General features: G+C 38.0%; 5 protein-coding genes and 1 pseudogene across 5 annotated transcripts; 2 read left to right on the top strand and 4 right to left on the bottom strand.

Moving 5' to 3' along the window:
• The first annotated feature begins 63221 nt into the window (after nucleotides 1-63221).
• On the top strand, nucleotides 63222-80907 carry spopla (speckle type BTB/POZ protein like a). Its single transcript, XM_088930330.1, has 12 exons — nucleotides 63222-63684; nucleotides 68812-68988; nucleotides 71323-71458; nucleotides 71962-72083; nucleotides 72866-73017; nucleotides 73401-73528; nucleotides 75426-75603; nucleotides 76154-76209; nucleotides 76910-77032; nucleotides 77538-77680; nucleotides 77771-77824; nucleotides 78375-80907. The coding sequence occupies exons 3-12, from the start codon at nucleotides 71381-71383 to the stop codon at nucleotides 78517-78519; spliced, it is 1179 nt and encodes a 392-aa protein (XP_088786456.1). The 5' UTR covers nucleotides 63222-63684; nucleotides 68812-68988; nucleotides 71323-71380; the 3' UTR covers nucleotides 78520-80907.
• A 17417-nt stretch (nucleotides 80908-98324) lies between these two features.
• nxph2a (neurexophilin 2a) lies at nucleotides 98325-121403 on the bottom strand. Its single transcript, XM_088930530.1, has 3 exons — nucleotides 120828-121403; nucleotides 120409-120567; nucleotides 98325-99443 (listed from the first exon to the last, which is right to left on the bottom strand). The coding sequence occupies exons 2-3, from the start codon at nucleotides 120460-120462 to the stop codon at nucleotides 98697-98699; spliced, it is 801 nt and encodes a 266-aa protein (XP_088786656.1). The 5' UTR covers nucleotides 120463-120567; nucleotides 120828-121403; the 3' UTR covers nucleotides 98325-98696.
• A 4690-nt stretch (nucleotides 121404-126093) lies between these two features.
• On the bottom strand, nucleotides 126094-129154 carry LOC148822459 (transcription factor 15). The gene is made up of 2 exons (XM_088930721.1): nucleotides 128613-129154; nucleotides 126094-127976 (listed from the first exon to the last, which is right to left on the bottom strand). Exons 1-2 carry the CDS (start codon nucleotides 129078-129080, stop codon nucleotides 127944-127946), a joined length of 501 nt encoding a protein of 166 aa, XP_088786847.1. The 5' UTR covers nucleotides 129081-129154; the 3' UTR covers nucleotides 126094-127943.
• Nucleotides 129155-151383: 22229 nt separating this feature from the next.
• On the bottom strand, nucleotides 151384-225880 carry LOC148822458 (von Willebrand factor D and EGF domain-containing protein). The gene is made up of 32 exons (XM_088930005.1): nucleotides 225778-225880; nucleotides 210638-210822; nucleotides 209405-209633; nucleotides 205516-205581; nucleotides 204868-205100; nucleotides 202741-202830; nucleotides 202338-202479; nucleotides 201816-202033; nucleotides 201123-201196; nucleotides 194224-194500; nucleotides 192998-193212; nucleotides 191429-192405; nucleotides 183653-183789; nucleotides 182382-182543; nucleotides 179882-179986; nucleotides 178607-178721; nucleotides 174432-174682; nucleotides 172817-173036; nucleotides 170820-170957; nucleotides 167886-168047; nucleotides 162593-162757; nucleotides 159430-160377; nucleotides 159145-159240; nucleotides 158397-158492; nucleotides 157541-157636; nucleotides 157237-157332; nucleotides 156895-156990; nucleotides 154979-155074; nucleotides 154467-154562; nucleotides 154217-154312; nucleotides 152050-152147; nucleotides 151384-151608 (listed from the first exon to the last, which is right to left on the bottom strand). The coding sequence occupies exons 1-32, from the start codon at nucleotides 225878-225880 to the stop codon at nucleotides 151588-151590; spliced, it is 6099 nt and encodes a 2032-aa protein (XP_088786131.1). The 3' UTR covers nucleotides 151384-151587.
• Nucleotides 225881-280032: 54152 nt separating this feature from the next.
• On the bottom strand, nucleotides 280033-771579 carry lrp1ba (low density lipoprotein receptor-related protein 1Ba). Its single transcript, XM_088930252.1, has 92 exons — nucleotides 771495-771579; nucleotides 670315-670437; nucleotides 633322-633459; nucleotides 568763-568882; nucleotides 567770-567898; nucleotides 563629-563886; nucleotides 550975-551137; nucleotides 541036-541258; nucleotides 538323-538509; nucleotides 537453-537596; nucleotides 535540-535776; nucleotides 534731-534911; nucleotides 525572-525791; nucleotides 524812-525001; nucleotides 520882-521004; nucleotides 519397-519537; nucleotides 517641-517766; nucleotides 508837-508953; nucleotides 502342-502422; nucleotides 499945-500112; nucleotides 497645-497827; nucleotides 492035-492235; nucleotides 484965-485210; nucleotides 483067-483264; nucleotides 481508-481712; nucleotides 477316-477480; nucleotides 475204-475448; nucleotides 467571-467702; nucleotides 465537-465764; nucleotides 463294-463468; nucleotides 461237-461331; nucleotides 459384-459533; nucleotides 439657-439797; nucleotides 437770-437895; nucleotides 437516-437647; nucleotides 430110-430244; nucleotides 429857-429986; nucleotides 427144-427270; nucleotides 426827-426978; nucleotides 426402-426526; nucleotides 425443-425814; nucleotides 411890-412079; nucleotides 407530-407734; nucleotides 400788-400980; nucleotides 397813-397938; nucleotides 396654-396782; nucleotides 396245-396364; nucleotides 390509-390622; nucleotides 389633-389782; nucleotides 389118-389240; nucleotides 381414-381533; nucleotides 379960-380088; nucleotides 379404-379526; nucleotides 378143-378283; nucleotides 375448-375635; nucleotides 374306-374489; nucleotides 373301-373386; nucleotides 370328-370450; nucleotides 366902-367083; nucleotides 365899-366098; nucleotides 359542-359730; nucleotides 359206-359354; nucleotides 358797-358890; nucleotides 357199-357315; nucleotides 355455-355574; nucleotides 353601-353720; nucleotides 344104-344220; nucleotides 342036-342142; nucleotides 339520-339649; nucleotides 331281-331387; nucleotides 329907-330039; nucleotides 325383-325505; nucleotides 322534-322656; nucleotides 320898-321038; nucleotides 319862-319996; nucleotides 317949-318068; nucleotides 315912-316153; nucleotides 313114-313337; nucleotides 312021-312127; nucleotides 309705-309821; nucleotides 308254-308427; nucleotides 306300-306425; nucleotides 305590-305754; nucleotides 296687-296848; nucleotides 294262-294436; nucleotides 293520-293624; nucleotides 291179-291292; nucleotides 289655-289731; nucleotides 288976-289066; nucleotides 288713-288863; nucleotides 286790-286861; nucleotides 280033-281956 (listed from the first exon to the last, which is right to left on the bottom strand). The coding sequence occupies exons 1-92, from the start codon at nucleotides 771577-771579 to the stop codon at nucleotides 281816-281818; spliced, it is 13911 nt and encodes a 4636-aa protein (XP_088786378.1). The 3' UTR covers nucleotides 280033-281815.
• Nucleotides 471319-472671, top strand: LOC148822457 (uncharacterized; annotated as a pseudogene).
• Nucleotides 771580-1082008: the final 310429 nt, after the last annotated feature.

The raw sequence follows: 1082008 nt of genomic DNA, 5'->3' as shown, positions 1-1082008 counted from the left end.
ATATACTTTGCACAAATAATGGTCTTTTTTTGCCTTTATTTTGTAAACGTTATCTTAAAGACAATCTCGGAGGAATTACATTAAATTTATTAAAATAATTGAGTTGGAGATGTTTCTTAATTTCATAGCAGAAAGCAGTGGATTTAGAAATTTGTCCAAGATTTCTGTTTTTTTAATCATCACCTACTGTAAAGTGCTTTGAGATGGTACTTTTAAAGACACTTTTTAAAATAAATGTATTAAAATTAGTCTATGCAGCACATGCAATATATTTACAGAAGATGTATCCCTCACAGGGTTTGACAACCATAACATTTCAAGAATCTCTCACTGAAATGGTGAGAGCACATGAGGTATCATGTTCCTGTCTTCAGTAATAATGCACAACTGGCTTAATTCTTTAAACTGGAATCAATACAGAACCTTAATTAGCACAATATAAATTGTCACTTCAACAGCTTCAGACCAAACTCTGCAAAAAGTTGAGGTTCTGTAGAAAATGAATTTAAAACTGCACAACTGTTTTTCACTGGAGCTGTAACCCTTGCCTGGATAAGCAGATATCTGACAACAGATGGACAGAATTGTTTACAAGATAATTGTTTTGTTCAAATCATATATGTCAAATATATTTGAGAAATACAATGTTTACCTAGTAGCTTCCAAAACATTGTCTGTATTACATTAATCATTTTTATTTTCCATGTCGCAGTAAAGCTGGTGTTGTCTTAGAATGCTATGTTAACAAATAATGTAGATTGGACTCTAAAAGTTATATTTAATGTTGTGCTCACTTTTAACAGTAATACAAGAGGGCTGCTTCTTGCCAGTTTCTTAAAAGAGATGATTTTCAGAAAACACCGATACTGTATGCCTGAGTCAGTCACCCTAAGCAGTTGAACATTCATCTCTAAAGGGCAGATAAGTAGAACGTCATGATTACCCCTAGCAGATCAGATCTTTTCCACTGATATGTTTTCTTTTACTTCAAATTTTCATAAGGACAAGTACTGTAAGATCTAAGAACAATCCTCTATTAACAAGTGAATATAAGCAGGGTGAAGTACATCCTTGAAGATGCTGCTCTTATCATTGGTCCTGCGTTTTTTCAGAATTATGCACTACACTAACCTGACATTTTTTTTCCAGATTTCTCAAACTGGACAATGTAATCATGCCAACACTAGCCAGCACAAATCCTTGTTAGGTATTCGTTTTCCTTGTCCTCGGAGGCATCGTGTTATTAGAGACATGAATTGACAATCTTGGTCTGAGATTTCTCCTGCAGCAACAGATGAGATAAGAAAAGTTTATTTCTTTAAAGGTTTACCTTGCTAACCAAACTCTGCGTGTCACCCATAAATAAAGATGTGCGATACTCAGTTAAAACTGTATAGCACATTTGGTTGAGTTGCTTTTGTTTAGTGCATAACAAGGAGGCCATTGCTTATTGCTTAAAATGTTGAGCAATCCTTTAAAGACATTCATTTAGTGGACTTGTGCTCATTACAAAACATAAACATGCCACACTGTATACAAGAGCTGGGAGAGTTGAAACTGGAATTACTGTTAGTGGCCCATTATATACATATTGTACGCGAGTTGCAAGCTCTAGTGTTTATTCTCTAATGTTATATGCATTTGTAATCATCTGGCCAATTTCCTGTGAGTTAGAAGTACCTATAAGGTTTTGGTAGCATACTGTAAATGCTCTCCGACAGCTGGAATAAAAAGATGAATGCCCTAACTTCAAGTGAAGACTTGCAGCTCTGGCTAACCACAATAGTTTAATAAATGCTTGCCCTGTCCCACCACACTGTCTTCTCACAGCCTCACTGCCACAATCAATCAGAGATTCTCATATCAGCTAGCATGTCACTCTGTGCATCTGTAGGAGGTTTGACCAGAATATAAACTGCTCTTTAATGCATCAACTGGAATTTAATGGGCAGCTACTGAACCTGGCCTTGAAATATGGCCATGATACAAATCCAGTAAATGACTCACAGCAGCTGACCCTGGCAATATTTCATCCAAGAGAATTAGTACTATTTAGCAGGTGCAGTTATATAGTGTCTATCACAAAACAGGGAAGACAGCAACCTGATTTATGGTGAAGGCCTTTCCTTTACCGAAGTAGATTAGCCATCCATTATCAGTACGCCACCTATCCTGGCGATAGTTGCAGTATGTTGCTGCCTATCCTGGAAGCACAGACGCCAGGCTGCTGCAGGGCCAGAGAGAAGGGGATAATCCAGAAGAGCCAATCAAGCACAGCCTGCACATCTCAGGGAGGTGCAACTGGCAGAAAAACAAACCAGCATACATTCTCTATGCAGTCAGGAGCCTGAGCCTGGTATTGAACCCAGGACCCTGTAGCAGTGAGGGAGGAGTACACCCTGACATCACCCCTTCCCAAAGCAGCAGATAAAATCACCTTGAGACCAGCTCCTGGTTTTATAAAGCAGAGATACAGCAACTCAAAAGGAGCTTTAAGGAGGTTAATGCATTTTAAATCAATCTTCTGAAACATGTAGCTGGAGGATGGATCCTTGCCAAAAGCCAACATCTTTTAGCATAAGGTTCCAGCTTTACCCCTTTGTGAAAAGATTTTGAAAAAGAGCATGGTTTCATTTCTGCCAACAAAACTGCACCTCACAGATAAGAGTTTTTGAATTGTATAATAAGAACAGAAGAAAGGTCACAGAATGAGAAGAGGCCATGTGGCTCCTCTCGCCCGTTTGGTTGCTTGTAGCTAAGTGATCCTGGGATCTCATCTTGCTGCTTCCTGAAAGAAGGAAGGCATCTTGTCCAGGGCGTCTTGTCCACAACACAGCTCAGTAGCTTCCTCCTGCCTCAGATGAATCTTTGTGCTCTGTTCTCAATTGTAAATTTCCTATTGTCTCCTCAGTCGTTTCTCTGATTCCTGCTCTGTCAAGGCCTTTGAGGGTTTTAAATACTTTCCTAGGGTCTCCCTGCAAACGGCTCTTCTAGCAGAGGGTTACATCACTAAGTGCACACCGTCTTAACCCATGCTAGTGCATCACCTTCAAATGTCATCATTAAGTCTCTCAGGTGGAATACCTCTCAGCTCCAGGTGGTTTTGTTGGTCCCTTCTCAGGGAATCCAGCATAGTCTTGCTTGTTTTTCTTGACCCAGATTTTCCCTTAACTCCATATTTTCACTAATCACTAATCACTAATCACTAACCTAACTGGGTGCTGGAATAATCACCTTATCCACTCCATGTTGCTATTACCAACAGCTCTTCTTTAACCTTGCTTCACTAATCAAGCACTAGAGTATTTTCCCCTAATTAACTCCAATTGCACTTAGGATGCCTCTCAATATAGGCTACATTACATTTTTCTCAAGTGTCCCTTGCTCACTAAGTCCCACAAACCTGTAAGCCAAAACCCATTTCTCTTTCTGTACAGTAGCTCTCTCTTTCCTTCATCCCAGCCTGGCTCTTTAGATGTCAAATTAAAGCCCTTTTTCTAACGGCTTGTAACCTTCTCAGCTAGCCCAGGTGATCGGCCAATTTAACACAGAGCCTGCTGTATCTCATCAGTCCTTTTCCTCATGTGGAATCTCACTCTCTCTGGATTAATTACAATTTGCCCAGGTGTGTCTCATACTTACATATTCTTTCTCAATAACAGGTGGTTTTCTTCCCAAGCTGCTTCTCACTAGCTCACAACTGGAAAGATTCAGGTCTTTGAATCTGTCAGTATAGGGATTTCTTTAAGCTCAGAAATAGACATGAAGTTGGCTCATTTTGATTTAAAAAAAAACGTAACAGTCTTAACATAAATTATTTTACTGTGTTTCAATTATCATTCCATTTTTGAAGGAACTGCTGAGATCATCACCTTGTACTAAACAAATTACCTCAGTGCAGTACGGTGTCATTTTTTTCTTGCTGGTAATACTGAATATATGTATGTTCCAAGAAATACATGTTTCTTCAGATGTATACCTCTCCTAGGCCCCATCTAGCTTCCTTTCTAATTTGATAGTTAAGCCTCTATCCAATAATGTAGGTAAGTAAAAAATTAATGAAGTGTCTGAGTGCCACCTGTCAAATATAAATATAATTAGATATACCTTTTGCGACGTTTCAGATTGTTTCCAAATAACAGAAGTAAATAGATTGATTTTATTTCTAATGATTCAATCAGAAAAAAAGAGGAAAAAGTGTTTCACTCTAAACAGCTGATAACCAATTTTCCAAGTTATTAAAATGTTTTCCAGAACAAGTATCTGAAGAATGAATGATAAAACACTGGTGTAGTTAATTAATGAAGCCTGTGAGCGAACGTCTAAAGGCTAACTCGTATACGATCGCTTAATTAAGACCTCTGTCAGAGGTTCATTTTGTCAATAATGGAAGCCAGTGGCAAATACTACTTTAATTACACTCAATAATTCTCCTCTCTAAGCAACTAATGGATTGTTGTTTTGTAAAATATTTAAGCATTTTAACACATCATGCATTAAATTGAATAGAATGACAATATATCATGGTATGACAGTGTAAAACCATTATTATAAAAATGACATCTGATTTTTTTCCTTATTAATATAAACTTTATACTGTATATTTATAAGTACTGTATATAAGACATGATCATACAATTAAAAGCTGTGGAAAACAGTTATCTAAATCTAGAAAACAGAAAAGAGGTAATTTAAGCACAGCAAAATATTCTTCGGTATTTTTAAAAAAAAAAACAGTTGGCAGCGCTTACACTTGAGCAATAAATTTATGTCTGTGTTTTATTTTATTAAAAGCCATTTAGAGCTCATAACCATTTTGCTGATCTCAGAATTTCCCCCCTCTTGGGGAAGTGTTAAATTGTGCATAAGAAATTAGTTTGAAACTTAATGCACTATTTAAAGAGTTTGGTCTCAGGAGTAGCCTTTTGGCTTAATAACATCTAATCATGCTCCTCTGACTCCCTTTTCATTTAGCTTCTCTGGTTCTCAGTGAAATACTGACTAATGAAATGTTCCTTTAAATTGTCAGATAACCCTGCTTGGATCTATAAAACCTGTTTCCCTTTGGTGTTAGACAGTATTTACGCTTTATCCAATTATAGTACAGGTGGAATCCAGCATTTACCATCTGATTTAATGAATCTAGGCGTGTTTTCATGCATATCCGACAGCAGTCATTTGAGTCCTTCCCTTGCAGTGTTCCTCCACCACTGTAGTCTGTTTTGTGGCAGAAATCTGGATTTTTAAAGGAGACAGTTCTAGAAGCAATCGCTGAAGAAAATAACTGTGCAGGATCTAAAAAATGGAAAATCTAGACGTGAATTACTTTCTTTATATTTTCTGTATACAGCTCTGAAAAACGCCACTAGCTGAAATGTAATGTTTTAACGACCGCGAGGTTCGGTACGGAATGGAGCAGGCGAAGAAGAAAAAGGGGTTAACCAACACACTTATTAACCAGTAAAGAGAAAAGAAACACACACAGTAACAGGGATTACAGCGCCGCACCTACTGTACCCTAACAGACACAGGAAGGAAGTGGCTGTCTTCCAGCTTCCGTCCCACTAGTCCCGTAGTCCCGCCCCCAGGCGCTGTTCTCAGCCCGCCTAGCGTGCGCGTGGCGCTACAATATTAAGAACTAAAATTTTGTGCACTGTAAGAAACCCTAAGAAATGCATGTCATTGAAAATAGGTTTAAATGACTGAATCGGCATAAGAGTAATCATTGTACATAGAGGAATGACATGCATATAAGAAAAGGATTCACTGTACGTACTGTACTTCACACTATGTTAACTGATCTGAATCAGATTTTCACTTAATTGATCTTTATTGCCAAGTTATTTTTAAATTATTATGATTATTATTATTATTGTTATATACTCATTGCCAATTACAAGTTACCTAGCAAACCTGGTGGACTGCACCGGGTGGACCAGTAGTGAAGGTCCCTGTACGAAGTGAAGACTGTCTCTGTTGTATCTTCACATGAAGCAAAGAATGACATGGAGGCGGATGTGGAGCAATGAACTGTATATTAAAGTAAAGTTTGATTGTACAGAACGTTACATTACCGATCCGACATCTCACTCTCACGCCAGCTCTCCTCAACTGACCTCCAGCTCCCCAGTTCTTCCCGGTTTTCCCCTTCGCCTTCTGGTGCCAAAACTATAACAGCCGGGCGACTCCTACAACTCAGGAAAATGGGGTAGAGCCATCTGATGGACTATTACTTGTAATTCCAATATTACATATACATTCATTTATATATACAGTATACACCACTTTACTACAGTATCCTTCGAGGTTGTTGTGTTTTTCTTTCCTATTTGGGAAATGTACAGTATGTGTGTCTTTATGAGAAATCCAAAATTCTTGTTTTCTTAAGCTCCTGGAGATCCATTTCTTTTCTTTTTTCATTCTCTGTTACTTGAATTGTTAAAGTTTATACTGTTTATGAAATTACATCAAATTTAATTGGGTGTTCTAGCAGGTTAAAGCTAAGCTGCAACCCAGGAAATACTTACAGAATCTCAACTGTATTTATAAGCAGCAGTAGTTTCTTGCCATTACTTCAGAATTTGACTTTCCAGTTGGAAGAACAACATTTCTTTGTGAAAGAGCCACCTTTCCTCTTCCCGTATTTTACATTTGTCTTGTGTGATATCAGGACGGATCGTAATCTCTTCAGCTCTTGCGCAGTGTATTGAAGTTCCTGAAATCAATAGCTGTATTGATGAGTGTCCGATATAAGCCATTAGAGTAACCAGTCAAAGCTTTAATTCAGTAGCTGAATTGATTTCATTTCCAATGATCCATCTACCTCAAGTGGAGCACAATGCTATTGTATGTTTTACCTCAGTTTCTCTTGAGGAAGACATTATTTATCACTGCAGGAATGTTTCATTTTCACACCCCAATAAAAAGGAGAGTAATGATGCTTCTCTGGTTCTTGTCAACCAACCCTCTACTTTGTAAAGGATGACACAATTATTTTTTTACCAGCTTTCCAAAAATGCTGACAAGCTCTGATTCAGTAAAGGACAATATACAGTCAGTGAAAAAGGCCATTTTATAAAGTTTTCTCTCTCTCTTTTGAAACACAAAGAGCTCATATGCTGAAGATCGACAAATAGTTTTTTTTGTGTGTTGCTGTACTGTTAGTGTTCCTCAATTGTTCTTGAAAATCAGAAATTGACTCTTCAACAGAAAAAGAAAGTAAACGTACTTTATGAAAAAAGATATTACAGAGAATGAAATTCACTCACAGGTTTTAATCTTTTAAAGAATGGATGGAACTTGAGTCACCTTTTCAGAGCAATTTTGAACATTTTATTTGTGAAACCCCAGAGTGGTTTGCCAAACTAAAGCTTTTGATGTATAATATGTGTTTTTCTTTGTTTACAGTCATTTGTATTTGTCGGGTTTACCACAGCTTATATCTCGCATGCAGTTTGGGATTTATGAGAACAACTTCACAGCCAAGAAAATCTTGTTTGCTTTTCATTACTGAAGATTGTTAGTATTTTTTTATTTTCCCCATCCTGGGTTAATAAAATTACAATTACATTAACTGTGCAGCTGCTTAGTAAAATCACAGATTTTATTCAAAGGTTATAAGAGGGATCCTGTTAGGTTTACTTAAAATCGATGGATTCAGCAGCACTGTTGATAGAGATGTTTAACATAAATGCAGTAGGCAAAGCCCTTTTTCAGTTAACCCGGCTGTTAATGTCACATGAAAATATCTTGTGGTTTCTGAGTAATGACATTTTCAAGAAAATGAAGGGCTCATCCTGAGTGTCACTGTGTAATTCCTGTCATTTCACTGATCGGATTCTGCTGCATCTGTTTTGCTTTGCAGGTCTTTTCTAGTTTTACGCCCCATTTTCCAGGAAGAATTGCACATCTGGCCTCTGATAATCTCAGTACAGCCTTACATATTGCATTACACAGTGCCTTGAGTCCTGAAAGTCTTGTAATTTAGGTACAGTGTTTTTCCTTGATGGGGAAAAGAAAATCTTATGAAATGAAGTGCTTACTGTGCCGTGTGTGAAAGCTCATATAGGCAGCACTTTGAGAACACAAGCTCTTGGTGCTTAAACAACAATCTCAATCAGCAGCCACGGCCCTTGATCATTTCAGGACAATGCGACGGCACTGCAGCAGGGGCTCCTTCAGAGTCTCCCCCAGTTCTGTAGCCCTCAGGCAGGACTGTAGCTTGTTCTGCAGCACTGTAGCACACTGTGCTCCATGTTTGGTTTAAAAACTGTTCTGTAGCTTGCTAGTCTACTTGCCACTGAACAATTAAAACTTGATCAATTACATTGCTCTGGAGAGCTGATGTTTTTTTCCATAATGTTGAATAAGCACAAAATTAATGTCTGAGGAGTAACACTTCGGGAAGAATGATACTTGTGAACTGGGGCTACGTATGATAAAGATACCTGTTACACTCTATTTCTTGTTTGTTGTTTTCTGTCTTGAAATGCAGTAAAAATCAGTTAAATGAGACTTCGGAGTTAGTTGTCTTTTTTTATAAAACCCTATGTAAAACAAATAATTGGATTTACAGTATGTACAGTCAGCTACTTTGAACAGGGCTCCTCCATTTTGATATAAGTGTACACATCGAATTTACTTTCTCTGTAGTTTTGCATAGCTGTCTTGAATTCAAGCTGAAGATGTCAGCTGAAAAAACAGTGTGCCCAATGTTTGGTTTAAAACTGAGGTTTTAACTTAATAGTACAACATAATGTAGACATATTCTAAACAGGAGAATGATATTTCAAGATTCATTAACCAATATGCCAGATTCATAAAGGCTTACCATGCCATGATTGAAATTGTTTTCAATATTGAAGTCTGATAATGCTGAATGTAAGAAGATTTTATGATAGTTGAAAATAAACTGGGAAATTGATGTAAAGGAGCATTGTTGTGCTGTGTGTGAAATGGAAAGAAACAATGAAGGAGATCTAATCACATGCAAGGCTCATAATGAAACATATATTTTATATTAAGATAGCTGCAGTGTAATATTACTAGCAGATAGATACCTTGTTTATTTATTAACATAAGAATTGTCTGCCTCAGTTGCTATCAGTGAAGCCTGACAGCTTGGCGGTTAAGATGATACATTAGCCAATATCGGGACCAGAAAGGGAAATAAAATGTTCACTGTAGTACATCAATATGAAAATCAGGTTCTTCCAGAAATAGCCCATAGCAGTACATATAACTCCCAAAATGAATAATCTTGGGGTCATAAACCTCTCTAAAAATGCCTGCAGCACTGTTGAAAGACAGAATTCAGAAATGCCATCATTTCCATTTCATAAGCCAAGGATTTCATTCTGTATTAGCAGATTTTTTTAATAGTGTGTGAAAAGAGGTTCACTGTAACTAAGGCAGAACAAATAAAATAGCTGCTCCTTCAGGGATTTGAAAAGGTGACCTTAGTCTTTAGTGCGAAGGATTAAACTCACAGTTTCAGCTCCACATTAGCTTGACATAAAGAGGAGGTGGAGTGACCTTAGCAAAGCTATTGTTTGTTGAAAGCTGCAGATAACTGATGATCACAGCTCAGCATAAATATGATATGTAATTTCTTTTATTGCCCAAATGAAATAAAGCCACAATCACATTTTATTAAAGCGCAATTGAAGTAAATTTTTTTTTATCTATTTAAGTGTTATAATAGGGATCTATTAACTGACAGGCAAATACATTTCTGTTATTATTAATCATAATAGTTTAACTGATAGAAAATATTTTACTTATTTTGATAAGTAACGCAATGAAATCAAGCTTAGATAATGAATGGCATGCTCATTCATGAAGGACATCGGAGACACAGGATGATGTATTGGCAGCTCACTCTGAATGACCGCCTCATTAAATCATGGTTCCATCGTGGAAATATAAGTTTCTTGTTTGATAAATTAATTGTTTTATGTCTAATTTCAAAACTTTTGTCTAAATTCAAGGCTCTTCTCCAGTGGGAATGACTGCAGTGTGGCACTGATACAGGGTGAGCGTCTGTCCTAAAGCTGCTCTGAATTGTTGTCCCTTGAGTCAGACTCATGTGGGGATTTTTAGTATTCCACAATGCGCAATTGTTCATTTTCTCAAATAGGCTGTAATATATGAAAAGCTGTGAACAGAGAGTTAAAAATATTAAACTGCCACTAAAACCCCTTCTTCAAGACAGCTTGACTGCAGCCATGTTGCATGCAGCAGTAGTCCCACTGTGGCGATCCGAGGTTTACTGTTTCACTCCAGGCTAATGAAAAGTATGATAGCATGAGGTAATATACTGTATACTGCCATCCCTGTGTAAGGAGGGTTTTATTTTACAGGTCTCAGTTAGTTATACCGGAAAGACTGAGGAGCTATTCCACGGACTCGAAGTTTGGCAATGTTGTCCGGCGTCCTGTGACTGAATTACGTTCACGGTACCTGTGGCCATCCTTTATCATACACAAAATACTACCCACCCCAGAAAGCACTTTGAAAAGTATCCAACTTGTGAATCAATTTGTAAAAATTATACTCAATATGTAGCCTTGAAGAAATCAACACGTGCTACAACGTCACTAGTAAGAGCTCTTCAAGATGGCCAGCTTGGCCAAACCCAATGGGAAATTTGACTTTTTTGTTCTTGTAATACTGTATGTTACCCCAAAGGTAAACACAATATCATTAAACAAAATGCCAGTGACAGTGTGTTTTGGGAGGCACCGCGGTAAAAAGTCAGATAGAAGGGACCAAAAATAATACAAAAAGAGTGAGAAACTTACAAAAAGGCAAAAAGATAAAGTACCGCTGTGCTGCGTTACCTCCAGGCTGGGCCTATCGAACTGGGTCCAGTCCGGTGAGCATATGTATCCATCCAGGTGGGGCTGCACATTGGTGGTGGTGGAGGGGAGTCCCCATTACCTGTAAAGTGCTTTGAGTGGAGTGTCCAGAAAAGCGCTATATAAGTTAAGCAATTATTATAATAATTATTAATTATTATCTTGTAAAAAAGTACTATTAATATTTTTTTACAACATTTTCTTCTTGGCCATACACAAAACATTTCATAACCTCGGAGGTTGTGAAAACAACATAATCGCTCCCATCCGCTTGAAAACAGGAGCCACATTCAGGAGACTTACACCCTGAAGAAATCATTTTGATGTCAGACATGATTTCTCTCTGACATTTCAACTCATTGATCAGTAATTGATTTTTCCAAAAAAGTAGGCTTATTTGAAATAGTCCTTTTTCTTGAGGGAACTGTGAGTGTCCAAAAAATGGGAACTAAAGTCCTATCAATTATTAATCCCTCTTGAACAACCTGAACTAGATCTTCACTAATAACAGTAGTTCCAAGTTCTACAACACATTTTTCAACAGGATTGAGAGCATCAGCAATGATCCTAATTCCATGTCGTCATCTCAATTTAGCAAAATCAGTGGTCTATACTGCCATCCTTGTGTAATCACCAGTCGGTGACCACTGAATCTTCCCCTGTATCTAAACTTTCCTAAGTACGAAAACAGTATAACAGTATAGAAATAAGAAGAAGCAAATAAAAGAGGAAAAACCCTGACTTATACCCACACAGTCCCATTATGCACAGTGCACAGCGACAGGCATCACTAACAGATAGAATGTACTGCAATGTACGGTAGACTGCAAAGTTTTTAAATAGCCTGATGAGAAGACAGTAAGCTTCATTATAGCCTACAGCCAGGCTGCAAAATGCCCAGAAAATGGATTCACTCATGAGACATATAAAACAATAGGATTTTAAAATCCTACCATGGGTTTTATCTGTAAGCTCATCACAGAATTTAGTTGCGTTTTCGTGTCACTGAATGCTGTAATTACTGCTAAATGCACAAGTGGAATGACTTCCTTCAAGTCCTTGACCTAGTTGTGATTCCTTATCAGATGAGGCAGCTTCAAGTCAAGATTACTTTTTTTAAAGTTTAAGAAAAGGAAAAACTAGCTAATATCATTTCACAAATACATGGAAGACACATAGCCTGGGGCCACTTATAAACTGAAAGCCCATTCCAAGAGGTGGCATAGAGCTGGTGTTGATTCTACTTCCAAATCCATTCTCCCAGGCCAGATGGCTCAGGACTTACACATTTTTAATCTTAGGCATGGAGTACTCCAGGCTACAGAAATCTCCGAATATCCTGTTCTGATGAATTTGTTTTGGGATTGTTACCCTTAGGGCTACATGTATTGGTAAATATGACCTTCAAGTGCTAGACTAGAAATGTGTTGGGACAATTTATTTATAATCTAGGGCATGTCAAAGCAAATATTCAGCTCTCATACCCAATATTTTGGGCTAAACACCCTGAATTTTTAATCCTTCTGTTTTATTTATTTTTTACTCTCCATCAATATAAACAATGTATTTGTGATGCAATAATGTCTGGAAGACAGATTGTTCATTATGTTTCTTATAATGTTCACATTCACTGATTTCAAAGCATGGTCTGTACAAACATTGGCAGACTCCTTTTTACATAAGATACACATGTATGGAAAGTGCAACAGGAGTTTTTGAATATGAGGGAATTAAATTACTATTGAATTTTTATGTGAAGCAGATCAATATTTGTGTTGCACCTGTTTAAAAAAGCACATAAAATACAGATGTCTTTAAAGTCAAATATTCACTTTGTTCCATAAATGTTACTTAAGCTTAAAGATAATACTACTGGGACATCTTCATCCCTACTGGGGTTAACAATGAATGAAGTCAATCTGTGCCATCCAGATGTCTCATTTTGAAGGCAGATGTGTTAATGAAAATATGAAATACTTCTTTACAGAATATTAATCTGTGTAGCTACTGACTCAATCAGATATTTTGCTGCTTTTTTAAAATACAATGGCTCTTGGTCTCCCTTTATGACCTTTAAGTACAATAGGTTTCTGAGCATGTCATGTGATGAATGCAGAACTGTAAGGAAACCCAAATGATGAGGTATGAGGATCCTATACAGATGCAGGAGCGGGTAGATATGGAAACAGGTGTATAATCCGAAACGTCAGGCGAGCTCGTGGTCGAAAGGCAAAAGGTATTTCGAAAGCCGGAAGATACAGAGACAGGTGTATACTGTAATCCAAAACAGCAGGTGAGGTTCAAAGTCGAAGAGCAAACGGGAAGTTTGGAAGCCGGGAGAAGTATCGCAAGCAAGGTACAAACAAAGGCGAGGTAGAGCTCTCTAGGAGAAGGCTCAATTCCGGGCAGCGAGAAGCAGGTCTGAAAGGTTTAAATAGCGCTGCCTGGCGCACAGTAGAGCGTGTGCTGATGGATTAACACGTGCGGCGGCGCTTGTTATTATTAACCTGCTGCTGGTGCTGGTTAGTTCTCTTGTGGGTTGATCTCTGCTGGCTGGCGGTCGTGACAGTAGCACTTAGTGGCAATAATTTCTTAATGATTTGTAACAGAACTCCCTTAGAAGGTAGTTGAGTGTGGGAAATCTGCACATATTAACCCTGATTTCACTGAAATTGAGGAAAGATGTTGTTATTTTTAACCTGCTAATCCTAATTTGGTCTGTCAGTAGTGCACCTTTCTTTTCATTATGGTTAGTAACAGTGGTAAGTACCTCATCTCAGTCACCAGTCAACACCTTTTGGCTTGTCACACACCTACTGACTTCTTTTTCTCTGCAAGCCTACATGAGAAACCTTTAATAAACCTGTAACCTTAAGCCTTAAGATACATCCTGAGATCAAGTTCCCCTATAACCCCAACCACATGTCTCACTCAAACCTGAGCCTCTAGACTCTGCCTCTTGCTCGACATGAGGTAACGCTCTCCCTCAGACAGCCTTGTTCTCTCTGTCCTGTAGGACAGGCTGTCTGTGGAGTTCTGCAGTCCGCTCCTGGGTTGCTGCTGGAGCCGGCCCCCTTCTGGGGATGCTCTTTCACTGCGAGTCTCAGAGTCCCTCTGCAACACCTGACAGGAGGTTCTTACTTTTCCTTAGATCTCACCGCGAGACTCTACTCCTCTCTGCCCCCGTGACAGTGAGGGTCTAGCCGGGGTCTCAACGCGAGACTCATAGTCCTGTTTGTCAGCATTTTAAACAACACATACAGTATACAGTAACTGTGTCAAACCATTGCCTTTAGGGTCATATTTTCATACAGTTTGTGTTCAACTACTGTATGCACAGTACATGTTGATAATACAGTTCAAAACATTTGCATCCGAAAAATGATGACACTTGGCACGATCACTAGATTTAGTTTTTTGGTTTTAGTGGTCCAGCTGATTAGCAGGGAAAAGAAAACCTTCAGGACGGGAAGATTACTGCCTTTGCAAAATTTCGTCATTTCTCTATGCAGGGAAGTGGCATGGTTACAATATTTTAAAAAATAGCATTCTGCATCTGTTTTTTTGGGGGGAGGGGGGGTATATTTATTGAAAAGTAAGATCTGTGAACTGGATGAAAAATGTTTGCATACAAAAAATAGGCATTACTTTCATCTACAGTAGAGTATCTATCCTATATCTATGCTGAAATCTGTAATGAAAGTCAAAAGCATTTCTTTTTCGTATATATACAGTGCATACAAGAAAGAGGCAGTTTCTCGTAGTCCTTCTTGCAGAGGAAGGATATCAACCAATGCTCTTAAGGTTAATTAGAAAGATTATCTCATCAGTACAAAACAAATAGACCCACAGAGTCCCTCTGCTTTCAGACATGCTAATCTATGGCAGGTCTGTTCCAGGTACACCTGTGATCCATCACAGTCACTCCCCTGACAGTCCCCAAGGGGCTCTGCTGAAGGTTCAGCTTGGCTGCACGGCTGGTGTCTGTGATATTAATAAAAAATGGAAGATTTAAAGAGTTCTCGAGACTTCAAGAAACATATTTCTTCTTTAAAAAAATCTAAGCTTATTGGATTTGGTTAGAACAGACAAGGTGAAGCATTCGGTCAGTGATACAAACTTCAATACAAAATGAAAAAAGATCTGAAATGGAGGTGTAAAGAAAAAAAAAGAACCAAATTAAATTAATGTAAGTAAATATGCATAAAAATACAACTAATGACTAATGAAAATTATTTAATTTTTTAAAGGATTGAAATCTAAAATGAATATATACACAATAGTTACAAACTGGAGGGTCTGAATGATTGAGTATACACAGGTTATTAGAAGCTAATCCTGATCAGGTCCTAGCACTATCTTGCTGTGCAAACAAGTTAACAAAAAATACCAATTGTACCCCTTCTACTATCAGGACATACAGAGCATCACACAGAATGAGTACAAGCACAATACAAGGAAAAGAAGAAACGTGTGTCTCAGAAGAGCATATCCACCTCAGGACTAGATTTGTCTCTAAAATGGATGTTTCAGCAAATGGAAACCTATTTCTTATTCGAATCAATGTACAGTATCACTAACAAAAAACAAATTATCTAGATTGGCTCTGGATAATTACTCTGTAAAAACAAGAACTCTCTTGCTGTGTTTTCTTTCTCCAGTGTCTTTTATTCTTTTCTGCCACTGTCTCTGTTTCTATGTCATCTTTTTATTCAGTCTCCTTTGGATGCCCTAAGAGTGACTGATTCATTTAACTGAGAATGAATTAGTCACTGTTAAATATTAGTACAATAATTCGGGCACCTGCAGTTTTAGCCATTGTGACTGCCTCAATTGATATTAATCACAGCTGTGCAAACACCTTCAAGAATGCCCATACTGTAGCTTCAACTTACAGAACAGGGTACTTTGAAATAAAATCTAAACATTTAGATAACTCTGATTCATAACAATATATACATGGAGTTTAAAACAAAAGTTCTAACTTGTGCAACTTGTGGTGACTGTGGCCATGGAAAAATGTGTTATTTGTGTTGGTGGAAAGTCAGGTGTCCTGCGTGAAAACCTAATTCAAGGCGAGGTGAGGTGAGGATATTCTGAAGTGCATGAAAGTCAAGACTTAGAATTCTTTATCTCTCAGATTGATTTCAAATATTTCTGGGACATGTAACCCCTAGTTTTACTATAGTATAGCTCACGTACACTTCTTGCACTGAACAAAGAAAGATAGATTATCAAAGCTTCACTCTGCTTGTCTTCAGTTCTGAGTACCACCAGTATTTCACAATTTTTGATTGTATTAATAGCATTAAACATCACATCCATCACCTTACTAATGAAGATTTAATATTTAATTTCTGAACTTAAACAAATCATTCCCTTAGGCATTCTTATGTTGCATTGAAATGGTTCTTCTTTGTCAAGTACCTTAAAAATCCCATTTGCTTTCTGAGACCCTTGAAAACTCTAGTTTTTGGAATGCTGCACTGGTCCTTGCAGAAAAACCTTCTTGTGAAAAAGCTGTTTAATAAACTAAGTAAAATACTCTTCTTCCCTGAGCACTGTGAGCTTCCTTTTGACATTATCAGCCCTGATATTTTGAAGCCTTTACATATTTCGGGTTCAGTGTTATCATACAGATAGAGACCATTCAGTTAAAACTTAATTTGTTCTCTTTCCTGATATTCACGAAACATGATTAGTAAATGTAATGTTGTGATTGTTAGCATCATTTTGTAATTATGGAAACTGATGATAATGATCAGGATTATTAAGTGGTAATTTGACTGAAGGTCAGAACTGAGTTATAAAAACACCTCTTCTCTGGAACAAAATGCATTATTCTTCTAAAGGCCACATACAAGTGAAGGATGAACAATTCTTAATATTTAAGGAAACCACAATTATCCTGAATCTAGGATCACACCTTCCCAACTTGTTTCTGTCAAATCCTCTCTATTCATTTGCAGGTTTTGACTTTACACCCCTCTTCACATTCTCACTGAATTCCTGCCTCCTCTCAGCTCCCGTCTTTTGTTATCCCATGCTTTACCAACAGCTGGTTTTCCTCTCTCCCTCACACCTAAAGAAGGCTGCACAGCTGAAACGTTGTGTATTTTTTCTTTTCAGCATGGAATCAACTTTTTTAAGAGCTGCTTACTTCTGCCTCTTCAAAATAATGATCTACCTTTCCCAAATGTTGACTATGTCCTTGGATCCCATTGTTGTGCAAATGTAATTCAGGTTGATTTACACTTAATTGTCTCTGCAATTGTGCATGTGTTCTGTTACATATTGGTCTGTACTTAAACTAGGAATGACTCTGTTCTTTGATTAAAGCAATCTAGATCTTCTTCATAGTTGAAATTCTGTGTTGATTTGTTATTACTATTACTATTACTATTCCATTCTGTCTATGTTTCATTCCTTCATAGACTGTTTTTTTTCCTAAAGAGTTAAATTCTAAGCATACTCCAATTCATTCACCTTCAGGATCACTATTCCCTAATTATTCTTTCATTTGGTTTCTCATTCATGATTGATTTCCTCTAACTTGAATGTTTTAGAGCATCATATTAAATGCAGGCATTCCGTCTATTACGTTATGGGACAAATTGAGTAAGGAAGCAACTGTTGCAGATTTATCATTTCAGCTGCTAACAACTCCAGTGATATTTCTCTGCATGAAAAAAAAACTCCTATAAACACCTATCACCCACGTCTTCCTTTTTACATACAGAACATTCATGATTTCATCAGACTCTATTGTATCTGGAAGCTGTGGTCTGTAGCATAATCCAAACACTGTGCCCATTAGATGTTTTTTTAAGTCTTACCCATATAAATTCTGAGAATACTTTTCTTTTTTGATGTATATGTCTGCATCTCTAGTGTATATGCCCTAATGCTGTACTTTATGTGTTAGAAAATAATATAAATATTACTTGGACAATAAAGTCCAAATAATATCATATACATATCATGCCAATAATATAATATAAATATTATTGTGGACAATAAAGTATCTATCTCTATCTATATCATGCTTTTCATTTGGTTTTGTATTCTCTGCTGAAACAGCTTCTGTGTAGGTGCAGTAGGTGACTTGAGATCTGTTTAACCACACAGGGGTGGTGTGGTGGCATTGTGGCTAAGTATCTGCACCTGTGGCTGAAAGATTGCTGGTTCAAATCCAATGGCCGGCAGAGGAACCTACTCTGTTGGGCCCCTGAGCAAGGCCCTTAACCCCAACTGCTCCAGGGGTGCCGTGTAAATGGCTGACCCTGTGCTCTGACCCCAAGATTCTCTCCTTGTCTGTGTGTCTCATGGAGAGTAAGCTGGGGTATGCGGAAAAATAACTTCCTAATATGAAAGATTGTATATGGCCAATAAAGTGATCTTATCTTACGTCCACTTCTTTTCATAGCCCTGGATAAGGAAAGAATGTCTTTTTGAAGGGACACTCTTGTGTACCATGAGATAGTTAAGTTATTTGGAAATGAATTCTCTCCTAGGGATAATCTGTCAGGATCCCCCTCGCTCCAATCATGAAGCTGCTGTGCAGAGATTGATATTGATATTGATATGTGAAATGCTTTGGCTTCTCACTGAAGCTACTGCAACTGAGCAGTGACACTCTTGAAGAATCCCCAAATATGACAGGATATCTTAACCAGCCATCGTCATGACCTATTCATCAGCCTCACTGCTGCACCCCCTCCAGTTCAAACCTCCAGATTAATCCATGTAAGAATGCAGCACCTTAAATATCCAAGGCACCTTCTTAATCTGTTGCCCTGGTAACCCTGCTATAACGTTGTTAGGAGAGGCCACTCATTGTAACAGCATCCTGGGATTTTGTTTTCTCAGGATCTAGCCCATCACACTAACATCAGAAACCTAGAATACTTGAGTGCCTTCAGTGCTTACATGTGTGGTCTTTACTGTAAGTACCTACAACTGTGGTGGTCTATGAGGTGGTTCAAACTTCTCTGAGGAGTTTTCTTCTACAAAAAGCTCATGGTATTTTGAACTAATATCGTGCTTTTGAAAATATATCTGCTCTGTTCTTGAGCTTAATGTATTGCAACATGTGTCATTCTGCAATTTGCCTCCCACACAGCAAAATCTATGAATATCATTCAGTATCATAACATATACCTGTCTTTTGTTTTATCAAAGTTAGCAACCTTGTTTATCAGCTTCAGTAAAAGCCTTTAATGTCTTTTCAAATCAATGTCATTCAATTTTTTAAAAAGGGAGGAATGTTGCTTTAGTTTGCTTCTCTGAGCAAAAATATCAATAACTTAACCATATTTCCATTGTAAGAGACATTTATTTATTTTTATTACTTTAAACAAGTTATCAGTTATTTTACATGCTTTAAACCTGAATAATTTCAGAGAAATCCTTTTTTACATTTAATTTTTTTCTTTGTGCTCGGAAACAGCCAGAGTGTAAAGCTTCTGTCCTCACAGGGTAGAGAAACAGTTTTATTCTCGAGCTGTCTTTCGCAGGGTGCACTTTTCAACCACTTAATTTGCCAGTTTGCCAAACACCAGCTGCCATTGCTTTAATTGTGCTATTATAAAAGAATAATCTACACCGCTATTATAAAAAAACAACATGATTGCTTCCTGAATTCTCTGAATTAGTAAATTATGTGCAAATGAACAATAAGAGCTTTCTGGAGAGCTACAGATTTTTCTACAACAGAATCAGTTAGGCTCCTAATCTGAGACCCAAGCAGCACTCCAGAGACTGAAACCCCTGAGTCCCCTCTATACTCTTCTTATCCCACTGCTGACTTCTATTAATATAGCAATTTATAGATAAAGACAATGTGCCACCTACAAACAGTATAATTCTGTTTGATGCAAAAGCAATGATCCAGTTCAATGTGAATAATAACAAACAAGACCAAAATAAGGGCAAGATAAAGTGTGTGAACAGACCAGAAATTCTTTCACAAAATGGAAAAGGAAAAGTACCGGGATGCCGTAGGATATCTCTCGGGTATAGATATCCCCTTAAATATAAGAAATGCTATATAAAAAGGAATTACATTTCAGGTCCTTCACAGAACAGATTCAAAACACACAGTAAACAGCATATATTTATAAGAAGTGTTGCTAAATAAACCAGATCAAATTTATTAAGTCTAATATTATTGCACCAGTTTCTTCATAACAACTTGTTTCTTATATAATTGAGAAAACATATGGATTGACTAAAAACTTGAGAATGTATTTGAGTCTCTATTTTTAAAACAAAATGGTATAAGCCACTGTAATAAAACAACATTGTTTAAGACAGGATTACCAGACAATTCATTACGCAATCATTGTAAAATCTGTCAAAATAGTGCTATTCTCTAGCTGAATGTTATACTGTAAGTGAGATCATTTGAATGTTTTGGCAATTTATATTTTGAGCAGATGACTAGAAGAATTGATAGCTGCTGCTTTGTGATACAAAAGTGCCTAAAAATAAATATGAAAAAGTACTAAGTAACATTTTTGCAGGTGTTTGATAAATACACTGAACTTTAGAACAACCCATTAAGCTCTGGGCTTTTTCAAAGAATATGTGTGAAAGACAAGATCAAGAAATGGATTAACATCTCTGGAACATAATTCAGGAAAATAGAAAAAGGGTGTTTATAAGGATAATATCTGAAGAACCAGGAGAACAGTGGTACTTACAGTAAGTTATATTTAGAATTTTAATTTCAGCTTTCACTTCCATTTTTCTATTTTTCCTGGAGCAAGTATTTCTAGCAGTGTAACTTCTTGAAGGAGCTGGAGGAGGTTCTTACATGAAATCAAGGGTTTACTTAAGGATTGTCCATTTTTCATGGAAAAAACCCCAATAATCTGTTAGCTTTCTCCAGTTTGAGCTAAACATATTGCGTTAAGAATATTTGTTAAATCATCATATTACTACTGCTGTAAGTTATGTAAAGTGAATAAATAAATAAATGTATTAATTACATTTATTAATTAACATCCTTTGAAACATGATGATATTTTTTTCCCATTTCACTGACTGCAACTTGGAATATGCATATTTAGCAAAAGAAGTCTGTTATGTCATGTTAGACACAAACAAACCGACTCAAAGGTAAAGTTGCTAAGAGACAATACTAACAGGACGTACTAAAAGAGAAACAGATAATAAAGGTGAATAACTACGAGGCTATTCCAATAACACAAGATGGTTTCCACACTCAGCCTTGAGTTTAACTCTGCCCAAGAAAACCCAAACTCAACAGAAAGGATAATCTTGAACAGTTTTTCATGCTGAAAAACTCAGGTTTAGGAATAAATTCCTTTTTACAAAATGTGGACACAGCCAGGTGAAATAATCGAAGAGCAAATGTCCCATTGGGAGTGTGAATTTGAGAAGAGCTTGGAAAAGTCAGTGGAGCTTTTTATAAAACTTGTCAGAAGCTTTGCTCAGCTTCCCAGCTGCCCGTATAGTTCATATCAATATCTTCTTTGGAAAACAAATTACCTTGAAGCCTCAGTGTATTTTCAGCATCGAAGCTACCAGATGTCCAGGCGGTTGGCGATTGACAAGGCGTGGGCCTTTGCACAGCCCGTGACAGCCCCCTTCCTGTTTTCTCTACAGGTGTACCCTCGTCTTGTTCAGCCTTAGCGCTCAGACATATGTTCTCCTCATACAGCTGCCTGCCTCAGAACTGGATATTAATGACTTTATTGCAGAAACCACAGTCATCGCACCAGAAATAAAGCAATTTAAATGATTGAAAATGTATCCACAGATACCAGCAATTCATTTATTACTTTAATGTATGTGTTCTTATGTCACAATGGATTTGCATGTCTTTGTTGAACAGCACAAAGAACAGACCCTTGTAGTCAATCTTGATCTATACAACCACAAGAACATAAGCAGGGTTGCAAATGAGAGGAAGGATCCTTCCTGTTTGGTTGCAATGAGATATTTTTTACAATATTAGTTACAAAATGTGGATGTTAGGAGTTGCATAGAAAAATAGTTATAGAGAAAAGTTCTTCATCAGTGTTTTGAAACCCTTGGAATTTGAATGTCCACATTAACGAGAGTGAAATCCATTACCAGTGTATTCTACAAAACTGAGGAGACCTCTTACTATCCATTTTGAGGAAATAACAGTATGACTGGATAAACATCTTTGTAAAAGATCATCTTTAAAAATATAGATTATTGAAATATAAAATAATTTTAATTTATTGGACAGGAAACTTCCAAGAAATATGTGACTGTTTTTAGAAACTGATACAAAACCAAACTATATAAATAAACCACACTGAAAAACCACTGTAGTTCCACACAAAAACAAATGGAGGTTAATTCCACACTGGAAAGTAGAAAAAAAGAAGAAATAATGTGATAACTCTCAACAATTGAAATGTTATTTGTTCTTTCTGTTTTTGAGCATAGAATTAGCCTCTACTTGTTCCGTTTCTGTGCACACACTGGTGCAGCTCCCAGACTCAAAGTTCAGAAGATTGTGTATTAAGAAACTACAATGAAAATCAATGTCAAACTCCCACTTTAGCAAAGTGTAGAACAAGTACTGTACCTTTGTGAAATGTGCTGGTATTACTTCTTGAAATAAAACGATAAAATGCATACAACACATTTTTACGGCTGAGAGGACGTTATTTAGCCCATCTAGCTCATTAGGAAGTTAGTAAGATCACATCCAGCAGTTTCTTGAAAGAAGCCAGGGGATTGACTTCAACAACACAGTGGGCTGGCTTGTTCCACACTCCCACTAATACAAAATCATTAATGTAACTGGAAAATATTAAAAGCACTTTAGTTGTTGTAGAAATAGCAGCTGTTAAACATCTGTCAAATTACAATGTAGTTAATATGAATTCACAGAGCCGTAGATCACGTCACCTCAGCTCAGTGAAGCATACGGTATTTCAGCTGAAGCCAGTCCTCTCCTCACATGCCCCTGTCTCAGCACCGGGGTCCTGGACTCGGTCTTCTCCTCTGTAAACTACAGCTTTACATTTCGACTCATTTCCAGATTTAAATCTAAAAATTTTAATTGTATAACTTTAATACAATTTATAACAAAACAATAAACAAAATTTGAAGCTCATTTTCCTTCTGAGAGATAAAACATTTGTTATAGAAACCAAAGCCTCTCATGAAGCTTTTCACTTTCAGCTATGCAGAGCTGTCTCCTGTCTGTTGTGTTAATTTGTTCATGCTAGACACTATCCTGCAAACCTACTGGAGATGCCATTTCAAAAAAGGTATGTTGTGACAGGATAAAGAGTAAAATCAGAGCATCCTTCATGTCATACTGTAGGTGGGTTTTACCTTTAATACCTTACCTGCATTAAAGCTACAGCACAGCTAATGGCTGAAAGATGTGTTTTCTTAATGTATGAAACTGTGGGAATTTTTAGAATATTTTTTACACCAACAAATGTATTTATTTTTTAATACTTTATATACACACAAAATACTGTATACAATCCATTATAAATATGATACTTGATTGGAAATCAGACACTTCACATAGGGTCTGTTACAAACCCAGGTATCTAGAGGTAAAGGTTAGTTAGGAACAAGAACATGACACAAGTGAATCAAGTGAACCAATTGCACAATTATGGGACAATGGGTAATGCCAAAGAAAATACACAAGCATTGAATAGGGTAACAAAATGAGCACAAGCAAGGTAAAAAGTAAAATGAACAAGGCGGGCAAGGTAAGAACAAAACACAGTTAATCAAAACAAACAAACAAACGCAGCCAAAGCTAACAACGAACAAACACAAACACTAGCGAGCAAATGCGAACACGAGCGGAAAAGCTAACTGGAGTTGAGCCGAAAGCTGACCGAAGCCGAAAAGCTAATGGAGTCTAAACTTTGAACTTTGAACTGTAGATCTAGTTGCTGATTGTCAGGAGTAGAGAAAAAGACGTCACAACTGCCGCAATGGTGTAATGATGGACCAATGGGGGGGTATCTGAATACAGTAAGTGAAAAATAACAAAACATACGGACACACATGGGGACATAACACCCCCACTCATATGAACAAACATCTTATGTTTGTAAACAAAAGACAAGGAAAACAAAACACACAAGTGACACAACCCACCCAGAGAGAAAGGGGTCCGCTTGCTGAATGGCAATTAGTGGTTCTCTAGAGATCTCCAAATTCATATCCATAGTCGTTGCGCTCTTCCCAATATCTAACTTTTTAACTGAGGGGTGTTTTACGTAAGAGCGAGTGGCAGAAACTAATAATCACACAGTCTTCGTGACTGCACACAAGTGACAACACAGGCCTTGGGAAACGTCTCGATAAAACTTTTTGCTAGCTCATCCCGAGAGAGAGCTTCTGGCTGATTCAACACTGCTAACAAAGGCTTTACTTTGCCACCTGCTAGATCATTTCCTAAAATAAGACTAACGCCTTTAACATGTAATGAAGGTTGTACACCAACTTTAACAAACCCTGTAACTAGGGCACAAACCAAATGTATCTTGTGTAGAGGTACTTTCACGTTTCCCATTTCAATCTCTTGGGCCAAGATACTAGAATTACATGAGGAGTGATCAGAAAAGGGTAAAGTATCCACTAAAATAAAGATTGGGTTGCCCCAGTATCCCTTAGTATTCAAATGTGCTTCTAATCCCCTGGTTCACCCATTAATGAAACTGACCCTTTCATGATAAACGGTTCATAACTAGGATCAGGAGTATTATTTTCAATAGTCGAAGGAACGGCAACATGGGAAACAGCCTTGCCAATTCCTACACTCTTAGGTGGTTGTTGCTGTTGCTTTTGTTTTAGCGTCATACAGTACAATCAGCAATTATATGACCCTTCTTGTCACAATAGAAACATTCACGTTCCTCCTTAGGACGTGGTGTACTAGTTAATAGGTTAAGTAGCGATTGTGTACTAGGCGTAAGCGAAGCCTTTTCCACGCATGCAAACGTAAAAACATTTTTGTGGGTAAGCACAAATTCGTCTGCTAATACTGCTGCTTGAGACAAAGACAATATTTTTTGTTCACTTAAATAGACAACAACGCGTTCAGGCAAACAGGTTTTAAACTGCTCCAGTAAGACTAACTCACGTAATAGCAGAACACGAACACGAACACGAACACGAACACGAACAGGAACACCTAACCGGAGTTGAGCCGCAAAACTGATCGAAGCGAAAGCTAATGGAGTCGAACCTTCATCAGGTATTTGAACGCTAGATGTAGTTGCTGATTGGTCGATGAGTTGATTGATGACGTCACAATTGCCGCAATGGTGTAATGATGGACCAATGGGGGGAGAACCTTAATACAGGAAGGGAGGAAAAAAAACCAAATCATACGGACACACACAGGGACGTAACAGGGTCATTTGATTTACATTTCAAGTTTAAAGTTTCTGAGTCCTGTATTATTTATCTTCTTGTGACTTGTGACCCCTTTGCTTTCATTACTTTTGTTTAGTTAAAATTTTATTTTTATACTTAAAAGGATTTTTTTATTCTTCAGAGAAAATTAATAAATAAATTAATAAATAATCATCACAAGCCGAGCACTGATCTATAGCTGTTACCTTTCTTACTACTGTATAATATTGGCAAAAAACCCTCAAAATGTACTCACAATGCTGATTTGAGTCTTTTGGATTTTTAAAATTGAAATAATATTTCTTCTTGGAACAAACACACCCCATCTTCTACAGGTGGCTTTCACAGTATTATTCTTTCTTTTGGCATTTGCAGGTGTCAGAAGCTATACAGATCACTTGACAGCACCGTTCGACTGCCTGTCTGGAGTGATTCATCTTACTGCTGGGATCGTTAGCTCTGTGGTAGAAGGGCTGACAGGGAGAAAGTCAAAGTAAGCTTTGAAAGAGTTTATGTGTGCTGTCGATGCCTCCATATTAATTAGATTGATATTCTGTGAAACTTTTTCCTTTTCCTTTTTTTTTGTTCTGCTTTCCTGATTTTTGTGATTGAAATAGATAAGATTCTCATCTTGTGTATTGGTTTTTGACAAAACATATTGTGATGGCAAGGTTACAACTGTGGCTTTAAATGGAAAATTAAACCACCAGTTGTGAACTGTATGATATTCTTTTAATACTTATTGAATCCAGCTGAAAGAAAAAAACATACAGAAATATCCAAGGCTGAGATGCGCACTTCTCCCAAACCTGAGACTAATGGAATGAAGTGATAGACAGCATGTGCTGACTTACAGTAATATCATAACTCTTTAATTGATCATTGGTGTAAAAAAGAAGGAAATGAAAAAGTATATTTTTGGCTGAAGAAACCGACACTTAAAAATAGTTCAGCACTGCATTTAAAATCCCTGTTTCTCTAGCTACACTCATTGTGTTTGAAGTCAAACAGTGCATTTCCTTTTGAGGTTTCGCGAGATTAGAAAACAGTGCATGTTAATAAATCTGTAAGTGTCATTAAAGGCAGGGTAGGAAGCTGTAGAAAGTAAAATAAATAAGTCAGGACAAGCCAGGGCAAAGAGCATTTCATCTGTTTCAGATCTGGATGCTTTTCTGCCTCAGATAGATTCTATTCTATCAACTAGATTCACAGATGAAGTTTCAGGTTTTACTTCGGTACCTTGGTCATTGCTGGATAAAATACAACTTTTAAAAATAATTTTTAATTATGTAGTTAGGGGAATACACTGTACAGTATATGACCTACTTCTGGGCAGTTTTCGCCTGGATTTGTTTTGGAATGTATGTGTGCAGGTAACATAAATTGCTAATATAAAAAATAATGGAAATTAAAATCTAGAAAATTTTAGCCTTTACAAAAATCATTGTTATTTTGGGGGTTATTACTCCCCTGTGGATACAATTATTAGTTTCATGAAAGGAAGAGGAGTTCTACATCTAATTAATAACAATTACCCTCAGGATTTATTTAATTTTGCCTACAACGTATTACTGTCTGATAAGGTTAGCAAGGTCCTATTTAGAATTTAATCTTGCTTATTAAGCAGCACAAATCACCTTCTTCATAAATATAGCAAATATCCAAATAAGCAATTTCAGGCATGTGGCATTTTCAGAATGAATGGAAAATGGTAATTAAAACATAGCTTTCAAAATATGTTTACATTAAGACTAAACATTATTACCACGGTAATTATATATACATATTATATTTTATCCGTGCTACCTGGATTTATGCTGTTTATTGTATTTCCGTTTTTTAATAAAGAAAGTTAAATCAACGCTACACCGTTAATTCACTAGAGTCTAGGCCTTCGGAGTCTTCATATTTCGGAGTCTTAGAATTAGAGCTTAGAGTTTGATTATTTCTTATACGAACAACTATGGTATGTTTGTCCCTTAACCTCTCGGCTATTATGGGCATCTTTTTGTTGCTAGGTAACATGTTATTATAAAATCCCAGACACTAATGCTGTAATTTAAGAAAAAAGCAAACTGTATAGAGATGTTGTGAGAAAGGCACTGAAAGAGTAAAATATATGGCGAAGCCCTGTGTGTCCTCACCCCAAATTGAATTGTTCTTTAATTGTTTTTTATTTCTTTTGAATTCCATTTCTGAAAGCCTTATGAATTTACAGCTACAGCTACAACCAAAATGAGATGATCTTAAAAATGTGCTTAAATTTGATAGACATTCAGGGTCGCTCACACCAGGGCCTTTAGTGTATCTGTTATAAAAGTTGTGAGCCCTGGAGATAATTTCCCTTTTTTACTCAGGCTGTTGAAAGTGGTATTTTGAACAATTTCTTCCCCATCAGATTTCTTCTGTATCAGATGCACTTGAAACTGTAGTCAACTGAGGTGGAGACAAGTGGTCTGGAAGCCCTTCTAAAAATGTTCAGTTATTTAGTGGTAATTTATTTTGTTGTGATCACTTTCATAACAAAATCTGTTGGACGATTGATTCCGTTACATTACTAGAAACATTTTTTCCTTGTTTTATATGGTTACAGAGTACCCAGAGCAATACATACAAAGATATAATACAGGAGGAGCCTCGGCTCTGTCTCCCCACTTGATTAGTTTAACAGCACTTTTGGTCTTTTCCTGTGATTGAATTGTTTAACTGAAACATGAAGCACATTTAGAAAGCAGGAGAGCGAGTACAGCACCTTCTGCGACCAAATGCCTACAAGGCACAACATCTTAATGTCAGGAGAAAATTAAAAACGTTTCCCATTACCGTTGGGCGGAATTTTAATTCATTGCTTCACAAACTATACAAAGTGGGAGATTGCTTTCAGCTGACAGGGTCACTAAAAGCTTATTAAACAAGAGGTGCACAGTGACTTCTGAGCCCAAGTAAAGAGCACTAATTTTTATTTAAAGGTATATTTTTCCTTTTGCTGATCAGAATTCGCTATTGAGATTATTGGTATTTTCACATATTTTCATTATATCATGTTAGTGTGACTCATGTAGGCACCTCCCCTGATTTCTTTGCTAATAATGGGTATTGTATTATATTATTACATTTAAATATGTTAAGAATTCAATGCAAGTTTATTGAAGAAATACATCAATAAAGATGGATATATATAATTAACTACTTTTTACAGCACCATAGTTACTTTTCTTTCTCACCAGCTGCAGAAGGACTTTAAAAGCCAACAATGCTGTGAAACAAATGATTTGTTAATTAATTTGTGTACTAGAGTTCAAACTACTCTAAAGATATGTATATGTATATATTCAGTTTGTATTTTAACTTAACAAATTACTGATTTTGAGCAAAGAATGACAAATTTTAATTTTTACAGAGATGGGAAGAAGAATTTTGCATGTGAAGAGAGAAGACCTGATGCCACCTCTGTTTCAGATCATCACCATTTCACATCTGGTAATTTTTCTGTGGAGAATAGACTTTTGAAAAGATTTTAGTCACAGAACACTCATAAGCTAGAGTTATCTCCAAGACACACTTCACAACACAAAGCAATTTTGTACCAGTAGCGTTATGTCAATATCTCTTGACAGAAGACAAATGTTGTTATTATTTTGCCATTTCAACATTTGCACAAGTTTTGGGATCTACAGAAATTCCCTTCTTGTGCTAGGAAGTCAGACAATGTGGGACATTTGGGAAAGCGCAGCATATTTGTTCTCACTGACAGACGGTGATGATGGATTCTTGCGCACATCTCCAAACAATACAGTTTAGGAAAATGGTCCTAAAAGGCTTGTAGACCATCTGCCTGCTTTAGAAATTATAATGGACTGGACCCATTATTGTCCTGTAACACTTGTAAAGTTGGCTGTATGAGGTAATGTTTGAGTTATCTTGGTGGTATAGTTGTTTCTGAAATTGATTTTTTAAATTGTTTCTGTGTTTGGTTTAACTGCAACTAATTTTCCATACTTAAAGTTTATTCCATGAATGCAATTAATTTTCTTAAGCAGTATAGAGATTATTCACTATAATAACATTATAATATACAACATCAACTTACAATATCAACTTGAATACTGAAGTAACCAATACAATTGTGTGTTTTGGAGATATCTTTACTCTTTGATATCTGCACCCGATATCCACTGCTCATCGAGTAAAGAAGTGCTTCCTATTCTCTGCCTTAAATTAATTTCCCTTAAGTTTCCAGTTGTGACCCTTTTTTGGGTTGATGTCTCTGGGAATGAAAGTATATAAATACCTCAGGTTTTGGATACTTATAGATAAAATATACTAGATTCTCTATACTAGATGATTTATCTCCCTCAACCTGTCTGTACTGTATATGACAGTCTTCTGAGATCACAAATCACCTTATGCTCTTCTTTGAACTTTCTAAGTCTATAATATCCTTTCTGTGATATGGTGACCCATCATGAATGCAATATTCTAGAGCAGGGCTTATTTGCTTATTTGTAGAACATAAGCATAACTTCTCTGAATTTATATTCCATACTTTTTGCTACAGTATATACCCAAACAGTGTTTACTTCTTGACAAACCCCACATTGGTTTGATGAAGACATATTGTAAATGAACCTATATAAACACACACATCCCTTCACATTACATTGTGCTCTTCAGTGTTGAATTTCATTAGCCAAATGTCAGTCCAGTCCATGATTTTATCTGAGTAGTTCTGTTATCTCATTTGACGCTGCTTCTGATCGCCACTCCCCCTATTTTAGTATCATCAGCAAATTTGACAAATTTGACGAGTCTAAAGCACTGATGTAGATCAGGAAGAGCAAAAGAACTAAAGCAAATACCTGCAGCACCTCTGTTCTCATCAGCCGGGTTAGAGGTTATACACTTTAAGACCTCGCCCTGTTTCCTGTTCATTAACCACTTCTTGATCCATGTAGAGTTCATACAGTACATAGGTTTCCTATAGATTTAATTTGAGACTCAGTATTTAACAAGTTACCTTATCAAATGCCTTCTGGATATCTAATCTCTACCAGTTCTAGCAAACAAGAACTTCTTCTTCTAAACCCATGTTGTCTGTTTCTTAAAATGCCTTTGTTTTCTAATTTAGCACTAACTTTAATTTCAACAAAGTTACAGGTATCACAAGAAAGACTGGTGTGTCTGTATGTCCTTGCTTTAGTTCTTTCCTCCTTTTTATTTTAGTCTGGTGATGTTGCTGTACACTGATTTTTCAGTACTACGCTTGCTCCAAGTAAGGGGGTTGAAATACCTAGGGGTCTATGAATAACATCCCCCATTTCCTAAAGTATGACTGAGAGAAAATACTATCGGACCTTGGTGATTTAATTGTTTTGTAACCTCCCTGGCCTCTGTAGAACCTCAGGATCAGTTGTTTAAACATTACCCGATACTGTTGGAGTGTGATCTATGATGTGGGGCATGTTATTGACACTGTCTATCGTAAACACTTGTGCATAATATTCAATTAGGATGTTCACTATATTTTATTGTCTTCCATTTCAAAATACCTTTTTGGAAACTATTCATTCCCATTTCTACTGTTCTTTTACTGTACTAGTTTGGAAAAATGCTTCACATTATTTTTGCCTATACTGCAGTAATCTTTTGCATCTTCTTGCCAATTCTAATATATTTTTTCAGCCTCAGTGTAACGAACAGTTCTTTCCGGACCCTATGCGGACGACACAATCTGAAGAAGTGGGGGAACACTAGGGAAACGTCATGCAGGAATACGGGGCTGAAGACAGGGGGGCGTGTCCAAGGTGCGCTGGTGCACGGGGGAGGTGTGGCCGAGGCGAACAATCCAAAAGAGTAGTCCTTAGGGAATATCCAAAACACAAGGGTAAGTCCAAAACCAGGAGATCCATCAGAACAAAGAATTAAAAACCACGAAGGCCGGGTCGGAACCGGCGGACGGGGAACAGGAACGGGAACAGAGGTTAAAACCTTAACGGGACCAGGCGCTTCCAGGTCCCGGACTCGCACGATATGGAAATCAGATGCAGAACCCGGATGAGCGTCAGCGCCTGGCTTTTAAGGTGGGCTGGGAATGGGAAACAGATGCAGAGAATAAAGTCTTGAGTGAAAGGGCTGGAGCACCCTTAAGGAGGGGGGACTATAATCGTGACACTCAGCTGTTCTTCTATATTTTCTTTTTCTGTTACTGAATTATGGGATACTTTTCCACAATCTGCACATGTTTCCTTCCTTCTGATTTTTTCTTAATATTTACATTTAACCATTAAGGCCAGTTTTTGTTCCAGGACTTAGACTTCGCGGTTCCCTTTGAACCTTGAACATTATGTTTTTGAAGTATTACTATACATTATCTCTAGACTCTGTAGCTATCTCTTATCAGTTCATTGCTTGTAACCCCTGCCTCATTTCACCATAGTCTGTTTTTCTAAAATTATAAACCTTAATCTTAGACTCATATTTCTGAGATTTGTATGAGTATACATCAAATGACATCATAGTGTGGTAACAATGTTGAGTGGTTCTATCATGTCTATTTCCTTTATTTATATCCGGGTTGATTAGGCCAATAGGAGCTTGTTGGTGCTTTTGCAAACTAGGTTAAGAAAAAATCATTAAACATTTCAACCATTTCAGCCCCATTACACACAATTTATGTGTGTAAGTTTAAATCTACTACTAATATGATATAACCTTTAGTACAGACCTTCCTGATCTTGTCATATAATAAGCTACTTGTGTCCATATACGCTTAATATATATTTATTTGGGAATACGGTTCCTTTAAAGCACTGGTGGATGAAAACTCACACAGACATAATGGACTTGCCATCATTTGAATAGCAAACCCATTCCACACCAAGCATGGTTTAACTGTCCTCATGTTTTACCTGTTTAGTAAACTACAGTTTACATATTATTTACCATTACACAGTACTGTATATATCATACAGTACTTATAGAAATTCTCTGATCTATTTAGTATTGGATTGTAGTATTTTATTGCTATAATAATTCATACTGTACAATTTTTGTATGTTTAAGACCCATGTAACTGTGTTGCTTAACACAGTGTTTGGCAGTAAGATATACTGAAATTGTATGAAGTAAGTTTTCTGGCCACATTGTACTGAAGGTGATTTAATTCGAGGACAATTCCACTGCAGCTTCTGAACTTCTGAGGATTCCATGCAAGTAACCTGCTTAGTGTTACTTCAGCGGTCAGTGTCACTGCAACGTTGAGTAAATCAGCTCTTGGTTAACAGTTTGTGTAATTAATTCAATAAAGTTTGTAAGAATGACTGAGTTAGAGAGTGGTATTAAGTTAAGGTAAAAACTGAAGAGTCAGGAAAGCAGTAGGAAAGGAGAGTACGGGCTTGCTGAAGAAAACACTGCAACCTTGTTTTGGTTTGTGTGCACTAACATCATTTTATTTTACTTTAATTTGCGTGCTGACTGGAAAAATCAACATCCAATTAAGAAAATATATTTAGAAAGTACCCACCGCCTGACAGTAAGATGAAGAAGTTAAGACCCCCACCAAAATGAAACTAAGATGGACCCCAAACAAACAATGCAGAACTGAAAACTGGGGATTCAAATGTAATGAATTGTGACTACCTTTCATGAAGCAGTTCCCCTCTCACTGTTGTTAGAAATGAGAGGGAATTGGCAAGGTGAGTGCGTAACCAGCAAGATGAGCAGCATGAGTTAGTAATTGGTTGCAGACATCGATAAGGCATCTCAGAAGGTTCATAATGTTCATAATGAAGGTTTGGAGCCTCCTTATTTGTAACGTGAATGAGGACCACATCATCATTGTTACATTGTTCCACTCAGAGTCCAACAAAAACCTCCAAATGCTGCAAAGGAATCAGAAAAGGAAGTGTGAGAGAAAAATGCAAGAAGGAGACAGGAGCTTATGATGTTATTTCTCATTTTTTAGGAAGTGCCGTCAAGGAGAATTATAGGTTAGAGTAGCAGAGGTGAGGGAGACCTTGGTCATCCATCCTGAACTTTAGTTAAAAACTTCATTGGCTTTAGGATTTGAACAGTACAATATATCTGAGTCACTGAAGATATTTCACAAGTGGCCAGAGTTTACATTTTACATTTTTTCTGCTGTTTTATAAAAAAAAGAACCATAGAGCTGGGAACCAGGTGTGTACATCACAATAAAATAAGTTCTTCATCGTGTTCATTGCAACTCTCAATTTCTCTGCAATATTAAGAATAAATTTAAGAACTATTTGAACTTTTCTGAGTATCTTGTGACCTGTAAAGTACAGAAGAAATGAGTCTTTGGTGGCTCACATTGAAAATCAAATCAATTCAATTACGTTTCCCTTAAAGTGACTTTTCCCAGTCAACTATCCAGGGAATTCCACTGCAGTCAATTAGAATTGTCGCTTCTAATCTCTGCCTGTACTCAGACAGTGGTCATTTCCCATTAGAGTCATTTTAAACGGGATCTTGTGGTCAGATAGATATCTTTGCAGTTCAGTTGAGGAGATGGGAAAGAGACAATAATTAAATACCTGGCATTTACTAGCAGGCAGCACTCCCAGAGATCTGAATCTGCAATTACTTTCCAGAAAATAGCAATGTCAGGAAAATAGCCTTGTTAATAATGGTTTTCAGAACAATTCAGGTTACAGAAAGCACAGATTTCGATTTAAACTATACAATTGTTTTGCACTTTCTCTAGGTCTTTTCTGCAGTGTTTTGTAAACATAAAAATGGCCTCTATAGTTTAAAAAAGTAAAGTGGTTTATCTGTACTGTTTTCATTATATGCAATATATAACTTTGGATTAGAATTCATTATTCCCCTCTGTTCCTTTACAGTTGTTTGTCTTTGGTCATAGCTGTATATATCTTGTAGCTGTATATTTGAGAATCTGTTGCTTTTTTAGGTTGACTGATCTATTATTGTTGTTAGTGTGTCTCTTGTCATGTATCTTACATTTCTTAAATACTGGGTCAATTTTTTAATATTTGTTTTGTATAGTGTTGGGGCTCAACCTTTTCAATAAGCTAAATACATGTGGAAAAAAGTAAAAATGCATTTTCCTAAGTCTCTCCTGGCACATTTTGTCTTCTCCTAGACCTCATCTAGTGAGAAGGAAATATTAGCACAGAAGGCAATTAAAAGCTTTAGTGGTTCTTGCAGTCAGAACAGTAGTTTCAGTGCCTCAGGCCACCACATGGTGCCAATACCTTATTGAAGAGGACTCCATGGTGCAAAAAATGACATCAGTAATTTACCCAAAACAGACTCCAGGTAGCATTTGAAAGCCAGGAGCACATCTGCATTAATTAACATAAAATTATCTCAAATAAAATCTGTAGAGACTTTGCCATACACCTTCCCTGGAAATGAGATGCCCTTTTGAAGAAATTCTGTGCATGCTGGCAAACTGATCTGCATTAACAAAGATCTATTAAAGGAACTCCAGTTGTTCTCTGGTAAAACATAGGCACTATGTGGTGGCCTGAGGCATTGAAACTACTGTTCAGATTGTGACAGGGTTTTTTAAAGAGTGATGCAAATATGTACATTGTTTGTTCTGAAAACAACACATTATTTGGCAGATCAATCAGTAAAGGTAAAGGTATTATCCCAAAGTGCAGTTTTAGTTATATATAAGATATAAAAGAGCTCCAGAATTAGGTGGTTTGAGGTTGGGATGTAACCAAAATGGGGCTGGGCCACTAAGAGACGGTGTGCTTGAATTGGTCTGGGTTTCCTGACCCAACAGTCACCCCATTTGACAAGCACCAGTGAGTTTCAGGTTCCATCAGCAAGAGCCACACCATTCCTCCAGGTAATGCAGCATTTGTGTGGGCACTGACTGTCTAAAAGTGAAAAATAGCATATGGCTCTGATCATGCACATTTTGGAGTAGAGTGTGCATGCTCTCGCCTCTCCTCTGATGGGAGCATAACTGCAATTCTAGTAACCCTGTGGTACAGTATGTAACAATTGACTCCAGATTTGTCGGTAAAAAATTATTTATACAGTATATTTAAACATTTTATTTTCTGTTAGCAAAGACGACTACAAAAACAATTGTTTTCCTGCGATGTGGAATTAACCTGTTTGTTAGAAATGTACTCTAGGTACAATTTTAACATGATTTTTCACTGGAACCTGGTGGCTTATAATACAGTACCATTATGCTCACCTTATTTTGGCATATTAAGTACATTGCTTCACAGAGGAACATATCACTAATAGATAACTACATTAAAAAGTGTACTTTTTCTTACTAAATAATTTTGACAAAGCTGTTATTGTTCATGGTACTTGAAATCTGCAGATTCTCCAAGCTCTCGGAACATTTTAGGGGTAGGCAGCATGATAGCCAGTGTGTTCTCAGCTTTCAGTACAGAGACCTGCAAGCTTGAAGTGACGTCAGTGAGAGAGATGAGATGTGCTGCTCTCTCCCCTGTAGCTCACCATAGAGATGGAGCTTGCAGTGTCTCCAAACAACCGCTCCGGCAGTTGGGATGTTGAAGGAGTTTATTATATCACTATATCAGCAGAGACCTTTTACTTTCTTTCTTTTGAATGCAAGCAAAACCTTTAAGAATTTCAACTTTGCTGCAATCTGATATCTTGCTTTCATGTTTTAATATCAAAGTCAAATCTTGAAGCTTTACAAGTCTTGCAGATCTCAGACTTCATATCCTGAAACAGAGTGCTCTGATAAGTTCAGATTCTACCACTGCACTGTATTTTAAAATAAGAATTATTTGTGTTTGTGGTTAATAGTGAACTAAGCTCCAAAGTTTAAACCAAAACCTGTGAAGAATTTTGTTGAGCTGGGACCAGGAGGTCTTTACATATGTGATAAAAAACAGAATTATTTGAAAACAGCTATTTGCTAAAATTTATTCTTCTTAGTAATTCAGTCCCAAAACAGAATTTTAACAACACAAACTTTATTTGTTTAAATAGTACATAAATAGGACATTTACTCATTGATTGGACCAATTTGGGTACAAAGACAATAATCATATAGAAACTCAATGTAACGCACACTCATTGTACATTCAATTCACTCTGAATTACCCTGTAAAAGTGTATGTTGATGGACCACAACACAAAGTGGCACATTGAAAGTTGAGTTTTAATTGGATTACTTCCTTTAGAGTCCAAATGTTGGCTTTAATCAAAACAATTATGAATGTGTAATTACCTAAAGCTTTACGATTTAGAATATGAGGCATGTGATTAGTAGGTCAAAACTTGCCATAAAACTTTATTTAAATCAAGAGCAATGACAGTTAAAAGCATAAATAATGCAGGGCAGAATGAATCCATGTCCATTTAGTCCATGGTCTGAAATAGTAATATTGTTGTCTTTATTACATTGAGCAGGCAGCATGGTGGTGCAGTGTTTAGCAATGCTACCTCACAGTGCTGAGACCCTGAGTGGAGTTTGTATGTTCTCTCCGTGTTCGTGTGGGTTTTTGCCAGGTGCTCAGATTTCATCCTGCAGTCCAAAAACATACTGGTGGGTTAATTGGCTTCTGATAAAATTGGCCCTGGTGTGAGTGTGTGTGTCTGTGTATCCCTTTGCTTGCTGGGATAGGCTCCAGTTCCCCAGCAAACTTTAATTTATGAAGCAGTTTAAAAAGGGATGGATGGATAAATTATACTCATAAGCTATTATGTTGTAAAAGTAAGATTGAGTATCTCAGGTCTAAACCACAAGATGCCTCATGGGTAATGTAAATAAAGAAAATTTGTTTTTTTTAAAGAATTGATTTTGAATCTGTTTTTAAAAAAACATTTAAAATAACATAATTACTGGTTTGCTTTGGGATAGTTATGCTTTTAAATTAGAGGTAATTAAATATTTCCTTTTGGAAGCCTTCTGTTTTAATTTAATCTCAGATGGCTTGTCTGAAGAGTAGCAAGATAACATCATTTGCCCTTGTTCTGTCCTGGAGGAGTTTGCCAGTAAGTCACACAATGACACCATAGTAAATTACTGCAGACACTTCATACTGATGTATGAACAGAAGGAAATAACACACAAATACTGTACATACAAAAAATGAAAAGCAGCACACATCCAGTCATTAACCCCCCTAAAATACTCTAATCCAATGCTAAACCCCTTGTGTGCATATGCAAATGAAAAGAAAGCCTCATTAAGTTTAAGTACATCCTACAGCTATATATTTAATTTTAGAAATGAGATGCTTAGGAAGACTGGAATCAAGCGAAGGAGGCTGGACATCTGCCACAGAGTTGCCTGTTTGTGTGTATGTTGTATACAGAGAAAGGCCTTTGGTTATTTCATCACAAAATAAAAATATAAATATAAATTGCTGCTTTATTATATGGTCAGAACACAATGGATGAAGAGCACATGTAAGCCACTCCCATGTTTTTTTTATTTTATCGCAGTTCTTAAAACACCAGTTCTGGTGTTAATTAATCTCTGTGGTCATTAAAAATCCCAGGCCATTTCTCGAAAAGAGTAGGGGTGTAACCCCAGTGTCCTGGCCAAATTTCCCCCTCGCCTTTACCAATCATGGCCTCCTGATAATCTCCATCACTGAACTGTCTTCATCACTCTGCTCTCCTTCCCACTGAGAGCTGGTGTGTGGGGAGCGTTCTGGCGCACTATGGCTGCACACTAGTGGTGGTGGAGGGGATCCCCATTACCTGTAAAAGGCTTTGGGTGGAGTCTCCAGAAAAGTGCTATAGAAGTGTAAGCAATTATTAGTTATTATTATAAACTGTGAAAAACTCTTGTCTAATTCAATTATTTTTTATTTTATTTATAAAATCATTAACAGGTCTTCTGTCTTTGAACCCATACACAGTAAAAATATAATAGTATTTTTCACTGTACATGCTGTATGATTAAAATACTTAACTCTTTAATATCCAAACTGATAACTAAAACATTCATTTAATGACTGAATCCCTGAGACCTGTTCTGAAAACCTGAGTACATTGATTTATTTCTTCATGCTTTTAAAACACAAAAATCTATTCACGGTCATTTTGACACACCTAAATGTGAGTTCATATCAGAATACCCTTTGTTAGTTTCGTTGTGTGAAATGTGTGACTTTCCAAGTACAAAAATATTGTCCAAAGAGGCATGGTGTTATTGTCTAAAAGTACTGATAACCCACTGCACATAGTTTTAAAAAGATAAAGAAAAACAGTAACTTAACAAAAAACTCTGCTATTTTTATTTTGGGTAATTTATTTTCATTATTTTTCAACTCTCTGCTTGCAGCTTTCAAGCTCTTGACAGCACACTGGGGAGAAAGAGGGAACGCCTCTCTCTCACTCACCTTTGAGCCCCTTGTTTCCTCACACATCACAAGCAGCACTGTCACGTACTGGAGGTCCGGCACCAACTGGGGGAGACGCGCACCCCTCACTAACTGCTTCGCATGAGTGCAGGTGCCTGAGAGGCCACAACGGTGAAATATTTTCACCTGTCATGGTGAAGAACAAATGATAGAGCAGAATTTCCTAGCAAGAAAATGTTTCTTAATGATCTTTCTTTTAGTCCTGAATTAACTCAGTGTATGATACATTTTCAAAGATGAGTAAATGATAGATCTAATAAATTAGATCTGAGTACTACGATCAAAATCGACTTTTACCAGTGCTCCAGTGGGCTACTGAAATTTTAATTGTTATTAAAGAAAGAAGTTAGATGTTGGCTGAATGAACTTATTTACATAAATGTTTAAGTTGTTAAATTAGTATCCAGCCATAGAACATTCCAAATTATTCTGTCACATTTCATCTCCTCAGGTGTGTTTTACCTCTAGTAAAATATGAAGGATTAGACAAGGATTTTATTAATGGGAATGCTGTCCATTTCTTTGAACAAGCACATATCAAATTAAACTGACTTATGCCCGGTGCCAAGTTTTGAAGCAATTGGATTTAATTGGAAATTACTTCTTGGTCAAATTCTGAAAATTCCTCAGATTCCGAGAGTCAGCTGGTGTCTCACAAAATAAATTTAAATCCAATATGCAAATTTACCATAGGAACAACACATCAGTGAAATCAATCGACTGACCTTTTTGTAGTAAAGTGCTTTGCTCAGGCTCATGTACTGGAACCCTTCGGTCTATAATCTGTCATGTGGCTCGGTTCATTTTAACTAATGTTTATCTAAACTGACTATGAACTATGTCATCTCATATATAGGGTCAATGACATGCCTTTTATATTCTGGACATGCACTCTACTCATTATTGTATATTGCGTTCTACTGTCTAAGCATAGACACTAAGCCTATTTTATTTCATACTTAAAGGAAATAATAAATACAAATAGTATGAGCTTAGATTTAAGAAGCATTCAGTCAAACCATCACCCAACCCATTCCAAATTCCAGATTTGTCACTTTGTCATAGTCAAGCCCTGTGTTTGACCTGTGGAGTATTAGTTTAATATAGGCAGTGATATGGTAACCATTACAGCAGAAACAGTTTCTCCATAATTATGCCATCTTCCTTCTGCTTTAAAATTAAATTAATTAATTAAGTTGAAGTGGACTGATGTGTATAGCTCATTTTGCAGATCAAGTCCAGTCTGTCGCAGTGATGCTGCAAATTGCCGTCACTTCTTGTTTCACCAAGTGTTCTTCATGTATCATTTCTTTTGTTTGTCTGGTCATCAAGTGGTGAGGAGTCATATGAGTTTGAGCATGAAATCCTGGCCTGTTTCAGTAACTGAATCAGACAGGTACCAGACACAGGAGAAGAAAAGGTCACAGAAAGGCAAATTGTTTACACTGAAAGAGAAATGAGTCACCATTGCTTAATTAATCATGAGCTATAAATATTCGCAGAAGGCAACACTGTCAGATTGTGCTGAGACGTCAGTCACAAGCTCTTTAAAATAGCATCTTCCCAAGTACTATGACAGCTCCTTGTATTTCATGTTTATATTCATCATTAGAAAATGGCATTTTATTTAATTAAGCTCACAGACTATACTATATATTTTTTAAATTTTTTGTATTGCTTAGGAGGAAAATTTGACATTGTACATGCGCTCTCTGTGTTACAGTCACAAACACTTAACAAGTGAAAGAACAAGTGAATAAAGTAAATAATAATAATTTTGTTTGGATAGAATAAATATAATGACTTAAGTACTTAACATTTAATATAGGCACTCATTGTGTTGAGTTCTGTTTAACGAAAGGATTCACGCTTCTCTGTTCGCTTGCTCCCACATCAAGAAGAGGTCAATCAGTCACTGCAGTCTAGACAGAAACCTCATTCAGCTTGGAGGTTCTTTTGTGTTGGAGTAGGTAGCTAGCATGGCCAAAATCAATCTACCTAGAAATAGCAAGATCAAGAATCCTACAAAACAAATGTGCTAAACTTAGTACCAAATAAATAAACAAAATAAGAGACACAGTAACTGCAGAGAACAAAGACAGTTCACTTTTGGTGTTAGAGGAGAGCAGAAGACTGAAAATTAGTATTGTAGAACAGGACATTTTTCACGTATCTTGGCATATTTGTCACCAAACTTTGCTAAATTACAGCAACTATATCACCCTGCACCTCTCAATTGGCTACCCACTGAAGCTCAGCAGGGATGAGCCTGGTCAGTACCTTGATGAGAGACCTCCTGGGAAGCTATGGTTACTACTGGAAGTGGTGTTACTGGGACCAGCGGGGGGCATCTACTCTGGGGTCTGTGTGGGTCCTACTGTCCCAGTACAGTGGTGGGGACACTATACTATAGTGGGTGCAGTCTTTCGGATGAGATCCTGACTCTCAGTGGTCATTAAAGATTCCTGGGCATTTCTCGATAAGAATAGAAAGTTAGTTATCCTGGTGTCCGGGCCAAATTTCTCCCCTTGGCCTTTACTGTGGCCTCCAAATTGTCCCCATGTATTATGGGCTTGCACTTGCCCTGCGATGGACTGGTGTTCTGTCCAGGGTGTACCCTGCCTTGCGCTCGTAGCTTGCTGGGTAGGCTCTGGCTTCCCGAGACACTGTATGGTATTGTCACAAATGTCGGAAAGGACAAACTGTGGAGAGGCAGGAGAGCGGAAAAAAACCCATATGCGTAGCAGCGGAGTGGGGAAAAAGCAGACGTGGGGCGACCTGGATGCTAAGCGGGTTTCAGGACATCCGAACGTCAATGCTGAGCAAAGCAGAATCAGTGACCTGGAAATATATAGCCCCAGAGAGAGAGACACCGGAAGGAGAGCGAAGCACAGGAAACTAGGAACAGGACAGAGTAGGAGCGCCCTCTGGTTGCAGAGGGCGTGACAGGTATAAAGCGGTTTGGTAAATAACATGACATGACATTTGCTAAATTAATTATTTTAAGACATATTAGGTCTCACAAAGTATTTGTGTAGTTAAACCTGAAAGTTTTTTGCGGTCTTCATCTGCAAAAATACAAATTTAGACATAAATAAAATACTACTTCTAAACCCTTCTGTCAAAAATTGAGATTAAAAAGAAAAAAAACCCACAAGGGACTGTCAGGCACAGCAAACCCAGCTGTGAGCGTCTGTGAGTCATAGCAGAAAAAAGGCATGTTATCTCAAGCTCCCTTCTGAAGAACTGAAATGTATACCAGCCACATTTCAGAATTATTGCCTTTTATTTCTCTTCCCTTGGTGCTGCTCTTACATCAAGGTCTTCTTTTTATTCTGACAAGTGTAGAGATGTGTTACGGTTTATAAAATGGTTTGGTAAAAGGTGGTAAAAGGTAACTTTTAAAACCCCAAAAAATATTATAAAAATGCTAATCTGCTGTATTTCTTGGCAATGTTTATGATACTATTATATGTAAAATGGTTTCGGCACAAAATATAAACAATAATTATTATAAAAAGAGCTGGTAAATATTTGTTGTCATCCTGAAAGCTTTATCAGATCATGTTGATACCTTGTGTAAAACAGTCCGTGCAAGAAAGATGCTATGAGTCAGATGCTACTTTTCAATCAGAGACTTGATAGGCTGTGCGACAATCAAAAAAGAGCATCTTGAGTAAATCTGCTGGTTTTTCCACTGTTACACATTCTTTAGATGAAGGAGATTTAAAAACAACGTATAGCTGCAATTAGCTTCTGATGTTGCTCTTTATCCATAATGAATTGATTGCAAAGACTGTAAGTTGTAGTGCCTACACAGAAAGTCATTAAGAGATAAATATCTTTACTGCAGGTCATGGTGCACCATGTGGCCAAACACAGTGTCATATAACATACTGTAAATAAAACAGAGTGTTTAAGAGATTAATTAAAAATAGAAATCGCTTACACTTCCTGTATATAGCGCTTTTCTGGACACTCCACTCAAAGCACTTTACAGGTAATGGGGACTCTCCACCACCACCGGTGTTCAGCATCCACCTGGATTCACACAACTCACAACAGCTCACACTGTTACATAACTTGCATATTCAAAATTGAGTTGTATTTAGTTTATACAGTAAAAAGAGGCCATTTGGCCCACCTAGGTCGTTTGGCAGTTGGTTGTTCATTGATCCTACTACCAAATTGATCCTACTAGTGCTTCTAATTGTGCTTTTTATTCCACAAAAATATGGGTTGATTTCAGATTAAAGGTAAACTGAATTCTGACTGACCAATTTCTCAGTGAATCGGTCCACAATATGTTCATCATTGATGATGAACCCCCCAGTAGTATTATAGTTCTCTGGGGACTTTGGGAACAATTTAACCTCTTGACTATTCTCCAGTTTTGAAGATATGTCATTCTGAAATGACTGGGATCTTCTTAAAATATCATGGTTTTTGACATTGCTAGTCTTTCCACTCTTTAGTCTTCTTCGGTGCACAATCAAAGCAAATGAGTTCCATTCAAAAAAGATATTCAGCCTTTATGAATACTACATAGATTTTTTAGATAAATGTAGCTCTGTAAAAAATATCAAATTTCCAGATGCATTATTTATGTAATAATATATGCTCTATTATACATTTATATGTTTTCCCTTGTAATACTCACCACTATGAAATGGCTCTTAATATTAATGGTAATCTGGGAATATCTATTTCCTCTTTAAAATAATGAATATTTTCTTTTTTTCCTGTCATTTCTGTGCAATACATTTTTGTTCCATTTTCTTCTTCTCAATTTTAAGGCCCCAAAATTCACTGCTTGACTACCAGCGACACAAAAACAAGAATAATAACCAATTTTCAAGTCATTATTGCAGGGATTTCTTTCCATCCAGCCTCAAATTCTGTTAATATGGATAAATATCTGGTAGCTCTACATTTAAATCTGGAAAATAAACTCAAACACTCTACCCTTCAGCTGAAAATTATCTAGAATAGAAATTGTGCATTCTGGTAAAATTAGTATCTCATTTCCATATGAAATGCTTCTATTAATATCAGTGAGCTTGTGTGCAATTTCTTCCTTCATTCTATGTGAAATGAGCTATGAAAAATGATAGTAATTGTCAATGGGCATTTCAGTAATATAACATCTGCTCTAATATTTCACGCTACATAATCACAAGTGTAATAATCCAAAAAGGCCGAGATTGTTTAAAAAAACAGCAGATACTTAATTAAGTTTGTAAGAAGACTAGTAATGAAATTTCACCTTGTTAGCATTTTCATTTCATTTACTCTTGAGATAGAACACAATTTTTCAAGTCTTTTCTTCATAAAGGTTTAGAATACATTTTAAATAACTAAACGTATTAGGCATTTTCTTTATATTTTGAAATGTTGAATGTAAAACATAAACAATACATTTAATAGCCAGAACACTGATTTCTGTATGAGAAGCCTATAACTCTCTAGCATGTTTTTCTAATGCAACAGGAATGAACATTCAAAAATGGGATCTTACAAGAATGGGTTAGAGCACACTAAATCAATGTTGTTTTAGTTCAATTGCAATAAATTAGAAAAAGCACTGTGATTCATCCATCCATCCATTTTCTCATAGTTCTATCTACCGTCCTGCGCGGGAGCCAGAGTCTATCCTGGTAAGCAATGAGGGCAATACAGTATTCATCCTGGATGGGACGCCAGTCCGTTGCAGAGCACATACTGTAGACACAGACATGCACACACTCACACCATGGCCAATTTTCCCAGATGCCAATTAACCTACCAGTATGTCTTTGGACTGTGGGAGGAAGCCGGAGCACTGTGATTCATAGAATGAGAAATATCATGCATAACAAAAAGGGTATTCTTGAAGTTAGTAATTATGTGTCTTCCACATTGAGTTTTGTGGAAGCTCGAGCACATGAACAGTTATTTAAGTCAATTCTATTTGGGTTTCACATAACCCTTGCCACAAATGATGAGCCTGAGACTGATATTTTCATGGCACGTCTGTAACTCAGTAGTCCATCATCAAGTACACTGCTGTGGGGAAGGAGTGCTGGAGAGTCTGCAGCTGGGTTATTATGGATGTACTGCCTTCACCTTCCATGTCATGTCCTGAGCCTGGTAGGAGGTAGTGAAGAAGAGCATTCATGTTGTCTGCAAAATTGCCTTTTTACAACTGGGAACGTGCCTTAAGAATGTAAGAGAGCTGTTCTTGCGTTACTTCATGAGGTTGGTATAGCATGCAGAAAGCTTTAATTACTATTCACCTGAGGAGCCAGAAGATGCAGGAATAAGTAAGATGGGCTAAAAATCACTAAACTTACTAAAAATCACTGACCTGGGCCAGTGATTGGACGACTCCAGGTCCTATCATATTTAAACTGGCAAGGGACTGTGGAGATTGCAGTCCAAAGAGCACTTACTGACTCATATTGCAAGATATGCAATATGAGTCAGTAAGTAAGACAAGAACTAATACAACTGCTCTTCTTTTCAGAATAGAGTCATCAAAAGATGAGCTGATGAACCAGCCAGTTAAAATCCTAAAAAGCATTAGCGAAGTCAGTCCAGGGGGCTTGTACAAGATCAACAATGATGTAGAGTAATAAGGACGAAAGTCAAAAACTTAAAATTAAGAGCATTTAGGACAGAAAACGTTAGGCATGTCTTCACACTGAAGGTTGTTATTGATGCACACACTGGGATACAAGAGACAGCTTGCTGGAAAAATATAAACAAACATTTATTCACAAAAACCTCTTGGATCAGCTGGACAAGCAAAATGGGTTGAATTCCGTCCTCCCATTTGTAATCTTCTCAAGTTCTGTTGATTTGTTTTAATTGCTTGGGAACTGTCAGAGTGAAAGATCTAGACGTTATTTCATGGCTTCAAAAATGACGTGAAGAAAAGGTTGTGTACCAGCACACCTGTGATTTCATTGTTTAAATTTAAAAGTATCATTTTGTATGCAGATAGACGTTGGATGCAAATATAGTCACTTAAGAAGCAATAAATTAAACAGCACCTAGCTAATTAATGCAAGAGTGGAACTTATTTTAAAAACAGTATTATAGCAATATCAGAGGTGTAGATTTACCTCAGGTACTGTACTTAATCATACCTTTTGTGTGTGTTGAATAAGTGAAACACTTTTTGCAGACTTCTGGTTAACAGCACCACAAGGTACTTTCTAAAGTCATTTTGTTTCTTTGAAGTGTAAGAATTAAAGGATACTTGATTGCTCATATCATACAAAGGTAAAAGATACAACAGAGAGAATAACATTCAGCTCATCTAGTGAGTTTGGTTGCTAATAGGTAATTGATCTGATGATACAATCCATGTCTATTCTGAAAGAAACCCAGGTTTCAGCTTCAACAACACAGCTATTACGTGCTTCCTGTTTCAGTCTTACATACACCCAGTATATTAAACTTGTTTCCCCTTGTTCATTTTTCAGTTTTGATCTTGGAGATACCCATTTGTCCAACTTTGTCAATACCTTTGTGGATTTTAAATACTGAATCAGGAGCCCAGGAAGTTTTCGGTGATCAAGACTTTGATTAGATTATTTTAGCTTAGTTCAATTCTTTTTAAGTCATTCCTCATGTCTGAAGGAGGCTCCACAGCCGAAACGTTGTACTTCTTTTCTTCTCTTTTCAGCATGGAATTAGCCTTTACTTGTTTTTTATCTGAAAATGTGTTTATTTTCCTTTTTATCAAATCTCCATCTTGTCGAGAGGAAGAAAATATCTCACATTAAACCCCTTCATCTCTTTTCTCTTTTAGAGAAACTTCTTCATGGTAACTGCTTCCTACCTTATATTTATAATCTATGATACCCATATAAAGCTCTTTAAGAGCCCAACTTTAAAGGCGCTATATAAAATAAAGCTTATTATTATTTATTATTGATATAGCCATGGATTTCACAAGGCCAATTCACCTTCCTGTAATAGGAAACGAGAGGCAGAAGTTGTTCAGATCATGATACTTTTACCAGAGGGACAACACTTGCAGGTGAGTGTTCAGGTCTCATCTTCAGTGTGATGCCACAGCAGCTAAATGAAACTACCCTTTCTCTGTCAAGTGAAGTACCAACTGCTGTAGTATCACACTGTAGATTAGACCCCACAACTGTGTGCTGTGGAAAAAAGTGATTTGATATGGAGTAAAAGAGGTCATTCAGCACATTTGACTCATTTAGTTGTCACTCTTCCAAATACTACATCACTCTTTTTCCTAACGGACCCAGTGAATCATTTGGCACACAAGTATTGTCCCCAGCACCCACAACACTTCATATCACGATGAATATCCAGCCCTCTTTACAGGTCTGACAGGTCCAAAGGTTAATGAGCAGTTTTCCAAATGTTTAACTAGTTTCAAATCATTTAACTTTTTTCTTTATATTACCTAAACTATAATTGCTCCATTTACAGCAAATTAAAGCTGCCAGTTGCTTGCAGCAGGGTGTGGAAAATTATGCAGATCAATACTGATGTGCAAAATGTGCAATTAAAAAGCAAAGAAACCAAGATTTATTCCCTTTCAGATGCTATCTGTTCCAAAACATATCAGATAATTAGACCTGTAGAAGCTTCCAACATAATACTGCTAAAAAGGTAAAAAAAAAAGCTATCATTCAACTTCAAAGGGCTATCTTCAAAGTTGCTTGCTGCCTGCCCCCTGGTTTTGCAAAAATGTGGGTTTTTTCAGATCAAAGTTAAAACATGTTACTACAGCCCAGGATTTTATCATGACTCTTCTACTAGGAAATTTGTTGTAAATGCTGGACACCTCTAATTTTCCAAGTTGCAGCAAAGCCTGAAAATATGATTTGCCATAGAAGCACATGCTTATAGGACATTTATAATAGTTCAGGTTAGCAATGCTGAATTAACTACAAAATATGTCTGTAATGTTACATTATCATGCTCTATTTTGCATACTTTTTGTCTTTGTGGGCTTTAGGAATAACAAAGAGTTTTTATGCACAATATGACCCCATAGCTGCATTTTCCTCCTTAAGAAGCACAAAGAGTATTTCACAGAGGGCACCAGAAATAGGTAGTAATGTGTCTTGAAAACAGTGCATTAAACAAATAATCTCCTAGCAGCTTTTTTACTTGTAATGAAAGAGAAAATCCTCACAGATGATGACTGATGAGGTGAATGACTCTAGATCTAAAGACATGATTGGGACACAAAACAGGTTCTAAGTGGAGAATAGAGGTTATTAAACAGAGGCTATCATGCAAGAGGTATGTCAATATTTCCAATTATAGTCTCATACTACTGTATATATATATGCTAGGAAGAAAGACTGATGGCCATACTGAAAATCTTTCTGAAGTTTCTCAGATGTAGATTATGGTAGTTCAAGTAGGGAGCTGCGTCAGCATGCGGAGGCTGCAGAGGAAGTCAAGGTTTATTCCAGCGGAAAAGAGAAGAAAGGAAACACAACACTGTGGAGCCTTGTTCGGTGTGTGGTGTCACCTGAAGAACATTATGATGTTCATATACAATCTACATGGTGATTTGTAATAGAACCTACCCATGCAATGCTTTCTGATCATTAAAATGGATTTTTTATTGTCTTTTAAAGGAAATAACTGTTGAATCTTGCAGAGGTTTAGAGTTTGCCAATATTTTGAAAGGGTGATTAACAATTGTCTCCTTTCATGGAGAGATGAAGAATAAGGCAGAAGTGATAATGCCATTGAAGTGGAGATTTCATACGGGTTGATGTTTAGACCGGGTGAGTTTCTAGGAATGCATGTTGTGTTTGGGGTGGGAATTCAGGTTTTAATTCACTGCTTTCTCTTACATTGGGTTTGAGGAGGATTCCTGGCCATAATAACAGCACATCTGATACGTAGCCTGGGGATGGGGGGGTGGCAGGTGGGAATCTCTGGGAGTCATGTGTGGAGATTTCATTTGTAATGTTTGACCTTTATATGACATTTTAGTAAAGTCACTTTGTTATTTAAAGTGTTACATTTTTCATTTATGAGTACTGTGGTTGAGAAAAGAAACCCAACAAGATGGATTATCACTTTCTAAAAATAAGATTTACTTAACATTCAGCTGAAGTCTTTCACCGGCATTCTATTACTGGGCCAACACAATCCATAAAGAGATTCAACACAAAATAAACATACTGGGACTGTGACGAAGGGTTTGGGCAATCAGTCTGATTGAACATCACATGTTTTTATTCCAGAAACTGTGTTTTAAATTGGGTTAACTCATCTACCTCATCCCTCAATTACTTGAAAAAGAGTTCAACCCCTACCAATAATGTCACATTTTGATAAATTGCTGATAATGCTGTTTTTAAAATGCTATTTTCTCTGATCTGAGTTGTGTAGTCAAAGAAATGACACATATAAGTTGCTGACAAAAACTATACCGGTTTCTTTTCTACAGACACAGACACAGAAACATAACAATCTGTATATTAATTACATTTCTTACAGACGTCTGTATTATTTTAGTTGTTAATCAAGTTGCACACATAGAAAAAAACATACTGTAATTCCATTGCAACTGAAAACAATATATACAGTATTCACAGACTTTTTCCTTTCTGATTTCCATTCATGCCCCAAGGGATACAAGTCTAATTGGACTTTTAAACTGTAAAGTTTACAGCTCAGGTTTTCCTTTCATGATTCCTGGGGTCCAGTAATGGTCCAGGTTACTTATGCTAATATACCAGAGCCCTGTTGTTGACCTAAAAATCTTCACTGCTTTTTGCTGTATTTAAAACATTTGCATGTATTGGGAATAATTCACCATGCACAACAACCAGTCTGAAAAAAAAAAACTTTCTTATGAATAATTTTTAAAAACCTGGGCAAGGCTGTGAGGCTGTTACTGGGTATCCAGCTCTAGGGAACATTCTGATTTGCTTCCTTTTGCTTTTCACAAGTACTCCTTGTGGCAATCTCATTTTTATGTCTTCAAAAACAATAAAGCATACGTGTGTATGAATTTGACACATCAAACATAACCTGCTAGACTGTAATTTCTTTTAAAAACTCCTACAGATGCTGTGAAGGTTTGTACATTTTTAGTGATGCAGAGTGGTTGATTTCCTGGCATGAAAATGCCTGGAAGGTACAAGGTGTCCAGACTAATGGGACTGAGGATAAAGTTTCTGGAAAACGGGGGAATATTAATGCAGTTCAGAATGTGTTGCTGGGGAGGATACTGCAGCTGCTCCACAACAGCAGCTACAAACGGGCTAGACAGGATGAAATGCCTCTTCTCATTTGTAACTGTTCTTATTTGTAGACGCCCAAGGATATTATACTGTAAGCAGTGCTATATACGGGAATAGTACTGAAAGCCCTGACAAAATCTCTCTGCAGACTTAAAATAACTGGAAAGTTATTCCCTGTAAAGGAATTCTACATGTTGCTGGAAGCTGTGGTGTTTAACACCATGACAACTATCACATCTGCAGAAACCCAGTCCATTGCCATTTTCTAATCTTTAAACAGAAGCATGGAAGCACAATCTGCCTGACATCCAGATAAGGCTTGCCTTTCGTCAGCTGGTTTCCTCATATTAGGAGGGAGATGCATTTTGATATAGAGTATTTTAAGGCCATTAGGGTCTTGTTTATACCAAAATATTATTGGTGAGAGGATAAATAAACCAGTTCTTCGAATTATCTACAAAATAAGAAGCTACAGTTAGGAATATCTTGGTAACAAAACAATATTGCTTCTCAACTAACAACCAAGAACGCATGTTTGTAAAAGTAAGGCTAAAAGTATATTGCTGCAATACATATTAACCTATACCAAAAGAAAAAAAAGATTGGATTAATTAATTTTAAAGGTCTAGTTAGACATGATTCAGTTACATTTACTTCTGGAAGTCAAAGAAAATTAGATAGATGTTACATTTAAAATGCACAAATGTACTATTTGTATAGTGAGTTGAAGGCAATTTATATATAAAACATAAACATATTTACTAATACATACTGTATATAGATGGCAATAATTCAAAGTGATATGAAGACTTTGTTTCTTCATGCATAACTTTATCAGATATAGTTCTATTTTATTTTGTTACTATAGGTACAGTGTCTTGCAAAATGCAGATGATGTACAGTATATGCATTTTAAAGTGAAAAATGTCATCAAAACCTGAACTTTCAACCTGCCTGACTGCTCAGTTTGGAGGGACAACCTATTCTAAGCAGTGTTTAGGTGCTACAATACACCTTCCACTTTTTTAAACTTAATTCAGCGCACCTTAGCTAATTGAGAAGGAGCAAATGGAGTTAATAGAATATTAATAATGCAATCAACATATTTTCATTTTTGCTTTGTTTTACAGATAAAAAATGTTCAGCTTGAGAATTCAACTTTTGATTAAGCATAATGTATTAAAAATATGAAAACAGCATTTATTATTAAGAAAAACATTCGAAAATGCTTTTGCAAAACAGTTAATATATAGTTAACATATTATAGTATTTGTCTTGGGATTGATTTGAAAAAAACAGTTGCCATAGAAACGCTGTGTAGCTGATGTGGCTATTTATTATTTATTCATTTACCTGATGCCCTCCTCCAAGGTGAATGTCGCCTTTAACAGTGCAAGAATGATGACTTCCTTTAAATTTGCCATTTTGTTTTTCGTGGACCAGTGTTTCAGATAAGCGTGAAAATAAATTACAATGAAGTCTGTACTTAGGATAGAAATATTTTAGCATATTCATCTAACTTTGATCCCAGCCCAAGTGGCTTTTATTAAAGAACACTTCATGCACTAAAGGACCGAAGTAAATATGATATCCAGCAAACAGATACCTTTAACAAGAACATACTGGATGTATCACAATGATAGACATAGAAGTTGATTTTCTTCATTTAATGTTACAGTTAACTTTGTTTAATCTTAAATTTTTTAGTCAAAATGTAGTTGAATAGATGCAGAGCAACATTTCTTTGTGGATGCCCTTGTGCAGGGTGAATGCAGGGTGACCCTTGGAGAGACAGAGGAACTGTGGTACCTCCACTGGGAAACCGTAATAAAGCAACAAAAGAACATTATATAAACGTGGTGAAACTGAGGGAAAACTGTGGAAGTACTGTCTTCCACAGTAAAACGTCAATGGAAACTGAAATAACTGGAACGCTATCTTCTGTACTTACCAAGAACAAATTTATGTTACAGAGTATTCAGTAACATTTTGACAATACTGTAATTCAAGTTCCTAAAATCTTTCGATGACATTAAAGAACTTCTTGTTTCTTCTTTTTTACTGTAGATACACCTGCCAGTGAAAATGAATGAAACCTGCACTTTGCTGCTTGTTTCTCTCACTGTCTTCTCTTGTTCCTTCAGTCCTCTAACATGTCTCATACTATCCTGAGGAGCAGGAAGGAGATTAAATTAAATCAATGACTATTAAAGTTAATAAAGAAAAAAATGTAAATTATTTTTTAGTCATAATTGTCTAAAAAAACAACAACTAATAGGACAGTATACAAGGTTAAGTAAGCTCATTTGGTTCTTATTATCACTGTTTCTCTGTACGTATATAACTAATCTTCCTGGTAATTAATGCTGCTTCTGATCATCTTCTAAAACTGCCTTAAGGATTCTTCATTATCTGCACTGATAATAGATTCTCATCCCCACAGTGAAATAGGACTTTATGAATTTAGGAATAACCTGACTATACTGATGATACCACAAACAAGACGGTAAAAGAAAAAGTAAAAACACTGTAAACTTCCAGAGAAAGAATTTCTTCATTTTATTATCTTTCAGTTTGGATTTGGTATTTCTTCAGTGATACTGCTACAATCCTTGCAAGATCTTGTGAAGTATGATCAGTGCACATTCTTTGCCCCAAATATGTTTGCTGTCAGAGCCATCCTCCAGTTTCACACTATGACCTCACAGTGCCTACTGAGGTGACAGATTTCAATGGAGTGCAGATGCAGCTCTCATTAATAACTCTGCTAGCTCTCAGGCCCTGCCAAGTGCCGGAGGTCACAGTTAAGTGGCTACTGCAGAATACCCTAGCCAGTGTAAGCCCATCATCCCAGGCAGATTCTGGGTAGTCATCCAGTTCTGCCACTTGGGAATCCATCAATGGCTCAAAACATGTCGGAAACATGGTGATATTTTCACGGATGTCGGAAGGGACGAACCGTGGAATGGCAGGAGAGCAAAAAAGACCCTGTGCATAGCAGCGAGACGGGGGTTAGCCCGGGCTCAGCTGTTCAGGAAATGCCGTATAGAAACCTATGCCCTCAGGCCATGGACAGGAGTGACCTGGTGCTAGGCGGGTCTCAGGACATCCGAACCTCAATGCTGAGCGATGAGCAGAGCAGAAGCAGGAAGTAAATAGGCTACACAACAAGATAAACCAGAAAGACATGAATAATCACAGGGAACTAGGAACAGGACAAAAGTAGAGCACCCTCTAGGTGTACTGGGCGTGACAAATATCTTATTTCTTTCTTGGTCTTATTAAGAAATGCATGTGCGCATTTGCTTCCATTGCATTCTCCTGGGATTGTGTAATGTCAACAGCTGTGCGCAGAAACAGATTATAGTGACGTTGTGTATGTACAATACCGCGTACCATACTACGTGGAATCTTTATTTGCTAGTCGGTGGTGGCATGTGATGGCTACCTCCCAAAACCATTGCATTTTCTTGATCATTTCTATTGGATGAATGTTTGTTATTTAGTCATTTTTATACCCAACATCTCAGTACATCTCAGTACACTAGTATCTGATTTTGTGAACATTTATGAATGAAATATAATGAATAAAACAAATTGTACTTGCTTGCCTGTATAACGGAGATTCCTGTTTGGACACTAATGAACTGGAACACTAAGAGTAAAACGCGGCACTGGCTTATCTTTCAGTTACAGGTCTACCTCTGAGGTGTAAAGACGTAAAGAATACTTTATGTATTTTCACATTATTTGAAATTAAATGTATTACCATACCTATGATCCACTGAAGAGAAAGGGAACTGAATGATTTTGTTATTACAATATAGGGTGTATGGTTTTAATTATAATGTCTAAAAATAAATTAGTCCTGTTACAACTTGTTATCTAATTTTTGAAAAAGTCTTAATCTGTTTTTGTAAAGTATATTCTGTTTTAATTATTTTGAAATAAATTCATGCATTGTATGCATTTTACTAAAATAGTTCTTGGTTTCCTTTTCCAGGGTCCCATGTCCTAAATTGTAACGTTTTGGAATTCCTACCTAAATTATGGTGAGATGGTAAACCATGCTTCTTTGAGGAAACATTTTCTATCAATGGTTTTAAAACTCATTACAATTTCTGACAGCTAGAGATTAAAAATTACACTCAAACAATGAATTTAATTAACAATCATAATTGTTAATGTTATAGAGCAATGAAGTATTTAAGAGGGAAATCACTCCAGGGGTCTTTGAGTAACACTCAGAGGAACTGGCAGAAATGAAACTGTTAGAAATAAAGCAGTGTACAAGGCCAACAGAGTTTCACACGTCAAAAGAGGTCAAAATAAACTTTTTTTCTCTCTCTCAATTTAGCTGGACATAATGGTTTTGAAATAGAATGTTTGATAATTGTTGATATGCAAAATAGTTTTGCATTTGATAACCACCTTATTTTTTTTGCAAAAAGGTCTCTCTACAAAACAATCAGTCAATAAATAATGAATAAGGTAAATTGTAGTTAGAGGACATGGTTAGAGGTGCTGTTTCTTCCTTGCTAATTATGTCCTCTAATTGGGTTATCAGGGGCCTTATGGGACAGACATGCTGCAGATCTTTCATTGCCTTGTTTAATGTGTCTTTCAGCTAATCACAATCAAAATACAGCACAAATATAGACTGTGCAACTCAAATACTATCTTCAGCAAATCTCGAGTCAGTGAATGTCACCAGAGCAATACATTAAAAGCATCTTTGGAAATGTAGCAGAAAAAAAAGAAATTCAGAGAAACAAAATCCCTGCCTTTTGACCATGTAATACTCTCCAAAAAGGTATTTCATGAGAGGAAGTTAACTGACAATTCTGTTAACTTCAACCATTACAAGGTCCTTTCAAGTACAATGCATATTGTTTTCACCATCTAAGAGGACTGCGCACCTAGAAAACTTTACTTTCAATGAAATATAAATATACTGTAAAGCATGTTTGTGTGCAGAATTAAAGTGTTCTTTCTATAATTCACCAGCAGTTGATTATGTTGGACTTAATGGGTTGAACGAACACATCTGGGATTAGGTACAGTGCATGTATTACCTCAGCAACACTGTTCTACCTCATTTATATCTCTGTGATCTAGATTCTGGTGGTTAGCAAACTATACAAGTAAGCAAATGATACCAAACTTGGAAGTCTAGTAAACATTGTAAAATGTACAAACAAAAACAAAAAGATTGGACTCTGGACTGGTATTACACCTGGTAAATGAGATTTAATTTTTAAATAGCTGGGTGATGCATGCAAGTAGCAAAAACACAAAACAGAGATTGAAGATTCTACTTATGAAAAGACTTAATAAGGTATTGATAGAGATACATTATTTTCACTTTCAATCGCTGTGAGGAAGTAATACTTAAGGCTAACAGAATGTACAATTTTGATCACAGAATACTGTATGGCTTCTTTCTAATCAATCTGAAGGAAAATCACCAGAATTATTCCCAGGCTGAGGACTGATTAAAGACTGTAGTCTTTCATATAGTCTTTCAACTAAGTCAACAACATTTTTCTTCAGAATCAGAACTGAACTTGAACTGCAGGACACAAATGGAAATTGCAATTAAAATTGATAACATCTTCACACAAAGGACTGTGGGAGTGTGGAACAGGCTACCCAGCCATGTTGTCAAAGCTGATACCCTGGCTCACTTTAGTTTATTGTCATATGCACAAGTGCTATGAAATGCTTATGTGATTAAATGCTTATATGAAATGAAATGGCAAATTCTAGGAAATGTGTGGATGAGATCCTTGGATCGATTAGCAACCAGTATCCAAACAAACCAAATACACACAAACAGTGCCCATGTCCTTCTTACACACAACAGTTATATTGTACTTATATTAATACTGGCAAAACACATGACAAAAATGTTTTTATGACTTAATAAATGCATATATGTGATGTTTGTATATCTATGCACTCTAGAACTATTAATTGTAAAACTTTTAATTTTTGCAGAACTGAGGTACTTTACACAAAGGCTGAAATGCCACCAGCGCCCCTAAATTTGCAGCTTTCACTTTAAACAAGACTTCCTTTTCTGTGGCACTGGCCAAATAGCCATCTAGAACAGATATGTCAGAGTTTCATTGAGCTTTGTTGCTTTGCAAGACCAGGGCCCTGGGTTCAACAACAGGGGTGCTGTCTGTGTGGAGCTTGTATCTTCTCTCTGGGACAGACACCAGCCACCCTCCCTGGCGCCGGGTTGGATAAAGCAATTAGAAAATGGATGGACATCACACATTCCAACACTGCTCCACACACATTCTTACATTGATGTGAACAGGAATTTTTTCAATCTCAAACATTTTTTGTTACTATTTTGAGAACAAGAGAATTTATTTCATGAAAGACTATGCATATAATTTTACATCACATTAGATCAAAGGATAAATCTTTTCTTGGTTCCAAAACTCAAGATTACATCCTTAATGTTATTATCTGACATTTAAAAATGGTTTAATGAAGTCCTTGACATCCAGTTGGAAATATTATTTCAACAATTAGAGGATTCCCTGCCTCTGTCTTTGCTTGTGATCAGAAAAGAATGATTGAATCAAAATGCCTGGCAAGCTTTCATGATCTAACACAAATACCCCTTCATATCTAATAGGTATTTGTAATGGCATAAAAGTGGGTTAACGTTTATAGCAACATTTCTGATGACCTTTAGACCTATTAAAATATCATTTGAAAATGTGTCTCAAAAAAGCATACAGTGTTTTTACATTGTTCATGTATTTATGAATTAGTTATTACTTCTTACAGTATAAATATATATAATATAAAGAGGGAGACAGAGTGTCATGCACCCAATCAGCAAAATATTCATTAATGATTGAAGGAAGGGAAGTACATGGTATTGCAATTAGTGTCTTATTCTTTATGTTTCATTGTACTGGTTTAGGTGATTGCTTGGTACACCTACGGTATGAAGCAATATGCCTTGATTATGTTTATGAAGATTAATGCAATGCAAGAATGTTTTTCTTTTACTTTTTATTTCAATTGTTCCAGAATTCTACCTATGCAATTTTAAAAAACTGCACTCTTTTTCATTACAGGTCTGAGTATCTCTTCTGTATATTAACTGTGCTCTGCTGTCCTGTCACAGGCATGTCTGTGGCTGCCAATCCAAAGAAAGGCAGAGATGAAGATCTGCACATGGCAAAGTGCTTTTATAAACAACTGTGTTGGTCTACATGGGTCTGATTTAATGAGTTTAATGGATTTTTAGTGGTCTAAATAATTATAATAATTAGCACAAAACCCTCTTGGCATAATAAAGAATTCAAATATTTTTAATGAAAATACTAATTCTGACAGATTAGGAAAAGGTTGGGCTTTGTAGCAAAATCTGGAAAATGTTTATCTTGAAAAATAAAAAAATAATTTGTTATCAGTAACCTACAGGGAGTAATTAAAGCATATAGTTTCAGAAGACCTAAATGACAGCTTCTTTATATAACTGTAGCACTAAACAGCCAAACTGGTGACATTCATTCAACTGCAAGCACTGCCTTCAGATCCGTGTTGTAACAAGTTTTCCTATACTGTAAGTACAATGTCTATTAAAGTTTATTGGGAAGCATTTACAAGTAATGTTTTTTTTATTTAAGAGAGTAGTGCAATTTACTTAACACATATTTGGTCTTGTAAGCTATACACAACTTTTTTGTAGCACTAATATGGAATTAATGGCAGTGTAAGCCTCTTCACTGCCCTCACAAGTCTGTACACTACAACCCCTGAAGCATAAAAGGGGAGAAACTGTGTTGTTAAGGTGTTACAGTACATCAGCAATGAGAGAATGCCACAGCAAGATGCTGATCTTTTTAAGATGACACTATATTTAGCAGAACTGTAAAGGAATTTCTAAGCTGTTACATCAGAGGTGGATACTGTATAGCAGCCCTGTGTAGACAATTGCTGAGGGCTGAGGGAGGTTTTACATTCAGCAAACTAGAGGCATTTTGGATGAAAGAGAGGAGGGGATAAAGCCTGCCTCTCTGCTCATCTGGCAGGCATTGTCTACTGGCACAGATAATGTGAAGAAATGTGTATGTTTAGTTCCAGCAATCTGAGCTTTTTCTTTTGCTTAATTTTCTCTCTTGTGTGGAGTTTACTGAGAATGCATGCAAATACAAGCTTATACCTATAAATATAGACCACGGCAAAGGTAAAACAGAGCCGCTTTGATAAAAGGCAGGAATCCTTAAAGCCTTCCCTTTAAAAGCGCATTCCTTCATCAGAGCCCACTGTTAATGTCAGCTTGAATACATTATTATCAAAAAATACATATCCTTAACAAAGATAATTCAATATCTATTAATCTACTAACATAACATAATTAAGGAATTCAATACACAAAAACCATCAGGAAGACCAATCTCTACAATTCAGGATTGAAGGTAGAAGAAAAATCAAATTTACAAACATACAGTATATACACCATGTACTGTACATGTGTACAAATAAATAAAAGAAAAGGAAGGATCAGTTCTAATAGATTTATTCAAATGCTTTCAACACAGATTAAAACAAAAAGATAAAAAAATGCTTATCAAAAGTCTTGAATGAATTGTATAAAATCCAAAACTGTCAACATTACAAAGTTAGAATTGAGTGTGACTCCCAGAGCATTAATATGTAATTGGCAGCACTGAAACATAGCCCCTGGACAGTGACTCTGGGATGTTCTGCCACTCTTCCTGAGGTGCTGAAAGCTGGCTGGTCATGATTGGCTTAAAAATGCAGCAGTCAGCATAATGTTTTTCCATGAGGTCTGTCAAGTGCAAGATGGCATTCATCAGTGAATAAAACACTCCATATCTCTCTGAGCTGCCACCTCTGATGTTCAAAGGGCCACAGAAGATGAAGATTTTGGTTCTCAGCTGTCAGGGTTAACCCTGAAAGGCCCCCAAGCATGCAGATCATTTGCATGCACAGAGTGAGCTACAGTCATTCTGCTGATGCGTGGGTTATTTCATCTTGGAATTTCTCATACTGGAGCTCCTGCTGTCACAGATGGATCAGACAGATGTGATGGTCCTGGGACAAAGTGGTGACCCTTTGTCTTCCAGGATGTTGCCTGTCCCTCGCAGAACAAATTTCCTGGTTGTCTGAACTAGTGTGTCGATTGCTTAAGCAGATAATCTTATACTCTAGGCAACCTCTGTCATAGACCAGGCTACCTTGAATTATGCTGATAGCAATGAAGAAAACTACATTATTCAAACTAGACGATTGTATCTTTCGCTGTTCCAGCATTAATTAAAGTTGTTTTGAGCAGATTTTTGTATATGTGTTCTAAATTAAGTAATTTTAACAATTTTAACTCATACATATGTGACCGTCACGGTGCTGCGCAGGCTCGTGCCCTCTGCCACCCGTTTCATCCCACAACACCTGGGGTGCGAACCCGGCTCTCCGGCGTAACGCAACAGGGAACCAGCTGCATGAGCTGAAGGAGACCTCCCCCAGCCCTGGCAGCCGAGGTCCCTGCTACGCGCAAGGAGGGCGGTGACGTCACCGTATCCGAACTAGCTCTGCTACACATATACAGTACAAACAGTAACACGGAACAGCTGAAGTTTCCATAAAATCATGACTTGAGCCTGGTATTTTGTTGTACTGAGGATCAATACAATTTAAGTAATTTATCTGCACACAATTTTGTAATGTTCTCAAAATCATGTATGTGCCCAATTTTAAATTAAACTGCTGAGCTTCCATTGTGCACTAGTATGAGCTAAAGTCAATTTAGAAAAAAAAATTCAAGAGTACATTAGCATTTTTAATTTATATATTTTATTACATTTATTCATTCAACTTTGTCAAAAGATGTGCTGAATACATAGATTTACCACATGGGGGATGTAAACAAATTAATGATTAAATCTTGACTGAAAAAATCAGGTCGGACAGCAGCTTGCTTTATTATCAAACAAAATAAAAGTTAACAATTATACCCACCACAGACGTTGTCATGAGATATTGAGCACTGTCATGAGGATGGTTTCTTTTTCCCAGCACAGTGAAGTAGTGGAGACATGAAAAAGACAGTAAAGACGAACAAATAGGTATCTGCAACACAACACCATTACACCAGCTACCACCTACAAATTATTTAGAGAAGTGGGCAGAGCCCGAGCCCAGGCCTGTTACAGTCCACATCTGTTCTCACTTGAGCTTGTGCTCTCAGTGGAGGACCAAACCTACAGCAGCAAGAAGAAAGTTGGAAGATTCCGAAGGTAAAGTTGGTTCCTGGCTAAGACCCTTCACAGGATAGTGTGCCCTCTCTAGCACTCAAACACTATTCTGAGAAACATTTATCTCCCAATATCCCCAGGGACAGGGCTTTGCCTGACAAAGAAGAAATGAATGTTCCCCCAGCTATACAGAGAAATGCAGACCCGTTACCCCTAAATTTAGTCAGCTCTCTTCCATGGTCAGGAATACTTGTTCCCATCCTCAGGTGGGGGTGCCTTGGCTCTGTATGCAGGCCCATGCTCTCCCACCTGGGTGAAAACCCTTGTCGCTCCGAGGAATGTGAGGAAATGAAGAGAGCAGAGAAAAAGAGTCAGACTGGCTTGACCTCAGATCTTATACGCCATGTCCAGGTCTACCCTAACAGCCAACCTGCTGTTGGCAAGTGGTGAAAAAGACATTCCTGGCCATCCCATACAGGCAGTGATAGCAAAAATGTAAAAAAACGATTTAATATATTTCTCAATGCACACTGTTCAGATTTAGTCACTATTAAAAGTCCATTGAAGTCCATTTCAGTAAATTTCAGATTCCACATACTGTAGATATTTTTCTTGGTATTGTGTCTGAATACAGACCAGTGGCATATTGGTTCCCTGTTAATTAGAGAATAAGAGTCATTAGGCTCTCACTGATTCCTAAAGGGAACTTACAAAGCTGGGTGAAGATATAATTTCTGATGGCAAATATATTTCCATTAACTGGATATCAAGTTCACAGTTCAGTACAGACGAGGAGCAACAGGCAACATGTCCCCACTCTCAGGCGCCAAGTTGGCAAGGCCCTTCCTCCTCTGATTCTTCCTCGATATTCATGAGGATTTGGTGCAGAGAACTGTCATGAATAGCCTACCTCACATATTACCAAGTTCCCCACTTTACCATTGCATAATGCACTACAGTATATACAGTAATATGGTTAAAGGACATAAGTAACCCTCCCTTGATCAATACAAGCTTAACATCTGCAATACATGCTTAATATATTGACTTACTTTGTGTTCAGCTCCTCTCACAGAACCTGGAAAACCATAAGCACTGATCTCTGAGCCTTAGCTTCCACACATTGTCCTCACAAATGTGAAGTGGGCCTGAAATCTGGAGTGTAGGGAATCAAAGGCAAGATTTCCACATTCTTATGTCAGCAAAGTTGTTGTTGCTTCACAGGCATCATGAGGACATGTTGGCCCACTGGAATGTTGTCAAATCAGGATGAGCCATTCAGTCAAGTTGTTATCTGTCACAACAAGTGGAGTTCTGTATCATGAATAATCACCTTATTATCAATAATACAATAATAATCAGCTTATTTTTGTAAAACAACATACTGTACATAAAGTGATAAGATTCTTTTCTTATTTCTAATCTCTTTTGTCAGATTTTTAAATTATTTTGTCTAAAAATACAAAATATCTATCTGGATTTACATGCTAAACCACCTTTAAACCTCATCACTATAATGAATTTAGTTGGAGTCTAGCGTATTCATATAGAGACATACAGTATACATTATGTGTGTGTACACGAATGAAAAGATCTGTATTTAAACAACAGACAGATTTCAGGCAACACAGAAAAGGAATTTAAAGGTATAATCTTCCCTTTGTAAACATGGGTTCTGGCACAACGTGGACGGTAGTGTTTGCCAGTTCAGGTTGAGGCTTGTAACAGTTAAAAAGGTACAGGTGATAGACAGTTGGCCTCAAGGCACGTTTCACATGCAGGCAAATAATGCAGAAGCAGGTATGTGTGTGTGCTGCCAAACTCAAGACAGGCACAGGTGTGAGAGTCGTCAGTGTTTCATGTCACAATGTTTTTAAAATTACGCATTCAAACATATTCAGAATCAAAATGGAAACACAATGCTACAAAATGGTAGGTAAAATGCAAAAGTAAAAGAGGTAACTGACAAATACCTACAGTATATTATTTTTTGGGGGAATTGTGTGCAGTGGATGTGTACAAACTGAAGACTGTAAGCCGTTGTTTTGAAGTGAAGGATATTTTCAGCTGATTTTTGCACACATTAGAGTCATACACAGTAAGCATTCTAAGTGTCACTAATTCAGCCAAATAAAAACATGGGGGGTTGGATTCTCCCTGTGGGCAATTAGGGGACGTTGCACTTCTACGTCAGTCCCTTCATTCCCAGATGCTGTCCTTCCGATGTGCAGCGTGCTGACCGTTTCTAGAGCCAGGAAGGCAGGATTTTCCATTTTCAATAGTGGAAGTTTTTTTTAACAAATGTGGATTACAGTTGCTGTTCTCTTTATGTTTTTTTTGTGTGTGTGTGCAGTGCAAACATGTTCTTGACAAGGATGATATTAAAACCAGTTGGTATGTTTGTAACAGCCAGAGGCAAATAACAGTCCCTAGAAATCTTACTAGCAATTTGAATCACACTCAGAATGTGAAAACTTGGAAATGGATCCTGCACAGGCAAAACACATTAAGTTATCCAGCCACAAAGCTGTTTAAAAGCATATATAGCACTATAAAAAGGCTTATAGTGCCTGCAGAAAAATGTAAAACAAGTCCCCCCAATTTTGTTTCTGTCAGAAATAAATGGTAATGTACAACCAGACATACCAAAATGAATAAATGACAAATGAGATACAGTACAACTGTATGACAAGGTCACAGATTTAATTCCCGTCAATGAAAAATAAGTTAACAATGACCTATTTTGACAGAAAGCACATTTCCGCTTAAAGCAAAGCTATTCCTGTGATGCATGAAAGTGTCGTTATTCACAGCGGGGAATCAGAAGGTTCTAAAGATGACCAGGAAAACTTCAGAGCATCTAGTGACTAAGAGTCACTTTTATATCTGTGCACAGAAAAAACACGGACAGTAATGTCTTCAATGAATGCCTGAAAATCTAGCAAAATACAACAGTGTCTTATTGGTTGAATTAACCCACTTTAAAGATTTGTTTACAGGAATTGTCCTCTTATAAATCAATCGGTCTTGCCAGCCACTCTGAACCAACTACAGCGCTGTCCTTCTCCCTCATTAGCCCTCTGTTGGTACTACACCTTCACAGAACAAGCAGAACACCAAGGCCTAGTAATTTACTGAAACCACAGCCAGCACAACTCCAGGGCAGGTGCCGCCACTGTCCGCAAGGATCCCGCAACTCGGCCGTGTTGGGAGCCCAGCACCGGGCCGGGGGGGTGCAGTTTCTGCGGGACAGAGGGTGCCAGCCCGCGGGGTGCAGCGGGCTCAGGGCAGGGCTCAGGCAGGGCGCAGGCAGCCGGCGCTGCAAGCAGGAAGTTTCTGCAAGAGTAGGGCGCATCGCGCATGCGTGAGCTGCTGAGGAGCAGAGCAGGGCTGCCGCCGCCGCTATGGGCACTGAGCTGTTTTGAGAGCAAAATACACCAATAATTCCCTTTTTGGAAAGGATTAAAAGTTGTATTTAAAAGTGTTACATTAACACAAAAGCGAGGGGAGCTGCAAAGAGCAAATGTGTGGGGTCTGTCCCTGGTGGAGGAGTGAAGGAAAGGTTCGTACACAATTTTATTTTTTCTTTTTTTTTTCCTTCCCACGGTGTTGTTTGGGGTTTTTCCTACACAAAGGGGAGCGTTGTTGCTGGTTCAGGCCCCTCTGCCGGACTGAGGGGCTTCCAGGTGCGGTTGCGCTGGGTGAATAAAGTCGGTATGAAGCCCTGCGAGGCTGCAGTGGGCAGTGGGCCTTTGTTGGGGGCTGGTGCCGGTGTCGGGCCGGGGAGGGTGATTTAGGCCAGGCAGAGGGGTCCCCCCGCTCCCCGCACCCCGCTCCCCCACTCCCCGCACCGGAGCCCAGCCGTGGGCTGACCGGGGTCCCGGCGCGGTGCTCTCTCCGCCGTGTGGGCAGTCGTGGATGTGGAGGACGTGCGGAGGAAGTAGGCTGCTGCTGTTCACTGGCGTGTTGTCCGGTGTGACGGTGCTGGGGAGAGGTTACCCTGCAGGGACCGCGATCCCGGCGGAGCCGGAACTCGATACATTTGTGTCGGAGCGCAGCCGGACTGTAACTTTGAAACTTCCCAGCGAGTTTCGCTTGAGATGCGGCTCTTTGTGCGGCGCCGAGGAGGAGGAGGAATATAGTTTCACTTAGGGCACAGCGTAGACTCCCTTTTCGGTGGTGGGTGGTGCACAGATGTCCCCTGGGAATCTGTTTAGGATTAAAAAAAGTTTTTTAGCTCTCGGGTCGAGCCTGGGGACTTCTCTCTCGGGTGTATATCGGGTCTTAACCTCGGGCGATGACAAATGGCAGAATTGCTGTTTCGAAATGCCTTTTCATTTTAAGTAAATACTGGAGTTAAGCATCTGATCATCAGGAGGCAGCGATTCATACACGCAAACATTTCTAATACTTTAGTGTCGGTTAGATTAAATCCGTCCCGACGCCCTGGTTGCAGTTTTCTCACACGTAGTTTATCTGGAATAGTTTGTCTACGTCGCTCATCGCAGGTTGTTCAACATAAACTTGCCTAAACAGAAGGTTTTAAAGTCACAATACTTTGTACTGGCCTTTAATGGACCAGAACTGTAGAAACAGGATTGCAGGAAACGGGGATAAGAGGAAAGTAACACTATTATGGAGACTTACATTTCTGTCTTTTTAACAGCAAACAATTAATTATCCTGGACTGTCAGTGAGTCAGTGGCTGGATATGTGACTGAGGCAGGGTAGGTGAACTGCCTACAACAGAAGCTGCTTTACTGTCTGAACAGATTGATACTCGCTGTTCTGGAAAGGGTTTGTTCACTTAAATGCCCCTCTTTTTCTTTATGAAATAGGTGTTTATATGTAAATGTCCTGATAGTCCAATAACGTTTAACTGCTGCCTTTTAATTTGTATATTTGCTTCTTTTCCTGAATACAGTTCTGTTGCACTGTTGAAGCAAACTCTTTACAAGTCATGTTCACAAGCAGCTGCAATGACAATTTAATCTCAAGAAGGAATCGCCTTGTGCCACTGGTGTAGTCCGATTAGACTCTTTCAAGAGTCAACACAGAGTAAGAGAAGTAATCTAAAGTCATCAGGATTTGTTAAGAGTGTTAACTGTTAGCTGAAATATGGCCGTTTAGAAAAACAACTGCTATATATCAGTAATGAACAGGTTATAGTTGTATTTATCACTAAATGATGTGTAGATGATGTATACCAGAGGGTGTGAGTGGATATTCTCCATGATACTCTGTGCCTTTTCAAATTATCCAAGTTTAAAATTTTGAACTGTTTCCAGAGGTCTGAGTTGGAAGATAATTAGCTTCAGAAGCTGCATTAGACTGAAAGTTGGAAATTGGAAGAAGTAGAGGTTGATTTTGCACTGAAAAGTAAACATTTCTGCTGTAGAGCCTTCTTCTGATGTCACAGGTATAATGATTTAAGGATCCCAAGATGGGATTTAGTGTTAGGTTGCCAGGAAGCTAGAAGACTCAACAGCATTGAGGAGCAACTAGAGTGGCGTTTCCCTGCTGTGCTGTATTTGCTGGGGAAACCGGGCTGCTGTACAGCTCATTGCTGAGGAGAAGGGAGGGTAACCAAGAGACCTCAGAGGCAGAATCCTGCTGGGTTAAGAGCTAAATTTATTGGAGAAACTGCTTAAGACCTGGAGAAAATAACTTGCCACACATCTTATCGAAATCATAGTGATGTAAGTCCCTGGAACAGCTCGTGTTGCTCTCCCTCGTAAGAAAAATAACACTGTTGATGATCATTGTTTCTGTAGGTCATTTAGTCAAAAAGCATCTGACAAGTGACCTTTTGTTGTTACTCCCGAAGTGCTGGAGTTGTCCATGACTGCATTAGAAAGCTTTTCAATTTGGTCCTTATACTAATTTTTCTTATGTCTTCGTACATTTTTCGAGAGGAACGAATGCTCAGTAGTTCTTGCACAGATTTTGTATTTTTTTCTATTGCTGTTTTTTTGTCATTTTACTATTGCCAGTTATTTTTTTATACCCACCTGGAATAGCCAGTTATTTTTCACATCTAAGATTCCTCTTACCTTCTTATCTGTCAGTCACTTGTCTTGTTGACATGTCACGCTCACCACAGCCCCTTACTGGAAATTCAGTACTGGTTTAGGGGTGTCGCTCACTGACATCATGTGCCTGAAAGGGCCTGGAAGTTGATGGGATTGCTGTGTTGATAAGATTTGAAAGAGTCCTGTTTAACTAAACCCAACCTCCTCCTAATCGCCCATTGTGTTCTGCCACTTGGGAAGTTCTGGGTTTGATTGGCTAGTGACCTGACCCACAGTCGAACCTACAATCACTGAGTTTGAGCTGCTCTCAGGTGAACATCCTTACAGGTGGAGCTGCTTGGGATGCCTCCTTTTCAATTACTACATGTCATAGTCCACGGGCCTGTTTTTCCAAGACAGGCTACTTATTTTTATATTTTTACAAGTTTATGCTGAGCAGTTATATTCAGGGCCATCTCTGTACACTAGCGTGCTGTTGACAAAAGTGGTACAGGTCTGTGCTTATCCCTCATCTAGCGCTGGCTGTATAACCAGCTGGCTGGGGTTTAGATCATCATTAGTCGTGAAGAATATTTTAAAGGATATCTTTACTGGACAGGACTTTTTTTATTGAGATAATCTTGCTCCATATTTTAATAATATTTATCCAGTGTAACTTACATTGTTACTGAACTTGTTGAATAGGTGAAACAATACAAGTTATGGAAATTAGAACAATGTAGTTGGAACAGGTGGTGCTTTCAGAAGGGGTTTGCGAAAGTGGAGACTCCATCTTTCTAAATTTTTGGCTCCAACACAGGGATGTGAGCAGCACAAGAGGCAGGACAGCGAACAGGAGGAACAGCTGAGCCAGAGCAGAAGAGAACCGGGAAGCGTTAGGGGGGTGTAAGGGCAGAGAGGAGTGAGCTGAGTGATGACGGGACTGGAAGGCGAAAACCAGGATCTTAAGTCGGCCACCTGTAAAGAGGGCAAACAAAAGGGTTGTGTAGGAGGAGTGAGGCCTGAGAAAGGTCACAAATCAAGAGAAGGTTCTTTAACCCCTCAGCTGTGTTTCTCCTTGTAGCCCTTTCTGTTCAAGACTGAACAAGATCTTGTTCTTTTAGTCTGTCGTTGTAGGACAGACCTAATGGCCTGGGAACCAGGACCAGAGCAGTGGTTGTATAGGTGCACAAGATTTTATTTTGTAAACAAATGTATACTCTTTATTTCCCCAACATAATAAAATATAATATAAACATTAAAATAGATAAGATCAATTTATTGGCAATATACAATTTCTTGCATTAGGAATTTGTCTTTTCACATACCCCAACTTGCTCTCCATGAGACACACAGGCACACAGACAGGTAGAGAGAAGCTTGGGGTCAGAGCATAGGATCAGCCATGTATACGGCACCCCTGGAGCAGGGGGGTTAAGGGCCTTGCTCAGGGGCTCAACAGAGTAGGATTCCTCTGCCGGCCATGGGATTTGAACCTTCCGGCCACAGGCGCAGATCCTTAGCCACATAGCCACCGTTCCGCCCAAATAGCACCCATTCTCCACCCACACAAACCCCTCAGTGGTACGTCCCTCCGAGTTTCTGCCTAAGGATCTTCTGCCCCCACTAACAACTACTTAGTGACAGTCGGGCCAGTCAGCAAGATCTGTTTGTGCTGTTGTGCACACTATACTAAGTGTGATGTCGTACTAATTCATTGTGAAATTTTAAGATTCTTTACTTTACATTGTGCTTCTGCCTACATATGCTTACATTTTGTTCATTTGTTTTATTCTCTACCCACAGAAAATATTCAGAAAGAAAAGGCTTAGTGAGCATAGTATTTTGAAGTTCAAGTCAACAATATTTGATGATGATATTTATGCATTTAATTTGGGATTCTGAATATATTAGACGCAATATTATATATTTCATACTGTTTTTTAAATGTTATTAATTTATTTTCTCAATATTGTTAACATTTCTTAATAATGGCTCTTCTAAGGTTGTTGAAAGAATTATAGCAGGTGGTGGATATGTTCCAATTAATTTCTGATGCAAGCTGTCAGTGCTTGTCTGCAGCTCTGTTTCTGTATTCAGCATACTGTTTTAGAAATTATACAGCTCTGGATCTCTTGTTAAAAAGCCGCTGTAGCCTAAACCTTGTTTTGACAGTGGGAAAGTAGTGAGGCATTTAATGATTATAAGCCCTATACCTTTATCTCTTTTCTCAGAAGCAGATCAGTGGGTGCAACACTTTCTTTGAGTAACAGCATGTTCTTAGAATCTTTTTTGGAATTCACGCCACACTCAGACTGGACAGGAAAGGCTGCAGTGGGTTTGAGAAGGCATTGTGTGAACTCTTCGTGATCCTACTGAATGATTTACCCCTGAATCTGGGAGCTGTGGTTTCAGAGAATGACATTCTTTTTAGTTCAGTTCCTTTTCACTGTTATGTCATGTCAGAAGTACAGGTGTCCCTTTTTATAATACCTCCTCACATTGTCAGAGGTCCTCTGAAAAAAGTTTTTTAGCAGGTTACAGCTGCTCATCGTACTGTGCTTTCTTGTCAGTTTAAAACCACCCCAAGACTTGTTAGTTTATTAGTTTAATACTTCTTCTCAGATGGACATCTTCTGTGCCATTAAATGAATTATTTTCTCTCTCTTTTTTTTTAGGATGGGTTGTACAGTGATGGTCACCAAGGATGCGGTGATTACTTAGTCAAATAGCCTCTGCCTTCATATTCTCACTGCTGTCCCATAACAGCCGTTCACCCACGTTCTGTCCTGTGTTCATGGTGTGCTCACCACTTCAGTAATAGCATGACATTTCTGCCTTCACCAAAAGACTTGGTAAGTACAGACAGTTCAGTAAACTCCACCTGCTTTGTTAAATCGCAGTAAAACCCAGAATGGGCAGAGGTGTTTTTTTGTTCTTTTGATTGATCAGAAAGTTCTCCTGGTTATCACTATTACTTTTCGAATCTTTAGCTTCCATATTATTGACCTAAACACCTCAGAATGTGAGCTGTTGTATGGTCTGATTAATTGCTGAAGAACTAACAAAGTGTCGTTATTCCATATATATTTTTAAGGTTATTATTAGGTTAAGATGTAGGCTTTCTTAAATTGTATATTTAAAGATATTTCAATTAGTATCTAATTTATCTTAATGGCACATTCTTTACTTTTAACCTAAAATATTAAGAAATTGTTACAAAAGACTCCGCTACATTCATATAGTTAGGTAGTTGTCACATTCTCTGGTGCAGAATATCTTCTCACCCCAGTTTTTTCTCTCTGTACCATGGTACCTGTGCAAATATCCAAATTAGCATCTCATACTTGTATGACTAAAATGTGGTCTAGGATCTTGTTGACATTTGGCAGCGTTATGTTCGGTGTGGGAGAGTATTTAACTTACGGGGTGCTTGTATTTGAGGAATAAATCGGAAATGACGATAGATAAATTCCTCCAATAGAGTATATGTTTGGAGGGACGCAGGAAATTCTTAACTGCTGCTTCTGTTGATTAATGCAGTGCTTTGTTTAATGCCATATTTTAAATGTGCTAACACTTGTTATTAGGTAATATTAGCCCTGTTAATTATACTGCTTCTTGTGTGAGTTATTCTCCAGCCCGCAGCAGTGTGTTAGGCTTCAGTTTTATGTTAGACAAAATTGAAAGGCCAACTACCAAAATAAGTCCCAAAGGCATATTAACAATAGTTTCTATTAGTGCAAGAAAGACACTCAGCATTGCATACGTGTTATTTTCAATGAACATGACACGTTAAAATACTGTATGGTTAAGCTGATGTCTGATATTCAGCACCCTGCCAAATTGTCAGCACTTGGAAATGAACGTTATGTTTTTGTGTTACACTTAATTTGTTGGTTTGAAACATATGATGACCTCGTAGAACAGGCCTCTTTTCTCTTTTAAGAGAAATTGTAAATATGTTTTGTAAAATTGCAAAAATTCAAAGCCTTATTGATCTGGGGAAAAAAACAATTGAGACTGTTAGTTTTTATAATAGCGTTTGAAAAATCTCTGTCAAATCATGTTTTTGAACTTCAGTTTTGAATACTTCGATAGGGACAAAGCTGTCCATGCTCTGTATGTGGTCTAGATAACGTATTTGTGCAAGGTGCTTTCGGCCGATGTACTAGTTGCAAATTCATATACAAGTCTTAACATGCATCCAAAGAACAACACAAGTAAGTAATTTTTGTTATAGCTCTTAAAGCACAGGTAGGCACACTTAATGTATGGATGTCAGTAGTAAGCCCAACTGGCAATTTAATTTAATTTATTTGTGCAATATATGTGATGATGTAAAATCACAATGGAAATGTAACATCGTAGCATTATCCAGGTTTGAAACTACAGTTGCATTAGGACTGCATCCCATTGTTGTTTATGGTCACACCCGCAACTCTGTGTAGCTGTCGAACATGTGGAGACCTGCACTGGGCCTGTTGAGACACTTAACCGGAACCAGCGACAGTAAATGAGGAATTTGTTTATGCTAGCAGGAACTAGGGGGAACGAAGCAAGAAATTGAGCAAACTGTTTTCATTCATCATTTGAAACCAGCTGTAAGGAGGAGGCTTGGAGAGACTGCTTCAAATCTAACCGATATTGAAACTGACAAATGTCCATGTACAACATTTTTTAAAAGAAAATTTAGAGCTATGCTTGCATGTGCCCAAAAATGTCAGTTTTCAATTACCTTTACCTTGGTAAGTTAATTAAGTTAAATTAAAAGTAATGTAATCTAAAAACCAAGCAAAAATTCTCTTTTCTCCATTCATGAGTGGGATGAGTGCTGACTTGTACATACTGTGCATTTGACTTGGCCTTTTAAAAAAAAGTGTCATGAGAAGCAAATACTTAAAATGGTGGTAGGAAACTACTTACATCTGTGTGCATAGCAACTGGTATTACATTTGTTTGCTGGTATTGAAACTACTGTGATATGTAAAAGCACTCAGCGTAAAACAATTTATGGTAGGGCCCTTCTGCTCTTTATTAAACTGCCATGAATTTTAACAATGAAATTATCTGGAATCGGGTATGTTGTATATTATTGAGTGCAGCTTATTAAGAATTAATGCAACACCATTTATGGAGGCAAGATCATTTTCTTTCTCACTTCCACGCTTGCTTTCCTTATTTTCAAGGTTACTTGCTGAAACTCGGAGCCACCCCGGCGCACCCTGCCAGCTGGTCAAAGTGGCGATGTCAGGGGTCCCCACCCCCCCTCCCCCTGGAGAGATGTCCAGTGGACCTGTGGCAGAAAGCTGGTGTTACACACAGGTAGAGTAATTGAGGTTCTCCCGTGGCTCTCTGCACTGCAGCAAGCTGCAAAGGCCTTGCCTGGTGTGATTTCACTCCTCGAGAAAAACAGCTCAGCAGGAGTAAGGCCTTTGGCTTTTAAAGCTCTCATCATGGTTGCTGTATAGACTTCCTTTTGTTAGTTTCTTGCAGTGTTTTCAAATCTTTCCACCGTTTTGTTGTGGTTCAACATTATCCTGTTGTGAGCAAGTGGACTACACTCTGCTTATTAAAAAAAAACATTATATGAAGCATTGTCCAATGAAATACCAGAGCATCACATTTGAAATGTGTCAAAATGTTTTTGTAGCTTTGCATTCTTCATGAAAAAACATGAAGACCGCAGAAACCTCAAGAAACTTGCTTCAACTTCCTTTGTTGTTTCTGCCCAACGAGAATTTGGAATATGCTGCCAGAAGCCATTTGTATACTCTTTTCTCTGATTTGTTATTATCTTAAATTTAAAGACGTCTGCTGTTTTCTAGGTTAAAGTAGTGAAGTTTTCCTACATGTGGACCATAAACAACTTTAGTTTTTGTCGAGAGGAGATGGGGGAAGTTCTGAAGAGTTCCACTTTTTCCTCTGGACCTAATGATAAAATGAAATGGTAAGACTCCATTATTACAACCTCTAAGTGAGCCAAAAAGTTTTATTTGTAGTACATCCACACAAAAAAATCCTGTTAGTGTAGTGTAGCGAAGCGACACAGTGGCACGGTGGTTTGCATTGCTGCCTCACAATTCTGGGGCCCTGAGTTCGGTTCCTGGCTTTGGCTGCTATCTATGTGGAGTTGTCTGCTCTCCCTGTGTTCATATAGGTTTCCTCCGGGTGCTCCTGTTTCCTCTCACAGTCCAAAGATGTACTGGTAGGTTAATTGGCTTCTGGGAAAATTGGCCCTGTTGTGAGTGTTTGCCCCGTGATGGACTGGCATCCTGTCCAAGCTGTCCCCTGCCTTGGTGCTCACTGGCTCCCCTGTGACCTTGCATTAGAAGCAGTGGTTAGAAGGCAGATGGATAGTGTAGCAAAACCTGTGGAAAAGCAAGTGTCTCCTCATTAGCTTGCTGCTTCCTGTTTTTCTTTTGGCAGATGTCAGTATTTCGTGGTCTTTCCTGCTGGTGCCGTACGTAGCACTACAACATTAAGAGTGGGGTTAATGTTTGGTGCTGTTTTTATTATTATTTCTTTAATACAGTTCTTCAGTTTTCATTTGATCATTGTCGTCAGTTTTACTCATGGTCTGCAGCAGAGTTTCAGCCAGGTTCATATCCCTTGGCCATTTTCTGTTCCATTGATTTTTTTCTCCCCAAATTGTTTTCCTTCATTGATCACTCGTCTCTCGACTAAAGTTCAGTTTGTTTGAACATTTCATAAATACTTTTTGTTTTATAGGTGCCTGAGAGTAAACCCAAAGGGACTGGATGATGAAAGCAAAGACTATTTGTCATTGTATTTACTGCTAGTTAGTTGTCCCAAAAGTGAAGTAAGAGCAAAGTTCAAGTTCTCTTTGTTGAATGCGAAGAGAGAAGAAACTAAAGCTATGGGTAAGCGCTAAAAATGTTACCATTAATTTTGTCACCACAGAAGGCACTGATGCTGCCTGTTAGCATTTTGTTAACAACGGGAATGTCAAATTATATAGCATCTTATCATGCCAAGGGATCTCAAGGCACTTAGCAACAAAAAATGAGCTAAACATAATTTGCCAGCCAACTCATAATGTCATGTACAAAAGCATTTTACAACCACAAATATCGGACTGTTGCCCATTGTGAGTTGATGTTTCATAACTGTTTGTCACCTAGTAATTAAAATTCTGTTTTGCTACTGAGAAGCCTGCTTAACTGTTTCAGTACAAATGGCTTTAGGAAGATATAAGTGAAATTTGTTTTTTTTCCCTCCCTCTTTTGATTCTTTCTCCATTTAGAAAGCCAAAGAGCGTATCGATTTGTCCAAGGGAAGGACTGGGGTTTCAAAAAATTTATTAGGAGAGATTTTCTGCTTGATGAAGCAAATGGACTTTTACCAGATGACAAGCTTACATTGTTCTGTGAGGTAATTTTTTAGTTTATGAAACAAGTTTAACAGAAACATTAAATGTTCACGGCCACTAGAAAAGATTTTTGTTAGCAGAGACTCGACATTATTGGGCTACGGAATTAATTTCTGTTTGCTGTGAGCATCCGCTGTGTTCAGTTGTTGATCTTATATCAGTCTCTTTATGCTTAAGAAAATTGTGCATCGGTATCATTAATGACTTTTCTGTTGGGAATAATATCAGGTGACTTTTATCACACTGTGGGTTAGATGTCTGGAAATGCTCATCTTTTGCATAGTGATGGTTTTATTTGGCAGTTTCTCATAACATGAACGGTGAATTCATGTTTTTGTCTTGATGAATGTGTCCTATGTGGCTTAATCTAAATTTATAATTAATCTAATTCAGTGACACAGTTTAAAAGAAGTGTACCATTACTGATGGCCCCATTTGCAGAATTGTTAGTATTTGTGCTTTAAAAGCTTTTCTGTTTGTTCCTGGTCAGAAAAGAGGCTGAACCACAGTCTAGATTGTGCCAGTAACGAAATGGTTTAATAGTGCTGTGGCTGACTTTACAGTGATTTATTTTTATCGATACTGTCAACCTAATGTAAGGGGAAATAGAAGAATGTAAATCCTATTAACTTTGCCACTTCCATCTAATTGCCGTAGTAGAAGGCAGTGCAGCAGGGCTATGAATTTTAAATAAAACCAGGGAAGAGGGCTCTGACCGCAGTGCCATATGTATTGCACACGTGCTGCTGGGTTCTTTCTGCCAGAGCAGACTGATTAGTGACTGGGGAAAATGATGGATGTTTAACTGTTCCTAATGTTGCTTTGATCAAAGTATTTACTGGAAAATGTGTGAAATTCTCTTGGCAAGATTACAATGTAATTATATGTCATTATTTGGAGTCGCAAAAATAATTGAAATGTGTCCCCAGGGAGCATGTGGTGTGAAAGTAGTGCATCATATTTTCACTTAGGGAAGACAAGTTAAATAAGCTGTCCAATGAATTTGCTATGAATACAATTATTGAAATAAAAAAAAAGATTGTAACAAGTATTTGCCAGGTTTATAAGGGAAATTGGCAATTTCTTAAAGCAGATTAGTTGTAAATTGAAGATGGAATATCTTTCTACATTAATTAAAGACATCTCTGGGAAGACACTAATGAATGTGGACTGTGCTTGGCGATGCTTTATGATTGAGCTAGCAGGTTAGCCTTGCATTTGTGGTTTATCTTTCTCTTACAAAGCTCTTCTTTGACAACGGGAAAATTGTATTGCCTCTGGCAGGAATACGACTGCAGAAAATCACTTCAAATTAAACCTTTCAGAATAAAATACTTTCTATATGTGATAGAGAGCTAAAGGTTCTGAATGTGTGATGAGCAGTGGGCCAAACGGGCCTGGCACAAGCTGGTTACCAAATTCAGTGTTCGCAGGATGAGACGGCGACAAGAGTGAATATTTAATTCTTCTCCCAGCTGTAGTGTTTTGCCCCATGTCAATCTGTCAGTTTCATGTTAGACCTTAAAGTTGAAACTTGATTTTTTTGCTTTTTGTTAAGTACTTTAAAATATTTTAAAATTAAAACCAGTCCTATTTTCTGTCTGTCTCTGTGGTTTCACATATTGCCTGGCATTGTGAAAATATAGAAGTATTTGAAGGTATATTATGTATCCATTTTATGGTGTGTTTGCTCTGTCAGGTTAGTGCTCTGCTAGGGAACTTTTTTGGATAGAGGTTATGAGTGCTGTAATAATTTCTGCAGTACCAAGTCACAGTCACAGTTTATAAGCAGATGCGTATTTTCTTCCTCACAGATATTCATTTGATTTCCAAAGTTGCTTCAAAACATTCATATGTTTTTATTAAAGTAAGATGAATATTTTAATTTTAACATTTCAGGTAAGCGTGGTCCAAGATTCAGTGAATATTTCCGGTCAGTCCAATATGAACATGTTGAAGGTTCCTGAATGCCGCTTGTCAGATGACTTAGGAAATCTTTGGGAGTGCTCGCGATTCACAGACTGCAGCCTCCACGTAGGAGGACAGGAGTTCAAAGCTCACAAATCCATATTAGCAGGTGAGGTCTCACAGAGGGTTTAATCCAGTTTTTCTTCACACCCGGCATCTTGCCTGACAGAAGAAGCAGGGGCATCTGGCTTTCACCATCTATCTCTGTGTGAGCAGTACTATGTAATTAAGTGATCTTCACTGCAAAAACTGCTGCTTAACTCTGTCTCTCAGAGGAGTGTATCAAACATATCTTCTGAAATGAGGGCCACTTGCAAATTTTGCACGGTTTCTAAGTAGCCAAATATATCATAATATAAAAATATAATAATGGGTTTTGTCTGAAAATCAGTTACAAAAATGCACAATGACAGCCGTGTTGAACAGGTGAAAATACTTTATAAAATCCAAAGTGTATAATTATAATTTTATAATTTTGCAACAGTTTTTTCTCTAAGTTGTCCCTGCTTATGTGTACCTTATGAAGGACTGAGAGCCTATCCAAGGTGCAGCCCGGGTTCGGTTTTGGGTTGTCACAACAGTTATGAGGAAACCTTACACATACCTCTAAAATAAAATTGTTGTGTATCCATTTCAGATTTTGTTTTCCTGTTTTACAGCACGATCACCTGTTTTTAATGCCATGTTTGAACATGAAATGGAGGAAAGTAAAAAGGCAAGTTTTTTGCTTCCTAATTTGGTACTGATCAAGTCTTAATCTTCCTCTCCACGTAGGTTAGAAATAAAGATGTGAAAAGAGGAACAAAGTTGTCCAGGTCTTAATAAAAAACCTCTGTTGCACTAGGGGCATGTCTCTATAGTGTTCTAGCAGAAGATATTCATATAAGATCCATGAATCGGATACTTTGTATTTGATGAAAGTTGCGAGAAGCTTGCAGTATTTCTATTAGGTTTTTCTTCAGACAATGGTGATACCAGCATACTGTCAGCATTAAGGTTGAGTAAAATATTCACTTTTCTTAGTTTTACTTTCTTTAACTCTTGTTACACCAGTGTACTTAATCTTCTGACCACAGATGTGATGAACCTGTCTTTAAAAAAACTGAATTATATCTAATATTCTATTAGAAGATTGCATAGTTACTGACTTAGTGTTATAACATGTACTGAACAGATAAGCCTGGATAGGACCTTTTGTTATACTAGTTAGTGAAATGCTGCCCATGAATCTCAATAATACTGATTGTTCTCCCTACTGATTATATTTACACCCGTTTATACTGAGAAAAATGTGATATACTTTGCTGTTGTTACTTAGTATGTCGGAACTTTATAATAAATTATTTTAAAATGTGAACGCTGACAAATTAAATGACTCTGTGATAACGCAAAATTGCACACTTCTGTCTCTGCAGAATCGAGTAGATATAAATGATGTTGACCCTGATGTGTTTAAGGAGATGATGAGGTTCATTTACACAGGAAAAGCACCAAATCTTGAGAAGATGGCTGACAACTTGTTAGCAGCAGCAGATAAAGTAAGTAAAAAAAGTGATGGTGCTGTGTGCTGTTAGTAGCCTGAAATCTGGCTGCTGAGACACTTTAATATAATGTCTGCACTATCCTGTGTGGTTCCATTAATTGCATTTATCAGAACACTCAGTTATTTTTTTACTTGCACTGTTTCACGATATTAAGCACAGGGAAATGGATTAGACTCCCATGAATTAAATTTGCCCATTTCAGTATTTTGTATTTTGTTAAAAAACAATAAGCAAGCAAAAAAAAGCAGCACATCATTATTTTATTTCTACACCAGTGTCTTTGCAATTGTATTCAGAAAACCCTTGAATCTTGGTAGTCTTAGGTTCCCCTCCTCTGTATCTTCCTCTGTTTCTTTCCTCATACTAATAATAGCATACCATTGTTAAAGAACTGCTTTAAACACGTTTTGTTCCTAGCTCTTTTGCAACCTTATTCCCTTGACTTTAGGACTTCTTAGGGTATTGCTGTTCATTTAATGCCTCCTGTTTGTTTTCTCAGTATGCTTTGGAGCGCCTAAAGGTCATGTGCGAAGAAGCTTTGTGTAGCAGCCTCTCTGTAGAAAATGTTGCAGATATACTTATTCTGGCAGATTTGCACAGCGCCGAGCAGTTGAAAGCACAAGCAATAGACTTCATCAACAGGCAAGTGTCGCTTATGTTTTCTTTGGGCAAATACTTTATTTTCTAGTCTCTGGTTTACAACTGTTCTGCTTTTATTGTTTCTCGCCACAGATGCAGTGTCCTAAGACAACTGGGCTGCAAAGATGGAAAGACTTGGAACAGCAAGTATGTTATTAGCAGACATGTGTAACGCGTGATTTGTACTGGACTCCTATCAGCCGAGATGAGATGCATTGAAATCTGTCTAATTGGTGCATGTTTTTCATGTTAGAAGTAGCACTGCACCTATTAAAGGTGAACCTGACTAGTTGAATAAAACCCAAATATTATCACCTGCTTTTTAGTTCCCAAGTGTTTTTTAATCTTTTAATGCTTTTTCACACATTTCTGTGATCACCAGGGATGAGTAGAAAAACAACATGTTTCTATACTTGTCAAGGTCACATTGTTAAATTAAGTCTTTTGAAAAGTAAATGAAATTATTCAACAATTTAGCTTTTGGGCATTTTAGAACTCTTAGTCATATTTAAGACATGTTAGTTTTATAATTTTCTTGTTCTCATTTTTTTCCCTATGTTTACAAATTTATGACCCCCCCCCAAGTGTCTTGTCGTTTTTTTAATCTTCTCTACTCAGTTGTGGTTTGAGCTGTTCATCCCTCTTTATTTCTGAAGTTTCAATTGCAGTCTGACTGGAATTTTCTTTGTGTTTGCAGTCATGCAACAGACATCATGGAAACTGCAGGCTGGAAATCGATGATCCACTCCCACCCTCACTTAGTCGCAGAGGCCTTCCGAGCCCTGGCGTCTGCACAGTGTCCTCCTTTTGGCATTCCACGCAAGCGGCTAAAACAGTCATAACTGCTTGACAGAACTTTTAAAGAGTCTGGTGGTATTTCTGACTTCACAAAAGCAGACAGAAAAGAGTGGGACACTTTTCTGATCAAATGCAGTAGTCTTTGTACTTGGAGAACAGTCTACACTTCAATTCTTCAAACTGATGGATAATTTCAGTTTTGGTCTTCAGCTTTACTTGCAATGTTTTCTGTCATTTAAAATGGCCTTAAAATATCTGCCATTGCTCCAGGAGTTTATGTATCTCTGTATTTAACTGTGTGCCTGCCTTGTCACAAAGACTCGGCCTTTCCAGATTGCACTAGTTCCCATAATGCAGTGGTTGTTCTCTGGGACGTGTCATTAATATGTTGGATTAATGGGAATGCTGTACAAATTTAATGTTTAGCCCCTTTGTGACAACATAAAAAGTGTGAAACCGTATTTAAATGCAAAGTCTTTATTTGGTCTTTAAAAAGGGTGGCCCATAATAAAGACTATTGTGAGTTGTACTTTTCAATATCTTAAAGGAAGTTCGAACATTAAAAAGAACATTGGAAAAATGTTTGCTAACCCTGATATGCATTGTATAAATTTCTGATTGACAAAATATTGGTGATTAGCAAAAGATTTAGGATAGGTTTGTATAAAGCAATGCCTAAACCCTTGGTTTAAACGTGAAGTATATTTGTTGTCCAACATTATTTTTGTTAACAGCTAAAAGCATACAGTTACTTTTATGATTTCTACCTTGTTATTAAGAAAATATTCCTTCATTACTTTATGACCTGATTTAACCTGCATTCTACCAAGTGAGTGAAGTTCTAGCAGTTGCATATTTAATCGTAAAAGCTTGGGAACTTCTAGAAAAAAAATCAAAATATTAATATATGGGCCTGTATTGTGAAAACTGCAGTGAAATAATTGTATATTGAAATCTATGGTTCTTGGTCTCATATTGTAAAAGGCATGTCCCCAGCTGTGTGTATAAAAGATTTATTTGGTTGAACTGGATTTATTCACGTGCAGCGTTCCTTCTGGCCACATTTCTACCAGAGCAACTGAAGACTTATAGGATGCAGAGCATCTTTATTTTGGTGGCATTTTTAGTTGTGTGAAAAAAAAAGTTCAACACTACAATTGCTTTGTTTAGTCTCAAGTACTTTACAAATTTAAGATGACATCTGAAATGCTGTCAAGTAATTCAATTTCTGCAAAATTGGTTACATTAGATTGATGAGAGATTAGATATCCCAGAAGAATGTTTCCCCCACAACAGTGCTAAAGACAGTGCTGTGTCATCTTAAAATTGCCTCAATTGAAAAACTTCATACAAGGATGCTGCTCAAAATAAGATAGCTATTTAGCTATGTTTAAGTACAAGAGATATTACTTTATCCCCTGTATTTAAAAGCACAGTCTGGAATTACTATCTGAAATAGAAGATTCAGGTGAACCCTGTTAGGTCAGTCTTTGGTGTTTTTTGTATTTGTACTTATTTTTTCTCTACACAATGAAGTAATCTTTTGTTGGCCTGTGCCAAAACAGGAGGACCTGCAACAAAAGAGCTGCTGCTGTGTCTTGGCCTGTCGTCACAGTTATTAAAGTAAATGTGGAGTGTCAAGCATCAACTGAAATGCTGTTCTTCAGAATTTAATTTTGTGTGGCGTTTCATATTACAGTCTAAAAAAGGGCATTTTTTACGCATCTTTCTGATTATGATACGAACATGATCTTCTTTAAAACTGTGTTCTGGGCATTATAAAAAGCCATTGTTTTCTTAGAGAGTCTGTGTGTGTGGGGCTCATACCAGACTCATTTCTCTTCTATTTGTGTTTTTGTCCATTTGATTTTCCAAATTGTTGATGACAACAACACTCGGTGATGCTCTGGTGCTTTCAGTCCACCATGAATCCACCAAAACGCAACTGAATTATGCCGTCTGCAGTTTCAAGAATGCAGGGAAGCTTTGCTTTCCACTGTTTAATGTGGAATTTCAGGTCGCAACACACAGTGTGTAGGAAAACAATTTCCACTTAATGTGTGGAAAATCAAATTACTTCCTTTAAATAAGGGTGAATATAAATGGGAAGTGATCTCAAAGTTGTATGAAATATTCATATTCATTACATTACTTTTGAACATTAAATTACTCCATAAGGTCATTTAAACCCACCAATAGATATTGTTGAAATGAAATAACGCACACAGTAAATATACCAAAAATTGTCTGAGACACTGTGCTATGGTGATGTTGTACAAAATGTAGAGATGGTTGTTTTTTGAAACAGTGGTACTGTACTGCTTTTCTAAGCTGTTCTCATCAGTTGATTTGCTTATGTTGACGAGTTTATTTATTATGTATCAATGATATTTTGTAAGTCATGTTAGCTGTTTAAACAGTTCTTAATCAAATGCAAGGATGTGTATTAGCCTTTATTTAAATACCTTTTGTGGCCTCGTATTTGGAATTGATGTAAATCATTAGTTTAGAAGTTGCTGGTAACATTTTCAGATTACTAACCAGAACTAACACGACTAATAGAATTCAAATTACCCTTTGCCTTTAAGTTGAAAATGTTACATTTGATTCTTCTGAAGCCATCTCCCTACAAAAAATTAGTTAAAAAGTATTAGTTATATCAAAGAACATATACATTATGTAAAGTTTTTTTAAATTTTGAAATTAAAATGTTTATTTTAAAATGACGTTTTAAAGTAAGTTTGATGTTCCTATATTGTATCTAGAATTATCCAATTTATACTGATCATCTTGAGGCTTGATTGAAATTGAATTTTACTTTCTTATAGAACAATAATGTCTTTTTAAGAGATCATTTTATATGATCAGACTGATATTTGCAGCTCTATTGCTAAATTCAAGGATATGAAGAATCCTGTCCCTGTTGAGCTTTTCACATCAGGAGGCAAGGATACTGGTAAGCATGAATTGTAATCATGTGTATGTATTTGAATATAGTGTCTTTGTATATTAAGTGTATTTTTATAGACTTATTTCTCATTTTATAATGAATTGTTGTATGTGTCTTATTCTGAGATTTTAATCAGTGAAGCTACAGTTTGCCTTATACCAACAAATGCGTAGCCTTAAGTGGATTTTTTAATTGAGGAATCTACAGGTTCTGTATGCATTATAAAAGAAAAACATTAAGTTAAGATTCAAAAATTGTTTTCCAAATTCTGTTAATTTAGGAATATCCTTCAAATTGGAAGTTCACCATTGCATAGATATATAACTTTTGTTGCTGTTTTTTTATATTGAGCATCAAAGGATATTCATCTTATAACACCAGATTCGGTTATCAGTTAAAATTGTATATTGTTTTGTAGCAGGGTCACTAACTTGAACTAATTTCAAAGAACAGACAAAACGTATTGCAAAATGCTGATTAACATTTGTCATCAAAAGTATTGACCACCAGAGGGTCTTCTTTGAAAGTCGCAGGCTATTAGTGTGTACTGGCTATATAACTCTGATGCATGCTTCGCAGGTGCAGCCCCATTCTCCTCATAGAGCCTGGACACACATGTGCCTGTTCAGTGGTCTTTGAGCCCTAAATGTCACACATTGTTCCAGCTTATCCCACAGTTGTTCACTGGGTCTCAAATCTGTTGAGCAAGACATCCATGTCATAATTTTCACATCCTCATCTAGTAAGAAAGCCCTTGCAATAACGCAAGCAGTGCAAGGACGTGCATTGTCCTGCTGGAAGGTTGTCGTATCTTGCTGAGCCTACAAGCAGGGATGCAAGTGACACTTTTTCAGTGCAGTTACAAGCATTCATGTTGCCATCAGTCATTACCAGTGGAGCTCTCTTGCAACTAGACACTCTTGCCCTCTTGCTCTTATACAAGGACCTTTCTATCGATTGGTCTGATGTACACCACAATAAGATCTGCACGTCTTTACCACACTTGCTACCTTCCATCGGGGAGATCAACACAAAACGTCATCGTTCAAGAGGAGTCAGCTCCACACCTGGCAAGCCTGCGTGAGCTGTTGGCAATGGTACAAAGCAGTTGTTCTTTTCGTGAGTGGGGCAAAGTGTATCAGTTCTTTTTTTTCTCTTGATATTTGTTTTAAATAACCTCATCACCTGTGCCCAGTTGGCTCAATAAGGAGGTTTGGTGCTTTGTTCAACAGTCACTTAAGTATATCAATGTCAGCCATGAATGATCAGTCAAACTGATGCCAAAATCAAGAACTCAAATCCATATTATTTTCTAAAAACATTAAAGCATTAACAATATAGAAAAAACATCCATTTTTGATACTCAGTATTATTACGAGGTATAATTTTAAAAGCCGTCCTAATGACAACAGCAGTGGTTGAGTAAGGGTACACCACTAAAGAGCATAACTGAATTTTTAACTAGAAATATTTGAGTGCATTGCCAGGATACGATTGCTTTACCAGTGAACAGCGGGATACACTAAACATTAAAAAGTTATGTGGCATTGTATTGCTAATCTCAATATTGTAACACTATCTTGTTTATTGCAGTTACTGTTACGTTTGGTTTCCATTGTTGTGGGGTGTATTCTAAACTGCATGGATTCAACTTTTAAAATTTTTAATAGTTCTATTTTTACCTGATAAACATTTTACCTTTCATGTATATCATTCAGCCATAGCCCCTGGAAATAATGCTTATAATAGACTTCATTGCAGTCAGTTCATCATTGCTTTTCATTTGCCTGTAATGATAGACTTACAGTATGGTCTCGTCTCTTAAATGTGGCTTTGGTTCAACATATCACCTGCTGTATCCTTTCCTGAAGTCTACTGCTCAGACAGCTAGGTGTTTTCAACTTTCAAACGTGCTGCGGAATTGTACTCTTTTATTGTTAATAAACACATAGTACAATATTGATATAATCTTCATGAGCAATGGTAGTAATATATTCCTGTGATGTACATTGGTTGGTGTTTAAAGCACTGCTAGAGAGTCTATTATGGACCTTGCACAATAGTACCCAGCAGGGTAAATCCAATTAGAATAGCAAGCCCATGTGGGCTTCTATTATTCTGATGTTAGTAGCACAACCCTTCCTGGTAATTCAGCAAATGTGTGACCATTCCTTAGCATGGGGTGGGATCTGTTTGAACCCAGGGCTTTGCTGTGATATAATAATTGCTTACTTTCACATAGAGCTTTTCTGGACACTCCACTCAAAGCACTTTACAGGTAATGGGGACTCTCCTCCACCACGACCAATGTGCAGTCTAGATGATATGATGGCAGCCATAGTGCGCCAGAACGCTCCCCACACACCAGCTCTCAGTGGGGAGGAGAACAGAGTGTTGAAGCCAATTCGTAGATGGGGATTATTAGGAGGTCATGATTGGTAAGGGCCAATGGGAAATTTACACCCCTACTCTTTTCGAGAAACACCCTGGAATTTTTAATGTCAGAGCCTTGGTTTTATGTTTCATCTTAAGGATGGGGCCTTTTTACAGTACAGTATCCCCGTCATTATACTGGGGCATTAGGACCCACATGGACTGCAGGGTGAGCTCCCCCTACTGGCCCCACTAACACCTCTTCCAGCAGCAACCTTCATATTTCCCAGGAGGCCTCCCATCAAGGTACTGACCAGGCCCATACCTGCTGAGCTTCAGTGGGCTGCTAGCTGTGAGTTGCAGGGTGATATGGCTGCTGGCCATATGTGAGTCTTTAGTATTGTCACAGTGTTGAGGACCAGCTGGTACCCAGGATTTGTGGGGTATAAGACTGTTTGCTCTCATTGAAGAAGAAAGTTGTTCACCCTACCTTATTAGATACATATGAGGAGACAAGAAGTATATTCTACAGTGCAAAGCATCCCTTTTGTGCTGTTAAGCTACTTAATGGTCTTTCAAATCAGTCCATACCTGCTGTATGTTTTGTGGTTCAGCATCTTTCCAAGGCTTGTAGAGGATCCAGCAAGTTCCACCTCATCACTGAACTCAGGGAGCCGTGACTGTCCTGGCATTCTCACAGGCACCCGTCCAAGCACAGCTTTTAAGGGGGTGGACAGTTTGTTTTTGTGTGCACAGTCATTCACCAACAGCTTGCTGCTATCGAACTGTCCGTCAGCTCATTCATCCCACAGCGCAGATCCAGGTCAGGGGGAGGATGGCTTCTGCCAGCCAAATAGATATGTTTGCAGGAGCTTTTGCTGTATCTTTAAAATAGTTTTTTTTTGTATATTTAAAAGGATAATCTAACCTGATTGTGTTCCTCAGAAAGAATGTACAGAGGAGAAACTGAACCACTACCTTATAAAGTGTGAAAGGCAAGGAAAAAGAATGGCTAACTGGTATCATACTGTTGCGATCTGAATCAATTTAAATGCCTCTCTACGTGTTGGTCCTATTACATTGATTATTGGTTCAACAGTGATTTGGTGAAATTGAAGCTCAAATTGAAGTCAGGTCTGTAGAAATCTCCAGACAGGGGTGGGAATCTGGGGAGTGGTCTACAGATTAGGGCACTTTGCTGTTGGTTACATCACATGACACTTAGGAAATGTATTTTTGGTTTGAGAAATGTTTGTTTTTTCCTTCATTTTCCTGTTTGTAGAGTATTTGATAGAAATGCCTACATGGATAAATGTAAAATATATATATATGCCCTAAATCAACATTAGTCACTTTTCTAAAAGAGTCTGTATCCAGCAGGTTAGAACTGGTTATTTAGGGACATAATAGATGTACATATAAATCACCTTTAAATCCCCTTGGCATGTGTATTTTCAACAGATTACTGGCATTTCTATCACATGTCAGTTTTATTAAGGCAGGTTTTATATTTTGTAGTGCTTCAAATAATTTGTGAAAATATCACAATTGTATCACCTGATGTTTTTTTAAGTATTGAAATATTAAATATATTTCTCAAAGGCATCAAAGTGTCCATATTGCTTTGATTGCACTTATTGCAGAATCTAGTTCTGTGTATTACAGTATACAGCCTCTCCCACTGAAGAACTATTGCTGAACATTTTAACTTTCTCATTTTCAGAGTCGGAGCCAATATTATAATTAATAAGATATTTTGACAATGACAGCTTTAATGGACTATAAAAATAAGACTCCAACCACCTGGGAAACGTATTCCTAAATGAAAATTAAAAGTGCATTTTTTTTGCTTCTTTTTACAGTGCAATAGAGTCTCTTTGCTATGGGTGGTCTTTAAGATTTCATACACAAAATATACTTAGACGCATACGTGCTATTGGGTTGGAAGGCAAGTTGGAAAATGTCCTGTGTGCTAATTATAGAGAAAACAAATTGACCACATTCCTCTTTCTTTATGCAAAGGCTCAGCTTTACCCTCAGAGCCAGACTTTGCTGGTTTTTGCCATGCCTGTAACAGAAGAAAGAAAGACCCAAGCTCCAGCAGGGCAGATGAATCCATCTCCAGCAGCATGTAGAGACACTCCCTACTGCAATGTTCAGGGTTCTGTCAATCAAACCCCCCTTCACCCCAAGGAAAAAGGCCAGAGTGTTGTAAATTATCAAATTGTTGGTCTAATGATGTAAGTGAACAAAAAACAGATGGACCTGTGGCATTCAGGGCAGGGAGGTGGTCTCCTCCCAGCATAACCCTAGACAGCACAGCCAGTCACAGGGATCTATACCATGCTGGTTGGACCTGAAGATAATATAAAATATTGTAAGTAGTCCTGTAATAACTGACACAGGACCTGACATATTTTGATTTTCCAACACTTCTCAAGCTACTTAGCTTTTATCACACAAATTCAAAGCATGGCAATGAGCAGGGAAAAGTAGAGATTGCATCCAGCTGTGGCTTTTTGGTAATGGTGACCTTGGGCCTCTGTGGTTACAGGTCTGAAAGGCAGGATGTTTGTGTACTTACAGTGGTTCTAAAGTACATCTAAAACTCTTGTCAACATACAATACACCAGGTATCCCAATATTAAATGTTATATTGAATTATAAATTAATATTAAGTACACACAATTGTGGATTTATTTAAACAATTTTAACCAGTAAGGGTTAAAATAAATTTTAAAACAAAATAATGGTTGTGTCCCTCTAACTCCAGAAAATATTGAGATAACTCAACTCAAATTTAACTACTGAGTCATTGAAAACAAACAGAGTTACAAGCTGTGGAGATTTTTGTTGCTGGTCTGATGAAACGATTTGAATTGCTGTACTGTTTTCCATCACCAACTGTTGGGATTTCTTCCAAATACCGGACTGAAGTTTTCTTCTGATCCACAGTGATGATCAGTTTTTGGCATGAATGTGTCAAAATCAGGCCAACATGATCGTTAACAGCTGATTCAAGTATTTTCTCCTAAAAACAAACCTGTCTCTTCATTGTGTGCTTTTAAATAATATTTTGATATTGAACTACAATCTTGAATTCCAGTATTCAGGCAATGGTGCTTTACAAAGTACAGACATTTAAGTGATCTAATCAGTGAAAACAAATGTAAAAAGTCTGACAGAAAAAAAGAAACAGCAAATAGCTATAAAAAACATAAAAAGGATTATCAGGTTAATAAGAAGATACTGACCAGCCCAACAAAAAAATGAATGCCTTCCTATTGACATAGTGGCCTACTGACCTAATGTGGTGAGAATGGGATTAACTGAAAAGTATCTTATTAGAGTATTGATCTAACCCTATGGTTACAAGAGAGCATCTCACTAAGCCTTAACGTTATGTAACCTGCAAAGGAACAAGTAAAGGTTTATTCCATGCTGAAGAGAAAAGAAAAACACAACGTTTCGGCTGTGGAGCCTTCTTTGGGTGTCAGTGTTATATAACCTGGCCATACTTAAGTTTAACAACTAAACAGAAAATCACTGCATTCATAGTCCGTTCATAGCCAGTGACTCAGGTTAGGCACAAGCCTGTCATATGTGTTCTCTGCACAGACACAACTAGCAGAGAACAGCAGCAATATAAAAAAAACTAATTTTATACAAACTGAAAATGTAAAAAGCCCAAGAATAAATTCAGACCTAATTAAAAACACAATGGCAGATATTTGCTCCATGATTCTAAAATGAAACAAATGGCCTCCCCGTGTTTGTAGCCATTCTTATGAAAAGTAGAGCTGGTGCTTAAAACTTAGCTGGTGCTTTAGTTCTGAAAAAAAGCTGTGTGAGCCCCAAGGTTGTTCTGTATTCTTGTAGTCTTTTTGACCTAAAACATAATGAGAAATGACTAGCTGCTGCATTTCATTACCAATATTAATACAATTTCCCACTATTTTAATAATACATAATATGATAATACATGCATGTTCCTCTAGTATTAAGATTGAATATTGAATACTTTTATCCAGAATTGCATATATTCTTTCACAGGTAGTAGCTTCTGATATGTTATTTGCTCTCATTTTCAACTATAGTTTCAGTACAGTCTTAATAAGCTACAATATTTTAGTTTTGTTTAAAAGTAAGCAACGGTGATCCTGCTATAATTAATTCTGTCTGAGAAGCCAATGTGTCGTGTTAGGGGTGTGTGAGAAGGAGACAGTAAATGTGTGCTGTGAAACTGAAGACAGAAATAGCAAAGTTGTGACTCCATGAAAAATATGTATACTGACACAGTTGCAGACAAGTATTACAAGCCTCCATATTCTACAGTGCAGATCGTTAATTGTGCATGTAAATAATAGTTTGACCTTTCGTAGTTGATAACATCTCTTCTGACTATATTGAACACTCTTTCATCCTAGCAAGTGGTAGTTAAGAGTGAGTAGGTCGTTTGAGTGAGTCACATTTCTGCAGTACTTTGCATACATACTGTACTTAAACCATTGTACAGGTTTCAGATTGAAAAGTCATGATTGCATAAGTATTCAAACCTTTTGCTGTGGCAAACCTAAATTAAACTACAATAGGTACATAAATTTACCTTGACAAACCACACAATTAAAAGAATGAACTTTGTCTATGTGCAATAATAGTGGTTTCCATGACCTTGAGTTTGAGCAAATCTGCTAAGAAAAATGTGCAAAAATTGCACCAGGCTGGTGTATTAAGTCAAGTCAATCTGTAATTATTGCAAAAAGTTTTGCTTCTACAGTATATTAAATTCTCGGGTCAGTATACTTATGCAATCAAGAGATTTAAGTTTTTCTGTAGTTTTTGCTGACATTTATTGTAACTTACCTAAGTCTTCAGTATGAGCATTCAAGTATTGAATAAAATATCAGCTTAAAAAATGTATATGCATCACTTTATTTCACAAAATGGGACACCATGGGAAGAGTGTAGGTTTTGAATGCTTACTCTGCAACTCTGTAGAGCTGTCAATATACAGTACAGTGCCATGTCAGAATAAAGAGAATACATCCATACAAGCTATTCAAGTAATGGTTACACATTAAAAACGAAAGAAGAAACTATTCACATTGAACACAAAGTGGTACCTAAAATTTTACGAAAAAGTAAACAAAAATTTTTACAAATTCTTGATTCAACTTGGTTTTGATATATAGGCAAGTTTTGTTAAACACATTGCAAAAGTGTCATCATATGACTAAAATATACATGTTCATCTCAGTCTTGTTGGATATATCCTGTGGTTTTGTTACTTGTTTAATCCAGCTTTGCCCCTAGCAGTTGTGTTGTCTGTAATCTTTTAACTACAGAAAGAGTGCAAACACTGACATATATCAACCACTGTACACACTTCATTCAGTTTTTGTCTACTAATCATAACAGAAACTCAAAATTTCTGTTTGAAATACTTTTGAGATCAAATAAAAAAAAAGTGTATGGAAGCCTCTGTGTGGATGCCTGTAGCCCAGAATCAGTTCTTAAATATTAACAAGGGAGCTCTCTACTTCTGACACCTGGTGAAGTGCTTGAAATACTTAAGAAAGACAATGCCTCTTCAGACCTATCCCAGCTCAGCAAATTTCTGCTAATTAAATTTAATAAGATGACACCTGTGGCAGCTCGTATTAAACATAACGCCACCACTGGTGACATGTGGCATTGCTCCCAGTAAAGCCCTGCTCAGCTTTGACCTAATGAAGTACAGGACGATTCTCCACAGCTTTGATTTCCTAACCCCCTAATGCCATTCTGCTTTTGTGCCTTAAAAACAGAAATATTAAAGGACTCTTAAACTCAGGCACATGTCAGATCAAGGGGCGACTTACATTTCTACAAATGGCTGAAGATCAAAATAGCGTTTTGTCGTCTGAAAACATCCAGAGCTTTAATTAGTCATCGAGGGACTGTTCCTATTTGGTTGTATTGAATTTTCATCACTTTGGCTGATGTAAAGGGTGGTAATGTTATAAGAATGCACTGTGGTTTCTTGTGGTATATACTGTATGGGAAGGCTTGGATTAATTCAATATAGACATAAATAATGACTCTCTAGTGGGTTCATTCAAGGGCTTGTCTTCAGATATGTGTGTAAAAGTATACTTTCCTCATTTGGTTTACTTTGGACTTCCAGTGAAATTTCTTCTAAGAATTACAGTTAGAAAATGGATTTTGATTTATGCTTTTTTCTGACTTTATAAGGAATAAGGCTACATGTATAGCCAAGATATTTTTGTGGTTGGGACAGCAATGTTATTGTATTCAGTAAGTGAAAAGCCTAATGATTTAAAGATCACAGATGTTTTACTGTTATTAAATTGTCAGTTGTTAAAGATGCTAGGAGCACAACCTTGCAAGCAGCATGAGTTAAGTAATGGTATGAATATGTTTTCTTAAGAGCCTTGTAAAATTCAGCATCACTGATGTGATTAATAGGTGGTTGTAAAGCGCTTCACTCACACATTTTATAATTAATCTTACAAAAATATCTCATCTTGAATTATTAGAACCAGATAATCACTTCAGATTCACCTTGAATTATTTTTCTGTTGTTATTGAAGACAAAAGATAATTGTTAGAGGCACTCTGTTTTATTTATGCAATGAATACATAACAAGATATAATGTACAGATGACTCAGGTAAGCACAGCTTACATTAAAGAAAAGTAGTTTACACTTAAAAACTCTTGCATATTATGAGAGATATTCCCTTTTAGATACTGTGGGTGATATCCATGCAAGTGCTGTAGAAATGCTCTGTATTGTTTCTGCATATTTGGAGAGGCATTAAGTAAATGTGGTGTCATACTATAATGTGACAAGATCTGTGGATTTATATTGTCTTTATTTCTGAGCTCCAAGTTCATAAATGTGACGAACAAGGTTTATTTTATATAATCCGTAAATGAGCAGGTGATGCGCAGGTTAATATTGTTCTACATTTTCATTTGCAGGTTCATATTTATTCTTTTTCGTGTGAATATTTTATTACAGAAGAGTGAGGATCTGATAGTTTGGTCTGTACAGTGGGAATGCAAAATGTAACTGCATGGTTCAGAGACAACGGCTGTAATAATCAGATAAAGGTAATGGAGGAGTGAAAAACATGGGTTATGCTCCAGGAACAGTAAGCTGCTGCCATTAGTAGAGTCCAATGATGCGCAGTATGTATCCTGTCATTTTGAATTCCATGTATAGACGCAGATCCAATCATGACAGAGGAATGCATTTTTAGTCAACGTAACTTGTCAAAATAATAAACAAAACATTCCTTTTGTTATTAAAGTATTGTAAATAACGTGATCCAGGGTTATTCATAAATTGCTCGATTGTATTGGAATGTGGTAAAGACTGCAGAGCACTGTAGGAGTAGTGTACTGTAGGCTAATACTCAAAAGAAGAGATGTGCCACACAGAATGCAACAACAAAAATGTTCCAACAAAAATGAACATTTTTTGTATGTTACGATTTTGCAATGCTTTTGTTTAAAAAAATACCAGTTTTAAATTGTACAGATGGAAAACAAAAACTAAATGTTTTATATCTGTTTTGAATTAAAAGCTACAGCTACCACAACTAATAGTGCTTTTCTGAATCTGATGAGTTTATAATGATTGACACAGCAGAGGTGTGAAGGCAGTTTAAGAAAATCAATGTAAGAAAGAGTGCAAGCCTAGATAACGTGGCTGAGTTCTTCAATCTTGAGTGGATCAACTATGTGATATTTTTAGTCTTGATTTTCCATATGTATGTAAATTCACAGATCATCCCCACTCTGTGGAAGAAATCTGTCACTATGCCTCATCCCAGAAGTGATCTTAATAATTAGAGGCCAGTTGCTCTCACACCTCCGGGTTAAAAGTAGTCTGTAGTGAATAGAGAAGGATGCACTGAACTTTATTTACCCCCTGCAGTTTGTATACTGGTAAAGGAGGGGAGTAAACTCACCTTGTTAAGCATGGGTTATCAACATCATGACCAAGCAAAGTTTTTCAGAATTTTATTTGTGGACTTTGCCTCTGCTTTTAACACAATTGAACCACCTATACTGGCACAGAAACTCTTGAAGAAATTCAGTTTAAATGGGAAATTGATCAGATGGGTTTTAGATTTTTTAGGTTTTAGATGAACTGGTCTCAACAGGTCAAAGTGGTAAATGGTTATCTGATGTAAGATTAATTTCCATTGGATCACCACTGGGCTGTGTCTTAACTCTTTACATGTACATTTCATACACTAATAATTATGAATGCAAACACAAGGAAAGACAGTTTATTGAGCACAGAATACCAACAAGGGATCATTCTTAGCGATTTTATTGAATGGTGTGATGAGAGTTAAATGTTTTGAAAACAATTGTCAAATTTGTAGACGTTGGTGCTAATTACTATTATCTGGGACTGGTCATAGATAAAAAGTTAAGATGGGATAATGTTGTGAGACTATTTATTTAAAAAAATGATAACCAAGACTTTTTTTCTAGCTTAGCTTGTTTAAGATCGACAGAGCTATATTTAACACTACAAAACACGAATTGAAAATGTATTTCTGTGTTATGTTGATGTGGTAAAATCAGTGCTGTTGAGTAAAACGGTGATTGTAATGTAAGTTGCAAAATCACTGGGGTAAATCAAATCAGATTTGGAGAACCTAAATGATCTCTACAAGCAAAGAGTTCTAAAGAAGGCCAACATACTGTACTAGGGACACTGAATATACACTACTCCCATCTACATTTTCACTCTTAAATAATGTAAAACAATAATTTTATTTCCTGAAATATCTGTCACGATCTCTTTGTTGGTGATGGTTGTTTTTTTTGTATTGTTGAGTTGGACTCTAAAACAAACACATTTCCCATAGGGCTTGAACTGAACAGAAGTTGTATGGAAATACAAAACATTTATAGAATCTATGTATGTACAGTAGGATGTTTTTTAGATTGTATTTATGACAAACATTGCTTTTCTCCGTACAATGCTTTACACATTCAATTTAAGTCAATTTCATAGCTTATGTCAATATTTGGTTGATTATCCCTTTGAGGCAATAACTGCATTAAGTCTTTTAGACTATTTGTGTAATAATTTGAGATGCTCTGCAGCTGTCACTTTGAGTTCTCATCTATTCTTGGGGTGTTCTGACTTCAGTTTTTCTTCAGCATATACATTTAAATTTAAATCTGGAGATTTCCTCCACACATTTACCTTTTCATCAGTATGGGAATGGTTTATCTTAATCTTATATGTTCATAAAACTCTTTGGGTTCATCTTTGTATTTCTGAGCCAATTCTAACCTGACCTTTCTGTTCTTGGTGTTGATGGGCAGTTTAAAACCTGTAATACAGCCTTTGTAATTCTGCAGTCTTAATCTTTAGTAAACTGTGGATTTTGATAACTTCACCCCTGCACCCTGGAGGTTGTTAGAGATTTCAGACCGTTGTTTCAGGGTTTTCCTCGACAAGTCTGATAATTGTCTGTCATCAACTGTAGATTGTTTTCTTGGCCAACCCAGTCTTGGCTGATTGGTAGTTATATGACTGTTTTCTTTATTCCTGTGGAGCACAATATTCAAAGAGAGACAGGCTGATACAGTAGGTGTTCACAGCTCTAAGTACATAATCTTCTCTCATCTTATCTTATTATCCAACAACAAACACCTGACCAACAAGAGACACCTGTCGGCCAACAGTCCCAATACTTTGCTCCATCAATATGACTCAGTTCAACATTATCAAGTTGACTCAAACAGGCAAAACCAAATTGACTAAAAATAAAGTAATTTTTTAATTATCTATAATGATTTTTCACAAGAAATTATTATTAGTTTGTAGTGAAAAGTTTTTTTTACTGTCCCAGTACTTCTGGAGTTAAAACTGTTTAACATTTAAGACATTGTGTATTATATAGTTTTTTAACAAAATGTTTTCCTCATTTGTGTTGAAACTGCAGTTTTATTGTTTATCTGAACGAAATGAACCGTTTATCCTGATTGTGTTGTATTTCATAATACAAAAGGTAGCCTTGTAGCTTTACAAATTCTTAGAGACAAACACATGATACCAAGAGACAGGAATGCCAGACACTGAGTCAATTAGATTTTATTGAAAAATGTGACGGATTAATCACTACAACACTTCATAAGGCTCATGTATAGTTCACCTTGTTGTTATGATCTGTTTTTTGTAGATTCTTATTGGTGCATTGCTAAATGATAAACTTGTTTTCTTCTTACCCAAGCTAGTCTGCATTAACAATAGTCACAGTTGTCATAATAGTGGAAAATAGTAGTGGAGGCTTTGAGTAAGTTGTCGATGTATAACATATACTGTAGACATTGCAATTCCTGATTGTGCCAAAGATACCACAGACTTTTACACATCTGAGTATATATATACTGGATATAGTTTTTTGAATGTACAAGTATACAGTATATAGTGAAAAGCTTATTCAATCTGTGTACAGTACATACCATCAGCCTCTATTCACACATCTCTGAGATGAGGGTCAGACCTATGAAACGTGTGAATCAAGTCTTCCTTACTTTCCTTATATTAATCAAATTGAATTTTCCTGTACTGTTAAGAGTGAAATTGATTGTACTCATGACCATAATTTATTGTGTGTCCACAGTACTTTCAGCACAAAAGGATCGCCAGCTCTGCACCTGCAGTATGGGAGGGGACTCCAGCCTCACCAGGCTGACAGACAGCAGCCATTCTGCTCCAGCAGCTCCGCTGGACAGCAGATCTGGTAGGGAAACGAGGAATTGCCTCACGGACTGTATGCCAACCAGATATACAGTAATATATACATATACGTTAATTTCCCAGGCAAGTTAATATTACATTTTTATCTGAACAGTTAAAACATTATGGATTTATCAAGCCAGGACAGGTTAAAGTCCTTTTCTCTGTGGGTATTTCCTGTTTGTAATAATAAGCCTGAAAAATAATGGAAATACTGCAGATGAAATAGCTGAGCAAAGTGGACATTAAGGAAACGTTACACTGGATTGTTGTTTAGTATAGTCTATGCTGCTACTGAAAACCGTAAACATAATTAAAAAAAATCTACATATCCTTCCAGTACTTTAATAAAATGTGAGATTTATATCATCCAGTTAATATAACACTTCCCATTGTGATGTATTCCAGGTAATGTCCTGTGGTATGTGATACTGTATTTTGCCTTTTAACCATTTTTATTTCAAACTCCATGTTCACTAGGTACTTAATACCATCTCATTGCTCTGTGGGTGATGAGTCAGTAGAATTGAAAAACTTGCACTTATAACTTTGTTAGTGTTCTCATTGGTACTGTATATTAAGTCAGAATTTGATTGCCTACATTGGATCTCAATTTTTGCTTAACCAAACATTAGTTTATTAATTAAAAGACACAATATACATGTATGTTTTAACAAACAAAATTTAATTTTAACAAAATAAATGCTTTAAAAGTCAACATTTAAATTAATAATATTTTACATATCCTAAAACATAACCTTCACAGCCAAATAAACTTACACATGTGAAAATTGAAAATTATAATTTGGAATTATACTCTAACATGTAATTTCATACAGATGCAATATAAATCATGAAAACTGGCTGTTGTCAGTACCTTTTAAAACAGCACATACAGGTGCCTCTAGTAAAGAAGACATGCATGAATTAAATCATGGCCTGTCTTCAACTGAACCTGAATATTTCTACAACTGAAAAACAGGGACATTTTAGAAATGTAAGACATACTATACTAAACACACATTTTATCATACTTTTAAAAAAACAAGAACGAGAAGCATTTGTCTTTTTTTAATTGCATTATATTTACAATTCACTATTTTCTTCTACTAATTGATTAAAGTTGCATTTTTTAATCAATAAATAAGTATTTTGCTCCGTGTGTTAATTTTTAGCCAAGTTGTAGAATGGTCTGCTGTAAATATTTTCATATCGCTAGTTACAGTACAGTATATAGGACTGGACTGAATGGAATGCGTTTCTGTTGTCTCAGGAGAACAGTGCAGGGGCGATGTACTACTAGATGATATGAAAGAAGCTGTTCACTGTGTGTCTCTAGCAGGTGTTCAAGAGGACTCATGTTTCAGTTTTGACATGCTCTGGTGATGTCACCAAGCTGACACGACTCCTGTGAGTTGTCACATAGAATATTGTTGCTGCAGTCTCTTTTTGGTGCTGGCTAAGTTTACATGCAGCAGATTTTCCTGTACTTGTATGGTGCTTAATTTTTCGGGGGTTTTTTTTTACACTCCAGCACTGATTTTTCACTTTAAATATAGAAATTCTATTTGAAATGCAAAAATTCGCTATTAATAATACAATTTGTGTTATGACAATAAACAATACAATATGTGAAGTAATATTTCAATATTTATAGACACACCTCACCTTAAACATAAGCAATTTCTTGTTATACAGTTCTTTTTGGAGCCACTGACCCACAGACCCCTTGGCCGTGTCCTGTAAGAATACTACATGAACTCCAGCCACACCTGAGGGACAGGCAGTGACTCAGGGTGTGTGCTAACAGCATGCAGCAGTTTATCATGGGTCTGATCACTAGTGTTAGAGATCTCCCTGATGTGCAAATCTGTGGAGGTCTAAAAGTCAAACATGTTGCCAAGCTCAGATCCCAGCTGACAGCCCTGGTTAGTTTCAAAGTTATTGTCTCTCAAAATATGCCTAATGACAAAATAATATAATAATAAATAATAATTCTAAGTTGAAAAGAGTAAAGCTTATGCAACAATTTGTAATATACATGTAAAATGTACTATACTACAATAACCAATTTAAATTTAAATGCCAAAACACCCTGTACAGACTCTTAAAAATATATGCACCTCAAATTAAGGCCTGCTGTACAAACAAACCAGGACAGAGAGATGTGATTTGTTTTTTATACATATATAAATATATAAATGCATGTATGTGTTTGACTGGTTTATGGAAGTTGATTGTTATTATTATAATTATATAGAAATTGATTTTTGCTTCTATTACTATGTCTGTACATACCTATTTATATGTGTATGACAAAGGATCTAGCTTGGTACATATTTATAGATTATGACATTCCTATAGTCCAAATGCTTAAAATTTCTATAATGCAGCTATATTGGCACCTGCTTATGTGCATAGCTGGCATACAATGGATATCCCTCCTAATATATTGTGGAAAAAAGATATAGCTGTATTTGCAAAGTTCTTCTTGTATCATCAGTTACAAAATGTGTCCTTTGACCTGTACAGTATATCCACCCAGAGACCTCTGCACTCTCAATACTGTGTACTGATAAATTAAAAAAAAAAAACAAGACAAAACAGTTTTAAAGGTTGAAAAAATCTTGGACGTAAATGGTAATATTCCAGAACAGCAGAATGCCTTTCGACATAATTGTGTCTGTGCTCTGTAGCTAAATAAATTGAACTTGTATTGAGTCGGGAGTCAGTATAATACTTAATCTTCCTAGATACAGTAGCTATAAAAATCATGTCCAGGATCAGTGGATTGGAGAAAATGAAAGATCTGTCTGGATGATAGTGTGGAAGAATGTGGTAACAGAAAACAGGATTTTGTTTTTTTATGTGTTATAATAAACAGACAAGTAATACAGTTGTAAGAAAAGTTTGTGAACCCTTAGGAATTACCTGGATTTCTGCATTAATTACTCATAAAAATGTGGTCAGATCTTTTAAGTCACAGTAATAGACAAACACAATCTGCTTAAGCAAATAACACAAAAACAATTGTACTTCTTCTTGTCAGTACTGAACACATTGTTTAAACATTCACAGTCCAAGCTGGAAAAAGTATGTGAACCACTAGGCTAATGACTTCTCCAAAAGCAAATTGGAGTCAGGTGCCCTTCCCCCCCAAAAAAACGCACACAAAGGTTGGTTACTGACAGAGTCTGCTCTTCTCAAGCAAGAGCTGTTCATGTGAACCATGCCCTGATCAAAAGAAATATCAGAGGACCTTAGAAGAAGAATTGTAAAGAAACAGAAACTGTGTTTATCTATTATTGTGACTTAGTTCAGACCACATTTTTATGAGTAATTAATGCAGAAATCCAATTCCAAAAGGTTCAAACTTTTTCTTACAACTGTACTATTTTTTTAAAACAAAATGTGCAACAACAGCACCAAAAAATTGTTGCTAAATGCATAGTTTGTGTCAAAACAGTAATGTTTACAGCTTCTGAACTTAGTATTTGCTCTGTAAGCACCTGCTCAATTGGTGCTAGTGTTTCTGTGTCCTTAGTATATGCTTTTGACATCTTTAACAATAGAGTAGAATCATGGTCTTTGTCCATCTACATTATGTGTAATGTCCGTATGACACAATTGAGTTTGATTGAGTCTGTTTGCCTTATCTGTTGGGGAAAAAAATGTACTTTCTCACTCACCAAAAGAAACAGAATTTTGTTCTTGTAGCAGAAAACACAGCAAAAAGATGTTGTAGGCAGTCTCTAAGGAATACTGTATTTGAGATGTACAATACAAATATACACACTGACAACAGAAGAATAGTGGAAACGCTTTCATTGTACTGTACTTTGAATACATCTGAGAGAGTGAATGAACCTACTATTAAATTGAACACTTCCAAAGGTTCTGAGTTTCTAGTTGCTTATTTTAGCCGAGTGAAGTCTTTAGCTGGGTTCCAGATGATAGATTATAGGAAAGGTCTATTTCTGACCTACAGGAACATCGCAGGGAAAGTGAGGGCATGTGAGATGCATGGTGTGACTGCCAAGCGGTCGGAGGGACAAGGTCAGGAACAAGAGTGGTGTCTATACTCATGGACAATCTAGGCAACCTGCTGCTGCATGATCAGCCTGAGGAGAAGTAGGGAGTGTCACTATGATAGTTGTAATCAGGGCAAACCTTCTGCACCAGTTTGTAATCAACGCTGTAGAAAGCAATGTAGATGCATATGACCTTAAACGGCTTGGAACATAGCCAAGAGACATGGCTCTGTGTGTGCTCCTGGTAGCAAACCTTGGAAGGGTCAAAGTTGCACAGCGCTGTCTTCTTTGCTCTGTCAGTCTTCTCATACTCTATACGGCAGTTGAAAGCCTTGGAATCCTTGGTCTCCAGTGTTGACTGCTGAGATACTTCAAACTCCACCACTTTGGAAGGTGGCACGAGACTCACGGACACATTCCCAAGGCCAGTCGAGTTGTGCCTGAAATAAACACTGAATGTGCCATTTCCGTGATCCACAATCTTGCCAGTTATAAGCAGGTTCAATTTGACGGTTTTAATGTTTGAATGAAAGTCACCCCATCCAAACATTTTTTTAAATTTTCCAGTCTTCACAATGGGTCTGCGTTTAGTTCGTGCATGAGTCTCCTGGACATCTGTCTGGTTAGCTAACCAGTCCCAGAAGTCCTCGACATTTTCCAGGTATGTTATTTCCCTGATGTTCTGCTTGAGCCCTGGAGATCCTCTTGCAAACAGGCGCAGAGGATTGACAATCCGCGGGCTGGCGGCTTCATGAGCCAAGTTCTCTTCGTTGTCACTTTCTCCCCATTCTATCAGCTCTGTAGTTGGAATGAGCACCTTTTTGCTTGTAACCTTGGAAAGAAAAGATAAAAGAAAATAAGTTAATTGCTTTAATAGACAACAATCACTTTTTTCTTTCAAATATTTGTTAGATACCGATTAATATTCATTTACACAGCCAGTTAGGCATTTAGAGAATAATTTTTCATACTTTAATTTAATTTGAATACTTTTTGGGACTTTTCAGATGAACAAAAGAGCAGTTTGTGTCAAATAGTGGCAAAGTTTGATGACCGTACATGTATGTGTCATGTGATCATAAAATGCTTCTGCTGTTGGCAGAATTACTAAATCGATGCATTTATTCTTCTATTTTTCAATATCTTTTAATGAAAATAATCACAATTTATTGGATTTTACTTAAACTGGACTATTCAAAATTTAACTTTGATAAAATTTTGTTTCACACAAAAAAACATGCCTACTACTTATATATAGTGTTCTGTTTCAGTTTTTATGGTTTATAAATTACAAATGAGTAAATAAAGCAATAAAATTCTCTAATCCAATTTTCTCACATTCAGTGCAAATTCCTACTGGTGTAGCAATGATTGTGAAATGTACTCATTAGACTTTTAATAGCCTTAAAGCAATTTTCATTTTCATCATTTATTTTATTCTAGGAAATACAATGCAAGGTGGACGTAATGCAATATAGTCATCCTGTTTGATGATGTTGTCCATGTCATGTTAAAATACTTCCAATATAATAAATATTCTGTTTTTAATATTTAATGGATTGCGATGTATGCCATAAAGAACTATCTAAATCATTTTTTGCTTTTTAATTTGACTAAGTGGATTAAGACCAAAGTATTTCACAGGCTAGATATTGCAGAGTTCTACATCTGATTCAAACCTATAAACCCTTCCCTCAATTACAATGGTAAAACTTTCTTGTTTAATAAAAAGAAAGCTGAGTTGTATTCCTGTTAAATTTACTTTATTAAATGATCACACATCTGAAAGGAAGAGTGTAATACCTCATAGCCCTTTTAGTTCAAGTCTGATTCCTGGTCCACTTCAGATCAAGTCTTAATAATTCATGGCAATAAACTTGGGAGGTATTTTATTGGTAATTAGATGTGGTTGTCTCCTGGAGCTCAGCTGAGGGGCTAATTTGTAGCAGCAGATGTTGAAGCTTTAAGGAGGGCTGCTGGAAATCTTGTGGAAGTACCTTCTATGTTTTATTCCTAATTATAATTAGGCTGTAAAAGCATAATTGTACCATATGTACATAACAAGCTAGATTTTTCATTAGTACTAATTTATATGTCCTATTATTTTCTTAAGCATATAATACCACTTTTGTCTTTTAAAATGTGTGTGTACACAGCAGCAGCAGCATAAAGTAGAGTTTAGAGCCTGGAGCTCAAATTCTGCTGTTGTGCCCCTCAGAAAGGACCCGCAGTGATCTTTGCCCCTGAAAGCCCTGCCGTATTAATGAGGCTCTCCAGCGTGACATTGTAAATGGAAATGTGTTCTCAGCCTGACCTCTCTGGTTAAAGAAGGGATAAAACTCAACTGAAGTTTTTGAAATATTTTTGTCAGAATTAATCAACTATTTATTTTGATATTTCATAATGGAACAAAACTGTGTTGGTAATTCCTAATTAGTATAAGCATTAAACAGAAGAGCTTAGTATTATTAAAATAATAAATGCAATTTCTAAAATATGCTACTTAGTTTATCATTAAGGCAGCATCAACAAATTAACATTAGACACATTTATTATTTTTTTACCCTCTCCACCCATGCTTCCACCCCACCACCCATCTTTACAGGAGTTACAGTACATGATCGTCAAAAACTGATCATGGGATCATGGGCTTAAATAGTGCTGGTTAGATGGAAATGTGAAATGTGTTCAGAATAAAGGAAGGGGAAATGAGGTAAGGGTGAAGATGTTAAATGACATGGGATAAAATACAGCAAGTTTGATAGAAAACTAAAAAAGGTCATAAACCTTTCACTAAATAAGTGAAAGAAAAGCCAAGAGCTGGTATATAAAAATAAGCTTGAATAGTTGTGTTACAGTGTGGTCTTACATATGCATGTACTGTAGATGTTTGTACTTTGTATAGTGAAAATGTTAAACCCAGCACTTCAACACATTAAAAAACAAAGATGAATTAGCTCATAATGAATCAGGTTTTGAAAGCAGTTCTTAAAAACAGGAAAGATTGATGGAGAAAAAGATAAAAGAACTGTGATTATTTTAAGATGCACTACTCTTTGCAAGTATAATCTGTCACTTAGGTTGTGGTTTTTCAGATGGCCTGTTTATAATTTTTTCTTGTTTAATAAAAAGAAAGCTGAGTTGTATTCCTGTTAAATTTACTTTATTATCTCAGGAGCTCGTCTCACTGAGTAATGTCTTTCCATGCATCCTGAAACATTACTCTGAGAACAATTTGTGACATTTATCACATAATGATGTGAACTCTGTCTTTCCTTGCAGTCATGACAACAAACAGCCACATCTTTCTCCTTGAATTTGAAATCTCTGATAAAGTGTTATTTTAGCTTTACTTTGCAAAAATGTTTAAAAGTTTCTCTCCTTCCAAGTTATGTATATGGTATGTAAAAATTAAGGATGTGTTCTTGTACATTGCTTTCTTACTGTGGAACCTTAGAAGGAATTATTTTAATTTTTACTGTAATTTTTAAATCTTGTATCTATCTGAAACACAACCACATTCTCAAAATGTTATAAACAGTTTATTTTATTTATCCCACAATGCTTTGTGCACTTCCACTCCTGTTATCATGACAGCAAAGAAAAATCATAGAGAAAATAAAACAAAAAACATATACATTCATTTGGTATTATGGTACTGTTTACAGAATAAAAAAAAACATTTCTCATTACTTGTTATCTTAACCATTAGAACTGTGCATTTTGCACAGATTATGAGGCATTGTTTATTTTAATGGTCATTTAAGAAAATAATATCAAAGCCATTATGATTCCAAATGCAAACTTCCTTTGAAATGCTTGCGCTGTCGTGCCCTCTGGAATTTTCTTATTGATAACCCCACCAACCCAAAAACAAAGGAAAGTAAAAAGTGGGGAAGGGAGTGCAAAAATGATGTAGGGTCTGACTCTCTTGATCCCACTTCTCTCTGAGTGGTATCAGTCCTGTTTATGAAAAGCGAAACAGGATTCTGCTGAATGCAGCAAGCACAAATTCAACCCCCATCTTCCAGTGGCCGAAACAGGATCTCAAGATACAGTAGGTCATTTTGCATCTCTGTACATGCAATGGAAGATGCTGAAATTATGCAGTTGTCTGACTGTGTTGCTCTTTCCTAATGAGCAACATTTGGTAGCATGCATGTCTTTGCCTGAGGTCACGAAACGTATCCTAAGGCAGGTCACTATGTACAGCTGTAATGAAAAGAACTTTGGAACGCTCCAAGAGAAATAAATGACCACTTTTGGGGATCACTTGTATCTGGGGTTACTGGGGTGACAGGCCACTGGTTTGTGGATCCAGTGTAGAACTCACTGCCAGCGTCTTAATGCCTCCCCCTTTCTCACTTCCCATGTTTTTTAAGGTCACAGAAATCTCTGAGAGTCTACATACAGTGGACCTTGAATGAGCGGAAAAAATATCTGGGGAAAACAGGAGAGAGAGATAAAATAACAGCAATTAGCTCTAAATCTGAAGTTTGGTTTTTCTGTTTTTCAGAAGTGCTCATGTAAAGTTGTAATTAAATAAAATAGCACATTTCTGCTTCCAATTCACACACTGTCTGACATAAGGTTTGGTCTGAAGTGATGTTTTAAAACACTACATATTTATTCATTTTGTAAAGCAGGCAGGCTTTAGGCCCATGTTAACAAAACCCTGGCAGCTTTACTTTCACAGCATCCTGTGATTTTGCAAACAAAACTGTGGTGTCATCAGATCCGCTTGTGCCTCAACTACAGAATGACAAACTGCTGTGACATAAGAAAAGGACGGTTGTTTTCCACTTTTATCTCTTTGGGACTTTACGTGCAGGTGTGCTATGGGCCAAATGCCCATGAGACCAAATGAGACCCAAAGAAGGCTCCACAGCTGTAACGTTGTGTTTCCTTTCTTCTGTTTTCAGCATGGAATAAACCTATTACTTGTTCCTTTGCAGCCTACGCATGCTGACGCAGCTACCCACCTGAACTACTTCAACCAAAATATGAGTACAGGTATTACATTTAAAAATAGGTGATGTTTTATTAACAGGGCACATGAAACCAAAAACTGAAAACAAGCAAGCCTAATTTTTACAAAAATGGTCAAATGCAACAGTGAGGTGAAGAGATGTACAGTATATACGCCCTTAATGGAGGAGCTTCTGTAACACTGACACAGAGGTGGAATCAAACAAACGAAAGACAGGTACAAAACAGTCATGCAGACAACACAGCATACTGGCCAGTAACATTTACTGTACTTTACAAACAAAAAGCAACTATTCACATGGTGTTAAATGATTTATTTACAGGCATGCACAGAATGTATATTTGTGTTAGTAGAATTTGTGCTCCCTTTGTACCTCTGTCACATGTCTGTTGTGCTGGAGATGCTCCTCGTTACCCTAATGCAGGACTCTGGTATCATGTGAGTAAAGCTCTTGTTCGAGTCTGCATGTATTTTTGTGTTGTGTGCAGGATGTCTAGTCAATTATCTTGATTCACTGGATGTGTTTCACTCCCTCTGTCATTTGGTATTCCGTTTGGTGGATATACTTATTGCATGCCTCTTATTCAGCGTACGTTTTAGAACAAACAGCAAAAACATGGCCAACAATGTTTACTGTTGAAATGGTAATTTAATATGACACTATAACAATCAAATGTCCAAAACTGGTTAAATTTGGTGTTTCTTTTTCTGTAAAGACGGGCAGTTTCACAGAGCAAGATGGATGAATCAGCCCAGACATACAGGTCTATAATGAGTATTTTGGAGCTGACTGGCTGTGTGCCCCTTGGGTAGACATATCTTTTACAGTTTGACATAAACGTAATTACCATGGTGACCAGTGCTAGCCTGTAGAAAGTTATTAAGAAGTCAGAGGCATCTGTTTGTTGGATCACCTGGGAAGATACTGATAAAATTCATGCCTAGTGAGCACTTCACCTGTTTCTACAATGTGTTGTACTTTATTATACTGTATGCTCAAGGGTAAAGTGCTTGCAGGTTAATTGGTTATTTTGCATTAATGTTTTTAAATCCTTACTCCTCTATTTTATTATATGTTATTTGAAGTACTTTACTGTATTTTGAACTATGTTATACTTTTCATAGGGAATGCCTGTAAGATGCACTGTATTGTTTTCCAGAGTGTTCAAAATTCAAGTTAATGTTGCATGTACCTTACCATTATCAAGTTGTATAATTATTAATTGTATAAAAGTTAACATATATTGAGCATCAAAAGCAATGTATGCCTTACAACTGCAGCAAATTCACAAAGTTATCAAAAAATGACATTTTTCTGAAGCAGATGCACCAACATTTGCAGATCAGACAGGACAGAAATAAATTAATTATGCTGACTGACATTTATCATCAACACAGTGGAGCAACAGGGGGCTACTGTGAGAATGACAGTGTATTGGTATGTGGCCACCATTAGATCAGTACAAGCTGTACATTTGTGACTCATGATTTGAGCCAGGTTACACATTTTCTGTCTTGCAGGATTCTGTCCCATTCTTCTCGTACAGCCTGGACAAGCAATTCTCCAACCACTGTTATCAGTCTTGAACGACTGTGGGAAGGGTTTTGTAAATGGCCTGTGAAGAACATTTCTTTTTCTTTAAGTACAATTTGTGAAATGCATTCAGGCCATAGAGATTTATCTTAAGCGCTTCTAGTGCTTGTAACACTTCTTCCTTTTCTGTGTTGAAACTATTTGATATAACTGTTCTTTCCTTAACCTGAAGCATGTTCTTGATTTCCTTTCTGTAAAGACCTGAGCGAAATGTTTATGTGACACTTCAGACACTTCCCTATCCTGATCTAAGATTTGCCATTATTTTCCAGATATATTTTACTTCACTCTTCTCATTTTTTTATGCTTTGTTCTTTTTTGGTCTCCCTTGCCTTATTTCTTTCTAATGCATCTCTCTTCACATCTTTCTTACCTGTGGTAATTTTATCACATTCCTTTTCTTTAAAAGGATCCTGTTTTTTACCTAATTTATAATGCACTTTCTCCTTATATTTTCTCGATTGATTTATCAAATCACGTGGGTCACTGATTCCTGACCTTTGATTTACTTACTCTTGGACAAAATCTGATTCAAGCAAAATCTCTTTAAACTGCTTTCATCCACTCTCTGCTGATTCTATAGTCATCCTGTCCCATTCTGCTTCTCTTAAGCTCTGTCTCATTTCTTCATTTTCTGCTTTCCTGAAATTGCAAACCTCTGTTTTGGATGCTGCCTGTTCAGTTTAAAGTATAATTTAAGGCACACAACATGATGATCATGATGATCACAGTTTTCTGTTTATGTCAATCTGTTATAATTGTTTGAAAAACACTAGATTGATACAGGCATTTCCTCTTGAAGGTGCTCTAACAAACTGAGTAAGGTTGCAGTCACTATTTCTACTATTTTTCTTTCTGCTGCTGACATTTCTATTAGTTTTTTATTCCAGTCTGTGAAGAATATTCAGGTTTCTCATGAGTCCACTTTGGGCATACAGGTATTTTCCTAATTTCATTATAAAATGTATATTTATGATTAACATAGGAATTTAGTGATCTTTAGAACACAATCTTATTTTTTTATAAATATGACCCTTACTATAGATACTGTATCTATCATACAGTGACCGTTACAGATTATGAGACCCTTGATTTATTTTGGTTATGGTCCCAGGCCTGACTGCTCTTCACAGATACATACTGCTACACTTCTACATCTCCCATCTTTTCAGTCCCTCCAGAGCACCGTGTATCTACTAATGTTGCATTGTGTGCGCATGCCAAGGTAAAAGCACACACAGTCAGGTTTTTGGAAACAATTGGCTGATGGAATAGCTACAAACAAGATCTGAAAAGGAAGAGTCCATTTTGGGTCTTCCCTCTGAAGAATACAGCAGCAGTGTGGTGAACTGTTCCCTAAGCAAGGTGCGTCACTGGTATAATCACATGTATGAATTGTGTGAAATATTACAAAAACAACAAGAAGGTTAATAATAGTCATGAGGCCATGCCCTGTCTGACCTGTAATGTACAGTATAACCACTGTGGGAAGGTCAGGTTCTCTGCTTCTGACCCCTGTCAGTGAGCTACGATTAAATACTGTATGTCCAGGCTGAAGGGACTTGGCACTTTCCATTTCTTTCTAACTACTTGCCCACCCTTATCCAGCACAGGCTTTATATTAACATAAAGGGGTGAATGTTATTCAGAGAAAAAAAAAGTAATATCAGAGCTAGAAGCATAAGCATTTAATATCAAAACTAAAGATAATCCTGCATTGAACAGAAAAATAGTTTAATGTACTGAGCATCAAATCACTCTATGCATGGATATTATAAAAGTTGGTTTCACTGTTTTCATCTCATAACAAGCTCTTATACAGAGAAAACTTTCAATTTACGTACTTTCAATATATATTTGCTTGTATATTTTTACAAAAATTAAATGTATAGATTTTAAATGTTGATTGGATGTTTTTGGTGTCATTTAACTTATTGACTCTTTATGACTGACTGACAGTCACCCACTGGAGTAGGTTTGATAAATCTCCACATTAGTGAGTGTCAATTAGAGTCCAGGTGATGAGGTGATTTCAACTGTAGAATGGTGATCCTGGTAAAAATATAGACACAAAAAGACAGAAAGGCACCCATACAGGTACCTTGCTTATCAAGAAAACAGCACCCTGGTATGTTGAAGGCTGGACTAAGTAAAGCACACTGTCACTCAATTTTTAATCTGGCAAGACATTATAGCCATGTCTGTTAATGTTAGACTACACATAATCTCTTGGAGACCATGAGTCATGACGTCTGTCCAACGTCTACTAGAAGGTCGAGGGTTGACGTTCTGGACCAGGGTGTCCAGGCACTGCAGAACTCCAGTTTTGGTGATTGATGGCATCTGGACTGCACAGCACTACACTGACTGAGTCCTGGAATCTTTCTGTCCTTCCTGCAGACTCATCATGACATGATGACATTCCAGCAGGACAACATATTCTCACGGTGCTCGTGTAACAATTGATACATTTCTGTTTTGTGCATTCTACAAGCCTTTGACTTTCACGGTCAAGACTCCCTGTTCATCAATCGTACGGATGACAACTGTTAATTAGAATAATAAATTTACAATATCTGTTTTACTCTGCTACAAAAACTGATCATCTTTGTGAATCTGCTGCAGTCATAAGTAGTAAGTGTATTTTTTACACTTTAACTACGTGTATATATTTATATATATATATTTTATATGTAGTATAAATTCTTAAATACTGCATTTTCTGTGATCTTGCTGCAAACTATTTTCCAATTTCACTGCTGTACAGAACAGCAAATAGTCCATAGAGCTGTAAGTTCTCCACACTGATGGAAAACAGCCAGTGTTACCTTGGTTTAGAGCACACATAATGGGATTGATTCACTGATTCTGCCTTGCCCACTGTCTCCTGTATTTAAATCTAACATGACAAGCTGCTTCAGCAGATTAAACCGCCCTCTTTCCCCATCTTAAGATCGAAATTTACAGAGCATTAAATTTTTAATGATTCACACGAAAGAACCAGCCTCTGGAGACTGTCTTCACAGCCTTGGCTTGGAGCATCCCCTCAGGCTTGCTCGAAGCCCACACCTTTTTAAAGAATAGATTGCAGTTCTGATGGTTTGAACAGTTCATCACAGAAGCTATCACTCTTAATCACTGGAGTAAGGACAACACAAGAGACAGCAAGTCCATGCACAGATGTGGTACTAATCACATAATATATAGTTCACGTCTAAAAGAGTGTGACACGTGGTGGTTGTGAGCTGATGTCTTGTGTGTAATATAGCAAAATAGAAATAAGCGACTGTTTTTTCCTAAACCTAACATAAACCTATAATTAAAAACTGATAATTAGATTATATGATCATACAAAAGGGTTATTATTCTATAGATAACTTTACACACTTAGAACCTAACTCCTTGCACTACTGGTGCTGTTTGATTTTATGTTTATGTTACACAAAACAACAATTACTCAAATGCATACAGTATATGTACAGTATGCATATACATATACTGTATATATATATATGTGTACAGTATATACACATTTGCATAGACTTTATTCTTCAGTGACAAACACTAAAATGTGGATTCATGAAGAAAGGTAATGAGATATGCTTGAAATCTGTCCTCAGTGGAACTAATACAAGAGCAGCACGTATTATTCACTGCACCGCTTTTTCACCCTACAGCACTTTGCAGCCTGCAGCTAACAGGTACTTTTAAGGATGAATTAGAATTGGTGTCCATGTCCAAATCATAAGACCATAATGGTCCATCACACCTAGTAGTGCGAGATAACACACCAACAGGAAACCGTGAACAAAGAAAATGCATACAATCCTGCCTGTCAGCTGGTAACTCTATGGGTTATATGTGAATGTTTCTTGAGGTATAGGATATTGAGCATACAGCACCATTCCCCTTCTTGTCGGTAACTTCAAAATTCACATATACCACGTATAACCTAACTTTATTCTCTGTCTAATAAATCATAACATGATCTGCAAAAATACAACCCAAGCAAGCATGTAACTATATATATACATGAGCACAATAAGTAAGTTCTAATATTGTTCTGTTACTGCATGTGTCAAAAGAGATGAGTCTACAGGTCACAGAATGATGAGTACAGTATATGGCTATTAGTGTGCTGGATGTAATTTGAACAAGAATGTCTTTCATATACTAAAGGCAGGAAACATCATTTCAGAGTCAAATTTGCTTTAATTTAAGCCATAAACCAGGCTTCTATTGTATAAACTTCCAGAGATATTACAAAATGTTTGATGGGACATCAAACCAGGCTGAAATTGAGGCAATAAAGTGTTAAAGCACAGGCTAAATATTAACAACACTGCATATTAATTATGTTTGATATTGCTACAGTTTAATGCACTTTAAGTATATACTGTATACAATCTTTAATTCTAAGTGTAAAATCTGCTTTTCCATTTATCAAAGGTTCTGCAATGAAATATAAAAATTTGAACTCATAGAGCAGTAAAAAATAAAATACTGTATCCAGGACTGATTTTTATATTGTTTTAGAGATTTTTAGGCCTTTCTTCTGTTTAATAGTTTTGATTACAGTCTGAGAGAAGTGAATTCCTGCTCAATGGGAGGTTCTTAGGTGAATGAAAACAGTTCTAGACAGAACTGAAGTGTGGCAAAACAGCCACTGGAAACACAGATGAGTTCCCCAGGTGTGTTGTCATTCAGGACAACCACATTCTTCGGATTCTCACAGGGAAATCACTGAACTGGCAGCACCTGGAGACTCTAGCTCCCTATAAAAGCAGTTCCTGGGGGAAGTAAGAGGTTGTCTTTTCAGGGACCCTCATGGGTTAGTAAGACAGTGAGTATTTAAAAAGACAATTCAGAGAGAATGGTTTTGTTAAGTGCTTATAATGAGATAAAACTGGTAGCAGCCTTGGTCGTTTTCCGGGTTGGGACGCTGGTAAATAAGAAGATGGTTAATAAGCGCACCTGACCAACCGGAATCGACCGAGAGAGGTTATTGCCACTGCTATCCGGGGAAGATACAGGTTCATGTGGAGACCCCTTGCCATTCTATCTACAGTAAGAGGGGGATCTTCCACATAAAGATATATAATAAGTGCATGTGCTGAGGAATTTGTAATTATAGCATCCTGTAGCATAACCTCTGAAGTGGGAGTGTTTTCTGATATAGTAATCAGGAGAGATCCTAGTGTACTGTCCTCTTATGATCTGTTTCAGTTTAACACCTTCTACTTCAGCAGCTCAAAGCCCTCGGCAAAACAGCCAGTGGCTTGAACCAGTGCATCCTTTCACTTTCACTCCTGACCTTAGCTGGCCTGTCATGGTCTTTATTTCTGACACTTATCAAAGTTGATCAAATGCACAACAGTACAGCACACAGCAGTAGTTGCCGACAATAAAATGTCTTTTCTGTGAGTTCACTGGGGGGATACAAATCACAAAATTAAAGTTACAAAAAAAGGTTACATAATACATAATAGTGCAATAGAAATTAAATAAAATAAACTCAATTGAACTAAAATACTTATTATAGATAATGGATATGGAACAGTAAAATATTTGTATTAATCCTTCATTTCTGCAGTATATTTCCCTGATACTGCTATTTAATCTCTCTACAACTGTTGATAATTGTTTTGTTAAAGATGAAGTCTCCCTTATATTTTACATTCCCTGTGCATGGAGTGACGTTTGAATGTTTGCTTCAATGTTTATTCCTGTTATTCTATTAATTAGCATAGCCATGAGAAAAATGGGCAATCGGATTCCTCCTCTTTTGTTGTGTGCCATCTCCTGACAGTAGTGCAGATTGTTTGCTTCACTAAGACATCGAGATCTAGCTGTACTTGGTGTCTCTTTGGAATTGCTTTACTTTTTCTAAACTCCATGTTTAACAGATTTCATTTCCATCTACAGCATGACTACGGAGTTCATAAAATCAGGCATTTGACAAAAAAAATCTTTTTAATCTACCTGTCATTGTATCTATTGCTTTTTCTCTCTCCTTGTATTCATTTTCCAGTGATTTCATTTTTCAATTTAATTTTCCAATGAAGCAAAACCTCATGTAAGCAGATCGTATGATTCATAATGAGCAAGAGGGCTTTGGTTTTTTTCACACAAGCTCGCCAGTCTCTGCTCTGTCTAATTTGACAGAACAAATGCTTCCATTCTTTGAACAGCTTGTAGCGAAACTTAGTTTTTTGGAAATCCTTGGATGGCTACTTCTTAAAGAAAAGAGTGAGTAAGAAAGAGGCAATGCTGCCATTTTTTAAGTGATACTTCACAAGCAATGTGGGTAGCTCATGGCTCTTTCTTAAACTGAAAGTGACAAGCTGAAAGAGACTGAAAATGAAGAGAAAGAATACTCTGGGAAGATTTAGAATACATATTCTTATGCTGTCAAAGCCTTCCTTATGGAGGACAGCAATGCAGTCTTAATGTGGGAGATTGTTAGTGCAATATAAAGCATGCAGTACAATCGCCCTTTTCTAATGCAAGGTAGCAAATAGTGATTAACCTATTACCCCAGACTTGAGGGGGAATGGATCTACACTTATTGTCTGTTTCCCCTGAAGACCTGGCACCCTATGAGAAGTTATTGGTTGTGCAGTAAACAGAAATAAGAAAGCTGTTTATAAGGTAAAATAAAAATCAAGTCGTTCACATTTAAAATAATTTACAGAGCAGAGTCTATTGTCTCAAACTAGGGGAGTATGCCACAGAGATTTCCTTACAGTGTCCAGTGTGCGATTGATCATTACATTTACACTTGCTCATTAGGCATACGCTTTTATGTAAAGTGACTTTCAATCTCCTCTGGTGCAGACAGCAGAGGCACAGAACACCAGCCAAGCCACAAAAACAGTAATGTTAACACGTTCCCTGTACACACACCAAGATTCAGGCATGCGCCATGTGCACTCCAACGGCAAGCAGTAGGGTGGAAACACTGAGGCTGCCAGTTACTGTCTGGGTATACTGAGCAGCTGTGTCCTAACAGCGAGGAAGAGAGGAGTGAGAAAGTCATGTCATGTGAGGTGATGTCATAGGCCATAGAGGTACATTATAGCATCATAGTGTGATGTGGAGTGTGGAGAAGAGCTTAGGGGTGGTGGACCAGAGGATCAGGGGTCTAAATCGAAGGTGGGATGCTGTTTTAAGCAAGGTTTTCACTCAAAACTGCTTCAGTACAAACCCGGCTATATAAGGCTATATCTGAAAATGTTCTAAATTGACTTATTTTGTTAAATAACAGATTAATCTTTTTTGAAAAAATGCAAAGTGTCTTAAGCAATATATACCATTCCTTTTTCTGCTTCATGAAGCAATTCAAATGATTTTAGAATTCTTTAGATTCTCATTTTAGAACTGAGATTATAAACCATTAACCAGGATTTATCTTAGTATTTATTCATTTCTTACAGCATTTATCCTAATATACTGTATAGGTAACTTCCAAAATAAAGGAAACATCAACACAGTGTCTTGATAGGGAGTTGGGATACCACCAGACCAGGGCTTCAGTGAGCCCTGGCATGGATTTTACAAGTAACTGGAACACTGTTGGAGGGAGGTAACACCATTCTTGCACGAGAAATTCCATCTTTTGGGTTTTATTGATAGTGGTGGGAAAACACCACCTCAGCCACCGCTCCAGAATCTTCCATGAGTGTTCAACTGAGTTGAGATCTGGTGACTGGGACAGCCATGCGCATCAAACCATTCAAGGACAACTCATGGCCTGTGGATGGGGGCATTCTCATCCTGTAAGATTCCACTCCCATCAGGACAGAAATACTTCACTACAGGTTGAACCTGATCAATCAGAATGGCTTTGTTTTACTTGACATTGACCTTGCCCGCTAAGGGGTTGAGTGGATGTAAACCATGCCAGGAAAATACCCCCCACCTCACAACAGAGCTGCCAGAACCCTTCCCTGTGGGGAAATGAGCACTCAGGTCTGTAGGTTTCTTCTGGCCTACCCCATGCATGAACTTGTCCCCTTGTTGAGATCAAGGTGAATGATGACTCATCGGACCTTATGACTTTTTTCCACTGCTCAGTAGACCACTGCATATGTTCTTTTCACTACCTTACTCACAAAAGTGCATTTTGAGGTATAATAAGGGGCTTAAGCACTGAAACCCAACCTTGGTATCCCTTTCAGTGAAGTTCTCGACGGACTGTACTTGATGAAACTGCCTGCTCACACCTTTGATGTAAACTCCTGCAGCAAGGTGCTCGTACCCGTGACACTGAGGAGAGGGGCTGCTTCCTGAATGCTCTAGTCTAGCACAACTCACTAAGATAACGTACTTACAGTAAATCATTCTCTAAGACTGGGTGCTACCTTTCCTTCTTTTCTGAGCTTCTTTGACGGACTGAATCACTGATGTTGAGCCTTGGTCAGTATAGTAGCTGCACAAGGAAGTTTATATAAAATGATGGGACACAGCAGTCATGTTATTTACAACCCAGGTACAGCGACGTTTCTCTACCTTTCCAAAGTATTTTAATGTCAGATTTTTCAAACAGGCTAATAGTAATAGAGCTACTTAACATTTTACTGTACTTTAAGAAATGGTGAGAGATTAGACACGCTCATGATAGAAATACTAGTATCTTCAGTTTTCAGATTTTAAAGAGGTCTGTTTTGGAAAATGGGATATGTGGAATTATTTGTTGATGAAGTAGCTGTCTGAGGGTTTTTTATTTCAGTGATAGTGCCTAAAAGCTGATCCTTAGATAATATAAATTAAATCCATAAACTGGTGAAAATTGTCATCTGAGGGTACAGTCGTTTAATGACACACATTCCTCTTTGATGTTTCAACACATCACCTCCTTTCTGCCATAAATGTTTTTATGTTCATATAAGAAAGGATTAAACCTAGATTCCTACTGTGCATCTGACATGAGCATCAGTGGTACAACATTTGTGTGCCCTGTTATCTCCCATTGAGCCATGCCCCAGGTTAGCCTGCACTGCCTGTCTTAATTAGAAACCTTAATTCCTCAGAGGAACAACATGTGCCCTAATTAAAATTCTATCAGCCCAGATTTTTAGTATTGTATAAGCTCTGTTAAACACGGACAGTAAAAGTAACTCTGTGATGAAGTCAAAATTAACCAGGTTTTGAAAATATTTGTTATGCTCCATTAACTTTCAGGGAAATTGTTTAATGGAAATAAAGAACCAAAGATTTTTAAAATAAAGATAAATAATTAATTATCCTAATTGTAGCGCTATCAATTCAATAGGAAAAGTGTATAGTAAAATTTTTAAATCTAATATTTTTATTTAACTTTTTTATAATAACCACTGTATTGGCGAGAGACTCCTTGGTGTACAGGTCAGCTGCAGCAAAACACCTCTTCCTGGTTTCCAGGTTCTGTAGAACAATGACTGTAATTTGCTGTAAATTTGCTGAGCTCTGCTTTTCGTGTAATAACTCTTACAAGCTCAGATTAATTTATACACACGGCTTCATTGGGTTGCATCTTCTCATTTAGCCTTTCAAGTTCTCAACACTAACTCGGCATGGATTAGTGTGTCATGGACCTGGAACAGGATCCGGGTGTAGCACTAGAAAATGGTGAAAATAGTGAAATGTGCATCTGGAAATAGTACTGATAAACAAATTGTATGGATCATACTGGAAAACAAAACAAAGCAAGTTTTTCAGTGCAACTTCCAATTACCCATACAGGATAGAATTGACCTCTCTGATTAAACATTCTAGCTTTATATACAGTATTTACCTCAGCTCAGATTCACTTTCCTTACAGCACACATGTATTTTCTTTGTTTAAACCTAAAGAACTTCATTTTTAGAATAATGTGTTACAGATTTTATGTGCATTAATAGAAAACATGCAAGGTATGATTCTTCCTAAAACAAAATACAACTCAAAATGTTCTTGCTTCTTATTTTTTCAGCTCTGTTGCAAGTATCCTCTTACATACTGTATGTTAATGATGTTGTCATCTCCTGGGCATTAAAAATTAGGTTTTTATGTACCTCTGACACATCTTCGTATAGCTAAATTATGGTGTACTGGGGCTGTCTCAGCTTTGCTGAATTAAAAAATGCTTAAACTTTTAAAATAATTTGATAACATACAGCTGGATGTTATGTGTTGTGATACTGTTCAATGCCTAAAAACCAAACAGGCTTGCTTTTTAAAATTGTTCTTTTCCATAAATAGTATTGCAATATTGCATAATCACCTTTTTTTCCCAGTTTGTTTTAGCATTGTATATAAACAAAATTTAACAGCACTAGGTGTATTCTACCTGTACTTAGTGTGCTTTTCTGGCCTTTTCAGATACTTGTAACAGGGTCCAGTATCATTGAGGAGAGTTTTAAACCTCAGGTTAGTGGCACATGCTCAAAATGTCACTGACATCATTGTTTAGGAGAGATTAGGACTGTTGGCATTCTTGCACAAAGTATGACCCCAGTGTGAATTGAGATGTATATCTATTGGGAATAAGTCCAAAAATGATTCCTGCAGTGCAAAGCAGCCCCGTTTTTATAGACAAACTATCTAAAATCCCACTTTAATCAGTCCCTAAAGAATTTGTAGGTCACAAGCTTAACAGTACATTTCTTTCTCGGTTTCTCAGCAATTTTGAGATCCATGTAAGTTTCTTTTTCACAAGGCAAATCCTATGAGGAGTTCAACTGAAGACTCTGCTGTAGCAGTCTGAAGAATATAAACAGCATTTTATTGTCCAGAGGGACAGGCCTATGAAAGAAACGAGTGCCTTATCTCAGGCCAGCAGCTCTGTAATTCGTTGCGATGATAAAGTGCCAGAGCGGAAAACGTTACAAGGCTGGCACAATCCAAAGACGGATTAGTTTTTTTGACATAAGCTTCCTGAAAAACTAATCAATCAGTCCATGCTGTATTATCGGAATCCTGAGATTAAGGGATGTGGTTAATCCCCCGGCATGTTTTACGACACTTTCTCTAGTGAGTGTGTCTTTAAATATTAAATAAATAACGCAATCAAACATAATTGAACTTGGAAAAAGCCCCCAGAGAAGGAATTTCTGTACATTTTATTATGAGGATTGTCCCCTGACTCACGCTGTCGCCCTTACTAACCCTAACTAGCCCTAAATTTAATTTAAGTTTTTACTTAAAAGCGCCATCTCAAAACTGAAGTAATTTATTTGTGATACTGAAGCTTTTCTTAAATGATTGCTTTTTTCTTGAAGACATTGCTTTGAATGAACTGATGGATAAAGGATTAAATACACAGATTAAACTTTTCTGAAATCGGAATAGGAGAGAGATTTGTCAGGTGGAAGCCTCAAAAATTTATTGTGTCCTACCTTATAACATCTGCAGCGCTTTTTAAACAAAAGAGTATATTTCACTGAAGTTTTATTTTATTTAATGGCAAAATAGGTTCCATTTTTAACATTCTCCAATTTAAATCTTCTGTGTATAAGCATAAATAAAAAGTAAAATACTTAGGCACACCTCGTCATCATATTATACAATGTGTTACCAGTATCTTACTTTGAAATAATATTTGGCTGCAAGGTTTTGTATTTATATTTTTTCTATTTTACAATTTGCTACTATTTCCTATGTGACAGATCATCCAAAAATAAATATATATACATTACATTGATATAAGGTTTGCTTATAATTCTTGCTACTTTTCATTGATTACAGTAAATGTTTTAAAGAAACAGTTGCATACTTAAAGGATTTGTTTAACAACTGATATTTAAGTACCGACAAATATAGCTTTGCAATTTCATTGCCAGTTCAGAAAAGCCTCTTTCAAGACTACAGGTATTTACACTCCACTCTGTTATGATTTTTATTAGAAAGATCACACCATTGTAGAAGCGCTTACTTTTCCCCAATGCTAAAGATAAAGTATAACATAACTGTTAACTGAGGTAGTTCACTGCTCTATACAAAAAAGTTAGGTTGTCACGGCAGTAAAGATACATGGAAGGGAAGATGCTTTGATATTGTTAGCTGGTTGAGGCATTTCGTCCAAATCATACTGGGTCTGGTTTAACTTTACATTCAAATGTAGAAATATCAATAGGCTTTTACCTGTGAATCACATACGATATTGTATAGATCTCTTCTTTAATGACAAATTGCACAGGAGTGTAGAATCAGTGACTAAGGCATTTTTTTCATGTAAAAAACACAAAACTAAGAGTTAATAACTGATTAACAAAAACATCACAACAAAAATTATTTTTCTTAAATAAGAAAAATATTATAATAATGTCCACAGCTACAGAACAGTTGCCCCCGCTTTCTGACTGAAATGACAAAAATAACAAAAAATGAAGGGTTCATAAAGAATTCTATGCCACACTGTATGCTTTCTGCAAGACCAATATTATAAAAAATATCCTTTCAAGTTGTATTTTACAGCCTGACAGTCAGACTGGAGCTTGGAGGTGCATGTTCAGAATTGCACTGCCCATGGGTGTGGCCCCAAAACAGGATCAGTGTCAGAAGATGCTGGCCGACAGACGTGGCCTGATGGAGCAGAGCGGAGTGGGGGGTTAACAGTGAAACACTGCCGATTTGCTCCAGTCATTCTTACTGTGGAAAACAAGACAGAGATGCAGAGATCCCAATTGTTGGAAATAACATGAACACTATATGTCACTTAAGAACGTAAGGCAGGTTACAAACGAAAGGAAGCTTTTCAGACCATCTAACTCACCTGCTAAAATTACATTCATTACAGAATCTCAGTTCTATGGCTAAAGCTAATTCTTTCTTGGTTTCCTTTGGTGTAGGAAACATACTCTCTTCTATATACACACACCATAATTTGAGGTATCTTGTCACTTCCGTCTGCTACATGTGAAGATAAGAGAAATACTAATAATTTTATAGTCACTAGGCATTGTTACTAGAACCATAACTTGGATAAGATAAGAGTCCATTGACAAGACACTGTCTACTCCTGGTAGTATCATTTCTGTGCTTTCTTCAACAACGTCATTTTAATTAAAAGGTAGTTTAGTATTGCAGTAATCTTTGGTTGCCATTATTTTTAAAAGGATAAATCTTTAAGATGAGCTCTTCGGAATAGGAGGGGATATTGTTACACTCTACCGCCACCAGGAGTACTGAAGTGTGTCAATCCGGGAAGAAATGTGAGAACATGATAAATTAGGAGCCCATGCATATTCACAATCTCACAGCAGAGCATTCCAGATATTCACCAAAGTGTTCAGCACACATTCTGTGGCATAGATAGAGGTGCTACAGGATCACAAGTGTAATTCAGCTACTGTAAACGCAGTTCCAGTTATTATGCATCTTCTTACAGAACTGAATACTGTGTATTCAACATGCTGACCATACTGTATCTATAGAGACAGAGCTAGAGTTTGTGTTTTTATAATAAGTTGCCTGGAAGTTAAGTAATTCAGTATTCCTTAAAAGATACAGCGATTGATAAAAGTGGATATTTAATAGATTTAAGAATAATTTTCTTAAATCAATTCACCAGGAGCCACGTGGATGATCATTAGTGGATCATCAATATTGATGAGTTACATGATGTGATTAATAACTGACATTATAAAACCTTAGATCAATAGTACAGGATTAAGCAATTATAGTAGATTAGAAATGTTTTTCAATACAGGACATTTTCTGTAAATGCATGTATAGAATTACTCTTAATCTCATTAAACTGAAGTTACAAAAGTAAGATTAAATCACAACTAACAAAATTTGCGGGACATTTACAGTATAAACAAAACACTCAGGTCTGTGTATAGTCTATAATACTTTCTGTAATCAAAATGCATGTGATTTTATTCCAAGCATGAAGTGATATTAAGTATTGTTTCATTATTCCAATTGCCTTGTTGTCTGGAGAAATTTGAAATATAGAACAAAATTGTCCTATTAAAGAGTTGGTAATTACACATGAGAGATGTAAGGATGTTAAATAATCACAACGCTGTAATGGAGTATACAGTAACTTACATAATATTGTACTTCGATTTGATGTCCCACTAAATAAGATTCCTTGCAAACATTAGTCTTATCACTTTCACAAAGAGCACGTCTGTCCATTCCACGCTATGTGTTAAGATATTCTAGTCCCTGAAATTAATTTTTATTGCAGTTTGGAGAAGTCCAGTATGTGTCCTGTGAGCAGCAGTTGTCAGGACCTAGTACACTGCTGGTCCACTTGCAGTGCATAGGCTACTGCCCAGGAAAGGACTTTGAGGAAATGTGTCTCCAGTATCGAGAGAAACTTCTGTCATTTCAAAGTTTTACAGTTTTCAGAAAACAAACAAACAAAAAATCTGTTAAGGCAGACCAATGTACATACTGTACATACTAAAAAAAGTGTGGTTTCATTAAAAACACTGCCTTCATTTTGTTGTGCGACAGCATAATTTGTTTGATGATCTTTTATGCAGTTAAACTAATCAGCATCTGTCTTGAAAAAAAAATCCTTTTATAGTGTATACAGTGGTTTTTGTATGAATTCATACTGTATATACAAAATATTTCTCTAAATATTCATTTGATGAAAATTACTTGAAGCCTGGTGGTGTATAATCTTTAGTGTTTCAAAAAACGGTATTGCCTTAAATTCTAATTGGCTTTTAAATCTGTTCTATTAAATTTCTCTTATTTCAGTGTAAGTTATATATATTTTTTTCATTACTGAATTTGTCTTTTTCAATATGCTGGAATTTGGGAATTAATTCCCCAGTCACTACATTTCTAGAAAAAACATTTTTTCTAAAACTGAAAAGTTTGCATCGATATACCCTGTACAGTTTTTGCTTTGATGGAATTTTAGACATTTTACATTAACCTTGAATAACTGATCACTTTACTATTTCATTACTTCTGAAGTCACATCTCTGAGAGATACGGGTATCACTGTTGCTTGATTACATTTTTGTAGCTGGGTGGTATATTGAATGTAGCAAAATCACAGCTGAGAAACATTTGACTGTTACTGGGTATAACAATTTTCCTGTACGACAGATGTCCTGTAGAATCAATTAACGCTGTTCAGATTGCGGCTACAATTTAGAGATAACTAATATATAAGCAGTATACCAACATGGTTCGGTATAATGAATGACGTTCAGGTAAATAATTACAGATGTATAAATTCAATTACGAATATAAAACAGAATTAAAACAAGTTAACTCACCAGGTAAAGAATGAAAAACAGGTGAATTACAGAGTGTGACTGCAGGTACTTCATTTTTGATAGCTGGCAGTTATATCACTTCTTTGTCTTGAATGGTGTAAATATATCCACTTGTAAAGGGTAGATTTGCGTTAAGAGATGCACCATCGCTGTTATTAACTGAGTGAAAAAAGAAAACATGAGTTCACACCACAGAATCCAGCAGTAGATCTCATACATGATAACCAAACCCATACCTCAGATTCCGTTTCTGGAAACTGCGCGCTATTCTTAAATCCCTTCTGTAGATTCACTTTTCTTTGGCAGTTTACTAAATTGACATTTGAATTCAATAATTTTTTCATAATTCAAAATTGACATTTTTTTCAGCTATGTTAAACAGAGACATAACTCATCCTAAAAGTAGAATTTCATCTTACCCTATCATCCAAACGATGTTTTCTCGTAGCTCTGGTGGTTGCAAGAATATCTTCAAATTACAGGCGTAATGCAAGCACTGTACACTTTCATTTAGTCATTAGGGAGAGCGACAGCGGCTTAGAACTGTTCAGTGCAACAGATCCGACTTCCGAAATGTACAATTTATACTGGCGCAGAACTCCCCGCCACGAAATTAACCTGAATATGAAAAACACGTAGTCCAAACAAAAGTTTCTGTGATTAAATTTGATAGATCTGCCCTGATTAAGATTAAATTTAATCGCTTTCTTGGCACAAGGATAGTTCAAGTCCAGCTTCAAATCTTATAAAACCCTTGGCATGCTTATGCGCTTGCGACTTGTCCCTCTTGCGGTATAAAGAGATTACCGGACAAATTTGTCTTAAGTGAAATTGTCTTGCCAGTAGTAAGAAATGTTTTCAGTTGAAAACCAGCTGTCAGTGTGGAAAGCTTGCCTGGAGCTCGCCTCGTCTTCCCTCGGTTCAGCAATGTGTCCACGAAAGGCTGCGCATTAAACCCCCTGCATCTAAACTGGTTGAGGCATTTGCAGACTGATACGGGACTCTGATGCAAGTTTAGAGAGCGAATTAGATCTCCTTTTCAAGTTGGACCAAAGATTCATGCGCCTATGAAATGCCGGGTTCCGTGATTTTCAAGTTTTGTTTATCAACGCGTCAACTTAACCTGTGATTTAACCCCTTAGATTCGGGCATACAGTTATTGGAAAAGAAAAGAAAAAAACAAAATGCAATCTATAATCATTGTTATTTAATTTATAAAAAAATATTATAATTTCAGGGCATATGGTATGATTGCTTTGGAGTTTCACAAATCTGCTAAATCTCACGGAACAATCCTCAAATTTAACACTGTAGGTAATGTGCGAAAACTGAATCAGTGGCTAAATAGCTAACCAGAAGCCAAGACGCATTAATAACTTAAGAAAGTTTACGAACGAGATAAGGCCAATTGGCCCGTTTTGTAGTTGGTAGCCAATTTCATCAAAGGATCTCATCCAGCCATTTCTTGAATGAAGCAGGGTATCTACTTCAAACATGGTTGGAGTATGGGTATCTACTTCAAGCATGGTTCCAGACTCCCGCATAAAGGAGGTGACATCAGACGGGAATGAGCTCACTGGTGGGGTACAACAGGTACCGGTTGTAGTACAGTATACCTGCAGTTTCTAAACTATATCAGCCTCAACTCTGGTAAAGAGAGCGAGATCACCAGATTCACAGAGACACAAAAAAGCAGTTGCAAACAGTTTTCTATTTTTCTTGCGCAAATAATACTCCGAAAAGGTCAGGACAGAACAGACTCGTGAAAAATGAGACTGAAGAAACGAACAGTAAGCACAAAGAGTTACATGAAAGAAGCAAGAACATAACACAAGGGCCGTAAGACAATCTAGGACATTTGGTACTGTAGTTAGCAATTAATTGATCTGAATAGCCCACCCAGTCGTTTCTTGACATATGCCAGTGTATCAGCATTAACAACATGGCTGCTTACCATGTTCAAGACTCCCACAAGTCCTTAGGGTTGATTTTGTGTCTTGGAGGATTTTGAATACTTTGTCAGGTCTTCTCGTAGTTTTCTCCATGTATGTGATTTTTCTTTATTCTGAGACCTAATAAATAATAGCCTTATCACTTAAATAATTATACAAATTTCATTCCATGAACACTTTTTTTTCCTTAAAGCTGTGAAGATCTGGGGGTAAGATGATAAATTGGAACCGCAGTCCCAATTTCTCTGTTATTAAATCTTGGTAACTCAATTGACTGTATTACAAGATTTTACACATTTCGAATTAAGCACAAAATCGTGAATTTTGTGAAAGTACAGTACTGGTGCAAACCGCTGGCCTCACTCGGAGAGAGTGAGAGTTCGTGCAAATTGCGACGTGAAGTGGCCCTTCCTGCTCACTAGTCACTGTAATGGCTAATGTGATGTATGAGCGAATGAGTACAGGTATTGGAGCAGATATTTAACTGCAGAAAGTTTCCAACATGCAGTGATCTACATGCAGAGTTAACAAGTATTTTTCGGCAAAACCAAAAGTCGAAGTCGAGAGCACTATTTAATTGGATTAAAAGAGATGTAATCACAAACCTGCTTGTTTACAATGCAATAACACTGCTTTACCTCACCGGAAGTTATGTTGCCTTATTCTGAATCGCAGAACATGGCGCTGCACATACCTGGAAATTTAATCTATTTTGTGATGTAAATTAGGGGTTTAACAAATTGCTGTTTACATTTTACTTTTATTGTGTTTTGCAATACACTCATCAATGCTGATTCATTCTAACCCCGAAATATAAACATAGCGTTGCAGTTCCCCTTTAAGATTTAAAATGATGAAACTATATTATTAGCTTAATAGATCAATTAATACGTTTATACCCAAGCGTATTTAATACGCTAAATTAGAAAGTATAGTCTATAATTAGCTAAATAAACAGTTAAAACTTTAATACACATCCCAGCAGTGACGTCTTTCCCACCAGGCAATTTCCCTCAGGATCTGACATTCCTGTTAGTGATTAGAGTAAACAACTGAACCCAAACAAGCAATTTAATTGCAGGACCCTCGGCAGTGTTTATTTTAATAATAAATTATAGAACTGAATATAATTTAATACTTTTGTAGATAATTCATTTATAAAATATAACTATTCAAATATTATGTAGAGACGTGCGTTTGAAATTCAGTACTTTTAAAATCTTAATTTTTTAAGTGTGTTTATATATATGATCTATTAAAATAAAAAAAAACGATACAAAGCAATTAATTTCGTGAACTGCACAAAGCTTTGTGACCGACGTTTAAGCAGGTCTGATGTTTTAGCTGACTCCCTTAAATGTAAAATAACATACCTGTAGGTCATGACTTAATTTGACTTAAAATATATGTTCTTAAATAAACTTAAAAAAATAAACATTCTACCAAGGACACAAAAACAGACTACAGAACGTTTTATTGGCGTCCTCTTGTGACCATAAAGGGTACATTGGATTGCAATAGTAAACACGATAAACCAATACTAAAATTTAACTAAACTAAAACTCATGTCAGAATAGGTCAGAGAAGCGTGTAATACTTTATACTAGTTTTTTTTTATTTTACAATAGTGCCCTCATTATTTTGATTGCTCTATTGTAACGCCTTACTTAATGGATTATCTTCTGAAGTACTAAATAAACATCAGTTTGTCCACAGTTCCATATTAATCCACGGCGAAAAGTGCACTAATGAAAAACACATTACTCTTGTCCTGTGTGAATTGAACTGACACCTACTGAGGTTGAGAGTGGACTGTCAGTTTCCTGCTCATCTGTAAGGGGTTCAGCTCCAGATTGTTTTAACTGGGGACAGAGCCTTCTCGTGTGCAGCGCTATCTGTGGAGATCACTGACCCAATCCATTAGGCTCTCTGACAGAAGACTTTTTCAATCTTGAATTCAGGTTCGTAATCCTGCGTAATTCAGGTTTTGCTCTTGGTTTCAGGCTTTCCCGCACGGTATTGTTTATATTACTCAACATGCGTGCGACTTCAGAGTGCTTTGAGTTTGCAGTAACAAATAAAATGTATTTTTGTGATTTTGGTGTGAATTTTGTGAAAGTACTATTCCTTATTTTTCAGTGTTTTCTTGTTTTTTTCTGGTCTTTAGAAAGTTTCAGTGTACAATGTGGTGGTGTTTAAAGAAGACTGAAGTTATATAAGACTTTAATGAAACTATTTCCTTTGTACAGTACTTGTTCCCTGTGTTCTCCTTTCCTGTTGTTGACGTTTCTATTATGTTGTGGTGCAGGACCCCCTCTAGTGGCCAGCAGAAGAACCACAGCACAGTGGGGGTTTCATTCCCTCGGACCTCTGACTCTTCACAGCTAATTGATGACTTAATTGACCACCTTGCTTGTGTAGAATTTTTTAAAAACTTGTTTCTTTTGTCATTCGTCTGTCAAATACCTGACTTCAACAGTACTGTTCCAAACAACTTCAGAACACAAAACTACTCTGCCTCTCCTCAAATTGCTTGCCATTATTTCTCACCAAATTGCTCTTCAGAGTTGATCAATTTACCTATGCTGAGCAGACATTTGGGAATGACACTTTATCGGAGACTCCCATCTAAGTTTTTTTTTCTCCTGCTGAGGTCCAGTATGATACATTTCAGGAAACACCTAAATGAGGGCATTTCTGAAACGCAGACACTGGTACAGGATTCATAACAATTACACTCCCATTTTACCTTCTAAGAGATTAAAGGAATTTTAAAATTGAAAATTATGCCCCAGATAGAAAACAGAAATCACATAGCCTGTGATTAAAACTCATCTGGTGCAAAACCCTGATGACTGTGTTTCCTCCTGCAAAACACTGTGGTAGTGACTAGATTAGCAGATCAGTGATAGTTGTGCAATTTCCCCGCACAGGATTAATAAAGTATCTATATAGGTTTTTATATTTATGTGATGAGGGCTTTGATGATGACAATTTTCTATTAAATGAAATGCCTTATTTTATGAGGTAACATAATCCTGAAAATTGTTATATTTATATGTGGATTTCCTGCGTAGGCAGTAATATGTTCCAGGTCACAGGAGTCACCATGTTTTTAGCCATTAATTGCAGACAACCTCAAGCTTTGGATTCTCCAGGGCCTGTTTTTGTGGCCCCAAAACTTATCTTCTAATGTTAATTTGACATTTAGTGCTCTATGAAGAATGGAAATTATAGGGTTTTAGTGGTTAGCTTTAACACTATTTTAACCTTTTTCTGTACGCAAGTGAGCTGCTTGTTTTGCACTTTGTGTGGAGAAGCTCTCCAGCTCTGGCCGGACACTGGACATGAATCCCTCTGAGGGCATGTAGGCTATCTTTAGCCTATTCCTACTATGGAGTCCCACGAAACTCACGCCCAGAGCTTACAGGGACAGTAAATGTTATTCTCTGCTCGTAGTACATTTTGCTCCACATACCAGGACCATCAAAGCCATCTACAGTGCTAATCCCACCCATGTTGCTCCGAGCTAGCTGTGTCACCAGGAGAGAAAGACTCCCCCAGTCTTTAGTCTTGGACATGTCTTTGTTACTCTGGGTGTAGAAGCCATAAGCGTCTCTCACACAAAAAACAAATCATATTTTTGTTGTTTCAAAATTTATTACTAAAGTTATCTTATACAATTCTTAGATATTGTACAAAAATACACATAATCATGTTATAGCAGCACAATTATTTACTAAGTGCAAAGTATTCTGTTATGGAGTGAAGAAGAAATTCAAGTATGCTTTCAAAAACTAAACAGTTAAAAATTGTTAGAGGTAAAAATTACATTAGTGCTTTAATAGAATATTTTAAATGTATTCAGAATTTTTTACTGAGGTAAATTTGTGAGTTATTCAATCAATGAAACAGTAATAAAATGTATAAGTAACATGTACTGTACCTGTAGTTATACTGTATATAATGATGCAGACATGTACATATGCTTCTAAGGAGAAAAAAATTGATCTTGATTCACATAAAATATCAGAAAATATTTTTCCTAAACAAAGAAATCAAACAAAACTTCGAACGATATGAAGTTAATTGGACAGGCCACATTAATGAACCCTGTACTCTGTATGTAAATAATTTTCTTCTTAGATCTATCATTGAACAATAACTTCCTTCACAAACTGTTTGATCAGAAAATGAAAGCAAATTAACAAGTGATGCTTTCATTTTGAGCAAGTGATATTATATGATATTATTAGAGATAGTAAGTTTTTGAAGATTTCTCAGAAACAGTTACAAATATCACATAACCAATGATGCAACTTCCTTTTTTTAAAATAAGGACAACATTCAATGCTTTCTTCTCCAATGCAAACTCAAATTACAAATTATGCAATAAAAACACATTTGTTTCTCTTTGCTTTACCCAAAGCATCTCACTATATTTGCAATAAACATATTATTAAGCTACTTATAGAAGCCTGGGATAACATTTTGCTCTAAAGAAAACCATTTGAAAAATACCCCAGAAAACTTTTTTTTATCTTGGTAAAATACATTTTTGTTTTGTTTTGTAGAAGGCTACTGATTTAGTCATAATTTAAAAATGTAGAAGATTGCCCATCTACAATTTACAGTATTAAAATCAGTATTTTACAGTCATTACATTTTGTTCTTCCAATCATTCAGTGAAAGTAGTGACTATCGAGATTCTTAAATTGCTGGAGTAACTTTAGTCTATAAGGTAGGAGGAACCAACAGGTCATTTTTACTTTCAAGTATTTCTGTGACAGACTCCTGGGTGTGAAGGTGGAAAGACAAAAATGCTGTTTCATTGCCATCAGCAGTAGTGAGGGATTTAGAAAATGTTGTAATAAGAAAGGTTAATATGAAATGTATCTTTAGGTTTGTTCTAAGTTCTCTCCCTACCCTCATTTTGTATTGATCTGATATGGTAAAGGCTTCTTTTCAGCTTGAATGTCTGAAGATTGTGTTGCTGATTCTGACCTGTTTTTCTAGAGCCATGCACTTTGATTTTTTTCCCCTGATGCTTGCTGATTCACTTTGGTTCAGAATCTGCCTGGTATGAGAACATACAGTATAACCCAGAAAGGAAGCCTGAAGATATTGCTTCGAAGCCACAAGGTGCTATGATTCCTGTCTCCAGCTGGCACAGGCTTAGAACGAGGCGAGAGGGCAGCCTGTACAGATCCTATTGACAGGAACCACTGGGAGCCTCAGCTCTGATTACATCATGTGACAAGCAGGGGAGACCGGACTTTCTTTTAGGACTCTGGGATGCTGAGGTTTAGCATTTCTGGTACTAAAATAGTTACTGTGCCAGGCACTGCGTTACCCATTCAGTGTCACGTTTCATTTACAAAACACAGTCATTAAAACACTGACATTGTAAACGGAAAGTGCAGTTTCATATCTCTGTCATTAAAAAAATAAACATTGTCTTTTTGTACAAGAATACATATTGCTTAAATGTAAACATCAGTGCATGTAAGTATCTCAGACACAGCTTCTCCATGCTCAGTACAGTTCTGTCTGCTTTCCCCCTCACATTTGATTGTTTCTGTGTCAAACAGATGAGTGCTTTTCCCCTTCTCTGAGCTGTGAATAGAAAATTGCACGTTACTACAGACCATACAGTATGTCTTCAACACGGACATGGCTCAGGTTAGTGTTTGTTAGTAATGTTGGCTTTCTGTACACATACAACACATCTACAATCAGTAGTGCTTGAAAGTGGAACATGGAATGCATATGTAAAAAACATTTACCAAGGGTCATTGTACTCTACAGAAAAAAACAAAAATACTGCAAAGTTTCAAATAAAACAGATGGTCTCTGTCATAATGTAGTGCCATTAGGGTCTAACGAAGCACGCAAAAGGAAAACTGACAAAACTTAAAAAGTCTTAAACTATAGTGTTCATTACATGTGCATTTCATACGGCAATGCACAGGCTGTGCACTACTTCAAGTCCAAGTATTTAAAAAATGCCGTGGGTGAATGCATAGTGCTTTTCTTGCAAGCCACCTTCTTATTAATCGTAGAAACAGTCCCAGCTGACTGCTTAGTCATTCAAAGAGATACACATCAACACTTTCTGTTGTTTAAAGCCAGTGCATCTTAAGTGCTCCTGTGCATAAACACAATGAATAGATCAATGTAATGCCTTTGCTAAATGGTGCATTTAATAAGCACAGCATTAACGGCATTAATCTGACAGGTTTTAAGGCTTACCATTTTTCTTTGGTTGCCGAGACAGAAAGTGCATATTGGCCTAGGTGCTGGGTTACTGGTGCGAGTGCTGCTTTGAAGGATAGTTTGATATTTCAAACAGGGCTGTCCATCTAGGCAGTCTTCTCCTAAGAGCAGGATATTCGCCAGATGAGAAATGTAACTTGAAGCCAACCGCAGGGTCTCTATCTTGGATAGCTTGCGGTCGGCAGGCTCTGTTGGTATAAGAGTCCGGAGTGCTGTAAAGGCAGTGTTAACGCTGTGGGTTCTGTCTCTCTCACGCGCGTTGGCTGCCTGGCGCTGCTTGCTCACGCCCGCCAGCCTCGTCCGCCTCCTCCTGGCGCCCTTGCCATTGTGCTGGCTGCAGCCGCTGGTGGACTTGTCTGAGCTCTCGCTGCCGCTGTCCAGCTCGTCCAGGTCCGAGGCCCCGCAGTCGGGGTGTCCTGCCCTCTCGCTCCCTGTGGACTTCATTCCGTACCTGGGCTGGGCTGGGACTGAGTGCGATCCATGGCAGGCAGTGGGTTCCCATCACTTTATGTGGAGTGAAAATAGCACCTGGGACCAGCTGCCACTGATCCGGTGACCAGTGTGCACTCCATCTCTTGGCAGTTCAGCGCTCCATTTTTTGAATGACTGATCCTTTTAGGATCCGCCATGTGGTCTCTCAAAAAGGAAAGACAGGTGGAGCCATGGAGCACCTGTTCTAGTCTTTGGAGTCAAGGTTTATATATATCTCAGTGCAGTATGGTCTCTGCAGAAGCTGGGTGAAAGATACAAAACCTTCTGCCCTCTGCCTGAAAGACAGGTAATTACAGCTCTGCCATTTGCAGCTTCTCCTCTTCCCTTCCCGTCTGCGGCAGTTTGTTCTTCTTTCTTTAGGGATGCTGGTCTCAGAGCTTGTTTCTCTCAAATCCTGAATCCAAAAAGTCACATTAGAGGTGTTAGATAATCTTTTTTGTGTGAGACCATTATGACACAGGAATGTTTCTGCTCTTTAAAGCTGAATGTTAAATATTTGCTTCTCTCCCATCTATCAATGAAGTAACAATATTTCTAAGTGCATTTTTTTGCGTAAATGCAATAATTATATATTACTTTGCATCTTAACAGATATCTCAAAGACTAAGCATTAGTTTCCATCTTTTGTGGAAAAAAGCACTTAAGTCTTTTAGTTCTGTATAATTACTTTCCTTTAGGCGTCTGATATGGATAATTTTAGTTTTCCAGTGAAATATTTTTTGACTACTCATTTTGGAGCTTTTCTCCAAGGTAATCTAATCCTACTTTATTTTCCATTGCTTCTATATATCTCCCTCATCTTTTTCAAACTAAAATCACCATCATATTAGTTTGACATCTTTGAAGTCATAAAGGTTTGTGTATACTCTAAATTCACTGAAATATTACCTAGCCTATAACATGAATGTTCTGTCAGATTTAATTACAATGACCTATTAAATAAATATTTCCATATCAAAATGGTCTGCTATGGGTTAAACGGCACTAATGTGGTTCACGGTAGAAGAAAAAAAGTGCCCTTTCAATTTCTGTTAGTCAAAATGACTGATGTTTACAAGTGAACTTGTAGACAGGCTTATTCCTGCAGGTGCTGGACTGGGCTCATGGGACCAGGGAAACGCCTACTGGGCTGGGACACAGGAAGACGGCGAGCAGTCCCCTGGAAGAGATAATGCTTATAACTTCCGACTGGAAAGCAACAGCTTGAAGGATCAAAAGTTTACTTAAGTTCAGGCCTCTACTGGTCAGTACATCATGAAGAAAAGAAAACCAAGAATGAAAGTGAGGAAAATATGTAAAAGTATTTTTCAAATCCAAAAGCAAAACATTTAAAGAGTATAAATAAAAAAATACATTAAAGTCTATGGCATGACAGAGTAAAATTCTCTGACCTATTCAGACAGTTATTTTTCTCATTCCATCTGTGCAGCAATATTACAAATACAAACAATATCTTCAGGAACCCTAAATCTGGCATTTTGCTTTCATTTTGCTGACATTGTCTTCAATGTTACATAGTTACAGCAGCAGGGAAGTAAAGAGGGAGAAAATTTGGTTCTCGGGATTAATTACTTTGGAGATTTGATAGATGTTCTCACTGATATTTCAGCTGTTCACAAATGCAATCTTGATATTTTGATTTAGAATGATGGAGTCACTGAGGTTAACGCTATGATACGTGTCATGTAAAGTCTGCTACAGTAACAAAAGAAACTCTTGCAATAGTTCTGCAGAGATTTTTATTCCTCCAGCCTTGTCACCTCCCACAGCGAGCCGGTTCCTCTCGTGATGAGTGAGCAGTACAGGTGTGCAACTTGTCCTCTAACTGTCCCCATGGTAACGGCTGCTTACCAGGACTGTGCCATCTTTAGAGCTGATAAAAATATCTGTGAATATACATGACACTTATATAGTGTTACTTCTTTAAACTTAGATTACAGCTACGTTTTAGAGTCCTGCAAATGGGAAAATTTGTATTTGTTTTTTAAAAGCGAAAATTCTGCAGACTGAATGTGCAAACAAATTACAGCAATGTCTTGTCTTAATTAAACAATAAAAAAACAATAGTCCTAATAACAGGTGACTTTACACATCATTTTCCTAAACTAATACTGCTATTGTATATTTAAATATTTATATGCCATCTTATACAATATATACTGTATATTGTACAGAGTTGTTGCCCTATATACTGCTCATAGATACTGCCTATTTAGCAGTCTTAGGAATTTTTAAAAAAGGGGCAAATGTTAAGAAAACATTGACATGTATTTGGTGCCTGCAGTTTTAGCAGTGTCTATAAGGTTTTTCCCTGGCAGATAGCACCACCACATACTGTAGTAATCACCATCTCATTGGCCTTCTGAAAGGTCAGCACAGCTCAGTCAAGGTCCCCTTCACAAATTAACATATCTTCTGTAACATCAAACACCGTTTAATGTTTCCTCAGAAATTGAAATATTCATGTGTAGTGATCTACAGCATCCTATTTTGGTCAGAATATTTGAAAATACAGCTAATTCAAGAACTCAGTTTTCTATATTATTCCTAATGTACTGACTTCTGGGCAAAAATACAGCACATATTTTGAAGATGTTAAATTTTTATATATATATTTGTCAGGCTGAATCAGCTGTATATAGAATATTCTGAGGTTGTGCATGCCTCTAAGCAGTTTCTTTCAATAAGTACTACATCATGTGTTAATATTATTTTCAGCTGATATATTTTTTATGTTTTAAGCATATACACTATTTATACAATTCTTATAAAATATTTGCTTTTTAAACTATAGAGAGAGAGTCCCATAGAAATTCTGGGACATTATATTAAAACATCACTCTATTTAGGTTTCCCATAATTACACATTTGAGCCGTTGCTATTAATATATTATCTGAAACGACAACCTATACCTGGGTGTTTATGTACTTCAGATGAAAGTTTTGTACTGTAGGACTTTATTATTCGAGCCACAAGGTGGCACTAATTCCCATTTAAAATTTCATTTTTCATAAAACATTTTAAAGTGGTTGTTATGTTCATGGTGCATACTGCACAATGATTAAATGTATGCAAACAGCTCACAATCTGTACAATCTGGATATATTAGCGTGATCTTAGCAGGACTGTAAAGATACATATTCTGGGACATGAATGAGCAACAAAGGTGATATATTCCCAAAGGTGTTTAAAATTCTGTATGGACTATTTCCAACTGTGATGGTAAGGAAGGTGTTTTACTGGGAAGTAATTGAACATCATTGTTTTTTCATATTGATCGGTAGATTCTAGTTATTTTTACTTTTTAATCATTCCACGTTAAAATATTTCACCATTCTAGTTTAGGTAAGGCACACAATCCATGACAAATCAAAGGATTGTGTATTATGATGAGAGAACTACGTTGTAACACAGCAAATCAAAGTGATATTGTTGAGCTGCTATACTGTAACACATGCTTTAAAGGTGTACTAGACAAAGGTGTGCACAGTGTCTACAGGTACCTGGTTGTAGAGAATATACAGTGCACTCAAGAGGTGACCACTTTTTTTTACCCCAAAGCCTCTTAATTATTTACTACTCAAGGGGCCTTGTATGTTTGTTAGAATGTTTCATTCTGTATTTTCTGTAACTCTTCATGATCCTAAGAGCAAAGTGAGTGGGATGGATATACTGGCAGACAAAATGCCAGATGTGAAAAAATGACTGTGTTAGTCATACTTCATAGTTGTTTTTCTTGTTTTAAAAGTGAATAATCATTAAGTGTCGTGAATCACTTCACTAATTATACAGTATTTTCATTTTAACTTGCAAATCACAAATTGCAGGGGATGATGTTCTTCTCCTGACACTAGACCATCCAAGCCCTGTTTACTTCTGAGCCCTGACATGTCCTCTGCGGGGAATCAAATTGAGGTGGCCATGTGATCATCAGAAGATTGTCACGTTTTCTTGGAGAGGCCTGCGTTTGTCAGCTCAGGCTGAGGTCCTGGCTGTCTAAGACTCTATCCAGCACTTTCAAGGTATTTATGCCAGCAGCCATATCACCATGCAATTCACAGCTGGCAACCCACTGAAGCTCAGCAGGTGTGAGCCTGGTCAGTACCTGGATGAGAGACCTCCTGGGAAAAACTAAGGTTGCTGCTGGAACAGGTGTAAGTGGGGCCAGTAGGGGGCGCTCACCCTATGGTGAGCGTGGGTCCTAATGCCCCAGGATAGTGATGGGGACACTATACTGTAAAAAGGCACCGTCCTTCGGATGAGACGTAAAACGGAAGTCCTGACCCTCAGTGGTCATTAAAAATCCCAGGGTGTTTCTTGAGAAGAGTAGGGGTGTTAACCCGGCATCCTGGCCAAATTTCCCATTGGCCCTTACCAATCATGGCCTCCTAATAACCCCCATCTCTGAACTGGCTCCATCACTCTGTTCTCCTCCCCACTGAGAGATGGTGTGTGGGGAGTGTTCTTGTGCATCATCCAGGTGGGGCTGCACACTGGTGGAGGGGATCCCCATTACTGAAAAAGCGCTTTGGGTGGAGTGTCCAGAAAAGCGCTATATAAATGTAAGCAATTATTATTGTTTTCACTGACCCAATGTGAGTTGGTCCTGCCCTGCAGATCGATGGATGCAGACTCCACACTGCCTGTGTGTACTGTAAATGTGGGCTTCTTCAGCCAGTCCCAGGGAGAAGTCCCATTCACCCTGCTGCCCAGGACTCCTCTCACCCAAGAGCAGTCTGCAGCCTTGTAGGGCTGGACTGAGTTCCTCCACATAGGTGGAGAAAGTTAGGGTTAGCCTAAGACACAAGGGGAAGAATAACCCCAGAACTTGATATACAGTAATCACCCATAAACTAAAAAAAACAGTTTTGGAAAGTGTTCTTTCTTTGTTACTGGAAGGTGTTTATTAAACTTCGCAATGTTGGTATGTAACTTTTATCCAACCAGGCCTAAATTCAAGCATGCAAAATCATCCGACACTGAATAGGTGTTTGCACAGACTACATCTGTAATCAGAGAGCTGCTGATCTGTGATGCCTCCTTTGATTCAAGTACCTTCAGCCTTTCAGATGAAGCTACAGGTTAGTAGGGTAGTGTCATTCCAATGCAGACTAGCAGGGAGAGTGCAGATATCGCCACTATGTAATTCCTGGATGGACAGTAGATGGCACCAATGCATAAAACAAATTTGGTCACAGCCAAGGGACTAATATGTAGTGCTGATTGTGGTCATAGGCTAAAACCTCTTACTACTACTAATAATAATTTATTGCTTTTATATGGCACTTTGCAGCCTTAAGGATCAGAAATGTGCTTTACATATTGGTGCTTTATTTACATATTTACATAGTGGTATCATCCACTACTGTGCAGCACTCTTATGGGTGTCTGGTGATATGCAGCCACCATTAAGACCACTATGTCATGCTTCAACTATTCATTCACTTTCCCAATTTGCACACTTAGCAAATCTAATTATTCTTTAATTAGTGCTACAAGTGCAGAAGGCAATCATAAACTCATGTGATTACAATACCGCGCAGTGGTTACAACTTTTTGTAAAAAACTCTTAAGGAGTTAAACTCTTAAGGAGGTAACTCGGGAACCATGAAACTGCAAAGCACAAGGACAGTTTTGTTTATTCTCCACAGAGGTGATTAAGCTACTGTACTGGTAAGAATGTCACCGCATGGGAAAAAAACATAAACTATGTAAATACTATAATTTCTTAAAGATTTTTTATTTTGTTTTCCCTTAGCTTTAGTCTCGTTCTTTTTAAATAGTCGTTCTGAAACTTCACTTCATTATTCTTCCTCCTCTGTGACTGACTGCAGTCAATCCCCTCGGTACAGAATTCAAGTCTTATTGCTTCTCACCTTCAGACTGTCTTCCATAGCTCTGCTTCTCATGCATTATTTCCACAGTGAGAAGAGATTTGTATTTCATAAAAGGCCAAAATGTTTTAAAATCCTCCATATCTTTTCAAACAATCATCTGTGCTCCCCAGCTGGCTGAAAAGAGACTAGCATAATCTATATTAATGATCTTTGCAACGATTTATCCTATTCATCATCACTACCAAAAAAATCTGTAGAGCAGAGTTTGTTTAGAATTGTAAAAAGGGTATTTTCAGAATCTAGACACTAAGAGAATCAGATCATTAAAACAGACCCCAAGTGCATTTGCAGTATCTTTCCACTGGGACTCCTGCAGGTTTCCCACTATTTGTTTTTTTCCCAAATAGGAAGAATTTTCATTTGATTGACAAAAGGCAGAGACTCTTAACCATTTCTGGAGAATGTACCCTAAAAAGTTGACAGTTTTTCCCCATTACAGTTAACAGTTTTCCTGTGAGAGGACAGAAGGGAGGAGAGTCAAGATCGCAGTTAAAATTGCACCCTCGTAAAGCCTTTATAAGCATAATCACCACAGTCCTGACTTTTAACAACTTGCAGTTATCTCATTAAAAAATCAGAGCTAACTTCTCTGACATTATTAACATATCCATCACATCACATCTGAAATTCAGTGCATCTAGCTTGTTAGAACCTGGACTTCTGAAGGACAAAACAACCTCAGTCTGCAGCCAGTGGAAGCACTCTGCTGACTGCTTGCTTTTTAACAATACTCAAATTACCATGGCAGAAACAGACTTTTGACTGTTTTTGGAGATTTCAGAAACCATTAGTAATCTTTTGTGTACCATAAACAAATAATTCACACAGAGTGATCGACTTCCACGCAGCACATATCAGCACACTCCCCAGCCTGTCGGCTCTCACTTGCATCCAACTGCTCATCACAAGCAGGAGCCACGTTGTCACCTCTCTGTGTTTTCCCTGCAGCACTCTAGTAGGGCTTACAGGCTCCTTTGCTAATTGGAAACCTGGAATTTTCTGAGCAGCACGTCTCTGCCAGCTCTACTATTTTGAGCAAGTCTTTAAATCTCCCAAAGATATTTTACATAAATATTCTTAAACTGAAAAATAGTGATCTGTCTTGATTACTAGGTGTTTATTTTAGTTGACAGGTGGTTGTTTTTTGAAGCATTTCTTCTTAAAATTAATGAATAATGTAACAGAAAAAGATGCACAAAAGATACATACATCAGATTATGTATTATGTATGAAAGATTATTTTAGAACTTTATACTAAAAGTTTAAAATATCAATTGCTTTTAAATGGTAGTGGAAATGTGGATATAAGATTAATATGTGGTCCCTTTATAGAAGAAGTGAATTTCATGCAATGCATATGTTTATAAAAATAGTTAAAAAAGTCATTTACTGCCACAATGTTAAAAATGCACTGCTTTACTCTGTGAATGGTTTAAAATTGGCATTTCAGTTTGATTGAAAGATGGAAATACACTCATATAGTATATGTGTATTAAATTTCACTTCGTTTGATCTGAGAACTGCACTTTTCTAAACAATAAGATAGATGTGCCTGACTGTTGCATGACATAAATGACATTTTGATTAATTTTACCTTATTTGAAAGCCAATCAAATGTTTATCAATTGTTTTACTGAGCAGGAACAGACATTTATTATTTTTTGTGTGGAAAGTAGGTCAAGTAGAAAAAATCACCAATGTTGCATGTCTAAGTATTTAAAGTCATGAGAAAACAATTATTATGAGTGTTATTACAATATATTATTTTGAGTGTTATTACAGAACAGTGTCTTTAAAAGTAAGTTTGGCTATTTTCTTTTATAAATGTAACATTTATTTTAATTACAAAAGATAATTCATATTCAAGTTTGATTTTCTAATAACACTTGCACATATTGGAATGTAATGTACTGTTTTTAGTTGTTAGCATGCTAATTCAACCAGATCTGCCTTTTGATTTGAAGAATAATTGCAGTTTTTTCTTCTAGTGTTTTGTAAGCTGTGATTGATTGGCCATGTATCTTGGTTGACCTACAGGATGAATGATCCTAATATTTTTGCTTGATTTGAAGTTATGCAGTACAATAGAACTGCCATCCGTTCGACAGGAAAACTTAAAGACTGCTGGGGAGTTCACAGCACTTTGAAGAAAAAAACTTTTATCATAAAAGGAATATGGTGCTGCAGTGGTTAGCATTGCTGCCTTGCAGTGCGAGGACTCTGGATTCAGTTCCAAAGGTGTTATCTTGTGGACTTTGTATGTTCTCTCCATGTTCATGTGGGTTTCCTTTGGGTGCTCCATTTTTCCTTCAAATATCCAAAGACATACTGGTAGGTTAATTGGCCTCTGGGAAAATTGGTCCTGGTGAGAGTGTGTGTCTCTATGTGCCTTCTGATTGACTGGCAGCCCATCCAGGGTGAGTCCTGACTTTCACCTGCTTATCAGGATAGGCTCCAGCTCCCCACAGCTCTGCATTGGCTAAAGTGGTTAGAAAATGGATGGATGGAATATACTGTTAGAAGCACCTTAAGAGCAATGAAGTGCATTGTTCTTCTACCATCATGATTTCACTATGCGAACACTGCAGTTTGATTACTATAATGGAACATTATAGCCAGTCTCATGTCTCTTGTCCATTTGCATTTGATCAGCAATATAATTTAATGACTTTCTATTTCAGGGCTATTCTTGTAACCTCAGCTCTGCACATTTCCAAGTTGAGACAGTATTGCTTATTTCCTTAACTCAAGAAACTGAACATTATGATGAACGGTATTTCTATTAGAAACCATTACCCAGTATAAAGTTCAGTTCTTCAGTATGGGCGCTTAGTAACATGAAGTGATTGTTATTTGGAGGTAAACTATATGGATTGCACGTCCACATACTTACAAATAACAAGGATGGTGATAAGTGAGCATCTCTGATTACCTGATTAATATGAAGTGAGACTCCATAATGAGTGAGTGGGTAATGGTAAACAGACTTGAACCCCTGAAGATGCAAGGGCCCTATCTGTGTACATTGTTCGTGCTGCTCCTGGTGAGCGTTCTTACCTGTATCGCTGAGAGCCTGTGTCAGTGGCAGGCTGGGAGCAGAGAGCGTGTCCACCGCAGTGTCTCATTTCCTTCAGAAACAGGGAGCAGTGAAGTGGCACCCAGAGGACAGAGACAGCACATATGAAACATTAGCTGATGAGCTTTAGCAAACAGCGATGTGTCCTGCTACAGAACACACCAATGGTTTATTTTGCACCAATATACTGTACATGTACAAAATCCAGACAGGGCTCTTCATTTACAGACATCAAAATATAATTTAAAGCTGTCAGTCATAGATGAGTTCAATTGTTTTGCTCTCATTTCAAATGAACCCTTTTTAGCAACAAATTTGAAAAATACATTAAATTCAGGTTAAAACAGGATAATTATGCTTACAGTTATTTTAATTCCTTTCATTGGAATTGTTCTTTGTTACATGAGTAATTTCTGAGGTTAAAGTTTAGTTTTACATCAAGAAAGCTTATAGTAAACAAAATAGTTTTATCTGAGAGAAAATATCAAGCTGTTAAGATGGAAGCTGGTACACCATTAAAACTGAGAATATTTCCATTAGAAATTATTTTCCCAGCAACAGAAAACCAGGAAATGTCAAATGACAGAGCTCTTAGAGGTACAGTTATTGACACAGCTTTTATATCTGATCTGGTATTAAAAAGACTGACCAAGTGATGGCCCAGACAAGCAGCCTTACCGCCTCTGGCAAAAGCATTTCTTCCAAGTGGACTTAGGATCCTATTTAATCAAGGAGACTCTGACATTTCACAGTTCATAGCAAGGTCAAAATATTCCTACCTTTATTATGTTTAATTATTTTGGAGAACCTGTGCTGCGTTAATTTATATTATTGAAGCTTCCAAGGAAATTCTATGGTAAAATGATGTCCAATTATAAGAAAACCATTCATTATGAAGCAGCTTTGTGAATTAAATTTGACATACCACATAAAAATTCATAAAGGTGTAACTGCTTTTGGAGGTTCATAATGAACATTGTAATGGATTTCAGACAGACTAACACAATGCTTTGAACCATCTTATTAATGTCACTCGGGTCTGTCCATGAGAGAGAGCTTGCGCCAAAGGAAGTGCTTAATTAGTATCAGTTATAATTTCTCCTCTATGACCAGACGTCTTTGTGTTTAAAGAAAATAAGACATATTTCCTCCATCAGCCATTGGATAATTCCCAGCTGATCTCATTACTCTACTTGATTAGGACTAAGAAACAGTTGAAATTAAGTTTTCAAAAGCTGAAATCTTGGATTGTTAATGTTTGCAAGTGCAGTACATTCAAACATGGATTCATTAACACAGCAGGTGTATAAGACAATTTCTCTGAGGAAAACAATTACTGATTAGGCATCACATATCTAAATCAAAAGATGCTTTTGAGTAAACAAAGATATCCGTCTGAATGTCAACAATAATGGAACTGGATAATGGTTGATAAAAATACAATATTTTATTTTTCTTCTGTAAGGTCTTTTCATATTTTAAGAACGCTGAAAAAAGAAAGATATCTTGGTAGTTTATTTTTCTCATTATCAGCGGCAACATTTCTCCCACAAGGTATCTGTGTAAATGGAGGTCTGTGTGTATCTTTCCAAGAAGATCCCAAATGCTTGTATCCCTCAGGCTGGTCAGGAGGACACAGCAAGGAAGGTAATTATTTTCAGCTTTTTAGGATCCTACCAAAGGGACGTTTATTGAAACACATTTTATGCACATGTACAGTATATGTGATTCCTCACAGCTCTTTCTCTGTTCTAGCCAAACACTTGCCTATTTGTTTTCCTGTGAATCAGCAATTTGTAGTCCTGGTGAAACTGATGTACTGAGAAAGAGGGGCTCAATATTGAACAAAGAGTTTTGGTTTGGTGTTTTTTTAGACATTTCTTCCTAGCCAATGATTTATAGTATATCATACAGAATAGCCAAAAAATAGAAATTACCTTGTATTGTTTAACAATGGTAGCCAGAGACAAGTTGTATCTTTTTCCTCTTTGTTTGATTAATTGCTATCATCCCTGTGTACAGTATATTGTACATGAACTGTATGTACACACAAGTATCAGATACAGTTAGCCAAATGTACTGAAGGAAACGGGCACACACAAGCGAGAGCATGCAGGATCTGTTCTAATGGATAATCATGATGCAAATCAGATGGTACCATGCCGGCACCGAGGGGCAAATGTCATGATGTGACTCGACAACCTAGGTGTGGTTTAGATGCACCTGAACCCATACAGGATGATGAGGGTAATATAGCTCTGATATTACAGCACTCTGGCTGGTACACAGCCTCTGTTGTCTATGACTTTCCTGTGGAAGTTCCTCTGTAGTCTGTCTGGCCTCTGTGTCAATTTTCAAAGGTGCCGCCTTGCTGATGCAGTCCATTCCACAAGTACATGCCAGCATGTCTATTTTTCGTTTAATGGCACATGGTAGCAACTCTTTGTTTACAGAGATAAGCTGGTCATTGTCACACAAGCGATTAATTGTTAATGTGTCCTGGAAATTTTTTACATTAGGAAAACACTAAATACCACATGCTTTGGTGGACACAGGTGATGTCAGTGTACTGGCCGTGTCCACAGTAGGTATTCCTTGTAATTCCTTTCATACAGTATGTGTGCTAAATTCCATGTTTTACATGATGCATAGTTTCATAAAACATGCTTAAATAGACAACCTTTGCAAACACTGTGAGTTTGTGTGAGAATCATTCATTGGCTGTCCCTCATGGTTGAGGATGATTGAACCCAAAGGTGATTGATGAGGCCAATAAGAGAAACACTGCTTTTTACTTGAAATGAGGTTGATGTAATCTAAGTATAATTAAAATAAAGTTAGAAGAGGAGAAATCATTAGTGGAGTAAATAGTGGAATAAATAGTTTGTTCATAACATCTGTACATCTGAGACTTTTGCACCACAATGTGACAGAAATTGTATACATGTTTATATACACACAATTATAAGGAAATAACATTAGGAAGAAATGAAGAAAAAGAAATAAAACTAAAATCACATTATTCAGCTTTGCTCAATCTTCTATTCACAGGAGACCTATGCAAATCCCTTTTTCGTTCTTAGATATTTTTATTGGAACTGTGTGACAGCAGGTCATATGATTAAGTCTTACCTGGTGCTTCATTACATTTCAAGCAACTCGCTCCAAATTTCTAGGCTTTCGATTTGAATAATGTGTCTTCATTAATGATAAGATACTGACACCATAATCCACTTGCTTGAAGCAAAATGTGTTTATTTATTCAGTGAAACATGCTAGTTAAATAGAAATTAAATTACAGCTCAGTCTTTTCAAGGGCATACTTTTTCATACATATATCTTCGTGTGGTACTCCTTTTCACTCAGTCTGCTATCCATGGGTGTCCTTACTCTGAACAGTACAAACAGTACAATGTGTACAGTAACCTGCAGTTACCACCCAGAGAACAAAGATCCCAGCCTAACTCATGGACATACTTTCCCATCAAAAATATTTCAGGGTTCAAACTGGTGATGGAAAACTTTAGGTTTGTAGGATGCATGCAGCCCTCAGAGAAAACAAGTTATAGAGTTTGTAGAAATAGTCACCTACTGTACTTAAAAAACATAATAATTTAAAAAATCAATTAATCTCTGTTAGAAAACGTTGGTAATGGAACCTCCTACTCATCCTTTCAGAAGGGGAGTGCCAAGAGTGCTCTTGTTCTTATACATTCACGTGCCATTGATTCTTTTATAAATAATTATATTTACATCAATAAATAATAAAATAGCTATAAATAAAACTTATATAAATAAGTAATAAAAAAATATTTTTTTAAAGATATCTAAAATTGATAAATGGATGTGCACCTCTCACCATTTAGTGTTATTCCTGCCTTTGCTGACACTGCAAGCAGCCCCAAGTGTGCAGTTGATAACTGGCTAAGGGAGGGAACTGCTTTTATGTGAGAAATCCAAACTGTGATCTCTTAAACATCAGCAGTTCAAAACCTCTGACAATCAAAACATTCTCTCAAAAAAAATAGGCATTTAAATGATGAAGTGAAAGTTGTGGAAAAAATCACATATCACCCTAAACAAAATGCAAGAAGTTTGATATCTCCAGGTGGTTTTGTTAAGATGCTGTTGAAGTTCCAAAAAATTAAAATTGAGCAAATTTTGCACTTAGAACTGGAGCTCTTAGAGCCTGTGGTGCATTTCAAAATCCTTAATGCCCATCCACTGAAACACTGAAAAATCCATGTCACTGGTTCCAAAACCTCGGGCCAAAACACTGGAAATCCTGAAATCTGACAAAATGAGACCCATTTTTCATTATGCAGTTCGGAGTAGTTTTGACCTTTTCCTGACAAAAAGCCTGCCAAAACCTTCCTGTGGCTTTACAATGTTTGACTTTACCGTTTAGTTTGAAAAATGTACTCAGCAGCACAGACTGCAAGCTTTGCTGTGACAACAATAGGCTAACCCTATTACATAAACATTTTTTTTCTCTGCCAAAGAGCTTTCATTGGGTAAAATGTTGTAGAGAATTACAGAATAGTCAAGCATGGTTTTTAACTTAATTTCTTAGTGGCATATTAGGCTGTTATTGCACATGCAGTTAAAAATCCCTTTGTGCGTCAAATATGACCAGTTTTCTGTAGGTTGCCGACTCTCTCCTACAGTGTGTGGTGCTCAACAGAAGACAGTAAATATGCAAAACCATGAATCAGTGAAAATTCCCCTATTGCACATCTGCGCTCCTTGTAATAAAGGCTGCAGTGTGTTTTTTTTTTAAATAATTTGTAATATAATACTGGGGTTGTCAAAGCACTCTGGTATGCCAAGACCTTTTCCAGGGTGATATTAACAGGTCTAATCTGAAGTTAGTAAATTCCTTCTCAAAGTGTTTTATCATTGGAAGGAAAAAAAACGCAGACCTTATGATGCTTGCAACTTGAAATAAACTTCAACATGAAGTTTCAACATCTTGAAATTAATTTACAAAAAGCATTGTGGTTTTGTTTTGTGCAGCCAGGTTTTAAGTATATAATTTAAGTTTATACTTAAGTATATAAGTTTACTTATGTATACATATGTATACTTACAGTATATATATTTTAAGTGTATACCGCAAAGAAGACACCACAGCTCTCTACTGATATTTTGTGTATTCATCTTTAAAATGCTGACTGCAGTGATTGTTGTCCACTTGTCATGTGTATGTGTGTTCTGAATGCGCAGTAGCACTACATTAAACACAGAAAGAATGGCATTTTTATGCTATAGTCAACATTGTGTTAAGTACTGTTCAGTACTTTTTGGTCACTAGACGGTGCATCTGATTTTCAAAAAAATATTATGCTATCTTCTGGATGTACGTGTTGCTGATTTGAATCTATGGTGAGCTCTAAGAAGAAAAGACAGGAGCTTCAACAGTATTTCAGATATTGAAATTATTGGAAGAACCCCCTAGACAACAAACCAGTGATGAGGATGACTTACCTCATGCTAGACTCTCCTGCTACTGTCCTGGAATGCCACTGTGCACCACAAGTAGCTTTTAAAAGCTTCCAAAGTGGTCTTTTGATAATAACTTTCTATGAGTTATAGTAAGCAGTAGCTTTCCAGCACGAAAGGAAGAGATGGCTAATACATTGTTAATGCATGACTCTGGTTTAGGAGACCAAATGGTCTAAAGTGTGTTACCACTCCAGAAGACACCAACTGTATAATAAGTCTGTTAGAGATTAGAGATTTTCCTCTCTTCAAATTAAACGTAGTGTGGTTACCAAACGTTTTTGCTCTTGACAAGTACTGTAGTAGCTCAACATAAGGGGTCTACTATTATGTTGCTATGTTAGGCAAGCTAGCAGTGTACTGTGGGAATTGACATATCCTTCACTTTGAGAATGATGGCTCATGAGATATGGTTTGACCATTCTGCAGAATGTACCCAACTTTAATTAAATGTAATCCATAAAATACTTGCAAGTTTATTATCACCTGTAAGCCGTTCAAATATTCCCTGGTATTAAGACTGCAGGCTGGTCTGCTGATGGCAAAGCACAGAGGTAAGATATTTAGTCCTTCACTATCTAAACTATTTTTGCAGTCTAGCAACTACGCAGTCTCTCCCTGCTGGAACCTAGACAGAGACCCAGCCCTGTCCATCTGACTGCTGTTATATCCTAAGTGCTGATCCTGTGGAATGTTCCATCATGCAAAGGGACAGTCAAATAAACCCCTCTTCTGCCTGTGGAATTTCATCCACAGGAGGCAAATCAGTCAATTAAAGCAGGTGTGTCCAATTTAAATCTATCAGGAGGAGGCTTCAATCAAGCCTCAGTTTACACCATCCTACTTGCATTAGGAGGACATACCATACTGTAAGTAGTAAAAGAGTCTTGTTTTATCAATAGCAGTGACAATAGCAGTGCTTTCTTTACCAAGTTTGTCAGTCAGACCTTACTAAATTTTAAATATGTAATTGACAGGCATGTAATATTCAAAATTCATGATCGTCAGATGCATTGTAACCTGTACAGAGTAAAAGGTTGAAAAAGAACACCTGACTATTTAATTATTTAAAAAAGGGAGTTCAGCCAAGAACGGTTCTATTGTACCTTCCAGATGTACAGGTATTCATACTTATCATGAAATTGAAAAAAAAAACACATTGAATGAGTTACAGGTTGGAGAATATGCCTTGGTTAAAACTATGTTCAAATGTATTACTGTAATCATTATAGTATTATGCAGAACAAAGTCATCACTGTCATGAATGGATTTAAAAAAACACAAAGTCCACAGTTATTCAGATTTCTAATTATTTTAATTAAAAGCAATTCAACAAAAACAAATCTACATTAACATTCAGCTGTTTAGAAGTGCAATTGAAACCTCCAGAACCACACAGAGGCCTCTGAAAGTTTCCTGTTTCCCTAGGCAATAAAAGTAAGTAGCACAGAAGTCATTCATCTTGATCAGAAGCTTGTTTGAATACTGTAGGCAAATGGTCATTGTTTACAAGTTGGGGACTGGCTACATACAGTATATGCCTACTAGTTTCTACTGTTAAGGTTATTAAAGCTTTTATTAAGATCTTCAGAAATGTAAAACAACCCTGCCAGGAAGAGCACAACTATATCTTAAGACCACAGGCTGTGAGACAAGTGGTTTGGGAGACTTTGATCCAATTGAACATTTTTGGTTGAAACTCAAGAAGGCAGCTCACAAATGGAAATCAAAGGGCCTGAAGAAAGAGCAGTGCTGCCTGGAGGAATGATTAGAGATCCCTCCTGTGCCAGAACCTTACAGTGCACTACAGGAGGAGTCTTTGTCAATCGGTATAAATTGTTGTATAGCATCCTTCACAATAAGTTGTCGCAGAGTGTCATGTCAGTGTAATTCATGCCAGAGGAAGATTTACAAAATATTAATGAGTACAGTAAATGTGTGAATAAATGCGACCCTCATGCTTTCTGGAATCAGCAGGACACATTATCCAATTTGTAAATCTTGGTGTAAAGATCTTTTTTTATTCCTATTTTATCTGGTTTATTTATAAATCTTGAGGGCATAGTGTATTTTTCGTTTTTACATCGGTTATATGAAGAAGTGCAGAAGACTAATAAAAGATGAAGTGTCTCAGATAACCATGGGAAAACCTGAGGACAATGAAAGGAAAATGACTGTTGTCTTAATTTAATATTTCATTACGTTGTTCATCAAGGAAAAAAAACCAACAACATACTCAGGCTAAGTTCCATAATAAATAAAATCAGTGTAGAAGAGGTGGAAATATTAAAGGTAATATAGAAAATAACTTTGCAGGGCCTGAGGGTTGTCTACCAGTTGTACAAAGACTAGAACTAATCTGGAGGATCATTTGAAGAGCAATGGGATTCCCAGGTATTGTAAAATTAAACAATGAATAAATAAAATGGTCAGCACAGAGTTTAAGGCAATTATTCATGGAAAAGACTGTTGACATCTAATTTGCATCTTATATTCTGTGAGGGGACAATAAAAATAGTTTTAGGATTTACAGTATAGCAAAAAGGATATAATTTAAATCAAAGTACATGATGTTAAAGTTATAGAATATACCAGTAACACCATATTTAGAATCTTGTGTGCAATATTGATCACCACACTACAAAATAAACATTGCTGCGTGGGAATCAGTCAAGTAACCGCATACAGTGCAGGCTAAAAGTAATGTCCTAAACTGACATTAGTTCTACTAGAAATAGATAATTTTAGCCTTGAACAGAGAATGCTATGAGGGTTTCTGATTCAGACAGCCAAAACTCTTTAAAATCATTACTACTTTACTCAAAGTGTGTGTCTGGAACACATGTTGTTGAAGACGGTAGATTGTATTAATGCTTGTAATGTAGTATGTTTAATGTAGCAAGCCATTCTCATTCTTCTTATTTTACTTTTATCCCTGTTTCTGTCTGCTAACTCTGCACTGCGTCCACCTTTCTGAACAGTGTGCCAATTACTACTCCTTTCGGGAAATGCATAAGATCAATTATTTTGCAAATGCTGAAATGCCAAGAGGCTTTGACAGTTTAAGATGAGTTTTGGTAACAGACCACGTCCAACAGTGGCCCCGGGTAGTGTTTTCACTGATATATAAAGCTTTGAAAATCAAAACTTTGTTATGGAAATAAGTCAACTTTCTGACGACTTATCTTTTGAGTCTTGCACGTCCTGCCCCTTGAGCAGGGCAGAAGAGAAGAAAAATAGTTCTGCTTAAAAGGATCCTACTGCAGAAGTACAGAACTTCTTTTTGTTCTGTAATTTCAGATAAAAAAATTGTTCCCCCCAAAACACCCTGATTTCTTTAAATAAATTGCTTAGATCAATTAGCTACTAGCAACTAATGAGCTAGATGGGCCAGAAAGCTGCCTCTCATTTGTAACCTCCCTCCTGTTCTTGGGTACATGTAAGTACAATGATCTAATACAGTTCTGCCTTAGAGAATGGCATCAGCACAATCAAAAAATCAAAAGAAATGCAGATACTAAATGTTTATAGATTTTGTATCTATACAAATCTATATCTAGTAAATCTCTCAAAATCTAACTTAAAAACACTAGTTTGGCTATGAGTGAACTAACTTCTGTACCAAGCTATTTTCTTTGATGTACATTCTATATTTGACTAACTAGAGTATGTATGAGTCACTTTATATGTGCATGTTATTTCCATTATTATCAGCAAATGACATTTCATTTATATAGTATATTTTATTTGCACACATGTACTTTGTTTTCTTTAAAAAATTACACAGACATACTGGAGCCGGTATTCCCATAACTGAGACATTTCTGGCTTCTTTGTCTTATGGATATTTTTATTACAACATGGAGACTTTCATAATTTAATACACACATTACCATAAGGTAATGTTTGAAGAGTGTTTTAAACAGTGATTTCCAGATCTTTCCTGTGATTTTGGAAAGAGTGCTTTAAAAAAATAAGCATGTTGAATTACTGTTTTATTACGTGATACATTGTACAAGGTGTTTCCAATTTAATGTAAGTTTTAACAGACCTTTTGGTCAAACACATGTTAAATGACTCACATTCTTAAACAAGAAAACAAGAGAGTGTGTGGTAGATGGACTTTTAAATACTGGCATAAACATTCTTCCCTGAAACAATCTAATCCCAAACTTCTCACACCTGTCAGAGTCAGAATTGCTTCCAATGTTACTGGGGTGTGAGGCAGGAAAACCAAATAGAGCTGCAGTCTAGTATGTGATCTACTGTCTCAAATAGTAACCCTCTAATAATAAAACATTTTTTTTTAAATGTCTACTTATTACTTATTACTGTATGTGTAATAAATCTGTCGTGACAATAGAGCTCATTGAATTTGAACTTGATTAATGTGAACTTTTACAAAAAAATTATCTTTATTTCCCTCCCCTTCAGAAGTGCAACAGGCTGGGCATTTCATAGTACTGGGAATCAGTTGTTCAGCAATCCCTTGTGGTAGAGAATAATTTTCTTCAGGATCATCTTATTGTTGCATCTGGAGCTGGCTGATGGGGGCCAGTTTGTGGCAGAGTCAGTAGCTATGCAGATGTATTCCTCAGTAGAATGGAATTCCGGGATCTTGGGTTTTAATCCATCACTGGTTAACTACAAACTGCATCTGTCATCCCTGCTCTTTAATTTCCCATTATCTTTCTGTGGTTCCAAGTCCTTCATTTTGAGGACATCCAGGCCAAGTCTTTCATGAGTTGGTGTCAATGGTGCATTTTATCTGCTCATCTCTTGATTTTATGTCAAGAGACTAAGGCTTGACTTAGTCTGGCTTATCGTGAAATCCAATGCTCGCTGTGCTTCTGAGAGCACACTATGAGCTTATTGGAGTTTGGAAGTCCCTGTTTGTGTGCTCTGCTCTGCGATGGACTGAGATCCTGTCCAGAGTATTGTCCAGCCTTGCAATCTGTATCTCCACAATAGGCTCTGGGTGGCTGCGACACTTACAAGGTATAAGTGACCTTCTGATAATGGAACAATACATTGTTTTCCTTTAATTGTTGTTCACTGTCTACACTGAAGCAGAGAAGTGTACAGCAATATGATTAAAATCAATTTCATGCCTCCTTTTCCAGTGCTCAGCAGTTGACCCCACATCTCCCTCTTACTGTTTCTGCCTCTCTTCTAATTGCACTCCTGCTCTCCACCCTCTTGAGTTATCCGGCATCCAGCTGTGTGCCAAACACACTAACTACCCATCTGAGCTCATCAGAGGCAGATCACGCAAACGGTGCTAATGAACATGTCCTTAAATCTCACCTGGACTTTGAACTTTGCATTCATTTATACCAATTAGTTTTTGTGAGCCAACTGTAATACTTCAGTGTGAGTTGTGTACAATGCAATCTTTTTTCAGTGAAACATACTGTACTGTATCTCTATGAACCAAAATGATCCTATGCAAACACAAAGGTATTAAGTCTGTAATAACCCAGTTGTCTTCATGAAGGAAGAAAAAAAGGTCTTTGTTTCAGAAAATACCAAGTTCACCATATCTAAGCTGTAAAAGATGATGGTAATGATATTTTTATATCCTCAACAGAATGTATGGAACTTTTAAAACAAAAAAAATAATCTTTTTTAATCCAAACAAATGCAATTTTCTTATCTTGACACACAGTTCATGGTAGACAATGTCAAAGAAAACCATTAAAAGAGAACAAGAATCACACAGGTCTCACCCTCCAAGAACTCTGCCCTCCCCCCACCTAAAAAATATCATACCTTAAAGCTTTTTATTATAATACCTCATAATACCTTAAAGGTTTTTATTGTCCTTTAAGCCTTTAAAGTTTAAGGGTTATACTAGAACTATGTGGAGTTCTTATCTAGTGACTCTTTTCACTTGGGCAGTGCAGCCTGTGGCCCTCTATTCCATTAGAGTATCATAGCATCTGCTTAAAGCATTAGGAATATGCAAGAGGGATACAGTATCTGCCTGTCTGCCCCAGGTCTTCTGTGCAAAGGAAGCAGCTCTGCAGGGAAACAGGTAGCAGGCTTTTGCTATGGTGCCAGTGGAATAACACTTTCCAATGCAATGGGATAATGTTTAGAAACAAACATTCTTTATTTGGAAAGAAAAAAAACGAAAAATCCTAAAATGCTCAAATGATACGCATATACATACAGTATATAAAATGATTATTATATACAAAATCACAGTCTGCAGTACAAAAGTATTGAACCATTGTATGACTATAATGTAAGTCAGAGTCCCATTTTGAAAACCAAACAGCAGAGAAATGTCAGCCTTAATTCTTAAGGCTGGATAGTACAGTGTGTCTACAGTACGTACAGAAAGCTAACGCATTGTTTTTTCCAATGCCATTAATATGAACAGCTGTGAGACTAATCCTTCTTTATTACATCAGAGGTGTTTTTGAAGTAAATCAGTAATGAATGTAAATTAAAAGTTAATTTTGTACCCTGTTTGTTTACATTAACACTTCAACTGGTGAATTACAGTATATTAAAGGGTTCTGCTTGGCTGATTTTACTAATCATATAAACTTATTAGGGTCTGGTGAACTGAGGCTCTAAACTCTAAACAAAGCACATCTGTGTACCTAGTTTCCAAAGAAACATCAAAACTAAATAGTTATTTGGCAACAAGACCATGATTGTTTTGAGATTTTGCTATTATGCAGCATGGAAACTTGATCACTGTTTTAAATGTGTCTTAAAGTTCTGTAAAAAATGTAATTTATAGGAAAAAAACTAGAGCTACAGCTGCTCTTTGGAATTGATTTCTGCAAGGATTGTAAAAAATTACCAATACAAAAAGAGCAATCTGGGTTTTGTAGTGAATGCAGCAAAGATTATCAGTCTGAGTTATAAAGAACTATTTACTTCTGTCAGGGTCAATTTTCAAACAATATACTACAAAATCATCCATTGGAATTAATCTTGGTATAAACTGGTATTTCCTTGAAAACTCCACAATGCTAAAAAATGTTTTTTCATGGTTGAAGTTATTGTTCTGGTCACCAAACTAAGCTTTAAACCATCACATCTGGGAAAAGGTTTAAAATGAATACACTTTTATTATTTTAAAGTTTAAGTTTAAATAAACAGAAAATTCTAAACTTATTTTTAGAATTGTGAACACCATGATTAATTTACATACTTAAATGTATTCTGGACTAGTGGGGAGTCCTCCCTGGTGTAATCTGCTATACACTTTAGAGTTAGCAACACAGGCAGTGACGTTTCTAATACTGTAATCAGAGCAGGTGAACAAAGAGTACAGTGCTTCAATTTGGAAAATACAGTACATGTGGAATCTTTACCTTAAAAGAGTCAAGAGTCTGTTGAGTAAACCATTGTTCCCATAGTACCTTTTCTACAAACACTTACGTCTATGTGGCTAAACATTTCCAGTCTCTCTCTTTGATATGTGAATGACTCATGTTTTACCACACTCATTACTGCAAGTGCCCAAAGGTGTTCTAGCAGAAGTGTTGAATGCGTTCTGAAATTCATCAGCAATTCAAGCCTCAGAAGAAATGGAAGAATCTTGTACAGCTTGGCACCAAAGGGCATGAAAAATGATCTGACTCTGCCATGTTTTAATAACACCAGCCCACTGATAATAAGGAGATTGTGTAACATGAACCACACAACTTAACAAAGATATAGTATGGACAATTGCACTTCTAGTGATATATATATACATATATATGTATAATTCTATACCCTTTATGTATAAAATATAATCATTTAAAATTATATTACAATACATGTCAAGTCCACATGACAAAGTCCATACATTATACAACTGCTCATAATAAAAATGTCCGAACTCTGCTGAATCCCTCACTGGAAACCACTGCTGCTCCTGTTGATTCTTTCCTTACAACATTGGCGAAAAGGCAGACGGCAGATGCTGTAGGGCTGGAAGCCAGTGTCTTCAGTGCACAGTTTACAGTCAGTGTATCAGCCTCTTCCTATTGGAAGCTGCAATGAAGGTGCAATTTTATCTCTTCATCACTGTAGCCAAGACTGAACACTGCAGCACCCAGTCAGTGAGCTCTACACTTCTTCCACAAAACAGGACCTGATGAATAACTGGCATTCTCTGTATTTAATAATTAATTATACAGTATATTTCATATAAAATGTATTTTAATTTTAGAATTAACATATACAGTAAATATAAGTCCTTTATAAGTTTTTATGTTGTCCTTGGCAATCATTTTTTTCCCCAGAATTATACAGTCACATTTTCACCATCCTGCTGAATACAGGCCACACCTTGTTCCTGCTTCCTGCTGTTCACAGAGACCCGACATGCTATTAGGCACTGTTGGGTGATCCCAGTATTCAAGCTGCTGTTCTGTACATGCAGCAGTATTAGAATTTCTTATTTAATCACATGGAGGTTTTTTGCTGACTTACCTTCCTGCCACAGGATGTCCCAGCATATCCTCTCCTGCAGGCACAGACATTGGGCCTGATGCAGCGGCTCCCATACAAGCACTTCTGCTCACAGACAGCTGTGCATGGAAAGCAAAAGCACGAACACGAAGACAAGACACATGGCTCATCACTGTGACAGAAACACATTACACATCTTACTGTTGCTCTAATTCCACTTCAGGAACAGGGGGATTTCGACAAGGCTTGGAGTAGTCTCTGTTGCACCGTATTTGTAGTGCTATGGCCACTACAGTTAAAATTATCATTGCTTTGGGAGCTCCTATTACAGTCATTTATGAAATGAATTTGGTAGTGTAGAATGCGTTATTTCAGTTAATGAAAAATGACTTTATTATACTCAGGGATTGAACTAAGGCTAGTCCTGTTTAAATGTTTTTTAGTTGTTTTTAATTATAATTTTATGAGGGCAAATAGTTTAGGATTTTCTGCTGCAAGCTTAACAGACTTAAAATAAATAACTGTAATAAGCAGCAACAAACCTTACAAAATAAGGTTTTGTTACAACAATTACAACAATTACAACAATTAATTTACAACCTTACAACAATTTCCAATTTGTTACAACCTTACAACAATTTCCCTCACGGGATCAATAAAGTATCTATCTAAAACATAAATCATTTTTATTGCCACTCCCAATTTTCAGTGAAGAACAGGAACTGTTTTTAAGTGAACAAAAATATTTGCATAGGAAACAGTGTTTTTTTTATCAGATTGTGATAAAATGTTATGTGATGATATTCAGTGATATTGACAAAAATCTCCAATCAGGCTTAAACAACTGGGGATCTTCACAAAATATCACTTGTTGCAGAATTGTCCTGGACAGGATATGTATTTGCATACAGTTTCTCAGTTCAACATTAGTTTCAGTTGCAGGCTGGACAGTAGTAGTCACAGACGTGATTATTTTTGCTGTCTTGTTGCTAAAGCAAGAGCATTCCAAATTGCTGGGTAGAGTTTTTTTAAGTTGAGACATCACTGGTGGTGATTGGTCATGTCATCATCAGGTAGCCTGTCTGTCCCCACTTATAACACATGACCTCCTGCTCGGGTTGAAGTCCAGATATACATGGGCACTTCATCACTGGAGATGCCAAAATTATTTATGATGTCCTGTTTCACAAACATGCCCATCTGAACTGTAAGTCTCCTATCTCCTCAGCACTCCTAAGAAACTGACTAAATGGGGTTAAAAGGTCCCCAAGTGATTTTCCATTCAAGGCAAGAGAAACATTATTATACTTTTTCTGAAGGCCTTATTCGAAGCATAATAATTACAGCCTTGCTGCTATACTACATTATTGTGGTTTTCAATTGTGGTGGAACAGAAACTATCGTGTTATGAATTGATGGTTCCTTAACATGATTTCTTAAATGGCATGTTTTCCAATTAATAAACTGAATCTACATTTTGCGTGGGTAATTCAAGGAATTTGTAACTTGTCATGCTTGAATGCTGTCCTTCATCACCAGTTTGCATTTGAAGATGTGTTGGTTACAGTACATACTGTACAATGTATCAACAGAAGAAATTAACTGGGTGATATGCTTATATAAATTCCATATTTGCCTTTGCAGTTTCTTTTTAGGACCGCATACTATACCCTCAGTATTAGTCAGAAGACCACACTGATGCAACATTGCTACACAAATATTCATTATGAATGAGAATAATTGCATATTGGATAACGTTATGGAATTAAAAGTTCACTGCAATAACTGGGTCAGGAAATCTAAAAACTGTAACAAATAATTCAGTTGTCAGCTTTAACAACCAGCTTATCAGCAGGTTACTACCTCCTATAAATGGACCAAGACGGCAGTGTTTGGAGCAACTTTAGCAATGAAATTTCAGATGCGGGCTGGGCATGAGCCACGTTTGCAAGGGCTTGAGGAAGCCCAGGACTGACCTAATCAGTCAGCTCTTTCATGCGAGTAGAAAACAAAAGGATGCAGTTTAGATGTTTAGAAAAACATGAGAGAAAGACTGCATTTTAAAGACTAAAAAGTGAGGCTGACACTGGCATCTTCTCTAGAGATATATACAGATTCAGTTTCTAGTTGTACAGGCCCGGCACACTTGTACTATGGAGTGCTGTATTTATGTTAAACAGAAACTTACGGATTTGGCACAACATTCCTTCCCATCCAGAGGTACAGTGGCAGGTATTTGGACCTATACATTCCCCTCCATTCAGACACCTTTGCAGACAGACGGCTACAAGATAAAAAAAAACTCAATAAGCCAGAAACTTTTATACTTAACCTGTAAATTTAAACATTCTCTTTTTCCTAAGTCTTGTGGCATTTATCCATGACATCCACCACGCTTACTGGCATCGGAGCCTGAAACATCTCGGGGCTCTACTTACGTTTATGGCATCGCTTTCCTTTCCAACCAGACGGACAATCACACACATCAGGACTGACACACCTTCCACTGTTCAGACACATCGGATCGCAAATGCCTAAGAAGCACAAGAACGAATCCAGATTCTGCTTCAAGTGGAAAACAGTGAATGAATGCAAATTCAATGGATTGGGCCACAGTGCACTGATATGGTTCAGTCACCTTTTACCATGCAATGTGTGATAAAACGTAATGGACAAGAATCCTACATAGTTGTTTATAAAAGTCTTTCCATTATAAGGCACTATATTCCCCTGATTAATACAAAATAAATGCTTTAATGTCTTAGCGACTATCTCAGAATATCTGTCAGCTGTTTTTCATATCCATATGGTGCATCTTAAATCACAATATGTTCCATAGTAGCAGCACAATGAAATATTGTATCTTCTGGGCATGCACAAATATTGGCTGACTTAAGTAAACATATGGGACATAATGGATGATAATGTGTAAATTTACAGCAGAACTTACTTTTCTCACAGCGGCTTCCTGTATATCCCTCGGGACAGGAGCACACATTATTCCTCATGCAGTGGCCACCATTTTTACATGGTGGACTACATACAGCTGGAAAACAGAAGCATATGCTTACAGGGAGCTCTACAGCTATAGACTGACATACTGTATGGTTATTGAACATTTTATCAAAGAGCAATAAGCTGAGAGGATGGTAGCAGTTTCTGGACATTACCTATCTAGTGTAAACTATCAGAGACCTTACGTTTGTAAAACTGAAAGAACGGAAAGGAAAAGATGTTTAGTTCTCTATTATTTTGCATGACAAATAATTTTGCAAGATCAAACATTTTAACTAAACTATGAATGACCACCTCTTTCACGAGTTGTTCTGTGACTTCAGAATCATTATGCTATCTCACATAAAAGGATTATTGCACCTATACACCATGCATGTTAAATTAACTTTAACTGGATGCCAGACCTTAAGCCAAATTGAGCTTTTAGAATTTCCACCCCACAATGTAGTTGGCACAGCTTTCACTGCTGACTGCTTCTTTCCCTCAACTTCATTCTCTTACCTTTGCAAAAGGCGTTCCCTCTTTTTTTCCTCTCTCAGTCTCCCCCTCTTTTTTAGCCCTCCTTCTGGTTCAGGCATTTGTTCTTTGCTCTTTAATCATTGTTCCTTGCTAGTATTGAAAACTCCATCCTGCTTAGTACATATCCTTTCAGATCTTTGCTCCTGCATGTTTCCCTCCCATTTATTCCATGTCTATTTTCCTTTTGAGTTTAAAAAGAGTCACAGAATGTCCATTTTCAAATGGTTCTCCCTTCATCCTTCTGTTAAAAAATCTCAGTCTACTTATTTACTTCCTTTCTTCACCAAAGCTCCAGAGAGAACAATTAATTGTCAGGCGTTTTATCTTTTTCACTAAACACTAATTCTTTGCAGTTTATCTTGTATATTACACAGAAACCACTTACAGACATTCATTCTGTTCATAATGACTTACTGACTCTCCGCCATCCTAATTCTCCTCGGATCTTCATCAGCTTTGACAATGATAACCACACCACAGTTCTCTGTTCTCTCTCTGAGCTTGTGAATTCTGGTACTATTTTTGCCTGATGCCCTTTCCGTCTCATTATCTTTTTGGTAAGACTCTTTTCTCACTTCACCTCGTTTACTTTATTATAGATGTTCAGCAAGGGTCAGTACTTGTAGTTCTCTTCTCTCTGAACCACCACCTAAATTCCCATCATGTATTTTCTTATGACATCTATACTGATGATACACAGATTTCCTCCTTTTCCTATAATACCTCTGATATTTTCTCACAAATATATAACTGCTTATCATCTATCTTGTCCTGTATACAGGTACATTATCTCAAACTGAGTAATCAAATAACTCTGCTCCCTTTCGTTCTATCCCTGTACTGATCTGTTTCCTTCCCATCATCTTCATTAACTCAGCTCAAAACCTTGGCCTTATCTTTGATCCTTCCCCATCCTACTCACTTTTTTAATCTTGCCTGTACATCTTTAAATTAATGCCCTTGCAAGTTCTTATATTATATAAGTTCTTATGAGTTATATCTCATATTATAGAATGTTACCTTATATTAGTTTTATTGTATTACAGTTGTCAGTTGTCTACTAGTAAGTAGACTTGGTTACAGTTGATTATACAATTGTGACACTTGTTGCATAAACTGTTATTATTTCATATAAGTCACCATGGATAAAGATGTCTGCTTAATTATTTAAAGGAACAAGTAAAGGTTTATTCCATGCTGAAAAGAAAAGAGATGCAGTGTTTCAGCTGTGGAGCCTTCTTCAGGTGTCAGGTGTCCTTTGCAGCCTATGTAAGCTGATGCTAAATTATTTAAATGCTGTCAATGATAAACAAAATCTGCATTTCCATTCACCATTCTGGCACTGTGATCCGTAAAATCCATGAGGACAGGAGCAGGTATTTGGGCGAATACAGGTGCCTCCATTTAGACAGACAGGACTACAGGTGGCTGCAGAAAACACATACAGCAGCAAAAAAATATGAATATGTCATCAGAAACAGACAAATGCTTTCTGACTTCAAAGAACAAGCAGACAAAAGCCATATTTCACCATCAAGCTGAGAAATACAGTGGTTCAAATTTTGAGGTTGCTTATATTCTTATTACTCTCCAGACAGTATTACACCTTTTTCACATGTGTGCATTCATACAGCACATTTTACTGTGTTTTAATTAATGACTGGGCGAAGTTACCTGTCTCGCAGGATGGACCACTCCAACCTGGCCTGCACTGGCACTCATCTGGTGAAACACACATGCCTCCATTCTGACAATGCCTGTTACACACCACTGACAGGGGAAAGGACACCCATTATAATCTATCTTTTATGAAACCAGATGAGCCCATTGAGAACCTACTCTCATAAAGGATAACGATCCAGTGCTGAGGCACAAAACACAAAAGCCATACAATGAAACACATACAGTGTTGTAGTATAAAAATTGTTAATTAACATTTTAGTTTACTCAGCTTTTAGAAAAAAACCCAGAAACATACTGGTTTCACATCTTGGACCAACGAATCCATATGGGCAGGAGCAGGTGTTCTGGGCCACACATGTGCCTCCGTGTTCACAGGGCAGACTGCACAGAGCTGAATAAAGGCCAGAAATGATCATTTCTGTTCCTATCACATGCATGATATGCAAATTCCTGATACATCACTGAAGTGCATTATTAATGTATTCCTTAAGTAGATTACAGTAAATAAGAATTGGTTGGTAAAGTTCATTATTATGTTAAAGGTCCTGTTGGGAAGTTCTTGAAAATTGAACAAAATTGTTCTGGTGTTTAGTATCTGTAACTGCTCTCATCCTGTTAATTTGGGTGAAGCACGACATGTCTTTTGACAGCTGTTTTCTGACACTGCTCAGCAAATACAATATTTGAAATAACCATAACATGTAGTGAACCACACTCATTGCAGGGCAATGCCTTTGACTGCTGTTCTGAATACAGACACTGAGACTCTACTCTAGATGGCACTACTATTTTATAAATGTTGAGAAAAACTCCCAGAGATATACTGTAGAATAATATGATGGGTCATCAAGTCACATGTTAGCTTTGCTTCAGTGATCTGTCATGTTATTTTCCACTCCTACACACCTGCTACAGAAACACATTCTTTCACTTTGGGGTCACTTTGTTGACAGCCCAGCTCACCTCAATATTATACTCCTTAAACTTTCAGGAAGTCTGTCTTTTACTGCTTTTTTCTAAACAGGTTATGGGTCTGTTCCTACACATGAAGGAGCAGACTTTGTTTTGTAAAACTAGAATGTCCTTGTTGAAGTCAGTTGTATTATAATACACTTATCCACAAGTGTTTGTACCAAGGAAAAGCAAATTACCAGCTTCACACATCTCTCCATGGTATCCTTTTGGACAGTCACAGACATCAGGTGCAATACACTTTCCACCATTTTTACAGTCTGGTCTGCAGGTTGCTGAAATTACACAAATAATTGGTAGACTGCAATCAGTTTGTCATGTATGCCAAGGGATAAAGACCCTGTGCGGAGTCAGAGAGAGAAAACTGAATTCCCAAGCGAACGTATTCCAAATCATGAGGCTAGAGTGAGGTCGGAGATCAGAAACAGTGGGTCAGAAATCCAGGTGGTCACAAGAACGAACGAGGAGTCGGAGCAAGTCTCTAACTGGACACGTAGCTCAGGCTGAGGAAACCTCAATAGTGAGCGAGGACAAGTTGCAGAGTGGAAGTTTAAATAGACAAGGGGAGTGAAGTTAATTAGTGAGTGATCGGGTGCTCATGGGAATGTAGAGGTGTCTGCATGCCTGCGTGCAGTTTGTGACACAGTTGTGGGAATTTGTTCCCGTTCTTTGTTAAATCAAGTAATACAGCACATGAAGACAGTTGAGTCCTGTAGATGTGAGTATCAATTACTTTAGTAGCTTGGTTACATGATGAGACAAGGAATATAATATAAAGGCATGGCATACTTAATATTTAAGTATTTGTCATAAACTCGCCCTGGCTGACAAAGCATTTGTTTTTATTGGCAATGGTTTGGCATCTGTTCATAAAGAACTAGCCTTCAATAACAATGCAAACCCTTTGATGTTACTGCAGACTCTTACCCAGATGACAGATGTGACCAGTGTACCCCGGCTTACAGCGGCATGTGTTCGGAGCAGCACACTCCATGTTCCTTCCGCAAGGGTGTCTACAAACAGCTAGTAGACACAAATGAGATATTTATTACTCAAAGCTACACCTATTTAAAAACAGGTTACTTGGCCCATTTACATTATAGAAAACTTCTGAGCGTCCATTTGAACCTAGTTACATTGAGGATAGCATTTGCAAACTTGCTTTTTGACAAAGACCATGAAAGTATTTGGTTCAAAAAACAAGTGTTGTACCTTTACACAGTCTTCCATCTCCAGTGTATCCATTAGGACATCGCCCGCACTTAAAGCCTCCATCTTGGGTGGGTTCACACTGGACTCCATTGAAGCATGGCATGTCAGCGCAGGTGAGCTTCTTTTCCACCAGGAAAAGGTGGTTGCTTATCTGAGAGGTGAGGTATGTGTGCAGAGGGGTCGCTACATTAAAGGAAGAGGTGTAAGGTCTTCTAGCTGTTGTGGTCTGGGTCTTAGGCACATGATGAACAGAGGTCTTGGATATCTGCTTTCCAAAGACACTATCATCTGCAAATTCTGTTTCTGACATGGCAGAGGATGAAGATGTAAGAGCAGCGGTCAGAGCAGATGACCATGGGAGGTCTGACTTTGTAGAGGACTGTGCTCTTGTTCTAGTTAATGACATTTCAGTGTATTTTCTTACAGTTGCTGAAGACCTGGTTCTGGCATGTTTAGCAGAATTCTGAGGCTTTGTTATCCTGACATCTCCGCTGTGCGCAGGTGCGTGTTCCTGCAAGGGCTGTATTGTAATACCGACAAATCTCCAGGAGGAATCATTGTGCTGTTGGCTTCTAGCTGTCACATGAAGATATTTTGTATCTTGAGAAGAACTGTTGCTTTTAGTGTTTGTCCTAAGGGTGGTGTTTGGAAAATGAGTGGGAGTTGGGAACTGGTCATAATAATGATGAGGTTTATCTGGAGAGTTCCTTTGTGTAACAAGTTGTTCTGGTAGAAAAATTGTCTCTTTATTCTCATTCTTATATCCAGGATCCTGAGCTTGGAGATATCTTGTTGTGGCATTATTTGTCATCATTTTAGGCCTGGAAAGTTTCTTTTCCACATTTCTTGAGGGTAAAACAGGTAAAAGAGGTTGAGAAACTTTATTTGTGATGTAGTTTATTCGAGAATTCTTTAGCTGTGTTAGTCTTGTGGCATGATGAGGAGGAACTGCAAGAAATGTATAAATTGGAGAATTAACTATAAATTTTACAGTGCAAAAACAAAAACAATTATGGTAAATTAATTCCCAAGAAAAGTTTTCACCATTTTTCAACATCACATAAAAAGGTCATTTATTAAATGGAGATATATTGATGCTAAACTAGTTATTTGCATTTGAATAGCATTGTAATCATAGAGTGTCAATGGGAGTTTTAGATTCCATTCTGAAGGAAATAAGGAGATTCTTGCATCACGTAAAAGCTTAGCAGAATGTTGCCCGTTGTCATTTCATAATCTGCTAAACATTTCTTTAGAGTTTTACTTCTAAAATTACTACTGCAGTTTTAACAATGGGAACAAAAAATCTGTAAGTCTGCTGAACAAAGACTGTTTAATCTTTGGAAATGCAGAGCTTTTTCTTAATCATGCACTCAAAGCAATTTGAGTGAAATTGCTTCAGTTCAGCATAGGCTGAGTAAACACATGGAAAAGCAATGGTTTTGAAAACAGATGCAAAGGCTATTCAATAGCTGTGATTTATTTGCCATCACTGATATAAGAAAGGGTGTCTAAACCGTAGAAAACAAACACATTCAACATAAGGAATAACAGCTTTGTAAATAAAAACAAATATGTCTTCTATAATCATGTTTTTTCACAATATAGGCATTAGAATTGTATAGAAATGGCTGAAAAAAAGAGCCACGCACTTTAGCATGATTATTTTGGGCATGTTCAAACTTTGAGAAAAACGAAGATGCTCTATTTCCCACATTACAATGCATTTACAGCATTAGAAAAAGTCACTTTTGAGAGTGTCACTGGTATTATACCAAGTACCATTCACACAGAAATGGACAGGGATCATTGCTGAAGAAATAAATAGGACATGGTTATGAAATTATATGTTTGAGAAATAGAACTTAGAATAGAATGATAACACATAGCAGCACAGCAAGCTATGCATGTCACAAACTATTTTATAATACAGGAAAACAGATAAAAGAATCACCAGCTTGTATTTTAACAATGAAATAAACACTACACAAAAGTAAACAGGCCCAAACACAATGTCTTTTAACTTAATGCATATTTAATCTCAAACTGCATGAGCATTTACTGTCCGGGACAGTCTTAACAGCTGTGTGACAGAAGGGAAATGGCCATCTCCACTAGGCTGGAATGATACGTTTGCTTTTTTCAGGTCACAAAAAAATAAACTAAACATATTTTTTACAGGACTAATTTATCATCTGGAACAGTATGTTACAGGACTAAAAATAGGCAATGTACATTCCAGGAAGGTTCTGACAATATAAGCCCACTGGTGATAATCCCACGTGAATATTTTACTGTACTTCTGATAAAATCCAGAATGTAAAGTGATAACGAGTTTTTCATCTTTCTTAAGATTTACGTTTCTGAGCGGTCCCAAAGAGCTTAAAGCACTTGGTATTCCCATTTATACTGTACAAGAGTACCGTATTTAGAGCTGCTATACTGTATTTGCATATCCATGATATGTGATTTCTAGGTAGAATCTGTGATAATGATAATGGTGTACATATTTGAGCAGATCTTATGGTACATATTTGAGCATCCAGGTGGATGCTGCACATTGGTGGTGGTGGAGGGCATCCCCATTACCTATAATGTGCTTTGAGTGTAGTGTCCAGAAAAGCGCTATATAAGTGTAAGCAATTATTTATTATTATTATTATTATTATTATTATTATTATTATTATATTTAATGTGTCTGCAAGTAATATTTTTTTCTATGTGGAACCTGAACCATAAAATAACTAGTTTTATATGCACTATTCAGTATAGCGTATTTAGGGTCAGGGACAAAAAATGTATGGGTGAATATGCATTACCAGGCTGTACTAGGCTGTCATAAGATCTGCTCAAGCCCTACTTTATGTATCATCCTCCTTATTTTTTCCTTATCTTTACTTAAGGTTTACAGCTGATTTTTGGTCACGATTCATCACTTATTTCCACTAAAAGTACCCTCTGCGTTATTTTTAACCCTTCAACAAAAAAAAAGGTTTACAAGAAAATGTAAACATAATACTCTAAATACTTTTGTGTCGATTCTTTTCAGTGCAAACAGGAAAGATGCCCATCAGGAGATGGAATCTGATTTTCCTTTTTGTAAGTGAACACTTCTCCACAATTCCCTGAAGAATCATAAAAAAAACAGTGAATACACTCTCACCTGCTCCACTGGGCTTCACACACGTGTGGCCATTACCAAAGAGCCCTGGAGGACAGCGGCCACAAACATAGCCACCGTATGGAGGCCTCCGGTCAATGCACTGCACACCTGGGAAACACGGCCTGCTCGCACACCTGGTCTTGCTGTCCACAGGGGGAGAGGGCCCTGGGAGAGCAAGGGTACTCATTAGGAGGAAAGGAACACAATATGCACAGTAGCACAAAACCTGCAGCCAACAACGCCACGTTGTGGTTCCAAAATGCAGAGTGGGCAGCAATTAAATCATGTGCACAGCTGCCACTGGAACTAGGAGATTACATTTTAACTTTACTGTTTGATTACAGCGTTTTCATTTCTGTAAATGAGGAGAATGTTATTGCTGCTATAAAACGTGGAGTTTCTGCACTCATCTCACACACGTAATTCACAAAGATTTCAAGGTCACCATTAGGTGGCGTAAAATAGTTTCTATATTCAAAGTTTGCGGAAGCAATATAAGATGTAGCCGGTGTTATCACAGTTCTTGACTTTTTATGTAAAAACAATTACATATACCTCCAGCACTAGCTTGCAGTCTACCTATGTCTATTTCTATGTCTAAAGAGATGAGCTAATCACATCCCTCTGAGGGTGCGACCAATGTTTTCAAAGTAACGCCTCCTGTTTTCATCTCTACAGTATCACTCTGACTTTGTCACAGGACACATTGAGGACAGATTGAGAATCAATACTACAGTGGCCCTTGAAGTCCAGCCCTCACCCAGCACTTTTGTCAGAAGAATGAATGGGGTTATTATTATGGATTTACATATTGTCAAAAACATGAATATCAACATAAAATGTTTAGATTACTTAATTATAATACTACATTACTGCACACACAGTAAACACAACATAAGGCCCTCAGAGGGATGTGATTGGCTCATCTCTTTAGATGCCAGGTAGGCAGCAAGCTAGTGCTGGAGGCTCACACCTGAAGAAGAAGAAACGTTGAGTTTTCCTATTACTTGTTCCTTTGCAGCTACCCACCTGAATAACTGTATTTATTCGCTTGAGAACTTTGTAAATTCCAAATTTTCTGTGCATTTTAAGGAAAACAACATTTTAGGCAATAGCAATTCAGGCATATAAAATAAACCACAATAATGGGAAGTGTTGCTGCTATTCTTCAACTACTGCTCTATTTACTGATTCCTATGCATTTTTAAAAATCACATTCTACAAGTTTGTAGCAGAGTGTCCGAAAAATCTTAACATCTGAATTATCTAAACATATGGATATCCATATTGCTTTGGGGGGTCTGATTTGAAAGTGCCATAATTGAGAAAATATATATGCAGAACAAGAGGAAGGGAAATGGCTGTTAGGTTAACAGAAGTGCAGTAACTTTTATCTCTTGCTCTCACTGATCTCGAATCTCAGAAAATACAATGTCAGACGTTTAGCAAAATTGCTATTATGACAAACATCATTAAAGAGTCAGATTAATCATTTTAAGCTACAATAAGCACATTAACAGTCCATTTGTGCGAGATTCTGATGCAAAGTACTGTAAGTGGAATTTATTAGCTATTCATGCCACTCACCCTTAGAAATTAGGAATCTATAAATATCAAGATACCATACACTTTGAATGACAGTCCTTTGAATGTCAAACCATTAAAAAACACTTCTGCTTTTTAATAAAATAAAATTATTTTACATTTTCAGAGGCAGCCCATTTTTTTAGATTATTCCTGTATAATTATTTTTTATGACAACATAATTTACATTCATTCAAACATAGTAGATCTGTGCATTTAAATCATACTCCCTATGACCTCAATGCTCCTGAAACTCTTCAGAAAATGCTGAATTAAAGGCATAGCTGCACATACTAATTATGAAGGAGCTTCAGATGACATACCGCATCTAGTAATAACTATCCTCTTGGTATTTTTTTAAATACCAAAAAAAAATTACAAAGTATACTTTTTGATATATTTTTGACTTTATTTTTTTGGAATGCTAATTATGCTACTGCAGGACTGAATTCCAGATACAATAATGGAGGGGCAATGAAGGTTAGCTCCTAAGAGGTATGGATGTGAAGAATTCCAACAGCTCTTCTGTATTTCACCTCTAGCTTAACCTCTGCTGAACAACCTGCTGTTTCAGCATCCCATCTCCTCTAAAAAATCCTCCTTTCCTTTTAGGAAAGACACAAGAGTGAAAAATTCAGACACAAGAGTGAAAAATTAGGTAAATTGCCTCATTACTCAAAAATCATGAAGTGTCCATTAGAGCCAACTGCCCTGATGGTTTTTTGATTTGGAGTGCTGTCAGAAAAACTGAGCTAAGACTTTTGTAACTCTGTTCACTTCCCCTTATCAATTCATGCTTTAATACCCATCAGATCTAAGATAACAGTCTTCATGTCCCTCCTACATTATAAAAGGCTCCACTTCAGCATCTGTTTTGGAGAATTAAAACTCACACTTCAGACACATATTTGCCTGCGTGTAGCTGAAACAAACAGATGTAAACACTGATGGGCTCGTACTCTCATAGCAGTCACTTCTATTGCAAAAGACAATTCATTTTGCTTTACGGCAAACGCAAAGGCTGCCTGTGGCAAGACAATTTCCAAACAGCTGTTTTTTTATTAAAAAGAGATTTATTGGGCTTATAATTACACATTTAAACCTGATTTTTGTGCCATTTCAACAAGGTCAGCACAAATACTCCAGAAAACCAGCAGATTTATGGAGTGGAGGAATGACATATTGTGTTATCTGCATTTACATTTCATCTAGACTTCTGAGTGTGATGACAGGCAATTTGCGGGGATGAGCGTCTATATTAATATTGCTACTGATATGAATAAAGAATTCAGTAAACTCTGACGGTCAGCATATAGGACATCTCATCACACACCCTTGAGCCCTCACTGTGTCTCTGGAAGCTGGCTGTTGGCACTTCTAATAGCTCTTGTGAAACATTGGAAAACACTACAATGTTGATAGGATGATATACTGTAGGGCAGGGGACCACCGCCAAGGATACAATGCTTAGTATATGGATTTATTATGGCACAAGTGTTTAAAAAAATCAACCATTCCTAATAATTTCCAAATTGTTTCTCAGTTAAAAATAAGTCTGTATTATTATTATTGTTGTTGTTGCTCATAGACAACATTTTGTACCACAGAAATCCTGTAATACCACTTAGAATCAGGTTTTCTAAAGATTGTGGCACTGTGGGTGTCACCATACATTCACATCTGAAAACAGATTCAACACTCGCGCTGCACAGGTAACACTGACCTTGAAGCATAATGTTAGCTTTAGAATGTATTTTTCTTGGGATGAACATTCCCTACTTTTAGTCCTGCATGGGACATCACTCTTTCATAGATGTACTGTACCAATCCAAACTTTTCTGAAATATCCCTGATCTAAAAGCACAAAAGGCAAGCTGTGAAACAGTGACTTTACAGCAATTCTAATTTAATTAAGCCCAGAGACCTGCCCCTGTTTGAAAGTCGTTTTCTGCTTTCACATTAATACTGTGCTTAGGAAAGCTGCTAGTGTTGTAAACCTTGGCTACAGACTGTATATTTATGTGATACAGCCTGTTTCGTTAAATGTGATGTGACCGTCTCTCGCCGGGCCTCAGTAACAGGGGACACAATTGTAGGAATACGAGTGGAAGCAAATCCCTCTCTTGGCTAGATGATACAACAGCCACGACAGAAGCAGCTGGCACATTCCATTGACTGCCCTTCATGACGGAATCTACTTTATAAAGTCAGTATTTCTTTACCTGGAACAGTACCTTGGGGAAAACACGCACTCATCCATTTAAGCTATCTGCTTCTGGACCTCCTTTAAGGGGAACTGCAGCACTATTTGCACATTACAGAGTTATAAAGAATTGCCGTTGATGAGTGCATTTGAAACCACAATGAAAGTAAAATGTACACAGTAATGTGTAAAACCTCCTATTTACATCACAAAATAGATTAAATTGGTACCAATTTGCTGTCATTGTCTGCAATTCAGAACAAGACAACAAAACTTCTGGTGACTTGAAAACGGCCCTATTACATTGTAAACAAGCAGGTTTGTGAATACATCTCTTTTAAGCCAATAGAAATACCGCTATTAGTTGTAAAACCATATTTAACACACATTTTAACTTAGGTCTTAAACATAATTATGACAGAAAGGACCACTTAAATTGTGAAGATTGATTTTTTTCTATTTTTTTATCAGCCACTGATATCACTCTCTCACTGCATTCTCTTTTCATCTGTTGCCTTTTTATGGGCAAAAATGGTAGGAATGGCACCTGGTTTTATCAAGTTTTGGTTCAATATCTGAAATAAAAAATATATTTCATATTACGAACTGTCAGATTTCATAATCATGTAATCTCCAAAGCAAAGAAATGTCAATACATATGTTCTTTCCTGAACTGACAATATTTGAAAACTATTCTATTTCTGTTGAAATAAAGTACATGCTTTAGACCAAGCTAGTTTTGCTACTGTATTAATTTAAATATTATGTTATTAAATTGGGACATGTTTTAGATACTTTAACTAGACTGCTGATTTGAATAAGTGCAATTGAATGAGAATTCAACACATTCATCGACTATGAGATGGTTTTCCAAACACATACGAGTATGCATTTTATTTTCTACACTAGGAAAGAACATACTGGAGAGGCTTGGAATGAATTTCCATATATTCTGTGCAAACTGAAACCTTATAATAGTGTAATAATATGGAACATATTTTTTATTTCCTGAGTAAGCTTGCAGTATTGTTATGGAGGACACTGATTAACTAGTCTGTGTATTTAATAGTGAACTGAGCTCACACAAAAAGGCAGAGATGTCAATGGCAAATTAGAAAGCCTTAATCATTTTCTAAAGAGCAAATTGTCCTTTACTTAACCTTATTATATTGAGGTCAGTTTTGGGAAGAGACTGCTCTGTCCAATTAACTAGTGCAATTTTAAAAATACAGCCAGTTTTAATCATTAAAGTTACTACATAAAATCAAACATGGCATGTGTATGTTGAAACTGTAGAGGAATATATCTGAAGGGCACCACAGGGAAAAATAAATAAGGAGCTGATTTTGAACAATGAGTTTAAGGAGTGTCATTGTCAAAGAAAAAGGGCAATTATGTTTTACTATTCTGTATCTCCAACTCTTTGTTTTTAGCTTACAGTAAGTATATTTGAAATCCCCCATAAACATTTGTTCAAAATAATGATAACACTTGGGATGTACTTGCCTGTACCACTATCGCTGAGTGCATTAACTACAAATGGACCTTTTTCAGCCTCTTTGGGGGTCTCTGGAGGCTGAAGCCTGACACTTTCCATCCTGGATAACTGATCTGGCACACTCTGAGTGTCAGGAGCAGCCGTGTCTATGACGTCCGCACGTCTCTGAGCTGAAATAAGGCAACAAAGACAGAAAAAGGTGCAGCAGCAACTCAATTATTCATCGAGCATGTGGCACTCCGGACTGCTGACAGAACTGAGCTTAGCTTAACTACCCAGTCAATTCAGAGAACGTGGAAGACGCAGCAGAAAGCTATGAACTGCCCAGGGTAACAGAGGAGAGAAAAAGAAGCAGAACTAGGATATTAGCTTTACAACTATTAATCTGAAATTGCACTTCAGATACATTTTATCTCTATACCTTCTACAATATATTGATCTATTTTAGCCCATTCACAAACATACTGTATGTGCAGCACTCTATAATATACTGTATAGTAAACAGCATGTACTGTATAAGAATGTATATTTTCAAAATTGTCTTGTTTTTCAATTACTAGACTGAAATATTAGCTGAACATAAATACAAAATAATTCTAAAGAAATATATATATACTGTAAAACCTCTCAAAAAAGTTATACAGTATATCCAAAGTGTGAATCAATTGGTAATAATAACTTCCTTGTCATCACTAGGCCTTTACCTGCAAGCAGCTCATTTTGATGATACAGTTAATAGATATGTTGTCCTGAACATTTTGTAATTTACAACACAGGTTAAACAAACACAGAAATATAGACAAGATTAAGTTAATTCCATACTGAAAATTAGAAAGAAAGACAAAACAGGATGCTTTTGAGCTGTCTTCTGAAAAGTCTGTTTCTTCATACTTTCTACTTCAAACTCAAATTAACTTCCACTTGTATCATTTGTATCCCAGAAATGACATAAGAACCCCATTTGAATTTCTGAAATACAGATATATTCATAACCACCTTTAAATATTCTTTGAAGATCTCAGAGGCATCAGCAAATTGGAAGTATATCTCACAGAGTGTGTAATAAAATGAAGGAAGTCTTCTGTTAGTGATGCTGTTTTGAAATGTAGGAATGTGGAAATGTGGTTTCCTTGGAGGTGTTATAGAAACCTTTTTCACCCCTGCAACTAAAAAATAATAGGAAACTACCCCTGCAGTACACAGGTGTGTTTCACAAAGACATGTCTTTCATTTCACTATTACAAATTACACCTCTTGGCCACCTGGTGGTGTTCATACCATTCTGTACCATATGCACAAGTTCTTTCCATACAGAGCTTTTATTTTAATACAAAACAAATCAGCCACTATGTCCATCATAATATCACTTTCCTGTTGCATTGTACACACAGGGCAAACGGATAGCTATTTTTCCAGTTTATTAAAAATGTAGTTGATCATTACAAATGTGTGACGTTACTGGACTGAAATGAAAGATCAGATGTTTGTTATGTTATACTGTACTTTAACTGGGAATTTGTTATACAGCTTAATAGAGAAAAAAATGCATAAGTGTAATTCCCTTGTGGCTTTTAGGAACCGAGAAAGCAGTTTCCAGGATAGAGGAATGTTTTGCACTCACAGCTCCACAATAGGGTTTTAGGAAGCGAAACTGAAAATGCAGGAATCCACAAAGATGGAGTGAAGCTGTGATTGATGACAGCAACCAGCAAAAATGGCAACTCAAATAAACCTGAAAGTGTATGTGTTGGAAACCAACCATGAAACTGAAATAAGCAAAGCACAAAATCAGTCAGCTGAAACTCATCAGAAACCACGGAGGTCTAAAATACAAAAAAAAACAGAAGCAAAGCTGCAGATAATATGAACATGCACCCCAGCTACTTGAAAATAAAGTAATGACAAAGCAAGTCTTGCACAAATCAATCAGAGTAGCATTGCTCTGGAGCTCCAATCATTTAATTGAGCATGGTTTCATATTATAGCCTGCTTTCTGTTTCATCAACAAACAAGTGACCGCTGTGTACACCGTGAAGCATGTATCATTTTAGAGTCTGAATCTAGAGTTCTCTGTCAAATGGCAACAGGATTGCAATCTTGATAGAAAAAAACTCACAACATCAGTTTACATTTTCGTGTATTAAAAATTGTGAGCAAGAGATAATTCTGTGTTATTCAAGGAAGCCTCCAACACAGCAAAAACAAAATGTTCTGTTGTATGTCAATCAAAGTCTTTAAATTATTGATCTCCTACAGAGAGTCATTATTTAATCTTTTCAGCATTTTGGGTGCTTTAATCAGAGGAATAGCATGACCTGTGAAATGAAATGTGGACATTTAGTGAATAAACAGTTGGAACACAACAAAAACCGAGCATCATTGTGTAACTAACTCATGAATGTCCACCTCCCAGGTCCCATTCTGAAGCAGGCTTACTTTAGCAACTGCACCACGTCTCTTTACTTTTGCTGAAACTCAAGCCACAGAATCTCCAGTTCTCTGTGCCAGTCTGCTGTAATCTGAAACTACTCAGCTCATCTACTTTCACTTAAACCAACTAGCTTCTCACAGGTGTTGAAACTAAATTATAGGGATTAAAGAGATCATGAGAATGATGTATTTTAACATTCAGATAAACATACAGGGGTAAATATTCATCCTGCCAAGAGAAGTGCATAGGACATTTCTTCAAACTAATTCAAATTACATTAGGCTGACAAATTTGCATCTTTTGTAAACTATTGAAAGTGGAGTTGAACAAAAATAAACTAACAAAGTAGCACATGAAAACAATCAGGTGAACTGAGACATAGTGTACTTAAGAATATTCGTTTATTTTGTGTGGGCGTGTCTGGTGCAGGGGAGGTTTAGCTGGAAGAGCTCTAGGTATTCTAGGTACCCCAGCTGGGTGCCCATAAAAAACTTCTGTATATAACACTGACATTCACATGACCTCCCATCTCCCAGCATTCCTGGTGGACAGCTTCCACATCTGAAGGAGCCAAAGCTGTTGATGCAGGGAGCTCCTGGAAAGCATGGTGTCTTCTCACACTCATTCAAATCCTCGTGGCATGTGGTACCTGTAGGAAGAGGTAGCCAGCTGGATCCCCATTTTGCTTCCAACACACTTTCTTCAAAACAGTGGTCAGCCTCAGTGAAGCACACCATCTTTACTGTGTGATTACTTTGCAAAACATAAATCCATTTCAAGCAAACAAACAACTGATCACTTTATTATGGTTTCTAGACATTTTCTTAGCTCCTCCTTACTGTAACATAGTGATACAGTAAGCCAGCCTTTTCATTTTAAAAATGCAAAACAGAGTCAAAGGGCAGGCTGTCTCTGGAGATGGAAATTACTTTGCTGGTTATTCAAAATCTCACACCAATAAATGAGGTCCTTTGCATGCTGCAGAAAACCTTTTACAAAGGAAATAAACAATATAATTTTTGTTTACAATTAAAAAAAAACATTCCTATATTTCTAATTATTAAGAAATCCAAACATGCCCACATTTTGATAAGTGGTCATCCATGGATTGCACGTACAGAATATTAAATCACAATCAAAAGACACACCATATTTACAATATAAGTGTTCTTCCTTTAATATGGCCGCTGCAAGCCTGCTCTCAAATGGTATGAACGTCTTCCCTACACTTGAACAAAAATCAGGCCGTTTATATTCAATAAAAACCACCTACCCATTTATAGGCACTTTGTATATCACTGTGTAGAGTTAAACCAGGCTATGGATGTATGCAACCTCTGGCAGTTTTAAAGGACAAGTGACAGCTCTCTGAAACCAGGAGCCAGATAACTAGAAGAATCCTCCCTTGTAGGGATTTATGATGCAGATTAATAACTGAGTTTCTGCTTTGGGCTGTATTGTATGTCTAGTTCCCTTCATGCGAAAAATCAGAATGCTGCTTGAATTTCAAGTGCTGAAGGAGTCTAACACAGGTAAGTACCATCAGAAAGAAATATTGCTCTGAGCAGAAGAATCTTTTTCTTTCCATGTAACAATGAAAAAATGAGAGTTAATGCCTTAAATGATCAAATAATAAATGAGACTGAACTGAAATATTATCTAGGCTGGGGGCAATTTCTCTGCATGGTGATGAACTTGCCCATGAGGGACAACACATGTATTTTTATTTTCTCAATATTTAACCAGCTGTGCTCTCTAGTGTATATACAGTACAGTACTACAGTATAAATACCACCTATTCTGGAAATCTAAGAAATAGATTTTACATTTGCTTAACATAAAACTGATACTTTTACTAAAAAGCCTTCTTTTTAAAAATTGTTTATTTTCTGAACTAACTGGCACTGAAATCCTGACAACAATATCAAAAAGACTTTCCATGTCTTTTTGATTTTCTGAAAACCATTACAGTTTACCTTACATCATAAAATTTAAAATCAACGAAGGAATTCACTTCAGCTTAATGGTACTTATTAACTGAGCTGTAGCAGTGGTGTTGAGAGATTTGAATGAGATTTGAAAGCAGTTTTCTTAAACTCCTGCTACAGTATATGCCTCTTATCTTGGAGAAAGATACAGGCGTGAGCACCACAAAATACAAAAATCATTGAAGTTCATATACTTTTGCAATACTGAAGATATGTCTTTTAAACCAGTGATTCAGGAGTGACCATGATAATACTGTAAAAAATCCTATTTTACAGTAACAGAATAAAGTTAACAGAAAGTGACTGTTTACCCAGACATGTTAGATTTACACATGACTGTCAATTCTAGAAACATAATAAAAAAGGTTATGCAATTTGGAATGATTAGTAAATGAGTAAAACCTAGGCCTGGTTCACATACTGTATGAAATGCCTTTGGAAAGTAAAGTACAGCTCACCCTCTACCCAGCTGACCCTTTATGATTAATAACATCGTGGTATGGAGGAAAGGGTGCAGTACCTCTGAGACCAACTGGGCACTGACACGAGAAGCCGTTGACTCCATCAACACAAGTGCCTGCACCGCAAGGGTTTGATTGACACTCATCGACGTTTTCTTGGCAAAGATCTCCCTTGAAGCCAGGGGTACACACACACAGATATCTGCCACTTCCCGGGGGAAAGTTGATGTTTGTAACACAAGTCCCTCCATTGTGACAACTACAAGGCTTCACTGAAACCTGCAATACAGAATGAAACAACAAATACCATTGAGCTGCCAGTCCAACATCCTATAGTTCTACATTGAGTCCACCTGAATGATCTGCCACAACAGGCTTAATCCCTCTGTGTCTCAGCATCCCTGTCATAGAATTCTATTGTTAATCTCAGGGTGCTTTCTTAAGGTAATTAATTCCCTGTGGCAAGAAAACAGCAGGTTTCATGTAAGATTTAAAAGTGGTGGTTGTTAATTCGTATAATGTTTAGGTCATTAAAACAGAAGCCAGGCAATAAAACCCAAAAACTCATCTCATTAACCCTGGACTCACTTGACTGTAAAAAAAATGAACTGATCTAATGTTGATAATTACTCTTTCCCGACATGTTCACCTCCCAACATCACTGGGAATATTATAACTGAATCCCATCTAATAATTGTTAGTAGGCTTAAAGCAGCGGCTTGCCTCCCATCTGGAGGCTAAAGTGAGAGTAAATGCAAGCATCCATCTTTGTATTAACAGTGACTCTTGTCTATGATAAAATAAATCTTGCAGCATAGTGACTTTTACAATGTGTGATGTGAAATTGTATTGTGAATTTTTATTCCTTAAACACTGTAAGATTAACACCTTCATATATTCGCATGGATGCATAAGGACATCCTTACAAATTTAAATAGTATATGATTTTTTAAATAAATATAATGCACTTCATTTTGAATATATGATTAGATGGGCACTAATTTACAGTTGTTCTGACAATATTTTAAGAGGTGTCTTTTCTCTACCCACTTCAATATACCTTGGTACTAAAGCACTCAGAGATACACAGGACAGGTACAAAAACATGCAACAAAACACATTGTGTTCTTAAGGAGGATGTATACTTGTGCAAATGATCAAAGATACAGTATGGTGTACCTGGAGGTAAACTATACAATGTATACAATTAAAAAAATCAGTTACAAAATATGTGTATTTATTCCAATTAAGGGTGAAAGCCACCTATTCTTCCTATTCCAGAGGCATAAAACACAAGTAATGCGTTCAGCACGGACACGATGCCAGCCCATCGCAGGGCAAATATACAGACACACAGATTACTTAAAGACACCAGTTAGCCTAAGCAGCATGTTTTTGGAAAGTGTATAGAAACTCCTGCAGTTTTCCAATTTTCATTTCTTAAATTGATATATAAAGAATATCTGAATAATTAAAAATAAAATTAAAGACCATTTAAAATTAGTTTTAAAGAGAAAAATAGAGAAAAGTTTTTTGTTTTTCAGTTCAGTACTATGATGTCCTAATGATTAACGTAACAAAGCAACTATTTTTCAGTGTGGGGCGCAAAACCAGGCTGCCAGCCATACAGAAAGTTTTCCATAAGGAGATATATAAAACACACTCTGCTTTTACCTCCACTGTATATCTGTTTTGTGCGTTACACTCATCTGATACTGTAAATTCAAAGGTTTGGGCTTCTTCTGAATGGACTTTCCAGATGAGAAGACCTGCTGGAGAGAGAGACGCATCCTGTGGGCCTGACTCCAGCAGGAACAGCATGGCAGAGCCCTCAGGGTCCACCGCCGAGAACTGGTAGATGAAATTCTCGCCAGAGAATGTCTGCAGTTTGCTAGTTAGTTCCTGCAGCACAGGGGGCTGATTGTCTAAGAAGAAGAAAGAGACGAAACATTGTAGACCAGCCTCAAGAAAAAAACAACTTTCATCTTCATATTACCAAAGTATATCTGATTGCCTAAATGGGAAAGTTCAGTCTCACAGCTCAGACTATATGCTGCTCCTATAGATGCCCAAGTGCAATGCAATGAGTGTAAAAAGAACACAGGCAGATCTGGAATAAATATTCACATTAGGAAACTACTGTTGGAGAACACACATCACACAAAGAAATAATTAAAAATGATAAACTACAGATTGCAGAAGCTACAATGCCAAGAACATACAGTACTAGAAATTTCATAGTTTCACCACAATAGCCTTCTTGCATCAAAACTACTCTTTATTATGTAAATACACAATAGGGTTTATAGTAACCAAGTGTTTTAAAACAAAATTATGTTTGAATTAAACAAACAATGAGTAATTTAGGTACAGGGGATGTGAAAAAGTAAGTTTCATTAGTTTGATTAAGGGGATAACTAGAATCAGGTGTTTAAAAAAACAGATAGATCTTGGGGACTGAGGTTGGAAGGACACACACAGTATAAAGATCATAAACATTGTTAGTTTGGTCTTCACGATACAAGTGTGTGGAAACAAGTTATGCCACAATCAAAGGACATCTTCGAGGACATCTGAAAAAGAGATATTGATGCTCATCAGCATGAAACGGGTTACAAAACCATTTCAGAGGGGTGGTAGTCCAACCAAAGTCTCTCCAAAAACAAACCAGAAAGTCATCAAGGAAGTTACAAAAACACTGAAAGTAACATCCAAGGAACTGCAGGCCACTCTTGCCTATGTTAATGTGACTGTCAACTATTACAAACTGATTAAACCAGAAAGCTGTTAACTAAAGGATAACATGGAGAAAACCACTGCTCTCATAAAAGAATGTTACTGTCTGTCTAATATTTGCCAAAAAGCACAAACATAATCCACAGAGCATTTGAAATAATATCCTCTTAACAGATGAGTCAAAGGTAGAACTCTTTGGCATTAATGAAAAACATCATCTTTGGCGCAAATCAAATATAGTTTCTGAACTGAAGAACTTCCATCGCTGTAGAGGTAGTGTGAAGGTTTGGAGCTGCTTTGCAGCCTCAGGACCTGGAAGGCATGTCTTGATTGACACAACCATGGGTTCTATATTGTAGCAGAAGATTCTAGAGGAGAATGTCAGGCCATCCATGGGGGACCTGAATCTGGACTCAAAATGGGTTTAATAGCAGGACAATGACACAAGCCGGCATACCACAGAATACCAAAGGAATGCCATGTTTTACCAACCTAAATCCCATCGAAATATCGTAACAGGCATGCATGTACGGCAGCCCTCAAATGTCACAGAGGAGTTCTGCAAGCAGGAATGGGCCAAAGGTCCTCGAAACTGAACTAATCCATGTTACAGGAAACATGTAGTTGCAGTCATTGCTGTTCCCCATGTACTGAATCTAAAGGTTTACATACTGTACCTTGTCATTCATGGATGTTGAATGTTAGATCATGTGAGGATAAATAAATATTGCACTGTATATATATTATTTGAAATATTGTACTGAGTAAAATATTTTTGAAGTATATTGAAACTCAAGCCAAAATATAAAGCTATCAGAGAAACTGACTATGTAGTACTAGTGACCTGGCTCTATTATCCAACCAACACACATGTCTGTACATATAAACCAATTCAGAACTGAAGCACAATACAGGAAACATGGTCACACTGTGGTTAAGAGCTCAAAATAATAGCAAGATTTTTAATGATGTTACAAACAGTTAGAAAAAAATGAAAACACACACAGTACAACCCTAACAATTATATGTTACAGAATGTGTGTTCAAACAATACACCATACCGATATTAATCTACAGGGATTTGGGGTTATTATCATATTTATGAGGCACTATTAATACATGATACATAAGTTACTGTAAACACTTTTGCCATAATGGTGTCAGGTCCTACAGGACTCATACATATTATACCTAATGATCTGCTTGCGTTTGTCTCCATCATATGCATATACAAAATATATAAGAAAAATCCAATTATTAAATCAAAATCATTAACTTACCTGGACAACTAAAATTATTGAAACTTAAGAAGAATCAGAGCAGCAGTGATTACAACAGAAATACCTGGTATAGCAGGTAGATAATAAACAACAAATACACCCTGACAGCCCTGATATGTCAGACAGATGAGATACAACAATGCTAGTTGTTCCCAAGCTGCAGCATATTGGTGATAGGGAATTAGAATTATTACTGTGCGCAGAATAAGATGTGAGGTGACTGAGACACCCCAGAAAGCAGCTGATGAAAAATAGAGGAAACTATTTTGTATGACTAGGAGGCAAGTATTCAAAATATGAATGTGGAACATTAAAATGATGCAGTGTTTAACAAAAATATCAAGGTAACCTAAGGGATCTTTATTTAAATTTGTCTTGCCATTTAGTGCCAGAGTAAAAACAAATTTATTTTTAATCGTTCAAAGAACCCTGTTGGCTAATGGAAGAAATATCCACAGAATTATATTTTTATATATTTAAAATATATCATTTATATTTTACTGTATCAGTTATTTGCTATAGTTTACAATCAAAGTGAGTCCAGTCTGCAGTACATTGAAAATCCCAATCAAGAACCAGATGTGCAGTAACTCTGCCTTTCTTAATCTTGGCCTGGATTAATATGTGTGGCTGAATTGCTTTGTAGCTTTTTAAGCGCATTCAGTTTAATGAATGTTGTTCACATGGCATTCAAAACTTGTCAAAGGCTTTCATAAGAGAAAAAGAGACACTATTGGCATACCTGACATCATCAATTGTGTACAGGCTGAGAAAACAAGCATCTACAGTGAAATCAAGCATCTTATTTATAGACAAAAAGAGACACAAATTATTATAACAGTATTGCAAAAACACAAGACCTCTTAACAGCTGCAATGCATTTTCATACTGTTTTTCATCTTTTTATTCATTACAAACAAGACTTTGTTGTGTCAACTCTATTGATGACATCCCGTGATGCTAAGAGCTATTTCTCAGTCAGAAATAATTCATTATTCCAGGCACTGTGAAATTTGATAACTGGCTGCCTAACACATACTGCAGTTTATCACAGAGATTGTTGTTAAGCATAAATATAAAAAAAGATTTATATACATTTCAGCTTCTACAATTATATTTAAATATATTAATCAGGATAAATAAAATACAAAAATAATTTTATATAAAATTAATAAACTGTGCAATAATACTAATAATAATAATTATGCTGTACAGAGCAACGATAAATAGACACAGATATTATTTTAATTCACACATTTTACTATGAAATAAAATTATATTTTTGTAGTGAGCAGTTAATACATGAAGTGAAGTATATTAAAATTAATGTGTGTACTTTGCCTTTATGTACAAGCTTCTAAAAAGAAACTGAACCATTAAGATTTATTATTACATATGGAAAACTCATTTAAGAAATCACTTTAAACGGTCGCTACTTAGATGATTCATAAAATGATGCTAAAAGCAGGAAAACCGAGTTTGCGCCTTGGGAGTCATATTCTACCAGATTCTGTCTATTTTAACTATAAAAAATCTTTGACGTATTTATTCATGTTCTTTGCAAACATATTGCTTCACAATCTTGAGACTGTCACATAAACCACTCATACTACAGTAAAAACTAATTGTAAATTACAGTTTCCCAAAGGGTAATGACAATTCTGTATAAATCTTTTAATCGATTCTGAACTTTTAAGGATCCAAACAGCTGATTTTTGCAAACTGAGGAGAAATGCGTCTGACTTCCAAAGCCAGAATAACAAAAGAGAAGACACAAGTAGTCCTTGGAATCAGGAACTGCAGGGAGACAAGGAGACAATAACGTTGCCTTACTTTCATTTACAGACCATGTGAACTTTGAACTTCTGGGGTCACACCGCAGGCAAGGGCTGCTGGGACTGGAATCCCCTTCCACAAAACACAACCCATCAATGTTGCAGGTTTTCTCCTGCAGGGAAGGAAAGAGGTTGTTCACAAACATTCACAATAACAGGGACTCACCTTACAATCACCTAAGAGCTTTGGGACACAACTTCTTCATCGGAAGATAGGAAAATAGGGAAATAATCTACAGGAATGATTAGGCCAGGACAGGCTTTGGGTTTTCTCTTTCTCATTCAATGAATAATACCTCTCTCTTTGATTTCTTCTGGAGAAACACTAGTGATAAAAAACATGTATGAACAACAATAAAATACTGCTCCAGATTCAGTGTTAATATTGTAACACAACGGGGTTCAGGCGGGCGCCCTTGCCACAGCAGGTCAGCCCCCCCACCGTCGGGGGCTTGAACCCAGGACTCCCGCGTCACTCAACAGGGACCCAGCTTGTTGAGCTAAAGAGAGATCTCTCCCCAGCCCAGGGGCTGTGGTCCTGCTATCACAGGGAAGGGCGGTGACGTCACCGCTCTGGTAACCAGGCTATTACACAGTGCCTGTCAGCCGTATGCGTTACAATATTGACCCAAAGATCATCTGGGCTGGGAACAAGTACAGAGGCCTCCTCCTCTTGTTTAAGCTCCCTGGCTGAATGACTTGTACCAAAAAGCATCTTCAGCCTTTTGTGTTTTATAAACAGACTATAACCAAGGGACCTGTTAAAATCTTTAGAACGTATGTTTTTTTAGTGAAACAGGAAATGGCTTTTTTTTGCTTTCCCCAGTTTCTCATATGCTGTATGTACATACTGTATTCTGGCAATTACAAACAGATGCTCTGAAACACTTATGTCATTTGGTATGCAGCTGTAAGACAACAGCTTTGACAACAAAGTCCAGTTTTTCACATGCTTTTCTCTACACTGCTTTCATGCTTAGTAGTGCAATCCCCTTGCTGTAATAGCTAGCAACACATTTAGTTTGATTCCAAGGCCACCCTGGAACAAGGGATGAGAAACCAATACCAGCAGCTTCACTGCACTATTGCCTTTGTCATCCCTTAGGAAATGGAATGCAGCAGTTATAGTTTTAATGTGATTTACATGTTAAGTGTGATCCTGAAAACAGACAAAACACAAACAAGATAGATTTACTGTATATTGTATGCACAATCCTTCTAACATGAAAGTGCAAAAACAGCCAGTGGTTTTACCTTCTCCCTTTTAAATTACCTTTAACTTACAAAGCCCATTGAGAGAGAACTCGCAGACTTGGCACACACCATCATATAAAGTCAAAACCTTAGGGTCGCTGTACAAGGAACCATCATTAGTTATCTAAAAAGACAACAACAGAAAAACCTTGTATTGAGGTCAGAATTTCCATACAAACACAGTGTACAGTAGAAGGTTAAGCTTGGATATTCGATACATACCGAGCTGAGCTGAGCTAAGCTTATGAAAAAGGACACATTTGTACATTATTCAGGGCAAACTAACACCCACTAAATACCCAAAATGCAACCCATAAAACATGACAGACACAAACATGTAGTTTGGATGGTATTTTAGAAAGTCATCCAAGTGTGATTTAACGTTCTATTAAAATATAAAAGAAACAGAAATAATGATAATATGCAATGATATAATAAGATATTCTGATAATATCACAAAGGTAATTATCAAAGCATGATAGTGTTCTTAGAAAATATTATGTGTAATAGGATTTTGTGCAATAAACAAAAATGTTAATTATATGCAATTAAAAAGAATATCACAGAATATACAAAATTCAAAACTGGGATCTGCAGTAGAAGCTATCGAGATATGATAAGAATAGGTGCTAGCACTTATTCTTTTAATTTTCCAATTGGACAATAAGAGAAAGATGTAATGATCTATTGTTGTACTTTATAAAGAAAATGCTATTTTAATCCAAGTAAGAGATTTCTTTTCTTAATATTGGGTTCAAACAAAATCCAAAAATGTCAATAAAGTAATGTGTTCAACTCTTAATGCTTAAGGATCTTCCTTAACTGAAAAGTGCTGGTTGTTAAGACATTCTAATATTTTTTGGACCAGTTGGGTTAATGTTTGCTTGAGATACAGTAATTCAAGACCCTTGAGTTTGAATGAGGCATTTGAAAGTCAAGACACTGATATGCTCTTTTGTCACCAGCTGCAAAAGCAGAACAATATTAATAAAAGGATTGAAACAGAAAAATAAGTCATAAAAATACATTTACCATTCAACCATACAACAACAGTACACAGAGGTCTGGCAGATGATTTATCTTTCTTCTTTATGCATGGACTGGAAATATTTTATGGCGTGCAAGTCCACATGCTTTTCAGATTAAGCAGGAGTAGATCTGAAATTGGTCTCACAGACAGGACGCAAATGTAAAGCTCACATAATCACTTTTGCAAGGCAGTCTGATTTTACCTTCAGATAACCTTGAGGTATGCTGTATAGTTTTTTGCAGTACAGCCCTGAGATTTATGTTAATGAGTTTTACTATCAGGAAAGCTCTCTGCCGCCCAAGTTTACGTTTGATAAACATGCAGCAGGTATTGATGCAAAAGAGGGTGTCAAGCACAGAAAGAGCATTCTAATGGCTACTGCTTTCTCCTGTTGCAAGGGCTTGCCAGGATTATCCTGTTGCTAGTTAAAAGGAAGAATGTAAACTGATCTTTTCAAGAAAATGCAGTAAGGTAAACAATGCCAGATTCAAACACATTTAAGATCTACCTTCTTCTTTAAGTGTAAGTACCCCTTAAAATAAATTCATAGCATAGCATCGGTCTAGTTAAAAGTACTAAAGTATCAGTGAAAAAAAACTAAACATTTGACTTCAAAACTCTATGCAAAGTACTATGTAAAGAAGAAAAGGACTTTCATATTTTATCTAGTTTTATTAAATACTTCTTCACTCACAAATAATGAGGTCACCTTCTAGATCAGAATTCTTCTGGGTGATAACGCCTTCATTGAGATAAACCTACAATGCTGATAAAGGCCATAATGGACAGCGTGGAATGGATAACACCACTGGCAAGTGTTAGCATGTAGAAATGGAACTAGAAAATTAAAGAACAGAAAAAGATTCTTTGATTGTGCTGTTTATGCCATTACTTAAGTACAATGAGGTCCACATTCTAATAGGGAAGGAGACCCTCTTAAAACTTTAATAGTGAACACTGGTTCCTGGGAAAAGAACTGTGAGTAATCATCTCCACAAACAACCGTATTTTATACTCTGTAAAGGTGAGACTCACTAACATCCGTCATTGCTAAGTAAGTTTTATTTCTTACTTAGCAATGACGAAATAAACATATTTCTTGATGTTTTATATTTAACATCAAGAAATATAAAGAAAAATATTATAGCTTTTTTTGGGGCTTGTGGGATAAAGCACTTGAGTGTAGATTTAGAAAAACTCAGGTTTACAATAGTGGTCTTTTGATTGTTTTTTATTGTCACATTTTTTGTCATAACTTTTTTCAAGAACACAGAAAAGGAGTCATCATTTACTGTCATTCATCTTATTCAGGACAAAAGAGCAACTCACCGTAAGTGATAAGGGGTGAAAAGCTAAAATGGGATATTGGAAAATGATTTAGGTTTGACTGATGATATACAGTATAACCCACATTTGTGTTACCAATATTATTACTTTGTGAACCAATTCCCCCCAAATTAAATCTCCTTTAGAGCAATACAATATTTACCTGTATTTCCCATCTTGCAAAAGGCTTGTCATCTACCACAAAGTCCACAGTTTCCATGGTCATGCTGTGCAAAGGAGGAACCACACAGTCCACTGCCTTGGAGCTGAGGAATGTAGCTTTTGTCACCACTCGACCTCCACGTACCCACTCACTGTTGGTATACTGTGTAGGACAAAGACCATCTTTTGAAAGCGCAAGACTGCTACAGAATTATAACTGCAGTTTTCTGATGACATGAAAAGTGGCAGATAAAATCAGCAAAGGACAGTAAAGCATGATATATACTGTTGTTGTATGAATTTCCTGATTATGGGTAAATAATCTCAAGACTTACAGATATCCCAATGCAATCCATTAAATTATTTTGCAGAGAGGAAAATGAACGTTTCAGAGCAACAAGATTGTCTGACATTGTTGCCAGACATAAGCCTCAAGAAGCAGCATTGGAAATTCAACAGAGCAGTGCCACTGCAAAGTTCAGAGAATAGTTTTAATTGAAAGCTTGCTCCCTGTAAAGTGTTGAAGTGAAGTCAGAGCCTCTGAAGGCTGTATGAGTGCCCCACACTAACTTAATGCCTGCACCAAGCTGGTGAACTACAGGTTCACCACAGGGCTTCTCTACGAAGTGTCTATAAGTGCCACCAGGAAGCTGCTGAGACATGGAAAATGCTTTTTAGTATTGTAGATCACCACAGGGGCAGAATTAAATAGTTGTAAATGAGAAAATGCAGTTTAAATGACCACCATCCCCTCAGAAACATGATTCTGTTAAACACGAAAGAGTGAAACTATTGTAATGACACCCCTGTATGATCCATATTTGCAGTATTCATTATGAGTTCATTTTTTGTAAAATTCTACATTTGTTTAAAGAAAGTTATATTTTAATACACTCTTAATTATGTGACTGAGCATATGGAATGCACAGAAGATTACAGAACGAACAATGGTACAATCTCATTCTAGAATTCTAAAAAGATTTAATGTAACAAATGTGTATAATTCTGTATTATGAATTCTCATGCAATTCTACAGTGGGAATGTGCTTTAGTGTGCATATGGGATTATTATTAATAGAGTGGAACATGCAGCAAAAAATGTCCAATTTCTTTGCATAAATGATTGAGTTTTGCTATTACTACATATAAACAGATTAAACCATTATGTTAAAGGAAAAGCTTCAGTATGGACCAGTAAATGTTTTACAATATTTAAAATAGTGGATACAGAGTATATGAATATAATGAATGCCACGCCTTACAGGACCTTACCATCAATCTAGTAACTTGACAGTGCAGGTCTGGGGTGTCTATGAAGCCCAGTCCAAAAGCTCGAATATTGTTGCATTCATAAGCTCGTATATCACAGAGGCCACTGTTCTCCAGGTCTGTTATCTCAGGAGGCTGACCTTTAATCAAAAACATTCCTTAATTATTAAAATAAATCAAAAGCTTTCAATAGGCATTTATATATAGCACATATAATATTTAAACAGCAGTTTAAAAAGTAGGATACTTAAAGTCATTTAATTTTAAAAACATTCTAATTTGTTTTTATTCCTTAATGAGCATACCTTAGGCTAGAATAGACTGGATCAGCTGGCAAAAATGCGGTTGTAAAGGTTGCATATAAGCCTGGAGCTTAAAAATCACCTGATTCATTGAATTGCCAACATAATTTACCTGCTGCAGATGTGGCCGCTGGTTAAAATAGAACTCATGTTTCACCAAAGAATCATCTGTGCAGGGGAACAAGCATGTTTAATTAGCGGAACAGCAATCAGAAAAGATAATTATTTTCTGATGCTATGCGCCAACAGGAAACCAGTTCCATCATTCCTCACCTTTTGCAAATCATGTAATATTTTAAAGTGTTTCAGAGCATTAATTGGAGGGTGTCAGAATGATTCAGGTGCAGTAAAATACCATTTTGACCCATGGAAGCCTTTTTTTCACAGTTACGTAGATTTTAGTATGCAAAAGAAAAAACAAGTAATATTGAATCAAAATTGATTTCTGAGTGGTTTAACCTTAGGGAATGCGTGGTAACAAATTGCTCTTCCTTCAGGCAAGTGAGAAAGGGTTCTCTAATAGGGAGTGTATTTAATTGCCCTACTTATACTCTGATAACTAGAGGGAATTAGTTATCTAACACCAGTAAGCAACCAAAAGTAAACCAACCAAAGTCCCTACTGGGAAGCAATACAAAGATAAAATGTAGGATAGTTTCTGCATATAAGACATGAATCAGTACAATATTCAAAATTGAAATAGACCCTAATTCACGAAAGTTTAATTTGTAATTAAAAATAGAGCCAAATTCAATATTATACCTGATGTATTCAGGAATAATAGCATTCCTGATGTTGTATTCTGCTGTATATGGGTTTTCAATTCCAAAAAATAAAAAGGAAATTATACAAAAATAGCATAAAATAAATTAACAAAACAATGAAAAGTGTAAATTTGATACTTTGTTTTGGCAAATAATTTCTAGCACAGCAATTTGCTTTAGAACCTCTGTAATCAAGTAATCAAATAAGACACCTTCTGCATATAGTTATTACTTATACTTTGAAAAATGTGGGTTTTCTTTGGCTGTAATTTTGCATTACATATTGGGTAATGTGAATCCAAAAGGGATTCCTCTACTACTCTAGGGCCATTTAAAGCAAAATGTATTCCTGAGTTTTACAGATAACATGGAAATTACAGCAGCCTGTCAGTGTTAGGGATGATTAATACCCAAAGCAACTGTGGCTACAGAGGCTCATCTTAAAACATGTTTTTCATCACGTATTCAGTCCTCATTCTATCCATTTAAGATCTTTGGGTTAGAGAAAGACAAAGATTTTTGTCTGAATCTAGCAGTAACGCTGAAAGTATGTATTGCCAGTATACAGTATACAAGTTCATTGTAGCCTATCACAATATAAGTGGCTATGTACTGTAAGTGAGTGGAAATAAAACTAAAAAGACAATTATGTTTTTTTCTTGGTAGAGGCACAGCACAATGTGTCAAGTTAATATCTATTTCAAACAAAGTATAATTCAGTCCAAACCAAATGGTGCTACATCACAATGCACAAGCACAATGAATGAAAATAAACATCACCCAGGTTTGTGTCCTCTCCTGGGTCAAATTGTACCCCGATACATATAAAGAAATGAAGCGTCTTCGTATTTATCACTAGTTACATGTCCGGGCACACAGCTGTATTTGTCTATAAAACCCCAAGATTCGTCAGCTATGAATAATTTAGTTTAGGTGGGTAGCTGCGTCAGCATGCGTAGTCTGCAAAGGAAGAAGTAACAGGTTTATTCCATGTTGAAAAGAGAAGAGAGAAAAAAACAATGTTTCGGCTGTGAAGCCTTCTTCAGGTGTGAGAAAGACAGGGCAGACAGCAAAGATTAAGTAGCACAGAAGAGCAGAAGCTGGGAGAGGGGAGGAGGTAGGAGGGACAGAGAGGCAGAGAGGCCACTCAGGTAGTGCAAAGTGGAGAGGGGTGAAGAAAGGTGTGAAGTCAAAACCTGCATGAGAGTAGAGAAGATTACACCAAAATAAGTTGATCATTGAGAGAAGGGGGACGGTGTGAATCTAGTTTCAGGATGAGGTTGGTTTCTGTTGTCTTTCTGCTATGGGAGTTGAGAAACCCTTCTTTGAAAACAGAGACAGAGAGATCAGTGTGATCATGGCTGTCTGAGGTGAAATGAGAAACTAAGGGCTTGGAGAAATCTTTAATCTTCACAGCCCTAACATGTTCTCTGAAGCGGTCTCCTAGTCTCCTTCTGGTTTCCCGAACGTAGATAGCTGGGCATTTTTTGTAGGAGATACAGTAAACGAGGTTGCTGGAGATACAGGATGTTGTCTGGGTGATCTGGAATTGACCTGAGGGGCCTTGAATGAGCGTGTTGTTAGATATGTATTTGCAGGTGATGCAGCTTGCTCTGTTGCTGGGGAAGGTGCCTGGTGGGGATGATTGCCGAGTGCAGTCAAGGGAGCTTTGAACCAGAAGTTTACGTAGATTGGGTGGTCGGCGGTAAGAGATGATTGGGCAGTCAGAAAAAAGGGTACTGATGGAGGGATCGCCCTGTAAAATGGAGTAGTTGTTAATAATGGTCCTGGGGATTGAAAGTGTGTTAGAGTGGTAGAGAAGCAACAAAGGAATGCGGTTGTGTAACCGGGAGATACTGGTCGAGTTGATGATCCGAGGGCGGTTTTGACCCGGGTGAGGGCCCTATCGGTAACATGGGTGGGGTATCCTATGTTGATGAAAAAAGAATACATCTTGAGTGCTTGGTTCTGGAAATCCATGTCATTATAAATGATTTAATCTCCTGCCTTACTGATATTAAAGATTGGATCACTTTGAAATTATGAAATTCAGGAACATGAACTTGGCCTGACCCATCTGCACATAGATGGCTCTACAGTAGGTTCAGCCCCAATGCCTCAATATGTAATATACTGTAGGTGTACCGTTTTATCAAGAACTCCTTTTTGATTCATGTCTAAAACAGATTTTCTCCATCTTAGAAATATTTCCAAAACTGCTAAACACATTTGTTACTGTATATCCAGAATGGACTATTCTAAAGGACTACTGTCTGCACATTATCCAGACTTCGGTTTCTTCAAAATGCTGCTGCATATCACTTAACAAAACAAAAACAAACGGACCATAGAACTCTAATTTTAGATTTTTTGCAATAGCTTCCAGTTTGTAATGTGACAGACTACAAACTATTGCTTCTGACCTACAAGTCTGTCTCCTCTATATTTAAATGAACTGCTGACAACATACATACCAAGCAGAGCACTCCAATTTAAGGATGGCAATCAGCTAGTAATCCCAAGAATCACCAAAACAACTGCTGGAGGCAGGGCCTTTGGCTACAGGACCCAAAAATTGCAAATCGACTTCCCAAAACAAGTAGGATATTTTTTTAGTCTCTGTTTTTCTCATAATAATTTCTTGAAAGAGCTGCCAATGTTCAGATTGGGTTATATAAATGTATTCACCCGAAACTATGATCTTCCACCCAGTTACTGTAACACACGTACTCCTATTGCTCAGACCCCAGAGCTAGGAATCCAACATTGATCATGCGGGTCTCAATGGTATGCGACATCAGAACCTGGAACACTGAATCCAAAATGGCGGATCCACAGAACCTCAGCTACTTTATTCAGCTACCCCTGATGGTAGACATAGGACAGCAGGGTTCCAAAGCTTTACAGAGATTGTTCATGATCTATTATGATTGATGAACCATGAACTCATTGCCTGGAGGGGAAGCAACCATCAGGCCTGTTCCACAGAGGTTTCTTCACTCCCACTGGGAGTTGTTTTCCTCTCCTCCTTGTGCACTTGGTCAATAACACCATAAAAAGTAACACCATATGCAGATTAGTCAAAGTGGCTAAATTTTAAATCATCAAGACGACATAAATAATACACAGGATTATAGGATTTTCATAGGCATATTTTGCTGGATGTGCTCTTCAATGGCTTTAAATTGACATAAAACCCCTAATTTATTCTGCAATATACTATACAAAGAAAAAGATTAAAGAGGCAATTACTTCCATGCATGACTTAAATGAAGTGATTTCAGCGTTATTGTAAATGTAAGTAGTTCTAAAGTTGTCAAGGATATCATTATACTTATTTTAAACATTTCCATTTTCTACAACAGTAAAGTGTCCTCATTGTTATTCTTACTCTAAGTGTTATTTGTATTCTAAGAGCATCTCCCTATTAAAATAAATGTAAAAGGCAGACTTAGAGCACATGTGTTCAATAACAAAAGGAAATAAAAACAGAACTTTCTGCTCAAGCAGTGAGAACATCTGAGTCAAGTCATATCTTCAAACCAGGGTCATAAAGCAGTGCTCTCCAGACCATCACTGTGTGGTATTTCACACTGTGTGAAGAGGCAAGTATTGTTTCTCCACCTCTGTTCCAAGGCGAGACAGAATACATACACATAATGACTGTTGGGTTTTTAATGTGACAGCCAAGGGCATCTAGGAAATAAACAAGCAAAAACAGTTTCCTCTCTGATGAAGCATATGGCATCCAAATGAAATTGCATAACCCCTCATTTTTCAGATGAACAAAATATTTTTTATTGTTTTCATATTTTCCCAGATAACCATTGCCATCCAACCTCAGCCATTTCTAATATAGGGATTTTCAGAGACCTTTGTCCAGTGCTGGGCAGCTGTGTGAGAATAAGGCTAACTTTGTCAATGCCAGGGGTAACTGTTTCATTCTATAATGTTGTGCCACAGTCAGGATATTGCATGCTTCACACACTTCAAACCATCTTTTCCTGTTAAACCGTGAAACACTGACATTTTGAAAGAAACCTTCATTCAGAAGTTCTTACAGTATCTCCAGAAAAAAAGAGAAAGAGTAGGGATGGTGGAACAGACCTTCAAGAAAAGCAGCATCTGATATGAAGACGCATAGTCTCCTCACCAGCTTCTCATTTAAAAAATCAGGGCTGCTGGGAGGCAGATAGTGAAAAGAGGCTGCAATTGTAATTCTCAGCCTCACTCCCTGTAACATTTTCCATGCATTCCGTGCCTCACTTCTTTACACCATTAAGCACTGTAACAAGATCTGCCTCCTATCACAGTTTCCTTTCCCACAGAGTTTAAAGTGCTGACCTATATGTGTAAGGGTTTTAACTATACGCAGATAAATGCCTGTGAAGCTGTGAAGAGGGTTTTTTATGTATTTACAAGGAAGGCCCCAAAGCTGCTGATGTTTGACCATCACATTTCCATATCTCTACAAGCCAGCACACAGTTTTCTACTATCAGACAGTAGAGAGAGATGTCTTGCCATCTGATGATAAAAAACAATGATACCTGCATTTGCTCTGAGATCGAAGGACATGTTACACATTCTAGAGATTCAAACATGTCCTTCACAGTAAGAACTCATACAGAATTGCAAAAGGCCATAAGCCCTTGGTTGCTACTGAGACGGTTTTTCAATAGTACAATGACTGCATTAGCCATAATTTCCTTAGAATTTTGATAACGAGATGTCTGTAAATTTGGGCCACTAATTTTCAAGGAAGCCACATGGTGGCATGGCAGTTAGCACTGCAGCCTCATAGCTCTTGGGTCCTAGGTTCAAACTGAGTTTGTGTGTTCTTAACATGCTCATATGGGTTTTCCCTCAGTGCTCTGGTTTCTTTCTAAAAAGAAGCTAGCCACAGTAGGTTAATGGTAGCCCATACAGTATTTGTACTGTATGTGTTAACTGTGCAATGGACTGGCTGTAGTTCTGCCCAGTGACCTTTGCCTGCTATGCTAGGCTCCAGCATAATGTCCTGCCAGACACTGTCACATCAACCAACGGTTATAGGGTGATATACAGTACAGTATATAACTATAGAGTGATAGGGTGACATAGTCTAATAGGGTCATATACTGCATATCACTCTAAAAATTATAGCTACATGTGTGTTTGACCTCTAGACTGGGTTTTTATAGAAAAAAATATTGTATATTATTAAAATATTATATAATAATATAAACAGAATGATTCATCTGAGGAACCTTCCTCAGGCTGACGAGGCTTCTCTTTTCTGATCTTTCTTTTCACTCTTCAGTGTAGCCATATACTTGTATATTTTACACATCCCTTGTACCAGGGAGATTACAGTACACATAGAATAACTAAATCAATTAATCATTCTGCACATCAGAAAATTAACTCCACATTTTTCAAATCAGAATTTGAGAGGATGAAAAATGTTTCTTTCTCTTCCTGTAGGTTTCAAAACATTGATGTATTTGGATATATCAATAGGTGGTGCTACCAGACAGAAATCAGCATTAGGACTGTTCTGTGTACTTGAATCAATATTAGCCATACAAGCCATGCAGTTCTGAGAAAATGAAAAATATTTTGTAGTGAAGGCAAGTTTAATACAGATATAATTTAAAATGCAGAAAAATGCAAAGAAAGAGAGACACTAACGTCCTTTTGGCGATTTAACAGAGATCTCTGCCGAACCTAGCCAGAAAATTGAAATCACTGTTAGCTTCTGATGTGTTAAGGTATTATGCAGATTTATGCATGTGCCTCTTGTTCAGTCCCCAGTTCTGATCTCTATATACAGTAGCTTGCATAAATCATAAACCATAGAAAGGTCATACATGAAAACACAATGATAAACCAAACTCAAAGCTACAGTAGTGTTAATCTCATCTTTGATATGTGTTAAACTATAGTCAGCAGAGATGCACCTCAGGCAGTTAACACCTTGAAAAGGATGCAAGCTCAGAGCTTGTTTCCACTTTATTTAATGCTAATAAGCAGATGATTGAATTAATTGGGCTGAGAGCCAGATTTGTTCAACCTGAATTACAACTTCCACAAGAAGCTAAATTCTAACTGAAGTAAGAACGTGTGAAGAACAATATATTATCACATCTGCTTCCTCTCAAGACAGAAAACATGCTGTGGGACATTACACAGTATACACAAATGTGACAGCATGAAAAAGTAGTATTTGGCTTTGCTTCTACAGATAATTACATAGAAATGGCAGTTATGGTCTTATGATGTGCTATACCACAAAATGGGTTTAATTGAATTAAGTATTTAAAAATAGAAGGACCTTCAGCCAAGCAAATGGTATCCCATAAAGTCCAAAACCACAATTGCGTAAAGTAAGCTTGATCCATGGCACACAAAAGCAGTGACACCACATATGCCATTTAATAAAGTTTCTGTAGCATATCCCTATTCATCTAATTCAGCAATATACAGTTGCACTAATGTTAGCCATGCACTAATATCACCACTGTAATAGCAAGGTCTTGGATATACAGTACAGTACATTTCTTGATATAATATGTTCATACTGATATAAATCACTAAAAAGCAAAATGTGTTTAGAAGCAATATTCTGTTATGTAACTTTTTTAGCAACTAGAACAGTTAAGTGATATTGTTACGAATAAGATTTCAATCACAACTGTCAGTGTAGAAGGATCGAAAGGCCTTTAATACTTACTAATAGTAAGACTGCAGTCATGAAAAGTGTGGCCAAAGAAGCACTTGCAGCCCCATTCAGTGCAATGTCCATTTCCACTGCAGAAATTAGGGCACCTCAGTGCAGTGATGATTTCTTCTGGATGGCCTGTGTAATGCCCTGAGATCTGGGATTTTCTCGTCCTGTTCTCCAGAACCCTTCTCTCACACTCATTTTCGAGAAAAGGTGACATGCCAGCTTCCCATGCAAGGTCATCTTTCAGCTGCAGGTCTGAAATGCACATGTCAATGGCCTCCTCTAGTCTTCTTCCCAGGAGGTCTTTACAAACAACACCGATGGTGGAGTTGCCAAGGACTTCCTGGCAGATTTCTAAGGCTTTAACAGATGTCAGACCACTGGGAGTCGGCCACAATGGCTGCACCTCAGGCCGGCTCTGTGATAAGTGATCCTCTGGAAAGAAATATGTGAGGCCCTGCAAATCTGCTTGGCTCAGACTTTGGAATGTGAAGATTGGCAAATGCTCCTGATAGCCTTGTCTCCTCTGTCTGCTGAATGTTTGATTTTCCTGAGCACCGCTGATTGTCGCTGATTGTTTGAAGTCTCTTTTGAAGTACAGCTGAGCCTTCTCGGAAGAAAAATCTAGGCCGTCAACCTTTGGGGTTAAAAGTTCACCTTGACTCTTTTGACTTCCAGGGACCTGCATTTGGTTCCCAGGCTCTTTCACAGTCTGCAGTGTCCCACGCTTCTTGAGGCTACGCTCCCTGTTAGGGCTAAAGATGTACTCTGAGGTAACATCAAGAGAGGGAAAGACTGATGTGTAATCCACATTATCATTAGAGAAGCAGGATGCTACAGGTGAGCGGTCATTTAGACCAGCTGTTATGTTCATGGCATGGAGAGAGATGCTGTTTTCCTTCTGACACTTGCAGAAATTTTTCTTTATCTCTGCTTCAACAGCTTGTGGCATCATGTCAAATAAGCTCTCCCCAGGCGGTATCCTGACAAAAGCACAATGTGAATTAGAATTAGAAGTAAGCCACTACATGAGCTTCTAACATAAATATAGAGACATCTCATCCATTGTTTCAGGATTCTACAAATGTCAGATTTTCAGTTACTCATTTTATTGTTAATATTTCATATTGATAGCTTATAGCTGGTAAAAAATGAATAATAGTTTTTAATAGTATACTTAAGATTTTATGCTCAAAATGAAACCTTACTGCTCCACTTTTGATAGCAATTCCATCACTGCTCTTAACATCTCCTGCTTTTTCAGATTCTCCAGAACTTCACATAAACAAAAGAGCAATACAAACAAATAGGAGTGTTTGCTCGGCAAACTGCTAGCACAGCCTGCTATTACACAAGGTTTTGTTCTTAATCTTAGACAAATAGTTTCTGTGTTTTTCATGATGTCTACCTCTTGGCAGCTTAAACTCAAAGACACAGCTCCATCAGAAGGTCAGACAGCAGCAGGTGACCAGCAATTCACCACTTCCTATTGCTGTGGATCTTTTTAGATGCGATGATTTGTGATTTCCTACTGTGTACCCAAACTCACTTTTATTACTTATGAGAGTCAATTACCTCCATTCCTCTATGAATTCCTCAGGGTTGTTACTTCTATGTGAACCTGGGAATGTAGTGCCATGAATGCTGTGGAAGTCATTCTGACTGTTTCTGTCAAAGATGCCACACAGGCCTCTGGTATTGTTGAAGTCCAGGCTGGGAGCTCTCACTGACAGGCTCATGCCCCAGTCACTCACATCTGCCCGGACAAAGGCACCAGAGGGGAAGACAATCTGGACACGGGAACACAAACAAAGATTGCACGTGTATAGCAATTGGAAACACCCAGTGTAAAGAATATCTATCAACGGAACTAAACACAATACCCATCATTGTAAGCATGCCATGTTTTTCACAAGCAATAATAATGCAGCACATTAATGAAAAGAAACATTTCTATATTGATGACAAATGGAATATCTTTAAAGTTGTGAATTTCAAATGTTAATTCCATAGCTATGAAAGCTGCATTTCTCTCTGAACTTTACACATAAAACTTCAACGATTTAAAACCACAAAAGCTGTGTACAATAAGGCTATAACTAGTACTGCAAAATATGTGCTCATGTTTGACACCTCTGGACATAAAACTTTAGTTTTAGGTAAGTGCTGATAACTTTAAAATGCCTCTAACATCTTTCATTATAACTGTCAAAGATTCAGAAAAAATCTATAATGTTGAAAATGTTTCTCATGTGAAAAATAATTTTCATTATCCCTATAAAAAATCCGCAAAACACATATATCATTCAAAATGTGTTTGGTGCAATGATTTTTTATGGGTTTATGGGTTTAATAAGGACACCATAAGTAACACATTTTACAATGTCCTGGGCATTTAACTGGTAACTTACTCCATGTTTGCTTTGAATTAATGTGTACTGTAACATATATATACTGTATACTGTACACAAAAATAAATTATCTCCTCATCAAAACTTATTTGTAAACTCCTATATAAAAAGATTATGATCAACTTTCATTAACCTCAGTGATCTAAGTAATGGCTACTGTGCAAGGGACTAGTCAGGTAAGATCAATGATAATAGAAAATATACTGTGCTATTAGTTGTGACATTTCAGAATGTGATCTTTGTTTCTGCATTTATCAGATTATTTTAAAAATTTAAAATGGGTAACTACCACGTAGCTTTCACATAGACCTCTTTTATAAGCCTCACTCATCTTTTTCTGAAATACATCTTAGTACTGTATATCTATACAATCTTCAGCCAAGTACATACAGTTATTTTTTTCCCCTGATGAGCCTCCAGGATCTTGATTTTGTTGGACGCGGCTGCACCTGTCCTCTTCACTGACAGGTGAGGCCTGCTCTCTTGCAGCTGTCCATTGCACATGTCAAAAACCACGATGTCATTGCCTTCTCTTGCCACCACTCCGGAGTTACAGGACACAGCATAATGGCGACTCCCACAGTCCCACTGGCGGGCCTGAACTTCAAACTCACGGGCCAAGCTTCTGTACAGCACAAATGTTCCTGTCTTGTAGTTGTCATAGCGCCTGCAAAGAGGACATGTGATGTGACATCTTCAGACCAAGTTAAATGCAATGACAAGTCTGAGCAATGTTCTCCTTTGATAAGAAAAATGGAAGTTTAACTAATTCCACTAAAAAATAAAGAACTGGTAAATAGGATTGAGTCTAGGGCAACAGACAGGTATTCTCAAGAGAGGGCCTGCAAACATGTGAAAACCACACCCTGTAATTGAGTCATTGCTGATCAGTGTGGTTAGAGGCACTAAAATCTATCATGACCCCAAGGCAACCGCAGGTAACTTCACTCAGATGGGACCCTGTCAACACTCAAGCAGGCCGTGCGCTATTAACACTGATACATTCATTATTTTAACCTATTCTATAACAATGTACTCCCCATGCAACCACGAAATCTACAAAACAGAACGCTGAGCTTCCTTCTGACCCTGCGAGCGGCGCTTTTTTCTTTTTCCGCAGTTTTTGTTCTCATTACAGATGTAATTTCACCTGACATGCAACATTGTCTTCTCTGGTAGTACAACGTTGAGATCCCAGTTGGTTGTTACCTGGTAAGCCCTGAAAACATCACACCTTGCTTGTTCTTGGACCCATGCTTCGTTTTCCGGCCATGTTCCGGGATCGTTCCCTTGGCTTTGTTAACTGTGTGTCTCTTTGGCTTTGAACTCAGAATGGAACTTGATCACTACTCCCAGATTAGCCCTGTGCTTTGTCACTGGAATGGAGCCACGAACCTTTGCCTGTCTTGGACTAGGAATATTTCATCTGTTTGCCTGCACCATGCTCTGGTTCCCCTGCTAGCCGCAGGACCAAATTTGCCTGTGTGCGTGGCTTCTCGGAAGTCTCCAAGCAGCCTGCTCCCCATCTCCAGAGCGTATGATCCTTGCTCCCTCCGGTCTCAGTAACACACAACTCTGGGCGATCCCCTGCATGCTGTTTGCGGGCTCCCCAACTTAGCCACCTCTCGCCTAGCACTTGGGTTCTCTGACATGCGTGGATCACACTCCGGGTCCCACCTCATTCATGACTGACCCGTCACTGCTGCATAATTACTAAACCACTCATTAGTGAGTGATGTGATTGGACAAAGGTAATCTGCTGAGCCAACCCTGGTAAGAATTAAGAAACACCACAGAAGTATTTCAGCAAATATGCCCAGTATATCAGGAGAATAATGCTTTTGTGCCACCAGTATGTTGGGCACATCCTTGTGCTACAAGTGAAAGAAGGGCTTTCTTGTGAGACAGGAACGTGATAGTTATAATATGTCATGGAAGCCCTGCCTGCCAGACATGAGCTCTGCTGAACATTCATAAGATGAGCTGGGATAACATGTGGCGTGTAGGGCTCAGAGACCAGTGAACACTCACATGCTCATCCAGGCTTTATGAGAGGAAAGGGGCAGAATCCTACAAGACGTCCTGAGGTAAATCATACATTGCACATGTACTTCTTGGAAGTTTGTATTACTTCCAACAATAGCCATGAACACTACTAGCCTATGACTTTCATAGTAGGACTCCTTGTTGGTCAGCCCTGGTGATGACATAAGCTAAACTACAGTATATAATGGATTTACTTATGTCTTGTCTGTTTTTTAAAATGTCAGTACACCTCGCTAAAATAATTTCTTATTTTCCTGATAATATATTTGTGAATTATGCAGTTTGCAGTTATGACTTCTGTTTTTGATGCTGTGTATATATTTTAGAAAATAAATGAATACCTTTCAGAATGACTTGATCTGAATGTACAGTATTACTCTCCCTTTAGAATCTAAGCTTAGCCGATGAAACAAAAGATAAAAGTCACATTTTTCAGCACAATCAAGTTTTCTTTGCAGAAACAAACAAAATGACAGGGTGTTCAGAAAGACTTATACTCAAGTTTTTCAGATATATGGCATGAAACACTGCTCGATTTTTAAAAAATCTGTTATAGAAATCTGACATAGGTTGATCTCATGGTATTAACAAAGATATAATAATCAAAAGCTCATATTTGTTTAGCTGAGATAAGAGCCTTGCTCAGAAACCCAAGGGTCAGCCATCTCTTTGCATTGTAATATTGACCTACAGTGAAAGGAACCTAAATGATAGAGCCGTTTCTCTTCTGATGCTCCACAAGTGCTTTTCAAATGTCAGTTTTTTTGGTCTGTTATTGCATCTGTAAAAAGATCCCTTCTTTCTGAAAACAGTCAATAATAATATCCAGAAAGAAAAGCAGAGGAAATTCAATCAGTGATGAAATACTTCCGCAGCCGTCCCTCTTGTTTTCTGTATTCTAATGTCATAAAGGCTTGAGAAATGTCCATTCAAACTTACAGTAGGAAAAAAAACACAAGTCTTCAAAGGCTGCAGAAAAGAGTCAAGTTAAAAATGTTACCAGAGAGCTGTATGAATAATTACACTGTTTAAAAACCTTCTCATGTATTACTTTGTCCTTGTTGAGTGTGTCAGGGGGCTGAACAGACTAGTTAAAAAAACAAATATTTTTCACATAGAAATTGTGTAAATTAATATTTCATACTTGTTAAAATTAATCCAGTTTTAGATTTATAAGAATCAACATTAGAATTCAGATGACAGATTTTCTTTCCTAACATCCATTTTCTGTTGAAATATATGCCTCAGATGTTACTCTGAATTTCTTCTCTGTTAATGAGCTCTTACTAACCCGTACACTTGTAGATATAATTAACATGCCAGTCTCACAGACAAACAGATAAGATATTGAAACAGCAAATGCATGATTCCAGGCTGTACCTTCACATTTTAGGCTCCACTGTATGTTTTTTACAGGAATCCCACAATGCAATTTTGCAAGCAAGATGTGCTGAACAGTATTTTATTTATGTCAACTTAAGTTAGTGTGCTAAAGGTTTCTTGCTAAAGTTTTTAATTTTTTTAACCACAGGCTCATTAAACAAATCTTAACCAGCAATTTCTGCCAGATATCTTTGACTGCAAGACAGGTAGGAAAAGTGTTCATTAACTTTGTCTCGATGGTCTTTACTTTGATTAGAAAAGGAAAAACAATTAAGCGTGATTTAGCTGAAACAGTTCTAAACGGTGACCTCAGATGAAACACTATATCAAGGAATATTATCTCTATGCCGGAAATGTTATCTGACAGCAATACTTGAACTCCAAGGCCACAAAAAATTATAATTAATACAATAGAAGAGCTAAGAATGCAAATTAGCTTCAGCTGTATTGCAAGTGTAAAAGAGGTGTTAACATTAAAGGGGACTTGATTTCAGTTATTTTTTCCAGACCATTAAATCAGATGCAGTCCATCTCAGGTTTGCAAGGAAACAGGACATTAATATTATCATAAGCAAGGCTAAGAATCACTGATCCACTTACTGTAGAATATTTTAGAAATGCTTATATTACAAAATATACAGTGCCTTTCAAAAGTACACACAACATTTCAAAGATGTCCTAGTTTGTTAAGTTCTGAATGATGTAAACACATTTTTAATGAAAATTTTTTTAAGGAAAACCTGAATGCTCAAAGTGAACACTTATGGGAGGTGTGGCATCACACGGGGGCGTGTCCACTGTGGAGGCTGAGCCCTGGAGGCAGGGCAATGCCTCGCCTGTGTAGCCCCAGCTGTCCTGGTTCCTAGAAGATGAGCCCCAGTTGGGCGGGTCCTACAAAGGCACACTGGACACCCCCCGACGGGACGAGCAAGCCCACCCCCGGAAGGGGAAGTATCTTTTCAGCTCTTATCTTTTATCGTTTTTGGAATAAATCAGCAAAAACTGAAAAGATCATTCAAAAACTAAAAAAAGCCTTAATTAGTTCAGGTGAAAACAATGACTTTGATAAATCACACAATATGTTGAATTGCATCTATGAGAAACAATAGCGATTTACATTATGTCTCTGTAAGGGCCGTTGAAGTTAAATAGTCAATTGTCATACAGAATGTAGTGGAGACAGCTGAGGCCATCACTGGTACAGAACTCCTTTCCATCAACACATGCTTGTTTAGAAGGGCAAACAATGTCATCAAAGACCAAAAGCACCCTGGGGATGCACCTTTCTCTTCTTCCTTCGGCAGAAGATGTACTGTAGGAGTATAAAAGCCCAGACCTCTAGGTTCAAAGAAAGATTCTACTCCGCAGCCATATGACTCTTAAACTCCACCTCTTAAATCCTCCTGCCGCCACTGACACCCCCCTGTTTTGCACTGAACTGAAAATACTGCCATAGCTGAATTTTGCACACAGCTGCTGTCTTAATGCTGGATAAAATTATTGCTACTACCCAGTTCCTGACTCAAAGAATTGTGATGTAATTTGTTATTCATTTTCTTTATCAATGTTGTGTAATATTTTATGTCATCTGTTATGTTATTTGTCATGTGAGGAAAACACGCAAGTAAGCATTTCATTGTACTCGGGCACAGTACATGTAACAGTAAACTTGAACTCAAACTTCAACCATGAAGATCAAGGAGTTTTCAAACCAGCTCATAAGTAAAGTTGCAGAAAGGCAGAGATCAGGAGAAAGTTAGGAGAACAGTATATGAAAACTTTCAAAGATAGTGAACACCCTTTTGAGCTTGGTGAAGATCATTAAGAAGTGTATCAAACCATTCAGACACCCAGGCAAGAAGAAAAACTGGTTAGAGAGGCCTCCATGAAAGAGCCATGGAGCTCAGCAGCTGAGATGGGAGAAAAAGTAAATGAGTCACCAACATCCCAGTTACTCCACAAAGGTGACCTATATAAGATATAAACTTATCCTCCATCCAAAAGGGTAGAAATTTGTCTTTGGCATCACCATACAAAACTACAAAAAACAAATAACACACCATGAAATAAATACACATTAAAAACAAATAATAGTCCTAGACATACAACCTTACATATGCGCACACTCGCTAGGCCCATATTCGACTACCATTACGCATAATCCGATAGCTCCATATAGGAAACAGTCACATAGCTGCATTTAATATACTAATTGCAGAGCGAACAATCTTGTAGACATTTTTCTTGGCCACAGGCTTTCTAAACTGCCCCCCTGAAAGTAGCAGGTGGAAATGGGAATGAATAATACAACAACAAGCTGAATTTACCTTTGAACTCCAGCGTCATAAGCTGTTTCTGTGGTTGACTAATTACTTTACTAGCAATATAAACAATTCTGGCCATTTCTCTTTTACTCTTAATACTCATGTTACCATACAATAACATGATACCAAAAGAAAGTATCTAAATGCAAAGTGTAACATCTGCTTCAAATCCAGTATTATAGTAGCATAATATGCGGTTGCTTCTCATCAGGAGGGACTGGGAAGCAAAATACAGGCAAAACAGAAGGAGCAAAGTACAGGAAAATCTTCAGTGCGCTACATACCTAAAACAGAGATAAAAATTCACCCTTCAACAGGACTATGACTCAAAGCACAAGACCAAATCCACAATGGAGTGGCTTCACAGGGAGAATGTGAATAACCTTGAACAGCCCAGTCAAAGTCCTGGCTTTGAATCCAATAGAAAATCTGTGGCAAAACTTGAAAAATGCTGTCCATCAACAATCCCTAAACCATCTGACAGTTTATGCAAGTTTTCAAAAATATATTGGGAACCAATTATATCATCCCACTGTGCAAAGCTGACACAAACTTATCCACAAAGACTTGTAGCTGTGATTTCTGCCAAAAGTGTCACCACCAAATATTCACTCATGGAGGGCAATACTTAATCAATTAACATATTGTAGTTTTTCTTTCTAGCTATTACTGACATTTAACCTCTTTCACACATAGGAGTTTTCAGTTTGAGCTTTCAAGTTTTGATGTAAAAGTTTCACTTTAGAAAAATGTGTACTGTATATATATTTTTACAATTAAAAAATCTGTTGAAAGGGTGAATGAATACCTTTGAAAGGCACAGTAAATACCTCCCTAAAAGAGTTATTTTAGCATAGTGTTCCTGTAAAAATTAATTGTAAAAGGTAATTGTAAAAATAGTGAATGACCCAAAACCCAAGCTGGCAACTTATCAAATGCACAGTAAATCTGGGAGAAAGATGCAAGATGGGAACACTGAGCACAGCTAGTACTCAAAATGATGGATTACCTAAATCCTTGTTCTGGGGGCACATGCACCTCTGGAAGAAGTCAAAACTGATACTTTACCTGACTATGAAACTAACCTTTGAAATTAATTTGGGCAGAACGGAGAATCTTCTTGCAAATAGAAGACCATGACCAAGGCCTGGGTTCACAATTTGTTATTGGTGGATATGTGAAAGTTTAAATTTCACATAGGTGTGACTCAGGAACATAAATGATCAAATTTATTTAGATTTATTGTATTATTTATGAAAAAACAAAGAATGGTGGACTTAATTATTAATGATAGACTTAACGATAAAGGAAATCTCCTTTATTAGGTAGGTACTGTAAACCACTGAGCTCTATCCGTTTTTATGGGGACAGTTCAGCTGTAGAATGAATTATATTCTCATGTGATTAGTATAATAAATCGATTTCAGCAAAGCAATCTCTCAAGGGAAAGCCGATAAATAAACAAACACATATATATTGTGGACAAACCCTATACATCTAAAGCCTATAATACTTAAGCCAGTAGCATCACGTTACCTGCCATCAAATGTAATGATATGGGGATCAGTTAAAGAGTAGCAATTTCCAGTTGGAATGTCCTGGACCATTACCTGAGAAGGAGAAAAACACAGCTTAACATAACATCACTGTCAAGATTAAAGGACAGGCTGTGGCTACTCAAAGGCTTTAATGTTTTCACAAAATACAGTTGTTATCAACTAACATGTGGTGGGATGTAGTTCAGACATGGTACCGTATTTCATTCCTTGCACTGGGATGTGTTTCTCAATTAGTGTTGCAGAGAGAAGTGTTTCCTCAGTACAGGATAAGAAACACACGGAAGATAATGGGGCTGATTAATCAGAGGTTGACAGTGGTTTGTTCTTGTACAATTGAAACAGGTGATGGGAAAACTTTGGCAGAAGCACAGTAAATGAGCTTTTAAGCAGTGCTAAACAGCTGTAACACAGGACAAGACACTTTTAAATCTGTGCCAGCTATTTGTTACGTGGTAATGAATGGGTTTTCACCGGCGTAAAGAACGCATTGGGAAATCAGGTACAGTACATGATTCACCCTGCTGTATTTCCCTGTCAGCTTTCCCCCAGTATATGATTCACTTCATTATCACATACAAAACAACTGCATGAACAGAACACAAACCTAAAGGAACACTGTCATTACAGGAAAACCACAAAAAAGCAGCCCAGACAATGCTGGTAATTTGACCTTCAAAGGGTTTGGAGTGTAGTCCCTCCAGAGCTCGGGACTTCTCTGGTCAGGCTCTGCTCTGACATGACTGGCGCAGTTCCCGTCTCGAGTGAAGTCTGTCACAGCCGTCAGCAGCAGAGAGGCACGAGCACAGCTGTCAGCCTGACATGGGGTTGGCTCCAGGTCTACCTGGCACGCTGAGAGAGCAACGTTTGGGGCTTCCAGACCCGGGCTGTCTGAAACATCAGCAGCACAGACCTTGTTAAGAGACACAAAACAGCTGCAGGCAACCTACCCTGCAGGAACCCCAGCTCCAGTTGTGAGGGCTCACAAGAACAAATCCGCGTCATGGTCTTGCGGTGCGCTTGGCAACTTGTTGAATAGTTTTGCACTCAGTATAACAGCTGTAAAAAGCACCAGAACGATTTTTTAAAGATGATAAAAATAAGAACGCATGCAATTTACAGTTATCATAAAGCCCCACTGCCAATTTTACTATGAACCAATTTTAAAACCAAAGAGGAGGTAGTGAAACCCGACCTGAACCGTCTGTGCTCAGGTGGAGTCTGACTCGGCACTCCAGGGGCCCCCTGCTGGTGGGACAGGGGATGGGCACAGTGCTGTGAATCGTCACCAGGTGCTCCCGACTGTCCTCCGCAATCTGCAACGACTCCGGCACAAACTAGGGACAGACGAACAAATCGACATAATGCATATTTACAAACAGGAATGGACATCCTAGATTTTTAAGCACAGTTAATTTAAAAACTATCCTATATTCGTGCAGCACACATCAAGGTACAGACACAAAAATCCCCTGTGAAGCCATAGATCCATGAAATTGAAAGGCAAATGCTTTAAAATATTTATTTACGATCAAAATTTTAACAATAACACTAATGTATAACATTATATTATATATATAATAATAATTCATACATACCTTAATCCCAGCAAAGAACACATCACTTTCTCGGGGTACAGATTGCATTTCAGGAGAATCTCTTAAAAATCTGGAGACACTACAGGAAATCTATGAATGAATGCAGACATTTCATTAACTTCACAGATGTTCGAAATCCCAATCCAAGACATAAGCCAAGCTTGTCTAACAATATCTGGAGAAATAATAATATGCTTTTGTTTTTTATATAAAACTAAAAAATAGTTTAATATAAATGAAGAAACATGTTAATATCTTTTTATATATTTACTCAACTGCATTGCTGTAGCAGATACTGCACCTGTGGTGTTCTGAGCTACAGTATATACTGTAATAAGTTAGTTACATTAAATCATTCAGAGTACGATATGTCCTAATACACTAACTGCAGGCTGCAATTCCTACTCTGCAATTTATTTTACATTTGATGGAGCACAAGCTAACAAAGTTGCACTTCACTCCAAACTAAACACTCTATGTTTCACTTGATTCATTGACATGCATGCCGACTCATAGATATGATCCAGCCCCGTGAGATGAGCCTAGTTATTAATAAAGAATTACGTATACATTGTGCAGAAATCTGACATGCACACAGCAATGTGTGTGTACATAAGTGATAGTCCTGTCACATTTACATTTTCATAAGTCAGTAGTAAATTGTTTCATGAAACAATAGAACAATGGGACCATCTTATTTTTTTCCTGGGAGTCTTCAGATATTTGTTTTCGTATTTGCCAGCTGTTTAAGACTCGGCTTTCTGATAATGACTCCCGTACAACACAAGAGAGGGTGAGAACCCACAGACACACCCACCTCCCAGAAGCACAGGGGTCACCAAAAGCACCCTGCCCTGGCCAGACTCTGTAGGACCCAGCCGTATCAGGATGTCTCTTGGTGAATATACTGTACTGTGTAATACTTTGTATTAATTGTAACTAACAAATAACAGATGTAATACAGTACCACGAAAGTACATTTTTAATCTTTACCCCTGTATTATTAGACATATTTTCATGTTAGTCTCTGAAGTCTATGACTTGCATAATCATATTAAATTAATTCAAAGAGACTAATGTCAATTATTTCTAAAGGGACAGTGGTAATTTTTTACTCATAATTACTGATTTTCTATATGCTGAGGTTTAACAGATAAGTATGAAAAAGCCAGACCCACAGGTACTTGCAAGATATAATGGGCGTTTTACCATTATTGTGAGCTGTCAGTCATGTCATCACATACAGTACACTGTATATTACTACACGCGGTACTGCTGTCACCACATACAGAATATGGTATCCCCAGTCACCACATAGAGTACTCTTGTCAATACACACAGTGTACAGAACCCCAATCATCACAGTGTCCAGTACTCCAGTTACCACACAGTATATACTGTATTTTCATATACTGTATATATACTCACATACTCTGAATCTCCCTTTTGTTTGCAAAAACACACTTTCATGTAAACAAAAATGTGAACTTGGTATTGTTGGCACACTTTGCAAAGACAGCAAATTCTAAAGGTATCTGCAGCACTGTATTATTATAAAACCTTGAAGGTTGCTGGTGATCAAAGATTTACAGTACTAGGATGAAATATCAAAAACATTTCGAAAGCTTTGGCTGCACTATGAAATACGCTCATTTTACTTTTTCTGGCTTCAAAAGAAATCCACGTGAATCTCTTCAAATAAGAAAAACAATGTTTTTCACTTTTTTCCACTACGTGATAGCTGGTATTGCTGCTTGCTTATTGATTCTTAAAAAGTGGAGAAATATGAAACTGAAGACTATGAATTTAACGCACACACTAGAAATATGTAGCTAAAGCCACTGAGACAAATACTCTATTAGGTTTCACCAAATTAATAATACTCACATTTAAAATGTTAAATTCTTTACACCAAAAGAAAACAAGTCATAAAACCTGAAGAACCTATAATCTCATTGAATTTAAGGAAACATAAGTACCTTTTACTTGACCCAACTTGTCACTTTTTAAGTTTTGTGTACTCTTTCGTTTAATATACCTGTAGATCTGTAAATCATGAAGGCTAATGAAAACCACAACCAGCCTGCCCTGTACTATACCTCACTCCTTCCGAATGTTTGAGCATACCGTGTCCCCAAGTTTAAAATTCACTCCATCCATCTCAACAAGGGAGAACGTCTGCAGGGATGAGTCTCTTCTGATTTCCTCCTTCCTATTTAGAGACAGGTGCCGTGACCAGGTCACCAGGTAGGCCAGGGGCAAAGCGGGTGCCACACTTTCATAGGTACATTTCAGGTGAACAGTGTTGCCTATTAGCTCGGGGGTAATGGCTGGCTTCAAAGGTATGGCTGCAAGTCTTTCTATAAAATGAAAACAGTGTGCGTGAACTATTGAGGCATGAAAACAAAACTCACTGCAAATGAAATCATGATAGATACATTATTTTACAGCTTTGATAAAATCAAAGGGGTCCTAGTATTTGAAATACTCAAGAGCTTAAAATCCCCATAAGAACCAACCTAAGTGTTTTGAAAACATGACCTAATAATTTTTTGTCAGACACTCCAAGATTACTTTTAACTTATCTTCTAAAACCTGTGCAAACAATATTTACCATTAATTGGACAGATATACAGTACATGATCTACAAAACAGGCATTTCTTGGGTGCTTTGCATTCAACATCCACATGTGCTTTACTGAAAATAAATCCCTATTACAAACGTGAACTTGGAGTGAATGGGAAAGAACAGGGAATAAAGATTTGCTGTTTTACCTTGACATATGCCGTTAACCTCCACCTCGTTGGCAAGGCATCCTTTCGGTTTTAATTCAGTTACCACTAAAGACAATAATAATAATAATAATAATAATAATAATAATAATAATAATAAATTCAAGATACTTCCTTATCTTAGAACTGAAAATATGTAATCTTTAATGTTAGTAAAACAAGAAGAGATTCATTGTTTTCAGGTACACTGTTTTTTTTAATAACAGCAACATTTCAAAACATTTTTTATACCTTACACATAAAGCATTTATATCCTGATGTTATACACACCCAGGTGGTGAACCTTCAGTATAAGATGAATAGGATGTGATGTCCAAACAAATCTGGCTCCTACAATAAACTATTAAGCATTTTCTGCTAATGAGCAGACACACTTTCCCTGCTCTCTGCTGTCAGAATATTGCAGGACAGTACAGCAGGCTGGTGGGTAAACTGAAGGATTCACTTCACACGATCAGTGAAGTGTTCAAGGTTTTTCTTTGGACATAAACAGATTCGGCTAATTAAAATCAGTTCTTTCTAATTAAGCCACAAATTGTACAAATATAAAAATTCCGGAATATTTTTCTACCATTTTATATTACAGACTCAAATTAATTCCAAATTTTATTAAATCTCTGCTTTGTCTTTACATAATAAATGCTTTTTTCTAACCAGTTGCAATAGTATTTTGAACATGAGAATGAACCTGTTAAAATTGTTAGTAGAATTCTACAGTGTCTGATGAATGTGACTTTTCCATTTTCTGCATTCCTTAACACACTGCACAACAAGGCAAGCAATGAAAATTGCAGGTGATATTGCAGTATATGCGTAGTGAAATTGCTATCATTTTAGAAGTCCTTTGTGAATTTGTAAAGTGCTTCTTGTTTTAGTCCCATTATGGAAGCCAAAGTTAAATTCATCATTCTTTAGTACCTTTATGACTTTGATTCTGACCCAGGGAAACTTTTTGTCTGTACATTAGTTTATTGTATGTCTGTACATTCCAATGTAGTCGTCTGTTAAGCTTGTCTGTAAAGACAAGATGCCTGCTTGTGTCCAGTGTCCACCAGTGACTGACCCCTTTTATCTGGGATCCCCTCCTTCTGGGCTGTGGAGCTGACAGGAAAGTCACATGGCAGGTTTCTGTAGCTCAAGAGATGAAATGATTCTCATGATCAATCAAGTGTAATCATGCTTCTGGTTACATCTATTGCCTGAACAGTTCTACGTTTTTCAAATGAAGTAGGGAGCTGCGTTTGCATGTGTTGGCTGCAAAGGAACAAGTAAGGGTTTATTTAATCGGCTGTGGAGCCTTCTTTAGGTGTGAGAGAGAGAGGAAAACTGGCAGTTGATAAAGTACGGCAGAACAAATTATTATATATTATATATTATATATTTTTAACTATATTTATATAGTTTTACTTTTCATACACAATATTAGTAGAGGCAGCTAGTATGTCCTCTATACTGTCACACTAGAGTGACACAAGAGTTGTTTATTTTAAACTTAACAAAAAATGTTGTAATTACAGTATATAATTATTCATGATTTTAAAAAATTAAATGTTACTGTACTGTTACACTCAGTATAGCAGCAATTTATCTTTCAACATTTTGAAATTTTAAGTGTCAGACATAACTAAAACTGTACTCAGTTTTAAACACACTGTTTTGATTTAAAGTCTATTGTGTTGACTTTGTCAATGTCTTTGATGATTTTGAATAAATGTATCAAAACCTCTTGTATTCTCTGTTTTAGTCTAAAAAAGGTTGATTTCCTTGAGCCTCTCAGTGTAGGACATGCGTTAATCACCAAAAAGCACCCGGTTGCTGTTTTCTAGACTGATGATAGACCAGGGCACCGATGTCTATCTTCCCCTGGAACACGACAATATACCAACACTCCTAACTTCTTAGCGCTTCCTGAGAGAGCAAACCTTGCTTCTCACCATCTTACCATCACTCCAAACCATAGAGTCTACCCAGGGAAAGTGAAATGTGTTTCTCCAAATACATTTCTCTAATATAAACCAACTCCTTACCAATGGTTGAATGAACAATGATCTAACCCGAGGTTTCTTTAAAATGTTTAAAGATAACTTTTATTAAAACCAGCTGCAGTAGATCACTCTGTCATCACCTCAAACATACACCTGCACTCAACTTGCGTTCAAACAGACTACTTTCTCTTTAAATCATCCATAGCATAACCTTTAACCTGCTCCCTAGACCACTAAATCAAAAAAGACCACTCAGAGAGACAGGTGCTCCATTGCACTTGTCCAGTTTCAAAACAACATCTCTTGATATAAATTGTATGTTTTACTCTACAAATCCTAACATTTCTTTTAATTGCTTTCCCATATTGTCTAGAAGAATGTGCCAGTATGCACAATTTCTCTCCCAAGATCAGTGTTTCCCAAACTATATTGATGCCTCATATCTTTACCTTCTTGCATTGCTACCTGCATATAATACACTGCACTTGTCTACATACAATGTTATCTGCCAGCTGTTTGCCCAGTCTTTATTTTTTCTAAATCCTTTTGAATTTCATTTTATGATTCTATAATATTTGCAAATCTCCATATTTTGGTATAAGCTAACTATACCAGAATCTAGAATACCGATATAAATCAGGAAGAGTGGTCCTAATACAGACTCCTGTGGTACTCCACTAATAATTACTTTACTCTAAAAAGTCTTCACCCCTTCTCTGTTTTCTCAATTTTCTATTAACCAGTTCTCAATGTGAACATTTTCACTACCCCTTCATCAAAAGTCTTCTAAAAATCTAAATACACCATATTGTATGCTCTGTGTGTGTCCATTAGTGTTGCTGCTTGCATAAAAAAGGTTGAGATTTGTAAGATTATGAAATAATGCTTTAAACATGAAACTTTTATATCCCACTTCTAGGGATGCCTCAAGAGCTTGCACTTTTAGTAGTATAGCTTCTTCAAATGCAATTGTGTCTTATACATAAAGGGACAATGCACAAGTTATGCTTTGTGGTGCATTAAATGTTTAATAATCTTTGTCTAATCTCTGTGTTCTGAAGATGATTCCAGTATCATGGTACTTGCAATTTTATATTAGGCAATCAGCAGATCAGTTTTATGTAACTGCCCTTTTCTTCCTTTCAAATCAGTTACACCATTTTAAGGATCTTCGCACCTGTCAGAAAACATTTTCTGTCCTTCTCTTAATGACAGCCATGTGGAAAATCTGGTAACGAAGGCCGGCACAGCATCTCAGTTTATAAATATTAATACTGTTGGGTGTCTGTCAGGTACTGTATGTAATTCTATTTAATTCTCTAAGACATACACAAAACACTTTTACTGATTGTGCTTTTATACATACAAAATGTTATAAAGTATATTTGAGAACAAGGAAAAAGAATATTGGAGTGCAAATTAATTGAAAATGAAAATGAAATGAAGTATAAAACTTTCCTAGGATATTCGACTATTACATGCAAATGTTGTGTTTAGCAATTGTGGAGTTCAGTGCTTAATATGGTTAATAAATGTGCCTCTACAACTTTTCCACGCTGTCACACCTGGTCTTGAAAGCAACTGTTGTGTTGTGAACAAGAATAGAATAAGCCCAAAGGATGGTGGTTATTTTCCGACTCATGTGCTTACACTGCTCCCTGAGGAGTTTTAAATGTTTGCATGTTTTAACTATAGTGCCTGTGGTGTTTAAATTTTTTTATGTGTTTTTTTTATGTGATTATGTTATACAGTATTTCGAATAGGTATCAAATGAAAAAAATCAAAGGAAAAATTTACTTTGTATTCCATTCTAAGCAGACTGTAGAAAGTTAGTTCTAACCACTCGAATATAAAATGCCTAGTCCCATCAGGTTGAACGGCCTTACCTTTAGCGCAGTAACCCATGCATCCTTGAGTTGGCTGTAAATAGTAAACAAAGAATTCCCCACAGTTTCGGACCGACACCGGGATTCTGAACAGACAACAGTCTTTCTTGCTCCCCAGAAAAAACTGCCAAGTGCCACAGGCAGACAGCTGTTTCGCTTCCCCTCTGCGAGGCAGAGAACCATCCTGGGCTGAAAGCCACACAGGTGCCTGTGTCCCACACTTGTTCATCTGAGAAGAAGAGAAAACTCCATTCAACACCTTTCTACTAATAACCATGTTTATTAATCCCTTCAAAAACGTCAGGCAGAAGGCAAGCTAACAGACAGTGGAAAATACAAACGATCAAAAGTTATTTCATAATTAACAATCACATTAACACTTCTTACCACACCAGTTTTATGTAGTTAAAAAGCAGCACAGAATGACTGTGTAAGCTGCTCATTATATATCAGACCACTTCAGGTCATGGCTCTTTTTGAGAAGTGTATTTTCATTTTAACCATCAGCAAAGTGCAGTCACTGGAAAGACTTAAACCCCAACAGTGATCACACTATAATGCATTACCGAGTTATTTATTCATAAGCCAAACACAAAATCTGAGACTTCCTCACCTCAAAGTTACTCCAAGACCACACTCTATATCTAGAAATTCTCTAGAGGGAATCCAGTTTCTCAAAGAAAATAAATCAGTGATTCCTTCAAGTTTAAATATGCACATATCTTGTCCTAAGGTACCTTTCTTAACATCCTCTATTTTTGGACAACATTGGTTTTTAACACTTAACCCCCCCCTCGCCTCAAGCATTTGAGTGATTGCATAGTTAGGTGATGTAGGTTTCCACAATCATGACAAGCCTTTAAGTTTAACCGAGATGACAGACAAAGTCCTGGAGTGAACTGTACTTTCCAAGCATTAAAAATTTCTGAACACTATTAAATGATTTATTTCATTTAAAAAACCCTCCGGCAGGTCTAGGGGCTTAATTAAGGCAGATACAGTGACTGGCCAAAATGATGCCAATAATGGTATTCTGTAAAAGTGTGGAGTGTGCCTATCTATGGAATTCCAATTAAATAATTAAATAATTGGGTATTAAATAGCCTAATAAGCAGAAAACAATGACAGGAGGCCATGGTGGGCCTTTGCTGCTGAATGGCGTTTCAAGGACAGATTGACACCTTGGACTTCTGAACACATCTTCTGGAAAACGTCTTGGGATTCTGAACTTACTTCTACACATGTAGTTGGCATCTCTGCCGGCCTCTTATTGATCATGAAACGGTACCACCCAGCTGACAGAGAGTGGTCACAGATCAGGTCCTGGATTGCGGTGCGCTGCAGCTGAATGGAATCAAAGCTGACGCTGCGGTAGGGGTTCTCCAAGACCTGATGGCCACTTGGGTAACACTCTGGAGCTGAAGTGCAAACCACAGAAAACACTTGGTTAAAACTGCAATCACGGGCCTTCTCTAAATAAGGGCATCGTTTAGTGAAAGTATTGCTTTTTGTAGAAATGATTCGTTAACTCAAGCTTGGTTTTGATTAATGGTCTCGCACACTCCTCTTTTCTCATTTCAAGAGGTACTTGTGGGAGGTTTATATTTTGCTCTTAAGAGAAAATCAGTGCCATTTTATAAATCCATTTCAATATTTACAGAAAAAAACAGTTCTGCTCTGATAAACATTGTAGGGAACTTTTATTTTACTAATTGTAACCACATGTGAAGTTTAAAAAAAGTCACAACATTCCTAAAACTTTATCTTTAACAAAAAGTAAAAAAAAAATAAGCAGAACCGGATTAAGAATTTTTACTATTGTAATTGAATATATTGTACAATACATGTGTTTTAGTGCCTGAATAAACAATCTTGTGGATTAACAGGGGTAAAATGTTTGGTTCAGAAATGCTGATTGTACTTGAATATAATATCTGTAAAGTCTGTTGAGTGTGCCTTTATACTTTGTAGAACCTTGTCACAAATAATCACAGATCAGGCAGATCAAGAAGAATATACATTTATGCATCTGTAATGATTAAAAAAACAATCAATCACATGTTTTCTCTACAGGAAGTACACCTAGATTCAGCCTCACGCTGTTATGTAGTCTGGTTGGCAGTGCTCTAAATTCAATGAAGTTCACATGTTAAACCCCACCTGCTGAGTTTATTTCATACTACATTCACACATACTGATATATCTTTAAGAAAAAAAGAAAATAATGTTACATCCAAAACAAAAATCTGCATAAACAGATTGTCATATTGTATATAATTGTCTCCAGAAATGTCATACTGCCTCAAGAGCACACATCATTGAAAATGACAACTCACCAGCAGAGGAACTGCATTTGTATACTGAGCTTAAAGGAAGGCTATACTCATATTGCCTTATAATCTAAAGGAAATTTGTTAAATGATTGTATTGCCATTGTAATTTTCCCTTTTCATGTATGCTGAGCTTGCGACAGCTTCTAATGAGATTCTTACCTTCAAGTGTGCAACAACTAGTGTTGCGAGGCAGATCAGATCATAATGGATGAGTATAGCAGGTCAATGATGTACATATGGTGGGCCCCACTGCTCACATAACCGAAAAGTGCCAGGGGAATTCCCAAGTGTAAAACAGTGGAAACATTCCACATACAGGCATACTGGCATGCAGAGCTTCAAAACAATGCGCTTCAAAGTCAGATTGGTCATTTAAAGACTGATGCAGGAAGACTTCACATTTTGCTGTTTGAACTAAAAAATTCAAGACACTTAGGACCAACACCACGTGACACTATCATCATGACAATGATTGGACTCCAGTTAGACACACCACTTTCTCCTAGAGTCTAGACATACCTGGACACCTCTCTTGGGAACTGATGGGAACTGTTGTGGATTCTCTGCACTCAGCCTGAGCTGCCTCCATCTCGTCAGTCTTAATCCTTCATCTGTCCACTGCCTTTGGCACTGTGCAGCATTCCTGTCAGCTCATGTTAACCAGGAAATTCTCACTCTGCTCGGACCTGGTCCTGCTACCCCGCAGATCACACATACTGTACCAGGCTACCTGGAGAGGCGGGTTCTCTGCCCTTCCACTCTCGATACACAAAGGTTCTGTCCCGAATCCATGCTGTTTTGTCTCTACACCCCTCTCAACACCTCCAGTGTATTTTCATATAGTTTTTATACTAATTACACTCACATTTTCCTTTTCCTCATACTGATATTAATGTCTCCTTCTGAGTCTCTGCATGTCACGTGGTCATCTCCTCCCGGTGGCATTCCTATCATCTTAACAGAAGATCAGGAATCTGACTTCCTTCATTCCCTTCCTCTTTGCTCCCCTCTGTGGACATCGCTCTGTTTGTATTCCTCTCTCCTGACTTCTCTCTCCCCCAGTTCCAGCACATTTCTACTACGGCATGATCCAGCCACTTCTTCCTGAGCCACATTCCCAGAAGCCAGCCCTTCCCTACCAGCTATTCTACACAACTCCTAATGCAGGCCCTGGTACTCTTCCACCCAGACTATTGAACCCTACTCTTTACTGGACGCCTAATGATACTATCTATGATGACCCTGCCTTGTCTTCCTTGCTTGTCTCTTGTTTTCCTCTGTCCTGCTGCACACATCAAGATCCTAGATATCTCCTACCATTTTCTCAGTCAGTCTGTCTTGTCTTTCTCATTCCCTGCACTCCCTCTCACCCTCTTACTCTTCCACAGTACATCCATTCCCCACCAGTGCCACTCAGGGGTCAAACGATCTACCGTCAGAAATCAGAACTGCTCAGTCCTTGACCTCCTTTGAGCACCTGCATGAGACTCGTCTGTTAGACGGCACCTGTAATCTCTCAGCTCTCGGCTACATCCTTCAAAATCGCTCATGCCAAACTGCCCTAATGTGATCATTTTTCAAGCTGGTAATGTCAATTGCTAAATGCAATTATTCACTGAAAAAATGGAATATGTACCAGCAGGTTATAGAGAATGTATGTTTTCCAAATAAAATGTCAAACTTCAAATAAAATTATAAAAGCTGCTGACATACTGGTACAGCTTCTAATTGGCATTGAATATTAAAATAAAGTTTGGTTACAGTGTATATCATGTTTTTTAATCTGTGTTCTTTAATACAGAACTTTAGCTTTAATCTGAAAAACAATTCAAAACACACTACAATGATTCACAGTGAAATCCTGGGAATGTGCAACCTGTGTCACTTATTCAGAACTAAAATAGAGAGCGGCAGAATATGACAAACTAAACATTATGAACATTTAATATGCAATTGCAGAAAACAGACATGCAAGAGTGCATATAAAGCTGTAAATCTTTAGCGTGAAACATTAAAATTGTATCCTACATGTGTAGATACCTAGATCATGTGTATAATGTTCACACACACAATGGCACATCCCTACAGTAAAGACATTAAAAAGGAAGACCATTATGTTTATAAATTGCTTATAATAACAAAGCATCTTGCATCTTCATTCCAGGATCACTGAAAGAGAACTGACTTCCCAACCATTCTGTTCTTCTTAATGAAAAACAGTTTTATTGCTCATTCTTAATGGCCTTAATGGGTTTGTTATTCTTTTGATGAAATCAGTGCAAAAAGGTTTTAAAATCAGTCATCTCTGAAGATACAACATAATTTCTTCACGTTTGTGTTAAAGGTACTATTTGATCTTTAATCTAATATATTCTCTGTTCTGTTATTGCCTATTTGTTTAACAATACTTCTAAAATGATTGTGAAACACTTTTTTACAATTATTAACAAAATATTGCTCCAGGGATCTGAAACTCTGCGTTTAACTGAGTTAATATATTTCAGTATATGGTAATACAAAGACAACAGCTATTAAAATTAAACAAAATGTTTTAATTTCCTCTCTATTTGCAGAGGGGAATAAACGTAGGACTTGAACAGAAACTATTTCCCTATTTTCATAATTTTGGTGTATCTAAATATCTGAACCTAGTTCATCTGAGTTAAACAAAACATACTGTACATTATTGCTAAAAGATTTTGCCTGGCTGTTCTTGTGGGAAAAAAATGAAACCCACAGTAACAGAAATGCTGAGATAATGGGTTCTGATGAACAAATAGTATCATTAACAACAGCAGCAGAGGCAACATGAAGAACGGAGGAATGGAGATGAGTGTGTGTCTGTTCTATCAGCCTCCTTTTTCTACAGTGATAATTTTGTCAGGAAACAGAGGGTGAATTGAAAGTGTGATGCTTCAAGGGCCAAAATAAGAGAGATTTAAGGAATACAGTTCCCAGGTTTTCCATCTAGTTCTGAGTCCTCAATGTGTGGATGAACTGAGTGAAGAGCCAGCGGAAATGCCAAAAGAACAACACAGGAAGTCTTCCCACATGGAAACATCTCTCAGCACAGCAATGTCTCATAAGATAGGGAGCTCCTAGCAGGACACAAAAAATGTAAGAGGGGTTTTTACATTATTAAACAAATATTTTTCTTACTAAAACATATGAAACAATAAGTTGTTTTCTAGTATAGACAGGAGTAATAAATATCCGATTTATTTGACTGTGTATCAGTTGTGAAATGTAACACTAAAAATAGTTTTAAAATCTTGAAAATACCTTTCTCTTCAAAGAAAAATACAACAGCTAATTCTACAGTTACAATCTAAACACCCCGGCACACAATCTTTTATTGCTATTTTTAGAAACACTCTGAAGTAGAATTCTATCTTCTCAAATTATTCTAATTATTTTCTACAATTAACTCACCGAGTGTCTTAACTTTTGCTGGATTCAAATGTGTGATAAAAATAGAGACTTGGAAAATAAACCACAGATTAAAAAATGCTAATAGCACAAAGACTGCGGAAGCATGAAGTTAAACTTTGCCAACTGTCATTTGTTCCATTCAGGCAGAGACGATGATGAAGTCAACACTGAGAAGGAGGACTCTGGAATGAGCTGTTGAACAATACAATACATACAGATAACCCCTTCTTCCCTGAAGCTGCTCTCAGCAAAGGTCGCCATAGGCAGTGATGTATGACGTTTTCCTTATGAGACTCACTGAAGGAATTAGACCAAAAATAGCAACCTGATTTTACGGACAAAAGCCTTTCTTGCTTGTCACTTCCTCTAGAAGTGTACTTCTCCTTATGTCAAAATACTGGGCCGAACAGCTTTTACTCAAAATCATTGGCCTCAGTCAGGAGTTACCTTTATACATAATTCAGCTAGTCTGCAGGGAATTCTATTGTATAATCAAACAGATTTCCAAGAAATTAGATGCTGTTGTCCTGTTATCCACTGATGTAGTGCAGTAACAAGGTAGATGGAGGCCACTTGTCTTGCCGCTTGTGGTCGTGTGCCAAAGCACAGGAAAGAGGGAACAGACAACTATTCTAAGCCGAACCACAATACAAGCTTTAAACTTTTTAAACAGTAAGCTTCTAACTAGTAATCATCAACTCAAGACCCCCTATCTACATATTCTAATCGCACATTAAAATACCTTCCCGGATTCAACACTCCAAGTAGTCTTTGAAATATCCCATGAGAATTATAACTAGTACTTTTGTTTCATTTTCCTTTAAAAGCTACAGTAGTTCAGGTATTATCTACAGTACCTACTAAATGTGCCTTATATCAGGACCCATAATTTGACAACATGTACAGTATTGAATTGTACTTCCCCTCATGAAAACTGCCAAAATGAGAGGGACGATGTTTAAGTAATTAGCCATGATATCACAGTGGAATTTCAAAAAACATTTGGAACAGATTGTGGTAGTTTATTTATCTCACTAATGAATGAATTCTCATTAAGAATGCTTCTTGTGCCCGTATAATCCCTTGTGATTTGATTATTATACAGAATATGGATGTATGGGTGATATGCAATATGAGTTAGAAGAAAAACAGAATTCCACAAGAAGTGTTAATTACTTTTCATATGTTGACAAAACATTCGAAACCCTGGTGGTGAGAGGTGTGACTTGTCGTTGTTCTTATATTTCAACTGGTGAGGTTTCAGTGCAGAATCTGGGGCAGATATGAACCTATGATGTGATAGTGCAAACAGTTTGTACACAGTTTAAGAGGATGTGGATTGGCGAGAATGAAACCGAGCCTTATAACATCGCTTACTTTTCAGAGGATACAGTTTGCCAACTTTGTAGAACCTTGTCACAAATAATCACAGATCAGGCAGATCAAGAAGCTGCAGAAAAATAATACTCTCTAGTAACCACAGTCCCTTTGAATATGTGCTAAATGCTATTTAATGTGCATCTGTAATTGCACATTACAATCTGAATGGTAATCTGAATCTACCATTACAACAGTGAAACACAACTCTATACTACTAAAAGTTCCACAAGGAAATTATTTTTTCTTTGAAAAGCATTTCTGTGCTTTTGTTCTCTGGGATATGTTTTATTTTTATTGTTGAATCTATATGATATGTTTGCACTTCATGTTTAATGGATGCCAAGACACATATCTAGATATGACAAGACAGTAATTATTTAAAGTTCCTCTAAGGCTCTACTGTTTCTGCAGCTCCTCAGTGCACTTGGTGCACTCAACTGGAGCCCGTGGGAAGGGGCTGAGCACCTGTCGGCACTACAAGCTCAACATCACTGAGGGGAATGGCTCACAGCAATATGAGCCAAGAGCAACTGACAGAAAGCAACATACATGAATCACACAATAGAACTGGAAGATGTAATCCAGAATCCAGATTCTTCCACTAATATAAGAACCTTTAGACACAGATTTCCATGTCACAGATATGCTTTTTTCCTTTGTAAAATGCAAAGATAGGCCATACACAAATGCACTGGCATACATTCCTGCAACTGAAAAAAAAACAATGCAAAGAATATAGGAATACGGAAGCAAGAAATCATATTGTATTTTTAAATTAAAACATATTAATACATTAGTAAATGAAACATTTTTGCACTGACTCTTTTGGGAGTCTGACTTCAGAGGAAAAACTGATTAAATAAATATCGTGAAAGTGCATGTTTCCAAAACATAACTTTGTAGCTACGTGACCAGCACACAACAGGTCTGTCATTAGGCACGGCCAGACCACTGCTGTCGAAACACAGGAAGAGAGTAACACAGAAGTATACTCTATAAAACAAAAGTCACTACAAACGTTATACACTTCAGATGAGAACAATGTGCAGTAATTGGGTACTAATCCGCAATTCAGAAACAACAACTTACTTGATACAAAGTGATCCTGCATGTTCTTACAGCTACATTGTGTTGCAGGATGCAAAAAATCCTACAAGATGTTTCTTCCTGCCAAAAACAGGGTCATTACCATGTAATTACAGGCCCGGAGCAGTCTGTTGTATTTTGTCAAATTAATCCAAAATTGCAAGTTACGTTTAATTCAGCAACATTGAATATTTAGTGCTCCATTACTTAACTTGTGGAATTTCAAACTTATTTGCCATTTAACTTGGTCAAAAGTGTTCTTATATGTTTCCAATATTTTATTTTAATAAACTTTTCATCAACTTTTCATGCTCCTTGATGCATTTAAATACTTGAGACATTAAATTCGATGACTAGGTTACTAATTAGAACTGAAACTGAAATACTGATTTTGTTTTGGTCTCATTCATGCCACAAAACTTTCTACAGTATGAAGCAGAATTGTCAATTTCTCATTTTCTAAAGTTTCCAAGGTATTTTAATAAAACAAAATTAACATAAAGTCCCCTGGAAAAAAACTGTCCAGCCAATGTCACTTAGATATGATCCCACCAACATTAATTTGGAAGCATAAAATGTTTATAAAACATAAAACAACCTATTTACATCCAGTTTTGATAAAAACACATGAAGGCTCTGAAGCAAGGTTAATTCAATCAAGCTGAGATCAGGAATGCAAGTAAGCCAGAAGTAAACTGTGAGGAAATGTTTTAAAGACTTTTAATCATCAAAACAGCTGGGAAATGGGTAATGTCTTAAATCACAAGTATTTTAAAATAAATGCTGTTCCATCATTAACAACAACTAAAAATTGTTTAAAAAATTCATATTTACAGTTTGAGGAAAATGATTAATAAGTTGGACTCCATGACATGGATATATTCTCAAAAGCTTTTTCAACATTGTGATAAAATATATAAATTATATAATAATATAATTCCCACAACAATATTTTTTCCTAAACATAATACATATTTATGAATAGTTCTGGAAGAGAATTACCAGCATATTGTAGAGATTGTATACGATTTGGGCATATTTTTCTGATAAGAGAAATTACAGATTTATGAATCATCTAATTGTGGGACCATGCTTGACCTTTTTCTCTCCTGATTTTTCAGAAAGCCAGAACAGCAGGGTTTGTCATTTAAGGCTGCTTTCTGTTACCTCTCTCTCATCTGAATCAATAGAAGTACCTGCAATTGCTGCTTTTCCAGTATATATGAGTGGCATCGGAGGGACAGCCATCTCATGGACATGTCCTTTCAACACTATCTGGAACTGGTGCCCTGTATAAGTAAGAGCATTAGACTGCAGTTGATGAAAACCTGTCAAGATTGATTTGAATACTGAAAATAAAATAAAAAAATTTACAGTTCTTCCCACACCGAGATGTCTAACTTGCTTACTTGTATAAAACACGAAGATTATGCTGTTTTTAAATTGAATCTAGACAATGGCAAATTAATTTAGAGCCCTGGTTTCAGTTGAGGGGAGGTGATGAAGACACAAAGTATTGTGCATATGTTGAACAGAATGGAACCATAATGAGCTGTCTTGTATTGAAGAGGTGTAGGGCAGACTGCACCGAGCACTGCATCAGAGGCACAATTACAGTACCAGTGCAGGTACCTGCTGGGGGTCCTTCACGGCATGTTTCTCTACCTGATGAAAGCAAGCATTTAGTTCCTGATAAAAAAATACATGAAAGGTACAGTACGTATTCACAGAAATATGACTATAATTATGCCACAGGTGGAAGCAAGTATTTAAAAAAGATTTTAAAAAATTTGAAATTCTGTGCCTTTTTAAGAATTTGGTGCAGAGGTGTATTGTGTTGTTGTTAATAGCAATAGTACTATCGCAAGAAATCCATCATGTTAAAAGCATACAGGGCTATAGAACCCCTGAGCATTAATTCAGAAAATAAAGGCTTTCTAAACACTTCAATTCTGTTTTGAATCACCTCAAACTAATTCAGGAAGAGTTGTAGCCCAGCCGTCTCAGACTGAGAATACCCTCTGGCAACTTAACAAATGAGAGTTAAGGGTCATTTCAGGCTTAACGAGGTGTTACATACAGTATGATGGCAGAATCTATCCTGAGACCAGGGTGAATTTTGTGGTCAAGATGACCTTCTTACTTTATGCTGACCTTTGCCAGGTCAGGAGCTGATGGGGATTTTTTTCAAAACATTGTGACTAGCGTTTTCCAGACTTTGCAGCCCTAAAAACGTACAGGTGTTTTTTTCTAGCAAAAGCTGAGATAGTCAGGCAAATAAATGTTCCTTTCTGGCTGAGTGGGTGTGGAATGACCTGAAACAGTCCTTCTCCTGTACAGAAGACTTCTGTCTGGTGTACTTCATGGGTTTGGGAAACAAGTCTAAAGGGAAAATAAGAACTGACTCGAGGCGATAACTTTGTATTGATCATCTCTGCATTGACAGCTTGGTCAGAGAACATGTTCAAGGATGAACAAACTCCTGGAAGAGAGGTTTGTGGGTTTCAGATGTGAACAGCAGTTGCAAATTTCTCTGTACTTGAACATATCCTTGAATTACTTGCCCACACGCGTTTCATATCTCCATTTCTGTTTGCATGCTTTAGGAGAGCAACATTTTCCGCTTTGTGTCAAAACAGAAGACACCACAAATGGTGAATATCTGTCTTCTATTACAGACTTCTGTTGAACAAAAGTTATCCAACAAAAGTTTGAAATGTGTAACTACTGTATTCGAGATTTTCTATTATCATTTACTACTGCCATTTATTTGATCATTTTGATTTTATATGTGTGATACAAAAGGTGAAATGCAAAATATTTGTATTCACACAAAACTGACCAGACTGATTTACTCAGAATTCATTATTTAAATGTGAATGGTGTTCTTTAGATTTAAGCACGTTTTCAGACACAAACGTGTCATCCTGATCCAATTGCAACAACATCCCAGAGGTCCCAGTCCAGACAATTTTAGAATTTTCACAAATCGCACTTCACGAGCAATAAAAAAATTCAAGAATCTGATATTCTGGGAATGTTTATTGAGTATTTAAGTACATTAAGTTCTGGCTTGACCCACTTGGCTAAGAGGCAGCCTCCTGGCCTTAGGATCAAGGAGCCTTGACCCCCAGTCACATAGAGGAATTGACCAAGGGGGAGCAGCTACAGTGGACATGGGGTGGAGGTGGGATGAGTGGGACAAAGATGCAAGAAGACCTGTGTACAAGAAATATATATAGTATGAAGCAAAAGTCAGTAATGATTGTGCTTTAAAACAGCTGGGTGGGACTGGCTTTGTCTATCGTCATCCCTCTGCAACAGAGTCCCCTTGATGGTAGCATAGCAAGGAGATCTGCACATAAACCCAACCCAATGGTAAGGGAGATTAAAAGGCCCAGGGAACTACCCCGATGTTACTGTCCCTAGCCTCCCCAGTGATCTTTCTTCTTCTGCCCGTTTAACTCCCATTACAGCCCCCGTACCAGTAGAAGCTCCTCACCCAGTTGTTTCTGTTCGGCCGGTCTCACTCCGTCTCTTTCTCACCTTCAGTGAGAGTATCTTCAGATAATCTTGATTATATTTGATTCATCTTGATAAAAAAAATTGCAGTTCAGCTGTCAGCACACTGTGCAAGAACTCTGTTCACATCTGTGTTGAAAGATGATTTGAAGTTGTGTGGTAATACAACTCTGGACCTGTGTGTGTCGATAATCCTAAACACTCTGTCCGCTAGTACTGTTGCAACGTGAGTTTTTACACCAAAACAATTACCATGCTGATTATATCTGTCACGCCCTCTGCAGCCAGAGGGCGCTCCTTCTCTGTCCTGTCCCTAGTTTCCGGTCTGCTGTCCTTCCTGTCCCTCTCTTTCCCTTGGGCTATATATTTCCGGGTCTTGCACTCTGTCCTCGCTCAGCATTGACGTTCGGATGTCCTGAGACCCGCCTAGCACCAGGGCGCCCCACGTCCGCTCCCTGAGGGCATAGGTTTCTATGCGGCATTCCTGAACTCTTTGCACTATGAGCCCGGGCCTTTTTCCCGTCTCGCCGCTTCGCATATGGGTCTTTTTCCGCTCTCCTGCTCCCCACGGTTAGTCCCTTTGGACGTCCGTGACAATATCATGTTTGACATTCGTGAATAAAACAAATAAACCTTAATAAGTTCTCTAACATAAGGTTCCTCTCTAAAGCACAGATGTGTGTAACTAATTATTGTGGGAGATCCTGAATGCCATGGTGTGACTAATTAAAGACGCACTGCAAAAACACTAGACAAACATGAGGACAGCATCCTGGTGGACTGCCATATACACCGAGACTCTTCACTGCGCATCACTGCGGGACATGGGGCTGGGCTGTCCAAGCCTGATGGGGGAGGTTATCAAACCCCCCCTGAGGGTGGAGCCTGAGGACTCAGAGGTCCAGTGTGAGTGGTGACGGAGGGGATAAAGTACCTCCTGGGGAAGCTTTCGAGGAGCACAGGAGACGGGAGGGGAGATAATGTGATTGTTTTTTTTACATTTTTCTTGTTGCTGTATTATCCCTTGCCCCCTCCCCCCAAAAAACTTAAATTTCAATCTTTGTTGTTTTAAAAAATAAAGATCTCAAACAACTATGCATTTATGCAGTCTTGCAAAAATTAAACTGTACAAAACATTTGCACATCTAAACAAGGGGGTGCTTTAATTGATTTGTATGACTTCAGCCAACTTACAAAGCTGTATTTTACTATACAAAAGAAAACCATATGTAAAATTATGCAATAATGCTTTTAATTTCCCCCCTTTGTAAAATTATTCATATTATCTTCTCCTGGCAGCCAGCAATATTATGCTGAGATTTGGCAAGGTCTGTTTGCATTTTTCAGTGGGACCTGAACAGCCTTAGGTCTGCATTGCTGAAGGGAAATTCACCCCCAGTCGTTCTCTGGCACTTCAACCACACAGCTTCAAAACAACAGAGCAACAGAACACCTGCACTGAATCTCAGCCTGTCACCCGAGCACAGACATCTGCTTGCAAGCACATTTCCCCAACTTCTGCGACCGTTAAGACTGTCAGTGTTGCCTGTACCCGAGATCATCGTTGCTACATTCTAAGGTAATCATACGAAACAGAAAATGCCATGAGAATTTAACGCAAATTAAAATATGGAAATAACTGTGTAATATGAATCAGTCCCTTATTTTGCTTTTCTCCCCACAGTACTCTAAAAGAAGCAAAAGTTTAAATTAGTCATTATCATCACGATCTCAAACACACACAAAAAAAAACTGTTTTCCTGCCAGTATGCTGGCAGTTGTAAATAAACTAACTAGGTTTTCAGAACTTAATCTCACCTCAGGACAGAGCAGGCCTGGGCTTGTGACGTGAAGCCAGTTACTACTGAAATTGCAAAGTTGGGAATAAGGTGCCTCTGTTTCCCTACAGGCTATAAATCCATATCAGACCCCTGGCCTGGGGATAGGAGCCTCAGAGCTAACAAAGACATTTGATGGCTTTTAGTGCACATGCTACTCCAGTGTTTCTCTCCAGACAATTTCCCGCTGAAGAGGTGTGTGTGTGTTTGAGGGGCTCTCCCTTTCTGTTTCTCCAAACCTATGATGTCTCTTGACAGGTTCACACTTTTAATTTTTTAACAATCATTTCATAAAAATGGGGAAACTTCTTGTCCTTGGTCCAGTCTGCACTGACCAGAGACATTCAGACATGTTTCACATGACACAGCCCTTCTGTTTCAACCATAAAGCTCATCAAGATTTTCCAAACAGCTCAACATACTGGCACTGCAGTCAAGTAATAACGATTTACTGAATGAAATGAATATATTTACACCAAGAACATGAAGTTGTCAAGGTCTGGAATGCTGCATCATTATTTTGAGATCTCTAGAAGATATAAAAAATATATATTTATTAATATACTGTACATGTAGACCTAACTCCAATTTTCATTAGTTAAGCTTCTTTTTTCTTATCAGACAAACTGAATCTGCCTGGAATCACATGTAGATAATAATAGAAAGGGAAATGTATTTTTTTAAAAACAAAAAACAGCCTGTGGTTCCTATCAGACCGTGTTCAAGAGTTGCTGTAGTTGCTGGTGAATGTCAAAGTTAAAAAGATCAGTTTTTTTAAAGGCAGCATGTTTCCCCTTTCGTCAAAGGGCAGAGCTAATACTTTTCTGACTCAACTCTCCCCGCTCTTTATTTCCCCTGCATGTAATTAGTACCGTCTTAGCGAGAAAAAGGAGAAATAAGCAATTTTACGCAAAAAAGTGTTATTGTTGTCCTAAAAAAGTATATTTAGCAGGATAAAGGATTTTACTAATGTTTCTACAGTAAGTTTATAAATCGTGTTTAGATTTTAAAAAGATTATAGTGAATAACTAAAAATATAGTAAAGACTTGAGAAAACAGCATGATAGGTCAGTATGGGGAGTTTCTAGTGCGCTGTTTCAATAGCCTTCCACAGTGGAAAGAAAATAAATTTCCTGTTCCACCAGCTAAAACACAAGATAAGGGATAGGGATTTAATTAAAAGTAATAAAAATTCCTCTGCGATGATTTTTTTCTTTTTTTTTGTCGGGTCTTCGTTATTAATTTAATTGGTATAAGCAATAAGCAGCAAAAATAATTGCTTTTTGAATAGCATAAAAATGTGAGAACTGGCGTAGGTTTTCGTAATTCAATTTAAAAATGTAACAAAAGTACACTGATTCTCAGCAATTCTTCGGCATCAGCAGTTTGCAGAGATCCTGCAGCAATTTATTTTAGCGCAGCAGGTTGTGGTCAGTACCACCTCCACCACAAACCTTTTGCTCCACCGCGTTTGATGTTTCAATCTGGGAAACCGTGCCTGCTTGACATTAGCGCAGCACCACTAATCAGGCGCACCCTGCGTGCCTCACTACCCCTAATAATGCCCCTGGCACATCGGCATCCGTTTCCGGGGCTGCCCGCTTGTTCTGCTCCTGCTTTTCAGTGTCTGTGGGGGGACAGCACCGCGGGAAAGGGGGCTTTATTGAGTTAAAACGTTCTCACTGTGAGAGGAATACAGCTGTTTATGAACACTAGGAAGCCAGATTACCCGTTGATGGCAGCCGAAGAATAGACTGTACATCGTTTTAAGATCGCTCTCATTACGCTTAGTTTATTATTCCTTGAATGCCGTTCAGACCAGCCTTGTAGGAAATTGACACAGCTCAGCGGTGGAAATAATAAGGAATTCAGCAGGATAACTCTATGAGACGTCACTGTAATTAAAACAGACGAAGAGCCCATTTATTTCTGTAGCTCACCGAGTGAGCCAACTGTATCGAGGTACAACAGCCCTCGCCACAGTATTCTATCCCTTTTCTGGTAAAAGTTAATGATACTAGCATGGTATAACACATGTATGTTTTAAGGAGTTACAGTAAGATTAATGCCTCCGTTTCTAATACTACATGATTGTGGAAAAGGGACCCAAAAGCTTTGAAACCGCCACGCCGCCTTGTCTCCGGCGAGAGCTGGTTTTGTTTGAAATGCAGATACTGTGAATGCTTGTTCCGCATCTTAATGATGTCACACGCGTTTCACCTGAATTCCCCCATTCAGAACGCATACACCTGACCGAACTACACGTGTTATCAATTAACAGATTTAGGCAAATACTCATTTACCATTCACCTGTGGACCGATTAATTACGAAATTGCTATATAATAATTAGGGGTCGTGTATAGCACAATGAAATGGGGGCTGTGGTGGCAGATAATACACTAGCGTAAGTACAGCAATGAAAATTTTAAATTATGTTTTAGTTTCGTGGTAGTATTTGGGGAAAAATCGCCATTTGGCAATGAGTGCAACAGCACTTGAGAGAAGCTGGAACTCGCTGTACTCAGTTACTTAAGTAAACAGTCAATATTGCGCACAGTCCTTCTCGATAAAAGAACTTTCCAAATCTTACTTGTGAGATCTCAATCATAACTTAGCCCTTTTGCCAAGAAACTGAAACATTGTCCAGTTCCATTCATATTTACCAAACAACTCGCACGAGTTCAGTATAATCTTGAAATGAAAGCAACAATAAAATAATTGATCCCAGGCATTACCGGTTTTGTGTCTACAGGATAGTGTTGTAGCAAGTCAAATACTTACCCAGCTGTGCCTGCGACGTGTTAATTTGCATCCAAAACATCCGCAAAATGCATGAATATCCAAAAAGTAAAAACCGCAACAAGTCAGAAAGATGTTGTTCCATTATACGACTTTTTTTAGTTTTTATTCACTGATGACATGCGTTGATTGAAAGTATAGTGTGTCCCATTTGAAACTTTTTTAAAAAGGCAGAGAACCCGCACGGTCTGCGCACAATGCTTGTGGTATTAGTGATGTGCTGCTATCCTGCAGAGCGCTGTGGATGTTTCCTTTTGCATATTATTATAAGTTTAGTTTGTAGGAAGTTGAAGCCCCTCTGTTTGATAATGCCCAGAACAGACCGCAGACAGCCCCGGACAGAAAATAAAAGCGCGTTGTTTCCCTAGGCGCTAATTATCTGAATTAGTAGTTGTACCCTGTGTAATAAGAGCTCACAGTCGCTAGAGCGACGGCACAACAAACGTTTTGGAGCCTTCCTCACATCTGCAACACAAACCTGTTGAGAACCTGTTGCTATTTCAGACTCTAAATTCTGCAGTAAAATGAGTTTAGAGACCGGCATCAAGAACGGTTTATCGACTTGGTAAAAGGGAAAACAAATGAACTCACGTTTCTGTTCGGAAACAGACCCGGTACAGGTGAAGAGGTCCGGTGTGGCATATTGAGAATGTGGTATTAAGCAGGCTTTTTATAATTATATACTACACTTGTTTTTATCTTTAATATTGGCCATATGCTGTATATGCACTACAAGCGTTTACACAAAATGTAAAAGGTTTTTGGAGAAGGGTGTTGCAATTTGTATTGTACACATAGTTAGCATGGAAATCACAGCTAGGATACCTCGCGTCTTTTATTCAGCATGTCTTCGGACAGTGGCAGAGAGAACTTATCCTTGTGCTCACGCCCATGGCGATTAGCATCAGCAGCTTACTGAAAACCACCAAACAAAGCTTATGTACTCACATATGCTGTACACACACTCTGGCAGACACCGAGAGGACTCAGGCTGGGGAAGAAATACTGCAACTGTGGCCACTGTGATAAAAACAATTCACTGAATCAACATACTGTGCCCAGTGTCCCTGCCATTGCTGGTTTGAAGCCATGTCTCAAGAGCACTCCAGTCAGGCTGAGCTCAGATCAGGTCCCTGCAGAGGGCAATACTGTAAGTCTGGGGAAGTCATGGGCCATGAAGAGAGTGGACCCGTGACAACGATGTGCTATACAGGAAAGGACAAGGCAGAAGGAAGGAGTCTGGTCGTCTACAGGTAATCCCAGATGTTGCTTTTCCTTAATTTACACTCGGCAAATCCATCCACCCATTTTCTTACCGCTCAATCCAATTCAGGGCTGTGGAGGAGCTGGGGCCTATCCCGGCAAGCAACGGGCGCAAGGCAGGATACACCCCGGACTGGCTGTCAGTCTATTCACATGGCACACACAGACACACGCACACTCACACCAGGGCCATCTTTCCCACAAGCCATGACCTACCAGTATGTCTTTGGAATGTGGGGAAACAGGAGCACCCAGAGGAAATCCCCACGAATACAGGAAGAGCACACAAACCTCACACAGGTAGCGCTCCGGGTCTGGGTTTAAACCTCAGCACTGCAGCACAGCAATGCTAACCGCTGTGTCAGCATGCAGCCGAATCTGAGCATAGTCGCTTTTATTGCTGCTGCAATTAAAATGATGGAAATATTCTGTGATATTAATCATATAAGTATAAACTCCATAAGTACTGAACAATAATATAGTATAGGAACAAGTAAAAGGTTTATTCCAGGCTGAAAATTCCTTTGCAGCTTATGCATGCTGATGCAGCTACAGTACCTTCTTATATTATTTAAGTTATTATATAGTAAACCTACTATAATAATATAGTATAGTTCACTGACATATTCGTGTTTCTTTTAAGGAGTGAATAGACATTGAGTTTCTGACTATTATCATTTAGGAATTTCTTGACTATATTAATTCTGGTAGAGGATGTCTAAATTTAACTCTCTTGAAATCTCAATAAAATCTACCACCTGTATTTCCAAGTCATTGGAATTTCAGTCCTGGTGTAATCATATAAATGGTATCTGTTATGTTTTATTTAAGGGAAACAGATACAATGGGAAGATTAGAAAGGAGATTTGTGAAGCACATGGTCTATTTTGCTCCAAGGCATTTTAAAACACATGTTCATCAGGCAAAGACAGCCTGGAATTCCACCAGCCATGCAGCGAAGTAACTCTGTCCTTTCCCAGTCTTTTAGGAATACATCTTCTTGGAATGCTTTCAGGTCACAGATGGGTTTGCAATTGAATCATTAATTTAAAATGTCCGCTTCAGTAATCCCCTGAAATCTCTGTATAATAACACTGCGAGCTCTATTGGATTAATGCATAAAAGATGATAACCCTTTTCTTGTGTGCGTAAACTGAAATAGTTTGGATCTCATTTTAAGTTCCTAAAGCTGGGTGCTGGGTGCTGTGTGTGTTGGGAGGGGTGGCTGAAATTAACCAAGCCAATGAACACAGTGGGGAGTGTGTCCTGTGTGCTGCCTGGTAGGGAGCACGCTCGTGAGCCAGGTATTGTTGGAAGTGTAGACGTGGGAGGCTACGCCATCAGGAATGGCATGCCGCTAATTTATCACTTGCTGTCTGATGACCATGTGGATTGTTGTCCCCTTGGCTTATTGTCAGAGACAGACAGGAAAACCCACAATGGGGCAGGGCTGGCCACTTTTCAGAATAAATTAAATCTGCAATCTGGGTGACAGATATTGACTTTGATTCGCCCAAATTCCTCTCTCACCCACTGGAAGTGCCTGATATGTATGTTTGATTTAATGGCAGTAGAGCCGAGACATGTTTAAACTCTGTTTAGTAAAGCAGGAATGGCACAAAAAACTGAAATCAAAATGAAAAGAGCAGTTTTGTGTGAATACTGATCAAGTGCCCATGCACTGGCCCATGAAGAAATCCTACTGTAAGTCTGCTAAAAGGAATTTCTGTGAGTTTTCCTGTTGTTCTTTACAATTTACATGCATCTTAAATAGTTAATACATCTTGGTGTGGACAGTTAAATTAGTACAATAGCACTCACTTTCAAGACAGATGTACTCAGGAGAGCAGAAAGAACTGAAATAGCATAAATATTTCTCTTAGACACCCATCCCTTTGTTTTATATTTTACAAGTCCTGTCTCAAATAATACATGGTTGTTACAGAAAAGCTGTGCTCTGGTACATGAAGAATGTGGTGTACAAATTGTGCCTTAGAGATGGGCTTTTGAAGAGATCTTATGGTGGAGTCTAGTTGCCTCATTAAACATCATTAATTAAACAGTCATTAATTAATAAAAGAGCACAGCAACACTTTTCCAGTATTTTATAAGACAGAGAAATTAGAGTGAGGCTGTGGGTTTTTTTTAAATGTGCATTGGGAAATAAAATGTACAGTATGTGCTGTGATGATGCTTCTGTAATGAAGATTGTAATTGGAAAGAAATAAAACATTTAAATCAAATTAAGTATATATTTTATTCTTTACAAAAAAGAGGACATAACAAATGCAAAAGCTTTTCATACTTGATCATACAGTACTTAAGAGATTACTCAGATGTTTCTTGTGTGTACTGTATATACAGCATTGCAGAATTTAACAAAACATCTTTATTTGCTTCTTGGAAACAATTCTGAATTGTGCAAGACTGCTCTGATTTGTGGAATGCTGCTTGTAGAGAGCAGCCTATCACCTTCTTTCTCAAAATTCACTGAAAAACTGATAATGTTGAGTATTTTTAACTGTCTTTGCAAGGCTTTAGATACATGTTTACTAAAACATTCTAACATCACAAATTCTCAATGTTATACAGTAATCCTAAAAAAGCATTGGTTGGCTAGTCTATAAAGCATCTAGTAATATGTTACTGATCATGCTGTAAACAGCTATAAAAACAGTTGCATAATTTACTATGAATTAATTTTATATTATAAGATTCAGACTATAGTCAGGATTAGGGATGTTACTAGTGTTCAGATAGCAGGTACTGTAGCCAATTAGACTGCTGTCTGAAGTAATCAAATCCCGGATGCAAGCAAGTACTTGAATAGGAGATCTCTAAGGGATGACAGTCTCCTGCTGTGAGTCGAACTGGTGGATCCGTAAATGATGCTTTTCCTTCTGGGTCAGAATTTGTAATCCAGTGCCCCAGTATAGTGATCAGGGACACCATACCGTTGAGGTCCATACCATGCATTGGAAGAGACATTTAGGTTCCGACTCCTTGGTCATTACAACATTAAAGATTACATTACATTATCAGGCATGTCAATTTCTTCCTTAACTATACTGGTTAAAGCAATTTCTTATTCAATATCTAAGTAATGATAGTTTTTGTGTAAGTAATTTTGTTTACAAATTCAGAAGACAATTAAAGAAAAAGTCTGTATCCTCTTTAAAAACATTTTTTGCTTATAAAGTTAGACGTACAGTACCTGTATATTGTGTCATTATTATACTGTTTACACACATAATTTGTAAAATGTTGTTTAATTACAAAAATAAGACGGACATCTAATGCAAATTGATACAATTTTCTTTTTATTAAATTACGTTATACCATCTTTAATCAAACAGTTCACTGTGAAAACTGTCCAGCTGCATCAGGGAAGACAAGGAGCATTAAAATACTAATTCTCACCTGCTTTATGACCATTAGCTCCCTGTCCCTTCTTTAACTACTGTCTTTTGTTCTCCCTAGCTTCATTTATCTGCTCTTTTCTCTCCCTCCCTCAAACCTGAAGAAGGCTCCAGAGCCTAAACGAAATACTTTTTTCTTTTCCTTTCAGCATGGAATACACCTTTACCTGTGACAAGTACAGTTCCACAGCAGGGTTTTTTTTGTTTTGACAATAAAAGTGTGAATGTTTTACAGATCATACACTGGATAATATATAATTTGAGTGAGTCCTTTTTTTTAAAAAAAATGCATTATCTTGCTAGTGTTTCTGAATCAGAGTGATTTCGGCATATTGCAGGTATCTAGTGTGATATCCACATAAAATTAAAGAATTGTTATTTCATTTGAAAGTCTATTGCTTATGCAATCCACATATGAAAAAGCAGGGAGTTTTACTTGTGAGATGTTTAATACGTATTAAGGGATTAACAGAACAGAGAACAGAATTTGGATGGAAACAAGCTTCACGAAGTATTGATTATACAGTGGAATTAAGTAGGATTTATATGCAGGATTTACTTATATCCCTTAACATCACAGGCACACTGTCAGCCAAAGGGACCTCATCTGGCATTTACATTGGCTGATAAACAAAAAAAAACTTGTTTCAGTACCGTAATAATGGTAGCCTAGCTTTAAACATGTGAAACTCAGTCTGCACCATGTCCCACAGGCAAATTATTATTTTTTTGTGTTCTGAACAAACACAATAAGCAAATATCTAATGATGTTCTGTCAAATTTTGCTTAAATATTTTTACCCACCACATGTAAAAAAATCTAAAGGTTTGAAGAGCTAATGCAAATCATATCTGACACATTCATTTCTAGCCATCAGTAATAAACATGTCAGTATCTCTAAATGCATAACACAAGAACATCTGCAGATGAGAGACAGCCATTCAGCCCTCCATTGATACTGTAGTTTTTTAGCAGCTAAGTGAGTCTAAGATTTCATTCATCCATAGCTTTAAGTTTCCAAGAGCTTATATTTCAACCTTGTTGCAGGAAAGTTTGTTACACAAACCCATAACTCGCTCTTCAAAGATGCACCTCTTGTTCTCTGTCCTAAATTATTTCCCTTATACAGTAGTAATAATACCTTACATTCATATATTGATTTTGGTTCCAGAGAATCACCATCACACTTTTACTCCACTTGTTGATACTGTGGATCACTCAATCCCTTTAACATAGTCTCAAAGTATTGGTCTTGCTCTGAAAATCCTGCATAGTTTCATATGTATAACCTCTATACAGTGTGTAAAATCAGTTATTAAGGGGGTCCCAAAAGGCTCTATCTTGGGTCCTTTTCTTTTCTTTATTTATATTCTCTAGTGATGGTAATCATTTAATTAACATATAATTTTAATGTAATCATTTTTTATCTCACAACATTTTAAGAATGTAATGTTATCCTTTATAAATTTATACAAAATGCAAACATTTTAGAATTTAGAAATTTCATGGTGGTAATAGGTCATGTTAGAACTATAAAAGTTTAGTTGTAATCTGGAATAATCTGAAAATTTAAAGTATCAAAGTGGCTGTAAACAATATCAGTAAGTTTTACATAATGCAATTTCACATGATAATGCACATCTTTCAGTAAAATAAGCTCAAATAAACAACAGTTAAGTTCAGTCAAAGTTAAGGTTACTGTAAGGACAGAATGGTACTGTATATACAGTAGCAATATGTAACTGTGAGACATTTATTTTTGGAGCACTATGGAAAAGCAGCAGAGAGTCAAGGATATGCCACCTACTCCACAATAAATTTAATGGAAGAGCTCTAACATTCCAACAATTTATACTTCTGAGATATATGAAGAAACACATTTTGCACATTATCATGCAGTAAGGAGTTTATTTTAAATGGTATTCTAAATATATATTTTTAAAAGGATTATACAATAATTTCTAAATTTTCCCTTCATGTCAAACAAAATACTGTAAAAAGAAACCTTTACTTACTAGATTATCAAAAGTATGTATTTATACTAAATGGCCTGTCTCTGTACGAATTAACTCTATTGGTGCTGCTGAAAAACTGCAAGCTTGAGTCTTTGAATTTGTCACATGTGAGTGCACACCAAGACTTCTCATCATCTAAGTTCCATTATAGGATCTCTAATTAAAAAGAAATCCAGTTCCCTGACAATAAATAATTGTCACTCAAGTTTCCAGAGAGGTCTCAGCTGTGATGGTAGCCTCTCTAGACCAATCTGCAAAGAGTCTTGTAAATAATCCCCATGAATTAAATAACATTGCTGCTCTTAGGATTATTTTTTAAAACAATATCAGCAAAGCCTTCTTTCACACAAAAGTGCATTACTTAAAATGTAAGGTAATCTTTTCAAAACAATGTTTCTGGATCAAGGCTGGGAGGAGTTTGCCCTTAAAAAACGCTAATATCTGATCCTCTCAAATGAATGGTGGCAAATCCATTAGCATTAGCATTTTCCTGTTCTAAAAGCCAATTAAAATCAATTACAACTATATGATCAGTGGTGTTTAACCCAGCAGGCCATTTCTTTTGCATTTTTGGCAGGAACGGGAATAATACAAATTCCTAGAATTCCCCTGTGCTTGAATAAAAAGAATTTGCTTTTCAGCTGTCAGTTTATCTGCTACATCTAAAGCCATACTCCCTTTAATAAATTAAAGTGAAAATAATTACATTGCAATAAAACCAAAATTGTGGACATGCTTTTAAATGGGCTTGTTCTTTGATTGCCCAAGTAATTTGTTTTCTTATATGTTTGTCATTCTACTAAGGCCTTTCACAGCTCCCAACTACAAGAGGAATAAGTTATAAATCACCGGTGAACTAGGAAGCCTTACAGTCTTTTTCTCACTACCTAAATAATTTGTGACTGAAACATGGCTAACTGTTGGGAAACATTCATCTAATTTACATCACCACCCAAAGTACAAACAGGACAAAAACAATTGCAAGAGATGACAAGGACATGCGGATTTTATACCCCCAGAAGGGTGTATTATGATTGAGAGACATACTGTACACCTTAGGTTTGTGATCTTCCCAAATTGCACATTTCTTATTAAAATGCAGCTATCTGACTATTTGGTAAACACAATCTATTTTTACATAACTCAGTGCACGGTAACTTTACATTTAGCTACATGGAACCTAAGGGAACATCTAAGGGATTTTCACAACAAAGGGACATAATTATTGTCTGAATGTACAGGTGTTACTTTCTCAATTAGTTATTTTATGTGTTCCTTTTATTTGAAGCTTTGTCTTGTAATTTTGTCCTCTGTTTTTATGAATTGCAGTATAAAAACAGACATTGTTGAAGCTCTGTTCTCTGCACAAACTGATGCTGTATAAAGGAAGCTAAATAAGAGTTGAAAAGTACGTCTCTACTAATTTATTTTAAACTAGACTGCTTTGCCATGGCATTGCCTTTGTACTCAGATAAATGTCATCTTTGTAGAACAATAAGACCCTGATAGCTACAGACATGCATTTGAATAGTCTGTATCCTGAACTGACTTTCCGATGCTGAGATCCGTTGACAAGGGACTTCTCTTGTTTTCTTTTTCCTTTCTGCTTGCTTGAACTTCACAGGGAATGTATTCTCGGCAGGTGATGAAAGAATACATTTCTCCCTGTGAAAAGTTAGCTGGATTCTGATAACTTTATATGAGATAAACCTTTAGGATTACTCCCAGCAACACATAATTTCATGGATAAAGTGATTGTGTGGCAGACTTGATATAAAACAACTATATTCTTTTAATTTCTTCATGTGCAGGAAAAAAAGTGTTTTCTCATGGGTATCTATTGCCAAAGTAAAAAAAAATGATTGAGTGCTGTTCACTCTTATTATTTGTCTCTAACTGAATAAACAACTATTTGTGCAAATGAAGCTGTCACAAAACCCTCAAATGAATTTTGACAAAATGTCACTGAGCAACATTTTGTGGTGCTTGTATTCAGTTGGTCAGCTGGGATTTGTGTGTTAGAGGTCTCAAGAGAGTGAAAGGAGAACAGCAGGAACACCATTCTGTCTAGGTTTTGTGTCTTTGCACTTGGCTCAAAGCGATGTCCCCTGAGAACAGAAGAACATATTTATTACAAAAAAGAGTCCCTTTGGCTAATCTAGGTTGGTTTTTAGTTAGAGGCTAGTTGATGCAAAGGTCTTATGCAGCCATTGCCTGTAGGAAGTCAAGGTATTCTTTGACAACATAGCTGTGTAGCTTGTTCCACACAAGCACAATGCTTTGGGTAAAGAAGTCCCTCCTGTCCTTGGTTTAAACGAACTTCCACATGGTTTCTGCTTGTGTCCTCTAGTTTGTGTTGCATGGTTTATTCTGAAGAAGTCCTGGGTTAACTTGATCAATGACTGACAATACTGATTACAAGTAGCAGGTCCACTCATAGTCTGTTCTGTTCAAGACTAAAAAGGTTCAAATTCTTCAGTCCATCAGTGTAGGACATTCCCTTAAAGAGGAACTTCAGTGCTATTTTTATATTTTGGGGTTAGAAAGAATCCACATTGATGAGAGAATTTCAAAGCAAAATGGAAGTAAAATGTACACAGTACACAGTAAATTTACATCACAAAATATATTAAAATTTCAGGTATGCACAGCATCATATTTCTCTCATTGTCTGCAATTTAGAACAAGGCAACAAAACTCCCAGTGACATGTACCGGCCTTATTACACTGTAATCAAGCAGGCTTGTGAATACATCTCTTTCAACCAAATAGAAATTTGGATATTGATCTTTGTCATAGAACCATATTTAACACACACCCTAGCTTAGGTCTTAAACATAATTATGATAAAAAAGGATCCATTAAATTGTGAAGACAGTTTTTTTTTCCAATTTATCTATTATTCACTGATATCATCCTCTTTTCATCGACTGCAAAAATGGTAGAAATGGCACCTGTTTTGAGCACAAGTTTTGGTTTAGTATCTGAAATGAAATATATATTTCATATTATGAAATGTCAAACTTCATAATCATATAAACACCAAAGCAGAGAAATTTCAATACACATGTCCTATCCCAAATTAACAATATTTGAAAACAATCTATTTCTGTTGCAATACAGAAATAGATTATAGTCTATATAGCATATATAGCGTATATGCTTTAGACCAAGCACATTTTGCTACTGTATTTATTTATATAGAATGTTGTTCATGTTATAAAAGGGACACATTTTTTAGATACTTTAACTAGACTGCCAATTTGTGCAATTGAATTGAATTCAACATATTAATCGACTTTGAAATGGTTTTACCGACAAATACTACTTACTTGTTAACTCGGCATGCAGATTACATTGAAACATTTCTGCAGTGAAATGTCTGCCACACAACCTGTACTTCTTTGCTTGTACATTGCAGCACATTAGTCATTACTAGTGAGCAAGATGGGCTGGTTTTATGTAACAATTCTCATGAGCTCTCTCTCTCGCCTCTAGCGAGACCAGCGGTTTAAGACAAAATGACAACCATACAGTACCCTTCTAAAGTCCACAATTTGGTGCTAAGTCTGAATTAGTCAAATTCTGTGATACCGTCAATTAAATTATTTTGTTACCAAGATTTAAAACTGGTCTGAGAAATTGGGACTGCAGTTCCCTTTTAAATCCTATAACGTATCTGGTTGCTCTTCACTGGGCTGATTCCACAGCAGCAATATCTTTCCTATAACATGGCAGACAAAATTGTATGGTCTCTTCTAAATGAGGCCTTCCTAGTGCATTATACAATATTGGTATAACATAACAGGTTCGGCACTGATGGACACAATAATCGCTTATGTCATTACCTCAAGCTTGCAGATTTCCCCGATGTTATAGGAGTCTTTGTTTCACTGGAAGTTGTAAGACCAACTAACCCAAACCCTGCCCCAGCTGTCTTGAATCTATTATCGCTTGTTAGAAAAATCTAATCATTTCAGATAACTCAATAAGAAATGGCAAAACTACACTGGTGTTGTTTATGCTTATCATAAAATGAGTTTGGGCTTCTTTGCAATTGCTGCTGTGAATGGTTATGCTAACTGTAGTGATACAAAAACATTTCCTTCAGCCTTTGATGTTAGGTTTGTGTTTTGGAAACAGAAGCATTTCAAAAGCTGCAGCTGGTGGACATTTAATAAGCCTTTCCAGATGGGACATTTCCTTCAGCTGGAACAGAATAACAGGTAGAATGAATGAATATCAGAGGCACATGGTTGGTAGTTTGTCCAAGCAAGGGAGGCACAAGAGCAACAAATGCAATATATGAAAGCTGATATGAGTCCTTATTTCTTGCAAGGCCTTTAGTCTTTTCCTTTGGCAAGGGAGTAGTTAGCCAGCCCTAGGGGATTAGTTTGATGAGTGATTGGAAGCAATAAAAATGATGAAAAGCTGAAATGACTGTATAATTTCAACATTGACCCAGAATTGGGTCTTGATGTAGGTCAAAGTCGCCCTAATCAGATTCCTTTACAGATTCTGTGATGTTCAGTTTGCTTTAAACTTTTATTCTTACATTTACAATGGCGTCATTTAACATCTACAGGATTGAATCAATGGGACTTGTGGCCTTACTGGGCTACCCATGTGTAGGACTGGCGTTACATTGGGACAACCCACAATGGCATTACTGAAGGCTACTGAAAGCAGTACATATATTTTTCAAGGGACTCTTTTAGTCATAATGATGAACACGTCTGGTATTAAATAAACTGTGTTGCATGGCAGTGAGATCTAAAAATGTCCATATTAACAATGACATGGATTATTCTAGCACTGTATCTATAAGTAAGCATGGATCAAAGGTGATTCATCCAAACTTGTTTGTGCATTCCTATGGTTAGAAATGTAAATTATTTGTCCAGTGAAGAAAACAATGAAGGTGTTAATTTCACCAGTACAGTAGATACTCTATACACTGTATCATTAAAAGTGAAACATGGTGAGTGAATAATGAAACATTTCAGTACACTTTTGATGCAGAGCAGAAGATGAGAATAGCCCCAATGAGGTATAAATGAGCCATTACATCAGTTATCAGTGTGTAAATTGTTGATACATGCCACCGCGTACATTAGAGATACTGTATCTTAAAATGTTATATGCAGCATATTTTCACAGAATAGAGAACATACTGCAGAGATGCCTTCAGGTGCTTCCTATCAGCCTCTTGGAAAGTGTGAGCAGTTTGCTTTCACAGTTCTGCTGCATCAGTACTAGTCTGAGTGCAGAGGTGTGAAGAAACTGAAAGCTGGCAAAGCTATCTCTTCACAAAAATAATGTATTCTCTTGAGTGAGGCAGAATGTTGCACCAGTTTGCAGTTTACAAATGCCATTAAAAAGCAAAGACTTTTTGCTAAAGTCTAAAGGTATTCACTTACAGATTAAAATATAATATTCAAACTGACAATCAAAATTATAGGAGCACAGAGAGGTATCATATTGTTCTTCTATATTGCATATACCAAACTCTACATAAATTGTTTGGCTTGTACAGAGGTTTGGTGTCCATCATGAATTACAAAAGCAGACGTTCTTCTGATATCCACAAAGGACTGTCAAGGTATTATGCAAAGTCCGCATGGACTCTTTTGTCACAACATGTAAGGTTTTGCAATGTTGTTCTTGTCCAAATAAAAATCTAGAAAGTTAGGCTTTATTATTCAATTGCTTTATTGTACTTGAATATTAAGGATATTCTTGATCTTTATCATTCAGAATATTCTATTATCTCTTGTGATATTCAAGGATTTTACTGTGTCATGGTCAGAACCAATACCCTAACAAACACTGATAATGACATTCTGGAATATCTTTTCTTCCAATTGCTTTTTGAACATCAATTAGACATGGCAGTGTATCACCACTACAAACACTAAATCAAACCGAATGATGAACATTGAATGTTATGACACCTGGGAAGAAAGTGGATGCCGGGTATGGATTTAATACACCTCTTAGAGTACACACAGAAAAGGTGCCATTGTTGAACTAGTTTTTTTCTAATCTTTTCTACAGATTCTTTGAAGTTTTTAGATGTTATCTTGCAAAACAATGAGGGCTTTGGTTGTTTGGTAATGTTATGAGGCAAGTTTTTTTTTCTGCCTATGAGGAGTCACCCACGACAAAACAAAGGCTATTTCTGGCTTCACTCTGGTAGTAGTGCACACAGTCACCATCAGGTCCATAATGGGGATGTTTGAATTCACCTTGTCAACTGTGGACAAAATAATTTTGCAGTTTTATTTACTGGTTTCATTATATTCTAACTCATAGTCTTTCACCGTGCGCTTGTAAGCTTTAGCTTTAAAATATTCTAGGTGTTCACAGCAGGAAACAAACCTAGATGTGACTACAAGAAAACCTAAAAAAGTGTGAGAGTTAAATGTGATAAAAAGCAATAATTTTAATGTGATTATAATAGATAAGACTAAAGCACTTTAAGCAGTATGTGGGTAAATATTTTCATTGAATTATAATAAGAGAATGTGAATTTTCTCTTGAAAGAGTCAATTGAAAGTTAGTCTTAGTTTCTGTTTGCCTTGTGTGACTGAATTTCAGTTCTATACTAATTCTTAATACCCAATTCATAATAAAAAATTCTTATTCACACTCTTGCCCCTGTTATAGCTTCTGTCAAATTATTTCAAACCATTAGCAAAACTCTTCTTTGCTCCTTGACACTTTTCTAATCTAGTTTATCTAGAACTACTAGTGTCTAGAACTACTGTCACTAAAAAATAAAACTGGTGAAAGAATTAGATGAAAGAATCACATGGGAAAAGGCAATGCATGTTTGAAGCAGGAAGATGAGCAAATTTGTTTGCAAAATGGAAAAATGCTTGCTTTTACATGTAGTATTATATCAATATCATGTTAGACAGCAGTATGGAGTGGTAGTTAATATCCTTGGATGTAACTGAAGGATTGTGAGTTGTTATGCAAAGGTGTAAAAAGGACAATTTACAGTAGCCAGTCAAACTTAACTTGCATGTCTGTTAGCAATGAGAAAACCTAGACAAGCACCACGCGACCATGCACTGTGTGCAAATATGGGTTGCAAGGCAATAGTGCAGATCACCACATTCTATACAATAAAATCAATATCTTATATTAAAATAAATATATTAAATATATATTAAATATACTGTAATATACTGTATATACTGCTCTCTGGCTCTTAAGATTTACATCTCTTGTTTTTTCTCTACAAAATATTGTGCACCAAGAGATATGAGCATTATATTTGAGTTACGGAGGTAAAATTCTTCCATCTGTAGATTCAGTGGAAATTCTAACTACAAACAGGTTGTACAGTATCAACATTTGTGATGATGTCATGATTTTCCATAACTAGATATGGCTGTTATTTAATCTTTAATTATTTTTTTGCAAAATATGGAGACATAGTTGATAAAATAGTGCATTTTCTATGAACTATGGTTTTAGAAATGCAAGCATTTTTAATGATCAAAACATAAAAAGTCACGTTTGTTTAAAGTCTGTGGACACCAGTAAATTCCTGTCTCTGATAAAGTTCAGTTGAACTTGTCAGTTAACAACCACAAACAATAACTTCAGGGAATACAGTATATTTCACAACTGTCTACAGAAAATATGTTATTGGATTTCCTCATACAGTACATTTCTATAATCTTTGAAAGGTTAAACTGAATGGCATTACAATTTTAAAATGCTTCTCTGATTTTATTTTGCTATTCTTCTTAGGATACTGTAATACTTTCAAACCATCACAGAGCTGAAATGTTTTTAAGCAAAATGATGGTCTTCTAACAGCTGAAGTGTTTTAATGTGTCTCTTCAGAAGAATGGAGGCAAATACTATGTGAATAAAGTTAAAATGCAAAACTCTCTTTCCATTAAAATATGACCTGACATAGATGTTTTTTCATTGTGTGTTCCCTCTGCAAAAATTATTAGTTCTTATCCAGCAGTGACTGATGTAGCAAAGTACTTTAATCTGGGGTATCCTAATCCTAAACTAATTGTTTGATGGATCTTCTACACAGATGATTGAAATGCAAATACTGACAAGTATTCTCCATTTTCCAAGGCAGTTTCTAACAATTTAATAAAAGGTCAAATTTTATTCTATATTATGTTACTATATAATAATTATGTTTAAATACTGTATATCACAGACTGATATAATTTTTTTAGCAAAAACTTGACTATTTATTGCTTAGTTTCAGCAAAGTAAAGTAAAAAAAGATTTTTTGTGATCAACAGTATTTTATTAAAATCGACAAAACTAAGATGATCATTAAAAAGACATGGAATTATAGTTAGTTCCAAGTGTACTGTATATTATATTATACTTTTATATATTACTTCATACACAGGTCCAGGAAATTAATAAACTAAATTAATAATTAGTTAATTAGTTATCAGTATGCACATGCATCTGATGTCCATGTACAGTACCTATAGTAATGCATTAAGGGAGATTTTGAGAAGTAATCATTTGGTGGTGATGCACCTTGGTTTTTTGTTGTGTGATTTCATATTCACTTCACTTCATCAAAGTGATGAAGGAGTTAAAAGGTATGATGCTTGGAAGAAGTGATTCATGAATGTGATACAGAGACAGAGATACTGGAAAATAACTTCTGAAACGTCAGAGGTCCTGAATTTCTGAAAAGGGGCAGTCCAAAAACCGGGCTGAGTAACAGGGAATGTGAGCAATGCATACTGTATATAGAATTGATTATAGCGCAAATACCCAAGTGAAAGTCTGGGAAGGTTCTTCATATGCAGAGATTCAAATAGTACAAGTGAGTTGATGAGTACAGATGTCGCTTTAAGTGGAACCCCCAAAGAAGAGTGGAAATGACGATACAGTACAGTTCACAAAGTGCTACAGAGGAATCTAGAAGAAGAAGAACTACTGTAGTTTCCTCTGTAAAAGCTCTAAACCTACTGTAGGTACAGTGTGACACCAGTGAAAAGCTGGATGTCTTTGGGAGACAAAGGGAGGTCTGATTCCTGGAAACAGGAGCCTCAGGCTTAAATCATGGTGCAGCTGGCATCCCAGTTCACATGGTGACGCAGAGATGGTATGAAAGATACAAGGTTAAGAGGATAAGAGACGGAGGACCCCAAGTGACACTGCGCAAATCACAGTAATCATTGATCAAGGAGGTTTAAAAGCTTGAATAAAAGTGAAAGTAAGTGGTGAGAACAGCTGAATGTGTATCTGGTTTCCTGGACCAGTCTGTTTTCTGATCCCATTATGACACCCATGGGTATGTCGCATAACATAAAGTACAGCATTTATACATACCAATAAGCTCATAGTACAAGCATAGTAAAGCTCCACCATGTACAGTAATTTACAATAATATTTAGTAGATTTGGGGATTTTTGTATGACCTCTGTTTGGACAACATTGTTTGAATTGGGATATATTGCTTGGAGGGAAACACTAAGGCACCAGCTAGCAAACTAGTACACTGGCAAGCTGATGTCATCCCAATAAATAACTTTGTTATCATGTGTAACGTGATGTAATGTTTGGACCTTGAGTGCAAGTGCCGAGGGCAGACCATTAGGCAAGAGAATGAGGTTGGGTTAAAGTCAATATGTCAATGATAAAGTCTGGAAAGGATAACAGGTAGAGCGAGGGGGTGAGATCCGATGGAGAGATAGGGAGGTCAGCAAGGCTAATCACTGCTCAGTGGCTCTCAGAGACCAAGGCATGACCCTGCTTGCAGACTGGCAAAAGGAGTCCCTTTCAAAATGTATGATATATTTTACATAACATAATATACATCTTAGACAGTGACTGTTGGCAATACATGTGTACTCTGACAGTGTCAGTTCTTCTTATTTGTATAGTCTACAGTAGCTTTCTAAAATACAAACAATAGGCTCAAAACATGAAAAAGCCCATTTTAACAACAGCAATGGCAGCTAATAGCATAACATATTACCTTCATGAAAAACATAAGGATCTGTTAGAGAAAAAAATTACTATACAAGTATTGTGAATTGTGTCAAAGCTCCTGTGCTACTGTACCTAGACCTGATGTGTGCGCACACACTGCAGTAAGACAATGAAAATGCCAAACACACAACTGTTACAAGACATCTATGACACACTTCATAAAAATAAGTTGCATCTATTTCAGAAATCCAGGGTATGTTACGGATAGCACATTATTCTATCATAGGTTTCTGAGAAGCAGTTAAAAAACTATTTAAAAAAACTGTTTAAAAAAGCTGTTTTTTTCAGCTGCCTTCTGTTGATTGTGTTTTGAAGGACTGCTATTATGTTAACAAATCTGTTACAACAATGAGCACTGCTAAAGCCACAGAGTCACTTCCTTTTAACCCAGTAGTGACCTCGGTACCACTAACGAAAATTTGTAGTCAGAAGGAAACAGAAAAAATGTCATTTTACTAGAGAGAGAGAAGCAGTGAAACCTGTCTTTTAGTAAAAAAGAGGATGGCAAATTCAAATCAGTTTCGTTGGAGTCAATATTTGAGCATTTACTTGCTGGTGCTGAACAGAATACTAATAACACAGACTTGGGTTACCATGATAAATGGATTTAAATATTCATCTGAAATTATTTCTTGGTCCGAGGTGCACAGGAGATCCACAGCATGGATAATCCATAGATAGAATACATAATTCATATTAGCATTTTCATTTAAGCTAGATATTTCGAGAAATATTCAGAGAAGTGCCACCTGTGATCTTATCTACACTCTGACTTCCTTCACTGACACTGACAGTAAGATATACCCATTGAGTATTCAGTTCCAGTGAGTGGGAAAAGATGGGGACAAAGATGGGAAAGTTCTACTGAAGAGGAAATACCAGGGTAAACTCAGAATGTAATAATGTGCTGCTAAATGGTATTACTGGTGTGACATACAGGAAAAGCCTCTGGACCTAAGCCAGCCCTTGGTTTAGGCAAACTAGGCGACTACCTCTGGCCCAGAGGCCACCAGGGGGCGCTCTTATTGAGCAGCGCAACATTTTTTTTTTTAATCAGCACATTTACAAATGTGAAACAAAAATTCCCTCCAGCAGCTCTTTCTGTTGCAGCTGTGCCAATCTATGCTGTTAAAGCTTATTAATGATAAATTATATTATTAGTAGTGAATGTAAGTGTGGTACTTTCATTTCACTGTGACTCATCGTCACTGAAAGATGGTTATATCTGTTGACAATATCTAGTGCTGCTGTTTCATCTACAGCCAAATCGCTACTGCTGTTTGGTTAATTTCAGAAAGTAGTAAATGTCAGATGCACATAATTAGTGAACGGTAGGCACTTTTTCTAGCTAGACACATAGACTACTTGAGGTGTTTTACTAGAAGTTTACAGATTCACATTTCACCTTATTACTTTCAATGTTAACATACATGATCTATGTAAAATGTGTGCTTCTTGTTCTTTTTTGGAAGTCATTTTAAGCTGGTGAATAAAAGTTTTCTAGTTTTCTAATTAATTTATCAAATTATTCTTAAAAGTAACATAAGGTTGGGATGGGAGCTGATAATTGTAGTGTATGCGCAAATTGAAAACTGGAGGGACAGATTTCCAAGATTTTGGTCCCCCTGAAAGCTAGGGCTGGCCCTGCTCTGGACTGGTAACAGATGTGCTGTGAGCTCCAGCCTATGCTCAGACACTGCTGTTGTACTTTAAGCAGGATGCTTGTGTCAATCCCATCCAGGTGGGACATCTCATGCTGTCTTATCCACTTAACACTACAGAAACCTGGATGAGCTCTGGACTAATGAGCTGATGAGCGATTACAGAAATCATCGATATTAATACCTTTTAAAAAATTGAACATGCTGTCTCTACTTAGAAAAAACAAAATTAAGGATGTGATATACAAATACAAAAGCTATAGTAGACATTTCAAACAGATACAGAATGTGGTTTAAATAAACACTTCCTCAAATGTTTGCAATAGTTTGAATGCATTACGTAAAACTAACTGAAAAATGAGGAAGAGATTTTGAATAAAAATTCATCATTCAAATGAATGAATAAAAATTCATCACTGTAACAAAGAACATACTGTAAATGTTCTGGTCTTAGAGGTAATTTAGTAATTTAGTCTTTTAGTAATTTCTTTTTGTTGCATCTGGTGCAAATTGAATTTGGAAATTGTTTGGTGAACAATTTGGATACGTTGGTTAATTAATAGTAATAGAAAATCATTATTGTAATTCTTATTTTATGATATTGTTGGTGTGTTTGCATTTCAATTTCGGATTTAGGATTTAAGATTGGGATAACCCTATGCTAAGGTTACCTAAAGGCTTACATAAAGGTTTACACACCTTGCCAGTCCTCATCATTTTGCACATATTAATTGTATGTTGCTCCTAAGGATTTTTCCTGTGTCTATTCCCAGCTTGGATCACACATTTTTTTTCCTTAATTTATCCTGAAAACCTTCTTACTTATTAGCACTCACTGTGACCTGAATCTGCTTTCTTCTGTGTGACTGTGACATTATAAACCAAATCCAGTACCTTTCGTTCTCCACGCAGATATTCAAGTAGCAAAAATCTGAACCAGTTCTATTAAACCTGTGAACCCGGATAAAATCCTGCTTAATTAGTTCACTGCTTCATCATGGAGTGCTGAATATTCATTTCAACAATTTCATTAAAAAATCATCACTCCTCTTAGTCATTAATGTTGTAATTATTTTACATTTTTCCACGCAAGTAAGCAATGTGGTACTTATTAGAGAATGTTTGACTCTAAATTGGTTATATATAGTAATACAATATGTTGCATATTCAAGGCTTCTTCTTTTATCACTATGTGAATGTAAAAGGAGAGCACTCATCTGTCTAGCATTTACTATCAAGGCAGAACAGGACAGAAATGGGCTCCTAGAGTCTTGTTCAGGTTTCAGTAAACAAAGTTGAAGTGTTGCTGAAGGCAGTTAAACCAACATGCCTCAACCTGTTTCTCTACCTTTAATACTCCCAATGCCTTCCTCACCGTCCGAGCTGCTTCCTTATCTGCCGTTTTCACCTCCACTTAAGGCCCTGCTGCTCTCAGTGAATGAAATAAGGCTTCTTCTGGAAATACTGATGATTTCTCAACCTCCTCTGCACAGAATTTTTCACTGCCTGCAAGGTCACCCACGGTACTTCAGTCTTCTTCGTCTGCTTCTAATCCTTCCTTCTCTGCCCTCTTCAGCAATCTTGCTATCAGTTCATGCGTTCCACCCTCTGTGTCTTTGGCCACAGCTATCCCCTCCTTTTTTCTTCTTTTCCATCTGGTCTCTTTCTCTGCTTCTAGATTCCCTATCACCACTGACACTCCATTCAGCTCAAATCCTGTATCTACAGTTTAAAATGTATAAAGGTCAGCAACCCTACTGCTCGAGGACATTTTAGGTTTTAGTACCCATTATTTAGCTCCCATTATAATTGGAAATGTCTCACTCATGACATGGACCACAGTCTCCATTCCTCCCCCTCACAGCTCCCAGCTGGCATCAGTTATGACACAGCTTCAGCACCTGACCCATTTTCCAAATGTCAGGCCCTGTCCTTCACTGTCTCAGCTGTAAGACCAACACCTGCTCATGATGCTCTGGGCGTACTGACCTCTGCCCCTGCAACTCCAGACACCCTAAATCTGGTCCCAGCATCACTAAGCATCCAATTGCTGTTCCTATTGATATTCACTTACAAGACATGTACTGTAGATACTCAACGTGCCCCTTCTGTCTTCTGTCCTAATAAAACATATTTCCCCTGCCTTTTCCAGTCAGAATTATTCTCTAAGCAGAACTTTACAGGTACTGATGTCTGTTTATCCAGCCCTTGAAGCTGGTCCAATGGCCTTTAACTCTTTCAATGGCAGGTGCCCATACTGTAAGTGTGGGGTGAGTATGTGTCCTTTGCTGGTCACCCTGGGCATGTCCTGTCTTGCACCCAATGTCTGTTTCGGTTCACTTTGACTCACCATGCCCCTGTATTGTATAACAGCTATTCAAAATAAACAGATGGATTATTACTGGCAGGTACAGTACCAATTCATTAGCGTTCAGTCTTGGGGAGCTCATTGCATAATTCTTATACACTCGAACAGATATGCTGCTCTGTGCATCAGTCATTAATTACAGACAGGGACATTTCTGAGCAAATCCATGATGTTAATTGTCATCATTCACAGTTACTGTCCTACCTCTACCCAGGCTTCTATATCCAATCTTTTTTCACAATGTGATTGTGAAAATACTAATATTAAAGCAAAGAGAATTCCTAAAGCAATTTATGTTGAGCATTTTAATTACAATAAAGCAAAGCTCCTAAAATTAGGATCTAAACATTTTCCCTTTGATAACGTCTACCTTTGTAACTTTGTGATTTTTGGACTTTCAATGTAGCATTAAAAGCATTAATTTTATTTGTTAAAAAAGTTTATTTGTGAAAACATTTGACTTAAGAAGACAAGTTTTTAAAATTAGCTGGACATATGTGCTCTCTTCCTGAGGTTGAATCCAATTGAAATGCCTCAAAACCCCAGTGTGGAAATCAATGTCTTTTAGGGCATTTAGACTGTTTCCTAATCAGCAGAAAGTAATTATTGTTAAATGAGGCACACACAAAAAAACTGATCTGGGTAAACACAAAAAGGTTATATTACAGTAAATTTAAATGCAGTGGATTTTAAGTCATAAACTCATTTTTTTAATAAAATAAAAGTGAAAGTTCCACACTGTCAGAGATTAAAGAAAACATAAAAAGTGTAAAAGAGCAGTCTGTTGAAGTTTTATCCAATATTTAAATAGCAATTAGAGAAGAATATTGAGTGATGTCATTTTATAGATATAAATGAGATGTAAAAAACTCTAAGCACTTTTTCTGTCTTGGGAAGACAAGAATGTACATAAAAAACACTTAAATCTGTATATATACAGATAGTAGTGGGCTGTAAATTTCAAGCAAAGACTCAACCCTGAAGACTAAGACTTTCAAAACAAGTCAAAGATAAAGTCATTGAAAAGTACAGATCAGGATAATGGTACAAAAATACTTAAATCTCTGAATATCCCTGTGAGCACAGCCTTCTCAATCATCAAGAAATGAAGGGTGCACCATACAGTACCATCCAGACACTGTCCCTCCAAGCTGAGCAGCTGGGCAGGCAGGAAACAGTCACACCATTATGAGGTCAATGAGTTCAGAGAGTCCAGTGACTGGGATGGGAGAAAATGTGAATTGCTCAACAGTATCCAAAGCACTATTCAAAACAAGCCTTATGGCAGGGTGGCCAAAATTAAGACCTTCCAAACTAAACCAGTCATCTCATAGCCCAAATGGTGTTTGCAAAAAAATGTATTTGAAAATGTGGTGTTATTTTGACCAGATAAAACTAGATTGAAGCTGTATGGTCTAAATGTCAAGTGTTACATTTGGTGCAGAACATCTCCCAGTCAACAACATCCCTACACTTGAGCAGATTAGTGGCAGCATCATGTTGTAGAGATGCTTCTTCTAATCGGGGACTGGATGCTTGTTAGGACCGAAGGAAAATGGATGGAGCAAAGTATAGGAAAACACTAGTGGAAAACCAGTTTTAATCTGACACAAACATAAAACAAGGGTAAAAATTTTCCTTTCAGATGGACAGTGATCCAAAGCACTGGAGTGTATTAAAAATAGGTTAATGAATGTCTTTGAGTGGCCTAGTAAAAGTTCTATCTTGAATCCTATTGAGAATCTGTAGACATGAAAATTGCCATCCATAAATGATCACCAAATATTCTGAAAGAGATTGAACAAATCTGCCAAGACAAGGGCGAAAATTGCCTCAAGGTGGTGTGCAAAGTTGATAGAACATTAACTGTGCCAATTGCTGCTAACAGAGCTACCTAATACTGAGTACATGAGTCTGAATACTTATGCAATCAACATATGTGTTTTTATTTCTCTTTAGTTTTTGTTGATATTTGCTGTATCTTATCTTTCTCTTAGTGTTCAATTGGAGCATTCAGGTTTTTAAAAAAATATGAAGCAAAAAATAGTACAGTATACATCATTTTGTAATTTTGCACAAAATGGAGTCTGTATAATTGGTCCGAATACCTTTGCAAAGTGCTGGAGTTACTACATATTTACATTCCTGAAAATCTTAAAGCATTAAAACAAATATCCTATTGTGGCAGTTTCCCTACAGAGGGTATTCTCTAAAATGCCGGAAATGGCATCATAGACAACTGGAATAAAGAAAAACATTAGATTAACTGGAGCTAATGTTTAATGGCCTTTTAATTAGAGGCCATAGATTTAAAATCTCACTGCAGGCCCTAAACTGGTCATATCAATAAACAGACATGATTTAATGAACAAGACCTTGAAACTAAATTGCCAGAAATGTAAAGAAAAAAAATAGCAACATGCCACACAACCAGCTTTATTGTGGTTAAAGTTTAAAAAACTGTCTTGCAAGATATGAATAGTGACCTCTAGAAATTTCTGTTAATGGCATGTTTTATTGTGACTGTAACTCTGTTTTCCTTGTAGTCCCACACAGAAGAGATGTTAAACAAAGGTTGTTGCAACATGGGAATTACAGACATTCCATTTGGATGGACAGCATTAATTCCTCTTGAACAAACAGAACTTTTTAAAGTGCCCATTATGAGATGTGGGAATCCGGTGGAAACAATCATTAGGGAGCACAGTAAAATAGAAAATTGGCTTCCTAACCACAGATCTTGACAAGTCGTTTGAGTTCAAAAGTGACTTAAACAGGTTAATTGCTTAAGACTTACAAGGAATCCCCTTTAATTATTTGGTCTTTCAACATGATTATACAAAGAGTTCGGAAATTTACATTTGTTGAAAAAATGGCTTAGTGCTTATTTTTGTATACCTTGAAATTATTCAAACAAATGTATAAATAATTTTAGTCACTTTTGTAGTAATGCAGTACAAACTTTCCTCCAGTTGAAAGCTGCTTTTTGAAATAAAAAATACACTTCAAGATTACTGCAGAAGTTAAGAAAATTAAAGATCACATTTTTTATTCAGTCAAGTGCATAACTTGCCATGTGACTTCTATTTACAATACATTCCATTTGAACATTTTCCAAATTGGAGCCGAATTTCCAGTAAAAACTATAACAAAAGCTGTAATCTGTCATCCAATTATAATTAGGTATCTTGCTACCAACAGTGCCTCACTGGACCGAGAAGTGTTCAACCAAAAGAAATGAGGCAGTGGCAGAAAAGATATTCTTGAAATGTTTTGAGTAGTTTTTTTTATTAAGCCTTCATTTTAGTTAAATAGATATAAAAGTGGCTGTCAATAACTTATGAATACAAATCAGACTGCTCATAGACCTTTACAGCCCGCACTATCATTGCCTTAGTTATCTTGAAATTATTGCAATAATTCTGATTTGTAAATTTGTCTCTCAGGAATTATAATGCAATAGAATAACCATCGTTTTAAAGAGCATCTATACAGTGCATTGTCAAAAACAAACTGGGGGTTAATGGTGCATGAAATCAAATGCAAATTCAAGTGAAAAAACACTACGGGTTTTATTCCCCATCTGTTGGGCTACAATCCTGTCAGTCTAATGCAGGCGGCAGGGACATCTTGTCAAGTGACATCATTTCAGCATGTTTGCTTCTTTGAATTCACAAGCAAGAGAGTCTTTACAATGTAATATAATTTCCCTTACAATGTTCTATTACTGTAGCTTGCAATGTTACTTTACATGAAAAATAATTTAGGATTTCATTTCCAAACGTATTTATTTGTAACACTTTGCATCTCAAGAAAGATATATAGCAAGATGAGTCCTGGGGCACAGTCAAAACTTTGAAAACTTCTAAAATAACATCTCAAAAACACGATTTATGCATTGATCATGAAATATCTTTCAAAAAATGGCCAGATGAAATCCAAGGATCAATTGGTTACTAAATACCACATTATCCAGATGTGCCAAATCACCTGCTGTCATTTGCAGACTTTCTTATGTTTAAAAACATAAGTATTGAATAACAATGGAAACAAACAATTTAAAACATAACTAACAAGTACTGATGTATTTTTGCAAAGGAACAAGTAAACGTTTATTCCCTGCTGAAAAGAGAAGAAAAGAAACAACATTTTGACTGTGGAGCCAACACCACACCCGAAGAAGGCTCCACAGCCGAAACGTTGTGTTTCTTTTCTTCTCTTTTCAGCTGGAATAAACCTTTAGTTGTTCCTTTGCAGCCTACGCATGCTGACGCAGCTCCCTATTTGAGCTTCTGATGTACATTTACCTTGACTTTGTGGTGAGTAAAGTATACTAAAGTACAGTATCATACTGTATACAGTACAGTCCATAATAAATATCTTAAAAAGAACTGTTTAGAACTGTTGATAATGTGATTCTATTAAAAAAGTATTAATTAATTTAATGACTATATCAGGGTGTTGACTTTTACGAAGCAGAATAAAACTATACTTAAATACCATATGCTTGTACATTTATGGTATAGAGCACGCAATGTTATATCATTCCAGACTCTGTGCTACCATCAAGCATCAGTTGCATTTCCTAACTCTGAATGATCACGCAAAGAAATTAAATTGAAGCGTGCAAGTTTGAAAACCCAAGACAAACAATACCAAATTTATAAGTTACACAGAAAAAAAATCATTTCCTACAAATCATTACTGTGAAAATTCAACACGGGATTAAAAACAAACAAAAATACATGTATCCTATATTTTACTGTAGCTTTAAAAAATGCTCTAGTCTCTTTAGGTCAAGCTGTGAGGTGTTTCTGTTGCACATACTGTAGTCTGGTACAGAGTAAGGGAAGCTGTGCTAGAGGAAAATGCAGAGAAAAATCTTTATAAAAGTCAATTATATGAAATGTAGGAGGCATGGTCACAACTGAATGACAAACCACTTATGCTGACAATGTGGAGAGCTCCTGCAATTAATGTTGCCTGTCCTTCATGAACATTTCTAATACAACTTTAGACATTTTATATGTTAAAAGTGTATGTTGATTTTTTTATACCTTGAAGCAGATGTTTCATTTCATAACCTTTTGGTCTTCTAAGAACAAGATTAATTGCTAGAACAATTATGACTGTTAAATACTATACACATGCTTGATTGGGGGAGATATTTACTAGACCATCTGTTGAGACAGTTAAAAAAACATATTTTGGCAATTTTCTTATTACTGTAAAAAAACATAGCTTTCACATTTCTGCTTAAAATTACACTGACATTGGAATTGTTAAAACAATAATGAAACATTGACCCTTGAAAAGGTACAATCTTGAAAACACCACACAGGGGATGCGAACACCTTTCCTGAAGTCTTTAAATTAATGCATTTGTTTCAATCTGCTACCTCCTGAACCTCCAGCTGGCCTCCTCTGTCTCTCTTGCAGACACATTTCAAAGTGAAAACTGTCCTGCAGGACCTAGATGACTGGAACTAGAAAAGGCAAAAACTGATGCACAGCCCCAGGGCAGGAAGGGAGCTGCTGGAAAGCCTGGTTGCATTTCCACAGCTGCAAAGACTGGAGCTGTAACTTATTCCTCCTTCTCCTGCATGTCAGTGCACACCTTGCTGGGTCATTAAATTTTTTTAAAAAAATTGTACATTCTGCATGCAAAAAGAAAGTATCTACTGTTCACAAATGATGTCAAAAGTCGAGATTACATGAAGGGTAAATTTTACTTGATAGCATTTGATCCGTATGTATTTTAATTATGAGGCTTTCCCCAAAAAGGAAAGTGAGAACCCCATTTAAAATAGTAATGTAATGTTCATGAACTTAAAGTAATCAACAATTTACCATAAAGTACACCCAAACTCCTTCGGCTACACTGGCATTTGGATACCAGCTCACAGAGGATGTCTGAAGGTTCAATCTCTGGATAATAAATAAAAATCCATATTGGACAAAGGGTTTTGTTCATGAAAAAACAGTAAAAAAGAGCTTTGCATTTATTAAAATAAAACAAAAGAAGGACCTTCTCTACCTCAATAAGCCTTGAAGTCGAGCTGCATTGCGGTGCAGTGGTTAGCATTGTAGCCTTGCAGCACTAGGGCGATGGGATCGATTCCGGGCGTGTGGTGCTCCCTGTGTTTGTGTGGGTTTCCTGCATGTGCTCTGATTTCCTCCCACAGTCCAAAGGCATACCAATAGGTTAACCCTAGGCCAACCAAAAAAGCTTCCAAACCTACTGGGATAGGTGGGAGGGAACTCAACTCAACTCAACTTAGCTGGCAGCCCAGTATGCGCTCTTCTGTCACAGCTTAAGAAACAGTGGGCCCGTCTCTCAACAATGTTCTATGTGTTGTATGTTGTATGTAAATGTCCTATGATGTGTTTGTAGAGTAAATGTCTACAGAGGTTGTGTTGATTGCATAATGCCTTGGCAACACTGAAATCCATCAGTAATGCCAATAAAGTTCATTGAATTTAATTGAAAATTGAAACTTTGAGTAAAATGTGCTTGTCTCTGTGTGTGTGCATGCTCTGTGATGGACTAGAGTCCCATCCGGTCTGTATCCTGCCTTGTATGCATTGCTTGCTGGGATACTTACAGCTCCTCAGTGACTCTGTGTTGGATAAAGTGGTTAGAAAACGGATAAATGGATGGATGGAAATATGAACTTATGAGAACACGAGGAAAATCAAATTGGATACTTTTGGAGTATACCGAACTGCACTGAAGTTTGACAAGTTTAAAAACGCAGAGCATTCTGATTTAAACAAATAACAGAGGAGAAGTTGTAAAACCTAGTGGGTTTTCATTCCATATAGGAATAAAAAAAAGAAATTGATCAGTGAAAAGACACATACTGTAAAGATTGATTATGATATTCCATGGCCCGTTCTAACAAAAAGGTATTAACATTTTTCCATTTCATTTTTTTTCTCATCCCCTGGATCTCTTGATGACCTTCATTAATTATCAAGAAAGATAGTGTTCTTGTGCGATTGATCCCATAGTAAGAATGCCAAGTTCAAATATCCTCATAGCTCTGAGCTCAAGACTGATGGACTGATGGGAGGTAATTGTTCTTTGAACTCAGGAGAAAGCTAGCTACTCTTCATGTAACTGGTGGCTTTTGCCAAGCTAATAATCCCAGAAGAACATTGATCAAGTTGTCAGGCTCCCTCCTGGCCTCACCCCATGCCTGCTGTGAAGGCTGTGGCACGAGCTAGATAATCAAACACTGCTGTTCCTTCCCAAGGTCAATGTGACAGACCCTGCATGAGGCCCCAGAATGCAGCTTCAAGAGCTTTCAAAGAAAAATGTGTTCTATTCATTAAATCATCCAAATTATTAATGATGAACAACAGCAACAGCCGTTTACTCATCTTTCCTTTGAACAGCAGGTGATGGAATGACACACTCCGACAGCTTTATCAGTTACTATACAGTACTTAGAATGAACTACTTAATTCACTCCTCTTTACATCTCAGATATGAATAAGAAGACATGTTGGGGACTGTTAATACAATTAAAAAGACCATAAAATTCTGTAAATTTTCCTTTTGTGATACCAACATCAGTTATTATTTCAGGTCTTCGTCACTAAATGTTTTTGCATTCATCATTTTTAATGGTCATGTGTGCAAAACATATGCCTAAATACTAAAGGTTTTTCATGTATAGCAAAATGAAATCCTGCTCTGGGAGCAATAAGAGGATTTATGGTGTTACTATGTGTCAGTATTATGTCTGAATCTGCCAATTCATGCGTGGCTTTTAAGACCATAAGAGTTAAACAAAATAATACTGTAGTATTTGAGAGGCCTCAAACACAAAATTTCCTGTAGTGTTAATGTTGACATTACACTTGGGCTAAGTAAACAACCCTGACTAGAATACCAGCGACATATTATCACAAGAGAGATACAAAGTCATCAGGTTTGCTCATTTCCGCCTCACATAAAGAATGCTAATAAGCTAATAGACTGCATAATGATCCCCTGAGTCAGTTATTAGTTTTCCTTTCTAAATGCATATGGCAGCCATTAACAAAACAAGACAAGTACGTATATCATAGGAAGGCAGCACACAGAATGATGGCATCGTGACTGCACAGCCACAAACAGTTTTCTGTATGAAGCAGGAAACAAAAAGTGCTAATCCCGCAAAACGATAAATATATTTTTTGCTCCTTATGAATTAAATGCACCTACTTTTGAAATACATTGTGTGTGTTTTAAGAAGAAATAGAACATGTTTCTCAAACAGAGAGGATGTGAGGATGTCAAAGCAACATTTATTAGCCATTAAAGTCACATTCCAGTATAATGCATTTGAATTTTTCCAAAACATCTTTAAGTAATGTTTCTCAGTATGTTGCCTTACAATTGAAAAACATTAGATACAGTATATTTAAATTTAATATAATAAATCCCTTATATTGTACTCATTCACCTTATGTCATCTGTGGGACTCATGAAACTCATGGGTATTTATTTTTTTATTACCCATTTATTTTTATTTTTATGTACAGTAATGTTGTTTAAGTTTAAAATATAGAAAGTGACAAGAACAAAAATCCTGTAATAGGATAGTGACTTTAAGTGTGTACCTCTTCAGGAGCGATGGTTCAGTGGAAATGTTTTCCTTAGCACTTGAAATGATTATTGTTTTCAATTAGACAGAAGCCGGCTGTAATACCGTGCAGCATTTTACCTGCCCAATCAGTTGCTCGTTGAGTTCAGTTTGGCCAGCCTCAAGATAAATTCATCAAGCATCTAACCACAAAGGGCCAGATAGGACAGATACACATTGAATGCAATAAATGATTAGTAAATGATCAAATAAACTGTGATTATGTCAATCACAAAGAATCTGTATGTACACATATATACACGCATACATTGTGTTTTTTTTTGTGCAAGCAGGTGAGAAGCATTGCTAGCATTCCTTCCTAATGGAACTGCGTCTCCTAGAAACAGCTGTGAAACATATAAGAGATATAAATTGCCTTCTGTCAACATAATAAGAATCTCCTAAGCCCATTCCAGATGTAAGTGATGATATTGTCATGAGGTTTCTACCAATCAGCTGAAGTGCAAATCTTCCCAAAATCCCATACTGCAGGTGTCAGCAGTGTCTGGAGTGTTTATTTACTCTGCCATGGTGTAATTGATTTTCATCTCTTCATTATGGGAGCATTTTTTTTCCTTCCTAAACATTCCTCATAACATGATAACCTTGCAAATGTATTAGCATAAGATGGCAAAACACAACACCCTAAATACTTTATAACTACACTTACAGTACATGTACACTTTTTTGGGAACGGGAATATCAGGATCTAATTCTACAATACTGAGGGATCAGTATTTTTGTAATGACATTGTTGGGGTTAGTAATACACAGTATTATACATGTGGCATGTAGATGTTTAAGCATTGGTTACGATACAATTGAAGAGACCCCCAGTACTTGTCTGACATAGTATGGTTATCTGCAGATTAGGTCCTATTGTCCGGAGATTGTTAGTTCTAATCTGGATGACTGCAGCCCAGATTTCCTCAAGCGAGTGTTGCTGAGGCTTGGCAGTGCAACAGTGACCCCTGTGGCTTGATGGCTAAAACTTTTACTGTGGCTAAAAGTAATGTGACAGTCCTGCAAACTCACTGCTGCTGTAAGTGCTGTGGTCTTGCAATGGGAGTACTGTAAATACAGTAGAAATGACAGCACACACCGTGCACAGGTGGCATGTAGACAGGCTGCATAAGAGGCTTATTGCAACAATATTGAAACAAACTGTTAATAATTAATGATTCCAAGAATTGTGGTTTTGTGTGCATGGTGACATACAATAAAATATAACTATGATATGGAGACAAAATTTGAGAAATCGTGCCCATAAAGATAGAAGCATACACACACTGTATATTCTCCTTCTTTATAGAGCAAGGACATCTTTTTTGAAATTTCAAGTGACAAAAATATTTCAGATCCAATGTGTATTGTTAATATTTATTTAGACATGTTATATTTGATATTCAGAAATATTTATTTCAGCTCTTTTTTCACAGATACTCTCATTTGAGTGGTATCTAGAATAATTCATAATTTGTAAAATATATTTTTAATATAATAATATTAGTTAATAAGAACAGAGAGATTCTATAAGAAATGCCCACACGGACAGGAACACAGAGTTGTGTGCATGTGCCAGGATGGTAGTATAATGAGTTGAACTTGGTTTAACCAGAAGACTTACATCAATATTAACTTGAGGCACTTGGAATGTCCTTGTCCTTCAGGATTTTAGATATAACATTTCCATTATTAAAAACAAATGCTGTCAATGTGTTGACTCTTTGCAAAGGTGAAATATTTTTATAGTTCAGAAAATAAACCAACTAAAGGTTCTACTTTTCATTCCTTCCAATATGAGCTACAGACTGGTTAATCACCTGCTTTTTCTTCTTCCAGCTGATGTACAATCGCAACATTAATGCAGTGCTACATCTGTGTGAGCACTTATGCTAATTAATTTTATGCCGAGACCTGTAGACATCTTGTGTACGGTATATTTACTCTTATAGTTATTAATATCATGGCAAATATACTGGGTACAGCAACAAGATATTTCTTTTAGGAGCATTCATTCTCACAGAGTGTACAACTATTATCTTTCTCCTGTCTCACAGCAGAATGCAGAAGCTGCTACTGGGTGCTTAGCAACTGGAGTTTTGAGGCATGTTTCAAATTTACAGTGCTCTCAATGTGTGCACAGTATTAGTAGCTCTCCTTTCATTTATGAGGTCAAACACAAGACAAATAAGACCATATTTGTCCAGGCTTTTACATAAAAGTCATTTTGTTTATTAAAATGAAAGGAAAATTGCTTATGATAAAGTAAACTAAAAGTCACTTGAATGGTTATGGGCTTAAAAGGAATGCTTTTCAGGAGACTAGTTTTAGAAAAAAAACATTGTAGCATTGTGTTTTTTAATAATAAAATAAATCACAATTTCATGTTACAACATCATGCAAATGGTTGGTTTATGAAATTTGTTGATAAAGAGTTGATTGCATTTGAATATAGAACACCATTTGTTTTTCTGACTGGTACATTGAATAATTCACATTTGTTTATTGTAGTGCAGCACATGTTAATAGGCTTTTAAATTTTATCATGCTAGTTGTTAAACCATCTAATCTCTTAGAGCAATGAATTACAGTGTTATGTAGCCAAGAAAACTTTAATTGGACTCCAAAGTAGTCTTGCCAACACAAAAACTGAGACCTATCAAATGTTATGGTCTTACATGCTCTAGATCAATTTCCCTTTAAAAACCCACAAAACTTTCCATTATATACACAGCAATTATATATCTTATTTCATTTATACATCTAGGACAGGCCATTGTTTTATACATAACAGAAACCTGGATAGATCTTAAAATAGATTATTTAGCTGCTGGCTAGATGAAAAATCTGTGCTTTGGTGAGGTTGAGATATGACCGATACAGATGGGAAAGGTGTGGTGAATGTTATGGTTTCCAATTAACACAAACAAGGGGAGGGACTGAAAATGTCTGACTTTGAAAAAAATATTATCATTGTCATTTTGAGTAGACAGTTTCTCCTATCTCAATTTCTGTGCTCAATTTTTAGTTTGAAAAAGTAAAAAAAAAATCTGACAGATATGAAAGCAGAAAGAACATAATTAAAAAGCTAAAATATGGACAGAGAAGGGTTGTGACTAATGGATGTCAATGTCAATATTTGACACCAGAAGATTTTCCAAACATAGGCTGTACTTTGATTTCGTAATATAAGTTCTTACTCAGTACTCCTTACATAATGCATGATTATTCTTGGCATTCAAATGAGCACTTCAATATGTTCTGAATACTAATGTATCTTCTGTACAACTTGTATTTGGAAGGTTATCAACACAATTTTAAATTACCAAAAGATGTAGGCAGAGGGGACATGAGGTTCTTGTCTTGAGCATTATCGTAAATTGATTTGTTGCTAACAAATGTACTGATCAAAAAATGTACACAATATTTTTTTTCTTATAGTATTATGATAATGTCCAACACAAAGGAAGCAACTCTTTTTTTCAGTAACTGGGTTGAAAATGCTGTGTTCTTGAAGTCATGCTCACATTCCATCTTACCAGCATAGAGTTGTGATTAGGGCTCTATACTTATAATTGGAAGATTGTGCGTTCAAATTCAAATATAAAACACTTTTGATTAAAAAAATCATCAGTCAAATTAATAATAATATTTCCTCAGTATAAAAAAAACTTTCGATTTCTTAATAAATGTCACAGTTGAGATGATAGATTAGGCTATGTTTAAAGTACAGTTCAGGATTTAGTTGAGGGTTATAGCCTCATATTACATTTGAGATGAGTTTTTGGGTTATAGGTGAACCTAGAGTTAAGAGTAAGGTTAAAGTTATGATTGGGTTATAGATAAAATGATGACTATGGATTTAGGTTCTATGTGTGCCAATTATTTTAAATTTGGGATTATTTTTATGGATAGGCCAGTGATGATATTTCAGGCATCACAATGAGGGTAAAGGGTTGCCTTTTGCTGTTTCCCATGCACATCTGTTGTTCTATTCAAGTGAACAAAGGAAAAATAATCTCAAACTACTGTGATGTGAGGCCACTGGAGGGGTTCCACCGCATCTCACAGCATTGCATCTATAGCCTTTTAATCAGCATTGCTTATAGGGTTTGAATACTATCTTTATTATGGGGCTGAGAACATTTTACAGGTGAAACTTCATTATAATTCACAGAGACTCTTACAAAACACATTAATTTGCATGTGTTCTGCACTTAAGAGCTTTCGTGTGATTGGCAAGTTGCAATGCCTCACTGCACAAGCTGTATTGCTGGTAAGAGGGCTTTTAAACAAATTTACAACTTTTTGTGAAAGTACATAAGGTATAACTATAATATTTTATTCCAGAAAATGTTGCGTTTCTTTTTTCCATCAGTATATTTTAAATGTGTATTTAATGTACCAAAATCACTTTACCTACTTGATTTCAAATGGACTTTAAGACCAACTGAGTAAACCAAATGAACAAGCCACTTCACTTTTCATATTTCCAGCCTTTACCCTCTTTATGATCTGCATTTTTGTTTCCAAAGAGATGAATTTTCTGCAGTTTTTCCCAGCAAGACCACTAGCAAATCATAGCAGCTTCAGTGACCTAATGGAAAATTACTGTATCATTGCAATGTGAGGGAGACTGATGAAGCTCTTCACTGATTGGGCCATGTGAGGGAGGCTGATGAAGTTCTTCACTGATTGGGCCACGTGAGGGAGACTGATGAAGTTCTTCACTGATTGGGTTGCTTGAGGGAGACTAATGAAGCTCTTCATTGATTGGGCCATGTGAGGGAGACTAATGAAGCTCTTCACTGATTGGCTCTGATACTGTAAACACAACAACCACAACTGTGTTTACAGGGCAAGTACATCCTTCTTCATATTAGTCTTTCGCCACACATTGCATTATTTTTGAAGATTTTTTTAATTTTTGTTAATGTCCCACATTTTATTAATAATAAATTTAATTTTAAATAACACATTATGTTTTATCCTCAGAGGATCCATTAATCAAATCCATTAATCGAAGCATTACTGTACTACATTATATGGATCTGCATGATAGAGTGCAGAAATACTTTGTGACATGAAACTATTAACCTCAAAAACTATTTTGTTTTCAAATGACTTATTTATTTAGCATCTAAGTCCTTTTTAAAGACTTTTAATTGCAATTTCCATCTCACAGCTGTGACTGGTTATACTCCTTGACTTCTAATGCTATTTACTTCATCAATTATCAAAGAAATGCAATTAAAAGTCTTATTTAATTAATAGAAAATAATTATTGCTGCTTTTTATCCTTTAACAGCTCTCTCTCTCAAAGTGCATGTAAATGTTTGAAATTAGAAGCTTGTATATATTTAGATTTTTGGCGACAACATGTTTGTTTTCCCAAATTATTTTTCAGAAAAAGGAATAAGGAAGTACTTTCTTGTTACTATACTGTATGTCAGAGACACAATATACAAAAACACAACACAGTTAAAAAAGATGTTTATAGTACTGCCAATGAGTTTGAATTTGGAATTTTAATTTTGGAATTTTAAGTTGTAAATCTATACCCAGTGTAGTATACTTGCTACCTACTGTGAAATGTATTTACTTAAACAACAATGATAAAAAAAATCTACCTATGCATTTGTCAGTGCTAACACTGAGCATGTGTTTTAGGGTCCCAAAATATTTAACAGGAGCTTGTTTATTTACCTGATTTTGGCAAAGATATGGTAGTAATATAGTCAATGCAACAGACAAACCCTAAGGGTGGTGGCCACTAGTCAAAGCCTACAGTCAAGATAATTGAGTCTGTAATGATACAGGACCTGCCAATTTCTTCAGTAGGTATGTTCTACTCTGTGCCAAAGAAAACACCCTGTTTATTAGCCTTAGGAGAGCCAACATAACAAAAACTCATTGAGAATTCTGGCTTCTGTTCAGTAAGAGTATCAATATGCTGCCAAAATATTGTGTAATTCATTAAAAATGTTTAAATACTGACATTTAAACATATGGTAGCTTCTGTTAGTCTGTACTGCTGCAAAATGGTACATTTATACCAGTGAAGGTCCCAAGACACTTGATCAGGAGGCTCTTGTAAACACCCACACCCTGAACAAATACTGTATATACTGAAATATGACAATAGCTGCGTACAGTCAGGACTACTGTGTGACAACAAATTTTTATGAATAAGGTTTTTAATTTTGTAATCAACATTTTGGGTACCAAATATATTCTTAAAGAAGAATTTTTAAAAACATTTTACAATTTTAAAATATTTCACTAGAGAAAACATCTCTGTTACTGGTAAATTTTCATATATTTTCACAACTTTGGGATTCTGATTTAAATGTATTACCAGATTCTAGTTAAGCTATAGCTTGGGTGTCTCATGTCAAAAGAGGATGAAAATGTGGCATTGCAGTATTATTAGTTTGAGTCCTGCATGGATGGAACCTTAAATGATACAGGCTTTAGTACATTCCAGTCTTTATCCGAAACAAGTTTGGAAGATCAACAAAGATCATAACTTTCCAACAAGACTGTACCGATATATACTGTGCGATAGTAAAATGATATTAATATTATTTGAGTAATGAGACACAGGACAGATAAATAACTATGTTTTATGATATATGAACTATATGTTTATATATAAACAGATGTTAAACCAGAAACTATCCAAGACATTGACTTAATGTAACAGAAAGAAACAAAACAAGAGACTTCTTCACTACAAACAGTGTTACTACAATCTCTCGTACCTACAATACTCAGTCTAAGCTATAATAGAATGCTCCAAGGTACTAACTCTGAGTGAACTATTGCCACATGGGCACATTGGCATTCAATTATCATTAATTCAGTGACGTATTTTGATATGGTAAACACCACACTTTTGAATGGAATTATCAATAAACTTCAAACTGTCTAAAGTTGTATAAATAGCAACTTTACATAACAGTTGCTAAGGTAAAAAAGTAACTGAGTAAAAGTAATTGTTTTTATTTCAAACACTCAAGTTATATTCCATTTGACACAGCTAAAGTCAAATTCACTTGATAATACTGTATATCGAAGATAAACTGACTAACGTACCATGACCAAGTAGAATAATTTCTTTTGTCTATATTTTTACTACGTTAGTCCAGTGATATTTAAAGCATTGCAAAACTCCAATAGCTGTGAAACTGCTGCTGCTGAATTTCTTCTATAATCTACCTAGTAACTAGACACTGTGTGCTAACAATCGTTTTTCAGCAGGAGGGCATGCAAAGACAGCCAAGCATGTTTGAAATGAAACTACTGTATTTCAATGGGCAACATCAAACAGTAAGTGATAGTAATGGCAATCACATTGTTTATGAGGTCATCCTCCCATTCATTTGTTACCAATATGGTGCGTATCTTGGTATGTGCTGTAACACAAGCCAGAACCTACTCAAAAGGATTAAAGACTGAGAGCATGTGGCTGCTCTCTCCCTGATAAGAGCATTCTTGATATATCACATCATTGGTTGAAACTGAAAATACTTTTTTGTCTTATTTTGGCATCAATGGGGAAAGGATCACCATTGTGCAAGCAATTCAAAAGTTTCAGAAACTTTTTCCAGAGCTTTATGTTAGGTGGGTTGATGAAATTTAGAGTGCAGTCTCATTGACTATGTCAATGTAAATTGTAAAACTAACATAGTGTACATGGTTCAGCCCGTATCTTTTTGTTACAGAAACTGCAGTGTCTGGGGATATCAAAACTTTGGTATATAACTATGCACTCCATTAGTGAGAGCAATAATTTGATGAGATGTCATGAAACAGAAGCTGAATGTGTTTCATCAGTGAACACAAGAGCATAAGCTATTTTCATTCCCTAATTCCTGTTCTCTTCCCTCTCTTTAAAATTCCCTATTTGAGGCAATCTAAACATTCAATGTTAACAATATCCAGAGTGGCAGGGCTGCTCAGAGTGACCCAAATGGTAATCAGAAAGCTGACAAGAAAGGAACGATTTATTGTAAGACATGAAGAAATGAAACAAGCAGTGAGCACTTGGACTTTTTCTTCTCATTTTCAGTTCATAGAGTATACAGTATTAAAAAATTAATGCAGTTTTATACATTTCTTTTCTCATTAATAATTGTACATTAGGCTGTTACATGACTAATGTTATTCCAGTAACTGATGCAAATGATTTATATGGAGTCTGCAACTACAAAGACAAACACAATGAGCGCCACTCCCCTTAATTTAGCCCTGGCATTGAACAGATTATGCATTAGATGTATTGGCAACCTCAAGCTGCAGGAACACTACAGACATACATTGCAGAGGAGGGACGTGAGTAAACAAAGAAAGAGAAGCCTGGATGCTCTATTGCAATTTCAAGTTCTAAAATAAGGACAGGCTATTCTCCCTGAAAATATATGTTAGAATGCAATGACACTCTGTGTGAAAAATAGAAAATAATTGCCAGTAAATATCTAATGAGAATATAAAAATGAGCATGCCCTGTTTTCTGTGTTCTCCCGATTCCTTCTACTAAATGGCAAATGTTAATTAATTGCACAATTATGAGGCCAAAATGCAATATCTAAGAAGTTCTCCAGCATAAATCAAATCATAGATTTTAGATCAAATCATAGAGAGACCAGACTTTTTTGTAGTGAGTGCCAAGGTACAGGAGAGGCAAAATTAAAGCTCTTGGGCAATATACACAGAACAAAGGGGCAGAAATAAAATGAAAAGCTTGATAAAGCCAGGTCTCCCATAGATCTTTCATGCTGTAGAGTGGAGAATTTATTATATGGTATCTTCATTTTCCATTTGAATTTTAAGGATCTAAAATGCAATCTGTCCCAGTAGCCAAAGGGGGAGAAAAAGGATTCGCAGAAACAAAAAAAAATGCTCATTCATTTTTATTATGGCACCTTGGGAAATGTGTCCCTCAGTTAAGTGTCTGCCTGTTTAAAAATGTCATTGAAGTTGTTCACTGTCACAGGATGTAAAAAAGAAAATTTCATCACCAACGAATCAAAAGCTCTTGACCAGAGTTACAGTATTAGGTAGGTTGGATCTCCCCTCTGCATATGATAATGGAAGTGATGAATTGATTTTATATGGTGATATTACAAAAATGATCAAAAATAGCAGAAGAAACAGGGATTGAGAGATACTGTGTAACAATATATTATGTATACGTGTGGGCACATTATGGCTGTCCGGCATAAAACATTGCTTTACCTTCAGGATTCAGATAAGTGAGGACTTTTCCTTTAGTGCAATTTGTTTTACTTTATTTTAGTTATCTGTGGAAACTGATGTATAGTAGTACATAGTACATTAGGTGTGTCCTAATGAATAGTTAATTCAGTTGCATTTTACTAATTAACAAGCAGAGTCATCATACAAAGGCTTGGTCTTACAAAGATAAAGGATTTTATCTGAGGGAGTCCATTTAGCAACCTCAGCAAGAAAGTGGTCCAGCTCATCTCGACTGTCTAAGGACAAGGTAGTAACTAAAAATGGATGACAGACTACGATTTGCAGTTTCAAAGGCTCAGATAAGTGCCTGTAAAGACAAATGTGGACTGAGCTGATTATTGTTTGCTGTTGGAATATGAATGCAATTTTAATTTATGTTTGGTTTAAGCCACAATGTGACTCTTATTCCTAAATAACCTGTTCACACTATAACAGCAAATTTAAATTGAACCCTTAAGTAAACATAAACGCTGTTAACTCTAATGAATAATTCAGCACAATTAAAATTCCGTTAACAATGGAACAAATTAAAATAGTAAATGGAACAAAGCCAAATCATTAACCCAACAAAGCTGCCAGCTATCAAGCTATTTCATTTAATTGAATTAACCACAATAAAAATATTTTATTTAATACTTTAAGAAACAAATTTATTTTTAACAAAATGTAAAAGCCTCTTTTGTTCTTTTCTAACTTTAATATTCTAATCATGTTGTAATCAAAGGTTGATCAATATTACTTGTTGCAAATTTGTCACACAAGATACAGTAGTTACATATTATATTAAATATAACAATGAAAACAAAATTAAAATTCTTATATTTGAATCAGTTTAGAAATGAAAATAATTCTTTTTTTTTCAGAAATATTAAATAGAATCACTTTTTGAACAGAAGAATGATACTGTCTTTGAACGAAGCCTAAAGAATAGAACATAATTGTTTAAAAGGTGCATCTTGGTAATGTCCCACCATTAAACAAAACCCACATTTTAATTACTGTCATTGCTGGAAATGGTCAGAGAAATGTTTTGATTTAATAAAATAATATAATGTAAATGACAAAAGTGCTGTTAAAATCGTGCTTGGGTAACTAAACATTTTATACAGTTTGTCAGGTAAAAGCAAAAACAGCTGGTCATTTTGTACGCTACTATTGAGTAACTGTGGTTAATAGCAGCTAGGAATCAATAGTACTTTTTCAACCAAATATTCTATTTCTTCCATGATTCCTCAAGATAAAATTGATTCAACTCAAAAATATTCAAGACACACAGCACACCTGACAACGTGTTAGTTTTGCAAAAGACTCCTCTTTGTTATTAGTTTTTAGTTTCGATATACTGTATGTACTGTACCTTTGCTCAATGCAGTCAGTAGAAACAGTCCTACATCAATTTAAATAAAAAGCAATAAAAACACTAAAAAGACAAAAAGCAATAAAACAAAATTTCAAGGCTTTTACTGTACTTACATAATTTTTCTAATATTGCACATGTACAAACAACAGAAGCAGCAAGGTTCCAATTCCCTAATTCACTGCAGATCTCACTGGTTTTCATAATTTTTAAAGACTTCATGTTATGATTTGGAATTGCATTGTATTGTATTGGACAGTTTCAAGACCTGTTTGCATAGATAAATAAATGGAAGTTCTTACCTTAAGCTCAGGAAGGATAAGGATAAGCAAAGCCAATTTCACCCAACTGTTTTAAAACACAATCATTACCAACATTCTCAATATATCTCTTGCATGCACCTCTTCTCACTTTTCTGTTGCATTTATAGTGCTCCAAACAGCAAAAAGAAAAAAAGAAAACATGACAGAATGAAAGAGCCACGTTCTATGTCTTGTATTTGCTTTTCACATTATTCATTTATATGTGGACCATGCTCCAGCCTGCAAAAAACAGAAAGAAGTATATTTTACTCATCTCTTACTTTTTCCTACACATAATTTGAACAGAGTGAAATTCATAGTAGTATGTTTTCTTATCACTGCACATGTAATCTAATCAGTATTTTTTATTAAAACTGTAGTATTGATTGATACTAACATTGATTTGTTAATTGATTACTGATATTATTTGTATTATCATTATATCTCTTTCTTATCCTGCGATGTACCTGTCCTTCCTTTGTAATGCTTCTGCAAAGCTTCAAATAATGTGAAAGGTACATGAAGGCTGATATTCTCTCACTGTATCAACCCCATTCCAGGGAGGAGGTTTAGAAGATGTTAGTCAAGTTGACCTTGACTAAAGAAACTAGGTGGATGGTTGTATCAAAACCTATAGATCAGACCTGGAAGAAACTGGCCTCATTGAAACCTCTGGGTAGGTGGGTATCATATCCATACAGGTTCAAGTAAGGGACCTAAGGTCAACATCCCTGAGTCCTGGGGTTGCCTTAGTAATGTCTTTATTTGACCATAGGCTCCTGTGATGGAGATGAGGTAGGCTAGAGGGGTAATTTTATGGGATGTTGTCTGAAGTAATCTAGGAGGGCAGGTCGGATGGCTAAATGATCATTAATTATTGCACTGTGCATTAACCAGATAGAGTTAAAAAGTTACAGTAGAGGTGGGCAATAGTTAGCCAGCCACCACCATCTGTAAGTGTATTTAATGTCAGATGCTTGCTCCTACTCTTTGAGATTCCTGTGGTTTATGGGACTTCTGTTGCACACATTGTGAGTAAAGAGAAAAGATTCATGTCACTACTGTCTGTGGTTTGATTAATTTTGGGGGCTACCCTGACAGCTTGTGTCCAACTGTAACATATTCAACATGTGGACCATACTTCTTATGATCTAATAAAACTAAACATTTAAACAGAAAAAAAGAAGACTTCTATTGTGTAACTTTTCAAACTAAATAAAAAACAACCTAAGACAGAAAAAAGAAACTTAGAATTATCCTTTTTAAAAATATTCCTGGTCGCTATGGATTTGCAGATCTGCTCTGAGAACTTTTGGACTCAAAAAAGAATCTTCTCAAAATCAGCCAAAATCAGGCTTCCTACCACGTCATTCTTGCTGCATTTCCCATTACTGCAGTTTCTGACTGGACTCTAGCTAGGTTGCAAAGGAATATCTACAACCACAGCATTCTCTTCGATTTTTCTCCTTACCTCACTAAGGCCCATAACAAGCAAGCCCATCATCCAACAAACTTCCACCTCCCATGATGATTTCACCCAGCATGCAACTAAATACAAATTCTCAAAATGATATTCCCTTACTGCCACTCCCAGGACCTTGCAGTCAACCTTCTTCCCCTGTTTCCATTTCTCTTAACAAATCTTCTTTGCAGTCACTGTTATGTGTCTATTATCCCTGTTGCTTATGATTGTTTCCATCCATCTTGTATTCCTACTCTTCCTGTTAATTTATTTAGTCTCTACTTTTTCCTGTGTTTTCTTCTGCTTGTATCTCAGGCATCCAATGTGGACCAATCTAAATATCTCTGGTGTCTTCTGCAACCTGTTGCTCTGGCATCTTACTGTACAGTACCTCTGGTTCAGTCAGCAGGGGTCCTACAGCTTTTAATGTCTTCCTTTCCTCCTGCTACTTTTCCAGCATCTAACATGGTCCAAAACCTTTGGAGCCTTCGTCCCTGGGTTCCTGCTTCTCAACCCCTGATGCTCCTGATGCCATTTCCTCAGCCCTGCATCTGTCTGGCATCGCACCGCCAGTTCAGTCAGGAACTATAATATTTTAATCCATCCTTTCCCCCTGTTACTGTCTACCCCCAGTGCCAAGGCCATGTTAGGCCCAACACCTTTGGTGCCTTCGGCCAACAGTTTATTTCTTTCAGCCCCTTCTGATCTTGATGCCATCTCTTTGGCCCAAGGTCTGTCTGGCATCCAACCTATGGCTCAGTCAGCAGGTGCCCTGCGGCTTCTACTGCCTTCTCTTTTTGATGGAATGTCCACCTTTCCTTCTATTCTTGACACCCAACATGGTGTAACACCTTTGATGCCTTCAGCCATGGGCTCAGATGCCACCCCCCCTTAGGCCTAGGTCTATTCAGCATCATTCATTCATTCATCATTCAGCCTGACACCAGTCTCACTTGGATTAATTTATTCATAGTCCCATAGCCAGCACACCTGGAAGGGACAGTTTAGAGCACTATCTAACCGTGTGCTGAACATTTCATTGTAATCTCAATGTAATCAGCTGACAATTGCTGAACTATGAACTTTTCATGGACTATACACTCCTTTCAAACTAAAAATAAGCCCAAGTAAATAAATGATTACCAGCAGCTCATAAGAATATTGTAGGCAGAACTAATCTGTAGAATTGAGGTATTATAAATGGAATAAGGTGCGCTTAAGACAAATCTTCCAATTTATCCTCGCTGGCACTTTGAGGTAAGACTTCATCATTACACTGACAATGTCAGGCAAGGGGATAATCTTGTGATTTGTTTATAAATCACTGAGAAGCAATACAAGGCACTCAGTCATGCTGTCAGGATATTGACCATATTAATTACTTTAAGTATGTCCGGATGAGCCTTTAGTTTTAATATTAGGTCATTCTAAAGCCAGGGGTGTTGGTTTCAGGAGATTCTCCTGATTTTGTCACCTAATTAAGTCTATAATTCAATTGCCCCTCTAAACATTTGTCTGTACAATGTGTCTTTTTGCATTTGCCATATTGCTGTTCAGGGCCCTGAAGGATAAATTAACGCAGACTGGAGTACTCAGTGTAGTTCATTTTGGTGACAGTGAATAATACTATCTGTGCTCTCCTCAATTATAGAAGAAGCATGAGAAAAAGAAGAATGGGCTCATTTAAAGCAGGCAATTCCTAAATCATTAATGAATCTGGCAGAAATATTGCTTATAAAAAGACTGAAGGAATTATTCAAGTACTGTATATTTCATTCTGCTATAATGATGTGATGTCCCCACTGATAAGCAACTGATACAATCAGATCTTTCTAGGATCAAATCAGCTACAGTACCTTTGCCTGTCACAACTGATGCTGACACTAAACTGCATAGAAACGTAACTCTTAAAGATTAATAAATATTAAAATAATGCACAACAATACAGCGTAAGCACTGCATTGCATAAAATGCTTTAATTACAGTGGCCAATGGCATAACTTAATCATTAATTACTAGTTGCTATATGACAGGGATGCAAATTAGAGTTGCAACAAAGTAACCAGGCAGTCTTGTTATCTGTCGTCTGTACAGCCACACAGTAGGTCCTTTTCTTGTAGACCCCGAGGCCTGGAATAAGGTGGTGTGGTGGCTCTGTGGCTCAGGATCTGTGCCTGTGGCTGGCAGGTTGCCGGTTCAAATCCTGTGGCTGGCAGAGGAATCCTACTCTGTTGTGCCCCTGAGCAAGGCCCTTAACCCCAGCTGCTCCAGGGGTGATGTACAATGGCTGACCCTGCGGTCTGACCCCAAGCTTCTCTCTCCCTGTCTGTGTGTCTCATGGAGAGCTAGCTGGGGTATGTGAAAAGACAAATTCCTAATGCAAGAAATTGTATATGGCCGATAAAGTGATCTTATCTTATATGTTAGGATCATATAGGACCATATGCTGTAGGTATTTGAGAAAAGTAATGTCTGTAAAATAAATTGAACTGTAAGACCATTCTGAACTTGTACAGGAAGATAGTTGACAGCCACTAATGTCCCAGGGCAACATCTCACATCCAGGCATTTCAATCCTTTTCTGGTCTTTGTATGTAAATTTATATAAACAAAACTTTGTGCAGTGTCCTCTTAAAATTCAGAATTCTATATTCTATTTATTAAGAAGAAATAATATTAGCTGTGCATTAAGCATTATTGCATATCTGTTGTCAGCACTTCTGAATTAGCTCTGTTTTAGCTGATATGACAAACGTACAGTATATTGATTATATTATATTTTATAACTGTATATTTAAATGATGGCACTGGCACAGGATTTTAACTTAATTAGGGCTAAGCTCTGTTACAAGGTTAATTTTTTCAGATTTAATTCAATGTTACAATTGCAATTACTGAGGTCTTCTTTGCTTCATTTAGAGTCATTAGGTGAACAATAGCATTAAAAGGCAAGCTTTTATTTCTGTAGGATAAAGGATTGAATGTAGACTTTTGCTTCATTCAAAACTCCCATTGCAACAAAGCTGATAAATACCGTTAGAGGTTTCAGTGGTATTTCAGGATGGCTTATAGTTTCACCAATGCTTCCAGAGATATTTCACAGCAGGGATTTGTTGATCATTACTGGTTGATTTCAAATCAAATCAAAAATCAAATCAAAGTTTATTTATTAAATGCACAGCAATACATCGTGCAGCAGTAGTTGCTGGCAATGAAATGTCTTTTTCTGCGAGCTCAGAAAAATCACAAGAATCACAAAAATCACAAGAATCACAAAAATCACAAAATTGAGGTTACATTTTTTGAAATTGGATAAAACTCAATATGAGTAGAGCTGTTATGTGTCCATGGTGTATGCAATATATACATGTAGTGCAGTTATGCTGAATACATAACTGATTTCAGGAAACTGCAAACCGGACATGCCCCTATCCACATCAACGGGACTGAAGTGGAAAGGGTCAGTAACTTTAAATTCCTTGGTGTCCATATCACCGAGGACCTCACATAGTCTCTCAACACCACCTGTCTGATCAAGAAAGCGCAACAGTACCTGTACTTCCTAAGACGGTTGAAGAAGGCTAAGATATCTCCCCAGATCCTCACTAACTTTTACAGAAAGCACACTGACAGGCTGCATCACAGTGTGGTATGGCAACTGCAGTGCTGCTGACCGCAAAGCCCTACAGCGGGTGGTGAAAATTGCCCAGTCCATCACTGGGGTTACCCTCTCATCTATCCAGGACATTTATGACAGACGGTGCTTGAGGAAAGCTCTAAGCATTATCAAAGACCCCACACACCCCAGCTACAGACTTTATGATCTGCTACCATCTGGAAAACGGTACCGGAGCATTCGGGCCCGGACTACCAGACTCAGAGACAGTTTTTACCCCCGCACTATCAAACTGTTAAACTCCCAGCCTCTCTCACTCTCACCTCACCTCTCACCTATGATCTGAACCTCACAGTGCCTTCTTTCTTTCTTTCTTTCTTACCAAAAACCCAAACACACATTGGAAATCTACCTCTACCATACATGTCAAAAGCTCACTCCCCATAATTTCTATCCCTTTATTTCATTCAATTGATGCATATTTTTGTACATAACCTGTTACCTTTTTGTTGTTTTGCACATTGTCTGTTGTTGTTTTTTTTGCACATTGCCTGTTGCTGTTTTTGCACATCTTCTGTTGTTGTTTTTTGCACACTGCCTGTTGTCTCTGTCTTTCTTTTGTTACACAATTGTATTGTTGTTGTGTTTTTTTTCTTTGTACTACTTATGCCCGAGAGCTAGCTAAATAGCATTTCATTATACCATATACCATGTATATGAGTATAATGACAATAAACTTGAACTTGAACTTGTACAGTGAAAACTGTGTGTCCATGTAGCCATTACAGGTGATTTGCATCTTCTGTTGACCTGTTCTGGTGATACGCAAATTGCAGTGGGTCTAGGGTGTCAGGCAGTGAGGAGGTGATTTATGCTTTGACCAACCGCTCGAAGCACTTCATGATAACTGATATGAGTGCAACAGGGCGGTAGTCATTTAGGCAGCTGACTCCGGGTTTTTTAGGAACAGGGACAATGGTGGTTTTCTTAAAGCAGGAGGAACTATAGACTGAGCTAGAGAGAGATTGAAAATGTCCGAGAAGACATCTGCCAGCTGGTCTGAACATGCCTTCAGAACACGGCCAGGGATAGCATCAGGGCCAGGAGCCTTGAGTGGATTGGTCATTTTAAAAACTTTACACACATCTGCTCTGGATATGATCAGTGGGTTTCCGTCTTAGATTTCTGGAATCTTCCTGACTGGATCTGCATTGCTGACCTCAAACCGAGCATAGAATGAATTTAGCTCATCGGGAAGAGAGGCAGACTGTTATGCGATATAGCTGGGTGGCGTTTTGTAGTCTGTAATGGTGCGTATACCACTCCACATGGTCCGTGTGTTGCAGCAGTGATAATATGACTCTAATTTAACTGTGTAGTTGTATTTAGCTATTTTGATAGCTTTCCTGAGGTCGTATCTGGATTTTTTTGTATTTATCCATATCGCCAGAATTGAAAGCAGCTGTCCTAGCTTTCAGTTTGGCGCGTATCTCACCATTTACCCACGGTTTCTGATTTGGATATGTGCGAACAGTAATCCTGGGAACCACGTCTTCAATACATTTACTGATGTAGCCAGTAACATAGTCCGTATACAGATTGATATTATTTTCGGCAGCTTCGCTCAAGATCTGCCAGTCAGTGATAGTTATTTAGTATAAAATCCGATTCATCCGACCAACGTTGAATGGTTCTTAACGCTGGCCTCTCCCGTTTAAGCTTCTGCTTGTAAACGGGAAGTAGCAGAATGGAGGCGTGATCGGATTTGCCGAAAGGAGGTCGGGGGAGGGCTTTGTAACCATCCCGGAAGGGAGTGTAAACATTGTCCAACGTGTTTGTTCCGCGCGTCGGGCAGTCGATGTGTTGATGTAGATTAGGCAGTTTTCTTCAAGTTCGCACCGTTGAAATCACCCACTATGATGAATGCCCCCTCAGGATGTGTATTCTTGTGTCTGTTAAGGTGAGAGTGTAGTTCATCCAGTCGGGAGATAGAAAGGGCGACATTTTATTGTCAAATGTTCAAGATGTGTAGAGCAAGATGTTGAAATAATCTTCACGTCTGTACACCAGGAATTGTTTACCATGAAGCATACTCCGCCGCTTTTGCTCTTACCCTTGATTTGGTAACTTTACTATTTTAATAGTTGAACTGAATTACTGGTGTATACAGCATATACGATTTTAACTCCAAGAGAGAAAATCTTATATAGACAATTGATCATAAAGTAAAGTATCTGCAACTCACCCAGATATTTAGATATTTGATATATATATCAAATCTTTTTCTGTATGGAATAAACCTATTACTTGTTCCTTTGTGGTCTACGCATGCTGACGCAGCTACCCACCTCAGATATTTAGATTATGATTAGAGGTGACTTTAATTTTCTCTTGATGACTGTAAGACAAATGGCATCCTAAACCATCTCAATCTAATTCATCTTAACTCCTTCAGAACTGAATTTAACCACACAGGATTCTTAAATGCAAAGTACTGTACAGTATATGGTACTTGGTCAATTTTTCTCCAAATATGTCTATGTACTGTATGTACAGAAGGACTTCTGATTGCTAATGGAATTATTTCTGTCAGTCAACTAATAGATAACACAATGCACTTCCTAAGGAGCAAAAAACATAAATAGACTAGAAACATTATTATGGAAAGTGGTCCGTGCTTCAGCAGTGTTGAGGTTATACAGTATATGCTAAATGTAACTGTTTATGGTGCTTTTAATGTGAATGTATAGAGATTATTATTTTATTATCATGCAATACAATTGTTTATTGCCACAAAGAGCTGCTAGAGCTGCTAGAAGTTAGCTGTGTTGCCAGTGATTATCACCACACACACCTGTAAAACTTGTCTGTATTCCAAAATTGTATTTCTATTGTAAAGTTATTAAAGTTATCAAAAAATCGTATAGTTATTAAGCCAATAACTAATCCTGACACCCAAAATAACAAAACCAATATCTCAACACTGGTATCAAGATGTATTCGTTTTATTCATTTGATCATCATTCAATCTTATTTTATTAACTATATTGATTTTCCTAAATGAGAATTTATATTTTGGAAGTCTAAAGAATATCTTTCCATTGTACTGTTGACAGACAGGGGTTATTTTCCACGACTCAACAAAGATGAAATCTCATCAGTTAACTGGATGAGATTTCAGTTAAACAAGATGATGAAGACATTGTGCATGTAGAAAAAAGAGAGGACACATTGTTTTGCAATTGACTTCCTGTTCAGCTAATCCTGTTAAATCCATCCTAATTTTTTCTCTCTGTCAACCTGGTCTCAGACAGGCTTAGTGTCATTCAGCCCTGAAAGATTCAAAGCTTCTGGAATATGCATTTATGACACCAGCACTAATCTGGTCTTACCTCTCTTTGATCGAGTACTTTTCATCTCCGCTCTGTCACACTGGCCTATGTGCCAACACTAAGACAACAATGCAATATCTGAAAATGTACATGTCGGCTTTGGAATATAGGAATTAATTTACTGCCAAATCTCATATGGCAACCACTGAAGGTCATGGCAAAATTACTACAGGTTTGATTTACAGAAAGTGTGGTAAGAATACTATTTTTAATCACTCTTTCCCAGAAATTTCTACTTTTAACTGATAATGACGGAAATGTTGACACAGTGTGAAAGGTGTGTTCTGCTTGTGTTAGTCTTGTCTTGTTTATGGGGTGTTAATTACACTAAAGCACTGTTAAAGTCTTAACATTCTTACAGGTATCTTCGATTTATCGGTATTGCATTAGCAGCGCTGAATCTGTGGATTCATTTAGCAGTATGGTCTAACAAAACTCTTTGAAAGAGAATATACACATATAAACATGCCTTAGTGAAGATTGACCACATTTATTTGTAGGTTATGGCCTAATCTGTTTTAGAATATGCTTATCAAACATTAAATAACAAGAGATTATTTCTCTTGAGAAGATTGAGGAAAGCCAACACCTCCTAGAGCTGGACTACAAAGTCAGTGGTAGAGTGTGCTCTCTTCATTTCTCCATCTGTACCAGGCTCTCGAGGATTATAAACATGGGCAACAAAATGATTGTTCAGAGTCAGAACAAGTGGAACCATGTGTGTACTAGGAGTGCAATGTTAATAGTAAATGATGCCTCACACTTCAAACTTGAAAAAAAAAACATCTGGTTGACTCTGTTTTAGAGTGCCAAAGGCTAAAACAAAGATTTTAAAGAAGTAATTCATTCTGAGTGCCATTACTCTTTTAAAATCTGGTGGCTGAACTCATACAGAGCATTGTATGTATTGTTAACATATACAGTACATATTCTGTATCAAACATTTATTTGCTTGTCTGCATATGACATTATTTGCATATCTGTATTGAGCATATGTGTATGTCATACTTGAATTTATGTTTTTTGTACTATATTGAATTGCATTGTACTGTTATTAATTGAACAGATCTTGTAAAATCCACTTGAAGTTTTGTCTACTCTGCACTACACTGTTTTGATTGTGGTCTCAGTAAGGCCAAAGGTAAATGTCCGTTATGGACAACAATGTAGTTTCTGAATATCTTCCTCATTTATATGTGTTGGTACTGTAGTTATCCAGTGGTCGGCATTTTGTTCTCAAAATAACAGAAAGAAAAGTGAAATATCACAAAATCACACCTTATTTTTGTCTTTTTTTCATTTCAATATTGATCGCTGGAAAACACGTGAAAAAGATACAATGACAATGTTTTATTTGAATCCCAGGCTGGTTTAAAACACTGATTAAAACGCTAATGATTCTGAATGAGACTTGCCGTACATCAAGACTGTTGGCAAGTAAATGCAGAGAGGAACATTAAACTCTTGAGCCATGGTGTGCAAGGTTGCCTGACTGCATATATGAGGATGTGGAAGTACAATTGCTTTGTTAATGTTAATTATGTAGAACATATCTGTGGGCAGTGCCTGGGCAGGCTGGGCGTCAGTGTAGTGGCTGTATCCGCCTGCTCACCTGCTGGGTCACTGCACTGGTGAACCTAAACAGCAGGTCTGCTTTCAATCAGCTCCATTGCATGCAAAACTGCCCTTAATGACAGCTGCTACTAATCATCGTTTATGAAATAAACATCAAGGGCACATCTCATATGCCCCTTTCAATGAATCAACAGTGATATAAACCCCTTGCACCTTCTAAATATATCTGAAATTAATGCATATCATTACCAACTTAGTGCAGTTCACTCGTCCTTCACACCAAACTGGGGATTTGCCATATTGGTGATCTCCCTGTAAATTCTGTTTTCTCTGTGTATTTTCTTTCTTAGCATGATTGCACTGTCATGGGGTGGATAAAACAACTAAATTAAAATAACGAGAAACATGCTCTTTATTATGTGACTCAGCTGCAGAAAGGTATGCAGTAACAATGGGACGCCACTGGAGGGCATCAAAAATGGCCTCAAAAGACTGTTCTTAGGAAATAGGGGGTTAGATTTATCTCTGTATAAATGTGTGTGAGTTTGTTCATTGTCAGTTGAGAAGGTACGGCATTTTAGTGTTTGGGGATTGAGGAAACAGTGCAGTAGTACAAACCTGCAGCCAGGGAAGGGTCAATGTAAATGATCAAGGTTAGGGCTTCAGGAAAGCTCGCTCCGAAGTCTCTGCAGCATGAAAACAGCCTGGATCCCTCAGAGCTGGGTTTTATCATTTGTGGGAGAACTGGTTAATGTGTGAAGGGTCTTTGTGTCCCACTACTAGAAGCACAGATCTTTATGAATTGCAGACACAGGTGAAAGAAAGATCTTAGGCCAACACAAAAAATAGCATTGCAATGAAAGCCACAACAACTGAAAGGGTTTTCTAATCCAACAGTAGAAGAAGTGTAGACGATGAAGTGTCACAGAGCTCATAATGGCAGTCTTCTGGATGATGACAGAAATGGTTGATGAATTACTTGTAAGTGAATATTTTACTCAGGTATTTACCATGGAAGAAATCAAAAATTGCTCAGTCTGAGGAGGGAGAAATTTCCTAAAATTAATGAATAATTATTATTAAGCCTTGGAAGGACAGAAGTGTTGCATGTCCTAGAAGCCTGTAATATAAATCTACAGAGCCTGATATACAGTATGTATACAAATGATCAGGTTTTCTTTCCTGAATCTGAAATTCCTTTATTTCTGTATACTTCAAACTTTGTAAACTTGTAAAATCACTTGAAAAGGTGTATCGTGAGGTCTTGATCAAAGGTGGTCTGTTGTACATGCTTGTCACATGACCTCTGATGAGGACATCCGTCCTAGGAGGTCCTTAACTCTCATTATTTTTTACCTGTTTCATTCTTTACATTCTGGATATGGAAATGGAGGATATTGTACGATTGCTTTTATATTCTATTGCTACTTTATGGTAAATATACATTTGCGTATTAGCTCTTATTTGTATTTGTATTACCTATTGTGGGTTCACAGTGTTGTCCTTGTCTTCTGTACTGTATGTTCCACCAGACTCGCCTCTGGTTTAAATGGGATTCTCCATGTCCATCAAGAGGGAATGGGGGTGGAACTTAGTGTTTTCAACCTGGTATTTTAAGGTGTAGCAGTCAGTCTAGTGTTGGCTGTGAATGTATGTGTTACACAACTTGGTTTATTGTAGACATGATATACTTAATATGCCTGCAGAAGGTTCTCTGGAGAAACTGCAGTTTTGTTAAATGTTCATGTTTCTCTTTTGTAAATGTCCTTCTTTTACAAGAGCACTTACATAAATAGTCATGATAATGAATTTTGTGTTTTGCCTATTTTTATGACTTCTGGTGCGACCCCTAGACTTACTGCAAGTTGCTTTACTCACGGTCTCATATGTCCATTAACAAGTGTTCCAAAACTCCCCTAGATTAACTTTGTACTTTCTAATAACTTCTGAAGCATGGTGGGTGTAGTGTCATGCCATAGTCATGGGCACATCTGGAACTCTCTAACTCATCTTTATTGTTAATTTAACCGATTAGAGAAGTAGCACAGTGAATGCTGAAGTTTACAGAAACACTTTGTCTGTTAATATAGAACAAAATAGTTCCGTAGCACTTTATCTTGTAACATGACAATGACAGAAACATACGGTACAGCCAGTGCAAACAAGGAGTTCTTTAGGTGAAAATGCAACGTCAGTCTCTGTATTTAAATCTGTATGTAAGTCCAACTGATTGTGCATTTTACAAGCTGATAACAAAAAATAACTCATAACACTCTAAGAATAGTCAAAAACTGACTGTAGTATACTGTAGGGTCCAATGGTTATTTAAACTCTTTCATGAACTCAATGGTTCACAGACTTCATAACTCAACTAAATGTTGTTCCTTATAAGACATACATAGATATCTTTGATCCTGGAAGGTTGTAGGATATTTCATTTTCTCTGTATAAAACTTCATGAACAATTTTCTTTAGATATTTAATTCCAAAACCTGGTGTACCGTTTTAGCATTTTTTTCTTTATCTGAATTCTGACGTGTTGTGTATACTCAGTGATAGGAATGCTACATCATCACAGCACAAGTAACACCTTCCCTAGTGAGGGAGCTGTAAATCTATTGTCCTGGATGGTTATTAGATTTGTGTTGAATCTCCAGTCTCCAGCTGTGCATCTCTTGGCTATAAAGGTTTATTTTTTGAGTGCAATGAAAAGGCGTGTTGTCATCCTATCTTCTGTGTAAAAAATGGTTGTCTGTTTTTTTAAAGCAATTTACCATTTACTTTAGTATATAATTAACTTAAAGTGAAAATGCACCTGGTCAAGATGCAGTAACATATTGTAAATATACTGTACAATATACTGTAAATAATGTGTAAAACTCATTATTGCCACCCTATATATGCATATGATACGCTAATTCTTCGCTAATTAATACGGTAATTAATTCTTCTTAGGCTCCATGGCCGAAACCTTGTGTTTTCTCTCTTCTCTTTTCAGCATAGAATAAACGATTACTTGTTCCTTTGCAGCCTACGCATGCTGACACCGCTACCCACCTGAACATATAACAGTTTACGTTAATATCTTGGAAAAGAAAATGTTAATTCCAACATATCCAGGGCTTAAAACACCATAGAGCATGTAAATTAAGTTTAAAATAATACTTGATGTATTTGGATTTGCAGGTTAATTTTTAGCATGTATGGTGTTTTTAAAATTCTTTCACAGTACTCAGTTATTTTAAGCACTTTGAAGCAATGCCAACGGTATGCTTAAACATGCCTTCATGTACTGTAAGTATATGTGCATTTGTTAAAAAATGTTTTCTGTTTTCCGTTTCTTAAGAAATCAATATTTTTTCACAAGAAGGCAGTTAACATGATCACTTCTGTAAGTCAAAAAACAGTCAGACCATAGTTTCAAGACATCTGAATAAAATCCAGAATGCTTAAATGTAAATATTTATCAATCACTTCATTTAAATACATAAGTATGAACAATATCATGTTTATAAAGTATTCCAGCAGTTCATTTTCACAAACGTGGAAAACAAGTATAATGTCTAAAACAAAATATTTTGTATAAATACTTTACCTTAAGTGTGTAGAGACACAGAGAACAAGCAGAATTACACTAATAGCATAGGAATTTAATTCAGTGAAGGCCACTGGAAGGTAATAGAAAATTGGCACATCCTTTATAAAACCAGAAGTCTCTCACCCTCTTAGGTTATAATGATACAGGGGTACAAGACTGACTGTTCCACTGCATATAGTACAAATATTTCAAATGAACAATTAACATAAAAAGCCCTTTTCATTTACGACTGACTGCCGTTTGTTTTATAGTATGAAAAGAGAGACATATACTTGACTAGAAGAACAATTAAAGTTATTTGAAATGACAATGCATTTACTGTTTTATTGATGATTTTGGGGACATTAATTGACTTTTCTCCTATCTCTCTATAGACATATATATATAAGTGCTGCCCCCTTGTGTTGTGAAAAGCAGAACTCGCTAATGAAGGGAAAAATAGAAGACAAAACAGGCTGCTTAACAAATAAAAACACAACGGAACAAATTAGATATGTAAATCCCACATTGTAATATTTAGTACATTTGCAGAATGGCATAATCAGACAATTATATTTTGTACTCTGTAGTTTCTATAAAAAAGAAGATACAAAGGTTTAAATTTGGCCTGCTACTTGCTTACAGTTCATACATGGGTCCCCAAAGCATACAGGGACACAAAATCATAATTAGCAATCTAAACAAAACAAGGTTGTTTTAAAAAGTAGTTTCTGTGTTTGGCCTATATATATAGGTGCACAGTATGTAGGTAAAACAGCAGTTACTGCAGATCAAATATGATTGGAATGCCTTTCTGGATAAGACTTACAAGCTCCTTTGTGTCCAATAGCAACACAACACCTGGATTTGTGGTCTTTCAATAAACTAGCAAAGGATCCTATATTTAGATTTAGTTTAAACTTAACCATTTATGTACAGTCTGTAATCGAATCTATCTAAACGATCCAAATATCAGAGAATAGTTCATTGCCATTGCAGCCTTTTAGAAAAGCATGTATGCTTATGAAACTAACATGTTAATAAAGATTATTTTTTCTCCCCCAATTTGCTTAGCCTTGTAACAATTTTGCTAGAAATAAGGAGTTATACTGGGGCTGGCTATCCAATAGTCTGTCTGAAAAATTAACAAGGGATTTTATCACTCCAAAGCATCCCTCATGTTTGTAAACTTCACAGTATAGTTTTATACTGTAAATTGTGTGAGGGGCAGCTGTATGATATTCAGATATCAAAGTGTTTTGAAATCCAAGTATTGATTAATGACACCAGAATGAAATTAAACAGGCATTGATATGGGTATACTGTATATATTAAAAAATATGTAATGTGCCTGAAAGGAAGTATTAACAAGAATGTATACACATGAACAATCTGCTATTTACTGTAGTTTTCATAAATAAAGAGGGGAAAAAAGCTGCCACAAACCTGGATAGTATTATGTTTTCATAAAAGTTATATTTTCTGAAAAATAAAAATGTAGTTACAAACAAACAATAGAAGAAAACACAATCAGGAAACCATATACATTATTTGAGTGGTGACTGCCATAACATCACAGAAAAAAAAACTCCAAAAAGCAAAATTCCATCATAAAGTTTATCCTTGCTGGAAGTGAAGAAACAAAGTGACAAAGGCAACCAAAATGCACATAATGTAGAAAAGTATAAACTAAAAGGAAACTCTTGATGAACGTATTATGCTTGGGCTTAATAAGGCTAAATAAAAAGGATGTCTTTTTACATTTAAGACATGGCTTGTTATTGATATACTGAAAAAGCAACATATATTTCAAAATAATATATATATTACACCATCCTGACGTCTCATCAATTAATTGTGTTAATGGTGTTTGCAAATCAGCAGCTTTGTTTTATATTATATAGTGCAGTTTGATATTATTCATAAAAAACGTACAAATGGTTAATTCAATAGTTTTCAGCACGAAAATGAAACAAAGGGGTAATGCTGATGGAAAAGAAACAGAAAAGATTATCAGAACCTGATAAGAACATAGAAAAATTTTTTTCCTCTTTTAGTTTTTTTTTACATTTCTACAGATTGTATAAAAGAAGGGGGGTGAGATCAGGCTATGCTGCTGTTTCCCGTATAGCGCCCTCTAGCTTCTTTGGGAGGAGCTCTCTTCTCTCGTCGATGCTGAGCACTGGTTTCCGACAGTTTGGCCCATCAAGGTACAGATTTGAGTACATTGGGTTGGAGTAGTTCATAGGCTGCAACAGCACAATTCCCAGGTTAGCGCAAAACAAAAAAAGATTTCCAAAATGTTAAATGAATTAAGAGAATTAACATTCTTATGAAATGTTTAACATTACATTTTTGGTAACATCAACTCATGCACACAAAATAAATACTTTATTACAATTCATCGCCAGTATTTTTACAAGATGTGAGAAGAACTTCATCATCCCCAAAGGTAATCACACACCCTCTAAACAAGCAGAGGTTACTATAGTACAGGCTCAATGAGTGATCAGAGCTGTTATTTATGACACTGGAAATGATTGCTGATTAATAAAGCTTCTCAAAAGCAATTCTCTTTGTCTGTGATGTTTGTTCATGTGCTTCTAAAAATGTATGACAAGCACAGAGAAAATACTGTTATGCAGTTTTAAGAAAATACATTTCTAGCCGTGTCTAATATTCCTGCAGGTGCACTGCATGATGGTCTCCTCTCCACACCGGCTGGACAAATTGGTGAATCAGGGCACAGCAGTGAAATCGAATCCTGCACTGTATTACTAGCACAATGTCCTACCAAATAAGCCACTTCCTCACATTAACTTTTACTACAGGTTTGTACATGTTACCCTGACACGATGAAAATTGCATCTGTAACCCATACTGCCTTTACTCTTCCTCATTGCATTGGCCAAATATGAAATCACAAAGTCCATGTGAGATTCACACATACAGTATGATGGTCACTGATGCCCACTCAGTGCTATAGTAGCTCACTCTCTGAGCTTCCAAAGGACAATTCCCTAAAACACAGAGTAAAGGATCAACTCTCAAACTCAACAATAAAATTGAAAGATTCAGTTACAGACAGTCTCCTATTCATACCTAAAAATTGAAATATTTCCTTCAATACCCACCCCAGTGTTAGACAAATGCTGATAAAATCTCTCAAAAGTCTCTCCTTAGCGATCAGTCACTTGCAATGTCCAATCACTATTGCTTTACAACAGCTAACGGTTTTAAATCTCAACTAACACACTTCATTACCTCTGTGGTATTATAAATTGCAAGGCTTTGATTTATAGATAATATAAGTCTCCCAGCTGCTTTCAAGAGATTGAATGCAGATTGAACTTGGGGCAACATTCATTACCTGTCTTTTGGTATACTAGGTGTAGGCAGTGCCTACTCATTCCTCATAAAAAGAAGTTAATTTTGTTTTTAATTAGAGCATTTTCAAAAAAATATTATACACTGCAGATGTCATGCATTTTGCCACAAGTCTAATCAGGTAAAGCAGACTGCCAAGGGACAAACAAGGATCAAGCATTCAGAAACACTGTGACATTCTGTTAGACCACATGTAAATAAACACAGGGCAACCACAAAACATGCCAGAGAACCTCAAACTATGCTCACTGTACTCTTAATATGTCTCAGTTGCACCATTAGCACAATGTTTTAGTAGAACATATTTTCTATAATAAGTGTAATGCTCGAGTTATGTACTGAGAGATATGTACTGCCCCTTGGTTAATAGGAACTGCAGTAAATTATTTTACTTACACAAGCTTTGACTAAGAAAAAAAATAATTCACTGATGTAGAAACTACATTACAATTCATTATTCTACTGAACATATTTACAAGTACTTTGTTTGGAAGTAACAGATAATGCATTAATGGAAACGTGTGCCAATCGGAATGGAGGAATCTTATTAGATTTAATTATAAATTTAATCAGCAATAAAAATACATACTAACTGAACTAACGCATCTAACTTATTGAGTGTCTATAAAAACATATTATATGAAAAAGAATACCTGTTAAATTCACTTATCTTTTAAATATGAAGTCAGCGAATTTCTCTAGAAACTGTCACTCTACCCTTTTTATAAAGGATTTTTACAAATTTATACATTAAAATGCTTCAGCTAATTTTAATATAAAGAACACTGCACTATAAATCTATAAAATTTACACATGCCTACACAAATCTTTGTTTTACAGTGCTGCTTAAAAATATGTGAATCCTTCATCTTTCAGACAAATTATATTAAAAAAAAGATTTCATCTGAACTGCTATATTTAATTAAGATAACCTGAATTATGGACACACATACAAAAATATATCAGGTGGGTAGCTGCGTCAGCATGCGTAGGCTGCAAAGGAACAAGTAATAGGTTTATTCCATGCTGAAAAAAGAAGAAAGAGAACACAACGTTTCGGCCGTGGAGCCTTCTTCAGGTGTGAGAGAGACAGGGCAGTAGGCAAAGGTAAAGTAGCGGGAGAACAAAGGTTGGGAGGGAGGAGGAGTGAGAGGCGGGAGCAGGGGACAGAAAGAGAGGCCAATCAAGAGGTGTGAAGTCAGGATAGGTGCAAAGAGGTGTGAAATGAAACTTCCAATGAATGGAGAAAATTTAAAAGAACAGTAGTCTGTCTTTAAGGGAAGGGAGAATGTGTGATCCTAGCTGCAGAATAATCCTTGACCGCCCTCAACAACCATCCACACTTGGCACTTTCCCTTGCAACAGAACTGGCTGTATCACCTGCAAGTACACAGCCACCACCACACTCATTCAAGGCCCCTCAGGACAATTCCGGATCACCCAGACAGCATCTTGTACCTCCAGCAACCTTATTTACTGTATCTCTTGCAGTAAATGCCCAGCCATCTACATTGGAGAAACAGGAAGGAGACTCGGAGACCGCTTCAGAGAACACGTCAGGGCTGTGAAGATTAAAGATCTCCCCAAGCCCATTGTTTCTCATTTCACCTCTGACGGCCACGACCACTCTAATCTCTCCGTCTGTGTTGTCAAAGACGGTTTTCCGAACTCATACATCAGAAAGACCACCGAAACTAAAATTATTCTGCAGCTAGGATCACACATTCTCCCTTCCCTTAACGACAGACTACTGTTCTTTTAAATTTTCTCCATTCATTGGAAGTTTCATTTCACACCTCTTTGCACCCATTCTGACTTCACACCTCTTGATTAGCCTCTTTTTCTGTCCCCTGCTCCTGCCTCTCACTCCTCCTCCCTCCCAACCTTTGTTCTCCCGCTACTTTACCTTTGCCTACTGCCCTGTCTCTCTCACACCTGAAGAAGGCTCCACGGCCGAAACGTTGTGTTCTCTTTCTTCTTTTTTCAGCATGGAATAAACCTATTACTTGTTCCTTTACAAAAATATATATAGTTTAATTATTAAATATATAGTTTAATTATTAAATAAAACATTTATTTAACACTCAATGATCCCTGCGTGCAATTCAATAAGCAGTGGCACATCCTTTAGAAGCTACTGTATGATAGCAACCAAATATTTCCTATAGTTACTAATTCATCCTTCACATCCGCATTCAAGATGTTTTGCCCATTCTTCCTTACAATACTGCTTCAGCTGCCCGATTTGTTTGTTGTCTTGGATGAACACCCCCCTTCTGGTCTTGCCACAACATTCTTGGTTTGAGATCTAGACTTTGACGTGGCCATTTCAAAATACAAATTTCCTTCCTCTTAAACCCATTCTTTAGTAGATTTGCTAGAATATTTAGGGTCATTGTCATGCTGGAGGACCCTTCTTTCAGCTAAGCTTCAATTCATGGACAGAGGGACATTCTCCTCCAGAATATTTTGGTCTGAACTTGTAGTTCCCTCAATGATAGTGAGTCATCCAGGTCAATGGGCCCCAAACCATTGGCAGTCTCCTGCCACCACGCTTGGCAGTGGGGATGAGGTCATTGTGGTGGTAGGTTTTTGCCAAACATTGCATTTTTTCCTGTGGCCAAAAAGATTAGACAGATCCGTCCAGAGAACATTTTTCCAAAAATCTACAGGATCATCCAGATTTTTTTGCAAACTTAAGATGAGCAGGGATCCTCTCAGCTTGCGTCATGTTGTTGAGGTTTGAACGTTGACGTCAGCTGCAGCAGGAGAGGCCTGGAGATCCTTAAATGTGGTCCTGTGGTCTTTTAGACATCCTGTAGGAGCTTTCTTGCGACTGTTTTGAAGGACATCAATATCTAGGTAGAGTCACCTTGGTCTTATATTTTCTTCATTTGTAGAATATTTGTCTTACAGTAGATTGATCAACTCTGAAACATTTTGTTATGGTTTTATAACCCTCTTAAAACACTCTTCTTGAGGTCTCTTTATATCATGGCATATTGTGTTATACTAACCTACAGTATGTGGTTAAATTGATTAGGTTTCTTACTTTTATACAGTAGAGAGCCACCCAAACATGTCCTGGTGACTGGCACTTTGATGGGTTAATTTGAAACCAAATTATTTTAATACGTGGTATTATACTTACTGTACCTCATTGAATGAGCTTCATTTACTTTTGCATAAGCACTAATTCTTAGCTAGCTATCCTTTTTCTATTACAATAACATAGAATACATTTCTAAACAATACACAGAATTTGTGGATATCAACCCTTTCTTATAGAAAACAAAAGGACTAGTTTTGATTAAACAAGGATTTCATAGTAAAAATGTAACATTTAAAAAACTACAGCAGGGGTTCACAAACTTCCAAGAAACAATTGCTACATACTGTATCTCAGTCTTTTGAGACATGCAAGGTAAGGGGAAGATTTTAGTACTCTTCCTTTGTTTTCTTAATTTCTTTAATAATGATTGTCTTTAACATTGATTAATTCACTCATCTGATATACAGTAAGCCTGACGCTTATAGATAATCATCATCTGTACACTAATAACTTGGCAAATTTTTCAATCCATGCCTATAGATAATCGAGCATAACCGTACATACAGTAAAAACAACCCATACTAGTGGCACAACTGAGAAATTCAGAAAGATACTCTGTTTGAAAGGAATTAGTTGAATTCACCTGTCCGGGGATTATCTCCTTCGGGACAGTGTGGACAGGAAGGCTTCGGGGACTGGACCTCACACACCAGCCCTAAAACACACAGGGACTCACCTGTTACCACAAACAGCCCTGTACCTGCTGTATGTCAAACACACCCAGATGTTGTAAAATATGTTGAAAGACCACAAAAGCACTACAATCTTCAGAGTGATGAAACAAAGAAACAACTGTGTATGTTGTATTTATTTTATATATTTTGAATATGTTATATTTATTTTACATATTCCATTTGATGATGTTCAGTCTCAAGTATTATAAGAAATCGACTCATTTTACAGTTACACATATTTAAGTTTTTAAGCAAGCCATTACAATACTGTTAGAAAATAATTTAATATATGGTATTGCTATCAATTCTAATCAGCTTTAAGATTCTGAATAACTATTTCAAAGTATTCCATTTTTGTAGTAAAGTGATTTTATAAATAAAACATTAAGTACATTGTGCTGTCTTGAAAATAACTATGCAAGCAAATTACATTTTGAAGAAATGCATTCTTCTTTTTTATAAAAAAGGTTCCCAGATGCCAATAAATGATGAGATATTTGGTGTTTTAGCTACATTATGCATTCTACAAATCACTACTTGAAAAGCAGAGCCTTAATAAACAATAATGGTACTTTGGAAGAAAGAAAAAAAAACAACAATCAAAGCTACAAAATAAAAGTTGGCAGGCAAATGTTTTTTTTTGGCCAGTGTAATTTTTTAAGAAGCATTACAAAAAAAAAACAGAGAAAGCATTATTAAGACGGGTAACATCACAAAGTATTAAAAGAAATAGATGCAAGAAGTTAACACAATTCATTCATATATTCCTTCAAGTTTCATGCTGTGTTAGGCCATTGTTTTATGCAACAGTTTGACTGAATAAAGTTTTCATTCTACGCCTTCCTATTTGCTGCTTGAAAGTTAATTTCATATTCAATGCCCCATTTAGGTAACACGGAATACCCACAACAATATTTAAATATCCACTACAATATCTAAATATGCCCCATGACTAATCGTGCAAACTCAGACTTAAAACGTGTATCCGTCTCTTCTCTCAATTTGTTATGCCCTTCAGAAATTTTCCTCTTTTGAAATTAGATACTTGCTGGTTGTGCCTTCAGCTCGTCCTCCTACTTCAGATCAGATTCCACTTACCTTGAGGTTGATTGTGAATTCCAGTTGCCCCACAATAAGCTTGCTGCTAACCATGGGTCACTCTAGTTATTAACTAAATCCACCATCTTGTGTTCTAGCATAAATCCTTCCACGCATACTTTAAAATAGCAAGATACAATGTTCTTCAGGATGGTATATATTACAGTTGTCTTTAATTAACAAAGCATTTACAGGAACTGTATACTTAGATACATACCTTTTTTTCTTTTCAGATTATATTTTTGGGAAATGAATATGATTTTGATGCACCTGTACGGATCAACAATTATAAAAAATGAATTTCCTCTAAAGAAACCCTTATAAAGGGTGTTGTACCAGTTAAAAATGGAGTTGAATTGGAATTGATCTGCCTTTCAAAACTTAGTATACAGAGATAATAGACTTGTAGATCTTAAAATGTGTCTCTACTGCCTATAAGCCATTATCACCAGCACTGGACTGCTATTCTCTGCTGTAAGAGATCTGTTATTTAGCATTTTTTTCTTGAAAGTTTTCACTGTTCCCACAAGCTGAATTCAAATCAAGCACCTTATATTGGTGTGGTTGTCTATATTTCATCTTACACTGTGTTTTTTGCTTCACTGTGTAATTTCAGAATTTGTATTGCATTTGACACATAAGTCACACCACTACACTGCATTCCCATAGCAGAAATGTTTGTCGGGTACTGTAACTATTGAGAAGTCTCAGGAATAACACAATGACTCACTGACCTTGTGAGGGTCGAGAGTGAAGTTTGGACGCAGGAGACCTCCAGCATCTTCGTGATTTTCATGATCCACTTCATACAAGTTGTAAGATGGGTTTCCAATCTCAACGTTAATCCCACCATTTGACATGGGCTGCCTCTGAACTCTTTTCCCCCTTGAATATACAAGAGAAGGTTTACTGGTAGTTTTGAACACAAATAATAAAAAATTATGTTGCATATTTGAGCTTTTTAAACAGAATTAATGTACTGTATACAGATTCTTACCGTTGCCTTCTTTTGCAAATGAGAACACCGGCTACAACTGTGGTTATTAGTATAACCAGAAGGATGAGAGGCACAATGATAGCTATACTTCCTGCAACAGTTAAAAACAAAACACACAGGTACAGTAAAACAATTAGTCATGGAGACATTAGTTTCTTGTGTTTCATTTTTCTTTATTTATAGTTTTTCCTATTTCTTTGAAAACACTGTGGAATGACACTACTGTACACAGATAAATTGAGGAATTGTTTGGCATTTTTTCCCAACATTAACTCAGAACTACTACTGGCTAAATTCCATGCTGGGCTAGTAAAATCTGTCCTGCATAAGTTCCTTCTTAATTCAATTGGTAAAGCAATTCCTCTCTACTCCACATAATCTGCATTCACCATCTCTGAAGTACGCAATCACTACCAACAGCACTTGAAATCTCAAATGTTTTGTCACGAGCCCTGTATTAGAGCAAGGGAAGACAATAAGACTTGATGAGGATGTAAAACCTCAGGCTTAAAATAGGACAACTGCAAACGTTTTACATTATCAGTGTATGTACGTACTGTATATAACAAAGGTTTTAAAGCCTTCTCTCCTTTTTATATAAAAATATTACTTCACAAAATGGAATAATTCAAATTATATCATAAAACAGCAGTTGTGAATGTTGCTCTGAGGTACTTACTCCCACTGGCATTGTCAGACCGGCTGCTTTTGGGAGCTGGCCTCTCACATTGTGTGCCTGACCAGTTGGCTGAACACCTAAAAGAAGGCAATTAAGAGGGTATAATTAATGGGCACCAGCTGTTTTACAGCCTAACCCACTAAGGAGAGCAGTGACATCCTGCTGAAATTTGAAGCATGCATTAATGATAAGATAGCTAACTGTTACGAAAAGGAAGACACAGTGGTGGGTTTGTATTAGCCCTGTAACCCATACAGAATGCTTCAACACAATGCTGAGATAAACATTTACAATGCACATTGAAGCCAGAGTAAATTACATCATGCATCTTCAGTCCTAACACTTACACAATACAGGTGTCATCAGATTTTGTTTGGTAACAGTCCAGAAACAATAAAACACTACCCTAATTAGGACTGTGGAAGGTGAGTTATTCTCTCTGTTCAAAACTGGCATGACAGAAAAGCATGAATCAAGACAACAGCAACTGGATGTTGATTAAATTAAAGTAAGTAAACTCAATAGAATAGGAAATGGATCCAGTTATTGGTATTTAAATGAATTACAACTGTAAAGTGGAAACAGCCCTGAAATATTGATGTGTAGAACAGTAGAGTAACAATGCTGTTTCACTGAAAAGGCCTCAACCAGGATTGTTTAGTTTGGATAAAATATTCAAAGTTGAGTGCCTTAAGGCACAGCTTCATGTTGGACAACTTTCCCTTCCAACATAACAAGACAACAATAATTACAAGTGAGTTAAGAACACCTATATAATAAAATTTCTGATACATATTTTAGAAATGTAAGTTAATTGGTAATTAAAATGTTAAATTAATTCAAATTTGTTTTCTTCCAAGGATACTGAAATATATACATATCATATTGTCAAACATGTTTTAATTTTTTATATATTTTCTGCATTTAAAAAATAACTTTTTACAATTAGATTCCTAACAAATGCTAAAAATCAGTCTGTGAGAGGATGCAGGATGTGCCCCACTATTTTCAATTAAATCAACATTCAACTTTTGTCCTATAATTTAAGTAAAATGAATATACAGTACAATGCCTATGTTCTGCATTTAAGATGTAGTCCCGTCTAATAATGCTAAAAATGTAGAGAACACTGAGTGTACAAAACAGTGGCAGGTGAAGAGGCAGTGCTGTGGGTATGCAAGATCAGGTGATAAGATATGCTGCCTGCTTTAGTTAATAAAGTGTAATTACATGTACTTTACTGCAGTGCAATTTTATATCATGCAAAGAAAAGTGACCAGAAAAAAAGCTGGAATCACACGTTATAAACACTCATAAACACACACACAGACCACGGCAACATCATCATTCATACCACAAACCCACAATTGCAGATATCCAGAGTTTAATGAGATGCTGATGTGTTTCAGCTTCAGATATGTGAAGAGTAAATGGAGGAGCGCCTGCGTCACCGCAGAAGTGAAGCAATGTTGACAATGTTTTGATGAAACGGTGAGTGTGTTTTAGTTTAAGGCTGTAACCTACTTGCATCTGGGTTCGTTAAACGCAGTTAATGTGCAAATCCCCTCATTCTGACAGTAGTAATCACAAGGGTTCACTTTCTCATCACAGCGCTGACTTTTGAACCCTGCTGTGCAGCTGCAGAAGTTCAGTAAAATGTGACTAGTCAGAATACAATACAATTTAATACACATGCCTTTGTTTCTGTCTTTAAACAAATGCATAAATTTGAAAATTAGTTTTAAAAAATGAACGCATTTTTGGAAGGAGGACACAGAATGCAAAGAACAACATAGCTGTATATAATGCAATTATAATCACACTTTAAACAGGCAAAACAGGTCAATTAAAACACAAATATATTTACAGATCTTCAGATTGTGAAGTATTTTTCTTCTCTAGGGGATTGCTAAAATGAATTTCTTATCTGGTTGGCAGAAAATACCTATTGCATTCAATTAGAGGCACATTAAACCTGCTCATTTGAAAGGCTGTTGTTCAACACTTTACTATTTGAGGTAGGACTAGTGGACAAATTATAAAGCAGACTCTTTTCTGTCTTGAGAAATACCACTATTTCTTAAATTTGTAAACTCAAAAAAATGATCCTGCCCAACATCATTTCAATCCTGAAAAATCTGTAAAACACAAGTTCTTGCAGGCAACAATTTCAGGCTCTGAATATTCACCATACAAGAACAGCTTGATTGCTCTTCCTCTGTGTGACCACTCTGAAGCCTGCATGTAATGTTCAGTGATGGGTCTTCCTTCTGGAGCAGCTGGTAAGCATGATGCCCAGATGAGCCATGATAAGAGTGACTACTGAATGTGATGACATTTACCAAGCTCTGGATCAATCAGCGTCAACTTAGTTTTTATTGACTTTCTTATACCATTTCGTTTTTAAGACCTCATCATTTTTCATATCAATTTCTTTGCATGCTAAAAGCTGTCTAGCCACCAAATGTATTGTTGGCCTTGTATTTTTTATATACTTGCCAAAGTGTTTTTGGTATATGGAATTTATGGAATGCAAAAACCATTTCAATTTTACTCTGCAAGTAAATAATTACTAAAAACAAGTTGCAAAGTGCCAAACGATTTTTGGGATGTTAATTAAAAGATGCCCTTGACAAAAAGTGTAGTGTATTAGACATTGTCTAAAAAAACATGATGGAGACTTCTTTGAAACTTTATTTTTTAGGTGAAATGTTGCATGTAAAAATAAATCAGGTTCAGCAAAAAGCATTTCTGTGTCTGCCTTCAACAATTTAATAAATGATTCAGGATAAAGAGGAAGAATGGAGAACAGAGCAGCTCCTATGACAGAGAACTGGTAATATGACAGGTCATCCTCTTTGACAAAGTAGAGCATTTTTAAAGGAAAAAATAGTCTGTAAACTTTAAGCTTCCATTTTCAGTATTATATAAGATAAAAAGGTATAAGAAAATGTCTTTCTCATAATATCACATTTTAATATATATACAGTATATTCTGATTCAGAAAAAGTAGAGACTTAAAATTTTCTTATGTAAGATACAGTCTAAATGTTTCAGATTCAACATAACTTTGTAAGTCTGTTAACCAAAGCAGAGATCAGTCATCGAGATGGCTCCTATGACATTTTTTCGTGTTTTTTTTATTTGTTACTTTTGAATAAGGCTTTTACAGCGACAAACATACAATTTTCACATTTTTCAGAAGTAGGGAAAATTCTTTTTGCAGAAAAAATTAAGGGCATAGGTATGTGATGCAATTAACCCTCACTTCATACACTCATAATATAATTTAACAGTTAGCAGTTTTAATGGTGCTCCAAAGCATTTTATGCATCACTAATCTTACGTGACTTTCCATGTTGTACAGTATGTGTAAATTCAATATCATTCAGAAATAGTTGTGTCTTTTAACTGCATGACATTCACTTTTCTTCATACCCCCGAAATAAATATTTTGCAAACTTCTTTAGTTTTAATGATTTTACTGGGGCACTTCCTATGTAGCCTCTTAATAGGTTCTTCAGCTTCTCATGAGGAATATCTGACCACTCCTCCACACAGGACATCTCAGGCTCCTCCAGGCTGTATAACCTCTGCTCATCAGCAGCTTTCTTCAGCACGTTTCACACTGTGAGGGCCAATCAAGTCACAACCCTTTGGATATTGAGCTTAATTAAAAGGATAATCCTTTTAACATGTTTATCCTACTGTATCTCCAGCAGGCCCTGCATGTCGTCCAGCCCAACAGCTGATGTTTCCTCAGCTGGGAGACATACTGTATACTTCATGTACTTATTACAAAACAATAAGATAAGCTAGCACAAGGGAACCTAAAATGTTCAAAATGCACTAAATAATTACTTACTGACAAAAAGGCATGTTAGTTTCTGAATCAAGCTGGCAGGTGCCGCCATTGTAACAGTACCCATCACACAACTGGCAGCTAGATGCAATTCTCCCAGTGGTGCAGCTGTAAGATAAAAGGCAAGACACAGTAAGCTCCCTTTAGAGATTAAATGTGCTGTGTGGGGCGATGAAATATAAAGATAGAAAAACTAATTTCCTCTGTTGCTTTTGTCCTTTGAATATTAAATATTATGAAAGGTAATGTACTGGTCCATAACTACGGTATATTTCTGGTGCTTCGTGTCTAAAACAAAGAGTTATTATGTGAGCGTACAGTTATGTCCTGAAACCAACCAACCAATTAACTAATTGATGTGCTGAAAGGAGCCTTGCTAATCTTCTTTTCTTAAATACCTCATACTTCACAGAAAAAGGAGTATTTCCTCCCATTGCTCTGTTTTTTTTTTGCTCTTTATTGCAGCAGGCTGACTGATGTGCAGTAATATATGCCTTCAGACAGCAATCTAGCCAGACCAATCGATTTCCAACAGTTTGTTGCACACGGAGGCAGTAAATTTAAGCCTCTATGTGCTAAGAAATCTTACTTCTTAATGCTTTGGCCTTACATGCTGCAAGCTGATTGGACAGAAGTGTTTTTTGAAGACTTTGAACTAGACATGTTAGTTTAAAAGTTTAAATTAACCATAAATAGAATTCAGTTTAAGTCTGCAACACAGCCTGAACGGTCCTTGAGCACTTACTTGCAAGCCACATCTCCGGTGCTGTGGTCAATTAAACACTGGCCCCCCTGGCACCTCAGGCACTTGTCCAGCTCACACTTTGACCCTTCGTAACGAGGTGGACACACGCACTCCACCAGCCCGGAGCTTGATATTGTACAGGCATGGGAATTCACACAGTAGTGGTGGCAAATATCTGCCCATAAATAAATGAATCGATCAATTAATGAAGTGAATTACACAGCTGTAAGGGGATGGATATAATCAGAATTATGTACATCGCTTAATATGGAGTAATTACACTTAATTATTCACATGCTAATGAAAGAGCTCTGAGCACTCTGAGATAGAGAAAAAACCCTCTGGCTGAGAAAAAAAATTAAAAATAGATAAGATTTAAACAGAGGTTCTTATGTACATGATTTGCAAGTCTAACTGTCTTCCCAAATTATTTGAAACATATTATTGATCTTTCTTGATTTTCTAAGAAATTAATAGCTATTACAGTTAGAAAACAAAGACTGCTATGTATGTATTTTAATACAAACTCTACTATTTTCATTCTTTATTGCTTAAAAGATCACACCTAGTAATGTCACTCAGAAGTATACTTCACCCAACAAATAAATTAATCCATTTCATTTGAATTATTTAAAATGTTAAATACAGCACAGAAGAAAAGCCAGAATAGATCAGAATACATCTGATATACTCACAGAGAAAATAAAGGCAGAGAATAATGAGAAACACTGCTAAATAACACTTTTTCCTGGTGGCAATGTCTGGTCAGTGAGCTAATGATGTACAGTATACTCTTGCAGATTAGCACAAGTTATCCAAGCAATTAAACCACGGAAAGGAGTGTACTGACATGTTATAAACAGTATATGCAGGTTATAGAAAAACAATTGTGACACTTTTTATGAGAGGGTACAAGCATCTGATTAAGTGCTAGAAATGATGCTAAACAAATGCCATGACCTCTTATGCACATGTTATGTCATCTGCACATGTCCCTGTAAAGCCCTTTCTTGTGATTATAATGTCTTGTGTAGCGGTTATGAGGAGATTATTATGCCATTAAATACAGCAGCAACATTCAAATAAAGTGTTATCCAGATTCCATTTATCTTATTATCTCAAAAGAGCATGGCTTCTTACCACCACTAAAGAGGTATTAACACAACAAAGCAATGACAGGGTAAGAAGACAACTGAAAAAAATATTTTTAATCATGTGTTTCCTTCTCACTTTGAGCACTGGTTACAAGAATGGAAAAATCTGAATAATTAGTGGAAAATGTACAAAAGGCAGTGTCTTCATGATATGATGCTGTATATTATCCTAATAAGTGATTTGGTTAAATACAACAAAAAGCATTTCTACTGCATCCACTTCAAATAAAAATCCAAATTGTGTTTACAATAGTTTGTTAAAGAATATTAGGATTGATGAGCAGGATTCAGTGATACTGTGCCTAAATCGTCTATGTCATCTGGTACCCTGAAATCCTATTTGTTAATTATTTCAGAATTCTAACGAAGTAGTCCTTGTGGGTTGATTACATTTGGATGAGCGCAAGCATCGTGAAATTTTGTTGGATGTTTATGTGTGTCCAGCTGCAAATGAATAATGCATGCTGCAGAAATGTTGGATTTCACGACTAATTAAAAACGGAAGTTTGTGTATCTTTGTTACATTGAATGAGCAAGATGTTTCGTTCCTCCAGTGTGCACAATAATATAAATTAAAACACTACTATCCACAGATCACAAATCCCAAGAACATTTAGTGCCTCTCCTTTTAAATAAAGCTTTCTCTTTTCTACAGCAAAGAAACACTGCATTTTGTTATGCATTTTCTTGACTGAAAAACTGACATTGGCTTAAGTTGATCATTTTCATTAATTATTATAAATGTTATTATTATTATTTTATTATAACTGGAGGAAAGAGCAGCTTGTATTGAACCCCAAAGCACCAGAAAAATGGTAATAAAATAGAACATAGTCCCACAGAGTGCTTAACGATATTAAATGCATAGCTGAGTCAAGTTAACTAGAGTTGATATTGTTTCGTACACCACTAAAATGCCACCTTTTCTATTAATGTGGTCTTTGAGCTAGACTGCAAAGCACTGTTATTTAAATTAATTCTTAATTTGTTATTTAAATTACAGTACTCCCTGGCTAAAGCCAACTTTTATCACAGTTTGTCAATGGATTTTATTTGGAAAATTCCTGCCTATGAAATAGTTTTCATTGACATCCTGTTATAAACCAAAAGTTTTACAAATAAGAGAAAAACTAATGGACAAAAATCCTGGAAAAAAAATGTCGGAAACAAACATTTGTTGGAAAGACAGCAATCTGGGTCATCAATCAATGAACATAGAACGGGCAAATACACATACAGCACCCCTGCCACGGGTGTAGAACGACACTTACGATACGTGCAGCGATCTCCGGTGTATTCCGGGGGGCACCGGCACACTGGCTGGTTCCCTGCACTTACAACGCAAGTGCCGCCGTTCACGCAGTACTTATCACAGACTCGTCTCTCACAGCGTGGCCCCGTGAAGCCCAAAGCACAGCGGCAGGTTGGCTTCCCTTCGGAAAGAAAAAATTAGGGACACTTCAGAATGAATGGTGAAACATTCAGAATAAATAGAGAAGCACTCAGAATGAACAGCGAAACACGAACCAGAGGGCACCAACAGAAACCGCGTGGAAGGGCGTTTAAAAACGAGAACAGGAGCCACTTCTTGATCAAACGTGTTGTGGGATCTGGAAGAAGCTACCCAGACCGTTTTTTAACCTGATTTCTTTCAAGAAATGAACTACAAAAACAGGCTATTGTACCATTTTTCATACATAGACAGCGATAATGAAACTTCACCCCTGATTTCAGACATACAAGCCAGACAAGTCATAGATCCTATACATTATACAGTACAGCATAATTCTAATAATGAGCAATGCAATGTATTGAAATAATGAGTCATTTTTTAGTTCCAATTAATTCATTGCTTTATCCCTGCACCTCATGTGGTTGCCATCGCTATACCTTTCCATTAATTGTTTATGAGGTTCAAAAGAAACCACTAGCATTTTGCTTTAATAGATATCTCAGGTGGTCTGGTTTACACAGTAATGACAGGGCAATATTAAGAATGATGTTAATAATTTAACAATGCAGAATTATTTTTTAAATGTACTGTATAGATTAGTCACAAAATGGCATAACCCCCTACAACAACTGGTAAGTTTAAAAAATAAAAAAAGTCTTGATTTAAAAAAAATATTTTAACTATTTCTACAGAATATGACTGACGTTTAAACTGCTTCAGCATTCAGCATATCGGATTAATCAAAGATTCAGCAACTAAAACGTTAAACTTCTGATCTTAGAGCAGCTGCAGCCTTAGAGTAGTTATACTGCATTTAGAAGTGGCTATAACTGCAGATCCATCACAGACAATCTTGGTAACTAAGACATTGTTTGGAAATGGCAAAATTTAACTACAGTAGTACTTTTTCCTGATAATTATTCACTGTTATCCCTTGTTCCTCTTGGAATGGTGACGTTTCATGTTTTGACCTATCAAAGCGGAGAGCTCATATTTTGTCCAAAAACAAAATTTCATTAGGCTGCTTTAGATTCATACTGTTTGTATTCTAGGTTCATAGTTTTGACATACAGCTTTTATTTCGTCATCCCATTTCAATGGATGAATTACTCGTTTACCTGGGATGTATTTTGTACACGGAAAGACAAAGTACAAAGCTGTGAGGTATTGCAACGTTTACCCTTTTAGTGAACGTGAATGAATGAGTTATGATCCTTGTATTGTCCTGTTTGTAGTGGAACAGACGAGATGAAATTAATAAACAAGAGAGCGGTATTGCCACGTTTTCCTTAGCTTATTTCGCCAGTTTTGAGTCGAGCCTGCTCAACACGAATAAACACGACCTGTCGCTACTTTTGTGCAGGGATAATGAGATGAAACTCAATTTCATCAAACTGCGAGCGGAAAATGAAAAATCATTTTTTTTTTTTTAAAAAATGTGCCGACGTGACACAGAGGTGCGGGCTTTGAGGGGGGCGGCCAGTGTAAGGTTTTTACAATTTGTGAACGACGCTAGTTTAGCTCCGTGAAGTTGTCCCCCTTACAAACAGCACAAACGATGAAACCCACCTCATTCGTTAGTGCCGCTCTCATTTCCGAGATATACAGTAGCGCCTTGTTTTTTTCGGGTAACACACGGTACTTTTAATTACACGATGTGATGAAAACAACGGGTGCAATCTCGCAAACTGCAACTGTAATCTATATTCACAACTGTAACAATATTTGTCAAGTTTCACTGACAATGTGTAACGATCATTATAACGTTCTCGACAAATGAAGCTTTCAAAGTGGTCTTCGCTGGAGATGCAGAAAATATATCTAAAAGCCGTTCAACTCTTAACGCTGGGGTCAGCTTATCACAGATGACAACTGAAAGATCTGGTGGTCGTGATCTTTCTGTTTTTGCGTCATACTCCGAAAAGGGAGGCGCCATGTTGAAATGCAAAACATCCATCCCACCGGACTCAGATTTCACAAAATGCAAACCCGTTGTTTTCATCACATCGAGTAATTAAAAGTACCGAGTGCTGGTACCTTTAAACTTCCTTGTAGATATATGTTTGGCTATTTTATCTGAAAATAAAAATACTTTCCAATAGTTTCCGCGGTCGGCACGTGTGAAACGGTAGATTTTCAGATGTTGTTTTACCTGGGTCAGCTTAGTGCGTAATGCCCCCTTTAGAAAATCCTGGTTGTTTTAAATTTACGATTTGTTTTGCATAAAATAGGAAATATAGATTGTAACGCTACGGGGTTCACGCGGGCGCCCTCGTTACAATATGTATGTAAACAATGGTCTTGTGATACAGGAAGTTGCTAATCCTAACTTTTTTTTAAACGTGTCTCGAAAGACGGGTCAAATCTTTAAACGGCCCTTGATTTGCATATCAATTTAAAAAGGACACAATGAGAAACCGATTACTTCTTCAGATTTTTTTTAAAAAAGGATACAGCTACAAAATACTGAGACGTGCTAGTTAAAGCCTCTTTGTAAGAACATACAATTGTTTTCTAATGTTCAGTTTTTAAGGCTGCAACTCTTCTGATTAGGGTATGATATTGGAGACAAATTATTTTCCTGTTCACACAAACGCATAGAAGATTCTGGTATTAAATGCAAAATCATAGTCACGTGATCACCCGAAAACCAAGGGTTATATCTCGGGAAAGAAAGCAGCACAAATGCAGCAGTAACGAATGAGGTGGGTTTCATAGTGGGGACAAGTTCACGGAGCTCTTTAGTTTACCTCGCTTGTGCCACCGCAAAGCTTGCCGTGTTACCACAAAGATCATATACGACTTTTAAGTTCACTACATTGTGACCATTTGTTTAAGAAACAACTTACGTATGTGTGTGTAAATCCTATTAAGTTCTGTCTGTGCTGGTAACAGAGTTTCCAGTCACATATATTTCATTTTTTTCTAATAAGCAAAATTCACAGAAACTACGAAAATCATGCAATGTGGCATATTATTGTTACGACTGATTGCAAATTATAAACGGCTCTCGATTCACTGACCTGCAGTCTAGAACAGCATCCTGTCAATTATTATTTTATAACTTGCATTTAGTTTTGATATATTTTCCAGTACCGTACACACTGAGAATATACAGTACTACTTGTCTCGGACGAAGGTTTTCCCTGGTTAGCCCAGTAGCAAGGCTGCAAGTGTACACTATAGCTGTGCATTGTGCTATATCTCCCTGGCCAATGCTACCTTTTATCACAGTTTGTGAATGGATTTTATTAAGGTACATGCAATATAATATGTGCATCAGTCACATCTCTTTCTGGATACTGTAGCTCACCATGAACATAGTTATTCATTATTTCTATTAATATTACAACTGTTTACATTTAAAAAGTATTAAACATACAATTTATTTTTACTTATTTTAATTACTACTTTGCAATTTTCTCAAGCATTAATATAAGTTATAACATGCAACTAACTTTCAGTGACTTTTGCCAGTTTTTTTCTATGGAATTACAGTGACATTTTTCAGTCCTCTTCTCCATTTTAAGTAGAAAACCCTAACCCTGCAAGTCTCAAAGACTTCTTCATAAACTTTTGGTATTTGACTATATATTTCACTTCATAAAACTAGCAACGTTTTTTACAGTACTGATGAACAATATTTTTTATTTATTTCTCTGTATATTCAGAAGAATGTTTTGTTCTGCAGTGCTGCATATTTCATCAGAATCTGTGAGAAATGCTGCACCTATGAGTGAAATTTAAAAAATGTAAACATTAAAAACATTGTATTGAGAGAAAAAAACAACAACGTAGGAGCTTTGTATAGTATACCTTGTTCTTTTTCCACATATTTGGAAGAGCTCTTATGAATAATTATACAAATGGGCCTGCAAAGTTATTCTGACTGTATAGCACTGAATATATATTACTCAGGAATACAACACAAACCTCAATTATGTAAAACCTTCACCTCACCAGTGAATCACAAATAACAGCTGGTGTCAGTTGTGGGTTTTGTTTGGTACAAGTAACAATCCTCTAGTAAACAGCCACCACCAAGTACTGGGTTTAAATTTGTAATTAGTGGGTACATCAACATTTTTATTCAACTTTGATAAACATTTAACATGTTTAACGCACTATGACTATTTCTAGATTGACTAATAGCTTTGTACTAATTAAAAATTGGCAGCAGAGTTAATAATAATAATATAATAATAATAATAATACAAGTCTTTACACTTATATAGTGCTTTTCTGGATGCTCCACTCAAAGCACTTTTCAGGTAATGGGGATCCCCTCCACCACCACCAGTGTGCAGCCCCACCTGGATGATGTGATGGCAGCCAGAGTGCACCAGTACACTCTCCACACACCACCTCTCAGTGGGAAGGAGAACAGAGTGATGAAGTCAATTAAAGTGGGGATTATTAGGAGGCCATGATTGGTAAAGGCCATTGGGAACTTTTGCCAGGACTCCGGGATAACACCCCTACTCTTCTTGAGAAACACCCTGGGATTTTTAATGACCACAGAGAGTCAGAGCCTCGGTTTTACGTCTCTTCTGAAGGACAGCCCCTTTTTACAGTATAGTGTCCCCGTCACTATGACTCAAAATGTTTAGTTTGAGCATTAAGGTTTTAATTTAAAAAAATGTAAATACAGTACATCATTTGCAATTCAATAAATTGGAGCATTACTGGAAGGGGTGAATACTTTTGTGCATTATACAGTATGTGTATAGTTATTTAGAGAACCTTACCAGTTTAAGTTATTCATGTTTCAATCTGAATGACTGAACGCACACTACACTTTTATTTTTTAAGGAATACCTACTTTGATTGATGCATACAATCTCAACTGAAAAAAAAGGGTCATAGTTGATGACACATAATATTGTAAGATTTATGTGCACAGCTGTGTTTTCTGACTAAAACAGAGTTTGATGAGAAATCTGGTTAGTGGTGGAACCACCACTGAGAAGGCATGATATTGAATGCACAGATTCTTTCTTATTTAAAGCCATATATCTGGCCAAAGGAAATGTGTTCAATGCACCAAGGCTACCCCTTTATGAAAATGCATTCAGCCATAAAGCTTCGAAGATAATAGGCACTGTCTGCCTAGCAGCTGGGACAATAACAGATAACAGCATCTAATTTTCTCAATTTTTCAAGTTTTTCTCTAAGGGAAAAGTTATGTACAGTATTGTATAAATAAGGGAAAGCACAATCTTGTATAAAAGTACAAACTGCTATTCTTATTAACCTACATCTATAGTGCACATCACTATAATACAGTTTATGAACAATTCAACCTGACCACAACTCAGTGTGTAAATAGTCTGAAAAATCTTTCTGGAAGTCATAATAAAGCTACTGTATCGAAAATACAAAAGGAAACTGGAATAACTTATTTGAATCATTCAAACATCCATTCAAACAATCACTCAAAATATTATCAATATTAAATTCAATACTAATATTTCTGTTTATTAAAATATTACAAAATAAGATAACTTACAAAAATAAATAACACTTGTTTAATTCAGATCATTGAAACTTTTTGTTCTCTTCTGGGAAAGAAGTCAAAATAATGTCAAATGTAATAATTATCTTCATTTTTGTACCAGTGTTCTCTTCAGGTCTTGAACAGATGCTAGAATGCCTTTTCCGTTTTGTAAACACATACAGTCTAGGTGTTCCATTTAAATTCAGGCTTTAAAATGCCTGTGCTAATGAGAGAATGGCTTGATCTTCTTTCCTTGCTGAAGCGATTCATACTGTGTGACAGTGTTCTCCATCTACCTGGAAATCACATGAATTTATATCAGGCTTTCTAGTTGAAAACACTGGCAGTATGCCTTTGGCTGAGCTTTCATTATTCTTCTGTTCTTCTGCATTCTTCTATGAGGGTGAGTGTTGACCTGCCAGATTACCAAACCATTTGCCATATGAAGACAATCTTTGTAGTTCCCAAAGTCTTCCAAAGCTTTCAAAGTGCCGAGTTTCATCTGGTTTTCTCCAAAACTGTGTTTTCCCAGAACAGAATTATTTGAAAACGTCCTTTACATCACAGTGTAGACTACAAAGTACCAAGACCTAGAAGGTTTCTTTATTTACTTCTTGGTCCACAGCATGTTCTCCTGCTTACATGCATGTGCATGCATCTATTGTCAGTGCTTGCTATAAATCACACGATCATACCCCTGTCATTCAGAATGAACTTGTCACTACACTACGTAAGATTCATTGCCACATCTTCTGAAAGTTCTTTTCTCAGCATCATTGCCCGTTCTGTCATCTTCCTTCTAATTTAAGAAAACCTTTCAGTTCAGCTGCTGAACATTATTTACTGTTTAATGACTTTGGAAGAATGCTAATTTCACTGTTGGATTTCTCACTGTGGTCAAGGATATTTTTCTGTGTGTTAACACCCATAATTTTGAATTCCTGGCTTCCATTTTGTTACATCTGCATAAGGATTTGTCCTTCTGTCTGCTAAACAGACTCTGAGATTAGCTCATATGAACTGAGTTTGGCTACAGTACTACCAGGCAACATGGGAAAGCAAATATCACTTTTGAGATCCAAAAAGTGCTCAGTTGAAATCTAAATATAGCTATAGATAAAAATATAGATGAAAAATAATGTGTTCAGAAAAATGTGTCCTAAAAACATTACTAAACTTGAAATTAAAACATTTTTAAAATATGTGATACATTTGCAAAGGGTTTTACACATACTATACATACACATGTGTCTGTGGTCATCACTGCCATATATTCTACCAGTTTATAAGGCAATTGGGTTTATACTTGTGTGGTGGGGATAGACAGGGATTAAATGCTGGGCCAGCTCCCTTCCCTGTTGGAACTAGACAGGAATTGAACCCTGGACACTTAAAAGATTCATGCTCAAACCACCTACAGTAAAATACTGTACCTAATCTCCTTCCAGTATGTAAAGTTCATATACTTGTTTTAAAAAAAGTGCTTTGCCTTTCAAATCTAGTTTTAAAAAAAAGTTAAAAAGAAAAAAAGAGAAAGTAAACACAATCTAAGAAAAATAACAATCTAAGAACAAAAAAACTTACAAAACACTTCATTTCTTATCACAATAGTGACAATTAAGTTTATATATTAATCAGGCTGAACCAGGACAGATAAATTAGGCCAAGAGACCTGAAAACACTTAGAAAGGCGTTTGCTTAAAATTCAGTATATCGATATTACAGTATACATCTTCTTTGATTTGTACAGTATGTCTGTACTGGGGCTAAGGAGTTCATCTGATAAAGGCCTAAACCTCTGAGAGGAGCACTTCCTGGGATTTATCAAAGTGTGTAGAAATCTCTTCCCTCTTTAGGGTTGTACATACAAAACACCCATCTGACTAAAGGATCCTGAAGAGACTGTTTAAAAACATGAATGCACCCACTCCCAGAAAAAAAAGACTGGTATCATTATATTGTTTTTCATTTAAATTAGACAACATATAATTGTACTGTATGTTAAAAACATTCAGTTTATATCTAATATATATATATACACTGTATTTATATATAAAAAATACACATTATTATATATTTGATTCTGGAGTAATTTAGGATATACTATTTCACCTCTAGTTCAGACTGCTGTACATTGAGAACACAAGTTGTGATTATGTTGAAAGGACAAGCGATCTGATTTTCAACTTTGAACACATAACATATAGTTTTGGTGCATTTGTTTTCTACACTGAAAGGTGCAGGATAAGGATTAGGGCTAGAGGCTCTTCACTGTTCTGTACTAAGGCTTTTATTAAACCAGAGCTTTCACTGGCTATTCAGTCCAAATTAAAGCCCCAATGCCAGAGTGATGTTTTCATTTACATCTGGTTGTTTTTTAACTTTTACCCCATGGAAACCTGTCATGAAATAATGTCTCTGCTTTTATTTTGTGGGCAAAAGGTTAATCTTGACCTAGATGAAAGAATGCTAATATATACTTATTAAATTTACAATGTACCTAGCATTCATTCAAAAATGGGCTTTATTAACACATGAAAAAAATTCTCGTTTAAATTAGTGTTTAGGAAAAATCACAGTAAAATGGAATGATCAAAATTTACCACCCCAGATGGGTCACTGCTCTGCTGAATCAAGCCATTTCCTGATTATCTAGGGACTTGGTGATAGTACACATAATTGCCTTTCGGTATGCTTCATGTAACATGTATCATTTGACTTGCTGCAAAGCTTGAAGTTGGTATCTAAACCTTTACAGCAGACTTTTGCAGCAGGCAAAACCTATTAATTAAAATTCACACCATGTTCAATCAAAATCTCAAAGATACACTGATCATCGAACAACACATAAAAGGTAGAATTTCAGAAAACTGGCAAAGGGTACAGTATATTTTCTTTAAAATTTAGCTCTTTGAGATGTCTCTTTAGATGTATGGTATATTAGTGAGTTGTTTTCCTTCTGACAGAAATGTGAATTGTATTGTACTCCTTGATTTTCCACTTGTTCTTCTTAAAAACTGAAAATATAATGCAAACTTACACGAATCAGTAGTGAGCCAGCATTGAACACAAGCTGTCAGAACTGAATTGCTTAAGTATTAATCTCACAGCTTTTAATATACTTTTCTCCTAGCCTGGTGTGCCTCTGTCAGGTTTTCAAGACTGCCAGAAATGTCATAACATTTTCTCAGAGAGCTGAGACACGAACACTGTAAAGTACCTACCTAAAGGAGACCCCATACATGTTCCTCCATTCTGACAGTAGTCTTTGCAATGATTGATTTCACATCTCTCTCCAGAGAAATTTGGCCAACAGTAACATCGCATTTCCCCCTTTTCATTGATTATACATCGACCTCCATTCTCACAAGCAGGTCTACACAGCTCTCCTGAAAAAAAAAACAGGCATCAGATTGTGAACACTGGGATCAAGTCTGTAATACAATATGTACAGTAGAATTTCTAGACCAGTCTATTTCTGAACTCAGAGGAAATCTTACTTTATTAATGAAATATCTTATTCTGTGTTTACTTTGAAACACGCCTGTATAATCTAAGTTTTAGAGAAGGTTTGACTGCACTGTACAAATAAGTGACTGAAAATGAAAAGCAGGTTTCTATGGATTATCATCATCATGACTGCTGGAGTAGCCGATGAGCCTGAGCGTGCTCTGATAAGTGCTGTTGCATTAGCTCTACAGTGAGGCATGATCCCATGATGCCCTCCCTCGCCAGCAGTGTGCAGGAGTACCTGTAAACCTGCATGAGCACTACTGTACATTGGCCACCTAGTACACACTGTGAGCCCTGACACTCAATTTCATTTCAGGTCTTTCTTATCCATGTCTTAATTTTAAAAATAGACTGAAGAAACACAAAAGAAAGAAATGGAATTGGCTGTAGTACAGAGTAAAAAAAAGCTAGAAGTATGTACCTGAAATATTTATATCGCCACAAGATCCATTGATTAAAAATTTCCCCTCTGGGCACAAGCAACTGGCTCCAGTGGGGTTGAGCAAGCACAGAAACTCGCAGCTCCTCTTCAGGCATGGGTTACTTACTAAGAGAACAGAAAATAAATAAAAAGAGCAGTCACATTTGCATTGCATTTCAGACAAAGGTTTTATTCCTGCAGTACATTTAAAAGTTACCAGCCTAAAGCGTCACTGAAAACTAAATTCTGCTAATAATAATAATAATTATTCACTGAACAGAGTTCAAAACTGTTGAGTTACAACACTAAAAAAATCCAATAGTTCTTAGATCTGAATTTAGTCCTCGGGCAATCTATAGATCTCAAACTCAAAGAAGACATGTCTTAAACATTCAGGAGGAACTATTTGCCAAATAACAGTAAATAATATTTAAACAATCTGGGTTAGAGAATGAAAAAGACAAAGTTTGTTGAAGTACATCAGTAAGATTGTTTCTTTTATTCTTTATAGTATATACAGTATACAGTATAGACACTTTTAGAGTGTTACTGGCAGTGCAGGGTCTAAGATAGATAGCGTAAACATCATTCTTGTTTATCTTGTATATCATTTGTTTTTGAGGACTGTTTCTTCGACTAATAAAGCAATGGGGAATTCTAGAACGGGCCACTACCTTTAGAGTGCTCCTGCTAACAAAACTTATTCCAGGATTTCATCAATTCTACAGGAACAACAAAGAACTCTGATAGCCCCAGGCCATTAGCTAGAGAGAGAAAAAAGTGGAGCTGCTTTTGAGACCTAAACAGAAATTTTATGAGAATCTATATGACTACTGAGACCAGTATTGTGAAGTACAAGCAAATATCCTTTGGCTACATCAAGTATGATGGGTGCCAACTTGCACAGTTAGTGAAGGTCAAAAACACACTACAGACGATGTCACACATACAGCTCTAACTGTTCAACCAATGAAATAAGAGACTTCAGAATCTGAAGGGCTGTTGGTTGCACACAGCTGCGAAGGTGTAAATATTCCATCCAGTTAGAAAGTGGGATTTATATTTGGAAGAGTCAGACTTCATCTCTGGCTGAGGCTTATATATACAGAACTGGGCTGTGAAACAAAACAGGCCAGAAGAAGCCAGCCATCTGGCCAGGGGGGCAGTTAATTCCTGCTTGGTTTAACAAAACAAAAAAGGGAAAAAGAAAGATAAAGGCAAAGGGGGTGATCACTAGTGTCTGTCTCTTACTTCACTCTGTGTAAGGTGTGGTGGTTGTGAAGGAAGACAGTTAATTCCTCATGTAAGAAGGGAGTAATGTTAATCTAACAATGGTGCTTGTTTTCTTCCTTTTAATGGATTTATTGTTTTTGCCAAGCAGACACATGGCACATTCAGTTCTCATTTTTGAAAATGGATTTGGAGTCCTCCTATCCACTACAGTATGACAAAGCAAGTGCTCCGGAGTTAGAAATGTATTTTGCAATACATTTTCTGAGCATTTTAATGAAGATTAGCAAACATTAAAATAGCATTTAAATTCAATCCATACCTTTCATACTGTACATTTCAACTGACTAACAATCATCATAACCATCATCATTGCCATCTCAAGAAGAGTATAGCAACAAAGATCACATATTTCCAAATTAAAACACAGTTTTCATTAATAAAACACACAACTAATGATTATGTCATTGTGTGGCATTTTGCTGGATTCATCACAGAGACATGAAAAGAAATTCAACGGCTGATAAAAGGCCTTCTGTTCAAAAATTGCAGTCACTTGTTGTTTTTCAGCTTGCTATACTTTTTTTAAAGAACTGATTATCTTCAATAAATTTAAATAAATAAATTAAAAAATTAAACAGATTTGAATGGATCTTCTGTGTTGGAAAGGAATGTTTTTTATCATGGAGTGTGGACACAATAGATGTGCACCGTGGTCACTCACCATCTTGCTGTTTGTAGCGGTGAGAAATCAGCACACTTGTGGCTTTCTCTACTCCTAGATCAAGGTGTTCCACTGGAGTGTGTCCATACTTATGAACTTTAAAAACATTGTTTTTCAGTCCTGCTCCATAAATATAATCTTCAAATATGTCAATTCTATGAGGCTGCAAAATACCTAAAACAAAACAAGCAGCAAGTGTTAATATAATGCTGTAAACATTTCTGCTTCATTATTTATGTATGTAGTGAGCTCTTCTATTATTAACAGGATCTACATCTAGCAATTTCACAAGGTTCAATTGCAAAAGACATTACCCATCAGGAGAACAATGCTGTTTACCTTATTACTAAGCAGGGAAGAAAACCAAACCCTTTCCAAGTATTCGGATAGCAATGATATTACTTTTAAAATATTTAAAAACAAATTAAATACTTATTGGTAACTGGTAATGCTTAGTAATAAAATATGTTTGTGAATAATGTGCATGTGTCTTATTAAATCTGCTTTACATCTGCTTTTTCTGTCTCTTCTGTACACAGACTATAACAGTGAAAGTGAGTTTTAAGGCAGCAGTTTCCTTGTGCTGAGAAGACTCCAAAGAAAATGCAGACTAATCAATGCAATTGTCAAAGCAAATGAATATCTCATCAGCTTCAAAATAAATACCCCAATTTGTTTTTCTTTAGACTGTGTTGTTTAAAGTGCCAACCACATTCCATACTAAGAGCAACAAGACCTTACAGCATCATCTGTCAATTCAATGAGGATTTTGTTACAAGCTCAGTAAATGACCGTGAGTCTTTTTTGTAAAAATGACATTTTCATTATTTGTCGCTAAATGTGTTTCTTCAGATAGCTAAAGGGCAATTGTTTATGACAGGTAAAAAGCACTGAACCAAATTGTGTGTCCTGGTCTTAAGAAGGTCAATATTCTGACATTGAAAATTCACCCTATCGCTCAATAACAAAGACTTGTGTAATATAAGTGACTGGAGTCTGCACGCCCAGGTATCAAACTCAATATGAGCATCAAACCTATTGGGGCTGAAAGAATATTATTCTGAGGTGGAGAGATTGAATATATTCAATATTCACGAGAATTCAGAGGACTGACATCACTACTGTTGTTTCCCTGAACACTGGATAAGCCATACTGCTCTAGAAAGGCAACATCTTATCCTTTATAGAAAACACATTGTGAGATGAATAGTCAAAAAATGGCTGTAATGATACAACACAAAACAAAAAAGAACAAGAATAAAAAACAGCAGCATCAATTCAGAAGCAACACTGAATATTGTTTCAAATGTCTGTCTTAAATAATTTCACATTTAAGAACAGAAGAACGGTTACAACTAAGATAAGGACACTTGTCCCTTCTGACCTGTTTGATAGTTTCTTTTAAGATGCTGTATACTGTATACAGTATATAAAACAATCTTGAAGTTTACCATGTGTGATGCCAATGACAAGCAGGGAATCAGATCCATCAAAACGTACGCTTCCTATCACAGAGAGCTCTGCGTCAGCCCAATACAGGCGTTGGTTGAAATAATCGATAGCAAGACCTGCAACGATGCAATGAGGAAAGAAGTAAGTTTTTTTCCATACACCTTTGTAACTTTCAGTTGCAATTTCCTTGTGGAGAAGCATGGCAGGTAAAATTAGGGTTTAAATTGTAACAGTTCATAGAAAGTGATCAAGTTAATTATAGTGGTGATCAGAGCCAATTTCCGCCTGGAATTTTCTCCCCTTAAACATTTTGTTATACAGTATCTCTGCAGCAGAACAGTAGGCCTGGTTCAGGTCCTACATTGAAGCTAACCCTCTTGGCAATATGTGTAAGCAGTCAAAAATTCTTTTATCTCTTAATATGTCCATTCAGCAGACAAACATATACAAAATGATCACTGATAAGAATCTGAAATCTTGAAAGCTGGAATACATCTAGAATGCAGCCAGAGGAAGTCCCATCCCCCAAGGACTCTGAGTGCCTGAAAATACAACGAATGACAGCGTTTTCCACCAATCAGACCAGCTGTTTGGATGCAGTCAGTTTCAAAATTCAGTTCCAATAGCCAATACCTCTTAGTTTCATCCAGGTCTGGAGATGAGTGAAGTTGGCGTTTTGTGGATATACTTCTGGTCTTACAGATGCCCCAGACAAGGTAAAAATATGTGATATACTGTATACTTTTTTTTGCTGGTTTTTGCTTTTGTGGTTATGTTTTGCTGGGTAATTGATTACTTATCGACACACTTTGGACATTTGCTGATAAAAAGTGGTATTGTGATCAACTGCGTCGGTGTATTTCAGTTCTCAAAACAGTTTTGTGACGCCCTGGTTGTCTATTTTCGGTTGATAAAAAGGTTTTCTGTAAAGGTTTTTTGGTTTTGTTGGTGAAATACTGCAAATTGTGACCTGTGTCTTAGTATGGTCCCTCTGGTGGTTCCACAGAACTTTATGGGCTATAATTACTTAGGGGTAATAAAGTATACATTTTGGAATGAATTCCCCAACCTCTAAATTGAATGAGTACATTTCAATATAAAATTACTTATTATTTCCTTGAACACTGATGGATATTGGCTTTCTTACAAATCAGACACATGGTATATTTCAGAGAAGACCAAAACACGTAAGAAATCATTCAGTTTTTCCCATTAGTTCTGATATAAAAAAACAACTGAAAAAATAGTATTGAAACAAGAATTTGAGTAGTTTACTAGACTGGTAACTGTATTTATAGTACAATATTGATGTGATAAAAAATACCCTAACACAGTGATAATGGAAATAAACATCTTATTGTTTTCTAATAATTATTTTTAAAAATGCATTGTGTTTTTTACACCGCATACAGTATGAACATTAGAAATTTTAGAAATGGAGGTAATTTAATACATTATTTGGAGTTTCATATTTTCTTTTAAACCTGTATCTTGATCTTTTATTTTTACAGTAGCATTCCAATGGAAAAAAATGGTTCAAGTGTTCAGACTTTTATGTTCTATATAGTTCAATACATTAACAGGAATATACGCTGTTTAACTGAGGCTAAATGATTACAGATGCACTTCATACTGTGTAAAACTACTCTAGGTCATTCTGCTGAAATGCCATCTGTGGCCAACAAACTGTACTTCTGAAGAAATTCAGAAGTTGTCAACTCATTTGTACTAACTTTTCACATGTTTACTACACCTAAAAAACTCTGCCCAACCAGTGTATGAGTGGTAAGTGTTTTTTGCTATGAAGCCCTGCAAGGTAATTCAGGATAAATACAAAAAGAATGAACTGTGTTTTTCTGAGCTCAGTTTACAAACCAATAAATGTGCCAGAAGGAAGTGAAGTCCTTTAAAACCTTAGATTAGCAGGTAGAATTGATTCAGTCTCTCTGAGGACTGAGTACTAACCTTAGATGATCAGCGGTATTAGTGATGGTAAATTACTTTTCACATTTTTTGCTGCTTTAAAAAAAAAAAAAAATCTCCAGCCATGTTCATGTTTTTAAGACCCTCTCCTTTTCCACATTACAGGCTCTCCTTATTAAATGTGCAGAATATTCTTAATGAAAGCAGCACGCTTGGCACCTTTACAAGGCTTAGCTTGTTAATAGCAGTGTACACACAGCCCACAAGAATGCTGAATTGCTGTTCAGTAGAATGCTAATTAGAACAGGAGCCCAAACAATTCCACATTCCATATTCCACAGACAATTACAGTGTTGTTTGGTAAGTACATTTCAGGAAGGAAAGGGGAATACCTGTAGGCCTTCTCAAATTCTTTTCCAACAAGACTCTCCTCATCGTTCCATCCATTGCAGCTTCCTCTATATGAGAACGGTCACCAATCACTGTCCAGTACATCATGCTGTGAAATGAGAAACAACAGTATTTGACTTCCACACGCTTTTCAATACTGTAGCGTCACTGATTTTTTTTTAAATAAAGATTTATTACTTCATCAAGTAATTGGAAAATTCCATTTTATTTTTGTCGGTGAGTGACATAGTGCTTTTACACTACATTGATGTCCCCCCCTTTTAAAAATAAATGAATATAGGAAACTCCTAGTGTTATAAAAGCCTAACCCTAAGCACTACTCTGTGCTTCTTCTTATTGTAAGAGTCCATCTTATATCAAATTAACAAGTCGACTGGACCTAAAACAAAATGTCATCTGTTGTTTACTATATGAACTGAAATACAGTACAGTTTGTTAACTATCTGTTCTGCTATCTCCCCCTTATATTTTCCAATATTGCAATGGCTATATTTGCCTGTTTCAAAAAGTGAAACTGTGAAACTTGACCAAAGAAGGCTTAATTCAGCCTCCTCTGATGTGAATAGAAACAATCAATGATTTTAAACTGTTGAACCACATGCACAGCACACCTCAGTCTGGCTCCATTTCAATGCATTCGCACTGATTTGGGGTGAAAAGACAAGCTGACAGTGTCCTTCTTTGACTACAAACTACAACAAGTGTAGCTCTGATGGAGACCCTTTGATACCATCAACCATCAGTGACCTGCAGATGTGGTGTTATCCAATGATCACTTCCTTTTTCCAATTTTACTTTTCTATGATGCACTCTTTAATTTAAATGTGTGCATGCACTCAAATCCCAGTAGGCAATACTGGATGCCAGGAGGTACAGTCATTGTTTCAACTTGATAATTGGCAATTACAACTATTTGATTTGAATAATAATTGAAAAAAGTAATTTAAATGAACATGACAAAAAATGGGCTTAAGCTCCATTGTGTGCTAAACACACAAGATCAGGCACAAAAATGAATGAAACAGTAGTAAGAAAAAAAGCAATATGTGCACTGGAGGAAATGTTCGATCTTACCCGCGAAGTGGGTTCACAGCAATGGCATAAGGCTCCCCTGCTATATCTGTTATGAGCCGCGTGCAGTTTGTTCCCCCGAGTTGTCCTACATTAACCGAGTATCGCAGCCTAGTCCAGTGAGTCGTGTAGTAGCTGAACCAGTGCATTCTGGAGTGATCTGTCCAATAGACATTCCCAGTTACCCAGTCACAGGACACATCCCTTGGCCTTCGGAAATCTGGACACTGGAATAGATAAATATGTTAATGTCTGTTGGTCATATTCTTTTTGTTTATTTTTTTAGTCCCACTTCCTTCCCAGTTTCTGAATATTAATCTAAATGTCACCTCCAAGCTGCAGCTAGTTTAAATCAAAATGAATAATGTTTAATAGTAGGTCTGAAAGATATCAATGCATGGTGTCATGTCATGGTGTATCGCACGGGGATACAGTTTCCACCGTAATTTAGTCAGTTCTCTGGGTTCTAAGTCAAAATCAGCTCCAAAAACATTTACAACTATAAGCTGTCACTAACTGAGTCAATTCAGGACTAGTGTCATAATACAGTACCAGAAGTACTGAACAGTGGAATATCTGCTCTGTGGACCTTCTGCAAGACTGCTTAAAATATGTCCACTTCCCTTTCTCTTCGTGAGAAACACACAGTTTTTGAGTGCTTCTATGCAATATCCAGACATTTTGCTGCATGTCCATTTGCTCTCTTCTTATTTGCTACAGTATGTGGATTGAAAGGGAATTTTGTATGTGTATATGTAGGACCGTGAGAAAAGGCTCTGGTGCTATGAAGAGATTTGTGATTGAAAAGGGATCATGCTGTCTATTACGTTTTAGTTCAAAATTGCAGATTCAGGCCTATCCCGTCTTCCTTCACATAACTTATTGGTTAATTAAAAAGCTGTGGTTATGTCTGGCTTCCAATCAAACCCTGTGAAAGCAGATACCCCCACCTCAGAAACCAAGCAAAGCACCAGCTTATTGTGAACTATTTACTTCCATGTTGCTCTAAGGAAGGGTGCTAGAGTGATATGGACAATACCAGCAGGCAGTACAACACTGATGGATTTGTTTGCTTCTCTGGGCAAACAAAAGGCACAACAGGGAGATGAAAAATGCTTTGTACCTACTACTATTGCTATTACTTCTAATTAACATTCCACAAAATGTAATCAAATCTTAAGTAATTTCTTGCTGTATGTTTACTGAAAGAAACTGAGACAGGAACTGGATGTTCCTGGGAAAGAGGAGGAGATCTGGTCATGGTGACTCTGAGGAAGGAAGGGAGAGAGTTCTCGGAGTGCCAGTCAGCTCGAACCTCAAGCACGCAGGCCTGTTGATGTCACGTTCCAACACGTTTCTTGAAATATAAAACTATAGGTCACTAACCCTCAGAGACCACATCTGGACAATGTACCAGCCATGGAAACCGGGACTGTGATTATATTTAAATAAAAACATAAGAGGTTACAAACAAGAGGAGGCCATTCATGGATCTCATCCAGCCACTCCTTGAAAGAAGCCAGCTTCAACAATATGGCTGGGTATCTTGTTCCATATTCTCAAACTTTTGGGTAAAAAAGTTTCTTCTGTTCTTAATTGTAAATATTAAAGACTTGTTTTTGTAGTGTTGTAACTGTTGTCCAGTTATGTATTAGTAAATGTTTTGTTGCACCTGATGCAAGTTCTTTATCATCCTAAGTTTATGTTCAACTATTGTATTTTTTATGGCACGTCGCTTCATAAGCCACTCTTTCTGCTTCCACTAGTGGTGGGATTTGTGAATAAGCTACCCAGCTGTGTTATTTAAGCTGATAACCTGGTTTCAGCTGGATGAAATACTTTGACCAGTTAGCTGCTGAAAAACAAAATGAGCTAGATTGAAAATACCCCCTCTTGTCAGTAACTGTTGTTATGTTTTTGTGTGACGGGGGGCAATTAGACAGTACAGTGTGGGCTCAAGGCTGCAGGCAGAAGAGTCTGAGCTGCACTCCTGTGTCAGTGGGAGTTGTTATGGTTCCTCTCTCGGGCAAGAGAGCCCCACGTCATGGGTGATGTCAGAGAAGTGGGGGCACATAAAGGCTGTGACCTCTTCCTAAATGGGGCCTGGAATATCAAGTACAATGCTGCTATACTGCCCTCCTTTCCTTTTCTGGAAGTAAGTCAGCACACAGTGCCAGTACAGGCAAGCTGTCTAGCTTCCCAACCTCAGAGCTAATGCAAGTGATTACCCTCTCTGCAATATTTAGCATTATCCCCTGGTGAGGCCCCTTTGAACAGAACCCTCTCTATCAGCATAAGCTTGATCCTGTCTACTTTGAAAGTCAGAGGAGTGAAATGACGGCAATTTATAACCTTGGCAATCAAAATTAAATGTGCTATTTATGACAACATTCAATCAAATCTATTAAGTTATATTCTAAAGACTAGATATGATTCTATCCTGAAGAGAAGCAAGAATAAATACGCAGAAAAATAAACCTGAATTTGAATTCTTCTTGACTGTGCAAGCAGCAGATGAAATAAACACTATCATTGTCTTCTAATTAACTCCATTCTCAAGCAAAATGTATAACGGTCATATTTATATATGATTATATATGATGATGTCATGGAAAACATGATCAATGAATATTATTTTAATTTTGTCACATGTATGTAGCTACAGGTGGGTGTATTATATGCAGAAAATTGTGTATACACAATATTCAAGACTACAATATTTTAACACACATATGTTATGACGACAGGTTGAAAAGCAGGCAGTAGTTCCCCATTATTCTGTTAACATTTTAAATACTTACTATCAATCCACTATTTGTTTTAGATTCACTTCTGCCTAGGGTGTCTTTGTAAAAAATTCCACCTGGATTAAACTGGGTACCCCAGATAATCTTGTGTCCTTGATAAAGAGCATCCATCCCAATGACTCGGGCATTGTCCTCAATGCGAGCTAGTTGTTTGTGTCCATGGCTCTGGTTAAATGGATACACAAAACCTCGGATTTCAGTGTCATTAGCAATGTAGAGCACTTGATCTTCTGGTCCTGCAGGTTGTGTCATTAATATGCAAAAAAAATGAATAGTGTCTAAATTCCAACAACAGTTTTTACAGAATTACAGTATATTACAGTTGTATTAGTACAGGAAACACATTTAAAAATACATATTAAACAATTTCTTAAGGTGCAAACATTGTGTATGCATGTTTAAATTAAATATAGGACTTGACTTCAACAGAAATTATTAAATTATACTTTATAAGAGAAAACATAATCTTGAGTATTGCAAATAAAAACACAAACTTATAACATGCAGCACACAATGTAAGCTATTTTTATAATTCAAAGCAATGTTTTCAAACAGAATACAATAATATCAGTCATAAAGAAGGTAAGAACAATGTCATTGTAAAACAAGGTAACACCACCATTTTACAAATTTAGCATCGCCAATTATTTCCAAAAAACAATTGCTATGTGATCTTCACATCTTGGCTCACAGCTATGAACCCCACAACCTCACACAGAAAAGAATGACAAAGCGTGGGCAGACTCCTCCGATCTACCCACCTTTGAGCCACTTTAACACATGACAGGCAGTATAGCCAGGGCTTTAAGCGTTAAATGGAGAGGCAGTGCAAGCCAGGAGCTGCTAGGGGGCGCTGTTTCTCTGAGAGCCAAGAGAGCCCTTTTCCCACCCCACCCTCAGCCAGCTGGGCACCACTGCTTAGGGAAACCCAGTCACAGTCAGACAGTGACATGGCCCAGGTTCGAACCTGCAGTGCAAGTGCGTTAACTGGTTGAGCCCATCTGGAACCCATTGCAATTACACAGGAAGCTACACGGATATTATCCAGGGCAGGTTCATAAACTGTAAACGTGGTGGTGTCATTTATTAACTCCTAATAAATACATTTTACTCTCCATATTTAAACAGTGAATTTGCAATGGGCTTTATTCATAGATCATTAAAACCCTAGTAAATATATATAGTAAATATAAACAGATACAAGACAATATACTGTATATTTAAAAAGAAAACAACAGTACAGAGCTATAGATCAGAGGATGCCTGTTTTAAGCTGTGCTATGAAAAATGTTTCTTTTAGACATTTTTTCTTCTTTTTTTTCCAAAGAGTAACATGAAATAAGTAAAACACAACTTTGTAAATATGATCAAATCCATCAATAAGATATACATCAGAAATGTTCAAATAAATTACACACAATTTCTGTAAATGGGACAGTTTTAATAATTTTGCAATTACAATGATATACAGTAAATACTATGATAATAGTTCAGGTGGGGAGCTGCGTCAGCATGCGTAGGCTGCAAAGGAACAAGTGAAGGTTTATTCCTGCTGAAAAGAGAAGAAAGAAAACACCTGAAGAGGCTCCACAGCCAAAATTTCCTTTTTTTCCTTTCTTGTCTTTTCAGCACAGAATAAACCTTTACTTGTTCCTTAATGCTATGATAAATGGTTTATTATTGCAACTTTTTGCAATAAATTAAACTGGAGCACTTTTGGAGATGTACTGTAGCTGTTCACATCTTTCATTTTATAAAGATGGAATCTGTTAATTCTGATTGTTTTTATACTGTAGAAGTTACCAATCTCATGAAAGAAAACAATTTGCAATTGTAAGTTCCACTTATAAAGAAAGTATTAAATCTGTCCATGTCATTACAATAAAGAACCTAAAATTCTTAACCTACATAAATGTTACATATTTACTGCTTCTGAAATCTAATCTTGATTTGAATTAGATTTTACACATTGCAGGCTTCACTGCGCAGTATTACAATATACTACTTGCACAGCAGAAAAAAAATATTTACCTTTTACTAAACAGCTGCCATTGATTTCTTTAAAATTTCTGTCACATGTACATTTGAAGGAACCTTTAGTGTTCGTGCAGTATTGAGAACAGGAACCAAAGAGGAGACACTCATTGACTTCTGAAAAAGAAAAAAAAATCAATTCTCTTTCAGCAATTTGTGACATTTTTGCATCCACAAAGGTTATTGTTGATAAGACCTGGTTTTTAATATGGAAAAGCAGGCCAGACTGTTTGTGCTGTCAACTCTTTTCATGCTCTTTAAAAACTAAAAGCCAGATAAAGAAGAACTTCAAAGATCACATACATAAGAATCCACAGCTTTTCCCACACACACGTTGAATCTCAATTACTAAAAATACAGATATCATAGTGTAACTGGGACCCTTCAGATTCTTTAGCACCAGGTACAGTTTACACATCTTTTTTTAATTAAGATTTGTAATATTTATCAATACATTAAAGAACTTTTGGTAAACAAAACTTGAAAATTCATATGGTGTTTTCAGAAGGTGTCAATCTTTTGTAGTCATTATTGTCAACTTTAATGGGAGAAATTAACTCCCCAGAAAATAGATTTACGCAACAGCCAGGTAAGGACAGGATAAATCCTCGCAATTAGCTACTGGAATAAGACTGATATCTCACTCCTGGCCTCTTTTGTCTGGACTCCAAACAGAAATCAAAACAACCTCTCCTGAGGACCAACTCTGAAACACAACATTTCACTTGTGACAATGGGCCTATGAATGTCTAGGTTAGGACATTGAAAACAAGTCAAATTCACTACAGTTCTGCCAGTAAAAAATATTTAATCTCAGCTTCTGATATTATACTGTAGCAACATCATGTTTATTGAAGGCTTAAAAGTAACAGGCAAGTTCCTTGTACCTTTCATTAGCAATACAAGGCTGATGGTTGACAATTACACTGGTTTGAATATGCTGGTATCGTTTTCAGATATCCATAAAGTCAAATTGACTGAATTAAACAAAAATACATGCAAAGTTTTTATATTTCTAAGTACAACATTTTCATTGTTTATATATATATTCATATATGGCAAATTTAACAGGATATATTATCTCTGAACTGAGGCATCCATCACATTTAGAACAGGATGCCCTTGAAGTGGAGCTGGAAACTGGCAGTACTTCAGTATGTGTTAACCTGTGCATATTGAGCACATCTCTGTGCCTTTCTTTGTCTTCCATTCTCAGTCCTGTTTCTTTTTCTCATTTTAAACCCTTCACACACATCAACACTATACCACACAAAACACATCCACTAATGAATCTTATGAAATGAAAAACAGTACGTGGCCAGCACCATGTCTAGTTTGTATCCATAAATAACAAAAATAGTCCTCATTATAAATGTACTGTGTAAAAAAGATTAATTAATAGTTGTCACGCACTTTTACAGCACAACATCTATCTTAGGTGAAGCAATAGCTCCATTTAGGGCACTTTGAGAAAAGGTCATACAGTATACTGTAGTAAGTCTGACACAAACCACCCTTCATTGAAAATATTTCCACAAGCTATGGTGCAGGCAGAGAGAGAGAGACTCCATCGGAATACGTGAAGCAGAGGTTTGGAACACAGCTGTGTTCACAAAGGGCAGTGCTACCCGCTATGCCTTATTATCCACACTGCAGCCTCCACCGGGCTGCATTTAAGTCGCTCCTTCTCCCAGAGGGGAAACTGGGACCCCATGCCTTAACTCCTTCAGAGCCAATGGAAACAGCTCGAGTCTGGCTGTCGGGAAGGCGGAGCAGCGGCCTCTGGTGAGCTCTTCGCCGCCCGCAGTGGTGGCTGACGCTTGCAGAAGCTACAGCATAAAACAAACAAAACCAGGAAGCAACACTCCCCGAGGTCAAGAAGAAACTGCTTTCCAAAGGCTGTGCCGTACCTTCACACTGCTTATTCTTTTGGTTTCTCTCAAAGCCTAGTTTGCACTGACAAACGGCAGCTGTCATGGTTTGATTGCAGACTGCATCTTCGCCGCAAGGATTAATTTTTCCTTCACACATATTATTAATGGGAGCTGGAGAAACAGGGAAAAGTGTTTTATTTGTTGAGATGATGTAATCTTTTGGCATTTATTTGATTATTTTAATAAAAATTACAGGAATACATTTTACTAAACGTTATTAATATAAATTAAATAACACCATATGTCAATAAAACCCACCTGATTCTGTGTACTCTGTAAAACTCTGTACTGAATAGGTATATCTTTAAGAACTGTCATTATGTGCCTTGAGTTATTGGATTTAACATATATTTAATGAAACCTTATTTGTTTATTTTGATAGATTTCCTTAAATATGCTTCCATTTCTTGAACGTGGAATATTTCATTCTGCCCTTAGAAATATGTGAGATCAGAGTACAATATTATGAAAACCTATCTTTAATATTGAAGTGCAAGTGATTTTAATCACTGGGGGTAATGACAGGGTACAGACAGGGCATTCATCTCAATTGCACTGAGTACGGAGTTCAAGACTTCTTCTACATTCACTGCAAATGACATACTGTATAGTGTGCTCCATGTACAGTACAAAATGGCCAAGATTTTTTATTCTGGCACAGTGAACCACAGAACTAGTTCAAAACCTGAGTAGCACAGGATTAATATGAATTTCAATTATAGAACTGAAGAGAACACATTTCTTTGGCAAAAAGAAGACTTAGGTAATCATGCAGCATTTTTCAAAAAGTCAAAAATACAGTAGGTTAAAGGTAACTATAAATGTGATCAGCAAAGTAAAATAAAAAAATACCTTATATACAATGTACCAGAAAGTACACAATTTTGCTAATGTATGACAATCTGCAGATGGTACCTAAAATTGGAAAGCTGGGTGTCTTAGTGGTTAAAAAGGTAAATAATATATTAAGTTCTATTAACACATTTTTAAGGCTGGCAATGTTAAAACTCACCAGTCTTGCAATCAAGCTCATCTGAGCCTCCGTCCCCACAATCATCAAAGAGATCACACTGCAGCTCAGCAGGGATGCAGCGCTTATTACTGCAGGTGAACTCAGACTTCCCACAGGGCCTGTGCTTCTCCATCGTGTTCTCTAATTCATTAAAAACCAGCATTGGGGGTTCAATTAAAGACAAACATCATTAAAGGAGTTTAAACCAAAATGTTCAATGTGCCACCCATGAATTATTCCAGTCTAAAGTGTTCCAGGAGCAGGTGATAATGACAATAATATTGCAATACGGCTTAGAATATGAATTATGATTATAGCTATTCCTCTTTCTCCAGATACAGTTATACTACTGTTTCTTGTTATGAGTATGGGCAGACTATTTACTTATTTAAAAAATGGCTAGGAGTATGTACGTTTCAGATCTTTCTGATTCTGAAGTGTTTTTTCAGCATACCCAAATCACCATATGACCACATGAATATTTAAGCTGAGATGATGTGACTCTCGTTGTTGCCAATGAAGAGCTTAAGCATTAGACTGGTTGCAAATTTATCAGTAATATAGGTCACATCCAGCTGCACAGGAAAGTAGTTTGGACTAGCTTTCACAAGTAACTGGTAACCAGTTTTAGGTGAGAGATTGTTTGTACAAATTAATGGTAAGGAGCTGATACGATTAAGAGCTTTTGTTTTTTGTAGTATAGTAAACAATTTGTACTGTATATATTTCATATTCAGGATTTGTAAATTTAAATATAAAACAGCTATAATGGCTTAAAAAAAGTAAATGTTTCCTTCCACTGTCCACAGACATGTTGTCCATGCTGGCATTTACAGAGTGCTCTGCGTATGTAAGTGTATTCCCTCATTGCACCCTGTGCCAGTCAGGTTACTCTCTGGCTCACTCTGACCCTCAAAAGATACAGCAATGGATGAATTGATTTTGAATGCATGCTTTCAATCAGACATACAACACTGGGTAATTCACTTAAAGTTCCTTGTGCTTTGCAGATTGGTTAAGTATAAATAGAAATAATAAATATTGAATTGTAAAAATATGAGAAAGACATTAATTGACATTAATGGCTTAGATTTTTATAAAGATCTAGATATATAACTGGGTAACTCTGTCACCCTCCCTAAACAAATGCAGTGGTCACAGTTGTAAAAGGGAACGGTAATTGTATTTTAAATACAATTAATGCCACAGTAGTAAAACACTGGCAGACGGGACAAAACAGGATAAAAATGCGAATAAACAGCTTCATGCGCAGATACAAATTAACAAGGGACAGCAGAACATGCAGTAATGTGAGCTATATTTAAACACGCATTTAAACGTACACGCATTCATCCATCTGATATAATGTGCTTAAGCCAGCAGTACGGGAATTAGAATTAGAATAAAACACGCCACTTTTTCTTTCTGGGTACTTTCTTTCCAGCTACCTCATTAGTTTATAGTCCATAGTCTGTGATAATGAAAAAAGATTGACTTTCCGACGGTTTTTCCTAGTTATAGGAGATTCATCACGGTAGACAACGTGAACGCGTATAGCATGGCATCGAAAAACCTCCTTCCGGCTTAACGCTGCCGACGCCAGGCGAGTATTCCCCGTGCGCGACGCCGGACTCACCGCAGCGCCGCTCGTCCGAGCCGTCCCCGCAGTCGTCCGCACCGTCGCACACCTGCTCCCGCCGCAGGCAGGTCCTGCCGTTCCCACACCGGAGCGGCCGCGAGGGCGGGCACGGCAGCTTGGCTTCCGCGGGAGGAGAGCACACGCACAAATCACACACGGCCCCCTGACAAGGCCTCCAGCTGCCTACTCCCTAGGTATTCAAATCCACGCGTTTATGGCCTTTAAAAAGCACACGGAGACCTCATTTGTGGGGTATCCACCTGCAGTTTTGGCCCGCTACAGTTCCAGAAAACCCCCAGTATCCAATGGCTCAGTGTGTGAGAGCAATGGACTGGGCGGACTGGAGTCCCTGTGCTTCTTGGATAGAGCTGCTGTGACTCTTACTGGGAGTAAGCAGTGTTCCGGTAAGGGATGTCTGGATGTTTGCAAACACCACTGAATATTAACAATGAGGTCTGGCTTTTTAAGAAAAAGACTAAAGGTCAAAGAAAGGCATTAATTCATTGTTTAAATCCTCTGCCTTTCAGTTCAACAAAGCTCTACATTTGCTTTTTTTATTTGAATTTGACCCCTGTTTAAAAGATTATACCATCCCAATAGCCATGTGTATAAGAGTGCTTTCCCTTTTCTATTCGGTTTTGGAAATTTGAAATTTTCCTGCCTGAATGTCCAACTTTCTTTCATCTAACTCCGGATGAAAAAGAGAAGTGTGAGACATGTCTTTCTTTCCCAAGCGTGTCTTAGTCCTTGAGATGAAGAGTACTGCCTGATTACAGAGAGAATCCCAAGCAGGGAGCAATTATCCACTGGTCCCAGAGCTTCCACAGATCGACATGCTAGCCCACCCAGTTCTGCTGTCCTGGTGCCCCTGCGTCTGCTGAACTGTGTCTTCTGTGTTATTTTAATATGAAAGCTTGGAGGTGGAGCTCTGTTATTTACCAGCTTCAAAGGTGTTCATGCTTAGAATGTAAGCCCTTGTAACATTTATCACAGAGGTGACTTTTAGCAACTGATAGCCAATTCCCTACACGTGCTGTTGGATAGAGCCCTGGATGTGTAAAGAACAGCAGAGAATTGAATAAAGAAATAAATCACCACAAAATGACCAATAAAGAAAGAGGCTTAGGCCTTCTGTGGTGCACAGAAAATGTCAAAAAGACATCTGATCTCTCTGTAACTCTTGATATTTCTGTAACCTGTGTACATTCAAATGATTGTATACTATACTCTCTTTAATCACTTTCTTGAATGTTTGCAGGTGTTGGCATGTCTTGCTGCTTAAACTGCATATTACCAAATACATATTTTACATACTGTAAATGCACATTTAAATAACAGAACAAACATTAAGATATACATTTCAAGTGTAATTAACTTCATTTAGTATTTAACACAATTAACCAAAATTAAATTAATCAAAATTAAGTATGATAGCGAAGGAGCTCTAAGCCATAACTACAGTATAAGATTCTAATAATACTGTATGTTTCATTAATTAATCCTGTAAACCAATTTAGAACAAATTTTCTTTCACAGAGGCAACCTGGAAAGTACTGTACTGATTTCTATAGCAGGGCATTTGCTGGAGTTATTTAAGTATCAAGTTCAAGGGTACAACAGTATCAGTCATCCTGGGATTAAAACCTACAACACTCTAGTTTAGAGCCCAGCTTTGTAACCACTCTTTCACGCTTCTGCCTATATTATTACATTAAGTACACATTCATTTTTTAAAAAAATCATCCTGGGCCTAATAATATATCCATCAAACCTTTCTTTTCAGCACTGGCTTATGACTAATAATTTGCATAATCAGTTCAATGAAGGCTCACCTTTACAGTAAGTTCTATTTTTACGGCATCACCATGTTTGACATCTGATTCTTGTGTGGCAATAAGGGTTTTTTGTGAGATGTACAAAAGAGGAGCATGTTTCACAAGCGGGTCTACTGAGGCTTTCTGCTATATGGACCTTTGAGTGACATTTAAAAAGAAGTGCTGAGTCTGCAGAAACAGCATATTCTATAATCTTTATCCATGGAGGAAGAGTTATGAATAATTAAGCACATAGCAAGTTGACCTCCAAATGCAAAATAAAAAAGTGAACATGTCTATGAATTACAGCAGAGAAATAATTTGAGAGTTTTCACTATGCTGGGGTGTTTTATTCACAAACACTATTTAAAGGGAATATTCTGTGTTTTATGGCTCCAAAATCAGTATAAGGCAATGAGATCAACAATAAGCAGACAACATAATTTGGCCAAGATAAGAAAGGTTACAAATGAGAGATGGCCATCTAGCCTACCTAGCTAGTTGGTTTGTTAGTAACTAATTTATCTGAAGATCTCATCCAGCTATCTAGTGTTTTTGCTTCCACACCCTGGTCGGGCAACCTGGTTTGATTTGATTTCAAATCCAAGCTTTTCATTGTATATACTATTTTGTTAGGATATGTAGTTACTGGTCCTCCACATTGTCTAAAAGATGGAAATAGTGCCAAAATAAACACCTACTGGAAATCTTTTTCATAAGTATCTTCTTCAAGCTCAGCATTTCCCAATTTGTATTTTGCAATTTGTTTTTACTAGGTGCATCCAGGTGCACTCTGCCTGTGACTACGTTAAATGTAATTTAGATAATTACGTGGATTACATCCACCCACTTTCAATCATCCAGGACAGGACTGCAGCACACTGGAGCCTCGCTTGAGGGTGAGGGGACACCTGTAATATACTGTATGTGCACACAGGTATGTTCAGTGCTTATGACAGTGAACACGTAGTAAATACCTTTCGAATCATCAGGTACTGTGTTGTATACAGAGTTGAAACATTTAGTCCTCACCACACATTACGGGATCCTCATCTGAATTGTCTCCACAGTCATCCTCACCATCACACACCCAGACTAGCAGTTTACACAAGGTGTTGTTGCAGACAAACTCATCGGCACGGCATCTGTATGACCCTGATAGGTTAAAGGAAAAAAAAAACAAGACAGTTTGTTTAGCACTGGAGTATTGGGGAAAAAAGCATCACATCTGAACCTTTTTTATACCTTCATCACATCTCAGACCTTTGACAGATTTAAACATTAACCATGTTCTAAAAGGGTCTCATTACTTTTTGATAACCTTTTGAAAAATATCTGAAATCAGTGTATTGACTTGACGTGATTTACAACTTTATTGACAGTGGTGCTAGTAAGTTGGCCTACTTTCACATCCATTTGAAATCCGACATGAAAAAAGTCTGCTGGTCTTAAAATCTCTAGTGAAGGGCAGGTATTGACAGAAATACAGACTCATGTTTGCATTTCTCCTTATTTACTTACATTATACATCTCTTATTTTCCAGGGGGAGAGGATGCAGCTGCCTTAGGAAATCCAGCATATTTAGTGGATACATTGGGTGTATCATTTTGTGGTATTTGAAAGGTTATCACAAAGTAGTTCTATTTTATTAATTTAGAGTTGAACTGGCCAACTGTTCTGAATGTATCCACAGAGGAAAAGACTGTAAAGGATGGTGAGGAGACACATCTTTCAGAAATACTCTCAAATGTGCACAGGCAGGCCATCTGCTTTTTGTCATGCTGCAAGCTCTACAGTGCCAATAGTAGTCGCCACACATTACTGATTTTGCAACAAGTCACATGTCCCCAGTGATCTGAAAAAACACTGGATAACTTCATACCCAACAAACCCTAGCAGTTTTCCATCAGCTCTTGCTACCTTGTGGTGTCATACTGTAGTTACAGTCAGCTAACATTGCCCAGACTGGAAGAAGTGTTGTTAGGATTCAGCCTGCACTCCCAGATAAGAACCGTGCTGGGTGCAGCCTCTCAGGAACCCGTCATTATATTTCAGCACCTGTCACTAACCTTACAAATAACAGTTCTTTCACTATAAATAATGAATACAACTTCAAATGCAAACGGTAAAAGTAGAGTTAAATACTGTGTGATTTTCGGCCTTCACGAAATGTTACTCATGTTTCTGAAAAAAAGAAAATGATAAAACTAGGCTATTTCAAATAAAATAAGAATATAATGTCATTCACTGTATAAAGTCGATTTTCATCATTTTGTAGCTAAAAATTAGGCTAAAGCATTGCAAAGTAGTCAGATGGCACTATGGAATACCATACTGTAGATATACATGTATAATAGAATGCTACGTTTTATAGTGACTGAAGAATTGCCAGATGAATAACAATTAGCAAAACATTTAGAAACATTTACTACAAAAACATGTTATTTATAGACATTTATACTAACAGCAAAAATAAATATTTTGATCATAGAAGTTAAAGGATCCTTACTTAATAGCCTGTCTGATCCCCAGGAGAGGAGTAATCTTCTTCTTTATTGTAATATTTGGCTTAATCTTTATTTAAAAACAGATGCATTCATTTTCCTAATTTACTGTACTTGGCTTAATGTTATCCCGAAGAATACAAATGATTGTGCACGTAGTTTTTCTCACATACCCTGAGCTGTATGAACTAGTAATGTCTTTCTTCTCCTATAACATGTTTCAGATGAGGCAGAACAGTTCATCTACTGACTTCAATCTAATTTGAACCCATCTCATGGAACATTTAATCTTTTAAACATTCTTGCTGAAACCAGTAAAAAACAAGAACTTTCCTCAACTGCCACATGAATTAATCTAGATTGCTGTGACTGCGAAAGTGGACAGACCACAGCTCTTCAAGTCTTGCGTTCTAATGTGTCCTGCTGAATAGGGAGGGTATAGGAAAGACACATTGTAGGGTTTCGTGCTGATGGTTTCCATGCATTTTTTTTCATATCCTAGCAAACACATACTAGTATTATATAAAAGCTCTACAACCTCTGAAAATGCTCATAATCAGCTAAGGAGAGACATTTTAAGAGTAAAGACTAATTAAATATAACGTTGGAACTGGAATCCATATCTGATATTTAATTTAATTTATTTAACGTGCTGAATGGAAAGGGATAATCCCCGTTTTCTCCTAAACACCATTGTCTCTTTCACACTATAAAGCTTGGGTGCTTTACAGATCTTCATTTCACAGTCTAGTTCATTCACAACCAAAAATGTCTCTCTGTCAGATGTTCTTTCTCTTTTCTTCACATTACTGAAGCTGCCACATCAGCTGGCCTGTCTGAATAGAGCTGATTTTCAATAGAAGCTCTTCAATAGCATATATTGCTGGGTATTATGAAGGTGCATCCCTTCCATTTTGAGTCTCTGGCTATTTTACAGATCTCTACACAGAGGAGATCATGTCTGCAGTGAAAACTATGTCTATTAGCTTTAGATACACAGAGAAAGGAAAATAAGAACTTAAGAAAAGCCACAAGCAAGAGGAGCCAGCTGGGTCTATCTCACCCAATTTCCTGCTATTATTTTATTGATTGAATAATCTTTCCAGTTAGAAATGTTTAATTTTCCACAAATGTTTTGGTAGTTTATTCCAAATGCTCACAAATTTTGTGTAAACTATTCTCAACGTGTAAAACTGAATTTGTATCCTACTTGAAGTATCTGACAGAATTAACTGTCTGAATGTACTTCAGGGTTCTGTCATAATAAAAAAAACCTGTGAGAAGTTTGAGATTAAAGCACACCTACAGTATGGACTACTTAAGACACTCTTCTTTGAACTCTTCTAAGGGCAGTGATGTTTTTCATTTTAAAATCAACCACAATATTTAAGTGTGATCTTCACCATTACATTCCCTGATTGCAATATGATACTTTTTGTTCCAAGAAAACATTAATTTTACTTATTTTAAGATGACAAACATGTCCAAACCTTCTAGATAAAGACATCGTATGAACTGTATTCATCTCTGTTTTTGTGACTTTAAAGCATTTGTTTTCAAAAATCAGTTTTAATTTTGTTTTATAGTAGTTTTTTCAAGTAAGGGAAATGTGTTAAATATTCATATTATCCTGTGTAGAAGTATACAGTATATCTTGTTGCTTTATATAATTATTGTTGTTCTTATTATTCAGAAAAATATTCACATCAAACAAAATACTTATATGGATTTTTGAATTTATTCTTCAAAAGTAATGATAATGATAACATTTTCCAATACAAAATGTATATTTTAACTTAATATGGTTTGGACACAATTGAATAAAGCAGATCAATGTCAGACACTGTTTACTCCTGGTTTTTGTGGTATATTTCACCAAACCAGTCCTGTGCTGTTCTGGAGTTAGTCTGCCCCTCTTCTCTGTAGGCTAGCAGCTACAGAGTCTTTAGGTTAGCAGCTCACAACTTAGTGAGTGCATTCTTTTTTTATTTTTCTGTTTTGCAAAGTATCCCATAATGAATTTGATTAGCTAAATAGTTCTAAAAGAAAAAAATAAGTTACAATTACTTTCTACATTACAGGAATGTGGCGAGATGTTTGCCAGACTCTTACAAAGCTTCTGTGCAGTAAGAGAGACATGAATAAAACAGAAGCAAAGGCGAAATCTGTAGTGTACAGCTGAGGATCTATCATCAGAGCTTTATCACCATTCATTTTTATCAAGATTGTAATATGCATAACCTTTCTTAAACACACAGGCTTTAAAATGAAAAAGTGCAAAGGGTTTAAAAATGCATTTTATATGCAAGTTAAAATAGACAGAAGATTACATTTCATTATTATTGCCTTCTGATATTAACTATGATATGCGGCGCCCATGTTAATGATGCCAGCAGACTACCCACAGTTCTAAACTGTAAAGACATTTATATGGTGTCTATGTATTCTGTTCCAGAACAGCTCATTGAGGGCATTTGTGACTTGATATAATAAATTAAAAATATCAGCATTAACAGTCATGTTATGTATTTCAGTGTTAGATGGGTCCTGGGGAATAAAACAAACTTTGTGTAGCTGAAGAAACATTTACAGGTCATTAGCAAGGTGAATGTAAAGTAATTTAAGTCCTTTCCTTTTCCATCTATTTTTTGAGAAGAGACAAAGGGGACCTTAGATGTTACAGTGGTTCAAATATATTGTTGCATAGCAAAGCCTGTAGTGAGCTAATGAAACTAAGTTCTGGTAAGTCTGAAAGATTGCTCAGTAATGTTTAAAATGTTTTCTGTACTGTAACTTTACTAACCTGCAAATTGCAAGATGTATCAATTGACAAAAGCATGGTTTTAAAGAACTGGGTATAACTTTGCGGCAAAAAAAGATCATATTCTTGATCTGAAAAGTCTGTAGTGTGCAGATTCTGAGAGCCCTAACCGTCTTTCTTTCCCCCAGGTCCTCTTAGCACGTATTACACATGAAATGAAACAACAAAACAAATCTGTGTGAAAACACAAGTGAAAAATCAATACTGCATCCAGAAGGAGCATGACTCACCGTGGTCACAGTTCTCCTCGTCACTGCGATCCACACAGTCATACACATCATCACATCGCCATCTGGAAGGGATACAGTGAGCTCTGTTCTGGCAGAGGAACTCGTCCTCTCTGCATTCTCTCACACAGTCAGCCTGTCGATACAGCATGATATGGTTTAATTGCCTTGTGTGTCTGGCTTACGTTTTCAATCAAAAACAGGAAGAGTAACTTCTCTTAAAAGATTAGAGGTTAGCCTGGTTTAAAGTGAATAAGACAATATCACTGCTGTTTTTACCTTGCACTTGTAGAAGAAGTACATACCTTGAATACTGAGTTTTATTTTCTCAGTCATCCATAGGGACAGAATGTGAATTATTGGTTAAATTAAGAAGGGTGTCACCTTTAGTAAAAGATTTCGACCTTTTCTTACTCTTGAAATTGCTTTGATATATAATGCATTAGGAAAGACAAGTCTTTGAGCATGTAGTGTCTTGGGATTTCAAAAGAGACCCATTTAATGTCCATTATTAGGTGACAGGTATAATGTGAACTACTGACACAGAGCAAAAAGTGCTATTTTAATCACAGAAAATCCCTTTGGGGTTTGCTAAACCAACTGCTTCAGTAAATGTAAGAACTAAACTTGTTTTCCAAACATATTATTTCTTATAAAGCATAAAATAAGCACAGATTAAGAATACAATATAAAAAAAAATATTAACACCTTTGCAGGCTACTGTTTTGCTGTTCAATCAGAAAAATGTACTCAACATTAAGTCATGATAAACTAACATTATTTTAACTGTGAAGTCCACATCCTGAGAAAAGAACAGAACAGAGAGTGGAGGTTAAAGCAGGATAAAACATTAAGACCTGGAGGCCAAAAGAAACTGAAATACCTTCCAATCCCTGAAGGATAGTAGAGAGTATGTGTGCATCAGTAAGCAGAGATCATTTTGAGTACTTCCCTAGGGAACTTCCCACTACTCTATATTTTGTTCAGGAGAAGGAATGTGTGCATTGGAATATTTATTCAATAAATAACTACAAATCATAACAGGTCATTTCTATCTCTGCTGTTTTTTGTCCTCTATCTCAATCACAATTTCTTCAACAGTTTAGTATTCTGCACCTGTTTGAAATGATCTGATTGAGGAATATCAACCAACAAGCTTTCCATAAAAAGCTCAGTAAAAGGCACTGTGAGAATACAGCTAAAGGGACAATAGGGTAAAAACGATGAGTAATGTGCAATTTAATCACATCGGACAGTAAAGAAATGTTTGCGTCTTTTTAAGCTACTTCTGTATTTTTCAACAGCTCTTTGAATAATGAAACAGGCATGTTTCAGGTTGCGGTAAGTGTGGTAAGTGAGGCAAGACCGGAAACTCACCTCGTCTGAGGCGTCAGTGCAGTCGTTCTCGCCATTGCACTTCAGGCTGGCGGACACACAGCCCCCGCTCGCACAGACATACTCGCTCGAGGAGCAAGACGGGACCACTGTGGAAAAGCAGGCGATCGATCAATCAATAAATTAATTCACCGCCTGCTTTTTAAATCCAGGATACACATAGATCTATAGACACCTGGCTTCAAAATAAAACAACTTCTGTTAATGCCTGTGCTTTGTTCCCTTTCTCCTCTCAACTCAACTTCATTGCAGTCGTTGCTGAAGGGATAAAATAAAATGCATTTTCAAAATTAATGGATGGCTTCTGACTTCTGAATCTCCAATATATTCTTCCTACAAATGATTTTCTAGGGCTTTGTAGATGAGCTTAACTTATGAGATTTTAATCAGATCTCCCCCATTTGTAGAACAAAATCCAGTCTTAAGTAAAGTAAGAGATTCACATCCTTCTGATTTGGTTAGTGGGTGAAAAGGTAGAGCACTATGGCAATGATTCATACAAAGCCAGATATTTAAAGAGGATTCCAAGCAAACTCACAGATCCACATCACACCTCAGAGAGTACAGCTAGCTGCTGGATCTCAACAGGAGTAAAAGGCTATTGGCCATTACTCAATTAATGACAGCGTGAGAATGTAACCATTCTTCAGGGTTATCTGTAGGAAGCTAAAAAAATGCTCTTCATTAAAACAGTACAGAATTTAAAAAATACTTACAGTATGTAAAAACATTACAGATAGATGTGTGAGAGCCATTTCAAAGAATATTAAATTAAGTTCTTTAATGCAAATACTTCAGACATATCTTCTCATACAGCAAGAACAAAAATAGCAGATCAGATTTAGCAGATCAGTAGATGCACAATATTTAGGGCAGTAACAACATTTTTTAAACCTGTGCCTTTATTTTGTCCCTTTTGTATGCTGCCTTTTGTATTCTGTTTGTCCGTTTTTGTATTCGAGAACAACTTTTAGTAGAACCCTATGAGCTTCAAAGAGGAAAACATATACAAATTAATATTAATGATCTCTCATGATGTACAGTAACTGCTCTTAAAACACACCACAACTCTGAAATTTCCTTAATCTAGGAAATTGTTTTACTGGTACTTTACTTTTTTTAGGCATGAATAAATAAAAAATCTACAAATGCCTTTCTAAATCCCTTTTTGTCAATCATGTGGCACGTCTGGCACATTAATAGAGTAACGGGGCTATATTTGGTGTCAGAATCTACCTGCCAAAGATGGAACTGACTTTCTCACAGCTGGCAGCTTAAATAATAATACCTAAGGTCAATGAGAAAGAGCGTAACTCAGTTAGCAATGTGTACTTCACAGTTACTTTCACAGATGCCTCAAGAATGTTTCCCAAAAAGATAAAATAAACTGACAGCATTTAATTTCAGCCGTGATTTTGAGCTTTCCCTCAGAGTGGCTTAGATCAGAAAAATAGAAGTTTAATTCTTGTTCTTAAGTAATGTGAATCTCACAGACTCAAGGGTGTAGATCAAGATGCTGTGTCCAGTCATTATTTCTTCAAGTATTGTTTGCTCATATTGCATTTGACCTGATGATCTCTAGGTAGCAAAAACAGTATGAGTGTCTATACACTACAGTCAATAACATAACAAAATGACTGATGACTTCTGAATTTATTTTCTTCAGAACCATCTTGTGAATTTGTTATCTCTTTATAGAGCCACTCGGTAAAGTAAAAATAAATGCTACATTACCGAGCAAGAGAAGACCTCCGGGCTAAGGGCAAAATCCAAAGGCAATATAATTCACTTCAGGTAGGTATTTCTCCTGTGGGCTAACTGCTCATTTCATGTGAATGACACAGAAAATAGGCCATCATTGCTGCTGTTCTTTGTTTCTGAAATTTGCACTGTTAAAAAACAGTGCTTTACTATTACTACTTATTAGTAGTACAGTACTTACACAGTACTATTATTATTAGTACTATTCTACTATTATTTTTACACATACCACATTGTGTACAATGTGAATACTTGTGAAAGTATTCAGAAACTTTCTATAGTGTCCCAATTTATTTTAATTGCAAAATGATGTAAATCACGTTTTGTAACAAAACCTGCTCAAACTGAAAACTTCTAAGGATAAGATAAATTACAGTAATGTTAACAAAACCCAAAGAGGAAATAAGATATGATAATTGCATATAAGTATTCAGTACTGGAAATTTGATATTTGCTCGCACTGTGGACTCCGTTCTATAAATAGACTGATGATTTTTTTTCAATAAAGAATGAAGTAGTGTCTCAGAGAGACTAATTGGAAACTTTAAACGATGACAGAAAAATGGCTGATGTATTAAACGGATATCTCACTAAGGTATGTACTGTACCAAGGAACAAAAACTGACAGCAGACTAAAGAAAGACAGAAATCTATTTTAATTAATGGCATAGCAGTGTTGCAGGAACTTGATGTGCTCAAGATAAACAAATATCTCGGGCCCAGTTGTATTCTATCAATCTTAATTAAGGCAGACAGATTTTATTCATTTTCCCATAAACAAAACTCTTCTAGCAGTCAGTGAAGACAGGGCTAATACACATCAGCTGGAAAATTACTATGGTAGCACTTACCCATAAAAATACCACAAAACTGACGCATGTATTTAAAGACAAGTAAGTCTTACGTCTATAACATGTAAGGTTTAAAGACAATAATTAGAACAAACAAGAGGGTAATCTGTATGGTAATTGTAGTCTTCAGGATAGTAAATGTGGATTCCGAAAATGCCCATATTGCTTTGCAAGGATATGAGCTTATGAAGCATATTATATCGCATATTTTGATTTCGAGAAAGCTTTTGATAAAATTCCCCATAAAAATTAATTGTAACATTGTAAGCATCCAATGTAATGCAGGTAAAGAATGAATACTCAAACTTGATTTAATTATCAGAGTAAGTTTGCTAGCAGTACTATCTGTACTAGGACCACTGCTATTGCTGATATATTTCATGTAGATTCTGGTAAAGTTACTGTAAAGGTACTGTAGTAAACTAGATAACTAGTCAACTAGAACTGAAGAAACCACAAAGGAAATTCAAAATGATTTAGATTAAATCCAAGGCTGTGAAAACATACAGTATGTGCAGGTAACAAAAACATTAGTTACAAGTATTGGATGGGAAAGATAATTATTGAAAATAACTTAGGTATTTATGTTGACAAATCTTTTTTTATTTTCCAGATACTGTGGGGAAGCAATAAAAAGGCACATAAAATGATATGATATACAGTATACTGTAGTTAAAAGCAAAGAGTTTAAATCAAGGAATGTAACATAAAAATGTACAATCCAAAGGACATTAGTGCTCTGGAATCAGTCCAGAGAAGAACAATTAGATACATAGCCAACCTCCAAGGAATGTTCTGCACTAACAGGCTAAATGTGACGACTTTTAAATCTTGAAAAAGGGAATACTATGAGAGCACTTGATCAAAGTATTCAACATCATCAATTACAATCCAATGGACCAGAGAACACAAACAGAGAATATGGGTGATGTAAGATGGTGTAAGGAAGAAACTTGTATGTTCGTGTTGCAATGTGTTAAAAGAAGTAGATACAGATGAATTTTATGCTCAAGTGCAGACACCTGTGACGTGCTGCAGATTCTAGTCAGATTTGTAACAGTTTCCTCTGGATAAATTGTGCCAGACCTTAATTTAGAACACACACAGTGTGTTATTCATACACATTTAATCACTCTGGTGCAGTCCCTTTATAATGCTGTAATTCAGTTATCCTCAGCATTAAAAATCCATCACACAGAGAGAAAGACTTTCTGCAGCAGTTTTCAACATGTCATCTGTAAAAGGATGCCAAGAATATAGAACACTGCATCTTGCCAACAAGCAGATCAAATAGAATTAATTCAAAAGAAAATGGAAAAACACTGGAGACTAATGATGATAATGTGATATAATAGGATTGCTTTTTCAGAAATGTCCATATTATTATCTTAAACATTGTTCTTTAATGTCCAGGAGTAGCAAATTAGGATGAGACAGTATAGCATAGGTAAACGGACAGAGGCCCCATACAGTTGAAGGACACATTCCCAGCACAACAAAACATATTCCTCCCCGAAGAAAACATGTCTAGCAAGGAAAACAGATACAACATTTTACTTCTTTTCAAAGACTGTTTACAGTACTTTATGCATAAAAGCCACGTACAATGGAAAGTTCGATTTCCACGGCCCTGATTGAAGTATTCAAAAACCTTCAACGGCACTGACAAATTCAAAGAAGTGGAATTCTTCAAAATCAACGGATTGAAACACAATCCAGAAGACACGTGGCAACTGCTAAGTGCGTTTGAATCTGTGAATAGGGTAAACTTTGTTTCTACATTGTGACAGACTGGAACAAACTACCCAAGCCTTGTGATGCTGACATCCTCTCATCTCGGCAGGGTGAGAACCATGGATCAATTAGCTACTAGCAACTAAATCAGTTTCATGAGCTAAGAGATCATTTTCCATCCAGTGCACACATTCAGATCACCTCTATCTTGTTTGTGACTTTCCTTATGTAACCACTAATCTGATGAATTTTTAATTTGAAATCAGTTGGCAAATGACAATAAACGTACGGAGGTCAATAATTTGGTAGTGCACAGAAATCAAGAGAGCAGCTGTACGAAAAGTAGTATGGGGCTGAGGCACTGTGTGGAGTAGCATAGAGAGCAGTTTCAGGATCGCCACTCATTCCAATTTTTCAAAATAACCTTGTTTTGTACTCATTAGCAAACCTGTCAAATTTATAGATTTTATGCCACAAAAATAAATCTGACTCATCAGCAGACACATCCAGACAGTTTTGCAGTGGTGCAAAAATAATAAAATGCCTGGAAACATATTTAGATTGTTCCTTTAACATTAAAGGAGGCCATGCTAAGATTTTACAATTTAGCGATAAAACTCCACCTAGAATATTTTCACCACGACATACTGTACATTACTGGTTGCCACTACACTAAGCAGGTAAGGCACTTGCAGCATGGGGTATAATCCAGAGAGGACAATGAGTAAGATACAGCAGGGCTGAAGGGGAAGTCATGTGTGGCTGGAATGAAACAATTGAATCTTTTTGCCCCCAGGCAAGCAAGATTTCCCAAACATTAAATGGAGGCTTTCAGAATTCTGAAAGGCACCAGCAAAGTCACTTCAAACTTTTCCATCTAAAACCCAACACACTGCCTAAGCCAGAGGGCATAAATGGAAATTAAATGAAACTAAATTCAGAACTGAGAGCAGGATCATCTTCTTCAGAAAAAAGGTGATGAGTGTAAATGCTGAGTCACTGGAACCATTAAAACGAACCTTGGTACGGGCTCCTGAATCATTCAAGTACTAACAACTAGACAAGTGGATGATGGGCTGAGGGGCCCCCTTTCCTTCATAACCTTTCTCATTTTCTTCAGATCTTTTCAATCTTTGTTTTGGAGAAAACCTCAAAGGTCCTCAGAAGAGATTAAATAAATTCTGCGTTTTGCCCTCTTACACACAGAATCGTTCTTTATATTCAGCCGGTTATAACTACTATGCCTGTTGGGTTTTCTTTTTGTCATCAAAACATGGTAACTCCAAGGATAGTCTGCAAAGTTCAAAGGTCTGAAGCAATGTTTTCATGGTGAAATCTGTGTTCCAGACAAATAATAGAATGAGATGATCTCCCAGGCAGTAAAATAACTGCCCTGTTGCATCACATCAGGCTTTTTTCAGTTTGTTAAGAAATAGCAGGAAAGAAAGAATACACACTACTGCCAGTATTAGCCAAGTTTTAAAACTGTGTTCTGACAACCTGCCTCACTGTTTTCATCAGAAACCTCAGACTCTCAAACTCTCAAACTTCCTTCACTAAATACGTTAAAGCTTTTTTATAACATTCACAATATCTTCCCAAACTAACACCGCCTAGAGAATCATGTCCAGAAACTCCAGGACACCTTGAAGTAATTATGTCCTGACACACACTCGTGTGGAGGGACAGCAGTCAGTGGACAAAGGAACATGTGCTTTCCATATCTTGAAAGAAAGTTCAACTGCATGTTTAAATTAATAATTTTAAGATGACGATATAGGAATATGTGAGAGAAAATTAAATTTTTCAATTTTGTAAACGGAAAATGAAACAACACATTAAACTAACTGACTTCCATTTGGTTTGAGGAAAATGATTTTATTTAAACCTAGATACATTAATAAAATCCAAAAAATATAATGCTATATTGAACCCATCTCAGTGGAGACAGCTTATGGAGTGGGGCAATGGAAGAGGCTGGAAAAAATAAAGGGTGTCATACAAATAGCATTAATTATGCTACAATGTAACACAGACAGTATGCTTTCCTATGGTATGATTGTTTGTTCCATAGGCATACAGCAGTTTTATAAAAGAAAATAATCCCTGTCTATTTATTTCTTTGATATAGAAATACATGTACGATGTTTCTTACCTTCTTATAAGGGTTTCTTAAAATCTTTTTTCATTAAGTGACACTTTTTCACTATAAGTAAGCCAATAAATGATATTTTCCCAGCTCCCTTCTGATCTTTCTAGTTACCATTAAAAAGAAAAAACACTTCCTGTGCTCTCCAAGACTCGAGCTGACTGATTAAAAACGTACACAGCTAATTAGCAGTGTTGGTTAGACTGCTATTGCATTATTACAGCTAAACAAAGTTTAGGTTCTGAATGATTAACTGAAGAGTATTTACTTGAAAACAGCGGCACAGGAGTTTTTTAATGAACCTACTGTAGGTGTTAAGCACTTTTTAACATGCAACCCACACAGCTGGTCATTTCCTGGCAAATATGTGCAAAGAATGTGTCTGTACTTTATGGGGAAAAAAAAATCAGCTCATGCTGTGTTCTAATCAGAAATATAATTTATCTTTTCACAGAACCTCTAGACAGTCATTCCATCTCAAAACAAAGCTGCAGATATCTGCTCATACTGTACCTTTCACAGGGAGCAGTGGTTTACATATGTGGCTCCTTGATCATTGTTTTTTTATTTAGCATCCTTAAATATGCAAAACCAAAACTGTAACATGAATGCCTTTTCATGGTGCTGTTTTCGAATTAAAAATCCTTAGTTTTTTCATGTATTAAAAGCTATCTTTGTTCATAAAAAAATATATAGCCATGATCCAGACATTCCTTCCCCCTTCTATTAATGAACCTGTAGCAGCTTAAAAAAGTGGAGGAGCATTTTAACACCATTAATTGCCCCTTTACCCCTGCTCCCCAGTACCCTTTTCGATGAAGCGTTCAGCACATGATGGATAGAAAGTACTGTGTTCTTGTCATGACAATACTGTGACTGAATTTATCCTTTCATGCAATAGTTCCCACCTTTACTCTCTTTTGAGTCATCCATCCCTGTGCCGTTCCTTTACTTACTACCGTAAATACCTGGAATCTTTGAAGAGGTAATGAAATCAGTCATATACAGTATGGAATTATTCCATTCAAGAAATATACACTAATGAGAAAGCAGAGTGTAATGTCCCTGCTCTCTGATGCAGCTGTGTCCTAAATACTGTTCTTTTTAAAATGATTACAAGCTTCTGATTGGAAATAATAGTTTCAAAAAGTACATGTTCATATTGTTCACACTAACCTTTGTGACCCGTTTCCCCTAGTTACATTACATTACAGCATTTTCTTGAGAGACACTTTTTGTCTTTTTTGTACAAGTAATTTTTCTAAGTACTGTAAAGGTCACAATCTGAGGGCATTTAGACAGTATAATGTATTAAGGCACACACACAGATGTGCCCCTACAGCAGCTGATGCAAGACGTGGTTCATGAATATTATACAGAAGAGGATGAACTTTCATCATTATCGTATGCTTAACAGGGAACACTTTTCTACTTTAAAGAACTGCAACTTAACTGAAAATATATCTTGCTTATATTAGCTTATTTTTCTTACTGTGTGCATGTGCTTTCCACTACTTGGACTGCCTTGTACACTCCTTGGAGTATGTTTGTGGTTTGCAGCAACAAACCAGATACTGAACAACCCTTTTTTAAAACTCTTTTCAAGCAAGAGTTAACTGTTGCCTTGCAGTACTGCATGTGCAGCCAGTGAGAGTGTGGGGGTGGCACTGCTGTTTGGAGTGAAGGGGGCATTTTCATGTTTGAAAATGTAATGAAGCATCTCTACCTTGGTCGCAGTTCTCTTCGTCTTCCCCCAGCTTGCAGTCTTCCTGACCATCACAGAGCCATTTCAGCGAAATGCACAAGTTATTTAAGCACTGGAACTGATCCTTCGAGCAACGTGTTTCACAATCTTTCTGCAAACACAGAGAAAGACATGTTAATTTGTGAAATTAACTGATCAGACACTGTACATAAGGGTACAATTTTGGAAAGTCATAATTAGTTCGACCAGTATATGCGATAGCTTCCAGTGTAGATTGAGCTCTATGGCCAGGCTTGGGGCATAAGTTTGTATCCTACACTGACCGTCTGTAGGCACTAAACCTTAATGGTCTTGAACAGAAAAGACTGCAGATGGACCTGATAGACGTACTCAAAATTCTCAAGGGTACTGACAAGGTGAACCCGGAGGACTACTTCACAATAACCAGTGAAACACCAACTAGAAGACATGAGTGGAAACTACTGTATGTGGAAATGCATTTAAAACTGACAACAGGAGGCATTTCTTTCACTAAATGGTTGTGTGGGTATGGAACAAGCTACAAGTCATGTGGTTGACGTCTATACCCATTTCAGTCAAGAAACTGCTGGATCAGATCAATGAATTACTAAATACCGTGTGCCAGTTGGCCTCTCCTTATTTGTGGATTTTCTTATGTTCTTTTGACTCGGTTCCTCCAGTGTGGGCCACAGGCAGCCTCAGGGCAGGATTCTGAGTATGGAGGCACACTAATGGCAGAATGCATCTAGAGCAGGTGATCAGTGGTCGGCCAGAATCTTTTGCCATGTGTCTTGTGAGAGAGCATGTACTGACATCAGGGAAATATTTCTGCTCCTCCAATTGGCACTTTCCGGTCAGGCATTGTGGAGCTCCCGGCAAGTTGAGTGGGTATATAATTAAAAATATAATGGAAAATTCAAATTTCTTAAAAAAATTGAATATCAGAGGTGGTTTATAAAGTAACATAAAACTGTAGTTTGTAAGAAACAAAAAGATAGGCCAAATATTAATATTATTACTTCATGTACATTATTCTAATGAAAAGATTCATGTTTGCAGTAATTGTGTTACTGCATAATGTCCTAGAAGAATGTGCTGAAAAAGAAAAACATTAAACTTTGACATGTTTATATTCTACAGCTTTCAGATGAACAGTCCCCTCCTCTGATATTTCTCTGCAAAGATTAACACATTTTTTTCACCCAGAACTGAAAAAATGCATATTCTGTTTCACATGAGTAGCAAGAGCGAGTTCTGCCCCTCCATTGTACTGAGAAGCTTTTGTGGGCACAGTCACATGGGAATAATTGCGTTCGTTCGTAATTACACACACATAAGAGTAACCTTACACAGCAGAGATGATGATAAATAATGTATTGGGTTGCTCTTCGGAACTTGTAGGTTGCTCTTTAAGTACATTCTCCACTGTATCCCTGAATTAGTCATCCTCATCCAATTAAGTTGTGAATCCCATTTGTACTTGTATAGTGCAGTATTTCATTCTTGATTCCAGCTGTTTAACTAAAGTGTTTGTATGTGTCTACTGCTTCACACATAAATAAGTCATGTAAATTATTTTCCATTATTAAGAAAGTTCAGAGTCATGTGTTTCTTTTGGTGTTGAAGTCATCAGAAATGAAAGAAATGAAATTTACAAAAACATATTTCATAAGATGAAGACAAGATAAGCTCTTTTTAATTACAACAAAAATATTTCAACATGCAAAAGAACACTTTGAAATGGAAAATCAAACTTATATGATCATTTTTGCATACTTGAATTTTTTTTTGTGATGGAAAAAGATTTTGGTATTTTAATAGAACACAGGGTGGCATAGTGTCTGCCTTTCAGCTCTTGAGTTCTTGGTTCTGTTCCAGACTAAACCTGCCTTCTATGTGGAATTTGCACATTATTCTCAAGTGTTTTTCCAATTGCTCAGGTTTTTCTGAAGATATGCAGAAAAGGTCTGTTTCTGTGATAGACCGGATACAGTTGTGTCCATGCCCTGTGCTCCAGGATTAAGTAGCTTTTTAATGACAGCTGGATGGACTATACCATTTTCTACTTATAAATTACATTTTCTGGCAGTAACATACTGTAGGATTCAAAAAGGCTTATAAAGTACAGGCATTCTTCTAACTTGACAACACGGGGCAACAAAAACTATATTATAAATTCACCTGTGGCAAAGCAGGGCTGGGACTGGCTCATTTTAAATATTATTCCATGCTGAATGGTAAAGAAAACACACACCACATTTCAGCCATGGAGCAATCTTTATAAGCCTTTTTTGAGCCTTCATCTGAAGAAGGCTCCACGGCCAAAGCAGTGTCTCTTTTATTTTCTTCACCTTTCAACATGGAATGAATCTTCACCTGTTCCTTTACAGCCTACTCATGCTGAAGCAGCTACTGTACCTGCTCAAACATCACTTTTAATATCTGCACGCCCATGTTAATTATCCTAAAATATACAGTAGCAGCAGTGGAAAGGATCATTATGACCATTCACTAACCTCATCAGAACTGTCAGCACAGTCGTGATCCCCATCACACCGGAATCGTGCCGAAACGCATTCCCCATTTGAACAGACAAAGTCTTTCGAATTGCAAGTCGGAGGTTCTAAGGATAAAAGAAAACCAAAGACAAAACAATATGAGCAATACAGTAAGGAAACACTTCCTAATCCTCAATAAATTGCAATTCATGGCCATCTCACCCTGTTTTTTTGTTGTTAGTGGGACTTACTGTTGGGTCTGCCTGTTTCTGCACTGAAATGACAAAAAGGCTCTCCTTGCTTGCCAGTTTGTTTTCTTGATTATCGCCATCCGGACTCTATTGCTATGTGCATTATAAGCAGTGACATTTGTGGGTGATGGCAGCAGAGGAAACTTTATTAATTCCTGTATGCCTAGTCTCCAGCCGGAGGAAAATAAAATCAGGAGACCTTCACTCTACTGTATGTTGGAAAGATTAAATCAAGGCCTTTGTGTTGATAAGCAAGGGGACCAACTTTGCATATTTTCCTAATACTGTAGCTTGAAGTAATTATTAATTGGTGCATTGAAACAGAAGAGTTACACAGCTGACAGTTTCTAACCTCTTTTTATATCATAAGCTGGATTTTCTTACAATCTTTACAACTTAGGTTGCCACTTTTGCAAACAATATCAGAAATAAATAATACTCTGCAATTATATTTATAGTATATGAAATAATGTTCCTTATTTATCCAGTTTAATATTTCCTTCAGGAGCACAGCCAAGAAATATCATTAAACATTTGGTACCATTTATTTTTATATTGATGGTTTAAGGCAAATATAAACTAAGAAGTTCATTTTATTGTGAATGTACTTTTTACCATCATTTAAAAGCTTCCCAAATATTTCTCTTCACAGAGATAAAACATCTGGACAGTGTTCAAATCAATCTAGTGGGCTTTATTAGAACAATTTCTATGTATTTAGAGATTAGTACACTCACTGAGATACTGTGACTCAAAGTTCTATCAGACTTCACCACTCAAAAGGCAATTTCTATTTCCTCACATTCCAGCCAGTGGTTATTTATGTTTTCAAAAGATCATGATTCAAAGGATCACCAGTCTAATCTTTGGTAAAAGGACAATTTTCTTTACTAAAACATAATCTAAAATTCTAAAACCATTTATTATCACAACAATGAGACAAATGTGAAATGTTGCTGGTGTTTTAGTTATTCCTTAACTCACTTTTATTAGGCAACTTAGAATTTAGATAAGCAAAAGAAAATTAGATTTAGTTTCTGTGGTGAAGAGAGCTTGTCACATGCCTTTTATCTTTGGCATAAGTCCAATTGCAAAGGCATTCAAAAACAGAACAAAGGAAGCACATAAAGGGTGCTAATAAGGGAGCTAATAAAATTAATAAGATGACAATAGGTAGAGCTCCAATTCTAACCATACTGACAAGATAATTGATCATTTTGGGAGTAGTCTTAATGGAGTCAGCATTATTTTTTAAGAGCTGTGTCTCTGTTTTCAGTGGTTATGATACTCTGAATATGTAACAAAAAGTAACAAGATGATGAGGTTATTAGCACTTTGTACTCACAGTAAATCTCAAATTAGACTAGAGGACTAAATGACACAATACCAGCAATGAATCGCAGTGAGAACATAGCATGGACACTTCTCACTGAAAACTTCAGACTAATGAATGCGGGTCCTATCAGATGAAATGGTATGCAAGGTCCCAGTTTTAAAAAGGGTTTAAAACTGGGGATAGATTAACTCTGTATTCATACAATGGATGATTGCAATGGAAATATACTATATAGCAAAACAGCAAAACAAATACACTGACTAGACTGTTCTGTTTTTTTCTCTCCTTTTAGAAATTAATAAAATAAATATATTAACAACCATGAACCTATACAGAAATGTGCATTTCTGTGACAGCACAACCAATAATTTTTTTACAAATGAACATCACCATAATGATAATCATTTCTTGTATTCTTTCATCATCATGTGCTTTCCTGTCTGTTTTGATGGACAGAAGAAAACAAAACAAAAATACGGAAGAAAAGACAAGTTCTCACTGCAGTTATCTTCATCTGAACCGTCTCCACAGTCGTTCTGACCGTCACACCTCCAGTGGTCTGGGATGCAGTTGTTATTCTTACAACAGAATTCATGAGGTCCGCACGTTTTCTCATCTTAGGGAGAGAAAAAACAAAAACATACTGTATGTGTCCTTTCAAAGAATCTCTTAATAAAAGAACAAAACTGTATGTTTTCCAAATTTTGTCAGTGACTCTTTATTGATTTAGAGACAAGTATTCACGACATTTGTCATTGTATTCTGAAATGTGTTTTTAAGAAATTGCGTTTTTACATTTAAAGGAAAGCCTTTGGCCAGTGTGAACTGTCTTTACATTATAAATGTGAAACCAGAACACTGAACACCAAAATGATGCAGAAGCTACAGATGACCCAAAGATGCAAGGAATGCCTATGCTTGAAAAAACTAGACAAATGTGTTAGAGCACAAACAAGAGGGTGAAAACTATTATAAGACTACAATAATACATTGGCAAAGGGCTTTACTCATACTGTATCAAAAACATCATCCCTGGATCAAGGAAACACTAAACACCCAGTCAAAGTGTGGCCAAGTAAGTAAAATCAATCAATTGGAATGAGCAAGCTGGAGGGTAGTAGCAATGGGCAGACAGAAATCGATGGGAGGCCTTCATTCAGAGGTGACTCAGTAAAAGTTTAATGCAACAATGACAATGCTCTCTTTACAATATTATAATTACCTTATCATAGTCCGAAGCTCAGACACATACAAACGTGCTTTATTTGATGATTTATACTACCATACTTTTGAAATTGCTATTTTTCTGTTTTGCCTATTTTATTTTAATCATCTTAAAATGACTGCACACAGTTGTACTGTATGTCCAGCAGTTATGCTCAGCTGTATTTAGCAGCCATTTCCAGCACTGGAAATCAGAAATGAAATAAAGTCTTAAAGCACTGTCAGAAATTTAATCCAAGTGTCCTAAAAATGGATAAATATATAATGCATTATTAATGGACATATCACAATGTCATGTTTGAGTGCTAATTCCTGGGTTTAATGCAGCATTATCAGAATTCTAATTGGATTCTCAGCTGCTGTAGATTATAAGGCTTTGTTTTTCACTGCAGGGTAAAATTCGACTTGAGAAACAGGCAGATGCTGTATGATGTTCTTGTAATATCTACAGAAAGGTTTTTGCTGATGGGAAAATAGACAAATATGAATTATGACAATCTCCTGAGAAGAAAAATGCTCATACAGAGGTAAAGGACTTTTTTCCTTTAAACATTTCAATTCATATTCCAATATACTGTAAATAATGGATTATCTGTTCTATATACACATACTGTACTGTGTATTTATTTTTTATACATAAATAGCATTAACTGTTTATGTATAAAAATAGATTCTGTGGGCCATTTAATTTTTTTTGGTTTTATGTTTTTTTGAATGGAAAACACAAGTTTGGGAAGGGAATTACAATTATTCTAGACTACTTCAAATATAATTTGAGTTTCTAATTCACCAGCTGCGTAGCTGAGCATAACTTTTTAAATCTTATGTTCATTGTGTTGCAAACTGTGAAAATATTGGCCACACTGCACCAGTCGCAATAAGGTCACACTGCCTTGTAGGATCTGCTGTTTTCTTTACTAATTAGAACAAACTTGCCCTTGCAAAACACGTTCATTACTGTGACCTACAAACACATTTCTAAGATGTCACAGGAGTGTAATTGCTACCCATGCATGAAAAAGAAACCACATTTTTTTCTTACCTGTTATATACTTTAATTATAGTATAAAAACCTAAACACAAACCATTAAGATATGAGAGTTATATTTAAAGCTGTACTGGAGCAGTACAGTATGCAAGCATGTGAGATACTGTATAAACTCTCACGTCCAGACACTGCATACGTGCTATGTATTATATGTGTATTATATATATATATATTAAATTTCTAAGGAAGATTTCTTATTTAGTTTTCAAAGGTTGAAAAAATATAAAAAACTTTCTTCAGTCCTCAAATTCCAAACATTGGGAACAACAAGTTGCGCACACCTAATGTAGCAGTAGCATAGCTGGGCATGAAAACTGCCCTATTGTTTTGTTATGCAAATTCAAGAAGAGTGAAGGGAACAAATATTAAGAACTGGTTCAGAGGTTATACAACTGCCAGGAAATGGCTATGTTTCATTGATTAAGCTTTGTCTTCTCTGTACGTCTAAAGTACAAATGATCAATACTTCGCATTACATTTCCTCACAAAACAAGTGTGTCTCCTTGTATACCAATATTCAATTATAAAATTATTTTAACGTGTTAACTGTAATCTGGGACAGCAGTCTTAAACCTAGAGAAGAAAGAGAAATTTCCAAAACTTATTGAATTATTAAAAAATGACAAAAAAACTTCAGTTTTGATAACTTCCTGAAAACCAGGTTTCACTCTTCGAAATTGAAACACGATTTCTTTATAAATAAAACAAATGGATGCATACATATTGCGTATGCGTTGCACCTTTGTGAAATCGCTGCAGTAGGTGCATCAAAAGATGTCTCAGTCAAGTCCACCTAAGATCATGTTTCACTGCAGCAGCTGGATAAATTATTCATGAAGGATAAATGAAAATATCCATTATGTCCCGGTATGACACTAATGAAATCTTTGGAAGTGACTTGGTGAAAAACAATATCTTGTTTCCATGTTTTGGCTCATTACATTTCCCATAGTGTTGCTAAATGTCACTTCAAGGGATTAATCTATTCCCATATAAAATGTATGTGTTAACTGGCATAATCAGAACACAGGTAGCAGGCTTTCTGAAGACCTGTTCAGCTAAGTTTTTAAACTTCACTTGTGACAACAACACATGCACTGAGAATTCTCACCCTGACCAAAGCTACTTCTCCTCAGTGCATTGTGTTGGAATTGCCTTATAATACACATCCTAGTGCCTATTAACACACACGATGAGAAGCACTTGTGCACAATGGAGTGATCGCAGTATTCACTACAGTATGTTGCGTTACAATCTCTTAAACTGTCGGCAGTGAAGTTGTGTTGCTAATTCAACCGAAACTTCACTATTATATCACCATTTTCTAAAAACATGTTACACTTTTGTCATGATCAATTAAACAGACGATTTGTTCTTAGTATTTAGAGATCATTCAAGACTAAAATCTAAGAGTTCTTCAGCCTTCAAGGAAGAGTCTTTAAAAACAGGTGATCTAACACTAACAGACCCCCGTTTTAAGTTATACTTAGTTATCAGGGTATTGGTGTACTACTGTACTTTATTTGTTAAGAAACAATATTTTATGAAAAGCAATGAATGAGAAATGTCTAAATAGTGACAGACTTAATTCCATTTCATTCCAATATGTTTCACATTGGTTTAATAAACCAATTGAACAATTGGCAGTTTAGAGAACTGCACTGGCTGAATGTAAGCTACAGTACAAAAAGTGGGTGTATAAATATGCAAAAGGGCCCTCAAATATGGCACAGTAAAAATTCACAATATAAAGCTTTACAGCAAGATCTTGAAATCCTATCTGTATTTTACAAGCAACCAGAGTAGTGACTGCAGCATGACACTACAAGAAGATTTACAGTAGATTATGTGTGGACACAAGTAGATTTTTTAAGTTGGTTTTTGGAGATCCCTGCTAGCAGGCACTATGCTACTCAATTCTAGAAAAAAAAGGAAGCAAATACAACTTTTTCAGCATTAATCATAGCCAAATAGGATCTGACTTGAGCAATGTTACATCAATGGAGAAGGATGATTAAACGGCATTCCAAATACAGTTGATAGCTTAGAGCAGGATCAGAAAGGACACCAATGTGTCTGACTGGAGCATTTGGAGTTAATTTAAAATGATCAAGTATGAACATCAGATTTTTAAATTTAATAATCTAATATTTAGAACCAACTAAAATAGACTGTATTATCAGTTTATAGAACCCTCCCTAAAAGAAACCCAAGATCAATGTCCTTCTGGAACCGATATACCCTTTAATAATCTTGAATTATCTTGGAAAGTATACAGTACATAGTACAGGCCTGGTTAGGGTCCTAATTTTATTTCAAGTCTGAACCTTCAGAGTTTTACTGTATGTCTTACTCAGCACATGCATTTGAAAGAAATATCCAGAACAAAACCAGTCAAAACACAATAATCTAATTTTATTGTCTTTGTTCATTCTAAGCAGATTCTGAAGTTGTAGTACACCCAGGTCTTCTCTAATATCACTTATATATAATATAATATAATATAATATAATATAATATATATACTGTATTATCTCTAATATTTAATGATTAGCAAAAAAAAAATCTATTATTTATTTTAATCACAGGACCTGGGATGGTTTTTTTGCCTTCCAAAAAATGAAAACAAAGAAAGGAATAACGAATCTTTTATTTCCACTATCACATTTACTTACTGGCAGTGGCAGAAAGGGTATGTATGCTGTTAAGGCAATAAAATGTGTATTTTTGCACACTTCTAGTGTGTACTTATGACAGGTTGACAAGAACATATGTGATCTTCACTTCACTGATGGGCAGAAAAAAAAGAACAAAAAGAAAAAAAATCAAGCAAATACAAGATAGAGCTAAGAATTTCCCATAAGTCTCCGAGTAGTCAGAATTCACTGAACGACAGCTACCTCTGCCTATTAGATCAGCTTTTTCCATAGCTGGTCAGTTTGAAAACCTAGGGGTCCTTTTATTTTGTTGGCAAAAATAGATGGAATTATGCTGTCTCTGTCTGAAGTATTATGGTCAGTATAATGCCATTGATTTGTTGGTTTGTTAGAAAAAAACTTTTACTGCTGTGAAAACAAATGTAATGGTTGAATTTATAGGATATTGGAGATCACCTGCATTTGTGATACTTTGAGAAACTAATAAAAAAGTTTGCTTATGGTAATAAAAAGTGTAGCATTAGTGGCACAATTATAGGTTAAATCACATATGAATCTAATGGCTTAAAAAAGCTTAGCATACAATTTCTAAACATTTGACCATTTGACCATTTGACCGTATCATCCAAGAGATAAGACATGCAAAGCCATACTTCTGAAGTGTTTGGTCTACAAATAAAATATAGATGGTAAACAACAAGACCCAACATAGTCTCCTGAGGCACAATACTACCAGCATAGTTTAGGTTTTTGAACATTGACAGCACACAGCTCTTAAACAGCACCAGAGTTAGCTGAAAAGCTAATTACATCTGTATTCCATGGATTTGATGCAAAGAACAAGACACAAGACATAGACATATAAAAAAAACATATCGAGACATATTGTAAGATAAACAGAAAATAAATACATAATACAAATGTTAAAGTGTACAAGAATAATGTCGTTAAATTTATAAATATATCAAAGATTGCAAAAGTTACATTTGACAAACACTTATCAAGATTAGCCATTAAAAGAGACAACAGAAGATTAATGATTACAGCACTGATTTGCTTTAAGCTATGTGTCAGTTTAGTTTTAATATGTTGTAAAATTAGATAATTGTTTAATACTAGGTGGTTGTGTAAGCTTGATGCTCTAACTGAAAACTGAAATTGACTTCGTAGTTGTAGAGTGAATATTTACAGTAGCAACATAAGACTAATATTTTTGGATTACACGTGAACAGAATTTTTAGAGTTGACAGCGTTACTTTATCATTTGCAAAGGCATGTGTAATTAAGGGACTGCACTGAGAATATAATATAGGAAAAATACTGAAAGCTTGACTCCAAAAAATCTAGCTTGAGACATGGTGTACAAAATGAGGCCTAAAAATTTTAAAAACCACAAATTACATTGGTAAAGGAAGTGAAATTACAACCTACATACTAATGGAGGGAGATATTTTCATGCAGTTTTCAACAAGAAGGACAGATTTCTCTGTCAATCAAATATAAAATAAAAAAGAAATTATCAGTAAAAAAGTGAAGGGAAATGGGGGTGACTGCAGAGCTCATAAGGTATGATGTGTCTGTTATCGACCACCCTCCTGGGACTCGCAGGAGTATTCAAGCCCACTCCACCAGGGGGCGATGTTCCTGCAAGGTGCTTTGGGTGCTGGGAACTTTCAATATTTACTGCTCATGCACTCGGAGGTGACTCAGAGGAGCAGGATCTTCAGATCCAAAGTCTACAGGTATGTGATTGGCTCTGCATTAGACTAGTAAGCACATGACTGTATCAGAAACTGCCTGTGTGCCCCCAGTAAAAACAGAACTACTGCTGCAGGCTCATCTTGACACAGACAGTTCTAATGCACTCAGAGCCTCCTACAAAATATCGTTACAGAAAATTTCCACAATTTAAATAAAAAGTCACCTTTTAATCAGGTATAACCATGGCATAGTACGGCTGTATTTCCTAATTGTCTTTTGAATTACACCTGAATTTTATGCTCAGTGGCTTCACATACAGTATACATTTAGAATTAAAACGCAAGATAACAAATGAGTAAGATTAATTCTGAAATAGGAGGAAAATATTATCTAAATTGCAGCAAGTCTGAAGATTTACAGTTAACTTGGTAGAAGCTGTACAAAAAATGTGACCAATTTCAACAGTAAATTAGGCACACTCTGTAATTTGCCATGCGTATTTTAAATTACCATTTAAGTTATTAAGTCATTCATTGTTATGATTAAATGCCATTAGACAAAACAAAACTATAAGGCATTAACCTGCCTCTTGAATTTAACAGTTCAGGGGGACTAAAATGCCACATGACATTCTGTAAATGAATAACCTGTGAACAATTACAAAAAGGTTTATATATGACATAAACTCCTAATGGATTTGGGGAATTAATCACCATCAAAAACAAACAAGCATTCAGTCAGGAGATGGCAGACAAATCAATTTGTAAGAAACTGACACTCTTTAATTATCAACAACCACAGTCTGTGCCCTCTCCTGCATTACTCAATAGGAAAGCTCTTGTTTCTGCACACTTGATACCCAATCAATTGCAAGCACTTCTACTGCAGGCAAGGCTATTACTCTCAATACACCTGAATTTGGTATTTAATTTTCAAAGTGTGCTGAAAACAAAAAAAAATGATAGCTCTTAAAACATAAAACATTTATAAAGTAAAATAATCTGCTATAAAATGACATACTGGAGATGTATTGCATAGAGTCAGGTATTTATATTTTATAAATATCATATTAGTGAATACTTTAGTGTTAGGCACTGTTTGTTGTTCACTTATAATGTGTTATTAGCACCCCCTACGATATAGTGTCACCAAACATTTCTTAGATTTCTAGAAGTACAAAACAGATAAAACAGACATCTGGACAGCAATTGGAGATGGATTCTGACTAATTGTGTTATGACAGGGGTGTCTTTCACAGAATTCATTCACTTGTTTATGTTAGCATCTGTTGCAGCAAAAATATCTGAATAGCAATTGTATGTCACTAATACACTTTTCTTCTGGATAGTAAATATATATTGTGGGTAAACAGATGGCATTTAAAAATATTCACTGATCTGTGGATATAAATTTTATAATTAAACCAACAGCAAACTTGCAGAGCAGAAATATTCTGAAAATGTAATGTAATGTGAAGGGAAGCCCCCATTCTAAATAAAAAACAATATCCTCGACTTGAAAAGTAAAGATTTTAGCTATGAGTTACAACTGAAACTATAACCTTGCTGAGTATTCAAAACCACGCAAATGCTATTTCAAGAGATGGCTGTTAGCTTACATGTCATATCTAGTGGAGGTGCAACCATCTCTGTTGGTTTTGAACCATATTTTTCACATTCATTGTAAAATGCATTGTTTCACTACCTGGGATCAAAACAGAACTTCCCAGGATATTTGCCACTCTGCATGTTGTCATGAATTCTAAAAATTCAATAATTGAAATAATGCTAAGAAACAGGTGTTTTCCACTTGAAGAAAAAAGTTTTATAAGTTACAAAAAACCTAACATACACTGTAAACACACTAATGTGCACCATTAAATCTTGTGAAGCCTTCACTGCATGCTTCACGGGTGGGGAAGGCATTTTACTTTCCATGGAGGCTCCCACCTGAAAATCCCTGGGTGTGAGACCAGTCTGCAACATGGCAAAGTGCACTCACACACAGTGAAGGCTCCAGTGCGCTACAGTACACTGAGGAACACAGCTCTGAAGTGTTACTCCACATACATCCAGGTCAAGTTGCTCGTCATCTGGTTTTCATCCTTTTGGCCCAGTGAGAATCTCTGAGTTTGGGTCTTTGCGGGGACTATTTGACATTATTTTATTACAAGGGCACTGCAGCCTGGGAAAGAGGTGGCAGACACTTGTGGATGTGCAAGGAACTGTGCTGAACAACAGAACAGTCTTCCCCATCTGTGAGGCTGACTTTATAGATAATTCAGCAATTCACTTGATTTACATGCATTCTCTTCTACAGTATATACAGCATACAGTAAGTGTGTGTTAACAGAATTTGTTGAATGTTGTTTAAGAAATGATACAATTTTATAAACACCACTTACAGACTGCACTGTACTTCTGCTGAATGGATATTCATGAGTGACAGAATGCATATTACAAATTAAAGAATTTCAGCATACAGTACATATGATACCAAGAAGTGCCTAAAAAGATTAACCTATTTCTTTCTATTGTCCATTCAATCCCTTTAGTGTAGACTGGGCAGTTTGGAGTAGGGAAAATAATAACACAGGTATAATTTTAAAAAATTGTAAATAGTTAAACTAATGTGTAAATTAGAATATGCATGTATGCATGTATGCATATTGAAAAAATAATTATTAATTATTGTTATAGGAAATGTACATTATAGGAAAAATGTGAAACTGAAACTAAAATACATTTAATCAGATTACCCATATACTGTACTTTAATGTCTCAAGGATAAAATTCACAGACCTGACATTCCACAGATATTTACTCTAGAATGTCAGTATTAAAAGCAATGACTGACGTTAAAATGCCAAGGTCACTTCAGTAGCCATAACTACATATGTAAGAGGAAAGACAATGGGAAAGATGTGTTAAGCTAATTCACTAGGTGCTGGGAGTAATATTTTATTTTTAGGTATATTCATTTCACCTTGCGCCAATAAGAGTAATTTGTTAAAGGGCAGAAAGATTGCTGCATTAACACCTTGAACTAAATGTGGTGTCTATAATGTGTTTACCAGCTCATAGAAATGCATGCTGTACTTCTCAATAGGGCACTCTGCCCATATGGCTTCACATTTGTCTGTTGGCACCTGATAAAATGACAAACACAGGGCAATCACCAGGTAACGTGCAGTCCAGTAATTAAAAGTTATGAAACCACTCCCAGCCTTTTCCCTGCATTTCTGAATAAATTATAAAAGAGCAGCTTGCTGTCCCACTGGTACCAGGGAACAGATTGTTGGTGGAGGACTGTGTTTAGTGAAGTTCAGGTTCTCTGCACTTGTATCGGCACAACAAGTCCGCTTACCACAACTGGCCTCATCAGAGCCGTCAGCACAATCAGGATCCTCGTCGCAGACCCACAGCCTGGAGATGCAGTGCTTTGTGGTTTTGCACTGAAACTGCTCAGGCGAACAAGTGTTTTCCGCTGATGGGCAGTATTCAGATTCAGACCAGCAGCAAATAAGGGAACAGAATGCAAAGGAAACCAATATGATGTGATATTAAATGACAGAAAATGTATTTCAGAATTGAACTTTTCATGTGAGGCTTTTTTAATCAAAAACACATAAAATAAAGAAAAATGATAATATATCAATCTTCCAGGTCTTGCATCTCACATACAATGCTAAATCATTAATAAGAAATGAAAATATTAAAACTTTATTTATGAGCAGTCATTTTAGCAATATGTATTTTATTATTTTCATGTACTCTTATAGTACAAATCAATACATGAGCGATTGTATTTTCATTTCTGAAATGCATTACTTTTCTTTGCAATTGCTCAGAAGACTTATTGGCCAAGTAGGAAAATTTCCATACTTTCTGTAGAAAATTAAAAAAAATAAATGTACTGTTATGTTGTAAGCTTTAATGAAAATCTATAATTAAGATCCTTAGTAGAATCTCCCATCTTTGGTGCAGTACAACTATTACATAAACTACTGGTGTACATAAACTACTGCTGCATTTGGTCCTGTGTCATAGTCTAATCTGAACCCCTGGCTAATTCTCACTCCTGTGCATTTTAACCTGGCACACATTCATCCCCTAGTGACAGTTAGCCTAGGCAAAGCATCACCCCTTTAGGACAACTTGAATCCCAGGTGAGATCTCACCCCACGCTGAACAGCACACTCTGTGCAAACAGCCAAAGGTTGCGTCTCACACTGGAGCGTGTGCTTCACATGTTTATGGAAATGAACCTACTGGGGTAAATTTGCCAAGGCTTAAAATCTCAGGTGCTGAGCATCAGCAGAGGGGTGAGAAGGAGCCAGGCATGAAGATTAGACAGAAATTTGTTTTAATACTTAATTTTTTAATCTTTGCACTTCCAAAATATACTTTTAACAGTTATTAACACGAGTCTGCCCCTTGAGCATCCGTCTAAATAACACTTTATGTCACATATCACCTCAACATGTCAGAAATACAGAGGGACTGAGAACTTTATTTAGCTGAACAATAGGGAGAGAAAAATTCTTCAGTATTAAACTCATCAGTATTACAGCAGACAGATTAAAGAAAAACAAACCTTATATAAACTTATACAAAAAATGGAGAGAGGAGATTGTTGCAGTGTAAGAACACATACAGTCTCCAGTTACACACATTGAGCCCTGGCACCCTGTGTCTCTAAAATAGTCATCTTTCATTTATTCTTTAATCCACATCATTTATTGACACCTCTTTATTGTCAACAATATCTTTTGTTTACCCAGCTAACTATAGACTTGTAAACTAACAAGTTCAAGATACAATGCCCTGTTACTTTTGCAAATTTGTAATTGCAGAGCTGAAGCAGGTGCATAACATTCAAACCACCTACTACCATGCCTATATTCTTTATAGTTATGATGTATGTAAGGCAAAATATTCAGTGGCAAAGTTTAAAATCCAATATATTTCACCCTTTTACTTTAAAAGAATGAGCTCCAATTTACTGACACGTGAAACAGACACGTGAAACAGGTTTAGCATTCTCAGTTTAGGCCCTTACAGCTTTCAGTCACATAGTATGTGTGTGTTGTCCATTTTTTTCCTATTAAACAAACTGGCAAGGTTTATAAAAAGAAGGAAGCCTGTCTATCAGGCACTCAGCTAATCTCCTTTAGATTAATGAGAAACAGAAAAAACTGAAAGGGAAAAGATCTCTTACGACAATCTGTTTCATCCTCCCCATCTCCACAGTCATCCTGTCCATTGCATCGTAGATTTAAGGGGATGCACTTCTGTTTCTGCGTACATTTAAACTGACCCGAGAGACACATGTAGGTATCTGAAAATAAAAGATAGTATATTGATGTTAAAATAAAAAATGAAGCACTCCTTGTTTAGTTTACTTCAAATAAATTAAGATAACTTGATGAATCAGGAACAGTAAAGATGATATAAAAATGGTACTTTATGCCAGTCATTATTTCAGTCTTTGTTTTAGATTTGCACATATTTTAAATAAGTAAGTTAAAAAAGAGGCTTGATTTTATAGGCAATGCTTTAACACTATTTTCCCAGTGTACAAGAAATAGCTTACATACAGTACATGTAGCAGCAGCCATATCACCCTGCAACTCACAACTGGCAACCCACCGAAGCTCAGCAGGTGTGAGTCAGGTCAGTACCTTAATGGGAGACCTCCTGGGAAAAACTAAGGTTGCTGCTGGAAGAGGTGTTAGTGGGGCCAGCAGGGGGTGCTCACCCTGCGGTCCATGTATATCTTAATGCCCCAGTATAGTGACGGGGACACTATACTGTAAATAGGTGCCGTCCTTCGGATGAGATGTAAAACCGAGGTCCTGACTCTCTGTGGTCATTAAAAATCCCAGGGTGTTTCTCGAAAAGAGTAGGGGTATAACCCCGGCTTCCTGGCCAAATTTCCCATTGGCCCTTACCAATCATGATTGCCTCCTAATAATCCCCATCTATGAATTGGCTTCATTACTCTGCTCTCCTCCCCACTAGTAGCTGATGTGTGGTGAGCGTTCTGGCACACTATGGCTGCCGTCGCATCATCCAGGTGGTTGCTGCACATTGGTGGTGGTGGAAGTCCCCATTACCTCTAAAGCGCTTTGAGTGGAGTATCCAGAAAAGCGCTATATAAGTGTAAGGAATTATTATTATTAGTATTATTATTACATTCATTTAACAAATGCACAACATCCAGTACAAGTGGCAGTTCTGGATAGCTGTGTTGGGGGTGAAACAGACTGTATCAAAAGGACATACAAATGTTATGTATTACAACTATTTGCTCATCATCTAAGTTTTTAGAGGCGATATAGACACCGCTTCTCACGGAAATAGGGATGTCCATCCCTCCATTATCAACAAGTAATTTATTCCTGGTAAGGGTTGTACAGTAGCAACACAAAGGTCATCATGGACCAGTAGTGCATCAAAGATAATCCTCATGACATTGAGATTACAGAAATCTACAGCTTTTTATGGACTGCTGTATGCCTGTTGTTGTTTTTATGATGCAGTGGCCCACACTAATTTATGTTACTGACTCTTTTATCCAAAGATTTGCAAAAATTTGCACCCATCTGTACTGCTAGGTATTATGCTGGAGCAAATCAGGTGAAGCACCTTGCAAAAGAGTACAACAGCAGTGTCCCATCCAGGCTTTGAACCCACATCCTATGAGTTGTCATATCCACTACCACTGCCCTATATGCTCTCTAGCTATTCATTTAGCAATATCTATCTCTGCATTCTTTACCAGGGAGAAAGTTACGCAGTAACATGTACATTTAAAGCAGCAATCTGAAGAAGAAAGTTGAGGTTATTATAAAATCAGGAAAATCATGTTGAACATAACTGAAAACAAGCTGCAATCAGTCAGGTAGATGATCTGTACAGAAAGAGATGACATTTAAAAAAATGCGAGCATTGCTTCTTACCACAATTGGCTTCATCAGAATTATCCCCACAGTCATTCTCTCCGTCACATATAAAAGGAGGAAGGGCACAGAGCCCAGTTCCACACTGGAAGCGCCCAGGCTGACATATAAATTCAGCTGTAAAAATGAAACTGACATTAACCCCAGTGGACTTTATAACCATCTCCATCTGATGTGTGAGTCACTTTCAGTGGAAAACAATGTAAAAGTAGAGAACTAGTTCCCTGTAGCATGTGTGTGATGTGGGCTTGGTTTACATATGTTTTACGTAGTCGTGTTATTTATAGTTAGATGAAAGATCACACGCAAAACTGTACACAACATCTTATGAATCACTAGGTGGCGATGTTGTGCATTCCAAAAATGTGATCTCTGATCTTCCATCTATCTTTGCTATAAAATAAATAGCCATTTTAACTAGTGGGTAAGCATGTACTGTACACATGCATGTACAGTATTTTAATAACTAAATAGAATAGATGAATAAACAAAGTATTGGTAGTTCGTTTTGACAAGCGTCCAGGATTCTTATTCTTAGAACAATTAAGCACCATCAAACAGGAAGTAATGTTCTTGCAATATACTTGAGTGCTTGTTTAGGCCCTAAAGAATTTGCTTTGTCAAAGACATCATATCTGTATTTTATTTTCCTTCCACAACAAATTAGGATTGAGTCATTTGACATAGGCCTTTCCAAACTTAGTAATGCTTAATAATAAGATTCCTTCTGAAAGAATAGAAATTAGAAATGAGAGGTAATCCAAACATACACTAAAATTGACATTATTCATAATCATAGTTCCTTGCGTTTGTATACGTGTGAGCAGGTGACACATGGCAGCCGTTCTTTGCCAGCAGCCAGGCTTTCCCAGTTTAAGAGACTCTGAAAAGGGCCGACATAGCGAGCACAATATTTTCAGGTGCCAGCTCAGGTATGCCTGACAGGACTTGTGGACCAGCTGTGGAGGGTTACTCATTTTGATATTTTAAAGTTTCCAAGAGCATATGAAAGCGAAAGAGCATGTGGAGCCTATAGCTGTGTTTTAGTATTCATATTTATGGTACTGTCTTTTAAAAGCACAGTTGCCATGTTTATGTCATACTAAATAGTTAGTACTGCATTAAACAATTATGTAACTATGCTTTCTGATATATACAATATACTTGATTTGTTCTAAAATAATAATAAAATGCTTCAAAACTGTATTTCCTTATTTTGTTCTGATGAGTCACTTTTTGGCACACTTCAGAGATCTGGCCATTTGATTAAAAATCTTTCCCACTAAACTAATACAGTACAGTGACCTAAAATTATCTTTTTTAATCAAACTTTAAAAAATAAGTAATTACAGTATGACTCTTCTTTTACCTTTGAGCAAGGAGATTCTGCCAATTAGACTGAGAAAAAAAGTCTTCTGTGATATATGATATATCTACAGTATCAATCATATATGATAGATGTGTAGATATGACTATCTAAATTACTTCATACAACATTCATATACTTTCTTTGGAGATTCCATCTATTTTCATCTATCAGTTCATCTACCACGCCCCACGAATGGATATAGTATATAAAGTTACAAAGGGTTACTCACGGCAGTCCTCTGGCTCATCTGACCCATCGCCACAGTCATCCACTGTATCGCACTTCCACCAGAAGGGAATGCATTCATCAGTCCCACAACGAAACTACACACCAACAAAGCACAGTAAAACACGATTGTAATCATATCAAAGCATATATTTCACAAAACCCATTGCTGTGCAGAGACCTTTTTTCAACAAAAGAAATAAAAGCAGGGGAACCACAGGCTTATTTACAAGTAAATCTTCAATCAAACATCTGCTTGATCAAACAAGGCCACAAAAACTGCTTTTATTTGATAACAAATAACTTCACTTTGCATCTTCATCCTCCTAAAACCAGGTAATGAGAATGCACTGGTCTGGATATCATAGAAGACTATAAGCAATTGAAAATGATGGAAATGTTCTGACACAAACCTGACTGGCTGTACAGTTGGATAAGCAGGTCCTGTTATCAGCAGCAAGATAGAAATTTGTGGGACAGGCACATTTATAACCCCCGCTGGGAGACAGCAAACACAAGTGACTGCATCCTCCATTTGTTACTTGACACGGGTGTTTAGGCACTGTACATTTGGATGGAAAAAAAATAATTTTAGCCTAGTGCTTTAATGTTACCTTAAATACAGTATAAGTTTTAAAATGATATTTATTGGTATACAGTAATCTTCCCATAGCTATTTTTAGACGAGACTGAATGCTACCTGTTGTTCAGCTCTGAAATTTGAACTAATAGAATAGAAAGGCGATTACCATCAGGCTGCCTGAAGGGATGGTACACCTGTATGTCTGTTATAGCTTGCCAAGAGCTCAGCAGCGATATGCTCTCCGCTCCCGAGGTCTTGTGCGCTCGGTGGAGAGATTTGGATTTCCCATCTGTCCAATAGACGTAGTCTTCAAACAGTGTTAGCCCCATCACCCCTTGAATGTCTTGATTAGGAACTGTAATAGGAGGCAGCAAGATTAATCATCAGCTCTGGAAAAAAGCCAGATGGAATATTCAATACTGCACGGGCCAACAGATACAGCACACGATGTCTTCTGAATAATTGCTGTGACGACCCGTCAGGCCCCGGAGGTTCTTTATTACTGGTTAGGGGAATTTAAGACTGAAAGCTAGAGTCCTACTTGTGGGGTGAAGCCAAGCTCAGAACCAGAAAGCACAGAATTATTGCTAATGAGAAGCTGTTCTTGGAACCAGATAAACAAAATGCTTACAATGTAAAAGTGAAACAATGCTTTGAATTTCAATGTCTTTTAATTTCATTCTGAGGCAATTGGTAGATTTGCTTATTATACATAAGGGTCCTATTTATTACAAAAGCAGGATGGGATATACAAATGCTAATGACTGTTATTAAAAAAAATCATAGTGAGAGAAACATTTAATTTATTCTCTACACAAATGAGCTGCATGGCAGGAAAAGACAGAAAGAGTCAATTAGCATCATTGCCAGTCTCACTGTTTGTAGAAAACTCAGTGTGACTCAAAGCAGAAGTAATTTAATAGAACTTTCTGAAGTTAATGTTTTTGCATGGCTTGCTTTTAGCAAGATTAACAGCAAAAATCAAGGTCTGCATTATGTTATTTTATAGCTGGTAGTCAAATGTTTTAAATCAATAATTGTAAAAAATAGATAACATATTCATTCTGTGTCACCTTAAGATGGATGAAAAATATTATTTCATAAACAGGGAAAGAAAATCTGAGGAAGTGTTGTTGTCCTGGTGTATAAGACCTAGGTACTTCACATTACTAAAAAAAAGACAGATCATTAAAAATATCACTGAAGCATTTTTACATGAAAAATGTATATATGCTATTTTATTGCAGTATCATGACATAATATGAATCTGGACTGTTTCTTCAGTTTTTAGTATTAGTCATTTTTTAAGTTACAGCTAATTATTTTTTCTCTTTCTTCCACTCAGTCAATGTTTATTTCAGCTATAGTTACTATTACCATGAGCTAAATATATGAATTATTATTACATTTAAGCAAGTGACGATGACCTCGACAAGTTCAAGGTAATAATATCATACTGTATAATAAGCGCTGTGCTGTCCAGTGCCAAGGAGCGCTTAATGAGAATGTACTGTCTGAATATCACCAGTCTGAACAGGTCAGTTATCACAACTGATGCTACTGTAAATTAAAACTTTTTGAAGATACTTGGTTATATGTTATATGCTACAGTATATATTAGCTGTCCCAAAATGAGAAAGAACATACAGAACAGGACTCAGTCAGCAAGCACAAATAACTGGTCACTATTCAAGTCACTTCTTGAGTTAATCCTTAAACAAACCCTTAGTTACCATCTCATAAGAAGTTTGCTGTATTCTGTCTATGATGCCACTTAATTTAGGTTAATTTAGTAGCTGCGAATGCAATGTCTTAATTATGAAAAAGCAACACATTAATTACAGAATGAAACGTATAAAATACTTATACAATCAAAATCTATCTCAATAGAAGGTTATTGATCATTATAAGGGTTTAATTCCTCCCAATTACATTCTAATAATACTACTGTATATCAATATATTCCATATTATTAAGACTTTATTTAAGTCCTAAGCCCTAAGAGTTACCATTATAGCTGACTTGAAAACAAAGCTGCTGATTTAAATGACATAACGTTAAAGCAATGCACTGTGACATCAGGAAGAAAATATATTTGTGAATTAAAGTATAATACCGTGCTGAAAGATTTCTAAGACATTATAACTTCATTTTAGTACTGTTCATACAATTTATCTCACTTGTAACATGACCTGTCATAAAAGTTGGACAGAGAGAACTGATTTGTTCCCTGAAAAAAACTGTGCTTGACAGATAATCTTTGATTTTATTTTGACACTGAACAAGATTTTGCTGACATGAATGTTCTTGATTGTGTTACACAGAAACAGATATTGTGGAATCTTAGCTCTGCACCCAGACTGAAGTGTAGCTCAGAGGTATTGGCTATACATGGAGCTCACCACCTCCGTTGCATATGATCAAGCAGTTACTGTGGAGCCAAACTTTACAAAAGCTGAAAATTAAAAGATTAGATTGTCAGTTCCTCAAATTTCAAGAAAGAAAATCACATTACTGGTGAAAAAAGGGAAAGACAGACACTCCCAAGAAAGATAAAATCCCTAAAGGAAAGCAAGTCTAATGAATACCAATTCTAGCTGAATTTATAAAGATAAATTAATCTTTCTTTACAGCTCAGTCTAACCGTACTAAAACAGACTGAGCTGTAAGGGACAATATCATCCATCATTTGAGGCTATACTGCAGCACATTTTGAAACAGATACAGTAGGCCCAATTAAGGCCCATGGTAATTTTTACAGGAAAAAAAGAGGAAACATACAGCCTTGGAAAGTTTTATGAAATGCATGGTAGAAAAAATACCCAGACACTTACAGTCATGTGAAAAAGAAAGTACACCCTCTTTCAATTCTATGGTTTTATATATCAGGACATAATAAAAAATCATCTGGTCCTTGCCAGGTCCTCCATTAGGTAAATCTTACCTCAGGTGACAAACAACACATAACAGATTCCACTATGTCAGTATTGATTTAACAAAAAATAAGCCAACATGCAGAAGCCATGTGTGAAAAACTAAGTACACCTCGTGATTCAGTAGCTTGTAGAACTTGAAAAACTTGAAATAATCGTTTTCTGTATGGGTTTATCAGACTCTCACATCATTTTGGAGGAATTTTGTGTATCTCTTCTTTACAACATTGCTTCAGCTCATTGATGTTTGAGGGCATTCATCTATGCACAGCTCTCCTAAGGTCCTGCCACAGCATCTCAATGGGGTTGAGGTCTGGACTTTGACTTGGCCATTCCAACACCTTGATTCTTTTCTTTTTCAGCCATTCAGTTGTAGATTTGCTGGTGTGCTTGGGATCATTGTCCTGCTGAATGACCCAATTTTGGCCAGGCTTTGGCTTTCGGACAGATGGCCTCACATTTGTCTCTAGAATACTTTGGTATAAAGAGGAGTTCATGGTTGACTCGATGACTGCAAGGTGTCCAGGTCCTGTGGCTGCAAAACAAGTCCAAATCATCACCCCTCCACCACCATGCTTGACGGTTGGTAAGAGGTGTTTGTGGTGATACGCTGTGCTTGGTTTTAGCCAAACATGGCGTTGTGCATAATGACCAAACATCTCAACATCTTGGTCTCATTTGTCCAAAGGACATTGTTCCAGAAATCTTTGGTTTGTTCAGATGCAACTTTGCAAACCTAAGCTGGGCTGCCATGTTCTTTTTGGAGAGAAGGGGCTTTCTGCTGGCTACCCTTCCTTCAAAGCCATACTTGCTCAGTCTTTTTCTGATCATACTGTCATGAACTTTAACATTTAACATGTTAACCAAGACCTGTAGATCCCTAGATGTAGCTCTTGGGTTCTTTGCAATTTCTCTAAGCATTATACAGTCTGACCTTGGGGTGAATTTGCTCGGACACCCACTCCTGGGAAGATTGGCAACTGTCTTGAATGTTCTCCATTTGTAAATAATCCTTCTCACTGTAGAATGATGGATTCCAAATTGTTTGGAAATGGCCTTATAAACCTTCCCAGATTGATGGGCAGCAACAATTGCATCTCTGAGTTCATTGCTGATGTCTTTTCTTCTTGGCATGGTGTTAACACACACCTGAAAGCTCCAGACCACCAAACTGCCAAAAGTTCTGCTTTTATAAAGTCGGTCACACTTCCTGATGATCAAGTGCATTGATTAGCAGCACCTGGCTGCTAATTACCTTATTCCTATGGAAGCAGTAAGGGTGTACTTAATTTTGGCTTACTCTTTGTTGAATAAATAATGACATAGTGAAATCTGCTATGTGTTGTCTGTTATCTGAATCTAGATTTGTCTAATTATAGAAGTTGGTGAGGACCATTGACGATTGTTATTTAAGCCCTGATATGTAAAACCATTGAATTGAAAGAGGGTGTACTTTCTTTTTCACATGACTGTACATGTTACGCTCTTCCCAAAAACACTTTTGGTAAGGAACCCTAAAATCAACATTTAAGTCTTTAGAAGATGTTCACCAGGATAATAGCACATGACAAACTCTCCTACATACAAACACAATGATTACCCCACAATAAGCTACTGTAATTGCATTATTACTAATTAATGAAACTATATTTATTTGATGAATTTGCTATAAAAAACAAGTAAGCACTTATAGAGTATTGTTTTTAAACAGTTTGATCAAAATTTGAGATTAAAAATGTTTTCCACCTTGATACTAAAAAAACAGAAGAACACAAACCAGATACTAACAGCACAGATGCAAAACATACAAGTGATGTCTCTCAAGACATTATTGTGAACAATCCCTTTAGAGGTACATCTATAATCATACTTGTCTTGAACACATTTGTATTGTAGACCAGTTGAAAAGGATGTCTATTTGATTATAAATAGAAAAAGAGATCATGAACCATGAAACAATTTGCCAATGAAAGACAGAGATGCCGTTTCTAGATCTAAGATATTATACGACATGCATATAAAACTGATAAAGACAGTATCATTGGTATTCAGATTTAAGAACTCTCTAGGCAAGGTCTGGAATTATTTTTGGGGTACACTGATGCTTAGGGGTCTCAATGAGGAATCAAACCCTAATATTATGATTTAAAGTTGTATATTCAGTTGTACTTGGCTGGTTCTTAATTGAACCAACTGGATGTAAATATGATGACACTGTCACAATGTTATTGAAATCTACATAATGTTTCCATATGATCATACCTGTTTAACTGTAAAACTGATAGTGATCACTTATACTTTTAATAGAGAATTCACTGACTTAATATTGTTAATTCCTAGGTTTATTTGGTAATTAAGAGCCTATCATGAGGTTGTGTGAATTCAATTCAATTCAATTCAACTTTATTGTCATTAAACTTACACAGGTGCATAGTATAATGAAAAGTGTTTCTCATTAGTCACTCAGGTGCAGTATATAAATAGGACAGAAGATAAGACAATAGACAGTAACACAATAGCAATAACAGTAACATGTAATAACATAACATAAATAACATGTAATCAAGTAATCAAAACTGTGCAAAATTCTGCAAACAGATAAAATATAACAGGACAAAAACAGTGCAAGGTAATTCTTGGAACAGTGCAAAAATAGTGTGGTTAAAAATAGTATGGTTAATTAATAAATATTAAATATTATTACGACCGGTACAGTTTTACTGGGCTATCGAGGGGACAGTACAATTTCGGCTTACATGTGTGTGTAGTGGTGTAGGAGTACAGTCATTGTGGGTACAGGAAGACGTTAAGAGAGATCATAATATGGTGGGAGGGAGTGGGGGCGTCACCAACTTGACAGCTCTGGGGAAGAAGCTATTTTGGAGTCTAGTTGTGTGCGACTGGAGTGACCGGAACCTTCTGCCAGATGGTAGGGGACCAAACAAGTTATGACGGGTGAGTGGGGTCAGACATAATTTTGGTGGCTTTTTTCAGACTCCTGGTGTTGTATATTTCCTGGATGGATGGTAAGGCACTGCTGATGATGTGTTGGGCAGTTTTGACCACCCGCTGTAGTGCCTTACGGTCAGATGCGGTGCAGTTGCCGTACCAGACTGTGATGCAGCTGGTCAGTATGCTCTCCACCGTACATCTGTAGAAGTTGATTCCGAGAAGCGTAAACAGAGCGACTTCCCTCCACTTCCTGAGAGCGCACAGTCTACACCTGTCCCAGAATCAACTATAGACCTGATTTCTGCACAACAGTAATCCTTGAATTGTTTTTATTTTATGTACTGTATATATTATACAAGAGATTTTCTTGTATCTAGCTAAAGATCTTGTGGAGATCAAAGTGTTGATTCTTGATCAAATATCTTAAAACTATTTTTTGCAATGTAAGAGGTAAGTGAGGGGCTTTTATGTGTTTTTCATTATTTTTGTTACAAAAAACTTTTTTTTAGGTATTGTTAATAGCTATTGTTTACTTAATTATAAAATCATACATACGGTAGGACACTGTACACATAGAATATGTTTTAACTGCATTTCAACTTTAGAAATGTCAAGATTGCTGTGAAATGTTCTCTTACCCTTGTACCGTTTTGATCCATCCAAGTTAGCAAACAAGACATGATTGTCATCTGCCCAGTACAGCCTCTGGTTGACATAGTCAATCATTAAAGCTGCTGGCCTTGAGACTTCTGTGTCAATTATCACATTCTGATTGGTACCATCCATACCTATGCGCCCGATGTGAGGGTATTCACAACAGTCAATCCAGAACACATACCTTTGACAACCAAAACAGAGATATTCATCAGTTCACACAGTTTTCTAATAATGAAAATAAAAATTTAGGATGTCTTTCCATATTCAAAATATTCACAGTCACGGTCATTGGCAGCAAAGAGACTCTTTTCTAAAGTGCTTTGAAAATATTTTCTTGCTTCATTGCACATAGGCAATAGGGACAGATTTCCAACTTTTTTTTGCTTAAGCGAAGGTAGGAAGAAATATCTTTCCTAATATAATTCACACGAGTATTAATGAGTTTACTACTGTAAAACAGATTTCCTAGGGGCTCAGAGACCAGATGAAAACAAGCAGTCTGTACAGCTTTAGGAATTCACATACTGCACACTCTTCCTCTGTTAACTGAGGATTATAATGTGACAGGAGGAATGCCTACCAGCCTACTGAGATCTTATTAACTATATGTTTCTTTACTTGCACAAAAATATATTCATTTTTTTAACTGGAGTTTAAAAACACTAAAGTATTTAATCTGAGATCCAGGTTAATTCCATTGGAAAAATGATACTAATGAACAGCTAAACACTAATCATAGCTTAAAAGGGATGTCAAAGTGCACATCATTTATTTTATTAATGCAATTTCATCATTTCACATCCTGTGTGACCCTTTATATTCTTCTGAAAAAAAGTAATGCTCACCAGAATTTGTGGAAAATCATTTGGGGATAGTGGTCAGCATTTCTATCCCATCTTTCACACGACAATGAAATCAAACAAAAAGTCTGCTAAAATAATCATAGGACATCACATGACAATAAGTGGAAAGTATGTTACGTACCCTGACTGAGTATCCAAAGCCAAATCTTTTGGGTTCTTTAGACCAGAGCTCACAAGGATTGTAGGATACAATCCATTGACTTTAGAGACCTCCAATGTCTTTTTCTCTGTGTCGCTCCAGTATAGGTTTTTCCCAATCCAGTCAACTGCCAAAGCACTTGGGACTGCTGAGCGATGAACTACCTGAGAAGATAATAAGAAACATGACTATGCACAAAGAAGACAAAGACAGCAGAGCTACTTTCAGCTTCTAGGAAAATGAATTGTAAACTGTGGTCTGAAGCTGAGTCCTTTGCCATCATTAAATATTCATATCAATTCATTTACAACACTTTAATTAACATACATTTCATCTGAGTTGAATTGCTTCTTCTGTGTCACTGTATAATACATTAAAAACAGTATTTTTCAACATTTACTTTTCCTTAGCATTTTTGCATCAAGACCTGAATTCAAATAGTTTTAGCTGCATTTTAAAGATGTATAGTCAGTAAGAGAAAAAAAATATTTAAAATTGTCACAATCACTATTCAGATAGTAAGTTGAAAAGCAAATGAAAACCTTGCTTTCGCCATGCTGACTGTTGCAAATGTGAATCTCCTTACAGTAAAATTACATTAAGTAAAACCTCTAAAATAATTTCTCTGTAAACTATCCCTTTTTTCACCAAATGCATTATAAAGGTCGATTTCTGCCATGTCAAATATTTTCCAAATGTGTTCTTATTTCTGCATAAATGGAACTCAAGTCTAGAAATGGAACAGTAGGAAAACTGTTTATTCAGGTAGACCAGCTAAATCGTTTCAATATTACTAAAGGACTGCAGTTTCCAGTAGGGAGATTGAGCTTTTTTGAATTCTGCTGAGAGAAAGTAAACTTAAAAATGGTGTTTGGGCTCCCTTGTGGTTTCCTGCTGTACTCATTCACAGGGCCATTCCAAACAATTTCAGGAAGTTTTCCCTGAAGCAGTAATTATAAGCAGCACTGCTTTTAAAATAAAAAAAAAATGACAGCATGCGAATTCTCACTCCTGGAATAATAAACCTCAGCATGAGTAAGGAACTAATTGTTGAAGACATCACAAAATTCAGCTTTGAGCACCAGAGATGGTATTATCATTTTTGCTCTCCCTTTATGAATACTTAAAGGGACAACCCGCATCATTACAGAAAACAAAGATCAGTCAATATGTGTCTTAAATCATTAGTCATTCAATAGCATACAACTGGGTTAAAAGATTACAGAACTTAGGACAAAAAGTATTCAAGGCCTTAAAGAGGAGCAGCAGAACTGCATTTTGAGTTTTATTGTGAAAAGAAACTAGGAAGCCAGAAGAAAGATACTCATAAAAAGTTTGAATGAACATCTGAGTATCTGCGTTCTGAGCATATTTGCAACTTGTCAAAAACAAGTGGTTATGTTGGCAAAAACTGCATTATACTAGTCAAGCCTGGAGAAAACAAACACATGTCTTAGCTTCTCTATCTCAGACTGGAAGAGATGTGAAGATAATATATTAAAAGTCAAATACAGAAACAGATACAGGGGAATTACAAAAAGACTTAGATAAAATCAAGCTTTCAGCAGACAGAAAGTGATTTTTAACATTAACACAGTAAGTGCAAAGTGTTACACACTATCACAATATTATTGATTTAAATTAAAATGGGCATTTGTCTTTGTACAGATCCATAGGGTACTCCTCAATCAGTATTATCCCTTTATCTGCACTCTTTTATATTCCTTTACCAGTTTTCAATTCAAAGACAGGCATTACCTGGAAAGCCAACCACCTGCAATGTGAGTATTAATCTGTGATGAAGAACATTATCAAAAGCCTCCCGAAAATCAGTATTAAAACACCTACTCCGTGTAATCCTTAATATACTGTAGATCGACATAATTTTATACAGGTATTTTTAATGAACCAGTGCTTAAGAAACACAGAGCACAGCAAGGAGAGGCCAGAAACACAGGACTGTTTGTTTTCTGTTCTGGACAGGATGCCCAGCACACTGCAGTGCTTCAGGGGACAACAGAATTCAATGCAGCCTATCAGGATCTTTCTGGGAGCTGGGGAAGCTGGAAAGACAGCTCTATACTGACACAAACCCTGGACCCTGGAGCTGCAAGATGGCAGTGTTAACCACTACATCCTCTTTTACAGCCCACAGAGTCCTGTACACTGTGACCAGATTTGGTCATCAAACCACAAGAAGGATATTATAGATTTGCAATAGTTCAGAGAGGAACAACAAGAATTATTCTGAGACTCAGAAAATTGTTGCCTGTTCAGAGATTATAGAAGATGAATCTCTTCAGTCCAAAGGTGATTAAAGAGATTTGATCCAAGTATATACTGTAAGTCCCTAAGGAGTACAGTCAAGCCAGGAGACTACAGTATGTTAAATTCATTAAAGAAACAAGCATACATTTTTACAAAAAAGTAATCCATTTCAGATAAACACAATCCTATGTGAATTGCCCTCCTTTCCTTTGTAATATTTGTTAAGTTCTTATGTGTTTAGTAGTGCTGTAGATAAATCAGAGCAAACATAATAGGAAAAAATAGAAATATTATTGAACTGTGATTACACTCTTCCTATAGGCCTTAATGCATTATAATAGTCCCCATTGGTTCTTACAGAAAGATAAAAGACATTCCAACCACTGTCTACGCCTTATAGCTCCAGACTAATGGTTTGGTTTGTAATTCTAGACTATAATAACAATACTTTTGGTCTAATAACTTCTTATGTATTAGAACCATTTTTAAACAGTTTAGCTACAGGCAGGACAAAACCAATATCTCAGATGTAAATATGAGGCTCTACGAAACTTAATGAGCCATGGTTCCCCTTATATTAAAACTGCCCAGGCAAGGGCTTCTGACAAGTGCTGTGATGACTAACACATCTATTAGCTGTGGCACAATACACATTGCATCTCTCAGAAAACAACAGAACACTTTACTCTTAAGCTACAATTCTGCCAATGGTAAACACATAGACAAATGAAGTTATAGAGCTTTTGGTGCATCACAATGCATTTTAAAGGTCCCCATTAAGTTATTAAAGTTCTACCATATGCAGCTTTCTAATGATATTTTAAGTGCTTTTCCCATTTCTTAAGTAGTGCCTTCTAAGTGGTGCTTTGTGCCATCAGAAGATTGAACAAATGGTATAGTGTTTCTTCTACACGCTTTTGAACACTCCAGTTTTCTCTATAAAAATCCATTCTATACATATATTTAATTATGTTGCTTTATTACCTCTTTAAACCTTTTAAACTACATCATACAACCATTCCTGTAAAGAGGAAGTAAGACCTGTGATTTACTATGCCCTTGCACCTGTGACTAATGTTCGACCATACAGTATTACCTCCATTTTAACCAGCCTCAGGCAAGCGCAAGCTTCTGTCGTACCTTAAGATCACTTCCATTCAGGCGCATTCTGTTTATTCGTCTCCCGTTAGGTCTGCTTGAGTCAATCCAATATATAAACTCCTTTCTGTAGTCAAAGTCTATTGCAATGACATTGTTGAGCCCCTGCAGTGAGGAAGAAACAAATTATCAAACACAAAAACACTTATTGACCTCTTTGTTTACACTTATTGCTGCACAAGTGCATCATACATTGCCTGCTTTGTATTGCTTAGAACTCCCAATATAACACTTATTGTTATCTAATTCAGAAGAAATGCATTCACACGCATATCTAGAATTTTATATGTGTGCTAGCACAGTTATATATGTACAGGTGTCCTATTGCTTGTACTGTAACTCCAAAACCACCATTAATGAGCTATAATACAAAGACAGGTACAGCATAAAAAAGCAACACCAGACAGCCCTATTAGCCTACATGAAGAAAGAACATTACATTGTAAATGCTTCCTTAATACAAATTCTGGGAATGTATTTTCAATACACACTTAATTTCATTTATACAGTATGTGTGTCACAATTTGATAGTTATAAACCACTGGAGTTAATTTCTGATTGTCCTATATTTAAGAAGGGCCTGGAAGGACTCCTAGAGGGACAATCTGGAGTAACTAGTCAAGCCAAAACTTTTTGAGAAAAGGGAGGAAACTGGAGCGTTATGTGAAAACCCACATGGACATGGAGAGAAAACCCAGGACCCCAGAGCTGTGAGGCAGCAATGCTAACTGCCACGCCACCATGCCCCCCTTGACTTTTTACTATTTGCATACTGAAGTTGTCAGCAGTGATTGTACTTCCCTTTTGTTCTGTGTGGTTTGATGCCTATTTTTCATTTGCACGTACCTGTAACCTAGTTTTTCTAATTTGCTTGGGGTATCTCCATAATAAGAAATATTTGAATACTAGGATGAATGCAACCAAATTCAAATGTTGCACTACAGATACATACTGTATGGGAGCCAGTAGCATCATAATTTCACTGCACACATTCTGATGATGCAGTACTAACCTGACAGCAGTGACCTGCCTTTGTATCTTCATCTTTTAAACAATTGAGACAGATGTTAAAAACTCCTCTGGGCTTTCACTCTTGAATGAGCACAAAGTACCGCTGCACTCTGCATTTGTGCAGATCTGGGGACAGGTAGTGAGGCAAGACAGCTCTGTTTGTTTTAACTATAGAAAATTAGGCCTGCTGGACCATGCTGCATTGGCTCTCTAGCATGTCTCTGGCATGTTTCAGTTCAGTGCTTGTAACAAGGTAAGTGATTTTGTGTTCAATTTAATTAGCTAAATTAAATACTACTCTAAGTGAGAGGAGGGAATTTCCACTCAGAAATTGTGTCTGATTTAATCTTGATTTGCTAAGGTGCTTACGTCTTATGAAATAATAATACTAATTGCTTACACTTATATAGCGCTTTTCTGGATACTCCACTCAAAGCACTTTACAGGTAATGGGGACTCCTCTCTACCACCACCAATGTGCAGCATTCACCTGGATGATGCGACGGCAGCAATAGTGCGCCAGAACACTCACCACACATCAGCTATTAGTGGGGAGGAGAGCAGAGTGATAGTTCATAGAGGGGGATTATTAGGAGGCCATGATTGGCAAGGGCCAATGGGAAATTTGGCCAAGACACCGGGGTTACACCCCTACTCTTTTCAAGAAACGCCCTAGAATTTTTAATGACCACAGAGAGTCAGGACTTCGGTTTTATGTCTCATCCAAAGGACGGCGCCTGTTTACAGTATAGTGTCCCCGTAACTATACTGGGGCATTAGGACCCACATGGACCGCATGGACCACAGCAACCTTAGTTTTTCCCAGGAGGTCTCCATCCAGGTACTGACCAGGCTCACACCTGCTTAGCTTCAGTGGATTGCCAGTTGTGAGTTACAGAGTGATATGGCTGCTGGCTATAAATACACCAATATGGTTCACCGATTGACATCATCTACTGTAGGAGAGTGTGACACATGATGTGATCTTAGCTGCCTTCTTCTGAAACACTTTGGTACCAGAATGTGAACAATTCACCCAACCCAACACTAGGTTGGAATACAATTAAAAACCCAAACTAGTTCAAGAAATCTTCAGTATTAACTGTGTTAAAACTGTCATGGAAAAGAAGAGGCTGCCTTTCAAAGAAACTATTCTGTTTGTGCTTGATTCTCCTTCTCTTTATACTGCCCAGCAAAGAAGCATCATTTTGCCTTTTCTTCAAATCAAGTTTTAAATTTTGCATTTTGCAAAAGAAGGTGCTATATGTAAAATTATGTTTGTTCATGTTTATTCTTGTTAATGACAAGAAGAATAACGGTTGAGGTGTAATGGATTAATTGTGTCCTTTGATTTATGATTACATCAGACTATCATGATCTGTGCCTGTTAGAATACTTCATGACTTTAATAAGCTTCTTAGTACATTTAATTTAAGGAAAGAATCACACAGAGACAACATACAAATGTGTGTATATGAGGTTCAAGCGCTCCCCATAAGCCTCGTACTTCATTGTCAAGAACTGAATAAAAAATGTCAATGTGTCAGCTCACTGACAAGTTGTCATCAGGCTACAGAATGCAGTGTAAAACAAACAGTTGCACTTACATCAAGTGAGCTAATGTCATGAACCTCTATGTACAGTACTCCCAGAAATATACAGTACAGACCCTCACGCTGAAGGATTGCTTTAGCATTTTCATTTAAGAGATCTGTGCAAATTTTATTTTCTGGACTTTGGGAAAGTAAAAAATTCTTACATTTAGAAACACTTTTAGAAGACAGGTATCCAACTGGAATGTGCATTACTATAAGCCATGGCAATAGAAGGTCAAGTCTTGAGCATTCTTTTCACTGAGAGCATAAATATCAGTCTATATTACTATAAACAATAACTATACACCATCTTAATTAAACAGTGTTTTGCAGGACATTCATATTTTACCTGTTTCAGAAGTGTGTAATTAGATCCATCAACATCTATTTTCCTTATTTCATGATGGTCCGCAAGAATTAGAAAGGGTTTTTCACCTGGATATAAAGAAAGAAATATTGTTATGAAAAAAGAGTAACGTTTCAGTCTATATATAAATCCATGAATAAAGACATGCCCTGATGTGGGTGATAAATAGGATAGGAAAGCCTACACATTGTTTTGAAATTATTAATTTGCTAAATGGAGTTTATAACAGAATTTCGGGAGGAAGATTAGATCTTACTCACTTCCCCTTGTGTGTGTACAGTATATACAGTAAGTCTTCATAGGTCTTCCCTGCATGTGCAGTATCTCTCTCTCATCCCCCCTGCCTCCTTATCTACACCCTTGCAGCAAACTCCCTCACTCACTCCTCACAATAGTGGGGCTGGGGTGGGGGTTGGGAAGCTTATCCTCTTGATCTACTACTTACCTGATGAATTGGTTCTTGTATAGCTAGTGTTCGGAACCTGACTGGCCACAGGAACTTGCACAGACTGGCTAAAAACACCTGAAACTTAGTCTAGCTGTGCCATGCATCCCTTGGCTCACTGATTCAATCATTTGCTGCTTCTATAAAATTATGTGAAGAAACATTCAATACTGAGATGTGGTCACAAGCTTCACTTATAATGAAATCTGATCTAAATTTTGAATCAGGTTTTCATAAAAACAACCTTACAAGGCTGTGACACCAGCTAATCCCCCTAAAATCAAGGCAGTAAAAAAGAGAACAACAGCATTCCAGATCTGGTGGATACAGATCTCCTCTAGCTGTGTTGGAATTTGAGCACGGCTGCTCATGGGTTCAGACACATGAAATTCTGCTAAGACAAAGATGTGGTTCTCTGCAGTGGTAGAGTTCTAGGATTCAAAGGGGTTATGTCACTTCTGTAACAAGTCAAGTGCCACTGCACCATGTTGCAAAAACACTGAGAAAACACTGGAGATCAAATACACCGTACATGTTCCTACCTGAGAGAGACTTGCAGCTGTTTGGATTACTAGCTGGTGCTTCATATCCATCTGCACACAAACACTTGTAGGATCCATACATGTTAATGCACTGCTGACTGCAGGGGAATCCAGTCAAACATTCGTCAATATCAATGCATGTTTTTCCATCATCTTTCAGTCTGAATCCAGGCCAACACTTACACTAAACACACACATAAATAAATAGGATTACATTAGCTTTACCTTACAGGAAAATCTTTGTGTACAGTCTTCCAATAAGTCAGGATGCTGGTACCCAAAAGGTAAAATGAATCCACCTGAACTAAAACTTCTTCCAAACGTCTGATGTCCGGCTATAATTGCTTGCTGTAGCAGTAAATGGATCAAAAATGTAACTTGGACCAGGAATGCTCAACCCACCAACTAGAGAAATTAATATCTAGGTTTTCATAAACTCAGTTGAAATGGCCATACTGTATATCAAAAAATGCCTGTAAGTTAAGATTTGTTTAATGCTCAATTAACAGTTTCACTTCAAACACGCAAAACTTCCTTATATGGTCACAGGTTTGTCTGATGATGATATCATAGTAACTCACATTAACAGTTTGTTGTTGAAACAAATATATTATTTTGCATCTGTTTTTTTTCTATTTGACACATTTTTTTAAAAACTTGTGATGTAATGTCAAAAATATATTATTATGATGATGCAATATCTTCAGCTTGATCAGCTTTCAGCTTTCAGAGAACAACTGAGTTTGAATGGCATGCACAGGGCTAATTTCAAATTTTAATAAAACAACTGCTTATTTCACAAAAGTTTTGAATTCAATAAGTTTCTATTTTACCATCTACTCAGACAAAATCAGAACTACAATCAATCCACCATACTTTCCAAACCCTAGAACTTGGGGAATTTCCACTGAAAAGCTGCAGAAGGATTAGAATCTGTGACTGGGCCATATGCTGTGACATGACATGACAACTTTCTCACCTATTTTAGAAACTTAAACATCATGTTTTTTCAGGCAATTTCCACATACTTGGTTGGAGCAAGCAAGACAAGTCTTCAAAATGTTCAAAATGTACAAGACATTGCTCAAGATTTAGCTGAGTGGCGGCTGAATGAGCATAAGAGAAAAAATGTCATCACAGACCTTGTACCCCACTGCAAGATCCTGGCATTCTTGTGTACATCCACTGACTCTTCTGTTTAAACACTCATTCACGTTGCAGTTTCTTTCATCTGAACCGTCGCCACAATCATCCTTCTTGTCACACAGGCTTCCGATAGGAATGCATCGGCCATTTGCACACATGAAAAATGACCCATTGCACAGACTTTCTAAAAAATGAGAAACCAATACTTTAATATTGAGTATTATTTTAACTTGCAGACTACAAATTAAGAGTAACAGCATATTTTATATCATTGGAAAATTACAAAATCCAAAAACAGTGGCTCAGAAAACAATAATGAGCAAAAATAACATTTATATATAAAAAAAACATTGAGTCCAAAGTATATGCTTTCTTTACTTCATGGAAAATGAATTAATGTATAATATTAATTACTTACACTTACTGTATATAGCACTTTTCTGGACACTCAACTCAAAGTGCTTTACAGGATATCAATGTTGACAGATTATACATTAGCACATGTAGTTATTAAAAAACCTGATTTACATGCCAATGAGGACAGGAAATGACATACAGTGGCAGTCACATAAGAACCCCAATGAGCATGTCACAGGAAACCGGTTCATGGAAGTATGGGGCACTCAAGAAATGTGCTCAAGCCATTTTTCTTGCCTGAAAGGCACGCAGCAGGCCTAACAGGCCCTCAGGAGATTTATCTCTGTCCAGCCACTGCAGGAGCTGTGCACAGAACTTCAGCAGTAAAGACACATAAACATCATGGTGCTCACCAGAACTAACAGTCACGCAGGGAAAGCTATCAGCTCTGAAATTGCTGAGTAACTCCCTTTGGACAGAAACATGCACTCCATTTGCTGTACTTTATGTTTAACCTTGTGTGGGAGGAATATAGGTGGAAATGTACCAGAGAACAAGTGAACAGTAGGTCTTTGCTCAGGAAGCAATGTTTAGCCTTGAAAGCTTCAGTGCATTCCAAACAACAATGTACTCTGCAGTCAAATAGACTTTACTATAAATAAACATGTTCTGGATGCTTATGTGAGAAAATTATCTTCATTAGTACTGGCAGTAAGGCAAATAACATTAGATGTAGTAACTACTACTCCTCATCTAGCATTCTACTGTATTCAGTATCTGTCTTCATGTGTTTTAGTTCTAGTGACCACAAATCTTTAACCAATAATTACTGACACAGATTTGCACAGTGATAGCAGATTGTTTTTTTGTTTGTTTTTTCATGCTTGTGTGCAGTGCACAAAGGTCTGTACACAGAAAAAAGTAGATTAAACATATTGTACTGAAATTAAAGGAAATAGATACACAATCCTACTGATTCATCAGCCAATAGTCTAATGTATTATCATATTAGACTCATGAAAATCTGTCAAGTAAACTTGTTGTACTGCAGATGTTCCTTATACAGAAAACATTGTAGTTGATATATGAATGTACTGCTCAAACGATCAAGTCTACATTCATACACGCTGACAGTTTTCTTTAAATCTTCTGTTTAAATGGTGCAATTTGACCACAAGAGAAAATCTGAACAGCTGAGGTTTTTCTATATCAAAAAGGAGATACACAGTACAATTTAACACAGGCAAATTATTGTAAATACACTATTTATTTGTTATACTATAAAGTATTTAGGTTTACGTACATTCAACATTCAAAGTTTGCTGGCTTAAACATAGTTAGCAATTTAATCAGATCATTCAGCTTTTAAAAATAATAAAACAGCCACAATGTACCAAGCCACGTAAATTAAATATTTTTAGAAAAGACAAACATTTAATGACCCCCTGCACACACAACTGAAAGGCAAAAAAAGTACATCTCACCCACTGTAATTAAATTAACAAGAGGCAGCTTTAAATTCTAGGGTTCACATGGCAAGAAAGCAGGATTAATTTAAAAATAAACATATTGTTGTCTCCATTTGAACATGACTTCATTTCATTATATGTAATTATTTATGTTTGATTTTATTTTCAATTGAGTAGCTGCTACAGTACATTATTTTCATAACTTGTCTTTGGAACACAATCATTGTAACACAACACCTGTTTTAGAAACATTTCTGAACACTTTGGTATTGTTAGGAACGTTTTTTCCACCATGTAGCACAAATCCTTACATAAACAGTTTCTGATTTTAATCAGTGAGATTAAATGATTGTCACACAAGATCACTTGGAGCGTATTACTGTAGCTCTCCCCACATAAGGCATATTGTTTTGAAGCAGTGTGACTATTTGTATTGGGAGGGGACATTTCTTGCTGTCTGAGTGAAAACAACATGGAACCTCAAAATGCTGGCAATATCGATGCAACATTTCATTGTATTTTGTATGTTCTTAGCCAATGAATGTTGCACATCCACGTTGATGCTCTTTTCCATACTTTCAGCCTTATTAACCAATAGATTCTAAAGCGTTGTTATGAAACAGGCAGAAAGATTATGATGAAAAATAAAAGAAACAGAAATAAAAAATAAACAGCCACGATTCCTCTGTGCTTAGGTAAAGTGTGCTGTAAGCCACAGCAAAGCTCTCTTTCAATGCACTATCAATGACATTCTCTTATGAGTTCTTCATAAGACGGGAAAAACATTCTTGGTGCATCTGTACCATTTGGATGTGCAACTCCATTCTTTCAACAATACTTTTTCCTTTTACTAGCAGAGACTTGCCTGCAGCAGAGCACTTAGGGTTTAGAGGCAATTCATCAGAATGGTCAGGACAGTCTGAATATCCATCACACTCCCACTGCACGCTTAAAAGACATCTGCCATCTGCGCAGCGAAACTCTCCAGGACCACACGAGCGGTACACTACAAAGAACTTAAGACAATGAGTGAAGTGCAAAGAGAAAGTGCTGCTATGCGTATGAAAAGCACCAACCTATACTGAAATAAATAAATCTAAAATCACTGCTCGACCACTAAAGTACTGTAACACAGACATCAGCAAAACAAATGGCTTTTCGCAGTTCCATATCACAGAACTGTGACCAGATAGGCAGCCTCTGAGATTCATAAAGAGGTATAATCTGTTTGTTTTTCATTCAGTGCAATCTGCCAAGAACAATTTGTGGACCTCTATTTAGAGAACTGAGGTGATAAAAAGAAAGAAATCACATCAGTCTATACAGAGTAGAAATTGCAACAGTACATTTTAAGAGCTTAGAGAATACTATTCTTATATTCTGACTGATGTCTTAATATAGCTGTCTGCGATATATTAATCTCTGAAATGTATTTTCTGTGGAATCAGTTGTTTTCATGGTGATATTTCTTTAGCAGCACGAATCATGAGGGACTGGAGATGATTACATTATTAAAATAAATCAAGCCTGAATAAAATAAAATAAATACATCTCTGTAAGCTCACACATTCAGAGTTTAGATTTTGAATCCTAATGTTTCCTTTGCTGGAGCTGAGTTTTCTTTTTGTTTGATGTTTAAGTGTATGTGCTGTCAAATCAAAGCACTTTCGTCTCTATTAGACTTGATATCAGACAGTTAATAAGACGCTGAACTGTCCAGGGCTCTCTGTTGCTTAGGGCCCAGCATGTGTACATGAAAAATGTAATATTTTTTAAAGAAGAAATGCATATCCATTATTTCAGAATAATGTAATTTCTTTCTTCTTACCAAGCAATTTTCAAACATTAAGCTTATTGAAGCACAATGAAATAGGAGATCAATTTCGAAGGACTGAAAGGCTCAAACTAGCTGCCATGTTACAGAGTGCTCATGCAGTAAAAGTTTAATGAAAAAAGTTCATTTATTTTCATCTTACTAAATTCAAGCTGCTCCTACAAATGCACAATTGCTACATTAATCACTCTTACACCTGTCACAGACCTGAATAGGCTACAATAAAGGCACTGTCATAAATGGAATGATTTTTGCATTCTTTCATAAAGAACATAAGAAAGAGACTACTTGCCACACTCAGAGGACTCATCAGATCCATCTCCGCAGTCATTATCATGGTCACATACAAACTGCTTGGGGATGCAGCCATTGTTGTGACAGAGAAAAGTACTTTCATCACAAGTGTTGTTTGGCTCTAAAGGTGAGACAGAGAAGACCTTTACAATAATGGCATAATAGAAAATCTTTGTGTTAATAAAGTAGTATAGTGTGCAAAGAAAAGTCAATCCTTTTGAAAACCCCTAACATCGCTCAGACTGCCGACACACTGATCGACCAAATAATAATATTTTAATAAAACTTGGTCTGGGACGTTATTTCTGTCAAAGGCTCAAAGCTGATGAAACAGTGGAAAGGGCATATATTTCTTTCTCTATTTTTTTGATAATCAGCATGTAGGCACTTCAGAAAACCTTTGTCCCAGTTAATGCTTCATTAATCTGTGTTATTTACTCACATTATTTTAGTGACACTTACACTTTAATCCCTAAAAACATGCAAGCTATTTTATACAGGCATAATGAGGATTATTGTAATTTTGCAGTATGACTGATAGACGAGGTAATTACTGCAGCCAGCAGCAGAGAGCTCATCGCTCCCATCCGGGCAGTCTCTCTCTCCATCACAAAGCCAGTCCTTGGGAACGCAGGCATGGGAGCCAGGACAGCTGAACATACCAGGAGCACAGGTCACAGATCCTGGTGACAGAGTGTCAGACAGTTCACAATGAATGATGACAGTGCATCCTGTTATTGGCAGTAAGTGCACATTTTCATTTTACGAGCTTTTAAAAGTTTATGCAATGCATTTGACCACTGTCTTTCTTGGACATATGCAATCAATTTACTAAACATGACATGAGCTCTGAAAGCTTTAAAGTGTTGTGTTTTGCCATAGAGACCCTCTGTTATATTAATAATCCCAAACTCACATCAAGGTATTTATGTTATTTTTCAGATTTAACTAAAAATACAAATATAGAAACACAAACATTTGAATTAAGTGATCTGTTATATAGTATTTTACCCTGAAAAACTTTAACTATTACAGAAAGCTTTTAGAATGGTTATTTTTTCAACAGAAGATAAAGAGGTGGATGATTGTGTCTAAAGAAGGGATGAAAAAGAAGAGATGCATGATTGAACTAAAATGTCTAGTCGGTACTGCATCTAAATTCAAATGAGAAGGCTGTGAAGGGTATCACAGTATGAATTTGCAATTATTTCTTGAATCAAAATCTCAGGGAAAAAATGTTTTTTTTAAAAAAAGCAATACAGTATGTAGTTCCTATTGTAGTACAAAAGTTAGTTTTGAAAGTGCAAAAAACATATATTTGGAAAAGCTTTATTGAAAAACTATTTCCCAAATTGTAGCATTTTTCTATTTCTGGAGTTTCTCTGCTCTTAAAGTGTTTGGAGAATATTTGAATGGGTATGATAGAAGCACAGCACTTGTTCAGTAGGAGAGGGTACACGTGCATTTTTAAAAATCATAATAGTGCATAAAATAAGGAATATCAGGTTGATTACTTTCAAAGTGTTTGTTCACAAACAAGTACAATGCAGTTCATACATTTTTAAAAAGAGACATAAAGGGACATTTTCATATTTATACAAATACTTGCACTGAATTACTACAGTACTATGATTTGGTCAGTGTATCTGTCATGTGCTTCCTTCTGTGCAGTTTGAAATTAGTCTTTGAAACATAGAATTAAACATAGAATTAAAAAAATGCAACAATTCAAGTACTTATCGTGCACATTAATTTCATGCAAATTGTTTCCTTAATAAATAAATTATTTCAAAGGTCTCATGTTGTACTCATTTAGCTCAGAGATGTTTAATTGATTTATCTGTCAATATGGATTTTAATGCCTCTGATGGATTAATCTACCTTAGGTATGTCATTATTATTACTGTACTATCTTATTTCACTTATGAAGCATTTCCAAATGCTATCTGCAACCCCTAACCTAAAATGTTACCTATGGTTTCTATTCAGAATAAATTCTGAAATTTACCACAGAACTCATCACTTTCATCCAAGCCATCATCACAATCATCTTCTCCATCACAGAGCCACTGCTTGGCAATGCACTTGTTCTTCGAGCAAGCAAACTGATTCCAGAGACAGGAAGAATCTGTAAACAAGCAACAGAATTCAAATGACCTAATTAAATGTAAATGGCATAAATAATTAATTCAGTGATATAAATCACTCACAGAACTGTTTAGAGGAAAAAAGCAGGTCTCATTCAACTGTAAGCATTTCTTAACCATTTCTAGCTTTACTGCTACAAACAACCCAAGGTCTTAAACATTAGTTTTCAATGTTTAACATTCGTTTTTTCAATATGGAATATATATTGAAATAAAAATGACACTAATAATACATTAGATAGATCCTGAGTTTTATGTAAAGTCGTTCAGCATTCAACAGTCAACACATGAAAATATACAACCTACTGACAGAAAAATACACTGACTGCTGGAAAAGAAGACAATGTACAGTATATTGACAGATGTACTCAGTTGCATATATTAATCCATGTAATATTTTCAGGTTTTAATAGAGCTGTGTCTGCATCAGACCTGTAATGTTAATAGTATCTGCAGAAGTATCTGATTGCAGAACAAATGAACAGAAATAGTTTAAGTTTAAATTAATGTTTGGTGGAGGTGGAACCTCCTGCAGATGTTTCACACTGCACAATGGACAATTTAATATGCGATCACTTCCCGTTATATATGAATTTAGAGATTCTAGTATGCAGTCTATGCCAATACAATAGTGGCAGGAGAAAGAAAAATGATTGAACTAAATAAATTCAAGCAAGGAAGCACATTCATTTTCATTATGGAGACACAACTTGAAGAGAATTGGAAGAAAATTATTATGTCCTCCCAAATTAACATCTACCTGTTCAATGTGTTTTTACCTGTGAAACGATGGGAAGAAGAATGAATCTCAATACCAAGCTGTCTTAAGATAAGATGATACCTTATTGATCCCGAAGGGAAATTGCAGCATTACAGCAGCCCAGCCCGAGAAAAGCAAGACAGACGTGAGAATAGTCTCAAATTAAAATAACTACAGCATTTGACCTGCAGTGCATTCCATAGCAAAATGTAATGCGGACTTGGACCAATTAATTTTCAGTTCAAGAGAACTGAAATCATCATAAATAGCATATGAAACAAAGATTAGAATATATTATTAGCATATAACAATATATCATCGTCATACTGAAGATACAGTATGTAACTGAGTATTTGGCAACAGACATTGGAGTAGAAATAGTAGATTGACTGACAGCTTAAGAGAAGTACAATAGGAAAAGATAGATATGGAATCAGAGAATGGATAGCAGCCGCTTAAACATACTGTATTCTGCTTGAAGCACAGAACAGATTCACCTATGAGTAAGCAAATCAAAATCTAGAAATCAGTGGCCGAAATGGATTAATAAATCCACTAAAAATATAAAAAGAATAAATTGATTAAAACAAGAAAGTAATCCACTTAAAGGAAAAGAGTACATGGAATTGCAAGCAGAGGTTCAGGTACAGAGAACATTAGGAAGAGATAAAAAAGTCACACTGCAGTTGTCCCACATCTGGAACCTTTGCACAACTGTCAGCTCTAGTGGTCCTCCCTGTCCTGCTTTCAGCCCTGTGTCCCGAGTTCCAGTCCTGTGACACAGCCCTGTGTCCCGAGTTCCAGTCCTGTGACACAGCCCTGTGTCCCGAGTTCCAGTCCTGCTTTCAGCCCTGTGTCCCGAGCTCCAGTCCTGCACTGCAGCCATGCTTGCACACCAGCTCTGCATTTCACACTGGAATCTGCTACAGCCTGCCAGTTTTCCAGTCGTGTCTTGTTCCTGATTCTCTGCTCCTTGTTCTTGTCCCTGTGAATCAGAGTCCCTTCTGGAGTGGGCTGGCCACTGCCCATGGACTGTGATGCCCCTGCTCCTGGGTCTGGAACAACTACGGGACCGCATCAATGCATCAACCATCATTGGACACATCAAAAGTCAAGGACAAGAAGATTAAACGAATGGTGTGGGAGGCAGCTGGAGTCCCAGCTTCATGCTAACCCACCACTGCATACTGGTCACTTGATCTTATTTAAAAAAAAATATTAGGAATTATTTGCAGTTGATGTCCTATATTCATTTACAATTATACTACATGTATTGGGCTGATCACCACAATTATTGGATCTGTCAGCAACAATAAAACGTCCTCATACAGGAGTGAGGAGTGCTGCATCTTACAAGATGGCATCTGAACAGCAATCTGGTCCTGAACGTCAACAAGACAAAAAAACTCATTGTGGATTTCAGGAGACCCAGAGGAAGTAACACCCCAATCAGCATAGATGGCCCAGCAGTGGAAACTGTCTGCAGATCTAAACCGACTTGGCTTGGTCTCACAACACTGTAGCCAGTCTGAAAAAGGCACAACTGCACCTGCACTTTCTGCAGTGTTTAAAGAAATGCGGTTTGGCACCACAGAAAGTGTTCATGACAGAGATGTCTTACAAAGTGTTGTGGCAACGACACAGAGGATTATAAGATGTGACTGACCATCAATCGGTGAGATCCACACCATCTGCTGTCGCAATAAATCCCAATCCATCATTCAGCATCCAACCATCCTGGCCACAAACTGTTCTCCCTGCTGCGCTCTGGCAAGCGGCACAGCACTATTAAAGCACGGACCATTAGACTTTTTTTCTTTTACTACTACATATTTATTGTTCTGATTGTATTATTTATTATGTCGTAATGTACGGTCTACTGTCTTTGTGTAGTGTTGTCTGTTGTACTGTGTATGTCTAGAGATATCTGTGCAAATAAGAATTCCAATGTACATGTACATACTGTATGGCAATAATCTCCTCTACTACTACCAATCAATCAATCTGTCTATATTTTATCTAATATATACTGTAGTTCTATAACTAGATAAAGATAAAAGGATCAATAAAACTCTTTTTCATGCAGTTAAAGCAAAATAACAATTTTTACAATAACCCATGAGAAAGCTGTCTAATGAATAACAGAACAGTGCAATAGATGTGCCTATGTGTTTTCACATTGATTTTGTAATGACATGAAAGGCTTTACTTTCTGGAAAGAAACATTAACAATGAGTATTTCCAAGGTGAACGTGATCACAATCAGAACAATCTGCAAAGCAATGTGTACATCCATCTCAAGCCAAGACTCATCCAAAAGATAAAAAGTACAACAAACTGCATAACAACTAAATGTCCCAATATTCCATAAAGGCCAGACACTGACCTTCCCCTTTCTACTTTTTAATTTAACATGTTTTCTGTTGCACAGCAGGGCCTGTCATCTCTCTTTTGAAAAGGGATTCCCTCCCTCAGACAGGCGTGGAAACTGAAATTATCGACCTCGGCAGGATAATCTTGCCGCCTGGTATACCTGTTCTTTCTCCTGTTCCTGTGTGTAGCACCATGCACAATGGGGGCTGTCTTGCTACAAATGTAGAGACAATGCTAATCATAATGTTTAAGTATGAGCAGTTAAGCAGTAAAGCAACAAACTGAAGAAATACAGTAGAACACTGAATGCTATGAAAAGCAAAGAACTTGAAAAATTCACAAAGTGATGATTTAAATCTTTACTGTATCGAGGGTTCTTCAATGATACATCTCAAGGTACTGTAGTAGACAATTAAACTTTCAACAAAAAGACAGTGCATACACACTGATACACCTTCGGATGATTCATTCCTTACTTACTAAGATTTTACTTGTACTACAGAATTATAATATAGCCAGAGCTGACAGAATAAACACAAGCCTCCACAGCCATCACTACCTTCTACATAACTGGTGCAGACAGTTGACCAAATCTTTGGACATCCCGCTTCTTAATGACTGAAGATTTCTTGACAGAATAATTTCTCATATAACCAATGTAGAGTGATAATCAAATATGCACCTGCACTGATATCACCACCTTGCAGAAAACCAATCTGGACAGAATGTCAGTTTAAGATTCAGTGAAGTGTTTTCCTTTTAAATTGGGGTGCCTGCTAGGGCATTCTATTATTAACTGTGTTGTTTTTTTTTTTGCTTTTGTTGTTACAATGCTTTTAAAGGAGGTAATAGACCTCCTTTTGATGTTCAAGTCTTCCCATTTTAGACTGGGCCATCATTACTGTTTTCTTACATGAGGAAGCTGATGTTTTACAAAGTATATAGACAGATAGACACTGTAGATGTTCCATCTATAAACAGGGTCCTAGTAATGGCTATTGGAGATATTTGGTACAAACATTAATTAATGGGTACAATGACTTTGAGCAGTGTTAGAATAATTTTGAGCTCTAAAATTCCCTGTCTTAATGATGAAATGGCAGTGATTCAGTTTTAATATGGTAACAGAGAACAGGTGAATTACATAATCAGCTTTGACATTTTCTTTAGGTTATCCAAGAGTGCATGACATTTCATAGAAAAATCCTCTTAGACTTTTTATTCATTGCCAGTTATTTCCCAATAACAAGGGTCCATTTCATATGATAATTAACTTTGGGGGATAGGAAGTTCTACACAACCTTGTCCTTTAAAGAGGAAAAAAATACTGCATTTTACAAATCTAATAAAACTGAATGATCCCACTTGAAATGGCAAAAACATTATATTCATCTCTTTAAAGGCCACACTGATAATCTCTTGTAGACTTGCTATTGTTGTAATATTTGAAAGCTAAGACTATGATTGATAAATACTGAAATACTGTATATCTGAGAGTGAGTTAGTGAGATTAATAAAAGCATTAGTAAAGTAACATGCCATAATGGTCAAAGCATGTAGAGTATAGTAGGTTGTTTCGAGAAAGAAAACAGAGAGGAATTTGTACTTTCTGGTCATACATCTTGGATTTAGACCAGAAGTAAGCTAAAAAATTCAGCTTTGTTCTTATTGTATTTTCTTTGTTATATAAAAATAATATACCTTTATTTAAAGTAAAATTAAAGTATCACAACTGAACAGAAGAAGTTTTTCTCACCAACATTAAATTAAATATAAAATATTATAGACAGAAAAAATTAAATGCATCTGGACTTTGAATAAGATTTACAGTACAAATTACTTTCCCTTTTAAGCCACAAGGACCCTCACAATTTTAGTCTGTTCTTCCTGAGTAATACATGATTCGCAAAGGGCTATAACTGTGTTGAGAGCAGGGCCTGTGACCACTCAGACATGGACTAGATTTAATCAAGAAAGCTCTGGACTTTTATGTTTTATGTGAAATTGAACAATATCTTCCAAACAAAACATCCAAAACTACAATAGATTAAAAAAATACAAAATCCTTAGCCAAAAGCCTTTCTCCTAACAAGTTGAGATTGAATATCTACATTACAAGTTTCTACAACTTTTTTTTTTCCAAGGACACCACTGTTTAAATTAGCCCATGTTGCTTTTTCTTAGTTTAAAATGTAGTGCCACAAATTTGTTTTTCATACCCTTTGTCAAAATAAATCATATTAAACTATCTGTTTTTGTACAAAAGCAGTCATTCAAGTGAAAAAGTAGAAAACACTTCTATTTCCAGCAAACTCATACAGTATGTTGTTGATTCACATATAATTAAGATGACACAGGACACAAGAGTTTATGTACAGCCCAGTCGTAACTTCCACAGGGTTCAGGGATTTGGGTAGTGTGCCAAATTCGCGTATCAAATTCTACCCTATAACTCTTAGAAAAACCCATACTAACCTATAGATATTAAATATACCTGTATGTAAATAAAACTAAATAAGACAACTGTATAGGGTCACAAACTAGCTCTCATAGGGGTGCTTGACACATTTTTCAGAGAATAAAGCTTTTTTTCCATATGTTTTTATTTTCTGGAGCCAGCCGTGTAAAGCTGTGACTGCTTTAGGTTGTGAGTATTTAAGATGTGAGTCGGCTGCTGTCACAAGAGGTCCCCATGTCTGGTAAAAGAAGTAGAGGATCACCCCAAAAAAATAATTAAAACGACATGGGAAATTGGTTAAACCAATTATATTTAATCAATGTCAACATTCGCATGTTCAACCAAAAACAGAAGAAGATTTTAGAACTGTCCTCACACTGAAGGGAAGTAAGGTGTAAATTATGCTACACATCTTTGCTAAGATGAATATTGGTGGTTACAAAATAATGCATGGCAAATTCCAAATTCTGATGAGACATATTGGAAAGATAATGAATGCAACTGGTTTATTTTGGCAACCCATTGCATTTAGTTTTAATAAAGTCACTTTATCATACAGTATTACTGGAAAGTCAAGCAGGTGCAAAATAATAACCACAAATCTGTCCAATGACATATACTTAACGACTGCTTTCTTTGGTATAATACTTCATTTAACAAAGTTAAATGCTTTTTTTTTTAATTTACTGTACACATTTATTAATTTCAGAAGAATTTTAAAATGCTGTTTTGTATCACAGCGTCAGAGTGAGTGTAAGTCATTAGTAGATGCAGAAAAGCAGGACCAGAAAAGGCTGAACTTCTGCCGCAGCACTTTGAAGAACGATCATATAGTACACTGTAGCAACAGCAGGATCAAGTGCAAGTTTAAAAGGTTGGTGGAGTTGAAATTAAAAAGGTGGGTGGCCAATCAGAATTCAGAGGCTGTCCCAAAATTCTGTGACTTTGTTTACCTCAGGAGAAACACACGTGGTGGTGGCTCCAAGGTCTACAGCGACTAATTCACTTATTGTGTTTTCTGGAAACTGCAAAGGTCACATATTTTCCAACATACATCATCTTACATGTGGTTATCAGTGAAATTAGAATAGTTAAGCACAACAAGAACGAATATTTTAAGGGAATTCTTATTCTTCTTGAATTAGCATTTTCTTTCGTTTATAACAGAGAGATTGCTGATATAGACTTTTTTCAACTGTATTAATGATCTGAATTTTGCTTTCCAAGAGTACACAAAGATGACACTGCTATCTTTATGCATGCTGAGTAATTTTCATTGTAATCACAGTGTGACCAGCAGGCTGTATATCCTAGATAAAACGGCAGTATAAAAAAAAAGAAAAAAAAAGGTTAAGAACTATTTCTGTTTGCAAGGCTTAAAAAGTAATTTGTCGTAAAATAAGAGTTGAAAATTGAAGTCACAGTGGGAATATTAAATTACACTGCTGTTGACTCAGACATAAAGTATTACACTCCAGAAAAGGTCAGGAGTATTACGCAGTGTAAATATCTGACGGTAAACTTGTGAATTTCTTAGTTCCAGGAAGGTTAACTACAGTACTAAATAATTTGTCATAGATAAATTTAATAAATAAGTAAATTATGTCACAGCCCCAGACAACTTGGCAACTCTTCCTAATTGCACACTTCCACTAAGTTTATGGTGATATCCAATATCAGAACACTTCAGCCAAGAACTGAAATTGCAGCTACTCAGTAAAAACGACTTGCGAGAAATACGAGTGATGAGAACACACCCCTGATTCTTCTATGTGCAGTGTTTCTATAGTGAAGACCATTGAAAACACCTTGCATGTTGTTACAGAACTTCACGAATCATATTAGCAATACATTGTTGCAAGCATACTCAGTGAGAAATTACTCATGAGAGGTTTTCGGATACCGCTTTGATTTATTAAAACCGCACAGGAAATTAATAAAAGGAGAAAAATTCAGGAAAAAACAAAAGCATACCACACTGGTATTCATCAGCTCCATCTTCACAGTCCTTCTGCCCATCGCACAGCCAAACACTGGAGATACAGTTTCCACTGGGGCAAGCAAAATATCCATCTTCACATCTGTGTCCCAGGTGGACTGCAATCCAGTTCAGAGGAGATCAAATTAATTAATTCAAAAGGCATTAATCATCTGATAAACCCATTACTGCCAGTAACCTTCTAATTGGAAGGTAAATTGTATAACCTGACCTTTCATATCTTTCTCAAGACTATTTAAGCATGTTTTTATACAATTTCCTACATAGAAATTCCTAGAGATCATATGCCCTTTTTTAATAACGTGTTGGCTTAATAAAAAAAATCATACAAAATATTAATACTATATTCATCAGCTTTATTACTGCTTGACATATACTGTATTTTTCTCTAAAATGTTGTATTTTGCTTTTTTACTCTTAATTTTGAATAACAGCTTTATGTTCACAGATTTTGTTGGTATCATGTTAAAACTGTTAATAAAAGGTTCACCCTGACAGTTGGTTTCATCTGCATAATCTCCACAGTCGTTCGATCCATCACAGATCCATGATGGAAGAATACAGAGGGATGTGGAGTTGCAGCTTATGAAGCCTGTAGCTTTGACCCCGATTCTGTAGTAATCCAAACAGTCTGTGTTATCTGCAAAAGGCAGAAAGGGCAGAAGAAACATGAAAGAAGAAATCATTATGACTCTTAAAAATGTTGTTTCATTGAAAACCTTTCCCGCAGGTAAAAACAAAAGCAAAAAAAAGTTGCCAATGTCAAGGTGATTTTAAAAATAATTTTTGATAATGGAATTAAATAATCCTATTCATTATTTGAGTTCCAAACCAGTCTGATAGGTTTTGGTAAAAATTTCATAAACAGCAAACAATTATCAAAGCACTTTTTTACATCCTACATACTTTTTTATATAGACATATGTTTTCATTAAGTAGTGTTGTGTAAATGAGAATGCTTACACTACACTATCGCCATGTGTACAGTACTTATTGCCAGCAGCTATATCACTCTGCAACTCACAACTGGCAGCCCACTGAAGCTCAGCAGGTGTGAGCCTGGTTAGTACCTGGATGGGAGACTCCTGGGAAAGCTAAGGTTGCTGCTGGAAGAGGTGTTAGTGGGGCCAGAAGGGGGCACTCATCCTACTGTCTGTGTGGGTCCTAATGCCCCAGTATAGTGACAGAGACACAAAACTGTAAAAAAGGCACCGTCCTTCAGATGCAATGTAAAATTGAGTTCCTGACTCTCTGTGGTCATTAAAAATCCTAGGTGGTAGGGGGACCATTACCTATAAAGCGCTGTGAGTGGAGTGTCCAGAAAAGTGCTACATATAGTTTATGATTATTATTATCATCAGCTTACTGCAATAGCGTTCATCAGAAGCATCAGCACAGTCGATCATGTGGTTACACCAGGCTGAGCTTGGAATGCAGCTCCCGTCGTGACAGCGGAATTCCGAGGAAGAACAGGTGGAGTCTGGGATAGAAACAATTGACCATGCATGTGTAACTTTCAGACTCTAGTACATACTGTACAGTGCATAAGGAGGCTATTTTGGATAAGAGCTGTAAAGGTATGAACTGTGTCATCATGGAACACTTCCATCAGAAACATATATACAGTGTACTGTATGAGATATTTTTCCCTTCAACATTTTATTATTTTTATGCCAGCAATGGTAGCCGCTACTCAGATGTGAAAGCTGTCTCTTGCTGAGTTAATGGACGGGCGTGATGACCATGGGGAGAGCAGTGGGGACTGTCAAAGACAAATTGTTTAATAAAAGAGAATGTCTACTTTATACAAGGCGATTAATACCTAGAGAATCATGACATCTGGCGTAGCCATTGGGTCATGTAAAGAAGGTGTCAGAAAGAGTCTGGTGTAGACTAGTCGCTTTCAACATCAAGTGTGTTGTGGTGCTTATTTTCGCTCGTCAAAGGTGCAACAGCAATTTTTCAAAGAATTTGCTGGTCAGTAGCACATAAAAGCCAGCGACTAAAACACCTAATATTGGCAGAAACGCAATCAGAAGGTGAGTCTTATGTAAAAAAAAAATGTGGCCTTATAGTCTGAAGAGATTCGAAAGGTATTGTGAGTTAGCTGTATATAAAAAGCTCTTGCATCATCCTCCTGATCTTCATATGCCCCCCAGGGGGTGTGTCCCTCCTGTTGAGAACCCCTGTACTAGAGTTAAAGCATAGCAGCCCTGGCATATGTAAAAGGTACTTTCTTCAGTTCAAATAAATCTTAAAGGGAAGATATTGTAGGTTTGCTTTTGTTTCCTGTAAGAGCTTTTGTTTGGTTGTGTTCCAACACAGCATACAAGATCCAGGAGTCCTTCAGAAATTTGTTATATCTTGTGTCCAAAAGGTTTTGGATACCAAGGTCTATCCTGCAATGGACGTCTTCTATACTACAATGAGCTTTCTTCTCTTTTTGTTCAACAATGAAATACCACTTGCTATATTTGTGTCCAGAATGCTATTTTGATTTAACGATTTATTGAAAGGATAATGCATCTAATGATAAAAGAACCATGTTTTTCTGATCCCGAAGCTATCATAATATTATTTTGCTGATGTGCCACCCTCTGGAGACATCAATACTTAAAGCTAATCTGTTTGGAGTGACAACAGCTCGTCAGGCTATGAGGAGGCATAGAGAGTAGTATTTAGTCACCTCATGCAGGAGGTGTGTGCTGCAAGGCTGGAACACAGGAACACATTAACACAGTTTAAAGTGCTTGGCTATACGAAATGTGCATTGTTTCACTTTGACCAGCACAATAACTGGTGCTGCAAATGGTCTTTCTCCTAATGAGGGCTTTCTTAACAGATTATTTTTTCAGCTTCAGGCAAATGACTAATTCTCTAATTAAGTCTCTAATGTTCTCTGGGTGTGGCATGGATTTGGTTCCAACTAGTAGACATTTTTATTTAATTTTACAATTTCCAAATTCTTTGTATGTTTAACACAGTTAAGGTATGAGTTTAATCAAAAAAGCTACAGTACCAAAAGTAATTGATCTAAAGAAACTGCCTTACGCCAAATGTAGAAATTACTTAACAGGTTCAAAATATGCATCATAAGGTAATCGGGGACATTAAAAATCCTTTTGATAAACAATATCCTGAATAAAATTGAAATTTCAGCAAGTCTTCTCATCTCTAATTCCCGATATGTAATTCATTGGAAGCTTTACCCTGGAAGCAGGAAGTCTCAGGCAGACACAAAGCCACCACTAGACAACATGTTTGGAATCTGTAATTGTAGGGTGGTAAAAGTTTCATTTCATCTGGACCTACAGTGTGTGCAGCTCCAACTTTTAATCCTGCTGGAATTCTGCTCATTCTTTTCAATACAGCCCCAACCTAGAACAGGCATGGTTTCTTATTGATTACTGTTGTTTCTAACTCACTCAATAGCAACTTCAAGGAGCAGGTTAGTCCTTTCTGGAGCTGGGCTGAAAGTAAGGATTTTCCTTCAGAATTCCTTCAGGAGTAAACTTTGGGAAAAGTTGTGTTTGTAGTCTAACTGTAATAGAATTAATAAGGCTGAAATACTTGCTAGAGAAAAATGTTATTTTAAATGCAAATCCACACTTGGAGAAGAGAGAAATAATACAACAAACAATTAGCAATAATTAATACAAATGGATTTAAACTAATTTCAGGCAGACTGAAATTTGTTTAAAAACGTTTTTATCTTTCTCAGTGATAATGAGATTATGCAGTGGCTGCAGAGCCACATTTTATAAAGAGAGCTGGAATCTGTGGACTCATGATAAACTGCTTATACAGTATATCAATTAACTAAGCAGACAAAATGTAAAAGACACTCAAAACTATTAAAATAAAAACACATTATTGATTAAAATAATTTTTAATCTTCAAAGTTTTTAAAATTTTTCAACTTTCTTTTAAATAATAAAATGTGTTAAATGACCATTTTTTAGCACTCAACCAAAGTCATTTTTCAGTCATAATTAAAACAAACAAGCATAACACTTCACACTTCTTAGGAAATAAGGTTCAGTTTTTCATAGTTGGCCTGGAGTATCAGATTTCTGCCTCAAAAGAATGAATGTTTTACTTCTGGTTTAATTAATATTTAGTGCTCTTAAGTATTTTTTATGCATTTGTTTTTCTTTTTGATGTACAAGTAGTGCGGAAGTAAAGAGTAAAATAAATTTCTAAATACAAAATAGAATGTGCAATAGATTAAAGAAATGTGTTCACAATATGGAAGTTATAAGGGCAACATGTACATTATGTAAAGTATGTTTACATTTCCCTGCTAAGCAATTCCAAGTGGCATGTGACATTGAAGTCCCCTTAGAGATCATGCAGCTGGAATAAAGCATCAACCATGGTAATAGAGATAGGTGAGAAACAGGTGAGGAATATTGTTACTCTTCGTTTTATAAGTAGTTACAGTAAATAACAATCTACCAACTCAAAAATGTGCTTGCTTGCTTGCTTTGAGTTAACTGCTTGCAGTGGGCAGAGGGAGAATGTTTGGAAAAAAAACCAGCACCAATATAAAGTTCAGATGAAAGACAATTCCTCATTTTGCAATTACAACAGTAGCCAGGATAATGTCAAAGGTTTTACGTGCTTAAAAAGAACAAGGGGATAGGGCTACCTCAGCTTGCTACTGTATCTAAACAATAGGCATTGAGAAGTTCAATATCACTGAAAAATGTTGAGTATGGGAGTATAGAACAAGCTGCTCAGCCATGCCGTTGAAGTCAATACTCTGCGTCTTTCAAAAAGGCGCCGGATGAGATCCTTGCATAAATTAAATACAATCAAATGCATTAGATAGGCCAAGTGACCTCCCCTCATTTCTGTATGTTCTTATGTTGTGGGATCCACAGGCATACACCTAGCAACGCTAGGTTTGTCCTAGCATCCTATAAATGAAGATATTGAGCAAGCCGATGTTACCGTATGGTTAAAAGAGACTGGAATGTGTAAGCTTTATCATTTTTTTCTTTTTTATACCTGTAATCAATGTTTTTCCACTGTTTCTTACATCTCACCCCAAGGAAAGTACTTCATCCCATATCAGTGCTTTTAAAATTGGTTTTCTGTGTTAATCCCACAGTGCAGAATGTTCAATACACAATACAAAACAGCCATAAAATTGCACATTTTGCACTGTTATTTTCTAGTACCATATAAATGTGTGTGACTGAGAGGGTGCTTCATTGCAATCAGGGCACTGCATTTGTCAGGACATCCAAGAGTGAAAAGCATTTACTATTGACTTTTCAGGGGAAAAGGATTCAATTACGATTGTCAATAAATCAATTGCACTTTACATAGAATATACAGGAGGTACAGCAAAATGTTTTTTTTCTTAATTGAGATTTTACAAATAACTCCTCTTGCTCTTTGTATTTTTTGTGTTCAGGTGAAAGATAATTAACAGAAAAGATGTGCATTTCTGTCTTTACAGTAATAGTGCAATACTGAAGTGTTCATGATAGATGACCTGCTTTCAGCTGCTTCTAGACAGATTTATTCATGTTATTATTCTTCTATTGAATACTGCACAGAAAACAAGGGACTGTTTCTTACAGTGACATATTAGCCATGTTCCATGTCCTTGGGGCTAAACATGGAAGACCATTTGAAAAACTATATATATATTAATATAGATAACATATTATATATAACTTTAATGTACAGTATATTCACAACAATGGTGCCATAGTTTGTGAGTGCTGTGTTCAATTTTAGGCTCTAGAACCATGTTCTCCCTTTGTTTCTATGGGTTTTATGCAGTGATCTGGTTTCCTCGCATTTTGGAAGACACGTTGGTTATATTAATTGGTGTCTCTGAATTGTCCCTGTGTTCTTGTGTGTCCCACCTTGCACCCAGTCCTTCCTGGACAGACCCAAGGTGGTCACAACCCTCACCAGGAATGAGTGCTTCCTGAAAATGGATGCCTACATGGATCGATTCACAATAATTTCAATTAGTTTACTGCAGACCCATTTTGTTTGCTTATAAGGACATTGGCCTCAAAGATTGATTCTTAAGAGGAGGCACGAATGGTAAGCCTTAGGACTTGAGATTGCTCACACCCAGAATGTAAATGAAAAATCTGAATATACCCACATATAAAGGTATATGTTAAAGTTTGAAAAGTAGCAATAGAACTACTTTACAGTTTTTGTAAACCAGGTATCTCTGTACAATACAATAACTTTTTCCCAGGCTGCATACGTCTACCATAAAGGCTCTGAAGGCAAGTTGAAAGGTGGTGTTATGCAAAAGGATAAAACTTAACAAGACCAAGCAGCCCTCACATTTGTGTGTTCACTTGCTTATTCAGAGGTACCCTTATCTGAGCCCCCTTGGACATGCTGACCATGAGAACAAGGTGACAAAACACATGAACACCAGTACGTTAGCGTCTACCACTAATTGCTTCACATTTTCAAAATCTCTAATTCTCAGTTTCAAAATATTAGACACTGTTGACAGAATATCAGTGTAGCACAATTGTTTTATAGCATAACACCTTTCACTGTATGAGTTTGAACTGAAATAAACAACAGTTAGACAAGCTCTCAATCAATGGTATAGTCTGATGCAAGCATTACCAAAATGGAATTTTTAGGTGTCACTAATAAGAAAAAAAAATCTTACTGTATACTGTATGAAAAAATACAATAACTAATAAATAGATTAGAAAATTATTTGCAGTCACTTTTAAAGCATTTTTCTGTGCTTTTGTACTTCGATGCTTATGAAAGTGACTTTGTACTTTGGTTTTCTTTGTACTTTACAGCAACAACTGAACAACTCAAAGTTGTGAAAGCATCGTAGCTTTCTTCACCAACCACAGACAGGTCTATATGTACAATATGTGTTTACAGTATGTGTGTATAAGTATTTGTGTTTGCAAAATAAAGTAAATTACAGCTTGGTTCCAGTGACATCGAAAATTTTATCTACTACCATTTTAAATAAAAGGAACAAAAGTTTCAGTACACGGCTCAATATTTTAAAAACTCAATGAGTGTTATACTGTACATATTGACACCTAAGCTATCACAGAAGGTATCACAAAATACTTACTATTACAGTAGGCTTCATCAGAGTTGTCTCCACAGTCATCCACACCATCACAAAATTGGCTATTTGCCACACAGCGTTGATTGTAACATTTCTTAAAACCTTTTCTACAGTTCCTGTTGTCTGACATCAAACAAAAAATAAAAGTAAGAATAACACAAAAAGGAATATTATTTTATTATACTATATGTGTCAAAAGAAATCCATTATGTTAAGGCATTTCTTCAAATTTGTATGCTTGTCAAATAATATACTGTAAGAAGGCAAAGAAAGAAGGAAAAACTCTATTTTGACCAAATCAAGACTCATGGGTTAGTGTTTCTGACCTTGGAGTGATTTTTAATTTATGCACCATTTACAGTATGCACAATTTATGTACACAAATAGCATCCACAATAATTTTGTTTCTTACCACAGTATTGCAGCTTCTCATCTGACTTGTCTTTACAATGAGCTATTCCATCACACGTTAGCTGGTAGTCAATACATTCACCATTCCCACATTCAAACTCCATGTGGATGTTGCATGATGAGTTTTTAGCTGTAAAATATAGATTAAGAAGTATTATCTTAACATTTTTTCTTATAGTTCATAGTCCAAAAGCAGCATCTACCATCTGCTATGCCTCTGGCTCTCTTGTTCACAGCATAACTCATTTTCAATTCCACTGGTTCCACGTTCAGTGTTTAAGCTTAGTGCTTTGTGCTTAGGTAGCAGAAGTTACGATTCTTCTGGGATGTCTACCAAGATTCTAAACTAGGTCATCTGCGACATTCAATCCATGTTTGCACAGCCTCATAACTAATCTTAGAATATTAGCATTAATGATTTGCCTGAAAAAGGGCAAAACAAAGATGTTCATCATTTGGTAAAATAACTCCCTTAAAGTTGAACTGCTTGTTTGTTCTGTGTTGTTTAAACCTGAATTCCACTGAGAAGCAACACTTTATTATAACTTGTTTTCCTCTGGACTGGACAAGTTAATTAACAGTGAATGTCTTGTGTGACTTACAACATATGAAAACTTGTTGATGTAAAGGGAGTCAGACAAACCACTTGATCACTTTTGAGAAAAGATGTCTATCATTTCGGTCCACTGGTGTGGGGCAAATGGAAGATGTCAATGTAAAAAAGATGCCAGTAGCATGTTTTCTCTGTCCCTCAGAGCATACAGTACAGTATGCCAATCACCAGAAATCTGAAAATATTACCCCAAAGGCAAATAATGCAAGAGGAATGAAACAAAAGCCATGTATTGCTTGGGAAAACCAGAAGGATTTCAAGAACATGAAAATGGAATAAAATGCTTTTCAATAACAAGTTTTCGGCTAACAGAAATTTTTATATGTGGTTATAATCAAGAGAGCCACTAACACCCCAAATCTTGAAGTTACAGCTTTCCGGGCTTAATTTTCACTTAAAGGATTTTGTGTATGTTTCATTGCACATTATTATTTTATTTGAAACTGTAAGGCAGGTGAAAAGTATTTGTTAAGGTGCTAAGAACGTGTCTAAAGGGTTGCACATGTGGAACAATTGATACAACGCAGGAGAGTACTCTAGGACTTACACACACATCTGCCACCATCTAATAATACTCGTTCTCCCCTACAGGTGCAGTTCACCCTGCCATCTGGAGTTAAAATGCAAAGGTCCTCACACCCTCCATTCATCACTCGACATGGAGACAACTCACCTGTAAAACAGAGGCACAAAATGCTTTGCAACGTGCTATGGCATAGTTTAAAGTACCTCATTCTCACTCACAACATAATAAATTACACTCCATAATGTTTCTTAAGATAGCAGGAAGTAATATCATGACATTTTAAAGCGCACAGTGAATCTTTGATTAAATGTACTGGGATATTTATCAGACAATACATTTTTTTTCTTAAAAATGCCTGTCTTTTAGAAACACAGTCTCTCCCGATCCTTGGATGCATATCCTCTTCACTATTAATTAAAAGTACCCAATGTGCAGCATTACCTATTTAGGATTGACAGTGGTACAAAAACAATGTTGAAACAATGTTACTACCCTATAAAATAATATTTCTTGATTTACTTTTGAAGAATTCATGTCTCATCAGGTGTAGTGATTCACTTATTGGGGGTTGTCAAATGTTGACACCTCACCCTCACACGGTGTACATAAAGGCAAACAGTTTTAATTGTGGATGTATTTTGAGCAAAATGTGCTAACACAAATACCCATTTCCCAGATGAACATGTTTTAAGCTTTAGCTTTTCCAAGAATTCAAGGACAATTTTAACATTAGAGAAAAGGGGGCAGGCTTTTGGCGAGTTCTCTTTGAACTGTATTTGGCACTGACAGCACCATATAGAAAGAAGCTATGAACCATGCACTTTGGAGTCTACTGCATTGCCAAGTGAGCCAAGAACTGAAGCATTCCATTCCCCAGCACAAAAGGCAGAGTTTCACTTGGCTGCACTGTGTCAAATGTAAGCTGTAAAGTGACAGAAGTCATGTTTCCTGGGAAATCCTGTCTTTTTTTTAGCTATGTTTCATTTTTAATCACTTTAACCTATTTTTCACAGTTTGAAAAAGATGATGATGATCATGATGGCAGATGATAATGACAACAAACCTTTGGGAAGAGAGGGATAATTGGAACAAACCTGAAGCAACATAAAGTTTCACTCCATAGAAGTAACAGAAAGCATTATAGTAATGTTGATAATTTTCCATATTCTACATGTCTGTTTATGCAACATAAATTGATTGAACACATTATATCAGAAGACAACAAGTCATTACCCTAATAAGTAGTAGTAAAATAATCTGAATGCAAGTTTACCAGCATAATCTTTTGATGAGTAACTTCAGACAAAAGCAAAATCATGGATTTCAAAAGAAGAAGAAAAACACAAAAAAAGCTTCTGTATTTGGTTTGCAGAACAGAAAATTATTTAAATGTGAATGTCCGGGCAAAATTGAAAATACAGCACAATACAGAAAAAAAATACATATATTTTAACATTTTAGAAAATAATATTTCTAACTGATCTAATGCATATTTGATGCTGTTCATACCACAGTTTTTTCTGTATAAAATGATACTTGGTAGTACAAAACGAGAGAAAACATCAAACTATTGAGCCACAGCGTTCTCCTGTAGAGAGTGGATTAGACAGGCAAACACTCCCTGTTCTGGCTCTTGATGATGCTGTCAGCTGCTCACACAGATATGAAAGTGCTCTGCAGAGGACACAAACATCTCTGCATGCCGTTGAAAACTCAAACTGGGTCCAAGTTAATATTGTTTGCATTTGGGAAAATGAGAAAATTCAAGCGGCTTGGAAACAACGGTCATTGTTTTATGAAAACAAATATATATCCTCTGATTTTTAATGGATTATTTCAGACTGTTTTCTAATCTACATTAAAATCAGGCTCATATTTACCCGCACTGGATTTCCAATGCTATTAGACAGAAATTGTAGACATTTGATTTACCTCACTGTTCTCATCATCAATTACAGAAGGCTGTTGTTTGTTTGCTGGTTTAATTCAGAGCAAAATGAAAACATCAAAGATTACTTTTCAGCAGATATACAGTGTGTAATACCCTGAGACAGACAGGACTGACATATGAGTAGATGAAATCCAAAGGGCTGTAACTGTATTACTTTACAGTTGGAACTTAAATTAACCCAGGGATGCCTTCTCATAGCTCAAATATCCTTACCCTTTCTGATGACACTCAAATTCCATAAGAAAATTGCAGTCCTACACTGCCAAACCGATGGAACTGAGAATTTTTATTCTTGAGCAGAGACCACTATGTGCTATGTGCATAAAGTGCAAGTGTATCAAAATCCTTGAAGGCCCTGAAAAAGTCGACCCTACAGATTTCTCAACAATGAACAGTGAAACATGAACCAGAGGGCGCAAAAGAACCACAGGGAACAAGCAACGCAGCCATGTAGTTGTACTCTGACATCTTCCATGAGATGACTGGATGAGATTCTTGGATTAATTAACTACAAAATGGGCTAGATGTGCCGAATGGTCTTCTGTCATTAGTTAGCTTCTTTTTGTTCTTAAATTCCCCCTGGAAGTGGAATTTCCACTTGTAATGTTTAATTAATTATGAAGCTACAAAAGTTAGTTGACTGGATTAATTTTCAACAGTTAAATCCATGCAGGCTTCCACTGTGATCCTGGATATCGTGTTTTAATTTGTACAATATCTCTCCAGTCAAATTTGGTCCTATTAATTTATCATTTGGGCTGGTCTTAAGAGGTCAAAAGACATTCATTTTGTAATCTGCAAGTAGAAAAATTACTGTATGGATTACAATAAATGTTGCTCCTTTACAACAGAACTTTATTCCTAGTGGTGGCAAAGAGTGCTGGTGCCTCACAGCCCTCAGGTCCAGAGTTTGACTCTGGACAAGGAACCCTTCTGTGTGGATTTTACCTGTTCTGTTGTGTTTGGTTCCAACTCATCATGAATTCTCCTTAGGATAAAAAGCTAGGAAAAGCTAGGATTTATTTTCCACAACATGAATACTCACATGTTTTCGTATCATTGGCCACAGCTACAATTCCCATTGGCTGGTGGGGTATATCTGCTCGAAGTACCTTCATTTCACCTCCTGTGTACTTATTGGAGCGTAGAACAGCTCTCCGCACCCAATCTGACCAAAAGATGAAGTCGCCATAAATAGCCAGGCCAAAAAAGGTTCCTGGCCCTGACTTCACAATGACCTATGGTTTGAATGAAGTAGAAAAGCAATTAAATTAAGGTATAAAATTTGGCTGAGCCACTGGTCTTTAAGTCAACTGTTCTACTAAGCTCAATCTGCATAACTATTCTTCTAGCAGAAGTATAACTTTTTTTTTTACATTTTAGATAGTTGACACTGCAAATGGGATAAGGCTTTAAAACAGCATTTTATAGAATAAAGACATCTGATGGCCGAGCATAACAGGACAAGCCATCTACAGTATGTAACTCAAACCAGGAATGTTTAAGCATCAGAAAATTCTTCAGATTGGTGTTTAGCCCATTACCATTGAATTTTGTAATGAATTGGAGGAATTTATTTTATGTAGATATACTGTAAAGGATTATAATGTATTGTACATAAGATTAGACAGTGAATACACAGCAAAAAAGAACAACAACAAAAAAAAGATCAAACAATCGGTATGATGGACATGTTATATAAAAATTTAGAGCCAAGGGTACATCATCATTTCTCAAACAGCTCATGATCAGACACTGCAAGACTAAATTGAACTATGGGAGCCGCAAACACAGTAACACATCAAACATTCCCATTAGAACTGTATTATTTCACTCAAGAGCGACCCAGGGAATTTTCATTGACTTTAAATTCTAACCATCAGTCAAACATGCTTGTATGTAACCAACTTTTATCCAGCAATATAACGATGAATAAAACAGGTATTGATCAAAATAACTGAATATGTGCAAATAGCAACTGTTAAATAGGGAGAAACATCTTAAAAGAACAACAGATGGTTTTACAGCAGAACAGATGAAAACCTTGACTGAATATTAATTTGGGGCATCAGTTTAATTGCACATTAAAGAACCAATTTCTTGATATTGAAGTATTCTGTTTATGAAACTTATGGACATATTTTGTGTATAACTATACCATACATATATTGTATATAAACCAAGTTCAAACATTATTAGCATAAGTCGAAACCAATCTTAGAAACATTATTAACAGATTTATTTTACTTACACTGATTTTTAAACAAAGGTTTTTTGTCAGTTATGCTAAAACAATTACTGTAGGCCGAAATAGCTTTTTAGGCCTGAACCGTATTTGGTATTCTTTTCATGTTCTTCAAGCAAATCTTTCACTTTCTTTATATTTTACCAATCAGTTCCTATCATATTTGTTCACAATCCCTTGTATGTTTTTCCATCCTAGTTGCTTTGTATTAGTATACAGTACATTTAAACACAAGTAAAACCATCATATTCCTGCAAATGATCATGTTTCCATTTTCAGTTTAACTGTGAGTCACACAGATGTTTTATTCATGGTTTTCCCAATGTGAAGGGTCCCTCATTCCAACCATCACAAATCTGATCCAAAGTTTGTAAAATATGTATGTTTCAATCAATTAATCAACCAGTCTTCACCGCTGAATCCCACCACTGCTTCCCTTCTGAGTATATGGGTTAAAACAAGGGTCAGTTGGGATTACAGTTAAAAGCAGAGTTGTGATGAAGATTAAAGACTGGGTTACAGTTACACGTCCAGAAGGGTTGTAATTACCTTTAAAGTTAGGATTGCAGATAAAGGTAGGTTATGATTTGGATTTGCTAACCATTGGCCTCTGCTGCACAGATTGTTGGCAGCATTAATTACCAGTCTCAGAAACAGCTAGACATTCAGTTCAGTAAGAAAGCACCCAAGATTCCATTAGTGCAGGGCACTGATGACTGAAATGAGTAGCATTTTCTAGGTGATTGAGGAAACGGCTTCAGTGACTGATACCGCTGAAAAAAGTTCTGCTGAGCTACCGTAATTTGCATCAAGAAATACATTTATACCTTCAGCATGCTCTGTAATAATTATTGGAAGCAGAAGTAGTCAAAATACAATATACATAAAATTTAAAAACTGACAGTAATAATTTGGAAAGTTTACATATTGTCTAACTCAATTGATCGGCTTGTCCTAGCTTTTAAGCGCTGTGCATATCATCTTAATAAATGAAGCAATTGATTTAAGGCTCCAGCGCACTCGGATGCCTTTTTACAATAGCACACTCACACCTGTACGGTTGGTTTAATAATTAGCAGGTACAGTATGTGAGCCGAGCCGAACCAGGTCACGAGATGACTCTAGCTCGAGGTGAAGCAGGGTGTGTGTGGGAGTTTATTTTTTATCAATGTATCCGTCAGCGCTGCCGGAGAAGGACAACAGCAGCACAGCTTCTGCGAGTCGCCGGAGAGCTTGCAGTTTTGTCTCCAAACATTTCTTTTTTTAAAAAGGTGAAGAGCGAAAGATAAAATAATTATTCTTCAAACAAAAGTTATTTTGTGGACCACATTAAGCAGAACAATATACACTTTTAAATGATCGCTTCCTCTGTTATAATTAATACTTCTCCTACTATTAACCTGGGGGTGAACATGTACTGTATTTCTGGGTGAACAACAGTAGAAGTGAGTACAGCAAAGTATTCTCTATTAATTTAAAAGACAAGATCATATTACAGCTCTAATGTCTTCTTTTCGGTTTAACTACTATTCCACTCTCTGGGTCAAATTTGAAATACTCATTTTGGGTACAACAATTCCAGTATCATGGAAAATAATTGACATGAAAATAATCGAAATTTATTTCTGGATTAACTGCCTCTCTTCAACTGACTTCTAGAGGATGCAATTAAACTTGAGAAAAGTCCATTAAAGTTAATTTGATTTAGCTGAGTAACTTCAGTGGGTATTTTTTTTACTCATGCTCAGAAAAAGAAACCACTTCATTTTAGATATTTATTTTAGTATGCCATTTTACCAATTTAACAGCCTAAAGACCAAACCTGCTCTTCAGAAGATAATTCATTAATGAATGTACAGTACTTTAGTTTGTTAGGCATCATTTCTATGATTATCATGATTACACAAAATCACTAAATCACTAAAAAGACAACAACAATTTGGAAGACTGAAAGCCCGTTAACTATAAAAATATGCAATGTTTTGCATGTAGTGAATATTTCTGCACTGCATTTACAACCCACTGAAGCTCAGCAGGTGTGAGCCTGCTCAGTACCTGGATGGGAGGCCTCCTGGAAAAACTAAGGTTGCTGCTGGAAGAGGTGTTAGTGGGGCCAGTAGGGGGAGCTCACCCTGCAGTCTGTGTGGGTCCTAATGCCCCAGTATAGTGACAGGGACACTATACTGTACAAAGGTGCTGTCCTTTGGATGAGACGTAAAACCGAGGTCCTGACTCTCTGTGGTCATTAAAAATCCCAGGGCGTTTCTCGAGTAGGGGTGTAACCCCAGCATCCTGGACAAATTTCCCATTGGCCCTAACCAATCATGGCCTCCTAGTAATCCCCATCTATGAATTGGTTTCATTACTCTGCTCTCCTCCCCACTGATAGCTGATGTGTGGGGAGCGCTCTGGCGCACTATGGCTGTTATCACATCATTCAGGTGGATGCTGCACATTGGTGGTGGTGGAGGGGAGTCCCCATTACCTGTAAAATGCTTTGAGTAGAGTGTGCAGAAAATGGACAAGCAATTATTATTATTATTATTAATTTAGCTACAGTATTTGGGCTCAGTCGCCCATACTATACGCATTAACTTCTTTTTGCGCTTGGGGTTAGTCGTGTGGTTCTCCTTTACAGTGTCAGTGCTGAGAGACAAGCAAGACCCTGCAGGCTGGCATGTGTGGTTCAGCTCAGGTGTGAACATCAGTTAGGGACTCGCTCAGTGTACTAACCAGCAACCCTGCTTCTGGTCCTGAGCAGGGCTGAAGACTGTAGAAGAAGGGACCAGTACATCCTTATCCACACTACCTCCGACAAATTACTACACATTACTTTAGAAACTAAGCTATTTAACAAAATGATATGCAGTATATTAGGGCTTTTGCTACTATTTAAAGTTAATGAACTGTACTGTAAAAAAGAAGTTAATAAAACTATTAAAACATGAATTATTTTTTTTTAATTTAATCAACGGACTATACAAATTCGATGAATAATGATTTGTACATATGGAAACTAATACTGAAGCCAAATGGATAGTTTCAGGACTAAATTAACCTGTCAACCTCATATGTTTATTCTAGTGGCAGTCTGCTAGTTGTTAACCTTGAGCAGCGATTCAGAACCAGTTAATTTTTAAAAATTAAGAAAAGCTTTGAGCATTTGCATGGGTAAGATACATTCACTGTGTTTCTGCTTGCTTCAGTCAGCCACATCCAAGAAGAACCAGTGTGGAGATTAAAAGAGACAGTGGTTAAAAAGCAGTTACATTAAGTTCCACAACAATGTGGCAATAATTATTATGTCACTAGATAAAATATGAATAGTATTCTAGGAGAGTAGCTCATGTTAACTGCATTTAAATATCAATTTGCTTGCTGCTTGCTGCTCGCTATACAGTGATTCCAGGCTAGAACGCCATTTCCCATGATAAGCAATTTTCCCAGCACAGTTTTAGCAAAGGCTACTTAAGGCCTCAGTGTTGTGCCAATGTGAGTCCAACCTTCTTTGCTAACGGGCTGTGAATCGTTCATTTTCCCCCTACAACAATTATTTTTCACGTTTTGAAATTATAGGCTAAAACTGAAAATATCAAACAGAAAAGTAATGACAAGGTGGTACCTAGTGAGTTTGCAATAGCACCAACTGAAGTTTTCACACAAGTACTCATGCATTCAGACAGCAAACACAGAGAATATAATGTAGCTGCTGTATGTCACAAGGATTTCTTTTTTACAAATTTACTTATCATATAGGAAAGCTAAGGAATAATGTACTCAAGTCCATCACACATACTGTACAGTATCAGTACAGTACATACAGCAAAGCAACTGAATGTATAGTCAGATGCAGACAGATTCATTACGTAAACTTATTTTTGTATGAGGTACATAAGTAAAGTGATGTGTACATGAATTTTGTTTGTGAAGCTGGGATTACACCTCCGAGGTTAAAATTAACTTTTTTTAAAAGGTGTAATATAAACTTGCAATTTTGTTTTTGCCCAACCAAGAGTGAAAAACATGGAGACATTATGGTTGTCAGGTGATTAGCTGAAAGTCAGTTATTCACTTAAACTTTCACATTTTAATTGGTAACTTGGCACAACTGACTAAACAGGTCTTTGTTAGTTCAATTATAGCAGAGTGTGGATGACATTCTTGACTGGAGGAGTCCAGGCATGCTGGCTCTTGGTTAACTAATTGCTGTGGGTTTGGCCTCAATTCTGAGGGATCTTGTCAGGCACAAATTTCAACATACAAGAGGGACCAGCCAAGAAAGAGGTCATTATGCAGTCCGGAGTTTTTAAACATGACACCTGCAAAACACATCTCCATAGAGGATCCTGATGCAATACATGCATTTCTAGATAAAGGCTACTGATTCATCCTGATTCATTTGTCTGTCTCTTTGAAGCTGAAGAGCCCCATTAATTAAATACTGCATTTGCTGCTTAGCACACTGGGACTTTAAACATTACATATTAAGAAAAATGGTGCAAGGATCTTCTTCATTTGCTGCTGGTACCCTAGTGGCATTAAATTAATGTAAAATAAAAACAAAGACACTGGGTACTAAAGCTTTGACAAATTAGGGCCTTGTTAATACATAACATTTTAAAAGGCATTGGATTTTTTATTATTTATAAAATCTTCATCCCATCAGTTTTTGCACTCTACACACTTCACAGCTTTTCTAACATAAATTCTAAGGTCAAGCTGTTAAATAATCAGAGCCTCTGGAACTACAGATAGCTCGGATAAGCTTTCAGGGCACTTAATATTAACCATTGCTAAAGAAGTTTAAAAGAAGATTATTTACTTGAGTGAATCATGTTATCATCAGTATTTTTTATGTAAATAAGGATTTCATGGATGCCATTTTGAAGTGCTTTGATTTTAAATGACCCAACAGAGCAATCTGAAAATAATTTGCGATTATGTGAAAAAATGTGAAGAACACTAATAGGTATTACAAATATGAAAGTATACATATCATCAATTTTAATTCAAGTGAAATTTACTGACCCACGAAACATTTTCACAATTTCTGAAATTTGAGCAGGGAGACTGTGAAAATATTCTGGATTGATCTTATCACAACTGAACTGAAAATGTGAGATACATACTGTACATCCACCTTGCTAACATCAAAATAGCATGAGCTGAATGACCATTATGATCATCCTTCCACTACATAGTTCATACAGATCTGTCTTGTCATTTTATAATTTTTTAAATCTTAAGATATTCTAATGAGTATACTTGCTTGAACAAAACTGGAATGAACTTAAAATTTGTTATAGTAAAATAATAGTGAAATTTAACTTGGTCTTTGATGACTCCGTGGAACCCTCTATGCATAAAGGGATGTGTAAGCAGTTATTCACATGCTTTTCCCTGTGCATGTTATTAGTAGTAAGGATTTATTAGTGAATTAGCAAAAGACATTGTTCCTTATACTGTGCTTCTGATTAAAGTAATATGTCTCTTAGGTTAGTTTGCTCATATTGTAGCTCAAAACCAAACCAAAGTTACTTACATATCTTTGCGATCCATCATATTCACACCTTTCAATTTTTCCCAGACTTCCATCAGAGAAGTACAGCTTCTCTGCTTTGTGGTCAATTGTGAGTCCGTTGGGAGTCAGGATGTCCGTGCTAACGATGACCTGCATGTTGTTTCCAGATAACGTGGATCTTATGATGCTTGGGTGCTGCTCATTCCAGTTAGTCCAGAACATCAGGCTAGAGTGTTCAAAAGAAACTCAGCATTATTAGGTATTCGCTGCTTTAACATGGCAATCATCTCTGGAGCTTGGGAAAAAATGACAGAAACAAGCAATAATGTTTTACTCCTGTGTTGAAGATTATTTATTTACAGTAACTTATACATGAGACCCTCACAAATAATTTAATCTCAATCATGGGCTATGAACTTTATAAATTTAAAGCTCCAGACAGTATTTAAATGTGTGACTAAATCTGTGTTAAAGACACGTCTTTCACTATAACTTAAGCCTAGTAAGTACATCTGCCTTTTCAGCAAGAGCTGTGCATGAGATTATAAAATGCATGAAGCATGTAGAAGAGTTGGTCATAAGTTTTCCATACTGTAAATCAAGATCTCAATTATTTTTGCTTCCTTACATCATTAATAAAAGGACAGCAAATGTTTAGTGATATCAGGCAGAGACAACAGTTATATCAGGTGATGCTTTGACCTACTGTACATTTTCTTGCAATTCCATATATTGAATAGAAAATTCATATTTGACAAACTGACATAATTATTTTTTAACACATCATATTATAATACTGTCCAAACTTAAAACATCAAATTTCTGTAATTTTAGATGAATCCACCAGAGCTTTCCAGGCCTGTCATTTTGATGCACCTTAAATGTTATCAAAAATTATATGCCAGTTAAAATTTAAAATTTAAATCATATGCCATTTAAAATTCCCTACAATTGTTTTTGTACTAAACAGCAGACTTTTTTCTATCTCACAGATCGGCTCGCCCTTTTCAGATTTGTTTATTATTTTTAGTAGATAGAGTAGATATACTGTACTTTATTAATCCCGTGAGGGAAACTGCAATGCAAGAGCAGCCAGGCGCAGTCAACACAGCACAGTACAACATGATAATACAATAATACAGTAATACAATACAATAAATACAGTCAGTAAGAAGTGCAATAATATTATTATTAATAATCTTTTCTTACTGGTACCTATCTACATAACTTTATGTAGACACCTTCCCCCTTTACACCTTCCCCCTTCTCTTCTCTCAATGACAGACTTATTTTGGTGTAGTCTTCTCTATTCTCATGCAGGTTTTGACTTCACACCTCTCTTCGCCTCTCTGCCTCCCCCCTTTCCCTCCTCTTTTTCCAGCTTTTGTTCTCCTGTGCTATTTAATCTTTGCAGTCTACCCTGTCTTTCTCACACCTGAAGAAGACTCCATGGCTGAAACGTTGTGTTTCCTTTCTTTTCTTTTCAGCATGAAATAAACCCGTTACCTGTTCCTTTGCAGGCTATGCATGCTGACGCAGCTCCCTACTTGAACTACATAACGTTAATGTATATTGTGTCTAGATTACCCTGAACAAGATTCTGATTAAATTCCCAATCAGTGCACTGATGAAAACATTGATAATGGTCTTCAGTTTCTTGGTCATAACAACAGTCTTCCGTCACATACTGTACAGTACATAAATTAACAAATACATTTCTGTGTAAACATATAAATTGTATTACTGAATGTATTGGCTTTTACAAAATGTCTGTTTCTATTTTTGTAGTATAATGTCTCAACAAGTCAATTGGGTGCTCTTGTGGATTCATCTTTCAATGTTTTTACAGTTTTGCAGGCAGGACAGTTTTGCAGTTGATACACAGATTAACTAAGGAAACAAGCAAACCTCAGGCAGATTTGCATGTATTCTGGTAATTCTTTCTTTTACTAAACTATATTATATTGAGGACTTACAAAACTGACTATTACCATCAGTAGTAACAAATCTATTAAAACGTTGTTTTATGTGGTTGTTATGCAAAATCTAGTAAATATGAAACTAAAATTATTTTAAGCAAATTATTTTAAAAGCATTTTATAATAACATTTAATAGCTGTAGGCAATTTCTGAACAAATGTATGTATACATCTGCTCTATATACTGAATAGGTCACAGTAAGAGCTTAAACCAGTGACTTCATGTATTTAATTATATTTACTGGGATTGTGCTTTTATGTTTTTGCTATAACAAAGTATTTAAGACCTGTACCCACCACCCCTCTGCATTCCCTGCAGTGATGATGTCAAGGCTACAGAGAATGCAAAAGCATTGCCTTCAATGGTCAGGTAGTCATTAAGTTCTGCAGATATAGCCCTTGATGGACACAATTAAGCCAAAACCACATCAGTGATTCTATCATAGAATGGCAAACACTCATAGAACACAAGCACTTTAAAGTGGTGAGGATAAACCTGAAAACATCATCGCTGCTTCTGCACACAGCCTCACTTCTTCAAAGGTGCTGCTGTGTATACACAGAGATGACAGCATGTGTCACCCAGAATACAGGTAATTTGGTAAAAAGGGGCACTTGTACAGAGAGAGTGCTTCAGACTGATGCAAGAAGAAAAGTAAATTGGATCCTGGAAAAGGGTTAATTTAGTGATAGCTAAATAGAGGTCTAAGGACAAGCAAGGGAAGGTTTATCAGAAACAACCTTTTACCTACAGTACAAGGAAGGACAGTGTTGGGTCTCCAATGGTGTGAGTCGTGGTCAGCACTGTGCATTTGACACCTATTAGAGATCCACTTGCTGAATTCTTCCTAGTAGCAGCTGACCTCGGAAAAAAACTTACTGAAGCCAGAGGTTTTCGGAGTATATCCCACACTGTCTCTTCACAAGAGCAATAACCACTTAATTTACACATAATTCATCACAGGGAGTTTGGGCAGAACCTCAACCACAGCCCCAGACTGCCTGTGGGAGCACTAACAGACAAATGTCCCTTATCTTAACTGCTCCAGTTAGAAACAAACAATCTGTTTATAGTGTGTAGTATATAAAAGGCTGTACGGAGAAGACAGGCTTAAAAGCATGCACACACAATCATCTTCCTTGTCCGCTTTCTGCTTTGTTGTGTTCATCTGATTTTGTATTATATCAATTAGACTACATTTAATGAGATCCAGTAAAACATTCATATAAAGATGCTAGCTCATCTTTGGCAAGTTTCCACAAAGAAGCATGGATTGCATCTACAGCAATAATTTCCTCGGTTAACCTGATTACAAAATTAAGAATATACAGTACAGCTAATATAAATTTGTTAAAAGGGTTTTATTAAGTACAGGAAGATAAATCATTTCAAGTAAATTTTTAATTAACTGCAAGCTTCCAAAGGTTATATTGAAACTGGGCCAAATTCCAGGCTGGGAAAATGTGTTCTGTGTCAGACATTTAAAAAGATCTCGTTTTATCCTAATGCCAGGTCAAAGTTACATTTGAGAGCTGTTCTGAGCACGGGGAGTTCCAGGCATTTGGATGTACTCCCTTTTCCATTCAGTAAGCCACATGACAGACCGTGATGCTGCTTTGTCTCAGGTGCCTGTCATTTCATATTTGTTTTTCTCAGATAAGCAGCAGTTAAAGCAATTAGGTGATGTCTCAGTTTGAATGCTCTTTCAGAGCAAAGCCTCAAAGTTCTCTGCTTACAGACAGATCTAATTTCACTGCTGAAAGCAGAGGATTGAATTCATTCTGGTCACATCTGAGAATTTTTTGTTTTTATAATTCTTATAATCTCTTTAAGGCAGTGTACAGTATGTAGAATGCACCACTAACCTACACTAAACCTTATTTAGCTTTCCTGTTAATTTCAGCATTGAGAGGATGTCCATGTTAAGTAAACCTAAAAAGAATATCTTGGGTTTTAAATGCAAATGTATTGGTAACATTCATGAAAGAATGCAGAACCAATCAATGGTTATTTATACTCAACGACTATGTGACCATTGAAGGCTGGGTATAGCAATGCTTTGCATTCACAAGCTGTGTAACTAGAGATTTTACAGTATATTCAATTTAATAAATTGTTGCTCAATAACTGTGTGTAATCCTTTGAAAAAACTTTTTTAAAAGCAAAATGAAGCACTAATAAACTATGTGGTGACTGCACATTATAACATTGACCCTCCCACTCCTCTGACGTGGTGGGACAGTAGGTTTCCTGTGCAGCACGATAGAAGATTCTGACAAGTAAACAGCTGCCAACAAGCTGCGGCAGTTGGAAGCCCAGGCATGGTTTGTTTAATGTTGGCCTGTCTTTACTCAACATTGCAAAGGGAGTTATATACTGATGCAGAGCGTCAGTGTCTTACTTCTGGCACTCATCCAAAGCAAGGACATGTGGATGGTCCTCTTCTGACATCGTGACAACAGCCTCTTTGTAAAAAGCTCCAGCCCTGCTCTGGTCAATGGTGTGTCTGCTGATAGTAGAGGTTGTGGAGCTGGTCCAGTACAGGGTATCCCAAGCCCTGTGATAGGCCAGGCCTTCCACAGATCCCACATCTGGAGGAAGACAAAATGTTAGGCACAGTCAGCAATCGCCAGCCTGATGTCCGATCAAGTGTAAATATTACTGCAAGGCAGGAAAACATAATTACAGTGATATCTGTACATAATATAGCATTGTGAGGACTTAACAGGTTATTCAAATACTTGTCAAATGTAATAAGATCATGGCTGACACAGCAAGAAGATGATTACAGTGAGGTCATCTCTTTATTAAGCATTTAAGTATGAAAGATGGGGTAGGTGTTGGACATAAAGTAGATGCACTTAACCACAGACTTGTGCCTTGTTTGAAAGGAAGAGCATACTATCCATGCACTTTTGAAAGTCATTTCTAAAACACTGTTTTTTTTCCAAACAAGGATAAATGGCACACTCTATTACACATAGTTGCATTTTATTTCATAGTCTCCATTGAGCTTTAAAACAGGGGGGGAGGGGTAAAATGAAAAGCAGGAAACCATAGGAATCAAAGCTCACTCACAGAGGCAGTAATAATTTCAGACAGGTATGATGGACTCAAGCTGTGCAGAAAAGTTAACAATTGAATATTATGGGCTGACTTCAGACCAGTGCTTGGCAAAGCATCCGACAATGTTACACATAATATTAACAAAATCCAATTGCATTTTTCCATTACAAATAGCTTATTCACAAAAGAAAGATGTTTCAAATCAGTAAGAATGCCTACCAGCACCTTTTTGATTTCTAAGTTTTCTCTGCACTGGTCTAGAACCATTTTATCTGTTATTGATCCTTCAAAACATTCTAAAAACCTCTTTTTTCACTAAAGCGATGTATGTCTTAAAAGGTGTTACTATAGGTTAAAGATGTCAGTCTGCTGGGCTTTTTCCACTATATTCTTGCTAGAGATGTATAGTGTGTGAGAGAGTGCTTTGTAAATGTATTCATTGCATGATGATTATTATTATTATTATTATTATTATTATTATTATTATTGATCAGATATTACCTCTATCATAAACTGTCTCTATCATTTAGCTGTATATTTGTATTCTACACCATATATCCATTTGCTAAAAGTGACTTATTCCTGGGTCATAGCATATTTTTTAGATAAACATCTTATTTTTAAATTTGAAGTTATTTACATTTTAAAGTCCCCTCTTCCTATAGGAGACAGTGATAGAAGATCACTGGAAGGCTGGAGTACACAAGGAGGTGCATATTTAGTTCCAATTTTTAATTTTTTGTAAGATAAATTGCAAAAAGCCTGAAATATTGCTGGGAGCAATGGTGATATTACAGAGAAGGTCAAAATAAGGATATTTCCTTTTTTTTTCCTTTATACACCCTTCCCTTCTCTTTTTGGCACTCCCCAAATTGGACCTTCACTGTTTGAAGAAAGATTATGATTTTTTAATGAATAGCGTGCTCTTGCTGTGAAGGGCTACATCACATAAACACATGAATGGTAATATAATTCACCTGCTAGTGACATTCTGAATTAAATCAGTAATGGGGTGTATAACTGATTAAACATCTACACAACAGAAAGAAACAGCTTATGATTTAGTGAGGGGATGGTGGAGTGATCAGATCATTACCCTGCCTTCTGCAATACATCACCTTTTACAGCGCTTAACGAAGACGGATCTTCATTCAGAGAGACAAGATGCGGCCAATCAATATTGCCTTTCTGCTCTTCACCTTACTTTATCCCTAAGACCCAACAGCCACCTTATCAATATTTGAAAAAAAAATATTTTTTTGAGGGCTCCTCTTGCTCAGCAGGCAAAGTGAAGCTTTTGGAAAAGGATCTTGGGAGCTCTCAGTGGAAAAGCTTTTATCTTGACCCAAGGCAGCACATCTCCAGCCAAAACCCTACTGAGAGCATGTCTGACATTTAGTTTAAGTGCTGGCATCTTTTTCGAGTTAGTTCTGAGTTGTCAATGAAAAAAAAAGTTGTCCATGTGACTTTTTTTTGTTAAAAGTTTGAGTTTTGTCATATCCTTTAAAGTTTCATGTTCTAATATAAAATAAAGTATATCTATTTTTAAAGCATATTAGCTCAATACTAAAGCAGAATAATATCATTGCCATTTCAGAATAGTCTAGGTATAGTTTTAATGGTTTATAACAAATTGTTTTGCATTTTATGATTAATATACAGATGCCCATTTGAGGCAGTGAAGTCCTTTTGCTTGTAAGCCCTGTCGTTTCTTGAACAGAGTCTAATTAGGTTAATTGCAAAATTTAATACACGATAACCAAATTGTGCTTGTAATCAGCACTGTGTATAATCAATTCACAATTTTAAGCTTACAATGGACTTTTTAAAGATGTATCAATTAAATGAAACAAATTTTGTCTGATTGAATTTGACACAAAGACACCAGCTTTACTGCTATTCGTTATTTTATTAACTTTGAAAAGTAAGATTTTAAGTATCCATTTAAAATCTAAATACTGATTTGTTGAGTTAAATTTAAGTATATACTGTATATTTAGTGACAGTTAAAACATAAAAAAACATTGTCAAATGCATAATAAATCTTTCTACAGTATATTATGCCGACCCTCTGTAATGCCCCTATTGCTTGGTCAGTTAATTTTCCCTGCTTAATAATACAGTACTTAGTCCTTCTTTGAATGTAATATGTTAATAAAACTGGATATAATTAATGGTTACAAAATCTACTGTTAATCAATTTAAACCAGGCCTTAGATTAGCATTTAAGTTACAGCTGAGCAAAATCATCTTCAAAGAATCTGAACACTCCCCCATGCAAGAAAGGACCAAGACATTCTCATGCACAATTGTTAGTGAGGATGTGGGTTGTACAGTATATTGACAAGTATTGACCTGCCATGCTCGTGGACTAAATGGACATCAAACACCTAGATGTAACCATGCTGCTGGTTTCTTCTATAGCAGTGTTACCACCAGGACAGAAAACCAAAAACCGAGACTTTTTACAAATCCCAAACTGGAAGTACAACTAGGTTTTCTCCAGCTGTACCCCTCACAGCAGGATGAAAATGCTTTGTGCCTGAAATATACATAATTACATATACATTTTGACTCCTGCTTTATTTTAATTCAGAAATTTAATTTTAATTCCTTTCATAAAATACCTATATAGGAGGTAAGGAGAAAGCATGCAATATTTATTGAACAGTTAGTGGACCAACGAACCCTACTGTACCTCAAAAAAGCAAACACTTTCACTGACTCCCACAGTAGTGGGACCACATACACAGTCCTGTCTTTCTTTAGGACCCAGGAGACTTACAGGCGCCCAGCAGTGAGGGACCGAGACTTGAGTTACCGAGGCTGTTGCATTTCAGAAGTTAAAGAATAAAAGCACAGCAGTTCTCACTGCATAAAATGAGACTGTTACAGGGGTGTCTTTTTCAGTTTAAATTTGCAAATTGTGAAAAAAAAATTGCCAAGTACTCAAAAAATGTATTACTGGATGGCCTACAGTAAAAACTCTGATAATACATACTATATATGAATTTATTCATATTTCAGGGTTTTACCACAAAAGATCTAATATTATATAAGGATTTATTATATATAAATTAAATTTACTGTAGCTTGGGGTTTAGAATGAATTTGTTGACATTATTGCAATTATTGTCACTAATGTTTTTTTAATAAAATAGTTTTTCACATTCATTATCCCTGTTTTGCACAACTGAAATCTTACAGTTTTTATATACTGTAGGTGAATTCTTTACAGTCAGTCAGTCACTATGTTGGTCAGCTGTTTTTATAATGATTTATGTAAGCTTCCTTTATTTTCATGACACCAGAGCAGAGCTGGAAATATCAATTTCATCAATTTCCCTACGGGATTAATAAAGTATTATCTATCTATCACTTCTGTGCTGATGCTTATTGCACTTTAGGAATTGAATGGCAATTTAAGAATTTGTGTTTTTTACATACAGTACTACTATAGGATTGTGTCATTATACAGAGTTTAAACAGAGTTTAAAGCACTGCCATTTCACTTGTATTGAATTTATTTTTACTAACTTTGAAAGAATGAAAACTATTTTAACATTTCATTTTTAAGTTTTCTTAAAGAACATGGATGGTGATGTTGACAGCATAAGCTATCAAGTCCTTCAAAAAACAAACTTCTAAACAAGCATTTGGATGCCACCTTTGTAATGCTTTGAAAATCACTGCACACCTGTTTCCATCAAAATTAAAGTGCACGAGTGATGTTTTGTTTTCATTTGAGCTCATAAATGCTGCAGTGCTCAGCAAATAACTGAACCGTTAACTTCTATTAAATGCAAAACTGGCCTAGTGCATAAAAAATCTCATGAGTTGTCTCCTGAAGTTACTGTGATATTATTGGTACAATAACTTAATCTAATTTCATGAAGGGGGTCAGTTCAAGTCCATGGGTTAGACCATTGACTGTCTTCCATTTTAGAGGGTTGTTGCCATGTGTGATTTGGACTCCAATATCAAATGTCTCTAAAATATCTTCAGGTTTTCTTGCTGCATAATTTGTTCAATTTCAAACAGTTTTATAGCTGTAATAGTAACATACAGTTTATATAAAACAATTTGGAGAAAAAGAAAATGCTTCATATCTTGGTTTATTGTAAAAAAAGTTATAACTATGTTCCATAGAACACTGGTTTACACTGATGAGGGTTCTGGAATATTTCAGTCTTGCCAATATTACATTCCACTACTTTGCCTTATTCATCTTGCATATTTAACCTTTAGTGAGATACTGGATCTCCATCAGTGGATCCAAGAGCCAATCACAGGAGAATAATACGCCTCCTGTCAAATGAGTGGTGTAATGATGTTTTAATGGCTTACAGGTGGTCAATTCTTGAGATATGGGGTATAGCCAATGCCTCCGAAGCAATAAAATATTTGAGGGAATACTTAAAGTACTAACAGCAGACGCTGAACTCTGATTTATTCTTTCCAATAAAATGCTTTTGACAGCTATATGTGCAGGAAATCATTCAAGAAGCTTAGGAAGAATTTATTGAGACAATGCAGTTTAATTAAGAAAATATGATTCATTAACATCTTTGCCCTTTTCAATGATAGGAAGCTGAGCTATTTTAAAATTAGTAGCTTCAGCTGTTCAGCTTCAAAAGAGCACAGAGTTTTGGAAATGATCAGAGTAGACTTGCAGTATATTAGATAAACTCAATTTAACTACTCCAAATAATTCATTCATTGATCTCAGTTTCCACTTAAATAATGAGAAGCACAGTGTTTTATTTCAGTAGTTCTCTAACCATAGTTTGTTTTACATGTTCTAACATCTAAAGAAAAAGTTGTCAGGCAAAGTTATCACTTTAATTCAGTCAAAAATGACACTTAACATCTCTTTGTATATTTCTTAAATGGAAAATGATATACAGTAAGAAAACAAAGGTAATTTACCCAGAAGGTAATGGTAAGTTTAGTGGTTTCTAGGAAACTGAATAGATCATACTGGAGGAATGGAGGACATTCTTTTGAAACCAATTGTCCTCTTTAACCCAAGGAAAAGTTAATGCACATTGTACGGTATTTAGTGTTCCAAGAGCAGTGCTCTATGTTTAGGTAAGCAAACTACAAAGCAAGTGTTACTCACTTTTAATTTGTGGCACAAAATAGTGAAAAGGCAAAAAAGACATGGCTTTCAATCCAACTCTGGTCTAAATGTTAATTTCAAAGCTGCATGAGCACCTTGAACTTTTGCCACTCAAGTCCTTACAAAGCATTAGCCCTGTAAACAAGAGGACAAGACCTTTTCTCATTATTATCAAGGTGATAAAATATTCCAGTATGGCAGCTCATAAACAAATGAGATGAGAGAGGGTGTCATCTATCAGCCACATGAACCACAGAGCTCTCAGTCAGAGTTCCAGCCAGCTGCATTAGCCTGGGACTGTAACACATCGACCTAAAGAAGTCTACTACATACAAAAACACCTACAAAAAATAAAACTGACACACAGACAGACGTTTGGGGAATCTGGTGATGATAATGCCAATACACCACCAAAAAATGTAATTTTAATTTGGTGGTGCACAATGTAGGAGAATTTGGTAACCATTAACTTAATCATATTTCCAACAGCACTGATGGGCTATTTGTCACGTAGTGTCAATCACACAAGAAACAGTCAAGACTATCCATCTATCTATGGTACAGTGACATAGCAGTTAGTACTGCTTTCCTCACAGCTCTTGGATCATGGGCTTAATTGCAGACTGGTGCGTGCACTTTCTACTTGCAGTTTGTGTACCTTCCCATCTCCCCGTCTTGCAGGAGGTTTCTGCACGTGGTGCAATTTCCTCCAATAGTCACACGCTATTAAGGGTATATTCCTGCTCCTTGTCTGCCAGGTTAGAGTCCAAATCAACACAATGCTCTAAGATAAGGTGATGACTGAAAAAGGCCTATTTCCCAGCTGTGGAATGGAATATACCATCTATAGGTACATTGTTCATATCTTAAAAAGTTATTCGATTTTTATCAGAAATACAGAGCAACATGCAAGAAAGCCTCCTGAAATCTTATAACATATATTCTGTATATGTTAACTAGCACAAATGTTGCAGCAATTTCTGTGTGTGAGTACGCCCTGCAATAAAGGGTCTGGTTCTGCCTTACACTCGGTGTCTACTTAGTTAAGCTTTGGGTCAACGTGACCCTCAAAGGATAAAGCGGTTACTGAAGATGGATGGATTGGATAGATGGATAGAAACTAATCTCACTCAGTCCTCTATGACTCAGAAAGTCATGATGATGTACAGTAGTAGGTTCTTTTAAGCAGTTCAACACCAAGTAATAGCTTATTCTTTACAGTTGAACATATTCACTGTGGCATGCCAGACAGAGCATAGACTGATGATAGGGAGAGCTCATTTTCTTCATTTCTGATAAATTGTTTCACAATTTCAGACCTGTGCTGAATGTTCTCAGTGGTTGCAATGTGCAGATTGATTGCATATTTACATCAATACTAAAATTCAATACTAAAACTCACTAAACTATGAGTGCCATTTTCATTCACCTACTGATATTTTATGTCTTGTAATTTTATTATATGGGTGCTTTAGAAATGTCAGCTTGAATGAAAAAATTATGTCCCATCAGGTGCAGATTTCTTTGGTTCTCTTCAGTGTCTATTCAAGGTCAGATTTCCTACAGTATATGCCCAAACTCAAAACCAATCCTGTTTCCCCCAATCCTTCATGATGTACAAAAGAAATGCAACACCTTTACCAGCTAGTTTAAACACAGATGTCAAACAAAAAAAACAGAAAATAAACACAATTACTGTGCACAATTACTGTGCAAAAGGTCTGCACCTATTTACTGTAAATACTATGATTTACGCTGAGGAAAAAGGGTAACTATCCCAGTTACTCTTTAAAGTTAGATCTCAAGAGAGCTATGATTTTTTTCTTTTTAAAAACTGTTCTTGTTTTAACTGTCAGTCAGACATCAGCACAACGGCACTCCTGAAGTAGGATTGTCCATACGAAGGTAGTACCATGTTCTGTATGAGCATTTAAATGATCATGGCAGCAATGATGGATAGATTCGATCTGATCAGCTACTGGAAACATTCCTTCACTCTTCCTGGGCAAAATTTGGTCACGGTCATCTTCTATTAACAGCTTTAGTATTTTAATTCCAGAGTTGTTTAAGTACAATCTTGGCATATAAACACAGGAATCCTAGTGCCATCCTTTTTCTGAAGTCATGACATTATAATCCTAGCCCTGTATGGTCTACATGTACTGTACCTCAGGTATCGGAAACCTATGACACGTGTGCCATTATTGGCATGACAAGGGATTTTTAACTGCACATGCAACCAAAATGTTAAAAAGTTATAAAAACTGTGCTTGCCTGTTCTGTAAATCTCTATGACATGCTACTCCATGAAAGCTCTTTGGTGTAGAAGAAAACAATTCTCTTGTTTTATTTACTGCATTATTTTTAGTGAGGCAGTCTTTTGCTTTCACAATTAAAGTTCAAAATATGTGCTGCTTATTAACAAGTGTAAAGTCAAACATTTTGCACAAAATGGCAACTGCTAAGAAAGCCCAGTTAGATGTTCACTCATTTCAGCCCCTTTGGAGAGATGAATATGACTTTTGTGCTCTATGTTGTAACCCAAAATGGGATGCAAAACTAAACCTAACCCAATGTATCCAATGGACACAATGTACCCAGTGTATGCAGTGTACCCAGTCAAATAAAATGTATCCCAATGTATCCAAAGTCAACAATGTGCACAATTTACTCTATGTACTAAATGTAGTAAATCCAATATACCCATTATGCCCATAGTACTCGACATATCCAATGTACCTAATGTATCCAGTGTACCCAATGGATATGTACAAAATGTGCCTGATGTACAAAATACTGTATACTCAATGTACCAAATGTATTCCATATACCCAATACACACAATGTCCTCAATGAAGCCAATGGACCCAATATACACACTTTACCTTATGTACCTATTCTACAAAATGTACTACATGTACCTAATGTGCCCAATATACTGTACCACTGTACACAATTTACTTATTTCACCCAATGTACTTAATGTATCCAATGAACCCAATCAACCCAAAGGACAGAAATGTACCCAATATACCCAATGTCCTCAATGTACAGTACACAAATTCCAATGTACTCAGTGTACTCAATGTACTCATTATACAGTACCTAATGCACATGGTGGACATGTCTGTTTGTACAAAAATAAACGCAGCTGCAACATTGGGGTCATGACAGAAAGTGTCTGTGAGCCTGATATCAACTCATCAGTCTTACTGTGTTCATTTTACCTCCTAGTGAGTTTCTTCAGATGTTTGTTACTGTGGTCTATGTTCATCAGGAAGCTAACATGTTTAGGGCACTGGAGAGAATCGCCCAGACTTTTCAGCATTTTCAAAACAACTTTCACAATAGTCCCAATTTCATCATGGGAGATTTTAAACACTGTACCCTACTAAAGTCACTTAAACATTTTCATTGGTACAGTATGTTACCTGTCCAACTTAGCATAATGGGGTATTGAACTTGTGTTACAGGTCAGTTAAGGAGGTGTACAAATTCGCTGCTAATGTTCATCTGAAAACAACATGGTGTATTTGGTTACGACCTACAAGACAGCCCTCCCGAACACATGGTGGTTCGAGTCTGAACCAAGGACTCACAGTGACTGTGGGACTGCTATGAGTGCACTGATTGGGACATGTTTAAGCTTTCAAATTTTGATCTTGATGAACTGACAGATACAGTTATTAGTCATGTTACATTTTGTGCAAATACTGTTTAACCTATAAAAGCTTGTGCTGTGCTGTCTTGGATGACAAAATCTCACAAGTCGGCTCCAAATAGGAAAAAATACAGTTTTTACTAAGGGGGTGTTGTTTTCAGTATGGAGGCTCAAAAGAAACAAAAAGGTAACTCAAAAGTTAAAAAAGAGATTAAGTTGGCTAAATTAAGGCATAAAGATAAAGTGGATTGTGAAATGAGTAAAGGTGATTTGTGCTAGATACTGTAACTGTTATTTTTCTTTTATTTTCTAAATGTCATTTCTTTAGCAAAACGTTCTTAGGATCTGGAAAGAATCAGTTGTGCTCCCTTTGGCAAAGTTCATACAGTATCTCCTAGTTCACTGAATGATTATAGTCCACTAGCCCTCACCTCATTGGTAATGAAAACCTTTGAACAGATTGTGAAAGGCAAGGGTGTGGTACAGAGTCAATTAGACCCATTTCAATTTGCTTAAAGGGCAGATAGGAGTGTGGAACATGCTACAGTATGCCCTTTTAACTTTGTTCTCCAGCATCTTGAGGAAAATAAAACTCATGCTAGGTTGCTTTTTGGGGATTATTCTTTAATTGTATTCAACCATAATCACTGGTAACTAAACTATTGATTTATTTTACTCTTAATCTTAATCTTGTGATCTGGGTTACTGATTTCCTTACAGATAGAACTCAGAGGGTAGGGGTCAACAATATTGTATCTAACGAACTGTATTCTTCTAGTGCAAACTAAGTTCTCAAAAACTGTGGCACTAACCTTGCATATGGCATGTGTGTATTGTTATTTTTGTTTTTTCTTTATATTGTCCGCTACTGTAAAACAAAATGTCCCTTGAGGATTATAATGAATATCTCACTGTTTCTCATCTTTCAAGACAGACCCAGATGAGATTCTTGGATCAATTGCCTAATAGCAACAAAAAGAGCTAGATGAACTTAAAGACTTCCTCTCATCTGTAAAGTTTACAGTATGCTATTATATCTTTTGAAACTCTCTACTGTATATTCCTTTTCAACTCACTTTGGAAATTGTAAGCCTACTTAAATATTGAGTGCCTGGTACTGTATGTCCTTGACATCGTATGATTTCAGTTCAATATTTTGTTATCAAAGCAATATTGCTAATCAATTCTCAAAACACACAACACAACACATCTATCTGCTTACTGTTTTAAAGTATACTGTGTATGTGCCCAAACAGCTACTGAATTAACAATGGTGTTTTACAGTATCTACTTATACCACCACCTTCCATTAATTCAATGCTCTCATGAATTTATTAAGACCACACAGCGTTCTCAATGCAAAAACAGTAGTCCAGTACACAAAATACAGAACCATATTTCTTAAAAAGAATCCAAGAGATGGGGCAAAAGGAGTCATTGGATCTATCAAGTGTCAGGCAACATTACAGATATGGTACCTTTAACCATCATTTTTGACAGTTAAATAGGTCACATTTAGCTCAAAAGAATAGTGGCAGCCATTACAAAGCTCTTACTAGATGTAGTATGTGTTAAGCTTTGTAATACATCATGGGTTATGCCACAATGTTTGCGATGATAGATTTTTCACAAATGGGTGCTAACGCTTAAAGTTCAAAATAGCAGAAACAGATCTGACCACAGTACTTTATTTCACAATATGTAGGCTGTTGTACTGACTTAGCACCTAACATATCAATGTCAAATCCAATGGATTGAAAAAATGACCCCTTGTATTAAATATTCTGCTGCTGAGACCGAGCATTGAGCAATAGAGTTATGGGACTTATGCCAAAATAAATCCTGGCCCAAGTAAAATACTGTTACATTTAGACTGTTTTTACAAAACAATTACTCTAGTTAAAATGATAAATTCAGTAGGGAGAGCAAAGTTTCACCTCTGGTTGTGAAGCTGATTTTAAAGCATGGAATATATCTGTACATGAGAACCAATAACAAATAACCAAATTACCCAAAGATTTCCATTGATTTTGATTAGATGAATTCTGAGATGGAAAAGAAAATACAGCATGCCAGGCTATGAAACGGTTTTCCTGGCAGCATTCCAGGCTACAAAATGGTTTAAATTGTTGAGCTTATTTACTCTGCTAGTTAAAGGTAATGGAATTAATACTACAGACACTGTTAACAGACTGTACACTTGCAGTTTTAACAATTTGCAATTAAGACACTTTTCTTGACATCCCTGCAGTTTCATCTTTCCCAAAAGAGTACACTTCTGCAGACCAAGTGAACAGCCAGTACCATTCAGGCATCAGAGAATTACTTGGAGCCTACAATTAAAGACACTTAATTCCTGACACTAAACTTTCCAGTTTGAATCCAGGCTATAGGAAGACATTACTCCACAGCAACAGTTTGTGGGTCCTTAGCTTCCTCTACAACCTCCAATGGTCAGGCACTTCCAAATCTAATTATATTTTTATTGAAAAGACAAACAAATAGTACTGGACTAAAATCACCTTGATATCTATTTAGAGGCGTCAACCTGAGTTCCAAAAATGTTGACATTAATGTGATGGGTTAAGGTTAGTGTGAATTTTCATTGCTGTTTTTTGCACCAGTTTGTGTAAACATACCATGATTTACCCCACAAAAGAAATCTGAAAGAGTTTGGCTTGGGCTGGTTTCAAGCAGTCGAAATGACTATCTCATGTTGTATAAGGATAGAAATAGAATTCAGAATGGGAAAAGTGAACCCCAATCATAATTCAGTTAGCAAATATTTGTTAGAAATTCTGGGCCTGTTATATGAAAGGTGGAAATAAACAGCATAAGATTGATTTAGATTAGGACATTAAAATGTCCTAACATCTTTGTTGTATAAACATATGAATAATTGTTAAGAAACATCTTAAATATTGCTTTACTTTCATTGACTTTGGAAGGTTATACTGGCAGTGTTTAATATATTTAGTTAAATAATTTGGTTATTTATTCCAGTGGTGTCAATTTATCAACTGATCCAGTAACATATTTGTTTGGAACATAGTGTAAGAAAGCACATCTACTGTAAGTTTTCCTTTGAGTGGTTCCAGATGACAGCCTGACAGACAGAATATGTGCATATATAATGTAAGACTGCATTTACTATGTGAAAGAATTTGTATTCACTTACAGCTAAGAATTGACCTGTCCAGAACTGAGTATGATGATTCAGCTACTATAGTTCATTTTATAACAAAGAGCTAGAAGAAAAAAGAAGCTCAGAATCTGAGAATAACAGAGAATAAAAAAGCTGATGAAATTCTAATCCTGCAATAAACAGAGATTCAATATGCTGATGGTTCCCTGTTGAGGAAGATATGTCCACTCTGCTCCTTAGTTATAGTCTAACATTTATAGTTAGAGAATTAAATCACTTTCATTACAAATGTACATAGAAGCCCTGAGGCAGTCTAGCTTCAATTCTGAATATATGTCCTCTATGATCATCGATGACATATCAGATTTAGAGTCGCAGTTTAATGTATCAGAAGTGTTTATTTTTCTGTCCTTGATGATAAAGCACTTCAGATGTGTCTGTAGTTAGAACCTGATAAATAGGAGGAAAGCCTGTAAGGCTAGCAGGGATCATTCACAGGTTATGAAGAGGAGAGTGGATCCTGGAGGTGTGCAGGTAATAGTGAATTCCATAGCAAAGAGGGATTTGTAACAGTGACACACAAGCGGCAGCACCTGAAAAGACATATTCTAACAAAACATTGCATATGCTCCTAACATAAACTGGGGCTTCATAGAGGGTCCCTATTAAATTCCATATATTATTGCAAGGCAGGGCTCTGGTTTTAATAATATTCACTGAATGTGTCAAACCTTTCCTTGAAAAAAAATAAGTGAGGGGTGGGGGGACTACTGTTCAACAAGGGAAACAAAAACTTAAAATAGTTTCACATGGGAGTCAGAGGTGTATAAATGAACTGCTTTGATCTTTGTAGAGTATCACTATGAAAAATCGAGCTCTGTCTGATGGCAAGATAAAATCCCAAGCTAACTGCTTTAGAATAAAATGACGTGAAATATAACACTTGAAGTACACACTTACTTTCAACAATGATCTCTCTTCCAGTCCAGTCATCATTAATAACTTGAATATTCCCAAAATGGACATCACTGAAGAAGATGCGATTAGTTCCTTTTACCCTCTGCTGGTAATCAAAGGCAAGAGCTATCACATTCTTGAAATAGGCCAGGTTCTCATAAGGCTTTATTGGGGAGTTTAAATTGCTCTCATCTGAAAGGTGAATGCTCTTCAGTATGGTTCTCTCTGAGTAGAGCAGGTAGCCATCATACTTCTGACAACTGAATCCTCCTTCAGAGAGATATCCGTGAGCACAGGCACATGTCCTCCGCCCATTTCCTTGATAGAAGCAAAGCTGCTGACATCCACCATTATTCCTGGCACAGGGATTTGTACCTGTAGGTATAAAAGATGTTACTGTTCAGTTCAAACAGACAGAGCGTTTTTTAATATTTAAAGCTGCTTTGCTCTTCCATGATATTTTGTAATATTTGATTCATGAACATGGCAAAGATTCTTAGACATGTTCTTGACTGAGGAAATGTTAGACAAATAAGTGTTGTTATGTCTAAAAATTATTAGGAGCGCATTCTGTATAACATGGTGTGTCTTCAGACACTTTCATTCTTTGAAATCACTCCAATAGGCTTGCAGCAAATTGCCACTCTGTGCTTGCAAACAATTTGCAAGTGAATTTCCAAACAAATCATTTTACAGAGAATATATTTTCTGAGAACAGGTCCCAATGTCAAAGGCAAGAAGAACTTTGTGTCTTTTGAAGTTACAGTTTCAAGAATTTGCAATAGTAACAGTGCTAGTATGCCACATTGCTTCTGTGGGTAAACCAGTGTCATCATTTTTGACTCAACTCCTGCCGCAGATAAGCTGAAATGTGTGTTTAACTTGCTATGCAAAGGCTTCCCCCCCTCGGCCATTGTGCTGTCATGGGAAGGATTAATGACATCATTAAGCGAAGCGTCAACCTTTCTCCCTGGCTCTGTTGAAGACTTTCACATCTTTCAGGTTGATCCCGAGGCCACTCCTCATAGTCAGGGCATCAGCAGCATCGTTCTTGAAGCCTCTTCTGATGGAGCCGTTGGCATGTGCTCTGCCATATATAGGGAACAAATGTTTGACAAGAGCTAATCAATGGCCCTAGACTAATTAAAATCGAAGAACTCATTAAAATACAGTAGACAGCTGGCCTAACAGAAGGTGAAGGAACCTACCCTTGTCACTGACATTGAGGTACGGGAGATTTAAATAAAAAGGTCTTTTCCAGGCAAATTACAAGGTTTTGCGGATTCTTATTGTGACCTTGCTAGAAAGTGGCTAATCCTACAAGGGTACAGCAGCTGGCTTCACTATAACGTTTTGAGACTCCAACATTTATGGAAAAATAAATTACCTGTCAGACCAGTAGATGTAAGCCCCATAGACTGCCACTGAAAACATATCCACATTGCTCCCTGACAGCACAATCTCTCGGCTCTCTCCACTCTCAAGGTTGATTCTCTCTATCTTGTCTGTACGGGCATCACACCAATATAATTTATTTTCCTGAAATGCAATTTTAAAATAAACTTTAGTAGACAGTTCTCACATCTGAGCATTTTTATCAACAAAAAGAATACTAAGATCTAAAAAAAATGAAGCTTTCAGAAAGAATAGTTGTGGGTTGAGTGAAGTTCAAAGTGCAGCATAAGCATTTCCTTTTGAACTCACCTTGTAGTCAATGGAGATTCCGTTAGGCCAGGTGATTCCTGAGCTAATAAGAGCAATTTGCTCTGAACCATCTAAACGTGCTCGTCCGATGCAAGGGGTCTGTCCCCATTCTGTCCAGAACAGGTATCTGTGCAGCAGAATTATGTAGAGATAAACTGATTAAATTAGTACACCACTCTCAGCTTCCACTGTGCTGTTAACACTCACCTCTTTTGTAAGAAGGAAAGAAATAAATTACTCATGCTCAGGAAAATCAATGCCTGGATTCTTAAAGGATACTACCCAAAAATATCAAAATTGAAATATTGCCAGTTATTGTGTACATTGTTCTTTAGGATTTTTAAAAGCTGTATGTACAGTATATATATATATTTACCTTGCATATATTTTAGATAGATTTTTCTCAGCATAACAAAAATAACAAGGGAACAAAACAAATGAGAAGTAGCAAAGACTCAGATTATCTCCTCTGAGGTTAAATCTCAACAACATGCAAAGCAGATTAAATGTTTGCAGTGCAGGCAGCCAAAAAAATTTAAAGAGAGCTAATCCCATAGAGGGAAATATTGCAGTGGTCCATAAGGGAATCTTGAGACCTCTGTGGTGCATTCATGTAGATTTTAAAACTGCAGAATGAGGGGGAAGCGAATTGGTTGTCAAGAGACTAAGGGCAAAGTGAGGACAGAAAGGATGAAAGAGCAATAACAATTAGACCAGAAGGGTGGCCATAACAGCAGGTGTAACAAAATATATTAAGAGAATAAGGATCGTGTTTTACCAGATCGTCAGCTTTCAAAAATGGTAACATTTTGGTAAGACTGGGAGTTATATCATCAAGCCATGTGGGCCCTGTGCCTGAACAGTTCTGGCAGTAATTCAGCAACATGAAATTCCTTCAAAATATTCAGTCTTGTTTTGACTCGCTGCTGCATTCTACCCAGATCATTACCTACCATCTGTGTTTTCAGGGATGCCTAATCACTGTGGCAGAGTTTGCATTTTATCGATCTAGAAATGGACATTTTCATGCACTGTGGTCGCATTTCTTTCCAAGCAACTCAAGAAGGACATTTGCCTGACACATCACTAAACAAATTATCTTTCAATAAATACATCTTTATGCGTACAATGTAAAATTGTTAATTACAATGTAGTTTCTGAGTTGAACATAATTTAAAAAATAGTATGAGTCTGAAATGATTTTTTTTAAAATTATTGAACCTTTGTGTTTTGTACACTGCAGTTCAGCCACCTTTAAAAGCTTTTATCTGTCATAAACTGAATTTTATCCATCAGTTTTCTAACTTTTATCCAACACTGGGTCACAGAGGAGCTGGAGTTTATCCTGTTTAGCAGCAGGAATAAAGAAAACTGAAATTTATATTTAATATTAATTAGATGATTGAACCAAACTTAAATCTTTTCTTAATCATTGAGTTCTCTTAATCATTCAGTTATAATGATGACCTGGTGCAAAAACCAATGCTGTAATTACTAGGTACAAAGAGAACACCTAAGCATTTTTACTTTAGTTTGCCTGCAGAGAATGATATTGACTCATCTTCCTTATGAGAAATGATCATTAGGCAGGATATGGAAAGGAGAAGAACAAAAGTAGAGCACTTAAGAGATGAACCCACCTGAGCTTTGTATTTTGAGGTTTAACTGAACTAAAGAGAATTAATGATGTCTCCCCTTTTAACTTTGGAATAAATTAATTCAATTTGGGTTTTTTTAACTAGACTGAAGCAGTTGATAGTGAAGTAGTTTATCAGAGCAATCTGCTTTATCACATGCTAGCAGATTCAGGCTTAGCAATGTCATATGACATACATTTAAAGAGGTACTGTATGGCTCATTATTCAGTGGTACACAGGGAAAAGACATTGCAGACGCACCCCATACGTTTCTATAAAGTGCACACCTCCATCTTCTCATGGTAATAGTACTGGACTAACAAGTATGGTAATATATTTTAGAAAAAAAAACACAGTAGTTTGCGGTTATATGAAAGTGTTCATCAGTGATTTATGAAACTATCTACCAAAGAAATTTTTAGACATGAACTTGTTTTATTAAAAATGTGAGAAGTATCTGTGAAGCTGCTTTTACTGAAAAATGTGTTTCACGAACGTTTCCCTTGCTCACACACCTGTGCTCTTCTATTTATCCAAACATATTATTGCTGAGAAAAGCTCCATTTCTGGGGGAAAATTCATTAATCTTGTGGTTGGCACAAGCATGGTGTCGGCTGAGGCACATGTGCTTTCTGTTACCGCTTTTGAATGCCTACAAAACTAGCCAGTTCTTACAAAATATTGCATTAACTGTTTATACACTGAAATATTTGTCTTGCTTCTTTTTTAGAAGACTGCATGACATTTCAGTTAAGTGGAAATTTTGCGAAACATTTTAAAAATCTCTGTCCTGCAATGAACAGGCCCAGGGTGTATCCTGCCTTGCACCGGCTGCTTGCTGGGTTAGTCGCCAGCTCCCTGTGACGCTATATTGGATAATTGGTTAGAAAATGGATGGATGGATTAAAACAATCTAACTTTTCTATTCTATTATAATTTTTATTGCTTATGACATAATTTTATTTCATTCAAATTGACCTTGGTAAATTTTGTTCAGTTATACAAATACAAATACATGTACCTTTGTTTTTTAAGAAAAATCTAAACATAAACATATGTAATAATAATTACTTTACCCTTTCTCTGGATGCACTGCAATGGCTCTTGGTTGATCAAGTCCTTCAGAAATGACCACGAATCGGTACAAACCATTGAGTCTTGAAACCTCAATGAGATTAAAGCCGTGGTCAGTCCAATAAATGTTACCTTTTAAAGCAGACAAAAATAAAAATAGCCAGAAAATAAAATGTATGCATATTGAAAGGGACAGAAATCTATTAAAGACTATTCCTAGTCTCCACAATGTAAAACAAAATCAGATTTCCTAACCAGCTATCCAGTCTACCGCAATGCCTTCGACCCTTCCAACCCCATTCGTGATGATGTCTTCCTTCCATGTCTGGTCCCTCCTGGCTCTGCTGATTCTATTTAAGCCCATGTCGGTCCAATAAATGGTATCATTTTCTGTAAAAAAGGATATTTCCAAAGTAAACCACTGACAGCAATTACAAATCGCAGAGAGTTAGCAACTACAGAAACGCTGTTTTCACGTTTCATGTTAATAAATATGGTCCTGCCTTTATTTGGTGCTGTTCTCATGGAATCTGAAATGTCTTTCAGAACTTGCAATTGTCTTCAAATAATTTCTATGCGTTGCCACCCATATCAAGATGTACCTCACAAGCTGTCCAGGGCAGAGCAATAGTCAGTTTTGTCTCCCCTTGCATTAACAGAGCATGGTAAGTGTGGGAATTACCATTCACATAATGACAGGAGAGTCCCTGCTGGAATGATGAGAGAGTGGCCTGCAGAAGCTGACACACTCCTGGGAAGTGCAGTGAAATGAAATTAAAAACATGTACAATGCAACTGGTGAATATTTAAGAAAACGTTAATCTTAAAAATCACAATATAGGGAATATTAATAGACTGTAGGTGGGGAAATTTGGCAATTGATGTTTAAGCTGTGTTTCTGCATAAAGATAATTTCAGGGTGTCTCAGTGACTACAGCACAGAGTTACTCATTTATATGTCACTATAAAAAATTCTGCACTGGCACTCTAATCATATGACAGCAATGAACTTGGAAACCTATCTTTTTAAGGTTTTTAATAATGTAATGCAAATATTGTGCACTTACAGTAAACAGTTGTTCCATATTGTCAAACCGGTGTTTGTCTTTTCACATGTTATACAGTATGTAATGCAAAAAGAAACTTATAAACGAACATGGCATATAACTATTGTGAGTTGCTTTGGACAAAAGACTAAATCATCAAATGTGAGGAATATTTCTTTGCTTAAAACCTTTCTACAGATTCCCACTTAAATGCATTAGTGTCATGAACTTAAATTTCTTTAGTTTCTCCATTTCCTGTGTTGTGCTTGAATTTTCCAAGAAATGCATGACTTGCTGTCAAACCTGAAGGTTAAATGTCTTTAATAAACTGTCAAAGAAAAAAAATCATTATGAAAGCTTTGTGCGTTACATAATTAATCTTTTAATTAAAATAAAATTGAATTCCAGAGCAATTTCTTAGACAAGTGCATATGCTTGTATATGCTGGTATAAAAATAACTAATTATATACAGCACTTCATTTGCACAGTGGATCAAGGTTTTCAACATCGTAAAAAAAACACATCACAATAAATTCCCCCAATATCTATAGAAGTAGGACAGTTATGCAACTACAGTACATTTTTATGTAAACTCTTTACTTTACCAGTACCCTCAAAACATATTGTTGTTCATTGATTCCTGAGGTATTAAGCTCTTCTTCAGAGTCTGTATAGTCCTGAACATACACTATTCTGTGATATTTATTTTGTGCGTTTCTAATTGCCTAAGGAGAGGTTCTTAAAATACCTTGGCCTTCTTGAGAATAGAAATAAGCATCCATTCCTTTGCTTTATATCTGGGGTCATTTTCATGCTACAATATAAAAGCCTGTCCTTTCTGACACATTGACTGCATTTCTGATTCAATTCCACCTCACATTTCCAGTAAATTTTCATATGCCCTCATTAGCCTCAAACTTTAATTGCACACCCTCTACACTTGACTGCCTTGTGCACTGACTAATATAGAGGCAGAGGTATTAGTGTATATATTGTGTATTTGTATAGAAGATTTTAATTTTCTGATCAACTCTTACAGATATTGTTTTTATTACCTACAGTACCTACAGGCACTCCAGCAACAGCCCCCATACCACCCAGGGAAGCATGGGACACATAGACAAGGCAGCACGCTCACCTGTAGAGTTCATTCGAGATGTGCAATCTCAAAGTTAGCAAACTCACCTTGCACTGACATCACTACAAACCCAAAAGCCAAGAGACTTTGGCTTAGACCCTCTCCCTCTCTATCAGTTGTGTGCCATCACTTCAGGAATTCTGGACACAAGGTAGTGGCATGAACAAATTGCTGCATATTAATAATTCCAACACAGCATTCACTCAGTTTAACACGAAAAGGACTGCATATGAGAGGAGGCAAAGTGGACGATATAGCTCATTTGGGAGTTTGTAGTTAATTGATCTAAGGATCTCATTCAGCCATTTCTTGAAAGAAACCAGTGTATCAGTGTCACCAATGTGGCTGGATAGCTTGTTCCTTACTCCCACAACCCTTTGCATAAAGAAGTGCCTCCTATTCCCAGTCTTAAATGCCCACTGGGGTCCTCTGGCCCCAGCTTCATTGCTGATTCTGACATCACATCACATCACATGGCATTTTTCACGCTTAGTTTTTTTCCCTTCCATAAACCTTCCTGTTAGGCCTGTTCCCCTACTGTACGTTTCTGCCATGTGCTTTAGTATGATACTGTTGAACACATTGGATTCCATTGCAATACAGCCATATTTCATTCACTGTTTTGACTATTTTTTTTTGGAGGCTATACTTCTACAAAATTGTGTTACTTCTTCAAACGTGGTGACAAAATCTCAGGCCTGTGCTTTTTTAAATGGCTGTATTTTAGCTGTAGCTAAATTTTAAAATGATCGAAACTTACAAAGAACAAAATTACACATCACACCAAATGTACACATCACACAAAAGAGCATTTTACTCAAATTGCTGAAAAGCAGCACTTTATTTCAATTGCACTGTAATATACAGTATCTGTTTCCCTTTGGGTTCTACAGTTCTTCAGCATTTTTTATAGTGTATGTTAAAGGTGAGCATGCAATTTCCAGGTAGGGCTCGTGCATTACCAAAGTAATCATGGAAAACAAAGGATCCAACATGTTTTAGTCCACCTCTGTAATCATTCTCTCTTCTTCAGGGATAAAGCAAGCAAACATGTTTTTCTCCTTCACTTACTCTGTCAATGGAGTGAAACAGAAGCACCTAAAGCTCATTGTGAATCCTTTGCATAATTGTATAATGGCTTTTCTTTAAGAGTAAAACATTACTAAAGCATAACAAATGCTCAGTTTTAAAACCTGAGTACAGCATCTCCATTAATGCTGAAAGTACTTTAAGAACATAAGAGGCTTTTCCATTTCTATGTACAGTACAATGCCATAGTAATTCTCAGAAACCAGCTGTACATATAGTGCCCTCCAATATGACCAATAAATACACCTGGCAGTCAACTGTCTCAATACTTATATTCTCTTAAAATGGGGGGATGGAACAGAAAAGGATTATTATTCTAAAATGCTAAAGCACATATGTTAAGAAATACCCAGACATATAAGGTGACATTCTATACTATTAATCTTTTCATCTCAAATCTGAATTGTTTGAGTGTACAGCAGAGATATCAATTTTGACTTCACTGTCCCAGTACTTATGGAGGTCACAGTATATAATTCATGAACTAAAATGCATTATAGTGAAAGAAGGCAATGAGACACATTATTTTTTTCCTATTTTTTAAATCTTTAAATAGTACACAAATTACAACAACATTAATACTAATAATAGTAATAATCATAGGTTCAAAAGGTGACCTGTTGTAACATGTTTAAACTTTTACTGTTGTAACAAGTTTAAAACTTTTTGACTGGTATTGAATATCATGGTGATCAGCACTTTTGGTGAAAATGCAATTACCCATATAAAGCGCTATGAAAACCCCCCTATTTAGTCCACATTTAGACTTGAAACCACATTAGATATTCGAGTGAGTCTGAATAAAAGGCAAACCTAACTCGATAACATACACCACAAAAGCAAACTACAGTATATACTGTACAGATGCAGCCATCTAGAATATACATCAAATGTCATGTCAGTGGAAAGTGCACTGCAGTATACTGTGTTTCAGATCAGCTTGCTGACTTCAGCCCTTCACTGCTCATAGAAGATTGCTAGGGGCAATTGTTGCACTAGATGTTACTGAAACAGCTACTTCATTTAATCTACTTTTTAAGTCTAATAATCATATTTCTTGAAAATAGAACAGTACATATATTATATAATCATATAAAATACCCATCCCAGCTAGCATTTTAAAATGTAACATGGCTGTACAGTTTTTTTTTTCTGAAAAGATTACATGTCATGAATAGAGCCTGGATAGAGCCCTAGTTTTTCAGTGTGCCTGGTTTCACAGTAATTCTCTGAAAACACTGAATGGAGTGACATTGAACTAATCAAAACTTAAATTGTTAATATTGCAGTTTGACGTGCAGCGAATCCTTAAACTACTACAGCTGCATGTGGTTGTCAGACAGTACAGTATTAAATGTTTATTAAATTGTTAATATTGAAATTTGCCATTAAGGTACAGTACTGTATGTACTGCTCAAAAAAGTTTAATATCACTTTAACAATCGCTCGCAAAACTGGTGTACAGTAAGTCATGGCATCTCAATGAAGGCAGTCTGCAAGAACTTGTAATACTGTAGTTAATGTACAGAATGGATATCTGTGGATATTACAGTACATCATGGAATTCCTTAAAGTGTGTGGCACATTGGGAAATATATATTTTTCTCCATGTATTCAGCTCATACATGACAAAAAACTACATACTGTGAAGGAGACAATTCCTGTGCTGTTTTAAATAGATCCTTTAAAAAACTAAAATTATTTTAGAATTGGAAAATTAAGAAATGTCACTCAAGAAATATACTGTAAATGTATTCCTCTTTTGTCTCTGTCTCCTCAACCCAGAGTAAGTAGTCAAAATATATAACAAAGCCTGAGGGGTGGCCTGCAGGAGAGCATGATTGAAAGGCAGATTCGCGGGAGGGAGAAGAAGTAGCACACTGTAAAGTCCACACAGCCACCAGAGGAAAAATCCAGTGTTTGAAAAGAGCTTTCATGCTTTTTTCATTTTAACTGGCCTAGTGGTCTTTTTACTGATTATTATATCCGTTTTTCATTAAGCCTCAAAGTGGGCATTATAAAAACAATAAAGAGTGTAATGAGCTTCTGATTTGTGCTTCTTTATGCATCAGGGATTATAAAAGCAGTTTGGCCTATCACCTGCACCATCCACTGCAAGGCGACAACACAACAATCAAGACACAAGATACTCTTTCTTGCATTGCATTGTTGAGGTTCAAGGCTGCACATTCTTCACTACCTTACCTTTATCATGTGTACATCAATTCATATTGCGACACCATATTTCAATTGTCAATTACTTTATGAGAAAAACACAGAACAATTATTACAACTGACATTTTTAGAAATCTTCTTTTTATGTGCACTTATCCACAGGCAAGATTAGGTTGGAACAGTGGTGTCCATCAGGTCACACTGTGAGAATTACTGTTCAACATTTATTTATGCTAAATTCCTGCTCATGACCACATAAAGCAGATAAAATACGTTTACTGTATGCATTATGTGTGAGTATTGGATTCCACCTTTCTTTGAATAAAGAAAAACCCCAAAGAAAAACAAACAATTATCAATACTATTTGTAATGTAATGTAATGTTCCCTTTTATAGCTAAACTGGCAACTCTTGTGGTTACATTAAGATATCATTCTAAATAGCTGGTCCAGCTCTATTTGTATTATGAAACAGTCTATTCAAAACTGAACATGAAGCATTTCCTTCATAGCATGTACTGTATTGTAAATAAAATGTCAATGACACAAGCCAAATATATGAACAAAAAGACTATAATTCCTAATGTGCAACATAAGAGAATCACATGAAGTAATTTCCACAGACACCCAGATAGTACCGGACAGTACAGTATAGTATTGATTAGCATCATTCCTGCAGACTCCCTTCATCTAGATGAAGTTATATATTATAAACGAGGAGACATCTGCATGACACCTTGTGCATTCTGAGTTTTTTTTTGGCTACTGTTGGATGTGTGCTTGTACAAATGTGATTGTAAGTCACTTTGGATAAAAGCATTTGTCAAATGAAAATTTTAAATTTAGACTAATAGCACAATTAGAACAATTATTTGACAAAAACATGAGCACTAGTCATCACACTTGTGTAATGTTTTCATATATGGAGAAGTTTTATCCTTAAAAAATAAATTATATTATAATGTATATACAGTAGCAGAGTTAATAAATTACAGCTTTGAACTGGATGATTTCTACCCTTATCTGTATAATAATACAAGTTGTGTTATTGAAACCTTACCAAATGATAATCTATGTTAATGCATACAAAACCCTTCTGCTGCCCCAGTTAAGCATAACAGACATCTGTGAGTGGAAACAATTTCATATCATAACAGTTATATACATGTATGGAGAGAGGCTTGGGTGAAGAGCTGCATCAGCATGCGGGCTGCAAAGGAACATTGCTTTATTCTTTTCTAACAATGCAAAGAAAAAAACACACTTCTTCACCTGTTCAACTGCTCAACTCAACAGCTGAACATCTTTCCATTTTATAGAAAGAAATACTACTCACTTTGCATGCATATACGTACAGTATATATATATAGTTACAGCTATTGAAGTGGCTGTTGAAGTCTCTCAGGATCTAGGAAACAATGAGACAATACTGAGGTGTCTGCCTGAGAGACAACAGATCAAGAGTAATCTGGTTTACTGTGGTTAATTTAGTTCTTGATTAGTCATTAATCATTAAGTGTCTTCATCAGTGAGAAACCCAGGATAGAGGAAGCAGGTAACTAAGCAGGAGAAGAACACGTAAGGAAGAGTGACACAAGGAAAGAGAAAGAAATGTGTGCCAGGCGAGAGGACCTTGTTCACATCAACCAGATTCTAGTTGTGTTTGAGCTTTGTTAAGAGAGCTTGCTGTTTCTTTTATTTTAGGAAACTCTTATTCTTCTTTATAAATGATAAATTAACTAGTTAGCTGCTGCTGGAAGAGGTGTTAGTGGGCCAGTAGGGGGAGCTCACCCTGCAGTCTCTGTGGGTCCTAATGCCCCAGTATAGTGACGGGGACACTATACTGTAAAAAGGCGCCATCCTTCGCAGGACATGTAAAACCGAGGTCCTGACTCTCTGTGGTCATTAGAAATCCCAGGGCGTTTCTTGAAAAGTGTAGGGGTGTTACCCCCTGGCCTTCACCAATCATGGCCTCCTAATAATCCCCATCTCTGTACTGGCTTCATCACTCTGCTCTCCTCCTCACTGAGATCTGGTGTGTGGGGAGCATTCTGGTGCACTACTATATACTGTAAGTCACTGGGATAGATAGATACAAACAAGCTTTTCACAGCTTGAGTGGTAAGAGTTCCATCACAAACATATCTGACAGTACCAACAACATTGTTTGGAGCAAATAGTCACCAAACCCTTTAAAAAATGACTTGATTTACCTGCATGGAAGTCCACACCCACAGCAAACAGGGTTCCTGTTATAGGCATTAGAGCTTCTGTACTGTCACTGGGGTCCAAAGAGATTCCTCTGATTCCTTCATGAATTGAGTACATCAGGAAGGATCCAAGGCCTTTGTTTGAAAATAAGAAGAGTGCAAAATTTATTTCTAGCAAATCAAATATTTTTCTGTTTCTTTTTGAAGGCACAAACTGAAGCAAAGCAAGGTTTCTTGGGATTTAACTTCCCCTCTACCTTCACAAGACATGCGGTCACTTCTCAGGCTATAGCCCACAGTGCACAGGCAGCTTCTGGAATTCTCGGATGTTGGCAAACAGAGCTGGGAGCAGCCTCCGTTGTTTAGCTGACAAGGGTTTCGTCCTGAGGGATAAACAAGGTGAAACCATAAACCCCTCTACAGAGACCTGGGCATCTCACCCAGACCTGTGGCTTCTCCTTCCTTAAAAATATCAAACTAAGAACTACTGTAGATGTCTACATAGCAAGTTAAGGATTGCGCAAAATTAATTTGTGAACTCTAGTTAAAATGAAATAAATTGAGTAACATTTCCATTTCTTATTAGTGTTATGATAAGTCATTTATTCATTTAAAGAGTAAAGATATAAGTATGCTTTGTTTTTCTATAGATTTGACTGTGAGTCCTGAATATCATAAAGTACAATTCATACAAAATTAATCATTGATGTCATTCCTCCTAGGTATAAACTGACAAACTTTAAATTCTATTGTAAAGCTTTTAAATTCTCTTTTAATTAAATATAATTCAGTTTTCATACATAACAAAACCAGGGGTAGGTGTTCTTAAATATTATGGAAGCTCTAGGCTTTTGGGAGTCCAATTAAAGATAAAGCTGGGCTACATGGTAAAGAAATTATTCACTCAAATGATTCAGCTCATTTGAAGTACAATAAAAAATATGCCATCAAACTTTTTTTCATAATCAATCATTGTGGAAGAGAGAGGATTTTTTTCATTTTTCAGTGACTCATCCATATCATACTGGCAACTTTATCTACAATATAGACTGTGCACCCATGTGCATGCATAATTTTGCAATTATGTAATTACTTTACATGCTTAAAATAATTTTCAAATTATAGGTGGTGCTTGCTAAGGTTACATTTTCTCTTAAAGATATATGAAATATTTTCCAGGAAATTCTATTTTATCTCTGGACCAAATGGAATTATTTTTCAACTGATTTTAATTAAGTTGTTTCTTCCTTTATACAAGCAAGCAGGGGATATATCTGAGATTTAAAAGCAACAGCCTCTCAAGTACTTCTCTCTGTTCCTTAGACACCTCATCACAGGCACCTCAGATGGCTAATTTGAAGCAGAGTAATGAGACATCGCTTTACTCCCATGTGGTCTGTGTCAAAAAGATAAATGAAGTAGCTAATTGGTCTGCGAAAGTTTGGAGAGGTAGTAAAAAGATTTACCTTAAAGACTCCTTAATTGCCATTTTTTATACTAATGGAACGTTTAAGGGATCTGCAGCAATACTGTTAATGGACCCGTCATTAATATGGATGATTCTGCCAATATTTCACTAAATTGAAGGCCAGGCCTCCACTGTACTTAAACTCCAAACCATGCTTTATGGATTAAAAGGTGTTTAGTTCCATTTCTAGTTTCTCAAAGCAATGCAAAAATCAGAAACACAAATTTTGCTAACGTGTCCGTAGTCAGGTGTTTTATCTCCCTGACTGGAAGAGGGCTGAGTAATAGTCAATCACTCAATGACTTCACCAGGTTACAGCATTTCTGCTTTGGTTTCAGGCAGCTCATATGAGATCCTCAAGCTTAATTTAGCTTATAATGCACAATATCTTTCAGCAAAAAAAATTACAAACGTTTATTTCGTTTAGCTCATGGAAAGATTAAACTAGAAGGGGATAAAAACTGATTTATAATATTAATGATATCAGTAATAAAATTGTGAGCCACCATGACATTAAAAGAACATTTTTGCCCCACATATTAAGTCTATTGACAAGGTGACAATGTGTAACCCACAAACCAAATCCAATTAGGGCTTCGAAGGTCTAAATTTCTACATTTAACTTTATCTACCTTTCGTGCTTTCATGTAGTCAATAGAAACAAAGCCAGTGTTACCTTTCTGTCCCTCCTTGTCATATAGTTTCATGTGAACCACGCCTGAGGTCTTGTTTCTCAGAATCACTGGGTTTCTCCCATCTCTCTTGTTGACAGTGCCAAGCCGGGCTGAGCTTTCATCCGCCCACCACAGTTTCCCACCTAGAACACAGCTCAGTGTAAAAGACTGTGAGGCACTTGTTCATTTCAAGTGGTGCCTCTTGCATTCAGGAACGTTCTATACATAATTCAACAAATCACTCTTCCCGGACAGTGTTGTTAAAACATCACCTTTACATACGTACACTATGATACCTGTACAGATACTGTACATATCTGAGACATCTGAGTTACCACATTATGTACTGTCAACTAATGTCACTCCTCACATGGAGGAGCAAACATAAACTTTTTCTAGCGCTGCAAACAATACAACATAAGCAAGAATGGGAGGAATAAACTGCAGATGCATTATGACAGTGAAGGTTTGATTTTCAAATTTTCTTGTGTCATTTAATAAACATGCATTTATTGTTTTTGAAACACAAATGATTAAGTAGACCCATTTACAGTAGACACACAAACAGAAGTTATGGAATGAGAGATTAAACTGCGAGTAGAAAAAATAGTTTTATACGTAAAATATGTCTATTTTGCCTCGGAGCTGAAGTGGCTACAGCAGGGTAAGGTGAGAGAGCAGAGTCTTGAGACTCCGTGCACACCACAGGTCACTATGCAGCATGTTTCTTAAGGCTCCATGTGAGAAATGAAAGGCTAAAAAAGAAAAACCCCGTACATCTTTTGTACAAGTGACTGCTCGTGTTTTTGATTGTATAATTAAGGATAATGGTATTTTCACAAACAGCTCCCAAGATCTCAGTGAGATGAAAGCCATGAAATTAATTAAAATGTGGAAATAATGTATTAATAATTAATGCCCTGTGCTGTTTGTACTACCTATTTGTGGACTGCTTTGGATGCAGAAGTTGATTATGCATGTTAATATTAACCGAAAATGAGAAATGTACATTCACTATGAAAAATGTGTAATTATAATTATCAGAAAACGTAATAATTCAGGAATTACTAAAGTCTTAAATTGGATGATATTATTTAAAATCTTTATACTGCAATAATAGTATCCACAGAAAAACAGAACAGGCAATAAACCTTTCAAAATCATATAGCATATAATAAATAAGATTAAATATTGGAAGTGGGGAATGGGGAAAAACTCCTAACACATAACCTGTGCAGAACAGTAACAATTAGAAAATTATGGCCATGTGTTAAAGACATTCAAGTGTTGATCAGGACATTAAAAATCAACACTCTAGGTCCTAGAAATTATGTTATATTTGTATAATAAAATAGTGAAATACTTTTGGTCACCACATGACATAAAAATATTGCTTTTCAATCAGTTCAGAGAAGAACAACCAAATATAATCTAGGACTTTAAGGAATGCTCTCTATTGACAGACAGAAGGAACAGAAGCAGATCTGATTCCTGTATTTACAATCCTGAAAGGCTGCAACAAAGCAAACACAGTGGAATTCTTCAGAAACAAAAGTGAAACACGATCCAGAAGACACAAATGGAAAGTACCTGGAAGTGCCTTTGACTTGAAAAACTGAGAACAGGAGGTTGTTACAGTACCAGCATCCAGCCACCAGAGGGCACCTATACCGCTACATCCTACCTCATCTTCTCAGGGGAGGCATAGATCTACCAGACTTCATTAGCCAATCCCAGTACTTCTTCATCACCATGCCTCCCCTCTCCAGCCTACTTAAACACTGAGCTCTGCTCCAACCCAGCTCAGTATTAGGTGTTACTTGGTGGGCTACTTTACACTCATCCTCCTTGCAATTCTCCTCTTTCTTGGTTTATGGACTTCTGTATTGTCTTTTGACACTGATTTCTGGATCTTGTCTTGGGTATCGTATGGTTTGTCTCTGTTCTGGCTTTTGACCTTTTTGCTAGTTTTTAGACCTCAAATTTGGATTTCACTGATCATCCTGTTAACAGCTTCTTCGTGAACTCGTCACCCACATAGGGTCCATCACTTCCCAACTAGCTGGTTTCCAGCGTAACAGAGCTATGTCCTCACCCACAGGCTGGTAGGAATATGCAAGAAGCGGCTCAGTCATGTTGCTGCAGCAAATATCCTGGTTTCTTCTAAGAAATGGCAGAAAGATACCTTTGGAAGAATTAATTACTAACTGCCAAATGGGCTAGATAGGAATCTTCTGTTCATGTATCTCTACTTCTTGTCACTGTTCACACTTTGACAAGTTTTTTTTAACTGCACTATTTTCAATATCAACTTTCTTGCAGCATTTCTGGGCAAGGCCTGGGTCTTTGAGGTTGCAGTCCGGTGTCACTCGCACTTGCTGAGGACAACTTGATCTGCAGGGTTTAGGCAATGCCATGTGCTAAAGTCACACCAATCTCGGGCTAAAAAGCATTTCTGTAGCAGCTACAAAAAACAAATCCATCACTATTGTAAGGATCTAAGAAAGGGTATTATTAAAACATAATTTAAACTTCATCATGTAGAGAACAGACTTTAACCCATATTGGAAGTAATAATTTTATTCATTTCCCCTATATAATGCTCTTTGATTAATATACTGTACATTCTTTACTAGAACTCCTGTTAATTAAAACACCTCCAGGGAATGCACATTTCAAAAACACACACTAACATCAGCACTAATATAACAATTAGGTGGCCTTTAAAATTCAATAGTTCAATCATCCATAATTGACACTTAATGATGTGTTTTTGAAGTGGGCACAGAGGATTTTGATTGTTGGCTTGACTCATCCAGCCATGAGGGTGAGGTTATGGGATCCTTCTCCCTCTAGCTCTAGAGCGCCAGGCCAAGCAGCTGCAGTGAGGGTGTTAGTGGGGAGAAACACTGGAAAGGGGTGTCAGAAACTGATGTTTACACTCAGATGAGAAGATGTAGGCCGGTACATGGCTGTCCTCCCCCTGAACTATGGTTCAGAGACAGAGACATACAGTAGTAACCCTACAGTAATATACTGAATGGATATGGTTCTAAAATTGGCTCTAAAACTGTGTCTACAACTACACTTGCAGTCACATTTAAAAGCAAAACAGCCACAGCCTTTTAAGAACTGTCATTGCACTTAATAAAATGCCCAGTCTACAGTGTCAAATTAAGTTATTTTATATAATCTTATTAACAGTAAATTAACCTGATAATCCACATCTTCATTCATCATGGCTTAAACAAAACTATTAACTTAATGTAAAGGACTGAGAGTGTCACTGAGAGGCTGGGTTTTTCTCACTATTAATAGCACTGTGCTTAATTCTTAGCTTTTCCAATTTCTTGACTCATGTCAATCTTACTACTGCCCTCAGTTGTCTTTGTCACAATGTCTTTTTCCTCCCGGATAGGATTTATGGATGATATTTTATCACTCATCTAAACCACACATACTGGAATACAAAGATATTTTGAGAATGTGAACACTAAATAGGTCTGGCAGTTTTACAACACTACAAACCAGAACCATCTAAAGAAATTTCAAATTCCATTTAGCACATATAAAGTCACTGTAAGGCAGTAGTGTTGTGCGGCAGTTTGATCTGCTGATGCCCAACCAGTGAACAATGGGTTCAAATTATAGGTAGGATGCTGCTGTACCCTTGAGCAAGATTTTTAACTCAGACTCAGTGCCTTGATGTACAGTACGAACAGGTTTCCAGGTCATCGTTTTAAATGACCATTTGTTCTCCTTTCACTTATCTGCTTAAATTAAACAAAAAGTAAACAGTGTTCCCATATAAGATAAACGTATCCATCTCATTGGTCACAGTATACAGTAGCTTCTCACAGGAAAGAATTTGTAAACAGAATAAGCACTTTCACAAGTTTTAATAGTACATATGGAAATTGTTACTAGAGATGCACTGTCACCAATGGTAACAAGATAAGAACAGATGAATGTAAGATGCATCAGTATCACTTGAGCATTGATGGTAGGTAACCAACGACAATGTCACTTTGGGAGTCATGTTTTCACAGATAAATTTAAGGAATGGGGTCTTGTGTATAAATATTTATTCTGGGTAAACAGCTTAGGCAGTACATTATATGTTTTCTTAACAATGTACTTAGCACTCAGTTGAGATAGGTTTTCTTTCTATTGTCAGCTGCAGAGTTATCTGTTCTACACAATCTGAAGCCCATCAATATAGACCAGAACAGCCCTGTGTGATTGTTTACCACTGCTGGTTTGTGTAAAGTACAGAGATCCTCATCAGCTTTACATTTAGCAGTGAGGATCACCCCCACACACACGTTTTTGAGAGGAATAGATCAAATGGGCAAATCCATTTCAAAGTTGCTTACAGAAACTTATACTGTACCTTTAATTTGTGTTTCGTTTACATTTATTTATTTCAACATACTGTAATGCAGTACTTAGACAGCAGAGCATGCTTCATCTTCAGAGTTTCCTCTGCTGTTATCTCCCCCTCAGGCACTATTTTGTGCACATCATTAAACAGGGCTAAGGACTAGCTCACCACATCTTTCTTCAATCGTTCACATACAGTACAAGTGATTAGAACTTGACCAGCTAGCATATAGATCCACCCACAGTAGATGGGTGTTAAAATGATTTTTTGCAAAGTCATTTTTTGCAGTAGTCAATTTCAATCCAGAACAGCACACAGCCACTATCTGTGCAAACTGTGATACTGTATGTACAGTTTGTCTGTATTTTCATTGCAGTCTAGTAAAAGTAATCTTAACATGAGATCAACATCTCTCACCTGGAGAAGATGGGGAGCATTGTGAGAGTTATGTTCTTTGACTTCTCCAGTGCCTTTAACACCATCCATCCACCTTTACTGAGAGATAAGCTAAGGGCGGCGCAGGTGGACACTCCCCTGGTGTCCTGGATTATAGACTATCTGACCTGCAGGCCACAGTATGTACGGCTACAGAGCTGTGTGTCCGAACAGGTTGTTAGCAGTACTGGGGCTCCACAGGGGACGGTCCTTGCTCCACTCCTATTCACCCTCTACACCTCTGACTTCAAGCACAACTCTGAGACATGTCATCTGCAGAAGTTTTCGGATGACTCTGCAATTGTGGGGTGTATTAGAGAGGGGAGGGAGGAGGAATATAGGAGCCTGATTACCAACTTTGTGGAGTGGTGTCATCTTAACCATCTCCAGCTTAACACCAGCAAGACCAAAGAAATGATCTTGGACTTTCGAAGGAATAAGTCTCCACTGAACCCTGTTTCCATCCAGGGTGAGGACATAGAGGGGGTTCAGTCCTACAAGTACTTAGGGGTACACCTGGATGATAAGCTGGAGTGGTCTGGTAACACTGATGCCCTGTACAAGCAAGGTCAGAGCCAACTCTATTTTCTTAGGAGGCTCAGGTCCTTTGGTGTCTGTGTGTAACACTACTACACATTTTTTATGAATCAATGGTGGCAGTGGCCATCTTCTACGCTGTTGTGTGCTGGGGCAGCAGCATCATGACAAAAGATGCAAATAGGCTCAATAAACTTATCAAGAAGGCTGGCTCTGTGTTGGGGATGAGCCTTGACCCCCTGGAGGTGGTGGCTGAGAGGAGAATGCTGACTAAGCTCACAGCCATCATGAACAATGCCTCTCATCCGCTTCATGGGACTGTTACTGGGCAGCAGAGCACTTTTAGCAGCAGACTGCTCCAGCTACGGTGTTCCAGGGAACATTTCTGCAGGTCTTTCCTCCCGGCGGCTGTCAGGGTATATAACGCTGCCCTAGGCTAGGACTGTTAGCCCTTCATTTGCTCATCTATGGACAGCATGTTTGCTCCATTGTACTTTTTGGACAATCAGTCTGTATAAACCTATGCACGTTTTGCACATATTTTTACTGTTTCTACAGTGACTATGGTCATCACATTTTGCACACACCTATGTATTTATTATTTATTTATTTTATATTTATTTTGTTGTCTTTTGTTTTTATAACTATTCTGATGTCTGTTTTTGCTTGTCTTGGGCTGGACTGCTGTAACACATCAATTTCCCTATGGGATTAATAAAGTCTTATCTATCTAACATCAATCATTTAGTTCTATTATCTCCCGGTGTGTCTCGTTTATATTTTGCTTTATAAGCCTAGCGTCTCCGCTGTTCTGGGCTCAGCTTTGGAAGATGGATGTCCGAAGGCCCGCGTTCCACCAGGCTTAGAGGTAGCCAGGGGGCACAGGCCTTCACCCCGACATCCTGACCTCTGAGCCCAGGGCTCGGAGCACCTGGTCCCGTCATGTTTTTATCTTTTTGTGTTCCTGGTCTAGGTTACCTTTAGGTAACATTGATTACCTAAAAACCCGGGGATTTTAATCATCTTTGTCCCCCGATGGACCTCCTGGCTTCTGGATTTTGGACTGTTCTTTGACTACCCCCCTGGATTTGCCTGGACTTGGTTACCTTTATTCATTCCCCCATGCACCAGATCACGAGCTGTCACCGCTCACTGTCTGCGCCACATAAACCCTTGTGTGTCTTTCCCTGATGTCCGTCTCCAGTCTCTTCCTGATTATACTGTCTTTATCGCACACTCTGCCCGGCTCCCGTGACACCTCCAGGGAGCTGTAATTTTTGAGATCCCTTTTTTACACTGTGCACTCAGCATTCAGGTTCCTTAAAACCTCTGTTGGTGGCTACTGTCGCTGTTTACTTTAAAAAAAATCAAATACAAAAAGTGTGCTTGGGATGCCTTTACATTAAAGGCACACAGGTGTACAGTATAATCTAGAAAACATGATCTTTACTTTCATTCATTTATTTGAATTTTCTGTATATTCATACTGAATGTTTTTATTACAGTATGACGTACTAATTTGTAGAACATGTTCAAATGAGATCTTTAAAAGTTTTATATTTGGTAGGATTTCTTTCTTGTTATCCTCTGGAAGAGCCCCACTAATATGAGTTATATGTTATCTTATCTGGTCCACACATTCTGTGCTCATGGTTGTCAAGTCTGATACACTTTTTCTGTGAATTGGGGAAATAATTGAGGAGTACATGACAACACCATGATAACATCATAATCACACTAAACTAAAGTGGCTGCTAACACAGCAAAAGATAGCATGTCCTCCAGAGGCTCAGTAGTAAATCCCTTCATCAATTCTTTCCCAATCAAGAAGATGGAGGTATTGAGGTAAAAAACTTGTAGATCTCAATCTTCTTCAATTTACACATAGTGCTCCACAAAGATGATACCAGCAGTAATCCTTAAATAAAGCGATACAAAAAACTCATGAATGCATTTGCAATGAATTGTCAGTGGGGCGAAAATCAAACTATGTTGCATGTCATAGGCTTGCCATGACTCTTGTACTGACAAGATTATCCAAAACATACTCCATGTAAATGATTACAAAGCTGAGGAACGATGCAGGCTGTCTTTTAATTTATTGTGAATCAATGCATTCTATCTTACATGGACTATAATCAACATTTTATTTGATGGGTTTATGAATCCTGCATCTGGTTTCATGACATTTAGCACAGAACTTGGTCTGGGGTTCGATCCCTGACTGGGGTGCATTCTGTCTGAGGCTTGTACTGTATATTTTTCAGGTGTTCATTTGGCTTCTAACTATCCCCTCAGATTTCTTCCTAAATTGTAAAATATGCTGGCGAGGTCACAGGTCACAGTAATTGGTGTCTTTAAATCAGGGCTAACTCCATCCCACAGTACATTTTTACCAGTGGTGAACCAAAAGCATTTCACTTACGGTATGTCATGCACTGCTCAAGAACAAGAACATAAGCCAGAGAATGACTCTGATTTTGAATTCCTGTTTTTCTTACACTGAAATCTGAGGATTAATACTCACAGTCCCTGTCAGGCAATATTCTGCCTGGATTTAATTTAAAAAGTGGTGATTTGGCAAAAACTATTGAAGAGTAAAATTGTTTTCGGTGTTCATTATTTTAATATTACAATCTGTTGACTACATAGGGAACTAATATTCATCCTCTAATGTCTTTGACAAGCAACTACGGTAATTTTGTCAAATTAGCAAATACTGCATACGAGTCAGGTATTGAAAAGATGTTCAAATAGCATTGCCCTCATAAATAAAGCACTTATTAAATTCAAGCCTTCAATTGAAGGGCAAGTGGAAAATCAATTCTCTCTGCAGGGGTGTTTAACCAAGAGTGGACAAATGATTATTTTTTGTACAGTATGAGCAAAAGGCTGTTTATCTCATTTGCCAAAAATCTGTGTCTGCATTCTAGGGATACAATGTTCTCTGATGTTTTGAGGCTTTTCAGAATGAAAAGTCTGGTAGTCTGCAAGGAAAGATGCAATGTGACAAAATTGCAAGATTTAAAAATGGAATATCAATGCAGGAAAACATGTTTAAACTGAGCTGAGAGGAGAATCTGTCATCCTTTCTTATGTTGCAGTAGTGATAGTGAACAGTTGGAAAATTTGTTAAGCGGTACATGACTTAAATTGGTGAAGAGGTCTGCCCAGAGAAGAGAAATCCTTTCATTTCTGTAAATCATCTTTATGTACAATCATATGAAGAACTGAAGACATGAAGTATACCCTGTTTATCAATAAAAAAAGCTTTGACATTTTTTCTTGCACTTACATAAAGCAGTGATGAAATTGATATGACACAGTTCATTTTTATCCTAATGCCTTAATAGTATAATGATGGTGAGGATATTTTTGTAAACCTTTGTGAAATAATGGATGTTTCTGGAGTAGACTGAGCCAAGTTAACAAGTTTGACAGCTGATAGAGATCTATGCATGGGAAGTAAGACAGACTCATTTGCTACATAAGCAGTAAATGAGCAGGGTCTCACGAATCCCCTGCATAATTCATCAGCCAGCATTAAGCTGCAAAGTATTACAATGGGATTCTGTCATAAAGGTTGTAATTATATGTTGTTATTTTATTTAGGCTGCTAATTCGTTTTTCTTGTATTTTTTCTTTAAAGTTAATTTCAAACTTTCATTTTTCTACACCAAAGTTGGACAGAATAAGACAGATTTGTTTAGCTAATGGCCTGACAATCTAAAACAAGCTTACTATGAGAAGTATTTCATAGAATTATGGGTTCCATTTCTTTATCTTTAAAATTTATGTCTGTGGGATTTTAAATCTGCTGTGTGTAACATCAGTTCAGCTTCTACCATCTACACATAAATATGTCAGCAAGCAGTATTTTAAGAACAGACATACTGTATACTTAACCCCATTCTGGTAATGTTCACTTAAAAACATTTGTGTAGAGATACTCTATATATTCAAAACATGCGTGGAGTATTATATACACAATATACAGTACATAATACTTGACATTATAACACAATAAAACTATAAAGACCTTTGGTTAAGATCCTGAAAATGTGCATTAGAAACATTGATGTTAGCAGAGAACACTTCAAGAGGATGAAAATCTTGATGAGTATGAATATTCCCTACTACCTACAATACAGTGGTCCCAATCTACTATTCAAATAGCACTTTTGCAGCAGTGGTTATTGTATATGCATATTGTGTAAAGCCACACTATAAACGTTACCTCCAATATAAATGAAGAAGTTCTTTAAAGCTCTTGTTTTTACACAGCTTATCACAATAATTGCTGGTGCAAAAGCAAGACACAGCCATGCAACACTCCACTCAAAGCGCTTCACAGGTAATGGGGTGTGCAGCCCCACCTGGATGATGCGACGGCAGCCATAGTGCGACAGTACGCTCCCCACACACCAGCTATCAGTGGGGTGAAGAACAGAATATTTAAACCAATACATAGATGGGGATTATTAGGAGGCCATGGTAGGTAAAGGCCAATGGGAAATTTGTCCCCTACCCTTTTTTGAGAAACTGGGATTTTTAATGACCACTGAGAGTCCGGACCACAGCTGTACTGTATGTCTCATCCGAAGGACAGATCTAGAAGGACTTCATCTAGAAGATATTTAAGGAAAACAAACTCTTGTATTTCCTCAGGAAAAGGGTTTGAGGAGTCTGGAACAAGCTGCCTAGCAATGTTACTGAAGCCTGGGCTTCCTTCAAGAAACAGCTGGATGAGAACCTTGAATCAATTATCTACTAACTACTGTACCCAACGGGCAAGGTTGTCTTAATGGCCTCCTCTCGTTTGTGTTCCCTCTTATATCTCTTCCTAAGTACTGGACCTGTGGCCTGCACTGGAATGGAGGGTTGAAGATTTGACCTGCCGCAGACTAAGATTAATTTGTCTAAGGTTCTAGTGACGGGGAGAAATAAAAATATTGCTTTTACATATGCAAAATAATATAAAGCTTTGCTTGTCTAGAAACAAACCACGACCATGAGTTACAACAATGAAATGTCACAGAGATGAAATCCTGAGGAGGTGGTAAATTTTCTTCATTCAAAAGCAACTGTAAATCTCTAAACACATCCTGCAGATGAGAAAAAAAAACAGGAAATATTTTCATATAAAAAATAATTTCTTCTAAAAAAATTAACTGACTGGTTAATAAATAAATTTCTCTGTGTCATATGCATAAAAATGTGACTGGAGTACAGGATGTCAGCCGTCCTGATTAACGAGGAATTGCATTTTACATTCCAGCCAAGATAATGACACCATTGAGATGGAAAAACACTTGAAAATTGTCAGGTGCCTATACTTCCATAATACCATTATAATGTTTTGGAGCAATGGGCATTCAGTTCACTTTTGCCATGATATCCATATGATATCTCCTATAATAGGAATTAATTGCATGTAAATTACAGAGTAATTACACCATAATTAAAGAATTTCTCACATCCTTCAATAGTATAATCCCCTGACTGGAAGAAAACCTAGTCCAATACATATTAATGTGCATGATAAATAATTAATAAAAGTAGAAACGCAAACAAATTAACATATGCTGTCAAACAAATGAAAAGTCATATGTACAAATTGTGCTTCCTTAGGATTTGCCATTGACTACTGTAGTTGACTGTACTTCCCAAATCATGACATTTCAGATGTGAAAACCTAGCTTTATAGTTTTTTTACTAACAGATTTGCATGTTGAAGCAACAAAGAAACTATTTCCACCATTCCATTTATTTAATTGCACAGGTTTGAATGTATCTTTGATAATGAGCCTCTATCACCCCCTAATTAAAACCTTGTTCATGAAAATGAGCACCAGTGTGCAATGTAACTATTACAATTATCAATTTAAGTGGGCAATTAGCATGAGAAGAAACTGTGTAGGGAGACAACGTCAGTTTTAATGTAACATGAAATTGCTTTTTTCCATCGCATATTGTTCTTCTGAGATTTCTTCCAGGGCTTACCATGTTCTGTCTGATGGGCCATAAGTTTTCATTAATAGCAGTGCAGGTACTTGAAGATGACAACTATGTACTTAACTCTGGGCAAACTGCCTAAACGTGGTATATACTGTAAGACAGATCATTTGAAAAAACGAAGCAATTAGCTAAATACCAGATAATAGCCTAATCTACTGTCTATAAAGTTCATATGTGGTTTAAAGATTTAATTTTTAATTCAATCGCAGCATAAGTCAATTTTTAAAGCTATACTGTACATAGGAGGTGTACACTTGTATACTATGATAGACAAAATTATTGCTTCTCCTTCATTTTTAAATAGTAGTACAATGAAACTGGAAATACTGTAATACAGATATTACTGTATGTCCATATGGTGGCTGGGTGACTCACACTTGTCAAAGGCACTGTACCTGCTATGCATCAAGTTCAAAACATCACCAAAACAGTGGCAGGAGTTTAGACACATGCATTTTTATAAAACCTACTATACGGTCAAAAATGCAAAAGAACACAATCCATTCAGACACTTTATTTGTCTCTTAGGATGCTCTTAGAAGATGCCATTGGAAGCTTACAGTGATCTCAGCTCTTTTCTGCAGGACTGCTTAAAACGTACAGTTCACCATATGCCTGACCTTACTTATTTAATGAAAATCATATCCTATTTACTTGTACAGTATACTTAAAAATGAAAGTCAAAACCTCATAAACCCTCCTTAGATTTAACACTATAAAGGTCGTTGTGCTGCCACATAAGAAACTGAAAATTCCCAGGATATCACCCATGAACTTCTCAGATCAACTGTCTCTGCAGGCATATCATCCCTTCTTCACCTACTGTATCCTCAGACTGTACAGGTGTAGCTCCAGGCAAAGCTGAATACATTAGCCAAGACTTAGCCTTATGAACAGATAAGTGGAAAGAACTAGATCTTCTAATATACTCATTAGTATTCCTCGTTTACTTTTTTAGTGAGTTTTGATTTGATTCAATTTTCAAAACAATAAACTATTGCGATTTTTTTTTCGTGTTCAAAAGACCTGCAGTATGTGATGTTATTCTGTTATTTTTATCACTCCATGAAACTGAAAAATGAATACCTTCGAAAGGAGGTTTCCTATATAAAGATTAACTTAGTAAAAGACTTAAAATCCTTACAGACTTCAGTACCATAACGTGACCTTTATAGATAAACTTGAGTTTGTTGGATGTGGGAGTAATAAATTGGAATCATTTCGTGAATCTACATTACTTGTGAAAATGCACCATGGTTCTTGGTACAGTATGAAGGTAATTACTACACAGCTGTAAAGGTTTAAGCAATTACACTACCTTGCTCCATAACGCACAGAGAGCTCTACAGACCAGATGAGAACAGTTTATGATGGATAATTAACTAAAACTGCAACCCAATGTAATGAGCTGTAAGGCAGTATGTCTGTCATAACTGGAAGATCATGCTCTGAAAAAAGACATATAATGAACTACTGTAACTGAAGTGATTGCCCAGATGATAAATTAAAATGAAATAATAAATAACAACAGTCTGTTTTGGATTAAGATGCAGCATCAAGTGAATAAATCACTGTGTTAGAGATTACAGAAACATTAATTTTAGGAGGAAGCAATATTTCACTGCTCTGAGAATCCAATACATAACTGAGACTTCTCATGCCACTTAACTGTCAAGGAACAGCATTGAACCAAACAGCACATCAGTGTCCAAGAAGGAAAAAAAAACACTGAAAATGATATCCATCAAGAAGGGACTTGTGTCACATTGACCTCTACTAAAGACCATTAGTTGTCTTATGTAGCCATTATCCTTGTCTTATAACTACTCACTGCCAAACAACCCAGCTGTTCTACAGTGCAATGGGTAATGAGTGCAAATCACATCACCAGGTTTTCACCTTTTAATATTTTGTAATTAAGTATTCCAGCTATCAACAAAAGATACCTTGTTCTTTCTGTTAACATTACCACCCTCAGACATGTTGCTCTCTGACAATATCACACCTTTGCTGAGTCTCCATCAGCTTCCGCTGATGGTAGCATAGATAAAACCAAATACAGACAGCTGCTTCCACTTGATCAGCTGTAGAAATACAGAAAGTGCCAAATGTGCACAGCAAGCTGATAAATTTATCAAAATTGGGAACATTCATCGATTTCCCAGGGCATCCCCTACTGTAAAGCAGGGGGAAGAAATCTATACATGAGTGCAGCTAGCATCATACAGATAGGCTAGATCACATACTGTACAGTCTGCTTCAAAAGCACAGATATGATATGAAATTTTCAGCAGGAGCATGATAACGCTGGCTTGTTCTCTGCATGCAAATTTAAAGCCTTCTGTCCCTGCAAAATTTGAGGATCACAGGGATGAGATGCAAGTGCCTTTCTGCAAGAGCTTTCCCTTTGCTCATTATTTGGATCATCCTCATTGAGAAGCCAGCCAAGCACTTTTGTGATCACTGAAAAAGGACTTTTCACTGATGTCTAGCACATACTGGGCCTGACCAGGATTGGAATAGGAGACCTCTAAGGAAAACCAGGTTGTGGTATGAGTTGTGCAGGTGGACCAGTAGGTGGTGCTCTTCCTTTTCAATAAGAATTTCCATTCCAATGCTCCAGCATGGTGACCAGGAACATTGTGCAGTAGGTGCCATCTGTCAGTTACAATATTAAACTTTATAATACAAAAACTTTATAAAAATACAACTATAATTAGGTTTTGACAACTTTTTAAAGATCACTAGATGTTCATATGTTTAAGATTGAAAGACTCAAGGATTTTTATGCATATTATACATTTAGATTTTCCAAGATATTCTGATAAAGTTCCACATAAAATTAATTTGCAAATTGCAGGCAGTAGACATTCAAGATAATTTTTATATACTATATACTGTATATATTTATAACTGATTAATAAATAGTAAACAGAGGGTACAAATAAGTAATCTAAATAAGAGATAAATAAGAGATCTGCATTGGACACTGCCCTTCCTAATTTATATCATGATCAAAATTTCGGTCCGATGCTGGTGAACTAGACAGATTTGTGGATTGTACTAGTAGTAGTAGTAGCTGGAAAACACCGTAAAAGTAGCCAAACAAATTCAAAAGGAATTTTACAAAATTCAGGTTTAGTTAAACATCAAGGCACCAGACAAATGACATTGACTGTAGAGAACTGCAGAACCATGCTTTCTGTGGGAAAAACATAACATAAATATTAGAAATATAAAATAAGCTTGAGGAGGTTACTTAAAAAAAACTCATTATGTTGAATCATCACTTTCAATTTCAAGGAAATGCAAAGGCAAACAGAAGGTTGCAATATATAAATAAAATTGTGAAATTAAACTCAACAGATGTCATGCTAAAACTGTAAGACTTCATTTAGAATATTGTGCACAATCATGGTCACCACACTACAGAAAAGGTATTGCTGCTCTAGATTCAGTTTGAGAAGAGCAACCAGACTGGCTGAAATAACTACCTTTTCAGCCTGGAATGCAGACTATTAAGACACCTAATTTAGTATTTAAAATCATGAAAGGCACTGCCAATATAAAACCAACACTTTAGAAGCAATGGTGAAACAAACTAGAGGACACCACTAGAAAGTACCTGGAAGTCCATTTCAAATCGAGAACAGGTTGCAATTCTTACAGAAACTGTTGTGGAACAAGCTGCCTATGTACAGTACTGTATGATGTAACAGCACTTCAGTGGTGGATGAAATGAGCCCCCTCCAAAATGTAAATCAGTCTGAGATCCTTTGGGATGAAAAGAGCTACATACTGTACTGTAACTGCAAAGAAGTACTTCTAATAAATAGAATGCTACTGTCAGCACAATAGCTTTGTGATATAAAGTCACCCTTAGGACATTTTTTCATTATTTATAGAATGATATTTGGATAGAAGCAAGGTTTGTGTTGTTGAACCAGATCATATAATCGAAATACTGTAACCTTCAAGTGTGTAGCTGTAATATGGTAGATCCTTTCATATTTTGGTTCTGCCTTAATTTCCCACCCTGCTTTCCAGGATCCAGAATGTGACAAACATATGTGTGATACATATATGCTATACAATGTTTTCTGATTTCATCAAGGGTATGGATAAACTTGAAGCACACTCTATTTATTATAACTTGTAAAACATAGTACACATTTGCATATTGCATATTGCTAAAGGGATCCCCATTAAAATACTGTACATTTAAATTCATACAAGACTACAATGACTACAATGAAAAATATGAAAGAGAAGTAAAAAAAAATTAAATGGGTTAAATAAACACTACTCAAAGCCAAGTCGATGCTGATGTACAACACAGACATGCTGTACTGTATATGCAAATAGCAGATGATCTTAATACCTGTGTTACCCTTAGCTGCTATTGTACCATTTCAAGTTGTATAAATAGTAATGATAAATCACTCAGAGGCTGGTTTACAATAAGCTATCATATACTGGTAATGCAGTATTAAAACACATTATAACCTTAGTATTTTTCTTGGATGAAAATAACAAATGTAAACTATAGTATATGCCTACTGATTTATTTCCTCTACCAAACAGTCATATTAATTGTGATAGATTGTTCACAGGATATTCATCATTTCACAGTTTTGCTGTACCCTGCTACTTCTATTAGTGTGGGGCATTTGTCTTTCTGTCACTTCACACACTTCTTCACATTTAATAAATACCACACACTCTGATAGCCATTTTATGATTAAATGTTTTTGGATTTTGTTTTACATTGACGATAGCAATTTAGCTTTTTTGATAGAAAAAAGGAAGCCGTAGTCACAGAATTGTGTAATAGATTGCAGTGGCAGCACGTGTCATTAAATTAAAGTTATTCAGCCATTCAGACACGAAAGAAGGGGACCTAATTACACATGTCAAGATAGATGTTTGAGTGTTTTATGGAAACCCTATTAGTATTTTATTTCATACTGAATAAAGGGGAAACAAAATCTAGAAAAAAATAAACGGTGATCTATCTAAAATCAGTTACATAAACTATTAATATAGTTTCACACAAAACAATAATGAAACTACAATATGTCCTTCCTTAATTTTAAAACAATGTGCCAAAATGTTGACAGACAGTTTTGTTAGGATTTCACCACACCAATCATTATTTCTATTGACACAAGGCTTTTTCTCCTAGAAGAATAAATCACAAATTTCCAGATGTGAATTGTCTTTTTGTGTAGTATTTCAATTTACATAAACAAATCACAGATCCAGGCATATGTAATATTTTGTAATAAAATACACAGATGCTCTCTGTCAAATATGCATCTTCTTAGCTTTGCTGGTCTTAGTTACCATATTCCATCTGGTTTAAAATGACATTAACTATTTCTTTTTGGTTTAAAAATACATTTTGTTCTCACTTCTCATTCCTGCAAATATTTTGCCCCAATCTCTTAAACATGTGATTGCAAGTAAGAATTATTTTCCCTTTGTTCATGAACATAAATTCAAGACAGAGTCAGGTGAATTCTGGATTGTCAAGAGGTGGAATAAATGCTAAATGTCTCTCTTGCAGCCCTTTAGATTACCATGACTTGCTCCATCTTTGTTGACCTCTTTCTGATTGCTCTCTAGTTCACATTGAGTGATTGATTTTCATATATACCAGGATCTGCAGGATCCATAGTGGACCTGAACCTTCATATCTGTTTAGAAAATCAGCCCCGTTGTCCTTATCTCTCCTTTCTACCACTGTCTTCTATCCTTGTATCATCAGCATGAATTTCTGTCAAGGACACTTCAGCTGGCTTGAGAAAATTGAAACAATCTGCTCCTTAGCAATTTTGTTCTCCACTCACCTTACAATGACATATAATCATTTATAAATTGATTATGATTCTACACTTTGTAATTATTATTATTGAAATGCTTATTATAGATGTTCCATTATTCTCTAATTGCAAAATTGTTTACATGTATAAGACATCATTCAACACCAGGGATGAAAGCACTTTACTGAGACATAAATAAGTAACAGTAAACAAGTATAATTAGACATTTTACATTTTAAAAAATAAAGGTTAAAACTATTTTAATCACGTGCGATAATAATTCAGTCAAAACAAAAATACCTTGTAAAGATGAGTTTTGTGATTTTTTTATGTGTTGTTTCAAAAATAACAACCCAAATATAACATTGAAGTTAATGAATTTTAGAGTTTAGATAGGAAACGAAATAGTCCATATCTATACCTAACAATGATTAATGAAGCCTGCAATGAGGACTTTTGTCTTCTTCTGAGTAAGTGCAAAAAGTTTTGATATTAAATAATGCAGTAACATTACCATATTTTACAGAGAAGCACAACTGTGTATTGAGCAGAGAGTGGAGCTCTGAGGGACACCACAGTTGAAACCTGTTAAACCTGATACTGATGATTTATTTAATGAATATATTTGACAGCCATGATATAAAAATCACACATTTCCAAATGATCCAGTTTTTAAGAAACTGTAACAAAGTGCCAAGCTGTACTGAATGTGGTGCAAGACAGTACAATATTAGAACTAGAACAGAAGTAGAAATTGGCAGTCAGATTAGGTTTTCTGTGCTGTAACAGGAGTGGAGATACAGTATAGCAGTACCAAGATGCATGTCTTTATGGAACCAACTAGACAACCCTTTTGCTGGAGCTGGTACCCTGGCCAAACAGCTGAATATGATTAAATGAACTACATGGGCAGAATGACCTCTTCTGATGTGTAACATTTTTGTGTTCTTATGGGTGCCTGACTGAAATTATTGAAAGATTCATAGCAGTGAGGGATGCTTGTGTTTGTTTTACCACAACTTCTAAAGCGTCTTTGCTATGGGACCCAGTGAAACAATGAAGGGGTCCTGTTTCCAGAAAAATATTTATTTATTATTGAAACAATGACTTTAATAAGGGTACTAAACATTTTCTTCAATGCATTAGGATTATTGAGATGGAATCTAAATTAGTAGTTGTACTGTAGATTTCATTTACATTATAGCCATATTTAGCTCCTGAACAGTGACCAGTGAAAAAGATGCCATCAATAAATCCTCATGACTATCTGGACAATATCTGGATAATATTGTACTAGAAATATAGAATGGAATCTGTGTTACAATACCCAGAATTGTAGACTGAAAATACTGTAAATGAGAAATTCCTCATGTCTATCATTTTAATTTGATTAACCTTGATATAACGAATTACCAAGCGAATCATGGTTAAAAAAGACTAGAATTTTACATTTTCTCAACAAGGATAATAGGCCTGTAAGATACATTGATGCAAGCAGTCTATGTAGAAACAGCTACAGTAACTGCAACTTTTGCAATATTTTTGTATATATTTCTTTTTTTCCATAAGATATGCACTTTGCAAAATCTATACATGGAAGCACATTGTTCTATAGACTCCATTAAATGAAGTTTAATATAATTCATATATATATTAATTATATCACACCCCACCCCACAGAAATTAGAGCAAAATGAAGGAATTCTGAAAGTTAATCTTGCGTGGAAAAACCTTGTGTTCAGAATTTGAATACTTGCACTTAATTACTAAGTTAGGCAGCTGCAAATAACAAAATGCTACTAATTATGCATTGTTTTGTATGTAAGATATTCAGACATGCTCTTTTATGCTGTACTGTTTGGAAAAAAAACAATTTAACCTGCTGCTTTTAACATTCTGTACATATGTTTTGAAGTCTCTAGTGAACTATTCTGTAAAATTCAGAATGGAGAAGCATTAACTTTCAGAGAGAAGAACTGAGGCCTTGTTGCATATGGCCTAAAACTACCTTTAAATCTAATTACCTCCAGGAGCACATATAGTATGAGCCTGTCCTTAATGAAACCACTGAAATCTCTGTACACACACCCTATACATCTCCCAGTGAAGTGTTTAGTAAACAGTTCAATAAATACATTTATCAACGTATACTGTACATATCACTTGACAGAGAACGTGCATTTAAAATATAACATGGCTTGCACAATAAGAGTAAAACAAAAAATACACTTAATGATTCATTACAATAAACAAAGTACTGTATGTACTATAGTATATGACAGGAATGTGGTGCAAATTTATTTGGCACTAAATTAATCATTACACAGAATCAAAGCACACTTGCAATAATTGAATTGCTTATTGCCCTAACAACATCATTTCACACATCTGACCTAATATTAATGTAGCACCTGCTGTGATGATTAAAGAGTTGTATTCAAGGCACTTACTTTAAGAACAATTAATCTCCTCACTTTGTTCTCAGTCAATAGTAGGTTCTAGATATACAGTACAGTAACACAGTACTCACCCATAATAGCTAAAGCTGTAGCTTTTATCAATTCTTTCTTCATGGACTCTATAACCTCTAGATTACTGCCATCTAGGTTACATCTGTTAATGGTTCCATTTCCTGAACTGATCCAGTAAAGCTTGTTTGTAGCGTAGTCTATTGACAGACCTGCAATAAAAGAGATGTTACTGTACCTTCTGAGTTTCCTTTTTTACTAATGTAGATTATATGTCCTATAAGCAAAACATCCTGATATTTCAGTATTACATTAAACTGTACTCACAAGAAGGGAACACAGAAAACTGGATTCTTTTAAACAACACATTGAAAGTATAAACCTATTTTAAGACAACAAAAAAAGCTTATTTCACTATATACTTTCCATTCCACTTTTCACTTATGGGGAATAGGTTAATTATACTGTAATTATCAGCATGTAAAAAAAACTAGAAACAACGGTTTAAAGAAAAAAAATCATAAAGTAGAAATCACTAATTCATGTTAATTTAGCTTTTAAAAAGCACAGAAAATAGCAATGATTGGTAATTGTATGTAGAAAATCTTTAATGCACTCCTAAGGGTGATTTATTTTCCTTTAAATAAGATTTCCTCAAGTGACAATGACAGTTCTTTTTTAAGGCAAAAGCAGTTCACCAATGTGGTTCATCATCTGTGTGTGCAGTTGATCTCTTGCAACAAGAGAATTTACACTGATCTGTGCTGTGCTGTATGTGCAAAGGGCAAATGATCTGCATGTCTAATTAATTGCAATAATTCCCAAGATAACATAACAATTATAATTGGAGTTATTTCAAAGTTGGTTTCCTTTCCTTATCGTATGTATAAAATGTCAACAAAGATTTATGGTGCCAATATCAGGCTGGTGGAAAACAGGATCAGTATGTTTAAGAAACTAGAAATATGACCTTGGGCTATTATGACACTAACCGAAAGAAAGTCTTAATAAATCTTCACATGCTATGTGACAAGGTTGTAAAATAAATGAGGTTCTTTAACAGGCTCAGGGGACTCAGTCACCAGTGCACTACTACATTGACCATATGGAACCAAAGGCCATTGGCTATATTGTGATGTTTCACCAATGAACTGTATTTAATACTGTCAGGCGGATTACTTATTAAGGAGACTTCCCAGTCTGAGTGAGGGTAGGGGGTGCTTTTGATTTGATGCCAAAAATGAACCGAGCAGCAGATCTTCTCTAACACAGTTCATCTGGTACTGATAAATTGTGACTGAAAATGGAAAATCACTGTTTACTGGCTGTCAGCTTTCATCATCATGGTGTGTTTTAACAAAATGAAACCCTTCTGTACAATTCCACATTAAATTTACATGAAACAGCAGATTCAAAGAGATTGGAAAAAAAAGCTTGCATATATCAGTCTATGGTCTAAAAATGGCAACACTTTTTAAAACTCAAAAGTAAAATTGGAAGGTCATTCACATTTATATGAATCTGTATAATTAAGGTCAAAGCTTTTAAAAGATATATTTACAGTACAATAAAGTAAGCTATTATTATTATTCATTACCTTTTTTTAATTTGAATTTCTAAATACCACTTTGTTCATACTACAAAAGATATCAAACAGCCCAGTTTCCCACTAAAACCTAAGACCAGCATGGCTTAGTGATGACTACATGCCCACATCCTCTGAAATGTGCACACACAGGAGAGTTAAACATGTGATGAAGGACTGACATGACTCTCACTGTATGATTATGGGGACTCAGTAAGCCACAAGAGGGCTGCTGTTTCATGTTAAACCAAAGAACCCCTGACGGACTTCTGAAACAAATATCATTTTGAAATAAGAATGGTACAAGAGAAGAAATTGCTCTATATTTACCAACAGGTTCTCTCTGATTCTGGTGCAAGATCTTACTGTTACTGCCATCCATGTTTGCCATGTTAATTGTGTTTCCATCAGTCCAGTAGAGCTTCCTGAAAAAAATAAAATTAATAACATCCCTCGCAATACTTTATAGAACAAAGGACCCTGATCATAGAATCGTTAGGTAAAGACTCTGACTCTAATTTGTTTGAAGTGCCTTTAATAGGCATTGCATTTATTCATCAGATTGTATGCCTAAGCTACCAAACCAATAACCATTAAGTAACACAGAATCCAGATTTTGTGTGACAAAATGCTGCCTGAAGCAAAAAATAATAAATCCGCTATGACTATAAACCTGTACTATGCTGCATTGAATAAGAGATGTCGTGTCTACAGTATGTTGTGACTGCAGTGAATGGCTAGCACATGTATAAATGAATAACCCTGGGCATGAGAATTACATTTAGCAGCCTGACTGTAAATGTGTGCTCCAACACAGACTGACATGCAGTCTAAAGAGGTTAGAGATAACTACTATGCTACTATTTAGTTACCGACTTAGATAGCTTGGGCTCAGCTAACCAAGACCTTTCTTGTGTTTGTACTCTCCTTGGCTTGGATGTATGCTGCAAATTATCACACTTACATGTTAACCTGTGTCCAATTAACAACCTTCATACAAGTAATGCCTTCCTTCTTATTATTAGAATATTTATGATTAATATATAACATTTATATTTATTCTGCACAGTGATTAGTGTTGAGACCTTGCAGTGCTGGGGCCCTGGGTTCATTTCTGGACCTGGGGTGCTGTCTCTGTGAAGTTCTAAGTTCACGTGCATTTCCTCTGGGTGAGAGAGTCTTTATTATCCCTGGGGGGTAATTTGTTAAGGGAAATTGCAGCCTGACGTCCTTTTTTACACGCCTCGATGTTGTGATTTTAAGGTACCTCAGTTTCTCCCACATTTTAAAAACATACTGTTACTGTTAGGGTAATTGGCTTCTGGGGAAATTGGCCCTGGTGTGAGAGCATGCATGTCTATGTTAAAATTACTGATTTTGATTAAAAAAAATATTTTGACACCTGTCCAAAAGCCTACACTCACTTGGCCCTTAAACACTGTCTGATCTCATGCCCCAGAATCTCTCACAGCAGCAAAACTTCAAAAGAGTATCACTGACAAAATATAACCTCAAATGGAAAACAGAAAATTAAGTTATCACTTAATTGGATATATCTGTCGTATTATGTATAAACTTGGTTTCTGCTACATACTTTGCAGTGCAGATTATCAAAACTAGCTTACAGCAAAATTGTGGATAAACCAACAAAATCACTGAAGATTAAAGTAATTGTGGTGTAGCCAAAAAGTGGAGAAAAAAAACAAATAAAATATTCATATAGTAGATATGTATGTTCTACTTATTTCTATATTATACAAATTATGCATGCTGTTTATTTATTATACATTGGTCTATAAACATGTTTTATTGCCCCTGTAATGTTTTTGGGTATAATTGTTTTTTTTAATGTTGCTTCAAAATCTCCTGTAGTCACATCCATCCATTTCTTAGGATTTTTCTCACTTAATTCCAAGAATGTTGTATTTGTATAAGACCATATCAATAAAAGAACGGCTATAATTTGAAAGGTGGTCATTTAGCCGTTTTAGGTTATTTTCAGTAATTAATTAATCTGAGGAACTCATCCAGCATTTTTTTTTAATTCAGAGTTAATTCAGAGTATTTTTTTTTATTTCAATTCCAATTGACAAGATACAGTATATTCCAGAAATATTAAGTGTTTCAGGACTAAAGTCATACAAGAGAAGGCTTTCAAAGTACACAGTGTTTATTGCACAATGATGTCTACTAATTGTAGATCATCTTATATTTAAATATAATATTAGTACACCTAGAAAAACAACAGGAATCCCACAAAATCATTCACAGTGCTTAGTGTATGTGAGCTCTGAGTAGTCAAAGGTCCTGATTTCACTGGTGTCTTACTTTTCTTACATAATATTTTAACATTTAAGGACATGGAGATCACAAAAGGCTTAATGTACCCCTTTGAAGGATGCAGCACGAGACACTTGGGTTTATCAATCCCATGGATGACAGACGTCTTGAGGGATCCATCCAAGCGAGCAACGCTGATCTGTGTCTCGTCGTTCTCTGAACTTATCCAGTACATGTTTCTTGACAGCCAGTCTATAGCAAGCCCACGGACGTTTAACATGTCTGAAGAGGAAGAAGTGTTTTTAGCAATACAACTATAAAACAACCATAACATTTATTATTCTATGAATTATAATTAATCCTTAAATAATTGGCCATTTACAGTTTGGACAAAGACCTCTTCCCTCTCCATTCCTTTACCATTTAGTGTAGCACTCCGAGATGAATTGATTGTATTAACCAGTTTAGAGTTATTGACTGTCCAGGAAATGAAAGCACTGTAGTTACAGATCCACGCCGGATACTTCACCAGAACGCATTGAGCACATCACACTCCAACACACTGCATTGTGCTATTTTTTAAATATTCTCTTGTGGAGCTGCACTGCTTTGTAAAATCGCCAGGCGGATCAGTGAATGCTTAATGTGGCGTGTGGAGGCATTTGGGCTGTTGCCTGAAAATAGCTGCTTTCAAATCCCGGTCAACGCTGAGCCTGCGACAATTTTTCCAATAATAGAATTTAAGTTGTATAGTGTTTAGACTTCTATTCTTTTTATACTGTATATATAAATAATTTGTTATAGCTTGTTGTGAACGTGATGTGCTTCTTTCACGTTTACCTTTGCATTATATAATCTATATAATTAATTGTCTCAGGAAACAATCTTACTTTAGGTTTTGATTATAAAAATGTATTTCACACACACTGTTTTGTCTGTACTCAATTGTTTCATATTTTTTTTCAAACCACATGTATATTTGCATATGCTATCAAGTTTCAACCTATCTGATGTTTACCTCTTTATTATTTACAATCAAAACTGAATGATCACTAAGCTCAATTCAGAGTGCACACCTTGGTCACAAATGAGACAAGAAAGATGTTTTTGTCCTCTTTACTTCATTAACTATTATCATGACAAGTACTGCATTGCAACATTTACAAATGTTAAACTTCTGAAACAATTGAAATAATAACACCTGAAATGCAGTACGTTAAATTGAGAGTAACTAGGACATTCTGATAAAGTATATTGTTTAGGAAACATCATTGCAATCAGACTATCCCAAAATCCATATCTTCCTGTTAAAAAAAATATGGAACACTCTGCTTTACTGTGCTTTCACAAATTATGACCTAAGGCTGCAGCTCTGATTACCAGCTGCCCGGCCAAAGTCTCACATTTAAGCCAAAAGAGTTTCTGTCAGCTGAAAACATGTGTGAGGTGTTGCTTTAGGTTCAGGGCTTCAGCTGGCTTGGGAGAGAGCTACTTTAATCTGATTTACTTCATCACATTACAGAAATGAGACAGGCTAACAGATGTCTGGGAAAACTAAGACCAGTGCATTGCAAAAAGCAAACACAGTAATATGTAACGTGATTAAAAGACATGTACTATATTAGTTCCCTTAATACATTTAGTTTGGAAATTCTGGAAATTAGACTGAAACTGAAAAGAAATAAGTCTGAATCCAAAAATAGAAAGAAACATGAATCTAACATAATGAATTGCATAACCATTTTTATGTTAAAAATATTTTGTCTTGTTCTGATATCCATGTCCAAGTTTAAGTTACAGTGTACCGATGAGACCAAATAAATTACTTTTTGTTAGTTGGATTCAGATCGAATACCTAGAGCAAATCAAAACTTTACAAATTTGCAAATGAATACTTATTGAAGCAAAAAGGCTTCCATCTTACAGACAACTGTCTTCACTTATTTCATTTGGAGTTCATGATCAACATTTGGCGCAAATTTCCATTTTGGACACCTGAAATGTCTGCAACACTTGTGTATGTGTGTGCTTGTGTGTGTAATCTGGATCCGGGAGAACACAAGAATACCACATGATCCCTGATAGGTTTTCATAGTATTCCACAAAAGAAAAAGACTGAATTATGCAATGTGACATGGAAAGAAAGTAAAACTTTCTTGCATTGCGAAAAGAAAGTAAAACTTTCTTTCCAAATAGTAATGGGCTTTACCTCAAGGGAATCTTACATTGAGCAACTGATACCGACTTTCATTGCTTAAAAATCTTTATTACAGTCTAGGATCAAATATGTGATCTACAAAAAGGTTTTTAAAGTTACTGCTGTTATTTTCAAAAAAACGTTTCTTCTCACCTCCGGACATGATTGTCTCTAACCCAGTTCCATTGACAAAAGCTCGCTTGATTGTTTGGGTTTTCACATCAGCCCAATAAATCCTCTCCTCAAAAGCATCATAATCCACAACAGTCACATCATCAATATCAGGAACAGTGAAGGCTGTTATAATGTTCAGATATGGATTATCTATATCAACTCCACGGATTTCTGAACGTCTAACATACAAGATGAATTTCTTCAGGGCTGTTAAAGAGAAAAATAAACAGAAATATTAAATTCTCCCTGAAATACTGTATACAGAGGTCAGGTGTATATGGGTTGCTATGTAGCATCATATCCTTATAATATACTTCAGTTCGTATAGATATCAATTAACAATCAGTCCATAGATTTGAAAAAGACAATTTATCCAAATATTTAATAAAGTTTTCTTTCACCAATATTTAGTTTGAAATGAACTCAATGTGTGCCATTTTACTGTTGTTCCAGAGAGGCTGAGTCCACAAGTGAAGAGAAATGTTTTGGTGGGGATCCACATCAGCATGTGAAGGGCAAAGGAACAATTCAAGGTTGTTTAAAAAAAAAAAGTTTGAAAGCTTACACACTCTACACACTCAGCAGTGAAGCTATATATATATTAGACATATGGAGATGAAATAAGCTTTCTCTTGATGAAAAAAGCACAATGAATGAAAACTTTTGCCCATTTTCTTGCTTCCCAAGTACGAAAGACGTTTTAATCTACATCATCACAGCTTGCCATAATTGCAGAAGATCCATTCATCCATCATGAGAAAGCTGCTTATCCTAGTGAGCGTCACCACAGGCTGGAGCCTACAGAATCTTAAAATCTCTCTAAAAACTGCATCACAGCACAGTCATGGCAAGTGTCTTCAATTCACCGTGCATAGCGAGACACCGTGTACAGTAACAGTGCTTCATTGTGCATTTTGCATGCTGCTGTTTTTCCAGCAACAAGGTCCTTCTCTGAGAAATACATTTCACAAAGCCATCAATTCTAGGACAGCATCGTTTGGACTCCCAATACACAAAATCATGTTTTGTATATTTACAGTAACGTACAGTATATCAGTGGAATGCAAACTGAGATACAGTTGAAACTTTCAAAGTAGTACAACTACTGGAAACATAACATTTAACTCCTATATGGTAGTTTTGTTTTTCTAAAATTAACCTTATTAAGACTTTCCCACACACAACCACCATTTAGCTACAGGAGAAATCTAGATAAAACAACAATAACACATATATATATATATGGTGTATTGCATATCTACATATAAATCATAAAGGATTCAGCATGTGAAATTAATCATAATTTATAATGATTGCCCAGTATTTACTTGCTAAATGTATTTTTCCATACAGTGAGTATTCTACTGATATACTGTAAACATTATAGAGCCTTTAAAAAAACATAAGCTTTTTTCAATAAAAATACTAAAACAATTAATATTCATTTAATTCTCAAATTCCTAGTTCATCTTTCAAAGCAGGATAATCCAGCCTTTTTTACATTCTAGCTCAGGAAATTAGAAAATATCACCAAGGAGACTTTTGGAGTTCCAGGATTGGTGGATTTAATTTTATGAATCTGCAGCCTCTTCACTGTCTTTCTACTTTCTTTTTGTTCTCTATCCTTAGTCATTCAATTCCTGCTTCCTCAATATACTGTACAGTCTGCCGCTGTGTGGCAAGCTGCCCTTCACTGATAAAATGTATATATTCAACCATGCGCCTGTGATCTTTAACCAAGACCTTCAACAATGGGAAAGAAAATTACTTTTGTTGTACCTTTGAGCTGGAGAATATTAAGAACTGTATAATATCCCTAGGACTCCATGAATTCTGAATGAATTATTTTTTTTCATTGTAGGACAAATATCTAAGTTTTTTTTTCTTCCCCCACAGACTGCAGCCTTCCTCCCAGGCACTGACATCTTTTTCTTGCAAAGGTAAAGGGTCCTTTTTGAGGCAGCGTGGATTAGGACGAGTTCAATTTCACATTCTGAGTTCCAGGTCTCTTACCAAAGCAGGATCTGTTGTCAGGAGCCAGCTTCATGAGATGTGGGCAAGCGCAGGCCGCAGTGCAGTTGTAATTGATCAGGCACAAGTGTGTGCATGGTCCCCGTCCGCCGTTGCCTTCACAGGGATTGGAGGCTGGTCGAAAGCAAGCGACAGCTGCCGTCACTGTTTTGCACGCCGAGCTGGAAGTTAAACCTACCTGTCTGCCTTGCATTTTCACTCCTTATAAGCAATAAGGGGGCAGGGTGGTGGCTCTGTGGCTAAGGATCCCCACCTGTGGCTGGAAGGTTGCCGGTTTGTATCCCGCAGCCGGCAGAGGAATCTTACTCTGTTAGGCCCCTGAGCAAGGCCCTTAACCCCAACTGCTCCAGGGGCACTGTATAAATGGCTGACCCTGCACTCTGACCCCAAGCGTCTCTCACTTTCTGTGTCTGCATGTCTCATGGAGAAGAAATTGGATTATGACAAAGGAAAAGACAAATTCTTAGTACAAGAAATTGTATATGGCCAATAAAGTGATCTTATAAATTGATTTCATGAAAAGTATATTTAAAATAAAACCTAGCACACAAAGAAAAGAGAAAATTCTACACAGCTTCAGTAGACCTTCATGACATTCAAACTCAACTGCATAGGGATTCTGATTCACATTTCATCAAAAGTATCGTCTGAAGCCATTTTCAAACAATATTCTAAATTACAGCAATTGAAGCAAGCTTATATTAATGGTTTAATTTTCAGACTAAATATATTAATTTGACTCATCCTGTCCAGATTCTTTGCCCCAGTTCTAACTTACAACTCTCTTTCTACATAATTACTTGTTTTAACTTCAGAAATATAGATTGGTACTATAGATAAAAAAAAAATGTAAACATTGGACATAATCCACTGTATTTTTAAAGTTTTGCTCTGACGACTAATTTGGCTTTTATTCAGGAAATGAATAAGGAACCACACAACCTGTAAAATCTGTTGAACAGCCACTTCAAAGGCTTGCTAAAACGCTGACTTTTTTATTTTTGAGGATGTTGTTCTAACCACCTCTCCACTCTTAGTAAGGTTTGGATCTAAAATCATGTAGTTGACATTTTTCATGTTTATCTTTGAGTAGACGTCTATTTGCAGAGGTAGAAAGCCAATTTTACACTGCAGAGCCAGAGACCACAGCTGACCCAGCAGTGTAAAATGGTAGAAATTGTCTCTAATAAAATTCATTTACTCCAGTGTGACCTCGCCCAGGAGCAGCTCTGATAATACTAAGCTTATAGCTTGTAAAATAAGCTCTAAGAAAGACTGGAAATCAGGATGGCTGTATATAGATCTGTTGTAGTTTACTGGGGGATGATACATCTACCTCCACCAAGGAGGGGAAAGTTGCATTAGTCATATGAGTCTCGAGTGGAATACTATGAAATGAAAGGTCATATGTTTAAGCTGAGCTGAGTGGAACATCCCACTCCAAACAGCACATTTCAAGTTCTCCTCAGTCTTACACTGGTCCTCGCTATGACATCTAAAATACCAGTCATAACCATAAAATACATATCATAACCAATTCATAACGATCAAACACAGGCTTTCCACAGTCACTGACTTTTATTTATTTCCATCCAAGTTCTGCTTTTGACAACAAAAGATGCTGAAGTCTTCAAGAGGCTGGACTCATGAGGTGACCTGATGGGACTTCTCAAAACCAGCTGTGGTGTCTTATCTTTCCATCCACAAACACATTCATTCATAAAAGGGAAAGTTTTCATTTCTCACCGATCATGGAGATAAAAGCCAAGCTTAGGACCAGCTGAGAGTAGCCCTTGTTCAATCTTAATTGCTATCTTCCAGGGATGAAAAAGGCATAGCTTGTAAACACCCAGTTAAAATCTGAATCCTGCTCTCAGAATACAAGATTACTTGAAAAACTGGTGTTGCATGTTAAGAACGGTTCTTGCAGTTCAGTGTTAAGGCTTGTTTTCAAAACAGAATCAGACAAAACCTCAAAATGTAAATCAAGTGATAAAAGTGAATATGTGACATGGATTTAATTAATATGCTTTTTTACCACTGGGACCTTAAAAGTGGAGTAGAAGTGCTTATTGGCATCCACAGACATGCAGACTAATTTGTTTTTACTTATCTGTGCAGCACGATCTCAGATTGCTGGAACTTAAAAAAACAAACATCTGTCATCTTACAGCTGCTGGCATCGCAAAGCCAACAGTTCATTTCTACTGCAGAAAAATAAACTGATATAGAGCATTTTGAGTAAACATGAGGAAGTAGGAACATTTTCAATAAAACCAACAGCACAAGAGAAATTACACCTCTGTATGTATGTACTGTACAGTACCCACCCACCTGAACTACTGTACAGTATGTGTGTTTGTAATGAAGACAGAAAAAGTGATAGACAAATGTTTCTTCTTCTTTAGTTAACTACTCCTTTGCTAACTTCTAGAGCTGACCATCAAGTGATTCAGCTTATTGTAAAATATAAGGTTGAGGGTTTGGTATCAAAATTTTAAATTTATATTTAATGTAAATGGCCAGCCACCAGCTGATCAGTTTTAACTGACTGCCACAGACAAATTTTCATGCATACCACTGACTCTCTAACATGTGCTCTGAGTTTTAGGAAAAAGCATGTTCAAAACTGTCCACAGTGTTGAAGCAGAGTATTTCTATTTCCCCTTGGGTATAACAGCTATACTCCTCTATTAGCTGAACACCACTACAGAAAACTCTGGTTGGCTGTTATAACTGCTGCCAAGAGAATGACTGTGTGTCATTCTTTCACTCTCTCACTGTCTTCGCTGGTGCTTGTGTGTCCTTGCCTTTGTTGACTTTGCACAAATAGAGCAGTGTAGTGCAGAGGAAGAAAAACATACAAAGAAAGACCAAAGATACTATTGCTGGTCTCTCTGGTTGCTGAACTGGGTTAGTGGATCCTACGACTGACCATCTAGGGTAGAGTTGGTTTTAACAAAGGTGGGAAAAGGGTTATGAGGGGAATTGTGTTCTTGTTTGCACAGAGTGTTTGCTTTTTTGTCTTTTTTTAATCACAATAGAAATGACCAGCAACAAATTGCCATGGTGGTTTGGAGACAAAGTGTCTTGTTCTGTTCCATGTAATGCTACAAAGGTACTTTTACTGTTATTGCACAACAACACTCATCCACCCTGAATCTGCCAACAACAGATTCTGACGTTGTGAACGACACACAATGAGTTTCCAAGTGGAATCTGACACATGAAGTTATGAACTCAAGACATCTGTTAAGGAAGTGCAGGGACATGGACGGACTATGATTACTGATGATGGTTGACCAGCAGGTGGCACTCTTCCTCTGTACCAGATTTTCCAGTCTGATGCTCTGCTCTAGCGAATGGGGACAATGGACAATGTGCGAGGTGCTGTCTTTTGGATGAGTACTAAAACTAATGTCCTGAATACCTGTCAATAACCTTCCCATTGCACTGTTCATAATAGTAGGGATGTCTACCTGGTGTCCTGGCTAAAGTTTAACCTAGCCTTCCAGAACCCCCCAAATTCGATGAGTGAAGTAATTTCTCACTTCTGTACCGACTTGCTATGAATATGAACTTTTGAACTAAAGATTTTTTTAAAGACAATATACCTGAAAATCAAAAGAACACTTAACTTGTGGTCATTATCAAATAAGAATTAGAAAGCATAATATGGCAATTTTTTAATGATTTCCAATTTCAGGGCCCCGAATGCTACATTTTTTCCATGGATATCACATCTCTTTACACCGTCATTCCCCATAATGGTGGCCTAACAGCCCTCAAGCACATGCTGGACAAATGCACAGTGCTTGATCTACTCACCCACACCCTGGTACGCCTTGCAAAATTGGTTCTCACACTGAATGCATTCTCATTCAATAACCTTTTTTACCAACAGGTGAGTGGAGTTGCCATGGGCACCAGAATGGGACCCAGCTATGCCATTATTTTTGTTGGCTGGGTGAAAGAATGCTTCTTCGCTACCTACACTGGCTAGGTCCCTGACCTCTACAAGTGATACATTGATGACTGTGTCGGTGCCGCCACATGCTCTAACAACCAGCTTGAGCACTTTCTGCATCATTTCACCAACTTCCACCCATCCCTAAAATATACAGTTAACACTTCCACTACTCTTCCATTTCTAGACATCAACTTCTCCATTAACTACCCCTGACTCCCTACTTCGGTCTATTACAAACCCATGGATTCACACAGCTATCTCCTGTATAGCTCATCTCACCCCAAACACACTAAAAACTCTCTCCCTTTCTCACAGTTCCTTAGGCTACGACGATTATGCAGCGACGACATTGATTTCCAGAACCAAGCCCTCAAAATGTACTCTTTTTTCATCAACAGAGGATACCCTAGCAGTGTTATTGACAGGGCCCTTGCCCGAGCCAAAAACACCCCTCGGACCATCAACTCAATCAGGAACTCCCACCATAACAACTGCATTCCTTTGGTGGTGCCCTACCACCCCAACACACTTCTTATCCCCAGGACTATTAACGACAACTTTTCCATCCTACAGGACGACCCCTCCATTGGGGCCCTCTTTTCTGACCGCCCCATCATCTCATATTGCCGACCACCTAATCTATGTAACCTTCTTGTTCACAGCTCCCTTGATCGCCCTCAGCAACCATCCACACAAGGCACTTTCCCTTGCAACAGAGCTCGCTGTATCACCTGCAAGTACACATCTAACACCACACTCATCCAAGGCCCCTCAGGACAATTCCGGATCACCCAAAAGGTATCTTGTACCTCCAGCAACCTTATTTACTGTATCTCTTGCAGTAAATGCCCAGCCATCTACATTGGAGAAACAGGAAGGAGACTCGGAGACCGTTTCAGAAAACAAGTTAGGGCAGTGAAGATTAAAGATCTCTCCAAGCCCATTGTTTCTCATTTCACCTCTGACTGCCATGACCACTCTAATCTCTCCATCTGTGTTCTCAAAGATGGTTTTCCGAACCCATACATCAGAAAGACTACAGAAACCAAAATTATCCTGCAGCTAGGATCACACCTCCCCCCTTCTCTTAATGACAGACTACTTTTCTTCTAAATTCTCTCTATTCATTGTAGGTTTCTTTTCACACCTCTCTTCACCTATCCTGACTTCACACCTCCTGATTGGCCTCTCTTTCTGTCCCCTGCTCCCGCCCCTCGCGGGAGATCTCCTCTCTCCCAGCTTTTGTTCTCCTGCTACATTACCTTTGCTTACTGCCCTGTCTTTCTCACATCTGAAAAAGGCTCCATGGCCGGAACATTGTTTTCTTTCTTCTCTTTTCAGCATGAAATAAACCTATTATTTGTTCCTTTGCAGCCTAAGCATGCTGACGCAGCTACCCACCTGAACTAATATGGCAATTAATGTTTTGCACTAATAGTAAATACATTGTGTGTACAGGAGTTAAACAGGAGAGAGAGAGATGACCTCTCTTTCTCTGACTCTTCAAACAAAGTCACAGGAGAAACATTTGCATCTATTGTAAAAGTCATTTTCTGGATTCAAGAAGTTTTCTACTACCCAGCTGCAGTCCCATATACATTATAGATGAAATGTTTGTGCAGCAAGTGACCAAAGCAAAACTTGCTTATGTTTTGTCTGTATAATCTGGAAACATTTTTGGTGTGATCCTAGCAGCAGTGTGGGTTACATACCCACAATTACTGTAGATACCCCCATTTAAAATGTGTTTCATTCTGGGGTGCCACACAATGAAAAAAACTGAATACTCACCAAAGCCTTCAGCACAAAAACACTCAGTGAAAGAACAGACTCACATCCAGTGGTTTTTAAGGGGAAGTGGCAGATCCACAGTACAAATGGGGAGCAAATATCAAACAGCTTTGAAAAGACCAAGATTCAAGCCTTTTTCAAAAACACAGCATGTGTACAGAATGTAGCCTGGAAACCTGCAAAGTGTTTTCTTTCATCTCTTTTCTGATAGTACATTTGTTCTTCAAACGAGCGTCACATTATTCAAGTAATTGAACCGCAATGTCATTCTCTATTTTTTAACTGAGGTCAAATGATTTTTTATTGTAACAGATAACTCCAAATGGATTAAACAGTTCAGTTAATTTATTTTTATTACTTTTGAATAGTAATGGCCATTAAAAGCCTTTAACACAATCTAATAATTTGTATTAAACCTTTTGAAAAATAATAAATGTATAATTAAACTTTGCAAGTTGCCAAAATAAAGTCATCAAGGTCTACTTGTAGAATTATGCAAATGGAGATTTTAGGTTTAACAGCTGGTAGTTCCAAGCTTTCAGGAATACCAAGCTGGAACAAAATCAAAGAATGATATAACTATTTTTTGCAATTTGACATAATTTATTCACACATCGTTCCAAGAAGGATAAATTAAACCTATTAGGGCAATAAAGAGTCGTTATGAGAAGTAAGCTGTGTTTCTGACCTAAATCTTTTTCAAGGATAATGACACTAAAAATCTTCCCTTTAACAAAATGACCAAATGAACACTGCATTTGTAACTTTGTCATTATAAAATAAGAATCAGAAAGTATTTTATAGTAATTAATGTTTTGCCACACAAAACAAATGCAAGGAAAGAAAGGTGACTTCAAGTTTTTCTAATCCTTCAAACAAGGTCACAGGATAAATATTTACATCTGTCTTGGAATTCAGATCCTGGGTTCTTGCACTATAGCATTCTTTCAGCTGTCTGAATTGTGTTTTAGTCTCATACACATTATACAACAAATCTTTTTCCTCTTACAAAAGAAGCTTAAGATCTGATAAAGTGGTGCAATGTGCATAGCTCAAGACATGACATGTCCTGTTCCTGGGCTTGAAGTTTGATAACAATATCTGTCGAACAACACTTCAATCTGAGATTTGGATGCTTACCAGAGAGTAACTTATATCTAACACAAGGTTAATATATTTTAGATAGTCACAGTCTTCAACAGGTTTGAGAACAACATGAAAAGTTAAGACTTTCATTACTGTGTAAAGTTTCCTAAGTATCACTTAGAACCAAAGCACAACACTCACCAGAAAAGCATAACTGCACAACACTAAACAAACTAGATTTTCTCCTTTATTCTCTCAAATCCATCTGTTAAGTGTATGTTTTGTATTCTCTGTGTTGCATTCTGTTTATTGTTTTATCTGCACAGAACTGACTATTGAAATTCATACAGTTATGTTTTGGCATTTTTAAATATTTTTTTCCCATTGCCCTGCATTTATAAGAATTGATAAAGGCATCAAATGGAGAGAATTCAATTTTTTTTTTCAGAAAAAAAGCTTCCCATTAATTTATTTTCTAACAGAGTGATGTACTGTATGAATGCAAGCTGATCAAAACTTCAGGACTGTGACTAAACAATAACAGGAGAAGAGGAAACAATTTGCTTGATTCAATATACTGTATGTTTCATATTCATTCAGATTTAATAGACTCTTCAATTCCATTACACTTAACTGTACTACATACCTAAAAAAACAGGTCAAAGGCTGCTTTTTAATTAAATCAATCCTCAGTTACAATTGTGTGCCTTTTTCTTCCTCCTCTAGGTATTCCATAGCTACAGGAAAGGTGGCCACATACTTGCTTACCATGAGGTTGCCTGCTGGGATGAAAGATCTCCAGGTCGAAAGGCTGAGCACTAGTCTTCTGAATCACTGTCACATTGTGCCCAGTCCACTTGTTGGCCTTTGCCAGAGTGTTGGTCCTCCAGTCAGTCCAGTACACATTGCCTCCAAAGAGGGACACAGCAAAGGGGTGTGATAGGTACTCGTGCCCTCTCAGGATCTCTAGAATGTCGCTGCCATCGTACTGGGCTGAATAAATGGCATCGGACCTGTTGGAAGAAAAACCCCAATATCAAAAGGGAATCAAGGCACTGCTGACTCTTCACACTAGCGATGATAAATGATTTTGTGAAATTTCTCAGAACTCATTTACTTCCTTGTCAGTTGAGCTACTGACAAGAAAGTGTTGTAGGAAAATGTATTAGAATTATATGATTGCATTTTCAAAACAGCAAGTAAACTCTTAAAAAAACATGCATTCACAAGGATTAATTTCCGTTTATATTAATATATTGGATGCATGGTTTTGAACACAGCAGGTACAGAAATCATATATCAGACTCATTCTTTTCACTGAGTGTGCTATTCTTCATGAAAGGCTTATTTAGGTTAATTGTCCCTTTGTTTATCTACAAATATCTATCATATTTTGAGCTATAAACTCCTGTGTTGAAGGAAATAAATTGAGCCTCTTTATCAAAACAACTCACAGATGCAGAAATATATTTGTACGGTAGTTACAGTAGATCTTCCAAGTCATAATGAATGCATATGTCATATAAACTTGCCAGATTATTTAGCTCCACTGAAATCTAAATTAAAGTTAATATTTATGTACTGTAGGCAGGTAATGTTTCCATCACTTAATCTACCTAGCTTCTCATTGTCACATTCCTTGTGAATACATCTCATTAACTAGCTCACAAGGAGATTCAAGACTGGTAGGCTCAAATATGTTAATGATCATAGTGTCTGCAGACTGTGTAAAAACAGCACCACCTGTTGTAATGCCTTTCAGTTTGTATGTGGATGTCTCCATTAAGTACAGTATGTTCCTTTTATTTTTAATGATGCATAATATACTGTACATACACATAAGCTTTAAAAAAACTATATTTTATAACTGCAAGAAATTAAATCGGAACAGGTTATTGGAAAAATGACAAAATATTTTTGCAGCAAGTGCATTAACATTTTATTGAACGGAGATGATATAGACATATTCATTAGGCTAACGACTATCTCTTATCAAGAGGGCTGATGACTGAACTTTACAGACCGGTAGTCATGTATGTCCGACACTGCAAACAATACAAGCTTGCAACTGTGTTGCTTGGTTTGCACTGGGTTACAGATGTGGTCTTGTGGGATTCTGTCCCATTCTTCAAGTAAAGCCTGGAAAGCCATGCGATTGTCCACTGGTCTCTGAGCCCAGCTCATCCCACAATTGTTCAATGGAGCTCATTCTAGCACCTAGGACATCTGTGGCATATCTGTCACATTCTCAGCTCACAAGCCATTGTTACTGAAGCAGCATGAGGATGTAGAGTGTACAGGGTACCTCTGGAATGCTATCAGGTCAACATTTCATGATGAGCTCACAAGAAAGACAGCAAGTGAAGTCCCAGGACTTTACAATCCAGTTGCCATCAATCACTGTAAGTAGAGTTCTGTAGAGAACAATCACTCCTTCTCTGACCAATACACATGGACCTTTCCCTTGATTGGTCTGTTGTGCACATCAATTAAAGTATCACCACACTCACTGATATCCATCAGTGTGATCTACTCAAAACCTTCATTCATCACTAAGGAAGACTTGCTTCACTGGTGTTCTTCCCAGATAGTTTTCCAATATACTGTTGGCACAAAGGTACAGTTTCTTTACAAGAGGGACATACTGTATTGGTACCTTTTTGTGTTTTTACCTTTCTCTCTCACTATGAGGATATTTAGTGCTTATGCAACAAAGTCATGTGGAGTGTAAAACACTTACTCACTATTAAAAATAAAAAACATTTTGTTTCAAAACTTCCAAAGTGCTAAGATTCTTAGTGTATTATTTTAGATTATAGTTATGTTCCTGTCCATTCTAACATTGTTTCTGTCTTTAGCACTAAAAGGGTAATTGCTCACCGAGCATCTGTCCACACTATTCTCTTTTCAAGATGGTCTAAGGTAAGTCCATTTGGCCATGCTCCCATTTCCATATCTTTAAAAACAATCCGCCGTCCAACACCGCTCATTGAGGCTGCTTCGATTCGTGGGAACGTGGCATCCCAGTCCGTCCAGAACAGAATTCTAAACAAAAAAGAGCTGGTTAAAACCACCTTTGATGAATACCCATTTTAACAAATACCACTTCTTTACAGTGTATCACACCTGTTATGTATCAATTTTCTTTTGTCTCTTCTCAGTGGGTAGCAGCATTAATATTAACAATAATATTCTTGCATTTCTCAGGTCTAGAGCATCTGGATCTCATTTCATAATATATAGTGCAGCACAATGAATGTACTGTACAATAGTTTAGTCAGTTATTCTACACATTTGTAATGGTTTTTGAAATATAATACTTTTGATGTTTTTATACTGTACACTGGACTATTATTGAATTGTTTATGGCTTTGCACTCCAACAGTTATTTGTTACTCAGCATTTTATGTAAAATTCAGCGGATGAGACACAGATCTTATATGTACTGTAACTGAGGCTGCCCTCCCATTGCTTCTGATCTACAGCTCATTGTTGCAGTTGCTTTTAGACAACCTAGTTTTCTGTGTGATATGGGGGTTCCTTGTGTTTCCCTTGGAGGACAACTCCCACTTGGGGAGACCTTCAAGTTGGCTGTTAGCAAAGCAGGGTAGGCTGTCAGTGCTAGCACATGTTATTTTTACAAGTAGCTCTTCAGGTACACTGTTTTTTTTTCCATGCATAAAAAAACAAAAAAAATCCAAAATAGTAAGTATATTGTAAAAATAAGAGAAAAGTGATTTTATGTTATATTCCTTCTCTCTATATAAGACTTAATAGGAGCAAAGCCTATAAAGACCCAGAGAACCAACATACATGCCTATCACAAAGTGCTTGTCATTTGGCAGAAGCAGTTTTAAGAACAAAAATCATCCAAGATGCTTAAACCTCATTGGTGTTTATAGGTGTACTGTATATAGAAAAGACTGCCAAGACTTTCAACTGGGCAATCCATATTTCCTCTAGCAGAAGCCTGCAATCTGGAACCCCCATCATACAGTTAATCAGTCCACACTGACAGTCATACAAGTCCAAACAAGAACATGAGGTCTTGTGCTTTTAACAGCGGTCTGTTCTACATCTTATGAGCCCTTTATTCCCTTTTTTCATGTTTTCTTTATAACAGTGTAGTAGTTAGTCCACAAGTATTCCTTGGTTCACTGCAAAAATGTGCCAAGTGCAGCAGTCAATTTTTTTTAGATCAATTATACTTAGACAGCAATGATAATCGTAAACCACAATTTCCTAGACTCCAGTTAGCACTAAGATTGGACTATCTAATAATAAGAACATAAAGGTGGTGAACAGGAATCAAACATTTATTTGATTGTAATTCGGGTCTATGATAGGTGTGTGGCTAATCTGGCTGTGGTGAGGGACGTGGCTCAATAATCTCATTGTTCTCAAATTTGTTTCTTATTGCAATAGTTTTTTTTCTCTATTATAAAAAATAAATAAGTTTAATGTATAATTTAGTGATAAACTTTATTTTATGTAAAGCCTTCAAACATAACTACTAAAAACACTTTAAAGTAAGAAAAACCAAGGAGAGGAGCACAATTCAAAACAAAGGTTTAGACTGCAGTGAATTCAACAGAAAACCTTATAGGAAGCCACAACAAAAACACCAGAACAAGAGTAATGTGATCCCTTGCACGCGGCCTGGTCAGGATTCTGGTTGCAACATACAGAATTTCTTTCAGTGTGGATTTAGATACCCCAGTGAGTAGAGTGCTACAGTAATCATTTCTAGAAAAGTTGAAAAGTCAACCAGCTTTTCGGCTACAGTTGAAGACAGCATAGGATGTAGCCTGGCAATACTTCTGAGATAGAAGAATGATGGTTTTACTACATTTTACATGTGTGGGTCAAACATCAAGCCTCGATCAAATATCACCCCTGAGTTCTTTGATTTAGATTGAAATTCAAGTACAGTGCCATCCATAGTTACTGTATGTTACTGCATTGGCTTTATATAGTTGATGGGAGGTGCCGAGAAGCATGACTTTGGTCCTTTCACACTTTATATGAAATACATTTTGAATAGACTGTATTGCCAGTAGTTTTTGAATGACTGCATACAATGATATTTTCTGTTTGATATATTTAATACATGTGGTGCTACTCCACCCCTTAGAGGGTTCCATTATGGTCGCTGGCAACACAGAATTTGTCACCTCCAAGACAGAGTGAATTCTGCTTCATCACAACCCTGGGTCTTCTGCCCAGGCACAATTCAACACTATTATCATATTTCAAGGGGTGTCTTCTGTAGGCCTGTTATGCTCAGAGGTCTGATCCTTATTACATTCTCCCCTTTTAAATCACTTTTACTTGTCCACATCAAACCACAGTGACTGATAGACATCAGCCTGTGAAATCCGGGTCATGGCTATGTAATGTGCGTAGCTTTTCTCCGTCTCTGCCGGGATTTGATCGGGGCCTGCCTCTTACATTCTTGAAGCACACACAGCGCCACTCTCTAAAAAAACGTGAATTTAGCTATACCACAAGAACCTGTCCTGTACCGCCTGGGTTTTAGGAGGATGATATCAGTTCTTAACATGCTCAGTGCACTGTGTCCTGTTATAGATAGCTGTTGTCATCTCTCCTGTGTCCTGTGAGCAACTTTAAGTGCATTCAAATGGATGATTTTCCTAGCAACTAAGGTTTCATTCACATCCACCCATAATATCTGTTTGGATCCAGGTCAGGTGACAGCTGTGAATGGACTTGTTATTGTGCTGTGTTTGCATTGTTGTCATGTCATGCATCAGTAATGTTCACTGAGGATGCTGCATCTGTGTATCATTTCAGGCATTGGCACGTCTTGGTAGTTTGCTGCAATTTAGGCTCCTTTCCATCATGTAAAAGTTTCCATTCCCTGAAGACGTAAAGCAGGTACACATCATTACCGAACCACCCACGTGGTTGACAGTAAGTGCGATGAATCTTTTAGTGTTGGCCTTTCCTCTCCATCTCTGCTTTACAAACAATTCTCATTTTTTACTCATCAGACCATAGGATGTTGTCAAAACTTGTGTACTGTATGTGACCTACACGCATCGTTTTGTGTGCTGTCTTGAGAAAAGGCTCGGTTAATATGGTTAATGTCTGCCTGTTGAGGTATCTTTGTACTGTGCTCCAATGACCTTAGGCCCCCATACTCTGATAAATCAGCCTGCAGGCTCTTGGCCATTAATCTGGGGGTTTTGAGTCTCCCAGGCAATTTGTCTCCCTGTTTTTACCAAGGCTTTACTAGGCCTCTCAGAGCTTGTCAGGGTTCTGATTGTACCTGTTCACTGGTGCTTCTCCATAATTTATTTTGCTGCACTTCTAGGAATATCACAGATACTGTATCTCCTGCATTTCTAGTGTTTTTTTTCTTCTTTTAGTATAATTATCCAACTTAATTCTTGAATTTTCATCACACTTACCCATATTCCTTACTGTTAAATCATTTCTGTGACTGTTTTCAGAATAATTTGTGCCTAAAATAGACTAAAATTGTAACCATTTAAGTATTATTTTTCAGTGGTTAGCATTGCATTATACAACCTTAGCTTGCAGAGGTAAAATGTATAACTGATTTTTTTGTGAATGGTATAAAATAGACAGATATAGACAGATAATGATCCTCTCACTGTATTTTAGTGTTAAACCTTCACTGTAAAGAACTGTAAAGTGCAGCACCACTATACTGTATTGTACAATATTATACATGTGAACATGTATTTTATGGTAAGCTATCACTACTTCGTAATTTGAGTACTGTACATATTATAGTTACTTAGCAGAGTGGGTAACCAATTTTGTTTTTCCTCAGGACCTCTGCTTTTTTCCCATTACATATTCTTTAATAACATCCTGATACTGCAGCCTCCAACAAGAACTGAAATGGGGGAACAGAAAGGGCTGTAGTTAATGTTTTCATTTCATATTAGTGTTGATTCACCTCTTTCGGAGAACTGAGATAGTAGAAGAATTTCATGCAGTTCTAAAAAGCACACTTAACTAATAATATCGCTAAACCCAATTCAGCAATGCAGACACAGTGAACACTGCATGAACACACCCATGGCCAGGGTCCAAGGCTATTGCTCTGGGGTGCTCCATTCCCCCAGCAATTAATGTTGTCCGCATGCTTCCATCCAGCTTCGCCACTTCAATCTGATCCAGATTACTGTCGATCCAGTAAAAGTTTCCTGCAATCCAGTCCACAGCCAAGCCCTCTGGGGTCGCCAGGCCATGCTTCACCACCACTTCGATTCCGGTCACACCTGCAACATTGCAGGAGAGCTCTTCAATAACAAGAGCCCTCTACAGCCCAGCACTTAGACAAGTTCAATATTTGAAATCTCGATTCTCATTTTACAAGCAAGCTAAAATTAATCCCAACTTCTTGTTTGCAGATTTTCTGAAAGATAGTATTTTCCAGGAAATGTCAAGCTCCTGTGGAAAATAAATTGAAAAAAGGACCCTCTACTTCCCCAAGCATTCTATTAAACATTAAAGGTTTCTCTGACTTTATATAATCAGGCTTTTTGCAATCAACCCTGGGCACTGAAGGCTTTCAGCAAGATCTAAAATATTAACAGAATGAAAAAAAAGCTATAAAAGAATCTATTCTTGTACCCAAATTCAAGAGCAAACTACAGGAGGGTGTGCTGTTGACTGTGGAAGCAATTACAAACATTTATAAAAAACAGAGTAATCAGCTCCACTGTTTTTTTTTCTCTACTAAAATTGTTTTTACACTCTCGGGTCTCAAACATATATTTAACTATTATTGTTAATCTCCCATTTAATAAAATTCTGGTCTCTCTGTGTTTAATATATACAGAGAAGCTTTGCAATCCAACAAATTCTACTTCAGCACCCATTTGAGGATTTTGTAATGTCCCAATGTAAGCATGTATAAGCATATACAGATAAGCATTTATTTCTTCCTATCAAATTAAATATCATAATTTGATATAACCTTTTAAGACCTTTAAAGGTCTGATGCAAATTGTATTATTCACTCTATAGCTTACACATCTTGCTATAAATAACTTTAATATAATTTTCACAGAATCAAATCTTATATCCTCCTAAAAAAGAGATCTTTTTCCTGTAAAAATATTAAGACATTTTTGCAATTTAAAAGAGGGGTCATGTGTGCAGAGAACCTTTTTTCTCTAATTCTTAATATGTTGCCAAGTTACTATGCTGCCAAGTCTGTTGTTAAAAGACATGGCCCCAAATACAAACACATGTGCTCCCTTGTGTGAATACAGTACATGAAGAAGAATGATGAAAGAAGTTTAGAATGCTATTATTTCCAGCACATGTTCTGGGACTGATAATGAGTTCTGACTCTGGACTCCTGGACCAGTGAGGAGCTCCCACCGATACCACCCTTCCTGCCTACTGGGATAGCGGTGACTTCACCACCTGTCCTCATGTTTTCATTTGAATTCTAAAATATGAATTCATATTTGAATATATACAATGTATTTTCTTTTCCTTATATAAAAATACTCACTGTACAGAACACACATCCCACGCCAGTGAAAACAAAGTTCCTGTAGAAAAACATTAAGGCTTGGTTTCCAATTCAAAAGGGTGACCAAGATCTATTACAATCCATACCTCCAGTATCAGAGAGCTTCCCTCTATAAATTTTATCTTCGACAACATCAGTCCAGTAAAGTAAGCTCTGATTAAAGTGGAAGTCAAGAGCTATGGTATTCCTTAAACCTGGAACTAGCAGGCTGTAGTCTCTCTTGTGAAGATCTATCCGTCTGATCTCATGGCGGATGGAAAAAATAATAAAAGCTTCAAAAGGATCTGAAAGAGAGAACAAATAACAGTTACTAAGCTGCAAAATTTAAAAGTACTGTCATATTGTGCACGACTTGTGTTACACTGATTCTCATCCTTGTTAGGTTTATAACTTTGTAAAATGTGAAAATGACAAATTAAAGCTGCTATGGTTTTGGCTTGCTGTTTGCCTGAGCCTCCTGTCTGATGGAATCTGTCATGAATGATGTTCTTGTCATCTCTAACTGACATGTGAATCAAACTTCACACTTAATCCGGGCCTCAGTTACCAAGAGAATTAATACTGCACAGCATCACCTTCTAAATCTGCCAGCTGTAACTGTGCAGCCTGGGGAAAAACCCTTAAAATAATTGTTCTCAAATCCAGTAATTTATATTCCAGATACATATCCATTGTGTAACTTGTATCTCCGTGAAATATTTCTTGTCTCTTAAATAGTAGAGATAAGGAGGTAACTATGAACCTTTGTCCTAGTGGGATGTCTTTAGTCAAGCTTTCCGGACAGGCTTCTAATACCATTTGAGAGTACTTCATCTATTGCAAGGGAGTTAAATATTAATAATAATTATGACTCCCAACATTTATTCACTTTTCTTCCGGGACAATCACAAAGTACTTTACACACAGGGGAGGACCCATTTCATCCACCACTGAAGTGTGTCATCGACCTAGGCAGACGTTCTGTCTCAGCAGCCTCACTGCAGATCAGGTGAAGAAGTGAGAAATTAATTTGTCACTTGAATTAGAGGAGGACTTTAGGGAGGTCAGTTGCACTGTATGTTTATTAGAATTGATTGGAATTTCCCTACAACGGTAAGGCGACTCATGAATAGTGCCGTGGGATCTTTAATGACCAAGGATTCAGGATTTTGCTCTAACATCCCATTCAAAGGATAGCATTTCCTACAGTGGTGCCAATACTGGGGCTTGGGATTGGTACTCCAGAGGAAAGAGCACCATCTCGATCCCCCAGCACTACTTGGATGTCCTTGGAGGTCTCCCCTCAGTATTGTTGAGGCCCAGACTTGCTATGGCTCTGACATTAGATGAGATTAGGCTACAGGTGGTTAAGCTGTCACTCATTTAAAAAGATACAGCTGAACATACTGTAGTACCTGCTTTTCATCTGAAAAGAGTGTGATTCATATCTCCTGTTTAGTCACCTGGATATTTGCATTAAGGAATAATGAAGAACAGTAGATTTAAAGAAATGTAGAAAAATTATTTGAAAAAAAACAAATTCTCTGAAAATTATAAACACTGATATGGGTAAGGATGTATTCAGATAGAATATGCAACTGATTGAACTATTGAAAATTTTATATAAAACTGAGGATTATACAGTACATATAAATTAATTCTATAATATATACTGTATGTATAACCTTCAAAATCATCTTCTTGTCCACAAAAATAGCAGCAAGTCTTGTATGATCACAGAGCTTTACCTGTAATGTCAACCCCAAATTACAAACACTGTATACAGTATTTACATGGAGGCTGCTATGATTTGCTTTCTCCTCAGTAGTTAGCTTGCAGACCCAGTGGATGCAGCAAAAATCAGATGAAGTCACTACTGTAGCTATGCTGCCATGATCACTGTTGCTCCTACGGCTTCAGTTCAGCACGTTTATTTCATCTGTGTAAGAAAAAAAGCCTTGGAGTCCACGCTGACAAGGAAGAGTAATCGGACAAAACACATTACCAGTGCTGTAGCAGCTCTCCCCGTCAGGGCTGAGGCTCCAGCCATCATAGCAGGAGCACTTGACAGTGGTTTTGTACTGCTCGCACACTTGGCTGCACTTGAGGTGCTTGGTACAGTAATCCACCACATCACAGGTTTTGTTGTCTGGGTTGAGATGGAGTCCCGCAGGGCAAGAACAAACGATCCCCCTCCCTGGAGCCACGGCACACTGATGACTGCAGCCACCATTGTCAAGAGAGCATTCATCTGGGGGCGAGAAAAGGACAATCAGGAAGGCCAGAGACCTTAAATTACTCTACTGAAGAAAAAAAAAACTTCACTGCAGAAAATTGATAACTTGTGTTGTTTGACAACATAAAAAAGCGCACAAAAAGCTGTGTGTCATCCACTTGCAGCAACGTGTCAGGAAGGCTCTCCCTTAAATTTGTTTTAGAGGTGGCTAAAAGGGCTGTGAAGGTGGCAACACTGTGTATGTTTTACATTTTTTAGCCATTGCTAAGATTGGCATCTTAAAAAGACCTCTTAGAGGCCAATTGTCTAGCTAAACAATCAGTCCTTTAAGAATAGTAGGAGACATACAAGACAATACATAGACCATAACATCTGCTAATAAACTTTTGTCTCTTCCACATTATCAACATCAAAGAAGAACTCAGCCCTTGCTTCTAAGACACTCTTACATCTTATACAGGTGAAAGAAAATTAAAAGCAGACTTTGGGGAAAATATATATGCAATTTGTGTTTGTCAGAATACATAAGACTGCTAAACCTATTTTGTCCTTGTTCCTGCCAGTTCATCAGGGTGGCCAGTCATGCATAATAATGGTTTATACTCCCTGCCTAGTATACACAGCAGATAAAAAGTATACACTGTGTGCATATATTTATTTTTAAAGTAATTGAAAAGTATGAATATTTCAACAGAGAATGATATCTAGATTCCATTGCACAAAAACATCTAACATTAATTGCTTTTTGGTTACAAACTCTATACATGACTGTCACAGATTCATCCTCTACTAAAACATTTACTGTACCTACTGTAGGTATTCTAATTTGTATTATTTTTAAGCAGTATAATAGTATGCAATTCTATTTTGTTATTTCAACATTTGAGTGCAAACAGCTTTTAAACTGTAGCTTCCCAGGGTCACTTTTAAATTGTGTGCTTACAACATATTACATTTGTGCTTGGATGGAGTGAAAAAGGGTTATACTGTATCTGCCTATTCCTGGAATCTTAAATATTGACCTTCAGAATGTAAAAAGATGGCAGGATTTTAATAAATTAGAGTGCAATAAGATCTTTGTAATGAATGCTAAATGTACATGTGTGTAGATTTGGGTACTTTAATTCACCAGATTTGAAAGAGGAAGGTGCACCTCTGCAGTTGACCCAGCATGGTTTAGGGTGTTCCAATATTGTTACCGCAATCACATCACTTTCGCACAAAGGAAAAACAGCATGGAACCTCAAGTCAGAAGGATCAGAAGTAGAGATACAGGGTCTCTTTAATAGGAGTTCCACATCAGCTGTTGTATCTCAAAAAGTAAAATTCTCTAGAATCCCAAATTAGAGTAACACATTTTAAAAGAGAGGTGGGCCAATCTCTCTCAGGGAACTGATTTTTGTCCAAGGTATTCTGAAATCATTGCAGTCACTATTCCACACGGAGAGTAAATTAATGAAATATACAAATTAGTAAAGAAAGGAATCTTGGTATTGTCTTTCTAAATTGCATACATACAGTACAGCATCATGGGAGAGTCTGGGAAGAAGGTTTATTCTCCTCCACTGGCTTCATCCCTCGGGTCTTCAAATGGTACATTAACGTCTATGTTGGCATCATACTTGCTTTAGCAATCTAATTAAAAGAACTGCTGCAAAACTTCCCCAACTTCCTTCCTCTCAAATTCAGTTGATGTTTCTTCCACCACTCAGATTTTCCAAGAAATAATGCCACTTAGCTACTCAAATCTGGAAACATCCACATACTGTACTGTATTACAAAGTCATTGGTCCACACAGTCATCTTCCTTACAATATCTTTAATACCAATATTTAGGAAATCTCTCCCTTTCTCACAATTGCTCAGACTTTGTCATGCATGCAATGGTGAGTTGTGTCTTCAGAAAGTCTTCAAAATGTAGTCCTTCACCTACAAAATAACACTCATAGCGTCACACCCACAAGGAACACCCACGCAGATCTAAATTCCAACTACCCCCACAAACAACATCTCTGCACCTAAGGTTGTCTCGCAAAATGTCTCCATTCGCCACACCAAAGATCAATCATCAACTAATAACTTTATTCCCAGAAAATCCTGATCATGTCATATTTTAATGACATTGTAGTCAACAAAATCTTTTTGTCTTCAGTTCTCTTAACTGTTCACAGCTTCTGTATTAATTATAAATACACTTCCAATGGTGCACACATACAGTACATAGTGTATATGGCCAGAGGGCCCCATGCTTGTGCAGTAATCTCATCTATTACATTTCTTGTAGAAACACAATGACAAACAAGAAAAAAATGACGGCAACCCATTTCAGGTCGAAGCAGTGACGATCTAAGATCTCTTCTGGCCAACAGTCAAACATTTTACCTCCCTCAATTATCAAAATAGTCCATTTGTATGTACCCTTTCATGTGAATTGAAAGACCTCTGTGAAAGACAAATATTAGAGTCCAAAATAATCATTAGACTGAGTTGGCACAATCCCCCATTCTACAGGATTGTCTAACTCTGATTAAAAGCTAAAACCTTTTAATTCACTGATTGTTTTTTTGCTCTTGCTTTCTCACTGTTCCTGTCCCTTAAACTCCAACCATTCCCTCTCTGCGCTTTCTCTACCCACCTTTCTCCCTTCCTTCTCTTACTTTTCACAGATCTAAGAAAGGCTCTACCATTGTGTATTTTAATTATTTTTTTATCAGTTAGAATGGCAATACCCTACTCAGGCAGCTCTGCATGTTAATCTCTCATTAAATTGATCAATGCCATTTGTGATGTTTTTAAAGTTTGTTGGAGTCATGTTCAAGTTTTTTTTTCTCCACCAACATCAAAACTGTGAAGCAGGTCTGCCAAATGTCAAAGAAGATATAACTCTAAGTGGTCTTTATATCTTAGTAAGGTTTCTGCAGGATATTGTCTGAACACAGGCAATAAGCATTAGAGCGTTCAAGAAAAATAAATTCAGAGAAAAATAAATGGGAAAATTGGGTCGTTTGATATGATTTGTTTTAATACATACTGTACAAAGAGTCTTTACAGAAACTCTATGTTAACCCTTTTAAAAGGAAATAATAAAGCGTTCTTCACAGAATGCAGTTCAGTATCTTAAAATTTCTTAGTAACACACACCAGGAGACTACAGCCAAGAGCCATTCTGGTGTGCTGCCTTGAATTAATCAAAGCTCTGGAGGTCTCAGTCTACAATCTAATTGGATATGAACTGGCGAAGGCGAAGAGGAGTATTTCAACTGATAATGCACTGAATTTTATCTTTCCAGGGGTCTCTAGTCCCCAGTGTAGATCTTCTAATGCTGTCTGAATTAACTCTAATGTTTGCCTGCCCACAGAAAGAGATTATACCCAGCAAAATCCCAGATGACACTTTACTTTAACACAACTTATACAGGTCTATCAAACATCTACAATAGGGGTAGGGAACCTGCTTTATCTTTCTTCATGATATGCTCCATTATGCAACACAAGCGAGTTGGTGCAGGCTCTCAGCTTCACAGTAAAACATTCTCTTCACTGGAACTACTACTGGAACTATAAATGAGCACCAAGGACAAACACTGTAATGAAGGTGAAGCACCACTGTTGCATGCATTACTACACTATGTGAGTATATTAGTGCAAACTAAAGCTGCAAGCTTATTTTTATTTTTTTACAGGCCAGATAAAAATAGGAAAACAATTGCACCTTTTAACACCTACTGAATATAATTTAGCATGGAACTGATAAGGAGCACAGACTAATAAAATGTATTTACACACCCACAAACCATTATCAAGACCTGTTTAGACTGGCATTATCTGTAACAAGATTTAAATGATGTCCTGGACTTTGTAATTCCATTGCCTTTGGATATACACTTTAAACAAAGATAACAAAAGGTTCTCATTTATATTGTTCTGTTGAAGATGTGAAAGTATTTCCAAGAGATTCATTTTCTCTAGAATACCCAGAATTCCTCATACAGTAGTTGTGCAGTTATGAATGTCAACCTATAGTAATTACTATAACCAGTACCATTAATGCCCATTTACAAAAAAAAAATATAAATTTATTCTATGTCAGTTTTGCAAAATGTCAGTTCTGAAATTCAGTTTGAAAACACAATTACTCATAATTGATATAATGGGTGTTTCAAAACAGGAAGTTTAGATTCTAGCAATTATCTCTTGAACATTGCTTAAACATTTTCACTTTTGTCTTTTTCTTGACTTCAGTTTAAAAAAATATTGATCTTGGAACTTCCTCAGGAGGAAACTTTTTTTTCAGAAAAAAGCAGCCAAAAATAATCCCATTTTGAATAAAAACTTACTGGACTCTTAAGGTTTTCAATTTGATTATCATACATAAACCTTCATATGCGTTTTTTCTAATTCAAATGTATAGATTTACAGTACAAGTGTACAACTGATAATTCCTTTCTATACATAACTTTTCGTTTAAAAAAATGCAAACTCTTTGCATACAAGAGGGAATCCGTTTTGTCCACCTTTGAAGAGCAAAGGACGACATAGGGGAGACATTCTGTGCTAGCAGATCAGGCAGAAAAGGAGGATTTCTTTTACTAATTACAGTAGATTAGTAGGGGGAACACAGGTAGGCAGGCTGTACATGCCCAGAGTGGATGTTAACCAGGACGGGGGGGGGGCAGGCCCAATTCATCCACCACTGAAGTACTGCCACACCTAGGCGATACACAGCAGACATTCTGTCCCAGCAGCCCCACTGCATAGTGAAGGTGAAGAAGTGAGAAATTAATTCATCAATTGAATTAAGGGAGAATGTCACGGAGGCCAGATTGTACATTTATTGGAATTGATTGTAGTTCCACAAGAATACTAGGGCTGTTCTTACAAACGGTGCCACAGAATCTTTAATGACCAAGAAGAGAGGACCTTGCCTTAACTTTTTATCCAGAGGACGAAATCCACTACAGCACAGTATCCTCAGCCACCACATTGGGGCATTAGATTGGAAATGATGGTCCAGAGGGAAGATTACCACCTATTTGTTCACTAATATCTTATTAATCTTTTGGGGCTGTCATCTCAGTATTGACCAGACGCAAGATAGTTAATATATTAGCAATCTGTGTTGGGAGCACTGTTCATTCTAATTTATATCACTGATATACTATAGATTCTGGTATGGTTAGTTGGTACCAAAACTAGTTTGAAGAATAGACAGATAAATAATTTAGATGCTTATACTGAAACATCATTTTCATCTAGAAAAAGCAAGGAAGGAATAAAAAGACAAACAGCATGTTTTGATATAAAAACTAAGGTGTTTATATTGGCTCTTCATTTTCATCACCTAGAAAATGTGGGGAAGCAATAAAGGCAAATGTAGCTTTGAGAGGGTCAAGTGAATTCTGACGCCTTTACAAACGTGTTGGAAAAACTTTTGATATCCCCAACTGATAAACTGTCTTGTAATTTCAGTTCCAAATACACAACGTTTCTTCTTGCCATGCAGTATGTGTATGGACTGTAAGAAAGCAGAAAGATGGCTCACCTGTCCTAACTTTATGCCATTGAAAATATTTCTCTGTTATGAAGAGACAGTGATAGGTTCAGGATCAGAATTTCAAATTTGAATGAGAAATCCTGAGGATCTCATTCAGCTGATGATTGAAAGAAGCCAGAGTACTGACTTCAATTACATGGCTGAGCACCTTGTTTCAGATTCCCAAAAAACCCTTTTGGTAAAGACAAGCCTCCTCTCCTCAGCTTTAAAAGCACTTCCACGTAGTTTACACGTGTGTTTTTTTTTTCCGTGTTTTACTGTTGGCTCTGAGGTCTGTTGCTTTGCGTTTGTGAGTGTCCTTGAGGATTTGGAGTACCTCAGTTGAGTCCTTTCATAGTCTTCTCTTTCAAAGACTAAAAAGGTCTAACTTTTTTTAACTGTCATTATAGGAAGCACAGGAATGTACAGTATCTGGTTGTTCTTCACTGGACTGATTCCAGAGAAGCAATATTTTTTTAACTGTAATTACCAAAATCATAAATAAATCAAAAATGTTATTGTAATGTTCAGTTCCAAAATATCCCCTTATTTAAATTAAACAATTTTACTATATGATTCCCAAAGTAATCACCTATTGTAAGTCTTATACTGTACATGTACAGTAGTAATTAGTGTTTTCAAGCTTAGTGTCTCCCATTTTGTATCTATAGTTTTTATTTTTACTACCTCTACGCAATACTCTGCATAACCTTTTGTAAACAACAATTAAGTTTATATAACAAATGATCTTCTTTCTAGAATCACAGGTACCTGTAGTTTACTGATCCAAGACAGAACACTATACTCTGATGCCTTTTGTAAAGTTATTCTGTGTAGTAGTTTTCTTTTGTAAAAAAAGCTCCCTCATTCATCCATCTATCCTCCATTAATCTATTTTTACCTTTTTTAAGTTCCTATTTAGCCATCATATTTCTTTAACTGTTATGTACAAAATCATTTTCATAATGCAGAAATCTACTGGTAGTGTCTTTCCTTTCATCAGAAAAGCTCCTGAAAAGGCTTATGTAAAGGCATGTCTAGATTCATATCATTAGGATTCTCTCATCCATTTACTAATTGGAAAAACACCCTGTCAGCTACCAGAACATCTGAATATTGGTACAGTAGATGGACACAATGCTCATTTGATCTCAGATATAAATGTAACAAGCTTCCTGACATGCTTTCAAAGGATAAACAACAACATTTTCTCACAATTCAATTTTGTTCAGTTTGTGGGTTCTAATAAATGGTCAGGGAAAACTGACATCAGTGGCTTCAGTATTAAATATATAAAGTATATTACCACAAAAAGGTCCCTCATCAGACTGATCAGAGCAGTCAATCTTCCTGTTGCAGATTCTCTCAGGCAGCAGGCATGTGGAGCTGTCATTAGCACAAGGATACTTCGGAGGCTTACAGATGGAATTCTCACAGTTCTCCTCATCCGAGAGGTCTTCACAGTCATTGTCTCCATCACACACCCAGTTCTTACTGATGCACTTTCCTTTAAAAATAATATAAAGGAATGATTCACATATATAAAACATTACATTCAGTCAGAATTAAGATCAAATCCTTGATTTTTAAGCATAGTCTTCAGGCTGCCTTGTGTGCAACTGACCTTTATCAGCATTTGCGAATTAGATATGTACGCTTTGCAGTTTGTTTTATTTTTATTCTTTTACAATGGTGCAGGAATAAAATTCAGGAATAAAATTCCATTCAGGAATAAAACCGCTTCACTTTGAGTACAATGTTGTTTACAGAAAGAGAAAGAAATGTATTCTTTTAAGGAAGTTATTGGTTATTGACGATCATACTGTTACTTGGGTATAGTTACAGTATACCCAAGAGTCAATGAATTAATATGCAAGAAGGTTTCATTCTTGTATGTTTAACAGATTTAAATATCAGTGCTCCTAGGCAGGTTAGTTGAGAAGAAGAAAGAAGGAAGACTGGAGTGCGTGTCTCCTGCAGAAACATCTGCCTCCTGTTGTCATTTCTCCAGGTGCACAGAAAAAATAAGAGTCTGATCAGTCCTCTGTATCTCTGATCATAGGGCCCTTCAGTACCTGTAGTATTCACCAAGAGTGTACAGATGAGAGCCTCTTTAAAGTAAATGGTGTTTCTATTCTTATAAACAATAAGGAGAGGTAATTTTTGAATGGTACTGATAGATATTTAAGTTAGGATTATAGGAATCAATATAATTTGAAAAAAGGAACAAGTAAAGGTTTAGTCCATGCTGAAAACAGCATGGTGTGACACCCGAGGAAGGCTCCACAGCCAAGACTTTGTGTTTCTTTTCTTCTGTTTTCAGCAGGAATCAACCTTTACTTGTTTCTATGCAGCCTACGTGAGCCAACGCAGCTACTGTACAGTACCTACTTAAACTACTTTGGAATAACACCATGGAAATTGTATGGGGAGGGTTTTCAAGTACTTAAAAAACTGCAACTTGAGTTTAACATGAAGCACACTTTCCTCATTGTTCAAATTCTACAGTGGATGTGTATTTTACTTTTGTAAAGTGGTGCTATACACACTACTTACAGGGAACCATCCAGACAGGCAAGAAAGGACCATTACACCCTCTTTAATGAAAAATATTAAATAATTAAAGAAATGTACCAGGAACCATACATCCTTCTGCATGTGAGGGGAGGATTTAATTACCCTTGAAATGAAGATCCAAGATTCAAGTATGCTGTTGGAAATAAGCACGAAGTGGACGCTGAGCTATTTGTTATGCACTTTGCCCTTGAAGTGGAAATGAGGATTTAATGTTAGCGAAATGTGAAAACACTTAAATTACTCATATTAAAGTAGCAGTCTGAAAATCTATAATGAGTAGTAGAATGGGGTCATGCTTCTGTTGTTTTGTCACCATGCTTGTTACAAGATTGACAGAAACTTCTGCTCGCCTTCATAGGAATCAATTTAAGAAAATAGGAAAAAAAACTTCACTTAGATGAGGAGGAAGGATGGCAAAGTACAACAATGAGGAATGTCCTAATGAGAAATACATGTTCAAAAAGAAACACACTGAGCTGTTGTAGAAGATGATTAAAACCTTTTGCTAGACACAAGAGCAATAGCTATAAAGAAAGAAAAATCAACTTTTAAACTCAAATGTCTCACTAAAAAGACTAAAGAACAATCATACTCACTGTCAAGCAAGATTCCTATGTAAAATAAAAGGCAAAAAATGGAGATACAAGCAATACAGTATATCCAAGAAATGCAGATTTATGACAGATTGTTTTGTTTAGAAATATAACAATGTTTTGGCCATTTGGTTGGAGAGACATTTAAGCCATACAAGAATTTCAATATGTTTATATGGAACATACAAACAAAGGTTGCCTCTATTGTGATAACCAGCAACTTGATAAGGTACTTTTTTGATGAATGAAATAAAATATTGAACAGTAGACTTTTAGAATATCAATGATGCGCTGCCTCACCTTCTGTCTTTACGCTGGCTATAATTTCTGTGGTATTTGTTAATCAAATACATTGATGAGGATGTGCAGTGTGTTAACATTGAGCACTGATACTTAAGTATCAGCAAGATGAGGTACAGTAAATGGGAAAAAAAATCAGCCAGTGAATTGTCTGCCATACAGCTGGAATCTCCAATCCAGAGGTCACACAGTCCACACTGAGCCTGCCCAGTCTGGGGAAAATGGTTTGAGACGATCATTTGGTGAAAATGAAAGCTGCACTGAAGATAACAGGAAAAAAAACTCCACCAGTTCTGGTCATATACCATCTGGACAGTGTCACTGTTGCAGAGCCATCATCCTCATGTCTGCCCTCAGTCTGGATGATGCACACACCTTAATATGGTGTGCATGGAGGGGGTGAGTCGTTTCCAACTCTATTTGTTGATTTGTATGTAAATATGACACTTTGCTACAAAACAAGGATTGCCCTCAGTTACCTTCTGCATAATACCGAAAGGAAGAGACCCTGTGGCGCAGCGGCCTGCAGAGTTGGTTGAGTTGTAACTAACCAACACAATGCAGAGTATCGCTTCTTATGTGTCTGCCAGTAGGAAAGATTGCACAGTCAGCAGGGGTTTTTTCATTTGATTAACCTAGGATTCAGAGCTGGTCAGGCACAAGGGGTATCTGATTCATACTTTTGGAGACAAGTGTAGCAGAAGGTATTTCTTGATCTAAGAAATAATTGCATACAATGGATTTTCATTTCTTCAAAAATAAACATAAAATGACATTTCATAATTACCCTTTAGCTTGTGAAGAAATAATTAAGCCTACTGGTACCTTGTGACTTGAATGCTAAATAAATAAGTACAGTAAATAACAAAAGAAAATGAGGAATGTGATCAGACTCATATCAAAAGATATGTGATACAGTATGTTCACGTCTGAGAAAATACTTTGCTATTTTCTTCATTTAATTCAAGGTGCGCAGGTTCCATGTCTTACAGGTACACTTACAAAGTACTCATATAATTTAAGGAACTCACTATTCTGAAATAAAAGACAGAACATGCATTGTTTGTCAATTTATTGAAAGAAAAAAATTGTAGTACACATCTGCTGTAGAATACAACTGATAGGGTTTGGAAAATATGCCTCATCACTAGTTGAATTGAAGCGGTTGCAACAGCAGTTCCTGGCCTCAGCTTTAATCAGCTTTATTGATGAGCAATCCATAGAAAATGTCTGTTTACTTGATCTTCTATGGACCCTAATGAAAATATGTATTTCAAAAGACTATGATCCTTAATTCAGTAGAAAGGCTCTACAATGCTTTATAAAATGTTTTAATGGAAATTGAACAAAGAAAAGGGTTGGGTTCTTCAGCATTCAACTGGAAATCGATTTTATAGCACACATTTTCTTATACTTTTTGTTTTTATGAGCAATAGAAATGGAAAAATGTGACTTGTATGGTCATATAATTTATTCATCCCAGAAATCAGAAGTAAACAGCCAGGTAAAAATAAGTCAATGAATATATGCACATAGACAGTAATGAAACAATGGGAATGGAAATCTAACGTGCACACCGTGTATTCCTTTCGAATAACATAAAATGCTTCGAAATCAAATTGATATGCACGTCCTCTGTTCATTATCTCATAACGTCAGTGTTGGGGTGTGTTCCCTTTTCAATTAAAACTTAAAAGAATGCCAGAGTCCGGAAGAACTTTTTCATAACCAAACCCTTAAAAACATAAAAACATTTTTAAAGAAGGCATGTTCCTTCATTCTCAAATCCTCATTATGAATTAAGCTTCAGTGTTGCAAAAGCATCAAAAGAAGTAACTCATTATTATTTCAGATGTATATTTTAATTAAGCTCAGGCCAAGGTTTGAAAAAAAAAAACTAAGCAATGTTTGCAAGTACTGTATGTGTGTACTGTGTATTACAATATGTAATTTTCCAGGTTTAGCTATTTTTATGATGAACTGAAACCTTCTACTCATTGTCCTAGTAAGTTTGGTTTATGATTTAATTATTAATAATTTAGACCTAATATCAGCAATCATCTGCAACAGGATTTCTTTAGCTTATTGAAGACACTGGGATATGGACATTGTATATTTCTCCACACAGCCATAAGTAATGTTAATTACTTAACACCCTACTGTATCTTGCCTGTCATATTGATTTGTGATCTGGCAGTTCCAACGTGAAATAGTTTGTATCTCTTCTCAGTTGATAAGCAGAACTAGGTGTAGCTTCACATACTGTACAGTATATTTAAAACAAATCCACCAACTTTCACAATTGTGTATAACAAGATACAGGCATGTCAATCCATTGATGATCGTTAAGAATTAGTAATGTTAGATTTGCTCATTTCTCTTCACATAAAAATCCTTTCTAACTCGTGAAACTAAATTTCCAGTAACTAGGTCTTATTTGGACTAACACACACACTGTACCTACAGTAAGTTTCCTGTAGCTAAACATGACCTAGCTTCTGCTAAAGAACTCCAATAATCAGCTTCACCATCATTTTGGATAAGCATAATTGCATAAACGTCCTGGTCCCTGAAGTTAAAAAGAGGATCCAACTGTTAGAAAATATTCATTGCCCAAGAGAAGAAGGAGTCCATATGTCCTGGGGACAACTGTATGAATTGTGACTAAAAGCTCAATTTTCTTTGAAATACTATTTTGCAGCATAGATCAATGTAGCTCCAGAGCATCTATTTTTAAGGGCACATCTGATCCTTGGTCACAAGGGTAATTTAAATTCCCTACCTCCTTTGAATGGTAGACCAAGTAAAAAAAAAAACTTTTTATAATGTATGTGAAGCTGCACATGATAAAAAAAGAAACTAATTAATCCCACAAACAGAGCTGTATGTTCTGGGAATTTAAAAATTAACAGCTAAGACATACAATGGATGAGATGGATGAATCTTTATCTTGGAATCCCATATTTCACAGGTTAAAAAATTAAGCAGATTGAAATAAAGCTTGTTACATTAAAATTAAAATGAAGCAATCTCTTTTGATAATTATAATATTTTACATTTTTAAAGAAAACTTACAAGAACACATCAATATCAGATACTGTAGTTAAACCTGTTCCCCTCAAAATGTACAAATTTGAATTGAAAAACAAATTACTGTATATATGTTAAAAAACACAATGGAATGTGTTTTTTTTAATTCTCATACTATTCAAGTATGAAAAAGTTTATAGTTATGGTAATAATTATTTAAGGGAACTTAATACAGTATATTTATTATCACCAAAATTACTTTTTAGTTTATATTTGTATATAGCCCATACATTTGCAATCTCTGCTTTTAAGGTTAATTAAGGCAGAGGTAATTAAGGTAATTTTTAAAACATGCTCCAGCACAGGGTTCCTTCCTTATGTGAACAACGCCTTTCCAACAAGCCCCTTTATCTTACCTGAGACCTTGCAGGTGAACTTGGATTTTGGGTCACACATCCTCCTGGTGGCCCCACAGCTCTGCTCATCACTGCCATCTTCACAGTCTTTGTCCCCGTCACATCGCCAGCGCTCAGGAATGCACGTCCCATCACCCTGACAGTGGAACTCCTCGCTGCTACAGTCGCTGGGGGGATGCATGCCTGCGGACAAAATTGAGTCACCAATTAAGGCAAACTCAGCACAATTCTGTGGCCGAGGAAACCTTTCATTGCAACACATTAGTCCTGCAAAGCACCAATTTTTTTCCCCAAAGTGGGAAAATGTAAGTCCTCAATCATCAGTCATACATGTAAAGCATGTCAAGACTCCCAGCAGAGCAGATATATTTCAGTTTAGCCAGCTTACGCAGTAACTGGATGTTTAAGAGTCCTGGCTACAAATCTCCATTCTGATTGTCATTTAACACTGATGTCAAGGGCTGACATTTCAATTTAGAGCTTATGTTATCTCAATACTGCTTGGCTGATCACAGAGAGCATTTAAATATGAGGGTCAGGTTTGCATCTAAAGCTTTTCTCTCTTGGGTGAGAGTTACAATTTGCTGTTATTTAGGAATAAAAATAAATATTAAAAAATGGCAAACTTAATGAGGCATTCTGTGACAAAATAATGTAGAATACATGAAAATGCATCATCTGAAATTCTAATTAAACATTTTATTGATGGTGTAATTCTTAAAAAGTATTGTTAGAAAAATCTAAAGCATAATCCACTGTGCAAGTGGTTCAGATGTTAGAGCAACAAATTTTACCTGACCTTCTAGCATTAAAATTGAAATCACTCAGTAGCCATTTAAACTAGTCCTATGAATTGGCTGCCATTAAAGCTCAGGATGATTCATCAGAAAACTGTGGAAAGACCACAGATTCCCACAAGCACTCTTAAAAAAATGTTCAGTCAACCTGCACTTCAGCTTTGAAATCTAAATCTGAGTACTAGAGTATATGTGCAGAACCTGCTGTAATGTACTTTGAAAGGAAAGTTCATAGCTTACAGAGAGTATACAGAACAAGGACTGAAACAATACTTCATATTTGTATAAAATCAAAGATTAAGGTTTTAAACTGCTGGTGAATATTTTTCACTGGAGTTCTGAGTTAATTACCATTAAATGAAAAGATAATTTAGCAGCTGAAATGTCAGACAGCATTAATTACTTTATTCTTTTTTTATCAACTTTATACAGCTAATTTGCACCCTTAGTGTGTTTAATTCTCAATTTTAAGAAATACTGTACATGATCCCCAGCTGAAATGGTATTTTCCTTTATTCTTTATTCCTTTTAACTACAGTAGCTAGCAGAGACACCACGTGTGAAACTGCCCACAGTTTGCCACTCAGCACTGAACCCGGCTCCAGAGACCAAACCACTGCCTAAAAGGTTGGGGAAGAACACTGGGAAGGATTATGATGAATAACTTCTACATCTTTGTGACAGGCAAGTGAGATGTAACTATTTCAAGGTCCATCTCTGCAATACTCTATAATTAAAATAATTTAAAGGATTCAAGATCTAAGGGGATTTTCCAAAAAGAAAATAGGATTATAAAATAGGATTTTTTTATTGTTACTACGCTGCAGTCCAAATGAAATCTCTCAGAAGACACAAATGGATAAGAAAAATACTATTTTAATCTTGGCACATTTTCTGCAACCCTATCATGAAACAGATAACTCACATTCAACAGGCTCAGTAAATAAACTTAGCACTTGTAGAACCAGCAGCAACAGAAGCATTAAGCAACATTCGTAATAGCAGTAATTATAATCTGTATTTTATATAGCTTTATAGAACATCTCAAGGTACTCACAATAAAATAACAGAAGAAAAGAGACAGGTATAAAAACATTTAAAAACAAGTACAGGAAGCAAGGTTTTAGAGTTCTTTATTGGAAACTGCTATCACCACATCATTTGATTTATTTATTCTGAATGTTATTGTGGAAGGAAGCTAAAATGGGAGAAATATTCCCATGGATTTTAAGTTTAGATCTGAATTGAACCTGTTAAGAATATACTACCAGTAGTAGTAAAGACAGTGACAGCAGTTAATAACAGTAATGATCATGGAATTTACAGAAGTATTGGTAATAAACGATGTAGCATTAGAGGAGTACTCTAAGTATTTCTACTTAATAAAAATCCTGATTAATGAACACTGACTTCCATTCACTCAGATGATAAGATTGTGAGTATACTGGGATGAACAGTGTCAGACTCTACAAAAAGTGTGGCCACAGTATTTTAAAAACTAACCTGCTACTGTGCAAGTAGCATTAGTCTCATCACTAAAGTCACCACAATCATTGTCACCATCACAGGTCCAGTGATCTGGTATACACCTCCCACTGGAGCACTGGAACTGGACATCGGAGCAGGAGTGAGCACACCCAGTCTCATCGCTGCCATCACCACAGTCATCATCTGCAGGGATGGACATGCACCAAGGTTAGTCACACAGGACATTTTCTAAGGAACAGCTGTAACATGTACAGTATTTCCCACCATTATTTTTCAATGTGTAGTGTGTACTGCCTTAGTATGAACAATTGAAATCTAAATATCCTCATTGTGTACCTTGCTAATAACTTTATTTACAACAATATGCTAACCATTACAGGCTTGGACGGATCACTGCTCAATAAACGTAGAGAAGGCATCACTGACATTTGAAGTGCAGTTTAGCAATGATTGTTACACATAATCAGCTGGTGAATAACAATGGTGGAGTTTGAGAGTGCTAACTGTTATGCCTGTTACTGTATATTCTTTTATATGTAGAAACTACAAATTGAAATTAAAGTGGCAATTGTCTTAGAAGGTCCTCAAACAGTTTCTTTTTGCACCACATGTATTTATAGATTACATCTGTAAAAAGATAGTTATTACAGGTAACGTATTTATGACTCACCTCAGAATCCAGCTAGCTGATCAATAGTTACAATTAAATTATCAATATACTGTATGATAATTTTACGTAGGTAGAGGGTGAATCACATAAAACAGCACAAGATTAAAAGGACACAAATATATCCTTATTATATAAACAAAAGACCAGTACAAGAGTAAAATTGTGGTGTCCAGTCCTGGTCGTGGAGAGTCGGTGTTTCTGTGGAAATTAATTCCAGCTGACTTCCTAATGAGCTAAACCAGTTGATTCCTTTTCAACAGCTCCTCTCAGCTCTTCAGGTGCTGCTGCTTTAGAGAAGTCTGAAACACCAGAAGGCCCACCGGCCCTCCAGGAGCAGGACTGGACCCTTAATCCTGAAATAAAGTATAGTGTCTCAATGATAAAAATCTGAAAATGTTAGACAAGGATGGGGGAAGTAGTTACATGTAGTATTAATTAACTGTCTATTACTACATGAATAGTTGGCTCAGGTTTTCACCAAGAAAGAAAAACAATAACATGCCTTAGATTTAGTAAAGACAAATGTCCGTATTAAATAATTTTAATATACAGGGGGAAACTGGTAAATTGGTATTAAAAGCACTGCAGATAATTAAATCTCTAAGGCCTGATGATATGCTACCAAATGCACTTAAAGGAACAAAATTTACCCTTTCATTATAAGATACTCCTATGGGCTCTGGTCTTCTTCGGACTGATTTCACAGCAGCAATATTGTTTTTGGAACCTGGTGACCACAATTGTACTTACTATGTGAACATGATAGCCTTTGATTTAAATGACACAAATGTATCCATATCATAACATTTCCTTTGCCTTTTTACAGTTATCTACACTTAGTTGTGTCAATGAAAATTCACGTGTCTTTCACACACACAACTTCTTCAACCTCAGTGTTTCCTAATTTATAACTATTGTTTGCTTTGCTCCCTGCATTCTCTTCAATAGTCAAAATTAAATGTCATTGATTAAATGTTTGTCCAGTCTTGAATAATATTTAAATGTTTAAATATATAAGACAAGTGCAAACATGAAGGTAACCTAAACATTAACTAGAGTATATAACAGGAGAAACACTAAAGAAGAAACTTATGAACAACTAATGTGGAGAATCAAATAAAAGAGCTAACAGAATGTTAGAATAAATGCTTAAAACTGATCTGAATGTAAATCAAGGGATGTTTGGATATTCAAACCAAATGATATAGCCAAGGCAAATGGTTTTTACTCTGTTATTGCTGCTCTCATGTTCTGTTAAAATTATGAAATGCACTAGTAAGGCCTCATTTGAAAGACTGTATCCAGTGGTAATTGCCACAATACAAAGTGTATACTTTTGCTTGGAAATCACTCCAAAGAAGAACTCGATACATGTACTATACAACTTAAAGGAATGCCCTATAGTGACAGACTAATATATATATTTAGTCCTTGAACAGAGATAACTATGAAGGGTCCTGCTTCAAATCCTCAAAGGCATTGAAAAATTGAACCCCATGCTCTTCTCCACCATCAACAATGAAAAACAAACCAGAGTCCATTTACAACTAAAAACGGGAGGTACAGTACTTCTTTACACAAAGTATTACATTAATGCTGTACAACCCACCCACAATGTTGTCAGAACCAATAATTGTTTCTATCACAAAGTGTCTAGATGAAAGAATAAATGAATGAATTTCTTATATTCTCAGAATGACAGCTTTACCCTTATTATTGACTCATGGGCTACCTTTACTTACCCGAATCACAGTGCCATTTCACGCTGATGCACCTTCCATTGGCACAGCCAAATTGTGTCAGGGCTTCACAGGTAGGAAAAGCTGTTAATGGCATTAACACATCTCAAATCAATTATATGTTTTACTTTTTGGTCCTTTGTCTTGCATATTTTACTTCTGTCGCATTACGGATTCCCTTAAAAAACATTGACTTACTCAGCGACTGATTAGTGATAATCAACCTATAGTTTAGTCAAAGCAGAACTAAACTGATCTGTACCAAAGCTAGGCTGTCTATCTGTACCCTAATGAACAAACCTTCCACATCAAAGGGAAAGTTTTAACTTTCGCAAATCATTCAACTGTAAAAATGTCAAAATATAATAACTGCTAAGAAAAAACAGAATTCTTTTGAACTATTGGGCACAAGTTTTTCCTGAAGAAAAAATAAATAAAAGTCTGCATCTCCGTAAAGGAGCAATTTAAGTTTTGAACAAAAAAGTAATGTTTTATCTCCTGTAGTGAAAACTTAGAAATGGACATGAAACATTCATTAGATGCATTATTGACTTTTTTGGTGGTTTTTTTTCTTTGCTGGAAAATATTTTTTATGTGACACTCTAATTCAGCTTTTGTTGTTGCTTAAAACTATTAAATAAATCTAGCAGAAAGTTTATCTTTTTAAAAACCTATTCAATTTCTACCTTCCCATCGAAGAGATGAACCACTTTGGGTTAATATTTATAAACATATGCTTGGAAAGATCAAGATAAAGTATAGCCATATCAATTTTAACTACAAATATAATATGTTTACCTTTGTTGGCCAATTGTTCCAGTCAAAATCAATGAAATAAGATAAATTGGCACAAATCTCAAATGTGATGCATATATATATATAATATATAGAAATACAGTATATATATGTATATGTTATAGATAATATATAGTGTACAGCACAATATAAAAAGCCATCCAGATTTATTCATGCTCCAGATGAAATAGGAAAAAAAGATAAATCTGTTTAAATAAAATCAAATGAATCAAAAGTTCTGATAACATTCTGCTCTTTGGAATGACAATAGAAACCTCAAGAACTTTAGAGGCCTTCAATGGTTTCCTGTTTCCCTGGGGTGTAAGAAAAGGTAACACACAGAAGATATTCTGTAGCAGTATCATCATGGTCAAGGTCATTGAGGTCTCTGAAGACTGCAGGCGAAAGGTTACTGACCTCTACAAGTTGGATAATGACTACAGAAGAATCCACAAAAAAAATGAATCTACGACTTTCCACTTGATAGTGTCCATTATCAAGAAATTTAAGGATGCAGGTGTCATGGCATCTCTGCCAGGAAGAGGACACAAGTGTACAGTATCTTGCTACCCACGAAAAAAGTGGTTCGGGAGGCAATCATACTGTACATCCAAAAGCAACAGTTGGAGAAAGCATCTCGAGGATTGCAATAAGTATCGAAACCTCCTATTCAACATCGCCAGCTAAGGGTTGCAAGGAAGAAGCCTTCCACGGGTGAAACACAAAAACCCATTACTTGAATTTTCCTAATTTCATGTCAATTAGAACCATGTTCTATGGTGTGATGAACATCAAACTTTTTGGACATGCTCATCAGCGTGAATTCTGATGTAAGAGAGTTCTGCTCATGTTACGAAAACAACGAGAACAAAAGGTGTGTGTGTGTGTGTGTGTGTGTGTGTGTGTGTGTGTGTGTGTGTGTGTATATGGTGGTGGTGGGGGGTCTGTTATGTTTTAGGACTGTTTTGGATCTGTGAGTCTAGTAGTTCTTGTAATCCAAGAATCATTAACTTCCAACACGTACCTAGACATTATGTTCGAATGCTTGATTTTCTTTGCCACAAAGCTCAAGCTTGTCTGAAAGTGGGCAAGCCAGAATGACATTAATTTAAATAAAAAATCCAAACCGACAAACAGATGGGTAACCGTACTCAAATTAAATGCTTGCTAGCCACCACAATCTCTAGACATCAATCCAATCAAACATCTGTGGTTCAATATAAACTGAAGAGTGCAGTTTACAAACAAAAACCAAAGGGTGCAAAAGACCTAGAGCAATTCGACCTCGAGGAATGGTCATTAGCTTCTTAAGCTATTTTCAGATGTATGTTTGAAATATGAACTATGATTGCAACAGATATAATATATAGATGTAAAACTATATGTTTTGCATAACTGTATTTGCTATTTTAAGTAAATGAGAATACTTCAATTAGGCTTAAAATAACAATTATGCTATTTTGTGGACTGATCAGTTGAAAACCAATTGTTTTTCTCTGTGGGACACAATAATGTATTCTATTATTAAATGTATTAAGATTTTGTGTCAAATATCTGGACTCTGCATCTCAGAAAGAAAGATACTGCTGTTGATTTGACTTTTTTAGATATTATACAAACAGCTCTTTTTGAAGCTAGTGTCCAATTACTGTTAAAACTTCACATTGATTGTTGCTTGACTTAGACAGAGATCTTTAAAAGAATTGTTTACAAAGGAGGTTTAGCATATTGAAGTTTATTTATGCTGTACACATTTTCCTTGTATGCATCCCTTTCAAAACAGTACATTATTTTCATCCTTAATAAAATAAGTTATTCATCTCATTTTTATTTTAACTATTACTATATAATCTAGACTGCAAAGCTTAGAATGAAAACAACATTGATAGACAGTGATGGCTCTTGCTGAGCAAAACAAATGGGCACTACAAAAAGCCAAACACCTCTGTAATTAACCAACATCTGTTAGTTAATTCTTACAACATGGTTTAAAAACAAAATTGTATTCTTTCTCTCTAGTCAACATGAATTCACTGGGAAAAAAAATATTTTTTCATTTAAATAAAGTGGATTCTTGGTAATGTGCAAATTAATTTTAGCAGAGATCAGCCCCACTTTTTATCAACACAAGAATTAAGTTTCAGTTGGTATTATGAACTGCATACCAATGAATGGAGATTTCAAAGCAGTATTGAGTCCAAGATGAATGTACATTCAATATGGCTAATGCTTAGTATTTAATAAGGCCATCTCTTGGTATATTCATGCAAATCTGTGGCAAAGCTTTCCTTTTACCCAAGTAATTTAAAAACATACTGCACTGACTTGAAAATGTGAAATGTGAGTGTTCCCCCCACTTGCTTGTCTTGCAAATTGTTTTCCTGTACTGTATGTCTTGCTGACCTGACAGGATTTATTAGGCCACATGTTCCTGTACTTCAAAGCCACCAAACTACAGTATGTACTGTATACTGTATGTTGTGGACTTGTTGCTTGTTTAAAAAAAGTACTTGAAAATAAGTATCTGCTGTCATAATAATATGTTTGAAAGCATTTTATTTATTTTGTGAGTGTGCTGTTTTGGTCCTTTCCCATGAACAGTATTGTTTCCAAAAGATGCACCTTTTTTTCTACAGGTTTATCTTTACATTACAAAAAAAGAACAGCTCTAGCAAAGTTGTCAATTTAAGACCAAAAGCCACCTGCAAGTCATGCAAATAAATAAAAAAGCTCAAAATTGAGAAAGCTTTCAAAACAGTTGTGTCCTGTGGTCCTAGATTGTGCTGTATGTTTGTGAAAACATATTTGACAATGTTCTTATTTTAAGTTATATTGAAGATCATTATCTTTATTATATTTTTTGAAGCCCATACAGCTCCTTAATAACACTTTACAGGATTTTCAAACACCCTGTTTGTTGAAAATGATTTTACCATACACCCAAATTAAATTGTACCATTCACTAAAATTTCTAAACGCAACATCCAACCTAATAGGACCTTTTGTTCCAAAGTCTTCACACAGCCCTTAGCAGAGAATATAATAGTTACATTATTGAGGAAATTACTTCTGAATGGCTTTTCTTTCATTTTGTTCTGATTCACCTGGAGTGACTCTTACTCTTAAAAACAAGTACCACTGGAAATACTCCACCAGGGGGGATGCAGAATGTATTTCACTAGTGTTTTTGAATGCTCCTCCCAGATAAAAAAGAATGACAAATATAAATTCTTATAGGCAATTAAACTGCAGTAAGCAACCACATTAAAGAAAATTAGAATTCTGTAAGAATTGGCTTGAGCTAGAGTGTGGTGCATTAGAAGTAAGAGATGCTGTGGAAGTTTTCATGGAGTCCCAGGGAAAAAAAAACTAATATTGTTAAAGCAATGGCTCCTGCCACAGTTTACAGAAAAGCTATTCAGTTAGGAAGGAATAATTTAAGGCAACTCATATTTCAAAGGAATACTACTTACAGTAGGAGCTATAGATAACACGTTTGAGTTGCTACAGTAGCAAAAACATCCACACTGTTTATTTTAAAGAGAAGAATTGTGCAAACTTTTTAAGGTCTGCGTACTGCGGTTATCACAATATACATCCAGATGTGTACTTCATGATTTCATTTCCACAGGACTGTCCTTTAATATGTTTCTTGCCCTTGACTCAAAATGAGGTTGTTCGGATGTGGTTACCCATATTTCTGAAATGCTTGACAGAATCTGTAACTGTAAGCATTTTTACATTACCTCCATTCTGTCAAAATGTAACAGCTTTTCACTGCATTGCCTTTTTTCATTAACATGAATACAAGGGTAAGACTTTATAATAAGGTTAAATAAATCCCTCATTAACCTCAAATTAATCCTTAAATGTGGTATATTTGGTATATGGTATTATATATTTGGTATATAAGTGGTATAATAATACATATCTGTTCATGTATACAGTACATATAATAAACCTACTCTGTCCTCCTCCCAGTGGTGAGCATATTGGTGCTGCACACTGGTGTTGGTGGAGGGGTTCCCCATTACCATATACTGTAAGTGCTTTGAGTGGAGTGTCCAGAAAAGCTCTATATAAGTGTAAGGGATTATTATTATTATTTACTATATATACACTATAACTTTTTAAAATTATATATATATATATCATTTTAAAGCCTTCTTGTTTGCTTATATTTTCCCCAGAGCATATATACAGATTTTGATGCATAGATATTTTTTATTACTACTTTTGTTCAAAACCTAAATCACCTCACACTGAAGATTTCTAATGGTAAGTTAAAATAAATGTATAAAAATAAAGATCCCCCCTCTTGTAGTTATGACCATGTGCTTTGGGCCATTCTCTTGCTGAATGGTGAATGTCTAATGCCTTTCCTCAAATTTGTCCCTGTGTAGTTCTGAAAGCTTCTTTAGCCTTCATAGCTGAAGCTTTACTTGAAAATCAGTACCGGACTAAGAACCTAACAGAGTGAAACACCATGAATGAATTATCGCATATAAATAGATCTCAACCAATTGTGTGGCTTCTTAAGATAATTTTATGCACCTACAGAACATTGATTTAGTTGTTCTGGTTGCGGTCTGCTTCAGAATGTGGTAGGCTGCAAAGGAACATGTAAAGGCCAATACCTCACTGAAAAATTGTAAGGAAACACAATGAAAAAAACTCTACAGTTCCCTCTTTCTATTTTTCAATGGGAAATTAACCGTTACTTGTTCCTAAATTATTTTTAGGTTTTACCACATCAAAGGGTATGAATACTTATGCAATCAGGACTTTTTCCATTATTTTTTATATTATCCATTTAATAACATTAACATTATCCATTTAATAACATCAATGTTTGTTTTTTAATATGTGAAGCAGGTTGTATAGTAATTATTAAAGTAATAGTTAATTCAAAGTGTCAGGACTGCAAGCTTTAAATCAACAAAATGTGAAAAATGGTCTGAATATTTTAACAAGGCATTATATTACAACAGACATTTATACATGAAGTAAATACTGTATTTTAACTGATCTATTCATAATAATTATAAAAAGTTCATAATATATTAAGGATTAATGAAGGGTTTATTACTGAACAGTATATAATGTGTTACAATAACAATATTATAAAGTGTTACTAATATAAGGTCTAATTTAGAAACTAAAGTTGAAAACTGTTTTCCATCATTACTCATCCTCAGATCTCTGCTCTGGTTTTCTGTAGTCTAATTTATCTTTACACACATTCCAAAATCAAAATATGCTGCACTTGTTTGTCTGTGAGCGTCTTTCCCACAAATCAAACAAAAAAATTCCCATGACAATTTGTGAGTGAATTAAAGGAAGTCTGTGTGTAGGAGGGGGTATTTGAGAAATATGGCATTTTGCTTTTTTCTTCATTTCTTCAGAACCCTTTTGAATCTCAGAGATTTGTTTTTTTACCTTCATCCTTATACACAAGGTAAACAGCACTAAAAATGTTAAACTGTTTTGGTGACTAAATATACAGTAAACTATAAATCAAGATCTCATTTCTAATGTATATTTACTATTGCATGTGTTGGATCTATTTTTAGGCAAAATGCCAACCTGTTTCAGATTCTTTCTGCAAAGAATCATAAAGCATTGGTTCATACATATATCAGACACCTGCAGCCCTTTGCTTAGGAAGCTTACTCTCGATGGGCATTGCCATCACAAACTCACCACACAAAGGAGCTTCATCAGACTGGTCTCCACAGTCATCATCTCGATCACAGAGCCAGGAGACTGGGATGCAGCGCCCGTTACGACAGGCAAACTGGCCGGGCTGGCAAGTCTGAGCTGAGGGGAAAAAGCAAAAGCAGACAACATTAAAACGCAAAGAAACCTGCAAAGCAAGCAGAAATTGCACAACATAGCAAAGGAAATAAAAAATTAAGACTGTGTGCATGGATAAGAAGATAACTAAGGAGAAGAGACAACACAGTTGAAAATAATGTACATACAGTATGTGACTAATATGGAAGTTTACAGTATTTTCATGCTGCTTGGCAAGATATTTACATCATTTCTTAAAATTGTGATAATTTTGCAAATAAATTCCAAATAAAATTGGAGGCAAATAAACAATCCAAAAAAACAATATTATACAAAACAAAAATTCTATTATTTTCTCACACACCAGCCTCAACTCAAATTAAGTTTTGATTTAATTGCAACACTAGTGTTTTGTATAAACACATTTTAAAGGGACGATATAAATCCATCAACACTGTTATACCCTTACTTGTCAGAATCCCAATCAATTTGATTAATCTTACTTGTCTATTTTCCAGAAAATTACATTCTGAATGAGAATTTAAAATAATTGTTAAATTCATATCTTATCAGAGGTGAAACGCACTTGCTTTCCTTGAAAGAATAAAGAAAGAAAGCAAAAAATGATTACAATCCATATGGTCATAAAGAATGTCCAGATAAGTCCTCTCTTATCACTTCTTGATTGAGGAGCTATATTCTTTAATAATTAAATCGGTTGTGTCTCTTCTAGATGTCACAGACTCACATCCTATGATGCAATTGGTTGCTCCAGGAAAGCAAATGCAATGATAACAATCAACACAAATTACAGTACATATAAGAAACTGAATCTGAAGTTGAATAATGAGGTTTATTAGAGCTCTGTATCTTCTTGTACAGTACATGTAAATGCAACATTTTATTTAATCTATCAAGTAAAACAAAAAAACCCTTATATCAGCCAAGGGCTGAGGGAGTTCTTTAATGCACAGCCATCTCAGTATGTATTAAAGCTTAGTCACCTGCTCTTGATTGTCACATCCCTCAGGTTTCAGTCATAAGTCCCAACTTAAAAAAAACCTGTTTTATATCAATTCTGATGCACACGGAAGGAAAAGCCACAAGATCCTCTGTTTGCTTTTGTATCTATAGCCAGTGATCTCAAGCCATCCATCTGGAACTCATTTTGCCATCACTGATAGACTTAAAAGTTTGGCTAGATCTTGCGTTAATGTCAATTCAATGCAAAACAAATTCAAAGACAAGAAATCTGAGAGCCAAGAGACACGGGATGTTTTGACACCAGCAGCTAGCGCCTTCCTCTTCAAGCAGAACCTGCTTCATTTGGAAGTATGTTTTCAGTAAATATCTGACTGTCAGGAAATTTCTTAGAATTTTATTTGACTTAAAATTTGACCACTCAAAACATTCCTAAGCTGCATTTACTCATATGCCAAGAATATGTAACTGCAAAAAAGAAAAAGAAAAATAAGCCAAAAGTTTCAATGTCACAATCTAGAAGAAGAGGAAGATATATCTCCACATACTATATACAGTATCAGAAGAAAACATCCATCCATTATGCGTAAGGTCTTTTTTCCTGGTTAAGGTCACAGCAACTCAGAGTCTATCCTAGAAGTACAGCATCCAGGAGTGACAACACCCTGGATAGGACTCCAGTCCATCATCATACACAGAGCACATAAGGACAATGAAGAGACACTAAGGATAGGACAACTGATTCACAGTAAGGGCAAGGGCATAAGAAAGGTTACAGTATATAGGAGAGGTGGCCTTCTGCCTCACCTACAGTAGCTTTTTTTGAAGTTAGTAGTGAATTGATCTAAGGATCTTATCCAACTGTTTCTTAAAAGAAGAGTTTTGACTTCAACGACTTGGCTGGGTAGCTAATTCTATACTCTCACAACACTTACAGTATGTAACATAGTGCCTCATGTTCAGATTCAAACATACTTCTACAAATTTCCACTTTTGATCTGCTGTTCATGTTTCAGTCTTGATAATGAAGTATGCAGAAGTATGCATCTGCGGTTTTGTGTACATTTATATTCTTTTATTAATAAAACAGTTCAAATTGAACATCCAAGTTGTGATTATTCACTTTAAAAGTTGTGTGTTCATCAATAACCTATTGATGCATGCCAAATTTAGTACTTTACTGCCCAGAGAAAATTGATAAGTGGCACTTGTGCAGTAAATGTTAGTGAAACTGTAGCTTCATTAAATCTGTTTTAGTATTTCTTTAAATCTGCTTTGATTCCATATACATAATTAGGGGAAATTTTGATAGTGGGAATTAAAAAAAAATATATAATCATTTCTGAATCATGTTATTGATTTATGGATATAAATACCACTTTATATAGTTGGTAGTGGTAGTTGAAAATTAAAAATAAGGTATCATTGAACAGTATTCAATGAATAAGTACTTCTTCATAAACATTTTCTTCCTTTAATTCTTTAACCCTGTTACTTGCTGTGGTTATTTTGAGAAATTTTTGACATGCTTGTTTTAACTAAAATGTACCACGGACACAAGGTTCAAAATAAAGACAACAAACATTTACTTGAACAAACATAAGTCACATAATTACTTGCCGAATCCAAGAAAGCAGAACTTCTGCGAGATGTAATTTTTGCAGACAGTTTCCCAAGCAGTTTTTCTGAGGATTTTCTACTTATTTTTTCCTGTTTTATTTTGGAATTATCTGTTTGTTCTCTAATTTATTCACTTCTTAAATACATCCCTTTAAGTATGAAAATTTGTTTTTCCTCAAAATGTGTTTGCACATTTTATATTTCAATGGTATTAATTTTTTAATACATTTCAAATAACTTATTCTTTTCAACTACTGTATGTTACTGTCATGTTGAAGGTGGTACCCTCATGTCAGCTATGGTAATTATAAATGTATTCATCTAAAATAAATTGTATTTTAATTACATCTATTTTGTTAATTCACACAAAAAGAGGAATATTATCTAATTCGCTCAAATTGAATATTTTTTATTATTTAAAATATTACTTTCGTGAGTAAAAGGTGGCAGTAATTTTTTTGTGCGATTTCATATTTTCTAGAGGTTTAATCAAAATTCCTCTTTAAATAAAACAATCTCAAAATAAAAAATAGGGCAAGTGAATACTCATGATATTGGAGGAGAGAGTATTTTCCTTCCCCCACTCCAAAACACTGCGAACAATTGAAATGTTAAATTACCCACTGTTGTTTTTTGTCAATGGACAGCAGACCATTACTGTATGCTACTGTATTTGCAAGAGGAATTAAGGGGAATCACTTCAATATAGAGCAGTGTGTTGATTTCTACACTAGATTTTTTTATTTTTGTTATTGTTTTTTAAAATAAACAGTACATAAATGTAGAAGTGTATAAAAATAGACCAGTTAAAGAAAATCTGTTCAGTTATTGTCTGCACTCTGCTGTCCTGGGTTTTACCCAGTCCTATATACTGTAGATTCAATGAGCTCCAGTGATTTTCTTCAAGGAGAAGAAGCCACAATTTTGTTACAATATACCAATAAGTACGACAAAACACTTTTGATTTATAATGTTTTTTTTTGGTGTGTTTCTCAGTAATTCTGTGTAAGTTTCAGATCGGTGTTTTTTCTTATTTTATTTTCAAAACTTGAAAATAAACTAATTAGTTTGCAAGCAATTAGAACATCAGTAATTTATTATTTGTTGATTATATATTATATTAATTTACAGTATAACGGTTCTTTGTAGCGTAAATGGAAAATGAAACTTTTCGATCAAATACTCATGGCATTAAATACATAAAGAAAATGCATTTCTCAGTATCCCACATATTCAGTTTATATATAAATAATTAAAATGACTGATGTTATAATTCACTACTCAAAATTTATTTCGATCCGACAAATATTTTATGTATTTAATTGCTTTTAAATCTGATAGTTTTAAAGCAACTGTGGATCATATTTTTACGATCAAAATATAAATGGAATTATATTTTTTCCAATTAATATTTATACACAATTACTAATTATTCTGTATGTATTTAAAATATATAATTCTGGTAGTGTTATACAGTATTATACTATAACGTCCTTCAGATGAGATGTGAAACCGAAGTCCTGACTCTCTGTGGTCATTAAAAATCCCAGGGCGTTTCTCGAAAAGAGTAGGGGTGTAACCCGGGCATCCTGGCCAAATTTCCCATTGCCCCTTACCAATCATGGCCTCCTAATAATCCCCATTATGAATTGGCTTAATTACTCTGCTCTCCTCCCCACTGAGAGCTGATGGGTGGTGAGCGTACTGGCGCACTATGGCTGCCGTCGCATCATCCAGGTGGGGATGCACACTGTTGGTGTTGGAGGGGAGTCCTCATTACCTGTAAAGTGCTTTGAGTGGAGTGTCCAGAAAAGCACTATACAGTATAAGTGTAAGCAATTATTATTATGATGACATACAGGAGATGTGTGTTATATGGTATTTTTAAAAAATTGTCGCTAGGACAGTATGATGCATAGTGCAGGAAAGCACGAACGGGTTAATAAACACTTAATACTAAAATTTAGATTTACTTTTTACAAAGTATGAAAGATATGTTAAAAGTCCTTCTTTAAAATATTTATAATTTGCAGATGATATTTTTGATGAGATATTTTAATACTGTACTAATTTGTCTGACAACCACACATAGTGTAGCTGTGGATTTACTGCACTACCTGGCAGTTTCACAGAGTACTGCATCAGAATATTAACAAAAATAGAAACACCATGATACGGTATTGTCCGTCATACCACACTACGGTATACTGACTGACACTTTGCACATTCTATTGTAGATGGCTCCATCTGTACAGTACATCACCAAATTTGGAATTTTCTTCCCTTAGCTGTACTCTGAGTTCCATTTATTAATATTTCCAAAAGATTTTGTTTTGTATCCTCTTCCTGTGTCTATATTTTAAAGTTTTAGAAAAAGCTACCAGCTCATAATAAATTAAGTATGATACAAATGGAGAATATTAAAGACCATGTTAATGCCTGTGTTTAAAACAGTATAATATACGGTAATTCAAATAAAAAATGACAAAGGACACAAAGAAACAATGAATATTCTTCTATAGCAATAAACATTACTAAAATCTCATGTAAAAGTCTTAACAGAATGTAGCTTTAAAATAAACTATTACAATTATATTATCAAGAAAATAATTTTTGATAGAAATAAAACGTCAGCAGAAAATGTCAAGAAAGGCGTGAATAAAATTGTAACACATTGAACAGTTTATATTTTATTGCAGTCAGTGTAGCCTGTAGTGCCTCTTTGAGCTGTGCTTAGTACTTTTAATAACAACCCCAATTAAAGTTATTTGTCTTTATAAATGTCTGTGTATTAGATGATAGGCTGATAATTCAATGCAAAGAGCATTTCCATTTTAAAGGCCTTTCATAGCAGTAATGGCTTGAGAATACACTGTATTCAAGCACTATATAAATGCAAGACATGTCCCTAATTTGCAATTCTTGTCCTGTGTCCTGAGGGGATTGTCCATGAAATCCTGTGTTATTCTCTAAAAAAAACGATGGTAATTGCATTTTATTACATAATTAACATAAAAACTAAATCCATGTAAAAGGAACTGGAAATGTCTTTCGAAGACTTAAACCTCAAAATCACTGATTTATGTTTGTTGATTTATGAAACTAAAATGTAGATTTATTTTATACAAAGTATGAAAGCTGTGTTAAAGGTCCTTCTTTAAAATATTTAAAAATTGCCGATTATATTTTTGATTAAATATTTTAATGCGACACTTAACTTTTTACTAGTTTTAACTACTATTCAGGTTTATATCAGTGCACAACATCTAAACACATGATAAATCAAGATATTTTATATCAGCTACATAAAAACTGATCAAATGAAATATGAAAGGTTTTAAGACTGAAATGTTTCATTTGAGATAATATTCATCACAGACTGTACAATTCTCTATATGAATTTACATGGACTACATAAGTAGCATAATTACAAACAAGTGATGGCGATTCTTCACATTGTGTCTCTTTTTACAGACTATTTAGATTGTTTACATAGTACTTACCTATTGCTGTTAAGTTATTTCATTCAGTAAATATATATATACTCACTTGTAATTACACATAGCTAAAACAATCTGTGCTGAATTCTCTCACTGTTGTATATGACACATTTACTTTGAAATAACTGCCACTGTCGTGAAGCTGCCTCTCAGTAAAAAAAACGTTATCTGCATTAAAACGTGGGATGATATGAAGGCTGATGGTAAAATAGTGAGCAATTGTACATGTTTTTTAAACAACTTTTGATGTTACGTTTTCCTTTAAACAGAACAAATACCTTACAAAACCAAAAAAAATGTGTCCCTTATCCTAGCACCACCCTCTGCCAGAGTTTACACACAAAGATCCACAAAACAAAGCCAGGCAGTTACAAGAGCAGCCTGCATGAGATGCACAACAACATATTTACTTTCTTCGCAGGCTACAAGGTTTTGGTGCAGCAGTCAGGTTCTGTCCGTGTCCGTGTCCGTTCTGCCCGGACTCTTGAGGATGTATTCTAAGTTAGTGGGGCAGCCACTTGACAGAGCTTTCACACTACAAGAGTATTGTATGTTGAGACTAGCTGTTACCGAGACTATCTGATCCCTCACATTCTTTGTGCACAAAGAATACCAATAGATGTTTTAGACTCCCTCCAACTCCTTCAATGTAGATGTAACAAAATGAGGACTTTCTTTATCCCACATTCAACTACTAAAGAAATAAGTTCACAGTAAAGGAGTATTGGTTCATGGGCAAGTGCAATTACTGGTGAAACATGAAGGGCTATTGTGCAATTATAGGGGCTTAAGATGATTGTTAAAGGTTCTTTAAGGTTCTGGTAGCCTACAGTATGTGGATTCCTGTAGAAGTGGGGTGTAATTACTATGTATGGGCTGATGCCCATTACATAAATGTGTATTTATTTTTAATGTAATGTTTATATGTTCTGTTTTTGGTTTTAGTATGTCTAAGTGTAAAACATACTGTAGCTGCTTGGATGCTAAACAGATTTCTGAGAAATAAGTACTACAGTATCATAAACAATCCAGTCAGCCCCACACACACACCAACGGTGCCTGAGCTCTCAAGTCCTGGACGATTGATTTTGGGCCTTGGAGTGGAGTGAATTTGTTTGGTGATGGGATGTCGATTAGAACTCTTAAGAACAGTTGTTTCTCTTAGTCCGTTATTCAAAGTTGTTTTCCTGGTAATTCAGGCGGCACAGCCACCTGAATGATGGTGGTTTTCTCAGTTAGGAACCACAGCAGTGGACAGAGGTAACTATATACAGTACGTAATAGAAAATGTTACCCAGCTGACTGCCTTTGTGTAAGAGGAACTTTTTTTTTGTCACATGTGCAATTTCTATTTTTTAAAAAGGATTCATAATTTCTCCATAGATGAAACAAAAATGGTTTGTTTCAAAATGATTGTGCATATCTCTTGGCTGAATGTGTATTTTTTAAAAATGTTTTTAATTAAACTGTCACCTCTCAAAACAGAAGGACATGCCATACTGTACATGCTAAACATTACATTGACAGTTAGCAAAATTTGATTTGAGAAATCAAACCATATGTTCAGTAATTTCAATCACTGTATTAAAGCCAAAAGAAAAGCCTTGACAACAACACTACCACCACTTTAATCTATTTCCTTTTATTAGATAATTGTGATGTTTAAAATAAAAAAAAATCTTTGTAAGTGAAAAAACATGAAAACCTAAAAGTTTAGTGCATGTCTGGAAAATGTGTTAACCCTGTTCTTGAAAAAAGTGAAGTTTGTGAAAAAGAATATTGATGACAGCCAGCTGTCTTACTGTTCCTTTGCCAATTCATGGTGCAATCAATCCACAGTGGAAAGAAAAAAAAGATTTTTGTCCTATGCAGATTTGGTAATATTTAATCCCCTAAAGCATTTCAACACCACCAACTGCAAGGTAACACTGAGGATTTAATGCAATTTCTTCTCTCCAGTCTCACCACCAATTAGATTGGAGGCCTAATCAGCAGATATACAGTAGCTGGAATCCTGGGCCCCAGAGGACTGTTCTCAAAATGTGTGTTTACTGAAGGTTTTTGCATACAGTAGATAGCTTTTGGCTGGTGTTCCACTCCATCACTTAGTTAATACTGTAGAATTAAGTCTTGGGATTATCCTAAAATGTGGTCTGCTGTCAACTCAAATGAATTCCACTCCACATTGTTGTTTCCATCAGCAGGGATAACTGCACTGCAGTGATGTACTGTACAGCCTTTTGATACCCTCACTGTTGCTACTTCTTGTGACCACTATCATGCCACTACTGATAATCCTCCTGTGAATAAAACTGCCACCGCAAACCTATACCCAACAGCGAAGACTAACAGCACAAGACACAAATGTACTGAACGTACATCCCTAGGTGATGCTCCACTGAGAGCTCTATATATCACAAACAGTGGCGTACAGGAAACAAGCAAGCAGCAGGTATTAATATTCCACAAAGTAAGTCAACGGCCCAGCAGGACTACTGGGAATGGAAAATTTGGTGCGCACATGAAGTACATGAAGTTTTACAGTGCATGAAAGGAACATCTTATTACCAGAATATAGAGCTAACTCTGTCCATATAAAAGGCACTGTACCTGAACATGTAACGTTGGACTCATCTTCATTATTCCCACAGTCATTGGTTCCGTCACATAACCATTTTTTAGGAATGCAGCGGTTATTCAGGCACTTAAACTGGTCAGCAGGACAGCTATGATTATCTGCAAATACAGCATAGTTCAAACCATGACACAGTACAATTACATACTAAGCAAATATCAATAAAGTACTTCCCAGTTACTTTGCATATGGGTTTGCATTGGATAGTAATAAGTTTCTTCAATTGTTCAGGCATTCCCATTGTCTTGTCTTTAAAGCAACCACACACACAAATAAAATTACAGGGATCATGATCAGGACAATGATGCAGCCTGTGACATTCCCATTTTCTATGGTGCTGGATGACTCCCTGAAAACACCTGGGGCACTCAGGAGGACAAGACAGGTGGGATGGATTCCACAGATACTGTACAGTATGCACTGTTCCACTAGTTTCAGCAGTTCCATTTAGATCTTTTTCCTCAGCATTGAAACATCTCTTTAATTTAACTAAGATCAAATAAGTGGTTCAAACTTTCACATACTGTATGCTTTCAAAAGAAAAGACTAGACCCATTCATTCTAATGGGTATTCCAGTACCTTGAATAACTCCAGTCACTTTCATTGACTATTTATTTCAGCTAATCAAAACCAGGTTTAATGGGTGGGACAAATTATAAAGGAAGACTAATCATATCATTAAGTAAACTAACACCTTATGGCTGACAGCATTGAATACAGTACATTGTTTTATTTTAATTGGAATTCCTACTGAAATTCCTCATTCTATCCTAAAAACGGTTACAGTACATAATTAAAATGATCATAATAAGCAATCATGCAAGATAATATGCATATGCAATGTGGATAACTATTTGCAATTAGACATTTGTTCAGCATTCTGTAACATTAAGAATTTTATATAAAAAATCTTACTGTATCCCATCATCCTTAGTATTAATTTTGTTTGCAACTTTTGTAATTGTAATTTTGTTTAACAACCTGTAAGAAAATATTTTAAAAAAAACCTTCCTCAATGTGGGACCTATAACGTGATGCATATTCTGTGAATATATATGGTATTATACTTGCAGTATTATTATGGCTTATATATGTGTAACAGACTATATAATGCCATGTAAGTCTTCAAAGGAAGTGAAATCCTAAAAGCAGAGCGCATGAAATGGCTTTGTGTCTTCAAAGGCTGGATTGTATGGCAGTAGTGCGGGATGAAACAGCTACAATGACAAAGCAGCTGGAGGTGAAGTCCTACACTGCGGTGGCTTGCAGAGATCTGTGCCCAAGCCGTGAATTGGAAGCATGCAGTCCTGCTGTATACTCTATTTTTCCAGCCTGGCCAAGGTGTATTTTAGCCAAAAACATGAATGGTTGTCCCAAAAAATACCAATAATGTCCAAGTGGTATTTTAATGGTATAGGTAATCGCATACATATACAGTAGTATCAATTTGTTCTGTATCCTATGAGAATTTAATTTAATTTTAAAAATAATTCTGAAAAAAAATGTGCAATGTGGATAATATCAAGGAGGCAAATTGATTTTTCACAGTCATTTTGCCGACTGAAGTTCTTACCTATTTAAAGATTATTAAAGGCTGCTCATTGTAAGAAACCATTTATCAAGTGCAGTTAATGCCTTGGAATACTCCAGGAAAGGAGAATTGATGGTATTGAAACAGAATTATTTTGCATTCATTTTGAAGACATACAGAACTGAAATGAAATACATACAGCAAGTGGCCATGTCTTCATCACTGCTATCCAAGCAGTCATCATCTCCATCGCATTTCCAGCTGGCATGAATACATCTCTTGTTCTGACATTGAAATTCATCACTTTTACACAGCTGAGGCACCAGATCCCCTGAAGTCACTTCAAAAAGAGAATTATATTTCAAAGATTAATTTTAGTGACTGTTAATACCAAAGTGCTCAGATTCACAAAATGCCATCCATAAAAAATGACTATGGAGTTTGAAACAATTTGTCGTATGAAGCATGTGGAAATAATTGCTTTTATTGCTTTCATTTTTCCTTTCCTCATTTGAAAAATTATGCTTTGTAACATATTAATAATAGGCACAGAATACTTTGTGAATGACAGTGCGTATTCAGTGTACACATACATATGTTGCAGTAAGAGCATTTGTAAAGACATTTGTCACTTTTGTGACACCATTTCGTTACAGCTCACATTCACTGGGGAGAACTACTGTATGATGTGTTTGGTTTAACATTCCATGCGCAAAACACATATTAATACAGACAAAGACACTAGGAATTTTTGTAATCGTAGCTAAGATCAGATGTACTTTGGGATGATATCTTTTGATGCTCCTCTTATGCAGTATTTGCATATTTTCACATTTCAAAACCCACTTTACATTGTAATTCAGCTGAAACCAAACATTGGCATTTCTCTCTTTTTTCAGGTCACTAGCTTTGTAGCTTGTCCGTCCAGAACTTTGTATAGTGCTTTATGTGAAGTAGTTATAGTACACAGGCACAGAGAAACATTTTGAATGAGCTCTCTCTGAGGCAATTTTGCCCTGGACACAGTGTTGCCAACATATCTACTGTATGACATGAAATAATCACTTACACAGTGTTCATTGACATAAAAATAAAGCATAACAAACTGGAACAGTGTATGAAGTGTGTTACAGATAGGCCTTTTGTTCTACACATTTTCTTGCCTTCATATTAACCTTTTACAAAACTGAAAATATAAAATTACAAGGAAACTTGATAACATCAGCTATACATCTTTATACATACAGTACAGGCCAGCTTCTAGAACTGCTGCTAAAACAACTAGTAAAAAAACAACAGTGATTTGCGTTCTGTAGTAGTCCTTTCCATCGGATTCAGTCTACCACAAAATAATTTCTTATTTGAATTCAACATGCTCCCAGCAGTGCACAATTGGTTAAGCGCTAGCAAGATTGGGTGCTCGTGTTGGCCAGGGTATCCCCACTTCATAAAACACTGCCCCTTTGTCACTCAAAAGCTGAATCCAAGTCACAGAGTGAAAGAAGATGGATAGTCCTGAGATTACATTTTCGTTACAATTATATGATGGCACTGCAGACTAAAATGTGGTCACTTCCAAATAAATAATACTTCCTAATCACTTTACCCTGACTCAGATTCTACAGTGTTATCTGTCCACAAGGAAACATCTCCCAAGCAAGATATACTGTACAATCAGGCCTACTTGAGCAGGTGACATTGTTTCTCTCCAGGTGCTGGTTGTCAGCACAAGCGCAGACTCTACCGCCAGGAATAGCCAGACACAGGGTGCTGCATCCTCCATAGTTAACACGGCAAGCATTTTCCCCTGCATAACAAAAATGCAGAGTTATCATGCACATTAGTAGGTAAACACTTGATCTGCAAAGCAAAAATATTTCTGTTTTTCATTTCAGAGGAAATTTAAAATTACTACTGTATACAGTATGAGTGATCCATACGTATCTGTGTGAATAGTGCAAACACTGCTGTGATTCTAAAAGTAATCCAGCAATTAATACTTCTAATAATAGAATAATGATTTAAGAATCCTAACAGGCAAACAAGATCCTCACAAAGTCAAATCTTGTTTTCAAGATACCAGGACAGGATTCACATCAATCAGGCAAACTCAGCTGTCTAGAATGAGTGGCTTGACACTGCTGGATGGTTTTTGTTGCAGATACTACAAATTCAAACCGAATTAATATTTTAAAATATGAAACAAAATAGGAATAACAGCAAAAGAACATTATTTGCTTCTTTGTACACATTTCTTTTTTATAAGAATAATCAGTGACTAATCAGCACCCTTTTCCCAAGAATGACTTGCAATACAGAAAATTTAAATTAAGTAGTTGAACTGCAAAACCATTTTCATTTTAACCTCCCCTAGGAGGGTTAATTTTTACTCTCCCAACAGGAGGTTACAAAGACAGATGCGTTAATGGCAATTTAAAAATAAAATGTCAAAAGATTTATTGGAAAAGGTTTTAAGAACTTTAATTTAGGCATAATTCCTATTTCAAACTTCCTTCAAATCTGAAAAAATGACAAAATATACAGTACTTGTAATATATGGACAATCAAATAGCTTAGGCATATTCCATTAAGCTGAGTCCCTTTTTTCACATGAAGCAAATCAGCAATAAACAAAATGGAAGAGGCCTAATTAATCTCTCCAATAGGAAGGACAGAATCCTGTGACAGCCTGAGAATTCATTTTAAACCCCTCTTTTCTCAACCTTCTAAATGAATGGAGAGCTGCATCAGTGTATAAGGGAGAGGAAGAAGTACAGTAGAAAGAAAACAATGTTTCTGTTGTTGAGCCTTCTTCAGATGTTGACTCAACGACAAAAACATTTTTATTTCTACTTTTTTTAATGTGAAATTAATCTTTACTTGTTGTCATATACATTTTTACGACAAGCAGAAACTGCTTTCACTTAACATAAAAGTAAAATGCATGAATGCACTGTAAAAATATCAGTTATAATGCTCAAAGTCTGAATTCTCTTACTGGTGAAATGAAAGTACACCAATTAATCAGGGATGTTTGAGCTGACTGTAAAAAATGAAACACTGGCTGAATCAATGCATGTACCACAGGCAACAGTTCACAAGAAAATGTTTAAAAGAATGAACAAATAGGAAAATCAGATAGGGATTTTTAATATTTATACATTTTGGAGAGCTAAATAAATAAAAAAACATCATCCGCATATTTACTGTCCAATTTGTTATAGTGCTTGGTCTCCCAGTGTGTAGCGACCCCCTCCTGTGTAGTCTGACAGGTGCTTATGTGTGTCAAAGACTTTGATCACTGTTGCTTCCATTACTCCTTCACATCTGGATAGTTAGAAGCATAAACAGCATTTTATGACTGCTTATGGGATTACAGGATAAACCCCAATGCATTTTTTAACTTCCAGGCCATATCTCTCATGTGTGCTATTTCTGTATTCAAAAAGGAATTACACTGCAAGATAAATGAATGTTATTATGCTTCTTGGTCTAACCACCCAATTTAAGTAACTCCCAGTATGAAATAATAAATGGTTAGCACAATGCCTGCATTTTTCCTTTAATAGTGGCTGGCTTTAGATAATCTGATTACTTTCTTAATGGTGAATATGAAAACAGAAAAATATGACAAGACAACGTTATTAACAAGTGGATGTTCTTAGAACATAAATTCCTTATTTGGATAATAAACTCTTTTCTTGAAGCCACAAATGACAATGCTGTGGTTCTATTAAAATGTTTGCAATGACACTGTGTAACATTACAGTATAATAAAGCACATCTTTTCACTGCAATGTTTCACTTTATGCCCAGAACAGAATTACATTGCTAAAGAACAGAGGGCTGGGGGTACAGTACAGATGTAAATTAATGTACAGGCCCTTCATAACAGTGAATTTTCTTTGCAATATTAAAAAGTGTGTTCAATCAAATTCAAAGAATGGAGAAAGTTTTGAACAACACACCGAATGGCAAGCTAATAAACAGTTAACAGAAGTGAAGTCCCACTAACACAAACTGCATAAGAACAGCTTTCCTCTGAGGCTGTGTGTGCCACATACAGTATCTGTCCAGTAAGCCAATTTATTAATTGACCAAGCAAGCAAGGATCACAATGTTTAAATTCTCAAACTGAGACAGAAAGAAACTATGTTTGGGAGTTGTTTTCAATGTGCATGATTCAGGAGCTTCCTGCACACATGGGAACCAATTTGAGATTTGCTTGTACAGTAAGTAACTGGTTCAATATACAGTTTGATAACAAACAGAGTGCAACTTGTAAAGTGTAACACTAAGCCTCTTCTAAAGCATAACTGCCTAAAGAGTTAGATCACTGATGAACAGTAGGTCTGTGGATGTGACTGTATATAATTAGACTGGTATTAATGAGCAGCTGTAACTTCCTCTCAGCCATCACATTAGCCTGTGACGGTCTCGATGTCTTTTTTAGAACAAGGTTGTCATTCAATTTAAGTAAATGTACGGTAGATAGTCAGCATGGAACTTGACTTTATATTAGAATGTTATCATTTCTTTTCATGGATGGTCTGCTGTACAATATGCACTGTAACTAGAAAAAATACCTTTATTCAGAGCCTTTCAAATTAAACATTCTTTAATCTAGAGCTTCTCTACTGAAAGGCAGAGTACCAGAGTACTAAATCCTCCATTACAAATCTAGACAAACTATAACCTAGATAACATTTTCTAAAACATTATGCAGGTGAAAAACAGAAATATGGTATCCTACAGTAGATATTGCTATTTAAGAATTACAAATGTCACTGCCTCCATCCATCCATCCATTTTATAACCACTTTGTTCAATACAGTGTCATGAGGAGCAGGTACCTAACCTGACAAGCAACAGGCCTGAGGCAGGGTACACCCTAGAAAGGACACCAGTCCATCGCAGGGCTCATACACACAGACACGCACACACTCACACCAGGGCTAGTTTTCCAAGAAGCTGAGTAACTCCCCAGTACAGTATATCTTTGGAGTGTGGGAGGAAACCCCTCTACCCAGAGAAAAAACACTTGAACATGGGGAAAACACACAGACGACACCCCAGGTCTGGAATTGAACCCTGGGAACCAGCACTGTGATGCAGTAATGCTAACCACTGCATCACAGTGCCACCTTTATTCCACTGCATTCATACTTATTTATAAATAAGACTAACTTCAGCAACTTGGCATTTACTGTACAAGGACTACAAGAGGACTTGGCTTCAAGAGGCCCTTAACTATGGGGGCAATTATCTTATAACTACAGAACTTGGGTATTGTGCAGTGTGTGCAAAAATCAATAATTTCAAAGAGAAATTGCAGTAAAGCAATGCACTTTTTGTGGTTTAGATTGCAGGTTGATGCATTACATAACCACCAGAAAAGGAAAAGGAAAGTGCTTGCAGCATGATTTTTTAAGGTTGAGGTGTGCGTGTAGTGCACTTTATTTTGAAACTGCATTCTGAACTTTTTGCCTTTTACAACTCCTATACTGTATACCACCTGAACACAAGAAACTTTATGGCTTTTAATTTGCATCTGTTTCTGCTTCCACATATGTCTGTAACCAAACACTTTTTCTGTAATAAATGTCAGTTTTACCTTTCTGACTTTGAGCGTCATAAACCTGAAGTCCAAAGAGTGGAGGCTTTTCACTTCTCAGAAGAGTAACATTTCCAGACAGCAAGTCCAATTGGAAAACAGAACCATTCATATAGTCAGTCCAAAAAATGTAATTCTGATAATGAGAAATCCCAAACGGATGGTTTAATTCTTTCCCATTGTACACCACCTATTGACAGACAAAAAAAGGTAGCTATGAAAAAGATTACAAATCTCCATTGAGAGAAGATACAAATATCCTGAAACATCAGGAAAACATTCAGGACTCTATCCAAACGTGTGAGGAATCTAGACAATCCCCAGCTCATTTAACCATGACAGAATCTAACCAAACTAATCCGTACAATGCTTATTAAGGCAACAATCAATATATGTGTGCTATGATGTTCTAGTGTCAATGACTTATTGTGAAGTAGAATAATCTTAAGAATTTTCCTTATAATTCTGTTTTCTGACCTTATGCTGAAAAAACAGACAAAGTGAGCTTCATTTTTCTTTATTTTAACAATGTTGCCATTATAATTTTAGAAATGTGTTTTTCCTTTATTAGAGATGTAAAAATGATCTCTATTAAGTGTGTGCTAGTATTGAATCATTGACTCCAGAATTAGCTTTGCTGTCCTGACCGAGTTAGTCTCAGATTTATAGTGCACAGGTCAACAGGCAGTAATAGAAGACAGAAAGCAATCTTAATTGTCATTAACAGTGATTCTCTCTCAGCTATGTAAATTTATTTTACCATTCTGCCTGTGCCATTGAGGAACATTTTCTCAATGTGATCATAGTAGGCATCACACCAGTACATTGTATTGGTTCCATAATCAAGAGTTAAACCATTCGGCCAAAGCATGTTTGAAGTCACAAATATTTGTCGATTGGAGCCATCCATCCATGCCTTCTCAATCCTCCCAATACTGTCATTAACCTCATCTTCTTCCCAGTCAGTCCAGTACATCCAACTGCAAGAGAAAAATAGAAAGCACACTGCATAAAAAAAGAAAGGTAAGCAAACTCATTAAATAATCACAATTCCACCATTAGATTTATTTAACAGAAGACAATAACTGTTTTCTCAATAACTAAAGGTCTGGCTAGTGCAATTTTCACATTATCATTTCCAGGGTGGAGAGGTTAAATGAGCAAAGGTAAATACAACCTTGGTGTTGTGGACTTCAAACCAACCCCTTAGATTAAAAAAAGACAAATATTGCTTCCTTTATAGCCAAAGCAATATTAAAGAGACATAAAAACTTATTTTTGTTCACCTGTATATCAGTATCCTTATTTTTTTAATAAAAAGATAAAGATGTAAGAACTGAAGAAAGGGGTAGCTATTTTAAGATTTCCCTTGCTCTGAGGCATTGAAGCCTCCATGGAACACTAGAAACATTCCAGGGCAGCTGTTTTAATAAGCCAATATTATGCATGCACAGCATAATGAATAATGACAGAAAGTGTACAAACTGAGTAACTTCAAACCATAATGATCCATTTTTATACTGAAGTTGAGCCTGTTTATCTATTCAGACAACAATCACTGTTATTAATGTACATGTACCACATAAGTACTTTTGCTCTGTAACTTGTCAAGAGCATACCATGGTTATCAGATAAACTGTAATTGGCTGTCCACAACAGATATCAAAAAATCTGATAAACAGGGAGACTTGAACACAGGGAGTAGGCAGTTCCTGTAAAAATGTTTTGATTGAACGCCAGCCCTTATCCTACATATTTTTGTGGCCAGCTGGTCTTTTGTGATAGGAGTTTTTCTGGCAACAGTACACATAGCTACCCCAGGGCATCCCAGGAGTGTTCTTATAAGGACAAGTCTTGAGGTGCCTTGCAGGGCATGGAAGAAATTTGTGGATTGCTTGCTTTGAAAGAAACAAAAGCCTTTTTTCTATCCCCTGTGGAAATGCACTGTCATGTCAACCATGGTGACTATTTGTTAACACCTGATGTGCACCTGTGATACAATGATGAGCTTGTGCATTCGTGTTGTCTGGCTGAGGAACAAGTACAGTATTTTGTGGGTTATTTCTTTGCTTTCTATATTAGTCAACTCATATTGACATATACCATCTATGGTGTTGGGGGTGGAGGGTAAAATCTACTGTATATAACTAGCAAAAAAATCTACTGCCATCTCTTGAAATTTGAAAGTATTATATTAGACCAGATACTAAATGTCCCTCAACTATGGCAAGAAAACAGTTTGATAGAGTTGTTTTTGCATGGTGTCTAACAAGCAGCATGGCTGCATATAATCAAGATATACAGTATACACCTGAACTGACTTCATATTAGTCTTCATCCATTACAGGTTTTTAGAAACTCTGACCACAGAAGCCAACCCTCATTTGATAAGCTTCCAAATAATGCCTGAATTTTTGGTTATGCCTGTGTATTGCAAAACCCATAAACATTAACAGAATACATATTTGAATAACTTAATCATATCCTGATGTATTCATGACTGAGGAGTTTTTAGAAACCCATTAATAAATTACACATTTAAGCACCAGCTTACATTAGATGGCTCAAGGCATCTCAGCAGATTTCAAACTCACCATTACTCAGGAAGTGCATCTTAAGAGACTTTATTCATGAAGATCTCAACAGAGACACCATCACACTGCTACTAAAGCAAACCAACCACAACTAATTCTGTGAGTTCTTTATATACCGTACCAAACATTACTAATTGACCCCAATGTGAAAATGTAACTTCTAAACCCTTCACTAACCATCTAATTAATTAACAATTACCACCCAGTGAGACTATTTACAGATAATAGACCCTTTAAATGGGCTCTGGTGGTACTGTAGGTCATCTGATAAAACAGTTTTCTCAAAGATCGGCCTGCCACAATGTGATATAAGACACTAAAACTTAGTAGGTGGCTGGAGTACAATCTTGTATTTTTTAAACCATATTTTAATTTTAAATGTTTCTTTGTGTTTCTAAATATAATCTGAGTGGTACTAAACATAATTAAATCCTAATGGTTTGAACGATGTTCTGTCACATTTTTAGAACACATATTCTTACCAAGTTCAATAGAACAAGCAATTTGCAAACAAATATTTGTTTTAACTCTTAACATTTTTCATGTTTTTAAATTGTGCTTGGGTGTTTTTTTTTCTCATTTGGGGACTAGAAAATGTAATCAGACACTTACAAATACCACCATGTGGAGGACTGTTAAGTATCCGGCTTTTACTGTTGTTGAATCTACATCACAGTATATGGCCTGCATTGCACAGAGTATTTCCATCTCCATATTTTCTTCTATGCCATCTTTCTTATTGGAAACACATAGTTCTGTCCATGTCTACTCACTTTCTCACCCCAAAATGTTATGGATAAAATTCTAACAAAAAACAGACTTGCTTTCAATGTCTGTGTATTAACCTGAAACGAAGAAAATAGAGTGAATATGATTGCCTCTGTGAGAAAATGTTTTACTTCGGGCAACTGTGAAGTAGTACTGTGAAGTAGTAGTAGTTATTTTTGTTTGCTAAACAACACATATACTGTAGTGATTTTCATTTGCTAAAAAACACATATGCTCTACTACAAAAAGAACAAACCGAACAGCTTGAACTATAGTTTACAAATGACTAAAAAGATAAGTGAGATTATATGCTGTACACAAGGTTGAATGATTTAAAACTGATTTGTTTCAGGATATTTTGTAAAAAAATAATTCCTCAACTAGTGAGAAAGAAATGTATCTTCAATGATGTTTACTTTTGTCCAGAATGTACAGAAACAAATTATCTTTTAAGCATTTAAATGTTGTGTTCAACATAAAAAATTAAGAAAGGTCATGTATGGAAAACACACCAAAAATCAAAGATGACGTATTATCAGCTCATGAATTCTACCATGTAGCATGAACATAGCCCTTTGATCTACAAGGAACCTGTGAGCTGCATTTTGTTCAACTGGATTCATAGATTTTTTTCACACCCACTGAAAGTGATAATGAGATTGGCCTCAGGCCATCAAACACAGTTCATTATTGCCAACATTAATTTTGTATTGAGATACAAATTATCTACTACCTATATAAATTTCCAATACAGCCAATAGCCCAGAAGGCTAGATGTAGGGCAAATACACTTTTTTAGTATAATATAATGGGATCAAGATTTACGCACAAAAATAGATTATTGTGAAAGTAAGTGAAACATGACAATAAATCAATGCACTGTGATTACACTGTTTCTTTGCTCTAAATCCTTGTTATGAATCCACCCCCCATTACATAAGGAATATGTTGATGGAATTCCCATTCTCCCTCTTAGGTTGTACCATATAACTGAATCACTTGCTGATGTCTCCTATTACCTGGTTTCAACTGATTATTTTTCCCAATAAGTGCAGCTACAGTATGCAGCATATCCTCCTCATAATTTGTGAAAAGCACAACTTCAGAGACTAGTGAAACATCACAAAACAGACACCCTTACAAGCAAAATTACAATATTATGACACATACTGTACATTGAGAGTTTGCTAATTTATAACTGCTTTTCTAAGAATGTATTAGATAAAGTGCAATTTGTGTACTGAATGTTACACTATGACACAGAGAGGTCTACAAGTATTATCTTGATTTCCTTAAAGTACACTTCTTTCTTCAATTTTAGTCCATCTCCAACTTTTCTCTCCTGATGACCATCTATATGGAATAGCCTCTAATTAACCAACTCCTGACACCCATAAGAGCTCCTGGAAGAGATGAGAACAACACACTGCTGTACAGTATATGAGATCACTGAATCACGTGTCATGTTCATTTTTCTGCACTACAAGACATGAGGTAAAGTATCGGCGCTCTTTATGTAAGATGGAAATCTGATCACTAACTCCAAGCCACCAGGCCCTGCTTGTACTCAATTGTATCTTCTTCCCAGATCTCTCAGGTATGGATAGCTAATGGCATCACCCCTCTGGCAACTCACCATAGCCAGCACTTCAAATATGGAACCCAGGATACTCTTAATGATCTTAATAAAATGTTTTTTTGAAATTAGAATGTATGTGATATCATATCACCCTATTATATATTTATATAGAAGTATATGCAGAATTTGAATATTTATATTGTCTTATAGAATGAAAATTCATAGAAGCATTTACAAGTGTACCTTTTATCACAAATACAAGTGTAAATTGTAAAGTGTAAATTGTAAAAATAAAAAATGGTGTTTGAATACAACATCTATATGTTTTTATTTGGTAAATAAATATTTGTCTTTATATTGTAGGGCAATGAAGTCTGTTACCCATTATTCAAACTAAAAGCTATTTTTTGTATTAATATATACAATGGCCCTTCATAACAGATAAAAGATAAATCCATATATTAGCCCATGTGAGAGTCTGAACCAACTTCATCAGTGAGAAATGTGGTCTATTATATAGATCTTTGAAAGAAACATAACTACATATCTTTTCTGTGTGAATCAATAAACTGGATCCTCTGTGTATAACATAATGAAAACCATCACTAATAGTGCATATGGATCTTTTCTGCAATTTTGTCTACAGAGCATCCAAAATGCCTGGGAGGGTAATGCTGTAATAATTTATACCAAAGCAATACCGGGGACATCGCTAACACACCCCTTTACAAACACATCTCCGAAACACAGGGTTGGTTAGGTGTTGCAAGACTGAAGTCTTCCTTACTCAGGCCAGCCCCAGGAAGAAGTACTGAGGTGCCTGAGTGCATTCGTGTTGCCTGATTTTCATTACATGAAATATGCTTATCGTTGCAAAAACGACATTACCTCCATATTCATTACAAAAAAAATCCTGAGTGTAATTTCATAGTCTTAAAAGAATGAATGCATGTGTCTGTCCTGTGGCAGTACTGCACAGGTACAGTACTTAACAGGTGTGTTTCCCAATCTGGGAAGTAAATAAATGACTACTAAGATTCATCATGTCATCATACTCTGCATGTGGACAGAGCAGAAGTTCTATTAACCTTTGGAGTCCAACAAAAGTACTTTATATTGAAAGAGGTCCTTTTGAGTACCAAAGGCAGTTTCAATCCTGCCTATACTTTAGGAAGGCTCTTCCTATCTAAATCTTATAGGGCAGGCTAAATCCTGTTTCCCACAAGCCACACCATAGACAACACAGCACTTCTCTGGAGCTCTAACAGTTTCTTGGACAGAGTTTTTCCATTAAAATTCCTCTACTGTATCTTCTTATGTCTTTTACAAAATTCAGCCATTCTCTGCTTTAATATATATATATACTGTATGTCATCTGGGCCTTAATTGAATGTGTTTAGTGTATCCAGATAGTCTTAAATGTACAGTATATATGTGCATGTATGCCATGGTACTGCGATAGGCACAGATTTAGATGGTAGCCACGGCTCTGTTGGTTTGCACAGCAAGCAGAGAGAAACTCTAATTCCCACAATTCTCTCCCGCCAGAAGACCCAACAAAGAGGTAAACAGTAATGGCAAAGCAGGAGCAGAATTACAGCCTCTTGCTGTACTGATGCTGGAGGATGTGGCTGCAGCACAAAGGGACAGAACCTCCTGTCATCAGCCAAAGTCAGGGAACGAGAGGAAGGAGGACATGAGAGTGAAGGAATGAAGGCCAGTCCACCTCAGGGAACAGTAAGGAAGCACACAGTAGCGACAGGGAGCTGTTGTTCCTGTGAAACAGACAAATGGAGAACTTCTATTTACTTTACTCTCATGTCCAAGTTCTTTGCATTCTTAGATCCTGCTTGTTTCAATGGTGCATTATACACATCAGTTGAAGATATTGTGTCAACGTCAATGTCATTATTTTAGCAAATTCTGTTTGCCTTTGATAATTTACACGTCCTCCCTGTGTGTTGTGCTAGCATACTGTGTCTTGCCCTGGCAGCCTGCTCTTTCCTGTGTCAGTGGGTGATGTGGACAGCCAGCCTGGGTGATGCTGAGCTGTGCACTCTAGTGATGACTGGTTGAGCACACTGAGAGCTTCAATCCTATAGTCTGCTCTTTGATTATTTTGTACAGCCTAAAGTATGCAGACATAAATGTGAGAACATTTCTTTTGTTGATTTCCTTTCCTGGGACAAGATGCTCTTTGTAAAAAAAAACTTTGGCATAGTAGTATTGGGAGACAGAGTGAAAGATATATTTTTTCTGGTTGGTTTAGTCTGAGTTTTGTATTAAAGAGTTCATCATGTTCTCTCCACTCTGCTTTTTTGTAATGAAAGTGGGTCTGTCTTCTTTTCAGTTTGGGGTTGATTTTGCATATCAGTATCTAGATGTGTGTGGTTATTTACATTATACTGAAGCTGGTAAATTAAAATAAAATTGAATTTTAGATCTGCACATTTCAAATAGCACACCACGGTAGACTCCACAGTTCACAAAAAGTTGATCAGAATAATCTTCTACCTGGGGATGGTATGTGGAAGCTGGAATATTACTTCAGAATGATTCAACAGAGCCCATTTTTATTATTATCTTAACATCTACCAACATGCCTGTTGGTTGTAGTAGCATTATGATGTTTTAACTAAAAATACAGTATAATGATAATAATCCCGGGAGTGGTGCCTTTAAGCAGCAGAGCCCTCAGTGAGAGTGAGATACATTGCCTTGGCAACCACTTCTGAGTGCTTTTTTAGGGTTAATCAGACTCAGCTGTGGGACTGCTTTAAGAACCGTGCTCCTAAGTTCCCTTGAAAAGAGATGAAACGGGACTCAATCCTGAGCTGCTGCAGGAGAGACATGGGACATCACATCCAGGGGCTCGTCAGCAAGAGAGCCGGGCCGCAGCTGAACAGCAGCAGGTGTGAGGTGCAGTTAGGAGAGCATGTCTGCCTTACGGGTGCAAGAGAGGGCAAACAGACCCCAACGAGGGGAGAGTAATGAAAGCGGCACTTCTGGAGGGATCCGGGTATAGTGTGGAGCCTTAAACCTGGAAGGGACAGAGAAGAGCATCGGTCTCAGAGAAGACTGAGACTGATGGGAGAAATGGACCCTTACATGAAAGAGGAACCTCAAGAGAATTAGAGATTAAGGGGGCAGCAGCCTGTTTTGATGTGAGAACAGAGCTGTCTGGGACAGAGCTTGTAAGTTTGGCGAGTTAGTGTCCATATGAGCATGATCAACATGTTTGGAGCAGTAGAGGGACCCTCCCCCTGGTCATATGGGGTATTGGGGGAGAAGTGGGATCCCATTAGCAGACCTCTGGTGGTGAGCATGCGGTGGCATCACGGATGCTGCACAGGGTGTTGAGGCGCAGTGGTGGCATGGATGTAAGGTGCGCCAGCAGCTGTGTGAGTGAGTCTGCAGCAGGGTCTGGGCACAGGAGGAGATTCTCCAGTAGCTGCAGAAGTGTACACAACCTGGGGCATGAGAGTGGAGAGCCAGCTAGGCCATGTGTATGGTGTGTGGATTTTAATTAAGGAAAAGTGTGTTGAGTCTCAGCATGAAGTGACGTGCAGAAGAGGCTCAATTTGTTAGCATAGAAGGTCTCCGTGCAAGAGTGAGGTACTGGAGACTGAGAGAGTGACCCAGTCTGGTGTCTTCGGGAGGATGGCGTCAGCAGCTAGAAGTGCGGGTCTGAGGCTGGCTGGTCATGAGAGGACCAGAAGCTGTCTTGGACAGGAGGAGCAGGAAGGTCCGTGTGTGTCATCAGGAAGCAGGAGGCTCCAGATGAGTGAAAGGGTTCTAGGGTCATTGGAGAGTGGATCTTTTAAAACCTGGAGTCAGTGAAGGAAGCGCTCAACGATATGAGGGACCCAGAGACATCTTCGTGGAAGGGTTTAGCTTTTAGGGCACGAATGGAAGATGAAGTTTGTCGAGCCCAGGAAACCATGAACTAAGGGATCGGCAATGTGATATACAGTACCTCCGTTAACAATCTCGGAGGAGATTTGAAAGGATAACATGAGTGAGACAGAGACTCTGCTCAAGAGTCTGTAAGCCGAGAGTCAAGATACCTAAATAAGCGGCACCACCTGTCAGGGTTGCCCCCATGAGGGGGACATGGTTAGATCCACTCTCGCAGGAGTGTATGTTAAGACAGTATACACTAAGACAGCGATAAAAGAGGACTGTGAAAAAATTCCCCAACAGGCTCGTAGGGGTGTGTCCATAGTGGTGGACATGCCTGTCCATGCCCACATTGGTCGCAACTACCCCCATGGTATCACAACTGTTGAGTTAACAAAGTTTGACAACAGCTGGAACAAAAGTAAAATATGCCATTAAATATTTTCTTTTTACTTTACTGATTTTATTTATGAAACACATGCAGGCCAGGGACTGTGAAAATATTTTCCTCATTGATCAGTACAGAGATTTTGTTTTTGTATCACCTTTCATCCAGAGAAATAAGTAGATGAAAAATTATCTAAGTATTAAGAAAAGTATTTGATTCCATGGAAACCCAAAGGACTGAAGCAGAATGTTTTGCCTATCTTATATATAATCTGTATGATCAGAGTTCTTTCCAGTTCTGAACATGTCTCAGGTAAGATTAAGCACATGAAAATTACCATCAACAGAATCAAATATGTTAGTTTCACCTTTATTGCTTCCTTTCTTGCTTACTTTCAATATATATTTTTACAATATAATTCATTGACAATAAAAATCAGCTAAATTGGGAATCTTTCTCCATGGACTTTAAGGTAGACTGATTTCTTTGCTGAGTTTGACTGGCTCAAGATATATGCATATTTAATAGCAATTTACATTATCTTTAATTTCAGATCAAATAGATTATATTTTTTATTGACTTTAGCATATGTGCACAAACTTATGGTATTTTTTTATAATCCTTAGTTTATCACAATTCAGTGAAAAAATAATTCAGTCTCCATCCCTGGAAACTGGTTTGAGTACATACCCATTTACTGGGTCTACCACAATGCCTCTGGGGTGAGACATGTCTCCTTCTAAAAGAGTTTTCCTGGTCTGGGATGCCTTCTCCAGTCGGGCAACACTGATGGTTTTTCTATAGCCATCATTTGTCCAATACAGGTTGTTTCCAATCCAGTCCACTGACACCCCTTCCACGTTATCAAGGTCTGTAAAGGAATATAGAGGTAAATACAGTAGATTAAATTCATTGAGCTGCTTTGATCATCTCTGCACAAGTCACACTGACATGCAGTAGATCAGTGTCTCCTCTGCCCGTTCTTTAAGATACGCCTGAAAACTACTTTATATCAGCAATCTTTAGAAAAAAAAATACATGTACTGTAACTGCTGCTTAGAGAAATGCTTGAGAAATTAAAAGGTCAGTCAGTTTCAGAAAAGCTCGCAATTCAAATCTACAGTACAATTAAAGGACCCTTCACATGACATCAAAACCAGATTATCTATACTCCTTATACTGATATAAGACAAGATACATTTATTTTATGGACATTCCAATGTTTGAAATATAAAAATATAGAATGAATTACAGTATATATGATTTCCATGTATAGCTGTTACAACAAACATACTGTATAAGAATTAATTAACACAATTTGGAATCCTTTGAGATGAGAAATGCAATAGAAATGCAAGCCATTTTTAGTAGTAGTTGTAGTATTATTGTTCTTGTTATGATATTTGTTAATTAATTGAATTATTTTTCTTTTTCATGCTCCTCGAGGATCATCCGAATTACGAATATCAAGAGTATTTTGAGCTTCTCAAAATACTCACCATCTTTTAGTATTGTTTCTCGTCCCATTCCATCGATCTTCTGTCTTCCAATTAGAAAGCTAGTTGTGTCAGCAAAGTAAATGTAATTTGTTTCAGCATGGAAGTCGAGAGCCCGTGGATTAACAAGATCCTCTATCTGAATCATGTGCTCATCTCCAGCTTTGGTATTCAGACCCATTCCCCGAATAATGCCTGGTCTCCCCTTTCCATAAAAAAGGAACATCTCATTCTTGGGTTCTGCAGGAACAAGATTACAAAAATAAACAAACCAGCACAAACTAATCTTCTTTACACTGTGTAGTGTCATCATCTAATTAATTGGCATAATTAGCATTTTTTATTCAACACAGAAAATTAAACTCTTCAGCAATCAAAATGTATCTAAAGCAAGAATACTAGCTAATTACATTACCTTAATTAAAACAAGAATTAGTTCCGCTGATTAGGCCCTATCTAATTAATCATTCTTTTGTTCCAAATGGTCCATGTTTCCAAGACAAGGCAGATCAGAGGATATATGTGTTGAAGCCAGAGTAAAATGGGCATTTATTATGCTGTAGACATTTAATTTTACAATTCATTAGTAGCTGGAAGAGATGTTGTTTGTATTGACTGCAACATTCATTAAATCTGACAGTGAAGAGTGCCCTACACAGGGCCTCAGAAAGCTGCTACTGTCCAGACTAAAAGACATAAATCACAGACAGAGGACTGCTCCTGCAGGGTCCCAGAGCATACAGTAAGAATATGAAAAGAAACACTTGGATCTGTTGTAGCAAACACTAATAACCTCCTCAAAGTCCATTATTCTGAAAGTGCCACCCAGGAGACCAATTTAGTCAAAGTGAAACCAAGACCACAGCCTTAGTTTCCTACATAAGGGCAGTTCGGATTCCTCTAACCAAGTTATGAGTTGAAGACGGGTGTCTTACGATTTGTGAAATAAATACTGACAGAAATCTCATAACTCTGCATGTATACTTTCATGAAGTATAGGAGAGGAGAGAGTAGTGTTAGTGTGACAAACACTGGGAAACAATGGTCTTAAGGCTTCAGTTTATACAGTACATTTGTACAACACTCCTATTGGCCAGAACTGTGGTTTATCCTTCTCCATAACTTTCCTTATAAATCTGAATACAAATTTAGGTTACAAACCCAATAATGTGAGATGGCAGACTTTTCAGGAAAATTCTTTATATAACCAAAAATAACTCATGTCTTTGGCAAAACTGGAATCTTCATTGCTGTTAAATTTAAAAGGCTTTTTTATTAATCATCAATCCTTTTTGTTTTTGATCAAACATTTGATATATATGTCAACAATCAAGTATAAGTGTGTAATGTCATGAGGAAATATTTTACATTTTGTGATAAATACAAAACAGGACTCAGTAATTAAATACTATATTCATAAAATATTCTGATTATGAATATTCTTAATATTGAATTGAATAAAAACCTTTCATCTTTCATGACTAAAGTGAACAATATGATTATATCAAAGATTATATTATACTGAATAACATATTATACCAGCCCTAGTATAACAAACTACAAAATAACCTCACTGGACATTATTGTGGTAAAGCTTGTAAATCTTAAAACTTTTTGAAATAAAAGAGATAATTAGTGCAAAACAGATTTATTTTTTAAAAAGTATATTAGTAATTATTGTTTAGGCACTGGTACAGTATATGCATGGTTTCAATTCCTGCAAAAAAAAATGATTGTGTCAAATATAGTGTATGTACTGTAAGCATGTATATTGTATACAGTGTAAACTGTACCATCCTTAACACTCTGAAATTCAGAATACTTGCCAAGGAATTAAGGAGCACAGTATATAACACATACATATGGCAGGAAACGTTTCTGTGCTCTATAGGTAGAAAACAGGAATATGGACTGACTTTTGCACGACTTGCCATCACTTCCCAGGGCGAAGCCAGTCCTGCAGCGGCAGGTTCTGGATTTGTAGCTGCCACTAAGGAGGCAGATATGTGAACATCCGCCTGGCTTCCCAGAAGGGCTCACCTCACAAGCGTGACTCCTGACTGCAACCAACAGAGAGCAAACAAGGACGTTTCTTTACTCCAAACACACAGCCTCCTCAAACTGCATCAAACACAGTCGGCGGGATAGTACACTGGCACTATGTTTAATGTTCCTGCATCAGAAAATGTTATTTGTGCCGTGAATTTCTAATGCTGTTTCCGCTTTCTTTTTTATTGATAAATGAGAGACTTTGCTCTGATGCCTGCTGAGAAGTTCTTAAAATAATAATGTATAAATCTGGGTTATTAATAAAAATATATTTTTGGCTTTCTAGAAGTAATAGGAACCAACATTTTATAATGTGATCAGAATTTTATATAGGTTCTGCAGCTAAGAGATACCATTCCAAGAGAGGCTTCTTTTAACATTTCTAATTATTTTCTTCTTTGATCTTTTCTAGACAGGCAGGTGATAATCTTTGTCATAGGTGAAAATGAAAAATGTGGGTCAGCACCAGCCACAGAAAACCTTTGCTGTTCTGTTTCCATCAAAATCCAAGGTTTTGCTTGAGGCAGAGACCACACAGAGAAAAACAGGACATTTTAAGCACCTCTCAGACCTTCAGAACTTCATGTGAGCACTCTAAGATCAGGCACATTTGTGCCAGCAGTTTTTCAGTCATGTACCAGTATTTTATATTATTATATTATTTATATTATAATCTCAGGAAAGGTTATCTTAAACCTCTTATATTCCAAATAGTACATTATGTGTTTGTATTTTACCTGCTGGTTGTGTCAGCTTGTGGTAGACATGTATTACTCTAGAGTTTTCCATGCTGGTTAGAGTTTGGATATCAGTGCTATTGAACCGGTTTATCCTTAAAATGTCCACTTTATTTCCTTTAGTGGGCTCCAAACGTGTTGCATACAAGAAATCCTCAAAAAGTGTTAACCCATACAGGTAAGCCACCTGAAAGAAACAATAAAATGAATTAATAAATTAAAATAAATGACTTAAAATTATAAGTAATACAATTATGCCATCTTTACACACCTGTGAAATGCCATCATAACTTCAGAAAACACAAACCAGCCCCACTTATATGAAGCAGCAGTGTGGAGTGGTGGATTAGGATCTGCACTTGTAACTGGAAGGCTGTGGGCTCAAATATCAGGTGTGGAGCTGCTCTTGTACCTTTGAGTAGGCTTACACTGACAGACCTAAGGAACTGAACCTCTATAGTCCTGAACAATGACAATTAAGAGGAGACCTAACATTAAAGTATTGAAACTCCTCAAAGGCGCTGACAAAGTCAACCTAGTGGACTTCTTCAGAAGGAACAGTGAAACACGACCCAGCACAACTGGGAACTACTACAATTTCCCTCACGGGATCTATAAAGTATCTATCTATCTACTGTACATGGAAGTCCAATTAAAACTGAGATCAGGACGCACATATTTACCCAAAGATTTGTGGGACTACAGAACTAACTACAGATCTAACACTCAAGGTGTTGAAGCTGATACCCTTGTTTCTGTCAAGTAACGGCTGAATGAGATCCTTGGATCAATTAACCACTAACTACCAAATGAGTTTGATGGGCCAAATGGCGTCCTGTCATTTGTAACCTTTCTAATGTTAAAACTTTCTTAAGGTACTGTAATTGACTCGCAGCAGTAGGATACCCAGCTGTGTAATTGGGTGGTGTACAGTAAGTCACTTTGGATCAAAGTGTTGGCTAAATTAATAATAATCCAGTAAAGTAAAGGGCTCTATGTTAGAAGGTTCCACATTCAATCCCCTACTGTGCCACCATGTGCTGTCCTGAGCCAGCTGTTATGTGTTGATATGTTTCATTTTAATCTGCTTGGTGAGAAGAGAGGGAACACCTGGGTATATGAAACAGGAAGTCTGAACCCTTGATAAACCAACAGGCCGCTGCCTGCTGAAGCAGGAGAGAAGAGAGGGGTGTTAGTGTGACAAATGCTGGTAAACAATTGTTTTCAGGACCCAATTAATACCTTTGAGCTACACTCCTATTGGCCAGAACTGGGCTTCCTCCTTCTCCATAACTCTCCGTTTAAATCTGATTACAATTTTAAGTTACAAATCCAATTTGCAAGCTTAATGAAGTAATTGCACAAATATTCATTAAGTCTCTCTAAAAGCAGAAATTCAGAAAAAAAATGTAAAATGTCAATTTTCTGACAGGTAGACATATTAAAGAGAACTTTGGCCAAAGATCACTGTTAAAAATGTCTAGAAGTCCAGAAAAAGATACCCATAGATAAATATTTGGGGTGAAATGTTGGTTTAAAGGAAGGTATCACAATCATCAGACAGGCTTTCAATAAGAAACTTCTGTATTAGCAGTACCTGGGCATAGTAACTCCTAGTCACAGCAGTCCCTAAGCACAAGTGGCCCTACTAACATCACATGACTTCATACAGGAAAAGCCCCACTGCTGTAATCAGGCAATCAGGCCTGCACCAGCTGGACTGAAGCAGGCAGCTGCCCAGGGCCAGGTGATTACACTGGGCTGCTGTTTGTGTGGGTGCTGGTTTCAAAAGCACAGACTGCCAGTTAGAGGGCAGTTGTGCTTTTCAGTGTTTTTTTTTCTAATGAAAGGATAACAAATTTTTTCTTCAGTGAATACAGTACATCTTGAGTGCAAATCCCCCCAGAAATGTTTGCAAATTCTATATCCTTTTTCTCGGCCTAAACCACAGAGTTTCTGAAATATGTAAAATAACTCTATAAACTGAAATATAAAACTAACATATAAATTTGAGAACCTCTTAGTTTTAGTATTTGATGCATACTAATTCTTGTACTATGGTTTGAAAAGAATTAGCAACATTTTACTGTCTGCCTGATATTGTAATGAGTCAAAAACACTAAACACTAATATCAGATATATTATATATATATTATTATTTTTTCTTTAAGAACACCTGCAAATATAATGAGGGTTACTTCCATTTTTATGCTCTTTTCCCTTATCACTTGGGGAATAACTCAGTGAAAAGGTTCTTGAAGCTTTGAATAATAATGATCTTGTTCTGTTCCCATATGATCTCTTTTTGTGAATACTTTTAAAGAAGATGTTTCTTCTTTGCCACAACACATTGTAAGAATTGCAGGACTGTTAGTTGGGATTCCTCTTATCTGTTTGGTTGTTAACTTCATTAAAACAAGCTCTCAGCAACAGAAAGAGAGACAGTGCTTTATACCAGTATATCTATAATTTCAATATGCAGGTGTTCCGATAGCACCTGTTATTATTGAGAGGTAGCAGCTGTCACTCAGTGTAGAAAAAAATTTGCAAAGGAACAGGAATAGGAATATGTGCATTCCAAAGGGGGGAAGAAAGAGGTCACAGGATTTCATGCAAACATATTAGGTCTTTGGTTTATTTTATGCATTTAGAATTATATTTTCATATTCCACAGAATATGGGTAATAGTAGTAGTAAATTACTTCATGCTCACCTGCCTTCCTTGAATGACAGTATGTCTGTTTTTTCCATTATAATCTACCACCTCAATATAGTCCAAATAAACATCTGCCCAGTATACCAGCTTCTTCACCAAGTCCAGAGTGATTGCGGTAGGCTGTTCGGTTTTATAACCCACTATCCCCGTTCTGTTTGTGCCGTCCATGTTGCATCGCTCCACTTTGGCGATGTTTCCATAGTCCGTAAAGAAAAGCTTCCTGCAAGAAAACATTGAACCCTGTTTATTCAAATAAGTTCTAACTTGCAAAATACAGTATACAGTATGTGGCACCTGTACCCAGTATTAATAATCAGCTAATCTTTTTTCTATAAGAATTAATTTTCAGGTATTGCTTGTTTTAGTTACATAACAGTCAATTCAAAGAAGCACTAAAATATAACTACAGTACATTTTGTAGGAACACAGGAAATTCTGGTGATGTCAACAGGCTCTTTAGCTCATCTGTGCATGTCATGGATATACTGTATCACTGTATCAGCTAAGCAGACAACAGATAGTACAGTACTTCTTTATTATCTTTGTCACAATATGTAAATGGTGCACTTAATCTTCATTTTATCTTACTGTAAATAACTGTAGCATTTCTATAGTACACTGGCTGTTCTCTCATAGGTTACTAATAACAAATTTTACAAAATAAAGGAGAACCTTAAAATGTAACTCAGATCTGATAACTAGAAAGTGTTCTAAGGACTACTTTATTATCAACACAGGATTCCTCAATCTACAGCTTGAACATTCAATGCTGAACACTTGTTATGTTCACTCAAGTGCAAGCAAATATTGCTTATAGGATGGTTAGGTTTTTCATTATTTTTTGTAGACCACTACTTGACAGCTGTGGGCATAGGTCACCACTACCACATATAAATGTCAATTAAAACTATTGTCCTAGTGTTCAGCTGTCTGTGTATTTTAAGACTAATGATACAGTGCTCAGTAACACTTCAAGCACAACATTAATAAACATTAGTTATTAAACTGTAGTTATTCTCAATTATACTTTTCTCGACTTGTATAACAGAACATGTGTTATATGAATATACAGTAACATAGGTCATCCACTGCAAGTACATATTGTACTGAGATTTGCCCATTTTAACTTTTATTTAAAAATGTATTAATGTGGACATATGCATAAATGATTCAATTTTGTAATTAAGAGCTCCATTTAAAAAAAAAGGAAAAGACAAGACCAAACCTTGGACATCTCTATTGTATGGTAATGTTTTTAATATAATTTAGAGACAGGCGGGAGCTGTAAAATCAAAGTTTATGAATTCTTCATTAGTATTGGCCATACCTACATTATTTACTTCCTCAATGCAACAAGCTTAATTATGCAGATGCATACTTTTTTACCAGATGCATACAAATATCTTCAATGTTAACAGATGCATACATAAACATTTACAGGCACAGATGTGTAGTTAAAATTTTATGTACTGAAATGAGAAATAGTCTGTGTTTTAACAGTGTTTTCATAGGGAAAATTCCCTTTCTGTATTTATTAATTCCCTGAACACTTTGAACTTGTACTGTACACATACATCCAGTAATATCTGTCCTGGACTAAGTTTTATATTATGGTGAAAAGTTCAAAACATTTCGAAAGATAGAAGAAAGTGTAAAGTACTTTGTACATTTTCCAGATCACAGTATGAACTGTTAGAAAATGTGTTAATATTACCCATAAAGTGGGTCACTGCAGTTCGGATTACAAATTGTTTTGTAGGATGCATTTTAGACATTTTTTCTGCATAAACCATATTAGTATTCGAGCAATACTTCTTATGAATGTTATTACAGAATGAATTAGGACTAGTGTCATGTCCTGTCTTATTATGTTAAGTAGCTATATGCATATCACCCTAAGTGTGATTACTAATGGTGAGTTTATAGAATTTATTTTCTATTTATCAAAGAAAAGTAGCTAACAAAATAGCAAATAAAAGTCACCTGATACTAATAAAATAACAAAAAAGTCACCAGGTTCTTAAAACACATATTTATGTTAAATAAGTATTTTTTTCATTATAATGAATTATCAAGGTGATCACACTCATAATTTGTTATATTTTTCTTTATATAATGGTAATTATAATGGTAATTTTATAAAATCCTCAGAATATAACAAACACCTTAAACAGCTGAGTAAATTGCTGAAATATCCTAAAGGTGATTTAAGCAATTAAATATTTTTTTTATGCCACAGCCCTCACAACATCTCTCTCATTGTTTCTCTCTATACTGAAGTGTCCAGCAGAATGAATCGCAATTTTACTAAAAAGAAAGTCTAAATCTCTATTTCAAGATGTTTAGCTTAATACTGTATTTCCTTATGGTATCATTGCAGCAGAAGCTTGAAAGCACTGAAACATGCAGGATAAGTACAGTACATGCAAATAAAGTCTAACACAAGGTCCATCTCTTATTGCAATACTGGCAATACTGTATATTGCATATTAAAAATTAAATATGTACAAAGTAAAAAAACATTATACTGGCTAGCCCTTGGCATTAATTATTGTTGCCTCCTCCATTACAGTGGGTACTATGCAAGAAATACCACATATACTTCTCAACCAACATATGGATGAACGTTGATGAGGAGCAGTCTTGGCAGAAACTATTAGTTCAGACTCCTGGGGCCAAGACTACAAACATTAAATTGATTAGTTATTCTAAAAGGGCTTGATGAGCAGATTCTTAATTAACCGAATAAAAGCGATTCATATTAGCTTTTTCATTGAGCAAAAGTGCTAGTTTGCACTAAACAGTTTAAGGGGAATGCAGTATTTTTTGTTAACAAGAACAACTTCATTCTGCCACATACTGTAAGTCTTTATGCAGAGAAGAAGCTGATGAAAGCTTGACATGAACATTTCCTAAATTACATTTTAGCAAAACAACCTGCCAATGGAATCCAGCATTAATCATTTCAAAAAACTGTTCCTCACTCTCAATTTGATCAATTATTTGTGATAAATTCCCTTTCCATTCCTCCTACTGGCCACCTACACAACACCCACCCATGTCTAATGCCCTCTTACCTTTTACCATGAAAAAGCACTTAAGTTTAGGGGAGTGAGGAGCAAAACTGCCTGAAATCCTGTGAGATTAAATAGTTTTCAATGTGTGCTTAGTCTTTTACCTTTGTTTCCCGTTGTGCCTGGTTTGGTATATTTGGTTAGATCTTGCAGAAGCCTTCCTCTGCTTGCAGAAGATGATGATGCATTATACACACTTCACATGCTACAGTAGCAATGAGCTCTACGTCTGCGATATACTGTGTCACCCTCCTAAATGATGGCCTTGGTTCTTTTATGTCATATATATTGAATATTATGCCATTTAATACAGTTTCATTCCTTAGATTTTAATCTTCAGTTTTAATCCAATGGAGCTGCACAAGATGGGCAGTGTAAGCAAGACAGCAAATTGTGCATGGCACACTAATAAAAGATGACAGCAAAGATGCAGGAGATAATTATTCTGTGTGCACCAATTCAATAAAAGAGTAGGCTTTGAACTTGACCATTTTTGGAGGAAAAACAAAAACCTTCATCAGCTAGGAGCTGACAGAGCAAATGTAACTCAGCATTGAATACAAATGACTGTTTTCAAACTCAACCACTTAGTTGAAGTGGGTCTCTGAAGTTAAGGAAGTATGTTGTGACTACAAATGACCACTGGACTGTTGTGACTTTCTGAATGTGCATTGGATAGTTTTCAAAATCTATAATAATTGTTTAAATTCTCATGATAGATTAACATTTTCTATTACAGAACCTGATGTACAATATATCAATTCTCACTCAAACCCATAAAACCCACACACATCCTCCTGCATACAACAATACAATACTACTGTATGCATTGACAGAACACTCCACTCTCACTTATCCTAGGCTGCACACTAATCAAGACTGCACTGGCAAAGTCATTGAGATCACACAACAACATAATAGGTAACATTAAAAATCTATCTGACTTTCATACAGCTATTAGTATAGTCATACAACTTGAGGTATCATTATCAAAGTCACTTTCCTTAACCAACCTTCAAAAATACTTGTCAGGTCAACCCATGGACATCAGCATTCATGCTGGCATAATGTTCACACCAATACAAACTAAGGTCCCCTTCTGCTGAAGACAGACTGAGAAAAAATGTTCACAAAACTATTCTTGCAATTCAAGGCTGGTCTAGCTGACACAAAAAGGTATAAATTGGCAGAATGACATGTGCATGTTCTGAAAAAAAATTGTAAATGCTAGAAAGAATCAGAGCAGGCATTCTGTGAAGGAGTGGGGTTGTACTGTATATTGTTCTCAGCCTAGTCAATATTATGCAATTAAAGAACCTAGCAAATTTCCCTTCATATAACAGTTTATAAAAGTATGGCATGATCTTTTAACAGCAAACACAAAAATTCAGACATTGCTTGGATGCAAGAAAATAAATCTGAAATGAAATATTTCAAAGATTTGCTGATATACAGTATGTATCCCATTACAGCTGCAAGATATGCTGAGATGTGATGATGCTCCTCTCAGTTTCTTTAGTTTTCACTTCACTGCTCAAGGCGCTAAAACCTTTTCTACCTTTTTAGCCTCTGAATGGTATAAACAGAACCAGCTGTACTCGTGATTCTCCAATTAGACCACTGCACAGAAAAACAATTGCTGCAGAACCCATGAATCTAGAATCTGGTAGAAACCTAGCTGGTGTCATATACAGTACGTTTTACATGTAATTAATGTTACTGCTGAATCATAAAACTGAAAATTAGGAAAATTACTCAGAGGCTACAGAGGCTCATGATCTATGCTGGTGCTCAGGCTCCAAAACCAATCATGAATTTGGCAAAGTATGAACTATATTAATGTATTTAAAAATATAAATTTAAAATTTGCATCAGAATTTTGTGTCTCTTTGGAAATCACCTAGCATAAACAATTTAATGTTTAATAGGTTTCTTGTGGACAGAGAATCATCATTCACTCTTTTTAATGTCACTTCCTGTATTTCTACAAAGCAAGCTGAGAAAACCTTAACCTCTTATAACGAGCATTAACACAAATGTTCCAATGAAATATTTGGTGTTTTTGGCCTCAAAAAGACACTCATCTAAATTTCCCAAGAATAGTAATTCCCATTTTGCCTTATTGCTTTCAGAAAACATAATGCCAGTATAGTTCCACAATAAAAAGCAAAAAAAAATGAAAGAAAAAACTGAGTGTGAATCGAAAGTGACTTTGGATTAAAATAGATATAAATCACATCTGTTATGTTTTCCACCTTTGCTTTGTGAAGCTGTTTATAATCAGTGCCCACATCTCTCCAGTATGTCAGACTGCTGTTGCAGAAACAGTCTACTCTGCAGAACCACAGTGAATGTGTTAATATTAAGTCAAGGCTACTGAAGCTTTTTTTAATTATACATTTTAAAGACTTCTAAAGGATTTCCCACAGTTTAATACATGTGAACATAAACACAGATATGGACAAACCATACAAGTTATACCTACATACATTCCCTCCCCAAAGTTTAGAAACAAACCGTGGCTATTCAGCATGCATCCGCATCTGTTGATGCTGACGCCCACAGCAAGACAGAAGATCCTCTGAGCCACCGTCACTGCAAACCCCAGAACCATCCGTTCTGCCTTCTTCCTGTGCTTGTTTCTTCTTCCAGCATTCTTTCTTGGTCTATATAAGTTCTCCTGGATTCTGCTTCCTCTTTTTTTCTTTGTTTTCTTTATTATCCTGTCTAAACTCACTCCTCTGAATCTTGAGCCCCACGCTACATTCTTTCCTCCATGTTCTTTAAATCAGCCCTTTGTCTCTTCTGCTTTCATTCCCAGGCATCCAATTCAGCCCCGGGGTTCCTTTCCTCTCTGTCCCTGCAGCTATTGACACAATGTCCTTGGCCACTGGGTCTGTCCGCTGTCCCACCTCCAGCTCAGTCAGCAGTTGTCTTATATCCCATACCCCTGTCTTGTTCATGTCTCTATTCACGGCATCCAATGCAGCCCCAGGTTCAATGCTTTCGTCCTCTGCTGCTTCTGATGCCACCTTCTCAGCCCCAAATCCTCTTTCGCTTCACTTAATATCCACACAGGTACAGTAAGTTCCAGGCCATTGCTGCTTCTGGGTCAGTGCAGCGTCTTCTCAGTTACAGAATAACAGCTAGAGTCCAGAGCCGTAGCCCATGCTCAATAAAATGCCCAGTTTAGGCTGGAACCACCAGAGTTTTTTTCTCCACAGTGCCCACATGGACATATTGAGTGGTCAACAATGCATTCAGTCCTATTTCAGAGTCCATAAGAAACCCAGCAGTTAGTTCCTTACACTTCTCTTCATGCGATATCAAAAGTTCACACATCAACAGATTTACATGCTTCAGCATCTCCTTAGAGCCGGCTGCTCTGTTACATCTCTTCCATTTGCCTGGCAGGCTATTATTAAAGTCAATGGTTATAGAAGGCCAAGGCATTGTTGTTTGTCTTCATCTCTCCTTCTAACCATTCCTCCAATTTATTTGAACAGTTTCCAATTTCCATTGCTTCTTTTTGGGGGCACAACTGGAAACAATGGATCCTTATCCATTCAGATAATGTTGCCAGTTATAATCAACAAAGGAAGATCCTCTCAACTTATCATGATTCCTCAGCCATCTAAATGTCTTTCACTTTAGAATCATTTCTAATTATTGAAACTCGCATCCCAGGTCAATTCAATACTACTGTCGACTTCTCTTTCTCGTTTCCAAAGTTTAAGATCTTAGCCCTGGAAGCTAACAGGATCCCATTCCACTTCCTCCTCATTCAGATCTTGCATTCCCCTGAATCACCTTTGCCATCACTACCTCCATCTGACTTTAAATACTTTTCTATCTGGAGTAGCACCTCGCACCCTCAGTTCATACGGTTACCAATACTTCTACATCTCCTCTAAGATAAATTTAGTAAAAAATCTGAAGTAGATCTGGGTATGACCAATTTAAGTCTAACTCAGCCCTTAACCTCTACTCCATCATCTTCAGGTTCGCATCTCACATCTCCTGCTGATCCTCCTTTGCTGCTGAAATTTCTCAAACTGTCAAGTAACTGTTTTTTCTCTATAATCCACAAGAAGTTCTTGTAAAGTCTGGATTGCCGCTGAGCAATTCTGGCCATTCATTCCAAATTAAAGCTGCCTCTTCAGCAGCTCATCAACACATTCCTATCTTATTAAGCTACTCCACTAGGTAATTGGAAGCCTCTTTACAGTAAACTTATACAGATACCCTTAAACTCCTCCAGCTTTCTATCCAACTGCAGCAACACCCCACAGTTCAAGCCATACATCGCAGAACATTTATTTCTGCGTTGGTGGTTTGGGGTCCTGCTTGGTTCTTTTTGGTTCTTGGTTCTTTTGGGGGTTCTGGCCCCCTCATCCTGTGGCCAGGAGGTCAGCCCTCAATCAAGCAGGTTAGGCCAAACTTTCACAAAAACAATACTTTCAAGGCACTTTATTCTTGGGTGTTGTTATTCCTAGTGGATTCATTTTTACGGTATCATAACAGAGGCTGTCTAGCTAAAAATGAACACTGCTCTTGGCACCAAAAGAAACATGCCCCTTTTGAAACCAACCCCATTAAAATCTTTATTGAGCCCATGAACACTTCACTTTCTGCATTCCTCTTGTATTATCATAAATATAATGGGCAGTATTCACTGCTGAACTTATTATTTTAGTTCGCTAGAGATGTTTGTACAGAATATCTTCTTGTCCTCGATGCACATCTGAGAATTAATTAAACAGCTGTGGAGACCTTGGTGAATACAATTGGCAGACATTCTTTAGCTTGTTTGTGTGTAGTAATGATTCAAATAAATATATTAATTCCTTTGCAGAATCCTTTCAAAAAGTACTCCCACCAGCAACTCAGGCAGTTATTGATTATTGAAAGGTCACTTCATTATACTAGATTATACTAATGTACAGTCCTACTTATTTTAGTTGTAGTAATGGAAGGGAAATGCAACACTTGTACTGTAATTGAATTTTTGTCTTATGTTATAGACATGTACATTTAAGTTTAAAATGTGATTTTACACGAGTTTTAACTAAATTGTATGATTTTAAGGTACTGCCATTTTTAATGTATTTTACTTTAATGTAAGCAACACAGCTTCCCATAGGCAGAGGCCCTTGAGCCTTCCACCACCTACTGTATTGATTGAGAGATCAAATGAAGGCAATGGCAATCAATCAATCATCAATCAGTCATTAAAGGTGAAAGCCCAAGACGAAACATTCTATTCTTTTATATGCAGCTTATCTTTTCAGGTAGCACAGTAAAAAATAGTTAAGCTTCAAAAACGTTTCCTTGAAAGTGTAGTATTTAATGACATACAGTAGTACTTCTTGTAATGGGAAATACTTGAATTGTAGCATCCACATCTAATATTTTGCACTGCACTGTATAGCTGCTCTTTCACACATTCTGTTTCAAAGTGTTTTTCCCCTTGCTTATTTTGCTGTTTTCTTTAAGCATCAGTGTTGGTAGATTTGTCTTTTTTCTGCAAGGACTGGATTGCTTTGCCCATGAATGTGGAAACAACTCTGAAAGCTAGAATTGCAGCCTGCCTGAAATGTGTCAGGAAATGATCATTACAGACTGTATAACTGTGAAACCCAGCACTGGAATGGAGGTGCATTTGAAAATCACAAATGATGGAATTTCTGTGGTGAACGGGTATATTTTTAGAGACTCATTAGCCTGCAGCTCATTAACAATCAACACATCCCTTCCGATATGCAATGTACGCACACATGTATGAATAAGCTACTATAAACACAGTGAAACAGTCTAAATATTACACCCGAATTATCACACCCGAAGAAGGTTCCACAGCTGTAATGCTTTGTTTTCTTTCCTCTCTTTTCAGCAATAAACCTTTTACTTGTTCTTTTGCAGCCCATGCATGCTGATGCAGCTACAGTACCTACTTGAACTACTTCACTCAAAATACTGTATTATCCCCTTTGGGTTATTACAATTATTTAAAATCACATTTACATGGGATGGCATGAAAAAAAACATATATTTTGAAGCCAGGACTATGAGTATTAATAGAGTTTTATTAACATTTTGGTATTCAACTTCATCTAATGATAAATATAAACATACAGTAAAGATGGAAATCTCACATACAGACACTTGCAAATTAATGATCTACATATTCTCAGCTCTTGTTGCTACCACAGCATAATTCCAAACTCCTCATTCTTTTCAGTTTTGCACTGTAATTCACTCATGCACTCTATGCACATTCTGAAGTACAGTTTTGAAAGACTTAATGATTTGTCAAATAAACTTCCCAACATGACATTTCTTTGAACATGCCTTACTATCAAATTGTGTTTCAGCATACATTGTGCCCTCACTCTACCCTTTCAACATGCTTTGAGATAAGGAGATGTCTTCACAAGATGCAAAGAAGAGAAATGTGATCTATAGTAAGGTTAAAATCTATTAAAGCACAGGATGCAAAGCATGCAGGCCCATGAGATGGAAACACACCTAAACGTTTGCATTCTGAAACATTATAAAGCAGAACAATAACTCTGTGCTCATTATCATTTAAATTGTATAGTGTATTGAGGGTGATACCTTAATACCAGTTCTCACAGCTCACAACCATCAGTTCATCAAACAGAGAAAAAGTTGTATGTACTTTCTGATTTTATTCTGAAGGTGACTCATTCATTAACATTCAAATAAGGCATTAATATTGCTTCAGACATACTCTGAATGCCCATCCCAACTTTCATTGTTGTAAAAACACATGGAATCGCACAAACATAAGATACAACATGACATAAAGGTGACCTTGAAACAGTTCATGCTGACTTACCCCATGAGTGGATCAAGAGCAATTCCTTTCGGGTTATGAAGGTCAAGGTCAACGACAGTGACACAAGTGTCTTCATTTTGAGTGCATACAAATATCCGATCACTGATCCGATCCACAAAGTATAAATTACCACTTAGCCAATCTATGGCCATTTGTTCCACATCTACAAATCAAAAAAAGAGAAGAAGCAGTCAACCCTTTCCTTAACAGGTGGCAAAAAAACATAAATATCAAATTCTGGCTCAGAGTGCCAGCATGGCAGTTGCTGGAACAGTTGAAACAACCATCTTTTTCCTTGTGTGTAGCCAACAGTAAATAATTGTAGTCTAAAACTTTAATGAATTTAATTAAAAAATATATGCATAAGAAAATTGTTTGGGGTATACTACCGCACAAGAGGCTAAATGAAGATCTTCGGCAAACATAATATGGCAGAAAACACCTGTCTTTGATCTTCTGATAATGCATTGTGGCTTAAATGTAGAATCAAAGTTTTTTAATTAGAATGTTGAACACATTCGAGAACTGCACTGTGCAAGTACAGCTACTGTAAACAGAATTTAAGTCAATGTCTCTATGCCATGTTGTGTCAAACAAATGACAGCAATTCGGGTGTCCGTGTAGCATAAGTCTTCTTTATTACATATGCATATGGGAGCCTAGCTCTAGTAGGCCAGACTCAAAGAAGTATTACAAAGAGTGGTCTTTTTATACAATAAAGTCTGTAAAACCTGTCCATAAAAGGGATTTTTGTTTCTGTTTTGACGTATTGCAAACTGGTATATACTGTAGAAACAGTTTTCTCATTCATGAGCGCACTGTCCTAAACCCCCTCCTATGGAGTAAACCATCAAGGGGAGCCACGGACCTAGAGGTGATTGATGAGATCCTTCCAGGTTGAACATGGGTAGGTATTAAAAATATAAATTAGTCAAATTCAAACACAAAAACTGTTCTTATTTACGTTATAGTTTTTATTCCTTTAGTTGTTCAACTCCACTGAAACTAAGAGGGAACTCTCCAACTACAGAAACCCAGCGGAGGAGCCTGTTCAGAAACACATTGCTGAGTGTGACTGTAACACATTCCACACGCACCCTTATTCCTCGCTCACTATTGTGGTTAGTCTCCCTGAGCTCCCGTAGTGGGCATACTTCTCCAACGCCTTTCTTTTTTGGATTATTATTGACCTTCACCTGTTTCCTGCTTTCTCGCTCTCTTGTTTTCCTCATTTTACTGCCCCCTACCGGTTTTCGGACTGGTTGCTCATTTATTGGATTTGGATTTTTTGCCTATTGTTTTTGGACTTTGCTACTTCCCTTTTTACTCTACCATTCCTGACAGTGACATCTCTCCAAATACCAATACAACCTTTCTGAAGGACACCACAGATTAATTTTCTTACACTGAATATAAATAAAAAAAAACAATTCTGTGTCTTTAGTTCAAGGCCTTCCAGTCTATCAGATATAGCGAGAGATATGAGAAGTGCATATTGTACACACACTAAAGTAAGACCAAAAAAATGCTTAAATGCTCAAAGGTACAGTATTCTGTGTTGTGAAAAATTATTTTAAAAATATTTCCTTCCATCAAAAGAGGTTATATTTGCAAACAATAAACAATGTTATGTCAGAAATGTTGTGCTATATTTTAACATACCAACACTAGTTCAGTGAACTTCAAAATTATGGTACATACCAGGAGCCTTAATCTACTCTTTTTGAATCTGCTGTGACTGGCTGAATGAAAAAAGAAATATGTTGAGGTCAGACAAGTCCAAAGTCATGCTTTAATATTATTCTTTTAAAAGTATGTCATTGTTGCACTGAGTATCTGTATCCCTCACATAATATCCACAGCATTTGATGTTGATCAGTCTGCAGCCTATCTGTGCTTTTGTATAATGGAATTCATGTGCATTTGATCTCACTTTTCTATATTAAAAAAAAACACCTGTCTGTTTAATTTTGAGAAGACTAAAACAAAATATCAAGTCCCACTTCCAAAAAAGGTTAAAATTAACATTTCAAATCTCAGAAAGCTATTAGTCTTCATTGTTTATTCATGGGATCATTCAGTTAGAAAGTTAAATATAAGTTTCTGGAGATAAACACTCTTTCTAGGTATAGTAAATATGACTTTAGATTATATGCTTTTCTGTCTTCTATAATCTGTAGGACATACAGTATACAGTACCTCTTAGTTTATTGAGTATTTACCAGAGATCCTCACTACAAATGGCCTGACATAATCCCATATAAGGCGTAGAAAAACAGACCAAACTTAGAAAATGTGGCTGTACTATCCTAATTTCTGAAGCTTTTTGGTCATACAACTACCAGCCATATGTACACTAGCACGGCCAAATGGCAAATTAAAAGGCGGCATTCTTTGTGAAGTTGGTCTCTTTTGTGTCGCCACATGGAATGTTATTTTAAAGGGTCTCAGAGGAAGCCCATGGCATCTGTCCACCTTAGACATTTTTATAGTGGCACTGTCTGATATGATATGATATGATATGTCTATGTTTATAACTGTTATTTTTTTCCACTGTCAGCAAAATCTTAAATATGAATTGCAAAGGATGTATAAACATTTTGGTATATAACATATTGCACATGCACCTCCTGTAAATATATAATCAAAATTTTAATGCTCAAACAGAAACAAATATGGATGAGAGAAGTTAAATGTCAGTAAAATCTGTATATTCTAATATTTACTTCAGAAAAACATATATACAGTACATCATCTGTAATTCAATACAAGGTGGATACAGTACTGTTGGCAGGCAGTGTACAGTTCATACTGTGTACATATTGTAAGAGGGCCAGAGGAAGGGTCATCCAGGACAGGTATTTTAGGAACGATCTGCTCACTATACTTGACTTAGACCTGACCAAGATGGCCGCTAAGAGAAACCAGCTGACCCGCAGATGGAAAGGACTCGGTCTGAAAGACAACGAGATGCAGGTGGGTCTCATCAGGAGACAAAATATATATGGCCTGGAAACAGTGAACCGGTGCGGAAGCCAGTAGGTGAATGCGTTTTGGAGGAGATCGTGGAGTTTTGGTTGGTGTGGAAAAAGAGTTAAGGACAACGGATTTACGGAATAAATAAAGAATAACGGCATACGGTTAGTGATTTGGACTCGGCGCGGATTTGTGGGATTTTACGGACTTCTGGAACACGGACTGAATACGGATAGAGAAAACGGATTGTGGATTGGCTTGGAAGACAGACGAACGGAAGAACAGGAGAAAACTTCACGAAAATAAGAGAAGAGGGTGGGGTGTGAGTACTTTCGTAACTATTACATAAACCTATTCCCCCCCGGGGCACCACAATTGGTGGAGGATGCGGGCACCCCGCTGATTGGGTTCGTGAAAAAAAAAGTGTTTTTTTTTCCCTCTTTTCCTTTCCTTCTCTTCTTCTCTCTTGGTTTGTGTGTGAACTCTCGCTACAAAAAATGGAACAATTGATACAACAATTATCCCAAGCCACACTAACCCAGTTCCAGGCTTTAAAGGGACAACAAGAAGCTATACAGGCACAGCAGGAGGCTAATAAAATTCAAACTGAGACGAACCAACGAATTATAGAAGAGCAGAATTTGGTGAGAGAGGAACTGCAAAGATTAGGAGAGGACATTAGACGGTCCTCAGTAACAGGGCGAGAACCCTGTAAGACAGAAGAAATTGGGCTTCAAAAGATGACAGAGCTTGATGATGTGGAAGCCTATTAACGAGATCTCAAGTGTTTGACCTTGTACATCTGGCTAAAAAATGGCTTCAGCCAGAAGAACTAAACGCAGGGCAAGTGGTAGAAAGAGTGGTATTGGATCACTTTGTGAGGAGTCTGCCTGTTCACGTGAAAAGAAAAGTGAGTGATGGGGATCCTCAGACATTAGACCAGGCGGTTGATTTAGTGACAGACAGCAGGCTACTGAAGCTTTGATTAAAGAGGAAAGAGGGGAAGTTCAGAAAGAAGAGAGGAGAAACCCCAAGAGTTTGGAGAATTAAATGAAGCTTCAGTCACTAAAGTACAGGGATTATTGAGGTCCACCACAATTTAAGACTTCTCTTTAGGGACGATCGGTTCAAAGGGCCCAACCATGGAAAGAGTCCCGCAGATGCTTCTAGTGTCATGAAGAGGGACATTTAGCCAGTAATTGCCCCAACTGGTGTGAACCTATGCAAATGGACACCAGAGAAGAGGGAAAATGCAACTACCTCAATCAAGACTAAAATCAAGATAGGGGAAAAACATGTTGAGGCCTTGTTAGACTCGGGAAGTACGGTGACACTGGTGACCTCTGCAGCACTACCCGAAGACACCGAGATCAGGCAAGCAGAAGCAATCCCTATTACTTGTATTCATGGGGAAACTAAAGTATATCCGTCTGCAAAAATTCCCATTTCTACCGAAATGGGAACATATAGTTCGACTGTAGGGGTGGTTGAAAAACTGCCTCACCCGGTGGTGTTGGGACGAGACTGTCCCCACTTTCGTCAACTCTGGAATACTGTCCAGTCCACCAGGCAATGTCCACTTCCATATCCTGGAATCTCGGAGGACAACACCAATTCCCCTGGAGTGGCAGACCAACAGGAGGTCGGCTCTGAATTGGGAGATGAATTCTTAAATATGGATTTGCCAGACTGGGAACCGCCAGAACATTGAGGGAGGTTTGGGACGGCCCAGTTGGAAGATGGAAATTTGAGACATGCATGGGGACATGTGAGAAAAATTGAGGGAAAGTTCTGTAATGATAACAGTACCCTGAGTTACCCTTATTTCATGGTGAAAAACAATCTCCTCTACCAGGTGCAGAAGAGGGATCAAGAAGAAGTGGAGCAACTCCTTATTCCCCGAGCCTACCAAACAAAACTCCTCAACCTGGCCCATAGCCACCTCCTGGGAGGACACCTGGGCGTGAAGAAGACAGCTGAGAGACTGCTCGCTCGGTTCTTTTGGCCAGGGATATATAAGGCCATTGAGAAATATTGTCGGGAATGCCCAGAATGTCAGAAAACTGCCCCGCAACCTTATTATAGGAATCCTTTGATTCCTCTCCCCATTATTGAAACTCCGTTTGAACGGATTGGAATGGATTTGGTGGGACCCCTGATCAAAACCGCCAAAGGACATCAGTATATACTGGTAATAGTGGACTACGCCACAAGGTACCCCGTAGCCATTCCCTTGAGAGCCGCCACGGCCAAAAATATAGCGAGGGAGCTAGTACAGGTCTTTTCTAGGGTGGGAATCCCTAAGGAGATCTTAACAGATCAGGGAACTCCTTTTATGTCCAAAGTTATGCAAGATTTAAGTAAACTATTGGGTATTCATCAAATCAGAACCTCAGTATATCAGTAAACATTGGGACCAATTGCTCCCCTATCTAATGTTTGCGATTCGAGAAGTACCGCAGGCTTCGACCGGGTTTTCTCCATTTGAGTTTGTTATACGCTCGGAGACCACGGGGATTACTAGATCTGGTCAAAGAGTCTTGGGAGCATCAACCCTCACCTTTGCAGACTGTCATTGAACATGTTGAACAAATGAGGGAAAGCATAAACATTGTTGTCTCCATTGTGAAGGAAAATCTGAGGTGGAGGAAAAGGTGGGCCCGGTCAACTACAAAGTTAAGCAACCTGACAAACGGAGACAGCATCAAATCTACCATGTAAACTTATTAAAGAGATGGCATGGTGCAGAAGTTCTGCTCACCCACTTCTCCCCTGATCCTATGGAAGAAGAAACTGGGGCTGTCACCCTGGGGGACCTGGCACCCTCACAGAAGCAGGAACTACAAGAATTCCTCTCACAAAACAAGGATGTTTTTTCTCAGAGTCCTGGTCGAACTCACCTCATTCAACATAAGATTATCACGGAACCAGGAAAAAGGGTAAGACTGCCCCCATATCGAATTCCTGAAGCCAAAAGGAAATTAATTAGGGAAGAGGTAGAAAAAATGTTAAGAATGGGAATAATAGAAGAATCCCATAGCGAGTGGGCTAGTCCCATAGTGCTGATACCCAAACCGGACGGAACTATCAGGTTTTGTAATAATTTTAAAAGGTTAAATGAGATCTCGTGGTTTGACGCGTACCCTATGCCCCGTATAGATGAGTTAATTGAGCAATTGGGTAACGCTCGATATATCAGTACGCTAGATCTTACAAAGGGATATTGGCAAGTGCCTCTGGCGGAAGAAGCTAAAGCTAAGACCGCTTTTGCCACCCCTGAGGGGCTATACCAGTATCGGGTCCTACCGTTTGGTTTACATGGAGCTCCAGCTACTTTTCAGAGATTAATGGACCGAATACTCCGACCTCACTGAGATTTTGCGGCTGCCTACTTAGATGATGTTATAATTCATAGCACAACTTGGGAACAGCACCTACAGCACCTGAATGCAGTAACTGGAGCTTTGCGAGAAGCAGGGTTAACGGCTAATCCAAGTAAATGTTGTCTAGGGACCCAGGAAGCCAATTATCTCGGCTATACAATTGGGAGGGGAATGATCATGCCCCAAGAACAGAAGGTGCAATTAATTAGAAACTGGCCTAAACCCTCTACAAAGAAGCAAATACGAACGTTTTTGGGATTGGCGAGTTACTATCGCCGTTTCATTTCAGGATTTGCCTCCATTGCAGGCCCATTGCACGACTTAACAAAGACGAGTTGCCCTGAAAAAATAAAATGGACAGGAAGGGAAGAGAGGGCCTTTCAAGAACTAAAAAAGACTTTATCCTCCCAACCAGTCTTGCAGGCCGCAGATGGAAAGGACTCGGTCTGAAAGACAACGAGACGCAGGTGGGTCTCATCAGGAGACAAAATATATATGGCCTGGAAACAGTGAACCGGCGCGGAAGCCAGTAGGTGAATGCGTTTTGGAGGAGATTGTGGAGTTTTGGTTGGTGTGGAAAAAGAGTTAAGGACAACAGATTTACGGAATAAATAAAGAATAACGGCATACGGTTAGTGATTTGGACTTGGCGCGGATTTGTGGGATTTTACGGACTTCTGTAACACGGACTGAATACGGATAGAGAAAACGGATTGCGGACTGGCTTGGAAGACAGACGAACGGAAGAACAGGAGAAAACTTCACGAAAATAAGAGAAGAGGGTGGGGTGTGAGTACTTTCGTAACTATTACATAAACCTATTCCCCCCCGGGGCACCACAATATATACAGTACATTATTTATGTATAGGAACATAAATGTAGGAGGGTGATTAATATGTATGAAGAAATAGGAGGCCAAGTCCAGATCACTAACGGGACCACACTACAACTGGTGAAATCCAAATTAGAGTGTCATCTGGTGTAAGGAAATACCCCTTCAGTGGCTCCAGAGAGTTAAAAAATATTGGGGATTAAGGAGGACAGAAGATGTTTAAGTTTACTGACTGAATCAAGGTAACATAACTAGTCTTGTTTCTTTACCATTTTTATATGGCCCAGCTTAATCGAAGTTAACTTCCCTTAAGAAATATGGGTTTGAATGAAATAAATAAGCTTTAATACATGTTTAGGAATAAAAACTTTTTTTCTCCAACTTCCAAAACAAGATTATATAACTAAGTGCAATCTAAAAAAAATGAAACAGAAGCTCCTGACTAGACATCCAAAAGGAGATTCAAACTGCGATCAAAACCAAAAGAATTCCCCAAAAAGGCTGCTGTCTATATAGATACATAATAGATGAAATATTGAATCCTATGGATGTCTCACCTTGGACTATATCCAACATAAGCAATTGTGTACAATAGTGAAAATTATTCAGAAACCTGATTGTGGATTGTCATGCCATTCCCATTTCCCAGTGAAGGCATGCACGTAATGTCACAAGTACTGTAATTCACCATGGTAAATTTTCATAAGAGGAGCATGGGAGTTAAAGTGAGCATTTAAAACACTGATAAAATCTGATAAAACTGGAATTCAGCACACTTATTTAAATCAAATTCAGAGCACTAGTCAGGTGTTCTAGGTTCTAGTGGGGCAGCTGATTACACTCTCCGAACTGCTTGATAAACACTTGCCAGAATAGGAGCAATTAGAAGCAATTAAGGGTTGCAGCTTCTAATGGTGTCACTTCATTTTTCGGAATGGGGTGCTTCAGAGTAAAACATTATCTTGATGCATGTAACAGGAAAGCATCAGCACAGTTTTTCACTCACAATTACTGGCTAGAACATAATTTTATCAACGTGTACCTTGAAGCTTCATTATGATGAAAATAAAATAATCCTTATTCAATTAAATCGAAGACAAACTTAAAACTGGATTTATTGCAATGTTTTACTTCACATAATAACTTTTAACTGTCAATGGAACACCCCTTTTTTATCTATACATATTACAGTATATTAACTTCAAGGTCTAGCAATCATCCATTTTTAATATCCAAATGTAAGCAGAAATTAGTTTTAGCAGTAGGGCTGTCATGAACTCGGAGCTTTCAAAGTGAAAGAGCTGAAAGAAGAGCGATGCAGCAGATAGCTCTGTTATTGTTCCATACTAATTCATCTACTCGGGGTCCAGCAGGACTTTTCATCTCAAACTCATTAATCTCCACGCACTGCAGTCAGCCTTATTTTGCTCTCTAATGTGTTGTCTCCACCTGCGACTAGCAGAGATGAAAAAGAAGTGAGGTTCCAGGACCCTCAAGAGACACTGCTCAGTTTCATAGTCAAAGCTCTCCAACTGTAAGTTTGGATTGTGGACAGAGAAAGATGGCTTACTTTCAGTCACAGGCAGATTAGAAGAAATAAATACAATTCTAGGGATGCTCACTGTAGGTTTATCTGAATCTCAGTTTCATTAAAGAAAAAAAAACATCTGCTTGCAATTTTGTTATACTAATTTATGCCAGTCACATTGAAGAGCATGTTCATTAGCGAAGGGGATTTATATTAAGTCTATGAAGCATTAAATGAAGCTCATCATCTTTTAACTTTGTATTGATATTCTGGGATTTAACAATCAGTTCTATGTTTTTGTTATTTCTAAATATTGTGAAGATTCTGTCCTGCTTTTCACCTTTAAAGCTTGGATCACAAAGTCATTTTAAGAGCTCTACATTTTTGATAAAAGGATATCCTTGGAAAAAAAACAACTATTTATTATGATTAGTGTGTGGAGCAGTGGCTAAGGTCCAGGTCTTGTAAACAGGATGGGGGTTACTGCTTTGGTACCCTTCAGCAAGGAACTGTACCTGAATTGTTCTAGTACAATACCAACTTCATAAATGGGTGCAAAAGTCAGCTGTTATGAATAAAAGCAACAATAAAATAAATTCCTTATAAAAAGGAGGAAACAGGTCTAGGGGTAGGTCTATGTGATGACTCTTTTCATATTCTGATGGTGAAAGGCCTGTTTCTCTCTTCTGATCTGGTTCACATGGGATGGTGCCAAAATGCCTAAAGCAGAACTTGTATGGAAATGATATTTAAAAATCAATGAACACTTCATCTATTAAACAATAAAAAGTGTGACAAATGTATTGCAAGTAGTATGAAAAATGTTGATAACTCAGTGCCAGATATCTGCATCAGAGGATGTGCAAACCATAGTTTGTAATAGCCTCTAAAATGCCAGGGAATGATGTTCAATGGTTAATCTTAGAAGTAAACTCATCTTCCACAGCACCCTTAAAACAATGCATGCTTTTACATTATGTTCCCTCCCATCTCTCAGCAGTTTGGTTTCTCTATCTAAATGAAAAAAAATTCTGGATGCACCAAAGCCTCCCACGTGTTTAATTTTGATCTAGTAACCCTCTATTAATGTTGGCTTCTCTGCATAGTACTGGCATAGTGCCTAAATGATAACAGAACTATTATTGCAATTAACATGCATGCATTGGCAGATCAGAAGATAGAGGTGTATTTACCTTTAAAGCCTGATTAGTCATAATAACACAATATAAGCATATTATACAGTATGAATCAAGACCTGCTAATCAAAATAACGAGGTAACTTTTTCACAATACAGTAGTTGTGAAATAGGGCTTTAAAACTTTTTTGCAAAAGGTTCATTGAACTGATAAACTAATAAAAAAAACTAACTAATAAAAAAAATGCATCTCAGTCCTTTCTTTCTCACTGTCATTAGGAACATAGACACCAAAATGCCGGTCTGAATCAGATGAAATCTTCAGCTCGGCCACCAAGCAGAAGACCACAAGAAAGGTGGCAGACAAGAGGAGGCCATTCAGCCCAACTAGCCCAGTTGGCTGCTAGTAGATAATTGATCTGAGGATCTCACCCAGCCATTTCTTGAAAGAAGCCGATTTATCAGCTTTGACGACAAGGTTAGGTAACTTATTCTAGAATTCCTCTCTCTGTATCTAAAGATGTGCCTCCTGTTCTTTTCATTTTTCACTTTTGGTACTGAAGATGTTTACTGTGCTGATCTTTAATCTAAGAAGAGATTAAAACATTCTGTTCATTTAGACTGTTACAGTGTCTCTGTAGCCCCAAAATGTACCTGGTCACTTTTCAGCAGTATTGTTTTGTAACATGGTGCCAACATTTGTGCACAATATTCTAAATGTGTATTGCACACTTTTAACACAACCATTAAAAACCTTTTGGGACCATTCTTGTGCTTGCCTCATGTGAATTGCATGAATCTTTTTTACATTGTTCTGTAAGCTACAATCTGTAATGTACAGTAGTTGTCTCTACACAGTGGAAACCTATTAAAATAATAATAGTAATAGTAATAGTAATAGTTTTTTCAGACACTTGTTGAAACGTATTTGCTTCAAAACAAAAATAATTAATCATTACTATATCTATAACTCATAATTGAAGATTATCCCCTTACAGTATATTTATGAAGAACACATTAAATTATGAATTAATTCAGCATACAGACATATATTGTAATGTTTGGTGACATTTCTATTGGGAAAGGTGGATTATTATATTAAATCTTTGTGATGATAGGTAATAAATAATCACACCTATATTGCCTACTTGTTATTACAAAACAGAAAATGTAAAATATGTTGGACTGCCACTGTGCCATGAAAAGTGTGTAAATATTGATGAAGAAAGGAAGCAGTCCATTAAGGGAAATCAGACGTGTCACTAATAAATAATGACCCACACTAATGAGCCTGAACCCTGTTACTCTTTGTTTCAGAAGCATGTAAATGGATGCAGTTTGTTTGAAACAATGCTATGCACTGATTCATTTTTTAAACTATTGTTTGCTAAACTACAATTATATTGTGTTTGAATTCATTCTAATTTTTTTTTAAATATGTAAAACAAAATAATTTGTCAATAAAGCTGAAAATGAGGAAGTACAAATAGCCCTTTATTTATGAACCACATAATTTAAAAAATCCTTACACATTTACTGTAAAACTACTACAGATCACAATGCAGATTGGGACTCAAAAGTGCTTTACATTCAGCAGGGGCTCATTACTGAGAAAGAACTGTCAGTAACACCCAGTAATCCCTACTGAGCTGGGAATCTCTGATTAAAGAGAAACTTATTCTGAACACATTCTTAAAATAGATCATGAGCTGAATTAAATGATTTTAGATGAGGCCTCCTTATTTACGTTTATTTCATATATACAGAATAATATCTCCACATATACAAGACTTGCCTCTTGTAAATTACTTACAAAAACAATATATCATGCTGTGATTGTGATCATTCCCACAAATAATATTTAAACCAAATGGGCTACATGGAATGAACAGCCACCTCTCATTTCTAACCTTTCTTATATTTGTATGTCTGATGATTTGAACAGTAATTGAACTAATTGCTAAACATCTATTTTGGGGGGGGGGGGGGGGTAGATGGTAATTCACTTACCACAAGCAGCAAAACACTAATGTAAAAAGCCTAAAAGTCTTCAGGTGCAAGGATCCTAAATTCCAATGAAATCAGAAATTGCCTGGGGCAGTCTTAGACTCTCTCAAACTGTAGTACTGGTACTGTAGAGCTAAAGTATAACTAAAAGAATTCACCTCTGAATTATGATTTGATCTGCAAGATTAGATTCGATGTAGCATACAGAGCAGTCATATCTAGTGCGCATGCTAAAATGGCAACTGATGAATCATTTTACATTGTTCTGTAAACTATAATCAGCAATGTGCTGAAACATAACTCAATCAATACTTCTGAACTCCAGTAAAGCTTAAAATATCAATGAGGTTACACACATACTGTATATCATCATACATTTTCGTGGAACACATTCAAACATACCCTTTCCATAAAGAAACATTATCAATGATACATCATTCCACAGATTTCTGTTCTCTGCTGTACTTATCCATGAAAGTAGGGCAGCTGTGAGGGCTCCTGACTTTGAAAGATCTGAAAGATCAGGGGTTCAAACCATGGGTACTGCTGTGCTACCCTTGAGCAAAGTGCTTCACTCAGACTGCTCTGGTAAAATCCAGTATAAATGGGCACACATGTAAGTTGTTTTGTAAAATTGCAGGACCAAATTAAAAATAAGCACCTAAAGCAATTCTGTGCTGTATTTCCTTCTCAGAAAACTAGATTTTATAATAGAGAATTACTCAGAAACCTGATGGTATCTTGTAAAGAAAATAAAGCCCATGATGTATTGACACATTGTTACTACTTACTTTGTAAGTTTTGTCCCATTCTTATTACTTGTTCTTCTGAGATACCTTTCAACTTTGTCATCTTGGCACATCTCAACTGACTGTTATATTCTGGAGTTGTAACCCAGCAAATTGATTCCTTGCTGTAACTGAAGTCCAGTGTTACAGTTCCATTGGTGATAACAGGTCTTAAGTCTGGCACAGTGTTTCCAGTAAGTGATGCTATGGCAATATTTTCTGAATTAGCAATTAAGAGCACAGGAGGTCTGTCATTGGGTTCTGGAATGGAAGGAGAAAAACAAAAGAGTTTTAGTATAATAAAAATAAGGTTTCATAAATACATAAATATGTACTTACTGTACTGTATAATTCATATCCAGACTCCAATAACCTTCTGTGTAAGAACGTGCCCCCCTGCTCTCAGCTTTAAATTAATTTCACTTAGTTTTTCATTGGCGTTCACTGGCTTGTGTTTCAGTTTAGAAAAGCATTTAAATGATTATTTTAATAATCTTTTCATGTGTAAGTACATAAAAAAATGAAAAGGAGGAGAGATGAAGATTTGAAGATTCACATAATAAGAGCAGTATAGTATGAGCAAAGTACATTGAGAAACCCATTACTTTTCGGGCAGCCTGTAGGTGATTTAATGAATGTCATAAGATTGTCACTGTCCACCTTTGGCACCTAATTGACCATATGATATTTCAGATACATCGTTCATTTGGGCAAGGTATGATTTATCTCTCTTCTTATAGAAACTTTAGCTCACAAGGAGTTTTCCTAATTCCTGTAATAAATCTTCATGTCCCTTTCACCACCTTTTTAAGTTATCTCCCGACATTCATTCATCTAAGCAGGTAGTTTCCCTCTCTCACAGTATTGTAAAGATAACTTAGAGTGACTATCATTCACGGAAACATCTCCTTTGAAAATTCCTCACACACTTCCCTGTGATCCCCCACTGAGATAGAGACAGAGCCCATGTCAGTATCCCTACAAACAACTTGAGCCTCCTCCAGCAGTGGTAGAGCATGGATCTGCTGTGTTTACCTGCCACATTATCAGTCAGAGCAGATTGCCTTCCTCCCTCTGACAGCATCTGAATATGTGACTGATTTACCTTATTTACTGATATACATTCCTACACTTTTGTCACATTTATTTTTGTGAATGTAAGAACTATTTTTTTAAACTTTAATGCTGAATACCATTCTTGCTACTTGCTTTTAAAAGCTTTTCTATGCAATTTTAACTTTTTTTTAAATTGTACTGTATGCTGAAAAGCAAAACGCAATTAGAAACACACTGAATACCTTTAATAAACGTTGAAGAGGCTTTTGAGGAAATGATACTATAACAAAAACCTGAAATAATGAAATACTACGGTGTCGAACAGATGTTACTTTAACTATAAAAAATATAATTTAATATGTCGCATGTTTAACATATCTCAGTCTGGCTCCTTTATATAGCACACATATGCTGAAATTTACATGCATGAATTCCCATGACTAATGAAAGTCCCATAATTATTAAGGTATCGCAATCACTGTTGCTAAATGAATATTAATGTAGGGGAATGCGGGGTTCATTTAAGTTTATGGGTAATGATGTTCAACTTAATTCCTGGAAGAAAACCAGTCACATTGATTAAAAGCTCCAAGGATGCTGCACTCAAGTGAGGTCTAATACGCTTTGGGCAATCTCAGACTACCTGTGTGGAACTTCGCTGCTCCACAGCTAAGCTGTGACTAATGAGAAGGCTCCCCAGAATACATTGCCCCTTTGAAATGTGGGGCAACTTGTAGACTTAAGTTAAACTGCAGCCCAGACATATATAGCACAGTGAGAACTAAGAATGGGTGTTGAAGAATAACTAAAATTAACATTTTTCTGAAATGACAAATTAGGTTTTATAATAGGAAAAACACAGTGCAGTAAACAATTTTAAAAAGGAATTCATCTACGCTTAAACTGGCAATATCTTAACCTTATTATGGATTTCTTCAGTATTAATATGTGATGCAATTACAATTTCAATAAGACAAATGAATAACACAGCATTGACCTTTACACTCACTCATGCTAAAAACCATAACAAAATCAATAGCTCTATCCTTGAACTTAACTCTTACAGTAGCTCCACCCTGAATCCTAACCTCATTTTGATCTGTAGGACCTCAATTGCTTTGTGGTAGTTTTGTGATGATGTACAGTATATTATTTTTGTGGCACTTTGCAGTAATTAAAAAGTCTGCCAACCTGAAACTCAGCTAAAAGACACTGTGGAGGAATCCGCAATGCTGCCTGTATTTTACTTTAAAGATATACTGTGTCTCTTCCTATTGCATAGTTTTGGTGAACCACTGTCTTTCACCAGCAGAGGGGTCTCTATCCACTCATCCTCCTTGCCAGACAGATGACAGCATGGAGAGCACACTGGGGAGGGCTGGCATACTGCCTTCCTATCTCACGGTAGCTCCATCCGCATTGACACCTAGAGTTTTTTAAACAACCCATTGAAGCACTCTGGAGTCTGTTGGAGTGCTTCACAGAAGACAGGGAGTTTTGGCTGAGAGGAAGAGGCACTGTGACCCCTACCTGTAGGAAGCAAAAAGCGGCGATGCAGTAAGGACATACAAAACGGAGAAGTGTACTCACCTCACCTCACAAGGGGGGCTGACCCTTTCGTAATACACCGCTACATTTGCTTGCACATGCCTCTCAGCATTTATCCATTTCGGATTCACAATAAAAATCCCATTCAAGGAATATTGGAAAAGCTATCCACATACTTCCCGAACCTCAAATGTGTACTTACAATTTTGTTTACACAGAGTAAAGTTCTGATGTCACACATGTAAAGTTTATCCTGTTATTGTCATCAAGGTCCATTAAGGCCCAAAATCTACTTTAAAAAGCCAAATAAAATAATTTCGAAAGATAAAGCATTTCAGTTATGGAATTAAACTAAAAGTAACAAAAGAAAATCAAATAAAATGAAAATAAAAGTTTTAATCACTGTTATTTGTTATTTCAATTTGAACCTCAAATTCAAAGATATGGTAAATATTGTATCTTATTATCTTTGCTCAGCAATTTTTTGTTTAGTCAGTTTTGAACGCAGGACAGTTTTGAACTGTTGTACTAAGAATCTGCATAAGGGTTATTAATCGCAATTAGTTTCAACAAATAGTGTCTGAAATGGAGCGCAATAAACAGAAACACATACTGTACACTATATGTTTTAATAATTCAGAACTGCGTGCTTTGCTTAGCTAACGCTTCCACCTTATCTGAACACAGATTTTTTTGGGGAGACCTCAGTTCATTAACTTCAGCTATTGTCTATCCATTTATATTTATAGTTTACCCCCGGTATAATTTTCAGCAACCCAAAGCCAATTTCAGTAGAGCAGGAGTGCAAGGTGACTCCAACCACAGGGTGCACATGCACAAGCACACAGGGAGAATTCAGAGACTCCAATTAACCCGGCATGCCTTTAGGAGGTGGGAGGAAACTGGAACATGCAAACGCTCTACAGACGTCAGCCCTGGCCCGCACCATGCCATTAGGAATCAAGGCTTTGCCATCGTGCCAGCCACAATAAAATCTTAACTTTTAAAATGTATTAAATACAGTACAAGATTTTCTCTAGATATACTGTACAAAACCAATATATACAATCTTAATTGCACAAGATAAAAAGAAAAAATTTTCAACACAGCAAAGCTTGACTTAGCAGTGACATTGTGAGTGGCTGTACATTCACTAAGAAAGCAATCTGAAGAAGGTTGCAGGAGTGTACAGCACAAAAAGCCATCTTCTAGGTGCTTTAACGAGCTCTGTCACCCTGCTCTTTCATTGTGTGTTTATATACAGTAGCCGCACATAGGAGCTACATTTTTACCTTTAGTGAAAATCAAACACAATCTATATAATATGAAATATAACTGCAACAGTGCTGTGAGACTTCAACATAAAACTGTATATTTAGCATGGGCCAAACTGCAATGTACAAAATAATCAAATGAAAAAAGATTACATTTCTTTCTAAACAGCTAAAGGACACTTGTCCAAAATATCTTGAAATAAAGGGTCTTTGTATTTCTTGGCTTACAGAATGTTAATGAGCTAGAAATATATTTAACATCTTACCGATTTTAGCTTTGCATGACTTTCTGTCCAGCTGCAGGAGATAGCCATCTGTACAGCTGCATTCATAGGATCCATAGCTGTTTGTACAGGTTTGGCTGCAGATCCCATACACAGTGCATTCATCATAATCTATGAATGAAGGACAAACAACTTAGAACCAATCAAGTTTCCTAAATGCATAAAAACATGTAAAATACATAAAATACATAAGATGTAAACATATTTTCCTCTGAATAGCAACTTGTAGGCATTAAAAAACAATAATCTTTAATGTTTCCAACAAATACAGAGAAGCAATATTTTTCAAATATGGTGCATGCCTACATTTGGGTGTACCAGTGCATTTTCTATAAATTATCACTGGGTTTGGTGAAAGCCAAAAACCAAGGCAATTTTTCGGCTATTCAAAATGCTTGGCCATCTTTCAGGTGAGATGTTAAACCAAGGTCCTGACTCTCAGGGGTCATTAAAGATCCCCGGGTATTTTTTGATAAGAGTAGGGAGTTATCCCAGTGTCCAGGCCAAATTTCCCCCCTCGGCCTTAACTGTGGCCTCCAAATTGTCCCCATGTATGATGGGCTTGCACTTGCCCTGCGATGGACTGGCGTCCTATCCAGTGTGTACCCTGCCTTGCACTCGTTGCTTGCTGGGTAGGCTCCAGCTTCCCGCAACACCGTGTGGTATAAAGCAGGTTTGGCAAATGACATGACATGACAAAATGTCTTGAAGTGACAAGTGACATCTCTGAGGTTAAATGGGCAACAAAAGGATGATTTATTCTCTTCATGTAGTGTGTGACATTTGTCTGCAGTGGTCAAAATTATTTTACAATGGATGTGTGTAAATGGGTATACATTTTCATGCTTCTGGCTTATTACAATTAGGACTTGATTGGCTTAAAATTGACCACAATTGAAGGTGATTTGTTAAAAAAGTAGGGCAAAATTAAGAAGGTCACCATTCATTTTTGGTTTTTGGTAAACTTCTGCCTACCTGTGCAGCTCCGTCCATCTTCTCCGACCTCAAACCCATCTCCACAGTAGCAAAAAGTCCCATTCCTCGTCATTATACATCCGTGTTGGCATCGCAGTCGATGGCATTTTGGTAAGAGTTCTGAAAAAATTAAAATTATTTTTATTCCAAAAGATCAAGGCAGGTAGTATAGCAAAATAAGCACCCTTATACTTCATATGCAAAATGATTTAATAAGGTAGTAGTGTGGAGTTATGGTTAGAACTAACTGGAAGGTTGTGGGTTTAACATGCTGGATGAAGGGCTGCTGTAGTACTGTGGAGTGAAGAACTTAACTCATATTGCTTCAGGAAAATGTCCATCTACATATACAATAAATGGCTATATATATATCATTTGCAACAAAAAGAAACAATGTTATTACAATTAGAACATGTTCAGAAACAAAAAAATAAGCAACAACTTGTAAAATTCCCACAGTTGCTACCATTTATTTCCAACACACTGTAAGTCACAAATAAGGTCCTAGTTGGTCCTTTAAGGACCAGATATAGAATCTGCTCTGCTGAGGCCCATTCCCTTACACTAACAAAAAATAACTGTTACCTAAGTACAGTGGTTTATGCAGTTTTTTGTCATGCAAAATGGTACATTTTCTGATCCGGAAATTCTTTTAATTTCTTTTCTTTTTCCCTGTTCCTTTCAGCATGAGTCAATTTCACATGGAGCTGTGCACACACATCAGTTTAAGGAGCCCGAATGATTTTCAATTACAAGACGGACAGCCCACTGCATAAAGCTGTTTATTTAATTGTCTAAGAATTAGATAATCAATTTTATATCCCAATACAACTAATATGTAATGCAAACCTAAAGGTGATTTATATGTTTACCGTAAAGAAGTCCTTAAAACGAACTGGCAAGTTCATAATCAGAAACATTCTATGTTGAGTAGTGAATAAAAAATAGTCTGAGAAGTATATACAGTACTGTATATGCCAGGGTAACCAAATGTGTTCTCACCATGAGTGCATTTTTCTTCAACAAAGTTTTCTACCACCAGGTCAGTGGAGTTATCATTAATAGGAGGATGTGACCAAGCTGTCCTAACTACTTTGTCAGCTGATAAGAGGAAGAGAACCACCTCATCTCAAAGTCGAGCTTTGTCCCCCAACTCCATGAATACATTGGTATCTGTGTCTGTGTTGGTTTCTCTAGATTCTCAAACAATCACCTATAGCAATTTCAATTCACCAGGTTCCATCCTCTCTGAAATTCAAAAACTTTCATAGATATACTGTAGTTCTTTCATTAATTACCACACAGTGTCCACATACTCTATTACAAAGCCACCGATTCACACAGTTATCTCCATTGCAGCTCCTTCCATCCGTTCTCAGTTTCCCAGTCTTCACTATACATGCAGTAATAACACATTATTTTAAATTCTGTCAAATAAAAACATAGTTAAAACATCATTTTCCAAATGAAATAAAATCATTTTCATTGAGAGGCGATAGATGCACACACCACACACCATTGGCAATCTCCCCCTCTGAGCCAAAAACAGCCCTTGGACCCTCAACTCTAGGAGACACTCCGGTCTCACCCAGGACAGAATCCCACTTGCCATACCCTTCTGTCCTAGGTTGACAGACAGGATTTATATTACATTGGACAGACCCTCCCTCCAACTGGATTTATTTTCCAGACAACCAATCACCTCATACCACGACCATCTAATCTGCAAAGTCTTTTTGTCCACAGTTTCCAAAACTGTCCAGGGTCGGTGAATCAACTGTAAATAAATTTCCAATACCCATACTGTACACACTTGAGAAATAATCTCTTCTACAAGAGTTCTTCTTGAAAGAGTCCTGCTGTTCACAATGGTGGATGGCATCATTTCAGGTAACGTGCCTGAGAGCTCAGAATCCTCCTGCTATTACCTCTTACAGATTCCTGCCTTTTCTGTCTCTGCTTTGTCCTAGCAGGGCTGTTCTACTCACACCTCTGTTCTTCCTCTTTTTCGTACAACATCTCAATAGGCTTGAAAACCCTGTGTGTGTTTTTCTCCTACTTCACTCTCTACTTTCGTGCATACATACATGATCCTTTGCCTCTCACACACTGATTCAGCTCCTCACTCCCACCGCTACGTTCCTGGGTATCATTATAATGTAAATGAGGACATTTTCATAGCTCAGAGCTCACAAGCTCTGTATTATATAAATAATTTAAGCAATAAAGATTCTGCTTATTCTGTTACACAATGTAAGTCAGCTTTGTATACTTTAAACTGTTTTTTTAATCCATTCAGCAAGATTCTACTAGACGTTGAATCTGCATTTAAAAACACATTTCTTTGATGCACGTTTTAAATCACACAGCAACTTGAATCAGTTGTCATTAAAAGCATGAATAAAACCTTTGGTAGCGAGGTAAGACACCCTGCGACTGTGCTTTATTTATCATTTTTTTCCGATTATTATTTTACTTTAATGAAGTTAAATACAGTTAACAAACTGGCTACCAGTGCATGTACAGCCATAACCTGGTCTCATTGATCTCTTATTTAGATGCAAAATTGCACTCCTTACTAAATGTTTGCATGGCATGTGCAGCAATCAATTTTAATAACATCAATATTAATAAGTTATTATACATTAAGCACTTTTTTCAGGAGACTTGGGCATGTCACCTTGGAAAGCATCATTGCCCTGCCTATGCAGTAATAACTACTCGAGGCTATCACGCCCTTCAGAATAAGATAATGCATTTAAATGTCCTAATAAAGCTTCTGCTTTTTGCACTAATCACAAAAGGTTTAGAAAAATTGGCTCACTTATGTAAACAAAAAATATATACAGTAGTTAGAGGGGGCTACTTGATGATACTGGCTCCAAATGCTTGTAATATCAATTTTGCAAAATTGCAAGTCCCATACAGTAGATATTAACAATAATTTTCAAAACTAACATTTTTGCTCCCGTGAAGGAAAAAAAATACATGGATTTCTACTAAGAAGCAAGAGAGGTATGGCATTTATAAATATGTAATATATATAGGCTGTATACATGTATTTACTGAACATACAGTATATGTTACTTTCAGAATGCTTCGCTCAGGGAGCTGCTGAGCTGAACAGTAGGAGATGAGGATTGCCAGTAGAAATATAACGGGAGCTTTGCAGGAGTCTTCCTTGGCTGTACCACTCTAGCCAGTGCCTCTATCACTCATTTTTCAGTACAAAATTCTATCTGCTGTTGCTCTGCATAAATGAATAAATAAATGAGTTAAGCATCCTATTTTAATAACCTAGCAAAGATACAATTGTGTATTTGCACAAGAGGCTATTCGGATAACACAAAGACATGTGATGGCTTTTCAATTTTAAAAAAGAGCAGCAACATCTGCATCTGATATGCATTAATATTTCAAACATAATTACCTTCGTATAATAATGCATACAATAATTTCACACTCCATTGGCAACATTTTATCTTACATTTCTGCATATACACAGTTTTCTTCATTTCACCAACAATCCAGCATCTCAATTACAATTTAGACATGAAGCTATTAAAGAGGTGTGAGTAAGCATTTAGATACAGTATATCTGGGAAACTTCATCAGAAGGGCTGGTGATTACACTCCTGAGCCTAAAATATTTTGTGTATTTGCACACTGTTTAGAGGCTTTGCAATATGTTGGCATTTTTCTCTCATGGTTTTATGCACTTACAAAAAGATTAAAATGGGAGCCAATGCAAGTGGATTAACCATTCAAATTGTTTCCTTAGAGAACAGGTTGAGCGCCTGTGACCAGGATCCCCCATGAGGAGCTGTGCTACTACAGTAGCTGAGCGCCACCAAAGCTGCGTGGGCTCTTATTGACTGGCATGACAAATGACAAGTGACAAATGGTTCTGGACAGGACATCACACCAGAGGAATGCTGGGAATGTCCACGCTCTCCTCATGCAATGCAGGGCCTGCAGTGCGAAGACAAGCTCACTGAGAATATCCAATTCGAATTGTGCTCAATATGAATTAATTAACTAACTCACAATCTGTGGTACATAGTACTACTGTATGTACTGTAGTGCTATGAAAATTGTAGCAATAACAATAACAACAACAACAATAATAGAAATAAAATGTCAACATATAATAGATATTTCTATTAATATTTTGCAGACATGGTATGTCATTTTATTTTTCATTGGTGAAAAGAAAGACTTTTATAATAAAGCAATTCATTAAAAAAAATAGAAAAAAGAAATCTTCTATTTGTTAATCATTTGTTAATCAGTTTCATGAGGTATTCCAGAACATGCGGTCACTATCTCTAATTAATTAATAATTGAAAAATCAGATGTTTTTGTATTGATGATGTTATTCATAAAATATTTAAAGCACAATGGTTGTTTTGCAAAACACTGATGACAGTCACAAAACGTACTTTATTGCATCCTATAAGAATAAATAAATTCCATTATCAATGAATCTATGCATTTTAAGATGCATATGGTAATGTTTTACTGTGGAATGAGAGCTTAGAAAGGTATTGTTACTCATCTTAAAAAAGTCAAATCAACCATAAAAGGTATGTAAAGGAGTGGACTTCCATCCAGTTTTCTAGGGGGTGATATGCAATACTTTGTAATACATTTTGCCTATGGTTCACACCAGCAGATGGATAACAAGTCTCTTACTGGTGAAGGAGTTGTACTGGGGTTTGTAACAGGACATGTTCAATACAACAATGTAGTGCAGTTCTATGGTAGTCACAAACAGCAGAGTGACATAAATGATGAAATATTATGAAAATCACCATCAAACTCTGCTGCTGTGACATTAAGGGAACAATCTGCCATATTTTAGATACAACTGCCAGCTATTACTGTTTGTGCATGTTTCTAAGAAAAAAACGATAGAGCACTAGCTTTAGCAGTTTTTTGTGGAGGAAACAGGACAGAGCAAGAGTTTTGAGAAAACCCACTTTTCATCAGTTTGAACAGACAGCACTGTCTAAATGATACATCATTTCTTATTATAGTATTTCTTCAACATAAATAGTAATACTGGGAAAAAAGCATCTTAATTTTCAAATTCTGTTTAGTACTAATATTAAATATTTAGAAATACATATCCTATATTAAGATGATTAGAAATTACAAAAAGACTTTATTACCAATTCAAACATATTTATTATTTTATTTATTTATTTATTTTATTTAGAATAAAGGATAGTATTTCCATCTATTGTAACTGAATGAACTATAAACTATAAACTAAATTCTAATTATGTACTAAGGATTAAAATCATCTTTCACATAAACACGACAGTGTACAGTTGCTATTAATAACATACTATAGAAGTAAAAATAATCTATATTCTTAAAAGTCATCTAGGAAAGAAGTACTGGTATTGTATGAAAGATGATTAATTTTGTTTTTAAGAGTGCTATGAGAAAAAAAACATTTTGATTAACTATAGAATAAGTTTTTTAGGAAAAAGGGAACGGAGTAATTTGTACTTGTTTCATTTCCTTCTGAGGTAAAGAATAATTCATAACTAAAAAATAATTTATTACATTTTCCAAGGATCAAGATAAATGGAACAGTATTTTCATGGGGATGTTTCATAACTTATTAGCTCAAACTGAATTGTGAAAAAATAGGGTGCACAAGTGATGTATTGAAAAAAAGAATTATGGGCCTTATATCTAAAATAAATAGATGCTTAACTCTTCATGGGAAGTAATGACAATTTAAGCCAGATAGTGTTTTGAAAATGTTAGTCTTCACATATTTTTTAACATCATTTGTGGCTACAACCATTTAACATAAAATGATGACTTGCAAAAATGTAATGAATCCCTTCTGCAGGTTTTGTTTAATTCTATCCATTACGTAGCTCAGTTGAGCACCTGCTCTATCTTGACTCTCCTTCAAAATCTGTGGATTTACAGGTATTAGCATGAATGTGCCACATGTCCGATTCAAAATTCTAGATTTGACAGCATGACAAGATAGCTCTGAGACATCCGCATGCATCCGAATTATAACAAACTGAGTTTCTGGATGTGAAAAGGTATCTGAGAAAGAAAAAAAAACCTGAGATGTAAGTAACAATATTCAATATTCTTTTAGGGCTGGCTAAGTGAAAAGGGTATCTTTAATACACCCTTAAACAACTGTCATAAGACTGGGAGATCAGTCTAAAATGGTAGTGTGGTTTTGAGAATTGCTACTGTACACACTCAGAATTGTGTGCGGCGTTTTTCAATTCTGATTCTCTGGATCTTGGTCCCTCTTGAATAGATCAGGTCAGTTAATTTGCATTCCAAAGCGATATAGGAACGTTAAGCCCCCAGTCTCTAGGAACATGTATCTTAACACATTGTGAGTTCAGAAATCAATTTTTCTGACCTGTTGTTGCAGTACAGTTTAACTCGCACAGGGTAAAAAACCACTGCTCCCCACCATCTGATGAAAACCTGCTTATGTTAACACATTATATTGGTTAGGTCAGCTCTTCACTGTTTTGCAGTTCATCTTTGTTATATTTCACTGCCTCACAATTCATTGTGGGCTTATTTTCAAATGTTGCTATTGACCTGTACTCCCACATGAGGTCCAATACCATCAGTGAGGAGGGGTAAAAACTGTTTTCACAGGGCACTGAAGTTACTGAAACATGTCCAAGGTTGTCTGTCAAAGGGTGCAGCCTGTCGCTGTGCATATCCAGTGTGTGATGTGTTGGGAAGTGCAAGGAAGTTTGTTTTCTCTTAATTTCTGCCCCTTTTCTTCTATTGTTTAATATTTTTCTTATATTTTTATTTTTATCTACACTAATATATTAACTGTTTAACAGGTTAATACAGTATATTAGTGTTTTGTTTCAGCAGACTTTGTCGGCATTTCTGGTCAGAAAACTTCCAAAGTAGACAAGTAGACTCTGCATTAAGACTAAAATAGAAGTTAAGAATAGTTACGAACCAGAGGCTTTTAACCTACAGTATCTGGCCCATTTGGTAGCTAGCAGCTGGTTGAACCAAGGACCTTATCCAGCCACTGGAAGATCCTCTGCACTGACCTGGATGCTATAAGATTTCAGGAGAATGGAGGATGAATCTACTAGCAGATTCAGTTGGATCAAGCAAGCTGGCAGGTGAAAGTGAATCTAAAATGTTTCATGCAGAAATTGGAGCCAAGGTCAGACAAGCAGGGGTCAAGCCAAGAGGAGACGAATAAACACCAGCAGAGGCTACAGGAAAGTTACAATAAACATACAGATATTCTGTATGTTCATTGCAATGTAGAACAAAATGTCACAAATAAAATGGTCAGCAACTCCACATGAAAGTATGTTACTCTTTGTGCAAAGGTTTTCTGTGGATTTTATAAAATGCCACATAAAAAGTGCAATTAAAGCATAACCCCACTTCCAATGGTTAAAAAGTCTGCCATTTTTATAGCTCAGATTAGAACTTGCTTCATAATGATAGTTTTCACATGCACCACATACTCTATTATTACACTGCCTTCCAAAAGAGACTAGTAAGGATGCCACGATTCACCCACCTCAGAATGAATATAGCCAATACCACACTGCCAAAGAAGCATATTCTACCCTAAATAGATTGTTTTCTAGGTGTAGTGATTGCCAAATTACTGTGCCCTGTGCTTTCCTGACAAGTCCCAACAATCAACAACTGCCTGAACCCTGATTTCTTGTTTTTTCAATTCTAACGACAGTTCAGAGCAGTTAGGTAATGCTCTATGACTTCTACTACTTTCCCTGCTTCTAAGCATGCCAGTCAGATGCTTTTAGCTTTACAATAAACCAAAACTACATTTCCTAAAGTCTCCGTCTTCTCTGGCATCTCAAGGCTGCTTTTTTCTGTAAACCCAAATCTCTTTTGAAGGTGAAGGCCCCACTGACAACACACTCAAATCACACTGTGATTTTCTAATGTCTGTGTGAGCCAAAGGCATATCCTGAAAAAAAAAGGTTTATAGAAAGATACATGAAGAATAATGACTGTATTTACCAACTCATAAATCTGTATTGGTACATCTATATAAACTAATATCAGGTAAACAATAGTATACCTTTTTTTTTGCAAGCTACTAGAGTATTAATTTTTAGAACATTAAATCCTATTTACTGTATGTGTTGCATTTTATCAAACATTCATGAGATAATATTATATTGTTTTTTTAAAGAATGAATTAATTGCAATACAGTGCCACAACTGCATTACTTACTAATCATGGATGCAAAATAATAATTGCATTTAACAGTATGGTCTGTATCCGAATTTAAAATAAAGCTATTACTGCAAAAATTGTCTATTTGTGAATCAAATTAATTTGTGATACATTTGTGATACTTTGCTACATGTTGAAAAGATTGCTTTGAAAAATAAGGTATTCTAACCCTGATCAATACATTCTTTCTTGTCAAAATTGATATTGTGTGATGTCAAAATGCTATGGTTCTTCAGATGAACAAGAATTTAGTGGAGAAACAGTACTTCTAGTATGATTATTTTTTAAACAGATAATCTAAAATTAATTGTAAATGATATGTTTACTTTGAATGTGCAGCAAATCTCTATTGGTTTATAATAGAAAGATTTTATGATATTTACAAAGAACATACATACTGTAGAGTTATCACGATAACTTATGAGCTTTAAGAGATCCAGATCTCAACATATTGACTCCACTTTTGAGAAGACTGCACCAAGGTAAAAATCCTTCAGTTGTAAGGATTAAATGAAACATTAAAAACATTATATATATTAGGTGGGTAGCTGGGTCAGCATGAATAGGCTGCAAAGATCACACCCGAAGAAGGCTCTACAGCCGGAAAAGTTGTGTTTTCTTTAATCTCTTTTCAGCATGGAATAAACCTATTATTTGTTCCATTATTTATATTATAATTTTTTAATACTGTAACGTATTAAGTGTAGTTCAGGACCCTATGCAAATGGTATAATTCGGACGTAAGTGGAGAAGGACAACAGGGAGGAGATGACGAGGATCAGGAGGGATTGGTGCTTGGGGGGCGTGGCCAAGGCAAACAAGTCAGAAGAGTCCAAGGGGGAAATCCAGGGAGAAGTCCAAGGTCCAAAACCGGGTGATCCATCCGAGACGAAACAAGACAAGGTTAAAACCCGGAATTGGATCCGGGACAGGAAATAAATACAGGTTAATGAGGCCAGGCGCTCCGAGCCCCGGACTCAGATGGTCAGGACGGCGTGATGAAACCTATGCCATTGGGTCACTCCAGGACCCGCTGGTAGGTGGGCTTCTGGGCGTCCATCTCCCAAGTGCTGAGCCCAGAATAGCGAGAACGCCCAGCTTAAATAAGGAGGGGCATTACTGGGGGCAGGTGCATGAAATCGGATAGAATACGAAAGAGCTGAAGCGCCCTTAAGAGGACCGATAATGATCGTGACAAATACAATATTTAGAAAGTAAAGTTCTGAAATTCCATCAACAATCCTGAGTTAAGTAAAATGAGTAATTGCAAGAAAGCTTATTTAAATTAAAAATTATGACAGAGTAAATTAAACTACAATCCTTTTTTTGTCTTCCTGAGGTGAGGATAGTCTCAACCTCAGATCTCTTCTTCATCCAGTGTTTCCAAAAACAGACCTGCCCACAGAAGATGAAAATACTCTCACATGGGCAGGTTTTCCTCTGACCAGGGTTACTAAACTACAACACATTTCCTAGCATGGTACTTTTCCAAAAAGTACAGTACATACAAGTGGTTTTTTTATCACAACACATAAAACTGTTAACAGTATGCTCAAATATTCTATTATGTAAATGAACTGTGACATAATGAAAATTATTAATATTGGTTATGGATCCATAATATGGGTCCTGTATTTTCTTTAAAATATGACAAAATAAGCACAGTGCTAATATTCATCTTCGTGAACCTATCTGAGGTGCTATTATCCAGATAACTTCATTGTCCATTGCCTCACAACAAGCCTGTCACGTACTGTATCACAGAACAGCAAAGAGTGCTTTCCAAACCTAATGAAATTCCTGATTCCTAACGAAATCTGAACAGCAAGAATGAAGCTCAGATATGCTGTTTAACAAAATAAAATTAATGGACATCTGCCGTAAAGAAATGGTCTATATTTTGCCACTATATTTTGCATGATTATTTTGGTGGTTGTAATGAAGTTGTGATTTGTTCAAAACCTTTATCACATTAATCCTTTAGACTGACGGTTGTGTTGTATAAAATATTATAAATTTAACTTTTCTTTACGTTACCTGTTTTCCATCACATGGTATCTCTCAATTTTATTTCTGTGACCTTATCAATGTCAGGCAATTTTATAGTACAAGTCATATTCCTCTCTGGTCCAGTTTTTCCCAGCCTAACCTGTTTTTAAAGTTGCTTTCCAGATAAGCATGCTTCATTTTCTTACACTCTTTAAATCCAGCTTTGGTTTCTCATTTCAGACTGCAAGCTGTATTGCACTGGGAAACCTGTCTATGCAAACAGGATGAATGACCAAAAACTATAACTACAATATAGTGTCTTCTGGCTTCACTCTGGTTCACTGACCTTTCAAGCTCATCCTATAGCAAATGATCACGATTAAAGTCAGAGAGCTGACAAGACAAGCCACATTTTTATCTACAGTAATACTGTTTTTATCTAGCAGTAAGTTTAAGTTTATTATCATACCAAAAAAGATTTTCTAAGACTATTAGATGCATTTACAAAAAGGTTAATGCAAACTCAACACACAACACACAATTTAACATTGTGTGAAATAAGTGCATTTTGATCATTTACACCAAAATGCTAATATCACAGCCAGAGTGAGCATGTCTATTGAACAGCTTGCAATTTGGTAAGTATATTGTATTTCCTTTACAACCTAGACAAAAACAAGTATTCTATGAAGCCTGGCTATCATTTTTTTTCTCTGCTCAGAATAAATCTCAGTAGTTTTAGACAGAAATGCAAGTTTTTGGTTTTATTGTAATTTGCAATCATTTAATCAGGTATAAGTTGGAGAGAAGAAAACACATCTTAGGTATTGAGCCTTCTTCTACCTCACACCTTTTGTGTGAAATTATCTTTCTCTTGTTCCTTTGCAGCTAATGCACACTTACACAGCTCTCCATTCAAACCTCTTCAATCTTTTAATCAGACTTCAATCAGAGATTATTACCAGTGTACATTGTTCTCCGATCTTTGAGTGTAAGACAATCTGTCTAAAAGCTCTTATTTCCACTTCCCACAAAAAAACTCAAAGTTGCACTACAGTATATGTTATTCACAATTCCAAAAAATATAAATATTTTATCCTTTGAAATAAGATATACATACTGTATATTGTGATGCAGCAAGAGGCTGTGTTCTAGAGGGGCGATACTTCCCCTGCAGACAAGTTTTAGAACCTTTCCTCCATTGGAAGACTGGTAGCACAGCTGCCAAGAGACTGTACACTAACAGCCACACACAAATAGAGCACCAAACCAGGAAGACATGGAAGTGACACAAGACCTCCACATTAGCCTCTGCCACTGCACAAGCTGATACACTACTAAACCAGCCTCCAGGCTATTCCAGTTACATTGCTAGTTCCAGCTATTCCAGTTACATTACATGCCTTTCTGCTGGTGAACGGCTGTGCTGCCACTGTACCAGCCACAGTAACACAGCCAAGCAGTTCAATTACTCATGCAACCATGGAACTAAGGAACCCAGTCACTCGGCTGCCTCTGGGCCAAAGACCGGTTAAGGTGCTACAGTACCAGCAATACTATTACAGCACAGGCTGCTGGCTTGCCAACACAGCCTTAGGGTCGAAGATTAGCATGTCCTTTAGCATGTCCTCTTCCATTAGCAGGTCGAAGAGGCTTTAAGTCTTGAAATCAGATATGCAATTTAAAACTCAATCTGATCAACATGGAAGCCAAACTGCAGGCAAGTACAAAATGGACAAATGAGGCAATAATTTCCTTCACAGAAAAACTCTCCTAACATCAGAAGTAGATAGTACACCTGATAAACTGTAAAATGAATATACCCATTATGAATGACTTATGTTCAAGATGTTAATCATCTACAGAGCACCTTTGAACCTTTTTGATCCTTATCATGACTACTTAATGGAAAATGTCTTTTATAAAGATCCATCTGGACTCAGGAATAGGTAATGGGACACAGCACAACCTGCAAATTACGAAAAAGTACAAAAGTACCAGACAAGTCTGAGGCAGATAACCACAACATTGGCTTTCTTGCTGGTGCAGCATTGTTCACTTTGCAGAACGAAGTCAATTAGTGTTGACTCTGAATGTTTTACAGAACCCTTGTGAAAAAATGATTCCATAATGCAATTTCCTCAGTTCCCATGGCCTGTGATAATATTTCTAAGAAGAGAAAAAATAATATTGGAATGTATAAATATGTTTAGCATATCCACATATGTAAATAAATAAACACAACACTTTACAGTGCTTTTTTTCCAGTCATGCACATCAACACAAACGGCATGCTAAGCCTTTGGTGCCTCTTCTTTATGAGTTTCTTTATGGAAACTTTAAGTAACTTCATCTAATTTTAACACAGTATATTGTATTTTTAAAATATTTATAGCTCTATAGAAGGTGCAGGTCAAAAGACAGCAACATAAAATACATATAGTTTATTTACATTTATTTATTTGGTAGGTCCTTTTATCCAAAGTGACTTACAATCACATGTGTTCAAGTTGCAAAGGGTGCACCTACAGTAACAGTAGTATAAAGTGCTTTACTTGCTTAAACAGTGCTTAAAGTCTTATCTTTACAACACCATTAAAACAACAGAAGAAGGTAAGTGTAGTGCAAACTAAGTACTAGGATTTCACTCAGTGTTAAATGTTTCAGGGCTTCTGAAAAACAGGAAGCAGTTACAGAAATGTATAATCAGTAAGTGAGGGTCAGTCAAAGGTCTCTAGCATTAGATAGAGCATATCCAGAAGAGAAAGATTTTCAGTTTCTGGAAGATGGTGAGTGAGTCTATTGTTCTGTCTCTGGCAGGTTAGTTGCTCCATCATTGGGTTGCTATAGCACAGAACAGTCAGATCTGGGACAAAACCAGACAAAAAAGACAAGACAACAGTTGTTGATTGTTGGGACTTGTCAGGAAAGCACAGGGCACAGTAATTTGGCAATCACTACACCTAGAAAACAATCTATTTACAGTAGGAGAGAATATGCTTCTTTGACAGTTTGGTATTGGCTCTATTCATTCTTTACATAATATAGATTTATTCAAACCCATTATTATATTTTTACTATACGAATATTACATTAAAGTATGTATAGGTTTTTTAAGTTAGATAAGTTAGTTTCATTGTGTCTCATCCAGTTGTACACAAACTAAATCAATTGAATTCATGTGAAGCAAGTATCTATATTGGAGGTGTTCTACATTGTAATTTTTAAAAAGGTTGAATCATCACTGTTACATTGAAACAGTATGTAAAAGACAGACAGGTTAGATACAAAATATTTTACTTTCAGCAAAGGTGGAAGCCATGTGTTCTGTCTGTATTGTATCTTTGTGACACAATCTTAACTCCTGTCTAACTCCTGACTACTTCCAGTCTTCTTGTTTATTGCAACACAAAAAAAAAACATGATACTGTTCAAAAATAATTTTAAATGCCAAATACTTCATGAGCACTGAAGAGGAATATATATGGCATAGAGGAAAAAGGAGATAAGAAATATGATTAAAGTTAATCTAATTCTAATTCTAATTCATGCTATATATGATGCTGAGGAAGATGCTTATTTAATGCCAAGAGATCATAGTAATTTAACATGATTGCATGAAGTTTTATTTCTGTCTTTTTACCCTAACCTGAAGGTAATTAAAGTGATGTGCTGATCCCCTATAATAACCTGAAATTACTTACTGCAGCTTTGATATTTTTTTCTTTTTCCTATTGTCACCTAGAACTTTTTGGGATCTTTGTAGCATGACCAGATTAGTCAAATTTCAAAGGATAATGGAGGATCCCAAACAAGGACTGGGAGGATTGTCACAGGATTTGCTTTGTCTCACCAGAAACTTCTTATGAGAGAATAACACAAAACTTCCCCTTCGCTTCTCAGTGCCTAGGAGCAGGTGTGTGAAAGCTCTGGCTGCAGTGCCAGCAGAGAGTGCCATCACTTGTCTAGAAGCTTGGGATGCTCCTGTTCCATGAATAATTCTGCGCAGCAGAGCGCCAGCTCAGCTTCGAGGGGTAAAATGCTTCAGACACTTTCTTCAGAGTTGTTAAGGCAGCTCTTTTGTCAGTTTAATACTAAAGATGACAAGGTTTACTTGAGGCAGTGAAAAAAAAAACATGAACCCATTCTGAATTTTGTGAGAGTGTACAACAATTGTCCTACTGGTCACTTGATGATAACTCAGGAGGAGTCATCCCCATCACAGCTGTCATAAAACACTTTGAAGTGGATTCTCAAATAAGACAGTCAGAGGAAAAGTTGGTTTTTATTTCCTTTATAAATTAATTCTACTGTCTTGCACAAATTGAATATTTGTGAAATACTGTATGTTTATACTGTTTACATTTTGTATACCAGATGAAAAAACTTAGTCTTATTCTTTTAAAACCACAATCTATTTCTCCATTTTTGTGTTGATGAAAGTTTAAATGTCAAATATTATACTTTACCATCCTCTTAAAGAGTTTTGTGATTTAATCTGTTGCAGTGTGTGTGACATGGAGAGAAGCAGGCTGTTAACATGACATAAGTCATGACACTTGGCAAACTACTGTATGTCAAAACTATTGTCACTATTTTCTCTGTACAAGTCAATGTATTCAGCATTTTCTTGCTTTCCTGCAACATAAGATATTAGATAAAAAACATCAGTGCTGAACGCTGCTATGATTCCTAATAATCAAGTCCAACTATGTAACACTCCATTAAACCTGAATCCTCACAGCACCAGAAGCTCCCTTACGAACCTAATCTAGACAATTGCATGTTTTTTAAGGTGATTTTGTGTTTTGTGTAGCTTACACATAATCTTCAAATGTGCATATTCTCTCTGTCCTTCAGTAAACACTATTATGATTGATGCCAAGCTAACGGAACTATCAGCGTTGGTGAAAACGGGCCTGCCCTGCTGCATGAGCTTGAATCTTCAGACCAGAGCAGGGGAGGTACTGCTTCTCTCTTCTTTAAAGTATTTCTCTCTGCTTAAGCTAATTCTGAGGAAGTTATAACAATGCTTAGACGTGAAGTGATCCTGCACACTGTAAAGACAAAAATGTGAGTAATAAGAATATACAGACAAGTTCAATGAGAGTAGAATATATTCTTTGTCAGTGTTTGTTAAAGTATTAATGAATTAACAGTGGAATTTTTCCTTAACAATGATAATACTCTAGCTGTGTTACCAAAATAATACAGTATGTTTAATACTCTAGCTGTGTTACCAAAATAATAAATGTCTCTTTGCTAAAATGAAAATGGTAATTTAATAATCAAGATAAAAAACAGGAACATTACTGTTTGAATACAAACAAAACAGTTGTATAAGAGCCCTACAAAAACATCTAGCATATTTGGTAGATAGTATAGTATCTAACTGATCCAAAGATCTCATCCATCTGTTTCTTTAAAGAAACCAAGGCATCAGCTTCTACAACATGACTGGGTTGCTTGTTTCTTATTCCTACAAATCTGTTTATAAAGCTCTCTGCACAATTTGACTATACAATTTCCACAACATCAACATAATATTGCATTATATTCAGTATCATCCTTTCATGTGGCATGTATTTGATTAGTAATATTGTAGTACACATTTAAAATCTAATAAGATTCTAATCACACTTCATAGGGGAAGAGTTAATCTTTGCCTGTGTGGTACAAAGCCTTCGAGGGAATGCTGAAATGATATAAACAGCTAATCTGAATTATTTTTTATTATTTTGTTCTGAGGCCAAAAGGTTTTCTTTTGGGAGCTGTTGCCCATCATCAAATAAGTTGAAAGCTTACCGTATATCTAGAAAAGATTTATAGATTCTTCTTTGGATCATTTTTCATAATAAGTCTATCCAGTTAGATTCGTGATACATTAAGATGGAGTATCTCAGCTGAAAGTTGGCAGTGGCAAAATATATGAGCTGTCTAGGTGGCCGGGACAGCAACTGATAATAGACAATATATTTCTGTCTCAGAGGATTTTTTTATCTAGTTTATTCACAAGTGTCAGATCTTCCAATTGATTTTTTTTGTGCAGCTAAAGAAAATACATTTAAAATGTGGTTTCATAACTTAGGGTCTTTAGAGGCAATAAAGACTTACACCTCCAATCAACACTTAGTAGTTCACAGGCAGTGAAGAGGCTCCCTCTTTAAGACACCAGGAAAGTGGGAAATATAACAGCAGCTAGGAAATATGAATCAGCATCTCTGAAAAGCATTTTTCAAATGTGTTATCTCTGGAAAATTAACCAGCTGTACATCATATACAGCTGATGCAGTAGAAAGTCAAATGAGTGGTGCTTTTGTTAGGGGAAAGAAAATGTGTGTATTAGGTATGTCAGATTTTATGAGCTTTCATACAAATGGTATTGATAAAATAGAATATTATTCAAACTGCACGCCTTTCAGTATGGCTGTGCTGAAAACACAGTAACAAGCACGGTACATCCAACAAGTGGTGCTGACTTATTTACAACAGTGTGCAAAACCAGAAATGGATCAGACTATGCAATGAGAGTTTTCCTGCAATCATTTATATAGTATAGGGAGAATATATGGAATAAGAACTAATTTATCTGGGATCTTTTCCATGTCTTGAAAGACTCTGACAACATGGCTGGTCATTGTTTTGTATAAAGTACCTCCTTAGTTTTTAAATGAAGTCCCTTTCACTTCCTAATGTCCTGAAAGTTTTCAACAAATGAACCTGTGCTTAATGCTAGCTATGTTTTTACTTACTTTGTTTTATGCTGAACATTGTAGAATCACGTTTTCTTTTGTAACACCCACCTGGTTCAGAAGAGCAAATTGTGTGTCTCAGGGTTGCCCTCAGGGGAGAAGGTGGAAGTGTAGACAGACTTCTCTGACTGGCCCTAGCAACCTATTCACCCCAGACATACTGTATCACAGGCAGCACAGCCCTGTACTGATTGTACAGTGCTAACTGGAGGACCTGTTAGGCTGACAGAGTCCTGACCAAATAATCCCAATCTGCATTGCTCAGGGGAAATCCAGTCATGGTAAAATAGACACCCGTGACTCAGAGAGATCATCCACCCCAAAGTGCCACTCCCTTTCTTGACCTCACAGCTCAAATTCATTGGCTCTGAACTGAAGTGCTTAAACTGGACCGCTTTTAACCCTACAACATCACATCGATAATTTAAAGAATTTTGATGTGCAGCCATCTGCGTTCAAAAAGCAGTGGGGATCATTGTATAGGACTCACAATTTTTCCAGACTTTGATTTTTTCTGTAATTATCACATGTGCACTGTGTTTAGACGGGATTTGAAGAATAGACATTTTAACAGTTAGAACAATCACCATCCTGGAAATACTGCATTTCTTTATTGATATTGTTATATGAAGATATTAGGGTTATGTCGAGGTCTGGCCAGAGATTTGCAATATATTGATTAAAATCTCCACATTTATAATGAGTTTGTAACCACTATGTTACAAAGTTAACCCCAGAGGTTCAAGGTTATTTGGACATCGGCCCAATATTTCAGTCTACCTAAACTGTAAAATGATACACTGCTTAATCTCTCTAAGAGGCAAAAAAAATTTCCAAAGAGATAATTCTGAAACTCTTAGAGCAGAACGTGCAGAAGACTCTGAGCAGGGTGAAAATCCATAAGGCTGCAGGACCTGATGGGATACCACCTCGCGTCCTGAGGACATGTGCAGCCCAGCTGACCACAGTGTTTACGGACATCTTTAACTCCTCCCTGTCACAGTCCATGGTCCCCACCTGCTTTAAAAAAAACCCTATTGTTCCACTCCCCAAAAAGGCAAAAGTGACATGCCTGAATGATTACCGCCCAGTAGCATTAACATCTGTGGTGATGAAATGCCTGGAGAAGCTGGTGTTGTCACACATCAACTCCTCCATCATAGAGTCCCTGGACCCCTTGCAGTTCGCCTACCATAACAACAGATCAGTGGATGATGCTGTCTCCCTGGCTCTGCATACAGCCTTGGAACACCTGGACACTAAGAACTCGTATGTGAGAATGCTGTTTGTGGACTACAGTTCAGCATTCAATTCCATCATACCCAGTCAACTGGTGACAAAGCTCAGGGGATTAGGTCTGTGCAACTCTGCAACTGGCTGCTGGACTTTCTTATCGAGAGACCACAGGTGGTGCAGATAGGCAATAAAACACTGTAAGGATCATGTTTTTCGACTTCTCCAGTGCCTTCAATACCATCCAGCCCTTACTTCTAAGGAGGAAGCTGGAGGAGATGCAAGTCGATGCCTCCACGACCTCGTGGATCACTGACTACCTGACAGGCAGACCACAGTCTGTGAGACTTCAGAACCGTGTGTCTGAACAGGTAGTGAGTAACACAGGGGCACCTCAAGGGACAGTTCTTTCTCCATTCCTCTTCACCCTCTATACTTCGGACTTTAAGTACAACTCAAAGTCATGCCACCTGCAGAAGTTCTCAGATGACTCTGCAATTGTGGGATGTATCAAGGGTGAACAGGAGGAGGAGTACAGAGGACTGGTCAGCAGCTTTGTGGAGTGGTGTGGGGTGAACCACTTGGAACTGAATGTTACAAAGACAAAGGAACTGGTGGTAGATTTCAGGAGGAAAAAGGTCAAACCTACTCCTGTCTACATCCATGGGAGTGGCGTGGAGATGGTGGACTCGTACAAGTACCTGGGTGTGCACATCGACGATAGACTGGAATGGTCTAAGAACATCGAGGCCATCTATAAGAAGGGACAGAGCCGACTCTACTTCTTGAGGAGGCTCAGGTCCTTCAATGTATGTAGTAAGATGCTACACATGTTCTATCAGTCGGTGGTAGCGAGTGCCATTTTCTACGCAGTGGTGTGCTGGGGCTCTGGGATTAGAGCAGTAGATTCCAAAAGGCTGAACAAGCTCATCAGGAGAGCAAGCTCTGTCATTGGGTTTGACCTGGACTCCTTGGAGGTAGTGGCTGAGAGGAGAATGATGTCCAAACTAGAGGCCATCATGGACAACTTCTCCCATCCCCTCTATGACAGGCTTGCAGGAATGAAGAGCACGTTCAGCAATAGACTGGTTCATCCACGGTGCGACAGGGAGCGCTACAGAAGGTCATTCTTGCCGTCTGCCATAAGACTGTACAATGCATCCACCTTGCGTCTTGGCAGAGGCAACATCGACAGTGACCTGTTTCTGGACTAAACGCATCTACACATCTACTGCTACATCTGTTCTCTTTCTTTTTCTTTTTCCCGTTTACAACCACTTTTTGTGCAATATATGCCAGGGACCTGTGCAATACATTTATATTTATATTTATATTTATATCTATAGTTACTCTGTGTTCTGTGTACTGTTCTGTTCTAGTTTGTTCTTGTGCATCCGGACTGTGAGTAACCTTGTATTGTATTGTATTGTATGTATTGTACCATTATTATATAATTCGTTACACTGTGGCTGTGTTGTGTGTGTTAAGCTGCTGTTGCACTGCAATTTCCCTCACGGGATCAATAAAGTATCTATCTATCTATCTATCTATCTAAAACATCAACACCACTCACCCTGAGCACTGGAACCCCACAAGGCTACTGTTTGAGTCCAAGGTTGTACTCCCTGTTCACTCACGACTGCACAGCAAGACACAGCAACAACCGCATCATTAAGTTTGCAGATGACACCACTATAATAGGACTGATCAGTGATGATGACGAGTCCACTTACAGGGATGAAGTCGTACAGCTGCTTAGGTGGTGTCATAGCAATAACCTGGACTTGAACGTAAAGAAAATGAAAGAGCTAATAGTGGACTTTCGGAGACACAGGCCACACACTCACAGCCCACTCAGTATTGATGGAACGGAAGTGGAAACAGTCACCAGCTTTAGGTTTTTGGGAATTCACATCTCTAAAGATCTAACCTGGACTGTGAACACTGACTCTATCATGAAGAAGGCTCAGCAGCGCCTTTATTTCTTGAGGTGCCTCAAGCGATGGGGGATGCCAATACATGTGTTGGTGAACTTCTACCGCTGCACCATCGAGAGCATCCTCACCAACGGGATCACCGTGTGGTATGACAACACCTCTTCGCGTGAAAGAAAGGCACTGCAGAGAATGGTCAATATGGCCCAGAAGATCATCGGCTGCAGTCTCACCGAGATTAAACAGCTCTAGGAGGACCACTGCCGTGGTAGAATTCTGGCCATCACAGAGGACAGTCACCACCCCGGGCATGAGCTCTTCACCCCACTGCCCTCAGGCAAGAGATATAAGAGCATACGGACACTTACCACTAGATTCTTCAATAGCTTCTATCCACAAGCAGTGAGATTGGCGAACACATTTAGCCATCCCCCTCGGACCACACCTACACCATCATCATCTACCTCATGATTTCTTATTTATTGCACATCTCCAGTCATTGTTTACACGTCTGTATTGTTTACATTCAAACTGTCTACATGTTTACTTGTACATTGTCTACTGTTTGTTTGTATATTGTCTTGATGCACTGTTTGCACTTTCTTTTGTTTTTTACACTTGTTTTACAATCGAGAGACTTTCTGTAAGTAAGAATTCCATTGTACCAGTACCGGTTACATATGGCAATAAAGTTCAAGTTCAAGTTCAAGTTCAATTCTCTTAAATATCTATGCACTTTATTTTTTTTTCTTCCCATCAAACTGACATTATCATTACATTAGATGTTCGGTCATTCATTTTTCCCCAAAAAGTCCCACCCCAGGCCATAATTTCTGAGCTTACTAAGATATGGGCCTCATGATTTCTGTATGATACCTGACATGCCTGGTGTATGTGTGGATGCACTGTGACCAGATCCTGGGACAGAGATATGATGCAGTCATTTCTATGTTGCCTTCTTGCCCCTCCTAATCAGAATGTCATATATATAATTTATTTTTGTGTCATAAAGTTCCATATTCTATATTCCAAGACCCAAATGCATAATTCAAAGTAAATACATATGATTTTGACTGACTCTACAAAACAGAAAAAAATAATAATTTTAACATGTCAGTAATGATAGTGCTATTTTACATTGGGGATCAAATACCGAGAGAATTAAAAATAACTTCTTAGAAATGCACATATATATTTCTTGACATGTGTACTGTATATCATACTTTATTGCAATACAATATGTAAACCAAATATATTCATAAAATTTAGTTTAATAAACAGCTCCTCCACAAGAGTGTTGAAACAACAAACGATGCACAGAGGATGGCCAGGACGTATCCCTGTCTTTAACGTCAGAGCTGTATCCTTATACAGTATGAGGATTTGAAATGAATTTGCACCCCTAGACAAGGTTACACATTGAGATGTCATTGTTTCTGACTTCCAGATATTCTCTCTGTGTTTTATTTTCTAAATCAAATGACGATGCATAACCCTTGGATTTGATAACAGTTCGACAGAGATTTGAAGCTCTGACCTTGTCGTTTTTTTAAGCCAAATACAGAAATATACAATGTTTTCTTTCCTCAGACAAAAGCATGATCTTTGAGGCACAGAACTTCACAGTGACTAAATCACTGTAACTAACTTGCAACAAAAATAAAATGAAATTTAATTTAAATGCCTCACATTTCATATTCAATGTAGCCTTTTGAGAGAATAGTTGAAAAGCATGGGAAATGTACAGAATTACTTATTTTCTAATGTATACACAATCCCAGCAAGAAAATTGCTAGATATCACAAAAATTAAACCTAATGAGAATGACATCAAAGTGATATACAGTAGAATTAATCTGTAAATAAAGTCTAAAGCAGACAATGGAGAACTCTGTGAGGCAGTTATATGGAACTTAGGTTTTTATTTTTTTCTTTAAATAAATATCTTTAAATAACACCTTGTGTTAACATTTCCATAAATAAATGAACATTTATGATTTTTTATATTGATGATTAACATCAAGTAGTGTGACCTTACCAGCAGATCAGCAATGCAAGTAAAAACATTTTGTGGAATGAACTACAAATATGTGCATTTTCTCTCTTTTGACTGAAAAAATATTACTTCTGTAAAGTGGAATGCTCTTTTCCCTTTAATTTTACTCAGTCTTACTTGTATTTTCATTGGATGAAACAGATCAATCATTTTACTGCAAATTATTTCTACATGGAACCTTAAAGACACTTAACACTAGGTAGGCATTTAACTCTAATATTTCCTACGTCAAGATAAAATGTGTGTAAGCCTAAATCCTCCATATTTGGCCCTCCTTCCACTCTTTGTGGCTGGTGCGCACCCACCATGCATGTTGAACAAGCTTTGTAAATCAATGCCTGCCAGTCCTCCAGGACCTACAAGGAAAGAAGGACTTTGTACAAATTATAAGTGACATATTATTTTTCTCAGTAGGCAGAGAGTTCGGAACAAGTTTTTCACAATGCTGGCATTTATAATATTGTATCTAACTTAACTAAATGTGCTAAAGAATACCCCTGATCTTTCCACATTAACGAACACTTTTGCAGGGTTCAATGAGTCACTGTTCTGCCAGTCAACAACTCAAATCACATGAAGTCTTATTTTAGTAAATTTAAGCTTATTAGACAAAATTAATGTGACATAAAACTTCAACTTCAAACATCTTTACATGAACGTGTAGCCTTTGATACATATAAATTGTATTTATTTACAACATAAGGGCATCAGATGGTTTAAGATGTGTCCATATGAAAACGGTATACAGTAGCTCTAGCTGGTTGCTAAGTTCATTGTTCCTGTGAATGACCGAAAGGCACTGTAAGAAAAGCAATAGTGATTGAGTATCATTTACAGCTGATTCAATATGGGACAAAACCACAACCACAAGTTGTAGTATGCACTGAACTAACAATATTAGATGTCACAACAATGACGAATTACACTAAAGTGGCTGATGACTGCAAAAGAAACAAAGTTTCAATACATCCAGCAGCTACAAGGATGGCCGCTCAGTGCTGGTGGTCACTCCACTGTCAGCAAAACCTCTCCTTTCCCAATATCGTATTATATGTGGCAACACATGCCATCAAAGTCTCCTGTCCTTAACTCTGCTATCTGCTCTCTGATCTTTGGGATCCTCTTTGATTGTGAAGAATAGGGGTCACTTCCTGGGCAGGGGTGATGAGTCAGGAGCAAGGGGAGGGCAGAGGGATGGGAGAAAAGTACCCTTAATCTGCTTCTGTTGTACTGTTTCTGTTGCCAAACGAAGAAAAGACACGCTTACAGCAGAGGACAAACACATTGACAGAATCTCTCTTGGCACGGTTTGAGGATAAGAAGGAAAGCAAAATAAAAGTCAGTCGTTATACATATTTTTCAAAAAGTAAATATTTTGTGATGGTGCTAGAAGGTTAGAAGATTGATTACATTTCCTGGCACATTAACAATGAAATACCTCTAGCAAACCAATTATCTATACTATCCTTTCACAACTGATACTCAGTACATACAGTATTAAAGGGTTTCTCCTCTAGACATGTAGTACAAAGCTGATAACTCTATAAATTAGGCATACAGTATATATTCGGAAGCCAAAAAAAAGATGATCTCTGTATGTTTCCCAATGCAATCTCCTTTAGTCTTTAAGAGTTGTGTCTATTCCTAAAATAATTCAAAGTATTTAAGTGAAAAGCCACATACTGTACATCAAGTACTGTATACTGTATGTCTGTTTGCTCAGGGTGATTTAAATTGCATTCTGTGATGGTTCATTACTCCAGGTAACAAAGTTAAACATTTTGTTAAGTATAATACTTTCTAAATTATGCTAATACAGTAAGTTCAAGGATGTGGGGGAAAGCAGTAGCTAGCTGTTAGCATTTTTTTATTAGACATCATAATTTACTTCATTTTTGAGTTTCTGGATTATAATTAATCATTTGTTCACTTCCCCTTACTTTTGAGAAAATAATCCTGTTCTACTTTTATTTCATAGCAATCAATCCATTTTTATTAAGGAACTTTTAATGACAAAACAGCTTAAGGGTGATTCAGTTTAGTGAACAAAAACATGGCAACTCATTCTGCTTTGATTGCTGATCAAAGAGAGCCTTTCATAGTTACATGTACACTGAGACTCATAACTACAAAGTCGTTAACGTAAGCTGTTTTGCAAAATGGGAAAAAATATTTAGATGAAACTTGAATAAATCGGATTTTTTTTATTTCCTGCCAAATGAAAATAGAACCAGCACATGTGGAATATTTTATATGTCTATAATGCTTAAATGAAAGTAATCATAAAAGGAGACATTCTGACCATATGTCTGTAAAATTAAAAGCCAGTTGAGATGCTGTATTTTGAATGCTTTGGACAGAAATAAAAACTGCCCAACAGTGTATCTCCTTTAAACTCCTGTTTAGTGAAATAACTGGTGGAACAAGGTAATTACACTTGACAATATAAGAAAAGGTAAATGCCCAAATTATTTTTCCATATGGTAAAAAACAGATACAGGAGATCTCCCATTTGAAAATTCCACCACAAGTTGAAAAGGCAAGGAAGACAAATCGCACTAAAGAACTTATTTAAATTGATGTATGCTTCTAGCCAAACTCTCACTTCAAAGCACATTATTATAGTAGTAGGAATTATATGACACACAAAGCCCATGGAAGTAAGCAAACCTAGATCAAGAACAAGAAAACTATTTTCAAAGATACCAGAAGTTTTAGTCCACCTTATAACTAACATAATCACAAGCTTGATACTAGAGTTGACCCCACTGCACTGGCAGTAGTGGAAATTTTAGAGCAGGGAAAGGATAAAACAACATTTAAGATGACTTAAAATAGTCTCACATCCTGAAATATGCCCCTCTTTTGCTTGAAGATTAAATTATGCCAGCTATTAATGCCTAGCAGACATTTTAACTTTAAATACTGCATATTAAAAGACAGATAATATATGGCATTGGCATGTAATACAAAATCAGGTAAATTTGTAAAGTAGCTTATGACCTCCCTTTGAACTGCAAATCCTTTTAAAGTTAAAACAATGAACAGCCACAAACATGCATTATATGTATTTTGTAATTGGGAGTGTCTCTCGACTCTGATGCAGACGTATGACTGGATCCCTCTGCTCTGTCACAGTGGCAGCTCTTTTCATTCACTAGGTTTGACACCTTCAGGACTGCCGTGAGATATGAACGTGTCGTCCAATCCCTGGCATTTTAAAAAAAGCTGAAAGTCACAATTTTAACTACCATTCTTAGTGTAAACAAAAATGTGAAAGGCTGCAATGCAATTTTGTACTTTCATCACTCATCGGTTCCACTGAAATGCTACTCATTTTTAACACAGGATAAAAACTTGGACAGTGCACTACATTTTTTAAATAGTCATGCCACTAACTGTTAGGAAATACATGAATAATTTTGTTTGGAAAGGAATCATAAAAATGTAGTTGTTGTGAAACTCAGATACCAACAGACCTCTGAGACAGATGCACAGATATGATATGTAAGCCAATGTTCTCTGCCCCCAAAATAAATATTATTGCTATGCCTAATGTGATAAAATTTATTGACCAAGCCCCCAATTTCACTCACTGATCAATTTAATTAAAAAGGGATTTTTTTACATATTCCATAAAGCATTTTTCCCTAAACATCCCATGCACTAACGCTTTGAATGACATGTAGCCACGAAACGGAAAAAAGCCTCTAACGAATGGTAATTTAAAAACCAGCTAAACTGAAAACACTGTTTTATGGCTAGTTATTAACAATGCTTAGTAAATAATTCTGTTTCCCATTTCGTTTCAGATTGAACATTATGTAATCATCAAGTAAAAACTGAAAGCTAATAAACAGAATGTGTTAGTCTTAAAGTTAATGCTCCAGGAAAAAAAAATCTGTCTTCATGATGTACTGTAGCTGCTCTATGGCAGGGCTCTGTGTGTATATATATATAGATCTATTATACATACATCTAAGTACACACGTATGACTCAGAGCACACTAGTATTTGACATATGCTTTATCACTTACTGATTCTAGTTGAGGGTTTGATTTATTTAAGCACAGAACTGCACACAGTGAAAAGAAACCGAGGCCATAAATCAGGGGTCAGAGACCTAGAGATAGATCCCACCTTCAGCTCCTACTGTAAATGATTGTGGATTCATCTGTCCAGGGACTATACAGAACATGTGCCGGTGCAGCAAAAGGGATACATGAGGGAGTTCAGTATCAAACCTTCCAAATGAAGAGGGTGAAGTTATTTTCATATACTAGAAAAAATGATTGTTTTGAAATTTTGATTTTAAGAATGTATTTTTTTATTAATACTACAATGCAATTGCTTATTATAATATCATCTTATGAATATAGATTGTTCCTACACAACCACATTTGTTCCAAAATAGTTCAATCTCAAAAGTATGACTTGCATTATCTATTTCATTTAAGTATTAAAAACCCATAAAAATTCCCCTGAAAATGTGTTACAGTATCTGAATTAAATGGAACATGTAAGAATTCTGGCCCTTAAAGAAGATAGGTAGCCAATAATGGAAACAGCAAAAGAACATCATGATTTCTTCAATTTTAACCATATAAATTGTTGTTAAAGTAAAAAACAAGGCAAGAGAGGACCATGCAAAACATTAGATCAAAACAAAACCAAAATTCCAAGTAACTGAGTTTGTGGGACACATCCAGCAAATTCTTTCCGCTGAGATAATAATGAATCTGAAAGTCAGCATGTTGTCCAGGACTGTTAGAATAAGTGCTATTTGAATAGCTACTGACATGAAAGATTCTAGCAGCTCAAACACGTTAAAAATGAATTCTGAAAGAAAAGGCACAAAAAGGGGCACGAAAACAGAAGAACCAAGTACAGTATGATGTTCTAGACACTGATAGTCTGGTTGAAAAAGAGCTTGTTGAGCTCTACTATGCAGAGCAACTATAACAAATTGGGCAACCTAAGAAAATATCTGAGTCTGTGTGGTAATGAGTTCTAGCTTTTGGAGTCCTACAGTCTGCAAGAACAGGAGGTCTGTGAACTAAGGAACAAATGCATCTAAACATTACCTACTGTACCACACCACAGTTCCATATGGTAACCCTGGATTTTGAAACAGCTACATAGACCAGATCCTCAGATAAATGAGCTACTGAAAACTGAATGAGCTAAATGAGCCGAATGGCCGTTTCTCATCGCACATCTTCCCATGTTGAATTTTTTTATCATGATAATGATCTCAAAATATAACATCCAGCTCTGTCATTGTCATTGACAAACAAATACAACAAAAATAACACTTTGCTAAACAGCTCAAAGTTTGCCTTTATAGCCCACAGTGCCTTCAATAAACGTTACATTAAGTTAAAAAAATGTATAATAATGAGTTATTTTTTAATAAGGTAACATCTTGTTACATGAAAGGTGTTGAAGATCTCACTACGTACAACATACATCACTTAAAAAACACAATAGTTGCAGTGTACTAATGATAATCTTTCAGGGAAGGAAAAATTTAATGAGTAAGAAGCTGTTCTATAAACATGCAGGTTTGCAAGTTGAGAAGGACTGAACAGCTTTTTGTGAGCTTTGTAAACTGTTGGCAGATATGATTTAGAGCCACTTCTGAACTGCCTGGTAATGGCTGATTTCTGCTGCCAAGTTGTGTCAGAATCAGCTGGCACTGAATGAGACTACTGATTGATTACACTGTAAATTCACAGGGACTGATGTCAGGATAGAATTCCAATGGAAATTTCATTGGTTCATTTTTTATGCTAAATTTCAATTGATTAAATTTTCATGAAAAAAGATTTTGGAAGTCCAACTGATTTGATGTAACAGAAGGGAAAAGAAAGAAATCAGAGCTCAAAGCCATACATCATGGTGATGTTATTATAAAAATGTGAGAATGTGATTGAAAATAACAAGGATTACAATGATTTGTTTCAGTGCCCATGTATACCAACAGTGTCTGGGGCACTTATCAGGGTAAAAATAAAAACACCCAAAAAAAGAGGAAAATGAAATCAAAATAACATTAAACATAAATAAATAAAGATGGATATAAAAATGTAGAGAAACAAGAAAAGGGTCATTCCAAAATGAAAAGAGGCTGTGTAGCCTTCTTCGGGTGTGAATATAAAAATATAGTGCAGAATAATAACAGCAATAATAATAATTTTATTATTTATATTTATATTCACATACACTATATTCCCTGACATTGTCTGTATTACCTCCCTGCTCACTGGGTTGTTACTAACAGGTATTTTTTTTTTCATTCATTAGGAATTATTTTGTTTTGCCATCTACTTCACCAGAATAAAAAGGTAAATATTCAGTGTTTAATGTCATCAAACATCCGGCAAAGACAGAGTGCATTTGCCATGGAAAAAAACAATATTTTTGCTTTGATTCTGGCTGCCAAGCTCAAACCAAACATTCTGTCATTTGCAATCTCTTATTTATGAGTTTGCGTGTTTCTCATTTTATATTCCTCTTAAACGGTACAATTTTGTTTGTTCTGTTTTGTCACACTGTTCTGTCACGATTTCATTCTAAAACTGAAATTATCTATCTGCTCTATAGCTCTGAAATGTTGATTTTGCTGGTCAGTAGTGACTTTGTTTCATCTTACAAGAAGAGCACATCTGTCTCTGATATAGACAACCATAATAGGACATAATTAAACCTCTATAAACTACGTCCTGTATGGTACTAAGTAAGCAACAGGCTGTACTGAACTAGCTATTATAAGCATCTCCTGATTAATTCAAATGCAGAAGTCAGAAATGCATGTTTGCTTCAGGCAACTCCCTTGTATTCACAGAGAAAACAGTAATACACCAGAAAGAGCAATAGATTGTGTTTTATGCAGTTATGCATTTCTTTCTTTAAAAACTTGGTTATTGTATGATGTTGTTTGAGTGTGTTGCTACATACTGCATGGCTAAGGGGGCTAGTTTTTATCATATCCTACATGTAACGTATAAGGTGAAAGTGCTGGCTTTCTGCATTCTATAGTAACAATAACGCATAAAGCATGACTTTATTTTTGAAGCTTACAGACAAAGTGAGAAAGTGGCAGATGTGCCTTCTTGGTTTTACTTCTCATTGCCTTCATGCATTCATTTATCACAAGAATTTTAGCTTTGATAAAAATAGCCACTGCCTCATGATCAGCAAATTCTGAGGTGAGACAATTCAAATGCCAAAACCATGATGACTGGAATTTCGAAGCCAACGGCAATATAATGTATAAGTTCAGCATTTTTCTATTGAGAACACAGAGACATGCCGAGGTTTCAAAATAAGACTTCACGTAAGACTTATATGCTAGTCACCTCAAACTTTTGCATTTAGATATTTTTGTCACATATGTTTGTTATTTTCAGTACCTTCATCATAAAAAAGGGAAGCTAAGGTAGAAGTGGTGGTATTTGAATTGTTCACCTCAGAGGAGTTCACTACTAAGCGTTATCTCATGAGGCAAGCTCCCAATTTAGCGGAAACAACCCAATGTCTTGATGTCTGTGATAGTGGAGCACTTCACATGTGATTCACACCTTTGAGAGATGAGAGAGCAGGAGAGGAAAAAGAGAAGGAGAAAAAGAAGAAGGAGAAAAAGGGGAAGTGATGAAGACGAAGGTGCAGTGCCGGAGGGTGGCAGAAGTGAGTGTTTTCACCACTTGGGTTCTTATCGGATATCTGGAACTGAAAGACGCATTTTCATCGTTTTTATATTTGTGAACATATTTCATCTTTATACCTTGTTTGTGTACATATATTCTTGTATAGTAGGTAATGTTTGTTTCCGTTTAATCCAGTCTGAAGTGTAAACTTGTCTGTGGAGACATTTATTTTATGAAAACTGCCTTGAATTTCTCAATGATTTGTGTCTACTTTGAAATGTAGACACAAATGTAGACATGCCAATAAAAATAAAAATGAGTGCTTTAAGGTTTGATGTATTGTTTGAGTATATGTATAACAATACACTATGGGATATTTGCCTTATTATTTTGGTGAAGTAGATCGTCTTATAGTCTGACGTTTTTTTGTGAAAACCACATGCATAGCATTACCCTCATTACATCTGTCTTTCCACATTATTTACATACATTAACATGCATTTAGAAAACTCAGCATATGTAACATTATACATCGTCCAGTTTTCACAAGAGTATGCGCTTATGTAGGCATTCAGTTGCTTATTTTTGTGGTTTGTGGTTTGTAAATCACTGTAATTTTACATTCTTCACCTGTGGCCTATATACTTGTGCTCCTTTTGTGAATGATTGTCATTTGTTAGTTTTGGTGTTTTTCTTATTTTTACTTTTGCAATATAGCTTGACATTCAAAATCCATCAAAAATGGTATACAATGTTAATTTTCATTTTAGTAATATCATTCATTCAGCAATCCACTTTCGTTAGCTACTTAGTCCAAAACAGGGTTGTGGTAATCCAGATTCAGATAAACAAACTCAATAAGTCAAGAGCTTTCACATTTCTGCTTTTACTTAAGTTGTACTTTGCAGCAAACAGTAAATGGTTTACAGATGAAACAACTTTAGACCTTTGCCTCTACCATGAAAATACATTGGGAAAAGTTTTGTTTTTTGTGGTCCACAGTTTGGAGACGATTGAATAAATACACTTCAAATAAAAATTGTCTAAAGAAACAATTGCACATGGCAATGAACTACCAGAAGCACTGCTTTTAAAGCTGCACATTCAATAAGGTTCATTGCCCTTTTTTGCCGAAGGAAGGGATACTAGAACTTGCTGATATGAACTGACATGATGAGCTCAGTATTTTCTAATTTACACAGTACTGCATGGTTACATCTATAGATTAAAATAGTAGAGCCAAAGAGGTACGCACATAATGAGATGAAGGTTTACAAGGACAAAGCTGTAAAAAGTAACTGAACGGTTGAAAGTTCTTAGGTGCCAAACCATTGGAGACTACAACTGTGTTATCTGATGCCCAATTAAGAATTTCTGGGGTGCAAAAAGTGTTTAATCACAATCAAATACTATCACTTACAGTATCAGTACATTAACAGCAAACAGTTAGGCTATACAGTACATTTGTTTGAAATTTGTAGAATGTGTTTTTTACTAATTTAAGCCTAGACAACAAAGTCTGGGTCTGTTTGAAAAACATATTTCTGTAAACTAGTTCATGACAGACCAACAACAGATCAGATGAAGGGTCTCAATTTTATGAATTGCAGCCATAAAATCAACACTGCCTGGCATAACATCCAACCTATGGATATGAGTTCTGCAACACTGTTGTTGAGTCCTGACAGTGATACATTGTGCTGTCATGCACAATTCACCGCCAGAGAGTGGCAACGCAAAAATGCCACTCAGGGCAACTAAGGGAATATAATAATGCTCTGATTTATATATGGGTGTAGTGATAAATATTACTATTCAAGGTGAATCTGGATATCATTGAAAACCATCACTGATCTCTCAGATTTGACTTTTAAAGATTTGAAATCTGCCATGTCTAGTTGACCTATGCAATCTAATGAAATACAACCAAAGGTTTAGTGTTTTACTAAAATGAAAAGCACTTTATTTGCCAAGATCTTTATTTCTAAAGCAACTTTTTTTTACAGACACTTTTTTCAGCCCCCCCTTGGGAAAAGATAACAGTTTTTATTTGATAGCACCACCTTGAAAGTGACATTGAGCTCAAATTGGGTAAACCTTTTGGTAACCTTCGGAGTTTGTGAAAAACAAAATTCTCTGCAATGCAAATAGCTTTTCTTAGACTTGATTCACAAGTTTTTCTGTTTTTTATAGTCAGCACTTTAGTCTACAGGCTACAGTAACTCTAGTAAAAATAAACACTCTAGAATTTTATTTAGATTTAACAAATTTATTTCACGTTTCTTAAAATAACTACACTCATGAAAAAGAGCAGTGATGGCAATAATCTATTTAAACTTTCAAACAGTCATTGAAGTGCCAGCTCTACACAGGCCTTTCTGCCTTTTCTCATATGAAAATTGAGACATAAACTGAATGCCTTTCTTGTTTGTAACTGCCCATCAATCAGAGATGAAGGCAATGCCATACCCCAATCAAGAACTAAATATTCCTATTCAGATTGCCAAAGAAAACAGCAGAACACAGTACAGGGAAAATATTTTATTTTCCAAAGCATTGCAATGCAATCTTCACTGTAAACATTAAAAGAAAAGCTGCAGAGCAGATCCTCAAAAACATCTGGTAATCACCACTTCATTGTCTGAATGTTTTTGTATGGAGATTTTCAATATAATATTAATGGGAATCAATGAAAATTGAAAAACTTAATGTTGCATGATCTACACAATCCTCAATACATTTAAGGCAGCCTAGGGGGCCTCATTATGTCAAATCTTGCATGAATATACCGTAACATCTTAAGTACAGTGATATTCTTACAGCACTTCTCTGTGTGCCCTGTTGTGCATCAAGTCTGTGAATTATGCTTCTCTGTGATATCAGTCAGTACCTACACTAGTCACTGTTGCATAGATACAGTTTCTAGGTGCCAGTACAACATGGATAGAACAATACTTATACAACCTTATACAAGGTTATATTTCCTGGAGCAAACCTCCTTCTTTCTGAGTCAACACTCTGACCCAATTCTAAGAGATAAGATATAAGATAAGTTAAATAGTAACTTTGAAGAAAAGACCATGCATGGATTTCACCTCTTGGCCTTCAATTATTTAAATGGAAAAACTGTTGAGACTAATGTACAAAACAAGCACAGTATCAATAAGCTTATGTTTTATATTTTTATAAAATCACTGTTTCATTGAAACTGCAAGGAATCTTTGGATTGGTTTGGATTTGGATTCAGTAACAGATCTGACCCACTCGCTCCTGAAAAATTCCAGCCCAGTGCCACTTGACAGGCTTTGCATTGGGAGGACATAAAAAAAAGTGGCTGTCAAGTACTGTAACATGTTAATTCATTGTTAATGTGTGGGTTGAAATTTTGATTTAAACCAGGAAAATCTGCAGTAATTTGCCTATGAGTTGTTAGATAAGATCACTTTATTGGCCATATACAATTTCTTGTAGTCTTTTTACATACCCCAGCTTGCTCTCCATGAGACACACAGACAGGGAGAGAAGCTTGGAGTCAGAGCGCAGGGTTAGCCATTTATACAGCGTCCCTGGAGCTGCTGGGGTTAAGGGCCTTGCTCAGGGACCCAAGAGTAGGATTCCTCTGCTGGCTGCAGGATTTAAACCAGCAACATTCCACCTACAGGTGCAGATCCTGAGCCACAGAGCCACTGCTCCATCCTATTACTACTAGCACAACAATGCATTGGGAAGGTGGAAACCCATATCCTCTCGAAACAGGCAGGGTCTCTGAAGACATTCACTCAAAGGCTGCAATAAGGTGCAAACACAGAGGCACTTTATTTACAGTGCGGAACACAAAGCAAACCAAAAAGAGAAAATAGAAACGTACAGTAGATAATCTCCCAGCTTTACCTGCTAAGCTGCTTATTGAACCAAAAACAAACAAAATTACACAGCCAATTCACAATAGAAAATCTTTAACCTTTACCCCTGGTCACTCTTCTCTATTGCTCCCAATATTTTCTCTACCTCCAAGGAAAACTGCTGTAAGAGGTGCTGGTGGTTCTTCCCTCTCCAAAGTTTCCAATCAATTGCTCCTCTACAGCGACTGGAGAAAGTGTGCTGTGGATGAATCATTAATTCAAGGTCCTGACTGCTTGATCATTAAAGTAGGACTGCTCCTGCACAACATTTTTGTTACCTTGGTGGGGGCTCCGCTATAGTGGTGAATAAAAGCGGTCCCCTCCAATTCATGTAAAGGTATTTATTATATCATTCTGTATCATTCTCTCTCACCCTATCCTAGGCCTGCCTCTGAGGGACACTGGGCAAGGATCCAGTGGTGGGAGTGTAGTTCTAGGAGGGCGTCTTCTTTTCCTGGTTGTAAGCAGATGCCTGACCAATCATTACTGCTGGATGGTAATGTTGACAAAACATCATCCCCCATGATGCCCTCTCCTAACACCATGCCACTTTAGCAATAACTGCCTTCACTATGAGTTTTAATAGCCCAACTTAGAAATGTACTTCTTCTTGAGAAAAACATATAATGTAGTCTTTCAAAGGGAATTCTGAGTAATCTGTAACACATTCAGCAATTTTTTAAAACAAATTGAAGATAGCAAATTGCCATCTCATATAAGTTTGCATTTTACATACATACTTTTACATACAAGATTTGTTCTGTAGGTTCCTTATTAAAAATAGAGATACATCATAATAAGATACCATATGTTCATCTTTTGGTTCCAGAGCTAATTAAAATTCCCTAGTTGTGGCAGTCATTACCAATACTGCTTATTGTTGAATTATTTCACAAGTAAAAAGGACCTCTGTTTGAATTTATTTGCAAAACTCAAATTAAATCCATATTTTTCAATTTTTGTCATTATATGGCTTAATTTCAGCCTTAAAAATATTCTCTTCTAATTAGCAAATTACACTCAGTGAACAGTGCTGTAGAAAGAGTCTAATGCAAGTCTGGCACATTAATTAAGCAATTCTAGTTGCTTCTAACACCTCCAAAACTAACTGAAGATTAACCTCAGTTTTCACTTTCAACTTTTTTTCTATGATTATACTCATTAACTCTTACAAAACTAAAATATGGTAACTACAGATCTTGACACCATTGGATTGTAATCTGTTAATAACCACTTATTGAATAGGTGGTAATTAAATACAATGTTGCAGTAAGATGAAGCCAAACTCAGCTGACAATGGACATGTGACAGGATACACCGTGGACAGGCTGACAGGCCATACACATACTTACAGTACATACAATAGACAATTAGAACTGAAACACCACTTAACCTAGGCAGCATTTCTTTCATTCCAAATCATTTTAAAGCATATCTTTGGATTATTGGAGGAAATTAAATCACCTGACAATAATGTATGTATGTAGAGAAAAAGCAAACTCCACAGAACAGACTCCTCAGGCTGAAACTCAGAACCAAAGAGCTGTGAGGCAGCAAAACCACTTACTGTACTATGCCACTGTGCTGATCAAGTTAACAACCAATATTTCCACATATTATAGTTATCATTGCCTTAACCAGATAAGTCAAATATGAATCTTTTAATTTAATCAACTCGAGTCACTGTATGATAAAAGAAATAAATCAAACAAAAGGAACATGGGTGCATACATTTAAATACATTAAACAGTTAATACATTAAACAAGCTGGAGTATACTGTAAAAGTGAATTTTAAGATTTGAAAGTGCTCACTAACATGCAAGATTCCAAAAGGTCTAGGAAATCATTCCACAGTTTTGGAGAAACAGAACAGAAAGCACAGTCTCCCAGTGCTCAAAGGCTTGTATCGGAAACTGAAAGAAGGCCAGAATCTGAAAAGTGCAAATGAGGTTTAGGTGTGTAGGGGGTAAACAGCTCACCGATGTAGTCAAGTGCTAAACCCTTCAAGCATTTAAAGGTGAACAGATGTTCTGTATGTAGAATTGTAATCTGAAGCCAGTGCAAGGAAGCTAAAAGAGATTATATGCTGTATTTTAATGTGTTTTAGTTTTAGTTAAAATCCAAGCAGCTCAGTTCTGAACATGCTGCAACTTGTGAAACAAAAACATGTGTGGACACACCACCTTGCATTACATGACAATATTCAAGTCTGGAAAAGACAAAATGAGGCAATAGTTTTTCTGCATCAGACTGGGAGAGAAGTATACAGGTAGTGTAATGTTAGGAAGAGGATAAAATGGCAAGTTCAACACACCACAAACAATAGAATGTTATTATCATTTTAATAATTAGTTTATTGAAATAGTAGCACTAATCCTGATACAGATGGTGAAATCACCCCCCTTGCATATTGTTGTATGGTACCTCGATGGGAGGTTTGTTCTTTTGACATCGCGGATTGTTTCTTATGCAACGTAACATGTGGTGGCTCCGAAACTGGAGTTCCGTGATCGCATTCTCATCACACAAGTATAAAATTCAATTACCGATATCAATTAGTCCCAGTAATTAAGAGCTCCTCATGTAGAATGAAAACCAGAACACACAAGGGTCTTCCAGGATCAAGGCTGAGAACTACCATCTTATTATAATGCCAATGCAAGTTTAAGCCAATGCCAATTACAAGCTGTGCAAAATTAAATCCAATAGCCTGGATACAGTTTTCTTAAATACAGCACTGTTCTGTCATGAATTTAGAACCAGTGAGAAATGACCGTCTCCAGACAATATACTGAATTGTAGATCATCTGTTTATGGATACAAAGCATGGGCAACTCCTACAATGGTAAGATCCTCCTTCATTTCTTCAGTGTCTGAAAATCTTTTGTGTGATTGAAATGAACCTACATGCAGCACAATACAAGACATAGTACTAACTGAAATATGCAGGATTTATGAGCAGTATTTTTTAGCAGTATCACGGAGCAAAGCAATGATGTAAAAAAAAACAGATTTAAGTACTGAAGTAGTTTGTGCAATTACCATAGCCAAACTGATGTAGTATGGGTGGGTCTTCAGGGAGTCCATGAACTCCACACACTCACAAGAGAATGAAAATACAAAAGAATGTTTGCACCATGTACTGTAGGCTAACAGAAGCCAAAGAGGCTCACTACTTTTGACCCAATCGAAGACTGTAAACCCAGTACTTGATAACAGCAAGTGTGTGAAGAGGCTTGTTTCTTCCACACAAAGGAATGTGCAGTCAAGCCGTGGGTTTGTAATTCATGGCTGGTGAGTGGGTCAAACTTGTGTTCTGGTACTGGGTAAAATATTAATTCAGAACGTGTCCAGACGTTGACTAGTTTGTGCAGCATACAATTGACAAAAATACAAAAATACATGATTTATACTGTATTGCACACTTGCTGTCTTTTCTGTTGAATGTAATTTAAGGATATGGTTCCTACATTATTGAACTGGAAATGGCTTATTGTGCAAGACAAAACACCTCCGTCTGTGTGTGCAAAACAAAAGTCATTCAGATATTCTTGTTACCTGTAGATGAAAAATAAATGTCTATTTCTTACACTATCCTGAGCATTAAGTGTTTGGTAATGAGTATCTTGAAAGACTAAGTTGCTCTAAGTATATTGAATCAGGTATTCAGGTCAGTGTATCCAGAAATGTGTCATACATTTATAACATTTTAATTGACAACCCATGAAAAACTGCAACATTTTAATTATTTTTGTACACTGAGAATAGAAACACTATTGCTCCAACACAACAGCCATCTGAACGTAGTTTCCTGAAGGAAAGTCCTGTGGTTTCTTCCAAAGTGCAGCATCCAAAGATTTACTGTACTGTATATTACAACAGTTAAATGTCCTCGGAGTATTATACTACAGTATTATCCAAGCCACATTTGTAATCAACAGGATTTAAAACCAATTGTAGAACATGAAGGATGGAGGTGTGTGATATAGTGCTTGTTTTGTTTCTTTCTTTTAATGAATATGAAATACTCCAATGTTCCCTCTACCCTTCTGGTATGTTTGAGAGTGTGTATGTGATACGAATGAAGTGTGAATGAAACTTACCTTTTTTTTGTTTCCCTAAAATCACTGCAGTGTTTTCCCCAGTGGAGTATTGTATTGTGTTGATCAAGATGGCCACCAGTCACCTTTCCTGTTTGTAGTATCACACAAATGATCTTAAAGGGAAAGGTTACTGGTGAGCCATCTATAAATAACCGATGTAAGGTTATTTGTTTTGTTTAAGTGGATATGTAACTGTTGCATGAATCTGTTAAAATGTGTAAGTTTTTATGGATGGTTAAATACTTTATTTTGATCAAATTGCCCATCTCTGTTAAATGTCTGTTAAAAAATGTGAGGGAGTTCCTTTAAGAGGATGGTCCTTGGAGAGGAGGGGCTATAAAAGGGACCGGGAGAGCTCAGTATGGAGAGGGTGCCTTGGAGGGAAGGTGTGGAGAGGACTCCTGTGTGGGGTTTTTTTTTTTGTTATCCCTATTTTGATGGCAATAAATCCTGTTTTGTTTGCATTTGAAGACTGCTGTTTTCTTTTCTTTTGAGCCAAACCTGGTTGCTTGGCAGGTGACAAGGTGCAAATTAGATGAAAAACTAAGTAACTAAAGGAAATAATGTGAGAATGAGAGACTAGAGACAAGAGCAGTTTTCAAAGTGAAATATATATGTAATATATATATACTGTATACACTGATAGCTGGTGTGTGGGGAACATTCTGGTGCACTATGGCTGCTGTCACATCATCCAGGTTGGGCTGCACACTGGTGGTGGTGGAGGGGAGCCCCCATTCCTGTAAAGCGCTTTGAGTGGAGTGTTCAGAAAAGCGCTATATAAGTGTAAGCTATTATTATTATTATTATTATTATTTATTAATTAATTATTATCATACTTTGTAGGATTATTTTTGGTCAACAAACACTGGCATGCAGTGATCATTGGCCAGACTCAAGGCACTGGGATGTCAACCATTTAAACATGTTTTAAACTAACAGGTTACACTTTTAAAGGAGGTAAGGTTTGTCAAGAATACATTAATTCCACTACATTTTCCTCTGTTTCTACTGTATGCATACTGTATGTTGATTTCAGTTACTGAGTAATCACCGATACAACAGAATGTATTTTCTGCAATGGTTCATTGGTTCATTTCTCCAGTGGTTCAATGGTGCACATACAGTATATGATGTTTATTTTAAACAGTAACAGTAAGCAGTTATGTTTGTTGATAGTTTGAGTAGTATGGTTCCTAGGGGTGATAAAATACCAGCTCAAAATATTTAATAGAAATGCCAGGAGCTCGGTTCTTGGTATTTGAATTAACCATTAAACATATATGCCTTTAATACGAGAACAGTTGGGTAATGCAACTCGTCTGGTTGCCATTTGCATGATTGAAGATGGCATACAGTATTGTCCAAAAATTGACATCCTCTGTTTTAACAATAAGCAGCCACAATTTCTCTTCTTATCAGCAGTAATGAGCTCCCCCAGGAGGCGAACCGGCTCATCATGGAACATCCACAGGTATCTCAATTTTACCTCCTCCCCACCGGACACCCCTGGACGCCCCATCGTATCAGCATGTAACTGTCCAACTACTTACATCACAGCCTTTCTCGACAGCCTCATGAGACCGCTGGTTGAAGATCTTCCCTCATACATCAAAGACACCAACCATGCGCTCCAATTTTTTAATGATTTCCAATTTCAGGGTACCGAATGCTGTATTTTTACCATGGACATCACATCTCTGTACACTGTCATTCCCCATAATGACGGCCTTACAGCCCTCAAGCACACGCTGGACAAACGCACAGTGCTTGATCCACCCACCCACACCCTGGTACGCCTTGCAGAATTGGTCCTCACACTGAACGCATTCTCTTTCAATAATCTTTTTTACCAACAGGTCAGTGGAGTTGCCATGGGCACTAGAATGGGACCCAGCTACGCCAATATTTTTGTCGGCTGGGTAGAAGAACGCTTCTTCGCTTCCTACACTGGCTATGTCTACAAACGATATATTGATGACTGCGTCGGTGCCGCCACATGCTCCAACGATCAGCTTGAGTTCTTCCTGCACCATTTCACCAACTTCCACCCGTCCCTCAAATATATGGTTAACATATCTTCCACTACTCTTCCGTTTCTAGACATCAACTTCTCCATTAACTACCCCCGACTGTCCACTTCAGTTTATTACAAACCCACGGATTCACAAAGCTACCTCCTGTACAGCTCATTTCACCCCAACCACACTAAAAACTCTCTTCCTTTTTCACAGTTCCTTAGGCTACGACGATTATGCAGCAACGACATCGACTTCGAGAACCAAGCCCTCGAAATGTACTCCTTTTTCATCAACAGAGGATACCCCAGCAGTGTGATTGACAGGGCCCTTGCCCGAGCCAAAAACACCCCCCGGACCATCAACCCGATCGGGAACTCCCGCCGTAACAACCGTATTCCACTGGTGCTTCCTTACCACCCTAACACACTTCCTATCCCCAGGACCATTAACCACAACTTTTCCATCCTACAGGATGATCCCTCCATTGGGGCCCTCTTTTCTGATCGCCCTATCATCTCATATCGCCGACCACCTAATCTGCGTAACCTCCTTGTTCACAGCTCCCTTGACCGCCCTCAACAACCATCCACACCAGGCACTTTCCCTTGCAACAGAGCTTGCTGTATCACCTGCAAGTACACATCAACCACCACACTCATTCAAGGCCCCTCAGGACAATTCCGGATCACCCAGACAGCATCTTGTACCTCCAGCAACCTTATTTACTGTATCTCTTGCAGTAAATGCCCAGCCATCTACATTGGAGAAACAGGAAGGAGACTCGGAGACCGCTTCAGAGAACACGTCAGGGCTGTGAAGATTAAAGATCTCTCCAAGCCCATTGTTTCTCATTTCATCTCTGATGGCCACGACCACTCTAATCTCTCCATCTGTGTTCTCAGAGATGGTTTTCTGAACTCATACATCAGAAAGACCACCGAAACCAAAATTATTCTGCAGCTAGGATCACACATTCTCCCTTCTCTTAACGACAGACTACTGTTCTTTTAAATTTTCTCCATTCATTGGAAGTTTCATTTCACACCTCTCTGCACCCATTCTGACTTCACACCTCTTGATTGGCCTCTCTTTCTGTCCCCTGCTCCTGCCTCTCACTCCTCCTCCCTCCCAACCTTTGTTCTCCCGCTACTTTACCTTTGCCTACTGCTCTGTCTCTCTCACACCTGAAGAAGGCTCCACGGCCGAAACGTTGTGTTCTCTTTCTTCTTTTTTTCAGCATGGAATAAACCTATTACTTGTTCCTTTGCAGCCTACGCATGCTGACGCAGCTACCCACCTCAGCAGACTACTCCATTGAAACCAGAAAACCGTCTCTGCTTGGGACAAATGACTTCTTGGAAGCCAGAGAGTTACCACATCAGTCTAGATCACATCCAAGTAGTTCATCTGCATAAGCATTTTCAGACTTCAGTGGGTACAGCATGTACTGAAATAAGCCAAATGCAGAATGACTGAACTCACTGTCTACATGAAATTGATCTACAGGTTCATTGACTGTTCTACAATAACATACAATAAGGGCGGAGTGGTAGCTCAGGATCTGTGCCTGTGACTGGAAGGTTGCCGGTTCAAATCCTGCAGCCAGCAGAGGAATCCTATTCCATTGGGCCCCTGAGCAAGGCCCTTCACTCCAACTGCTCCAGGGGTGCTGTACAAAGGCTGACCCTGCGCTCTGACCCCCAGCTTCTCTCCCTGTGTCTCATGGAGAGCAAGCTGGGGTATGCGAAAAGACGAATTCCTAATGCAAGAAATTGTATAGGGCTAATAAAGCAACATTAACATTATGTTAACATTAAACATTACATATTGAGAGTTCAGAGACAAACTCTTCATCTTCTGTTGGCCACAGTACATATGAGGGGGCAGCAGACACAGGTGTGGAGTGTTTTCCTCATGGATGAAAACTGTTTTACTGCTGGCAGACCAGATGGAAGACAACGTGTGTGGTAACAGCATGGTGAGCATTCTTCTGACTGTTGGTTTGTTCAAGCCCACTGGTCTGGCTGTGAAAGTGTGAGAGTAGGTTGTCCTTAAACACAAAAATATAGTACCTCTGGTGCAGACTGAAGTCAGGCTTACTGTTCTGAAATACATTAATACAAATTCTTAAGGCAACTTTTTTTTCTTTTCTGCAAGTCAGTCCTGAAGTGATCATTTTCCAGCATTACAATGCATGACGACACAGTAGTGGGATTGCAAATAACATAACACAACTTCAATAAATCGGTGTTGAAAGATTTCTGAGGCTGACTTTACATCCTGAACTGAATCCAGCATGAGACAACTGACCAGTCTTCACCACCTTGCTGCAGATGAACAGTAGTATTGGAACGTCCCACACCAGTCTGTCCAGAGGATCATTAGGTTTGTGCTCTGCCACTGCCAGGATTATGTTAATACTAAGATCATATACTAAACTAAAGTTGTAGTGCTTTTATTTTGATAGCATTTCATGTTTAAAATATTTGAATAAATACACTACTACACTACACTACTCCTGAGTTTTGCAATTCATTTGTGCACAGCTAGTTAATCTCCATAACACACCATAAATCACAAGACAAATATACTTAATTTAATAGCAGGAGAGCATGCAAAATATATTTTTAAAAACTTTAATTTTTAAAGATACTAAATTATAAACATATTGTAAGAAGGCTCAGTCGGTGAAGTTGATGGACAAGTGAGCATCTGTCCTCTTGACACACTTAATACATAAAGCCACTGCAATGTACCTTTGGGTATTTTACCATTTGGTACATTCGAGATAAGGGAAGGCCAGGATTATTCAGGTATTTAAACAGATTCAGTACTCCCAGGTTTCTCAGAAGTGGTCTCTGAACAGATGTCTATTAAAGGCATGCTACTGTATGCTGCATTAAAACAGGGTTTGGGGAAAGCGAGACATGCTGGTCCAGGGATGCAAATATGTCAAGTCCACCACTTCTGGCCATCGAGGAAAGAGGGAATATGACCAACGCATTTGGGGAAAAAATCATACACGAAGCAGCGTTACTGGCCAACATTCAGCCCAATGATGGAAAGAAGAGGAAAGCTTGCTACAAACAGGAAAACCAAGATACCGGTCAGCAAAGCTTAGAATGTAAAATGGTTTTGGACGAAACGCTCTGAAATATGTTTGCAGATAAATAAAATTTTAATCCCGGCATAATATAAGCGTCAGATTAAGAGATCAATACAAACTGATTTTATAAGAAAATGATATACAGTATTAATAACTAATTAATCTTTTTTTGTTTAAACTCTCCAGGAAAACTTTACTCACCAGTTTAAGATTTTTCCATTTTTCCATTTGTCTATAGCAGAAGTTCTCTTCATTTGAAAGATTTAAACAAAACCTTCTGTAAAAGACCAGCAGCATTGAGAAATCACACTTAGATTCAAGATATAAATCTCGCTTAGTCTGTTCAGCTTAGTAACTGCTATTACTTTATCTTTTGTATTCTATCAAACTTCCTTACAGATACCCTTATAAAATCCTTGAACAAGTTCAAATGGAAAAAAGGCCCTGTGCTAATGACTTTTCATTTTCTATTGCTGCTTACAAATACTAAAATTCCAAAGTTTCACTGGTTCATCTTCTAGTCAAATCTCTGTCCTTTCAGACTGTCATTGTACAACTTTCATTTAAGCTTGAGAACATTTCTGATTGGTCAAATATATATTCATATTTTTTAACATTGTAACCAGTACTGTACACAATATTCTAAATGAAATCTTCTTAGTGTGTGACTAATTAATATAATATCTCTTCTTTTAAAGTCTACAATTTTGAATTACAGTATGTATACCAACACATATATATATACACATTTTCTAGAAGTTGTGCTATAAATGTTGTGTTAATATAGCCACCTTAGTGTTTCCCTAATCTTTAGTTATAGCTACATGCATGTAATACTTTACATTAATATTATCTTCCAGATATTTACCGTATCTTGAATTTTATCTGAATCTTTTTGAATGTTTTTTGTTTTGCGGTTTCTACCTTATTTGCTAGTCCTCCTGTTTTGTGAACCTGACAAGATTACTAATCACACTGGCATCAAGATCGTCAATATAAATTAGGAAGAACAAAGGTACAAATATAAATATCTGTGATGCCACTGATTACATCCCAATTTGAGCATTCATCCCATATCTGTAATGTGTTTTCTATTCATCACCCAGTTCAATTACCTTGAACGTCTACATCCTGCAATTTGAAAATGAATGTATTATGTAGAATTATATTGAAAGCTTTCTGAAACTCTAAATGAACCATACCATATACTTTACTTGTATCTACAACTACTGTACATTATGTTCTAATGTTGCAAATTAAAAAAGAACTACCTTTTCTAAAACCATGTTGACTATCCCTTATAGCCATATAGTGGGTCATTTAGTTTAGTTCTAATGTTGAGTATAATTACTGTATTTTTGAATCAACATCCAACAATTTAAGTACTGTATATTTGCTTAGTTCAGTCCCTTTGAGTGGCAGTTTTCCAGTACGTGGGTACTAGCCTGACTTGATTGACTACTGGAAGAGTTTTGTTAATGGTTTATGGATATCTTATCTAAAGCACAACTGGTAGAATAGTACGGGGCCCAGGGGAATTATCTTAAGTGCTTCTAGTACCTGAAACTCTACTTCCTCTTCTGTGCTAATATTATTTAATATAGAACTTTGTCTTTGCTCAGCCTCAAGCATGCTGTTAATTTCTTCCTTTGTAAAAACAGAAGTGAAATATTAATTAAATTAATTAATCATTTCCCTTTCATCATCTAAAACTTTCCCATTATTATCCCTGAAGTTTATTTGAGCCTATGGCAACATTCTTTTCTGTCTTATTGGCCTTACTCATATCATTTTTACCTGTGATTCAATTCATTTTACCTATTTATTTTTCTGGATCATACTTACTTTCTCATTATACATTTCTTATTTGACTATCAATTCAATCGGACCACTTCTTTCTAGCCTTTGGTTTACTTTTGCAATGAATCTGTTTTGTCTTTCAGGTAGAATATCTTTAAACTGTGGTTTTCCATTCCTTACTAATTCCATATATATTCCATCCAATTTTACTATCCTTAAAATGTCTGATTTCTTCATAGCACGTCTTGAAGTTTAAACCTTTATTTTGGATTCTAACTGTACAGTTTCAAAATCAGCTTCAAGAGAGAGACATACAATTATCATTATTTCCCAATGGCTATCTCTCCTTTGGCTTGTTTATTCTTTTACACTTACATTCCTTATTTCATTATATAAAATTATGTCCCCAGAACATTTTTATTAGCCTGACCCATAAAATTCTGATATCCTTGTTTCATCTAAGTTACGTTCCAGTGCCTGAATGCTCTTTTTGATGTACAGTGTTACTCCTCCCCCTCCTCCATCATTTCTGTCTCTCCAGAATGTTGTGCATCCATTATTGGTGTATTTATCACCATCAACCTCTGTTAGCCATGTTTCAGTGATTCCAATTACATCATAATTGCCTGCTAATGTAGTAGCTTCTAGTTTTAATTTTTTTTCCTAATACACCTGACATTTAGGTATAAGCATTTAATTACCTGGTCCTTTGACATTTTGTTTTTCCCTGGGGTTCTCTTCTTGTCGCTATGTCTTGTGTATTTCCCTCGCAGATTTCCCTGAGATTATCCTAACATTCTAGTTTAAATGTTTATGTAAATAAAATCTGCCATTCTAAATGGCACCCATCTCTCATGTGTGGGTTTACATGGCAAAGATTCATGGGGTGGGGGTACATCTTCTCAAATCTTTCCTGGAGAATACTGCTTGTAAATTTTAAATTAAATAAGAAGCATAGAACTTGGTGATACATTATTGTGTATGTGACATCTTTTTTAATTCAATGTTTTTTTTCTGAAATGGCATACAAAATGTAATAGTTCACTTATCCTTGTTACTATGGTGTGAAGAATCTACTGTATAGTTACTAAAGAAATTCTACAAAAATATAAGAATATATTGCACATCCATGATGTAGCAAAATATGTACTGTATATACTCTATACTGCATACAGTACATTTAAAATTAAACTTTCTAGTTCTTACTTATGCATATTAAATACCAGAATGTCCATGAATTGTGTTTTTATGCTATATGTTAATTAAAATGTATTTTGCTTTTTTTAAACTAAGCTGAAGGCAGCACTATGATTTATGAACCTTTAGAAATGTATCTGTTAATATTAACATTGCAGATGTAAAGTAGTGATATATTTATGTGGTAGTACATATACTGTATACTAAGAGGCATTAAAAACACAATGAATGTTGTTGATACTATTAGTCATCTGCTGTGTTTTTGCCTTTCTGTATACTTTCTGTATAATTATTTTTATAGCTTCTTTGCAGGGGGAATGAAGATGAATATTACCATTTCTGCACATTCAATACTGCTTGCAGTAGATTTATTTCCTCACACATACTAGTCTTAAAAATAATGTTTTTGTAAAACAAAAGCCATTGCATATTCTCAGTTATCACTCTCTATTCTCTCAGGAAACTGCAGTCCCAATTTTTCAGTCCAGTTTCAGTCCAGTCTTGGTAACAAAATAAATTCATTGAAGTTCTAGAAAAAAGTTTACAAATTTTGAATTAAGCAAAAAGTCGTGAACTTTGTGAAAGTACCGTAAGTCACCATGTTGTTGCAAATTCACATTCAAGCTCCCATGAATTGTGACGTGACAAGGAATGCGATATGCAAACAAATAAGTAAAGGTTGTGCAGCAGACATTTTGCCTTAGAAATGTTCCAACATGATCTACATGCAGGGCTTACAAGTTAGTAGTATTTGTCAGCAAAACCATCTGGAAGTTGAGAGCAATATTTCTATTAGATTAAAAGAGATGTATTCACAAGCCTGCTTCTTTACAAGTTTTGTAAACGTTTGAAAGTTTTGTTGCCTCATTCTGAATCACAGAACATGGTACTGCGCATACCTGGATATTGTGTCTATTTTGTGATGTAAATGGCATGTTTTACAAGTTTTACTGTGGACATTTTATTTTTCTTGTGATTCATCACCATTGATGAGTGGTTTGAAATGCACTCATCAATGTTTATTCTAACCCTGAAAAAAAATTGCACTGCAGTTCCCCTCTGAGACAGAAAGATGTGGAAACTAAACTGTACACTGGAAATTTCTTCTTTTAGCTTTCTTCCTATTTGGGGATATAAAATACAATCAGTTCAATTAAACAATTAAAACAATATAACAATTAAGAAAAGCTAGAAAACAGATGCAACAGATCAAAAGGCCCTGCTGACTCTACTCCATCCACCACCAGCAGTGCACTGCCAATCCCATGCTTCCAGGAGATCTCAGCTCCCTGGCGTGCAGGGGAAGACACTGGCGCTGCTCGCATTCTGTAAAGCTGGTGCTCCACAAAAAAAGCTTTCACCTGAAAGGTCTCTCAGGAGCACCATGTGTTCTCTCTTGAAAAACACTGCTCTCCCACTGAGTGCCTTCACAGCATGCCTGGCATTGTCTTGAGGCGTGTGTGCCATGCAGCAATGAGCACACACACTGAGAACGGCAGGTGTGGGGACTTCTATCTTGATAAAAGCATAGTGGAGTGGAGTAGAGTACAATAAAATCGTGGTAAAACACGGACAAGTATGGTAAACCATGACAAACTAGGAAAAAACTACAGCCAACCAATTTCATAGAGATAACCCTGAGATCAAAGCATTGAGAAACTACAAAGATATCATAGGATTGTACTGTGATAAACTTAACAGCACTACTGTATGGCTTTTTTCTTGTACAGTAACACTGATGTGGCTTATTCAGACTACAAACAGATGTTTGCTTCACATACATAAACCATTTTCATACTGATGGTGCAATCTTCATGGCTTCAGACACTGAAACATGAAGGGGATTGCAATGACAACCCTCCCAAACATATCGCCAAATATTTCTGTGGATTCAACATTTTAGATGGAGAAGGACAGTGTCACAGAAGCAAAATAAAGCACTACAGCTGAGGCAGCTGCACTTTATCACACTAATGTTTAAGGACATTTAGAGAGCTGCTGTACTAATATTTTACTAATGAGGACAGGCTGGACTATTGACTAAATGAACCATGACATTTCAGGTCTGCCATTGTTTTTCTCTGTTTTTTGCAATGAAAAGTAGAATATGAATATATTATCCTCATTTTGTGGTAAAAAATAGTTCCAAAACACTTTATTGGTATATTAAAACTACAACACATTTATCACTGTAATTACAAAGCCCACTGTTAAAATGTCATATTAAATACTGTATGTTCTTACAGAAAAAAAAAAACCTCTTTGGGGCTTAAATCGCCTTTGAAACCCATAATTATACCACAACACAGGACAGTGACAGATATAAATAAAGGCAAGTTTCAGGGTAAAATTACATTTTGGAGAATAATCTAATAATTTAACACAAGCACATCTGCAAATGTTATCTGTTCATGATGTACCAGGCATGTAACTTGAAGTATTAAAAGTTGAACTAAAATGAAAAATGCTACAGGCTGCTTTTATCAGGAGCCATAACAAGGTTCAACTCTCATTTAAAAAAATGCAAAGGAAACATTTCTTGAATAACTATACAGCGGGATTGTTCCTCTGCATCGCTGAGCATTAGTGCTGTACATTCTATTCAGCGAATGCATCTTTGTTTAAATATTCAATGGCAGAAGGAGTTTATAAACCACAATTTCAAGGTCAAAATCTGGGAACTGGAAGACACATTCGAATTCTGTTTCTGAACAATATCTACTCTCTCTTGAGGATCTAAAGTTTCTTTCACATCCTTAACTGGGTGAAAGTAGATGTGCTCAAGAAACTCAGATACCGCAGTTTTGGAGTTTTAACAGGTTTGAGGGAAGGTGAAGGTATTGTTTATCTATCATGGCTGCAGGTTTTATCATCTTGCAGTCCACCTTTTCAAAATGCATAGCTCTCACTGAAGCTTAGTGAAAGATACATCAATGGGCACCAAGTCAGTACAGATAAGCAGAAGCTTAAGTGTGTGAACAATGGCTAACTGCCACTTATAGCAGCACATGCATGCAAATAAGCTGCTTCTGCTGCACCTTAAAATGTAATTGTGTTACTGCTGTTTACGGAATAAACACAGCATAATGGAGATGGGAAGATAGTTCTTTGTCATAATATACTGTACATAACCCATAATACATAATAGCATAGCAATTGCACAAGGCAAAATGTACATACAGTAAATGGCCCTATAGAAGTTATACTGAGGAAAAAAATATATTGTTTGGCAACTGCAATAAACCTGAGGGTAAAATAATATAGAAAAGATAGTTATTTGTCATAATATACAAAACCCATATAGAGTGTGCATGGTTGCATAGAATATGATTAATTGGGTTCAGTAATGCCTTATCTAAGAGGAAAATAATGTTTTGCTGAGAGTTTAGCAGAAACTTTGTAGCAACTCTTAACTGCTTTACACATTAGCTCTTTTTGTACTATAGTTTGTTAAATGGACAAAATCCATTAAATTAAAGCACCTGAAAAAAACATAATTACAGACATTTTTATGCTTACTGAATTGAAATTAGCAGAGTAATTGAGCTTGTTTGTACGGCACACTAGCTCTCTCCCCCCCCCCAAAAAAGTGTTAAACACTTTCCGGTTTATAATGAATCCTCCTGATTGATTAATTACTTGATTACATAATCCTATATATAGTATATTTTGTTAAGAATAATAGGTGTGAAACAACAATATGAAACAGCAGAAAAGTAAAATTTCATCATAAGAACTGACTAAAGTGAAAATGATTGCATTTTCAAATTGGTATTTTTCCACTTTAAAAGAAAGACTTACTAAACCTGTGTATTTTATTATTATGCAGATATGCATGCAATTTTGGAATTGCATTTCTGTAGTGTGATATTAGATTCGTACCAGTGCAAAGAACTGTTGATTTAAGGGTGGCATGGCATATTCCTATGAAAGTCAGTAATTTTTAATACTCATTGTAAGTGACACATTTATGAAGGCAACATGATGCAATGATTTACACAAATCTGAAAGATTAAGAAATAGCATTAATCAAAATAAAAGCTAATCCTTTCCTGACAGACAAATGGAAATGTTTTGTTTCCTGTCAATAAGACAGCATTAATGATAATCCCCCATTGCATCCTTTGAATTCAAAGACCACAATTATATAAATAATATACATAATTAAAAAATACTGTAACGGAACAAAAAGATCCACTGGGAGTTGAAAAATTAGTGTAGAAAAATTGATGCAGAACATTTCACAACATCAAGACAGACATGTATCAAGACAGAGGCACAACACTGATTTCAAACATACAGTATCTACTGTATATATGCGTACTTGGACATTGCATGGGACCAAGGTAAATAACTGAATTACGACATTTATTATTTCATGTTGGTCTTGCTGATAAAGACAGTTCTGTCACATGGCTTTTTACTTGCCAAAAGGTCACTGACAACTAGGTATGAGAATATTTTGAAGACATTAGTGATAATAATAAAGCTGAACTTAAAGAGTTAACTGAGAACAACTTCACATTTGCAGTGATGACCTTGGAAGTACCCATTTATACATCCGGGCATTTATTGCAGTGATCTGAGCAAAGTACCTTGCTCAAGGATACAACAGAAGTAGTCCACCTGGGACAGTACCATAATAAATAAAAACAGACTAAGATCACAATGTTGCATTGCCATTACAGTATATTAAAGTGTAAGGACAAATACGTACCCAATGGAGAAAAAATGCTAATACAGGTCACTATCCATGTGTTATTTTTACGGAGAGGAAGTAAAAAGCAATTGTTTAATCCATGAGTGAAATTATTTTATGACTGCTTGAAGGATCAAATGGCAAAGATAATGCTTTGTTTACTGGAGGGATGCAATAGGCAGAGAAAACTGCCACAGTCCAAACTGATGTAGACTGGCTGTGACATAACAGGTGGTTTATGGAAACAAGCAGGAATCACTGATGCCCGGTAATGGGTGGGTTACATCTACAATGTGTCGACCAACAAAGATATCACTTGAGATGAGAGTGAGCATCGATTTACTGGAAAATGAGCACCAACTGCAACACGAGGATTGGTCACAGGATATTTTACACATTAAGTACAGGTTGGCAGCGAGACTACTCTGTACAACAAGCTCTGATTGGAACGGAGCAATAATTTCACACCACACCAACAATCCTCCTCCACCAACACAATCTCATTCAGGAACACAGTTTTTTCTCCTTGGCGTCAGGGAGTTGGCCTTCTAGCAAAGCTCGGATTGATCTCTTATTCATCAGAAAAAGTGATATCTTTCCATCATCTCTTGTCAAGGTCACCTCTATTTGCTGTTTAACATTGCTGTACAGTTTCATGCTGATATGCAAGGATTTCATCAAAAGACAGCACTACCTGTCATTTTAACATATTAGCATTAACATACTTTTAGTTACAGTAGAACAACAATATTCCCCTTGATGTTTTGAGATTTTGATTATATTTTAATTAACATAATTGCATACTTTAACATATAGTTTGTGACTGTGTTTTACAAACCAAAAACATTTTTAAAGAAGATCATGTCTGCTGGTTTTATAGGGTATTTTTGAAATCTTCTCTTATTTAGAAGCTATTGACAGTTTTCTGATTTGGTTTCCACCCATAAGAAGGGTGACAAAACTTGCCTTCTGCCTTCACAGGTCGGCCCCACACCGTCGGGGGCTCAAACCCGGGACTCCCACGTCACTCAACAGGGACCCAGCCCAGTGAGCCAAAGAGAGATCTCTCTACAGCCCAGTGGCTGTAGTCCTGCTATTACAGGGAAGGGCGGTGACGTCATCGCTCTGGTAAGCCGGGTCTTACACACCACTGACGGCCATAAGCGTTACACTCTCCCCCACTTAACTCGCCGTCCTCGGCGAAGGGCTATCCCACACCGCTCTGACACCAATGTAATGCTACGGGGTTCAGGTGGGCGCCCTCACCTGCTGCCTACACAGGTCGGCCCCGCACCGTGGGGGACGCGAACCCAGGCCTCCGGCATCACTCAACAGGGACCCAGCTTGTTGAGCTAAAGAGAGAACATGAAAAAGGCTCATGCTGTTGTGCAGCACTGCCTCTTGAACTAGAACTAGATACCTCTTAGTGGTGAGGAAAGAAAAGTAGACAAGCTATGAATTTTAGTCCTTATTATATGAATATGAACAGGTTTACCAGTTATTATAGATCTGGATAATGCTGTTTCCAAAGTGATTTGCATTTGTACCCATTCATACAGCTGAGGGTATTAATGGAGAAGGCCTTATGCAGTGGAGTATGTGGGCACATCTGGTGATGTACGTATTTTCCTGAAGGGTACAACAGCATCTCTTCCAATTCTCAATCAACCATACCAACAACTCTTCTAAAACTAATGCCAAGCCTAATAGAAACTCAGAGCGAGGAATAATATCTGTTCGCAAACTCAAAAACAGTCTCCCATAAGCTGTTCTTCTAAAAACTATAAACCTTAGAGAAAAAAAACTTCTGCACCTGTGCAGCAAAGTATTAGTGAAAGAAAAGTGAAAAGAAGCCCACACTGAAGCAGACGCACTGCCTGGAGAAAGACCACATGAATCAAACTGTTTGTTTTCCTTTTTATTTTTCACCTTTCCTCAAGTAGATTGCTTATGTACGCAGTACAGATACAAAGTGGGTCACTGTGGTTGTATATTCCAAACACCTGCCCATTATCAGTGGTGTTAGTGTATGCTATTCATCTCCTCTGGTTTTCTTCTTGAGCTTAAATTAGCTATTTAGCCTGACTCTGAATGTTCCTATAAGGATTTTCAGTACCTGAAAACACATCAAACATCTCTGAGAGTCATATTACAATAGTAATAATTCACCTGGAGGAAAACATGAGGAATATTAAATTGTGACTGAGTTACTTTGCAGAACTACTTTAAATACATTTTTGTATATACATAAACTCAAAAGATCTTTTGAGCACTTTCAGAGTGAAAATGTGTGCCAAATATGGATTCTAAGGACACCTTCGGTCATAGTTCTGCCTATTTCATCACTCAATGTGCAAACTTTTTACAAGTACCACTAAGAGTTTGATTAATAGGTCCTGTTCACATCACTGCCATTAATCTTCTTGAACAAACACAAGCGAGACAACATTGATGGAGATTGGTGGGATAGATTTTGGCACATTGAGGAATCTAGAGTTTATGAACTGTAAAGGAATGTGGAGTCACTTGAGGACCAGAAATAAGGACGAGCAAATCTAAAGCCGGGATGAGGATGTTATTGTTAGGTAGGTAATGTGACAAAGTACTTGAAAGTAGTACTCTTAACTCCTCAGCAGTGTTAGCTACATGACACATTTCTAGAGTGGAAAAGATGGGCAAAATGCTCACATTACCATGTGGTTCTGCAGTCAGCAAAATTCCTGAAATGCACCTCTTTTGCATATCTCCTGCGAATCATTTCAGAAGTAGAGGCCTTGCTAAGGATTTACAGACATACAGTATAAAACATCAATTTGCAATAATAACACCAATAGTTCTTTTAGGTTTAATTCATATTATTTTTCTCATTCTCCATTGAATACCATCCTTATTTAGGAATAACAATTCATGAGTGAATATTAAAATCTTCATTTATAAACAAAAATAGCAATTGCTTTATATTACAAATACAGAACAAAGTTTCATGTTTGTTTTTTCCATAAATAACTCCAAACAGTCCTCTGACTAGACTGATTTAGGGTTTAAAGCAGTAAACTGTAGCATGTCTCATGCTTTTGTGATGGTACACAGTAATAAAAAAAGATTAGTTTTATTTAAGGTACATCTGCATTTTTGCTTATCCAAATCAAATCAGTTAAAATGTTGATTTTCAGGAATTTCACGACCATTGAGGAGGACAATAAATTCAATCAATTTAATAAATTGATTTATTAGTCACATTATTTTTAAGACCTGTAACATTTTAAACCTACAGCATTTTATCCTGCAGATATTTTTCTTCTGCTTAGAATATGCCCTCTTCCAGGTGATCAGATCATGGGTTTTCCAGAAAACACCCAAGCACTACATAGAAGAATAATGTAATTATAAATTTATAACTGAAATTCTATTAATAACACAGTGGACATTTCTTTTGTACTGGGTCTAATAAATGAAAAAAGAAAAAGTTTATTGCATATATATATATACAGTGGTGTGAAAAAGTGTTTGCCCCCTTCCTGATTTCTTATTTTTTTCCATGTTTGTCACACTGAAATGTTTCAGATCATCAAACAAATTGAAATATTAGACAAAGATAACACAAGTAAAAACAAAAAGAAGTTTTTAAATGAAGGTTTTTATTATTAAGGGAAAAAAAATCCAAACCTACATGGCCTGTGTGAAAAAGTGATTGCCCCCCTGTTAAAACATAAATCAACTGCGGTTTATCACATCTTTGGAAAGCTGAGTTCAATTTCTCTAGCCACACCCAGGCCTGATTACTGCCACACCTGTTCTCAATCAAGAAATCACTTAAATAGGACCTGCCTGACAAAGTGAAGTAGACCAAAAGATCCTCAAAAGCTAGACATCATGCTGCGATCCAAAGAAATTCAGGAACAAATGAGAAACAGAGTAATTGAGATTTATCAGTCTGGAAAAGGTTATAAAGCCATTTCTAAAGCTTTGGGACTCCAGCGAACCACAGTGAGAGCCATTTTCCACAAATGGCGAAAACATGGAAGAGTGGTGAACCTTCCCAGGAGTGGCCGGCCGACCAAAATTACCCCAAGAGGTCACAAAAAACCCCACAACAACATCCAAAGAACTACAGGCTTCACTTGCCTCAGTTAAGGTCAGTGTTCATGATTCCACCATAAGAAAGAGACTGGGCAAAAATGGCCTGCATGGCAGAGTTCCAAGACGAAAACCACTGCTGAGCAAAAAGAACATAAAAGCTCGTCTCAGTTTTGCCGGAAAACATCTTGATGATCCCCAAGACTTTTGGGAAAATACTCTGTGGACTGACGAGACAAAAGTTGAATTTTTTGGAAGGTGTGTGTCCCATTACATTTGGCGTAAAAGTAACACAGCATTTCAGAAAAGGAACATCATACCAACAGTAAAATATGGTGGTGGTAGTGTGATGGTCTGGGGCTGTTTTGCTGCTTCAGGACCTGGAAGACTTGCTGTGGTAAATGGAACCATGAATTCTGCTGTCTACCAAAAAATCCTAAAGGAGAATGTCCGGCCATTTGTTTGTGACCTCAAGCTGAAGCGCACTTGGGTTCTGCAGCAGGACAATGATCCAAAACACACCAGCAAGTCCACCTCTGAATAGCTTAAGAAAAACAAAATGAAGACTTTGGAGTGGCCTAGTCAAAGTCCTGACCTGAATCCGATTGAGATGTTGTGGCATGACCTTAAAAAAGCGGTTAAGGCTCGAAAACCCTCCAATGTGGCTGAATTACAACAATTATGCAAAGATGAGTGGGCCAAAATTCCTCCACAGTGCTGTAAAAGACTCATTGCCAGTTATCACAAACGCTTGATTGCAGTTGTTGCTGCTAAGGGTGGCCCAACCAGTTATTAGGTTTAGGGGGCAATCACTTTTTCACACAGGGCCATGTAGGTTTGGATTTTTTTTTCCCTTAATAATAAAAACCTTCATTTAAAAACTGCATTTTGTGTTTACTTGTGTTATCTTTGTCTAATATTTCAATTTGTTTGATGATCTGAAACATTTCAGCGTGACAAACATGCAAAAAAATAAGAAATCAGGAAGGGGGCAAACACTTTTTCACACCACTGTATATTCAGTCCCTCAGATCCAAACAGTACAGTGCTTATACTCTAAAATCATATATCTTAGTAAATATAGCAATATCTTTGTTCATAAGATTTGGAGCCTATTGAACTACAGTAATTGACCTCAGCAAGTCTGTGTTTAGGCAAATAAGAAGGGGAAGAGATTGTGTTTGCAGGATGTCTGATTTCACCCCAAACTACATGTTCTAACACTTCACCAGCTGAGCTTTTGAAATTAAGAAATTGTTCACTTCTGACTTGTTTCTCTCATGTCATGCCATGACTCTGCTCCCCAATGGCACTAACCTCACCATTTCTACTCCTCCTTTCTTTTTCCATACCTCCAGTCTGTTCATTCTCATCCCTGGCTCCACATTGGTGCAGTGAATGAACCATTAACATCAGAGCTGCTCAGTCTTTAACAACTTTTCGCTCTTTGTTTCTCCTCAAAACCCAATTGTTCAGACAGCACCTGTGAACTCTCTCACACTGCTGTGATCCCTGTTTTCTTACATACTGTACATGTTTTTCCATTCAATAAAGTTTTCTCTCTTCTCTGACCTGGCATTGTACTTCTAATACATATCTTCCTTGCCGTTTTGTTTTTTATAATTCGTATTTTTATGTTTTCTTTCTTTGCTGTAAGTGAATGAGTGTTTTCTAGAATTTGTATTTACTTTTAGGTACTGTATTTCTATATTTTGTAGTAGCTGAGGTAACTCCATGGGTTAAAACAATGTCTTGTATGCACAACTGCTTACGAGGGGGCAGGTCCAAATCCCACCTCTAGACTGGCATGGAGGCAGAATGGTCAGCATTGCTGCCTCACAGAGCTGGGACCCTGGATTCAATGCCTGAGGTGCTAACTGCATGGAGTTTGTATGTTCTCCCCATGTCTGCATGTGTTTCTTGTGTGTGTTCTGGTTTCCTCCCACAATCCAAAGACATATGTGTAGGTAATTTGTCCTCTGGAAATATTCACCCTGGTGTGAGCGTGTGTCTGTGTGTGATCTTTGATGGACTGGCATCTCTTCCAGGGTGTGTCATGGCTTGCATTTGTTGCTTGTCTGGATCAGCTCCAGCTACCCTGTGACCCTGTATTGCAATATAAAGGTTAGAAAATGGATGGATGTATATTTTGTAGGTTGCTCTGGATAAGAGCATCTGCAAAGCCAAAAATAATTTGACAAATAATTTCAGCAAGTGTGTTACAATAGAGTATTATTCTTAGTACTATTTCAGGTAAGTATAGTGACTTATCAGAAAGTCACATTTAGCTGCTCAAGGTGAAGAGATCTGAAGGGCCTGTAAGATGTATTGCTTCTAGAGCTCCATATTCTGTCCGAACCTCAAGTGTTAATGAATCTCCCTGAGTTGTTGGCTATATGCACTCTCTAGCCCGATAAGTGTTAATAGTAGTTCCCTCCAAAAAGTGTTATTGCCTGCTTTATCAAATAATCTTTCAACCTGACAGCTTCTTTTGATTGGACTAACTCCGTTGCACTAAGAATCACGCCTTCTTCCATTGACAAGGGCAAAGCCGACTTATTACTCTGTAATCATAACCAAGGCCATTCTTTCACGGCTTTCTGCGAATGTTTTTTTCTCTTTTTAATGTGCCATTTGTGTGACAAGATAAATGACTCAGTATTTTTGGCTTCCCATAAATTCACTCACTGTTGACCCCCAATGCAAGTTAGAAACATGTCTACAAACAAGGTGACAGAATCTATAGTGTTTAAAGCACTGCAGATGAAAAAATTTAAGTAAAGGTCCTTGCTGGGATGCAAATAATAGGATTGTTGTTTTTTTTTGTATATGAACTAAGGTGCCATAAAAAATGCATCTGTCAACTTAATTCTAAAAAAAATTGAAAAAGATGCTAAATTAGCTTTAAATGTAAATGTACTGATAAGGTTAACATTAAACTCAGAAAGAAAGGTAATTCTCTTAGAAATTTAAATACAGTAAATACAGTACATAGACACTGCTCCTAGTCTTGCATGTAACCTTAATGCTCCAATGGAGCTTGACAGCAGTGTTATCACACAGCAGATTTTAGGCTTGGTCTGATTAGGACTGGGATGAAAGACCTCCTAGGAAAATCAGGTTGGTGGACAAGTAGAAAGCACTGGTGTGATGTAATTAGTGGGTCACCACAGTGATTTGTACTCGAACCACAGCTACTCCATTTGAACAAACCAATGCCCCAGTATTTGGGACACTATAGATACTGTATTAGTTGCCATCGTTCATTTGAGATGTTAAATCAAGTTTCTCACTACTTTGCCATTAAAGATCTCATGTCTCGTTGAGAGTAAGAGCATTAATCCCATTCTGATTAAGTTCTCCTTCAAGTGAATTGGTAAAATAAAATCACACCTAGACTGCTAATGTACTGTATAATGGCTGCTGCATATCTCCCATATGAGTGGATAAAGTGGCTTCCCTCTTATGTATGGAGGGTCTGGGACTCTTTGTGACTGTATTGCTAAATAGATTTAACTATAAGCAATATTTTTATCCCTGACTTTATCCTAAAAGCAGTTTCATGTGTGCTTATCCGAAAAGCAGTTTCACTACATAATATAACTGCGGTGAACAACCAGCCAAAATAGCTACCAATGTTTGGGACATCTCCACTGTTTCAAAATATTTTTTTCCAGAAAGTGAAAGACATACTAACACTGTATAACATTTAGTAAAGACAGAAGAAATAAAGAAATTTATTTTATATGTCTCATAACCTAAAGTGTTTTCCCTACTAATAAGAATCCACCAATAATCTAGAAAAATTCACATTACCATAAATGGTTAGCATTGACAAAACATTCTTCCTAGACTTTAATAATATTATTCTGCTACCAAAAGACTTCCTCCTAGAAGGATGTGCCCTTACAAGTCTTGTGTTGTCTTGGAAAGTTTAGACAGTATAGGCCTGGTTCAGGGCCTCAATTCAAGGTAATTCATTGGGCATCAAGTCTGAATCTTCAGATTCCTAGACAGTCCTACACAGGACACACATAAGAAAAAATATCCAAAACAATGTTGCATTACAACTTATTTGTTAATCGTTTCATGCAAACGATGCACAATATACTCTTAATCCAACAATTAAGTTTGTTTTTACAGAAGTGAAACTCTTTTCTAAAAAACCAACAACTAGCCCTGATGGCTGGATAAGATTTCTAAAACATACGGACTCTTATTAAATATGAAGTACAAGACATGCTTAAAGCATATTTAATATTTTCAATACTGAAATTTAAAAAGAATTGAATAAATAATCTAGACTATCGCCCCAGAATGGGTAATTCATTGGTTTTATGATGATGTGCAGTATTAGGACATTAAAGTTAATCAAAGGAGAGATTACAAATTCATGCAAAGCAATAAGCAACACTTACTTAAACAACTTTAACTTAAAACACACAGTGTGTGTTTTTAGATGCACAACTATCAAAAACGCAAAATGAGATGAATGGCTTCCTCAACTATAATTTTGTATATATACTTGGAACTTTACACAGAATTACTATTAGTATTTTACAAATGCACTTTTTACAGCCATCGTTGTTGTTTATGGATGTTATCGTGCATTGAGTGCATTAAATGGACAATTACACAAATTATTTATGTCTACCTCCAGGATTAATTATCACCTTTTACAAGACTTCAGGGATACATTTGAAATGTTTCAAAATCACTTTAAATGTACAACCGTGGTAAAGTGTTTTCTAAATCATTAAAAAATGCCCTTACTTGTTTCAAAAATGTTCTTAAGTTTGGCTTAATGAATCGTTGTATAATACTTATTATAGAAAAATGCACTTAATTTACACTTTTTATCCTCTTCTTCACAATCGGCATAAAAACCTTTGCTGTTTCTCGCTGCTCCAGTCTTTGGAATAAGAAAAACATTTTAAATCATAACAGTGATTGAGGAGAGAGGCACACACTAAGGAGAGGGTTACCAGATCACTAAAATCCCTATAAAAACAAATATACTGTATTGAAAAAACATTAACTGTACATTTTTTAAGAAGTCAAAATTTTTAGGAGATTAACTATCAGACAAGGATAAGATAATAAAAAAGGTGGAATTAGTAGTACAAATGCATTAAAAGCTTCTTTGACATAATTAGATGGTCAAATGGAAAATGGTAGATTAGCTTGACAGATAGACACAGGTACTGTAAATTGTTGTTCTTTAAGCTGCAGTAGAAACCCCAAGACCAGGCTGCAGATAGATACAGTAGGTCACAGGAACAGAATCCCTTCTAGAAATCCCATTCTCAAAGAAATTAAGGAATCTGATGTTTTGTTTGCTTTTGAATCATGCTTTAAAAATTATTTGAGGAGTAACATCAATTTAGAATTGTCAGTGGTGACTACAGATGGTGATTACAATCCCAAAAATCAGAACATTGGATGTATTGCTGTGAGATTTTTTGGGGAAAGTGCACAACACAATTTGATTACATTTTTACACTAAAATCTGTTGAATTTGCCTGCTATTTGCTTGAAAATGATCTAAATAATGAGCGCTCTTATCTTTCTTTTCAGGGATAGATAATTCACCAACATACTGTATAGAAATAAATAGGTATAAGGTACAGCTACTGTAGCTTTTCTACTTTGTTACATTTTGAAAATTACTTTTGAATTGGACCCTAAAGACTAGAGTTCAGAAGTCCGACACTGCCAAATCATTGATTGTGTATATGCATTCTGTAAAACCAGCACTGCATTCCTTTTCTAAAATAAAAACTAATGCAGAACCAATGTCGAAAAAATCAATATAATCAACCTCATTAAAAATTAAAATCAGCAGTTTAGTTTAAAAAAAACCTTTCAACAGTTAGTGTACATTTGATGTACCAAAAAGATTCTCAGCTAATTGCTCCCTGCAGGAGGTACAGTACAGTACAGTACATCTATACATGCACATCTGGGTTAGCAAAATGTGGAAAACTCAACATTCAGTTTAATCTGAAACATTATCGATTATACTGCTGCCACTAATACATAAATACCAGTTTATTTTATTTGAGAAAAACTAATATTAAGGGTTTTGTAGTTACAGTATGAGACTTTATTTTCCTTGTGACTGTATTTTCCTTTAAAATGCCCTGATCATCCAAGTGTTTACTCAGTATTCTGGAATTGCCGCTAAGAATCTGTAGTAACAGAATCTGTAGAATACACCTCCGAAAAAATGGTTGTGTGGTTTATCACTCTCATGGTGAATCAGGATAAGTCATGTAAACAGACTATAGTATTATATTTGTTTTAATAATTCAACATAAAATGAATTTAAAATCATTTAAAATTAATTATACTAGAGAATGATACTATTTTATTATTTATGAATAAAACACATGGTTTTTGTGACATTGCATTGTCAGAAAGCAAAGCTCTTTTCTAAGGAGACTATGGTAAACCCCTTTAGCAGAATACAGACAGAGAAGTACACTAGGTGTTTTGGCAAGCACTGGAAATGGGAATGAATTTGGGCTGTTGTCCAGCATGATCACACATAGACACACTTAATCTGGAACGTGCACAGAATGCAATGAAGATGTGTTTCTTTGCTGACTTGTAATTGAGTTTATTTAGTATTTCTAAGAAACTATACATAGTGGTTATTTAAATGCCACATATACATTCCAATTCTCAATATCAGTATAATTTTAGCATAATCTTTCTAAACAATCCGTTAGTATATTTAAAATGTAGAGTGTAATGCAGTGAACAGCTGAGTCAGACCTGCTTACCAATTCTTTGGATTTTAGAATCTGGAGATGATTTTGTGGATCTGCCAATAAAATATATTTTTTGACTAAAAACAACAAATGAAAAAGTAAATAGTGTGAAATATTTTACATAAAATTATTAATATGAATGTGGTTAAAAGGCAATTATTAGTTTTAATACAATAAAAGTATCTTCAGTTCCTACCCTATACTACAAGTATATTTTGAAATATGTTCCATTTGTAGTCTGCATAATGATGTGACCTAAGTATCTGTGTAGCAGCAGTAAAGGAATGAATCACAAAGTGGGGGGAAAGGTCTATTGTAAGGGACTTGAGGGCTGTAGTATTCCCTAGGTATAAGAACAAATTATATAAAATGTTAGTTACAAAAAACAAATTCAATTCAAACTGAAAAAAGTAATTCAAAATTAAATGAGCATGATATTGACAAGACGGTGCACTAACACTCAATTTACTGTTCTGATCTGGCTTTTCAAATGAGAGCTTACTTGAGTGCATGGACCTTAATTACAATTTGAAAAAATAAGTAATTGAATGAAAATAAGGTTGTTGAATAATTAAACGGAACATATAGTGTATAGCTAAATTACACAGCGTTATAGCATTGCAAGAGGCTGGCATTATGAATATGAATAACAGGATTCCATTGTATTTTTGTTCATGTCAGCAACAAATCATTCATCATTGTTTCTAAAGTTTTAAATATTTAAAATCTGGAGAAATGGTGTTCAGCTGCCAGACTTACTGATTTCTCAAATGGAGATAATTGTGTACAGTAGCAGGAGTAGGTTGAAGCTCAGGTATGTCTTCTTAGAGTGTTAAACAAAATCCTTCAAACATATTCTTAATGTAATCTGTTTACTATTTAAATTTACAGTATGTGACTGGCATACATTTCATGTATGAGAAAATTGATGTTATACATTATGAAATTACAGAATTAATTTTAGTTGATATTTGCCAAAGAAACAAATACAGACGTTTGTGTGATGTGTACATGCTTTCCATTTGTTTTGGTACTTTTCCAATGAAAAATTCTGCTTTTTTACTTGATCTATAATTTTTTTTACGTAACCAGACTCTGCATTTTTTCCTATTTCTGTGCAATTAGTTGTTATGGCAATAAAGTATTGAACCCGAACTCCTTTACAACCTATACTTTTTCAGCCTGTTTCCTCTGAGGGTTCTCATTAAAATGCAATACTACAAACCAAATACTATTGTTCAGAAAATACATCTTTTCATTAGGTGGGTAGCTGCGTCAGCATGCGTAGGCTGCAAAGGAACAAGTAATAGGTTTATTCCATGCTGAAAAAAAGAAGAAAGAGAACACAACGTTTCGGCCGTGGAGCCTTCTTCAGGCTCCACGGCCGAAACGTTGTGTTCTCTTTCTTCTTTTTTTCAGCATGGAATAAACCTATTACTTGTTCCTTTGCATCTTTTCATTAGATTGTTAAAAGAAGGAAAAAGCTAGACAAAATAAATCCATATGAGGCAAAATGTTGTAACACTAGAGCAAAATCAGATTGCTGTCGAATAATGTGCTCCAACACAGGACAACTGAGAAGGTGAAATTTGTTAATATCACTTCCTACATCACAGGTATTTGAGCCTTAATTAAATATTAATATTAATTATATATTAATAAAAATAATGTTATATTAATATTAAGAATCAAAGTTATTGATACTATCAAAGTCTTCTGCATTGTTGTTACTTTATGCCTGGACAAGCCAGAGCTCGCAGCCCTCAGTCTCCATTCGCACGCGGAGTCACACCCCCCCTGGTGCCATGAGAATATGATTGAGGTTGCTGTCAGTGCAACCTGGTTAGTGGCGGATATTCAAGCCCTGCCCTGCCCCATCGGACGCTCTGTCACTTAGCTTCCTCCCAGTGTGTGGTAGTGCGCTTGCTCGAAATGGTCTGCCCGTTACGTCTTGCATTCCCCACGAATCCATCTGAATCCTCAATTCTGATTCAGAGCCAGAACTTGATGACCAGAAGGATCCCCGTCTGTTTCCCCATTGCTACTGTATGTCACCACCTATGGTGGCGTTAGCATCCTACCTGATCTGCCTGGCTGCAGTTTCCCTGCTCTGTCTGCCTTCTGACAATCTGCCCAGCTCATCCCCAGCTTTGCCCGTCTGCCTGGTGTATTCACATTCTCACTTGTTTGTCTGCCTTCACAGGACCTAACTCTTCGATTCCTCAGCCTGTCTTACAGACGTCCATTCTCCAGGTCAGCGCCACATTGTAAATTGTGCATTTTATCATTTAGAATTTCTTGTTTGCACATAGAGCATCGCTGGCACCAGCAGGACTATCATAGACTTGCTCATCAATGAGCAGGCGGCTATACTCTGCAAAATATTTTTAGTGGCTGCTATATATGTTTCACACAGATGATTTGCAAATGATGGATCTGTGTAAATCAATTAAGGTATTTGAAGAAGATAGATGACATTGTTACAATGTTAGTGAAATTCAACACTTATCACTTAGCTTATCACTGACTGAATTTTCCACACTCTCGCTTACCTATTAATGGTATTAATAATAGTTATAACTAAAAAAGCAAATAAACACATTTTGAAGAATTTATCATACTGAATACACACAAGCATTGCTATCTTGATAAGGAAAGCAAATTGGTCCTAATTTGTTGATCTAATTGGTTCTAATTAATTTTCAACAAAGTTAAAATACCAACATATCAAGGTCCGTCATGAATAATCTCAAAAACATATAATTAATATTTAATAATATACAGTTTTATAAAGCCTCACATTAATAAATAGTTCAATGTTTCTTTTAATGATCACTATCAAAAGCAATGTATATATTCACTGCAAGAATAGATTTAATTTACAAGTGTAGAGATTAAGGTCAATGGCAGATTTAATTTCAAAGATGGTGCAAACAAGTCATTTTTACTAGTTTTAATGTTGAGCACTATTGTACATTCTTGCTCTACAGTAGTTCACTACTCACCTCTGCAATGCACTCCTTCATCATATCCATCATCACAGTCCAGAACTCCATTGCAAACTTTGTTATAATGAATGCACTTCCTTGTACCAATACACAGCATGTGATTGAGAGGGCATTTCACCACTACATCTCCAGGACCTAAAATAAAAACACAATCAGATGTTATACAATTCAAGCAACCTAAAACCTGTTGCACACTTCAAAACACGATTAAATCTGTTCCCCAACAAAATTAACAAATCAAGTGCATTTTGAATAACTCATATACAGTATAAGTAGATACTGTATACTTATCGTAGATAATTTTAAATTAGTTTTCTCTCAAGTTTTGAAACAGTGTTGACAGTCATCCCTATCACCACCGCCTGCCACCTGAAGGACATAGTCATAGTCAGTCCTTGTATGATCCAGTCCTTTTGCCAAGCCAAAGCAGCCAGTATGGATCTGCAATCTCCCCACATCACTATACTCAGTTTTCGTGGCATTTGGGAGTATTTTTAAACAGCACAGTCTAACTCTGCCAGCACTTTACCACTTGCTCTGCCTCCTAGTGGAGACAAATAGCAATTGAGATGCTTGGGAGATCAGGCCTTATTTTTTCTCTCTACATCAAACAAGGATCCTACAATCAATCAAAGACAGTAAGGTGAAAAAAAAACAAAAAACAAAGGTTTTGATGGAAGGCTGAGAATGTCCATCAATACCGACACAGCTGTGGCAGCATTGTTACCCATCTCATTAATAATAACTATGGTGTATTTAGCTTGTGTGCTTGTGGGCAAGAAAGCAGTAACACGTTAAGGTGAGTCTGGATGGAGAACAGCAAGCATACCAGCAAACACACTCACACTAATGGCTGCAATTTCTGTGTCATAATAAACACTGGCTTCAAAGGCTGTCACAGTGAAAGGATATTAGAATTCACCAATGAAATCACTGAAAACAATAATGAACTTCATTAAAAAAAACTTCTCAAGCTTATGTATTAAAAACAAATGGTAATGTTGAAAGCAGAATGCAAAAATTACATATAACAAAAATATAATGACTAAAAGCCCAGTATTATTGATTATAATTGACATGCTTTCCTGTTTACTGTACAGTAGAACAAAATAGTTGTTTCCCAAAATACATGGCAAATGTCACCTTTTACTGTTGTAGATCTAAGTATATTGCCCTTATTTTATAACGTCTTCATTGCCATTCCGTTGGAATGTTGATTCAGGACTTACTTCCACATTACTTTCCCAGTGGATTCTGTTCCACATTTATGGTCTCAGGAAGGGTATCTTATATATAATTGAGAGCATGAGATTTAAAAATATAGCGTAAAAATAGTTTTACTCCTCCAGTGGGTTTAGTGAGCATTCCAGCACCAGAGCTGTAATACCGCATCAATAAAAAAAACACATGACATACATTTTGGTAAAAATTTAAGTTATAAATTCATTTTTTACTTAATATTAATTTTGTTCAGAAAGTTTCTTTCCACTTTACCATGACCTTTCCCATGCTAAAGCTGAGCTTTAAATTATCTTATATTTCACTACTTGCTAATGGCAAGTTAAAATGTTGATGCCTGCAGATGCCACACCTGCCTCACATACAGTGTGTACATGTGTGTGGTGTCTACAGGGAGCTGTTTCTGCATTTCACTTCTAGCTTCTGACTAAAAGCATTGCTCCCTTGTAGATGTAACATTTGTAATATTCCAAATTTATACACAGCAAGCAATTCATTAATTTTAAGCTTAGCATTTATTTAACTTTTCAGCTGATTAATTTATACCCAAATCAAGCACTCTTTGCGATCTCTTTTTAACGCTTTGGCAGTCCACTCTTTTGGCATTACCAACTTAGAAAAACAAAAAGAAAGATACTTACTGTACAAAGCACAAAAATGAAAACACATGATAAGAAGTTACAGCCAAAGAGATAACACTCAAAAATTAGGAAATAGCTAGACCAATAAGAAAAAAACTAATAGCTATTTTATTTCTATATATACAGTATGTCGTGGCACCCTGGGGTTCTGGTCACCTCAGCCAAGCTTGTTTCATCTAAGAAACTGATGGCAAGCTGGTGAGGTTAATACTGAAATTGTCCAAGTGCTCTATTTCATATTAACACATTTCCAGAGACTCAATGACCCACAGCCTTCAGCACTTTCAGAAGAGAAAACAGACAAGAGAAAGCCTACTCCTCCTGGAGTTCTAGCTACAGTACAAAGCCTGTCTGGAAGGTCGGGTGGCTAATCCACTTACCAACTTATAAACAAAAAGACCAGATGAAATGGAAATGTTCCATTTCAGCACTTTACCATTTTTCTCCCATTTTAAACCAAAGCATGTTCTTCCAGAATTCTCTTTTTGTTCACCAGACTGCAAAAAAAAAACTAGCCTAAATTACCTCAAGGCACAAACATCCTGTTGGCCCTAATGACCCGTAGTCAAGTGAGGCATACAGTTGCATACATACTCTTATGGGCCCTTAAACTACAGCAATAGAGAAAATTACAAATGGCTGAGGCTGTGAAGTATCCTGGGCCCACAATAGACACCTTCTATGATCTTGCCCCATATTTTGTTACAATTATAAATAAATTTGAATCTGTTATAAAGTGAGAAACTCAAAAACATTTTGAATAATAAATGCTTAGGAACTACAGTAGGCATTATACAGTACATTGTATTAAGCAGTCATGAAAAGAAAGATTTTAAAACAGAAATATGAGGTATGAGTACTAAACCAGTGATTACAGATGGTCGTTAATTGTATAATAAATGGTAATAATTTTCATTCGTGAGATGTCTGCTACATTATCTGTGCAAAATCATTTACCTTTTGCTTGTACTGTAACTGGCTACCTTTTCTATGTAATTTGTTAGCTTGCAAATTTAGGGCTTTTGTTTCCCATACATGTACAGTAGGATGTGCTTTGGTTTTAGTTTTGCTTTCTCAGTTTTAGCTCAATGTGTCTGATATACATAACCATTAATACAGAGTGCATGCACAGTACAAGCAAATTAAATTGTCAACTACTAGCAAACTTTGAAAACCTTTGCAGATGCACGTACAAGATACTGAGTAAATATTTTTTAGTGGAAAACACAATGTTACACCATATGATGTTTCAAAAATTAACATGACACTAAAAAAAATTTTGGTTCCTTTGTGTATAGTGTATTACAAATATATAATAATCTAATAAAGCATTGCATGTTTCATCTGCCTCAGAAATTGAAACTTTTGTCAGAGACAATGCGATAACACTGGACATCTGTTGTCAAACTCAAACCTTCACTCTCTTTTCTGAGTAACATCAATCTCTATCATGTGCTTACTTGTCTGCATTGCTACCTAATTCCTTTCATTGTGCATATACAGTATCCTTTCACTATAGAAATTCTGCCTTCACTGTGCAATGTTATCAGGAAGTAATGACATATTTTGCAATGTTAAAGGATTCTGTTTTGATGAAATATCTGTACTTTCACTGACAAGGTCTCATTTATCTATCTCCAAAATCTTCTGTAGCCCCGGGGCCACAAAGGAAGATAATGGCAATCATATTATGATGTTACCTCAGTGGATGGAACATTACAGTGGCTATAATTATTTTCACTACATACACAAGAGATTCAATATCAAATCAAGAGCATAATACTAGCCTATTAAATTAGACCGTTAACACTTAGACATGTCTTCTGAATGGAAAAAAATAACACAATTCACCAAAAGAACAATAAAGTCATGAAGCATTGGATACCAGAAACCTAAGGCATATACCACAAAGTCCATATACCAGAAAAAGTATTTAAAGAACCAGGGTACAGAGACTTTTAAAGCAATAATGACCGATCAAAGGAGACAGAATTTCAGCCAACTTTCCCTTCAAAAATAGACAACAAATATACAGTATGTATTTCAAGTAGGTAGCTGTGTCAGCATGCGTAAGCTGCAAAAGAAGAAGTAAAGGTTGAATCCATGCTGAAAAGAGGAGAAAGGACACCTGAAGAAGACTCCATAGCCAAAACATTGTGTTTATTTTCTTCTCTTTTCAGCGTGGATTTAACCTTTACTTGTTCCTTTACAGTATGTAATGTCTGCATTGGAACAATAAATCAAGAATTTCAAAATGATATCCAAAAGTATGTGCTGTATACTTTTGTAATTGCAAAATCTTTGTGTAACTTAAAAGGAAAAAAAAAGTTTAGATACACTTGAAAGGGGACATTCCCCATAATGCTCAAGTGAGCTAAATCCACCTGTATGTCGTATACATCTGTAAATGGATAGTGCTCAGCGGTTAAACCAGAATGATAATTCTGACCTTTGCTTGGCCCGTCAAATAAAGGTGAGCAATTAAAATTATAAGCAACTGAAAAATAGTGTGCTCTCTATAAATATATAAACACATGCTCACTTGGTCAGTGCAACACTAATAATTATGTACACTCTGAACTGTCTTTATACTAATAAGTACAATTAATGCAATTGAATGATTACTCTAAAATTAAGAATAAAGTTTCTGCTGCCTTGTGATGCCTTGATGACATTAAAGTATCATCATTAAGGTTGTTATAATTATTACGGATGAATATTAGTCTCAGTAAAAATGGATTACAATGATCTCATGAGTTGCATTTTAAACTTTATTTAACAATATAGAATTGTAAACAGGATTACAAAATTTAACCTAACTTCAAAATAAATCTTACTCAAACATTAACTTGTTTTAAAGAAGAGGTGTGGGATGGTGAAATGAATTATTTGTTAAAAGAACAGTGTCTGCGATTAAATCCAATGAAGTGTTTATAGATTCATTAGAGTTCCAAGGAGACTAAATTGAGAACACTGTCTAAAAAAAGTGCTTGTAGGTGAGAAGCTGAATAGCTGTCTGAGAAGGACAAGAAGGGTTTTTTTTTGTCAACACTTGACATGACAGATCTGTGAACAATACATCTTAAAACAATATTTTGAATTAGTTGGAATCCTGTAGAAAGTGTTTTTCACAACAAAAGTCCTTGGGTTTTTCATTATGTGCCGCTTAGAAGAAGAGCTGACACTGAAAGGCTTGTGTCGTTTTCATTTATAGTACAAATTAATTTATTTTTCCCTTTCCATTAACTTCAAAGCAGTGAAAGATAGAAATGCCATTCTTTGTTCAGACCACTGTCAAAATAAAGCTTCAATCTTCTTTACTTTTCATACAATATTTTTAATTAAACTTAGATGATAGTTATTCTCCTCCAAGCAGTGAAAGAATAAAAAGTCACCCAGTGCTGGATAATCCATGTTCTTCGTAAATCTCAGGGCGTTCTGGCTGAAATCCTACTAGCTGTACTCACTGTGATTATCAGTTTAATCAGGTCTGAGACTACCATTCTTGAAATGAAAATGTATTAAAACATTTGTCTGAGAGTGAATCAGGTGAGGTTATCTACACAATCTACTGAAATTCAAGCGAAAAACAAAGAGACTGACTTCTGTTTCTGTTAGGAAACAATGTTGAAATTTTCTATGACAACATAAATTCAACTTCCAATACTTCACATCAATAAATAATGCACTTAACCTTTCTTCACCGAGTGTACTTGACTTCTTGTAGTTCATTTGTATATATTCTTTTGTGATTTCATCCATTAGTGGTGATGGGAACCTTCTTACACAATTTAGGAGCATCTGGATGTGGTTAATTTTTAGAAACAGTTTTCCTTTTATTTGTCAACTCTTCAAACCAATGATATTCCTTGCACTCACCTAGTACCAAATAATGCTACTAATCTTGACCTCTTGCAGCAGCCGAGACAGATCAGGCTGCCTGGTCTCACTGCAGATAGAAAGAAGTTGGCCCTGCCTTGGAAGTCTCTGCATTCCCTCTCCTGGCGTCACAGGTTGTAGGCGATGTGTATGTTAGAGAAAACTTCTGTTCTGTTTTTTGGAAATTTTAAAGTAGTAAAATAGTAAGTAAAATACTTCACAAAAAAAAAATACAGTTGCTACCCAACTTCCAGACAGGTCTTTATAGGTTCAGTTTGTTTTCCTGTATTATTTCTTTCCCAGAAAAACTGGTTTTTGCAAAATAAGCTGTCTTCTCGCACTGTACCCTTGCAAACAAAGCACTAGAGCTCTGTTTGATTCTTCCTCACCATTTTGTACCAGAGGACAAAAATCTTGGAGACCTCACCCTCCTTTACGTCATCCGTGCAACACAATGTTTTACTATGAGTTCTAGATTCATGGATAAGTCTTTAATATTAACTGCTATACCACTGCTCTACAATGTGGGAGCGCAGGCTTTTCACAACTCCTGTCACATAATAATGCATGTTGCAATTGAGGGGAGGGGGGCAGGACTTTATAATGACCACATCATTCCTATGAGTCAAGTCTTTCAGAAATGTCTAAACTGAAAGCAACAGTTCTTTTTCTTAGGGAAAGAACTCTCTGTCATCTCAGACCAATTTAAACAAGTGTCTGTCCTTAGTTGCCAGATGTACAGTAGAGCAAGCAACACCTCTACATTGCTTCTTGAAGCTTTAAATCTCTCCTCACAATTTGCTCACAAATTGTCACAGTTCCCTTCAAGGGATCCACCAAGGACAGCATGGCTGTGACATGATTACAGCAACAAGCTGGAAAACCATTACACCCATTAAAATGGAGGACAAGGTGCAAAGTGACTGGGAAAAGGGAGTAAATCATAAATTGCACATCTCACTTAAAGTCTCAAAACATATTCAGCATATAGAATGTACTGTATGTAAATGAATTCAGAGAGATCTGAATCCAGATGTGAGAAGCCATTTTGCCCTCCCTACAGATGTCTAAGCACAGTGCAATGTATAGGCTATATATTAGTACTGTCTGTACACTATGTAAAATCACAAGCAACTTAGCAAAGGGGTGGCTATCAAATTTGTATCTACATTCTAGAGATCATCTTTATATTTTAACTTGATTAAGTTGATTAAGTTTTTCACTTGATTAATAAATCTCAGACACTGGGTGATATTACTTGTGCATGTCTGATGCATTGCTTGTTTCCTGTTACAATTTAATCAATATGTACAGTGAGTGCACAACTGTGAAACTGTTGTGCCTCATTATTTGGCCACCAAAAATAAATAAAACAGTAGCAACAACTACTGCCAGCAAGAAGAAATACAGGATTAAACAGTAACTTTTTTCGTGGAGCTGTTCTTTGAGACCAGATCAAAGGGAATGGATGTTCCATATCTCCCACCACAGCTATCATCCTGACAACCTTAGCTGTGAGCCTGTGCAGTCAACAAGAAAAACAGGCTAGGTATCTCATACCAGTCAGTCATTGTCATTGAGCATTCATCATCACAGTAAATATCCACCTAACACAATTTACCTCGGTGCTAGTGTTATCATGAGCAGATATGGCATAGCAAAAGCAAAAAAATAGACTGCCAATGCTCCCGATAGCATAATCTTCTCAGATGAGGACATTTTTCACGTGAATGGGACTCTGAACTGCCAGTATTATTGGTAAAAAACCCTCAGGCAATTATGGAGTACTTGCCACTTGATCTTAGTTACATGGATGTGGTCTGACATCTACCAAGGCTTTATTGCTTGATGTTTCATCAAATGCAGTGTCCTGTGCACCTTGGCCACGAATACAGTACAGTATATCCTTGTTCCAAGCCTCAGAGGCCCTTTGTCTGCCCAACCAAGCACATACTGGTGCAGCAGGGCAGCGCTGTTGGTCATTATTCTGTATTTCTAACTTCATGTTCCCAGATGATGGCTTTAACAGTTATTTTTGCAACTGTTGTTTTTTTTTTCTTTGTCACAGGTTTACTGTAATTAGCTGTGCAGCCAAATGGGGAAGAAGTATCCCTTTACATCAAGATTGCTGAAACTGGGGGGATAAGGGTCTGTTGGGGTGGACAATGGCAGGTGCTTCACACAAAACAGATAACTTGTTGAACAGTATTATGAAGTATTTTAGTAATTTTGGACAATTTCAGCATTTTCTTTTTAGCTTTTACTTTTAGCACAGCTGTTGTTTATCACATTGAATGCCCTCAGTTTCCACTATGTAATTATTATTGATAATAATTCCTTACACTTATATAATGCTTTTCTGGACACTCCATTCAAAGATATTTGGGACACCCCTCCAGCACCAGTGTGAAGCTCCACCTGGATGATGTGACGACACAGTACGCTCCCCAAAAGCCAGCTCTCAGTGGGGAGGAGAACAGAGTGATGAAGCCAATTCATAGATTGGAATTATTAGGAGGCCATAATTGGTAAAGGCCAGTGGGAAATTTGGTGAGGTCTTACCGCCAGAATAACCCCCATTCTCTTTTCAAGAAACGCCCTGGGATTTTTAATGACCTCAGAGAGTCAGGACCTTGGTTTTACAAAATCGTTCAATTTCTCTTGTGTGTACTGTACTGTACATACTGTACTGCAACTTTCAGTTTCTCCAAAGTTTCTCCAAAGTGTGAGTAAAGAAATACAGAGGATACATTTTAGAAATCAACATTCACTTTCTGCAAGACTGGCCCTTGTAACTTATTCTTCTATTCTTTTGCATTAAGATCTTCAGATTCTTAGTATTTGAAAATGTGAAGCCAGAGTCAATCTGAAACCCTTTGAAGTGGTTATTTGAATAAAATACCTTAGAACTCTGCTGATGATACCTTCCTCTTGCAATAACTTGACCGGGCTCTTTGCTTTAGATCTACTTAGCAACAAGATTGTATTTTCTCTAAAAGGTCAGTGTGGTCTTAAAAAAATAATACTAGGTTTCTTTAAAAACTTTCTTTGATGTAGTTTCTCAGACTATATTTCCTCGTAGTGTTTCCATGCCATTTCCTTAACTCTGCACATTTCACTGGGAACAAAAATATATTACAACACCTCTTCTGTCTGTTTGCATTCTTTCTGATGACTTATCTTTTCCTCAAATGCAGCCACACACACACTAAGTCAATGGCATTAGCGCAGCACCCATTGGGGGCTGATCTCAAAATGTCACAGAGATCAACCTCTCCTCTTGGGAGCATGTGACAGCAAATCCATGTCCTGTTATAACCTCTCATTCTATTTTGGAGGAATATTGCTTGTGTATGTAAGAATGAGCATTTAAAAAATGTCACCTTTTAGTTTTTTGGCACTAATGGCTTCGGGTATAATTATGGATGTTAGTATGGTTTGTGTCTTTAAGTCTTGAAAATCAATTTCTTTGAATCTCAAAATTTGAAATGCTTTGAAAATATCTTAACTTCTCCACCAGCTCTGTGGTTTCAGAGCTCCTTGGAGACACAATTCTATGCTACTAAATGAATACATCACTCAGTGAAATGCATTGAGCTGTGCATTGAATAGTGCTTACAGTGTATTCTGATAACAAAAGCACATAGGTTTTTAAATCACATTGTATTTCAGATAAATACACTGTGTATTAAACATATATAATAAATCACTAGCTGCATAAAATTAAAAACATATATCATGTAATGTAATGAAATCTGAGTGTAATGAAATGAAGGTGTCATTTACTGAGATTGTGCATACATTATGATGAAGGACACTCAATCATTGAACATTAATACATCATATTCTGAAGCACTCACTGTGTAATAAAATGTCCATACACCATTGAAAGAAACACATTTTAATTTAATAGCTACACTAGCCCCACCTATAAAATAGTGCATAGAAAGGAATGGCTGTCCATTAATAGAACTTGGAATTTTATATAGAAGTCTTTCTATACAATAGAAAATCTGAGATTTCCTTTATTTAGAATTTTATTTTAAATGTCATGAAAACATTATCATGAAATTGCTGTATTTTTTTGTTCACAGGAGATATCCTATATTTATAACATGCACTAAAAAAATATTTCCTATGACTATTTTCAATAATATATCTTAAGATCCATTGCCTCCATATAGAAAAAAAAAGACACATACAGTATAGTACAGGAAATCCACTGTACAGTATTCACTCCTGTCATAATGTTATGTGCTCTTTTTAATCCAGTCTTTTAATATATTATATCTGGTGTCAGAGTAACAGAAGTATGTATTATTTTAGTATACAAATAGTTTTGATTATATAATTGTTTTTTAGTTTTATGCTGTGAGAATTGAGGACTGAAATTTAAATGTGATGTTGTGTATAATGAATAATTAGTGGTGTTTTCGGAGTGAGTTCAAACACCCCACATTTTCCAGACACAGATTGTAGACAGTGTGCAAACGTCAGGCAGGTATATACTGTATATGTACTGTATTGTCAGATTCAATCTTTTTGTTTTTAAATACAACATGCATTTTTTATATTCACATTAGTTACCAGATTAGCAGGAATGCCATGCAGAAAAGGGTTGGGGTTTCATCCAGATCAAAGAAATCAGGAATCTTTTCATCTTTCATTCTGAACAACAAACTAAATCCAAACAAACTGGAGTTCTATTCAATATCATGGGTTATGGTAAAAAATTAAATCAAAATCCTAGCTGTGGGTAGAATGTCTCCTTTATATATGTGTCCATACAATTATTAATCATGATCTTATTAATCAGATCATGAAGCAATCTTCTGAAGACCAGGTACAGTATATTCTAATGCTCTGAGCTAATTAGAATATTAAAATGGCTTTTAACTGATGTTTTAACCTTTCATGAGTCATGTTCAATGTGCTTTCGCTTCATTAAAAACCAATTATTAAAAAATCATTAAAAACTTCATTAAGCCAATTACGTTTCTTTACTAAAATAAGTTATGGTCACTTCCAAATGTATTGTATATTGAACATTGCCTTCCACATAGTCAAGAAGTTTGAGAAGAATAAAAGGGACAGGGATTTTAATTTCTTTGTTCTTCCTGTCCAGCCAAATGTCATATTTCCTTTATAACATGAATTGCTTTTCCCAGCATTGTATATAAAATAAGCATTTTGAAGGTCAAAACATCAGCATTTCACCTATAAAAGAGAAAGTGTCTCAGTTTTAAATCAGTTTGGAGGATGAATGGCTTTTGGATGAAAGTCACAATGAAGTAATGGAAAGGAAGTACCTCTGCAACACCTCCTCTTTGAAGTAGTGGGCGCATACATGACTTTAATTTAAACATGAGGTGCATAGAGGTGCTTTCATGTGAAAAGATTAAATCTGCAGGCCACGCACTTGTAGCCCAGTGGCTTAAAAAGCTCTGAGCAAAATGTAGAACAAAACTTTCAGCCCAAATCTGTCTCAATGTCTTCTGGTTAAGCACACAATCATGTCAAAACAATCATGCAGCTCCCAGTATTCCAGACTGCTGTTCTTTGTTAAGGTTTTGGGTTTTATAGTTAAGACATTCCAGGTTCCAAAAACACAAAAAAGGTCATCATATTTTTTGACGAAGACATCCATTTTTTAGTTATTGGAGTACATGTACTGTAATTAGAAATTAAAATCAATTATTGATTATTCACTGACTTAAGCTCATTTGAAATTATATCCAGCTCCAAAATATTAGTCATGAGAACTACAGTCATAGCTGTAACCATGACAAAGGCAAAAACATTAGGCCAATATACAGCCCACATAAGACACACTTCCTAGTCATAATGCTTTTATCATCACAGTTTCCCTTCCAACCTCCTACCATAAAAAGAAGAATTGTTTTATTCATTCATTATGGCCTTAGGGAAATCATTTTAGTCATGTTATTGATCTAAAGGTTTGCTCAGTTATCAAGGCTAGATAAGGGGATTACTTGTTTTTCTAAGAGGACATGAGGAGGGCATGTTTTTCTTTCTAAATAAGGGATAAAGAAGGATTGCCCTGTTCCATGTCTATCACTTATAGGCTTGAGGACAGTCTGTGGGTGACAAGCTATATTCCCAAACCACAGTTAGTATGTTACAGTGAGGAATGAAACTACAGTAATTCCTCACAACAGATACAATATGTTAATTCAATTGGTTATTTGGAGTTCTTCAGACAATGCTTTGTTGCTCAGAAAAAGACCTATCTACCATACTTCTTCATCTTGTTTTTTTTAAAAGGAGCTTGAAAACTACTTGTACAGCAGAATATTTTTGTCATATTTTCATGGATGAAAGTAAGTCTGACACTAACAAACACCTCTCGTAATATATTTTTCCAGAATGTCACTACATAAGAGATTATTTCTTACATTATACACATTATGACTACATCAAGCCCTTTAATACATGAAGAAAAAGCTGTTATTTTGAGTTCCTGTGCACCTTATAAGTCTGTTATGGAAATAACACATCTAGGGAGAACATAGCAACAGAGGAACTTTGATGAGTAAAAGCAAGCAAACAAAAATAGCAAAAATAGCAATGTCATCTCTAGGGACAAAAACAAAGAACATCCTGGTACTTTAACCTTGTGGATTCACAAAACTTTGACCGAGAATATCCTTGCGGCAAAAACATCACCACCTGGCCTTTTGGGTGACAGGTTCACATGTCACCAAATGTACTGTAGTTATCTAGCTTGAAGAAAACAACATTAAAATAAAAACTGGAAATGTCAGACTATAATGTTTTACTGTTACTTCGACGTGGCTTTAAATGGAAGAAGAATGACATTCTCTGCAGTATAATGTGTGAATCTACAAGATGTCCCTCCGAATAATTTCAGGTAAACTATCTTTCATTTGATGAAGGCTGGAGGCAGCATCTCTACAGCATCACAGTTGTCTAATACAACCTACGGGAGCCAGGATAACATCACAAGCAGAGCCTGCAGGCTGAATGTAAAGCGATTGCCTCTCTCATTGCAAGGATTTAACGCATGTTAAACAAAACAGGAAATCAAAAGGATTATGGCTTTTTCCATCATAATCTTTACTTAATAACAATCAATTTTCAGCTTACTGTGTAGCATCCAGCGAAGGTGAAAAAACTTTACATTTTATTACATTACTGTATGTATACTAATAGATACAATGTGTATGCTGTATAGTACTTTCAGCCTGCTTCCTTACTGTACCAACAAAAAATGTACCTTTTATTAAAAAAACTGTAGCATAGGGTGACATTCTGAATGAAAAGGACACAAAATACAAAGGAAAAGATTTTCTTGGTACTATTGAATAAAGCAAAAATACTAATCCTAGACCTGAAGCTGATATCAACTGAGGCTCATGAAAATGCATGAGCCAAAGAGAGGGGGCTAGCAGACTGTTTATCAAAAGAAAGACAGATGTTTTCCAGATGTTACTAATACACATCACTTACTATGTATTTAACTCAACATGCTGCAGTGGCAGTTACTACACATCTCATTCTAAATAATCTACTAACTCTTTACTTAAATAAAGGTAAGGGAAACTCAGGAACTACTAAGAGATGCCCTAACCAGAATGAGCAAGTGAAAACATTAAATCAGACAAAAATATCCAAGAGGCAAATCATAACTCAGTGATCCAGCAAAACAAGTGTCTGGCTTTCTTAGACTTTTATACTGTATAACATTTATACTGGTCAATCAAGGTAAAATTAGCAAAAGAAAAAACAAATGGAATGAACAGTGACATACCAAAATCAAATCAGCATATGAGTACTGGTCTATAAAATCTATAAGTGCAATGAATAGAATTTGCAGTGTTTCTGCACAGTAAAATCAAGGTAACTGTGATTCTCTAAGGTACAGTAAATACACCTACAACTGCATTTTAACCATGAATAAAGGTGGTCTTTTTCTTATAAAAATTAAAAACAACCAAAACATTAGATTTATTAAATATTTAATACAATATAAATAATAATTGATGTAATAATTATATAGAGGCAAGAGAACAACACAGTTATTTTACAGGAAGCAGTATTCATACTGTATCTTATTGTGCCAAAAGCAAATTTGTCAGCCAAAACTATTTTTTATTCATGGAAGCAGATGACAAATTCATGTTCAAATCATAAAATAAGCTTAAACTTCCTCCTAGCCAAGCTGGATAAATACTAATTGTGCAGCTAAAATTGAGTTCACGTGTTACTACTGACATCACATAATTTATTGCAATACAAGCTTTTTTCTTCATAGTAAGCTCACTAAGCCTATCCCAGATATTATAAATCAAATTTCCTAACAATTTGGAGCACTTTATGGATTTGTGCATTTAGATCTCCACTGACTTAACTGTATTAATTGTATTTGATTTTTACATTTAATGCAATATCCTTTTTACTGTAAATATAGTTATAGTTGAGTTATAGTTGATTTTTAGCAAATAAAATCAATTCCCCACTCATGTTGCCAGTGTGTGACAATATTGAGGAAGAGCACTTCATTCTTCCTGTGTGATCTCTTAAACTTTACATGCATAACACCATTCAATAAGACATAACCACTGTATTCAGATGAAGGATTACTCTTTCAGTACCAAAGACCTTGTATTTTCATAAGTTTGTTAAAAATACAATCTATTATGCTACAGTATATAGAGTGTAACAGAACCATTACAGCTCCTCTTTTAAATTTGCAACTGAGAGGACCACATTAGGACCATACAGTATATTGCTTGTGTGATGGAGTTCAATGAGAGGAATCCTTCAGTGATCTTCTACAGCTAATTAGACAATACACAGTACTCAGTGTATATCTTTAAAAATCTAGAACAGCCAAACAAGTCAAATGAATAGTTAATTCTAATGTAACTTAAGGCAGAGTAATGTACAATTTGATAACACTACCAGTCGCAGAAGTGGATTAGATTTAATTAATTTAGTGCTTTGACTTGAGCCCTAAGAACGTGCCACAAGGTTTCCAGTGTGACTTTTAAGAGGTAACATCCAATATTAAAAGCCTAGCCTTAAACAAAGATATGTTATTTCTACCGCCTTACTCTAGCCAGGAAACTATTACATTACATCTTTGTCCAACATAAACATTTGCTGGTGTCTGTCTAACAAAATTTAACCATATGCTGCAGATTTCAAGAAGATTTAAAGCACTCTTGAGAAAAGTACTGTGAGCTAAATGTCACACAGTATGTTGGTACTGGAGTGTAGTCAATGATTCAAGTGTTAATGTCTACAGTTTCAGATCTTTAGTCTTCCCAACATAGTTCAAAGATTGTGAAGTTAAAGTTTTGAAAGGTAGTTCATAATATCTTACTGTAAAAACAGAGTAAAAGACAAAATAATAAATATTGCTAAAACTAAAAAGAAATATGTACCACAATAACTACTGTAAGCAGATGTACTGTACATAGGGCTGTATGTGTGTATCAATATTTATTAACACAGCAAAAACGTGTTTTTTTAATAGAATTTCACCTATTGTATATAGGCCTAATTAGTTGAATTAGTAAATAAGTAATTTATCTATTTGATTAACTTTTTAGATGATTTTTAAACAATTTTAAAAATAAAATAACCTAATTAAGTTTTCACCTGTTTACTTTAGTTGGCATTGACAAGGAACAGAACACATATCTAAAAAGAGAATGTAAATCAAGATACTATTAAGTACGCTGCTGTATACAGTATGTAAAGGAACCTTCATCAACAGCCTTGATGTACATACACATACATAAAGGGCTTAAAAGCCAGTTGCATACACAAAGCTTATAAACAAATCCATAAATAGTGAAAGACATTCACTTCAGTCACGAAGGTTGTAAAGGTGAAGGTATTGAAAATGACACTATTCTTTGGATTCTTTTACTTAATCTGTGTGTGTGGGAAAGAGGTGAGTTCTGCAGATTATTTTCTAGGGACTTTGCGCTGTAAAATATCACCTACTGTACAGTAGAATGAGGTATAATATCTTACCAGTGAAACTCCTCCACCTGCAGGATGCTAACCTGTCACATTTATAATGTTAGAACATGAACAAACAAAAGCACACAGTAAGAAAGACAGGGCCTGTTTATACAAGCTTTTTGGAAAGATCAAGCAATCCATCATCCCTGGGTCCGAGTACAGCTCTGCTGTCTGGGAACACTGGACAAAAATATTAAAATGTAGACACTGTTAAAAAGCTGAAGGTCATTCAAGAGGATAAAGGTGCCCAGCTTCAAAGGCGGAGCACTGTTTGGGCACTGAACATCAGAAAATAAACAAAACTTAAAACATCTTCAAAATGTTTAAGCAGCAAAAGAAAAATAACATTACCCTGAGAAGAAAATGAAAAATAGGAATACCTCATAGAGGGGGAAACCTCTTCACTGATCATGAACTACCATTCTGTTCAGACTGAATTTCTGGAATTTGGTGATGTCAATGCAGGTGTGGTATGATTACCCTTCTGAGGTTTTATGACAAATTATTCTGAACAGCTTCAGCCATTAAGAAGCATGATCTCAAGTGACCTGGTCACAACGTCCACTGATAACAACAAAATAGAATTATTTGTTTCCTGTAGGCGTTTGAACAAAGAAGGAAAACAACGGTAATGTCAAGATTACAGCACTAGTCTTGATCATGAGGCTGTATAAATCACTTAAAATCGGTAAGGTTCTGGTTCAGTAGTCGATTTGACCAATTTGATAGTATATCCCTACCTATTCTCACGGTCATCTGTATGCAGTGTATACTGTAGCACCGACAGTATTGCAAAACTCCTGTGCTCAACAAGAAATCTGAGTCTACAGGTACATTGATATTAAAATCACTCCAAGTACAAGCCTGTCAAAATTAGGTCAAATAACCTAAACATGTGTCAGAAATGAATTAATTCATTAAAAGGGGGTTTTTGATTAGAGAATGAATATCAGGAAACTAATATCTCTGGTTCATGAGTGAACAGCATTTTTAACATCAACAGTATTCTTTTTTTAATTCTCAAGAGCAGCCAAAACCTACGCCAGAGTATCTAATTAAAGGACTGCAAAGAGGCTATACTACAGCTGTAATAGCAGGAATTGAAAGCAGGAATTAGTTTGCAGAAGAAATTGGAATTGAAACATTGGAATTGACCCCATCCCTGTAAAAGACTTATTTTTTACTCAGAACAGCCCAACAGAGATTTTTCAACTGAAGGTTTTTGAAATAGTACTGAAGTAACAACATGGACAGTAAAAGGAAAAATCTAAGAGAAGGCAGAGGAGATCCGGAAGAGAAGTTGAGAGAGAGGAAAAACATGCATTCAAGAATTCAGCTCACCAGAATGTTACATTCATCTGAACAAAAAGGCAAAACACTGTCATCCTGACCATGAGGTCATGGTACATTGGAGAAGCAAGATGTGGCAGCACACACATCCCATCAGGGCGCCCAGGTTCAGACAAGCCAAAGCCCTTCCGAACGAAAATCAGAGCCACAGCCTCCAGAGACAAGCTAGGCAAGCAGGCACCCAGTGAAATGGGCGATCCTGCAAAAACAACTGGCTGAGAACAGGTAATACAAGCAGGGGCCTTGAGGCACGGAACAACGGAGGCAAGCTAAGAAGTGCAAGTTTTTCAAATCATTCTTCACACATGAGGAGAGCAAACAATTGTAGAACAGTCCCATAGCTTCTCAAACCCATCTACACAAGTGGGAAATTTTATATTTAATTATACATTATATAAAGTTATATTAATGTATAGTATACATCTGTATACGTATAGTTATATTATACACTGTACAAAGTTTTCATATACACTCAGCTCATTCCAATTATCTAAATTTCCACTAGATGCTGTGCTACCAAATCTCTTATCAAGACATTCACGTGAGCAGAAATTGTAAAATGTTCATTTAAACCACAGACTTCTGTTGAACATCTATTGGCACAAACAACCCATTGAAGCAGTAGGGGGCTAATGCTGGTTTTAATACTACGAAGTGAGCTAATGGTACTTTGACAGCTAGCTTGTCAATTCATGAATAATGTCTTGAGTTGGGTTTCATTAGAACATTTTTCTTTTTTTTTTACACCATGCTATGTACATGAGAAGATTCTGTGATTAGTAGGAAAACAGTTTCTGCTGGGTATTGGAGTTTTTACTTATTTTCTTTGCCTGTGATAATGCAGAAGAAAACAATATGCACAATATCATGTAGTAGCCATGGATGCAGTACTCAAAAAATCATTAGTTCCAGTGCTAAAAATTGTGTACCAAATAAAAGAATTACAGCTTCTGACTTCTAGACCAGTAAGAGGTTATGCATAACACACAAGCAAATACAATTTGAAATGATCTTTAAATATCTAATGTGAAAAAAAAAGAATTTTGCAGCTTTATGTCACAGGTCATCCACATTTGTTGGCAGGAATGGAGCAGTGTGAAAGAGGATATGCTCCCTGGACAAATGACAAAGTGAACCAACCGTTCTACTGCTGTTGTCGAACTGCAAAAGAAATACTGTTTACTGTTGCAGTCTTCCCCATGTTACTCAGACTGATTTTGCTGCCTTTGTTTGAACTTAGACAAGATATTTCACCTTCACGACCACACAAACATAGGTCTCCAAAAGAAAAACAACTGGGCCCTGGGCTTCCTTTCCTTCTGTTGGTTTCAGTTCTCTCCATCAGATCCTCTGGAGCAGATGGTACCAGCCACAGGAAGTAAATCACCCCTTTAACTGTGAAGGACTGGGTACTGAAAAATTAAAAGGATCACTTTCAAAGCTTTCTGCTTCATTGCAGAGCACTGTTGTCTGGGATTGTATACAACATTTTTATTGTCAAATGAGTAGGATGCGTCACAGAGGAGTTTAAAAAAACAATACAAGGGTTATTTACTGTAGCGCTGTCATACAGCATTAAAAACAAATACAGTAAGTAACACAGACATAAAATGACAGCAGAAGGGGACTTTAAACACCAGCTTGGCAGTTGGTAATCTCAAATGCTGGAATTAATAATCATTTTATTTTATTCTGCTTATTCTATTCTGCAACTTGCATTTGTACCAATTTATACAGCTACTGTAGGTATTTTATTGGAGTAACCAGAGTGACGTAACTTGCGCAAGGGTACAACTGCAGTGGCCCACCTGGGATTTTAACCTAACATAATTAGAAGCATGTTGAAGCTAAACTGGTGTCACAAATGGGGGGGTTAAGAAAATAGTGAAAATCAGGAACTGATCAAGTGGCTAAGTCAATACAGTAAATAAAATAAATATCTCCAAATTGTAAGTGATTTATCCATAATATACCTGAGTGGTTGGTATAATTAGAGGCATGTGAATTCTTTGTTCTCTGGCACAGCTTTGGCAAAAAAAGAGTAATAATCTAGACACACTTGGTTAAACAAATATTTATTAACAATGACAAGATAAACACTACACTACACCCACCAAAGCATACAACACACAGGTTACTGTATTTACAGTATCTACAAACAAGGCATTTCAGAGGCCTAACAAACCTCAGACTACTAATAAGTATTGAACTCTTAAATAATGGCCACAGAGGCCACAATAAGAGATAAACCACCTTCTTAATAAATGCAATACAACCCACATTTAAATTTCTTTCTCTGCAAACCCGGATGCCACAAAATAAATGGGAGCCTATTTCCCTCTTCTAAAAGTGCACCCACAAGCAGGAAAGACATCTCTATCTGAGATATCTTTTACCCAGGAAACCCAAGTTCCCTAAAAACACAGAACAGCAAGCTCTCTCTAGAAAGGTTCAAATACTCAGTTTATGTCTGGATGATCATGAAATAGGGGCTCTTGCCTGGCACAAGCTTCACTTTCCAACTCCACCTGGCTCCTCTTTTGGGGTCTGACCTTTCTCCTCCTTTTCCTCTCTTCTTCTTCCTTTTCTTCCCTCTGTGTTCTTAATATGATCTTACAGTATGTGGTGTGTTTCTGGACTGCTCCTTGACAATCATTTACCCACATCTTTATTAACTAGGTATACCAAGGTAAACTTTGCAATTGTTTTTGATCAGGGGACTCCTTATATCTCAGCAAACATCCCCTCTGCTTTGAAGCTGGAAATGTTTACATTTCTAGGTGTTACTTACTTTATCTAAACTCTTAGAGACACTATAGCGGTGACATTAGTCATATTAATCTAATTTCCTTATATTTACTACTTTGTATACCACAGAGTCTTTACATCTTATTAAAAAGGTTTCTAATGAATAAGATGGTATCCTACCATCCAACCTGGGCCAAAAATAGTTGTATTTGGTATTTGGTTTATTGTTGTACAATTTTTCAATTTGTTGCAGAGGACTTGCCAGCAATACAGAACGTGTGCATTACTGTGCCTGAGGATACTGGCACATAGAGATGCATGTCAGCTAATCTGGACACTGTAGGGAACTGGGGAGCATGGATCTTCCAAAGGGAAAAGGGGTCTGAGCGATCTGGGAGGCATGGGGTAAAAAGGTACAGTAGTTGCATACTTCTGTGGGAGTAACAACAGAAGATGGGTGGGGGCTGATGAAAAGACAGCTTAAGCAGCTTGTTTCTCATAGCAGTTGGATCCTGACCAGTGGCAAGCCGAGAAGGCTGTATAGCAGACTTGGCACACTCTTGCTGAAGAAAGGCTGTGACTGTCAGTAACTGCTCTGGGCAACATGCAGTTTTGAAGTGAGGAGCCAGAAGAGCTGACAGAGATTCCTTTAAGGAAGAATGACAGTAGTAGCATCTTTGGATCTAAGAAGTGTAGCAAACTCAAACAGTTCCAGAATGGCCACAAGATCATAAATGCACTGCACATCTGTTTTAGCGAGCTTTACCTTTGCACTGATCTGCTTTTAGCTTAGGTTGGAATGTTACAAATCTCCCCTTAGAATTGCCAGAGCCTTATCCTTATAACGCACTACAGGAGACATCAGCAGAAGAAATGCCAAAGGAGGACTTGCAAACACTAAGTAAATGATATAAAAAAATATAACTGAACCGAAGTGGGACCAGTAGGGAGTTCTCACTCTATGGTCTGTGTGGTTTCTAAAAGCCCCAGTACAGTGAGAGACATTATACTGTAAAGAAGATGGCCTTTTATGTTAAAACGTAAAATCGATGTCCCGACCCTCTGTGGTCATTAAAAACCCAGGGAATTTCTCAAAAAGAGTAGCAGGTTGGTTAAACCCGGTGTCCTGCCCAAATTTCCCCATGGCCGTTACCAATCATATCCTCGTAATAATCCCCATCTGTGAATTGAGATTGTCACTCTGTTTCCTTCCCCACTGATAGCTGGTGTGTGGTGAGCGTACTGCCACATCCAGGTGGAGCTACACATTGGTAGTGGTGGAGGGGAGTAGAGTGAAGTATCCAGAAAAGTGCAGTATAAGTGAATTTTATTAGTAGAGTAGTATTAAAACTGTATCTTCTAGCCTTATATATGAATATCCGGACAGATGAATATATATACTGTATACTGTATATAAACAATGCAAATATTATGTACTCTTAAACCCTGACATTACCCCTGGCTGAGCAGCCAACTGTCTGTTTGCAGTGTTTAAAAGTGGCTTTGAATTTGTCAGATATTTCTTGTATAGAATTTGCAGTTTTAGAGGCATGTTGAAGCAGCAGTAACCAGTAAAAAGAGACCTAGTGTATATAAAAGTGTTGGAACAAACTCATTGTGTTTGAAGTTGTTTTCTATCAAGGAAAATGCAAACATGTTCAATTCAATTGCTTAACGTAGGGTTCTGAACCAGTATGCAGAGCTAAACAATGTAGAGTTTAACATTACCTTTGTCCTGCTTTCAAAATTTCTAAAACCATAATGTTTAAACTATCTTCATGTTTCAACCTACTGTTATAAAATATGCAAACATGCCAAATAATTGCTAGATTCTTAACAAGATTCTTAACAGCCTTGGACTAATCATTTAGTTTTCATCACAATTCATTATCATTACATACTGTAGTTATCAACTAATAGAAAGTTTATCCAGGGTCTTTTGAAAACTAAATTTGACTGCTTATAAGCTCATTAAAAAGAGCAGCATGTGCTGCTAGTTACTGCTGAGATATCAAGAAGGACAAGGTTTAGATTCCTTTAATTTCATAATGGTAAACTTTTGTCATAATTTCAATGATTAGCATTAGCAATATTATTTACCATAGCAGTAATTAATTAGCAGTAATTAAGTTCAATATTTAAATATTTAAACCAATACAGTAGTTATATTCTGGGACCTACATTCAAATACTGTATTTCAAAGAAAATTTAGGATTCGGTATTTGAATTACTTAAAATGTTTAATTATTTTATAATCAAAGTACTTTCTCTCACGTGTATTTTATTATTTAGCAACTAGTTTCAGCAACCATATTTAAACCTATGCTTATCCTAGATCTGTTTAAAATTTGTGAAAGAAATTTAGTCAAACCATGTTTACACAAATCTTGCCAGCACACTAGGTCATCTTTCAATTTAACCATCAAATACCACAGAACTGACCACTTACTGACCACAAGTGCCAATTCTCAGAGGAAAGCAGGCACATACTGTATACAAGCCATTTTTTTCATATGAAAACAGACACAAGAAAATCACCCTCCATAAATCAGCCTTACCAAATAAGAAAAGAAAATTCTTCGCACACAGATGGAAGTACTAGGAGGAAAAGAAGCAATGCCCTAAAACAGATTCCTGACAGTCCCATACTATGAATATGATTATATTTTATTCTTAGACCTCGTAACAATAATAATTCCTTGCATTTACTAAGATTCCTTTAGATACTGTGCTGAATCTGACGTAATACATCTATAGTATTATAGATAATACTATAGATGTGGCTCCACAGCTTACCCGAAGTAGGCCGTGGAGCCTTCTTCAGGTGTGCTGAAGAAGGCTCCACGGCCGAAACGTTGTGTTTTCTTTCTTCTTTTTTTCAACATGGAATAAACCTATTACTTGTTCCGTAATACGTCTATGATACTAATGTGCTTTTCATCCCAAAGTATCCCATAGTACTTCACTTCCTCTACCACTTGAAGAACAGCCCCCACTTGAGTCACGCAAGGTAGCCATTCTGCACCAGCATCCCCTCCTGCACAGAAGATCCACAAAGTGGTGAATCCTGGCCGCAGTCAGCTTGCAAAATTACCCAGGCTTGAAATCAAGACATCTCCATCATAGAGCTCAGCCTGCACTCTGATTGAATGCCTTCACCTGTTAAGCCACTGGGGAGGGTCACGATAGCAATAATGTGAAATGTCAGCACTCATCTAGCTTTGGTATTTTAGCATCTTTCTTTACAAGAACTGCACTCACTCTTGCCCTACAAATACATTATAAACTGCTCTAAGTATTGATTGAGTGAAGAACATATCTGTTGAGTGTGTTAAATAAATAAAAGACACCTTAAACAAATGAGCTATTTCTAAAATGTCATCATGGTAAAATTAATAGTTGATAAAAGAAGAATTTATTATTGTGATATGTGATATTAATTATTATGATATGTGAGAATATAAGACTATTCTCTTAATCTAACCAGTGAGTATAATATAGTGGGTATAAAAATAATAAAGAGGTATAATATAGCTATATTTTAATAATATATTATTTATAGGAAACTAATATGGTCTATATACTAAACATACTGTACTAGCATAGTCTAGAATAGACGTTTGCAAGGTTGATCTTGTCAATGCCTTTGAGAATTATGAACACTTTCTGTAGATCAGTTTCCTTATAGTTTGCTTCTTTGTTAAAAACTAAAAAGGTGAATTTAGGTTCTTTTAGCCAGTATTGCAGGACATTTCAGTAAGCCTGGGAGTGTATTTGGACATATTCCAGAGTAGCAAAATCATTCCTGAAACATGGTGACCAAACTGCACATAGAATTCCAAAAGCAATTTAATCCAAACTTTTATATAATTTTATAAGTAAGGATTTTCTAACTCTTGTGAAATTCTCCATAACATAAAATCTCTTAATTTAAAATATAAAATACACACACAATATGTGCTGGGTGCTTATTCATTAGAACTGATGCTTGTTTAAAGAACGCTAGTTAAAGTGAAATTAGAGGTATAACTGGAGTCAACATATAATGGTTGTTGTAACCCTAACACTACATGCCTAAGATGCCTACTTATGTAAATACCATTTTAACAGCATTTTTCAGCTGATTAAAAATTGGCCAAAAAACAACAGATTATTGAAGAAAAGAAATTAAGAGCTTTTAACAATTATTTTGTTTTTTAACAGACTCATACTGTATTTTTTATGACTGAAGGGCATGATTGAGCACGGAACTGCTCGATTGGAATCCCAGCTAGGGTTAAGGTTAGCATTCCCACACTACTTAGACATTTTTTAAGCTTAGTGCTGGATTTGTTTTGACCAAGTTAACTTTAGGACAAGTGATAATTTGCTCCTATCTTCAATTTTATTTTTCGGGGAGTTTAGGTCGCCTATATTGTATATTGTACCATTCAGTAATTGCATTATTAAAATTGTAAGAATTCTAGTGGGTAAACCCTGTTAATCTCATCATTTAAAATGTGACTAGAAGATTTATTGTAGTCAACATTTAATGGTTCATGTAACCCTAACCCTACACCTAACCCTAAAAGCATGCTCATTTAAATACCATTTTTAACAGCGTTTTTCAGCTTATTGAAAATTTGCTTAAGAAAATTGATTATTGAACAAGATAAATTTCCAAATGCTTTTAACAATGGTCTTGATTGCTTTAGACTCACATTTTCTGGTTTGAGGAACATTTCAAATCTGATGACTGGAGGGCTTCAGAGAATGATTGTAGAAGTGCTAACTTGACACCCCTGCCAGGGTTAGGTTTAGCAATTACACATTACTTAGACATTTTTTACTCTTAGTAATTTGTATTTGTATATTGTATTATATGTATTGTATTTGGGGGACCAAGCGAACGAGTGATAATTTGCTTTTATCTTTATTTTTTTTTATTTTTGGCTGCTTATATATTGCATCATTCAGTTATTGTATCCCAAAACTGAGTAAGATCCAAAGTTGTGAGAAACCTGTTCCATTGGTTAAACTCTCTTCATTTGGTCATTTAAAGTGCAACTAGATGTATAACTGGGTTCAACATTTAGTTCAGCAAGAGGTATTTCTAATTCCATCTTATTTCTAAGCAGATGATCCTATAGTTGCATTTTAATTGTTGTTTCCATATTCCATATTGTAGGACGTCTTGGGCTTAATTACTTATATCTCACCCTTTCTTGAGGAACTGTTTAAAGACGGGCAATGGTCCACATACAGTATACGGTTGCACCTGGTTTTCTTCAGCTCAATTGGAAAGTAGTAATTGTTGTCCCTGATTCAAATTTACTGAAATTACTTTTTTTATTTCTGTTAGCTTCCATTGCAATGTTCTTTTTGTATTGTATCTTTATTTTACTTGTGCTTGCAATTCAAAATATTGTTCTGTTTTAATTATTTCTTAAGTACCTTCTTTTCGCTTTCCACATCTCTTAGATTATAAACTATCCCCTGTCTATATTCATTAGGATCTTACATACTTGAATTAAATTCCTCTGCATCTATGAGTCTTGTCTTGCGTGATCAACCTATTCTATGGTCCGAACTTGATAATAGACTGAAACAGAGTTCTTAAACTCAGTTCCTGAACTGGGCTGATTGTTCTTGAATTTTATTCAAACCCAGATATTCAATTAAAAAAATACCTAAACTTATTCTTTGACCTTAATCTTTTTTTGAGGGCTTTTATAACTGATTCCTCAAAACGTAGTACTATTAAAAGTATGGTTACATATGAAATATTCCACAGCCATGTTAAAAAGATTTGAAGCACGAAAGTAAATAATACATAGTCCACTATGTAACTGACAACTCAGGTGGAACAAAAATCACAAGTCCCTGGCCCTACAGAAATTGAGTTTGAAATCCCTGCTCTAACTCTACACAGAAGCCTGTGATTTATACCCCAAATCCAGAATGGCTCATCTTACCAACCATATTATACAGATTTATATTTCAATTCCAAAATACCAATTTCATTTAAGCCAAACAAAAGTTTAAAAGAACGTGTGCTTTACAGAATGTTTTATTACAGTGCCTGTCTCTGCAGATCATATCAACATACACCGGTGCTATTCTTATTCAGTGGACAACTAATCACTCACCAGGAGACCAGTAAAATCCTTTATTACAGACCTATAACAGTATTCTGCCTTTTCACATTCCACAAAACTAGGCCATCTCCCAGCCTGTGCTCACCTATTTCACCTCACTGGTCTCCAGGGTACCCTAGCTGAAGAGAAAGAAAGCACTGTGATCAAGTAGTTGTCCTGTGGAGGGCAACACACCTCTTGAGACTCATGACAGAGGTGCTTACACACCTGTCCTGAAACAGAAACTTAAATGTTCTGGCTAACAGATTATCTATGAAGGAACTATAAGATAGTGAAAAAAAGGTAGATATCGCCAGATGACGCACTAGTTTTTCAGGGCCCAGCAGAGCGCAGTGATTGAGATCCACTTAAATATGCCACCATGCAGAAACAAGAACGAACTAAATGTGCTTCATCCACAAATGTTTTTACATCTAAAACAGCACATTATTTCTACATAGCAGACATTGACCACTTCCTGACATCACTTCACTTACTCTGACGCAGGAGCTTGGGCTTTCTGTTGATTGGGGTTAATTCAGACGCTCATGATGTCTCTGCGGGTTTCAGACAGCTTGATAGGAATGCAGTAAGCTCTCTAATTAAGGGGTTGAGGTTCCCAGTATGAGTGGAGTTTATTAAATAATTAAAAAGCAATCTTAAGAACCAATAATCACACCGTTCTATTTAATAACCCTGACAATTCATCATAATATTTTATAAAAAGCTAAGAGCTATTACTGAAATAAAACAACGGGAGTTATGGTGGATTGTGTTATCTTGTACTTGCTCATTGATAACCTCACACATTTCTGCTACTCCAGTCGAATGAAATCTCAGCAAGTAGCTTATTCTGTCTCAGAGGTCTTACTGTACCTGTCATTCTGCAAGTGAGAAAAGAGCTGGCTAAAAAATTATCTTACTAAATATAGAAAAAATATTTACACTTGTTTCAAATTAACTTTAAATACAATTTATTTTTTTATTATTTTTTATTAGGTTGATCATTTTTTGCTTGTTTATTTATTCATTTTTCTCTTTTGTTCCTTTTTCTGAGTCTAGTACCTGCAACAAGCCCTCACCAGTGAGCTTGATTGTATTCAGAAATAATGTGGTCTTAGGTGATCAGTTTTAAATACAAATGCAGACCTACAGTATATACTGTACTCTTAGCACAGTCGCTCACTGTGTGCTGGCAACATTACAAGAAGTGCTAAAAAAATTCAGATTGTCTAAGTGAAGGATAATCCATGTACAGTATATCTGAGGGGAAAACATTACCTTTGTATTGGAACTGTCAGCATTTCCTCAGAGCAAACAGAATACCTCCCTTAACAGATATTTTGCTGTATTTTAGAACATGCACTGTACAATAATTGTAATAGTAATGCTATATTGAAATGAAACGCTAATTGAGCATTTCAACACTGTTAGCAATGGTCTCAAAACACCTTGCAAACGTTCCCTCAGATGTAAGGTGCGTGGTGCTTCCACAACAGCCTGTGAAGCCGCCTTTCAGCTCCTTTTACTCTAAAACATTTTTCAGCATTTTTTCTTAATTTTTTCCCCGAGATGCCGGAACATGAATGCATTGTATGTCCACGTTGATTTTTTTTATATTTGATATTTCAAATTTTATGTCTTTTTGCATCATTGCACTTCTCTAACTGAAAGCATTATTTCAGTTGTCAAAGTACGCACTAACACAGTGCAATGGCATATTTCTTCCTCATCAAGAATGTTTTAAGGTTTACTACTTTATATAATATTACTTATTATAATTAATGCCGCGAAGGATTCTAAAACACATTATTTTTTACAGTATGCCAAACATATTCATAACAGAAATAAAACAGGTTTGTTTTACTTTTTGTTTCCAAAACCAAAAACTTTTTTTGGAAATGTTTTTGACATCATTATCTTCTCTGAATAGTAATTTCCAACGATCAGTATGACTAAGTGAAAGAAGTGGGGCATCTCATCATTACCCCAGTCTTGTGGAGATGGCCTATAGGAGTACAATTCACTGCTGTTTCCCTCTCATCAGTTGTTCTAGTAATTATTGAAGGCTAGTAAACTCTGGTCTTCAATATAGTTAATTTATTTCCCCCAAAAGTTACAGAAATGTCTTAAATGACTAACAGTAATTTAATATTCTCTTATCATATTGGCTCAAAGTTTTATAGATAAAATAGAGTGCAGTAAATATAATCCTTTTCCGCTTGAAATAGTTTGTTTTTGGATTATGCTAAACGACACACAAGCCATCATATACGTAAAGTATCAATTTGTGGCACAGAGATTCACTGAATATGCATCAATATTTAGGTAAGCTTTGTCCACAAGTGGTGCTATTGTTAAAATTGTTTGCAATCAACAGCGGGTTTAAAAATAATTTCACTTCCACCTGAGCTTTTTTCTGTAGATTGTAAACAGAATCACATCTCTGACACCTGCATTAACACATCAATGTCATCCTTAACTAGTTATCCTGAGCAATACATGAAACTCCTCATTAGAGGAAAAATGACAGAGTATTGACAATTGCTGCCATCACAAAACACTCAAGAGCTTAAAACACTGCAAATGTCACATTTACAAACACTGATAATACTTCCATTTTTAGCAGCTGAGCTAAAGCCACAGAAGGAAAAAAAAGATAACAGGCACAACATATTTCTGTCAGTGGAAGCATATTTATATATTTTTTTCTAAAAAAGCAAATAATAAAAAGCAAATCATAAACATACACAAACAAATGTCATCTCTAGAGGACTTAAGTCGACAAGCTGCTGTCAGAAGTTTAAGTACCTGCCATCAGTACAGACGACATCTCTCTGAGCGCCCCAACTGTAACCTCCTCAGAAAGATCAGCTTACAGACAGAGGTAGTGCTGAGCAAGTTTTCACACCTTTGATTCATTTTTACTTTCTTACAGATACAAACACTGCTATAAACCTTCTACCTAGGTATATATTAGATATATTAATATGTATAATTGATAATTATGCATTGTTAATTCAAATTAATAATGTAGAAATTAAATTATATTATGAAGTATTTCCATGTAAAATGTATCCAAGGCACTGTACAGCTTTGGATTGTGGACCCAAGACACTGAAACCCTGCTGGCTAAACAGACACACTTTTCAATGTTGGACACCTGCAATCATGTTTAAAAGAGTCTAGAGTGTCCATTGTCACACCAGGCTCGCATGCTCTCGGACTCTCATGACCTACTGCTTAGTGGAAAGGCAGACCACTACGAGCTTCTGGGATCAAAGGAACCCACAGGGATTTAGTTTCTTGCCTTGAATTTTTGTGGGTTTTTTCCTCCATGTCTAATGGTTAAACCTCTGCTACTCTGATACATTAATGTGCTGATTAATGATTTGTGATACTGCATTGTGATAATTTGTAATTTGGGTGTAGAAAATTTAAAACTGAATTGAAAATTGATTCCATTATTTCTCACAAAAACAATGACTCACTGAAAACATGGTGTCAGGAGTTCTTCCTTAAAGCTAATCAGCATTAAGCTTGCGCAGATTTCTAAATGACATCAATATTTCGTAAATATAATTTTCCAGGCACAGCAAATGTTGGATGCAAGTTGCTTCCTATCTATGGTCTATTAAACTTTTTTGTTAAAAATTCTTCTACTTCATGAAACCATCATAGTAATGGTTATATTGTCCCTGTACAAAAAGAGGAAAGGGAAAATTTTCATTTCTTTTGCAGGTGTCAATACATGAACCTACTTTCAAAAGAGATAAAATACAATGATTTTACCAAAAAAGTATGGAATTAGTATTCCAAATATGGAACTGGTGTTAACAACAATAAATCATTCTCTTCCCAGTTTAGAATAGCATACAGGCTAGGCAGTTGTTAGCCAGTAATATAATTTGTAAAGTGGGGCTTAGAACTGAATAGGCTACAGAAATAAAATTCCAAATTACTAAATTAACATTATATAGAGAGCAAGAGCAGCTCTGAAAGACACTGTCTAAAGGCTAAGGGGTTAGGGTACCAGGAGAGGAAAGTCAAGGGTTGGGGTACCAGCAGAGAGAACTCAAAGGCTAGGGTATCCGGAGAATATTCAAGCAGTGACAAGGCAGTTAGTGCTGCCGCCACAAAGCACATGTGCCCTGGGTTTGATTCCAGCCTGGGGTGAGATTAAAATAAGTTGTTTTATTTATTTATCACTGTTTTGCTATATTTGACACATTAACAGAATAAATGCATTTATGATTTAATGAGACAAGCAGTATGTTCTTCCTTTGTCTCCTTCAGTATCTGCCTGAACTGCCTGGCAGATATAGTCTACATACCCACTCCTTCAAAAAAATCTGAAATTTTGAATAAGATACATATTTTATATCCATGATATATACTTTTCATGCATGAGTGATATATCACTTCTAATAAAAAGTGACATATTTTCTATTTATATTATTTAATTAAAGATACAGTACATTAATATATACTTTGTGCATGTAATAGCCTCAATATTTAGAAGAAAATGCTAGTGACAAAATGTTCAGTGGATATTAAATCAATTCCCACTTTTAAAACAAATTAAACATTAAACAGATTTACATTTTTCCTTTGATAGAAAGATATGTTTAATTCTATTTCCTGTTAATCCATTACCCATATTAATAAGTTGCTCATCACACAGTACATAAATTAAGTATGCTTTGGTACTATAGAGAGGTGTTTTGCAAATAAAATTCAGCACACATATTTAATGCACCTGAGAACAAAATATAGTAACATGCAGCTGACAAAGGTGTGAGCCCTGTGCGGCACAGAAATTCAAATGGATTCAGATGTTCTCCAAAGATGTTCTCCGCAGATGTCAAATTATGGGTTGTCATTGAATACAATCAATTGCATTTTATGTAACATTTTAAGCAATTTAGGTTGTTGGTTATCTTTTTCATTTCATTTCATACACTCATGATCCACTGGTATCTTTATAGGCTCTTGACATAATGTCTTGAGTGTTTCAATGCTTGGAATACAGAAACCAGCATTTCATTTGCTTCTGTGCTAAGGCCAGTAATGCAGTCTCTAATTCCAATTTAAAGTGTATTGTTACAAATGGGGAGGGTTATGAAAATAGTGAAATATCAGGAAATGACCTGATAAATCAATAATTTAAATAAATAATCATAAGCCTCAACTTGTAAATGAATTTTCCAAGAATATATCTGAGGGGCTAGTTTGATTTGAGGCACCTGAGTTCTTTGGTCTCTGGCACAGCTTTGATGAAAAGAGTAATAATTCAGACATACTTGGTTATACAAATATTTATTAACAATGACACTACACACACTAAACAACACACAACATAAACATGAGGGTGATTTAGAACAAGGAGTTCTCTTGCTCTTTCTCTTCGTTTTACCCTCTCTATGTCTCCCCATTGTATGCCCTGGTCCTGGACTGTTCATTGAAACTTAATCAATTACCCAGAACTTAATTAATTAAGTTCAACCAAGTAAACTTGCTTTGATCACTGAATCTGGACCTCCTACAGTACATGCCAGCAATGAATTTGGAAATGTGGACAGTTTGTACTTAATCTAAGTACAAATGTGTCCCCATTGTACTTAGATTAACTTCATATCAATATATTTATTGTCTTTTTCAAAACTACAGTTCTGGCTGCATTGCCTACAAAGTGCACCCTTTTAATTGAACTTTATGAAACATTCAGTAACTACAGATCCATAGCATACACAATTTCTACCACTTTTTTGTGCTACTTTCTCCTTTACATTGCAAATTCTGTACATGAACACATATTAATTGAAAATGTTTTAAAAATCTAAAATCATTAAATAAACTGAATAAAAAAGTGACCTCAAATAATAACAATGTTGATGCTTGCAGTGCCATACACAGTTAAAAATCTGAAATTCAGCTTTCTAATGTTTCTTGCAGTCTTATTTGACAAAAATAAGGTGCAATCTACCTTTAATTATTTCATTTGAACGTGTGACTCCAATTATCACAGGCATTCCATTGACTTGGCCTACTATCTAGATTTTCTCTCATTTTGGTTTGAATGAGCTCTGATCGATTACATTCAATGAGCACCAAGCAATTCAATTCACCCCCCAAGGCAGATAATTTACTTGGCCTGAATAAATTCTAAGTGACCAAACAATTACTACTAAACAAGTTGATTTTCATTACTGTGTCACAGCCCTCTGTATGTACAAACCCCCTCAATCAATTCACATCAAGGTAAAAACGTCATGCTGTGAAATGTTAATATGAAAAAAGCATTTTTGATTTGCCAGTTTCACAATGTTATCTGTAGGCTCAAATACCTGATTAAAATTATCCTTATTAAACCACTATTATGCATGTACCTCCCATCTCAATAGAACCACATTTTTTGAATACCTCTCATTATAACAAAACCACTAACAACAGTTAACAAGACATTTTATGTGCACCTGTTTCACATTGTTTGTCCTATCCCATCCATGTTTCTTTATCACTGTTAAGACCTTTTATGACACACTAATAAATTCACACCCAGTATGAAAAAGACTCACATGAGATTCAAGGCCACAGGCACTCAAGTGGCTCACACGGGAATGATGCCAAAGCTCCAGCAGATGTAAAATTGTTGTTATCCTACTAACACATTGCTTAAAGAGTCTTCTGTTACAAATATGTACGTTTTGTATTTAAAATGCCATTTTGTATTTAAATGTATTATGTTTACATACTTTATAAAAAGTACTTTTACAGCAAATACATAGTGATGGAATGCTTAAAGTACAAAAAAGTGCAAGTCTTAACTGTCACTCTTACTTCTCATCAAGGGCTTGAAGAGCACCTTATGCATTCCCAGGTTTTGAGGTTCAAACCTGCAGAGCCTGAAATTGAAATGAGATGTGATTTGTCTATTTCAACAAATCAAAAAAACTCCCAAAACTCCAACGCAAACTCGTCTTCAGACATGTTATTAGTATAAATTGATATTATGACATTTGTCACATTTGTAAAATTTTTAGAGAATTTTGTTCATTCCTTACTGAGAAGTCCTACATTCTCTTTTATTATGAAAAGCTTTTAAAGGCATATGTAGATAAAAAAAGACAAAACAGGCTATACTACACTAAACAGAGCCCAACCTTACAGTCTTACAGTGAAACTGGACTGTAATTGCTAAATATGTTGACTGCTTACTTAAGTTATAATGTTACCAACAAGATAATGCATTGTACTCAAAATGCATAAAAAAACAGGTTCAGCATAGACATTCCTCCTATGTTGCAACAGCAGAAACATCACTTGTTTTGTTAAATTTTATTTTGTTAGAAGTTGATGTTGTTTAGTTAGCTCATATACAGTACATAGTGTATGTGTAGTTTTGTATTTTATATTAACAAACAGTAGGTTTTGCAAGATGATATCAGTATTGATGTTTAAGAAATTAAATCAATCAACACAATGTGAGAGATGTCAAAAACAACAAATTAGTTCCTCATTTTGTCTCATTCAGTTTGCTTTCTGAAATTATGAACCAGCCAGAAAGCGCTTCCTGTCAATGAAATTCATTGTTGGTTGTTTTTCATTACTGCTCTTTGACCAAAAAAGAATGTGCCTTGCAATCTCAAACAGAACATTCAGGGGGAAATTGCAGTACTTTATCTCTTCATGTTCCTTTATTTGCTACATTTCATCCACATGTTTCCATTTCCACCACAATATTTATCGATTTGATTCAAAACACAGGCACATGCTGCCACCACACTGATGAAATGGCATGAGTTCTGTGTAGAATGTTGAGATGTTTTTGAAGTTTAAATTTATAACATGACTAATATTTACAAATACAGTGTATGACAGAAACAATGATACCTGAAATCAATAATTTAGCAATCTTATTTAAAGTAGTAATTACTAGAAATACTGGATTATAGTTTAGAAGTGATAGCAGTGGCACTACCATGTAGCCTGATTGTGTAATTGAGTGATTTACTTTACAATTTTTTTGTAAAGTATTTTTGTATTGGATTTACAATACATTTATTTTTTAATCCAAATCCTCCCACATTTGTATGGTCATTTAATCAAAGCAGTGCGATTAAGTATTTCTGTTTTAAGAGTGTCAAAATTCTCAAAAGGGTGACAGTCTTTTTGAGGGTAACTCAGTCACAGAAAGTTCTGTAATGTGGATCACAATCATAAAATATAATATAAAATATTTCAATCTTAAGGAGGGGGCAGTCTATGACTTTGTATGTTTGCACAGTTGTTTTACACATTGAATGCTTTGTACAGTATACCCCATACAGTATCTGTAGTGTAATATGAAGAAGGTATTAGTCATAGTTTTCCTTTTTATTGCTTTCAATTTTACTTGTTTTAGTACATTTACCTGTCGTAAATTATGATTCTGGTATTATAGTCAGTAAACTAGTCATGTTCACAGATCACACCTAATAGTGCAGAAGTTGCAAAGGAAATTGAAATCTATTTAGGCAAAATTCAAGACCAGTGCTGAATCAGTGAAGTGATGTCTTCAATGCATGTAGCAATAGTGTAAAATATAGATCTGAGTGAACAACACTGACAGGCACACACCCACAGACCTGCAGGTCCTTTACGTCCCCCTAAAAACACCAATTTAGTCCAAGTGGACGTTTTCAAAATCAACAGTGGAACACAAATCAGAGGACACAAGAGGAAGTACACTTCAAATAGAGAAGAGGGAGTACATATTTACATAATGGATCGTGGGAGTCTGCAACAAGCTACTCAGCCGTGTTGAAGCCAATATACTGGCTTCTTCAGGAACTAGCTGGATGAGATCCTCAGACCATTTAGCTTCAATTTACAAAGGAGTCTAGATGGGCTGAATAGCCACCTTTCAAGTGCTACTCTTTTTATGTTTTTATGCCAAGCATTCTCTACACTCAGAATTTCAGGATGTCCTGAAGAAGTTCACTCTGAGTGAAAGATGCAGAGTCCATGACAGACAAACTTAAAAGATGTAATTGTAAGCTAACATTGTGTCATATTCAAAGTTTCCTTTATCCATCCATCCATTTTGTCACCGGGAAGAACAGATAAACCCTAAAGCTGCAAAGCAGCAATATTAGCTACTATGGCACCATGTCACCCAGGTCCCTTTATTTGTGATCGTTTTCATTTTGTAAAAGGACACAGGGAATGCTGGAATATGGCATAGTAATGTTCCCTCTTTTCTTGATCCTTAAACATGCATATACTGTGTGAAACACTGTTGTCATGCCACCATTGTCCATTCTTGCAGATGAAAAGCGAGTGCTAGTGACTTATTGTAGAAACTGTAAGTCTGTAAACTGTAAGCCCCTAATCTCTGTGCTGATTCTCCAAGGGGCTTAAATTCATACTTGTAACCTGACTGTTAAGTTTTGATTACCAAAACTGTAAAGGCAGCACAGATCAATAAGTCACATTGGCAAGTAAACAGCAATTGATCAACAACACTGTTTCAATATTACTTGATCCTTGAGCTTAATGAATACATTTCTGTCCTTTGTCAGATGTCCCTGTGCTTGTGTTATGAACGCAATAAGAAATACAGTCTCTCCTCTATGTTTCAAGTATTGTACAACAGACAATACTTGGTGTGGTACCCTCGAGCAAGGCATACTCAAATTCCTCCAGTTAATGCCCCTGCTGTACACATGAGTCTCCTGGTTGTTATTGCAAATGAGAATTCTTTCTCAATTGATTTAGCTGGTGAAAAAATAATAAAACTAACGAAATGTTACACTTTCTCCCAGCCCTGCTTAACCTGGGACCAGACAGTGAGGCTGATGCCTTACAGCTGGGTTTTATTCCTTCACACTGTGGTCTTTGAGAAACAAGCTGCAAAGTGAAGGTCCAGTTCAGCTCGGATAGCGTGTGTCACTGTGAAATATTGAGAGCCTTGACTTCAGATATTCATGGCCTCTGTTTTTCATTTCTTAAGTACTTATATACAGTAATAATCTCATAAAGTAGCAAAACACAATGCACACTTGAACAGTGCTACTGTGAGGAAAAAAAAAACTATATAATGCATAAATAATTTACAGTAATACATGATAACATTGTTATTTATCACAGGAGGTTGGTTGATTCTTTGACTTAGCAGACTAAAAAAAGACTTAAAACTATGGAAATATTTAACTTTTTCCCAGTCCTATCATAATGGTCAAGTCAAATTATAAACAGCTTCTTAGTAGCATTTTATAAATAGAAAAATGCAGTTATTACTAATCAACTGAAATTAGAATTGAAAACAAAAGGGGAACAAGATGTACAACATGACAACGTACACTGCAAACTATAAATTATTTAATCACATAATTAAATATGAAAATAATAATTTAATACAGAAGTTAAATTTATTTAAAAATTGGTGAATATAAATTAATTCCATTGCTTTTTTACTGCATTGTCACATAATACACAGTAAATCCTAAACATGAAATAAAGCTTGCATTTTTAACCACTAGAGTTGCTGTTCTTTGCCTAGTATTTTACCTCATTATTTTCATGGAAATTATTGAAAACCTGAAATTACTTGATTCATCTCTGAAGGCCATTTCATTTCATCGCTAATCCAGTCATTCAGATGTAAGGAAACTGAATATGTCCAGCAGATGACAACAACAGAACTTGTTGTTATTCTATATTTTCAGGCCCAAGTATAGTCAGAATTTTATTACAGTACATTTAATAAATTTAATTTGAGCTGAAATCTGTAATGTTCATAATCACAGAAGCTATCTTAAATTAATGTTAATCGCTTACATTATTAATTGAAACTTTAAAGGTTTCCTTCAATGCCCCAACATAAGAAAAAAAAAATCAATATACAGAGTAAAACTTTATTCAACAGGAAGCACAATGTAAATTGCAAATCGTAACCTAAGTAGCCAAATCTTAGAAGTTCAGTAAAGGTACAAAATAAATCTCTGATTACTTACATCTGTCCAGCGATTCATCGGCACTGTCTGGACAGTCAGGCTCTCCATCACATAGCCAGTGCTCAGAAATACAAGTCAATTGATCGTGGCAAAGAAATTCACCCACATCACACAACAGGTGTTCTGGAATTCAGGAGAAAGATGAAGAAAAGGAAAAACAAAAAAATGAGTTTTTCATGATGATGGTTTCTAAAATATTTTATCAACAAAATATTTTGTCAGTAGGCTCTAAATGTAGAATGTGATTAAAACTCATTGTAATTCCTTTTATGCAGATGCTACAGTTATTTGTAAAATGATGTGATGAAATGGCTGATTAGAAATGACATAGTGTTTTTTGACATACTGAAGGAACTGAATCATTTTTAGTCTTGAACAGGGAAGATTATGAGGAGACCTGATATATGAATTCACAATGTTCAAAAGCTCTGACAAACCCAACAGTGAAATATGAATCAGAGGGCACAAGGCAAAGCTATGTGGAAATGTCCTTAAAACCAAGAATACAAGCTACCCAGCCATTTTGTTGAAGTCTATAATCTGGCTTCTTTCTTCCTTCTTGGGTCAAGTATAATAAATATTTAGTTTAAAAAAATTACTCCTTGGTGATAACAGAGCAGGAATTAAAATTAATTCTTAAAATAAAATGGACTCTTAACTCATTCCCATTCAAAACAGAGTAAAGAGTGCAGTAAGACAAACTGCAGTCCTGCAGCACAAGACGATTCTTTCACCTCCAAGGAGACAGCAAAGCGTTCATAACTAGCAATTATCAGCTCACCATCAGTGTTAGTCAGACGATATGAATCTTTCAATAATTATCTTTAAGCCATATGGAATGAGTTGGGAAAGCACAGACTGCATCTTTATATTCTGTCAGTGTTAAATTTGCAAATTATTTTTCATCTTATTAACATACTTCAAAATAAGCAGTAGCATCAAATATAAAATCTATCACATCTGCCTGTATTATTAAATTCAAAGGGTGCTTAAGTAAAAAATGTAGGATATTCATTTGCTAAGGATGTCAGATTGCCCTTATAATGAGAAATATTCAGTAGAAAAACAGAGAATTGTGTAGTAAATTTGTAGTAAAAACAGAATTAATTATTAGACAACTTTAGTACTCTGTATGCTTTTATGTACATGATACATAGTATTTAATTATGAATGAAAATATGACCCTTGTTTTAAAAAATCGAAACATCATTCCCATTGCTTCCAGACCTGTTATATATTTAGATTTTTTGCAGTTCTGTAATATTTAGCTGCCTCTATGGATGTGCTATGGGCTTGTTGATTTCCATTTTTTTCACAGCTTTAAACATGATTTAGACTGTCAGGCTTCACTTAAGTTAGAAAGACATCTGTTGAAGACTTTTTAATTTCAGAAAATATGGAAACCATATTTTGCCAATCTGAATCATGCCAACCGTCCTTGTTTACATTCAGTAAACAACACTAGTAACTGCTCGCCTGTGCTCGTATGGTTTATGGGGTTGCTGTGTTAATTTAATCTCCTTCATGCTAGTGTGCCAACACACAGATCAACTGGATTTCAGCAAACACTGATATCAAACACTTATTCAGATCATTTTCATGCAAGCAGTGAGCTACAGTCATTCTGTTGATGAACAGGTTATTTCTTCCTGGTGCTTATCATGCTGTTGCCACTCTAGTCTGGAAATGATTCTGCAGGCTGATCAGAGGGTCACGATGGCCAGGATGTGGCCTGTTGCCCACAGAATCTGTTTCCTTCATTTCCTGGATTCTCCAGGCTAGACTGCTGGTTGAATTAGAAGACCTCATTCTCTGCAACTTCTCTGACAAGGCTCCTGCATTATGCCAATAGCAACTAGGCAGTTTTCATCAGTCAAGCATGGCATTGTCTTTTCAATCTTTAATCTTTTAAATTTTTATTATTTCAAATTTTACAATTGTTTTTTTTTTTGTTAACAGAGAGAGTCATCTTATATGTATTACAATCATATATTATTATTGTTATCATTGCATTCTTTTGCAAAACACACATCTGTACTGGGTGACAGGTTTCCCAGCAGTGCCTGTCACAAAAGTTTTACAATCATTTAAAAAGTGGCATATGCTTCACAACTGTTTTGACATTGTCCATCTGTTCCATTTTGCTTGCTTAACAGGTTTCTTAACCAAGCCCAAAGAGGGTTTAAGGCACTGAAAGCAATTATTCATTCCAGAGCTGCTGCATGGGACATAAACACACTTTACTTCTGAGCCACTATTGTTTCTGGTGGGGTTGCAACAGCTACAGCATAGGGATAATTCAAGAAACTATTAGTTTCTGCCCTCGAGCTAATACTGTGCTACCAAGGGATGAGCCAAGAAAGGTTGAATGGCCATTTCTGGTTCCTGGGGATTCTTGTGTTTTTTATTAATGATTTTGGCTGTTTTATCTTACAGATTGTGTTGTTTTTGCACAGTCTTCTTTTTTTTTCAAACAACCTTGATAGTGTACAAGGTAATTATGCAGCGTTCCATGCTGAAGTTCCAACCGAAGCAGTATTCTCAAAGATGATTTGTATATATAATATGTTGAGATTTTTGGTGCATTAAAAATAGTTTTTGACATGACCAGGGGCAGAAGAGTAGAATAATTTGATTTAACAGATAAAGTTACATCGCCTTAAAAAGCCATGGAATGTCAAGATATTTCATAACTACCAAAATACAAAATACACAGAATTTCATTATTTTTTCTGAAACATCTTGTTGGAAAAGACTAATAGTTATGTCTTCATTGCTTCCACTCACTCAGCAGTGGCTTTTTAGGACCACTGTGTATTAAGAATAATAACAGGTTATTGTATTTATTATTTTATAGTACAGTAAATACATTGCAGGCATGGGGCACATCTGTTGCCAAATTGTCCGAAAAATTCTTTTAAATTAGTTTGTATCAATATGTGTAGTTGGTTTCATAAAATACAGTACATTAAAAAACAAAACAAAATTAATTGGTTCCACTTCTCATTTTTTGTCTTCGTCTATATTGCATTCCAATTCCCTTTGACGAAAATAAAATAAAGCTCCACAGAAGTTACCTGTAGAAATGGAGTTATCTACCCTACCTCTACCAGGAATCCCCAATTTATACATTTCCAGATTAGCAATTTTAAAAACACATACTGTAACACTGAGCTTCATCCCTATATTCTGTACTATGGTACGAGACCCATTGGGAAAATGTCTTGCTTGTCATTTCACATGGCAGAATGCACAGTGTTACAAAATGCCTGAAGACTTGCTTACACATACATGACTGGGGATTAAGGCTTTTGTTGTAACCCTGCAATTATACAGAGCAAGCTGCTGTATTAGTTATTTTAAAGTATAAAATATGCTGGAGAGTATTAAGTCATTTATCTTTTAAACCTCTGTCACTGCATTCTAAACTTTGGTCACATGAAAAGGAAAAAAATATGTGCTCTTCTGGAAAAAAAAAACAGGACAAATTCTCAAACAGGGCTTATTATGCATGATTTATTCCCCAAAATAATAACGGTTGTATTAAAGTTAGTCTTAACAGGGATATGTTCCTTATTCAATTCTGCTTTTTAGTAATCAGGGGTTTGGATTCAAGTGGTTTTGATTTAATTTAACATATACAATAGGTCAATCAAGTAGCAACGTCATTAAAATCAATGTAAAAACTAACAAAAGTTAGCCAATTTTCACTTTTTTATCCCATATAGCAATACCAATTACTGGATTAGTTGGCTGTCTGGCGTACAGTAACAGTCTTTCTGTGCAGCAAACAAGATGTCCTGATACATAAGGATGTGTTCTAAGTTAGTGCAGCAACCAAATTAGCAGAGCTTTTTAAGCAGTTTACATTAGGAGTATGTTGAGACGAGCTCTTAGTATCTTCTCTGATCCCTGATGTTCTGCCTGAAAAATACCAGCCTTCAAACAGACATTTTAGAGTCCCTCAATACAGACTTAGCAAAATGAGGAATTCCTTTATCCCCCATTTGATCAAACCACTCAATAAAAGATTATTGGGCTATGGACTAAGTGCAATTATTGGTTACTGTATGTGCGAAAATGAAGGGGTGTTGTGCAAGGAGCTTAGGGTGATTGTGAGAGATGTAAATGTACAGGTTATGGTGCAGCTGCGTGGATTCCTATAGAAATGGCGTGCAATTACTATGTATGGGTTAATGTCTTTTATTGAAAGTGATATTAAGTTATAAGTGATATTAAGTAATGTATATTTGTACTGTTTGTTTTTGTAAGTCTTTGTGTGTGTAAAACATAGCTGCTTGGATGCAAAAGAAATTTCTGATCAGATTTTGAAATTTCAAAATCAGATAATAAAGTATTGATGTATCATATCATATACTGTAATAGGCGTTTATTGGTATATTTTATATATATACAATATATTTTATGATGCTCTTATGGAACCTGGAGGTCTGTTTTTCTGTCAATCAATTGATGGATTTCTTTTTCTTATTACTATTCCTCTGATATAGTATCTTAGGCTGTTAATACAGAATGTAATTACAGCCTACCATACTTCCTTATGTAAAATTGTTTTTGAAAGGGTGGTTTGTGAAAAGTAATGGTTTATATTATGGATTAGCTAGCAATCTACTAGCAAAGGATTTTTCAAAATTTGTCAATTAAAAATATCAAAACAAAGTATTGGTACATCAATTAACAACAGAATAAAATGCAAAAATAAACAAAAAGAGCTATATCTTCTGGAGTTTAACAAATGTACTCCTTCTTAGCAGGTTCAATCCCTTTCTTTCACAGTTGACTATCAAAGACAGCTGTCCTGACTTGGAAGCAATGTCCTTACCCAACAGCTGGACTTGTCAGAGAGCTGGTCTCTGTCCTCCTGATCTTTTGAGTTACTCTTTGATGTTGATCTGCTTTAATGCTGGCTCTTTGGAGAGTGATATTCTTAATAACAGAAGTATGCAGTGTCCTTATGCCTGTGTTTACCTTTTATCTTAATTTCTTAGAGATGCACATTTCTATTAATGGATGATATAAATGACTACACAGTAGGTTAATACCCTTACTCGTGTAAACAGTCTCATGGAATTTTTAATAATTGGTCACTTTATGATCAAACCTTGGTTTAATTTTTCATCTAAATAATAGCTTGTGTCTTCTACAGCAGTTCTACAGCAGAGTTCCATATTGGGGAATAGTGTCTTCATAATATTACACATTTTCATTGGAAAACATTTAAACAACATGACTGCATACAGCAGAATAAAGAACAAAGGAACTACCACAATCTACACATCATAAAAAAGAAAGATAGATAAGCATCAAATGAGTATCAGTGCAGGTTAAATAAAAGTTATTTTTTGCTCATACTTTTGTAAGATCAAACAAAGTGACTCATATAGTCCCTTTTAGATATTTCTCAAACAGTTGTTTCAAAATACAGAAGGTCAGAATTATACAATTGTATGCTTGAAATGTATACTGTAGGTCTACATTAAATCACTAAAGATGTTTAGTTTTGTGGACAGAGGAAAACCTTTGAGGTCTTTCATGAATAAGAATAATCAAGCAGATTACCATAACAGTTGGAAATATTTCACATAATGTGGATGGATGCATTATTATGAGCTACCTTCTCCACCCCCTGCTGGTTATGTAGGCAAAACATAGACTCATAAAAGAGGAACCTGTGTAATACCAGCATCTTTCAAATTCTAAGAGAAAACAGTAGAAAGGCCTTGTAGAACCTTTATGGCAGATGTTCACATTTTCTCATAACAGTGTTGCTTAAAATGATTCACTCATGCGCAAGTTTTGTTGTAAATACAGTACTGCAGATTCCTCTTAAAATTCACTGCAATCATATGGAAAAACACAGAAGCAGGGTAATCTGTATACAGTACGTGTGTATCTACTATATATGATATTGATTCATTTTTATTAGCTTTTGCACAGATTATTTTCTAGGGGTTCTTCTGTTTCACACATTCCCTATACTGACAAATTTTACACATTGTAATCTGTAATAACTTTTCTCTTGGAGGCAGCAAACAGAGATCATATCAGAAGTATTAATTCCTAAGACAATGCAATAGTCTTCATTGTTTAGTTTAACATTAACATTCTAGCTTTGAACACATTAAAGAAGCTTTCTTTCTCATGAAGACCTACTAAACTAAATAAACCTTAAAAAGTATAATGACATTTTAATTAGAATGGTAAGAATTAGAATCTAGTCTGTGTTTGTCTGAGCTCTTTTACCCAGATTGAAAGCAGAGGAACAGCTATGAACAAGTGAATAAAAAGCCGTTAATTACATGGCCAGTGGCCCAAGCCTCCCATTAATGCTGTTTATTAGCTTATCAGCAGTCCAACATGAACCTGCACAACTCTAGAAAGGAAGGCATCAATCTTCAAGAAATTCTTACTTACTGTATGAATAATCTTCACAAATAATGTAAACATGTGACAGTAAAAACTGTTTATCAACTCAACCCTTTATAAAGTGTAAAATAAAAAAAAATATGCAGACCTGCAATTGTGCATCATTAAACTCATGCCAATACACTTGTTTGTTTAACATGTTTCCATCAATCATTTCAGTGCTCTAATTCTCATTATCTTCCCAAAGAGTATTCCTTCAGTCGAATGTTTTGTGGCCTTTTGGGATGTCAATGACAAAGTGCTGGATTTTCAGACTGAATGTGAATAGACAAGTATCTGTTGCCTTTCTGATTGTGAGGCACTCTCGTCCTTCAGACATTATTAAAGATAATTTAAAACAATTTTTTTAAACTGTCAAATTGCCATAATGAGTCACGAGTAAACTAGTAAAAATCATAACAAATAAACTCAGGCTGAAAGACATTTGTCAAATCGCACTTAATGATGAGAGTATCTTAATGAGCACTGTGTTCAACTGCTACAACATTTTTTTTCTCCATCACTGTCATACACATGCACAGATATGCAAATGCATGTTCATCAAAATTGCTTCACACACTGGCCATAAGATGCAAGCCATCAGGGTCTTTCTAAAGTTCTCTCTGGTGTATACTCTGCTTTATTAAATGTTACATTTCTTTCTTCAAGTTCAAATATTCACACTTTTTTGCACAGTACCTTGCAGATAACATTGTAATTTTTATGCTACAGTTAATAAATGTTTTAATTCTACTTCTTATCTGGAATGTAATTATACCTATTTGTATTTGTATACATATTATTTATGTTTTGTCCATCTTCAATATTATGAATTGCTAACAAGGGTTACTATAAGCTTCTACATTAAAGTACTACTACAGAATGTTCATGTTTTTAGGTCTCTTAGCATCCCTGAGAAAACTATTCAGTATACAGTACATTATCGTTGTATGGGTCAGCATGCCCTATTTTGTGTCTGGCATATGGTATACAGTAGTTTGCAAGCCTACAGTATGAACCAAATAAAACTAGATGAGAAATACATTATTTTTAGTATTCTATCAGTCTGTCTTTTTGCTATTCATTACAAAGTATGCACAATATTAAACAAATAGAATATTTTCAGGTTAATATTGCTGTTAGTTCATGGTCTTTTCCACACTGGACATTGTGAATGTTGATGTACTTTAGCTATAAAACGAATTACTGCTGATGGGCTGAATGGACTCCTCCCTTTTGTATCCTTTCTAATGTACTTACAGTATAGGCATGCTGAATCCCGAAGCTATTAATTGTCCAGGATGAGAGAGGGACCAAGTTACAAATGGGAGGGGAAATAAATGGAATTTGCAGGAGAGATGATGTGGATGACATGGACAGCAAGCAGAGACTAAACTCCAGAACCAAGCTGGGGTGCCCAAAGTCCATGGTTATACCCAAACCTTTTTAACCACCCAGATCCTAACTGTAGACATACAGTACAACAAATGAAACATTGCAAGTATTTTTTATTGAAAACAAAATGAAATGTAGCGTCTGTGATCCCACATCACACTGCCTTTATACTTTCAGCTTTGATCAATGAACAGAAAGTGCTTTATAAAATTTAAGGTTTATTGAAAACGAATTAGACTGTTGGTGACAAGACAGCAGTCAATAAATTATTTCCCTGACTGATGCAGGATTAACTGACATAACAATGACAAACAGGATTTGGAGGTGAACAGGAGACATGCTCAGAGTACTTATGAAACCAGTGATTAGCCAGATGATAATGACGTAACGCTGTTCAATAAAACACATTTTTAAATAATTCTAACTTCCATCAATTAAGCCAGTACTTTATACACAGACATACTTTGTAACCTCTTTAGGGCAACGGTCGATATTAATAACATCCTTGGTAGTAAAATGCATTCAAAATAATTTATAGCAACATCATTAATGAAATAAGTAAACATTTTACTTATTATTAGTAGTAAATGTAGTATTAGAGTAACAGTTGTCAAATGAGCGAACCAACAATCTGATAACTGAAGATCAACACATAATTAAACATGTACAGTACTTCTGTTACTAAGCACGAGGCAGTTCCATCTGTATTACAGGACAGGGTACAGACCTGAATACACAACTCAGAGTTCAAAATAATACCCTGGACCCTACACACAAACAAAAATGCGCTCATGATAATTCTTTTGTGTTTAGTATTGAACGAAGGTATTCACTCAACTTAAATAGTGAACTCTACACCTTACAGAATATACAGTATCACCACAGTACAGGTAGATGTACTGTGTGTGTTGTCTGTTTAGAGACTGGTTCCCTTCATTTACTATTTGCTGTTGAGTTTATTTGCTCTTGCAGTTCTATTTGCTATTGTTATTCTTGAAACAGTACTGCAATCTACAACTGTCTGGAAGCCACAAACCAGTCTTTATCTTTAGTTGTAGGTTATTTTTCATTGTCTGACTTTGTTACCTTGTTTTAGTATTTCTTGTACAAATATGTAATGTAATACTCTATAAAATAAAACATCTATTATCTCTGAATCTTTATTTTTAATCCTTATTCAGCTGCTGATTTGTTCATTGTCAATTAGCAATTAATTTCTCCTTAATTAAATATTCAAATTAGAAAATTATTCTCCCCAACATATTACATTACTTAAAATACTGTGGATGGGTGAGGTCAAATGTCACACACCCATGTGTAGCTTTGGAAGGATAGAAACAACATTGTATCAGATGATTGATATTAACCACAGTACATAAGCACAATTACACAAGGAAAACAGAGGAGAAATAAAATGAATACATTCTCACATGCCATTTGTAGTTACAACCTAAGTGCAAAGAGCACACATTCTACATGTATATACAATTTATTTAAAATAACATTATCTTATTTTTTAAATGGATGCTTCAACATCATCTCTGCATACTGTTCCTACCTTTCAAACTTGGAGTGTCTGTTGATTTTTGGCATATAGCTTTAGGCTCCATTCAGACAAAGGGATATTCCCTTGGATTAGTAATATCTCTGGGTAAATCAGTTCTTTCAACTAATTTAAGTACCTTTAGTGCTACAGGTCTTCAGTCACACAATTTCTGTAGTATTAGAAACTTTCTCCCAAGCTTATTTGGTGTTGAATATGAAATTGAACAACAGACAATATGGCATGCAAGATCACAGCTATTTTGCTGTAGTCCACAATTCCCATAGGATTATTATGGGACAAACTCAATGGTAAATTGGTTGTCAGTAATCCTGCAGCAGTTTGTAAAGTAAATCCTTTAGGATTTTGTGCTTAATGATGCATTTTAAAATCTTACAGCCTTCTTTTTTTTCCTTGTGGAACAGTGGGTAAATAAGTAAGCATTTTGTCAAGCACGTGAGTTTAATTTCCATTTTCCTGTTGAAAAGAATGTCATGCTTTTTTTTTCAGAAGAAGGAAAAATAGTTAATTCAGATTACATACCCCTTATTCTACAGTAAATAATTTATTCAAAGGAAAGCACAAAAGAAGTCCACTTGGGAATGTCTATGGGGCTCTAAAATGAGACTCAATCCTGTCCTTATACTGTATATACAATTCTCTTCATACCTAATGGGAATCTTAAAAAAAGTTCTGACTTTGCAGCAGCATGTCAGTGAGATCCTGTTTCTCCTGAAGAGCCAGTGTGTAGTTTGCTGACAAGAGATTTGGAGGCAAATTTGAAACACTGGAGTTAAGATTGACCCTTTTAGTTGGCTTGATTTACTATAGATAAGGAAATTTAGCTTCAGTGTACTCCACCTCAAACCAATGTAACCAGCAATGTAATCTGTGGGGGATTAGGGTCAGAAATGCAGTACATTAACAAGATGAACCCCAGCATGAAACATAAGCAAAATCAATTTATAGAGATAACAAATGCATAATATCATTGTGCAGTTACAACCTTTAGGACTGAACTGATATTTTAAAACCCAATAGTGGATACATACTTATGGCACTCAGAATGCATACTGTATAATTTTTCTTTTTTAAGGCAGATACACTGAATATAAAATGCAAAAGTTTGGAGTGCTTTCACTTGAACAAACATCTCTTTGCAAAAACCCTCAATTAGCATATGTGACACAGGTAAGACAATTTCATTGGATAAATTATGTGTGTTGCATCACTAATAAAACTTGGTTGGTCTGGTTCTAAATAATTCAGCAGTCTAACATCTCCCTTTGCTTAGTAGGTTTTATATTAATTGAGCATAAGTTCCTAGTATTTTACTAAAGCTTAACAACCCTTTCTTTAACATCAAACATTACTAACTTTGGTGTGAGAAAACTTGCTTCCCTTTTTTTTTAGAAATTAATAAAGACAAAATCCCCATATATGTAAAACCACCCATATTTTCAGAAGTTAAATGCAAATGTAATGCTCAAGGTCATCTCATTAAGATACTCAGTGGAATAGAAATCTACAGATTTTGTGTGGGCCAATAGTGTGATTAAAATCTGCTTCATGCGTGACAGACTAGTCATGAGCAATATAAGCATGGCGAAGGATGGGCACATTGTCATTATTAAAGGTGACCTGCCAAGGTGTGTACCTGGCATTGTGAAACTCTGCCAGCTTCTCTTCCATACTACCATGCAAGCCATTTCAGGGGTTCAGCTTGACATAGCTTATCAAAAACTGTTGCCCTGGCTTTGGTCAAAGGTGTCTCTTTCAGGCTTTTTGAAATTTCTGGTTCCCAATGAAGTATTAATTGAGAAAAATATATTTGAACAGACAGAGCCCTCTTTTAAGTAGGTTTCTTCAGTAAAATTCTGTAGAACTGAGTGTCAGACTTCCTACTGTATGGATTTTCAAAAGTCAAAAACGCTAATCAAAATATGACCTGAGTACTGCTTAATGAATCTTTGCGTGTTCAGGGCAAGCCTTAGGCATGAAAGTTTACAAAGATTTCCAACCCTCCTCTCTTTCTAGTGCATTTTCCACTGTCACATATATCTTAAAAACAGAAAAAGTACCCATTAATAATTTATTAATTGTAGTATAAAAATCCCACCATTACCTTTATTCCATGGGTAGTTATATATGTAGCGGCGAGGCTTATTAATAAGAAAGAATTAAGTGTTTCTGAGTTTTCCCAAATTAGGCCTCATCTCTCTGTTCATCTCTGTGGTGCAGCCACAGAGAAACTATTCATGCAGGCTGATTTAAGGTTTCTTTTGATTTAAGGTTTCCTAGGACAGCTCCCAAAGGGGGATGCACTTAGCTAAGCCTGGCTATCATGATCAATGGTCATCCATTGGCGCCTATCTGTCTAGGGAGTGCCAGATGGACATCTGGACTGCATTCCTAAGTGTCAGGAGTAAGTGACTCATATCTCACCTTGATCAACCAATCAGGGACTGGTAGGGCCGAGTAACCCACGTGGGACTCTGATGCCCATGGAACTTTCAGCCAATCAACGAGCTGAAGTTCCTCCAGGTAAAAACAGGCAACACAGAGATTCAGTAAGATTCTGTGAGACTTCTGTGGACTTTTCTAAAGGGAATTCAAAGGAGAATTCCAGGGCAGGACGGCCCAGGAGCAGAAGGCTCCCAAGGGCAGGACATTCTCGCAGCGCGCCTCCTGACCATCCTGAGACTCAGCCCGGACAACCACGGAACGGCCAGTGTGTCCGAGTGCCAGAACTTTCCTTTGTTCTAAGAGTCTAGAGCGGAGGTTGCCAGAGAATAACCAGAGGATCCACCCGAGGTTAGCAACAGCAGCAAGCCTCGTGAACAGGTCGGAACTGTGGACAGCTGAATCACTATTCATAACTAGCGCTTCATCAGGAACGAACCGGTCTTCTTCCTGACTTGCTGGGACCCACAGTCATCTTTTCTCCTGTGCACAAACTTTGCTAGTTAAAGCCAACACTAACTAGCCGGTCAGTGAGCATCAGCAGCGCACCGTCACAAGCCGCACAGCACAGCCTGGCACGGAGCCAGAGAGCGCGGATTGGACAGCAACAAGCCTGCAGCTGATTGTTTGTGCCTGCAGGAGATCTGAATCCCCAGAGATTGGATGAGTATTCAACTTCAATGCATTACAGCTCGAGAATTCAATTGTTATCCCAACCAGTTGATATCAATTTAATTCCTAAGAGTTATGTACTTGTTTTGAGTATCTAATGTAGAAGTTATAACCAAGTTCATTTATGAAACGGTCTTAATGAATGATATACTGAACGTATGTCCTCTTGATATATGTAACTCTTTGTAACTGAATGAATATATATCTTTTGTATTCTGATAACCCTCTCGATAAGATCTGTTAGGTTTATATGCATATTCTATGTATTAATAAATGTATCCTAGTGTATTAGTACCTGTGTGTGTGCGTTGTTTGAGTTATGTCGCATGGTTGGATTCTAAAGCCATCAAAAGAATCAGCTTTGTGATTTACTGCTACAATTAATAATTGTCTCAGTAAATGCCCAAACCCTACAGAACTGGTGCCTTCAGAGAGCCACTACATGTACATATTTGGCGTCCCTGAACGGCTATGAAACATTACATATTTGGCGTCCCTGAGCCGGTTTTCTTACATATATATATACATTTTAAAATGTATAACTGAAGATCTGTATGTTTAAAATAATGGAGAAATTGTTTTTTTGTAATCAAAAGTGATGATTAGAATGCTGTCATCATTATGATAATGTAATTGGACTTATTTTAAGTGTGAAAAGCAATGCTTCATTAAGACAAGTTTACAAACAAACCTGGTTATACATCCAAATTTGAGTGCCACAGATTTAACAAGTGTTTGCCTCTACCACAAGATTCTAGCGGTAAAATCTGGGACCAAAATCCAGCTGAACTAGGTAACTACAACACTACCTCAGGTAGGTTTATTTAGCTTTCCTTAGTGTAAATACTATTGTCTACCATAGATTCTCAGAAACAGAGACTGTATTCCAGAAGGACACAGAGTTAGGATTCCAGTCTACTTTTCCAATGCAGATGTGCTGAAGATGCATTCTGGAGATATAACAGAAGATATCCAGTAGACAGTGCATGTGAACTGTGAAGAATATGATGTCATCACACTGTTAGTGCTTGCAAAAGTAGCTGTATGGTTTTTGGCAGATAATCATTAAGTGATATCCACTGATACACTGCAGCAGAAACAGAAAGTGAGGAGATTCTTGATGCAGGTAGAGCTAGGGTTTATATCACTTGTTTGGATATTTTTATTCTCATTGAATTGAGTGAACCCTCACTTTAACAAACATCTCTTTGCTCTCTTTCATTTTACAGTTAGTAACGAGAGCTGTAACCATGTACATATGTTTAGAAATCTATTACAGTTCAAGTATTTGCACAGCTCTTGATTTGCATGACAGCAAGTAGCGCTGTCCCTCACGACTCTCACACTCTCCTTTGTTATTTGCACTGTGCGCAGAGGGGAGCTCTGGATGGCTGGCTGTGCACAGTGTGAAGGGAAGGAGAGGAGGGAGAAACTGGGAGCTGAATGAGTGACTGCCCTGGTTGCTCTACCTGCACCTTGACTGTACCTGTGCTCAATAACATCATTTCAGCCACATCCTGAAAATCTGTTTTGTTTTTCAGAACCCCGAAATGTCATGTCCCCCCCCCCCCCCCCCTTCTGACTCTCTGTGCTACCCCATGGGTGCATGGGCAGCGCAATTTGTGCACCACTGGTTTAGATGACCTTATAAAATCCATCTGCAATGGCAGGTGTCCAAAATGTGGTTCTAGCACCAGGTGGCCAAGCTTTACTGCCCCTCTACCACTTGCTTTTACTTATACAACAATCACTTGTTCAGCTTTCTCCTTTTAGCCCCTGACTACCTGACATTCACTCACAAGTCCTGCAGTTTCTACTACAGTCTGTTATCCCAGCAGTGGCTATTAGGCCCACACTGCTCCAAGGGAGCACACGAGTCCCTAAGCCACAGCACTGGCAGCAGAGCACCAGTATTCCGTTTTGTCTTTCACATTTAGTCCATCTCTACTTTTTCTAATCCCTAGCTTTCTTTGCCAATTAACATGCTTCATTCTCTGTTTTAACTGGTCAATGTTTAATTGTTTCTCTCTGGTTTCACTTTGCTGACATCTCATCAGGTACACTGTCAGGTTTTGATGCCCATTTCTTCCCAAATCAGTATCAGAGCTGATCATGCACTAAATCTCTGTGTACTAGAGTTAGGTCAAAAGTCCTTGAATTGGTGTTTATAATAAATTTTCCAGAGCAAGGGCTAACCTTCTGTCATTAGAAATCAATGAACCCCTCTTTCCCAACTTTCATCATTTCACATCCTTCCCTCCAGTCCATCATTACCCATGAAGCAGCTCTGTAGCCCATCGCATTCTGTGGGGGCTCTGAAGGCCTCAGTCCTTTAGCCAGAAAGGAGTGTTAAATCCAAATCAGTAACACAGCTGCTTGCACACTTAATCACTCAACATCTCAACAAATGATCATCAATCCATTTGCTTAATCGTATAGTTTGGTTGTCCAAAAGCATTTAGTCTTTTTAAGACTTTTAAAGGACGAAGCAAACAATCATATCATATTAAAACAGTCAATTGACTGATTGATTGATTAAAATAATTAAATGATTATCACTTTGTGTGCTATCCACATTGTTTATTAGTAGTATTATTATTATTTGCAATTTCATGTTGATTTCAAAATAAAATAGTTAAAACATATTTCTTATCTGAATTTAGGAGTGCAGATTTAAAGAAAAAAGTATAGGAGCTAAATATAAACTTCTAATTTAATTCTTTTTTTCTTGGATTCAGTTCACAATTTTAAGTTTCCCCCAGTAATAATTCAGAACAAAATACTAATTGATTTAAATACTTCTGACTACCTGAGTCCACTTCTAACTCCTCATGTTTCAGTAAGCTTCTTTGAATTCTGTTTCCCTTTTTTGTAATAAAATCTCAATTTACTTCTAGCTGTGCGTGACGCATTCTCATTATTCTCCAGAGTGAGCTGACATAGTAAATGAACACCAATTCAAAGCCTTTGGAGAAAGCATTTGCCACAGTAGTTTTACCTTAATAGATGGTACCAGAAATCATGTTAATTTACTGTCTACAAAAGGATGGTTTTGATATTTTTTTACCTTAACAGATGACACATTTCCTGAGTACAATGGCCATTGCAGTCAAATTTTTAATGCTAAATGTAACTTTTTGAACACAAGGAATCTGAAAGAAATAATAAGCAACAACAGAAAAATAAAACCATGACTGTCAAAACTATTTAAATATCCTTTCTACATTGCTGGTTAATCTATCCTTCCCATTAAAAAAAGGATGATTAAGCAGTAAAAAGGAAACAAGAAACACCAGAAACACAAGCCTTCTTCAAAAGAAAGCCAGTGTATAATTTTAGAAACAAAAGGAAAGCACATGCCTTAACATGCATTCTGTAAGTGACAGATCGTAATTATATCGCTTAATGTAAAAAATGTATGTTTCAAAAGTAGGTCATTCCATGAATTGTACTTGATTGCCTGTCTATCTGAATGTTACAGCAAGATTTCGAGATTCAGGATGACATTGTGAAACAATGTAAACCAATTAATATGATGTCTCCCTGATACCAACCGCCTCACCTGTTTTTCCATTTCAAACATGACTGCAAAGCACAAAATGGGACCGTTGTTACAGTTTTTTTATTAGTTTATTAATTATTTATTGTAGGCTTGTCAATTTATTTACTTCAAAACAGATTATGCTAAAAGTGCTATTTATTCTCACTTTCCTGCTAAGTAGAAAATGGTATTTGTTGTTCTGACCCTTATTGTTGCATGCATAACTTTCAGATCTGAATCCATAAAATGACATTGCTTCTAGGATGTAGTAATGAACTAAAAACATTTCTAAACTGGAGAGAAGGAAAAAATGACTATATCTATAATGTTATCTAATTATTTTCCTCAAATATTTATATGGAAGTTTTAAGATTAGACCTAGTAAAGTGACCCAGAATACTGTGCTGCAGGAGGTACCATTAAACACAAGGAGAATTGAGCATGAAAAGTCTCGTGACACTTTTCGAAAGTGTAGTTTCTCACTCCTCCGTGGTGTATGAAATGTGTGCACTCCTATTATTATTGAAAAACCTAAATAATTCATTTAGGAAGGACATACTGTAGGAATCACTTCTCTGCAAAAATAGATGTGGGTATCTGGAACAGTATTTCTAGAGACATGGCTGAGACCCAGAACAATATTTTACTGAACAATATTTTAGATTCACTACTAAACCACCAAACAACCAAGATGAGCCGAAAGGCCCCCCACTTATTAAAGCCTTTCCTGTGTTCTTATTATTTTTGATTAACAATAGCCAGGAACACTATACATTAGGGGCATTTGTCTATATTTGCCTTAAATCATATAACCCAAAGCTCTGGGAACTGTAAACTAGATTTGAAGTGGATAACAGGCATTGTCAAGTCTCTTTTTGAGAGCTGATGTAAAATTCAGAGCATTTAATTTCTGTTGCCCTCATATTAGCCTTGGAAAGCCAGTGGTAATTGAGATCAAATATTAAAAGTTTTAAACTTCAGTTTGCCTTGAATGCAGTGGAATGTAATAGACTTATGCATGACACAGTGACATGAAAGACATCAAAAGCTATGTAACTACTCAATACAAATAAAGACCTATGGGAAACCAAAGTCACAGTGCATATTTGCTGAATAAATAATCTCTGAAAATGTTCTACAATGTTTCTGACAGCCCAGACTTCTGTCTGAGGAATTCCCTTTGTTTTTTTTCTTCCAAACTGCAAAGCTGTAGTGAATCAAAATGACTGTCTTCAGCACCATTAACTGATTGAAAAGGAGTGATTTACTTGCCATTAATGGAGGTGGCAAAAATAAAAGCAAATAAATATTCACCAAATATTTGAATAGGGCAATAAGCATGAAATGCGTGCCATCTAAATGGTTAAATGTATCAAATGGGTAATATATATGTTATGAAGCGTCTTTCAGGACCCTATGCAGACAGCACAATCCGGAAGGGAGTGAACAGACACGTGGAGGAGACGAGGAACTGGGCTGATAGACGAACAGGAGGTGCTCGGGGGGGTGTGGTCCAGGCAAACAGTCCAAAGGAGTCTGAAGGTAAATCCAGTACAGGCAAAAGTCCAGAGCCGGGCGATAAATCCAAGACAACAAGTCAAAGTTAAAAGCCGGAGCGGGATCCGATGTAGGGTCGTGGAGAAAAAGGGGGAACAGGACAAAGCGCTCCAAGTCCCGGACTAGGCTGGTTCGGGATGCCGATAGGAGGCGAATGCCCCCCGAGCCATGGACGTAGGGCAACTCGGTGGTAGGCGAGCCTCCGGGCGTCAGTGTTCCAATGCAGAGCCCGGAACAGAGTAAGCGTCTGGCTTTTAAAGGTGGGCTGGAACAGGGAGCAGGTGCAGAAAATCAACTAAAAAGTGAAAGAGCTGGGGTGCCCTTAAGAGGGAGGGATTACAATCGTGACAATATACTGTATATAGTATTTCCATGATCACCTCATTGTATATAAAAGCAATGGGATGATTCCTTGTGGATTGAAAATGTTTTTAATATAGAAATTAAACATTTATTCTGTAGATGGACCAATAAAATACAGGTAAACAGGGAAACAAATCCTATTACTGAGGGAAATATGTCCAAATTCTAAGTCATTACATATTCCCCTGTGTAGAGCATAAAATTTGAACGCACAGCCTCCTGCTTGCAGCTTCGTAATGAATGGTAGAGTTTCCATATGTGTTTCAGAACATGCAAAGTGGTGTGTGTGTATGTTTGGAAAAGAATCTTGATACTGTACCCAGCCACTTTATTGAAACCAGTATCTTGGCTTCAGTCAAGAAATGGCTGGATGAGATTCTCAGATCAATTAGCAACTAGCAGACATATAGACTAGTTGGGCTGAATGGCTTCCTCTCCTTTCTTGTGCTCTAAAGACTTGTTTTCGCATGGAAACCTGCATTCTCCCTTTCATGGGAGAATGTAAATGAGCTCATGCTGCGACAGTACTGGGAGGGAGGTTTTCCATTCAGGTCTCCAAAGTCCTGACTCCTAAGGTTTTCAGTTCTGGCGATCTATAAATATCTGGGTTGGGTAGTTGTAGTCTCAGTCTTTGAGTTCACAGCAAGTAATATAATTCAAAAGGTCATGGAATTAGTTAATAGAGATGCTACTAATTTCTAAAAATATACGTACAATAACCCCACAAATAATATTTAAAAGACTATTTAAGCAGGAACTGTAAAACATAAAAAAAAAACAATAAGACACAATATATTCACATCTTTCCTACACGAACCCAATACTGTGTTTTCAACAGTTAGTCAGACAAGCTGTTACTTATACCCAAATATGAATTGCTTATACAGTCTCTCTGTCTATGGAAACTACAAGTTTCCCTCTTCCTCCCATTTTCCTTCTCCAGAAAATGCAATGGAATGGTGGAAATCTGGTACAGGTATAGGGACATTTTTCTTTTGGCTTGAGTGTGCTGAGTAAAATTAAAACATGCATGGAAATTCAATGTTCACTCCAATGTCATTTTTCAGGCAGAAATACTCTTGGACAACAGGGTTCTGTGTCACACAGTGTGGCCTGTCCCTGAGCTACACAACTAACTCTGCTGAGATTCCCTTAACCTTAAGGCAGCTAAGTCCTGCACTGTGATGGTCATTTGTATCATTATTGTTCACAATTAATGAACAGTAGTCGGACAAGCCAAGTACTAATGTGACCTTTTACAGTTTTTCAAATTACAGATGGGCTACTGAAATCTTCCACAGTACCGGAAGGACTGTAGAGACGCACTTCAAGCAGAACCTGTCAACTCGAGTGCATATTCTTATTCTCTGAAAAAGGCACAACAGAACTTTAGTATTAATGAGAAGACAGTCTCCACAAGTGCCTGGCAAACACCTGGGTTCACAGTTTCACAGCAAACCTTGAATTACCTTGGAAACCTTGGACCTCTTGTCTGGAGACCCAAATACTGATAGCATTACTTTTATCCTTCATCTGTCTAAATTATAACAGAGGATGTCATGATTTTGAATTGACAAAAAAGATAATCACAAACATAATTTTGATTTTTTAGAGTCTTTATATTACTTAGGCATTTGGAACTGTAAATACATCTGGAATAATAGAACAGTAAAAGTTAATTGTGGAAGAGCTGAGGAGGCTCGAAGATGCTTGCTGTGTATTAACTTCATAGAACCTGAACAGATCACCACAGTGTTTTCAGTTAGTTTAGATTTCAGATGCGATTCTTACCATCAGCGCACAATAATTGCCCCAATTATTTGATAAGAATGCTTAGGCATTTTGTTTTTTCTGTGTAAATCAAACAGAAATGCAAACAGACCTGTCAAGAAACAACTTGTGGTGTGGTTTTGATTTAATATTCTTTGGTTGTGTTAGCTTGTGCAAATAAAGGGCTTTGCAGATAAAACTATGCTTCATCGTGTTTTACATTATCCTGGAAAATCTCAAAGGTGTTGCAGTAGTAATATATTTGAATTATCCGACTGCATGGCTTTTGGCAGCAGTACATAATAGACAGTTTGGCTTAGTTTCAATGTACCCCACCAACTTGCAGCTCATTATAAATTTCCCCTGAGATACAGTAAAAAACAAGGATGTCTAACAGCGTGAACAAGTCTCAAGACTGCTAAAACTTTTGTAAATCATCATTTTGTTAACAAGCTATGGCATTACCAGTTTGCAGCAGAGAGTTCCTCTTTCAAACACAGATAATTTTTGGATTGCCATTTGTAGTGAAATGTAGAGATGGTTTACTGACATGAATGATCTACAACACAGAAATTAAATTTAATAGAAAACTTATGGGATCACTAAGGATGGACATGCTTTATAAACAGAAGCTTAGTGATAACACATTAATCTTAATAACTGTAAAAACTAACATGATCGCATCCAATAATATCTCAAGTCTCTTTTCAGGCAATCACATTTAAAATTATATTTAATAACCAAAGTCTTATTCATTTTATGAATATCAATAGGGATATTACCTGCAATAAGACTAAAATAATGGTGAAAGGCTTGTTTCGTGGCGTAAGCAGTACAAAGTTGTGATCTGGGAGGGCAGTGGAGCTATAAGCGTCCTTAGCATTGGCAAATAATAAATCCAGTGTTTTATTTTATCTAGTTGGGCACTTAATAAACTGGTGGAAAGTAGGCAGAGTGCTGAAAAGAGAAACGTGATTAAAGTCCCCTGAAATAGCCATGAGAGTGCTAGGGTGTTGTGTGTGTAGCCTGGCTGCGACTGTGTGTATGAGGTCACACGCTGCTTCTGCATTTGCCGCAGGCGGAATGTAAACAACAACAAAGATGGCATATGTAAAACTCCCGCGACAGATAGTATGGACGCAGTCCGATAGCAATCAGTTCAATGTCTGGGCTACAGAAGCACATCAAATAATATTTAATGATCAGAAAGTGGCATTGTTTTATTATGATTCAAATGCAACTACTGAAATGTACATTTGAAAAAATAAAATGAAACTGTATGGCAAGAACAACAACTGCCAAGGGCAGTCAAGGTACTTACACTGAAACATCTAAAGTGCATATTAAACTACAGAAAATAGTGACTTGATGTATTAAGAGACTGTAACTCTTTGCCATAATATTTTAAGAACTAAAACAGGTCTATTCTTTCTCTTCTTAAAAAGTTTAAGCAAGCAAAGCAATGAAGCATGAAACTATAAACCAGGAAACTATGAAGGCCGCCCAGAAGCCTCAGACTATGATCTACAGTTGAATGTCTGAAGCATAAATTCCTGTTATGATTGAGGTAACAACACCTCTCCTATGCATTATTATTTCAGTTATTAGTTCATTACATTGCAGATGACCACCAATCCATATTTCTTTACAAGTGATGGATCAGTTCCATATATATTGTATATATTTAGAGGAAGTTGTTATAGGTGTGTTAGAGTCTGTGCATGTTTCAAACATTGCATATTCCCATTTGTTTCATAGTGATGTTTTGCTTTTTTAATCACCCGAGGATGTATTTCATGATCTTACACCCATTTCATTAGCTTCCATGATATCATATACAATATAAGTAAAACTTATATTGTTAGTCTGTAATTACTTACAGCAGTTCAGTTCTGGTGCTCTTTTTACAGTAGTTCATGTATTACTAGTTTTCCAGTCAGTGGGTACTACCCTTGCCTTGAGCTACTGATGGGATTTCAGTTTTTGCTGACTTCTTTAGTCCATAAAATTGTTCAAATTGAATATTTTGGTTTCTTGTACTGAAGCTGGTATCAGTACTAATATCTGACTATTATTTAACCTCTTCCAAAAAGGTTTGAAGTGCTGCAGCTGAAGCGAACAAATCCTTATAGCCCTACTGCCCTTAGTACCTTTAAAAGAGTTGTGCTAATAACATTTAGCACTTGTTTGGGTGGGTGTTGTGTTGTTTTTTTGTTTCATTCTTTGAGAAAGTTAAAACTAATATAAAGCACCGGTTCACACATAAAGCAGTACAGTACTAAATCTACGTGAGAATGTATTATATCCCTACTGTAACGTTCTTTTGAAGTGCACTATATAGAGGGTCCTGAAGATTTTCGGCTTCCTTGTCATATAAAAAGAGGTGACACACAGAGCACTATCCAGCAGCATCAAGCCACACCATAGCTGGAGACTGCAGGCGAATGGTCATCGACCTCCACATCAATCTACTGTATATAAGAGTCCATAAAAAGCTGAATCAACCACTTTCCACTGTAGCATCCTTTATTAAGAAACTTATGACTACCAGTATAGTGGCTTACCTACCAGGAAGAGGCAACAAGTGTGTCTTGATACCACAGAGATAAGTAATTTGGGTGGGAAACATAAATCCAAAGGCAACACTCGAAGACCTACAACACAAACTGGTACCTTCGGGATACATAGTGTCAAAAACTACCAATTGATGTTACCTTCATTAAGAACACTCTTCTAAGGACAAACCAGGAAAAGACCTGTCACATTTATCATACTACAGTACATCCCTGCCAGAGGGGGGAAGTACATTACAAAAATACTAACTACAAGGTTGTGAATAGATATCATATTTAAGTGTTTTCTAAATGTAAATTAAATATGACAAGCATGACTTTGTTCTATTATCAACCTACTATGAAGTTAACAATATTTTTTAATATAAGCCAGTGTTTTTTGTATAAGAATTTGTATAGAAAGACACATTCTTTACATCCAATCTGTAACTTTTTTAGATTACAGTATATGATGTTTTAATCCCTAATTAATTTGGGGGATACAATGAGAAAGGCACACAATGAAAAAGGCCATTTAGGTGTACTGGGCAAATACTAGATTTTACTTCTCTTTTTGTATGGACATTGTTATGCCAGTTTCCTGTTAGATTCTGATCTGGTACTAGTGCTTGGACATGCAGCACTCTCATAGTCAGTACAGATTATCAATGTTTTCACTTCAACCAGAAATTAAGGATACTGATTCCACAAATACATAAACAGATATTTTCACTAAAGATATACCTTTGAATCTGAAAGGAAAATAGCTCATTCTAATTTTCTTTTAGAACAGACCACATAAAAAGAGATCTACTTTTCCATTGCAAATTTTACAGTCCTCAGGTGTAGCAATTAATCTGAAAGCAATCTCTCGTGCTATTACACCAATGTGTGGAAAAGCACCTTGCTCAAAAGCAGAAATATCTACTGTAAATCCCACACAAGTTTAGTCAAATGTTCTTAATATTACAATAAACAACAAAGGCCTTTGTAGAACCATATGCCGATAGCATACACAACTTGAATAAGAAGACTCAAACCAAATACCAGATGACATCAACAATATGGCTACCTCTCTTCTGAAATGGAAAAGAAACACCCCATAACCCCACCTTACAAAAGCCTATGGTTTCTAATTTATGCTCACCAGAGAAAAACACATTGAATATCAACAAATATCTTGGAACACAAATATGATTGGAAGAATTTTTATTGAAAAAAAATTTGGTTCTGTATTTACTACTGGCTGTTTTTACTGGTCGTTTATGAGTTAAACTAATAAAATCAAATCAACTCAAGTCAGTGCAAGATACATTTCTGAGTTAACAACACTCTTGTGAAGTGATGATTTTACATTGCAGTGGCCCAGGACTACAAGAAACCGACCTCCAAACATTCCAAACACAATGAGACAGTTTCCTAAATCATCAGGAGGTGAGCACAAAGCAATTGGCCACCAGTCTGAAAAGCAACCGCAGCAAAATGCCCCTTCATGTGGAATTCATTCATTACCACAGATGTTTATGATGAACAGGATCCTACTGCTTCAGACAATAGTAAACAGTTGTTTCCCATAACTTCAATGCTGAGCAAAGGTGGTAAATTATTTGGATAATAACATCCAAGCAAAAACCTTATTGGAAAAGATGTTAAACTATCATAAAACTGCATGTAAGCACACTACAAGCCACAGCATTAAGAGCACATTCAAGTAATAAGCTGTTTAATTTTTTAAAGCCACCTAAAAAATTAATTATATGTAAGACTCCATACTTAAAACTTATTAACATTTGAAAGGTTACAAAAGAGAGGCGGCCCCTCAGCCCATCTAGCCCATTTGGTAATTATCAGATAATCTATCCCAGGGTCTCATCCAGCTGTTACTTACTGTACATGAAATCAGGGTATCGGCTTCAACAGCACGACTAGGGTGAGGACCTACATTACCCAGAACATGTACTTTTCTGTTTAAACAAGCTGGAAACACAGCAAAATACAGTACATGCCATCGGGATGAATGTAGATATGTATGTGGTGAAAGAGGAGGGAAAGATGCTGCCTGTCTGTCCCCTGACTGAGACAGAAGAGGATGAAGCAGAAGACTATGTATCACAACTAAAGCTCCAGGGGCACAATGTATTCACCAGGAGGCCACAGAGAATCACTTGTCCAAGTGGTGGAAGACAATTGAAATTGTATCATTTCAAATCAGGAAGTTGGAGCTTTCAAGGGCTCATCAAACCTGCTGGCTAGGAAGTCAGAAGAGCCTCTGTTATGAGACTGCACCATTAAGGGAAAAGAGAACAGAGGAGGAAGGGATCAACCCTGACCCAGAGACATGAAAGGGTAGGTTTCTTTTGGTCTCAGAAAGAGACTTATGTCCTGGAGCCGGTATTCAGCTTTGCTGCTCAGTTGCAGTTAGGGAAGGTCTGGAGAAGTTTTTGTTGGAGCTCAGAAGAAGGGATAGGCTTTTTTTTGCTGTTTTTATTGTAAACATGTGAAGCTTTTTACATCCTTGCGGTGGGGTGTTATTGTTTGAATGGTCCCTGAAGCTTGCTGTTTACAGTAATGTTAAATTGTAATGCCCTCTAATACCAGACTTGATTCAGCACTTGACATATGACAAGAACTCTTGTTAACTAATTAATGCTCTCATCTGTTTATGAAGGCATTTCCAAAACAGCATGATAGCATTGGCTTCATTAGAAAAACCGTTGATCCCAAAAACTAAAATCCAACATTTTACAAAACAGATAAAATACATTTTAAAACTGAGCATAATTTCACTTAAAAAACGAATATACTGTATATACTGTATATATAATTCTGTACATTATTAACTAAGGTTATTTAATGTAACCACTTAAAATAATTGTCTTAACAATTTTGTGCTGCAAATTACATTCCTCACATTCCATGTCCATATAAATTTTTATAAACCAGTTGATCATTGTTACAACAAATTAAATATAGTCATACTTGTAAAATTAACTGTATACCTATGTATCACAAAAGTTAAATTGCTTCAATACTCCTGTAGTCCTGTACACTGTATTTAAAAAATCACAATACAAGTCAAATTTGTAAAAAAAAACCATGCAATTAAAACAAAACATTATAAACTACATTCAAGTTTGTTTGTTTATCTTAAGTCTTTATAAACTATACAGTACATGCATTTTTGTCTTGCCTTGTGAATGGCACTCTGTCACAGAGACTTAACTAGTCCTGGACAATCAATTAAGCAATTGTATTGTCTCTGTGCTCACTTGGATCCAAGCCCAAAGGACTGAAGCTATGTTTTGCCATTAATGGGAATTTCACACGATCAACACTGACTCCAATTTAATCTCTTTGGTTTTGTTGCTTGATGTTATTGCACTGATTATTGTCTGATTTAGAGACTTATAATCACAGTTTAAGAAATAAAATATTCTTGCCTAGTATCAAGCTCTCCCAGAAATCATTTCAGTAAATAGATGCAAAGTGTTTTCATAATTGTACAGGAAAAATGACATTACATAATAATAAGCAAAATGTGTGATCAATCTTCTCATAAAAATGCTTTTATGTATTATTACATTAACATAATTTGATGATTTATACAGACATCTTTTTTATATGGTGTCAAATACCTGAATGTAGTACCATTTTCTCTAAATGTATTTAATTAAATGTTTAAGTGTAGGGTAGGAAATGTACAGTATAAAAAGAGTTTAATATAATTTTTGCATACTGCATCTCAAAATATCTCCTTGGTTTTAATTGGATTCTCACTTAATGAGGGGTTTATTACTGGGTACATAAAGGTACAGTAAATCTGTGGTGTTAAAGCCACTGACCATACACATACTGTATCTCTTAAAGCCATGTAATTCTTTGTTTTTCAATGACAACGTACAAAACTAATGGCAGTGGTCAGATAGACTGTCAGATAGACTGATAGAAGATAGACAGTCTATTTTCTTAATGTACCAACAAAGTAGCTTGATTACAAACATTGTAATACTCTATTGTTAGTGCATTAATTATTTCACTTCACAGCAAGAAAGGTAGTTACTGACAGAACTGCTTCGTCTATAGGACTATAGGATAGAAAAAAATAAGAACATAAAAAAGGTTACAACATGATGAGGCCCATCTAGCTTATTTGGTGTCAGGAAACCAATTGGTAGAATTGGAGGATCCTTATGTGTAACCGTGAATTTCGCAGAATGCGGAGAAGCACAGGGACAATCCAAAAGATGTAATCCAGGGGCTTGGTCAATTAGGAAGGCAATGAGTCCGGTAACGAGGAAAATACAAAAGACAATCCAGATTTACACCAGCAGTTACACCAGATTATAAGATGTGTGTATCATTTACTGTTGTTGTTATATGAAAATAGCTTTTGTTAACATACATATCATTTATTTGTTGACTATAGTAGTGCATCCTGAAATACAGTGAGAAAGCATCAATAATGGAAGCAAAAATTCTAATAGAAACGCATCATCTTTTAAAAAGTTCCTGACATCATTGAGATCAATGCTTTGTATCATAAAATGCTACAGTTGACATAAAGGAGACGTTTACAGAGAGTATATACAGTATTAAACAGTTTGATCTGTTCAAATACAATTTCATGGAGCCATAGTGAAAAAAAAGTATAGAATATAACATATGTTTAAACTTTCATCATTGGACAAGTGATCCCATTGTGAACGGATAGTAATTAACTGTCCCATAGCTATTAGTATTTCACGGCTGACTTCTGAATAAGTATGACAACAGAAATGTTAATCATTCAGTAACAAGCCCTTAGAGACACAAAGCAAGCCCTGCTTCCCAGGCCAGATATCAATGGCAGTTGAAGTAACTTGGTAAAACAAGTCTGAATATACATTGTGTAGTAAGTGCCATAAATTGGTGTAGTGTTTAATATTGTATAAAATTCTTTTTCCCTCTGCTCCTCTGAGCCCAATGCTTTACACTATCATACCACATGCATACTCAAGTATGATGTATGACATGTGAAATCAAATAGAAACTATTCTTTTCATAAATACATCATAAACACGAAACATGGGGGTGGAGCAATGGAAGGGGTTTAAAGCTGTATCTACACTATTTCCAACACAAGTGCTTCCTCTCTAAAACCAAACCATCTTTTCCCTCTTACTCATTTTTTAAAGCATGATGTTAAGAATATAATAACAGTTACGAAGAAGAGAAATGTATCTCATTCATTATCCTGATTGGTAATTAGCAGTTATCAGACACTTATTGAAAGAAGCCATGGTATCGGACTTGACAATGTGGCTTAGTAGTGTCTTCCACACTTTCACTCATGAACTCATAAAACAGTCTCTTGTTCTTGGTTATAAATACACTACCATTGTACCACTTGTGTCCTTTGTGTTTCACTGTTGATTCTGAGGAAATCCAGTGAGTTTTTCGATGCCTTTGGGATTTTAAATACTTGTATCAGGTTCCCTTATACTCTTCTCTGTTCAAGACTAAAAGGGTTCAGTTCTTTTAGACTTCTAGTGTTTATTCCGTGTCCTGGCCAAAATTTAGCATACATAATATACTAAAGGAGTTCTTACTAGTATATTGGATTTTTGCAAACCTTTGACACCTGACGAAGGCTCCACAGCTGAAACACTGCCTCTTTTCTTTTCCTTTCAGTAAGGAATAAACCTTAACCTGCTCTTTTGCAGCCTATGCATGCTGACACAGCCACCTACTTAAACTTATTGTACAGTTTGAACATTCCTTGCTTTAAGTTCTGCACATAACTACAAGAGGTATCTAAGCAGTCTGTTTGTCTTTTTGCCATTTCCACGTATTAATATAGTATGCATTTACATTAAGTTTCATTAGCGAGGTGTTTACTCAGTCTTGAGTCAAGTCTTTGTAAATATGCCAGAATCTAGTTTTTCATATAAATTAGTAAGAGCAGTTGTTACAGTCTTCAATGTATTACATCATCAGAATCTGAGTGTTTACTCTTGTCCAAGTTTTCTATTGACCTGTTCTCAAACCTAAAACATGAATTTTCTTGAATGCTTAACATTTGTAATTGTAAAGAATTTATTGCTTATGAAAAAAATATCACATATTGTATAACTTTATAGCTTTTTACCATACACAACATCTGCCAGATTTTTAGCTCGTCTTGAATTCTATTTTAAGTTTTCAGTGTTTAAAAATCCTGCTTTTTTGGTATCATCTGAGAATCTTTTATCTACTATACTGAAATAAATATCCAAATATATAAATATAAATTCAGATTGGCAGTTATCCTAACAGTGTTCCTTAGACTGGCATACTCTTGTTTAAGCTCAGGTCTAGGTCTTGTATATTTAGTTCTTTTACTGTAGGTTTTTACCACAGACTGTCACTCCCACAACACACAACTAATCAGGCTTGTTACTATAAGAAGTAAAATGCCTTGCATTTTAATAGATGTACTGTATGCACCCAGCTATGAAAATGACTAGCTGTGTTTTACTTAAAAACAAAAATTGAAATGTAGACAGAAAAATCATATTTGTTTCACATTTAGAAGAACAGAATTACGCAGTGATTTTAGTACACAAATACCTGTATCCACGAACATAGCGAGGAAAACATTGTAATTTATGATAGCAGACAATTTTTCACTTCAGTGAAAACAACACTATTTCAGCATTTCAGATAAGATCCTTGTTGGTGAAATTCTTCATCTACAATACCTGTACTACTGTCCAGAGAAAATGTGTTTTAAATTGACACAGTGGTATAATTAATCTTGCAAACAATAAAAAATATGATATTACAAAAGCCAACATGTAATGTATACCAAATGGGACCAGGCAAAGGGCATTTAAATACTACTCATATGCATTGACATTTTAATGTCACAAAGTGGCATTTTGTTTCAGTTAGTGTTAATGCATGTTAATGTACAGTACAGTAAGGCTGTTTCACCTCTAAAGGTAGCAAAGATTTCCTTCAACTGTTTTAAAATTCAAAGGGTAGATGAGAGATATCTCTCAGTAAACCTATACACAGTAATTACTTATTCATGCAAAACAACCCAGAACAAATTATTTTAAATGTATTATATTTTATTCATCATCACCAACCCATTGCTAATCATTTTTTAGTTATTTGTTTTCCGTTTCTTGTGATTGTTCAAGCAATTCAGTATTCACAGAAATACAGCATATAGAAATGATAGAAATGAAGACAATCCACATTGTGGTAATTTCATTCAATTTCTAGGGTGCATAAAAAGCTAATTAAAAGTATATTATACATAGTGCTCTGAGACATACTGTAGGAAAATTGGGAAATGTTTATTGCAATACAAAAAACATAAGAATGTGACTAAAAGGAAAAGACAAGAGAGAAAATGTTGTCTGCAGGTTAACTGCAGTTTTACATGCAGAATACATCTTCCTTTGTTATGGAATCTGCATGTGCAACACCCATTTTGGCATACTGTATACTCTGAGCATTACCTGCCAGGAGTGAGATACAGGATTTGTATGTGGGAACAGAAAGTTGGTGGTGTGTCTTTTTTTAATCTCTCTCACAATTTTAGGAAGCTGGAAAGACAAAAAATTAAGAAAGGCTGGAAAAGCACATTCTGTTGTTTATTGTGCTGATTCTAAATTAGGCAATATACTGTATTGTACCATGTTTAAAAAATAATTTAATATGCGTGAGTTGCTAAATTAGGACAAAATGTCTTTTCAAGGTGGCTTATTTTTACTGAACTTTTACCCATTTTTTAACAGGCAGGTTTTGCAAACAATACGTGTGGCAGTGTTGTCCTGGAGTCTTTCTCTCTGGCTAATACCTTTTCAGAAAGGGGAATACAAGGATCCCACTGTCCAGCCTCCTGAACTTCCCAATCACAAATGATCTGCATCCTGGAACAGTGATGCAGAATTCTGCTTAACTTTAAAAAAAAAATCTAAACCATTATAAAAAGATGCCCTCATGAGCACCAGAACCAAGGTCTGCAGTGTGCCAGTTGATCAGCCTTTAGTAGAGCTGCAGCAGAACTGCAGCACAAACCCACGACTCAGGATGGTCTGTGGATCTCAGATGAACCCACTGCAAAAAAAATTAAAAAAAAAAGTGCAGTCGATTCGCTTTGGTAACCCCAGTCACATATTTGTTAAGTAAAGCCTGAAAGGTGTTAAGACAAATGTACATTTTTCTAGACCAAAGGTTTTTGTTGGAAAACAGAAACCCAATGCAATATCAGAAGAAATGCAAATATTGTGTTTATTGTTGTCTGACCTTCATCATGCCAAATTATGATTTAATAATTCAGCACATACTGTACCGATGCTATACTGTACTGATACTAAGTAGATAATTCGTAATTTAATGCAATTTTCTCAGGAAGACAGCATTCTAAAGTTTCTGACAAAATAACCGTAATATTTAGCTTTTATTGACAGAATATAGTATGGCATTCTTTTCCCATTCACAGAAGCTTGTGTGATAATGGAGTTACAATTATATACCAAGGTGTTGAAAGCCCCTGTACAAAAACCAATGGCTATAAGCAATTTTCTGTCCATCACCCTTTCATACTAGCTGCGGAATTTGTTTTGTGAAAACATGAAATGCAAAATATTTTCTAACATAGCATAGCATCTCATTTAATAAGAATTGCAGAAAACACACACCGTTCTCCACAGGAAAAGAATGTATGATGTAGTATGAGCAACACCCTTTTTCACTAAGAAAACCATTAATTACAATCTCTTTGAGAAAAGTCAGTAAAGCCCTTTCTTTTGGATGACGTGACATTGGCATTTTCTTGATAATTACTCGACAGGCCAGGTACCACAAGAACTGAGGCAACAGAAGACAATTAAACAGCTTGAAAAAATTCAATGGACACTCACCCTTGGCCTTAAAAGATAGCTGCAGCCCTACAAATAAAACATGAAACCACGGGAATCCACAGGTTTTTGATCCTCTCATTGATCAACTCAGCCCAGGAAACCAAAGACTGAGATTTATTAGTTCATTTCTGACACTGAATGAAACATGTGTCTTTATGGCACTCTGATATGTTTTCAATTAAGCACTTCAAAGAGGTGTCATGTTTCAGCAATGTATTAAGACATCCATGGTACTGAAGACTGGAATGTTACATGGATTAATGACAACAGTCAACCTTTTTTTCCATGATTCCTTATTTTAAAAGCTCCGGTAAGAACATGCAATCATACACGGACTCTTTATTCAATATACTGTATGAATATGGCTTAGATGTGTGTTTTGAAAGTGCATAAATATACAATCTCATTTAGCCCAGCTAAAATACTATAAATCATGACTTTTCAGTTTTAAAATCTGAATTTATAGTTCTTTTCCTAGGACCATTTTCTACAATTATTTTTTTCTTCTTATTGAAGCAGAGATTTAAATTAATTATGTTACTAATGCCGTCTAAAGCTGGCATTCATACAGCTGTAGGAGAGCACTGTTCTTCCAAGACCCTGATGTAACTACAAAAAAGATTTCATGTACTGTATACTGTAAATTTGAAATAAATATTATGTTAACAAGTACACAGTCTAAATACTTATAAACATAATTCTGTAATTATTCTATAAAGGTTCTTGCTTTATGTTATTTTATGAAATTATATATATATGCTATTTTAGAGAAACTGTTGTCAGAAGAACATTTGTCTCCCTATCAATTAGCTCTTTTCAAACTGTGTTCTGACAAATATGTTCTTAGCAGCACAACATCTTCTGATTCTCCGCACTTTGTAATGCTGACCTTCAGTGATAAATGTTCCCTGGGAGGAAGAAAATACAAACCAATCAAATGCTACTGACATTCTCCTTTGGAGTAATGCAGCTGTCAAATACAGTATATGTATTGTATAAATGTTTAGATTTGAGCAAAGTTTTTTTCAAAAAATATTTTTTATAACTCTGTTTTATTTTTCCACAGAAATATTTAATGAATCCAGTGCATGCTACTCCTTCTCATTCAGTCGAACATTCATATTTAAATAATTTTGCTACTATCAGTACTACCATAGAGTGAATTGAATTGTAGCACCACAAAATTAATAATTAATGATAATTGCTTCCTTGTGTTTAACACTTTTAATTTTGAAGCTCTTGACCTATAGGAAGGGCATTCGCCTGTGTGATAAACACTATCTTTATCTGCCAGCAGCCCCACTACACATCAGTTGGAGAAATGAGAAATTATTCCCCAATTGAATTAAGAGAGAACTTTAGGAAGGTTAATTTAATGTACAATAGCCAGGATACAAAAGCTTACACCCCTACTGCCATGAACTTGCCATGGGATCTTTAAATAATCAGCAACTTCAGCACAGTGAGACCAAACTGGGAAAATGCTGGTCCAGAGGGAAGAACCTAACAACTGTCTAACAAAATCACATGCAGCAGCAGTCTGGTTTCCTTAGACGTCTCCCACCCCAACACTGACCAAGCCCAACCGTGCTTAGCTTCTAAGGTCTGCATTACCTCAGGCAACTTAACTTCTAACACTGAAAGATACATGAGTCTTTATCATTATACTGTAAATTTGGTAAAAAAGAAACACTTTAGGTCATGCACAAATATAATTATTTATATTCCAAAACATTTAACTATTATGCTTTATCCCATTTTTGTTGTGGTGTCAACACATTTTTCAGTGAATTTTAAGCAACATAAAGCTAAGCATGACATGTCTAAAATATAACGGTCAATGAGTGCATGATAAAACTTAAAAATTGGTTTCTTTTAATGGACTGTGAATTTATGGTAATATCACTAGGACACTAAAACTGTCATGCTAAGAATATATTCTTTAAAGAGCAATAAACTAAGCTTGTTACACAGAATGGAAAATTGACTTTTTTGTTAAGATGGCAAAATAAGTGCAGCCACTTTAGCTGAACTGCTGCACACAAAGTCTTTATTGGCCAGCTTTGTGAAAGCCTTTCCTTTCATTTTCATATTTGTAGCATCTACACCATCAGTTCTTTGTTCTTTAAAACATTTACTAATTGATGGGAGAGAAGCTCATGATCAGATATTTGCAGAAGCAAATGGAAATTAATACAAATTAAAAAATGAAATAATGGAAACAGACCTTCAGAAAGACCATAGCAGAAAGCATCCCCTTTGTCCTAGCCAGGTCAGGCCTGGTAATGCAACATTTTTCAGTATCTACTCAGACCTAACCTCCATGTCTTTGGAAGGTGGGAGGTCACCAGAGCATCTTAGGTTAAACACAGTTAAACCCAGGCCCTGGTGCAAAGAGGCTGTAGTGCTGGGCACCATGCCACTATTTTTCCTCAAGAAATTTAATTATAGCAAAGGTAACAATGTGTATGATAAAGAGTAGCCTCTTTATAAATAATAATATTGATGAAGCCCACACACAAGCAGGCATTCCTGTAGTCCCAAGGAACAGTTTATGCAAATTCAGCTTGAACAGTAACTTTATTTTAGAATATTAAACACCTATTCAGATATATTGGTTTCCTAAGTGAAAGCCATGCTCCCTTCCCATAGTCCCCCCCTTATTAAAGGAAAAATGTAACAGCTTTGTTAGTCTTACAAACATTAAAATACAAGTTCTTGAACAAATAAAACTAAAACTCTTCCCCTCTATTTTCCTTACTATTTTTTCTGATATGATAAAATAAAGCTTTAGAACACCAGAAAGCCTTTGGCACTGTATCAAGGCATCCCAGTTTCTGTTTCAGAGCTCTTGGGAAATGCTCCAATTTGATAACTGGATTATCCAGCAGGGCCACTCGTGTCAGATGCCTTTCATGCCACCCTGCCATGCTTTGTAGTGGAAAAGGTGCAGGCCATCACACTGTGACATTGAGCAATGGAGAAAACTGTCCAGGACCTTTTACAGGTTTCTTAAGCCTGATCTAGACCTCATTCTTCAATTCAGTGCATCAGACCTCAGAAAATGAACCCAAACTGCACAGCTGTCTGTAACCCCTGCAGAGAAGAGGCATTGACATGGCTTAGAATGGGAGGCACTGACTTTGCTCCAGTCCCATCACCAGGAAGCCCATTCAACCCCAGTGGTTGTGTCAAGAGTACTGTACCCACATTACTGAGCAATGTCTGATAAAAGGCTAACTCACAGGAATGCCCCTGAGAGACATCACCACAGAGTCCATTTTTAGCACATTGTTAAAGCTGCAAAAAAAATAAGACCTGTGAGGTTTCATCTATTTGTCTGTTAATTTCTTCTGCCTGAGGAGATTTTAATTCTGCTGACACCTGCTGTTCCATGAAGAGGGGTATACCACTAGACAGCTGAATGACAGGAGGTAGAAAGGATCAATAGTTGGGCTAAACTCCATGAAGAAGGCCCATGCCTTAAAGAAAAAATGTGAAAACTGCTGGTGTCACAAATGAGGGACCTGCAGTATTGACAAGCCTTGTTCATCTGCTAGATTAAAATTTAATGCCTGGAAAAGGTCCAGTCCCATCAGATTGGGAAACTCGACGTCTCACAAAAGAAGCGAAGGCTGACAGCAGCTGTGTTTGGGATTGTATTGAAAGTACACTGTCTTTGCTAGACTGACGCACATTTGCAAGCATGCAGAGTAAATTTGGGAAGGCAGTGGAAAAGATTGTTTCAAAAGGCAAAGAAACTTTGCTCTATTGTCCTCAAGTCGTTATACAGAAAGACCATTCAGAATTTCACAATGATCACTGAGTAGCTGAATGAGATCAGTGAGAAAAAAAACCCAACAGAAGGTCTGACTTTCTGCAGAGCTAGGCTTGGGTGGGGCAGCTTGCCACTGAGCAAATTTAGTTTCTGCAACAATATCAAGTGGAAATATGCATTTTCTTTCACTGCACTATAAAAGAGAAAAATGTGTTGCTGCTGCCAGCTGACAAATTTCATTTACTGGTGCTTCTTTTTCCATCCAATTTGTAGAATGTTGACAGCTGACAAACTGTCAAGTTCCAAGAAACAAATAATTCCACTCACAGTGGCCTAGTAAGTGCTATTACATTTTTTATATATATATACTCACTTATAAGAACTTCACAATGTACTGTTGATGCTTGAGCTCATCGTGTAAGGTCTTACTCCTAGAAACAGACTTACCATTCTATTAAGCCCTGCAGTGAAAATAATATAATGAGGAGTCAGAGGATCAATGAATCCATCAAACGTATCTCTAGGAGATGGCAGAGTAGCAAAATGTCAGTGGTCTTCCAAGCATTACACCATTATTTCTCTTGGCCTCAGAAACCTCCTGAGCATGATGGCTCACAGCAAGACTAGTCTTTTCTGCAAGAGCACGGTGAGGTATCTTGAAATTACTTGAAAAGCTGATTGAAGAGAAAGTCATGTTGTCCACCACTCACTACTATATACAGTACTGTACAGCTCTAGTTGTCACCAGTGATGCACATGCATACATGATGTGTATGTTAAAGAGACTTCCCTATAGCTTTCTGGTATGTCACCCCTTCTTGTACTTTGTACTTGACCATCATCCACACCAGGTACTTTCCCCTGCAACAGAGTTCGCTGCATCACCTGCAAGTACATATCTAACACCACACTCATTCAAGGCCCCTCAGGACAATTCCGGATCACCGACGCGACCTCTTGTACCTCCAGCAACCTCATTTACTGTATCTCTTGCAGGAAATGCCCAGCAATCTACATTGGGGAAACCGGAAGGAGACTAGGACACTACTTCAGAGAACATGTTAGGGCTATGAAGATTAAAGATTTCTCCAAGTCCATAGTTTCCCATTTCACCTCAGACGGCCATGATCACACTGATCTCTCCATCTGCATTCTCAAAGAGGGGTTTCTTAACTTCCATAGCAGAAAGACATCAGAAACAAAAATTCTCCTGAAACTTGGTTCACCCCTTCCCCCTTCTCTCAATGACAGACTTATTTTCATGTAATCTTCTCTATTCACATGCAGGTTTCGACTTCACACCTCTCTTCACCTCTCCCTGCTTCGCACCACCTGAGTGGACTTTCGCCTCTCTCCTGCTCCCGCCTACACCCCTCTCCCAGCTTTTGTTCTCCTATGCTATTTAATCTTTGCTGTCTGCCCCGTGTTTCTCACACCTGAAGAAGGCTCCACAGCTGAAATGTTGTGTTTTCTTTCCTCTCTTTTCAGCATGGAATAAACCTACAGTATTACTAGTTCCTTTGCAGCCTACGCATTCTGACGCAGATACCCACCTGAACTTCTACACCTATTATGCTGTTTAGTGGGGCTGCTGATGCAAAATGTGGTTTCTGTACTTCAGCAGTGGATGAAGTAGGTCTTTTCTTGTGTACTAAAGGACTGTGTAATACAAAAGCACTATATAATTGCAGGCAATTAATTTAATTACTGCACAGTTTAACAGAAAACTAAAAGAAATTCAGAATGCAAAGTAATTCCATGAATTATTACATTACCCAAATGGTATCCAGTTTCAATGTTCTTGAAAAAGAATAAAACAAGCAGTGTCGAGACAAAAGAGTAGAAAGCATCTAATTTTAGTGGCTGGACTGTGGAAGATAAACAGTACAAAACACTCTCTCCATGTATAGATATACAGCTAGAAGGTGGTTTTAATTCAAATTTCACACACGTTGCCCTTTTTACACGTTTTCTAGGTTGTGATCAATTTCCATTTAGAAAGAAATGTTTGTTGACAAAATTCTTGTTTAGTAAAATAATACTAATCAAACACAAAGAGGCCAATGAAAGTCTGAAAACCAAATAAACTTCTCACCTAAAACCTTTCTTGCACTCTTATTGCTATACCCTCTGAACTTTCAAGAAGTGGCTTGATGAGATTGGCAGATCAATAAGCTACAAGAAATTGCATGAGAAAGGCCAGCTGAAAAGCCTTCTCTTCTTGGCAACTTTGCTGTGTTTTTCTTATGTTTCAAGACGTTCTTACTTCATTGACTTCAGACTGCAAGGGTTAGGAACAGCAGCACTAACTGTTGTCTCAGTCATCAAAAACATCAGGAACCTGATCAAAACCTGTGATTTGCCATATGAAATTCCTTGCCTTTTACTTTTACTAAAATTTGGTAACTGAATATAATAATTCCTACCCATGACCTACCCATGACCCCACACCCTCCTTAGATGCTTTTGCCTAGATACTTACAATCGTCAAGCTTTGACCATGCTACTATAGAAAGCAATGGAAAAACTGACCGAAGAATTGATCTCAAGCTTTTTCCAGTAATCTGTCAGAAATCCATGTGTGGATTAGGTTAGCCGTTGTTACTAGGTTAATGGTTTGTTGCCCGTGTTTATCAACAGGTTTCTTCTGGGAGACCCTTACTAAATGGAGTTAATTTATCAGAGATGAGGCCACAGGCATTGTGAAAATAGTCCAGTGTAAGACCCTAATTCACAGTCCTTTAAGATCACTGAGTTAAACAGGCAATAACAAAAAACTATTTATATATCTGCCTGAGTAATCTTGCTTTGTGAAACAGCCTTACTTTTATGTTTAATATAAATTTAATATTTAACATACTGTGATATAGAAAATTAATAAGAATGTCAATATAGTATTCAAATTAAATTTTATTATTGGAGAAAGGTGATCCCCAAGTGGCTGGGCATTGGCCAGGAATGAAACCCATGCGTTTCACATAAAAGACAAGAATCAGATTATTTGAAAAAATACAAAAGATGTTGTGAGGTACCTTTTGGCATACAGCGATATTCTGTTGCAGTATGCCAAATGGCACCTTAAGCATTCTGAATGGCTGCATCTGTAACTGCTTACTTAACTTTTAAAAGGATGCCAAATCAGGTAATATCAGACACAATCGAAACAAAGTTTGTAAAATGAGTACTGGAGTCCGGCAAACTCAACAGCACAAAAGGAACAACAAACATCGATATGATGAGGTAAAAATCGAAATACAAAAAATGCATTAAAAGATGATATAGTCCACTTCTCCAGATCCAACCTGCTTCAGCTCTCCCACTTCTGTATCTCAGAGACGTGATTAATAGCTTTAATCAAGTGAAACCTTCTCTCTAGAACCACACCACAGATCATCGACTGCTGCACCTAATTATAGAAAAATAAACCAAATATGACATTAGATATACAGTATATATATAAAATTTGATCAAACTGATTTAAACTGATTCTCAAGAACATGAAATGCATTTTAATTGTAGGATTCAACAACTTAAAAAATGATATACATAAACTTTAATGAATGTATTTTCTGTTTCAGTGAACAAAGAAAGAATATTAATGGCTTATTCAGAGGTTAAAACAATAGCATGAAAGTGAGATGAATCAAGCAGCGAACCCGACAAAGGCAACACCATGTTATCTTTGTAATAAATGCTACTGTATCAGGTATGCATGACTTTTTTTCTATTCCAAAATACTGTATACTGTTTACCCAAATGCTAAATTCAACAGAACAAACCAATATTAATCACCAATACTGATCACCTTGGTGAAGAAAACACACATACTGTACAGTACTTTAGCAACAATCAGAACAAATGTATTTTGTTCAACGGAATGAATTAAATTGTTGTTTTAGAAAGCTCTTAGAAAAAAGGAAGTATTCTTATACATGAAGTTTGTTATGTACTGTATATCTGTACCTTAAATGTGCAATCTGAACCAATTCCCTGTGCAACACTCAACAGTACTTGCAAATCAACAATAGAACAGTGTTTTTTGGTTTTGTTCTATGATTTATCACCATAACCCTTCTGCACCCACTCACTTCTTGAGCTGGACCAATCAGTCTGATATGGGAACAATGAGACAGTACTGTGCAATACATGTCCAGCAGACATTCACAAATACCATTTTAAAATATTTCAGAAGTGATGAAAAAGTAAATAATCTTAGAATTAGAAGAACATTATTTTTCCACAATGAACTTCATTTGTACTCCTTGTGTTATCCACCTATCAATTTTCCAACTGCATCTTGCAGGAGAACCAGGCACAAGGTGAAGTACATCCTGGACACCAGTTCATTGCAGGACAGACAGACACAAACCCAGACAGGTATTGTACAGTATATTTTATTTATATTCATTTACTGTTTGAGGAGACATCTTAAAGCATTATTTAAAACTTGTTCAAGGTGAACTACAATTCCCAGTTTTATTTACTGTATCTCTTATTTATCCGACCTTTCAGTCTCTTGTTATTTCCAATGACTCTTACTAAAAAAAAATCCTTCGATAATACCAACAAATCCTTCTGTGGACACATTACTGACTGCCATCCACTACAGTTTCAGGCTTCTATATGGTCAAAGTAAAATAGATTTGCATATTTGTTCATTGTTTGTTTTGAGGTGTTGGTTGAATTATGCAAGAACTACTGTACGTGGGCCATTAAATCCTGGAGAGTCTTCAAATAAAATGTTCAATTATTATGTAAATACAGGTTTGTGACTGTTATCCCAAACTCACTGATAATTTGTACTAATGGACTGACAATGAAGCTGGACTTGTTTTCTCCAAATGAATGTGCAGCTCACTCAAGCATCAGCACTATAGAGTTTATATCTAAAATACTTTGCTGTAAGAGCCATTCAAAGTAAAATTTGTAGGATATTTTTAATGGAATGTTCATAAAAGAAAACAGCATATTTTTGTGTTATTATAGCTCATGTTCTGTGGTAGCTTAAGAAACAAATATACTGGCCAATGGTGCCAGTGCTCTGTATCAGCAATCAAACTAGGGGAAGCAGGTTCCCAATTCTGAATTACAGTCCAGTGGGGGATGTTTCATCCACTTTTGAGTAATTTAATTTACATAAACTTGGTTAGATTCTGTTTTCACCCAATGTCTGAAACTGAAATTAATCAATTATCAATACTTTGTGGCCCATTTCCCAGTCAGATTGCTCTTTCTATAATTAATCTTCCCTTTCTGACTACATTCCCAAAGACACATTTGGCTAGTCACACTGTTCATGCTCAGTTATTCATTACGATTCATTTTCGCATTTTATACTCCAGGCAGCTCGCATACTTCATATCAGAGACTAATTACTGAGTCAGGCGATGGAAGGATGCATATTTACATTGCACTACATTAATCAAAATCAGCCTTAAACCAGTCACAAAACATTTTAATCTTATAATTAGATAAAATTAAATCAAATTATTCAATGGGTTTTCATGACAAGGCAGTTGATCTATAATGTACCTGGCTTTGCGTTATAATATTTGTAAAAAATGTTTGCATGGGAGCAATGGAGCCATTCAACATTCTCACTGGGAATAATCTGCTCCTTGGTTTAGACATTGGTCTTTACTTGGCCAGAGCATTGAAAGTAGGGAAAGTGTATTCTCGGAACTTCTGTCAATAAAAGTACAACTACAGTAGGCTTCAGTTTAAACATCATGTTAATTAGGCTGACTCTGCAGCTGAAGATGTTTTTTTTAACTTAAATAATAACTTTACTTGGAGACTTACAATGCTACAGAACACAGGTGCCAAGCTCATAACTGGCTAGATTTGTTTTCAGTGGACATTCATGATTACAGTATTACTATTCATTAACTTTGAGTTTCATTATATAAGCTTTGTGTGCACTGTATATACTGTACTAGTTATGTTTACATATCATTAAATTTGCTATACAAGAAAATTAATGATTGATTTCTGTTACTGACAGATGAATGGATTTTAATGTGTTGTATCTGAGACACCCCTCTGAGAATAGTCATCAATTTTCTTTAAGTACTGTAAAACATTCCTTGTAGTGAACCAAAGCTAAAATTGACTCTTTATAGGAAAATTCTAAATTATGCTGTTGCATTATGGAAAAACATCCCAGACATATTTAAATGATATAAAAAAGGTGGACCATAAAAACAACATAATCAACTCATAGACAAGGATACATACTGTAAGAGACTAAGCGTTATCTCATTTATCTAACAATCTTTATGAACGGTTACGTGTTCTGCATCATGTTTTTCAATATAGAAGTTGTGAGTCACAGAACCACTCCCTCATTTGATTAATGTAGTGCAATGTAAATAAACTTATGAGTATATTCCTCAGCATTTATATCCATAATGAACACAATTTTTACTACTTAAAAGAAGAAACAATTTTCTGGTTCATAAAGTATCCAGTTAGAAGGATTCCTTGGGAGTTTTAGGTTTCTATTCAACTTTTCACTATTTATACAGATATAGTAGATCTGAAAATTTCAAGTCACAAACAGCACAGGCAAATATTTCTTTCCCATTTTGTCATTTCTAAGGTAAAGAGGCTTGCCTGTAATGATTAATACAAAGCTTGGGACACACGGTGCTATTCTTTTGATCTTTGGCATGTCATAATGAAAGACTGAGTTGTACTATTTTACTGAAAAGGAGCTTCTAGAGATGTAAGAACAGAACCCTGGGTGTTGCTGGAGAGACGATTAGTGTCTATGATTAAGTCTATACGGTGAACAGGTTCAGTGGAAGCAGAGTATCCAAGACACGAGGCAAAAGAGCAGTCCTAAAGTGGAATGCAAGGTGTCGAAGTCGGGATGTCTCAAAAGAAGAATAGTTTAGGGCGCAGTGTGGAGCAGCTCTTCTTGAAGAGTTTCACAACAAGCGAGGGCAAGATGTGAGGAGAGGGTTTAAGTAAGAAAAGTACATGGGCTTAATTAGGGCTTGAGCGTTCAGTGGGAATGCAATGGTGCTTGTGTGACAGAGTGAGATTCGTGACAGCTTCTCGTAGATCTCGTAGTATCTCTGTTGACTCCCTGCATTCATCTGGCATTTGTACTTGTATGTTTGGCAGTTTTTCTTATGCCACATATGTGCATAATGGATACTGCATTAATGTATACACATCAAAATGATTACTCTGATCTCTGTGTTAGTATGTTAAATCTTAGAACGAGTCGAGGTTAAACACTTTCATTGAAGCATTTGTGGGAATTAAAAAGAGTACTTTGGATTAAAAAGGTTTGGGGATAAGACAGACCAGAGCCTAACTGATCAGTTTATCAAGTTACTCATTTTTAAATTGAAATATGAGGGTCAGAAAATTGACTTAAAGGAACCATCCGTATTCAGCACGGACCCAGCAATAGGTTTCCCCATCAGCAGTACAGAAATGCTAAATTGCCTTTGCACCCAATACGCTTCAATACTCAATACCTGTGTACACTTACTCCTGCACTGACCCTTACATACATTGTCGAATACTGCTTCTGACAAAAATGTACATGCTTATTCCTTCATTTTTACAGAACAACAGAGGACATAAGTGAATAGAGAAAAATGATGTTATGGATTATGATATAATATTACAAACAATAAACAAAGCCCTGGGCAATATGTAAGCACACATCAGTCCATATTCCCTGTGGGCAAACTACTGATTCCCTAGTAAGTGAATGAGATGGGCAGTTTTTCTAGTCTGTCCACAGGGAAAATATGTCACAGTGACTATAATTCCTTTGAAAGTTGATACACAGTGTTTGGTCTCAGGCACCAAACCACATTTCATGTCAAGATTCTGAGCAAAGTAATAATTTCCATTAAAGTTTAAAGATTGATTCAAATCCCCAGTCTTACCTTTTAAAGGATTTACTTGTGTATTAATCAATATTATTTTACAACGAATTATGTTCTTGTAATTTGGACATTGGAACCATTTTTGGTGGCATGTTCTGTAACTCTAAAATCAATATATGTTTTTTTCTGGAATAGGTTTCAGCATAAAACACCCCTTAAGCCTCCTAATATCCCTAGTAAGAATAGGAATCAGTTGTATACTTTAACCCTTCAATCATAGTCATATTCGTCATGATCAGGAAGCTATATACAGTAGGACAGGATCTCTGTGTCACTGGAAATCAGCTATTGCAATTTAGCATAACTCTACTATTCTTGTCTGAAACAATTCTGGAAGTAAGGAATTGGTCCCAGTGGGAACCAGCCACAACAGATGTGTCCTGTTTCAATCCCTGTCCGTCAAGCCAAGCTGCAGGTTTACAATACATATTTAAAAACAAACAAAAATATTTTTCAGAGCAAATTTTATTTGGAGCAAAAAATGTCATAAAAAACGTTCTATATGGCATTCATTAAAATAATTGACAAAAATAAAAATCCATAAAATTATATAATCCTGAAAGGATTTCCAGTCCATCCATTCTGCTTACCTTGAGCACATGTCCTGATGAGTAATTACTGTATCTGCTGCGCCACATGGAAACACCAAATCTGTCATGTTGATTTTTTTGTCTTGCTCTGAACTAGTAGGGCCTCCTTGTTTTTGTTTAAAAAGCAGTAGGTTCACAGCAGGTTAGACTGTAATTTTTATTATTTTTCCAATCAAGCTCGCAGCTGTGGAAGCCCTGCCAATCAAACCTATCCTTTATGAGTGAATTTTCCAGAACTACTTATAGATTCAGACCAAGTATAACCTTTTAGACATGAGGTAATAGCAGAGCTGGCATGCATAATGTTAGGTAAACAGTGAACGAAAACTGATCTCTGTAGAGGAATGCATCATTATTTTGGTTTAAGGCTCCTTGGATAAAATAATTGAACGTAATGAGGACTTATAATAAACAGATCAGGAGAATCTGGTCTGACAGTTTGCCACTAGTGCATTGTTAGCTCTCAAAGGCATTAAGAGGAGATTGCCCTCTGGCTATTGTTTTTACTGTCACTTAACCCATTGGAATTTGAATAAATCGTAGAAAAACCACAATTAAAACAGAAACTCTGTGAGAAATTCTAATAGTGCAAGTAAACTAAAATGTTTTCATAATTTAATTTCTATAAATCAGAAATTATTGATACTGTAATTGTTAAAAATAACTTGTAACTTGTTAAAAATGTTATTCATTATATATATATATTTTAATTAAGGTTTGTAGCAAATGGGTACGTTTTCATTATTTGACCACATTAACTACTTTTACACCTATTTACATATGATGTGTGAATACTGTATATGACGGAGATTTCTTATAAATTTTATATTAAAAATAAACAGCAAATTATATTAATAAGCAATGGGGATTTGAACACTAAAGCATGTGTATAAAACTCTGTATGATTATTTTCAACACCCCTTAACGTTGTCATTCTTTACAACAGAAGACATAAAGCATGGATCTGCTGAGGGAAAATGACACAGCAAAACTTTTTTTACTGCATTCAATTTGGGTTTTAATACAAGTCTCATTATCTCTTCTATGTAATATGCAAATAAAATTACTTTACATACAGTATTCTGTATCTTTGATAATGCATTAACTTAACCTCAGGCAAAACTTAGACATACAGTACTATAAATCATGCTTAAGCCTTTCACTATTATAATCATTTAACACATACAGTAGCCACATAAACCTCAGTACCCTGAATATACAGAGTTTAGAATTGTAAGTTGTATGGTAATTAATTTATTATTTGGTAAATATTTGCTTTAAATATATATATATATTTATTTCTGCACTTTTTTATTTCAGAAGAATCTGTAATCTTTGGCAAAAAAACAAACAATTTATGCAGAATTTAATAGTACATAGGGAATTGAGATGTTATTTGGTTCATGTATGAAGATATTTCTTTTATAAACACCCATAGTTTGCAATGGCAGTAAAAGCTGTTGTACTAACGATATGGCTGTGTTAACGATCACTTGGGGATACTGAAGTCATCCATGAGTAACGTCACTGACAAATTCAGTGCTAAAGGTACAGGAAGTATACTCAACACACTATAAAACATTCCAGGTCAGGGGTTTTGAGACCTTGTTCAGTGGCACTGGGTTTTCTGTATTTTTTTCTAACAGAGCAGTTAGTCGCTTAGCTGGCATCTTTATTTGTCTTTGTGTGTTCATTTTCACATGAAAACAACTGAGGAGTTACAGGTAAGCACTCTTAATTAATAAGCACCCTTACTGCATTATTACTGCAGTTAAGGTGTCAGTGAATTAACACATTAGTATTCCTCAGGTTCCCCAGCAGTCCTTTCCAGCACAGGGTCCAAACAATCAGACATGGCAGCTGTCCAGAAACCCCACACAGCTGCACGCTGTCCCTGCACTTGTGTTTGGCCTACTGTACCTGTGCATGCAGACACATGCAGCACGTGTGGCGTTAAAGGATCAGTTCTAATACAGTACACGGACACACTCTGCTGACCCAACTGCAGATACCATTTACTGATTTGTTTCTTTTCATTCTCTTCTACTCATAAAAGAAGCTTAAAAAAGACTTTACAGTGTCTTGCTTTTCTGTAAGGAAATTAAAACAAAAGGAATCATTCACTATGTTTGCCTTTAAACTCCATTTATATTAGCCAGTTAAACAAATACATAGAGTATTTTAAATATGATCTACAACATTCTGTACAGGCTATATGTTACAGTATATCCCAATATGAGAAAAAAAATCCTTTAAATCATCTAGCACTTGACAAAAGTTGCCTATCAGAGTTAGAGAAATAAATATAACCAAGCTCTGAGAATGAGCTTTTATTCACTCTGTCTGAATGCTGCTCATGAGACATCTGATTTCAATACAGCAGATATTAAAATTCAGAGCATATGCACATATGAAAGATATGAAGTAAATGATTTGCAAGCTACTGAATCAAACTAAAAAATAATGTTCAGTATATCAGCAATTCTACAACTGCTTGTAAAAAAAATTATCACTTGATTTGATTAGGAATTAAAGATTGTTTTTTACATTCACATCAGTATGAGGAATAAAAGCCAAACATTCAATGTTATGTTCTACAAATGGTCAAATGTGCGGTTAAGAATAATCATTATCTTCACTGATACAACTATGCTACTAACAGATAAAGTTATTTTTCAACGTCTTACAATGACAACAATATGGCCCAAGATCCTTCAAGATCACGTTAAGAAATAAAGGGCAAATTCCAGGGAACATTAACATATGAACATTTGAGGGAACATTTATGTTTTATTCAACTTCCATCCCTATTATAGAGGTGAGATGCAGCACAGTTGAGTTTTCTCCAGTATTTGCTTAACCATCCATTTAAGGCATAATCTGCCCCTGTTTTCATGGTCTGCCTCTGGTTCATGCTCTGGAGGTTTACCATAAGCTGTTTTCTATTCTCAACAAATTTGAGTTTGTGACTCATCCTTTCAAAGACTTTTTTGGGTTAAGTCTTTTCAAACCTCTGTTACAGCATGCAATATGTGTTGAGTCCAGAATATCTCTAAGAGCATCCAACAGCAACATATCTCAACAGTTTGAATTTGGCTAAATGAGCACCCTGGTCAATCTCAGAGTGAAAGTGAAAATTATACACACTGCATATTAAGGCAAAAGTGTGATGTAAGAAGAAGATTAGATAAAATGAGTTACAGAATGGTGAGGCTAAAATGAACAGGAAACAGAGCCCTTTGTCAAAGTTCATCATCCAACAAACTACTGTTATTACACAAAGATGTACATGTGTTCAAGTGTGGACAATGCACCTGTGAACCTAACTGAATACTGGTTCTCTAAACAAAATCACTGTAGAACATTTCTTTCAACCAGGAACAGTGCCAAGATAGACTAATTCATGGAAATGTTACAAACAACTCCTGTGTGTAATTCATGTGTCTGGCAGGAGTCAAACTGGACGCAAATCATCTGTAAGAGCATTGCAGAAATGAGGATCTGATTAGCCCACCAATCAATCACACATCAGGTATGAAGAACCTTGCAGGGAACTATTTTTTTATTTATTTTACGGATGCAAAGGATTTGAAATCTGTATACAGTTTGTCACATTTCCAGCATTGCACCCTTGGGCACAGCAGGGGTTAAGTCCCACTGCTCCTGTGCCTAGAATGAGAAAAACATTATTTTACCTTTGGTTTTCATTTTGCCTTTACCTTTTAAAATTTGGAACCGCAGTCATTTTCAGTGGCCAGGTGGCACAATTGCTGCCTCACAGCACCTGGGTTCCTGGTTCAAATCCAAATAGGAGCACCTTCTTTGTGGAGTCTGGGGCATTGGGGGTTTTCTTGGGGAATCTCTGTTTCCTCTCAGTCCACAGACTTGCAGTCCAGGTTATCTGACATCTCTATACTTCCCCACACCCATGCATTGACTCATTTAGGCATGCTGTTTGGCATGCACCCTGGACCTGCTGGGTTTTGCTAATTGCCAGTTGCTAATAAACTTGTCTTACCACTAAAAACCCTGCACCACATGAGGAGAGTGGGGGGCCAGTGCACACGTTCCCACCTGTTTGCACAGAGCCTTACAGAATTAACACCCTGGATTGCAGGAACTGTGCTGGCAGACCTCAGGAGCTGAGGAGAGCCTAAACCCCAACCAGCCCCAGCAGCCCTCAGCCACGTGAGCACAAATGCTTGGAGAGCCAGCGAACAATTCAGCACAGGGGATCAAACTGCATATGTCGGCTCTTGACACACCAGGGTCTGGCACCTCTCGTGTATATGCACCTCCTTTTCAGTCATTTATTCAGGCTAATATTACATAATTACCTACATTGATCCTGGACCTTCTGCATCTGTGACCAGTTCTCCAGTGATGTGGCACCACTGTTGAAGGTCTCACTCGATCTGACAAACTAGTTACATAACTCTCCTCAGTTACATGTCTTTAAAATATTTGCTCATACTTCATGTTATGGCTTTCCCCCTACTGCAAAATTTGCTTATTAATTCAAGCAGATGGAGACCCTAAACAAATGTGCTGATTATTGAGCCACCTGACTGAATCAATGTTCAGATACAGACAGATGGGTGGAAGTAAGAAAACAATGGGGAGTGGGATTTCTTCCTAACATGGTGGATATCAAAGCATATTTTCCTAGTTGGATGAATAGATGCTGTTAAAAAAAAAGATTCCTTAATGCTTAGATTTCGTAACCTGCTTAGATTTTCTGACTGACTAAAGGCTGTAGGAGTCTGGAATAAGCCTTTTTGTTGAAGTTGATACTCTGGTTTCTCTCTTGAAACAGTTGGATGAGATCCTAGGATCAATTCACAAGCTATCAAACAGGCTAGCTGGGCTCAATAGCCTCCTCTCACATATATGTAACTCACATATGTTCTTCTGACTTCCCAGTTTGGAAAATATCAAGAGTTTCTAATGTATTCAACCACAGGCCTTAGGCACAGCCTGCCCCTTATCCATACAGCTGAATTATTTTTCAATTACATCCAGTAGCTGATTGTGCCAAACTGGGATGATCTAGAGTGACTGGAACTTCCTGATCACACGCAGTCCGGACATTTGCTCACCAGGCGTTAGAAAATCGTCAGTGCTGCTCACTCCACCTCTCTCTTCAGCCATGAATCATTACACTTTCTTTTCTGCCTGACATAGTTTGCTGCTACTGTGAAGCCATGAGGCTAAATAAATCAAGAATATTATCGTATCACCACACCAACAGGGGCCAGAGATCTGGACTTGTCTTTGCGCAACATCAGCATCTTAGAGTAGTAGCAAATAAAATGGTCTCAAATTCCTTATTTGCCATTTAAGCCATTTTAAAAAATTGTAATAAACATATTCTGAACAAATCTCACGGTCATTATGGCCAGCAGCCATATCACCCTGCAACTCACAACTGGCAACCCATTGAAGCTCAGCAGGTGTGAGCCTGGTCAGTACCTGGATGGGAGACCTCCTGGGAAAAACTAAGGTTGCTGCTGGAAGAGGTGTTAGTGGGGCCAGCAGGGGGTGCTCACCCTGCGGTCCATGTGGGTCCTAATGCCCCAGTATAGTGACGGGGACACTATACTGTAAAACAGGTGCCGTCCTTCGGATGAGGCGTAAAACCGAGGTCCTGACTCTCTGTGGTCATTAAAAATCCCAGGGTGTTTCTCGAAAAGAGTAGAGGTGTAACCCCGGTGTCCTGGCCAAATTTCCCATTGGCCCTTCCCAATCATAGCCTCCTAATAATCCCCCTCTATGAATTGGCTACATTACTCTGCTCTCCTCCCCACTGATAGCTGATGTGTGGTGAGCGTTCTGGAGCACTATGGCTGCCGTCGCATCATCCAGGTGGATGCTGCACATTGGTGGTGGTGGTGGAGGAGAGTCCCCATTACCTGTAAAGCGCTTTGAGGGGAGTGTCCAGAAAAGCGCTATATAAGTGTAAGCAATTATTATTATTATTATTATAATTATTATTAAGAATCATCCATTTCACAAAAGCTTTTTTTCAAGTCTCAAGTGAACATCATTTTGATGTATTTGTTAAAGTTGTGGGTATCTCATTATCTTTCAAGATTCAAAGTACTTCAAGCTCCTTACATACTTGCTTTTAAAGTACTTAAATCACAAAAATTCCTCTCAGTAAAACCAAGAAAGCCACAAAACTGACTGACTGCAAATGAGTGTGTGCAATTTTTAACTCTTAACTGTTAAACGCTGAAAATGAAGAAATTTTCAGTGTTTTTTACATAATCAGAAATTAAGTAAATTTGTCTTAATCAGAAATGAAGTAAAAAGTGATGGTTTGTTTTTGTATGTATGATTAGGTAAAATGCAAAAAAACAAAAAGTTATTATCGATCTTACACCACATATTAAAATTTAAAGTAACACCATTTTTTGAATGCATTATACAGTGGTAACTAGGTAAATGTGCCAATATAAATAGCATGCATTAACTAAGAAAAAAATTACAAGATATATTCACTACAAGAGCATCCCTAAAATATTATCTGCTTTAAGTATTCCTAAACTTTTGCTTCCAATTTTAGTCTACTACTGGAATTTTAAGGGCAGACTGGAACAAGACTCCAGCCTTTAAATTGCATGAAGTGTATGGGTTATTGGACACTCAAGGCACTTGTCACAGCCTGTGCCCAAAACTACATACCTTAACAATAATAATCAGGAGCAGAGCAGTTCAGTCACATCACTACTCCTGTAAGATAACAGCGGTTAGAGAATCTTCTTCATGGTTAGCTAAGAGGAAATTAAACTTCTATTAATGTACGTTTATAAACAGTAACAAAAATGTGAAAGTAAACCAAATATATTTTTCTTTAAAAACAATCCAAGTTGAATTCTTTAAAATAATAAAACTAATTTTGTATTTAATTATTTTCCATTTATATTAACCTACTTTGACCTATGGATTGACCAATTTATTTTAGGACATTAAAATATATCTGTTTTAAATGTATAAATCTTATCTGTGCAAAACAGCTGTGCTAAGTGTTTCATAACTAAGTGTTCTGTTCATCCAGAACAAAGTATTCAATAAGGACATATTTTATTTCATTAAAATGAAAATGTCATATTAACTCCCTAATGATACCCATTGTTTTTTTTTTCTTTCATTCAATTCTGATCTTGCAATTGCTGAAGCAAATTAAAAATATAATTGGAAAAACACAAAAACAAGATTTGTGTTCTTCATATTTGTATTATAATTTTCAGATATACACGATACTGCACTTCTAAGAAATGAATTTGGCAACAAGAGAGCATCTTTGGAGGAAGCAAGATAAAGAGCAAAGAACTGCTGGGCAGTAAGTATTAATGAAACTCTCAGTGCTGACATGTGGGCGAAAGCTTCAAGGCACTATGGACGAGTCTGTGGTGATTTGGTCACGCTGTGCCTCACCTGTTAACTGAAAACTTCGACCTACAGTATCTTTCAGGCACATCAGCCACTTTTCCAATCGTGAAAATAATAACACCAAGAAAATGCTTAAAAACATCAGCTAATGGTAATGTAAAAGAATTTTGTGTTTTCGTCTTATTAGAAAAGGTAACCGTCTTTTGCAAACAGTATCTAAAAACTTATATCCTACAGCAATAGTAACCAACAAAGCTACAACATGTAACACATGGATACTTAAAATAACCCATCGGTCACAGTAATTTAAGATGGGTGGTCAATTTAAGACAAAGAGTAAGAATTTGATGGTAAAAAAATGTCAAGAGGACAAAATTAGCTGTAAATTTAATTAAGAACTAATTATCACACAGAATGTCAGCAGTCAATTGGTCTCTCCAGTCCAAGGAGTTACTCATTTGTCACCAGTAACAGCACTTTCTATTTTCCAGAACAGAGATTGATGGGCTACATTTTCACCTAGCATTGAAAAAAGTAAAAGAAAATGTGCTATGGAGGAAACAGTGTGAATGTTTGGTCTGTACAGTTAAATTGATGTTTTCCCCAATGATTTGAAAAGAGCAGATGGTTCTACAATATGACGATGGAGCTATTAACGGTTTCTCTAGTTCTGTGGGCATGTCTGTATCTTTTGATTGCTGATTCTAGGGTGCCAGCACAGTCAGATGGCCACCCATCATCTTCAGCTGAGAGGAGACAAATTTAAAAAAGATTCCAGGTGGTTTGACAGCAATACCAGCATATTGGCACTGCATCTTTCAGTATGTTAGCCATGCACACTGGCTTCCTGTATTTACCACGAATTGCTACTTAAAAAGCTGTTTCAGATGTATATCAGGCAACTGTACATTGCACTGTACCATTCATTATGCAGTTCTGATTTCAAAAGAAATCTACTTGGAACAGAAAATATGCATTAAATACTCGGTTATTCTAGCATCACCTGCCAATGGAATTCTTTTAATCTCGGAGTGGAGTTTATAAGGATTACAATGTGTGTACTCCTCAAATGGCAGAGTCATTATTCAGACTGGAAGATCAATACATCTGAAGATTACTATTTTGGTCACATAACTCTCATGGGGTTCTACATTTGGGCATGTTTATGGCAAACAAAGTGATGTTGATGTTGTGCAGTAGTCACAGTGCTGATGAATCTGGAATTTTTCTTGGTCTGGCTTTTCAATAGAGCAACACTAATTAACAACAAGCAATGTCCAGGACAGAAGTGAATATTAAAGCTGTGGCATTCATTCTCAATAGTGAATTACCACATGAATCTACAGACAAAAATTAATTTGTGAATTTATCACTGACTGCTCAAAAGTAGTGTATTTCTCAGATATGTCAATGTTTTGAAAAACAGCTTAGAAAAAAAACTAAATATTAAGTACTTGGAGTAAGTGGAAGTTTGGATGGAAGAGGCCTAAATAGACATTTAAAAGAACACTAAAGTAACTATCGGTGATTGAGAACACAAGCCAAAGTAGTCAATTTAGTGTTTCCATTAATATTTCATTTCCTATCGTCAAACAATACCCAATAACTATAATTAAGAATTTAAGGACAAAGAGTTACACAAATAATTCTTTCAGTGAAATGGTAGCTGTCAATTTAGTTGTAAAGATTTCTAGCACTCCAGATTCTTTCACAGTTCATCATCATACATATGGATACAAAGGTTACAAATTACTGGCCTGCTGTACATTATGCTGTTAGAAAGGCTAATAGCACATTTAGAAAAAAATGGCTTTCATTTTCATGTAGAAATTAATTGCAGTCTGATGCAGCTCACATAAACGTCCCCTTCTATGCATTTAAAAGCTTCTAAAAGGTTTATATGGAACGGATGTTCACATTTGTTACACGCTTCACTGCAGTCACCCAAGTCTGCTCCTTTAACTCAGAGAATTTATGATAATTTTGGTTGCTAGCAGATGTCAGGAGAGAGCAATAGGAAAGAAACGCCTTTGGTATGCTGTAGCACTGGGGAGTCTGTGTGTTTGCTTTGACACAGTGGGAAAAGTCTCACCCACAGGCTGGAGGGTATCTTCGACGTCAAGCTGGGTTAATGAACTCGCCAACCTACAGAGGAAAAGTGAAGGGACAAAGAAACTGAAAGGTAAACTCAAAGTAAGGTTCATTTCATCGTTGAAAGACTGGACCGTAGTTTTTTTTTTAATTGTTGTGTTTTCAAAAAAATGAATTTGCCTTAATTTTTTAGACACAAATTCCAAACCATTCTGTTAATCTTCCATAATTTTAAGTGACATGAATTGCATTTTTCTCACACTTCAAATCTGTGCAATATCCTGACCTTCCAGCTGGATGTTCTGCAAGACAATTACTTGCATCACAGTCTCGATCATATTACAATACTCGTTCAGACCTAAAAATTGCTGAGAAGTGCTGGACTTTGATAATGCTTTGATATTACTGCTGGGCCATCCAGGTTATTTCTGCATTACTATGAAATGCTGTTCTGTAAGTAACCTGTACTGTACCTGCTACAGATCCCTTTTTAGCAATTTCTTGAATTTTCCAATCAATGGACACCAGTTGGAGACGTGATGTCCTGCTTACAAGAATGACAATTTTCATATTTCAAAACAGTCAAAGCCAAATGACTTACCAATGCCAAGTTGTTTTGAAACACAAGTCAAACATTTGCAACTTTAAAATGTTCTTTATTTTCCTGACCAATCTCAATGGGAGTTCGGTGCCAGACAGCCGTACACAGACAACTGGTTTGGATGGCCAGAGCATGACGCAGCAAGCTGCTCTGAAGATCAACAGACATGGCACACAAAAGTATTGTATTTAGCTAGCTAAACAAAAATGCACAGATGTGACATCATGAGACCGCTGTGGCCAACATGCAGAAATCCCACACTGAAGATCTGTCTGCTAAAAACATTACACAGCTGGTTCTTCACGGTATTGGCAGAGTGTATTGGTGCAGTCCTGCCAAATACCCCCCTCATGCATGGCATATAGCTCCACCTCAGCTAACATTATTAGAATGTGCACCACTGATTGTAACAGTCGTGCTGGTTTGGTAATAACTCTGCGGACCCCTCGGAAAATTAGGGCCATTAGGGATGACTCATATTAGTATACCCAGTGTGCATTTTGCCTTGCTGTAATTGTAATGTGATGCAGTGTTAAAATGATGACTACAGCCCTAAAATGAAGACAAAATAAAAAGACTTTAGAAAGTACAGTTTTTCACATAAAACATTTAGTACTTGCATTACTTACATGTTGTATGCAAGTATCATTACAAAGAAGAGATTAAAATATTAATGTTTTAAGAAAAAATGGCCAAGAGTGATAATAAATATAACAAAAATATTCCAAGTATTTAAATAGCTAATAGACTTCCTCTGTGTCCCTAGTTCCTACAATGTATTTTGCCATAACCTTATCATTAGAGAGCACAGTGGCAGTTTCAGTATCTGGACATGCATGCTGATTAAATTAAAATCCTGTAATAATTAGATACCTTTTTTATGGACCTAATTTCTTTAACGGTGCAGCGTAATCTCCTGACTTGATTATAATGAGAAAGTTGGTGACACTGAAACACTGACTGTCAGGAATGACTATAAAAGTCGTAAATACAAAATGTTATGTATGTAGTTTACATAACACGAATATAGTGCAGCATCATGGTAGCACATCATTTTAATTGTAATCTGCAGTAAGAAGAGAAATTTCACAAAAAATAAAATAAAGATTTTTTTGTAGGAGCACAAAGACACTGGGCATGAAGTACTAAAAAAACTGCAACTGTTTTACAATGTGTAAAGCTGTTACAAATGAGTTGGTAATGTGGGGTGATGAACTGAATATATGCAATTAAATTTTAAAAAAATAATTTTGAATAAAAAAAAAGGTTTTAAGAAATAGCTTGTGGTGGTAATTTGTCTCTGCAGCTAAGACCTTGATGAATAATTAATTTGGGGTGTCGCTGTAAGAAGCCATGAAATGGGGTGTCTTTTGTCCAAATACAAATTGGGTTTCTCAAACATAATAATGTGCTTTTCAACCAAAGTGAAGTGTATTAAAACTGACGTGAGTTGCAACACTTAAATTGACACGCTTTTGTTACAAACGTTGGATAGCACTGCCTCCATCATAAAACCTTTGTAAAACTGAATGTGGGTGAAAAGGCGCCCCCTAACCATGGCTGTTGCAATTGCAACAAGAAGAAATAAAACACATTAAAACCACATTAAAATATATGAAAACTTTCACAGAAATTTGCTATTGCCAACACTTTCTTTAAAAAGGATTATAAATTAAAAGCTAAAATTAATCAGACTGCAGTGCACATTTATAAAGGATGTCAATACAGAAGTTTTTCTTTAACATTACAGTTTATATGGATGTTTAATGCTCTAGGAAAAAGTAATGGTTGCACAAAATGGACTGAGAATACTTGATATAGGGCAAAAAAAAAGATATTTTGCATCTTCATTACTCTCTTCCAATTATGTGAAGACCAGATTCAGAAAAGGTACTGGGTGATCTGAAAGAAGACCTGGAACCTTCCACCTATAGAAGGTGTGTCACATTACAGAGCTTAAATTATCATCTACCCCACCTAATCCTGTCAACAGGCTGTAGCAGCTGATGCGAACATCTCCAGTCTTATTCAAACCAGATGTGTCTGATGCCTTATTGACATGAACACAAAAACCCCAGTGTTCAAGGATTGTAAAGAAAATTCTTTTGAGATTCTGGATTTCCCAATGTACTCAAAGCAACAGACTGTACATATGTGCCACTGAGACATTTAGCTAATTCTGGCTACGTGTATAGAAATAAGAAGTACAGCTAAGAACATAAGAAAGCTTATAAATGATAGGAAGCCATTATGCCCATCTGGTAGCTTTAGTAGTTAGCAGCTTAATAATCCAAGGGTCTCATACAACCGTTACTATAAGGAAGCCAGGGTACTGGCTTCAACCACATGGCTTGGTAGCTTGTCCCAGACTCCCACAGCTCTTTGGGGAAAGATGTACATCCTTTTCTTGTTTTTATCCTATTCTATGAATGTGCACATGGTACAGTATGTGATTCCAATGTAATAATTACAAATATTACTATCACTCATCTCAGGTTATTCTTTACACCGTCATTCCCCATAATGGTGGCCTAACAGCCCTCAAGCACATGCTGGACAAACGCACAGTGCTTGATCTACTCACCCACACCCTGGTACGCCTTGCAAAATTGGTTCTCACACTGAATGCATTCTCTTTCAATAATCTTTTTTACCAACAGGTCAGTGGAGTTGCCATGGGCACCAGAATGGGACCCAGCTATGCCAACATTTTTGTCGGCTGGGTAGAAGAACGCTTCTTCGCTTCCTACACTGGCTATGTCCCTGACCTCTACAAACGATATATTGATGACTGCGTCGGTGCCGCCACATGCTCCAACGATCAGCTTGAGTTCTTCCTGCACCATTTCACCAACTTCCACCCGTCCCTCAAATATACGATTAACATATCTTCCACTACTCTTCCGTTTCTAGACATCCACTTGTCTATCAACTACCCCCGACTGTCCACTTCAGTTTATTACAAACCCACGGATTCACACAGCTACCTCCTGTACAGCTCATTTCACCCCAACCACTCTTCCTTTTTCACAGTTCCTTAGGTTACGACGATTATGCAGCGACGACATCGACTTCGAGAACCAAGCCCTCGAAATGTACTCATTTTTCATCAACAGAGGATACCCCAGCAGTGTGATTGACAGGGCCCTTGCCCGAGCCAAAAACACCCCCCGGACCATCAACCCGATCAGGAACTCCCGCCGTAACAACCGCATTCCTCTGGTGCTTCCTTACCACCCTAACACACTTCCTATCCCCAGGACCATTAACCACAACTTTTCCATCCTACAGGATGATCCCTCCATTGGGGCCCTCTTTTCTGATCGCCCTATCATCTCATATCGCCGACCACCTAATCTGCGTAACCTCCTTGTTCACAGCTCCCTTGACCGCCCTCAACAACCATCCACACCAGGCACTTTCCCTTGCAACAGAGCTCGCTGTATCACCTGCAAATACACAGCCACCACCACACTCATTCAAGGCCCCTCAGGACAATTCCGGATCACCCAGACAGCATCTTGTACCTCCAGCAACCTTATTTACTGTATCTCTTGCAGTAAATGCCCAGCCATCTACATTGGAGAAACAGGAAGGAGACTCGGAGACCGTTTCAGAGAACACGTCAGGGCTGTAAAGATTAAAGATCTCTCCAAGCCCATTGTTTCTCATTTCACCTCTGACGGCCACGACCACTCTAATCTCTCCGTCTGTGTTCTCAAAGACGGTTTTCCAAACTCATACATCAGAAAGACCACCGAAACTAAAATTATTCTGCAGCTAGGATCACACCTTCTCCCTTCCCTTAACGACAGACTACTGTTCTTTTAAATTTTCTCCATTCATTGGAAGTTTCATTTCACACCTCTCTGCACCCATTCTGACTTCACACCTCTTGATTGGCCTCTCTTTCTATCCCCTGCTCCCGCCTCTCACTCCTCCTCCCTCCCAACCTTTGTTCTCCCGCTACTTTACCTTTGCCTACTGCCCTGTCTCTCTCACACCTGAAGAAGGCTCCACGGCCGAAACGTTGTGTTCTCTTTCTTCTTTTTTTCAGCATGGAATAAACCTATTACTTGTTCATCTGTAACCATTGTTACCCAAAGACACAATTCTTTATTTTTTGCAATTTTTATATCAATATTAATGTTGAAAAACAATATAATTATTGGCACATACCTTACGGTGACCTTTGAATAAAATTTAAAGCTTTTTATGTTACAGACAATAAGTAAGAAGAAATTAAATGAAAATAAGGATTCACTGTTTGGGTTGTGAGAGAAAAGGAAAGATGACCTTTTAACCAAGAAAAAAAATCAAGCAGCTTCACATTTTTTTCCATTAAAGTAATTTAGTCAGGTGAGACTGAAAGGAGCTCTTGTGGCCCCGTTGGGAGAGTGATGGTGCGGAGAAGCCATCAGAGGAAGAGGAGGGGGCTGTCAGCTGCCCCAGGAAGCCCTAGGGATGTGTGACAACTATGAGCGTTGGTGAATCTGTACAGAAATAAAGCAGTGGGAATACAGCTAGAAATGTAGGAATGTTCCAGCTTGATCCCCATAACAAGCAAGCATATGTGGCATTCTAGCAGGGGAAGGCAACTAGGCTCCATGATCAAAGGAAGAGCTTTTAAATCCAAGGATGAACACTGGGCTTAGCCGGCAAGAAACACAGAGATGCACTGAACCAGGCAAGTGAAGCCAAATCTACTGTAAGTTCAACAAAACACTAGAAATGTAAATGTAAATAAAAAGTAATAAAAAAATAATACATTTATCAAGTTATCTGCCTTAATAAATAACTTGATGAGCACTTTTCACATATTTTATCATAACAGAAGAAAATATATACACTATGTTGTCCTTTCAAATTTATAAAGGCTACAACAAAATATACTTTCTTGCATTTTTGTCTTGGACATATTCATAGACTCTAAGACCACAAGAGCATGGGGAATAATTAGTACAAAGCCAACAAAATTATAGCCAACAAAAATCTCCTGAATGTTTGTGCAAGTCTTTGTGAACCATTTGTGTTTCCACTAGGCCACAGTATGGTCTCTGCTGCCTTTTCTTGAGATTCTATTCCTTTATCTGAGGCATAAACCAGATTACATTATACTAAAGATATAATACCATTTTTCTAAATAAATTATTGAAAATTGTACTGCTGAATTATTTAGCAGTACAGACCTAAAGCCAGGTGTTTTAAGACAGCTTACTGTGTCTCATGGTTGCAGGGACACTGGAAAGCCAGCTGTGCATCGTGTTAGTGGGGCTGCTAATCTGAATCCCTAACTTCCAGGCTCTTGGTTCCATACACAGCCAGGACCTGGACAGGCACTGAAACTGGAAATAAGCGGGCAGACCATTCTTTGTGTGTGATTTTCGGTTCACACTCAAGACTCAATGCGTAAGCTAGCTTTTAACGTTTTCCAAATCACCCTAAATCCACACTGAAGGCAATACGTACATATGCTGCGTTCTAAAAAAGGACAGTACAAAGAAAGATCTCTGCATGGCAAAAAGGAAATTGTCTATTATAGCACATACAAGTTATTTTAAAACATTTCTCAGTTGCACAGTTTCATACTTTCCCTCCTATCCTGCAGACCAATTGTTTTGTTATTAACATATAGTGTAAGTTGTATTTCAGTTTTAAGGGTATAGGACAGAATTATAACATTTGTAAAGTGTTCTTTTGTGTCTTGCGCAGGTGACTTTTGAAATGATGGAGAGCAACGGCAGAAAGTTGTTCATACTGTTCCAACCAAGAAGAAATAAAACTTTATAGTGGACCCAACACTATGCAAATGAGGCATGAGAGCATAGGCCATATACTGTATGTCGCCCTGTGTCTGAAGTAATGTAACCCTGTGTTGTAACACCCCTAGGTAAATATTAGATATACCTGTACTCTTCACTAGGCATTTAATATTCGTTTCACAATTAAATATAAAAAATGAAGATTTATTTCTCAATTTAATTTAACTTAATTTATCTGCCTGTAAAATGTGTATTGCCACATTGGAATACACACAATTCAAATGTTTTACAAAAACAGTTTTGATTTGCTTAGCTGTTAAAATTCGAATAGATATCCCTCTATTCGATCAACCTTTATATGTAATGTAATGTAAAGTCAGAAACATTTTACACAGTTTAGCTGTGGACCCTATTTAGATACAGACCACTTTGCATGCTAAATGCATTGGTGTACATATTTTCTTGAGTTGTTTTCTCATTTGCTCACTCACACAAGCAATTTGCTTTGTATAATTCACAAGCACACCACAGTATAAACAGTGGATTCAAAACACACATTCAAATATCTCACGCCCACCGATAAGTCACACAGTGACTCAGAGAGATTCAGAAACAAGTGCTGTGTAGAAGACACTTCTGTGCTGTGTAGAAGAACAGAAGACGCTGTATGAACAGGCAATTATGATGTGATTGGAAATATAGACAAGGATAAGAAAGAGCGATGATGATGAACACAACATTAGTAGAAACAGATTAGCCTGCAGAGACAGAAAAGATGGAAGAGGTGGAGGAATAGCACTATACATCAAAAAGAGCATTCAGGCACAGAAATGTAACCCAGATGAATTAAGGGTCCCTGAATGTATATGTGACAGATTCATGCTACAGACCATTAACATTCAGATATTAATGATAATAAAGTCAATAATGCAACTAGGAACATAAGTCTAAAGGAAGAGGTGGTTGTCATTGGAGATTTAAACTTTTCACACACAGATTGAGAACAAATCAGAAATGTCAGTAGCTGAGACTGATTCAATAGAAAATGATTAATTAATGGTTATAAATAAATTAATAATAGCTTCCTTACTCAGTTTGTCAGAATACACACTGTGAGGGAATGTCCATAATAATTTAGTCTTCTCCAACAAGATAGAGTGAGAAAGGTGAGACTGAGAAATGATTCTCTCATCTGTAGAAAATAGAAACAGTGATCCAAGTGTTCCTTGTGATCAGTGTTGAAATACATTTTAAATCTACATGGGCAGAGGCTAAAACAAAGTGCTACAAATTCAGGAAAGTAGAATATAAAGGAATGAGGCAGTGTAAGTGAGGTAGATTGGGACAGGATGGATATAGAGTCATACAAAGCAGTAAAAAGTAAATCAGAAACTTCCAAAAGGAATCTTACAGGAAATGCATTTAAAAAGGAGAACAGGAGTCACTACTTTACACAGAGTGTTAAGGGGGAGATGCAATCCACTCTTGTCATTGAAGTAGATACCCTGGATTCTTTCAGGAAAGAGCTGCATGGATTCCTTAGACCGAATAGTTGCTAAATGAGCTACTGTATAAGGGCTCAGTGGCATCCTCCTGTTTCCAAACCTTTGTAGGATTAAAATCTGGTGAAGAGAATCGAAAGCCTCTTAAGACATGAATCTGAATCACTCCATTTATTGCATTATTTATAGCTATACATGAAACCTGTCCTTTTCACAATCAAAATACACATTATTATTATACAGTACCAGATTTATTTGTTAATATACATAATATAAAATGTTTTATTTCCATTACTTTATCTTCAGAGCAAAATATAATACATATATTTGACAAATTAAAAAATATCTTGTCAGTTTGTTCACTGCATTCAGCCTTTTTCTTCTAAATACAATTTTGGAGTTCTTTCAAATTTACAATTCTTCTCTTGAAGCAAGGACAAGAGCTTCTCCTGACTTTGGAAATAAATGCAGCTTTTACATTAAATTGGTATCTCATTACTAACAATGTTGCCTGTGGTGATACTACAGGTATGTTCCTGGTCACTAGGGACAGAAACTTTCAATAGATTACATGATGGACAAATAAAAGCACTGTACATGGATATCTAGCACCTTTTTTGGTCTTGAAATTGTTGGAGTAGAGGTCCAGATGTGATCAAATCTAAATAATGTACAAGACAAATTACTAACAGTTGTAAATTACTTTAACTTCAGCCACTATGAGCCACGATGTGAATCTGCATCATACATGCAGTTTCATTGCAGAACATCATACATGTTCTGCTAATTTGAATAGTAAATCCTATTTAAGTTTACAAAAGAAAGTAATTAGTGATATTTAGATTATTAATGTAAATACATGGCTAATAATAATATGAAATAATGGATAAAATAACTGATAACCTACAGTAAGTTACAGGTCACATACAGTATGGCAGCTAAAAACAAATCAGTCTAATGCAATCAAACATTCCATGTTTTTTTTTTCAAAGAAGCGTTAAAGAATTTAAAATATCCTCAATACGGACCAACGGATTGTAATTATTGCAATCAATAGACACCGATTCAGCAACATTTCTTTCCAACAAATTACAACATAAAATACTGCTGTAAGCAGCAATGACCAGGAGCCATGGCAAATTCTACACATGGGAGATGTCAGAGGTTTTAGCAGAGACATTTTTGATGTAGCTCATATGGGTTCCCAAATTTATTTAATAGTTATCATGATGGTACAGTACATGCCGTCTCTAAGGACGCTACAGTATGAGAATCTGGCATTGAACCTTTAAGAGAGAGTGTAGGTTATAGCCAAGATTGCTTTCTGATTGAAATGCTTTCATAAATGTTTTATAATAACCACAACACTATCTGAACTCATTATAGTTTCTAGCATATTTTGCATTTGACCTTTGGGAGATTCCTTGATAGGAGGTACAGTACAGTATACACAGTACAGTAGGTTCAATATGCATGACCCTATGATAAAGGACATTATGACAGCTTTACATTTGACCCTTATGAAAAGTCAAAAGTCACAGGCAAAGTCTGAGTGTAAGCACATGTTTCACAGTAACAGGACTCTACATGCACTCTATAAACCTTATACATTATAACGGTTTTCATTTTACCTTCAGAAAAGGTCAGACTTCATGGGCAAGAACATGTAAGGCAAAGCATACATGGGTCCCAAATTGTGTTCTATAGAAGCCCCTTATGGCAAGCCTTACCTGCCCTCTTTATTGAAATACAGATAATTTTGCATTTTGAAAAAATGGTCTTACATGGCACCAAATCATATGAGCTTCAGCTTAATTAAGTTATGGATTATAATTCCCACTGGCTACTATTCCTCTGTGATTGTTCCTGAGGCTACAATGTTTTACTTTAAAAATATGTAACACATGGAAATTGATGCTCATTAATCATTCCTGAAATTAGGGGTGGGTGATGATGGCCATGTTTTTTTTAAAGATCTTACAGCAAGTTGTGTTGAACAGCATTGAAAGGGAGAATACTGTATGTCCTAGTTTATGTATACAAAATTGTATTCCAATTTACCAAGTAGCTTCAGAGAAATCCTTTGTTTTTTGAAAAATTCAGTGCAGTGGCCAAACCATATGACTGATTCAGAATGCAAGGTAACACTACGCAACACACTTGGTTTCAGAGTTTTTTGAAGATTTGTAAAAAATGTGGATGCTGAACCATGTGAAATATGAGAGATTATGTTGACTAAGTTTCCCATAGGACTATGCATTGTTACCAGGGCTTTGTTTAAAATATTTTATATGTTTAATAAAACTGAAATGCTATCCAGGAAATTCATTTTTCTGAACATTTGAAAATATATCTAGAAAACAATTATCAGATGTCTAGCAACTTTGCCACTAAAAATTGGCCTGTATTCTTAAATGGACAGTTTCAATAGAAAACACAAACAACATGCATTTTCAGCTCAGACTCTTCATTTTAATATGTAAATGTGGGTAATAAAAATGTAAAATCGGGATAAAGATAATGCAAATAAATTTGATCCGATTTTCAAATGAGATGCATTAAGAATATCAACACCACACTAAAACACAAATGTGCCAGAAACAACATCACCTAACAGGCTGTCTTCGCAATGAAAAAAGCATGGCATTTTTATGCATCCCCTTTTTCCTTTTTAATAAACTACTCCCAGTTATGGCATACAATAAAATTACTCTTTTTAATTAATTTGATTAAGACTTTAGGCTGTTTATTTCTTGATTGTTAACATCGTTTAAGTACTGTAATTCATCCATGCTAAGAACTGTGTCTACAATTTCCAAATGGCTATTTGTCCCTATAACTTCCAATGGGCTGAACAATTTTAAAATAATCTTTTTTTAAATACAATGAACTGGTTGACATATGAGCACCCTCACACCTGAAGAAGGCTTCACAGCCGAAACGTTGTTTTCTCTCTTTTTTCAGCATGGAATAAATCTATTACTTGTTCCTTTGCAGAATATGATAATGACTGGCCCAGTGCACTGGATCTTGCAGCTACCTACAACACCCCATGTCACACTTGCAAACTTCGAAAGCTGAGTATTTTTAATGTGGAATGTGACAGCCATGAGGTCATCATAGTCCACCCTTGGGACAGGGAATAAGCAAGTTCCAGGAGGAGACAAGCCAGTAGACGTCCACACAGTTCTATGCTGTCCCAACCCAACCATATTTAGCTTGTATAAAAATGTATACAAATAAAAATCTGTGATGATGGTGTTTACTATGTCTTGCAAGCCCAATCAGTCTGCACTGTCGACCCTGGACAATGTCATAGAAAATTATAGCACATGGTGGCTCATGCCCATCCCTGTCAAAAGTTTTATATTCCATCTTCACAGTACACCCGGCAAAAAAGAAATGAACATCTAAAGAGGAAAACATATTAAAGCATGATGCTGACCCAACATACTTGAGACAAAACAGTGACATTACAGGATTATCCACAAAAAAAAAAGCAGCAAAGGTCAAATCCAGAAAAAACCTCCAACCTAAACCTGCTGAATTAAGCTACCCATGAAGATGGCAGCATTTAAAATTTTTTTATCACTTTTTAAGTTTACTTCCTTAAACCATTTTCTCTCCAAGACATCCCTTGTGTTTGAGAGCACAGAAGTTAAAAAAAAAATATCTAAATTGAAGCAAAGAATGAAAAATGTAAGTCACAAGGTGCTGCTGATAACCTACATGGCTGATTGCAAAGAGCAGTCACTCTGGAAAATGTATTTAAGAGTTAAGGGAAACTTTAATTTGGGCCTTTCTGCTGATAGATACAGTACATTACTGTGAATTAAGTTAAGACAGAAGTGAAACAAAAAGTATTACATTGAAGGCACTTACTACATGTACTGGTACAGTATGTGTTTTAGTTAAGACTGAGGACTATAGTTTGATTTAAATCCAGACTTCTATCTAAATTCAAGTGGTAATCTCAAGCTGTATTCCCACTACTTGATGGTAGACTTGTAATATGTTTATTATCATTGCTTGTTTATTCTCAAACAAAAAAATCATATTCTATTTTTTTTTGCTTTCAAGTTAACCTTGAAACAAAATTTAGCACAAATGTATTTGGTAACTAATAATTATGTTGTTATTGGAGCTCTAACCACCTCACTAGTCAAGACACTTAATAGAGGAGACCCATGCAAATATTGCAAGATTACATGTTATGCAAACATACAGTTTTGGTTGAATGTATTTGATGAGTACATCTCTATGGTGCCCAGGCTCATTCATGGATTATGAATGTGTTCGTTCTCCACAGTCCAAACTGATTTCAGAAACCCACAGCATTAACATCTAATATAAGGCTAAAAGAAAGGGTTTCCTAGGCTGGAAAAATATAGCTCTATGTACAGTAGATTACAAGGAGTTATATTTTTATATTATATTGCAACATCTCTTTGCAACAGATTCTGCACCTAATACTTTCTCCCTTTCCAAACTGCTCTGTCCCTTCCTCGGCGACTGATAGACATTTGTCTTAATGCTCTTGAGTCATGCACCAAAGTTAGCAGCGATGCTTTGCAAATGGTGGGATACAGGTAGAATCTGAGGTAAGTCTGCATACTTTATCACCAAGAACATCTGAAATACACATCCTGAAGAACATTTATAACACCAATATGAAGAATGCAAACAATGCAATGCAATGCTATCTTGATGCCTTGAGCAAATACTACTTAATTTCTAGATTGTAAAAAAAAAAACTTGTGGAAATTACTTTTGAAATTAAAACATTGCAACAAAAAAGGTGTCCTGTTTAAAACAAAAATATTCAGCTTTAAAATGTTACAATTTATGTCAAGAATTCTTCTTAAGCTGGAGTTTCTGTGATATTAAAATAATGTCTCTCAGGTTCAAATCAAGCCAAATAAGATATAATAATCATAATCCTTACTAGATCTTTTTCATTGCAATTATCAAATCATTCTTGTTGTAGTATTCACTGTGTCTGAAGAACGAAAAGCCGATAGAATATATGTTAACATAACATAAATAAAATTACAGAAGCCCTCACCAGGATAATTAGACTGAAAATGGACAGATGGATGAATTAGCAAATAATCCCTTTTATAAAAAAACACAATCAAACAGGACTGATACTGAAACTAGGAAGAGATCTGTGATTTTTGCTGCAAAAAGTGTATAAGAGGAAAATCAAAATATTAGGATAACTGCCTTGGAAATGTCAGCCATGAAAAAAAAAATGGTATCTGAATATGATAAGCCTTTTGGATGGAGCAGACTATAATTTAAAACACAATGTGCATTTTGTAGATAATACAGGGGTTTATTATACTTAGACATTTAGCATAGGACAAAAAATAGATAAGAATGCTAAACTTTATTAAGTTTTGTTCTGTTTTCAAAGATTTACAGTATGATCTTGGCTTTCCATTATAATTAAATGTGATAGGTTACAAAACATTTTGCCCACATGATTAAATAAATCCACAGTAAATAAATTCCAAATTTATTTTTTCCTGCCTACGATACATTCATTAGTGGTCACTGGATTTGTGCCTTAAAGTTTTTACAATTTGATTTTTTCCTTGACTCAGAAATCATGCTGTAACAGTTTTTCACATTGCTAAACTTTAATTTCTCTGTTTGAGTGCAATATACAGTAGATGTTTTCACCCTTTTTTTTTGGAATTGAAATAATACCCACGATGCAAGGAAAGCCTGTTTGATAATTCGGTAATACAACTTTTTTTTAAGGAAAAGGATCTTCTGCTTACAAGAAACACTAATGATCTTGTTTACCATGTGTGTTTATCACCACAAAGTGCTGCAGTAAAGAAGTAAAGACATCTAAAGAGGTACAAATGGCCCTCCCCCATTCCTCAGCCTGCTTATAAAAATAAACACTGCTGCCTCTTGAATCCCTAAGTGAAAGCAGAAGGGTGTTTCGCTTTTGACCTTGGATGCCTAGATTACTCCAGAGACCTGCAACTATCTGGCATCAAGGTTTCTCACCTACAAGTGTATAAGACTCAGCAATTCGGGGATGTGCTGAAGCAAGACTGTTAATTATCTTGAAAGTCAGAAGCAAATGTTTAAAATTAACAGTTAAAGCAACTACATGTCAATAAGATGACTGAAGCATTACACAGTGCAAGGCCCTGCGAGAGTCAATTCTAATTAAAACAAGTATTAATGCATTTTTATAACTAAAAAATCAGAAGTGAGCAAAACAGTTTGCTTTTGGATTAAGTTCCCAAAAGAAAAAAAAACTATAATTAAAGTCACACAATTTTGCATGTTATATTTATAAGTTCTGATTTGGTATTTTTGCAATTCATTCAGTACTTTCAATCCATGTCTTAACCATTTTATAACCATCAGTGGAATAAAGTCCGCAAACTAGATCTGGGCTTCTTGGCACCTGTAAAAAGGAGGAAGGAAAGATGTTTAGTGTGAAGTGACATTAGACTGCAGAATCAAAGTGGACACTAGCCAAAGTTTATCTTAAAAGGAGACAGAATTGTGTGCCACTGAAAACACTGAATCTCAGCCACATTTGAGGTGCTTACTATGAAAGAAATTCCTTTGCACAAATGAAAAAATTAATGTTATTGTTGAAAAATAAATTATTTATTGTAGCCAAGTCATAATTGTATGAATTTCATCATCCTTTAAAAATATATAAAACTGATGAAATTATGTATTTCCTAAAATAATGCATCGGTATCTTATAGAAAACAATCATCTGACAACCTAATAACATCAGGATACACAACACAGGTACATTCAACATAAATTTAGGGACATTTCCCACTGCCTGTAAATATTGTTGTACAGCAATGAAAGCTTTTTTGAACTATTTTACTATAAAGTAGCAAATGTTCCTATAATACAGTATATATGGATATTTACATGTTAAAATAAAAATCAAAGCCAGAAAGTATTAAAAGGTGTATACTTAATATTTTAATTCTATTTAATTTACAGTACATGTTTTAATTTGAGTGTACAGCATATCTTCTTTTATTGTATACTGCCTTAAGATACAATATGATAATAATTTGTCTGATTTCTCACACATTTGTCTTGCATCAAAGAAGCTATGTTTTACACACACAGTAATGTACAAAACATACAAATATGACTATTAAACATTATATAAAAATAAATATTACATAATATACAATGCAATAAATTACATAACAAAGATATTTTCATTATAATTATGTTTGTTTCAATCAGAAAATTAACAACAGAGCTTGCAAAGAAATAGTATTTGCCGTTCTATAACACTTCCTATTGATCTACAGAAAACTGCTTTTTGCCTCATGTAGAATAACAGAGTTCAGCACCCTGGACAGCACTTGTAACTATACTAGTGTACTGTATATCAATGGTAGCAATCAAAACCTAAAGAACAAATGTGTTCTTCTTCATTATTTTTAGACACTCCAAAGTAATTAGAACCATTTGTTAATGGTCAGAGCAATAGCAACACTGCTAAAAATGTATATTAGATTACTGCCATGGCCTGCCTTTGCTATAGCATTTTGATTTTGTGAAAAGGTACATATTGTAAGATTGAGGTGCAGATTCAATTGTTTTGTTCAAAATTAAATCTAAAATAAATGTATTTTTTTAATATGAAAATTAGGTAGTAATTAAAAATTAAGAATTGATTACATTGTTTCACTTACTGCAAGTAAAATCTTTGGTTTTTAACTGTAATTGAAAGTTAGCAGCAATGATTAAACTAAATTAAACAATGACTAAAAAAATAATTCCACTGAAATCCTTTACTTATACTACAACAAAGAATCACCATTCCAAAAAATTTCCACTTAAATGTTCATATTCACTAAAATTCCATTGATTTCCAACTTAAATATCAATCATACTGTGGCTTTTTCTTTAGCATGTGTCCATAGATGCATGTATTAGAAAGTTAATTTTATTATAATGAAAAGTAAAAACTTTATTTGAAGTGATACAGAATAAATGAAGAGAAACCATTTTAATCTGTCTGGATCCTTTTTTTGTGTTTGCAGTACCAACAGTGGAGAAGGTCATAAGCTTCATTCATAAGACAGCATCATATGCAGTGAAGCCTGCCTCAGCCTCAGCTCTGCACAATCCCAGTTTGCAAAGAGGTAATGTAGTCAGATGGTCACACTTTCAAACTCAGAAAACTCTTGGGAGCACATATATCCTTTTTTCTCTGTATGTTCATTCAAATCAAAGAGTTTAAAGTCCTTGTAAGAAAGTCATTGATAGAAGATTCACAAGGGCTTGAGGTGATTTTTTTACGGCTTGCCTAAATAGGTAGGACCTCTCTGTCTATGGGGAATAACTGGTAGAAAAAGGCACTGCTTTATCATAAGGGCCGGTTTCTACTTTACAGTTCCTAATGGAGGCATTGCTAAACTGTCTCTGTACTTCTATCATTACTATTAACCCCCATACCATAAAAAACCAACATGACTTCAGAAAGGTCCCTTGGTGAACTAGAAATATACAGTAGTTCAGCACAGAGATATAATTAGAGCAAAAGAGTCTACTGAGAGGCTTGTGTCAAACATATAAAATATAGAATCTAATAATGTTCTCAACAAATCATAATTATTCTATCATTAATATGAAATGAAACAAACGTTTAAGATTACCATTGTCTTGTAAGTATCACACAGCACTCCCTGCAAAGAAGACATTTTAAAAACATTGTGACGGTAATATTTCTTTCTCAATTATTTATTTTACTGAATTGCAACTTATCTTATGCTGTTTGAAAGGCATTTCTATGGAAGTTTTTCATTAAAAAATGACTGGGTGTATTGATCAACACCTCTAAATAGTGTTTTGCTAACCCTATGAATAATTTATTAGATGCGCAGGGGAACAGATTTCTAACAGTCTAATTTTGAATACCAAAACAAAAGAAATTGAAACTATTACATCTGGGGTTACTGAATTTTTCAGAGAAATTGATGATGATCCAGTGCTCTTGAATGTAATTTGAAGGGAATGTTAAGAAAGACAACTTAGCCTATTACAGCAATATTATTCTTTCTTCTGTACATATTAATTAAGGTTTTTGCAATCAGAAGGTTTAAGTTGTATCTTACTCTTTTTCAGTTAAAAATAGTATCCCTTCCACAGGAAATAAAATACAGATCTTAAGAGAGATCATGAAAAGGTTTTAAAGACAAAGTTTTGATTTCTCTTCTACAGGCCTTACTAAAATGGTCTCATGGGTTTATATTATAAAATACATGTCCAGAGTCACCCCAGGGTGGTTGAATAAACTGAAAGATAGGTATAAATCACTTTATCAATTATTTATTCACAGCTACAGTCACTCTGTATCAATTTAGAAGATGTGGTGAGGAACTGTGGTTTTAGCTGGGCTGCTCTCAGGTTTCTCTCCCTGAAGACTGTGCATGCTTTCTTATCTCACCTCTCCTGCGAGGTAAACTGAAAGGCAGAAACCAAGATACTGCGAACAAGAACTGAATGATTTGGAATAAATTAAATGAGATGTTGGTTCTTTTAAAAGAAACATTAACATCAGATTTATTTTGCTACCAAATAACAGAATTTCCAATCAATTAATGGTGTGTGTACACTCAAAAATAAAACACTTTATCTGCTGGCACTTTAAAGCAGAGAAACTGCTCTCCTTAATCCTTACTATCTCACCTTCGAAATAAAAAAACAGCCTCTCTTCTCAGCACAAATCCCTGGTACTTATGAAAATAAGTACTTATAAAATGTACTTTTACATAGCATTTCTCTTCTTATGCCTGTCTGATTTTAAGGCAGCTTGTGCTATCTCTGGGCTAATTGCCTCCATTCCATTAAAACCAAGTTACCATGTCAGGCTCCGAGACCTGTAACAGTCATACAGTATGTTTTTAAGTCCTCTTAACTGCATTTTCTCAAACAGCTTCATCCTTCCATCCATTTTCTAGCCTCTTCATACAACTCAGGGTTACGGGGAGCCAGAGCCCGTCCAGGCAAGCAACAGGCACAAGGCAGGATGGGATGCCAGTCCAGTTTCCTTTATACTTAATATCCATCATTTTACAGAAAGACTTAAGTATGAAACATACTGATAAACTGTGATTTCATTGAGCCATTTCTTGAAACTAGGGTAACAGCTTAATAAACATGGTGGGTAACTAATTCCAAACTAAAAAAATACTTCTTGTAAGGAAGTGTCTCCTGTTTTCATTTTTAACTTCCACGTGTGACCTCTGGTTCATGTTTGACTGTTCATTCTGAAGACATCCTCTGGGTTGACGTTGTCAGTGCCTTTGATTACTCTGAAACTTGTTTCAGGTCCCTTCTAGTCTTCTCTGTTTAGAACAAAAAATGTTCATTTCATTCAGCCAGTTAGAGCAGAACGTTCCCTGAAGTCCTGGAAAGTATTCGTTTGCTCTTCTCTGGTCTCATTCCAGACCAGCAATATCTTGTCTATAAAAGTTGTCACTAAAATTATACAAAATAATCTCACTTACAAAAGGCCTTAGTAGTGTGTTATCCAACTAGCTGTATTGCCTGAAAAAGTTATTAGTAATTCAAAAGTATAAACTTTCAATCACATACTGTATTATTATCATTAATGCGGTAATCTACAGTGATTGTCAACCTCAGAGACCAATTTCACATCAAGGACGTTTACCAATTAGTCTCATGATTATTTACATTTCTTTCCATAACTATTTTCCGTCTATTTTTTAAAGCTTGTGTTCCAGCAAACATTCATTTAAAAATAATTTGTGAAATTCCTTCTGTCCTGGGGTTGTCCAAGAAGCTGATACTCATATTTTTCATCTGGATCTTTGTTATGACAGCCACCGTTGCCAAAATAAATGGTTCTGTGCAGCAGTGCAACTCTGACATTAAGAACTGCAGTGTCATACTGGGCACATTGATTTTAGAATTCAATAGAAAAAATATCCCCAAGAAGTGCTCCAGATGTGGTGCTCAAGAGGCCTCTGGCAATAATGCCAACAGTCTTGAAGATAAAGCATTAATTTAATACCACCATTCTGTGATAAGAAATAGGGCTTATAAAGATTTAGCAGTTAAGGCTATCAATAGATCTTTGCTTTAGGGATCTATCTGTCAACAAATCTAAAAACTGTTATAAAGTGCTGTGTTGTGACAAATTCAGTGGTGTAATAGGAGTCAAATTGAAAATGTCTCAGATATGTTTTAGTTCATGATTGTCCTGTATCACTTTTTAAATATCTATTAAATATAAAAAAGTTTAAAATGTTGTGAAGGTAATGTCTGTATTATCATTGAGAATGATATGTTACAAGCAGATCTGAAAATCAGCAAAAATACTGGATCAGTCCTTAGAACTGAAAGATGTTCAGTATGAGCAGGATGCATTAGCTTAGCAGCAGGATATTAAAAAAGCCAATTTATTTGTGTAGCTCATTTTTACATTATACAAAATCCAGGTCAAAACATTTCCTCTCCATTTTTATGGAGAATGGAATAAGATACACAGTACAGTACCTTCCAACCTACATCATACCCATAGTTTGAGGTGGTAATAATATAAAAAATAAAATGTTTCATTTTTAAATGTTAAGCTATATAATTCATTTCTGAAAGTATTTTTAAAGAGATACTGAGACTTTTTAACATTCAGATTATTTACCTTCATAAAAAGCACATCTGTGTGGCAATGCAGACACACAACTTTGAAGAGAGACAGGTGGTCTCTGTACTGTGTGAACTAAGAGTATGTCACTACATTGTCAGTTTTAAATTCTGTACTAACTGATGTAATGCACATTTACACCACAACTAACTTTCTAGAACAATAGGGAAACAAGTACATTCAAAGGCAAACAGCCTCTGTGAGTTCTAGACTGCTGGCGACGATGTCTGGCGACATGTGATTCACCTAGAGTAGAAGCAGGGCTGCTGACCTAGAAACTTTGCTGATGGAGGTGAGGGCCGTGAAACTCGGAACAGATCACTGGTTCTATCAGCGGAATAATGCTGAAGTACATTATGCTTAGCTTGTTTTAGAGTCCAGGGTCACTATAAACCTCATAGGGAAATATTTTCTTAATTTAAAGCTGCAAATCACCTGCACCATTGGGGGTAAACGAGGAACATGAGAGGACAAGTGATGAGAGACAAATAGTTTCTAAAAAATTAAATTATGGGCTGATGTGCTTTGCTTAAAAATAACTCTGAGGTAACTATATTTACTGTATTTATTGTGTGTTATTTGATGATATTCCCTATTGTATCAAAGAAATATACTGAGAATATACAGTATATTATAAGTATTTTAAACATTACCTTATGTAAGAAGAGGAAAATTAAATCTATAAAGCAGACACTTCTAAATAGCCAGATATCATTGAGAATTCTGTCATTGGAAATTCAGCATAGTTCTTAGTCTTTCAAATGCTTTATCAATGCACTTGACTTTCTAAAATAGATTTTTATCCCTGTGTATACTCTGCAAATGATTGTGGTAATCTATAGTGTGGAAAGTCTATAAAATGTTTATTGCATGTTAAGGTCTCCCTTTAGCACCCTATATTTCAGAACTTTTATTGGACACTGAATGCAGACTTAACAAATTAGCCTGCATGGAAAATTTATCCAGGGTAGAATCTATTAACACAAAGCAATATATTGGTCATGAGTGAGCAGCCATTTAACCTTGCTCTCGCTGAAACAGCACAGTTAAATACATTTAAGTGAAAAATGAAGATAAGACATACTTAGTTACAGTGTCAAGAATTTAGGCCATCTACTTCATGTTAGGTGATTTTTATACAGCGGCTCTCAAGGTTAACTTTGCTCTCTCATCTTTACCCGTCCTGTAAAACCAGCAAAAACCTTTACTGTAAATCCAATATTCTGGACAAATACAATAAACATATCTCATTAACGCAAAAGACCGAGATCTGCCTACCGTATTTAACACTGTAGTGCTTCAGCCAGTTCTCATCACCAGATTCCTGGGCTATCTCTTTTCACCGATACAGTAGGCCTATCCAACACACACCTTCCAAATGACTCTTGTCATTTGTTGTGATGTTAGGAGTCAACTGCTGAGAAGTTTAGCTACTCCCTATCATCAGAGACCTGTTGCGTATTCCTACTGGAACAAAGCTGAATAATAATAATAATCTTTATTTTGTATAGTGCCTTTTATTTATTTATTGACAACAACAATAAATAAAAAGAATACACACTAGGAAAGGAACAGATAAACACTGATAATACAGTGTCTAAATATACTGCAGGACTGAAAATGCTGAAGCCAAACAGGAGTAGTAATAATAGTAATAATAATAATAATAATAATAATAATGAATAGCACAGGAAACCAAAGCCTATACAGTAATATTGAATTATACAGCACTCATGAAACAGTAAAGTGCTATAACACTACTTGAGAAAACAGGCAAAACTTGGACTGCAACTAAATAAACAAGATTAAGGTCCTATAGGCTTTTGCTTTGACAATAAGGTTTTTTTCCGAAACTGAACAACCCTGAGACTCCTCTGTAAGAAGCATGAACCAATCTCAAAACTCCTAGATGGGCCCACATTTATAACAACTGCCTCGAAGCAAGAACAGAGCATTTGTATATATTGCACCAATATGAACATCCTCAAGAACAGTGTATACACACATATTCTGTAATATGGTCAAATCTGAATTAGCAAGATTAAAAATGATTCAATATCTTAGTAGACCTCAGTGTATATAATCTTATGAATAATCAATGTATACCATTAAAATTTATTATATAAATATTCCAATTTAACAGTTTTCTTTCCATTTTGTTCTTACAGGTAGGAAAACACATCTCAGTCAATAACAGCATTAAAAATTAATTTATAAAATCTGATTGAGTTTCAGCTCTGAGACTCCAGAATGAACTAACACTGTATTCATGGCTTGGTTCCAGATATGTCACTCTGCCAAAATATATGATTTGAGAAGTCTTTTCAGAGAGCCAAGACTGTAGGCTCTCTGCTGTTCTATCAAGCTGACAATGATAACATTATTAAAACAAACAGCTTTTGATAGATTTAATCACTTTCGCTTCTAGAATGTAACAAAGGTGAATTACCATAAGGTTTCTCTGTGTGGTGTGATGGGTCTGTCTTGTTGAAAAGGAGTCTTAAATCATTGAAACAGAGTGACCATATCTTACAAACTACTAATAAACAGTTTGAAGAACCCAACTACATATCTGATTTCCAATAATTCCTGTAAAATGTCCTGGACTTTAGAAAGAGAATTTAAATTTGAAGTCTAATTACAATTAACTGTAGGTTTTGTAGAAGACTTTGCAAAACACATCTTCAGTGGCAATATTAATTAACTCCACAGAAACAGTAATTATCTTTAGCTGAGAAAAAAATATGAGAAATATTTTCAGCTGGCAAAAGTATTTTGATTCAATCTGACCTAACAATTTAGGGCCAATTAGTTGCAACAACATCTAAAGGAGAAAGGATTACACCTAGAAAAAAAAAAGACGATAAATTATGGCTAAAAATAATCATGGATTTTCAAGGACATCCTTAGACATACTTAGATGTTTAATGACAGTTATGGTAGATGGGGCAAATACATAAAATAATAACAATAAAATAAAGAAATAAAGAAAAGATCATCCAAATAAAGCTCAGTGAAACCATGCTGAACATAAATAACAGCTGCAAAAGACCTCTGAGGTGAAGTGGACCACTGAATCCAGGCTGGTCCTCAGACTGTGAAGCACGTTATAAGAACTCATCTATTATTCTAATCTAGCAAGATAACGCAATCCTAATAAAATGGGTGAAAATTCAATTTTCCCAGTACTGGAAATGATTGGTGTTTATAATTAAATAATAAAGGAGGCATGGGACAAAGGTCCTTTCCAAAATTAAACTGATAATAAAGCTGAAATAAAACCAAAAAAGAAATCCTACTTTGAAGCACTATCAAATTTTAGCTCTAATAAGATTTTTAATTAAAAGGAAAACTATCATTCATAGTTTTTTTCTTTCACCGTAAAATGATACTGTATGTAATCCAAATATTCTGATTGTAATCTAAAACAGAATTTCTTTCTATATGTATTCTCAGAGTTTTAAAGTTTACTAACTTAGCTTCGTTAAATAAACCTATTTAGTTAAATTTATCCTACTTACTGTAAATACCAGAATTCAATAGCCATCCCTTAACTACTGTGTGTTGTAGTGTTCTCATGAACATACAGTGGTATGACAAATGTTGGTAGACTTCCCAATTCATGGAACATGGTTACAATAAAATACTCTAAATCTGTCACTTCACCATCGGCGTTGATAAGCAGTTGTTAGTTTTCAACATGAGTGCAGAGCTTTAATTTTCTTCTCAGCACCTTCCAAAATTGTAGATACAAGAAAGCTCTATCAAATGCTACTAATAATCAATAAAAGACAAGTCTATGGTGATAAATGTATATCATTTTTTTTTATAAGACCCTTAAATCAAGACCTTAAGATGTGAATATTGTCAAAAGACAGATATGAAATGTGGCCGTGGGCTGTTGTCAAGGACAGGAAACACCTCTGCAGAGATTAGGGTAAAACGAATAGACAGTATATTGATACACATTCTGGTTTTTAAAATCAGGGTGGTGGGAATAATAGTGTTATTTTATAATGTGATATATATTTATGCATATTTTGTAAACATTTTACATTTCAACTGATAAACCTTCATTTAAGGTTAACATGATTCAGTTAAACCAGTCTACATTATTTTTGAATGGTTTAACTATTTATACCTTCAGACTGGGTCATTTTCATTTGAGAAAACAATAGCAGCAACATTTGTCTGCTAATATACTAATGAATTAGAACTGAAATTTAATTGAATTATGTCAAAATTACGGACTCCCTTCATGCTATTTGACAGTGACAATGGAACTCAACATTTACAGTAAATGCCTGTATAGTAATATATCTTCTTCTGTATTACATTTTACTGTAAGTTTTATCAAATGTCACTGAAAAATAAACATACAAAGTATGTTCATTTCAACATCGATCATGATGTCTTACCAAAGGAACTTTGATTTAATATCTTTGTGCTTACTACTGAGGTATATGCAGATTTCATGGCAAGATATAAAAAGATAATGTTTTTCTAGGCACTCTATCTCTGTTTCACATTACTGGTCAATGACATACAGGTATCTGTCATTTAAATCTGAGAATTACAGCTTCCCCTCTACATCCATTTCCTTCTAATAAAGCCCTGATATTGTTTCATTTCTCAACTTGAAGGAATATTTAGGTATATCAGCTTTATCTAACCACCCTGATAGCATTCTTTATAAATTAAAAAAGAAGCATTACATTTCATTACAGCATTTTTGTTATACACGTTCACATGATGAAAGAGGGTTGGTCCCATAAACACTGTAGAAAATACATAATACTGAGTCTAAGCAAGGGTTTTATAGAGAAATGCTCTGTACAGCACCTAATGTCACAGACATGTGTTTGTTCTGATAAGCGCTCTGTTGCATTCCAAGAGCTGAGTGAGGGGTAAGCCGAGACACAGTGAAAGAGGAAATTATACATTAGAACTCTAAAGACCCATGTGTAATATGATGAGGTGAAGCCTATACTGTATGTGAGAAGGTAAAAAGTCATTAATTATAAGGCCATTTACAATTCTACATAGTTAAATGTATCTCATGCCTAAAGAAGCAGTGCGAGAAGTCTGGCAAGGATGTTCAGCATAGCAAAGTGAAGCTGTGCAATATCATAACAGGCACAGCAGTGAACCTTCTAGGTAGCAATTTTTTTCCCAGTAATACCGTAGCTGTGTGACTCCTCATATAAGCAGAAACGAACACAATGAGCAGTAAATGTTAAAGGAAATAAAAATGAAAGCAATGTACTCCCAGCAGGCTGATTTCAAATATACACTCTCAATCTGGGAAAAGTTACTGTCAAATCAAAAAACTCAACATAATTATTTCAGGACTTTTTGACAGTATGAAACCCTTCTTGACTTTGCAATTTCTCTGATCTGTTCACTTCTTTATCCTGCGAAAGGCAATATACAGTAGCAGAAAACCAAATTCCTTGCCAAGGCTGTGTATTTTCTTTTTTTTTTTTAATCCATTAAAGTGATTTACAGTGACTGATAGTGCAGAACAAAACATGCAAGCTTATTCTGTTCGGGGGGAAAAAATAAAAAAAACAGGGAATGTTGATACTTGAACCACCAAGTGCTTCATCCATCATGTCTTCCTCTTTCATTGTGATTCTGTACACAGTTCCTGAGTAAAGAGGATGGTATGTGAAGAGTTTGTCCTTTTTTAAAATTGAGCTTGCAATGCATTGTATTGTAGTCCTGCCAGTCAGTAACTGAAAGAAATCCATGCTTCAATGTCCATTCGTGTCAACATTCACTCCCTGATCGGGGCAAACCACTGCTACAGAATATCAGGGAAGTCACTTAGAAGTGCAAAATACAACAAACCTCATGTCTCTCGATTTCTAGAACAACATTCTGATTCTTTGGTGGATTTAATTCACAACAAGGAATCTCAAAGCAGTGCAATCGTCCAAAGTCAAAATGTTCGGTTAATTTAAATACAGAAGAAGGGCTAAAAGCCTTAAGGGTAGGAATGGGAAAGAAGAGATCATACAAGACAAACAGAACAGGCCTGGACAGTGTGAAGTTTACAGGTCCGAGAAGAGATCATAAAAGCCCAATGCAATTTATTGTTTACTTAGAACAGAAGTACATACATACTGTACAGTAAGGGTTTTTTTCCACATAAGAACAGTAACAGTAACCTTTGCACATGCAACTGTTACGGTTCAGGCTTCCTCTCGCAACAAGCCCTCTTGTTCAATTAATCATGGAAAGCGTAGATCTCACAACTGAAGATCATCCAATCAGACCCCTTACTCACTACCACAACTCCAACCCCTCAATATACTTAAAGCACAGTTTACTCGTATTACTTCGCTCAGTATTGTTTCTACTATGAGCTAACCTCTCGCCTTGCATTTCTGGTTTACCTTCTGTGATTTCTCGGACCTTGGATCTAGTTTACTTTTGGACCTCGATTCTGGATTACGGCTTGAGTCTCCTGGCTTTCGTCCTCTGACTTCTCCTCCGGATCTTGTTTTGTGGATTATACCTTTAATTACCTCTTGGACTACGGCTCTGAATTATGATCTGGCCAAAATACACTTCTGGCTTTTGTCTTCGACCTTGACCTTGGATTACGTCTACGATTTGACCTGGTGATTCTATGTCCGAATGGGATCCATAACTAATCAGTCCCTACATCGGACAACATAACAGCAACTAAAAGACACAGTCTTTTCCCATAAGAGTCAATGGAATTGCATGGGGGTAGGGACCATGAATTAGATATGAATTAGCGTGTTTCACCCAGCTACCCAAACACAATACATTACTGTACAAGTACAAGCAATATTAACATTTTTAAACAATTGTGCTCTAACCCATCATTCACGTTCATCTTTAGCTATCAACCAGTTAAACATAGCATCACTTAACCAAACATATCTTAACTCGACACTCAGTTATATCATCTTGACTTCAGAAGTAGACCAGATGTGCTCAGTTGGGAAGTGAAGGGGAACATATTATTACTTTCTATCAGGTTTATGTTGAATTCCTGTCAGTCAGCAAGAATTCTATAGTACATTGTTTTGCACCAATGCCCTTTGTCATAATAGTATGAATAATGGTATAATGTTAAAAACTAAACAAAAAAAATAATAGTGTGCAGTAATTATCAAAAGCACAGAATTGCACCAGGATGTGTTCCACCAGGAACCAGTGTTCTTTAAACTGATGCCTCATGCTAAACATTTTTAGGACCTCAGCAGAAGAGGAAGAGAACACGTTGCTGTACTAACCACAATCCCACTGTGCACCTGTAAAATTTCCCAATTAATTCTGGTATGTGCACCAAGATGCAGTTAAATACTATGTGAAACAATCAAATTAATCTTCACCTATTAAATATGCTTTCACTTAAATCCTGGCATGTTTGTTTTAAACCAAAATCTTTCCCTGGATGTTTAGAATTTTTATTGAAGTGAAAATGCCTTTGAAAACATGGTTGCCCTTGTGAATTATTTATTGAATTTATACTTAGCTACCGTTTATTCATGTTAATTATTTGTGTGTAAATGCATTGCATCATAATTTAAAAACAATCTCACCTCCCTCTGCAAAGCTTATTTTCCTACAGGGACCCAAAAATCTTAATCTTAAACAAGGACATTAATGGGACAATCAACTTTATTTAGAATCCTACTTTTTTTTAGCTAGGCAAGTTCGAAAAGCCCTGTGAACACTGTCCAATAGCTTTGATTTTGAGTCCCTTAATTGTTGTAAAAATCTAATTATACTGTATGTGGTCAAAAACCACAAAACAGTACATCACAATACACAAAGAAATCCATCAGCTTTTAAATTAGAAAGGAAGTGGGAGAAACCATAGAAAACACAAAAGGAAGTTACGTAAAGAACAAAACCGTAGGGGGAACCAAAAGATTAGGTAATTACCGTAAGTACTTGTACCTACTGTAAATGCTAGGAGTATGAGAAATAAATTACAAGAGAGAGAAGTTATCACATTAGCAACAATCATGGAATCACAAAAACAAGGCTAACCCAAAATAATGAAGATGAATATGGATATAAGCTGTTTCACAGAGACAGGAAAGATAGAGGAGGAGGACAGTAGTGCTATACATCAAACAGAGTATTCAAGTTCAGAAACTAACACTTGACAAATCAAGAGTCCCTGAATCTATATGGGTCAGACTCCTAACTCTATTACCTCTGAAATCTTTTATGAGGATGCTATGGACCACCAATCGCAGATGTTGATAAGAACACACAACACTGTATGATTTATCTTCCTTCAGGAAAGTATTTTTTATAGGAGTCTTCAACTTTCCATAGAAAAATCTATACAAATGTCAGCAGTAGAAAACAAAAAATGGTAAGGTTAATGGCTGCTTTCTCTTAGAAGATTGTTGGAGCATCTAAAATAGGAAATGTTGTATACACCAATTAATGTGACTTCTGTTATATATCAGGCTAAGGAAACAGATAACAGAACTGAATCAGAAGATCACCTATATGGAAACTGGATACTAGAAGGTTGTCAACATGGATTTACTGTAGTAAAGGTAGGTCCTGTTTAACCAGCCTGGTCGAGTTCTTATAGAATGCAATAATGGATGCACACAGAGTGTATGATATGGTGTATTTAGACTTTCAGAAGGCTTTTTATAACTTCATAATTCTGAATTGTGTTTTGCCTGCCTGTTTAACATTCCTGCCTTACAGTAGGCATTCAGAGAAATGTATGTGTTTGGATTGAGAATCAGTTAATTAACAGAGAATCATTTAGATTTGTTTTCTATTCAGATTGTTTTCATAGTTGTGAAAATACTTTAAATAAATATATGTTAATAAGTCTAAAATGTACATAATGTACATTGTTTAGATTAGCAGGCAGTAGTAATTATTTCATACTGTAAATTCAGTACAAAATAATGCAATCTACAACTTGTTACATTGACAAAATAAATTCTCACCACTGAAAGCAACAATCAAAAAGTGTAAATAGAGGAAGTGAGGGGGCAAGATTTTAGCAGCCTTTGATAAGCTGCAAGCTATTTACAGACATTTTAATTGGAATTATTTTTTTTTCTGCGTGATAGGTCTGGAAACAAGACTTGCATGTTTATGCTGTATGACAGATCTTGCAATTAATAAAAGACAAATGAATCAATATAAATGAATTGCCTGCAATAACATACCGTTTCAAAAGGATATATACCAAGGCTAAAACTTCAATTGTACACTGACATTATTAACATTTTTGTGGACGTTTAAAGATAAACAGATTTGGTAAACAATCTTCATAAACATAACACCATTGACGATTCACTAATTGAAAGTCTTATATGGACTATGCTTGCAATTTAGTTTTTGGTACATAAAACCCTGTTTCTTCCAGCACATTAAACTAACATTCTGACGTGTGAGGTTTCAAAAACCGGTTTCCATCCCATTAATTATCTGTAATGATAGCTACAGTACGTGTCATTGTTTAATTTTGCTTAATGCACTCAAGATGGTTTTCAATGTTAGTAATAATCTGAAGAAATGCTTTCATCCTGCAGACAGTTTACTAGACTGGTCTGCTCTCTTGCACAGTTCTTGTATTTCAAAGGTAATCACAGAATAATCCTCACTGTGAAACTCACCGCCTTTCATGAAGAAACATAATTAAGTTTTAACAGAAAGGGAATCCAGATTACTTTTTAATGTCAGAATCAAAGAGATGAAGACTTACACAAATAACTCACAAGAGCTTCAAGAAGAATTACAGTTTAGCCAGGGGTACTCCATTTATATACTTACGTAAAGTTCATATACTGATATGTGGCTTGAACACTGTAAATAGCAAATGTGGTGATTTCTCCCAGTGAAAAGTATGTATAACTTGATGCTATGTATTTACTGTATAACTTAGACTGTTGTTTTTGCCTGTGTGTAGAAGGGGAGACAGCTGTAAAATTAAATGTTATTTCAGCAGTGAAATGATTTACTTTCAACTTGATGAAGAGGAAGGGACCCCAATCAGAAAATGCAGAAAAGTAACCTTTGCACCTCCTGCCTTTCTTCCCTTTGTCAGATGTATAGTATACAGGCTCAGTCCTGCAGTAAGGGACAACAATGCAGATGGTTAAGGCCAAACAAACGTATAACTAATATTAAACAGTGGAAAACAGTATAATGTAAACACCATTTAATACTGCATGGCTAAATCATTTTCTGTGCCACATATCAATGTTCCCTGGGTGCATCAGGAAAAGAAAGTACTTCTAAATTCTAAATGAAGAGTCAATTTAGAGAAAAAAAAACATTCTTATCTTACAACCAAAAGAGTACACTGAGCCTGCATTTATATTTCTTCCTTGGAGGCAACACGAAACCTTGGGACACAACATCACACATCTTAAAAATTTGATTTTTATCACCTATGTCAAAATGGAGATAACACCAGTAAATGTCAATAATACAGATACATTTTCTAGAAATGTGTGCTGTTTAGGTAGGCAGCTGGGTAGATATCTAACTGTTTTCAATATTTCAATTTGTGTACAATTTGCTGAATTTAATATTACAGATAATAACATATAACTATACATTTCCTCGTGCTGAAGGCCTGTATATGTTACTCCCAATAAGGAGGAGAAATTTTCCTTTCCTAGTACACAAAGTTTAATATTTTTGTGACATTGTTCCAAAAGTCCTGGCAAAAAAACCCACTGTATTTGTGATGTTCTTGAAACGCTGCCTACTTTTTGGTTAAAAGTAACATCCATCCATTTTCAGGTGCCTATACTGGCAAGCAATAGGTCAGGTCCGAGGTATGGTACATCCTGGATAGGATGCCGGTCCATCACAGGGCAGACACATAAACACAGACATGCAACTCTCACACCTAAGGCCATTTTTTTAAAGCCAATTAACCTACTGTACTAGTAAGTCTTTGGACTGTGAGAGGAAACTGGAGCACCCAGAGGAAATCCATGTGAACACAAGGAGAACATAGAAAGTACATAGAACATAGAAAGTCCACACAGATAACACCCCAGGTATTAAATCCATGGCGCTGTGAGCAAGAAATGCTAACCACTGTGCCATTGTGCCACCCTAGAGGGTAACATAACAATTCAAATTTGAACTCAAAGTCAAAATAAAAAAAACACCTGCCCGCCTTACTTCTTAAATGTGTAGCCCCAAGCATAGATAAAATTCACCAGTGTATAATGAAGTTGAAAATTTGTGGGCAAAAGAAGTTGTTTTTGTAGGAGACTTCACTTTCCTTCACATAGACTGGGAAAAATCAATATGAATGTCAACAGCAGAAAACAGAATGGTGGACACAGTTAGTGTCTCCTTTTTAACTCAGCTTGTAGGAGCACCTACAAGAAGAAATGTTTGTATTGATCTTGTCTTTTCAAACAATCAGAACAGACCGAAACAAACAGAAATTGTCACGATCGTAAACACCTCCTCTTAAGGATGCTCCAGCCCTTCCTAGTTTACCTCAGATTTTCTGGACCTGCCTCCTGTTCCAGTCTCCCCTTTAAAAGGCAGACGCTCCCACCATTCCAGGCTCAGCTATGGAACATGGATGCCCGGAAGCCTGCCTACCAATGAGTCTGGGAGGTGCTCGACGTCATAAGCTTAGAGCGCCTGGCCCCGTTACCCCTTTTTTATTCCCCCGACCCTTCCCCGGGGCCCGCTCCGGCTTTTAACTTCATCAGTCTTTGTCATGGATGGACCACCCGGTTCTGGACATTTCCCTTCACATGGATTTCCTTATGAACACCCTTTGGACTTGTTTGCCTGGACCACGCCCCCCCTCCCCCGAGCACTGGCGCAACTTGGACACGCCCCCCTGTTCTTCCAGCCCTGATCCTAGTCCTTTTTTCCTCGTGTGTCTCACTCCCCTCCGGATTTTGTCGTCTGCATAGGGTCCTGAATAACGCTTTGTGACAGAAAAGAATGTTTTTATATTTTATAAACTTTATTGAACTGTGATCATAATATAGTATGCTTTAAAGTATATTCTGAAACTATACAGGTTTGAGTCCAAATAAAAAGAGTACAATTTCATGAAAGCAGACTTGATACTGCTAGAATGATACTAACCTTAAAAGATTTAGAATGCGATAGGATAGCTATTGACTGAAGAATGAATGGCAACCATTTAAACAGGGTGTGTTTGTAACATAACAGATTTATCCCCAGAGCAAGTGAGTGAAAAGCTAAATAAGCAGTATCCCTAATGGTTCAACAAATTACCTAAAATACAAGGAAAAATGAAGAATATTACAAAATGATGAAAAAAACTGTACCCAGTTAAAGAAAAGGAGTACAATGAATTACAGGCCAACATAAAACGATTACAAAGGCAAAAGCAGATAATATTTCACACTAATTTGAATATGAAAAGCAAAAACAAAAGGAAAGTTGAAGTAAAACATGGACAACAACAGGAATGCCTAAATAATGAATCAGAAATAACTAACATGTTAATGAATATTTTAATCAGGTGTTCATTGAAGAAAAAAGTCATTAACATGCCTAGGGAAGTAGAAGGTCAAAGTTCTGCAATAAAACGCATTAGCATAGAACAGGCTATTTGTTATTGAAAGTACTCAAAATACATACTGTAAATCTCCAGTGCCTGAAAGTATCTTTCCAAATGCATTCAAGCAAATGAGAGGTTTCAGTCAGAAGCTATTGATACAAACCTTACAACAGTCACTCTCAAAACAGGTGTAGTACCCAAAGACTAGGGAATTGCCACCATAGTGCCTGTCCACAATAAGAGTGACAAAACTGATCCACATTATTATACACCATTTTACTTGACTTCAGAATCATGTAAAGTCACAGAGAAAAACTTAGAACTGAATGACATGATTTATATTGACATTGGATGTTAGAAAATAGTCAACATGGATCAAGAAAAGGTAATACTTGTCCAACCAACCTGTTTAGAGTTCTTTGAACATGCTAACAAGACTAATGTATGTTATTTTAATTCAAAAGGCTTTTCATAATGTTAGTGATAAAGGATTTGAGAATTACAGTGTACAGGGATGATGCAATTAGTGGAGTACCACAGAGACTAGTACTAGGACCACTACTCTTCTTAATTTCTATCAATCATCTAGATTCTGATATAGTTAGTAAATAGTAAAGTTTCCATATGATACCAAAACAGGAGGACCAGCAAATACTAAAGATACAGCTAAAATCCAAAACTGGGCAAGCATGTGGTAGATGATGTTAAATACAGAGATATTCTGGGGATTTGCATGTGGGTATAAAAACAAATAAACAGAAAATAGAAAACACTGAGATAGAAGAGGCTATTTATGAAAAAGACTTCAGTGCAGTTTTTGACATACTGCATAGTTTACTGTAGACAATGTAGGCAAGTAATAACAAATGTGAATAAAGCGTTAGAACATACAGTATAGTGAAAATTGTAGAATGTTACCTTTACCTTAAATTGTACATTGCACTAGTAAGGCCTTATTTAGAATATTGTTTATAATTTTGATCACTATGTTACAGAAAGGATATTGCTGCTCTGGAATTCGTCCAAAAGAATTAAAGGAATGTCCTACACTGACAGACTGAAGAACTGAATTTTAATAGCCGTGAGGGGACCTGATCCAAGTTTTCAAAATCCTCAAAGGCACTGATAAAGTCAACCCAGTGGACGACTTCAGAATAAATAGTGACACCCAAACCACAGCACACAGGTGGAAACTACAAAGAACAGTATTTAAAACTGATAATAGTGTGCATTTTTTCACATGGAGGGTTGTGGGAGTAGAGAACAATCTACCCTGTTCATTTTGTTTAAACCAGCACCCTGGCTTCTTTTAAGAAAGGGCTGGATGAGATCCCTGGATCTATTACTTACTAACAACCAAAAGTTCTAGAAGGGCTGAGTGGCCTCCTCTACCCAAGGCATTCTGCAGGTTAACACAGTGAATATCTGGTTTTAGTTCTAACCCATGTTCATGCAAAGCTTCCCACAGGCAGGCGGAGGTTCTCCTGCAGAGCTGTGAGGAGCCTGTGCCCCCCCAGCTTAACAAAAAAATATATACTGTATATGGTAGAAATAATCCATGTAACAACTACCACTGTCCCCTCCCTGAAGGCAAAGTGAAATACAGATGCAGCCATTCAAAGTGCGCGTCACAGACACGTACCGCAGGTGACGTCGCTCAGTATGACGCAAGATGACGCGTGGCACCGCAGTACGTGATTGGTTGACCGACAGGGGCACTCGTGGTCCGTTGGTCTGTCGTAGAAAGACTTACAGTAAAAACGTCTTTGCTGTGCCCGTTGTAGATATTGAATTTTACCACTGAAGGGAAATCTTAGTAGCTGAGCATAAAAAGAATAGGAGCATACTGTAACGCGTGTGAAGGCCATAAACGATATTAATTTTGGAACATAAACATACAGTATATACTGTAGCTGGTCTTGGTACTTTAAAGAAAAAAATACACACCAGTATTCCATTTCTCCCTAAACATTTTAAGCTTTGAAGTCTTTAACTAACATGATACCGGAGTCAACAAGCATACTTTTAGAATTTGATTAAAAGGGAATATAATATGGAATCGCGTATCTAAAGAATTTAATAACGGTATTCGTGTGCTGCGACAGGGCTGTGTAGGGCTTTTTCGCCTACCTGTTCATGTGAGCTGTCTTCTAGCCGACTGGTCTAGGCGCGTGACTAGCAACTGGGAGGTTGTGTGATCGAATCCAGCTGGTGCCGGACTTTTCTTTTAACAAACATTTCTTCGAAAAAATAGAATAGCGATATTATGGACAATAAATTGACTTTTATATTTCAAAATATCGCAACATGAACGATATTTGCGATATTTTGAACATATCTTCCCTTCTGACAGCGGTTCCTCCTTCTATTGTGTGTGTGTGTGCAACAGAGTAAATTTTTATAGAGAAATGGAGGCTGGACAGTATGCGTTACAATATAAACATTTATATTGATTTAAATCGTGTTCTGATTTAAATCGCAAACGCGTGTTTAATTATGTGTTTTTTAATCATAATCAGGCTAATGCATTTCTACATTTTCTGTATGAACCAGCTTAGAGGTTCATACAGAAAGACAGCTTGTGTTTAAATTGAGTGTAAGGTAATTTATGCTTCTAAAGTCATGGTCAGCATTTATTATTGTACTGTGCTGTAAACTTTTTCTGTGCCTAGTCACATTATTTTATAGCGTTTTTATTGCGTTATTAAATCCGGTGGCGCTGTGTGTTAGAGTAGTTTCCTGACTCCCTTGTCACATGGTCTGTGATTGAATCCCATAGAACTATGACTTTATTTTTAAACAAACATTTCTTTGAAAAAATGAAACGTTTCCCTTGGTCAGAGATTAAATAAAACCTCACTCGCACCAAACAAATTTATATTTCTAAATATCACAAAATACGTTCATTGTCTTCCAATCGAGTCGAGTTGACATTGGAAGCCTGCCACACCCGGACTGTTAAACCAACGCATTAGCACGTCAAAGCCCATCGAGGGTATTGAGCCAGTATTGCCTTTAGTATTCCCCCCTCTCCCCTCAATTCAATTCAATTCAAGGTGTTTTATTTGCATGACAGATGGGTACAAGCAGTGTTGGGTATGTATATTGTAACGCTTACGGCAGACAGGCACTGTGTAAGAGCCGGCGCACCAGAGCAGCGCACCGAGGGAGCGTCTGCATTTCTAACTTAGTTTTTAAAATTAGTCAAGCAATATGAAGCATCTCCTTTTACTTAGTGCCTGAGCATAAAAAGAATAGGAGCATACTGCAACGCGTGTGAAGTCCATAAACGATATTAATTTTGGAACTTAAACATACAGTATATGGCTGGTCTCGGTACTTTAAAGAAAACATACACACCAGTATTCCATTTCTCCTAAACATTTTAAGCATCGAAGTCTTTAACTAACGCGATACCGGAGTCAACAAGCATACTTTTAGAATTTGATTAAAAGGGAATATAATATGGAATCGCGTATCTCAAGAAATTAATAACGATATAATTATATTCATGTTGCAAAAGAACTGCAACGGACATAAAAACTCCCTTGCTTTTAACAGAGCGTTCCATAATTTCTAACTACGAAAATGCCAGGTGAAAGGATTTGTAAACATATTTTGTTAAAGCAAGTCAGAACCCATTCAGAGCCTACATTACATTTTAGCGTTTCATTCTGAGCAGAAGACCCTCACACCTGAAGAAGGGGGAGGTGTTTTTCGCTGGAAATCTCGCCTGCTTCTACTTTACAACCGGAGTGCTGGCTGTGACGAATTAAACCGGTATTACAGGTTACAATCACAGACCATGTGACATGGGAGTCAGGAAACTAACACAGCGCCACCAGATTTGATAACGCTATGAAAACGCTATAAAATAATGTGACTAGGCACAGAACAAGTTTACAGCACAGTACAAAAATGCTGACCATGACTTTAGAAGCATAAATTGCCTTACACTCAATTTAAACACAAGCTGTCTTTAGCCCTCTAAGGTGGTTCATACAGAAATGTAGAGATCCAGGCTCAGAACACACAGCTTCATTAGCGAATACATATGCAGGACAACTAGAGAAGACGTTTTACAGAGGATGGATTTTTAGAAACATCCCATCAGTGACATCACTGAAGTCAACTCCTAGGTACTGTAACTGTCGTGTGGATAGTTTCACAAGAATCAGACAAAGGTTTAAGCATCGCTTGTTCTAGATAAAACTGCAAAAAAAAACAACAACCCATAATGTACTTCTTTGCGGCTCTGTTTGCCCAAATCATATATTCACAACGTGAAATCTAGAAAATAATATTACGTAACCAAAATCCGCAATATGGAAACAGAACCTGTGTAATTGTTGATAGATGATGTACTCGTAACATTTTTTCAAGACGAACTACAACATTTAAAAAATGACTTGTATGTACTTGATATCTCTAATCAATCCACGGGTCCCAGCACGAAACGAAAGTAAAACGCATACCGTTTCGCGCTTCTTATTAGTTGCTCAAAAGTAATTTGACCGTATGAAATGCATAATATAAACCTAGAAACATATACGTGAGTAGTACTTAAGCACTGTAGTATCGGTGTTAAGACATACCTCTCAAATACTGTAAATCAAGTTAAAAATATCTCAAGATTCTGGTCATAATGAAACCATGTTTCGTGTATGTTTTCTTTAAAGTACCGAGACCAGCCATATACTGTATGTTTATGTTCCAAAATTAATATCGTTTATGGCCTTCACACGCGTTGCAGTATGCTCCTATTGTTTTTATGCTCAGCTACTAAGATTTCCCTTCAGTGGTAAAATTAGATATGAATATTCAATACTTAAACGGGCACAGTTAAGACATTAAATATACATATACATACTGTATACAGTACAGTTTGCATACGGTAATATGTTTATGTCCCTAAATCAATCTCTTTTATGAGCATGTGAAAGGCATGGTGAATCACTGTACTTTGCATGATTGGAAAAAAATGCGTGATTGCGAAATGCTGTGGCGTTACTTTTACAAAGACGGTCAATGAAAAAAAGAATGTGGACCAGGGCAATACTTTGAGTTTACAGCTTGTCCAAGGTCATTTATTATTAATACTATTATTAATATCTTCGTTAAAGACTTTGATGGCTACAGCTCAAACATGAGAGGTTGAGCTTTATTAGCTCCACCTTGCGGAAATTCCGGATACTATTATTTTGCTAGCGGTATTTACCGGTAACTCGCGGTATTTACCGGTAGCTTGCGGTAGACTGCGTACAGCATACCGGAAAATAATGCGGTATCGCCCGCGCATTTTGAATGGCTGCATCTGTACACAAGGTAATGCAACATTACTGGAGAGTTCCCCTACCCAGCAATCCCCGTCCCAGTTGGAAAGCTGTTGGCCCATACTGCAGTAACTGCCCATTGGTGGACTGCCAGCCTCTACTGGTTCTTTACTGGAAACACCACTGACAAGATAACAGCAAAGGCCAGCTAACCAATTCATGGACAAAGATAAGGCCAGCCATCGATTAATATACGGATATGTGGATGTTGTAGCCAAAATTTTCACCAGTACATGATAACATTGTCACATTCAGCTCTTAAGGATTTAGATTTAAATTTATCATTTACTATATGACTTTGCAATAATGTACTTATAAGCTGCCTAATGAATCTGTACTTCTGCAGTCTGGAAAGGAACAGGGATCTCTCAAAAACCTCTTCAAACAAAGTACATTTATAAATTACAGTACTATACTTACATTAAACAACATCCATTTTTTAATTATTTGAAACCATTGTGTTACTTTGTTTTTCGTGTTAAGCACTGTGTTAATTCGTTTTTTTAAGGCTAAAAAATGCAGTTAAATTCTTGATCTTTTTGTTACTGGTACCAGTTCATTTCTATACTGTATTTAAATTAACTGCAACTTTTAAATGCAACATTAAAATGCAACTTGATACTGCTGCAGATTTTTTTTTACTGTTTTTATACTCTGTCCTTTGTTTTCCTAAACATAACTTTCATAAGATCACCTTACACCTTTGAAACAATTTCTAAGGATATTGTACTTAAGGAAAACCATGCATTCCAAGGAATAAAAATGTGTTTGGCAGAATGTGCAACACCTGGACTGCAGCCTAGAAAAAAAACTGGTTGCACAGTAAAGAAAACCTTACATTTTAAAGGCCTCTCCTATTATAGCAAAGAAATGGGATGACAGAAGGTATCACACTATTGATTTTGTTTTCAGTAGATACATTACTAGTGGAAAAAGTACGAAACTTCTATGTATAGCTAGTGACAATGCATTTAACTGCTATGACATGCTGTAAAAAAGATAACTACAGAAAATAAACACTGTTCATTTTATATATGCCCATTTTACTATACACCTGAAAACAGATGTAGCTATTCAACATAGCTGCAAAATGTAAAAATAATATTTAATAAATCACTGATACTGCATGCAAAAAAGTACCACAAATACGTTACAGAATAGACCCTGTGACATTAAATCTACTGTATTAAGGCACCTGAGTTATTAGAACATGATTTTATGTTGATGGTCACTAAAATAAGTAAATATTAGTTTGTTTTCAAATGCCTATAAGCATAATAATCCACTGAACTGTGACATTTTTGACCAAATTAAAGAAATGTCCTCATGCCAGATACAACCAGCAACGACAATTAAGGACAGAAGGTGGCCTCTGTGCAAACTTGCCTCTCAGCAAATTAAGCAGCATTGAATTGATTCAGCATCTGGTGTCTCACTGAGATGGTGTTAAGCAAAATACCACAGTAGTTAAAAACAAGCAAAGAGCCCCACTCTACTTGTCACCTTCAGGTGTTTCATCACCATGTAAAACTAGAAATCGTGCTTTCATTTTCAGCCAAGGCTAAACAAACTACCTGCAGACCTCATTTTCACCACATGAAAATGTCTTACTTTTGCTCACCATGTGCAACTTAGGGTTCATTAAGGATTTGTAATACTGTCTGAAACAAAATGTGTTTCATGTTTCCATTAAGCCTCTGCTTTCAGTTACTCCAGTGTGGATAATGTAGTGTACACCAAAATAAGAAATGCAGAAAGAAAGGACATTTACACTGTGAACCTTGTTCATATGAACTCAAAAATAGAGCTTAAACAGAGTTTAAATGAAGAATTCCAGCAATTCCAGTAGATGCGTCAACCAAATGAAAGACTAAATACTAAATAATTCTTAAATATGGACAAAGATAGGTGTAGAAAATAAGTCACAGATGCATGTAAATGCAACAACTAAAAAAAAAGGAAAAGGGAAATGCAAGAAAGATATTTGTTGTTAAAAGGACTTTTTCCATTAAGGCTTTATTCCATGCACTGACAGTATATTGAGAAATCTATTGTTCAATATTGTAAAATATTAAAACAATTTCTACCCAAGATGCTGCTTCTGTTCTCAACAGGCTGTTAGAGGTTCACTGAATTTCGCCCGCAGCTATGAACAGAACACCTGACATAGAGGCATAAACTTCCATTATTAGATTGTTCCACAACAAGAAACTTGGAACAGGCTACCATGAAAATAAAAAACATGATTTTTGCAGTAAGACTTTCCAGACCGTAATGCAAGCCAGCTACAAAAACAAAGAAGTACTCAGCTGAAAACATCCACAACCTACATGATGTAATATTGCAATAACAGTACAGTCTTATAATTTATACTGTCTCAAACAAACTATACTTGCTTATATGTGTATAGACATATATCGTATTTATAGACATGTGCAACTTGAAATGATTATTCACATGATACTTCCACTACGGTGATCAGAGTACCATATGTTGGTTCCTTTCAATTCTATTTCCTTTCCAGTTTAGGCCAGGGTTTTGTTAAGCCTGTTACAAATTACTCTTCATGGTAAACATTATACAGATGCAACCATTTAGAATAATGTCAAGAATTCTAGACAGTTACAGTTAGAATGGTAAACTCCCTCACAGCGTACTGTGGTATACTACACTTCCGAATTCAGCCCTTCGCTGCTCAAAGACGATCGATAAGTGGCATTTGTGACGTGGTAGATGCTAAAGTCTAATATTTATTGAAATATAATTTATGTTATATAAACATATAAAATACATAGTCTAGGTTCCATTTTAACATTTCTGTTAGGAGTCGTTTTTGTAGTTTTGTAGTTTTTGTGTCCCAATCAGCCTTCTTTCTCCAGAGCTGCGTGGATTTATCTGTTCCTTCTCTGTTTGATTAACTTCTTACTTGCCTGTCCTCAAAAGTTTTTCCACAAATGTTTTTTTGCACATTTTAGTGTTCATTCAATGATTTTAATAAATGTTAAATAACTTATTACTGTTGCTACCTATCTCATGCCAACTGTTACCCTCATGTTAGCTTCATTACTTATAAATGTATTTGTCTAAAATAATTAGTATTTTAATTATATGTTTTGTTTTTTGTAGTGCACCAAACATGCTCAAATTGATGAAAATTTTCATTTAAATGTGACTTAAATGACACAATACATTTTGTGGTACTTGTTTTTTTCTATTGTTATTTAATAGAAGTTTAATCTAAGTTCCTTCTTAGAAAAAAAAAACAAAATAAAAATGGGTTAAGGGGTTAAAGAAGTGCTGTACATCTATTACTTATTTTTTTAGTGATCCAAACACACTTCTCAATTATGTGTTGTGCAGTATGTCTGTAACAGAGCTGACAACAAATACTGTTTTCATTCATGATACAGTAGCAGCAAATAATAACTTTGTTTTCCCATTAAGCTGCACTAAGTACTTTATATATATATATAAGAAGTTTTCATGAGACAAAAAGCTTAGTGAAAAAAAAAATTGTCTTCTATTTTTAACTGTTCACATCTTATAAAATATACTGCAATTGAAGAATCACCAACCAGTTTGAGGAGAGAACATCTGCTTTCATTTCCCTGGCCTTGCTCTAAACTTTGCCAGCAGTTGGCAAAAAGCTGCTTGGCATTAAATTGCATGAGAGGTGTCTTGATCATGAAACTGACCCAGAAACCAGTTATTCTAATTACCTATTGTTGGGCCATTTTTGTGCCATTAGACAACAGGGATAAACATTGTGAGGGTTTATATAAAAGGCTGGCCAACTAGTTTTCTTCAGAAACATCTTTCAAAAAGACAAAACTATTTTAACACTTTTCAGAAGTGTTTTAAAATACTATACTTCCTTACTTCTTTGGTTTGGTAACATCAGTATTGTTAATTTTAATTGGGCTGGAAAAATTAATAAAGCTAAGCAGCAAAATCATTGAAGAAAATCAAATAAATCTACTACAAGCAGAGAGTTCTAGAGAAGCCTAAGAGTATTATGGAAGGTGTGACACATTCCCTCCACAGCAAATCATCTGGAGGTGCCTGTGTTAGGACTGCACAGAACTTTTCAAACGTTCACTGAATGATCTGTGATTTTTTGCAATGCAATTCTGATTCAGGCCATTAATCTGAAAACTGTAGACATGGGTAACCTTTCTGAAATTAAAAAATAAATGAAATAAAGTAAATCAGTTCTATTTGAAGATCGTAACAATTTAGAAGGATTGACAAACACCCTAGGAAAAAAAGAATGAAGTGCAAAACAATTTTGATCAAATTCACATCGGGGCAAACAGCTGGCAGGTAAATTTTATGTAGATAAGAGCAGGGTTTTGCATGCAGGTAGTAAAAATGTGAGATATAAATACAAAATTGGAAGCACAGAGGAAAAAAGAAGTGAAATTGCTGTGGAACACTTACTTAAATTCATGGACAAGGGGTCAAAACCCTAATAGAGAATACAGGAAAGGAATGACAAGGGAGGGTACTTTGGTGGATGATTATTTTATTTTCCTGGACAGACAAAGGACCTTTTCCTTTGTACTCCAGGACAAAACTATTATATTTCAATAAAAGAAACCTAAAAATAAAACAGTGAAATTATTTTGGGGCAGTGATTTTAAATGCTGGGCCAAAGCCCTAGAAAGTCTATAATATTCAGTGAACAATTTCTTCTAGACATTTTGTTATTGTTTTTAAGTAAACAATGTAATGTATAAAAATAAACTACTGTAGTTTTAGAAAATACTAGTCTGTTCAGTTACTGTCATTCCACAGTTCCTGATTTTACTCACAAGATATTCTACTTAAGGAGCAGAAAGATACACTTTCACCGTAACACCACAATGATTCCGAAACAATGTTTGTCATTTATAAATATGCTGTTTTTTGGTGTCTTTTCAGTTTTTTGGTGTAATTTTGTTAATTGTTTTTTGTTTGTTTCATTTTAGAAACACTTCTGTTGTTTTTACTTCTTCTGCAAGCAATTATAACATCAGTAATCTTAATCCCTTTTTGCTTATCCTGTATCTTTTATGTTTCTTTTTAATGTAATGGAAACAACCTTGCAAATAAACCCAATACTAAGCAACGCTTGTAGTTTTCAACTTATATTTCAGCTCTAAATACTTAACTCTGAAACTATATTTTCCGCAGTCGCACACATTCAGTCACCCAATCAGAGAGACGCACCACTGCAATAATGTGTAATGTACAGTATGTGGGAAGAAAAGTTTTAATTGAAAATCATTAAATTGTATTTACTAATACTGTACAGCCAACAGCAATACTGATACAGCACACATGTATGACATACAATATTAGGCAATAAACACTAGAACTGCTATTACTTTTGCCATTGTATTAGCCAATACAGTTTATTTTGCCACTGAAGTATTGATAATATACTGTACAATAAATACAACATAAAACAAAATTAGCAATACTAACAGCATATAGTGCATATGAAACTGTTAAAACTCTTACATTGTGATAAACCAAGTTTAGAATTGTCAGTATGACGCTGAAAAGGGGTTTATGTAAGATGTTTTTCCACCAATTCTTTGTCACTAGTATATGACCAGCACATGAAAGCATTAGCTATTTGTCTGTTGACCACATGCAGCTACAGTGAACTCTTAAGGCAATAATTCCAATATGTCTTCACCTGTGGCGCACTTTGTAATAATTATTATACCTCACTACACCCCACTCTCTCAGAAGCCAAAAATGAATAAAAAATCATTTTAACTGCTGCATTCATGATGTGGTCAAGAAAAGCCAACATTCTGAGTAAGCGATCCATATTTTAATGACATTTTGGATGTTTTTGAGGGGTATTTGTTTGTTTTATATGTTTAAAATATTTTATTCCATTTTAAACGTTTTTTTTTATTCACACTTAACCTCTATTAACAGCACACCAATGTGCAGCAGCATCGAGATTGGGAAGATAAAGTCTTCATTGTGACACCTGGCTGTGTTACGGAGTAGTGCAGTCCTGCATTTGACAAGTGGGGAAAAACAAGAACGAGGTGCCACACATCCCTATTGTACACCTTCAGGCACGCATTCTAATGGCTGCATCTGTACAACAATATCACAAACATATTAATAAAAGAATATAAGAATCTATTTTAATGACTCACTGTATGACATATGTTGTACTTGTTTTTAACTGGAACTTTTATATTGCAGAAGCTAAACCTTTCGATTTTAACATATAATCAAATAAAAGCCTGACATGAAATACTGCAACTTTCTATAAGCATCAAAAGCATTTTAAATACAATACTTCAACTAAAGGTTTTCAAAAAATTAAATTAAAAGTACAATTCTTGCAGGACAGTGCTAAAATGCATTTTTTAAGTGAAATACTTTTGTTCATAAATAGGAACACATTCACATAAGGAGTTATTAAGCAATGGTCAGGAGAGATATAGTAAGCAACCAAGTTGTCTTTCCCCTCTGCTACTCTGACTTATAATTCTCCATGATGTCACACCTTTGTCCTAGAGATTTAAGCCAAAGTTTCCTATGCCTCGCGTCTCTTCAAAAAAAAGACTTGTGAAATGATCATTCTTTATGGATCCTGACATCTTTTATAGGTGGCATACACAGAGAAATAAGGAAAGAAGATAAGGGCAGTGAACTTCTCCAACAACAGATGAATTCTAGAGGAAACTGCAATGTTGGAACACTCAAGTGCTCTATAACCATTGTCAAGCAAAGTTCCTGTTTAGGAATATAGAAAGAAATAAAGCTCTTAATCCTTCCTCAAGTGTGAAAACCCGAAAAAAGGCTTAACAGCTGAAACATTGTTTTGTCTTCCTCCACTTCAGCATTAGGTCAGAATTGACCTTTACTTAAACAGTAATACATACAGTACAAATACAGTATTCATAAAGTCCAGTAGAGATCATTAAGATCATAAGCTACCACAGGCAGTAACTCAATCAAATTATTTTCAATTATTAATTTACTGTATGTGCCTGACACTTTTATCCAATAGAAGTAATCTGAGTACAAGACCCACACTGCCGCCAAACAATTAACATTAATAAACACACTCACTACAAACAGATCAAAAACAGAATTTAGAAACAAGATGTAACAATATACAGATAGAAAAACACGGATACATGATAATTAAAAAATAAATGCACCAATAAAATTTCCCAAATGTGGTGAAACTCACCAGTGAATATAACATACTTGTGTATATTATGATGTCATGAAATGGTTTCTCCCATTTTTATAAAACAATATAATATAAGGTAACTTTAAATTATGATAAAATGCAGTTAATCCTGGTAATTAAAAGAGAGAATGCAGTTATCAAGGACTCTTAGCTATGTTAGGCTGACATGAGACGCACAATACAGTACTGTATATGCAGATTCCACTTCTTGATGCTTTAAAAAAATGCAATGTATTAACTGATTGTTGACTGATGTTTTTCTACGTAAAATAAAAACACTGTCTCGCTTTAATACCTGAGCAGTAAGACAGGGTTAAGTTTGGTTTTCACAAGTAAAACTCTCATTTACCAAATTATTTAAAACCAAAGTACAAATTTTACAAAACTTGGAATAAGAACATCAAACATGTGACTTACTGTAATTCTAAACTAATTTTAACACTACACTCTTATGATAACAGCAAAAATGAGATTTCAAAGAAAAAGCTAAATGAATTCCTTTCTTGTTTTTGCAATGGCTCAAAAAGCTTATGTTATTCAACATCAGATTTTCCGAGCTAATTTTATACAGAATGGTATAAACTCAAAACTTGGTTGTTTAGACAGATTTCTGTAAATAGAGCTCTATGGAATTAAAATTATGTCATTATATGCAATGTTTAGTGTATGTGCTAAAGAGAGTTTTAAGAAAGGATATTGACATGCACGCACAAAAAGCATAAGAGGATCTTGTCTATCTGGCTCTGTAATTTTCTCATTCAATTCAAGAAACTGTGGATTTTATCAATCTAAACATGACATAAACATAAAAAAACATGTAGCTTCTTTACAATTTGAAAATCATTTCAGCAAATTTGTGAAAAAGATTCTATCTACCACTCTCATAATCAAACATTTTAAAGAATAATACAGTATCGCTTTGCTACTGATGTGCCTATATTGTATGTGGAAATTTATATTCCAAGTCTTCAATGTTCAATTTAATAAAAATCTGTGAGTGGTACATTACAGATATAGCCCTATAACAGATAACCCCAATAAACATGAAGCTGTTCTGATACGTCATAGGAAAGCAGTAGTGAAGAACGAATCCCAGACATCACTGAAGAGCTTTATAATCTCTTAACCTTAAAAAGGGTTTTAAGAGGGATGTTTGCATTTTTTCAGATGAAGTGCAAACTATTTTCATCCACTTTGAAACAATGCAGGTTTTTGTATTGAACTTCAGCCAAAGTCTGGTCCACAGTAACCCAGTTGTATAATGTACAGTATACAGGACTTTCATTTTTCAGAAACGTTTTGAAAATGTATTAGATAATTGGTTTTGGGATCAAAAACTCAAAATCATAGTCTTTACTTGTCAAAGATGTCACAGGACATCTGTTTTTATTGGGTGTTAACATGGAAAATGAAATACGTCACTGTTCTGATGAATTGCGAAATGTTCTCATACTCCAGTGAAACATGTACCTACTGAATACGGAAGGAAGTAATGTGGAGCATGAGGTTGCCTAACCAGTCTCTGTCTCACCTACCAGCACCTGCATGGACCAACCGAGAGTCCAAACCACAGAGCCAGAACACCAGTCCACTGACGGGGGGTCTGAACAATCTTTGGAACCAGCTGAGTGACTTCACTGCAACAGGTATGTGCAGTACATCACCACCAGCACTGTTCCCAGGACCGATCCCTGAGGTACCACCCTCCAGCTGCCACCCCCCACCTTGGTCAGAGCTATACTGTGTACTTCCATGTGTTATTGTTATCCCTTGACATTAAGATCCAAAGCAAGCAAACACTGTCAGCCAAACAACCAGATGTATTTCTAAAGCAGGCTCTAACAATTGTGTGACCAGTTGTGTCACGTACTGCAATTAAATCTAACACTACAAGAACTGTTAGTGGTCCAAGGGCAATTGCCATTTAAATATCACTAACCTTCCTAAATTGTTCTTACACAATGGGCTCAGAAAAAAAAGGGCAAAAAGAAAGTATCCCTAGCAACAGATAAACAGACTACGGTATAACCTATTTTAAGGTTTCGTCTAAATAATCTCAAATAACTGTTTTAAACTAAATGCCTTTTTGGATGAAAAAAAAGTTGAGAGATTTAAGTGCAGCTGTGTCAACCGAATTTAAATTTTCTGTGGATCACCATTATTTAACCTTGCCTTGTCTCTCAAAATTGGATCATTTGGTTTGTAATTACCCACCGGAACCTAGAGAGGAATGACTCAAAACTGTGTTAAATAAAGATGTATTAATCTTGTGCCTATTGCCATTGTAAACGGACAGACTGTATGACTCAAAAAAGTGTTTAAGTAGATCGTTATTTCTCGTTAGTTCACAAAACAATTCTGTGCAAATGCCTGCCAAGGTAGAAAAACATCGAAAAAATCATGCCCGGCATATCCAAATCGCTGCTTCTCTCTGAATTACCTTGTTAGGCTGGTGTGGTAATAAAAATCACGCGTCACCTACCCGTTTACAGGTCCGAATATCAATGTATGAAACAGGTTTTGCAAGTGGTGTAAGAGAATAAAACTACCCCTGAGAATTAATGCGATAACTGATCGTTATGTTTAATTCAATCATTGACATTAAATCATCGCCCACCAATTATTTATTTAAAACGCCTCGTATACAAATACTGTATGTCAATCGTAGAGAATAAAATTACCGGTTTACTTACTAACACTGTGCAAACAGGTTTCAATAATAAAGTAATAAGCTCTCGATGGATGTACTGTAGCAATACCTCACAATAAATAGCAAGACAGCGAACACGGATAAATAGACTTAACTTTTATGTTGGATCACAACTCCGAATATTATCAACGCAAATAGTCTGAAAATAACAGACTCATTGTCAGATTACCAGCAGCATACTTCTAGTGCTGTTTGGCAACGAGGTTAATTAATGTAATTTCACGTTGTGACCCTATCATTCTTTAAATCGGTCACACGTGGCTTGATAGACATAAAAAGGAAAATAAATCTGATCATTTTATGATCATCATCATACATCGCATTATGTATCACATTATATCACCACGTACTGTACTGTTAGAAAAATGTATGTTCATCCATTCAAACTAAATTCCACTGATTATTGCCAAGTACAACTGTAGGGTTTACTTCCTGCAAACGGAGGTACTGTTCTGCCGGCTGCAAGTGGTTTGACCAGACTGTACACTTGCTACCTCTTCCATATGCATCTCGCAGAGTTACTTTTGTTAAAATCAAACTTGCAACTCTTTGGAGCTTACATGGAAAAAAACCTCTAAATAATCTACAAAAAAGGTACAATAAAAACTCTCAACGACTGCATCAGCAGCAGCAGACTTATCAATACCTGACCAGAATCTGTAAAACCCTGTATAAATCTTCTACCGACACGTACATGAATAATACTAAGCATCATTATCATCCTGGAAAAATAAAAACAAAACAAGCGTACGGTAAGTGGTTTACAGGACTCAAACCCCCGGTTACGCAGTCAATACCAAGTCAGCGCACTAAGTTTTCAACAGATCTCGCATATTCCCCTGCCTTGCAGATGAAGCGCTCTTACCTTGATCTGCTCCCACTGTTGCCTGCACCTTAGCAATTGTAAATAATCCCGATATGGTTAAAAAGGCTAAAACAAACTCAGACATCGTTGCGGAAAGAAGACTCCGACTGCTTCACTGCACTCTCTCAAATCGGAGCCAGCCTTGAGTCTAGCAGCGCAATTTAGAAATGTCAATTGAAATTCGTCTGTTAAATGAGCCAGCCTCCCTCCTCTCCCTGCTTTCAGCAGGATTTGTAGGTGTATATATGCGTGTGCAAGAGAGAGACTGTGAGGGAGAGACGGGGGGGTGGAGAGAGAACAGAGACCGTGTGTCTTGACTTTTCAATGCTGAGTACGTGTGATCTTACATCACAGAACAGGGGCAAGCGAAAGATGCCAGAGGATGAGAATCTACTGATTAATCACTGGGATCTGCTCAGCTCCCCCCGATGTCCTCATAAATCGCATCCTTTACCTCACTAAGAAGCATTTGACACAACGCGAGCATATCGGTACCTACTGAAAGCAATGCGGATTTACAACTACAGTATTTCCCCTCGATTTAAAAACGAGCTCGGGGTATGAAGTCTACACTTTCTGTAAATAACGCTGGGAGTAGGAGACGCGCAGACGTTAGTGGTCTGTTGTTTGTTTGTTTTGTTTAATTAACAAATAATACTAATTTAGATCGACATTTGAAGTTACTAATCATTTTACTCTGCTTTTGCCACAATGCACTGCATTGCGATTCCTCTTTGTATTGTTTATAGTATGTTCTAGTAACCACGCAATGTATTATAATAATAATACAAAAAACACAAGAACTCTGTTACAGGATGATCTAAAAGTTAAACTCTAAGAACCCTCAAGGTGAAAATACTTAAGATAAAAAAGTAAGAAAAGTATGTTTGCTTATTTGTTTGTTTTTTACTAGTGGTTTCAAGACTGTCTTATTCCTAAATTAAATAAAACGACGCCTTTTAAAAAAACGTCTTAACTCACTGACTCTCAAAAAGTCTTGAGAAAAAGTGCTGCCTTTCCTGGTCTATACAGTGATGGCTTAATAAAAGCCAGTTCCAATTTCTATCAGGACTGACATGACATGTGGAGCTTCAAATAATGAGTGTTGTGTGAAAAATCAGAGACTGATTCTGTTCAGATCTGTTAAGGGCCAGGCAATAAATATGTGATTGGCTGCTCTTTCAGAAACAAATTAAATTATCTCATATCCAATACTCCAAGGTGGCAAGTGAATTAGGTCAATATTTAAATATTATGGGATAACTTTAAATAAAACTGCCATAAGACATGGAGAAACCAAAATCAATGGGTTCTCTACTCTGAAAGACAGCACTCTTCTCACTCTAGTACATTTTCAGCAGGATGAGCACTGTGAATGATTTCCAAGAGCTGTCCTTAGGCGGTATAACCTTTAGGGTATACATTTGAACTCAGATTGATGGCAAGCAAATCAGAACATTATTAAATAATTTGGAAAGTCTTTGACCATGAAATTGTGGAGTGTTGCAGCCTGTAAAATTTGTATTTCCCCCTAAACACTTGTAAGTGGAATTAAAAAAAAACATATCATATACTGTACAGTAATGGTGCTACTGGCATGGACTTTGAAACCTCAATGAGATTGGGAGGTATAGCCCTTACTGCTGAAATAAACTGAGAAGAAAAGCAATCATTTTAAGCGTAGACTAAGGATTGGGTTTTATACCACTCAACAAATTGCTTTTAAATTGATCATTTACCCAAATGTTTTGTTGGCAAATTCTTATTATATGAAAGTACATATAAACAGAAATGAAATGTAACTTGGTGTCATTTGTTAATCTATTGCATAAAACATGCATAGGTTCTGGGATTACTTTTGTCCATCTCACTCTTATAATTATACTTATCCACTGTGTCTAAAGACATCATGATTTTCAAGCTAGCATATTACAAAAGCTTTAAACATTCAGAAAGTACTAGCCTTCACCTTTGACTGCCTGATTTAAAATGCCTCTTACAACATGCAGTATGCAACATTTCTTAGCTTCTTGAGGTGGGCTGCAATGCAGAACCAATGCATAATTTTCATTAATTAAAAAAAAGTTTTGAATACAAAGATGTCCAGATCTTCTATTAGAGACAGCCCTAGGCTCACTTGAAGGGATCCTTGTCCTTTGTGCTTTGCCCTGGCCATTGTTCAGAAGAACAGATGGGACATGACAACAGGGTTATTGGTATCCTACACCTTCTGAAAGCACAAATCAGATACACATGACAGCATTGTGAAAACCACTGTAACCTTTATTCTGTACTTCATGAATCTAGGAATTGAAAAGAATTTCCAGGAAAGAAGGAAGCCATGTGAATATTTAGACAGGTCCAGGGTTACTTACAAACATTAAAACATCTTGCTTTTCATTTTGTAAATGTGTTTTTTTACAAAATAGCTTATTTCTCGGTGGACAAGGCCTCACCAAGTGTAGGGTTTCAACCATAACAAAAAACTGCCTATCATAGTCCCACACTGCTGATATCCAGCTATAGTATTGAAGAAATCAAACTAGCAGACTCCAAGCAATATTTTGTTAGCTATTTACAGAGCCCCATTTATGCATAAGATTGCATGGACTGTAAATATAAAGACAATATCCCAAATATACATGTATAATTAATGTTTTTGCACATCAAGATGTTTAATAAATATTTGTTTTTAACAAACAATGTTGAAAAAACAGTTTTTCACCCTTGATTGCTCCTTCTCAATGACAAAGTCACTTTGCATTTCAGGTGCAATATCTTTTATTTAAAAGGTCTTACTGCAACCAAAAAATAATTTACTAGGCTGGGTGGAGAAAGAGATTCCCTTAACTTGCACTATCAAATGGTGGCATTCGTTGCCAATTGAGAAAGGATTTTACAGTAGAGGTATGGCTGGATTAGCTTTTACTTGTACGAACACTGTTACAGCTCGGTCAGACACTTTCTCAACTTCAGAACTTGATTAACTTGTCCTCTTCAACCCCATTCTTTGTGTAAGCACCTCATTTTACCTAATTATTTATTTGTCATATTTTGTTCTTTGAAAATCAATAAAAAAATATATATACATTTTGATTAACTTTGGTACAATCTACAGTATGCAGTTTAATAGGACATTAATCTGACATTAATAGGAAAAGTGAAGTATTCTCAGTAGAGGTCTCAGAGAATAGATTTTAATCCTTGATTACGTATTTCCAGGATTGTTTTATTCTCCTCCATTGCTCTGAACAACCAATGAACATGAAATTCAATTAAATTTATACCCATTGCTGAGAGGTAGAGTTGGATTACTTATTCAGCTGAAGCACTGACTATCTAGGAGATATCCTTGGGTTTTTCTCTTGCTAATGATGTGGTAAGACACATTGTATAATACATTTGCAACCCCCTTTTATTTAAAAAATAGATGATTTCTATTTATCACCTACAAATGTAACCTCATCCAATAAGGTGCGTGTATATGTAAATGGTAGAGAATACTTCCCATATTCAAATACAGTCATTTCGGCTACCTACTGTACATCTTTTCTTTTTATAAAGTGCTTTGCTGTATGTCATGACCCACATCCTCACTTCCAATTTACATTTCCTTCTCAGCACAGTCTATGTTACAGCCAAATACTATGATTCATCTACTGATGTTACAGCTCTGTGTCTTAACAACCAAATTTAACTATGTGCTTTTCTTTCACTGTTACCCCCAAAACTGTGCATACTGTGTACAGTACATAAATCCTTAGGTATATTGCACATTAGGGGCACATTTAAACATTAATATTAATACCATTTTGTGTATTTGGAAACATACACAGTAAGAAACAGTTTCACATTCTTAATGAGGGAAATGAAAACAACTAATAAAACATAGACCATAGCAGTGGTAGGTGTTTCTATTCTCACTTTTATTTCTTTAATCCAAATATGATTTAGCCTTCACTACAGTTTATTTTCATCATTGCTAATTAACATGTAACCACCTGAAGAAAGCAGTAGCTATGATTTATATCAACATCTTGTGACTGTGTGGACTTCTCAAGACAGAAGAGACAGTATTAACATGACAGGTTTTCTGGGTCTCTTTAATGCACCACCAATTGAAGAATTAAGGGATGCGGGTAAATTGGTCCAATTAATCGAACAACGAGCTGATTCAAGATATTAAAAAGTGAAATGGAATGAAATTTGGAGACACACATGTACTCCAGGACTGGAGCTGAACTACATTGTAATACATAAAATAAATATGTAGGCTTATGATCTGAAACAATGGAAGAATTAATATGACAATAATAAAAATGCTATTTTTCTTTCTCCCAACCTCAACCAGTCTCAAAAACTCAAAGCCCCATGAAGTCTGGTCTTTAAGGTAAACAGACCAACATGATTTTTAGATCTCTTTCAACAATTGGCAGCTTTACACCTACAGTATACAAGAAAGTTAGTTCAAGTCTCCAATCAATTATTTGGAGATGCTACTGATGATTTAAAGAGACGTCTAGACAGATATACAACTGTATACAACTCAAATCTGGTTACTCTCTTGGTGGTCAGAGTAAAGATTGATCAACAGAAACATGGAGCTACTCACATTGTCATGCCTCTGAATCAGATCATTAGTCTAACCAGGTGTAGGGTCTTAATTTAAGACTGGATAATTAAAAGCTGAAAATGGTGTGAGGTGTGTGTATTATCATATACTGTAACATGACTTACTCATTTAGAACAATGTTTTGCTAAAATACATTTATCATTGATATTTTTTCTTAGAATATTGTATACTCATTCAACCCAGAAACTGGAATTACTGTTCTGATGGACAGATTTAAGATGTGTGATGCCAGTCCTTCTCCAGTGCCAGAGCTGCAGTGTAAGTACTGGCTCTTTGTGTTTTGAATCAAAATGAAAGTCCCCAGCTTCAAGGTTTTCATTCGGTATTGGACATGCTTGTGAAGGTAAGGCCTATTTAGTTGAAGTGAATGACAGCTCTAAAAAACTTTGGATAATTGAAAGGTAGCTTGATGTTTTCTATAACAAACAATCTTCAATTTTTTAAAGAATTGAATTGTGGCAGGAATGGTTTTAATTAGCTCTTGGTGGCTCATAGCGGTACTTGCCCAGAAAATTAATCCAGAGGGCAAAGTGAAGTGGAGAAAAACCAGCTGTTGTTCCCAATCACTGTCCTACAGTAAATACATTGCACAGGGGGTATTGCTTAGTTTGTGGAGAATATTATTCCTAATTATAGAACTGTAATAAGTATCTATGTTGCCAAAAATGGTCAATACGGTGCAAGAAAATCTTAATTGATTTTAGAACAATAACTTAAAAAAACAAAGATTAGGTTAAACTTGTAGGAAAATTAGACATGTATGGTGCCCATAACATTAAACCCAACCATCAATGTAAGGTGCATTATAAATCATACAAAATATGAGATTATATCAATACCAAATATATGTCTCATACAGCAAAGAGAAACAGATTCATTTAAATAAAACACAGTTCTGCTGGCGTCATTTTAGCCAAGTATCATAATTTACATTTACTGTACAATGCTGTAATAAAATCATTCTGAATAACTACAGTAGTTTTCTTAGATTTAATCTGTTTTGTTTTTTTGCATCTACCATATAGTCCACAAGAAAGTGGTTCATAAGACAGGTATGCGAACCTGTCATATACTGTAACAAGATAAACTAAACCCAAGGCCCTCTGTTTCATGTTCAAGCAGCCTAATAAAACACACATAAACCAGTTATTACATATTCCAGCTATACAGTGTATATGTGGAAACATTCACTGTACCTTCACCAGTTTTAAGTATAATGTGTCGTTAGTCATGGTCATTGACAATACTAGCTTTAAGAGAACCATAACAAGAACTTTTGTAAGAGGCCCAGTGGCTGTTAGCTCTAGAGAAAATGAAGGGTTAAGTTCTGAATGCTCTCCCCATGTTTGCAGGGATTTCCTCTTGCCTTCCAAAGATGTACTGGTCATGTGAACAAATTAATTGGTATCTCTGCAGTGTCTCTGTGTGTGCACACCCTGTGATGAACTGATACCCATCTGGGATGTAGCCCAGTGTTACTTCATATGCTTCCAGGTAGGCTGCAGATTCCTTAACCAGAAACAAATGGCTTTCTGATAATGGACGCATCCCTACTATTAGTGCTTTTCATATTGATTTTTCTGAATACATTTAAATAGTGGAGACATATTACAAGATTTTACTAAGTAACTGTATCCATTAAGTCATCTGTCACAGAGTTAATCCTTCATGAGGTATTTAATACATGGAGCAGCATTTGTATGAAACATTGAATGCGAACTCACCACACTGATTACTGTGCAAAGACTAAATTTCCATTCAATAACAATCGATTTTAATTCCTGTCCTTTATGTTCCCTATATTTATATTCTATTTCTGAAGAAATAAAGGAGAAACTTTAAAAAAAATGTCAAATATCAGTGCTATGGCTTAGTTCTGCTGTTTGACATCCATAATAAATAGAATGTGCACAGCAGTCTATTATATTTCAAATAGTGCATCCTGGGGTTTTAGGGAATTTTAATCAAGGATTTGGAGGAATGAGGTTCGCCAGATGAACAGATGATTTTTTCCTTTCACAACTTAATACATACTGTGCTTTGGATTTGATAAGTTTGGAATACTAAATCCTAAGGAACAGGAACCATAACGAATACACTATGATCAATTTTACACACATATCATTGATAAATGAAAACAAATTAATTCTACAAAATACAACTATTTTCTTCATACTACAAAAATTCTTTTCAGTAGTAGTACAGTTTAGTCAGACATTTAACAGTGTCAGAGGATTTAATTTAAGAAAATTATTATACAGTGTTTAAAATTTTTATTATATTCAGCACCTAGGAAAAGTGTTCAGACAATTACCATGGTAATTACTGTAATAAAATTATATTTGTTTATTATTTTGGTAATAGGTTTTCACTAAACATTGACATTGGAGGAGCTGCATATAATATAATATATATTAAATTTGTTTTTAAAACTAAATTGATGTAAAAAACACTTTGGTATCATCTTCCCAATTAGGATTGGACTGTTATACAGTACATGAATAAAGTAATTTAGAGAAGAGAAGTGAGTTTTTCTTTGTTATATCACATTTTTAATTAAATGTCAAGTCTGAGAAGTGTAAAAACTGCTTGGTGGCAGAATAAAATGATATCCTGTACTGTTAGCAATTCAGTTTATTTACCGTACTTCAAAGAAATGGGGTATACAAAATGAAAATCAAGAAAACAAGTTTCTTTTGGTAAGAAAATGATTCAATACATCATGTATGCCTGACCTGCTACTGCCACCTAGAGAATTTTATGAAAATCATTAATTTCTTGGAGCTGTGCTAAGTGCTGAAAAGCACAAAGATTTTCCAAGGTTCTGCTTTTAAAACACAATAAAGTGAATTTACATCAGAATAAGTAATGGACTATGGTATACAATTTACCCGAGGTTATTAAAGCTTTTCAATTCTCAGTGCATTTTGTGTTCCCATGTAGTTGTGCATGTACAGTCAAGGACATCGTGAGGGTGTGGCACTCAAAAAGGCTAACTCACAGTGCTCAGGTCCTGAGTGTGACTCCAGCCTGGTCTCCTCCTGTACCTCACTTTTGTCTGCTGGGTCAGGCTTCAGTCCTCTGCAACCCTCTACAGATAAAGTTACTGAAATGGGCGATATATAGCATAACTTAAATGTAGACAAAGTAAGATACACATGCAGTAGGTGAATATACTGTAGATAGACAGATATAACTAAAGATACTTAGTTATATCTTGTTCAAAAGTGCAGTGGAATGATATGAAGACATGTTGTGGGAGGTACATTTCTTTATTATTTCGTGAGCTTTTTTTTTCTGCCCAAATCAATCAAAGGCAAAATGCCCATGAATTACAGATGTTAGTTAATATTTGAGTTTCAGCTGTGTTTGTTTTCTAAATCTTACTGATACATAAACACAATTAACAATACGGTGTGACAATTGACCAATTAAGTCAAATTCATGTGTAAGTAAAGTTACAGTAAGAGGCCAATCTACCCATCTCATCTCTCTTATTTGGTTGCTAGTAGTGTAGTTAAACGATCCAGGAATTACTGTACATCCTGCCATTTTTTAAAATAAGTTATCACATCAGCTTTGACAGGCTTCATAGTTCTTCAAGGATATTTTAAACAATTTGCGATTTTTACTTTAAACACCGACACTTAAATAATACACATGATTAAAAGCCATCTCTTTCCATTTTTATACCAACACATCCATACTTTTTTTGACTACAGTACAGCACCGGCTGTTTTCTTCAAAGTTGTATTGAAATACATTGGTGTTGGTGGAGGGGAGTCCCCATTACCTGTAAAGCGCTTTGAGTGTCCAGAAAAGCGCTATAAAAGTGTAAAGAAATCTTCTTCTTCTTCTTCTTACATGTGCTTAGATTGAGAAAGCTGTAGAAAGATGATTTTTATACATGCTATAACAAGTATAGTAACAACAGCAAGATATCTTCCTGTATCACAGACTGTATAAAGTCAACAAAAATGCATTCTCTCAGATGTGTAACCCTGTAAAATAATAGTAAGAAAACAGATTGGCTGTAATAATACCATCTTTACTTTTCACTTCTGTAAGACAGTCTGCTATAAAGGAAGAGACATTTTCCCATACTTGGCTGCTTAAACTGAATAATGTGATATTAACTGATTCAGAGGTATCTTTTAGCTCCGACAATCAAGCCGATGGCCTGTCCCTCCACACCACTTGCCATCAGAAGTCCTTGCCCTTGCACCGCTGATTGGTCACGGAATATGAATTTCTTCTGGGCCAGAGCAGGCTTCTGAATTTCAATCATGCCAGACAAGGGGGTCAGGCTCTTCAGCACTGAGAGGAGTACACTCTCTTCAGAGACGGAGAGAAAGCTGAAACAGACACAGGATACTTCATTAATGATCCCCCTCAGCTCAACACTGATCAGGATTATGAGCTAGTGGTTAGTAACTGGAAGAGGTTAGGGGTGACTCAGCTGTATCCCTGCCAAGGGTTAAGAAAACCTTCTGCAGTATTACGGAAAAGCTGAGTAATTGTGCTCCTGACAGGAACTTAAACTGATACTTTTGATAGACTGTGTAAGCACAGAAGCAGAGGTATCTAATGAATCTTTAAAAATTGGTATTGCAAGTTTCAACAATGTTGTCATGACGACAATGTAGCCTCCATGTTAATTTCTGACTGAACCATTTTCATTAGAAACCCATTCCTTTTATTCACCCAGAGATATGCTTTTGCCATGGCGATTCCTTTCAACAGCATGGCAAAGTGCCAAAGCTACCATGCACAGGCCTCCTCTAGACCAGTACGGCTGTTAGGATAAAATGTAAATCGGTAATTATCCGACTTCTGTGAGCTGTGAGAGAGAAAGGCACGTGATGTTCCTCAAACTAAACCTAACATTCAGCAGGAGAATATTAATTGCACAGCCTGCTTTAAAATAACACTCTCACAAGCGGAATTTTAGATTTAAAATGCAAACACCTTCTCAGCTCCTCGTATTCCCAGTAAGCAATCTTTGTTCTGTATTTTTTAACAAGATAAGTATTAGAAAGTCATTAAATATCCAACATTATTAATTGACTTTGTCTCTGAGCTGGGAAAAGGAATCTGGCACTAAATGCATGTTGACATCTCCTCTTCCTTGCTTGTTTTGAATGAATTGCTCCTTTCACTGCAGACAGTCAAACACAGCTGAATTTTAATTTATGTCCCAATACCTGGGTGCCCCCTATAGGATTTTATATTTAATAACGTCTTCTAGACATCATTCAGGCATGTGGATTCTATTAACCATTTCCCTTATTGAAAAACCTGCAGAAAACGTATCTTTAAAGCTGACAGAAACGATTGTGAATAAACATTTAAGACCCACAGTACACATATGAGAATACATGATGTCAATATTTCGGTTCCATATATTATAGGTGAGGGTTCTGATTTTAGGTGACCCAGGTGCTTATTCCCACTGTGTGGCTAAAGTCCAATGCACAGACACAAGCAGCTGCCCGTGTGATCTGGTGTGACAATACTAACAGTGAATTGACTTTTCATGTTTGAAACAGTTTATTCTCCTTCTAATATTTCTCATTTTAATTTTTCAGAAAGAAAATTTAAAAGAGATGTTTTGATTCTCTCCCCATATTTTTGTGTTTCTGTTTATTCCAGTAGCTCTTCTTGTTTCCCATATTATTTTCTATGCGTTAAGGAAATGCATGAAAGTTTGTATTTCTGTTGTAAATATCGGAAGCTCTGATACATATAATGATAAAGGCGGATTAGAATTGAACAGTGTCTACATGTTTCATTTCATAAACCAACTATTTATAGAACATATAAAAGAACATATAAATTTTGTTTAAAAAATGGTAGTGTTGTGTGTAACAATTGTATTGTAGACAAAAATGTAATTTATTGTAACTCTGTTAAATGTGTACATGTACAGTACAGTGTTACTGTAGTATTACTTTCTCTTTGTTCATATAGTCTGTTAATGCAAATGCCATTACACATCTCAGTTGACTTCCATATTCATTTTGACAATGTCATTTGGATGTTTAAGTTCAACGGCATCTATTACATAATCAGTATTATTTTACCTGTATACAAACTGGTGGCAAACATAATTTTTTGTTAGTTAATTAGTTGTAATTAACGTTTTTGTTATTCAGACACAGAGAGTAGCCCGTTGAAAGTACTGGTAGAACTTGTGTCTCATATTTAAGTTTTTTTTTGGACAGTGCTAAATAAATGATAAAACTATTTTTGTATCCAAAATGTAACATTTTCTTAAATTTAGAGAATGGTGAACTTTAAATAAAAAAATGCTGGATGTTTAAAAAGATTCAGAAAATCAGGACCTCTAATTGTAGGGCAACATGTAAGTATCACCACACTTATTATATTAATTCAAGAGTTATATGGACTATGAAGCATTAATATGGATCATTAAATTCACCAGATGCTACCATGGCATTAGTTTTCATTATCACTTTATAGAACTTTGAGTATCACTTTTTCACTTTGCATTGCATTTTCAAAATGTGTGGCCTGAAATTCTACAGAATCCACATGGGGGACTTTCCAAATGACTGACTGATAATCATTGTAGCTTCTTTCTGAACAGGCATAGCTTACATTGTAACACATACTGTATACAGCACAAGCAGCAGACAGACTCATGTACATTATAGGAGCTATCGATGACAAACTGTATATAGAGGACTGTAATAATACTACAATTCTTGCACTGAGAAGTGTGGCAGAGTAACTCTGGCACATGTTATTAAAGACTTTGCATGGGACTGTGTAAAGAGCCTTATTCTTCAGAGGGAAGGACTCTGGAGATTTGTGTGCTCACGTCCAATGAGTACAAGGAAGGCAACTGCAAACCTTGCTCACAAATTAGGTATCACAGTACTGTAGTAACCTCACAACACACATAGGAGGACACATATGTAGTCTCAAGGAACCAAGACTGCCTTGATCTACATATCCACTGCTTTAAATAAAGCTAGAAAGACATTAAAGCTTGTTGGGGGAAGGTTGTCAGTGATACTGCCAGGGAAAGTAGATGGCAATATAAAACATAAAGCCCCTGAAAACATACAACCACCTTTGCTTAGCTTTTAATTTAATTTAAAATTAAATTCATTAAACATTAATGCACTACATTTTCAAGATAGGTTTATCATATATAAATACGTACTAAGGAATGTAGCTGGTCCAGTATAATGAGCATAAACAGAAACATTATTTATAACTACAACAAATTCAATAAATTAAAAAAAACAAACACATTTGTCCTCAACATGGTTGATCAACAGAGGTCTCTAATTTGAGACCCTCTAATTGTCTGGAAGTGTGTGGCCACTGCTGGAAGTAATACAATCTGCACATCTACATTCTTTGCACCAGGACGCAGATGTTCTCTTATGCGATTCTGTCCCATTCCTCTCACAAAGCCTGCGCAAATGTGTGGCTTTTCATGGACTCTGAGCCCTAGATACCACACGTTATTTCAGCTCATTCTATAAATGTTCAGTGGGACTCAGGACGGGTTGAGCATCCGCGGTGTGTCGCGTTCTCATCGCACAAGAAAATCCATTGTTGCACACGCAGATTGAAGGCGTATGTACTGTACTGTATGTTGCTCTGTCATGCCAGGTTCAGCTTGCAAATCAGGTGGCAGGGGAGGTCCCTTGCAGTCCCTTGCAGTCAGGCCATCATCAGTCAATGCAAGTGGAATTCTGTAGCACCCAGACACACCTGCCCAGATCACCTCAGTGGTTAGTCTGTTATATACAGCAATCAGCACTGCAGCCTTGATTCATCACTAGAGAGGATTTCTCCGTTGCATGCTAGCTCACCTGATGTATTACTCCAGTTTACTCTTGGTATGAAGTATTTCTCTTGATACGTACAGTAGGGCATATTGGTTCCTTTCCATTTTTTCTTTCTTTTCGATAAGATCAAAATTCAATAGGTTAAAAATAGCTTCATCATCAGAGCTCAATCATCACCCTCACTAGTGAGGTGATTTAGTGCTTATCAGCAGTCAAAGTCACTTAAATATCTTACACTCAGTCATGAATGATCAATGACTCAAAATGACAGCAAAATATTGAATCAATATACAACATCTGTATAATTTATTTTTCTAAGAACATAAATGCACAGAAAAAAGTATATCTTCATAGCTCCTTTTCAACAAGAGAATATGATTTTATTTTTTTATTAAAAAAATTGCATTTATCAAAACTGTCACACTTTGATTTTGCTTTGTCACCTCATGTTCAGCACCTTTGATTGATGAAATAAAAGAGAACTGCCTGTCAGAGGTTTAGGTTTTATGTGGAAGTGAGTACACAGGACACAGAGTAAGGTCATTCCCTTGAACATCCAGCACGATAAATACAGCATTGTCAGCCTCGGGAGATTTCCTCTTAGTGTAGGTGAATGCCTACACCAGTGCCAATTTGTTTTTCAACACAGTTATTCAATACATATTTTGGCATAAAGAAAGCTTACACTTCACAAACAACATGGTTAAAATGTTGATCCATTCATAAATTAAATGTCTATTTTATGTTAGATCAAAATAGGTTAAAGATGTTATTTTCTTTAAGTGGCAGTGGTAACCTGAAAGATGACCTGTAATAACATTTTCTCCTTTTTGTATCGTTTAGCATGATAATGATCCCTGTCTTTCCAGGGACATTTCAAATGAGTTAATCAGAGTTCGACATGTCATAATACTGTACATTATCCTCTAGCATGTGTTTCACAGCGTTGGAACATAGTCTTTGTGCCATGGCCTAGTGCTACTAAAAAGTCTCACTGGCCACAAATAATTCACTTCTTTGGCTCTTGTCTCCAATGAAACTGTGTATCATGATTTATATTAAGATTGACAATTTTAATAGAAACTGGAAGAGTTAAGAGAGAATGTCGCTGTCATTTACTATTAGCATATGTCACACAGAAGAGGCTGGGTGAGCAGTTCTAAGCTTCAGATCAAATATCCCATTCTAGCGTCAACACAGAAATGTTGAAGGACCCAGGCTTGCTTTACAGTTTTAGATTGAAAACTGTTGTGTAGTGTATGAGCTAAGGAAACTGGAGATCTGGACTTTGTAGTTTACTGTCATCTGAATTTAATGTTATTTATGTTACAAGAATAGTACATCATGTATACCATGTACTCTGTGTCATTTTTTAGGTTGCAGTTTGGAATGCAAAAAATCTTCCAGTGTCAGTAAATGTTTCATATTTGAGATCTGAGCGTCTGGTAATGTCAGAAACCATTTTGCTAGAACCGTGGAATTGCATGGTGAAAAAAACATAAACATAAAAACATTTTATCTATATACTTTCAATTCTATAACTATAACCACATAAAATCAGGTTTAAGAAAGACAAAAAAATCATACAAAGCCACCTACTGTACATCTGGTAAAAAAATTAACAGAGCTGGTTTGAGGGAGCTACATTTTTTAAATGAAATTACCACTACTTTCTGAGAAGAAAATGATGGCTCTTTTTTGTAGAAGGCTATGTGATTTGCATTTGAATATATAGGACATTTATTTCTGTGCACTGTATTCAGCCCCTGGCTTTTTTTTTACACTGCAAAGGGCAGAGAATTTCATTTCAGCTGTAAAAAATGTTAAAATGAAATGGCTTAAAAGAAAGATGGCCTTGAATGCTTTCCAAAAACAGAGGAAAGCAATACATTTTAGTGAATTTTCTGTTGCCTCATTCTTGAGTAAAGTAATGAATAACTACAGTATGCAAAATTAAGTTAATGGAACATGATAAAACCTGGTGAATTATGTCCTTCCCTGGGCAAGATTGGATACATGAGGTGTCTCATCTCCATGAAGTTTTTTCTTTGTTAAGAATTTTAGATGGATAAACAAAAATTAAGAGCTACTTCTGTACAGATGAATACATGTACTGTACAGTGCTGTCTTAAATGATCAATACAGAGACACTGACATATAAAATGGGGATTTCCACAATGAACTGTAATAATTATGTCTCATGAAAAAGTTTCCTAAGAGCTTTATTTATAATTAAGTCGATTTCGATCTGCCCTCATGGGCAAATTGGCAAATAAGACAAATTAGTAGTGTTGCACCTCTTTATCTGAAGGTCCAGAAGTATTGGGGCAATTGCTGTTTTTTGTTGTTCATCTGTTTGTTGTTGAGTTATTTAGCTAAGAAAAACATGCTATCACCTTGTTCATTTCAGTGTTGGATATCCATAGTTGAAAGTCAAAATGATAAATAAAGCATGTTCTGTTAAAGAAAAGCAGGCAAGTTTTAGAAAAAGAAAAAAATCAGAACCAGAGCACAGAAATATGGCATGCCAAATGAATAGTTTGGAATATACTGAAAAACACAGAAACGTCAGGTGTAATTACCACTCAGCCAAAAATGAGTCTGCCAAGAAAAACATCTGTTCATGACAAAAACAAATTCCAGAGTGTGAGGGTGAAGAGATCAAAATCCAGAAGTAGCAGAAGACTGAGACAGCACAATTACAAAGATTATGCTGCAAGATACAGTATAGTTACAAAAAGGGGGTGTTTCTAAAGTTATGTAATAGGGAGGATATTAAACCAGTAACAAAATCAGGTTCTGAAACTAGCTTGCTATGCAATCATAATAAAGATGAATAAATATATTATTTTCTATATATTTATATAGTGGCTTCTCAAAATGCTTTTCAGTAATTACACAGCTACAATATGGGTTTGGAACACAATGGGAAACGAAAGGGGCAGACACAGAACCAAATAATTCCACCCCCTTGCCATTGGTCCCGTTTTATGGAAGCCTGACTAATGGCCTAACCAGTAATGGCCCAGTTACTGATGAAAGTTTATTCTTTAATATGGCTGTCTTAAAGAATTGCAGTGAAGGTAATTAACTGTTAATTGTTAAGGAGTCCTTTCATCTGTATCCATCCTCCATGTTAGCTTGAGTCCTGTCCCAAGGACTGCTATGTAAATACAGCCAAACAATACCATTATTGCAAACCTTCTGAGTAATAATAATAATAATAATAATAATAATAATAATAATAATAATAATAATTGCTTACACTTATATAGCACTTTTCTGGACACTCCACTCAAAGCGCTTTACAGGTAATGGGGACTCCCCTCCACCACCACCAATATGCAGCATCCACCTGGATGATGTGACGGCAGCCATAGCGCGCCAGAACGCTCACCACACATTAGCTATCAGTGGGGAGGAGAGCAGAGTAACGAAGCCAATTCAAAGAGTAAGGCAATCAATCTGGGATGTGCAAACATTGCTAGACTTGATGAAACTCAGCACCTCCCAGTTACCATAACATAACCCTCTGTTTTTGTTTGGTGCTGATGAGAAAATCAATAGTAAATACAAAAATAAAGACAGAAATGTTTTAGAACACAGTTTAATGGAACTCTTATTTTGATATAGCTTTTATATTTAGGTTAGAGAAAGATTGTAGAGAAAGAAAGAAAAGATTCTCTATATAACACCAACTTGTGTGTGTTGCAAAGTGGAACTGCATGTCCAACTTTAGATCTGGCTCATTCATCTATATTAATGATGTAACTAATGAGGAAAGCAGCACGATGAGTGTTCTGAAGTTTACAGAATCATTTTGTCTACTTATTTAGAAGCAAATGGACTTGTACTTAATGAGGAACACCTTAAAATACAGCATGACAATGACTCAAATAATACAGTCAATACAACCAATTAGCTCATCATGAAAAAAAAGTGGAAAATATTAGTTTAATATTAGTAAATCTCTATCTTTAATTGTGTGTGCATTTTACATGCTGAAGTAAAAAATTATCTTAGAAATTCAAAAAATAGGCAAGAAATCAATGTGGTTGCAGCAAAGCCTTGCTAAAGTTTCTCAAATAATAGCAAGAAGAGTTTGGTGAGCTCAGTGAGTCACAGACTTCATGCAGTTATTGTCTTAAAAAATGCGCAAACAGAAAGTTTTACACTTTTTGTTTTACTCAATGACAATGGGCCCCCATATTTACAGAACGGTCACTTGAAATCACTGGGTTTTAAACAAAATGTTTTTGTTCTGATGTATACAAATGTACAGTATGCATAGGATTACCCCAAAATGAAATGTATATTGTACTTATAATATTGCTCGACTGTAAAGAAAAGTATTAGTTTTTACTTTGCTGTCTCAATATTTCTGGAGGTCACTGTACATTTTGTTCTCACTGTTTTTTTCTCCAGCTTGTCATTCTTGCCATTCGTAACATCCAATCTGGCAGATAACGAGCTGACAGAAGACATTCTGGACCTGAACTCCATAAAATGTGCAAAATACAGTATATGTAATTTCTATACTCTCACAAGGTCATTTCTGTCCAGTCTATTCCAGTTAGTCCTGCCTAAGGAATGTACAGTATATCAGATATTAGTATATCCTTGCACTCAAAAGGAAAACAATTTGTATTCAGTGTTTATCCATTGATCAAACTGGACCATATATGACTAAAATATCTACCTTTCCCCTTGGTAACACTGCTACCTGCTGCTATATTTGCATACTGTAGATAAATCTTTCCTGTATAGTTACTGCCAAAAAAGAAATCTTCTGAGATCTCTGTGATGAGCAAACTGTGTACAATATTATAATTAATTTGCTAATATGTTGCTAAAGAAAGAAAAGGTCTCTGCATCTTAGAAATGCACAGAGGTAATTAATACAAATCATTTTTATTTCAGGACATCATATACTTTATTTCCAAAATATTGTTTCCAACAATTTTATTGTTATGCTTCTCTTTATGTATAAGAATAGATTCTAGGGATAAACGTACAGTATGACCTTGGATGTAATAGCCATAGGGTGGTCATTTGTAATTTGTAAAAAAAAGGAAAAAAAATAATTAGAAAATTAATGACTGCTATATTAAGGATTTCAATACCTCCCTTTAAAAGCAAAGATGTTTAAATTTAGAATGGCTGCATCACATCCTGATGTCAGATGTGATCATGAAGTTTATTAAAGTAATTATTATTAATTATTAAAGTAAAATTAAAGTACTGCATGACTCCATAAAAAAAAAAACACCTTAATAAAATTCCAAATGAACACGATGGGCTGAATTATTTGAATCATTTGTTGACCTTTCTTATGTTCTTATGTTTAAAGACCACATATTATTAGTAGACTCTTAGAGCACCAAAAGTGTAATGGTTTGGACTGACTTTAGCTCAGTCTAGTGAAAGCTTTTAACACAGTATAACATCTCTCTGGAAACATTTAATAGGCTTTGTGCCACTAGCTCCAATCTAGAGGATGTATACATTTCTTTAAATTTAATATTTTATTAAAAACCAGAATGCTCAAACCAAAGACATCTAGTGAACCACTATTTTTGCACTTGACTAATTGTCAGGTTCATTAAGTTAATTTTTTTTAATGTAATTAATTTAGGTTTACCTCAGGAAAGGATTTGCATACCTATGCAATCATAAGTGTTTTTCTTTCATGTTAATTATTTGCCTCTTTCTTTTTTGTTTTGTTTTGAATAAGTGGTTGTGCATATAACAAATACAGTATGAATTACTACTTCAATTCATCACGTGCAAGTAATAATTGGTTTAGTATTTTTGTTGGTAGATGTTTGTATCTTTAAAACTGTTACCTGTTCTTTATTACTTTTCTAAACTGGAAATAGTACCCACTGAACAGCAATCTCTCATAATAATTATTCCTCTGGCATTTAATTTAGATTATGTGTATACCTACCACTTTATACAATTTATTTGTTTTCCTCTGCCTAGGGACTCTTATAACTCTGCAGTGACTTACAGTACATCAGCTTTCACTTCCCTGTGTAGTATGATGATTTGTTAATGCTGTGACACAGATACTGTAGTTAGTCCATCCATCCAGATCATACAAACAGAACATGTTATAAAAGACTAATTAGACATACATTAGATAAGTTTTTGCATACATTTTTACTAGATTGTTAGATTCTAAGATCGATTTCCATACAATTTCAGTTTTTCACTAAAAACACACTTATTATTGAACTCCAGTTGCATTAGAAAATACGTATCTTGAACACAACTTGTTCATTGAGAAGGGGTCAGTATTTTATAGTTCTAATTCTGTTTATGCAAAATGTATACACTCCCAAGCTACAATAGAACACATTGGGTAAAAAAGAAATTCACACAATAGTTCAATAAGTCATTTAAGTTCTCAGATGTATGTACAGTATACTGTACACACTGTACCCCTTTCATAAGTATCAAATAATAGAAAATGTGGTTTCTGTACCACAGTTTTCTGTACAGTGATGATGAATATCTTTATTGTGATACATGTGCATAAAGAAACAGATATCTTTATGGTGACAAGAATCATTAAAGACAATCCTCTCTATTTACTAAAGCTGTTTGTAGTGGTTTTTAAGAATAACTAATACATAATGTTCTTTTATTAAAGAGGAAAACTAGAACTGTATAGTGGGAAATGTTTTAGAAAAAATATTTTCAAATATGTCTCAAGATTAGCGAATCCTGTACTGTAAGTCATTCATTTTAGTTGTGTTTTAACAGTGAATGTGTTTGTTATAGTTTGCTTTTTTTCAGGCAAGGTCTAAGAGAACACTGTACAATCAGCAATGGCAGTAAAGAGTGATGAAAATAACATTTTATTAGAAGATCGTTTACAATATTTGATTTCTATTGGTTAGTCATTCAACCATCAGGGCATCACACTAAATAAATATAAAAAGGCAATCCATGCTAACCTAATACAAAGAAGAAGATTCCAGCTTTTGTTAAAAAAATGTTTAAATAGTGTTTTCAAATTTTCATGACTCATTTTCTAACCTGTATTGCAGTCATACACAGTGGTAGACTGGCAATAGAGCACAAGGGACTGAAAGATAAGATCATCATTAGAAATACTTATATTCTAATGAAATGTAGAATATTTCTAAATACAGAAATCATAAAATGAGTGCAGTGAAATAACTAAGCTACAGCAGTGCCTATAAAAAGGAAGTTTGCAAACTGTGTAAATTTCACTTACAGTTTAGCAAAATAAATAATTCAGTTTAGTTTGCTGAAAAATGTAATCTTTATTAGATGATTTTTCAATTGAGACAAATAAAGATGTGTTTTTAAAAATTGTGTAAGGACTAATGCACTACTTTGTGACATCACATGAAATTGAACCACCAGAGCCCCTAGACTGTCCAAACAGAGCTGAAAATTTAATATATTGTGATCTTGAATCATTTGAGATCACTTCAGTTGTACTGTGTGCATGCAAGGTGAAAGGACCTTAGCTGTTACATGAGAATAATATTAAACACCGACACACGGGCAGGGAAGGTGAGGTATTCAGCAAAAATAAAGTCATTGGTTGTGTATGACTGTTGTCAAATGTGCAAATGTTTTTTGTTAATACTAATATATCATTTGGTCACTCACGCTGGAGCAGAATGAAAAGACACGAGACAGTGCGAGAGCTTCCTGCCTTTCCCTATCATTGTAACTTAAAGTTGTGCTGCTCTGCTCAGTCAAACGGGTCGCTTGCTTATAGTACCAGAAAGGCACAGGATGTTGCTGGTTTTGTGGTGTCTTCACTCATTTTTCATTCATCCATTTCTCCATCCATTTTCTAACCTCTTTATCCAGTACACAGCCTCAGCAGATGCCCATCCCATCAAGTAACAGGTGCAGGGCAGGATATGTTTTGGATGGGATGCCAGTGCAGCACAGTGCACTCTTACTCATTTCATTGCAGAGATATTGAGGCATGTGCACCAGTGGAAAATATGCAGTAAAAAAAGCTGATAAAGCATAGACCGTATCTTTGAGTTCCTGCTCTTAACAAGCACAAATACTGGAGCAAGGTTAACCCCAACCACACTGAACATGTATAAACTTATATCATATCAAATCATTGGTAAACAAATGGTTACACAACGGTAACATATTAACTGTAGAGTTAGGCATTAATTTACTGTATTTCATTCAGTGTACAGTATATGTTGTATGTAGAGCACATTCTTTTCTAGATCATAATAAGCAGCAATTTGACAGTGAGGTCAGGTGATTCAAAAGTAGTCATTGAAATCTAGAGACATCCATTGGTTGAGTCTCCAATTACATTGAAGCCTCAATGTTCACCTGCCTAAATTACAGTTCCCAGCTGCATGTCTAATTATAATAGTGACAGCTTTAAGCCTGCCAATGAAGAAGGCAGGGTGTGAAAATAGTCAGTGCCTACCCTACCACTGGATTCACTGCACGTTACTGGAAAAAAATGTAGTTATCAGTTTCTGGACCATCATGCAGATAAGATTTCATTAACATTTCTACAACAGCTGTCAAGGTGTCTTAACAATGTAACTACTGTATGCACATAGAGACATCAATCTTCATATGTATCTGTGCAGGTAATAGCAGTGAAACTGATTATGGCTGCTAACTTTGATTTTTTATATATATAAAAATGGAAATAGATGTCTGTTTATAGATGATTGTGCTTCTTCATGTTGTAAAAGTGCCAGAACTAATTAATATTAATTCCCATAAACCATAAAGACTACATGCTTTTAAAACAGACCATTACCCTCGATGCTATTCCTTGTAAGATATCTATCATTATAATTATTTTATGTAGACAATGATTTAGTTCAAGATAAAGACAGAGTGATATAAAATAATCACACATTATGCAATGATTGCACTACAGAAAGGAATCAGAGGCTTTAAAAGTAAGAGTTTATAATTCAGTATAAGTTATATAAAATATAGAACTGTGACTGCAGACTCCGTTTCCAGATCACCTGGCACTCATGAGGTATCCACATGTACAGTACACATACACACACATACGCAAACATTTAACTATCAAAACAATGGGGATAACTTTGTAACATAAACAAACTAGTCTGGAATTCCAGGGATAGCTTTGCTTGCTCTGTGGGTGCACACACAGAGTAAAGTAAAGTTGTTCCCGTATTATCAAAATTAAACATTAACTCAAACCAAACACCTGTTTCCTTCGTTTCAGAAGTGAAATGAACCAAACTGGTGATCAACTCACGTGTTTCAAATAAATAAGTTGTTTGGATTTCTCACTGGCAAAATGGTTTCTCCCACAACCTGTAAGACCCAAACTTTGGCATGGCAACAGGGGCTAGCTTAGTAGTGCCTGTTTCAGGGTTGCGCATGCGTGGATCGATTTGTAAGAAGATACCATTAAGAGGGGGTGTATTTTCTTAAACAATATTTATGTACTGTACATGAAAGGAGTATATTTTATTTTTGGTAATAATATGTTGATTGTTTAGTTGTGTACTTAATGAAGAAATGTGTATATCAGAATTCTGATTATTATTTTGAAAAATTATTTTTTGCTTTATAGTGGAATATTCTAGGGGGAGGAGTTTAACCTACAGTAGGAAAAGGAGCTCTTCAAGATAGGAGGGGGGAGAAAGGAGAAGGTTGGTTGTGGATTAGAATAGGAGCTGTCTACAACAATCTATTTTTCTGCAGCAATTAATGTACGATAGCTTTGTGTTGTTTTTATTTTCTTGGTTAGTTTGTGTTTTTCACTTTGTTTTTTTGGGGGGTGTGGACTTTGGGAACACAGTTCCTCTTAATAAGCACCATTGCACGTCTTTGCAATTGTGGCTGTGCAATCGTTATTGTTACATTCTATTTATGCCTCTAAACTCTTCAAGGAGGAGACTGTGACAAGAACACTGCTATTATTGCGATACACAATCTAATGATTCAAAGGAACAATTAAGGTTCATTCCATTCTTAAACGTAAAGAAAAGAAACAATGTTTTTGCTGTGGAGTTTCTTCAGGTGTGAGGGAGAAAGGAAAGGTAACCAACAAATAAGGCAGAGGAGACAGAGTAGTTAAGGGGCAGGGAGCAGGGAGGAAATGGGCATCGAGTAGGTGAGAATGAGTGTCCAAACTCAGGCAGAACAGAAGGAGAGGTGGAAAGTAGAAATCTGCAGATTTATCTCATAAACTAATGATGCTGCTGAACAGACAGGTCTTGACATGATGCAGACATAGCATCCAGGTAGCTAGCTCCCTCATACAAGGGTGTTTGAAGGAGAATGGTGGGCTGCACAAGAGGCAGGGGAGTGTAGGAATGACTGAGGACCCAGCAGAAGGACAGTAGGCAGGATGAGAGGGAATACAGGGAGGAAAAGGGAACTAGAGACAGAAAGAAGTTGAGTAATGAAAGGAGCATCAGGATAGTACAGGGATCTTAAACAGAGGTGGACAGAGGCTGTAATCCATGAAGCCTGCACAGAAGACACATTTCATGGGAGTCTTACAGCAGAGAGAACATAGATGAAGAGGAGAGGTTGCCAATTAAAGCAGTCCAGCTTGATGGGTCATGGAATGAGAAAAGGTGGATTGGTCATGTCAGTTTATAGGGAAAGACAATGGGAGTGTATTAGGGAGGAGAGATGGAGGGAGTGGAAAAGGTGGCGGCAAGAGAAAGGTCAGGGTTCTAGTAGTAGATGTGGGATTTAGGGTGACAAAAAAGGGAGATCAGAGCTTCCCCTCATCTTCCATCAGATCTAAGATTTCCCCAGAAAACACATTTGAATACTGTTACACTGGTGGGGTCGCGGTTTGTGTGGTTTATGGACCCTATACAGAGGTTTGGAAGGCAGCGTATTAGCAACTTGACCAGGCTGTTAGTTGTTTAGAGAAACCAGGTCAAGTGAATTCAGAACGGTGCTTTTAAGAGCCTGGAATGAGATCCAGAATCCGTCATCTGAAAAGTGAAAGCCGGTGTCCAAAAACCAGAGAAGACAGTTTACCAAGAGCAGCAAAGTACCAGAGATGAAATCCAGGTGTCAGAATTCCAGAACCTAAGCCGATGTCAGTGAACCAGGAAAGTCACACAGAGAAGACACAAATACAAGAAGAAGGAAGTTGAGCTCACCAAGTAAGATCCAATACTGAGTGAGATATGAGCTGTGAACTAGGCTAAATTAGTCTAGCGAGTGGAGGTGTGTAGGCTGAGGTAGACGCTCACGGGCGGGGTACACTCTGTTGGCTTGGAGCTGATCTTGTAACAAATACCAAATCACAACACTATATCAATTTTAGTCCTTACACACGACAGTAGTAATTAATATTAAACTGTAACGTACAGTATACTGTCAGTTTTACTTCTAAGCGCTTTAAAAAAAATCTCAGTGTTGTACTATAAGCACACACATACTGTACAGTATTACACATCAATAAGTAATAAGTAATGAAGATGAAAAAGAAAAAAAAAGAGCACAGAAAAGATAGATAGATAGATACTTTATTGATCCCGTGAGGGAAATTGCAGAAATTGTACCCAATAAAATCAAACGTAAAGTTAAATTATACATAAAGGGCTATAGTGAAAAGATATTAAAAAGTTTTAAAAATATAATGAGAAGCCACATCTCTAATGGGTTTTGACAGCGAGCTCCCCAGTTGAGGTGTTAAAAGGATGCTCAATCCTCCATTATTTGGATAACATGAATAAATGCCATGAAAAAATCAGCATTCAAACATCATAGGTAAATACCACCCAACAATGGATGGGCCAGTAGGCTTTATGCATTTTAATGAGTGATAAACAAGGTGCTGGCACAAGTGATATTTCATTTTGCTAAACAAACCAGAAAACGTAGAACATTTTTCTCATTCAAATCGCTGTTATGAAAAGAAGTTTAAAAAACAATGTGAGAAATGGCTCTGTAGAGGAACAGAAAGGTGGTATGGACTCTGAAACCTGCATTCTTGCTCTACTAAAATCTCATCGAAATCTACAGGAAAGCTAGGTAATCTCAAGCTTGCATAATCAATACACAAGGCTATGTGGCTTTTATAGTGAAAATCATAAAATGATACAATGAATCAGGCAGAGGACCTGGTCTCCAAGGTAACAAACAAGGGGCGATATGTCTGAGTGCCTTCAGAAGTGTACTGTATGCTTAGCAGTAGGAACTAGCAGAAAATCATTACAACTTAAATTAGGGTAATCAACATCAAATTTATAAATAGGAGCCCAGAAAATATTGCCTAGTTTTTACGTTTAATTATTGTTCTAAAACTTCCTGTCTTAATACCATTTCTAAAAATAATAATTTCTGCTGTCTAATTTTTTTAACAGTCTCAATTTCTAATTTTATTTTCACCTTGAGGTGTGTAAAATTATATTTATTGACTACTCTTCAGTTTTATACCATAATTAAATATTTAGAAACTGCTCACTGGATTTTTATAAGCTTAGTTCAGCACCTTAGCACTAACCCCATAACAGTACTAACTTTGCACTACAATATATGTGCAAAATATGTACAGAAATAATATAAAATAGACTCTTGGGGCAAATGTACATTATTATTGTTTCATCAGCAGTTCCAATTCAGCTTGACACTGTAATGAAATCACTTATTGTGCAGGCAAAAAACAACCTTGGACTGGACAAATAGTTTTCTGACACTAAACTAATTTATAGGCTGTGTACACATGGCCCTGAATACCTACAATCTGCAATTTGTGAATTCATATTTTATGAGAAATATGATGCTCCCATTTCACCCTTCATCTTCAAGATCAATGGGAATGCATTCACGAAACCTCTAAAAGTAAAAACTGCATGTGGGACAATAAAAATAGAGAAACTGAAAAGACAACACCACCAACTCGATGCACCTTAAAGCTTTAGTACTTTATTGGGAGACAATAAAGATACAGAACTGCCTACTGCCCCTTGTGAAGCAATATAGTGTACAATCTGTTTAATGTTTGAGGTTAGGGGAGACAGCTGAAGAATAGCAGAAGCCATTAGAAAGAAAGTTCTTTTACATACTTTGTTTTAAACATTAACACATCTTACAGCTAGTTAAAACAGCTGTCATTATTCCGAATTGAATATATGCCTGTGTCACCAAATAGTCCACTATCAATATTTCAACCTGTGACACTGTAACACCTTTATGAGTATCACTCAGGCTACACTGAAGCGAACACCTGCTGGAGGGGCAGGATAAAAAAGATCCTGGATCAAAGGATGTTGTAATGCAATTTGTAATGTCATAAATGAAACTATTCTCTGTAGAAGAATCATATCCATATCACTGGCATGCTGTACACTTACAGCCCCAGGACAGTATCTTATAATAGTTCTTCACTGGGAACCACTGTAGCACTGTGAGACAGCACTAAAAGTTTTTTTTAATAATTCACTGCAAATTGAAACTAGTGTTTAGCTCTGTTATAACCTGCAGACGCGTTGGACTTCACACCAGACATTGGTGGCATTGTAAGGTTAAATTAAATTAAATTATTTTTGTTTCCTCAGTTCATAGCGAGTCTGATCAAAGCCCAGTTAAGAAAACATCTGCATATTATCTAACAATGCACTAATTCTATTGTTTAATCCTGTTGTAATGAATAAGCATTGCCCGTTTTTAGTACATTTAGAATTTCAGGATAACCCCCATGTGAACAGCTGAATGGAAAACTGATTATTGGCTGTGCCACTTTAAATCTGAGGATTTCACTTTGTTGAGTGTGGAATATTGAGCTCTTCCTCAACTGGCTTCTTTGTATAAGAATTGAAAAGAACTAAGAAGAAAATCTTGGTCTCCTCTATTGTGTCTTCAAAACATTTTTACAAATTATATGGCAATAACTGTCACCTGTAAGTTATTGCAATAACTTACACATACACTGTCAACTGTAACTGTAACAGAAAAAGTATGAAAGATTTAAAAAAATAATTATAATATTTCACTAAACTCAAAGAGCTGTACAAAAGCACACACAATACATGAAAGAAACAAAAAAAGTGAAAAGGTATTGAATCATTAGTTTTTTTCACCAAAAATCAAATGCAGTTATTATTCTTTGCAGGTTGCTCTGGTTAACTTTGAAAGATTTGATCAGAAAACAAAGATGATGCACCTTACTTGCATAGTTTTAGTAGAGCTAGGGGAGAAGATATTGTTCAAATGGACCACTGTGAAATACATATTCTTCAAGAAGACAATGATGTGGTTTGTCCTTGTTTCCCTTCTAAGTAAAATGAATGCTTTTTTTTAGAGACTGTGCTTTAGAACAGAGGAAAAAACAATAATTATATATAGCCTTTAATTTGATCAGAATGGTTTTTCAGCCCTTTATAAACAAATTTAGTATTTTAGTAATTTAGTATGGATAGTAAAAATACAATCTCCACTTCTGTTCACATTGATGACTCATGACTGTACTGCCAAGCACAGTTCAAACAGCATCATCAAGTTTGCTGATGACAAACAACGATGAGTCACCATACAGAGAGGAGGTGGAGCAACTAGTGGACTGGTGCACAAACAACAACCTATCTCTTAATGTAAACAAAACAAAAGAGATAATCATTGACTTTAGGAGGGCCCACACTGATCACTCCCCACTGTACATCAATGGCTTCCCCGTGGAGACAGTTCCACTTTTCCACATTTCGTTCCACTGTATACATGTTCTGAACATGTCTTTTATAAACTTTTCCAAAATAACGTACAGTTAAAATATTTCAAAGTCTTCTTCTTCACAGTCAAAACAAATGCAATGCCTGCCTTGTCTGAACTCATCAGTATGTCTTATTCTGGAGCTAATGATTGTGCTCTCCAAAGGATTCTATAACTGCTAGAAAGTTAGCTCTCATTTTGAGAAAATTAACTTTGGCCTTGAAACTAATGAGCTCTAAAAACGAAGTCAATACTTGTGTTAAAGATTTTGAAATTGGTAGGAGAGAAGAAAATTCAGTCAGTATGAATTTTAAAACGTAGTTTTAAATGAATGTATTGTGTAGTGCTGCATAGTGGTTAGTATTTCTACCTTGAACTACTGGGGCCCTGGGTTCCAGACCTGGGGTGTTTTCTGTGTGGAGTTTGTTCTTTCTCCCTGTGTTCACATCGGTTTTCTCTGGGTACCACAGTTTCCTCCCATAGTTCAAAAACATACTGGTAAGTTAATGAGGGGTGTTACCCTGGCGTCCTGGCCAAATTTCCAATTGGCCTTTACTACTAGTGCTTTCTTAACAATCCCCTTCCATGAATTATGAACTTTTTTCATCACTCTGCTCCCAACTAAGAGCTAGTGTGGGGAGCGTACCATGGCAGCCGTTGCATCATCCAGGTGGATGCTACACACTGGTGCTGGTGGAGGGGAGTCCCCATTATGTTACAAATGCTTTGAGTGGAGTGTCCAGAAAAGTGCTATATACTGTAAGTGTAAGGAATTTTGTATTATTATTAACTACAGTAGCTTCTTGGCCCTGGTGCGAGTGTGTGCATGTCTGTATTTATGCCTGTATCTGTCTGCCCTGCAATTAACTAGTGTCCCATCCAAGGTTTACCCTACCTTGCACCTGTTGCTTGCTGGGATAAGTTCTGGTTCTCCTGTGACCCTAAAGCAGAAGAAGCAATTTGAAAATGGATGGATGTATAATATACAGTATACAGTATGCAGTTTACAGATTAAGTACCAAGATCAAGAGGTGTGAAATCCCATATTATTGTTTTCAAGTGTTTCCTGATTTTTGAAACTGTGCATTTCTGGCAACTCATTGAACTCTTTGTTTGAGTTGTTACAACATCCTGCAAAGTCAATAACTTGGTTGCCTGCCCAGAAAATTAAACCATAATATGGGTGGCAGGTTAGCAGCCTAACATCTTTTTTATCAAAATATTTTTTTCAGCAACATTCTAATGTTCTCATTCTTCTCTCATCTGCTTTTTTAGAATAGCTGTTGGCCTCACAGTGAAATCCATTAACCATGTCCTCCTTGCCCAGCTGGTCAGTGTGAAAGCCACTATCTCAGCAGTATGATACGCCTTCTCTTTCTTAATGATAGACTTCACAGTGCACAAAGGAATATTCAGCATCTTTGAAATGTTTTTATCTCCTTCTCCTGTACCTTCCTATAACTTTGTCCCCTACTTCATAGGGGCCTAACGGAGACAGATACAGTTATTTTGTGGACTCTTAGTGACTCCATGGTATATTGAGGTGTTATCTCACTTGGCCTTTGAAAATGTCCTTAGAATTATTATTGTATAGCACACAGACAGAGGCCATTCAAATAATGGTGTGGTTCATTAAAGTAATTTTGTGCACTTACTGTAGGTAATTTAAGTTTGCCATGGTGAAGGTGTTGAGCACTTATACAATCCTAAAGTCTGTTTTTATCTCGTATTATCTATTTCTTTTTTTCTTATTTTCTTTTTATGTGTATAGCAAGCTGTATGTATGCCAGCAGCCATGTCACCCTGCAACTTACAATTGGCAGCCCACTGAAGCTAAGCAGGTGTGAGCTTGGTCAGTACATGGATGGGAGACCTCCTGGGGAAAAAACTAAGGTTACTGCAGGAAGAGGTGTTAGTGAGGCCAGCAGGGGGCACTCACCCTGCATTCCATGTGGGTCCTAATGCCCCAGTATAGTGAGGGGGACACTATACAGTAAACAAGCGCCGTCATTTTGGATGACACGTAAAACCGAGGTCCTGACTCCCTCTGGTCATTAAAAATCCTAGGGTGTTTCTCGAAAAGAGTAGGGGTGTAACAACGGAGTCCTGGCCAAATTTCCTATGCCTCCTAATAATCCCCCTCTATGAATTGTCTACATTACTTTGTTCTCCTCCTCCCCCCGACGGCATGTGGAGCGACGCGCCGGTTGGAGTATTCTCGGTCGCATTTAATGGCAACGTCAGCTCAAAGATTTGGTTCAAACCACCAAATGGAGACGGGCGTGCCGACAAGCGGACCCTGCTGACGCGGGATTAACGCTAGGATGAGAGAGAGAGAACAAGTTGTATGTATAACTGTGGCAGGCCCAGTCAGAAAAGACTGACAATTTCAAATGACCTACCGCTAGAGGCCGTTAAAGGTTGAATGTAGCTACTTAATTAGATAATTAGTGAAGGGTTAGAAGACACGTTCTCACATGGGTACAATTTAGACGTTTTCATTTGTGAAGGGATTCACAAAGTTAGTAATTTGGCTTTTGTATATCAAGGATTTGGGAGGTTTTGCCACAATAAAGGCTCCTTTCTTGTAGTTCTTCAAGCCATTATGAGATTTAATGTGATCTGGCGTCAGGGGTTGCAATATTTAAGTTGGCGTGTGTTGCAATAACATATATTAATTGCTAACTCAAAGTGTCTTGATTGCAAGATTTAAAGCAACAAAATATGCAAATAATGCAAAGTATTAACACTTTTGCAAGGCATTATAAGTAGTTGAAGAAAGACTTTCCTCTGATGTTTCCCTCTGTGCTAGGTTAAACCCTTTAATAAAATTCACATGGTACAGCAAGGAAGCATTCTGCTTCCATTAATTTGTGACCCATAAGAACACTTTCAGCGTGCACTTGTATAGCTCCTTTTGTTCAGTGCTTGCTAGCAATAATTTGACAGCAAAAGTTAAAATACTTATAATTTCAGATGGCATTTGAAGGATTTCTGAATTTACTACATTTCTCTCAAAAACATCCTACAAAATTGTTCAGTTGTGTGTTTTTCTTGACTCTTTTATGTTCCATATGGGACCTGAGATTTTTTAGTTATTAAAGGATTTGAAAAGATTTCATTGTTTCAAATACTAAACAATAGACACATTTGAAGAGCAATTAAAGGTTAAACTTTAATTGAAAAGACTGGCTCAGTTCTTTATGTGTGGTGTACCTTTGTAATAATTACTATTTTTTTCATTTGACCTATTCATTATATCTTCTATCTTTATACACATAGTACTGTTTATTTATTTTAGAGACCAATATCTTTACAGAGATTTATCAGAGAAATCTGTTAATTCCATACCACCACATCTTTCCTCGTCATAATATTGCACTTCAACAAGAATAATTTAAGTTTTAATAATTTCTAGAATCAGATAGGGATCTCATGACTTTATTACATATTGCACATTGTACAGCTCATGCTTTCTATGATTACAAGTGGTGGAAATCAATGTGAAGCAGAAGTATTCACCTGCTGATAAATTATAATAATTTATTTTTTGCATCAAAGCTAAAAGATTAAAAGGATGCTGGATATAAAAAGGTTTTCATTTTCTTGCAAGGATAAAAATTCTCCCTCATCCACACATAGTTCCATATTTGTAAAGCATTTTATGTCATGTTAGGTTTAGTGTTTAGTGAAAATCCAACATTAATGTTTCAAAATCAAACAGAAATGTTTAAACTGCCTGTAGGGATTTTTAAATTATCATTCTCAAAGATGCACATGACAGTTAACAAATTCATACTTTGTTTTCTTATTAGAAACAAAACCAAATATAAATGTAGCCTGCTGGTGAATGTTTTATTTATGCTTGCCTATGCTGCACAAAATAATGATGATATACTGGGAAGAAAACTCTTGGATTTTCTTTAGCCTTTAATTTGATTAACCCTTCAATTTTCATCCTTCATTTTTGTTATTTTCTCATATTTGTTCTGATTATTTACTTACTTCAGTTCAAACTAAAAGGAATCAGTAATTTAGCTCATTCAATACAGTATATTGTTTGACAGAATATACTACTTATTTTTTTTTGTCAGTATAAACATATCCTGTGAAAGAAAATAATCATTTGGTAGCTTTCAGTAAGACATAAAAAATTCTCTTTCTGGTCAATAATAAACCCTTGTTATTTAATGACTAAGTATTAATGGTAAAATAGCAAATGTAATACTGTAGGGATCCTTACCAAAAACAGCGCTCAGGCAGCCAAGTTCAAGACAGCAATTCTTGAGACAAAATAAGAGGTTAGCATTATTGAACACAAAACATGTTGTACTGTAAATATCTATAAGAAATAATTGAAAGATAAAAGCATGAATGAATACTGTAACACAATTCTTCTTCATATAATTGGTCTTTCGGGAGCACATCTTCATGAGTAATGCAGAGTACCTGTTTACCTGAAGAAGGCCCCACGGCCAAAACGTTGTGTTTTCTTTCTTCTCTTCTCAGCAGGAATAAACCGATTACTTGTTCCTTTGCAGCCTACGCATGCTGACGCAGCTACCCACCTGTGTTTAATGTGCTTTTGTAGATTAATAAATGATTAAATGCATCTATATTGCACATTTTCTCCTAAAGGACTAGGGGTGTTTTCCAGATATTATCCACCACTGTAGTGTAACACCCTGTGCTTTGTGCAGCAGTCATTCTGCACCAGCAGCCTCACTACACAGAAGAATAAGTAGAGGCAGGCGTGAAAATTTGTTTCACTGTTTGAAATAAGGAGACAATATTTTAGGGCCAAACGGAAACTAGAAATTTGGCAGGAAGCTGAAGCTTAAACCAGTGATTCTTCTGACACTGCCATGGGGTCCTTAATGACACATAATGCAGGACCTGAGTTACACATCTCTTTTAAACAACAGCACCTCCTACAGGACAGTGTCCCTGGTCACCATACTATCGAGGATTTGAAGGCTATCAATGAAGACATTTTTTCGGTACAATATGTGGTGTAAAATAAAATTGGCTTCCAAAAATTGTAATCAGTCACTTAAATAGCCAGTAGCCATATCACCCGGCAACCCACAGCCAGCAGCCCACTGAGTTCTAATGCCCCAGTACAGTGAAGGGGACTTCGCTGTAAAAAAAGGCTCCATCCTTCGGATGACACATAAAACTGAGGTCCTGACTCTCTGTGGTCATTAAAAATCCCAGGGTGTTTCTTGAAAAGAGTAGGGGTATTACCCCAGTGTCCTGGCAAAAGTTTCGATTGGCCCTTACTGATCATAGCCTCCTAATAATCCCCGTCTCTGAACTGCTTCATCACTCTGTTCTCTTCCCCACTGAGAGCTGGTGTGTGGGGAGCGGGGACTGGCGCACTATGGCTGCTGTCACATCATCCAGGTAGGGGCTACATATTGGCGGATGGGACTCCTCATTTCCTGTAAAGCACTTTGGGTGGAGTGTCCAGAAAAGCACTATAGAAGTATAAGGAGTTATTATTATTGATGCTTTGGTTTAGAATGTCTGGTCCAGAGGCCGGAGTGTCTCCCACTGGTCCACTAACAGCACTGACTCCTGGTTTCCCCTGGAGGTTTCCCACCACAGTACAAAACAAGTGCAACCTTTCTTAGCCTCTGAAATCTGACGAGATTAAGCTAGAAAGCGGTACGTCTTGTCAATGTGTAATTATTATTATGTTTTTTAACCATATAGTCCCAGAACAATCATCTAAAATAAGCAATTATACTGAATTGTACATTACTTGACATTTATGTTTGATGGACAGTTGAGTTACAACAAGCATGAATTTTTAACAAGATGTAATTGCCTATTCCCTGAGTGTTCATTAATTCTTGATCTTGTTCCATTATTAGTTGAAACTTTCAACGCATTTACAAAACGACAGGTTTCCTTGACAACTGAATGAAGAAAAAAAATATGTCAAAGCTCTTGGCCTAATTTATTAAAATTGCTACTTGAGATTTTTTTTTAATCCTTGAACACCTACCTTACAAAATTCAGAACTATACTGTATATATTGCCATTTGATATTTTTACTGTAATTACATGAAATAACTGTTTCACTTTTTCTTCTTGAGCTTACTTTTACCTTAAATGAGAAAACCCATTTAAGGCTAACCTGTCTTCATAATTAAAGAAATTCATTACATTATCAATCTATTAATAAATGTCAACAAGATATCCTCATTTTAGCTCACGCATACTGTATAAAAGTATGGAAAAGAAATTGACACCTGAACAAGGCCAACAGTCAACATCATGTGTTTCCTTCTATTTTTTTTTTTAGCAATAAATAATCATTTGTTCATTTTCAGGCTGCACACTACCATTTAGGAATTTTTGTTAATAATAAACTAAAGAAAAAAATAGAGGTTTCAAGTCATAAATTAACCCGCCCAAGAACATTAATTTATGTTAATATTTAATACTAATTTAATTAGTTAATTTATGGATTTATTATGTACTGTATTATGTAAAAATGTTTGTTATTCATCATCAGTTTTCTGAGTACTTTTTCGGCTGTGATTTGGAAAACATGGCCAGTCCCATTGGATCTACCACATGGCCAGCTGCAGACAGGTGGGCTGGGGATCACAGGAGCTGTGGAGTCCTTGACTTGCTCGATGAGACGTTAAAGAGCGACAGAGCGAGCCCTTTCCCCTACTTGTGTAATGTCTGAAGTTCTGGGATGCAGTAAATAAATTGTTTTATTGTGCATTGCTTATTATCAGGATATAATGTAATTGTAATCTTTCTAATTTCATCTTTGTGAAATCCTATTACCATTTGACAAATTGTAAAGCCTGAAGCAATAAAATGTGTGTTGTCATCAGTTGTACTGTGGTCATTCTTATTATTTTCTGGGGATTTTTTTGTGCATATTTTGTGTAGTTAACCAAAACATCCTAATTACCTTTGAGGATGTATTGTTTCATTTGAAGGAATTGCACAACAGACCGAATAAAGGCTGAGCCCCAACAAAATCAATAAAGTAGGAGATGAAAGATGTAGATATGTTTGCTCTCCCATCTCCATCTCTCATATCTATTGTAGCATGCCGCATCATTATTTCTGAAGTGCATACTTCAACAAATTGAAGCACAAGATGTCCGCATCAGACAGCAACAAGTGGATAATCCCTTTAGCCATCAGTCACATAGCAACCAAGAAATAAAACAAACACACTACGGTTTAATAAAGCACTTTTGCTGCTTTACAGAGAAATGACATAAATCATTGTTTTAGTACATCACTGTCATAATTCTGCATACCTTTTTGCACTTTTTTAAGTAAATCAAAATAATGACATGGACACAGCAACAGTTAGAGACACGATCAATAATATCCTCCAATGCTGTCTCAATGTTGGCATAAATAGCACGTATTTTTAACATCAAATCTACAGTAACTCATGAGAATAAAAATGTTCTGATGTTAGGTAAGGAATAAATATTACTCTGCTGAATCGTTACTCTGCCGGTAAAATTATCTTCAAAAGAATTTGCCTTGGAGCAAAAACAGCGCTTAATATTTAGGTGCATTTCCAAAATGAAAAACAGCATACAATTCTATATTAATAAAGGTGTATGGTATTTCTGTTGAGCTATAAAGGTACTGTATACTGAGAAAAAACACACAAGGGCAAACTTTAAAGCAATGCTACTACTAAATCAATACTGAATATCTAGAAAAGCAAAAAAATTAACCATGTTTTTTTGTGACATCATAATTGAAAAGCCAGAATGCCAATAATTATCTGTAGTCATTTTATTTTGAAGATCTGAATCCAAAATAATAGTGTGCACTAATCCCAAAGAGGATAGCATGGCTGGATCTGGTGGACTAAGAATGAGTGTGTATGAGGGACTAAGCATGTCAGATATTAAGCTTAGCGGAAAGATAAAGGGGTGGGAATTCTTCATGAACCTGGTGTCTGAGTCATAAAAATAAACCCCTTCCAAGGGGGACATTCAGCTGCAGAAGTGAATGTAATTGGCCATAATTGTAGATCCCTGATAGTCGGAAAAGATTGTGCTTTGAGATCATATCTGTGGGTTTGGAGATTGCTGATGGAGCCAATCTAGGACAGACAGTTTTAGCATGTACTCCCCAGTACAATGGCTGGCACAGGGATGCTGATACATTGCTGGTCCACTACACACTATTTCTGTCATTCCCACTTTTCCTTTTCCTGTTGTAGTTGTATGAAAAATTCAACTCAGAGTCTCATACATTTTCACTGAGAACCGTGACACCGTGTCAAAATAAAAACTTTCAGCTATAGTATTGGCTACTGTCTTACTCAGCTTTCACTGGTAGGTTAGTTAGCTTCTTGGAAAACTGGCCCTGGTGGGAGTCCCATACAGGTGTATCCTGCCTGCACGTATTGCTTGCTGGGATTGGCTCTGGTTCCGCCACCACCCTGAACTGGAAGAAGCAGTTAGAAATACAATTTACAGATTGTGTTTGTAGGGGTTTTGTGCATTTACTGGGACAATTGTTAATTGTAGCAGTAAGTCACAAAATGATTCTTTGATGGCTATTAGAAAACCAACCTTGCGGGATAACTCAGCAACCCACACACACGGATACTAATACACGACAATACATTTATTCATACATAAAATGTGCATATAAACATAACAGATCTTAAGAGTGAGGGTTAGCAGAATACAACAGGTATATATTCAATAATGAAGAGTTACAAATACCAAGAGGGACATACATTCAGTATACCATTCATTTATACCGTTTCGTAAATGAACTTTGATTACAACTTCTACATTAGATACTCAAAGGCAAGTACATCACTCATAGGAATTAAATTGATATTGTAACGCTTCAGGGTTCAGGTGGGTGCCCTCGCCTGCTGCCTACACAGGTCAGCCCCCCACAGTCAGGGATGCAAACCCGGGCCTCCGGCATCACTCAACAGAGACCCAGCCTGGTGAGCTAAAGAGAGATCTCCCCCCAGCCCAGCGGCTGTGGTCCTGCTATTACAGGGAAGGGCGGTGACGTCACCACTCTGGTAAGCCGGCTCTTACTCACTCACCGGTGGCCGTATCAACTGGGGTTGAGGTAACAATTGAATTCAAAAGCTGTTATGCAGAATGTTGAATACTCATCCAATCTGAGTGGATTCAGATCTCCCGTGGACACAAAGAAACAGTAGCAGGCTGTTGCTGCATCCAATCGGCGTCCTCTGGCCCGGTGCCAGGCTGTCGTGGTTTGGCGTGAGGTGTGGGAGAAGGATGGAGAGATTCCTGCTGCGACGCGCTGGCAGTGGGCTCTCTGAAGTCCGGCTAGTCAATCCTGGCTTAACTAGCAGAGATTGTGCACATGAAAGTGACTGTGGGTCCAAGCAAGTCACACTCTTTAGACAGGAAGAAGATCGGTTCGTTCCCGATGTAGCACTAGTCCTGAATACTGATATTCAGCTGTTGACAGTTCCAACCGTAGTTCACTCGTTGATCAGGCGAGCATTCACGATGGATTACCGGCAGTTCACGAGGATTGCCGATTATTTGGTTACACGCGGGCGACCTCCATTCTCGACTCTTAGAACAAAGGAAAGTCCTGGCACTCGGACCCACTGGCTGTTACGTGATTGTCCGAGCTGAGTCTGAGAATGTCCTGGAGGAGCCCATTCCTGGGCCCTGTGCTGCATGTTTTATCTGGAGAAACTACTGTCGTTCATTAGTTGAATGTTCCACGGGCATTCGAGACCCACGTGGGGTTACCCTGCTCTACCAGTTCCTGATTGGCTGATCGAGGTGGAGGATGAGTAACCATGTTCCTTATCAGGAAACTATCAGCTAGGAAAAACACTAAATGTGAACCAAATGGAATGGCCTCTCTGTATCCAGCACCACTGAGATGAGGGAGAGAGAAACTGGCAAGGGAGCAGCAAACTTAATTCCTGTAATTTTAATGAGCTTTGCTGCTACATGTTTAACACAATCCTGGCACTGTTGATGCCAGGAGCTGAAATCCCCTTAGTAGAGTCCTCCTCCAACCAAAGAAGTCCTTTTGAATAGTGTCCCACAAGATGGTGCCTTTATTGCACTACTTCTGGACGACCATGAGGGTATCTTTGAAGATGTGTTAATCTCATCAGTGAAAAGGGGAGGTTCCTTTTTGCTTGCAACTCCTAGGTCCACTGGATTTTTTTTTTTTTTTACAATTTTTAGGAATTTAAAAAGTTCACAGCATCTGGGGAGACTGCAGCTGGAAGATCCACCATTCATTCTGTGCAGCTACAGTCAGTGGGCAAGAACTGGCTGGTTGCTCTCAATAGCATTGGTGAGGTAGTCTCACAGATATTCCCCTGGATTCAGGTCAGGACAAAAAGCTGGCCACAAGGACACATGGACAATATTGTCTTTAGGAAATGCCACTGCAACCCTAAAACTGTGTTATCTTGCCTGCTTGAAAATTAACATTTCCGGATTTACCTTCAGAAGTGTCAAAATGTACAAGGACTTCCTCACTTTGTGCAATACATTCTGGCGTGAATAATGCAGCAATTGACATAATGCTCACCTTAACATTTTGATACACTTACTTTACAATATCATGTTAATAAAATCTGTCTTAAAAGTACAGAAAAAAGACATGAGGTACATACTTAATGTTGCTGAGGCAAAACAGCAATATAAGATCAAAATATTTAAAATATTTTTAAAACATATTTATCAAATTACTCATAGAATAAGGAAAATTAGTTCATTTATAAAATTATTTTAATTACAGCACCATTTTCTTTTAAAAAAATGGATGTAGAAAAAGGTAGATATTTAGCTGTTTCTATCAATGCTCAAAGCCCATGACCATTTGTTCTGAAATAAGTTGTTATCTTTAACCCGGACTTTCTCTAAGGCATCTATGGGCGATGTGGAATGAAGGAAAGATAACGAACCACATTAAAGCCCACATGGACTAATTAACACATTTGCGATCTGTGGTCCAATCCAGGTCAGAAATAAAGCATGAATACTGGCCTGAGGGAATACACACCTTTAAAAGATACAGTAAAAAAATCCAGAATAGACACCTCTGGGATTCCTTTTCTCAGGCCTAATGCTTAGGCCTTCATGACATCTAATAATTAAATTGTGAATAAAACTGCAGTGAATATAAACATCAGGATTATCCTTCAATGAGGTGAATTAAGCTTTCTTCAGATTAAAATATATACAATGTCTGGTCTTAGGTATTGGCTGTCATTTTAAAGGACATTTAGCAACAGATACTGTATGTGCCCCTATCTAAGCCAAACATTTTGTTGCATTGTTTCAAAGTTATCTGAACTCATTGAACAAAAATAAAATAAAATGGATTTCTGGAACAGTATCAATTGTTACTTAGACACAACGTTACTACACACACTTTAAGCTTCATCCTGGTGTGTACTAATGTAAATCCAGTGCTATCAACTAAAACCACCTGGGCTCTGCATTATGTTAAGTAAAACATCCATTAATATACATAGATTGAAGATTCATTTAAATGAATGCATGCAGTAATAATCTGAATTGCATTCTACAAATTTCGTTGTAAGAGGTCACAAGCACATTTAAATAAAACATTTTAATTTTCTCATAGAATTATGTACAGTTTATGTTTTTTTGAAATAATGTACAATTATGGATTTTTTAGTCATGTACAGTGTCCAAACTATATGCATTTGTAATGAAAAGAGCGCCCAACAAGGAAAATATACGGAATAAAATTCTAGGAAAAATACACTCAAAACCATTTTTGTCACACATACTGTAACAAATTACACTACTGTCTGCCCCAGAGATTTTGCTAATTCAGATGACTCTCAGAATGATATTGACCGCTTTAAGTTTCTTTGGGCATTATGACTTTTACTACATAATTTAGTAAAGTACTGTAACAGAGAAAACGGAGGCAAAGTGAGTTAGTGCCACTGACTTACAGGTACCGTGTCCCATGTTTATCAAGGGTTGTTCTTGGCTGTTTTTCCTGAGTTTCCCCAGCAACAGTTTTATTTTGGTTCTAGGCTCTGGACTAATTGATGAAACCATAGTAGGTTAAAATACAGTTTGCATTTTTTAGCACAGGTTACATCAAATTATGTATATGATGGGTTGTGATGTTTTCTTTCACGACTAGAGATTGTTATAGTGTCAGCAAACCTGGACATTTACTACTCCAGGACCTTGAAACGATTCTCTTTCAAGGGCTTTTTCTTTTTCCCCTCTGATGGAGGATCTGCCCTGCTCCATTTGTGGGGGTGATTCAGGGACCCTCCTCTCTTTCCTCCACTGTGCTGTTATCTGGTGCCATCAAGACCAGTGGTGCAGCTTCTGGTTTTGTCTGGGGTGGAGCAGGGTCTTCTCTCCCTTCTCCATTAGCTGCTGGTAACTTACCCCATGTGAAAAAGCATAATGGACAATTATTCAATAGTTCAATTAGTGAATTACACCCAAGTATACAAATTACATCTTAGAGGCCTTACTAGGGTGGGATGGTGTTGGTTCATTCTGGATCTGTGTGCTTTCTGCATGGAGTAAACATGTTCTCCCCATGTTGGTTTCCTCCCACAGTCTAATAACATACTGGTGGGTAAAATTGCCTCTGAGAAAATTGACCCTGGTGTGAGTGGTTGCCTATCTGTGTCTGTGTGTGCCCTGTGATAGACAAGTATCCTGTCCATGGTGTCCGTGCTGGGATAGGCTCCATCTTCCCTTGGTTCTGAATTGGATGAAAATGTTGGATGGAAGACTCTATTAGTTGTCATCTAATGTAACATTTTTATTATAGTGTAGGGCTTTAATGGAAGTACCAAGGCATGCACTATTTATTTCTGATTGTGGAGTGTCAATTTACTTCTGACCAAGCACCAATATACTGTATGCCTTTAATTAGATATTGCAAATTTATTTGCCACTAGATGACAACTACCAGAGCCTTCCATCCATACATTTTCATTTAATTCAGAACCACAGGGGAGACGGGGTGGAGCAGTGGCACTGTAGCTCTGTGGCTAAGGATCTGCACCTGTGGCTGGAAGGTTGCTGGTTCAAATCCTGTGGCCAACAGAGGAATCCTACACTGTTGGGCCCCTGAGCAAGACCCTTAACCCCAGTTACTTCAGGGGCGCTGTATAAATGGCTGACATGTGCTCTGACCCCAAGCTTCTCTCTCCCTGTGTGTCTCATGGAGAGCAAGTTGGGGTATGAGAAAAGACAAATTCCTAATGCAAGAAATTGTATATGGCTAATAAAGTGATCTTATCTTATCTATTTTAATGTTATAAAGTGATTGTACCTTATCCTATCTTAAATACAAGATTTAAAATAAAACTTTTTTCTTAAATGAAAATATAAAACAACTTTAAATAGCTTAAGATTTATACACCTACAGTATATCTGAATTGAGAGATTGAAAAGAGATGGAAGACTAGATAAAAGCTCTACATGACAGATTACCTATTACATGTCCTACGCAAATATAAACATTATACAGGAACATTGTGCTAGAGTTTGACATTAAAGTTTCTCTTGAAGTATTCCAAAAATCGGGTTGATTTATAAAAAAAAACAAAAAAAATCAGTAATAATTTATTTTTGTAGTTGTTACAGCTCTGATGAGCTGTTATTAGCACAACTGCGAAGTGAGTGTTTTTGTTTGTAAAATAGGTTTTATTTATTTGGAACTGTGATTTAGAAGCATTGCTTCTTAAAACAGTGTTCTGCTGTAAACTCATTACTGCACAGAATAAGAAATATTTAATTTACTTAATCTCTTAACTTTGCTGAAATCTTAAATACTTAGTAAATGAAATGTATTTTTTAAATCATTTTTTCATGATGTATACACACCAGATATTTTAATATAATACTTAGTTTACTGTCTCCTTCAAGTGTATGACTTTATTACTTAATCCAATTACAGAAAACCAGCAATACTCTTCATGATGTCATTCATATAACAAATGGCAACCATTTCTGAATTGTGTTTTCAGACATACAGATTTGTCTTTGATCCTGCATTGAAATGAAATCATAAACACCATTAGCACATCACAGATCAGTGTGAGAAAAGAACTGAAATGGCACTTGTACCCTCACATCAAATGGCAAGGGCAGAAAGTGTATGAATGATGCGTCCATGCCCTTGAAGCTTTTTGAAAAATAATGGTAAAAAGTAATAGTGCTTCAACATGGTTATGTAACATCAAAACATCTTTTGCCCTAGTGCAAATACCTTGATAAACTACACTATTTTTTTTATTTTAGATGGATGGGTAGCCACTCTGCAGCTGATGCTTATACAGTACCTTTAACCAACTTTACAATTACCAATGGCATAGCCCTGGAATAGCTAAAGTTTAAAAGACCACAGGTCTAGATTTTAATCTAGAGATCAATAACAGAAAAGCAATAATCTGCGGTTGTTGCTGTATTTTTTATAGCAGCATCATTCAGTCAAGTTAACACATTGCAGATGTGTCTCATTTTGTAATTGTATTTAAAATTATAATTCTTTATACAGATAAACAGTCGCTGAAATTAAATCTTTATTTGATATTTTCAACAAATGTCCTTTTACCATCCATCTATTTTCTAAAAGCTTAAAAAAAGCTTATCCAATAAAGGACGCTGGAGCCTATCCCAACAAGAAGAGATGGCAAGGAACGATCCATACTGGATGAGATGCCAGTGATTGCGAGGCTGACACACAGACACAAACACAGGCATGCACACCTGGGCCAGTTTTTTCTAGAAGCCAATTACCGGTAGGCAGGAAACCAGAGTACCCTGAGGAAAGCCATGCAAACATGGGCACACCAGAAGAAGGTTCCACAGCTGAAACACTGTGTTTCTTCTCTTCTCTTTTCAGCATGGAATAAACCTTTACTTTTAGGGCAGAGGGCAGGGAGAGGCTCACTCACAGGCTAGATTCAACTAGATTCATCACACGATCCTCACCTGTGGCGCCGATCAAGACCGAATCGAAAATAAGCGAATTTGCAAATGTGAAATTTGCAGGTATGGAGACCCTACTGCACACATAGAGTGATATTTTGTTAATTTATCAGATTATTGGTGAAGCTGTTTCCGTGCAAAGCAGCGATTCTTCAAAATCTATTAGAAGTGTGTGGCACATCTCAATCACAGATAATGTGGATATGATCTGTAATATCTGTAATATATTTATTTTTATAAAAATATTAGACACTATCCACCAAACTAGGTTAATTTGTGATCAAATACGATATTAATGGTGTGCTAAAAACTAGCTACCATACAGTATATACAACACTACGTACTTATTACCTATGAATCTACATTAGCAAAAGATCTGATGTGCTTCTAAAATAACAACATCTACATGTTTGCTGTGCAAAGTTTTAGACATAATCAGGTGTTACAATGCACATGTTAACAGTATCAGTATCAGTATTCTCAAAACTTCCTCTACTGTTTTGAAATATAACTTTATTATTAATACAGTTAAGTTTGAGTTATAATAAACTAATCATGTCATTTACTATCTTTCATTCACAATGTTCACAACCTTTAAAATACTGATCACAATCACTGTATACTATCTATGTAAGTGCTGTAGCAGATAATCCTTTACATTTACCAGTCAAATCTATTTGACTCATTATCAGGTGTTCATCTTCAATAATATTGTTTCTTTCTACAGATCTGTAAAGCTAAAAGGTTATATTTTGTACTGAGAAAGACAGATGTATCAGGATTAACTGTCGGCCTACACATAATGGATGACATTTCAGTAGAAGATAACTGCAGAATTCCTGCAGAAAGAAGAAATAATGAAGTACAAAAGAAAAGATCAAGTCAAAACGACTGAGACTTTTGCACAGCAGTGTGTATACAGTATGAGAAGCGACTACATTTTCTGTCCTACTTTAACATACTAAAGAAATTACTGCAGACTTCAAAGAGTACTTTATGCTTATTGTACCTGTTTTGAATGACAAATCAGAACTTCCAAAGACAACATCTGATTTTTTTAAGCGTCTGTGCATATCACTATAACACCTTGCCATTTACATTTGAAATAGCTTCCAATATTTCACTACCACAGAGCTGTCTAATTGTCTCACTGATGTTTAACCAGCATGGCTTAAAATTGTTATGTTTAATTCTGCTTTCTTATAAAGGCTAAATGCTGCATTCACCTCTTAATGTTATTTGCAATTCTCTGCATAGAGTCTAATGAACTCGAATAAATCATACAGAAACAACCATGTCTGTAGACAGTGGAGTTAGAGAATATCCAATAAAAGCCATAAATGTCTTATTACTGTAAACTCATTAAATAGTCTACCTACCACAAACCCCGTGAAATTAGGTTTGAGTAGCATAACTGTGAATGAAATATTTTATTAACAACATTTCCTCCTAATTACCATTGTCAATCACTGATCGATTAACAGCTCACACACATAGCAATAAGAACAGGAGCAAGCTGTCGTTGTTATCTCAGGGGCAGGAAAATGTGCAATTCAGCTTCCAATTGTCAGTGTGTAACTGTTGTAAAAGGCCTATTCCATCAAAATATTGATTTGGTGACTCATTTTAAACTACACAGAGATTTGGTTTCATCCTTTTGAAGAAAAATGTTAAAAATGATTGCAATCCAAGTAGTACACAACAATAAAACCTCTATGCAGTTATTCTAACAAGATACTATTTTTTCTAATTGAACTTTTTTCTGAACAATTTCTAATATTTTATTAAAACTATCTGTATTCCACCTTAACCTTGCAACAGGATGAAGAACAATTCTTCTTCCAGAAAGCTAACCAAGCTTCTAAGCAAAAAACAAGGTTCCAATTTCTTCCATTGTTATTAAAGTTACTACTAAATTATACATTTCACATGAAAAATACTAATATTATTGTATTATATTATTACCACTAAACTGGCAGAAGTGAAATAAAAATAGTTTAATTGTTGAAGAAAAAAGGAACAGCTGCAGGCAAAAATATGCCATATTATCTGATAATCACCTATAGTGATATTTTCATTAGATCAGGACATTAAATTACATGTTGCATTGTTACTGTAATATTCAAGGAGACAGCTCTACTCTATTGCTTTGAACAAATGCAAATTTCCTTGTTTCAAAATTATCAAATAACAAAGACAAATTACTAGTGCCAGCTTTTCATTATTGATTTCAGATTAGGATTTATCTTTGTACAAAGTATCTCAAGGGATTATTTTTAGACATGTGGTAGTGCAAAAAAAAACATTGCTTCATTTTATGTCTTTAACTGGTGGAGAATGCAATATTTGGACTCTTTCTGTCATGCCAGAGAAATGGGGCTGTCTTATGAGTAGAGGAAAAAAACAAGGATGTCCAAAATGGGCCATTATTCCTAAAATAATTAATACCTAGAGGCCTAATTTACTTCTTTTGTTCTAATCTTGAAAAAAGTGGCTCATTTATCAAAGTATTCATCCAATCCAAACAGTAAAGAATTGCATCAACAACTGTATATAAAACTAGGTCAAAGGAAGTGTGACAGAAGTTGCAATGGATTATTGTGACAGCAGAATTACCACCTTGTCTCAGCATTTAAGCAGGGCTTGGGCCTGGCTGGTACTGGGATGGGAGATCACCAAGGAACATCAGGGTGGTGTTTCTTGACCAGGAGTTGTTCCCACTGGACCAGAATTTCGAAACAGATGCCCGCCATAAGGTGACAAGGGACATTGTGCTGTAAGAAGTCCTTCAGATGAGATGTTAAACTGAGGCCCTAGCCATTAAAGATCCCATGACACTGTTTGAAAGAGTGGGGGGTTAAATTTCAATTCCGATGTACAATCTGGCCTAACTGAAGATTATCTCTCAATTCAGATAAGAAAAAAAAACTTTATCTTTAGGGGAGCGAGATTATTACTTCGCCACTTGATCTCATCGGATCAGATCTCAGAGGTTTGGCAAATCAGAGTCAGTACAGGAATGGGAGACCTCCAAGACAAAACCAGGCTTCTGCTGTGATGACGGTGGACCAGCAGAGGGAGCTCTTCTGTCCAGATCAGAATTTCCAATACATGTGCCTCAGTATAGGGACAGGAGACATGGACCTATAGGAGGTTCTTCCTTTTGGATGAAACATTGAACACTGAAACAAGATCCTAACTGAAAGAGTAGTAGCATTAACCCCAGTGTCTTGTTTAAATCCACTGTACACAGTTTCACTAAAGTGGCTCCTCAAGTCCATTGGTGAAGCAATTTTTTTTGTCTAGCTGTCTAGTGAGAATATGGATTTGGCCACTTTCAATGAAAAATATGATGATTATTATTAGTATTAGACTAATATGCTTAAATCTTACTTTTAATTGTAAGGAATATGAATTATAAGGGTTGAAAAAATACTTTTAGTCTCCTTACTATCTTTAACAAAGTTTATATAGATTTCTGGAGAGGCAATTTTTAAGCTTTTTGGCTAGAGCACTATTCTTCTGTTTGAGGAAAGCAGTGGAAAGGAAGAAACCAGCTCACTTTGGGACACATTAAAAAAAAGAATCCAGAACTTACTAGAGTAAGGATAAAGGCTGGCTATGATTCTCAGGCTTTATTTTATCAATATTTCTTGGGTCTTATTAAACACAGGAGGAAGCACATCAGAAACTATCCAAGGGTAACTTAGTATCCCACATTTTCACAGCGGTCTTGCTAGTCCTAAAAAAACCCACATAATCAATGAGCAAAACAATCATATTATTGACTAGAACCTACATGGTAATTCATAGAGTACAGTGCATCTGAATTTAACGTCTGCTGAGGAAAGGACTGGGGTTTTTAAAATGAGCCTTCTGCCTCATCGAATTAAAACAGGCAATGTGCTCAGTGAATAAGAAAACCATTAATCATAAGAATAGAAAAGCCATTTAAATATGACAAATTGCAGTGAAATAAATATTAGAAGCTCATAACTGTGATAGGAAAAGCTGTATATCACAATGCATATTTTATTTTATAACCATATATACTCATCTGCAGTTCAAACACTAACACAGCTCCCACTCGAATGTCTTCATTTACTGTATTTTTGTTGCGTGTTAGGCTGGTTTTGAATCAGACTGTATACCGTAGACTGGCATAACAATACACAGTCTTAGTTTCAAAGTGGGAGGTTCTGCACTATGATTATGTTTTTGTAACAAATGTATTTTTCTGGTTTGATAGTAGCTTATCTGTTGTAGATTTAACTTTGGGGTGGCAAACATACTATTAAAATACTATTAGCTTAAAATAAGAGTTTACATCAGAAAAATGTTTACTTTTTTTTTCTATAAAGCTAGAAATGGCTATACACATACAGTACAATATACCTTCAAAAGATATATTTAAAAAGAATGGTATACAGTGTTTTACTACTGCATTTATTAAAACTGTAACCTCACTGTAATGTGCTCTTCAACATTAAATGTACTTTTTTAAAGGCATGAAACTTTTTTTAAATTGATTTATCCATTACTGTGTGCGTCAGGGCTGAATGGCTCGTCAGGTGCTTCAAACAAATAATTATAGAGAAAAGGAGTGTGACCAGAAATATAATCCACACAATTCCAAATTAAAGAGCTGGAGCTGAAAGAGGGAATTTATTTAAATTAATTTTATTTAAGTTACAAAATACATTTTCCAAAAAAATCAATTCATGTCCATCTTGTTCATAGAGAGTTAAGAAAATGCATAACAGGGTCAAATGATTTAACCTTGAAAAAGCAATTTGCAGATCATACTTTTATTGTTAACCAATGGAACAAAGGAAAAGTAATTTCAAGGCAAGAAGACAAACAAATCAAGTTCTACTTTTAATTTTACTGTTATCTTAATTTTTCTCTCAGTGTCTTTATAATCTGCATTTTATTTTGTATAACAAATTGCCATCAGAAGCACTAGCTTGAGCTGAAATTTACCAGAAGAATTCTTGATCTTTTGTATATTTATATTTCTCCCTTGATTAAAAATAAATATAAAAAGTTAAGATACAGATAAGACATATATATATAGACGTATATAAGAACTATGCCTATCTATTGTACAACCCTGGGACACATTTAGAGTTTGCTACATTGCCAAATTTGTTAATAAACTACTCTTTTAGGATTCACTTATTGATAAAACAGTCTCAGGACACACTGATGACCAATATAAGATATCAACCAGACTTGTAGCAGTGCTGCTAGTGGTGAAATTACTTTTTAAAATATTATGACGGATTCTGATAAAAAAAAATACATACAAATATCATACTATATTTCACTTTAAAGCCTTAATTGGCATGAAATAAACAGAAACAGCCTTTTAAAATCTCATATTTTGTCATTTATTATATTATTTTTCTTGCACATTACACTAAAGTAAACTAAGTTACATTCAAGCAGTGAGACACAATGTGATACAGTACATATGGCTGTGATGAATTTAGCTGCATCACATTTAATACAATGAATCTCATTGTAATAGTTCTATCATACCATGTATATAACTCATATTTTTTTAATTGCAACGGTACAGACCCTTTGTGACACCAGTTACTTCTGGTGCCACATCTTGAAGAGCATTCCTTTTTTTTGACAGCCCTTCAGCATTAACGGTGTGATACAGAACATTAATTCTAACAATGAGGATGGCTGAGGTGACTAGAGTACATTCTGATCATGGATGGTTTGATGGAAGAAGACCGAGTTTTTTCTGATTGGTATTAAAATGCCTGGGTTTGAAGCTCCAGTAGTTGGTTTACTTCCTAATGATGTCATCTTTTACAATGGCACTGTTCTGCTAAAAGCCATTTGCAAAGAACTACTATGAAAATACTGAAATACAGTGAAAATTCAGTTTTCTTTGATATTTTTGCTGTTCAGAAGTTGTAGGTGGTTTCACTCTGCAAACATTAGCTATTCTAAATAAATATTCTGAAAGCATTGTCCCCTTGGCAAAGTCTGACAAGTACAATGTGTTTCCCTGTTCTTATCAAGAGCTGGACGTAAATCAAAAGTCCATAAAGCACTGTCCAGTGGCACCCTGTTAAAAGGATTGAAGGGAGGAACCCAAGACTCCTTTAGGATCAAAATAAAAACAGTGGTAATTCAGCATAAATGCTCTGTGTTGTGAGACATGGACCTATAGGAGGTGTGTTGCTAGAGCAAAGGCCAATCACAAATTAGCTTTTCAATTTATCGAGGGTGGGATCTGAGATTGTTATTGCTATCACATGAGATGTGAAATATTAGTTTTCGTGAGATGATAAATATTGCTGAAGAAAAAAAAATTAAATGCTCATTATCATTTTTTACAGAGCTGATGAACGTGTTTTCTCACTGGCATCTATGCTGTGGACATGGCACAAAAGCTGTATAATTAATTAATGCTATAGTTTAAAGAAGCAACACCAATTGTTCAAGAGACAGTTTTTCCCAGTGGAACATTTCAGCTCTTGTATTTCACAACAAAAACAAACAGAATCATGAATATGCAAAAGCAGAGAAAATAATACCCTAAAGGCACCATAAAAAGCAGTATTAAGCACTTATAATTAAATTTATACTTCCACATTCCCATTGTGAATACAGCATCAGAAGCAAAAACACGTGGCTCAGACTCAGCATGGGCTAATTCATCATCTTTTTAATAGAACTGCCTACAAAAAGTGCAAGTGAGCATCCAAATAAAACATTAAAGGAATATATTTAAAAAAAAAACATGAGTCTACACCTACCTTCTTAACATCACAAAAAGGTCATTCAGAGATCCAGGAATTGTGTGCAGCTTGAACAGCTCACATGTTAAAAAATGACAACATTTTCTTCTGATAAAAAATAACCAAGTGGAATTTTATGTCCATTTGTGATAGAACAGACCTAAATTCATAGAAATAAGGATTTGTAATTCAATGCTTAGAAACAGGGTTTCTTACAGTATGTTACTTAGGAGGCAGGGACAACAATGGACATTTACTGTACATTATAGGAAATACTGTAATAATGGTTCACTGATACAACATTATTATGCAAGTCTCGTTATTATGGGAAGTTATTATTAAAAGATTTGTTGTGGCATAAGGATTCTATCCACAAGGTAGGATTCATCTCAGAAATGAATTATTAGTATCCCAAGCAGCTCTTATGCTGTTATACTGTATATTAAAGTTTTTAAATTAAGCTGTTACTTTTCATTTCCTATAATCCTGGTTAAAATTCTCTTTTGGGCAACTTGTGCTGTCTTTTGATTTTTTTGTCCTGGGATCCTTTAATGCCATTATAGATGAATAATAATAATTCCTTGCATTTACATAGCACAGGATCCCAAAGGATCTCAAAGCATGTTAGGAGAGGAGCCAATTCATCCATCATTGAAGTGCAGCACCCACCTGGATGACTGCTTCGCAGTGATTCTGCACCCACAGCCCCACTGCACAGTAGCTCAGGTAGAGAAATAAAAAATTGTTTCACTAGTTAAATTAAGGGGGACCTTTAAATAAGGCAGACTGCAAGCCCAGAGTAGAATGTATACACAGTATTAGGGCTAAGACTCTAATGCTTTACCAACCCAGTGGCCAGGACCTCAGCTTGATGTCCCTTTCAAAATATGGCAGCTCCTACAGCACCCTTGTCCCTTGTCAGCATACTGGAGTATTGAAGTGGAATTTATGGTCCAGTAGAAAAGGTGTCATCTACCTGTCCACCAACAGCACTAATAACACCATCTAGCACTGCTTGGAGAATACCCATGCCAGTATTGATTCCGAGGTCTGGAGATTTTGGGCTACAATGTGATAGCACTGCTGGAAAACAGAAACAATGAGAAGAGAAGATTGATTGCAGTTGAAAGGAAACCAATAGGCCAGTTCTTGCACATTTTCTTCATCTTAATGTTCCTAGAACCCGGTCAGGAGTCCTCTTGAATTCCTTCATGTTAACATTGATTCTATTTGGGTTCTTTATTATTGGGTTCAGTATTAATACTAATACTGATATTTGTTGACTCTGAAATAAAGTTGTGACTTGATTTTTTTTTAAATATAAGTATATGACATGCTCTTTAGCAACATTCTAATCACCTTGAGCACACAACTCCATGCTAAAATACCCCTTTGTTAAAGTGTGGAGACCTACAGTTAAACTTTTACAGTTGAGACTTTTTATTCATGCTTGTCAAGAAATAAAATTTGAAACATAAGAAAAATCTGTTCTGTTTTATTATCGTTGATATACTGTGAATAGAATATACAGGACTTGAACAAAGGGAAAAAAAACATGACTTGTGGTCTGTGAATTTCTTTTAAATTTCTGCCTTTTATTATAACTGAATGGGACATCGAAAGTTTTGTCTGTGACATCATCTTACTGTGACAAGAAAGTCAAGTAATGTTTTCAAGGCAGAATAAGAAATATACATCACGTTTCTTATATGTAGAACCTGTGCATGAATTGTGTATAAATGTAAATTTAAAAAGTAGTTGAAAGGTGTTTGATATAAAATTATTTTCTCAACTTGAAAAAATAGGAGTCCTTTTTACCTTGGCAAGGCAGGATGACAGACTATTCAAGAATGATGCATCATGTGGATTCATAAATAAATGTGTGTCATCGTCATAACATTGAAGATATGTATTATGTTACTGTTATATAACACTCCCCAGTGTGGGGTTCATGCATGGAGACCAGTGGGACTTCACAATGCTTGAGAAAAATATGATTAATTATCATTTAACTGAACATACTGAAATCTGTCCATCTGGAACAAAGTGTAACTGAAAAATGGATAGATAATATTTAAAGCAAGATATAACAACTCAATTGATCAATGGGAGAAAACAAAACAAAGTCTTTTTCTACTCTCATTAAAACATTTCAAAGCTGTGGGCAGAAAAAAAAAACGATTGAGTTTTATTTGGAGCAAGGAGATCATGTTCTTTATTGACAGACACTTTTGTAAGATTATTGACACTTACAAACATTTGAGAAATGAGCCTATATTTTTTAAGCATATAACAGTCCACCTTTGGTTTCTTTGCTTGAACATCACAACATTAAATACTGCTGTAATAAAGTCTGAAAGCGGAGAGATATTAACTATATTCAAAATGGAATAGGCTTTAATAGACTACTTAAAGGTTAGGTTAATAGACTGGATACTGTATCTAGAGCACATGCTGTTGCTTTTGTTTTGGCAGTTAATGTTATTATTTTCTGGTGAGTAACTGATAAAGGGATTGCTTGTGAGAAATAAGGATTAAGGACATGGTACTATTTCTAAAGGTGGATGTACCAATTTCTATTTGTTTCTTAGCTTGAGATCATTAAAATATACTGAAAATAATTGCTGCACCAATTTGGCTGTTTATAGATTAGGTATAGCAATGAAAAGAAAGGAGAGGTTATTTTTGTGTGGATCGTTGAGGCTTGAATATTGGTCTGACCATGTTGGAGATGGAGTCTGTTTGTTTACTTTCTGGAATACTGATACAGTACTTCAAGAGATTTGAATAACGCCCTGCTTGGTTTCTCTCTAATTTACATTTGTTTCTACAACACTATATAGTAAGTGAACAAGCAAAGATGAAGAACAATGGATGAAAGATTTTAGAAAAAGAACATTCTTTCTTTCAATAGGCTAAGAGTAATTTTGTTGGAGTCTGGAAGCTGAACATTTGATTCTTCTATCCATCTTCTAACCATTTAACCAATGTAGGGCTGCAGGGCAGCAGGAGCATATCCCAGCAAGCAACAGGCACAAAGCAGGATACACTCTGGATGGGATCCTAGTTCATCACAGACATCGGAACCTGAATTTGTAAATTTGAATGTTGCAAGTGCATTTGTAAATCTGAAGATGGTTATTTATTTTTTTTCCGGAGTGCTCGTCAAACTGGGAAGATGCAGATCAAAGCTAATGAGATAATTATCTGAGTTAATTGTGTTTTGAGGTGATATGGTGAATTGCAGAATAAAAGTACCATGTGTAATTGCTAGATGGAGTGTGTAAATGTGTGCAAACCAACTGTATTACTTGCTGGGTGAAACTTTCAGATCCAAGAAAAGACAAGAAACTCTTACCAATGACATTGAATTCTACATAATTTTTATGTTTAAATCATCCTATTTAACACTATAACACATGTAAAAACAAAAGTTCCATGTTGTGTTGCATGGGCTTTATGATGATGATAAAATGTGTTAGTGAATGCCTCAATCAGGTACTGTAATAACATGAAATTCTGGTCTGAGTCATTATCTCAGTTAAAACCAGATAACTATGTTGTTGTAAACGGTAAGGTCATTTGATTTGATAGCTTTGCTGGTCAGGGAACAAATATTACAAAATGCAAATCTAATGACAGCTGGCAGAGCATGAGATAAAGGGGAATTGTTTTCTTTACTGGATTTATATTGTTAAGTTGCCAGGACAAGGGCTCTTTGTGGATCTTAATTCTACACATGGATTAGTTAACTTTCCCAATGGTATAAATGTGTTTTGTCTGTGTTAGAATTTGTAATGGATATATTGTTTGTTTTTCTAGATGCCCTGAAGCAGAGATTTTGGGTCAAAGAAGAATAGGTGCAAACGGGAAAGGCAGGCATACTGTATTGTGAGACTGTTAGATGAGTCCTGAGCAAAGCTCTGACAAGTTGTGTTTTCTGGCAGCTCAATATATTAACATTAACTGATAACAAAGCTATCACTTAGGGTGCCGACCATCTTTATTATAAAAACAGGTCTTTCTCTGAAACCATCCCAATGGTTAACAACAACTTTTTTACCAGATACTTTAATTAAATTAAAGCTAATGAATATCCACTCTGTGTAAATAAATTGTGCTGGGGACTGTAGCAAATGTTTTATGTTAGTGTGAACACAAAGAAATCCACCATGTACTGTATATTAACAGATGAGAAGGCATGCTTTCTCTCTGTTGTTAATGTTTATTCTTGTAACATAGTTTATTTGGCTAAAGGTGGGGAAAAGGAAGAAGAAGAAGATCACTTTATTGGCCATATACAATTTCTTGCAATAGGAATATGTCTTTTCACATACCCCAGCTTGCTCTCCATGAGCCACACAGATGGGGAGAGAGAATCTGGGGGTCAGAGCGCAAGGTCAGCCATTTATACAGCGCCCCTGGAGCAGCTGGGGTTCAGGGCCTTGCTCAGGGGCCCAACGGAGTAGGATTTCTCTGCCAGCTGTGGGATTCGAACCAGCAGCCTTCCCGCCACAGGTGCAGATCCTGAGCCACAGAGCCACCCTCTGCCCTAAAACACTTCTTTACACATTAAAAGATTGCAAATGTTGTTGCACCTATAGTTTTCAATAAATCAGTTTTTGATACAGTACCTGCAAAAAAAATGCAAAAGAAAGAGAGTCATTTCTCACGGAAATGCAAGAAAGAAATACAAGTGTTACTACATCATTTTCAGAAGCAGTCTGAGTTTTAGAAGAATGTGACTCGGTCCTTTCAGGAGGATATGCAGCACAAATAAAACCAATGGACAACAAGCTTTAACAGGTCCATTTCTGGTTTGACTCTTTTGTACTATTCCCTCCCCCAGGAGTTTCAATTTAGAAAATAGGTTTTTGGACATGCAGTATTCTAGATTACCCATCAATCCATTTTCTTACTGTTTTATCCAATTCAGGATCTGTAGACTGGATCTGTCTCGACAAGCAGTGGGTGCAGGATACATCCTGGACAGGACACCTGTCCATCACAGGGCACAAACAGACACAAACATTCACACCAGGGCCAAATGTCCCAGAATCCAGTTAACCTATCAGTATGTCTTTGGAATTTGAAAAAAATGGGGTGCCCAGAGGAAACCCATGTGAACACTTATAGCACCCCAGGTCTGGTATTTAATCCAGAGCCCAAGTGCTTCAAGGCAGCAATGATAACCACTGAGCCAACCAATGTTTTACAACATTCCTCTTTAAAAAATTATTTATATTGAATGTCAAACATACCTAAATAAGTGTCAATGTGAAACCTGTACCAAGAAAAATACTCTTAAACATAGCCTCAAGCTGTGTAAATCTAAAATCCTGTCTAGAAAAAAATAGATTTTATCATTTGTACAATCCTTTAATGTCCTTCTCATTAGCCTTCACCCTGTCTTACCTCAATTAAAAGCAACTCATTTTTTGCTATGATAAATTAGAGATGATGATGATGATGGTCAAATGGCATGTCCAAGCAATTAACTGCTATTTTACACCAGAGCATATGTTTCCAATGCTTCCTATGAAAATATAATCTCTTTTAAAAAAATCAGATTTTCAGATGAGATGATCTTTGTGATTATCTGTACATACTGCTGAAGGTACAGCTTCTTTTTAATTGTTATCCTCAATGGAGAACATTCTGAATGGAGATTTTCTACTCTCTACAGCATGTATTGCATCAAACGCTTAAAATTAGAAGCAAACTTGCTAAGCTTTACACTGCATTGCAGTGCTCACATGATCTAGCACAGTGTAATGAAATAGTGGCTTGAACTCACTCATTTTTGAAAGGAATGACCTTTGCTTCATAACACAACAATAAAATAATTCAGATCTGCTGCATATAAGCAAAACACAGTAAAGCTTGAAAAGACATCATATTATGTGCTCTATCATTACAGAAGTTGACCAGAGACTTTCATTACAGTGAAAAACTGAAACACTAAAGCGAATGCTACTTTTACACGGTGATGTATTACAAAGTCCGTCCTAACAAAGGAGCTTTTTTTGTAATTTGTAATGTGATTATGGAGAATTGCTTTGGGCAGGTTTTTAGCACAAACACCAGGATCTGCACTGAACTGAGTGCATTCTTGTTACCATTTTTCTCTTGAGTGATTTGTGATGATATTACACATTCATGCATTTTAATTTCACACCACTTACTCAGACCAGGTTATTTCAAAGCACAGTCAGGCACAACCACTGTAGTAAAGTCAACAGCTAATGATGTGAGGCACAAAGAGAAGAAAAAAATGACAATAAAGTTAAACTATGGGACAACAAAAAGGAATGTTTTTTTTTTTGCTTTATAATTTTCAGGTTGAAAGTACTGTGATGACAGCTGCAGGAAAAATGAACAAAGAACATATAAAGCATCAAAAGAAACATCACGTAAAAATGCAAATAAAATTGTGAAGCTATCAGGAAAATGTCAAAATAGTTTTGTAACAGATGCACTGATTACATTCTATTGAACAGATAAGACTTGGGAACTTTGTTACTAAGATAAATATTAGTAATCAAATAGGGTTGATTAACAGAGTGTCTGCTGTGAAAATCACAGGCTTGTTGTATGTGGAAACCATTGGAAACAATTCAAATTGTACATATGTGACATACAAATCTAGCTTTAGATTCTGTCCCATACTGTACAGTATGCGTTCACACCCAGACGTGAGCCATTATCCAAGATCATCTCACAAATGCACAATGGGCATGAAGTCTGATGAGCTGGGTGTCCCTGGCATTACTGGGAATTCTCAATTCAAGAGAAAGATGTGACAGAAACAGCATACCCATGACAGAACCCTTAGGAATGAACTGCTTCCCCAGGCTGCTACCAAACACTCAACCCCTCAGCTGACATTGTATATATAGTATGTATACATTTTTATTTACCCAAATATTCCATTTATCTCACCAATGTGATAATGTGCCTTTTTAACCCATCACCAATAATCTAATCAGCTCATTCAATATTATCCTGTGTATCTACTGTGGCCAGCTGTTATTGATTGATTACTGATTGAGGTTGAGTCCACAGGTAGGGCAGCAACCAACCTGGTCAGTGTAACAACATGCAGTCAAGTTGCCATCAATCACTACAAGTTGAGTCTGTAGCAACTTGACACTCCTGCACAGACCAGCACACTTAAACAAGCCAACTGATATTGATGAGGTGTCATGACTCCCTGATCATGGCTTCGATCGGTGAAGTGTTACACGAGGTCCAACGTTCTACAGGTTAAATCACCTCATCGTATGTGCTCAGTCAACTGTCTCATATTTAGTGCTTATGCATAGTCACTTAAATGCATCACTGTAAATAATAATCAGTCAAGGTGAAACTGCAATCCTAATTTCTCAGACCAGTTATTAAATCTCATTAGCAAAATAAATTCATGTACAGTATATAAAAAATGATATTTTCGAATTAAGCACAAAATTGCAAGCTTTGTGAAAGTACTGTACTCTGCCCTAGAACACATTCTAGGGCAGAGGGGTATTGTATAGTCACCATGTCGCCACAGGCGAGAGTGAGAGTTTGCCAGAATCGCGGTGTAAGATCCTTCCTGCTCACTAGTCACTGTAAAGCGTAATGTGATGCAAAGGACTAGCGAATAAATGCAGGTTGTGTAGCAGACATTTCATTGCAGAGTTGTTCCAACATAATCTGCATGCACAGTTAACAAGTAATATTTGTCAACTGTCTCAAAGAGGTGAACAATATTTTTATTGGATTAAAATAGATGTATTCACAAGCCCAAAATATAAAAATAGTGTTGCAGTACCCCTTTAATCAAAATAATGCAAAACATTTTATATACATAAGTTTTCTACAATTAAAAAAACAGTGATTAATTTATTTTTATGCTTAGTATACAGTAAATTATCTGGCAATGCAATTTATATCTCATAAAAAGAGAAGTTGGCTCTTCAGAAAAAAAGGAAGATAAATGCGTAAGTCTAAGAGCACGTTATTCCCAGACATTGAGAAATGATGTGGATCATGTGTAGGTATTCATTAGGAGCAGACAGGTGAAGTTCTTAGTTTTTCAGAGTGGGCTATCTTAAACCTGTCTGACACTTAACACCTGCAGCATATTTTAAAACAGAGTCAAAGAAATTTGGCAACTGGTAAACTATGAACATCAAAGAAAGTGAAATCAGTAATGAAACCACAGGTCAATGTACCAACACAGTCTCATCAAGGTCTATTCATTAATTCAAAAGGGCAGGAATGATTATTCAATAGTTTAAATAGCAGTAGAAAATCTCAAGTGAACAAATAACTGAAACCTATAAAATACCTTGAAAAAATAACTAGAATACGGCAGAATTCTTTACTAATGCTTGAAGCAAAACATGCAAAATCTCAGAGAAGCTGTATGAAAGAGAAAAAAGAGTTTATTGCATGTAAGGTAACACTATGTAAGGTAAAATATGAAACAACTTGTCAATGTATTATTGTTTGTAGGTTTTCAAGATTTCATACACCATGTTTAATTGTCTAAAAATGAAGTAAAATAAAAGACAGCATTGTGACTATGAAATGCAGAAATATTTAGCTGCCTGAACACATTCTAGACCAGAGGAGTTTAAGATGCTAGGAGGCTGCTAAGATGTGAGACTGATGCTAATTGCAGTGTCAGCTCTACTTTCAAATGAAAATGATAAAAATAATGACATATCAGGCTCTTCACCTCACATTATTTGTGTCTTTTGCTGTCTCACACAAGCCACAAACAAGGGAGCTGAGAAATTTTGAGGATACATTTTCTGTATGAGTACTGACTTTACCTGTGGCACTTTATCATGAATGCAATAAATGAAGATAAAATAATAACAAACCTGTTATTGATAATATACTGTAGCTTTTCATGACAAAAAACATTAAAAATAATTTACACAGCTTTGGTCTAGAAGGACTGTATAGATATAGTGATAACTTCCAGGTCTGACTTAGTAAACTAAATGCCTCACAATACAGTAAATTATGCATTAACATAACATTAAAGAAAACTGCTATAAAGCAAAGAAAAGAAAGCAGACACAGATACTAAAACCAGGTTAGACTTAAGTCAGGTTAGATATAAAAACACCCAGACCTGGCCCAGCCCCTGGTTGAGCATAATGCCCACGAGTGCAGACAAACAAGAGAACATACTGTATGGTATTGTAACGCATACGGCCTCCATTGCTTGCGAGAGCCGGCTCACCAGAGTGGTGATGTCACCGCCCTCCCCTGTGAATAGCAGGGCCCACAGCCGCTGGGCTGAGGGGAGATTTCCCTTTGGCTCAAGAGGCTGGGTCCCTGTTGAGTGATGCCGGAGGCCTGGGTTTGAGTCCCCGACGGTGGGGGGCCGACCTGATGTGGCAGCAGCGAGGGCGCCCACGTGAACCCCGGAGCGTTACAATATCATAAACCAAAAACTGCTGAACTAAGGATACTGTACAGCATGTGCAGGCTGTAAACACATAACACTATGTCCATTGAATGTAATATTGTATATGTATATTGTATATGTATATGTTAAAATAAACATGGCCTGTTTGATAGTCCTGAGTGGTTAAACCAATAAAGGTAAAAGGACTCATCCAGAGCACAGGTTGACCTTGATGTCTGAGAGACATCGTCTCTTTGAGTCTGGGATGTGTTAGAGTATAGCAGCTAATCATGCATCACTAACACCTTTGACTTGTCAGGCAGTTAAAATTTTTGGGAAATGCACAATTAGCATATCTGTATGTGAATAAATGCTGTTCACTATATCTGTGATGTGCAAGTTAGACCTTTCATTGGTTTAAATGTGATCAATGGTAAACCATAAATTGGGTAGGTTTATATGCACAGCATATCAGTATTAGTTATCCCTATATCAAGAGATACTTAGCTTGAGTGCTCGCTTCATACTGAATCAGTGATAACACATTGTGTATGGAACATAGCACAGGGTTGATACCAAACCAGTGTTGCAAGACCTCTAGAAAACATTCTACATTCTAGATGTGGATTCCGTAGATTCTGATGTGGAAGTCTATCCATTAACAGTGTGTTCTTCTTTCTCCTCAGAATTCTTTGTCATTTTAATAGAAGTGCAATTGGCTTTTTAAAAGGGCCTTTACAGTGCAATGATAATACAGCACTTATCACAGCCCCTGCTGAAAGATTATTAAAAAGCTCAGAGCATAACAGCAGCTGTGATGAGCACAAAAGGTGTTCGCAACCTTAATTGCAGGTGCTGAACCCGGTATTTAACAAGTGCACTTCTGTTAGTGTGATTTCAGTCGATACACATCTATTTAGGCATTAACTAAGGAATAATTATAAGTCTATCTACCTGCACCTTTAATACAAATAATGCAAACAGAATACCTCAATCTACTACATGCAGCACTACAATTTGTAAAATATTTGGAACCGGTTCACATGTGCAACTCTATACCAGAGGGGATAGAATTCAATATTATCACTTCCATCGCAAAAAGGAAGAAAAATGCAACATAAATTGTCCTTCTGAGAGATTGTAATATAGATTAGTTTTTTTATTACATCAACATTGTACAGTATCTTTGTGTATATATGTGATAAGGGGAAGTGAATGGAGATTCTGAATATACTCTAACAGGCCTATAACTGATTACATGTATTCTAACACACTAGAGAATGCAGCTAAAGCAAACACTTCATCAGATTATCAGAGCACCAGATTCATACATTCTGTGCTATCTGTTAATGAACTTAAATGAGAACTAAAGCTGCTTACTAAAGAATGCTTAAGCATCAAGCACAAGTACACTCAAATTACACAGATTAAAGTGAAAGGAAGGCAGCCAAACTTGTTTATAAAATTTGTTTCTAAAATTCTGTAGCTCATTAAGGTAAAAACATAAAATAATTCATCTAATTAAAATAACAGGTACGAAGAACAGAAAAGAGTAAGTGTATAACATATATATTTTAATCTCTTCCCTGCAGTTTGGCTATAAAGGTGATTCAGGCACATAGAAAGTTCCCTCGTGGAGGAAAACATCCTGGGGTAATTTTGACATTTTTAAAACCCTGGCTTTTAAAAGAATACTCCAAGGTGACTGAGACATTTTAGATGGATCTGGTCTTATTTTAAATGTATCCATTCAGCAGTGTTAAGAAAAAACAAATATTGATCACTAAATCATTTCCAGGTTCTTTCTCAGGTAATTTTGCCTTGGAAACTGCAACTCTTTGTATTTAAACTCATTATGTTGTTATCAGGACAGGAGATTTACAAATAGTAGCAAAGAGCAATAGCCTTTATTAAGGTAATGCCTTTGTATGTTTACATAGTTTGACCCCCAGACCAGTTTTTATATATATTTTTTTTAATTATAAAGGTTTGTATGAAGCCAACTGTTCAGGTAACTGTCAGGTGATTCTTAAAAATAAGTAGAATAATGTCTGTTGTCTGGAGAACAGATGGTCTGACCAGGGATCGGAGGAACTTTGACCATTTCTGGGAAAGAAACTGTGAGTTTGTGAATTTTTGGGAAATTTAGGGAGACCATGTTTAAGAACTCTTTTTGTGGCTGCTAAGCAATTTAGCTGCTTGGCCTATGTTAGAGAGAGACTTCATATAGAAGTGTAGGTAGGAGTTTTGTTCCCCTGCCCACCCACCATGAATAAATTGCACTGTGTTTAAATCTTAGTTATGTGTTTGCTGGCCTTGACCCAGGATATTTTTAAATATCCCGTTAGGACATGCCCATGTCACAGATGTTAATTCAAAACTTATCTGCCACATTTTTACAGTTTCTTAAATAGCAGATATAAATATCAAATAGGTAGATGTTTTCATATTGATTTTTTTTATAAAACCTATTCAAATAAGGTTGCGTTTTTAAGCTCCTCAAATGAAATAAGCAATGTAATCAAAAAGTGTTCACCAAATTCCATTTAAAAGTGAGAATTTGTTCTCATTTTATGTGGTAATAATAAAAAGTAAAGGTTAAAATCATTTTCAGAGCTAATGATCCAAGAATCACTTTTCAAGCGTCAGTATATTTAGAAATTGTTTGGAAATCCATGAAGTAATGCTCATAAATCACATAATGGAGAATGGTTTAAATCCAAAAAAACATATAACACTTGAATAAAAAATTTATTTTTTCCCTCACAACATTTGGATTCTTTACTGTATTTGTCGGAGTGTCACAGCCAGGGGAAAAAGAAATGGTGTGTTTTGGAATATGAATTTCTGCTAGATCAGAGCTGTTTCATTGTGATAGCTGAGGAGTTAGCCAAAGGTTCAGTTGCATTAACTTTCATGTGATCCCAATCAATGCAGTGTTTGGTTAGTCACTCAGTCAAATTCTCATTACTTGCTGTCAATGTTTTTCTGGCCTCTACAGGTAATGAAAAATTGTGCAAAGGTCTGTATGATTCTTAAAGAAATAAAAATGCAGATTTAATGAGGAGATAAAATGCATAATGAGGCCACAATGGAATTAGTTGAGAGCTGCTTAGATATGTAGGAATATGCATAATTTGGAAAGTTTGCAGGTGCTCTTAGAAATGGTACATGATTTCTATTACATTCACATGGAATCTGGGGAAAAAGTCCACGCCAAAAAGATACCTTTGTAGAAATCACATTCCCGCTGGTGTCTATGAATATAAAACAGGGTGCTGACAAAATACATTCATTTTTAATCACCATTTATGTTAGCACAGAGTATTGTGTAACAGCCTAACTGTATAGATAATTGACACAAGACAGGATACCAGTCAACCACAAGACAGGGTAGGGATACATAGTGATCTAAACAGCGTGACTTAAGATAGTGGGAGGAAACTGGAGCAGGAAACCTAAAAGCTAAGAGGCAACAGCACTAATTGACATGCCACAATGCCACTCAATGACAAAAAAAACTTAAACAAAGTATAGAAATATACTCTGGATCCAGTCACATTTTATGGCAGTGTTTACCCTAAAAAAAAAAAAAATCTTTTAGAAGAGCATTGTTCTATCCTTAGGTTCAGTTCACATCACAATAATACAAAGGACAGAAAACTATTAGAAATTCAACTTGTATTGTTGCATTGTTAACCCAATAGGTATAAAATGAGATAACATGCATTACTGAGATTAAATTGTATCTCCTTTTAAACATTTATGATGTCATGAAGGTACATTATGCTGACTTCATATTCACTTTCTCCTCAGTAGTCTTCTCTTTCCTTGGAAATATAGGCTTTCCTTTTACAGTTCTGACAAGTATAGACAGGTGGTCTGAAGTTGATAATACTGACTACAACCAGCATTAAGATTTAATGTTTCAAATAAATCACTGCATTGCCCTTTTTAACAGCAATGAAATGTGTATATTTTGCTTAGATATTAGAAGAAAAAAAAGCTAAAAGAAATATCCCACCACCCATAAAGAAAAGACTCCCTTCGGAATGAGCAAATCAAGTGCAATTCAATAAAAGCCTGACCCTGAGGGTGAAGGCCAAGCTACTTTGCTGATGTTACATTTAGTCCTGTCTAGATCCATCCTCAAGGGACTGAATCCTCCGCGCCTTAACTCCGACTGCTTTATTTTCTTATCTCCAGTAATTTTTTAGCTACACAGTAAGTCATCAATTCTTGTTGACGGGTAAAGAAAACAAGAACAATGGAAAGTGCTTTCAAATTTATTAGGTGAGCATGGTTCATTATATCATTCTCAAAGGGATTTTTCAACGTCAAATCAAAGCCAAGGGAGATACAAGCTCACACTCCCCTACGTTCTGGAACATTTGACAGCAACAGTTTGACAACTGTCAACTACAACTCAGTTTTAAACACTTTTGTACCCAAGACATTTAAATTCTCACTGTATTAATTTGGTGTGGACACCAGACATTGACTTAAAGGATAACTTCAAAAGAATATGTACCTGTAAAAATCTATTCAGTTAAGGGAAAAAAAGAAAAGCCTGGGGGTGGGATACAATTCGGAGTGGAGCAGATAAGGTCATCTAAGTTTCCAAATCACAGTTTTTAAACTTAGCACAGGAAAAGAGGGGAAAAGCACAAACTGAATAAAACCAGGATTTAAGCAGAAAAGTGGAAAGTGAGAGCAGAATATCAATTGAGAAGTTAAACTTAAACAGATATTATGGTTGATTCAAAACCAGTTCTGTTAAACAATTACTGTAGATAATATGCCAAGACAAACAGAACTTAGGCAAATATTAAAATTAACCAACAGAGGTTGGATTCCCATCAAAAAATGGGATTTTTAATAAAAACATGAAGGGTAAGGATCAGCATTTACACAATACTTACAGAATTTTTAATCTCAGGGTGGATTTTAGCCCAAGTCAAGTTGAAGAAAAGTGGTTTCGTGATCCTAGCTAAAAATATTTTTTTCAGAAACTCCGGGGTGCCTGGTTGTCGCGATGCACCGTGCGGCAGTTGTACTCCAAAACTGAGTCAGTCGGATCACACGAGTACCCAAGCATGATTGAAACTCATTCAAATGCAAGTACTTCTATCCGTGGTTTTAATTGTTTCCCACTCATTCCTTTTGGTTTGGAAAATATGCCAAAATCCTATGCCCAGAGAACTTCAGATAGAGTTCGCTGAAATGCTCAGTGTTCACCTCAGGTAGGGTAAGGATCAGCATTAACACACCACTCAGAGAATTTTTATCTTCAGGGATTGATTTTTAGCCCAATTCAAGTTGAAGAAAAGTGGTTTCGTGAAAATCGCTGAAAATTTTTTTTCTGAAACTCCGGGGTGCCTGGATGTCACGGTGCACCACGCGATAGTTGTATTCCAAAACTGAGTCACTCAGATCACACGAGTACCCAAGCATGCTTGAAACTCATTCAAATGCAAGTGCTTCTATCCGTTGTCTTGATTGTTTCCTACTCATTCCTTTTGGTTTGGGTAATATGTCAAAATCCCATGCCCAGAGAACTTCAACTAGAGTTTGGGGAAATGCTCAGTGGACACCCCAGGTAGGGTAAGGATCAGCATTTACACACCACTAAGAGAATTTTTATTTTCAGGGATGGATTTTTAGCCCAATTCAAGTTGAAGAAAAGTGGTTTCATGAAAATCGCTGAAAATTTGTTTTCAGAAACTCCGGGGTGCCTGGATGTCGCGGTGCACCACGCGACAGTTGTATTCCAAAACTGAGTCACTCAGATCACACGAGTACCCAAGCATGCTTGAAACTCATTCAAATGGAAGTGTTTCTATCCGTTGTCTTGATTGTTTCCCACTCATTCCTTTTGGTTTGGGTAATATGTCAAAATCCCATGCCCAGAGAACTTCAACTAGAGTTCGCGGAAATGCTCAGTGGACACCCCAGGTAGGGTAAGGATCAGCATTTACACACCGCTCAGAGAATTTTTATTTTCAGGGATGGATTTTTAGACCAATTCAAGTTGAAGAAAAGTGGTTTCGTGAAAATCGCTGAAAATTTTTTTTCAGAAACTCCGGGGTGCCTGGAGGTCGCGGAGCACCACGCGACAGTTGTATTCCAAATCTGAGTCACTCAGATCACACGAGTACCCAAGCATGCTTGAAACTCATCCAAATGCAAGTGCTTCTATCCGTTGTCTTGATTGTTTCCCACTCATTCCTTTTGGTTTGGGTAATATGTCAAAATTCTATGCCCAGAGAACTTCAACTAGAGTTCGCGGAAATGCTCAGTGGACACCCCAGGTAGGGTAAGTATCAGCATTTACACAACACTCAGAGAATTTTTATTTTCAGGGATTGATTTTTAGACCAATTCAAGTTGAAGAAAAGTGGTTTCGTGAAAATCGCTGAAAATTTGTTTTCAGAAACTCCGGGGTGCCTGGATGTCGTGGTGCACCACGCGACAGTTGTATTCCAAAACTGAGTCATTCAGATCACACGAGTACCCAAGCATGCTTGAAACACATTCAAATGCAAGTGCTTCTATCCGTTGTCTTGATTGTTTCCCACTCATTCCTTTTGGTTTGTGTAACATGTCAAAATACCATGCCCAGAGAACTTCTACTAGAGTTCGTGAAAATGCTCAGTAGACTAGTGCTCAGTAGACTAATGCTAGTGTTGGTGTGGAGGATGCGATCATCTACATGCTGCAAAGGGCCTACTCACACCTGGACAGGGCTGGCAACACTGTAAGGATCATGTTTTTCGACTTCTCCAGTGCCTTCAATACCATCCAGCCCTTACTTCTAAGGAGGAAGCTGGAGGACATGCAAGTCGATGCCTCCACGACCTCGTGGATCACTGACTACCTGACAGGCAGACCACAGTCTGTGAGACTTCAGAACTGTGTGTCTGAACAGGTAGTGAGTAACACAGGGGCACCTCAAGGGACAGTTCTTTCTCCATTCCTCTTGACCCTCTATACTTCGGACTTTAAGTACAACTCAAAGTCATGCCACCTGCAGAAGTTCTCCGATGACTCTGCAATTGTGGGATGTATCAAGGGTGAGCAGGAGGAAGAGTACAGAGGACTGGTCAGCAGCTTTGTGGAGTGGTGTGGGGTGAACCACTTGGAACTGAATGTTACAAAGACAAAGGAACTGGTGGTAGATTTCAGGAGGAAAAAGGTCAAACCTACTCCTGTCTACATCCATGGGAGTGGCGTGGAGATGGTGGACTCGTACAAGTACCTGGGAGTGCACATCGACGATAGACTGGAATGGTCTAAGAACATCGAGGCCATCTATAAGAAGGGACAGAGCCGACTTTACTTCTTAAGGAGGCTCAGGTCCTTCAATGTGTGTAGTAAGATGCTACACATGTTCTATCAGTCGGTGGTAGCGAGTGCCATTTTCTACGCAGTGGTGTGCTGGGGCTCTGGGATTAGAGCAGTAGATTCCAAAAGGCTGAACAAGCTCATCAGGAGAGCAAGCTCTGTCATTGGGTCTGACCTGGACTCCTTGGAGGTAGTGGCTGAGAGGAGAATGATGTCCAAACTAGAGGCCATCATGGACAACTTCTCCCATCCCCTCTATGACAGGCTTGCAGGAATGAAGAGCACGTTCAGCAATAGACTGATTCATCCACGGTGCGACAGGGAGCGCTACAGGAGGTCATTCTTGCCGTCTGCCATAAGACTGTACAACGCATCCACCTTGAGTCTTGGCAGAGGCAACATCGACAGTGACCTATTTCTGGACTAAACACATCTACACATCTACTGCTACATCTGTTCTCTTTCTTTTCTTTTTCCCGTTTACAACCACTTTTTGTGCAATATACGCCAGGGACCTGTGCAATACATTTATATTTATATTTATATCTATAGCTACATCTATATTTATATTCATTTGTGTGATACGATTTTCTGTGTACTGTTCTGTTCTAGTTTGTTCTTGTGTGTCCGGACTGTGAGTAACTCTTGTATTGTATTGTATGTATTGTACTATTATTATATAATTCGTTACACTGTGGCTGTGTTGTGTGTGTTAAGCTGCTGTTGCACTGCAATTTCCCTCACGGGATCAATAAAGTATCTATATATCTAGACACCCCAGGCAGGGTAAGGATCAGCACTTACACATCACTTAGAGAATTTTTATTTTCAGGGATGGATTTTTAGCCCAATTCAAGTTGAAGAAAAGTGGTTTCGTGAAAATCGCTGAAAATTTTTTTTCAGAAACTCCGGGGTGCCTGGATGTCGCGGTGCACCACGCGACAGTTGTATTCCAAAACTGAGTCACTCAGATCACACGAGTACCCAAGCATGCTTGAAACTGATTCAAATGCAAGTGCTTCTATCCATTGCCTTGATTGTTTCCCACTCATTCCTTTTGGTTTGTGTAACATGTCAAAATATCATGCCCAGAGAACTTCAACTAGAGTTCGCGGAAATGCTCAGTGGACACCCCAGGTAGGGTAAGGATCAGCATTTACACAACACTCAGAGAATTTTTATTTTCAGGGATGGATTTTTAGCCCAATTCAAGTTGAAGAAAAGTGGTTACGTGAAAACCGCTGAAAATTTTTTTCAAAAACTACGGGGTGCCTGGATGTCACGGTGCACCACGCGATAGTTGTATTCCAAAACTGAGTCACTCAGATCACACGAGTACCCAAGCATGCTTGAAACTCATTCAAATGGAAGTGCTTCTATCCGTTATCTTGATTGTTTCCCACTCATTCCTTTTGGTTTGGGTAATATGTCAAAATTCTATGCCCAGAGAACTTCAACTAGAGTTCGCGGAAATGCTCAGTGGACACCCCAGGTAGGGTAAGGATCAGCATTTACACAACACTCAGAGAATTTTTATTTTCAGGGATGGATTTTTAGACCAATTCAAGTTGTAGAAAAGTGGTTTCGTGGAAATCGCTGAAAATTTTTTTTCAGAAACTGCGGGGTCCCTGGATGTCGCTGTGCACCACGCGACAGTTGTATTCCAAAACTGAGTCACTCAGATCACACGAGTACCCAAGCATGCTTGAAACTCATTCAAATGCAAGTGCTTCTATCCATTGTCTTGATTGTTTCCCACTCATTCCTTTTGGTTTGTATAACATGTCAAAATACCATGCCCAGAGAACTTCAACTAGAGTTCGTGAAAATGCTCAGTGGACACCCCAGGTAGGGTAAGGATCAGCATTTACACACCACTCAGAGAATTTTTATTTTCAGGGATGGATTTTTAGCCCAATTCAAGTTGAAGAAAAGTGGTTTCGTGAAAATCGCTGAAAATTTTTTTTCAGAAACTCCGGGGTGCCTAGAGGTCGCGGAGCACCACGCGACACTTGTATTCCAAATCTGAGTCACTCAGATCACACGAGTACCCAAGCATGCTTGAAACTCATCCAAATGCAAGTGCTTCTATCCGTTGTCTTGATTGTTTCCCACTCATTCCTTTTGGTTTGGGTAATATGTCAAAATTCTATGCCCAGAGAACGTCAACTAGAGTTCGCAGAAATGCTCAGTGGACACCCCAGGTAGGGTAAGGATCAGCATTTACACACCACTCAGAGAATTTTTATTTTCAGGGATGGATTTTTAGCCCAATTCAAGTTGAAGAAAAGTGGTTTCGTGAAAATCACTGAAAATTTTTTTTCAGATAATTCCGGGGTGCCTGGAGGTCGCGGAGCACCACGCGACAGTTGTATTCCAAATCTGAGTCACTCAGAACACACGAGTACCCAAGCATGCTTGAAACTCATCCAAATTCAAGTGCTTCTATCCGTTGTCTTGATTGTTTCCCACTCATTCCTTTTGGTTTGGGTAATATGTCAAAATATCATGCCCAGAGAACTTCAACTAGAGTTCATGAAAATGCTCAGTAGACACCCCAGGCAGCGTAAGGATCATTATTTACACACCACTTAGAGAATTTTTAATTTCAGGGATGGATTTTTAGACCAATTCAAGTTGAAGAAAAGTGGTTTCGTGAAAATCGCTGAAAATGTTTTTTCAGAAACTCCGGGGTGCCTGGAGGTCGCAGAGCACCACGCGACAGTTGTATTCCAAAACTGAGTCACTCAGATCACACGAGTACCCAAGCATGCTTGAAACTCATTCAAATGGAAGTGCTTCTATCCGTTGTCTTGATTGTTTCCCACTCATTCCTTTTGGTTTGGGTAATATGTCAAAATGCCATGCCCAGAGATCTTCAACTAGAGTTCGCGGAAATGCTCAGTGGACACCCCAGGTAGGGTAAGGATCAGCATTTACACACCACTCAGAGAATTTTTATTTTCAGGGATTGATTTTTATCCCAATTCAAGTTGAAGAAAAGTGGTTTCGTGAAAATCGCTGAAAATTTTTTTTCTGAAACTCCGGGGTGCCTGGATGTCGCTGTGCACCACGCGACAGTTGTATTCCAAAACTGAGTCACTCAGATCACACGAGTACCCAAGCATGCTTGAAACTCATCCAAATGCAAGTGCTTCTATCCGTTGTCTTGATTGTTTCCCACTCATTCCTTTTGGTTTGGGTAATATGTCAAAATTCTATGCCCAGAGAACTTCAACTAGAGTTCGCGGAAATGCTCAGTGGACACCACAGGTGGGGTAAGGATCAGCATTTACACACCACTCAGAGAATTTTTATTTTCAGGGATTGATTTTTAGCCCAATTCAAGTTGAAGAAAAGTGGTTTCGTGAAAATCGCTGAAAATTTGTTTTCAGAAACTCCGGGGTGCCTGGAGGTCGCGGAGCACCACGTGACAGTTGTATTCCAAAACTGAGTCACTCAGATCACACGAGTACCCAAGCATGCTTGAAACTCATTCAAATGCAAGTGCTTCTATCCGTTGACTTGATTGTTTCCCACTCATTCCTCTTGGTTTGTGTAACATGTCAAAATATCATGCCCAGAGATCTTCAACTAGAGTTCGCGGAAATGCTCAGTGGACACCACAGGTAGGGTAAGGATCAGCATTTACACACCACTCAGAGAATTTTTATTTTCAGGGATTGAGTTTTAGCCCAATTCAAGTTGAAGAAAAGTGGTTTCGTGAAAATCGCTGAAAATTTTTTTTCAGAAACTCCGGAGTGCCTGGAGGTCGCGGAGCACCACGCGACAGTTGTATTCCGAAACTGAGTCATTCAGATCACACGAGTACCCAAGCAAGCTTGAAACTCATACAAATGCAAGTGCTTCTATCCGTTGTCTTGATTGTTTCCCACTCATTCCTTTTGGTTTGGGTAATATGTCAAAATCCCAACCCCAGAGAACTTCAACTAGAGTTCGCTGAAATGCTCAGTGGACACTCCAGGTAGGGTAAGGATCAGCATTTACACACCACTCAGAGAATTTTTATTTTCAGGGATGGATTTTTAGCCCAATTCAAGTTGAAGAAAAGTGGTTTCGTGAAAATCGCAGAAAATTTTTTTTCAGAAACTCCGGGGTGCCTGGAGGTCGCGGAGCACCACGCGACAGTTGTATTCCGAAACTGAGTCATTCAGATCACACGAGTACCCAAGCAAGCTTGAAACTCATACAAATGCAAGTGCTTCTATCCGATGTCTTGATTGTTTCCCACTCATTCCTTTTGGTTTGAGTAATATGTCAAAATCCCATGCCCAGAGAACTTCAACTAGAGTTCTCGGAAATGCTCAGTGGACACCCCAGGTAGGGTAAGGATCAGCATTTACACACCACTCAGAATTTTTTATTTTCAGGGATGGATTTTTAGCCCAATTCAAGTTGAAGAAAAGTGGTTTCGTGAAAATCGCTGAAATTTTTTTTTCAGAAACTCCGGGGTGCCTGGAGGTCGCGGAGCACCACGCGACAGTTGTATTCCAAATCTGAGTCACTCAGATCACACGAGTACCCAAGCATGCTTGAAACTCATCCAAATGCAAGTGCTTCTATCCGTTGTCTTGATTGTTTCCCACTCATTCCTTTTGGTTTGGGTAATATGTCAAAATCCCATCCCCAGAGAACATCAACTAGAGTTCGCGGTAATGCTCAGTGGACACCCCAGGTAGGGTAAAGATCAGCATTTCCACAACACTCAGAGAATTTTTATTTTCAGGGATTGATTTTTAGACCAATTCAAGTTGAAGAAAAGTGGTTTCGTGAAAATCGCTGAAAATTTTTTTTCAGAAACTCCGGGGTGCCTAGAGGTCGCGGAGCACCACGCGACAGTTGTATTCCAAAACTGAGTCACTCAGATCACACGAGTACCCAAGCATGCTTGAAACTCATTCAAATGCAAGTGCTTCTATCCGTTGACTTGATTGTTTCCCACTCATTCCTCTTGGTTTGTGTAACATGTCAAAATATCATGCCCAGAGAACTTCAACTAGAGTTCGTGAAAATCCTCAGTAGACACCCCAGGCAGGGTAAGGATCAGCATTTACACACCACTTAGAGAATTTTTATTTTCAGGGATGGATTTTTAGCCCAATTCAAGTTGAAGAAAAGTGGTTTCGTGAAAATCACTGAAATTTTTTTTTCAGAAACTCCGGGGTGCCTGGATGTCGCGGTGCACCACGCGACAGTTGTATTCCAAATCTGAGTCACTCAGAACACACGAGTACCCAAGCATGCTTGAAACTCATCCAAATGCAAGTGCTTCTATCCGTTGTCTTGATTGTTTCCCACTCATTCCTTTTGGTTTGTGTAACTTGTCAAAATCCCATGCCCAGAGAACTTCAACTAGAGTTGGCGGAAATGCTCAGTGGACACCCCAGGTAGGGTAAAGATCAGCATTTATACAACACTCAGAGAATTTTTATTTTCAGGGATTGATTTTTAGACCAATTCAAGTTGAAGAAAAGTGGTTTCGTGAAAATCGCTGAAAATTTTTTTTCAGAAAATCCGGAATGCCTGGAAGTCGCGGAGCACCACGCGACAGTTGTATTCCAAAACTGAGTCACTCAGATCACACGAGTACCCAAGCATGCTTGAAACTCATTCAAATGCAAGTGCTTCTATCCGTTGACTTGATTGTTTCCCACTCATTCCTCTTGGTTTGTGTAACATGTCAAAATATCATGCCCAGAGATCTTCAACTAGAGTTCGCGGTAATGCTCAGTGGACACCCCAGGTAGGGTAAAGATCAGCATTTCCACAACACTCAGAGAATTTTTATTTTCAGGGATTGATTTTTAGACCAATTCAAGTTGAAGAAAAGTGGTTTCGTGAAAATCGCTGAAAATTTTTTTTCAGAAACTCCGGGGTGCCTAGAGGTCGCGGAGCACCACGCGACAGTTGTATTCCAAAACTGAGTCACTCAGATCACACGAGTACCCAAGCATGCTTGAAACTCATTCAAATGCAAGTGCTTCTATCCGTTGACTTGATTGTTTCCCACTCATTCCTCTTGGTTTGTGTAACATGTCAAAATATCATGCCCAGAGAACTTCAACTAGAGTTCGTGAAAATCCTCAGTAGACACCCCAGGCAGGGTAAGGATCAGCATTTACACACCATTTAGAGAATTTTTATTTTCAGGGATGGATTTTTAGCCCAATTCAAGTTGAAGAAAAGTGGTTTCGTGAAAATCACTGAAATTTTTTTTTCAGAAACTCCGGGGTGCCTGGATGTCGCGGTGCACCACGCGACAGTTGTATTCCAAATCTGAGTCACTCAGAACACACGAGTACCCAAGCATGCTTGAAACTCATCCAAATGCAAGTGCTTCTATCCGTTGTCTTGATTGTTTCCCACTCATTCCTTTTGGTTTGTGTAACTTGTCAAAATCCCATGCCCAGAGAACTTCAACTAGAGTTGGCGGAAATGCTCAGTGGACACCCCAGGTAGGGTAAAGATCAGCATTTATACAACACTCAGAGAATTTTTATTTTCAGGGATTGATTTTTAGACCAATTCAAGTTGAAGAAAAGTGGTTTCGTGAAAATCGCTGAAAATTTTTTTTCAGAAAATCCGGAATGCCTGGAAGTCGCGGAGCACCACGCGACAGTTGTATTCCAAAACTGAGTCACTCAGATCACACGAGTACCCAAGCATGCTTGAAACTCATTCAAATGCAAGTGCTTCTATCCGTTGACTTGATTGTTTCCCACTCATTCCTCTTGGTTTGTGTAACATGTCAAAATATCATGCCCAGAGATCTTCAACTAGAGTTCGCGGAAATGCTCAGTGGACACCACAGGTAGGGTAAGGATCAGCATTTACACACCACTCAGAGAATTTTTATTTTCAGGGATTGAGTTTTAGCCCAATTCAAGTTGAAGAAAAGTGGTTTCGTGAAAATCGCAGAAAATTTTTTTTCAGAAACTCCGGGGTGCCTGGAGGTCGCGGAGCACCACGCGACAGTTGTATTCCGAAACTGAGTCATTCAGATCACACGAGTACCCAAGCAAGCTTGAAACTCATACAAATGCAAGTGCTTCTATCCGATGTCTTGATTGTTTCCCACTCATTCCTTTTGGTTTGAGTAATATGTCAAAATCCCATGCCCAGAGAACTTCAACTAGAGTTCTCGGAAATGCTCAGTGGACACCCCAGGTAGGGTAAGGATCAGCATTTACACACCACTCAGAATTTTTTATTTTCAGGGATGGATTTTTAGCCCAATTCAAGTTGAAGAAAAGTGGTTTCGTGAAAATCGCTGAAATTTTTTTTTCAGAAACTCCGGGGTGCCTGGAGGTCGCGGAGCACCACGCGACAGTTGTATTCCAAATCTGAGTCACTCAGATCACACGAGTACCCAAGCATGCTTGAAACTCATCCAAATGCAAGTGCTTCTATCCGTTGTCTTGATTGTTTCCCACTCATTCCTTTTGGTTTGGGTAATATGTCAAAATCCCATCCCCAGAGAACATCAACTAGAGTTCGCGGTAATGCTCAGTGGACACCCCAGGTAGGGTAAGGATCAGCATTTACACACCACTCAGAGAATTTTTATTTTCAGGGATGGATTTTTAGCCTAATTCAAGTTGAAGAAAAGTGGTTTCGTGAAAATCGCTGAAAATTTTTTTTCAGAAACTCCGGGGTGCCTGGAGGTCGCGGAGCACCACGCGACAGTTGTATTCCAAAACTGAGTCACTCAGATCACACGAGTACCCAAGCATGCTTGAAACTCATTCAAATGCAAGTGCTTCTATCCGTTGTCTTGATTGTTTCCCACTCATTCCTTTTGGTTTGGGTAATATGTCAAAATTCTATGCCCAGAGAACTTCAACTAGAGTTCGCGGAATTGCTCAGTGGACACCCCAGGTAGGGTAAAGATCAGCATTTCCACAACACTCAGAGAATTTTTATTTTCAGGGATTGATTTTTAGACCAATTCAAGTTGAAGAAAAGTGGTTTCGTGAAAATCGCTGAAAATTTTTTTTCAGAAACTCCGGGGTGCCTAGAGGTCGCGGAGCACCACGCGACAGTTGTATTCCAAAACTGAGTCACTCAGATCACACGAGTACCCAAGCATGCTTGAAACTCATTCAAATGCAAGTGCTTCTATCCGTTGACTTGATTGTTTCCCACTCATTCCTCTTGGTTTGTGTAACATGTCAAAATATCATGCCCAGAGAACTTCAACTAGAGTTCGTGAAAATCCTCAGTAGACACCCCAGGCAGGGTAAGGATCAGCATTTACACACCACTTAGAGAATTTTTATTTTCAGGGATGGATTTTTAGCCCAATTCAAGTTGAAGAAAAGTGGTTACGTGAAAATCACTGAGAATTTTTTTTCAGAAACTCCGGGGTGCCTGGATGTCGCGGTGCACCACGCGACAGTTGTATTCCAAAACTGAGTCACTTAGATCACATGAGTACCCAAGCATCATTGAAACTCATTCAAATGCAAGTGCTTCTAGCCGTTGTTTTGATTGTTCCCCACTCATTCCTTTTGGTTTGTGTAACTTGTCAAAATCCCATGCCCAGAGAACTTCAACTAGAGTTCGCGGAAATGCTCAGTGGACACCCCAGGTAGGGTAAGGATCAGCATTTACACACCACTCAGAATTTTTTATTTTCAGGGATGGATTTTTAGCCCAATTCAAGTTGAAGAAAAGTGGTTTCGTGAAAATCGCTGAAATTTTTTTTTCAGAAACTCCGGGGTGCCTGGAGGTCGCGGAGCACCACGCGACAGTTGTATTCCAAATCTGAGTCACTCAGATCACACGAGTACCCAAGCATGCTTGAAACTCATCCAAATGCAAGTGCTTCTATCCGTTGTCTTGATTGTTTCCCACTCATTCCTTTTGGTTTGGGTAATATGTCAAAATCCCATCCCCAGAGAACATCAACTAGAGTTCGCGGTAATGCTCAGTGGACACCCCAGGTAGGGTAAGGATCAGCATTTACACACCACTCAGAGAATTTTTATTTTCAGGGATGGATTTTTAGCCCAATTCAAGTTGAAGAAAAGTGGTTTCGTGAAAATCGCTGAAAATTTTTTTTCAGAAACTCCGGGGTGCCTGGAGGTCGCGGAGCACCACGCGACAGTTGTATTCCAAAACTGAGTCACTCAGATCACACGAGTACCCAAGCATGCTTGAAACTCATTCAAATGCAAGTGCTTCTATCCGTTGTCTTGATTGTTTCCCACTCATTCCTTTTGGTTTGGGTAATATGTCAAAATTCTATGCCCAGAGAACTTCAACTAGAGTTCGCGGAATTGCTCAGTGGACACCCCAGGTAGGGTAAAGATCAGCATTTCCACAACACTCAGAGAATTTTTATTTTCAGGGATTGATTTTTAGACCAATTCAAGTTGAAGAAAAGTGGTTTCGTGAAAATCGCTGAAAATTTTTTTTCAGAAACTCCGGGGTGCCTAGAGGTCGCGGAGCACCACGCGACAGTTGTATTCCAAAACTGAGTCACTCAGATCACACGAGTACCCAAGCATGCTTGAAACTCATTCAAATGCAAGTGCTTCTATCCGTTGACTTGATTGTTTCCCACTCATTCCTCTTGGTTTGTGTAACATGTCAAAATATCATGCCCAGAGAACTTCAACTAGAGTTCGTGAAAATCCTCAGTAGACACCCCAGGCAGGGTAAGGATCAGCATTTACACACCACTTAGAGAATTTTTATTTTCAGGGATGGATTTTTAGCCCAATTCAAGTTGAAGAAAAGTGGTTACGTGAAAATCACTGAGAATTTTTTTTCAGAAACTCCGGGGTGCCTGGATGTCGCGGTGCACCACGCGACAGTTGTATTCCAAAACTGAGTCACTTAGATCACATGAGTACCCAAGCATCATTGAAACTCATTCAAATGCAAGTGCTTCTAGCCGTTGTTTTGATTGTTCCCCACTCATTCCTTTTGGTTTGTGTAACTTGTCAAAATCCCATGCCCAGAGAACTTCAACTAGAGTTCGCGGAAATGCTCAGTGGACACCCCAGGTAGGGTAAGGATCAGCATTTACACACCACTCAGAATTTTTTATTTTCAGGGATGGATTTTTAGCCCAATTCAAGTTGAAGAAAAGTGGTTTCGTGAAAATCGCTGAAATTTTTTTTTCAGAAACTCCGGGGTGCCTGGAGGTCGCGGAGCACCACGCGACAGTTGTATTCCAAATCTGAGTCACTCAGATCACACGAGTACCCAAGCATGCTTGAAACTCATCCAAATGCAAGTGCTTCTATCCGTTGTCTTGATTGTTTCCCATTCATTCCTTTTGGTTTGGGTAATATGTCAAAATCCCATCCCCAGAGAACATCAACTAGAGTTCGCGGTAATGCTCAGTGGACACCCCAGGTAGGGTAAGGATCAGCATTTACACACCACTCAGAGAATTTTTATTTTCAGGGATGGATTTTTAGCCCAATTCAAGTTGAAGAAAAGTGGTTTCGTGAAAATCGCTGAAAATTTTTTTTCAGAAACTCCGGGGTGCCTGGAGGTCGCGGAGCACCACGCGACAGTTGTATTCCAAAACTGAGTCACTCAGATCACACGAGTACCCAAGCATGCTTGAAACTCATTCAAATGCAAGTGCTTCTATCCGTTGTCTTGATTGTTTCCCACTCATTCCTTTTGGTTTGGGTAATATGTCAAAATTCTATGCCCAGAGAACTTCAACTAGAGTTCGCGGAATTGCTCAGTGGACACCCCAGGTAGGGTAAAGATCAGCATTTACACAACACTCAGAGAATTTTTATTTTCAGGGATTGATTTTTAGACCAATTCAAGTTGAAGAAAAGTGGTTTCGTGAAAATCGCTGAAAATTTTTTTTCAGAAACTCCGGGGTGCCTAGAGGTCGCGGAGCACCACGCGACAGTTGTATTCCAAAACTGAGTCACTCAGATCACACGAGTACCCAAGCATGCTTGAAACTCATTCAAATGCAAGTGCTTCTATCCGTTGACTTGATTGTTTCCCACTCATTCCTCTTGGTTTGTGTAACATGTCAAAATATCATGCCCAGAGAACTTCAACTAGAGTTCGTGAAAATCCTCAGTAGACACCCCAGGCAGGGTAAGGATCAGCATTTACACACCACTTAGAGAATTTTTATTTTCAGGGATGGATTTTTAGCCCAATTCAAGTTGAAGAAAAGTGGTTACGTGAAAATCACTGAGAATTTTTTTTCAGAAACTCCGGGGTGCCTGGATGTCGCGGTGCACCACGCGACAGTTGTATTCCAAAACTGAGTCACTTAGATCACATGAGTACCCAAGCATCATTGAAACTCATTCAAATGCAAGTGCTTCTAGCCGTTGTTTTGATTGTTCCCCACTCATTCCTTTTGGTTTGTGTAACTTGTCAAAATCCCATGCCCAGAGAACTTCAACTAGAGTTCGCGGAAATGCTCAGTGGACACCCCAGGTAGGGTAAGGATCAGCATTTACACACCACTCAGAATTTTTTATTTTCAGGGATGGATTTTTAGCCCAATTCAAGTTGAAGAAAAGTGGTTTTGTGAAAATCGCAGAAAATTTTTTTTCAGAAACTCTGAAAAAAAGAGCCTGGAGGTCGAAGAGCACCACGCGACAGTTGTATTCCGAAACTGAGTCACTCAGATCACACGAGTACCCAAGCATGCTTGAAACTCATTCAAATGCAAGTGCTTCTATCCGTTGTCTTGAATGTTTCCAACTCATTCATTTTAGTTTGGGTAATATGTCAAAATGCCATGCCCAGAGATCTTCAACTAGAGTTCGCGGAAATGCTCAGTGGACACCACAGGTAGGGTAAGGATCAGCATTTACACACCACTCAGAGAATTTTTAATTTTCAGGGATTGAGTTTTAGCCCAATTCAAGTTGAAGAAAAGTGGTTTCGTGAAAATCTCTGAAAATTTTTTTTTCAGAAACTCCGGAGTGCCTGGAGGTCGCGGAGCACCACGCGACAGTTGTATTCCGAAACTGAGTCAATTGGATCACACGAGTACCCAAGCAAGCTTGAAACTCATACAAATGCAAGTGCTTCTGTCCGTTGTCTTGATTGTTTCCCACTCATTCCTTTTGGTTTGAGTAATATGTCAAAATCCCATCCACAGAGAACTACAACTAGAGTTCGCGGAAATGCTCAGTGGACACCCCAGGTAGGGTAAGGATCAGCATTTACACACCACTCAGAGAATTTTTAATTTCAGGGATGGATTTTTAGCCCAATTCAAGTTGAAGAAAAGTGGTTTCGTGAAAATCGCTGAAAATTTTTTTTCAGAAACACCGGAGTGCCTGGAGGTCGCGGAGCACCACTCGACAGTTGTATTCCGAAACTGAGTCACTCAGATCACACGAGTACCCAAGCTTCCTTGAAACTCATTCAAATGCAAGTGCTTCTATCCGTTGTCTTGATTGTTTCCCATTCATTCCTTTTGGTTTGGGTAATATGTCAAAATCATATGCCCAGAGAACTTCAACTAGAGTTCGCGGAAATGCTCAGTGGACACCCCAGGTGGGGTAAGGATCAGCATTTACACACCACTCAGAGAATTTTTATTTTCAGGGATGGATTTTTAGCCCAATTCAAAGTTGAAGAAATGTGGTTTTGTGAAAATCGCTGAAATTTTTTTTTTAGAATCTCCGGTGTTCCTGGAGGTCGCGAAGCATCACGCGACAGTTGTATTCCAAAACTGAGTCACTCAGATCACATGAGTACCCAAGCATGCTTGAAACTCATACAAATCTAAGTGCTTCTATCCGTTGTCTTGATTGTTTCCCACTCATTCCTTTTGGTTTGGGTAATATGTCAAAATCCCATCCCCAGAGAACTTAAACTAGAGTTCGCGGAAATGCTCAGTGGACACCACAGGTAGGGTAAGGATCAGCATTTACACACCATTCAGAGAATTTTTATTTTCAGGGATTGATTTTTAGCCCAATTGAAGTTGAAGAAAAGTGGTTTCGTGAAAATCGCAGAAAATTTTTTTTCAGAAACTCCATGGTGCCTGGAGGTCGCGGAGCACCACGCGACAGTTGTATTCCAAAACTGAGTCACTCAGATCACACGAGTACCCAAGCATGCTTGAAACTCATTCAAATGCAAGTGCTTCTATCCATTGTCTTGATTGTTTCCCACTCATTCTTTTTTGTTTGGGTAATATGTCAAAATCCTATGCCCAGAAAACTAAAACAAAAGTTCGCGGAAATGCTCAGTGGACACCCAAGGTAGGGTAAGGATCAGCATTTACACACCACTTAGAGAATTTTTATTTTCAGGGATGGATTTTTAGCCCAATTGAAGTTGAAGAAAAGCGGTTTCGTGAAAATCGCAGAAAATTTTTTTTCAGAAACTCCAGGGTACCTGGAGGTCGCGGAGGACCACGCGACAGTTGTATTCCAAAACTGAGTCACTCAGATCACACGAGTACCCAAACATGCTTGAAACTCATTCAAATGCAAGTGCTTCTATCCGTTGTCTTGATTGTTTCCCACTCATTCCTTTTGGTTTGGGTAATATGTCAAAATCCCATCCCCAGAGAACTTAAACTAGAGTTCGCGGAAATGCTCAGTGGACACCACAGGTAGGGTAAGGATCAGCATTTACACACCATTCAGAGAATTTTTACTTTCAGGGATTGATTTTTAGCCCAATTGAAGTTGAAGAAAAGTGGTTTCGTGAAAATCGCAAAAAAATTTTTTTCAGAAACTCCATGGTGCCTGGAGGTCGCGGAGCACCACGCGACAGTTGTATTCCAAAACTGAGTCACTCAGATCACATGAGTACCCAAGCATGCTTGAAACTCATTCAAATGCAAGTGCTTCTATCCATTGTCTTGATTGTTTCCCACTCATTCTTTTTGGTTCGGGTAATATGTCAAAATCCTATGCCCAGAAAACTTCAACTAGAGTTCGCAGAAATGCTCAGTGGACACCCCAGGTAGGGTAAGGATCAGCATTTACACACTACTCAGAGAATTTTTATTTTCAGGGATTGATTTTTAGCCAAATTCAAGTTGAAGAAAAGTGGTTTAGTGAAAATCGCAGAAATTTTTTTTTCAGAAACTCCAGGGTGCCTGGAGGTCGCGGAGCACCACGCGACAGTTGTATTCCGAAACTGAGTCACTCAGATCACATAAGTACCCAAGCATGCTTGAAACTCATACAAATGCAAGCGCTTCTATGCGTTGTCTTGATTGTTTCCCACTCATTCCTTTTGGTTTGGGTAATATGTCAAAATCCTATGCCCAGAGAACTTCAACTAGAGTTCGCGGAAATGCTCAGTGGACACCCCAGGTAGGGTAAGGATCAGCATTTACACACCACTAGGAAAATTTTTATTTTTAGGGATGGATTTTTAGCCCAATTCATGTTGAAGAAAAGTGGTTTCGTGAAAATCGCAGAAAATTTTTTTTCAGAAACTCCGGGGTGCCTGGAGGTCGCGGAGCACCACGCGACAGTTGTATTCCAAAACTGAGTCACTCAGATCACACGAGTACCCAAGCATTCTTGAAACTCATTCAAATGCAAGTGCTTCTATCCATTGTCTTGATTGTTTCCCACTCATTGTTTTTGGTTTGGGTAATATGTCAAAATCCTATGCCCAGAAAACTTCAACTAGAGTTCGCAGAAATGCTCAGTGGACACCCCAGGTAGGGTAAGGATCAGCATTTACACACCACTCAGAGAATTTTTATTTTCAGGGATGGATTTTTAGCCCAATTCAAGTTGAAGAAAAGTGGTTTCGTGAAAATAGCAGAAAATTATTTTTCAGAAACTCCAGGGTGCCTGGAGGTCGCGGAGCACCACGCGACAGTTGTATTCCGAAACTGAGTCACTCAGATCACATGAGTAACCAAGCATGCTTGAAACTCATACAAATGCAAGTGCTTCTATCCGTTGTCTTGATTGTTTCCCACTCATTCCTTTTGGTTTGGGTAATATGTCAAAATACCATGCCCAGAGAACTTCAACTAGAGTTCGCGGAAATGCTCAGTGGACACCCCAAGTAGGGTAAGTATCAGCATTTACACACCACTCAGAGAATTTTTATTTTCAAGGATGGATTTTTAGCCCAATTCAAGTTGAAGAAAAGTGGTTTCATGAAAATCGCTGAAAATTTTTTTCAGAAACTCCGGGGTGCCTGGATGTCGCGGAGCACCACACGACAGTTGTATTCCGAAACTGAGTCACTCAGATCACATGAGTACCCAAGCATGCTTGAAACTCATACAAATGCAAGTGCTTCTATCCGTTGTCTTGATTTTTTCCCACTCATTCCTTTTGGTTTGGGTAATATGTCAAAAACCTATGCCCAGAGAACTTCAACTAGAGTTCGCGGAAATGCTCAGTGGACACCCCAGGTAGGGTAAGGATCAGCATTTACACACCACTCAGTTAATTTTTATTTTCAGGGATGGAGTTTTATCTCAATTCAAGTTGAAGAAAAGTGGTTTCGTGAAAAACGCAGAAATTTTTTTTTCAGAAACTCCGGGGTGCCTGGAGGTCGCGGAGCACCACGCGACAGTTGTATTCCGAAACTGAGTCACTCAGATCACACGAGAACCCAAGCATGCTTGAAACTCATTCAAATGCAAGTGCTTCTATCCATTGTCTTGATTGTTTCCCACTCATTCCTTTTGGTTTGGGTAATATGTCAAAATCCCATCTCCAGGGAACTACAACTAGAGTTCGCGGAAATGCTCAGTGGACACCCCAGGTAGGGTAAGGATCAGCATTTACACACCACTCAGAGAATTTTTATTTTCAGGGTTGGATTTTTAGCCCAATTCAAGTTGAAGAAAAGTGGTTTCGTGAAAATCGCTGAAAATTTTTTTTCAGAAACTCCGGTGTGCCTGGAGGTAGCGGAGCACCATGCGACACTTGTATTCCAAAACTGAGTCACTCAGATCACACGAGTACCCAAGCATGCTTGAAACTCATTCAAATGCAAGTGCTTCTATCCGTTGTCTTGATTGTTTCCCACTCATTCCTTTTGGTTTGGGTAATATGTCAAAATCCCATCCCCAGAGAACTTCAACTAGAGTTCGCGGAAATGCTCAGTGGACAACCCAGGTAGGGTAAGGATCAGCATTTACACACCACTCAGAGAATTTTTATTTTCAGGGATGGATTTTTATCTCAATTCAACTTGAAGAAAAGTGGTTTCGTGAAAATCGCAGAAAATTTTTTTTCAGAAACTCCGGGGTGCCTGGAGGTCGCGGAGCACCACGCGACACTTGTATTCCAAAACTGAGTCACTCAGATCACACGAGTACCCAAGCATGCTTGAAACTCATTCAAATGCAAGTGCTTCTATCCGTTGTCTTGATTGTTTCCCACTCATTCCTTTTGGTTTGCGTAATATGTCAAAATCCCATGCCCAGAGAACTTCAACTAGAGTTCGCGGAAATGCTCAGTGGACACCCAAGGTAGGGTAAGGATCAGCATTTACACACCACTTAGAGAATTTTTATTTTCAGGGATGGATTTTTAGACCAATTCAAGTTGAAGAAAAGTGGTTTCGTGAAAATCGCTGAAAATTTCTTTTCAGAAACTCCGGGGTGCCTGAAGGTCACGGAGGTCGCGGAGCACCACGCGACAGTTGTATTCCAAAACTGAGTCACTCAGATCACACGAGTACCCAGGCATGCTTGAATCTCATTCAAATGCAAGTGCTTCTATCCGTTGTCTTGATTGTTTCCCACTCATTCCTTTTGGTTTGGGTAATATGTCAAAATCCCATCTCCAGAGAACTTCAACTACAGTTCGCGGAAATGCTCAGTGGACACCCCAGGTAGGGTAAGGATCAGCATTTACACACCACTCAGAGAATTTTTAATTTCAAGGATGGATTTTTAGCCCAATTCAAGTTGAAGAAAAGTGGTTTCGTGAAAATCGCAGAAAATTTTTTTTCAAAAACTCCGGGGTGCCTGGAGGTCACGGAGCACCACGCGACACTTGTATTCCAAAACTGAGTCACTCAGATCACACGAGTACCCAAGCATGCTTGAAACTCATTCAAATGCAAGTGCTTCTATCCGTTGTCTTGATTGTTTCCCACTAATTCCTTTTGGTTTGCGTAATATGTCTAAATCCCATGTCCAGAGAACTTCAACTAGAGTTCGCGGAAATGCTCAGTGGACACCCCAGGTAGGATAAGGATCAGCATTTACACACCACTCAGAGAATTTTTATTTTCAGGGATGGATTTTTAGCCCAATTCATGTTGAAGAAAAGTGGTTTCGTGAAAATCGCTGAAAATTTTTTTTCAGAATCTCCGGTGTGCCTGGAGGTAGTGGAGCACCACGCGTCAGTTGTATTCCGAAACTGAGTCACTCAGTTCACAAGAGTACCCAAGCATGCTTGAAACTCATTCAAATGCAAGTGCTTCTATCCGTTGTCTTGATTGTTTCCCACTCATTCCTTTTGGTTTGGGTAATATGTCAAAATCCCATCCCCAGAGAACTTCAACTAGAGTTCGCGGAAATGCTCAGTGGACACCCCAGGTAGGGTAAGGATCAGCATTTACACACCACTCTGAGAATTTTTATTTTCAGGGATGGATTTTTATCTCAATTCAACTTGAAGAAAAGTGGTTTCGTGAAAATCGCTGAAAATTTTTTTTCAGAAACTCCGGGGTGCCTGGAGGTCGCGGAGCACCACGCGACAGTTGTATTCCAAAACTGAGTCACTCAGATCACACGAGTACCCAAGCATGCTTGAAACTCATTCAAATGCAAGTGCTTCTATCCGTTGTCTTGATTGTTTACCACTCATTCCTTTTGGTTTGGGTAATATGTCAAAATCCCATCTCCAGAGAACTTCAACTAGAGTTCGCGGAAATGCTCAGTGGACACCCCAGGCAGGGTAAGGATCAGCATTTACACACCACTCAGAGAATTTTTATTTTCAGGGATGGATTTTTAGCCCAATTCAAGTTGAAGAAAAGTGGATTCGTGAAAATCGTAGAAAATTTTTTTTCAGTAACTCCGGGGTGCCTGGAGGTTGCGAAGCACCACGCGACAGTTGTATTCCAAAACTGAGTCACTCAGATCACAAGAGTACCCAAGAATGCTTGAAACTCATTCAAATGCAAGTGCTTCTATCCGTTGTCTTGATTGTTTCCCTCTCATTCCTTTTGGTTTGGGTAATATGTCAAAATCCCATCCCCAGAGAACTTCAACTAGAGTTCGCGGAAATGCTCAGTGGACACCCCAGGTAGGATAAGGATCAGCATTTACACACCACTCAGAGAATATTTATTTTCAGGGATGGATTTTTTGCCCAATTCAAGTTGAAGAAAAGTGATTTCGTGAAAATCGCTGAAAATTTTTTTTCAAAAACTCCGGTGTGCCTGGAGGTAGCGGAGCACCACGCGACAGTTGTATTCCAAAACTGAGTCACTCAGATCACAAGAGTACCCAAGCATGCTTGAAACTCATTCAAATGCAAGTGCTTCTATCCATTGTCTTGATTGTTTCCCACTCATTCCTTTTGGTTTGGGTAATATGTCAAAATCCCATCCCCAGAGAACTTCAACTAGAGTTCGCGGAAATGCTCAGTGGACACCCCAGGTAGGGTAAGGATCAGCATTTACACACCACTCAGAGAATTTTTATTTTCAGGGATGGATTTTTATCTCAATTCAACTTGAAGAAAAGTGGTTTCGTGAAAATCGCAGAAAATTTTTCTTCAGAAACTCCGGGGTGCCTGGAGGTCGCGGAGCACCACGCAACAGTTGTATTCCGAAACTGAGTCACTCAGATCACACGAGAACCCAAGCATGCTTGAAACTCATTCAAATGCAAGTGCTTCTATCCGTTGTCTTGATTGTTTCCCACTCATTCCTTTTGGTTTGGGTAATATGTCAAAATCCCATCTCCAGGGAACTACAACTAGAGTTCGCGGAAATGCTCAGTGGACACCCCAGGTAGGGTAAGGATCAGCATTTACAAACCACTCAGAGAATTTTTATTTTCAGGTTTGGATTTTTAGCCCAATTCAAGTTGAAGAAAAGTGGTTTCGTGAAAATCGCTGAAAATTTTTTTTCAGAAACTCCGGTGTGCCTGGAGGTAGCGGAGCACCATGCGACAGTTGTATTCCGAAACTGAGTCACTCAGATCACAAGAGTACCCAAGCATGCTTGAAACTCATTCAAATGCAAGTGCTTCTATCCGTTGTCTTGATTGTTTCCCACTCATTCCTTTTGGTTTGGGTAATATGTCAAAATCCCATCCCCAGAGAACTTCAACTAGAGTTCGCGGAAATGCTCAGTGAAAACCCCAGGTAGGGTAAGGATCAGCATTTACACACCACTCAGAGAATTTTTATTTTCAGGGATGGATTTTTATCTCAATTCAACTTGAAGAAAAGTGGTTTCGTGAAAATCGCAGAAAATTGTTTTTCAGAAACTCCGGGGTGCCTGGAGGTCGCGGAGCACCACGCGACACTTGTATTCCAAAACTGAGTCACTCAGATCACACGAGTACCCAAGCATGCTTGAAACTCATTCAAATGCAAGTGCTTCTATCCGTTGTCTTGATTGTTTCCCACTCATTCCTTTTGGTTTGCGTAATATGTCAAAATCCCATGCCCAGAGAACTTCAACTAGAGTTCGCGGAAATGCTCAGTGGACACCCAAGGTAGGGTAAAAATCAGCATTTACACACCACTCAGAGAATTTTTATTTTCAGGGATGGATTTTTATCTCAATTCAACTTGAAGAAAAGTGGTTTCGTGAAAATCACAGAAAATTTTTTTTCAGAAACTCCGGGGTGCATGGAGGTCGCGGAGCACCACGCGACAGTTGTATTCCAAAACTGAGTCACTCAGATCACATGAGTACCCAAGCATGTTTGAAACTCATTCAAATGCAAGTGCTTCTATCCGTTGTCTTGATTGTTTCCCACTCATTCCTTTTGGTTTGGGTAATATGTCAAAATCCCATCTCCAGAGAACTTCAACTAGAGTTCACGGAAATGGTCAGTGGACACCCCAGGTAGGGTAAGGATCAGCATTTACACACCACTCAGAGAATTTTTATTTTCAGGGATGGATTTTTAGCCCAATTCAAGTTGAAGAAAAGTGGTTTCGTGAAAATCGCTGAAAATTTTTTTTCAGAAACTCCGGTGTGCCTGGAGGTTATGGAGCACCACGCGACAGTTGTATTCCGAAACTGAGTCACTCAGTTCACAAGAGTACCCAAGCATGCTTGAAACTCATTCAAATGCAAGTGCTTCTATCCGTTGTCTTGATTGTTTCCCACTCATTCCTTTTGGTTTGGGTAATATGTCAAAATCCCATCCCCAGAGAACTTCAACTAGAGTTCGCGGAAATGCTCAGTGGACACCCCAGGTAGGGTAAGGATCAGCATTAACACACCACTCAGAGAATTTTTATTTTCAGGGATGGATTTTTAGCCCAATTCAAGTTGAAGAAAAGTGGTTTCGTGAAAATTGCAGAAAATTTTTTTTCAGAAACTCCTTGGTGCCTGGAGGTCGCGGAGCACCACGCGACAGTTGTATTCCAAAACTGAGTCACTCAGATCACACGAGTACCCAAGCATGCTTGAAACTCATTCAAATGCAAGTGCTTCTATCCGTTGTCTTGATTGTTTCCCACTCATTCCTTTTGGTTTGGGTAATATGTCAAAATCCCATCTCCAGAGAACTTCAACTACAGTTCGCGGAAATGCTCAGTGGACACCCCAGGTAGGGTAAGGATCAGCATTTACACACCAATCAGAGAATTTTTATTTTCAGGGATGGATTTTTAGCCCAATTCAAGTTGAAGAAAAGTGGTTTCGTGAAAATCGCAGAAAATTTTTTTTCAGAAACTCCGGGGTGCCTGGAGGGCGCGGAGCACCACGCGACCCTTGTATTCCAAAACTGAGTCACTCAGATCACACGAGTACCCAAGAATGCTTGAAACTCATTCAAATGCAAGTGCTTCTATCCGTTGTCTTGATTGTTTCCCACTCATTCATTTTGGTTTGGGTAATATGTCAAAATCCCATCCCCTGAGAACTTCAACTAGAGTTCGCGGAAATGCTCAGTGCACACCCCAGGTAGGGTAAGGATCAGCATTTACACACCACTCAGAGAATTTTTATTTTCAGGGATGGATTTTTATCTCAATTCAACTTGAAGAAAAGTGGTTTCGTGAAAATCGCAGAAAATTTTTTTTCAGAAACTCCGGGGTGCCTGGAGGTCGCGGAGCACCACGCGACAGTTGTATTCCAAAACTGAGTCACTCAGATCACACGAGTACCCAATCATTCTTGAAACTCATTCAAATGCAAGTGCTTCATCCATTGTCTTGATTGTTTCCCACTCATTCTTTTTGGTTTGGGTAATATGTCAAAATCCTATGCCCAGAAAACTTCAACAAGAGTTCGCGGAAATGCTCAGTGGACACCCCAGGTAGGGTAAGGATCAGCATTTACACACCACTAAGAGAATTTTTATTTTCAGGGATGGATTTTTAGCCCAATTGAAGTTGAAGAAAAGTGGTTTCGTGATAATCGCAGAAATTTTTTTTTCAGAAACTCCGGGGTGCCTGGAGGTCGCGGAGCACCACGCGACACTTGTATTCCAAAACTGAGTCACTCAGATCACAAGAGTACCCAAGCATGCTTGAAACTCATTCAAATGCCAGTGCTTCTATCCGTTGTCTTGATTGTTTCCCACTCATTCCTTTTGGTTTGGGTAATATGTCAAAATCCCATCCCCAGAGAACTTCAACTAGAGTTCGCGGAAATGCTCAGTGGACACCCCAGGTAGGGTAAGGATCAGCATTTACACACCACTCAGAGAATTTTTATTTTCAGGGATGGATTTTTATCTCAATTCAACTTGAAGAACAGTGGTTTCGTGAAAATCGCAGAAAATTTTTTTTCAGAAACTCCGGGGTGCATGGAGGTCGCGGAGCACCACGCGACAGTTGTATTCCAAAACTGAGTCACTCAGATCACATGAGTACCCAAGCATGCTTGAAACTCATTCAAATGCAAGTGCTTCTATCCGTTGTCTTGATTGTTTCCCACTCATTCCTTTTGGTTTGGGTAATATGTCAAAATCCCATCTCCAGAGAACTTCAACTAGAGTTCACGGAAATGGTCAGTGGACACCACAGGTAGGGTAAGGATCAGCATTTACACACCACTCAGAGAATTTTTATTTTCAGGGATGGATTTTTAGCCAAATTCAAGTTGAAGAAAAGTGGTTTCGTGAAAATCGCAAAAAATTTTTTTTCAGAAACTACGGGGTGCCTGGAGGTCGCGGAGTACCACGCGACACTTGTATTCCAAAACTGAGTCACTCAGATCACACGAGTACCCAAGCATGCTTGAAACTCATTCAAATCTAAGTGCTTCTATCCGTTGTCTTGATTGTTTCCCACTCATTCCTTTTGGTTTGGGTAATATGTCAAAATCCCATCCCCAGAGAACTTCAACTAGAGTTCGCAGAAATGCTCAGTGGACACCCCAGGTAGGATAAGGATCAGCATTTACACACCACTCAGAGAATTTTTATTTTCAGGGATGGATTTTTAGCCCAATTCAAGTTGAAGAAAAGTGGTTTCGTGAAAATCGCTGAAAATTTTTTTTCAGAAACTCCGGTGTGCCTGGAGGTAAAGGAGCACCACGCGACAGTTGTATTCCGAAACTGAGTCACTCAGTTCACAAGAGTACCCAAGCATGCTTGAAACTCATTCAAATGCAACTGCTTCTATCCGTTGTCTTGATTGTTTCCCACTCATTCCTTTTGGTTTGGGTAATATGTCAAAATCCCATCCCCAGAGAACTTCAACTAGAGTTCGCCGAAATGCTCAGTGGACACCCCAGGTAGGGTAAGGATCAGCATTTACACACCACTCAGAGAATTTTTATTTTCAGGGATGGATTTTTATCTCAATTCAACTTGAAGAAAAGTGGTTACGTGAAAATTGCAGAAAATTTTTTTTCAGAAACTCCTTGGTGCCTGGAGGTCGCGGAGCACCACGCGACAGTTGTATTCCAAAACTGAGTCACTCAGATCACACGAGTACCCAAGCATGCTTGAAACTCATTCAAATGCAAGTGCTTCTATCCGTTGTCTTGATTGTTTCCCACTCATTCCTTTTGGTTTGGGTAATATGTCAAAATCCCATCTCCAGAGAACTTCAACTACAGTTCGCGGAAATGCTCAGTAGACACCCCAGGTAGGGTAAGGATCAGCATTTACACACCAATCAGAGAATTTTTATTTTCAGGGATGGATTTTTAGCCCAATTCAAGTTGAAGAAAAGTGGTTTCGTGAAAATCGCAGAAAATTTTTTTTCAGAAACTCCGGGGTGCCTGGAGGGCGCGGAGCACCACGCGACCCTTGTATTCCAAAACTGAGTCACTCAGATCACACGAGTACCCAAGAATGCTTGAAACTCATTCAAATGCAAGTGCTTCTATCCGTTGTCTTGATTGTTTCCCACTCATTCATTTTGGTTTGGGTAATATGTCAAAATCCCATCCCCTGAGAACTTCAACTAGAGTTCGCGGAAATGCTCAGTGCACACCCCAGGTAGGGTAAGGATCAGCATTTACACACCACTCAGAGAATTTTTATTTTCAGGGATGGATTTTTATCTCAATTCAACTAGAAGAAAAGTGGTTTCGTGAAAATCGCAGAAAATTTTTTTTCAGAAACTCCGGGGTGCCTGGAGGTCGCGGAGCACCACGCGACAGTTGTATTCCAAAACTGAGTCACTCAGATCACACGAGTACCCAATCATTCTTGAAACTCATTCAAATGCAAGTGCTTCATCCATTGTCTTGATTGTTTCCCACTCATTCTTTTTGGTTTGGGTAATATGTCAAAATCCTATGCCCAGAAAACTTCAACAAGAGTTCGCGGAAATGCTCAGTGGACACCCCAGGTAGGGTAAGGATCAGCAATTACACACCACTCAGAGAATTTTTATTTTCAGGGATGGATTTTTATCCCAATTCAAGTTGAAGAAAAGTGCTTTCGTGAAAATAGCAGAAAATTTTTTTTCAGAAACTCCGGGGTGCCTGGAGGTCGCGGAGCACCACGCGACAGTTGAATTCCAAAACTGAGTCACTCAGATCACACGAGTACCCAATCATTCTTGAAACTCATTCAAATGCAAGTGCTTCTATCCATTGTCTTGATTGTTTCCCACTCATTCCTTTTGGTTTGGGTAATATGTCAAAATCCCATCCCCAGAGAACTTCAACTAGAGTTCGCGGAAATGCTCAGTGGACACCCCAGGTAGGGTAAGGATCAGCATTTACACACCACTCAGAGAATTTTTATTTTCAGGGATGGATTTTTATCTCAATTCAACTTGAAGAAAAGTGGTTTCGTGAAAATCGCAGAAAATTTTTCTTCAGAAACTCCGGGGTGCCTGGAGGTCGCGGAGCACCACGCAACAGTTGTATTCCGAAACTGAGTCACTCAGATCACACGAGAACCCAAGCATGCTTGAAACTCATTCAAATGCAAGTGCTTCTATCCGTTGTCTTGATTGTTTCCCACTCATTCCTTTTGGTTTGGGTAATATGTCAAAATCCCATCTCCAGGGAACTACAACTAGAGTTCGCGGAAATGCTCAGTGGACACCCCAGGTAGGGTAAGGATCAGCATTTACACACCACTCAGAGAATTTTTATTTTCAGGTTTGGATTTTTAGCCCAATTCAAGTTGAAGAAAAGTGGTTTCGTGAAAATCGCTGAAAATTTTTTTTCAGAAACTCCGGTGTGCCTGGAGGTAGCGGAGCACCATGCGACAGTTGTATTCCGAAACTGAGTCACTCAGATCACAAGAGTACCCAAGCATGCTTGAAACTCATTCAAATGCAAGTGCTTCTATCCGTTGTCTTGATTGTTTCCCACTCATTCCTTTTGGTTTGGGTAATATGTCAAAATCCCATCCCCAGAGAACTTCAACTAGAGTTCGCGGAAATGCTCAGTGAAAACCCCAGGTAGGGTAAGGATCAGCATTTACACACCACTCAGAGAATTTTTATTTTCAGGGATGGATTTTTATCTCAATTCAACTTGAAGAAAAGTGGTTTCGTGAAAATCGCAGAAAATTTTTTTTCAGAAACTCCGGGGTGCCTGGAGGTCGCGGAGCACCACGCGACACTTGTATTCCAAAACTGAGTCACTCAGATCACACGAGTACCCAAGCATGCTTGAAACTCATTCAAATGCAAGTGCTTCTATCCGTTGTCTTGATTGTTTCCCACTCATTCCTTTTGGTTTGCGTAATATGTCAAAATCCCATGCCCAGAGAACTTCAACTAGAGTTCGCGGAAATGCTCAGTGGACACCCAAGGTAGGGTAAAAATCAGCATTTACACACCACTCAGAGAATTTTTATTTTCAGGGATGGATTTTTATCTCAATTCAACTTGAAGAAAAGTGGTTTCGTGAAAATCGCAGAAAATTTTTTTTCAGAAACTCCGGGGTGCATGGAGGGCGCGGAGCACCACGCGACCCTTGTATTCCAAAACTGAGTCACTCAGATCACACGAGTACCCAAGAATGCTTGAAACTCATTCAAATGCAAGTGCTTCTATCCGTTGTCTTGATTGTTTCCCACTCATTCATTTTGGTTTGGGTAATATGTCAAAATCCCATCCCCTGAGAACTTCAACTAGAGTTCGCGGAAATGCTCAGTGCACACCCCAGGTAGGGTAAGGATCAGCATTTACACACCACTCAGAGAATTTTTATTTTCAGGGATGGATTTTTATCTCAATTCAACTTGAAGAAAAGTGGTTTCGTGAAAATCGCAGAAAATTTTTTTTCAGAAACTCCGGGGTGCCTGGAGGTCGCGGAGCACCACGCGACAGTTGTATTCCAAAACTGAGTCACTCAGATCACACGAGTACCCAATCATTCTTGAAACTCATTCAAATGCAAGTGCTTCATCCATTGTCTTGATTGTTTCCCACTCATTCTTTTTGGTTTGGGTAATATGTCAAAATCCTATGCCCAGAAAACTTCAACAAGAGTTCGCGGAAATGCTCAGTGGACACCCCAGGTAGGGTAAGGATCAGCATTTACACACCACTCAGAGAATTTTTATTTTCAGGGATGGATTTTTATCCCAATTCAAGTTGAAGAAAAGTGCTTTCGTGAAAATAGCAGAAAATTTTTTTTCAGAAACTCCGGGGTGCCTGGAGGTCGCGGAGCACCACGCGACAGTTGAATTCCAAAACTGAGTCACTCAGATCACACGAGTACCCAATCATTCTTGAAACTCATTCAAATGCAAGTGCTTCATCCATTGTCTTGATTGTTTCCCACTCATTCTTTTTGGTTTGGGTAATATGTCAAAATCCTATGCCCAGAAAACTTCAACAAGAGTTCGCGGAAATGCTCAGTGGACACCCCAGGTAGGGTAAGGATCAGCATTTAAACACCACTCAGAGAATTTTTATTTTCAGGGATGGATTTTTATCCCAATTCAAGTTGAAGAAAAGTGGTTTCGTGAAAATCGCAGAAAATTTTTTTTCAGAAACTCCGGGGTGCCTGGAGGTCGCGGAGCACCACGCGACAGTTGTATTCCAAAACTGAGTCACTCAGATCACACGAGAACCCAAGCATGCTTGAAACTCATTCAAATGCAAGTGCTTCTATCCGTTGTCTTGATTGTTTCCCACTCATTCCTTTTGGTTTGGGTAATATGTCAAAATCCCATCTCCAGGGAACTTCAACTAGAGTTCGCGGAAATGCTCAGTGGACACCCCAGGTAGGGTAAGGATCAGCATTTACACACCACTCAGAGAATTTTTATTTTCAGGGATGGATTTTTAGCCCAATTCAAGTTGAAGAAAAGTGGTTTCGTGAAAATCGCTGAAAATTTTTTTTCAGAAACTCCGGTGTGCCTGGAGGTAGCGGAGCACCACGCGACAGTTGTATTCCGAAACTGAGTCACTCAGATCACAAGAGTACCCAAACATGCTTGAAACTCATTCAAATGCAAGTGCTTCTATCCGTTGTCTTGATTGTTTCCCACTCATTCCTTTTGGTTTGGGTAATATGTCAAAATCCCATCCCCAGAGAACTTCAACTAGAGTTCGCGGAAATGCTCAGTGGACACCCCAGGTAGGGTAAGGATCAGCATTTACACACCACTCAGAGAATTTTTATTTTCAGGGATGGATTTTTATCTCAATTCAACTTGAAGAAAAGTGGTTTCGTGAAAATCGCAGAAAATTTTTTTTCAGAAACTCCGGGGTGCCTGGAGGTCGAGGAGGTTGCGGAGCACCACTCGACAGTTGTATTCCAAAACTGAGTCACTCAGATCACACGAGTACCCAGGCATGCTTGAAACTCATTCAAATGCAAGTGCTTCATCCATTGTCTTGATTGTTTCCCACTCATTCCTTTTGGTTTGGGTAATATGTCAAAATCCCATCTCCAGAGAACTTCAACTAGAGTTCACGGAAATGCTCAGTGGACACCCCAGGTAGGTAAGGATCAGCATTTACACACCACTCAGAGAATTTTTATTTTCAGGGATGGATTTTCAGCATAATTCAAGTTGAAGAAAAGTGGTTTCGTGAAAATCGCAGAAACTTTTTTTTCAGAAACTCCGGGGTGCCTGGAGGTCGCGGAGCACCATGCGACAGTTGTATTCCAAAACTGAGTCACTCAGATCACACGAGTACCCAATCATTCTTGAAACTCATTCAAATTCAAGTGCATCATCCATTGTCTTGATTGTTTCCCACTCATTCTTTTTGGTTTGGGTAATATGTCAAAATCCTATGCCCAGAAAACTTCAACAAGAGTTCGCGGAAATGCTCAGTGGACACCCCAGGTAGGGTAAGGATCAGCATTTACACACCACTAAGAGAATTTTTATTTTCAGGGATGGATTTTTAGCCCAATTGAAGTTGAAGAAAAGTGGTTTCGTGATAATCGCAGAAATTTTTTTTTCAGAAACTCCGGGGTGCCTGGAGGTCGCGGAGCACCACGCGACACTTGTATTCCAAAACTGAGTCACTCAGATCACACGAGTACCCAAGCATGCTTGAAACTCATTCAAATGCCAGTGCTTCTATCCGTTGTCTTGATTGTTTCCCACTCATTCCTTTTGGTTTGGGTAATATGTCAAAATCCCATCCCCAGAGAACTTCAACTAGAGTTCGCGGAAATGCTCAGTGGACACCCCAGGTAGGGTAAGGATCAGCATTTACACACCACTCAGAGAATTTTTATTTTCAGGGATGGATTTTTATCTCAATTCAACTTGAAGAACAGTGGTTTCGTGAAAATCGCAGAAAATTTTTTTTCAGAAACTCCGGGGTGCATGGAGGTCGCGGAGCACCACGCGACAGTTGTATTCCAAAACTGAGTCACTCAGATCACATGAGTACCCAAGCATGCTTGAAACTCATTCAAATGCAAGTGCTTCTATCCGTTGTCTTGATTGTTTCCCACTCATTCCTTTTGGTTTGGGTAATATGTCAAAATCCCATCTCCAGAGAACTTCAACTAGAGTTCACGGAAATGGTCAGTGGACACCCCAGGTAGGGTAAGGATCAGCATTTACACACCACTCAGAGAATTTTTATTTTCAGGGATGGATTTTTAGCCAAATTCAAGTTGAAGAAAAGTGGTTTCGTGAAAATCGCAAAAAATTTTTTTTCAGAAACTACGGGGTGCCTGGAGGTCGCGGAGTACCACGCGACACTTGTATTCCAAAACTGAGTCACTCAGATCACACGAGTACCCAAGCATGCTTGAAACTCATTCAAATCTAAGTGCTTCTATCCGTTGTCTTGATTGTTTCCCACTCATTCCTTTTGGTTTGGGTAATATGTCAAAATCCCATCCCCAGAGAACTTCAACTAGAGTTCGCAGAAATGCTCAGTGGACACCCCAGGTAGGATAAGGATCAGCATTTACACACCACTCAGAGAATTTTTATTTTCAGGGATGGATTTTTAGCCCAATTCAAGTTGAAGAAAAGTGGTTTCGTGAAAATCGCTGAAAATTTTTTTTCAGAAACTCCGGTGTGCCTGGAGGTAAAGGAGCACCACGCGACAGTTGTATTCCGAAACTGAGTCACTCAGTTCACAAGAGTACCCAAGCATGCTTGAAACTCATTCAAATGCAACTGCTTCTATCCGTTGTCTTGATTGTTTCCCACTCATTCCTTTTGGTTTGGGTAATATGTCAAAATCCCATCCCCAGAGAACTTCAACTAGAGTTCGCGGAAATGCTCAGTGGACACCCCAGGTAGGGTAAGGATCAGCATTTACACACCACTCAGAGAATTTTTATTTTCAGGGATGGATTTTTATCTCAATTCAACTTGAAGAAAAGTGGTTTCGTGAAAATTGCAGAAAATTTTTTTTCAGAAACTCCTTGGTGCCTGGAGGTCGCGGAGCACCACGCGACAGTTGTATTCCAAAACTGAGTCACTCAGATCACACGAGTACCCAAGCATGCTTGAAACTCATTCAAATGCAAGTGCTTCTATCCGTTGTCTTGATTGTTTCCCACTCATTCCTTTTGGTTTGGGTAATATGTCAAAATCCCATCTCCAGAGAACTTCAACTACAGTTCGCGGAAATGCTCAGTGCACACCCCAGGTAGGGTAAGGATCAGCATTTACACACCACTCAGAGAATTTTTATTTTCAGGGATGGATTTTTATCTCAATTCAACTAGAAGAAAAGTGGTTTCGTGAAAATCGCAGAAAATTTTTTTTCAGAAACTCCGGGGTGCCTGGAGGTCGCGGAGCACCACGCGACAGTTGTATTCCAAAACTGAGTCACTCAGATCACACGAGTACCCAATCATTCTTGAAACTCATTCAAATGCAAGTGCTTCATCCATTGTCTTGATTGTTTCCCACTCATTCTTTTTGGTTTGGGTAATATGTCAAAATCCTATGCCCAGAAAACTTCAACAAGAGTTCGCGGAAATGCTCAGTGGACACCCCAGGTAGGGTAAGGATCAGCAATTACACACCACTCAGAGAATTTTTATTTTCAGGGATGGATTTTTATCCCAATTCAAGTTGAAGAAAAGTGCTTTCGTGAAAATAGCAGAAAATTTTTTTTCAGAAACTCCGGGGTGCCTGGAGGTCGCGGAGCACCACGCGACAGTTGAATTCCAAAACTGAGTCACTCAGATCACACGAGTACCCAATCATTCTTGAAACTCATTCAAATGCAAGTGCTTCATCCATTGTCTTGATTGTTTCCCACTCATTCTTTTTGGTTTGGGTAATATGTCAAAATCCTATGCCCAGAAAACTTCAACAAGAGTTCGCGGAAATGCTCAGTGGACACCCCAGGTAGGGTAAGGATCAGCATTTAAACACCACTCAGAGAATTTTTATTTTCAGGGATGGATTTTTATCCCAATTCAAGTTGAAGAAAAGTGGTTTCGTGAAAATCGCAGAAAATTTTTTTTCAGAAACTCCGGGGTGCCTGGAGGTCGCGGAGCACCACGCGACAGTTGTATTCCAAAACTGAGTCACTCAGATCACACGAGAACCCAAGCATGCTTGAAACTCATTCAAATGCAAGTGCTTCTATCCGTTGTCTTGATTGTTTCCCACTCATTCCTTTTGGTTTGGGTAATATGTCAAAATCCCATCTCCAGGGAACTTCAACTAGAGTTCGCGGAAATGCTCAGTGGACACCCCAGGTAGGGTAAGGATCAGCATTTACACACCACTCAGAGAATTTTTATTTTCAGGGATGGATTTTTAGCCCAATTCAAGTTGAAGAAAAGTGGTTTCGTGAAAATCGCTGAAAATTTTTTTTCAGAAACTCCGGTGTGCCTGGAGGTAGCGGAGCACCATGCGACAGTTGTATTCCGAAACTGAGTCACTCAGATCACAAGAGTACCCAAACATGCTTGAAACTCATTCAAATGCAAGTGCTTCTATCCGTTGTCTTGATTGTTTCCCACTCACTCCTTTTGGTTTGGGTAATATGTCAAAATCCCATCCCCAGAGAACTTCAACTAGAGTTCGCGGAAATGCTCAGTGGACACCCCAGGTAGGGTAAGGATCAGCATTTACACACCACTCAGAGAATTTTTATTTTCAGGGATGGATTTTTATCTCAATTCAACTTGAAGAAAAGTGGTTTCGTGAAAATCGCAGAAAATTTTTTTTCAGAAACTCCGGGGTGCCTGGAGGTCGCGGAGGTTGCGGAGCACCACTCGACAGTTGTATTCCAAAACTGAGTCACTCAGATCACACGAGTACCCAGGCATGCTTGAAACTCATTCAAATGCAAGTGCTTCATCCATTGTCTTGATTGTTTCCCACTCATTCCTTTTGGTTTGGGTAATATGTCAAAATCCCATCTCCAGAGAACTTCAACTAGAGTTCACGGAAATGCTCAGTGGACACCCCAGGTAGGTAAGGATCAGCATTTACACACTACTCAGAGAATTTTTATTTTCAGGGATGGATTTTCAGCATAATTCAAGTTGAAGAAAAGTGGTTTCGTGAAAATCGCAGAAACTTTTTTTTCAGAAACTCCGGGGTGCCTGGAGGTCGCGGAGCACCATGCGACAGTTGTATTCCAAAACTGAGTCACTCAGATCACACGAGTACCCAATCATTCTTGAAACTCATTCAAATTCAAGTGCTTCATCCATTGTCTTGATTGTTTCCCACTCATTCTTTTTGGTTTGGGTAATATGTCAAAATCCTATGCCCAGAAAACTTCAACAAGAGTTCGCGGAAATGCTCAGTGGACACCCCAGGTAGGGTAAGGATCAGCATTTACACACCACTAAGAGAATTTTTATTTTCAGGGATGGATTTTTAGCCCAATTGAAGTTGAAGAAAAGTGGTTTCGTGATAATCGCAGAAATTTTTTTTTCAGAAACTCCGGGGTGCCTGGAGGTCGCGGAGCACCACGCGACACTTGTATTCCGAAACTGAGTCACTCAGATCACACGAGTACCCAAGCATGCTTGAAACACATACAAATGCAAGTGCTTCTATCCGTTGTCTTGATTGTTTCCCATTCATTCCTTTTGGTTTGGGTAATATGTCAAAATCCCATCCCCAGAGAACTTCAACTGGAGATAGCGGAAATGCTCAGTGGTCACCCCAGGTAGGGTAAGGATCAGCATTTACACACCACTCAGAGAATTTTTATTTTCAGGGATGGATTTTTAGCCCAATTGAAGTTGAAGAAAAGTGGTTTCGTGAAAATCGCTGAAAATTTTTTTTCAGAAACTCCGGGGTGCCTGGAGGTTGCGGAGCACCACGCGACAGTTGTATTCCGAAACTGAGTCACTCAGATCACAAGAGTACCCATGAATCCTTGAAACTCATTCAAATGCAAGTGCTTCTATCCGTTGTCTTGATTGTTTCCCACTCATTCCTTTTGGTTTGGGTAATATGTCAAAATCCCATCCCCAGAGAACTTCAACTAGAGTTCGCGGAAATGCTCAGTGGACACCCCAGGTAGGGTAAGGATCAGCATTTACACACCACTCAGAGAGTTTTTATTTTCAGGGATGGATTTTTAGCCCAATTCAAGTTGAAGAAAAGTGGTTTCGTGAAAATCGCAGAAAATTTTTTTTCAGAAACTCCGGGGTGCCTGGAGGTCGCGGAGCACCACGCGACAGTTGTATTCCAAAACTGAGTCACTCAGATCACACGAGAACCCAAGCATGCTTGAAACTCATTCAAATGCAAGTGCTTCTATCCGTTGTCTTGATTGTTTCCCACTCATTCCTTTTGGTTTGGGTAATATGTCAAAATCCCATCTCCAGGGAACTTCAACTAGAGTTCGCGGAAATGCTCAGTGGACACCCCAGGTAGGGTAAGGATCAGCATTTACACACCACTCAGAGAATTTTTATTTTCAGGGATGGATTTTTAGCCCAATTCAAGTTGAAGAAAAGTGGTTTCGTGAAAATCGCTGAAAATTTTTTTTCAGAAACTCCGGTGTGCCTGGAGGTAGCGGAGCACCATGCGACAGTTGTATTCCGAAACTGAGTCACTCAGATCACAAGAGTACCCAAACATGCTTGAAACTCATTCAAATGCAAGTGCTTCTATCCGTTGTCTTGATTGTTTCCCACTCACTCCTTTTGGTTTGGGTAATATGTCAAAATCCCATCCCCAGAGAACTTCAACTAGAGTTCGCGGAAATGCTCAGTGGACACCCCAGGTAGGGTAAGGATCAGCATTTACACACCACTCAGAGAATTTTTATTTTCAGGGATGGATTTTTATCTCAATTCAACTTGAAGAAAAGTGGTTTCGTGAAAATCGCAGAAAATTTTTTTTCAGAAACTCCGGGGTGCCTGGAGGTCGCGGAGGTTGCGGAGCACCACTCGACAGTTGTATTCCAAAACTGAGTCACTCAGATCACACGAGTACCCAGGCATGCTTGAAACTCATTCAAATGCAAGTGCTTCATCCATTGTCTTGATTGTTTCCCACTCATTCCTTTTGGTTTGGGTAATATGTCAAAATCCCATCTCCAGAGAACTTCAACTAGAGTTCACGGAAATGCTCAGTGGACACCCCAGGTAGGTAAGGATCAGCATTTACACACCACTCAGAGAATTTTTATTTTCAGGGATGGATTTTCAGCATAATTCAAGTTGAAGAAAAGTGGTTTCGTGAAAATCGCAGAAACTTTTTTTTCAGAAACTCCGGGGTGCCTGGAGGTCGCGGAGCACCATGCGACAGTTGTATTCCAAAACTGAGTCACTCAGATCACACGAGTACCCAATCATTCTTGAAACTCATTCAAATTCAAGTGCTTCATCCATTGTCTTGATTGTTTCCCACTCATTCTTTTTGGTTTGGGTAATATGTCAAAATCCTATGCCCAGAAAACTTCAACAAGAGTTCGCGGAAATGCTCAGTGGACACCCCAGGTAGGGTAAGGATCAGCATTTACACACCACTAAGAGAATTTTTATTTTCAGGGATGGATTTTTAGCCCAATTGAAGTTGAAGAAAAGTGGTTTCGTGATAATCGCAGAAATTTTTTTTTCAGAAACTCCGGGGTGCCTGGAGGTCGCGGAGCACCACGCGACACTTGTATTCCGAAACTGAGTCACTCAGATCACACGAGTACCCAAGCATGCTTGAAACACATACAAATGCAAGTGCTTCTATCCGTTGTCTTGATTGTTTCCCATTCATTCCTTTTGGTTTGGGTAATATGTCAAAATCCCATCCCCAGAGAACTTCAACTGGAGATAGCGGAAATGCTCAGTGGTCACCCCAGGTAGGGTAAGGATCAGCATTTACACACCACTCAGAGAATTTTTATTTTCAGGGATGGATTTTTAGCCCAATTGAAGTTGAAGAAAAGTGGTTTCGTGAAAATCGCTGAAAATTTTTTTTCAGAAACTCCGGGGTGCCTGGAGGTTGCGGAGCACCACGCGACAGTTGTATTCCGAAACTGAGTCACTCAGATCACAAGAGTACCCATGAATCCTTGAAACTCATTCAAATGCAAGTGCTTCTATCCGTTGTCTTGATTGTTTCCCACTCATTCCTTTTGGTTTGGGTAATATGTCAAAATCCCATCCCCAGAGAACTTCAACTAGAGTTCGCGGAAATGCTCAGTGGACACCCCAGGTAGGGTAAGGATCAGCATTTACACACCACTCAGAGAGTTTTTATTTTCAGGGATGGATTTTTAGCCCAATTCAAGTTGAAGAAAAGTGGTTTCGTGAAAATCGCAGAAAATTTTTTTTCAGAAACTCCGGGGTGCCTGGAGGTCGCGGAACACCACGCGACAGTTGTATTCCAAAACTGAGTCACTCAGATCACACGAGTACCCAAGCATGCTTGAAACTCATTCAAATGCAAGTGCTTCTATCCGTTGTCTTGATTGTTTCCCACTCATTCCTTTTGGTTTGGGTAATATGTCAAAATCCCATCCCCAGAGAACTTCAACTAGAGTTCGTGGAAATGCTCAGTGGACACCCCAGGTAGGGTAAGGATCAGCATTTACACACCACTCAGAGAAGATTTATTTTCAGGGATGGATTTTTAGCCCAATTCAAGTTGAAGAAAAGTGGTTTCGTGAAAATCGCAGAAAATTTTTTTTCAGAAACTCCGGGGTGCCTGGAGGTCGCGGAGCACCACGCGACACTTGTATTCCGAAACTGAGTCACTCAGATCACACGAGTACCCAAGCATGCTTGAAACACATACAAATGCAAGTGCTTCTATCCGTTGTCTTGATTGTTTCCCATTCATTCCTTTTGGTTTGGGTAATATGTCAAAATCCCATCCCCAGAGAACTTCAACTGGAGATAGCGGAAATGCTCAGTGGTCACCCCAGGTAGGGTAAGGATCAGCATTTACACACCACTCAGAGAATTTTTATTTTCAGGGATGGATTTTTAGCCCAATTCAAGTTGAAGAAAAGTGGTTTCGTGAAAATCGCAGAAAATTTTTTTTCAGAAACTCCGGTGTGACTGGAGGTTGCGGAGCACCACGCGACAGTTGTATTCCGAAACTGAGTCACTCAGATCACAAGAGTACCCAAGCATGCTTGAAACTCATTCAACTGCAAGTGCTTCTATCCGTTGTCTTGATTGTTTCCCACTCATTCCTTTTGGTTTGGGTAATATGTCAACTTCCCATCCCCAGAGAACTTCAACTAGAGTTCACGGAAATGCTCAGTGGACACCCCAGGTAGGGTAAGGATCAGCATTTACACACCACTCAGAGAATTTTTATTTTCAGGGATGGATTTTTATCTCAATTCAACTTGAAGAAAAGTGGTTTCGTGAAAATCGCAGAAAATTTTTGTTCAGAAACTCCGGGGTGCCTGGAGGTCGCGGAGCACCACGCGACAGTACTATTCCGAAACTGAGTCACTCAGATCACACGAGTACCCAAGCATGCTTGAAACTCATACAAATGCAAATGCTTCTATCCGTTGTCTTGATTGTTTCCCACTCATTCCTTTTGGTTTGGGTAATATGTCAAAATCCCATCCCCAGAGAACTTCAACTAGAGTTCACGGAAATGCTCAGTGGACACCCCAGGTAGGGTAAGGATCAGCATTTACACACCACTCAGAGAATTTTTATTTTCAGGAATGGATTTTTAGCCCAATTCAAGTTGAAGAAAAGTGGTTTCGTGAAAATCGCAGAAAATTTTTTTTCAGAAACTCCGGGGTGCCTGGAGGTCACGGAGCACCACGCGACAGTTGTATTCCAAAACTGAGTCAATCAGATCACACGAGTACCCAAGCATTCCTGAAACTCATTCAAATGCAAGTGCTTCTATCTGTTGTCTTGATTGTTTCCCAATCATTCCTTTTGGTTTGGGTAATATGTCAAAATCCCATGCCCAGAGAACTTCAACTAGAGTTCGCGGAAATGCTCAGTGGACACCCCAGGTAGGGTAAGGATCAGCATTTACACACCACTCAGAGAATTTTTATTTTCAGGGATGGATTTTTAGCCCAATTCAAGTTGAAGAAAAGTGGTTTCGTGAAAATCGCAGAAATTTTTTTTTCAGAAACTCCGGGGTGCCTGGAGGTCACGGAGCACCACGCGACAGTTGTATTCCAAAACTGACTCAATCAGATCACACGAGTACCCAAACATTCTTGAAACTCATTCAAATGCAAGTGCTTCTGTCCGTTGACTTGATTGTTTCCCACTCATTCTTTTTGGTTTGGGTAATATGTCAAAATCCTATGCCCAGAAAACTTCAACTAGAGTTCGCTGAAATGCTCAGTGGACATCCCAGGTAGGTAAGGATCAGCATTTACACACCACTCAGAGAATTTTTATTTTCAGGGATGGATTTTTAGCCCAATTCAAGTTGAAGAAAAGTGGTTTCGTGAAAATCGCAGAAATTTTTTTTTTCAGAAACTCCGGGGTGCCTGGAGGTCGCGGAGCACCACGCGACAGTTGTATTCCGAAACTGAGTCACTCAGATCACACGAATACCCAAGCATGCTTGAAACTCATACAAATGCAAGTGCTTCTATCCGTTGTCTTGATTGTTTCCCACTCATTACATTTGGTTTGGGTAATATTTCAAAATCCCATGCCCAGAGAACTTCAACTAGAGTTCGCGGAAATGCTCAGTAGACACCCTAGGTAGGGTAAGGATCAGCATTTACACACCACTCAGAGAATTTTTATTTTCAGGGATGGATTTTTATCTCAATTCACCTTGAAGAAAAGTGGTTTCGTGAAAATCGCAGAAAATTTTTTTTCAGAAACTCCGGGGTGCCTGGAGGTCGCGGAGCACCACGCGACAGTTGTATTGCGAAACTGAGTCACTCAGATCACACGAGTACCCAAGCATGCTTGATACTCATACAAATGCAAGTGCTTCTATCCGTTGTCTTGATTGTTTCCCACTCATTCCTTTTGGTTTGGGTAATATGTCAAAATCCCATCCCCAGAGAACTTCAACTAGAGTTCGCGGAAATTCTCAGTGGACACCCCAGGTAGGGTAAGGATCAGCATTTACACACCACTCAGAGAATTTTTATTTTCAGGGATGGATTTTTAGCCCAATTCAAGTTGAAGAAAAGTGGTTTCGTGAAAATCGCAGAAATTTTTTTTTCAGAAACTCCGGGGTGCCTGGAGGTCGCGGAGCACCACGCGACAGTTGTATTCCAAAACTGAGTCACTCAGATCACACGAGTACCCAAGCATGCTTGAAACTCATTCAAATGCAAGTGCTTCTATCCGTTGTCTTGATTGTTTCCCACTCATTCCTTTTGGTTTGGGTAATATGTCAAAATCCCATGCCCAGAGAACTTCAACTAGAGTTCGCGGAAATTCTCAGTGGACACCCCAGGTAGGGTAAGGATCAGGATTTACACACCACTCAGAGAATTTTTATTTTCAGGGATGGATTTTTAGCCCAATTCAAGTTGAAGAAAAGTGGTTTCGTGAAAATCGCAGAAATTTTTTTTTCAGAAACTCCGGGGTGCCTGGAGGTCACAGAGCACCACGCGAAAGTTGTATTCCAAAACTGAGTCACTCAGATCACACGAGTACCCAAGAATGCTTGAAACTCATTCAAATGCAAGTGCTTCTATCCGTTGTCTTGATTGTTTCCCACTCATTCCTTTTGGTTTGCGTAATATGTCAAAATCCCATGCCCAGAGAACTTCAACTAGAGTTCGCGGAAATGCTCAGTGGACACCCCAGGTAGGGTAAGGATCAGCATTTACACACCACTCAGAGAATTTTTATTTTCAGGGATGGATTTTTAGCCCAATTCAAGTTGAAGAAAAGTGGTTTCGTGAAAATCGCAGAAATTTTTTTTTCAGAAACTCCGGGGTGCCTGGAGGTCACGGAGCACCACGCGACAGTTGTATTCCAAAACTGACTCAATCAGATCACACGAGTACCCAAACATTCTTGAAACTCATTCAAATGCAAGTGCTTCTGTCCGTTGACTTGATTGTTTCCCACTCATTCTTTTTGGTTTGGGTAATATGTCAAAATCCTATGCCCAGAAAACTTCAACTAGAGTTCGCTGAAATGCTCAGTGGACATCCCAGGTAGGTAAGGATCAGCATTTACACACCACTCAGAGAATTTTTATTTTCAGGGATGGATTTTTAGCCCAATTCAAGTTGAAGAAAAGTGCTTTCGTGAAAATCGCAGAAAATTTTTTCAGAAACTCCGGGGTGCCTGGAGGTCGCGGAGAACCACGCGACAGATGTATTCCAAAACTGAGTCACTCAGATCACACGAGTACCCAAGCATGCTTGAAACTCATTCAAATGCAAGTGCTTCTATCCGTTGTCTTGATTGTTTCCCACTTATTCCTTTTGGTTTGGGTAATATGTCAAAATCCCATCCCCAGAGAACTTCAACTAGAGTTCGCGGAAATGCTCAGTGGACACCCCAGGTAGGGTAAGGATCAGCATTTACACACCACTCAGAGAATTTTTATTTTCAGGGATGGATTTTTAGCCCAATTCAAGTTGAAGAAAAGTGGTTTCGTGAAAATCGCTGAAAATTTCTTTTCAGAAACTCCGGGGTGCCTGGAGGTCGCGGAGGTCGCGGAGCACCACGCGACAGTTGTATTCCAAAACTGAGTCACTCAGATCACACGAGTACCCAAGCATGCTTGAAACTCATTCAAATGCAAGTGCTTCTCTCCGTTGTCTTGATTGTTTCCCCCATCATTCCTTTTGGTTTGGGTAATATGTCAAAATCCTATCTCCAGAGAACTTCAACTAGAGTTCACGGAAATGCTCAGTGGACACCCCAGGTAGGTAAGGATCAGCATTTACACACCACTTAGAGAATTTTTATTTTCAGGGATGGATTTTCAGCATAATTCAAGTTGAAGAAAAGTGGTTTCGTGAAAATCGCAGAAACTTTTTTTTCAGAAACTCCGGGGTGCCTGGAGGTTGCGGAGCACCACGCGACAGTTGTATTCCGAAACTGAGTCACTCAGATCACAAGAGTACCCATGAATCCTTGAAACTCATTCAAATGCAAGTGCTTCTATCCGTTGTCTTGATTGTTTCCCACTCATTCCTTTTGGTTTGGGTAATATGTCAAAATCCCATCTCCAGAGAACTTCAACTAGAGTTCGCGGAAATGCTCAGTGGACACCCCAGGTAGGGTAAAGATCAGCATTTACACACAACTCAGAGAATTTTTATTTTCAGGGATGGATTTTTATCCCAATTCAAGTTGAAGAAAAGTGGTTTCGTAAAAATCGCAGAAAATTTTTTTTCAGAAACTCCGGGGTGCCTGGAGGTCGCGGAGTACCACGCGACACTTGTATTCCAAAACTGAGTCACTCAGATCACACGAGTACCCAAGCATGCTTGAAACTCATTCAAATGCAAGTGCTTCTATCCGTTGTCTTGATTGTTTCCCACTCATTCCTTTTGGTTTGGGTAATATGTCAAAATCCCATGCCCAGAGAACTTCAACTAGAGTTCGCGGAAATGCTCAGTGGACACCCCAGGTAGGGAAAGGATCAGCATTTACACACCACTCAGAGAATTTTTATATTCAGGGATGGATTTTTAGCCCAATTCAAGTTGAAGAAAAGTGGTTTCGTGAAAAACGCAGAAAATTTTTTTTCAGAAACTCCGGGGTGCCTGGAGGTCGCGGAGCACCACGCGACAGTTGTATTCCAAAACTGAGTCACTCAGATCACACGAGTACCCAAGCATGCTTGAAACTCATTCAAATGCAAGTGCTTCTATCCGTTGTCTTGATTGTTTCCCACTCATTCCTTTTGGTTCGGGTAATATGTCAAAGTCCCATCCCCAGAGAACTTCAACTAGAGTTCACGGAAATGCTCAGTGGACACCCCAGGTAGGGTAAGGATCAGCATTTACACACCACTCAGAGAATTTTTATTTTCAGGGATGGATTTTTATCTCAATTCACCTTGAAGAAAAGTGGTTTCGTGACAATCGCAGAAAATTTTTTTTCAGAAACTCCGGGGTGCCTGGAGGTCGCGGAGCACCACGCGACAGTTGTATTCCGAAACTGAGTCACTCAGATCACACGAGTACCCAAGCATGCTTGAAACTCATTCAAATGCAAGTGCTTCTATCCGTTGTCTTGATTGTTTCCCACTCATTCCTTTTGGTTTGGGTAATATGTCAAAATCCCATGCCCAGAGAACTTCAACTAGAGTTCGCGGAAATGCTCAGTGGACACCCCAGGTAGGGTAAGGATCAGCATTTACACACCACTCAGAGAATTTTTATATTCAGGGATGGATTTTTAGCCCAATTCAAGTTGAAGAAAAGTGGTTTCGTGAAAATCGCAGAAAATTTTTTTTCAGAAACTCCGGGGTGCCTGGAGGTCGCGGAGCACCACGCGACAGTTGTATTCCAAAACTGAGTCACTCAGATCACACGAGTACCCAAGCATGCTTGAAACTCATTCAAATGCAAGTGCTTCTATCCGTTGTCTTGATTGTTTCCCACTCATTCCTTTTGGTTTGGGTAATATGTCAAAGTCCCATCCCCAGAGAACTTCAACTAGAGTTCATGGAAATACTCAGTGGACACCCCAGGTAGGGTAAGGATCAGCATTTACACACCACTCAGAGAATTCTTATTTTCAGGGATGGATTTTTATCTCAATTCACCTTGAAGAAAAGTGGTTTCGTGAAAATCGCAGAAATTTTTTTTTCAGAAACTCCGGGGTGCCTGGAGGTCGCGGAGCACCACGCGACAGTTGTATTCCGAAACTGAGTCACTCAGATCACACGAGTACCCAAGCATGCTTGAAACTCATTCTAATGCAAGTGCTTCTATCCGTTGTCTTGATTGTTTCCCACTCATTCCTTTTGGTTTGGGTAATATGTCAAAATCCCATCTCCAGAGAACTTCAACTAGAGTTCGCGGAAATTCTCAGTGGACACCCCAGGTAGGGTAAGGATCAGCATTTACACACCACTCAGAGAATTTTTATTTTCAGGAATGGATTTTTAGCCCAATTCAAGTTGAAGAAAAGTGGTTTCGTGAAAATCGCAGAAAATTTTTTTTCAGAAACTCCGGGGTGCCTGGAGGTCACGGAGCACCACGCGACAGTTGTATTCCAAAACTGAGTCAATCAGATCACACGAGTACCCAAGCATTCCTGAAACTCATTCAAATGCAAGTGCTTCTATCTGTTGACTTGATTGTTTCCCACTCATTCTTTTTGGTTTGGGTAATATGTCAAAATCCTATGCCCAGAAAACTTCAACTAGAGTTCTCGGAAATGCTCAGTGGACACCCCAGGTAGGTAAGGATCAGCATTTACACACCACTCAGAGAATTTTTATTTTCAGAGATGGATTTTTAGCCCAATTCAATTTGAAGAAAAGTGGTTTCGTGAAAATCGCAGAAATTTTTTTTTCAGAAACTCCGGGGTGCCTGGAGGTCGCGGAGCACCACGCGACAGTTGTATTCCAAAACTGAGTCACTCAGATCACACGAGTACCCAAGCATGCTTGAAACTCATTCAAATGCAAGTGCTTCTATCCGTTGTCTTGATTGTTTCCCACTCATTCCTTTTGGTTTGGGTAATATGTCAATATCCCATGCCCAGAGAACTTCAACTAGAGTTCGCGGAAATGCTCAGTGGACACCCCAGGTAGGGTAAGGATCAGCATTTACACACCACTCAGAGAATTTTTATTTTCAGGGATGGATTTTTAGCCCAATTCAAGTTGAAGAAAAGTGGTTTCGTGAAAATCGCAGAAATTTTTTTTTCAGAAACTCCGGGGTGCCTGGAGGTCGCGGAGCACCACGCGACAGTTGTATTCCGAAACTGAGTCACTCAGATCACACGAGTACCCAAGCATGCTTGAAACTCATTCAAATGCAAGTGCTTCTATCCGTTGTCTTGATTGTTTCCCACTCATTCCTTTTGGTTTGGGTAATATGTCAAAATCCCATGCCCAGAGAACTTCAACTAGAGTTCGCGGAAATGCTCAGTGGACACCCCAGGTAGGGTAAGGATCAGCATTTACACACCACTCAGAGAATTTTTATATTCAGGGATGGATTTTTAGCCCAATTCAAGTTGAAGAAAAGTGGTTTCGTGAAAATCGCAGAAAATTTTTTTTCAGAAACTCCGGGGTGCCTGGAGGTCGCGGAGCACCACGCGACAGTTGTATTCCAAAACTGAGTCACTCAGATCACACGAGTACCCAAGCATGCTTGAAACTCATTCAAATGCAAGTGCTTCTATCCGTTGTCTTGATTGTTTCCCACTCATTCCTTTTGGTTTGGGTAATATGTCAAAGTCCCATCCCCAGAGAACTTCAACTAGAGTTCACGGAAATACTCAGTGGACACCCCAGGTAGGGTAAGGATCAGCATTTACACACCACTCAGAGAATTCTTATTTTCAGGGATGGATTTTTATCTCAATTCACCTTGAAGAAAAGTGGTTTCGTGAAAATCGCAGAAAATTTTTTTTCAGAAACTCCGGGGTGCCTGGAGGTCGCGGAGCACCACGCGACAGTTGTATTCCGAAACTGAGTCACTCAGATCACACGAGTACCCAAGCATGCTTGAAACTCATTCTAATGCAAGTGCTTCTATCCGTTGTCTTGATTGTTTCCCACTCATTCCTTTTGGTTTGGGTAATATGTCAAAATCCCATCTCCAGAGAACTTCAACTAGAGTTCGCGGAAATTCTCAGTGGACACCCCAGGTAGGGTAAGGATCAGCATTTACACACCACTCAGAGAATTTTTATTTTCAGGGATGGATTTTTAGCCCAATTCAAGTTGAAGAAAAGTGGTTTCGTGAAAATCGCAGAAAATTTTTTTTCAGAAACTCCGGGGTGCCTGGAGGTAGCGGAGCACCACGCGACAGTTCTATTCCGAAACTGAGTCACTCAGATCACACGAGTACCCAAGCATGCTTGAAACTCATACAAATGCAAATGCTTCTATCCGTTGTCTTGATTGTTTCCCACTCATTCCTTTTGGTTTGGGTAATATGTCAAAATCCCATCCCCAGAGAACTTCAACTAGAGTTCACGGAAATGCTCAGTGGACACCCCAGGTAGGGTAAGGATCAGCATTTACACACCACTCAGAGAATTTTTATTTTCAGGAATGGATTTTTAGCCCAATTCAAGTTGAAGAAAAGTGGTTTCGTGAAAATCGCAGAAAATTTTTTTTCAGAAACTCCGGGGTGCCTGGAGGTCACGGAGCACCACGCGACAGTTGTATTCCAAAACTGAGTCAATCAGATCACACGAGTACCCAAGCATTCCTGAAACTCATTCAAATGCAAGTGCTTCTATCTGTTGACTTGATTGTTTCCCACTCATTCTTTTTGGTTTGGGTAATATGTCAAAATCCTATGCCCAGAAAACTTCAACTAGAGTTCGCGGAAATGCTCAGTGGACACCCCAGGTAGGTAAGGATCAGCATTTACACACCACTCAGAGAATTTTTATTTTCAGGGATGGATTTTTAGCCCAATTCAATTTGAAGAAAAGTGGTTTCGTGAAAATCGCAGAAATTTTTTTTTCAGAAACTCCGGGGTGCCTGGAGGTCGCGGAGCACCACGCGACAGTTGTATTCCAAAACTGAGTCACTCAGATCACACGAGTACCCAAGCATGCTTGAAACTCATTCAAATGCAAGTGCTTCTATCCGTTGTCTTGATTGTTTCCCACTCATTCCTTTTGGTTTGGGTAATATGTCAAAATCCCATGCCCAGAGAACTTCAACTAGAGTTCGCGGAAATGCTCAGTGGACACCCCAGGTAGGGTAAGGATCAGCATTTACACACCACTCAGAGAATTTTTATATTCAGGGATGGATTTTTAGCCCAATTCAAGTTGAAGAAAAGTGGTGTCGTGAAAATCGCAGAAAATTTTTTTTCAGAAACTCCGGGGTGCCTGGAGGTCGCGGAGCACCACGCGACAGTTGTATTCCAAAACTGAGTCACTCAGATCACACGAGTACCCAAGCATGCTTGAAACTCATTCAAATGCAAGTGCTTCTATCCGTTGTCTTGATTGTTTCCCACTCATTCCTTTTGGTTTGGGTAATATGTCAAAGTCCCATCCCCAGAGAACTTCAACTAGAGTTCACGGAAATACTCAGTGGACACCCCAGGTAGGGTAAGGATCAGCATTTACACACCACTCAGAGAATTCTTATTTTCAGGGATGGATTTTTATCTCAATTCACCTTGAAGAAAAGTGGTTTCGTGAAAATCGCAGAAAATTTTTTTTCAGAAACTCCGGGGTGCCTGGAGGTCGCGGAGCACCACGCGACAGTTGTATTCCGAAACTGAGTCACTCAGATCACACGAGTACCCAAGCATGCTTGAAACTCATTCTAATGCAAGTGCTTCTATCCGTTGTCTTGATTGTTTCCCACTCATTCCTTTTGGTTTGGGTAATATGTCAAAATCCCATCTCCAGAGAACTTCAACTAGAGTTCGCGGAAATTCTCAGTGGACACCCCAGGTAGGGTAAGGATCAGCATTTACACACCACTCAGAGAATTTTTATTTTCAGGGATGGATTTTTAGCCCAATTCAAGTTGAAGAAAAGTGGTTTCGTGAAAATCGCAGAAAATTTTTTTTCAGAAACTCCGGGGTGCCTGGAGGTAGCGGAGCACCACGCGACAGTTCTATTCCGAAACTGAGTCACTCAGATCACACGAGTACCCAAGCATGCTTGAAACTCATACAAATGCAAATGCTTCTATCCGTTGTCTTGATTGTTTCCCACTCATTCCTTTTGGTTTGGGTAATATGTCAAAATCCCATCCCCAGAGAACTTCAACTAGAGTTCACGGAAATGCTCAGTGGACACCCCAGGTAGGGTAAGGATCAGCATTTACACACCACTCAGAGAATTTTTATTTTCAGGAATGGATTTTTAGCCCAATTCAAGTTGAAGAAAAGTGGTTTCGTGAAAATCGCAGAAAATTTTTTTTCAGAAACTCCGGGGTGCCTGGAGGTCACGGAGCACCACGCGACAGTTGTATTCCAAAACTGAGTCAATCAGATCACACGAGTACCCAAGCATTCCTGAAACTCATTCAAATGCAAGTGCTTCTATCTGTTGACTTGATTGTTTCCCACTCATTCTTTTTGGTTTGGGTAATATGTCAAAATCCTATGCCCAGAAAACTTCAACTAGAGTTCGCGGAAATGCTCAGTGGACACCCCAGGTAGGTAAGGATCAGCATTTATACACCACTCAGAGAATTTTTATTTTCAGGGATGGATTTTTAGCCCAATTCAATTTGAAGAAAAGTGGTTTCGTGAAAATCGCAGAAATTTTTTTTTCAGAAACTCCGGGGTGCCTGGAGGTCGCGGAGCACCACGCGACAGTTGTATTCCAAAACTGAGTCACTCAGATCACACGAGTACCCAAGCATGCTTGAAACTCATTCAAATGCAAGTGCTTCTATCCGTTGTCTTGATTGTTTCCCACTCATTCCTTTTGGTTTGGGTAATATGTCAATATCCCATGCCCAGAGAACTTCAACTAGAGTTCGCGGAAATGCTCAGTGGACACCCCAGGTAGGGTAAGGATCAGCATTTACACACCACTCAGAGAATTTTTATTTTCAGGGATGGATTTTTAGCCCAATTCAAGTTGAAGAAAAGTGGTTTCGTGAAAATCGCAGAAATTTTTTTTTCAGAAACTCCGGGGTGCCTGGAGGTCACGGAGCACCACGCGACAGTTGTATTCCAAAACTGAGTCACTCAGATCACACGAGTACCCAAGAATGCTTGAAACTCATTCAAATGCAAGTGCTTCTATCCGTTCTCTTGATTGTTTCCCACTCATTCCTTTTGGTTTGGGTAATATTTCAAAATCCCATGCCCAGAGAACTTCAACTAGAGTTCGGGAAATGCTCAGTGGACACCCCAGGTAGGGTAAGGATCAGCATTTACACACCACTCAGAGAATTTTTATTTTCAGGGATGGATTTTTAGCCCAATTCAAGTTGAAGAAAAGTGGTTTCGTGAAAATCGCAGAAATTTTTTTTTCAGAAACTCCGGGGTGCCTGGAGGTCGCGGAGCACCACGCGACAGTTGTATTCCGAAACTGAGTCACTCAGATCACACGAGTACCCAAGCATGCTTGAAACTCATTCAAATGCAAGTGCTTCTATCCGTTGTCTTGATTGTTTCCCACTCATTCCTTTTGGTTTGGGTAATATGTCAAAATCCCATGCCCAGAGAACTTCAACTAGAGTTCGCGGAAATGCTCAGTGGACACCCCAGGTAGGGTAAGGATCAGCATTTACACACCACTCAGAGAATTTTTATATTCAGGGATGGATTTTTAGCCCAATTCAAGTTGAAGAAAAGTGGTGTCGTGAAAATCGCAGAAAATTTTTTTTCAGAAACTCCGGGGTGCCTGGAGGTCGCGGAGCACCACGCGACAGTTGTATTCCAAAACTGAGTCACTCAGATCACACGAGTACCCAAGCATGCTTGAAACTCATTCAAATGCAAGTGCTTCTATCCGTTGTCTTGATTGTTTCCCACTCATTCCTTTTGGTTTGGGTAATATGTCAAAGTCCCATCCCCAGAGAACTTCAACTAGAGTTCACGGAAATACTCAGTGGACACCCCAGGTAGGGTAAGGATCAGCATTTACACACCACTCAGAGAATTCTTATTTTCAGGGATGGATTTTTATCTCAATTCACCTTGAAGAAAAGTGGTTTCGTGAAAATCGCAGAAAATTTTTTTTCAGAAACTCCGGGGTGCATGGAGGTCGCGGAGCACCACGCGACAGTTGTATTCCGAAACTGAGTCACTCAGATCACACGAGTACCCAAGCATGCTTGAAACTCATTCTAATGCAAGTGCTTCTATCCGTTGTCTTGATTGTTTCCCACTCATTCCTTTTGGTTTGGGTAATATGTCAAAATCCCATCTCCAGAGAACTTCAACTAGAGTTCGCGGAAATTCTCAGTGGACACCCCAGGTAGGGTAAGGATCAGCATTTACACACCACTCAGAGAATTTTTATTTTCAGGGATGGATTTTTAGCCCAATTCAAGTTGAAGAAAAGTGGTTTCGTGAAAATCGCAGAAAATTTTTTTTCAGAAACTCCGGGGTGCCTGGAGGTCACGGAGCACCACGCGACAGTTGTATTCCAAAACTGAGTCACTCAGATCACACGAGTACCCAAGAATGCTTGAAACTCATTCAAATGCAAGTGCTTCTATCCGTTGTCTTGATTGTTTCCCACTCATTCCTTTTGGTTTGGGTAATATGTCAAAATCCTATGCCCAGAAAACTTCAACTAGAGTTCGCGGAAATGCTCAGTGGACACCCCAGGTAGGTAAGGATCAGCATTTACACACCACTCAGAGAATTTTTATTTTCAGGGATGGATTTTTAGCCCAATTCAAGTTGAAGAAAAGTGGTTTCGTGAAAATCGCAGAAATTTTTTTTTTCAGAAACTCCGGGGTGCCTGGAGGTCGCGGAGCACCACGCGACAGTTGTATTGCGAAACTGAGTCACTCAGATCACACGAGTACCCAAGCATGCTTGATACTCATACAAATGCAAGTGCTTCTATCCGTTGTCTTGATTGTTTCCCACTCATTCCTTTTGGTTTGGGTAATATGTCAAAATCCCATCCCCAGAGAACTTCAACTAGAGTTCACGGAAATGCTCAGTGGACACCCCAGGTAGGGTAAGGATCAGCATTTACACACCACTCAGAGAATTTTTATTTTCAGGGATGGATTTTTAGGCCAATTCAAGTTGAAGAAAAGTGGTTTCGTGAAAATCGCAGAATTTTTTTTTTCAGAAACTCCGGGGTGCCTGGAGGTCGCGGAGCACCACGCGACAGTTGTATTCCAAAACTGAGTCACTCAGATCACACGAGTACCCAAGCATGCTTGAAACTCATTCAAATGCAAGTGCTTCTATCCGTTGTCTTGATTGTTTCCCACTCATTCCTTTTGGTTTGGGTAATATGTCAAAATCCCATCCCCAGAGAACTTCAACTAGAGTTCGCGGAAATGCTCAGTGGACACCCCAGGTAGGGTAAGGATCAGCATTTACACACCACTCAGAGAATATTTATTTTCAGGGATGGATTTTTAGCCCAATTCAAGTTGAAGAAACGTGGTTTCGTGAAAATCGCAGAAAATTTTTTTTCAGAAACTCCGGTGTGACTGGAGGTCACGGAGCACCACGCGACAGTTGTATTCCAAAACTGAGTCACTCAGATCACACGAGTACCCAAGCATGCTTGATACTCATACAAATGCAAGTGCTTCTATCCGTTGTCTTGATTGTTTCCCACTCATTCCTTTTGGTTTGGGTAATATGTCAAAATCCCATCCCCAGAGAACTTCAACTAGAGTTCACGGAAATGCTCAGTGGACACCCCAGGTAGGGTAAGGATCAGCATTTACACACCACTCAGAGAATTTTTATTTTCAGGGATGGATTTTTAGCCCAATTCAAGTTGAAGAAAAGTGGTTTCGTGAAAATCGCAGAAATTTTTTTTTCAGAAACTCCGGGGTGCCTGGAGGTCGCGGAGCACCACGCGACAGTTGTATTCCAAAACTGAGTCACTCAGATCACACGAGTACCCAAGCATGCTTGAAACTCATTCAAATGCAAGTGCTTCTATCCGTTGTCTTGATTGTTTCCCACTCATTCCTTTTGGTTTGGGTAATATGTCAAAATCCCATGCCCAGAGAACTTCAACTAGAGTTCGCGGAAATTCTCAGTGGACACCCCAGGTAGGGTAAGGATCAGCATTTACACACCACTCAGAGAATTTTTATTTTCAGGGATGGATTTTTAGCCCAATTCAAGTTGAAGAAAAGTGGTGTCGTGAAAATCGCAGAAATTTTTTTTTCAGAAACTCCGGGGTGCCTGGAGGTCGCGGAGGTCGCGGAGCACCACGCGACAGTTGTATTCCAAAACTGAGTCACTCAGATCACACGAGTACCCAAGCATGCTTGAAACTCATTCAAATGCAAGTGCTTCTCTCCGTTGTCTTGATTGTTTCCCCCATCATTCCTTTTGGTTTGGGTAATATGTCAAAATCCCATCTCCAGAGAACTTCAACTAGAGTTCACGGAAATACTCAGTGGACACCCCAGGTAGGTAAGGATCAGCATTTACACACCACTCAGAGAATTTTTATTTTCAGGGATGGATTTTCAGCATAATTCAAGTTGAAGAAAAGTGGTTTCGTGAAAATCGCAGAAACTTTTTTTTCAGAAACTCCGGGGTGCCTGGAGGTTGCGGAGCACCACGCGACAGTTGTATTCCGAAACTGAGTCACTCAGATCACAAGAGTACCCATGAATCCTTGAAACTCATTCAAATGCAAGTGCTTCTATCCGTTGTCTTGATTGTTTCCCACTCATTCCTTTTGGTTTGGGTAATATGTCAAAGTCCCATCCCCAGAGAACTTCAACTAGAGTTCACGGATATGCTCAGTGGACACCCCAGGTAGGGTAAGGATCAGCATTTACACACCACTCAGAGAATTTTTATTTTCAGGGATGGATTTTTATCTCAATTCACCTTGAAGAAAAGTGGTTTCGTGAAAATCGCAGAAAATTTTTTTTCAGAAACTCCGGGGTGCCTGGAGGTCGCGGAGCACCACGCGACAGTTGTATTCCGAAACTGAGTCACTCAGATCACACGAGTACCCAAGCATGCTTGAAACTCATTCTAATGCAAGTGCTTCTATCCGTTGTCTTGATTGTTTCCCACTCATTCCTTTTGGTTTGGGTAATATGTCAAAATCCCATCTCCAGAGAACTTCAACTAGAGTTCGCGGAAATTCTCAGTGGACACCCCAGGTAGGGTAAGGATCAGCATTTACACACCACTCAGAGAATTTTTATTTTCAGGGATGGATTTTTAGCCCAATTCAAGTTGAAGAAAAGTGGTTTCGTGAAAATCGCAGAAAATTTTTTTTCAGAATCTCCGGGGTGCCTGGAGGTAGCGGAGCACCACGCGACAGTTCTATTCCCAAACTGAGTCACTCAGTTCACACGAGTACCCAAGCATGGTTGAAACTCATACAAATGCAAATGCTTCTATCCGTTGTCTTGATTGTTTCCCACTCATTCCTTTTGGTTTGGGTAATATGTCAAAATCCCATCCCCAGAGAACTTCAACTAGAGTTCTCGGAAATGCTCAGTGGACACCCCAGGTAGGGTAAGGATCAGCATTTACACACCACTCAGAGAATTTTTATTTTCAGGAATGGATTTTTAGCCCAATTCAAGTTGAAGAAAAGTGGTTTCGTGAAAATCGCAGAAAATTTTTTTTCAGAAACTCCGGGGTGCCTGGAGGTCACGGAGCACCACGCGACAGTTGTATTCCAAAACTGAGTCAATCAGATCACACGAGTACCCAAGCATTCCTGAAACTCATTCAAATGCAAGTGCTTCTATCTGTTGACTTGATTGTTTCCCACTCATTCTTTTTGGTTTGGGTAATATGTCAAAATCCTATGCCCATAAAACTTCAACTTGAGTTCGCGGAAATGCTCAGTGGACACCCCAGGTAGGTAAGGATCAGCATTTACACACCACTCAGAGAATTTTTATTTTCAGGGATGGATTTTTAGCCCAATTCAAGTTGAAGAAAAGTGGTTTCGTGAAAATCGCAGAAATTTTTTTTTCAGAAACTCCGGGGTGCCTGGAGGTCGCGGAGCACCACGCGACAGTTGTATTCCAAAACTGAGTCACTCAGATCACACGAGTACCCAAGCATGCTTGAAACTCATTCAAATGCAAGTGCTTCTATCCGTTGTCTTGATTGTTTCCCACTCATTCCTTTTGGTTTGGGTAATATGTCAAAATCCCATGCCCAGAGAACTTCAACTAGAGTTCGCGGAAATTCTCAGTGGACACCCCAGGTAGGGTAAGGATCAGCATTTACACACCACTCAGAGAATTTTTATTTTCAGGGATTGATTTTTAGCCCAATTCAAGTTGAAGGAAAGTGGTGTCGTGAAAATCGCAGAAATTTTTTTTTCAGAAACTCCGGGGTGCCTGGAGGTCACGGAGCACCACGCGACTGTTGTATTCCAAAACTGAGTCACTCAGATCACACGAGTACCCAAGAATGCTTGAAACTCATTCAAATGCAAGTGCTTCTATCCGTTGTCTTGATTGTTTCCCACTCATTCCTTTTGGTTTGGGTAATATGTCAAAATCCCATGCCCAGAGAACTTCAACTAGAGTTCGCGGAAATGCTCAGTGGACACCCCAGGTAGGGTAAGGATCAGCATTTACACACCACTCAGAGAATTTTTATTTTCAGGGATGGATTTTTAGCCCAATTCAAGTTGAAGAAAAGTGGTTTCGTGAAAATCGCAGAAATTTTTTTTTCAGAAACTCCGGGGTGCCTGGAGGTCACGGAGCACCACGCGACAGTTGTATTCCAAAACTGAGTCAATCAGATCACACGAGTACCCAAACATTCTTGAAACTCATTCAAATGCAAGTGCTTCTGTCCGTTGACTTGATTGTTTCCCACTCATTCTTTTTGGTTTGGGTAATATGTCAAAATCCTATGCCCAGAAAATTTCAACTAGAGTTCGCTGAAATGCTCAGTGGACACCCCAGGTAGGTAAGGATCAGCATTTACACACCACTCAGAGAATTTTTATTTTCAGGGATGGATTTTTAGCCCAATTCAAGTTGAAGAAAAGTGGTTTCGTGAAAATCGCAGAAATTTTTTTTTCAGAAACTCCGGGGTGCCTGGAGGTCACGGAGCACCACGCGACAGTTGTATTCCAAAACTGAGTCACTCAGATTACACGAGTACCCAAGCATGCTTGAAACTCATTCAAATGCAAGTGCTTCTATCCGTTGTCTTGATTGTTTCCCACTCATTCCTTTTGGTTTGGGTAATATGTCAAAATCCCATCACCAGAGAACTTCAACTGGAGTTAGCGGAAATGCTCAGTGGACACCCCAGGAAGGTAAGGATCAGCATTTACACACCAATCAGAGAATTTTTATTTTCAGGGATGGATTTTTATCCCAATTCAAGTTGAAGAAAAGTGCTTTCGTGAAAATCGCAGAAAATTTTTTCAGAAACTCCGGGGTGCCTGGAGGTCGCGGAGAACCACGCGACAGATGTATTCCAAAACTGAGTCACTCAGATCACACGAGTACCCAATCATGCTTGAAACTCATTCAAATGCAAGTGCTTCTATCCGTTGTCTTGATTGTTTCCCACTTATTCCTTTTGGTTTGGGTAATATGTCAAAATCCCATCCCCAGAGAACTTCAACTAGAGTTCGCGGAAATGCTCAGTGGACACCCCAGGTAGGGTAAGGATCAGCATTTACACACCACTCAGAGAATTTTTATTTTCAGGGATGGATTTTTAGCCCAATTCAAGTTGAAGAAAAGTGGTTTCGTGAAAATCGCTGAAAATTTCTTTTCAGAAACTCCGGGGTGCCTGGAGGTCGCGGAGGTCGCGGAGCACCACGCGACAGTTGTATTCCAAAACTGAGTCACTCAGATCACACGAGTACCCAAGAATGCTTCAAACTCATTCAAATGCAAGTGCTTCTATCCGTTGTCTTGATTGTTTCCCCCATCATTCCTTTTGGTTTGGGTAATATGTCAAAATCCCATCTCCAGAGAACTTCAACTAGAGTTCACGGAAATGCTCAGTGGACACCCCAGGTAGGTAAGGATCAGCATTTACACACCACTCAGAGAATTTTTATTTTCAGGGATGGATTTTCAGCATAATTCAAGTTGAAGAAAAGTGGTTTCGTGAAAATCGCAGAAACTTTTTTTTCAGAAACTCCGGGGTGCCTGGAGGTTGCGGAGCACCACGCGACAGTTGTATTCCGAAACTGAGTCACTCAGATCACAAGAGTACCCATGAATCCTTGAAACTCATTCAAATGCAAGTGCTTCTGTCCGTTGTCTTGATTGTTTCCCACTCATTCCTTTTGGTTTGGGTAATATGTCAAAATCCCATCTCCAGAGAACTTCAACTAGAGTTCGCGGAAATGCTCAGTGGACACCCCAGGTAGGGTAAGGATCAGCATTTACACACAACTCAGAGAATTTTTATTTTCAGGGATGGATTTTTATCCCAATTCAAGTTGAAGAAAAGTGGTTTCGTAAAAATCGCAGAAAATTTTTTTTCAGAAACTCCGGGGTGCCTGGAGGTCGCGGAGTACCACGCGACACTTGTATTCCAAAACTGAGTCACTCAGATCACACGAGTACCCAAGCATGCTTGAAACTCATTCAAATGCAAGTGCTTCTATCCGTTGTCTTGATTGTTTCCCACTCATTCCTTTTGGTTTGGGTAATATGTCAAAGTCCCATCCCCAGAGAACTTCAACTAGAGTTCACGGATATGCTCAGTGGACACCCCAGGTAGGGTAAGGATCAGCATTTACACACCACTCAGAGAATTTTTATTTTCAGGGATGGATTTTTATCTCAATTCACCTTGAAGAAAAGTGGTTTCGTGAAAATCGCAGAAAATTTTTTTTCAGAAACTCCGGGGTGCCTGGAGGTCGCGGAGCACCACGCGACAGTTGTATTCCGAAACTGAGTCACTCAGATCACACGAGTACCCAAGCATGCTTGAAACTCTTTCTAATGCAAGTGCTTCTATCCGTTGTCTTGATTGTTTCCCACTCATTCCTTTTGGTTTGGGTAATATGTCAAAATCCCATCTCCAGAGAACTTCAACTAGAGTTCGCGGAAATTCTCAGTGGACACCCCAAGTAGGGTAAGGATCAGCATTTACACACCACTAAGAGAATTTTTATTTTCAGGGATGGATTTTTAGCCCAATTCAAGTTGAAGAAAAGTGGTTTCGTGAAAATTGCAGAAAATTTTTTTTCAGAAACTCCGGGGTGCCTGGAGGTAGCGGAGCACCACGCGACAGTTCTATTCCGAAACTGAGTCACTCAGATCACACGAGTACCCAAGCATGGTTGAAACTCATACAAATGCAAATGCTTCTATCCGTTGTCTTGATTGTTTCCCACTCATTCCTTTTGGTTTGGGTAATATGTCAAAATCCCATCCCCAGAGAACTTCAACTAGAGTTCACGGAAATGCTCAGTGGACACCCCAGGTAGGGTAAGGATCAGCATTTACACACCACTCAGAGAATTTTTATTTTCAGGAATGGATTTTTAGCCCAATTCAAGTTGAAGAAAAGTGGTTTCGTGAAAATCGCAGAAAATTTTTTTTCAGAAACTCCGGGGTGCCTGGAGGTCACGGAGCACCACGCGACAGTTGTATTCCAAAACTGAGTCAATCAGATCACACGAGTACCCAAGCATTCCTGAAACTCATTCAAATGCAAGTGCTTCTATCTGTTGACTTGATTGTTTCCCACTCATTCTTTTTGGTTTGGGTAATATGTCAAAATCCTATGCCCAGAAAACTTCAACTTGAGTTCGCGGAAATGCTCAGTGGACACCCCAGGTAGGTAAGGATCAGCATTTACACACCACTCAGAGAATTTTTATTTTCAGGGATGGATTTTTAGCCCAATTCAAGTTGAAGAAAAGTGGTTTCGTGAAAATCGCAGAAAATTTTTTTTTCAGAAACTCCGGGGTGCCTGGTGGTCGCGGAGCACCACGCGACAGTTGTATTGCGAAACTGAGTCACTCAGATCACACGAGTACCCAAGCATGCTTGAAACTCATTCAAATGCAAGTGCTTCTATCCGTTGTCTTGATTGTTTCCCACTCATTCCTTTTGGTTTGGGTAATATGTCAAAATCCCATCCCCAGAGAACTTCAACTAGAGTTCACGGAAATGCTCAGTGGACACCCCAGGTAGGGTAAGGATCAGCATTTACACACCACTCAGAGAATTTTTATTTTCAGGGATGGATTTTTAGCCCAATTCAAGTTGAAGAAAAGTGGTTTCGTGAAAATCGCAGAAATTTTTTTTTCAGAAACTCCGGGGTGCCTGGAGGTCGCGGAGCACCACGCGACAGTTGTATTCCAAAACTGAGTCACTCAGATCACACGAGTACCCAAGCATGCTTGAAACTCATTCAAATGCAAATGCTCATATCCGTTGTCTTGATTGTTTCCCACTCATTCCTTTTGGTTTGGGTAATATGTCAAAATCCCATGCCCAGAGAACTTCAACTAGAGTTCGCGGAAATGCTCAGTGGACACCCCAGATAGGGTAAGGATCAGCATTTACACACCACTCAGAGAATTTTTATTTTCAGGGATGGATTTTTAGCCCAATTCAAGTTGAAGAAAAGTGGTTTCGTGAAAATCGCAGAAATTTTTTTTTCAGAAACTCCGGGGTGCCTGGAGGTCACGGAGCACCACGCGACAGTTGTATTCCAAAACTGAGTCACTCAGATCACACGAGTACCCAAGAATGCTTGAAACTCATTCAAATGCAAGTGCTTCTATCCGTTGTCTTGATTGTTTCCCACTCATTCCTTTTGGTTTGGGTAATATGTCAAAATCCCATGCCCAGAGAACTTCAACTAGAGTTCGCGGAAATGCTCAGTGGACACCCCAGGTAGGGTAAGGATCAGCATTTACACACCACTAAGAGAATTTTTATTTTCAGGGATTGATTTTTAGCCCAATTCAAGTTGAAGAAAAGTGGTTAAGTGAAAATCGCAGAAATTTTTTTTTCAGAAACTCCGGGGTGCCTGGAGGTCACGGAGCACCACGCGACAGTTGTATTCCAAAACTGAGTCAATCAGATCACACGAGTACCCAAACATTCTTGAAACTCATTCAAATGCAAGTGCTTCTGTCTGTTGACTTGATTGTTTCCCACTCATTCTTTTTGGTTTGGGTAATATGTCAAAATCCTATGCCCAGAAAACTTCAACTAGAGTTCGCTGAAATGCTCAGTGGACACCCCAGGTAGGTAAGGATCAGCATTTACACACCACTCAGAGAATTTTTATTTTCAGGGATGGATTTTTAGCCCAATTCAAGTTGAAGAAACGTGGTTTCGTGAAAATCGCAGAAAATTTTTTTTCAGAAACTCCGGTGTGACTGGAGGTCACGGAGCACCACGCGACAGTTGTATTCTAAAACTGAGTCACTCAGATCACACGAGTACCCAAGCATGCTTGATACTCATACAAATGCAAGTGCTTCTATCCGTTGTCTTGATTGTTTCCCACTCATTCCTTTTGGTTTGGGTAATATGTCAAAATCCCATCCCCAGAGAACTTCAACTAGAGTTCACGGAAATGCTCAGTGGACACCCCAGGTAGGGTAAGGATCAGCATTTACACACCACTCAGAGAATTTTTATTTTCAGGGATGGATTTTTAGCCCAATTCAAGTTGAAGAAAAGTGGTTTCGTGAAAATCGCAGAAATTTTTTTTTCAGAAACTCCGGGGTGCCTGGAGGTCGCGGAGCACCACGCGACAGTTGTATTCCAAAACTGAGTCACTCAGATCACACGAGTACCCAAGCATGCTTGAAACTCATTCAAATGCAAGTGCTTCTATCCGTTGTCTTTATTGTTTCCCACTCATTCCTTTTGGTTTGGGTAATATGTCAATATCCCATGCCCAGAGAACTTCAACTAGAGTTCGCGGAAATGCTCAGTGGACACCCCAGGTAGGGTAAGGATCAGCATTTACACACCACTCAGAGAATTTTTATTTTCAGGGATGGATTTTTAGCCCAATTCAAGTTGAAGAAAAGTGGTTTCGTGAAAATCGCAGAAATTTTTTTTTCAGAAACTCCGGGGTGCCTGGAGGTCGCGGAGCACCACGCGACAGTTGTATTCCAAAACTGAGTCAATCAGATCACACGAGTACCCAAACATTCTTGAAACTCATTCAAATGCAAGTGCTTCTGTCCGTTGACTTGATTGTTTCCCACTCATTCTTTTTGGTTTGGGTAATATGTCAAAATCCTATGCCCAGAAAACTTCAACTAGAGTTCGCTGAAATGCTCAGTGGACACCCCAGGTAGGTAAGGATCAGCATTTACACACCACTCAGAGAATTTTTATTTTCAGGGATGGATTTTTAGCCCAATTCAAGTTGAAGAAAAGTGGTTTCGTGAAAATCGCAGAAATTTTTTTTTCAGAAACTCCGGGGTGCCTGGAGGTCACGGAGCACCACGCGACAGTTGTATTCCAAAACTGAGTCACTCAGATTACACGAGTACCCAAGCATGCTTGAAACTCATTCAAATGCAAGTGCTTCTATCCGTTGTCTTGATTGTTTCCCACTCATTCCTTTTGGTTTGGGTAATATGTCAAAATCCCATCACCAGAGAACTTCAACTGGAGTTAGCGGAAATGCTCAGTGGACACCCCAGGAAGGTAAGGATCAGCATTTACACACCAATCAGAGAATTTTTATTTTCAGGGATGGATTTTTATCCCAATTCAAGTTGAAGAAAAGTGCTTTCGTGAAAATCGCAGAAAATTTTTTCAGAAACTCTGGGGTGCCTGGAGGTCGCGGAGAACCACGCGACAGATGTATTCCAAAACTGAGTCACTCAGATCACACGAGTACCCAATCATGCTTGAAACTCATTCAAATGCAAGTGCTTCTATCCGTTGTCTTTATTGTTTCCCACTTATTCCTTTTGGTTTGGGTAATATGTCAAAATCCCATGCCCAGAGAACTTCAACTAGAGTTCGCGGAAATTCTCAGTGGACACCCCAGGTAGGGTAAGGATCAGCATTTACACACCACTCAGAGAATTTTTATTTTCAGGGATGGATTTTTAGCCCAATTCAAGTTGAAGAAAAGTGGTGTCGTGAAAATCGCAGAAATTTTTTTTTCAGAAACTCCGGGGTGCCTGGAGGTCACGGAGCACCACGCGACTGTTGTATTCCAAAACTGAGTCACTCAGATCACACGAGTACCCAAGAATGCTTGAAACTCATTCAAATGCAAGTGCTTCTATCCGTTGTCTTGATTGTTTCCCACTCATTCCTTTTGGTTTGGGTAATATGTCAAAATCCCATGCCCAGAGAACTTCAACTAGAGTTCGCGGAAATGCTCAGTGGACACCCCAGGTAGGGTAAGGATCAGCATTTACACACCACTCAGAGAATTTTTATTTTCAGGGATGGATTTTTAGCCCAATTCAAGTTGAAGAAAAGTGGTTTCGTGAAAATCGCAGAAATTTTTTTTTCAGAAACTCCGGGGTGCCTGGAGGTCACGGAGCACCACGCGACAGTTGTATTCCAAAACTGAGTCACTCAGATTACACGAGTACCCAAGCATGCTTGAAACTCATTCAAATGCAAGTGCTTCTATCCGTTGTCTTGATTGTTTCCCACTCATTCCTTTTGGTTTGGGTAATATGTCAAAATCCCATCACCAGAGAACTTCAACTGGAGTTAGCGGAAATGCTCAGTGGACACCCCAGGAAGGTAAGGATCAGCATTTACACACCAATCAGAGAATTTTTATTTTCAGGGATGGATTTTTATCCCAATTCAAGTTGAAGAAAAGTGCTTTCGTGAAAATCGCAGAAAATTTTTTCAGAAACTCTGGGGTGCCTGGAGGTCGCGGAGAACCACGCGACAGATGTATTCCAAAACTGAGTCACTCAGATCACACGAGTACCCAATCATGCTTGAAACTCATTCAAATGCAAGTGCTTCTATCCGTTGTCTTGATTGTTTCCCACTTATTCCTTTTGGTTTGGGTAATATGTCAAACTCCCATCCCCAGAGAACTTCAACTAGAGTTCGCGGAAATGCTCAGTGGACACCCAGGTAGGGTAAGGATCAGCATTTACACACCACTCAGAGAATTTTTATTTTCAGGGATGGATTTTTAGCCCAATTCAAGTTGAAGAAAAGTGGTTTCGTGAAAATCGCTGAAAATTTCTTTTCAGAAACTCCGGGGTGCCTGGAGGTCGCGGAGGTCGCGGAGCACCACGCGACAGTTGTATTCCAAAACTGAGTCACTCAGATCACACGAGTACCCAAGCATGCTTGAAACTCATTCAAATGCAAGTGCTTCTCTCCGTTGTCTTGATTGTTTCCCCCATCATTCCTTTTGGTTTGGGTAATATGTCAAAATCCCATCTCCAGAGAACTTCAACTAGAGTTCACGGAAATGCTCAGTGGACACCCCAGGTAGGTAAGGATCAGCATTTACACACCACTCAGAGAATTTTTATTTTCAGGGATGGATTTTCAGCATAATTCAAGTTGAAGAAAAGTGGTTTCGTGAAAATCGCAGAAACTTTTTTTTCAGAAACTCCGGGGTGCCTGGAGGTTTCGGAGCACCACGCGACAGTTGTATTCCGAAACTGAGTCACTCAGATCACAAGAGTACCCATGAATCCTTGAAACTCATTCAAATGCAAGTGCTTCTATCCGTTGTCTTGATTGTTTCCCACTCATTCCTTTTGGTTTGGGTAATATGTCAAAATCCCATCTCCAGAGAACTTCAACTAGAGTTCGCGGAAATGCTCAGTGGACACCCCAGGTAGGGTAAGGATCAGCATTTACACACAACTCAGAGAATTTTTATTTTCAGGGATGGATTTTTATCCCAATTCAAGTTGAAGAAAAGTGGTTTCGTAAAAATCGCAGAAAATTTTTTTTCAGAAACTCCGGGGTGCCTGGAGGTCGCGGAGTACCACGCGACACTTGTATTCCAAAACTGAGTCACTCAGATCACACGAGTACCCAAGCATTCTTGAAACTCATTCAAATGCAAGTGCTTCTATCCGTTGTCTTGATTGTTTCCCACTCATTCCTTTTGGTTTGGGTAATATGTCAAAATCCCATGCCCAGAGAACTTCAACTAGAGTTCGCGGAAATGCTCAGTGGACACCCCAGGTAGGGTAAGGATCAGCATTTACACACCACTCAGAGAATTTTTATTTTCAGGGATGGATTTTTAGCCCAATTCAAGTTGAAGAAAAGTGGTTTTGTGAAAATCGCAGAAAATTTTTTTTCAGAAACTCCGGGGTGCCTGGAGGTCGCGGAGCACCACGCGACAGTTGTATTCCAAAACTGAGTCACTCAGATCACACGAGTACCCAAGCATGCTTGAAACTCATTCAAATGCAAGTGCTTCTATCCGTTGTCTTGATTGTTTCCCACTCATTCCTTTTGGTTTGGGTAATAAGTCAAAGTCCCATCCCCAGAGAACTTCAACTAGAGTTCACGGATATGCTCAGTGGACACCCCAGGTAGGGTAAGGATCAGCATTTACACACCACTCAGAGAATTTTTATTTTCAGGGATGGATTTTTATCTCAATTCACCTTGAAGAAAAGTGGTTTCGTGAAAATCGCAGAAAATTTTTTTTCAGAAACTCCGGGGTGCCTGGAGGTCGCGGAGCACCACGCGACAGTTGTATTCCGAAACTGAGTCACTCAGATCACACGAGTACCCAAGCATGGTTGAAACTCATACAAATGCAAATGCTTCTATCCGTTGTCTTGATTGTTTCCCACTCATTCCTTTTGGTTTGGGTAATATGTCAAAATCCCATCCCCAGAGAACTTCAACTAGAGTTCACGGAAATGCTCAGTGGACACCCCAGGTAGGGTAAGGATCAGCATTTACACACCACTCAGAGAATTTTTATTTTCAGGAATGGATTTTTAGCCCAATTCAAGTTGAAGAAAAGTGGTTTCGTGAAAATCGCAGAAATTTTTTTTTCAGAAACTCCGGGGTGCCTGGAGGTCACGGAGCACCACGCGACAGTTGTATTCCAAAACTGAGTCAATCAGATCACACGAGTACCCAAGCATTCCTGAAACTCATTCAAATGCAAGTGCTTCTATCTGTTGACTTGATTGTTTCCCACTCATTCTTTTTGGTTTGGGTAATATGTCAAAATCCTATGCCCAGAAAACTTCAACTTGAGTTCGCGGAAATGCTCAGTGGACACCCCAGGTAGGTAAGGATCAGCATTTACACACCACTCAGAGAATTTTTATTTTCAGGGATGGATTTTTAGCCCAATTCAAGTTGAAGAAAAGTGGTTTCGTGAAAATCGCAGAAAATTTTTTTTTCAGAAACTCCGGGGTGCCTGGAGGTCGCGGAGCACCACGCGACAGTTGTATTGCGAAACTGAGTCACTCAGATCACACGAGTACCCAAGCATGCTTGAAACTCATTCAAATGCAAGTGCTTCTATCCGTTGTCTTGATTGTTTCCCACTCATTCCTTTTGGTTTGGGTAATATGTCAAAATCCCATCCCCAGAGAACTTCAACTAGAGTTCACGGAAATGCTCAGTGGACACCCCAGGTAGGGTAAGGATCAGCATTTACACACCACTCAGAGAATTTTTATTTTCAGGGATGGATTTTTAGGCCAATTCAAGTTGAAGAAAAGTGGTTTCGTGAAAATCGCAGAAATTTTTTTTTCAGAAACTCCGGGGTGCCTGGAGGTCGCGGAGCACCACGCGACAGTTGTATTCCGAAACTGAGTCACTCAGATCACACGAGTACTCAAGCATGCTCGAAACTCATACAAATGCAAGTGCTTCTATCCGTTGTCTTGATTGTTTCCCACTCATTCCTTTTGGTTTGGGTAATATGTCAAAATCCCATCCCCAGAGAACTTCAACTAGAGTTTGCGGAAATGCTCAGTGGACACCCCAGGTAGGGTAAGGATCAGCATTTACACACCACTCAGAGAATTTTTATTTTCAGGGATGGATTTTTAGCCCAATTCAAGTTGAAGAAAAGTGGTTTCGTGAAAATCGCAGAAATTTTTTTTTTCAGAAACTCCGGGGTGCCTGGAGGTCGCAGAGTACCACGCGACAGTTGTATTCCGAAACTGAGTCACTCAGATCACACGAGTACCCAAGCATGCTTGAAACTCATACAAATGCAAGTGCTTCTATCCGTTTTCTTGATTGTTTCCCACTCATTCCTTTTGGTTTGGGTAATATGTCAAAATCCCATCCCCAGAGAACTTCAACTAGAGTTCGCGGAAATGGTCAGTGGACACCCCAGGTAGGGTAAGGATCAGCATTTACACACCACTCAGAGAATTTTTTATTTTCAGGGATGGATTTTTAGCCCAATTCAAGTTGAAGAAAAGTGGTTTCGTGAAAATCGCAGAAAATTTTTTTTCAGAAACTCCGGGGTGCCTGGAGGTCGCGGAGCACCACGCGACAGTTGTATTCCGAAACTGAGTCACTCAGATCACACGAGTACTCAAGCATGCTTGAAACTCATACAAATGCAAGTGCTTCTATCCGTTGTCTTGATTGTTTCCCACTCATTCCTTTTGGTTTGGGTAATATGTCAAAATCCCATCCCCAGAGAACTTCAACTAGAGTTTGCGGAAATGCTCAGTGGACACCCCAGGTAGGGTAAGGATCAGCATTTACACACCACTCAGAGAATTTTTATTTTCAGGGATGGATTTTTAGCCCAATTCAAGTTGAAGAAAAGTGGTTTCGTGAAAATCGCAGAAATTTTTTTTTCAGAAACTCCGGGGTGCCTGGAGGTCGCGGAGCACCACGCGACAGTTGTATTCCAAAACTGAGTCACTCAGATCACACGAGTACCCAATCATACTTGAAACTCATTCAAATGCAAGTGCTTCATCCATTGTCTTGATTGTTTCCCACTCATTCTTTTTGGTTTGGGTAATATGTCAAAATCTTATGCCCAGAAAACTTCAACAAGAGTTCGCGGAAATGCTCAGTGGACACCACAGGTAGGGTAAGGATCAGCATTTAAACACCTCTCAGAGAATTTTTATTTTCAGGGATGGATTTTTATCCCAATTCAAGTTGAAGAAAAGTGGTTTCGTAAAAATCGCAGAAAATTTTTTTTCAGAAACTCCGGGGTGCCTGGAGGTCGCGGAGTACCACGCGACACTTGTATTCCAAAACTGAGTCACTCAGATCACACGAGTACCGAAGCATGCTAGAAACTCATTCAAATGCAAGTGCTTCTATCCGTTGTCTTGATTGTTTCCCACTCATTCCTTTTGGTTTGGGTAATATGTCAAAATCCCATGCCCAGAGAACTTCAACTAGAGTTCGCGGAAATGCTCAGTGGACACCCCAGGTAGGGTAAGGATCAGCATTTACACATCACTCAGAGAATTTTTATTTTCAGGGATGGATTTTTAGCCCAAGACAAGTTGAAGAAAAGTGGTTTCGTGAAAATCGCAGAAAATTTTTTTTCAGAAACTCCGGGGTGCCTGGAGGTCGCGGAGCACCACGCGACAGTTGTATTCCAAAACTGAGTCACTCAGATCACACGAGTACCCAAGCATGCTTGAAACTCATTCAAATGCAAGTGCTTCTATCCGTTGTCTTGATTGTTTCCCACTCATTCCTTTTGGTTTGGGTAATATGTCAAAATCCCATCCCCAGAGAACTTCAACTAGAGTTCGCGGAAATGCTCAGTGGACACCCCAGGTAGGGTAAGGATCAGCATTTACACACCACTCAGAGAATATTTATTTTCAGAGATGGATTTTTAGCCCAATTCAAGTTGAAGAAAAGTGGTTTCGTGAAAATCGCAGAAAATTTTTTTTCAGAAACTCCGGTGTGACTGGAGGTTGCGGAGCACCACGCGACAGTTGTATTCCGAAACTGAGTCACTCAGATCACAAGAGTACCCAAGCATGCTTGAAACTCATTCAACTGCAAGTGCTTCTATCCGTTGTCTTGATTGTTTCCCACTCATTCCTTTTGGTTTGGGTAATATGTCAAAGTCCCATCCCCAGAGAACTTCAACTAGAGTTCACGGAAATGCTCAGTGGACACCCCAGGTAGGGTAAGGATCAGCATTTACACACCACTCAGAGAATTTTTATTTTCAGGGATGGATTTTTATCTCAATTCACCTTGAAGAAAAGTGGTTTCGTGAAAATCGCAGAAAATTTTTTTTCAGAAACTCCGGGGTGCCTGGAGGTCGCGGAGCACCACGCGACAGTTGTATTCCGAAACTGAGTCACTCAGATCACACGAGTACCCAAGCATGGTTGAAACTCATACAAATGCAAATGCTTCTATCCGTTGTCTTGATTGTTTCCCACTCATTCCTTTTGGTTTGGGTAATATGTCAAAATCCCATCCCCAGAGAACTTCAACTAGAGTTCACGGAAATGCTCAGTGGACACCCCAGGTAGGGTAAGGATCAGCATTTACACACCACTCAGAGAATTTTTATTTTCAGGAATGGATTTTTAGCCCAATTCAAGTTGAAGAAAAGTGGTTTCGTGAAAATCGCAGAAAATTTTTTTTCAGAAACTCCGGGGTGCCTGGAGGTCACGGAGCACCACGCGACAGTTGTATTCCAAAACTGAGTCAATCAGATCACACGAGTACCCAAGCATTCCTGAAACTCATTCAAATGCAAGTGCTTCTATCTGTTGACTTGATTGTTTCCCACTCATTCTTTTTGGTTTGGGTAATATGTCAAAATCCTATGCCCAGAAAACTTCAACTAGAGTTCGCGGAAATGCTCAGTGGACACCCCAGGTAGGTAAGGATCAGCATTTACACACCACTCAGAGAATTTTTATTTTCAGGGATGGATTTTTAGCCCAATTCAAGTTGAAGAAAAGTGGTTTCGTGAAAATCGCAGAAAATTTTTTTTTCAGAAACTCCGGGGTGCCTGGAGGTCGCGGAGCACCACGCGACAGTTGTATTGCGAAACTGAGTCACTCAGATCACACGAGTACCCAAGCATGCTTGAAACTCATTCAAATGCAAGTGCTTCTATCCGTTGTCTTGATTGTTTCCCACTCATTCCTTTTGGTTTGGGTAATATGTCAAAATCCCATCCCCAGAGAACTTCAACTAGAGTTCACGGAAATGCTCAGTGGACACCCCAGGTAGGGTAAGGATCAGCATTTACACACCACTCAGAGAATTTTTATTTTCAGGGATGGATTTTTAGGCCAATTCAAGTTGAAGAAAAGTGGTTTCGTGAAAATCGCAGAAATTTTTTTTTCAGAAACTCCGGGGTGCCTGGAGGTCGCGGAGCACCACGCGACAGTTGTATTCCGAAACTGAGTCACTCAGATCACACGAGTACCCAAGCATGCTTGAAACTCATTCAAATGCAAGTGCTTCTGTCTGTTGACTTGATTGTTTCCCACTCATTCTTTTTGGTTTGGGTAATATGTCAAAATCCTATGCCCAGAAAACTTCAACTAGAGTTCGCTGAAATGCTCAGTGGACACCCCAGGTAGGTAAGGATCAGCATTTACACACCACTCAGAGAATTTTTATTTTCAGGGATGGATTTTTAGCCCAATTCAAGTTGAAGAAAAGTGGTGTCGTGAAAATCGCAGAAATTTTTTTTTCAGAAAGTCCGGGGTGCCTGGAGGTCACGGAGCACCACGCGACAGTTGTATTCCAAAACTGAGTCACTCAGATCACACGAGTACCCAAGAATGCTTGAAACTCATTCAAATGCAAGTGCTTCTATCCGTTGTCTTGATTGTTTCCCACTCATTCCTTTTGGTTTAGGTAATATGTCAAAATCCCATGCCCAGAGAACTTCAACTAGAGTTCGCGGAAATGCTCAGTGGACACCCCAGGTAGGGTAAGGATCAGCATTTACACACCACTCAGAGAATTTTTTATTTTCAGGGATGGATTTTTAGCCCAATTCAAGTTGAAGAAAAGTGGTTTCGTGAAAATCGCAGAAAATTTTTTTTCAGAAACTCCGGGGTGCCTGGAGGTCGCGGAGCACCACGCGACAGTTGTATTCCGAAACTGAGTCACTCAGATCACACGAGTACTCAAGCATGCTTGAAACTCATACAAATGCAAGTGCTTCTATCCGTTGTCTTGATTGTTTCCCACTCATTCCTTTTGGTTTGGGTAATATGTCAAAATCCCATCCCCAGAGAACTTCAACTAGAGTTTGCGGAAATGCTCAGTGGACACCCCAGGTAGGGTAAGGATCAGCATTTACACACCACTCAGAGAATTTTTATTTTCAGGGATGGATTTTTAGCCCAATTCAAGTTGAAGAAAAGTGGTTTCGTGAAAATCGCAGAAATTTTTTTTTTCAGAAACTCCGGGGTGCCTGGAGGTCGCAGAGTACCACGCGACAGTTGTATTCCGAAACTGAGTCACTCAGATCACACGAGTACCCAAGCATGCTTGAAACTCATACAAATGCAAGTGCTTCTATCCGTTTTCTTGATTGTTTCCCACTCATTCCTTTTGGTTTGGGTAATATGTCAAAATCCCATCCCCAGAGAACTTCAACTAGAGTTCGCGGAAATGGTCAGTGGACACCCCAGGTAGGGTAAGGATCAGCATTTACACACCACTCAGAGAATTTTTTATTTTCAGGGATGGATTTTTAGCCCAATTCAAGTTGAAGAAAAGTGGTTTCGTGAAAATCGCAGAAAATTTTTTTTCAGAAACTCCGGGGTGCCTGGAGGTCGCGGAGCACCACGCGACAGTTGTATTCCGAAACTGAGTCACTCAGATCACACGAGTACTCAAGCATGCTTGAAACTCATACAAATGCAAGTGCTTCTATCCGTTGTCTTGATTGTTTCCCACTCATTCCTTTTGGTTTGGGTAATATGTCAAAATCCCATCCCCAGAGAACTTCAACTAGAGTTTGCGGAAATGCTCAGTGGACACCCCAGGTAGGGTAAGGATCAGCATTTACACACCACTCAGAGAATTTTTATTTTCAGGGATGGATTTTTAGCCCAATTCAAGTTGAAGAAAAGTGGTTTCGTGAAAATCGCAGAAATTTTTTTTTCAGAAACTCCGGGGTGCCTGGAGGTCGCGGAGCACCACGCGACAATTGTATTCCAAAACTGAGTCACTCAGATCACACGAGTACCCAATCATACTTGAAACTCATTCAAATGCAAGTGCTTCATCCATTGTCTTGATTGTTTCCCACTCATTCTTTTTGGTTTGGGTAATATGTCAAAATCTTATGCCCAGAAAACTTCAACAAGAGTTCGCGGAAATGCTCAGTGGACACCACAGGTAGGGTAAGGATCAGCATTTAAACACCTCTCAGAGAATTTTTATTTTCAGGGATGGATTTTTATCCCAATTCAAGTTGAAGAAAAGTGGTTTCGTAAAAATCGCAGAAAATTTTTTTTCAGAAACTCCGGGGTGCCTGGAGGTCGCGGAGTACCACGCGACACTTGTATTCCAAAACTGAGTCACTCAGATCACACGAGTACCGAAGCATGCTAGAAACTCATTCAAATGCAAGTGCTTCTATCCGTTGTCTTGATTGTTTCCCACTCATTCCTTTTGGTTTGGGTAATATGTCAAAATCCCATGCCCAGAGAACTTCAACTAGAGTTCGCGGAAATGCTCAGTGGACACCCCAGGTAGGGTAAGGATCAGCATTTACACATCACTCAGAGAATTTTTATTTTCAGGGATGGATTTTTAGCCCAAGACAAGTTGAAGAAAAGTGGTTTCGTGAAAATCGCAGAAAATTTTTTTTCAGAAACTCCGGGGTGCCTGGAGGTCGCGGAGCACCACGCGACAGTTGTATTCCGAAACTGAGTCACTCAGATCACACGAGTACCCAAGCATGCTTGAAACTCATTCAAATGCAAGTGCTTCTATCCGTTGTCTTGATTGTTTCCCACTCATTCCTTTTGGTTTGGGTAATATGTCAAAGTCCCATCCCCAGAGAACTTCAACTAGAGTTCACGGAAATGCTCAGTGGACACCCCAGGTAGGGTAAGGATCAGCATTTACACACCACTCAGAGAATTTTTATTTTCAGGGATGGATTTTTATCTCAATTCACCTTGAAGAAAAGTGGTTTCGTGAAAATCGCAGAACATTTTTTTTCAGAAACTCCGGGGTGCCTGGAGGTCGCGGAGCACCACGCGACAGTTGTATTCCGAAACTGAGTCACTCAGATCACACGAGTACCCAAGCATGCTTGAAACTCATTCAAATGCAAGTGCTTCTATCCGTTGTCTTGATTGTTTCCCACTCATTCCTTTTGGTTTGGGTAATATGTCAAAATCCCATCCCCAGAGAACTTCAACTAGAGTTCGCGGAAATGGTCAGTGGACACCCCAGGTAGGGTAAGGATCAGCATTTACACACCACTCAGAGAATTTTTTATTTTCAGGGATGGATTTTTAGCCCAATTCAAGTTGAAGAAAAGTGGTTTCGTGAAAATCGCAGAAAATTTTTTTTCAGAAACTCCGGGGTGCCTGGAGGTCGCGGAGCACCACGCGACAGTTGTATTCCGAAACTGAGTCACTCAGATCACACGAGTACTCAAGCATGCTTGAAACTCATACAAATGCAAGTGCTTCTATCCGTTGTCTTGATTGTTTCCCACTCATTCCTTTTGGTTTGGGTAATATGTCAAAATCCCATCCCCAGAGAACTTCAACTAGAGTTCGCGGAAATGGTCAGTGGACACCCCAGGTAGGGTAAGGATCAGCATTTACACACCACTCAGAGAATTTTTTATTTTCAGGGATGGATTTTTAGCCCAATTCAAGTTGAAGAAAAGTGGTTTCGTGAAAATCGCAGAAAATTTTTTTTCAGAAACTCCGGGGTGCCTGGAGGTCGCGGAGCACCACGCGACAGTTGTATTCCGAAACTGAGTCACTCAGATCACACGAGTACTCAAGCATGCTTGAAACTCATACAAATGCAAGTGCTTCTATCCGTTGTCTTGATTGTTTCCCACTCATTCCTTTTGGTTTGGGTAATATGTCAAAATCCCATCCCCAGAGAACTTCAACTAGAGTTTGTGGAAATGCTCAGTGGACACCCCAGGTAGGGTAAGGATCAGCATTTACACACCACTCAGAGAATTTTTATTTTCAGGGATGGATTTTTAGCCCAATTCAAGTTGAAGAAAAGTGGTTTCGTGAAAATCGCAGAAATTTTTTTTTCAGAAACTCCGGGGTGCCTGGAGGTCGCGGAGCACCACGCGACAATTGTATTCCAAAACTGAGTCACTCAGATCACACGAGTACCCAATCATTCTTGAAACTCATTCAAATGCAAGTGCTTCATCCATTGTCTTGATTGTTTCCCACTCATTCTTTTTGGTTTGGGTAATACGTCAAAATCTTATGCCCAGAAAACTTCAACAAGAGTTCGCGGAAATGCTCAGTGGACACCCCAGGTACGTAAGGATCAGCATTTACACACCACTCAGAGAATTTTTATTTTCAGGGATGGATTTTTAGCCCAATTCAAGTTGAAGAAAAGTGGTGTCGTGAAAATCGCAGAAATTTTTTTTTCAGAAACTCCGGGGTGCCTGGAGGTCACGGAGCACCACGCGACAGTTGTATTCCAAAACTGAGTCACTCAGATCACACGAGTACCCAAGAATGCTTGAAACTCATTCAAATGCAAGTGCTTCTATCCGTTGTCTTGATTGTTTCCCACTCATTCCTTTTGGTTTAGGTAATATGTCAAAATCCCATGCCCAGAGAACTTCAACTAGAGTTCGCGGAAATGCTCAGTGGACACCCCAGGTAGGGTAAGGATCAGCATTTACACACCACTCAGAGAATTTTTTATTTTCAGGGATGGATTTTTAGCCCAATTCAAGTTGAAGAAAAGTGGTTTCGTGAAAATCGCAGAAAATTTTTTTTCAGAAACTCCGGGGTGCCTGGAGGTCGCGGAGCACCACGCGACAGTTGTATTCCGAAACTGAGTCACTCAGATCACACGAGTACTCAAGCATGCTTGAAACTCATACAAATGCAAGTGCTTCTATCCGTTGTCTTGATTGTTTCCCACTCATTCCTTTTGGTTTGGGTAATATGTCAAAATCCCATCCCCAGAGAACTTCAACTAGAGTTTGCGGAAATGCTCAGTGGACACCCCAGGTAGGGTAAGGATCAGCATTTACACACCACTCAGAGAATTTTTATTTTCAGGGATGGATTTTTAGCCCAATTCAAGTTGAAGAAAAGTGGTTTCGTGAAAATCGCAGAAATTTTTTTTTTCAGAAACTCCGGGGTGCCTGGAGGTCGCAGAGCACCACGCGACAGTTGTATTCCGAAACTGAGTCACTCAGATCACACGAGTACCCAAGCATGCTTGAAACTCATACAAATGCAAGTGCTTCTATCCGTTTTCTTGATTGTTTCCCACTCATTCCTTTTGGTTTGGGTAATATGTCAAAATCCCATCCCCAGAGAACTTCAACTAGAGTTCGCGGAAATGGTCAGTGGACACCCCAGGTAGGGTAAGGATCAGCATTTACACACCACTCAGAGAATTTTTTATTTTCAGGGATGGATTTTTAGCCCAATTCAAGTTGAAGAAAAGTGGTTTCGTGAAAATCGCAGAAAATTTTTTTTCAGAAACTCCGGGGTGCCTGGAGGTCGCGGAGCACCACGCGACAGTTGTATTCCGAAACTGAGTCACTCAGATCACACGAGTACTCAAGCATGCTTGAAACTCATACAAATGCAAGTGCTTCTATCCGTTGTCTTGATTGTTTCCCACTCATTCCTTTTGGTTTGGGTAATATGTCAAAATCCCATCCCCAGAGAACTTCAACTAGAGTTCGCGGAAATGCTCAGTGGACACCCCAGGTAGGGTAAGGATCAGCATTTACACACCACTCAGAGAATATTTATTTTCAGAGATGGATTTTTAGCCCAATTCAAGTTGAAGAAAAGTGGTTTCGTGAAAATCGCAGAAAATTTTTTTTCAGAAACTCCGGTGTGACTGGAGGTTGCGGAGCACCACGCGACAGTTGTATTCCGAAACTGAGTCACTCAGATCACAAGAGTACCCAAGCATGCTTGAAACTCATTCAACTGCAAGTGCTTCTATCCGTTGTCTTGATTGTTTCCCACTCATTCCTTTTGGTTTGGGTAATATGTCAAAGTCCCATCCCCAGAGAACTTCAACTAGAGTTCACGGAAATGCTCAGTGGACACCCCAGGTAGGGTAAGGATCAGCATTTACACACCACTCAGAGAATTTTTATTTTCAGGGATGGATTTTTATCTCAATTCACCTTGAAGAAAAGTGGTTTCGTGAAAATCGCAGAACATTTTTTTTCAGAAACTCCGGGGTGCCTGGAGGTCGCGGAGCACCACGCGACAGTTGTATTCCGAAACTGAGTCACTCAGATCACACGAGTACCCAAGCATGCTTGAAACTCATTCAAATGCAAGTGCTTCTATCCGTTGTCTTGATTGTTTCCCACTCATTCCTTTTGGTTTGGGTAATATGTCAAAATCCCATCCCCAGAGAACTTCAACTAGAGTTCGCGGAAATGGTCAGTGGACACCCCAGGTAGGGTAAGGATCAGCATTTACACACCACTCAGAGAATTTTTTATTTTCAGGGATGGATTTTTAGCCCAATTCAAGTTGAAGAAAAGTGGTTTCGTGAAAATCGCAGAAAATTTTTTTTCAGAAACTCCGGGGTGCCTGGAGGTCGCGGAGCACCACGCGACAGTTGTATTCCGAAACTGAGTCACTCAGATCACACGAGTACTCAAGCATGCTTGAAACTCATACAAATGCAAGTGCTTCTATCCGTTGTCTTGATTGTTTCCCACTCATTCCTTTTGGTTTGGGTAATATGTCAAAATCCCATCCCCAGAGAACTTCAACTAGAGTTTGTGGAAATGCTCAGTGGACACCCCAGGTAGGGTAAGGATCAGCATTTACACACCACTCAGAGAATTTTTATTTTCAGGGATGGATTTTTAGCCCAATTCAAGTTGAAGAAAAGTGGTTTCGTGAAAATCGCAGAAATTTTTTTTTCAGAAACTCCGGGGTGCCTGGAGGTCGCGGAGCACCACGCGACAATTGTATTCCAAAACTGAGTCACTCAGATCACACGAGTACCCAATCATTCTTGAAACTCATTCAAATGCAAGTGCTTCATCCATTGTCTTGATTGTTTCCCACTCATTCTTTTTGGTTTGGGTAATACGTCAAAATCTTATGCCCAGAAAACTTCAACAAGAGTTCGCGGAAATGCTCAGTGGACACCCCAGGTACGTAAGGATCAGCATTTACACACCACTCAGAGAATTTTTATTTTCAGGGATGGATTTTTATCCCAATTCAAGTTGAAGAAAAGTGGTTTCGTAAAAATCGCAGAAAATTTTTTTTCAGAAACTCCGGGGTGCCTGGAGGTCGCGGAGTACCACGCGACACTTGTATTCCAAAACTGAGTCACTCAGATCACACGAGTACCGAAGCATGCTAGAAACTCATTCAAATGCAAGTGCTTCTATCCGTTGTCTTGATTGTTTCCCACTCATTCCTTTTGGTTTGGGTAATATGTCAAAATCCCATGCCCAGAGAACTTCAACTAGAGTTCGCGGAAATGCTCAGTGGACACCCCAGGTAGGGTAAGGATCAGCATTTACACACCACTCAGAGAATTTTTATTTTCAGGGATGGATTTTTAGCCCAATTCAAGTTGAAGAAAAGTGGTGTCGTGAAAATCGCAGAAATTTTTTTTTCAGAAACTCCGGGGTGCCTGGAGGTCACGGAGCACCACGCGACAGTTGTATTCCAAAACTGAGTCACTCAGATCACACGAGTACCCAAGAATGCTTGAAACTCATTCAAATGCAAGTGCTTCTATCCGTTGTCTTGATTGTTTCCCACTCATTCCTTTTGGTTTAGGTAATATGTCAAAATCCCATGCCCAGAGAACTTCAACTAGAGTTCGCGGAAATGGTCAGTGGACACCCCAGGTAGGGTAAGGATCAGCATTTACACACCACTCAGAGAATTTTTTATTTTCAGGGATGGATTTTTAGCCCAATTCAAGTTGAAGAAAAGTGGTTTCGTGAAAATCGCAGAAAATTTTTTTTCAGAAACTCCGGGGTGCCTGGAGGTCGCGGAGCACCACGCGACAGTTGTATTCCGAAACTGAGTCACTCAGATCACACGAGTACTCAAGCATGCTTGAAACTCATACAAATGCAAGTGCTTCTATCCGTTGTCTTGATTGTTTCCCACTCATTCCTTTTGGTTTGGGTAATATGTCAAAATCCCATCCCCAGAGAACTTCAACTAGAGTTTGTGGAAATGCTCAGTGGACACCCCAGGTAGGGTAAGGATCAGCATTTACACACCACTCAGAGAATTTTTATTTTCAGGGATGGATTTTTAGCCCAATTCAAGTTGAAGAAAAGTGGTTTCGTGAAAATCGCAGAAATTTTTTTTTTCAGAAACTCCGGGGTGCCTGGAGGTCGCAGAGCACCACGCGACAGTTGTATTCCGAAACTGAGTCACTCAGATCACACGAGTACCCAAGCATGCTTGAAACTCATACAAATGCAAGTGCTTCTATCCGTTTTCTTGATTGTTTCCCACTCATTCCTTTTGGTTTGGGTAATATGTCAAAATCCCATCCCCAGAGAACTTCAACTAGAGTTCGCGGAAATGGTCAGTGGACACCCCAGGTAGGGTAAGGATCAGCATTTACACACCACTCAGAGAATTTTTTATTTTCAGGGATGGATTTTTAGCCCAATTCAAGTTGAAGAAAAGTGGTTTCGTGAAAATCGCAGAAAATTTTTTTTCAGAAACTCCGGGGTGCCTGGAGGTCGCGGAGCACCACGCGACAGTTGTATTCCGAAACTGAGTCACTCAGATCACACGAGTACTCAAGCATGCTTGAAACTCATACAAATGCAAGTGCTTCTATCCGTTGTCTTGATTGTTTCCCACTCATTCCTTTTGGTTTGGGTAATATGTCAAAATCCCATCCCCAGAGAACTTCAACTAGAGTTCGCGGAAATGCTCAGTGGACACCCCAGGTAGGGTAAGGATCAGCATTTACACACCACTCAGAGAATATTTATTTTCAGAGATGGATTTTTAGCCCAATTCAAGTTGAAGAAAAGTGGTTTCGTGAAAATCGCAGAAAATTTTTTTTCAGAAACTCCGGTGTGACTGGAGGTTGCGGAGCACCACGCGACAGTTGTATTCCGAAACTGAGTCACTCAGATCACAAGAGTACCCAAGCATGCTTGAAACTCATTCAACTGCAAGTGCTTCTATCCGTTGTCTTGATTGTTTCCCACTCATTCCTTTTGGTTTGGGTAATATGTCAAAGTCCCATCCCCAGAGAACTTCAACTAGAGTTCACGGAAATGCTCAGTGGACACCCCAGGTAGGGTAAGGATCAGCATTTACACACCACTCAGAGAATTTTTATTTTCAGGGATGGATTTTTATCTCAATTCACCTTGAAGAAAAGTGGTTTCGTGAAAATCGCAGAACATTTTTTTTCAGAAACTCCGGGGTGCCTGGAGGTCGCGGAGCACCACGCGACAGTTGTATTCCGAAACTGAGTCACTCAGATCACACGAGTACCCAAGCATGCTTGAAACTCATTCAAATGCAAGTGCTTCTATCCGTTGTCTTGATTGTTTCCCACTCATTCCTTTTGGTTTGGGTAATATGTCAAAATCCCATCCCCAGAGAACTTCAACTAGAGTTCGCGGAAATGGTCAGTGGACACCCCAGGTAGGGTAAGGATCAGCATTTACACACCACTCAGAGAATTTTTTATTTTCAGGGATGGATTTTTAGCCCAATTCAAGTTGAAGAAAAGTGGTTTCGTGAAAATCGCAGAAAATTTTTTTTCAGAAACTCCGGGGTGCCTGGAGGTCGCGGAGCACCACGCGACAGTTATATTCCGAAACTGAGTCACTCAGATCACACGAGTACTCAAGCATGCTTGAAACTCATACAAATGCAAGTGCTTCTATCCGTTGTCTTGATTGTTTCCCACTCATTCCTTTTGGTTTGGGTAATATGTCAAAATCCCATCCCCAGAGAACTTCAACTAGAGTTCGAGGAAATGGTCAGTGGACACCCCAGGTAGGGTAAGGATCAGCATTTACACACCACTCAGAGAATTTTTTATTTTCAGGGATGGATTTTTAGCCCAATTCAAGTTGAAGAAAAGTGGTTTCGTGAAAATCGCAGAAAATTTTTTTTCAGAAACTCCGGGGTGCCTGGAGGTCGCGGAGCACCACGCGACAGTTGTATTCCGAAACTGAGTCACTCAGATCACACGAGTACTCAAGCATGCTTGAAACTCATACAAATGCAAGTGCTTCTATCCGTTGTCTTGATTGTTTCCCACTCATTCCTTTTGGTTTGGGTAATATGTCAAAATCCCATCCCCAGAGAACTTCAACTAGAGTTTGTGGAAATGCTCAGTGGACACCCCAGGTAGGGTAAGGATCAGCATTTACACACCACTCAGAGAATTTTTATTTTCAGGGATGGATTTTTAGCCCAATTCAAGTTGAAGAAAAGTGGTTTCGTGAAAATCGCAGAAATTTTTTTTTCAGAAACTCCGGGGTGCCTGGAGGTCGCGGAGCACCACGCGACAATTGTATTCCAAAACTGAGTCACTCAGATCACACGAGTACTCAAGCATGCTTGAAACTCATACAAATGCAAGTGCTTCTATCCGTTGTCTTGATTGTTTCCCACTCATTCCTTTTGGTTTGGGTAATATGTCAAAATCCCATCCCCAGAGAACTTCAACTAGAGTTTGTGGAAATGCTCAGTGGACACCCCAGGTAGGGTAAGGATCAGCATTTACACACCACTCAGAGAATTTTTATTTTCAGGGATGGATTTTTAGCCCAATTCAAGTTGAAGAAAAGTGGTTTCGTGAAAATCGCAGAAATTTTTTTTTCAGAAACTCCGGGGTGCCTGGAGGTCGCGGAGCACCACGCGACAATTGTATTCCAAAACTGAGTCACTCAGATCACACGAGTACCCAATCATTCTTGAAACTCATTCAAATGCAAGTGCTTCATCCATTGTCTTGATTGTTTCCCACTCATTCTTTTTGGTTTGGGTAATACGTCAAAATCTTATGCCCAGAAAACTTCAACAAGAGTTCGCGGAAATGCTCAGTGGACACCCCAGGTACGTAAGGATCAGCATTTACACACCACTCAGAGAATTTTTATTTTCAGGGATGGATTTTTAGCCCAATTCAAGTTGAAGAAAAGTGGTGTCGTGAAAATCGCAGAAATTTTTTTTTCAGAAACTCCGGGGTGCCTGGAGGTCACGGAGCACCACGCGACAGTTGTATTCCAAAACTGAGTCACTCAGATCACACGAGTACCCAAGAATGCTTGAAACTCATTCAAATGCAAGTGCTTCTATCCGTTGTCTTGATTGTTTCCCACTCATTCCTTTTGGTTTAGGTAATATGTCAAAATCCCATGCCCAGAGAACTTCAACTAGAGTTCGCGGAAATGCTCAGTGGACACCCCAGGTAGGGTAAGGATCAGCATTTACACACCACTCAGAGAATTTTTTATTTTCAGGGATGGATTTTTAGCCCAATTCAAGTTGAAGAAAAGTGGTTTCGTGAAAATCGCAGAAAATTTTTTTTCAGAAACTCCGGGGTGCCTGGAGGTCGCGGAGCACCACGCGACAGTTGTATTCCGAAACTGAGTCACTCAGATCACACGAGTACTCAAGCATGCTTGAAACTCATTCAAATGCAAGTGCTTCATCCATTGTCTTGATTGTTTCCCACTCATTCTTTTTGGTTTGGGTAATACGTCAAAATCTTATGCCCAGAAAACTTCAACAAGAGTTCGCGGAAATGCTCAGTGGACACCCCAGGTACGTAAGGATCAGCATTTACACACCACTCAGAGAATTTTTATTTTCAGGGATGGATTTTTATCCCAATTCAAGTTGAAGAAAAGTGGTTTCGTAAAAATCGCAGAAAATTTTTTTTCAGAAACTCCGGGGTGCCTGGAGGTCGCGGAGTACCACGCGACACTTGTATTCCAAAACTGAGTCACTCAGATCACACGAGTACCGAAGCATGCTAGAAACTCATTCAAATGCAAGTGCTTCTATCCGTTGTCTTGATTGTTTCCCACTCATTCCTTTTGGTTTGGGTAATATGTCAAAATCCCATGCCCAGAGAACTTCAACTAGAGTTCGCGGAAATGCTCAGTGGACACCCCAGGTAGGGTAAGGATCAGCATTTACACACCACTCAGAGAATTTTTATTTTCAGGGATGGATTTTTAGCCCAATTCAAGTTGAAGAAAAGTGGTGTCGTGAAAATCGCAGAAATTTTTTTTTCAGAAACTCCGGGGTGCCTGGAGGTCACGGAGCACCACGCGACAGTTGTATTCCAAAACTGAGTCACTCAGATCACACGAGTACCCAAGAATGCTTGAAACTCATTCAAATGCAAGTGCTTCTATCCGTTGTCTTGATTGTTTCCCACTCATTCCTTTTGGTTTAGGTAATATGTCAAAATCCCATGCCCAGAGAACTTCAACTAGAGTTCGCGGAAATGCTCAGTGGACACCCCAGGTAGGGTAAGGATCAGCATTTACACACCACTCAGAGAATTTTTTATTTTCAGGGATGGATTTTTAGCCCAATTCAAGTTGAAGAAAAGTGGTTTCGTGAAAATCGCAGAAAATTTTTTTTCAGAAACTCCGGGGTGCCTGGAGGTCGCGGAGCACCACGCGACAGTTGTATTCCGAAACTGAGTCACTCAGATCACACGAGTACTCAAGCATGCTTGAAACTCATACAAATGCAAGTGCTTCTATCCGTTGTCTTGATTGTTTCCCACTCATTCCTTTTGGTTTGGGTAATATGTCAAAATCCCATCCCCAGAGAACTTCAACTAGAGTTTGCGGAAATGCTCAGTGGACACCCCAGGTAGGGTAAGGATCAGCATTTACACACCACTCAGAGAATTTTTATTTTCAGGGATGGATTTTTAGCCCAATTCAAGTTGAAGAAAAGTGGTTTCGTGAAAATCGCAGAAATTTTTTTTTTCAGAAACTCCGGGGTGCCTGGAGGTCGCAGAGCACCACGCGACAGTTGTATTCCGAAACTGAGTCACTCAGATCACACGAGTACCCAAGCATGCTTGAAACTCATACAAATGCAAGTGCTTCTATCCGTTTTCTTGATTGTTTCCCACTCATTCCTTTTGGTTTGGGTAATATGTCAAAATCCCATCCCCAGAGAACTTCAACTAGAGTTCGCGGAAATGGTCAGTGGACACCCCAGGTAGGGTAAGGATCAGCATTTACACACCACTCAGAGAATTTTTTATTTTCAGGGATGGATTTTTAGCCCAATTCAAGTTGAAGAAAAGTGGTTTCGTGAAAATCGCAGAAAATTTTTTTTCAGAAACTCCGGGGTGCCTGGAGGTCGCGGAGCACCACGCGACAGTTGTATTCCGAAACTGAGTCACTCAGATCACACGAGTACTCAAGCATGCTTGAAACTCATACAAATGCAAGTGCTTCTATCCGTTGTCTTGATTGTTTCCCACTCATTCCTTTTGGTTTGGGTAATATGTCAAAATCCCATCCCCAGAGAACTTCAACTAGAGTTCGCGGAAATGCTCAGTGGACACCCCAGGTAGGGTAAGGATCAGCATTTACACACCACTCAGAGAATATTTATTTTCAGAGATGGATTTTTAGCCCAATTCAAGTTGAAGAAAAGTGGTTTCGTGAAAATCGCAGAAAATTTTTTTTCAGAAACTCCGGTGTGACTGGAGGTTGCGGAGCACCACGCGACAGTTGTATTCCGAAACTGAGTCACTCAGATCACAAGAGTACCCAAGCATGCTTGAAACTCATTCAACTGCAAGTGCTTCTATCCGTTGTCTTGATTGTTTCCCACTCATTCCTTTTGGTTTGGGTAATATGTCAAAGTCCCATCCCCAGAGAACTTCAACTAGAGTTCACGGAAATGCTCAGTGGACACCCCAGGTAGGGTAAGGATCAGCATTTACACACCACTCAGAGAATTTTTATTTTCAGGGATGGATTTTTATCTCAATTCACCTTGAAGAAAAGTGGTTTCGTGAAAATCGCAGAACATTTTTTTTCAGAAACTCCGGGGTGCCTGGAGGTCGCGGAGCACCACGCGACAGTTGTATTCCGAAACTGAGTCACTCAGATCACACGAGTACCCAAGCATGCTTGAAACTCATTCAAATGCAAGTGCTTCTATCCGTTGTCTTGATTGTTTCCCACTCATTCCTTTTGGTTTGGGTAATATGTCAAAATCCCATCCCCAGAGAACTTCAACTAGAGTTCGCGGAAATGGTCAGTGGACACCCCAGGTAGGGTAAGGATCAGCATTTACACACCACTCAGAGAATTTTTTATTTTCAGGGATGGATTTTTAGCCCAATTCAAGTTGAAGAAAAGTGGTTTCGTGAAAATCGCAGAAAATTTTTTTTCAGAAACTCCGGGGTGCCTGGAGGTCGCGGAGCACCACGCGACAGTTATATTCCGAAACTGAGTCACTCAGATCACACGAGTACTCAAGCATGCTTGAAACTCATACAAATGCAAGTGCTTCTATCCGTTGTCTTGATTGTTTCCCACTCATTCCTTTTGGTTTGGGTAATATGTCAAAATCCCATCCCCAGAGAACTTCAACTAGAGTTCGAGGAAATGGTCAGTGGACACCCCAGGTAGGGTAAGGATCAGCATTTACACACCACTCAGAGAATTTTTTATTTTCAGGGATGGATTTTTAGCCCAATTCAAGTTGAAGAAAAGTGGTTTCGTGAAAATCGCAGAAAATTTTTTTTCAGAAACTCCGGGGTGCCTGGAGGTCGCGGAGCACCACGCGACAGTTGTATTCCGAAACTGAGTCACTCAGATCACACGAGTACTCAAGCATGCTTGAAACTCATACAAATGCAAGTGCTTCTATCCGTTGTCTTGATTGTTTCCCACTCATTCCTTTTGGTTTGGGTAATATGTCAAAATCCCATCCCCAGAGAACTTCAACTAGAGTTTGTGGAAATGCTCAGTGGACACCCCAGGTAGGGTAAGGATCAGCATTTACACACCACTCAGAGAATTTTTATTTTCAGGGATGGATTTTTAGCCCAATTCAAGTTGAAGAAAAGTGGTTTCGTGAAAATCGCAGAAATTTTTTTTTCAGAAACTCCGGGGTGCCTGGAGGTCGCGGAGCACCACGCGACAATTGTATTCCAAAACTGAGTCACTCAGATCACACGAGTACTCAAGCATGCTTGAAACTCATACAAATGCAAGTGCTTCTATCCGTTGTCTTGATTGTTTCCCACTCATTCTTTTTGGTTTGGGTAATATGTCAAAATCTTATGCCCAGAAAACTTCAACAAGAGTTCGCGGAAATGCTCAGTGGACACCCCAGGTACGTAAGGATCAGCATTTACACACCGCTCAGAGAATTTTTATTTTCAGGGATGGATTTTTATCCCAATTCAAGTTGAAGAAAAGTGGTTTCGTAAAAATCGCAGAAAATTTTTTTTCAGAAACTCCGGGGTGCCTGGAGGTCGCGGAGTACCACGCGACACTTGTATTCCAAAACTGAGTCACTCAGATCACACGAGTACCGAAGCATGCTAGAAACTCATTCAAATGCAAGTGCTTCTATCCGTTGTCTTGATTGTTTCCCACTCATTCCTTTTGGTTTGGGTAATATGTCAAAATCCCATGCCCAGAGAACTTCAACTAGAGTTCGCGGAAATGCTCAGTGGACACCCCAGGTAGGGTAAGGATCAGCATTTACACACCACTCAGAGAATTTTTATTTTCAGGGATGGATTTTTAGCCCAAGTCAAGTTGAAGAAAAGTAGTTTCGTGAAAATCGCAGAAAATTTTTTTTCAGAAACTCCGGGGTGCCTGGAGGTCGCGGAGCACCACGCGACAGTTGTATTCCAAAACTGAGTCACTCAGATCACACGAGTACCCAAGCATGCTTGAAACTCATTCAAATGCAAGTGCTTCTATCCGTTGTCTTGATTGTTTCCCACTCATTCCTTTTGGTTTGGGTAATATGTCAAAATCCCATGCCCAGAGAACTTCAACTAGAGTTCGCTGAAATGCTCAGTGGACACCCCAGGTAGGGTAAGGATCAGCATTTACACACCACTCAGAGAATTTTTATTTTCAGGGATGGATTTTTAGCCCAAGTCAAGTTGAAGAAAAGTGGTTTTGTGAAAATCGCAGAAAATTTTTTTTCATAAACTCCGGGGTGCCTGGAGGTCGCGGAGCACCACGCGACAGTTGTATTCCAAAACTGAGTCACTCAGATCACACGAGTACCCAAGCATGCTTGAAACTCATTCAAATGCAAGTGCTTCTATCCGTTGTCTTGATTGTTTCCCACTCATTCCTTTTGGTTTGGGTAATATGTCAAAATCCCATCCCCAGAGATCTTCAACTAGAGTTCACGGAAATGCTCAGTGGACACCCCAGGTAGGGTAAGGATCAGCATTTACACACCACTCAGAGAATTTTTATTTTCAGGGATGGATTTTTAGCCCAATTCAAGTTGAAGAAAAGTGGTTTCGTGAAAATCGCAGAAAATTTTTTTTCAGAAACTCCGTGGTGCCTGGAGGTCGCGGAGCACCACGTGACAGTTGTATTCCAAAACTGAGTCACTCAGATCACACGAGTACCCAAGCATGCTTGAAACTCATTCAAATGCAAGTGCTTCTATCCGTTGTCTTGATTGTTTCCCACTCATTCCTTTTGGTTTGGGTAATATGTCAAAATCCCATCCCCAGAGAACTTCAACTAGAGTTCACGGAAATGGTCAGTGGACACCCCAGGTAGGGTAAGGATCAGCATTTACACACCACTCAGAGAATTTTTATTTTCAGGGATGGATTTTTAGCCCAATTCAAGTTGAAGAAAAGTGGTTTCGTGAAAATCGCAGAAAATTTTTTTTCAGAAAGTCCGGGGTGCCTGGAGGTCACGGAGCACCACGCGACAGTTGTATTCCAAAACTGAGTCAATCAGATCACACGAGTACCCAAGCATGCTTGAAACTCATACAAATGCAAGTGCTTCTCTCCGTTGTCTTGATTGTTTCCCACTCATTCCTTTTGGTTTGGGTAATATGTCAAAATCCCATCCCCAGAGAACTTCAACTAGAGTTCACGGAAATGGTCAGTGGACACCCCAGGTAGGGTAAGGATCAGCATTTACACACCACTCAGAGAATTTTTATTTTCAGGGATGGATTTTTAGCCCAATTCAAGTTGAAGAAAAGTGGTTTCGTGAAAATCGCAGAAAATTTTTTTTCAGAAACTCCGGGGTGCCTGGAGGTCGCGGAGCACCACGCGACAGTTGTATTCCGAAACTGAGTCACTCAGATCACACGAGTACCCAAGCATGCTTGAAACTCATACAAATGCAAGTGCTGCTATCCGTTGTCTTGATTGTTTCCCACTCATTCCTTTTGGTTTGGGTAATATGTCAAAATCCCATCCCCAGAGAACTTCAACTAGAGTTCGCTGAAATGCTCAGTGGACACCCCAGGTAGGGTAAGGATCAGCATTTACACACCACTCAGAGAATTTTTATTTTCAGGGATGGATTTTTATCTCAATTCAACTTGAAGAAAAGTGGTTTCGTGAAAATCGCAGAAATTTTTTTTTCAGAAACTCCGGGGTGCCTGGAGGTCGCGGAGCACCACGCGACAGTTGTATTCCGAAACTGAGTCACTCAGATCACACGAGTACCCAAGCATGCTTGAAACTCATACAAATGCAAGTGCTTCTATCCGTTGTCTTGATTGTTTCCCAATCATTCCTTTTGGTTTGGGTAATATGTGAAAATCCCATCCCCAGAGAACTTCAACTAGAGTTCGCGGAAATGCTCAGTGGACACCCCAGGTAGGGTAAGGATCAGCATTTACACACCACTCAGAGATTTTTTATTTTCAGGGATGGATTTTTAGCCCAATTCAAGTTGAAGAAAAGTGGTTTCGTGAAAATCGCAGAAATTTTTTTTTCAGAAACTCCGGGGTGCCTGGAGGTCGCAGAGCACCACGCGACAGTTGTATTCCGAAACTGAGTCACTCAGATCACATGAGTACTCAAGCATGCTTGAAACTCATACAAATGCAAGTGCTTCATCCATTATCTTGATTGTTTCCCACTCATTCTTTTTGGTTTGGGTAATATGTCAAAATCCTATGCCCAGAAAACTTCAACAAGAGTTCGCGGAAATGCTCAGTGGACACCCCAGGTAGGGTAAGGATCAGCATTTACACACCACTCAGAGAATTTTTATTTTCAGGGATGGATTTTTAGCCGAATTGAATTGGAAGAAAAGTGTTTTCGTGAAAATCGCAGAATTTTTTTTTTCAGAAACTCCGGGGTGCCTGGAGGTCGCAGAGCACCACGCGACAGTTGTATTCCGAAACTGAGTCACTCAGATCACACGAGTACCCAAGCATGCTTGAAACTCATACAAATGCAAGTGCTGCTATCCGTTGTCTTGATTGTTTCCCACTCATTCCTTTTGGTTTGGGTAATATGTCAAAATCCCATCCCCAGAGAACTTCAACTAGAGTTCGCGGAAATGCTCAGTGGACACCCCAGGTAGGGTAAGGATCAGCATTTACACACCACTCAGAGAATTTTTATTTTCAGGGATGGATTTTTATCTCAATTCAAGTTGAAGAAAAGTGTTTTCGTGAAAATCGCAGAAAATTTTGTTTCAGAAACTCCGGGGTGCCTGGAGGTCGCAGAGCACCACGCGACAGTTGTATTCCAAAACTGAGTCACTCAGATCACACGAGTACCCAAGCATGCTTGAAACTCATTCAAATGCAAGTGCTTCTATCCGTTGTCTTGATTGTTTCCCACTCATTCCTTTTGGTTTGGGTAATATGTCAAAATCCCATCTTCAGAGAACTTCAACTAGAGTTCGCGGAAATGCTCAGTGGACACCCCAGGTAGGGTAAGGATCAGCATTTACACACCACTCAGAGAATTTTTATTTTCAGGGATGGATTTTTAGCCCAATTCAAGTTGATGAAAAGTGGTTTTGTGAAAATTGCAGAAAATTTTTTTTCAGAAACTCCGGTGTGCCTGGAGGTTGCGGAGCACCACGTGACAGTTGTATTCCGAAACTGAGTCACTCAGATCACAAGAGTACCCAAGCATGCTTGAAACTCATTCAAATGCAAGTGCTTCTATCCATTGTCTTGATTGTTTCCCACTCATTCCTTTTGGTTTGGGTAATATGTCAAAATCCCATCCTCAGAGAACTTAAACTAGAAATCGCGGAAATGCTCAGTGGACACCCCATGTAGGGTAAGGATCAGCATTTACACACCACTCAGAGAATTTTTATTTTCAGGGATGGATTTTTAGCCCAATTCAAGTTGAAGAAAAGTGGTTTCGTGAAAATCGCAGAAAATTTTTTTCAGAAACTCCGGGGTGCCTGGAGGTCGCGGAGCACCACGCGACAGTTGTATTCCGAAACTGAGTCACTCAGATCACAAGAGTACCCAAGCATGCTTGAAACTCATACAAATGCAAGTGCTTCTATCCGTTGTCTTGATTGTTTCCCACTCATTCCTTTTGGTTTGGGTAATATGTCAAAATCCCATCCCCAGAGAACTTCAACTGGAGATAGCGGAAATGCTCAGTGGTCACCCCAGGTAGGGTAAGGATCAGCATTAACATACCACTCAGAGAATTTTTATTTTCAGGGATGGATTTTTAGCCCAATTCAAGTTGAAGAAAAGTGGTTTCGTGAAAATCGCTGAAAATTTTTTTTCAGAAACTCCGGGGTGCCTGGAGGTTGCGGAGCACCACACGACAGTTGTATTCCGAAACTGAGTCACTCAGATCACAAGAGTACCCAAGCATGCTTGAAACTCATTCAAATGCAAGTGCTTCTATCAGTTGTCTTGATTGTTTCCCACTCATTCCTTTTGGTTTGGGTAATATGTCAAAATCCCATGCCCAGAGAACTTCAACTAGAGTTCGCGGAAATGCTCAGTGGACACCCCAGGTAGGGTAAGGATCAGCAGTTACACATCACTCAGAGAATTTTTATTTTCAGGGATGGATTTTTAGCCCAATTCAAGTTGAAGAAAAGTGGTTTCGTGAAAAACTCAGAAATTTTTTTTTCAGAATCTCCGGGGTGCCTGGAGGTCGCGGAGCACCACGCGACACTTGTATTCCAAGACTGAGTCACTCAGATCACACGAGTACCCAAGCATCCTTGAAAGTCATTCAAATGCAAGTGCTTCTATCCGTTGTCTTAATTGTTTCCCACTCATTCCTTTTGGTTTGGGTAATATGTCAAAAACCCATGCCCAGAGAACTTCAACTAGAGTTCGCGGAAATGCTCAGTGGACACCCCAGGTAGGGTAAGGATCAGCATTTACACACCACTCAGAGAATTTTTATTTTCAGGGATGGATTTTTAGCCCAATTGAAGTTGAAGAAAAGTGGTTTCGTGAAAATCCCAGAAAATATTTTTCAGAAACTCCGGGGTGCCTGGAGGTCGCGGAGCACCACGCGACAGTTGTATTCCGAAACTGAGTCACTCAGATCACACGAGTACCCAAGCATGCTTGAAACTCATACAAATGCAAGTGCTTCTATCCGTTGTCTTGATTGTTTCCCACTCATTCCTTTTGGTTTGGGTAATATGTCAAAATCCCATCCCCAGAGAACTTCAACTGGAGATAGCGGAAATGCTCAGTGGTCACCCCAGGTAGGGTAAGGATCAGCATTAACATACCACTCAGAGAATTTTTATTTTCAGAGATGGATTTTTAGCCCAATTCAAGTTGAAGAAAAGTGGTTTCGTGAAAATCGCTGAAAATTTTTTTTCAGAAACTCCGGGGTGCCTGGAGGTTGCGGAGCACCACGTGACAGTTGTATTCCGAAACTAAGTCACTCAGATCACAAGAGTACCCAAGCATGCTTGAAACTCATTCAAATGCAAGTGCTTCTATCCGTTGTCTTGATTGTTTCCCACTCATTCCTTTTGGTTTGGGTAATATGTCAAAATCCCATGCCCTGAGAACTTCAACTAGAGTTCGCGGAAATGCTCAGTGGACACCCCAGTTAGGGTAAGGATCAGCATTTACACACCACTCAGAGAATTTTTATTTTCAGGGATGGATTTTTAGCCCAATTCAAGTTGATGAAAAGTGGTTTCGTGAAAATTGCAGAAAATTTTTTTTCAGAAACTCCGGTGTGCCTGGAGGTTGCGGAGCACCACATGACAGTTGTATTCCGAAACTGAGTCACTCAGATCACAAGAGTACCCAAGCATGCTTGAAACTCATTCAAATGCAAGTGCTTCTATCCATTGTCTTGATTGTTTCCCACTCATTCCTTTTGGTTTGGGTAATATGTCAAAATCCCATCCTCAGAGAACTTAAACTAGAAATCGCGGAAATGCTCAGTGGACACCCCAGGTAGGGTAAGGATCAGCATTTACACACCACTCAGAGAATTTTTATTTTCAGGGATGGATTTTTAGCCCAATTCAAGTTGAAGAAAAGTGGTTTCGTGAAAATCGCAGAAAATTTTTTTTCAGAAACTCCGGGGTGCCTGGAGGTCGCGGAGCACCACGCGACAGTTGTATTCCGAAACTGAGTCACTCAGATCACACGAGTACCCAAGCATGCTTGAAACTCATACAAATGCAAGTGCTTCTCTCCGTTGTCTTGATTGTTTCCCACTCATTCCTTTTGGTTTGGGTAATATGTCAAAATCCCATCCCCAGAGAACTTCAACTAGAGTTCACGGAAATGCTCAGTGGACACCCCAGGTAGGGTAAGGATCAGCATTTACACACCACTCGGAGAATTTTTATTTTCAGTGATGGATTTTTAGCCCAATTCAAGTTGAAAAAAAGTGGTTTCGTGAAAATCGCAGGAAATTTTTTTTCAGAAACTCCGGGGTGCCTGGAGGTCGCGGAGCACCACGCGACACTTGTATTCCAAAACTGAGTCACTCAGATCACACGAGTACCCAAGCATGCTTGAAAGTCATTCAAATGCAAGTGCTTCTATCCGTTGTCTTGATTGTTTCCCACTCATTCCTTTTGGTTTGGGTAATATGTCAAAATCCCATCCTCATAGAACTTAAACTAGAATTCGCGGAAATGCTCAGTGGACACCCCAGGTAGGGTAAGGATCAGCATTTACACACCACTCAGAGAATTTTTATTTTCAGGGATGGATTTTTAGCCCAATTGAAGTTGAAGAAAAGTGGTTTCGTGAAAATCGCAGAAAATATTTTTCAGAAACTCCGGGGTGCCTGGAGGTCGCGGAGCACCACGCGACAGTTGTATTCCGAAACTGAGTCACTCAGATCACACGAGTACCCAAGCATGCTTGAAACTCATACAAATGCAAGTGCTTCTATCCGTTGTCTTGATTGTTTCCCACTCATTCCTTTTGGTTTGGGTAATATGTCAAAATCCCATCCCCAGAGAACTTCAACTGGAGATAGCGGAAATGCTCAGTGGTCACCCCAGGTAGGGTAAGGATCAGCATTAACATACCACTCAGAGAATTTTTATTTTCAGGGATGGATTTTTAGCCCAATTCAAGTTGAAGAAAAGTAGTTTCGTGAAAATCGCTGAAAATTTTTTTTCAGAAACTCCGGGGTGCCTGGAGGTTGCGGAGCACCACGCGACAGTTGTATTCCGAAACTGAGTCACTCAGATCACAAGAGTACCCAAGCATGCTTTAAACTCATTCAAACGCAAGTGCTTCTATCAGATGTCTTGATTGTTTCCCACTCATTCCTTTTGGTTTGGGTAATATGTCAAAATCCCATGCCCAGAGAACTTCAACTAGAGTTCGCGGAAATGCTCAGTGGACACCCCAGGTAGGGTAAGGATCAGCAGTTACACATCACTCAGAGAATTTTTATTTTCAGGGATGGATTTTTAGCCCAATTCAAGTTGAAGAAAAGTGGTTTCGTGAAAAACTCAGAAAATTTTTTTTCAGAAACTCCGGGGTGCCTGGAGGTTGCGGAGCACCACGCGACACTTGTATTCCAAGACTGAGTCACTCAGATCACACGAGTACCCAAGCATACTTGAAAGTCATTCAAATGCAAGTGCTTCTATCCGTTGTCTTGATTGTTTCCCACTCATTCCTTTTGGTTTGGGTAATATGTCAAAAACCCATGCCCAGAGAACTTCAACTAGAGTTCGCGGAAATGCTCAGTGGACACCCCAGGTAGGGTAAGGATCAGCATTTACACACCACTCAGAGAATTTTTATTTTCAGGGATGGATTTTTAGCCCAATTGAAGTTGAAGAAAAGTGGTTTCGTGAAAATCGCAGAAAATATTTTTCAGAAACTCCGGGGTGCCTGGAGGTCGCGGAGCACCACGCGACAGTTGTATTCCGAAACTGAGTCACTCAGATCACACGAGTACCCAAGCATGCTTGAAACTCATACAAATGCAAGTGCTTCTATCCGTTGTCTTGATTGTTTCCCAATCATTCCTTTTGGTTTGGGTAATATGTGAAAATCCCATCCCCAGAGAACTTCAACTAGAGTTCGCGGAAATGCTCAGTGGACACCCCAGGTAGGGTAAGGATCAGCATTTACACACCACTCAGAGATTTTTTATTTTCAGGGATGGATTTTTAGCCCAATTCAAGTTGAAGAAAAGTGGTTTCGTGAAAATCGCAGAAAATTTTTTTTCAGAAACTCCGGGGTGCCTGGAGGTCGCGGAGCACCACGCGACAGTTGTATTCCGAAACTGAGTCACTCAGATCACACGAGTACCCAAGCATGCTTGAAACTCATACAAATGCAAGTGCTGCTATCCGTTGTCTTGATTGTTTCCCACTCATTCCTTTTGGTTTGGGTAATATGTCAAAATCCCATCCCCAGAGAACTTCAACTAGAGTTCGCGGAAATGCTCAGTGGACACCCCAGGTAGGGTAAGGATCAGAATTTACACACCACTCAGAGAATTTTTATTTTCAGGGATGGATTTTTATCTCAATTCAACTTGAAGAAAAGTGTTTTCGTGAAAATCGCAGAAAATTTTGTTTCAGAAACTCCGGGGTGCCTGGAGGTCGCAGAGCACCACGCGACAGTTGTATTCCAAAACTGAGTCACTCAGATCACACGAGTACCCAAGCATGCTTGAAACTCATTCAAATGCAAGTGCTTCTATCCGTTGTCTTGATTGTTTCCCACTCATTCCTTTTGGTTTGGGTAATATGTCAAAATCCCATCTTCAGAGAACTTCAACTAGAGTTCGCGGAAATGCTCAGTGGACACCCCAGGTAGGGTAAGGATCAGCAGTTACACATCACTCAGAGAATTTTTATTTTCAGGGATGGATTTTTAGCCCAATTCAAGTTGAAGAAAAGTGGTTTCGTGAAAAACTCAGAAAATTTTTTTTCAGAATCTCCGGGGTGCCTGGAGGTCGCGGAGCACCACGCGACACTTGTATTCCAAGACTGAGTCACTCAGATCACACGAGTACCCAAGCATCCTTGAAAGTCATTCAAATGCAAGTGCTTCTATCCGTTGTCTTGATTGTTTCCCACTCATTCCTTTTGGTTTGGGTAATATGTCAAAAACCCATGCCCAGAGAACTTCAACTAGAGTTCGCGGAAATGCTCAGTGGACACCCCAGGTAGGGTAAGGATCAGCATTTACACACCACTCAGAGAATTTTTATTTTCAGGGATGGATTTTTAGCCCAATTGAAGTTGAAGAAAAGTGGTTTCGTGAAAATCCCAGAAAATATTTTTCAGAAACTCCGGGGTGCCTGGAGGTCGCGGAGCACCACGCGACAGTTGTATTCCGAAACTGAGTCACTCAGATCACACGAGTACCCAAGCATGCTTGAAACTCATACAAATGCAAGTGCTTCTATCCGTTGTCTTGATTGTTTCCCACTCATTCCTTTTGGTTTGGGTAATATGTCAAAATCCCATCCCCAGAGAACTTCAACTGGAGATAACGGAAATGCTCAGTGGTCACCCCAGGTAGGGTAAGGATCAGCATTAACATACCACTCAGAGAATTTTTATTTTCAGAGATGGATTTTTAGCCCAATTCAAGTTGAAGAAAAGTGGTTTCGTGAAAATCGCTGAAAATTTTTTTTCAGAAACTCCGGGGTGCCTGGAGGTTGCGGAGCACCACGTGACAGTTGTATTCCGAAACTAAGTCACTCAGATCACAAGAGTACCCAAGCATGCTTGAAACTCATTCAAATGCAAGTGCTTCTATCCGTTGTCTTGATTGTTTCCCACTCATTCCTTTTGGTTTGGGTAATATGTCAAAATCCCATGCCCTGAGAACTTCAACTAGAGTTCGCGGAAATGCTCAGTGGACACCCCAGTTAGGGTAAGGATCAGCATTTACACACCACTCAGAGAATTTTTATTTTCAGGGATGGATTTTTAGCCCAATTCAAGTTGATGAAAAGTGGTTTCGTGAAAATTGCAGATAATTTTTTTTCAGAAACTCCGGTGTGCCTGGAGGTTGCGGAGCACCACATGACAGTTGTATTCCGAAACTGAGTCACTCAGATCACAAGAGTACCCAAGCATGCTTGAAACTCATTCAAATGCAAGTGCTTCTATCCATTGTCTTGATTGTTTCCCACTCATTCCTTTTGGTTTGGGTAATATGTCAAAATCCCATCCTCAGAGAACTTAAACTAGAAATCGCGGAAATGCTCAGTGGACACCCCAGGTAGGGTAAGGATCAGCATTTACACACCACTCAGAGAATTTTTATTTTCAGGGATGGATTTTTAGCCCAATTCAAGTTGAAGAAAAGTGGTTTCGTGAAAATCGCAGAAAATTTTTTTTCAGAAACTCCGGGGTGCCTGGAGGTCGCGGAGCACCACGCGACAGTTGTATTCCGAAACTGAGTCACTCAGATCACACGAGTACCCAAGCATGCTTGAAACTCATACAAATGCAAGTGCTTCTCTCCGTTGTCTTGATTGTTTCCCACTCATTCCTTTTGGTTTGGGTAATATGTCAAAATCCCATCCCCAGAGAACTTCAACTAGAGTTCACGGAAATGCTCAGTGGACACCCCAGGTAGGGTAAGGATCAGCATTTACACACCACTCGGAGAATTTTTATTTTCAGTGATGGATTTTTAGCCCAATTCAAGTTGAAAAAAAGTGGTTTCGTGAAAATCGCAGGAAATTTTTTTTCAGAAACTCCGGGGTGCCTGGAGGTCGCGGAGCACCACGCGACACTTGTATTCCAAAACTGAGTCACTCAGATCACACGAGTACCCAAGCATGCTTGAAAGTCATTCAAATGCAAGTGCTTCTATCCGTTGTCTTGATTGTTTCCCACTCATTCCTTTTGGTTTGGGTAATATGTCAAAATCCCATCCTCAGAGAACTTAAACTAGAATTCGCGGAAATGCTCAGTGGACACCCCAGGTAGGGTAAGGATCAGCATTTACACACCACTCAGAGAATTTTTATTTTCAGGGATGGATTTTTAGCCCAATTGAAGTTGAAGAAAAGTGGTTTCGTGAAAATCGCAGAAAATATTTTTCAGAAACTCCGGGGTGCCTGGAGGTCGCGGAGCACCACGCGACAGTTGTATTCCGAAACTGAGTCACTCAGATCACACGAGTACCCAAGCATGCTTGAAACTCATACAAATGCAAGTGCTTCTATCCGTTGTCTTGATTGTTTCCCACTCATTCCTTTTGGTTTGGGTAATATGTCAAAATCCCAACCCCAGAGAACTTCAACTGGAGATAGCGGAAATGCTCAGTGGTCACCCCAGGTAGGGTAAGGATCAGCATTAACATACCACTCAGAGAATTTTTATTTTCAGGGATGGATTTTTAGCCCAATTCAAGTTGAAGAAAAGTAGTTTCGTGAAAATCGCTGAAAATTTTTTTTCAGAAACTCCGGGGTGCCTGGAGGTTGCGGAGCACCACGCGACAGTTGTATTCCGAAACTGAGTCACTCAGATCACAAGAGTACCCAAGCATGCTTTAAACTCATTCAAACGCAAGTGCTTCTATCAGATGTCTTGATTGTTTCCCACTCATTCCTTTTGGTTTGGGTAATATGTCAAAATCCCATGCCCAGAGAACTTCAACTAGAGTTCGCGGAAATGCTCAGTGGACACCCCAGGTAGGGTAAGGATCAGCAGTTACACATCACTCAGAGAATTTTTATTTTCAGGGATGGATTTTTAGCCCAATTCAAGTTGAAGAAAAGTGGTTTCGTGAAAAACTCAGAAAATTTTTTTTCAGAAACTCCGGGGTGCCTGGAGGTTGCGGAGCACCACGCGACACTTGTATTCCAAGACTGAGTCACTCAGATCACACGAGTACCCAAGCATGCTTGAAAGTCATTCAAATGCAAGTGCTTCTATCCGTTGTCTTGATTGTTTCCCACTCATTCCTTTTGGTTTGGGTAATATGTCAAAAACCCATGCCCAGAGAACTTCAACTAGAGTTCGCGGAAATGCTCAGTGGACACCCCAGGTAGGGTAAGGATCAGCATTTACACACCACTCAGAGAATTTTTATTTTCAGGGATGGATTTTTAGCCCAATTGAAGTTGAAGAAAAGTGGTTTCGTGAAAATCGCAGAAAATATTTTTCAGAAACTCCGGGGTGCCTGGAGGTCGCGGAGCACCACGCGACAGTTGTATTCCGAAACTGAGTCAATCAGATCACACGAGTACCCAAGCATGCTTGAAACTCATACAAATGCAAGTGCTTCTATCCGTTGTCTTGATTGTTTCCCAATCATTCCTTTTGGTTTGGGTAATATGTGAAAATCCCATCCCCAGAGAACTTCAACTAGAGTTCGCGGAAATGCTCAGTGGACACCCCAGGTAGGGTAAGGATCAGCATTTACACACCACTCAGAGATTTTTTATTTTCAGGGATGGATTTTTAGCCCAATTCAAGTTGAAGAAAAGTGGTTTCGTGAAAATCGCAGAAAATTTTTTTTCAGAAACTCCGGGGTGCCTGGAGGTCGCGGAGCACCACGCGACAGTTGTATTCCGAAACTGAGTCACTCAGATCACACGAGTACCCAAGCATGCTTGAAACTCATACAAATGCAAGTGCTGCTATCCGTTGTCTTGATTGTTTCCCACTCATTCCTTTTGGTTTGGGTAATATGTCAAAATCCCATCCCCAGAGAACTTCAACTAGAGCTCGCGGAAATGCTCAGTGGACACCCCAGGTAGGGTAAGGATCAGCATTTACACATCACTCAGAGAATTTTTATTTTCAGGGATGGATTTTTATCTCAATTCAACTTGAAGAAAAGTGTTTTCGTGAAAATCGCAGAAAATTTTGTTTCAGAAACTCTAGGGGGGCCTGGAGGTCGCAGAGCACCACGCGACAGTTGTATTCCAAAACTGAGTCACTCAGATCACACGAGTACCCAAGCATGCTTGAAACTCATTCAAATGCAAGTGCTTCTATCCGTTGTCTTGATTGTTTCCCACTCATTCCTTTTGGTTTGGGTAATATGTCAAAATCCCATCTTCAGAGAACTTCAACTAGAGTTCGCGGAAATGCTCAGTGGACACCCCAGGTAGGGTAAGGATCAGCATTTACACACCACTCAGAGAATTTTTATTTTCAGGTATGGATTTTTAGCCCAATTCAAGTTGATGAAAAGTGGTTTTGTGAAAATTGCAGAAAATTTTTTTTCAGAAACTCCGGTGTGCCTGGAGGTTGCGGAGCACCACGTGACATTGTATTCCGAAACTGAGTCACTCAGATCACAAGAGTACCCAAGCATGCTTGAAACTCATTCAAATGCAAGTGCTTCTATCCATTGTCTTGATTGTTTCCCACTCATTCCTTTTGGTTTGGGTAATATGTCAAAATCCCATCCTCAGAGAACTTAAACTAGAAATCGCGGAAATGCTCAGTGGACACCCCAGGTAGGGTAAGGATCAGCATTTACACACCACTCAGAGAATTTTTATTTTCAGGGATGGATTTTTAGCCCAATTCAAGTTGAAGAAAAGTGGTTTCGTGAAAATCGCAGAAAATTTTTTTCAGAAACTCCGGGGTGCCTGGAGGTCGCGGAGCACCACGCGACAGTTGTATTCCGAAACTGAGTCACTCAGATCACAAGAGTACCCAAGCATGCTTGAAACTCATACAAATGCAAGTGCTTCTATCCGTTGTCTTGATTGTTTCCCACTCATTCCTTTTGGTTTGGGTAATATGTCAAAATCCCATCCCCAGAGAACTTCAACTGGAGATAGCGGAAATGCTCAGTGGTCACCCCAGGTAGGGTAAGGATCAGCATTAACATACCACTCAGAGAATTTTTATTTTCAGGGATGGATTTTTAGCCCAATTCAAGTTGAAGAAAAGTGGTTTCGTGAAAATCGCTGAAAATTTTTTTTCAGAAACTCCGGGGTGCCTGGAGGTTGCGGAGCACCACGCGACAGTTGTATTCCGAAACTGAGTCACTCAGATCACAAGAGTACCCAAGCATGCTTGAAACTCATTCAAATGCAAGTGCTTCTATCAGTTGTCTTGATTGTTTCCCACTCATTCCTTTTGGTTTGGGTAATATGTCAAAATCCCATGCCCAGAGAACTTCAACTAGAGTTCGCGGAAATCCTCAGTGGACACCCCAGGTAGGGTAAGGATCAGCATTTACACACCACTCAGAGAATTTTTATTTTCAGGGATGGATTTTTAGCCCAATTGAAGTTGAAGAAAAGTGGTTTCGTGAAAATCCCAGAAAATATTTTTCAGAAACTCCGGGGTGCCTGGAGGTCGCGGAGCACCACGCGACAGTTGTATTCCGAAACTGAGTCACTCAGATCACACGAGTACCCAAGCATGCTTGAAACTCATACAAATGCAAGTGCTTCTATCCGTTGTCTTGATTGTTTCCCACTCATTCCTTTTGGTTTGGGTAATATGTCAAAATCCCATCCCCAGAGAACTTCAACTGGAGATAGCGGAAATGCTCAGTGGTCACCCCAGGTAGGGTAAGGATCAGCATTAACATACCACTCAGAGAATTTTTATTTTCAGAGATGGATTTTTAGCCCAATTCAAGTTGAAGAAAAGTGGTTTCGTGAAAATCGCTGAAAATTTTTTTTCAGAAACTCCGGGGTGCCTGGAGGTTGCGGAGCACCACGTGACAGTTGTATTCCGAAACTAAGTCACTCAGATCACAAGAGTACCCAAGCATGCTTGAAACTCAATCAAATGCAAGTGCTTCTATCCGTTGTCTTGATTGTTTCCCACTCATTCCTTTTGGTTTGGGTAATATGTCAAAATCCCATCCCCCGAGAACATCAACTGGAGATAGCGGAAATGCTCAGTGGACACCCCAGGTAGGGTAAGGATCAGCATTTACACACCACTCAGAGAATTTTTATTTTCAGGGATGGATTTTTAGCCCAATTCAAGTTGAAGAAAAGTGGTTTCGTGAAAATCGCAGAAATTTTTTTTCAGAAACTCCGGGGTGCCTGGAGGTCGCGGAGCACCACGCGACAGTTGTATTCCAAAACTGAGTCACTCAGATCACACGAGTTTCCAACCATGCTTGAAAGTTATTCAAATGCAAGTGCTTCTATCCGTTGTCTTGATTGTTTCCCACTCATTCCTTTTGGTTTGGGTAATATGTCAAAATCCCATCCCCAGAGAACATCAACTGGAGATAGCGGAAATGCTCAGTGGACACCCCAGGTAGGGTAAGGATCAGCATTTACACACCACTCAGAGAATTTTTATTTTCAGGGATGGATTTTTAGCCCAATTCAAGTTGAAGAAAAGTGGTTTCGTGAAAATCGCAGAAAATTTTTTTTCAGAAACTCCGGGGTGCCTGGAGGTCGCGGAGCACCACGCGACAGTTGTATTCCGAAACTGAGTCACTCAGATCACACGAGTACCCAAGCATGCTTGAAACTCATACAAATGCAAGTGCTTCTCTCCGATGTCTTGATTGTTTCCCACTCATTCCTTTTGGTTTGGGTAATATGTCAAAATCCCATCCCCAGAGAACTTCAACTAGAGTTCACGGAAATGCTCAGTGGACACCCCAGGTAGGGTAAGGATCAGCATTTACACACCACTCGGAGAATTTTTATTTTCAGTGATGGATTTTTAGCCCAATTCAAGTTGAAAAAAAGTGGTTTCGTGAAAATCGCAGGAAATTTTTTTTCAGAAACTCCGGGGTGCCTGGAGGTCGCGGAGCACCACGCGACAGTTGTATTCCGAAACTGAGTCACTCAGATCACAAGAGTACCCAAGCATGCTTTAAACTCATTCAAACGCAAGTGCTTCTATCAGATGTCTTGATTGTTTCCCACTCATTCCTTTTGGTTTGGGTAATATGTCAAAATCCCATGCCCAGAGAACTTCAACTAGAGTTCGCGGAAATGCTCAGTGGACACCCCAGGTAGGGTAAGGATCAGCAGTTACACATCACTCAGAGAATTTTTATTTTCAGGGATGGATTTTTAGCCCAATTCAAGTTGAAGAAAAGTGGTTTCGTGAAAATCGCTGAAAATTTTTTTTCAGAAACTCCGGGGTGCCTGGAGGTTGCGGAGCACCACGTGACAGTTGTATTCCGAAACTAAGTCACTCAGATCACAAGAGTACCCAAGCATGCTTGAAACTCATTCAAATGCAAGTGCTTCTATCCGTTGTCTTGATTGTTTCCCACTCATTCCTTTTGGTTTGGGTAATATGTCAAAATCCCATGCCCTGAGAACTTCAACTAGAGTTCGCGGAAATGCTCAGTGGACACCCCAGTTAGGGTAAGGATCAGCATTTACACACCACTCAGAGAATTTTTATTTTCAGGGATGGATTTTTAGCCCAATTCAAGTTGATGAAAAGTGGTTTCGTGAAAATTGCAGAAAATTTTTTTTCAGAAACTCCGGTGTTCCTGGAGGTTGCGGAGAACCACATGACAGTTGTATTCCGAAACTGAGTCACTCAGATCACAAGAGTACCCAAGCATGCTTGAAACTCATTCAAATGCAAGTGCTTCTATCCATTGTCTTGATTGTTTCCCACTCATTCCTTTTGGTTTGGGTAATATGTCAAAATCCCATCCCCAGAGAACTTCAACTAGAGTTCACGGAAATGCTCAGTGGACACCCCAGGTAGGGTAAGGATCAGCATTTACACACCACTCGGAGAATTTTTATTTTCAGTGATGGATTTTTAGCCCAATTCAAGTTGAAAAAAAGTGGTTTCGTGAAAATCGCAGGAAATTTTTTTTCAGAAACTCCGGGGTGCCTGGAGGTCGCGGAGCACCACGCGACAGTTGTATTCCGAAACTGAGTCACTCAGATCACAAGAGTACCCAAGCATGCTTTAAACTCATTCAAACGCAAGTGCTTCTATCAGATGTCTTGATTGTTTCCCACTCATTCCTTTTGGTTTGGGTAATATGTCAAAATCCCATGCCCAGAGAACTTCAACTAGAGTTCGCGGAAATGCTCAGTGGACACCCCAGGTAGGGTAAGGATCAGCAGTTACACATCACTCAGAGAATTTTTATTTTCAGGGATGGATTTTTAGCCCAATTCAAGTTGAAGAAAAGTGGTTTCGTGAAAAACTCAGAAAATTTTTTTTCAGAAACTCCGGGGTGCCTGGAGGTTGCGGAGCACCACGCGACACTTGTATTCCAAGACTGAGTCACTCAGATCACACGAGTACCCAAGCATGCTTGAAAGTCATTCAAATGCAAGTGCTTCTATCCGTTGTCTTGATTGTTTCCCACTCATTCCTTTTGGTTTGGGTAATATGTCAAAAACCCATGCCCAGAGAACTTCAACTAGAGTTCGCGGAAATGCTCAGTGGACACCCCAGGTAGGGTAAGGATCAGCATTTACACACCACTCAGAGAATTTTTATTTTCAGGGATGGATTTTTAGCCCAATTGAAGTTGAAGAAAAGTGGGTTCGTGAAAATCGCAGAAAATATTTTTCAGAAACTCCGGGGTGCCTGGAGGTCGCGGAGCACCACGCGACAGTTGTATTCCGAAACTGAGTCACTCAGATCACACGAGTACCCAAGCATGCTTGAAACTCATACAAATGCAAGTGCTTCTATCCGTTGTCTTGATTGTTTCCCACTCATTCCTTTTGGTTTGGGTAATATGTCAAAATCCCATCCCCAGAGAACTTCAACTGGAGATAGCGGAAATGCTCAGTGGTCACCCCAGGTAGGGTAAGGATCAGCATTAACATACCACTCAGAGAATTTTTATTTTCAGGGATGGATTTTTAGCCCAATTCAAGTTGAAGAAAAGTGGTTTCGTGAAAATCGCTGAAAATTTTTTTTCAGAAACTCCGGGGTGCCTGGAGGTTGCGGAGCACCACGCGACAGTTGTATTCCGAAACTGAGTCACTCAGATCACAAGAGTACCCAAGCATGCTTTAAACTCATTCAAATGCAAGTGCTTCTATCAGATGTCTTGATTGTTTCCCACTCATTCCTTTTGGTTTGGGTAATATGTCAAAATCCCATGCCCAGAGAACTTCAACTAGAGTTCGCGGAAATGCTCAGTGGACACCCCAGGTAGGGTAAGGATCAGCAGTTACACATCACTCAGAGAATTTTTATTTTCAGGGATGGATTTTTAGCCCAATTCAAGTTGAAGAAAAGTGGTTTCGTGAAAAACTCAGAAAATTTTTTTTCAGAAACTCCGGGGTGCCTGGAGGTCGCGGAGCACCACGCGACACTTGTATTCCAAGACTGAGTCACTCAGATCACACGAGTACCCAAGCATGCTTGAAAGTCATTCAAATGCAAGTGCTTCTATCCGTTGTCTTGATTGTTTCCCACTCATTCCTTTTGGTTTGGGTAATATGTCAAAAACCCATCCCCAGAGAACTTCAACTAGAGTTCGCGGAAATGCTCAGTGGACACCCCAGGTAGGGTAAGGATCAGCATTTACACACCACTCAGAGAATTTTTATTTTCAGGGATGGATTTTTAGCCCAATTGAAGTTGAAGAAAAGTGGTTTCGTGAAAATCGCAGAAAATATTTTTCAGAAACTCCGGGGTGCCTGGAGGTCGCGGAGCACCACGCGACAGTTGTATTCCGAAACTGAGTCACTCAGATCACACGAGTACCCAAGCATGCTTGAAACTCATACAAATGCAAGTGCTTCTATCCGTTGTCTTGATTGTTTCCCACTCATTCCTTTTGGTTTGGGTAATATGTCAAAATCCCATCCCCAGAGAACTTCAACTGGAGATAGCGGAAATGCTCAGTGGTCACCCCAGGTAGGGTAAGGATCAGCATTAACATACCACTCAGAGAATTTTTATTTTCAGAGATGGATTTTTAGCCCAATTCAAGTTGAAGAAAAGTGGTTTCGTGAAAATCGCTGAAAATTTTTTTTCAGAAACTCCGGGGTGCCTGGAGGTTGCGGAGCACCACGTGACAGTTGTATTCCGAAACTGAGTCACTCAGATCACAAGAGTACCCAAGCATGCTTGAAACTCATTCAAATGCAAGTACTTCTATCCGTTGTCTTGATTGTTTCCCACTCATTCCTTTTGGTTTGGGTAATATGTCAAAATCCCATGCCCAGAGAACTTCAACTAGAGTTCGCGGAAATGCTCAGTGGACACCCCAGGTAGGGTAAGGATCAGCATTTACACACCACTCAGAGAATTTTTATTTTCAGGGATGGATTTTTAGCCCAATTCAAGTTGATGAAAAGTGGTTTCGTGAAAATCGCAGAACATTTTTTTTCAGAAACTCCGGTGTGCCTGGAGGTTGCGGAGCACCACGTGACAGTTGTATTCCGAAACTAAGTCACTCAGATCACACGAGTACCCAAGCATGCTTGAAAGTCATTCAAATGCAAGTGCTTCTATCCGTTGTCTTGATTGTTTCCCACTCATTCCTTTTGGTTTGGGTAATATGTCAAAATCCCATGCCCTGAGAACTTCAACTAGAGTTCGCGGAAATGCTCAGTGGACACCCCAGGTAGGGTAAGGATCAGCATTTACACACCACTCAGAGAATTTTTATTTTCAGGGATGGATTCTTAGCCCAATTCAAGTTGAAGAAAAGTTGTTTCGTGAAAATCGCTGAAAATTTTTTTTCATAAAATCCGGGGTGCCTGGAGGTTGCGGCGCACCACGCGACAGTTGTATTCCGAAACTGAGTCACTCATATCACACGAGTACCCAAGCATGCTTGAAACTCATACAAATGCAAGTGCTTCTCTCCGTTGTCTTGATTGTTTCCCACTCATTCCGTTTGGTTTGGGTAATATGTCAAAATCCCATCCCCAGAGAACTTCAACTAGAGTTCACGGAAATGCTCAGTGGACACCCCAGGTAGGGTAAGGATCAGCATTTACACACCACTCGGAGAATTTTTATTTTCAGTGATGGATTTTTAGCCCAATTCAAGATGAAAAAAAGTGGTTTCGTGAAAATCGCAGGAAATTTTTTTTCAGAAACTCCGGGGTGCCTGGAGGTCGCGGAGCACCACGCGACACTTGTATTCCAAAACTGAGTCACTCAGATCACACGAGTACCCAAGCATGCTTGAAAGTCATTCAAATGCAAGTGCTTCTATCCGTTGTCTTGATTGTTTCCCACTCATTCCTTTTGGTTTGGGTAATATGTCAAAATCCCATGCCCAGAGAACTTCAACTAAAGTTCGCGGAAATGCTCAGTGGACACCCCAGGTAGGGTAAGGATCAGCATTTACACACCACTCAGAGAATTTTTATTTTCAGGGATGGATTTTTAGCCCAATTCAAGTTGAAGAAAAGTGGTTTCGTGAAAATTGCAGAAAATTTTTTTTCAGAAACTCCGGGGTGCCTGGAGGTTGCGGAGCACCACGTGACAGTTGTATTCCGAAACTGAGTCACTCAGATCACAAGAGTACCCAAGCATGCTTGAAACTCATTCAAATGCAAGTACTTCTATCCGTTGTCTTGATTGTTTCCCACTCATTCCTTTTGGTTTGGGTAATATGTCAAAATCCCATGCCCAGAGAACTTCAACTAGAGTTCGCGGAAATGCTCAGTGGACACCCCAGGTAGGGTAAGGATCAGCATTTACACACCACTCAGAGAATTTTTATTTTCAGGGATGGATTTTTAGCCCAATTCAAGTTGATGAAAAGTGGTTTCGTGAAAATCGCAGAACATTTTTTTTCAGAAACTCCGGTGTGCCTGGAGGTTGCGGAGCACCACGTGACAGTTGTATTCCGAAACTAAGTCACTCAGATCACAAGAGTACCCAAGCATGCTTGAAACTCATTCAAATGCAAGTGCTTCTATCCGTTGTCTTGATTGTTTCCCACTCATTCCTTTTGGTTTGGGTAATATGTCAAAATCCCATGCCCTGAGAACTTCAACTAGAGTTCGCGGAAATGCTCAGTGGACACCCCAGGTAGGGTAAGGATCAGCATTTACACACCACTCAGAGAATTTTTATTTTCAGGGATGGATTTTTAGCCCAATTCAAGTTGATGAAAAGTGGTTTCGTGAAAATTGCAGAAAATTTTTTTTCAGAAACTCCGGTGTGCCTGGAGGTTGCGGAGCACCACGTGACAGTTGTATTCCGAAACTGAGTCACTCAGATCACAAGAGTACCCAAGCATGCTTGAAACTCATTCAAATGCAAGTGCTTCTATCCATTGTCTTGATTGTTTCCCACTCATTCCTTTTGGTTTGGGTAATATGTCAAAATCCCATCCTCAGAGAACTTAAACTAGAAATCGCGGAAATGCTCAGTGGACACCCCAGGTAGGGTAAGGATCAGCATTTACACACCACTCAGAGAATTGTTATTTTCAGGGATGGATTTTTAGCCCAATTCAAGTTGAAGAAAAGTGGTTTCGTGAAAATCGCAGAAAATTTTTTTTCAGAAACTCCGGGGTGCCTGGAGGTCGCGGAGCACCATGCGACAGTTGTATTCCGAAACTGAGTCACTCAGATCACACGAGTACCCAAGCATGCTTGAAACTCATTCAAATGCAAGTGCTTCTATCCGTTGTCTTGATTGTTTCCCACTCATTCCTTTTGGTTTGGGTAATATGTCAAAATCCCATGCCCTGAGAACTTCAACTAGAGTTCGCGGAAATGCTCAGTGGACACCCCAGGTAGGGTAAGGATCAGCATTTACACACCACTCAGAGAATTTTTATTTTCAGGGATGGATTCTTAGCCCAATTCAAGTTGAAGAAAAGTTGTTTCGTGAAAATCGCTGAAAATTTTTTTTCATAAAATCCGGGGTGCCTGGAGGTTGCGGCGCAACACGCGACAGTTGTATTCCGAAACTGAGTCACTCATATCACACGAGTACCCAAGCATGCTTGAAACTCATACAAATGCAAGTGCTTCTCTCCGTTGTCTTGATTGTTTCCCACTCATTCCTTTTGGTTTGGGTAATATGTCAAAATCCCATCCCCAGAGAACTTCAACTAGAGTTCACGGAAATGCTCAGTGGACACCCCAGGTAGGGTAAGGATCAGCATTTACACACCACTCGGAGAATTTTCATTTTCAGTGATGGATTTTTTGCCCAATTCAAGTTGAAAAAAAGTGGTTTCGTGAAAATCGCAGGAAATTTTTTTTCAGAAACTCCGGGGTGCCTGGAGGTCGCGGAGCACCACGCGACACTTGTATTCCAAAACTGAGTCACTCAGATCACACGAGTACCCAAGCATGCTTGAAATTCATTCAAATGCAAGTGCTTCTATCCGTTGTCTTGATTGTTTCCCACTCATTCCTTTTGGTTTGGGTAATATGTCAAAATCCCAGCCCCAGAGAACATCAACTGGAGATAGCGGAAATGCTCAGTGGACACCCCAGGTAGGGTAAGGATGAGCATTTACACACCACTCAGAGAATTTTTATTTTCAGGGATGGATTTTTAGCCCAATTCAAGTTGAAGAAAATTGTTTTTGTGAAAATCGCAGAAAATTTTTTTTCAGAAACTTCGGGGTGCCTGGAGGTCGCGGAGCACCACGCGACACTTGTATTCCAAAACTGAGTCACTCAGATCACACGAGTACCCAAGAATGCTTGAAAGTCATTCAAATGCAAGTGCTTCTATCCGTTCTCTTGATTGTTTCCCACTCATTCCTTTTGGTTTGGGTAATATGTCAAAATCCCATCCCCAGAGAACTTCAACTAGAGTTCACGGAAATGCTCAGTGGACACCCCAGGTAGGGTAAGGATCAGCATTTACACACCACTCAGAGAATTTTTATTTTCAGGGATGGATTTTTAGCCCAATTCAAGTTGAAGAAAAGTGGTTTCGTGAAAATCGAAGGAAATTTTTTTTCAGAAACTCTGGTGTGCCTGGAGGTCGCGGAGCACCACGCGACACTTGTATTCCAAAACTGAGTCACTCAGATCACAGGAGTACCCAAGCATGCTTGAAACTCATTCAAATGCAAGTGCTTCTATCCGTTGTCTTGATTGTTTCCCACTCATTCCTTTTGGTTTGGGTAATATGTCAAAATCCCATGCCCAGAGAACTTCAACTAGAGTTTGCGGAAATGCTCAGTGGACACCCCAGGTAGGGTAAGGATCAGCATTTACACACCACTCAGAGAATTTTTATTTTCAGGGATGGATTTTTAGCCCAATTCAAGTTGAAGAAAAGTGGTTTCGTGAAAATTGCAGAAATTTTTTTTTCAGAAACTCCGGGGTGCCTGGAGTTCGCGGAGCACCACGCGACAGTTGTATTCCAAAACTGAGTCACTCAGATCACACGAGTACCCAAGCATGCTTGAAACTCATTCAAATGCAAGTGCTTCTATCCGTTGTCTTGATTGTTTCCCACTCATTCCTTTTGGTTTGGGTAATATGTCAAAATCCCATCCCCAGAGAACTTCAACTGGAGATAGCGGAAATGCTCAGTGGACACCCCAGGTAGGGTAAGGATCAGCATTTGCACACCACTCAGAGAATTTTTATTTTCAGGGATGGATTTTTAGCCCAATTCAAGTTGAAGAAAAGTGGTTTCGTGAAAATCGCAGAAATTGTTTTTTCAGAAACTCCGGGGTGCCTGGAGGTCGCGGAGCACCACGCGACAGTTGTATTCCGAAACTGAGTCACTCAGATCACACGAGTACCCAAGCATGCTTGAAAGTCATTCAAATGCAAGTGCTTCTCTCCGTTGTCTTGATTGTTTCCCACTCATTCCTTTTGGTTTGGGTAATATGTCAAAATCCCATCCCCAGAGAACTTCAACTAGAGTTCACGGAAATGCTCAGTGGACACCCCAGGTAGGGTAAGGATCAGCATTTACACACCACTCAGAGAATTTTTATTTTCAGGGATGGATTTTTAGCCCAATTCAAGTTGAAGAAAAGTGGTTTCGTGAAAATCGCAGGAAATTTTTTTTCAGAAACTCCGGGGTGCCTGGAGGTCGCGGAGCACCACGCGACACTTGTATTCCAAAACTGAGTCACTCAGATCACACGAGTACCCAAGCATGCTTGAAAGTCATTCAAATGCAAGTGCTTCTATCCGTTGTCTTGATTGTTTCCCACTCATTCCTTTTGGTTTGGGTAATATGTCAAAATCCCATGCCCAGAGAACTTCAACTAGAGTTCGCGGAAATGCTCAGTGGACACCCCAGGTAGGGTAAGGATCAGCATTTACACACCACTCAGAGAATTTTTATTTTCAGGGATGGATTTTTAGCCCAATTCAAGTTGAAGAAAAGTGGTTTCGTGAAAATCGCAGAAAATTTTTTTTCAGAAACTCCGGGGTGCCTGGAGGTTGCGGCGCACCACGCGACAGTTGTATTCCGAAACTGAGTCACTCATATCACACGAGTACCCAAGCATGCTTGAAACTCATACAAATGCAAGTGCTTCTCTCCGTTGTCTTGATTGTTTCCCACTCATTCCTTTTGGTTTGGGTAATATGTCAAAATCCCATCCCCAGAGAACTTCAACTAGAGTTCACGGAAATGCTCAGTGGACACCCCAGGTAGGGTAAGGATCAGCATTTACACACCACTCAGAGAATTTTTATTTTCAGGGATGGATTTTTAGCCCAATTCAAGTTGAAGAAAAGTGGTTTCGTGAAAATCGCAGGAAATTTTTTTTCAGAAACTCCGGGGTGCCTGGAGGTCGCGGAGCACCACGCGACACTTGTATTCCAAAACTGAGTCACTCAGATCACACGAGTACCCAAGCATGCTTGAAAGTCATTCAAATGCAAGTGCTTCTATCCGTTGTCTTGATTGTTTCCCACTCATTCCTTTTGGTTTGGGTAATATGTCAAAATCCCATGCCCAGAGAACTTCAACTAGAGTTCGCGGAAATGCTCAGTGGACACCCCAGGTAGGGTAAGGATCAGAATTTACACACCACTCAGAGAATTTTTATTTTCAGGGATGGATTTTTAGCCCAATTCAAGTTGAAGAAAAGTGGTTTCGTGAAAATTGCAGAAATTTTTTTTTCAGAAACTCCGAGGTGCCTGGAGGTCGCGGAGCACCACGCGACAGTTGTATTCCAAAACTGAGTCATTCAGATCACACGAGTACCCAAGCATGCTTGAAACTCATTCAAATGCAAGTGCTTCTATCCGTTGTCTTGATTGTTTCCCACTCATTCCTTTTGGTTTGGGTAATATGTCAAAATCCCATCCCCCGAGAACATCAACTGGAGATAGCGGAAATGCTCAGTGGACACCCCAGGTAGGGTAAGGATCAGCATTTACACACCACTCAGAGAATTTTTATTTTCAGGGATGGATTTTTAGCCCAATTCAAGTTGAAGAAAATTGGTTTCGTGAAAATCGCAGAAATTTTTTTTTCAGAAACTCCGGGGTGCCTGGAGGTCGCGGAGCACCACGCGACACTTGTATTCCAAAACTGAGTTACTCAGATCACACGAGTACCCAAGAATGCTTGAAACTCATTCAAATGCAAGTGCTTCTATCCGTTGTCTTGATTGTTTCCCACTCATTCCTTTTGGTTTGGGTAATATGTCAAAATCCCATCTCCAGAGAACTTCAACTAGAGTTCGCGGAAATGCTCAGTGGACACCCCAGGTAGGGTAAGGATCAGCATTTACACACCACTCAGAGAATTTTTATTTTCAGGGATGGATTTTTAGCCCAATTCAAGTTGATGAAAAGTGGTTTCGTGAAAATTGCAGGAAATTTTTTTTCAGAAACTCCGGGGTGCCTGGAGGTCGCGGAGCACCACGCGACAGTTGTATTCCAAAACTGAGTCACTCAGATCACACGAGTACCCAAGCATGCTTGAAACTCATTCAAATGCAAGTGCTTCTATCCGTTGTCTTGATTGTTTCCCACTCATTCCTTTTGGTTTGGGTAATATGTCAAAATCCCATCCCCAGAGAACTTCAACTAGAGTTGGCGGAAATGCTCAGTGGACACCCCAGGTAGGGTAAGGATCAGCATTTACACACCACTCAGAGAATTTTTATTTTCAGGGATGGATTTTTAGCCCAAATCAAGTTGAAGAAAAGTGGTTTCGTGAAAATCGCAGAAATTTTTTTTCAGAAACTCCGGGGTGCCTGGAGGTCGCGGAGCACCACGCGACAGTTGTATTCCAAAACTGAGTCACTCAGATCACACGAGTTTCCAAGCATGCTTGAAAGTTATTCAAATGCAAGTGCTTCTATCCGTTGTCTTGATTGTTTCCCACTCATTCCTTTTGGTTTGGGTAATATGTCAAAATCCCATCCCCAGAGAACATCAACTGGAGATAGCGGAAATGCTCAGTGGACACCCCAGGTAGGGTAAGGATCAGCATTTACACACCACTCAGAGAATTTTTATTTTCAGGGATGGATTTTTAGCCCAATTCAAGTTGAAGAAAAGTGGTTTCGTGAAAATCGCAGAAAATTTTTTTTCAGAAACTCCGGGGCGCCTGGAGGTCGCGGAGCACCACGAGACACTTGTATTCCAAAACTGAGTCACTCAGATCACACAAGTACCCAAGCATGCTTGAAACTCATTCAAATGCAAGTGCTTCTATCCGTTGTCTTGATTGTTTCCCACTCATTCCTTTTGGTTTGGGTAATATGTCAAAATCCCATCCCCAGAGAACTTCAACTAGAGTTCGCGGAAATGCTCAGTGGACACTCCAGGTAGGGTAAGGATGAGCATTTACACACCACTCAGAGAATTTTTATTTTCAGGGATGGATTTTTAGCCCAATTCAAGTTGAAGAAAAGTGGTTTCGTGAAAATCGCTGAAAATTTTTTTTCAGAAACTCCGGGGTGCCTGGAGGTCGCGGAGCACCACGCGACAGTTATATTCCGAAACTGAGTCACTCAGATCACACGAGTACCCAAGCATGCTTGAAATCATACAAATGTAAGTGCTTCTCTCCGTTGTCTTGATTGTTTCCCCCTCATTAGTTTTGGTTTGGGTAATATGTCAAAATCCCATCCCCAGAGAACTTCAACTAGAGTTCACGGAAATGCTCAGTGGACACCCCAGGTAGGGTAAGGATCAGCATTTACACACAACTCAGAGAATTTTTATTTTCAGGGATGGATTTTTAGCCCAATTCAAGTTGAAGAAAAGTGGTTTCGTGAAAATCGCAGAAAATTTTTTTTCAGAAACTCCGGGGTGCCTCGAGGTCGCAGAGCACCACGCGACAGTTGTATTCCGAAACTCAGTCACTCAGATCACACGAGTACCCAAGCATGCTTGAAAGTTATTCAAATGCAAGTGCTTCTATCCGTTGTCTTGATTGTTTCCCACTCATTCCTTTTGGTTTGGGTAATATGTCAAAATCCCAACCCCAGAGAACTTCAACTAGAGTTCGCTGAAATGCTCAGTGGACACTCCAGGTAGGGTAAGGATCAGCATTTACACACCACTCAGAGAATTTTTATTTTCAGGTATGGATTTTTAGCCCAATTCAAGTTGAAGAAAAGTGGTTTCGTGAAAATCGCAGAAAATTTTTTTTCAGAAACTCCGGGGTGCCTGGAGGTCGCGGAGCACCACGCGACAGTTGTATTCCAAAACTGAGTCACTCAGATCACACGAGTACCCAAGCATGCTTGAAAGCCATTCAAATGCAAGTGCTTCTATCCGTTGTCTTGATTGTTTCCCACTCATTCCTTTTGGTTTGGGTAATATGTCAAAATCCCATGCCCAGAGAACTTCAACTAGAGTTCGCGGAAATGCTCAGTGGACACCCCAGGTAGGGTAAGGATCAGCATTTACACACCACTCAGAGAATTTTTATTTTCAGGGATGGATTTTTAGCCCAATTCAAGTTGAAGAAAAGTGGTTTCGTGAAAATTGCAGAAAATTTTTTTTCAGAAACTCCGGGGTGCCTGGAGGTCGCGGAGCACCACGCGACAGTTGTATTCCAAAACTGAGTCACTCAGATCACACGAGTACCCAAGCATGCTTGAAACTCATTCAAATGCAAGTGCTTCTATCCGTTGTCTTGATTGTTTCCCACTCATTCCTTTTGGTTTGGGTAATATGTCAAAATCCCATCCCCAGAGAACTTCAACTAGAGTTCGCGGAAATGCTCAGTGGACACTCCAGGTAGGGTAAGGATCAGCATTTACACACCACTCAGAGAATTTTTATTTTCAGGGATGGATTCTTAGCCCAATTCAAGTTGAAGAAAAGTTGTTTCGTGAAAATCGCTGATAATTTTTTTTCAGAAACTCCGGGGTGCCTGGAGGTTGCGGCGCACCACGCGACAGTTGTATTCCGAAACTGAGTCACTCATATCACACGAGTACCCAAGCATGCTTGAAACTCATACAAATGCAAGTGCTTCTCTCCGTTGTCTTGATTGTTTCCCACTCATTCCTTTTGGTTTGGGTAATATGTCAAAATCCCATCCCCAGAGAACTTCAACTAGAGTTCACGGAAATGCTCAGTGGACACCCCAGGTAGGGTAAGGATCAGCATTTACACACCACTCAGAGAATTTTTATTTTCAGGGATGGATTTTTAGCCCAATTCAAGTTGAAGAAAAGTGGTTTCGTGAAAATCGCAGGAAATTTTTTTTCAAAAACTCCGGGGTGCCTGGAGGTCGCGGAGCACCACGCGACACTTGTATTCCAAAACTGAGTCACTCAGATCACACGAGTACCCAAGCATGCTTGAAAGTCATTCAAATGCAAGTGCTTCTATCCGTTGTCTTGATTGTTTCCCACTCATTCCTTTTGGTTTGGGTAATATGTCAAAATCCCATGCCCAGAGAACTTCAACTAGAGTTCGCGGAAATGCTCAGTGGACACCCCAGGTAGGGTAAGGATCAGCATTTACACACCACTCAGAGAATTTTTATTTTCAGGGATGGATTTTTAGCCCAATTCAAGTTGAAGAAAAGTGGTTTCGTGAAAATTGCAGAAATTTTTTTTTCAGAAACTCCGAGGTTCCTGGAGGTCACGGAGCACCACGCGACAGTTGTATTCCAAAACTGAGTCACTCAGATCACACGAGTACCCAAGCATGCTTGAAACTCATTCAAATGCAAGTGCTTCTATCCGTTGTCTTGATTGTTTCCCACTCATTCCTTTTGGTTTGGGTAATATGTCAAAATCCCATCCCCCGAGAACATCAACTGGAGATAGCGGAAATGCTCAGTGGACACCCCAGGTAGGGTAAGGATCAGCATTTACACACCACTCAGAGAATTTTTATTTTCAGGGATGGATTTTTAGCCCAATTCAAGTTGATGAAAAGTGGTTTCGTGAAAATTGCAGGAAATTTTTTTTCAGAAACTCCGGGGTGCCTGGAGGTCGCGGAGCACCACGCGACAGTTGTATTCCAAAACTGAGTCACTCAGATCACACGAGTACCCAAGCATGCTTGAAAGTCATTCAAATGCAAGTGCTTCTATCCGTTGTCTTGATTGTTTCCCACTCATTCCTTTTGGTTTGGGTAATATGTCAAAATCCCATCCCCAGAGAACTTCAACTAGAGTTCGCGGAAATGCTCAGTGGACACCCCAGGTAGGGTAAGGATCAGCATTTACACACCAATCAGAGAATTTTTATTTTCAGGGATGGATTTTTAGCCCAATTCAAGTTGAAGAAAAGTGGTTTCGTGAAAATCGCAGAAATTTTTTTTCAGAAACTCCGGGGTGCCTGGAGGTCGCGGAGCACCACGCGACAGTTGTATTCCAAAACTGAGTCACTCAGATCACACGAGTTTCCAAGCATGCTTGAAAGTTATTCAAATGCAAGTGCTTCTATCCGTTGTCTTGATTGTTTCCCACTCATTCCTTTTGGTTTGGGTAATATGTCAAAATCCCATCCCCAGAGAACATCAACTGGAGATAGCGGAAATGCTCAGTGGACACCCCAGGTAGGGTAAGGAGCAGCATTTACACACCACTCAGAGAATTTTTATTTTCAGGGATGGATTTTTAGCCCAATTCAAGTTGAAGAAAAGTGGTTTCGTGAAAATCGCAGAAATTTTTTTTCAGAAACTCCGGGGCGCCTGGAGGTCGCGGAGCACCACGAGACACTTGTATTCCAAGACTGAGTCACTCAGATCACACAAGTACCCAAGCATGCTTGAAACTCATTCAAATGCAAGTGCTTCTATCCGTTGTCTTGATTGTTTCCCACTCATTCCTTTTGGTTTGGGTAATATGTCAAAATCCCATCCCCAGAGAACTTCAACTAGAGTTCGCGGAAATGCTCAGTGGACACTCCAGGTAGGGTAAGGATGAGCATTTACACACCACTCAGAGAATTTTTATTTTCAGGGATGGATTTTTAGCCCAATTCAAGTTGAAGAAAAGTGGTTTCGTGAAAATCGCTGAAAATTTTTTTTCAGAAACTCCGGGGTGCCTGGAGGTCGCGGAGCACCACGCGACAGTTGTATTCCAAAACTGAGTCACTCAGATCACACGAGTACCCAAGTATGCTTGAAACTCATACAAATGTAAGTGCTTCTCTCCGTTGTCTTGATTGTTTCCCCCTCATTAGTTTTGGTTTGGGTAATATGTCAAAATCCCATCCCCAGAGAACTTCAACTAGAGTTCACGGAAATGCTCAGTGGACACCCCAGGTAGGGTAAGGATCAGCATTTACACACAACTCAGAGAATTTTTATTTTCAGGGATGGATTTTTAGCCCAATTCAAGTTGAAGAAAAGTGGTTTCGTGAAAATCGCAGAAAATTTTTTTTCAGAAACTCCGGGGTGCCTGGAGGTCGCAGAGCACCACGCGACAGTTGTATTCCAAAACTGAGTCACTCAGATCACACGAGTACCCAAGCATGCTTCAAACTCATTCAAATGCAAGTGCTTCTATCCGTTGTCTTGATTGTTTCCCACTCATTCCTTTTGGTTTGGGTAATATGTCAAAATCCCATCCCCAGAGAACTTCAACTAGAGTTCGCGGAAATGCTCAGTGGACACTCCAGGTAGGGTAAGGATCAGCATTTACACACCACTCAGAGAATTTTTATTTTCAGGGATGGATTCTTAGCCCAATTCAAGTTGAAGAAAAGTTGTTTCGTGAAAATCGCTGATAATTTTTTTTCAGAAACTCCGGGGTGCCTGGAGGTTGCGGCGCACCACGCGACAGTTGTATTCCGAAACTGAGTCACTCATATCACACGAGTACCCAAGCATGCGTGAAACTCATACAAATGCAAGTGCTTCTCTCCGTTGTCTTGATTGTTTCCCACTCATTCCTTTTGGTTTGGGTAATATGTCAAAATCCCATCCCCAGAGAACTTCAACTAGAGTTCACGGAAATGCTCAGTGGACACCCCAGGTAGGGTAAGGATCAGCATTTACACACCACTCAGAGAATTTTTATTTTCAGGGATGGATTTTTAGCCCAATTCAAGTTGAAGAAAAGTGGTTTCGTGAAAATCGCAGGAAATTTTTTTTCAGAAACTCCGGGGTGCCTGGAGGTCGCGGAGCACCACGCGACACTTGTATTCCAAAACTGAGTCACTCAGATCACACGAGTACCCAAGCATGCTTGAAAGTCATTCAAATGCAAGTGCTTCTATCCGTTGTCTTGATTGTTTCCCACTCATTCCTTTTGGTTTGGGTAATATGTCAAAATCCCATGCCCAGAGAACTTCAACTAGAGTTCGCGGAAATACTCAGTGGACACCCCAGGTAGGGTAAGGATCAGCATTTACACACCACTCAGAGAATTTTTATTTTCAGGGATGGATTTTTAGCCCAATTCAAGTTGAAGAAAAGTGGTTTCGTGAAAATTGCAGAAATTTTTTTTTCAGAAACTCCGAGGTGCCTGGAGGTCGCGGAGCACCACGCGACAGTTGTATTCCAAAACTGAGTCACTCAGATCACACGAGTACCCAAGCATGCTTGAAACTCATTCAAATGCAAGTGCTTCTATCCGTTGTCTTGATTGTTTCCCACTCATTCCTTTTGGTTTGGGTAATATGTCAAAATCCCATCCCCCGAGAACATCAACTGGAGATAGCGGAAATGCTCAGTGGACACCCCAGGTAGGGTAAGGATCAGCATTTACACACCACTCAGAGAATTTTTATTTTCAGGGATGGATTTTTAGCCCAATTCAAGTTGAAGAAAAGTGGTTTCGTGAAAATCGCAGAAATTTTTTTTCAGAAACTCCGGGGTGCCTGGAGGTCGCGGAGCACCACGCGACAGTTGTATTCCAAAACTGAGTCACTCAGATCACACGAGTTTCCAACCATGCTTGATAGTTATTCAAATGCAAGTGCTTCTATCCGTTGTCTTGATTGTTTCCCACTCATTCCTTTTGGTTTGGGTAATATGTCAAAATCCCATCCCCAGAGAACATCAACTGGAGATAGCGGAAATGCTCAGTGGACACCCCAGGTAGGGTAAGGATCAGCATTTACACACCACTCAGAGAATTTTTATTTTCAGGGATGGATTTTTAGCCCAATTCAAGTTGAAGAAAAGTGGTTTCGTGAAAATCGCAGAAAATTTTTTTTCAGAAACTCCGGGGTGCCTGGAGGTCGCGGAGCACCACGCGACAGTTGTATTCCGAAACTGAGTCACTCAGATCACACGAGTACCCAAGCATGCTTGAAACTCATACAAATGCAAGTGCTTCTCTCCGTTGTCTTGATTGTTTCCCACTCATTCCTTTTGGTTTGGGTAATATGTCAAAATCCCATCCCCAGAGAACTTCAACTAGAGTTCACGGAAATGCTCAGTGGACACCCCAGGTAGGGTAAGGATCAGCATTTACACACCACTCGGAGAATTTTTATTTTCAGTGATGGATTTTTAGCCCAATTCAAGTTGAAAAAAAGTGGTTTCGTGAAAATCGCAGGAAATTTTTTTTCAGAAACTCCGGGGTGCCTGGAGGTCGCGGAGCACCACGCGACAGTTGTATTCCGAAACTGAGTCACTCAGATCACAAGAGTACCCAAGCATGCTTTAAACTCATTCAAACGCAAGTGCTTCTATCAGATGTCTTGATTGTTTCCCACTCATTCCTTTTGGTTTGGGTAATATGTCAAAATCCCATGCCCAGAGAACTTCAACTAGAGTTCGCGGAAATGCTCAGTGGACACCCCAGGTAGGGTAAGGATCAGCAGTTACACATCACTCAGAGAATTTTTATTTTCAGGGATGGATTTTTAGCCCAATTCAAGTTGAAGAAAAGTGGTTTCGTGAAAATCGCTGAAAATTTTTTTTCAGAAACTCCGGGGTGCCTGGAGGTTGCGGAGCACCACGTGACAGTTGTATTCCGAAACTAAGTCACTCAGATCACAAGAGTACCCAAGCATGCTTGAAACTCATTCAAATGCAAGTGCTTCTATCCGTTGTCTTGATTGTTTCCCACTCATTCCTTTTGGTTTGGGTAATATGTCAAAATCCCATGCCCTGAGAACTTCAACTAGAGTTCGCGGAAATGCTCAGTGGACACCCCAGTTAGGGTAAGGATCAGCATTTACACACCACTCAGAGAATTTTTATTTTCAGGGATGGATTTTTAGCCCAATTCAAGTTGATGAAAAGTGGTTTCGTGAAAATTGAAGAAAATTTTTTTTCAGAAACTCCGGTGTTCCTGGAGGTTGCGGAGAACCACATGACAGTTGTATTCCGAAACTGAGTCACTCAGATCACAAGAGTACCCAAGCATGCTTGAAACTCATTCAAATGCAAGTGCTTCTATCCATTGTCTTGATTGTTTCCCACTCATTCGTTTTGGTTTGGGTAATATGTCAAAATCCCATCCTCAGAGAACTTAAACTAGAAATCGCGGAAATGCTCAGTGGACACCCCAGGTAGGGTAAGGATCAGCATTTACACACCACTCAGAGAATTTTTATTTTCAGGGATGGATTTTTAGCCCAATTCAAGTTGAAGAAAAGTGGTTTCGTGAAAATCGCAGAAAATTTTTTTTCAGAAACTCCGGGGTGCCTGGAGGTCGCGGAGCACCACGCGACAGTTGTATTCCGAAACTGAGTCACTCAGATCACACGAGTACCCAAGCATGCTTGAAACTCATACAAATGCAAGTGCTTCTCTCCGTTGTCTTGATTGTTTCCCACTCATTCCTTTTGGTTTGGGTAATATGTCAAAATCCCATCCCCAGAGAACTTCAACTAGAGTTCACGGAAATGCTCAGTGGACACCCCAGGTAGGGTAAGGATCAGCATTTACACACCACTCGGAGAATTTTTATTTTCAGTGATGGATTTTTAGCCCAATTCAAGTTGAAAAAAAGTGGTTTCGTGAAAATCGCAGGAAATTTTTTTTCAGAAACTCCGGGGTGCCTGGAGGTCGCGGAGCACCACGCGACAGTTGTATTCCGAAACTGAGTCACTCAGATCACAAGAGTACCCAAGCATGCTTTAAACTCATTCAAACGCAAGTGCTTCTATCAGATGTCTTGATTGTTTCCCACTCATTCCTTTTGGTTTGGGTAATATGTCAAAATCCCATGCCCAGAGAACTTCAACTAGAGTTCGCGGAAATGCTCAGTGGACACCCCAGGTAGGGTAAGGATCAGCAGTTACACATCACTCAGAGAATTTTTATTTTCAGGGATGGATTTTTAGCCCAATTCAAGTTGAAGAAAAGTGGTTTCGTGAAAAACTCAGAAAATTTTTTTTCAGAAACTCCGGGGTGCCTGGAGGTTGCGGAGCACCACGCGACACTTGTATTCCAAGACTGAGTCACTCAGATCACACGAGTACCCAAGCATGCTTGAAAGTCATTCAAATGCAAGTGCTTCTATCCGTTGTCTTGATTGTTTCCCACTCATTCCTTTTGGTTTGGGTAATATGTCAAAAACCCATGCCCAGAGAACTTCAACTAGAGTTCGCGGAAATGCTCAGTGGACACCCCAGGTAGGGTAAGGATCAGCATTTACACACCACTCAGAGAATTTTTATTTTCAGGGATGGATTTTTAGCCCAATTCAAGTTGAAGAAAAGTGGTTTCGTGAAAATCGCAGAAAATTTTTTTTCAGAAACTCCGGGGCGCCTGGAGGTCGCGGAGCACCACGAGACACTTGTATTCCAAAACTGAGTCACTCAGATCACACAAGTACCCAAGCATGCTTGAAACTCATTCAAATGCAAGTGCTTCTATCCGTTGTCTTGATTGTTTCCCACTCATTCCTTTTGGTTTGGGTAATATGTCAAAATCCCATCCCCAGAGAACTTCAACTAGAGTTCGCGGAAATGCTCAGTGGACACTCCAGGTAGGGTAAGGATGAGCATTTACACACCACTCAGAGAATTTTTATTTTCAGGGATGGATTTTTAGCCCAATTCAAGTTGAAGAAAAGTGGTTTCGTGAAAATCGCTGAAAATTTTTTTTCAGAAACTCCGGGGTGCCTGGAGGTCGCGGAGCACCACGCGACAGTTATATTCCGAAACTGAGTCACTCAGATCACACGAGTACCCAAGCATGCTTGAAATCATACAAATGTAAGTGCTTCTCTCCGTTGTCTTGATTGTTTCCCCCTCATTAGTTTTGGTTTGGGTAATATGTCAAAATCCCATCCCCAGAGAACTTCAACTAGAGTTCACGGAAATGCTCAGTGGACACCCCAGGTAGGGTAAGGATCAGCATTTACACACAACTCAGAGAATTTTTAATTTCAGGGATGGATTTTTAGCCCAATTCAAGTTGAAGAAAAGTGGTTTCGTGAAAATCGCAGAAAATTTTTTTTCAGAAACTCCGGGGTGCCTCGAGGTCGCAGAGCACCACGCGACAGTTGTATTCCGAAACTCAGTCACTCAGATCACACGAGTACCCAAGCATGCTTGAAAGTTATTCAAATGCAAGTGCTTCTATCCGTTGTCTTGATTGTTTCCCACTCATTCCTTTTGGTTTGGGTAATATGTCAAAATCCCAACCCCAGAGAACTTCAACTAGAGTTCGCTGAAATGCTCAGTGGACACTCCAGGTAGGGTAAGGATCAGCATTTACACACCACTCAGAGAATTTTTATTTTCAGGTATGGATTTTTAGCCCAATTCAAGTTGAAGAAAAGTGGTTTCGTGAAAATCGCAGAAAATTTTTTTTCAGAAACTCCGGGGTGCCTGGAGGTCGCGGAGCACCACGCGACAGTTGTATTCCAAAACTGAGTCACTCAGATCACACGAGTACCCAAGCATGCTTGAAAGTCATTCAAATGCAAGTGCTTCTATCCGTTGTCTTGATTGTTTCCCACTCATTCCTTTTGGTTTGGGTAATATGTCAAAATCCCATGCCCAGAGAACTTCAACTAGAGTTCGCGGAAATGCTCAGTGGACACCCCAGGTAGGGTAAGGATCAGCATTTACACACCACTCAGAGAATTTTTATTTTCAGGGATGGATTTTTAGCCCAATTCAAGTTGAAGAAAAGTGGTTTCGTGAAAATTGCAGAAAATTTTTTTTCAGAAACTCCGGGGTGCCTGGAGGTCGCGGAGCACCACGCGACAGTTGTATTCCAAAACTGAGTCACTCAGATCACACGAGTACCCAAGCATGCTTGAAACTCATTCAAATGCAAGTGCTTCTATCCGTTGTCTTGATTGTTTCCCACTCATTCCTTTTGGTTTGGGTAATATGTCAAAATCCCATCCCCAGAGAACTTCAACTAGAGTTCGCGGAAATGCTCAGTGGACACTCCAGGTAGGGTAAGGATCAGCATTTACACACCACTCAGAGAATTTTTATTTTCAGGGATGGATTCTTAGCCCAATTCAAGTTGAAGAAAAGTTGTTTCGTGAAAATCGCTGATAATTTTTTTTCAGAAACTCCGGGGTGCCTGGAGGTTGCGGCGCACCACGCGACAGTTGTATTCCGAAACTGAGTCACTCATATCACACGAGTACCCAAGCATGCTTGAAACTCATACAAATGCAAGTGCTTCTCTCCGTTGTCTTGATTGTTTCCCACTCATTCCTTTTGGTTTGGGTAATATGTCAAAATCCCATCCCCAGAGAACTTCAACTAGAGTTCACGGAAATGCTCAGTGGACACCCCAGGTAGGGTAAGGATCAGCATTTACACACCACTCAGAGAATTTTTATTTTCAGGGATGGATTTTTAGCCCAATTCAAGTTGAAGAAAAGTGGTTTCGTGAAAATCGCAGGAAATTTTTTTTCAGAAACTCCGGGGTGCCTGGAGGTCGCGGAGCACCACGCGACACTTGTATTCCAAAACTGAGTCACTCAGATCACACGAGTACCCAAGCATGCTTGAAAGTCATTCAAATGCAAGTGCTTCTATCCGTTGTCTTGATTGTTTCCCACTCATTCCTTTTGGTTTGGGTAATATGTCAAAATCCCATGCCCAGAGAACTTCAACTAGAGTTCGCGGAAATGCTCAGTGGACACCCCAGGTAGGGTAAGGATCAGCATTTACACACCACTCAGAGAATTTTTATTTTCAGGGATGGATTTTTAGCCCAATTCAAGTTGATGAAAAGTGGTTTCGTGAAAATTGCAGAAATTTTTTTTTCAGAAACTCCGAGGTGCCTGGAGGTCACGGAGCACCACGCGACAGTTGTATTCCAAAACTGAGTCACTCAGATCACACGAGTACCCAAGCATGCTTGAAAGTCATTCAAATGCAAGTGCTTCTATCCGTTGTCTTGATTGTTTCCCACTCATTCCTTTTGGTTTGGGTAATATGTCAAAATCCCATCCCCAGAGAACTTCAACTAGAGTTCGCGGAAATGCTCAGTGGACACCCCAGGTAGGGTAAGGATCAGCATTTACACACCAATCAGAGAATTTTTATTTTCAGGGATGGATTTTTAGCCCAATTCAAGTTGAAGAAAAGTGGTTTCGTGAAAATCGCAGAAATTTTTTTTCAGAAACTCCGGGGTGCCTGGAGGTCGCGGAGCACCACGCGACAGTTGTATTCCAAAACTGAGTCACTCAGATCACACGAGTTTCCTAGCATGCTTGAAAGTTATTCAAATGCAAGTGCTTCTATCCGTTGTCTTGATTGTTTCCCACTCATTCCTTTTGGTTTGGGTAATATGTCAAAATCCCATCCCCAGAGAACATCAACTGGAGATAGCGGAAATGCTCAGTGGACACCCCAGGTAGGGTAAGGATCAGCATTTACACACCACTCAGAGAATTTTTATTTTCAGGGATGGATTTTTAGCCCAATTCAAGTTGAAGAAAAGTGGTTTCGTGAAAATCGCAGAAAATTTTTTTTCAGAAACTCCGGGGCGCCTGGAGGTCGCGGAGCACCACGAGACACTTGTATTCCAAGACTGAGTCACTCAGATCACACAAGTACCCAAGCATGCTTGAAACTCATTCAAATGCAAGTGCTTCTATCCGTTGTCTTGATTGTTTCCCACTCATTCCTTTTGGTTTGGGTAATATGTCAAAATCCCATCCCCAGAGAACTTCAACTAGAGTTCGCGGAAATGCTCAGTGGACACTCCAGGTAGGGTAAGGATGAGCATTTACACACCACTCAGAGAATTTTTATTTTCAGGGATGGATTTTTAGCCCAATTCAAGTTGAAGAAAAGTGGTTTCGTGAAAATCGCTGAAAATTTTTTTTCAGAAACTCCGGGGTGCCTGGAGGTCGCGGAGCACCACGCGACAGTTGTATTCCAAAACTGAGTCACTCAGATCACACGAGTACCCAAGTATGCTTGAAACTCATACAAATGTAAGTGCTTCTCTCCGTTGTCTTGATTGTTTCCCCCTCATTAGTTTTGGTTTGGGTAATATGTCAAAATCCCATCCCCAGAGAACTTCAACTAGAGTTCACGGAAATGCTCAGTGGACACCCCAGGTAGGGTAAGGATCAGCATTTACACACAACTCAGAGAATTTTTATTTTCAGGGATGGATTTTTAGCCCAATTCAAGTTGAAGAAAAGTGGTTTCGTGAAAATCGCAGAAAATTTTTTTTCAGAAACTCCGGGGTGCCTGGAGGTCGCAGAGCACCACGCGACAGTTGTATTCCAAAACTGAGTCACTCAGATCACACGAGTACCCAAGCATGCTTGAAACTCATTCAAATGCAAGTGCTTCTATCCGTTGTCTTGATTGTTTCCCACTCATTCCTTTTGGTTTGGGTAATATGTCAAAATCCCATCCCCAGAGAACTTCAACTAGAGTTCGCGGAAATGCTCAGTGGACACTCCAGGTAGGGTAAGGATCAGCATTTACACACCACTCAGAGAATTTTTATTTTCAGGGATGGATTCTTAGCCCAATTCAAGTTGAAGAAAAGTTGTTTCGTGAAAATCGCTGATAATTTTTTTTCAGAAACTCCGGGGTGCCTGGAGGTTGCGGCGCACCACGCGACAGTTGTATTCCGAAACTGAGTCACTCATATCACACGAGTACCCAAGCATGCGTGAAACTCATACAAATGCAAGTGCTTCTCTCCGTTGTCTTGATTGTTTCCCACTCATTCCTTTTGGTTTGGGTAATATGTCAAAATCCCATCCCCAGAGAACTTCAACTAGAGTTCACGGAAATGCTCAGTGGACACCCCAGGTAGGGTAAGGATCAGCATTTACACACCACTCAGAGAATTTTTATTTTCAGGGATGGATTTTTAGCCCAATTCAAGTTGAAGAAAAGTGGTTTCGTGAAAATCGCAGGAAATTTTTTTTCAGAAACTCCGGGGTGCCTGGAGGTCGCGGAGCACCACGCGACACTTGTATTCCAAAACTGAGTCACTCAGATCACACGAGTACCCAAGCATGCTTGAAAGTCATTCAAATGCAAGTGCTTCTATCCGTTGTCTTGATTGTTTCCCACTCATTCCTTTTGGTTTGGGTAATATGTCAAAATCCCATGCCCAGAGAACTTCAACTAGAGTTCGCGGAAATACTCAGTGGACACCCCAGGTAGGGTAAGGATCAGCATTTACACACCACTCAGAGAATTTTTATTTTCAGGGATGGATTTTTAGCCCAATTCAAGTTGAAGAAAAGTGGTTTCGTGAAAATTGCAGAAATTTTTTTTTCAGAAACTCCGAGGTGCCTGGAGGTCGCGGAGCACCACGCGACAGTTGTATTCCAAAACTGAGTCACTCAGATCACACGAGTACCCAAGCATGCTTGAAACTCATTCAAATGCAAGTGCTTCTATCCGTTGTCTTGATTGTTTCCCACTCATTCCTTTTGGTTTGGGTAATATGTCAAAATCCCATCCCCCGAGAACATCAACTGGAGATAGCGGAAATGCTCAGTGGACACCCCAGGTAGGGTAAGGATCAGCATTTACACACCACTCAGAGAATTTTTATTTTCAGGGATGGATTTTTAGCCCAATTCAAGTTGAAGAAAAGTGGTTTCGTGAAAATCGCAGAAATTTTTTTTCAGAAACTCCGGGGTGCCTGGAGGTCGCGGAGCACCACGCGACAGTTGTATTCCAAAACTGAGTCACTCAGATCACACGAGTTTCCAACCATGCTTGAAAGTTATTCAAATGCAAGTGCTTCTATCCGTTGTCTTGATTGTTTCCCACTCATTCCTTTTGGTTTGGGTAATATGTCAAAATCCCATCCCCAGAGAACATCAACTGGAGATAGCGGAAATGCTCAGTGGACACCCCAGGTAGGGTAAGGATCAGCATTTACACACCACTCAGAGAATTTTTATTTTCAGGGATGGATTTTTAGCCCAATTCAAGTTGAAGAAAAGTGGTTTCGTGAAAATCGCAGAAAATTTTTTTTCAGAAACTCCGGGGTGCCTGGAGGTCGCGGAGCACCACGCGACAGTTGTATTCCGAAACTGAGTCACTCAGATCACACGAGTACCCAAGCATGCTTGAAACTCATACAAATGCAAGTGCTTCTCTCCGTTGTCTTGATTGTTTCCCACTCATTCCTTTTGGTTTGGGTAATATGTCAAAATCCCATCCCCAGAGAACTTCAACTAGAGTTCACGGAAATGCTCAGTGGACACCCCAGGTAGGGTAAGGATCAGCATTTACACACCACTCGGAGAATTTTTATTTTCAGTGATGGATTTTTAGCCCAATTCAAGTTGAAAAAAAGTGGTTTCGTGAAAATCGCAGGAAATTTTTTTTCAGAAACTCCGGGGTGCCTGGAGGTCGCGGAGCACCACGCGACAGTTGTATTCCGAAACTGAGTCACTCAGATCACAAGAGTACCCAAGCATGCTTTAAACTCATTCAAACGCAAGTGCTTCTATCAGATGTCTTGATTGTTTCCCACTCATTCCTTTTGGTTTGGGTAATATGTCAAAATCCCATGCCCAGAGAACTTCAACTAGAGTTCGCGGAAATGCTCAGTGGACACCCCAGGTAGGGTAAGGATCAGCAGTTACACATCACTCAGAGAATTTTTATTTTCAGGGATGGATTTTTAGCCCAATTCAAGTTGAAGAAAAGTGGTTTCGTGAAAATCGCTGAAAATTTTTTTTCAGAAACTCCGGGGTGCCTGGAGGTTGCGGAGCACCACGTGACAGTTGTATTCCGAAACTAAGTCACTCAGATCACAAGAGTACCCAAGCATGCTTGAAACTCATTCAAATGCAAGTGCTTCTATCCGTTGTCTTGATTGTTTCCCACTCATTCCTTTTGGTTTGGGTAATATGTCAAAATCCCATGCCCTGAGAACTTCAACTAGAGTTCGCGGAAATGCTCAGTGGACACCCCAGTTAGGGTAAGGATCAGCATTTACACACCACTCAGAGAATTTTTATTTTCAGGGATGGATTTTTAGCCCAATTCAAGTTGATGAAAAGTGGTTTCGTGAAAATTGCAGAAAATTTTTTTTCAGAAACTCCGGTGTTCCTGGAGGTTGCGGAGAACCACATGACAGTTGTATTCCGAAACTGAGTCACTCAGATCACAAGAGTACCCAAGCATGCTTGAAACTCATTCAAATGCAAGTGCTTCTATCCATTGTCTTGATTGTTTCCCACTCATTCGTTTTGGTTTGGGTAATATGTCAAAATCCCATCCTCAGAGAACTTAAACTAGAAATCGCGGAAATGCTCAGTGGACACCCCAGGTAGGGTAAGGATCAGCATTTACACACCACTCAGAGAATTTTTATTTTCAGGGATGGATTTTTAGCCCAATTCAAGTTGAAGAAAAGTGGTTTCGTGAAAATCGCAGAAAATTTTTTTTCAGAAACTCCGGGGTGCCTGGAGGTCGCGGAGCACCACGCGACAGTTGTATTCCGAAACTGAGTCACTCAGATCACACGAGTACCCAAGCATGCTTGAAACTCATACAAATGCAAGTGCTTCTCTCCGTTGTCTTGATTGTTTCCCACTCATTCCTTTTGGTTTGGGTAATATGTCAAAATCCCATCCCCAGAGAACTTCAACTAGAGTTCACGGAAATGCTCAGTGGACACCCCAGGTAGGGTAAGGATCAGCATTTACACACCACTCGGAGAATTTTTATTTTCAGTGATGGATTTTTAGCCCAATTCAAGTTGAAAAAAAGTGGTTTCGTGAAAATCGCAGGAAATTTTTTTTCAGAAACTCCGGGGTGCCTGGAGGTCGCGGAGCACCACGCGACAGTTGTATTCCGAAACTGAGTCACTCAGATCACAAGAGTACCCAAGCATGCTTTAAACTCATTCAAACGCAAGTGCTTCTATCAGATGTCTTGATTGTTTCCCACTCATTCCTTTTGGTTTGGGTAATATGTCAAAATCCCATGCCCAGAGAACTTCAACTAGAGTTCGCGGAAATGCTCAGTGGACACCCCAGGTAGGGTAAGGATCAGCAGTTACACATCACTCAGAGAATTTTTATTTTCAGGGATGGATTTTTAGCCCAATTCAAGTTGAAGAAAAGTGGTTTCGTGAAAAACTCAGAAAATTTTTTTTCAGAAACTCCGGGGTGCCTGGAGGTTGCGGAGCACCACGCGACACTTGTATTCCAAGACTGAGTCACTCAGATCACACGAGTACCCAAGCATGCTTGAAAGTCATTCAAATGCAAGTGCTTCTATCCGTTGTCTTGATTGTTTCCCACTCATTCCTTTTGGTTTGGGTAATATGTCAAAAACCCATGCCCAGAGAACTTCAACTAGAGTTCGCGGAAATGCTCAGTGGACACCCCAGGTAGGGTAAGGATCAGCATTTACACACCACTCAGAGAATTTTTATTTTCAGGGATGGATTTTTAGCCCAATTGAAGTTGAAGAAAAGTGGTTTCGTGAAAATCGCAGAAAATATTTTTCAGAAACTCCGGGGTGCCTGGAGGTCGCGGAGCACCACGCGACAGTTGAATTCCGAAACTGAGTCACTCAGATCACACGAGTACCCAAGCATGCTTGAAACTCATACAAATGCAAGTGCTTCTATCCGTTGTCTTGATTGTTTCCCACTCATTCCTTTTGGTTTGGGTAATATGTCAAAATCCCATCCCCAGAGAACTTCAACTGGAGATAGCGGAAATGCTCAGTGGTCACCCCAGGTAGGGTAAGGATCAGCATTAACATACCACTCAGAGAATTTTTATTTTCAGGGATGGATTTTTAGCCCAATTCAAGTTGAAGAAAAGTGGTTTCGTGAAAATCGCTGAAAATTTTTTTTCAGAAACTCCGGGGTGCCTGGAGGTTGCGGAGCACCACGCGACAGTTGTATTCCGAAACTGAGTCACTCAGATCACAAGAGTACCCAAGCATGCTTTAAACTCATTCAAATGCAAGTGCTTCTATCAGATGTCTTGATTGTTTCCCACTCATTCCTTTTGGTTTGGGTAATATGTCAAAATCCCATGCCCAGAGAACTTCAACTAGAGTTCGCGGAAATGCTCAGTGGACACCCCAGGTAGGGTAAGGATCAGCAGTTACACATCACTCAGAGAATTTTTATTTTCAGGGATGGATTTTTAGCCCAATTCAAGTTGAAGAAAAGTGGTTTCGTGAAAAACTCAGAAAATTTTTTTTCAGAAACTCCGGGGTGCCTGGAGGTCGCGGAGCACCACGCGACACTTGTATTCCAAGACTGAGTCACTCAGATCACACGAGTACCCAAGCATGCTTGAAAGTCATTCAAATGCAAGTGCTTCTATCCGTTGTCTTGATTGTTTCCCACTCATTCCTTTTGGTTTGGGTAATATGTCAAAAACCCATGCCCAGAGAACTTCAACTAGAGTTCGCGGAAATGCTCAGTGGACACCCCAGGTAGGGTAAGGATCAGCATTTACACACCACTCAGAGAATTTTTATTTTCAGGGATGGATTTTTAGCCCAATTGAAGTTGAAGAAAAGTGGTTTCGTGAAAATCGCAGAAAATATTTTTCAGAAACTCCGGGGTGCCTGGAGGTCGCGGAGCACCACGCGACAGTTGTATTCCGAAACTGAGTCACTCAGATCACACGAGTACCCAAGCATGCTTGAAACTCATACAAATGCAAGTGCTTCTATCCGTTGTCTTGATTGTTTCCCACTCATTCCTTTTGGTTTGGGTAATATGTCAAAATCCCATCCCCAGAGAACTTCAACTGGAGATAGCGGAAATGCTCAGTGGTCACCCCAGGTAGGGTAAGGATCAGCATTAACATACCACTCAGAGAATTTTTATTTTCAGAGATGGATTTTTAGCCCAATTCAAGTTGAAGAAAAGTGGTTTCGTGAAAATCGCTGAAAATTTTTTTTCAGAAACTCCGGGGTGCCTGGAGGTTGCGGAGCACCACGTGACAGTTGTATTCCGAAACTGAGTCACTCAGATCACAAGAGTACCCAAGCATGCTTGAAACTCATTCAAATGCAAGTACTTCTATCCGTTGTCTTGATTGTTTCCCACTCATTCCTTTTGGTTTGGGTAATATGTCAAAATCCCATGCCCAGAGAACTTCAACTAGAGTTCGCGGAAATGCTCAGTGGACACCCCAGGTAGGGTAAGGATCAGCATTTACACACCACTCAGAGAATTTTTATTTTCAGGGATGGATTTTTAGCCCAATTCAAGTTGATGAAAAGTGGTTTCGTGAAAATCGCAGAACATTTTTTTTCAGAAACTCCGGTGTGCCTGGAGGTTGCGGAGCACCACGTGACAGTTGTATTCCGAAACTAAGTCACTCAGATCACAAGAGTACCCAAGCATGCTTGAAACTCATTCAAATGCAAGTGCTTCTATCCGTTGTCTTGATTGTTTCCCACTCATTCCTTTTGGTTTGGGTAATATGTCAAAATCCCATGCCCTGAGAACTTCAACTAGAGTTCGCGGAAATGCTCAGTGGACACCCCAGGTAGGGTAAGGATCAGCATTTACACACCACTCAGAGAATTTTTATTTTCAGGGATGGATTTTTAGCCCAATTCAAGTTGATGAAAAGTGGTTTCGTGAAAATTGCAGAAAATTTTTTTTCAGAAACTCTGGTGTGCCTGGAGGTTGCGGAGCACCACGTGACAGTTGTATTCCGAAACTGAGTCACTCAGATCACACGAGTACCCAAGCATGCTTGAAAGTCATTCAAATGCAAGTGCTTCTATCCGTTGTCTTGATTGTTTCCCACTCATTCCTTTTGGTTTGGGTAATATGTCAAAATCCCATGCCCTGAGAACTTCAACTAGAGTTCGCGGAAATGCTCAGTGGACACCCCAGGTAGGGTAAGGATCAGCATTTACACACCACTCAGAGAATTTTTATTTTCAGGGATGGATTCTTAGCCCAATTCAAGTTGAAGAAAAGTTGTTTCGTGAAAATCGCTGAAAATTTTTTTTCATAAAATCCGGGGTGCCTGGAGGTTGCGGCGCACCACGCGACAGTTGTATTCCGAAACTGAGTCACTCATATCACACGAGTACCCAAGCATGCTTGAAACTCATACAAATGCAAGTGCTTCTCTCCGTTGTCTTGATTGTTTCCCACTCATTCCGTTTGGTTTGGGTAATATGTCAAAATCCCATCCCCAGAGAACTTCAACTAGAGTTCACGGAAATGCTCAGTGGACACCCCAGGTAGGGTAAGGATCAGCATTTACACACCACTCGGAGAATTTTTATTTTCAGTGATGGATTTTTAGCCCAATTCAAGATGAAAAAAAGTGGTTTCGTGAAAATCGCAGGAAATTTTTTTTCAGAAACTCCGGGGTGCCTGGAGGTCGCGGAGCACCACGCGACACTTGTATTCCAAAACTGAGTCACTCAGATCACACGAGTACCCAAGCATGCTTGAAAGTCATTCAAATGCAAGTGCTTCTATCCGTTGTCTTGATTGTTTCCCACTCATTCCTTTTGGTTTGGGTAATATGTCAAAATCCCATGCCCAGAGAACTTCAACTAGAGTTCGCGGAAATGCTCAGTGGACACCCCAGGTAGGGTAAGGATCAGCATTTACACACCACTCAGAGAATTTTTATTTTCAGGGATGGATTTTTAGCCCAATTCAAGTTGAAGAAAAGTGGTTTCGTGAAAATTGCAGAAAATTTTTTTTCAGAAACTCCGGGGTGCCTGGAGGTTGCGGAGCACCACGTGACAGTTGTATTCCGAAACTGAGTCACTCAGATCACAAGAGTACCCAAGCATGCTTGAAACTCATTCAAATGCAAGTACTTCTATCCGTTGTCTTGATTGTTTCCCACTCATTCCTTTTGGTTTGGGTAATATGTCAAAATCCCATGCACAGAGAACTTCAACTAGAGTTCGCGGAAATGCTCAGTGGACACCCCAGGTAGGGTAAGGATCAGCATTTACACACCACTCAGAGAATTTTTATTTTCAGGGATGGATTTTTAGCCCAATTCAAGTTGATGAAAAGTGGTTTCGTGAAAATCGCAGAACATTTTTTTTCAGAAACTCCGGTGTGCCTGGAGGTTGCGGAGCACCACGTGACAGTTGTATTCCGAAACTAAGTCACTCAGATCACAAGAGTACCCAAGCATGCTTGAAACTCATTCAAATGCAAGTGCTTCTATCCGTTGTCTTGATTGTTTCCCACTCATTCCTTTTGGTTTGGGTAATATGTCAAAATCCCATGCCCTGAGAACTTCAACTAGAGTTCGCGGAAATGCTCAGTGGACACCCCAGGTAGGGTAAGGATCAGCATTTACACACCACTCAGAGAATTGTTATTTTCAGGGATGGATTTTTAGCCCAATTCAAGTTGAAGAAAAGTGGTTTCGTGAAAATCGCAGAAAATTTTTTTTCAGAAACTCCGGGGTGCCTGGAGGTCGCGGAGCACCACGCGACAGTTGTATTCCGAAACTGAGTCACTCATATCACACGAGTACCCAAGCATGCTTGAAACTCATACAAATGCAAGTGCTTCTCTCCGTTGTCTTGATTGTTTCCCACTCATTCCTTTTGGTTTGGGTAATATGTCAAAATCCCATCCCCAGAGAACTTCAACTAGAGTTCACGGAAATGCTCAGTGGACACCCCAGGTAGGGTAAGGATCAGCATTTACACACCACTCGGAGAATTTTCATTTTCAGTGATGGATTTTTTGCCCAATTCAAGTTGAAAAAAAGTGGTTTCGTGAAAATCGCAGGAAATTTTTTTTCAGAAACTCCGGGGTGCCTGGAGGTCGCGGAGCACCACGCGACACTTGTATTCCAAAACTGAGTCACTCAGATCACACGAGTACCCAAGCATGCTTGAAAGTCATTCAAATGCAAGTGCTTCTATCCGTTGTCTTGATTGTTTCCCACTCATTCCTTTTGGTTTGGGTAATATGTCAAAATCCCAGCCCCAGAGAACATCAACTGGAGATAGCGGAAATGCTCAGTGGACACCCCAGGTAGGGTAAGGATGAGCATTTACACACCACTCAGAGAATTTTTATTTTCAGGGATGGATTTTTAGCCCAATTCAAGTTGAAGAAAATTGTTTTTGTGAAAATCGCAGAAAATTTTTTTTCAGAAACTTCGGGGTGCCTGGAGGTCGCGGAGCACCACGCGACACTTGTATTCCAAAACTGAGTCACTCAGATCACACGAGTACCCAAGAATGCTTGAAAGTCATTCAAATGCAAGTGCTTCTATCCGTTCTCTTGATTGTTTCCCACTCATTCCTTTTGGTTTGGGTAATATGTCAAAATCCCATCCCCAGAGAACTTCAACTAGAGTTCACGGAAATGCTCAGTGGACACCCCAGGTAGGGTAAGGATCAGCATTTACACACCACTCAGAGAATTTTTATTTTCAGGGATGGATTTTTAGCCCAATTCAAGTTGAAGAAAAGTGGTTTCGTGAAAATCGAAGGAAATTTTTTTTCAGAAACTCTGGTGTGCCTGGAGGTCGCGGAGCACCACGCGACACTTGTATTCCAAAACTGAGTCACTCAGATCACAGGAGTACCCAAGCATGCTTGAAACTCATTCAAATGCAAGTGCTTCTATCCGTTGTCTTGATTGTTTCCCACTCATTCCTTTTGGTTTGGGTAATATGTCAAAATCCCATGCCCAGAGAACTTCAACTAGAGTTCGCGGAAATGCTCAGTGGACACCCCAGGTAGGGTAAGGATCAGCATTTACACACCACTCAGAGAATTTTTATTTTCAGGGATGGATTTTTAGCCCAATTCAAGTTGAAGAAAAGTGGTTTCGTGAAAATTGCAGAAATTTTTTTTTCAGAAACTCCGGGGTGCCTGGAGGTCGCGGAGCACCACGCGACAGTTGTATTCCAAAACTGAGTCACTCAGATCACACGAGTACCCAAGCATGCTTGAAACTCATTCAAATGCAAGTGCTTCTATCCGTTGTCTTGATTGTTTCCCACTCATTCCTTTTGGTTTGGGTAATATGTCAAAATCCCATCCCCAGAGAACTTCAACTGGAGATAGCGGAAATGCTCAGTGGACACCCCAGGTAGGGTAAGGATCAGCATTTGCACACCACTCAGAGAATTTTTATTTTCAGGGATGGATTTTTAGCCCAATTCAAGTTGAAGAAAAGTGGTTTCGTGAAAATCGCAGAAATTGTTTTTTCAGAAACTCCGGGGTGCCTGGAGGTCGCGGAGCACCACGCGACAGTTGTATTCCGAAACTGAGTCACTCAGATCACACGAGTACCCAAGCATGCTTGAAAGTCATTCAAATGCAAGTGCTTCTCTCCGTTGTCTTGATTGTTTCCCACTCATTCCTTTTGGTTTGGGTAATATGTCAAAATCCCATGCCCAGAGAACTTCAACTAGAGTTCGCGGAAATGCTCAGTGGACACCCCAGGTAGGGTAAGGATCAGCATTTACACACCACTCAGAGAATTTTTATTTTCAGGGATGGATTCTTAGCCCAATTCAAGTTGAAGAAAAGTTGTTTCGTGAAAATCGCTGAAAATTTTTTTTCAGAAACTCCGGGGTGCCTGGAGGTTGCGGCGCACCACGCGACAGTTGTATTCCGAAACTGAGTCACTCATATCACACGAGTACCCAAGCATGCTTGAAACTCATACAAATGCAAGTGCTTCTCTCCGTTGTCTTGATTGTTTCCCACTCATTCCTTTTGGTTTGGGTAATATGTCAAAATCCCATCCCCAGAGAACTTCAACTAGAGTTCACGGAAATGCTCAGTGGACACCCCAGGTAGGGTAAGGATCAGCATTTACACACCACTCAGAGAATTTTTATTTTCAGGGATGGATTTTTAGCCCAATTCAAGTTGAAGAAAAGTGGTTTCGTGAAAATCGCAGAAAATTTTTTTTCAGAAACTCCGGGGCGCCTGGAGGTCGCGGAGCACCACGAGACACTTGTATTCCAAAACTGAGTCACTCAGATCACACAAGTACCCAAGCATGCTTGAAACTCATTCAAATGCAAGTGCTTCTATCCGTTGTCTTGATTGTTTCCCACTCATTCCTTTTGGTTTGGGTAATATGTCAAAATCCCATCCCCAGAGAACTTCAACTAGAGTTCGCGGAAATGCTCAGTGGACACTCCAGGTAGGGTAAGGATGAGCATTTACACACCACTCAGAGAATTTTTATTTTCAGGGATGGATTTTTAGCCCAATTCAAGTTGAAGAAAAGTGGTTTCGTGAAAATCGCTGAAAATTTTTTTTCAGAAACTCCGGGGTGCCTGGAGGTCGCGGAGCACCACGCGACAGTTATATTCCGAAACTGAGTCACTCAGATCACACGAGTACCCAAGCATGCTTGAAATCATACAAATGTAAGTGCTTCTCTCCGTTGTCTTGATTGTTTCCCCCTCATTAGTTTTGGTTTGGGTAATATGTCAAAATCCCATCCCCAGAGAACTTCAACTAGAGTTCACGGAAATGCTCAGTGGACACCCCAGGTAGGGTAAGGATCAGCATTTACACACAACTCAGAGAATTTTTATTTTCAGGGATGGATTTTTAGCCCAATTCAAGTTGAAGAAAAGTGGTTTCGTGAAAATCGCAGAAAATTTTTTTTCAGAAACTCCGGGGTGCCTCGAGGTCGCAGAGCACCACGCGACAGTTGTATTCCGAAACTCAGTCACTCAGATCACACGAGTACCCAAGCATGCTTGAAAGTTATTCAAATGCAAGTGCTTCTATCCGTTGTCTTGATTGTTTCCCACTCATTCCTTTTGGTTTGGGTAATATGTCAAAATCCCAACCCCAGAGAACTTCAACTAGAGTTCGCTGAAATGCTCAGTGGACACTCCAGGTAGGGTAAGGATCAGCATTTACACACCACTCAGAGAATTTTTATTTTCAGGTATGGATTTTTAGCCCAATTCAAGTTGAAGAAAAGTGGTTTCGTGAAAATCGCAGAAAATTTTTTTTCAGAAACTCCGGGGTGCCTGGAGGTCGCGGAGCACCACGCGACAGTTGTATTCCAAAACTGAGTCACTCAGATCACACGAGTACCCAAGCATGCTTGAAAGTCATTCAAATGCAAGTGCTTCTATCCGTTGTCTTGATTGTTTCCCACTCATTCCTTTTGGTTTGGGTAATATGTCAAAATCCCATGCCCAGAGAACTTCAACTAGAGTTCGCGGAAATGCTCAGTGGACACCCCAGGTAGGGTAAGGATCAGCATTTACACACCACTCAGAGAATTTTTATTTTCAGGGATGGATTTTTAGCCCAATTCAAGTTGAAGAAAAGTGGTTTCGTGAAAATTGCAGAAAATTTTTTTTCAGAAACTCCGGGGTGCCTGGAGGTCGCGGAGCACCACGCGACAGTTGTATTCCAAAACTGAGTCACTCAGATCACACGAGTTTCCAAGCATGCTTGAAAGTTATTCAAATGCAAGTGCTTCTATCCGTTGTCTTGATTGTTTCCCACTCATTCCTTTTGGTTTGGGTAATATGTCAAAATCCCATCCCCAGAGAACATCAACTGGAGATAGCGGAAATGCTCAGTGGACACCCCAGGTAGGGTAAGGATCAGCATTTACACACCACTCAGAGAATTTTTATTTTCAGGGATGGATTTTTAGCCCAATTCAAGTTGAAGAAAAGTGGTTTCGTGAAAATCGCAGAAAATTTTTTTTCAGAAACTCCGGGGCGCCTGGAGGTCGCGGAGCACCACGAGACACTTGTATTCCAAGACTGAGTCACTCAGATCACACAAGTACCCAAGCATGCTTGAAACTCATTCAAATGCAAGTGCTTCTATCCGTTGTCTTGATTGTTTCCCACTCATTCCTTTTGGTTTGGGTAATATGTCAAAATCCCATCCCCAGAGAACTTCAACTAGAGTTCGCGGAAATGCTCAGTGGACACTCCAGGTATGGTAAGGATGAGCATTTACACACCACTCAGAGAATTTTTATTTTCAGGGATGGATTTTTAGCCCAATTCAAGTTGAAGAAAAGTGGTTTCGTGAAAATCGCTGAAAATTTTTTTTCAGAAACTCCGGGGTGCCTGGAGGTCGCGGAGCACCACGCGACAGTTGTATTCCAAAACTGAGTCACTCAGATCACACGAGTACCCAAGTATGCTTGAAACTCATACAAATGTAAGTGCTTCTCTCCGTTGTCTTGATTGTTTCCCCCTCATTAGTTTTGGTTTGGGTAATATGTCAAAATCCCATCCCCAGAGAACTTCAACTAGAGTTCACGGAAATGCTCAGTGGACACCCCAGGTAGGGTAAGGATCAGCATTTACACACAACTCAGAGAATTTTTATTTTCAGGGATTGATTTTTAGCCCAATTCAAGTTGAAGAAAAGTGGTTTCGTGAAAATCGCAGAAAATTTTTTTTCAGAAACTCCGGGGTGCCTGGAGGTCGCAGAGCACCACGCGACAGTTGTATTCCAAAACTGAGTCACTCAGATCACACGAGTACCCAAGCATGCTTGAAACTCATTCAAATGCAAGTGCTTCTATCCGTTGTCTTGATTGTTTCCCACTCATTCCTTTTGGTTTGGGTAATATGTCAAAATCCCATCCCCAGAGAACTTCAACTAGAGTTCGCGGAAATGCTCAGTGGACACTCCAGGTAGGGTAAGGATCAGCATTTACACACCACTCAGAGAATTTTTATTTTCAGGGATGGATTCTTAGCCCAATTCAAGTTGAAGAAAAGTTGTTTCGTGAAAATCGCTGATAATTTTTTTTCAGAAACTCCGGGGTGCCTGGAGGTTGCGGCGCACCACGCGACAGTTGTATTCCGAAACTGAGTCACTCATATCACACGAGTACCCAAGCATGCGTGAAACTCATACAAATGCAAGTGCTTCTCTCCGTTGTCTTGATTGTTTCCCACTCATTCCTTTTGGTTTGGGTAATATGTCAAAATCCCATCCCCAGAGAACTTCAACTAGAGTTCACGGAAATGCTCAGTGGACACCCCAGGTAGGGTAAGGATCAGCATTTACACACCACTCAGAGAATTTTTATTTTCAGGGACGGATTTTTAGCCCAATTCAAGTTGAAGAAAAGTGGTTTCGTGAAAATCGCAGGAAATTTTTTTTCAGAAACTCCGGGGTGCCTGGAGGTCGCGGAGCACCACGCGACACTTGTATTCCAAAACTGAGTCACTCAGATCACACGAGTACCCAAGCATGCTTGAAAGTCATTCAAATGCAAGTGCTTCTATCCGTTGTCTTGATTGTTTCCCACTCATTCCTTTTGGTTTGGGTAATATGTCAAAATCCCATGCCCAGAGAACTTCAACTAGAGTTCGCGGAAATACTCAGTGGACACCCCAGGTAGGGTAAGGATCAGCATTTACACACCACTCAGAGAATTTTTATTTTCAGGGATGGATTTTTAGCCCAATTCAAGTTGAAGAAAAGTGGTTTCGTGAAAATTGCAGAAATTTTTTTTTCAGAAACTCCGAGGTGCCTGGAGGTCGCGGAGCACCACGCGACAGTTGTATTCCAAAACTGAGTCACTCAGATCACACGAGTACCCAAGCATGCTTGAAACTCATTCAAATGCAAGTGCTTCTATCCGTTGTCTTGATTGTTTCCCACTCATTCCTTTTGGTTTGGGTAATATGTCAAAATCCCATCCCCCGAGAACATCAACTGGAGATAGCGGAAATGCTCAGTGGACACCCCAGGTAGGGTAAGGATCAGCATTTACACACCACTCAGAGAATTTTTATTTTCAGGGATGGATTTTTAGCCCAATTCAAGTTGAAGAAAAGTGGTTTCGTGAAAATCGCAGAAATTTTTTTTCAGAAACTCCGGGGTGCCTGGAGGTCGCGGAGCACCACGCGACAGTTGTATTCCAAAACTGAGTCACTCAGATCACACGAGTTTCCAACCATGCTTGAAAGTTATTCAAATGCAAGTGCTTCTATCCGTTGTCTTGATTGTTTCCCACTCATTCCTTTTGGTTTGGGTAATATGTCAAAATCCCATCCCCAGAGAACATCAACTGGAGATAGCGGAAATGCTCAGTGGACACCCCAGGTAGGGTAAGGATCAGCATTTACACACCACTCAGAGAATTTTTATTTTCAGGGATGGATTTTTAGCCCAATTCAAGTTGAAGAAAAGTGGTTTCGTGAAAATCGCAGAAAATTTTTTTTCAGAAACTCCGGGGTGCCTGGAGGTCGCGGAGCACCACGCGACACTTGTATTCCGAAACTGAGTCACTCAGATCACACGAGTACCCAAGCATGCTTGAAAGTCATTCAAATGCAAGTGCTTCTATCCGTTGTCTTGATTGTTTCCCACTCATTCCTTTTGGTTTGGGTAATATGTCAAAATCCCATGCCCAGAGAACTTCAACTAGAGTTCGCGGAAATGCTCAGTGGACACCCCAGGTAGGGTAAGGATCAGCATTTACACACCACTCAGAGAATTTTTATTTTCAGGGATGGATTTTTAGCCCAATTCAAGTTGAAGAAAAGTGGTTTCGTGAAAATTGCAGAAAATTTTTTTTCAGAAACTCCGGGGTGCCTGGAGGTCGCGGAGCACCACGCGACAGTTGTATTCCAAAACTGAGTCACTCAGATCACACGAGTACCCAAGCATGCTTGAAACTCATTCAAATGCAAGTGCTTCTATCCGTTGTCTTGATTGTTTCCCACTCATTCCTTTTGGTTTGGGTAATATGTCAAAATCCCATCCCCAGAGAACTTCAACTAGAGTTCACGGAAATGCTCAGTGGACACCCCAGGTAGGGTAAGGATCAGCATTTACACACCACTCAGAGAATTTTTATTTTCAGTAATGGATTTTTAGCCCAATTCAAGTTGAAGAAAAGTGGTTTCGTGAAAATCGCAGAAAATTTTTTTTCAGAATCTCCGGGGTGCCTGGAGGTCGCGGAGCACCACCCGACACTTGTATTCCAAAACTGAGTCACTCAGATCACACGAGTACCCAAGCATGCTTGAAAGTCATTCAAATGCAAGTGCTTCTATCCGTTGTCTTGATTGTTTCCCATTCATTCCTTTTGGTTTGGGTAATATGTCAAAATCCCATCCCCAGAGAACTTCAACTAGAGTTCGCGGAAATGCTCAGTGGACACCCCAGGTAGGGTAAGGATCAGCATTTACACACCACTCAGAGCATTTTTATTTTCAGGGATGGATTTTTAGCCCAATTCAAGTTGAAGAAAAATGGTTTCGGGAAAATCGCAGAAAATTTTTTTTCAGAAACTCCGGGGTGCCTGGAGGTCGCGGAGCACCACGCGACAGTTGTATTCCGAAACTGAGTCACTCGTATCACACGAGTACCCAAGCAGGCTTGAAACTCATACAAATGCAAGTGCTTCTCTCCGTTGTCTTGATTGTTTCCCACTCATTCCTTTTGGTTTGGGTAATATGTCAAAATCCCATCCCCAGAGAACTTCAACTAGAGTTCACGGAAATGCTCAGTGGACACCCCAGGTAGGGTAAGGATCAACATTTACACACCACTCAGAGAATTTTTATTTTCAGAGATGGATTTTTAGCCCAATTCAAGTTGAAGAAAAGTGGTTTCGTGAAAATCGCTGAAAATTTTTTTTCAGAAACTCTGGGGTGCCTGGAGGTCGCGGAGCACCACGCGACAGTTGTATTCCGAAACTGAGTCACTCAGATCACACGAGTACCCAAGCATGCTTGAAACTCATACAAATGTAAGTGCTTCTCTCCGTTGTCTTGATTGTTTCCCCCTCATTAGTTTTGGTTTGGGTAATATGTCAAAATCCCATCCCCAGAGAACTTCAACTAGAGTTCACGGAAATGCTCAGTGGACACCCCAGGTAGGGTAAGGATCAGCATTTACACACAACTCAGAGAATTTGTATTTTCAGGGATGGATTTTTAGCCCAATTCAAGTTGAAGAAAAGTGGTTTCGTGAAAATCGCAGAAAATTTTTTTTCAGAAACTCCGGGGTGCCTCGAGGTCGCAGAGCACCACGCGACAGTTGTATTCCGAAACTCAGTCACTCAGATCACACGAGTACCCAAGCATGCTTGAAAGTTATTCAAATGCAAGTGCTTCTATCCGTTGTCTTGATTGTTTCCCACTCATTCCTTTTGGTTTGGGTAATATGTCAAAATCCCAACCCCAGAGAACTTCAACTAGAGTTCGCTGAAATGCTCAGTGGACACTCCAGGTAGGGTAAGGATCAGCATTTACACACCACTCAGAGAATTTTTATTTTCAGGGATGGATTTTTAGCCCAATTCAAGTTGAAGAAAAGTGGTTTCGTGAAAATCGCAGAAAATATTTTTTCAGAAACTCCGGGGTGCCTGGAGGTCGCGGAGCACCACGCGACAGTTGTATTCCAAAACTGAGTCACTCAGATCACACGAGTACCCAAGCATGCTTGAAACTCATTCAAATGCAAGTGCTTCTATCCATTGTCTTGATTGTTTCCCACTCATTCCTTTTGGTTTGGGTAATATGTCAAAATCCCATCCCCAGAGAACTTCAACTGGAGATAGCGGAAATGCTCAGTGGACACCCCAGGTAGGGTAAGGATCAGCATTTACACACCACTCAGAGAATTTTTATTTTCAGGGATGGATTTTTAGCCCAATTCAAGTTGAAGAAAAGTGGTTTCGTGAAAATCGCAGAAATTTTTTTTTCAGAATCTCCGGGGTGCCTGGAGGTCGCGGAGCACCACGCGACAGTTGTATTCCGAAACTGAGTCACTCAGATCACACGAGTACCCAAGCATGCTTGAAAGTCATTCAAATGCAAGTGCTTCTATCCGTTGTCTTGATTGTTTCCCACTCATTCCTTTTGGTTTGGGTAATATGTCAAAATCCCATGCCCAGAGAACTTCAACTAGAGTTCGCGGAAATGCTCAGTGGACACCCCAGGTAGGGTAAGGATCAGCATTTACACACCACTCAGAGAATTTTTATTTTCAGGGATGGATTTTTAGCCCAATTCAAGTTGAAGAAAAGTGGTTTCGTGAAAATTGCAGAAAATTTTTTTTCAGAAACTCCGGGGTGCCTGGAGGTCGCGGAGCACCACGCGACAGTTGTATTCCAAAACTGAGTCACTCAGATCACACGAGTACCCAAGCATGCTTGAAACTCATTCAAATGCAAGTGCTTCTATCCGTTGTCTTGATTGTTTCCCACTCATTCCTTTTGGTTTGGGTAATATGTCAAAATCCCATCCCCAGAGAACTTCAACTAGAGTTCACGGAAATGCTCAGTGGACACCCCAGGTAGGGTAAGGATCAGCATTTACACACCACTCAGAGAATTTTTATTTTCAGTAATGGATTTTTAGCCCAATTCAAGTTGAAGAAAAGTGGTTTCGTGAAAATCGCAGAAAATTTTTTTTCAGAATCTCCGGGGTGCCTGGAGGTCGCGGAGCACCACCCGACACTTGTATTCCAAAACTGAGTCACTCAGATCACACGAGTACCCAAGCATGCTTGAAAGTCATTCAAATGCAAGTGCTTCTATCCGTTGTCTTGATTGTTTCCCACTCATTCCTTTTGGTTTGGGTAATATGTCAAAATCCAATCCCCAGAGAACTTCAACTAGAGTTCGCGGAAATGCTCAGTGGACACCCCAGGTAGGGTAAGGATCAGCATTTACACACCACTCAGAGCATTTTTATTTTCAGGGATGGATTTTTAGCCCAATTCAAGTTGAAGAAAAGTGGTTTCGGGAAAATCGCAGAAAATTTTTTTTCAGAAACTCCGGGGTGCCTGGAGGTCGCGGAGCACCACGCGACAGTTGTATTCCGAAACTGAGTCACTCGTATCACACGAGTACCCAAGCAGGCTTGAAACTCATACAAATGCAAGTGCTTCTCTCCGTTGTCTTGATTGTTTCCCACTCATTCCTTTTGGTTTGGGTAATATGTCAAAATCCCATCCCCAGAGAACTTCAACTAGAGTTCACGGAAATGCTCAGTGGACACCCCAGGTAGGGTAAGGATCAACATTTACACACCACTCAGAGAATTTTTATTTTCAGAGATGGATTTTTAGCCCAATTCAAGTTGAAGAAAAGTGGTTTCGTGAAAATCGCAGAAAATTTTTTTTCAGAAACTCCGGGGCGCCTGGAGGTCGCGGAGCACCACGAGACACTTGTATTCCAAAACTGAGTCACTCAGATCACACAAGTACCCAAGCATGCTTGAAACTCATTCAAATGCAAGTGCTTCTATCCGTTGTCTTGATTGTTTCCCACTCATTCCTTTTGGTTTGGGTAATATGTCAAAATCCCATCCCCAGAGAACTTCAACTAGAGTTCGCGGAAATGCTCAGTGGACACTCCAGGTAGGGTAAGGATGAGCATTTACACACCACTCAGAGAATTTTTATTTTCAGGGATGGATTTTTAGCCCAATTCAAGTTGAAGAAAAGTGGTTTCGTGAAAATCGCTGAAAATTTTTTTTCAGAAACTCCGGGGTGCCTGGAGGTCGCGGAGCACCACGCGACAGTTGTATTCCGAAACTGAGTCACTCAGATCACACGAGTACCCAAGCATGCTTGAAACTCATACAAATGTAAGTGCTTCTCTCCGTTGTCTTGATTGTTTCCCCCTCATTAGTTTTGGTTTGGGTAATATGTCAAAATCCCATCCCCAGAGAACTTCAACTAGAGTTCACGGAAATGCTCAGTGGACACCCCAGGTAGGGTAAGGATCAGCATTTACACACAACTCAGAGAATTTGTATTTTCAGGGATGGATTTTTAGCCCAATTCAAGTTGAAGAAAAGTGGTTTCGTGAAAATCGCAGAAAATTTTTTTTCAGAAACTCCGGGGTGCCTCGAGGTCGCAGAGCACCACGCGACAGTTGTATTCCGAAACTCAGTCACTCAGATCACACGAGTACCCAAGCATGCTTGAAAGTTATTCAAATGCAAGTGCTTCTATCCGTTGTCTTGATTGTTTCCCACTCATTCCTTTTGGTTTGGGTAATATGTCAAAATCCCAACCCCAGAGAACTTCAACTAGAGTTCGCTGAAATGCTCAGTGGACACTCCAGGTAGGGTAAGGATCAGCATTTACACACCACTCAGAGAATTTTTATTTTCAGGGATGGATTTTTAGCCCAATTCAAGTTGAAGAAAAGTGGTTTCGTGAAAATCGCAGAAAATTTTTTTTCAGAAACTCCGGGGTGCCTGGAGGTCGCGGAGCACCACGCGACAGTTGTATTCCAAAACTGAGTCACTCAGATCACACGAGTACCCAAGCATGCTTGAAACTCATTCAAATGCAAGTGCTTCTATCCGTTGTCTTGATTGTTTCCCACTCATTCCTTTTGGTTTGGGTAATATGTCAAAATCCCATCCCCAGAGAACTTCAACTGGAGATAGCGGAAATGCTCAGTGGACACCCCAGGTAGGGTAAGGATCAGCATTTACACACCACTCAGAGAATTTTTATTTTCAGGGATGGATTTTTAGCCCAATTCAAGTTGAAGAAAAGTGGTTTCGTGAAAATCGCAGAAATTTTTTTTTCAGAAACTCCGGGGTGCCTGGAGGTCGCGGAGCACCACGCGACAGTTGTATTCCGAAACTGAGTCACTCAGATCACACGAGTACCCAAGCATGCTTGAAAGTCATTCAAATGCAAGTGCTTCTATCCGTTGTCTTGATTGTTTCCCACTCATTCCTTTTGGTTTGGGTAATATGTCAAAATCCCATCCCCAGAGAACTTCAACTAGAGTTCACGGAAATGCTCAGTGGACACCCTAGGTAGGGTAAGGATCAGCATTTACACACCACTCAGAGAATTTTTATTTTCAGTAATGGATTTTTAGCCCAATTCAAGTTGAAGAAAAGTGGTTTCGTGAAAATCGCAGAAAATTTTTTTTCAGAATCTCCGGGGTGCCTGGAGGTCGCGGAGCACCACCCGACACTTGTATTCCAAAACTGAGTCACTCAGATCACACGAGTACCCAAGCATGCTTGAAAGTCATTCAAATGCAAGTGCTTCTATCCGTTGTCTTGATTGTTTCCCACTCATTCCTTTTGGTTTGGGTAATATGTCAAAATCCCATCCCCAGAGAACTTCAACTAGAGTTCGCGGAAATGCTCAGTGGACACCCCAGGTAGGGTAAGGATCAGCATTTACACACCACTCAGAGCATTTTTATTTTCAGGGATGGATTTTTAGCCCAATTCAAGTTGAAGAAAAGTGGTTTCGGGAAAATCGCAGAAAATTTTTTTTCAGAAACTCCGGGGTGCCTGGAGGTCGCGGAGCACCACGCGACAGTTGTATTCCGAAACTGAGTCACTCGTATCACACGAGTACCCAAGCAGGCTTGAAACTCATACAAATGCAAGTGCTTCTCTCCGTTGTCTTGATTGTTTCCCACTCATTCCTTTTGGTTTGGGTAATATGTCAAAATCCCATCCCCAGAGAACTTCAACTAGAGTTCACGGAAATGCTCAGTGGACACCCCAGGTAGGGTAAGGATCAACATTTACACACCACTCAGAGAATTTTTATTTTCAGAGATGGATTTTTAGCCCAATTCAAGTTGAAGAAAAGTGGTTTCGTGAAAATCGCAGAAATTTTTTTTTCAGAAACTCCGGGGCGCCTGGAGGTCGCGGAGCACCACGAGACACTTGTATTCCAAAACTGAGTCACTCAGATCACACAAGTACCCAAGCATGCTTGAAACTCATTCAAATGCAAGTGCTTCTATCCGTTGTCTTGATTGTTTCCCACTCATTCCTTTTGGTTTGGGTAATATGTCAAAATCCCATCCCCAGAGAACTTCAACTAGAGTTCGCGGAAATGCTCAGTGGACACTCCAGGTAGGGTAAGGATGAGCATTTACACACCACTCAGAGAATTTTTATTTTCAGGGATGGATTTTTAGCCCAATTCAAGTTGAAGAAAAGTGGTTTCGTGAAAATCGCTGAAAATTTTTTTTCAGAAACTCCGGGGTGCCTGGAGGTCGCGGAGCACCACGCGACAGTTGTATTCCGAAACTGAGTCACTCAGATCACACGAGTACCCAAGCATGCTTGAAACTCATACAAATGTAAGTGCTTCTCTCCGTTGTCTTGATTGTTTCCCCCTCATTAGTTTTGGTTTGGGTAATATGTCAAAATCCCATCCCCAGAGAACTTCAACTAGAGTTCACGGAAATGCTCAGTGGACACCCCAGGTAGGGTAAGGATCAGCATTTACACACAACTCAGAGAATTTTTATTTTCAGGGATGGATTTTTAGCCCAATTCAAGTTGAAGAAAAGTGGTTTCGTGAAAATCGCAGAAAATTTTTTTTCAGAAACTCCGGGGTGCCTCGAGGTCGCAGAGCACCACGCGACAGTTGTATTCCGAAACTCAGTCACTCAGATCACACGAGTACCCAAGCATGCTTGAAAGTTATTCAAATGCAAGTGCTTCTATCCGTTGTCTTGATTGTTTCCCACTCATTCCTTTTGGTTTGGGTAATATGTCAAAATCCCAACCCCAGAGAACTTCAACTAGAGTTCGCTGAAATGCTCAGTGGACACTCCAGGTAGGGTAAGGATCAGCATTTACACACCACTCAGAGAATTTTTATTTTCAGGGATGGATTTTTAGCCCAATTCAAGTTGAAGAAAAGTGGTTTCGTGAAAATCGCAGAAAATTTTTTTTCAGAAACTCCGGGGTGCCTGGAGGTCGCGGAGCACCACGCGACAGTTGTATTCCAAAACTGAGTCACTCAGATCACACGAGTACCCAAGCATGCTTGAAACTCATTCAAATGCAAGTGCTTCTATCCGTTGTCTTGATTGTTTCCCACTCATTCCTTTTGGTTTGGGTAATATGTCAAAATCCCATCCCCAGAGAACTTCAACTGGAGATAGCGGAAATGCTCAGTGGACACCCCAGGTAGGGTAAGGATCAGCATTTACACACCACTCAGAGAATTTTTATTTTCAGGGATGGATTTTTAACCCAATTCAAGTTGAAGAAAAGTGGTTTCGTGAAAATCGCAGAAATTTTTTTTTCAGAAACTCCGGGGTGCCTGGAGGTCGCGGAGCACCACGCGACAGTTGTATTCCGAAACTGAGTCACTCAGATCACACGAGTACCCAAGCATGCTTGAAAGTCATTCAAATGCAAGTGCTTCTATCCGTTGTCTTGATTGTTTCCCACTCATTCCTTTTGGTTTGGGTAATATGTCAAAATCCCATGCCCAGAGAACTTCAACTAGAGTTCGCGGAAATGCTCAGTGGACACCCCAGGTAGGGTAAGGATCAGCATTTACACACCACTCAGAGAATTTTTATTTTCAGGGATGGATTTTTAGCCCAATTCAAGTTGAAGAAAAGTGGTTTCGTGAAAATTGCAGAAAATTTTTTTTCAGAAACTCCGGGGTGCCTGGAGGTCGCGGAGCACCACGCGACAGTTGTATTCCAAAACTGAGTCACTCAGATCACACGAGTACCCAAGCATGCTTGAAACTCATTCAAATGCAAGTGCTTCTATCCGTTGTCTTGATTGTTTCCCACTCATTCCTTTTGGTTTGGGTAATATGTCAAAATCCCATCCCCAGAGAACTTCAACTAGAGTTCGCGGAAATGCTCAGTTTACACTCCAGGTAGGGTAAGGATCAGCATTTACACACCACTCAGAGAATTTTTATTTTCAGGGATGGATTTTTAGCCAAATTCAAGTTGAAGAAAAGTGGTTTCGTGAAAATCGCAGAAATTTTTTTTTCAGAAACTCCGGGGTGTCTGGAGGTCGCGGAGCACCACGCGACAGTTGTATTCCGAAACTGAGTCACTCATATCACACGAGTACCCAAGCATGCTTGAAACTCATACAAATGCAAGTGCTTCTCTCCGTTGTCTTGATTGTTTCCCACTCATTCCTTTTGGTTTGGGTAATATGTCAAAATCCCATCCCCAGAGAACTTCAACTAGAGTTCACGGAAATGCTCAGTGGACACCCCAGGTAGGGTAAGGATCAGCATTTACACACCACTCAGAGAATTTTTATTTTCAGGGATGGATTTTTAGCCCAATTCAAGTTGAAGAAAAGTGGTTTCGTGAAAATCGCAGAAAATTTTTTTTCAGAAACTCCGGGGCGCCTGGAGGTCGCGGAGCACCACGCGACAGTTGTATTCCGAAACTGAGTCACTCATATCACACGAGTACCCAAGCATGCTTGAAACTCATACAAATGCAAGTGCTTCTCTCCGTTGTCTTTATTGTTTCCCACTCATTCCTTTTGGTTTGGGTAATATGTCAAAATCCCATCCCCAGAGAACTTCAACTAGAGTTCACGGAAATGCTCAGTGGACACCCCAGGTAGGGTAAGGATCAGCATTTACACACCACTCAGAGAATTTTTATTTTCAGGGATGGATTTTTAGCCCAATTCAAGTTGAAGAAAAGTGGTTTCGTGAAAATCGCAGAAAATTTTTTTTCAGAAACTCCGGGGCGCCTGGAGGTCGCGGAGCACCACGAGACACTTGTATTCCAAAACTGAGTCACTCAGATCACACGAGTACCCAAGCATGCTTGAAACTCATTCAAATGCAAGTGCTTCTATCCGTTGTCTTGATTGTTTCCCACTCATTCCTTTTGGTTTGAGTAATATGTCAAAATCACATGCCCAGAGAACTTCAACTAGAGATCGCGGAAATACTCAGTGGACACCCCAGGTAGGGTAAGAATCAGCATTTACACACCACTCAGAGAATTTTTATTTTCAGGGATGGATTTTTAGCCCAATTCAAGTTGAAGAAAAGTGGTTTCGTGAAAATCGCAGAAAATTTTTTTTCAGAAACTCCGGGGTGCCTGGAGGTCGCGGAGCACCACGCGACAGTTGTATTCCGAAACTCAGTCACTCAGATCACACGAGTACCCAAGCATGCTTGAAACTCATTCAAATGCAAGTGCTTCTATCCGTTGTCTTGATTGTTTCCCACTCATTCCTTTTGGTTTGGGTAATATGTCAAAATCCCATCCCCAGAGAACTTCAACTAGAGTTCGCGGAAATGCTCAGTGGACACTCCAGGTAGGGTAAGGATCAGCATTTACACACCACTCAGAGAATTTTTATTTTCAGGGATGGATTTTTAGCCCAATTCAAGTTGAAGAAAAGTGGTTTCGTGAAAATCGCAGAAATTTTTTTTTCAGAAACTCCGGGGTGCCTGGAGGTCGCGGAGCACCACGTGACAGTTGTATTCCGAAACTCAGTCACTCAGATCACACGAGTACCCAAGCATGCTTGAAACTCATTCAAATGCAAGTGCTTCTATCCGTTGTCTTGATTGTTTCCCACTCATTCCTTTTGGTTTGGGTAATATGTCAAAATCCCATCCCCAGAGAACTTCAACTAGAGTTAGCGGAAATGCTCAGTGGACACTCCAGGTAGGGTAAGGATCAGCATTTACACACCACTCAGAGAATTTTTATTTTCAGGGATGGATTTTTAGCCCAATTCAAGTTGAAGAAAAGTGGTTTCGTGAAAATCGCAGAAAATGTTTTTTCAGAAACTCCGGGGTGCCTGGAGGTCGCGGAGCACCACGCGACAGTTGTATTCCGAAACTGAGTCACTCAGATCACACGAGTACCCAAGCATGCTTGAAACTCATACAAATGTAAGTGCTTCTCTCCGTTGTCTTAATTGTTTCCCCCTCATTAGTTTTGGTTTGGGTAATATGTCAAAATCCTATCCCCAGAGAACTTCAACTAGAGTTCACGGAAATGCTCAGTGGACACCCCAGGTAGGGTAAGGATCAGCATTTACACACCACTCAGAGAATTTTTATTTTCAGTAATGGATTTTTTGCCCAATTCAAGTTGAAGAAAAGTGGTTTCGTGAAAATCGCAGAAAATTTTTTTTCAGAAACTCCGGGGTGCCTGGAGGTCGCGGAGCACCACCCGACACTTGTATTCCAAAACTGAGTCACTCAGATCACACGAGTACCCAAGCATGCTTGAAAGTCATTCAAATGCAAGTGCTTCTATCCGTTGTCTTGATTGTTTCCCACTCATTCCTTTTGGTTTGGGTAATATGTCAAAATCCCATCCCCAGAGAACTTCAACTAGAGTTCGCGGAAATGCTCAGTGGACACCCCAGGTAGGGTAAGGATCAGCATTTACACACCACTCAGAGCATTTTTATTTTCAGGGATGGATTTTTAGCCCAATTCAAGTTGAAGAAAAGTGGTTTCGTGAAAATCGCAGAAAATTTTTTTTCAGAAACTCCGGGGTGCCTGGAGGTCGCGGAGCACCACGCGACAGTTGTATTCCAAAACTGAGTCACTCAGATCACACGAGAACCCAAGCATTCTTGAAACTCATTCAAATGCAAGTGCTTCTATCCGTTGTCTTGATTGTTTCCCACTCATTCCTTTTGGTTTGGGTAATATGTCAAAATCCCATCCCCAGAGAACTTCAGCTGGAGATAGCGGAAATGCTCAGTGGACACCCCAGGTAGGGTAAGGAACAGCATTTATACACCACTCAGAGAATTTTTATTTTCAGGGATGGATTTTTAGCCCAATTCAAGTTGAAGAAAAGTGGTTTCGTGAAAATCGCAGAAATTTTTTTTTCAGAAACTCCGGGGTGCCTGGAGGTCGCGGAGCACCACGCGACAGTTGTATTCCGAAACTCAGTCACTCAGATCACACGAGTACCCAAGCATGCTTGAAACTCATTCAAATGCAAGTGCTTCTATCCGTTGTCTTGATTGTTTCCCACTCATTCCTTTTGGTTTGGGTAATATGTCAAAATCCCATCCCCAGAGAACTTCAACTAGAGTTCGCGGAAATGCTCAGTGGACACTCCAGGTAGGGTAAGGATCAGCATTTACACACCACTCAGAGAATTTTTATTTTCAGGGATGGATTTTTAGCCCAATTCAAGTTGAAGAAAAGTGGTTTCGTGAAAATCGCAGAAAATTTTTTTTCAGAAACTCCGGGGTGCCTGGAGGTCGCGGAGCACCACGCGACACTTGTATTCCGAAACTGAGTCACTCAGATCACACGAGTACCCAAGCATGCTTGAAACTCATACAAATGTAAGTGCTTCTCTCCGTTGTCTTGATTGTTTCCCCCTCATTAGTTTTGGATTGGGTAATATGTCAAAATCCCATCCCCAGAGAACTTCAACTAGAGTTCACGGAAATGCTCAGTGGACACCCCAGGTAGGGTAAGGATCAGCATTTACACACCACTCAGAGAATTTTTATTTTCAGTAATGGATTTTTAGCCCAATTCAAGTTGTAGAAAAGTGGTTTCGTGAAAATCGCAGAAAATTTTTTTTCAGAAACTCCGGGGTGTCTGGAGGTCGCGGAGCACCACGCGACAGTTGTATTCCAAAACTGAGTCACTCAGATCACACGAGTTCCCAAGCATGCTTGAAAGTTATTCAAGTGCAAGTGCTTCTATCCGTTGTCTTGATTGTTTCCCACTCATTCCTTTTGGTTTGGGTAATATGTCAAAATCCCATCCCCAGAGAACATCAACTGGAGATAGCGGAAATGCTCAGTGGACACCCCAGGTAGGGTAAGGATCAGCATTTACACACCACTCAGAGAATTTTTATTTTCAGGGATGGATTTTTAGCCCAATTCAAGTTGAAGAAAAGTGGTTTCGTGAAAATCGCAGAAAATTTTTTTTCAGAAACTCCGGGGTGCCTCGAGGTCGCAGAGCACCACGCGACAGTTGTATTCCGAAACTCAGTCACTCAGATCACACGAGTACCCAAGCATGCTTGAAAGTCATTCAAATGCAAGTGCTTCTATCCGTTGTCTTGATTGTTTCCCACTCATTCCTTTTGGTTTGGGTAATATGTCAAAATCCCATCCCCAGAGAACTTCAACTAGAGTTCGCGGAAATGCTCAGTGGACACTCCAGGTAGGGTAAGGATCAGCATTTACACACCACTCAGAGAATTTTTATTTTCAGGGATGGATTTTTAGCCCAATTCAAGTTGAAGAAAAGTGGTTTCGTGAAAATCGCAGAAAATTTTTTTTCAGAAACTCCGGGGTGCCTGGAGGTCGCGGAGCACCACGTGACAGTTGTATTCCGAAACTCAGTCACTCAGATCACACGAGTACCCAAGCATGCTTGAAACTCATTCAAATGCAAGTGCTTCTATCCGTTGTCTTGATTGTTTCCCACTCATTCCTTTTGGTTTGGGTAATATGTCAAAATCCCATCCCCAGAGAACATCAACTGGAGATAGCGGAAATGCTCAGTGGACACCCCAGGTAGGGTAAGGATCAGCATTTACACACCACTCAGAGCATTTTTATTTTCAGGGATGGATTTTTAGCCCAATTCAAGTTGAAGAAAAGTGGTTTCGTGAAAATCGCAGAAAATTTTTTTTCAGAAACTCCGGGGTGCCTGGAGGTCGCGGAGCACCACGCGACAGTTGTATTCCAAAACTGAGTCACTCAGATCACACGAGAACCCAAGCATTCTTGAAACTCATTCAAATGCAAGTGCTTCTATCCGTTGTCTTGATTGTTTCCCACTCATTCCTTTTGGTTTGGGTAATATGTCAATATCCCATCCCCAGAGAACTTCAGCTGGAGATAGCGGAAATGCTCAGTGGACACCCCAGGTAGGGTAAGGATCAGCATTTATACACCACTCAGAGAATTTTTATTTTCAGGGATGGATTTTTAGCCCAATTCAAGTTGAAGAAAAGTGGTTTCGTGAAAATCGCAGAAATTTTTTTTTCAGAAACTCCGGGGTGCCTGGAGGTCGCGGAGCACCACGCGAGAGTTGTATTCCGAAACTCAGTCACTCAGATCACACGAGTACCCAAGCATGCTTGAAACTCATTCAAATGCAAGTGCTTCTATCCGTTGTCTTGATTGTTTCCCACTCATTCCTTTTGGTTTGGGTAATATGTCAAAATCCCATCCCCAGAGAACTTCAACTAGAGTTAGCGGAAATGCTCAGTGGACACTCCAGGTAGGGTAAGGATCAGCATTTACACACCACTCAGAGAATTTTTATTTTCAGGGATGGATTTTTAGCCCAATTCAAGTTGAAGAAAAGTGGTTTCGTGAAAATCGCAGAAAATGTTTTTTCAGAAACTCCGGGGTGCCTGGAGGTCGCGGAGCACCACGCGACAGTTGTATTCCGAAACTGAGTCACTCAGATCACACGAGTACCCAAGCATGCTTGAAACTCATACAAATGTAAGTGCTTCTCTCCGTTGTCTTAATTGTTTCCCCCTCATTAGTTTTGGTTTGGGTAATATGTCAAAATCCCATCCCCAGAGAACTTCAACTAGAGTTCACGGAAATGCTCAGTGGACACCCCAGGTAGGGTAAGGATCAGCATTTACACACCACTCAGAGAATTTTTATTTTCAGTAATGGATTTTTAGCCCAATTCAAGTTGAAGAAAAGTGGTTTCGTGAAAATCGCAGAAAATTTTTTTTCAGAAACTCCGGGGTGCCTGGAGGTCGCGGAGCACCACGCGACAGTTGTATTCCGAAACTGAGTCACTCAGATCACACGAGTACCCAAGCATGCTTGAAACTCATACAAATGCAAGTGCTTCTCTCCGTTGTCTTGATTATTTCCCACTCATTCCTTTTGGTTTGGGTAATATGTCAAAATCCCATCCCCATAGAACTTCAACTAGAGTTCACAGAAATGCTCAGTGGACACCCCAGGTAGGGTAAGGATCAGCATTTACACACCACTCAGAGAATTTTTATTTTCAGTAATGGATTTTTAGCCCAATTCAAGTTGAAGAAAAGTGGTTTCGTGAAAATCGCAGAAAATTTCTTTTCAGAAACTCCGGGGTGTCTGGAGGTCGCGGAGCACCACCCGACACTTGTATTCCAAAACTGAGTCACTCAGATCACACGAGTACCCAAGCATGCTTGAAAGTCATTCAAATGCAAGTGTTTCTATCCGTTGTCTTGATTGTTTCCCACTCATTCCTTTTGGTTTGGGTAATATGTCAAAATCACATGCCCAGAGAACTTCAACTAGAGTTCGCGGAAATGTTCAGTGGACACCCCAGGTAGGGTAAGGATCAGCATTTACACACCAATCAGAGCATTTTTATTTTCAGGGATGGATTTTTAGCCCAATTCAAGTTGAAGAAAAGTGGTTTCGTGAAAATCGCTGAAAATGTTTTTTCAGAAACTCCGGGGTGCCTGGAGGTTGCGGAGCAACACGCGACAGTTGTATTCCAAAACTGAGTCACTCAGATCACACGAGTACTCAAGCATGCTTGAAACTCATTCAAATGGAAGTGCTTCTATCCGTTGTCTTGATTGTTTCCCACTCATTCCTTTTGGTTTGGGAAATATGTCAAAATCCCATCCCCAGAGAACTTCAACTGGAGATAGGGAAATGCTCAATGGACACCCCAAGTAGGGTAAGGATCAGCATTTACACACCACTCAGAGCATTTTCATTTTCAGGGATGGATTTTTAGCCCAATTCAAGTTGAAGAAAAGTGGTTTCGTGAAAATCGCAGAAAATTTTTTTTCAGAAACTCCGGGGTGCCTGGAGGTCGCGGAGCACCACGCGACAGTTGTATTCCAAAACTGAGTCACTCAGATCACACGAGTACCCAAGCATGCTTGAAAGTCATTCAAATGCAAGTGCTTCTATCCGTTGTCTTGATTGTTTCCCACTCATTCCTTTTGGTTTGGGTAATATGTCAAAATCCCATGCCCAGAGAACTTCAACTAGAGTTCGCGGAAATGCTCAGTGGACACCCCAGGTAGGGTAAGGATCAGCATTTACACACCACTCAGAGAATTTTTATTTTCAGGGATGGATTTTTAGCCCAATTCAAGTTGAAGAAAAATGGTTTCGTGAAAATTGCAGAAAATTTTTTTTCAGAAACTCCGGGGTGCCTGGAGGTCGCGGAGCACCATGCGACAGTTGTATTCCAAAACTGAGTCACTCAGATCACACGAATACCCAAGCATGCTTGAAACTCATTCAAATGCAAGTGCTTCTATCCGTTGTCTTGATTGTTTCCCACTCATTCCTTTTGGTTTGGGTAATATGTCAAAATCCCATCCCCAGAGAACATCAATTGGAGATAGCGGAAATACTCAGTGGACACCCCAGGTAGGGTAAGGATCAGCATTTATACACCACTCAGAGAATTTTTATTTTCAGGGATGGATTTTTAGCCCAATTCAAGTTGAAGAAAAGTGGTTTCGTGAAAATCGCAGAAATTTTTTTTCAGAAACTCCGGGGTGCCTGGAGGTCGCGGAGCACCACGCGACAGTTGTATTCCGAAACTCAGTCACTCAGATCACACGAGTACCCAAGCATGCTTGAAACTCATTCAAATGCAAGTGCTTCTATCCGTTGTCTTGATTTTTTCCCACTCATTCCTTTTGGTTTGGGTAATATGTCAAAATCCCATCCCCAGAGAACTTCAACTAGAGTTCGCGGAAATGCTCAGTGGACACTCCAGGTAGGGTAAGGATCAGCATTTACACACCACTCAGAGAATTTTTATTTTCAGGGATGGATTTTTAGCCCAATTCAAGTTGAAGAAAAGTGGTTTCGTGAAAATCGCAGAAAATTTTTTTTCAGAAACTCCGGGGCGCCTGGAGGTCGCGGAGCACCACGAGACACTTGTATTCCAAAACTGAGTCACTCAGATCACACGAGTACCCAAGCATGCTTGAAACTCATTCAAATGCAAGTGCTTCTATCCGTTGTCTTGATTGTTTCCCACTCATTCCTTTTGGTTTGGGTAATATGTCAAAATCACATGCCCAGAGAACTTCAACTAGAGTTCGCGGAAATGCTCAGTGGACACCCCAGGTAGGGTAAGGATCAGCATTTACACACCACTCAGAGAATTTTTATTTTCAGGGATGGATTTTTAGCCCAATTCAAGTTGAAGAAAAGTGGTTTCGTGAAAATCGCAGAAAATTTTTTTTCAGAAACTCCGGGGTGCCTGGAGGTCGCGGAGCACCACGCGACAGTTGTATTCCAAAACTCAGTCACTCAGATCACACGAGTACCCAAGCATGCTTGAAACTCATTCAAATGCAAGTGCTTCTATCCGTTGTCTTGATTGTTTCCCACTCATTCCTTTTGGTTTGGGTAATATGTCAAAATCCCATCCCCTGAGAACTTCAACTAGAGTTCACGGAAATGCTCAGTGGACACCCCAGGTAGGGTAAGGATCAGCATTTACACACCACTCAGAGCATTTTTATTTTCAGGGATGGATTTTTAGCCCAATTCAAGTTGAAGAAAAGTGGTTTCGTGAAAATCGCAGAAAATTTTTTTTCAGAAACTCCGGGGCGCCTGGAGGTCGCGGAGCACCACGAGACACTTGTATTCCAAAACTGAGTCACTCAGATCACACGTGTACCCAAGCATGCTTGAAACTCATTCAAATGCAAGTGCTTCTATCCGTTGTCTTGATTGTTTCCCACTCATTCCTTTTGGTTTGGGTAATATGTCAAAATCACATGCCCAGAGAACTTCAACTAGAGTTCGCGGAAATGCTCAGTGGACACCCCAGGTAGGGTAAGGATCAGCATTTACACACCACTCAGAGAATTTTTATTTTCAGGGATGGATTTTTAGCCCAATTCAAGTTGAAGAAAAGTGGTTTCGTGAAAATCGCAGAAAATTTTTTTTCAGAAACTCCGGGGTGCCTGGAGGTCGCGGAGCACCACGCGACAGTTGTATTCCAAAACTCAGTCACTCAGATCACACGAGTACCCAAGCATGCTTGAAACTCATTCAAATGCAAGTGCTTCTATCCGTTGTCTTGATTGTTTCCCACTCATTCCTTTTGGTTTGGGTAATATGTCAAAATCCCATCCCCTGAGAACTTCAACTAGAGTTCACGGAAATGCTCAGTGGACACCCCAGGTAGGGTAAGGATCAGCATTTACACACCACTCAGAGCATTTTTATTTTCAGGGATGGATTTTTAGCCCAATTCAAGTTGAAGAAAAGTGGTTTCGTGAAAATCGCAGAAAATTTTTTTTCAGAAACTCCGGGATGCCTGGAGGTCGGGGAGCACCACGCGACAGTTGTATTCCAAAACTGAGTCACTCAGATCACACGAGAACCCAAGCATTCTTGAAACTCATTCAAATGCAAGTGCTTCTATCCGTTGTCTTGATTGTTTCCCACTCATTCCTTTTGGTTTGGGTAATATGTCAAAATCCCATCCCCAGAGAACTTCAGCTGGAGATAGCGGAAATGCTCAGTGGACACCCCAGGTAGGGTAAGGATCAGCATTTATACACCACTCAGAGAATTTTTATTTTCAGGGATGGATTTTTAGCCCAATTCAAGTTGAAGAAAAGTGGTTTCGTGAAAATCGCAGAAATTTTTTTTTCAGAAACTCCGGGGTGCCTGGAGGTCGCGGAGCACCACGCGACAGTTGTATTCCGAAACTCAGTCACTCAGATCACACGAGTACCCAAGCATGCTTGAAACTCATTCAAATGCAAGTGCTTCTATCCGTTGTCTTGATTGTTTCCCACTCATTCCTTTTGGTTTGGGTAATATGTCAAAATCCCATCCCCAGAGAACTTCAACTAGAGTTCGCGGAAATGCTCAGTGGACACTCCAGGTAGGGTAAGGATCAGCATTTACACACCACTCAGAGAATTTTTATTTTCAGGGATGGATTTTTAGCCCAATTCAAGTTGAAGAAAAGTGGTTTCGTGAAAATCGCAGAAAATTTTTTTTCAGAAACTCCGGGGTGCCTGGAGGTCGCGGAGCACCACGCGACAGTTGTATTCCGAAACTGAGTTACTCATATCACACGAGTACCCAAGCATGCTTGAAACTCATACAAATGCAAGTGCTTCTCTCCGTTGTCTTGATTGTTTCCCACTCATTCCTTTTGGTTTGGGTAATATGTCAAAATCCCATCCCCAGAGAACTTCAACTAGAGTTCACGGAAATGCTCAGTGGACACCCCAGGTAGGGTAAGGATCAGCATTTACCCACCACTCAGAGAATTTTTGTTTTCAGGGATGGATTTTTAGCCCAATTCAAGTTGAAGAAAAGTGGTTTCGTGAAAATCTTAGAAAATTTTTTTTCAGAAACTCCGGGGCGCCTGGAGGTCGCGGAGCACCACGAGACACTTGTATTCCAAAACTGAGTCACTCAGATCACACGAGTACCCAAGCATGCTTGAAACTCATTCAAATGCAAGTGCTTCTATCCGTTGTCTTGATTGTTTCCCACTCATTCCTTTTGGTTTGGGTAATATGTCAAAATCACATGCCCAGAGAACTTCAACTAGAGTTCGCGGAAATGCTCAGTGGACACCCCAGGTAGGGTAAGGATCAGCATTTACACACCACTCAGAGAATTTTTATTTTCAGGGATGGATTTTTAGCCCAATTCAAGTTGAAGAAAAGTGGTTTCGTGAAAATCGCAGTAAATTTTTTTTCAGAAACTCCGGGGTGCCTGGAGGTCGCGGAGCACCACGCGACAGTTGTATTCCAAAACTCAGTCACTCAGATCACACGAGTACCCAAGCATGCTTGAAACTCATTCAAATGCAAGTGCTTCTATCCGTTGTCTTGATTGTTTCCCACTCATTCCTTTTGGTTTGGGTAATATGTCAAAATCCCATCCCCAGAGAACTTCAACTAGAGTTCACGGAAATGCTCAGTGGACACCCCAGGTAGGGTAAGGATCAGCATTTACACACCACTCAGAGAATTTTTATTTTCAGGGATGGATTTTTAGCCCAATTCAAGTTGAAGAAAAGTGGTTTCGTGAAAATCGCAGAAAATTTTTTTTCAGAAACTCCGGGGTACCTGGAGGTCGCGGAGCACCACCCGACACTTGTATTCCAAAACTGAGTCACTCAGATCACACGAGTACCCAAGCATGCTTGAAAGTCATTCAAATGCAAGTGCTTCTATCCGTTGTCTTGATTGTTTCCCACTCATTCCTTTTGGTTTGGGTAATATGTCAAAATACCATCCCCAGAGAACTTCAACTAGAGTTCGCGGAAATGCTCAGTGGACACCCCAGGTAGGGTAAGGATCAGCATTTACACACCACTCAGAGCATTTTTATTTTCAGGGATGGATTTTTAGCCCAATTCAAGTTGAAGAAAAGTGGTTTCGTGAAAATCGCAGAAAATTTTTTTTCAGAAACTCCGGGGTGCCTGGAGGTCGGGGAGCACCACGCGACAGTTGTATTCCAAAACTGAGTCACTCAGATCACACGAGAACCCAAGCATTCTTGAAACTCATTCAAATGCAAGTGCTTCTATCCGTTGTCTTGATTGTTTCCCACTCATTCCTTTTGGTTTGGGTAATATGTCAAAATCGCATCCCCAGAGAACTTCAGCTGGAGATAGCGGAAATGCTCAGTGGACACCCCAGGTAGGGTAAGGATCAGCATTTATACACCACTCAGAGAATTTTTATTTTCAGGGATGGATTTTTAGCCCAATTCAAGTTGAAGAAAAGTGGTTTCGTGAAAATCGCAGAAATTTTTTTTTCAGAAACTCCGGGGTGCCTGGAGGTCGCGGAGCACCACGCGACAGTTGTATTCCGAAACTCAGTCACTCAGATCACACGAGTACCCAAGCATGCTTGAAACTCATTCAAATGCAAGTGCTTCTATCCGTTGTCTTGATTGTTTCCCACTCATTCCTTTTGGTTTGGGTAATATGTCAAAATCCCATCCCCAGAGAACTTCAACTAGAGTTCGCGGAAATGCTCAGTGGACACTCCAGGTAGGGTAAGGATCAGCATTTACACACCACTCAGAGAATTTTTATTTTCAGGGATGGATTTTTAGCCCAATTCAAGTTGAAGAAAAGTGGTTTCGTGAAAATCGCAGAAAATTTTTTTTCAGAAACTCCGGGGTGCCTGGAGGTCGCGGAGCACCACGCGACACTTGTATTCCGAAACTGAGTCACTCAGATCACACGAGTACCCAAGCATGCTTGAAACTGATACAAATGTAAGTGCTTCTCTCCGTTGTCTTGATTGTTTCCCCCTCATTAGTTTTGGATTGGGTAATATGTCAAAATCCCATCCCCAGAGAACTTCAACTAGAGTTCACGGAAATGCTCAGTGGACACCCCAGGTAGGGTAAGGATCAGCATTTACACACCACTCAGAGAATTTTTATTTTCAGTTATGGATTTTTAGCCCAATTCAAGTTGAAGAAAAGTGGTTTCGTGAAAATCGCAGAAAATTTTTTTTCAGAAACTCCGGGGTGTCTGGAGGTCGCGGAGCACCACGCGACAGTTGTATTCCAAAACTGAGTCACTCAGATCACACGAGTTCCCAAGCATGCTTGAAAGTTTTTCAAATGCAAGTGCTTCTATCCGTTGTCTTGATTGTTTCCCACTCATTCCTTTTGGTTTGGGTAATATGTCAAAATCCCATCCCCAGAGAACATCAACTGGAGATAGCGGAAATGCTCAGTGGACACCCCAGGTAGGGTAAGGATCAGCATTTACACACCACTCAGAGAATTTTTATTTTCAGGGATGGATTTTTAGCCCAATTCAAGTTGAAGAAAAGTGGTTTCGTGAAAATCGCAGAAAATTTTTTTTCAGAAACTCCGGGGTGCCTCGAGGTCGCAGAGCACCACGCGACAGTTGTATTCCGAAACTCAGTCACTCAGATCACACGAGTACCCAAGCATGCTTGAAAGTCATTCAAATGCAAGTGCTTCTATCCGTTGTCTTGATTGTTTCCCACTCATTCCTTTTGGTTTGGGTAATATGTCAAAATCCCAACCCCAGAGAACTTCAACTAGAGTTCGCGGAAATGCTCAGTGGACACTCCAGGTAGGGTAAGGATCAGCATTTACACACCACTCAGAGAATTTTTATTTTCAGGGATGGATTTTTAGCCCAATTCAAGTTGAAGAAAAGTGGTTTCGTGAAAATCGCTGAAAATTTTTTTTCAGAAACTCCGGGGTGCCTGGAGGTCGCGGAGCACCACGCGACAGTTGTATTCCGAAACTGAGTCACTCAGATCACACGAGTACCCAAGCATGCTTGAAACTCATACAAATGTAAGTGCTTCTCTCCGTTGTCTTGATTGTTTCCCCCTCATTAGTTTTGGTTTGGGTAATATGTCAAAATCCCATCCCCAGAGAACTTCAACTAGAGTTCACGGAAATGCTCAGTGGACACCCCAGGTAGGGTAAGGATCAGCATTTACACACAACTCAGAGAATTTTTATTTTCAGGGATGGATTTTTAGCCCAATTCAAGTTGAAGAAAAGTGGTTTCGTGAAAATCGCAGAAAATTTTTTTTCAGAAACTCCGGGGTGCCTGGAGGTCGCGGAGCACCACCCGACACTTGTATTCCAAAACTGAGTCACTCAGATCACACGAGTACCCAAGCATGCTTGAAAGTCATTCAAATGCAAGTGCTTCTATCCGTTGTCTTGATTGTTTCCCACTCATTCCTTTTGGTTTGGGTAATATGTCAAAATACCATCCCCAGAGAACTTCAACTAGAGTTCGCGGAAATGCTCAGTGGACACCCCAGGTAGGGTAAGGATCAGCATTTACACACCACTCAGAGCATTTTTATTTTCAGGGATGGATTTTTAGCCCAATTCAAGTTGAAGAAAAGTGGTTTCGTGAAAATCGCAGAAAATTTTTTTTCAGAAACTCCGGGGTGCCTGGAGGTCGGGGAGCACCACGTGACAGTTGTATTCCAAAACTGAGTCACTCAGATCACACGAGAAACCAAGCATTCTTGAAACTCATTCAAATGCAAGTGCTTCTATCCGTTGTCTTGATTGTTTCCCACTTATTCCTTTTGGTTTGGGTAATATGTCAAAATCCCATCCCCAGAGAACTTCAGCTGGAGATAGCGGAAATGCTCAGTGGACACCCCAGGTAGGGTAAGGATCAGCATTTATACACCACTCAGAGAATTTTTATTTTCAGGGATGGATTTTTAGCCCAATTCAAGTTGAAGAAAAGTGGTTTCGTGAAAATCGCAGAAATTTTTTTTTCAGAAACTCCGGGGTGCCTGGAGGTCGCGGAGCACCACGCGACAGTTGTATTCCGAAACTCAGTCACTCAGATCACACGAGTACCCAAGCATGCTTGAAACTCATTCAAATGCAAGTGCTTCTATCCGTTGTCTTGATTGTTTCCCACTCATTCCTTTTGGTTTGGGTAATATGTCAAAATCCCATCCCCAGAGAACTTCAACTAGAGTTCGCGGAAATGCTCAGTGGACACTCCAGGTAGGGTAAGGATCAGCATTTACACACCACTCAGAGAATTTTTATTTTCAGGGATGGATTTTTAGCCCAATTCAAGTTGAAGAAAAGTGGTTTCGTGAAAATCGCAGAAAATTTTTTTTCAGAAACTCCGGGGTGCCTGGAGGTCGCGGAGCACCACGCGACACTTGTATTCCGAAACTGAGTCACTCAGATCACACGAGTACCCAAGCATGCTTGAAACTGATACAAATGTAAGTGCTTCTCTCCGTTGTCTTGATTGTTTCCCCCTCATTAGTTTTGGATTGGGTAATATGTCAAAATCCCATCCCCAGAGAACTTCAACTAGAGTTCACGGAAATGCTCAGTGGACACCCCAGGTAGGGTAAGGATCAGCATTTACACACCACTCAGAGAATTTTTATTTTCAGTAATGGATTTTTAGCCCAATTCAAGTTGAAGAAAAGTGGTTTCGTGAAAATCGCAGAAAATTTTTTTTCAGAAACTCCGGGGTGTCTGGAGGTCGCGGAGCACCACGCGACAGTTGTATTCCAAAACTGAGTCACTCAGATCACACGAGTTCCCAAGCATGCTTGAAAGTTTTTCAAATGCAAGTGCTTCTATCCGTTGTCTTGATTGTTTCCCACTCATTCCTTTTGGTTTGGGTAATATGTCAAAATCCCATCCCCAGAGAACATCAACTGGAGATAGCGGAAATGCTCAGTGGACACCCCAGGTAGGGTAAGGATCAGCATTTACACACCACTCAGAGAATTTTTATTTTCAGGGATGGATTTTTAGCCCAATTCAAGTTGAAGAAAAGTGGTTTCGTGAAAATCGCAGAAAATTTTTTTTCAGAAACTCCGGGGTGCCTCGAGGTCGCAGAGCACCACGCGACAGTTGTATTCCGAAACTCAGTCACTCAGATCACACGAGTACCCAAGCATGCTTGAAAGTCATTCAAATGCAAGTGCTTCTATCCGTTGTCTTGATTGTTTCCCACTCATTCCTTTTGGTTTGGGTAATATGTCAAAATACCAACCCCAGAGAACTTCAACTAGAGTTCGCGGAAATGCTCAGTGGACACTCCAGGTAGGGTAAGGATCAGCATTTACACACCACTCAGAGAATTTTTATTTTCAGGGATGGATTTTTAGCCCAATTCAAGTTGAAGAAAAGTGGTTTCGTGAAAATCGCAGAAAATTTTTTTTCAGAAACTCCGGGGTGCCTGGAGGTCGCGGAGCACCACGCGACAGTTGTATTCCGAAACTGAGTCACTCAGATCACACGAGTACCCAAGCATGCTTGAAACTCATACAAATGCAAGTGCTTCTCTCCGTTGTCTTGATTATTTCCCACTCATTCCTTTTGGTTTGGGTAATATGTCAAAATCCCATCCCCAGAGAACTTCAACTAGAGTTCACAGAAATGCTCAGTGGACACCCCAGGTAGGGTAAGGATCAGCATTTACACACCACGCAGAGAATTTTTATTTTCAGTAATGGATTTTTAGCCCAATTCAAGTTGAAGAAAAGTGGTTTCGTGAAAATCGCAGAAAATTTTTTTTCAGAAACTCCGGGGTGCCTGGAGGTCGCGGAGCACCACCCGACACTTGTATTCCAAAACTGAGTCACTCAGATCAAACGAGTACCCAAGCATGGTTGAAACTCATTCAAATGCAAGTGCTTCTATCCGTTGTCTTGATTGTTTCCCACTCATTCCTTTTGGTTTGGGTAATATGTCAAAATCACATGCCCAGAGAACTTTAACTAGAGTTCGCGGAACTGCTCAGTGGACACCCCAGGTAGGGTAAGGATCAGCATTTACACACCACTCAGAGAATTTTTATTTTCAGGGATGGATTTTTAGCCCAATTCAAGTTGAAGAAAAGTGGTTTCGTGAAAATTGCAGAAAATTTTTTTTCAGAAACTCCGAGGTGCCTGGAGGTCGCGGAGCACCACGCAACAGTTGTATTCCAAAACTGAGTCACTCAGATCACACGAGTACCCAAGCATGCTTGAAACTCATTCAAATGCAAGTGCTTCTATCCGTTGTCTTGATTGTTTCCCACTCATTCCTTTTGGTTTGGGTAATATGTCAAAATCCCATCCCCAGAGAACTTCAATTGGAGATAGCGGAAATGCTCAGTGGACACCCCAGGTAGGGTAAGGATCAGCATTTACACACCACTCAGAGCATTTTTATTTTCAGGGATGGATTTTTAGCCCAATTCAAGTTGAAGAAAAGTGGTTTCGTGAAAATCGCAGAAAATTTTTTTTCAGAAACTCCGGGGTGCCTGGAGGTCGGGGAGCACCACGCGACAGTTGTATTCCAAAACTGAGTCACTCAGATCACACGAGAACCCAAGCATTCTTGAAACTCATTCAAATGCAAGTGCTTCTATCCGTTGTCTTGATTGTTTCCCACTCATTCCTTTTGGTTTGGGTAATATGTCAAAATCCCATCCCCAGAGAACTTCAGCTGGAGATAGCGGAAATGCTCAGTGGACACCCCAGGTAGGGTAAGGATCAGCATTTATACACCACTCAGAGAATTTTTATTTTCAGGGATGGATTTTTAGCCCAATTCAAGTTGAAGAAAAGTGGTTTCGTGAAAATCGCAGAAATTTTTTTTTCAGAAACTCCGGGGTGCCTGGAGGTCGCGGAGCACCATGCGACAGTTGTATTCCGAAACTCAGTCACTCAGATCACACGAGTACCCAAGCATGCTTGAAACTCATTCAAATGCAAGTGCTTCTATCCGTTGTCTTGATTGTTTCCCACTCATTCCTTTTGGTTTGGGTAATATGTCAAAATCCCATCCCCAGAGAACTTCAACTAGAGTTCGCGGAAATGCTCAGTGGACACTCCAGGTAGGGTAAGGATCAGCATTTACACACCACTCAGAGAATTTTTATTTTCAGGGATGGATTTTTAGCCCAATTCAAGTTGAAGAAAAGTGGTTTCGTGAAAATCGCAGAAAATTTTTTTTCAGAAACTCCGGGGTGCCTGGAGGTCGCGGAGCACCACGCGACACTTGTATTCCGAAACTGAGTCACTCAGATCACACGAGTACCCAAGCATGCTTGAAACTGATACAAATGTAAGTGCTTCTCTCCGTTGTCTTGATTGTTTCCCCCTCATTAGTTTTGGATTGGGTAATATGTCAAAATCCCATCCCCAGAGAACTTCAACTAGAGTTCACGGAAATGCTCAGTGGACACCCCAGGTAGGGTAAGGATCAGCATTTACACACCACTCAGAGAATTTTTATTTTCAGTAATGGATTTTTAGCCCAATTCAAGTTGAAGAAAAGTGGTTTCGTGAAAATCGCAGAAAATTTTTTTTCAGAAACTCCGGGGTGTCTGGAGGTCGCGGAGCACCACGCGACAGTTGTATTCCAAAACTGAGTCACTCAGATCACACGAGTTCCCAAGCATGCTTGAAAGTTTTTCAAATGCAAGTGCTTCTATCCGTTGTCTTGATTGTTTCCCACTCATTCCTTTTGGTTTGGGTAATATGTCAAAATCCCATCCCAAGAGAACATCAACTGGAGATAGCGGAAATGCTCAGTGGACACCCCAGGTAGGGTAAGGATCAGCATTTACACACCACTCAGAGAATTTTTATTTTCAGGGATGGATTTTTAGCCCAATTCAAGTTGAAGAAAAGTGGTTTCGTGAAAATCGCAGAAAATTTTTTTTCAGAAACTCCGGGGTGCCTCGAGGTCGCAGAGCACCACGCGACAGTTGTATTCCGAAACTCAGTCACTCAGATCACACGAGTACCCAAGCATGCTTGAAAGTCATTCAAATGCAAGTGCTTCTATCCGTTGTCTTGATTGTTTCCCACTCATTCCTTTTGGTTTGGGTAATATGTCAAAATCCCAACCCCAGAGAACTTCAACTAGAGTTCGCGGAAATGCTCAGTGGACACTCCAGGTAGGGTAAGGATCAGCATTTACACACCACTCAGAGAATTTTTATTTTCAGGGATGGATTTTTAGCCCAATTCAAGTTGAAGAAAAGTGGTTTCGTGAAAATCGCAGAAAATTTTTTTTCAGAAACTCCGGGGTGCCTGGAGGTCGCGGAGCACCACGCGACAGTTGTATTCCGAAACTGAGTCACTCAGATCACACGAGTACCCAAGCATGCTTGAAACTCATACAAATGCAAGTGCTTCTCTCCGTTGTCTTGATTATTTCCCACTCATTCCTTTTGGTTTGGGTAATATGTCAAAATCCCATCCCCAGAGAACTTCAACTAGAGTTCACAGAAATGCTCAGTGGACACCCCAGGTAGGGTAAGGATCAGCATTTACACACCACGCAGAGAATTTTTATTTTCAGTAATGGATTTTTAGCCCAATTCAAGTTGAAGAAAAGTGGTTTCGTGAAAATCGCAGAAAATTTTTTTTCAGAAACTCCGGGGTGCCTGGAGGTCGCGGAGCACCACCCGATACTTGTATTCCAAAACTGAGTCACTCAGATCAAACGAGTACCCAAGCATGGTTGAAACTCATTCAAATGCAAGTGCTTCTATCCGTTGTCTTGATTGTTTCCCACTCATTCCTTTTGGTTTGGGTAATATGTCAAAATCACATGCCCAGAGAACTTTAACTAGAGTTCGCGGAACTGCTCAGTGGACACCCCAGGTAGGGTAAGGATCAGCATTTACACACCACTCAGAGAATTTTTATTTTCAGGGATGGATTTTTAGCCCAATTCAAGTTGAAGAAAAGTGGTTTCGTGAAAATTGCAGAAAATTTTTTTTCAGAAACTCCGAGGTGCCTGGAGGTCGCGGAGCACCACGCAACAGTTGTATTCCAAAACTGAGTCACTCAGATCACACGAGTACCCAAGCATGCTTGAAACTCATTCAAATGCAAGTGCTTCTATCCGTTGTCTTGATTGTTTCCCACTCATTCCTTTTGGTTTGGGTAATATGTCAAAATCCCATCCCCAGAGAACTTCAATTGGAGATAGCGGAAATGCTCAGTGGACACCCCAGGTAGGGTAAGGATCAGCATTTGCACACCACTCAGAGAATTTTTATTTTCAGGGATGGATTTTTAGCCCAATTCAAGTTGAAGAAAAGTGGTTTCGTGAAAATCGCAGAAAATTTTTTTTAAGAAACTCCGGGGTGCCTGGAGGTCGCGGAGCACCACGCGACAGTTGTATTCCGAAACTGAGTCACTCAGATCACACGAGTACCCAAGCATGCTTGAAACTCATACAAATGTAAGTGCTTCTCTCCGTTGTCTTGATTGTTTCCCCCTCATTAGTTTTGGTTTGGGTAATATGTCAAAATCCCATCCCCAGAGAACTTCAACTAGAGTTCATGGAAATGCTCAGTGGACACCCCAGGTAGGGTAAGGATCAGCATTTATACACCACTCAGAGAATTTTTATTTTCAGGGATGGATTTTTAGCCCAATTCAAGTTGAAGAAAAGTGGTTTCGTGAAAATCGCAGAAAATTTTTTTTCAGAAACTCCGGGGTGCCTGGAGGTCGCGGAGCACCACGCGACAGTTGTATTCCAAAACTCAGTCACTCAGATCACACAAGTACCCAAGCATGCTTGAAACTCATACAAATGTAAGTGCTTCTCTCCGTTGTCTTGATTGTTTCCCCCTAATTAGTTTTGGTTTGGGTAATATGTCAAAATCCCATCCCCAGAAAACTTCAACTGGAGATAGCGGAAATGCTCAATGGACACCCCAGGTAGGGTAAGGATCAGCATTTACACACCACTCAGAGAATTTTTATTTTCAGTAATGGATTTTTAGCCCAATTCAAGTTGAAGAAAAGTGGTTTCGTGAAAATCGCAGAAAATTTCTTTTCAGAAACTCCGGGGTGCCTGGAGGTCGCGGAGCACCACGCGACAGTTGTATTCCAAAACTGAGTCACTCAGATCACACGAGTACCCAAGCATGCTTGAAAGTCATTCAAATGCAAGTGCTTCTATCCGTTGTCTTGATTGTTTCCCACTCATTCCTTTTGGTTTGGGTAATATGTCAAAATCACATGCCCAGAGAACTTCAACTAGAGTTCGCGGAAATGTTCAGTGGACACCCCAGGTAGGGTAAGGATCAGCATTTACACACCACTCAGAGAATTTTTATTTTCAGGGATGGATTTTTAGCCCAATTCAAGTTGAAGAAAAGTGGTTTCGTGAAAATCGCTGAAAATGTTTTTTCAGAAACTCCGGGGTGCCTGGAGGTTGCGGAGCAACACGCGACAGTTGTATTCCAAAACTGAGTCACTCAGATCACACGAGTACTCAAGCATGCTTGAAACTCATTCAAATGGAAGTGCTTCTATCCGTTGTCTTGATTGTTTCCCACTCATTCCTTTTGGTTTGGGTAATATGTCAAAATCCCATCCCCAGAGAACTTCAACTGGAGATAGGGAAATGCTCAATGGACACCCCAGGTAGGGTAAGGATCAGCATTTACACACCACTCAGAGAATTTTTATTTTCAGGGATGGATTTTTAGCCCAATTCAAGTTGAAGAAAAGTGGTTTCGTGAAAATCGCAAAAAAATTTTTTTCAGAAACTCCGGGGTGCCTGGAGGTCGCGGAGCACCACGCGACAGTTGTATTCCGAAACTGAGTCAGTCAGATCACACGAGTACCCAAGCATGCTTGAAACTCATACAAATGTAAGTGCTTCTCTCCGTTGTCTTGATTGTTTCCCCCTCATTAGTTTTCGTTTGGGTAATATGTCAAAATCCCATCCCCAGAGAACTTCAACTAGAGTTCGCGGAAATGCTCAGTGGACACCCCAGGTAGGGTAAGGATCAGCATTTACACACCACTCAGAGCATTTTTATTTTCAGGGATGGATTTTTAGCCCAATTCAAGTTGAAGAAAAGTGGTTTCGTGAAAATCGCAGAAAATTTTTTTTCAGAAACTCCGGGGTGCCTGGAGGTCGCGGAGCACCACGCGACAGTTGTATTCCAAAACTGAGTCACTCAGATCACACGAGTACCCAAGCATGCTTGAAAGTCATTCAAATGCAAGTGCTTCTATCCGTTGTCTTGATTGTTTCCCACTCATTCCTTTTGGTTTGGGTAATATGTCAAAATCCCATGCCCAGAGAACTTCAACTAGAGTTCGCGGAAATGCTCAGTGGACACGCCAGGTAGGGTAAGGATCAGCATTTACACACCACTCAGAGAATTTTTATTTTCAGGGATGGATTTTTAGCCCAATTCAAGTTGAAGAAAAGTGGTTTCGTGAAAATCGCAGAAATTTTTTTTCAGAAACTCCGGGGTGCCTGGAGGTCGCGGAGCACCACGCGACAGTTGTATTCCGAAACTCAGTCACTCAGATCACACGAGTACCCAAGCATGCTTGAAACTCATTCAAATGCAAGTGCTTCTATCCGTTGTCTTGATTGTTTCCCACTCATTCCTTTTGGTTTGGGTAATATGTCAACATCCCATCCCCAGAGAACTTCAACTAGAGTTCGCGGAAATGCTCAGTGGACACTCCAGGTAGGGTAAGGATCAGCATTTACACACCACTCAGAGAATTTTTATTTTCAGGGATGGATTTTTAGCCCAATTCAAGTTGAAGAAAAGTGGTTTCGTGAAAATCGCAAAAAAATTTTTTTCAGAAACTCCGGGGTGCCTGGAGGTCGCGGAGCACCACGCGACAGTTGTATTCCGAAACTGAGTCAGTCAGATCACACGAGTACCCAAGCATGCTTGAAACTCATACAAATGTAAGTGCTTCTCTCCGTTGTCTTGATTGTTTCCCCCTCATTAGTTTTCGTTTGGGTAATATGTCAAAATCCCATCCCCAGAGAACTTCAACTAGAGTTCGCGGAAATGCTCAGTGGACACCCCAGGTAGGGTAAGGATCAGCATTTACACACCACTCAGAGCATTTTTATTTTCAGGGATGGATTTTTAGCCCAATTCAAGTTGAAGAAAAGTGGTTTCGTGAAAATCGCAGAAAATTTTTTTTCAGAAACTCCGGGGTGCCTGGAGGTCGCGGAGCACCACGCGACAGTTGTATTCCAAAACTGAGTCACTCAGATCACACGAGTACCCAAGCATGCTTGAAAGTCATTCAAATGCAAGTGCTTCTATCCGTTGTCTTGATTGTTTCCCACTCATTCCTTTTGGTTTGGGTAATATGTCAAAATCCCATGCCCAGAGAACTTCAACTAGAGTTCGCGGAAATGCTCAGTGGACACCCCAGGTAGGGTAAGGATCAGCATTTACACACCACTCAGAGAATTTTTATTTTCAGGGATGGATTTTTAGCCCAATTCAAGTTGAAGAAAAGTGGTTTCGTGAAAATCGCAGAAATTTTTTTTCAGAAACTCCGGGGTGCCTGGAGGTCGCGGAGCACCACGCGACAGTTGTATTCCGAAACTCAGTCACTCAGATCACACGAGTACCCAAGCATGCTTGAAACTCATTCAAATGCAAGTGCTTCTATCCGTTGTCTTGATTGTTTCCCACTCATTCCTTTTGGTTTGGGTAATATGTCAACATCCCATCCCCAGAGAACTTCAACTAGAGTTCGCGGAAATGCTCAGTGGACACTCCAGGTAGGGTAAGGATCAGCATTTACACACCACTCAGAGAATTTTTATTTTCAGGGATGGATTTTTAGCCCAATTCAAGTTGAAGAAAAGTGGTTTCGTGAAAATCGCAGAAAATTTTTTTTCAGAAACTCCGGGGTGCCTGGAGGTCGCGGAGCACCACCCGACACTTGTATTCCAAAACTGAGTCACTCAGATCAAACGAGTACCCAAGCATGGTTGAAACTCATTCAAATGCAAGTGCTTCTATCCGTTGTCTTGATTGTTTCCCACTCATTCCTTTTGGTTTGGGTAATATGTCAAAATCACATGCCCAGAGAACTTTAACTAGAGTTCGCGGAACTGCTCAGTGGACACCCCAGGTAGGGTAAGGATCAGCATTTACACACCACTCAGAGAATTTTTATTTTCAGGGATGGATTTTTAGCCCAATTCAAGTTGAAGAAAAGTGGTTTCGTGAAAATAGTTGAAAATGTTTTTTCAGAAACTCCGGGGTGCCTGGAGGTTGTGGAGCAACACGCGACAGTTGTATTCCAAAACTGAGTCACTCAGATCACACGAGTACCCAAGCATGCTTTAAACTCATTCAAATGCAAGTGCTTCTATCCGTTGTCTTGATTGTTTCCCACTCATTCCTTTTGGTTTGGGTAATATGTCAAAATCCCATCCCCAGAGAACTTCAACTAGAGTTCGCGGAAATGCTCAGTGGACACTCCAGGTAGGGTAAGGATCAGCATTTACACACCACTCAGAGAATTTTTATTTTCAGGGATGGATTTTTAGCCCAATTCAAGTTGAAGAAAAGTGGTTTCGTGAAAATCGCAGAAAATTTTTTTTCAGAAACTCCGGGGTGCCTGGAGGTCGCGGAGCACCACGCGACACTTGTATTCCGAAACTGAGTCACTCAGATCACACGAGTACCCAAGCATGCTTGAAACTGATACAAATGTAAGTGCTTCTCTCCGTTGTCTTGATTGTTTCCCCCTCATTAGTTTTGGATTGGGTAATATGTCAAAATCCCATCCCCAGAGAACTTCAACTGGAGATAGCGGAAATGCTCAGTGGACACCCCAGGTAGGGTAAGGATCAGCATTTACACACCACTCAGAGAATTTTTATTTTCAGTAATGGATTTTTAGCCCAATTCAAGTTGAAGAAAAGTGGTTTCGTGAAAATCGCAGAAAATTTTTTTTCAGAAACTCCGGGGTGTCTGGATGTCGCGGAGCACCACGCGACAGTTGTATTCCAAAACTGAGTCACTCAGATCACACGAGTTCCCAAGCATGCTTGAAAGTTTTTCAAATGCAAGTGCTTCTATCCGTTGTCTTGATTGTTTCCCACTCATTCCTTTTGGTTTGGGTAATATGTCAAAATCCCATCCCCAGAGAACATCAACTGGAGATAGCGGAAATGCTCAGTGGACACCCCAGGTAGGGTAAGGATCAGCATTTATACACCACTCAGAGAATTTTTATTTTCAGGGATGGATTTTTAGCCCAATTCAAGTTGAAGAAAAGTGGTTTCGTGAAAATCGCAGAAAATTTTTTTTCAGAAACTCCGGGGTGCCTGGAGGTCGCGGAGCACCACGCGACAGTTGTATTCCGAAACTGAGTCACTCAGATCACACGAGTACCCAAGCATGCTTGAAACTCATACAAATGCAAGTGCTTCTCTCCGTTGTCTTGATTATTTCCCACTCATTCCTTTTGGTTTGGGTAATATGTCAAAATCCCATCCCCAGAGAACTTCAACTAGAGTTCACAGAAATGCTCAGTGGACACCCCAGGTAGGGTAAGGATCAGCATTTACACACCACGCAGAGAATTTTTATTTTCAGTAATGGATTTTTAGCCCAATTCAAGTTGAAGAAAAGTGGTTTCGTGAAAATTGCAGAAAATTTTTTTTCAGAAACTCCGAGGTGCCTGGAGGTCGCGGAGCACCACGCAACAGTTGTATTCCAAAACTGAGTCACTCAGATCACACGAGTACCCAAGCATGCTTGAAACTCATTCAAATGCAAGTGCTTCTATCCGTTGTCTTGATTGTTTCCCACTCATTCCTTTTGGTTTGGGTAATATGTCAAAATCCCATCCCCAGAGAACTTCAATTGGAGATAGCGGAAATGCTCAGTGGACACCCCAGGTAGGGTAAGGATCAGCATTTGCACACCACTCAGAGAATTTTTATTTTCAGGGATGGATTTTTAGCCCAATTCAAGTTGAAGAAAAGTGGTTTCGTGAAAATCGCAGAAAATTTTTTTTAAGAAACTCCGGGGTGCCTGGAGGTCGCGGAGCACCACGCGACAGTTGTATTCCGAAACTGAGTCACTCAGATCACACGAGTACCCAAGCATGCTTGAAACTCATACAAATGTAAGCGCTTCTCTCCGTTGTCTTGATTGTTTCCCCCTAATTAGTTTTGGTTTGGGTAATATGTCAAAATCCCATGCCCAGAGAACTTCAACTAGAGTTCGCGGAAATGCTCAGTGGAAACCCCAATTAGGGTAAGGATCAGCATTTACACACCACTCAGAGAATTTTTATTTTCAGGGATGGATTTTTAGCCCAATTCAAGTTGAAGAAAAGTGGTTTCGTGAAAATCGCAGAAAATTTTTTTTCAGAAACTCCGGGGTGCCTGGAGGTCGCGGAGCACCACGCGACAGTTGTATTCCGAAACTCAGTCACTCAGATCACACAAGTACCCAAGCATTCTTGAAACTCATACAAATGTAAGTGCTTCTCTCCGTTGTCTTGATTGTTTCCCCCTAATTAGTTTTGGTTTGGGTAATATGTCAAAATCCCATCCCCAGAGAACTTCAACTGGAGATAGCGGAAATGCTCAATGGACACCCCAGGTAGGGTAAGGATCAGCATTTACACACCACTCAGAGAATTTTTATTTTCAGGGATGGATTTTTAGCCCAATTCAAGCTGAAGAAAAGTGGTTTCGTGAAAATCGCTGAAAATGTTTTTTCAGAAACTCCGGGGTGCCTGGAGGTTGCGGAGCAACACGCGACAGTTGTATTCCAAAACTGAGTCACTCAGATCACACGAGTACTCAAGCATGCTTGAAACTCATTCAAATGGAAGTGCTTCTATCCGTTGTCTTGATTGCTTCCCACTCATTCCTTTTGGTTTGGGAAATATGTCAAAATCCCATGCCCAGAGAACTTCAACTAGAGTTCGCGGAAATGCTCAGTGGACACCCCAGGTAGGGTAAAGATCAGCATTTACACACCACTCAGAGAATTTTTATTTTCAGGGATGGATTTTTAGCCCAATTCAAGTTGAAGAAAAATGGTTTCGTGAAAATTGCAGAAAATTTTTTTTCAGAAACTCCGAGGTGCCTGGAGGTCGCGGAGCACCATGCGACAGTTGTATTCCAAAACTGAGTCACTCAGATCACACGAGTACCCAAGCATGCTTGAAACCCATTCAAATGCAAGTGCTTCTATCCGTTGTCTTGATTGTTTCCCACTCATTCCTTTTGGTTTGGGTAATATGTCAAAATCCCATCCCCAGAGAACATCAACTGGAGATAGCGGAAATGCTCAGTGGACACCCCAGGTAGGGTAAGGATCAGCATTTATACACCACTCAGAGAATTTTTATTTTCAGGGATGGATTTTTAGCCCAATTCAAGTTGAAGAAAAGTGGTTTCGTGAAAATCGCAGAAATTTTTTTTTCAGAAACTCCGGGGTGCCTGGAGGTCGCGGAGCACCACCCGACACTTGTATTCCAAAACTGAGTCACTCAGATCACACGAGTACCCAAGCATGCTTGAAAGTCATTCAAATGCAAGTGTTTCTATCCGTTGTCTTGATTGTTTCCCACTCATTCCTTTTGGTTTGGGAAATATGTCAAAATCATATGCCCAGAGAACTTCAACTAGAGTTCGCGGAAATGTTCAGTGGACACCCAAGGTAGGGTAAGGATCAGCATTTACACACCACTCAGAGAATTTTTATTTTCAGGGATGGATTTTTAGCCCAATTCAAGTTGAAGAAAAGTGGTTCCGTGAAAATCGCTGAAAATGTTTTTTCAGAAACTCCGGGGTGCCTGGAGGTTGCGGAGCAACACGCAACAGTTGTATTCCAAAACTGAGTCACTCAGATCACACGAGTACTCAAGCATGCTTGAAACTCATTCAAATGGAAGTGCTTCTATCCGTTGTCTTGATTGTTTCCCACTCATTCCTTTTGGTTTGGGTAATATGTCAAAATCCCATCCCCAGAGAACTTCAACTGGAGATAGGGAAATGCTCAATGGACACCCCAGGTAGGGTAAGGATCAGCATTTACACACCACTCAGAGAATTTTTATTTTCAGGGATGGATTTTTAGCCCAATTCAAGTTGAAGAAAAGTGGTTTCGTGAAAATCGCAAAAAAATTTTTTTCAGAAACTCCGAGGTGCCTGGAGGTCGCGGAGCACCACGCGACAGTTGTATTCCGAAACTGAGTCACTCAGATCACACAAGTACCCAAGCATGCTTGAAAGTCATTCAAATGCAAGTGCTTCTATCCGTTGTCTTGATTGTTTCCCACTCATTCCTTTTGGTTTGGGTAAGATGTCAAAATCCCATGCCCAGAGAACTTCAACTAGAGTTCGCGGAAATGCTCAGTGGACACCCCAATTAGGGTAAGGATCAGCATTTACACACCACTCAGAGAATTTTTATTTTCAGGGATGGATTTTTAGCCCAATTCAAGTTGAAGAAAAGTGGTTTCGTGAAAATCGCAGAAAATTTTTTTTCAGAAACTCCGGGGTGCCTGGAGGTCGCGGAGCACCACGCGACAGTTGTATTCCGAAACTCAGTCACTCAGATCACACAAGTACCCAAGCATGCTTGAAACTCATACAAATGTAAGTGCTTCTCTCCGTTGTCTTGATTGTTTCCCCCTAATTAGTTTTGGTTTGGGTAATATGTCAAAATCCCATCCCCAGAGAACTTCAACTGGAGATAGCGGAAATGCTCAATGGACACCCCAGGTAGGGTAAGGATCAGCATTTACACACCACTCAGAGAATTTTTATTTTCAGGGATGGATTTTTAGCCCAATTCAAGCTGAAGAAAAGTGGTTTCGTGAAAATCGCTGAAAATGTTTTTTCAGAAACTCCGGGGTGCCTGGAGGTTGCGGAGCAACACGCGACAGTTGTATTCCAAAACTGAGTCACTCAGATCACACGAGTACTCAAGCATGCTTGAAACTCATTCAAATGGAAGTGCTTCTATCCGTTGTCTTGATTGTTTCCCACTCATTCCTTTTGGTTTGGGAAATATGTCAAAATCCCATGCCCAGAGAACTTCAACTAGAGTTCGCGGAAATGCTCAGTGGACACCCCAGGTAGGGTAAGGATCAGCATTTACACACCACTCAGAGAATTTTTATTTTCAGGGATGGATTTTTAGCCCAATTCAAGTTGAAGAAAAATGGTTTCGTGAAAATTGCAGAAAATTTTTTTTCAGAAACTCCGAGGTGCCTGGAGGTCGCGGAGCACCATGCGACAGTTGTATTCCAAAACTGAGTCACTCAGATCACACGAGTACCCAAGCATGCTTGAAACCCATTCAAATGCAAGTGCTTCTATCCGTTGTCTTGATTGTTTCCCACTCATTCCTTTTGGTTTGGGTAATATGTCAAAATCCCATCCCCAGAGAACATCAACTGGAGATAGCGGAAATGCTCAGTGGACACCCTAGGTAGGGTAAGGATCAGCATTTATACACCACTCAGAGAATTTTTATTTTCAGGGATGGATTTTTAGCCCAATTCAAGTTGAAGAAAAGTGGTTTCGTGAAAATCGCAGAAATTTTTTTTTCAGAATCTCCGGGGTGCCTGGAGGTCGCGGAGCACCACCCGACACTTGTATTCCAAAATTGAGTCACTCAGATCACACGAGTACCCAAGCATGCTTGAAAGTCATTCAAATGCAAGTGTTTCTATCCGTTGTCTTGATTGTTTCCCACTCATTCCTTTTGGTTTGGGTAATATGTCAAAATCATATGCCCAGAGAACTTCAACTAGAGTTCGCGGAAATGTTCAGTGGACACCCAAGGTAGGGTAAGGATCAGCATTTACACACCACTCAGAGAATTTTTATTTTCAGGGATGGATTTTTAGCCCAATTCAAGTTGAAGAAAAGTGGTTTCGTGAAAATCGCTGAAAATGTTTTTTCAGAAACTCCGGGGTGCCTGGAGGTTGCGGAGCAACACGCAACAGTTGTATTCCAAAACTGAGTCACTCAGATCACACGAGTACTCAAGCATGCTTGAAACTCATTCAAATGGAAGTGCTTCTATCCGTTGTCTTGATTGTTTCCCACTCATTCCTTTTGGTTTGGGTAATATGTCAAAATCCCATCCCCAGAGAACTTCAACTGGAGATAGCGGAAATGCTCAATGGACACCCCAGGTAGGGTAAGGATCAGCATTTACACACCACTCAGAGCATTTTTATTTTCAGGGATGGATTTTTAGCCCAATTCAAGTTGAAGAAAAGTGGTTTCGTGAAAATCGCAGAAAATTTTTTTTCAGAAACTCCGGGGTGCCTGGAGGTCGCGGAGCACCACGCGACAGTTGTATTCCGAAACTGAGTCACTCAGATCACACGAGTACCCAAGCATGCTTGAAACTCATACAAATGTAAGTGCTTCTCTCCGTTGTCTTGATTGTTTCCCCCTCATTAGTTTTCGTTTGGGTAATATGTCAAAATCCCATCCCCAGAGAACTTCAACTAGAGTTCGCGGAAATGCTCAGTGGACACCCCAGGTAGGGTAAGGATCAGCATTTACACACCACTCAGAGCATTTTTATTTTCAGGGATGGATTTTTAGCCCAATTCAAGTTGAAGAAAAGTGGTTTCGTGAAAATCGCAGAAAATTTTTTTTCCGAAACTCCGGGGTGCCTGGAGGTCGCGGAGCACCACGCGGCACTTGTATTCCAAAACTGAGTCACTCAGATCACACGAGTACCCAAGCATGCTTGAAACTCATTCAAATGCAAGTGCTTCTATCCGTTGTCTTGATTGTTTCCCACTCATTCCTTTTGGTTTGGGTAATATGTCAAAATCCCATGCCCAGAGAACTTCAACTAGAGTTCGCGGAAATGCTCAGTGGACACCCCAGGTAGGGTAAGGATCAGCATTTACACACCACTCAGAGAATTTTTATTTTCAGGGATGGATTTTTAGCCCAATTCAAGATGAAGAAAAATGGTTTCGTGAAAATTGCAGAAAATTTTTTTTCAGAAACTCCGGGGTGCCTGGAGGTCGCGGAGCACCATGCGACAGTTGTATTCCAAAACTGAGTCACTCAGATCACACGAGTACCCAAGCATGCTTGAAACTCATTCAAATGCAAGTGCTTCTATCCGTTGTCTTGATTGTTTCCCACTCATTCCTTTTGGTTTGGGTAATATGTCAAAATCCCATCCCCAGAGAACATCAACTGGAGATAGCGGAAATGCTCAGTGGACACCCCAGGTAGGGTAAGGATCAGCATTTATACACCACTCAGAGAAGTTTTATTTTCAGGGATGGATTTTTAGCCCAATTCAAGTTGAAGAAAAGTGGTTTCGTGAAAATCGCAGAAATTTTTTTTCAGAAACTCCGGGGTGCCTGGAGGTCGCGGAGCACCACGCGACAGTTGTATTCCGAAACTCAGTCACTCAGATCACACGAGTACCCAAGCATTCTTGAAAGTCATTCAAATGCAAGTGTTTCTATCCGTTGTCTTGATTGTTTCCCACTCATTCCTTTTGGTTTGGGTAATATGTCAAAATCACATGCCCAGAGAACTTCAACTAGAGTTCGCGGAAATGTTCAGTGGACACCCCAGGTAGGGTAAGGATCAGCATTAACACACCACTCAGAGAATTTTTATTTTCAGGGATGGATTTTTAGCCCAATTCAAGTTGAAGAAAAGTGGTTTCGTGAAAATAGTTGAAAATGTTTTTTCAGAAACTCCGGGGTGCCTGGAGGTTGTGGAGCAACACGCGACAGTTGTATTCCAAAACTGAGTCACTCAGATCACACGAGTACTCAAGCATGCTTGAAACTCATTCAAATGGAAGTGCTTTTATCCGTTGTCTTGATTGTTTCCCACTCATTCCTTTTGGTTTGGGTAATATGTCAAAATCCCATCCCCAGAGAACTTCAACTAGAGATAGCGGAAATGCTCAATGGACACCCCAGGTAGGGTAAGGATCAGCATTTACACACCACTCAGAGATTTTTTATTTTCAGGGATGGATTTTTAGCCCAATTCAAGTTGAAGAAAAGTGGTTTCGTGAAAATCGCAAAAAATTTTTTTTCAGAAACTCCGGGGTGCCTGGAGGTCGCGGAGCACCACGCGACAGTTGTATTCCGAAACTGAGTCACTCAGATCACACGAGTACCCAAGCATGCTTGAAACTCATACAAATGTAAGTGCTTCTCTCCGTTGTCTTGATTGTTTCCCCCTCATTAGTTTTCGTTTGGGTAATATGTCAAAATCCCATCCCCAGAGAACTTCAACTAGAGTTCGCGGAAATGCTCAGTGGACACCCCAGGTAGGGTAAGGATCAGCATTTACACACCACTCAGAGCATTTTTATTTTCAGGGATGGATTTTTAGCCCAATTCAAGTTGAAGAAAAGTGGTTTCGTGAAAATCGCAGAAAATTTTTTTTCAGAAACTCCGGGGTGCCTGGAGGTCGCGGAGCACCACGCGACAGTTGTATTCCAAAACTGAGTCACTCAGATCACACGAGTACCCAAGCATGCTTGAAAGTCATTCAAATGCAAGTGCTTCTATCCGTTGTCTTGATTGTTTCCCACTCATTCCTTTTGGTTTGGGTAATATGTCAAAATCCCATGCCCAGAGAACTTCAACTAGAGTTCGCGGAAATGCTCAGTGGACACCCCAGGTAGGGTAAGGATCAGCATTTACACACCACTCAGAGAATTTTTATTTTCAGTAATGGATTTTTAGCCCAATTCAAGTTGAAGAAAAATGGTTCGTGAAAATTGCAGAAAATTTTTTTTCAGAAACTCCGGGGTGCCTGGAGGTCGCGGAGCACCACGCGACAGTTGTATTCCAAAACTGAGTCACTCAGATCACACGAGTACCCAAGCATGCTTGAAACTCATTCAAATGCAAGTGCTTCTATCCGTTGTCTTGATTGTTTCCCACTCATTCCTTTTGGTTTGGGTAATATGTCAAAATCCCATCCCCAGAGAACATCAACTGGAGATAGCGGAAATGCTCAGTGGACACCCCAGGTAGGGTAAGGATCAGCATTTATACACCACTCAGAGAATTTTTATTTTCAGGGATGGATTTTTAGCCCAATTCAAGTTGAAGAAAAGTGGTTTCGTGAAAATCGCAGAAATTTTTTTTCAGAAACTCCGGGGTGCCTGGAGGTCGCGGAGCACCACGCGACAGTTGTATTCCGAAACTCAGTCACTCAGATCACACGAGTACCCAAGCATGCTTGAAACTCATTCAAATGCAAGTGCTTCTATCCGTTGTCTTGATTGTTTCCCACTCATTCCTTTTGGTTTGGGTAATATGTCAAAATCCCATCCCCAGAGAACTTCAACTAGAGTTCGCGGAAATGCTCAGTGGACACTCCAGGTAGGGTAAGGATCAGCATTTACACACCACTCAGAGAATTTTTATTTTCAGGGATGGATTTTTAGCCCAATTAAAGTTGAAGAAAAGTGGTTTCGTGAAAATCGCTGAAAATTTTTTTTCAGAAACTCCGGGTTGCCTGGAGGTCGCGGAGCACCACGCGACAGTTGTATTCCGAAACTGAGTCACTCAGATCACACGAGTACCCAAGCATGCTTGAAACTCATACAAATGTAAGTGCTTCTCTCCGTTGTCTTGATTGTTTCCCCCTCATTACTTTTGGTTTGGGTAATATGTCAAAATCCCATCCCCAGAGAACTTCAACTGGAGATAGCGGAAATGCTCAGTGGACACCCCAGGTAGGGTAAGGATCAGCATTTACACACCACTCAGAGAATTTTTATTTTCAGGGATGGAATTTTAGCCCAATTGAAGTTGAAGAAAAGTGGTTTCGTGAAAATCGCAGAAAATTTTTTTTCAGAAACTCCGGGGTGCCTGGAGGTCGTGGAGCACCACGCGACAGTTGTATTCCAAAACTGAGTCACTCAGATCACACGAGTACCCAAGCATGCTTGAAACTCATACAAATGCAAGTGCTTCTCTCCGTTGTCTTGATTGTTTCCCACTCATTCCTTTTGGTTTGGGTAATATGTCAAAATCCCATCCCCAGAGAACTTCAACTGGAGATAGCGGAAATGCTCAATGGACACCCCAGGTAGGGTAAGGATCAGCATTTACACACCACTCAGAGAATTTTTATTTTCAGTAATGGATTTTTAGCCCAATTCAAGTTGAAGAAAAGTGGTTTCGTGAAAATCGCAGAAAATTTTTTTTCAGAAACTCCGGGGTGCCTGGAGGTCGCGGAGCACCACCCGACACTTGTATTCCAAAACTGAGTCACTCAGATCACACGAGTACCCAAGCATGCTTGAAAGTCATTCAAATGCAAGTGTTTCTATCCGTTGTCTTGATTGTTTCCCACTCATTCCTTTTGGTTTGGGTAATATGTCAAAATCCCATCCCCAGAGAACTTCAACTGGAGATAGGGAAATGCTCAATGGACACCCCAGGTAGGGTAAGGATCAGCATTTACACACCACTCAGAGAATTTTTATTTTCAGGGATGGATTTTTAGCCCAATTCAAGTTGAAGAAAAGTGGTTTCGTGAAAATCGCAAAAAAAAATTTTTCAGAAACTCCGGGGTGCCTGGAGGTCGCGGAGCACCACGCGACAGTTGTATTCCGAAACTGAGTCACTCAGATCACACAAGTACCCAAGCATGCTTGAAAGTCATTCAAATGCAAGTGCTTCTATCCGTTGTCTTGATTGTTTCCCACTCATTCCTTTTGGTTTGGGTAATATGTCAAAATCCCATGCCCAGAGAACTTCAACTAGAGTTCGCGGAAATGCTCAGTGGACACCCCAATTAGGGTAAGGATCAGCATTTACACACCACTCAGAGAATTTTTATTTTCAGGGATGGATTTTTAGCCCAATTCAAGTTGAAGAAAAGTGGTTTCGTGAAAATCGCAGAAAATTTTTTTTCAGAAACTCCGGGGTGCCTGGAGGTCGCGGAGCACCACGCGACAGTTGTATTCCGAAACTCAGTCACTCAGATCACACAAGTACCCAAGCATGCTGGAAACTCATACAAATGTAAGTGCTTCTCTCCGTTGTCTTGATTGTTTCCCCCTAATTAGTTTTGGTTTGGGTAATATGTCAAAATCCCATCCCCAGAGAACTTCAACTGGAGATAGCGGAAATGCTCAATGGACACCCCAGGTAGGGTAAGGATCAGCATTTACACACCACTCAGAGAATTTTTATTTTCAGGGATGGATTTTTAGCCCAATTCAAGCTGAAGAAAAGTGGTTTCGTGAAAATCGCTGAAAATGTTTTTTCAGAAACTCCGGGGTGCCTGGAGGTTGCGGAGCAACACGCGACAGTTGTATTCCAAAACTGAGTCACTCAGATCACACGAGTACTCAAGCATGCTTGAAACTCATTCAAATGGAAGTGCTTCTATCCGTTGTCTTGATTGTTTCCCACTCATTCCTTTTGGTTTGTGTAATATGTCAAAATCCCATCCCCAGAGAACTTCAACTGGAGATAGCGGAAATGCTCAATGGACACCCCAGGTAGGGTAAGGATCAGCATTTACACACCACTCAGAGATTTTTTATTTTCAGGGATGGATTTTTAGCCCAATTCAAGTTGAAGAAAAGTGGTTTCGTGAAAATCGCAGAAAATTTTTTTTCCGAAACTCCGGGGTGCCTGGAGGTCGCGGAGCACCACGCGGCACTTGTATTCCAAAACTGAGTCACTCAGATCACACGAGTACCCAAGCATGCTTGAAACTCATTCAAATGCAAGTGCTTCTATCCGTTGTCTTGATTGTTTCCCACTCATTCCTTTTGGTTTGGGTAATATGTCAAAATCCCATGCCCAGAGAACTTCAACTAGAGTTCGCGGAAATGCTCAGTGGACACCCCAGGTAGGATAAGGATCAGCATTTACACACCACTCAGAGAATTTTTATTTTCAGGGATGGATTTTTAGCCCAATTCAAGTTGAAGAAAAATGGTTCGTGAAAATTGCAGAAAATTTTTTTTCAGAAACTCCGGGGTGCCTGGAGGTCGCGGAGCACCACGCGACAGTTGTATTCCGAAACTGAGTCACTCATATCACACGAGTACCCAAGCATGCTTGAAACTCATACAAATGCAAGTGCTTCTCTCCGTTGTCTTGATTGTTTCCCACTCATTCCTTTTGGTTTGGGTAATATGTCAAAATCCCATCCCCAGAGAACATCAACTGGAGATAGCGGAAATGCTCAGTGGACACCCCAGGTAGGGTAAGGATCAGCATTTACACACCACTCAGAGAATTTTTATTTTCAGGGATGGATTTTTAGCCCAATTCAAGTTGAAGAAAAGTGGTTTCGTGAAAATCGCTGAAAATGTTTTTTCAGAAACTCCGGGGTGCCTGGAGGTTGCGGAGCAACACGCAACAGTTGTATTCCAAAACTGAGTCACTCAGATCACACGAGTACTCAAGCATGCTTGAAACTCATTCAAATGGAAGTGCTTCTATCCGTTGTCTTGATTGTTTCCCACTCATTCCTTTTGGTTTGTGTAATATGTCAAAATCCCATCCCCAGAGAACTTCAACTGGAGATAGCGGAAATGCTCAATGGACACCCCAGGTAGGGTAAGGATCAGCATTTACACACCACTCAGAGATTTTTTATTTTCAGGGATGGATTTTTAGCCCATTTCAAGTTGAAGAAAAGTGGTTTCGTGAAAATCGCAAAAAAAATTTTTTCAGAAACTCCGGGGTGCCTGGAGGTAGCGGAGCACCACGCGACAGTTGTATTCCGAAACTGAGTCACTCAGATCACACGAGTACCCAAGCATGCTTGAAACTCATACAAATGTAAGTGCTTCTCTCCGTTGTCTTGATTGTTTCCCCCTCATTAGTTTTCGTTTGGGTAATATGTCAAAATCCCATCCCCAGAGAACTTCAACTAGAGTTCGCGGAAATGCTCAGTGGACACCCCAGGTAGGGTAAGGATCAGCATTTACACACCACTCAGAGCATTTTTATTTTCAGGGATGGATTTTTAGCCCAATTCAAGTTGAAGAAAAGTGGTTTCGTGAAAATCGCAGAAAATTTTTTTTCCGAAACTCCGGGGTGCCTGGAGGTCGCGGAGCACCACGCGGCACTTGTATTCCAAAACTGAGTCACTCAGATCACACGAGTACCCAAGCATGCTTGAAACTCATTCAAATGCAAGTGCTTCTATCCGTTGTCTTGATTGTTTCCCACTCATTCCTTTTGGTTTGGGTAATATGTCAAAATCCCATGCCCAGAGAACTTCAACTAGAGTTCGCGGAAATGCTCAGTGGACACCCCAGGTAGGATAAGGATCAGCATTTACACACCACTCAGAGAATTTTTATTTTCAGGGATGGATTTTTAGCCCAATTCAAGTTGAAGAAAAATGGTTCGTGAAAATTGCAGAAATTTTTTTTCAGAAACTCCGGGGTGCCTGGAGGTCGCGGAGCACCACGCGACAGTTGTATTCCGAAACTGAGTCACTCATATCACACGAGTACCCAAGCATGCTTGAAACTCATACAAATGCAAGTGCTTCTCTCCGTTGTCTTGATTGTTTCCCACTCATTCCTTTTGGTTTTGGTAATATGTCAAAATCCCATCCCCAGAGAACATCAACTGGAGATAGCGGAAATGCTCAGTGGACACCCCAGGTAGGGTAAGGATCAGCATTTACACACCACTCAGAGAATTTTTATTTTCAGGAATGGATTTTTAGCCCAATTCAAGTTGAAGAAAAGTGGTTTCGTGAAAATTGCAGAAAATTTTTTTTCAGAAACTCCGGGGTGCCTGGAGGTCACGGAGCACCACGCGACAGTTGTATTCCAAAACTGAGTCACTCAGATCACACGAGTACCCAAGCATGCTTGAAACTCATTCAAATGCAAGTGCTTCTATCCGTTGTCTTGATTGTTTCCCACTCATTCCTTTTGGTTTGGGTAATATGTCAAAATCCCATCCCCAGAGAACTTCAACTGGAGATAGCGGAAATGCTCAGTGGACACCCCAGGTAGGGTAAGGATCAGCATTTATACACCACTCAGAGAATTTTTATTTTCAGGGATGGATTTTTAGCCCAATTCAAGTTGAAGAAAAGTGGTTTCGTGAAAATCGCAGAAATTTTTTTTTCAGAAACTCCGGGGTGCCTGGAGGTCGCGGAGCACCACGCGACAGTTGTATTCTGAAACTCAGTCACTCAGATCACACGAGTACCCAAGCATGCTTGAAACTCATTCAAATGCAAGTGCTTCTATCCGTTGTCTTGATTGTTTCCCACTCATTCCTTTTGGTTTGGGTAATATGTCAAAATCCCATCCCCAGAGAACTTCAACTAGAGTTCGCGGAAATGCTCAGTGGACACTCCAGGTAGGGTAAGGATCAGCATTTACACACCACTCAGAGAATTTTTATTTTCAGGGATGGATTTTTAGCCCAATTCAAGTTGAAGAAAAGTGGTTTCATGAAAATCGCAGAAAATTTTTTTTCAGAAACTCCGGGGTGCCTGGAGGTCGCGGAGCACCACGCGACACTTGTATTCCAAAACTGAGTCACTCAGATCACACGAGCACCCAAGCATGCTTGAAAGTCATTCAAATGTAAGTGCTTCTATCCGTTGTCTTGATTGTTTCCCCCTGATTAGTTTTGGTTTGGGTAATATGTCAAAATCCCATCCCCAGAGAACTTCAACTAGAGTTCACGGAAATGCTCAGTGGACACCCAAGGTAGGGTAAGGATCAGCATTTACACACCACTCAGAGAATTTTTATTTTCAGGGATGGATTTTTAGCCCAATTCAAGTTGAAGAAAAGTGGTTTCGTGAAAATCGCTGAAAATTTTTTTTCAGAAACTCCGGGGTGCCTGGAGGTTGCGGCGCACCACGCGACAGTTGTATTCCGAAACTGAGTCACTCAGATCACAAGAGTACCCAAGAATGCTTGAAACTCATTAAATGCAAGTGCTTCTATCCGTTGTCTTGATTGTTTCCCACTCATTCCTTTTGGTTTGGGTAATATGTCAAAATCCCATCTCTAGAGAACTTCAACTAGAGTTCGCGGAAATGCTCAGTGGACACCCCAGGTAGGGTAAGGATCAGCATTTACACACCACTCAGAGAATTTTTATTTTCAGGGATGGATTTTTAGCCCAATTCAAGTTGATGAAAAGTGGTTTCGTGAAAATCGCAGAAAATTTTTTTTCAGAAACTCCGGGGTGCCTGGAGGTCGCGGAGCACCACGCGACACTTGTATTCGAAAACTGAGTCACTCAGATCACACGAGTACCCAAGCATGCTTGAAAGTCATTCAAATGTAAGTGCTTCTATCCGTTGTCTTGATTGTTTCCCCCTCATTAGTTTTGTTTTGGGTAATATGTCAAAATCCCATCCTCTGAGAACTTCAACTGGAGATAGTGGAAATGCTCAGTGGTCACCCCAGGTAGGGTAAGGATCAGCATTTACATACCACTCAGAGAATTTTTATTTTCAGGGATGGATTTTTAGCCCAATTCAAGTTGAAGAAAAGTGGTTTCGTGAAAATCGCTGAAAATTTTTTTTCAGAAACTCCGGGGTGCCTGGAGGTTGCGGAGCACCTCTACGCGACATTTGTATTCCGAAACTGAGTAACTCAGATTAAAAGAGTACCCAAGCATGCTTGAAACTCATTCAAATGCAAGTGCTTCTATCCGTTGTCTTGATTGTTTCCCACTCATTCCTTTTGGTTTGGGTAATATGTCAAAATCACATGCCCAGAGAACTTCAAATAGAGTTCGCGGAAATGCTCAGTGGAAACCCCAGGTAGGGTAAGGATCAGCATTTACACACCACTCAGAGAATTTTTATTTTCAGGGATGGATTTTTAGCCCAATTCAAGTTGAAGAAAAGTGGTTTCGTGAAAATCGCAGAAAATTTTTTTTCAGAAACTCCGGGGTGCCTGGAGGTCGCGGAGCACCACGCGACAGTTGTATTCCGAAACTGAGTCACTCAGATCACACGAGTACCCAAGCATGCTTGAAACTCATACAAATGTAAGTGCTTCTCTCCGTTGTCTTGATTGTTTCCCCCTGATTAGTTTTGGTTTGGGTAATATGTCAAAATCCCATCCCCAGAGAACTTCAACTAGAGTTCACGGAAATGCTCAGTGGACACCCAAGGTAGGGTAAGGATCAGCATTTACACACCACTCAGAGAATTTTTATTTTCAGGGATGGATTTTTAGCCCAATTCAAGTTGAAGAAAAGTGGTTTCGTGAAAATCGCTGAAAATTTTTTTTCAGAAACTCCGGGGTGCCTGGAGGTTGCGGCGCACCACGCGACAGTTGTATTCCGAAACTGAGTCACTCAGATCACAAGAGTACCCAAGAATGCTTGAAACTCATTAAATGCAAGTGCTTCTATCCGTTGTCTTGATTGTTTCCCACTCATTCCTTTTGGTTTGGGTAATATGTCAAAATCCCATCTCTAGAGAACTTCAACTAGAGTTCGCGGAAATGCTCAGTGGACACCCCAGGTAGGGTAAGGATCAGCATTTACACACCACTCAGAGAATTTTTATTTTCAGGGATGGATTTTTAGCCCAATTCAAGTTGATGAAAAGTGGTTTCGTGAAAATCGCAGAAAATTTTTTTTCAGAAACTCCGGGGTGCCTGGAGGTCGCGGAGCACCACGCGACACTTGTATTCGAAAACTGAGTCACTCAGATCACACGAGTACCCAAGCATGCTTGAAAGTCATTCAAATGTAAGTGCTTCTATCCGTTGTCTTGATTGTTTCCCCCTCATTAGTTTTGTTTTGGGTAATATGTCAAAATCCCATCCTCTGAGAACTTCAACTGGAGATAGTGGAAATGCTCAGTGGTCACCCCAGGTAGGGTAAGGATCAGCATTTACATACCACTCAGAGAATTTTTATTTTCAGGGATGGATTTTTAGCCCAATTCAAGTTGAAGAAAAGTGGTTTCGTGAAAATCGCTGAAAATTTTTTTTCAGAAACTCCGGGGTGCCTGGAGGTTGCGGAGCACCTCTACGCGACATTTGTATTCCGAAACTGAGTAACTCAGATTAAAAGAGTACCCAAGCATGCTTGAAACTCATTCAAATGCAAGTGCTTCTATCCGTTGTCTTGATTGTTTCCCACTCATTCCTTTTGGTTTGGGTAATATGTCAAAATCACATGCCCAGAGAACTTCAAATAGAGTTCGCGGAAATGCTCAGTGGAAACCCCAGGTAGGGTAAGGATCAGCATTTACACACCACTCAGAGAATTTTTATTTTCAGGGATGGATTTTTAGCCCAATTCAAGTTGAAGAAAAGTGGTTTCGTGAAAATCGCAGAAATTTTTTTTTCAGAAACTCCGGGGTCCCTGGAGGTCGCGGAGCACCACGCGACAGTTGTATTCCAAAACTGAGTCACTCAGATCACACGAGTACCCAAGCATGCTTGAAACTCATTCAAATGCAAGTGCTTCTATCCGTGTTCTTGATTGTTTCCCACTCATTCCTTTTGGTTTGGGTAATATGTCAAAATCCCATGCCCAGAGAACTTCAACTAGAGTTCGCGGAAATGCTCAGTGGACACCCCAGGTAGGGTAAGGATCAGCATTTACACACCACTCAGAGAATTTTTATTTTCAGGGATGGATTTTTAGCCCAATTCAAGTTGAAGAAAAGTGGTTTCGTGAAAATCGCAGAAAATTTTTTTTCAGAAACTCCGGGGTGCCTGGAGGTCGCGGAGCACCACGCGACAGTGTATTCCAAAACTGAGTCACTCAGATCACACGAGTACCCAAGCATGCTTGAAACTCATTCAAATGCAAGTGCTTCTATCCGTTGTCTTGATTGTTTCCCACTCATTCCTTTTGGTTTGGGTAATATGTCAAAATCCCATCCCCAGAGAACTTCAACTGGAGATAGCGGAAATGCTCAGTGGACACCCCAGGTAGGGTAAGGATCAGCATTTATACACCACTCAGAGAATTTTTATTTTCAGGGATGGATTTTTAGCCCAATTCAAGTTGAAGAAAAGTGGTTTCGTGAAAATCGCAGAAAATTTTTTTTCAGAAACTCCGGGGTGCCTGGAGGTCGCGGAGCACCACGCGACACTTGTATTCCAAAACTGAGTCACTCAGATCACACGAGTACCCACGCATGCTTGAAAGTCATTCAAATGTAAGTGCTTCTATCCGTTGTCTTGATTGTTTCCCCCTCATTAGTTTTGTTTTGGGTAATATGTCAAAATCCCATCCTCTGAGAACTTCAACTGGAGATAGTGGAAATGCTCAGTGGTCACCCCAGGTAGGGTAAGGATCAGCATTTACATACCACTCAGAGAATTTTTATTTTCAGGGATGGATTTTTAGCCCAATTCAAGTTGAAGAAAAGTGGTTTCGTGAAAATCGCTGAAAATTTTTTTTCAGAAACTCCGGGGTGCCTGGAGGTTGCGGAGCACCACGCGACATTTGTATTCCGAAACTGAGTAACTCAGATTAAAAGAGTACCCAAGCATGCTTGAAACTCATTCAAATGCAAGTGCTTCTATCCGTTGTCTTGATTGTTTCCCACTCATTCCTTTTGGTTTGGGTAATATGTCAAAATCACATGCCCAGAGAACTTCAAATAGAGTTCGCGGAAATGCTCAGTGGACACCCCAGGAAGGGTAAGGATCAGCATTTACACACCACTCAGAGAATTTTTATTTTCAGGGATGGATTTTTAGCCCAATTCAAGTTGAAGAAAAGTGGTTTCGTGAAAATTGCAGAAGATTTTTTTTCAGAAACTCCGGGGTGCCTGGAGGTCGCGGAGCACCACGCGACAGTTGTATTCCAAAACTGAGTCACTCATATCACACGATTACCGAAGCATGCTTGAAACTCATACAAATGCACGTGCTTCTCTCCGTTGTCTTATTTATTTCCCACTCATTCCTTTTGGTTTGGGTAATATGTCAAAATCCCATCCCCAGAGAACTTCAACTGGAGATAGCGGAAATGCTCAGTGGACACCCCAGGTAGGGTAAGGATCAGCATTTACACACCACTCAGAGAATTTTTATTTTCAGGGATGGATTTTTAGCCCAATTCAAATTGAAGAAAAGTGGTTTCGTGAAAATCGCAGAAAATTTTTTTTCAGAAACTCCGGGGTGCCTGGAGGTCGCGGAGCACCACGCGACAGTTGTATTCCGAAACTGAGTCACTCAGATCACACGAGTACCCAAGCATGCTTGAAACTCATACAAATGTAAGTGCTTCTCTCCGTTGTCTTGATTGTTTCCCCCTGATTAGTTTTGGTTTGGGTAATATGTCAAAATCCCATCCCCAGAGAACTTCAACTAGAGTTCACGGAAATGCTCAGTGGACACCCAAGGTAGGGTAAGGATCAGCATTTACACACCACTCAGAGCATTTTTATTTTCAGGGATGGATTTTTAGCCCAATTCAAGTTGAAGAAAAGTGGTTTCGTGAAAATCGAAAAAAAAATTTTTTTCAGAAACTCCGGGGTGCCTGGAGGTCGCGGAGCACCACGCGACAGTTGTATTCCGAAACTGAGTCACTCATATCACACGATTACCGAAGCATGCTTGAAACTCATACAAATGCACGTGCTTCTCTCCGTTGTCTTATTTATTTCCCACTCATTCCTTTTGGTTTGGGTAATATGTCAAAATCCCATCCCCAGAGAACTTCAACTGGAGATAGCGGAAATGCTCAGTGGACACCCCAGGTAGGGTAAGGATCAGCATTTACACACCACTCAGAGAATTTTTATTTTCAGGGATGGATTTTTAGCCCAATTCAAGTTGAAGAAAAGTGGTTTCGTGAAAATCGCAGAAAATTTTTTTTCAGAAACTCCGGGGTGCCTGGAGGTCGCGGAGCACCACTCGACACTTGTATTCCAAAACTGAGTCACTCAGATCACACGAGTACCCAAGCATGCTTGAAAGTCATTCAAATGCAAGTGCTTCTATCTGTTGTCTTGATTGTTTCCCACTCATTCCTTTTGGTTTGGGTAATATGTCAAAATCACATCCCCAGAGAACTTCAACTAGAGTTCGCGGAAATGCTCAGTGGACACCCCAGGTAGGGTAAGGATCAGCATTTACACACCACTCAGAGAATTTTTATTTTCAGGGATGGATTTTTAGCCCAATTCAAGTTGAAGAAAAGTGGTTTCGTGAAAATTGCAGAAAATTTTTTTTCAGAAACTCCGGGGTGCCTGGAGGTCGCGGAGCACCACGCGACAGTTGTATTCCAAAACTGAGTCACTCAGATCACACGAGTACCCAAGCATGCTTGAAACTCATTCAAATGCAAGTGCTTCTAACCGTTGTCTTGATTGTTTCCCACTCATTCCTTTTGGTTTGGGTAATATGTCAAAATCCCATCCCCAGAGAACTTCAACTAGAGTTCACGGAAATGCTCAGTGGACACCCCAGGTAGGGTAAGGATCAGCATTTACACACCACTCAGAGAATTTTTATTTTCAGGGATGGATTTTTAGCCCAATTCAAGTTGAAGAAAAGTGGTTTCGTGAAAATCGCAGAAAATTTTTTTTCAGAAACTCCGGGGTCCCTGGAGGTCGCGGAGCACCACGCGACACTTGTATTCCAAAACTGAGTCACTCAGATCACACGAGTACCAAAGCATGCTTGAAACTCATACAAATACAAGTGCTTCATCCATTGTCTTGATTGTTTCCCACTCATTCCTTTTGGTTTGGGTAATATGTCAAAATCCCATCCCCAGAGAACTTCAACTGGAGATAGCGGAAATGCTCAGTGGTCACCCCAGGTAGGGTAAGGATCAGCATTTACATACCACTCAGAGAATTTTTATTTTCAGGGATGGATTTTTAGCCCAATTCAAGTTGAAGAAAAGTGGTTTCGTGAAAATCGCAGAAAATTTTTTTTCAGAAACTCCGGGGTGCCTGGAGGTCGCGGAGCACCACGCGACACTTGTATTCCGAAACTGAGTCACTCAGATCACACGAGTACCCAAGAATGCTTGAAACTCATACAAATGTTAATGCTTCTCTCCGTTGTCTTGATTGTTTCCCCCTCATTAGTTTTGGTTTGGGTAATATGTCAAAATCCCATCCCCAGAGAACTTCAACTAGAGTTCACGGAAATGCTTAGTGGACACCCCAGGTAGGGTAAGGATCAGCATTTACACACCACTCAGAGAATTTTTATTTTCAGGGATGGATTTTTAGCCCAATTCAAGTTGAAGAAAAGTGGTTTCGTGAAAATCGCTGAAAATTTTTTTTTTCGGGGTGCCTGGAGGTTGCGGAGCACCACGCGACAGTTGTATTCCGAAACTGAGTCACTCAGATCACAAGAGTACCTAAGCATGCTTGAAACTCATTCAAATGCAAGTGCTTCTATCCGTTGTCTTGATTGTTTCCCACTTATTCCTTTTGGTTTGGGTAATATGTCAAAATCCCATGCCCAGAGAACTTCAACTAGAGTTTGCGGAAATGCTCAGTGGACACCCCAGGTAGGGTAAGGATCAGCATTTACACACCACTCAGAGAATTTTTATTTTCAGGGATGGATTTTTAGCCCAATTCAAGTTGAAGAAAAGTGGTTTCGTGAAAATCGCTGAAAATTTTTTTTCAGAAACTCCTGGGTGCCTGGAGGTTGCGGCGCACCACGCGACAGCTGTATTCCGAAACTGAGTCACTCAGATCACACGAGTACCCAAGCATGCTTGAAACTCATACAAATGTAAGTGCTTCTCTCCTTGTCTTGATTGTTTCCCCCTCATTAGTTTTGGTTTGGATAATATGTCAAAATCCCATCCCCAGAGAACTTCAACCAGAGTTCACGGAAATGCTCAGTGGACACCCCAGGTAGGGTAAGGATCAGCATTTACACACCACTCAGAGAATTTTTATTTTCAGGGATGGATTTTTAGCCCAATTCAAGTTGAAGAAAAGTGGTTTCGTGAAAATTGCAGAAAATTTTTTTTCAGAAACTCCGGGGTGCCTGGAGGTCGCGTAGCACCACGCGACAGTTGTATTCCGAAACTGAGTCACTCAGATCACAAGAGTACCCAAGCATGCTTGAAACTCATTCAAATGCAAGTGCTTCTATCCGTTGTCTTGATTGTTTCCCACTCATTCCTTTTGGTTTGGGTAATATGTCAAAATCCCATCCCCAGAGAACGTCAACTAGAGTTCACGGAAATGCTCAGTGGACACCCCAGGTAGGGTAAGGATCAGCATTTACACACCACTCAGAGAATTTTTATTTTCAGGGATGGATTTTTAGCCCAATTCAAGTTGAAGAAAAGTGGTTTCGTGAAAATCGCAGAAAATTTTTTTTCAGAAACTCCGGGGTGCCTGGAGGTCGCGGAGCACCACGCGACAGTTGTATTCCGAAACTGAGTCACTCATATCACACGAGTACCCAAGTATGCTTGAAACTCATACAAATGCAAGTGCTTCTCTCCGTTGTCTTGATTGTTTCCCACTCATTCCTTTTGGTTTGGGTAATATGTCAAAATCCCATCCCCAGGGAACTTCAACTAGAGTTCACGGAAATGCTCAGTGGACACCCCAGGTAGGGTAAGGATCAGCATTTACACACCACTCAGAGAATTTTTATTTTCAGGGATGGATTTTTAGCCCAATTCAAGTTGAAGAAAAGTGGTTTCGTGAAAATCGCAGAAAATTTTTTTTCAGAAACTCCGGGGTGCCTGGAGGTCGCGGAGCACCACGCGACACTTGTATTCCAAAACTGAGTCACTCAGATCACACGAGTACCCAAGCATGCTTCAAACTCATACAAATGCAAGTGCTTCTCTCCGTTGTCTTGATTATTTCCCACTCATTCCTTTTGGTTTGGGTAATATGTCAAAATCCCATCCCCAGAGAACTTCAACTAGAGTTCACGGAAATGCTCAGTGGACACCCCAGGTAGGGTAAGGATAAGCATTTACACACCACTCAGAGAATTTTTATTTTCAGGGATGGATTTTTAGCCCAATTCAAGTTGTAGAAAAGTGGTTTCGTGAAAATCGCAGAAAATTTTTTTTCAGAAACTCCGGGGTGCCTGGAGGTCGCGGAGCACCACGCGACAGTTGTATTCCGAAACTGAGTCACTCAGATCACACGAGTACGCAAGCATGCTTGAAACTCATACAAATGTTAGTGCTTCTCTCCGTTGTCTTGATTGTTTCCCCCTCATTAGTTTTGGTTTGGGTAATATGTCAAAATCCCATCCCCAGAGAACTTCAACTAGGGTTCACGGAAATGCTCAGTGGACACCCCAGGTAGGGTAAGGATCAGCATTTACACACCACTCAGAGAATTTTTATTTTCAGGGATGGATTTTTAGCCCAATTCAAGTTGAAGAAAAGTGGTTTCGTGAAAATCGCAGAAAAATTTTTTTCAGAAACTCCGGGGTGCCTGGAGGTCGCGGAGCACCATGCGACAGTTGTATTCCAAAACTGAGTCACTCAGATCACACGAGTACCAAAGCATGCTTGAAACTCATACAAATGCAAGTGCTTCATCCATTGTCTTGATTGTTTCCCACTCATTCCTTTTGGTTTGGGTAATATGTCAAAATCCCATCCCCAGAGAACTTCAACTGGAGATAGCGGAAATGCTCAGTGGTCACCCCAGGTAGGGTAAGGATCAGCATTTACACACCACTCAGAGAATTTTTATTTTCAGGGATGGATTTTTAGCCCAATTCAAGTTGAAGAAAAGTAGTTTCGTGAAAATCGCAGAAAATTTTTTTTCAGAAACTCCGGGGTGCCTGGAGGTCGCGGAGCACCACGCGACAGTTGTATTCCGAAACTGAGTCACTCAGATCACACGAGTACCCAAGCATGCTTGAAACTCATACAAATGTAAGTGCTTCTCTCCGTTGTCTTGATTGTTTCCCCCTGATTAGTTTTGGTTTGGGTAATATGTCAAAATCCCATCCCCAGAGAACTTCAACTAGAGTTCACGGAAATGCTCAGTGGACACCCAAGGTAGGGTAAGGATCAGCATTTACACACCACTCAGAGCATTTTTATTTTCAGGGATGGATTTTTAGCCCAATTCAAGTTGAAGAAAAGTGGTTTCGTGAAAATCGAAAAAAAATTTTTTTTCAGAAACTCCGGGGTGCCTGGAGGTCGCGGAGCACCACGCGACAGTTGTATTCCGAAACTGAGTCACTCATATCACACGATTACCGAAGCATGCTTGAAACTCATACAAATGCACGTGCTTCTCTCCGTTGTCTTATTTATTTCCCACTCATTCCTTTTGGTTTGGGTAATATGTCAAAATCCCATCCCCAGAGAACTTCAACTGGAGATAGCGGAAATGCTCAGTGGACACCCCAGGTAGGGTAAGGATCAGCATTTACACACCACTCCGAGAATTTTTATTTTCAGGGATGGATTTTTAGCCCAATTCAAGTTGAAGAAAAGTGGTTTCGTGAAAATCGCTGAAAATTTTTTTTTTCGGGGTGCCTGGAGGTTGCGGAGCACCACGCGACAGTTGTATTCCGAAACTGAGTCACTCAGATCACAAGAGTACCTAAGCATGCTTGAAACTCATTCAAATGCAAGTGCTTCTATCCGTTGTCTTGATTGTTTCCCACTTATTCCTTTTGGTTTGGGTAATATGTCAAAATCCCATGCCCAGAGAACTTCAACTAGAGTTTGCGGAAATGTTCAGTGGACACCCCAGGTAGGGTAAGGATCAGCATTTACACACCACTCAGAGAATTTTTATTTTCAGGGATGGATTTTTAGCCCAATTCAAGTTGAAGAAAAGTGGTTTCGTGAAAATCGCTGAAAATTTTTTTTCAGAAACTCCTGGGTGCCTGGAGGTTGCGGCGCACCACGCGACAGCTGTATTCCGAAACTGAGTCACTCAGATCACACGAGTACCCAAGCATGCTTGAAACTCATACAAATGTAAGTGCTTCTCTCCTTGTCTTGATTGTTTCCCCCTCATTAGTTTTGGTTTGGATAATATGTCAAAATCCCATCCCCAGAGAACTTCAACCAGAGTTCACGGAAATGCTCAGTGGACACCCCAGGTAGGGTAAGGATCAGCATTTACACACCACTCAGAGAATTTTTATTTTCAGGGATGGATTTTTAGCCCAATTCAAGTTGAAGAAAAGTGGTTTCGTGAAAATTGCAGAAAATTTTTTTTCAGAAACTCCGGGGTGCCTGGAGGTCGCGGAGCACCACGCGACAGTTGTATTCCAAAACTGAGTCACTCAGATCACACGAGTACCAAAGCATGCTTGAAACTCATACAAATGCAACTGCTTCATCCATTGTCTTGATTGTTTCCCACTCATTCCTTTTGGTTTGGGTAATATGTCAAAATCCCATCCCCAGAGAACTTCAACTGGAGATAGCGGAAATGCTCAGTGGACACCCCAGGTAGGGTAAGGATCAGCATTTACACACCACTCAGAGAATTTTTATTTTCAGGGATGGATTTTTAGCCCAATTCAAGTTGAAGAAAAGTGGTTTCGTTAAAATCGCAGAAAATTTTTTTTCAGAAACTCCGGGGTGCCTGGAGGTCGCGTAGCACCACGCGACAGTTGTATTCCGAAACTGAGTCACTCAGATCACAAGAGTACCCAAGCATGCTTGAAACTCATTCAAATGCAAGTGCTTCTATCCGTTGTCTTGATTGTTTCCCACTCATTCCTTTTGGTTTGGGTAATATGTCAAAATCCCATCCCCAGAGAACGTCAACTAGAGTTCACGGAAATGCTCAGTGGACACCCCAGGTAGGGTAAGAATCAGCATTTACACACCACTCAGAGAATTTTTATTTTCAGGGATGGATTTTTAGCCCAATTCAAGTTGAAGAAAAGTGGTTTCGTGAAAATCGCAGAAAATTTTTTTTCAGAAACTCCGGGGTGCCTGGAGGTCGCGGAGCACCACGCGACAGTTGTATTCCGAAACTGAGTCACTCATATCACACGAGTACCCAAGTATGCTTGAAACTCATACAAATGCAAGTGCTTCTCTCCGTTGTCTTGATTGTTTCCCACTCATTCCTTTTGGTTTGGGTAATATGTCAAAATCCCATCCCCAGGGAACTTCAACTAGAGTTCACGGAAATGCTCAGTGGACACCCCAGGTAGGGTAAGGATCAGCATTTACACACCACTCAGAGAATTTTTATTTTCAGGGATGGATTTTTAGCCCAATTCAAGTTGAAGAAAAGTGGTTTCGTGAAAATCGCAGAAAATTTTTTTTCAGAAACTCCGGGGTGCCTGGAGGTCGCGGAGCACCACGCGACACTTGTATTCCAAAACTGAGTCACTCAGATCACACGAGTACCCAAGCATGCTTCAAACTCATACAAATGCAAGTGCTTCTCTCCGTTGTCTTGATTATTTCCCACTCATTCCTTTTGGTTTGGGTAATATGTCAAAATCCCATCCCCAGAGAACTTCAACTAGAGTTCACGGAAATGCTCAGTGGACACCCCAGGTAGGGTAAGGATAAGCATTTACACACCACTCAGAGAATTTTTATTTTCAGGGATGGATTTTTAGCCCAATTCAAGTTGTAGAAAAGTGGTTTCGTGAAAATCGCAGAAAATTTTTTTTCAGAAACTCCGGGGTGCCTGGAGGTCGCGGAGCACCACGCGACAGTTGTATTCCGAAACTGAGTCACTCAGATCACACGAGTACGCAAGCATGCTTGAAACTCATACAAATGTTAGTGCTTCTCTCCGTTGTCTTGATTGTTTCCCCCTCATTAGTTTTGGTTTGGGTAATATGTCAAAATCCCATCCCCAGAGAACTTCAACTAGGGTTCACGGAAATGCTCAGTGGACACCCCAGGTAGGGTAAGGATCAGCATTTACACACCACTCAGAGAATTTTTATTTTCAGGGATGGATTTTTAGCCCAATTCAAGTTGAAGAAAAGTGGTTTCGTGAAAATCGCAGAAAATTTTTTTTCAGAAACTCCGGGGTGCCTGGAGGTCGCGGAGCACCATGCGACAGTTGTATTCCAAAACTGAGTCACTCAGATCACACGAGTACCAAAGCATGCTTGAAACTCATACAAATGCAAGTGCTTCATCCATTGTCTTGATTGTTTCCCACTCATTCCTTTTGGTTTCGGTAATATGTCAAAATCCCATCCCCAGAGAACTTCAACTGGAGATAGCGGAAATGCTCAGTGGTCACCCCAGGTAGGGTAAGGATCAGCATTTACACACCACTCAGAGAATTTTTATTTTCAGGGATGGATTTTTAGCCCAATTCAAGTTGAAGAAAAGTGGTTTCGTGAAAATCGCTGAAAATTTTTTTTCAGAAACTCCGGGGTGCCTGGAGGTCGCGGAGCACCACGCGACAGTTGTATTCCGAAACTGAGTCACTCAGATCACAAGAGTACCCAAGCATGCTTGAAACTCATTCAAATGCAAGTGCTTCTATCCGTTGTCTTGATTGTTTCCCACTCATTCCTTTTGGTTTGGGTAATATGTCAAATTCCCATCCCCAGAGAACGTCAACTAGAGTTCACGGAAATGCTCAGTGGACACCCCAGGTAGGGTAAGGATCAGCATTTACACACCACTCAGAGAATTTTTATTTTCAGGGATGGATTTTTAGCCCAATTCAAGTTGAAGAAAAGTGGTTTCGTGAAAATCGCAGAAAATTTTTTTTCAGAAACTCCGGGGTGCCTGGAGGTCGCGGAGCACCACGCGACAGTTGTATTCCGAAACTGAGTCACTCATATCACACGAGTACCCAAGTATGCTTGAAACTCATACAAATGCAAGTGCTTCTCTCCGTTGTCTTGATTGTTTCCCACTCATTCCTTTTGGTTTGGGTAATATGTCAAAATCCCATCCCCAGAGAACTTCAACTAGAGTTCACGGAAATGCTCAGTGGACCCCAGGTAGGGTAAGGATCAGCATTTACACACCACTCAGAGAATTTTTATTTTCAGGGATGGATTTTTAGCCCAATTCAAGTTGAAGAAAAGTGGTTTCGTGAAAATCGCAGAAAATTTTTTTTCAGAAACTCCGGGGTGCCTGGAGGTCGCGGAGCACCACGCGACAGTTGTATTCCGAAACTGAGTCACTCAGATCACACGAGTACCCAAGCATGCTTGAAACTCATACAAATGTTAGTGCTTCTCTCCGTTGTCTTGATTGTTTCCCCCTCATTAGTTTTGGTTTGGGTAATATGTCAAAATCCCATCCCCAGAGAACTTCAACTAGGGTTCACGGAAATGCTCAGTGGACACCCCAGGTAGGGTAAGGATCAGCATTTACACACCACTCAGAGAATTTTTATTTTCAGGGATGGATTTTTAGCCCAATTCAAGTTGAAGAAAAGTGGTTTCGTGAAAATCGCAGAAAATTTTTTTTCAGAAACTCCGGGGTGCCTGGAGATCGCGGAGCACCATGCGACAGTTGTATTCCAAAACTGAGTCACTCAGATCACACGAGTACCAAAGCATGCTTGAAACTCATACAAATGCAAGTGCTTCATCCATTGTCTTGATTGTTTCCCACTCATTCCTTTTGGTTTGGGTAATATGTCAAAATCCCATCCCCAGAGAACTTCAACTGGAGATAGCGGAAATGCTCAGTGGTCACCCCAGGTAGGGTAAGGATCAGGATTTACATACCACTCAGAGAATTTTTATTTTCAGGGATGGATTTTTAGCCCAATTCAAGTTGAAGAAAAGTGGTTTCGTGAAAATCGCTGATAATTTTTTTTTTCGTGGTGCCTGGAGGTTGCGGAGCACCACGCGACAGTTGTATTCCGAAACTGAGTCACTCAGATCACAAGAGTACCGAAGCATGCTTGAAACTCATTCAAATGCAAGTGCTTCTATCCGTTGTCTTGATTGTTTCCCACTCATTCCTTTTGGTTTGGGTAATATGTCAAAATCCCATGCCCAGAGGACTTCAAGTAGAGTTCGCGGAAATGCTGAGTGGACACCCCAGGTAGGGTAAGTTTCAGCATTTACACACCACTCAGAGAATTTTTATTTTCAGGGATGGATTTTTAGCCCAATTCAAGTTGAAGAAAAGTGGTTTCGTGAAAATTGCAGAAAATTTTTTTTCAGAAACTCCGGGGTGCCTGGAGGTCGCGGAGCACCACGCGACAGTTGTATTCCAAAACTGAGTCACTCAGATCACACGAGTACCCAAGCATACTTCAAACTCATACAAATGCAAGTGCTTCTCACCGTTGTCTTGATTATTTCCCACTCATTCCTTTTGGTTTGGGTAATATGTCAAAATCCCATCTCTAGAGAACTTCAACTAGAGTTCGCGGAAATGCTCACTGGACACCCCAGGTAGGGTAAGGATCAGCATTTACACACCACTCAGAGAATTTTTATTTTCAGGGATGGATTTTTAGCCCAATTCAAGTTGATGAAAAGTGGTTTCGTGAAAATCGCAGAAAATTTTTTTTCAGAAACTCCGGGGTGCCTGGAGGTCGCGGAGCACCACGCGACACTTGTATTCCAAAACTGAGTCACTCAGATCACACGAGTACCCAAGCATGCTTGAAAGTCATTCAAATGCAAGTGCTTCTATCCGTTGTCTTGATTGTTTCCCACTCATTCGTTTTGGTTTGGGTAATATGTCAAAATCACATGCCCAGAGAACTTCAACTAGAGTTCGCGGAAATGCTCAGTGGACACCCCAGGTAGGGTAAGGATCAGCATTTACACACGACTCAGAGAATTTTTATTTTCAAGGATGGATTTTTAGCCCAATTCAAGTTGAAGAAAAGTGGTTTCGTGAAAATTGCAGAAAATTTTTTTTCAGAAACTCCGGGGTGCCTGGAGGTCGCGGAGCACCACGCGACAGTTGTATTCCGAAACTGAGTTATTCAGATCACACGAGTACCCAAGCATGCTTGAAACTCATACAAATGTAAGTGCTTCTCTCCGTTGTCTTGATTGTTTCCCCCTCATTAGTTTTGGTTTGGGTAATATGTCAAAATCCCATCCCCAGAGAACTTCAACTAGAGTTCACGGAAATGCTCAGTGGACACCCCAGGTATGGTAAGGATCAGCATTTACACACCACTCAGAGAATTTTTATTTTCAGGGATGGATTTTTAGCCCAATTCAAGTTGAAGAAAAGTGGTTTCGTTAAAATCGCAGAAAATTTTTTTTCAGAAACTCCGGGGTGCCTGGAGGTCACGGAGCACCACGCGACACTTGTATTCCAAAACTGAGTGATTCAGATCACACGAGTACCCAAGCATGCTTGAAACTCATTCAAATGCAAGTGCTTCTATCCGTTGTCTTGATTGTTTCCCACTCATTCCTTTTGGTTTGGGTAATATGTCAAAATCCCATCCCCAGAGAACATCAACTGGAGATAGCGGAAATGCTCAGTGGACACCCCAGGTAGGGTAAGGATCAGCATTTACACACCACTCAGAGAATTTTTATTTTCAGGGATGGATTTTTAGCCCAATTCAAGTTGAAGAAAAGTGGTTTCGTGAAAATTGCAGAAAATTTTTTTTCAGAAACTCCGGGGTGCCTGGAGGTCACGGAGCACCACGCGACAGTTGTATTCCAAAACTGAGTCACTCAGATCACACGAGTACCCAAGCATGCTTGAAACTCATTCAAATGCAAGTGCTTCTATCCGTTGTCTTGATTGTTTCCCACTCATTCCTTTTGGTTTGGGTAATATGTCAAAATCCCATCCCCAGAGAACATCAACTGGAGATAGCGGAAATGCTCAGTGGACACTCCAGGTAGGGTAAGGATCAGCATTTATACACCACTCAGAGAATTTTTATTTTCAGGGATGGATTTTTAGCCCAATTCAAGTTGAAGAAAAGTGGTTTCGTGAAAATCGCAGAAATTTTTTTTTCAGAAACTCCGGGGTGCCTGGAGGTCGCGGAGCACCACGCGACAGTTGTATTCCGAAACTCAGTCACTCAGATCACACGAGTACCCAAGCATGCTTGAAACTCATTCAAATGCAAGTGCTTCTATCCGTTGTCTTGATTCTTTCCCACTCATTCCTTTTGGTTTGGGTAATATGTCAAAATCACATGCCCAGAGAACTTCAACTGGCACTTGTATTCCAAAACTGAGTCACTCAGATCACACGAGTACCCAAGCATGCTTGAAAGTCATTCAAATGCAAGTGCTTCTAGCAGTTGTCTTGATTGTTTCCCACTCATTCCTTTTGGTGTGGGAAATATGTCAAAATCCCATCCCCAGAGAACATCAACTAGAGTTCGCGGAAATGCTCAGTGGACACCCCAGGTAGGGTAAGGATCAGCATTTACACACCACTCAGAGAATTTTTATTTTCAGGGATGGATTTTTAGCCCAATTCAAGTTGAAGAAAAGTGGTTTCGTGAAAATCGCAGAAAATTTTTTTTCAGAAACTCCGGGGTGCCTGGAGATCACACGAGCACCACGCGACAGTTGTATTCCGAAACTGAGTCACTCAGATCACACGAGTACCCAAGCATGCTTGAAACTCATACAAATGTAAGTGCTTCTCTCTGTTGTCTTGATTGTTTCCCCCTCATTAGTTTTGGTTTGGGTAATATGTCAAAATCCCATCCCCAGAGAACTTCAACTAGAGTTCACGGAAATGGTCAGTGGATACCCCAGGTAGGGTAAGGATCAGCATTTACACACCACTCAGAGAATTTTTATTTTCAGGGATGGATTTTTAGCCCAATTCAAGTTGAAGAAAAGTGGTTTCATGAAAATCGCAGAAAATTTTTTTTCAGAAACTCCGGGGTGCCTGGAGGTCGCGGAGCACCACGCGACACTTGTATTCCAAAACTGAGTCACTCAGATCACACGAGTACCCAAGCATGCTTGAAACTCATTCAAATGCAAGTGCTTCTATCCGTTGTCTTGATTGTTTCCCACTCATTCCTTTTGGTTTGGGTAATATGTCAAAATCCCATCCCCAGAGAACTTCAACTAGAGTTCGCGGAAATGCTCAGTGGACACTCCAGGTAGGGTAAGGATCAGCATTTACACACCACTCAGAGAATTTTTATTTTCAGGGATGGATTTTTAGCCCAATTCAAGTTGAAGAAAAGTGGTTTCGTGAAAATCGCAGAAAATTTTTTTTCAGAAACTCCGGGGTGCCTGGAGGTCGCGGAGCACCACGCGACAGTTGTATTCCGAAACTGAGTCACTCAGATCACACGAGTACCCAAGCATGCTTGAAACTCATACAAATGTAAGTGCTTCTCTCCGTTGTCTTGATTGTTTCCCCCTCATTAGTTTTGGTTTGGGTAATATGTCAAAATCCCATCCCCAGAGAACTTCAACTGGAGATAGCGGAAATGCTCAGTGGTCACCCCAGGTAGGGTAAGGATCAGCATTGACATACCACTCAGAGAATTTTTATTTTCAGGGATGGATTTTTAGCCCAATTCAAGTTGAAGAAAAGTGGTTTCGTGAAAATCGCAGAAAATTTTTTTTCAGAAACTCCGGGGTGCCTGGAGGTTGCGGAGCACCACGCGGCACTTGTATTCCAAAACTGAGTCACTCAGATCACACGAGTACCCAAGCATGCTTGAAAGTCATTCAAATGCAAGTGCTTCTATCCGTTGTCTTGATTGTTTCCCACTCATTCCTTTTGGTGTGGGAAATATGTCAAAATCCCATCCCCAGAGAACATCAACTGGAGATAGCGGAAATGCTAAGTGGACACCCCAGGTAGGGTAAGGATCAGCATTTACACACCACTCAGAGAATTTTTATTTTCAGGGATGGATGTTTAGCCCAATTCAAGTTGAAGAAAAGTGGTTTCGTGAAAATCGCTGAAAATTTTTTTTCAGAAAATACGGGGAGCCTGGAGGTCGCGGAGCACCACGCGACAGTTGTATTCCGAAACTGAGTCACTCATATCACACAAGGACCCAAGCATGCTTGAAACTCATACAAATGCAAGTGCTTCTCTCCGTTGTCTTGATTATTTCCCACTCATTCCTTTTGGTTTGGGTAATATGTCAAAATCCCATCCCCAGAGAACTTCAACTGGAGATAGCGGAAATGCTCAGTGGACACCCCAGGTAGGGTAAGGATCAGCATTTATACACCACTCAGAGAATTTTTATTTTCAGAGATGGATTTTTAGTCCAATTCAAGTTGAAGAAAAGTGGTTTCGTGAAAATTGCAGAAAATTTTTTTTCAGAAACTCCGGGGTGCCTGGAGGTCACGGAGCACCACGCGACAGTTGTATTCCAAAACTGAGTCACTCAGATCACACGAGTACCCAAGCATGCTTGAAACTCATTCAAATGCAAGTGCTTCTATCCGTTGTCTTGATTGTTTCCCACTCATTCCTTTTGGTTTGGGTAATATGTCAAAATCCCATGCCCAGAGAACTTCAACTAGAGTTCGCGGAAATGCTCAGTGGACACCCCAGGTAGGGTAAGGATCAGCATTTATACACCACTCAGAGAATTTTTATTTTCAGGGATGGATTTTTAGCCCAATTCAAGTTGAAGAAAAGTGGTTTCGTGAAAATCGCAGAAAATTTTTTTTCAGAAACTCCGGGGTGCCTGGAGGTCGCGGAGCACCACGCGACAGTTGTATTCCGAAACTGAGTCACTCAGATCACACGAGTACCCAAGCATGCTTGAAACTCATACAAATGTAAGTGCTTCTCTCCGTTGTCTTGATTGTTTCCCCCTCATTAGATTTGGTTTGGGTAATATGTCAAAATCCCATCCCCAGAGAACTTCAACTGGAGATAGCGGAAATGCTCAGTGGTCACCCCAGGTAGGGTAAGGATCAGCATTTACATACCACTCAGAGAATTTTTATTTTCAGGGATGGATTTTTAGCCCAATTCAAGTTGAAGAAAAGTGGTTTCGTGAAAATCGCTGAAAATTTTTTTTCAGAAACTCCGGGGTGCCTGGAGGTTGCGGAGCACCAAGCGACAGTTGTATTCCGAAACTGAGTAACTCAGATTAAAAGAGTACCCAAGCATGCTTGAAACTCATTCAAATGCAAGTGGTTCTATCCGTTGTCTTGATTGTTTCCCACTCATTCCTTTTGGTTTGGGTAATATGTCAAAATCCCATGCCCAGAGAACTTCAACTAGAGTTCGCGGAAATGCTCAGTGGACACCCCAGGTAGGGTAAGGATCAGCATTTACACACCACTCAGAGAATTTTTATTTTCAGGGATGGATTTTTAGCCCAATTCAAGTTGAAGAAAAGTGGTTTCGTGAAAATCGCTGAAAATTTTTTTTCGGAAACTCCGGGGTGCCTGGAGGTTGCGGCGCACCACGCGACAGTTGTATTCCGAAACTGAGTCACTCAGATCACAAGAGTACCCAAGAATGCTTGAAACTCATTCAAATGCAAGTGCTTCTATCCGTTGTCTTGATTGTTTCCCACTCATTCCTTTTGGTTTGGGTAATATCTCAAAATCCAATCTCTAGAGAACTTCAACTAGAGTTCGCGGAAATGCTCAGTGGACACCCCAGGTAGGGTAAGGATCAGCATTTACACACCACTCAGAGAATTTTTATTTTCAGGGATGGATTTTTAGCCCAATTCAAGTTGATGAAAAGTGGTTTCGTGAAAATCGCAGAAAATTTTTTTTCAGAAACTCCGGGGTGCCTGGAGGTTGCGGAGCACCACGCGACACTTGTTTTCCAAAACTGAGTCACTCAGATCACACGAGTACCCAAGCATGCTTGAAAGTCATTCAAATGCAAGTGCTTCTATCCGTTGTCTTGATTGTTTCCCACTCATTCCTTTTGGTTTGGGTAATATGTCAAAATCCCATGCCCATAGAACTTCAACTAGAGTTCGCGGAAATGCTCAGTGGACACCCCAGGTAGGGTAAGGATCAGCATTTACACACCACTCAGAGAATTTTTATTTTCAGGGATGGATTTTTAGCCCAATTCAAGTTGAAGAAAAGTGGTTTCGTGAAAATTGCAGAAAATTTTTTTTCAGAAACTCCGGGGTGCCTGGAGGTCGCGGAGCACCACGCGACAGTTGTATTCCGAAACTGAGTCATTCAGATCACACGAGTACCCAAGCATGCTTGAAACTCATACAAATGTAAGTGCTTCTCTCCGTTGTCTTGATTGTTTCCCCCTCATTAGTTTTGGTTTGGGTAATATGTCAAAATCCCATCCCCAGAGAACTTAAACTAGAGTTCACGGAAATGCTCAGTGGACACTCCAGGTAGGGTAAGGATCAGCATTTACACACCACTCAGAGAATTTTTATTTTCAGGGATGGATTTTTAGCCCAATTCAAGTTGAAGAAAAGTGGTTTCGTGAAAATCGCAGAAAATTTTTTTTCAGAAACTCCGGGGTGCCTGGAGGTCGCGGAGCACCACGCGACAGTTGTATTCCGAAACTGAGTCACTCAGATCACACGAGTACCCAAGCATGCTTGAAACTCATACAAATGTAAGTGCTTCTCTCCGTTGTCTTGATTGTTTCCCCCTCATTAGTTTTGGTTTGGGTAATATGTCAAACTCCCATCCTCAGAGAACTTCAACTGGAGATAGCGGAAATGCTCAGTGGTCACCCCAGGTAGGGTAAGGATCAGCATTTACATACCACTCAGAGAATTTTTATTTTCAGGGATGGATTTGTAGCCCAATTCAAGTTGAAGAAAAGTGGTTTCGTGAAAATCGCTGAAAATTTTTTTTCAGAAACTCCGGGGTGCCTGGAGGTTGCGGAGCACCACGCGACAGTTGTATTCCGAAACTGAGTAACTCAGATTAAAAGAGTACCCAAGCATGATTGAAACTCATTCAAATGCAAGTGCTTCTATCCGTTGTCTTGATTGTTTCCCACTCATTCCTTTTGGTTTGGGTAATATGTCAAAATCCCATGCCCAGAGAACTTCAACTAGAGTTCGCGGAAATGCTCAGTGGACACCCCAGGTAGGGTAAGGATCAGCATTTACACACCACTCAGAGAATTTTTATTTTCAGGGATGGATTTTTAGCCCAATTCAAGTTGAAGAAAAGTGGTTTCGTGAAAATCGCTGAAAATTTTTTTTCAGAAACTCCGGGGTGCCTGGAGGTTGCGGCGCACCACGCGACAGTTGTATTCCAGAACTGAGTCACTCAGATCACAAGAGTACCCAAGAATGCTTGAAACTCATTCAAACGCAAGTGCTTCTATCCGTTGTCTTGATTGTTTCCCACTCATTCCTTTTGGTTTGGGTAATATGTCAAAATCCCATCTCTAGAGAACTTCAACTAGAGTTCGCGGAAATGCTCACTGGACACCCCAGGTAGGGTAAGGATCAGCATTTACACACCACTCAGAGAATTTTTATTTTCAGGGATGGATTTTTAGCCCAATTCAAGTTGAAGAAAAGTGGTTTCGTGAAAATCGCAGAAAATTTTTTTTCAGAAACTCCGGGGTGCCTGGAGGTTGCGGAGCACCACGCGGCACTTGTATTCCAAAACTGAGTCACTCAGATCACACGAGTACCCAAGCATGCTTGAAAGTCATTCAAATGCAAGTGCTTCTATCCGTTGTCTTGATTGTTTCCCACTCATTCCTTTTGGTGTGGGAAATATGTCAAAATCCCATCCCCAGAGAACATCAACTGGAGATAGCGGAAATGCTCAGTGGACACCCCAGGTAGGGTAAGGATCAGCATTTACACACCACTCAGAGAATTTTTATTTTCAGGGATGGATTTTTAGCCCAATTCAAGTTGATGAAAAGTGGTTTCGTGAAAATCGCAGGAAATTTTTTTTCAGAAACTCCGGGGTGCCTGGAGGTCGCGGAGCACCACGCGACAGTTGTATTCCAAAACTGAGTCACTCAGATCACAAGAGTACCCAAGAATGCTTGAAACTCATTCAAATGCAAGTGCTTCTATCCGTTGTCTTGATTGTTTCCCACTCATTCCTTTTGGTTTGGGTAATATGTCAAAATCCCATCTCTAGAGAACTTCAACTAGAGTTCGCGGAAATGTTCAGTGGACACCCCAGGTAGGGTAAGGATCAGCATTTACACACCACTCAGAGAATTTTTATTTTCAGGGATGGATTTTTAGCCCAATTCAAGTTGAAGAAAAGTGGTTTCGTGAAAATCGCAGAAAATTTTTTTTCAGAAACTCCGGGGTGCCTGGAGGTCGCGGAGCACCACGCGACAGTTGTATTCCGAAACTGAGTCACTCAGATCACACGAGTACCCAAGCATGCTTGAAACTCATTCAAATGCAAGAGCTTCTATCCGTTGTCTTGATTGTTTCCCCCTCATTAGTTTTGGTTTGGGTAATATGTCAAAATCCCATCCCCAGAGAACTTCAACTGGAGATAGCGGAAATGCTCAGTGGTCACCCCAGGTAGGGTAAGGATCAGCATTTACATACCACTCAGAGAATTTTTATTTTCAGGGATGGATTTTTAGCCCAATTCAAGTTGAAGAAAAGTGGTTTCGTGAAAATCGCAGAAATTTTTTTTTCAGAAACTCCGGGGTGCCTGGAGGTTGCGGAGCACCACGCGGCACTTGTATTCCAAAACTGAGTCACTCAGATCACACGAGTACCCAAGCATGCTTGAAAGTCATTCAAATGCAAGTGCTTCTATCCGTTGTCTTGATTGTTTCCCACTCATTCCTTTTGGTGTGGGAAATATGTCAAAATCCCATCCCCAGAGAACATCAACTGGAGATAGCGGAAATGCTCAGTGGACACCCCAGGTAGGGTAAGGATCAGCATTTACACACCACTCAGAGAATTTTTATTTTCAGGGATGGATGTTTAGCCCCATTCAAGTTGAAGAAAAGTGGTTTCGTGAAAATCGCAGAAATTTTTTTTTCAGAAACTCCGGGGTGCCTGGAGGTTGCGGAGCACCACGCGGCACTTGTATTCCAAAACTGAGTCACTCAGATCACACGAGTACCCAAGCATGCTTGAAAGTCATTCAAATGCAAGTGCTTCTATCCGTTGTCTTGATTGTTTCCCACTCATTCCTTTTGGTTTGGGTAATATGTCAAAATCCCATCCCCAGAGAACTTCAACTAGAGTTCACGGAAATGCTCAGTAGACACCCCAGGTAGGGTAAGGATCAGCATTTACACACCACTCAGAGAATTTTTTATTTTCAGGGATGGATTTTTAGCCCAATTCAAGTTGAAGAAAAGTGGTTTCATGAAAATCGCAGAAATTTTTTTTTCAGAAACTCCGGGGTGCCTGGAGGTCGCGGAGCACCACGCGACACTTGTATTCCAAAACTGAGTCACTCAGATCACACGAGTACCCAAGCATGCTTGAAACTCATTCAAATTCAAGTGCTTCTATCCGTTGTCTTGATTGTTTCCCACTCATTCATTTTGGTTTGGGTAATATGTCAAAATCACATGCCCAGAGAACTTCAACTAGAGTTCACGGAAATGCTCAGTGGACACCCCAGGTAGGGTAAGGATCAGCATTTACACACCACTCAGAGAATTTTTATTTTCAGGGATGGATTTTTAGCCCAATTCAAGTTGAAGAAAAGTGGTTTCGTGAAAATCGCAGAAAATTTTTTTTCAGAAACTCCGGGGTGCCTGGAGATCACACGAGCACCACGCGACAGTTGTATTCCGAAACTGAGTCACTCAGATCACACGAGTACCCAAGCATGCTTGAAACTCATACAAATGTAAGTGCTTCTCTCTGTTGTCTTGATTGTTTCCCCCTCATTAGTTTTGGTTTGGGTAATATGTCAAAATCCCATCCCCAGAGAACTTCAACTAGAGTTCACGGAAATGGTCAGTGGATACCCCAGGTAGGGTAAGGATCAGCATTTACACACCACTCAGAGAATTTTTATTTTCAGGGATGGATTTTTAGCCCAATTCAAGTTGAAGAAAAGTGGTTTCGTGAAAATCGCAGAAAATTTTTTTTCAGAAACTCCGGGGTGCCTGGAGGTCGCGGAGCACCACGCGACAGTTGTATTCCAAAACTGAGTCACTCAGATCACACGAGTACCCAAGCATGCTTGAAAGTCATTCAAATGTAAGTGCTTCTCTCCGTTGTCTTGATTGTTTCCCCCTCATTAGTTTTGGTTTGGGTAATATGTCAAACTCCCATCCTCAGAGAACTTCAACTGGAGATAGCGGAAATGCTCAGTGGTCACCCCAGGTAGGGTAAGGATCAGCATTTACATACCACTCAGAGAATTTTTATTTTCAGGGATGGATTTTTAGCCCAATTCAAGTTGAAGAAAAGTGGTTTCGTGAAAATCGCTGAAAATTTTTTTTCAGAAACTCCGGGGTGCCTGGAGGTTGCGGAGCACCACGCGACAGTTGTATTCCGAAACTGCGTAACTCAGATTAAAAGAGTACCCAAGCATGCTTGAAACTCATTCAAATGCAAGTGCTTCTATCCGTTGTCTTGATTGTTTCCCACTCATTCCTTTTGGTTTGGGTAATATGTCAAAATCCCATGCCCAGAGAACTTCAACTAGAGTTCGCGGAAATGCTCAGTGGACACCCCAGGTAGGGTAAGGATCAGCATTTACACACCACTCAGAGAATTTTTATTTTCAGGGATGGATTTTTAGCCCAATTCAAGTTGAAGAAAAGTGGTTTCGTGAAAATCGCTGAAAATTTTTTTTCAGAAACTCCGGGGTGCCTGGAGGTTGCGGCGCACCACGCGACAGTTGTATTCCAAAACTGAGTCACTCAGATCACAAGAGTACCCAAGAATGCTTGAAACTCATTCAAATGCAAGTGTTTCTATCCGTTGTCTTGATTGTTTCCCACTCATTCCTTTTGGTTTGGGTAATATGTCAAAATCCCATCTCTAGAGAACTTCAACTAGAGTTCGCGGAAATGCTCACTGGACACCCCAGGTAGGGTAAGGATCAGCATTTACACACCACTCAGAGAATTTTTATTTTCAGGGATGGATTTTTAGCCCAATTCAAGTTGATGAAAAGTGGTTTCGTGAAAATCGCAGAAAATTTTTTTTCAGAAACTCCGGGGTGCCTGGAGGTCGCGGAGCACCACGCGACACTTGTATTCCAAAACTGAGTCACTCAGATCACACGAGTACCCAAGCATGCTTGAAAGTCATTCAAATGCAAGTGCTTCTCTCCGTTGTCTTGATTGTTTCCCCCTCATTAGTTTTGGTTTGGGTAATATGTCAAAATCCCATCCCCAGAGAACTTCAACTAGAGTTCACGGAAATGGTCAGTGGATACCCCAGGTAGGGTAAGGATCAGCATTTACACACCACTCAGAGAATTTTTATTTTCAGGGATGGATTTTTAGCCCAATTCAAGTTGAAGAAAAGTGGTTTCGTGAAAATCGCTGAAAATTTTTTTTCAGAAACTCCGGGGTGCCTGGAGGTTGCGGCGCACCACGCGACAGTTGTATTCCAAAACTGAGTCACTCAGATCACAAGAGTACCCAAGAATGCTTGAAACTCATTCAAATGCAAGTGCTTCTATCCGTTGTCTTGATTGTTTCCCACTCATTCCTTTTGGTTTGGGTAATATGTCAAAATCCCATCTCTAGAGAACTTCAACTAGAGTTCGCGGAAATGCTCACTGGACACCCCAGGTAGGGTAAGGATCAGCATTTACACACCACTCAGAGAATTTTTATTTTCAGGGATGGATGTTTAGCCCAATTCAAGTTGATGAAAAGTGGTTTCGTGAAAATCGCAGAAAATTTTTTTTCAGAAACTCCGGGGTGCCTGGAGGTCGCGGAGCACCACGCGACACTTGTATTCCGAAACTGAGTCACTCAGATCACATGAGTACCCAAGCATGCTTGAAACTCATACAAATGTAAGTGCTTCTCTCCGTTGTCTTGATTGTTTCCCCCTCATTAGTTTTGGTTTGGGTAATATGTCAAAATCCCATCCCCAGAGAACTTCAACTGGAGATAGCGGAAATGCTCAGTGGTCACCCCAGGTAGGGTAAGGATCAGCATTTACATACCACTCAGAGAATTTTTATTTTTAAGGATGGATTTTTAGCCCAATTCAAGTTGAAGAAAAGTGGTTTCGTGAAAATCGCAAAAAAATTTTTTTCAGAAACTCCGGGGTGCCTGGAGGTTGCGGAGCACCACGCGGCACTTGTATTCCAAAACTGAGTCACTCAGATCACACGAGTACCCAAGCATGCTTGAAAGTCATTCAAATGCAAGTGCTTCTATCCGTTGTCTTGATTGTTTCCCACTCATTCCTTTTGGTGTGGGAAATATGTCAAAATCCCATCCCCAGAGAACATCAACTGCAGATAGCGGAAATGCTCAGTGGACACCCCAGGTAGGGTAAGGATCAGCATTTACACACCACTCAGAGAATTTTTATTTTCAGGGATGGATGTTTAGCCCAATTCAAGTTGAAGAAAAGTGGTTTCGTGAAAATCGCAGAAAATTTTTTTTCAGAAACTCCGGGGTGCCTGGAGGTTGCGGAGCACCACGCGGCACTTGTATTCCAAAACTGAGTCACTCAGATCACACGAGTACCCAAGCATGCTTGAAAGTCATTCAAATGCAAGTGCTTCTATCCGTTGTCTTGATTGTTTCCCACTCATTCCTTTTGGTGTGGGAAATATGTCAAAATCCCATCCCCAGAGAACATCAACTGGAGATAGCGGAAATGCTCAGTGGACACCCCAGGTAGGGTAAGGATCAGCATTTACACACCACTCAGAGAATTTTTATTTTCAGGGATGGATGTTTAGCCCAATTCAAGTTGAAGAAAAGTGGTTTCGTGAAAATCGCAGAAATTTTTTTTTCAGAAACTCCGGGGTGCCTGGAGGTTGCGGAGCACCACGCGGCACTTGTATTCCAAAACTGAGTCACTCAGATCACACGAGTACCCAAGCATGCTTGAAAGTCATTCAAATGCAAGTGCTTCTATCCGTTGTCTTGATTGTTTCCCACTCATTCCTTTTGGTTTGGGTAATATGTCAAAATCCCATCCCCAGAGAACTTCAACTAGAGTTCACGGAAATGCTCAGTGGACACCCCAGGTAGGGTAAGGATCAGCATTTACACACCACTCAGAGAATTTTTATTTTCAGGGATGGATTTTTAGCCCAATTCAAGTTGAAGAAAAGTGGTTTCGTGAAAATCGCAGAAAATTTTTTTTCAGAAACTCCGGGGTGCCTGGAGGTCGCGGAGCACCACGCGACAGTTGTATTCCAAAACTGAGTCACTCAGATCACACGAGTACCCAAGCATGCTTGAAAGTCATTCAAATGTAAGTGCTTCTCTCCGTTGTCTTGATTGTTTCCCCCTCATTAGTTTTGGTTTGGGTAATATGTCAAACTCCCATCCTCAGAGAACTTCAACTGGAGATAGCGGAAATGCTCAGTGGTCACCCCAGGTAGGGTAAGGATCAGCATTTACATACCACTCAGAGAATTTTTATTTTCAGGGATGGATTTTTAGCCCAATTCAAGTTGAAGAAAAGTGGTTTCGTGAAAATCGCTGAAAATTTTTTTTCAGAAACTCCGGGGTGCCTGGAGGTTGCGGAGCACCACGCGACAGTTGTATTCCGAAACTGCGTAACTCAGATCACAAGAGTACCCAAGAATGCTTGAAAGTCATTCAAATGCAAGTGCTTCTATCCGTTGTCTTGATTTTTTCCCACTCATTCCTTTTGGTTTGGGTAATATGTCAAAATCCCATCTCTAGAGAACTTCAACTAGAGTTCGCGGAAATGCTCACTGGACACCCCAGGTAGGGTAAGGATCAGCATTTACACACCACTCAGAGAATTTTTATTTTCAGGGATGGATGTTTAGCCCAATTCAAGTTGATGAAAAGTGGTTTCGTGAAAATCGCAGAAAATTTTTTTTCAGAAACTCCGGGGTGCCTGGAGGTCGCGGAGCACCACGCGACACTTGTATTCCGAAACTGAGTCACTCAGATCACATGAGTACCCAAGCATGCTTGAAACTCATACAAATGTAAGTGCTTCTCTCCGTTGTCTTGATTGTTTCCCCCTCATTAGTTTTGGTTTGGGTAATATGTCAAAATCCCATCCCCAGAGAACTTCAACTGGAGATAGCGGAAATGCTCAGTGGTCACCCCAGGTAGGGTAAGGATCAGCATTTACATACCACTCAGAGAATTTTTATTTTCAAGGATGGATTTTTAGCCCAATTCAAGTTGAAGAAAAGTGGTTTCGTGAAAATCGCAGAAAATTTTTTTTCAGAAACTCCGGGGTGCCTGGAGGTTGCGGAGCACCACGCGGCACTTGTATTCCAAAACTGAGTCACTCAGATCACACGAGTACCCAAGCATGCTTGAAAGTCATTCAAATGCAAGTGCTTCTATCCGTTGTCTTGATTGTTTCCCACTAATTCCTTTTGGTTTGGGTAATATGTCAAAATCCCATCCCCAGAGAACTTCAACTAGAGTTCGCGGAAATGCTCAGTGGACACTCCAGGTAGGGTAAGGATCAGCATTTACACACCACTCAGAGAATTTTTATTTTCAGGGATGGATTTTTAGCCCAATTCAAGTTGAAGAAAAGTGGTTTCGTGAAAATCGCAGAAAATTTTTTTTCAGAAACTCCGGGGTGCCTGGAGGTCGCGGAGCACCACGCGACAGTTGTATTCCGAAACTGAGTCACTCATATCACACGAGTACCCAAGCATGCTTGAAACTCATACAAATGCAAGTGCTTCTCTCCGTTGTCTTGATTATTTCCCACTCATTCCTTTTGGTTTGGGTAATATGTCAAAATCCCATCCCCAGAGAACTTCAACTAGAGTTCACGGAAATGCTCAGTGGACACCCCAGGTAGGGTAAGGATCAGCATTTACACACCACTCAGAGAATTTTTATTTTCAGGGATGGATTTTTAGCCCAATTCAAGTTGAAGAAAAGTGGTTTCATGAAAATCGCAGAAAATTTTTTTTCAGAAACTCCGGGGTGCCTGGAGGTCGCGGAGCACCACGCGACACTTGTATTCCAAAACTGAGTCACTCAGATCACACGAGTACCCAAGCATGCTTGAAACTCATTCAAATTCAAGTGCTTCTATCCGTTGTCTTGATTGTTTCCCACTCATTCATTTTGGCTTGGGTAATATGTCAAAATCACATGCCCAGAGAACTTCAACTAGAGTTCACGGAAATGCTCAGTGGACACCCCATGTAGGGTAAGGATCAGCATTTACACACCACTCAGAGAATTTTTATTTTCAGGGATGGATTTTTAGCCCAATTCAAGTTGAAGAAAAGTGGTTTCGTGAAAATCGCAGAAAATTTTTTTTCAGAAACTCCGGGGTGCCTGGAGATCACACGAGCACCACGCGACAGTTGTATTCCGAAACTGAGTCACTCAGATCACACGAGTACCCAAGCATGCTTGAAACTCATACAAATGTAAGTGCTTCTCTCTGTTGTCTTGATTGTTTCCCCCTCATTAGTTTTGGTTTGGGTAATATGTCAAAATCCCATCCCCAGAGAACTTCAACTAGAGTTCACGGAAATGGTCAGTGGATACCCCAGGTAGGGTAAGGATCAGCATTTACACACCACTCAGAGAGTTTTTATTTTCAGGGATGGATTTTTAGCCCAATTCAAGTTGATGAAAAGTGGTTTCGTGAAAATCGCAGAAAATTTTTTTTCAGAAACTCCGGGGTGCCTGGAGGTCGCGGAGCACCACGCGACACTTGTATTCCAAAACTGAGTCACTCAGATCACACGAGTACCCAAGCATGCTTGAAAGTCATTCAAATGCAAGTGCTTCTCTCCGTTGTCTTGATTGTTTCCCCCTCATTAGTTTTGGTTTGGGTAATATGTCAAAATCCCATCCCCAGAGAACTTCAACTAGAGTTCACGGAAATGGTCAGTGGATACCCCAGGTAGGGTAAGGATCAGCATTTACACACCACTCAGAGAATTTTTATTTTCAGGGATGGATTTTTAGCCCAATTCAAGTTGAAGAAAAGTGGTTTCGTGAAAATCGCTGAAAATTTTTTTTCAGAAACTCCGGGGTGCCTGGAGGTTGCGGCGCACCACGCGACAGTTGTATTCCAAAACTGAGTCACTCAGATCACAAGAGTACCCAAGAATGCTTGAAACTCATTCAAATGCAAGTGTTTCTATCCGTTGTCTTGATTGTTTCCCACTCATTCCTTTTGGTTTGGGTAATATGTCAAAATCCCATGCCCAGAGAACTTCAACTAGAGTTCGCGGAAATGCTCACTGGACACCCCAGGTAGGGTAAGGATCAGCATTTACACACCACTCAGAGAATTTTTATTTTCAGGGATGGATTTTTAGCCCAATTCAAGTTGATGAAAAGTGGTTTCGTGAAAATCGCAGAAAATTTTTTTTCAGAAACTCCGGGGTGCCTGGAGGTCGCGGAGCACCACGCGACACTTGTATTCCAAAACTGAGTCACTCAGATCACACGAGTACCCAAGCATGCTTGAAAGTCATTCAAATGCAAGTGCTTCTCTCCGTTGTCTTGATTGTTTCCCCCTCATTAGTTTTGGTTTGGGTAATATGTCAAAATCCCATCCCCAGAGAACTTCAACTAGAGTTCACGGAAATGGTCAGTGGATACCCCAGGTAGGGTAAGGATCAGCATTTACACACCACTCAGAGAATTTTTATTTTCAGGGATGGATTTTTAGCCCAATTCAAGTTGAAGAAAAGTGGTTTCGTGAAAATCGCTGAAAATTTTTTTTCAGAAACTCCGGGGTGCCTGGAGGTTGCGGCGCACCACGCGACAGTTGTATTCCAAAACTGAGTCACTCAGATCACAAGAGTACCCAAGAATGCTTGAAACTCATTCAAATGCAAGTGCTTCTATCCGTTGTCTTGATTGTTTCCCACTCATTCCTTTTGGTTTGGGTAATGTGTCAAAATCCCATCTCTAGAGAACTTCAACTAGAGTTCGCGGAAATGCTCACTGGACACCCCAGGTAGGGTAAGGATCAGCATTTACACACCACTCAGAGAATTTTTATTTTCAGGGATGGATGTTTAGCCCAATTCAAGTTGATGAAAAGTGGTTTCGTGAAAATCGCAGAAAATTTTTTTTCAGAAACTCCGGGGTGCCTGGAGGTCGCGGAGCACCACGCGACACTTGTATTCCGAAACTGAGTCACTCAGATCACATGAGTACCCAAGCATGCTTGAAACTCATACAAATGTAAGTGCTTCTCTCCGTTGTCTTGATTGTTTCCCCCTCATTAGTTTTGGTTTGGGTAATATGTCAAAATCCCATCCCCAGAGAACTTCAACTGGAGATAGCGGAAATGCTCAGTGGTCACCCCAGGTAGGGTAAGGATCAGCATTTACATACCACTCAGAGAATTTTTATTTTCAAGGATGGATTTTTAGCCCAATTCAAGTTGAAGAAAAGTGGTTTCGTGAAAATCGCAGAAAATTTTTTTTCAGAAACTCCGGGGTGCCTGGAGGTTGCGGAGCACCACGCGGCACTTGTATTCCAAAACTGAGTCACTCAGATCACACGAGTACCCAAGCATGCTTGAAAGTCATTCAAATGCAAGTGCTTCTATCCGTTGTCTTGATTGTTTCCCACTCATTCCTTTTGGTGTGGGAAATATGTCAAAATCCCATCCCCAGAGAACATCAACTGCAGATAGCGGAAATGCTCAGTGGACACCCCAGGTAGGGTAAGGATCAGCATTTACACACCACTCAGAGAATTTTTATTTTCAGGGATGGATGTTTAGCCCAATTCAAGTTGAAGAAAAGTGGTTTCGTGAAAATCGCAGAAAATTTGTTTTCAGAAACTCCGGGGTGCCTGGAGGTTGCGGAGCACCACGCGGCACTTGTATTCCAAAACTGAGTCACTCAGATCACACGAGTACCCAAGCATGCTTGAAAGTCATTCAAATGCAAGTGCTTCTATCCGTTGTCTTGATTGTTTCCCACTAATTCCTTTTGGTTTGGGTAATATGTCAAAATCCCATCCCCAGAGAACTTCAACTAGAGTTCGCGGAAATGCTCAGTGGACACTCCAGGTAGGGTAAGGATCAGCATTTACACACCACTCAGAGAATTTTTATTTTCAGGGATGGATTTTTAGCCCAATTCAAGTTGAAGAAAAGTGGTTTCGTGAAAATCGCAGAAAATTTTTTTTCAGAAACTCCGGGGTGCCTGGAGGTCGCGGAGCACCACGGGACAGTTGTATTCCGAAACTGAGTCACTCATATCACACGAGTACCCAAGCATGCTTGAAACTCATACAAATGCAAGTGCTTCTCTCCGTTGTCTTGATTATTTCCCACTCATTCCTTTTGGTTTGGGTAATATGTCAAAATCCCATCCCCAGAGAACTTCAACTAGAGTTCACGGAAATGCTCAGTGGACACCCCAGGTAGGGTAAGGATCAGCATTTACACACCACTCAGAGAATTTTTATTTTCAGGGATGGATTTTTAGCCCAATTCAAGTTGAAGAAAAGTGGTTTCATGAAAATCGCAGAAAATTTTTTTTCAGAAACTCCGGGGTGCCTGGAGGTCGCGGAGCACCACGCGACACTTGTATTCCAAAACTGAGTCACTCAGATCACACGAGTACCCAAGCATGCTTGAAACTCATTCAAATTCAAGTGCTTCTATCCGTTGTCTTGATTGTTTCCCACTCATTCATTTTGGTTTGGGTAATATGTCAAAATCACATGCCCAGAGAACTTCAACTAGAGTTCACGGAAATGCTCAGTGGACACCCCATGTAGGGTAAGGATCAGCATTTACACACCACTCAGAGAATTTTTATTTTCAGGGATGGATTTTTAGCCCAATTCAAGTTGAAGAAAAGTGGTTTCGTGAAAATCGCAGAAAATTTTTTTTCAGAAACTCCGGGGTGCCTGGAGATCACACGAGCACCACGCGACAGTTGTATTCCGAAACTGAGTCACTCAGATCACACGAGTACCCAAGCATGCTTGAAACTCATACAAATGTAAGTGCTTCTCTCTGTTGTCTTGATTGTTTCCCCCTCATTAGTTTTGGTTTGGGTAATATGTCAAAATCCCATCCCCAGAGAACTTCAACTAGAGTTCACGGAAATGGTCAGTGGATACCCCAGGTAGGGTAAGGATCAGCATTTACACACCACTCAGAGAATTTTTATTTTCAGGGATGGATTTTTAGCCCAATTCAAGTTGATGAAAAGTGGTTTCGTGAAAATCGCAGAAAATTTTTTTTCAGAAACTCCGGGGTGCCTGGAGGTCGCGGAGCACCACGCGACACTTGTATTCCAAAACTGAGTCACTCAGATCACACGAGTACCCAAGCATGCTTGAAAGTCATTCAAATGCAAGTGCTTCTCTCCGTTGTCTTGATTGTTTCCCCCTCATTAGTTTTGGTTTGGGTAATATGTCAAAATCCCATCCCCAGAGAACTTCAACTAGAGTTCACGGAAATGGTCAGTGGATACCCCAGGTAGGGTAAGGATCAGCATTTACACACCACTCAGAGAATTTTTATTTTCAGGGATGGATTTTTAGCCCAATTCAAGTTGAAGAAAAGTGGTTTCGTGAAAATCGCTGAAAATTTTTTTTCAGAAACTCCGGGGTGCCTGGAGGTTGTGGCGCACCACGCGACAGTTGTATTCCAAAACTGAGTCACTCAGATCACAAGAGTACCCAAGAATGCTTGAAACTCATTCAAATGCAAGTGCTTCTATCCGTTGTCTTGATTGTTTCCCACTCATTCCTTTTGGTTTGGGTAATATGTCAAAATCCCATCTCTAGAGAACTTCAACTAGAGTTCGCGGAAATGCTCACTGGACACCCCAGGTAGGGTAAGGATCAGCATTTACACACCACTCAGAGAATTTTTATTTTCAGGGATGGATGTTTAGCCCAATTCAAGTTGATGAAAAGTGGTTTCGTGAAAATCGCAGAAAATTTTTTTTCAGAAACTCCGGGGTGCCTGGAGGTCGCGGAGCACCACGCGACACTTGTATTCCGAAACTGAGTCACTCAGATCACATGAGTACCCAAGCATGCTTGAAACTCATACAAATGTAAGTGCTTCTCTCCGTTGTCTTGATTGTTTCCCCCTCATTAGTTTTGGTTTGGGTAATATGTCAAAATCCCATCCCCAGAGAACTTCAACTGGAGATAGCGGAAATGCTCAGTGGTCACCCCAGGTAGGGTAAGGATCAGCATTTACATACCACTCAGAGAATTTTTATTTTCAGGGATGGATTTTTAGCCCAATTCAAGTTGAAGAAAAGTGGTTTCGTGAAAATCGCAGAAAATTTTTTTTCAGAAACTCCGGGGTGCCTGGAGGTTGCGGAGCACCACGCGGCACTTGTATTCCAAAACTGAGTCACTCAGATCACACGAGTACCCAAGCATGCTTGAAAGTCATTCAAATGCAAGTGCTTCTATCCGTTGTCTTGATTGTTTCCCACTCATTCCTTTTGGTTTGGGTAATATGTCAAAATCCCATCCCCAGAGAACTTCAACTAGAGTTCGCGGAAATGCTCAGTGGACACTCCAGGTAGGGTAAGGATCAGCATTTACACACCACTCAGAGAATTTTTATTTTCAGGGATGGATTTTTAGCCCAATTCAAGTTGAAGAAAAGTGGTTTCGTGAAAATCGCAGAAAATTTTTTTTCAGAAACTCCGGGGTGCCTGGAGGTCGCGGAGCACCACGCGACAGTTGTATTCCGAAACTGAGTCACTCATATCACACGAGTACCCAAGCATGCTTGAAACTCATACAAATGCAAGTGCTTCTCTCCGTTGTCTTGATTATTTCCCACTCATTCCTTTTGGTTTGGGTAATATGTCAAAATCCCATCCCCAGAGAACTTCAACTAGAGTTCACGGAAATGCTCAGTGGACACCCCAGGTAGGGTAAGGATCAGCATTTACACACCACTCAGAGAATTTTTATTTTCAGGGATGGATTTTTAGCCCAATTCAAGTTGAAGAAAAGTGGTTTCGTGAAAATCGCTGAAATTTTTTTTCAGAAACTCCGGGGTGCCTGGAGGTTGCGGCGCACCACGCGACAGTTGTATACCAAAACTGAGTCACTCAGATCACAAGAGTACCCAAGAATGCTTGAAACTCATTCAAATGCAAGTGCTTCTATCCGTTGTCTTGATTGTTTCCCACTCATTCCTTTTGGTTTGGGTAATATGTCAAAATCCCATCTCTAGAGAACTTCAACTAGAGTTCGCGGAAATGCTCACTGGACACCCCAGGTAGGGTAAGGATCAGCATTTACACACCACTCAGAGAATTTTTATTTTCAGGGATGGATTTTTAGCCCAATTCAAGTTGATGAAAAGTGGTTTCGTGAAAATCGCAGAAAATTTTTTTTCAGAAACTCCGGGGTGCCTGGAGGTCGCGGAGCACCACGCGACACTTGTATTCCAAAACTGAGTCACTCAGATCACACGAGTACCCAAGCATGCTTGAAAGTCATTCAAATGCAAGTGCTTCTCTCCGTTGTCTTGATTGTTTCCCCCTCATTAGTTTTGGTTTGGGTAATATGTCAAAATCCCATCCCCAGAGAACTTCAACTAGAGTTCACGGAAATGGTCAGTGGATACCCCAGGTAGGGTAAGGATCAGCATTTACACACCACTCAGAGAATTTTTATTTTCAGGGATGGATTTTTAGCCCAATTCAAGTTGAAGAAAAGTGGTTTCGTGAAAATCGCAGAAAATTTTTTTTCAGAAACTCCGGGGTGCCTGGAGGTTGCGGCGCACCACGCGACAGTTGTATTCCAAAACTGAGTCACTCAGATCACAAGAGTACCCAAGAATGCTTGAAACTCATTCAAATGCAAGTGCTTCTATCCGTTGTCTTGATTGTTTCCCACTCATTCCTTTTGGTTTGGGTAATATGTCAAAATCCCATCTCTAGAGAACTTCAACTAGAGTTCGCGGAAATGCTCACTGGACACCCCAGGTAGGGTAAGGATCAGCATTTACACACCACTCAGAGAATTTTTATTTTCAGGGATGGATTTTTAGCCCAATTCAAGTTGATGAAAAGTGGTTTCGTGAAAATCGCAGAAAATTTTTTTTCAGAAACTCCGGGGTGCCTGGAGGTCGCGGAGCACCACGCGACACTTGTATTCCAAAACTGAGTCACTCAGATCACACGAGTACCCAAGCATGCTTGAAAGTCATTCAAATGCAAGTGCTTCTATCCGTTGTCTTGATTGTTTCCCACTCATTCCTTTTGGTTTGGGTAATATGTCAAAATCCCATCTCTAGAGAACTTCAACTAGAGTTCGCGGAAATGCTCACTGGACACCCCAGGTAGGGTAAGGATCAGCATTTACACACCACTCAGAGAATTTTTATTTTCAGGGATGGATTTTTAGCCCAATTCAAGTTGAAGAAAAGTGGTTTCGTGAAAATCGCTGAAAATTTTTTTTCAGAAACTCCGGGGTGCCTGGAGGTTGCGGCGCACCACGCGACAGTTGTATTCCAAAACTGAGTCACTCAGATCACAAGAGTACCCAAGAATGCTTGAAACTCATTCAAATGCAAGTGCTTCTATCCGTTGTCTTGATTGTTTCCCACTCATTCCTTTTGGTTTGGGTAATATGTCAAAATCCCATCTCTAGAGAACTTCAACTAGAGTTCGCGGAAATGCTCACTGGACACCCCAGGTAGGGTAAGGATCAGCATTTACACACCACTCAGAGAATTTTTATTTTCAGGGATGGATGTTTAGCCCAATTCAAGTTGATGAAAAGTGGTTTCGTGAAAATCGCAGAAAATTTTTTTTCAGAAACTCCGGGGTGCCTGGAGGTCGCGGAGCACCACGCGACACTTGTATTCCGAAACTGAGTCACTCAGATCACATGAGTACCCAAGCATGCTTGAAACTCATACAAATGTAAGTGCTTCTCTCCGTTGTCTTGATTGTTTCCCCCTCATTAGTTTTGGTTTGGGTAATATGTCAAAATCCCATCCCCAGAGAACTTCAACTGGAGATAGCGGAAATGCTCAGTGGTCACCCCAGGTAGGGTAAGGATCAGCATTTACATACCACTCAGAGAATTTTTATTTTCAGGGATGGATTTTTAGCCCAATTCAAGTTGAAGAAAAGTGGTTTCGTGAAAATCGCAGAAATTTTTTTTTCAGAAACTCCGGGGTGCCTGGAGGTTGCGGAGCACCACGCGGCACTTGTATTCCAAAACTGAGTCACTCAGATCACACGAGTACCCAAGCATGCTTGAAAGTCATTCAAATGCAAGTGCTTCTATCCGTTGTCTTGATTGTTTCCCACTCATTCCTTTTGGTGTGGGAAATATGTCAAAATCCCATCCCCAGAGAACATCAACTGGAGATAGCGGAAATGCTCAGTGGACACCCCAGGTAGGGTAAGGATCAGCATTTACATACCACTCAGAGAATTTTTATTTTCAGGGATGGATGTTTAGCCCAATTCAAGTTGAAGAAAAGTGGTTTCGTGAAAATCGCAGAAAATTTTTTTACAGAAACTCCGGGGTGCCTGGAGGTCGCGGAGCACCACGCGACAGTTGTATTCCGAAACTGAGTCACTCAGATCACAAGAGTACCCAAGCATGCTTGAAACTCATTCAAATGCAAGTACTTCTATCCGTTGTCTTGATTGTTTCCCACTCATTCCTTTTGGTTTGGGTAATATGTCAAAATCCCATCTCCAGAGAACTTCAACTAGAGTTCGCGGAAATGCTCAGTGGACACCCCAGGTAGGGTAAGGATCAGCATTTACACACCACTCAGAGAATTTTTATTTTCAGGGATGGATTTTTAGCCCAATTCAAGTTGATGAAAAGTGGTTTCGTGAAAATCACAGGAAATTTTTTTTCAGAAACTCCGGGGTGCCTGGAGGTCGCGGAGCACCACGCGACAGTTGTATTCCAAAACTGAGTCACTCAGATCACAAGAATACCCAAGAATGCTTGAAACTCATTCAAATGCAAGTGCTTCTATCCGTTGTCTTGATTGTTTCCCACTCATTCCTTTTGGTTTGGGTAATATGTCAAAATCCCATCTCTAGAGAACTTCAACTAGAGTTCGCGGAAATGCTCAGTGGACACCCCAGGTAGGGTAAGGATCAGCATTTACACACCACTCAGAGAATTTTTATTTTCAGGGATGGATTTTTAGCCCAATTCAAGTTGATGAAAAGTGGTTTCGTGAAAATCGCAGAAAATTTTTTTCAGAAACTCCGGGGTGCCTGGAGGTCGCGGAGCACCACGCGACAGTTGTATTCCGAAACTGAGTAACTCAGATTAAAAGAGTACCCAAGCATGCTTGAAACTCATTCAAATGCAAGTGCTTCTATCCGTTGTCTTGATTGTTTCCCACTCATTCCTTTTGGTTTGGGTAATATGTCAAAATCCCATGCCCAGAGAACTTCAACTAGAGTTCGCGGAAATGCTCAGTGGACTCCCCAGGTAGGGTAAGGATCAGCATTTACACACCACTCAGAGAATTTTTATTTTCAGGGATGGATTTTTAGCCCAATTCAAGTTGAAGAAAAGTGGTTTCGTGAAAATCGCTGAAAATTTTTTTTCAGAAACTCCGGGGTGCCTGGAGGTTGCGGCGCACCACGCGACAGTTGTATTCCAAAACTGAGTCACTCAGATCACACGAGTACCCAAGCATGCTTGAAACTCATACAAATGTAAGTGCTTCTCTCTGTTGTCTTGATTGTTTCCCCCTCATTAGTTTTGGTTTGGGTAATATGTCAAAATCCCATCCCCAGAGAACTTCAACTAGAGTTCACGGAAATGGTCAGTGGATACCCCAGGTAGGGTAAGGATCAGCATTTACACACCACTCAGAGAATTTTTATTTTCAGGGATGGATTTTTAGCCCAATTCAAGTTGAAGAAAAGTGGTTTCGTGAAAATCGCTGAAAATTTTTTTTCAGAAACTCCGGGGTGCCTGGAGGTTGCGGCGCACCACGCGACAGTTGTATTCCAAAACTGAGTCACTCAGATCACAAGAGTACCCAAGAATGCTTGAAACTCATTCAAATGCTAGTGCTTCTATCCGTTGTCTTGATTGTTTCCCACTCATTCCTTTTGGTTTGGGTAATATGTCAAAATCCCATCCCCAGAGAACATCAACTGGAGATAGCGGAAATGCTCAGTGGACACCCCAGGTAGGGTAAGGATCAGCATTTACACACCACTCAGAGAATTTTTATTTTCAGGGATGAATTTTTAGTGCAATTCAAGTTGATGAAAAGTGGTTCCGTGAAAATCGCAGAAAATTTTTTTTCAGAAACTCCGGGGTGCCTGGAGGTCACGGAGCACCACGCGACAGTTGTATTCCAAAACTGAGTCACTCAGATCACACGAGTACCCAAGCATGCTTGAAACTCATTCAAATGCAAGTGCTTCTATCCGTTGTCTTGATTGTTTCCCACTCATTCCTTTTGGTTTGGGTAATATGTCAAAATCCCATCCCCAGAGAACTTCAACTGGAGATAGCGGAAATGCTCAGTGGACACCCCAGGTAGGGTAAGGATCAGCATTTATACACCACTCAGAGAATTTTTATTTTCAGGGATGGATTTTTAGCCCAATTCAAGTTGAAGGAAAGTGGTTTCGTGAAAATCGCAGAAAATTTTTTTTCAGAAACTCCGGGGTGCCTGGAGGTCGCGGAGCACCACGCGACAGTTGTATTCCGAAACTCAGTCACTCAGATCACACGAGTACCCAAGCATGCTTGAAACTCATTCAAATGCAAGTGCTTCTATCCGTTGTCTTGACTGTTTCCCACTCATTCCTTTTGGTTTGGGTAATATGTCAAAATCCCATCCCCAGAGAACTTCAACTAGAGTTCACGGAAATGCTCAGTGGACACTCCAGGTAGGGTAAGGATCAGCATTTACACACCACTCAGAGAATTTTTATTTTCAGGGATGGATTTTTAGCCCAATTCAAGTTGAAGAAAAGTGGTTTCGTGAAAATCGCAGAAAATTTTTTTTCAGAAACTCCGGGGTGCCTGGAGGTCGCGGAGCACCACACGACAGTTGTATTCCGAAACTGAGTCACTCAGATCACACGAGTACCCAAGCATGCTTGAAACTCATACAAATGTAAGTGCTTCTCTCCGTTGTCTTGATTGTTTCCCCCTCATTAGTTTTGGTTTGGGTAATATGTCAAAATCCCATCCCCAGAGAACTTCAACTGGAGATAGCGGAAATGCTCAGTGGTCACCCCAGGTAGGGTAAGGATCAGCATTTACATACCACTCAGAGAATTTTTATTTTCAGGGATGGATTTTTAGCCCAATTCAAGTTGAAGAAAAGTGGTTTCGTGAAAATCGCAGAAAATTTTTTTTCAGAAACTCCGGGGTGCCTGGAGGTTGCGGAGCACCACGCGGCACTTGTATTCCAAAACTGAGTCACTCAGATCACACGAGTACCCAAGCATGCTTGAAAGTCATTCAAATGCAAGTGCTTCTATCCGTTGTCTTGATTGTTTCCCACTCATTCCTTTTGGTGTGGGAAATATGTCAAAATCCCATCCCCAGAGAACATCAACTGGAGATAGCGGAAATGCTCAGTGGACACCCCAGGTAGGGTAAGGATCAGCATTTACACACCACTCAGAGAATTTTTATTTTCAGGGATGGATGTTTAGCCCAATTCAAGTTGAAGAAAAGTGGTTTCGTGAAAATGGCAGAAAATTTTTTTTCAGAAACTCCGGGGTGCCTGGAGGTTGCGGAGCACCACGCGGCACTTGTATTCCAAAACTGAGTCACTCAGATCACACGAGTACCCAAGCATGCTTGAAAGTCATTCAAATGCAAGTGCTTCTATCCGTTGTCTTGATTGTTTCCCACTCCTTCCTTTTGGTTTGGGTAATATGTCAAAATCCCATCCCCAGAGAACTTCAACTAGAGTTCGCGGAAATGCTCAGTGGACACTCCAGGTAGGGTAAGGATCAGCATTTACACACCACTCAGAGAATTTTTATTTTCAGGGATGGATTTTTAGCCCAATTCAAGTTGAAGAAAAGTGGTTTCGTGAAAATCGCAGAAAATTTTTTTTCAGAAACTCCGGGGTGCCTGGAGATCACACGAGCACCACGCGACAGTTGTATTCCGAAACTGAGTCACTCAGATCACACGAGTACCCAAGCATGCTTGAAACTCATACAAATGTAAGTGCTTCTCTCCGTTGTCTTGATTGTTTCCCCCTCATTAGTTTTGGTTTGGGTAATATGTCAAAATCCCATCCCCAGAGAACTTCAACTAGAGTTCACGGAAATGCTCAGTGGATACCCCAGGTAGGGTAAGGATCAGCATTTACACACCACTCAGAGAATTTTTATTTTCAGGGATGGATTTTTAGCCCAATTCAAGTTGAAGAAAAGTGGTTTCGTGAAAATCGCAGAAAATTTTTTTTCAGAAACTCCGGGGTGCCTGGAGGTCGCGGAGCACCACGCGACAGTTGTATTCCGAAACTGAGTCATTCAGATCACACGAGTACCCAAGCATGCTTGAAACTCATACAAATGTAAGTGCTTCTCTCCGTTGTCTTGATTGTTTCCCCCTCATTAGTTTTGGTTTGGGTAATATGTCAAAATCCCATCCCCAGAGAACTTCAACTAGAGTTCGCGGAAATGCTCAGTGGACACCCCAGGTAGGGTAAGGAACAGCATTTACACACCACTCAGAGAATTTTTATTTTCAGGGATGGATTTTTAGCCCAATTCAAGTTGAAGAAAAGTGGTTTCGTGAAAATTGCAGAAAATTTTTTTTCAGAAACTCCGGGGTGCCTGGAGGTCGCGGAGCACCACGCGACAGTTGTATTCCAAAACTGAGTCACTCAGATCACAAGAGTACCCAAGAATGCTTGAAACTCATTCAAATGCAAGTGCTTCTATCCGTTGTCTTGATTGTTTCCCACTCATTCCTTTTGGTTTGGGTAATATGTCAAAATCCCATCTCTAGAGAACTTCAACTAGAGTTCGCGGAAATGCTCACTGGACACCCCAGGTAGGGTAAGGATCAGCATTTACACACCACTCAGAGAATTTTTATTTTCAGGGATGGATTTTTAGCCCAATTCAAGTTGAAGAAAAGTGGTTTCGTGAAAATCGCTGAAAATTTTTTTTCAGAAACTCCGGGGTGCCTGGAGGTTGCGGCGCACCACGCGACAGTTGTATTCCAAAACTGAGTCACTCAGATCACAAGAGTACCCAAGAATGCTTGAAACTCATTCAAATGCAAGTGCTTCTATCCGTTGTCTTGATTGTTTCCCACTCATTCCTTTTGGTTTGGGTAATATGTCAAAATCCCATCCCCAGAGAACATCAACTGGAGATAGCGGAAATGCTCAGTGGACACCCCAGGTAGGGTAAGGATCAGCATTTACACACCACTCAGAGAATTTTTATTTTCAGGGATGAATTTTTAGTCCAATTCAAGTTGATGAAAAGTGGTTCCGTGAAAATCGCAGAAAATTTTTTTTCAGAAACTCCGGGGTGCCTGGAGGTTGCGGCGCACCACGCGACAGTTGTATTCCAAAACTGAGTCACTCAGATCACACGAGTACCCAAGCATGCTTGAAACTCATTCAAATGCAAGTGCTTCTATCCGTTGTCTTGATTGTTTCCCACTCATTCCTTTTGGTTTGGGTAATATGTCAAAATCCCATCCCCAGAGAACTTCAACTGGAGATAGCGGAAATGCTCAGTGGACACCCCAGGTAGGGTAAGGATCAGCATTTATACACCACTCAGAGAATTTTTATTTTCAGGGATGGATTTTTAGCCCAATTCAAGTTGAAGGAAAGTGGTTTCGTGAAAATCGCAGAAAATTTTTTTTCAGAAACTCCGGGGTGCCTGGAGGTCGCGGAGCACCACGCGACAGTTGTATTCCGAAACTCAGTCACTCAGATCACACGAGTACCCAACCATGCTTGAAACTCATTCAAATGCAAGTGCTTCTATCCGTTGTCTTGATTGTTTCCCACTCATTCCTTTTGGTTTGGGTAATATGTCAAAATCCCATCCCCAGAGAACTTCAACTAGAGTTCGCGGAAATGCTCAGTGGACACTCCAGGTAGGGTAAGGATCAGCATTTACACACCACTCAGAGAATGCTTATTTACTTATGCTTATTTACCACTCAGAGAATGCTTATAAGCTTAGAATGCTTATTTAAATAATAATTTATTTTCAGGGATGGATTTTTAGCCCAATTCAAGTTGAAGAAAAGTGGTTTCGTGAAAATCGCAGAAAATTTTTTTTCAGAAACTCCGGGGTGCCTGGAGGTCGCGGAGCACCACACGACAGTTGTATTCCGAAACTGAGTCACTCAGATCACACGAGTACCCAAGCATGCTTGAAACTCATACAAATGTAAGTGCTTCTCTCCGTTGTCTTGATTGTTTCCCCCTCATTAGTTTTGGTTTGGGTAAAATGTCAAAATCCCATCCCCAGAGAACTTCAACTGGAGATAGCGGAAATGCTCAGTGGTCACCCCAGGTAGGGTAAGGATCAGCATTTACATACCACTCAGAGAATTTTTATTTTCAGGGATGGATTTTTAGCCCAATTCAAGTTGAAGAAAAGTGGTTTCGTGAAAATCGCAGAAATTTTTTTTTCAGAAACTCCGGGGTGCCTGGAGGTTGCGGAGCACCACGCGGCACTTGTATTCCAAAACTGAGTCACTCAGATCACACGAGTACCCAAGCATGCTTGAAAGTCATTCAAATGCAAGTGCTTCTATCCGTTGTCTTGATTGTTTCCCACTCATTCCTTTTGGTGTGGGAAATATGTCAAAATCCCATCCCCAGAGAACATCAACTGGAGATAGCGGAAATGCTCAGTGGACACCCCAGGTAGGGTAAGGATCAGCATTTACACACCACTCAGAGAATTTTTATTTTCAGGGATGGATGTTTAGCCCAATTCAAGTTGAAGAAAAGTGGTTTCGTGAAAATGGCAGAAAATTTTTTTTCAGAAACTCCGGGGTGCCTGGAGGTTGCGGAGCACCACGCGGCACTTGTATTCCAAAACTGAGTCACTCAGATCACACGAGTACCCAAGCATGCTTGAAAGTCATTCAAATGCAAGTGCTTCTATCCGTTGTCTTGATTGTTTCCCACTCCTTCCTTTTGGTTTGGGTAATATGTCAAAATCCCATCCCCAGAGAACTTCAACTAGAGTTCGCGGAAATGCTCAGTGGACACTCCAGGTAGGGTAAGGATCAGCATTTACACACCACTCAGAGAATTTTTATTTTCAGGGATGGATTTTTAGCCCAATTCAAGTTGAAGAAAAGTGGTTTCGTGAAAATCGCAGAAAATTTTTTTTCAGAAACTCCGGGGTGCCTGGAGATCACACGAGCACCACGCGACAGTTGTATTCCGAAACTGAGTCACTCAGATCACACGAGTACCCAAGCATGCTTGAAACTCATACAAATGTAAGTGCTTCTCTCCGTTGTCTTGATTGTTTCCCCCTCATTAGTTTTGGTTTGGGTAATATGTCAAAATCCCATCCCCAGAGAACTTCAACTAGAGTTCACGGAAATGCTCAGTGGATACCCCAGGTAGGGTAAGGATCAGCATTTACACACCACTCAGAGAATTTTTATTTTCAGGGATGGATTTTTAGCCCAATTCAAGTTGAAGAAAAGTGGTTTCGTGAAAATCGCAGAAAATTTTTTTTCAGAAACTCCGGGGTGCCTGGAGGTCGCGGAGCACCACGCGACAGTTGTATTCCGAAACTGAGTCATTCAGATCACACGAGTACCCAAGCATGCTTGAAACTCATACAAATGTAAGTGCTTCTCTCCGTTGTCTTGATTGTTTCCCCCTCATTAGTTTTGGTTTGGGTAATATGTCAAAATCCCATCCCCAGAGAACTTCAACTAGAGTTCGCGGAAATGCTCAGTGGACACCCCAGGTAGGGTAAGGAACAGCATTTACACACCACTCAGAGAATTTTTATTTTCAGGGATGGATTTTTAGCCCAATTCAAGTTGAAGAAAAGTGGTTTCGTGAAAATTGCAGAAAATTTTTTTTCAGAAACTCCGGGGTGCCTGGAGGTCGCGGAGCACCACGCGACAGTTGTATTCCAAAACTGAGTCACTCAGATCACACGAGTACCCAAGCATGCTTGAAACTCATTCAAATGCAAGTGCTTCTATCCGTTGTCTTGATTGTTTCCCACTCATTCCTTTTGGTTTGGGTAATATGTCAAAATCCCATCCCCAGAGAACATCAACTGGAGATAGCGGAAATGCTCAGTGGACACCCCAGGTAGGGTAAGGATCAGCATTTACACACCACTCAGAGAATTTTTATTTTCAGGGATGGATTTTTAGTCCAATTCAAGTTGAAGAAAAGTGGTTTCGTGAAAATTGCAGAAAATTTTTTTTCAGAAACTCCGGGGTGCCTGGAGGTCACGGAGCACCACGCGACAGTTGTATTCCAAAACTGAGTCACTCAGATCACACGAGTACCCAAGCATGCTTGAAACTCATTCAAATGCAAGTGCTTCTATCCGTTGTCTTGATTGTTTCCCACTCATTCCTTTTGGTTTGGGTAATATGTCAAAATCCCATCCCCAGAGAACTTCAACTAGAGTTCACGGAAATGCTCAGTGGACACCCCAGGTAGGGTAAGGATCAGCATTTACACACCACTTAGAGAATTTTTATTTTCAGGGATGGATTTTTAGCCCAATTCAAGTTGAAGAAAAGTGGTTTCATGAAAATCGCAGAAAATTTTTTTTCAGAAACTCCGGGGTGCCTGGAGGTCGCGGAGCACCACGCGACACTTGTATTCCAAAACTGAGTCACTCAGATCACACGAGTACCCAAGCATGCTTGAAACTCATTCAAATGCAAGTGCTTCTATCCGTTGTCTTGATTGTTTCCCACTCATTCCTTTTGGTTTGGGTAATATGTCAAAATCCCATCTCTAGAGAACTTCAACTAGAGTTCGCGGAAATGCTCAGTGGACACCCCAGGTAGGGTAAGGATCAGCATTTACACACCACTCAGAGAATTTTTATTTTCAGGGATGGATTTTTAGCCCAATTCAAGTTGATGAAAAGTGGTTTCGTGAAAATCGCAGAAAATTTTTTTTCAGAAACTCCGGGGTGCCTGGAGGTCGCGGAGCACCACGTGACACTTGTATTCCAAAACTGAGTCACTCAGATCACACGAGTACCCAAGCATGCTTGAAACTCATTCAAATGCAAGTGCTTCTATCCGTTGTCTTGATTGTTTCCCACTCATTCCTTTTGGTTTGGGTAATATGTCAAAATCCCATGCCCAGAGAACTTCAACTAGAGTTCGCGGAAATGCTCAGTGGACACCCCAGGTAGGGTAAGGATCAGCATTTACACACCACTCAGAGAATTTTTATTTTCAGGGATGGATTTTTAGCCCAATTCAAGTTGAAGAAAAGTGGTTTCGTGAAAATCGCTGAAAATTTTTTTTCAGAAACTCCGGGGTGCCTGGAGGTTGCGGCGCACCATGCGACAGTTGTATTCCGAAACTGAGTCACTCAGATCACAAGAGTACCCAAGAATGCTTGAAACTCATTCAAATGCAAGTGCTTCTATCCGTTGTCTTGATTGTTTCCCACTCATTCCCTTTGGTTTGGGTAATATGTCAAAATCCCATCTCTAGAGAACTTCAACTAGAGTTCGCGGAAATGCTCAGTGGACACCCCAGGTAGGGTAAGGATCAGCATTTACACACCACTCAGAGAATTTTTATTTTCAGGGATGGATTTTTAGACCAATTCAAGTTGAAGAAAAGTGGTTTCGTGAAAATTGCAGAAATTTTTTTTTCAGAAACTCCGGGGTGCCTGGAGGTCGCGGAGCACCACGCGACAGTTGTATTCCAAAACTGAGTCATTCAGATCACACGAGTACCCAAGCATGCTTGAAACTCATACAAATGTAAGTGCTTCTCTCCGTTGTCTTGATTGTTTCCCCCTCATTAGTTGTGGTTTGGGTAATATGTCAAAATCCCATCCCCAGAGAACTTCAACTAGAGTTCACGGAAATGCTCAGTGGACACCCCAGGTAGGGTAAGGATCAGCATTTACACACCACTCAGAGAATTTTTATTTTCAGGGATGGATTTTTAGCCCAATTCAAGTTGAAGAAAAGTGGTTTCGAGAAAATTGCAGAAAATTTTTTTTCAGAAACTCCGGGGTGCCTGGAGGTCACGGAGCACCACGCGACAGTTGTATTCCAAAACTGAGTCACTCAGATCACACGAGTACCCAAGCATGCTTGAAACTCATACAAATGTAAGTGCTTCTCTCCGTTGTCTTGATTGTTTCCCCCTCATTAGTTTTGGTTTGGGTAAAATGTCAAAATCCCATCCCCAGAGAACTTCAACTGGAGATAGCGGAAATGCTCAGTGGTCACCCCAGGTAGGGTAAGGATCAGCATTTACATACCACTCAGAGAATTTTTATTTTCAGGGATGGATTTTTAGCCCAATTCAAGTTGAAGAAAAGTGGTTTCGTGAAAATCGCAGAAATTTTTTTTTCAGAAACTCCGGGGTGCCTGGAGGTTGCGGAGCACCACGCGGCACTTGTATTCCAAAACTGAGTCACTCAGATCACACGAGTACCCAAGCATGCTTGAAAGTCATTCAAATGCAAGTGCTTCTATCCGTTGTCTTGATTGTTTCCCACTCATTCCTTTTGGTGTGGGAAATATGTCAAAATCCCATCCCCAGAGAACATCAACTGGAGATAGCGGAAATGCTCAGTGGACACCCCAGGTAGGGTAAGGATCAGCATTTACACACCACTCAGAGAATTTTTATTTTCAGGGATGGATGTTTAGCCCAATTCAAGTTGAAGAAAAGTGGTTTCGTGAAAATGGCAGAAAATTTTTTTTCAGAAACTCCGGGGTGCCTGGAGGTTGCGGAGCACCACGCGGCACTTGTATTCCAAAACTGAGTCACTCAGATCACACGAGTACCCAAGCATGCTTGAAAGTCATTCAAATGCAAGTGCTTCTATCCGTTGTCTTGATTGTTTCCCACTCCTTCCTTTTGGTTTGGGTAATATGTCAAAATCCCATCCCCAGAGAACTTCAACTAGAGTTCGCGGAAATGCTCAGTGGACACTCCAGGTAGGGTAAGGATCAGCATTTACACACCACTCAGAGAATTTTTATTTTCAGGGATGGATTTTTAGCCCAATTCAAGTTGAAGAAAAGTGGTTTCGTGAAAATCGCAGAAAATTTTTTTTCAGAAACTCCGGGGTGCCTGGAGATCACACGAGCACCACGCGACAGTTGTATTCCGAAACTGAGTCACTCAGATCACACGAGTACCCAAGCATGCTTGAAACTCATACAAATGTAAGTGCTTCTCTCCGTTGTCTTGATTGTTTCCCCCTCATTAGTTTTGGTTTGGGTAATATGTCAAAATCCCATCCCCAGAGAACTTCAACTAGAGTTCACGGAAATGCTCAGTGGATACCCCAGGTAGGGTAAGGATCAGCATTTACACACCACTCAGAGAATTTTTATTTTCAGGGATGGATTTTTAGCCCAATTCAAGTTGAAGAAAAGTGGTTTCGTGAAAATCGCAGAAAATTTTTTTTCAGAAACTCCGGGGTGCCTGGAGGTCGCGGAGCACCACGCGACAGTTGTATTCCGAAACTGAGTCATTCAGATCACACGAGTACCCAAGCATGCTTGAAACTCATACAAATGTAAGTGCTTCTCTCCGTTGTCTTGATTGTTTCCCCCTCATTAGTTTTGGTTTGGGTAATATGTCAAAATCCCATCCCCAGAGAACTTCAACTAGAGTTCGCGGAAATGCTCAGTGGACACCCCAGGTAGGGTAAGGAACAGCATTTACACACCACTCAGAGAATTTTTATTTTCAGGGATGGATTTTTAGCCCAATTCAAGTTGAAGAAAAGTGGTTTCGTGAAAATTGCAGAAAATTTTTTTTCAGAAACTCCGGGGTGCCTGGAGGTCGCGGAGCACCACGCGACAGTTGTATTCCAAAACTGAGTCACTCAGATCACACGAGTACCCAAGCATGCTTGAAACTCATTCAAATGCAAGTGCTTCTATCCGTTGTCTTGATTGTTTCCCACTCATTCCTTTTGGTTTGGGTAATATGTCAAAATCCCATCCCCAGAGAACATCAACTGGAGATAGCGGAAATGCTCAGTGGACACCCCAGGTAGGGTAAGGATCAGCATTTACACACCACTCAGAGAATTTTTATTTTCAGGGATGGATTTTTAGTCCAATTCAAGTTGAAGAAAAGTGGTTTCGTGAAAATTGCAGAAAATTTTTTTTCAGAAACTCCGGGGTGCCTGGAGGTCACGGAGCACCACGCGACAGTTGTATTCCAAAACTGAGTCACTCAGATCACACGAGTACCCAAGCATGCTTGAAACTCATTCAAATGCAAGTGCTTCTATCCGTTGTCTTGATTGTTTCCCACTCATTCCTTTTGGTTTGGGTAATATGTCAAAATCCCATCCCCAGAGAACTTCAACTAGAGTTCACGGAAATGCTCAGTGGACACCCCAGGTAGGGTAAGGATCAGCATTTACACACCACTTAGAGAATTTTTATTTTCAGGGATGGATTTTTAGCCCAATTCAAGTTGAAGAAAAGTGGTTTCATGAAAATCGCAGAAAATTTTTTTTCAGAAACTCCGGGGTGCCTGGAGGTCGCGGAGCACCACGCGACACTTGTATTCCAAAACTGAGTCACTCAGATCACACGAGTACCCAAGCATGCTTGAAACTCATTCAAATGCAAGTGCTTCTATCCGTTGTCTTGATTGTTTCCCACTCATTCCTTTTGGTTTGGGTAATATGTCAAAATCCCATCTCTAGAGAACTTCAACTAGAGTTCGCGGAAATGCTCAGTGGACACCCCAGGTAGGGTAAGGATCAGCATTTACACACCACTCAGAGAATTTTTATTTTCAGGGATGGATTTTTAGCCCAATTCAAGTTGATGAAAAGTGGTTTCGTGAAAATCGCAGAAAATTTTTTTTCAGAAACTCCGGGGTGCCTGGAGGTCGCGGAGCACCACGTGACACTTGTATTCCAAAACTGAGTCACTCAGATCACACGAGTACCCAAGCATGCTTGAAACTCATTCAAATGCAAGTGCTTCTATCCGTTGTCTTGATTGTTTCCCACTCATTCCTTTTGGTTTGGGTAATATGTCAAAATCCCATGCCCAGAGAACTTCAACTAGAGTTCGCGGAAATGCTCAGTGGACACCCCAGGTAGGGTAAGGATCAGCATTTACACACCACTCAGAGAATTTTTATTTTCAGGGATGGATTTTTAGCCCAATTCAAGTTGAAGAAAAGTGGTTTCGTGAAAATCGCTGAAAATTTTTTTTCAGAAACTCCGGGGTGCCTGGAGGTTGCGGCGCACCATGCGACAGTTGTATTCCGAAACTGAGTCACTCAGATCACAAGAGTACCCAAGAATGCTTGAAACTCATTCAAATGCAAGTGCTTCTATCCGTTGTCTTGATTGTTTCCCACTCATTCCCTTTGGTTTGGGTAATATGTCAAAATCCCATCTCTAGAGAACTTCAACTAGAGTTCGCGGAAATGCTCAGTGGACACCCCAGGTAGGGTAAGGATCAGCATTTACACACCACTCAGAGAATTTTTATTTTCAGGGATGGATTTTTAGACCAATTCAAGTTGAAGAAAAGTGGTTTCGTGAAAATTGCAGAAAATTTTTTTTCAGAAACTCCGGGGTGCCTGGAGGTCGCGGAGCACCACGCGACAGTTGTATTCCAAAACTGAGTCATTCAGATCACACGAGTACCCAAGCATGCTTGAAACTCATACAAATGTAAGTGCTTCTCTCCGTTGTCTTGATTGTTTCCCCCTCATTAGTTGTGGTTTGGGTAATATGTCAAAATCCCATCCCCAGAGAACTTCAACTAGAGTTCACGGAAATGCTCAGTGGACACCCCAGGTAGGGTAAGGATCAGCATTTACACACCACTCAGAGAATTTTTATTTTCAGGGATGGATTTTTAGCCCAATTCAAGTTGAAGAAAAGTGGTTTCGAGAAAATTGCAGAAAATTTTTTTTCAGAAACTCCGGGGTGCCTGGAGGTCACGGAGCACCACGCGACAGTTGTATTCCAAAACTGAGTCACTCAGATCACACGAGTACCCAAGCATGCTTGAAACTCATTCAAATGCAAGTGCTTCTATCCGTTGTCTTGATTGTTTCCCACTCATTCCTTTTGGTTTGGGTAATATGTCAAAATCCCATCTCTAGAGAACTTCAACTAGAGTTCGCGGAAATGCTCACTGGACACCCCAGGTAGGGTAAGGATCAGCATTTACACACCACTCAGAGAATTTTTATTTTCAGGGATGGATTTTTAGCCCAATTCAAGTTGATGAAAAGTGGTTTCGTGAAAATCGCAGAAAATTTTTTTTCAGAAACTCCGGGGTGCCTGGAGGTCGCGGAGCACCACGCGACACTTGTATTCCAAAACTGAGTCACTCAGATCACACGAGTACCCAAGCATGCTTGAAAGTCATTCAAATGCAAGTGCTTCTATCCGTTGTCTTGATTGTTTCCCACTCATTCGTTTTGGTTTGGGTAATATGTCAAAATCACATGCCCAGAGAACTTCAACTAGAGTTCGCGGAAATGCTCAGTGGACACCCCAGGTAGGGTAAGGATCAGCATTTACACACCACTCAGAGAATTTTTATTTTCAGGGATGGATTTTTAGCCCAATTCAAGTTGATGAAAAGTGGTTTCGTGAAAATCGCAGAAAATTTTTTTTCAGAAACTCCGGGGTGCCTGGAGGTCGCGGAGCACCACGCGACAGTTGTATTCCGAAACTGAGTCACTCAGATCACACGAGTACCCAAGCATGCTTGAAACTCATACAAATTTAAGTGCTTCTCTCCGTTGTCTTGATTGTTTCCCCCTCATTAGTTTTGGTTTGGGTAATATGTCAAAATCCCATCCCCAGAGAACTTCAACTGGAGATAGCGGAAATGCTCAGTGGTCACCCCAGGTAGGGTAAGGATCAGCATTTACATACCACTCAGAGAATTTTTATTTTCAGGGATGGATTTTTAGCCCAATTCAAGTTGAAGAAAAGTGGTTTCGTGAAAATCGCAGAAAATTTTTTTTCAGAAACTCCGGGGTGCCTGGAGGTTGCGGAGCACCACGCGGCACTTGTATTCCAAAACTGAGTCACTCAGATCACACGAGTACCCAAGCATGCTTGAAAGTCATTCAAATGCAAGTGCTTCTATCCGTTGTCTTGATTGTTTCCCACTCATTCCTTTTGGTTTGGGTAATATGTCAAAATCCAATCCCCAGAGAACTTCAACTAGAGTTCGCGGAAATGCTCAGTGGACACTCCAGGTAGGGTAAGGATCAGCATTTACACACCACTCAGAGAATTTTTATTTTCAGGGATGAATTTTTAGCCCAATTCAAGTTGAAGAAAAGTGGTTTCGTGAAAATCGCAGAAAATTTTTTTTCAGAAACTCCGGGGTGCCTGGAGGTCGCGGAGCACCACGCGACAGTTGTATTCCGAAACTGAGTCACTCATATCACACGAGTACCCAAGCATGTTTGAAACTCATACAAATGCAAGTGCTTCTCTCCGTTGTCTTGATTATTTCCCACTCATTCCTTTTGGTTTGGGTAATATGTCAAAATCCCATCCCCAGAGAACTTCAACTAGAGTTCACGGAAATGCTCAGTGGACACCCCAGGTAGGGTAAGGATCAGCATTTACACACCACTCAGAGAATTTTTATTTTCAGGGATGGATTTTTAGCCCAATTCAAGTTGAAGAAAAGTGGTTTCATGAAAATCGCAGAAAATTTTTTTTCAGAAACTCCGGGGTGCCTGGAGGTCGCGGAGCACCTCGCGACACTTGTATTCCAAAACTGAGTCACTCAGATCACACGAGTACCCAAGCATGCTTGAAACTCATTCAAATTCAAGTGCTTCTATCCGTTGTCTTGATTGTTTCCCACTCATTCATTTTGGTTTGGGTAATATGTCAAAATCACATGCCCAGAGAACTTCAACTAGAGTTCACGGAAATGCTCAGTGGACACCCCAGGTAGGGTAAGGATCAGCATTTACACACCACTCAGAGAATTTTTATTTTCAGGGATGGATTTTTAGCCCAATTCAAGTTGATGAAAAGTGGTTTCGTGAAAAGCGCAGAAATTTTTTTTTCAAAAACTCCGGGGTGCCTGGAGGTCGCAGAACACCACGCGACACTTGTATTCCAAAACTGAGTCACTCAGATCACACGAGTACCCAAGCATGCTTGAAAGTCATTCAAATGCAAGTGCTTCTCTCCGTTGTCTTGATTGTTTCCCCCTCATTAGTTTTGGTTTGGGTAATATGTCAAAATCCCATCTCCAGAGAACTTCAACTAGAGTTCACGGAAATGGTCAGTGGATACCCCAGGTAGGGTAAGGATCAGCATTTACACACCACTCAGAGAATTTTTATTTTCAGGGATGGATTTTTAGCCCAATTCAAGTTGAAGAAAAGTGGTTTCGTGAAAATCGCAGAAAATTTTTTTTCAGAAACTCCGGGGTGCCTGGAGGTCGCGGAGCACCACGCGACAGTTGTATTCCGAAACTGAGTCACTCAGATCACACGAGTACCCAAGCATGCTTGAAACTCATACAAATGTATGTGCTTCTCTCCGTTGTCTTGATTGTTTCCCCCTCATTAGTTTTGGTTTGGGTAATATGTCAAAATCCCATCCCCAGAGAACTTCAACTGGAGATAGCGGAAATGCTCAGTGGTCACCCCAGGTAGGGTAAGGATCAGCATTTACATACCACTCAGAGAATTTTTATTTTCAGGGATGGATTTTTAGCCCAATTCAAGTTGAAGAAAAGTGGTTTCGTGAAAATCGCAGAAAATTTTTTTTCAGAAACTCCGGGGTGCCTGGAGGTCGCGGAGCACCACGCGACAGTTGTATTCCAAAACTGAGTCACTCAGATCACACGAGTACCAAAGCATGCTTGAAACTCATACAAATGCAAGTGCTTCATCCATTGTCTTGATTGTTTCCCACTCATTCCTTTTGGTTTGGGTAATATGTCAAAATCCCATCCCCAGAGAACTTCAACTGGAGATAGCGGAAATGCTCAGTGGTCACCCCAGGTAGGGTAAGGATCAGCATTTACATACCACTCAGAGAATTTTTATTTTCAGGGATGGATTTTTAGCCCAATTCAAGTTGAAGAAAAGTGGTTTCGTGAAAATCGCTGAAAATTTTTTTTCAGAAACTCCGGGGTGCCTGGAGGTCGCGGAGCACCACGCGACAGTTGTATTCCGAAACTGAGTCACTCAGATCACACGAGTACCCAAGCATGCTTGAAACTCATTCAAATGCAAGAGCTTCTATCCGTTGTCTTGATTGTTTCCCACTCATTCCTTTTGGTTTGGGTAATATGTCAAAATCCCATCTCCAGAGAACTTCAACTAGAGTTTGCGGAAATGCTCAGTGGACACCCCAGGTAGGGTAAGGATCAGCATTTACTCACCACTCAGAGAATTTTTATTTTCAGGGATGGATTTTTAGCCCAATTCAAGTTGAAGAAAAGTGGTTTCGTGAAAATCGCAGAAAATTTTTTTTCAGAAACACCGGGGTGCCTGGAGGTCGCGGAGCACCACGCGACAGTTGTATTCCAAAACTGAGTCACTCAGATCACACGAGTACCCAAGCATGCTTGAAACTCATTCAAATGCAAATGCTTCTATCCGTTGTCTTGATTGTTTCCCACTCATTCCTTTTGGTTAGGGTAATATGTCAATATCCCATCCCCAGAGAACTTCAACTGGAGATAGCGGAAATGCTCAGTGGACACCCCAGGTAGGGTAAGGATCAGCATTTACACACCACTCAGAGAATTTTTATTTTCAGGGTTGGATTTTTAGCCCAATTCAAGTTGAAGAAAAGTGGTTTCGTGAAAATCGCAGAAAATTTTTTTTCAGAAACTCCGGGGTGCCTGGAGGTCGCGGAGCACCACGCGACAGTTGTATTCCGAAACTGAGTCACTCAGATCACAAGAGTACCCAAGCATGCTTGAAACTCATTCAAATGCAAGTACTTCTATCCGTTGTCTTGATTGTTTCCCACTTATTCCTTTTGGTTTGGGTAATATGTCAAAATCCCATCTCCAGAGAACTTCAACTAGAGTTCGCGGAAATGCTCAGTGGACACCCCAGGTAGGGTAAGGATCAGCATTTACACACCACTCAGAGAATTTTTATTTTCAGGGATGGATTTTTAGCCCAATTCAAGTTGATGAAAAGTGGTTTCGTGAAAATCGCAGGAAATTTTTTCTCAGAAACTCCGGGGTGCCTGGAGGTCGCGGAGCACCACGCGACAGTTGTATTCCAAAACTGAGTCACTCAGATCACAAGAGTACCCAAGAATGCTTGAAACTCATTCAAATGCAAGTGCTTCTATCCGTTGTCTTGATTGTTTCCCACTCATTCCTTTTGGTTTGGGTAATATGTCAAAATCCCATCTCTAGAGAACTTCAACTAGAGTTCGCGGAAATGCTCAGTGGACACCCCAGGTAGGGTAAGGATCAGCATTTACACACCACTCAGAGAATTTTTATTTTCAGGGATGGATTTTTAGCCCAATTCAAGTTGATGAAAAGTGGTTTCGTGAAAATCGCAGAAAATTTTTTTTCAGAAACTCCGGGGTGCCTGGAGGTCGCGGAGCACCACGCGACAGTTGTATTCCGAAACTGAGTCACTCAGATCACACGAGTACCCAAGCATGCTTGAAACTCATTCAAATTCAAGTGCTTCTATCCGTTGTCTTGATTGTTTCCCACTCATTCATTTTGGTTTGGGTAATATGTCAAAATCACATGCCCAGAGAACTTCAACTAGAGTTCACGGAAATGCTCAGTGGACACCCCAGGTAGGGTAAGGATCAGCATTTACACACCACTCAGAGAATTTTTATTTTCAGGGACGGATTTTTAGCCCAATTCAAGTTGAAGAAAAGTGGTTTCGTGAAAATCGCTGAAAATTTTTTTTCAGAAACTCCGGGGTGCCTGGAGGTTGCGGAGCACCACGCGACAGTTGTATTCCGAAACTGAGTAACTCAGATTAAAAGAGTACCCAAGCATGCTTGAAACTCATTCAAATGCAAGTGCTTCTATCCGTTGTCTTGATTGTTTCCCACTCATTCCTTTTGGTTTGGGTAATATGTCAAAATCCCATGCCCAGAGAACTTCAACTAGAGTTCGCGGAAATGCTCATTGGACACCCCAGGTAGGGTAAGGATCAGCATTTACACACCACTCAGAGAATTTTTATTTTCAGGGATGGATTTTTAGCCCAATTCAAGTTGAAGAAAAGTGGTTTCGTGAAAATCACTGAAAATTTTTTTTCAGAAACTCCGGGGTGCCTGGAGGTTGCGGCGCACCACGCGACAGTTGTATTCCAAAACTGAGTCACTCAGATCACAAGAGTACCCAAGAATGCTTGAAACTCATTCAAATGCAAGTGCTTCTATCCGTTGTCTTGATTGTTTCCCACTCATTCCTTTTGGTTTGGGTAATATGTCAAAATCCCATCTCTAGAGAACTTCAACTAGAGTTCGCGGAAATGCTCACTGGACACCCCAGGTAGGGTAAGGATCAGCATTTACACACCACTCAGAGAATTTTTATTTTCAGGGATGGATTTTTAGCCCAATTCAAGTTGATGAAAAGTGGTTTCGTGAAAATCGCAGAAAATTTTTTTTCAGAAACTCCGGGGTGCCTGGAGATCACACGAGCACCACGCGACAGTTGTATTCCGAAACTGAGTCACTCAGATCACACGAGTACCCAAGCATGCTTGAAACTCATACAAATGTAAGTGCTTCTCTCTGTTGTCTTGATTGTTTCCCCCTCATTAGTTTTGGTTTGGGTAATATGTCAAAATCCCATCTCTAGAGAACTTCAACTAGAGTTCGCGGAAATGCTCAGTGGACACCCCAGGTAGGGTAAGGATCAGCATTTACACACCACTCAGAGAATTTTTATTGTCAGGGATGGATTTTTAGCCCAATTCAAGTTGATGAAAAGTGGTTTCGTGAAAATCGCAGAAAATTTTTTTTCAGAAACTCCGGGGTGCCTGGAGGTCGCGGAGCACCACGCGACAGTTGTATTCCGAAACTGAGTCACTCAGATCACACGAGTACCCAAGCATGCTTGAAACTCATACAAATGTAAGTGCTTCTCTCCGTTGTCTTGATTGTTTCCCCCTCATTAGTTTTGGTTTGGGTAATATGTCAAAATCCCATCCCCAGAGAACTTCAACTGGAGATAGCGGAAATGCTCAGTGCTCACCCCAGGTAGGGTAAGGATCAGCATTTACATACCACTCAGAGAATTTTTATTTTCAGGGATGGATTTTTAGCCCAATTCAAGTTGAAGAAAAGTGGTTTCGTGAAAATCGCAGAAAATTTTTTTTCAGAAACTCCGGGGTGCCTGGAGGTCGCGGAGCACCACGCGACAGTTGTATTCCAAAACTGAGTCACTCAGATCACACGAGTACCAAAGCATGCTTGAAACTCATACAAATGCAAGTGCTTCATCCATTGTCTTGATTGTTTCCCACTCATTCCTTTTGGTTTGGGTAATATGTCAAAATCCCATCCCCAGAGAACTTCAACTGGAGATAGCGGAAATGCTCAGTGGTCACCCCAGGTAGGGTAAGGATCAGCATTTACATACCACTCAGAGAATTTTTATTTTCAGGGATGGATTTTTAGCCCAATTCAAGTTGAAGAAAAGTGGTTTCGTGAAAATCGCTGAAAATTTTTTTTCAGAAACTCCGGGGTGCCTGGAGGTCGCGGAGCACCACGCGACAGTTGTATTCCGAAACTGAGTCACTCAGATCACACGAGTACCCAAGCATGCTTGAAACTCATTCAAATGCAAGAGCTTCTACCCGTTGTCTTGATTGTTTCCCACTCATTCCTTTTGGTTTGGGTAATATGTCAAAATCCCATCTCCAGAGAACTTCAACTAGAGTATGGAAATGCTCAGTGGACACCCCAGGTAGGGTAAGGATCAGCATTTACTCACCACTCAGAGAATTTTTATTTTCAGGGATGGATTTTTAGCCCAATTCAAGTTGAAGAAAAGTGGTTTCGTGAAAATCGCAGAAAATTTTTTTTCAGAAACTCCGGGGTGCCTGGAGGTCGCGGAGCACCACGCGACAGTTGTATTCCAAAACTGAGTCACTCAGATCACACGAGTACCCAAGCATGCTTGAAAGTCATTCAAATGCAAGTGCTTCTCTCCGTTGTCTTGATTGTTTCCCCCTCATTAGTTTTGGTTTGGGTAATATGTCAAAATCCCATCCCCAGAGAACTTCAACTGGAGATAGCGGAAATGCTCAGTGGTCACCCCAGGTAGGGTAAGGATCAGCATTTACATACCACTCAGAGAATTTTTATTCTCAGGGATGGATGTTTAGCCCAATTCAAGTTGAAGAAAAGTGGTTTCGTGAAAATCGCAGAAAATTTTTTTTCAGAAACTCCGGGGTGCCTGGAGGTCGCGGAGCACCACGCGACAGTTGTATTCCGAAACTGAGTCACTCAGATCACAAGAGTACCCAAGCATGCTTGAAACTCATTCAAATGCAAGTACTTCTATCCGTTGTCTTGATTGTTTCCCACTCATTCCTTTTGGTTTGGGTAATATGTCAAAATCCCATCTCCAGAGAACTTCAACTAGAGTTCGCGGAAATGCTCAGTGGACACCCCAGGTAGGGTAAGGATCAGCATTTACACACCACTCAGAGAATTTTTATTTTCAGGGATGGATTTTTAGCCCAATTCAAGTTGATGAAAAGTGGTTTCGTGAAAATCGCAGAAAATTTTTTTTCAGAAACTCCGGGGTGCCTGGAGGTCGCGGAGCACCACGCGACAGTTGTATTCCGAAACTGAGTCACTCAGATCACACGAGTACCCAAGCATGCTTGAAACTCATACAAATGTAAGTGCTTCTCTCCGTTGTCTTGATTGTTTCCCCCTCATTAGTTTTGGTTTGGGTAATATGTCAAAATCCCATCGCCAGAGAACTTCAACTGGAGATAGCGGAAATGCTCAGTGGTCACCCCAGGTAGGGTAAGGATCTGCATTTACATACCACTCAGAGAATTTTTATTTTCAGGGATGGATTTTTAGCCCAATTCAAGTTGAAGAAAAGTGGTTTCGTGAAAATCGCAGAAAATTTTTTTTCAGAAACTCCGGGGTGCCTGGAGGTCGCGGAGCACCACGCGACAGTTGTATTCCAAAACTGAGTCACTCAGATCACAAGAGTACCCAAGCATGCTTGAAACTCATTCAAATGCAAGTACTTCTATCCGTTGTCTTGATTGTTTCCCACTCATTCCTTTTGGTTTGGGTAATATGTAAAAATCCCATCTCCAGAGAACTTCAACTAGAGTTCGCGGAAATGCTCAGTGGACACCCCAGGTAGGGTAAGGATCAGCATTTACACACCACTCAGAGAATTTTTATTTTCAGGGATGGATTTTTAGCCCAATTCAAGTTGATGAAAAGTGGTTTCGTGAAAATCGCAGGAAATTTTTTTTCAGAAACTCCGGGGTGCCTGGAGGTCGCGGAGCACCACGCGACAGTTGTATTCCAAAACTGAGTCACTCAGATCACAAGAGTACCAAGAATGCTTGAAACTCATTCAAATGCAAGTGCTTCTATCCGTTGTCTTGATTGTTTCCCACTCATTCCTTTTGGTTTGGGTAATATGTCAAAATCCCATCTCTAGAGAACTTCAACTAGAGTTCGCGGAAATGCTCACTGGACACCCCAGGTAGGGTAAGGATCAGCATTTACACACCACTCAGAGAATTTTTATTTTCAGGGATGGATTTTTAGCCCAATTCAAGTTGATGAAAAGTGGTTTCGTGAAAATCGCAGAAAATTTTTTTTCAGAAACTCCGGGGTGCCTGGAGGTCGCAGAACACCACGCGACACTTGTATTCCAAAACTGAGTCACTCAGATCACACGAGTACCCAAGCATGCTTGAAAGTCATTCAAATGCAAGTGCTTCTCTCCGTTGTCTTGATTGTTTTCCCCTCATTAGTTTTGGTTTGGGTAATATGTCAAAATCCCATCCCCAGAGAACTTCAACTGGAGATAGCGGAAATGCTCAGTGGTCACCCCAGGTAGGGTAAGGATCAGCATTTACATACCACTCAGAGAATTTTTATTTTCAGGGATGGATTTTTAGCCCAATTCAAGTTGAAGAAAAGTGGTTTCGTGAAAATCGCAGAAAATTTTTTTTCAGAAACTCCGGGGTGCCTGGAGGTGGCGGAGCACCACGCGACAGTTGTATTCCAAAACTGAGTCACTCAGATCACACGAGTACCAAAGCATGCTTGAAACTCATACAAATGCAAGTGCTTCATCCATTGTCTTGATTGTTTCCCACTCATTCCTTTTGGTTTGGGTAATATGTCAAAATCCCATCCCCAGAGAACTTCAACTGGAGATAGCGGAAATGCTCAGTGGTCACCCCAGGTAGGGTAAGGATCAGCATTTACATACCACTCAGAGAATTTTTATTTTCAGGGATGGATTTTTAGCCCAATTCAAGTTGAAGAAAAGTGGTTTCGTGAAAATCGCTGAAAATTTTTTTTCAGAAACTCCGGGGTGCCTGGAGGTCGCGGAGCACCACGCGACAGTTGTATTCCGAAACTGAGTCACTCAGATCACACGAGTACCCAAGCATGCTTGAAACTCATTCAAATGCAAGAGCTTCTATCCGTTGTCTTGATTGTTTCCCACTCATTCCTTTTGGTTTGGGTAATATGTCAAAATCCCATCTCCAGAGAACTTCAACTAGAGTTTGCGGAAATGCTCAGTGGACACCCCAGGTAGGGTAAGGATCAGCATTTACTCACCACTCAGAGAATTTTTATTTTCAGGGATGGATTTTTAGCCCAATTCAAGTTGAAGAAAAGTGGTTTCGTGAAAATCGCAGAAAATTTTTTTTCAGAAACTCCGGGGTGCCTGGAGGTCGCGGAGCACCACGCGACAGTTGTATTCCGAAACTGAGTCACTCAGATCACAAGAGTACCCAAGCATGCTTGAAACTCATTCAAATGCAAGTACTTCTATCCGTTGTCTTGATTGTTTCCCACTTATTCCTTTTGGTTTGGGTAATATGTCAAAATCCCATCTCCAGAGAACTTCAACTAGAGTTCGCGGAAATGCTCAGTGGACACCCCAGGTAGGGTAAGGATCAGCATTTACACACCACTCAGAGAATTTTTATTTTCAGGGATGGATTTTTAGCCCAATTCAAGTTGATGAAAAGTGGTTTCGTGAAAATCGCAGGAAATTTTTTCTCAGAAACTCCGGGGTGCCTGGAGGTCGCGGAGCACCACGCGACAGTTGTATTCCAAAACTGAGTCACTCAGATCACAAGAGTACCCAAGAATGCTTGAAACTCATTCAAATTCAAGTGCTTCTATCCGTTGTCTTGATTGTTTCCCACTCATTCATTTTGGTTTGGGTAATATGTCAAAATCACATGCCCAGAGAACTTCAACTAGAGTTCACGGAAATGCTCAGTGGACACCCCAGGTAGGGTAAGGATCAGCATTTACACACCACTCAGAGAATTTTTATTTTCAGGGACGGATTTTTAGCCCAATTCAAGTTGAAGAAAAGTGGTTTCGTGAAAATCGCAGAAAATTTTTTTTCAGAAACTCCGGGGTGCCTGGAGATCACACGAGCACCACGCGACAGTTGTATTCCGAAACTGAGTCACTCAGATCACACGAGTACCCAAGCATGCTTGAAACTCATACAAATGTAAGTGCTTCTCTCTGTTGTCTTGATTGTTTCCCCCTCATTAGTTTTGGTTTGGGTAATATGTCAAAATCCCATCCCCAGAGAACTTCAACTGGAGATAGCGGAAATGCTCAGTGGTCACCCCAGGTAGGGTAAGGATCAGCATTTACATACCACTCAGAGAATTTTTATTTTCAGGGATGGATGTTTAGCCCAATTCAAGTTGAAGAAAAGTGGTTTCGTGAAAATCGCAGAAAATTTTTTTTCAGAAACTCCGGGGTGCCTGGAGGTCGCGGAGCACCACGCGACAGTTGTATTCCGAAACTGAGTCACTCAGATCACAAGAGTACCCAAGAATGCTTGAAACTCATTCAAATGCAAGTGCTTCTATCCGTTGTCTTGATTGTTTCCCACTCATTCCTTTTGGTTTGGGTAATATGTCAAAATCCCATCTCTAGAGAACTTCAACTAGAGTTCGCGGAAATGCTCAGTGGACACCCCAGGTAGGGTAAGGATCAGCATTTACACACCACTCAGAGAATTTTTATTGTCAGGGATGGATTTTTAGCCCAATTCAAGTTGATGAAAAGTGGTTTCGTGAAAATCGCAGAAAATTTTTTTTCAGAAACTCCGGGGTGCCTGGAGGTCGCGGAGCACCACGCGACAGTTGTATTCCGAAACTGAGTCACTCAGATCACACGAGTACCCAAGCATGCTTGAAACTCATACAAATGTAAGTGCTTCTCTCCGTTGTCTTGATTGTTTCCCCCTCATTAGTTTTGGTTTGGGTAATATGTCAAAATCCCATCCCCAGAGAACTTCAACTGGAGATAGCGGAAATGCTCAGTGGTCACCCCAGGTAGGGTAAGGATCAGCATTTACATACCACTCAGAGAATTTTTATTTTCAGGGATGGATTTTTAGCCCAATTCAAGTTGAAGAAAAGTGGTTTCGTGAAAATCGCTGAAAATTTTTTTTCAGAAACTCCGGGGTGCCTGGAGGTCGCGGAGCACCACGCGACAGTTGTATTCCGAAACTGAGTCACTCAGATCACACGAGTACCCAAGCATGCTTGAAACTCATTCAAATGCAAGAGCTTCTATCCGTTGTCTTGATTGTTTCCCACTTATTCCTTTTGGTTTGGGTAATATGTCAAAATCCCATCTCCAGAGAACTTCAACTAGAGTTTGCGGAAATGCTCAGTGGACACCCCAGGTAGGGTAAGGATCAGCATTTACTCACCACTCAGAGAATTTTTATTTTCAGGGATGGATTTTTAGCCCAATTCAAGTTGAAGAAAAGTGGTTTCGTGAAAATCGCAGAAAATTTTTTTTCAGAAACTCCGGGGTGCCTGGAGGTCGCGGAGCACCACGCGACAGTTGTATTCCAAAACTGAGTCACTCAGATCACACGAGTACCCAAGCATGCTTGAAACTCATTCAAATGCAAATGCTTCTATCCGTTGTCTTGATTGTTTCCCACTCATTCCTTTTGGTTTGGGTAATATGTCAAAATCCCATCCCCAGAGAACTTCAACTAGAGTTCGCGGAAATGCTCAGTGGACACCCCAGGTAGGGTAAGGATCAGCATTTACACACCACTCAGAGAATTTTTATTTTCAGGGATGGATTTTTAGCCCAATTCAAGTTGATGAAAAGTGGTTTCGTGAAAATCGCAGGAAATTATTTTTCAGAAACTCCGGGGTGCCTGGAGGTCGCGGAGCACCACGCGACAGTTGTATTCCAAAACTGAGTCACTCAGATCACAAGAGTACCAAGAATGCTTGAAACTCATTCAAATGCAAGTGCTTCTATCCGTTGTCTTGATTGTTTCCCACTCATTCCTTTTGGTTTGGGTAATATGTCAAAATCCCATCTCTAGAGAACTTCAACTAGAGTTCGCGGAAAT

This window comes from Atractosteus spatula, chromosome 13, assembly GCF_055471065.1.
Source record: "Atractosteus spatula isolate fAtrSpa1 chromosome 13, fAtrSpa1.hap1, whole genome shotgun sequence".
Classification (NCBI taxonomy): Eukaryota; Metazoa; Chordata; class Actinopteri; order Semionotiformes; family Lepisosteidae; genus Atractosteus; species Atractosteus spatula.
This window is presented reverse-complemented; position numbering and strand designations above follow the sequence as displayed.

Bases quoted from the DNA above. Each gene is read 5' to 3' on its own strand.
- spopla (XM_088930330.1), top strand. From the start codon at position 71,381: ATGTCAGGGGTCCCCACCCCCCCTCCCCCTGGAGAGATGTCCAGTGGA. The intron at 72,084-72,865 runs GTAAGACTCCAT...TTTGTTTTATAG, and splicing joins CCTAATGATAAAATGAAATG to GTGCCTGAGAGTAAACCCAA. The intron at 73,018-73,400 runs GTAAGCGCTAAA...TTCTCCATTTAG, and splicing joins AGAAGAAACTAAAGCTATGG to AAAGCCAAAGAGCGTATCGA.
- nxph2a (XM_088930530.1), bottom strand. From the start codon at position 120,462: ATGAAGTACCTGCAGTCACACTCTGTAATTCACCTGTTTTTCATTCTT. The intron at 99,444-120,408 runs GTGAGTTAACTT...TTTCTTTCCAAG, and splicing joins TGTTTTTCATTCTTTACCTG to GTTACAAGCAAAAAGGTGCT.
- LOC148822459 (XM_088930721.1), bottom strand. From the start codon at position 129,080: ATGAAGTCCACAGGGAGCGAGAGGGCAGGACACCCCGACTGCGGGGCC. The intron at 127,977-128,612 runs GTAAGCCTTAAA...TTCTATTCACAG, and splicing joins TCGGCAACCAAAGAAAAATG to CTCAGAGAAGGGGAAAAGCA.
- LOC148822458 (XM_088930005.1), bottom strand. From the start codon at position 225,880: ATGGAACAACATCTTTCTGACTTGTTGCGGTTTTTACTTTTTGGATAT. The intron at 205,101-205,515 runs GTAAAACAGCAA...TTCATTTTATAG, and splicing joins GGTTAACGGCATATGTCAAG to AAAGACTTGCAGCCATACCT. The intron at 157,333-157,540 runs GTATGTTTCTGG...TTCCCCTGTCAG, and splicing joins TGGTCCAAGATGTGAAACCA to TGGTGTGTAACAGGCATTGT.
- lrp1ba (XM_088930252.1), bottom strand. From the start codon at position 771,579: ATGTCTGAGTTTGTTTTAGCCTTTTTAACCATATCGGGATTATTTACA. The intron at 535,777-537,452 runs GTCAGTCCATAT...TTGTTCCTGCAG, and splicing joins TGATGGCAAGTCGTGCAAAA to AACCCAAGAATGAGATGTTC. The intron at 389,241-389,632 runs GTGAACCTTTTA...ACTGGATTGCAG, and splicing joins AGATGAAACCAACTGTCAGG to TCCACCTGGGACACAGATGT.